The 986356-nt window shown below is 43.3% G+C and overlaps 2 protein-coding genes across 3 annotated transcripts; one reads left to right on the plus strand and one right to left on the minus strand.

The window, feature by feature from the left end:
• Positions 1-263607: 263607 nt before the first annotated feature.
• On the plus strand, positions 263608-785433 carry FSTL4 (follistatin like 4). The gene is made up of 16 exons (XM_090064753.1): positions 263608-263701; positions 263955-264004; positions 270700-270835; positions 301838-301871; positions 435799-436047; positions 551467-551657; positions 562437-562557; positions 701655-701821; positions 724422-724542; positions 747796-747957; positions 749065-749199; positions 757090-757208; positions 764198-764347; positions 765028-765135; positions 768899-769008; positions 773188-785433. The coding sequence occupies exons 3-16, from the start codon at positions 270710-270712 to the stop codon at positions 773888-773890; spliced, it is 2496 nt and encodes an 831-aa protein (XP_089920879.1). The 5' UTR covers positions 263608-263701; positions 263955-264004; positions 270700-270709; the 3' UTR covers positions 773891-785433.
• Positions 374086-379478, minus strand: LOC149856224 (uncharacterized). Of its 2 annotated transcripts, none has more exons than XM_090020560.1 (2): positions 377091-379478; positions 374086-374199 (listed from the first exon to the last, which is right to left on the minus strand). In XM_090020560.1, the coding sequence occupies exon 1, from the start codon at positions 379074-379076 to the stop codon at positions 377511-377513; it is 1566 nt and encodes a 521-aa protein (XP_089876686.1). In that variant the 5' UTR covers positions 379077-379478; the 3' UTR covers positions 374086-374199; positions 377091-377510. The 2 variants fall into 2 exon arrangements, with proteins under 2 accessions (XP_089876686.1, XP_089876687.1); XM_090020561.1 differs by lacking the exon at positions 374086-374199 and adding an exon at positions 375293-375736.
• Positions 785434-986356: the final 200923 nt, after the last annotated feature.

Raw genomic sequence — 986356 nt, forward strand, 5'->3', positions numbered from 1 at the left:
TGTTCTTGCTTGTGTTGCAAGCAGCCAAACTCTGCCCCACTTTTACTCATGTAGAATATAACATTATGCAGAAATTAGTCCTGTTGTCTTCAGTGGATCTGTTTGTTCTGCAAGGTAGTGCTAAAATTGAGCTCCAAGGTGGCTAACTATATTTATGCCCATTTCATGAATGGGTAATGGAGAGGAGCAAAGAAACTAATAGCCTCATTGTGAAAACCTTTTACACCTGAGATACCCTTATTCCTTTGAGTAATCCCATTGGTTCTGGTGGCACTCCTGAGATGAGAAAAATTTGCCGTTGGAATAACGGTTTCTTGAATAAGCCACCTAAAGGTATCAAGCCACTGAAGTACCTGGTGAACCTCTCTAGATAATACTGGATTGAGTAATGTCACTTGTACAGGGTTAGTAGCAGAAATGAGCTCTTGTAGAACCAGACACCCAGTTCTTTTCATAATGCTGTTAGCCTCTCTGTATTTCCCTCAGCCATCTGGAAGTGGTGAGGATAAATATTCCTTGGACTGCGGTCTCTTCAGGGCAGGGATCTCATCTGCACCTGCCAGCATGCTTCTGGCTCTACGGGGTGTAAATCAGGGGTGGGCAATTATTTTGACTGGAGGGCTGCTTAATGAGTTTTGGTGAGCTGTCAAGGACTGCACACATCAGATCTTTCAGAAAATGTCATTTTAACAAATTATAGATAGAAACAATTCATGTACTAAAAATCAAACATTTATTATAACATAGTTTAATATAGTTCATAAAATAATTTTGTCCCGATTTATGGTTTTTTTTGAGTAGTGTATATAGAGGCGATTGCATTATAGCTCAGAATAAAATCTTATACCTTGTATATTGTGGGAGAGGGATAGAGGTTAGGGCCTGCATATAAGGATGGGTGGGAGGCGCATGTGGGGTGTGTGTGGGAGGTGGGTTGTACGTGTGTGTGTGTGGTGGGCTGCCCATGTACTAGGTCCCAGGATCTGCCTGGGGTTGGGGGGAGGCAGAGACAGACAGCGGGTATGTGCAGCAGAGCTTGCCCGGGTGGTGTGGTCCGCCTCCACCATCTGGTCTGTGACTGCCCTCATAGCACTCTGCATTGGGCTGAGCCCTGCCTGCTCATCCTGGGGCAGCCTGCACCATGCTCACACCTTCCCCAGCCTGTGTGCACAGCTTCCTGGTGGGGCTGCTCCCAGGGTGGCTGCAGTTGACCAGATCCTCCTTCTCCTCCTCTTGCTGCACTAGGCGGCAGGTAGTGCAGGGAAGCCATGGGGATGCATGCCAGATGACACACGCCCAGTCAGGCAGGAGAGAAATGGCAGCTGAGTGGCTCCTGCCCCATCATGGGGGCTTCAGCTTCTAGCAGACTTCCACCCACTTTGCCCACCCGGCGCAATGAGCCGCCCCCTGTGGGTGGGTGGAAGGTGGCCGGGAGCTGGAGCTGGAGTCCCACAAGCTGGGGCAGGAGCTAACTTCCCCACACCTGGCTGGGCACGTGGTCCCTGGCACACATCCTCATGGCTACCCCGCACTGCCTGCTGCTGGGAGCAGCACAGCAGGGGCAGGAGGAGGAGGAGTAGCTGGAGGCAGGGGCAGCCAAGCAGTACCTGGGTGGCTGCAGCTGCACCAGGAGCAGCCCCCTCAGGAAGCTGTGCACTGGTTGGGGCCGGGATGGGCGAGAGTGTGGCACAAGCTACCCTGGGTGCGGCTCAGCCCTGTGTGGAGCAGCGTGGCAGACACCCACCCATGGGGTGCATCCAATGAGCTGGAGGGCTGGATCCAGCCCGCAGGCTGTATTTTGTCCTCCCTGGCCTGAACAATAGCAATATTTGCAATTATCTTAGAGCCAGAATACATTGGTTAAGCTTGGAAGAATACGAAGAGCTGAAAATTTTTTTCCTTGTTTCATCCTTTATGCCTCTTAGACTTGCAAAAGCAAGCAGCTAATACTTTAGAAATGCTGTGCTTGCTCTTTGCTTTATTTACCATAGCTGTGCTTGATAGCATTGCAAGGATAGCATATGTATTACTCCTTTTCTCTATCTGTTTTTTGTTTGAATAACAGTAAAAAGGGGAGAAATGATAAACCAGTTGCTATGGTACAGGCTTCTGTGCAATAATCCTTTCATTCTGAATGTATAGCTTGTGTGTTTTTAAGATAACACTAATAAAGTCAAATGACTGGGATGGGCATTTATTATTAGCCTTCCATTTGGATCATATGTCAAAACATAATGGAAGTTGGCACAGATGCGGTTCTGCATTAGAGGGGGAAACCTCTTATTATGATTTATGTCCTTTCAGTTTTTAAAAGAGTTGTGTGATGGGTTTTAGCCATGTTTTAGGCTTACTATATGTCTTTACTGAAAATGAGGATAAAACACCTTAGGTTTATGTTAGAAAACCAATTGTGGCAGGCTTTATAAAGTCCTGATCCTTCACCGGGGAAGTCAGTGAGAGTTTTGTCAGTGACTTCATTTGGAGGGAAGGATCCACGTGTTCTGAGACTGAACTGCTTTCTTACTATCTTGGCTTTTTCCTCTGCTTTGCTGGTCAAAAATCTTTCTACTGTTGTCTCCTGCAAATGTTGTGATAATAAATAGGCTGCGACAGGGAGCGGATCCTATTTTAGCCCCCAAATGAGGCCTGATCCTGTTCTTCTAAGAACTGACAACCTGTCCCACAGAATTCAGGCAGGATACTTTTGGGGAAGACCTCGGCTGTGACCTAGTGGACTTTGCAGTTCAGCACATCTGTACAAGTTCTGCCAATCCAGATATGAGGAAGGGGGAGAGAGCTCCACTCATCTGGAAAGTACATTTTGAGAAAAAGTAATGCATGGACTTGATTAAAATGATAAATTTTAATACAATTACTACAGCTTCAACAGGAAGCCAATGTCCCTTTACCGTATATTATAGCTCATAAATGAAGGCCACCTCCTTTTAGTTTCCTCTATATCCATGAATATTATATTTATGTTTAATAAACTTTGGGTGGTCTGTTGAAGTCAAATGGCTTTAAGGGGCTATGCTTTCACCCTTAACCTTTTAGTACTGTTTTAATAATAATAAAAACAAGTATACAGAGTAGTACCATAACTCTACTGATAAGGCTGCTGTATAATCCGGTAATTCCACAGCCCTTTGAAATGGTCAGCACCGTGAGTCATTAGGCTTAGGTAGATAGGGAAAGTTAAGCATTTGCTTTCTGGAGTAGAATGCAGTTAAGCATGTCTTTAAAATTAGACACACATTTAGTGTTTCACTGAATTGGGGACTGAGTATTGAATTCAGTGTGAGATGAAGATATCTGGCATCTTGCAGAATGAAGTCCTTAACTGTTTGCATCTACTAAAACCTAGAAATGAACAACGTTTTCTATTTATATCTGCATATGTCAGTGGTAAAATTGAACACTTCGTATTTTCATGGCGTTGCAACGACACTGGAGAAATCCTCATATGCCATAAAAGTGATAATTTTGTAGCAAAGCCTAGAAATGCTCTATTTGTCTACCATCATTCCTTGACTTTCTTTTAATGGACTTGTTTATTATTTGTTTAAAATAAAATACATTATACAGATTTTGAGCTTGCCGGGATGCAATATTTCACTTCAGATGCATTTTTGAAATTGTTCTGTAGAGGACAAATAGCTGTTTTGTGCAAGATACTCTTGCTTTCCATAGAAATGGTCTGCAGGCTATGAGAACATATATATTCGGCACCAAAATGAAATTAGTTTATTTCCATTAAAATTATACCGGGAATTGATTTTTATACCCAAATAACCAGTACGCTTTCATAGATGTTTTCCAAATAAATTCATGCTTTTCAACTCTGAATATAAAATATATAAAATGGTAATATAGTCTTGACTGGAAGCCCTATCCATCAAAAATAAACTCTGACACTATTTTTGTCTTGAATGATGATATCCTTTGGGCCCCTCTTGTTGTGTATGTGCAGACTTTCTCTTATGTGTTTTTAAAGAACCAAATGTTAGGTCAAAGTCTATGGTAGATCTTGGTGGTTCAGGATCCCGTTTCTTTGTATAAATTCATTCACAGGCATGTTTGAAAGCTTGTACTACTAGAAATGCCATTCTGATGAACTCTTTTCAATTGGACTTGCTATGGGAACTGTGTGCCAATTGGGCAGTGATTAAAGAAACGCTAGGGTCAGAAGCAGGTAAACCAGTGAGCAGAAAAAGGGGTAGAATGTATCTCATCTTTTAAAGCACCTGATTCTGAAAGCGGTTATACTCCTGCGTGTGAATAGCTGACTTCAACTGCAAATAGTTTTATCAGCATGCAGCCTGGCTGATTAACACGGAGCACTGTATGACAGGGGTAGCAGTGGCAGGGCTCTCTGCAGGATCAGATACTTAATTTGTATGGTCTGGATCCTGCCATGGAGCTATAAACACTTGTGTGCTTGTGCTTCTGCTGGCTGAAATCCAGAGTATTCAGCACGAGGTATTGGGCTTCATCCTCCACCGCGCCATGCAGGGTTTGGAAGGTGGAAGGATGCAGGGTAGAGGAAGCTGCCTGCTGCTCTGAACAGCCTGTTTTCACTGGGAAGGAGAAAACATTTTTTTGTTAACAAGAAATTCACTGTGCATTGCATATCATTATGTAGATATCATTACAAAGTGCACTTCCCCCCATTCCCTGGGAATAAAGCAAATCTGGCTTCAGGAATATCTCTTACCCGCCTTTGCTTGTACATTTGAAAGAACGTCCAGGGGTCCAGTCTTCATTCCTGCCTCTTCAGAAAGAGTCCCCTTGACTTCAGTGCAAACATTAACTGTGCGACTGGTGCAGAACAGGAATTGTGATAATAGGGACTTGCAGAGACTTTTCAGGAGCTGAAATCTGTAAATAAAACCCAAATTAGGGCCAAATTGTGACGGTATTACTTCCATACATGAGCGGTTCCTCGGTCAATTATGTTCTCATTCTAACGTGATCAGTGATGTGGTGGAGACCACCGTGATTTAATAGAAGAAGGAGAGTTAGATTAGTAAGAATAGCATCATCAGGGCAAACACCCTAAGACCTTTTGTTTTAGCCACTCTGTAAAGTGTTTGATCACCAAAATTCAACCAAAGCAACCTAGATTTTGCTTGCTAGCTCTATCCATTTAAACTTGTAGAAGTGCTACTGATTTGCTGGAAAAATATTTCTGGAATGATTGCCTCAAATCAAGACTTTTACAGCTTCTCTTATTGGCTTCAAATACCAGGAACTCTATGGTGAACACTTTGACTCATTCAGTGTTGTATCTGAAAGCTAGTTATAAAATCACTTAAGGAGTTGAAAGTAACTTAAAATTTGCTATGAGATATCCAATTACAAACAAACATTGATTACATAATTAAGGGCACTGATGGTATAGATTGCAATAGCTCTGGAGACTTGAAAAAGGTGGTTCGTACCATGTGAGACTTTCCCCTAAAATGTTCAGTAAAATCCTGTAGATGATTTCAGTTATGAGTGTGCACATATATGCTCTTTGAGGGCCCGAAACTGGGACTGCGACAAGGGTCTGTGTAACCTATTTTACTTCCATTTGTTCCAGTGTTTGCTGATTGATCTGCCAATGAACATGGAGAAGTATTCACGTTTCCCACTTTGCATCTTTTTCAGTCCCCTGAAAAAAAAAATCCACTGGTGTCATGTGCTATATTTTCCTATTTATGTTCATGTGGGTGTGCTCGCTGCGTGTTTAATAAAGAATAAATAACCTCTCGCTGTTCTTGCTGCCAGGCTTCTCAGTTTTACTCACATGGACCCCCTTCTAAATCCTTCACTGGGTCCCGGACTGACCTTTGGGTGTGACAGTCTTTCAAGCCTGCTTCTCTCTCTCACTCGAGAGAAGACAGTAAATACAACACGGGAACGCTGCAGTCAAATCAATAGTCATTGCACCTACTGACTTCAGTACCTAAAAGCTACAGTGCCAAACTTATGCATCCGTTAGTTAACAGCAGCTCCCATAAGCACCACCTCACAATAAAACTATATAACTGCCAAGAAGATTTATGGTTTTCTATTGCTAGGCTCCCAGTCAGATAATTTTTCAGTGTCCACTTTTCTGCAGCACTGCGTAAAAATGGAATTATAATTTAGAATTCAGTTAGGACCTTCTCGCTGGAAAATGACTTCTTTTGGGAAGTGGGCAGCAAAGACTCCCGCCATTGGCTAGTGCTGTGACATGTTGCATTTTGTCAGTTATTCTGATGTTAGTTCTGACAGTTTTTAGGAATCCCATTCCTCATGTGTCTATCCATTGCTGAAAAATGGATTTGACAGAGTTATTGAAGTAGGGACATGTGTTACATGATTAGACCGAAAAGCTGTCCAGTGACACAGCATCACCAAAAGGGTGGAACAATGAGAGATGAGGGTTTCAAGGAGGTTTAGCTATGAACGCATCGCCTTTCTCTGAGGTTTACGTTTTTTATGGAGAATGGTTTAATCCCGCTCTGGAGAAGCCTGCGACTGCAGTCAGTCCCTCTATACAGCTTTGCAATCAGCAAACTTAACAGGTATGTATAATACTAGGTAGCTTCCAAGGTCATTTCCCCCTGACTTCTGATCAGCACAAATGCCTTGTCTCTCTACTCCTAGGTCCAGATAGTCTCCCGTTTATCAAAAGGCCCACACGGTAGGCCTAACTGGTGTAAAAGGCTAAACTGCCCTGAATGTCAACTTGGATGCGCCAATACTGCAGCATTACATTTGCTCCATGGCTAGAGGTTCTTACAACGCAAATGGCACATCTATACAAGATGCTTAACTGTACAGGAGTGTAGTTTCCTGCACAGTAAACATGTGCATCTATACATGCGCATGCTTACTGTACAGTAAAAATGCTTAATTGTGAATAAATTTGCTACCTGCAAATGCAGGTAGCAAATTTTCATGTGATTAGTTACTGTGTAGTTACACACGTGTAGACATGACCCAGGAACATTTTGCTCCTAGGTCAGCCCTGCTACTAGGGGGTCAGCCTCAGGCTAGCCCCAGGGCTCCAGGCTGGGAGCCTCTCCTGCCCCTGGGCTGGGCTGCCTCTACAGCAGCCCCTGCCCCATGCCTATATAAGCCTGCAGGCATTTTGAGCCCTGGGGCAGACCAGCAGGAAGCCTGAGGGTACTGCAGGCCCCTGTGTCCCCGTGGGTAGGACCAAGGCTAGCTGCTTTAATCTGTCTGCCCCACGGCACTGCAGCCTGGCACCGCATTGCCACATACCTGCAAGGCCCATGCTGTCCAGGCCTGCAGGCTTCAGCAGGCTCCTACCAGACCTGCCAGGACCCAGGCCCAGCTGCAGGCAGCTTCTGGCTGCCCGGACCAGCTCCACCTGCTCTCAGCCCACCCCCAGCAGCCTGCCCTGAGCCTGCAGGCACTGCAGGGCATTGCCTCTGCTGTGCAGCTGCCAGTCTTGTGCCGGGCTCCTGCAGGCAGCTGTCCAGGCCTGGCAGCACAGGGACAGCTGCATGGGACCCCAGAGAGCCAGCGTGGGACACATGATGGCGTCCTCCTCATCTGTGGCCAAGCCCATGCCCGTGCCCACCACCCAGGGCCTCAACTGGTCCATGGAGGAGACTGGTGACCTTGTGGGCCCTGTGGGGTGAGGTGGAGGTGCAGTGCCAGTTCAAGCAGGGTGGGCGCTTCAACGCCCATGTCTATGAGGTGCTGTCAGACAAATGCGGACACAACCTCATAGAAGTCAAAGCCCTGCAGGCATCATGGTCACCATCACTGTCCACAATTGTGCCCATAAATCCATGCCCTTTATGCAGCAACTGACAGACATCCTTGTTCTTAGGAACAAAGGCTGCAGCTGTATTGTCTATAGGAGCATGGGTGGCCTGCCCAAGCCCCTGCCCTAGTCTGTCACCTCTGGTGACATGTCACTGAGGAGAGGGCCCCTTGGGTGTCCAGCAGCCCATCCTGCTGAGCTCCCTGGCTCCATCCTCCACCAGCAGCTCGGGAAGCCCAGTCTAGTGCTTTCTGTGCCAGCTCCGCAGCCCCAGTCATGGCCATGAGGGGCGGTCTCCATGGGGTGGTCAGGTGAGGGGGATGCTGTCCAGGCCCCTGATGCACTGGGGGAATCCCAGGGCACAGAACCCCGCCACCACTGCCAAGGGGTCATGCATGTGGAGCATGGTGTCCACCAGCATGTGCTGGAGGGCACCACACATTTCCAGGATGGCTTCCCTGGCAGTGGCCTTACCCACACCAAACAGGTGGCTGATGTACTGGAGACTGGCAGGCATGGCCAGCCAGGTGTCCATGGGGACGGGCAGCCATGTGCCTGTATGCTTCCACTCCAGGTGGGGCTGGAGCTGCTCCAAGAGACCCTGGAAGGTGGCCCAGATCATGTGGAAGGCCTCCAGCCACTGCCTGTCAGCCCAGTGTGCTGGACAATGTGCTGCCATCAGTCCTGGCTGGCCCCGTGGGCCCAGAGGCAGTGGGGCTAGAGGTCCAGGAGGGCAAGGGCGGTGCCAGCGGTGACATCCTGGAGCCCATTGTTGCCGTTCCCGCTGGGGTTTGGCCAGGAGGATGGGGTGGAAGTGGCAGGTGAATGGCAGTGGCCCTGGGATGGTGTGTGGTGGCCTGGAAGGCAGTCGCTGTATATGGTGGAGCTGGGAGGGGTGAGATGGCTGTGGACCAGATGGCAGTTGGTGCGGCAGCCAGCAGGAATCCCGGGTGTTGCTCATCACTGCCAGGGGCAGGAGCTGGAGCAGCCATAGTGCAGGGAGGAGAGCGCTGCCACGTGCTGTCTCACGCTGCCTCCCCCCGGTGGTGGCAGGGGCCCATTGCAGGTTCCTAGTGAGCCGGAGCAGATTGGCAGCAAATCTGCTTCTGCTTCCCTGCATGTGTAGTTGCCTGCCTGGCACCATTTACCTGCGAGTAATTTACTCACAAGTAAACTGGTGCTGCAGCAAATACGCATATAGACGCACCCAGCTTGGAGTAGAAGGGGACTTGTAACACACACCAGTGGCTTCCTAAGAAGCCAAAATCACCCTTTTCACTAGTAGTTTGGTCCACTTTGCTTTATATTGATGGCCTTTAGCAGTCTGGTACAGATTTTTAACTATTGGCGTTGCAGGGGAGGTATCAGTGAGGGGTCTTTATTCCCAGATCTGCTATTAACTGAATAGTCCTCCACTGGTCCTCACTTAACAGAGACCTGAGGTCTGGTTATTCTTTGTAAAAGTACTTCGGGATTCTTGAAAGCAAGAGGGGGAAATAGGTATAATAAATGGGAAAATATCTCATAATGTGCAACTGTTTGCAATAGATGAGCAAAGTCAGCATTTGACAGCAGTTGACAGCATATTTGGGAGCATTTGTGCTATGCTTATCTCCAGTAAAGGTCTGCGGTCTATGTGTTGCCACATGGCAAAATTTATCTCATGGTTTTTAGTTGAGGATTTGATTACTGTGAGTTTTTATTATAAGGAATAGCCTGACTTCTCTGAATATTTGACTGATGAAAATTGGCCTTCCACATGGGTGCACAGTGCAGTATTTTATGCAGAGCATTAGGAGCTTTAAATGAACTTAGCCAGTCTTTTCAGGAGATAGACACGTCACCATTATGCGGCACACTGATAAGGTGTCTAAGGTGATGCGAAGTTCACAAGCGGAAGAAAAGGAGCCATAGACAAGTATTCCTGGTTTTCAGAGCTTGCTTATATAGCAGCTGCATTCATAAAACTCCTATTGAATTCTACGGGGGTTGCTGATATATAGCTGCTATAGAAGCAATCACTTAAATAACAGATTGAATGAAACGTTATTTTCCCCTGGGATAAATCTGGAATTTGCCAATCTTTGTAATGCATTTAGTGATCTGCAGATTACAAAAAAAAAGAGACCAAAAAGCTAGTACCATAGGCAAACAGACTTCCTGTTATATACAGCACTTGGAACAAGCGGGTCTCCCTTCTCTCTTTTTAAATAGCACAAGCGTGCTTGATTTAGATAATATCCACACTTGTGTGATATTTATGGTGCTAATCTGTCATGCCCATTTGACCTACAGCCCAACGAGGAGGAGAAAAGTTTTTCCCAAAGCGGATGACTCTTAGTTCCCTGTTTATATCAATGCATTTGTCATTTTCTGTATCATTTTAAGGGCGGTGTGAAAATGGAATTTGTATCAACACGCTGTTATGCCATTAAAAATAACTCTGGTGATTGTCCAGACTGTTCCTGTCTGCGGAGGAATAGAGAGCTTCCCCCAGAGGACTGGTTAATTGGGCCTCTGTCGTAAGAAGTAAGTTCACTTGAAAATTAAAATGAGTGCTACAAATGGGCTTAACAGCGTAAAACCACGTGACAAAAATGTAACCTGACAATTCTAAGCTTTTTGCCTTGTTTTTGCCAAAGGTTGGATGAAATTAGCAAGCAGAAAGCATTCCCAAGAAAAATGTGCTTGCTTTCAGTTTTGTGAAACCTGAGGAAAATGGCATCATTTTCATGGATTGGTAGAGATTTGTGGAAATTTATGATCAATATCTTGTCTGCTTTCTGAAGGAGAAGAGTAATTTCCTTGAAAGGCGGTGGTGGTGCTAGCTCCTGGAAGCAGCACAGTCGAGGGAATTAAATGCCACGCAGGAGACTGGGAATCTCGAGTCCCGAGCTCACCTTTCCCACTGATTGGCCTTTGTATCCTTCCCAAGGTCCCATAATCATAAGTGGTCCCTTTCTAGAAAAGGGGAAGATGTTGTTCAATGATCTCCCATCGTCACAGAGCCAGGATTAAAGTCTCTGCATTTGGACCTTCCCTCCCATTTTGAGTCCAGTAAAGCTTAACAATGCCCAGTTTTCATCATTTTTGCCCATCAGACTTTTTTATAGCGAGGTAGAGTCCAAGGCAGAATTACTGCTACCAAATAGGATCATATGGCTCTAGAACTGGACTCTTCTTACTCAGTATTTTTGCCAGTCTCTTGGGAGTAGAGTGTAATTGGAGAAGGAGCAGTGAATTTTACAGTTGTATAAAAGGAGTTTCTTAATTTCCAGGTAGAAATGAAACTTGCAATAAAAAATCCATGAAAAAATAAACATGTTGAAACACCTGGAGGACCAGGGTAGAGGCCTGAAAAAAGGTTAGCCAGCCTATTCTGCTTGTGTTGTATCTTATGATACCTGTGAGCTGCGCGTTGATTTGAAATACCCCTGAATGAATTACCAGCTAAGCTCCGAGTTGAGTTCTTCGTGACAATATTCCTGAGGCCAGCAAGATAGTACAACAAGAAAGATATTATCAGGTTAAACTCTTTTTTACCTTGAACCTTGAGCATGAATTATTCAAACCTTTCACATTAGCATGCATCTATATCACCTCAATTGTCACTCATCAAAGGTTACAGTTTCCCTCTCTGCCCAATTGTACTTGTCCCTGATCTAGGTCCCACTCCTTTGTTTTGTTTTTGTTTTTAATCAGCATTGAATTTACAGGAGCAGAGTTGGAGGACGTCTCCTCTCATATCCAACTTTTGCTAGAATTGGAAATGATGTCTTCATGCAGGCTTTCAAAATTGCCAAACCAGTTGCAATTCAAGGTCCTGCAACAAATTGAATCCCTTTTTAAAACTTGGATCTACATCATCTAACCCCTTTAATGTTACTAAAGACTTACAGAGTCCTTTGGAGCTTCCTGCTTCGGCCACTTTTTCAAGGTTATCCCCATTACGGGGTCACTGGTGGCAGAACGTCATAGCAGAGGATGACCAACAAAGAGATGGATATAGCTGGCATGTGCACATCACTGGGAGACCAGCTGTTGAGCACTAAAAGCTAGCGAGGGATCAAGAAAGCTTCAGAAAGTTCTGCTATGATGTGACACAATTTGGATGTGATTACATGGGTCCCCCTCCCTCACCCCTTTTTTCTTACCATACACATTAAAAACCCTGCCAAAATCTGAAGTAGCAAATTGTCTTTCCTGGCAAAGGTGATCAGCACATAGGGGAATAGGATCATAGTAAAACAGGGCTAGATGGGACCTCAGGGGCATGTACCCACAAGCGCGCGCGTGTGGTTTGCAGCACCTCAAGCCTATCCGTGGTGCTGCAAACTACACGTGCTGCACATGGAGGCATACGTGGCGCTGCTAATTTGCAGTGCAGTGGTTTTTTTTGACACTAGGAGATCCCAGTGTCAGAAAAACCTGTGCCAGAAGAAAGTGGGGTGGTGTGTGCGCCACCCAAAACCAGAGCATGGCTGGCCAGAGCCGCACTCAGCTGCGATCAAGCTCCGCATGCCCAGATTGCTGCTACTGGAGCTCCAGCAGGACCCCGGGTAAGGCTGCACCTAGGCTGGCCCCAGCCTCCCCTTTCCCACCTACTTGCCGCTTGTCAGAGTATGTGTATAAAGGTGTTCCCTGGGGACAAGTACCAGTGGCACAATTATGTGCCACTGCTGTTTGTCCCTGGGGAAATGCAGTTGTGCATTCATTTGGACGTGCCCCAGGAAGCCATCTAGTCCGACCCCTTGCTCAATTTGCAATCAACCCTGATTAAACCATCCCAGCCAAGTGTCTGTCTAACCTGCTCTTGAAAATTTCCAGGGATGGAGATTTCACAACTTTGCTAGGTAGGCCTGTTCCAATGCTTATCCTTCCTCGTGGGCAGGTTATATGATATAAGATGTAAAAAGGCAAGTGTGTGCGTGTGAGGGTGAGTTTAAGTTGGAGAGGGAGTTTCATGCTGCCTAGCTTTTACTTCTGCTGAAATCATCCCAATGCTCCTTTAGTTTGGTGTGTTTAATTTTAGAAGTGGTGTCTCCTGCAAGACCAAGTCTTTGGAAGAAACACATCTGGTAATTATTCCTTAGCAATAGAAACACTTAGTCTTGTTACATCACTACTAGCCTGCTCGTAGCACTGAAGTCCCTTTATACTGCTCTGATAGCATGGCCTGCAAATGGGAGTGAATTCTTGGAGGTGTAACCACCCGGGTCTGTGCGCTGGGCGGCAGAACAGTAGCAGCTGTGCTGGGAGGAGGGATGATTGCCATTCTCATGCCCCATCTAACTGGATATCCAGGGCTCATGCTCTGGTTGCCCGGCCCTTGTTACACTATGGTGTGCATGACCACACGCGAAGCAGTGTAGTGTCCATGCAGGGTCTGTATGTGACTAGCAGCTACTTCAGCGTAGCAATGCGCTCCCCTGCTATAGTGTGCTGCTACGCAAAGTAGCTACTAAAAATAATCATGTGCCGCATGCATGGCATAGTAGGGGCTGTTATAGCGCCATGGTTCAGTACTTCCATAGTGACACGTGTGGATGTGCTCTGTGAGTTATATGCAAGTATGTAAAGACTGTAAGTGGTTTGTCTTTGTTATCACAGAAGTCTGTACACAGCACTTTCAACTATATTGTCATGTCAAGTATCTTCTTTACAGGGTCTGAATTGAGAAATAATTTGTGCTGATACTTTGCTGGGGGTCATGTCTTGGGGAAGTTGGTATCTTGGCTGGTCACAGGGAAATGCTATTTTGCCATGTTTTGGCTTCTTCAAAGATACAAGGGCACTCACCTCTAGGAAACTTTCAGCTGTGGCATGCACCTGAAAAACAGTGACCGATCTAGTATAAAACACAGAGTAAGCAAAACAATTATTGCCATCAAGACAATGTTTTGCAGTACAGTCGTGACAGCATTTGACTTTTGCTCTGGACCTAAATTGGGTACAAATAATTTTCGGTTAATTAGACAAGCTGTAAAACATTTTAAAAAGAAATTACAAACAATGAATACAGCTGTTTAAAGGTCACTGGTTACGGACTAGTTTAAAAAACTATTAAGGATGTTACGTGTCTAGAAGCATATGGTCAAATTCTTCCTTCACTCAGTAGCAGGCTTCCTTGAGGTTACTCTGAATGTACACTGGTGTAAAAGAAGTTGGCAGGGACCTATTTTTTCAATGACTTGCCCTCTTAATATTTCCGTTCATCTTTAAGGTAAAGCTTAACCTGTCCGTACAACTTTGACTGCTGTTGTAGATTTGATCATAGCATTATGGGTATATTATAAACAATCCGGTCTGCAGTTTATAATTTCTCCTGATTGTCTAAAGTAGTGAAAAGCATCTTGCACAACAGTTATTGTTTTAGGATAATGCATAGTGTGGCAGTCATTACCTGATTTGCATACTTTTAATGCATGAGCTGGTTTGCATTGCATATATGTTGTGTATGTATATATGATTGTACATATGTTGGACTATATCATTGTGTCCCTGTCTTGAGAAAGACAGACTCATGTAAGGATTCTTTTTACCATTGGACTTTCCTTCCCAAGTCTGTATGTGTCTCCTGCAACCCCCAGCTCACTTCTGCCTGGTAAAGAATCCCATCCTTGAATATTCAATATCTAACAAGTCTGGGTCTGGTCCTATGTTCATTATCTCCAGCAGTTAAACTCACACCAAGGAAATCAGAAGTTAGAAACTGCTTTCTGTCTAGAACCACTAATTAGAGATTGCTATCTTTTTTACCTTAGAGTTGCTCAGCTGTATTATCTGCTAGCACGTTGACTGCCAATGCCATTGCCTCCAGCAGTCTGCATTTGCTGTCTTCCCAGGTGACTGGACAGTGGGGAAGATGCAGGGGGGAAAGAACGTGACCCTGAACCTCAAAGAGCCAACTGCATTAAGAAAGTGTCATGCCCACGGTCTCCGAGTGACTTAGAATTTGTCTGTTTCTTTTTTTTACCGTTATCCTTGTCTCTGACTGAATGGACCGGAACAGGTATCCCCTTGTTGAAATTAGTCATTTGTCCCATTTTGAGATGCACGATGGAAAATGTGAAGAGAAATGTTAGCAAGGCTCCTCACACAGCATGTGCCAGCTTTTATTATCGTACCCGGTCCGGCTCAAGACAGAGTTGACCACAGTAGCATCCAGTGAAAAAAATTGATAAAACATTGTCAATACCTAACTTGGCCTGCTCCTACCTTTCCAGGAAGAGAAGTCAATCCACTTAGAACATGATCCAGAGTCTATTGAATTCAGTGGAGAGATGCCCATTGACTTCAGTGGGCTTAGAATTAGATCCTAAAAGACAAAACCAATGCAGTCCATTTCACACCCTTCGTATGTTAATATCTAGGAGCTCCATATTAGTGAAAACTATGTGATCACTTAATTACCTTTCCAAACAGCTTCTCAGCCCAAATCCTTTTATAGGCAAAAATAATGCAGGCTTCCCATTTTGATAGAATAAGGCTTTTAAAGGAAAAAAGGAATTGGGATTCAAAACTGGAAAACTGAGTCAGGAGGAACAGGAGGCACACGGTGGCAGAATGAGAAATCCTCCATTAAAATCAAGAGATTTTTAGCACCATATTAAAAAAAAAAAGTTCTCTTATTGGCAGCTGTGGGTTTTTTGGGGAGGGGGAGAAGGGGGAAAAATGTTGGAATTTGTACTTTAACTTTCATTTGATTTAATGCTGTGCCTGGCATTAATAGCTCCTCCCTAGCGCAGCAATAGTCTCCCTTAGGTCGTTAAGTTCTACAGAAGCCAGAGATACGCTGGTATAATAGCTGCATGCCTACCAGCCACTGCTTCGTACTATTATTCCATTCCTGTGTCCCTAGAAATTGCCATCAGTCTTTTGTAGCACCTGTGAGTCAGCTGTTTTATTCCCGGAAAGCTCCAGGGGCTGTAATTGTAGAAAGGATGCCTTGTTTGGGGGCCCTGCCTCTGCAGGTAGGTAGAGTTGCAAAAAGCTAAATGCACCCCTTTTCAAAGGTCATTGGGTTTCCTGTGCTGCAGACAGGCACTGGCATATTTATGGAGCCCCTCACAATATTTCTGTCAGAATCTGTTTTCCTAATATATGCATTAGAGTTTTTGAGCCGAGTGTATAAGAAAGATTATAAAAGGCTGCACGATAAATCTGCTCATATTAATTCAATGGCTCTCTTGTGCAAAGCATTTTTACTGCTACCCATACTGAGTAAACACAAAGCAAAGTCAAAGCGCAATGATACTTTGCAACAGGCCGTGGGTGATACATATATAGCATAGCGAACCGTGCTGGCAGCATCAGAAATAGGATTCCTGTGACCTTAGGCTCCAAAATGACAGGGAGCCAGAGGAAACGGAGCAACCGTTCGGCTGGTCTGATGAATTCTTTCCACTAGAGGCCAGTGTTGCACAGACACACAACAGCTTCTTGGTAATTAGTGATTCTGCATCAGGAAATTAACCTGTTCGTGTAGCCTAGGTCAGATCCTCCACCGATGCAAGCATGCCTTTCCAATGTCTCTTTAGCGGTTGACGCAGAATCCCGAACGTAGCGAATTCATCCTGTGCGTGAAGGTGTCTGGCACCACTGTCTGTGCTGGTTCTTTGCCCTTCTGCTGGGGTCCCATCAAATCTGACTGCCTGAGACAGACTGTGCCAAGTTGCAAGGGAAGAGCATCAGAAAAGACAATGCTGCAAAACCTGGTGTCGTTGATTCAGTATGTGGTGCCGTTCCAGCCTAGCGCTGAAAGGAACCTGTGCCCAAGCAGCAGGCTGCTAGGAAATGTGGGGCAGCTGGGGGTGTCTTTGGGATGCAAGACAAAAATCCAAGTCCCAAAACACTAGCAGTCATTAAAGCTTGGCTGGCATTTTTTTGCATGTGTTTGCAGAGAGGCCAGATCATCCTGCTACAGGATATAAATAACTCTAAGCTTCAGAGGGAGCCATTTGTCCCCTGTGGGAGAGAACTGGGCCATTGCATCCCATTCCAACTTAGCAATTACACTTCATCCACCTGAAAATATCCCCCAGGGTGTCCATTGGATGAGATCGCCTTCACTGCTTTGTAATTTTCAGTCTTGTCTCTGGGTGCATGTACACATGTGCATTCATGCACAGTAGCCTATTTTACTGCACATTAAAGTGTCACATAAAAAACTGTGCAATGATGCTAATGCGTAGTAAAATAGGCTACTGCACATTAAGCATCACTTTAAAAATGTGTGCTTTTAGGCTGCATATTAGGGCAGCCTGATGCACGTTTATTTAGTACCTCACATTGGAGGTACTAACTTTAATGCGCATTAGGAAAAGCACATCAATGCACGTGTAGACCCGCCCGCTGTGTAATAAATGACAACATAACTAGTTCCCAGTGAGGCTATTGTTTGAAAGCTATAGCCCCGCCTCCACTGTTCTACGGCATAAATTGGGAGCCCCGTTGGGCTCCAGCCATTCAGGGGTTTGACAGTTTTCCTGGAAAAGAGGGTACGATTCCCCCTCAAATACCAGTGTCTCCACCTAAAATCCTTCCTTGCCACTGGTCTCAGAGCACCCAGCCAGCCTTCAATTTAAAGGAATTGCCATCTGGCTGTGTCATCAATCATTAATACATGTCTGGGGGGATTTCAGGAACATCTGTAATGTGAACGGATGTGTCTGTTTAATTGGCTTGCCAAACACATTTGTTTTTTTAACACTGGTATTAAGAGAGGAACTTGGATAAGGATGTCACTGGTAAACCAAATAAGTGACAAAGCCCTTTTTATTGCATTGTGAGGCCACATTTTATTGGTGAATTAATAGTAATAACTGAACTATTTTAGAGGCTAACTGGGAGCAGTATATTAGTAACAGTATTAATAAGTGTGGAGTGACAGGAGACTTGTGAGAGTCAGGAAATGAGATACGGTATTTATCCCCTGTGCAAAATCTCTTTTATTATTAAAGACATTGGGTTAACTGGGGATAGATTTAATGCCTCAGCTATATTTTTATTGGCTAATCGGTGGTGAGTAATCCCAAATGTGGTATGAGGACAGAAATGATCCTGCAAAGACCAGTGAAGTCATGAAAGGAACTGGAAGAAACCAAAGGGATGGGAGAACAAGGTTTGTTCCCCCTCCTCTCCCCCGGTCTTCTAAATCGTTGCTCACTATTTGCAGCGATGCTCTTTTGGCAGTGTTTTAGATTTAAAGACTGGCTGTACAACTGGCACACAGCACCCACAGCTCTTACTGATACCTGTCAGTAGAGATAAGCGGACTTGCTCCAGCTGAAGATCTGGCTATTAAGTACTTCTCAGCAACTTGACATCAATTTGTGGAACACACAGTTCTCTTCAACGTGGTGGCACCATTTATCCTTTTCTCTTTTAGACCCGATTTTGCATTGCTTCAGTTGTCAAATGCTATTGACATCTGCGCGCTGTGGTGGCTCAGTCCATTTTTTCACCATCTTCAGTTTTCCTGTGGTTCATTTTAGCTCTGTGAGATTTGAAAGGTTGGATAGGGCCTCTATGGGTATGGAACACCTGAGTTCTGCCGTTGCCCTACGGACACTTAGGACTACTATTTATGATGATCATGGCGATTCCTTTCTAATATTTTGTCAGACCATGCTCCTGAGTTTGGTGTGGGTCAGTTCCTTGCTGTCTACACCTGTCGTGCAGCTTGGACTGTAAGCATCTCGGACTAGAGACCTTGTCCGTCATGTCTTTTGTAAAGGTCTGCATATGCACTCAGCACACCATAAAAATTAACTTTAGAGCTTCAAAGAAAAATGCATCGGGTGCATCCAATCACTGAAATCAATGTGTTAACACGTGTCAAAGGGTTGTTAAGAACATGATGGTATCTGCAGAAGGGGCTGGCTTCAGTGTGCAGGCTGACTCGTTTGGAAATGGATATACTGTGCTCAGAGTAATCCTATGCAGAGGTCAGGCCTGGAGTGAGGTCTTGCTCCAAGTGAAGCCGATGGCAATCAAAGCCCCACTGACTTTATTAGGAGCAAGACTCCACCACTGGATTCTAGGTGCAACCTTTCCCAGTGAGAGTGGAGAAGTGCCTTTTGCTCTCTCTGCCTTGGTTTATCCATGTGCATAGTTGGGATAATTGCTGAGTATTACTAGTGTATTAGGTGGCCTTGGGACTCTACTGTTCTGCAAGACAAGGCCAGTAACTACAATGCAAGTTGGTACTGAACTGTCTGTGCAACTTGCTGGTTGCCTGATATAAGTGAGCCACTCGAGCTTATGCCAGCTGCCAATTTTGCCAAAGAACGTCTACAACAGTTAGGGATCACAGAGCCACAGAGGAGACTGCATCTAGTCCTTTCTTCTGAGCATGTTCTGGAAGCTGGCAGATAGGAAAGAGATAGTGGAGTAAGGATTTCCTTACACCATAGGATGGGCCTCCCATGGTGATTTCAAGCTTTTCGTGACTTCTTGGAACTGGAGTTGCAGCCCTAAAGGATTGCAACTTAGAGGAGCACCTGGCCTTGAAAGTGCAGCATATGCAATACTCATGCCACGAGGCCTCACACAACGAAACCTGTTCAGAATTGTTCTTTGGCTGATGCAGCCCCCAGAAACAAACTCTTTGTGTTAACATTTTAATGAAGACATCATGGGAGTTTACTGACTAGAAAGTGTGCCACAGAGCTGGTGGTACGAAGGCCTCCTGCTAGCTACTTATTTGAGCAAGGATTTGGTCACAGGGGTTGAGAAGAACAATGGTCCCTCCCGGGGACTGAGAGCAGCAGTGAAGCCTCCCCACAGCTGCTCCTGTAATCTTCACAGCTGCTGCATCTCCCCTGTAAAGCAAAGCGCGGGTGGTTGATCGTCACAGTCACAGATCCGCTGACCTTGACATCATCTTTTCCCCAGCTTATACTCATTACTCTCAAAAACAAGGCTTCCTGCTGAGGCTTAAGGAACTCCTGTGGAGCTGCTCTCTGGAGCATGCCACAGGTGTGCCCCCACTTGTGGGGTCTTCATCAATTCCACTCGTCTCGCTGGGCTTGGTTGGCATGCTCAGTCCGTCCGGGGGGAGGCGGGGAGGTGACATTTCCACCCTGGTGCTTATGCAGTTGGTATTCGATCAGTCAGATGCTCACAACCCATTTATCTTGAGCTGTGATGCCACTTTAGGATTAGTAAGCAAGCCTATGGCTTGAGCTGTAGCTTTCCTGTATTGTGTGCGCTCAGTTCCACTAGTAGGAAGTGGGTGTAAAACCGCTGCACCAGAATGGCAGCTTTTGCATTCCCTCTGTATGTAAATGACTACGCGTGGTATGGGACCGCTAGGAATCAGACCTGTTCCCCATGTCCTACGTATCTGATGCTACTGATGAGGGGCAGACATATCAAGAAGCACACACCTGCTGAAAAGCTTATAGATAAGAGGACAATTTCTAATGGCTGGATTCTTCTCTCCTTACCACCTTTCTGCGATTAACCCTTTGTAATTCAGATACTTTAGCTCTGACTCTACATTCTGTCTCTGAGCCCTGGAGAAGGGCTCTTTTCTTTTTTTTTTTGTAAGTAGATGATTCATTTCGGTTGAGAGAGATTCCCAACTAATGCTTGCAGGAAACGTTACATTTTGCTGAAGCCACTGTTTAATGATATCCTAGGAAGACTTGCATGTTCCCTATAGATTACTAGGGTCGGAAGGGACCTATTAGATCATCGAGTATGATCCGCTGCTCTGGGCAGGAAAGAGCACTGGGGTCAAGTAATCCCAGCCAGGTGCTTGATTAATCTCCTTTTAACCACCTCCAAGGTAGGGAAAAACACCACCTCCCTTGGAAGCCCATTCCAGATTTTGGCCACTCTCACCGTAAATAATTTTTTCCCAACATCCAATCTAAATCTAGAATCATAAAAGTTGGAGAGAGAGAGAAAGCTGATTTAATTTGGATATCTCATTCACCCCAATATCAAAAAGGATAGAGGTGCTTGAACTTAGCTGGATTGGGAGAATGGTGTGTTTTGTCTGGGAGGTGAGGCCTGCTTGTATGTTGGTGTAGACGGAGGAGCTAGAATCCTTGGGTCTTGTCCAGCCCTCGCTGGTTGAAGTTTGAGTGCTTAATCAACTTAGTGAGTTAATCCACTCACTCAGATTGGGGATTAAGTTTAGCAATGAGACTTGGTAGACAAGCAAACCTCCAAATAAGTGCAAAGAGGCTTAAGAAAACCTTTTCTTCCAAGTACAGTTCTGGGTTTAATACTGTGATGGCCTGGGCTCGAAGGCTAGTATTGTGACCTCCTGGGAAGGTGTCTTGTTTCTTTCCTGCCTAATGCCACAAGGGACTGCTTCTGGGTGAAGTGCAAGGTCATCTAATAAGCCATGGGCAGGATCCCAACCTTTCTATTCAAAGCTCCTCTTCAAATAACTAATCCTTTGGCTGAACTCTTAGGGCTTGGACATCCTTTCCACCAGCGGACTTATCCAACTGCTAAGGTGTCAGTCTCCTGGCTGCCACAAGGCTCCTAACAGAGAGTAAGAAATCCATTTCTGCTTTTCTTCCCAATAGTTATAGCTACATGTGAAATTAATGTGTCTGAATAAACCCCAGGACAATTTGTGCCAGAGTTTATTGCTCCCAGGTGCTGCATTTATATGTGCGCCTGGGACTCCAGCTGGGTTGGAGCAGCCCTGGCTGGCAGGTGCTGGGTCAGCCTGTCAGGCCAGAGCTACTCCTACCTGGCTCAACATGCTGCAGAGGGGCTGGATGGGGCATGAGGGTGCTCTCGTGCAGGGCTAGCCAGTAGGCAGCCCCTGCATTGTGCCCCGGCTTCTACACATGCATTGCAGTGCACTAAATAATGCCGTTGCAGGACAGTACTTGTGTTTACAAGTAGTAAGCTCTGACAGCATTTCTTAGTTTAGTGCGGACTAATAGGATTGCACGTGTAGATACTGGGACTTTACTGTGGAGCTAATTAGGCAACTGCAGTAAAGGCCTCGTGTAGACGTGCCCAGTCAGTCTACAACAGAACGATATTTGCTCCTTTCAGCTCTCCTCTCTGCACCTGACATCTGCTGCAGATATACTGCAGGGTCAGTAAGGGTCCATGAGCTCTCATTAACTGCTTCCTGGCTGGATGGGATACGTATGCTCTGTCAGTGTGACCTTCATTTAATATATCTGAGGACACTGCACTGACTGAGCTGACTGATCACACCCTCTTTTCTTTGCCTTAATACGTTAAGAAGGGGATGTGGGTTAGGTGCACCAATGCCCTTTTCTCCATTATGTTATTCACTTCCACTAGCCAGCTCCTCTGCTGCAGAAAGTAGAGGGCAGATGCTGATGCAAGAAAATTTGCAGATGATGCAGTTGCTGAGGTTAGTCAAGCATACAGACGATTCTGAGAAATAATTCAGGTGAGTAGGCAACGTGATGTCAAATGAACTTTGGTGCTGATAAATGCAGTCATGTGGGTGTTCATCACAAGTCATGTGTCTTGCTTACCTGAGAAGCAAACTCCTACTAGATTATTCACTGACTTTTTAAAATAACTTGCCAACCCCATGTTTTTATTTAGAGCCTTCTTCTTAAAAAGAAAAATAGGAAATATACTGGCTATACAATTCTGGCGCTCCCGAAGGATGTTTTGCTGCTGTGGTTTTATCTTTGAAAACTAGCCGTACTACTCAAAATAATACATGCGGTGCATGGGCTTTGAAAGACCAAAAGGGGTGAGATCTAAAAGTTTAATATTTTCAAGTGGTGGAAAGATTTGGAGATGTTCAAGTCTTTTCAAAGTGCATGCAAGATGCCAGTGTTTTTTGGGTGTTAAATGTAAACCATTCTTCCTTAGGCTAATTGTGCAGAAAAAGAGCACAGTGCTGCATTTTCATCTGCAGAATGGTGTGATTGTGCAGCAGTGCTAACATTTACTGACTATGGAGTCTGCTTATTTCCTCCATTTTTTATTATCAGCAAAACTTTAATTACAGCTTACCTACCACCTTCTGCCTACATTTACAATGCAATAAATTTCCCTTCTCTCTATGCAATCTGCATCCTGAACAGGGCAGTGCATATGCAGTGGAAGATATTGATTCCCTAAAGAAATTATAATGGCATTTGTTCCCAAGTAAACACATACACAAAGGCTATTACAACACCTAAAAACAGTCAATTGTCTGTGCTTTATTGAACAACACAACACTAGATTAGAAACTCAATACAATTTATTATAAAGTGATTGTTGGAACTTACTAGGAACAAAAGCAGATTTGGGACAGAAGTCCTGACTCAATTGGATTCCTGTCCTCTTTAAGACAGAAGCAGACCTTTTCTGTTAAGACGTTTTAAGACTCATTAAAAAAAAAACACATAGTGGAGGAAAAAGAAAAAAAGTTGGCTTTATGAATTTAAAATTAATCTTGAAATGATTTTATAGTGGTTCAATCAATCTTTCTATCTGTGAGTATGAAGAAAAAGCAGTGATTTTGAAAAGTGTGTTTTAAAATGTGGGCTTTTAGCTATTAGAAATAAGATTAGAGAGAAAAAATCAAGGTTGCTAATAGTCACAACAGAAGTAAATTAATTTTTTTTAAAATGCTGTCTGTCATGTGATTACTCACTGGAAAATAGAATATATCCATAGATTTATTAAATACAGCTGAAGGTGAAGACTTACAGTTCTTATTTAAAGGTTGTGTTGTTGGTCATATTGGATTGCTTAATTAATGCCATAAATGATGCACCATCTGGCTGACCTCAGACAAAGCTTTGTCAGGTGCATTTATTTTTTATGAAGAATGCTTTCTGAAATAATTTAGCTTAATAAACCTATATGCCAGCTTTCCAGCTGATGTAAACGGGTTTCAGTTGAAATCAATGAAGCTGTGCTGATTAACACCTGTTGATGAACTGGCACATTTTGTTCTTTTTAGGTGAAGTTACACAACTATAAGAATAACTTTAAAGTGCTTGTTTTAATGTACAATATTAATGGAAGCTTGCTATTAATATCAAGAGTTACAGTGGATAGAATTTGCAAAGAGCAGAAAAGCTGAACTTTTCAAGTTAAAAATTAGCGAAATCTGAGGCAAGTGACACTTCTATTCTTACCACGGTGACAAAGAGATGAGCTGAAAGTGTGATGTGAATCATGCAGTCACAGGGAAAAGCAGCTCTGAAGGAAACACCACAGCTGCTTAGCATACTGCAGCACACTCCGTTTCTCCAAAAAATGAGGGGAAATCATTGCTTGTAGTTTGGGTCAGGTATGAAACTGAGATGGTGTCCATTTTTACCGCAAGAATTGTGCCATGGTTCTTGAAGGCATGACCTGGACCAGAAAGATGCCCCTGTTTTTTCATTTGAGTGTCAGTGATTTTGACTTATCTGTAGCTATAAACCAGAGAAAGATTAAGGTGGTGTAATGGCGGAAGAGTAGACTTTAAGTACACTTGGGCTATGTTCTCCCAAGTACAGGAAGGAGCAGAGAACTGTAACTTAGTTCTCAAAATGCTTCTGAAACTACAGTTTCTCTACGGTGCAGCACAATGTGTCCAAACATAATGTTAGCTGAAAGGCTAGCAGACCTGACATCTGTAGTGAAGCAAAAAAATCAGAAGTGAGGCTGTAGAGGGCTGCTGCCACCATGCAACCTCTCTGGGAGCTTCTATTCCGGCTTTCCGCTCCCCCTCCTGCCGCCCTACTCGCACCCCCAGTCAGCCCCCAGGGCTGGTGCTCCTCTTCGTCACCCCTAATTATACTACTGGTACCACCTCATCCAGAAGTTTGGGTTGTTAAGACCTGTTTCTATATCGCTTTATTTTTTCCTTCATCAGTTTTTACTACTATGAACATCATCAAAAAAAAAAAACCTGGGAGAACTGCCAGAGGTCCCATCTCTAAAATACACCAATGGAGGAGAAGTGGAGGAGTAAGTACCCCTGGAGCTCTTCAGGTAACAGAGGGTAAGACAGTAGGTAGCTATAAATCTCCCATTTGCCTTCAGAGCTCTTCTGTTGGCTGGGCTCAGAGTAAGTCAGATATCCTCCCAACTAAACTCCTCTCAAAATCAGTTGCTTGCCCATGGGATCACTGCATAGGATGAACAGGGGCCTACCCTTCTGATGTAGTGACTGCAACCCATAGCAGGTCAACACCACGCTGCCCTAACAGACCCAAGATCTACTGTATACTTGGTGGAGTAAGAAGTACAGTTTTCAAAATGGACAAATTTGTGATTTACCTACCACATGGAGAGACTGAGCCAAGCTCACCCTTTACTTCAGAAGATGATACAAAAGATAGCGAGGTTACACTGAAGAATGGTTCATAGATACTGGGCATGTCTACATGTTCATTAATGTACTTTTGCTACTGCGCATTATATTTAGTACCTCTAATGTGTGGTACTAAATAAATGCACATTCGGTGGCCCTAATGTGCAGTAGCAAAAGCGCATGCTTTTTTAGTGAAACAATGCACAGTAGCCTGTTTTTTACTGCGCATTAGTGTATTAACATGGTTTTTGACATGGCATTTTAATGCTCAGTAAAATAGGCTACTGCACATTAAAGCACATGTGTAGACACTATCATTCTTTCTCTCAGGCCTGATCCACTCAGAAGTAATTTCCCTAACAGAAATTTGGAAGTAAATTGCGCTCTTTTAGTGAAAAATGGCATGTGAACCAGCCATGCTTACAAGATTCCAGTTGGAAAACACGGATGAAAACTGCTTAGTCCACTTGAAAGTGGTGATGTCCAGTATGTAGTGAAGGGAAGAGAGGCCGCAGGTAATGCACTGGTATTTCTATATTTCACATTGATGTTTCTTGTATCATTCTGTTGTGTGTCAACCTAAAGGTGGAAGCTGGACATAAACCTTAGTCCTGCACAAAATCTTACCTATAGCTCCACATTTTTGAGTAATCCTAAACCCTTCTCTTTTACATCCATAAACTGTAAATCCCTTGAGGATGGCTCTAAAAACTACCTCTTCCTGGGGAAGCTCCAAAACTCAATGTGGTTGGTCTACCCTAGAAAAAAAAATGATTACATTGCTTCAGTTTATTCATCTGCTCTATAACATGAATGAGTTATGACTTTGATTTATATTTTTTCATAACTTCCTTTTTTCAGGTGTCACAATAGTTGCTTTGGTGTCACCTTCACAAATTGAATGAAACTATTATATAAAAACCTTGGCAAACATTATCCAGCTGGTTGTGATAAATGAGTTGCCTTTGAGAGGGAAATCAAGATATCATAAACCTCAAGTGCTTAGATCTCACTCTGAATGATTCATCAGGAAGTTTCATCGAACTTCTTAGGTTTACTGCAGGACAAGATACAAAATTCAAAGATACTATGAGAATATATAAAAATACATTTTTGCTGAAATTCAGGATTAAAGTATTGACATTATGGTATTGAAAGCAATTGCTGAAAGTATTTGGAAAAAAAAATGTAGTTAAGTTCTTTCATTTGAAATGTGACACTAGAAAGAGTTTCAGTGAAAGCCGAAAATTTGTCCACTGTTGTGCGTTAGTATGAGGGAAAAGCCAAAAAGAGACTTATTGGACTAGTCCTATTGCATAACTTCACTGCTAAACACATTTTGAAAGACCTCTGGGAATGAATCTTAAGCCTCAAAATACTTTGTGTTCTTGCTTTGTTGATGGTAAAGTTATGTCAGAGTGGGGACATCTACACATGCGCTTTACTGTGGAGTTGACTAATTAGCACCACAGTAAAGTATCACCATGTACGTGTGTGGAGCTATTAGGCTGGAGTAAATGAATTAATTCCACCATAGAATAGTACTGCCTGACACAAGTACTATCCTACAGTGGATTTTTTTTTATTCTGCCCCAATGCATGTGTAGAGTGGGGCTGGCTGGGGCATGGGGGTGCTACAATGTTGGGCTACCTGGCAGGCATCCTTTTGCCCCAGCCAGCCCCTCTGCAGCACACTGAGTCAGGGCAGAGAAGCTCTGGGCTGGCAGGCTGATCCTCGTGGCCCCTCTGCCAGATGGGGCTGCTCTGCCCTAGCTCAATGGGCTGCGGTCCCAGGTGCACATATAAATGCTGCACTTGGGAGCAATAAACTCTGGTGCAAACTGCATCGGCATTTATTGTGTCACATTAATAGTATGTGTAGATGCACCCATTGCAAAGGACATCTAAAGATGCATGTATCAGAAAAGGAGTAAGGAAATACCTTACACCATGTGTGATTTATGCGATTACATTTGGTAGTTTGTTATGAATGAGAATGTATCTGGCACTGCTAAGTTCTTCTCAACTTTAGCTATACAAATCTTTCTCAAGCATGAAGTGGGGTACAGCGTGCAAAGACTCAGAAACTAGGTGCAGTTATCACCTGAAGACCCTAGAAATAATCCTTGCTACTTTGGAAGAGACTTGAAATTCTGAACGGATATGGCAATTTTTCCTACTGAAGCAAGAGTGCTGTTGGAAGTTACAGGGGAAAAAATATATTGTTCACACCTGAAGTGATGAAAATGGGGCAAAACCTTACAAAATAAGTGAACAGTTATGAGGGACCTACTTAATTTGTGGTTTTGCAGATTTTATGGTAACTGTGAAAGCCAGGATAATCTGGAAAATTAACAACAAAAAAACTTAATAAAAATAAAATGCTTTCCCCCCAGTGGGAACAGTGACCCTTGCTGCTGATAGGAAAAGGCTCCAGCTGGCAGGGCTGCATGAAGGGCAGCAGACAAGATGGTGACTGTCCCATTGGCCCTCCTCCCTTCGCCAGGGACTCTCCACCAATCAGAACTGAGGGGGACAAATGATAGCCAGCAGTCAAGATGGCCGCCTCTCCTTGCCCATCCTTCCCCCTGGGCCTCTCCATCAATCAGCGCTGAGTGGTGGGGCTGCTGGAAAATGCCTGCAAAATCAGCTCTGTGCACTGAGTGGGCCACGCAAAACTTGTCTGCCCACGATTTAGGTAGGTCCCTAACATTTAGCTTCAAGAGGAACTAATGCATCTAAGTAAAGGACATGGCTTGATTATTATTCCCTATGAAAAACTTCAACAAAGGAGAGAAACATGTGAAATCTTTGAGGGGGGAAAAATATGCCTCTTCTTTTCAAAATGTTTACGATGAAGCATTGGCTTTAAAACATACCATCAAACGAGCCGAGGTGTTGCCCCAGAATGTCAAGATTCCAGTCACGGAGAACATACCACAAGTCCGGGGGGCAGCAGTGGTTCCAGTTTTATCATGAGCTGATTTGATGATAACATTGGCAGTGAATTTTAAGAGAGATTCTTCTCTAAAGAACTCGAGCTGTGAAGCTGTGCATGCTTTGACTCACTTGCATTAGAGAATGAGAAGGCGGAAGGTGAAATAGCGGCATTTAAAATGCAGATACATTATGAGGAATCGCAAAAGAATTAGACATTCTAGGCGCTATCCAGGAATTAAAGGAGGCTTTCCTTTGTATATCCAAAATACCTAGATTGGTCTTATTGGATCATAGAATCACAGAAAATGAGGGTTGGAAGGGACCTCAGGAAGTCATCTAATCCAATCCTCTGCTCAAAGCAGGACCATCTCCGAATAGATCATCCCAGCCAAGGCTTTGTCTAGTTGGGTCTTAATAACCTCCAAGGATGGAGATGCCACCACCTCTCTGGGTAACCTGTTCCAGTGCTTCACCATCCTCCTAGTGAGAACACTTTTCCTAATATCTAACCTCAACTTCCCTTGCTGCAACGTGAAACCACTGCTCCTTGTTCTGTCACCTGCCACCACTGAGAACAGTCCAGCTTTGTCCTTTTTGGACCCCCCTTCAGGTAGTTAAAGGTTGTTATTAAATCCCCTCTCACATAGGCGGCACATATAAAATTGGCCTTTGCTAGCAAGGGAGTGGGGCGCTGGCCCGTGTCCCCCCGAGAAGTGTCGGAGGCACTTCTGGTTTGCCACCAGTGCTTCTGGGATTGGCAATCGGCTGCTGGGGGATCCCTCCCCCCATCAGCGATTGGCCGCTGGTGCCCCCCCCAGAGCCAGGAGGCACCAGTTGCCCATGCCCTCTCACTCTTCTCTTCTCCAGCCTAAATAAGCCCAGTTCCCTCCGCCTCTTCTTGCAAGTCATGTCCCCCAGCCCTTTAATCATTTGTGTTGCCCTTCACTGGATTCTCTCCAACTCGTCCACATCCTTTCTGCAGTGGGGGGCTCATCAACTGCAGCGTGTGGGGAAATTTTCTTTTTTTTTTTCTGTTTGTTTGAAAATAATTTTATCCAAACCAAGCCAAAAATGAGCATGATCCAGGAAAGAAAAAGAAGCCTCTTCTTCCTGTTTTAGGAAAGTGATTTGACTTCAGAACTGAACTTGGATGTCTCAGCGTGGAAGACCTCCGGTGCCATTTTTGAAGCAGTCTTTAAGTGTGGCTTTGTGAACAATCCTTGCTATCCACTGTTTTCATGTGTGTCATGCACTTGCTTCTATATGCTCTTTATTAATTTATGAGCGGTTGAATTTTCTGCATATTTGTTAGTTTGACCAGTCACATGAGCATATCTGCTGTTTTATCTTTATGGAACGAAAGCTCCTGACAGATGGCATTTTTCACTAAGTATCTGAACTTCTGAAGGCAAACACAACTGCTGTTCTTGCCCCTCCCCTGGTGTCAACATCCTAATTGCAGATCCCTGTTGAAATAAAGAACATTTCAGTTAAAATGTGACCCAGATGGTGACCACAGTGTTAAATATGTTTAGGAAATTCAGCTTTCATGAACCTTTCTAGCTTCAGTTCTTTTGTTTTCAAAATCAATTGCACTGGCATGCAACCAGTACATATAAAAAAGAAAAGGTTTAGATTCCAGCCCAGACTCATGTTCGGCTCAGATATAATCAATAATAATAAAGGAATAAACCAAACAATAAAGCTTGTGGATTATGAGAAAATGAGAAATATCATGTCTGGTTCCCTTAAGGAATTACAGTTTATACTAACTCTTAAACAGGAGGAAGATTTTTCTCAAAATGAATTATGCGGTTCTTGTCAAAACGGTTCCCCTTTGCTTGCATTTTATATCTGGAAGCATAAACCTTGCCATAAACAATAGCCAGTTACTCCAATAACTGTGGCTTACAAACCTGCTTCTGATGTTATGTGGATTTAACACCCCCATGACTTCATTGACTTAAACAGCTACTCCCACATTTACCTTAGGAGAGAGGCGCTCAGAATGAAGCCCCGCATCTTTATACCAGCAACTAAAAAAGGCAGGAGCAACTGGATGAACGAACTTTAAAAAACATTTTTTAAAAACAATTTTAGCATTCCCCAAAGTGCATCAAGTTACTTACGCAAATAGACTGAGCTAAGCCTAAAAGAGGACAGTTTGTATACTCCCTTGGCATCTAATCTCACCATAACGGCTACAAGTTCTTAGCTGGGGAAAAAATGTACAAAATTATACACAGAAAGTTTAGCTTGGCAGGCCATGCATTTTCCCATGTGTTGATGCCGTTTAATACCTTGTGGTGTGGTGTAAACCCCAGAAAACCCCGGACTCAGTCAAACCTAAATTAAGCCCAAAAGCTCCAATAAATAAATGAACACAATATTAATAATAATAAAAAACCCTTTAAAAAATCGTAAGCGGGCTTAGTTCAGCTGGATTTCAAAACTCAGAGCTCACGAGGCGCTCCAAAGTCTATAGGAGCAGTTAATTGTCAATGATGATAAACTAGCTAGGGACTGCATTATAAGCTTAACACATGCTCTGCTCTAAATTGAGACTTCAGGAACTCTGGCACCCCTTTTAAAATTCAAAACCGGTGAGACAAAGAACAGGTTTGTTCCGGCAGATCAGGGGTATTAAAATTAATCAACTTTTAAAAAATGTATTTATCTGCAGGCGTAGTATTGCAGTTGTTCCTGCTACAAATAGCAGAGGTGTTTTTAAAGTGGTCACTTGTACGTGCTTTGTGGCTATGCGTGTTTCCTGGTAACAACTGTGTTTTGGATGTTCCTCATAACAAATATTTTCCCATCAGGAATGTGGGCATGACATCTGTACTTTGTTATGGTTTTGGCAACCGAGTAACCTAAGGCAGAGGGAGTCCACTGCACTGCCATAAAGTATGTTTATAGTGATATAATTAGCAGCTCTATTATTTTCATTTAGGTTTAGCATTACTGAATGTCTTATAAACACAGGGTACAAGGATATATTACTGATAAGATTAATAATATCAATTAGATAGCGGTATCACTATATCCACAGCTACTGTGTTAGTGACTGGTGCTTTCTGTAATAGAGGCATTGCTTTTTTTTCTTCTGAGGCTTTGGGACAGTGAAAAACCAAACAAAAACTGTGACAACAACTGATTAAAAAAAAAAAAAAGCAAGAAGTTTCTGCTACCAGGGACCACACGGCTCCGGGGATTGGAAAAGGAATATAGAGCATTTTCTTGGTAGGATGCCTGCTTTGAATTCAAGCCAAAGTTAGTTGTGATTGAAAGTTATTGCCTGTGATGGCCATTTGGTGCTCTCGGTCTGACTCTTAATACAGAAGTAGCCAAATCACAAATCCCCATTGTTGTAACAGCTGCCACTGTTGGCCATCTCTGGGAGAGAGGCTGAGGATTAAATGGCTCTACCGGCAGATCCCTGTGCAATGAGGGGCAGAAGTGTTGATTCCTGCATCCTCTGTCTTCTTCTGAGGGCTTCAACATGGAGGCAGGCACTGTCTGGCCCTTTCTGGGGAGCCAAGCAGCTTCCAGTGAGGTTGGCTGCTAGGCATGGGGCTTTCTACCCACTCCATGTGAAGGCCTTGGGCTCAATTTCTCATGTGCATAATACCCTTTAGTGTGACGGGAACTCACACAGCAGCAATCTGGAAAAGCTAAGAAAGGGCTCATTACCATGCCCAGCTGGGACAAAGCAGCCCATTAGAAACACCTGCTGGAGGAGCCCGCAGCCCAGGCAGTGTGTGGAGAAGTCGCAGTTGCTCTGGAGCAATTTGAGAGACAGGACAAGGAAAACCGTTTCAAGACTCCCAAAGGTAGGAAGGATTAATGAACCCCAACTTGGAGAGAGGTTTGCAGCTGGGCATATTGCCCTCTGGACTGGCTTGGGGGTGTTTAACTTCAAATGGGATGTGCCCATGGCTTAGGAAAGACTGGCATGCCAGACCTGGCCATGTGTAACTGTGGATGTCCAGTGAGCCTGACTTCAAAAATCCCACCTAAGCCAGTTGTTGTTACTCTTGCCCTTGGCCTGCTCATAGGCACAGTTATTGCCTTCCCTCTCTCATCCTCAAGTGCATAAACTCTCACCATTACCTGTTGACTCTGACAAACCTCACTGCCCAGTTTCACTTTTACTCTTCCCCTGCACCCACAGCCAGGTCTTGCATACACATAGCCCTGAATCTCCTCTTTCTTTCTCTCCGCATTCATGCAGGGTCTGCGCAGGCAACCTATACTTCCCTTCCTCTCCTGCAACGAGGTCAGCAGACAGCTCTCCTTTTGGTCTCTTCCTAGGTTGGGCTGCTGCTTTTCACCCTAGCCTGCAAAAAGAAGCAGTGACTGCTCCTTCTCCTCTCCCTCTCTTTCTTTTCCTGCCGGCTGGCCTCATGCTGGTGTCACAAACTGTGGGACGCTTCAGTGGGGAGAAACTAGCTGTTCCAATGTGCAACTGTTGTTACTGCTTGGAGAAACCCCCCAGAACCTGCCTTAGTAGCTTGATCCTTCCAACGTTTCTCCTCCATTTGCTTCTGTGACATGGTTTTGAATGGCTGAGTGATGTGATACAGTTTTCTCTGCCTTCCTTTGAGGGTTGTTCCCAACCAAGGGCCCCTGCAACCGCAGATGGTTAGAAAGAGTCCTGTAAGCAGTACTTGTGCCGTAGGTAGCTAGGGGATGGGGCTAGCCTTGTTCTTTAATGATGAAGGGCTGCATACAGCGATGCCTATGCTAATTTAGCTTGACATCCTTGGGTTAATGTCATCACACGCACGCACGCTTACATTTACACTTGAACCGCTTGTTTCCCCTGCCCAATTGCTAAGCAACTATTACCTTGCGCTTTGCTTTCTCTGGGTTTTGGCACAAGAAAATGTTTACGTTCAGGTTCCCATTAGGCTCGAGGTGAAGTCTGTTCCTTAAACTGATGATGACCCTGTGCGGCCAATGCATTATCGATGGAAATATCACAGGCCATCAATCCATTTGTTCTGTGAAAATAAGAGTGTAATTATTCTTACGAGTGCTTTGTAATCCAATTGTGGTTCATCCACAGTCCTCAAAGGGCTCTGTGCACTGTAATTAAACCTCAAAACATCCCTGTGAGGTGATTCACACAATGAGTCAGTGGCAGAGCTGGGAATAGGGCCCAGCACTCCTGACTCACAGTCCCAAATTCTAACTGCAGGCTGACAAACACCTTAGTGTATCAGGACTTGTTAAAGTACACGTGACTGAGTTATTAAAGTATGCATGAGTTACAGAAGTATTAAAACTGTGCGTTAAGTACTACCATATCTGTTGTCGTTGGGACTGAAGGCAAACGTGATATTGGTAAGCAGGAGCAATACGAGGGTTGCTGAACTAGGTTACTGTTGCTCCGTTTAGTCTTTGGCTGCACTGAATCAGATGGCTGGTCTGACAAGATCACTAACTCAGTCCCTTCCTCCAAGAACAGCTGTACCTATGTGCACAACATGCTAAATATGCTCTTTTAGCTTAGCTGTGATTCTACAGTGTTAATATAAGCTAAGCCACAGCTTCAAAAAGCTCTTTGTTTAATTAAGAAAGCACTATTTATCAGTTTACACATTCATTTATGGTGTTTTGCATTGCTTTTATCAAGCCAGCATTTTGTTCCCTTCAGCTAGGACAATCAAATGATATAAGGAATACATAATGTATTTTGATGAATATTAAATATACTGGGTATGTTTTTCTTCAGAAAGATTCAGTTGCTTGTGGTGCTAGATGCTGATTAAATGGAAGAGGGCTTATGCTTGCTCCTTGTTAGCCCTTAGACCTCGGAGCTTAGTGAAGGAGAATTTCATCTTTTGTTTCAAAAATAAAAATGTGAGAGGCAGCATCTGTAGTTCTGCTTCATGTAAACACACTGGGCATATCTACAGGAGATGCTTAATGCGTAGTAAGCTAACAACACTGTGCAGGAGCATGCCGGGCAAAAGCCATGTTAATACACTACTGCGCTGTAGTATTAGGCTACTGCACAGTAAGTGTCGCTAAAAACCTGTGCGCCAGTGCTGCTGCGCAGTAACTCTAGTTACTGTGGTGAATTAGTACTTCATTAAGCAAGTACTAAATTAAATGCGCACATTAATGAATGTGTAGACTGATTGCTAAGACAGGTTCCACTAGGGTTGACTTCTTCAGTAGAAGCTAAAGGGACCTGAAACTTCGCCTCCTCCTCCCTACTTTCCCTATACACAGTCTTGCTAGACAGAGTGCAGTCTTGCTAAGTTTTCCTGAAGTCCTGAGCTTGGTTCTTTGTGCACTATAGTGTTAGAGGCCTGCGAGTTAGAAAATGAATGTTTCGTGACTCGTCCATGAAGGCTAAGGCCGGATCAGTTTAATAGGTCACCTCTCAGAGCTCACCCATTGTCATGTGACTATCAGTTGTTGAAAGCTCCCTACAGGATCTCCCTATAGGTAGCCATGAGGGATGCATATATGACTCCACCGCTCCCTAACTTACCTGCTCCCTTAGCAGTACAAGAGGGAGGAGTTGGGGCCACATTATTTTTATACCAGCTAAGTATTCAGTAACTACTTCTGTCTGCTTCTTGGGTGTCTGCCTGTCCAGGCCAAAGTGAAGAGTTGGTACTGGGAAAGCCTTTTCTGCCAGGTCAGAAGATCCTCTCACTTAACTCCTAATCCTTACATGCCCATTTGTAAATCTCACACCATGATATCCAAGTTAGGGGAGACCTGCTCATCTTGTGAACCAAAGCAGATGCACCCTGGACCAGCAGGTGACTGCTCCCCATATCTGATGACTTGTCTAACATCCCTGCAATGTGAGAAAGAGGAGCTCAGTGTGGCGCTCATCAAGACGGCCATACAAACTGATGGATTTGTGGGGAGGTGGTATCATCGTGTAGGGTGGACGCATTAACTAGAAAATGGCATGTGCATCTCCCCTTAAGGGGGGAAGCTTTTGTGGAAAGCCTCCGTTTTATATTTTAGCAACCTGTCTTGCTGCGAGATGAAATATGGAGCCCATACACTTCTCTCAATATGTGCACACAATTACAGAGGTGGAATCATTCAAACTAAATACAACCAGAGATGTGTTTGTGTTCTATCTAAATAGGAGAGAACAAGAGATAAGAGGTTTTTTAAACAAACTCGAGTGGTGATTTGATTCATCTAACACTGGCTGTTCTGTGCTTGGAATGAGTAAGGGTTTGTTCATATGAGCAAAAGTGTGTGTTGGCATTTGCATCTATTTTTTGGACTGTAAAAAGAAAGTAATAGAGACAAAGTTAATGAGCTGCAAGAACCCTTCCTTTTTGTTTCTGAATTTCACCCTGGTTAAATAAAATGTGTACCTTTCCCTCAGTCCTTGCTTTGGCAGTAATTGTGGTAGTGTGGGCGCCCATCATTTCCTTAATATTGTGACTTTTTTTTACTTATTTTTACACTCACTGCGTTTGTTTTAATTTTAGGAATCTTCACATTGGCATATTACCCCCCCCCCCCATATTCCAGTTTTGTCTCTCCTGATCTTTCAGAAAAAGATGCCCTTTTCTTTCTTAGCCCCCCAAACAGTCCTGTGTTTGCTGTGTCATGCAATATTCTGACTTGATGAGAAATTTTCCTGATTGGGAAAGTTTTATAGTTGGTCGGGTCAGAAGGGACCTGAGCAGATCATCAAGTCCGACTCCCTGCAATGGCAGGAAAGAGTACTGGGGTCAAACGACCCCAACGAGGTGTTTGTCTAGCCTTGTCTTAAAGACCCCCAGGGTAGGAGCCTGCACCACTTCTCTTGGAAGTTGGTTCCAGATCCTAGCTGCCCTGACAGTGAAGTAGCGCTTCCTGATATCTAATCTGAATTTACCCTCTGCCAGCTTATGACCATTATTCCTGGTCACTCCTGGTAGCGCTCAGGGGAACAGGGACTCCCCCAGTGCCTGCTGGTCCCCTCTGACTAGTTTGTAACAGGCCACTAGATCCCCCCTTGGCCTTCTCTTGTGGAGGCTGAACAGGTTCAGGTCCCGTAGCCTCTCCTCATAGGGCCTGCCATGCTGCCCCCGACCATGCGAGTGGCCTCCTCTGGACCCTCTCCATGCTGTTGACATCCCTCTTGAAGTGTGGCGCCCAGAACTGGACACAGTACTCCAGCTGCGGCCTGACCAGTGTCGCATAGCGGGGGAGGATCACCTCCTTGGATCTGCTCAAGATGCATCTGTGGATGCATGACAAGGTGTGGTTGGCCTTCCTGACCATGTCCTCACACTGCCGGCCCATGTTCATTACGGCATCAAAGATGGCTCCAAGATCCTTTTCTGCCTCTGCATTGATGAGAAGGGAGTTCCCCAGCCTGTAGGTGGGTGCTGGCTCTTCCTCCCGAGGTGCATCACCTTGCACTTGTCAGTGTTGAATCCCATCCTATTCTCATCCACCCACCTCTGTAACCTGTCTAGGTCTGATTGCAGCCTATTCCTCCCTTCTAGCATGCCCACATCCCCCCACATCTTAGTGTCATCTCCGAATTTGAACAGGGTGATTTTTACCCCCTCATCCAAATCACTGATGAAGATGTTGAACAGTGTGGGCCAGAGGATAGGCTGAGAGACATGGGACTCTTTAGCCTGGAAAAGTGCAGGCTCAGGGGTGATCTGATGGCCACCTATAAGTTTCTCAGGGGTGACCACCAGGATCTGGGGGAACGTCTGTTCACCAGAGCGCCCCAAGGGATGACGAGGTCGAACGGTCACAAACTCCTGCAAGACCGCTTCAGGCTGGACATAAGGAAGAATTTCTTTACTGTCTGAGCCCCCAAGGTCTGGAACAGTCTGCCAGCGGAGGTGGTTCAAGCACCTACATTGAACACCTTCAAGAGTAAATTGGATGCTTATCTTGCTGGGATCCTATGACCCCAGCTGACTTCCTGCCCTTTGGGCAAGGGGCTGGACTCGATGATCTCCCGAGGTCCCTTCCAGCCCTAATGTCTGTGAAATCTATGAAATCTATGAAATTTCTTACTGTTTAGTTGGATTACATTTTGGATTAAATTAATAGGCTTTTGATACAGCAAATGTAGAGAGAGGAAATGTATTTGTATGGGTTGAAAACTTTGGATGAAAAGAAAATGTTTTTTGGTCAAATTCTGCAAATTGGATGCGTCATGACCAAAGAGTTGTTTTCTGTTCACAAGCTGCTGTCAAACATGGCAATTACATTACTAATATTAATAACCTATTTCTGTAACTTTAATGCTATCTAGAGAGAGAGAGATATATCAACCTAATTGGCATATTGTTTATTTAGGATTCCCACTGCTCCTTCAACAGGATAAAGAAAGTTATGAGTAATAATAATGCTCCAGAGTCTTAAGAAACCCAAGGGAATTTAGAATGAGGCTTACATGGGAAACAGGGATGTTTGTACCAGAAGTGACTAATATCAAAGGTTACAGATGTAGACAAAAGGACGCTGCACAATTAAAAGCGTTAACGCTTTCGATACATTTTGACCTCAGAGCCTGCACCGTTGACTCTTCTGAATCAATAATGACTTCCCTCTAGGTAGGGCTGACCTTGAAAACTCTTACACTTTGTTCAGCGCACAACATGTCCAAGGTAAGCAGGTGAGTCCATGCATCATTGGTTTATATTTTCATTAAGCTGCCTTAGTAATTAAAAACAAACAAAACAAGAGATGGAGATCAAACTTTCATTGTGTCAGAGGGACTAGGGGAGAGAAGATCAGCCAACTCCAGCCTCCCTATGACCTGTGAAAGAGATGGAGGGCGAAGATTAAATGCCACTGGTGGAGCTCCAAATATCACCTGAGTGAAAAGATCCCTTTTTGATGAGTATAGTTGTGGCCACCATGTTGAACGTGTGAATGTTAAAACCTGTGCTTGCATATACTAATTGGCATTTGGATGCGGTGTCACTTCTTTTAGACGTAGACACATGCAGACAAGCCTAGTGAATGGATTAGTTTGACTTATTCCTATGACTGTTACAAGACCAGGGGAAAAGTGCCTATCCTGAGATTTTAAGAACTAAAAATACTTCCACATAACTAGTTTATCAAAGTCAGAAATATTAATCTATAAATTAAATATACCAATCCCATTGCTTGTGCCCCCCAAGCCTATGACAAAGGTGGGCTGCACTGTTTGCCGATACAGTTAAGAGATCTTGGCTATTTTGGAAGGCTGCTGATGGACATCAACATCATCTTCCTTGCTGAACTGTGGAGGCTAGTGGTGTGTTCTTTGGCAAGATATTTCATTTGCTAAGTAGACTGTCAGACTGTGTGTGCTTTAAGGAGAATATAGATTTCATAGACATTAGGGCTGGAAGGGACCTCGGGAGATCATCCAGTCCAGCCCCCTGCCCAAAGGGCAGGAAGTCAGCTGGGGTCGTAGGATCCCAGCAAGATAAGCATCCAATTTACTCTTGAAGGTGTTCAATGTAGGTGCTTGAACCACCTCCGCTGGCAGGCTGTTCCAGACCAAGTAGAACGCGCTGTGAGAGTCTAAATTTAAAAATAAACGCATACATTTTATAGTGACTTTATGCTCATCTTGAAGAAACACAGCCTTATGGCTACACAATAGGAAAAAAAAATCAATTTTCAAAACTGCCAAAATGCATCACAAATGGAGGACACACATCCTCTTAAAGAAAGGAAGATACAACTTTTGACACAGCTTTGTGTTGATTTTTCTCATCCCACCAGTTCCATTTTAGCCTTCTTTGGATCCGGTCTCAGCTAGCTGGCCTTCATGCATACCCTGAGGTTTGTCAGAAGCTGGGCGAGGAATTCAGTCATATTAGCTGAGTCAGTAAAAATACTGGCAGAATGCCATTTAGCAAACTAAAGGCATCGTTGCCCATACACCTTCCCCAACACACCTAACCTGCATAAACTTCAGCTAAGACGGTGCAAGTGCACAGCATGTGCCGTGTCACGTAAAAATGTCTACTTGCAGACACATGTAGAGGAATCACTTCACTTACAGAAAATCAGCTGTCTTGCTGATACGATGTAGCAATAATTCAATATTGAACATCAACACTGCTCACTGGGTTAGGACATGAAAGAGAATCGTGTAGCAACCCATTAAAAGCAATGGCTCTGGTTCTCTCTTATGTAACTTTATTGTTTGGAAGTTGACTTCCATCTTAGAGTTTTTGGACTTCTTTGCAATATCTGAAAATAAATAATGTAATAGAATGAATTTGCCTCTGATATACATCAGAAAGGTTCATACCTACTCTGACATATATAAGACTGAACATACATATTCAAGGTACATGAAATGTTTCAGTCCTCATTGACACACTGCATGTTGATGCATAATTGTTCCTAAAGTGTTCTATTGTCCTTCTTGTGAAGTTGGTAGTTCCTGGTCTGGCGGCTTCAGTAAATAAAATGTCAGTTTTACTTTTGCAAACCAGTAGCGATTTTTCCAGGTACAACAGGAATATTTCTGTCTTGCTAGAATTCTCCTTAGAATTTGTAGCAATAGTTTGCCTGCACATTTGAGGTGCTGATACTTAAAACATCCACAAACACCATTTTCAAGTAAAGAAGTCTGTAATATATAATGGCAACCTTTATGCCCTTTAAATATGTGAATAATTGCCAGTAAGTTTCTTCTCAACAGCTTCATATTTAGGATCGCCCATGAGTGAAAAATATTTTTAGCCTTTTATCAATATTTATGTAGCTACATACATCGGCAACAATCCATTTCCTCCTTTTCCCGTAGACAGTATCACACAGTTGACTTGGATACATGACTTTCTTTTTTTTCTACCTACTGTTGAAGCCCCAGGTGGAGATTGTTGCCATAGATAGCGTCCTGGACTTTACAGACAAATGGTGTGATCCATTTGTCTGTAAATCTTCTGTTTCTATCACTAGGCCTGTAAATTATTTGCAAATAAAAGGGCTTTCTGGGTATCAAGTGGAACAGGTTACCCAGAGAGGTGGTAGAATCTCCATCCTTGGGGTTTGTAAGACCTGGCTTGACAAGGCCTTGGCTGGGATGATCTAGGTGGGGCTGGTCCTGCTTTGAGCAGGGGGCTGGACTAGATGTGACCTCCTGAGGTCCCTTCAACCCTAATTTTCTATGATTCTATAATTTCATGGTTGTTCATGACTTTAGCTGAATTACACAGATAAATCAGTGCTCAGCTAGCTCCTTTCCTTTGCCGTGCTCTCTTGCCTACAATGGATACTGCAATTTCCTTTGTGAAGTTTTCAAGTAGGATCTGCTCTCCCGAGGCTTAAAATGAATCGCAGAACAAAATGAAACCTGACCTTATACGATATGTATTTTTTATGAATAGAGCCAAGCTTATGCTACCCTATAGCCTATTTTGCATCCTAGAGAAATAGATTTGTATATTTATGTTTCGTAACATAGTCGGAGACCATTGTTTCTTTAAGGCTGGATCTTATTGTCCGTATTGTATACATTTCACCTAAATGTGACCTCGGTTAAGAATATAAATAGTTTCCGAGCTCTGTTTTAAGTGTGTTGTAATAGAAGTACAATCACTTGATGAGTGCAGAGGAAAGGAGTGCTGAGACTGGGGCTGACTACGCTGTTATTTCCGCTTGGCTTTGACAGTAATCAGGCTGGGCAGATGTCTCTGACAGCTGCAGTTAATGGGCTGCCATACTGTGAAGGGACCAGACCTGTAAATTCTTTATGCTCCACAGCAAATCCATGGACCTGAGTGTACAGAAAAACAACAACACAAAACCAACAAAAAACCAACCAAAACCAGCTACGCATTTAGCTTTATTATTAAATCCTGCCTTCACAACTAAATCAACACATTATTTGGTTTGAACTCCAATGTCGGCTTTCCCACTCCGGGTTGTTTTATTTTTCATTTGTTTGAAATGACTGTTTAAATTATTGATAGGAGCTTAAAACTGAGCTAATTCAGTTCAATTTATCCAATAGACCAAACTATTTATAATTAACAGAGAAGCAAAGGTCACTTCAGTGTGTAATAGCTGCCAAGCCAAATGAATAACAATTAGGCAATTTTTTATGCTAAGCGAAAAATTATGCAAGGACTACCCTCCGAATAGCCTTGAAATGATTAGCAAAAGATTCAGGTGATAGGCTTTGGATATGAAAAAATCCTGAGCTCTCAAAACTATGAAGCTCTTTAGCTAGTTAGACAGGCTGCACTGATTCTGAAACCAAGTGGTCTTTTAAAATAACCCTTATCTCTAAATCATAGTGACAGCAGAAACTATTGTAAATACATGACCATACATAATTGAAAAGGGCAAAGGGTGAGTTTTTACATAACAGGGTAGGGGTTGAGTAGTAAGTGGAGTCTCATCTGATTATTTGCCTGTTTATACAATTGCACGGCCCCTCTGTATGGTTTAATTAGCTGATTATGTTACTTTCCGACTTGCATAACTTTTGCTTGTTGTTAACGTAAAGGGAATAAGAACTTAATCAGATCCGCTTGCTGTTGACTTCTCCCTTGTATGCATACTACGTGCCAGAGCCGGACATAAAGAATGGCCTTGTTCGTTTACTGTCTGGGTAATATGTGTCTGTTTGTGCATCTTATTTTATCAACGTGGAATAACAAACAGCAAAGGAAAACATTAGCGTATGTTACAATACCAAGTTATTGCAGCAAAGCTGAAACAAGTGTAGAAAGTACCAACAATTGCATAATAGAGCAATAAAAAAGGCTTCTTACCTTTGCTTGCAGGACATAATATTCGTTCACAGCACAATATAATTAGATTGTCACGTCACCTCTTGTAAAACTGGAAGGAAAAGAAATTTAGGGATGCATTAAAAGTCCTTTCATTTTCTAACGTCTTTAGAGAGCTATTGGACATAGAAGACTTGCTCCAGCAAAAAGCTCTAGTGAGCTATTAGGTTTTTAACTATTTTATAGAGTTTTTTTATTGTTACCAGACCTAGTTTTTTCAGTACAATGACTTTGTCCTCTCTTGCTCTTCTAGTCCATCACAGATGTATCAATCTTACAGATAACATTCTCTGCAAGTCAAGGCTCTTATGAAAGACTATGTCTCGCTGACCCGTCCTCTCTTTCTTGCAGTTTTTTTTTAATAAGTCATACGTGACTTGTTTTATATGATGAACTTCCGACACACATTTCTTGTGTCAGTAGCAGGATAAACAGCAAAAACAAAAACACTTCTCTTACTTTCCACCATCATTTTGATGGGCAGGATTTATGAGTGAAACATAAGAGGAAAACAGAAAAGCTCTCAGGTCAAAAGTCAGGTCATGCTGTATGAACACTTTCCAGTTGTTGGTGAAAATCCTTCTTCGGCTTAACAAAACAGCGTAATATTTTTTGGCCCTCTCAGAGGTGTAACTGGGTGTTTGGGCATCCTGGGCAGAAACGGAGCACGGGGCAGCCACCGACACGGCCGTGGCAATGCCAGAAGTGCAGCTGTGGCTCTTTGCATTCGTTCCAGGGTTAGCGCCTGGGGCTGATGCCCTGGTCACTCCCCTATTCATTATGCTGCTGCTCATCTCTAAAAAGATTTGGGTGAAATCAAAGACGAGAGGGCTGGAAGCAGAGAAGCTTCACCTTTTTTTTTGTATTCCACTGTGAAGATGGTAAAGTTTACCTTTAGAGAAAGGGAATGCTTTTCTGAGGAGAGGACAGATGAATAAAAAAATCAATATATATGCTTGGATTGCCTGGGATTTGCTATTTTTCCATGATGAAAAATGTTACATGTTGGAGGAACTGCCAAAGTTTGCCTGGGATCAAGTTTATGAAACTTTGTAGAAATGGCTGGCTGGTTGGCATGACCACTGCCGCGAAAGATTTCTTTAGTAAAAAGGACAAGGATAGTAGGGGTGTTTGTTCAGGGAAAACTGTACTTGCAAAGAAGTAGTGCTCTGTAGCTGTAGGTATAGTTAACTTGGAGATCATCAGCAGTTAAACTCTGGTGATGGAAAAAGACACAGAGGAAACCCTGAGGGTGTTTTCCTCTAGTGGATCATCCTAGAACCATGATCATTTAACTCCAAGGGTTCAGATTTGATTGGTCTCTAAATCAGCTGTTTGTCCTACTCTGCAAAATTGGGTGGAAATGCTATGTTAATAGGCTTTTCACTAATATCTCCATAATTTTCATTGTTGTGGACTGTTTCTAACTGTTTTCTGATGTTTTGGCACTTCCACCCACGTACAGACTGGAGCCGATCATTCTGCAGACAAGGTGCTTTGGGTAGATGTGGTGTCTTTTATTAGATCAACTAAGTAATTGTTCTTTACAAGCTTTCGGGTAAAAACGCCCTTCTTCAGGCATATGGAGCTTCTATAACAACATAATTTCCATGTGCCTGGAAAAAAAGGTGTTTGCAGCCAAAAGCTTGCAAAGAACAATTTTCCCAGCTATTTAGTTGGTCTAATAAAAGATACCACATTTACCCAAAGCACCTTGTCTGCCTGTGTCCTTAGCCCAACACGGCTACAACCAACAACTGATCATTCTGGGCACTTTTCTGAAGTTCACTTTAGATTTAAATCTAAAACTGAACAAATGAATGGCTGAGGGAATGAGCTCCTGTGTCAGTCTCCAAACTCCTTGAAATATGAATTAGCTAGAAATGGCTGAACTTAATGAATTATAGGATCCACAGAAGGTGAGGATGTGGAAATGATGTATGAAGAGCAGGCAGCATTGTTTTCTGTGTCAAGTTGCTACCAGCTGGGCCATGTTGACATGTCTTATATTTCACATATGAATTAAAAACACAAATCTCTGACTTGAGGATGGTATGTACATATACAACAGCAGGATCTGTATTATGATATGCCTGTTGTATTTATTAGCATATACTCTTCATAACTTTTGTTAGACATATTTGCGGTGACCCAGATTTTTGCCTTAAATTTGCACGTGCTCCATCAAAACTGGAGAGGAACAGTTTAAAATGAAATATAAGCCATAGTCGGTGAATTGTGTTTTGCATATCGTTTGCCCAATGGGTTGACTGTTTCTGCTTGTGGTATGAGCACAAAGAGGCATAAGCAGATGTGAGAGATGATTTTGTGAGGCAGTATCTCCCTGTCACCTGCGCGGATTGCTGAAACTTCAATTTCAGCTGAAATGATACAAGCCTGTCCAGCCCCTAAAGGAAAAGCCTATTCTGTAGCTTATAAAAATCATCATCCATACAAGGACTTCTTAACATGGAATGATGAGGATACGTAAATGGCGTTATATCAGCACAAAGGATTTGAGGCATCTTATCGGAGGTGAATAAGATGCTTCCCTTGCAGTCTTGTGAATGACAGAAATGAAGAGCAGTGTCCAGATCAAGGGCCATACGCTTACCTAGTGCAGAGCTAGTATAACTCAGCTGACTTGCTGATTTACTTCAGCTGAGGATTTAGTTCATGATGGTGGGTTGCCTGGGGAAGCCTTTCCTGGATAGTCAATAGCAGGATGAAATCTGGTGACTAGTACACTGCAATTTTCAGTTCTTCATAGAAATGTTATGTTCAAGTGAACATAGGTGAGCTAGGGTTTTCTAGCCGGATACAGTGGCATGTCCTTACACTGAAGACTACCTTTAGCTTGGGATACCTTGCCTTCAACACCTACTTGAAAGTATTCTCAAGGACTGTATGTGTTTTGTTCGTTAACAGTTTCCTTTTACTAGCTGACTGAGTTATGCTGCTCTCTTGAGCGGTCACCGAAGACATCTTGGCTACAAAGCATATGAATGGCAGTGACATAGCTGGACGTTTGTATCTTTGGCACAGGAGGCCAAATTCTTCTCTAAGGTAGTAAACTCTGTATCGCTGATATTATTCCAGGGATAAATTTGGCCTTTCCTGTAAAAAGTTTATATATGTGCGCGCACACACGCGCGCGCACACACACACTTTCTGCCTGTTCATATACAAACACCCTAATTTAGAGCCAAGGATTTTGGTTTAAATATGAAAGGCTACAGTAAGCTGTTGCCCAGTGCCCTCTATATAGCATGTTATCCCAGGAGAAACCCTGGGAAGGTATTCTCATTCCCTGTCTTTGCTACTATAAGGAGGTACTTATCTCAGTACTTTCCTATATGAGGGTTACTTCCCATCAGGGGAACTTGGCTCATTTAGCTGGTGTGTTGGGGAACTGCTTTCTTTGTCTCCTCCTCACCCATCTGCTGTGTGAAACTCTGAGACACTCGGCATCTGCTCTCTTCTTCTCGCCCTAGCCAGAATATTGGGGACAATAATATAGTCGTGTGGGGATGGGGTAAATTCTTCTTCTTTTTCTCTGCGTGCATCTGAGGTAGGCAGGACCGCTGTCTGACCCAACGTAATTTGGCGAGTGCTACGTTCTCCAAATTTGTAGTAAGATGTTAATGTAGGAATGTTATTTTATTTATTTATTTATTTTTTAAAGAGCTTTTAGGATTTTCTGAAGATCGTGCTGTTGGCTCAGGATAACGTTGAACAACTGTAATGTTTCTGGACTCGGCCTAATGACCCCATAAGTGGCTGGGAATGTGGCAAAGTGTTATCTTCTGTGTTGTGAAATTCACTGTAAAAGGAAATATTAGAGAAAAGCTAATGATACAAAAAGTGAAGCATTTCTTAATTGTGCAGTAGTTACCCACCATCTCCTCATAAAGAAACTGGAATAATAATTTTCCCTTAGCCGTACTTACTTAGCTTTATCCGCTATGGTGGACATCAAAGAAATAGAGCATAAATGACAAACCTTGAATGTTTGCTAGATTTTTTGAAAGCTGGCTGCACGCACCCCTTCCTGATGCAGAATGGTATGCTCGCATAATTGAATTGATGGTAACGATAATTAAATTGTAAAGGGGACAGCGGTCGTGAAACCATGCAAAAGACAATAATAGGGTGGATACAAAACTGTTAATAATTGCAGAGTTTCAGCACGGTTGCTATAAGTAATGACTTATCCCGAGCATAAAGTGCAATGCTCACTCTCTCTTGGATGATCAGCTTTCAGCTGCGGCCAAAGACGACCTTTTACATTTGTATTTGGCTTAGAGAGTGCAGCCTTTCTTACTGACTCAGACATGACCGCTGTAATCCCTGCCTTTGTTACCTCAAGGTTAGACAACTGCCATGTGTTCTGCACGGAGCGACGTGCTAAGTACATCTGGAAGTGTAATGCGGTGCACAATGCGACAGCTTATTTTAAAAGTGCTGTTCCATTTGTATTGCAGTCATACCCAGGGACCCCCTCGTACCAGTACGGTACGAAGCAAACAGAAAGGTTCTCCCTGTCCCCCAGGACTTCGGTGTCACGAATACGAAGTGTTGCTTCCTGACATCAGCTGGCTTCCTGGGCGCAGGGTAGAAATTCTGGTGCCTGGTTTTGAATGATAAAGCCCTGAACAACCCAAGGTGTAACTACGGGAGTGGGCAGCGGGGCATTTTATGTGTGGGAGCCTCAGCTCTTTAACTCACTACTTCATTTAGTCCTAAATAACCCCCGCTTGTTGATGTGCAGGGCATACTGCAAGGCTCATCACTTTTCTGACTGTTTGGGGGGAGGGTTGGTTGGAGAATTGCCTCCCCCACGATTTCTTCATGCTGCAAGCTCTGATTGCCATTCTCCATAAATTGACATTTGCTGCGGGTTCTTTTCAGTACACGTTAAAGGTGACTGGAGCTTTGGGATCAGCACCTCTTTGTTGTTCTTCTGTAATTAAATCTGCCCTTAAGTCACCTATCCTGTCATCTCCATCAATAACCAGTTACAGTCCTTTGAAACGGATATGCTGTGCTTTTGAATGCCTGAATATATAATACCGCTAAACTCTGTCACCTCTTCTCAGGCACGGCAGGCGGCTATGCCGTACACCAGTGGCCTTTCCTTCAGCATCCCTTCTGTTTACTGTGTATTCCTGGGCCTTTTGACAAATTACTGCAGGTAGTGTTGGAGAGAGTGGTTCTTAAATGTTTGGGGCTTCATTCTCCAATGCAAGCTTGAAATAAAGGACATGAGTAAGTCCCAGTAGCTTTGTTGGATCAGGCTGCCTGTCTTGCAGGACTGTGTCTTGACCGTGCTTCATCAACATTTACACAACTCAGTGTTTAATTATAACTAGTTCTTCAGAAACTGAGACCTGTTTGTGGCGAGACACTTTCCTATGAACATAAGGTTTTTCTATATCTTTCCTGTGAACATCACGTTTTCCACACACTGGCTTTTTCTGGATAGAAGAATTTCCACCCAGCCTGGGAACAAGGGACAGGAGCTAATAAGCTAATATTCTCAGTTGCACTCATAAATGATGCAGAGGTGCTAACCATTCATGCAGCTGTTGCTGATGTTTCTACCCCTATGCTTACATGCACTCATAAATGCTGCAGGAATAAGAACTACCTGTTTTCCTCTGCTAAAGCTGCGGCGTGACTGCAGCTATTACAGTATAATCACTAGCACCTTTTGCTTTATTATGTACAAGAAGCTTGCACATCTTATTACCTGAGGCATGCTCAGAGTCAGGCTGGACAGTGGTGGGAAAAGACAATCCTGTGGCCAGAAGTGCTTTTATGAGAACGTTTTACATGTGTGTTTTCATGCGAGAGTGGATAATCTGGTGCCACGCAGTTAATGCTTACATTACCTCTCGTCTGTTATTTAGAAGGCACTTCTCTGCTCTTGATGTTATGATGGGATGGGGGGCAGGCATGCAGGATATGAGCATGCTGCAGGTGCTGGGAAGCTAGGCAGATATCTGAAGGTTTATTCCAGGTTTGTGTGCGTGTCATGTGTAAGTCAATGAACTGTTCATTAGGAAGAACTCCAGGTGGCAGGCAGGCTGAGTTGCAGGAATAAGGCCTTTATGAAATAGGCTTAATGCTTAGTGCTACATGGTGAGGCTCTTGAGCCTGAGTGCAAATGCCTGATGTTCAGCCTGTATGCCTAAGCCCCCCTGGATTTACCAGGCTAAGTCCCTCTTGACATGTGACTCTCTCCAGATCCTTTCATCCTGACTGCTGGGCAGAGTAGCATACTGGATTGATCGCAGGCCAAGAGGGCTTTTCCTCTCCATTCCTGTCTCCGTTATCACACATTGTGTTCTCTAGGTGAAAGACCAGCACAGGCCATGCTGCCATATAATGGATTAGAAGTGGATCTCTTCCTGGGAGTCCCTTTATTTTATTTTCTGAATGACATGCAGGTGCCAAGCTTGATGAGCAGTAGCCCTGAGTTCAAGTTGTGCCATTGATCCTGACATCTTGAGCATTTGGAAACCAAGCAAATAACAAAAACAGAGTGGAAAATGAGCCTAAAAAGTTGCCTTGCCTTGCCTTGCTTGCATTTGACTGCTGTACTAACTGGGGCAAGCTGCCTTGCTTTTCTTATTTTAGAAACCTGTCATTCTGTTGACCTTGAACGCTTTGTTTGTGCCAACACACTTCTTTGGATTGACGAAGAAAGAAAGTTTTAAGGGTTGATTTGTAGTTTTTCCACTAGTTGTCATTCTGCCCCAGGTTGTCCTCTGCTTCTCTGGTCCCTTCCTGCTGCAGGGTTGTGGGAGCTGGAGAAGTAAGCTGCACAACTTCAGTGTTTGCTGAAGATGCTTCCTCAGCTTACAGGTACAGAAATGCTGGCAGAAACTAAGAACTACAGCTCTCCTGCCCCTCATTCCTCCCCAGTGCCATAGCAATGAAGTTGGGCACTCAGGGTAAAGCCCTCAGCGGCATCCCACCTTTGCCTTGCATACAGATCTGGGGGGCACGTGCCCCCCCATGCTTGCCTGGGAATGCACACAGTGGTAGGAGCTGCTCTTCCCTTGTCCCTGAGCCACACCAAATGAGCTGCTCTCACCTCTGTCCCATGTCCTGCCCTGGCTGGGTAGGGCCTGTTGATGCCCCTTCACTTGGGCGGTCACCCTGCTTGCCCCCCTGCTTGCTACAGCAATGTTCCTTCCTACCTGCTGGAAGTGTATGTTTACATGGAGAAAAGAGTAAGGCTCTTTGGCTGTGGCTGTCTATCCCCATGTTGCTACTATGTTTTGGGAATTTTAACTGGGGGCACCCCCAGGCTTTAAATAGTTAACCTGAAATGTTCACTGCTGTGTGACATGACTAAACAAATGCTAAAGTAGGAGGGAAAGTGGTTGGAGACTCGAGCACTGCTCATGCACCTTCAGTTTAAGCATGTATTTTTAGATACGTTGCCCATCTATCATCTACATTGTCTATGGCACAGCACCTTCCCATGTTATCCCGTGATAGTATGTTCATCCTGAGGGTAGGATTTTCAATGCTTGTCATTGGCTGGTTGGTTTTAAAAACACTGGTCAGAATAAAAAATGGTAAATTTGACCTGGAACAGAAGAGAAATACTAGCTGCATCCTGATTCTCAAGTTCATATCATGGCTGTCCAGAACAGTGGCTCTCAACCTTTTTCATATTGGGACCCATTTGTCAAGATTGATGGCTTGTCCCAAAACATGCCCCCCACTCCTCAGTCCTGCCGGTACCTGATCCACAGTCCCCTGCCCCTCCAGGCCTGGCTGGTGCCCCTCACCCCCAAGCCAGAGCCCTCTGGTCTTGCTGGTGCCCCTCACTCCCCAGGCCATGCTGGTGCTCCTCACTCCTGGTCTGAAGTCCCTTGCCCTTCCCCAGCCCTGCTGGAGGGCCCCTGGCTGCCTTTGTCCCACTCTGGCCAAAACATGAGCAGTGAGTATGGGCCCCTGCATGTATGGGCACTGCCCTGTGCCACTGGCCAAGGCACGCAGCTAGTGGTTATGAAGGACCACCCCTGCCTCCTCCTCTTGCCCTGCTGCAGCTCCATGCCAGTCCCTGGACCTCTATCCCCTGCTTTGCATACTTATCTGTATCCAGCGGCTGGGGCTGCTCCCACGACCCAGCCTTGCTCTGTGCTGGCCATGTACATCTGTGCACGGAGATGCACGTGCACCCGCTGCCTCCAATCATCCTGAGCTGGTGCTTGCAGGCTGGAACACTGCCAGTGTGCAAGGGGAAGCCCGTGCTTTCACGGGTTTTTTGGGGGACCTGCTTATGACCCTTGTGACTGGTTGAGAAACTCTGGTCTAGAAGTAGGACCTGTAAAAGTGGGAAAGTTTTTAATTTTTTTCCCCTGTTTCTCAAGATTTTTTTTCCCCTTTACAGTCCAGAATAATATTCAGTGGTATTGTCTGGACATAAATGAGACTAGCCAGCCTACATATAAAATCTTTTTGTTGCATTAAAATGATCCGAGTGGATTATGATATAATTAATTTGAATGCTTACCTACTGGTTTGACACGGAGTGTAAACAGTACAGAGAAATGTGCTGTAAAATCCATGGGGGGAGTGCAGCCAGAAAGGCCCAGCAGCACTATACCACAGTGCCGCCTTTATAGACTTGAATTCCAAAACAGCCAACCAGGAAGAAAAAATGTGAATATGAAGCTTGTAATAGGAGAGTAGATTAAGGATTTGTTTTGTTTGTTTGGCTTTTGGATTACTACAGATGATGATTTACTGAAATGAAAGGCTTGCTTTCTGTGCCCAGACAACAGAGAAAGCACTATGGGCTCTTTCCTGAGAACAACAACAGAAAAACCCTTTGAAACCTTGAAGTCAGACTAACATCAGCAGGCCATTCCTTTCGAATAAAGACCTAGCTTTTTTTCTCATTCTTTGTTTGTAAAGTTTCACCAAAGCCTACTGTTGAATTCACCATTTCCCCTACCCTTGCAATGAAGACAATTTCCTCTTATAAGTCTTCTGTTTCTCTCATCCCTATATTTTTCAGGCCAGATTTTTAGATATCAAAGTTTTAAACTGCTAAGGATGTTTTCCTTGATAAGTTAAGAGATGGAGAGCAATAGATGGCTAAAGGACTAGTGGGAGAAGGATGGTTTTGGGATGTTCAACTATTATAAAGTATTTGTGGAAAGCGGACTCTTCATGGCGGATGGACTTCACCACCCACTTTTTGTGCCATTTAGACATGTCTTTGTGCTTAGTTTGGTTAGCGTAGAATAACAACACTTGATAAGGGAGATATAATTGCTGTCCATAAATGCATTGGGAATAAATGTTGGGGGAGAGTAATTTAGCCTAGAATACACAGTTGGCAGAAGAACAAGTGGGTCCAACTTGGCTATGAACAAATTTAGGCTGGAAATTAAAACAAGGCCTCTAAACTTTTGCGTATTGAACATCTGGAACAAACTTCCAATAGGAAGAAGGGGCAAAAGACCTGGCTGCCTACAATAACTGGCGCTGGACTACATGACTCAGAAGAGCCCTTCTAAAGCTTTGTTCCTATGACTAAAGATACTGTTTCTGCTCAAATAAAGAAGCTCACCCCTTAATTGGCTGACTCTTTGTACCACCCATATTCACAGAGTAACATGATTCAGACATCTACTTTGCGGTCGTGAAAATATTCATGAATCCAGATGGTTTCATAGATTTTTAGACTCATAATCAGTCAAACAAGATGTGCCATTGTCTGTGACTAACCAGTAAGACACACTAGTTCTGTGCTCCAGGTCAAGTGACAGGGATTTTAATTGGATGCTTGAAAGGTCGGAGGTGGTTTCTGAATGAGTGAATGAATCTATTAGTGCTGTTGTCTTTGAATATAAACACTCTTTCTCATAAAAATTGAGCCAAAGCTATCGCATTTGTTTTGCTAAGGACTCCTACCTTCATGTTGTTCAAATTATTTTTACTCGCTGGTCAACACTGCATATAAATTGGGGTCTTAAAAGGCTAAGTGAACAATTACTGTGAAGTACCACATTTTAAATTGAAATGGTTTGGGGATTGTAAAAGAAAATATACCTTAACCTCTTTGGCTTAATCAGTTATTGAAGTCTGTATATGAAAAATATATTTGTGCTGGACCTTATGTGACACCTCTTTATGAAGTCTCCTTTGGGAATCAAAGACGCTTTTCGCCTCTTCTCAGATTTAAGGAATAGCCTTTTTCTTACTAAGTCTCAAATGAAATCTTTGTTTAAAAGATTCGCAAAGAAACGAGCAATCAGAACAACTGTAAGTATTGTATACTACATGCACTTTTTGAATGCCTTACTGCAGGCAACATATTTTGATGCTGGCTGGTTGGTTCCAGTGTGCTGAAACTAGCTTTCTCATCTAAAACTTAAGGGTTTCTTTCATCATAAAGTAGCTACGGAGTAAATGAAATGCCAAAAAATAGATGCCACCTGCCTCAAGGGAAAAAAAATGTGTGGCGTAGTGCAGACTGGATAAAGCTTTGTGAGTAGAGCTGAGAATAACAGCAAATGCTCTGAGGGCTGGTCTTCACTGCTTGAAACAAATGTGGTTTTTACCTTGGTGTAATTAATGGACATGAGTTGCATAGATAAAGGAATACACTGAAGGTCAGGTCTTTTTTACCCCAAGTGAAGACCAATGAAAGAGTGCTTTTGCTGATATACCTCAGACCAGTTCCCTAAACAACAAGCTGTACTGGCAACTGCATCCCAGTTATAGGTGCCTTATGGCCAAGCATTTACAAAGCCAATGTGTCCTTACTGAAATGCCCTGAGAGACTTGAGGAACGTGACTTACTCTCCAGGAATTAAAATACTTGAACTCTTGTGTGAAGAATGGTAACTCTGGCAGTAATATTCTCTAGGCAAGTATCTGAAGAATAGTAATATGCCATGAAACAGAGGAGAGAGCATGGGTTCTTGAAGCGTGGCTCAGTTATGAATATGCAGCCAGAATACATTTGGAAACGGACAAGCTAGCTCAACCAAGAACCTTCCCATTATCTGTGTTACTCCAAACTGGACCATGGTTTCATTGTGTTAGATTATGGCAACCCCATAAACAGACATAACTTATTGCATCGTGTATTAAAACAAGCAGAGAAGTCATGTTAGTCAGGGGACAGAGTGGTTGAGAGCAGCAGTAATGAGACCACAGAGGGGCACAGGTTAGCAGTGGAACAGTGATGGCTCAAAAAATTAATATATTTTCTTTTCTACTTAATCATATCGGTATTGAAGGAAGTCAGTGGTGGAAAACGTGGAAGGGGTGGAACTGCTCTTAAATCCCATTAAGCACTCACTCATATGCATGTTTAGGAGTCTAAATGTGGCTCTGAATTCATTATCTGGCCTTACTGGAGCTTTTGCCCAAAAGATGCAACATTATTATAGATGCAGGTGCTAGGTATAAACTTCTACTGTGCAGGATAATGAAACTCAAGATCTCTGTATGCCTCCTTGCTGACTCATAATTACATGTATGGAGGGCATGGGTCAGGCATATGACTGCCTGAAGAGACATGGGCCTGTCTCCAGACTTGCTTTGTATATTAGGCAAGAGCAACCTGCTAACTATTCGGCAGTGTTTTAATGCCGGATTTGTTTCTCTGTCCTCATTTTTACTTCTTGATGCCTTCATGTGGTGTTCAATATTAAGTCTGGCACTGCATCCATTCGCATTGGAGGTTAGAAGAACACCTTGCTGGGGTCATTTGACCCCAGTATTCTTTCCTGACATGGCAGGGGGTCAGATTAGATGATCTGCTCAGGTCCCTTCCGACCCTAGAAACTATGAAACATTCCAGTCCCTCAAAACTGATAAAAGGGAACTGTAGTACAGAACTGTGGAAAAAATTTCCCCACTTTCTCTGCCGTTTCTTTCTGAGTAAGGTAAGCATCGCTATAATGAGACATTTGTGAAATCAGCACATTATATTTGAATGGAGTTCTAAGGGCATGAATTCCTATTGTGGCATAAAATCAGTATAAGGGAATAGAGGTTTAGCCTCCAAATATTTCATGCTTCTTAAACCTCCAAATCTAGTGTGTGTATATGTATATGTACATGTAAAAAAAACAAGGGTAATATTGGACCCCTGCTGAGCCAAATGGGACAGCTGATAACTGACACCCAGGAAAGGCCAATCTGCTCAATGGGTACTTTACATCAGTCTTTCATCAGTCTAGTGGGACTGCCCTGCTTAGCAAGACATGGGACGGCCAGGGTGAGGGCGTATTTATACCCAGCATTGGTGTTGATCTAGTAAAGGGTCACCTTGAGAGGCTGGACACCTTCAAGTCAGCTCGTCCTGACAGATTACACCCTAGAGTACTCAAAGTGCTGGCAGGTGTTATAGCCCAACCATTGGCAAAAATATTTGAAAACTCGTGGCACTCAGGTGAAGTAACTGAAGACTGGAAGAAGGCCAGTGTGGTACCCATCTTCAAGAAAGGGTGGAAAGTAGATCCTGGGAATGACAGGCCAATCATCTTGACCTCAATCCCCAATAAGATTCTGGAGAAAATTATCAAGGACACCCTTCTGGATAAGTTGTCTGAGGGTAACATCCTGAGGGATAGCCAGCACAGGTTTGTGGTAGGTAGGTCTTGCCTGACCAATCTCATCTTCCTCTATGACCAGGTGTCATATCACCTGGACAAGGGAGAAGAGATTGATGTCATATATCTGGACTTTAAAAAAGCCTTTGATCTGGTATCCCATGACCACCTCATGGAAAAATTGGCCAACTATGGCCTCAGCTACACCACAGTCCAATGGCTGGGAAATTGGCTCTGAGGTCGGACCCAGAGAGTAGTGATCAATAGTAGTGAATCATTATGGCACTCCATGACCAGTGGCATCCCCCAAGGCTCTGTCCTTGGACTGGTCCTCCTTAACATCTTTATCAACGATGTGGACATAGCCAGTGCATTTCTGACACCAAAGTTCGCCGATGACACTAAACTTTGGGGCATAGCATCCACACCTGAGGACAGGCTAGTGATCCAGGCTGACCTGGATAAACTTAGTATGTGGGAGGATGACGTTCAATACCGACCAATGTAAGGTACTCCAGCTCAGCGGGGGCAAACATGCAGCATGCTTATAGGCTTGGCAGTGCTATGTTTGTTAGCACGATGGTTGAAAGAGACTTGGGGGTCATGATTGACCACAAGATGAACATGAGCCACCAATGCAATGTCACAGCTGGCTTGCATCCATAGATGCATCTCAAGTAAATCTCACAATGTCATCCTCATACTGTACTCGGCCTTGGTGTGGCCTCAGCTTGCATATTGCATCTGATTCTGGGCGCCACAATTAAAGAAGGAAGTTGCGAAGTTTGAGAGAGTCCAGAGGAGAGCCATGCACATGCTCAGAGGGCAGGAGAATAGGCCTTATGAAGAGAGGCTGAGAGCCATGGGACTCTTCAACTTGGAAAAGCACAGGCTCAGGGTGACCTGGTGGCAGCCTATAAGTACATGAGGGGTGTGAATCAGGATCTGGGAGAATGTCTGTTCCCCAGAGTGCCCCAAGGAAAAACAAGGACCAACAGTCAAAAACTCCTCCAAGACCATTTTAGGCTGGACATAAGACAAATGTCTTTACTGTCTGAGCCCCCAAGACCTGGAATAGGCTCCCTCCAGAAGTGGTGCAGGCACCTACTCTGGACTCATTCAAGAAATGCTTGGATGTTTGTCTTGCCGGGATCCTTTTACCTTAGCTGGCCTCCTGCCCTTGATAATCTTTGAGGTCCCTTTCAGCCCTAACGTCTATGAAATATATGTATATGTACAGTAAAAGCTCTGTTATCTGGCATCGCCCGGGAATACGCCAGTTAATTGAATTGAGTGGCCCTGGCTGTCACTTCTCCCGTCGCATCCCTCTGCCGCATCTTTCCCTCCCACCGCATCGCTGCCCCTCCTATGGGCCCTGCACAGCCTGTTACACCCCTGGGCTGTGGGGGCTCGGCGCTGCAGGCTGCTTTGCCCTGGGCCATGGGGGCTCAGAGAAACCGGAAGTGCCATGGTGGCTTGTAAGGTGCCAGTTACTAGAGAGTTTACTGTATATGTATACATACATGCACCCACCCGCTAGATTTGGAGATTTAGGAAGCCTGAGATATTTGGAGGATAGACCTCTATTCCATTATACTGGTTTTATGCCACAATAGGAATTCATGCCCTTATTAAATTATTAATAAGATATATATATATATATTTTCCTTTTGGTGTGATGATAAAGGAAACAATGTAAGAACTGCAAATGGCTTGGCACTTTCAGTACCACAAACATAGTTATAATGATGTAAAAACAGTGGCAACTCCTATAAACATCATGAAACTAGGAATTTACTGTGATGTTTCTCATGGGATCTAATTTAAAACTGTGTTCTTGGTGAACCTCAGGTCAAGAGTAAAGAAGAAAAAGTTGATGGAAATGCAGTTTGACAGCTGAAATATCATAGAGCATGCTAGGTTCAACTATGAAGGGTTTTATGTAAAAGGACTTTTTGGGAAGAATGTGCTCAAATGTCAACTAAATGGAAGTAAATGGTTCAAATGGAAAAAGCATTTTTTTTCTTGTAATTTCCCACAGTGTTATCAACACCAATTATTCACTTTTAGTAGGCACTTAAGCCAGGTAGAATACCACTCTCTGAAATGAGCACAGATGTGCATTATAAGAGCAACAGTACCATGGAACCTTGCAAAGAGACTCCATTCCCAACTCTGTTCTCTGGATGTGAAGTCATTTATGGTATGTGTAAAAGGTCCTGCTGTCATGAGGACAGACATACAATTAGAGGAAACACGCTTCTCCTGAAGTATGTTATTTAGCCATTAGACAGATTTTTTTATTTTTAAATGTCACCCTTTTTCCTTAACTTGTATCAACTGATCTATGGTAGAATGAAGTCAATGTAAATAATGTAGTTTTAACCTGAGTTTGGATAGGCAAACTTGGGCTAAAAATACACTTTATTGTCTTCATTGAGAAGTTTTCCTCTTTTCAGTTTCCACATGTTAAACCATGTTCTGCGTGAATTAAGAACATACACTTTTCCTTAGTGAAAATGAAGCCTCGGGCATGTAGTAGCTTATGTTTTATATTGACTTCTTGTTAGAGTTAGGCTAGCTGAGTCTTAGGCTAACTTAGCCTAAGTCTGTTTTGATACATAAGAAGTCACAGGTTTAGCTTAAGCAAATTTAATAATTTTGTCCTTTTATAACCAACATTATATAGCAAATGTTCTATAGCAACAGTCAGAGAGTTGTTCTATGGGAAAGTAGGGCAACAAAGTTGGAAGAGGAACTATAGAGAAGTGGAATTGTATTGTTGTGGAAACATATTCAACAGAGGAAAGAATTCTTGTGGGTGATATCCTTTGTTGGACCAACTACATGGTTGGGATGCACATAGGTAAGTTTTGGGTATCACCAGTACCCTTCCCCAGGACCCTAGGAGAGAAGCAGATGCAGCAGAGCTAAGTAGCAGATGGAACAAAAGTTTGTGTAAAAACTTGATGTGTAAACAAAAACAGGATACAAGAGAAATTATTTGGTGGCCAACAAGTGGAAGAGATGCAGTAAAAACCTGGTAAAGGAGGAACAAAATTCTCCAGGAGGGTATTGAAGTGAAAAGATAGTGAGTATCAAGTAGATTGGGCATGGTCTGTGTTAAGTCGGTCCTCATGGTGTTCTGTGACCAGTGGGGTCCCCCAAGGCTCTGTCCTTGAACCCATATTGTTCAACGTCTTTATTAATGATATGGACATTGGAGTCAGAAGCAGACTGGCCAAGTTTGCCGATGACCCCAAACTTTGAGGCAAAGCATCCACACCAGAAGACATGTGGGTGATCGGGCTGATCTGGACAGGGTCAGCAAATGGGCAGACAAGAACCTGACGGTGTTTAACACCGAAAAATGCAAGGTTCCCCACCTTGGGAAGAAACAATTGTAGCATCCTTCTAGGCTCGGCAGTGCTACGTTGGATAGCACTACGGAAGAAAGAGACTTGGGGGTCATTATTGACCACAAGATGAACACGAGCCTGCAATGCAATGCTGCAGCTAGTAAAGTGACCAAAACGCTGGCTTGCATCCATAGATGCTTCTCGAGCAAATCCTGGGACGTCATTCTCCCCTTGTACTCGGCCTTGGTGAGGCCATAGCTGGAGTACTGCATCCAGTTTTGGGCTCCACAATTCAAAAAGGATGTGAAGAAGCTTGAGAGAGTCCAGAGGAGAGCCACGCACATGATCAGAGGTCAGGAAAACAGATCTTACGATGACAGGCTGAGAGACATGGGACTCTTTATCCAGGAAAAGCGCAGGCTCAGGGGTGATCTGATGGCCACCTATAAGTTTATCAGGGGTGACCACCAGGATCTGGGGGAACGTTTGTTCCCCTAGAGCACCCCGAGGGATGACGAGGTCGAATGGTCATAAACTCCTGCAAGACCGTTTTGGGCTGGACATAAGGAAGAATTTCTTTACTGTCTGAGCCCCCAAGGTCTGGAACAGTCTGCCAGCGGAGGTGGTTCAAGCACCTACCCTGAACACCTTCAAGAGCAAATTGGATGCTTATCTTGCTGGGATCCTGACTTCCTGCCCTTTGGGCATGGGGCTGGACTCGATGATCTTCTGAGGTCCCTTCCAGCCCTAATGTCTATGAAATCTATGAAAGCCACTGGTACTATGAAGTCATTGTGTTAAGTCCCTGGTACTTAGTACTAGGGCTGTGCAAAATTTCAATGGCTGTTTTGTTTTGACATTTCGAGGTTGAAACAGCAAAATCAAAACAAAACAAAGGCCGTTGAAACAGCAAAATTGAAACAAAACGAGGCTAGTCAAAATGTTTCAAAAGTCAAAACATTTCAACCATAGCACTGGGGATGGGAAGTCAGGTGTCCAAGGAGAGTGGTCGCTCCTTAAGGAGATGATTCTCCAAGCCCAAAGGGAGGTAATCTGAACGCGGGTCAAAGGGAGCAGGAGGGCACACAAGCCCCCATGGCTCACCAAAAGCATCCGGGAATGTCTCCTAGTTAAAAGGGAGGTGTACACCTAATGGAAAGGCGTGGACATCACCAGGGATACTATACTGCAGTTGCTCGGGGATGTAGGGGGGCAGTCAGGAAGGCCAAGGCAGAGATGGAACTGGGACTAGCTTCCCAGATTAAGGACAATAAGAAGTCTTTCTTTAAATACATAGGGGGTAAAAAGAAGGTTCCGGGTAATGTGGGGCCCCTGCAGGACACGTTAGAAAATTTGGTTGTCACATCAGATGACAAAACCAACATGTTTAACGATTTCTTTGCCTCCATCTTCCTAAGCAGGGACTGGAACAGTCACCCCCCCGCGCTGGACCCCCCTCAGGCTCCAGGGGAGGTGCATCTAGGCCAAGGGTTAGTGAGGAACTAGTTAGGGAGCTTCTGGAGGGACTGGACATGTTCAAGTCAGCCAGTCCAGATGATCTCCACCCTAGAGTACTAAAGGAATTGGCTAAGGTCATTTCAGGACCCCTGGCATGGCTTTATGAACACTTGTCGTGCTCTGGTGAGGTGCCAGAGGACTGGAAGAGGGCCAGTGTGGTTCCCATCTTCAAAAAGGGGAAGGAGGAGGACCTGGGAGGCCAGTTAGTCTTACCTCGATCCTAGGCAAGCTGTTTGAGAAAATTATTCTGGCACATATCCACGAGGGGCTGGCAGGGAATTTCATGCTTAGGGGCAACCAACACGGGTTCATCAGTGGCAGATCCTGTCAGACCAACCTGGTGGCCTTCTATGATCAGATCACCAACTCATTAGATACAGGGGTAGCAGTGGACATAGTCTTCCTGGACTTCCGGAAGGCCTTCGACACTGTCTCTTACCCTGTTCTCATTATGAAATTGGGGGACTGTGGTGTCGACACCCACGCAGTCAATTGGGTCACCAACTGGCTGGAGGGCCGCACCCAGAAAGTGGTGGTAGATGGGTCATTTTCAACCTGGAGGGATGTGGGAAGTGGGGTTCCGCAGGGCTCGGTCTTCGGGCCCGCGCTGTTCAACATCTTTATCAGTGACTTGGATGAGGGGGTAAAAAGCACCCTGTTCAAATTTGCTGATGATGCTAAGATGTGGGGGGATGTGGGCATGCTAGAAGGGAGGAATAGGCTACAATTGGACCTAGACAGGTTACAAGGGTGAGCGGATGAGAATAGGATGGGATTCAACACCGACAAGTGCAAAGTGATGCACCTGAGGAGGAACAACCGGCACCATACCTACAGGCTGGGGAACTCCCTTCTTGTCAGTACAGAGGCTGAAAAGGATCTTGGAGTCATCACTGACTCCAAGATGAACATGGGCTGGCAGTGTGGGGATGCAGTCAGGAAGGCCACCCGTACCTTGTCATGCATCCACAGATGCATCTTAAGCAGGTCCAAGGAGGTGATCCTCCCCCTCTGTGGCACTGGTCAGGCCGCAGTTAAAGTACTGCGTCCAGTTCCGGGTGCCGCACTTCAAGGGGGATGTGGACAACATGGAGAGGGTCCAAAGGAGGCCACTCGCATGATCGGGGACAGCAGGGCAGGCCCTACAAGGAGAGGCGACAGGACCCGAACCTGTTCAGCCTCTGCAAGAGAAGGCTGAGGGGGGATCTAGTGGCCTGTTACAAACTAGTCAGGGGGGATCAGCAGGCACTGGAGAAGTCCCTGTTCCCCTGAGCACTGCCAGGAGTGACCAGGAATAACAGTCACAAGCTGGCAGAGGGTAGATTTAGGCTAGATAACGGGAGATGCTACTTCTCGGTCAGGGTGGCTAGGATCTGGAACCAACTTCCAAGAGAAGTGGTGCTGGCTCCTACCCTGGGGGTCTTTAAGAGGAGATTAGATGAACACCTTGCTGGGGTCGTTTGACCCCAGTAATCTTTCCTGCCATTGCAGGGGGTCGGACTAGATGATCTACTCAGTTCCCTTCTGACCCTAGAAACTATGAAACTATGGCTGGGCTGACTTCCCATCCCTGAAGCAAGATCTGGCAGGGTGCAGGAAGGCAGCCCAGTTGGGCTGCCTCACCATCTCCCATGCTAGATTGTGCTGGGGGTGCCTCCCTGCCCCCAGTGCAATCTAGCATGGGGGGTGGCAAGGCAGCCCAGCCCCACCCTCAGCACAATCTAGCATCCGGGAAGTCAGCCCAGCTGAGCTGACTTCCTGCCCCTGGCTGTGGTTGGGAACTCAGTCCAGCTGGGGTGAGTTTCCCCAGCCCCTTGTTCCCATGAAACAATCGAACCAGCGTCAAAACAGCCTCACTGTTTCCACGAAGTGGAACAGCAAGGCTGTTTTGACTCAAAATTATATTTGATATAAAACACTGTTCTGTCCAGACCTCAAAACTGAAGTCAGAATGGAATAGTGTCATTTCGCACTGCCCTACTTAGTACCCAATACACTAATTAATTTCTGTTCCCAAGCATGTCTTGTGAGGGTATTTGGTAGATTTCTTTTGAGCATAAGAACTGTGAGGTCAGACAGGTTTCTCTGTGAAATATGTTCTCCATCCTGTGTTCTTGATCCTGTTGTAGTGCTCATTCATTTTGTGTGCCTAGTTTGATTTTGTATTTAAGAACCCTTCATTCTTCTGTATAACCCTTTCCCCCATCTGATCTCCTTCAATTGTACCCAAGCTGTGCCTAAATTGAGGTTTCAGTGTTGGCCCATCTTTTAATAAAGAATTACAGCCAAAATATGTGACACCTTAGATAAGTTATAATTGTATGTTAAATTTAAAATCAATGGGAAACGTTGCAAGATCATGAGTTTTCTGGAATAGTTTTCTCCAGGTTAAGGTATTCAGGAATATCATCAGCATAACACAACACATACAACTTTCAACTCTTCTCCAAGAAGAGATGGACAGATCATATGGGAAAAATAAAAACAATATATACTTGAACCTCTAGACAATCAGATCTCTTTGACCTTTGGATCAATATTTGGTTGTTTGCCAGTTCCAGTTTGCATATTTGTTATTCAAAGAAAGCCAACTTCAACTGTGGTTATCATTGTTTATACTAGCTAACTTTAGCCTTATGTATTTGCTAGAAACACAGCTGTTAAAGCAGAAAAAGTTATAAAGGAAAATATAAAAGGGAGGGGAAAAGAACATGCCCTTTAGTTTTAGTAAGTTTTCCTGACTTGAGAAGCATAAAATCATCCTATTCTCTTTAATTTGTTTTAAACTTTTGCCAGAGGTTCTGTAAGAGAAGGGGTAGGGGGTTGCCAAAGAAAAAAGTCTTTTAACAATAAAAGCAGGAAGAACCAACGGATAGGGCTTTAGTGTGGCTTTTGGTAACAGAATGGGTTTTTAACTGCCCTTTGTATTCCGGATATTTTTTTATTACAAGGGGTGCTGAAACATTTTAACAATATTAGAAAAAAAAATGCCCCACGGGGTCTTTTGAACTGAAGGTTCTTTCTGCTTTAAAAAGCACAGGACTTTGAGATAATAGATGCTGAGGCCTCCTGTATTCGAGGGCTTTCATGTTGCAGGCATGGTTTTTTGTTTTAATAGCTCAAGCGTCTTTAGGATGGTTTTTCTTGGGTTCAAAAGTTATCCATTTATTATACTTTTTTTTTTAATAGAACGGAAATAAATGTTACATAAGTAACTTACCTCAAATAACGGTAAAAATATTAGCAAGCTTAAATGTAGCATTATTAGTAGCAGGGAGGGAGAATTTGTTTAAATGCCTCTGTGTTACTGGAAGGATATTCTTGACTGCATCGTGCTGATTCTCTATTTGTCAGCTAAATCCATTGTAAGGCCATATGACATCACTTGTGCAATGCAATGGTGCTGTCTCACAATAAAAAAAACTGATCAAATATAATTCCAAATATATTAAAATTTATAAAAATACTGTTATTGTTTCTTTAGGAAATGGATGGTCATTGCTTAGCATTAACTCATTACATAATCTCAGAGGAAATTGTGAGAGATCATCCAACCATTATTAAATTAACCTGTGTCAAATCATTCAATTAATGTCAAAAGAAGACAGTATCATGCTAAAACAAAAAGGCTTGGGTCAGGGAAGCTCTATAAAATAAATTGGCAACAGAAAGGGTTTCACAAGAGGCTTTATAAATGGATAATTTCTTTTACTAGTCTTTAACCAAAGCACTACTGTAGTGCTTTTAAAAGCAACAAGAATAACAGTTAGTCTTGATAAATAAATCACAGACTTTCTAGGTTGGACATAAATAAATTTCATTCAGAGATAATTTGGGGGCCTCTAAATTGGCATAGATGTTTTAGAAGAATGACTCTTTCTGGGGTCCCATGGCATGGGTGCCACTACCAGGTGAAACCTTAATGCAGGCAGGAGCCTCCTCCTGCCACAGCCACTTCTGACTCTGGCTCTGCAGAAGGCAGGCAGGGCAGTTTTATTTGATGGTGGCAGAATCCTGGTTGAGAATCATTGTTATCCTGTCTCAGCGGTTCTTAACTAGAGAGATGCTAAATTCAGAAAAGTGATGGAGGAGGGCTTTGACTACTCTAAAGAACCACTGGATTAGAAATAGCAGTAGTTTTTGACAGCTGCAGTTATGAGTAAATAAAATAGCTAGAATTGAGTATTAGGGGTGTTCGAAGCCGGCCCTATTTGGATTCAGCCTGAATCGGGGACAGTGACTTGATTAGTTGATTTGGATCACTGTCCCTGATTCGATTCAGCCGAATCCGAATCTGAAGATTTGATGCTGATCCGGGAAAGCTTCAGGAATTTGGACATAGACACAGCTTTAAATTTTTTGTACATACCTCGAGGTACCAGCAAGACTTGTGAATGCTGCAATGCTGGGGCGCATAGAGCATCCTACAGGAGTGCGGGGGGAGGCCCTCCACATGCTCAGTAGTGGACCAGAAGTATCCCCGATCCACTTCCAGGTCTGTTGGGGAGTGTGCTGGGGGCCCCCCCGGACCCAGGAGGCACCAGTCGCTGAGCTGGGGGGGGCACAGGGCCCCCCCGTGTGCTGCTTGGTGGACCCAGAAGTGGACCAGAAGCGCTTCTGGTCTACTTCTGGGTCTACTGCTGAGTATGCTGGAGAGCCCCCCGTGCTTCAGTGGGATGCTCCATGCTTCCTGGCATCGCAGCATTCATGAGCCACCTGCTACCTAGAGCTATGAAGAAAAAACATTTAAAGCTGTGTCTATGTCTGAATCTCCAAATCTCTCCGAATTGATTCTGAAGATTCTGAGTCGGTTCGTAGAGATTAAAGGGTCTCCTGATTTGATTTGGATTTGGAGATTTGGCCACCTAATCGCCGCCAAATCGAATCAGGAACTGAAGATTTGCACAGCTCTATTGAGTATGAGGATTTGATACTACATATTTTCCACAACTTTTCATGTGGTTGTGTGACTGCATATGCTTGATCACAGGTGCTGAAGTCCTTTAGGTAGAACTTCTGAAATCAGTGTGCCTCTGAGAAGGAACACCTTTGCTTTCTTTTATCCTGGCAACTTTTAAGTGGCGCTTCAAGAGCTGTTATGAATAACCCAAATTTTCTGTTGTGGAAATGGGCCAATAGGAGAGAAGAAAATAACTCAAGATGGAACAGAGGTAAGGGATCCTCTGCTAATTAATGTCCAACTTTAACCGCTGGTTTTCAAACCCTTGCCTTCAGCTTTAAAAAGTAGCCATACATTGGCAAGGTGAGTTGAAAAATAGTTAATTTGATTTGCAATGGAAAATGGGGATTCATTCAAGGGCTATAAAATGTCCTATACACTCTCTCAGGGTCACAGACAAGCCTTCCCCATGAACTCCTTTTATATTTTGTAGGCCTTGCAGCTCATTGTATCTGAGGAACATGTTTTTGCTTGAAGAATCTGTTATAGGATGGCTTTCAAAAAAGAGACTTTTGAAAATTAGTTAGGATCATCTTCACATACCAAATGCTTCTCAAAACTATGACTTCTTGAGTGCAATAATGATGGTGTTCTTCATATTTTGGGAACTTGCTTGTGTATCTTTGCATTGGCTATGACAGAACAAGGAAAGCGTTTCCAAATTTGGGTTAAAGCCCATAAGTCAAGGCTCCTCAGAGAAAGAGGTATAAATGATGACAATATTATCTTAAATATTATGAATAATGAACAATATCTTCAGGTACCTTCAAATGTTAGTGCAAATGTTAATTTGGGGGATATCCTTGTGCTATCTTGTTTCACAGGTAAGGAAAACTAGGGCACTGGCCTTATTTATACTACAGAGAACAGGAGTTGATTCTGAAAGTTTTAGAAGGTAGACTTGTCCCAACAATATTTTTAAACTGTTCAGAAAATACACGGAGATAAATGAGGAGGAAAGCTGTGGCTAGAAATAACCTTAAATGCAGATTTGGAAAATGTTAGACTTTGAGTCTGTCTATGTCGGCCAAAACATGGTGAGGAGAGCCACATAAAAGGCTATCAAACATGGTGCTCCTCACAGTAGTGAGAGTATCTGGATGTTTAAATAAGTAGCTGAAAGGTCCCACCGAGAGCCAGTATGAGAAATGGTACCAGTTCTTGACTGTAGCCAGATCTCCATTAGAAAGCAGTTCCAGGCTTCAGAGGTGAATGGAGTACTTGAACAAAAAGTATTGATATCAGTGTAGTTGCACCACTAGACATTTTTGGGTCAATAGATCAGAAAAAGTCTAGTTGTGTGAGAAGTGATAGAGAGGTAGGTCTTTGGTCTGACTTGCATGTTTAACAAGACAGGGTGTGATAGTTAAGCTCATGATATTATGAGAAGATAAGATAAATCTCCTCTCGGTTTGCATTGCAAGTTTATTGTAAAAGGAAACACTGGAGTTGAAACAATGCCTAGCTGTATACAATGTTTGGTCTAACCTGCATTTCTCAGACAAGGTATCTAATGTTATGTGATACTCCATTTTCATGAATACCAGACTTGTGTAAACCACATCCGCATTGCAGCAATTTCAATGTGTCAGTCACTTTATGAAAAATTAAATTCAAAAGTTATCAACTAATGAGGCTTAATTGCATCAGCCTTGAGTGCTGGTGAAGAAGAATGAATAGCATAATTAGGCTAGAACTGTCAATGGCCTTCAGAGAGGAGTTGTTTTCAAATGAACTCAATGTATCTGGAGAAGGGATGAATTTGCTTTGTGGGTTTTGGAACGATGATGATGTAACCTTTTGGCTTGAGAAAAGGCCAATGTATAAATAGCTAAGTCTGCAAGAGGGCAGGCCTGGTACAGAGTTGAGAGTGGTTTCAGAGCTGTAGACAGCAACAAAGAACATTTTACAGAGCTCTCTCTAGAGATTTGCAATGGCACTTGCATCCTGACTTGCCATCCATTCCTGCTTGTATCATTTTGTGCTGCTCTTAAAAATAAAAACTTAATGAGGTTGATATCTATGGTGGTTCTGATTCTGTGGTCAAGCATGATCCAGTTTATCCTTGAAGTAACTAGAGTTACTTACTCCAGTTATGTCAACTGAGATGAGCGTGGCAGATGTGAACAGAGCCAGAATGAGGCCTATGTCCTATTTAAACCCTAGGCCTTGTAATAAGCCTCTGCACAAATGTAAATCCCTGTATTCTTCTACCTTAATAAATGAGGGTTTATTCTGTTCTCCATAATAATTCTGCTCTGCATAAGTGTAACAAGGAACCTATGGTTTCTGTTACCAAGTGAGAGAAAATGGAGGCAGCTGTACTCAGGCAGCCAAGAAGAGGGCTAGCTACGGAACGAGAGGCAGTTAGAGCCTTTCAAACAAGAAGTGCCTCTTGCTGTGCTGGTAGCTCAGCAATAGTAGAACAGGGGAGTAACTTGGGGAAAGAGCAGCAAGCGGACTGCTGCAGTGCTAGCTCTTCTGCTATAGGCTATCCTGAGGGCTGGTGAGCCAAGCACATTAGAGACCACCTGCAGGCTGGCCAGGAATTCACATGACCAGAAAGGGGCAGGGCTCTGGGGCATATAAACCCAGGTCAGAGCCAGAGCAAACAGTCTGGTCCTGAAAGCTGAGGGGGAAAGGAGCTCTGCCTGCTGCTGCTGAACTGTGTACAGGAGCTGGGGCTAGCAGTGGGCTAAGGCCCAAGACTGGGGAGGAATTTTGGTCTACAGCCAGGCCCCTAAAGGTTTAGGTAGAGCCAGAGGGCTCATGTTGTTGGTTTGAGTTTTGACCCTAGTGTGGGACTAAAATAGAGTGAAAGTAGGTCCCAGTAGTGTCAGAGAGGCACGGAGTTAGAGCCAGAGTAGGCTCATTAGCCCATTACCGCCCCTCTTGGGCTGAGAGCTCACAGCCCAGAAAGGGCAGATTGGGGCCAGAGAAAGAGCTCAGAGCCCTAGAGGAGCAGCGATTGGGGCCAAAGCGCAGAGATAAGAGCCCAAGAGGTCAATCTAAGGCCTGGGGCCTGGAAAGCCTGACCTGTAATGGGTCTAGGCCAAAGAGGCTAGCTGGAACAGTAGGGGCAGAGGCTGGGAAGGCCAAGGCCCCAATAAGGAGTGGAGGCCTAAGACAGCCTGGTTGTGTGGAGTAAGGTACCCAGTCAAGTGATGACTGGAAACACCTGCAAGGCATGGGCACAACTGTAGGGGAGGTTTGAAGCATGTGATTCACCCTTAAGGTGATGGGCATTGACACCAGTTCTCATGAGTGAGATCTTGCTTGGGGAGCCTTCTTTTCTAAAGATAAAACAACATCAAGGCACAGCAAACGAGCTGAAGAGGAGATGCCTGAAGGAAGTAGAGAGGGCAAGGGCTGAGAGTCTAGGGTTGTTATGGTCACCCTGGGGTAGGATCCAGTTACAATAAGCTCATAATACTTACAAAGTAATGCACTGAGCCACCTAACTTCTATTCCCCCAAAAGTTAGTTATAAATTAACTTAATTAGCAAATGACCTAACATTAAAGTACAATGCTGTTTTCTACTCAAAGAATTCCACTGACAGTTCTCCAGGTACCAGAATATTTTTTATCTACAAATCAATAGCAAAGCTCCACAACACTTGTACTATCAGACAATCAAAGCTGCGATAGCACTGTAATCAGTTATATCCACATAGTGCACAATACTGACTGCTAATGACATGAGTGTTATCTGAGATTTGCAGGACCCAGCCAATTGAATAGGACAGTAGTGACAATCAATAGTTTTCTATCATCATAGCTGCACCATTCATAGTGCTAGGGTAAAAAAAGTTTGTCAGCATTTCTATTCTATGCATTTTTGAAATTTTTTTTTTATTTATTTCAAAATGTTCAGAGTTCACAATCATCTTACAAGATATATGCTTTGCAACAGGTTTTGCAGTACCTTGATTGGTACAAGAGTTTCTTTTTACTTAAATATTTCCTTAAATTTTGACTCGCAAAGAATAAAGTGCACATGCAAGCACATGGGCACACACTAATGATTTATTTAATGCAGTAATGCAACATTCAAAAACAGTGACAGATGCAACAGTTAGTGGTCCTAATCCACACTTCTCATCCAAACCTCTGTTTGCCATGTGAATAGGTGTTGTTAGGAATAGTAGGTATTAAACATGTTAAATTTTAGCTAGTATGGGGGTCCAGGAAAGGCTGTCCTTCCTCAAGGAGGCTATCCTTGGGGCGCAGCAGGACGCAATTCCTCTGCGCAGGAAGACGGGAAAAGGGTCCAAGAAACCTTCATGGCTGAGCGCGGATATCCAGGCTGGCCTGAGGGCAAAGAAAAAAGTGTACTGGTGGTGGAAGCAGGGGGCAGGGACAAAGGAGGAGTACACCTCCCTGCAATGCGATGCTGCGGCTAATAAAGTGACCAAAACGCTGGCTTGCATCCATAGATGGTTCTCGAGCAAATCCCGGGACATCATTCTCCCCTTGAACTTGGCCGTGGTGAGGCCACAGCTGGAGTACTGCGTCCAGTTTTGGGCTCCACAATTCAAAAAGGATGTGGAGAAGCTTGAGAGCGTCCAGAGGAGAGCCACGCACATGATCAGAGGTCAGGAAAACAGATCTTACGATGATAGGCTGAGAGACATGGGACTCTTTAGCCTAGAAAAGTGCAGGCTCAGGGGTGATCTGATGGCCACCTATAAGTTTATCAGGGGTGACCACCAAGATCTGGGGGAACGTCTGTTCACCAGAGCGCCCCAAGGGATGACGGGGTCGAACGGTCACAAACTCCTGCAAGACCGTTTCAGGCTGGACATAAGGAAGAATTTCTTTACTGTCCGAGCCCCCAAGGTCTGGAACAGTCTGCCAGCGGAGGTGGTTCAAGCACCTACATTGAACACCCTCAAGAGTAAATTGGATGCTTATCTTGCTGGGATCCTATGACCCTAGCCGACTTCCTGCCCTTTGGGCAGGGGGCTGGACTCGATGATCTCTCGAGGTCCCTTCCAGCCCTGATGTCTATGAAATCTGACCCGAGCTTGTAGGGATTTGGTGAGGAAGGCTAAAGCAGCACTGGAGCTTAGATTAGCTTCTGGATTAAGGATAACAAAAAGTCCTTTTTCAAGTATACAGGTAGCAAGAAGAAGTCTCGGGGTAACATTGGACCCCTACAAGGACGCGCAAGAGAAGGCAGAACTGTTCAACAAGTTCCTTGTCTCTGTGTTCCTGTCTGCTGACAAGGGGGTGCTCTCGGCTGACAGTGTAGAGAGGCCCGGGAAGGATGCGAGTCCCCCGACTGTTAGTTCAGACCTAGTTAAGGATTACCTAGAGGGCTTAGATGCATCCAAGTCAGCGGGCCCGGATGACCTTCATCCACAGGTGCTGAGGGAATTGGCTGGTGTCATTGCGGAGCCATTAGCACGGCTGTTTGAGGACTCTTGGTGCTCGGGCCAAGTCCCTGAGGACTGGAAAAGGGCCAGTGCAGTCACTATTTTCAAGAAGGGGAGGAAGGAAGAGCCTGGCAACTACAGGCCAGTCAGCCTCACTTCTATCCTGGGGAAGGTCTTTGACAAAATTTTCAAGGGCCACATTTGTGAGAGCCCTGCAGGGGAAGTGAAGTTGAGGGGTAACCAACATGGGTTCATGCCAGGCCGATCCTGCCTGACTAACCTGGCCTCTTTCTATGACCAGGTAACAAAGAGCTTAGAGGTGAAGGAGGAAGTCAATGTCATCTTCTTGGACTTCCAGAAAGCTTCACCACAGTGTTCCACTCAATTCTGGTGGGCAAGCTGAGGGACTGCGGCATTGCTGAATGCACGGTCATGTGGATGGCAAACTGGCTCCAGGGGCGCACCCAGAGGGTGGTTGTGGACGGGTCGATGTCGACCTGGGAGGGTGCGGGCAGCGGAGTCCCCCAGGGCTCAGTCCTTGGGCCGGTGCTGTTCAACATCTTCATTAGCGACCTGGATGAGGGTGTGGAGAGCACCCTGTTCAAGTTTGCTGATGACACCAAGCTGTGGGGTAAAGTGAATACACCGGCAGGCAGGGACCACATCCAGGCAGACCTGGATAGGTTGGAGAAGTGGGTGGATCTGAACAGGAAGCGGTTCAACAAGGACAAGTTCAGGGTGCTGCACCTGGGGAGAGGGAACCAGCATTATGGTTATAGGTTAGGGGCTCCCCCTCTCAGCAGCACAGAGGCAGAGAGGGATCTTGGAATCAGGATTGACTCCAGGATGAATATGAGTCGCCAATGCGACAAAGCAATAGGCAGAGCCAACCGCACCCTGTCCTGCATCAACAGGGGCATCACTAACAGGTCCAGAGAGGACTTGCTCTCCCTCTATGTGGCGCTGGTCAGGCCGCAGCTGGAGTACTGTGCCCAGTTCTGGGCGCCGCACTTCAAGAAGGATGTGGAGAACCTGGAGAGGGTCCAGAGGAGGCCACTCACATGGTTGAGGGCCTCCGTGGCCAGCCCTATGAGGAGAGGCTGAGGGACCTGAATCTCTTCAGTCTCTGAAAGAGGAGACTGAGGGGGGGGATCTTGTGGCTGCCGACAACCTTATCAGGGGCCAGCAGCAGGGACTCGGGGAAAGTCTGTTCACCAGGACCCCCCTTGGAGTCACCAGGAACAACGGCCACACGCTGAGGGAGGACAGGTTTAGGTTAGATATTGGGAAGAACTACTTCACGGTAAGGGTGGCCAGAGCCTGGAATAGGCTCCCCAGAGAGGTGGTGCTCTCACCTTCCCTGGAGATCTTTAAGAGGAGACTGGACAGGCACCTGGCTGGGGTCTTATGACCCCTCCCACCCCAAGTGCTCCTTCCCACCCATGGCAGGGGGTCGGACTCGATGATCTGTCTAGGTCCCTTCCGACTCATTGATTCTATGATTTATTTTATAAGAACAACAATCATAGAAATGAATTTGCAAAGGCCAGTCCTGTATAAGTACAGCACAGACCTATAAGCTTCCTGAACCAATATGTTCAAAAACAGAAAGTAAAAGTAGTTTAATAAATCTGTGTCTAGGGGTGTTTATTAGGGCTGTGTGAGGCTTCAGTCGCTGATTTGATTCAAAGGAGGTTTGGCCTGATTTGGTGGCCGAACCTCAGAATCCAAATCTAATTGGGAGACCCATTAAAAGGTTTGAATCGAATCCAAAGCCTTGGAATTGATTCGGAAAAGATTTAGAGATTCGGATCAGCCAGAGAGAGGCAGGCACAGTTGGGCGGCTGCAGGTTCTCTGTGGATCCTCTGGCTGTGCCTGCCACTCCCTGGGCGGGGGGAGCTGCGGGAGAAGCCCCCATGGAGCCAGGCAGGGCATCCAGTGGGACTTCTCCTGCAGCTCCCCCAACCTGGGGAGAGGCAGGCACAGCCAGAGGAGCTGTGGGAGACCCAGTAGTCACCTGGCTGTGCCTGCCTCTTCCTGGCCACTCTGAATCAGTGCTGAACCTCTGATTCTAATTTGGCCAAATTGAATGGGGGCAGTGATTCGAATCACTGAATCGGATCACTGTCCTCTGAATTGGCTGAATCTGAATCTAATACTTCCCTGTTCACACAGGCCTGGTATTTATAATTCTTCTTGGGGTGGGGGGGAAGGGGGATTGAGGTGCTTTAATTAGAACATCTCTGAGAGCCCCTCTAATTAAAGCATCTGGAGCATCATGTGTATCAGCATCCCTGCACTGAAAAATGGCTGCAGGGGGTGCTTTAACTAAAGGTCATTCGACAATCTTTAATTAAAGTGCCCTCACCATCATTTTTCAGTGAAGGGATTGTGGTACATAAGATTGCTCCAGGCACTTTAAAGTGTCACTGCCACCATTTTTCAGCACGGGGACACTGATACCCATGATGCTGGAGTCTGCTGGAGCATGGTAATTACCATGCTCCAACAGACTCAATTCATCTGCACTGTAATGACAGTGCATCAGAACAGCCTTGATGTACGTGTATAGGTACCTTAGGCTGTTAAATAAGAAATCGGGTTTTCTAAAGCACTAAACTCACACAGCTCCTATTAATTAGATGCTGAGCACTCCTGAAATCAGGTTACCTGTTTAGGAGCTGAATTATGGATTTAAGATCTTAACTTCAGACACCTGTTTTAAAGACCTTCATGTTAGTTTTTAGTGAGACTGTATTTTATTTAAAATGGCCCTGCATTCAAAACAACCTAGAAACAAGATATTCAACCCCAAGTATTTAGTCCTTACATAGGATTAGAACATTTGACATGTATCCTGCCCCTTTGTCCAATAGTTTATGCTTAGGCCCCATTTGGTTGCTTGACTTCCTGCCCTCCCAGTATAACACCTCTGAACATGTTGCTGCTCTTACATAAGCCAATGTAAATCTTTTTGTTGGCAATGTAATCTTGATCAGGAGGCCCTTTACAGGTGTTTGATAGTCGAGTTGATGGCATTGGTTGTGCTTTAGCATGCAACAGGGAAGTCCACAAGAAGGTTGCCGTGGCTTCCAATCCTAGTGGACATTGCTCCCTTACAGCTCTGCCACGATGCTGCATGTGTAATGGAATGCCATAAGGCCATCAGTAGCCCATACCTCCCAATCAATAAGGACATTGCTATGCTAGATATTCTCAAATCTAGAAAACCATTCTGGAAATATGCCAAGAAGCTTTATGGTGATAACAGGAGCATTGAAGAACAATGGAAGGAAGTCTGGGCAAATACCAACCTGCTGCAGAAACATAGCCTTTGTGATCCTAGAATCCGCCACCTGGAATTTGACCTACTGAATTTGGTCCTTCCTGAATCACATTCAGACACTTCATGGGAAATTTAGATACCTACTCCATAAATGGAGAATCAAAGAGAGTCTGGGTTGTGGTGTGATTTTTCAGATGGTGCAACACATTGTGAACGATTGCCCAATTAGATCATTTAATGATGATCTAAAATCAATCCATGCAGCTCCCTCTGAAGCAGTCTAATGGTTATCAAATGTAGATACTAATCTATCTATGTTGTAATCCTAAAATGTCATATGAGAGAGAGAGAGAGAGTCTTTCTGTTGCCATCAGCAGGAGCAGAATCAGGCGTCTGGTAATCAGTTACCAGCACGGCCAGTGCTAACCTCTCCACAGAAGCAGGGAAGAGTTGGTTGCTGCAAACAGGAGGTGAACCAGCCATTTTTCCTGGAACCTCTCCATAGCTCTGCCTTCTATGAGCATATTAGTTTTAGGCATTTCAGGAAACCTCCTGCTGCCTTTGAGACCCTTGGACTACTTGAGTGGCCAAACACAAGCCAAAACCTGCACCAGAATGGCAGGAAGATAAAGGCTCGCTGTCTGGAGAATGGTGCTAGTGGGCTGAACAAACCTCCCTAGGGGCTCAATGGGACCAGTGAAGATCGAGGAGGAAGGGTTAGCTAAGGTTCCCAAGTGACTTTTCCTTTCCTACCCCATCAAAATTTTCCTCAGAGAATCAGGGTTGAAGTTGGGAGGTTATTTGCAAGTGTGGGTGAAAAAAATTGGCCCTTATCATTTTAGATCATATACTTGTCCTTGTCGAGGGACCAGAGGAAGGGAGGAAAAATGGATAATGCCTCTTGTTGACCCATTGATTCTTGCTGGTCCTTGCCTTTGAGAGGGGAAGCTATTGAGCAGCATGAAGGATCTGACCCTAGTTTAATAATTTTCATTCAATTTTTGTTGTGTAAATAATTTAGTGAATGTTCTCCCATAATCTCTTACCTCTGCTTCTGTACATTTATTCCCACAGTCACCAGTTTAATCACTTATTAAAGCTGGATTTGTATTGGTGGATAAATATTATTTTTAAGCTCCCAGACAGAAGCATATCTCTTTATAAATTCTTTATCGTATTTGTAGAGAAATATACTATCTCTTTGCAATGTAATTAACGATGTCACTACACAATTAGTTTATAGGATTTATTAATACAACTATTAAAGCCAGCTAACAAGCTCTGGCAATCCCTGTGTGGATTTTAAACCACAATGCAGACAGGCATAATAATAAAAGGAAAACTTTCTCTATTCTCCTGAGAGTGAGAATCCTGGATCTCTTACACATTTTACACTGTATTTAAATTTAAATATCTGACAGTGGTTCAAACCCTGAGACCTTTGCTCAGTTTTTACTTAGGCAAACTCCTGTTGCCTTATACTGAGTTCAAGCCCAGACAGAGGGTGTGTAGTGAAAGAAGGAATGCCCAAGCTCTCTGACAGGACCTGCATAAAATGAAGTAGAATACCAGTCCTCTCACAAAGGCACTACTTTGTTCTCACTTTGCTGCACGGTCCTAAGCGAAGCAGGGGAAGTAAGGCCAGTTGAACATGTGTAGAGTGCTGAGCTCTGCTGTTCTTAAGCACATCCATCTTTTGGATTCCACAAAAATAGCAGGACAACTATGAACTGATGGCCTGCTAGGCTAGGGCCAGACATTACAAATAAACCAGTTTAAGTGATCAGAAGCTGGTTTAAACCTGTAACAGAACAGATGTTCAGTGCACATAAACCAGTTTGAAAATGGCTGAAACCAGTTTGAGATAAACCCTGTTGAATGAGGTATCAGACTTAACTGATTTGGGTCAAACCAGTTTATGCTATGTCTGTCCCAGACCCCTTGCTGGTTTAAGTTAAATCAGACTCCCCCAGCATCCCAGCATGCTTTCTGGGCTGGGTGGGGCTCTCTGCTCCACAGCAGAGCTGGCCTCTCCCCTCTGCTCCCTGGTTGGAGCTCCAGCAGAGGCTGCATGTACAGTGGGGTCTGCCTGGCTTCCCCTTGCTCCCCGCCTCCCCTCACTACTCCCTGCTAAGCAGGGATTCCCCTGCCCCCTCTGCCTTACATAGACACTTCAGCATTAGCTAGCAGAGCACTTGCTGGCTGCGGTCAACAAAAGCAGAATCAACAGGTAGCTGGTAATGTCCCTCTGTTTTCTTAATGGGGTGATAAACACTGAGTTAGGGATGATAAACACTGTGTTATCAATTCCCTGCTGGGCTGGTCAGGGGCGGGGGGGAACCCCTCCCTAATCGGGGCATCCTGCCAGGGGCTTGGCTCCCTCTGCTTAGCACTGTGCAAGGGAAAGGAGGGCTGTTTTAGTGTCCCCCCAGCTTCTAGTCTGAGCCACTGCGGGTATGTGCCTGCATTTCTGAGATGTCTGCATCGTCACAAACTGATTCAGCCTAGCCAGGCTAGACTAACCTGCAAAGATTGAATCAATTCAGGATCAGGCTTTTTGAATGCCTGTCCCTAGCCTCAAAGAGCTAATAGTGTACAGCTTCATTCTCTAAAGCAGGTGAAATACTGACATTTCATCTGGGTTCATGTGGCTTTTTCCTGCCCCACCTCCTGAGCTCTTTGCAATGCTTGATCATATGTTTTCATTGCGTTTTTCTTTGAAGATGAAAGGGAGCTCTGATCTGTCAATTGTATGGAGGGAAACTATTAACATCAAGACTATTTTTAAGGTATTGCATAGAGAAAAAAGCATACAATAGACATTACATTTTAACCTACTCAAAATGTAATGTCTGCAGCACTTTTATGGTGGCATTCCATGTGTACAACAACACGGCAAGGGTGGAATTTGACCCACTTATTTATGCCAGAAACATAACCTCTCCAGACTTAGCTGTTAAGATGTTCTTATCATTGGACTTGTTATACCCCTTGGAAAACAACTGTTTATTGTGGAGCATTTGGTATTCCCGTTTTTGCTCTGTCTGTTGTTCTGGCATGGGTTTGTGTATTTTAAAAGAAAATCAATAGTGGGTTTATGGCACTGCTAGACTGTGGAAGAATTTAATGATTTTGGTGAAATATTTGAAAATGTTGCAGCTCTGTTTTTACTCATGGGTATCACAAAAATATGTATGGGATACATAGCAATCTTATTAAACCAAAGCTTCTGCCCCATCATTAATCTGTGATGACCTAAAAACTGAACATAAAAACATTAATGTTTTCTAATGTTAAATGAATTAAATTCTCACTGAAAGTGGTATAAACTTAGCTCTGAATGCATTTGGATGTTTTTTGAATCGTAAAGATAATAAAAAATCTTGACTGTGCTCTTTGTCCTGCTCTAAGGATCTGGTGGCAGAGGAAACATGCAACCTTTTCTTTTTTCTTTTCACTTAAGATTGTGATATTCAAGAAAACAGGCAATTACTCTCTTAAATGAAAAGTAAAAGTTACACAATGGCAGTAAGTGCTATTGAAGCTCATAGCCAGGCCTAATTTTGTCATTAAAAATTGGGTTGGGATTTGAAAGTCACAATTCAACCTTTGGCTGACATTACAGCAGTGAAATAGGACGGTGTTTTTATTTTACAGTGGGCTCCAGGGCATATGGTGGGAGCCAAGTTTGCAGAGCAGTCAGATAGAAGCAGCAGAATTTCTCAGAGGTAGAATACCAGCACACGGGGCTGAACAGGTGCTGGCTGGCAACTTGCTCATCTCCATTATTATCCTCTCCTCATCTTCTTTTACTTTAGTGACTTGCTATGATCCTGCAAACAATCCCCCTCTCTCACACGGGCACACTCGCACACTTAATTTTAACTGTGAATGAACTGGACTACTCACATAAGTAACAAAGTAACATTAAAAAAGGGTCAAGTAATTGCAGGATCAAAGGGCTAGTTCTCATCCCTTTGGAGTCGCATCCTTAATCACAGGGTGGGGGGTTAGTTATTGTACATCACCTTTCCCACACTCCTCCCCTTTGTGAGTGCAACAGCTGTGCAGAACTGAGCCCCTGCCAAGTCAGAGAGAAGAAGACTGGAACCATTGCAAAAGTATGTAGGACAATTCAAAGCAGTGAGACCCTAATATGATTTAAAAAAAAAAAAGGCGTGACTATGGCCTCTGAAAATCGAGTCGAGAGATTTCTGCATAACTGAGTATAAAATGGAGATAAGATTATTTTGCATGGAAAGGGTTAATAAACAATTTGTAACATTATTTGAACTCCTTGGTTGCAAAGGACTGTCTGGTGTAAGTACAAAGAATTATGATTATTTTTTATTAATTACATTTTGAGGGATTAATTTACACATTTGATTACCCAGTAAAACAGATATTTTCCATTAACAGGAGAGCCTATATCTCTCAACCTCCCCAGCTGAAAAGACACCACTATTAACACATCTCATCATGTTGAAAATAATCCTCTGTGATGGTGGTAGATTATGTCTGAAGCACTCTGGTGTGCTAGCTGATCATTCAAGTGTATGGTCTGTGAAGAATCAAACTAAATGAACACATCTGTACCCAGCAGTAATTATGTCTAACAAAAGGCCATAGAAAGATTTTCCTGTGAATAGTCACCCATAGCTAACTTCTTGTTAATTTGATACAATAAACAGGGAAAATCAACTTTGTGCACACTTTAAGGTCTTCTCACTTCACTTCACTTCACATACATCACGCCTGGAGGAATAGTACATCCCCCGGAAACCTTTCTGCAAGTTGCTCAGCAAGGCCATTAGAGGAAGCACGGTATATGTAAACCTATAGTATCTCGTTATGAAAGCAAACGTGGAAAGAGCAGAGCTTGAGTAAAAAGCTTTTGTTTGTGGAAACCACGAAATGTTTACCCGCGGTGGGAAACAATTTGCACCGTTTTTCTAAATATGGCCCTAATTCTGAGGTTGGATTGGTTTGGCTTTCCCTGAACTGGCTTTTAGGAATCTGTCCACACCAGTCTAATGGTAGGGTCAGGGCCTAAATTTAATCTGAAATAGAGGGATTCTGACATGGATTGTAGAGACGCTCACACTTTTTGACAAGCGTGCAGAAGCCGAGTCAGTTTTCAGGGCAGGCACCATCATTCCTCCCTCGCATGTAGATGTACGTTTGCTCCTTTTCTCCTTTTATTTTCAAGTACGTGCCCCCATTTGGATGAGAGCTACTTTGCCATGTATCATGAAATGTCACCATGTGGGTTTAAATTTTCCATTAAACCAGTAATGGTTATTTTCAGAAGAGTATTATTCTATTGTCTTTTTCTGGCGAGTTTTGTATTTTAGGGGATGAGTAAGTGCACGTTTATGCTTTCTCAGTGATGATGATGGTGGATAGCTGAAAAAAGTTAGAGTTAATAGATAGTTATTTGAAGATTCAGGTTATTATAGATCATCTAACATCGAAGAAATGACTGGAGTAAAAGCATTAAAAATAAATAACAATCATAACCACTGTTGCATGCCAGAGATGCTTCATATGGGGTCTGATTTCCAAATTAAGAGATCAAAGGCAAACTTCTGGCTTCAGTGGACTTGGCATGGAGCTTTGCCATTGACTTCAGTGCTGCCAGGTTTTTACTCCCAAATTAGCTGGAGTCAGATATAGAAAGCCCAGTTTTCAGCCACTAGATTTTTCTTCTGTAATTAGACTGTGCTTGGAGTAGTACTGATAAATGGCCATTTCAACAATTTTTACACTTACCATTTTAAAGGCAGAGTAAGTTTATATACCTATCCAGCCATGCAAGGAACTAACATCTAAGTAGGTCAACGAGGAATTATACACAGAATTCTTGGTAGAGATGGGAAATGCTTTTGAGATACTGTGGTATTTCAAAAACTAATGCCATTAACAAGAAGATAGATTTTCCCCGAAAGAAAGGTATCAGCTTTGTAAGTACATCTGGCTCTGTGAACCTAGAGTTAGTTTAAAAATAGTTTTGAGGCATTATATGGTTAGTCTACACTATGTTGTCCATTTTTGATTCAGTAGCAGATTGTAAAACAGTTTTCAATCTCTAACTTTTCTATCCAGGGTTATTTAAATTTATTTTCTTCATCTGTTAATGAAAATTTTTATTTCATTTTACACGGCGCTCCTCAAAGAAACACGTTCCTTGAACTCCACATTTTCAGAAGAAAAGTGTATAGTTGCTAATATCAGAAATGTTGTAAAATTAGAATATAATGCCTTTTAAAATGCTTACTTTCATAATTTAATTTTCTCTATTGTTCATTTTAATCAATGCGAGATGAAACGGGAGGCACTTAAACCTTCCAAATACATACTGATTGAACTGAATTACGAGGCAAAAATCCCTTAAAGAACAACCAATTAGATGATAACAAACTTTAATTAATTGGAAGATAGGATTTCAAGTTTAAGCTCTTCCTCAAGCAACTCTCATTTACTGGAGGTTTATTTGTTAGAACAATAGATGGGTAAAGAAAAGAGTATGGAACATGCATCTGTGGAAATTTAGTTAATTCTAAATGACATTTCACTTTGCTGACTGTTTGAACCAGTGAACTTTTGGTCAACATGCCCATGGGGGAAGTATTTGTAGTCGCAGGCAGCAAAAATGTTAGGTTTGGCATCAGAGAAATAACTTATTAAGGGAAGGGACTGTCCTGAAACTAAGGACTGAAAAGACTGCACTGTGACTTGCATCAACATCATAAAAATAGACCTCCTTCTAGCAGTAAATAGGAATTTTCAGATTCAATTTCTTGTCTTCTTTCAGCTCTGTGAGGTGTTACTGTCCTCCTTCCATAAATTCCAGCTCATGCAGATGCCAGCAGCCTGTCTCCCCAGCTGTGCTGCCCATCACAAGCATCTTACCCTTTGTTGTGCTCTCCCAATAGCTCCAAAATTGCTTTTAATGCTAGTTCTTCATACTCTGATTATGGCCTTCAGTTAGGACCCAGCTACATCTCCGACTTGTCAAGGCAGCTGCGTGTGCCTAGCACAAAGCAGCTTATGAAACACAGCTGAATATCAGTGGGGCTGGAAGCAAGACGTTGCTAGCCAAGATCGTTTAGATGGGGAACCGATTGCCAGCCAGAACCTTTGTGATATGCAAATTATCGTGATAGCCATCTCAAAGAAAATTCAGGGAGCACAAAGTGAGTGGGATATCGGCTGATCGTTCACTAAATGCTTTTCAAAGAATTTCAAGCAGCAAATAATTTACTAGAAACTGGAATCTGTATGAAGATAATATGTGCCAAAGGGCCAAATTCACCAAATAACTTGATAATTGCAAATTGTTCAAAGCATTTCAGTAAGGACAGAATTAAACAAACTAACCCTTCTGGCTTACAACTTTTAAGTGGTCTGGTGGGCTAATAAATTGCCTTGTTCTTCCCCTTCTTCACCGAGTGTGATTTTGATATTATGTCAAATACCCAAAATAAATAGTTCCTGAGACTGCAAGAGGGAAATGACTTTGTAAGAGCCCTGATTGCACCTAAGGATATGTACAGATGTTCTTTGTAGACAGCTTACTTTAAGCTGAGAGATCATAGGTTGGGAGTGTTTTGTGGACATCTTCACTATGCCAGGAGCTGCACTGGGAACCCAATCTTAGTAACTCAGCAAGGGCGGTGCCAGACTTTTTCCTGGCGGTGGGGCTGAGGTGGGCTAGACAGAAAATTGGGGGGCTGTGCAGATAAAGGCGAGATATGGGCCCCACAGACCGGACTGGGCCAGGCTGGGCTGGTCCAGAGTGCTGCACCTCTGCAGGCTGCAGGTGGGAGCAAGGCAGGCTCAACTGTGTGGGGTAGGTGGCAGTGGCAGCCTGGGAGGTAGGCAGATGGCTTGGATAGGGGTAGTTCTGGGATGAATGGCTGTGAGAGAAGGCTAAGGCAAATTTTGGGATGGCTATTAGGGGTGTATGAAGCAGGCCATATTCAATTTGGATTTGGATTCGAGCCGATTCAGGGGACAGTGATTTGATTCAGATTACTGTCCTGATTCAGTTTGGCTGAATCTGAATCTGAAGATTCAGTGCTGATTTGGAGAATCGGCGATTTGGCCATAGTCACAGCTTTGTGTTTTTTCTACATATCTCGAGGTACCAGGTGTGGCTAGTGAACACTGAGATGGTGGGGCAGATGGAGCATCCCACAGGAGCACGGGGGCCCCCCTGTATGCTTGGTGGTGGACTCAGAAGTGGACTGGAGAACTTCCAGTGCACTTTGGGGTCTGCTGCCAAGCACACAGGGGACCCCTCCACACACCCCTCCCGGCTTGGTGATTTGTCATGGAGGGGACCCTGGGTGTCCCCCCAGACCCAGGAGGCACCAGTCACCGAGGCATGGGGCAGGGTGGGGGTCCCCCGCACACTCCCTGGCAGACCTAGAAGTGGACTGAAATTGCTTCTGGCCCACTTTTTGGTCCACCACCAAGCACGCAGGGCCCGCCACCTCTGTGCTGGGGACTCCACCCCTGCATGCTCCCATGGGATGCTCCATCTGCCCCACCATCGCAGCATTCAAGAGCCGCCTATTACCTTGAAGCATATAGAAAAAACACAAAAAACTGCATCTATGTCCGCAGCATCGAATCTCTCCAAATGGAATCGGAGGCTTCCAATTCGATTCGGTTAGATTAATGGGTCTCCTGATTCAATTCAGATTCAGAGATTTGGCCACCGAACTGGGCCAAATCTCCTCTGAATTGAATCGGCGACTGAAGCTTCACAGAGTCCTAGCGGCTATAGCCCTACTGCCCTTGTATCTCAGGGTTGGGGGAGGAGCAGGCAGGATCATGTGATGGGCATTGATGGGTCTGGGGTGGGTTTGTGGGGTTTTAGGGCAAGTTGTCTGTCTGGGGTGAGTGGGAGTTAGGATGCTAAAAAATAGCCAGGAGGGGGGAGGTGGAGCACGGCCCTTGGGACTGGGGTGAGCAGCTGGGCTTTCCCAGCCTCAGGGCTGTGCTCCAAATGTGTGCAGCTGTTTGGTAGGTTGGGCTAACCATTCCCAATCTAACTTAGTTCACCTCTTCAGTTGAACTAAGCTAGATGCCCAATTTGCCATCTGCCTCTACATTCCCCAGAAATTCTTCCCTGTTTGTGAACAGATGAAGAGAGCATGGCCCCTAGTTAGCCTCTCCAACACTTGCACCAGGAAGTTGTCCCCAACACTTTCCAAAACCTTCTTGGATTGCCTGCGCGCTGCTGGATTGCCCTCCTAGCAGATGTCAGGGTGACTGAAGTCCCCCATGAGAACCAGGGCCTGCGATTATCAAACCTTCATTAGCTGTCTGAAAAAAGCTTCATCCACCTCATCCTCCTAGTCCAGTGCTCTGTGGCAGACCCCCATCATAACATCACCCTTGTTGCCCTCTGACCATAACCCAGAGATTTTCAAGAGGTCTATGTCCAGTTTCATACTGGAGCTCTGACCAATCATTTGGTTCTTTTACATAAGGTGCACCTCCTCCTCTTCTCCCTGCCTGTCCTTCCCGAACAGTTTGTACCCCTTCGTGACTGTACTCCACTCATGTGAGGTCCTACCACGTCTCTGTTACTCTGATCACGGCATAGCTCTGTGGCTGGAAGGACTTGCAATTCTTTCTGCTTGTATCCCAGGCTCCCGCATTCGTATACAGGCATCTAAGGTAACTAGCCGATTTGCCCTGCTTTCTCTGGAAGAATAAGAAGGCCTCTCTTGTCCCCTCTGCTTGTGCTTCCTCCAGGTCACCTCCTTCCCCACTTACCTCAGGGCTTTGGTCTCTATCCCATGGCGAACCTAATTTAAAGCCTTTCTCACTAGGTTAGCCAGCCCATCTGCCTTTTTTTGGAGAAGACTTTGTACACTTCATCACCAGCACTTGCAAAGTCATCCTGAAGTGTTCATCTTGGTGCAGTATCATTTCATTTTTATCTTTGGTTTTATACTGAGCAGCTCACACTAAGGTCCCTTAACACCTGGGATTCCAGCTGTAAGACTTTCACCTTGTCCCTATTCTCCCACACTTGATTCTGAACCTGAACTGTTTTTATGACAAGATGACGACAGTCTTGTCTGTTTACAGTTAATTTGTTCCGACTCTCGAGACATGGACGAAAGGCTTGGATTCCCAGTGCTGGAAACATCCCCTGGCACATTTTAAAATCTGAAATGATGTTCATTTTCTGTGAAACTAGCTATTCCACTTAGAACGCCACTGTAGATTTCCTTTACAACAGGCGTTTAAGATGCATCTCCCCTTCGTGTGTCCTTGTGTTGAGAACTCGTCACTACATTATGGAGAAAGTAAGAGTCTGTATTTTAATCCTTCTACCTTAGGTAAACTGTATTTTGCCCACTTAGATACTTTTGTGATCATTATGTTTACAAAGAAAAAAGGTTGAGTCCTGAGTATCTTTTGCCAATATTTTACTGACTGAAATGGGATGACATACATAAGAGTTAGAGGATATATCTTGCTTTGTACATAGCTGAAATTCAGTAGGTCTTTACAATGGAAATTGCTAGTATTTTTATTCTCAATTTGATAAATGGGATGCAATATGTCTAGTGGTTTGCAGAGCCATTGCAGAATGTCTAGAGAATGTAATGAGTGCACTGACCCTATTTTTAATTCCTTAGAAAGCACAAGGTTTTGTTAAGTGAGACAAAGGACAGTTAATTCAGGTTTCTAGTATTTATCAACATGTTAACAGGTGCAACAAAATAGACTCTTGATTTGGAGTTTACCATCAAATAAAAATACATAGTTTTTGCAGTGTCACTTCCCAAGTGAACGCAAATAGACATGAATATTCATAACACCATGGATATGTTAGTGATAGCACTATGCACCTGCATAGGTTCATCAAGTGCACTTTATAAGGACTCTGTAAATACTGAATGGCTCCTATATTACTCATGAATGGTTCATGGTGGTAATTATTGTAGTTGAGAAGTTTATGAGCAGATGGGATTTTGGGGGAGAAGAGCAACAAGTGCACTGAAGCAACCCAGCTGTTCGGTTACGTCAACCAACATGATCAGATTCATCTCGCGCCTTCAAACAAAGTGATGTTTGTATTCACACAAAATAACTCAGAAGATAGAAGAAGAAAAATCAAATCTTATCTGCAATACAGTAAGGATATATATAGAGCTAATTTTTGTTTTTTTCAGAGCAGCATAGGGACAAACAGCAATGCCAATCAGGAAGTCAGACTCTCTGAAGATGGTAAGCACATGATTCAGTTTGTAGGAGGGCACGTCTCACATCACTGTTGAATTTGATTCAGACATTTCAAATCGTGACCAAATTTCCCGGTACAGAATCTTAGCTCTGTAGTATCAAAAATTGCTTGTGCAAATACTTTTTATGTTATCTTTAGGGTAATTTTGGGGAATCACAAGCCATGGTCAAGAAAATGGAGGAATGCTAAAACTGAGAGACTCAAAAGAAGTCTCTTTTCCTAGATTTTCACACCTAATTTAAAGAGAAACTGTTGTTTCCAATGTCGAAGAGTAATGCCTTTCTGTGCTTGATTGTGAATCCCTTGATTTTGTTGGTAATTGTTCTTGTGCATAATTGTTCACAAAATAAAGGATCCAACAGGTTCCCAATCTGCTCCACCAGCATGAAAGCCTAAATTTTCATATTTGCGGACATACAAAGGCGCATGCCTATAAACAGCATGTCAGCATGAAGTTTATGGTTGAATTGTGCTTGTGGGGAAACTGGCTACTAACCCCTTTTCTTTTTTAAGTGTTGCATTCATGTCTAGGGATAAAGGTTGTAGCTGTGTTGGTCTAAAAAGCAAAAGCAGTCAGTGTGATAGAAATGATGCCTTTTGTTAGACCAACTACATAGAGAGGCTCTCCTGGGCAAAGAAGTGCTGTTGTGTTCAGGCTGCTCTCCAAGTATGCAAATTTGGCTCAAAATAAAAGGTTAGAGCAGGGGTGTTAGTTGCTCTAATAAAAGGCATTGATCCAAGCCTAATTTGCATAACCTGAACTTTTTCCAGCCAGGAGAACTTACACCACCCTCCAGCTCTCCTGCGCAATATAAAGCTTCATTTCTACCTGGGAGACATTTTACAATCTTTGCGTTCTTCTTTGCCCAAGGAAATGTGCATAAGCCCAAAAGCTTGCAAATAACAACATTTTCTTGCAACTATCTAGCTGGTCTAATAAATTATATCACCTCTACCACACTGACTGCACCCAGTTCTAGCCATTCTGTTCTTACTGAAATATGTAATGAGTTTACTTTTGCCCCCTTTCTCCTTGTAAATATGTCCTTGAGGATTCAAATTAGTTTGTCCTTTAACTCCAGGAATCTTTAAGTCATGGTAAGATAGTTTTTTTCCAGTCTATAGCTGGTGGAATTACTTTCCTCAGTGACTCAGCACTGGGGAAAGAAAGCAGGAAGCAAATCTCATGGCACTTTTGTGGAAAGTAGAAAGTCCTAACAGAACAGGCAGGGCTGTATCCTCTGACACCTCTTAACCTACCGTGGTAGATGATAAGGAGAGCATGACACTGATAGGTCACTCTAGATATATCCTGTACACATGCTTTCCCTCTAAAGTACCTGCTCCTGCCGCTGCCGAAGACAGGATACCTGGCTCAATGGGCCGTTGTTCTGACCCAGGATAGCACTGGGTTCTTAGGTTCTTTGCACCACCTTCCTTTGTGTCATTAAAAGATCAAATAGATCAGAAATGGTAAGTGCCATAAGTGTTCCTTTTTTAGCTGACACATTGGGCCTCTTATACTAGCAGGTAGGATATTTAAAAATAAATAATTTTGTTTTAATATTCAGTCTCCAGTCATCTGAATTATTTGATGCACATAATATGGCATGTTCATTGTTCTTATTTAACAGCGTATGTGTTTATTGTTATGCAAGGTTTATGATTACTCATATGAGTGATTGTCTAAAAAAAAGTTGTTGTTAAACGATGCTTGGAAAATAAGTTTTGATAGTTGGGCTGTTAAAAATACCGGTGGGATCAGGGATCAAAATCCATAGAGATTTAAGGGAGTGGGGAGCAGAGATGGTGGTGGTTGATGGCTAATTAAATTCTACAAATGCTGTTCTTGTCCAAAGCAAGGTAGTAAAGCTGGCTAGCTAGGGAATAATATAAAAATCAGGTTTTAATTATGGCAAAGAACAATTAATGCAACAGCTCAACTCTGAGCAGCTCTGTGTGAAAGACTAGAGATGCCTAATTAATTTCATGGGTAGAGATTCTCCTGCTTGTGGGCCTTGCCGTCTTGCCATCCCATTGCAGAGACAAGAAGTAAATGGAGAGGGGGAGGAAAAAAAATCAGGAAAATAGTGGCAGGAGGAACCAGATGGCAACTGAGGGCAATGGAAACAGTGATGCAGGAGAACTAAACAAGGAGGATGGTCAGAAACATAGTTTTAGTAAGCGGGCTAGAAGGACCAGAACTGCTGGTCACTTTAAATACAGTTGCATTCATTTTCTTATCAAAATCAGCGGTGATAGGGTGACACTTGTGGCACAGCAACTATTGTGCTGAGGATGGATACCGCTTTGTGTCGCACAGCTGGATGTAATGTTTCCCTTTCATTCTGCTGAGCTGCATCCTTCTCCCAAGTTCTTGGTATGAACTTATCTCCTGCAGCTCTTCCTCTCCCATCGTTATCACGTCTACAGCGAGAGGCATCAAACTCAAGGCTGGTCCCCTTCATAGTGCATTTGCATAGGCTCTTAAAGAATAAATAACTAAATGAATAATATAACATCTTTTAATCAGTTTTGGGAGGAGCAAAAATCCTTCTGTTTTGCTGACTGTGAATTTCCTGAGAAGGGATACTTTTTAGGCTACTCCAGGCATCCAAATTCATGAAGCGGAAGGTGAAAGTGTTGAAAAAGTTTCCTCCTTTGACCTGTTTCATTTGAGGATATCCTCCTTGCAGGTCAAAGTGCGGGGGTTGAAAGAGCGCATTGTCCCAGTATTTTTGATTCAACCAGGACATTGTTCTTTAATTGATAGCAATCACATCTAAATCAGTGTGAAAGATACTACTGTGAGCTGGAGCACCGTCGCCTGTGTTTTAGAAGCAAGCATAGAGAACCCACATAGGACAGAAGAAAAAATATGCATCGCCTTGGTCTTCCCGCAGTTTTGTTGTCCTTGTGCCTGGTGAAGTTAGATTTATGTTAGCCATGAGAATGAATTACTTGCTAGAGAATAAAAATCTCTTTCCAGTCGGTTACTTTGTGGACTGCCAAGGGCATCCAGGACCTGGAACACATGGGAGCCAGTTCTTCTTTATAGGGAATAACAGGCCTCAGAAAGGACACACAGAGCTTGCTGCAAGTTCGTGCACCTTGTTTGTCCCGCAGACAGATTGTGGGAATGGGATGTGGCTACCAGGCCTACACACATTGGTACCGCTTGTTAAAGGCCTCCTCACAAAGCCCACTTTGGGGGATGTGGAGCACTCCTTTTTGCACCTGGCACCTGCATAGTGTTAAATTCATCCATCTTGCAGAGTCCTTTACTCATGATTTGCACAGGACATCAGTGATGGATTCATTTGGGGGTTTAAAAAAACTATTCAAACAATACACGCAAGCCCCATTATTAAAATGAAAAGAAATTATCCAAGGAGTGATGAAGACAAAAGGGATGATCCCAAGCACTGCATTTTAAAATGATTTGGGTCCTTAGGAGAGGAATGGAGGGTTCAGCAGCTGTTGCGGTTAGTATTTCCTAGTAAGCACACTGGGATTACAAACTCTGGAGTGTGCTCTGTGTAAAATTTGTACAGTGTAAAATTTACACAGAGCGCAATCCAGAGTTTGTAATCACGATGTGCTTACTAGGGAAGACTGACTGCAACAGCTGCTGAGCCCTCCATTCTTCTCCTAAGGGCCCAAATCTTTACGTAGGCGAAGTCCTACTCCCATGGAAACGTGACCCGGGGATGGAGTCTTTGGTCCACTAAGTTACTTCTGGGCTTTGTAACTTATAACCGGTCTAAATTATGGCAGTTTTGCCCCAAGCTGGCCCAGGATTATGGGATGGAGACCACAGCGAGGGCTACTTTTCCTCCACAATTGCACCACATGCAGACTCAGGGTGCAGATGAGCACTGAGCTCTCTGCATGACTTGACTTCCTAGTTAGAAAACAGCAAAGAAAGAAGAAATGTGAAAACTCTATTTGAAAGGAAGCAAAAGTACATGCCTTGTATTCATATTGTTGCAGACCAGAACCAAAGTACAGATGCCATGAACCACGGAGGTAAACGTTCCCAGTAGAAACCACAATCAAAAGTGAATGATCATTCACACCAGGGGAAAGCTTCATCAGCCTCATGGAAAAGTCCTATAGGTAGAGGTCTACCTAAATTGGGGGGGGGGCTTACCAATTTTTATGGGTTGATCATGGCCTAAAGCTCTAATCCCAGAGTCATTTTTGTGGCGGGCCTGCTCCTTGGCACTGATTGGAGAGGCCCTGGAGGGGGGAGAGGGGAATGAGGGAGCAGCTGCCATCTTGACTGCTGGCTGCTTTTTGTGTAGCCCCATCCCTCAGCACTGATTGAAGGAGAGGCCCTGCCCCTTGTTGCTGACTGGCAGGGAGGTCCTGGGGGGGAGGCGAGGAGGAACAAGGGGGTGGCTGCCATCTTGACTGCTGGCTGCCCTTAATGCAGCCCCTCCCCTTGGCACTGATTGGTGGAGAGGCCCCAGGAAGGAGAAGGAGGGGCGAGAGGGCAGCTGCCATTTTGACTGCTGCCCTTTGTGACATTTCAGCAGCTGTTTGTCTTTCTCTCCCAGCAGTGAGGACTGCTGACTCCCACTAGGAAGCCAGCCTTTTATTTTTATTAAGTTTTTCATTCTCATTTCACAGATTTTGCTGACAATCCTGGATTTTGTGGGTTCTGTGAAATCCACAAAACTGCAAATTAAGTAGGTCTCTACCTATGGGTTTCTCTGGGTCAGAATCAGTGGAGCACTGTAGAAATCTGCTAAGGCAGGGGTGTCAAACAGACAGCCTTCAGGCTGCATCTGTCCAGCAGAGCTGGGGTATCTGACCTGCAGGCTTTTGCCCCAACACTGTGATGGAGGACCTTCCCCCGATGACAAGACCTATGGTGACCTAAGCAAGTCCTACCATGTTGTGCTTGTGTAGTGCTTGTCCCTGTGGCTGCAGCCAAACGAGAGCCGAGGTGCCAGAGCCCCAGCAGCACTGCTGGCAGGCATGCGGCACTGCGGCTTGTTCCTGTGATGGCTGTTGAGCCCCCAAGGTAGCAGGCTTGTTCCCATGGTGCTGCCCCAGCTTCCTCTAGCTTGGCTGCTAGGCACCATGGGGAGAACAGCGGTACTAGACTGCCAGCAGCACCACGGGATGAAGATGGCACTGTGGTGCATTCCTGCGGTGGCAGCTAGATGATCCAGGCCACAGAACTGACTCCAGGTCGTTCATCTGGCTTGTGGACTGGTCCCGCACCATTTACACGGCCCACAGGGTCAGACAACTTTGACACCCCTGTGCTAAGACACTGAAGAATTTACTTTTAAAAGCATCTACAATGTAATGGATATCAAGTTCCTGCTATAAGATGTGGGTATGAACCTTTTAACCAAGCTCTGTAACAAGGATATGTTTTTCTGTGCAGTTCGACATGATGGTCCAAGAAGTTGTTGTTTTTCTGTTAAGTCTATTGAGCCTCTGGGGGATCTAAGATTAAGGATGTGATTTTTATGTCAGTATAATACAGCCTGTTCATGTTAAAGGATTTAACTTTACATCAGCATCATAATATGGTATCTCTCAAATGCCTAATAAATAAACCTGTCAATGGAGATCAATGGAATTATGAACAAATGAAAAACAGCCATTTAATCTTCATCTGCTTCCAGCAGATGTTATTCCCAGTTGTACAAGACTATCTTGGATCTTACTTGGCTCCTTTTACTGGCTTTTTATAGCATAACATACCAAAACAAATATTTGTTATTTAAATATAGTTCTCCAAGTAAAAGTGAGAGTGTGTTCCTTTCTGAGATTGGCATTATGTTAAACTGGTGTGTGTAAGCAGGCAGAAGTGTCACCATATGCTTGCTATGCTTCTATAGCTCTGACAAATTGAATGGAGAGAACAAGGTTGTCATTTTTCCAGAATATAGTTAGTTTCACTGTTTTCATCCTATAAAACTACTGGATTGTTAAATGGGCCTGCTGTGAATTTTTTTTGCAGTCTCATTTGATTTAAGCCCATGTACTATACGCTAAGTTTGAAGTACTGTAATGTTCCTTATGATGAGCTCATTCCAGGTGTTAACAAAGAAACAAGGTCAGTTCAAGTTTAGAGGTTTCACACACTGCCCAGTGATAGTTGTGATTTTTTTTGCCATGGAATTCAGTGCAAATTCTAGGTGTGCTTTGAAATGTTTTACTTTCCCATAGATTAACAGTTTTCCTTGACTTGCCTTAACCCTAGCAGTATTACTGATTTCTTATATTTGGTCTTAGGACCAAAATGCTTCTTGAGAAGGCTGTATGTAGGGAAGATATGTAGACCTTTCTCCAGGAACTGTCCTCTCCTGGCAAGACCATGTCCTCAGGAACGAGGTGACTGGAACCTGAAACTCTTTTCTTTTACATGCTCCAAGTTCTGACGCATCTACTGGGGAGAAGGAAAAGGTTAGTGCAGGGTCCATAATGTGGGAGAAACTGCCATTTGCTTAGGGAAATAAGGGGGCTGGAGCTGCAAAGGTTGCAAGCTGATTTCTTTTTAGGGGTTAATGGAGGTGCCTGTGGCTTGGGAAGCCTGGACAAGCAGGTCAATGCAGAGAGACCTAGGACATGGTTAGAAAGACTGCCTAAGGGAGCAAACATGGCTTATGGGAAACGATTAAGGAGAAAAGCCTATTTGTTCTAGTGGGAGCAGAGAGAAATAATATTAAACCAGGCAGAAGTGTGAATAAGGAAACTTCTGCTGATTTGGGGGAGGACTGTATATAGCTGGGGAGGCTGCAAGTGGGGAGAGCTATAACCAAGATAGGAAACATAGGCATCTGCACAGGGGATAAGTGCAAGGAGATGGATACAAGACAGTTATGAGTGAAGGTGTGGTGCATCATCTTTTTTGCACGTGCTGTTGTGAGAGACCTTGGGAAATGCATTAAAATGGAATGCTTTCCCTGACGAGGTGGTGAGGGAAGGCACTGGCAGGAAATCCAGGGAGAACTACACTGGCCTTCCATCCTGGGGGTTACTTGACAACAGCTAAGACATATTAATACTAAGAGGAATCTTTCTCCAAAGAGCCATCAGAAGGGGCTGGGGAAATTTTTCCATGAGGCTGCATATCACTAGTGCCAACCTCTTTCCAAAGAGCAAAACTTTGGCGGTACGGAGACAGGAGTTAGAGCACCGGTGAGCAAAATGCAGTCCATGGGCTGGATATAAACCACTAAGCCATTCTATCTGGCCTGTGGCGCCCCTAAAAAATTTAGAAAATTAGTATTTATCTGCTCCTGGCTGCCTGTCGTGTGGCCCTCGATGGCTTGCCAAAACTCGGTAAGTGGCCCTCTGCCCGAAATAATTGCCTGCCCAGGGCCGCTTATTGAGTTTCAGCAAGCCATCGAGGGCTGCATGACAGACAGCCGAGGGCAGATAAACATTAATTTTCTAAATTTTTAAGGGGCCCCGCAGGCCGGATAGAATGGCTTGGCAGGCTGAATTTGGCCCCCAGGCCACATTTTGTCTGCCTCCGCCCTAGCCTCAAAAGTGGGTGTGGTACTTCACCACTTCCTGCACCTTTTACTGAGCCAATAGCAGTGGGAGAATTTGTGTACTAGTCAGAGCTCTGAATAAGCAAAGTGGTTTTTATTACACTAGGGTCATGCACTCTAGGGTCATAATCTGGGCCTCTTGGACATTTCTGTTCACATCTTCTAGAAGAAGCAGCTGAATAGACGAGGCAAATAAATTCCATTAATACAGGAGCTTTCATTTTGTATATGAAAAAATGTCATTTTGGATCCAAGGGCTTGTGCATAATAAAGTATTTTTTATTCCATTGTTATTTATATTTTCAGTGCAGCTATGGATGTTGTTCCTAACCTATCAGAAAGTCTTGTAGCAAACCCCCCTGGTCTGAATACTGAGGACAGAGCAGCAAGAGATACAGGATACAATGAATATAAATCCTTCCTTATAAGGACACAGGAAAAATAGACCAGTAGGAACACAAAGCTTCCAACAATAAGAATACAAAGTTCAATCCCAACATGACTAAATATATGTATGTGGGCTGTTTGTTACTTGCTAGAACTAGCTGAAACTGAATTTCTACTGGAATTGCCATTTTGAAAATATTATCCGTGATTTCTGCAAAACCTCCACAACGTTTTGAAATGCCTTGCAAAATAATTTCTAATTCATCCGAACTTTTTGATTTTATAAAATTCAAATGTTTCACTTTAGGCACAGACAGAAATGACATTTGTTGTGTAATCAGCCCCTTGAAATTGCTTGAAAGCCATGTGCAAACAGAAGAGCATGGCTGCAGAGCCCTCTGGTCACATGACAAATTAACCCTCATTGTATGAGGATTCAAATGAAGCTGCCCCTAAGTGGAGCAACCTCATTAATTTCTGTCTGCTGTGCTGCAACAGCAGCCCAGCTCAAAGTGCTGTCTCTGGATGGGAGGGGGAGAAAGCAAGAGCGGGAAGTCCACGCTGGGGTTTTCTCATCCCTGCTGGAGTGGAGGGCTGGTGAACTCGAGCTCCTCGGCTCAGGGATGGGGAAAGGCTCCAATCTACCCAGTACCCCACGCCAGCTGGTCTGAGAGAACCTCAGAACAACCTCCCTCCCCTGTCTTCTCCCTATCCCATTCGGAGGCAGCAATGCAGGGGGGCAGAGCCAGGGGAAGACCAGCCTGTCTTCCTGATCAGCTCTGAATAGGAGCCGATCCTCCAGCCTCCCAATCCAACAGACAATATCTGTTGGATTGGGAGGATTGGTTTAACTCATGGCAATTTCTATGAATTGCCATGAGTTAGTCCTGGGAGGTAGACTTTTGTCTGTTCCTTTTAATTGGGCGCATACATTTTTGTTTCTTCTTCATCATGTCTTCAGTCCAACCTTTCTGTATGGTCTGCTCCCAATATTCTGCACAGGGCATTGCTTCTGATATTGGTGTTGCCAAATCTTGTGGTGCTACAGGGCATGTCAGGAGATCATCTATGGTTTGCTTCTCCTGACCAACACATTGGTTGGTTGCATAGAGGTCCCATGGTTTCATGAGAAAGTTGAATCTGCCAAGACCCACTCTCAGTCTGTTCAGGCTCCACCATGGATGCCATTTTTAATTGGAGATAGATGCTAACTCCTCACTGGGGGTAATTCCTCGCTGCCTCCATTCAGCTGCTTTTTCACCTAGTTTCTCCCATTCTTTATGCCAGAAGGTAGTTCTAGCTCATTCTTATGATGTGGTCAATGGTATGGTAGAGGACAATGAGAGATGGCGGTGCACTGGTTGATGTCCATATAGCAGGTGGCAGTTTTCCTGGCTCTACCTGCTGGTTAATGTAGCCTGCTACTTTTTATTTCTATATATTTTTTATTTTCTATGTTCATTTTATATTTTAGAGCTTTAAAATTAGGTTTTAATAATTACTTTATTTAGAGATAGTCTAAGTGATAACTGGCATTTAAAGTGATTGGCATTTGCAATTTGTATTCTAATTACTTTAGTAGTAATATACTTTACCAGATTTTGCTGTCTGGTAAGTGGTATTTTAACTGATCCTCTCTAACTAAAATGTTGATGATAAGTACTTTCCTAAAGGTTGTGTATAAAGAAAGGAATGGTGGGCTTGCAAGCTCACTTCTCTGCTTTATACCTCCAGTTATTATGGGCAATGAGTGGAAGAGCCTCAGTCAAAGCTTCACTCATCCCTGCACTTGTCCTTAGATGGGAATATTCAGAGTGCAGACACCTATGCTTTGCTTCAGGTCTGGCTGCTGATGGACTGAACATGGAGGTGATGTCGACAGGTTGTCATTCCCTCTCACTGTCTGGTCTGGGTGAGGAAGACAAATACCACTCAACTGTTATCTTGAATTCTTTGAATGTCCACAAACATTTGCAGTTTGTTTTCTACTCTGTCTGCAAAATCTAACTGTGAACTAGCAAGAGTGTCTCAGCCCTTCTTAGAGGGACAGAGTGCTTAGTAAAATATTTTTTACAATGCTTACTTTTGTGGCTTTGTATAAAATGAAAGAGGAACTTGCAATGAAGTGAATCTTAATTCAGCCCAACACAGTTCTGTTGCAACCCTTTTTATTTTGTAGGTATAGGTATTGTAGCCTTTAATACAGGGTTCCCTTGCTTTAATGGGTAGAAGTCTAGCTCTGTGTTGATCGTAGGGGAGGATTTCTTCCTAGTATGTTTGGGGGGGGGGAAAGGGAGAGAAACCTCTTTTAACCTATAGTCCCTGACTCACGTTGTTGAGAGAAAAAGTAATTTTGAAGAAGCTGCTTTTGAGACTGTCATGCGTTTCCCACAGGAAATGGCAGGTTCAGGAAGTTAATGAGGGAACTTCACTGGTCAGCAGAAGCTGCAGGTTTGAAATCATTACCAAAGGCTATTCTTAGAGTCTCTTAAAAAAACAAAACTAACACCCCCCCCACCGTATTAGAAACCAGTTCTCCTCCTCCATTTTCTCTCGCACATTTTTACTAATGCTGAAAATTCTTTGTGTGTGCTACGTGAATTGTGTACCAAAAATATGAGAGGCAAGGAGTTTTGTGGGTGCTATCTTTTATTGGAACAGCTGTATTATTAGGAAGAGATTGCCACTGTTCCCTGCTGCCCTGCTTTTCTTGTGTACAACCTGGCACGGCTGGGGACAGAGGAGCCGCACAGGAATCTCCTAGTGGCTGCTTGCCCCATGCTGCACCAGTAACGCAGCTCCTGTGCATGGGGCTCCACTGAGGGAAGTGGCAGGCACAGGAGGCACATTGCCAGGGCAGCAGGGGAACAAGGAGATCCCTACATGGCCCCACTGTTCCCAGATGTACCAGGTCATGCCTGTGGGGCTGCAGAGGCCCCGCTGGAAGGAAGCAGGGTGGGAGCTCAAGCCTGCAGCCTACCCCAGCACAGATTTGGGGGTGCGGGTCCACCCTGCCCCCTGAGAGTGAAAGACATGGAGTGCCTGGCTGGCTGCATGTGGACCACCCGCAGTGCTATCAGCCTGACTGGGCTGTGCCTCTCCATGCGTGGCTTCCCTTAAGGGCCCATAGAAGTCCATGTGCAGCCAGCTGGGCATGCTGCGTCTCTCACCAACACCTTCCTGCCCCTGGCCGGAGTGCCCGGCCAGCTACACGTGGACTGTGAGTGGCACTATGGGCCCTTAAGGGAAGTTGCGTGGAGGTGCTGAGCCTAGTTAGACCTATTAGCACTGCGGGCAGTTTGTGTTCAGCTGAGTGGACACTCTGCATCGTTCTCCAACACCTCTGTGCTCCCTCAGCTCCCAGCCAGCTTCCCCCCTGCCAGCTTGGCCCCCAGCTCTGCCCCACTTACCTCACAGCATCCGGAAGGAAAGTGAGCCAGAGGTAAGCCTTGGGACTGACTAAAAGCCTCAGGCCCTGCCCTTCTCCCTCTCCCTCCCCCTCCCACTCCAGGCAGGGCTGGGGGTTTCCCTCCTCTTTTGCAATCAGCTCTTGCAGGCTGGAACTCAGCCAGTAGCTGGCATCCCCTGTGTCATGCTAGCCCTGGCTGGTGCCTGGCCACACTCCCTCTGCTCCAGCAGGGAAGGGTGAGAGCCTTGTAGGGTGTCTCTCTTCCCTCCCCTTTGGCAGGGACTGGCAGGCATGCTCTCATGCCTCCCGGATTGTGGCTTGAGCCACTGCAGGAATATGGCATTTTCTGATTTTTAACAGAGAAAGTCTGTCTAGTTATTAATCAGTTCAAGCTGCACAGCTTAGACTAATCTGCAAAGAGTGAATCAGTTCAGGCTTGGGCTTTTTGAATGTCTGTCCCTAGCCTAGATGATGATGAGACTTAAGCCTCTGCGACATATAACCTATAGTACATGATTAACTGGTTAATCACTCAATAAATTTAGACCTGCCACACATGCAAAGTAAGACCAGCCGCAAGTGTGCAATGTAATTTTCATCAGACAATTAAATGTTTAATTGTGCAATAACTTTATATCAGCCATGTACACAAAGGTGTTATCACATGCTAAAAATGACTATCCAGCTATATAAAGAGCTAACCAGCTACAAAGTTAGTGCTTGAAAATGTGTGACAATGTTATAACTGGTTTCTATCCCAGCGTATTTTGAATGTATAGCAGGGCCCTAGGAGATTCTACCGTCATTTGCAGGGATCCTGGTCTTCTCTGATTTGAAAAAAATCCCCAATTTTTGGTTTAAAAAAGTTACCCCGATCCACATTTTTCCGTGATTAAAATGAAACACCACTATATATATCTGTATATGTAATGCTGTTTCATTTAAACCATGGGAAAATGTGGATTTGGAGTTACTTTTTTTTTAACCAAAAATTGGGGCTTTTTTAAATCGGAGAAAACCAGGATCCCTCACCATTACCAGTGTTGTCATAAAAAATGTGCACTGTCACTAAGCAGCATTTGTATTTTGCCATATAGGAACAAATCCCCCTATCACTTGTTTATTTGCTCAACATTAACATACGAGCGGTCCCATTATAAACTCAAGAGAGTACTCTTGGGTTTAAAGACAAGTGTGAACAGATGTGTAGGATTTGAGGCTTTGTATGCTAGGATATTTGGCGCTCGAAATATGATGGATCTTAATCCACATTTAGTACTACCCTGTTAACTCTGGTATCTGGCTTGTATTCCAGAGGGGCAGCTATATGCATCCTCCTTAAAGTTCCTCCATAAACATTGCCATTTTGTGACCTGCGGGTGGAGAAGACAAAGCTGTAGACAAGAAGGAAGTGCGATTACCTTTCAGTTATGGAGGGAAGTGATTTCTGAAATAAGCAATTGGTGTTTTGAGATCTTTGGCTGGAAAGTGCTGACTAAATGTCAGTCTGTATCATTCTCTGCAGGCCTGTCCATAAACACAAATGCTTAATATGTCATGGTTTCTGTACCCTATTTTAAGCTTCTGTCTTTAAAGCTATAGAAACCAAGCTAGATTAGTTAAAATTTAGGTTACTGAGACATCTAAAAGAACATTTTATTGTCAGTTATTACTGTCTATTGGATTTTAAATTGGGTTATTGTTTTACTTTGTTGCTGACAGCTCCTACACCTTTCACCCCTTCTAATTTAGCTTCTCACCAATCCCTTATGGTTTCCCCTGTCTATAATGTATTGTTTTAAAAAATGCTTTCTTTTAGCAGTTAGACAATAGACAGAGAGGTGGGAAAAACTCTGAAAGTCTTCAGAATCCATTAAGTTAGAATCATGGAAATGAAGGTGAATTCTTAGCATTTTAGTTATGTTAGTTAAGGGGAACAAATAGGTCTCTCTATTAACAATTTAAAATTATTAAACAATCCTGGGAAAGGATATTGACTGTAAAGCTTTTGTGCGTAAGGCCTAAGCTTGGTGTGTTTTGTTTTGTTTTTTCCCTTCCTGAATTATCTAGCTTTTGGTCATATTTCATATATTTCCTATGCAGGAAAACCTCCAGTTGCAGGCACCAAGACTTTTATGTTTGCACTGAGCATGGGATCATGCTCTTAAAATAGTAGTCAGTAGAAAATAAGTTACTTAATGCTAAAATGATATGTATTGTTTACCAGTCTGAAGGTATCTAATTTTCTCAGAAACACTATACTGAAAAGCATGAATGGCTGTCTTTGGATCCTGGAGAGACATTTTCAACATGTTTTGTTAACCATTGTCTTGCTCAAGATAGGTGTTTGACAAGAGGTTTTTATATTGGACATTTTAGTAGCTGGATGTCTTTATATGGGCAAAAAACCAAAGCAAATATCAGGGTCCAGAGGGTATTCAGATCTACTTAACCTCATCCCTTAGCTGTGCCAGAATTTACACTGTGATGCATTAAATACAAGACTGGATAGTACAGCAGATGATAACCATCACAGAAAATTCTCCAGGAAGTGGTGGTAACCCATTCATCATTAGGGGCGAAATTCAGCCCTGGGCAGAGTATCAGTACAAGGCCCATTCATCATTTTTGTCCTCAAAGTGCTGTATTTTGATGATGCAAGTGGTACATGGGCTTGCTACACAGGAGCGATTTCGCCCTGCATGCTCAGACTTACTATGCATAGGCAGAATAGGAAGTGAATTAATTCAGCCTGGGAAAAAGCTACCCATCTCCTAGCAAGTATTTCTCCCGTGACAGCTTTAAATGATCAGCAGCTCATTCAGTCCAGTGATGAAGAATTAAAGAACAAAGTTAGTTCACGTTTTGAGCTGTTTCCCAATGATTACATTCTTTATGAAATACGTAAGATATCAGTGTATGAAAGTTGAGCCTGCCAATAAATACTATGTTTTGAAAATATCAGTCCCTGATAAATGTTACATTAAAGAAGCAGCTGCCGGCATCTGTGTTCAAAGAGTTCATTTTATACCGTGGAATGGGGAGCCCTGAAAGAAGGAACCAAACACAGCACATTCACTGCAACATTTATGGCCCATCCATCTCATACTGAAGTCTTTAGCAGCTGCTATGTTCACTTCAAGGGCATTTGGATTAATCTTGTATGTAGACCAGACTCTTGTTTTAATGGTTTCTGTCCAGAAGACAGTTTGGACTACCATTTAGAAAAGGATGCCAATTCCACAAGTGTTACTTTCATCAATATCAAGATAATTAAAATCTCTCCGATCAATATTCTAGTTTTTGTACCAGGCCCTCTTATCTATATAAACATGCATTCGTGTTTTCTTTTCTCATCTTGTCCAAGAAGTCTCAATTAAGGTTGAACAAATTGACTGGGATCAAATAAGATCAAGTGAGTCAAGGCCAAAATGTGAACCAAATTCAAAACCTCTGGGAAGCTGGAAAAATTAATTTGTCTCTTCATTACCGACAAAAATTATCTGACTCCTCTGGCATCGTTCAGCACCTCTCAGAAAATGCAGAATCGGGCCCAGCATGACAATTACTGTTTGTGAAGGGGGAAATGTGCCAAAGAGCTTGAAATGAAGTAAGGGAGAAAGGATAATGAGGAAGAGAAGGCTGGGTAGGAGAGCCATGGATGACGTCCCAGATCTCAGATTAGCGAGAAAAATGGTCATATCAAGGGGCTGCTAATTATTGTTACTGTTAATTGTTGAACTTGAACTGTTTTTGGTTAAAGATGTCTTAGCACAATCTGGTGTCTGCCAAATGATTCTTGCAAACCAGAGAACCTCAGTTAGTGCAGATTGGATGGGCCCATATCAGAGCTCCTTATTTGAACACCTCTTTTCTTTGTTGTGTATTTTGTGATCATCGGAAAGTTGGGCTGTAGGGGCCTTATGAGGTTATCTGGTCCAGCCCCCTGTTCAAGGCAGGATAATCCCTAATTTAAGCATCCCAGCCAAGTGTCTGTCTAACCTGCTTTGGAAAACTTGGGAGGATGGAAATTGCTCAGTTCCTCTAGGTTCCAATGCTTTAGAATCGTAATATTCCTCCTAATCTCCAACCTGAATATCCTCTGCTGAGGCTTGAGACCAGTGCCCGTAGTCTTGTCCACTACAACCATAGATAAAAGCCCACCTCTATCCTCTCTGTAATCTTCCTTCAGGTATTCATAGATGCTGGGGTCAGAAGGGACCTCAGAAGATCATTGAATCCAACGCCCTGCCTAGGCAGAAAAGAGTGCTGGGGTAAGGTGACCCCAGTCAGATGCCTATCCAGGCTTCTCTTAAAGACCCACAAGGTCTTTAATCCAGCACCCCTGCACCGACCTCCTTGACAGTTGGCAGGCTTCGTGGCTGCGGCAGGGGCTAGCATCCCTGCAGCTTTCATCCTGCTGTGCCTTAACATAGACGGGGTCACCCGTGTCACGAGTTTTGCTTGTCCACGGCTTGAGGAGTAGTTCCCCCCACACCCCTGCACTCATCTCCTTGAAACTTGGCAGGCTTTGTGGCCTCACCAGGGGCTACCACCCCTGCAGTTTTGATCCCACTGTGGCTTAGCACACACACATGACATGAGTTTTGCTTTCAAGAATTTGGGGTGCAGTTTCTCCCAAATCCCTGTACCTATGTCCTTGACCTTTGGCAGGATTCATGCTCTCAGCAGAGGCTACCACTCCTGTAAATGTTATCCAAATCAGACAAATAACAACAAAGTTATAGATAGTTCATTGATTCCCCATTGTGGCTGAATCTTCGAATGGGCTCCGAAGCTTCTGTACAGCTCCCCAAACTGAACACAGTACTCCAGCTGTGGTCTGACCAGTGCCGCATAGTATCACTTCCTTGGATCGCTTCCCTTCCTATGTCAGCTGACTGGTACCTAGGCATGGGATGATGTGCAGCGTAATGACAGCAAATGCATTCCTAATGCAGGAATGTTTGGCGGTGTGGATCATGCACACCATGCAGCCGTATTTTCTCTTTTTTTCCACAGGCTTAGAGTTTTCTCTCATCAAGATGCTCAGTAAACCAAAAACAGGAGAGAGCTGGAAGCTTACTGTTTTAATAGGTGTATACAGCTGTGAAAAATGTGTAATAAAACTCTGCAGCAATAAAGCAAAGGCCCCAATTCTCCAATGGCTTATTCTGTCTCTTGGAAGACTGACTTTTTAAAAAAAAACCCTGAATTTGGAAGAAAAACAGATGCGACATGGTTTTACCATGTGCTACGGACTTCATAAGCGAGCTGCATGCACGCTTTCATTTCAGGAGTTGAAAATAAAAGTAAAGCAAGTGTTCTGGTAACTTGAATGAGGGCTTGGACCATCTGGGTTTACATCCTATGTGCTCTGGGGCAAATTCTCTCTCAGGACGTTGATTCCCCTCTGTATCTGTTGTTTTCTTTTTCTTTGTGTTTTTAAAAAGCCCAAACATAAAACTCTTCCATTTCTTAGCAGTATTGTTAATTATCGATCCATTTTTGAAGTGCTCTTACATCATAATTACATGAGTCATCTAGCTCCTTGAAAAAATACAGCCAGTTCAAACACTGGGGAGAAAGGGTCTTGTAGTAATGCAGAGGGCTCTGAGGTTAATTTTCATTCATTCAGCCTATTTTCCTGTGTAGGCTGAGGAGCAAGATAGATTCTGGGGTTGAGTCACGGAGAGTCCTGCAGCTACCAGGGAGTTATGGAGAAAGGTATTCAACACATCGTGGCCACAGGGACTCTGGGATTTAGGGAGAGGGTCCCTGATATTTGGATACTCTTGGGCCATGACCTTTTAAAAACCACTTGTGCAGCTGGGTTGCATACAGTTTTCTGACGTCCCTGGTGTATGGGTGCCCTGGGATTGGAAAACCTCTCCCCAGACCTGTGGTCCTGGTATGTGGGACTTTGGAAAAAAAAAAAAAAAAAAAAAGGTGTGTGCAGCTGGGTTGTATGTAGGTTTTCTAACATCTTGGTGTATGAAGCTCTGGGTGCCAGGGCTAGGACAAACAATCAGGTGACTCTCAGTCCCTGCCCTAAGATCAAGCCAGTTCACACCAAGTTGTGGCACTTGGCTTCCAGCTGGCTGTGGCAGGGGGAATCCAAGATCATGATCTTGGGCTCTCCCTGCACTGACCGGTAGTAGTGGCATGACTTGGATCTGATCCCTGATCTCATAATTGTGCATCCTGCCATGAATATATGGCATGCTAGGAGGCTCGGTTGTTGGAATCGGGGATCAGATCCCACCCCACCATTAAATGAGCATGTGGCAGGGGGCCAAAGGCGTGATTTTAAATATAGTTGTAGTGTTCAGTAGAAATGAATACAGGCAAACCCTGCTTAGCGCTCTTAATTGGCTCCTGAAAAATTGAGGTTAAGCGAAACAAGCGTTAAGCGAAACCAAAAGTACTCGACAACCCAAGATAGTGACTGCAGTTGTTTTTAATGGCCCAAGATGGTGACTGAGCATTGTAATGAAACTCGCTGAGCACTAAGTGAATTCAGGTATCAATTAAAAATTAGCATTATAGTGAAATAGCGCTAAGCGAAGCAGTGTCAAGTGGGGGTTGCCTGTAGTTGTAACGTTCAGTAGAAATGAGCACCACTATCGAAACCTGAAAGCTTCAGAAGGGCAATGTTTTGGGAAGTCACTGGAGATGAAGAATGACATCCACAACAGACCTCTGAGCCCATTGTGGGATGCTCCAAAATTCTTGAGCCAGACACTAGATACATTTGGGAATGTCAAAATCTGGAATTTTACAGGTTGGCGCTTTCTCTGATTCTAACAGATTAGTCCCATCTATGTTGATTGCCTACATATTAAACACAATATTAAATGTGGTTTCTAAATTTGGACTTGGAAAGTAATGGGACTTGTTTCTTAATCAGTTATGGATTTTTGAAAATCCACTTTTTAATTCCCATCTCTCAGTTCTTGAGGCCCCGATTAAACATGGTGATTTACTTGGTTTTACTCGCTCTAAATCCTTTAAAAAGTACTAAGTTTCCTTAAAGGGACTTACTTTACAAGTTTTTGATGGCCCTGGGCACTACTCAGATAATCTATGCAAACAATGACCTTGCCAGTAATGTAATGGTCTGCGTGGATAAGTCATTCTTAAATGTTTTTTCAAGTATAGTAAGCAAATACCTCCAAAATATCACATGTTGATGTTCTTTTTGTTCATCCTGTTTACTCTTTAAAAAAAAAAAAAATCAAGAAAAAATCCAGACCTACTTTTACCAAATCCCAAGGGGTAGAAACTCCTCTTTCCAAAGAAAATAAGACATGAACATAAAAACAAAGCTTAGGGAATGAAAATATCACAGAAACTCTGCAACTCATGACTAGAAAGAATCAGCAAATGAAACCAAGTAAGAAATGCAACTTAAATAAAATTTGTGGGTCAGATTTCAAAAGACCTGATTAATTACAGGTGGGCCACTTGAAATGTATTTGCACCCATTGAATTTACGGTTCTACCCCGCCCCCTTGCAATATCAAGGCTGATCAGGTGAAATAGGTGAATGCATGTACAAGCAAGTAATGGTTTGCAGGATTATCTAATTTGTGATTGCATTTGTAGATAGCATTTTAGCTCATGGGTTTTTTCTCATGGGTGTTTGCATATGCATATTAAATTATAATGTGAAACTGAGCAGCCAAAGTTTTTGCTTTTTAGAAAAAATACAGTCTAAACCAGATTATTGTGTAAGTATCATTCAGCCTTGGATAAACAGCTTGTACTGATATGGATCAGCATAACATTTCCTTAGGGTTTCAACTTTCTAACAGAAAATCTGAAATTCAGTTTGTATGTAGCCATAGGAGAATACAGTAGGCATTCAGCTGATAAGATGCGTTGCTGGCAGCCAGATAAGAAGGAAGCACCAGAAACACCACTAGAAAAGTCAGAAATATCTTCATGGGATCAAAGCTTTGGCACTTCTGATTTCAAGGAGACTGAAAAAAGGAAACAAAACAAAACAGAAAAACCAGCATGGGCTTTTGGTGAAAGTTTCAGCCACTTTCAGAATAATCGCACCAGATTGTTCTTGTGTTTTTGCTGAACTACTTGACTTTATTAAAAGTCAACTCCACTGGCAATCAAAACAAGAAAGTGTTGAAGTGGAGACCAAAGTCAATGCTATTGCATTTCCAAGGATTGTGTGACAAATAGGCTAAAATTTGATATTTATTATCAGTAAATTTAAGTTGTATTTCCCTCATTCAACGAATAGTCCATTCTAAGCGGTTAGGTTCAGTTCTGCCACATACTGAAGTCTCTTGGTGCCCAGTGATACTGGAAGTTTAGGACTCTCGGGATGAAGGCAAGAATCAGCCTTATGCTTGATAATGTTGCTAAGAAACTATTTGCCCTTTGCTTTCCTCTCTATATTTCTCAGGGACTTCCCTGGGTCTTATGTGAATGAGAGATGAATTTAGTGAGGAAGCCATTGTGACGCGATGGATTGAATTGCATTTACCTGGTTCTGAAACATTGGTGGGAATCGAAAATACGTTCAATACCAGGAAGAAAAAGAGTGACAAGAAGCAGTTAAAGACCGGTGTCATTTGATTGGCGCAGTCACTAGTGGCAGGTTTTTGGGCACCAGGACCTCGCAGTGAAACCACGCCAGCTTGTGTCACGTGGCAATGAGGAGCTCGTCTTGGGTTTTTGTCAGACCACGATCAGCCTCTGTGAAAAAAGAGGGCTCCAGTTGGACGAAGTGTTTAGTGTTTCAGTTGATTTCCTAAGGTAAAGCAACAGATGCTTCGAGGGTCTGATCCTGCGGTCTGTATGCTGTTTAAACTTGAGGGAAGAGTTAGCTGAAGATTATCCCTGAAAGCACTCCCAGTCAAAGCAGCATTTTGCAATACCTTTTGCTTTCAAGTGACATTTTGCTTTCCTTTTTTATTCCTTAGGCTTTTTCCTATTAATGTTTATGAGCAAATAAAAGCTAGATCGGTATCTTGGGCTCTTGGATCACTTAGGACTGTGAGGTCATGAACATCTAATTTAACATAACTCATGAGTCTTTTTTTTGTTTGTTTTCTTTTTTGTTAACGTTTGCTGCCTTGATGGGGTTTTCATACGTTTCATTGTTGCAAGATATGCACGTAAAATGGAAATTTAATCCCAAACTGAGGTGACTATAGTTACTTTTTTAACTTCAAGTTAGTTTTCTGTGGCTTTACTTAGCTTGTGTAGTTAGTTTCATTGAAAAAATAAGCATGCATTTGTTGTCTTTTTTTTTTTTTGCATTCGAATTGCTTGATTTCATCATTAATAGACAAAATATTTCATGCAAGATTTTTGCAGTTTAGAAGATACCATTTATCTAAGATGTCAACATACTGTAGAAGTGCTTTAGATTGCTGTAGTTCCTCTGGAGTTCTTAAAGTTGGTCTGAGATAAAATGGCATTGACGATAATAGTCATTCAGCCCTTATTTAAGCAAGATTTTGAAGCGAATGGAGATATTAGCACTGAATCTTAACTCTTGTCAAATAGGATTATAGTGAAAACATTGCTACATTTGGCAAGAATCTGTACGTTTTTTAAAAATGCAAAAATAATTGATAAAAATCATTGTAGTTTGAGAAAAGCTGCAGGACACATTTTTTAGTAAAATAATTGAAGGTGCCTAAAGCAATGGTTTGGTAACCAGGTACATCATATACTGTAGTGGTAAAGCTACTTTAATGCTAATACTTTAGGCCTGGTAAGTTTGGAAGTTGGATCTGAATGTCACGTCTATCATAACTTGATTTTTATCTAGCACCCCAAATTCTGCCCAGGGTCTCATGCGCAAATGCTACGGTGAAAGGGTGTCAGTGCTGTCCCTTGTATGGATTAATTTATCTTTATAAATCTTGAAAATGTACTGAACCACATCACTCTGTCCCTCTTGAATTATTTTGGTGCAGCAAAGAAGACTGAAAGTGGATTTTAACAGCCAGTGGGGACATACCTTCACACAAGGTGAGTCCTTTCACGGCATAGACAAAAAAGATCGATATCTGTTTGTCTTGCTCCAGTTCCTTGGGATGCCGTTGTTATTCATGTTTATTATGGTAAATGGAAATGTGTGTGTATTGCATATAAAGCCAAGGGAGGGAATTTGTGGTTGGCACTGTGCAAACACAGAATAGGAGATGCTCTTTGCCCCACTCGAAATACCTGGACTGACACAGAGAAGGGCTGTAACACACAAGCAGAATTGAAGATGGGATAGTAGCAGAGGGCTTCTCTTAGCTATGAGAAGCACAGCTGGGTACTTTCATTGTGTTGAGGTCCAGCTGGCTTATGCTGCTGTTTCCCATGCCTGAGATGGCACACTGCTCCAGCACGCCAATCTAGCTTCCTAAGTATACAGAGAACTTTTTTTGAAGCTGCGAGGAATAAACGATCTGTATCATACCCAGGGGAAAGCTGAGAAAAAGCAACAACACCCATAAGAAATTTCTTTAGTGAAAATCAAAGAGAGAAATGACCCTCAGGTCCGGATCCTCAATGGTTTCTTGGGAGCTTACCTCTTATTTTGGTGTTTGAATCCTCTACGTACCTTTGGCGCTCCAGGACGTGTTTCTGGTGGAACATCTCCACTGGTTTCAGTGGGATGCCTCCAGATCTACTGTTACATAACTGAAAGGAGGATCCATCCCGACGGTGCTGTGCTTTCATGAATGTGTGTTTTAAAAGTGGGGCTGGCTTTCCCTCCCACTCATTTTATTTTGGGACATAGATATACAGAGCGTTCTGTATAGAAAGCCCACGCATCTAAACAGACTCTAGGCCTTAGTTTGGCTTGAAATTCACATCACTCTTGCCGTCCAAATTGCATTGTCCTATTGGGTAGACCATTTGATTCTTATCTGCTTACTGACAGTGGTGATAAGCCAAAGCGATGATCCAAAAATCTAACTGTGTTTGGAATCGGCAGAAACTGGCGGAATTGGATATAAAACACTTTTTCCCCGGTACATGTGAAAGAAGTGTCAGCAGTTTGTCTTTGCTAAGAACCCGAATTGAATAGTGACCTGAGAGGGTAGATAAGTTATCCCTTCCACAGTATTAGAATACCGATATGTATTGCCACAGCGAGAATTATTTATTTAAGGAGATTGAAATGAAAAAATATATATAGCAAACTGATATTTTTGATGCTTAGAAGGCTGTTGGGCTTAAGCCTTTAGTAATTTTCAGTGGCTTAGCTTTTCTTCCCACCGCAAGCAGACCAAAGCTCTTGGCTATGTATAAAATTTGACAGTTACTTTCAAGCTCCTATAAATTGATATTGGAGCTGTCCATTACTGGTAGTTCCCCTGTTGGAAACTGATACAAATCTTATACTGATAGGCAGAGGCTAAAATGGCAAATTTTAGGGAAAGGATTTAACAAAAATCTTAAATGAAATCTGGAAATAATAAAAAGTATTTATAAGCTTAAACAGAATTCTGTGCACTGTGATAAGTATTGTTCAGTTTCTGAAAGATTGAGTGGTGTTTTTGTGCTAGCTTTGAAAGAGATAGTATTCATCTTTATTTGTGCTACAGCTTAGATAGAATGGACTTAAAAGGCAAGATATATATGAGCAGTACTCAATCTACAGTAGGAATGACAGTCTGATTTTTATCACTGCCAAAAGCAATATGCAGTCTTGTGTTCAGTACCCATACCGAAATAAAGATGCATTTTTAACTTGAGGATTTTTTTGAAAGGGGAACCGAGGAGTCCAGCAAATGTTTGTGTTGCACAAAACTTCAGAAATATCCTGTGTATATTGCTATGTATAGCATATAAGTTTAAAATATACAGTCATGTGACTCCAAGTATCTGGAAGGTGATGGGGTGGGGGGGAATGATTTACCAAATGGTAACTCAACACAGCTGTCTGTAAATCTAGGTTTCTGCTTGAGAATATTAGGGGTGTGTGAAATGGGCTGTATTTGATTTGGATTTGGCTTGAATCAGGGGACAGTGGTTCAATTTGTTGATTTCAGATCACTGTCCCAATTTGATTCAGCCAAATCCAAATCTGAAGATTTGATGCTAATTCAGAAAAATCAGTGATTCAGCCATAGATACAGCTTTAAATGTTTTTTCTGCATACCTCGAGGTACCAGGCGTGGCTCGTGAACGCTGCGATGGTTCTCACAGGAGCACGCTGCAATGGAGCTTCCCACAGGATTACGAGGGCCCCCCTGTGTGTTCAGCAGTGGACCCGGAAGTGGATTAGAAGTACTTCCAGTCTACTTCCGGGTCCACTGCCAGGTGCACGAGGGACACCCCCCTGCACTCCCCCCCGGCTTGGTGATCAGCTGCAGGGGGACCCCGGGTGCCCCCCTAGACCCAGGAGACACCAGTTGCCGAGCCGGGGAATGGGGAGGAGATTCCCCACGCTCTTTGCTGGAGACCTGGAAGTGGACTGGAAGTGCTTCTGGTGGTCCACTTCCAGGTCCACTGCCAAGCATGCTGGGGCCCCCCCATGCTCCATCCGCCCCAGCATCTCAGCATTCATGAGATGCCTGGTACCTCAAGGTATGTAGAAAAAACATTTAAAACTATGTCAATGTCCAAATCTCTGAATCTCTCTGAATAGATTTGGATGGTTCCAGTTCGATTTGGAGAGGTTAAAGGGTCTCCTGATTTGATTCGGTGGAGATTCAGTGGCTGAATCTCTGAATCCAAGTTGAATCAGTGACCAAAACTTCTCACAGCCCTAGGGAATATGTATCCTTGACTGTTGGATGTATAAAGTGGTATTTTTTAATATCAACCAAAAGACAATATTAGAAATAGAAACTATAGGAAGAGTGAAGAAGCAAGAACTAGTCATTTTGTCTCAGCAAGGCATTACTGATATTTGCTTCTCATGAATATTGTAGTGAACAATTTTGTTGGCAGGAATACGAGCAGTAAAATTTAATGCAAAGTGAATATTAGTGAGTGGCTGTGAAAAACACATTTGATGCCCATAATATGACATATATGGCGTTGGACACTTTGTATTCGTTAAGCATCACATAGAAAAATTTCCTGCAATTCATAGAACTTATCACATCAAAGCAGCTCAGTTTTGATTTTTTTTCCAATGAGCTCAATGAAGAATCCAGAGAGTCAAACCTATAGTCATTTGCAGAAGTGATTCAGTAATGTTGCATGACAAGTGTTTCACAATCTAGAGAAGAAAAAAAGTGAGTATTTTATATAAAATGCTTCTCCTTTTTATACTGAACCTTAATGGAAACAAGTATTCTAGAGTGACACCTCTCCTCCATGTTGCTCTGTGTAGGCATTTATTGGAAGCAAGCATGCTTTTAAATAAAGCTTGAAGATGGTGAAAACTGCTTTTACTGAACTCGCCACCAACTCATCCACCCACAGCATACATGTAATAAGTACACACACCACCAAATTTCGGATGACTATATGTTGCTCAAGAAAGGCCATTGGTGATGAATTAAAATAATCTGTGCAATATTTTTATAGGACAAACTGAGGAGAGTATTCTTATGAACATGAGAGTTTCTCTCTTGCAGAGAGTTTATTTCTATGAAAGGACACGTCTCAGGGAGGGGAACATGACAATCAATCCCATGGTGCTCTAGAAAGTGGCACACATTAAAGCTTCATTACTTATTACAGTGCCATACACAGTGGGGTAGGAGTATAGCCAGAGAAGCACGATTGAGGTTGGAGTTGAGGTTTCTATTCGACTCAGATGTGGGTAAATCCCATTAAAATGGGTTTAAACTTCCTGTGTTCTGGGAGTCTCTGGAAGACGCTTTCTGTTGTCTTGTAAGACGTAGGTTTGGCTAGAGTCTCAATTACGTTGGGAAGTACAAGAGCTTGCATAAATGTAATTTTTCTTGGTGAATCTTGCTGTCTACAGAACTACAACACTTTCCCACAGTATTTTTTACATTTGGGTTCACTTGGGTCTTAGAGCAATTTTGATATTGTATGGTGCTTATGAAGAGTGTCTCTTTTGTAGTTAGATATAACAAAATTTAAGATCACAATTTCTTTCCGAGTTGATTCTCTTCCTTTTCCCCTTATCCCTTTTTACGCCACTTCACGTTTTCCCCGTTGAAGAATCTTGCTTGTAAAAGTCTAAGGCTTTTATGAAACATTCTTTGCTGGTCCACTGTTAAACTCTCCCTGCATTTATATTTTTGACAGCGTACACCAAATTGCTCATAATTCCATTATGTTGTGTATATCCGTGCATGTCTGCAGATAATTCTGCCATATCGTAATGCCTCTTAGTTTATACACATAAAATGCCATTCTGGTAGCAAAGTACTGGGTATATTTTATAATGGGATATATATCATTTTGAATGGGGCATGGATTTTACAAAATGTTTTAAGAGGAAGGTAAATTAGGTCATGAAAAGTGCATAAAGGCCATAAATTATGCAATAGCCTAAAGAATTATTACAAAGAGATCTGGTCTCAACTTTCGCCCATGAAACCTTTAACAGTGGCCATTAAAATAGAACGAATCAGCTGCTTACAACCTCAAAAAGAAATATTACATACCATGGAACAGTCACCCGAAGCATTGGAATTCCTTGCTGTATAGAAACAAGGGTGGCCCTGAATTATTGATGTGCATTTTTTTAACGAGCAGCATTAAAATCAGAAAATTATGGAAACATAATGAAACTCTTTCATATAGACGGATCAAAATGTTTCCCTCTTGAATAATAGTACTATTACTAGGTCTATATTTTGGAACTGAACACATGGCAAAGCTCTGATGTCTGATTTAGGTTGTGACGGGTACAGTTTGGTGGAGTGGTAAAATATCATGAGATAGTGTTTGTCCGTTTGAAGTCATTGTTACCGTGGCAGTTCGGTTCCTACCTTAATAGTGTATCGCAAGGAAAATGTTTCTTGTGCCTTGCTTAAAAAGAGCCTTGGCTCATTTGGGCTAGGTACAGACATTCAAAAAGCCTGAGGCAGAATCAATTTAAGTTAAGTGGTTTCCTGTAAGCAACATAGTTTTAGTTTGGTAGCGAGCAAAACACGTGTTTGCCCTTGGGGGGTAGGGGTGGGGAAAAGGGCAAATCTTAGACCAGGATCCACCATTTTAAAACCAGTCTACTTCTGTTCTGTGCTGGGGATAGATTGGTTTCCAATCACTTATACCAGTAGAAATGTACTGTCTGTACCTGACCTTTCAGCTCTCTTTTTTTCCTCACTAAATGCTTTGTCACAATATGATTGCCCTTGGAGCATATGGTCAACTTAGCTCTTATGGCCAACTTAGCCCTTCCCCCAGGCTACCTTCAGCCAGAGTCTGCAATAATGGCATTCACTGAAAAAGTGGGTGTTTACAGAGTACCCTGTAGCAGGAAGTGTGAGCACGTCACGTTGCTTTTGAATGAAATTCTTTCCATTTTTTTTTCAGTTGCCCACCATTACCAGAGTTTCAGGAGTTAACTGATGATACTTAACTCTTCTGTCTTTAGTCTAACTCTCTAGACTAACCACTGTAGGCAAAAGTACTTTAGACTTAAGTTACTGGACTCCATTTAAGGATAACTGGGTGAAATGTAATGTTCTGTAGTATCTAGAAGGTCAGACTACCTGACATAATGGTCTTTATACTCTTGAAAACAAATTCCACCCCCATAGTAAATATCTGTAGTTTGCTTAATTTTTTTGCTGTTGAAATATAAAATGGCAGATTCTTTTAAATCACCGTTTGTTTTAAGGAGGTCAGAGGTCCACAAGCAAATTGAATGAAACCAAGCACTATCATTTGTGTGACCTATAATAGATTTTGAAATGTGGCTTTCAGACATGAGAGGCCATTCGTGGCTTCACTTCACTGTTCTGTGATTAGGGCTGTTTTCACAGTAGGACTTGGTATCACTTTAACTAAATTCAATATACAGTTGAACTACGTATAGTATAGCCCTTGGGGCATCTGTATTCTGACTGGGTGACATTGCATGGATATAGAAGTATGTGCAATTTGGCCTCCTTTTTTCTAAGTTAAACCTAAAAAATCCTTCACCCCCTCAGGGTCTGTCACCCCCTCAGTGAGCAACTTAATTTGAAACGTTTTTCAATTTTTAAATGCTATCTTCCTTTGAATATATTAGCATTCAACTTGCATTGGTATAAATTAGAAGTAAGAGAAGAATCAGGTCATGGATTTCTAAAGGTGACCACTGTACTTGAGTAGTCTGACCTCTGTTCCTGCAGAAACCTATGGGGACAATGCTAAAAAATTAATGATGTTACTTAGTGGCAGCTGTTCTTGATGCATTAATGTCAACAAGAAATCAGTTCTGTGTCCTCATAAAAAAAGGTTGAGTTTTTCTGTACTACCTGCCCTGTGGCAAAGCCTGTGCCAGCTTGCATTTTTGCACATTTTGTAATGTCTTGGTTGTATCAGACCATAGCCAGTGGTTGTGATTTCACAGTCAACTGTGGTGTGTTGTGCAGTGTTTTTCTTTAATCCCTACATTCGGGAGTCATGCGAACACACCAGACTCCTAGCTTTCATTTTACAAAAGATAGTTTGCAAATGTCTATCTATCTATCTGATGGATGGATCGCGGGATTGACCGTGGGATTGCGGGACCGCTCGCAGGCTGGATCGTGGGCTCGCTTGACTGCGGGATCAAAGGATTGACCACAGGATCGAGGGACTGCGTGTGACTGCTCAAGTGTGCATGCATGCGACCAAGTGGTCCATCAATCGAGTGCGTGCGACCAAGTGGTCCATCGATCGAGTGCGTGCGACCAAGCGGTCCATTGATCGAGCGATGCCATCAATGCCAGTGAGTGACGCCAGCAATGCCTGCTGTTGAAGGAGCGGTCGGTCGCGTCGATGCAATTGTGTCGGTTGCGTCGCTGGGAAGAGCTAGCCCCATAAGATACATTCAAAGAGGGGATCCCCAGCTGGAGAGAGTATGCAGCTACCCAGGCAGAGACATGGGCAGAGTAATTTGCTGGTCGCATCGCACCGATGGGGTTGCGTCGAGCGGTCGTGTTGATGCGATGCGATTGTTCGCTGCGACGTGACGTGATGTGACGCGATGTGATTCGGTCGGTCAGTCGCGTCGGTCGGTTGCATCACGTTGGTCAGTCGCGTTGCGTCAGTCGGTCATGTCTGTCGGTCGTGTCAGGCGATCGATGCGATGCGATGCCATCCATTAATGCGATTGATGGTTCGATGTAGGTGATCGATGCGGTCGAGATGCGGTCAATCGATGGATTGATTGACGCGGTCGATGTGAGTGATGGATGCAACCGATCGATGTGATTGATCAATGTGAGTGATGCAACCGATCGACGCAATGTGCTGCGATCAATCGATGCGATGCGACGGGGTCAGGCGACGGGGTCAACGTGAGCGATGGATGCGACCGACCAATCAATCGATGGACGCTATGCGATCAACGGCGCGATGCGGGCGATTGATGGATCAATCCATGTGGGTGATCGCGATGGATCAATGTGCGCGATGGATGCGATTGATTGATCGATGTGGTTGACGGCTCGATGTGCACAAGTGATGCGGTTGGTGCCATCGATGGGTGCCATCGATGGATCGATTGAGGCGATGGATCGATGCAATGGATCGAGGTGATGGATTGATGCAATCAATGCAGTTGAGGCGATGGATCGATGTGAGAGATTGAGTGATGGGCGCAGTTGAGGGGAGGGAGCGATTGGATCGACCGATGGGATGGATCGTTGTGAAGGGTCGATTGATGCAATCAGTGCAAGCGAGAGATGTAATATCAAAGGAGATGGTTAAGCTTTGGTGAACCTATTCAACCTGCTTAGTAAACTATGTAGGAATAGGCCTAAAGAAAAAACAGACTATCCCAGGTGTTCAAAGCTGGTTTTTTCAGGACCCAAGGGCAGGCATTAAAGAAGGAACTGTGCGGAAAATCCCTTCCCTCTCCTGCAGCAAGGCTACAGTAGTAGAAGGGTTCGAACATTTTAGAAGTGGCTGGAGAAAAGCAACAACCAAGAAATGCTCTTTTTAGATGGTTTATTTATTCTGGAGTATGCTTGCCATAGCAAAATTTTAAACTAGCTTAACTAGTGAGGGAAACTGAGGTAGCAGCTTCTATCAACACGATGACACCCCTCTCTCCCGCGCTTCCAGCTCCCTCAGTCCTCTTGGTGCATCAAAAGGTATGGACATCTATTTGCTGTAGCTTTGTGCCACTATAAAACATTTAATGGTGGCACAAAGGGGTTGAAAGGCAACAGCTGTTTTCACTCTTAGTTAGGATTAACACAGAAGCTTCTAGGAATCTCAGGTCCTGATCCTGCAGTTGGATTCATATATGGAGATCCACATACCTAAGTTTTCAGGCTTTGATGGGGCTTGAAGCAAATTAGGCATCTGTACCTTGGGCTAGGAATCTAGCATGTTGATAGTTAAAACGAAAATAGTAACCATCCCCCTTCTCCCCAGTGCAGTATGGGGAAAGTTTTAGCCCCCAAAAGCTATTTTTAGAATCTCCATATCTTCTTCTATGAACCCTCCATAAAAACTAGTCTCAGTAGCTTTACATTCTTGCCTGGTCAGGTAGGTATTAACTGTATATCTGCCTGCCCTCCTGATCTTTTATTATCATTTCATTATGCTTGGAGCTCAGTGCTGGCTAGGACAGCTGTAAACTTGCTCAATTGACAGGCTGACATTTTCCAAAGCTGTTGGAAAAATTAGGATGGTCAGTTCTCAGGTAAGCAAATTGGAACCAAGTGTCCAAATCCCGGATCTAACTCGGGTTGTAATTGCACACTCCACCCTTGTTGCTGCTTATGGGCAAATTCTGTCTGGTGCCTCCTTTTGATCCACGAATATAACTCTGATAAAGAAAATAATTAACCAGCAATGAGGTGAGATCCTTGCCCAATTCTAGTGGGCACCCAATGCCTACTGATGTCAATAAGTTTGATGCAAATTAGGAGTACAGGATTGGGACCTTCTGAACTCTCAATCAGCTCGTCAAAATTATTTTTGACCTTTTTGTAACAAAGGATCTCTCCTGGCCCCTCTAATTTATAGTAATGCTCTCCTTAAATTACTCGTTTTCTAGATTTTTTTCATTGGCTTTACAGCCCCTTCTAAAACCTCCTAAGATTACTCTGAAAAGGAAATCACTGAGCAAAAGACTAATTGAAATTTCCCAGAGGAGTTGCTTTAAGGTGGTTATGACTTAATGTTTGGCCAACATTGCTACAAGCCTTCCACATCCCTTTGTCAAGGTTAGTTAACTAAAAGGCTTTCTCCCATCATGGACTGTCAGACTGAATTTGTCTAGTTGCATGAGCGCAAATCAATGAACTGATTAGCAACTGTTGAGTTGGTTGTATTTTTAGAATTGGGCCTGGTATGATTTGCATGCGTTTGTATGCATTATTAAATATAAAAGTGTTGAATCAGCTGTTATGTAAGCAGGTTCCCATCTTATGGTTTTGAAGGCTTTGGTTGTGCTAGAGAAGGATTTGGCCTACTGTGCAGCAGAAGGGACAATATGGTATGAGATCAAAGGAAAAACAATTAATTGCCCTTGCTTCCTGAATTCTTTCCTTCTTTCTTTTGCTTTAACATTACGGATGTGATGACCAAAACAGTGTCTGGGTAAATCTGCAAAATCAATAAAAAGCAAATTAAAAAAAAAAAAATCAATTGTTGGGCCATATGATTTTAAATGTAACCCATTTTTTGCTATGTTGTGTGTACATGGTTTTACTCATTTCCATCAATGTTTTGCCAGAAGTAATGTTTGCAAAGAGGAAGACGGAGTTAGTTTGGGTTGTAGAAAATGACCCATGGTTAGAGCTCGTATCAGGCTCCCTGGAAACTCTCTGGAATGCATATATAGTTGCTACCTTTCTCCCATTGTTACTTCTCATATGGTTAACTGTTCCAGTGCTTGTACATTGGGGTTCCTCATTTCCCAACAGCGCCTTTCCTCCTTTTTTTTAAATTTAAATTTTGAACGGAAACAGTTTAAAAGTGTGGCATCTTTGTTCTTGTTTTGCCTTTTAGTTTCTTCACCTTTGCTATGACTTGGGGTAGCCCCTTCTCTTCTGCACTGCTACACAAGGATTTTGATAATTAAACCAAAATCTACCACTGAAGGGATGGGTGCAAATGCATCCCTCAGAGCATTCGGTGATCTAGTCACAGTGCCACTGGGGTGATTGGGGAACATTCACACAAATGAATAGCTGACAAAATAAATAGGAACACAAGGACAAGTACAACTGATATAAAATGGCAAGACTTGCAGTTGTACCGACATGCATGAGTACACCCACAATCCCCACATCCCAGGATTGGGTCTATGTACCACAAGGCCTGGCAGCTGCTCAAATTAGATGGGCAATGCCTAAGAGCCAACTGGTTTCAGTGCCTTATCCAGAGAGAAAGAGATCTCAAGGTGCTCACTTTGCCAGTCCCCTCACAGCCCACATCCACAGTTATTTCTCTCTTCAAGAGAAAAACAGAGGCCATAAAGGCGCCGGGTTTCCTATCAATAGACAACAGAAGACAACTGGACTGTCATCTATGATGACCACCCTACTCATTCGCAGAAGATGCATACGTCAACTTAGAATAAGCAAACGGTGTAAATGAACATATCAACTCAACAGACCAAGGCAGGGAATACTGAACCTTGGCTACAGTGCACTCTTTTAATGACTGCCAGGTTTGATTCTACTTTTTGTTTCCTCTGCCAATGCCATGGCTCTTGTTGCTTTTCTCTTCTCTTCTGCACCGTGTTTGCTGCATTCTGTGTCCTTGCTTTGGCCTGGTTGCAGTGGCATTAGAGTTGTTGAGACTATGAGGATTTGCTTGAGTTAGGCTGGAAGTGTTTCACAAAGTAGAACAAAATTAAAAAGATATGAGGTCTGGTGCGATTACTGCTACTGATGGAATCGCATCAGGGAGGCTCAGAGCCACATGGAAATATAGATTTGCCATATTTATTATTAATGTGACAGATGTTCAGAAAAGCACATTCTTCAACTTCTCTTTAAAGAGCACTACTCAGATAGCATGTTGTCCATACACAAGTCTTTATTTTTAACTAACCAATAGCCATTCGAGCAAAACTTGTTACGTTTCAGGTAATTTTTGTGAGGAATGGTGATAGAGGATTGGAGAACTGCATGGCTTCACAAAGCAGATGCTAGGATTAGGAGGAACATGCCCGCTGCCAAACCTAAAGAGGCACTAGCAGAGAGCAGTCCCAGTTCTCAGGAGGTCCCCCAGGCATAAGTGAGTTGCATTTAATGGAGCCGGAGAAGATGGCTTCTTGCACCCAAACTCAGCATGCAAATGCATAGAGACTCCTAGATGGCATAAGTCTGCCCACCCCGCCTCGCTCCAGACAGGAGTGTGATTTGTGCAGATTTTTTTTAAACTTGTTGGACATATCTTTTTTTTTAAATCAGACTTGGTATGACAAGGTATGGCCGTTTTGAAGTTGTCAATGTTGTTGCTATGTCAGTCCCCTGGATTCAGGGATGACCTAGCTAGGGCATTTAAGGCCAAAAGATCTAATTTAGCCTGAGGAGATTTCAAGTGAAGAATTCCTACTGACACGAGGAATGCACTCGTGACTTGAGTGATTTGCACCCAAAAGCTTTGACTGCATTCCCTGCAGTGCCATGTATGAGCCTGGGGCAGATGCATGGCCTGCAACTTCTGCCAATGCTGATCCTTGGGCTTTGGGCATTTTTTGTGGCATGTCAGTAGTGTCATTCCTTGTAGAGGTCACACTGCTCTCATACTTGGATGCCATTACAGCCTAGCTGCAGCCACTGGTCTCGGGGGCTACTCTGTGCTTTTTTGGCTGACCATGCTACAGGTCTTTGTGGTGATCTTTGGCCTGTGCTCATTGCCATGGTCAGCTTTACTGAGTACTCCTTCACTATCCGTGCTTCATTGCTGTCACAACTGGCTGGTTGCAGCACATCCGTGTCGGTTACTTTGTCACATTATCTGATTTTTAGGTGACGGAGCAAGAAATATCAGTGCATTTTCTTGACCAGTCAAAAGTATTGCTTGCACCAGGTACAGATTTTACACCTGTAAAGTGAGGTTGTGGGAAGGAAAAGGTTTCTACAGCAAGTTAATATTTGTTTCCTGATCATGCCAGAACTGCTCAAGCAATTTGCCAAAGGCTGCGTTTGTTTTCAGGCGGTAGGAAACAACTTGTTCATCAATACAAATTTAATCTGCTAGCACACTGCCCAACTAGGGGAGTTTATGAATTGCAGGAAGCCATCTTCTGTCAGTACGGGCAGCACATAACTGTCTTGCTCAATGCCAGCTGATACATGACCTTAGTTTGGATTGAACTGTTACCTCAATCTGCCCGTGGCCATGGGAAAGACACCAGCCAACACTTGCCAGTCTTGGGTACCATTGGTGCACAGCAATGTCGTATTTGCAAAGCAACTTGCAGAGCTGCTGAGTGGTGACTTTTTCCATGTTGCTTGCGATCTCTCATCATAGCTGCCTTCTCCATGACATGCACGTAGACCAGAGTGAACAAAATCAATCCAAAGAGACAACCTCAGGTTTTGATGCGTCAGTGCCAATACTTACTTTTCCAAACATTTCTTTGTGGACCTGGTGCAGCACCACAAGGAACTTCTCAAGACATCCAAGCCTGCTGTCCACAGGCTGGATAGACAGCTTTTATTAAAAGCTTTCTTCATGTTAGTGAAAACTCTGTAGGGGCTCACATCTATTTTCCCTGAATTTGTTGCACAAAAAAAAAAAATACCTATGGAAAATCTTGAATAATGATGCCCACTTCTTATAATCATTTTTGTTAGTAGATCTGCAAGTACTCCTTCACTAGTTCACATTACTTTTCTAATAATGTGACAGCATAATTTAGCTGTGCTATAATTTACTATGTCCTGCTTCATGTTCTACATCAGTGCAAAACTGAAGAAGGTTGTAATATCAGTATACATGATCAACATGTCTGTCATTTTCCCCCTTGTTAAGAGAGGAATTCCTTATTTATTTCTCACATTTCCTACTCATATGGTGCATCTACATACGATGCTTAACTGTGCAGTAGCATAGTTTACTGTGCAGTAAGTGTGCACATGTGTTTACACATGTGCACACTTACTGTACAGTAAAAACCCCTAATAGTGAGTGAATTTGATACCTGCAAAAGCAAGTAGCAAATTTATACGTGATTAGTTACTGCGCAGTTATACATGTAGACCTGGACTGGGAGCAAGTCTGCTTCTGGGTTAGCTCTGCCACTAGAGGGCTGCTGCTGGCTGCCAGGGCCAGCTTCACCTGCCCACAGCCCACCCCAAGCAGCTTTTCCTGAGCCTGAAGATGCTGTGCGGTATTGCCTCTGCTGTGTGGCTGCCAGTCCTGTGCTGGGCCCCTGCTCTGGGCTCTGCAGGCAGCTGTCCAGGCCTGGCAGCACAGGCAGGCACAGTTGCAGGGGCCCCATAGAGCTGGTGTGGGGCCCACAATTGTGTCGTCCTCATCTGTGGATTTGTCCATGCCTGTGCCTGCCACTCAGAGCCCTGGCTGGAGGAGACTGGCAACTTTGTAGTGCTGTGGGGCCAGGTGAAGGGCTGTGTCAGTTTGAGTGGGGTGGGTGCTGCAATGCCCACATCTATGATGGGCTGTCAGCCCGGATGCAGAAGCATGAGCATGACTGGTTAGTGTGGCAGTCCTGCATAAAGATCAAGGCCTTGAGGGCACAACGGGTTCCCATCACCACCACAATCATCGGTTACGGAGTGCCTGCAAGTCCATGCCCTTTATGTGGCAATTGATGGACATACTCTTGCCCTGGGACCCAGGCTGCAGCCGTGCTGTCTATAGCAGTGCAGATGGCCTGCCCGAGCCCCTGCTCCGGCCTGGCATCCATGGTGACATGTCACTGGAGTTGGGCCCCTTGGGCATCCAGCAGCCCATCCTGCCAAGCTCCCTGACTGCACTCTCCACCCTCTACCAGCAGCTCAGAGAACCCAGGCCAGTACCTGCTGCACCAATTCTGCAGCCCTAGCTTATACCATAAGGTGTGGCTAGCCATGACACTACTGGCCCTCAGCAGCAGCAGGGTGTAGTGGGTTGGGCACACCTAAGTCCATGCAAACAGCTCTTTGTGCACTGCCTGTGCAGACTTTTGGCAGCTGGGATGTGGCCTCCAGGTTGCCAGGGCCCTCTGAATGTGCCAAGTCTGCCAGAGGAAGACCCTCAACAGGACCATCAGGTGACAGCATTGGAAGACTGACTGGGGGTCACTTGGGCTGGCGGGTGGAGGACATGCCCCACTAGGGCAGGTGGCGGGCAGAGGATGTGGACCATGAGGACAGGTGGAAGGTGGATGTCCCCTGTGAGGATGTGCAGGACTAGTGTAAGGAGGCACAGGACCTGGTGGATCAGGGTCCCAGGCCTAATTCTTGGCTTTGAAACACAAGCAATTGGAGGCCCTGCAGGAACTGACCTGGGCAGCGCAGGTCATGGACAACAACCACTGAGTGCTGGACACCATTCTGCCCATGGCAGTTGCTTTCGTGCTCCTACTACCCAGCTTCTGACCCTAGTGATCAGAAACTGGTTTAAACCTGTAACAGAACAGAAGCTTACTGCATACAAACCAGTTTCAAAACAGCTGAAACTGGTTTAAGATAAACCTGATTGAATGTAGTATCAGACTTAACTGATTGAGGTCAATGCAGTTTATGAAACTTCTGTCCCAGATCACTTCCTGGTTCAAGTTAACTCAGACTCCCCCAACATCCCAGGATGGTTTGCAGCCATGGGCTGAGCTGTCTGCAGGCTTGGCTGACAGCAGGGTTGGCTCTGCCCCTCTGCTTCCAAGCTGGAGGGGTGGCTGATAAGGGGCTGGGGGACTGGGGCATCCGACTGGGGATGCTTGGTAGGGGGCCAGCCCATGCCGGGCTATTCCCCACTCAATGCTGGAGCAGCAGGGATGGGGGCAAGGGGCAGGGTGGGGAGAAACGGTCAAAGAGGGACTGCCAGCAGACTTCACCTCCTCCCTGTCCTGGCAGAGACTGAGGCAAGCAGTTGATAAGGGGAAGGGAAGGAGTGTAATCCCCCTCAGTTCCCCCAGGCCATGGGGGAGGGGGAAGAGGCTAGGGAACTGGGGCTGGAGGGACTGGTCCCCTGCCACCTGTGTGCACTGGGCCAAGCCCTGCAGGACCAGACAGAGGGGGATTATGCACAGACTTGGCATAATCATATATGTGCTGGAGACGGAGCTAAGGGAACAGGAGAGGGGTCCCAGACTACTGGGGCTGGAGTGACCAAAGAAAGCAGAGAACTATATGTACATTATAAAGCAGAATAAAGGTGTGAGACTAGAATACCTAAGAAGAGAGTAAAAAAACCACTGAATGCATGAGAGTCCTGCCAAAGGTGCTATAGGTCAGAGGTTCCCAACCCTGGGCTGTGGCCTGGTACCGGGCTGTGAAGGGTTGGATGCTTGTCTGCAGGAGGGTTAGCTGCCATGGACCAGAAGTGACTGTGGACCAGCAACCTGCGGGCTGGCAAAATGCAGACTGGAAGTGATCAGCATACTGCAGACCGGCAGCCAACCCTTTTTTATACTGGCTGCCTGCCCATAGTATGCTGGCTGTTGCTGGTCCATAGTTTGCTAGTCCACAGTCACTTCTGGGCCATGGCTTGCCAGTTTGCGGTTTGCCAGTCCTCAGCATAAAAAGGTTGGGAACCCCTGCTATAGGTGACAAGCATACTAATGTCAAGGCACCCAAGAGGGAGAAGGGGTTCCAATGAACCTGTAAAAACCCAAATAGAGATGAGGCCTGTGGGATTTCCACTCCAACACTTAAGACCACCTGCTGATTCCCCAAGAAGAACTTTCCGAATACCTGACTGTGAGGAGACACTCTGCCCTCAGGATTATAGAAGACTTATGCTAGGCTTTCTCCTGTCTTTTTGGTTTATTACATTCCATTTTAAGTTAGACTAAGTTGTGTATGTTCTCACTGTGCTTTACTGGGCTGTATCTTAGCATAGATGATGATTTTTAGTTGTTCTTTGTTGTGTGCTTGAGGTTGTAAATTGCTGTGTAAAATACATGCTTGCTTCAGAAAAAGGACTATTCTTGTTCAAGCTTTAATGATTTAAATGCCACTACCATTTTTCTCACCCACCCACCGCCACCTCAGCCTAGCAGATGCTGTCCCCGCAACCAGGCAGACCCAGCCAGGGAGGGGATTTAAACCTGCACCCTCCAGGTGGAAGCCTAGGGCTGGGACCTGGTCATACCCCCTCCACTTGGGCAGGGAGGGAGAAAATTCCTTGGAGCTTCAGTGCCACTTTCCTTTGGCAGTGGCTGGAAGGCTGGGAGCCATGCTCTAGTGCCCCTCAGCTTCTGGCATGAGCCACTGCAGGCATGTAACTGCATTTCCTGAATCAAAAATAAATGTCTGTTCACTTGCTTCTCAGTTTAATCCCTGCAGCTTGGACTAACCAGCAAAGAATGAAACAATTTAGCCTCGGGCTTTTTGGCCATCTGTACTTAGCCTAAGAATCTTATAGAAATATCTTATAAAGAGTTTTATTAAAAAAGCAGGCTATTGATTGGAACATAGCTTTTCAAAAGGCTTGCACATTTCTACTGTACTATTTGAAGATAATAGCACTAACTGCACCTCTACTAGTCACCTAACTGCTCTTTGAGAGAGAACTACTAGATGCAGTTGCTATTTTGTGTGTACACTGGCATACACAAATCTGTCTTTAGGACAGAATATTAATGCTTTCATAGCTGCAAGTATTGAACCATGCACAAATTCTTTTCCTGTCTTCACAGACGGCAGTATGTGTGACAGTTCCCTGGAAGGAGAAATTTAACTTTGCCCCTAATCTGTGGGGCTGAGGGGATATTGAGCATTCAGTTATAAATTACAGCAAAACTCGCAGATACAAGTGGCATATTTGACAGCTGCAGAGTGCGGCGCTGGGTCTAGTCATTCTCCAGTTTATCATGCCAAACTTGCACAATATACCTGCTACTAAATATATTTCCTCTGACAATGTAGCAGGGTTCTGTGACTTGTCCAATTCAGGAATATTGACCACAAACAGTAATGTTAAGGCAACGTAACTGGATATCATGCGTCATCATAACTGATAGTGTCATCCCAGGGTTGGAGAGCTTTCTTGGGATTTTTCTGAGAGCTCCTGGTTGCTACATTAATGAGAAAATATCATTTGAGTGCATTTCAAAACACTGGGTGCATCTACATGTGCACTTTGCTGTGGAGTAGACCAATTAGCTCAACTGTAAACTGTCACTGTCTACACATGCAATGGTATTACAATGCAGTAAACTAATCTAGATAAGTACTGTTGAGGACAATACTGTCTTAGGGCAGAGTAAGTAACTGTGCTGAAATGCACGTGTAGATGGTGACAGGGGCTGGCTGGGGCACAAGGGTACTAAAGTGCAAGGGCTGCCTGCTGCTGAACCATATGGCTCTGCATGCTCAGCACCCTCGTGCCCCAGCCAGCCCCTCTGCCATGTGACACCACCACCCAAAGCCTGGGCTGGACTTCCCTTATCCCCTGCCCCATGTACCCTTCAGCCCAGGGCCGCTCTGCCCTGGATCGAATTGCTGCTGTCCTAGGCACACATGTAGACGCTGTGCCTGAGAGAAGTTTCCTCTAGCTTAAATGCGTCCAGAGTTTGTGTTGCATTAATTGCATGTGTAGCCGCACTCACTGAGTCTGGGGACACTTTTAAAAAAAAGATAATTCTGACTAAATGGGGTACATCAGGGTTTGAGAAAAAGACATTGGATATATTCACCCAAGTATTTAAAATTCATATGGGGATTTTCAAACTTATTTTAAGATGCTGACTGTAATTACTCAGTAACAAATTTTAGAATGCTAAAATACATTATTTGTGAGGAACATATTTTCCGGTTTTCCTGTTAAAAGAAAATAATTCCTCTGCCACATTATTTTTATGTGTCAGATATATGTTAAAAACACAATACTTGTATTAATGACTATGCAGTGTATGACTGAATATATCCAACCTTGCCTGAACTTAGATGCTGGGCAGTCTTGGGTCTACCTACCACTTGAATGGTAGACTACATGGAAATCCTGGGTTCTGTAGACACAAGCCAAACAATCAAGATTGAATGATTGGCGAATGTTAGACTACAGAATCTCAATGAGTGAAAAGGCCTCTGTTAGCTCAGTCATTGCTGCTCAGCTGATAAAATGGAATAATAATAATAAATGTTATTTCATATATAAATAACTGCATTCTTTTCCTAGGATTAAAATCGTCCTCTCTTACAATTTGGTTGTCTTTAGCTTTGACCTAAGCCTAATGACCACATTTTACAAAATTTATTTGGTCCTTACTGATGGAGCAGAAGCCAATGGAGCTGGTTTTGTGCATCACATAGTGATGGTCATGCACTGTTTTCAGAAGGTCAGCAAACAGCATGCCTTCTTGGACCTTTGAGAGAGTGAATTTTCTCAAGGTTGCCTGTGGGAGGTCTTGCATATTCAGTACTAGACACTGCTAAATATATCCAAGGTGATCACAGTTGCTCCAGTGTCATGTGAGCAGGAGGTGATCTCTTATTCGGGTGGCATTGTCTGCCTAATCATAAATATTGCAAAATGACAAGAGACTCCTTTTTTGTTAGGACTTTAAATCTACTGCTAGACAGCACATGGCTGGCAGTGCGCAGACAGAGAAGTTTCCCTTTCTTCCTTATTGCTGGAGTGGACTGGTGCTCTCATCTGACACTACAGCTGTTAAAGCCTCATGCAGGAGATGGTGTAGGTGCCCTTCATGACTGAAGCCAATATTTCACTGGAAGAGTGCCATAGGCTGGGGAATGGTGAATGGCAATGAAGAGATGACCAGAATCAAAGAGCCGTGCATCAAAGAGAATTAGTCATAGGGTTGATCTTAGGGGAACTGGTGTCTGTCAGAGATTTGCTTCCAACTGGAAAAACAGACAAATGGCAATGTCTGTTTCATCACTTCTTGTTTGCTAAAACTTTGATTTTTCCCAGTTCTGCTCTTCTGTGCCAAGTTTGAGAAATCGAGCTCATGTGAGTGTGCAGCAGGGGAGGCAATGGATCAAACTCCCCCACACTGGCCTATTGTTGCATTTCCCCCATGGCCAGGAGGACTCCTTGTACAGGACTCTGTGCGCTTGCCTGTACTGTGGCAGGAGCCGATTCTGGCATTGCACCCACCTGAGCATTCGGGCTGTGCGAAGCGTTGGTCCCTGATTCAATTCGGCGGAGATTCGGCCTGATTTGGTGGCCGAATCTCTGAATCTGAATCAAATAGGAGACTCTTTAATCTCTCTGAATTGAATCAGAACCCTCTGAATTTGGAGAGATTCGGAAAGATTCAGCGATTTTGGCCATAGACACAGCTTTAAATGTTTTTTTTTCTACATACCTCAGGGTACCAGACAGCTCGTGAATGCTGTGATGCTGGGGTAGATGGAGCGTCCCACAGGAGCATGGGGAAGTCCCCAGTGTGCTCAGCAGCAGACCCAGAAGTGGATGAGAAGGTACACTTCTGGGTCTGCCGGGGAACACACTGGGGGGGGCACCTGAGGTCCTCCTGTGGCTTATTGCTGAGCCGGAGGTGGTGCGAAGGGGCCCTGATGCACTCCCTGGCAGACCTGGAAGTGGACCAGAAGTATGTGGTCCACTTCCAGTGTACTTCTGATCCACTTCTGGGTTTACCGCCAAGCATGTGGGGACCCCCCATGCTCCTGTGGGATGCTCCATCTGTGTCAGCACAGCAGCATTCACGAGCTGTGTCCTGGTACCTTGAGGTATGTAGAAAAAACATTTAAAGCTGTGCCTGTGGCTATATTGAATCTTCAGATTTGGATTTGGCCAAATTGAATCAGGGACAGTGATCCAAATCAACCAATCAAATCACTGTTCCCTCTTCAGGCTGAATCGGAATCGAATAGGGCCCGTTTCACACACCCCTAGTGAGCATGTGCCACCCACCCAAGTCTGCAAGCATGCTTCAGACCTGGACGGTAGCCACCACCACTGGTCTAGGCTCATCCCAAGTGGCCACGCTCAGGCACACAGGAGACTAAGGGCCTGAGAGTGGGCCCTGGAAGTAATCTCTGAGTAGTCTCAGGAACAAACTTCTGGAGAGTTCCTGCAGACTTGAGGCTGAAAAGGCACCATGCATCCTTTCCCATTAGAAACTTCTGTTGCAGCAGTAGAAACAAACCTTTAAGTCTTCCGCCTATCTCTTGTACTGGCTGATAAGGAGATCACTGACTGCTGAGTGTGGTGATTGTCTTGCTGATTAGGGCGTATTCACTGAGGGCTGCTATGAGATCATAAGCATATCTCAGTGGCCCTGGACAAGCATTATTTCTATTTATTAATAGAGTAGAATTTTTCAAAAGTAACTTTGGCTCTTTGGAGTTGAAAGCCAATGGGTGGAGTTTAGGGTCACGTATCTTCATAGGAACATCTAGTACATATGTTGCTTCAACAGTGGTTTACCGCTCAAAGAACAGGTAATTACAGCATAGGAACGGTGCCTTTCCTGGATCACTTATGTCACACTACCTGTCTACACAGCTAAAGAGGAGGCAAGGCTGGATTTTAACAGACAAATCCTTAGCAGCTCTGTTAACAACTTAATTAGCATGCAATGTGCAACTCTCATTGATTTATAATGATAATGTGACATAGAAGGTATGGATTGGGACAATAAACAAACTATTATGATGGGTCACCCAGATAGCACTGTTGCATGTAGTCTTGCCTTTTTCTTTTCCATGAAAACAGTGTATATCTAGCCTTTGCAGAAATACTGTGTTGTTAGTCTTTTAATATATGTTGTTCTATAGTAGGAGGTAGGTCAGAGTTGGGTTTGTTTTTTTTCTGCTTCAATTTTTTTTACAACTAGATTGCAGAACTGATTCTGGCAAACCTGACTTTGGTCTGTGGAGTGAATCATCTATATTATAAATGTTTGGCTTTGTTCCATTTGTGACCATCTCTGTGCAAGGACTGGTGTATAGATGGTATGAAAAAAGTTGCTGTAAGAAAATTCCCAAACTCTGCACCTTTAGTCCCTCCTCAGAGAGAAACTGAAAAGTCATGGTAACTGGTACTGTTTAGCAGATGGGGGACAATACCAGACGCTTACCATATTTTTAATACACCATATCAGGTTGCCTTTTTTCTTATAGGCTAAGGACAGAAAGTATACATAAACAGGTATAAGTGATTGGAAACGGGTCTAAACCTGTAACAGAACAGAAGTTCAGTGTACATAGACTGGTTTCAAAATGGCTGAACCTGGTTTAAGATGGAACTGAACGGATGGAGTATCAGATTGAAACACTTTCAGCTAGACTGGTCTATTGAAGTTTTGTCCCAGATCCCCTTCTGATGCAAGTTACCTCGCAGTCCCCTGGTGTCCCAGGATGCTCTGCAGCCCCCCTCCCCCACCCCCCTGGCAGCCTGCTGCAACACAGTTTACAGTTTGCTGCTCCAGCCCAGTGCCTAGCTGGCCCTGTCTCTGGGCTGTCACCTCTGCTTCTGCTCCCCAGCCTGCACCTGCACTTGGGGGGGGGGGTGGGATGCAACCCCCTGGTCCTGGCCCAAGTTCCCCTGAGCTCTGGTCTACCCTGTGGCAGGAGCAGAAGGGGATTCTCCCCCGTCCCCTTCCCTGAGAGGTTGGGCCACAGCTCAGCCCCATCCATACATGTGGGAGGAGGGAGCAATCCTCCAGCCTGGTGCTGCCCCCCCCCCCAACTAGGCATCTGTCCATGTGGGGGAGCCCCAAGCCTCAGGGGGATCCCCCAAGCCCTGATATGCCTTGCAGCAGGAGCAGAGAGGTATTTCCCCTACCCCCTTCCCCATATAATTAGGCAGACCAGGGCTTGGGGGACCCTGGGCCAGGGTGGGGGACCCTCTTGGGGTGTGGGGCTCCCCACACATGAGCAGGCATCCTGCTGCAGGAGCCAGCACCTGTATGGGGGTCTCCTTCCCCCCTGTTGGGGGACAGTAGGGGTTTGGGGGCATGTGCTGGGCTGCTAATCAGGGGTGGCCCCTGCTCTGCTGGCCTCAACAATGGCCAGCAGCCTGGTAGGTGTGTCCTAGCATCCCGTGTTCTGCCTGGGCCAGCACAGGCATCTGGTTGTCTTTCCCAACTGCAAAATGAACATAAGCTCAATTCATTATCGGTCCAATCTACTCAGCTTAGAGAAACCTGCAAAGATTGAATCGATCCCACCTCAGGCTTTTTGACTGTCTGTGCTTAGCGTTAATGTATAAAGTTATAGATATTATAATGTGCATGTAAATGATAAACCCCCCTCCCCAAAAAACTTTTGTGTATATCTGTAAAATGTAGAATAACATCACTTCTTTGACAGCTGTGAATTTAGTACTTACAAAAGGTACCAGATCATTTAAACCTGAGACCAAAATGTAGAAAGGCTGTAGCATAGCCACCAGGTATACAAAACTTCCCTATGTAAGAAATGTATCTCAAACCTCTTTCCAATGTGTTTGTCAAATCATTGCCACTACCAGTTTTCCTTGCCCTTGCACTGAATTACTCTTCCTGAAACGTATGCCTGTTGTTTCCTGTATTTTCTCATAGTTAGAAGCTCTGTTGCCCCCTCATGGCTTCCTGTGTTTGGATATAACCAAGATGATAGGCTATGAAGTTATCAGTGACTCTTTGGAGGAAGAAAGTTAGATATAAATAAACCCCAGGGCTGCTTACATTAGTGATGCTGTTGATTAGCGATACAAGCTAAGGTAAACTGGAGGACCTCCCATTTTGAGGAAAGGCCCTTAGAGCATTTTTTTAGGTCCATGAACTGGAAAATTAATGTAAGCTTTTCTGACCTACTATTTGTGCTTGGAAATGTAGCATTGTAGCAAGCTTTTCACAAATACAATTTTTTAATTTTTTTTTAACTCAATCCATTCAAAAGTACATTTTATGTCATATTAATGGCTTTGTGGGTTACTTTATTTAAGTGAACAAATCATTTGTATAAACTATATTTTATGACCTTACATTTAGAAAAAGTCTCCCCACAAGTGTCTTCGCTGCACTGTGAAAGATGCTATTACCATACAAGCTGTATACTTGCAAACCCCATAAATCCACCTTACAGGTTGCTTTCAGTACCCTGGTGGGCTACAGCAGCTCTGTATTTCTTTTCCAGTCTTGATGTACCATAATTTTAATTGAGAATAGTGAATTATCATGGTAATTTGGGGTGTGCTAGGGAAAAGATTTATAAGCAGCAGGAGGGAACCTACACCATTCTGGACTCACTGCTGGGAAAGAAGCATAGCAAAGATGTTGCTATGATGAAAACTGAAAGAGAAAATAATAAGACTATGAAGTCAAACACAAAAGCCAGAAAAAGGGAAAAGAAATCTGTACTTTTTTTTCCAGTGGAGCGGAAGGAAACAAGGAAGTGGAAAGCAGTCAGAAAAAATACCAGGGCCCTGATTTTTCCAAAAAGCAAAGGCCAAAGACTGATCTGGTTATACATTATAAGGGCTCACAAGCTAGACCGACATCCTGCATACTTTGACCCCCACTGGTTTCTGGTGCTTTATCTAAAACATTTGCTTACTGCATGAGATCATGTCTCCCTCCAGGAGCTGATCCCTGATTCTAATGGCCTGTTGTTCCCAGCTAAAGGCATTGTCCTTTATAACAAGTGAGAAAAGTATGGGGGTTGATGCTGCATATTTTTGGTTTGATCCTTGTAGTCTAGATGTATGAAGATATATTCTGTTACACACCACAAATGTGTCCACAGTTTATAGGCATCATTATATAAAAAAAATCAAGTAGAGCTAAAGGCTAATGTTTTAAAGACTAAGCTAGTCAGGGCCAGGGATAATGTAATTCCTGTGCTTGTCTGGTGGCTAATATGCAGGAAATGTTACCAGAAATAAATATATAAGAAGAGGTGCGATACGTTCGCGGAAGGTGACGGTCAGCATGGCTGTCTTAGCAATCTCATCTCCTTCTTTATCTTACCAGTGTCAACGCCTTCTACAACCAGGTATCTCACCACCTGGAAATGGGAGACAAGGTAGATGTTATACACCTAGACTTCCAAAAGGCTTTTGACCTAGTATCCCACGATATCCTTGTGGGAAAACTGGAAGATTGTGGGTTCAGAAGCCTGACGATTCAGTGGGTGGGAAACTGGCTACAGGGTAGGACCGAGACTGTTCTCATGAACGGATCCATGTGGTCCTGGTGCAAATGGGCCAGTGGTATCCCTCAGGGGTCTGTGTTTGGACCCGTGCTTTTCAGCATCTTTATCAATAATGTGGATGGAGGAGTGAAAAGCTTGCTTGCCAAGTTCACGGATGACACCAAGGTATGGGGCAGTGTGGCCACGCCAGAAGGTAGGTTGCTGATACAGGCGGACCTGGACAGGCTCGAGAGCTGGGCAGATCAGAACCAGGTGAAGTTTAACACTTCCAAGTGTAAGGTGCTCCTTCTGGAGGAAAACAGCCCTCAACATACGTCCAGGCTTGGCGGTGACAGCTTGACTTGCACCATGCCTGAAAGGGACCTAGGGGTAATGACTGACCATTGCATGAGCCGTCGGTGCGAGGCGGTGGCCAGCAGGGCAAATAACACGCTGGCATGCATCAGCCGATGTATCTCGTGTAACGCTAAGGAAGCGAAACTCCTGCTGTACTCAGCACTGGGGAGACCGCAGGTGGAGTACTGCGTCTAGATCTGGGCGCCACACTTCAATAAGGACATAGAAACACTTGAGAGGGTCCAGAAAAGAGCCACCTGTATGATCAGGGACTTGCAAGGCCAGCCATATGAGGAAAGGCTGAGGGACCTAGGCCTCCTTAGCTTAAAGAAGAGAAAGCTGAGCGGGATAGCAGCTTACTGTTCTATTGGAGGAGTGCATCAGGAGCTTGGGGAACAACTATTCACTAGGGCACCCCCGGAGAAGACCAGGACCAATGGATACAAACCCCTGGAAGGCCACTTCAGGCTTAATACCACGAAAAACTCCTTCACAGTCAAGATGTCCAGACTGTGCAATATACTCCCTCCAGAGGTGGTGTGATCACCTACCCTGGAGGTTTTCAAGTGGAGACTGGACAGTCGCCTCGCTGGGGTCACCTAACCCCAGTTGTCTTCCTGCCTAGAGCGGGGGGCTGGACCCGATGATCTGCAAGGTCCCTTCCAGCCCCTGACAATCTATGAAACTATGTTATGGATAACCTTGCCTACCCATTTCTTCTTCGGCCCTGTACATAAAGTAAACCGCCGACTTTTCTAAAACTGTCAAGTTTTTGCCATTTCTTCTCCTTGCCAGTGAACTCCCGGTTATTTATGCCTTTCTGATCTGCTGGCATCTTGCTCTTGGTGTTTCAAATCTCTCTCCTTTATCAGTTTCCAGTTTTAAGGATCCTGTTTTCTTCTATTCATGTTGCGTGCCTGAACTGTGTTCACAGTCTTTCTTTCATAACTTAATCACTGGTGATAACTGTCCTGGTCTTCCATATGTTTCCAGTTTTGTAACCTTGTCCATCCACTTAACTCTTAATGGGTTTTTTGTTTTTGCCCCAAGTTGTATTGACCTTGGTCATGGCTCTGCTTAATATGAGAAGAAAAATGCTATTAGGGTGCTGCACAGCTTCACTGTGATACCTGCCGACATGTTTTGGCTGCCTTTTCCCTGTTTCTTCCTGTTTTCCTTATTTGTCATTTTGTCTTCATTTCCCTATGTTGTCTGCTGTTATTGGACTACAAAGGTAATTCAATTGCTTAATATTCTCATTGTTATTCTCAAGCAATTGTTATATTTTTGTTGCCACCTGCATTTCAGTCTTTATTTTATTTTTTTTGTATAGACTTTTAATCTGTCGTCTTTCCCATATCAGTTATCTTTTGTCCGCACGTCGTATTAGCAGCCAGAAAGGAGGTCCATGTCATCTGCAAATCCAGGTCTTCCCCTGTTGTCAAGCCAAAGATCCCAGTCTGGTACTTTTTTGATAAACCAGTCTGAAAATACACCTCTCCCGTCCCTATCTTAAACCACCTGGCTGTGTTTTGCTTGATTTTTTTTTTTTTTTTTTTTTTTTTTTTTTACACACTATTGACTGTCTTCAAAAAGGTTTCTTATTACTTTGACTAGCTGTTGTTGGATTCTATAGCTTGCCATTATCTTCCATAAGCTTCTCTGTCAAGACTTTCAGAAAGGTTTTTAAAGTCAATACAGTTAATGATGAGTGGCATTCTGTACTCCAGTGCATTTTCTATGATTCTTTGCAACACGAATATTTGCTCAGTACATGAGCGCTCTCCTCTGAAACCTGCTTGTTCTTCTCTTAGCAGCTTGTCTGTCTGATTTCATCTGCCCCAGTATCATCTTGCTACAAACTCTTTCTGGTGCTGACAGTAATTCTATGCTGCACCAGTTGTTACAATCTGTCAGATCTCCTTACTTCAGCAGTTTGACAATTAAGGCCCTTTTCTAGTTGCTTGGTACTTTCTCATCTTTCCATGCACTGTTGCAGATCTTGAGTAGCCATACAGTCATTTTTTAGACACTGCCTTTAATAGCTTATCACATATTTTTTCTGCACTGGGTGATTTCCTGTTCTTTAGCACTTTATTTTTTTTTCCCCATAGTTGAATAATTCTGTGCTGATTTTAAGAGTCAGGAGCATTTCTCTGAGCAAATTTCAGTGCCTGTAGGTATAATACAGGATCTTGATCTACTAAGAATCTCTTGCCAATGCTCTTCTGATCTTAATTTTTCATCTTCAGATGCGAGCCTGTAACTGTTGACTCTTGACTGTTAACTATTGGCTGCCTGTCAGCTCTTTGATGATTTAGTAGACTAATTTACAACTCAGACCATGTGAATCTTTTAGAGTAGAAAATAGTAATTTTTTTGCTTTTTGCATTTTCTTCCTTTTAGATGAAACAACAAAAGAAACTGGATAGACAAAAAGAAGAAAGTTTTCCTTAGGAGCCAGGAGTGGGCTGGCTCCCAAAGGCGGTAGTTTTACCCTGATTTAATAGCACCGGCAGTTGTTTATCTGTGTTTTGCTTTATTGCCTTGCTCCTTCTCTCCTTCAGTCCTGGTCTCTGAGCCAAGGGTAAGTTCTCTTGCTGTCCTGTGAATACCCCTTCCTTCCCACATAATTGCTCTGTCTGAGCAGACTTCATGGTTAAGTATGGTGTTCCTGTACTCGAGCAGAGTACGAATCAGTGGCAATTGTGGATTCTGTCCTCTTGATAGCTACTCTACAGCACAATTTCTTTTCCTGTTACTCCAAAAAGTTAGGCATATGATTGTAGCCTGTCTTTTTCAAGTCAGTGATATGGATCCTTCTTGGATCATTTTACTCTTGATCATTATGTTACATATGTAAATATAACTAGTATTCACATATATACAGGCCCTTGCTTTGGTAGAACTCCTTTGTGAAGTCCACGTGTGATGAAGTTTAAAGTGGCCAAAGGTCATTTGCAGACATGAACGTGGAATTGGATTCCTTATTTGTGCTGGCACTTTCAGTGGCTTGGGGAAACTGGACATATATGAGTGTAGCTGTGTCATTAGACTTTTCATTGCTTAGGAGTATCTGCAGTCCTCTAACCCTCCCCTCTGTTCCTCCCCCCCCACTCCAGTTGCTGCAGCATCTGCAAGTAGATACATGCACATTTTTAAATCAAGGGGGATATGCTTTATTTTTTTAAAAAAGACCTGAGATTTCCCCCCTCCCTCCACCACTGCCTTAGGCAACCTTTTGGCAGGCATGCCACAAATGAAGCCCCGCACCCTCCCCAAGTGCCACACCAATCCCCTTCCTCCAACCTGTCTGATATTCTGCTTGTTGCTCCAGGCTCAGTCTGTTGCTCTTCTGTCTGCTGCTCTGCTTTCTGCTCCCTGTGCTGTGTTCCTTGTGCTATGTGCTACTTATTCCCTCCCTGATCTGCTCTGTGCCCCACGCTGGGGCTACCCACGCCATATGTGGTTGGACACCCTTGGCCTAAGGCCTGGAGTATTTGAACTCTTGTTTGTTTTTGCAGAAGTATTACTATATCAGCCACAGTAAATACACTAGTGAGGAACTAAGAGCGCAGCGGGGTAACTACACCACTAGTTTAAACCAGTGAAACCCTAGGGAAACTACTTAACAAATATCCGCACATAGTTTTCACCCTTGGGAGGGAAAGTGAGAAATCCAGCACCACATGTAAGAGATGATTAGTCACTTCACAGAATACATTTCTGAAAGTTGCTAAGATACCATGATGACAGGTGTAGTAGGTAAAGCTGGATAGACTAGCAGAGACGTACAGAGCGTAATTCTGGTCCCGTTGAAAGCACTGTGCATCTTGGGTTCCCTTGCTAGATTTGTTCTTCTTGTATGTATTTTTTTTTCCTCTTGCATAATGACTGTTTATATAATGATTTTTCTTCTGAAGAAATCCAAAACCATCAGTAAATTTTAACAACAACAACAAAACCAGTCTTGTGAGGGAAAATTGAATTATTCTATATACAAAGTGTTTTTCTATTTACACACAGTGTATCCATCTCTGGAGCAAATTGCGGCAACTCTTATACAATTGTTTTAGGAACTGGGCAGCTAATTGTTCTTGTAGAAAGGCAAATGCCTAGGAGAAGTCATTACTATTTTGGAAGATATAAATGTGTTGCTATTTAGACTGCTACATCTCTTGTTTAAAAACAAATGAATTCATGAGAATTTTTGAATCATCAGTATTGCTGCAGAGCCACATTTTATTCTTTGAGGGATGCGTGCATTTCCCACTGAAGTTAATCAGTGCTCATTCCATCTGTCTGAAGGTTGGTTCTTGCTCTAAGTAGGTCAAGTCAAAGAAGTCCGTGTTGTTTTCTGCTGTCCAAACCAATATCGGAAACATGATGGACACAGTTGAAACATCAGATTGGGGCCCAGAAAATAAAATTATTGTGTACTTTGTCTTCATTTGGAAGCCACGCTCAGTTAGTAACCACATCTCCACCATGCCTCTTTATTACTCAGGCTGAAGGAGAAAGTAATTAAATTTAATAGGAAGTGCCCTTGCTTCGAAGCCAAAATGCATTTAAGGTTGCCAGAGAAAGTAATTAATGGTAAAAGAAGTCATGACTCCTAAGCAAAAACATATGACTTTAAATGGTACATATAGTTTACTTTTTTGAAGCAGATTATTAAATTGTTTATAAATCTGCAGTAATGTAAGTAGAAAGACCCTTTTACATAACATAGCACAGAGGGGCACAGACTTACTTTCCCCATGCAAATTCGAAGTGTTCCCTTGTGCTTCCTTTAAGTCTTTTTTTTTTCCACAGGTTGTCTCAAGAAGAATAAATATTTTGTCCAATTTGGTTTTACTTGGCATATCTATCGGCTCTTTCACACCATTAAACTTTTCCTCTGCCTCATCATTCAGATTAGATTGACTGCTTCCTTTAAGGGGCAGATCATTTTGGATGCAAGTAGGGAACAGGTAATAGATGTATTTTACTTTGTTTTGTTTTCTGTGCTGCTCGAGGAATCTGGAGGACCAACATCCTCCGATTTGAGAGCTTATGACTACGACTAGTATAAATAACCAGAGGGGCATCAAGTATGTTTCTGTCTGAGGATGCTACTATTTCACTTTGGGTAAGTTGTTGGGGTTTGCTAAGTAGCAATAGATAGGTCCTTTTAAATGAAACCTTCTCCAAGCTTGGGTCAAGAGATGACTGTTGTCATATGATTCTCTTTTGGGTGAAAATATGATAGAGTAAACTCTTTAGAAAATCTAAATACTTATTCTGGTGCCTAAATAGGAGCTGACCATTGTTGAAAATCTGACCCCACTTATATGTAATGAGTCCTTTCAAATATTTTGACCCCAACATTTGGGCAAGATGAGTGGATGAGATCCATGTAGTTGTGGTTCAGCCCAATAACAGAGAGGCAATGTTTGATAAGTGGAAGGAGGACCTTGCAGGTATAATGGGGATCATTTCTGCAGTCATTTTGAAGACATCCTTAGGTAATATCTCTGATCAGGAGAAACTCTCTTTCACCTGAATCTGGCTTTTAACTTTCCTTTCAGAACTGTACTTTGCCACAGTCATCAGTCGCTTGTTGTTGTTGCTTCTTGTTTGTACCGTTTCAAAGAAATTTAAGCCAGAAAGAACTATTAGATCATCTAGTCAAACCTTCTGTATGCTTCACAGTCTAAAATTTCACCCAGTTGCCCTATATCACACCCAAAGATGTTGGTGAAGCCAAGTATTTCAGTCCTCAAAGAAATGAAAAATTATGCCAAGGATAAAGAAAAGGAAACAGTAATACATGAGGCCCTTGTACTGGCAGGGTATTGATTAGGTGACAAATGCTTAGATGATCCTAGCAGGCAAATCATTCCATGACTGGCATATAAACTGAATGAATAAATAAATAATAAGTGCTGCTGAAGAAGTGGGGAAAAAAGTCTCCGGGCTCCTGGGGGAGCATGTGAACAAGATGCAGCCTCAGTCGGTGTTTTGTCTCCCACTGTGGCTAATCTTTGAGGCTTCTATACCCCCTACTGCAATCCTTAAATGCAACTAATTTTGATAATGGTCTTAACAGGAAGCTGCAAGTGGTATGAGCATGTTGAGTACAGTGTACACAATCCTATTTGCCCTAGAGCCCATGGAAAGGGATGAAGGAGACTTAGACCTACAGATACTAAAGCCAGAAAGAGCCACCACATCTTTAGCCAAGTGTTTCTTTCCCCCAGGCCAAAGGATTTCTCCCAAAAGCTGGCTCAAAACATGTCTTACAGAAAGCTACTTAGTTTTATTGTGAAGACTGCAAGCAATGGTGAGTCCATCCCGTCTCTTGGTAATCTGTTCCAATGTGTAATCACCCTTACTGCAGGATAATGGCATCCTATTTCAATATTAATTTTCTCTCTGTTGGATCTTGTTACGCCTTTGTCAGCAAGGTTAAAAAGCCTCCATCTATCAAACCCCCTTCTCCATGTGAAAGTACATATAAATAGTGATCAAGTCACCTCTCACCCTTCTCTTCAGTAAGCTGAATAAATCAAGTCCTTAAAACCTTGTCTTGTAAGGCTTGTTTTCCAATCCCTGGGTTGTTCTCCATCCCTCTTTTGAATTCTCTCCAATAATTCCATATGCTTCTTGAAGAGTAGACACTAGAACTGGAGAAAACTGGCAAGGCTGTGCACAGAAGACAAATCATCTTTATTTCATACTCCCTTGTATGCCCCTGGCCTCATGGAGTCTTTCTCTAGTGGTTCTGGAGCAGGCGCCCACAGTTAGCCGCGGGGGCTGCTTCTGTAGCTGCGGTGTTGGGTTGTGCTCTCCCTGAGGGATGCCCCGATACTCATCTGCCACATCTTGGATATTTTGTTCAGTAGTGGGGCTCTCTCTTGTAGCAGTATGTGCACCAGGCATTGTCACCAGCGGGAGCTCTTGGGGCTCCACCTCCCCTGCACCTGACCCATGTGCCAGCTTCTTGGAATGGCTGAATGATAGTCTGCCAGGTCCCTGACAGTGCTACCTCTCATAATCTCTTCGTCGCTTTGGCTCAATTTTCCCTTTGAGTGCTGCTTGTGGCTCTCTTCCCTTACCTTGGGCTCTGAACAAATCAAAAGAAAAAATAATAAAGTGAAATTCCGGGGTGGGCCTCAGCCTGCCCCCACTCACGATTCTCATGTTCGATGGCCTCACCGTCCCTCGATGCTTTCCCTTTGGCCCCAGTTCCCTCATCATCCAGGATGGCGTCTCCTTTAGCTACATGTCGGATCCCTCGGTTGGGTCCCTCTTTGATACCTTCTCCCCTTTGCCAGGAAGTCCTCACCCATCCCAGGGAATGGTCCCACAGCTTGCTCTCTGCAGCTTCCTGCCAGCTGTTTCCCCACCACTGGGGTTATATTTGCCAGGTAGCATTTTTTGATGATGCCATCTTGTGCCAGTTTTAGCTGCAGATAAAAGTGGCTGATGAACCACACGGGCATTCCTTCAATGGGTAAATTTGCCCTGTTCTCTGGACTTTTAGGCTTGTTGTCATGGCAGGCTATCCCTGCCTTAACCTATGCTGTGAGAGGGGTTTCCCCCCCTTTTCCTTTATCCCCCTGGGACATCCCCCTTCTTATATATCCAAGGATTGCATTTATTCTTTTTAGTTAGAGCATTACACTGAGAGCTGATGATAACACAATTGTCAACAATGTCCCCTCAGTCCTCCTGTGTCACTTTTTCCTAAGTCAGGGTCTTTAATCCTCTAAGTATAGCCTGAAATCTTGGTCTTGGATATTATACCCTGTGGGTGTGTTTACATGTGCCATTAATACAACCGAGTAAACTATGGAGCAAATTGCTCCACAGTAAACAACTCCCGGGTGCAGCATCTACATGTGTACAGCAGCAAACTAAGCTGGGGAGGAACAGTTTAGGCCAGGGCTGCTCCTGCCTTGCTCTGCCCCTCTGCAGCAGCTGGGGGAGCTCTAGACTCTGGCTGCAGCTTCTTAGGTGCCAACTCCATGGTGGTAGGAGGCACAGGAGTCAGTCCCAGGCTCCAGCTGGTCGTGGCAGTGTGGCTCAGAGTCCAGGGGGCAGCCCTGGGCTGGCAGGTGGAATGAGGGGGTGGGCAGTCAGGCCTAGGTAGCAGGTCACTGTGTTGAGTGGTGGAGGAGGTGGTTGGACCACAAGGCTCCTGTAGCTGTTAAGTCATGTGGCTAGGCAGCAGGCAAGAACGTGACCCCCCCCCCCCCCGTTGTCTGGGCTGACTGGGAGTAATTTACTCCTGGGTCAGCCTCTTCATGTGCATTGCTGCAGAGTTTATTAGTTTCCTGTGGCCTAATAGCATTGCATGTGTGGATGCTAAGTGTTTACTGTGGAGCTAATAAGGCAACTTCACAGTAAACATCTCAAATAGACATGCCCTGTATTTCACTGTATTAAAAAAGCATATTGTTAGATTGTAACCAAGTGATTCATCTTTTTCTCATCAGTCATTTGAGCCTTCCTCATTATTACAATGTTTTTGTTTTCTGCTACCAAACTACAAAGAAAGATAACTTTGTCAGCTAGTTAATAGTTACAAAAACTATTAAATAGCATTGGATCAAGAACCTATCCCTGAAGACCAGCTAGAATTGATTCAGTTACTGGTATCTCTCATTAATAATCTACATTCTAAGATCTTTTATTGAGACAGTTTTAAAGCCATTTAAAGAGCACCCTCTTAATTCCACACAATGGTACATTTTAAATAATGTGCATTCTACGTAAGGCTACCAGTAAGGCCCAGTTAGTCACTACAGAAATTGAACAGAAGTTCAATTTCTACCAGGAGAATTGCTGTTATCCTGATAGAAACCACAAGTATGTAGACATTTAGGTTTTTTCTCTTGAAGCAAAAATGGCCACTCTGAGAGAAATAACCAGGCAACAACCAGGGTTAAATCATTCCTGGGAGATTGAAAGTCTGTATACATTCTCCCAGCTTAACTCCTCCTGCAGACCAGGAGGACTGGAGTCAGGGGGAAGGCTCCCCGCTTTCCCGAGACTGGGTTTACCAATCCTGATCCTTCCATCCTATAGACTGGGAAGTGAGGGTAACAGCAGCCACCACCAGTCCCCAGTTTCAGGAAGAGATCAGGGACTTCACTGGCTCCAGTGGCTTCCCCTTGCTGCCCTGCTGAGCAGCAGAGTAGTGATTTAAAAGCCAGTGGCCAGGAGCAGGACTCCAGAAAAGTCCTAGCCCCCAGCTCCCACTGGCTTCCCAGAGCCCTGTTCCAAGACGTTGAGTTCTTGCTTCTCTGCCACTTAGCTGCATAGTGGGGTGGCAAAGGGAAGCTGATGGGAGCTGGGTCAGAGAGCCTTTCTCCAAGCCCTTCTCTCAGCATCTGGCTTTTAGATTGCCACACCCGCTGCTTAGCTGAGTGGCAGGGTGGAAGGTGGACCCAGCATGGCTGACAGCCAGATGTGCAGAGCCTTACCCCAGCATGGCTCCTGGCCTCTACAGCTTTCTCTTGCCACCCATGCTGCTCAGATGACCCAGAGCAGTGCCAGCAAGGCAGATGGCTTGTGCCTCTGCATCACAGTGCCCTCTGCTTTGCCCCATGCTACTCTAGGTCAGGCTGGAGCAGCGTAGGGTGAGGCAGGCTGACATATCCCTGCTGCAGGGCTCCCAAAGCCTTCCTGCAGTGGCTGAGTGACTCAGAAAGACAGGTCAGCCCAGAGGAGTGTAAGGAGTAGGATATTTTTGCATGGGGGAGAACCAGGAGTGTTCCCAGCATGGGACAATACCCCCTCTTTCTGCTGAGTGGCAGGTTGGAAAGCATTCTCTTGGGGCAGAAAACCTCCCTGGCTGTCTGTGGCTTTTCAGTAGCTGCCAGCTTCCACTTCCCCTTCCCAAGCAGGGGAGAGGGCAGGCTATCAATTAATGGGGTCTTTTGGCCAGTGCCCCCTGGCTGGAGAGCTTCACAAGGCAAGCTTGCCTTGTGAAGCTCTCCAGCCATGGGGCTAGATAGAGGTCTACACATTTTGGCTCCTAGGCTATTTTTCTACTGAAAAAAATTTCTTTTGGCAGAAATGAATGTCTGTATGCAGTCATAGAGAAGACTAGCCACCTGGCGTGTGACATCAACTGCAATGCATTTAGTTCTTCAGCTGCTGTGGTTTCTTGTCAGTTTAGATGACTAATTTGGGGGTTTGGGCTGTAGCTTTATATTATTTGAAGTTGGCTGTGACATTCTGGCTAACAACTCCTTGATTTAAATTTTGGCAGGCCAGAAGGAGGACATTTCTCTACACCAGTGGTTCTTAATTTTTTTAGACCCCATGAAAAATGTCAATTCTTAATTTTCACTTGATTTTTGACTACAGGGAAAAAATAGAACCATTCTTCTGTTGCAAAGACTCAGAAAAACCAAAACCGACTTTAAACACTACGAATTCCTGTTTGAAGTCTTTGGATTTAACTTGTGAATCACATTTGCATGCCTAACAGTGCTAACATTGGATAGCAATCCATGGCACTTCTGAAAGGATAGCTAGGCACCCCAGGGTGCTGTGGCACCCTGGTGGAGAATGTCTGCTTTAAACACTAGAATTCACTTCCCTAATTGCTTTTTAACAACAAGTATTTTTGCATCTTTCAGCCTGCAGGTCATAAATTGAGGTTCAACCCCCGGTTGTATTTTAGAGGCTCTCTCTTTGCCTGATCCACAAAGGATACAAGGTTGTTACAGCTGCAGCTAGGGTATTTTTTATTAAATATGATTTGATCTGTAATTGCTGCATGCGTTTCAGTCTGGAGGTTCCTGGTTCAGTGTCCCATGGGTTGGCCAAGATGATGGGTGTTGCAACAAGTCTCTCTGCATGTTGGCATTACTACCTCAAGGCTGACATTTTAAGAACATAAGATATGAGATGGGGTTCTCCTTGGGCTGTTGAATCGTAGTTCTGATCTCCTGCTATTCAACTGACAGCACTTTGGAGCAAGGCTGGTCAGAATATGCAGAAAAGAAAGTCACAAATTTATGGGGAATCATTCTCAGTCAGCAGGATACAGCTGAAGTGGCATGAGGCCAAGGGGAGGGAGGTTCAATTAGGAGAAATAGAGGTGTTGCATTGCATTGTACAAAGGAAATGAAGGCCCCTTGTGGGGAAAATATAGTGACAAAATATGCTTAATGTTGTTTTGGGTAATATGTCCTTTCTATACATTTAAATTATTGACAAAAAGACCATTAAAAATTACTAGGCACCAAGAAGGCATCTGAAGGGAAGCAAAGATCTATTGATTTCTTGCTTTGCAAATATGCTATTTATCCTATTTAGGAACTGCAATTTTGCCATTGCTTCCCTTGTGAGGATAATTATTATAATCAATAGAATGAATCAAATGACCAGGAAAATCCTGATTGAATACTGCATGGGGGAAAGTGCTGTATGGCTGATTTTAGTGCGTCCTGTTGTTGAAATTCACTTTCTTTTCTGCTGCATGTAAATAATTTTAGGAACCTTCTGAAGCAGGAGTAGTTTTTGTCATTCAGCTGCTTAAACAGTATATACTGTTTTGCATAAAAATGGAAAATCTTTTGCGGGTAATTCTGGGGTCCAATCCTAAGTGGTGCTGAGTTCCACTTATTCACATTGACGTCTAATTGTATGACACTTAGGCTAAGTACAGACATTAAAAAAAGCCTGAGGCTGACTTGATTCAATCTTTCCAGGTTAGTCTAAGCTGCATATATTGAACTGATAAGCAAATAAACAGACATTCACTTTTGGTTCCAGAAATGCAGCCACATGACTGAAGTGGCCCAGGCCGGAAGCCTGGGAGTGCTAGAGTGTGTTTCCCTGCTCTACTAAAGCGGACAGTTCGGGCCAAAGCTAGCCTGCCCACCCTGTGAGGGGAGGTTGTGGGGGAGGTGCAAAGCATCCTGGGATGCTGGGGAACTGTGAGCTAACTTGAATCTGGAGGGGATCTGGGACAGAAGTTCAGTAAACTGCTTTAACCTAAATCAGTTAAATCCGATACTACATTCATCCAGGTTTATTATAAATTGGTTTCAGACATTTTGAAAGCAGTTTATGTGCACTGAACTTCTGTTGTGTTACAGATTTGAACCAGTTTCAGATCATTTATACTGGTTTGTGTGAAATTTCTGTTCCTAGCCTTAGGGCCGTGGTACACATTGCACTTTGAGCTGCTTAAATGCTGATTGGTGTTGGTGCTAGCTCAAGTTGGCAGCAGTTGCACCTTAAGGCTAAAAACCTTCTCGGAGTGTCTCCTACCTGCACAGCTGTGACTTACCAGTGGAGGCCTGGTGAGCAGGTGCCTGACTAGGAGCTATAGCTGTGAGCTGCCACTACAGGGCTGGTGAGCCAGGACAGGCTGGTGTCCCTTTTCTAGGTGGAGGTGTTGAGAGAGATGGATTGAGGGAGTGGGAGCATGAAGCTGGGAGGCAGAGTTAAAGGGTTGGGTGGAGTAGAAGATGGAATGGGAGGTAGGAAGGAAATGGGAGTGGGGGAAGGGTGGTGAAATGAAGGAATTTCCCACTGAAGGAGAAAATAAATAGCAGTAGGGGAAAACAAGAATTTAAAAGGAAAGAAAGAAGGAGGAAATAAATTTAAAGATGGTCATGTTTCAGCCAATTGGGATTTGGGATTGTGGTTTAGGGGGTGCTGGTCATGCTTCCCAGGGTGAGCAGTGAAGGAAGGTACTTTTGGGGGAGCTACTGCCCCAGCCCAGGAAGAAAACCCCAGCTCGTGGGGATCTGATGTGGTCCCCTACCTTGTTCCCTCCTGCCTCCCCTAGACCTCACTCCTGGATCTGTCCATGCCCTGCAACCTTGCTAGCTGGCATGTGTTCTACAAGCTGTTTGCACAGGGGTTGCACCTCTGCAGGAAGGAAGGTCACGCTGCCAGGAGTGTCAGTGGGAGGTGGATTGGTGCTAGAACCGACTCATAGGCAGTAGAGTTCAGGGGGTGGAAAGTTTATCCACACAGAACAGAAGGGTGGAGGAGGGGACCCTGCATCCTGGGATGCTGAAGGACTGCAACTTGGGCAACTCGTCTGTGGAGAATGGCCACACATTAATCGAATATGAGTTGGATAACACAGATAAGAGATAAACCTGCCCTAGAGTGGCATAACATTAAGCTGCCTAAAGTATGCTTAGTTTCAGGTGTTAATGTGTGGACAAATCCAGGGATTAAGAGCTTCAGGAGTCACCTAAAATTAATGTTAAACAGGGCCCCCTTTATCTTTTATATGGCTAACCTCTTAATTGTTATGAGCAGCCACTGTCTAACAGATTGCACACACATGCACACAAACACAACAATGGCAAAGGAAAATTAAGGTTTCAAAGTCAAGTACTAAAAACTAAGTTAGGAAATACTGTTCAACTTTAATTTGGGCTCCTGGTGCCTTTGTGGATACCAGTGTGGGGAGTATAGGAGAAGCAGCTCCCCATGAGCTATAGTCCAGTAAGATGCTGGTATTAGCATAATGCTTTTAGATAAGCGTTAGCATAAAAGTATCAAAAAGGATAGACTCACATGCATGCGCACACACACCCATACACACACATGTATGTATTTATATCTATATAAATATATCTATATATATATATATTTTCATTTGGTAAACACACGGTGTTTTTTAATAGTGGAGATTGCACTACTTATTTTTTAATCTTTTTCTCCTCTGCCATAGCTGAATGCAGGAGTTCCTATCAGGATTCTTTTTACAAATTGCATTTCAGGTTCTTCGTCCCAGGCTCCTTGATTCATGCAGATGGTGACTTCTTACACCAGTAGTTTTTCTCTGAAATAGTAATGGAAAGGTTGAATGTGTCTTGGCTTTTTAATTGATCTAACAATTGATATGAGAAAAGTAGTATCTCATACCACAATTAAATGAAATCAGTTTAGGATACAGTAATAAGGGAAGGTTATTATATATTCCTCCCAGTAGTGTCTTTTGGACCATCTAGCTCTATAGCTTAAGATCAACAGTTTAATAATAGTGAGGCAGTGATGTTCCAGGCAGAAATAATTCCCTTTGAGTTTCTTTTGGTTTATTCACTCAGGGCAATGGAGAGTAAAGGAGTCTTAACTGTTGGTTGCAGAACTGTTAGGATACAGACAACCCTAAAGATAGTGGAGTCTTGTATTGTACCTCAGTTTCTTCAAGGGGCAAAAGGTCCTTCAAGAGAAAGTAGATGAAACATCAGCCCGAGTCCCCTGAACCAACTTGTGAATTCCACTTCACAGTTCCCACTATTAGCTCTAGATAACTCCCATACTAAGTCATTTTATTGGTTTCTATATCTGTTTCCATAGCCCATTCCTCTTTCATTGTATCATGGCCAGCCTTTGCCTTGACTCTGTAACCTCCAATCTTTAATTTCATTGCAATTTTATTTTAGGTTGATCTCTTATTATCTCTCTTTTCCCCCCTTAAGTGTCTATCTCATTGACTTTTCTCAGTAATGGTCTAATCTTATCTTTGCTTTCATTTTTAAAGACTGACCTTTTATTAGCCTGCTAATTGGCTTTAATCTTTTTTAAACTGTCTCTCTGTCTTACCCTCACATCTTATGTTGTTTTATCTTCTATTCTTCTCTTTCATTCTTGGTCTCTTCAGATTTCTTTGCTGTTTCCTCCACATTTTCACAGTCAGGTTCCAGTTTTTTAAACCTTATTTTTATATTTTATTAAATGTATCAGTTATCTTTTCACAGACGGATGTAGTTCCTTTCTTTCAAGAAGCTTGGGACTTCACCAGCACCAATTAATCTTCCAAATGCTTTCTGTACTATTATGCCCATTTTATAGATGGGTAAACTCAGGAGCATAAAAGTTAGGCAATTTACCTACAGTTGCACAAAGCCTAAGTAGCAGAGCAAGCATGAAGGGGCCTGATTTTTCACATCACCCAAGTACCTTCAAAGCCTACAGCCTTCAGTTGTGGTTGAGAGTACTGAAAACTAGGCCAAAGCAGATTTGATATGTAGCTGCTCCTGAATTAACTAACGCTTGTGTGGATGAGGCAGCTACGTTAATCTGTACATTTCCAAAGGGTACCTCTGAAGTAATTGTGCTTTTTAACCAAATGTTTCAGAGAATGGCTAAAATATGTACAATATTACATGTTACCTTTACACCTACAAATTCTGAGTCTAGTACCATAATGATCTGGACACAAAGAAAACTTCTCATCTCCTGTCATTTTTGCCCTCATAGATCCTTGCTTATTCAGTTTAAGTTGTACACAGTTATGAGGACTGGCACTGAGACCGGTCACTTAAGAGCCAAATACTTTAATGACTTTTTCATGTGCCTAACACCACAGGGGTCTTGTTCCGATCTCCATCAAAGAGGAGACCTAGATGTAAATGCCTTGCCTATGACTCTTCAATTGATCCTTTTACATTAACTTTATGACTCTTATTGACTCTTAATGTCAATATAAATTAGATAAATAACTAGAAGCTGTTAACTGTTTTAGTTGACTTAACCTGATCACACATGTTGACAACAGGAAGAAAAAAAAATAATTGTAATTATGGGCATTTGACCACAAGGGATAAAGGGGAAATCAAATGGTAAAGTAGTTAAGCAAATATATTAAAGACCTTGACAAGGAAACAAGGTTTCTGATCTGTAAATGTGGAGGGAAGTAATGTGTAGTTGCTAAATATACAGAACAAAATGCACCAGTAAAGGGACCTTCTCCTTTAAGATTAGCCCAGTGCCCAGCGAAGTAAATGAGAGACTTTCCATTGATTTTAGTACATGCTGGAATTAGGGTTATGGCCCAACAACAAAAATAGCAGTAACATGAAATCTGGTAGGTAGGAAAGAGCTTAATGACAGGACTTGCAATGAATTTAAAGTTAGTACCTCTAGGACTATTAAGGCGCACATGTATTGGAGGCTTTATGGCCAACCAGTTCATTCTCTTGATTTGAAGAGTAGAAATTTGCAGAGACAATATTGCTCTCATAGTCCTGCTTACATGCAAGATTAGAAGCACAAATAATTTGGAAGGGAGCACATCTCTTGGTGCTATCCATGAAGAGCCTTTTCATTAGGGGTTTTGTGTGTTTTCAGGGGAAAGAATCATCCGTGAGCATCTCAGAGCTCATGACAGAGGTGCTGAGCACTGCGGATTGTGGTAATTACTTTGAATCCATGACTGGGACCCGAATGCCCATTTCTAGCATGTGATATTCCTGCAAACTGCAGTTATTTCCATGCAGGCTTTCTCTGTCCCTTTCTTTGGACCTTGTACAAATTGCTCTACCCCTTTTTTTTCCGGAGGTTTAGCATACAGGGCTGGTGGAGTGAGCCAAATCTATGCTTGTGCTCATTAAGGTTATGTCTGCATTGATGTCCTTATAGCCATCTTCCAGTCCATACCTGTCAGCCATCTACACTGAAAACTTCCAGGCTAACCCCCTGGCAGCAGTCCAGAGGAGGCCTGGAAATCTGCTGAACTTCTTGCAGCGCGGTTGGGACTCGGTCAGGCACTGCAGGCACAATCGTAGGACATGTCCTAGCAGAAATGTCTCTGGTTCCCGGTTTTGGCTTCTGGCCCTTTTGCACCCTAACTCCTGCCATAAAAGCCCTGTGCAGAAAGAGAGACAAATAAGGAGGAACAAGAGACCACAATATGGACAGATTTAATATAGGCTGCAAGGTAAGATATAGTCAGGGAGAGGCGGCTTGTGTGGCTCAGGCTGGCGGCGGGATGTGCCTCAGGGTCAGCTTCAAATATCAGCATAGACATTCACTAAATGGAACAGACATGAGCTCATTCATGCATATTTGATATATTGCTACTAAAAATAGAAGTATGGTCTGTTTTAGCTATTTTCCAGCAGAAGTTAGAGATAAATCAGGCGGTGCACCTATTTGTACTAGTTTTCAAGGGACTCTGATTATGAAGTAAGTTTTTAAGCAATTGCTATTGGGAAGTGGGGAACAAAAGTATAAAAGCATGTAAGATTTTTAGCCTGTGGGCCTTTTTTAAGTGTTAACTTAGCATGTTGCAGGTAACATAAAGGGGATGGTGTCTCAGATTTTGTAAAACAAAGTTTTAAACCCATGAAAATACCTTTGAAAAAAAAAATTAAAGAACTCTCCCTTACCTCCCTATATCTGTGAGAAATGTAGCATCCCCTGTGAGAGAAGGTTTCTTTTATGGAACAGGTCTGAACGATTGTCTTTTAGAGCTCAGGGAAATGGCAGGGGACATTTTTGATGCATTTATGGCTGGAGCAATATAGATTTCTTCATGTCTGCAGGTCGTAGTGGTGTCCCACTGAAACCCTCTGCTGAGATACAGGATACGCAATAATTAAAAGAATTTATCTCATCATCCTAGGATCCTGCCTACTATGGCAGAAAAACATTCTTAATAAAATGATCTGAATGAAACGGGGAAGAAAATAAAATCTTTATGTGTTCAGTTCTACTGTAAAGAAGTAAGATGCTACTATTCTGTCTGGGATAAGCCAACTATACTGAAGTGAACATCAGAAATTCAGAATGGCATTCGGTGTATAAAGAGATTGAATGTAACATACAGAATTAGGGGCCAGATAATCTTTTGGGTAGGTTTCTACTGCCTAGGATGCTGGAAATGGTGGTAACTGGAACTCACGGAATTGCTACGTGGGCTTTTGGTTTTGATTTTGGGTTTGCAGGGGAGGCGGACTTTACCTATGCCTGTGGAATAGAAGAAGTTGCTTTCCACTAGATCTAGAGGTATCTTGAAACCTATCTCTTGCCAGTATTAACCTCTTGCAGACTTGCCATGCCCACCGTAAACAGTGTTGCTCAAGCTGGACCCATCGTCATAACGGGCTCCTTATTCTGTCCCCTAGGTGAGGATGGATAATATTTTACTTGTACGTTTCCTACGAGTACAGAGAAATTCCAAGGGCTGTATAGATACCTCTTCAGCTCTACCTCTGGCCTACTCCCTTTCTCAGCTCTGGATGACTTTTCCTATAGGGCAATCAGGCAGCATCTTCCATGGATGTAGAGGACGTGAAGAGTGATTGTGCAGAGAGAGCCCCCTCTATTCATCCCTCCCCACCACCGTTTAGTTCCTTTTGCTTGTACAGAAGAACCCATTTATTTGCCTTTATACTTGTGTTTGCAAAAATCCTGGATGCAGGTATTTTTCTATTCATCATACTTTTATTAACGTTCAGAACGTCTCGTCATTGTCTGATCTATAATAGGTTTCTATTCTTAATTATGCCACTGCTGCTTTGTATAGCGCAGAAGATATTTTATTTGGCGTACATGAAAATATAGTTTATAGGATATCGCTAGAGCTGCAAGCCGGCAGAGTTGAGAATGCAATTCTGAAATGGCGGTTGTGCAGTTTAGAAGGTTGCTAGACAGGGCTGTAAATTATGTCATGTGTGGTTCATCAATTATATAGATAAAACTGTGAAGGAGAGTGGTTTGTCAAGAAAGATAAGGAAAGAGGGACTGAATCTAGATATATGTTCTATGCTGATGATTTGGTCGTTTTCAGAAGTGAGAAGAGTCAGTTGTAGGAGCCACTTAATAAATTTAATGACTGTTGGAAGGGACAGGATGAAAAAGAGCTGGGATAAAATGTTAAGTATACTTGCAATTGCAAAATCACAGGGACTTTTTTGCTAAGTTTCCTAACGATTGTGGATGTGGTCTGGGAATGAACTGTAATACAACATGCAAAGGGTTAGACTCTTCTTTGTGAAAGGGGAACCTGCATATTTCTGGAAGTTTGATTCAGACAGGCGTCTGTGTTTCACCCGAAGACTCCTCCGAGCATGTTTGTTCTGGCGATTAGGCTGAAAATATAGCAAGATCTAGTTCTCTCCTGAGACTTCCCATGCTTGCAGGTATGAAAGAGCACAAGAAATGTGTCTCTGTGAAGATTATTCATGCTTCCTCTTCTGTTCCAGTCAAAACCAGGAAGTGACAAGGGGACAACACAATTAAACTAAACTAAAATATAACTAAATAAGTTGAGACATCACCACCCATTTAGATATAGTTCACTCTATGGTTCTCTCTCATTTCCATTATTGGTTGCCACTTTTGCATTTAGAGAGAGTGACATTTGGAGGGAAATAGCAAGGGCTAGTTTATGGCTCCAGCAGCCCCTGGGGTGCAGTGGTAGGAGTCTCTAGCAAAGGCAGAGAATGACATATGCTTGTACAAAGCAGAAGGCACCCAAGGACAAAGGGACAAGAGCAGTCAAGAATAGGAGATGCTACGTAGCTGGTGCTGGTGCTTATCACCCTGGGTTAACCTGATCTAAAATGGGCTAACCAGGACTAATGAACACCTGCATGCATTCACAGCCCAGTCCCAGGAAAACCCAGCCAGTCACCACAGCCTCAGGACTGTGGTCTTCTGACCCCCCTGCTCCTGACCAAGCTATTTTTACCCCCCGACCAGCCTACCCAGGGAGCCACCAATGCCCCCCTCCCTCCTGACGTACTAGCCCACCCTGCAGACCCATCGGGCCCTCCGTGCCCCCGTGTTACTTAGGCTGTTTGCGCTGCTCCTGACAGTGGTGACTGCCTGCCTGTGCTGCTCCTGGTTTAGGTTTAGGTGGCTTAAAGTAAGCCACCTAAATCTAAACCGGGTCCCACAAATGCGTGTTCATACCCTTAGTACTATACCCAACGCCCTCTAAATGAGATGCTAGTTTCTAGTCTGTTGCAGTTACTTCCTGCTTTGGCGACAAAGACTTAGAGCTCCCTTTCTTCCAAAGGAGCTGAACACAACACGAAACACAAATTTTCCATCCTTACTGCTTCCCCTGTTGGCATTTTTCTGTAGCTTAAGGTAAAATGAATTTCTGTACTTCAACTGCAAACAGCCCTGCAAGCTGCACTACAGAAGGGGCAAGAGAACACGCATTGCCGGGAGAATTGTCCCGAGTCCAGTTGCTTTATGGCTTCCCGGTGAATGTGAGGAGAAGGCTGGAGAGGTAGGGAGAAGGAAAACCCCAGGGTGAGAAGAGTAAGAGGATCGAAAATGTTTCATTGTCTTTCTTACTACCCACAAATCTCCTTTATATTATCTTTTAATGTTTAATAATGTGTAATAAGCTTTTATAGTAGTAAGGCTAAGCACTAAAACCTGGTCAGAGCCCCTGGAATTAGCAAGTGGTTACTATTCACTTGTTAGTATTAAACACCAGGTATTTAAAGACTTTCCATTAGTTGTTGCCAAAGATGGTAATTATCACACTGGCTAAACATCAAAAGGCAGGAAAATTGAAGTTTACCATTCCAGTCCTATCTTGAAAGCCTCCATTGTGCCTAAGAATTACAGCATGTCGTTATTTATAACTCCCACTGACAGAAGAGGACTCTGAGAGTCTGCGGTACCTGCGCATTGTGGAGTGAATTATATAGTCATCACCTTCATGCTGATTATTTTTGGAGCTCATGAGGCTGAAATTTTAACTGCTCTTGGCAGGTCAATACATTTTGAATACCTGGATCATTATATAAAAAAGACTGTATCACCTTCTAGGGAGCTGGGGTTATGACATTGAGAGAGATGCAAAGATGATGATCAAGGCTGCACGATTTTAAAAAAAAAAAAAAAAAAAAAAAAGGATACTAATTACCATGAAACAATTCAAATGGGCAGTTTTCTCTCTGAGTTTAGTAGGCAAAATTCACATCCACAATAAATCTGTTTAACTGCACTGCAGCTGCACTAGTTTACACCAACACTGTATTTGGCTTGTTATCTTTTTTTTCCTAGGTTTTTCTCAAGTCTACTATATTTTAAAAAATGAAAGTAGCTCCTTTCCCTGTTCTTTACCTTGTTGCCAGGAGAAGCCTCTCAGACTAGAAAGTTTACCTTTCATTTGTTTCAGTGTAATAATCCATTAGGTCTGCAGAGAAATGCCATGTTTCTTAAGCAATGTCAACACCTCCTTCCATTTACTCTTACTCTTCAGAAAACACAGCATGAATCCCAGATGCTGAAGTGTGCCTCCGTCCTTGACCCACCGGAGCGCTCTGAGAAAGTAATTAAAGGAAACACATTGATGAGGGTTTAGTAGTGGTGAAAAGAACAGTTTCTTGCTTTCTTTTTCCGAGCTAGAACGGAGGCCTCCAGAGTTCACCAAGCATAGTGAGGTTAAAAGATTTTCTGCTGGGTCACCATCTATATTGGCACTTCCTCAAGGCCTGAGGTCTGAATCATTTCAGGAATGCTTGGATTTTTTTTTTAAATCTGTTTTATATAGTTGCATCAAATATTGATGCCCAATTACCAGAAAACATAGGGCAAAAATAGACTTCTGAGATTTCCTCTGCACCTCCATAATTTTCTTTTTGCTGGGTGAGGTGATGGGCAGGAAAATCAAAGCTGAATGAAAGGCTCCCCCAGCATAACGAGGAATTCGTAGGTTTACCAACAGGCCCTCGTGATTTTTTTTTGTTACGATCTCCAAATCCCAATCACAGGAGAAAAATCAACTGTACTTGTGTGGGATAGATGGAAATCTCACGACGCATGCTCTATGCTCGAAAGTTTCAAGTAAAGAAGAATGCTAGAACCGACGTTTGTAAAATATAGCCACACAAGTATTAAGGCGGTTTGTTTAAATGATAAATTTAACTGCCTTAATGTGCCGATGTTTTTAAAGTTGCAAAATAACTCCTGCTCTTATAATAGGTAAAGGCTTTTTGTTTTTGTCTCGGTTTTTCCCCCGCAAAATAAGTCTTTGCAGTAAAGCTGATTTACGGTTTGGCGTTGCTTTTGGGGGGTCTACTAGCATGAGAAAGGAGTCCACTGGGTGGCTTGTGATTGTATAAAACTGCCTTTATTCCAGCACAAATAGATTGAACCCTCAAGTTCTTTCCAGTCATTTTTAATTATGTCCTGAGTGCTATACCGAGCCGCTACCATGTCACTTGCAAATAAATCTAATACGAGTGCACATTTTTCTGTTTTCCTATAAAAAAAAAAAAAAAAAAGATGCTCTTCCTGCAGGACATCTGGAATTTATATGTAAGGTTGAAGCGCCAGATGCATCCCAAGCATTACAGACCGCATTGTTCTCTGCAGAAGCAGTGTCCCTCTGTTTGCTATTATGATGGTTATATTCTTTTCTGGTAAAAGCTGATTGATTATTGTTGTCAAGTGCTTTGAACCCTTGAATTGCTCCATAAATATTTATTTTATTAACACTGAGGTGAAATGCAGAATTCAGGAAAGATATTAAATTCACAAAAGAATAAAATAAAAACCTGCACTCCACAAGATTTCCAGACCTTTAAAAAAGTCAGATAAATTCCCAATAAAAACCAACCATTTTTTTGCCAGCTTAATTGGATCGACTTTTTTTTTTTTTTACGCTCTGCCCATTTCCAGTATAGTACAGTCCAATCCAGTGTGTTTCTCCTATGGGAGAATGCTATTACTCTGCAATGATGATTCTGAACTGGGTGGGGGGTAGGTGCTAGTGATACTTGCTGATAAGGTCATTGGGGATAATAGTATGATGAATGAACAAGTAATTCTGTGCCCATTGGTAGGAAGGCGAGTCATAGAAGAGATGAGGCACATGGGACTCTGGAGGACCACTTAGAAGAACTCAATTTTTACCAGTAGCTGCTGACAGTGAAAAGGAAGGTTATATTGGACTGTGTCTGAAACCAGAACGGTTTGTTTAAAGAAATACTGTAAGACACTAGGGTATTTGGAAAGCAGAGGAGAGAGTGATTTCTGGAGGCAGGAGGGATGAGATGCATTCCAGAGATTTATATACCGGAGACACAGATTGAACAAGCTATGAAAGCAGCCAGGCAGCAAGTACATGCAAAAGAAAAAGAGGGATCCAGGGAAACAGGCGTCTGGAAAAAAGCAAAATGGAGCCTCTGCTTGAATCATACATTTCTTCATTTGAAAAGTGCCTGAGTTTTGTCTGCCCAAGTGGAAACGTTTACTTCTTTTCCAGGTACCCCTAGCTCAGGTGCATGGCTTCCATGCCAGTGACTGCAGCGGGCTGGCTCTTTGCAACCCATGGAGGTGAACATAGGTTAGAAAAACGCTGCGTATGTAGCTTGTCTCCTTCCTTGCTTGCTCCAAGGACCTTCTGGCTAAGGGCAAGCAAAACTTGGGGGCATCCGAACCCCAGGCCTCGCATCGGGGTCTGTAAGTAGGATGTCTGCCAAAGGTTATGGAAACATCTGAAGCCCCAGGTGCGGGTGGAGGATTTTTGCCAGTAGTAGGGCCATTTATGGTTCTGGGCTCTTGGATACGGGTAATTTGGCCGCAAATACAGATTTAAAAAAATGTAACTTTTCACCATACCTATTTGATTGCACTGGGAGGAGTGCATAGTAAGAGAATTGCCTTTTCCATGCAAGCAGCGCAACAGGTTGTTCAGAAATGGTTAGAAATGCAGGACAGTTCTCAGCTGGCTTAAGGCTTACAGATGACTCTGTAAATCACCCACCTGGAGACAGAGGGAGCAACAGGGCGTTTCAGTAATGTGTAGGGAAGGGTAGAGTGGGGGTGGGCAGGGGGTGCTTTTCTGGAAGGAAGTTCCTGAGGGATCTAATGCCAGGTGCACAAGTTAGTTTCTGAGGCACAGCCTGATGTTACAAAGGGGGTCAAGCAACTATTCTTGACCTTTCCTGCCTACAGTGTGTCCAAGAGGAGCTAAGCTCCAGAGAAGAATCTAGCCCAACAAAAGATTTGCTGCTGAATTTTATGGAAATAGGTTATAAATCCCCAAGCTGTAAATATTTTGGGTTAGAAGAAAATGCTGTGATCCTACAAGCTGTAAAAATGCTTTATAGCCATTAGCAGGACTCTCAGCCTACCTGTGAAGTAGACTAGTATAATATACATTTGATGGGTGGTTAAACCAACACACAGAGAAATTAAAGCCTACCTTTTCAGACCTAAAGTAAGACTTACAAATCAGCACTTAGCAGCTAAGCATTCTGATTTTTCAGAGGTGCTCAGTACATTTACTCAGTGGGGGCTATTAATTTTATTTGAAAACATTGGTATATCTGACTTATCCCAGGGTTGCACAATGCAATAGTGAGGGAGTGTAAATCTGATCCCAGGAGCCCCTTGGATTCTGCTTATTCTGTTTGAATCAGTAAGCAACAAGACTTCTGCCCAGTGTTGGCCTGCTGTTAAATTGTGCCATGTAAACTCACACAGAAGTCTTGGTGCTTAAAATCCTCTTGAGCACTTGAGCAGTTCATTCTGACCAGAATGTCGTGAAGAAGGACAGAATTGCATCAATAATATTCCCAGGTCACCAGACTTTTCTTGGTTCAAGCAAAGTGGCTCAGAGTGTGTTTTGTGAATTTTCTCCAGTTCATTTGTTCATTAGCTAGTATTGGACTCGGGCCCACTAAAATCCCCACAGAATGCAACTTGGGCTGAAGAGCTCTTTGTATTTAATGTTTTTTTTTCTTTTTAGGGCAGGTTGAAACTGCTCGTAGAATGAGGCTGTTAATGACTTGCCATAAGACACACCAGTAGACGTAATATTTAATATGCATAGCTCTCTACACAATTACATGCAGTATTATGTGTATTTAAAAATGCTCATAAAATCAGTGGAGGAAGAATTCTCTTTATGCTCATAGGACTTATATGTTTACTGTATATTATTTTACCTTATTGCGGAATGAAACCCCAAACCTTTGGATACAATAAAACGGTGCGTGTTTCATATAAAGACCAACAAATAGGTTAATCCAAGCTATATAAGTGTCTGTTATACTCCCTATATAGAAACGGGCACTTGAAAGCAGGATGGAATATTCATAACCTTCTTGCACCGTGCATTTCTCTTCCTCGCATAGAAATTAGAGATGAAAAAGGCATCCATTCATCCCCATGCCTATGTGTGTGGCTGGCATTCCCTTTGTGGAATAAGAAATACAAACATGACAGTGTGGAAACCCACTTGTATCTAAAGATATTGCCGCTTCCAGGAGACAAGAATTCATTTAAGCTTAGCTTTAGCCAGGTTTGGGAAGCCTGGAGGGTGTGATGTGCAATGTGATTGTTGTTTTGGGAGACTTTAGTTTAACGGTAATAACCCTAACCCAGTCGGAGTGGTGGTCCACTTTTTAACAGGTCCTAAATAGTATCAGTTATCTGAAACGAAGTGCAATTCTGGTGGAGCACATGCCAAATTAGGAACAAGTTCCGAAAATCTGATTATCCTCTCATTTCTGGAAAAGCAGGGACTGAAGCAGTTTATATAAAAATGGGTTGCTAAGGTAATGCTGGGGAAGCTGACCATGCATTTTTCTTTGACTTTTCTGTTTCTTCCCAATTCAGACCTCTAACGTTGAGATTCCAGTTTCGGTTCTATCAGGCACCGTGCTTAGGATCTTTGTGTTGGAGTTTTGTGGCCCTTTGACAATAACTCAGTAACTCGACCTCAAAACACCAGCTGCTCACAAGAACCACCTTTTAAAAGTAGTGACCAGAGGTAGATCCGACAGAATCTCTTGTAATTTCTAATCTCTATTGATCGGAGGGATGAATCTATTAAAAATGAAAGCAGTCATTGTAATCAAGGTCTTGAAGGCTATCGGGAGCAATGTATATCAATATTACATTTATTCCCTATGTAGTTTTTACACAAAGTTTTGAAAACCATATTATTAGCAAAAGCTTCTCGCAGTTTGCTAATCTAAAAGGTTTTATTCCTTTTGCTCTGAAGTGGCTTAGGGCTCATCTGGAGAGGACAAGGCAGTGCAGAAATACCCCGAGCTAGTTTTGCGTGTGCTCATCTAGAACAGGAAGTAGAATCATGACCTTAGCATGGCACGGGGTCCGCACTAATAACCTCTACTGCCCAGCAGAGCCACTTAGCTGAAGGCAATCTATCCTCTTGCTGGGACTGAAGCTAATATTCACAGAGCTAGCATGGGGTCTCTCTCCATGGTGTTGTCTTACACTGGGTAGACCACCCACACACAGGCCAGATGAAGAGCCTACTGACATCAGTGAAATGGTTTCTATTGATTTTCATGGCAATTTGTGTCCTAAATGAAGAACAGAGTGGTTGCACCCTGTGCAGGTGAAAAAGTGAGATTAGTAGATAAAGCAGTGGGTTGAGACTCACACACCTGTCTTGGCCAAAAACCTCCTCTGTGAACTATCAGATTTCTTTAAGATCCCTTTACTATCCAGAAACCCATCCATAAAACTGGAAGGGCCATCCTTGTCTGCTGGATGGGGGGGCGGGGTTGGAAGGATAAAATACATTGACGTCAGTGAAGCATTCAGTTGCTACAGGGATACAGGCCCTGCAAGTATCTAGGAAATTGGGGCGGAGGTGAGGGGGCGGCGGCAGGGGGGAATATTTTGCCAATAAAGTTCAAGGGAGTTAATTTGTCAGCTGCATGGTTTCTCATGGTTTTTATTTCTCTGCAAGTAAAGCTTACTTCCTACCTACCCTCATTTTCTTGCAGAGAGAAACAAATGTATGTGTGTAAGGAATAGAATGGAAATGTCAAATGTTATCCATTGAAGACAATGTTGTCTCTTTAATCAAGGGTAGGATTGGATCCAAGGGTAAATATATTTGGCATAGATTACTGTCAGATAGATAAGAGCTATTTTCTGAGAAGCCGTGTTCAAACTCGGGGAAGGGAGGACTTGGGAAGTATTTTAGGAAAAACAGCTCAAAATTGCAATGAACAATCATGGCAAGGCAACAAGAGTAGAGCAAAACATTTCTGATTTCCATTTTGCTAGTGATTTGCTAACTTTTATTTTAGTTTGATTCTTGTATTAAGGATTTTGCACAATACATAATCCATAAAGAAAGATAGCAAAGATAAAAAAAAAAAAGAGTAGAAATTATTTAATACTTAGGTTTGTTAGGAAATGCACTGATGGTACAAAAGGACTCTCCATTATTATCAAAAGTGACATTCGTCTTTGAAGATTTAGACATAATAAGAAGGAATCACATCCAGTAAGATGATTTTTCTTCTGGTGCTTCAATATAATTAGTCAACTCATGTCATGGTTTTTTATACTTTTAGGCAAACCCCAGCTTCGAGAACCAAGAGAATCTGCATGAGAATTGCAATTTTCTTCTAAAATAAGGCAAATTTCTAACTAGGTTGTGGAGTATAACTCATGAATATGACCTGAATGTATAGTGAAGACAAAGACACAAGAAGGCAAATAAATACAACCCAAATGTGGTGGGTTTTTTTTCCCTTAAAGCAATGTCATGAATATGAAGCCAACCTGGTGATATTGGACATTGGTATGCTCAGCATGGGAAAATCCTGTCAAGTTTCTTATTTATTTATTTATTGCATTAGAATGATTGAAGTGAGGCACATTTCCCACAATGCATTGTTGAAATGTTTGCCTTACTTTTTCTTGTGCTATATCTGGTTTATATACTAAGTAGGAACCAGCTCAAATTCTTCAATCTTTGGTTCTCAGGCAGCTAATGGTGTTACGTTTCATCAATATATAATTATTTAATGTATTTGAAGCACTGGAAATGTACTTGGTGCTGTATGAAACTCAGTCGGCCTTGGCCTCCAAGACCTTCCAGGGAAGACAGACCATCCAGGCAAGAGAAAGAAATAGCTAGGATGCTTTTTCTTTTTAGGCTAGTATTAGATTATTGACTCACTTAGAGGGCGACATGGGATTATATAAATGCTGCTTAGGTCTTTTAGGGTGAGATTTATTTCTGGGCAGATGGTTGCACAGAAGTGTAAGTGTTATCTTTACAGTGTAAGTCAGATCTGTGCATAACCTTGCTCTGACCCTGTATGAATGAGAGTTTATCACTGACCTAGTGATCTCAAAGTGTTTTTCAGGGCAAGGGAAATAACAATATTCCCTCTTTACAGATGAGGACGTTGGGGCATGGAGAGAAATAATAATCTGCTGAAGGTCACTAAGCAGTCAGTAACAGAATCCAGTACATACCTTTGTCGTATCCACTGGTACCTTCTGCTGAGATTTTTGGAATAGCTTCATATTGGGGGGGGGGCGGGAAGGAAACTAAATGGACAAAATATATATATCTACTTAGATATTCCATGTCACAATAGTTTTGATTAGCTTTTAGCAGAATCATTTAAGGTACATTAGATTATATATCTCATGAATATTGCATGTTGAAAAAAGAAAACGGCATTTATAGTGCTGAGCATACTGGGTTTTTTCAAAGGGGGTTATAAAGCTCTTTTCACCAACACCTCCTAGACTGCAAACAATTCCTGCTTGTTTATGCTTAGCTTTGCTACCTTATTCTCCATATGCCACTGAAATCGGAGCCATTCACTGCAACTCCCCAATCAAACTTTCAAGCATCTGTGTATTTAATGATTAGTACTGGAAATCTTAGCTATTCAATATGGCTGGATGATGAAAAGATTTAATTTTCACCATAAGATGTACTCCAGAGCTTGGCTTAACAACCATGCAATTAAATTCAAGTTGTCTACAATTTTCCTGGTTCACAAAAAATACTGTGTTGTGTTAATTTCTGTAGAGGATATTTGCAAGGGGAAAAAAGCTGATAAAGACACAAAGAGCTAAACAATGTATGAAATGGGCATTGAATCTAAAAAGCATGACGTGCCTCCTCTATGATGGATTTATTATAAACCAAGAAGTCTAAATGTTATATGTTTTAGTGATACCATGGTGGAGTCCTCTAAGAAAGCAGAGGATATCATGCCTTCTCTCAGATTTACTATTAGGCCTTTGCGAAGTGGCTAGTATGTGCTTTGGATTCAGCTGATTAGGACAGTGATTGGATTTGGTGATCTGAATCACTGTCCCGAATCAATTCGGCCGACTCTGATTCAGAGATTCGGCTGCTGCTGACTCTCCGAATCTCTGAATCAGCTAGGCTCATCTTCCCCAGCCTGGCAATGGCTGCCCCACCCATCCCAGCTCCCGGCACTTGTTAAAAAAAGAAACAGACCTTGACTCAGCGAGTGCTGCTGGGTGAGGGAGCAATCCTTACTACCCCCCCACTGTCCCATGCTGCATAGGGGGCAATCCTTACTACCCCCCCATCCCAGCTTCCCATGGCTGCCCCGGCTGCCATGGCTCTGGCCATTTAAGAAACCCCCACCAAAAAACTCCCGGACTCACCATTCCTGCCAGGTGGGTGGCAATCCCTGCTGCCCCATGCTACGTGGGGGGCTCTGCATGAGCCCCCCGAGACTGCTGCAGAAACAGTGAGTCCCGGGACTTTTCTCACTTTCTTTTTCTTAAAGGGTCAGAGCTGGCCCAGGCAGGGCACCTGAGCTGGCCCAGGCTGGAGCCCCCCATGCAGTGTGGGGCAGTGGGGGTCAGCAGGGGTCTCCTCTCCCACCTAGCAGCAGCTGGTGAGCACTTGGGCTTATTTAAAAAAGGCCGGGAGTTGGGGCGGGCACCCATAAAGGAGCTGGGGGAGTGGGCGGGGGTCAGGGGCACTGGGGGAGCAGCCAGGGGCTGGTAGGTGTCCCCCCTTGGTCCCTTCCCCAGCTCCCCCCCTCCTGCCACTAGTACTTATCAGCTGGGAGTCAGCTACAGCTCCTTGCTGCAGCCACCAGGGATGGCCTGAATCAAAGCTCTCTGAAACTTTTCTGAAGAATTCATAGATTTCATAGACGTTAGGGCTGGAAAGGACCTCAGAAAATTGAGTCCAGCCCCCTGCCCCAGGGGCAGGAAGTTAGCAGGGGGATTAGGATCCCAGCAAGATAAGCATCCAAATTTCTCTTGAAGGCATTCAAAGTACGTGCTTGAACCACCTCCGATGGCAGGCTATTCCAGGCCTTGGGGGCTTGGACAGTAAAGAAGTTTTTCCTTATGTCCAGCCTGAAACGGTCTTGCAGGAGTTTATAACTGTTCAACCTTGTTATCCCTTGGGGCACTCTGGTGAGCAAATGTTTCCCCAGAGCATGGTGAACACCCCTGATAAACTTATAGGTGGCCATCAGATAGCCCCTGAGCCTGAGCTTTTCCAGGCTGAAGAGTCCCATGGCTCTCAGCCTGTTGTCGTAATGTCTGTTTTCCTGACCTCTGATCATGTGTGTGGCCCTTGTTTGCACTCTCTTAAGCTTCTCCACATTCTTTTTGAATTGTAGAGCCCAAAACTGGATGCAGCTCCAGCTGAGGCCTTGCCAAGGCCGAGTACAAGGGGAGAATAACGTCCAAGGATTTGCTTGAGAAGCATCTGTGGATGCAAGCCAGTGTTTTACTTGCTTTACTAGCCACAGCATCACACTGAAGGCTCATGTTCATCTTGTGGTCAACCATGGCCCCCCAAGTCCCTTTCATCTGTAGTGCTAGCCAGTGTAGCACTGCCAAGCCTATAAGCATGCTGCAGGTTTTTCTTCCCAAGATTGAGAACCTTGCATTTTTCGGTGTCAAACACCATCAGGTTCTTATCCCCCCATTTCCTGAGCCAGTCAAGGTAGCTTGGATTGCTCTCCTTTCCTCAGTTGTGGATGCTTTACCACAAAGTTTGGTATCATCGGCAAACCTGGCCAGTCTGCTTCTGACTCCAATACCCACATCATTAATGAAGATGTTGAACAATATAGGTCCAAGGACAGAGCCTTGAGGGATCCCATTGGTCACAGGGCACCATGACACTTGACTTCCATCAACCACTACCCTCTGGGTCTGACCATGGAGCCAATTCCCCAGCCAGCAGATTGTGGTGGACTCGAGGTCTCAGTTGGCCAGTTTTGCCAAGAGGTGATCATGGGATACCGGATCGAAGGCTTTTTTGAAGTCAAGATATACAACATCAATCTCCTCTCCCTTGTCCAGGTGATAGGTCACCTGGTCATAAAAATAAATGATTGGTCAAGCAAGACCTACCCTCAGGATGTTGCCATCAGCCAGTCCATTAAGAATGGCCTCTTTGATAATATTTTCTAAAACCTTTCCCAGGATAGAGGTCAGGCTGATGGGCCTGTAGTTTGCCGGATCCACTTTCCTCCCTTTCTTGAAGATAGGCGCCATGTTGGCCTTCTTCCAATCTTTGGGTACTTGACCAGAGTGCCAGGAGTTCTCGAAGATCTGTGCCAGGGGCTGAGCTATGATACTAGCCAGTTCCTTGAGTACCCTGGGGTGTAGACTGTCAGGTCCGGCTGATTTGAAGGTGCCTAGCCTCTCAAGGTGTTCCTTCACAAAGTCTTTTGGAAAGCTTTGAATTGATTCAGACCTTTTAATTGGTCCCACATTCGATTTGGATTTGCAGATTTGGCCACTGAATTGGACTGAATCTCCTCTGAATCAAATAACCACCTGAAGCTTCACACTGCCCTATGTCTCATGTAGATGTGGCCGCTAAGTGCCAGAGCTCCCCTCAGCTCCTTCTCAGTCTCTTAGTTTCCAATTCTGGGTTAGGCCTCCTGCTTCTATCACATCACTTGGGGTTACCTCCTCCCATCCCAAATCTCCTCGACCTCCTTCTGGCTGGAACGAATCCAGGCAGATCTGGACAGGTTGGAGAAGTGGGCAAAACCGAATAGGATGCTGTTCAACAAAGACAAGTGCAAAATGCTGTATCTAGGGAGGAGGAATCATCAAAACACTTACAGGTTGGGGGATGACCTTCTCAGCAGCACAGTGGCAGAAAGGGATCTTAGAGTTAGTTGACTCCAAGATGAACATGAGTCATCAATGTGAGGAATTGATCAGTAAAGCTAACTGCACTTTATTATGCATTAGCAGCTGCATCATGAATAGGTCCATGGAGACGATACTTCCCCTCTAGGCAGCATTCATCAGACCACACCCAGAGTACTACATCCAGTTTTGGGTGCCATACTTCAAGAGGGATGTGGATAATCTTGAGAGGGTCCAGAGGAGGCCACTCATATGATTAATGGCCTGCAGGGTAGGCCTTATGAGGAGAGACTGAGGGACCTAGATCTCTTCAGTCTCCACAAGAGAAGGTTGAGAGGTGATCTTGTTGCCATCTACAAATTCATTGGGAGGCGCGGGGAGCAAGGAATAGGATGTGGTCTATTTACTAGGGCATCCTTGGAGTAACTAGGACCAATGGCCACAAACTGACAGACAGCAGATTTAGGTTAAACATCAGGAAGAACTTCCTTATGGTAAGGGTTGCCGCAATCTGGAATAGGCGTCCAAGGGAGGTGGTGCTCTACATTTCGAGGCCTGACCATTTTGGTTGTTCTTCTCTGGATCTTTTTTAATTCTACTATGTCCTTATTGAGATGTAGGGACCAGAACTGCATACGGTATTCAAGATGCGAGTGCACCATGCCTTTGTATAATGGCATGATGATCTCCTCTGTTTTGTTTCCATTTCCTTTTGTAATATAACATCCAACATTTTATCTCATTTGCTTACCACAAATGAGTTTAACAAATGACTTTAACTATCATTCAAATCAGGCAATGGAAATACTCACTTATGGGAAGTTTTGTGTAGGCCAAACATCAGGATCTCTGAGCAATTCTTAGTTGTTCCGTTCCCCAACAAGTCAGGTCTATTCTTCTCCTGCTCCTTCCTCCCCAGCTTTACAATAATTAATGTCATGCATTTATCAACAGCCTCATGGGGTATATGCTAATGAAAGAGGTTGATCATGAAAACCTCCCCTCCCCAGGTAAGAGAAAAATTTGTGATAAATACTTAACAATTGTTTAACTAGGATGGGCTCAGAGATTATCAGTTAGGTTTTGACTTCTGACAATTAGTGCTATTTTTATGGTAATGGGTTTCAATTGCTTTGTTTGTGTGACTACAGTTAAACCCCTAGGCCAGTGTTTTCTTGTTTACATCACCAAAAACATGATATATGGCCTTGGCAGTCTAGCTCTCCACATGAATTCCAATCTTTATATAATGGAGAATGTATACAAGGTGGAGGCACAGAGGCAGTGGCGATGCATGGGGGTGCATGCACACCCCCTGAGAGCATTGGAGCACCCCTTGGCACACTGTGCTCCCTGCTTAGGTGATGGGCAGGGGAGGGAGGCGGGATCACCAATGCCTCCCCTGCAAGCTCTGGCCAGGGAGTGGGAGCGCTGGATGAAGCACCATGGGCACTTCTGGGAGCTCCGTGGCTGCTTTCTGGTCAGTGCAATCAGCCACGGGGGGACACCCCCACCGTTGGTGAGATTGGCTGCAGGAGGAGCCCCCCGCATTTCTGTGGGACACACCATGTGCCCCAGCATCGCAGCACTCATGAGCCCCTGCTACCTAGAGATATGTAGAAAAAACATTTAAAGCGGTGTCTATGTCCAAGTCTCTGAATCTTTCCGAATCTCTCTGAATTGATTTGGAGGGTTCCAATTTGATTCGGAGAGATTAAAGGGTCCTCTAATTCAATTCAGGTTCAGAGATTTGGCCACTGAATCAGGCTGAATCTCCACCAAATCAAATCGGGGACTAAAGCTTCGCACAGCCCTATTTACTATTTGTATGCTGTTATGATTTTTTTACTGGACCCTGATTCCTGGTTCTTATGGCCATTTGCTGTAACCAAAGCAGACAAAGGTGGAGCTCTCACACAATCAGGCCTTTACTTCTATTAAGAACTCTGAGAAGAAAGTATTTCTTTCCTTGAACTGCAAGAACATGAAGAGGACTGTTTTCTTCCTCCAGAATTGCCACTCAAATTCTGGAGTAGATTTTATAGCCCAGTGGATGAAGTTACATGGCTTATTAAACCTGCCTCCAAGTTGTGCAGACCTATTTATATTTTGTAATGAGGACTTTTGGTCCAAGGCCTGAGTAAGCATTAGGGCTGTGCAAAATTTCACCAGGTGTTTTGTCTTGACACTGTTTCAAGCTTGAAGCAGTGAAATCAAAATGAAACAAAAGGCTTCAAAACAGCCTTGAAACAAAACAAGGGCAGTTGAAACGTTTTGAAAGTTTTGAAACATTTTGAGTTTTGAAGCTGCATTTGCTTGCAACTAAAGAGAAACTAAGGAGAGGGAGGGGGAAGGACTGCTCTCATATTGACTGTGTAGCTGGCCAGTGACTGTGATCCTTCCCTGAGGTCCCTTCCAATCCCAGTGCTCTGGGGGAGGGGCGGAAAAACAGCTGCACCTTAACACACACATACAGTCACATGTCATGAGTTTTGCTCTGAACAGTTTTGAGGTGCAGTTTCCCAGAAACCCCTGCACCTATCTCCTTGAAACTTGGCAGGCTTCATGGCCTCAGCAGGGGCTACCAACTCGGCTGTTTTCATCCAAATCTACCAAGAAATTAATTACCCAAGAAAGGCTGTGCCAGCAGGAAGCAGCTAGGAATTATAAAAAAAGATGTTGCTAGAATTTTTTGTTTTACAACACCTCTGGCAAAGCAGCAGAATATTTAAACTATCTCTTGATTACCATTGCAGCAATAAAGTGCGTATTTCCTACATTGATGCCATGTATTCTTTGCAACATGGTGTTTTGTTGGTTTGTGGTCTAGAAAAATGAAAGAGCACAACAGAAAATGTATCTTACTTTTAGGGGATATATAGTATGTATATATATATATTATTAGTGCTTTTGTATCATATTCTCCCTTCATGTCTATAACCTGCTGACTTCACTGAGATGCAGGTTCTTGAACTTGATCCAGTCTGTACGTCCCTTGTCCCTTTGGTTAAAGAAATTGATCTCTTGACAGCGACCTGGAAATAAATAGAATGGGATTGAAAATGAAAGCCTGTTACGTGGTGGCTGCTGAAGACTTTGCAGTGTCAATTACTTAATATTTCTAGACCCTATTAAAAAGGGGCCAGTTTTAACTTGTGACCTAAGGACGAGAATCAATACCATAAAGTCCCCCAATCCCTCACAAGTATGATAAATTTTCTGTTGTGCTCTTTCATTTTTCTAGACCGTGAGCCAGCAAAATATTATGTTGCGAAGAATACATGGCATCTACGTAGGACATATCCACTTTATTGCTGCAATGGTAATCAAGAGAAAGTTAGTTTAAATATTCTGCAGCTTTGCCAGAGGTGTTGTAAAGCAAACAAAAAAGATTCTAGCAACATCTTTTTTTTATAATACCTAGCTGCTTCCTGCTGGCACAGTCTTTCTTGGGTAATTAATTTTAGTAATGAACACCTGCCCTTAATTTTTACTGGTAATTAGTAGGTCAGAAAATGTGCCCAAAAGGATTATGTTCTTTGCCCCCCTTTAGAGTCACGTTGCGTATTTTGACTTCAGTTTATTTCTACTATGAGAGAGCAAAAGTTTTTTCTATTTTTTACTGGCCTTATTTTCACTGTAATTAGGAATGGGGCAACCAGTTAATCAAAAGTAAAATTAACCCAGGGTCATCAACATACACTTCACAGAAACTTTTCGGAAAAAAAGCTTGGTTGCGTTTCTGTAACAAACAAACAAACACCATTTTTTGCACTAAATGTGAGTTTCTCTTGTGATTAGAATCCATTGAGTCAAAAGTAGCATGGGCAGAGATGAGCCTCAGTAGACCGTGACCCACCCAATCAGCATCTAGATAGACCTGCCTAAAGCTGATCTCATGCAAATACCAAGCAGAACTAAATCTGTGGATAGGATTTTTTGTTTCTTGATCAGGTATCTTGAAAGTGGGACACAAAAGGGATGTTCCATGTATATGGAGCTTTAATTTACAGCATAAATGATTTGCTATGATGTCAGATCTTTGGTCATTGCCTCCCCAGCACAAGTAGGGTCCCATCCACGTTTCCATCCTGAGGTATGCTGCTGTATCTAATACCAAAGAAGCCTGTTTTGAGATGGCCTATTTTATCAGATTTGAAGAGCTGTTCCAGGCACTGGAAAGGCACATAGATAAGCAATAGCTCTGAAAAATATCCAAAAACTTGTATATTTAGATCAAGTAAAACCCTGAAATATGACCTTTTGTCTTTTTTGACCTTGCCAGGGGTCCTTAGATGTTTCCTTACGCGGATTTTCAGTTTTTGGGGGGAACAATTTAAAGCATTGAAGAGGACAGATGAGAGGTTAAGAGATGAAGTGGTGCTTGGACCTCATTTTGGTCCTCTGTGTAGGGTTAACTGCGCTCACAGAGTGGAGGTAAAATGGCTATTTGCTTTGGATGGAACAGAGAATGGCTCAAACATTTCAATAACAACAAGAGGAAGTACAGTACTAGCAATATGATTGGGGCACTATGTTAGCTCCTACAATTTTCTACTTTTTCATTCTCACATCTGATGCCTAAAATTCCACTTCTCTGCACAAGTCATGACTAAAGTGTAAAAATGTGAATATTTTCCTATTACTCCTGCCTGGGTTGTACAATTTCAAGCCCGATCCAAACTCAGTCCTAGTAAACTCAAATTAGCAAAATGTATGATAGAAATGATACCAACCCTTTGTTTTCCATCTATCCCGTGGAAGAGCAAAGATTTGTTTCTATGGTAATGTTTTAACATAACAAAATAGTGCAATCCCTTCCTGTTTGCCTTACTGATCTCTAAAGTTAACAAAAAAATTACCATGGAAACTGATCAGTGTGCTTACAGCACTCATTTTTTAAATGATTCTTTTATTTTTCTGTCTTTTCCTGGAAATTTTTTTGTGTACCTTGCGATAATTTTTCTCCTGAGCAAGATATTTTGTACTACTCCGTTTCCAGGGAGTGTAATTTTTCAGGCTGCCACCTCATTTTCAAATCTCATTAGGCATAAACACAAACAAAACGGAGAGCAAAGATGGGTTTTGCTTTTTTCTGCTGGCAGCTGACTTTCTATGGGATTTGGTATAACGTGGATTGGATTTAAAGCCAAAGCTTTGATTTCTGCTGGATAGAAGATTACAGCTGTGTTACAAAGGTTGCAAGTCAGTGCCGAAAAATATCATTAGTAAAAGCTGTGCTCACAGTGGACAGAACTTCAAAGTGCTTTCCTAATAGTCCCGTTAAAATTCTCTTGCTATGAATAGCTTTGCCCACATGCACTAAACAGCATGATAACTCAAGGTTCAAGTGGGTAATTCTGTGATTACATGATATACTAATCTTATTACCAGAAAAATAGATATTGGAAGAACATGACTCCTGACTGTGCAGTTTGTACTACTTGAGTTAGTTATATTGGATAAGTAGAGACGATAACATAGTCGATGTTTTGGAGCTTAATTCTGAAACAGAGTAGCTTCCCTTATGCAAATTTCCCTATCAAGGCAGAATCACTTAATAAATCATGCGACTTGCACTTACAATAAATGCATATCTTTATACTAGAGGGCATTTCTACACCTCTGTTTTTGGTTACTCTGTCAAATACCCATTAGACATTTTTGCCGAAGACACTCCCATCATAGAGAACAACGGATTTTGTTGATTTGGTTGTGTCCGAGTAAGTTTAGCTTATATATGTAGTGGGCCACCTGGCTCTGTCAGGCTTGAAACCATCCTTGAGCCCTTTAACTAACTCCCAGGTCTGATTACCTGGTCCCCACTGTAGTCTCTCTCTAAGCTTCACAACACAGATGATCATGTCCTGGGTTCCTCCGCACCACAGAGCACAACAGGAATCTCAAACCGTCCAAAAGAAGTTCAAGCCCTGGGATAATCCGCATCACAGAGTGCAGCAAGATTGCAAAGAGCCCACCATGAACACCCAGCAGCCTGGGTGAGTTCTCACCATGTACGCCCTTTTCCTCCTTGGAGAGACCTACCTCTTCACGTGGGCAATTCGCCTTTCAGGTCCTCTCTCTCACATCCCCTTCCTGTTTCCTTTCTTTCCTGCATCAGCCGATCAATTTCCCCTCATTTACTAATTGGCTGATCCCTTAGGCAAGCAGACTTCTAACCGGTTGTTGTTTGGTAGGGAACGTGCTGCTTTGGAGTGAGTTTCTTTTTCCCTTCCATCCCATATTTTCCAGTGATGAGGTGGGTGGGTTCCCACTGACCGTCTCTCGTCTAATGAGCTTTCTGCCAGGGCAGTAAAGAACATTTGAACGAGGAAAATAACTTTTTAACTCCAATGGAAAAAAAATTAAGAATACATCTTAGAGAATATGTCTTTGAACAGACCTTGTAATTCTGAAAAAAAGCTTATGTTCCCTGCTAAGAGATTGTGCGTGCACTGCCCCTCATGCTGGAAACGAACATGTTGGCTCTGAGTATTAAATAGACACTGCTGTGTAGTTTAGGTGCATAGCAGAGATTAAATTATAAGCTCTTCAAAGGAGAGGGGAGGGCGTGTCTTGTTTTATTAACAGTGCCTGAAGATCTTATGGTATGGATTGTTCTTTGAAGACACATTGGGGTTGATGCAAAGCAAATGAGGCAACAGAAAAGGTGGGAGGGGAGGGGATTCAGCCTCCACCCACCTGAATCCTTGCTGTCCAGCTGTGGTTGCCCATCCTTACTCACTGCATTTGTGGTGTAATTCAACCAGGACTCAGTTTCCCAATAAAGAGAGATCTGTGCTTACACTGGCTGGCATAGACAGTTCCTGGGAAATCTGAAAGTTCCCAAAAAGTTCCTTATTACTTTCCAGGCCAGTCCAACCCTGGATTTTGCATGCATTGTGAACTGTGTATAGGGACATCTGGAAGTCCCCAAAAAGTTCCTTATTACTTTCCAGGCCAGTCCAACCCTGGATTTTGCATACATTGTGAACTGTGTCTAATATTTTGCAATATTTATGAGCACAGATGAGTAAAACCACGACGGGTAACTGCACCTGCCTAACTAAGTTGCCACTATGAAATGGTTCAGCTGCAACAGCCCTATATTTCAAGAAGGTCGCTTCCTAGACAGAAGAACACAAAACATGCATATGAAAAAATATTTTCCTTAATATAGCTAAAGAAGGCTGGTAATTCCTGCAAGTACACTGTATCCTTTTTATAACATTATCGTTGGAAACCAGTTATTTTCAGTGTCATAAATGGGCTTTGTCACAAGGAATGTAAAATGAGGTTAAATATAACTGGGTAACAAGCTAAGTAGCCTTTTGAATGAGTGAACATAGTATAGATAATGTTCTAATTACACAGACAGCATTGTTTTTTGTTTCTTGTGGCAATATTTTTTTACTATTTTTTTTAAATGATGGTTTAGATTAAATGAAGGACTTGTGCATGACTGATATCCAGCACTTTTGTCCAATGCATTTATTTGGCAGCATGTGTTCCTCTTGTATGGGGGTGTGGAGCAGAGTCCCAGAAATGCTGTACAGAGGTGGAAGAGAGACCAACAGAAAGGGCAGGTGGTAGATTTCCAGTATAAAAACCTGTGTGTAGGCCAAGCTATACAAGTCCACCAGCAAAAAGGGCAGGGAGCCTCTCCTACATGGCACATTCTCTTTAGAAAACTGTAACACGTGGGGGCAGCAATGATTTGCGCGGCTCATGATGCTCTGGTATCAGTAAATAACCCTCAAAATGTTGTGGGGTTTTTTTTTTATTTGCTTACTTATAGTTTATGTGAGTAATTAGCCTATTGTCTATCTCTTGAGAGAGGGGGCGAAGAAATTTAAGGGAAACTAAATTGAAGAACCAAGTTTGGAATTAATTTTTACAAGTAGTGAGGTCTCTCACGTAATCCAGCTCAGGTCCCACTTCTGTCTCTTGCACTTTTGCCATTAGTCAAGAGTTTCCTTATTCTGGCAAAACTTTGCGGTTAGTGACTGTCATGGTTGGGAGGGAGACACAATCACAGGTGGCATGAACCTATCCCTTTGGGAAAGAAATGAAGGGCAGAGCAAATAGAGTGAAACACAGGAAACTAACCAAAAGAGGGGAGGTCAGAAAAAGTACCTCTCAATGCAAAACTGCCAGGCTGACTATTTAAGAAAGAAACAGTATTCACTGTCAGTTCAGTGACCAGATGGTAATAATGGGAACTACAGATCTACTTTGGATTGGAGATGATTACTCCTTCAGATGCTAGCATGTGGTAACTGAATGCAAATGCTGTTTTTTTTCTAATGGTGAGCAGTGTACCTTACATATTCTGCTTGGTTTTTATTGTCCCTAATGCCTGCCACAGACTTTGCAGTAGGTACAACAACATATAATCAGTATTGTAACGATAAAAAGAAATGGGTTCCTCAGCTAGAGCAACTCAGACAAGTTTTATTGAAATCAACAGGAGCTGCCGGATGGGTGCCCAGCACTCCTGAAGGGCAGGTAGTTTATTGGAGAGCCTAAATGTAGATCCCAGAGTGTAGTCATAAATTGCAGTTAGGTTCTTAAGTGATTTTTGAACTTTTTGAAAATGTTTTTCTTACTTCCTAAACGCCTTTGTTCTAAAATTGCCAGTAGACACGGTGACAATTTACATCATTCTCTTGTACGTAACTGGTCATAGGTAACAGCTCACAAACAGTCTCTTTCCTCTGGGGGACTGGGATTTAATAGCCCAGGAGACCCCTCCTAGTCTTATGTTTTTTACCATGGATCATCATCAGTGGAGTTCAAGTCTAGGAACTTAGGCTAGCTATAGATGTTACATTTATTGCACGTTAAGTGCACGGAAAGTGCTTTGAAGCCATAATGGCTTCATATCCCCAGCACTTAAAGCACGTTACAAATGGCAGATCTCGCTCTAAGTTAACCCTTGATGGATGTGGTATTAGACTAAAGTGCTTCAGGTTTTTTTAATGTCTGTACCGCATCCATCGTGCTTCAATGTAGATCGTATTCCGCTGCAGTTCCAGGGGCCCCTTGCTGGGTGGCTTGCTAGCTTCAGCCGGTGCTTGTTGGATCTCTGGCCCTGCCCCCAGGCTGTCACAGAGGAGAGAGAAGCTGCACGTCTGTTGGTTCAGGAGGGTCAGTCTAACTCATGTTTCTGTGAAGTGCCGTGAGTTAGACCGGGGAGCTGCACATCTGTCAGTGCCCTTTCAGTTAAGTGCAATAGAGCGCTTCCACCAGGGGCTTTTTGAACGTCTGTACTTAGCCTTACAGTTCATGTCTAAACCTCTTCCCCACCCTTCTGTCTCCCCTGGGATCACTGCCAAGAAACAAACCCAACCTCTCATACCTGCTTTGTCCTTGCCTAAGATAGACAATTAGGCAGCATAGGTAGCTCAGAGGGAACCTGAGTGCTTGAGCCTTAGCGCTATTGGCAAGCTCTTAGCACTATGGCCATGTGCTCTTTCTTAAAAATGTGGCCCTTTTATTGAGCTAAAGCAGTAACTCCATTAGCAGAAGAAGGTTATTGCCTTCTGGGGGACATGCAATAGCTGCAGTGAACCACACACATTAAAGCTGTTTGCTTCTCTGATTGGCCAGCACAACTGAGTGGAAACAGGTCCCTGATAACATTTGTCAGCAGGTTTCTATTTGCTATTACTAGTTTTTCCTCTCTGTCAGGCCTTATGCATGTGTTCACTATATTATTGGGGTATTATTCATGTTAGAACATGTTATATATAGATAGATAGATAGATAGATGTATAGATAGATAGATCTATAGAAACATCTACAGATCCATAGATAGCTCTATAGATCCGTATCTCTAGATATGTCGATATCTAGATATATCTATTTATATATTCCTGTTGTGTCTGCAGCAGATGTTGCATTTGTTCCAGGATAAGCCATTTTATCTGAGGAGAGAGTGGAGTTGTAGAGACATCCATGTCTGCTATCCTGGGAAAAATCTTAAACAAGTTTTCCTAATAAGAGGTAGTGACAGTTTATCCTCAGATATTGCAAATACATCTGTATGCTGATCTCAGAATTGCATCCTTGAATCAATGGCAGAAAAGTGACATTTCATTCAATCACTTACTAAACCCTGATTAAAAAGGCAGTGTGTGTACACAACCATCTTGGGATAGTTTTGTTTTGCAGACTTTTTTTTTTTATCCTGGGACAAATGCAATGTCTGTTCCTAGGCTGAAAGAAACAGATTTTTTCCCTTGTTCTGTAAGGCAAACATTGATGTTTCTCCGGTGTTTCACACAAACCCACGGGATTTCAGTTCCATTTGTTCCCCTCCTTGTGCAGCGGTAACATTAGTGATGTCAGAAAAGGTTTGGGAGTAGATTTGTAAATTACAGGACCTCGAGCACCCACGGTGATCTTGACAGGGGCAGAGCAAAGTTCTGATTTTATGTAAATCTAAAGTCCCTTTTTCCCCTCTTTGCTTTGTTGATGCTACTAAGTGTGATCACTACCAGGAAATCGGTATCTTTTTTGCTCCAATTGATTCTGTTCAGAGCAAGAAACTCTATTCAGCTTCACTTTATGGATTCAGATGGACCGTGAGGGGGAAAATATTTGGAATGGACTTTTCTCCAGACACAGAGGGCTAAATTATTCTCCGATTTACACCAGTTTTACTAAAGTGAAAAGCCATCAATTTGTGCTAGTATAGTGAGAGGAGTGTTGGTCCCATAGTATGGGATTTAATTGAATGATTTCCACAGTATAAAACAATACCCTATTTCCATCCGACTCTCATGTTACAACATGTAGTTATAGACATAGCCACTAAGAAACTAAAACCTACATTTAGGAGAAGTGGAAAGCTATCTTTTTTTCTCCCTCACAGAGCTATGCAGATAACTGATCTTTTGGTTTGCTGTTAATTTAAAAAAAAATGTTTAAAATGTTGATTTTAGGTTGTGTTAGAATAAAAATATCAGGAAAGGAATATATTTTTTAATTTCAGAGTTGCACTTTGAAGGCTTTTAATTTTTGAGTGACACACACACAAAAAATTTGGACAATGTCAGGAGAAAAAAAAGTATGAAAATTGCTTTCACGCAACAAGAACAATATGACAAAGTTGAAATGAATTCAAAAAATGTTTTGGTATTGTAGAACCTATATTCAAGAAAAGAAAAGCTTCAGCCAAAAAATTTCACCATCTTTTCTTGCAGATTGTGATGGAAAAGCCAAGGGAAATTAAACAACTACCCTACAAGTTCTTATTGATTACCAGAAAGCTTATAAGTTTGTCTGTCAAAAACCAGATGTAGATGGCACCATTTGATATGGGTTTTCCATATCATGCAGTTGCATTGCTTCGATCAGTATAAAACTATGAACAGTCCATAGTACAAATGGAAGGATGATTGATCTGTAAAAAGAAAGTCAATGCCTGCTTTTTACTGTGATCACATTTGATCTTCTTTATTTTCGTGTTGAGATAGTTATGAAAATAGTATGGGACAGTCTAGAGGATAGAGAATTGTGCAGAGGCAGGATGTTCAGTAACTTGAATTATCCATGGGATGTGGCTGTCATCTTTGTTATCCAAATAAATATCCATTTTTATCAAAAGCTAAATGCAAACCTAACCTATTGTATTAGAGGTTTGGAAATCTGTGAATACAGCAAAAACTAGGATCCTAAAGTCTACCAGTTCTCTATTGGAATTGAATTTAATCATGGCCAGTACTCTTTCTGTGTTCAAAATCCTCAGACATTCTTGTCAAGCACTCATTGAAAGATAGGATTTTCCTTGATTGCTTGAATTGTCATCAATAGAAATAATAATTTTTCCTTTGTAATTCACCAATCCAACACAGGACAAAGAGCAACTTGTAGATATTACAACTGAACATGCAGTTCTAGAGTTATGAAAAATTATGAACTCCAAGAATAATGGTGTAGTTCACATCTGTGTTCGTACCACTTGGCACTCCTGCCAAATATGAATGAATTCCCTTTTTGAAGAAGCATTATAACTGGGCAAAGCTAAAAGATTACTGCAAAATAGCAAATTGTTTTAAATCAAGGATGTTGACTTCCCAAGACAATTTGGTTTAAAGACTGGCATCGGCTAACTTATGGTACCAGAACTGTCTATAAGAGCCACGCAAGCTCCTTCTGGGAATATTTCAAGAACTCACTAATCACTGATGAGGAGAAACAGCGGGTCTTTTTGGTTAAAGCAAAGGAAGCGATTAAAGGGATCTTCTGATAAAGAAACGAGCCATTCTGTCTGAGTGGCTGACTTCAGCAACAACTGAATAAGGGCTTTAGGCTTTGGCCTAGAATTGCTCGCCATATTGCTGATTGTTTCCTGAGTACTGCTGGGGCTTGGTGCTGCAGGGAGCAGAAAAGATGTGGGGCTAAAAGCCACCTTTGGGACAAACAGAAGCAAACATGCTCAGCAGGAACTGCGCTTGCCAAATCATGAACTGACTGTGCTTTGAGCTCTTTCCAAAACCAAAGAGTTAGCACTTAACTGCTCCGTGTGGAGCTTTCAGTGATTTCAGTCATTGGTACAGATGATGCGGGTATTTGCCTTTCTCTGTAGTGGGGGGCCTCTTCTTTGGATCCCTCAGGTGTATTTTGCAGTGATTTCAGTCCTTGGTACAGACTGGGGGGGGCGGTGCTAGTGGTGCCTTTTTCTGTAGCAGGGGGAGGCTCTTTCTTGGATCTCTCAGGTGTATTTTATCAACCTTGCTGGGTTTTGGGTTGTAGCTGTGTTGGTTTAAGGACGTAGGCAGCCAAGGTTCTTTGAGTAGATGTGATATCTTTTATTAGACCGACTAAATAGTCGGAAAAAAGTTCTTAGCAGGCTTTCAGGTGCAATCACTCTTCGTCAGACATAGGGAGTCTCTGCTGGTCTGAGACTCTAAGGAATGAGAGAAGCTAAAAGTGTGGCAGGATGCCAGTAAGACTGCAGCTAGGTAGAAATTAGAAAGACAAAAGGTAAGGCAGGCAAGGGAGGGGGAAGAGGGCAGGGGAGAGAAAAGGGAGACATTACAGTGATAGCATACAAGGTAGAAAAGAGGCTGTCTATGAAAAAGGTAAAACGATTGATAAGGGTTCATGAGGTTGATAAAAAAGATGGATAAACGGGTTGATAAAAAGATTTGATCAACTTTTCAGCAGCAGGCATTGGCTGGTGTCATCCTGCTCTGCCTGTGGCAGATTATGAAGTTACGTCTTGTGGTTTTGTCAGGGTTGACTGTAGTTTTGCTAACAGGTTAGACAACAGATTGTCTAGGATAGTATGGATAGGGATGATCCTGCCTGAAGTGGAGGGTTGAACTAATAATTTCTAGATGTCTCTTCTGCCCTGACTTCTCTATGATTCAGTGGAAATCCTATGTCCCTAGGACTAGCAGGATCCGAACTAGAGCTGGAGAGAAACTTATTTTTTTTCTAATTGGAAAAAAATCCCATTTTGGCAGAAAACAAATGTTGCATGAGACGAACATGAGTTTGGACCAGTTTTTTCACCAGGAAGTTTTTTGAGATCTAGGATAGGTCTTGAAATGGGAGGGAGGTGGGAGAAGCAGAAGTGTTGCCTGCTTTGGTACAGAGCATTTTTTTATTGCAAATCATTCTGGACCATTCAGAGCAGGGTCCAAAGAGGGCCACAGACTTTTTCTCTCTCTTCCCCCAGATCCCACCCAATAAAATCTGAAGTCTTATTTTTGTTCCAGTGCACAATTCAAAGAGATTTTGAAAGCTCTGTGTTTCAGGAAATGAGGTGGCTGGAAAACGACGGTTCCTGTTCAGAAGTGAAGCAATGTTGCATTTTTGTATCTTTCATTGGAGGTAATTCACAGCAGCCTGCTTCACACTATTCCAGCACCAGAAAGTGCCTTTAAAGTGGGACCTCAAAGAGAATTCACACCCACTTTAACTTTAGAGGCGGGTAAAGGGGCCTTAGCATTGTCGGATCCATTCCCCTCGCTCTTGCCATTGAAGTATGGTCAAGTGACAAAAGTCCTTAGTTTTATACCAAATGTTGAATTTTCTCTGAAAACTTTTGCTTGGCTTTGTAAGTTTTAGATGCTGATTCTAAATTCTGTTTGCTTTGCTCTTCTTCCTTCTCTACATCTTTGCCCCTATTCAAATGCCTGAATTTAGCCGGTATTATAGCTTCTCCCAGCCAACAGAAATGCTAGGCAGCACCGTAACATCTTGGCTCTGCAATAATTTCTCTCTCTCTCTTTCGCACTCACATTCACATTCACACACACACACACACACACTCGCTCGCTCTCACGGTAACTGGGAATATGCATATCTATATTAGGCAGAATTAAAATTAAAGAATGTTTCTGGAAGGCAGAGAGATGTTGTCAGAAAACAAGACAGAAGAAACGTATTCCATATTCAAGAATCCTTTAAATCCCAAAGTGACAGTTTCAATAGTAAAGTTAACCCATGTTTAATCCTGTCAGCCTAAACTAAATATATCTTTTGATGTTTAAAGAGCAAAATACGTCATTTTCTTTCATTCTTTTTGTCAGGGAAATGCATCATCTAGGGGTGAAGCTTTTGAGTCTGAAGGCCTCTGTCACCAATCATTGTGGCACGTAATGTCTTTCTTTCATCCACCTCTTCATACCCTTGCATTTATGTCACTTCAGAATTAAAAGAATTCATTTCTGCAAGTCAGCTGCAAACTACCATCAAGTTGGCACTTGTAAAATTCTTCATAAATTATTATGTTCCTGAAATATTGATGTGTTTATCTATGGCTTAGGACAATTAACTATTTATAATGTCACGATTGCCAATCATATGTCTATATGTAAAGCACCAATGACTCGCCTCCAGAGAATCACTTCTCCTGTCAATGAACTCTTCCTGGTCTGGAGAGCTAAGCAGTACTTCAAGCCAGAAAGCAAACACAATAAAGAAATGTATTTCCTAATTTTCATGCCTGCTTTTTGTAAACAGGAACTCTTTAGTAGTATCTTCTTTGACCCGTTCTGGTATTGTGTCTATACATTTTCTTTTTTGCAAAAGTTGCCTGCACCTGATTAGGAGAATATGGAATGAAATTTCAAACTATTGTTGAGAACAGTTATTTTAAATTCATATATATATATATTGTAGTCCACAAGCTGATGTCTGATTGTTGTAAGGGTCATTTTGGCCTGAATAAGTACCATGTGAAAAGCATGAAGGACCTGAGTAACTGGTTTGGAAACACTGGCAGTTCATCTATTGTCTCCATATGAGGGTGAGGCAGAGTAAGGGAGCTTCAGACTTTATGCTCAGTGCTATCTCAGCTTGCTTTTTTCCCTTCTTTCAGGGCTGCCAGAATGATTCTCGAAAGAGAAATGGCTGTATGATCAGAATTAGATTAACATATCCTCCCCCAAGAAAGTGAAAAGATTCTCCCCTGACTCATTAAAAAATGTTTCCGCTACTGAATAGTCTGATTTTAAGCTATAGATGTTCAGGGCAACTGCACATGCAATGCAATGGCATCTCATTTACATTGTGGGACTCCTTGTGTGCCAAGCAATCGAAAATGCTGCTTGAGACTCTAGAGCGCACTGCTGATGAGTATGGGAAACTTTATCCTTTGTGTTTAATCTATTCTGCTTGTAGATAATCCCATATATATTCACCTTTTCCTTGTGTACTCACAGCAGAGGAGCTGCACCCATAATTTACCACCATTAACTGAGCCCTCTATGTGCTCATGGCATCAATATGTTTTTGCCTTAACCTGCAGCATGAGCTTTGTAAATTTATATACAAGCATGTCAATACAGTGACATTTAGGTTTGACTTGTTTTGGCCACTGTTTGTTCTGTATTGATCTATCCTGGAGCGCTGAGGATAGGTTACTCTCCTAAGCTATATTTTGCATTATTACCTGTGATAAGAGGGGATCAGTCAGAGCTATTACAGATTATACATCTTTTGGCTATTAAAATGCAAATTTTAAGGTGTGCGGCAGATAGAAATCTTTGCCCTCTAGAATGGTGAAAAGCCTGGCTAATTATGACTCAAACTATTTTTCAGATAACTGAGCAGTAAGTCATTATAAAATTTGTAATGTGATTCTTTTTATTTCCCTTTCCCCCTGACTATTGAGCCACAGACAATCTAATAAGGCAGTTTCTTGTTTCCTGAGTTAGTGTTCAGGAGTTTACTTTTCGTTTTTAAATTTGAAAGCAAATAGAGCCAAGAAAATCAGCCTGTTGCACTCACTATTTAAGACTCAGGCTACATAAATATTAGAAAAAGCAGCCAAGTGCTGCATAATTTATGTGATAGAAGATCAAAATTTGAAGCCTTAGTTATTGTTTCACTATTGCACGGCTGGTATATTTTTCATAAAAGCTTATAGGGGAGGTCCAGATTTTCCAGGACCACAGAGATCACCAGTTGGTTAAGTTGCTGTAGTGCCTAACACAGGAGACAAAAATGCTTTCCTGGGCAGAGCTGAGTTCTGGGTTTGCAGTTGTGAAACAGCTGCCTTTTCACCAAAAAGAGAGAGAAAGAAAGAGAGCAAGAAAGACAGACAGACAAAAGTGGTCCGCAGAGTTGACTGGTAAGGACTTGCCCATCAGATAAAGTGCATGACAGCACTTTAGTGTTTTGGGAACCATGATGCATTTGGCTTCCACAAAACAATCCTAAAGTTGTGTGGGCCCTAGATCATCGCGTTAAAAAAGAGCATCTTCTGCTGCAAAAATTCTGTAACCTCCACCGTCGGGGCTACTTGTACATGCCAGGGGGGTTTAAATCGGTTTAGTTCTCCCTAAATTGAAATGGTGGGTTTTTAAAAACACTGCTTCAATTTGGGGAGAATTAAACCCCTGTGGCCTGTACACAAGTGCGGGGGCTCGAACCTTACCTGCTTCTTTGATGGCAACGGAGGGGCGAGCTGTCGGTGTGCCCAGCAGCGGGTTGTGGCAAAAAGGGTTGGGAACCACTGCTGTAAATCAATCCTTTGAATTCAAGGGAGTTACTATAATTCAGACCACCTGAGGATCCACTCAGTACAGAAGACTGAAACAAAACCCCAGACTCCAGCAGAAGTGCAGCTAGCTGCTTTGTGCCCTGGGTGGCAGTGGCAGCTGGTGACCACTAATCATGCTGGTGCCCCACTTGCCAACCTATAACTGCTACTGGAGCCTGCAGCAGTACCAAAATTGGTACTGACTTCTGAACGTTGTGGTCTGAGCCCATCTTTGCAAGATGGGAAATATTTTGGATTCAGGTGCATATATACATTTGGCAGTCTTCTCTTCATTTTGAACTTCAGGGGGAGAGAGAATATTGCTGGCAATAACTGGCGTTTTCTGCTCCTGGCCACTTCCGATCAATGGGAAGATCTATGGGAAATCTCAGCCCGAAGAAAATTAAAAAATAGAAGAAAGAAAACTGTTCCCCTGGGTGATCACTTACAGTCCCCTGACATCCCTAGGAATAGAAATTTGCTGCCTATTGCACGAGTCTTGCCTAGCCTGTTTACTCTAGTAAAGACAGGCCCTCAGACAAGAGTGTTTTTACCTTGAGTTAATTGACTGATCATTTCAGGTAATTAACATATTTATAAACATGTCTGGATGCTCCACAAGAATACAAGATGCTCTAGTATTATTATCCTTTAGGTTTACCCCTAGGTTAATCGTGTAGCTATGTCTGAATAATTTGTGGAGTTTCTATAACTGTTGCTTTATCGCACAGTAATGGACCCCCCTCTGATTTAAATTGGCCACATCCACCCTAGGGGGAAAAAAAAAATAAAGAGGGGTATTTTTAACCTGCATACAATCCTAGTTTAAACAAGGTCATTGTAATTTCATGTGAGGTAAACCTCAGGGGAGTTGGGTTCCCACCTATTATGGATACGCAGTTTTCCCAGTGAAGATGAAGCCTAAGAGTCCAGCTTTACCTAGTAGTCCAGAGCAGGAAGGCTGAAGAAGTTAGAATGACATCTTCAATTAAAAATATACAGGGAGTTGTAGCTGCACAGAATACAGTTATCCAGTGTGAAACGTAACCCAGACACCCGGGTCGCTATGCCATTCCTCTTGCAGACATGCCTTTGGATATTTAGATTTTAATCAGAATGTTTGTTTTGTGTTTAAACTGCAAGACAACTAGTAAAATCTGATTTTCTTCGCCATATGGTCCGTTCTCGAAAAGTTATAAAATGTCTGCCTTTGTATAGATAATGCCACAGTCCACCTCTTCCCGCAGCTGGATTGCATATGTAGCTAAAACCTTTGTACATGCAGCCATGATAATTGTATGCATAACATAAAATATCTTGCCCATAGAGTCCAGCTCCTTTTATGTATATAATTTGTTGTGTCTGCCTAATATAGCATATTTTTATTCAATCTTTTACATATAAATGAGTTTTATGGAGAAATTGCTGCCATTGTCCACCTTTTGTACCATATATTTTTGCACTGTGACTGTTGAGTTTATGGCTCCTGCTTCATTGTATTGCAGTAACAAGTTTGTTTATTGCTTTTTTAAATCTTCTTGCTGACACTGGTTAAAATTAAGGGCACGGTTAAATTCTTTATAGTTTCAAAGTGTTTTTAAAATGTCATATTTCCATAAACTTAGCTGCCTAACATCACAAATCAAACAAGAAATGCTGTGGCTGCTTGTCTTCCGAGTCACAGAAAAAGGCTGCAGACTGCTGGTAAAACTACCACAAAGCTTCTAGGTTCCAGATGTGCAGACAGGTTACTATTCAGATGTAACAAATAGGCTTAAAAAGGTATATAAGTGTTTGCAGCTATTCGTATTTGTTTCCCTTTGTGTTTTACAACCCTGCCGCCCACCATCCAACCGGGCTACATAAATCTAAGCTGCGGATCAGTGGAGGAGTGCGACTGATGGTATTTGAAGCTTAGGGACAGATTTTTTTGAGCAAGCCAACTTTTTACCCTTGGACCGTGCTGCAATTTTTTTTTGCGAACGCATTTAACATTCAGGCCAGATCTCTGCAGCAACAAGAAGGCTGAGCAGTGCAGTGTTGATTTAGGCAGGTTTGTTAGGCACTTAGTATTGGCGGAAATTAATGACAGAACTGGTCTCAAAGTTAACATGTACACACGTAGTTTAATTATAACAAGAGACCTCTGCAAACATTAAAAATAAAATGACAAACCTAATTCTCCAACCCGTTAAGCCAATTGGAGCTTTGCCATTGACTTCAGTAGGAACACGATTGTGCCTTTAATGGGGCATGTCTTAATATTTTGGATACTTAAAATACAGTCAGCAGAATGCAGAAGGCCTCATAATGAATTAAACAAACAGGTATTATTCTGATCTTTTCTGGGTGTAAATAAGAAGCAACTGCTCTGAAGTCCAAGGAGTTTCTGCAATGTAAAAAGTCAGTGTAAGCAAAAGCAGAGTCAGGCATGACAAAATCTCGACAGACCTTTGGAGGTGAAGTTCACGCTTGTACAGATGCAAACGTGAGGCCTGTACAGTACTTAGATCTTTCATATGTTTTATTTTGGAGATTGAAATGCTGAGCAGACCACATGCTGACTCTCTGCAGGGGCAAATTTAATTATAAAATCGAACAAAAATCTGATTAGTGGCAGATATTTCCAGTGCAGAAAGGTGACTAAAAAAATCGTCCGGTGGCTAAGCGATGTATATCATACACATTTTGGCACATGAATATGGTATGTATTTTAATATTATTTTATCTATTTTCTGTGGGCAAATGGAAGAGTTTTTATGGCACAGCCCAGCTTTTCACTTAAGTAAAAGATGTGGTTTTTTTCTTTTCATTTTGGTCCAGTTAAATGGTTGAGTAGGAAATGTTTTAACGCTTTCATCTTTGGTATTTGAAGTCTGATCAACTTCTCAGCTCTTTAAGGCACTCTGGTTATTATTCACCAGTACTTCCCTCCATGTAGTTTTCTCTCTTTTAAGTCTAGGGACGCCCCCATTCAAGTCAGCCATTGAACTCCTCTTACAGCATAGGCTTTGCCACAAAGCATTATGTTGTAGGGTCAAGAGAAGGTTTGAGGTAGAAAATGAATCACTGCCCCTACACTTCCCGATTTAATCCATTTTGTTCAGAAAATTGAGGGATTTCAACAGAAGCAATTTTTATCCCATTGACAACTGGCAGCACGAGCAGCGTGTAGGGCTACTAAAGTCCCGTTGAAATGAATGGAAAGAGACTACTGGGTTTTGGCGCACGCTCATTGTGCTCATGGCCTCTGCAGGACCATTTCCCCCCCTGCCTCTGCTCACAGATGTAGAGTGGGCGAGTGAGGCACAGGCTGAGCCTTTACATCATCTTCCCAATGAGTTGGCATGGAGGGAAAAGCATATCTGTTCCAGGGGCAAGATGGGGGCAGATTTCTTCCCCTGATGCCAAAGAATGAATGACTGCCAGCGACTCTCAAGCTTAGGCAGAGTTGGAGCCTCATCAGCAGATTGAACATTTCCTGAAGTTTCTTTTACCTACTTTAAATCACCAAGGCCATTGAGTCCATTTATAGAAAGCTCATCTTGTTCATATCTGCATGTGGCACATAATATAGTCTGTGCTTCAGGATTACAAACTCAGCTGTTTAACATAAACCATTAAGTCTAACGTTTAAACCAAAGTATGGTTTAAAAGATTTTCTGCACTGGTTTGTGTACACAGGATTTCTCAGCATAGGTTCTGACCCTGCTTTCATTCCTGTACTATCTAAGCTCCTTCCAGGAGTCCATTAAGTGACGTGACCAATATTTGACATGCGTTTCATAATTTCTCTCATGCAGCGTTTCACAAAAGCAGAAGCGATGTTTTTTGCAGTTGGTACAGCATGCCTCCCTCGAAGTAAAATCTTGATATGCTTCAAAGAACAGCATCTGCCTGACGTTCGTATGATCTTATCCTGCTTACAGATTAAGTCTGTTGCTTCTTGTTGACTGGCTTCGCGCGTATGAACCCAGCCTTGCTTTTCTCCATTCTTTGTATTTGTTTTTACATGTGCCCAAATCTTTTCTGTGGTACACTAAGCTGTAGTCAAGGTGGGACTAAAGTTCGCATTGACTTACCTGAAATAGCTTTAAATTACTTGGTTTGTGTATTGCCAGCCATGCAGCAATGGCAGTAGGGAGTTGTGTGGGCTGCAAAAATTACTGAATAAGCTGCAATGGGTGTGACCTATTATGTATAGAAAAGCAGGAGATTTCAAACAGGGATCTTGGGATGGAAGTTTTGGAAATATGCCATAACAATTTTGCTGCCTTGGATGCCACAGTTACTTTGCTATATGAGACGGGATGACAATGATATTAGAATTGCTGCGTGAAGACAGCTTTGTATTCATTTGTAATCTGAATGTTTTGGTTTGGGTAAGTGATGTAATTGAAGCTGATGTTTCAAGTGCAATAAAGTGGCTGGTATCAGAGAATGAACTAATACTGATAGAAAGTGAACTTTAAGTTTTTATTAGCAAGTATTAGTAACTGGTAGTATTTGCATAGTGATTTAGTCAGGACTCCTCCCAGCAGCAGTGGAAAATTATAATAAATTTGTAAATTTTCCATATATAGAATCTAATTATTGCAGGGTTGTCTTCAATTCAGGGTCATCTTAAATTCGAGTACATGTGCTAAGAAGTACCATGTGATTTATTTGAGCAATCAACCCAGCTTGTGCTAAGCAGGAGGCAGCAACAATTTCCAGGACCGTGTTCCCAGTCTGTCACAGAGTCGAAAGCAATTAATTGATGACTAGTGCCTTATTTTGAGGAAACCGTGATCTGCACATGGCTTTTATGTAAGCTGAGAACGAGGCCCCAAATGCTTGGATCTGTTTTGTCTTTCCATTGTAAATAATTCACTGAGTTTTAGTTCTGAGTGTTAGCCAATCTGCTGTCACTCTGCTGAATTTCTTTACAACGATACTGACCTCTGCACCATGGAACTGGAAGCAGAAATTTTTCTGCAGTTAGAAAATATGTTAGAGGATTGAGGTGTATCAAATGGTATCTGCTAACAAGTGTCTATGATGCTTCGCTAGCCTACAAAAGTCATCTCAATTGCAATGACCTTGCTCGTATTACTATAAATGCACAAAATATGCTCTTCTTTGAGCCACGAGGATTTTTTTTTTCTTTTGCAAAACAGCATTAGCAAAAAAAAAAGGTCTTCTGTTTCTACTGATGTCAGTATCAAAACTTCCATTGAATTCATGGGTGGCTTATAAATGTCACTGTTGTTCTTTTTGCCAGGACACGTGCAAAAACTGGGTATAAACAATAGATGACACGTAAGTGTCTGCGGGGGGGGGGAGAAACTCTGCACCTTTGCCACTGCCCCTGCTGCTGCCAGGTGCTGGCTCCAGCTGGGCTGCAGCCCCATGCCCCACCATCAGCACAGAAATCATGCCAATGAAATCCTTGCTGCTGCCAGGCCCTGGCTCTGGCCAGGTTGCAGCTCCAAACCCCACCATCAGCTCAGAAATTTGAGGGGGGTGGGGAAGCATGTGCACATTTGCCCCTGGTGCCCCCCACCATCGCCTATGGTATAAACTTCTTGTTCGGTATTTGGACAGTGCCTACTACAATAGTGCCTTGGTCCATGTCTGCTGCTCCTCAGCTTGATGTTACTATCAATAATAGTATGAGCAGCATGGTGTCATTTTTCTCTGCTTTATACCCAGAGTCTATTTCCTTAGATTCTCTTTATGAATGAATAATAATAAAGCTAAAAGCAGTAGAGTTATGGTTTTAACTCCCAGAGGAATGGCAAAGATGGGGATGATGAACTGTGTAAGGGCACTCGTCCAGAGCTTGCTAAGTCCTGAAGGTGCTCCATTTAAGTCAACAATTATCCCCAAACCAGCTGAATTCAGGAGTTACTAAATAAGTTATTTGAACTCTTTATTTTGTGCTTTAGAGACGGCTATATACAAATGGAGACTAGGCGGACAACGTGTCCTGGTTTCACACAGGCGACCCACGTTATTTAATGCACTGTCCCTGCTGGTTTACATCAAGACATTAAAACGCCCCAGTTGACTCCTGTTTTGCTGTTGTCCACCCTCCGGCCTATAGGTCAGGATGAGATTTGAAGTCAACCCTTTTTGGGAAATGCCAGATGCAAAGGAGATGAGACAGGTAGTGGAAATTGTGAGCAAGAAAAGAAATAATACCAAAGATTTTTGACATGAACATCCCCGTAAGAAGACTGTTTTGCTTACTGTACTGCTGCTTTGCTGTCAGGTCCTTTATCGTCCTTGCAGAAGTCAAGTCACATTGCAAACTGTGGACCTGTGAATGCTTTTGGAAGGTAGCCGTGGGTGAGGGGCATATTGGTGTCATCAGGTCTTCAGTCCTCATCCAAAAAAGAAAACTGGTTTAGCATAATAAATGCAAAGTAGTCTGATCCCATTATACTCTAGCCCTGCTTGAAATTCAAGTGTTTTGGACTACCGTTCATTTTTACATGCCTCTAAATAAAGTTAATGTGTTCTTTCCCCCCCTTAAATATATACTGTAGCTTAATGAATAAAAGGCTTAATCACACTGGTATCAAGATATCCTTTTTACAGCCATGCAAATGTTCTTTGGTATATAATTTGTACATGCTTCACTCATCTATTACCATTGTTCTTCCTAAATGAGAAAATGCAAATGTTACACCAAGGGCCCCATCTTCATAGCTTACTGAATGTAATTCCTGACAGCAACATGAAGCTCTTTAGCATAATTTTTCTGTTAATAAACTGCCAATTACAGTAATTTAGTTTTTAGTTTTTAAAGACCAATAGGTAAATGATGATTTCCAGCCCCCTCCCAATTCATGTCTCAGCTTATTATTTTGATATGCTGGTGGAAACCAAGAAAAATGGAGTTGAGATACACTACTGCAATTTGTTTCCTTTTACAAATTCAGAAGTCATGTTACCTTTTCTTTTCTTTTCTTTTTTTTTTTTAATGGCAAAGTGTCGTTTGGGGGGTGTGCATATCTATGATTGTATTTACTCTTTCAGTATATAGACTATCGGTATTGAACATGAGGAAGTATGAGATGGTACGAAGATATTACTAAATTAAACCGTTTGTGGAGGCTGCAAGTGCTTAGAAACACCTGCCTAGCAATGCAAATGCCTTTTTTTTCCCCTCTCCAAACTCAGATGTTTAAGAAGAGCTTTAATAAAGAAAGTGGAGAAATCTAAAAGGGGTGTGTGTGTGTGTGTGTGCGCGTGTGTGTGTGTGTGTGTGCATGGAGGGGGGGAGGAAATATTTGAAGAAGTGTTCAGAACAATTGGAGAAGGTTCAAAGGCACTATATTTAGAAACTATTATATTTTGAACAGACCTTCATGTATTTTTCTGTTTAGCTCTCTCCTCAGCCCTTTAATAATAAGGGAATTTGCATGAAAACAGCATCTTTGTTTCTTAAGAGTTTATCTGATCTCCCTGCTTATTTCTTCCTCCCTATTCCACCCCCTCTCCCACCACTAAAATCAGGAGTCTCTGTTTTATGATGGAGCAGTTTTTGCAACTGGTCTTTATGACAGTGACTTTGATTGAGGGGATAAGCAGAGGGACTCTCAGGAAACAAAGGTCCTGCTTGCACTGCAGATACCCTCGGTAGTTGAAAACGGGGAATAGAAATGAAGAAACATTAAGGGAAAAATATTTGGGGCTCCCAGTGGAGGCATCTTCAAAGGCTCAACTTTCCAAATGCTCTAAAAAGGAAATGCACCCCTAGAATAAAAAATCAGGCTCTTGGAGGATGGAGACCCTCAAATGGTGAACCATTTAAAAATGCTTGATCTAACGTGTCTCAAATCAGGGATCTAAATCTAGGTGAAGGCACGTAAGCACTTTCAGATGTGGTGAGTGTGCCCAGCTCCCAGTGACCTTGGGAGAGAGTAGGTGTTTGTCACTTCAGAAAGCCAATCAGCTGCTTTAGGGACACGTACATTAGCTCGGGGACCTAGGTTTGTGGGCTTACCTTTGAAAATGTTGGCAGCGCTCTATAATGGTTTCTTTAAGCACCAGCGTTCTTAACATGTTTCAATACTTCTACTTTGGGGCCTGCGTAGTAGCCTCAGAACGAGCGGCAAATAAACTTTAAACAAAAGGAGAGACCACAGTTAACATGTTAAACTCAGGTTTTCATTTTGGGAAACGTTGAGAGCTGCTATGGCCCTTTAAGGCCGATTGCAAGGATCTTGTGGAGTCTTCTGCTGCTCAGCAGTGGCACCTGCTGGCTATACCATAAAATTCAGTGCAAGAAAATTGTGTGGTGTAGCCTGATGCTATAATTATATCTTATACCAAGATATTGCTATAGATATGTGCCTTTGTCCCCAGTTTTGTGCATTCACTCTCTTGCATGATGTTTATTTGAATGCAGTGAGCTGCTATTGATGTGACAGGCTGGATAAATGTGACCAAATTATAGGAAAAAAAGAGACAGACCACGCAGGTGTCTGAGGCAGACACAAAGAACTCAGGGTGGGGGTTCAAACCATCTTTGGGGTTTGCTCCAGTGTGCCTACCTGTCGAGATACTTGGCAGATCGCAGCAGAGTTGCCCCTTCTCCAAGCCTTAGAGACAGCCTGTTAGATTATCCATGGTGAATGTTTCAGTTTTTCCTGTTTGAGTAATCCTGACTTCTGCATCCATGTATTATTTATTCTGAGCTATTTGCCCAATAGAGCATGTGATCAAATTTCACTCTAATCACTGCACCAGATCTAATCGGATCATAAATGACTTTAGCGGTAGCTACCATCGGCATGTAGGAATGCACCTTGCTCACTGGACCATCCATTACTGTGATGATCTAGGATTGTGGTAAATCTCTCCATCTCCTGGGTTGTTTGGAACAGAGAACACCGCTTTTTTTTTTTTCTTTCTTCAGTTAACCCATTGTTGTTATTTTTTTTAAATCCTTGGAGAGGCTGACTTAAATTATCTTGAAAGCTAGCAGTTCATGGCCTTCTTATGACCCTCTCCCTCTGGATGGGACCGGCTCACTGAGTCCAGGAGACACTGCTGACTTTTCAGAGCATTCATGTTTGCACCTTATTATTCAATAAGCTTAGTTCAGCATTATTCACAAGACAGAAAGAGGACAAGGCTAAGCCAAACCAAACACAGCTACTGAACGTCAGCCTGCTATGTTCAAGTTAAGTGATCTGGCAACACGATTTAAAGACACAGCAGTCACTTTTTAAGCAGGTCATGGGGAAATGCATGGTTGGAATTGTACTTTTCATAATAGCAACTCTTATTTTATACTGTTTAGCTTCAAAAGACTCTATAGATATCAAGGCCCATATTGGATCTGGCTTGTGTCTCTTCCACAGGGGTAGACAAAGAAAGGAGGGTGTAGGGTACAAGCCCCTAGTCCAGTGCTCAGCTAACGCCTGAGTCACATTTGTCAAAGGAGAAGAGGGCAAATGTTCTTTACTTACATTTCGATCGGGGTCTTTTCTGGCTTTTGGAAACAGAAAGAGTGGGATTTCCCAAAGCACTAGTATTTGCATAGGTATAGCTAGTGGTCGTAATAGAAGTGAACGGACTTCAGAAGGTGTACCATTGAATCAGTGTTGAGCAGGTGTATAGACCTTACCTATAGCATACACAGTAAGATCTAGAGGCGAGGATTTTTTTCCAAAGTGTTCTTCAGGTTTTTGCATTTGCAAGCTTGTCTAATGTTATCCCAACTATATAGCTGGTCTAAGAAAGACATCACCTTGCTCCTCACATAACTCCTGGGCCGTCATGGTTATACCACTACTCTAGCACTACCACGTGTATACTAGGAACTTTTATACAAGTATCAAAATAGTCTCACTCATTTTACCATTACATACTTTTGTTAGCATAATCATGCTCGGTAGCAATTTGCCATCTCTCTTTGACCTCTACTGCTTGAGTGGCTCTGTTAACTCTGACCAAGTAGTGAGCCCTTACCATCAATGATGGGGGTCATGGTTGACCACAAGATGAACATGAGCTTGCAATGTGATGCTGTGGCTAGTAAAGTGACCAAAATGCTGGCTTGCATCCATAGATGCTTCTCAAGCTAATCCTGGGATGTCATTCTCCCCTTGTACTCGGCCTTGGTGAGGCCGCAGCTGGAGCACGGCGTCCAGTTTTGGGCTCCACAATTCAAAAAGGATGTGGAGAAGCTTGAGAGAGTCCAGAGGAGAGCCACGCGCATGATCAGAGGTCAGGAAAACAGATCTTATGATGAGAGGCTGAGAGCCATGGGACTCTTCAGCCTGGAAAAGTGAAGGCTCAGGGGTGATCTGATGGCCACCTATAAGTTTATCAGGAATACCTTCAAGAGCAAATTGGATGCTTATCTTGCTGGGATCCTATGACCTCAGCTGATTTCCTGCCCTTTGGGTGGGGGGGCTGGGCTTGATCTTCCAAGGTCCCTTCCAGCCCTGATGTCTATGAAATCTATGAAATATGCATGAGTTCATTGTGACCATGTCACACACGCTCAACTTGTGCACTCCCTGCTTGTCTGAATGTCTGAAACATCTTTAATACAAGGGATTTCAAATCCAAACAAGTGTCCTTTTGCAAGGAGTCTGTGGCTGCAATCCTACACATTCCTAAATGCGGACAGAACTCACCACGAGGCTCTACCATTATGGAAGTTATTGAAGTTTAAGAAGCTGCCACATGCCAGGTAGTTACTTTCAGTTATTACTATTCAATTATTCAAGTTATTTTTAACATTAATTGCACTTTTTAAAACCAAGCACTGGAATTGTGGGGGAGAGATTCTTTAAGATACTCCTTGGTGGTAATGGGATTCCCATTTTAAGGGACTGTTTGGCGCTATTACACTGGTTTTAGTCATACAGCTCCCGGATTAAACCAGTATGAGACAAGTAGGCAAAATCTACACAAAGAGAGGAGAAAAACAACCCGGCTGAACATATGATAGTGATCATGTACCCCTTCTCAGAATATTATTGCTAAGCACTGAACATAACTGACAATTGTGTTCATCAAATGGACATTGTTGGTGTGCAGAACAGTACAGTAGCATTTTCTATATATTAGGATAAGCAAATTGGGACATGAATCTTGGGTGTGGAACATTTGCTGCTATCTTGGGTTTTTATATTCCAAAGACTATAGTCTTAGAGTATATGTAGGCTTACAACAGTATTACATTTTTAATGCACTTGACTGTTCAGTTAGAATTGAATAACTCGTATTAATCATATCACTTTTCATCTGCCTTTGGTTGCAGGTTTTTTATTTATAGACTAGAGATTTAGGGCCTTATAGTATTTTCTTCCTGGCTGTTCATGCTAGTAAGTACTTCTCCTTTCTAGCCTGACCTCTCTCCCCCACTATAGCTGTAAACTCATCACCATAGCCTGAGGCTGGAAAAGCCTGACAAGCAGTTGCTGTGGAACTGGTGTCAGACTATTACATGGAACAAGGAAAGAGTTTTATAAGAGAGCGACACTATTGCTAATCTGCCCTGGAGCATTAAGTCTTTGCCTATGTGCATTATCCCTATATGCTACCAGCCTAGAAACCAAGAGCCTCAAATACCCTGCTAGCACTGATCTTACATAAGACAGCACGAGGCACTGCAGACGTCCCAAAGGATTTACTTAATTCATCAAACAGTCCAAAGATGATTTAACCTGATGGGATGGGATGAGCTTTCATTGCTAGGAAGCCTACAAAATATTTATAGTTATAATTAAGAAATGCGCTAACCCTGCTGTTAACCTAATTGATGTGAAGTTTTGATTGGGTGGGAGCTGGGTTTCCTCAGCTGACTGTAGTACAAGAACAATTTGTCTTGAAAGAGGAGTTATAAAGATGGCAAGTTTCTGATCATGCCTCTTACCGGTTGCAAAGGAAGAAGTATTGGTTTTGTGCAGCTCTTTTCTGGACCACCTCGGTACAACTAAAGTGCTAGAACTTGGATCTGGCAATCAGGAGAAGAAGGCTGAGCTGTGATTGCAAGCCGACGACTCGAGCAATCAAGGAAGCGTCTTTACTCTGAGAATCCCATTTGCTTTCAAGTTTGGTGACCTGGTGGAATAATGATGATAAAATAATCTATCCTTTCATGTGATTCTTGGAAAAAATGGCTGCTTTTGTTAAATGGCATGAAATTCATCGGAACACGGATCACCCCGGTTGGCAAGAAGAATCCCTTGCTGGAAGTTATAGCTTTGTGGTTTGAGGATGGCAAACGCGGGCATGTAGAACAGATGCTGCTGCAGAATAATTGCACGCTGTTTAATCGAAGAGCAGACTTTGTCTCTGAATACACATTATAGAGACAGATAGATAGTTACTTGACCTCTGATACTTTATGTTGTATTCAAAGCCACAATCGTGTTAACATCCTGGCTGGTTAGAAGGCGCTTTGTATCTTTGCAACATTTTGTAGACACGAATGTATCAAGTTCAAGTAAGCATGTCTTTAACATCAACTTCATCAAAGCCTTCCTGCAAACAGAGATTGAAGATGGACTAGGAGTAACTCACAGTTGATACATACAGGAGATATTGCAATATAATTAGTGTTCAGAATAGCATGTGCACTGTGGTTTGGCAGCAACCCAAAAGTCAGGTATTACAAAGCTGTTCTTGATATTCTTTGCCATTTGGATAATAGGATGGTCAGGAATTCATGTATTAGCAGATGCATGACCAACAGATCGAGGGAGGTCTTGCTCCCCCTCTATGCAGCACTGGTCAGGCCGCAGTTGGAGTACTGTGTCCAGTTTTGGGGGCTGCACTTTGGGAGGGACGCGGAGGATCTGGAGAGGGTTCAGAGGAGGGCCACTTGTATGATTAGAGGTCTCTGTGAAAGACCCTACGAGGAGAGGTTGAGAGATCTGGATCTCTTCAGCCTATACAAAAGACCGCTGGGGCGTGAACTTGTAGCTGCCTATAAATTTATTAGGGGAGGACAGCGGGGAATTGGGGATGCGCTGTTTACCAGAGCGACCCAGGGAGTTACTAGGAATAATGGGTGCAAACTACTGGAGCGTAGATTTAGGTTAGACATCAGGAAGAAATTTTTTACAATAAGGGTGGCCAGTCTGCAGTGGGCTTCCAAGAGAGGTTGGTCCTATCACCCAACTTGGAGGTCTTCAAGAGGAGGCTTGACAGTCTCCTGGCTGGGGTTGTCTGACCTCAGTCCTCTTTCCTGCCAGGGGCAGGGGGTTGGCACGATGATCCTTTGGGTCCCTTCCAACTCTATATTCTATGAATCTATGAAGTGGTGTCAAAGAGACCATTCAAAAGGTATTTTCATGTCTCTATGATCATGGTCTTAAGCAGGGAATTTTTCCATGGATTCAAATACAAATTGTGGCCATTCATGTTTGGCATGAACTGCAAGAAAAGGCAGAAACTATTCACAAAGCACCAAGCACAAAATGTGTCACAATTAGGTTTCTTTCAAGGTGGACAACTGTTGCCGTCCATTCTTGCCTAACAGGAATGATGTCCATAACAGAGATACAAGCAAGGCTTTGGATGAGACAGAGAAGCTTACAGCACCGGTCTTTATATAGCACAATGCACCTTTGTGCAAAGTTACTTCACTTCCCTGTGAGGACTAGAAGCAATAATTTCACAAGTGATAGAAGACTGCATTTAAAGGCCTTTTGCCTTTGCTTCCAGATCTCTTGCCTCTGCAAAATGTAGCTATGCTCAGGTTGGCCAGCAGGGCAAGAATTCATACTACTACAAATCAAACACCAGCAGTGCTGCTGAGACATAACTTAAGGCTGAGTTACTCTGTTAGGCTTTGGATCAGGATTATGGACAGGTACATGAATTGTGTGAGGCCATAGAGTTGAGCGAGTGAGCTAAAAAGTTGATATTAGGATGTAGGACAAAAATGCTTTGTGGGACAAATTCTCAAAAAGACCTCAACTCAACAACCATTGCATTTTGTGTGTCTCCCTTCTGAGCAAACACAGCTCAATGCTCAAACGTCAATGTACTTTTCTGCAGACATATAAATGCACACATCTCCCAAAGCATATGTGCAAAATACCTATGAGCTGTTTCAGTGACCACTGTTGGAAGGCCAGACAACTGGGACATTAATGTGCAGTACGTCCCTGTTGTTTGTGCTTTTTTAGCTAGGGAGCGTAAGAATCTTAGCTACATAACATTTACTGACATGTTAACAGTAAAATATTTTCATTTGACATTCAACATTTAATGAGCACAGCAGAACATACCTGATTCATGGTAGGGAGGTGCTGCCAAGGTGCCTTTAATACTATTAACATGTTCAGACCTTTGAAGAGTCATTGGAATGACTAGGACAGGGGAGGTCATCAAAAGCCACTGCTTCAAAGGGGAAATGTTACGGCTATTGGAGGGTAATTGAAACACTGCCTATTTACAAAGGTCTGCCTTGGAAATGTTCCTTAGTGAATGCTAAGTTTGATTAAGAGCGTTCCTTCTTGAATTAGGCCAAAGACAAATTCAAAGGGTACAGAAAAGAAAGAACAAGGAGGCTGGCAAAATAAAATGTGACATTTCCAGCAAAGCTCTGCTAATGGGCCAGCTGCAGATATTCATCAGGCATAGATCACATCATAAAAATGACTCCATTTTGGGAGGAGTGAGAGACAGCATCCATAAAACCTTGTCTCACTTTCCTGCAATCTGTTTTATTTGGTAGGATCTCTGCTGTGTTGTGGCAGTTTGTAATGGTGTGCAGCCTGGGTCGATCTTCTCAGCAGTCAAGGGTATCTTCAGTTGTGTGTATGTGTGCATGTTTTAATGGTTGAATTAAAAGTGCAAGTGACTGCTTTAAAGACCTATTGCGCTTGTCTTTGCTTCCATGGAGATAAACTTACAGGATTAAGTCCATGCCTGGGCTAGGAGATTGCATCTCAATATGACCTTATTTGCACTACAGAAGGGGAAAAGTTGGGGTCAAGCTAAAGGAGAATGGTGTTTCAGATTATCATTGATGGTTATAGTGTTTCTAAACTTTATCCTCTTCCTGGCCCTTGGTACCAGAGCATATCAGTGTTCTTATGATAATGTTTCCCAGTTCAGATTCTGTACTGGCAAAGGTGGGAGCAAAAAATAAAGGAGATGCTGGATTTCAGAAAAGCCCTGGAAACGAACAGAGTTCTCCAAGGCCAATGGGTTCATGTATCATTTTACTCGTTCACGCCAAAGCTCAAGAAATTATATCTAGCTTCTAGCTTGGGTAGGCAGAGAAAGTAAGAGCCGTGAAGAATACTTATTATTTCAGCTCTCCTTTACAGTGGCTCCCAATTTGAAGATATATTTTAAAGTTTACCAGTGGAGGTAAAAACTGGGCCTCTACTCTGCATGCCAAAGTCTTGGTTTTCTACCCACTTATCTTAGTCAATGATTATATGCTTACGTCTGTGCTCAACCATGAATGGACTCCTATAATCCCCTTTTGTGGAGTTTAATCTGTTTAGTGTTAAAACTCTTTTGCATCTACTCAACTAAAATTTCTTTACTTTTGAGGAAACGTGTGCAGATGTCTTGTCTGCTTTACAGCCAACTTTAAATATACTCTTTCTGTCTATATACACTGTAAATTACAATATGTGAAGATGTTAAATTTTTTTGTAAATAATAAGGCTTCTGACAGGTGTTAAACACCCCCCCAAAAAGCAGAGCTTTACCGGAAGAGGAAGTGCATTAGGTTGACCCGGTCTTCTCAGTGTCTGTATAGATCGGGAGCTTCAGTGGGGCTTCTTGGCACTTTTATCTAAAGCTGATTCAATCACTATTAAATAAAAGTGCCAAAAAGCCCTGCCAAAGCACCAGATCTATACACATGTTGGAAGAGCAGGATCAAACTATTGTGATTCCTCTTTTGGGCATGAGCAGCGCTAGATGCGGAGGCGCATCAAGCTTGAAGTAAAGCGCTGTTTTGGTGTTTTTTCCACATCTGTAAGCAGCTGCCTAAACATGTTTTGTAAAATATAGCATTTCATTTATTTCAAGGAAGGCTAATATCAGTTCTAGTGTGCTGTAGTACTCTCTATATACTCAATAGGTGCATCTACGTGTGCCCTTGACCGCACAGTTCCCGTGGCACACAGGTCATGTTCAACCCTACTGCACAATAGCAGTGGTGTCATGGTTAGTGCCTGCCGATGCTATGTTGCTGTCGTGATGAGCTATGTTGCCCTAGCTCGTCACTACACTGACGTACCGTCTCATGTAGGGGTGCCCAACGATGACCAATTTAACTAACCTTTTTTCACGTGAATACTAATGTTGGAAGAATCATAAAAGACTTGACTTTGGGAGATTTTCATGCTTTAGTTGCTTCCTGAGATTGGCTGAGTGCATATTGGAAAACTGCATTCATTTTCAAACAGTCACTGGAATAACTATTCCAATTTCACATCACCTGTACACACAACCTGTTTAATTTGTTTTCTATGGACATTTGTATAAGTGAATTATTCACCCATCTGTAATATTTGTCTTTAAAAATGACTAGACAATTCAGTCCCTTATAGAGAGGTGCCTCAATGTGAATTCATAAATCTAGCATAGCTGGCAGAACATTTTCTGCAGGGGATAATGATCTATTTATTCTCTCTTTTCTCCTCTCCAAAGGTTAGCCCAGGCCCTCTTTCTTTGACATGAACTGCAAGCAAACAACTCACATAATAATTTTACTACTCCCTACTTTGAATATAGAGTTCTTACAGCTGCACAACTACTGCAGCCTGTCAGGTTAGCCATTTTCTCAGCTGATTATAAGACAGAAAAAAACAATTTAATATGATTTTTTTCTCTCTCACACAGCTGCTGTAATGAGCAGAAGGGATTATATGATGAATTGAAATTACTGATGAGAATGAGGAACTGGAAGAAAATAAGGAACTAGGGATGCACATATTTGGGTCTTTTGCACTGTTATTGGTCAGTTCCTAGCCTTCTTGCTCAGAGGCCAACTATGCCCTTGAATGTAACAATCTGGTACCCAGAGCCAGATCTTGATCCTGTCTGCTGCAAAAAAGGGGCCATTATAACTAGCTGAGAGCTGGAATACTGCTGGATTTGGAAAGTCCCAGCCAGTTAATGATCCCTTATTAACACCAGACACAGGACACCAAAAATTAGGCTTACCCAACAAACCCTTGCAATGGAGGTCTGATTCATGCAGGTCAAGTGAGATCAAATATGTGATATATTTCCAATAGCTGAAGCAGTGCTTTCAGCAATGCATTTGTGAGCACCCTGTAAATAGAAACATAGGTATATAGGGATTTCAGTGACTCACAAAGGGATCCAGGTTGTAGCCGTATTGGTCTAGAGGAAAAGGCGATCAGGACTAAAGACATTTTTTTGCAAAAATCCTGTTGGCCTAATAAAAGATATCATCTCTACTACTAGTCCTAATGAATTGCAAATACATTTGAAGAAATTTTGATCTTTTGCAGAAAATCTGCACGCACACAAAAGGGCTAAGTTCAATGGCTGGCTGTCTCTGAATTTACTTACTCAGCTGTAGTGGTATCTGAGATGCCTATACATTTCTGCACAATTAGGAGGAGTAACTGTAGCTTATAGGCTATCATCACCTGGTAACCGTTGTTAAATGTTGAGTACAGCAGTGCTTTACTTATGCTTCACCATATTCTATAACTGTAGCGTGCAAATAGCCTTCCCTATTGCAGTCAGTCCAAATAACTACTTGCTACCGAGTAAGTTGGCATGGCACTTCCAGCCTCTTTCAAATAGAACATACTGTTCTTTGTATGCCTAATGAAAACAAATACAAAGCTGTTTAAAGTGTGTATGTGAGACCTATTTTTAGTTGGTCTGCTTTATGAAAAGAGGGACACTTAACTTTCTCATTTCTCAGCTCCTTAGGAATCATTATTCAGGGACTCTTGTCTCCGTGAAATCTAGTTAGCTGTCTACACTAGTAACGGAAAGAAAATGATCCCAAAGTGTCCAGTTCAGAAATTGTTTTTCCCAAACACCAGGAAGCATCTGGTGCACGTTGGTGCTGCCCTTAGGGCTTGCTTGGCAGGTAGGAATCTCCTAACTCTTCCAGATCTTTGGGCCGTGCCTTAGCACAGTTGCTGGTCTCCGGGGGTTTTTTTCAGTTCAGTCGCTTTTCTTTCCTTTTTGCCTTTCACATCTGTCTTCTTTTCATTCATTTCTCCATATTTGTTTAAAAATATTTTACCCTCACCCCTAACCGTCTCTTTTGGTTGGTCTTTGTTTTATACTTACCCTTCCAAGCTCAAGAGGAGGCTTTGTGGGTTTGGGGATAGGAGTTATATATTTGGGGCCAGATCTAAAAAATTCTTAGGAGGAATTTAGGCATCTCAGTCCAAATCCCTAAAACCTCTTCTGATTCTGCCCGACTTCAAGAGTACCCAAACTCCGGGGCTAACCCAGTGCCTCTTTCCCAGATAGATAGATAGGTCCATGCCCCAAACTGCCCTATTGCTGGCAGAACTGAGCAATTCCAGCAACTGCCTGACACCTAAGCCAGATCAAGACTGAGTACCATAATATTTCCAATTATTTCCCCACAGAGACCATGGATTTTAGCTCCTGCTGCAAGTGCTATGTATGAAACACCCTGGATAAAATTAACAAACAGATCTTAGAAAAGTGACTGCGGGTGAGAGTCCTAAACACTAGGCAACAGAAGCATGCATGTATGCATGGATCTAGGATTTTGAAAAGGACAGTGCAGACTGCGTGATACATCACCACATATAACACAACACACATTTTTCTCCAGGCAAAGAGAAACTAGAAGCTTTGTGAATCTGGTAGGGGGCCGTCACTATGTTGTGTAGTTTAAGACCACAGCAAAAGCAAATGCAACTACACAAATTGTGCACAAAATGTTGTTGTGTGTGTGTGTGTGTGGTTTAAAAAACCCACAGAAATTAGGCAAAATGGGTATTGTGTCATTAGTTCTGTAGTCATTATAATGAAATGTATATCTCTTACTCAGATTCATAAAACAGAGTCTAACCCTCTTGAATGTCTCGACAGTGCCTCTAATATGTCACCATCAGTTTTTTCTATACCTGAGTTAGTAGCACCACACCTTTGTTAAGGTTTTTGGCCAGAACTAAAAGCAGTCTTCAGGGTTGTAAAATGTTACCAGGGATAAGAAGCAGACAGCAATATTGTAGAAGAATAGGTAGCTTGAATATTGAAACATCAAGTCTGCTTAAAAGGAGAGAGGGTTGTTAACACCTGCGGAGCGGAGGAGAGAGTAACGGGAATCGGGGAGATGAAGATGAGTCATGAAGTCAAGTGACTCTGTCAGCAATACTTGAATAGAAATGCTTGTGTCCTTCTCAGGCAGTTGGTTTTAAAGTTTGGGTGGAGCAAGAATCAAAGGGGGTGCAACTCTACCTTTGCAGCCCCCTGGATCTACCCCTTGAAGAATATAACCTCGTGCTTTCTGTCTCTCTTGTGCTCGCTCGCTCTCTCTTTGGCCTAAAGAATCGTTATTTTTCTGTGGCACAGACCAAGCAGTGGGGAGAGCTGTCCAGCCAGAAGCTTGGCATTGTCGAGGGAGGACGAAGATGTGGGTTTGAAGCCCCTCAGGCAGAGGAGGGAGTTGAGTCTGGGTCTACCACATCCCAGGTGAGTGTTCAAACCACCAAGCTGTTGACAAAAGGGAAGGGGAGAGACAGCACCATTACCACAGCATCTTTTGAAAGGCAAAGAATGACTTCTGCTCTCTTTAAGCAGTATCTGCCTTCAGGAAAGGGCTTCAGACTGGGGGGAAGGTCCTGCGTCATGTATCAAAGTCCCAGAGTGCAGCAAGATAGACTCCTGTCCTTAGCTGGTTCTCCTGATTCACTCTAGGCACCTTTGTCTCATGGCATTGCTGGTTTTGGAAGCCAGTCTGAGGCTCCTCACTCTCCCCAGGGGTTAGAAAGAGTGCATAAGGATACCTTCCAAGCTTAATTTCTTCTTTGGTGCTAGCTCTTTCCCTCAGTGCAACCACGCAATGCATGTCTTTGGAGAGAACTGCCATCCTGACATGGAGGAGAAAAGGAACCATATTAATTGCAGCCCTTAAACATTTATTCCAGCCTCTTAAGAGAGTTTGAACTTTAAAGAACATTCCTTGAGTATCAGAAAAGTCAGATTAATGTCACTTGGTGGTAATTAATAAAGCTGAACTTTTGTCTGGGCTGCTCGCAGAAGGCAAGATCTGTTGTGCCCAACATAAGGGGTTCAGATTTAGGAGAATGGAGCATTAGGGCCAGGCTGTCCACTCGTGTAAACTAGACGGTAGCTCAGTTGGCTTCAGCACTGATTTACACAACACGAGGGTATGGCTTGAAATCTCCACTCTTAAATGTAAGTCTGTCAGTGCTCATTCATTAACTGGATGTTCCTCAGTCAGAGACAAGACTTACTGAAGTGCTGGGTACTGGGCAGCATACTGAACTGTGCCACGCTTCTTATCACACTTCATTAGATGATGACAAAGTTATTCACTCTCATTAAACTGTGAAGGTTATTTGTAGTTTAACTATTTGGAGTATGGAAACCCTGGCCAGCAGGGCTCTACCTGGTTATTAGAAAGCCTATTCGCAGCCTTACACCATTACTTGCACAGCAGGAGCATGCTAATTCTGCTACAAAAAGGTTGCCCTCACTCAGAGGAAGGGAAGATTTTCCCCTCAGAACAAATTATTGTGAAAAAGATTCACAAATCCTTATCCCATACCATTTGATCTTCCTTTGCAAATGGGTTGGTTGGTTACACTGAAGAGTTTTGTGGTGAAAGCAGCTAAAATATTGTAACCTATTTCTACCAATTTCAGGATTTTGCTTTTGCTAATATATGTGCACCCTGTCTAAAAGCACTATATTTTTGTGAAGCCATTAAACTTGAACCTTAATGGCTGAAAATGATATTATAGTTGCAGTTCTAGAAGCACAGACATGGAATGAGAAAATGATATCCACACCAGTTCTATTAACTGTTAAGTAACCAACCGATGACCCAAATATACAGTACAGCATATAAAATGTTTCCTACTGAGTATAGGAGAGAGTCTGGGTCTATTAAAGGACAAGACAGTTTAAATCAATGTTGCCCAGCATGAACTAGACACCAGCTTTCTAACCTGTACAGTTTCTTTATCTGAGCTATCATCTACCAACTACGCCACTTCACAGCGATCTAATTAGAACGGTAACTGATGTAGCAATCCAGCACAGCTAACAGTGAGATTGAAGTTTTAGTTGAATGGACAAATTAGCTCTGAATTTTGCAGCGGTCATAAAAGATTTTATTGTAATTTTCCATTTCTGCTGCTGGCATATTTGCATTTTGCTTAACAATTTATCTCCGGTCATTTGTCAGATATTATCAATCTCTTCTTAATAAGGTAAAGCAGCTTACATTAAGAATTTGTAACGGTGCTGTGCTCATTGGGCTCATTCTTCAATAGGCTGCTTTAGGCATTGGCCCTCTGGCAGTCTCATGTCCTGGTGGCCCTAAGAGTGACCATCACATTTGAGCAATTAAACATGGATTTATAATGTGCAGGGCATTAACACCAGGGTAGCAGCCTGACCCAATGGCCTGCTAAGGTGAGTTTAGGAAACCACATGAGCAGTACATTTGACTTTCCGATGCCTATCTGTATCCTCCAGTAACATGTTCTTAAAACCTACTTAAATGCGTATAATTCTGTGACCTCCTACGAACTGCAGCCTGTAGTAGGGATGAATTGTACAGGTACATATCCAGTCGGACATCTTTAGTGCATGAGCCTCTTCCTTTGCTTGCTGCTTATTGGCAGGCTGTTTGAAAAGTAGAGGGGCAGACTGGGCCCTCTTGTATCGAGCTGGTGATTATCTTTCTTTCCCCCTCCTTAGGCCCTGTTTTTTCTTGTGTGGCAGGAGGCACTAGCACCTAGTGATGCTTATAGACGTGCCTGTTCACGGTTAATTAGAAAGCGCTGGAGCAGCCTTGATTAATCGAGTCTGCCCCACGTTCTAATGGGAATGCTCCAGCATTGCCGCACCGTCGTATGTAGTAAGCCCCTGCGTGTGTCAAAATGGCTGCGGGGGCACTTTTTCTAAACCTTGTCAAATAAGCTTTAGAAAAAGCATCCCGTGGCCATTTGGAAATGTGCGGGGGCTTCATGCGTGTGCCAGTGAGCCATTTTTAATTGAGCAACTATCCGGGAGCCACTCTAAAATGCTGCTGTCCGACCCCTGAGCACCCGTTTAGGCAGCCGTGGTTCTTTTTTTTTTAGCGCTAAAGTGTAGCTTCTATTGCAAGGTAGTTAAAATTGAACAACCGCATTGTCTTCAATTTTATGTCACCCTGGAGCTGAACAGGCTGCCTGTAGGACGCGGAGGAGAACTGGAAGGAGAAACCAAACTTTTCCCTGAGTTCTGGGAACTCTTGCCTACAATGCCTGGGCAAACACCCTTCTTAATGGCTTATTAAGAACTGGGTGGGCATATCTCAGGCCCCCCATTTCCATGAGTGCCATCTCCACTGAAAAGTATTCAACTCACAAATCTGTCGTATACCTGACTTAGCCCCCTCCATTCAGTCTCAGCCTTCACCTCTTTCTCTCTGTCTCTCACCAAGCACATTTTGATGTCAAATGAAATTTAACATGGCTATGCCTGAACTCTTAGCCCTCTCCCTAAACCCCCACCCCAGCACCCTCTTCTCTGTCACTACTGATTACTCCGCCACGCTGTTACACGCGTGCCTGGAACTCGCGGCTTATTTTCTGCTCCCCGCGTGCCTTCACCCCCGCCACCTCCACATGTTCAAATCTCGTTGCTTCTTCCTTCCTAATCAAATGCATCAGATCCAGGCTTTTCTCTCTGCCCCAGCAGTTACAGCTCTCATCCAGACACTCCTCATTTCTCAAAACCAACTTCTTCACACTGTGATTCTCTTCATTAGATTCTCTTTCTCTTGTCCTCTCTTTCAAGGCCTGACATGACTATGTCCGTTCCTTGTGTCCTCTGCAAATGTTCCTTGTTTTGCTGAATGCTGTCTCTTTTGAGACCATCAGTAAATCATGAAAAAAACCTGACCCTGTTAGGGCCTGCTGTTAATCCCTGCAATGCTCCAACAGTCTCTGCAGTCCAAACTGATCTTTCACCTTCTACCACCACTCCCTGGGCTCTGTTAGTTAGTCCACTCCTTGTCCAATTGATTATTTCATCAGCCATGCTGTTTTAACAGCCTTATTGAAGTCCAGGTAAATTTATAACTCCCGCCTCACTCCCATTCTCTTTCATTGCCACTTCTTCCGAGGTATGAATCAAACACTAATATTGATCATCATTTAATGCAAGACGCAAAGGAAAATTTGCTTTCATGCAATATGAAGTATTAATAAAACATTAATGGGAGCAGGGGAGAAGGTTGCCTGCATGATAACCAGCATGTCCTTTCCCTTCTGCTATGAAGAGGAAAACTGTAGTACACACTTGGAATATGTGATCACCTGAAATTTTGGTCTGCAGAGAAATGTGCAACTGAAGGCATTCAGCTGACTTCCCCTGATCAGGCAGGTGTCTGATGCAGAGAGATGCATCACCCCACTTGAGAGGCTGGATAGACCTGAGGATGCCATCCTGCTTTGCACACTCGGGATGTGTTCTCAAGTATTATTAATATCTGGAATGCTAGCATCTTAATACTCATGTTATCAGTGCTGGTAACCAACAGTGTCAGTCAAATCCCAGTATTGTCACTCACTTAATTGGGGATTTACTCAGGCTTCAAGGGTCCCCTGTATAAGTTTATCTACAGCTCTAGCTGCATAGTCTGACACTCGGGAAACTCAGCTGGTCAAAAAGAGACTGGCAAGTGAGCTCTGGTTTTGCTTTCAAATGGGCTGATAGTTTGCCTTCAGCTGTTACTTTAGAGTCTCTCATGTATACCCAGAATCTGGCACATCCCTTCTTCACGTTATTCTACTGTCACAGCAAGAGGAGCTTTTAAGGGAGGGATAAAATGTAAATGTTGAGATACAGAGAAAAGAAAGGGAAAGTTAAATGCAAAGGAGGAGGGCAAATCTGAACATGGAAAGGTGAAACACATACATACACACACACACGTGTATGTGTGTGTACAGCTTACAGCACAACTGATATATAGATAGATAGATATAGATATAGATTAGTAAGCTGAGTTTGAGTTATAACAGCAAGGAAAGATTTCACCTGGCTCAGGAAAAGGTAGAAGAGCCCGCCTGGATATCTTCCATTGTGTAAAGGTAATTGGGAGCCAAGTACATAGAAAAGGAAGGGTAGAGGAAACAAACAGTAGGTTGAAAAGTGATAGGTCAAAGATGGGCATAGTAATAAGGAAGGAATAGTGAAAGCCACATCTATAGAGGAAAAAAAATCAAGGCTGCATATATGCTCCTGGTGAAAATATTTTGTTCAGTTTAGATTATTGAAGTAACCTAAGGGTGAATTGGGGTACTTGGGGTTTACAATGATATCACTGAGCACAGACTTTAGCACTGCCCTAGGATTTCAATTAATTCTTATGCGGTTGTGAATATATGAATGAGACAAGAAGATGCAGTCTTGAAGCAATAGTCAGCTTGATGGTGGGAATATAAAAAAAAAAAAAAAAGAAAGGTGGGACAAGAGCAATTGAGTGGACTACCTAATGTGGAAAGTCATTATTGAGTTTGAAACAAGTTCCTGATACAAAAGAACTACTGTTGCCTTAGGTGGCTTGTTGTTAAGCACTTTGGAGAGATTTGGGTATGTCTCAGCATCTGTTGATTATTTGATCATCAAGTCTATTGCAGCTTTTGAATGAAAACGAAGCAAAGATAACTTTGAGAGATTAATAGAGCTGGTGAAAGCTTCTATACCTTATCTGAAAGACTTTTTTGTCATTGTATTATGAGAAAACAGGTTGTTTTAATTCTCCTATCTAACGGTCCCTTTTGCCGATGACTTGCATGCTGCATAAGTGTGAATTTAGTAAAATTGGCATGAAATCAATATTTGTTTCGATGTTCTTTTCCTGCTTATGTAACAGATACTTATCTGGGCTTTGTGACCTAAATGGTCTGAAAACCTTGAGCTGCCAAGCACAAAACTTTGAGGTTGGTCCTTAGACTCTAAATGTGATGGCCCTGAACTAGCGTAGAGTCAATGGAACCAACACACTAAATTAGTCTCATTTTGAGACCTAGTTGAGTTGTGCAATTCAGAGATACCATCGTGCTTGGCAGCACCCCATGAATAAATGTCAGTCTAATTTTGTTCCTTTTAATCAAAAACAGTCAGTGGTACTGCCAGGACTCAGTCAAATCACCCTAAATGTTAGGCTTGCAGAGTGAAAAAAAACCAGGAATAAAATAGAATAGCTGCTGTCAGTGAAGGACACCTGGGAAGATTTTTCCAAACAGTTACATATTGTATTAATGTATTTGTTTATTATAATTAATTTACTGTTGTTCATTCTTAATATAGTTATTGTAAAGCAGGAGTGAGGCAGGGGCTCAGCAGCGCTACTCAGCTTACCTGAAGCAATGTGCAGATACAGGACGTTTTTACACATGCTGTGGGAGGCATGGGGGGGATGCTTTAATTAGCAAGCCGTGCTAATTAAAAGCACCCGATTGTCACGTGCATCAGCATCCCTGCACTGAAAAAATGGTGGCAGGACACTTTGAACTAAAGCTCGTTCAAGGAGCTTTAGCTGAAAGCGCCCCACTACCATTTTTCAGCGTGGAGACGCCGATACACGTGACTCTAGAGTCTGTTGGAGCACATTCATTTCCATGCTCCAGCAGCCTTGATTAATCGATTTTGCTCCGATGCACTGAATTTCCAGCGTGTTTGAGCAGGCTCCTTGCACCTGTATAGGAGCCCATAGTGTTGGGGGGGAGGGTTGGTAAGCATCCCTTGTGCTTGAGGATGCCACTCTGGAGCACAGTAAGTTTACTGTGTGAACATGGCTATAGGTACCACATCAGAGGTGAAGCTTGAAGTGGGGTTTCAAGAGGATAACACAGTGACTTGGGATTTTATCAGGTCACCTTTCCCCCACCCACACAAGGGGCTAAGTGTGAGGAAGTAGATGCCTGAGGGAAAAGCTGCTTGATGCAGGGTAAAGACACAGCTGGGGCAGCTGTCATAATGAGTTAGTATGATCAGCTGCATATAGTCAGGCAAGTCCGAGTTACCAAAGGCCTCAAAGGTGATGACAGAAAATTTGCATCTAATGTGGAGGTGAAGGGGAAGCCACTGGAAGGAATCAAAGAGGAAGCTGACATGATCAGAGCAACAAGCCAAAATGATTTTAGTATCAGCAGGCAAATAGAGCTAAGTGGAACAAAGCAGCAGTGCTGAAGCCTAGAAAGGGAGGTGCAGCAGCGACACCAGGCACTACAGAGGTGGCTGCACCCCTCTGCTCTCAGCCACCTTTCCTTCCTCCTCCCACCCCCCAAAACAGTGGAAATTTCCTTTCCCCTTTGTGCTCAGAGGCATGTTCCCTCCCCTTCCCATATTCCCCGCCTCCTGCTGCTAGGTTCAGCTGAGCTGGAAAAGGGGCCCAGACAGCAGCAGGGGGGATGGGTGAAGGTTTTCCTTCCCTATGCCTACTCCCAGGAAACTGGGTAGGGCGGGAGAACCCACTCTTTCTCTGTGGTGTTGCTGGCTGGAGTGGGTAGAAATGGCTCTGAAGTTTTCTCTGCACTTGGGATAGAAGGGAAAGCATGAGCAGCAGCAAGGCAGGGGACTGATGCAAGGGGAGGAGAGAGGAGGGGGTGTGACTGAGCACAAAGTGGGGAAGGGAAAGGGGATTTTCACCTTTGTTAGGGACTTTAGAAAGTCCCTAGAGGCTCCTGCAGTATGTTCTGATCCAAACAAGGGGGTGCAGCTGCACCACTGCACCCCCCTCTAGATTTGCCCTTCATTATCCACTAACCCATTTTATTCTGCTCTTGTCTTTTGAGATCTGGGATTAAATTCACTGGATTAGGAGGCTTCAGTTGCCTTGTCTCTGCCACTTAACTCCCATCTAACCTTGAGCAAGTCACTTTTGTCTCTTTGCCTTGGTTTGTCCATCTGCAGAATCACTATAAATGACATCAACTTTCCTTTGAACACATTGTGAGACCTGTTGCTTAAAATTAGTAAGAATGATTTGTTGCATACATAAAAAATACCAAATAAATAAATAAATTCCAGTAACCATAACCACTACAAAAAAACCAAGAAGATTTATGAGAAGGGCTTGGAAACTGAATGGCCTATTTTGTAAATGAAAGTTGCCCCCTCTAAATTAGAGAGAGAGGTACATCTGAGTGGGCAGTTTTATGAGTGAGGCTGGGGTTGCTGTTTCATAGATTTCATAGACATCAGAGCTGGAAGGGACCTCAGGAGATCCTCGAGTCCAGCCCCCTGCCCAAAGGGCAGGAAGTCAGCTGGGGTCATAGGATCCCAGCAAGATAAGCATCCAATTTACTCTTGAAGGTGTTCAATGTAGGTGCTTGAACCACCTCCGCTGGCAGACTGTTCCAGACCTCGGGGGCTCGGACAGTAAAGAAATTCTTCCTTATGTCCAGCCTGAAACGGTCTTGCAGGAGTTTGTGACCGTTCGACCTCGTCATCCCTTGGGGTGCTCTGGTGAACAGACGTTCCCCCAGATCCTGGTGGTCACCCCTGATAAACTTATAGGTGGCCATCAGATCACCCCTGAGCCTGCACTTTTCCAGGCTAAAGAGTCCCATGGCTCTCAGCCTGTCATCGTAAGGTCTGTTTTCCTGACCTCTGATCATGCGCGTGGCTCTCCTCTGGACTCTCTCAAGCTTCTCCACATCCTTTTTGAATTGTGGGGCCCAAAACTGGACGCAGTACTCCAGCTGTGGCCTCACTAAGGCCGAGTACAAGGGGAGAATGACGTCCCAGGATTTGCTCGAGAAGCATCTACGGATGCATGCCAGCATTTTGGTCGCTTTACTAGCCGCAGCATCGCATTGCAGGCTCATGTTCATCTTGTGGTCAATGATGACCCCCAAGTCTCTTTCTTCTGTAGTGCTATCCAACGTAGCACTGCCGAGCCTATAAGGGTGCTGCAGGTTTTTCCTCCCAAGGTGGAGAACCTTGCATTTTTCGGTGTTAAACACCATCAGGTTCTCGTCTGCCCATTTGCTGAGCTTGTCCACGTCAGCCTGGATCAGCCACCTATCTTCTGGCGTGGATGCTTTGCTCTACAGGAGGGGGACTGGTGAGTACCTCCTCCTTCTCTTCTCTTTCCCTGGGGGGTTGGGCCAAGTAGGGGCCTGGGCGGGGGCTTGACTCCAGCTCCATGCAGCCGCCTCCTCCCAGGGAGCGAGGAGTTAACCCCTTCCCACCACGAGCCCACTTACCTCCGGCTGTGCTGGGGGTCGGCAGGGGGCTCTGCGGCTGCTGAGGGGGTGTCTGGGGGAGCAGGGGTGCAGCAGGCTGCTGTGGGGGTGTCTGGGGGGAGCGGGGGCGCAGCAGGCTTTCACCCGCGCGTCTCTCACCGCTCCGGAGCCTAACTGTTCTTCATGCTATGCCTGTTACGGGAGTGGAGAATTTGTCTCTAGTTTCCAGAGCTGTTAATCTGGCACTTTTAACTAGATATATATGTAAAAGTAGTAAATCATCAATCTCAGATGCTTGTTAAATATTCTTGTTAGGGACTGTTTTCAATGGTCCGTAGCTTTAGTCTGCTAAGAGTCATTCTGTTCATCTTCCTGGCGGCTCTGCAGATGAGGAGAGTGACTGACAGCAGAAATATTCCAAAACAGGGGATATTAAGCAAGCATACTGATGACTGATGCCTCCTGTTCTCCCCGTGGAGTTATCACTCATTTGATTTAAGTTGACTTTGGTGACACTTTTGCCCTTGAGGATTTCTCCACTATTTTTCCAGAGTGCTTTATACTTTACTTGAAGTTTTGTAAGGAGCTGTGCAGTGAGGATACCCCGCCAAATCAATATGGCACCATCAGAATTGGCAGGTGTTAAAAGATGCTTCACAGTGACAGTGCATGTCTACAGTGTTTTGTGATTCCCTGTGGCCCCCCAATGCTTTCCTGATCGACTTTCAAGGTCATCTTGACCTATAAAGCCCCACATGGCTTGGGGTTGGCTTCTGTGTGTAACTGAATCTCTCCTAGCCCATTATTACCACCAAGGGCCCTGAGACGAATCTTTCATTTAAGAGAGCTGGCTGTAGGACACTCACCCTGATGGACCTTCTGCTTTCCCGTAGGATAGTTTGGGCCTGTTGACCTGCAAGTTGCACTGCAAGGTGTAGCTCTCTATATGAATTACTTCCAGGGTGGGGTTGGCTGGGGGTGGACCAGAGGGATAAGGAAAGTTGTATGTTCTTTTGGGATTAAAAGTTCCTCCCAGCCCAACAGGTCCAGTTCCTTGTATTGGCAGGGAGCAATCTGTTCAAAAGGGTCCACAGAAACACCCACTCTGGCATTTTCAAAGCTCTGATAAAGATCCCCTCCAGTGTGCCACAGGAAGAGACCAGCCATGGCCCCAGCAACAGCTAGGTGTTTGCTAGTTGAACAACGCTTGGAGGACCCTAGGAAGTGGACCATGCCCCACGCTAGGGAAGAAGGAAAAACAAATCCCCAATATCAGAGAAAAAAAAGATGAGCCTGGAGTGTAACCCTCAGCTTGGCGGATGGATCTAAACATCTTCAAACCTGGTTTTGTCTCCTCTGAGAAATACATTGCTTGTCATGCACAAGGCAATATAGACAGCAAGTGAAGTTTATTACTGCTTGATTGCTCTTTGGGTGGCCTACATGAGGTGAGCTGACAGCTGTAATCCTCTGACTTGTAGCTACCAATTGTGTTAACAACTGGTGGAAATGAGTGCTTATTTTAGAAGCTAATCCAAGTGGCTGAAAAGCAAGTCAACAAGAAGGCTGAATTTACCTGCTCACCTTTGGGATGGTGGAAGGATATTGGATTGCACCCACGATCCAAAGTAAGAGCATCAAAATGATCCACTTATGTCTCGCCTAACTGCACTTCACTGGATCAATGGCAAAGCTCCCATCAAGGTCTGTGGTGCAGTATTAAGGCCCCGTGGAGTTCAAGGCTTTTCTTAAATGAAGACCAGCTATCGTTTTGAAAGTAAACATAAAAACGCATGCAACTCAGGAGATTTTCCTTCATTAAATCTCTTCCCTGTGTCAAATTTTTGCTGAGCTGTTGTGATGGGTCGTGAGAGCTGAAAATGAACACGAAGGATTCACAAAGCAGCTAGACCATGTGCTAGGGGACACAGCAAAGGTATAGGAGGCAGGAAATTTCAGTGAGGTGTTGAAGGAAGAATGGAACGTAGTTCTGTACTTTAGAGGGTACGCCGCAGATAACAGTGAAAGAAATTGCTTTTGTCAGCTCACAGAGGGAGTGCAATTTGTCATTTTCTCTGGAGGCCAGATTGCTACCTTTATTAAGAAGTATTATATGGATTCTAATTTTTAAGATGGTGAACAAAAAGATGTATAGTTGGAACCACAAAAGCAAACGGCATCGCTAGAAATGTGCTGAGATGAAAATGTCCATGTGACAAGTATGATATGTAGAGAGGATCCTCTTATGTAGGTATTTATATTATGATATTGAGTTTAGTCATGAAAATTTCTGGTCTCGGTGGTCAACTTAAATCTTGCAGTAGAGAGGCATGTAAGAAACACTGTTTTAAATTACTTTGTTATACCATTGTGCTCATCAGAGATTGATAGGCAATATCTTATTGGCCCAGAATATTGCTGACGTGATTGGAGATATATTAAAAGAAGCTGATTTCTTCTGGGCAAGAAATTATTGCGGCACTAGCTAGAGAATTTATTCTGGTAATGTACTGCCTCTTCATTTCTGCAGTGCACAGAAGTGGAGACTACTTGAAGAATAAACCATGTGTTGTGATGGTAGTATAAAATAATAAAAACAACATTTAACATTTACTGCATTCAGGGTCACAATGTGCATTACAATCATTAAGGAAGTAACCCTCGTAACACCTGTTTTTGTGTATGTAAATATTAATATAATGTTACTGTTTCATACACAGGGAAACTGAAGCCCAGGTAGAAAAGCTGTCTTGGCAAAAGTGTCACAATGAATCCAACCTACCTGGCACTCTGCAGAATTGAGGTACCCAGTGATGAAACCCAAGAGGCTGAAAATCCAATCCCTCTATACTCCCAGTCCAAGCATTAGGGGACAATCCCTCCCGGGGAAAAAAGCATATTTCAACAAATTGGCTTTTGTATAGAGTGGTGTAGAATGATATGCAGTGTGATTATAAAGCTGAGCTAAACCCTCTATCTTTAGGAACTCTAAACAGCTGAGTTCACATGTCATTCTTGCAAAAGTAACTTTCTAGATATAAAATACTTAGGAATGATCAGAAAGAAACGAGCATCTAAAGACAAGGTAAGTAGCCTATCATAGGCTTCTAAACTCTTGTGTTGAGAGGAAAGCTGTTTTGTTGGGTTTTTTTGATCATCAATGCTGGCTTTATTCACGGGCACTTTAGAGCAGCGTTTCCCAACCCCGGGTGGCAACCCAAACGAGGGTTGGGGGCTAGTGCCGGAGGCGCCGCGCAGAAAAGACGAGCCATGCCACATGCCGGGAGCTCCCCCACCCCCGGGCCACCGCTACCACTGCCGCCGCACTCTGTTCCCAGCAACAGTGCGCAGAGAAAAAGGTTGGGAGCCATTGCTTTAGAGTGACATTTGTGGGGAAAACTGGGTAGAATTCTTTTGTGGGAATTCTTAATATAAATTACCAAATCGTCTCACAGATCAGATTTTTCTCATAATATATTCCAGCACAATTGAACCCAGCCTGCTTCAAGTTACTTTAGAAAGCAGAGAGTAGTTTCTGCAAAGGCTATTTAGAGTGGGTGGAAGCATCTTGTGACCAATCTGTTTTTCAGCTGTTCTTCCAGTGTAGCCTGGATGTTCCAGTGCGGTAATCAAAGTTAAAAATGCCTTAGTGTAAAACCACCAAGCTTTATCCTCCCCATAAATTTGGCCAAGGACTAGAAATGTTTTAAGGCACCTCAACCCACAGAAGTTTTAGAGTGTGCTGGAAAAGAGCTATAGCGCCGCAATTTACAGCAGGGAACATTCACCTGGACAATAGAAAGCCTGATGCACTGAGCTGCAAAATATGCTGCAGTGTACACTATCGGCTTGTTTGTAATAAACCAGTAGTGTTGTACATTTTATTGTTTTTACTGCCATTTATTGTTTTTTGTTTTCAGAAATACAGTATGTAAGCAAAGTCAATAAATAGTTTATTATGTAGTAATTGTTTGAGAAAAGAAACATAAAATGCCCTGCTAAAAAAGGAACCTGTGAATCCCAGTTCTAAGGGGCTAGCTTGGTGTGAACACAGTTGACCTACTCCAAAGACGTGGTAAGTTCTCTGTGTTGTTGTTAACAGGAAGCATTAGTAGTTTCTCAAAGCTTATTGGAAAATCACTCAAGTTTCATAAATGTGCTCACAAATGTTCTGAAAATTCCAAGTGGCGTGGTGTTCATTGTTTGCCCTTCATGATTCTGCTATTTAAAAAGTTGAAACTAACTCATCACGCGACACAAACAGCAATTTGACTGGATGTGTAGTGGTTGTCGTGGTCATAATACTTCCAGATTAGATTTAGGGCCAGATCCTGCAAAAGATTTACACACATGCTGACTTTTGTTAATCTAAGTGCTCCTGTTAGTGGTTCTGCGTACAATTTAAACACTGTGAGAGTTTCATGTAAAGAGAGGTACTTGAATTCATGTTAGTGTTTCCAGAATTGGGGTCTTAAATGCCAATATATTTTTAGTAAAGTTAATTGATATTGTATGGGCCATTCATTCTGTGTTCTTGCCACTTCCATTAGAGCCAAGTTCAGGAGAATGCCATTCAAGTGAAGCCAATGGAGTTGTACTCATTCATGCTGGGTTTCGGACATTATTTGCTATGGATTAGATACGGGCTTTTTCCAAAACCAAAATAAGGAGCAGCATGTTCTGTTGCCTGAGGACCATGCTTTTGAAGAGTGATGCTCCACAGAAAAATAATATGCGTCATTCCTGTCCTTAGTATAGAGTGCTTCCTTTTTTGTGCGAGCTCCATTGTGTGTGTGTGTGTGTGTGTGTGTGTGTGTGTGTCCAGGAAGTGGGGATTGGGGGGGAGAAGGTTTTGGAGGGATATAGTCAAGGCTCAGTTTGCCTGCTACAGGGTGTTACTCCATCCTGTGTTATGACACTACGATGATGAAGGCCTACACAGGACTTTCAAGGGGTGTCTTGCTCCACCATAGAGCCAAATATACAGTGAGACTTTACCCTATCTCCACATTATTTTCAACTTTTTTTTTAAACATTTAGTTCCAAGTCACTTGTTGGTTTTTTTCCCTTTTTCTTTTAAAACAATTATGTGAGCAAATTCAGCATTCAGATTTTTCAAATATGGATATCTAAATTGCATGTGAAATATGTAGGATCGTTCCTGTGATTCTACATGAACCTTATGTGTAGGTGCTATAATTCCTCACACACCCTATTGTCCAGTTTTTAGCTTGGAAGGTCAGTATTTCTGAAGGTAAGTTGCCTTAATACTATTAATATCATAACTAGCATGCCAGAAGATAGACCTTCTGCAGCAGTCTCTTCAGTGCTTTCCTTGCTTTGACCATCAACCATAGAAGGAGTTAGTTTTTCCAAAGAGAGAGGATCTCTTTGGACAGATGCTGCTGTAGTTTCCTAACTTCCATTATGTCCTAGTCTTTTAGTTAAGAAATGATTGATATGTAATCAGCCAGCTTCTTAGCATCTTAAAATGCTTGCGGTGTCCAATGCTCTATTCAACCTGCTATAATTGAGCAGTTCTTTCCAGCACACCTACTACAGCTTCATCCTTATACTACAGGAACCTATTCCAAGCTATTACTGCACTGCTTAATGATCCTGTTCAGGCCGTTTTGGAAGAGTAGTCCTTAGCTCTGCGTCTCACCTCAGGGATTTAAATAGGCTCGTATATCAAGGCCAAGCCTTGTAATTCCTTTATTTCAGGTGGTATTCTAAATCACAGGGGAACCAGGAGCTTCTCCAAAGCAAGAAAATGACTCCTTGCCATTAGGCAGTACTTGCTGCTAGCCAAAAGCATGCCTTAAATTTGGATCTTTAACGCTAGCAATTGATCACGTTTAATTGATCAGGCTGGGAGGAGTGAGTCACTGTTTAAATTTAATGATGCAAATGTGTCATCTAAGAAGGAGTCTCCTTCAGTAGCGATGAATTTCATTTTTTGCTTGTGTTTAGTGATTCAAACATGTACAGGGGTTTGTAAATGATTTCAAACCATCTCTGAGACTTGTCATCCCCCTTCAGTGTGTATTTTAGTAAAATGTCCCCAAACACTCTCAAGTGTTACTTTCTTTGTTGTGTTTTTAATTTCTCTAAGATGTGGGTTATAGCCTCAGATCATTGAAGAGGGAGTAAAACTCTTAAAATCTTTCAAATAAAGTTGAGAACTTATTTCTTATGTAACAATCACTTGTGGTTATAAGAGGATTGTATTGCTATGGGAGTCGCACTCCAGTTGCTTTGTTCCACAGAGGCAAGTTCAGCTATATCTGAACTTCTCCATGTCATACTTGAACCATCCCATTGAGCTGACAGAGGTCATGATTCTGCTCTATGCTTTTTTACTCTTCAGCATTGCACTTCTGCAAAGTAGTGGTTAGGAGCACTTATTTATATGTTGCTACTAGGCTTCAATATGTGTCACCTAGGTTTTGTCTAATGTGGGTTTATTCACTTCCAGATGCTGAATAAAGGTCTCTTGATTCTTCTTGAGTGTCGCCTGGAGTCTGAAAACATAGAAGAGGTTGGTTTTTAAAAAAATTTTGCATATAAATATAACTGGACCAGAGAAGCAGAATATGAGTCTATGGGCGTGTCTACACGTGACAGCGGGTGCAACCCGTGACACTGCAGCTACGTTGCCATACCAATGCGCTTCCATGGTAAAGCAGGTCAGTACAGTGATGTAAGGGCCAACAATAACTGTGCACTACTGGCATGGCGTAATACGGGCTGTTACTGTGCCATCATTTAGTACTTCCAAAAGGAAGGACTCCATGATGGTGCAGTAACAACAATGCCAGAAGGGCAAGTATAGGTTTGAATTGAATTGAACTGCACCTTGTATTACTTCATCTCAAATGCTTTTGTGTAAATGGGAGCATTGCCTGAGTGAGAAATGTGGAATTGAAAGTGAGAAATGTGGCCTGAGCCAAAAGCTTACTGAAATCTATAGAAGGGCTCTTATCAACTGTTGTGAACTCTGAATCCTGATTCCTTGAATCAAGAGATCTGGGTTTTATTGTGAAAGGAAAAAAGAGTTCATAACAATTACTTCTTGAATTTTCACCTTTCTTCTTTTTGTGAAATGTTTAAAAGTAAATTGAAAACCTTTTAATTATATCCACTATTCATTTGTTCATGCACGTGTGTTCTTTAGGCTTGGGAAATAAAAAGGTAGGGAAAAATCACCTAATGATGCGTTTCTTGGAGTTCCTATAGGTCCTTACCAAATAAATGCACAATGATAATATTGTATGGTTCTTTCTATCATATTTACAGTTCTGATGCTAAATCTAAATCCCAGTCCATTTGTTGTCTTTCATTATAGCATCATATTCAGCCAGTTTGAAAGGATTTAACCATATATAACCAAGATTCATTTATTAATTTATGCATTAAGAGATTATCATAATATCAATGGTCTGTTCAAATGAAATAATTAATACAAGAAATTACTGCCTTTTAGGAAATGTATTAATGCTAATGATTAAGACCGGTGCAGTAATATTACATTCAAGCAATGTTAAATTTTAAAATGTAAATTCTTTTTCTTTGAGAACACAGATTTAATCATACCAAGCTCTGTTTATAACAGAATATTGATTATTATTACTGACCAATCTGCTTCTTAATGATTCAGCAAGCATGCTGGTTTTTATAGTAATGAATACGGAGCTCTTAATCAGGTGCTTTGACAAGTGGTAGAAGGTAGGATTCTGAATGACAGCCAGCATGGCTTCATCGCGGGCAGGTCTCAGCTCACCAACCCCATCTCCTTTTACGATCAGGTAACTTGCCATCTGGATAAGGGAGAGGAGGTTGACATTGTATACCTTGACTTTGAAAAGGCCTTTGATCTAGTATCCCATGATCCCAAATTGGATGATTGTGGGTTTAACCATGAAACAGCTAGGTGGGTAGGGAGCTGGCTGTGTGCTAGGACCCTGAATTTTAATGAAGAGACCTGTCTTGTCCTGGTGAGAAGTGGCCAGTGGTGTCCCTTAGGGCTCAGCGCTTGGTCCAGTGCTTTTCAACATATTTATCAATGATTTGGATGTCGGGTGAAGAGCTCACTTGCCAAGTTTGCGGATGACACCAAGTTATGGGAAAGCGTGATTATGCTTGAAGATAACCTGCAGATACAGGCAGACCTAGACAGGTTGGCAAGTTGCCGACCAGAATCAAATGAAGTTCAATGTTGAGAAATGTAAAGTGCTCCACCTGGGGACAAAAGCACCCCTACATACCTACAGGCTTGCCAATGCCAAGCTGACCAGCAGCACAAATGAAGGGGACTTGGGGGTATAATAGACCACAGTATGAATATGAGCTGGTAGTGCAATGCTGTGGGCAAAAGAGCAAATAATATCATGGTATGTATCATGGTATGTATAATGGGTAATATCATGGTATGTATAATGGGTGCATCTCCAGCAAAATTAGGGAAGTGATTCTTCTACTTGACTCAGCACTGGTGAGACGGCAGCTGGAGTGCTGTGTCCAACTGGGTGCCACACTTCAACAAGGACATGGTAAAGTACCAGAGAGTCCACAGGAGGGCCACCCGTATGATCAGAGATTTGCACAGCAAGCCGTATGAGGAAAGGCTGAGGGATCTGGGACTCCTTAGCCTGAAAAAGAGAAGGCTGAGAGGGGACTTGATAGTGGCTTACCCCTACATCAGAGGCGTACATCAAGGGCTCGGTGAACAACTTTTCACCAAGACACCCTTGGGGAAAACCAGCAGTGATGGCCACAAACTCCTGGAAGACCATTTCAGGCTCAATGTTGTGAAAAACTTCTTCACAGCTAGGGTGTCTACACTCTGGAATAAGCTCCTTCAAGAGGTGTTGCAATCACCTACCCTGGAAATCTTCGAGACTAGATGGTCACCTTGGCTGGGGTCTCCTGACTCCCAGTTGTCTTCACTGCCTGGTGCAGCGGGGCTGAACCCAATGACCCCCCAGGGTCCCTTCCAGATTTGAAATCTATGAATTGTGCAGTTTGCCAAGAAATTATGCCAGCCTGGATTTTTTTTGGCGAGGAATAAGTAAAAGAAAAGCATGCAGAAAATGCCAGAGCTGGGAGAAGAAAGACAGGACTAAACTTGAAGGAGCAATTCCACAACTGAATGCAAAACATTTATCATTATTACCATTTGTTCCCGGAGTTAGGTCAAAGATCAAAATTGGGATTGGGGTTCCTTTGTGCATTAGGGGCTCAAAGGAATACATGGTCTCTGCCTAAAGACCTTAAAATCTCAAGAGAGAAAGAAAGGCAAAGGGAAGAGGAACAGAATCAAACATTCAAGCTGTGTGATTGAGATGCTGGTTGGTACAGGCTGATGAATTATAAAGGACTTCTTTTTCTTCTGAACAGGTAGCCTCACCCCAAATTCCTCTTTACCAGGCATCATTAGTTCCCCTTTTTTATGGAGAAAAACTAAGTATTTGGCTTCCAGCCTGCATAAGTTATCTCTGCCATTATATTCAAACTATATATCTGTCTGCAAGCCTTGCCATTCCCTTCTGCCAGCATGGTCAATTAATTCACTGATACTCCAGCCGTCCAAGGGAATGTGATAGAAAAGGGAGCCTTCTGGACTGGTTGCCCAATACTGCCAAACATTCAGCAGTTCCTGCTCAGACTGTATTGGGAAAGCATTTCAGAAAGAGTAGGGCCACACTTAATTTTTACATATATAGAGGGCTCTGTGGGTCTGATCCAAGGAAAGAATCCCACTGATTTCAGTGGGCTTCAGACCAAGCACTAACTATCTCAGTGTTTCTTATCAGTAATAACCTTAATCAGTATTCTGTCTGAATGCCAAAAAGCACTTAGATAACAGAGACAATCTCATAACGACTTCTCTTAGGTTCATGTAAATCTGGAATGATTTTGCTCCATTTTTACATGTGCGTGTGCTTGTACGTGAACTAAAAGATCACTAGGAACCAACTTTTCTTTTTCACCTTTACTTTGAAGAGGGATGGAGAAATTTCTACTTTCTGTTGGAGACTGTATACTACTGTATTATTCTGTTACTTTCCTTCCTTTAATTCTGTGGGCTCAGTATTAAAAGAATAGCCATCCAAAACCTAGGTACAGTGCCTTCATTGAATTTATATAAGCTAATCTTACAGAAAAAAGAAGAAGCATTACCCTTTCTTTATTTCTTAGATGAGGGAATGGATTAGGCACTAGTGAATAAAGTGATTTCCCCCTCCCCATTCTGCTCAGGATTTTTTCTTGGAAATACACGTAGTATAATAGCTTTTTATATGTTCTTTATTTCAGCCCCTAACCTTACCATAGAGCTTGAACAGCTCCAAATTCTTGCCATTTCATTGTGCAGAATCCATGTTGAAGCAAGGTCCATCATCTGAAAGAGCCAAAATGTTAGGTGCTGAACCTTTAAAGGCTTCTGTGTATACTTAACTAGACACACGGGGAGTATTTTCAGTCAAATCAGCAAGACTATTTACTGCACCTAAGCTGGGGGGTGTTTCTTTCTTCAGTAAACTGAGAATACCAGAAACTACTGTAGTGCTCCATAGTTTTGTATAAGCTTGTAGGACTGGCTAGTGTTGTAGTCTCTCCGTTCTTTCTTTCTCTGCTCCTTTCTTTCTTACACTCCTTCTTTTATAATGTAACTAGTTATAGTCTGAAGACAATGGAGTTCATTAATTGCTTTGGGAAAAAACCCATTGGACATAACAGACAAAAATGTAAGAATTTGAGTGTCCAGCTTTCTTATTCTTAAAGAACCGAATGGAGCAAGGAGGCAGTTTCAACTGTCGTTGTGTAAATATCCTTACTTGCTTTCCCCCCCTAAGTTTAGTGCTATATCTATTGTGTGCACAGACCTCTTACAAAACGGGGTTGTGGGAAGTTGATGGAGAGTAAGCACCAGCAGCGGATCAATATAGGTGAACTAACCTTAACTCAAGAAGTAAAAATGCATTGTTGAAAAGCTGTGTTGCACTATTCCTATACTGTCTGAAGCACCCGTGCCTCAAAAATCACTTGGAAATATAAAAGTATTTTTTATCTACATTGTTAAACTCTAAAAACTCCCTTGTCTGTTTGCTTTCTCTTATTAACGGCTGGTTTCAGTGATTGCATGGTATTCCTTTCATCTTTAAAACTCCAAAATGACCATTTAGATTAAATGCCTGAAGTGATCACTAGGTAAGCCAAGCTATATTGCATTTCCTGTCCAAATCCAGTAAATAGATACGTCATTCAATAACAGTGTTTCAGTATATTGTAACTATGAAATGTTTTGGTTCTTTTGTTCCTGAATGTTTAAAATTACTATTTTTTAAACTTGCTTTGATAACCACTCAGCGGTATCATAGTTTTCACAAAACGTGGAAAAGCCAAGCTGTTGCCCTGAGATACGAGTTAGTCACTGACAGAGCCTAGCACTGAGTATTGACCACATCTTAGAAAAGTTCACTATGGCTCCATCAACTTCTAATTACCTTCATTTAGTTATGAACACAGAATAGTAGAATGGTCCCTTTTCCAAAGACTTACACTCTACATAGAGAGACAACCCATACAGAGTGGAGCAAAGGGCATAACTAGACTGAACAATGTGACCAGTGATAGGAAAAGATGCTATCTTAAGTTTCCAGAGTGTTTTTCTGTGTAGGGACATAGGGGCACTAAGAATGGGACTTCAATAATGCGGGGGAGGGAGGTTCATCTTTAATCTTTCTAAATTTTAGAACCTTTTAGAGCACTTACATATCAGCTGAATGTACAACTTGAATGATGTGTTTTTTAATGGAAATTAGTACTACCAACAGAAGAAGCTTCAGATGAAAGGGAGAATCCCTACAGGTTGTTCCCAATAGGAAAAGGGCTTACTGCATCCAACTCAAATATGAGAAAAATTCAGTATTTTGAGTTCTTGATTTTTCATAGGTGAACCAGGCAGTATAGAATTGGTTTCCTTTACAGTCCTGCTAGTCTAGCTGTTTCAACCTCGACCCCAAAAGTAAGAGGAACATGGGACAGAGAGTCTTAAACCATTAAAGGAGGAGGAACACAATGTGGGAATCTTTTACCTTTTACTAAAACCTGGGGACGCTTCTCCCTGTCTCTACCATGTTTAGTGCAGCTGAGATAGAAATGTATAAAGTCAAGGACTACCTGCTCACCACAGCAGTCTCTACATAATGGGATAGTTTCTTTTGTGGAATCTGTGAGCAGAAACTAACTCCTGTAATATTTTTCCCCCTGTGGATTCACTAGAGCATCCACTATGTCATTCATCTGTCATGGCAGGAAAATGCCTTCTCCAGTTATAGTCTGGGACTTATAAGGATGATCTCGCAGATATGCTATCTGCCTTCATTCCCTGCTCCATTCTGGTAGGAAAGGAAGGAAACAAGTTTCATGAGTTTTCTGAGTATCCATGTTCACCTATGGATATATTTGGGCAATAGCAGAATGTGGTACTAAAGATATTTTTATATCGGGCTGACTCTGTAAACCTGAATTTTTTGTTAGTCATCAAAACACAATCCTGCGATGAATAACATGATTCATCACAGAATGGATCTTTGCGCAAGTGAACGTCTTTTAAACATGGCATTGAGTGAAAGTTGAACAATGGCTTGGATTATTTTTCAGCCATCTAATGACTTTGTGTTAATTGTCGAATTTTCACTTCCAGAAAACACTGCACGTTCAAAACTACTCAACGTTTTATTTAGAGACTATGTTTTTAGCAAGTGAAAGCAGCAGTTGCTGGGTTGCAGGTTTCATAGTTTCATAGTTAGTAGGGTCGGAAGGGACCTGAGCAGATCATCTAGTCCGACCCCCTGCCGTGGCAGGAAAGAGTACTGGGGTCAAATGACCCCAGCAAGATGTTCATCTAACCTCCTCTTAAACACCCCCAGGGTAGGAGCCAGCACCACTTCTCTTGGAAGCTGGTTCCAGATCCTAGCCGCCCTGACTGTGAAGTAGCGCCTCTCTATATCTAACCTAAGCGCCTCCTGATATCTAACCTAAGGTTGTCTCAGACATCTTAGCAAATAGAAACAGGAAGCACAAGCAGTGACCTGCTGACTAGCAGAAGAAAACAAATAGGCACCTCCTGTGTGTTCAGACGGGTATAGCCCAGAAGTTGTAGGAGTGCTGCTTTCATTTAGAAGTTAGCATTAAACACCCTGTAAAAATCACAACTATTTTTTCTTCCAATAGGATGCTACTGCATTTACAGTCTCTGCAACAGTGTGCTCCTATTGTTTTAATGAAACGAGGGCTAGATGCATCAAAAGCATCACGTGCCTAAAACTTAGATACCTGATCCTCAGGCTGGAATCTGGAACACTTATGTTAGAGGACCAAGTTCACTACACCAGGCACAGGGTGCCTCAGGCAGGCATCCAAAACAGCTACCATGTTAAACAGGGAGCTGCCTAAAGTCACCATGGGGTTGCCTAGAGCTAGTTAATAGCAGGTACATGTCTGCAATCCCACCCCTTTCTATAGCTTAGGTAGGATCCAACTGGGGTGCATAGCCCAGAACTTCTGTTGGAGGTAAGTGGGGAGCACCGCTTCCTTTTAAACCGGAAGGAGGTAGTCTCCTTTCCTTGGCAAATGCTGCTATCACTGAGCAGTTATATGAAAGAGGGCTGTTGCTGCCACCACTTCCACTGGTTTAAACGATCTGCATTTTTTGGGGTCAGCCCATTCCAGTTACGTGCGCTAGGCATACCACGAGGATGCCTCCTGGACTGAAATGGGGGACTACATCAGAGGACTGCTTAGTTTCTGGATCTGGTTCCACTGAAACACAAGCTGGTAGTGGGGGCTGCCCAACCTTTTGGTGGATGGGACACTTCTGGGCATTTGGAGATGCAGAACTACAGGTGCATTGGTGTCTTTAAGGCCAGAAAGTACAGGGCCTGCAGTGTTTAGCTTCTTAAAGCACCAGAGTGGAACTTCCATCACTTTGAGCTTGGGTGCCTAAACCCTACACATCTGACTTCAGGTGTCTAAATCCTTATTGTATCTATTCCTTATTTTGGGCTGCAGGGTAAAGGCTGTATCAGCTTAGCTCTGTAGGAAGCTAGGTTTAAGTATCCAAGAAATACAGGACCCCCAAAACCAAATATCTGTCAGAATGATTTGCTCACATAGTGAACTTAAAAATGTGGAAGTACCTTCAGTAGGATAAAACATTACAAAAATGCATGTTACCTATAGTTGGATCAGCATTAGCCTGGGGGGGGAAAGCATTCAAAATCAAAATTAATCATCATCTAAGTTAGCCCAATGAGCTCATACTCTGCATTATTTATTATGGGGATCAGCTATCATTCCTTTCAATGTCACAGCTTCAGACATTCGTTGTTTCCAGAAAGTCCTCAATGGACTAGCTTTCCATTAGTGATAAAGTGGGCACCATCAAATGTGCAGCCAATAAAAGATGGTTTTGTCTCTTAAAACACCATGGTGATAATCCAGGATTTTTCCAGCAACCTAAATAAGTAATAAAAAGATCAAGAAGGGAGCAGTTGACAGTTTAATAATTCTCTTAATATGATTCTGTCCAGAAACAAAAAATGGATATGTTAGCTGGGAAGATTATGGACAATAATGGAAGTCCTATATGTTAGCAAATATTTGTATAGCTTTCTCGCAAAATAGTAAATATGGACGACTAATGATGTTGCATGTATCATGCTCCCTAACGCTCAACTGCTGTCATATTTTTTCCATCTTTTAGTTCCATTTTGGAAATTTCTTTGTAGTTATGTTTCCTCATGGGATTTTCCACTGTAGTCTGCAAGCCTAATGACTTATGTGTGAATAAAGGGCTCTATTATGGCAATTAACGGTTGCTGGGTAGTCATGGAAATAATCACTTTTTCTTGACCTGTGAAAGTAACTTATAAAGGCATTATTCTACCCTTATGCATGAATCACGTCTCAGTTTTTTGCATAATTTACATGCTTCTGATATAAATGATACAGCACAGTTATTCTTCTCAGGGAAAATATAGTACATAAATGAGTTAAGTTGATTCCTATACCCAGGGGAAAATGCATCCGTTGGATGTACAAGGGACTCATTGACCAAATGGATGTTGTTCTCCCTCACCTAAGGACAGAATTTGGCCTATATGCTGACTGGGAGCAGAGCAAGAATTGAGCAGAGGAAAAAGAAGGAATCTTCACAAAGAGCAAAAGGCTGATGCCCTGCACCATTGCAATAAACTGTAAAAATGTTCATCATTTAAAGCTGCCCCAGGTAATCGTTAAATTATTCAGTCCTCAATTATATTCAGTTTCTCCTTAACATAGAACTATCTCCCCAGATTTTTATATATGTCTTGTGTCAGGATGGTAATTTACTTTATTTTGATTCATCAAGTCTCATTGTCTCTGTACAAACGGTCACCTCTTTTTTCTACTATGTGATAAGTCATGACCAAATAGGACAATCAGAAGTAAAGTATAGGTTTTTTAAGCATGATTCCCATCTTCAGCATGAGCATTAAAGATACACGAAGCAATGTCAAATGTGAGACTAAGGTGAAAAACAAATAAAGCTAATTTACAACCAGCATTAATTCAGCTCCCTTTCTACTCTTAGAATGCATCACACATGAAATTAATGCAAAGCAATAAACTCTGGTGCCTGTCATGCCAGAGTTTAGTGCCCCCAGGTGCCATGTCTTCACGTGCACCCGGGACCACAGCACTTTTTACTGGGGAGTCTCAGCGTGCCAGCCCAGGGATGCTCCAACCCAGCTCAGCGTGCTGCAGAGGGGCTGGCTGGGGGATGAGGATGCTAGCTGGCAGGCAGCCCAACGCTGAAGCATCCTTGTGCCCCAGCCAGCCGGGTCACTGTCTGCACATGCGTTGCTGCGCACTAAAGAATGTTGCCACAGGATAGTACTTACATTTACAAGTATTGATCAGCAGTGGAGTTAATTAGTTTCCTGCAGCCAAATAGGGCCGCATGTGTAGACATCAAGACTTTACTGAAGAGCTAATTAGGCAGCTCTGCAGTAAACGTCTTGTGTAGATGCGCCCTTAGAATATCTATCACTAGACCTTGATTTCCGCTATACCTGTCCATGATATCCTTTATCCCTCCATGACCTTGAGAACTGTCTTTGAAACATTTTTGTGCTACAGCTTAATCCTGTGAATACTGTGAAGTTGGTCAGAGAAGTCTCAGTCCAGTTCCCTGACGGGATGAATTGGCAAGTGATTGTGCCTGCATTGTTCATGCAGATATAAAGTTTGGTTACTGTTAATATTTCTGGTTAACTTTGAAATTCACTTGTAATTAACAAATCAGCAAAACTTGATTATTTCATTTTTGGGGGAAAGCCAACATAAAGAAGGGCTCAAATAAGGGCAAAATTATTCTTTTTAAAATTTAAATTAATACTTGCAGATTTTTTTGTTTGTTCATTATTTACCCGGGCCCATCAAAAACCTAAAAGATCTATATAATTAAACAGCAGGAGATGGATTCAACAGACTTGATTATATAATACCTACATAAGAGCAACTCCCTTTAACTTCACTCAATAGGAGTTTTTGGGAGTGGACAATTGTTTGTTCACTGACCTTAAAATAAAGGGCCTTATTCAGTCCCAACTAACTCGTGCAGTGGTAGCTAGCTAGCACTTAATAACCAGGCTCCAGCTATTTTAATGAGTGCTCTGCTCTCTGGATCGAAGTGGATGTTTTATTAAATGTCCATATTTTTGTTTTCGTTCGACTATATATTGAAGAGGGTATTAATAAGTCCCATCAGTAACTTCTTCTTACTTCAGGAGTATATCTTTGTATTCACATGGTGTATGTCTTAGTAACTCAGACATTCTTTCAGATAGAAACACTAGCATATAGCGCCTTAATTTTGAAATATATATTTCTCTAACTATATTCTTCTCTTTTATGTACCTGTTTCCTATATGTAGAGGACTTTTTGAATTTCAGTTTTTCCTCCTTCATGTGGAAAAAAGGACATAGAAATTTACCATTTGCAAAATATCACCACTTAGTAGCATCACGGTGGATATTTCACCACAAGCGGTTGTGCCCTACAACCTTAAAACTATTTTGGAGTTTTGCAAACTCTTTAGGCTTCTGCTGAACTAACTTGTTGCTTTCCACACCATTTATTTCTGATTTAATTTATCCATTGGGATTGTCTAATTTACCATTCCATGAACAGGTTTCCATGATGTTGGCCAGCCTGTTAAATGTTGTAATTATAACAATGGCATTCAACTGATAGCATTGGTCCTTTGTCCATTTTCCAGTAAGTGGAAGAGTCTGCTCCCAAGAGGAACAAAATATCCTTCGTTAACAAGCATTGTTTTGAAATGTAGGCGAATTTTACTGTCATAAACTAGGTGCTAGATAGGCCCCAGAGACCTCTCTTGTAGGACTGCCAGTAGAGAGATCAGATTGTGACAGTAATTTCCAGGCAATGGCCAGGCGTTCATTAGGAAATGGATCGATGCTGCTAACTGTTCACAAGAAGTGTCAGATAGAAATGACTTTCAGTCACTATCAATCTAAACTTGAACCAGTGACTTGAAGATGAAATCTGTGAACTCTGTAACCTGTTGCAAATCACAGAGCAAATCCACAGAGATTGTTTTTTTGCATCTATAGCTAGAATCATACAGCCCAATAGCGTTAAAATTCCACTTGTACTTTTTAAAATGTATTGGTTTATTATTTACTTCAATGCCATGTTATTTAATGTAACTTGTGGGGCAGGAAACCTCTCTGAAGAGGTGGCATTTAATTCTAGTGACCAAATGCTACCCCTAAGCAATCTCCTTTTTCCTCTATTCAAGGCAATACACATCCACTTATTTACAAGAAAATGTTGACTCTATAGCAGTAAAAGCAATAGATAATCATACAAAATTATATAATTGTAATATTTCAGCGGGCACAGAATTCCCACAGAATCTGGAATCCTGATACGAGTCCTCATGGAGCTGTTTGGAGTCTAAGTCTTAAGAGGCACAGCCCTGCGGCTTTCAAAGCACGAATGAGACTCTTTTTGTGGGGAACTCAGAATAGAAGAAAATGGGTATCTGTCATGTCATATAGTTCTGTAAAATGAAACTATGTAGCACCTTGCAGTTGAAATATTTCTTCTGGATACCTTTTGCTTACGCTTCGTTTTTAATTGAGAGATTTTAATGTAATCCAAAACAAGCCCTTTCCATAATGCCGAGTTTAACGATCCTTTTAATAACAATACAGTTGGGCTTCTTCTATCTATCTGCTGTTCCCTGTCAGTGTTGGAGCATTAAACATGTTATAAAGATGACTTTTCGGTATGGTCCACAAATTAATCAGAAGGCACATACTAGCAGTATACTCACCCAGCATGAAATCAAAAGCTAATCAAGTTGGATTATGTTAGATTAGCTAAGCAGGTAAACAATTAGCAAAGTTAATGTTACCTACCCTGTCCTTCAACACTAAACAGTTAGGATATTTGTCTTCCAGACATCTCTAGCTTCAGTTCATTTTTATGATACTACAGATCAGTGGATGATGACTTTTTCCTAATAAGAGCGTCTATTATTGTGGGCCTGTTTGGTTTTTTTTCCTCCCTTATTGTAGGGTCTTATATAATGGTAGCAACCATTGATCCTTCTGGATCATGGTGTGTGCATGAGGGCATCCAGACCTTCAATGCATATGCCTGGGTAGGAATTTTTGGAGGAGTGGAAGCTGCCTAGATCTCCCATCCTCCCTTTAGGTCACTGAGACAGAATCCAAAGACCAGACGTTTGGTGCCTCCATAGCTGTAGTTGTATAAGTGTCTGGGAACTGGACCCAGGCCTCTTGTGTAGTAGACAAAGATTCTACCACTGAACCACAGGGGACTCCAGATCTTATATAATAACAAATACAAAATGGTTTTAATAACAAATAGAAAATGGTAGGCATTAGAAGAGGGTAGGCAGCTGATCAGTGAATCGTGATTTTTACAAGAAACTTATGATCTGCAGGCATTTGATGTGAACTCTTACAGGAACAAGAAGGGTTTAGGTTTGATGATGTTTTGCATTTCCTGAGTTTCCTACAGAATTTTCAATTCAGGTTTAAATTTAGTTGAAATAGAATTTGGACAAGCCCAGAGTTGAAGTCTGAGATCCTTTTTTTGCACCTGGAATTTTTCTAGGATCACTCAAAAAAAATAAATAAAAAAAATTCCCCTATGCAAGGCAGCAGGACATCCTTATGGCATTTAAGTTTTGTATGAACATGCCAGGTGATCTCAACTGCTGAACTCTGACTCCTAGTGGCCACTGGCTGAGTATAAAATAATCATTTTTTCTAAAAGTCACAAAAAATTATGGATTGCTGTGGCATAATCTCAATATAAAAGCCTGGCTATGAGCAGATACAAAAATATTCTTTCCCCATTACTAGATAACTGGGATTCTAAAAGTAGTTAGTAGGAGTGCACCTTTAGAGATTTTTTGGGCCAATACCAATGGCTGATTTTTAACAAGCCATATTGGCCGATACCGAACTGATACTGATAATGCAGCCTTGCAACATGGAGAGCAGATGGGTTCAGCTGGTAAGTCTATTGTGGGGAAGGTGATTGGGGGAGGGAAAGGGGCATGGGAGGTGCAGCTCAATGCCCCTGCAGTGATGGAGGGAGTGGGAGTGGTGCTGGGGCACTTGCTGCCCAGCCGGGGCAGAGCAGAGCATGGGACACAGCCATGGCTTGTCCAGGGGGCACGGAGAGTGGGGGTGGTATCCACTACTGCATGCACCCCAGCGAGGCATGGGGTACATGTGCCCCTTTATCTGCACATGGGATGAAGGTGGGTTGCCACTGCAGGTTGGGACTGGGGTGGTGTCCAGCTCTTCCCAGTGTGAGGGTTGGAGATTGGGCCAGGCTGCACTTAGGGTGGGCAGCAGCGATGCTGGAAGCAGGGGCTATGGCAAATTTTGGGGTGGCTGCAGCTCCCCCAAGCCCCACTCCAAGCACCACCATCACCTGCCCCAAGTGCAGCCCTGGCCCAGCCCCTGACTGGGAAGAGCCGGGCACTGCCCCAGCCCCAGCCCACAGTGGCAGCCTGCCCTTGCCCCACACACGGATCCAGGGGCACCCCCCCATGCCTTCCGGGGTTGTGCATGGTGGCGGGAGCCACGCCACCCCCGTGCCCACTGGATGACCCACGGCTCTGTTCCATGCTCTGCTCTGCCCCCTGGTTGGGCAGCACCTGCCCCAGCCCCTGTCCCAGCCCCAGCCCCACTCCCATTTCCTCCCTCACCATAGGGGCCTTGATCTGTTCCCCCACATACCCCTACCCTCCCTCACCTATTCCCCACAACAGACTTACCAGCTGGACCTGGCTGCTCTACACACTGCTGTGCTGCAGTCCTGGCCCTGTGCATGCCATGGCTGCGTGCATGCACAGGGCATTCATCAGCTACGTTATTGGCCACATCAGACAAAAAAGGCTGATTGCCGATGCTCTCGATTTTCCTCCTATTGGTGCACCTCTAGTAGTTACTAATTTTAGAAGAACTTTTCAGATGCAAACCTTTGAACAAAGGCTGCATGATATAGCAGCAGGTGGAAGAAATCTGCTAGATGCGCAAGCACTTTCTCTTAACCTACAGACATCATATCTGTCTTATATTAATGGATCTTTACTCAGGTTACTCCCATTTAAGACCTTGGAAAGTACTGATACTGTAGAGTGAAAATTAAAGGCAGAGTTGTGCATTATTTTCAGGCTGATGACCTCAAATGTACTTTTAGGGTATGTTTCTACTATCTAGGACTGCTCCCAAACTTGGCCCCTAGCCCCAAACCCACTGACTACCAACATTAAAAGCTCCTTAACTTACCCTCCAGCAGCAATCCAGACTTGTCTCCCCCAGGAAGCTCACGTGAGGTTGAGCTTCCTCCTACCTTGCCTCTTCCTTGCAGTTTGTTCAGAACTCATTGGAGCTGCCACCACATAATTTAGTTCTCTTCCATGCTGCTTGTCCCTACGACGCATAATATGAACAAACCACAGAAGAAAAGACAAGTAGTGGGCAGGCTGATTCCTAGAACAGTTCAGATGTGGAGCCCTTCTAGGAATCGGGCTGTCTACTACTTGGTTTTCTTGTGTTTGATGTGCAGCAGGGCTAAGGTATTGCAGGGATGCCTGATGCAGCATGGATTAGTTAATGGCAGGCTGCAGATTTGACCCTAAGTAGCAATACAGGTATATCTTTCATAGCTTCATATGCAGGTTGCTATTTTTACTTTGTTCCTCCTGATTACCGATAATACTGGTTTAAGCAAGATAAGAGTTGGACTTACTTAAGACTTGCAGAGTCAAGAAAACAAGGCTGAATTAGGCCTGTTGTTGAAAGATTTTTGGCAACCATAAGGGCTCGAAAAACATTTTCTTCACTGATAAGTTGGTAATTGCCCATCCCTTCCACCTGGATTCCCCACTGGGCATAACCTTAAATTTTATCTCAATGACACCATAATGAAAAGGAAAATAATTAATTACCATTTGGGCTTTTGAGACCAAAAAATAGAGATTTGATAAATATAATAGGTTCTGTCTTCAAGTCTTGGGCTGATAAAAACTAACAACTCAGCTTAGGCAGCCTCATATTCACTGAAGGATATAATGTAAATGTGCAGGTCTTTTACCATATTACATTTCAGGTTTGATTTATCCTTTGCTGCCAGTTCTTTTCCAATTAAAACAAACAAACCAACAAAAATAATTAATTTAGCAATATTAAAACTGCATCAGAGCATCTGTTTGTCTATATTACAGTTACTAATCCACAGAATAAACACAAGTCTGATTTTTAAGATCTTACCATAACGCAGGAATTCAATTATGTTTATTTGCACAATTAATTCTCTGAGAACAAACACAACCCATTTTTAGCTGCTGTTTACTGAGTAGTTGAGGAAATGGAGTCCATCCAGTGATCATGTTTATGACATATGAAATAAAACATTTATCTTCTGTCATTAGCATTGGCTATTTAACGTGCTAAACAAGCCTCAGCAATCTATTTTCAGCCTTCTTCCATTACAGCAAAAATGTAAAGGATTCCAGAAATGCATTATTTCTGATTTATTGTATCCTGTGCAGAGGGTTTAATCCCATATTAAACACGGGTTACAGCTATTATATTTTCCATTAATATAACATGTTGCCATTTAGCTCCCTCATTTACGTCTGTATCAAATCTGCCCTATTTGCAAGAGAGAACAAGATGGCTTAAACAGTGGAGGAAAACCCTCAAGTGTGAAGGTGTATAAATATTTGTGAGCCTGGGAGTCTCAGAACAGTTGACCTGGGTCCAGGTCATTTTTGAGCCTGACCATACAAGACACTGAAAATCTGCTACCTCAGTGGCACCTGTGGTTACCTTTTAGGGTCAGAATTTAACAACTTTGTTGGGCTTCCCAGAAGCAGAATTTGTTCTGGCAGCTGGGCAGGTTTGATATATCAGATTTACAGGAAAAGGCTGTATCATATGAAACCTCTCAAGGAAAAAGAGAAAACATTCCAGCATGAAAATGCTGGTGCTTCTGTTCTGCCGGTACTGGTACAAAGGTTGTGCTATTGTTTTTCTTGTCTAAAATGCCTTCAAATACCTTTGGCCTTGGAAGGGCTGTGAACAGATGTTACAAGCTGCTGAAACACTGTTAGACACAGCACTGCCTTTATCTGCGATGTTATGCACCACAGAATTTAATGCTCGAGAACCTGCTATAGTCCTCTTTGCCCTCCTTATGTTTGCCTTCCTGTCAGTGACAAATCATTCTGCATGCTGGACAATTCACATCAATCCAGCACAGCTCTACAAGCTTTCCTGTCTGATATTGAATAGTTATGGTTGTAGCATACATTCCAGAAAGTGAGTTTCTCTCTTATTATAAATACTAGGGTGTTTGCTGTAGAGTGATCACCTTTTCCAAATTGGAAGGTGGAACACATGCCCGCTTCCCTTCCTCCCCCGCTGCCAGTGGCATGGCCGACCAGAGCAGGGCAGGGGTTGCTGCCAGCTGCCTGCTGAGGCCTCAGGGCTCCTCACCCTGCTGCCCTTCTCCAGAGAGCCCCACGCTGGCTCCACACCTCCTGCCCACGCAGCAGTGGGTGGCACAATTACATGCTGCCTCTCTCCTGGGTGCAGTGGGTGGACAGGGGGTGTGTCATTATGGTGACACAGGGCACCTGAGGGAAGAGCAGCTGGGTAGGGAGCCCTGAGCCCACAGTAGGCAGCCCACATCTGCCCCTGCCCTGTGCACAATTCAGGGGGGAGGTATATGGCCCCCATGCCCCTCCTGAGGGGTGCATGCAGAAATGGGGACCCCCCCCCCAACATGTCCTACATGCCATGGATGTCCTCACAGCCCCACTTCCCACCCCAGCCCCAGGTCCCATGCACTGCCCCCAATGCCTGCCCCATTCCCACTCTCGCCATGGGGGCCTCAATCCGCCCCCCATAGCTTACCTTCAAGGAGCTGCTCATGAGGATGCCTGGCTTTTTCCTGGCTATGTGTATGTGTGCAGGTGCACACATGCATGTGGTGCCCCCTGTGTCCCGCTCTCAGCAGCCCTTTGCAGGCTGGATTGTTGCCCACCTGCAAGGGGAAACCCAGATCCCTGCATGATGCTGCGGATGTGGGACAAATGCTGTCCCAGAGCCATGCAGCCTGGGACTGGGACTTGCTGATCCCATTCCAGGACTGGGATGGGTGGTCAGGTCACCCTAGTTTGTGGCCAGAAGCAGATTCAGGATTTTACAAAGAGAGATGTGACAGCAGCAGCAACCAGTGCTGCATGGGTGGCTCTACTCCCTGCTCCCAGCCTCCTTTCCATGCCCCAGGCCAGGCCAGTCATGCCACAGAAACAGTGGTAAGGGACTTTAGGTCCCAGAAGCATGCAAGAATTCCCACCCCCTTCTCCTCCCAGCTCAGAGGTACATCCCCCTCTCTCCCCACTTTCCTCCTCTCTACCTGCAGCTGCCACTGTCCCTGTTGTTCTGGAGTGAGGGGAGCTCTGGAGTTGCTCCTGCTGGGCTGCATGGGGGCTATGGCAATGGAGGGTGGGTAGGTTCCTCTTCCCTGTGCCAGCTCCCAGGTTGGCAGGGAACATCTGGACGTAAAAAGCAAGAAGAGGGAACCTATCTACCTTCCACTGCCACTGTTGCTGCTGTCTGGGGCTGAGTCAACCCCCTGCACAACCCAGATGGACTGAGAAAAGACCTCCCGTCACCCTCAGGATAGTGGGGATAATAAGTGCAGGAGAGGAAGGAGGGCATTCTTACCTTCTTCAGGGACTTAAAAAGTCACCAACTGCTGCTCCTGCCATGTTAGCAGAAAGGGGAGGGGGTGCTGCAGTGCTACAGAACTTCGTCTGGATCCACTCCTGTTTATGGCCATTGTTATTGTCCTTTGCCTTCAAATTCAGTTTGGTGAGTGGATGAGGGTGCACAAAAAGGGGAGTGAAGATACATACGGTATTATTATTTTTTACAGTAGTCTAATATGATGTGCACTTTACTGCTGATCTGACTAGTTAGCTCTTCAACAAAGCATCACTGTCTACATGTGTGCCCATGTGTGCTCAGTAATTAACTCCACTGGAGGATAGTGCTGTCCTTGACGAGTACTATTCTACAGTGGAGTAGTTGTGTGCGCCGCAGTGCACAAGTAGACAGTGACCCAGGACTGGGGCACCAGGGTGCTTCAGTGTGGGGCTGCTTGCTGGCTAGCCCCTCAGTGTAGCACCCTTGTGCCCCAGCCAGTCCCTTTGCAGCAGGTTGAGCCAGGTTGGAGCATCCCTCCCCTGCCAGCCTGGGGCTACTCTGCCCCATTTTAACATCTTGCGGTACTGGGCACACAAGTAAATGCTGTACCTGGAAGAAAAACTCTGGCATAAATTGCACCAGAGTTTATTACTATGTGCTGATTGGACATGTAGATGTACCCGCTGTCTTATACTTTGCTATGCGAATTTTGTTTTCTTTTTTTCCCTCTGTCATCTGAAAGGATACCAATTGAATAGAAGCAGCAGAAAAATGTAAAAGGTCAAGTACAATTATGTTACAATTAGAGTTACACGTTTGGGTTATTTTTCTCCACAGTAAAGTAAATTATTTTTCCTTTTGATCTTCAAAGGCTTTCTGAATCGCTGTTTGTTTTCTTTTGGTATAAGAAATTATTAGCATTTCTGAGAAATAAATTGGAAACACTTTTGAGAGTGAGGCCAAAACCTATTAGTGTTTCTAGATGGTAAATTAATGTTGGAGTGATAGCATTAGGACTTTCTTGAGCAGTTCCTTTTCAGTAATACATAGAGAGAAATTTAAATCAGTACTTGTTTCATCAGTAATTTGTTATATAAATACACGCACGCACGCACGCACAACTTTTGCAAGCCTTTTTATTAGTGATGTTAGAGAATTTTTTTACTACTTTTAAGCCAATGATAGTAGTGCAAGCCAAAAGAATATGCGCTAATACACAGTGTTTGGGAATAGCCTTCATGAAAATAATTATAGACCAAAAATGGTGGTGAATGGGTCCAGTGTTTCTAAATAGATCATGTCCTGGGAGTCCCATGGAGCTGCAAGTCTAGTTCTTAGCCAAGCTCGTGTAACAAAAACTAATCCTAACAAGAGGATTTTAAAAGAGGGGCTCTTTTTTTTTCGCCGCAGGACGTATGATCATGAAACAGTACTGGTACCAGTTCTGTCAACGGGGAGCCATCAACCACAACAGGATTGCTGCCATGCAGTCTGGTAGCACAGTAAGTACTACTGCATAGATAGTGTGACAGAAGTACTACACAGCTGAACCGGTGGCAGGGCAGAACAAAAAGCAGAATCGACACTTGGCAGTAAAACAGCACTGAAGAGAACTGTCATGGTATGTGGCATGGGGAGGAATAATAGCCCTTGCTAGAAAACCAGTGGAGATAAAACATGAACAGTACTGCCCTTCATCTCATTCCTTGCACTAGACTCAAAATTTGCCATTTTTTTAGCCTGACCATGTTGGCCGAGTTTTGCTAGCTCAACTGTTCAGCTACTACTAGGCTGGGAGATGTCATGCTCTGGGATGTTAAGTTACCATTTCATACCTTGTTACTTAAACACAGCCAATGCCAAATCTGAAAGCAAACTGGTCAGCTGGATGGAGCAGTTGGCTAGGGTCTGTGGCTGCAAAGTAGTATGCTTCTTCAGATAAGTGAGATCAGCATGGGGTGCCACCTAGGAGGACACTGTGGCTGAGGGTGGATGAAAAGCAATGCTGGATATAGGGAGGAACAGGTTGATCATTTACCTCCTACTGAAGAGGAGCAGTGCCTTGAGATTTCTCTTGGAGAGGAACAAGACATGTTAGATTTCAATGCTCCAGTATACCCAGGGAGTACAGTGCAAATAGGAATGAAGAACAGAGGCTTTTTGGTGTGTGCCAAGTTTCCCTAGGTGGGGTAGGGAAAGCTGGCCCCAGCAGCCTTTACTGGAGTCCTGGGGATTTCCTAGGGTGATCTGGTGCATGGAGCCTGGCTGGCAGCTGGAGAGTGGCTCTGGCCAGCCTGGCTCTGGCTCTGGTTTTGGGCGGTGCACACTGCTGCTGCATGTGCTGCCTCTCTTTGCTTCAGCGCACATTTTTTGACACGGAGATTTCCTGGTATCTAAATTTGGCTCCATGCTGAAAATATCCAGCACGGTGAACCAAGTCACGTGAGTGGGGTGTGTTTTGTGGCACCTCAGAAGCCTTTGAGGTGTTGCAAAACTCACGTGTTCTCTTGTGGACATGGCCCATGAATATTCAGGTTTTTTCTCTTGAAGAAAAAATGACCATGACAGGAGAAAAATAACCTGCAAACAGACAGGGTTAAATAACTCCTGGCAGAGTTCCTCTTGAGGGTGAATGTCTATATACATTCTCTTCTGAGAGAAGCCACATTACAGTCCTCTAGGATTCCAGGATGCTGTTTCTGTCTCCTTGCTCCCCTCACTGGACTCGACTGCTCCAGCCAAGCAAGAGGCAGGACATGCCTCCTTCATAATCCCACCTGTTCTGCAAGCAGACACTGGCTGACCCAGACTGCTCAGAGTCAGCCTATCACGGATGCCCTGTGCACTGCTACCACTCTGTCCAGGCAGACTGAGGGAGCCTGCAAAGCTATCCGAGGTATGTGCATGAGGGCCCCCTCTCTGTGCAGCATCAGTGCTGTAAGCAATCTTCTCTTCAAGGGCTCAACATCTGAACATCTGTAAAGATGTCTCTTGGTAAGATTTTCTACCAGAAGAACAAACCAAAAAGATTTCTCCCAGATCATTTAAACGTGTACACAGCATTAGTCTAAGGCTGCTTTCTGTTATCATATATTTCCAGTATTTTTCAACATAATTTCTTCTCTCATAATTTTACACAGGGGTTTACATGCTTCGTGGGCTGACTCATAATTTGTTATTTTGAAGACTACATTAGAGCCACACTTTTTGTCAAGGAGAAGATACTTTTCCTGCACATTGAAAACACGGAAAGCACAATTCGGATGTTAATGTACCTCTCCAGAAATGTTTAGAGCACTATTGAGAAATAGCTGAACAGTGCAGTACTCCTGAGGCAGAAACACCATTCCTCCAAACAAAAGCTCTTTTCTTATAGCAGACGTTTAATTGTTTTCACAAGTAAAATCTCAGAGGCAGGGTTTAAAGAACACATGTGGCAAGTGAGCCAATCAGAAAGTGCTTAGGGTATATTGTGAAGATAAAGTTTCAAGAAAAGGAAATGTTTAAAGTGGTTAGAAACCTGCAAAAGTGAAGAAATTCTTTTTCTTTTTTTTTAATTCCCTGTAAAAGATGGCTTTTCTCTTGAAGCCTGAAGCAGGTTTTGGCATAGTGCAGGGCCTGGGAATCATCATAACCCAAGGCGCACTGACTGCCAGTGACTCTTTGAAGTTAGCAGAGCTCAGCTTTAAAAACTCATTTTATTGAAGCATATTACAGGCTGTAGGTGCCCTATCCAAAGACCAATGAACTCAAGAAAATTACTTGGACGACATCAAGGAGCTGTGGATCAGGCTTCTAGGTTCTGAAACAAACAACATGGAAATTTGTGACCATTGTGAACTAACAATAAAAAATAGAGTTCGTTAGAACTAAAATAGTTTGCATAAAGAAAATGTCTTATGTGAAACTTTAGACTGCTAATTACACACAGTATTTATTTACATATATTTTAACACAATAGTTCAAAGTTCTATGGAATCCCAAAGCTATTAAACTGGTAAAAAAAAACAAACATAGTTTGCTGATTTGTCTTGGATATATCCTATATGTTTATCCTGTGGTGCAAAAGGACTCCAGGTCACTAATTAGTAATTAATCGCGCATCTATACATGTATGTTTGTCTTGGTCCTGTAAGTCCTTCCATACTGTGTTGTGCAGCAAGGTTTACTAAGGTATTTAGGTATTAGTTCCCTTTTTCATTTTGTTTTGATTTTGAGCACAAGTAACTTATTTGTAGCAGTGTTTGTATAAATGGAGGATACCAAAATCCAGACTTCATAGATAGGGATAGTGTCACCAAGCAGGGACACTTACAGCCGGTTGACCATTTAACTTCATAAAAAGTCTCTCAGTGTCCAGCCACTTGCAACAGAATTAAAAAGCAGCCTCACTGGCTTATTATACCATTATAATCAAAGCCTTTAAACACACCAAATGGGATCCATATGAGTGCTCATTTGCTTTGCCACAAACCCTGAGGTGTGGGAAGTGAATAGTTGTATCTGGTATACTTTCTCAAGTAGACCAGCTTAGCTGCTTTTGAAAACCAATGTTTGAGCACCTTTCTATTCCTGGTCACCCATTTCCTAATGACATCCACTGTGGGGGAGTATCGGCCAATGGAAGTACATGAAGTGCTTTATAATTAAGTCCTAACAAAGTTAAGCTTTTACGTCTTTATTTATTTATTTTTTTACCAAAGCAGTCAATTAATTATGCTCCCTTTTGAAGTAACTGGGAGTTTTGGCATTGATTTCTGGGAAAATAGGATTAGGAGAAAGGTAATTACTTTTCAAATGCATGGAATATTTATGGATGTCAATAACATTAGAAAGATTTTTTCCCCCCCAATTCAGAAAATAAAAATATATTTTTAGGCACAGAAGTTTTTGGCAAGACAAAGTTAAAAGTACAAGCCTAGTTTGAAAGGCCTAGCTGCACTGACAGTTAATTGTATAGAGAGGATTTTTCAATTTTTCATTTATATAAAGCAGTTCAAAGACCAGAGGTGCATTCAGATAAGAGGGACCCTTATCTTTTAGGGACTTACCTGCATGCATTAGGATATAAGTCAACTTCTTCCTGCATTTTGGATGCAGGCGTTGAACCTATAAGTAACATTTAGGCTCTGATCACGCAACCGCTAATGCATATGATTAATTTCTGCCTTCCGCAGGCCAATTTTTTGTAGGAGGTTAAATGAGCGTGTAAAACTTTGTAGACTCAGAAGGTTCTGTTGTACACTGTTCCTGTTTTTCCCATTTCTCCTCCTTAAATAAGGATACTGATGTACAAATATTAAAAAGATATAAAATATTATGAAAGCAATATGTTTTGTATTTTGTCTAATCACTGAATTTTTTGTGCGTTTGTTTTTGCTTTTCATTTTAAAAGATATTATCGACAACTTGTAAAACAAAACAATTAAAAATGCTAAATGTTCCACTGCATCTCCCTGGAGATGTAGAAGGGAAGGAAAAGAGATGTGACATTTGAAGACCATTTTAAATAGCTCTTTAAATATCTCTAATTCCTGAAGCCATTGCGTGCCAAAAGTCATCAATGATTACATAGCTGGAGGGCATCCACAACTACATCCACGTCCTACTGTCTCCCCATGACCAGAGTCAGTTACAGATTATTTTAAATTATAATAATAATAATATTTGATAAACCTTCAGCCAAAACACCCTTTTGCTGTATGCTAGATCATGAGTTCCTTATTAGATCATAAACTGTATCAAATAATTATGGGTCAGATTTTTGTGTAATTTCTAATGTATGTGTAACCTCATTTCATGAGCAGCCCATTTGAATTATGACTCTAATCCCAGAGTACTCTACTATTACTTTTTGAATTTAACTTTAAATGAGTCCTACAGAATGACTAACTGGTGATTGGGTAGTATAATGTGATCTATCTGCAAAATCTTGACAATGTTTTCCATACTGGAAATGGAACCTTTTGAAATTTGCCATTTACATGCTCACATACCAATGTACTGGAGCCGCTGGTATACCTCTCAGCTTCCATGGTTGGAAGGGGACAATGAACTTGGACCCTGGACTTCGGAAAAGCAGACTTTGGCTCCTTTGGGGAACTGATGGACAGATCCCTTGAGAGGTCAGGCTGATGGGAAAAGACTCCAGGAGAACTGGAGTCCTTAAAGAAATCTTACTGAGGGTGCAGGAACAAGCCATCCTTATGTGCAGGAAGAAAAACAAATATGGCAGGCGACCAGCATGGCCTAGCAGAGAACTCTTTGGTGAGCTTAAACACAAAAAAAGAAGCTTGCAAAAAGTGGAATCTTGGCTAGATGACTAGGGAGGATTAAAAGAATATTACTTGGACATGCAGAGATGAAATTACGAAGGTCAAAGTGCAGTTGGAGTTGCAGCTGGTAAGGGACATGAAGGGTAACAAGAAGGATTTCTACAAGTCTGTTAGCAACCAGAAGAAGGTCAGGGAAAGTGTGAGTCCCTCACTGAATGCGGGGAGGCAACCTATTGACAGATGAGGAAAAGGCTAAAGTACTCAATGCCTTTTTTACCTCTGTCTTCACAGACAAGGTCAGGTGCCAGACTACTGCACCAGGCAGCACAGTTTGGGGAGAAGGTGAGCATCCCTGAGTGGTGAAAGAACAAATTAGGGACTATTTAGAAAAGCTGTACATATACAAGTCCATGGGGCTGGATGCAATGCATCTGAGGGGGTTGAGGGAGTTGGCTGATGTGATTGCAGAGCTGGAAACTCATGGCAATGGGGAGGTCTTCGATGATAGGAAAAGGGAAAAATAGTGCCCATCTTTAAGAAAGAGAAGGAGGATCCAGGGAACTACAGACCAGTCAACCTCATCTCAGTCCCTGGAAACATCATGAAGCAGGTCTTCAAGAAATCCATTTCTAAGCAGTTGGAGGAGAAGAAGGTGATCAGGAACAGTCAGCATGGATTCACCAAGGGCAAATCATGCCTGACCAACCTGATTGCCTTCTATGATGAAATATCTGGCTCTGTGGATGCAGGGAAAGCAGTGGATGTGATGGTCCTTCCAGGTTTGAGTCCTGTGAAATGATACCTATGATCCTCATTCTTCAGGTATTCTTTCTCTTTCTGAATCTTTAATAATAAAGGTATGTAATGGATGCTGCACTGTAGCGGATACAGAGAATCATAAACAAGAACATGGTCTACAGTATGAGAAATATGGAAAGACTGTTACTCTCCGAAGCTGGAATGTGACTCATTTTTTTTTATGCCAAGGCTGCAATCAGATTCCTGCGAGGCAGATCCCTAACTCTGCTTTGACTCCCACTGATGCCTTCCCACTGGGAAGAGTATCCTACCCATGTAGAGCTAATTACAGGACCAGGGACAGCTCAGCATTCAGATATTTGTTACAATTGCCAATTCCTTTGACTGTTCTTCTTGACTGAAAGGATCTGGATGCTGAAGCAGCATAGAAATCCCAAGCAATAATAAACTGTCAAAAGGCATGTAAAGCAGACTAATGTGGCAATACTTTTGTTGATAAAGGACTAAATATGAAAGCAATCAATCTAAGATATGAATTTTGTTTGGTTTGCAAATAAGAATCATTAATGTAAAAGGATTTAACATTATCAGATAACTGTCATAGTTTGATTCCAGTTGCCTGGAAATTTCAGAATTTGATTCCAGCATTGAACACAGTTAGTCGTCTTTTAAGTTTTAACTTAAAAGTTGCCAGAATAATGTATCTTTTGAACATCTGAGCTTGTAAAGGAATTGTATTTTGTGTCCGATTCAAATGCTTCTGTATTCTTAGCACTTCTCTAAAAGAAAAAAAAAAAGGATTTTCAGACTGTGTTTTAACTTTAAAGCATTAGATTATTTAAGTGCTTTGCTAATGCAGAGAAATCTCCACTAGAAACATAAAAAAGAGAAAGAAACAAAGACAATTCTCTTTTAAAGTGTCTTTGGAAAGAACTGAAGACTTGAAAAGAGTAACTAATTAATAAAGGGCTTGTGAAAAGCAGGAATTCCCTTTTTTGTTAGATAGGAAACACCACATTTTTCATCCATTTGAAACAAAAATGATTTTTTTTCAGTCAAATTACAATATTTCTTTGGCCTCCTCTATACATTACAAGTATTGTGCAATTACCTTGCGACCAGCTACACATTGTAAGTAGCTATCATGCTGTAAACCAGCTATAAAGTAAGACCTCCAAAATGTGTCCAAACATTATAGCTTGTTGCTATCGAGCTTTAATTTGCACCTGCAGCTGGGAATCCCATCAGCTGACAGGGCTCCCAGCTGCAGGGATGCACCATGCCTAGCTGGGGCTGGAAGTCTTGCAACTGAGGGGACTCTCATCCCTAGCGGATGCTGACTCTCCATCCTGCAGCTGCAGAGGCTGGGTCCCCAAAGCATGGTTCCTGGTGCTGGGACCCAGCTGGGTCCTGGCAGCCATGGTGGGTGGCTGTGATCTCTCAGCCTTAGCGGTGTGTAAAGCCTCTGAGGCTGGGAGTTGGCAGTTGCCACTATCTCCTAGTTCAGGGTGAGGGTGGGAGGCATGAAGCCCACCCTGAAGGCTGGAGAACTGCAGCTGCTGTGATTCCTTCAGCCCTGGAAGTTTTACCCCCACCCTGAAGCTGCTGCAGTCCCCCAGCCTCAGGGGTTTCATGCACCCCCAACACTTGGGGATCACAGCAGCCATGATCCTGCCAACCTCGGGGGTATATGGGGTGTCCCTGTGGCTGGGAGGTCCCCAACTGAGGGGGCTTCCAGTCACAGGAGCTTGCTTCCTGCTGGTCCTGGGATTGGGTTCCCTTTGTACCCACAGTAAGGTGTGATGGGATATAATTCACGATCCCACAATCATGTCTCCTGCCATGTGTGGCATGGAAGGAGTCATGATGGTGTGGATCGTGCATCAGAACCCATCATGTCTTTACCTGCACATGTAGGGGGGCCACTTTTTGTGTTTGTAAATTGAAATCACTCTAATGACTTCATATTGCTGGAAAGGGTAGAGAAGGGCTTCATCACTGCAGAATAGATGTAAAAATATTGTGTTAATTATAACATTAACTGAAATTCTAGCAATAATTTGCACTGACTACTGAATACTAAAAAGTTATTTTCTATCATCATTATCATCTCTGAGCACTTTCTAGTAGTGCATTAAATGGCTCGCACATCTTTCATTCTTTCTCTATGTGGAGAAGTGTGTGTTTCTGGTTTTGTGTTTGGGTTTAGAATGTGTAATGAATTTATGAGTGTGTATGCACAAGCACATGGGAGTCTACTTGCGTTAGGGAAAGAAAAGTAAAAAGAATATGCCTTGCACTTGGAGGAGACACTTAGAGTAGGCACATGGGAGAAGTGCAAGGCTTGACTGCAGGCTGGGAACACTCAGGACTTCAAAAAGAAAAGAGCATGCCATTGAAAAGTGACCACATGGTCTGCACGATGGACATAATTTGAAATAGTTTAGATCCATCTCATCAGGACAGTCTGCCAGGTTTAAAATACATTTGGTGTTTTGTCTGAGGTCAGCTTTAATTTTGCTGTTCAATTGTCTTGTTGCCACTCCGTGTCATAGGACTGTCCATAAGTGTCTAACCTAACTACTGTGAGCCTAACCATTAGGCATAGCTAAGATGAGGAATTTTAAAATATATGTACTTACTTGAACGTACTGAAAGTGTTTGAGGAAATGAGTAACTATGGCCTGATACACTAACTTAAAAGCTCTGTCTTTATTCTGAGTTTTAAAGCATCCAACATAATATGGTCTTGGTCCATGTCAGAACTTCAAGGTACTATTACAATATATATGATGAAGAACAGCATGTAAAGGAGTAAGGAAGGGATGCCATAGAGACGCTGATGCTTGCTGTTCGAGTAGACATTTGGGAAGAGCTGTATAGCCTCATACATAATTGTCTTTTAAAATTTACATCTGGTTGGTAGCTTGGAACCCATTTCCTAAACTTATGTCAGCCTTTTCTGAACAAATGATGTGCATTATTTTTTACCTGTTTCTGCATTTCACATTCAGTGCCTGACAAGACCCAATCATTGATTAGAACATTAGACAGTGTTTGCAAATGCTGAACAGACCAAAGTTATGAGAGTCTGCTGGTGAAATTTCAGACCGCTTTGTTAAAAAGGAAAACAAAACAACCCCTAAGAAATGTAAGAAGCCTGTGAAAAGAAAAACCTATACAAATTATATAAATGGCAACACTTTCCTCACTGACCTGCTCCTGTTCAAGTGCGAAGTTATTGGATAATTGGTTGATTAGGAGACTTTTTTTTATAAAGATCTTGATATATCCTTAACCTGGTTTCCCCATACCTCCTGAAGTTATATGAACACAATTAAAATTAAGACAGCAAGCTAGAAAAGATCAAAAGGAGGATATACTAGCCGACCTAAATTATCACAAGTAAGTGACTGTTTAATTAGGGATGTTGTTCTTCGGTTGTTCTTGTGATAGGTATAAATTAGCACAAAGAGTAACAAAAATCTTAATAAGTCCTTTCCCATAAGGCCTGCAACCCAATTATGCAGACCTCTGAGGCTCGGATGGTTCAGCTATCTGAACAAAACCAAGAAATACTATTATTGATGTTATTTCCTTCTGATCTGAATGAGCCAACCTACCTAGTACAGTTGAGCTGGCACATGTTTCTTTCGCAGTATCTTGTGGTGCTGCTCAAAGCCTAATTTTACCACTTTCTGCTCAGAGAAATTTTACTTTTAAATAAGTTAAATAATTGACGTGTTTGATTATATTCTAACGGTCCTTTTAAAGCTAAAGGATGCTCGGCTCTTCAGTTTTCTTTGAATGAAATAAACATTTGATAACATCAGTTGAAACCTCTCTGAAATCTTTCCCTATTTTTTTCCCTTAGTATAGCTGCACTGTAGGGAAGGAAGAAGACAGGACTGGGGAAGGGAAATGCAACCTTTCATCTCTATTATTATATCCCATTAGCTAGAGGCTACACAGATCAGGGGTCTATTGAGCTAGGGACTGTACATAGGGAAGGACAGACTACACCACAAAGAAGTAGCAGTCATAGGTTAATGCTATGTGGCCATGAACAGATGTGAAGGGGAGTTAGGTTCTTTATCCCCTACCCTGCCTCCACTTCTTAAGGATTCCCTGAACGACAGCCTCTGTGATTTGGAGTACTACCCTACTGGGAGAAACTTACTGGAAAGGAAGCAGAAGGTAGAGCCTTGCCTAAACCTTTGCATGTGTCATCCAGAAACAGAGCTTACTACGGCGAGCCGTGCCCTTTCTGTTTAAAAGATTGCAACATATTACTACCTCTTCCAAGCAGCTATGGGGCTTTGGAGCTATTGTGGCTCCTCGAGGCAGAATGCCTCTGAATGTTCCCGGCTGTGACTAAGTGCCAGTTATTCCTGTTACAAGTGACCCTACTTCCCGATTCAAAAGAGAAGAAATTTTCTTCTGTGGTGAAGGAGAGAAGATGGATGTACAATAATCCCTAAAATATCAGATCCAGCCCTTCAGAGTGTTCCAAAGACAAATACTGTCTGCTCTATGTAAAAGCAAATTTTCTGCATTTGAGGAACTAAAAAAAATTGCAACATATTTAGCCCCATTGTGGCTTTGGAAAACGATTTTCAAAAAGAACGGCTGGGGGGAAAAGTCCCCATGATTTTCAAGATCCTTTTTGCCCAATAAACCTTTGATTCGGATGGACTGATTTACATATAACTAAGATGCCTGCAGATCCCAGAAACGCCCCCCACCCCCAGCATTAGTATTCATGTGACAGTGCAGAATGCCATGTGCCCCTTTAGCCAAAAGAAATATTGGATAGCATAATGAGACATGGAGGCATGAGAGTTTCATTCTACTTATAATTCATCGGGGTCATCGTTTGATGCCAAAAGGGAAATGGAGACTCAAATCTAAACAGGCAAGGGACTTTGTCTTGCTGCTTTGCAGTTTATGATTTACTTCGAGCACAGCCGCATGACACTCACCAACAAAGTGCAAAGCGGTGTTCCTGCAAGCTGAGGTGGGCAGATCCCTGCGCTCCCTGAAAACATTAGTGGTGTTTCCAGGGTCAGGGTCAGGGGCTACCTCTACCTCTACAGAGCAGCCTATAGACTTGGAAAAGCTGATATACCTAATGAAGTTTGAAGCACAGAGGTACAAAGAAAGGTGGTTGAACATGACAGATATTTTAGCTTCTCCCAACTCAGGACACCGAGCCACAGTTTGGCCAGATAAACAAGCTCTCTGTATTTTATTTTGGAGGAGTTATAATGGGATGCAATTTGATGACTATTCAGGTAATAAGAGGTCATCTCAGCCACTTTCAGACCATGTGAATACAGAGACATGTTGTTTGGTTTGGTATTGCTAAAGCTGATAAGCTGGTTTAGATGAATTACACACCGGTTTGAACATTTGCCCAGCATTTGAGCCACTTGGAAGGTTTAAAAAAATGTTAGTTATTTTTAGTTCTTATTTTTAATTGTCGTGTGCCTCTGCACTTCCAGGACTGGATTCTGTTTTTACTTACACCACTGCATCTCAACTCATGCTATGAGATCACAGCCACGTGGCTGTAGGTAAAAGAGACAATGCTATCTTACAGTAACTGAGGCTATTTGGGGTACATATGAAGCCTAGAAATGTCTCAAATCCTATAAAGTAGATTTTTGTGATATTTTCAGCCAAATTTAGGGGCCAAATTACTAAGTGTCTAGGCAAAAATTACTAAATAGGACCAGTTTACTAAGTATCTAGGCAAAGATGTGCAAAAATGACTAATTGTTTTTTATACTTCAATTCTGAAGGCACTAACTAAAGACAACTTAACCAAGTAGCGCTTAGCAGTTTGTGAAAATTGGGCATTTTAAAGATGTTTAAAATTGGTCACCCATACCTGAGAGACTTCAAATCACTGTTTCCAAACATGTGGGTACTGATCACAGCCCATTCCCCATTACTAGTTGATGCATGAGCTTGTTATAGCATGCAAAGTGAACTCCAAAAAGCACAGCAGCACAAATGAAAGGAAAAGATTGCTCTGTTCTTGTGGATGGCGATGGACATAGTCTTTTCATTTCCGTTGGGATTGCTCTTGATTAGATCTATGTTTGCATCCAGAGTTCTGAACCCTTCTTTGTCTGGGGGTAAATGTTGCATCCGTGGGCTATGGAAATACTTATGAAAGGCCTGGATATGTTTGTGATCTCTGATGTACTTTGCAGAGTGTGCTGGGCAGTGACAGTACAAAACAAAAACCTATCAATAATCACAGGATTGTGGTTAAAAAAATTAATGGCTTTAGATATAAAATTGGATCTTTGGTCTTCACTCATCCACATCAGAACTGTTTCAAAGCTATCCACGGTAATAAAAGGCCTTGCTAAAATAAAAGACCTATCCAAGCTAATAAAAAACTTGACAGAGTTACTGTGTGTCATTTTCTAGGGAGCTGTAACTACTGTGTTATAGCCAGTTCATTGAGAACTAAGTACAGAGCCCAACCACTGACATAGCTTCCAAAGAAAAATGAGTCGTGGTTGGATCAGATATACACACAAAAGTGCTGTGTTAGAGGTTAAAACCATTCTGGGAGCTGAAAGTCTTGCCTGCTCAGAAAAGGATGTGGCAATGAGTTTCATTTAGAGATTGCATTCATTTGCTACAGGAACAATGAGGCTGTTTATCAAAACACAGATGAGCCATTTTATATGCAAGCAAAGCTCTGAATGATGTTAGAAAAGATGCAGCCCATGAGCAAAGGGTGTTTCCTGTAACACAGACATAAATAGTGCATGTGTTGGTGTGTGTGTGCGTTCACTCATGTAAATCCACAAATAAACAAACATATATGGATTAAAGGAGTGATTTAACTTCTCATTTCCTTGTTCTTTCAGATTTGTTTGTGAAGATGTCAGGGACGATAATATATTATGTGGAACTAGTCCGATAATTAATTGTGAGAAAGAGTCATTGCAATTGTAAATTTTGGTTTGTGAGTCATTTGTGAGTCAATTTTGCCCATCTTGTGATGTTTCCTATTGAGGAGCATTCTCCAAATAGCTTGCAGGAATAATTTCAGCCAGTGGATTTCTCATTGTCTTTTTTCCTATTTATTTTCTAGCTTTTTATCATGGCCAGTGATTGGGCACCTATGTCACCTAGCAGTATTTCAGCTCATTGATAGGATGCCTGTAACTTTTGAAATGGTAGGAAATTTTGATTAGACATTTTGCTGAAAGTTGCTAATTGTACATAGTTGTCTGGATATTCACAAGGTATGATAACCCCCAAAATAATTAGACGAACCAGTTCATCTGATTGTTTTTGGGGTTATCATACATTGTGAATATCATACATTTAATAACCATGTGTCCCAGGTCATCTAGGACAGTCCCAGATTATAGTTCTGGCCAGCTGGGGAAAATTAAAACAAGTGTCCCAGGTGCGGTGCCCCTGCCCCTGCCCCTGCCCCTGCCTCTGCTTGAAGCAGCTTGAGGGAGTGGGGGAAGCAGCATCCTGAATTTCACATTGTCCCATATGGTCACCCTACAAATAATAGCAAGTTGAAGTCAGGCCATTTATTTGTGAATCTGTTCCCCCCACTCACCCGCTGCACCTTTTCCCAACTTGTTGTAACTTAGCCTGTTAATCAGACTTTTCCCAACAAAATTGCAACTTGAAATCAGACCCAAAAGTTAAGCTCCAGCTAAACTATTGGCCAAATCTTTGTCCTCACTCAGTTTTGCTTCGGTAAAAAAATCTCATTGAATTCAGCCCAGTTTTACTTGAACAAGAATTCAGATCTCAAATCTACTTCCCTGAACAAAAATACCAAATACAGATGAAAATGTGGGGTTACTTAAATGGAAAGTGTAATGTCTGACTGATCTACGACTGCCATGATTTACAGCTACCGTGATTTCTGTTAGCGCTCAAGTTCTGGTCCTTTTCCCCAAAGAAATGAGAAGAGGCTAATACACCTTAAAATAAAAGTACAGCAGCTGCCTATCATCATTGTGAGGTATCATCACAACTGGGGGGAGTCTCCTAGGCTGAGAACGAGGTATTTGGAGGGAAATGAAAAATGGTTCTAGGTTGAATGTGGTCTGTTGTTTGGACTGAAGTGAAATCTAACTTCTCTTTTTTTGCTTTAATATATCCCCCCCTCCCTTTGGAAAATACTGTTTGGTTTCAGCCTTGAAGGACAAGGGACCTGTTTCATTATGCTGGTTACTCCTGAAGATCATTTTCCTGATTTTGCTGTACGTAGCTGGTTTTGTTCTTCTGGTCCTGTCTGTATGGTCATTTTGCAGTCAGTTTAGGGGGTATACAGGGTGGAGTTTAGACCTTTACAAAAAAGGACTAAATTCTATTTCCTTTATTCACCTGAAAGGCACATACACAGCTACACAGCAGCTGTTTTGGGCATGCACACAGCTTGGGATTAAGCTCTGTATGTGCAAGACTGTGCACACCCACTGAGCATACTCAGCAGGTCTGTGCTGTAAAGGGACAGCTGTGTGGCCAAGTAGGAGTCTTCAAGTATGCACATAAGTCTGAGTAAATGTGGACATCTTAGTTGTAGAAAAACTACAACTACAAGGTAGAGGCCCTCTTACCTGCTAGTTCAATGGTTAGAGCATTTTCCCACGGAACAGGAAACATGGGTTTTAGGCCCCCCCCTCACCCAGAAAGGATTAAAGCCTATGACTTCATTAATGATGTAGACATTGGTGTCAGAAGCAAACTGGCCAAGTTCGCTGACGGCACCAAACTGTGGGGTAAAGCATCCACACCTGAGGACAGGAGGACAATCCAGGCTGACCTTGACAGGCTCAGCAAACGGGTGGACAAGAACCTGATGGTGTTTAACACCAAAAAATGCAAGGTTCTCCAACTTGGGTGGAAAAACCTGCAGCATGCTTATAGGCTTGGCAGTGCTTTGCTGGCTAGCACTGTGAGCGAAAGGGACTTGGGGGTCATGATTGACCACAAGATGAACATGAGCCTCCAATGCGATGCTGCGGCTAGTAAAGCGACCAAAATGCTGGCTTGCATCCATAGATACTTCTCAAGCAAATCCCGGGACGTCATTCTCCCCTTGTACTCGGCCTTGGTGAGGCCACAGCTGGAGTACTGCGTCCAGTTTCGGGCACCACCATTTTAAAAGGATGTGGAGAAGCTTGAGAGAGTCCAGAGGAGAGCCACGTGCATGATCAGAGGTCAGGAAAACAGACCTTATGATGAGAGGCCGAGAGCCATGGGGCTCTTCAGTCTGGAAAAGCACAGGCTCAGGGCTGATCTGGTGGCCACCTATACGTTTATCAGGGGTGCTCATAAGGATCTGGGGGATGACTCTTCACCAGAGCGCCCCAAGGGATGACAAGGTCGAATGGTCACAAACTCCTCCATGACCATTTCAGGCTGGACATAAGGAAGAATTTCTTTATTGCCCGAGCCCCCAAGGTCTGGAATAGCCTGCCACCAGAGGTGGTTCAAGCACCTACTTTGAACATCTTCAAGAGATATTAGGATGTTTATCTTGCTGGGATCCTATGATCCCTGCTGACTTCCTGCCCCTGGGGCAGGGGGCTGGGCTCAATGATCTTCTGAGGTCTCTCCCAGCCCTAATGTCTATGAAATCTATGACTCCTGCTTCCCAACAAAGTGCTTGAACCCGTGGGTCACCAGCTAGGCATTGATTACTCAGACTCAAGCATAGGAATGCAAGGCATAGGCAAGATGAGACAAGTAGCCCACCCAAAAGCCCCTTTGCCCTCTGTTCCCCTTATTTTAAAAAGGTAGAAAAAATAAGAAAGAGGTGGTTTGGTAACTAGGCCAAGAAAAGAGGATCATACGGGTAACATTATCTGGCTGCAATTATGGTTTACAATAACTCTTCACCTTCTACTGAGAGTAATCTGATCTAACAAAGCACTAGCTATTCCTTCTGTCTGTTGAACCAAAAGATTTCTAATGGAGCTAATCCACCTCCACTAATATTGGCTGCTAGTCTCTAAGGGACTGCATTGCAGGAGTCAAAAATAAATTACCCATCAAGGTCAATGACATTCATGGGAGGAGTACATTACTGATGAGCTTCTAGCCATTTTTGGTTCTTGGCTATTGTTTTTGCACTACTCTTAGTGATGGCCAGAGGGCCACGCTAAAGCAAGAAATGTGAAGACAGCTTTTCTTTGTTACAGAAGCAGAAGAGAAAGTCGTTACTTAAGCAGTGCTGAGCTGATGATGGCTTAGCGAAGCTACTGTTTATCACTGAAGATCAATGATTTTGTTAAGATGAAATAAATATGAAAAGTCCTTCTGCCTTCAATTCCAAACATTCACCACAAATCCATGCAAAATTGTGACGTGCTAAAGCGTGTAACTAATTTCTATATTATGAAGGATATCAGCAAGTGCCACTACTACTCATTGTCTTCAAGTTGTTTTAGTTGGTTTTTGTTCTTAGCATGCAAGTCAGTTTTGACATTTGGGAAGGTTTACTGAGGAGGTATTAGTTTTGAAGTATGGTAAGTTTTGAGTTATGCTAAGTTTATGACTGGCAGCATAGGAAGAGAGGGAACTGGCAGCATAGGAAGAGCAGGAATTGCTGGGGCTAGGGACAGACATTACACATAAACATTACACATAAACCAGTTTAAGTGATCAGAAACTGGTTTAACCTGTAACAGAACAGACATTCAATGCACATAAACCAGTTCGAAAATGAATGAAACCACTTTGAGAGAAGCCTGGTTGAATGCAGTATCAGACTTAACTGATTTGGATCAAACCAGTTTATGCAACGTCTGTCCCAGACCTAAGAGAGTTTGCTTTCTGTGTTGGGCTCTCACTACGGCTAGGGTGCTCCTGAAGTAAGGAGCTTATTTATTAGTCTGACGTTCCTGGAGGAAAAGATTGTCTGCATATTGTTTGTCCACCTTGTGTTAAGATTGATGTATGCAAGAATACTAGCCTACAATTAAGGTGCACCTATGCTTTGCATTAGTTATTTCTCATCCCCTGGGAAGCTGTCCTACAAGGTGCCAGACAGTAGGGGTGTGCAAAACAGGCTGTATTTGATTCAGATTTGGATTCAGCCTGAATCGGGGACAGTGATTTGATTTGTTGATTTGGATCACCGTCCCCAATTCAATTCAGCTGAACCTGAATCTGAAGAGTTGATGCTGATTCGGTGAATCAGAGATTCAGTGATAGACACAGCTTTAAATACTTTTTCTACATACCTTGCGGTACCAGGCATGACTCGTGAACGCTGAGATGCTGGGGCAGATGGAGCGTCCCACAGGAGTGTGTGTGTGTGTGTGTGGGGGGGGGAGATGGGGGGGAACTCTGTGCTTGGTGGTGAACCCGGAATTGGACCAGAAGTAGTTCTGGTCCACTTCTGGGTCCACCGCCAAGCACGCCGGGGGGCCCCTGGTGCCCCCCAAATCGAATCAGCGACCAAAGCTTTGCACAGCCCTATCAGACAGCTACTACTATTCAAGATAATGCTCAACCCTTAGCAGGGTACTTGTTTGAGAAGAGGCAACAGTAGAATTCTCACCCCTGCATTCCTGGTTCACACCTGGGACAGAAATAAAAATGAACATTTGCTGGCCCGTGCAGGCCAGCTGTGGAGTCATTCTAGTTAACTGCAAATAAAAGCCGGTGTTGTGTATGAGCATACCACTAAGTCAGCCGTAGAGGTGACTGTCTCATGAGTCACTGTACTGAGAAATTGTATGTGATCATATAACTAAAGACAGGATCATAATGCATCCATGGAAGGAGAGGGCACAGAGGAAAAAAAATACCACTGATGTGTGAAAAGGCTGACTTGAGGACGCTGCAGCAGCATAGAGAGAGCCCTGGTCTGGGAACCTAAGGCTAGCTAAAAATAGTCAGAGACAATATTTGATTTGCAAAGCTCTGAGGAAAGCGGAAGTCTTAGGAAGGTACTACTCTAGGAGAAGACAAGAAATGATAGACGTAACTGCATGTGACAGTAAAAATGTCAACCTGAGAAACAGAATTCAAGAGCAAACATCATTGAATTTTCATGTTAAGGTGTGGGTTTGCTACATATGTCTCAAATATTTATGGAATCTCCATTTCTTTACCTCCCTTGCTGAAAACAAGACTTCTAGTGCTGATTCAACTAAATATACATTCATTTCAATGATATTGTTACATGGTAACACCTAATATTGAAACTCCTAGGCCAAGACCTGCTACCACTGAATTCAATGGAAGGTTCGTCATTGGTTTCAATGGGACTGGTAGCTGATTAAATGTAAATTGTGTCTGCAGAAGAACCTAAGAAACAGCTGCCTGATCCAAGGTGACTATAATCTGTATTGTATAATCAATCAAAGGTTTGGTTTGAGTGGGCGATTGCTCAGTTACTTCAGTGGTCTTAGCATACTTCCTATTTTCTCCATTATTTCCTCCATGAAGATCAGAAAGCACCTAAAAGATTAAAGAAAGACAGTGCCTCATAAAATTGTTATTGCTATCGACTTGTGAAGGATTTGATTACAATGAATTGGCAGCGAAGAGCTTTAAAGCTCTTATGACACTTATGTCCAGGGAGTAATTCTAAACAGGAAGAAACACAGATGCACGTTCCTTTGCTGTGCAAGGAAGCAAAGTTGATGCTTAACAGATTGCACGAAAAGTTAGAACAATTAACATCAATAGTGTTAGAGCAGAAATTTTTTGAATTAGGGGAAATTCAGCTAAACAAGTAACAAATTTACAGGAAAAAAATAACTCCATAAGGAGTTCTTTCAGAAACATCTTATCAATAGCTATTACAAATAAGTGACCACAAGGTGAAATAATGCAGGTAAAATGTCCTGGGTTAGATCCCACAATGCCATGTAACTTTCTAAACTTTGAATGCTTACACCTTAAACATAGGCTCTCTTCTGCTGGCTCAAATCAGACTTTCAAAGAGGCAATCTGACATGTTTCCCGCTTTTCTCATTCCAGTCTTCAATATTGACCTTTTATCTCTCCCTGTGTTTTGCTTTGGCTGGTGTTTTCTAAGCCCATTGTGCTCTGCTGGTTAGGACCAGACCAACTAAAGAATGAGTTGCAATGCAGCTAAGTAGCTGTTCACAGGAAATAATAAGGCCTAATGATATTCAAAGCAGAAATGTTCTATAGCATGGATAGGTAGAAGCAAAGGGTGTCATCATCTATTGCGTTTAGCTAATGGCTTCTTGTGTTTTCATCTTTGTAGTCATAAGAGTTTTGCTTTATTGACAGGGTATTTTCAAACTGTAATATATGTGCATGTACATGCACAAGTAACACTTGTACAAGGCACGCAAAGTACGGGCTCAATCCTTCCACGTGTCACCTGTGTTAGGTGTCTGAGAGTGCCAGCTCTTGTAGCATCTATGCAGCACTGAGACTGGTAAAACTTGCAGGGCTTTATACCTTTCCAGAAGTGCTAAATAGCTGGGGGCTCTGGATCCATTTGATCAAATCTGGAAGTTCACAACTTTATTCGCCCTAGAGAACAGTTGTAGCAAAATTCAGTCTTCTCTGGTGGCTGACATAATAGACTAACAGCTAAGGGCATATCTTCTTACCTTTCTGATGGAATATTTTGTTTTCTCCTCTTTCATTAATTCAGAGCTAAGAAGGAGGGGGAGGTGATGTTCTGCTTCAATACAACCCTTAACATCTTTCTGGTAGGTATTAAGACATGCACTCCAAGCCCATTAGCACAAAGGAAACAATGAGGATGGCTGTTATAATTAATTTATAAGCAGAAGGAAAGTTCAGAGGAAAAGTGGCTTCTCCTGTGGATATATGTGCTTATAACATGTCTGGTGGCCATGGCATTTGCCTGCCGTCTTTCTGATAATATATACATATTCCTAAAATAGATCTTAATCCATCTGGGAGATATCTTCTTTTTTTTTTCCATAACCATTTATAACTGTTGAAAATGTAGTACAGAAAGAACTTATTTCTGTAGCCATGACCAAAAATAAGAATAACTTTTCAGCATTACTGTATATCAATAGCCAATTATTTTTGTATGGATGGGTTCTGGCTGGCTGCTAATGGACTGACTAAATAAGATAACTCTTCCAGGAAAGAAGCCATCATTTCAAAGATGGAGAAGCTGGCCCATTTAATTTGGAGGTATTACAAAAAAGTTACACCGCTCACCTTTAAAAGCTGTAAATGATCAAGGTCCCATGCTAAATCATTTGATCTATGAACTGAGCCATTCTAGCTGCTGCTATTTTGTAAGAGGTGGTCTTTTTGTAGCACTAATGCTCCACCTAGATCTTGTTCCATAATTTTTCCTAAATACCTGCATTCTCTCAGCTTGTACACACCTCCCAGCCTTTCTTCCAACCCTCTCACTGAAAAGGGAATCAAGAGAGTGTGTGACCTGTTCTTCCTTGCTCATGCATTTCCTTTAAGCTTGCATGCTCACTCATTTTGCTATGCACAGGCTAAATGTAGCAGATACGTGGCTACCTGAGACAGAAGGTTTCGAGAACTCCTCGAAAGTACATAAAGCAGATGTAGGCTAGACCAGAAACGAGTTGCGACTGGCATTTTTTGCTAAACCGTTTTGGTACTATATCTATTGCCTTGTTTCATGCATTTCTTGCACCCTACCTGATACTTAAACTATCAGGGATAGGGACAATGGAGCCTGAACTCTTGACTAGGCTTCCAAAATGTTGGCTTAAAAGCTATAAATAATGAAGACACAAGATGAGGCTATGCAATGTAACAATCATCATCTTAAGCTTTCGTGTGAAAATAAGCTTAAAAGCTTGAATGCTCTTGTATGTAGGCACCAAGATATTCTCTCACTGGATTTGAATATAAAGACCACCATTTCAGAAAACTAATTAGTAAACATATTTTTGTAAGTGCATGTCGAAGTCTTGTCCTGTCTGCATATTCACAGTTCCCGTTGACTTCAGTGACAATCCTCTCATCTAGCAAGGGAGACAAACTGGCTCATAAACTCAGAAACAAATGAAACCTGAGGGAAGTAGGTGTCATTGCTGCTCAAATGAGTTCACCAATATATATAACATCTATTTACACCGCTCCCATACTTCACCTTATGTGTTTTGGTTTTAGAGGGGAATGAAAGTAGAGAGAGTTACTGAAAAGTCTGAATGTCCCATATCCATTTTAATTAATGTATTTTAAGCTATTTATAATGAACCATTCAGACTATCTCCTGTTCAACAACAGACTAGCTGTACCGACAGCTTCTAAGTACATAAGAAATGTATCTTGGGTCCTGTGACATTTTATATTCCAAACTTTGCCCAGTGGCTGATGGTTTCTTCCTCAAAGTGACATATTGATTGTAGGTACATGTAGGGTGAGTATGATTGTGTTCAGTATTTTGAGCTCATCATCTGTTATCCCATTCTTATTGTCATCCTAGGCCCAGACAGTATCAAATTGGAAGCAGTAGTGTAGAAAATTACGAACAAATCAAAAAAGACTACAGCTGTGAAATGAATCAAGCCACTGTTTCTACATTTAGTATTTCCTTTGGTATAAAACATCTTTTAAAATTTTTTTAGAGGGGTGGGAGGAGGGGGGCATGCAGCTATCAAAACAAGAATGCAGCATGGTAATTACTGTTATACACTAGACTGCAGTCAGGTCATTCAGTGCAACCAGAATGTAGCAGCAAAGGATTTCTCAAATCTGTGATAATTTATTAAGGCACCCCCCTCACAAAAAAAAAAAAAAAATAGTGGGCAAAATTATCCAATGTAGGATTTAGCTCATCACCACTCCACTAGTATAATAAAGCCATTTTAACCATTTGAGGAAGGCTTAATGATGTGTCAGCTGCAGTAGCATATAGCTGGGGTAAAGCCTTATATATTGCAAAGCCTTCCACCTGCTGGCATAATAGGTGTGGGCAGTGGAAACAAGGGCATGGACAGAGTTTCCATATAGTGGTTGAGTCTTTGACTGTATTTTGGTCCCTCCAAGTTTTTGCATTCGACATGAAGGGAGAAAATATACGCAGAGTAGCAATATACTTAGAACAGTTTAATTATGAGCTGTAAGCCATTTTCACGCAGCGTCTCCTGCCTGGTGTCTGTACAGGTCGTCTGAACCCAGGAACCGACCCAAAGTGTGTGTGTTTGTATCTAGGTGAGCAACTTAAATTTAAAGGGGTTACAAACGCTAATACTTCTGGAACATGTACGCAAAGCTGACACAGTCCCTAAGAGCTTGAGGCTGATATGAAGCGTGTTCCTCCCTATTAATTTATGACCAAAAGATAATGGAAAGATGGCAAATTTCAAGTTGACATCAAAGTGAGAGCTGTATAGGTGGCGTGGATAATTTTATGCACTGTCAAAGTGAAAAGGCTTAGCTAAATGTATGTAGGCAAAGATACACACTGTCATCTTAATAAGCAATTAAAAGGTGGGCTCTTAATAATTGAATCATGTCTCTTGTCACAATTGTATTTGTTTAAAATATGTCTGATTCTGTTTGAATATAGTTTTGAGTTTCTCTTTTAATCAGCACTGATTCAAGTTCTGGTTCTAATCACTGAAAATGACAATCATCCCTCTATCAGTTACTTCCCCAGCTTCTGCCTTCTGTAGTGAACAAAACAGTCTGGAAAACCTCAATTTCAGTTACCTAATTTGTAGAATATGGGCTATGGGAATCGAGGCGGGAGAGATGACTTTCTGTATTTTAAAATTACATTTGCAAATAAGGGAATGTTGTCTACCTCTACTTTTGCACGTTTATGAGCGTCTTGAAATTGCTTAATGATTTATTTACGTTAGCTTCTTTTTATAGTCTCGCATCAGTGAAAATTGGGGAATCTTGTCTATGTTCATCATGTTACTGCTTAGTAAAAGCATGGCTCTTCCAGCAAGAGAGTCCTGTCTGTTTTTTGAAATACTAGTTACATCAAGTACTGCAGTGACCCTCCATGGAGTCCATTGTGTCCTTTGTACCTTCTGAGTCTACATTTCCATTCCTGTGCTTAAAATATCCCATGAAGTTCTTAAGTGACCCAAGCCATAGATGAAATAGGCTTGGAGGACTTGGAAGAAAGGTATATGCTATAGTTTAATTAAAGAACTGAGAGTTTGTAAATTTTAATGCAATGGTGATTTAATTTTGGTTTGCCCTGTTGGGAAAAAATAACTTCATTTGCAGTAAGACCACCCTGGCAATGTAACACAGCCTTGAAGTGATATCAAATTATACTAACATCTCCTTTAAGGCTTTGGAACCATGAAGTAGTATAAAGTGGCCTTACTATGAATAAGAATTGGGCCTAATATGTTTGTTAAAGTTCTGAACTCTAATGTGAGGATCAGGATTCGGGGGGCTGGGGAAAATGGTTTTGGAGCCCCTTAAAAATGCAGTCTTGTTTGGAGAAATTAAGTCTTTTTAATCCTTAATTTAATGTGAATAGGACTCACAACTTCTTTGTATTCCTCCAGTAGTCCAAGTCATTCCCTTTCCTTAGTCTCAAGATGGGTACCCATCTTGATTTTGAACATCACTGCTGTGCTACTTACAGTTTCCACTCATACGGGTTTCCAGAGAGCTTTCATTTGGCTTTTTGTTTTCAACACATTTTAATTCTGAATATATGGCTTATTCCCAGCTTCCCTGAGCTGGCTTCAGTTCTGCATTACAACTCATTATCCAATCTTTGTCTGATAAGGCATTGCAGTGTTTCACTTCTCTGTTTCTTGGCACTTGGAATCTTCCTATTCCCAGAGTTTGAGCTAAAAATCATTGCTTTTTCTTTTCCTCTCTGCTACAATCATGGTTTTATTTCTGTGGTATGAAGAGTTCCTTCCATGCCTAGTTTAATTCTATACAGCAATTATTTTGCTTCAAACTCATCTAACCCTGAACATCAGGAACGTATTCTTTCTTCCTTGCTGACAAACTGCACCAGGTAGTGGTTTCTGTCTTCCACCCCGTGTTTGACAGTAATTTTCTGTGCTAGTACATGTAAGCTGTGAGACCCAGTATAGAGTATCCTGGGGCACGTTAGATCTAAGAAGATGCATAGCACCTTTTCCTAAGTGCCACAGAATCTAACGTAGAAAACCTCAGAATACATCTTAGTCGTGCCGGTTGTTGTTGGTTCACTGGAAACTCTGTTCACATGATAGTTTGAAAGTAGGAAGGGGGAAATGCCAGTGTATTTGAGGGGAACACAAGGGCTTTTCAGGAGCTTGAGGATGGGTTGCTAAGCAGTAGCGTTTTCTTTATAAATACTACTTTGAAAATGATAAAATACACCGAAGCTCAAACGTCTACATTTACACTGTTCAGAGGTAAGCGCTACACCCTGGTCTGCCATGGAAGTTAGAAAAAACTAGAGTGCTCAGCGCCTTTGAGAATTTGGCCATATGTACGCAATGGCATGGCAAGGAAGTTTGATGCCTGGGCCAAAGCCTGCAGCGGCAGCCTGCCCTTGCCCTGTGCATAGATTCGCCCCCCCCACCCCCCCATGCTTGCCTGGGAGTGCACGCAGCAGCAGGAGCTGCCCTTTCCCCATCCCCATGCTCCACCAAACAGGCTGCTTGTGGCTCCATCCTATGCCCCACCCCAGCTGGGCAGCACTTGTTGACGCCCCTTCACTTGGGCGCCTGGGGTGGTCACCCCACTCGGCCCCACCTTGCTATGGGACTGTATATACGTGCTTAAATATGAAGTTGGATGCCTAAACTTGGGCATCTGAGTTTCAAAATATCAGGCTTTGTCTTTTTCAAGGATGTGGAACTTCCATGGGGAAGTCTGTGATCCTGCTTTTTTTAAATGTTCAACATCTTTCATGTTTGTTGCGAGTAAAATTATATTTTTGTGAAGTGGATGGTTTAAAGTGAGAGATGCATGACGCAGCTTCTTAGGAACTGTGCTTCCCCTTTGAAAGGGCACCAGGTACCATTACTTCTGCTACCATAGTAGAGCATGATGGTGGGACTTGCTGTTATTGCTGAACTGCTGTCAAGTAATTAACAGTCCCACCCAACTGGACACCTGTAGTTGCAGGAAGTGGTCCCCTAACCAATTTTACCAATGTTATTCCTTCTCTCCTGCACCCCAGAATGAACTGAACTTCAGTACCTTTTAATATTTTTAGATGCTAGCAGAACTGCAAAGCCACCAGCCTTATATACATGAAATCCCCAAGGCCTCCGCATTTCCCTCCGACTTCCTGGCTGCAGCTGCCTCACGGATATCCATTGAGTGGATCTTCCCCCTTATGGAGAGGGGCATGGCAGGACAGGTCATCTCTGTATTTCTGGTCTCCTGTTAAACTGTGTGCAGAAATGCCAAGTCTCTCCCATCTGAGGAGTGGTTGCATCTTGACCTGGACCTGCCCAGTTCCTATACCAACCCCTCCCCCCTTCACAAGTCCCAGCCCCACTGCAGGCGTCCTGCAGTGATCCAGAAGGGGCCAGACTTTACCAACCACAGCCCATGAGTGACCTCTACACAGGATAGGGGCAGGGGAGGAGGCAGGTCCTCCCTGCAGGAAGCCAGAGATTTGGGACCAACTCGCATGGGCTGGCTGGCTGATACAGGTCTGAGGTAATAACACAAAGAAAAGTTTGCATAGGTTTGCTTGTGGGGTAAAAATGAAAACCTAGCTATATGGACATACTACAATATGAAGCTGGGCACCTAAAATTAGGCATCTGGGGTGCCTACACATGTGCTTGGGGGGGTGGGGAGAGACCATTTTGATTAGAGCAGTTCTCCGACAGCCGCTCTAATTAAAATGGCTCCTCATCTTGGATAGTAAGCCCCCTGTGTTTTAAAATGGCCATGGGGGGGCTTTAACTAAAGTTCATTCAACAAGCTTTAGTTAAGATGTCCCTGTAAAATGCGGTTGCGGGAAGTGGAGGAGAGCTTAATACACATGACAGTGAGGCCATGCTGGAGTGCTCTAGTTAGAATGCAGAGCAGCCTTGATTAATCCAATGTGTTCTAATTAGGACCCGAACCAGCACTTCTATAGGCAGCCTTTGGTTTCAAAATACCAGTCTTCATCTTTCAAGAATATGGAACTTGCATCGGGGAGTCTGTGATCCTGCTCGCTTTAAAGGGCCAACAAGCATCTTTCACATTTGCTCTGAAGTGATAGCTGCCGTGAGTGGGAGGACTGATAAGAAGCAAGGTCTGGCATGCCAGGCTGTTGGCTTGCTGGTGTTTTTATGAGGCTACGCCTTCCTTTGGTTTTCTTTACTTGGCATCTGTTTCACTATGACCTCTCTCCACAGCCACCGTGGATACACTTAAACTCTGATCTGATTATGTAAAATGAGCAAATTGTGCCTACTGCCACAAACATGCTTTTTTAAAATATCACCCACATAAGCTGTTTTTGCAAAGCAACATGATTTTTCCCTCCACTGGGTGCGTGCATATATGTATGCAGATATTTTAAATATAATAAGTACTAGTGCCACTTGTTTTTATTCAGTCTTTAGGATTAAGGGAGGAGTTGTTTAATGTTTCTAACTGATGGATGGTGTAGGTAGTTTGAAAAGTGTTTTCATTAAATAAATAATACTTATAAGTGGCAGAGTTTGTTTGTTTTTTTTTCCTTTAGAAAATGTCTCGGTAGCTATTATTTCTTATTTCCCCCTCAGGATAGAGAAGATCTCACTGAAGATATTATTTTCCCTAGTAAAATTTCAGCCTTCAGATTTCTTTTCTTAGCCCTTGTAAACTCATGGTTCAGCTGTAAAATATTCATTCATTTCTTCCATTTACAAAGTTTTCCTTGTCCGCCTTTGGATCACTTTGCAAAGACCTGTTTTATATTGCACATGAAGAATTCACTGTCAATACTGCCTACCTCTTATATTTGTGATGTCTTATCCAAACTCCAAATCTTCGGTTTCAGATGTTTCTCATTATAGGTCTGGGAAAACCAGAGGAAATAAAAATTCACATGAACCTGTGTGTATAGCTAGACCCAGGCAACATTTTCCTTTAGTTTTCAGGTGCTGGAAAATTTTGGTAATTTTTTTTTTTAACTCTCAGCTTCTGGCCAGAATTAAGCATTGAGGAAGTGGGTGGGGTGCCTTTTAGAAAATGTATCCTCACAGAAGATTTGCCAAGGATTAAAAAAAAAGTCTCAATCTCATGTAAGGACCCGTCTTGCAAGATTTAGCCTAGTACTGTAACTCCAAGTTTTACTAAGCAGCTAGTTTCTCTTCCAAAATGGAGTCCAATTTCTGGAGATTTGTCAGTTCCTCGGTCTGTTAAACTCCTGTTCCAGGACGTCCTGTCCTATTTCCATTAATTCTATGACACCTCCTGCTTTAAGTTAATTGAAGTGAACTCAGCCCTTGAAGTCTCTCCTGGGCAAGCATATAGGAATTGTCATGTAGCATCAGATTGGTTGTTCATTTATTCTACTATTCTGCTTTTGCTTCGGTCACCGATTTGATTTGGAGATTCACCGATTCAGGGAGTGCCCAGAGGCTCCGATTGCCGCTGCTGCAGCTGCTGCGTAGCTTTAAAAAAAATGTATTTTTTTAAGTGCCGGGAGGCTGGGGCCATGCAGGGCAGCCATGGGGGTTCCCCACCCGGGAAGGGGCAGGCACAACTGGAGGAGCCGTGGGAGAACCTGCGGCTGCCTGGCTGTGCCTGCCTCTCCCAGCCGATCCGAATCTCTCCGAATCAGCACCGATTTGACTGAATCGAATGGGGATAGCAGTTCGAACCACCAGATCGAATCGCTATCCTCTGAAGTGGCTGAATCCGAATTGTATACTTCCCTATTCGCACAGGCCTAATCTGTAGGTTGGTGTATATTTCTCACCTACATGTCTAATCATAACTTTAAAAATGCTATTAGCTGCAATGATACCGGATTCTAAGTATATATATTTGTTTTTTCCCCAAACATTTAAAAACATTCTTAGTGAGGAGGAGAAAGAATATAATTTTAGAGACTGGATTCCTGACAACCATGGACATGTAATTTTAGTTGTCTCACAGTGAGAAACATTTCACAAAGTGTCACAATTCCACGTTGAACAGTTATATTACCCTGCCTCTCATTTCTCCATTTCCCCTCCCCAAGAATTACTTACCTTCCCACTGGTTTGGATCAACAGCTATTTTTAATATTAAATCATGCAGAAGTTTAAATCTGCTTTGGCACAAAAAATGTGCCTGGAGCAATAGCAAACTTGATTTTACAAAAGGAAAATGGTCTAAATGTAAAAATAGCAATTACAGATGGTCAAAAATATTGAAGCTCTTGGTGAAAGACTGAAAATTGAAATCCTTGGACTTGCTACTGAAGTGGTTTATGGGAGTTATATTTTAGACGCCTATTGTACCCACTTAACTGTATAAATCCTCTGTTCTGGCCACACCACCCCTGATGCATGAGCAAATGGAGGTAGTGTATGATGGGAGATGAGATGAAGTCTAACTGGGTGAAGGAAAGAGAATAGGAATGTGAGACCATGAGCCCTGCCATCCATTCCAATAAAAGCTAGATGGAAACCAGCTATGAAATTGTTACACATTTTCAGCACTAACTTCATAGCTGCATGGCTCTTTTTATAGCTCAACGGTCATTTTTATCTCATGATAATTACTTTGCACATGTGGTTGGTCTAAATTTACTGCATGATTAGCCAGCTAATTGTGTAATATATGTAACGTGTAGCAGGGGTCGTTGTGACAGCATTTCAGATTCTGAGTATTTTCATTTTCAACTGAAAACTGAGAACCTGTCAGTTTTGGCGAGTTTGTAAGTTTCAACCAAAATCAATTTTCTGTTGGAATCAAACTTTTTTTTTTGTAAAATATTGTCCAGTCAGAACTTTAATTTTCCATTAAAAACGTCAGAAAAAAATTCTATATGCACTTGAACAGAGGAGGATTGCAAAGAAAAGAATGAGAAAATTTTGGATACAGCTAATGGTGAGTGGCAGTGCGCCCAAGGTCTGAGGACAAATGTGGCTTGCTGTAACAAGTTAGATGCACTTAACGTAAAGAGGCTTGCCACTATTTTAACTAGATAGGAAGACCTTGAATACCTCTAAGGTTTAAAGTTAAATCTAGATTTTGTAGCCCTGGTCCTTCTCTAATCTAGATCTCGTTTTAAAGAATTTTTACAGAAGGCTCTACCACCCTCCTCCATCTCATAAATCCTGTTTCTTACTCAAACAAGCCCCACAACGTCTCTTTCCCAGACTGATGTTTTGATGGAAAGAGAGCACCAGTGACCAGGTCCTTACCCAATGCCATTTGTAGGTATATGCCTTCTCTTCTCCTGAGCAGATGCTGTTGCCTCTTCCAAGCAGGACAGCCATTCAGGGATCCCAAAGAGATCCTTTTTATTCCTGATTGTGTCAAAACCTAATAATCCAACTCACAAATCTAAGCAGTCATCGCATAATAGTGCCTTGACATCATAAGAAGAATTGTGCCCAGTCTCAACTGCAAACAGGGTAGGAATACTGAATTTTTATAATAGCTCTACAGGGTGTGTATATGGAGTTCAGAGTATGTTGAATCTAGTGATGACTATTTCACATAGCTCTAGGGTTAACCTACTTCAGATTCCAGCATCTTCTCAGAGGATTTCTCTCTGAGTATGGTTTGCTGCTAATAAATTTTCCACCTTTTGCTTAGGAATTAGAGCAGCTCCTTCAGCTTTCTGCCAGGGAGTCCCAATCCTCCTCATTAAGCAATGCAGCTGTTGGTCTTCCTAATCCCACTAACTCAGTATTATTTCTCATCCTGTAGACCTTAACATTTGTAATCTTGAATCTGGAGCTGTGTCAATGGGGACTTGCTTTGGAAACCAAGTAGAGGAACAATGGTACCCTTACACAGTGGCCAAAATCAGTCTGAAGCTAAACTATGGGGAACCTAATACCAATGAATTAATGACAGTTACCTCTGCTTTGCCCAGTCATTTAGATGGGATTTGAAAACTGAAGTTCAGGTTAGGTTGTGACCCCTGGCTTCACCATATGATCTGTTTGCTCATTGGTGAATTGAAGATAAAGTAATGACTGTTTTGACATGCTTTGAGATCTCAGGAAATGCTCTGCGTAGAAGGTTATTACTTTTGGTGAGCTGACAAATCAATCTCTCAATGCATTTTGTCCTTGGTGCTTGTTTGCTGAACTTCTGCTGCCTGCCTGCCAGGTAGCCCTTTACTGCAATCCTCATTGCCCTGGCTATGCTAATCAAAGGTCATCAAAATGCCCTCCTGATGAACTGGGATTGAGAGCAGCCACTCAGAGCTTGGTCCCCATAGCCTAACCCCAGAGCTCATCTCAAGTCATTTCTTGACTCAAAGCTGGACATGAAAGGGGCATTTTTGTCTCTGGAGGCTGATTTGCCTCTGCTCTGCACTTTATTTAGACTAGGGCAAAGTGGGTGCTCTAATTTGGTTGCACCAGTGTCTTACAGACCCACTGACATGGTCGAAAGGGCCACGAGATGCAGGGAATGCACAATTCTCCCTTGCTTCCCCGTGCCTGGGAACCTCGGGGGGAGCTGCGTCCACTACGAACAGGCCGGCGTGAACGGCATGACTTGCCAGCCAGCAGGGGATGGCAGCACCACAGGGGTTACTGAGGTGTCGAACTTGACTACCAGCCCCCTTTTAGCGTGGTGTCCACGTGCTTTGCAAACAGCAGCGATTCAAGCCGGAGGGTACCAAAAGGAATGGGATGACCCCCACTTTACAGGTAGGACAATCGAGGCACAGAGAAGTGGTTTGTGCAAGGTCGCTTCGGCTGTCCTGGCTCCCAGCCCTGCCCTTTCGCTTCCCTAGGGACAGGGAGGAGCAGACAGCCGGAGGACGGGCGTTTACCTTGACCCACGCCTAGGAAAACAGCAGCCTCTCCCTCTGGCAGCTGCTACTAGGCAGAGCCCCTGTGTACTGCCCCTGCCCCTGCCCCTGCCCCTGCGGGGGGGGGGGGGCGGCTCCCTCCTCCCAGCGCCGCTCCGAGCCGCACAGGTGTCGGCTATTGGGTGGAATATGCAAATGACCCGGTGACGTCAGGCAGCCCGGGTCCAGACAGCAGAAATAGGGCAGGATCCAGCAAGCCGCGTTTACACCTCATCGCTCCCGGATTGCGACTGAGCCCCGCGCCCCCGCCCCCGCCGCCGCGCTCTTGGGTGGTTCTTGTTGGGTTTTGTTTTTGTTTTTAATTTCCCGTGATTTTTTCCCCCCCCCTCTTTCTTTCCCCCCCCCCCCCTCCTTCAGCGCCCAGCCTTTCGTGCTTGCCTCCCCCGGCGCTCCCGCGGACTTCGCTCCCCTCCTCTCCCCCTAAAGAGCTTTGTTGTTTTTAAACCCCAAAGCCAACCCCCCCCCCCCAAAAAAGTCTGACATCTTTTTTTCTTCTTCTCCTCCTCCTCCTTCTTCCTCCAGTTGCTACATGCTTTAAACTGTGCTCACTTTCTGCCCCCGGGATACTAGAGGTAAGTAGCAGGAGCCCAGCCGGGGCTGGGGGCGGGAGGGGGGCCGATGCACAGTCGCTTGTTCCCCGCTCCGCAGAGCCAGGTGAATGGATGAAGGCTGTGATTTTTTTTTTTTTTTTTTTTAAATGCTCTTCATTTCCTCCTAGTTTCAAGGCACCCGCAGGCTCGCGGGTGCTTGCGGATCGCGGCGGCGTGAAACCGGGCTCACTTCGCGAGGAGCGGCGGAGTTTGCAACATCCGCGGGAGCGGCGGGGGAAGGGCTGCGGCGGAGCCCTGCCCGGCGCCCTAGCCCCGGGATTGCTTCGCCCGCGGCGAGCTCCCCCCGCCGGCCTGGGGGAAGCGGCCGCGGAGGCTGCGCGGGGGGGGAGGGGAGCAGCCGCTCTAGCTCTTCGCTTGTGCGTGCAAAAGCGGCTCCCCGCGGTTGTGCCCTTGCTCGCGCTGGTGTTGACAAGTTGGGACGTGGCACAGGAACTGCAGCGGCTCCTCCGCCGGCCGGGCCGCGTGGAGAAATCCCCTGCGGAAGCGCCGGGCTCGTGCGGGGCGGCCCTTGGGGGCTCGGCGCAGGGCGCCCCCCCCGCACGACCCCGACGCCAGCCCCGGTGCAGCAGCCAGACTTTGTTTGCTGGCGGGGGAGAGGGAGGCGGGGATGCAAAATCCGTGTTGCGACCGCCTCGGCGCGGCGGCCGCTCCCCCACCCCGCACGCGTGCCTCTGCAGCCAGCCGGAGGGGTTTAGGAGCCTGTGCGCCGAGAGGAGGCTGGGGCTCTGCTTATCAGCTCCAAGATCTGCTGCTTTCAGCCTTGGGGGCCCCCTCCCTGGCGCCCCTGTAAGCCCCCCCCCCCCCCCGTCCCAATCCGGTTGATTTCTTAGCAGCGGACTCGTGACGCTGCACTTGCCCCCCCCCGGCCAAGGGCAGGCGTGTCTAACAGGTGTCTGCCGGGAGGACCAGGGCCGCTTGGGAGGCCGGGAGTTTGTGTGAAGTCCGGGCAGAGCCCGGGGGTGCAGCCGGGCCCTCCCCGCTCCCCCGGCCGGGCCAAGCGGAGCTCAATGAGCAGCTTGCGAAAGGCCGGGACTGGGGCACCCTCCCCCCCCGACTGATGCCACAGGCGCCGGCTGATGGAGCTGCCTCGCTCCCCTTCCCCCGCGGGGGCGCGCGGGTCGTGTGTGCCGCCTCCGTGCGGTGCAGAGGGTGGGGATTGGGAGGAGGGGGCGTTTGCTTCGCACTCTGAGCAATGGCTCTGCCCCCCCCGCGGGTGGGAGCGCAGCCCCGGGCCCGAAACGTCGCCCCGCCGCTCCGCTTTCCCCTCCTTGCCCCCTAGGTGTCGCGTCTGCTGCTCCTCTGGCTCTAGTCCCAGCCTTGTTGCAGGCCGGGCAAACAGCACCCAAAAAGCTCCCCCGTGGGAGCTGAAGAGCCCAGCTCAGCCCGGCTCCTTCAGGGGAGCCGGGTCCTTTTAGGGCTCCATTTGCTGCGCCACAAAAGCACGTGTGTGTGCTGGCAAAGCGATGATCTTGCGGGAACTTGAGTAGACAAAGGCACGGGGGCGGGTAGTGTCTGGCGTTTCACAGTAGCTGGGGTCTAGTCCTCCATGCCCCATGGAGGGGCTGGTTGAACGGTGCAATTATTTTTGCATAGGTCTGGCAGAGGCCAGAGTACCTGAGTGTTGAATTGATTTCAGCTGTGAGAGCGTCAGGAACAGTTTCCTCTAAACAGCAAGGAGGACACCAGTTTCTGCCCACTCTAAAAACGGAGACAAAAGTTGACTGGAGGGAAAAGTGTACAACCATCAAAACAGTAGTAAAAAGCCAAAGTTTTCTTTTTTTTCAAATCTCTCTGCTTGTTTGCCTTTCTAAATGTGTGCAGATGCTCCCTCTGCCTGAAGAAGGGTGTTTGTACCCAAAAGCTTGCAAAAAAGATTTTTTTCCCCCAACTGTTTGAGTTGGTCTAATGAAAGATTCTTGTCTGCTTATATCCTTAGACCAACGCGGCTACAATCACAGTAATGTGAAATGTGTGTAAAATGCATTTAATTTCCCCCCTCGCACCTCCAGCCACTGCTATGATCCATTAGGCTATCTGCAAAAAGTGATCTGATGATACTATGTGATCGCCCTGAACTACAGGCAATATCTGTGTTATGTACCAGGTAGAGGGACTGTCCTCACAATATTATGGACTTCAGTTACTTTGGGAGGGAAAGTAATAATCTGGAGCTACCCATCAGTCTTTCACTTGAGGATGGCCTGTGATCTTTGCATTCATCACTTGCTACTCTTACCCTGCAACTGGCATTGAATAATGCTGACTTACTAAAATACCTGGTTCCTCTCCTACTTTGCCCTTTCTGAAATATTTAGGATGGTGCAACAGTTTTTTTTTTTTTTTTTTTCCTGTATGGCTTTCTAACTAGCCAGTTTTGTGGCATAATGGGGGGATGTTGTGGGGAAAACACTTCTCTGAGCATAACTTCAAAAACCCCCATGAAAATTACCTTTGTGGAAAGGTCAATTTCCAGAGGGTGCAATAATTAAAGAAAAAGCAAGGTTATGAGGGCTTCACTCTCATTCAGACAGATGAATATAAAGTTTCTGGGATCTCTCTAGGAGCATTTAATACCTGGCAAAACTGAGCAAGGCAGGATAGGTCAAAACAAATAGGTCTCAAAGTATTAAGCTGTTCTTGAGAACCTGTACAAAATGCGCTCTGCCTGAAGTAGAGTGTATTACACACATTTACATATTACACTTGACGCTACTTAGGCACCTCATTCACCAAAATATAAAGTATTAATCAACAATACTGTGGATAAATAATCTGAAATATAGTTTAACTTCTTTCAGTTTGCTGAAAGATTTAAGTGGGGGTTTTTTTCCTGATTCATTTTATAGGTTTACTAGTGATCTGCAAAAAGTATAACCACCTAAATGATTTTGCAGATGACAGAATACTCATTACTTACGAAGCTAAAAGCAAATTGAACTCAGATCAGTTTATCATCTCAATGGAGCCAGTTAACACTACTTGCATTGTCCTAAAAATTTCCTTTTAGAAGAACTGTAATAGGAAAGATACAGGATTTCACGATATTTATTATCTTTTGTCTTTTTGGAGACACCAATCTAGAAACTTAAGCAAAAGTAGTAACTTCTATTGGAAAAACCCTATTACAAAAATGAAAAATAATTTTAAAAACAATTCCATGATTGGGCAGACAAGGTAGTTGGATTAATGTAGAAATCTAATTGTTTCACTGTTTGGCATATATGTCAAAGTAGTGGTAGTCGTCCTGTTTAAACAATTTGCCTTTCTCCTTGGTTAAATAGACAATATGACTGGCAAGTATTTTTCAAGGTGACCCCTGTGTTTTTAATGGGGTGGGCAAAGGGAAGGCTTTAGACCATGGACCGTATCATTAGCTTCTGTACACTTCAGGCTTTCTTTTTGTTCAGTTTATACTACAATAACTAGGGTCTGATGCTCTGTTAGCCTACGCATGAGCTAATATCTTTGTTAAGAAGGGATGTTCTTAAACTGTTTTTATTCTGGCAGCATTTATGGGACACGCTTTGACGTAAACTGTTAGGGCAAGCTTCCCCAATGCAATTCCTCTGAAGTCAGTGCAGGTAGCCCAAGAATTAAGTTGGTGGTCTATTTTAAGCATACTGAAAATCAGATTTACTGAAAACTTAGACTTGGTTATCTAGTACATTAGAATCAGTCTTTCTTTTTTCTTTTCTTTTCTTGCTCATGTGAAGTTTCCTAAGAAGAGGTGTTTGGCAGGTTTTTGTGATTCTTCAGCGTTTCCTAATGTTTGCTGAAGGACATTGTTCAATAGCTGCTCTTTTCGTGCAAAACAGTACACTTATGCTGGGCTCAAGCCTTCAAACTCCTGCTCACCTGAGCAAAAATTTCCCATGTGAGCAGGCTCAAGCTTTCATTTCTCTTTAGTGAAGAGAGAACTATTAGCAAAACTTCGACAACGATGAGCCTATGCCCATGTACAAAATAAAATAAAAAGGAGTCCTTCATAAGAACTTGGTGGGCTTTGAATCATAATTATCTTAATTTTAATTGAGTGTGATTTAAGATGCAGTCTATTATAATTAGAAGTCAGATTCTGCAAGGATCTGGCCACATCCTATTAAGCTAAATCAATCCTTACATGAACCAACTCAGTGCAAGATGGTACCACTCAGAACATGGTAGGACCTGTAAACTTGAAATCAGAATTGTGCATTATTAAGGATCACAGAACTTATTTTATAGTTTATATTTCTAGTATCTGAGTAGTATCTGGCTTAGCCCATTCAGATCTACATTGAGCATTAATATAAACTTCACTATTTAAAAGTAGAGCTAATTAAAATATTGTCAGGCACTGTGCAATAAAAATATAGCAATCTATAAATTGAATTAAGAAAGTTATTAGCTGTACAAATTACACTAAAATATGTATTGGGATTATTAGCAGAATGGCAATTGCTGCACAGTTTCATTACTGTTATATGCAACTATGACATGCTTCAAATATTGTGTTTCCTAGGAGTTATTTACTAATTATACTTTGGCTTGACTAGTTCTCTGATGTTTGTGCTCTGGAGTCATAACTCCAAACAACAGATAAATCAAAGCTCTCCAGAACTGCAAAATTAAATTGTTATTGTTTCTATGATGGTATCAACAAATGATGCACAATACCTCTATAAAAATGTAGGGAATTGTATTGCTGTGCAAGACTGGTTTATAATGTAATGTTGTACTTGTAGTGTCTTGATATAGTGACTCTGGTTTAATCTCTCTCAATTCCCAGCGTTTAAAATAGTACTGAGAAACAGCAATGACTTAACTGTGCTGCTGAGTGTATAGAACCATAATTTGTGCATGCTTTATTAATGATACAAATTTGAGCATGCAAACTATTTAGGGCTAAATTCTACCCTGCTGTAAATTGGCATGCCCTGGGAAGCAAGGGAGTGACACTTTGCCTAACTATACAATCACAAACTGACTTTTCTTGCTTTGAAATGTTATAGAATTAATTTTCTGACAAGCCATATACCATATACATCCAGATGTAATTCTACCAAGTTCATTCCAGGTGTTTGCACCAACTTCAAGGTTGATTTGATTTTTAACAGAGATGTTGCATCGTTAATAAATGTTGTTGGGGGTTTTTTTTTTCCAATCCCAGAAGTAACTGGTCTGCTTGCTTACTATGAAAACCAAATCATTTTGCTTTGCTCAGGCTTTTATAATATACCCAGTAGGAGGACCAAGTGCGTCTCTTGTGGAAGCTAAGAGCAAAACTTGCATTGATTCACATGGAATTTTTTTTTGTCATGTCTATGGAAATCTGTGCAAAATATGTGCAACAGGACATCCAAGCACTGAACTCTTATGGCTTTCACAAATGCTGTTCAGTGCATCTTTATAGAAAGCTGCTGGTTCTTTTTGTGCTAAGGATGACTAATTTTTTTTAATGAATCTGGTCCAACCTTACAGTGAAATTTGCCAAATTATTCATGGGTTTCGTATTTTCTATTTCACCTGACTTTTGCTTTGGGTTTATTCAAACTTCAAAATCAAAAAAAACCCAAAAAACAAAACCCCTCCCAAAGTAGGTGACATGTGCATTACTTCCAAGTATGCCTGCGAACAAGAATAGCACTTTGTATTGATTACCTTGTGGCCTGGGATCCTTGTCTGTACCTAAGAATTCCCTTATTCATGGGTCTGGAACCAGTTTTAAAATCTGACAGTGGCCTGCCAATAAAATAATGGTAGGAGGGAGTCTGGAGGTGGCAGGGGCTCCCAAAAGCCAACTTAAAGGCACATGTCTGAAGAGATAATGAACTTTGAGAAGAGAACAGCTGCCCATTTCAGAAGGGGAGGGGAGCTGGGAGAAGAGAAAGGAAGTGCCACCTGTCAGATGCAATATTTTGGGGGGATATAATGGAAATGTTTACACTCCTCTCCAAGGGGCACTGACAGATCCACGAAGGAAATTGGGCTATGGTTTGGGAACTAATCTTGAACTCTTTTCAAGACGTAAGTCTCTCTATTTACTCAACGTTTAACTTGTTTAGCACTCGCACTTACATGAAGACCCTGGTTCTGTGGTGGCTGTGCTGTAAATAGACTTCCTGCCCCCATGCAGAGCCTGGGTGAAGCTAATGGAAGTAGTTAGTAGTGCAGGGATCTGCCGTTGCAGACTAACTAGGCTGGTACTCCTTCAAAAGGAAGAAGGGAGATTCAGTAAGTGAGCAGTGGGTAGCAAACCATTACATCTGGAGGATGGCTGCACTGATGTGGACCACCACTGGCTTCGCTAGGGTTTTGTCAGAGTAGAGATGGTGGTTGTTACCCCACTGTAAGCGCTGGCATTGTACTGAGCATAGACATCTGGGGCTTTCAAAACCACCAAAGATTTGAGTGCCACTCTCTTCTAGACTCTTGACAATTCACCATTTACTTTCCGCATTTTATGTATGGAAGTTTCCAAAGAAAATGCCCACAACTCGATAGGATGATACATGGGAATTCAGTTTTCTAGCACTTAAGCCATGTGGACATGGATAATTATTAAATATATATGCATCGTAAGTTAACTGGAATGTCTGCCTAGTGTCTGTGGTGGGTTTTTTTGTTGGCTTATTTCAAATGATCATGTTTGATTGTTGTCATCTTGTTCCCAACAGACTTGAAATAATGAAACCAAGAAGCTTTTCATTATTTCTCATGTTGCTTGGGGTTTTCCTGTCAGCCTCGTGGGGATGGATGGAATCAGACAGGAGCAGAAGACTTGATTTGGATGCCGGGAGGTTGCACCAAGAGGTACTGTTTATCAGCTTCTGCTGTAGATGCCATTTCAGCTTTTGTATGTATTCTGCCTAATTCTGCTTTTAGCTTTTTCAGTGTGGTAGAGGCCATACATTTAAGAAATATATTTGTTGAGGCAGACGGTGGAGAAACTGTAGTCTGTGTTCTATAAAACAGAAGTGTTATTGTCACCATATTACTGTAGGACTCAGTCCTCAGTCTGCTAGATGCTGCATGAACACCTCTGAAAATTCAATACTTGCCTCAAATAGTTCAGAATCTAACCCTTCAGTCGTGGAGCAGGTATGGTGCTGGCAGAGCCCTGCGCCCATTTCAGCCTCATTGTAGGATTAGGATTTACAGGCAGGTCTATGCTGCCACCAACTGTGGCAGGGAGCACAACCCTCGAAACAGTCTGGGCCCTAAACACCAAAAATATATAATGGAGCTGCCGTTACTGGTGCCGGGCATACCCAATTATGTGACAACCTAGAGCTATCTTATTTTTTTTTTGGCATTAAGTTCACGTGGAGTGTGAGTGAATGGGGTGTGGGGCTGCTCCAAAGCAGTGTAGATTTGCCTTGGGAATCTAATCTGTATATACAGTATTAATAATTGGGGCTGTTTTGTTATTATTTAAGCATTTCATCTGAGGATCTAAAAAATCCTACTGTATAATAGTTTTTCCTTTTTGTAAGATGGGAATAAGCTACTGGTCATTTTAGTGGCCTGCTAAGGTTATTACTAGGAACTTTGGCCCTGCCTCCATAGGCTATGTTGTATTACAGTCCTCAAAACTGAGGCTTGTTGTATATAAAATGGAAAAATGCAAAAGATTTCTAAAAACAAACAGTAAGAGTAATAGTGAGTAACGATCAGGGATCATGGTTTCCTCTGATGAAAAAAATCCCCAAATCCATTATTAAAATTTAAAGGCCCCCCACAGTACCCCTCTGGCCCTGCTGGTGCCTCTCCCTCCTCTCCACACCTCCCTGGCCCTGCTCGTGCCTCATTCCCCCCACACACCCTCCTTGCCCTGCTAGTTTCTACACCCTGCTGGTGGCCCACAGCCCCCTGCCCCCAGAAGCCCTGCTGGAGGGGGGCCTCAGCTGCCAGGGCTATGAGGCCTGGGACCCAGTTCCACGGCCCCCTGGAGCTCAGGCTGCGGGCTTGGGCTCCCACCCTGCTGCCCTGCCCCAGTGGGCATGATCCGGTGCAGCAGGAAACAGAAGAGCTACGTGGAGATGCTGCTTGTTGCTGTGAGCTCGCGCTGCCCTGGCAATTTGCCACTGCACGCATGGCAGCTTTGAAGGGCATGACTCCATGCCACTGCCCCCGCTGCAGCCACGTGTGCAGGGAGTGCATCACCAGGGCAGCTCAGAGCTCACAGCAGCAAGCAGCTTCTCCATGCAGCTCCGCTGGCTTACACCCGCCTGGCTGCGGAGGACCTGGGGGTAGGGCAGCAGAGCGGGAGCCTGAGCCCACAGTCTGTGCCTGCCCCATGCACAGATCTGTGGGGTGTGGGTCCCTCCTGCTCCCTGCCCACACCTCTGGGAAGTGTGTGCAGTGGTGGGGAGTGACTCTTTTCCCTGGATGAATCGCTCACAGCCCTGTCCCATTCCCCTCTGTGGCCCTGCAGCCCTGAGCCCCATGCGCTACCTGGCTGGGCAGCAGCCCCAGTCCCAGCCCTACCTAATTCTCTCCCTCCCTACTGGGGCTCAATTTCCAACCCTCCCACACTTACTTGTGGGAGCTGCTCTCCAGGCTGCCTGGGGCCATGTGCACGCACGTGCGCAGGGTTCCCCCTGCCTGACTGCCCTCCTCCCTCTCCCGCCCAGGGCCCTGCAGGCTGGAAGTCTGCCGGCCTGCAGAGGGCTCATCACAGACCTGCAAAATCTACTGGCTTCTCTGGGAAAATGGGAAATTTGCGTTTGCCTCTGGTAAAAAGTAAAATCTATGGTTTACTCTGTTTTTTCCACGGGAAACAGAAAACCCGGTTCCCTGGTAACGATGAACTTTTATACATAGGAATAACCTTATAATCTGATCACATGGCATTACTCCTTATTGCATTACAGTTGCATCTTAATGACCATTAGGGCCCTGCTACATGTTCAAATTAAAGCTGGGTAGAAACCAGCTATAGAGTTGTTACACATTTTCAAGCACTACCTTTGTAGTGGGTTGACTCTATAGCTGTCATTATTATCAAGTGATGATTACTTTGCATGTGTGGCTGATCTATATTTATTGTGCCATTAACCAGTTCATTGTATGGTAATTATTTTGCACATGTGGCCAGTCTAAATTGATGCGAGATGTGCTGGTTATTTGTGTAACTAGTCAGTTGTGTAATATATGTAACGTGTAGCTGGGACCTACCGTGCTGGCTGTAGGTATTATATGGTTTGAGACCCCTTCCCAGGGATCTCTGCTCCGCCGGTGGTGATGGGGTAGAGCCTGGCCTAGGTTGCTCAGTCTGCCTGTGGGATGTTATATTCCTTGTCTGCCATGGCTTTGATGTAATTTACGGGAGGCAGTTCCCCATAGGGGACCTTCCAGGTTCTTCCCTTGTTCTCTTTGTGGGGCTCCAAATTTCCCCTTCACCCCACCCTAACCATATCTGGTTTCTGATGCAGATGGATGTTGTCTGGAGTCTCTGATGACTCGAAAGGTGCATGTTCTTTATACCAGCTGTCTTCTCAGCTGGCCCGGATCCAACTGTGGCCTTGTTCCCGCTGAGCCTCTGTGGCTGCCAGTTAGTTGGCTCAGCCCTTAAAGTAGAGTCTTGGGTTCAGTGGCCCTATATCAGTCTCTATGCTGTGAGCAACAGTCCGTGCTGGCTCACTACACTGGCACAAACCATAAATCTCCTCACAACCTGAGATCTTTTTACAGTTGTACTCTTCACCGCCCCAGAGCCTGCTGCTCAAGGTCCCTTTGGCAGTCCTGCAGGGTTTTATCACCCCTCGGCCCTCATTCCTAGGGTCTGGTCACAAACTCTGGAGCCTCCTGTTGCCCCGTCCCATTGTGGAATGTGGGGCCTGGGTAAGGGTGTAGACCCCAGACCTTTCCCTTACCCCTAAGTACAGTGATACTGTCCCGGGGTGAAGTACTGGCTTCGTACCTGGAACTTCTGTTCGGTCCGCCTCCACCCAGGGTCGCTCTGCCCTGAAATTCATCCTGCTGCTGCTGGGTTGACTGGATGTACTGGTCCCTGGCTCAGCTTTTGCTGGTCATCTGGCTTGTTGAATGGTGCCCCTCCAAGCACTCTGCTGCTCAGGCTGGCGGGCTGCTTCGCTTCAGCCTCTGGCTGCCCCCAGCCTGGGGGCAGTTCAGCCTGCTGCTACCACCTCTGTGCCCCTCTCTGGGGCCGGAAATACTGCTCTGGATGCCTCTCTTACTAATCCGGAGCTTCATGCTGCTCTGGAAGTGTCACAGTGTTTCCAGAATGCTGCTTCTGGAGCCACTCGGCACTGCGGTGAGTTTGGGATGCTGGCCGTCCCTTTCTTTCTCTCCATCTCCCTCACATCTATATGCTTATACTTGCGGGAACTGCTTAAGTTATGATGCTGGGTTTATCTGGCTTAACAGAAACCTGAAGATACTGGTATTATACCATTAACATTACTGTAGATTTACAGTATTTACTCAAATAGAAAATGAGGTTTGATGTTTTTTTTTCCCCCCCCAGTTGGCACGGGGAGGTGGGAAGCCCCCTCATCTTATAATTGCGTATACAAAATCTCACTAAATACATTGTCTATCATTATACTGCTGTCAAAAACAGCATGTGCTCAGCAATGGAACACAAACTATGAAGTTCAGTAAATGCAACTAACACATGACTATATAACACATGACCCATATTAGGCAAATATGTTGATGAAAGCCTACCACAAGCACAGGTTTGTGTAGCCTATCTGAATAAGACATATGATTGTGCCCATAGTGCAGTCCCTCTCACCACTGACTCTCTCTCTTTTCTTTTCTTTTCTTTTTTTTTTTTATGGTCATGGTGAGCCACAACATTGCACACAGTTCACCCAAAATCCCTTTGTTGCATATGATTAGTGTGGTCCCACCACATCATGAGATGAAGCCAGACTAGGTTGCCCTGCAACTCATCTACATATAGATTTTTGGAGTATCACAGGATTGGTGACATATTAGCATATAAAACCTTTGTGGGGGTTATCTGGCGTTCATATACATACTAAGCAGTACTGACTATGGGGTCACTGTGGCTTCAGATGCTTTTGACTCTGGTGGAGCTTAGCTCAACAAGCTATATGGTAAATCATGAGCTGTTGGTACCTATTTATACGTCATATGAATTATGCATGATATTGGTCCAGAGCGAAAGTGCTGCTCAAAAATACGTTTATGAAACACCTGTGCTAAAACTTGCAGCAGTTTAAAAAAAAAAGGTAACACGCATCATTTCTGAATAAACTATGTGCATAGGTAGGGAGGAAGGGGCACTTTAATTACAGCAGGCCACTCTAAAGCATGAGCTTCTCATGTGTTCAACAGCCCAGGCTTCAAAATGGTGGTAGGGTGCTTTAACTAAGGCTTATTTGGCGAGCTTTAATTAAAACACCACTGCTGTTGTTCTGAAGTGCAGGGATGCTGAATACATGTGATGCTGAGGCTGCTGAAGCATGCTAATTAGCATGTTCCAGCAGACTCAGTTAATCAAGTCTCCTCCAACACATGCTAATTAGCAGGGATCAGGCACATGTATAGGTGCCCATAGTTCTAAACTATTTAGCATTTAGTATAATAGTATCTAATTTAAAACTAACCTACTTGGAAGGCATTCATTCATTTGACCTTGCTCTAAAAACCATGACGTTATTGTGCCAATTATTTGATTTTTGGCTCAGGGTGAAAGGATCGAGGCCACCAATGAATTTGTTCAAAGATTTGTAAATGATTTTTAACAAGTGTGAATTTTATTAAAATATTGACATGTTTTTTTTATGTACAAAGACTGCGGTTGAAATAGCTGCAAGGGGTATAACATTTATAAATGCAGATTAAAAAAAAATAACGGTACAGAAGGCTTGTTGAACAAGCAATAGTGTTTGTACAACATGGAACTGAATACTAATAGAAATCTGAAAAAGAATAGCATGCAACTTCCAAGCAACTGGAATTGTGAAATAGCTGGATTTTCTGATTGTTCTCTCAGAATACCCTCATCTCTTTCAGAGACTACCCTTTCAGAAAAGGTAGTGTCCGTGCTGTGTTTATCACAATAAAATTATACAAGGAGCTCATGTTTTCTACTGGCTATACTAGCTGCTGTTTTAATTATTATTATTTATTATTTAATTTATCCAATTCCTGGCTTGTAATATGAACTCATTTCTCATGGACTTAGCACTCAGTTGTTTTGACACACTTTTGAAATGCTTAATTGTCGAGCACGTGTGCGCAACTCTGTTCCAACTTTTTGGTGTCTAACTGGACTAATGTGTCTTAGTTTAATTTTGTACCACTCTGTTAAAGCACTGTGTTATCACTGTAATCCCACTTGAAGACATTCTGACTGTTGAACGGCAAAAATCTTCTGCCAAGCTAAATAATTTTAGTTTTTACTTAGGAAAAGGGCTGTTTCACAGGTCAAATAATCACAAGTATACTCTGATATAAAATCTCTATAAACCTAATCAAAACGCATACCCATTATGAGTCGCTGACCTTCACAAATGTTTGTGTAATCAACATAAGAATGAGTTTGATGTACATAAAAAAAAAAAAAAATGTTTTTGATTAAGTAAAATTGCTAACTTGATTTCTCCGTGGTCTGTGGTAGAAGTTGTAGTGGTTGTGCTTTGCATTTATAAAATAAAAGTAAGACTTGAAGCCATAGATTTCTCCCTACATGTGCAATGTATAGCTCTTACAGATAACAAAATCTGTATTACAATGCCAGTGTGTTTCTTGATGCTCAGCATTCAAGACTTTTAAAATTATAGACCGTTCTAGAGGCAAACAGAATTGTAAAGTTGATTCTGTGAAATATTTCTCCTTTGAGTTATGTTTTAATTAGAATAGCAGTAATAAACATGTATGTATATTGGTCAAAAGTGCTATTGATGCATACTAAATTAATAATAATATTGTATTTTTAAATTAAGTTATAGTCTCTGCTTTAATCGGCAGCAGTGTGCTCAGTAATGTACATGACTCAGAAGTCACAATCCTTCTCAAGATTAATCTTTAGTAGCCTGGCTGTACAAAGTACCAAGAAGTTCTTGCAAGCTGCTGACTTCCCTTTATAAACTTTCACTGAAGTTGATGGGATTCATCTTTCTTACATAGGATCAGGAAAGCCAACAGGAACAGAACAAGGAGGAAATGCAGCTAATGTTTTAGAAGAGGTGTCTCAGCTGGATGGCCTTTAATACCAAGAGTTTAGCACTGGTGGGGCAACAGATTCTGGAATTCAGAAACTGGAAAAATCCAACATGCACTGTCTTTACTGCCAGAAATTAATCCTGCAGTCACTCCAAACCCGCACATAGCTGCTCTGAAGTTTGTCACCAAGGGTGCTGCTGACCACTGGCAATGTGTAGCGGGTGCACGTACACCCTCTGAGAAATGCGGGTGCACGTAGAGGTGCACATGCACCCCCTGCAAAAAAGGCATCGCCAACACTGTCGGCAGTGCTGTGGGCAGGCACTGCTCGCCTCCCCCCTCGCTGCTGACACCACTGGCAGCATTTGTGGGTGGTCTGTGATTGCTACTGGCCACTGCTGATGCTTGCCACCCCCCCTCCCCCCCAGCCAACAGTGCTGCGGCTGCTTGCAGCAGCTCCACACTTGCCTCTGGCCCACTCCTGCTCCTGACAGCGCTGCCACCACCTGCAGGAGCTCACCATGCCCCCCCCAGCCTCCGGGGGCATGTGGCGCTCATGGTGCTGACGGATTCTGAAATATAAACGGACAAGTTTTTTGGAATTATGTTGAGCCAAATGAGTTCCTAAATATTTCCTTATTTTTTTAATGTATATTAAAACAAGCAAACCACCACATGGAAGTTGCACATTTTCAGGCTCAAAAGAAACTTGTAAATGATTTGAAGTGTTGTAGAGCTGAGGAGGGATATCCTGGCTTTACTGAAACAAATGAATTCTGTCAATGACTCCCATGATACAGGATTTCATGCTAAGTTGTCGGCATTTAAAACCCAAATTCTATAGACTGTTCTAAATCTCCTTTAAAAGTCTGTGCATCACAGGTGTAACACCTTTAAGCGTAGAGTGTTTAAAGAATGGAAAAATAATGGTTTTTGTTGTCAGTACAGTATTTACCCCATAGCTCTGGTTCATGATGGGAAGATTATCACCCTCTCCCCTTCCCAAAAATGCTGGAGAAGGCTGCAGTTCTATTAGGGCTGAAATCTTGCAACAGCTATTTGCCTGATATGCTACTCAGAACCATCTAGTGCCTTGAGCTTCATAAGGGGATGCCTTGAATCTAAAAGGGTTAGGAATCACTGGTATAACGTGCAAAGCTTCTGTTCTGTTTTGTTTCATGTTTTTTGAATTATTCCCTGAAATGAGAAGCAAACTTCTCTCTGATCTGCAGCGTAACTGAGCTGAGCACTGCTGGTCTTCCCTGGATGAGCTACATGCAGAACTTCCATCAGCCTGTGGGAGTTCCTCAAACAAAAGATCGTGAAGCGCTGCATCTCAGAAATGAAATCCCTGTATTATGTTTAGTGATGCACTGCTGGCATATAGCTTTGGAAAATATTATTATTCCGTGGCAAAGGAAAAATATCATTTTCTTGACAATGTGGAAATGGAAAACATTTATACACTGGTCCAGCTATTATCTGTTTTTGTCCAATGTGTAAGAGAAGCATCTTAAAGTCACTGATTGCTCGTAATGTGTAGTGATTATAGTGGAAGATTGATCCATTGGCTTTTTTATCCTATCCTTGGCTGTGCCACCGAATTGCCATTGGCTTTTGTAAACGTTGCTTACTTTCTTTTGGCATGCTCTTCTTGGGAGGGAAAGGGGTCATAAAATGAGTGCTTTACAAAATGTGTTTATGTCCTTGAATCGAATGAACTTGGAATTAGCAAACGTTTGCAACTAGAAGCTCCATCTCCTGAATCACTGTCCTAGGACTTTTCCAGTTGGTTTACTTTTGCAACATTATTTAATGATGCTTTTAAATACTTAAAATATCCAGACCTTCTTAGAATGGAAAGCAAGGCTGGGAATCTCCCAGGATTCTTTTCTAGGAAAAGAAACTCTCTTTTGACCAACCTGAAACCTACAGATGCAGAGGAAATACAAATGATCAAGGGAGAGTCGATTCAGAGACTGAGGTTGCGTGCAGTCAACATGATGTGTGAAGGTTCATCTTGCAGCCAGACAGGAAAAGATGAGATCGGTAGAAATGTGAAGTTGGTCAGTGGTGGATGGTCATTTGGTACGATGCGTTAAACAGGTGCAGGAGAAATTGCCTATTTGTCGTTCAGCTCTGTTGGGTCTTGCTAAATCAAGGTAAGGAGTATAGGGATATTTCTAGACTTCGATAATAGAAGAGTATGTGTTGGGGGGAGATGGAGGGGGATGATTTGGTTTCCCTCGGAGCAAAACAATGATGGAGATTCAGTTCAAAATTGTATCTTTTCAGCTCAGATTGTTTTGTTGAGGTTCAAGGAGATGAACAGAATATTGGGTTAAATATTTGTAATGGGTTCAACTGCTTTTTCATCCCAAATATTTTTGCCTTCCATTTCTAACTTCAGTTATGAAATTCAAATATGCAGACAAAAGAGTGCTTTCCACCCTGAAAAAGTGAACAACCTCCTCTTTCCAAGTGGTAGGAGATAAGCTTCCTAAGTATTTAATATCTGGAAAAAAAAAAATCCTTTGAAGGCTTTTTCCATCACTTGTATGGAAATATATATGTTTAGCTCTTGAGCCCAAAGCAAGATAGGCATATTGTATCATATTATAGGCAGCAGTGGGTCTAATAGCCTGGTACTTAAGTTAATTATTAATATGGGTATGAATTCCCTGGGGTGCATATATGGTGTTCTCTTTGATTTGCAGGTAACTTTGATGGAGAAATTTTCAATTCAGATTTGAATGGGGTGGCGGGGGGGGGAGAAGTCAGAATCTTCCACTTTCAGCATTAATAAGCTTAAATGTAGAGAAATGATCTTAACATTTCTGTTGGAGCAACTTTTGTATCAGATTATTCAAAGTTGAAACCTCCTCTTTATCATACAAGTACCTGTCAAACGATCATTCTAGTTGATTGGAGAATGCAAGGCAACTTCTGCTCTCAGTTTTGCTCAGAAGATGCAGAATACCTGCAGACCTGAAAGCTGATTAGCTAAGGCTACAAAGAAGCGTCATTGTTTTTGTGCCAGCATAAACATTTTTAGAGTGACACAAAACCCAAGCAAACAGATGCCCGTGCCCTTTGTTTCATTGCAAAGGCGCAGAATTGTGGCCGTGACAATTTGTGACAGTAATTTGTGCCACTTTTAAGTGGTAGGCCTGCTTGCCCAGAGCTGCCCACACTCTCCAGCTGCTCCAGGAAGATGCTTCTCAAGCTTCAGGGGCTTAAAACCTGAATTCTCCTCAGGGCACATGCCCCTGGGCTTGTCTGCAAAGGTTTGCCATTGTCCCATAGGATCAGGCCCCTGAAGCCCTAGGAGCGGCAGGGGCCTGACCCTGTGAGACAGTGGGCAGCATCTGTGTCACCTAATGTACCCCTGTAGGACACGCCTGATCAGGCACAGCTGATCCCATTCCAAGAATGATATCCGTTTACTGCTTAAATGCACCTTGTTAATGCATTAAAAACTGGGGAAACTATTCCTTTTATCAACAGTTACAAATTGCCTATGCTTGCTGCTTTTCTCTCCTCCCTCTGCGCTCCCCACCCCTTCTTTGGAGTAACCCAAACAACCCATTTCCATAAATGTTCTGTCAACCTAAGGTATTGCCTTGTTCAGCTCATATTTTCCCAGCTAATAGCAACTGGGGCCACAACTAAATATGGGATTAAATAGCTATCGTGACTAATAATAACTAAATAGCTATAATGTTGACAGCTTGACACTCAAGGCCATTAAAATCCAGTGCTCCAGCCAAAGACTTCTGATTCTTGGAGGCTTTCTTATGGAGGGAAAAGAAATAAGCCTAAGGAGTTTGAGCGTTCTTGCTCTACGCTGAGCTGCAGCGCAAACTGACACTGGAAGGAATCAAATTGGAAAGTTCTAATAATGTCACAGTCAAGTATCCGTGGAAAATCATATCTGAGCTGGAAAATACTGGTTGATTCTCACAGCGGAGGTTAAAATCAGACTAAAATATATGTTCTTGAAAATAAAATTCCCTTTGCTTATCTGGTTTTGGCAGGAATGTAATGGAGGGATACTCTTTCTGATGTCCTACTGATAAACCGCTTAACCTTAGCAGGCTCCGGTTGTCTATTTATTCTTAAATGTAATGTCTGTATACCAATCACATGTTTATGGAAATGTGTGAAGGGGATGAGGGAAAATTTCCCATTAGTGTACCCAGAACTCTGCATCACGAAGAAGTATTGTAGATGCTTTGGAAATGATATATTTGCATTTATACAGTTCTTAAAAGAGGCTTTCAGTGAGGTTTTTTATTTCTATTTTTTTTTCCTATGCTGGGTTAGAGATTTATGGAGTTAGCCCTGGGTTTATAATCTGAAGTCCAGAAATAGTAGTGAGTAAAATCAGCGATGCAGCAATTATCTCAATTAGATACCGTATGGAGGAACAGATGACACTGTGCGATTTGAGCCACCAGAGCTTCTCTGAATGTTTATACCAGACAGGACAAATATAAATTGCCAACCTCTCCGCTGAAATCAAGCGTCCTCTAACTAATAGTGAGTATTTTTCTTTTGCCTCTCTCAAAAAATATTGAGTGAATGTTCTGTGCCTCGTTAGCACCTTTTTATGAAATACAATATGTTCGTGACTGTAAACGACAAAAAATCCTAATGGTTAAACCAAAGCTGCAAATTTATAGTTACAAACCCTCTAAAGCTTGCAAATTTTAGGCGTGCCACTCAAACTATCTGCTGTGTTGGCTTGACTGTGCCTTTTTTGAACTCTTGCTTGTTAGAGGGCACAGTTGAACTGTATAGCTTTGAGGACACCGTCGGAAGCCTTACTCCTAGAGAGGTTCCTACTTTAGATGTGGAGCATGGTTTCTGTGTCTGCTAGGTAACCTCACCCTTGCGCTATTTCCTTTTTGCTCTACCTGGTCTTTTGATGTCGCTTGCTTGCAATACTGTCTTGGAAGCTTGAGAGTTCAATTTTGTGTCTTTCCTGCCTTTCCTTTGCTGGAACCTGCACAATGTGGCCCTTGAAGTTTTTGTAGTTCAACAGAAAGAGCATTAGCGACCACGTTTGAAAAATCTAGCTCCAAACCACTAGAAAACAACCTATTTTAGTTTAGGATATAACCATATTAAGTATCTAAAACCCCTTTTTGAAAGAGAAAGCCAAACCCAAGCAACAAATAAAACAAAAAAGGGCATTTCCTTGATATGAAACAAATGGATGATGAGGCTTCCTTTTTTCAACCATTTTAAGAATGAAGACCAAAAATCACAGGAATGTTCATCAAGGTTGAATTTATTCTTTGTGCATCCTGTATCATGTCTGCACTCTCCTCAAGTATGTATGAATTGGATCGATTGCTGTCCTCTCCAAGGATGTCTTGAAAACAATATGTATATCAATGTGTTGTTACAGTGAACAAAGGCTTAAATGAGTTTTAAATCCTTTATTTGGTTTGGTCTGTGTACCAGAAATGTTGCTGTCAGCAGGAATATTTATTGGTCTTGGAACAGTGTCCACTTCTTTACTACTCGGGAGTATTACCAGAGTGTTTTTAACATGCCCAAATAAAAAGTGGCAAATTTAATGATCTGGTCCTACATGTCCTGTCTGTGGTAACATGGGATGTCTGTGACTGAAGTGAGAATAAAACTTTAGTTGTCCTGGTTTCTGGTCTTGTGCTTTTACTACAAAGACCCTTCTTCCTTTTTCTGAAATTGCCTCCTATCCTTTTTACTGATGGCTTCTTTTTTCTTTACTTCATTATAGCGCCAACTTTCCATTCCTTGTGTATCCATGAGCCCATTGATTGTGTGCAGGAAATGGAAGATCAAACATTAGCTTTCATATGTGTTATCTGAAAACCCATCTCATACCCTCTTTGAATTTACATATGCTGCTTTGGATTTGTTTCTCTTCCCAGTCTGTATCCCAGCCTGTTACAGGCATCCCCCCAAAATATAGCCACTAATTTTGGAGCGCATTCATTTCTGTTCAGATCACAAGGTTTGAGTGAAACCTATGATGTGATCAATTTATTTATTTTGCCCAGAGGATTTGGGTATTTGTCTGCCACTGAAATTGAGCAGATGCATACTCAGTCTTGAGCTTTTATATTCCTGGACCAAATAACTTTATTCCTGTTGGGATTTTACTTGAGATACTGAGACTCTTGAGCTATATGGAAATAAACTTATAGGTTTCAAAATACTTGTTTGTACCCATGTGGTTGTGTAGCCCCTAGACACCAGACAGGCGATAGCTGTTTCTGATGTTTTACTTGCAGCTTACAGAGGGCAGTTCATTTATTTCTCCTTCCTGACTACAAATCAAGGGTTACATATAGCTGTTATAAGTTCTGCATAACTAAAATATATCAGGTTAAAACAGTTTTGTTGACCTTGGCAACTTATCAGTTTCCATCTCCAACTGCATAATCAGGTAGAATAAGCGGTCATATGGTATATTTAATGCTTCAGTGCAATTTCTGTCCTATAAATGTCACTTTGGATTCTTGCACCTGGAGTGTACTGATTTTGGGGAGATTGGGGTGGGGGGCAACACACAAGGGTACGACTTCATCTAGTATTGCAACCCTTTACTAGAAGATCTGTGAAATGAAAGGCTACTCCGATCCCTACATAAATTGGCATTTTGACAGTATATTATACACCTTTCCAAACGCAGGAAAATACCGGTGGAATTACCTATTTCTTTCTTAGTCTAGTCTTTTTGTTTTTTCAAGCAAATGCAGTTAGCTTGGATGTTCTGGGCACGGGACAGAAATTACACATAAACCAGTACAAGTGATTGGAAACTGGTTAAAGTCTGTAAGACAACAGAAGTTCAGTGCATGTGACCTGCTTTAAAAATGGCCCAAACCAGTTTTAAGATGAACCTGGATGGATGTAGTATCAGACTTCACTGTTTGAGATTAAATCAGGCTATTGAACTTCTTTTCCAGATCACCTCTGGGTTCAAGTTAACTGAAAGTCCCACAGGATGCTTCGCACTTCTGCTGCAACCCCTCCCTCCCCCTGCCCTTGCAGGGTGGGCGGGCTAGCCTTGGCCCAGCTGTCTGCTCCAGTTGAGCAGGGAGGTGTGCTCTAGCGCCCTCTGGCCTCTGGCCTGGGCCATTGCAGGCATGCGGCTGCATTTCTGGAATCAAAAGTAAACGTCTGTTGACTTGCTTATTGGTTCAAGCTACACAGCTTAGAAAAAGCTTTGAAGATTGAATCAATTCAGCCTTGGGTTTTTTGACTGTCTGTACTTAGCCCTAGAGGAACATTCTGTAGGAATGTTCTATATTATGTGCTTAATAGTAAGTTTGGGTAGGGTTATTTTGTTGCACTCAGCTAAGTCTTAATATTAAAATATTCTGTTGTGTAATAACCTAGTAATCATAGGGAGTCACTACTTATATTTGTTAGGCAAATAAATCCTGTATATTTGGAAATCATGCAGGATTGAGGAAGACATTAAAATCAGAACCCTGAAAAGTAACATGGCCAGAAGTAACCAGTCCAGTGGTCAACAAAGCCCATTTGGGAGAGGGCCTAATTTGCCTGGTTTCTGCTGGTCAGATAATACAGCCTTAAGTATCCAGTGTGAAGTGCTGCTAAAATATGAAGATTTGCATTTGTGAAATGTTTTGCCCTTCCCCGACATCCATTCAAGGCAGAAGAAGCACGACTTCATACAATCCTGAAAGCATCAGTAATAAATATTGGGTTGACTTTTTTTCCTTCCTCTCTACCCCACCTCCTTTCTTACACTAGTATAAATTATCCTTGTAATTGAAAAAAGAATTGGGGCCGATATACTCAGTTCCTCTAGTAATTTCCGGGTATGCGGGCATTTGGTAGTCATGCGTATCAGGCCTTGTCAGACATTTCTGACGGACTGTGTGGAATGCCCAACTTCAAACAGCTTCACTTCAATTCCAGACCATCCCCTGGAAGAAAGGCTTGGCATACACCTACCAACACCTCCAAAACCGCAACACTTGTAGTGAATTTCAGTAGATTCCTACTTGTAATGAGGGGAAGTGACAACTGTGCCTCTGGGGGAATGCAAGAAGCAGGAGAAGTTAAAGGCTTCAAGAGCACTGTGGTATTTATCTCTAAAGAAATAGTTGATCAAGTAGATATTTATTTTTTCCTTATTTCAACCTGTTGCACTTGGAAGGCATACTCGCATGAGAAGACGTCGTTAAATTTGCAAATCACTTGACAAAGCAAATGGAGATACTTTTGGCCTGCGGTTACTTTTAACTGCTCGGCTCGCAACAGAAGGGTATGCAAAATGGAAGAAGTTTGGGTGAGGAACACTGAGCACGCCCTGCCTGTGTTGTGAAGATACACTCATTAAAAGATTATATCAAGTTGATTGTTCTCTGCAAATCCCACGTGTGTTAACTTTAAAGAATAAAACAAAAAACAACCACATCTATTCCTAGCCAAACAAAAGCGAGAGGAAGTAGGAGAGACAAGAATTTCCCTTCCCTGATTCAAGCATAATTGTAGCTGCTTAATTACTAACCTTACAAAGAACAGTCACCCTTCTCTCTAAATTAGAACCCAGGAAATTGCATGTGGCCACATTAATATAACAGAGGAGTAAGGACTGAGAGAGAGAACAAGCACTGTAATAAAAACCCGGAAACAATCTGTGGGCAAGGCAAGAGCCCCTAAGGGCACACTTGCCTGCCTGTACACTTATGCCAGGAGCCTGGGTAACAAGCAGGAGGAGCTTGTCCTCCTGCTCAGTGCAAAGAATTATGATGTCATTGGGATAACGGAGACCTGGTGGGACTCCACCCATGACTGGACCACGGGTATAGAGGGCTATACCCTGTACAGGAGGGATCGTGTTGACAAAAGGGGCGGGGGTCTAGCTCTCTATGTGAAGGAAAGCTACATGTCCCTGCAAGCTGATGTTGGCGACCGGCACGGACAGCTAGAGACCCTCTGGGTAAAAATTCGTGGGAAAAACGGCACAGGGGACACAACGGTGGGAGTCTACTACAGACCTCCCACTCAAAGTCCTGAGCTTGATCAGGAGTTCGCCCGGGAACTGACTGAGGCCGCTTGCTCCAGGACCTTGGTGGTCATGGGTGACTTCAATTACCCGGACATCTCGTGGGAAGATCACTCAGCAAAATCCGAGTGGTCGCAAAGCTTTCTCTCGTGCGTGGATGACCTCTACCTGACTCAAGAAGTCTATGGGCCAACGAGAGGCAAAGCGCTGCTCGACCTGATACTGGCTATGGGGGACGACCTAATCGGCGACCTAGTGATTGATGGGAAGTTGGGTGACAGCGACCACGAGCTGATCACCTTCACCATCTGCCGTAAAGCTGGCAAGTCAGTCAGCAACACAGAAGTCCTTGACTTCAGAAAAGCTGACTTTGACAAGCTCAAGAGGCTAGTCGGACAGGTCCTTAGGGACCATGACCCCAGGGAGATGGGAGTTCAAGAAGAGTGGTTGCTTCTCAAGGAAGCGATCCTCAATGCACAAGCTAAATCTATTCCAACACGGAGGAAAGGCAGCAAGAAGGCACAGCAGCCCTCCTGGCTCTCCAGAGACCTAGCGGACCTCCTGCAGCTAAAAAGGAAAGCCTACAAAGGATGGAGGATGGGATTCGCCTCCAAGGAGGATTATTCTGCGCTGGTCCGGTCCTGCATGGAGCAAACCAGGAAAGCCAAGGCTGCAACTGAACTCCAACTAGCTTCAAGCATCAAGGACAACAAAAAGTCCTTTTTCAGGTATGTGGGGAGCCGGAGGAAAAGCAAGGGCAACGTTGGACCCCTGCTAAACCAGATGGGGCAACTGACAACTGACGCCCAGGAAAAAGCCAACCTATTAAATAGGTACTTTGCGTCAGTCTTTCATCAGTCCCGTGGGACGCCCATGCCTGCTATGAGACAGGGAGATCCGGGTGATGGGGATCCCCTACCCTCCATCAATGCTGACCTCATGAAGGTGTCCAGCTTCTCAAGGTGTTCCTTCAAGTCAGCCGGCCCTGACAATCTGCACCCCAGGGTACTCAAGGAGCTGGTGTGCGTCATAGCCCACCCCCTGGCACGGATCTTTGGCCTTCTTCCAGTCTTCGGGCACTACACCAGAGCCCAGGAGTTTTCAATGTGGTGCTGATCTTCAAGAAAGGGAGGAGAGTGGATCTGGCTAACTACAGGCCCATTAGCCTGACTTCTATCCTGGGGAAGATCCTAGAAAAGTTTATTAAGGAGGCCATCCTTGATGGACTGGCCCAGGCTAACGTCCTAAGGGATAGCCAGCACGGGTTTGTTGCGGGTAGGTGTTGTTTGACCAATCTCATTTCCTTCTATGACCAGGTGACCTATCACCTGGACAAGGGAGAAGAGATTGATGTCATATATCTTGACTTCAAAAAAGCCTTTGATCTGGTATCCCATGATCACCTCTTGGCCAAACTGGCCAGTTGTGGCCTTGGGTCCACCACGATCTGCTGGCTGGGAAACTGCCTCCGTGGTTGGACCCAGAGGGTTGTAATCGATGGCAGTCACTCGTTGTGGTGCCCTGTGACCAGTGGGGTCCCTCAAGGTTCTGTCCTGGGACCCATACTGTTCAACATCTTCATTAATGATGTGGACATTGGAGTCAGGAGTGGACTGGCCAAGTTCGCCGATGACACCAAACTTTGGGGCAAAGCATCCATGCCAGAAGATAGGTCCATGCCAGAAGATAGGCGGGTGATCCAGGCTGACCTGGATAGGCTCAGCAAATGGGCGGATGAGAACCTGATGGTGTTTAACACCGAAAAATGCAAGGTTCTCCACCCTGGGAGGAAAAACCTGAAGCATCCTTATAGGCTCAGCAGTGCTACGTTGGATTGCACTACAGAAGAAAGAGACTTGGGGGTCATCATTGACCACAAGATGAATATGAGCCTCCAATGCGATGCTGCGGCTAGTAAAGTGACCAAAATGCTGGCTTGCATCCATAGATGCTTCTCGAGCAAATCCCGGGACGTCATTCTCCCCTTGTACTCGGCCTTGGTGAGGCTGCAGCTGGAGTACTGCGTCCAGTTTTGGGCTCCACAATTCAAAAAGGATGTGAAGAAGCTTGAGAGAGTCCAGAGGAGAGCCATGTGCATGATTAGAGGTCAGGAAAACAGATCTTACGATGACAGGCTGAGAGCCATGGGACTCTTTAGCCTGGAAAAGCGCAGGCTCAGGGGTGATCTGATGGCCACCTATAAGTTTCTCAGGGGTGACCACCAGGATCTGGGGGAACGTCTGTTCACCAGAGCGCCCCAAGGGATGACGAGGTCGAACGGTCACAAACTCCTGCAAGACCGTTTCAGGCTGGACATAAGGAAGAATTTCTTTACTGTCTGAGCCCCCCAAGGTCTGGAACAGTCTGCCAGCAGAGGTGGTTCAAGCACCTACATTGAACACCTTCAAGAGGAAATTGGATGCTTATCTTGCTGGGATCCTATGACCGCAGCTGACTTCCTGCCCTTTGGGCAGGGGGCTGGACTCGATGATCTCCTGAGGTCCCTTCCAGCCCTAATGTCTATGAAATCTATGAAATCTTCATTTTCCCAACAGCATGATATGCTTGATTTGTTAAATATGTACCTAAATGTCATTTATGAGTGTGAAGCCTATATTCTGCCCATTTTTACTGGTGCATACTGGGATGCAAGCCTTCCATTCTTCCTATGTGTTCCTGGTAAAGGGGCCAGCCAGGCTTGTAGCTCTTGCTCTATTTCTATTCCTCTGGGGATGCCTCGACCAGAGGGTAAGTACGTGAACTCCCCTCCATACTTTCTTGAGTCCTGGAGAGTGTCTAAATAGCCCAGTCTTAGTCTCAAGCAAATAAGTAGTGTCACTTCATGTTTATTTGGGGTGGTGCCCATGGTGGGCTTAGGTATGTTCCAGGCATTTGAGAAGAGATGGTCTCTGCCTAGAAGACCTTGCAGTTTATGAACAGACAAAGAGATGCAGAGAGATATTAAGAATAGGGCTGAAACAAATATGATTTGTCAAACCAGCCATAGAAATTACAGCCACATAACATGAGGTCTTGCCCTTTGGGAGGATTTTTCTTTTTTAATATGGGTAACTTCAACATTGTATTATTTAGATTTTTTGAATCGCGCTTTATCTTTAAAGGTAGCGTTTTAAGGGTTTATTAAATGACTATTCAAACATCTGTTAGTCATTTATAGATTTCAGGTTGATAGGTTGCTTATAACCATGTATAACACCTTCTTTTCACTTATGCTTAACTCAAATGTACAGTTGATGTCCATAACTATATTATTATAACGGTGATCATAAACTATTTATAAACAGCTAATGAGTATACCCTACTTAAATATGAGGCCTCATCTTCCTAATGGCTCAAATCAAAACTCCTGAACTGACTTTCTAGAAAGTTTACATTTGTTTTTGCTCACTGTCATGTGGGCCCTTGTGTATTCCAACAGTGCACTAGACTTTTACCTGTGGTTATGTTCACCAATAGATTGAATTTTGTATTGGCTTTGTTTCTAAATAGTCTATTCAAGCCAACGCTGTACTCATTGTTTCATGTTTGAAAGAGGATGGAGCTAGGCTATTCTCAGTGATGGCAGATAACAGAACAAGAAGCAGTGGTCTCAAGTTACAGCAAGGGAAGTTTAGGTTAGCTATTAGGATGAATTTTCTCCCTAGGAGGGTAGTAAAACACTGGAACAAGTTACCTGGAGAGGTGGTGGAAGCTCCATTCTTGAGGGTTTTCAAAACCCAGTTAGACAAAGCTTTGGCTGGGATGCTCTGGTTGGTGCTGGTTCTGGTTTGAACAGGGGGGTTGGACTAGATGACCTCCTGAGGTCCCTTCCAGCCCTCATTTTCTAGGTTTCTATGTAGTTAAGCAGATCCACACAGTTGTTTTATTCCACTGTGTCATTCCCTGAGTGCAGAAGAAAGTGTAGGCATATTATTGAAGAACTCACTTGTGCTAGGTACTGACATTACATTTTTCGTATAAGTGATCAGAAACTAGTCTATACTCATAACCAGGGATCCTGGTTTTCTCTGATTTAAAAAAAAATAAAAATGGCAAATTCTCTGATTAAACCCCCCAAATCCATTCTTAAGATGAAAGAGCCTCCTGGCCCTGCTGGTGCCCTTCACTTCTCCCCACTGCCCCCTGGCTCTGCTGGTACCTCTCACTTCCCCTAACCCCCCACCCACAGCTCCTGCTCCCCCAGCCCTGCTGGAGGCCACAGCACACAGCTTAGCCCGACCCCCCACACATAGGTCCCCTCCTGTCCCCTGGGACTGCATTCAGTGGTGGGGAGCTGGCCTCAAAGCCCCCTGCCCCTGGGACAAGGCACCAGCGGCCCCTTTCTCCTCTCCACCAGGGCTCTGCAGCTGCTCATTGCGGCCCCAGGGCCCCAAGCCCTAGGCACTGCCTGTCTGGGCAGCAGCCCCAGCCATGCTCAACTCCCTCCCTCTCTCCCTATAGGGGCCTCAGTCCCCCCCTGCAAACTTACCTGTGGGAGCTGCTCTCCAGGCTGCCTGGGGCCATGTGCATATGGCGCCCCTGCCTGACCGCTCGCATCAGCTCCCTCTAGCCTGGAAGTCTGCCAGCCTGCAGAGGGCTTGTCACAAAACTGAAAAATCGGCGGGTTTCTCCAGTAAAAGGAGAAATCCGCGTTTGCCTCTAGTAAATGTTCATATCTGCGGTTTACTCCATTTTTCCACGGGAAGTGGAGAACCTGGGCCCCTGCTCGTAATGGAACAGAAGTTCAGCACAGGTAGACTGGCTTAAAAATGGGAGAATATTGTCTAAGATTTGTGCTCCTCCACCAAAGGGCAAATGTATGTTCTGTTCGCTGCTGATCTAAACTATGCCTCTTCCAGAAAACTGCAACCTAGATTGATTCCACCTCGGGCTTTTTGAATGTCAGTACCTAGCCATTAGGCCCTAGAACTGGATCACCACATTGCTAACAGTTATGATGATACCAGGGCATGATGATTACTTGTTCTATGCAGATCGTAACTATCTTCCAAATCAAAATGTTAATTGTTTTTTAAATGCATGTTAGTTTTTTCCCGTGACACAAAACCGGGAAGTATGTGTGTATCTGCACTCTGTGGCCACTTAATGTTCAGATTAGCAGTCAGAATGAGTAGAAATGCTAAATAGCAGGTGACCAGTTGTATAATGAAGTTATCCCAACATGTAGAAGGCTAATCTTAAATTACATCAATATAAAAGATGATGTTTATATTTAACTTTTTATGCTGGTCTTTCTGTGTTTTTGTTTTTCAAAATACAGCTGTATTTTGAACTTGCTTTGGAGACTATCATGTGGGGATACTGATATGAGGCTGGAAAAACAAGTCTTTGTTTAAAAAAAAATCATTTTGACCTTTCAAAGACATGGGAGGGAGGAAACATTTCCATCAACTGACACACCAAATGACATCTAAATCCCCACCAAAGAGTGATTGAATTAAGGCTACAAACAGATGTTGCATTTGTCCTGGGATAAAGTGCAGTTGTACAGATGTCCATATCCATTGTCCTGGGATAAGTCCTAAAAAAAGGTTCACAGGATAAGAAGTGCTAACCATTTGTCCCAGGACATCACAAAGTGCATCTGAATAGTTATCCTGGGATTGCATCACTGAACGAATTGCAGAAAAACAGCAGTGCATTCAGTGACTCGCTCAATCCTGATTAGAAGGGTGATGTGTATATATCCTGGGATATTTCTGTTCCAGTACAAACACAGGCACAAATTATCAGGGGCAAATACATTGTCTGTTTCTAGCCTAAGTGCATAAAATACTGAGATCCTGAGTGTTTATGGAAATGGATAGGACCCACCATTTTCCAATGGTTGTGAACTAAGTGTGCTCAGCACCATGCAATATTAGCACCCACACAGATAATTATTATTTCAGGAATGAAGGCATTATGACTAGCAGGCTGTTCATTTCTTTCACTTAAAACATTTTGTTTTCTTAAAGGTATTTCTTACCCCATTCTTGTGTGTTGGGGCTGTAGACAGAAGATGTGCGCTGAACTTGTGGTCTCCTCCGTGTATTAAAGCACATGTTCGTGTGTGTGCTTGCACATGTGCACACAAGCAGAGCTGTTACATGAATAAACACTGCCAAATACCAGTATTTTAACGGATAAATTATGTGTGAATGTTCATCTGATTTGCAAGAGTACTTGCATATTGTGAAAGCTACATGAATTCAAGCTGGAAACGCCAGCTTGAATTCACGTCTTTGCCATTTGTCATGGTCTTTTCAGCAAGTTTGCCATTACAACTGTTTGAAAATACTCCTGATTGTAAATGGTCCTTTTAGACTAGGCTGATTTAAACACAATTAAAACTTTTATTTTTTGCAGGAATATATTGGTTTTATGGGAAATTTATCAAGGATTCAATTTTGACTTTATCACTTTGACTTTTATGATTTTTACAAGTCATAAATAGAATATAAAATTTGAAAGGTCTCTTTTCTATTAAAAATTATACTGGAACATAATTAGGAGAAAAAAGGTCCTAATGAAGTATTTTAAAATTACCTTAAGAACACATTACAATAAAGTCAAAGTATTTTGTATTAGTTTTGTGAAAAATGGGGATGTGGCAAATACCAAATTTTGGAATTTACAAGCTCTGTTTGTCCAGTTAGGGACACTTTGAATAACTGACAAACAGTGCACAGCTGTACTTGTCCATCTTGCAAGAAATAATTTTTCTGAGACTATTTTGCCCATGCCACATGGGGACTCTACAAATCACAAAGTCTAGCAAAATCTGGATTAGGTTGCAAACAGTCAATTAAATATGTGGTTTGTGAATCAACTTTTGAGTTGATGACCACTTTCCAAGTAGCAGCACAAAGCGACAGTTAAATATGAGTACAAAGAATCAAGAGGAAGCCAAACTATTGAGTGGCCGTGTCTACGCGAGACGCTGACTGTGCAGTAGCATTGTGTGGCAGGAAGTGTAACGCAATGCTACCGCACAACAACTGTGCAGTTATTTAGTACTCATATAAACAAGTACTAAATGACTGCGCAGTAACAATTGTGCGGTCATCGCCTTGTGTAGACACAGCCAGTGTTGCTGGAGTCTGGCAGGTTAATCCTGTCTGGTATTGGAGGGCCGGTGAGAGTTAAAAATATCATGTGCTTTTTGAGGACCATGGTTGGGTCTTCATCTCTTAGATTATCTGTTATTCCCTTTGCAATAAAGGAACGGATGCATTTAGGGCTTGACAGTTACTGCAGAGAGGTTTTTAACCTAACTCTATCTGTGTACATAGCCACAGCTTGCAATACATCACAGCCCGCTCTGGATGGATCTGCAGGATCAAGTCAAGCTGTTTGTACATAGGTATACTATATGATATCAAATCAGTTTGTTGCTGGCTATCTGTGAACAAAAACAATACACTTTAAAAAAAAAAAAAGAGGTGGTTTTTTTTGTTTTTTTGTTTTTAAAAAAGGCTTTTTTACCTTGATTTTCTTGGGATGATTTGAAAAAGCTCTCAGGGTTTTACCACTTGGGTCACTCCAAAAGATGTCAAGCCCTTTCCAATACCGTTGCCATCATGCATTATGTTTCTATATTTACTGTTTTATACATGCATCTGACCTGTTGCCATCACCAGCTAGTATATGCATATGTCACTGTAAAGTGTGCGCTACTTAAAATTGGTTTCTTCCCCACCCCCAATACCCCACTTTCAAGGAAATCTGATTCTCCATTCCAAAAGTACTCTTTTGGGTCCACTGGGGAGTATGCGGGAAGCCTCCCTCCTCCCCCCCCCCCAGCTCAGTGATCAGCTGCGGTGCTCCCCCAGACCCAGGAGGCACCAGTCACCAAGCCAGGGGAACATGGTGGGGGTGGGTCCCCCGGGACACTCCCCAGCAGACCTGGAAGTAGACCAGAAGTGATACTGGTCCACTTCTGGGTCTGCTGCCAAGTGTGCTGGGGAGTCCCCCTGTGGGACACTCCATGTGCCCCACCATTGCAGTATTCAGGAGCCGCCTGGTACCTAGAAGTATGTAGAAAAAACATTTAAAGTTGTGCCTATGTCTGAATCTCCGAATCAGTTTGGAGGGTTCCAATTCAATTCTCCTGATTCTATTTGGATTTGGAGATTCAGCTACTAAATCTCCACCGAATCAAATCAGGGACCAAAGCTTTGCACAGTCCTAATAATTATGATTCTCCCTATGCCTGAAGAAGGGTGTTTATGCCAGAAAGCTTGCAGAGAGCAATTTTTTCAATTACTTAGTTAGTCTAAGGAAAGAGATCACATTTACTCAAAGAACCTTGTCATACAGAGTATCCTGTGTCCCTTCCCAGCGTGGATTGTAATAGTAACAATAATCACACTTTGTGACTTTACATCTCTTAGCAAATCATAACATTGGTTAGATTAGTCCTTTGGAGGTTCAGCTTTCCAGTTTGATAAGAGGTCTTGTGACTGATACTTGTAGGATTATATTACATCAATGGTGCTCAGCCTGTGGCTGCCCGTTTGAATTAAACGTTGACACTTGAGGGGGGTTCTGCAAAAAAAAATTGGGCTGCCCATCATGATGCCCTAATAAAATCAGAGGCCCCCTAGGGTATGATTTTCAAATCTTACAGGGGGCTTTTGTCTCTTATGGAGGGACTCATCCCCCCCCTCCCCCCCAAGCTCCCCTGTAATTTGAACCCTGGCGGTATCTAGACTGCAGCCTTGGGGATCAGTGGCAAATAGTTCAGTTTGGCATGCTCTCTTCCCTGCCCTGCACCGTGCCACTGAATCGCTCTACATCCCTCTCTGCTCCCTCTTGCTTGCCCTCCCTCCTCTCCACCACCCCAAAAAACAGGTGCTGCTTTGTCTCCCACCCCTATGGCAGGTGTTATTTACCATAGATAAGTAATTCTTCATCTCTCCCTCCCCTCCCTGGCTTCTGCCACTGGCAGACACCTCCTCCCTACCCCTTTCTCTCCCTCCTCCCAACCCCTTATCCAAGGGGAGTAGTGGCTATCACAAGCATCCAGCCCCCCCACTCTAAAAGGTTGAGCGCCACTGCATGACATTGATTTTAGACTAAACAACGATTATGAATTTCTAACCCTAAACCATGTTTTTTTTATTTTAAGTTCAATTAACTTTCATTAAAAGAGAGAACAATGCATGCTGAAAGTCACCCTTGACAAATACAGCTGCTGTGTTGTATTAGTGAAATGGCATTTAAAATGATTTGCAAGCCAGAGTCATGCAAAGATTCTAGAAAAGGAACAAAAAATGTGAAAGGAATTCCCCACTTCAAAAATTTACGCTGCAATAAAATTAGATTCTTAGTTAAAGGGATTTGCAGTCATTAAATGATGCCCATGAAATAAGTCTTATTTATAACCATCTGCTTTATGGCTTCTGTAGAAAATTATTCTTCCTCAGGCTATACATCCAAGTATTTTAGTGTCACTTTTGTCAAAATAGTTTGGTTCACTACCAGTATATTATGAGACCTCTTTGTGATTATGTTTTCTTTTAAAGAAGCAATAATAAATATGTGCAAGGAGGAGAAAGGGCTCTTTTGCTAGTGACATGGTTGAATACTTCACATCATAGTCTGATCCAAGTTGCACCACGTTTTGACTTCATGGAGTTCTTGAATTCAGATAATTTGGCTAAGCAACAGATACAGGACCTTTCACAATTCAAACTAGGCTTAGTGGTAGCATGTTGTAATGAAATGTAATGATCTATTTATATAATTAGTAACTGGCTATTGTATACAATTTATTTTACTGTAGATCTCCCATTGCTAATAAAATATCATTTAGTTCCATTTTATGGGGGGCGGGGAGGGAGAGGAGGGAAGCCACACACAGGTGAAGAGAGATTTGCCAGTTCACCAGTAGGCAAATATAAATTAAAAGATTAAGGTTGAGAGCTGGTTCCTCCATATTACTCCTTAGAGGATGGTGTCTAGAGTGTAAATTTATGTAGACATACAGCATCATGTTTAACCAGTTAGTGGTAAATTATAGCTTGAAATCTGGTATCATATTTGCCTGTGACACTTCCTCTACTCCTTTTCATCTGAATTTTTGTCATATATATAATGTGTGTATGTATTACGGGTGCACGATAGATATTTTTATGATATATTAGATTATTAGATATTAGGGGGTTGATACCGATAGCTGATTTTTAAGGAGGCATATCAGCTGGTACCGATCTGATTTCCAATACAGCTGTGTGCAGCTGGTAAGTCTGTTATGGTGGAAGGGGAGGGAGGAGGAAAGGGGCCTGGGGGGTGCAAATCATTTCCCCCCCATGGCAAGGGAGGTAGTGGGGCACAAGTAGGCACTACCCAGCTGGGGTGGAGTAGGGCAGGGTGTGGGATGGTGCCACGGCTCATTTGGGAGACATGGTGGGGGCAGCGGCTCCCACCATTGCATGCATCCTGGGAGGCACGGGGGGAGGTGTGTGCCCCATGGATCTGCGTGGGGTGGGGTGGGTGGGCTGCTGCTGAGGGCTGAAGATGCAGCCCTCCCACCCGACCCTGTGCAGATGTGGGAGGCCCCCTGTGCACCCCTTGGATGAGCCACAGCTCCATTGCACGTCCACCCACCCTGCCCCGGCTAGGCAGTGCCTGCCCCCACCCCTGCCCCACTCCCTCCCTCACTGTGGGGGGGCGTTGATCTACCCCCTGTGTGCCCCTTCCTTCTCCACTTCCATTCCACCACAGTGGACTTACCAGCTGCACACAGTTCTTCAAGCTGCCGGGCTGTACTCCTCAATGCCTGTGTGCTGTGCTGCGGCTACGCACACTCCTGGGCGTTTGTCTGTCAAATTACTGGCTGCACGGGGCCAATTTCTGACATGGCCAATTTTCTTTATATTGGTGCAGATCAGGTATCAGACCAATGCGTTGGTGCACCTCTAGTGTGCATGTGTGCGTGTATATGTATACTCTTTAGCTAAATGTCATTCAATAGGATCTGTATTTTAAAGCGGAATAGAGTAGAAGAGTAACAGAAGTGTCCAGTCACATGTCATTAATTTCACAGTGCCTCTATCCATTTTACTGATCTACCAATAAAGAAACAATTCTTCTAATTTTTTATGTATTATGATTGTTTCTTTCTTATGTTCCCTGTGGCTTCTCCCTGCCACTGCCACCAGTGTGCAGCAGCTGAATGAACAGCACCAACCACTGACCTTGGCCTGCCCTGCTTCTGCTCCAGACTCACCCTACCTGGAGTGGACAAGCTCCCAAGCAGTCAGAAGCTGTGCACAGTGACCCACCCCTAGCCCGCCCTGTGCTGCTCTGGACCATCCGCCCACAGAGAGCACTGACAGCAGCTGAGCAGAAGCGGCTGCTAGGCACAGGGGTAAAGCGGCCACCTCCCGCTCACGGTTGCAAGGCCCTTCTTGCTGCAGCTACCCAGAGACCGTGCCCAGGCTGCCCTGTGGCTCCTCTCTGCCACCATCACTGCCGCCTCGGGGCTGCTCAGTGGGGCAGCAAAGGTAGTGCAGAAGAGCCACAGAGCGGCGTGGGTGCAGGATCCAGGCAGCTGCAGCAAGAAGAGCCCAACAGTGGTAAGGGGAAGGCAGCTGCTTTTCCCACACATCTAGCAGCAGCTTTTACTGCTCAGCATGGGTGTACACTTCAGAACAGCCGAACCAGAAGAAGCTGCTGCCACCTGGCCTGCATAAAAGTGCAGTCCAGCCATGGAGTTGCTCCAGCCCTGCTATGCTCCCAGGGCCAGTGGGATGTTCCACAACCCGAGGGACCCACTGTGGGCCAAACCAAGTCCCTCTGTGGGCTGGAACTGGCCCATGGGCCGTATTTTGCTCAGCCCTGTCCTAGCAGCTTGTCTCCTTCAAACCAGCTGACTCATAGCATGACATCACTGTAGTCTTGTCCAGTCAGGGTACCACACTCCAGTCTTCCTCTTAGTCAGTCTTCCTGAAGATGTCTTTGCTCCCCCTGGCCGATCAGGCCAGAGGATTTTATCCAGATAGAAGGTCCCAGCTTTCCATGTGCAGAGCACATGGCCATCTTGCCCATATGGCCAGACAATAAATTTTCTTCTTGGCAACAGACCAGACGAGAAAAGGAAAGAAGAAAAACGGTAAATACAGAACCCACCCCCCCACACACAATACACGACAACTAATGGTGCACACTCTGCCATACACAGCACAAGGGTGTGTGGGTGTTACATCTGTAATGGTGACAATTACTGTTACAGTCTCTAAACCTTTGAACAGTGAAGAATTCAAGCATCTTGTTAAAATGAGGTGCTCTGGAAGAACATTAAAAATGCCCCTTTTTCAAAAATGTGTAAAACACATGTATGAGGTTGAGGCTACCAGAATAGATTTGAAAATTTTTAACCTGTGTTTCCCCTCTCCACCTACAATATTTTGAAAAGGTTTGAGTTGTCCCTGGTGCAAAACTATCTGCATGTTTCAGAACTTAATTGTATAAAAGAAATAAATGATTAAAAATGGTTATCTTTATCCTGAATGCTGCTTTACATATTTTTCTATATCAAGGAGGTTACATCTGTTGGGAGTTGCATTCTTCTAGGATTATAAGCATACATTCACATATAGCCCTTCCTTTTTTTTTTTTTCTGACTAACTCTGCTTTAGGGTTTTTGAGCCTTGCCAAATTCTGTGTGGTTTTCTTTATTTTTCTTGTTTGACTTAGATTTTTCTTTGCTCCATATTTGTTCTTTGCTTCTATATACATATAAAACTAAAAATAATTTTATTTTTAACAACGTACATGGATTTTTCTAACCAGTTTTTTATTGCCTGAGTGAGGAAGAGGATGACCCATTTCAAATAATTGCTCCAAAGTTTCACAGTAGCATGGCTTAATAGGCTCATTCTTTCCTGCAAGGAGTATCACTGAAAGAACTGTCAGATACCCAAACTTCTTACACAAATGAGCACGTCACTATAAATCCCTATCCAACAGGCCACCACTTCTTGAGTCCTTCACTTGAGGGACTGCCCCTGAAGGATTAGGGCAAGGGTCTGGAACAAAAGGATTTAGAATTATGCGCTCCGTTAGTCGACGATCTGAGTAGACTTATTTTTTTGATGTTTGTCCTTATTTTCCATTTCTTACGTAACATCCACTAAAGGAGGCTAATCAGACATTAGGGTTCATTGAAGGAAGTGCTGTGCAGACAAATAATGTTAAAAGCAGCCCTTGCCCTGACAAGCTTAGAATTGCTCATATTCAAGATGCCAAAGACGAGAATAAATACATAAATGAGATGGAGGGCCAGGTGACAACATAAATAAGCCATTTGCATTAGTAACTATCTGGGTTTTGATACTCATGGTGTACTCAGACTTCAGAATTGGGGTTTAATGCCTTCATACCACCTTCAAGGAAATGAAGGGGATATCTAGTAACAGATTCTGGTTTTCTCTTACCCTACTCTTATCTAAGTTTCTCAAATTTGCTGTAAGAGTTTGGCTATTTATCTGGAGATCTAACAGCCGATTCAAGTTTTGGCCTTTCTGCAAACTTTAATGCAGCAAACCACTGCAGCTCCTGTCAGAACAGCAAGCCCTCTGGTGAAACCCTACACTTTTTAAGAAGGTAGCTTGCCAGTCCTTAGTCAAAGGTAAGAACCATTTATGCCATATATACATTAATAGCTGTAATTCCTTCACAATGGACAGGACATAAAAGACATGTTGGCTGTGCACCAGTGTTCAAATGAGATGGGCTTTGGTCATGACCTCCATGTGAATGACCTGGTTTGATCTTCTGCAGGGTGTAGAGAGATTCAGGCCCATTAGAAACAACTGTTAATAAGCAAATCTGATTTTTTTTTCCTTGAGATGAATGAAGAAAAGACACTATCCCCTATACCAGAAAAGGCATTTGTGTATCTCTGGTCATATACACTTTAATATAATGAATGTCCAGATCATGTGCTATTTCTCTTTGTGAAACAGGTAATTATACTGTCTAAATCTTAAGAGTTGAGTTAATGGAAGTATTGCCTGTGTAAAAACTTCAGGATTGATACTAGTAACTATTGTTGTCTGCCCTTCCAAACTGCCCTTTTTTCCTCCCTCACTTTAAACATTTTTAAACATTTTTTATATGCATTTTCACGGGAGCTGTCTGTATTCTACATCACTTTATGCCAGACTTCCTTGACTGCACCAGGCGGTTGGCGATAAGATAGATGTAGTTCCTTAAGTATGTGCTAGCATATATTATTTTGTTTAATCTAAATATGATCCAAAGAGATGCGCTGGTTTTTAAAAAAGGCAAACCAAGACCATATAAAAACCATAATGAGCATTGCGTGGGCATGAAACTCCAGTTGTTTAGGGAGGCCATGCTGTTTCTTCGTTCTCAGATGGAGAAAAGAAATAAACTTTGTTTATTTCTATTCTCAGATAAAGAAGAGTAGTAAATGCTAAGGGAATGAACTAAGGTTGAACAAGCCACAATCTTCAAGATTTAAGAGACTTCACTATGGGCAGCTATCAAAAGACTCTGATATACCCTTCAGCTATTTAACTCAGTTGAGGAAGCGGGTGTCAAAAGAAAAAAACTATTTCTTGATATCTGGGGGCAGAAGATTAAAATAAAATTAAAGAGCTACAAAATCGGCCCAAATGCATGCAGTAAAACAGGGACTGAGATCTCAGCCTCTGGGTTGATGGAAATCAGGTGTGGATGCTAATCTGTACTCTTCAGGGAATACCTGTACTGTCGGTATAAGGGATAAGCAACCTGCTGAAACAATCGTCGGCCTGCTTACATAACATGTGGGTCATTTGTCTTTTTAAGCTTGCAATTGATAGGCCTCATTCTATAAACCTAAGGGTCTCTGATAGTCCCTGGTCAGTGAATCCTACTCATTACAAAGGGAAAGTGTTGACTGTATCTTTCAGCTTTCTCCCTCGATTCAGGTGCTGGTTGCGACAGGGTGATTGATTATCTTCTTTGAAAATGATTTATGAATAATCATGAATAATTTGCTCAATATTGTATTAAATGGTCTACTACATAGCTGCTTGTGGTTGTGATTCAGAGGTGGGATGTAAGGATCAGAGTGACTATGTTAAGAGCTGCTTTGAATATATATATTTTTTTGAAGTTGCATTTAGTAGTAGTAGGAATGCCATGTAGGGTGCTGCTTTTTACAGAGATCTACACGGCTTAGGACTAATTCTAAGCACGTTAGTAGTCCCATTAATTCATCTGCGACTATACGAGCATTTGAGAATTAAGCTTGTTTGTAAGTCTCCACAGGATAAGGGCCCATTTTTATAGTAAAATGAAAACATTTAATATATTAAAGCTTCTTTTTTACATCCCATCTTATTATACAACATTGATTTAAATAAAGGTTTTCTGCTTTTTCACTCTAACTTTTCACTAAATAAGGAATATCATACATTCACTGCTTTACGGACAAACTCAAATCATAAATTCATTAGCTATGTAAATCATCATAAACATTTCACTATAACACAGAGTACTTTTTAGGGGATTAAGTTCATGCTGCCTATCAATTATTCTTGTGTACTTCAAAACAGCAACAACAAAACATCTCTTTTTCCTTCTAGGAATCCAGAAGCTTTGAAGTCACAAGAAGAAAAGGTAGGAAAAATCTGTTCTTTTTTTCCCACCGTATTTGTCACTGTTGCATGTTCTTAAAGTAACTTGTTGAAACAAATATGAATCTGAAAACTTGAAAGAGTTTATTGCTGTCTTAGTCTAAAGGGCCTACCTCCTAACATCTACCTGTCAGTTCTTATTTAAACCACCCATCAGATGTTGTTAGTGAAAAAGCACTGTTTCATCGGAATAGTAGAAGAGTTTTTGGTATGTGAGGGACTTTTAAATTTTATTTCCATGAGTGCCACTTGATTAAAAATGTATTAGCTGACTGGAAAAAATGTGCTAGGATCAAGTTGGCTGGAGTTCATGCTGCACGAATTATTGGGGGTTGGGATCTTCCTGTTAAGACAAACTGCAGTCTTGAACGCAACAGAAGAGGACATTAATTATTGGCTTGCTTTGGACATCATCTTCATGAACTAATAAGAGAAGGAGATATTAAGCCTGTGCAAAGCGGCTAGTGTTTGCTTCAGATTCGGATTCAGCTGATTTGGGGGCCAGTGATTGGATTCAGTGATTTGAAACGTTGTTCCTATTTTGATTTGCCCGAATCTCCAGATCAGCCAGGCTCATCCCCCATCCCTCTCCCAGCCCAGCAATGGCTGCCCCGCCTGCCCCAGCTCCCGGCACTTGGAAAAAACAAAAAAGCCCCAGCTCACTGGGTGCTGCCAAGTGGGGGGTGATCCCTGCTGCCCCACACTGCTCCATGCTGCATGGGGGGCTCTGCATGAGCCCCCCAGCCCCCTCCCCATGGGTGCCCCGCCCGGGCCAGCTCTGGCTCTTTAAGAAAAAAATAAAAGAAAAAACCTCCAGACTCACTGCTCCTGCTGGGGGGGGGGGAGGGGAGAGGAGGGAAATCCCTGCTGCCCCCCATTGCCCTGTACCACGTGGTGGGCTCTGCATCAGCTCCTGAAGCCCTGAGACTGCATCAGGAGCAGTGAGTCCTGGAGCTTTTCTTGTGTTTTTTTTTCCACAAAGGGCCAGAGCTGGCCCAGGCGGGGCACCCGTGGGGTGGGGCTGGGTGAGCAGGGGAGGTCAGGGGCCTCATGGCAGAGCCCCCCATGCAGTGGGGGGGCAGCAGGGATCGCTCCCCCCACCTGGCAGCACCTGGTGAGCACTGGCACTTCTCTTTAAAGTCCCGAGTTGTGGTGGGGGGAGGGTCGAGGGAGCTGGCAGGGGTACCCCCATGGTCCCCTCCCCCACCCCCCACTTTCCTGCCCCTAGTACTTACCAGTATGAAGTCAGCTATAGCTCCCTGCTCCAGCCTCCGGGGACTGCCTGAATCATCAAAGCTCCCCGAATCTTTTCCAAAGGTTTGGAGAGCTTTGATTCAATCCAGACCTTTAAATTGGTCCCCGATTCGATTTAGATTCAGAGATTTGGCCACCGAATTGGGCCTAATCTCTTCTGAATCACCACCCAAATCTTCGCACAGCCCTAATATTTACCCTTTCCTGAGCTTGCACAGATACTGCGTACATATGATAGCTTGCTAAGCTACTATTCATCTATGTCATGAAAGGTACTTTAAATTCTATGAATAAATCCTGTTCTATTTTATTGAAATAAAATGGCAACATACAGCTAACAAGGGCGGTAGGATTCTCAATTTCATATGAATCAAAAAGACATTTGTATGCACATTCTTTCCCCCCCAGACTAGTGCTGCATATAAGATGTCTGGCAGATCACTTCCCATGCGACTACTTAAAAGAAACTGTAAATAAAAGTTGGTAGTGTACCTTGGTCTTGAAACAGCAAAGCGAGCAGGAGGGGAGGACTTTGAAAGATTGCCTGGGGAGGTGGCCGAGTGATTACAAGGAAGGGAAGAGGTAAACACTGGCGGTGCAATCAGGGAAGTTAGGAGGCTGGGATATATGACACTTTTGACTTCTCTGTATGACCTCAAATGTAATCTCTCTCTCGGGTTCAACATTTGGGAAAGGTTTGTTACTAAATGACATGCTAGACCTGACTCGCATTTGGTCTGAGAACAGGTTATTTGTCGTGGTGACGAAGTTCAACTGTTTGCCTATTTTTAAAGCTAGCGGTTCCCTTTAACTGCTTCTAGCCCTCTGAATTTCAGCTGGTGGAGCAGCTGAGAGGGAACACCTCAATGCCTCCAGTAAGTGGCCGTTTTCGAGTAATCCTCATCAGTTGTTTTTCCAAGACCATAAGGCTGTCATCAAGATATCTCTGGTAGTTATGTTTGCTTGGTGACCATTAACAGAGTGAAAAGGGAAGCACACAATCATGGGGAACTGGCTAATAGCCGGTGGAGTTTAGAAAATGTGTTTGCAATTGTGTGTTTGCAGTTAGTGATGTGAGACCCCAGGGAGGGAGGCAGATGTCAGAGACTGGTGTCACTACCGTGGCTCAGAAAGACAACTATGCAACTAGAAAATTTGTTCACATGTACATACCTGTTAAATAAAAGGTCCAAGCCAGTGCACTTCTAGCTGAGTTCAAATCACACTTCCTACAACTGTTTTGAATGAATAACTGATTAGCAGTTGTCTCAAGCAGCTCTTCTATCGTTATGGGCAGCTGGCTGAAAATCAACCATCAAAGAACTCATTCTGTTTATCATTAATTTTGATTATGTTTAACAGATGTTTTCTGAATCACGCAGTCGTCTGCCTAATCTGTCTTGGTGTAATGTGAAGTGGGTAACAGTCCTCCACTAAACAGATTAATAGGTTTCCTAATTTTGTTCTGGTAGCTGTTTTAATTGCTTCAGACATGCAAGATACTGGGAAGTACGCTGTAAACCGTCATGGTTTTGTTGTGTTTGTGACGATAAAAGGTCAGTTTCAAATGGATTTGCCCTTTGGACAGATTGTCCTCTTGTTTCCTTTGAACTTGTTCTGTGTGTGAAAGTCTTGCAGGTTGCTGAGACAACTGAGGGACTGAATGTGTAGAGGGAATATCTTATGGCCATTGCCAAAGGAGAAACTGGGTTGCCTGAGGTTTCCAGCTGTGCAACTATTTGCCTCAGCCTGCTTACTTCTTTCTAACTAAGAAATTAAGTTATATCAGATATCCCTATATTTTAAGTGGTGGCTTTTACTTGGGCAAGGATTTTCAAAACATGTTCAGCATTGACCTGCATCTCTTCCCACTGAAGTGACTGAGTTCTACCATTGATTTTGCTAGGAAAATTCTTGCTATATAGTGACACATTTTTGGCAGGTTTTACATACCACTTTCATCTTACTTTCAAAGATTTGTATATATAAAGTTGGGTTTCAAAATAAAGACATTTCCTGTTGTAGTGGTGTTTACCCCTATAGTTATGAGGTGGTAGAATAATATGATTTCACAAAAGAGATGTTGTGGAGCAAAGCAAGCTGCCTGTTCTCTTCACTGCCAGGTTTCTTTGGGTTTTTGTTTTTTTTACCTTTACCAGTCCCTTCTGCATGACATCCCATAAAAGTAACTGGCTGCCCATCCCTCTATAGCTTCGCACCCCTCTTGAAAATTTGGCTAAGAGCATATGAATTCCAGACATTTTATTTTATTTGTTTGGCTCAGTTTCTTGTTTTGTGTTGCTTGTTTTGTGTGTGTATATTTTTATTTTTTGGTTTTTTTTTTTAATTTTTTGCTTCCCCCACCCATGACAGTCTTGCTCCTGGAAGTAACTGCACCCGCAGCTTTATAACTAAGGTTTATACCTAATGTTTGCACGTATAATATTAGTTAGTAGACATGCAACAATAACTTGACATCTTTACTGTCTTGATAGTCAAGCATCTGTCTAGCTGTATATCTGTTCACAAGTCATTATGGACACACAAATGTCAGAATGTACCAGTGAAAATTGAGGCTTTAGATGATAAAATCTTTGAAACCACCTAAGTTTCTGACTTCTAACATGCCCGCCTGACCCACTCCTGTGAATGGGTCCTGAGTCCAGAAGCACATGAGGTCATTCCAAGGTTCTTCACAGGAGCAATCATGGTGGAGACTGAAGTCTCAAGAGCCTCCAGTGAAGGATGCCCTTATCAGGTGTATGCTGTTGCTTACGTAGAACCACTGGGATACTTCTGGGTCCAGAGCGTGTCAGTGGGAATGGGCCGGTTGTGCTTGGAAATGGCCCAGCCAAGGAATACCTCTGTGACAATGCAGAAAGCCCACCTGGAATTGCAGCAATTACTTTTGACAGTGGGACTTAGGCCGTTAAGTGATTCAGTACTTTTCAAAATTTTAACTCACATCTGATACTCAGGTTTACAAGGTGAAATTGTTTGGATTCCCTTATTGCATTAACCTACCATGCCTAACATCAACAACCCTGATTGCCCCCTGCCTTGCACAACATGTAGTGGAGTGGGTTGGTCTTGCAAGTTTTTCGTGAAAAATTTCGAAACGTCTCAGTTTACTCTCAGGTGGAACAAAATGAAACATTGAAACATCGTTTATTTTCTTTCTTTTCCACCTCGTTCTATTCCGTAGCCTTTACACCTGGGCAATGTATATGTAAATGAGCATAGGAGTGTTTCAAATCCATCTTCCATGGGGGTAAGCTCACCTGAAGAGCAGGACAGTCTAAAATAAGGTGCAATAAGTGCTTTCTAGGCACCGTCATGTTCTGATGCCTCGCATTCATTTTCTCCAAACCATTCTCAGCAGCATGAATACCATCTGTCAATGTGAACATCCCAGAATGTTGCACTGCAATACAAACGGTATGCGTGAAGTGAATCTCCAGTTCTGATGTGATTCAGCCTTTCTGTAATCAAAGTATGTTTGAAGAATTACACGCAGCACTGAAGTCAAGAATAGACAGTTATCAACTAGGGTAAATACATATCTGGTCACAAAGAAATCTGAAATGATTTGCTAAACTAGAGTGTCTTCCTTTCCTGACTTTGCCCTCAGCTCTTTCTGTTTGAAAAGTAGTTTCTGATGTAATGAAGTAGAACAAAAGGAAAGGGCAACACTGCAAAAGAATAGAACGAAGGGAAAAAGAATATGTTTTTTATACATATTTATAAATGTGTTAATAACATGTATAAACCTATTTATTATATGCCAGGATTAATAGAGGGAATCCAGTTTGAGATTCAGACCTGACAATTTTCACATAGGGAATCGCTTTTACTTGAAGCTCTCAAAACTGAGAGCTGTTGCACGGAGGGCAGGGGGAACTTTTTTCCTTATGAATAAAGTTGGCTTTTTGGCAAAATACTGAAATACTGGGTCCAGCCAATGCATCCTGTGGCCAATTCTGTGGCCATGATGCATCCTAGGTGATGTAGAATGGCTGAGGATATCATTTAATATTGAATAGAGCACAAATGCAGCTCCCCCTTCCCCCACCCATTTGGTTTATCTAAGTCATTACAGTAAAAGCTCCGCTCACCTGCACCTTACAAGCCAGCATTTTCTATTCACTGGCATGCTGGCTTGTAAGGTAAAGTGAAACTGGAAGTGCCCACTGTGGCACTTCTAGTTTCTCTGATCCCCCATGGCTTGGGGCATAGCAGGCTGTGTGGGGCCCACTACCCTGTCCCTCAGGGCCCGCAGGAGGGGCCGCCATGCCGCAGGAGGGGGGCGACGCCCTGGACGTGGTAGGAGAAATGGCAGCCCGAACAGGCAAGGGCACCTTTTTGGGCCTCTCAGTAAACTGGCATATTTTGTTATCCAGCACCCCCCATTCGCCATGGGTGCTGGATAACAAAACTTTTACCGTATTTGTTATTGTTCTTTTGGCACAGTGAAGGGTAGTGGGTGGAGGGAGGCAGGGAGTCATGGCTCAGTTTTTCTGATATCTTTTCTTTAAATTCTAAAGAGTTAAGTAGAGAAGTCTATTAGATAGATCTAGATCTAGATATATATTAGGGCTGTGTGAAGCCTTGGGTGCCGATTCGATTCGGAGGAGATTTGACCTGATTTGGTGGCCGAATCTCCAAATCCGAATTGAATCAGGGGACCAATAAAAAGGTCCAAATCTATTCAAAGATCTCAGAATCTTTGGAAAAGATTTGGAGAGCTTTGATTTGGGCAGACCCTGCCTGCAGCAGCAGGGAGCTGGAGATGGACTCGGAGCTGGTAAGGCATGGGAGGGGGGGCTGAAGGAGCAGGGAGGGGACCATGGAGGAACCCCTGCTAGGTCCCATCCCCTGCCCATTCCCCCAGGCCTGATCATGGCTGCCCCACCTGTCCCAGCTCCTGGTGGTTTTAAAAAAAGCCCCTACTCACTGGGTGCTGCTGGGTGAGTGGGCAATTCCTGCTTCCCCCCACTTCATGGGGGGCTCAGCCACAAGCCCCCTGATTTTCCCCCCCTTGCTTCCCCAGCCTCTCCATGGCTGCCCCACCTGCCCCAACTCTAGCCCTTTAAGAAACCCCCCTCCGAAAGAACTTACGGGAGTCACCAGCACCTGCAGTGGCCTCAGGGCTTTGAATGGCTCATGGAGGAGCCCTCTACATGGTGTGGGGCAGTGAGGGACAGCCAGGATCACCCCCTGCCAGGCAGGAATGGGTGAGCCTTGGGTTTGGGGGGTTTTTTTGCCTTAAAGGCTGGAGCTGGAGTGGGTGGGGCTGCCACGGTGGAGGACTGGGAGAGTGGGCAGGGGGGCTCATGGCAGAGTCCCCCATGCAGCATGGGGCAGCAGGGATCACCCCCCACCACCACCACCCAGCAGCATCTGGTGAGCCGGAGCTTTTTTTTCTTTTTTTTTCTTTCTTCAAATTGTTGGGAGCCGGGGTGGGTGGGTCAGCCATTTCTGGAGCTGGGTGAATGGGTGGGGGATGGGCCTGGGTGATTCAGAGATTTGGCAGCAGCCTGATTTCAGGACAGTGATTCAAATCATTGAATTGCTTTCCCCGAATCGACCGAATTTGTATGTGTATGTGTAATTTTAGTTAAAATAGCAGGCTGAAAGTTTATTCAGGATGAGGCTGATTGGGAAATTATATGGACAACCTATTGAATGGATCTCTATTGATTTCAATGGCCCCAAATCATGTTCTAATTGTACAGTTTTCTTATTGCTGTGCTATGCAGGGGGAATGTCTGCCTGACCCTATGGAGGACAGTCTTCAGAAGCAGCTAGGGTTTCAGCTTTAGTTAAGCAGGAAAGAGAGAGTGAATCAGTTGAAGATTAGGCTCTGTTTCTGCTGTATGTATCTATAACTGGAAAAATCCCACCCCCCATCATTCTGCGTTACAAAAACAAGGTACATATTCTATTCGGTGTATGTTGTCTGCAAGGAATACAGGAATACTTCTATATATTCTTCATTCTGGAGAAAATTCTAATAATTTTAATTTCTTCTCATAAAAAGATACCTTAATGACTTAGTTTTAAAAATACCTATAGTTCCTTCTTCAGACACTTTCTATTACTCTCTATTTCATATGATTATACACCCAAAACTGCGTATAGTGCTTGAGGTGGGGATGCACTGTTGATTTATGTTAATTTGTACTTTCTCCTACTTACATCCCTGCATCTTATTCAGGGTGCATATGTGGAGATGTTCAACCAGGAGTGGGTTGATCAATGTTTGGCTTGGTCTGCATAACCATTGCGTTGAGCTGTCTGAATCATGGACTTCAAAGGGAAACTTTCAAAAGTTCTACAGGAGTGTCAGCTGGAGTTCATTTCCTTGCTGATTGGTGCACATGCATGTCCTTCCTTCAGGCTGCAAAATTAAATAAAAAAAGTGTTAGTAGACTGCACTTTGAAAACTGCTGGCAAACCCACAATAGTGAAATGTTGCCATAGAATAATTGGGAAAGGAAAGCAAAATGGAAAGCTTTACAGGTTTATCCCTATCAGATGCCTCTCACTAAGCTGTATTATTTTGTGCACCTTTTAAATGGTTTTCTCAATTACTTAAGTACCAAGAAGTTGGGGTGAACCGCTGTATAATTCCTGGAGATCATGAATGGCCCTATTCCTGTTTGCTGTAGGGGAAGTAGAGAGTATTCAATACTCAGAGTCATAAATCCTCTAATATGAACCTGCCTGGCAAGTATAACTGTGATTAAGCAAACTGTTAGTTGTATTAAGCTTATAGAGCTAGTAGATGTAAACAATCAAAACTCCATCCAGTTGAATGGAGCAATAGTAGTTTTTCACCAGGATCTAATCCAAGCACTTTATGCACACTCTGCATTTGTTTGTACATGGCTTGTATCTATCCATATAATAAATGAATGTCTAAAGATGACTTTAAGCCATCCATCCAAGAAGTGATCATATGGTTCTTCCACTATGTTTGGTGAAATAGCTTTATTAAATGAGATGCAGCTCGAGATATTTACAGACAGAAGATTCCAAGCTGTCATAAAGATCACAACTTTTATTTCAGATTCTCCATTAAAAAAACTAAAAACTTCCTTAAAAGAACTTCATTCAGAATGACTTTATAGTCATTTAAAATAATTGCTTAAAGCTTTCTCTCTTTTTGTTGAGTAGTTTTACAGTGTTTATTTCAGCAACCCCAAATGTAGCTGATAACCTAATGGGCAAGATTTGCCATGGGTGTAAGATGCCCTACCTTCAGTGAAGTCTACGGAGGTATATCCATTTGCACCAGTGGAAGATGTGGCTCAGAAACTTCAATAATATTTTATTCCCTGCTCTTGGATAACAGCTTTTTATGTCCTAGGTCATGGGTGTCAAAGAGAGGCTTGTGGGTCATGTCATCCAGCCTACAGGGATCCTGGAGGGGCTGGGAAGTTTGGGGCGAGGCATGTGGGGTTGCAACCTGCTGCTGAATTTCAGGGTACAGAGACCTGTCGCAGATGCATTTTAGCTGTGGTGGGGCAAGTGATGGTGGAATGAATTCCCACAGCTCCCTGAGTCAACACAGTGGGTCAGGCAGCCATGGTCATTAATACCACTGCTGCTTGCCCTGCACTTGCAGTGCTTTCAGTGCTGGAACTGGGTCCAGATCTAGCCCAGGTCCCTTATGGTCCAGGGGGGAGAGGAGCAGTGGGGAAAGGGAGAGGTTGGGGCAAGAGAGTTTGGCACGGCACTCCTGCTGTAGATGTAATATTTGTTCTCCATCTATATGTAAGGCAAGATTTGAACAAGAGTGGTGGCCATGGCAAGTTTCTCTTGCTAGTTTGCTCTTTTATTGCTGAACAATTAATGAAATACCACAAATTGTTCAGCAAAGCTTTTAAAGCAAATGACAAATAACTACCTATCCTCTGTCCAAGAATTGCCTTTATTCCCCAGACCTATAGAGGCCAGGGGATATCATTCTGTTGACTTCAGTGGGCCTGAAGTTCTGGATCAAGCTTTCTTGAATTCCTCATTTTCCAAATCAGATCTGAAAAATCATATTATACGGAAGCACCAGTCTTTCTTCAAGGACCTAAATAACAACCATATTTCAGAACTCTTCAGGAAGAGAAGTAGTGCCCGGATAAAACCTGCAGTGCCTAACTGAACATTTATAATTCATGCAATTTATGGAACCCACACAAGAAATTCAGGAAAATAAGCCAGCCATAAACTCCTGCTTTGTGCAAGATCATGAGTAGGGGTAGTTTCATTTTATATTGTTTGTTTTACTAATTTTACCCATTATTCTCACTCTGCTTGAAGCAAGATTTCACATGACTATAAATCTCCAGCTGTTCTGTCTTTTTTGTAACAATGTGTATTATCTTTGGATCTGTTCAGGGCATATCTAGTCACAGAATTGCAATCTATTGTCAGGAGGAAGACATTTCACTCCGTCACAATAATAATCAAAAGTGTGGCTCACATTAAAAAAAATTAGAGACCTGTGTTGTGAAATTATAATACTCAGATAGTGTTTCCACTTCATCTTGCTTGTGTACTACTCCAAAAAAATGATGCAATGGGGCAATTAGACTAACAAGGGAATGGATAGAAATTAATGAAGGGAAAAATGACTTTTCTAGCAGCTGTCAAAGATTATAATCTTACACCCTTTCTGGAGTCAGGATCTTCCACATGTGAAAAAAAAATAGTGAAGTTAACCAGTTTCATACAACCCTATCTGTAGTGAGATTTAATTATCACTTGACACATTTCTTGGTTTAGAGTGAGAAAACCTTTGGAAGAGAGAGAGAGAAGGGGGAGAGGGAGTAAAAGAATCAGTTCATTAGCCATTGCCAGCCATGGTATTAACTTAAAAAAATAGAAGGCATCTTAGATAAATTGCCCTGTCCTTATTTCTATTCTTTATGGAATTCAGGACAGGGAAGAGTAATCACAAATGTAGAGGAAATGCTGGTTTTCTGTGAATTTGGAGAGTTTCAAATATATTTTATAAAGCAAACCGCGATGACTTCAGTAATATTGTTTGGCTCCCAAATTTATTTTTTGGAATCAAGTTGATGGATTCTGAAACTCTAAGTGCTTTTGTGGTCTGCTCCAGTATTGCCAAGGGCTACAGTAAATCCACTGTGAAGTATGCTCAAATCCAGCAGCGTTTACCAGCAGAAATAGAAAAAACAAAAGTGTCCTGACTAAACATAAATAAATCAGGAGGTTAACTTCCACATTTAAGTGTGTGTGTGGGGTGGCGGGGGATAGAGGCAGGGGCAGGAGGAAACTAGTGGCTTCACATGCCCGTTCATGTTCAATACACAATGTTCAGCATTCAGTACATGGCTTTGCTAGTGTGAGAGGCTAGATAAACCCATCTGGGTTCAAATAACCACCTCAGGCAGAAAGAAACAAGGCAGCAGCTGCCGGGAAAGCAACTATTCGAATGGGGCATGCAGACGAGCCTAATTGGCAGCAGGTCTCTGATTCCTGAGGAGCTGTGGAGTAGAAACTACCAGGGGAAGGTAGCTTTAGAGGCTTTGTGGATAATACAGAACGTCCCTTCTTTTTGGACCACTCTGTATCATGCCACAAAGCTGCTTGCGGTGCCGTGTATAGACTTCCGAGGCTGGAACCTCCTTTCTCCTCTGTTTGGACGCAGCTGAAGGCGGCTGTACTTTTCCTTTTGAATACAGAGGAAAACGTGTTGCATTGGCAGCTGAATAAACACCCTGTTGTGTAGCTTTCTTCCCTGGCATGGCTGGTTGCCACACCAAGCTGTCTGTCACCCCGCGAAAGCAAGGAACACAGATCGAACAAGAGGACAAACATGTTCGTTTCCCCCTGTGCTCCTTTCATTTTCCCCGAATGAACCCCTTCTCCCGACAGGAGCAGCTAAAGCGAACATAATCATTAACGAGAAGCTGTAGAAATCACGTGGTTCGGGTGGAAACCCAAGATAGAAAGGGCAGCAGAAAGTGCAAGGGATATTTTATTTCTTTTGGGGTCACCGTGTCCTAACCTGAGAGTGCCAATGCTGCAGGAAGAGGTTGTGATTTATGAGCTGTTAGAATATGGAGCGAAGAACAAAACCAAACCATAAATGGAGGATAACAATGTATGTGGCACTTGCATCACCTATTTCCCCAGCATTTGATACCCATGGATGGAGCAACAGCTCAGCATTATTTTGCATGAACAAGCAGATTTATCAAGTCCGCGTGGCAACTCCAAAGCTACAAATTGTATTTCTACCACTCTGTGTGATAGAGGAAGGTTTCTGGAGTCAACCCTGACTTTTCTCATTGACCACTTATTTTATTTATGAAAACTTGCTGTCTTTTTAGGCAACTAATGAAACCGAGTCTGAAATGGTAGCCTGTCCTAGCCAGGGACTAGACTCAATAACCAAGGAGGTTGCATTAGTATTATGTTCTTATGAACCTGGAGCCAGCTAAGACACTGATACCTTTTCATGTTGCAAGGGTATGTATCAATCAATATGTTTGAATGCGTTGGTCGCACCATGTGATAGCACCCCATCTGAATTTCTAGGTTGACTCGTGAGATAAGGATGCAAATTGAAATGACTTCAGCCAGTGTTTGTGCAATAGCTGACACTAAGAGTTTACACTGAGTAGACTTTTAGACATAAGTTATGCAGGAAGCAGAATGACAGGCTGCTGTACAACTGCTGTGTATGCTAATAGCCCACATGTTCAGTCTCAATAGAACAACCCTCAGGAAACTAAAAATGGCAGCCTCCTGTTTTATTAACATTTTACTGAGCAGGTCCCCTTCATCTAGGAGTCTCTATTTGCTAAGCATTTGAAAGGGATTTCTGTTGGCATAGTACCTATACTACACTGCAAAATTCAAACCCAAAACAGGAAATGGAAAAGCTATCTTCTCTGATTCAGGTGGAGGGCACTTAAAGGTGCAAGAACTCCATGCCTGACAGGCAAGAATAAGTGGGGAAAAATACTAATTAATGTAGTGAAAGCCAAGTACATCCATATGATTGGGAGGTGCTTTTTTGCCTGTAGTGTCTGAAATTGAAACTAGAAGAGGGAGAGCTACCAGCAGCATTATCTGGAACATGTTCATGCATAGAATAAGTAGAGGTCAAGTTGAAGACTGGGAGATTTGCAAGGAAGCAGAATTCAGAATTAAGACTTCAGAGAGTTTCTGCCTGGAAAGGAAGCACTTGGAGAGAAAAAAAAGCACCGGTTGGCTTTGAGAGAAGGTATTAAAGTACACTGTGTCACAATACACATTAAGTACTTGTGTAAACCAGGAGGAAAAAGAAGCCAGGAACTGTTAATGTCACAAGTAATTCCAAATCGCAGCAGTCCATTAAAACTTTTTTTATGTTGACTTCCTTAACAGCATTGCAAATGAAGGAGAACAAGTGGTTTTCTGAATGTGCCCATTGCAAGGGGAGTGTAGATGCACAATTGTCATGGCAACAGTACTTTTATGTGAATAATAGGAAAGGCATCTTTAGAAGAATGCATCTCAACTCCTGACGGGGTTGTGCCACATTAGGGCAAGTTTGTGACCTGCAGAAAATAACTTACAAATCCCTGCATCGCTAGAGGTTAGTATGGTGCCTAAATTGTTTGGAGCGGACCACAGGCTCTCCGTGACCAAGGAGCAAGCACTGGCTCTGTGCCTCTGTGTGCACATCCCAAGATAATACCATATTAAAGAAACCCTAGCATCTTTATGTGATTTCAGGCTACAAAATACAAGTTTCTTTGTATTATTTCAGTCCATTGGATATTCTGGTGGATAGAGATGAGAAGAAGACCCGTTCTATTAGGTTTCAAAAGAGGTCTGTTTAATTTTTTTTTTTTATGGTTTTGTTTGTTTTGTATTTAGTCATGTTTCAATCTCTTCCTTTGTGTTTTTACTGAGAGGTGCCAGACAGTAGCATGTGTCAGACTGAGGAAGGAGGCGGCAGCGAGAGCGACTAAAAAGCAGGAGATTTTGCATGTGTAGAGCAGGGAGTGGAGTGCTGATTACACTAAGTGCTTCAGAAGAGCACTTGAGGAACGGTGGCAGAATGAGGAACGTGCGATGCCTGGAGGAAGTAAGGGGGTCACTAATCATGTAAGGGAAGTCACAATTAGAAGAGAGAGAGAGAGAGAGATTCAAGACACTAGCAAAACTGCCATGCTTTTTCTACTCTAGCAGCCCAATAGTAGTGTAACTGGGGGGAGGGAGGGGTCAAACGGGGCATACGGGGGTGCTGACTCTGCAGGGCACCAGGATCTGCCCCCTTCCCCCCATAGGAAATCTTTGCCCTGTGCTGCCCAGCTATAGTAGCCCCCCTGCACCCAGCAGTGTATCCAGGGGGTGGGGGTGAGTGAGGTGAGCAGAATGGTGCATCCCTTCCCCACACAGGCATTTTTTGTCACAGGAAGTGTAGCCCTGTGTCCAGTAGTATGTTTGGGGTGAGGAGGGAGCAAACCCCAGGAAAAGCTCTGAGGGAGCCTATTCCATGGAGCTTCTGCTGCCCATGCCCATGCCCATGCTGCTGCCTTCAGCGTGCAGAGAGCCTGGTATGGTAAGACTTTCCTTCCCCTTGCACTCCCTGCACTCGCAGCCCCATCACATTGGCCAGCATAACCCCTCCCCAGGCACCGATGAGCTTGCAATGCCTGTAATGTCATTTGAATGTACAGCTACCTGGTCCACAATTGAAACGCACAGGAAACCAAGAAGCCATACCCTCAGCTGTCTATGCTGGCATAGCTTTTTTTGAAGTCGGTGCAACTGCACTGATTTACACTCTGAGGCTCTAGCCTATAGTCTGTGGTACCAGCAGCTCTGTTATCTGATCCAACCAATCCAGCTCACAAGAATCACTGGGGTGTTTGTGGCTTGCAGGATGTACTATTAACTGATTACAGCACAGCAGTTTGTTTATGCTTCGATGGCTAAGCCTGCCAGATCTTCTGTTAAATCCTTATTTTTCAGGGGTTTCTTCTTCATTTGCAAATGTTCACTTCGGGCTGTATGTTTGCAAACAAGGTCCCCACTCAGTAATTAACACTTGTGCATGGGTATATCAATTTGTTAATACTAAGCTATGAGCCTGTAAAATGGTCCAGTTGTTTTTGGTATCTGGAAAAGAAAAATGTATTGTACGCAGGGCAATGTAATTATTTCTTAAAGAAACGTCATAAGGTTTTTTTTATTAGGTGTCTAAATATACATTTACTGTACTTGAGAGACCAGAATAGATTGGAATAAGCCATTTTGGTCTACTGGGTAAACAAAATAGGTTTCTAAAGCATTTATAAATATGTATTTAGTTGGTAGATCTGATTGGCTGCTCTGGAGCTGTTTGAGTCTCTGAGATAAATAATGCGAGTTGAATGGCCTTCCATAAATATTTCCTTTTTGTCACAAGTCTACTACAGTGTTTATCTAAACCATGCTGCTTGTTTTTTTGTATTTGAGAAGGACTTTGGAAGAACACTGCAGAAATACAGTATGTTTGCACACTTATGAAATTATATAGCCAGCTTTCTGATAGCTAAGCATCCTCCTAAGGAGCTGGGGAGGAAAGAGTTGGGACTGTATATGTTTAGAAAGGGCATGAAAATTTGTTAGGTGGCAGGGCCAACTCTTCCTCCCCATGACAGGGGTGTGGTGCTCTTGTTTGTAGTTAGAAGAAAAATATTTTTCACTCTGTGTCTGCTGTTCTTATTTGTCTGCCAAAGTGTATCATGGATAAGGGGGTACTGTATATAACCATGTTATACCCTGACTCCATGCGGCGCCCAGCGACTAGGGAGATGACGATCCAATTGCTCATGGATCCTGTTACTCATTAGCCAGAGCAAGCAGGGAGAAAACACTAGCACACATTGCTCGCAACAGCTTTATTCAGAATGGAGACAGCTTTGGGTGAGCTCCGTCACAGACGCGGAGCCTGTGAACACAGGGAGCAGTGATGAACAATAGTTCTTTCCACATTTATGCACTTTTTGGTTTATACTTATTAACATTTATTCCACCTCTGTCCCTCCTTCTGTTCCACCCATTTCTCCTCCCATCTCAAGCTCTGCCTCTGTTTACTGTTTGCATCATTAGCATGGAATTGCTTATGCATTTTACTAATTTACATGCCTTTTTGCTATGAATGCATGTCCAAGGCCACGAACTTGGTTCTTCAGTCGATGGGTGGACTTTGACCAAAACCTAGAAGCTTCTTCACCAATCGCCATTCACGCTTTTGCAGACGTTCATCTTGGATCCTATTTCCAATTACTTGTTGTCTTCTACATTCCAGTCTGTTTTTCAGTCCCAGATTGTACCATCTTCCACGTTCCTAAGGCTTCCCCTCAGTCACTGCACATGGACTCATTTGAAAGTGGTTGACACAGTTAAGATGGTTACTTAGCATAAGCAAATGGCTGGCTTAGTATAAGCATTCATAAACAAAATCTGCTTGCCTAAGCGTCTTGCAATATACTTTTAATATATCATTCTGCCTTGTGGTCAGCAGCTTTTGTAGGCCACAGGTTACAGCCTTATATTCAGCTGCAAATCCAGTGCTCCCCAAGATCCAAATACAGTTAACCTAACAAACCACGCACTAAAAATGTCACTGGAATTGTATTTCAAGACAGCAATACTTTAAAATTAAGTATAAAACTATTTGACACAGACTGGGAACTTTCAGTAGCTAACATGGGGAATTAGTGTGTGTAAAACAAACAAACAAATAAAAAACCAAATAACAACCTGCTTTCCCCACCCCAAAACTCTCAGTATTCACTTCACGTAACTCCCCATACAACATGGAGCGTGGTAGTGTAAGTTTATGTAACTGCTTCTTTAGAGGTGTGACCTTGAAAGACTAGTCTCTGTGCTCATTTGGCATCTCTGCTGAAGTTGTCAATTAACGGCACCAGGTCTAGTGGTTTGTTGTGTTGAGGAAACCAGTAAAGACCATTGACCTATTTCCATGGAGTCCACCAAAGAAACACCAGATCATAACAGATAGCAACAGGCTCATTTGTGTAAAGTCTTGTAACTCCTGAATTTTTTTCTTTGCGTCTTTAGAGTAGAGTGGAAGTCTTGGAGCATAATGCTTCTTGCTAGATTTCAATTCAATTTCTCATTTCAACCACAACATGAGTAAGAAATATTGCTTGCTGTCCACTTTTGCTTCTCAGTCCAATCAATTTGCAAGTGCAGATCCCTATGCAAAACTTTTCTTCCCCTCTAAATTTTCTTTTCTTTTTAAAGGTTTTCCTCTTTTGGTTCAACATTATTTGAATATTTGGGTAAAACTGCAATTTATTTACATTGGTCTATTATTATTACTATTATTTACATTTACAGAATTTCTAAATATTATTTTATTTCTCTTTCTATTTTGGTAACATATTCTTCACATGTGTATGTACGTGTCTGTGTGTGTGTATAATGTTAAAGTCCTTTAAAACGTTCTTATTTAATATTATTTTAAATAATTATATTTCTCACTGTTGTTATACATATCTCTCTTATCCAATTTAGAATTATTTAAAAATTGGATTATTCCCTATTTTCATAATTTTGTGCTTTCTATATTATTCTTTTTCATGCAAGAGGCAAGGATTTTATTGGACCAAATATATAGGTGGGATAAAGTTAGAGAAGCTTTTGAATGCAAAGCTTTCATCTTCAGGTCTTGCATTTGAAAGTTTGTCTAACTTAACCCAAACCATACAGTTTGTCCACTTAAAAGATATCACCCCCCCCACCAAAAAAAATTCTTGCCCCTCACATAATTCCTGGACCATCACAGCTACATCATTCTAAATCTGCTATTCTTTCATGTTTTTTCCCTAATATAATAAAAATATTACCTGATTGTAATTTCTTCCTTATTATATATTACACATTTCATTTATCATCCCCTTTTAGTAGAGTCAGTACTATGGCAAACTTTATTCTGTGGGAACAGAGTCAGTGGTGCTAGAAAATGAATGCAACACTGTACGGCTTCTGTGTTGACACATGCAACTCCGTATTAGCACCAGTGCCAGTGAGAGGTGATCCAGTGCCAAAAAGGTTCCTTAGGAAGAAACAGTAATTTGTAGGAAGAGAGGGGTGTTGTAATTAGAACAGATGCATTGCTGGATATATGGGATGCTCTAACAGGAAGCACTTTAGTTTAATACCTCATCCATCAAGGGTTGACTTAGAGTGGAATCTGCCATTTTTAAAGCACTCTAAGAGTGTGAATGTCTGTTCAGTTACGGCTTTAGAGTGCTTTATGTGTGTTTAAAGAGTGATAGATGTAACTTCTGTACCTAAGCCTATAAGGTACCCTGCACATTCTAAGATGTATTTAGAGTGGAAAATTTCAACAGCTACAATCTTTAGGTATATAAATATGTTTTATAACATGTCCTTTAGCAGCACCCAAGTTGTAGATAAGGCCATGGCCTGGCCGGTAAATATGTGATTTCATTGATGGTTTATTGTCTGTCCTGTTAAAATGCCAGTCAAAGTCATTGAAAGAATTTATGAAGGCTACAAATAATAAGATGTAACAGGTCATGAATATTTTCCTGGAGCACATAACAGCTTGATTATGTTAGGGCCTGAATAGAGAAGGCTGTAAGAAATTACTTATAAAACAGAATCATGGTATAATCTTGTCACAGAAGAAGCAGCTGTCCTTGGCTTCAAAATGTGTAGAGAATATGTACAGCATTAGGATTAACTTGATTCATTAGTCCTAGGGCATATAAATCTAGAACTGTTTTGAATATAGGTAGCAATATGAAACATGGTACATATGGAGTTGGCCCTAAAGCACTGACACCTTAACTGACCTCCTTCAGAGGAAAATTGGAGGTCAGGGCTGTCCAACTTCAAAGCAGCTGGGAACCTCACACTGCACTGGTCATAGGTCTCCAGCCACACACTGTCGGAGCTGCATGCTGTGGTGGTTGCATGGTGTGTGGGTTCCTGGACCCATATTGCATGCAACTCCCACCCTGGGAGCCCCTCTCCAGCCCCCTGATGTATAGGCAAGTCCTTCCTGCTGTTGGATAGATGGACAAGCCCCCACCCTGCTATGTAAACCCACTCTTCCCCCCATCCCTGGTGACCATTTTGTGGGAGATCCCCTTCACTGCTGCCGCACAAGCAGTGCAGGCCCCTTGTGAGACTCTCCCCACCCTCCCCGTGCCATCTGCGGGCACTTCTATGCATCAGCTCAAGCTTACGCCCAGCACCTGGGCAGTGAGTTTACTAGGCTGCATCCTGCTGTGTTGCCCTGCCTTAGAGTCTGTACCTGCTGCCCCAGCAGCAGAAGCAATGTGGGGGGAAGCAGGTGGGCAGGAGTCTGGGCTGCCAGCTGGACAGACCTGTCTTGACTCTCTCTTCCTCTGGGGAATATGACTGAGGCTCACAAAGAACAGGCATCTTTGAACTGACTTAAAACTGTTTGATTGAGGCAGAAATCCCTTAAAATGGGATTTTTCAAGCCAATCTCACTATCTTGGACCACAAATCCTACAGTAGCTTTGCATGGAGAGGGCCTGTTCCAGGAAGCAAGGAGACATGCAAAAAAAAGAAAAAACAAACTAAAAGAGTTTTGTCTGAACATAATACTGACTCACAATACATTGTCACATCTTTTGAGACTCTCTCTGAACTAATCACGACTTGCAAATACATGCTTCCAGTGTCATGCAGGATAAAGAAGTACAAAGAAGCCATGCTCAGGAGCAATTGTTCCTTGTGCATCGGCCACATGTAGTTTCTCTTTGTCTGATTAATTGACCCTGTGGTCTCTACAGCACTCCTATCTGAGTGTGTCTGGGATTTATGAAAAGAAGCCCTAACTCAGGGCTGGGCAAAATGCAGCCTGTGGACTGGATGCGGCCCACCAGGCCATTCTATCTGGCCTGCGGAGCCCCTAAAAAATTTAGAGAAGTAATATTTATCTGCCCCAGGCTGCCTGTCATGTGGCCCTCAATGGTTTGCCAAAACTCAGTAAGTGGCCCTCCGCCCAAAACAATTGCCCACCCCTGCCCTAACTCATTCTTATGCTTCTTAATTCCTTTCCAGCATGCAAGACCCACACTTTTTATTTTCCACGAGGTGGTGGTTTAGTTAATGTGAGCATGTGAGAAAAAGAAGGAATTTGACTTTCCTCAAAAAATCTCCATTCTCTATTATTATGTTCACTTGTATGCATGAGTGTGTACACACAGATATTTTGCATCCAGCTCTGAAAATACAGGGTGGCTTGTAGTCATTCAGGGTGTTAGTTCATGGAATCTCCTATACAAGTTTAGCACTGGAAATGCCTTATTCGGTGGTCTGTTTTCTTTCTTATTTACAATGATCTAAATCAGAACTCCACATAATCAATTGGAGTAATACTCCTGTAAACTGGAGCCCTCGCGCTCCTAGAAGCAGGCTTGTAGACTCATCGGCTAGATGGAGAAGACCTACTTCCTTTCCTCTTCAATTCATCTTCGTGCCAGTTAGTATGGTCACGTGCCATTTTCTAGTGTTTTGCTCATTCTATTCTTAAATGGTTCGCACAATAAAATAGGAGGTCCTGCCTTGTATACTCTGTGTGCACGAACTAACATACACCTGACATCGAACCACCATTTCGACATTCACATTTTAATTTCCAAACACGTTTCTCGCTTAGTAACTGTTGCTATCTTGTTCATGATTAGATGGAGTATAGCAGGGGATTAGAGCTGAGGTAAAGAGAATGCAGGAGAAGCTTTGATTACGTGTACACATTTCATTTGAGTCACATACTTAACATTACCAACTAACCATTGTGTAACTTCCTTGGATACAAAGAAAGATTGGAAAGGTGAATGGGTTATTTCAGTATCAGCTATAGTAGGGATTAATGGTGTAAATGAATTCATTGAATGCCTTTTTTTGCTTATTCACCAATGGAAACACAGTTGAAGACACTAGTGGTGTTCACTTCACTTGATTGTTCAATTTTTCAGGATGGAACTGAAACTTGGCTAAATGTTCGGATGCCCTGCTCTCCTTTCCTGAGTTTCCATTTATTTCTCTTTTATGGTTTTAAAGCAGTAAGTGTTAGATCTTACCCAAAAAGCCCTTATTGCTGTTTTTTCTCAGTGTATTCCCTAGAGCCAATGGGACTGCTCTCAAAACAGCAAACGCATTTCTTTTAGGCAACCAGTTCAAAACAGAAAAAGAGAAATGCTTTGTATGTGTATACTGCCCCTTGGTGAAGGACTGATCAAAGCTTTGGAGAAGTCTAACTCTTTAGATAGCCTTATTAATATCCAGCCACTGTTATGTCCATAAGAAGTGAGCAAAAAGCTTCATATTACTCTTATGTGATTTAGACACTAAATTTTTATTTTCTAATCAAGAATTTTATAAATCCCACGGGTTTGAAGCCAGAGTTTGTGTATAAAACACTTTTATTTTTATGGATTATTTCATTGGTTTAATTGAGTAAAAGCTCCAGGCTCTGAGTTTAAGTACAGAACAGAGAGGTTAAATCCCCTTTTCAAACATATTTAGAAAAGAAAGGTTGAATGAATTTATAGCTGTGGCTTGCTTCTTTCGACCATACATGCACATGCTAATGGAAAGGCTAGATGACATGAACAGAATTAATAGACTACTTGCTGAAAACCCGCAAAACAGATGTGATTTTTTTTTTTTTATTGCAAAAGCATTTTTTTAAATGCAAGGTTTTTAGTTATCCATTGGCCAAATACTTTAACGGAATCGAAACGCCTCACCTTTGAAAAGGCTACATAAGTTTGCCCATGTGTAAAACAGGCTTAGGAATAATAAATACCTATTTTTGTCAAAAGTCTGACCTTGTGACTTGTTTATAGTCACAGATTAAGAGGGCCTTTGTACACGTGACTAAGGTCCCTCGTACATGTGAGGAAATTGCCCCTTTCAGTGGTTTAATTGCCCTTTTTAATGATTTAATTGCATAACAGTGTACACGTTCGGCAATGTATTTCGATTTCAGTGACATTTTTTACATAGCAAACTAAAACACATCCCATGTGTTCTAGTTTGCTACGTAACAAATTACAGCAATATTCCTCATGTGTACAAGGGCCCTACCTGGCGAAGGCAGAGGGGACAGTGCATGGGGCGCTGGAAGCCCAGGTATGCTTAGGGAAGCTTGAGCTTGGTGGGCTTCCAGTGCTCTGTGCACCATCCCTGCCGCCATCTCCGGCTGACGGCACACCCAGCCACCCTCCTGCCACCACTCCTTTCCCCCTCCTTTGGCAGAGCCTGCCCACTCCCTGGTGGGAGACCCCGGTGCTTTATTCTAGCTCTGACCCCTCTGCATACCTATTTGAAATGCTGGCGAATGTATGATGATAACACGCTTATTCTGTCCGTCTGGAGCTGGTTGTTTCAGTAAGCATTGTGATTGGCTGCCAAGACAATCAATCGGAGTGCTCCAGATAGACCGCCTAAGCCTAGTATTATTATTATAAATTCTCCAAAGATAAAGCCTTTAAGGCCAGTTTTTCGCAAGTGTTCAGCACCCTTTCAAGGGCAGATTTTTAAAACAGGTGCAAATCCAGGTAAATGTGACTTGGCCAAGTCTGCATAGGAAGTCCTGAAAGAGAGTTGGATGTTGATCTTGGATACCTTGAGTCCTAATCCAGTTCTTCACCCACAGGAGAAGGATGACTTAGAACTGTATGACTTTGAGGCAGGCGAATCAGCCACCAGACTGTTTGGGCACAAGCTGGGCCCTGCATCTACACAGAGACTGGATTTCCTACAGAGGAAAAAGGCTATGAACACAAGTGGGAAACAGAGACCGTTGTGGGGAAATGGCACATTGTTAAGAACTGCTAAAAGATTTGGCTTCCCTCTGCCATTTCTGTGATGCTTGGGTCATCCTAGTCCACCAGGTAATAAATGTACCGTAATCCACCGTAAATCTATTTAGCCAAACTATGGTCTATTATCTAGTAGTACGCCTACTAGCACACTCAGCTGAATGGAATAACTCCTCTAGATCAAGCAATAGATCTGGGTTCATCAGGCAAGAGAGTATTATACAAATTTGAAACGTTCTCCTTTTGAGACTTGGGAGAGAACTAGTTTGATTAATGAATGGGCTCCCAGATGTAGTACATGCTATTGACAAATAATTTCTATAGGCAACCTTAGCATTTATATAACCCCCAAGATTTTTTTTCTAGCACTCCTGGTGAGAAAACGAGCCTATTTGAAATTAAAACTCAAGTACCAGAGTTTTCATACAGCCAGTTCTATCAGCAGATGAGGTTGCTATTGTGAAGCCTAGCTCTTTGCTTCTAGATACAATGCCACAAGGCTGTGTCCTGGCCTGCAAGCTGGTACAGATCTCTAGATATTTCACAGAGCAGTTCATTTTTCTTTATGGCTACAGTCCTATGCTTGTTTCTTATCCTAAGAATTAATTCAGATGTTAGTATTTAATACATTGATATCTACTTTTCTATCACTTTTAGATTCTTTTTTCTGATTCTGTTGGTTTCTTCTCTCCCATCTTTCTACTACCATTGAAAAATCACTGTAAAGCCGTGGTTGTTTGGGATACAGAGACTGGTATGATTTTGGTAGCACAATCTCATATTTGAGATTAGAGACTTAAAACTGCAACACTTTGTAACTGTAATAACATCAAACTGCAATTAAATGATGTACACCCCAAGCGGGGCCCCTGAAAAGCTAAAAAGAAATGTCATGAAAGAAGGGAGACATCGTCCACGCAGTGAGAGGTCTGAACTCTGACTTGTCCAACTCTGCTGCTAGCAAAAAGAACATGCACATTGAATACAGGAACGCGGCGGTGGTCTGGAACAGTGCGAAGCACTTATGCAAATAGTGAATTCATTTTGGGCCAGGACAAAAACTGGCAGCATCAGTAGTTGAAGCGGTGGGTTTTGGATTAGTTTTTTTGAATGTCAAAAATGAAGTCCCTATTCATAAGCTACGGAATGTGATTAAAAGTAGCAACAGCTATTAACATTTTTGCAAAAGCAAACACAAATAATACCATGACTCTGGTCCATAAATCTCCATCTATTTTTATGGTACCCTTAGGACACCCAGACGCAGAAGCAAAGGAGAAACTTTTGAGAATAGGTCAGGAAGAGAGGGATGGGAAATCATTATTCAGCAGCTATAGAAGTGTTTCTATTGACTACTGAAGCTACACGAGTTCCTCCCTAACACAGTGGTTCCTCCCTACACGAGTTCCTCCCTAATATCCAGTATCTTAATTGTGTCTTAAATGACTTGTGCTGTCTACACAATCTTGGAAGCAAGCCCATCAGGTGATCAAGTCCCACCCAACTGCTCACACTCAAGTCTGAAAATTCGACCGTATAGATGCCTGGAGAGACCTGCGTGTGTGCTGTCTTGCCATCTGTGTCCGGAGAGCAAGAGGGCAGCAATGGGACATGTGCTCATGGCAGCTCCAAGTCACAAAGGCGTGTTCCTGAGCTGTCTTTGCCTTTGGGGAGAATAACCATGAGGCTTTATTTCTTTGTGGAACTCCTGGGTTCACACCAGAGGCTGTGAAGAAAAAGCCTTAGGCTCCTGAGTCCCTTTGATTTTCAATGAGGTTTTCTCTCATAACTTGCTTGGTGTTTTTGAAATTTTTATTCTGTATCTGCAGTATTCATGCCCTGCCTATGTGTTTGAAAACTTCTAGAGCACCAGTTGGGAAAAAAAAAATGGCCTACTCTTTTGCCTCTCTATGAGATTACGGATACAAATTCTTTCTCGATTATGTTGTACCCCACTATGTGGACTAGAGGTACTAAGAATAAGAACTCCTTCTCCTTGTCACACCCCATGAAATATAGTTGTGAAATTAATGGGCCTTTTCTGTCTCATATGGGAAGAAATGGTGTTTAAATCCAGAATGGCACTGTATGATCTCAAAGAATTTAACCTATGTAGCAGTTTTTTCATGTGGAAAGTGGGGATATTTCTTTACCTAAAGTGAGTTTAGCCTCTGCACACACCTTTCTTGATTGTACAGCACTTTGAGATTTTTCAGAAGAAAAGGAGTGTATAATTTTCTTTAAGACTGACAGTCCACCATGTAATGGAACATGTCAGCTTCAAGTTTAGCTTAGATAATGCTGCTTGGTTTCAGGTACTTCAAGACACTCTAAAAATAAATTCACTGAGTTGAAGTCCACATCTCCTGTTGGATCAGATGTTGCCTTTCAAAACCCCATCTATTGTTAACCTATATTTCTAGGCAATGGCTCATTCACAAGGCACATCCTTTATAACAGACCCCTGCAATTTATTTAATACAGCTGATTCTGTACTTGGAACAGCTCCAACCTAGGCTGCTGCAAATACCTTACAGGTTTTCAGAAATGTTCATTTCCTGAATAGAAGGAATATTAGATTCAGCTCAAATCCAGAATTTGTACCCGTTTCAAGTGGAAAATCCCACACTTAGGTCTACAGATGGACAAGGGCACAGAAGTCTACAAGAGCTGACAATGCAGCAAAGGATGTTTAAGGGTTGGACTGAGACAGTTGATGCTTATTTGTATGGATTCTCCAGCAGATGACCCCCCAGGTTTCTCTTCTAGAGCCAGTTTGAAGAGGCTTTCTGGCATAATTCACTGACTCTCATGCTTGGGGAGTATGGCCAGAGAGACTAAGTGGGCTGAGTTCTAACCTGCAGTTCTGGCAGGGAACATTTTTCTGGGGGTCAGGGTGAGCACACTTTGCTGCAACCAGTTTTTAAGTAGGATATTTAAGCTAGGAACAGACATTACACCTGTCACATGCTTTAAGCATGCAGAAAGAGCTCTAAAGCTGGGGCTGAATGGATGTTCACGGCTCTTAGAGTGCTTTCAAAACGGATCACCCTATAAGTTAACTCTTGATGGATGAGGTATTGGATGAAAGTGCTTTCTGTTAGGACACGTCCCATAAAGGGCTAACTTGGAGCATGATCGCTGCCATCCCACGGTTGCAAAGGGCTGTGCTCTGGCCTCAAGTAGAGCTCATTTGCTCTGCCTGAGCATGGGGCTGGCCCTGCTCCCTTGGCTGTCACTAATCTGAATCGGAGACAGCCTCTAATCCTAGCCTCTAGCCAGCTGTGAGCTGCAGCTGGTTGGGGGCGAGGAGGAAGAAGGGGATATTTCTCCCTGCAACCATCCCAGCCCCACAGTGTGCTACAGCATGGCCAGGAGGGCCATGGGGGAATGAGTCTGGGGGCTCTTCCCCAACAGCAGCCCCAGGTTTTGATTTAATTTAGTCCACAGCGAAATTGGCTGCATGCACATGTGGTGTGGACATTTGATTCCCCGAGCACAAGTAGCAGCAGTGCATTCTGTGACGCTGTCAGCTGTCCCCATGTCACGTGTGCACTGTTACCCCAAGGGCAGTAGGGGAGGCTGGGGCCAGCACTGGATTGGCCCCAGCACCTTTACCTGGAGTCCTGGGGGCCTCCTGGGGCTGCAACAGGAGGAAGTCCCCAAAAGTGGGTATACTGTGCTGATACCCTGGATGGTGTATGCCACCCCATTACATTTGATTTGTTTCACAAAACTGAATAATTTTAATTGGGACCTAGTCAGGAACAGAAGGCAAAACAGTGGGGTACAACAACACAAACAAGGTGGAATATTTTTCATTACGTTCTGCCAGGAATATCAAGTGGCTAACCTCTGGAAGCAGGGCTGTTGGTTGTAGCCGTGTTGGTCAGGCAAGGTTCTTTGGGTAGATGTGAAATCTTGTATTAGACCAACTAAATAGTTGGAAAAAGGTTATTTGTATGCTTTTGAGCAGAAACATCCTTTGTAGGCAGTGTCTCCCTATGCCTGACAATGGTTATCTGTGCCAGAAAGCTTGAAAGAACTTTTTTCCAACTTTTTAGTTGGTCTAATAAAATATATCACATCTACTCAAAGAACCTTGCCTGCCTATATCCTCTGGAAGAGATTTTAAGCTATGAGTTGAAACCTTACCTATGTTTTAGATTTATTTTGTGTCTTCACCCACTGAAAAAAAAGTGGATAATGTGTATGGCTAGTCTGGATATTAACATATGGGTAGAATTCTCAGCTGAATTTGGTGTGAATTTATCATAGTTTGATTGGCTTCAAGGCAACACCATGCATTTGTATGAACAGAAGATCTGGTCCACTATTTATGGTTACAGAATTTTTCTTACTTAGTCATCACAAGAAATGGATAATGGATGGATGCTCTGAAGTACACGTTTGTCCTGCACCTACTATGGTAGCAGTATGCACTTTCCAAATATGCATGAAACCATTTCTCAGTCGTTAACACTTCTGCTGCATTCTTCATTGTGAACTAAACCTTGCAGTCCTTAAGGCAACACTTACACTGAGTTTTAACTCTGTAAAGGACCATGGGGTCATCAAATCTAATATCCTTTATAACACAGGATATGGTATTTCATTCTGTTACTCCTGTATTTAGCCCAGTAACTTGTTTAAGATTAAAGTGCATCTTCCAGAAAGACATCCACTCTTGATATGAAGACTTCAAGAGATGGAACTGTTCCCTACTCACAATCATAGTTTGTGGTAACTTGTGTCTTTTCCTAATAGATTAAAAGAGCCTTTTAGTACCCACTATTTCTTCCCTGCTGGCATACTTGTACACTGTAATCAAGTCACATCTCTATCTTAGTGATAAAGTAAATTGACTGAGGCCTTTAAATCTCTGAGGCGGTTTCCCTAGTCCTCAAATAATTCTGATGCTCTTCTCTCACCTTCAATTTTTATCAGAAACCTTTTAAAAAACTGGACAACAGGACTAGATGCAATATTCCTGTGTTGCTTATCATCAGTGTCATATACATGGGTAAAGTAACTTTGCTGTTTCCCTATTCAGATATCTCACAGTTGTGTTAGCTCTTGTTACCCCAACATTGCCCTGGCAGCAGGTGTTCAGTTTTTTGGTCAGTATGTACATTAGCCTTTTTTAAGCACTGCTTTCCAAGATAGTTTCCCTATTCTGTGGGTATGATCTATATTATTTGTTCCTGTGATGTATGTTCTTGTATTTTATTGTGTTCAATATACAGTATTTTGTTTCAAAGTGAACAGCTAATTAATAATTACCAAACTCAGACCCGGTGTTCACCAAAAAAAAAAAAGAAATTACTTTTTTCTCCTTAAGTGCTATGCAACATAAGTGAGGGCTGCAGAATTATGTCTTGTGAAGGCTGACCTACTCTGTCCACACAGTTATATTATATACATCTCTCCTAAATATCTCTACTACCCAGACTCCTTGCTGAACTTTAGAACAGCCATAAAATAATACCATGGGATTCTGGGAGGTAGGGGAACAGATGAAAAAAATCAAAAGTTAATCCAGGCTTTAGGCAGTAATGTGAATTAATGGATATAAATTTTGTTGCATTTCCTGTAGATCCCCTCAAGGGTCCGAGTGGTACATAGAGAATGGTGGCCACAACGAGAAAAAAAAAAATCCATACCATTTCTCTTATTGCATGGGTAGCATGGATGAGGGTTGTTTTTGTATTGCAGTGACATAAACAATCGTCCCAATAAAATTATCATTCCTGTGTCAGATGGACGGGAAAACTTAGCCTTTCTAAATTAAGTTAGTGTCATTCCTACAATATCTATTGTGACTTTAGCTGGGTGCTCTGTATTTTATCATTTTTTATCCAGCACAAACTTCAGGTGATTACCTGGGGCTTTTGCAGTGTTTCAGAAATGTTTAAATGCTCTTAGAAACAACAGCTAAAATATAAAGGAAGAGGACAATACAATATGTATGCAATAGCTGGACAAAAATAACTTCTCTAGTAAGTCTCTTTAGCCTAGATCCACAAAGGTATTTAGGAACCTGGTGCCCAACAAACATTACCATAAGGTAGTTCTTCATGTGAGAGTCTACTACTGGGAGTGCATTTTGCAGAACCCTGTAAGACTAAGAGCTGTATGAAATGAATACACATAGAAAGTCTGTTCCAGTTTTTACTGATATTGTTTTGGAGAGATCTCTTGTGTCATATTTGTATTGCCATTTGCACTGCTACCAGAGCCCTGGTTATGGAGGGTGGACTGCATTGTGTCTAGGCAATCGAGCTGGTGATGTCTCTAGAATCCAAATAAGCTCTGGTGCCTCCGTTGTATGTGCATTGGCGAGTTGGTGAATTTTACCTAGAAAATGTTGGATTTAGATTGGTGGTTATTCTAAGTGAGCTCACCCACTGTTTCTCATTAGGGGTTCAGTTCTACTAGACTACATCCTGAAAGGTCTGTGTCCATCCCTACTGAAGTTAGTGGGGCTTAACACCTCAAGAATCAGTCCTCTGTGCACCCTTGTAAATGTCTAAATTGACTTTGGCATTAAACAGGTCCCACATTTTTGCCACATGAATAATGAATACTGACAAGTGCAGGGTACTGCGCTTAGGCAGAAAGAACTGCCAATGTGAGGATGAGGTCAGTAAGGCCAACTGCACCTTGTCATGTATCCACAGATGCATCTCAAGCAGGTCCAGGGAGGTGATCCTCCCCCCCTATGCGGCACTGGTCAGGCCGCAGCTGGAGTACTGCGTCCAGCTCTGGGCGCCGCACTTCAGGAGGGATGTGGACAGCATGGAGAGGGTCCAGAGGAGGCCACTTGCATGGTCAGAGGGCAGCAAGGCAGGCCCTACGAGGAAAGGCTAAGGGACCTGGACCTGTTCAGCCTCCACAAGAGAAGGCTGGGGGGGTCCTAGTGGCCGATAAACTTACCAGGGGGACCAGAGGGGAATGGGTGAGACCCTGTTCCCCCGAGCACCTCGCAGAATAACAAGGAATAATGGCCACAAGTTGACTGAGAGTAGGTTCAGGCTAGATATCAGGAGATGCTACTTCACAGTCAGGGCGGCTAGGATCTGGAACCAACTTCCAAGGGAAGTGGTGCAGGCTCCTACCCTGGGGGTCTTTAAAAGGAGGCTTGATAACTACCAAGCTGGGGTCATATGAGCTTAAATTTATTAGGGATCATATGAGCCCAGTACTCATTCCTGCCCAGGGCAGGGGGTCAGACTTGATGATCTGCTCTGGTCCCCTCCAACCCTACATCTGTGTCTCTGCCTCAAAAGGCAATCCTTTTGATTGGGTTCGAGATAAGATTCCAAGTTCTAAAATATTTTTTTCTTCCTCAAAAAAAGTTTTTAATCACTAGAGATGACTAAATTCGACCTCTGTATTTTCTGAGTATCCTATTTATTATTTATCTATTTTGAGTAATACCAAGATCATACAATGACATTTTGCTTTGGAGGAATGCAGCAAATTACATAGTGCAATGTGGGAAAATTGGAAGGATTTTATTAGGGTATGAACTGTGAATGGATCCCTCTTGTGTCTCTTTTGTGTAGAGTGGACTAGTCTCTTTTTAGCCTGAGCAAAATACATTTGATGAAGTCTAGCAGTGGTGCTGGTTGCTTGTGCCCTTTGTTATCCTGAAAATCAAGGCAAGAAAAATGATGTTGCTGTCCAGTGTACAATGACATCTGTATTGCTTGATTCAGTTAAAAGTACAGGACCACTGGAAATATCCAGCTTGGGTATCTTCATTTTAAAATTTAAAATGTATGCACTCATACGTTTTGCTTGTTCATATGTTTCCATATATCCCCCCAACTTGAGGGTGTGGATTTCTGAAGAAAAAGGGCGATACATGCATAGTGGGGAATTTGGGGCAAATTGCTCTGCTTGCATGATGCGTCTCCCTCCCACAGGCCTGGTGCAGTGAGAGGAGCTGATCTGACATAGTGTGGCTTCCTCCCCCCCCCCCATGCATGCCTAAGACTTTAGAGCGTTTTGCTGTGGTTTCCCAGCTTTTTTGTAGTGCTAATATAGGCAGCAAAGCTGTAGAGTGTTCTGGGTCTCATCAGTGTCCCATTTTGGAGGTCAGGGAGGAGTTTTTCTTGGGCAAAAATCAGCAGAGGAGCTGGCAACCTTTAAGAGGGAAGGACTACTGCTTGTGACCCAGTTGCCTTGCCCTGCTGCCTCCCCAGTGTGCAGCACCCAGGTCACCTGCTGCTCTCTCCACTGTGTGCTGCCACTACCTCTGTCACACACTGCTGAGACCTATCCCAGTGCCAGCATGGAGGGAAAAATTCAGCAGCACTGGTGAGTGGTGTTTGCTGTAAAGAGTGATAGCAGTTGGCAGAAGGCAGGGATCAGGAGCATGATATAGGGTGCAGAGGGGGGAATGCATGGGACCTAGCTGTGGCATTGACCCTTGGTGTTGCCATATGCTGGATTTGGCCCACAGGCCCTCCTGCTACCAGCCTCTGCTTTAGGATTTGCACCTCTTTCACAGTTAAGACATCATGAACGGTAGCAGTTCTGTGACTGTTTCTGTTCATTGTAACTTGCAGCTGGTGTCCGGTGCTGCTCAAAGCGCAAATGGCCAGCTCCTGGGATCGCGGATGAACAGGAATTTTACTGGTGTCACTTGTTTTTATAGGAGGAGGAAAGGCCTAGGGACTGCACAGGTCATAGGAGAAAGGGGGGAGGGATTACAAACTGAATCCTGTGAGAAGGTTGAAAAAAGACAACCTCAAGTTATGTGGGAGGCCTGTGACCCTCATTCTGGACCCATTTGAAAGTACTAGATACTTTGGCCTAATGGAGTTGTGGCCTGTTACATAAACCTTGTTCCTGTGTCTGTCTTTAATTACCTGCATGTCTGGATTAGTTGAAACTGCTCATTTGAAAAGTTATTAGCTGTTTTCAGGGCATTGGATTTACTCCTAACTCGAGGACTGTGTTCAGAGATACAGTGTAAACCTCTGTTCATCTCCGTAGTCTTCGAGGATTATTTCTCAAATACCTGGCCCTGTTTTGCCCTTCTCTTATTTTACTTAGCATTTCAAAAGAGGCTCTAAGTATGCAACTCATCCGTGTTTGAAACAGTTTCATTAGCTATGATCCAGCCCTCAGCCACCATGTATTTTTCAAAATACTATAGCTAGAGTTTGAATTTTATAAATAGCTTTTGTCTTTCTGGTTTGTGTGGTTATAGACCTGAAAAGCATTATAGTTCCCTGCCTTCCAGGATGCTCCTCACTGTGATGTTCATATTCCTATCCTTTAATGGTAAATTATATGTCCTCTCTGTATGGACCAGTTTAATTCTTTTGCTGTAATGATTCTTTATTGATATTGCAGTAGCATGACTTTTCAGCCGGTGCTTTTATTCTGTTTCAGTAACTTTTTGTTTTAAAAACACCTCGATGGGTCAAATTAATCGATCTCAACAACCTTCATGGTGTGTCGCAGGGGGAGAGAGGTTATGTGCCATATGTAGCCCTTGGACTATGCTGTGGATGACAAGTGAAAATGAGGCACGTGGAAGCTCTTCCAAATGCCCCTGACTTTGGAGTGTTTGAAATCAAGATCTAGGTTTTATGGCCTGAGTTCATCTTTAGGAAATAAAAGAATAAAATAAAAGGTGCAAAAAATGTAGACAAACAATTCATCCTGCTTTTGTATTAAAATAGTCTAATTCAGTCACAGTGGGCCGCCTATACATGAACACCGAGGCGGGTGGAGTGTGGTCAGTACTGCGCTCTGGCAGACTCCAGCATCACGTGTATCAGCATCCCTGCGCTGAAAAATGGTGGTGGGGGTGCTTTAACTAAAGCTCATTCAATGAGTTTTAGTTAAAGTGCCTCTTCCACCATTTTTCAGCTCTGGGACACTGATGCACATGATGTAATGGGTGCTTTAATTAAAACAGCTCTCAGAGCTGCTCTAATTATAGTGCCTCTGCCTCCCGGAGCATGTGGATAAATGTCCAATGTTATTTATTACAAGCATTTTCTTCATGACTAACGTCAGCATAAATAATGGTGAAATTCAGTCCAGAAGGCCTTCCCAAAGGCCTCTGCACCACTTAAGATCCTCCCATTAATTTCCACTTAAATTTAATAACAGACTCTCCTTTTTAAGGGCCTGATTCAAAGCCAGTTAAAGTCAATGGCAAGAGTCTGTCTTCGAGCTGCTTTAACTTTCTGTGCCTTGTGTTGTATTTCAGAATAATAATTTGGAAACCTTTATCTATTTCACTTACTTTCTGGTGATTGTGCATGATTTAAAACTCTTTAAAACCCTCTGTTGTCATAGCCAAGAGGTTAAATATCTTTCCTGTCTCCCAGCTGAGATCACTTGTACAAAGCTCAAGGACTACACTTTAGAATAGAGGAGGAAGACAAGTGTGTAAAGTAGTGTTCAGGGTCAAACTGGAGAGAAACACTCCTTTGGACAAAAGATACTGATTTTTTCTGTTGACATGTCAATAATATATTAACATGAAACTGGCGTTCAGTGAGATTTGCTGAAGAGATCAAGAAAAGAAGAATCCCTCTTAGACAGGAAATTACCTGCATCTAGAATCAATAATAGCCCTGGGTGAGGACCAAATACTGGTAAAACTTGTTTTTACTTTTGTTTCAGAGCTTATAAAATGTTTTTCTTACGCAAACATTGCTGGTTGCTCCTAGCACCGTTTCTTCTGCAGAGTAACACCCTGATGCAAGTTGTTCACTTGAAACTGTACAAGGCAGTACATAGCATAAGGGTGCTATAAATGGACCCTGTATGTCTCTGACAACTGGAAGTGTGTAGGTTGGGCCAGAATCATTTAATGTGTCAAGTGATATAGTTCACTTGTGTTACCCCTCTCTTCTCCCTGTTGCATGAGAGGCATGTTCATGTTCCAACTCGGTATTTTTTTTCTCTCTCTCAACACTGTTACTATCTCATTCTTCAACTATGCACCAAAGACTTAAGAATAAAATACAATCTTCTCCTGAAGTCTGCAAAACTAGTCTTAACAGCCTAAGTAGGCTTCTTTTCTTTACTTAAAATCCCACTTCTCTTTTTTCCCCTTTCAAAACTGTTAGGCTAGGGACAGAAGTTGCACATAAACTGGAATAAGTGATTGGAAATGGATTCAAATCTGCACAGAAGTTGAATGCATATAAACCGCTTTAAAAATGGACAAAACTGCTTTAAGATAAGCCTAGTTGGATTTAACTGATTTAGGTTAAATTAGTTTACTGAACTTCTGTCCCAGATCCCCTCCAGATTCAAGTTAACTCACAGTCCCCCAGCATCCCAGGGTGCTTTGCATGCTCTAGCAGCCCCTGGCTGCTGCTGGCTTGGGCCACTGCAGACATGTGGCGGCATTTCCAGAATGAAAAGTGAATGTTTGTTCACTTGCCTGTTGGTTCAAGCTACACAGTTTTGACTACCTTGCAAAGAATGAATCAATTCAGCCTTGGGCTTTTGGACTGTCTGTTTGTAGCCTCAAAGAACATTTTGTCCATTGAACTACCTAATCAGTGGCACTTGATTTGTTGTAGATAGAGAGTAGTGCAATTCTTATTTCCTTCTTGCTTAGCAGCAGCACCTCCTCTTCTGTCTACTAGTATCAAAATGTGATGCAGCATATCCTTCACATTTTCTTTATGAAATTCACTCCAAATCAGAGATATGATGCAAATCTTGGTACGTTACTTAACTCCTGAGGGAGATATGCACCCTAAAGGGGTGCCAGTCACTGCTCCCATTCCCTCCTGTGCAAAACCTGGATCCACTTCTGGTCACAGACTGTCATTTTAAATCTAGGAGTTTCAGCCTTTCAGAGAGTAACTAGGTCCTAATCTCACATAGAGCAGGAGTTGTGTTATAATTTTCAGTAGTGGGAGAAAAATCTAGGGGAATGCATTTATACGTGACAGCAATATTTGGCTGCTTGTACTTAGTGAGGGAGTCCACAGTGTGTTTAGTCAAAATAGTTACTAAAAATAACCAACGGTACTATAGCTGTTTGGTATACTATGTAGTTCCCCACTAACCTTTTTCCAAAATCATAAAAAATTACATGAAATGCTTGTGGATGCATGTTCCTGTAGCTTCATCTTTTTCTGGAGTAATTTGATCAGCATAATTGTTACATTATTGCTTTGCAAAGTGCTTAGTTTACAAAGTTCCTTCTTTTATGCACAATGAAGTATGATGTGTGAATAAAATCCGAGAACACTCATCATCAGGCCACCAGGATTTCATGTTTACTAAACACATTTTAGCTGTTAAAGGGTGTCCACATTTAACATGATATCTATGTTAAAAATATAATGCTTATTGTATCTACAGCAGGAATCCGAACACTTCATTAACATATTTTCTTGGTTCAGGGTGAATACTTTTATAGCATAATTTCTAAGGTGACTAATGAAGTAATATATTCCTCTAAAGAACTAATTGATGCAAGGATATTCAGTGCTGCACCCACAGGTTTTTTAGTTATCATACACTATAGCTCAGGTTTGCTGCTTTTTTCTCATCCAAGCCCATTGTCCCATCTAGGTAAGCTTTCCTCCCATTTAGGAAGGGCAAGGCAGTCATGTCCACTGATACTATTTTGACATGACCTGTTGGTGGAGAATCCGTGCTCTATAGTATATTGTTTAATTATATGAGCCACGGGGGACAGAAAAGCAAAACAGGAGGGCATGGAAGCTGGTATTCTGCTCAAGAAGTTATAGGTTGTGTCTTCAGAAGAGACTTTAGAAGCTGTCAAAGTGCATAAAAGGCAAGGTAGATTTGCTCCTTCTAGACTAACTAAATCCAAGGTTTGTAGTGTGAGTCTGAACTCACTTCCTCAGATGTTAATGCTGCTGCTGCTGATCAGGGATCCTGGTTTTCTCTGATTTAAAAAAAAAATCCCCAATTTTCCAATTTAAAAAAAATAACCACAAATCCACATTTTTCTGTGGGTACAATGAAACACCACTAATAAATATGTTAGTGGCATTTCATTTTAATCACAGAAAAATGTGCATCTGAGGTTACTTTTTTTTTTAATCTGAAAATTGGAGATTTTTTTAAATTGGAGAAAACCAGGAGCCCTGCTCATGATAGTGACTGATGATGTGAACTCAGGCTCATGCTATACATCTCGGACTTAGTTAGTTTGAAGGTGCAGATCTATCCTGACTTCAGACTAACACAGCTGACTACCTCCCCCTGAAGGTACCAGTCAGGGCACAACAGTCTTAGCAACACCTTCATCCTAGCTAACCATATGCTTTCTTGGAGGCATGTCATACTGTTGGTGGTTTTTGCAGTGCGCCTTATCTCTCTGCTCTATGCTCACAGGTTTCAGGTCTATCATATTTTTACCTGGTCCTAAATTTTTGTATGGCTCAAGGAGGAAAGGATTCTTTCTGTCCTCTTTTCTGTCTCCAAGAAACTTGGGTAACATTATTTAGCCTGTAATACGATGTGTAGCTCACACACATTACTTTGTTTAATGAAACTGTGGCTAGGTTTTCATCCCAGACAAAACTGCAACAGCTCTGGTGTGTGCTTATATATCTGCTTGTAAAGCCCCCTTGGAATCCTCAGAGACTAAAGGCTGGATTAAAAATGTAAAATCATCATCACTAATCTTGGGAGTGGGCCAATGCATTTAAAATAAATAATTATAATTTTTTTTCAAGCAAGATGACTTCATCCATTAGGGCACCTGAGAATTGGGTTTTTTATTTATCTATTATTATTATTGTTGTTATTATTGTTGTTATTATTATTTATTATGTTTCAAGGAGTGAAACATCATCTTTTCCTTTTGGAGGGTTTTATGAGATCAGTTCCTATTTGGTTTTTTTTTCCATTGCATATTCATGCAAATATGTACATAAGTATGTATGTCTTCAATTTTTTTCTGAAGCTTTTTCTTTTTGCTTCTCTTTCTATAATACAATGCAGTCTTTGGGTTGGCCACCATTGGATGTCAAGGACAGTGGGGGCAGGTTCTCCCAGGAGCGATTGAAAACATGTTCAATGATTTACTAATGCAACAGGATACTCACCAGCATTGATTCCCATAATGCAGCAACACCTTACTGGCTGATTAAAATGTTTGTTTTTAAGTTAATGGCTTGGATGAATATTGAATATGAAACTAATAAACTGGATCCCTGTTTGCATAAGAATCTTTGAAAAGTCTTTTTACGTAAGGATCTTTGAGGGATCCATAGTCACATCAGAATCTTTGAAATTCCCTTCCAGCTACCCAGCACAGGGAACAGATGAATTGAGATCCCAGTACAAACCAGTAGATGTAGCAGACTTCCAATAAGGTGAGGTGAAGGAGGTGAAGGCATCATGCTGTGTGCAAGAGGGAGAGGTGTAAGAATGGATTGGTCATAGTCCTGGAGGCATAAAGTCCTACCTGGCCATCCGAACTGAGGAGCTCGTCTATTGTGTTAATTTCTATGGAAGATTAGGGTGCAGAAGGCGTAAGATGCTAAGCTGTCCTTGTTCCTGTGCAGCATTATCAATTAAATAGCATTCGAGGTTTTGAGTTTGGAGACCTTTATCATCAATCCTATGGCAACATCTATCAATAAGAATGTTTATAATAAAACAAAAAAGTACATTTAAAGCATCTGAAACACGAAGTATAAGGGTTTTTATTTAATAATATTCTGTACTACCTCTCTGTTCGGATGAGTCAAGTTTATGACAGTCTTTTAGGTGGTATTTATTCTTCTAAGGACAAGTTAGGATGATTTGGTGCTTTTTTTACTACTGCTTCCTCTTCAAATACTGGACTTTAACAGGGAGACAGAAATGCAAATTCTGTCACTGGTGTTTACTCTTACTTTCAGCCTTCCTGTTGAAGAAACATGATCGTAGTAGCCATTCTGAGATGTGATAGCAGTGTGATAAAAGAAACAGTGTTAGCCAGTTAAACCAGACAAACAATAGGCAAAGAGAGAGGGGAAAGGTTAAATTAAGTGAGAGGACACTTGAGGGACAGGGTGCCAAGTTGAACCCAAGAATCACATTACAGAAAGTGGCCAAAATTTAGTAGATGATAATGTCATCTTGGTCTTGTAGTCCGGGCATTTTTTTTGGTATAATCAGAATAATTAAGGTCCGATGTGGCTGTGGTGATGGTGTGCCACATCATTACACAAGCGATGAGCTTTACTCCTTTCAATCCAGCTGTCCTCAGTGCTTCAAACCATTTACTGAATTCTCTTAAAAAAGGATCACAAATGGGAATGATGGTCAGAATAGCTATTCTCTCTTTATTTTGTCCAGTAGACTAACTTTTATCCATTAATTTTCAATTCTGTTCTCTTTGTTTACCAATGACAATCTTAACACAGTTCTTGGGTAGTATTGATGAACCCTTTCCCTTTGGACAAATTCAAGTTTTTGTCTTTTTTGTACCTTTTTCACCAGTCACTCTTGCAAGAATGCTTTTATGTAACTTACTTTTCAGCAACTGAGCTTTCAGTTGACAGGCCAGATAGATTACAGTGGTATTGGACAGGTGGAAATGTATGGCTCCAGGCATTCTTTATAGATAATTGGACTGAATGTCACTGCCAATGGGACCATTAAAGTTTGTTGTCCAAAAACCTAGGTTCATAAGTGGAGATAGGCAAGGCCTATAAAAAGGTGTGAAGGTCTCTTTTGGATTGCTGCTGAACATTAATCTTCTGTCACTTTGGTAGCTCCTGCTCAAACCTTCTAGGACATGGTTGTGTGCCTCCTGCAATTTGCAGGGATAGTTGGGTTAGAGAATAAGAGATGAAAAAATGGTTGGGGGATGGAGGAAGGGAACTGAGGCTTTGTGAAACTCCGATGAGGAAGGGGGATTTGGGAGTTTGCTGGGATTGAAATTTGCAGTGGGAGTATGTAGAAGACCTGTGTAACAGGTTACTAAGATGTGTTAGTGACTGAGCCGAATAGAAGCAAGTAGCTGAAGTAGGATATTGGCTGGAAGGAGTCCAATATGAGAAGAAAGAGCAGATGTGAAAATGGCAGGGAAAGTTTATCTGAAGAATGATGGGTTTCTGATGGGATCAGTTCACTTTGGTCTCCTGTCTCCCCAGACTGATTCTCCCATCCATATTTATAGCTTATAAGCCTGCTCTTGAATTCAGCAGTCCCAGCTGGCAGACTAGGTACTACAGACACAAAAACCAAGCCAGCTCTGATTCAAGAGCCATGGCCAGCCAACCATATTTAAATTAGATCTGTGCTTAATGTTCGTAAATCACATTAAGTACATGTTTTGTGTTCTTGTTCATTTTTTTGGACAGATGGCACCTGTACAGAGATTTCCTCCCTGAAACATAATTATACGTCTGTTCTAACAGCGTTACCTTTCCTTAAAACTTCATGGGTCATCTCTCTCTCTCTCTCTCATGTATGCCAGGTGTAAATTGGGAATAATTCCCTTAAAGTGTTTTGTTACATTGGTGCAAACAAAAGGAGAATTAAGTTCATTTAAAAAAAAAAAAAAAAAAAAAGCTTTTTTTCCCCCACCCCCCTCATAGGATAGCTTAAGAGTATTACAAGCTCCCTTTTGTTACATGCTTTTTCTTCCCCTGGAGGCCAAAAGCAGAGGCGGCATGGGGTGGAGAAATAGAGAAGCTTGTTCGTAAATAAGGATATACTTCTTTTCAGCTAGCACTCCCTCCCCCTCCCCCTTGGATGATCCAAGTTAAATAGCAAGTGTACCCTTGTTTTTGTTAGGAAGAACGCTTCATTGATTCTCTCTGATCAACCTCTGCCAACTATTAAAAGCAAAAGCTACACTGAAATTCAGCAGGTTTGAAACCGCTACATCAAACTTTTAAAAAGATCTGTAACAAATTAATTGTCCTTGCCGTGGCCCTTTGTGATTTGTCTGCCTCCCATAGTCTGCACTGGAAGAGTAAAACTGTTTTCCAAAAGCCCCTTGAAAGCCCTGAACCAAGGAAGGAGGGAAATCAAGTGCAAGGCTGCAGTTCAGTCATTTTAAGTTTCTAGGCAACGCTAATTCCAGAGAAACTGCTGTACGTCAGGTCTTGGAGCCGCTCGTACTGCAGATCAGCCCAGGACTGAGGCAGTGGAAAGGTGGCTTAAAAACACGCTTCTTTTCCCTCCCTTTGGTTGCAGGCTCATTGCTGGTTGCAACCCAGAACCCTCAATAGTTCATCGCATTTGAGTTAGACGCACTATCCAAGTTAAGACATTAGGGCTGTGCAAAGCTTCAGGTGCCGATTCGTTTTGGAGGAGATTTGGCTCGATTCGGTGGTTGAATCTCCGAGTCCAAACTGAATAGGGGACCAATTAAGAGGTCTGAATCGATTCAAAGCTCTGAAGATCAATTCAAAGCTCTACATTTGTCCTGCCATCTGTTCAAAGCTCTTTGAATCAATTCGGAGAAGATTTGGAGAACTTTGGCGATTCGGGCAGTCCCCACTAACTGCAGCAGGGAGCTGGGCCTGGACTCCATGCTGGTAAGAGGGGGTGGGGGGGTGCCGGAGGGGGGAGGAGACTATGGGGAGACCCCTGCCAGGCCCCAGCCCCTGCCTGATCCCCCAGCCCCCATGGCTGCCATGCCCTGCCTCAGCTCCTGGTTCTTTAAAAAAAAGCCCCCATTCACTGGCTGCTGCCAAGTGTTGGGGGGGGGGCGGCGGTGATCCCTGCTGCTCCACACTGTGTGGGAGGTTCTCCCAGCCCCCTCATGGCTGCCCTGCCCACCCCAACTCACACACTGTCCCGTGCTCCCACGCAGCGTGGGACAGTGCGATTGGGCTTTTTTTCCCCAAAGAGCCAGGAGCTGAGGCCGGGCAGTGCTGGGACAGCAGCTGGGGGATGGGCCTGGGTGATTTGGAGATTTGGCTGATTCAGCCAATCAGATTCAGCCAAGTCAATTCAGGACAGTGATTCGAATCACCGAATCAAATCATTGTCCCCTGAATCGGCTGAATCCGAGTCCGAAGCAAATACTAGATGCTTTGCACTGGCCTATAATACATAGTGGGTAATTTAAAAAAAAAATACTTATGTGATGTTGCTAAAATCTAGTTTTTAACAGCAACTTAGCTGGAAGGTCTAGGAGGTTGTGGGTATGTCTACATGCCATTTAAGGATGGATGCTCTCAAGCATGGTCTCGGCCATCTGCATCATCTTGCACATGCCAAACAATGCAATGGTGAAACTCTTCTAGGGACATCCCAGGCAACTGGTGTCAAATACACAAGATCAAGACCCATCAGGGAGACTTGGAAGTGGCTCAAAAAATAAGCATGTATATTGATGGGTCATGGGCATTTCTGAGCCTGAAATGATGAGATTAAGCTTCCCCAAGCCTGAACACAAAAAAAGGGCTAGTCCAAAAGATCACAAAAAGACTGCAATATAGCAAACAGAACTGCTACTAACGTATTTTAGGCCGCAAATACCAAGGAGTTGGTTCTTCTCAAAGTCTGTTTTACTGTAGAGGGTTTTCATTTGGAAGAATTGCCTTTCTTATCAGAAACTCTGCAGCTGCAGATGCAAAAATAGCCTATTGTCAAGGAAAAATATAACCCTGTACATAATTTGAGCAATGAGAATATAAGACACCTCGTAGACTATTATACCTTGACTGTTCTCTAGATCATTTGAAAGATGCTGCTAAATGCTTCACAGCAAGGTCTCAGTCTAACCTACAATCTTGTTGGCAAAGTATTAATGATCTTCCTACAAGCAAAATTGAGCCTTTTTGTAGACTTGTAAAAACTTAATTATTTTACTGGGGATAAACTCAATTAGGGGAATTCTTTAACATCTCAAGTTGAACTAACCCTGAGTTCTCTGTCCTCAAATGTTTAGCATTGCTGGTAATGATTTAATACAATTTTTGCAAACTCTAAAGATGTTTTAAATTCCCCACAGGCTTTTGAGAAGCAAAGGCTTTTCCTCCTTTGTTAGAGCTTTAAATGTGACAGAAAATTTTCTGATTCCAGATGTTAAAACCAACATTTGTACTACATATATATGACAGATAGTGGTGGACAAATCTCAGTAGATTTTAAGGGATGATATGTTTAACCACCTGGAACCTTTGATGCTTTTCTGAACCACATTTTAAGCCTGAACAGCAGTCAAGTCAGTACTTTCTTTGTCTTTAATGGGCTTTGGGTTAGGCCTTTGTATCACAAACTTTCACCTGATTTTGAAAATGTGTGTGTATATAGAAACTCAACACATCAGGAGTCATGGTTTTCTCTGATTAAAAAAATCCCCAATGTTCAGGTTAATCATGGAGAAATGTGGATTTGAGGTTACTTTTTTAAAGCAGAAAATTAAATAGCGATAAAGTAGTGGTGTTTCATTTTAAATCACAGAACAACGTAGATTTGGGGTTACTTTTTTAAACCAAATATTGGGGATTTTTTTAAAAATTGGAGAAAACCTGGATCCCTGCTAATGATTAAGCATGCGAGTAAAACAGAACTAAATACAAGCAGCTGTTTAAGCACCTGGCCAGAGCACCTTGCAGGAGATGGCCCCCCCGAGGCACCACGATGGCCAGCTAGGACTAGATCCACAAAAGGAATTCAGCACCTGCGTTCAAAATTGCAGTCCTCAGACTCCCTGCTCAGCTGAAGACGTAAAATCCTTTCATCTTCAAGTTTTTTGCCTATAAATGTTCAAAAAATTGCTTCTGGGTGTACCTTGAAACATGCCTATATTTAGAAGGCTGAGCAGTTCAACTTATAGCTCATAACTGAAATCCCATCAAGCTCCAGACTCACTTATCTGCAGTGCTTGCTCCTATGACAAAGCTCCTTACTGGAGTGAGCTTGCTGGAGAAGGGGGGATTTGACAGCCCTTCTCTCTTTAATCTGATAGTTCAGTAGTTGATTGAGAGGATGGAGGTAGGAGGAAGAAGACCTTTGTTTCAGTCCCTCCAAGGAAAGGTATGTAAATGTTGAAGCAGGGACTGGAATCCAGGCCTCTCCTTTCCTCCCCCCTCCACTTACAGGAAGATGGGTTTGAACCTCATCAGGCAGAGGAAGGACTTGAACTTCAGTTTTCTACCTCCTAGATGGATACACCAACTCATACAGCGATTAGATGCATGGAAGAAGGGCAGTGGCCCTTTCTCTACCACTGTTTCCAAAGGAAACATTTCAGTTTTCCACTTTTCAGTTTGTGAAAGAAAGAACTTGGCTCACTGCAGCAGGAGGTTTAGGGCTGCAGACCCTGGGTGGGTAGAAGCATATCCTTGCAACTCCAAATAGAGCATTTAAATCCCAGAGAAAGAGGTCAGGTTTAAGACACAACTTTCTTAATGACCAGAAAGCTTCCTGCTCAGTATTCTGGCTCCTAGAGACATCTGTGTCTTTAGGCACTTAACTCTTCCCATAGATGTAGTTTGGGCAGAATTCAATATTTAAAAAAAAATAATTTTCACAGCTAAAATTGATGTTTATTTTTAAGCATTTATTTTGATTTTTTTTGTCAATAAAAAATTTCAGGTTTGCACAAAATTAAGGATGTGTGGGCAGACAATTTAGTAATGCCAGTATTCTGTTAAAAGCTTTATAACCCTCCCCCCCCACATGTCAGAATATAAAAAGCAATAAGGTATACCCACTTTAAGCCATTCTTTTTATTTATCAGGAAAGAGCCAGGCCGGCAGGGAGTGGAAGAGGCCGTCGGAGGCACTACCAGAGGTCTGGGAAATAGGGAGAGGCAATGGATGCCGCCTTGCTTAGCCAACCTGGCCCAGGCACAACCCTGCTGCCACCAGCCTGGAGCTTTGAACACCCTTCCTCCATCTGTTTTTTTGGGTAGCGGATTGTTCTAGTAGCCTGTTATCTCCATCCAGCCCCCTTCCCCACACCTGTGAACCAACAGCTAATTGCTTAATTGATGAGTCATTAGGCAGCTACTTGCTTAAGTGAGAAATCATTAGGCTGACCTTTGTTTTCCTCTTTAACCCTTCTGCCCTCTGTCCCTCCCCTTTTTCCACTGTCCAGTAACAGGGGTAAGTGTTCCCTGCTGCAGTCCCCTTTCTATAAATTTTGATTATTACCGAAGGAAATATTTTTCCAGAGGTCTCTGCCTATGAGGTGAAATCCCTGTTTATCAAAAAAAATTCAATCCTGCCAAGTCTACATATATGATATGGGAAGCTCATAGACCTATCTTTAGGGCTAGCATGGCCAGACACCCAAATGCTCAATGTAGTGGCACTAAAGCTTTTTTGCAAGTGGAGCTCTCAGTGTTCATAATCCCAGCAGAGCAAGGCCTGATGGTCGTTGCACTATAACACGAACACATTTACAACCAGGTGCTTGTCTAAGACCACTTGCATCTGGCTTGCATCCATAGATGCTTCTCAAGTAAATCTCAGGATGTCGTCCTCCTGCTGTGCTCGGCCTTGGTGAGGCCGCAGCTGGAGTACTGCATCCAATTCTGGGCTCCACAGTTCAAGAAGGATGTGGAGAAGCTTGAGAGAGTCCAGAGGAGAGCCATGCACGTGCTCAGAGGGCAAGAGAGCAGGTCTTATGACGACAGGCTGAGAGCCATGGGACTCTTTAGCCTGGAAAAGAGTCCAGGCTCAGGGGTGACCTGGTGGCAGTCTATAAGTACATAAGGGGGGTGCATCAGGATCTGGGGGAATGCCTGTTCACCAGAGTGCCCCAAGGGATGACAAGGTCCCAAGGTCCCAAATGCCTCCAGACCATTTTAGGCTGGACATAAGGAAAAACTTCTTCATGGTCTGAGTCCCCAAGGCCTGGAATAGACTCCCTCCAGAGGTGGTGCAAGCAGCTTCTCTGGACTCTTTCAAGAAATGTTTGGACACTTATCTTGCTGGCATCCTTTGACCCTAGCTGACTTCCTGCCCCTGGGGCAGGGGGCTGGACTTAATGATCTCCCAAGGTCCCTTCCAGCCCTAATGGCTATGAAATCTTATTTGCAAGACGAGAATTTTCTATTTTTACATCTCGATATGTGGAATATTCCTGCTTCCCACTTCACTTTCATGTCATTCTAAAGCATGTAAAAGCTTGTACAAAATATGAAGTGTTTCAAAAATTCAGTGCCCTTTACAGCATGGAGTGGTTTTAAAGCCATAGAGGGTCTTCTGTTACATTTCTTTTTCTTTCTTTTTCATCTCTTAAGCACTTGAATTAAGAACATTTGTATTAAATAACTTCAGAACTGTTCTTATACCAAATGCCTAATGGCAGAAGCAAGATATTGCTGAAAATTAAATAGTGGCTTCAGTACCCAGTCAGTGCTATCTGATAGTTTAGTAACAAGTAGACAAAAATTATCCCTCCAGTATAGTTACGGCACAATGTAAAATTGAGTGCTAAAGGAGATGACCGACTTAGTCTGGGGCAAGAGAAGAGATCAGTCTGGTGGTTCATATTTTTTCCAGGCTCATTTTCACTGTCAAATCCCCCTACTCTCTCTCTTGCAGCAATTCCCAAACTCAGACAGATTGCACACCACCGATTTAAATGATACAACCTGAAGTGCCCTCAGCAAATTTTTGTCATATGAAGTAATTATGATACATCTGTTAATGCGTACCACTGACAGGTTGTCTGTGTACCATTGGTGGTACATGTACCACAGATTGGGAACCGCTGCTTTATTGAAAGCCTGGAGGAAGGGGTTGTGGCAGGGGCCAGAGCAGGCCTACGATAGCATCCTTAGCCTTTGTCCCTAGTTGCCCCAGGGTATGGACAAGTGTCTTTTAACTGCTTTAAAACGAGAGGGGAGATCAGCTTTTATGGAGCATACATCAGCAATTGTGATCTAACAGTTACAGCTACATGATCCTGTAGCAACACACTTAGTTGAATTGCTTTCTAACCCTGAATGAGACAGGGTTATCTTTACAGCAGTTTTACTACGCTTGTATTACAACAGAATCATGAAGATGTAACAGTTTCATGATAACTGCTTATGTCGGTGTCATTTAACGTGTCGGTTGCCTACCTGTGTTTTTACCCTCAGACGTGCACGGAGTCGAGATTTGCCATTCTCATTCCCTGTGCCAATGTGGAAATGAATGAGGGCCATTGCCATAAAGTGGTAAAATTATATGTGCTGATGGGGAGCAGTCCTAGGGCTTCCGGATAGGCCAAACCAGAGGCTTGTGTGCTGCATGCCTCACTTGCTCTGTTTCTTTTGTATCAGAGCCAAAAACATTCTGGCTCAAAAGCCAGACAAGGTTCTTTGGGTAAATCCAATATCTTTTATTTGAACAACTCAAATAGTTGGAAAAAAATCTTTTTTGCAACCTTTTGGGTACAAACACCCTTCATCAAGCAGAGGAAGCATCCGCAGTTGGTCTGTGCTCTTTCTGGACGGAGTACTAAAGCAGCCAGAGACCAGTATGTATGCAAGAAAGCCAGCCAGTTAAAATATAAATTGAGGTAGTCAATAGATGAGAGACAGGTGCAGGGGAAGGGGAATGAATGTAGCTGTAGTCAAAGGATGAGACAGGAGGGGAGCGGGGAAGGGAAAGAATATATAGTAGCTGGTAAAAAGTCGAGAGGTTACCTGGCGAGTAAGATGTTAGGCAGGTTATAATGTGTCATAAATCCGATGTCTATATTTAGTCCGTGATCTTTCTGTAGCCAGTGGACTGCTGAAGTGAAGTCCATAGGCTTGTCTGTGAAAGGCATTTTGTAAATTCCCTTTGAGGATTAGAACCGAGAGATTGGCGAGAGAGTGGGTTTTCTGGCTCAAAATGCATATATATGTATTTGTGCACGCGCGCTCCTGATTGGCAGCTATAACTTTAAAAAGTGTACGTATAAATGGACCCCTTATTTGCACACACAGTTTTACTTCTATGTTAGTTCATTAGGCAGTCTAGCTTTAATCACCTGTTTTATGTGAGTGTATTTCAAAGTTTAGCTTAAAGCTTTGCTTTTCTATAGTAGCTTGATTATAACTTTAAAATGAGAGCTAATAAAAAGATTAGAAATAAATGGGAATGTTAAGTTTATTTGGTTTGTAATATTACTGTAGTTATGCTCAATCATTTGTAAGATAGGAGGCTGTAAAATATATTCCAAAGGGAGCTGTATCAAAGCTAAACATGCTCATAAATAACTAGATTCAACTATTTACTTTGTGTAATGATCTCTAAATAAGGGGTGATTGGAGTAAATATGATAGGAAACATTTAATTAAACTGAAGGTTGCCAATGAAAGCAAAGTTGTGTATTGGTAGTCAGAATAGTTAAGGTCCTTAAAATGCATCTGTAACTCTTTTCTTTTGATACATATTCCAATGCCTTCATGCCTGTTTTCAAATTGAGTCAAGGACATCCTGAGTGTCACATCTCTGCCTAACCTCTCAGTCGAGATTGCTGCACTTCTAATTTGCAGTGAAAACATTGTGAGTAAGGAATATATTCCATAAATATAAAATCAGTTGCTACAAACAATATTGTAAACTGAAAATACAGTTTGCATTTGTGGATTGATGATTGTATTGTCACAGATGTCAAATACTCTGCTTACTCTTGTGGTGGCAGCAGCGAAGAGAAAATCTGAGTAAAAGTGTTGGTTTTTTTTTTTGCATGGACCCTCTCTTCTCTTTCTACCATTTCTAGTCAAAATAGGCTCTAATTCACCCAAGCCTTTGAATGTTACACCTCTCATTTCTCCTTTTGCCTGGAATTGTCACACCCTGAAAAAAGGGGATGAATACTTCTTTCCCATGCTGAAGAATTTCAACCCGCACTGGCTTTATTTCAGCACCTTACAGTTTTGGCTCATATATGACACACTACAACTTTTTGTAAATCTGTTCATACTTGTACAGGAGCAAATGTATCTGAAGTAGTGCCTTGCCTGAGGAAATTGTCCACACATTAGTGTCAGAATAGACCCCAACTTGGGTGGTAGAGAGGGCTCTTCCTCGGCTTTTGCTGCCCACTTTAGTCTGGCTCCAGATGCCAGCTGCTGCCGCCTGCTTTTGCCCCAGGCACTGGGGTAATTCAGCAGTGTGGTGAGCTGAGGGTGAGTCTGGGGCCATGCCCTGGGGAGATCATGCCCATGCAGCCATGTGTTGTAGTGCAACTTGCATTTGCCTGCTTCCCCCCTCGGTATGACTTCCAGGGCTTAAAAATGGAAAAGCCCTCCTTGAATACACATGTCCAGAGAACTGTAACTTCAGTGCTATACCCCAATCAGAAAAGCATGCCCCAACAGAGTGTACCTAATTCACCATCCCTATAAATTCCTCCTTAAGGTCACTGGGGCCAACATCCCCCAGCTCATCATCACAGCCTGTGCTGCGTAACATCTGCGAGGCCCCAGGGGAGCGCTTTGGCAAGGCCAGGGCAGAGGAGGTACAGCAGGCAGAGGACACCTGGCCCTGGAGTGCCAGCTGCAGCAGCAGCAACAGCAGTGGGCCCCACTTGTTGAGGCCCCAGGCGAGCCACTCGCCTGGACAGCTGCCCATGGACCCCAGCCCCACTGTGTATCCCCAGCACCACACTCATTGTGGACAGTTCTCAGAAAAGCGCTTTATTCCCTTCCACAAACATAGGGACCTCACCCCCACCAAACTAGAGAGCTCCTCCACCACCCACCACCAGTAATGCACCCGCTTCCCCATGCAGACCCTGTACAGTGCTATGTATGCCCTCCTGGGTAGGGCAGAAGTAGGGTGGGGTTGCCTAGGGGGCAGAGCCTGAGGACAGGTGCCCAGCACCCCAGCCTCTGGCCACACCCCAGTGGGTGCACACACCATGGCAAGGCCAGCAGTTGATGGGCTTGCCCAGGGGCAATGGCAGCTGCTGTTCTGCTGGTATGGGTGGCTCCCCCTCCTATACCTGGTCATGGGCCTGCATGTGGTCCTGGCTCTGTTGCCAGCAGTTCCTGCTCCAGGACTGCATGGAGCTGGGGTGAGCAGCATGGCTAAGTCCGGGTGGAGGACTCAGGGTAGGATCTGGGGCAGGGGCACCTGGCTGGTGGAGCCACCACTGAACCTCTGCCCAGGCCCATGGGAGGGGCTGTTGGATGTCTGGCAACTTCCAGAGGGCAGTTGGGGCTGTGACCAGGAGCAGGGTTGTGGGCAGCATGAAGGCAACCATTAGGGCCAGGATAACGTCTAGCACCCAGCAGTCTTCCTCTGTGGCGTCTGCTGCCCGAGCCACCAGCTCAGCCTGCTGCTCCTGGGCTTCCAGGTGCCTCTCTTCCATGATCAGGAGCCTGTTCCTGAACTTTTAGTCTGTCTGGTTCCTCTCCCACTCATAGGTAATGTCCTCCATGCACCAGGCCTGCAAGTCTGCCAGCCACTACTTGACCACTGTGACCAGCCACAGCCAGGTCCAGTCCTGGCTCCTTCACTGCCAGAGCTGGCACATATGCAGGGCCCTGGCAGTGACCCTGACAGCACATCCTGGCTACCAGCTGGTGCTTTTCTCCCATGTGCAACTGTAAGTCCTACAGAGCCCAGGGAAAGAGGTTTTTTTGTGAGAGTTTGTAACTTTTCTGAGATAAGATGATCAATACTAGGGGGCTGTGTGCTGCCTGGCCTCAGACTGGGGGTCATGCAAGGGTGCCCAAGGACCATGGTAAGTTGGCTGGGCAGGCCCTGGCACAGGCAGCCACTGGCCAAGCCCCCCATCCTTGCTCATTCCATAAGGGCAGGCAGTCTGCCTTTCCCACCCCTTTCCTAGGCTGGGACAGGCCTAGCTCCTGGCACCACCTGCTACTATGGCTCCAGATCCACTCTCCCACTTCTCCTCGTGCAAGCCAGTCAGTTTCCTGTGCTATCACCAAGCTCATGGCACCCAGGCTCGGGTGCTGAGGGGCTCCTGGCCAACTGGGATGCAGAGCTGGTCGTGTCTCTGCCCTTCCCCCAAGGGGCCTATCTGGGGAGGTGCTCTTGGACTAGCCACACCCTGTGCTAGCACTGCATCCCAAGTGTGACCGTGTTGAGAGTGTCCTGGGTGTGCCACATGGAGCTGTTGGCGCAGACCAAGGGGTGCCTGACTGACCCGCTACACCCTGATGCTGCTGATTTCCCTGGTGTCCTAGGTGCACCTTCAAATCTGGTGTGGGACCCTGAGCTCTGACGGTGCGGAGGGCAAGCCCACGCTGCCCTGCAACCTTTGCCACTGTGTGTAGGGCTACCTGTGGCTGTGCTACATATCCCTGCCCCCACAGCCCGAGAACGTCATCACTGCTAGGGTTGCCAACCCTCCCGGATTGGCCAGGAGTCTACCGGAATTGGCATCAATCTCCTGATGACTATTGAAAGCAGTCTGGCAGGTTGATATGGTGAATGGGTTGAACAGTACAATTAATGACATTACGTCATGTTGGAAAAAAAATCTCCTGGAATGGCTTCAGCCAGAGTTGGCAACCCTAATCACTGCTGGCATCAACGTGTTACTCTGCATGTTAGATGCCAATGCCTGCCTAGCTGTAGGGGTACAGGATGCTCAATAACGTTTTGTACACCCACCTCCCTGCATGCTGTGGTGGGAGGAAACCTGGGGCCAGGGGAACATGGCTCAACTGGGTGGAGAGGGGGGGCAGGGGCAGCAGAAGGGCCAGTGGTGGGGAGGGGGAGGGCCCTTCTGCCAGTACAGGGCTTACTAGGTGGGCATTCCCAGTGGCCCAAGATTATCCCTGGTGGTGGTGAGAACATGCAGCTCTCAGCAGTATCATGGGGCACAGGGGCCTGGCAAGAGGCCACATCCAGGGAAGAGCTAGAGCTGCTGAGGTTTGACAGTGCCATGACTGGCTTGACTTCCTGGGTGGGATTGCATGCCCAGATCTGCTGAGGCAGTGGGGTGCTTGCCTGGGCTCCCAAAGCTGCTGAACAAGGCCAGAGGTGGGGTGGTGGGATGGGCTGCTGGTGGCCCATGGGACTCCCCACATGTGACTTGTTGCCATGGGTGCCAGGCTACAGTGGAGGCTCGGGTAGGCTGCCCATGCTGGAGTAGACAGCACAGCTCAGGTCTGGGTCCTGGGGCATGAGGATGTTATCCATCTACTGCATAAAGGGCATGGACTTGTGGGCAGCCCCCAAACAGTGGTTGTGTTTGGTGACAATGATGCACCGAGCTCACAAGGCCTAGACCTTTATGCAGCACTGGTGCACCAACTGGTCATGCCTGCACTCCTGCATGTACCCTGACAGGCCCTTGTATATGTGCAAATTGGATTACCTGCTCTGTGTAAACTGGCTGAGGATTTTGCCTCACAGTGCGAGGTCCATGGTTTCCTTCTGGGACCAGTTGCAGCCCCAGGAGGCAGTGCGTTCCATTGTGGAGGATGCTAGCCAGGCTCCCTTGATGGTTTGCTGGGCCTCCATGCAGCAGTCCTGGTGTTGACAGGCCTGACCAGGTGTGTGGAGCACCCAGCTCAGGGGCATAGCACAGGACAGGCAGGTGCACAGCAATTGTGTGCCAGGCACCCACAAATGGTGGGGTGGCAGGCTGCTTTGGGTGGCCTGGGGCCAGCTGGAGTGGGACCTGGTGGTCAGAGACTGGCTTCTGGGCCTGGTAGGTGCTGCAACATCCAGTGCAGTGCAACAACATAGGCCTGGCTGCTGTGTGGTGATGTGGTGCTGGGGGACCAGTGCTGGGATGTGGGCAGGCTGCTATGGCTGGCCTGGGGCTTCTGGTGTGACGTACAGTGGTCAGAGGTTGGCTGCAGGTCGCCCAGGGTCCCAGTGTCCCCACAGGCTTTTAAGAGCCTGGGGCTGAAGAAGCTCCCAGCTCTGTGACCATGGGGCTAAGCTACAGGTGGCGCCCTGGAGGTGGGGCTAACCAGAAGCAAATTTGCCCCTGGTCAGCATTTGCATGTGCATTACTGCACAGTAACTGCTCAGGAGTTAGTTTGCTACTTGTATTTATAGGTAGCTAATTAACTCGTGATTTGATCAAATTTGTGCACCGTAAACATCTGCATATGTAGTCTGTGATGCTTACAGTGCAGTAATTTGCTCTACTGTGCAGTAAAGCATCCCATGTAGATGTACCCTCTGTCTCTTAAATCCATTCATGACTGTTACCATAAAGTTAGGATTCTTCTTTGCAAAGCTGGATAAGTGCATGTATTTGATAATGCATGTTTACAGACCACAAAGATTCTCCTATTAATAAGGCTAGCTTGTTGATACAATAAATATTTTTCTCCCCAATAATTTTGTATAATTCATTTTTGTACCAATAACGCTGCTGCTTCTTTTGCCGCTGTTCTTGCTCAAAATGTGAACTTCATACGTTCATAAGAAATAGGGCAACATTTTAAAGTTCACTTTATCAAAAACTTAATAAAATATGTGAGTACAAAATAGATAGTAACAGTTATCATTCACATGGGAAATGTCAAGGCTATGAATTCCAAGTTGGCAAGTGTCAGTTTTTCAACTTTGAAACAGTTTGCCCATAAATTATTAGAGGAAAATATATGGAGAAATAAATGAATGTGAAGAACATTTGTTCAAGTGTGAAAACTGTAACCATTAAAAATAGCTTAAAAGCCTATTCTGATCGTAAAGTGAGTGTAAATCCTATAGTATAGTATTGATTCAACCCAAGTTGTATATTAAGCTCTTCAGGGCATGATATCAACAGTGTTGTAAAGTGGGTTCTGCATGGAGATAGGAAAGGGTCCAAATGGACACTCTTCCAGGTGCCAACTCTTTACAATTTTTATTAAAAAAATCTTGTAACGTTTAATTTTTTTCTAAACTCCAGCTCCTAAAATTGTGTTACCATAGTACTCCCTTCATTTACAAATATTGTGAGAGGCAGGGATTTCTTAAGGTGATATCTTTTATAAAAGATAATATTGATCACTATAAGAAATCCTTACTTCTTGCATAATTTCTGGACCATCATGGCTAAACACTGCTCTTACACCATCAGGAAACAGTGAGTGAGTGTCTGGCTCTCCTGATTGCAGGCAGAAGGTTGAAAAGCATAAATCTGGACAGCTTGAGCACCAGAAAGCAAACAGATCCCAAACTGATTCCATAATAAGTGACAGCATTGCTGTTTTTAGGTCCCAAGTTACGGTTTTAAAACAGTTAGAGATGGGAACGATGTAATTGCAGGATCAGGACCATCATTTGAATCTTTGAATGAAGGTGCTGGTACTCAAAGATACACATGAGATTTAATTGTCTGACTTCCATCACCTTGCAGTAGGATTTTAGTGCTGATATGTCCTTTGTGCCCATGGGTGACTGGTGCCTCCTGAGTCTGGGGGGCATCAGATCACCAATGGGGGGGATGGTCCACCAGCAGCCAATTGCCAGCTGGGGCAGGGGTCCTCCAGCGGCCGATAACTCACTGGCGAGGGGTGTCCCCCAGTGGCCAATTGCTGAGTCAGTGGCAAAACTGGAAGTGCACTTCCAGTTTCATGGCTTGCACTACCAGGGGGTGCACAGCCGATCTCAGGGAGTATATGTGCACCCTCAACGTGCTGCCAGTGTTTGTGCCCCTTAATTCCCCTTGCATCTATTTCAGATTCATAGGCTTTCTGGCTGTGCTAGAGTTTGCAGTTCTTTCAAATTTAGGCCTGTATTCTTTTTGTGTGAAAATTGTACACTGACACCCTATTGGGGCTAAGCAGAATGTAATGTACTTCTGTCTAGGCCTCCCTTTCCCCTTTGTCAAATATCTGTGCAGCACGGAAAGAAGGGAGCGGGTCAATACTGGAAGCAGGAATTGCTGTAAATGTTGCCTTGCAAGCATTCCAGCCTCCCACAGGAAGCGCCTTTGTTTGAATTTGCCGTTCCTAGTATCTCCTGCCTTGGAGTCCAACTGCAGACAGGGGACAAAAAGCAGCAAATGTACTTTTGTGCATGTTGCCACAGCTGGCGTAAGGGAACCTGGGGGAGTGGACCTGCCCTCTATATATACCCCGTGATGCTTGGGGACTGTGGATCTTTTGCAAATCTGACACTTTCTACCTGTTGCTTGCATCGTGCCAGTCCCACAAACCATGCCTAGGGAAAATGCCCTGGTTCTGCACTTACATGTAGAATGCCTCTTGGTTTCCTCCTTTCTAAGTACATTTATACCAGATGGAAGCATGAGATCTGTGGCGTGACCATTTTCTCAATACGACAACCCTCATTAAAAGTTCATCTTATTAAATAAAAAAGGTTTCCCTTTTGAATTTAATTTTTTTTTAAATTTTTTTTTTTGTGGTTTAAGTGAGCATGAGAAAATAAGTGAATTGGATGACAGGCCTTCTTTTGACTTAGTGGCCTAGAAATATGTCTAAGCAAGATCATGCAACTAGTGCAAGCCTCTCCCTCCCTCCAATGGATTAATGGATTAATTCAGATCCAGATCAGCTTGGACCTATCTCCACTTTTGGACAACCCTTATAAAATTGTTGTTGTGCTAAATAGAGTGGACTCTTTCTACTGTTCTTTCTCTATGCTATATATTCATCTCAAAGGAGCAGGCATCTACTTCTGTTCCCCAGAGATGTTTTGCATTTTCTCACTTACCTAAAGGTAGTTTTAGCCTTGGGGGAGTGATGCAGTATTGAACACCCAAGAATCAGCTCATTCAACCACTCGCTCACTTGTGCTCATGCTTGCACTTGGGTGTGCTCGCTTGCGCTCTCTCTCTCCCTGCCATTACTAAAACTTGAAATAGTATTATATACTACGCTGTATTGCTACATTGTTTGGCTTTGCATACAAGAAATAGGCTACCGTCAGTCTACCTTAAGGTAGCTGCTAGCATTGCAATTTTATTTTGCCTTTTTTATATAAAAACACACCTCCATTTAATAACATCAATTTTATAAGGCCAGACAATGAGTATTTACTCTGCGTATTCTAGACTCTCTGCAGTGCAGAAAATTATTCTTTCCTTTTTTTGTAAATGAATACTGTCAACACCCACAGTTTGTTGTTGAAGTACTGGAGCATACCTTTAAACATAAGTAGTCTTCATCTGAAGACTTTAAGTAGCATCCAGAATGCACTAGAACAGTGGGGGGGGGCCAGTGTTTTTGGCAGGGCAGGCCTGCCACAAATTAACCTTGCACCCTCCCCTGGGTCACTTTGATCCTTTTCCTTTGTCCGATCTGCTGTTCTGCTTCCTGCCTCATCTGCTGCTGTGTTGCCAACCTCTCTCCAATCTGCCATGAGACACAAAGACTGCCCACGCCACTTTTGGGGGACATGCTGCATGCTAGTCATCCCTGTGCTAGACAACGTGCAGTTGTTTATGCAAACCTAATACTTATTCCACAGTTCTTATGATAATTTAAGCAATTGGAGGGATCCCCTTTGCATTCTTACAAAGTATCCAGTTTCGGGATGAAATCTGCACGAAGTGCTCATTTAAAGTGAGTGAGAGAGAGAGACTGTGTCCATATAGATTTCTCTCACTTCCCCGCACCCCCACCTCTGTCTCTCTGTTTAAGTGAATGCACTTTAATTCACATTTATTAATTTAGACTTGAAAGAAATGGTGGTGGTCGTTTTCTTGGTAAGTGAACACAACATTAATGTAGATAAGCAAATTACCCCAGTTACCCAACCATGCAAAAAGGTGCAATTTTGCTTCTCATGAAAAATTAAAAGCTAGACTTGATCTGATGGAAGACATAAAGAAAACCAATGAAGCAACTTAGTGGATGAATTTGGTCATTGTTGATAAGACGGATGATAAACTGTGTATATACTTCGGCCCTAGGGATCTAAATAGAATCTCGAAAAAGAAAATTACAGAGGAAATTATGATTAAATTTGCAAGCGCATGGTATTTGAAATGCTTTGTAACAACTGAAAAGAAATGGTGTCATCTCTTGAAAATGTGTAATTTATTCTAAGCACATTATAGGAGGTACAGAATTTTCTCTCTCCATCTGAGACCGTACCAGCTCTCTAAATATAAACAGACAGACTGACACTTTCTTGCTCATTAATAAAGTCAGAGTTTCAAATGTCTAGCTGAGACATTTATAGAATGAACTAGGGATGTGTGCATGTGTATGTGCACATGCACAGATCATAGCCTAGTAGAAGATGGCACTGTCTGGAAAGCTCAATCCATGAATACATTTGATGAAAAGAAAAGCTGTAAAACTGAATATGCTAGTCAACTCCCCTTGCATTAATGAAAGCTGTGAAAGAAGAGGTAATTACTTTTTTGTTTCCTGGTAATCATCAAAGGAAGAACATAGGTTTTTTTGAGAGTCTAGAATGAAGTCCTACAATAAGACTTTCCATTCGGAAACCCCAGAAAGAAAATTACAACTCTGGTGTTGCTGCATTGACACTTGTCTGGGCTGTCATTTGCTATCAAAGCATGTAAGCCTGACAATGAGAAACATTTCAGTAATTGAAGCATGCAGCAATGTGCAATGCCCTCTGCGAGGTGTACTTCAGTAGCTGAGATTACAGTGATCAATTCTGTGGGTAAATTTTTATCTCAGTTCCCTAAAATTACCAGCATCTTTGAAAAGTGAATACCAGAGTTTTGAACACGAAGGAAGGGAGTATACATAAAAGTTTGAAGAACACTTTTTCAGAGGAGACAGCACAGAGAGCCACAGTATGAGCAGCCCTATTAAAATTTCAGCAAATCTGTCCCAGAGAGAATTGGAGTCTAAAAAAAAAAATGTGCAAGGTCAGGGGCCACCTGTACTGTATGTCTCTTAAGTGACTCAGATAGGAGAAAATTGGTACCTGTTGGAAAAAAGTACAAGTAGATGATGATGATGTTGCAACAGAAAGAGTTTGCAGTGGTTTTATTTGGGAGATTATTGAAATCCTTCCTTTCTGAAAAGTCCAGGGCTAAGGACTAGGCTACTGAGTGTACTGCAAACAAAGAAACTCGTATCCATCAAAGTTCGTGGAATATGTTTAAGTTTTATAAATAAATTCACTGAGGTCATAATGTATTACTTAACTAAACCTTATATAGGCTTTCCTAATATAGTCTATGTGAATATCATTCCTTAAAGCAGCTTCATAATAATAACTAATAACCACATCACATGATAGAAACCGTAAGTAGTACATGCTTCTGCCATCCTGAATAGCCATTAGCATCTGACTGAGCCTAGAAGAGTCTATCAAACAGTGAGTTCAGGGTTGGAAACGGTCTGGAAATGCTGAGATGAAGCACAGATGGCCGAAGAACAGAAGTAGGTATGGAAGGAAAATGGTGCCAGCATTTCTGTGCGGATCCCATCCAAAGTCCGTAGGTCAGTGGCAAAACCTCCCCTGATAGAAATGGATGCATATGATAATGAAAAGAGAAGAGCAGAGTGAGGAGGGAAAGCACCATTCCAGCTAAGGACGTTTCAGCTGAGGCTTTATTTATATCTCAAGGCTCAAGTCTCAGGATATAAATTGAGATATCTAACTGAAGGAGAAATCTATTAATTGCACTCTGCGAGAAAATCCAAGCCTTGCTTTGAAAAGCATTCAAACATTTGGATAAATCCTAGAGCACTTCAAAGGTGGGGGTTTTTTTTTTTTTCATCCTTAGCGTGATTTGCTGTGAATTGTACCTCAGCACTGTGAAAAGAAATTGCATCTAAAAAAAAAAAAAAAAAGGCGATCTAAGCCTGTGTTGACTTGACTGTCACTTCCATGCTAATAGGTGTAGAGGCTGAATTAAAGTTGAAGCCGAAGTAGCTAGAATGGAAACCTTTGGGGATCCTTTAAGGAAAAACAAACATGAATTTTGCTGTCTCGTGTTTGTGTCTGCATGTTACTCATTGTTCTTTGATGATAGAGTTAAAATGCCGAGTCACTCGTCTTTATTATAAAGGCCTTGCCTGAAGGATGGTAGATCGGTTTAGTTGTTTGTTTTGACATTTTACTGTCTGGAGGTTTCAGATTCGGTAATGGTCATAAAACCTAAGGGGACAGCGACGGTTGATTTGCCCCAAATTTTGCCGACGGGAACTCAAATATTGGGAGCTCTGACAGAACATCTGCCATTTAGAGGAGCTTACAGGATCTCTGAAACTCAGAGGTTTTGCTGGGGAGATATATAGGGCTGCCAGCCCTCCAGGACTGCCCCGGAGTCTCTAGGAACTGGATATCAATCTCCAGGAGACTGAGAGGCCCCATGGAGATAAATGATAGGACATTCGTTGAAATAGATAGTGAATGGTGCATCCGATTTCTGTTGTAGACAAGCGGGTTTTCAAAATGCAAAAGTCACGTGCTTTCACCTTCCTGGCGTAAAGTCTATGCACCATCGTCTGTAACTGATATGCACAAGCACGCAGGCACGCTAGTGTTGTGTGTCACGGGCATGTTGGCATTTTGGAAATCTCCCGGCATAGAGTCGCACAGAATTGGCAGCCCTAGGGATATAGTCATAATCTCTGAGGAATGGGCCAGCGCAGTGCATGTAACTGCCCCCGGCTCTCGCAAGTACACCCAGTCTCTGCTGGCACAGCTTCTATGGCAGTTTACCTGTGTTTCCGTAACGACTCTGGAAAACCTCTACTATCCTACGTGAATGAATTCCACTTTTGCCCAAAGGACGCCATCTACAGAGGGCCCTCGTAGTGCAATGTTCACCACTCCATTTGAACAAGGATTAATTGGACCAATTTGCTGTGTGACTTCAGGACTCAGTAATGTCACACTTATCTAAGTGCTGAGCCTCTGTGGATCCTCTAATCTCCATTTGTCCACCATCACTGGGCAGGTGAGATGTATAAAGCCAAATCTCTTTAGAAAGTAGTTGCATGTTAGAGGGTTTTTTTAGCAAATTTTCTGCAGCAATTCATTTTCTCAAATATGTGGTTTTCAGTTCATTTATGAACATCTATGTAGTGCTGCCTGCTTAAATATGGAGAACAGCTAATGAATTCTGGGCTGTAAAGTAACTCTGGGGCAAGGGAATTTAATACAAATAGAGTAGTTTCAATTTTATTGAAGCATTACAGTCTCTAAACTCATCCACGAGTCTATTTGTATTAAATACTGCATTTGAATAAAGTGTTTGTAAATGAAGACAAAAATGGATTATACCATTGTCTTGAAATATAAGAAATATTATTTACTAGTTTATGCTTCCTACCCCTTTACCTTTCCAAATTAAAATCCAGTATAAGTCTTTCGAAGTTGTGACAGACAAATTGAAAGTGTTAGGAAATTTAGCTCAGGTTGCCTGCTTGCTGAAACTCCTTTATGTCTTCTGAGTTGTTCTTACAATGGGGATAAGGATTTACAAGACATCTCACGTTATAGAGGTACTTAGTTAACACTTGAATGGCAATTAGAAGACAGAAAGTGCTTAGTGTTGCTATAACTTTTTCAGAGAGGAGCTGGTATCAAGTCCAGATATCCCCAAATTGGAAAAACTGGATCTGAAACAGAATTTACAGACTGGTCCCTCCTGTTCACTCCTCATCCCCTAACCCTTGATGTTGATGCAGGTCGAGGCCCTCAAAAAGTTGCATACCACCTTGTTTCCATCTGTTTTGTTGATCCATTTAATCTGCACGAGTGGCTCCAGGTAGTCAGTTTATTCCCTTCTTTCACAACAGGTAATACTGTTTTTGGTACTTAGATGGCAGATTATAAACTCTTCTTGTTCCGACCAGGGATAATTAACTATTTCAGAGTGAGCAAAAAAGAGGCTAAGCTAGAAGGACACGTCTGTGTCTTGCATTAAAAAAAATTAAACAGCAACTGTTGTAACAAGGTTATAGTTTTATTTCCAAACCCATGAAAGTTAAGCAAGAAATGTCTTTTTTGTTGGTACTGACAGAACCCCTTGATTCAGTCGTAGGGGAGGCCTACAATTTACATTTGTCTAACTGTTATTTTGTAAGTAGATCAGGTAGCTGATAACAAGAAACAATTATTTCAGTGAGCTACCCCACAATATCAAGAAACCTGACTGCACCTGCAGCTTGCCAGGAGCAAAATCAATTAGTTAAACTTTAAATATTTCAAAGATGGCCAATACTGCTTGTGAAAATAGATTCAAAACACTTCAATGCAGGCCAGCCATTTTTCCCAGGTACAGACCCCCATGCCAAGTATAAAGGTAATGTATTGTGTGAGACACCCTCTCAAGTGAGAAGTAAACTGTGCCACAAAAGAAATGCTGGTTTACATCCTGTAAAAACCTAGCTCACGTGTAGGGCTTTGATAGTCAGTCGGTAAACTGATTTGAAATGTCCCTATTCTGCAAAGCATCAGAGAAGAGGGTTGATTAAAACTTAACTGTTCTGAAATGTATTCCCAGTTTTCCAAATTAGTTAGGCAGTGGTGACTTACAAGTGGTGTTAATTCTCCTGCTGCTCTCGGGACTGCCTGGAGTGAAGTACCTAAAGCCTAGTGCCAAATTATTGAGTTAAATACTTATCTCCTGCAATTGCGCAAGTGAGTCTAGAAGTTTTGAGTTAGGCTGTGCATGTCACAAATTCCCTAGAATTGCATTTACCCAGAAAGAACAAGTGATTTTTGAGTGCTACATTTATACATACAGTTGGGACATGGTCCCACAAAGTCCATGGGTAGGAAATGCCCAGTAGGGAATCCTCTTACTGGAGTGTGGTAATTACTACACTCCAGCAGACTTGATTAATCTACCAATTGATTAAATATACCTCAGCATGGTCATTAATAAAACTGAATCCCACATACCTTGGTTGCTGAGCCAGAACTTCCTGTTATATAGACATCTCTTTTATAAACTTAACTTATTTACAGCAGTTCAGATTCTTTGTTCCACTACTTGGCTTGGAAAACCTAATGAAAAACTTGGTGTTTTAATAGAATTCTGCCTGTTTTCAGTCGCATGTATATTCATAAGAGACCCAATATGTTATAATAGAAATAGCAAAGATCTTGAATCTTTCATATTAACACACTTCTACAATTGCTTAATTGAAGACAATAATCCAGATTCTTGTACCTTTCTCACCGGTTTACACTGTCCAAGGGTTGAAAACTGGCTACAACAGCCAGTTTGGTCCTCTTGAGTAAGAGACATGCTGGTTGCCACAGCTACAGCGGAAAATGGGAACTGTGCCCCAGCTACAAATAAATGTGGACTGTACATTGTTCTTACCAGAATGGAAAAAGCCAGAGTGCGTGGCTATTCTTGATGAGCAGCCTCTGTTATACCTGTATACGTGAAAGCAGCCACATCCCTAACTTGTCTTAGGGGCTAAACTGAAACAACTGGCTCTAGGACAGTGGGAGTGGAATAGAAAGATAAAATAAGATCACTTATGACTTGCTACTTAAATGCGCCAAGGTCAGGTCTGGTGCACCTAATGTTCTGTCCTGCTGTCATCAACCCTCATTAGTGCATTCCCTAATTAAAAAGAGAAGACTGCATTATTGTGAGCGTATTTTATAATGTTTAAGTGTTGGATCTCACTCCCTTTTTATTGTCTTCACCTGTTCTATTTAAGCCCTTAAGGACAGGGAGTTAATTCTTTATTTATCTATTCAGTGCCCTGTGTCTTTATAACAGTCTACCAACAATAGTTAGCAGAAATCCATGAGGTTACTCTTGGCAATATACTAATTTTACCTAAAGGAGATTTGTCTGATAAGACATAAAAGAGTTCAATGGTTTATCGTTAATTAAAATTCTTTTAAACAGATATAGCTCTCATGGTATCAGCATCAAGCCATGCTTTTTGTGTGTGTGTTAAGCATGTGCTTTTTCCAATTTTTTATTTTTATTTTTTTTAATGAGAAGTAGCTAGCACAGGACTCCTAGCTGAGCATCTGTTGTTCACAAAATATAAGGTAGAATCTTCAAAACAGCTTTAGTGTTAGCTTAACTTTGCACCTAGTGAAGAGAGTGGTAAAAGTTGTATTTATTTCAGTGGAAGCAGTTAACACCAAAGGATGATTACTGATAAAATATTGTTGCAAGAAGCAACAAAGTGGGCCTGCCTACATGAGATACTGACTGCTCAGTAGCTCACTACTACCGTGCAGTAGCAGCATGTGGCAGGAAGCGTGATGCAGGGCTCCTGTGCATTAGTAATGAGCTATTGCATAGTCAGCGCCACCTAAAAGCTATTCGGTGATGGTACTGAGCAGTAAACTCCAGTTATGGCACAGTCATTTAGTACTCATTTATACAAGCACTAACTGACTGTACAGTAACAGTCTCATGTAGATGCAGCCACTGGAAGGATTTATTGAGTTCCAGTTGTACGCGTGCATTTGAGCGAACCCAAATTTTAAATAAAATTGGAGAAAGCACTCTAAAACTTTAACGTAATTTTTCTCCATTAAAGCTGGGTTTGATTCTTTCATTTGAGCGTACTAAACCTATGGTGAATGAAGACTGTTTTACTGTTGACAGAGATGGTTTTTGGTGCTTATTGAAAGGTAAAATTTATTTACCTCTCCCAATAGCTGACTTGCAAACATCATGCGCTGTAGGATGACTTCTGTACATGCTGATTCATTGTATTTTTCAGAAAATTCTTACCAGAAAAATCACATTCTTGACAGATGACTTGAATAATTCCTGCATTTACCATGATTACTTGTAACAACTCTTGCATTTTGTGGTAAACGCTATCAGTATTTGTTCTGGGGGGGGGAAATGCCCCAAATATTCAATTAGCTATCCAATATTTTGCCAAAATTCTTCCTAGTTTTACTACAGCAATGTGCTGTAACATATTATTCCCATTTATCTTTTATCTGAAATGTCCACTGCATTATCTTTACTGAGGAATTTCAATAGTAAAATCCTTTAGTCTGTACAGGCTTTTCCAAACTTCATGCAATTGCAGTTGTATAAAAGCTTGTAGTAAGCCTATACAAGGAACCATGTGATGGAAGTCTCCTGGATTTTAATGAAGTTTGGACTTTAATATCATAGAAGAGGAAACTGTGGATCATAGGATCAGAGGAAAGTAGGGGTGGGCCTCATACAGTTTTCTAATCTAGCCCTGCTCAAGGCAAGGACCATCAATGACTAAAACATCCTAGCTAAGTGTCTACCTAACCTGCTCTTGAAAACTTGCAAGAATTGAGATTCAAAAATTTCTCTATATAGCCTCTCACTCAGCAAGTTCTTCCTACTCTCCAGACTAAATTTCTTCTGTTGCAGCTTGAAGTCATTGCTTCTAGTCCTGTCTTCTACAACCACAGAAAAAAACCCATCTTTATCGTCTCTGTAATCACCCTTCAGGTACTTGAAGACTATTATCAAATCTCTCCCTCAGCCTCCTTTTCTTCAGACTAAATACCCATACTTCTTTCAGTCTTTTTTCATAAGTCATGTCTTCCAGGCCCTTAACCATTCTTGTCACTTTGTGCTGGATTTGTTCCAAATGGTCCACATCCTTTTTGAAGATGCTATGACTTTTGACATTTATTCACAATTTTTTATTGTACTTGAGTGGAATTCATGGGATACCCATTGATTTTGGGTAGATTTAGCAGGCAAGGAAGAGAAGAGAGCAGTATTATAATTTGTGCGGGAGAGGAACAACCGGGGCAGCAGTCTTGGATCTTTGTTTTGGGGAGAGGGACAGAAATTGTCACCACCACGGCTGGTGAGTGGTCATTGTGCCATTCTCGGCAGTGCAAAACTCAACACTGCCCTGTGAGCTGCTGCTGCTGCCCAGGGCATAGAGCTTCCCTGCAATGTCTCTGGGGCAAAGTATTATATAAACTAGATAAGATATAGTTAAAAGTCCCAAACTGATTAAAGCAAATGCTCAGGGAGTTTGGGATTACATTAAGTAGGTAAGTGTATGGCCGTTACACCGAAAAACTATGAATAACACTCAATACTTTGAAATCATACAGTGTAGCTCAACGAGCTACGAGATTGGTGACACATTTTAGAGTGTTTGTCACCACTATATAGCGAAACATTGATTTTGCTTTCAAGCAATATTAAGAGGATGGATTATAGTGGGTTAGACTGACAAGGTTACCCCTCTCAACTGATAAAATGAATGGTTGTTCCTCTAGAGTAAAGCAAGAAAAGATCCCTTTCAACATTTGAACTAGATAATGGCTATAGACTGAAAACAGTAGCCTTACAGTAAATAATTTTATATTCAACTTTTCTCACTTGTAGGTATAACTGAAGATAGTGTGTGTGTGTGGGGGGGGGGGGTTGTATGGTTTCCCATTGTGTGGCTCAGCAGTAACAAGAGGAACAAATCAAGTGTTTCTACTCGTTCTGATTTTGCAGTCTGTTATAATTTGTCAGGTTTTTGACTGGCTCCTCCGCTTCCACACTCAGGAGTTTTAGGTGCTATCCAATCCAAGCACTACCTACCTACAGGCCTGAAGAAGCCCTGAAGAAACCATTGCATTCAAAAGCTTTCTTACCTTTACATCAAGTATGCAGTTGGTCCAATACAACAATGGGCTGTATTTTTCTGAAGCTAAGTCCAGATGAATTGGATACATTGATTAATGAATCATATTAGTGAATTTTGGTAAATTCAGTAAAGATTTTGAATTTGTAATGGAACCGAGTAAAATTTTCACAAGGCAAAGGACGTATTACAAACATTTCATACTCATTAGCTGTAGTTTCCGTTGAAAGGCTGGGTATGGCTATTAGGAAAAATACCCGTTTTTAAAATACAGTAGGAAATTAGCTAATGGCCTTTTAAAAATGTGAGTCTTATTTGATAGAGCACACTGAAGTTTTGGCTCAGTATTATTCCTCAGAAACTTTCAGATCTTTTGTTAAGTTACTGTACTTTAGTTGCAAAAATACAGTAGCATTTGTCTCATTTTTTCTTCAAATATTCCTGGAATCCAAATCAGCACTTGAAGAGTTGTGAACAGCTTTGATTATCTTGCTAAAGGCTTCCCCTTTATATTTATCTGAATGTGTGCATATGCAAATATAGCTGAAGAAGATAAGTTTAGTTTGAGAGTAGGCTACATTATCTTTTTAAGTAATTATTGAGATTCCAATATTAGAACATCCAGTGGCAGTGTATTATGATTAATAGCACAGAAGTAACAGCAGCCAGCATTGTGCTAGCAGTGTAGAGACATAACTGGAGAAAATTGTGGACAAAAAGGATTTATAATTTACATTGGCAAAAAGGATAGACACAGGAAGTATTATTGCCAACTCCTAGATAGAGACCTGAGGCATGGAGAGATGATGTGACTTGCCCAAGGCAATGTAGAAGGTCTGTGGCAGAACTGAGAACAGTTCTCCTGAGTCTCAAGGTTCAGACCTATTGCAACAGGATTTTAGATGGTCAAATTTTAGGTCCATCTTTCTTAAAGAAAAATAATAATTGGGGGGGGGGTTTATTTTTTGCAAGATGCATCCGGTTGTGTGAAATCTTGTGTCTACTGAAGTCAACAGGAAGGTTCCCCCCTGGCTTTTAACAGGGCCAAGATTTTATCGATAGCACCTAATTTCTGGTGAGGTGGAACACAAGCTAAACATGTATTAAGAGTATTAGGATAAGCCAGGGAAATGAAAATCTGTCTTCAGTTTCCCTTGTTTCATTCACTAGTTTTGCAGGGTTTATTGTCTTGTTTTTCCTTTATCCAAGGGAAATATAGTAGGGGCTAATGAGCTTCTCTTTTTCCAGCTATACTTCTCAGAGATTGTTTCAATTGGTTACAAACCAATCAAAAGTCTTTATTGGTGATGTAAGGGAGAGAATTCAGCTGAGACAGAATAATGCTTGGAGTGATAGTTTTGGATACTTGAACCTGTTTTAGAAGAATAAGTCTTCTAATTACTACCAATGGAATAGAGAGAATATTTCCCTTGTAATACGGTAAATGATTCCCCTGCCTCTGCTTTCAGAAAGTAAAATACGCCTGGTACAAAACTGTCCAAAAACCCAAGCAAAAAGAAATTAAAACCGGGAAACCTAAGCAACTCTGATAGGACAGGATTAGTGTGTTCCAGAAATGCACACCTGTGTCACAGGGGAAGCTAAATTGCTGGCGATATGCCCGGCTGAGAGTGAATTAGGAAGGGGGGATTCAGTAAGAGAAATGTCCAGGACAGTTCTTTTTTTTTTTTCTTGCTGCTTTCATCTCTTTTCCTTTTTCCGTTCAGAAAGCACTACCGTGCCAACAAACACTGATCTATCTTCTGACACTGATAGTGTCTGACACAGGATTAATGTGTAGCCAAAGAGGTGAAAAACAAAACAAGAAGCGCTGATTTGTTGTTTTCCTACTTGGTTAAGTTCCTCTCTGTTAGAGAGAGTGAGTTAAATATAGCTTGAGAGACTGGTTTGGAATATCTATGTGAGGGCCTGATCCTGGACCCGCTGAAATTAATGGCAAAAATCCTACTGACTTTAGGATTAGGCAGATCTCAGTAATAATAGTAGAGGAGAGAACATCTGGGAATTTCCTGCCTCTTAATACTGTGAAGCAGCAGTTCTTAAAGGCCAGATTTGTAGGCCCCTTGTAATGCTGAGTAGTACCTTACACAACCGTACATTTTAATGTGGTAGTGTGTATGGGATCAGCTGCCATTCACCATAAGCACAGAAAGGTGTCAAAATCTGGCCCTAAATGGGCAATCTGAGTGTTCTGCTGTAGCTCTTGTTCTGCTGAAACACTCAGGGAGCTCTTCTGACTCAACAATCATGTAATTTAAATTTTCCAAATGGCCTCTATCCCTATCCGTGATATCACTGCTATGTCCCATTGCTGAAAATGACAGGCATTTGTCTTCTCAAGCAGCATTTCTTGACAGAGCTATGATCATTTCAATACTGTTTTAATTTATTTCACTTAGAGTTGTATTTTTCCTTGAAGACTGACTCAGCATGGCACGGCTAGCAAACTGTTAGTGGAAAAAAAAGCTTACATTTACTAGATAGTAAAGTTCCTCTTCATAGAATCATAGAAGTAGGGTCGGCAGGGACCTTGTAGATCTTCAAGTCCGACCCCCTGCCAGGGCAGGAGAAAAACTGGGCTCAAATGGCTCCAGCCAGGTAGGCATCAAGCCTCTTCTTAAAGACCCCCAGGGTTGAGCCAGCACCACTTCCCCTGGAAGTTGGTTCCAGATCCTAGCCGCCCTGACCGTGAAGTAGTTCTTGCAGATGTCTAATCTAAACCTCCTCCCCAACAACTTGTGGCTGTTATTTCTTGTTATGCCAGGGGGCACTGGGGAAACAAGGTCTCCCCCAAACCCTTCTGATCCCCCCTAGTGAGTTTATAAGTGGTCACCAGGTCCCCGCTCAGCCTTCTCTTGTGAAGGCTGAACAGGTTCAGGTCCTGCAGTCTCTCATTGTAGGGTCTGCCCTGTAGTCCCTGGATCATGCGGGTGGCCCTCCTCTGGACCCTCTCAATGTTGTCCACATCCCCCCTGAAATGGGGCGCACAGAACCGGACACAGTACCCCAGCTGTGGCCTGACCAGTGTTGCATAAAGGGGGAGGATCATCTCCTTGGCCCTATTTGAGATGCACCTGTGGATCCATGACAAGGTCCAGTTAGCCCTGCCAACCGTGACCTCGCATTGTCAGCCCATGTTCATCTTGGAGTCAATAATGACTCCAAGATCCCTTTCTGCCTCTGTGCTCTCAAGAAGGGAGTTTCCCATCCTATAAGTGTGCCGCTGGTTACCACTGCCCAAGTGCAGCACCCTGCACTTGTCAGTATTGAAGCGCATCCTGTTTTTGTTAGCCCACCCCTGTAACCTATCCAGGTCTTGCTGCAGTCTTTCCCTCCCTACTAGTGTGCTCACCTCACCCCAGATTTTGGTATCATCAGCAAATTTAAACAGGTTGCTTTTCACCCCGTCGTCCAAATCACTGATAAAGAAATTGAACAGCATGGGCCCAAGGACCAAGCCCTGGGGCACTCTGCTGCCCACTTCTCCCAGGTCGAATATGACCCGTCCACCACCACCCTCTGAATGTGACCCTTCAGCCAATCTGCAATCTATCTGACTGTGTAGGCATCAATGCCACAGTCGCCTAGTTTTTTAATGAGGATGGGGTGGGAGACGGTGTCAAAGGCCTTGCTGAAGTCCAGAAAGACTACATGCATGGTGACACCTGCATCCAGTGATTTTGTGACCTGATCATAAAAGGCAATCAGGTTGGTCTGACATGACCTGCCCCTAATGAAACTGTGCTGGTTGCCCTTGAGCATCATCCCTGCAGCCGGCCCATCGCAGATGTGCTCCTTGATGATCTTCTCAAAGAGTTTCCCTAGGATTGAGGCAAGACTGACAGGCCTATAGTTGCCCGGGTCCTCCCTCCTCCCTTTTTTAAAGGTGGGGACCACGTTGGCTATCTTCCAATCATCTCGCACCTGGCCCGAGCACCATGAGCGCTCATAAAGCCATGCCAAGGGCCCTGCAATAAACCCTGCTAGCTCCCTCAATGCTCTGGGGTGGAGAGCATCTGGACCAGCTGTTTTGAACAAGTCCAGCCCCTCCAGAGGCTCTCTAACCCAGTCCTCCCCAACCTGATGTCTGGAGGCGTTCCCCTTGAGTCCGTCTTGCATCACGGTGGGGAAGCCCTGGTCCCTGCACAAGAAAATGGAGGTGAAGAATTGGTTAAAGAGGTCTGCTCTCCTCTGGTGCAACCACCAGATTGCCCAGACAATCTTGCAGGGGCCCCACATTTCCTGGTGCTTTCTTCATCTTCCATATATAATTGAAAAAGAACTTTTTATTATCTTTGATCTTGGACGCTAGTCCTAGCTCTATGTCCACCTTGGCTTTCCTGAGAGCCCCCTACAAGCTCGAGCAGAGGAGGTATACTCCTCTTCGGAGATACCACCCCTCTTCCACCAGTTGTACGCTGCCTTTTTGGCAATCAGGCATTTCTGGATGCCCTTGGTGAGCCAGGGGGGCTTTTGGGCACTCTTGCCCCCCTTGCTTCTTGTTGGGATGGTAACCCCTTGGGCCCTGAGTATCGTCTCCTTAAGGAACGACCACTCATCTTGGGCACTGAGTTCCCCTGCTCTCGAGAACCCCAGTGCCTCTCCCACTAATCTCCTCAACTCATTGAAGTTGGCCCTTTTGAAGTCTAGGGGTAGTGCCTTGCTGCAGGCCCTTGACACCCTGCGCTGGATGGTGAATTTCAGCAAGCGATGGTTGCTATCACCCAGGTGGTCGAGAACCTGGAGGCCCCTTACCACCGCCTGTGGCCAGGACCAGGTCCAACAGGGCATTTCCTCTGGTGGGACTGTGCACTTCCTGAATTAAGTGGAGGTCCTGTATCTCGGCCAGGAACCTCCTGGAATGGTCCGACCTGACTGACTGTTCCTCCCAGCAGATGTCCAGGTAATTTAAATCACCCATGACAACTAAATCCCTTGCCTTAAGTGCCTCTGCAAGCTGGCCTGAAAATTCCCGGTCCAGCTCCTCCCCTTGGTTGTAGTAGACCCTCACCGTTAGATCCCTCTTCCCACGGCCCCCCTGTATCTTGACCCAGGGCACTTCAGCTTGCCCCTCCTCTGACCCCTTTCTGCTGGCAGAGGTTGTGTATTGCTCTTTGACATAGAGCGCCACCCCCCACCTTTCCTTCCTTCTCTATCCCGCCTGTAAAGCCTATAGCCCCTAATGCTAACTGCCCAGTTGTGGGATGAATCTCACCACGTTTCTGTAAGCCCTATTACGTCTGGGTCTGAACTAGCTATTCTGAGGGTGAGTTTCTCCTGTTTGTTCCCCATACTACGAGCATTAGTATATAGGCATTTAAGGCCTTGCCTAGCTGATTCAATTCGGCCCAATTTGGTGGTCAAATCTCCAAATCCAAAATTAAGCTGAGGACCCTTTTATCTCTCTGAATCAAATTGGAACCCCCCAAATGGATTCAGAAAGATTCAGTGATTTGGACATAGACACAGCTTTAAATGTTTTTTTTTACATACCTCTAGGTAGCAGGCAGCTTGTGAATGCTGTGATGCTAGGGTGCATGGAGCGTCCTACAGAAGCACAGGGGCTGCCAAGCATGCCCAGCAGCAGATCTGGAAGTGGACCAGAAGCACTTCGGGTCCACTTCTGGGTCCGCTGAGGGCTCAGGGGGCTCCCCAGCACCTCCCCCTCCCCCGGCTTGGTGACTGGTGCCTCCTGGGTCTGGTTGCGGCACCCAGGGTCCCCCCATGGCTGATCGCTTAGCCGGGGGGGTGCACCCCTGCACACTCCCTAACGGATGTGGAAGTAGACTGGTTCACCACCAAGCATGTGGAGGGCCCCCTGTGCTCCTGTGGGATGCTCCATGTGCCCCAGAATTGCAGTGTGCACAAATTGCACTGGTACTTCGAGGTACATAGAAAAAACATTTAAAGCTGTGTCTATGTCTGAATTGCTGATTCTCTGAATCGGCACCAAATCTTCAGATTTGGATTTGGCCGAACTGAATCGGGGACAGTGATCCAAATCAATGAATCAAATCACTGTCCAATTTGGGCCAAATCCAAATCAAATAGGGCCTGCTTTGCACACCCCTACTGCCTGCACATCCCTGCCTGCAGAACTAGGGCTCTTCCTTGGTCCCAGCCCCAGCCCCAGCCCCATGCTGTTACTGCTTCGAAATCCTGGGGTCTCTGTGGAGACCAACTAGGAACCGCACAGACAGGGCATGTAGCCTAGCAGACAGGATGGGTCCACAGGCATGTTGAATTAAAAAGATCGTGGTTCGTTTCTCGGGAGGTGGAAAAAAACTTTCAGCTTCAGACACACTTTATTAACAATACAAAAGGTATATATTTGCAAATAGGGTCAGAGGGAGAAGACAAAAGATCAAGTCCCTCTGCCCCCGAGCATAATCATTAGCAGGCTTTTATCCCCTCTCTCCTGACCACGTGTGCAGAAGAAGGAATTTTTACAACTCATTTCCGGTTCATACAAACATATATGTAAACATGTCGCTTCATACGTCCCATGTGCATTATAATTAACTACTTAAGTATGCGGGGCGGGTAGGCTTAATATGCATTAGGCTATCACGCGTGCGTGGATGGGATTCAGGATTACTCAAAGTTCAACCTGAAGGCAAAAAATGGCATTTGCTCTTATCTTAGCCTTAGGAATTTGGGGCCATAAAGAAAGTGTGATTTAGTGTGACAAAGAGATAGTAAATTTGCAGGACAGAGAGGGGGTGATGCCTTAGTACAAAGGGCCTTTTGGTGGCTTTTCCCTTCAATTTCCACCCCCCCCCCTTCCCTCTCCCATTAAGGAGACAAGGATGGATAGCAGCTGTGTTTTTCTTTTTTTTTCTAAATCTGCTATTGATAATGCATTTTTAATAATATTTCTAACAACATCCCCCCTCGAGATGCTTTCTGATCTTTACTTCATTCGGGCATATCAAGATAATTACGAGGAATTTTTCTGAGGACCATGACCTTTGCAGCAGTCTGTGCTTTTAGAGGGACTGCTGCGACCTGCATTCCTTCCACTGTGGTGGTTATCAATCTAGTGAGACAAGGAATAAGGCAAGGGATAAAAATCAAACCAGTTAGAGCACACAAAAGCACAAACCCTACCTTTTTCCACCAGGGTCCTCCAAATAATTGAAACCACCAGTCCTTATTCCATGTGGTTTCCCACGTTTGTATTGGTACATGGGCTATTTTTCTAATCTCTTTGGCAATCTCTAAGACTGCTTTCCCATTGTCATCTATTTGGAGGCAACAGTTAGAAAGGTTGAGCTTTCCGCAGACTCCGCCTTCCTCTGCAAGTAAATAGTCTAAGGCCATCCGATTTTGGTATATGGCTGCTCTCATCTGAGAACTTTGTCGGGCTAATAACTCGAGAGCAGTGGCGGTCTGGTTAGTAATTACTTCCAAGACTGCCTGCAACCGGATGATTCTATTCAGCATATATATTGGTGTCCGGTATCCCCAACTCCCATCATTAGCCCATGTAGCTGGTCCATAATACTCAATAATCCTCTGAGGGGGCCACTCATCCTTCTTCCACTTTTGGGAGCTACCCTGTGTCAAACTTACATCAATACTTCTCTTGGCCCTTTTCCAATCATCATACAAAGAGACTCCTAGCTTATTTCCAACCTCAGACGGTAACAAAAAGAAAGCTGGTACAATTACTCCCATATAGCAAGTTCCCGTCCACCCCTGTGGTAGTATTGTATAGGCCCGTCGTCCGCAAATCCAATAGTATCCTCTTAAGGCCCTATTTTCTCTATTGGTGGCATTTGGAGGGGCCCAACCATAGGGCATCTCGGGAAACCCCAAGCCTCCTTCTGGACCCAAAGGACCAGCAACTGCGTGGCCTCCTTTCATGGAACATTCCCATAGCCCATCCTGGTTTTTGTCTGTACAATCTGTCCGATCATCACTTTGATTTGTGGCACTCCAATATTTATTAAACCACACAATTGTTCCATTGGGATGCTGCCACACTAGCCGATTATACCCTGGGCTATTAGGATAATAAAGCCGTTCTAATCTTGTAAGGTTCATCCACCTTACTTTTAAAGTCCATATGCAACGGCTGTGTCCCAACCTTTTTCCTGTACCATTATTACTGATGCAATACTCTCCTAACGCCACTTGGGAAAGTTCCCAACTGTGGTTCTCATCCCATTTTTGACTAGTACTCTTAACATCTGCCTTACTACTTACTAGCCATTTCGGGGCCAAAGGAAAAGCCCTCCAAGGCCACTGGCCTCTGGCCTCCCGAAGCCCCCCACAGGCCCAGCAGTTGGTAAGATTAAAAGTACCTGCAATTCTTTCCATCATATCAACATACAAATTTGTCCCTGGGGGAGCAATTTGGGAAAGCGAGGGTGTGAGCCAGCGGTTAAGGCTGCTCAATTTTGCTTCTTTCATTATGCAGATAACAACAAGGCACATTAAGATTCCCACCATATTTTCCCTTTTACTTTCTTGTCTAATTTTCTGAGCTTTGCTTAAGCCGTCTCAGGCGCACTTGGAGATCACCAGTAGGTTCACAGCTCCACTTGCTGGCTTCTTGTTCCGAAGACGACTCAGCTTCCGGAGTGAGTTCGTCTTGGGAGATGTTGTCCTCTGACGCTTGTGGATATCGTTTCACACGAGTATGATGTATCCAACGATCATGGCCAGTAATCTTTACAGCGGTGTGGGTTGTTAGAAGTACCTGGAAAGGGCCACTCCACCTCTCAGTCAAAGGCTCCTTTTTCCACCGCTGCACCAAGACCCAGTCTCCCGGGGAGAAGTCATGTACCGGTACATCTAAAGGCAGACGCTGAAAGGAGGCTGCATACCTGTGAAGAGAAAACAAGACAGACTGCAAGGCAATAACATATGTATGAAGTTCACTATTACCTAATTCAAAAGTTACATTTTCTCGCATCCCAGGAGGTAAGACTCGAGGTGGCTTGCCAAACATAATTTCATATGGGGTCAATTTGAGGCCCCGTCGGGGAGTGTTTCGAATGCAAGTAAGAGCTAGCGGCAATGCTTGAGGCCACTTAAGGCGTGTTTCAATACAGATTTTGGTGAGCAAAGTCTTTAAAGTTCTATTCATGCGTTCCACTTGTCCTGAACTCTGTGGTCTCCATGGTGTGTGTAGTTTCCAAGTAACCTTGAGAGCTTGTGCGACTTCTTGAACCACTCTTCCCACAAAGTGTTGTCCTTGATCCGACTCGATGGACTCAGGCAGGGAATACCGGGGAATGATCTCCTGTAACAAATACTTCACTACTGCAGCTGCAGTGGCAGTCCTGGTGGGCCAAGCCTCGACCCAACCAGAGAGCTGGTCTACCATGACAAGTAAAAACCCGTGATGTCCGGATCGTGGGAGCTCGGCAAAATCAATCTGCCATGCCTGTCCAGGGTACGCTGCCCAGGGTCTACCTCCCATTGGCACAGGGGGTTTCCTTCGAGGGTTTACTTTCTGGCATATAATGCACCTGGTAGCAATGCGCTGAGCTTCTACATATAGCCCTGGGGCTACTGCTTGGCGGATCATTAGATCACCCATGGCCAAACCTCCCATATGGGTTCTTGCATGGAGCTGTTGCAGCACCTCCCGAAGCAATGGCCTGGGTATCATGACTTTTCCTCCTGGTACTATCCACCACCCCTGGGAGTTCTTTTCTGCACAAGCTTTCTGTGCAAATTTATCTTCTTCAGGGGAATACTGTGGGACTAAATCCTGAACGTATGGCCATATGGCATGGGACATAGCCTGCTTGGATACCTCTTCCGCTTCTCCCCCAATAAATGCAGCTTCCTTTGCTGCTGCATCAGCCTTTGCATTTCCAAGCTTATGCTTTTTCTCAGCAGCCTTCCCATGGGCCCGCACATGAATGACTGCTACCTCTTTAGGCTGGTGGAGTGCCTCTAGCAGTTTGATAATCTGGGGGCCATTAGCAATCTTATTCCCAGAGGCAGTAATGAAACCCCTTTCCTTCCACAATAGTCCGTGCGCATGGACTGTAGAAAAAGCATAGCGAGAGTCAGTGTATATATTAACTCGCTGGTCTGTCCCCAGCTGTAATGCTCGGGTGAGCGCAGTGAGTTCTGCGGCCTGTGCCGACCATGAGCTCGGCAATGACTCCCTCCATACTACCTTATCCAAGGTTACCACTGCACATCCTGTTCGTCTTTTTCCATCGATGACAGAGCTGGAGCCGTCCACAAAGTATTCAACATCTGGGTCTTCAATTGGGTCCTCAGCAAGATCAGGTCGCACCTGCGTGGTCTGATTCAGGACCTCAAGGCAGTCATGCGTCGGTTGCCCTGGCTCTGGCAGCAAGGTTGCAGGGTTTAAGGCTGTAGTATGTTTGAAAGTAAGTCCTGGATTAGAGAGCAAAAATATCTCATACCGTGATTGTCTGGAGGGGTTAAGAAATTTCCCTCCCTCAGTCCCTAGGATCTGGGGAACTCCATGAGGAGTGAGTATTTCCATATCCGCACCCATGACTATCTTCTGGGCTTCTTCAACAACCACTGCTGTGGCTGCCACAGCCCGAAGACAGGCTGGCCACCCGAGTGCAACTGGATCTAGAACCTTTGAATAATATCCCATGGGTCTCCAGGTCGGGCTCGATGGCTGTGTCAGCACCCCTGATGCAACCCCTCGATTCTCATGAACATACAGTCGATATGGCTTTTTACTGTTTGGGATGGCTAAGGCTGGGGGCTGGGTTAATGCTGCCTTCAGCAGATCAAAAGCATGCTGCATTTCTTTATTCCATTTCCATTTAGTGAGACTCTCCTTAGTCAGGGATTCATACAGTGGTCTAGCCTTCCCACCGTAATCTGGTATCCATAGTCGACAGAACCCAGTTAGCCCTAGGAATGCCCGCAGCTCCTTGGGTGACTTAGGTGGGGTTAGACCTTGAATCGCCTGTATGCGATCTGCACTCAGGGCTCTGACTCCTTTTGAGAGCTTATATCCCAAAAATGTGACTTCAGACTGACATATTTGGGCTTTTTCTCTAGAGACTTTATATCCTTTTTTTCCCAGAGTGTTTAGGAGTGACTTGGTGGCTTCCTCGCAGAGCTGCAAGTTTGGGCTTGCAACTAGCAGGTCGTCCACATACTGGAGGAGAGTCACTGCGGGGTGTGATCCCTTCCATTCCTCCAAGTCCTTTTGAAGGGCAAGTCCGAAAATATGGGGGGCTGCTATAAATCCTTGTGGAAGAACTGTCCACATGAGTTGGGCTTTATGGAAAGTATCTGGATCCTCCCATTCAAAAGCAAACAATTTTTGACTCTCTCGGTGAAGAGGAATAGAGAAGAAAGCATCTTTCAAATCTAGCACTGAAAATATTTCAGCTTCCCCCGGTACTTGTGTCAAAATCGTGTGAGGGTTCGGGACTACAGGATGGTCTGAAAGGACCTTCTTATTTACTGCCCGTAAGTCTTGGACCAGTCTGTATGAGACCCCATCTGCCTTTGGCACTCCAAGAATGGGGGTGTTATAGGGTGAAGACCCTTCCACTAGCCATCCGTACCTCTTGTATTTCTCTATTAACGGCTTGAGTCCAGCTCTGGCCGCTCGGCTGAGTGGGTACTGCTTTACCCGAACGGGCCCCTCCCCATCCTTGAGTACGATCCTTACCGGGGAGACGGACTTAGCTCGCGCAGGGGTTCCATCAGCCCATACTGAGGGGTCTACTCCAGTCATGTGATCTTCTGGACTTACTGCAGGGCGTCGGTCCTCCAGGAGAGCCATCTGATAGTTCGAGCTCTGCTTCACAGGTAGCTGGACCACCATCTGATCGTCTCTGAAAAAGATCTCAGCTTGCAATTTTGTGAGTAAGTCCCGCCCAAGGAGTGCAACCGGGCAACTTGGAGAATACACAAAGGAGTGCTCGAGCAAATGGTCTCCCACCTTGGTGAGGAGTGGTTTACAAACAGGGAGTCGAGTTTGTGTTCCCTCAATCCCTTCTACAAGTACATGCTGTTCACTAGTTCCTGCACAGGGGGGTTTTTCTGGAATCATTGAAAATGTAGCCCCAGTATCCACTAAGGCTTCAAAGTTTTTGCCACCAACCCTAATGGTTACCATGGGATCTTCTCGGGCTCCAACCCGAAGGGTAGTGGTCTTAGATCCCTGTCCCCTTCATTCTGAATCCTCACCCTTGTCTTCTGCCCGCATGAGGTGACCTCTCGGTTCCCCCTCTCTCTTCTCCTTCAACTTCGGGCATTCCCTCTTCCAGTGTCCTTTCTCCTTGCAATAAGCACAAACATCTGCTCCCACTCTTTCTCCCTTCCTCTTCTGTATCCCAGCCTTTCCAGGGTTCCCTCCAGTTATAGCAGCTGCTAGTGCTGCCATCTGTCGCTGAGCCTTTTTATCCTCCTTGCGCTCCTGCACTTGCTCACGATTCCCATACACCTTATATGCAATTTCCACCAGCTCTGAAATCGGTTTCCCAGCACCTCCCTCAGTTTTCTGTAACTTCTTACGGATATCAGCAGCAGATTGACCAATAAACATAAGATTTACCATGCGCTGGTTATCTGGGGCTTCTGGATCCAGATCCGAAAACCTGCGAAACGCCTCATACAGCCTCCCAAGGAAAGCTGAGGGATCCTCCTCTCTTCCCTGTCTCACCTCATACAATTTAGACAGATTGGTAATCCGAGGCACTGCCTTTCCCATTGCTTCCACTATAATTCCCAAATACCGTGCACTCAGCTCTCTGCCCTCTGCAGTATGATTGTCCCATCCTGGCTCTTCTACAGGGTAGGTATCACGCAGAGTACGACCAGCAGCACCCTCTGACTCAACTCTGGCTGCCGCAATACGCTCTGCTGTACCTAACACTAATCTCCTCTCCTCCGGGGTTAGGAGAGTCTGGAGCATCATCTGGACATCAGCCCAAGTGGGTCGATGAGTCTGCCCAATAGATCGAAACAAATCCCTCATCTTTTCAGGGTCTTCACGAAAAGAGGGGCTCTGATTTTTCCAGTTAAATAAATCTGAAGTGCTAAATGGGGTGTAGACGAAAGTTGCAGTGCCTCCTTCCCCAATAACCTCTCGCATCGGACAGTTCAACACCGGCTGTGACTCTACAGGCTTGCGCAAATAATAACCCTTATTTCCTGATTCAGATGAGGCACTTGGCTGAGGCTCACGCTCTAACTCATTAGGTATGCATTGGTACGTCGGTGGTGGTCTCTCTAAGGGAGGGGGCGGTGGTGCAGAAGGACTGGATGCCGAGGAGGCGTCTGACTCATCTTCGCTACCCGACAGGGCAACCGGAGCACGGGTCCGGTACTCAGCCAATTCAGAATCTCCCCCCTCATTAGACTCAGGTAGTACAGGCGGCCCCCCCCGAGCCTTTTTCTTAACAAGCATCACATGAGACTTTACTAAGTAATTCTTAATCCAAGGTGGCTGATTTTGAACCACCCACAACCAACAATCAATATAAGGAAACTGATTCCAATACCCATTTTGCATAACAATTTCATGGATAGCTATCACTTCTTTTAGCACAAAGGATCCTTTCGGGGTCCAGTGGACCCCAAATGTTGGCCACTCGAGTTGACAAAACTTAATTAAATAATCTTTTTTCATTTTTATTCCATAATCGGCCGGCCTTGCAAATTTATTAAAATGACATAATAAGACTTTTAGAGGGGTATCAATATTGTTTTCTACACGAGAGCTACTCGTACCCATTTGCCCACAAAAATGCACCCAATGCACACCAAATACCAAAAAGATCTCAACAACAGATGATTTACAATGAGAGCTAAGCCTAGAATTTCTCAGCAAACTTACACATCCTTTGTTTTAGATCCGTACACCAAATTAGGCAAAGGGAATTTGTATACTCACTCAGATACCCAGAGATCTCAATCCAGATTCCAAAGTGTGTCTGCCTCTCCAGAAACTCAGAATTTACATAGGATACTTCCTTTAACTTCCCGGATATCTAGACTTAAACCTCAAATACCAGGGTGAGTCCAAAGTCGGCTCGGTGTGCACAAATCCCTGGTACTGGAGGTGCTCTGTCACTGAATTCCGGGGTAGTCCTCGAGAAGCCCCACGTTGGGCGCCAATTGTTGAATTAAAAAGATCGTGGTTTGTTTCTCGGGAGGTGGAAAAAAACTTTCAGCTTCAGACACACTTTATTAACAATACAAAAGGTATATATTTGCAAATAGGGTCAGAGGGAGAAGACAAAAGATCAAGTCCCTCTGCCCCCGAGCATAATCATTAGCAGGCTTTTATCCCCTCTCTCCTGACCACGTGTGCAGAAGAAGGAATTTTTACAACTCATTTCCGGTTCATACAAACATATATGTAAACATGTCGCTTCATACGTCCCATGTGCATTATAATTAACTACTTAAGTATGCGGGGCGGGTAGGCTTAATATGCATTAGGCTATCACGCGTGCGTGGATGGGATTCAGGATTACTCAAAGTTCAACCTGAAGGCAAAAAATGGCATTTGCTCTTATCTTAGCCTTAGGAATTTGGGGCCATAAAGAAAGTGTGATTTAGTGTGACAAAGAGATAGTAAATTTGCAGGACAGAGAGGGGGTGATGCCTTAGTACAAAGGGCCTTTTGGTGGCTTTTCCCTTCAATTTCCACCCCCCCCCTTCCCTCTCCCATTAAGGAGACAAGGATGGATAGCAGCTGTGTTTTTCTTTTTTTTTCTAAATCTGCTATTGATAATGCATTTTTAATAATATTTCTAACAGGCAGGTGGGGAGCTGTGTCAGGGGCCAGAGCCAGGATCTTAGGGTGGTGACAGTGTGGAGCCAGGGCCTGGGGCAGAGTCATGATTTGCTCCCTGCACACCCCTGCTCGTGGAACTGGCTTCTGTCCCACGAGTGCGCGGGAAGTGGATTGCGCTCTGCCCTGGGCCCCAGGCCTGACCCCTGCACCTCCACAAGATCCTGGGGTCTGCCCTGTCCTGCCAGTATGTGGCCTCATCACAGCCACCTGGCCAAGCACCCTACCCATGCAGGTCCAATCCCCAGCTGTGGGTGCGGGGCTGATGGGCTGGGTGCTCGGGCAGTGGGTCCAGGTCCAGCAGTGGCAGCAGCCACAAGGAGCCACCACCACCAGGACTGCTGGGAAATGGACTACAGCCTCCCGACTGCCCACAGGCTGCCTTGTATCCCTGGGCTGGGTGGAACCAAGAGATGCACCGCGGGCCAGACAAAGTCCCTTGGTGAGCTGGATCTGGCCTGTGGGCCATATTTGGCCTACCTCTGTCGTAGCCCTTTCCTCATTGTTTGTTCATTCAGTATCTTTTAGTGCCATGCTTACAATTAAGGAATGAGTTTCTAACTGCAAAGCATAATTTATTCCTGATTTACCTACGTGTCTTTGCCCGTTACTGTTAGTACAAACATTGGAGGAGGCAGAATTCAGCAGTGAAAAGCATTACACTGCACCTTTCCTCTACTGAGATGCTACCTAACCCCAGCTTCAAACGTGGGTGGAAATGGCTGAGGAGGAGAACAGGGGGTCAGCAGCCCTAGCGAACACATTATTTCTTAGGGAATGTTTGGTAGTTGCTTTTCTCAAGCAGAAAAAGAGCAGTAGTAACTGGGGTGAGTACATAGATGTTTAATTAAAGCCTGCTTAGGCCGGCTTTACTGAATATATGCTACAGTCTTAAGTAATGTTGCTGATTTTTTTTAAATTCAGCCCCGAAGTAAATCTATAATACAGGAAATAGGTGCACTGCATATCAAAGCTCCTTCCATTCACGTTCCCTGTATTTAAAGGAAAATGAAAGGCATATTTTGTGGGTGGATGTTTGGAATTTAGCCACCTGAACAACACAGCACAGCACAGCACAGCACAGTAAAAACCTATCATTTTTTTAAAAACTTCTAAATGGGAACATTTTGCAAGGATAATGACTGAAGCAAAGTTGCACTTTTTTCCTGGTGCTGAATTTTGTAATGTTTGCTGTCAACAATGATAAAATTTCACCCAGGATCAAATTCACAAACACTTAAGAAAATAACTGATCTTGCATATGGGTAGTCACAAAGCAAATGCTGGTAGCATCTGAAAACTCCAATTAGTTACATTATTGTTGCAAATAAGCCTGCAACTGGTTTATTCAAATAGGAGTGCAGTTTTGCCTAGTACATGGCTTTCTATCTCAGAAATAAACAGAAAAAATCCATAATTTCTCTTCCTTCTTGACTCTTGAGAGGATTTTACAAGGTATTTTTATGAAATGTGTTAAATATTACATCCCGCTCCAGTAAGATTCCTGGGGCTTCTCTCTCTTTTTATACCCTCAGAAAATACTTTCTTTAATGAAATTCTACCCAATGCATTATTCACAGCTGACCAAGGGATGTAATAAATAAACCAGCTTCTTAAAAATGCTTAGTTATGAGTATCACAGCATAATATCAATACTCTGAAAGTGACTGCTGTGCTTCATACAATGAAAATGTATTTCTGAAGAAAACATGTTGGCTGGACTATCCATGGATTCAGGATCTCTTAAATTTGCTTGCTGTTGGGATGGGGCCCTCTATTCTATACAAGACTTGACTCTTGCTTTGCAATTGAAATTAATGTTTTTCAGGCGAGGGATAGCAATGTTGCACATAAACCTTTTGGGGAAGCATAGCGAGCTGAATAATCACAACACATTTACCGTAATCCTTTCTTTGAAAACTGTGGGTCTCTGGGGGACAGAGAGGTGGCAGCATAAACCAGCAAACACTTGTCTTCACAAACTGGCCCAGATATACAGGTGAAGATGGAAATAGCTTGAGTAGGCTGGAAATTGTGCTCAGGGTTATATGCAGCAGAACAGTGCCTGTTCAAGCAAGGTGTAACAAAGTCAGTAATTGGCAGCAAGTGCCAGAGGATGCTCAGAAGATGGCAACAATGCCCAGAAATACTGGACGAGTACCAAACGGCTGACAGATATCCAGATTGTTGCTGCACTGGGTCAGTAACAGATGGGTGTTTGGTGGCCAGCCAATGTCTTGTTTCCCTTGAATTTGAGACAATATCATCATAGAAACTGCTGTCCAAACTCAGCCTTAAATGTTCTGGTGTTCCTGTATTTCTGAGTGACTGGACATCACCCCAAACGAGTTTTGCTACCGGTATTAGGCACACAAGAATAGGAATTAATAGCGACTCCTACACTGAAGATGTCTCGTTTTGTTTCAGTCAGTGCTGTCTTAAATTGTTTTACTTTATTATTATTTGTGTACAAAAAGCAAGAATACTGAAGACTCATTTTATTTCTTTTTGCTAATATTACAGTTTTTTACCTCTTTCCTTTTCCCCTTTGATGACATCAGGGAGACCTCTTCCCTGTGCAGAACCTCCTAGCAGCCAGAGTGTGCATCTTTTTTTCAATCTTGTCATTTGCAGAAAAAATATTTTATTATGATATCCTTTTGAATAAGTGAGCTCTTTGGCACAATCCAGCAAGTGAAAACGATGGGTTCTTTAAAGTATAAAGATTGAACTTAACAGAGACTTTGCGATACATTCCCTTTTTTACTCAAAACGCCCAGATGCCGTTAATGCTGCTTATTCCCTTTCGTATTGTATTCTACTGCAGTATTCATGCTGAAATAAGGAGGTTCAAAGCAAATTTGGTAATGTGGCAGGATAGGTATGTCTCTTGTATTTTTTTTCCAAGCATGTGACGCAGCGTTCAGGTCCTTAATTGGAATTGTATGTTACCAGGATTAGGAAGTGCTTAAAATGTCAAGAACCTCATCAAGGATTTGGAAAAAGAATCATGGCTCATTTAGTTGACTAGTAACATGTAGTTACTAAGCATTTATGGTTGTCATTTATTTTCCTCTAAAACATTACAGGTTGCAAAAGTGTAAATTTGGCACTTTCAAGTTTCTTATTCTGTCCTTTTTAAGTTTTATTTTGCATCGGTAAAGGAAAGGGGAAATCCATTTTTATTAAATAATGTAGTAGTATCCATGCATAGAAAATGGGGGAGACGGGAGATTAGCTTTGTTATGTTTTGGGAACACGTGAACCTCCTTTTAACTAGTTTATGATACTCTGGCTGTGTGGAGTTTAACTCTGAAGGGGCTGTTAGAATCAGTGAGCAGAAAATGAAACTATGGCCAGAGGTCAAGCATCTGTGGGTGAATAACTTCCGGGAAGTAAAGAAAACAGAAGCTGGGCCATTAACTGGGATGATAATTTCTGCACAGAAGACCAGTGCTGGAATAATGAACAGTTAAGCTCTTGGTCCCAGGGAGCAGTTTGGCTGAAACATGTCCTCTAGGTAGGTCTGCTAGGCTTGGCCAAGTTTTGCCCCAAATTGTAAATTTTAGGTGGTGCCCCTATATGCTCTTATTCTGTGGTTTTAACCTTTTCCTCTCCTTTCTGCGTGCCATTTAGGTGAACAATCTGTTGGGAAAGAGCTGTTAGGAGTCACTTTTTTCATAAGCTTCTAGTTACAAGTTCCTAGGAAGAACTTTGTTACAGGGGCCAAACTGTGACCGTAATGATACAGTTGGAAACAGGCTGGAACCACAGCTCCAGTCTTAATCCTGAAATGATAAAGTTGCAGGGATCCATCTGGAGGGAGGTGAAGGTTGCTAGTGCTATCACCTAAGGATACACTGAGAGAGAGAGATTGCGAAGGGGATCTCAGGTAGGGCAGTTGATGAAACAGAGTTGTAATGGGATGCTCCAGACTAATCCGGGGTAAACTGCAGGGTGCTGGTCTTGGGGAAATGCAGGGAGAGGATTGTGGCTTGAAAAGATTGCCCACGGGGAGGCTGGGAGAGAGTTCACTCATGCACCTGGTCCCTGACCTGGGATGCCATGTTTATGACGAGAGTGTGTAACTTAAATGCAGAAGAGAAAAATGGGAAGAGGAGTGAGGATGCCGGTATCGAATTTACGGGACTGAATGTGTAATTCTTGTCTTTAGATCTCCTTTATTTTCCAAGTAGGAAAACAAAATACAAAATAAACTTGGGACAGGTTTGTGTTGCATGATTCATCCTTAAACAAATCTTGCTAGAGGAATACCTACAGCTGTGCCCCCTTGGGCTATAATTTTGTCAGATCTAATAAGCTAGGCAAGGCTGAGCCCAGTCAAGGCTGGGAGATATCCAAGGGTAATCCAAGTACTTCAAATAGTAATCGCGACTTACCAGGTGGGACTTTTTCCTCTGGTCAGTAAAGAAGAAATGCCCCAGCAGGGAATGCTGTGCTCTCTTTTGAATAGAAAGTAAAAAAAGAAATCCCGACCATCTGCAGTCATATCGATCCCCTGGCAGTTGTTGCCTTTGTAGAAATATTAGCTCCTGGGTCCACATGCCATTCTAATGGTGGCATTCACATTAACATTTGACAAAAAATGCCTCCTAGACTTCAATTTTTTATATCTATATTTACCACCCCCCAGCGCAGCAGTTGCATTTAAAGATATTAATATAAATAATGTTATACTTATCACTCCTCCTCTTCCCTTCATCAGGAGCTATAGAATAAATCAGTCTCTAATGATTAAGTACACCAGGGCAACAGTTGTATATGAGGATATAAATATAAGTAATGCTTTTATTTGGAGAGAGATAAATATGCACACACATTACTTATATTTATATCTTCATTATGCAACTGTTGCCCTGGTGTACTTACTCACTGGGGATTAACTTACCCTACGGTCCCTGCTGAAATGGAAGGACAAGAGGAGGAGTGGTAAGTGTTTCCTCTGTTCAGCTAACAGCGCTCTGCATGCTTGCTTTGGTTGTACCTTTGTATTAATTCCAGTTCATAGAAGGTGGCATCAGAGTTGCATATCTACACAATAGGCGCATCTACATGTGCAATTAGTGCGCATGAATAAATTCTGGAGTTTATTGCTCTGGAGCTTTTTGCTCCTCGGCATGCCATTTGAACATGCACCTGGGAGCAATTTTTCATGTGCAGCATGTGGAGCCCCGCTGGAGCAGCAGTGGCTGACAGCCCCCACACTGAAGCACCCTCGTGTCCCAGCCAGCTGGGGTAGCATCTACACATGTGCTGGTATGCATGAAAAAACTCCTACCTTACTGTAGAGTTCATTACTTTCCTGTGACCTAATAGGGGTACACATGTAGACGCTGAAACGTTTGCTGTGGAGCTGATTACTAAGCTCTACATTAAATGCCTTGTATAGATGCTCCCACTGTATTCCCCAGCAAAGGAGTTAACTGGGTCCATGACATTTTTGCTCACCTCCTCATGCGTGTATGGGTTCAGGTATGTAGGTAGGGTACCAAGAGGCCTGATTTGAATTCCTGTCTAGCCACTGGTAAGGAGAAGATGAATCATGAATGAAGTTAAATTATATTTCCCCCATCTTGTAGAAAAATGTGAGCTGTAAATTATAGCTGAAACACTTTACACTGACAGTTTATGTGCTTATGTTAAAAGGGATGCTCACAGACATATTTCAAATGTCCACCCTTTTTTTCCCCCACACAAGTACAGCTGCTTCCATATGTATCTGTGGGAGAGACATTGCAACCTGTTTAGATTGTGCATCCCCAAGCCCACATAAGAATAATCATTAGCTACATGGTGGGACAGAAGTGTAATGGAGGGCCAGATTCACCAGGTATATTAGAACAGTGCTCTGGGATTATGGAGACATATAGGGCTATTTACCTCCCTCTCCCCACCTTTCTGGAAGCTGCAAGGGGAATTAATACTCTGGCTGCACCTCTTCCCATGCTCATGCTCTCTCTGGGAAAGAGATAAATGTTCAATCCATTACATGAGGGGACTGCCAAAGTGCTGCCTTAAGGCAGGTTTGAGCCCCATTTGCCTTGTTAGTATCTAGCCTGTGTTCTTGAAATAAATTTAACTTCTGAAAAGTTTTATAACTGTTCCAGTGAGATAGTAGAGGAGCAGCATTACTACCCATAGGGAGACAAAGCCCTTTGAAATAAAGTGCTGCAAGTTGCTCAGGCACGTGTTTAACTTTGAGCATGCTCTTTGGTGCACGCATCCCTGTTCAGCACAAGCCTGAAGCACGTGTGGAAGTGTCTGGTGAATCAGGGCCTCAGCTCCTAGCCTGTGCTTTTGAAAGATCTGCACAATTCCATACGGAAGATGGAAACCAACATATACTATACTTAGTTGATCAGAAGATGAGGTTTTTTTCCTCATTTAGCATGGTGGTGGGGAAAGCCCCTCACTTTACGGTCGTGCATGAGGCATTGGCGGGAGGCGGGGGCAGGCATCTACTTTGGCTCCAGCCCTGATGTTCCTCCTTACCTTTGCTCTGCACCAGCAGGCTTCATCCCTGCTGCAGCCCAGGGCACGGTGCGTGGCTCCAGCCCAGTCCTGTAGCAGCAGCACAGAGCCGGCGCGGCTGTTCCAGCCTGGCCCCATGGCACCAGTGCCAGCTCCTTGCCACTGCTACTGTGGGGCTGGGATGGGACAGCAGTGCCGGCTCTGGGCCACTGCCACAGGGCCAGGCTGGAGCCGTGCTCCGCGGTCCAGCCTGCAGCAAGGATGGAGCCTGCTGGTGTGGAGCAAAGGTAAGGGTGGGGGTAGGGGGAGGCGATTGAGGGGCAGGCGGGGGGAAGACGCTTTGGGCAGGGGGAGATGGGAGGAAAGGGGGCAGGGACCTGAGGCTGCAGGTGGCAGAAGTGGTATGGAAAGGGAAGGAGGGGGCAACAGGGGAAGGGGGAATTGGGGCAACTGGAGGCTACTTGTGGGGGGGAGGCAGGAGGGGGCCCCATTACTGCCTCCCTGTCTGCGCTATCACAATTCTCCCCAACTGCCTCCCCCACTGTCTTTTGCCTACCTCCTGCTCCATTACTGCCCCCCTCATCACTTCTCCCCACCCCCCACCTGCAGTAGTGGAGAGGGATGAATTTAAGATGATCTTCCAATAACTAAGTTCCATACATGGAGAATTAGAATTAATTTATAATTTTTTTGTGTGCAGAATCTAATTATTGGGGAGTTGTCTTACATTCAGGGTTGTCTTGTATTTGAGTAAATTGGTATTATTGGTTTGTATTATTGTTCTGGCTTTACAAACTGCCCTATGATCCTACGCTGCTGCTGTCACCTGTTATCTGAACCAGAGGAACGTCTTCTCTCTCACAATGTATTCCTCAGTCTTAGCATTTAAAAGTGAGTCAGAAAATGTTTTGTCTTGCATGTATCATGGCAGTTTTGAGTTACTGTATATAGGGTTGTAAAAAGGTGACTTCCTGATTAAGGTTTCATGTTCTCCCCTGTCACTGACATCAAAAATGGTATTACATTCACACCTTGAATTATACTTTACGCAATTCAGCTGCACCTTCCAACTAAGCTCAAGAAAAAGGAGGGGGGGAAAAAATCCAATATTATTTCATTAAGTGTAGGTATGTGGTAATTGGAATGGTAACAGTATGAAGGCATTTTGACATCTACTGTTACCGCTTCCTGGAAGATGCAGTCTTTCATCAAAACATACAAAGGCCTGAATTTTGAAGGTGCTTAAGTCAAGTGTCATCTACTCCATTTGCTGGTGGAGCCCAGCGTCTCCAGTTGTCCGACCTTTTGAAGGATTCCTTTCGCACTGAGTTCAGTTCAGCAGGAGCAGCCGTTCTCACGCTCTCGTGTTTGAGCTTGACTTCTGCTTTATAGACTGGACAGCCACAAATGTGGATGTCAAAGACATGTCTCAGATCAGCTGCGTTCTCTGAAGTTATAGCAAGGGTTTGGCTATGATAAATTCAGTGGGACAGCAAAGGTGAAAATAACGATTAGCTGAATAGCCTAACCTACATGCTCCAATATTACTTGTTGTAGCTTTGCTCCTAGAGGTTTACCTTCAAGTGGAATTACGTGCACCAGAGTGCCTCTTCTGGGAAATTTTAATTTTTCCTTGGATTATGTGGTTGGGGGATGAAAAAATTGGACCCGTAAATATGGTTTCAGCCAAAGTTTAACTCTGAAGTATTGTCCACTTTCATCCTTGTTGTTCCTTTTTGATCTCATTTGACAGTTCCTTGTGCCATGTCATGCCTGAGGACATTTGTATTTTTTTCAGTTTTTTAATAGGGAGGAAATGCTCCCTCACAAGGAAAAAAAATCATGACGTGACATCTGCAGAAGACTACAACACAAACTTTCTACAAAAATGCCCAGTACTTATTCCCTTCCTTTCACCGTTCCTTTTTCATGTAGCATCTTTTTCTAACCAATTGTTTTATAAAATTGTTGAGGTTTTTTTTTCCCCTGTAATTGCCGTATTGTGCCTGTTTGACTGATTAGTTTTGAAAAGTTACTGGTGAAATCCTGCATCAAGTCAGCTGTTTGTGAAGTAAGGCTGACAGGTGTGATGTTTTCCTGGGGATACTCAACTAAGAAAAGTATTACTTCATGCAGTAATGGAGCTAATGGTGTTACACTCAGGACAGCTGTGGATACATCTGGTGTTAAACTACCGTTATTTAAACTTTATGATGCGAGAGACTGCCAACTCTCCCACTTGCAGCATATAAATTATGTCGATTGCTCATGCACTTTTTTTAACCCTGATTTCTTTTGAATTATGGATGATAGACAGGGCCAGAATTTGCTTTTAGTGTTCCCTTGTGACCATCTGTGTGCTGAGTGCAGCGAGCAGTCATAATCTCAGTGTGTGCAGTCAGGGGATGCATAATATAATTTGGGCTGTGACCATATAACTTGTATCCTAACCATTAAGGGAGCTTTTATATTCAAAACTCACAAGCTATTTTTGGTTGGTGTAGTTATTTCCTCTGAAGGGGAAAAATCACTTTGCTGCTAGGCCTGGGGAAAAAAACTTCAAGGCTAGAATGGTTCACAAACATGAACTTTGTGTCCCAGATAACTGTTCTGGTTTTCAAAAATATATCCATCTTCATAAAGAGAACAATATGCTGTAGAGAAAACCTAATGGCCATCTTCAAGACTTCATTGTGTTTAAAAGTAACGCTACATATTTTAATGAAGACATTTTGCACAGTGTCTTTGAAGTTTTTATGCCAACCTGATTGCCAGCAGCAGTGTATCTTCATTAAGCTATGCACTTAGTTGTGCTAGCAGGATGACGGGAGCACAGACATGTAGAAGTAAATCACAGGCTTGATTGTGTAGTGCTTTCCTGTTTTCAGAAATCCACACAAGGTAGGCCTTTCTGTGATAATAGGCTGTCTTTGGCTTTCTTTGAAGTAACCTGATTAAATCCAGATTTTTACTTTGCACTGGTAACCCATTTTCAGTTAGTTTCAAAGAAACTTGTAATGGTTTGAAACGCATTCGTGGGTACGATGGAAGACCATCCTGTATGCGTCTTTCCTTGAGAATAGATAGTACTGTATACACAGGAAGGAATCTGGAGTATTATACTCAGGTGGAGCGGAGTGAACCTCCCAAGGGTTGGAGTTCTCACTCAGTTCTAAAAAGCTACAGCAGCCCTGTGTCAGCCTCAGATATGAGCATGGATGGACCTAGGATTTTGAAAAGTGGAGTGAAAGTGATGTGCTGCAGCCCTGCATAAAGCATATAACACATTTTCTCCACTTGAAAAGAAACTAGAAGCTTTACTAGTATGCTAGAGGCCTGGGTCTTCAGAATTCAGCTTAAGAGCAAAGCAAAAACAAAGTAACTTTACAGGAACATGGATTGATTTGCCATATTATCTATTACGTATAAAAAACACCTTAATCTAGGCAAATAACAACCAGGCCATTAGACTTGAATGTGCATCTCTTATTCAGATTCACAAAACTCAGTCTTTCATCAGTCCCATGGGATGCCCATGCCTGCTATGGGACAGGGAGATCCGGGTGATGGGGATCCCCTACCCTCCATAAATGCTGACCTCGTGAAGGAACACCTTGAGAAGCTGGATACCTTCAAGTCAGCCGGCCCTGACAATCTGCACCCCAGGGTACTCAAGGAGCTGGCGAGCGTCATAGCCCAGCCCCTGGCACGGATCTTTGAAAACTCCTGGCGCTCTGGTGTAGTGCCCGAAGACTGGAAGAAGGCCAATGTGGTGCCGATCTTCAAGAAAGGGAGGAGAGTGGATCCGGCTAACTACAGGCCCATTAGCCTGACTTCTATCCTGGGGAAGATCTTAGAAAAGTTTATTAAGGAGGCCATCCTTGATGGACTGGCCCAGGCTAACATCCTAAGGGATAGCCAGCACGGGTTTGTTGCGGGTAGGTCTTGTTTGACCAATCTCATTTCCTTCTATGACCAGGTGACCTATCACCTGGACAAGGGAGAAGAGATTGATGTCATATATCTTGACTTCCAAAAAGCCTTTGATCTGGTATCCCATGATCACCTCTTGGCCAAACTGGCCAGTTGTGGCCTTGGCTCCACCACGATCCGCTGGCTGGGAAACTGGCTCCGTGGTCAGACCCAGAGGGTTGTAATCGATGGCAGTCAGTCATCATGGTGTCCTGTGACCAGTGGGGTCCCTCAAGGCTCTGTCCTGGGACCCATCCTGTTCAACATCTTCATTAATGATGTGGACATTGGAGTCAGGAGTGGACTGGCCAAGTTCGCCGATGACACCAAACTTTGGGGCAAAGCATCCACGCCAGAAGATAGGTGGGTGATCCAGGCTGACCTGGACAAGCTCAGCAAATGGGCAGACGAGAACCTGATGGTGTTTAACACCGAAAAATGCAAGGTTCTCCACCTTGGGAGGAAAAACCTGCATCATCCTTATAGGCTCGGCAGTGCTACGTTGGATAGCACTACAGAAGAAAGAGACTTGGGGGTCATCATTGACCACAAGATGAACATGAGCCTGCAATGTGATGCTGCAGCTAGTAAAGCGACCAAAACACTGGCTTGCATCCATAGATGCTTCTCGAGCAAATCCCGGGACGTCATTCTCCCCTTGAACTCGGCCTTGGTGAGGCGCAGCTGGAGTACTGCGTCCAGTTTTGGGCTCCACAATTCAAAAAGGATGTGGAGAAGCTTGAGAGAGTCCAGAGGAGAGCCACGCGCATGATCAGGGGTCAGGAAAACAGATCTTACGATGACAGGCTGAGAGCCATGGGACTCTTTAGCCTGGAAAAGCGCAGGCTCAGGGGTGATCTGATGGCCACCTATAAGTTTATCAGGGGTGACCACCAGGATCTGGGGGAACGTTTGTTCACCAGAGCGCCCCAAGGGATGACGAGGTCGAACGGTCACAAACTCCTGCAAGACCGTTTCAGGCTGGACATAAGGAAGAATTTCTTTACTGTCCGAGCCCCCAAGGTCTGGAACAGTCTGCCAGCGGAGGTGGTTCAAGCACCTACATTGAACACCTTCAAGAGTAAATTGGATGCTTATCTTGCTGGGATCCTATGACCCCAGCTGACTTCCTGCCCTTTGGGCAGGGGGCTGGACTTGATGATCTCCCGAAGTCCCTTCCAGCCCTGATGTCTATGAAATGTATGAAACTCCTTCTAGCCTTCTTGAGCATCTTGGCAGTACACCCAACATTTCACTAACAGTTATTTCCATATCTAAATTTATGTTCAGTTTGACTAGTCCATTGAGATGCTTTTCACCCCTTGTTGAACAAACTTTTAAGTTTCCAGCAATAATTTTTTTGTGATATATTTATTGGACCCTATATAGTAGGGGTGTGTGAAGCAGGCCATATTTGATTCGGATTTGGATGCGGCCCAATTCAAGGGACAGTGATTCAATTTGTTGATTTGGATCACTCTCCTGATTCAATTCGGCCGAATCCGAATCTGAAAATTTGATTCTGATTCACAGAATCAGCGATTTGGCCATAGACACAGCTTTAAATGTTTTTTCTACATACCTTGAGGTGCTAGGCACGGCTTGTAAATGTTGAGATGGTGGGGTGGATGGAGCATCCCACAGGAGCGGGGGGGGGGACCCCCGCATGCTCAGCAGTGGACCCCACCCATGCCTATCCTGGCTTGGCAATTGGCTGCAGGGAGACCCCAGGTGCTGCCCCCCCCGACCAAGGAGGCACCGATCGCTGAGCCAGGGGGATCCCCGTGCGCTCTACAGCAGACCCGGGAGTAGACCGGAAGTGCTTCTGGTCCTTTTCTGGGTCCACTGCCGAGCGTGCCACCTCCCCCCCACTCTTGTGGGATGCTCCATCCACCGCACCATCTCAGCATTCACAAGCCACCTGGTACCTTGAAGTGTGTAGAAAAAACATATAAAGCTGTGTCTATGTCTGAATCATCAAATCTTTCTGAACTGAATCAGAGGGTTCCAATTTGATTCAGAGAGATAAAAGGGGCTTCTGATTCGATTTGGATTCAGAGATTTGATTGCTGAATCAGGCCGAATTTCTGCCGATTTGAATCAATGACTGAAGCTTTGCACGGCCCTGCTCTATAGTTGGGAGAGCTGTTGGACAAGGTGACTTCAAGTTTGTCCTTGTCCAACAGCTCTCCCAGCTATACAGTGAGTCCAATAAACAATATCACAACAATCCTTGCCTCAAGAACAGTAAGTAGCAACCAGCCTGAATAAGATCTATAAGGTATGGCATAGCAATAAGCACTGCAGGAGTGTAATCAAGGGGGCTGCAGAGATGCATGATTCTAGGACACTTTAAAGTGCTGCCTTTAAAGGTGAGCCAGGATTTGGTGTGTGGAGCCCTACTGGCTACGCACATAGGGGAGCTGCCCTCTGAAAGGCATGGCTCAGGTTGCCATGCTTCTTTCACCCCATTTCCTGCTGGCTTCGGTACCACCATTTGTTTCCTATGGCAGTAGCTGTGTTAAGAGAAGTAGTTAGCTGAAGCAGCTATGCTGGCCACACGGAGGCAAGACGCAAAGCAGGATTTTCCCCAGGAGCAGCATCAACGGTGTTTTAGTTCGAAAGCGCACCACCACCATTTTGTCAGTGCTGATGCACATTTTGCCATTTATACAAATACATGTGATGCAGTGCCGGGCGCATCAGTTCACACATACAGCAGACTCGATTAATCAGGTCCAGCTCTAGCATGTTGGAGCGGACAAATATACGTGTATAAATGTCCCTGGAGCCCAGCTTAGGTTTTGCTCTGCTTACTTCATTCTCTGCTGGGTTCACTGCCAGCACTTGGCTTCCTAATGGCAGTAGCTGAGCTAGCCATATGGAGGAAAGGGGGAGCAGGGCTGGGACTTTCCCCAGGAGCAGCACATGCCCTGAACTCTGTAAGCCCTACCGGCTTCCCCATTGCTTATACTTTTTCATGGGTGACTGGTGCCTCCTGAGTCTGGGGGGGCACCCACAGAAGCCGTAGGCGGTGTTGGCATCGGGGACAGGGCTGGTGAGCACCCGCAGAAGCCGGTGGTGGCGTCAGCCATGGGGACAGGGCTGGCAAGCACTGCAGAAGCCACTGGTGGTGTTCAGGGGGGGCATGTGCCCCTCTGTGCCCCCTTTACCAGTTGCCTATGTCCTTTCCCCTTTAAATCTCTCACCCCATCCCAGCCTGACATTGTTCCAGACATGTCAGCCTCAGGCTCCCTCAGCGCAACTGCTGAGTAAAGCAGGAATCAAATGGGGCAACTGAGCTCCCTCTGGATCCATTCCTGAACATAAGTCCTAAAGCTGGTGTGCTATTAGAAACCAACAACCTCTTTTTTGAAATTGGTAGTACATCTGAGACTTATTAATGTAAAATTCAATATGTGTCTATAACTACAGTGAATGCCAGTGGGAGGTATATGGGTATTTTCAAAAGATAAAGGGTGAGATACTGGTCCCTTTGGAGACAATGGGTGTTTGCCATTGAATTCAGTTGTTCCAAAATTATACCCAGTGTACAGATGGCATATAACATTTGCCTGTACAACTCAGTCATATTCCTTTTATGCTACTGTGTGTTTATAGCTTGTTGAATTGATACAGATCTTAAAGTGTGTTAATAGCAACTGTTTGTAAAGTTAGTTGAACATTTGTAGCTCTATAAAAATGGTAAGTATTGGCACTGTTGCTTTCACGCTTGAATTCTGCATCAGGTTTGCTATAGTCTTCTTTTTTCCAGTTTATACTATATATTGGTGTTCTACAAAATTCTCTGATGTTTGTCACTGATATTTACAAATCAAACACTTGCAATTGTAAAAATGCTAATGAACTGTTATAAACTTGCCACTGAAATAGAGCAAGTTCATATACTCTAGTTATAGTTTAGAAGTAGAAAATAAAGTCTGTTTGACTCCATAGTGTATTGACATAAGTAGTTATGCAGGCATTGTCACTTTAATCAAACACTGCTGAAGGAATCTGTAGGGGTAAAGTGCAAACTTCACAGTGGGCTATCTGGATGAAGTCTGTCATTGCCAGTATCAAAAGTGCTTGATACTGGAAGATTTTAAGTAGAAGTTGGCTGTAAAGTAGACAGCAGAGTTTCAGGGTAAGAAATAGCCGAAAGAAAGGGTGGTAGAAAGTGGAAAAAACAGTGGAGGAAGGGGCATAGGGCTTAGTAGAAAGGAATTTTGGGGAAGCTGGGACTGTGCCAACCTTTCCATATGAGTTAAAGACAATGCCCCAAGGACTTTTTTCCTCTTCACCCCCTTCTGCTATTGGATCTTCCACCTTAATGTCTTAATGTTATGCAGCTGGAGTGTTCTGCATCTCCCACTGAGGAGGAGCTGTCTTTTTTATAGAATAAGTGAAGCTAGTGGAAATGAAGGAAGTCCACAAGCTATATGAACAAACTCAACCCCTGAGGAGCAAATTTTGGTGAGGATGACTCTTATACTGAATCTCAAGGCCCGTGTTCACACTGGTGGTTTGGAGGCTGAAGGGAGATATTTTGCATAAGTGTATTCTAGAAATCCCTCCTCTCTCGGGTCCTTCATTCTGGAGGCTTTTCTATCTTTTTATATCCAAGTTTTAAAAACAGAACTAAAAGATACTAATGCAGCAATAAACAGATCTCTGCTCAGTGCAGATCTTGGCCTCTAACCTTGTGCATGAATCCATGTTATCATCATATCCAGGAGCCCAAACAGGGCATTGTGAAATCAGTAGTCAGTAGAAGACTCACTGACCCTGTGTACTTCTAATCATAGGAACTGGGCCTTAGCTTCAACTCATTCAAAGGCTTATGCACATGTTTACTGTATCCATTCATGCAGTGGTTTATACTAGGACTTCCCAATCTTTTCCTCAGCATGACTCCATTTAAACAGCGGACATTTTTTGTGAACCCAGAACGATGCAAACAAGATCAACGAAGAAAGATTCATCAAATTTCCACTTTTGTATCTTGCACTCCTTTTGTTTTTCTTTCTCCTCCTTGTCATTAGCTTTACTGCTAGAGCTTGCAGCAGAAAAGCTTTCATGTAGATTCTCTGTCACGTAATAATGTATTTCAGCCAAGCAGTATCAACGCACTGATTTCACGTCAGCTTTCTGTAATGTACAAGTGCCTTGCGTCGGAGCTGCAACGGTCGTGCGTAGACAAATAACTGCCATGTGCAAGAGTTGTATATTTACAGGAAATGCATTCGTCATAATTGAGCAACACTGTTGAGCATTTTTGCAACACCGTTTTTTAGTGTTGTGATCTCAAATGGGGTTATGACCCCAAGGTTAGGAACCGCTGGCTTGCACACATATGTAGTCCCACTGAAATATATAGAACTATTCCCATATGTAAACTGTTGAAAAGTTGTGGCTACATATATTAAGCCTTTTCACAGATAGACTTGTTAATGTTGTATGGTAAGCTCTGGGGATATTTATAATGCTAAAGATATGCATGTAGCTCTAAATGCTTATTAATAATGGTAACATTTAAAAATGCATATCTTTGCAAATAATTATTCTATAATGTTGCCTAATTAATTTGTTTTTTAAAGGGCTTCATTCTGAAGCTGTCCTAGGAAAGCAGTTATTTTTCAAAGATGTTATAAGTATTTTATTTGCTTTAATATTGTACATGCATTATTATTTTAGACAGGAAGTGCAACTATATGGGCGCCAGTAGGATATATTTGGTAAATATTACTCTAGAAACATTTAAAAGATCAGAACGCATCTCTTAACACATTATAACCTGACAGATTAATATAAAACTGTAAATTATATGCAGCTATACATTTTTTTAGCGGTTTTAATCCATTAAAAATACAAATTGACAAATATTTAATTGGGGCATGTTAGCACAATGAAGGCCATCTGCTGTTACATAAATTGTAAGTATTTTATAAGCTCACAGAAAGTTCCTGGATTTTTTTGTTTGTGGTTTTTACTTTTCTCTTAATTTTTAAGGTTTTGGTTTTCTTAAATTTTCTTAACAAACAAAAACAAAACAACCCCCCAAAACCTTTATTGAAATTGAATCTGTGAGTGTGACAAATAAATCAAGCCAGGTAATAATTACTTCATGCTGTCATTTTTTGGTTTAAATCTAGGATGCTGTCTAAAAAAGTAACAGCAACAAATTAATAAAAAGCTTCCATTGTATGACATGAGAATAAGTTATCCGCCTTAATTTTAATTTTCTTGGCTTTTGTTGGTTTTGATGGAACCAGTAACATGTTTAGACTTTGTTTCATTGCATTACAATGTATAGAATGCAAAACTGTCAAGTGTGCAGGTGTTAACAAGATTAATTTGTCCCACTGCTATTAAATTCAGGGCAAAGATCCTATAGACTTTAATGGAAGCAAGAGCAGGTCCTATTAAATTGGCACAATACCTTCAAAAAATGAATACTATACCAATAGTACTGTCATTATCTTTGAATGACAACTAATGGCTCAGAGTTTCATTTGCTGCTTCTCCAGTCATTAGAGCCTGGTTTCTTATGGGAAAAGCATAATCTTTTCCCTGTTAGGTGTCCCTTTGAAGCCAATTGGTCTCTACATTATTAGAAGACAAGAATTTGACTTACTCTTTGAAGTCTACAAATAGCACTGGTGGGAATGTAGAGATGAAAAAAATGTGGGAAATAAAAGGCTCATGGCCTACCTCTGCTCCCCTGTATTGTTAAAACTCCCATTGCCCTCAGTAGATTCAGTTGGGTCAACTCTGAGTATTTTAGACAATCACATCTTGTATTCTTCCAAAGCAACTAGAATCAGCTTTGTTGGATGTAACAGGACACTTGTCCCAGACCCTATTAGTCCACGCATGCCAGTTGGACCTGAACCCAGCTAAAAATTTACCTAGGGAACTAGGTGGTGCTGCATGTATGCTGAAGACTTGGTGTTAGCTACACAGATGCAGGCTGAGGCTGGAGGGGCCAACACGGAGGGCATACAACCATGTGCGGCAGAAGCCAGCTTCCATTGGCCCCAGGGAATTCCACCAGATGCTCAAAGGGGCTACCAGCACATTTGAAACTCATGGAGAGAGGAATGCACAAGGAGCTGAGAAAGCCATGCAAGCCACATGGATCCAGAACTGGGGCCAGATCCAGAGCTGAGCTGGAGATGGAGCTGAGGCTGAGCTGAAGCCTGAGTCAGGGCCAGAGCTATGGCTAAGCTGGAACTGGGGCCAAGAAAGAGTTGTAGAGAGTGGGGTTGGTGAGCTTAGAGGGACGGCTAGAGATCCAGCGATCCGAGCAGAGCACAGTAGGAGGAACCAAGACAATAGGGGATGAAGCAAGCCTCTCCTAAAGGTAATGAGAAACCAATTGATAAGGGAAAACAAAGTGAGATGACAGCTGGTTGAGTTAAGGGGCTAGATTAACCATTAATTAAGTTAATTATATAAACATGGGGTTGTAGGCTGGTTCAAAGAGATAGTGGACTGTTACATGGATAACAAAGTTGATTTTCTACTGGGGGTGGTGTCACTAACCACCTAGATTGAGGAAGTGAAAGGATAAATAAGTTGATTTTTACCAGTGGGGGTTAAGCTAACCAACTAGGCCAGGCAAGTGCAAACACAAGACTAAATTAGTTGATTTTTCAAGTGGTGGTGATGCTGACCAGCTGAGTAGGCAAAGTGCCAGTGCCTGAGTAATTGATTTGACGAGTGACAGAAGGGGAACCAACCCTAGGAATTTGCTGCAAGTAAGCCAGAGGCAGAGGATTACCTGGGATGGGTTGGCCAGGAAGCTGGATGGAGCACATTTCATTGAGGACTTGAATTTATGAGGTCTGACTTTAAGCCTGTTTTCCAGTGGAGTGTGGCTTGGAGCAGAGTGTAGTGGACAGATGAACCCTGTGAAGAAAATCTCTGCCATCTAGCTGTACTGCTAAATTATTGGTAACACCTCACCTTCTTTTTTTTTTACTGTAGCACCAAGGCATGGCAGGAGAGAGAAGAGGGGGCTTGAGGCATTTGTATGAGTAGGAGAGACAGCTCTGGAAGCACCCACTTACACTCTTTCCAGTTTCATTCTGAACCCAAAAGATCAGGGGTTAGGCCATGGCCCTAGAGTTTGTTTTCAGACTCTATCAAGCATTGTCAGCAATGGGCTCTGCTTACCCGGTGTTGAAAACAGTTTAATAGCTGGTGTGGAGAATGTGAACAGCCAGACTGCTGCAGGAAACATGTTTGTGGTCTATCTAACTTATGGCTGTATAAGAATTTTGTGGCAGCTTGTCTGCCTTGGCCACAGATTTGGCACCCCTGCCTTAAACAATTGGCGTGGCATTCTTTTCTTTTCTTTTCTGGATGCCTAGGCAACCAGGTTTGGCCACCTACATGGTTGTCTGAGTCCCAAGATCCCACTTATAGAGAAACTGGAATTTTATTTCTTGGTGCATATGTAACCATTTACATGCATAGACCTAGGCATTAGGGGTGTGCAAAACGGGCTGTATTCAATTCAGCTTTGGATTCAGCTCGAATGAGGGACGATGATTCGATTTGTTAATTTGGATCACTGTCCCCTGTTCAATGTGGTTGAATCCAAATCTGAAGATGTAATGCTGATTCAGAGAATCAGTGATTCAGCCATAGACACAGCTTTAAATGTGTTTTCTATATACCTCAAGGTATCAGGTGTGGCTTGTGAACACTGCGATGCTGGGGCAGATGGAGTGTCTCACAGGAGCATGGGGGGTTCCCCTGTGTGCTCAAAGGTGAACCCAGAAGTGCTTCTGGTCCACTAATGGGTCTGCTGCTGAGTGCACTGGGGAGTCCCCCATGCTCCTGTGGGACGCTCCATCTGCCCCAGCATTGCAGCATTCACAAGCTGCCTGGTACCTTGAGGTATGTAGAAAAAACATTTAAAGCTGTGTCTATGTCTGAGTTGCCAAATCTTTCTGAATCTCTGAATCGATTTGGAGTTTTCCAATTCTATTCAGAGAGATTAAAGGATCTCCTGATTCTATTTGGATTTGGAGATTCAGCCACTGAATTGGGCCGAATATCTGCTGAATCAAGTCGGAGGTCAAAGCTTCACACAGCCCTACTAAGCATTCAGACTCACTAGCGTAGGACTATAATTATTATTCCCTCTCCCACCACATCCTATGTACAGGTGCTAATGTATCCCAGTTAAGCACACTGCTACAGCAATAGTATCACAGATTTAATGTAAGGCAGCCTACATGTAATACCCTAGGATATTTGGAAGAGTATTATTGTTAGATAATCACTGGTGCTTTGCAGTATACAAAGCAATAGATGACTGCTGAGATTAATTAATAGATAAAGTGAAGCTGAGGTGTTTAATCCATCTCAAAAGGCATATTTTGCCAGTCTACTACAAAGGCAAAGGGCTCAACACCAGTATTCCAAACACCCTAACATCAAAAGGAGGAAAAGCACACGTTTCTTTCCTTGTGAGTATTTGAAAGTGCACATGTTGTCTTTCTGTGCCCCAGTGTTGTTTCAACCCAGTAAAATATTAGAAGTGTGTTAATTGCAGTGAGTCAATGTAATCTATTCTCAGAATTTAAGCAAAGCGTAGAAAATGCAGTGCATACTCAGAACTGATGCAAATCTATACCACTTATAGCGGTACTAGGAAAATACAATAAGCTCCCAATAGTCTGGATGGATTTTAGAAGGGCTTGTGTAATATGGGCAATATACTAGTATATGTGGGTTAAAAAGTATAAGGAAATGTCATGCTCAAGTATATGGAGGTAGGCTTAGGATTCAGGAAGGATTCCCATAATTGGCAAAATGAATTTGTAAGGAATGTGAATTCTTTGCTTCAAAACAGGGGTGTCAGACTGGTTTGACTGGGTCTGGACTGCAAGGATCTCCACAAGCCAGATCTGAATCCACTTGTGGCTCTGGAGTGGATGGCAGCAGCAGCAGGATGAGTGGAGTCAGGGAGCTGCAGGGGTTAACACAGCTGTTATTTGCTCTGCTGCCATCAAAAGGCATTCCCAATAGGACTTCATACCCCAGATTTCAGCAGCAGGCCACAGTGAAGGATTGACCTGCCCCTGAATTTCTAGCCCTTTCAAGAGCCCCATGGGGTCTGCAGGTGTGGGTGAATCCAGGATTTTGAAAAGTGGGGCGCGGATGGTGTGGCAAATTATCACATAAAACACAAAACATTTTTCTCCAGTTAAAGAAAAACTAGATGCTTTATTAAGACACTAAGGGTTAGCACTAAATTATTCAGTTTAAAGCAAAAACAAATATAGCTCTTGGAATATACACTACTTCACTAGATTATACATAAAGTTAAAAAAACACAACAAACTAGACAAAAATAGTCAACATAGTAAAAGATATTGCATCATTTGTCCTGTAGTCATTATAGTTAAATGTATATACTTTTATTGGGATTCTTAAAATAAAATCTAGCCTTCTTGAATGCCTTGAGAGTGCCAAATACTTAGCTGTCAGTCATTTCTATACTTGAATTTATATCACCATACCTGAGTTAAGTTTTTTAGCTAAAGCTAAAAGCAGTCTGCAGGACCGTGAAATAGAAGAGCGACGTAACCAAGAATCACCTGTGGAATGGCTTGAGATTAGCCTGAATCAGGGAGATGATAATGAGCCATGAAGTCAATTGAGTCTGTCAGCACTGCCTGAAGAGAAATGCAGCTGTTCTTTCTAGCAGTTGGTTTTAAAGTTTGGGTGGAGCAAGAATTAAAGGGGGATACAACTTCACCCCCTAAATCCACCCCCAGACCATATCTGACACCCCCATTCTAATGGATCCTATATTATTCATATTATGGAGCAAGACACTAGACTTGTTATGACTCAGTGGGTATGTCTACACAAGACATTCACTGCGGAGCTGACTAATCAGCTCTGCTGTAAACATCTCAGTGTCTACACATGTGGCCCTGTTAGGCTGCAGAAAACTAATCAACTCCAACATAGGTTAGTACTTGTAAACACTAGTGCTCTCCTACAGCAGTGTTCTTTAGTGCACTGAAATGTACATGTAGACAGTGGCCAGCAGTGTAAATTGTACCTGGTCAGCCCAGGCAGTTGGGGGCCTATTCCACCCTGGCTCAAATGGCTGCTATCCCAGGTGTATGTGTAGATGCTTCATCCAGGAGCAGTTTACTCTGGCTCAAACTGTTTGCTAGTTTGTGTTTCATTAGTTGCATGTGTAGATGCATCCAGTGTGGCTAGTTTTGTGTTCTTTAGATGTTTCATTGCTTTAGATTTAAAGCTTAAATAACAAATGCTGGGAATTGCCTACAACCAGGCTGTCAGACGCCACTGGCACTATGGACTGGCTGAGGGTTGCTGGGTTGGTCTCTGGGTTGGGTTGAGACCAGCCCCCTGTGCTATATGCCGTCCAGCACACACATGGCCTGCAGCATGTGCCAGCCTTGCTCTAGGGCAGGGGTCAGCAGTTATTTTGGCTGGAGGGCTGCTTAAAGAGTTTTGGTGAGCTATGGAGGGCTGTAAGGGTAGTCCCACTCCTTGACAGGAGCCCTGCCTCTTGGTCACCATCTTGGACTGGAAGTCCTTCGCCTAACCCCTGACCTGGAAGTCCCTCCCCTTGCTCCCATAAGTACTCCAGGCTGTCAGCTCCATCACACAGGGCTCCTTACAACTTACGTGCAAGTTCCCAGGGCTCGGCCAGAGCTGTATGCCACCAGGGAGAGCCCCATGCAATGGATCCAGTGGCCTGGCCACACTCCCTGCTACCACGTGCAGCTCCCGGGACTCAGCCAGGGCAGCAGGGAGCAGAGCCAAGCCAGCCAGGCTCCAATGCACAGGGCTCCCTGCCACTTCTGGCTGAGGCCTGGGAGCTGCACATGGCAGCAGGGCCAGGCCACTAGCTCTATTTCAAGTCCTGGAAGCTGCATGTCAGCTGCAGGGAGCCCACATGATGGAGCCAGGCTGGCTCTGTGCTCCTGCCGGCCCAGAACCAATACTCCTGCTGACCTGGACTCCATGCTCCCACTACTCCAAGTTCCCACCAGCCCCATCCCTAGCACAGGCCCTCCACTCCCACTGGCCCCCACCCCACACTTCAAACTCTGTGCTACTGCCGGCCCCTTGCTCCCACCCAGCTGCAGCATCCCTTGCAGGACAGGCACAGCTTCCAGGCATGGCTGCTGCTGCCATTAATGCAGCCATCCAGGGAACTGCTCAGCTCCCCGGGCCTCCAGTGGCTCCTACTACTGTCCTTGTTGCAGCACTCTTGTCCTCATCCAGTTTTCTACTTGCTGCCCAGACGGGCAGCAGCAGCCATGCCTGGAAGCTGTGCCCACTGGCCTGACCCAGGGCGGGGCCTGTCCTGCAGGTGAGAATGGGAGTTCAGCACAAACCCTGCAAAAGTAGGCAAGGCTCAGCCTCACATGAAGCATAGCAGTGGTAGCCACAGGCTGAGCCAGATGCAATTAATTGGTGAGTGCCTGCCTGCAGGCCAGATGAGATCACCTGGATTCAGTCTGCAGGCCATATTTTACTCACCCCTGCTCTAGGGGCTTGTGCTGCACACAGCTGAAGAGGTTGGGCCAGGGCACATGCTACATGTGACACCTGTGCCAGGTTGTCCCTGCTCGCTGGCTGTGGGGTGGTTGGGATCAGGCCCCAGGGGTCCATGCAAGCTGGGCTCAGCTGGGCCTATCTGAAGGGGGCATTCTGTGCAGCACAGATGGATTCCGTCTGCTGTATGGAGCACCAGATCCAGCCCCATGCTGGCTCTACATACACAGTGAGTCCCGCTGCACGTAGTACTCTGCTGGATCATTGGGGGAGTCCCTGTTCCCCCGAGCACTACCAGGACTGACAAGAAATAACAGTCACAAGCTGGCAGAGGATAGATTCAGGTTAGACATCAGGAGGCGCTACTTCACTGTCAGGGCGGCTAGGATCTGGAACCAACTTCCAAGAGAAGTGGTACTGGCCCCTACCCTGGGGATCTTTAAGAGAAGGCTGGATGAACACCTCGCCGGGGTTATTTGACCCCAGTATGCTTTCCTATCATGGCAGGGGGTTGGACTTGATGAAATTGCTCAGGTCCCTTCTGACCCTACCAACTACGAAACTATAGATCGACCTTGTGCTCTGGTTCCAGTATGGCCCAATCTGGACTGGCCTGGGAGCCAGAGCACAGAGCTGCTCTGGTGCAAGCACCACAAGCAGCACAACATCCCAGGCCAACCCCCTGTTCTGCATGTAGTGTGTGGAGTCAGTCTGAGACCTACGGGCTGTGCTTGGCCTGTGAGCCATGTTTGGTACTCCTGGCCTACAGTAACTCTAATGCCCCACTAGAGTATTAATATATAATTCTGTTGCTAGTCATTCTAGGTTTTATCCTGGGAGAGAATTCTTATTCTTTGCAGATAGAGAAATCTAGTTAAAGTCAAAGGAAGTAAAAATGAAGTCTTTAATGAATGCCCTCAAAGTGAGTGGGTTTTATAATTCCTATCTTTATTTTTTTTTTACTTTGCCAACAAAAATAAAATTCCTTTAAAACCCATTCTTTTAAATACATATGCACCTCTATATGGAAAGCATTGCCAACTCTCATGCTTTTATTACAAAGTATATAAACTTTGATATTTTCCTCAGTAACCACCCCTTGGAATTTTGTAAATATGAGACAATTGCCATGTTAAGGCTATTTTCCAGCCCTTGTAGGCGTGATCTGAGTGCACTGGAAAGACTCAAAACCCAGAAAGCAAATCAAAGGGCTTTGATTTATTAATTTTATTCTTTAAAAAAATAATCTTGTATGATTCTTCAGCCAATCGCATGATTTTTTGGCACTCAAATCATGATCTTTCACTGTTAGGTATTAGTAGTAGTGCATGTTTGGTAGACATTTACTCCCTTGATTATCCTCTCAGGAATACATTGAATTTTCTGGGAAAAGATCAGTACTTTTCCTTCTTTAGTAATGACTCTAGTCCACTGGCAGACATAAATACTTCCAGATGTAGTAACAAAGCCCAATTAATCAGCCACAATAAAAATCAGATCCTTACGATATATCTGTATGGGCACGTCCCCACAAGTGGAAATGTGCTTTTCCCCTGGGACAACCAGCAGCGGCACATACATGTGCTGTTGCTAGTTGTGCTCAGGGAATTCCCCTGCACATGCACTCTGGCAGCAATTGCACCTGGCAAGTTGCCCTGGATGGGGTAGGGAAGTCTGGGGTTAGCACCTTGGCTGGGCCTCATCAGCCTTACCTGGAGTTCTGGGGGCCTCCTGGGGCTCCAGCAGTGGTGATCCAGCATGCAATCTCTGGCTGGCAGCCAGAGTGTAGCTCTGGCCAGCCAGGCTCTGGTTTCAGGTGACACACAATGCTGCCACGTGTGCCTTCCCATTTTTTCCTGGCTTGTTTTTTTTCTTTGACGCCAAGGTCTCCCGGTGTCAGAAAAAAACTGCCACTCCACAAATTAGCAGCACCACAAATGTATGCATGTGCGAAACATGAGGTTTGAGGCACCACAAATTGCACAAGTCTGGATGTGCCCTACAGGTTCAAAAAGGAATGAAAGGTGTGAATTTAAGGTGCAGTAGTTAGAGCATATTAAACTGCATCTGACAAAGTAAGCTGAAGCCCATGAAAACTCATGCCTCTCTGAACCAGTAATTTTATAAGGGCACCTGTACACATCATGGGTTTAATCCTCATTAAATTAAATAGGTTTATAAAATTTAAACTTTATTTTGGAGCATCACATCACTGTTTGCATGTGCTAGGTTTTAGAACAAGTTAAGCTTATGTGTTGCATCAGTGTTTGCACACACTGAGTTTTTGAATGAATGAAGCCTGGTCCCTGGCCGGCACTGTAGGAGAGTGGGACAGTCCCACACTGCCTCCCTTGATCCAGGGCCCTCCACCCCATGCTCTGCTATGCAGCTGTGGGAGCAGGGAGCTGGCACACATCACAAGGAAAAAAATTGGAAGCAATTTGAAAGTGGCAGCATTTAAAGGGGTGAATTACAAGAGAGTTGCAGCACCATCTGATGGGCAAAGAGGTTCATTACACATTTTTTGAGTGCCTTTGTGTTTGCACACAATGAATCCATGGTGTCCCGGGAATACAGGCATGGGGGGACCAAGGAACCCTGCCCACCAGGGAACACAGGACAAGGGGAACCCAACCACTGAAGAGAAATTCAGTAAAAGAAAAAAACTTACCTCTTCTAGGATGCCGAAAATCTGAAAGAACAAAAGAAAGACCTGTGCAGTTCATTAGGCATGCTTATCTGCAGCTGGAGCCAGGTGACATCAGTGGGAGATGCCACCCAGTGGATTCAAAAGCCGGCTCTGAGAGGGAGTGAATGAGAATACTGGGAGCAGAAGAAGCTGCAGGGATACCCCATGCTGGGAGCACCTAGCATCCACAGAAGCAAGAAGATCCGATGTGGGGGCTGGCGTCACTGGTGACAGAATTTAAAGGAATGTCCTGCACTGGTGGCGAACAGCACAGGAGCACAGGACCAGAGGTGGCTCAGCGAGGAGCTGAGGAAGACCCCAGCTGGGGTAAGGATGCAGATCTGAGTCAAAGAGATGCAGAGGGTTTAGGCTAGGGCTTGGGGGAGGGAATAGGGCTGCCCAGCCAGATACCTCTCTCCTTTTTCCTTTCAGTCTTTATTTGGCTTCATCTGTAGTTGGCTAGGGTAGTTCCTTTCCTTTTGTTTCAGTCTGTTGGTTTTCTTTCCTCCCTCTTTTACTTTGATGCAAGCTCTTGCTGATTAAGCTGTTGCAGATAGATCTTAAGGTGACAGTAAGGGAATTCTGGAAGGGAAAAAGGGCAGCGGTAGCATACAGCACCCAACGGAACCACCAGGCTATTGAGATGCATCCAGAGGCCTCTGGGTCAAGACGGAATGAAGGTCGGGCAAATGACAGCATAGGGAGCGAAGTTCCAGAGTTGACATCACTAGAAGGGCAAGCTGCACAAGAAGCTTGAGGCTCATCTTGAGACCTGGCACATGGATGGGGTGTAGGGGAGGTGGAGCCCCACTTACATCAGCTGGGGGATGTGACAACTCTGAAGGTCCCCTTAATGGGAGTCCCCACCACTGAAGGTCTATCCGAAGTTGTAGCAGGTGAGTTTTGGGGTTCTCCCCAAAGTAACCGAGGGCCTCCTCTGGGATTGTACAAAGTCCCATCACGTCCAAAACCAGATGCACATGCTAAAGCTGCACAGGAGCAGATAATCGAACTGAGAGGGGCACACATGGATATGATGCTTTAATTTGTGGCAAGCCAAACTAAACTACATCTAAGAAGTTTTAGTTCAATGCAAAAAGACTTGTAAAGCATCCAGAAATCCTGCTCATGCAAACAGTCATGATGTTAATCCTGCTCATGCAAACAGTCATGATGTTGCAGCGCAAGAAAGGGAAAAAACATGGTGTGTACAAATGCCTTAAGGTGCTTCTACCCTGCCCTGCCTTCTGTCTCTTGAACAGCTGTGTAAACATTCTCATTCAGAATTAAAGTGGCCTTGGTTTGCTGTAGCTTAATAAGCTTCGGTAAGTGAGGTTCACTTCTCAGGTAGATAACCCCTTAGGAAGAAATTGAAATGCTTCAATTAGGAAATGGAACATATATTGGTAACTCAAGGTTTGTGTGTACGCATGCATGTATGTGTGACAGACCTGATTTTTATACTGCTATGTTCCAGCAATTTTTTTCTGAAGCTGATCTTTCAATCCAAAATGATATATTTTAAAGCCCTCTTTGGACTTCATGCTTTGAGACAAGGATACAATTTTTTTCCACTAAAACTGGAGGAAGTGATTGAATCATAAAAAAAAGATGATAAAAAATGATTCTTGCATATTTTTTAAAACTGCATTCAGTTTCTGGAATAACTGGATTAGCTGATAAATAATTATTAAAATTTTCATGATGCCTGAAATTTGCCCAGAATTTGGTACAGATATTATTCATCTTAAAAATGTGTGACAATTATGTTCATTATTTTGTTATGTTTATGTTTTTAAATTTTTAAGTACACAGTCCAAGAACAGATCTTATACTGGATGACTAAGGTGAGCAATCATACTTTGCAAATAGTCAAAGGGAAAAGTTTAGGAACAGGTCACAGGCTGTCTACACAAAGAATTAGATGAAGCTTTATGAATAATATGTATGAGAAATCTGTATTGTTTTTTGGGTGAATCATGTAGTGAGCAAAGAGCTGAATATACAGTTTATATTATTCAAAATAAATAATTCAACTAGCTCTGGTGAAAATGGTGGGAAGACTACAGGCAATTACCTAGCAATGTCTATACTTTCTGCTAGTATCACACAGTAATAACTTCCCTTTTTCCTTGCTGCTCTCCTAATGTATTGTGGATGCTTTAAAAAGCTTCATACAAAAAATCCTGCTTCTGTTGTTGAACCTTTTCTTCATTGAACAACTTTTATTTGAAAAGGCCAGAAGTAGGTCTGGTCTTCACTTTATTTTAGGGCCTACATTGGAAATACCGGAATTAATGTAATCCTATAATTAAAACTACCCAGTTGTCCCAATTGGGGATTTTTCAGAAGTGTCTAAATGAAATTGTAGTACAACTTTCACTGATTTTTGTTTGTATGTGTTTTGTTTTCTTAAGACTTCAGTGGGCACTCTTGTCAATCAGCCCCCCTTCTTAAGCACCTGGGTACCTGATGTTAGGAACATTACCATTAAGAAGTACAATCTTTCACCTTAAAATTCAACAAGGCCAAAACTTCTATTCTGTGCGCAAGCACATTTGCACATCAATCACCAATGTGAATCAAAGAAATACATCTTCAAAAGCTTGAACATGCAAGGCCTATACCATGGCTTAGTAAAACCCTGTAGGTAACAAGTGCCAGCAAGTATGAGCTTTGTGCCATCACAGAGACAGATTAAGTACAGGTTTCCCTTGCCAGCCACGGGAGTTAGGTTCCTGAAAGATCCCATGGTTGGCAAAACCGGCAGGGCTGGGCAGCAGGGACTATGGGTGGGGATGAGGGGCACCAGCAAAGTTATGGGGGCTGTGGGGGCAAGGAGGGGAGTGTGAGGCATGAGCAGGGGCAGGGGGACTATGGGGGGTATTTTCAGACTCTACCCCCCGCCCTTCTCTGAAGCATGGATACTCAAAACCGTGGTGGGCAAAACCGTTGTTGGAGAGGGAAATCCGTATATGAAAATGACTCAATGGATGAATCTCCTACAGCGCACATGGAGCTAGCTCTTTATCAGTATCCTGTGTGGAATCCTTAGCGAGTTGTTTAGAGGAAAATAAAATGCAGCAATATCCCCTATAGTACATCTGTCTGCTCAGGAGAAACAGCGAGAGTAGGTCAGAACAAGTAGTAGAGCATACAGCGCAAAATCTGTGCAAGCAGAAAGTTAAAGAAGAAAGTCTTTCTGTCCCATGACATTTTGTGAGTTTAGATTTCTCTGAAGCGAGGTAAACCAAGTAATCCTTGGATGAACAAATCTGGTGCTAATGCCCTGTGCGTTGTTGTGTACTATGATCTAATTGAGAATTAATGCATTCTGCATTGTCCCCTGCCTGAACTTTTCCATGCGCTCCCTTTGGGCAATGCAATGCAAGTTTAGCATCAGCAACTTTCTTTTCCATGTCTCATTTTCTGTCTTCAAAGACATGTAGGCATCTGTCATTTGATTTACACACACAAACTAGAATTGTCCTGGGAAAAAGACTGTCTGTTATAAGTTTGTGTTTCGTTCAAAGTTTGTATTTTGTCTCAGACTGGAGTATTCACTGGTAGTAATTTCATTCTTCTTTCCTCATCATGTTTAAAATCTGCCCCTCTACTACTAATTGTATCAGATACATCTGCATCTCCCGTGATGGAATTTAAAATCCCTGAGTAATATTTTTGTGTAACATCAATTTAAATTGTCAGCACAGATGTGCATGTGTAAGTCTAGCAGGAGGTTTTCAAGTTACAGCTTTCCGGCCCAATTCCTCAGTGTCAGCCCGTGCATCAGTAGCTTGTTCCAGAGCTAACCACATTGTTTTCAGAAGGAAGGAGTATTTCAGTAGCAGCAAACCTGATGGACACTATCCCAAAGATTTAGAGTAGCATCTTGGCAATACATTTCTCTCTGGTTTTCCAGCACAAATCCTGAAGGCTGATCTTTTAGCTAGCTGATAAAAGAAGCGGTTGCCCTTTCAGTGTTACTCACAGGCCATGCTTCTGGGACCTAGCTTTCACACTTAAAATGAAAATAAAAAAAAACAGAAAAACCCCAAATTCTGCAATTTCTGAAACTCCCTCCCTTCCTGAGTGGAGAATTATTTGGAATAGAGATGCATTTGCACAGTTACGTTTTTAACACAGGGGATGATCTCCCGAGGTCCCTTCCAGCCCTAATGTCTATGAAATCTGTGATTTATTTTAATGTATGCTTAAGACCAGTTGTGGCTTTAAAGATGAACTACAAAATTCAGTATTCCTGAATTGCCAGTACCATTCACTGAAAAGTGATTTTACCAACTTTCTTTACCCAGTGAACTTGTCCAATCACTTCCCAACCTCTAATCAACTCTAGTTCATAGTGAGAGCTGGAGGGTTTTTTTTCCTTCCATTTGCATTTTTGAACCAAACCTGAGTTTTAAACCATATTTTTCTTTATGCAAAAATGGGGCATCACGCAATCTGCTCCATGACTTCCATGACCAGCGGACTAATGGAAAGCTGCTCCCTTTGTTTCTGCAATTCTTGCTGGAACACCTGTAAATTGTATCCTCTGGTCCATTTAATGCCCTTGCTCTGCACACACTGATGTTGGTGAAGATTACGCACAAGCAAGTGGGTTGCTATGAGGTTCCGATTCAGAATTTAACTGTAAGCAAGTGTAGCTTTGGGGGAAAAAAATTGTAAAAACGAAGCTTACTTTGAAATTTTGATCTGTAAAATTCTGCATAAAATAAAATTGTGTTTTAATGTGTTCACGGTATTGATCAGGGAATCACAGCTTTTAGCAGAAATGAAGCTGCCTGAAGCTCCCCTTGTTAGGGTCTAATGTGAGTAGAAACAATTGAACACATGCACATCAATAGGAGATTAGGTAGCATAAAAATTGAATTCTTTTTCCTCCACTCTTTTTTCCCATAGAGTAAATAGGCCCATTAGTATTGAAAGCTTTGGCAAGATGGTATTTACAGTCCAAGCCTAGAAAGCAGCTGTCATCCCTTGTGTGTTGTTAAATAGAAGACTTCACTTTTCACTGCTGCCAATATCTTATCCGCCATGAACAAAAAATATCAGCTGGAATTTGCCTTCTGGATATTTTCTCCCTTACTAACGTGTTGAGGAAATTTGACTTGATAGTTTAACTCCTCGCAAAATATTAGGGCAACCTCCCAAAGTATCTTTATATAAAAGAAAAGCCTATAATAAAGCAAACAGCATTCTGAATGGAACTTGCTTAGCCCATGCAGCATTACAATTTTGTTTGTACTCAGTAATGTAGCCAATGAAGTGGAAAAGTTTCTAATCTTTATGATGTGACAGCGTGTTTCCGTCTGCACAATGGATAGGAATGAAAGGCCAGAGTTACGGTCTCGTGAGAAGACAACTCCCGGTGGAAGTTTCTATAGATTCAATGGCATTTAAGTTCCGTAAATGTTGTAAATGTATTTTTAGAGTAAATTCTAAAGCAGATGCTTTGTAAAAGTTGTCGGAGCAATCACCGACATAGCCCTTCTCCTTCCCTCATGTTCCTTTATGCACATGCACTATTTTACGTAGTGGATCCCATTATTAAAATCCCAAAGTGCAAAATATTCCCCGCACAAAAAGCATCCTTCCTTAAGACGGAGTAGTTGGAATGGCTGTTGTGTCTGTCTGGTCAAACAAGACCATGATCTTAGGCAAAACTATGACTTGAACAACCACCATCACAAAGGCTAGCAAATATTGACAGGTCACAGAAATACAGAAGCAGAATGACTAATATGGATTTTGTACTTCAGATATCTGTATAGAAGCACAGATCTGGAGAGCCTTTAGCACTTACCCTTTTACCACTGTCTGAGTTAGCACCACTTGTTTCCCCCTCTGTTCCATTGCACTGATCCTGTGAGGCAAACTGCAATGGCATCTGCTGGAAAAGACAGATTGACTAGATTTTCACATTGTCCCTTAATTTTTTTTTAATAAATAGATTTGTTAGAGTTGTTCAGTTTGTCTAAGCCACCAAGGAATTAGTCTTAACTGCAAGTTAATGAGAAATGTGATGAGTTCCAGCTTTAAATCTTAAATGTACAAGCGTGTCCACACTTGGCTCATTTGCTGCTAATTCTTGTTCAAGTTTATAGTTTGCATATTAACAGAAAATGTAGGCTTGTTTCTAGTAGCTGCTGGTATTTTTTTAATGTTCTCTCACTTCAGTATGGAATGGGACTTTTTTCAAAGTCAACAACACTGCTGAGTGAGAGAGAAGGAGTAAGCATAATGCAGAAATCAACAGTCTGACTTCTGTAATATTTGAAACCTTTCCACCTTTATCTTTTTTTCTGTTAAACAGTATTTGTAATAATACGCTTAAAGGAAATAGGAGTAGTGTTAATGCTTTTGAAAGCAGAGAGGTGTCCATAATGATAACAGGAATGGTTAAGAACCAGTGGCACTGCAGGGATATAGAAGTCACAATGGGTGCATTTACATGTACAAGTGCTGCAGGGTGGGTTTATTGTAGAGTAAATTACAGTAAACCCACTCTGGGCAGGAATCTACACATGTGGAGATTTGGGAGCAGATTTGCTGCTCCTGGCAGCAGTGTGCTCCTTTCCCACACAGCCCTGCAGCAGTCAGGGCGAGCTCTGGGCTTCCCCTTGATATTAGCCCAGGGGCTGGCAGGAAGCATGGAGCCAGGACACAGCTGTGTCTCCCTACCCCTGGGAGCTGTCTGGTGTTGGGGTGGGTTCCAGTGGCAGAGCTTGGGCAGGGACAATGTGCCCCTGCCCTGACAGCAAGGAGCTCCCAGCTCTGGTTCTCCAATCAGGGTCACAGGGCTCAGAAAGAGCTGCAGGAGAGGGGCAGGTCCCAGCCCTTTGCCTCAATTCACTGGTGGGACAGCTGGCAGCAAGCCCCCAGCTGAATGATCATGGACCAGAGACTGGAAACAGGCTGGGTCTGGGAACAAGCTCCCAGCCCATGCTCTGTGATCACAATGGCAGAGCGGGGGCTGGGAGCTCCCAGCTACCTGGGCAGGGGGACAACGTTCCCACCCAAACTTCAGTGGTGGAGCCTGCCCCAGTAGCAGGTAGTTTCCTGGGAAAAGAGCAATCTCCTGCCCCCTCCTGCCTGGCTGATTGGGAGAAAAATTGTGTCTGGTTATCCATCTACATGTGCCATACTGCACAGTAATTACTAGGGCTGTGTGAAGCTTCAGTGACTGATTCAATTCGGTGGAGATTTGCCCACTGAATCTCCACATCTGAATTGAGTCAATAGAGCCTTTAATCTCTCCGAATTGAATTGGAATCCTCCAAATTGATTCAGAGAGATTCAGAAAGATTTGATGATTTGGACATAGAGACAGCTTTAAATGTTTTTTCTGCATACCTCAAGGTACCAGGTGGCTCGTGAACACCGAGATGGTGGGGCAGATGGAGCATCCCATGGGGCTGCAGAGGGGGGAGTCCCCAGCATGCTCAGCAGCGGAGCCAGAAGTGGACCAGGAGCACTTCTGGGTCCGCTGGGGAGTGCACAGGGGATTCCCCCCCAGCTCAGTGACTGGTGCCTCCCGGGTCTGGGGGAGGCACCTGGGGCCCCCCACAACGGATCGCCAAGCTGGGGGGGCTCCGGGGGCTGTCTGCCATGTGCTCAGTAGTGGACCTGGAAGTGGAACAGAAGTACTTCTGGTCCACTTCTGGTTTCCGCCATTGAGCACAAGGGGGGCTGCCCCCATGCTCCTGTGTGATGCTCCATCTGCCCCAGCAGTGCAGTGTTCACAAGCCTCACCTGGTATCTTGAGGTATGTAGAAAAAAACATTTAAAGCTATGTCTGTGGCCGAATCACTGATTCTCTGAATCAATATCAAATCTTTAGATTTGGATTCAGCCGAATGGAATTGGGACAGTGATCTGAATCAATGAATTAAATCACTGTCCCTCATTCAGGCTGAATCCGAAGCCGAATTGAATATGGCCCATTTCGCACACCCCTAGTAATTATTCAACAGTTAATTTGCTATTTGCATTAGCAGAGGTAGCAAAGCAACTGCTGAGTAGAAGAAATTACTGTGCAGTGAGGGCCAGCACATGGAGACAGTGATGGTTACGGTGCAATAATTACCTCTAGTGTTCAGTAAAGTGTCTCGTGTAGACACGCTCAATATGTAGCTATTCTTGTTGGTTTTTTCCTGATGAAAAGGGGGGAAGTAGACAGACAGGCTAGGAACCTTATTGTCACTTCTGGCCATGCCCTCTTTATGGAAAGGTATTTTTCAGACATAGTGGAATAGTACTATTTTTCATTTCTGAAATGCATGCTGGATATACCTTCCCAAACTTGAAATATTCTTGCGACTACAAAACTCTGTTGTTGTAAACACCTTTTCTTGGTCCTGATTCCTTTCTTGGTTGGGAAGTTTGGTTGCGTAGTGCTTGCTCAGAATGCATTTGCATGGATTTTAACTTGTTTGCTTTATTGCATTCTTGTTATTCCCACACTGCACACTTTTGTGGTGGCCTGTGATGTGGCATCTTGACATTAAATTTCCAGGCTTGGTTTTCTAAAGCCAATACTCGTGTTACTTTTGGCTATATTTGAAGCTTAGTCTTTCAACCTTTTGCACATAGGTACCTATCCAGCACGTAGCATACATAGGCTTTTCACTACACGAGTACAATTTTGCTGCGTTTTGGCTTGTGTGAAACATGCTCTACTCTGAAATCTGCTTTATTTTATTCCTCTCCCTTTTATAAAGCTATTTCCACAGAGACCGTTTGTAGGATGGTTGGTGGTGGCTACTTATTCCTAACTTTAATCCCAGTCTTTTTCTACCCTGTTTTAAATGGGATCTTCTTATTCAATTTCGTGTCTTGTATTATAAGGGAAATAGTCTTTTCTTATGGCTTCAGTGTGTTATGTTTCAGTTTTGTTCTGTTGGACAGAGAATTGTGAAACAGGGACCACTGTTCCATTGTTATTTACTGCCTTTCCAGTTTGGCTAGATACAGGCATTCAAAAAGCCTGAGGCAGAATTGATCAAAGGTATGCGGTTTTGTATAAGTAACATAGTTCATATCGGTAGCAAACACAACACATATTCCCGCTTGGGGTGGGGGGCAATCTTAGATTGGGTTCCATCATTTTTAAACCAGTCTGTATGCTGAACTGCTGTCCTGTTAAGGGTATAGACTGGTTTTCAGTCACCAGGGATCAGGTTTTCTGTTTCCTGTGGGAAAAATGTGGATTTTCCCCTTTAAAGGAGAAAAGCCAGATTTTCCACTTTGAAGTGGGAAACTTTGCAGTCTGGCAGAGTTGTAGCCTGCAATAAGCTGCCTGGAGCTGTGGGGAGCATGGGAGGGTGATGAGAGGCAAGGCTGGGTTCCCCTCCTCCTCCTGGCTGGGCGACACTTCCTAAGTTGCTTTCACTTCTGGGCACAGGGCTTGGAGCTCAGGGCTTTGGGCAGCGGCAGCACAGGCACCCAGGAGTGGAGGCTGCCGTGGGGACTGGCAGGCATGGGGTGTGGTGGGCTGCACTCCCTGCGGGAGCTGCTGCTGTCAGTGCTATGTGTCCTGCTGGGCATTGACAACATGTCGGGGGGACAAGGGGTACACTCATCCCCGCCAAGATTTAAGGTTAATTGATTTTATTTATAGAAAGGGAGAAAGGGAGCAGAGAGGTAAAGGGACCCAGCCATATGTGTGGTGATAGGGGGAGGGTGTGCCCGCCGTGTCCGCAGAGCAGTGGGGGGGGGCTGTCCTCATGTACAGTTCAAGGGTCACCTGCATGTGCAGTGGTGGGGAGGAAGAGAGAGACCTGTCTATGCATACAGTGCTGTATGTCGGGGGACGCAGCTGGGGGGCCCATGGCTCACATTAGGCAGCTCTGGTCTAGATGGCTATTAGATAATCTTCTCATCAGTTTTCATATAGCATTATACCATATCTCATTTCATATATTCAGCTGGATCCTCAGCTCTTGTAAATCAAGATGGCTTTAATGCAGTCTTATATCTCAGTTCTAAATAAACCTTATATCTGAATTCTTGCTGGCAAGTTCTGTCCATTTCATCCTCTCCCTGGTTCTTTAAATTGTGACGAGGATTATGAATGCAAAAGACTACGTTGAATAGGACATTAAGAATGTAACAAAATCTGACAAAATGGTGACAGTCAGAATTTAGGCTGTCATTTCATTCCTAGCTCATATTACACAAAAAGCAATGGAATAAGGGAAAGCAGCAGGATCTGAGTTTGGTGTGTCAGTGTTATCATTCAGTTTCTGAATTTTGCCACTTTAAACAGTATTTAAGTTATTACACAAACGTAGGGATTTCTTTTTTCACTCTTAGCTTTTCAGGGCTTTTTTTTTTTTTTTTTTTAAATGAATTATTATTTCAGCAATCTGGAGTTGTACCCAACAGATAAATACCATATTTACTCAAATACAAGATGAGGTTTTCCCCACTAACTGGCATAGAGGGGAAAGCTCCTTGTCTTATACAAATATGAGGAAACCTCACTTTATAGATTGTCTATCATTAAACTGTTGTCAAAAGCAATATCTGCTCAGCTATGGAAATCAACTATGAAGTTGATTAAATATGGCCAGCACTGAGCATGGCTATTATACTCCTGGCTCACATTGTGCAAACATGCTGCTAGAAATCTACCACAAAAATAGGTTAGTGTAGCCCATTAGGATAAGACATATGGTAGTCGGGGGCTGCCCCACCTCCCGGCATGACCCCCCAAAGCCGTGAGGCTGCCGCAGGAGCAGTGAGTCCTGGGGCTTTTGTTGGTTTTTTTGTCTTAAAGGGTCAGAGATGGCCCCAGCAGGGCACCCGTGGGGGGGTTGGAGGAGCGGGGGGGGTTGGTGGGTTCATACAAAACCCCCCATGCAGTGTGGGGCAGTCGGGGGCAGCAGAGATCACCCCCCACACCCAGCAGCACCCAGTGAGCACTGGGGCTTTTATTTAAAGTACTGGGAGCTAGGATGGACAGGGGCAGCCATGGAGGAGCTGAAGAGTGGGTGGGGGTCAGGAGGGCTTGGGGGGCTGGTTGGGGTCCCCCCCATTGTCCTCAAGCCCCTCCCCAAGGCTCCCCTCCCCTGCCCCTAGTACTTAGCAGTTTGGAGTCAGCTGCAGCTCCCTGCTGCAGCCACCAGAGACTGCCTGAATCATCAGAGCTCTCCAAATCTTTTCCAAAGATTCAGAAACCTTTGAATTGATTCGGACCTTTAAATTGGTCCCCTGATTTGATTTGGATTCCGAGATTCAACCACCAAACTGGGCCGAATCTCCTGTGAATTAAATCACCACCTGAAGCTTCTCATACTCCTAATAAGGACACAGATAAGTTAAACCACAACAATAAATTCTTATGCTTCTAGCTCCCCCTGTCCCTGATAACTAGTGGTACAAAGCGGAATGAACACTTTTTCTGTTGCAACATTTTGCTCTGTTTTGTTCACAGCTGATGAAATCAGATATGTACCATATTTACTTGAGCACAAGATGGCCCTGATTATATGGTGACCTCCTAATAATTAGATTTTATTTATGGAACTCTTATAAATTTGTTATAATTCTCTAGGTATAGAATTTAATTTTTGGAGGCTGCCTTGAATTTGTCCCCTTCCCACTGCTACAGCAGGGAAAATAAACCTGGAAGCAGGGGGACGCGGGGCAGCAGGTAGTAGCCCTTTACTCTCTGATTCACCCCAACATTTTCCCCTGGCAGCCCCTTCTCCCTCTCCTTACTTTTAGACCCTGCTCTCCCTGAGCACATGTAAGTAAGGAGCAAATTTGAAAACAATAACCTTGAAATTAAACATGGCTGTAGCAATTTGCATAGAGTATCCATGATCTTATTTTAGCTAGAAATGATGCATGTTACTTTTCTTTTGAAACTGGGGGGCAGCTATGGGCGGCAGGGCATTCAAGCTGGGGCTGGGCAGGGCAGCCGTTGGGGAGTCTGGGGGAGCAAGGGGGGCGTTGGGTGGGGTAGCCATCAAGCCCCACAAGTACTGGGGGCTGGGGCAGGTGGGCCAGCCATTGCTGAGCTGGGAGAGGGGTGGGGGATGGGCCAGGCCTGGCTGATTTGGAGATTCGGCTGAATCGAATCAGGACAGTGATTCGAATCATCAAATTGAATCACTGTCCCCCAAATTGGCCAAATCCGAAGCAAATATTACCCACTTTGCACAGGCCTAGTCCTTATGGATGTTTTACTTCCTTACCATGTAAGCAGCATATTTCAAAGTACTTCAGTTCTTCTCCCCCACTCCCCAGTCCCTACTTCTGTCTCCTTAGTTCTGATTAAATCTCAAAAGTTCAGAAATATGACAGAATGCAAGTAATATGGTGTATGAGGAGGGGTTACTAGAGTTTTCCAGAAACCATAGACATGGTCAGGTCAAGTTCAGAGAGAACTCTAATTAGCCACAGCCAAATGATCATTCCTCAATAGGGAAGGACTCAGTCCCTCTGCAAGTTCTGAACCATCAACTTTGTCCTCATCCAAACAAGTGTGGTATGTAATGGAGATTTTCATCTGTACAAGAGAGAGATTTCAAAAGCTGATGTTCAGAAGCAGGTTTTTTAGAGCTCTAGAGACCATTAAATAGGAAATCTTCCATCAAAGAGTCAGACTAATTTCCTTTCATGATGAAAAAGTGCAGTATGTAAGAAGAGGGCTGAGTAGCTGTCATGCAGTAGGGCTGTAGCCTTGAAAGACTTGCTATTAACTAGAAGCTGTTAGCTCTGAGACACAACCACTGGAAAAGGTCAGAATGTCAAGAGTTTGTCCAAACATGGCTAAAAGATGCTGCAAAATAGCAAAGGCCCCAGATGGGTCAGACGGTGACAAAGACAACAAAAATAAGATGCATGCAGATATAACAGTGCTGGAATATAACAACTTCTGTTGCAGTTAGGTGACAAAAAAGAGATAAAACTGTGGTGGCTTGCAAAACCAATGTGAACAGCATTGGTATCATATAGAAACAGCATGTCTTTAAATGTACTAGCCTTGAAAAGAGCTTCCTTAAAGATAAGAATAATCAAAAAGAGAGATGCAAAGAATTGTTAATTGCACTGCAGTTCAGTAGGCTTTCAATCTGGTCTCCACTTCAGTATTTAGCACTTATTATGACTGGTTCAAGTGAAATGAAAGCTTATGGTGCTCTGACATGATAATTTCAAAGAACATTAATCAATGTCCATTTCGATGGACTTCCAACGGCTTGTCAGAGAAGTTCCAGTGGCCTGCAACATTAAAATTGGGCAGCACAACTTATAAAAATGAGTACACCATGCACACGTGGCTAGGAAATGGATGGAAAACATCCTCAAGCCATTTCTAGTACAATTTTGTTATCCTTTTAAAGACCACATTTACTAAGCCGGGAACCCTTTTCAGGTACTAAGATGGTTATTTAAACTATTGTTCACTCTATAAATCTCAGCACACGTGCTTTTTGTCGTCTTGCAAACGTTCTCTCTCAATTCTCTCCCCCCCCCCAATTTTACTACTATTTTAAATCAAATTGGTGTTCAATTTTGTGTATTTTATAGAATCTTTAATATGCTTACTGACCTCCTATGGTTTCCTTTACTGGCACAGATGTAAAAATGATCAGAATTTTTTCAGTGAACTGTTTCTTCATTGTAAGAATGAAGATTAATTGAAAGCCAGAAACCTCATGAAAATATATTGTTTTAGATTAATCTTTCATCAAAAAATAATTTTGGTTTCAGGTTGCAGTTTAGGCTTAGACCCTCTCACTTAGGATGCAGTTTCAAGACATTTTCTCTAAATAGAAGGAGCAAGGACTTGAACTGGAACTTCTTTCATCTCAGGGGAATGCTTGAACCACTGTGTTGTTAACTATTTTGAGGTGAATTATTCTCCCTCTTTTTATATTTCTCACTCTCTCTCACTATCTTTCCCCCTACTCTCCCTTGCCAATTGAAATTTTTGAAAGGTCTTCTTTTAATGCTTTAGCAAAATAAAACAATTTTTATTAAATGGATTTTTGTTTTCTGGCCAGCTGTCATTATCAGCCATTGTAAAATTTCATAGATAGATTTCATAGATTTCCAGGGTCAGAAGGGACCTGGTAGATCATCAGGTCCAACCCCTTGCTCCAGGCAGGAAGAGCGCTGGGGTTAAGTAACCTCAGCCAGATGCCTGTCTAATCTCTTCTTGAATACCTCCAAGGTAGGGGAAAGCACCACCTCCCTTGGAAGCCCATTCCATATTTTGGCAACCCTTACCATAAAGAATGTCTTCCTTATGTCCAATCTAAATCTAGTCTCCTTTGGTTTGTGGCCATTATTTCTGGTAACCCTGAGGGGCACCCTGGTAAACAGAGTGTCCCCTTTTCCCTGTTGACCCCCCCCCCCAATGAGTTTGTAGGCAGGCACGAGATTGCCTCTCAGCCTTCTCTTGCAGAGGCTGAAGAGATTCAGATCCCTCAGTCTCTCTTCATAGGGTCTTACCTGCAGGCCCTCAACCATATGAGTAGCCGTCCTCTGAACCCTCTCAAGGTCATCCACATCCCTCTTGAAGTGCGGTGCCCAAAACTGGGCACTGTACTCCATCTGCGGCCTCACCAGTGCTACATAAAAGGGAATTATCACTTCCCTAGACCTCCTTGTGAAGCACCTGCTGATGCAAGAAAGAGTGTGGTTAACCTTGCTTATCACCTCATCACACTGGCGACTTGTGTTCATTTTTGTGTCAGCCGGGACTCTGACATGTCTTTCCACTGTGGTGGTACTCAGAATGGTATGCCCCAGTCTGTAGGTGTGTTGGAGATTCTTTCTCCCCACACCTTGAGTTTTACAGCTTTAAATCTGTATCTGCTGTTTAGAGCTTCATTCTTGCAGCGAGATCAACGTGGGTTGATCTATGTCTTGTGCAGAACTCCACTGAAAGCAGCTGAATAGCGTAGGGATCAACACCTGCAATTCACTGGAAACCTCAAATCAACATTTCTTTGTTCTCCTTAGACAGAGTGGAGTTTCATTCCACTTCATCTACTACTGCTTTTCCGTCGCTTTCTATACTGCATTCCCCTGATTTTCTTTTCCATCCTCCATTAAATGATTTCCCTGCCAGTCTTTTTAATGACTCTTCATAGGTCTCTCAAGCTAAATCTGTGAATAACTAAGCTTATTTTATCATAAAATATTTTTGCTTGTCACTTTTGAAAAGTACTTAGCTTCCAGAGTTAGTTGGACCCTTTGGAAAAATATTGCCTTGCGTTTTAAGACAGGCCACTGTAGCAAGGAGAAGCAGGATTCCAAAATGAAAAAAGTTCTGGAGTCCAATTCAGTCCTGCTTATATCAGGGAGTATTTTGATATCTGAAGTATTTTCAGTAAGAGCTGAACATTTATCTAAGTATCCACTTGCTGTATTTTGAATGATGACCAAACCCAAATACCAAGGAGAACATTAAGTTGGATGAGGATAATGAATGGACTTTTAGTGTCACAAGTCTACAATCACAGTCAAGGAGTTAGAGGTCAGTTTACTTCTACCATGCCTACCACTGTGGTACCTGAATAACTCTCCATTCTCTTTCTTTCATATCTTTGTACCTTCCTTCTTCTCTTTCTCTTTTTGTGGTTGAGTAGTGCTATTAACCCACTCCACTCCCTCTCTCTTTTCTTCCTACTCCACAATTAATCTGTCCAGCACTGTTCTTGACTGAAATTAAATGACTCATTAAGAGAGGTTAGAGGATATAGACAGGAAGCAACTTATTTACTCAGAGCTGGTGAGCAGGTGCCTTGACTTGTTATTTCTCTTTTTGAGGACCACCAACTCAAGACTGATTTATAAAAATGTCCTACCCTCCATGTCCCAACATAAATGTAACACATCCTCATTCAGTGGTTACATGATTGTAATTGTCCCTATAATGGAACAGTTTGGCTTCTACCTCACACTATTATATGGTAATGTGCTTATGCTTATAATGTATGAAGCCAAACAGCATCCAGTCAAGAAAACGTAAATGAAATCTCTTGGAAAAAAATATGCAAAAAGACACTGTGCTACCACAACAGTTTTCAGCTGAAAGTTGAAGCTGATTTGGATGTGATATAGGAATGCCAGTAATCCCATTTCTGAAGCTGCCTCTTCAATCAACTAATGGAGCAATAAGTCAAATATACACTACACTTTCTAAAAAAGTAAAAAACTCTAAAGTAGGAAATACCAGCACTAATATAAACCCCTAATAGCTAAATAGCTTTAAAACTTCCTTTCCCTTTCCCTTCCCATTCTTTGTAGTTTCACCAAATGGAAAGCTTTTGCACAAAAGGCATAACACTCAGAAATAGACTTTAAACAAAATGATGTATATGCTTAGTCCTTAGTTTTGGCAGTGTTGTCTACCTTATTTGTCCGTAGGATGTAACTAAATGTTATATTTTCTTAGGAGTTTTTATTAATTTTTTGTACAGAGCTGAAAGTATTGGTGGATTCTCTTTTGGCAGCTGTTCACCTAAAATTTAACCTGATTTGGAAAAAATAAACAAACTATTAAAAAAGAAGAGAAGGTCCAATCTAAAAGGTCTCTTAATATGTTGAGTTTGTTTATAATATAATTTTATTAGAAGACTGCTGGTGTTAAAGAACTGAATGTTATCAGCTCTTTGAAGATCCCTCATGAATTATATTTGCATGATATGAGAAGGCATATTATGAAGTGTGTGGGGGAAGTAATTCCTTCTAGGGATACCCTATATGTAGAATTTGCTTTTTTCTGATACATTGTACTGTCTACTCAATGGTCCTCTGGGGTTCCTCCCAGCCCGCATGCCTATGAAATCTGTGAAATCTAAGGCTGAAAACCCATTTTGGTTAGGTAGGGGCTAAAGGGCTTGGTTCCTTTTCCTGGGCAGATTTATGCCATTTTACTGCTCCAGTACTAAGGGGTGAAGTGATGACTCATGTGTTCCTAGTGCTTTGCTTCCTAGTCAGTGGAACAAGGGAAGTGTGGTGAGGAGTGAACATCCCATGAAAATGTGGCAAGTTGGGACAGCTCTCCTATCCTCAGCAGCAGGGACTGTAGAATTGTACTCTTCTCCCTTGAGATGGAGATCCTCCTACACAGGAGAGTGTGAGTATTATTGAGATGAAATTCCTCTTGACCTATTGTTTGGACTATGGCAGGTGTAAGAAACATGGGGTTAGGAATGGTGGTTTTAGGAGACATCTGTGTTTTGAAGGCAGAGCTGTTTGTATGCATATGGGGAAGTATGGGCTTTGAATGGTTTTTTTTTCCCCTTCTTGCTTAGAAAATTTAATTCTTTTGAAGTTGAAGCAAAATAAAGCACCCATTCCTGCAAGACACTAAACAGCCTCAATTCTTCCTCTGAGATTAGGCCTGCATGTGGAAGTGGGAAGAAAAGTGTGGTACTTGACTTACTTGTTTTTAGTTGGGACATGCCCATCCTTCTTAGGGCTGTATGTGGCAGGTTGTGCTGCATATCCTTATAGGGACTGCTTTGAGACCATTTAAAACTATGGTGCCAAGAGCAAGAAATTAGACGCCACCCTTCAGTTTTATACCACAAAACTCTTTTTTAAGAAATGGGAGTGATTAATATTGGAAATGCTAATGAAGACTTTGCTATGAAGATACCAGCCGAAGTCCCTATCATTGTTCATTCATCCTTTGCAAGCAAAGATGACCACATCCATTGGGGAGGGGGGGGAGAAGAGAGATAGGGAGCAGGAAAGAAGAAGGGAGGGAGAAAAGAGAAAGGGAGAGAGAGAGGAAAAGGAGAAAGAAGAGAGAGGAAAGGGAGAGGAGGGGGGAGGGTAGAGGCTAGGTTGTGTGGGTATGCAGGTGATTTATAAGCCCAATCTTTGCCCTGAAGAATCTGCTGCAGCAGGGGCAGGAGAGCGATGAGGACTGGACACAAGAGGTCCTAGTTTTCTTGGCCATGTGCTTCCTCACTGCCTCTGCCGTGCACCGCTGCATGAAGGCCAATGCTCTGCTCTGGACTGATGACCTCCAGGATGGACAGTCATAAGCAATTTACTCCCACAACTCCAGGTTGATGCTGAAACTGTTTAGGGACACGTTTAGGGTATCCTTGTACTGCTTCTTTGGTGCGCTGCGAAAGCATACTCCATTTGACAGTTCACTGTAAAAGATTTTCTTTGGCAGGCAAGTGTCGGGCATTCTTGAAAGGTGGCTGTGCCAGTTTCAGTAGGGTGTGGATACTGGGGAGAGATGATCTTCTGAGCGCTTCAGTGTCCAGAATCTTGTGCTGCCACTTGATTTTTAGTATCTTTCACAGGCCACACTGGTGAAAGTGTTTTAGTTTCTTGACATGGTGCTGGTAGATGGTCCAGGTTTCACAGGCATAAAGGAGGGTTAAGGGAATGAGGCTTTGTAGATCTTCAGTTTCATTGATGTTCTGATGCCTCTGTGGTCCCAGAACAACTTATGGAGTCTGCCAACTTATGCTGGCACTTGCTAGCCTTGTGTTGACTTCGTCATCAATGTGGACAGCACAGCAGAGCGGGGTGCCTAGACAGGCAAACTAGTTGACCATCAACAGTTGTTGGCCTTTAACTGAGACGTGTGGCTCCTGGGATGTTGTGCCAGGTGAACATAATTAATCATATCATTTAGACCTCACACAGTAGCAATAGGATAGTTTGGCACCAGTGAGAACCATTTTCTCCAAGAGCACCTTTAAAAATATTCTAAATTAGTATTAATTATAAACAGCTCTTTACCTACTCCTTCACCAACCAAAATAAATAAATACATACAATTAAAAAAAGTCCAGACAAATATGCTGATGAGCTCTTTTGGTTCATCAGTTTATGGGTGAGAAAATCAGTAGTCAGGAAACTGAAAAATCCTTCTCTTCAGTATGCAATACCATCTGGTTTATGCACATGTAAAGAGAAAATATGCATAAAATAAGGAAAGTAACTTTCCCCCCCATAAATGATCTTATAGGAAGTGATGGATGACCAAAATCAAAGAATGAGGAAATGTCCATGGGGCTTCACATCTTTATGGTCCTTCCTCATATCAGCATTTAGATCCCTTGTTTTTGAATGAGGTACGTAATTTGTGAAATAACTAAGTTGGTCATCCATGAGGAACAATGAGTACCCTTGGCTACTGTCCCTTTTCTTGAAGCCACACGTACAGGGAAAGATGTAGTTTTAATTGCCCTTGAAATCAAAATGGGCCTGAACCATAGAGTTCAAACTTGTTTCAGTTCTCCTATTCCTTCAAAACTCAAGTGTTTGGGTTTGATATTCTAGGGGAAACAAATAGAAAGGAGTTGATCTGATTCTGAACTCTCTGAAAGGTTCTGGGAACTTGATTTCTGCACTAAAAAGAATGATTTTCAGTCACACATTTAAAAAAAAGAGTGAATGAAGAATTCCCTGCTTTATACCTGGTAAAGGGAGAAAAGTTGTTTGCGCTGGTTCATGCTATCACAGCAAATTATAAAGAAGGGAGAAATGACTAGAGGGAAAATATAGAGTCCTTAAAGAAAGAAATAAGTACAGAAAGAACGAAAAACTTGACCAGTAGTGTAGTCAGTCAAGCCTCAAAAGAAATCTCACAAAATGGTTCTAAAAAGATAGGGGGAAGGAAATGAAAAGTTATGTAGATAGCTTATGTTAACTTGGCCAATGTTGCCGCTAAAATTAAGGCGTAATAAAAAAAAAGTATCAACTGGGAAATATACCTAACCAGACAGTGTTAGACTTCCCAGCTTACTTCCAGTGATTCCACAAGGAATATAATTGAAGGGATCGCTATTAAAATAAGCAAGCCTTCTGTAGTGATTTCATTATCACATTCCAACCTCTGCCACAAAAATTTCATCTGAGGAACAACAGATGGATACATGACACTGAACTATTGATTTCTCCTCTCTTTCATAGTAGCCTGTCGAGTGGAAGCACTCACTGCTGTGGTCAAAGGGTAAAAGACAAGTGAAAACAAAAGAAAAGAAAGGATGGTCCTGAGAGTAAAAGTGAAGGAAAGGGGCAGTGAGAAGGGCTAATGAAAGAAATGAAATGCAACGAACTGACTTTGAGCAATGGCCTACGGGATTTCATATCCTTCTTTCAGAAGTGTGTGGCGGTATTGAACTGTAATAGTTTTGTTTCTCACAGTTCCTGTGATCCATGCTCTAGAAATCAGATATTGGAAAGTTTCTTTATTTCTATGAGCTTCAAACTGTTCTACTGTGCTGTGGTGGTAAAGACCTAATCAAGACCAAAATATATCCACATATTAACTGTTACATGGGTTCATTGGGTTGTTCACTAAGCTTTAAATTTGGGTACCCAGGAAGAGATTAAGTTTGAAAAAGGAATGTCTTGATGTATGGAGAAGCTGTAATTGTAGTTTAGTAAAGTCTTTTTTTATGACCGATTTATTTTAAGGGAAGCTGGTTATCTACTACTAAATTACCAAACACAGGACCAAATTTTGTCCTTAGATGTATGTATATGGATTCCATTAACATGGTACACAAACATGTGAGCCATAATCAATATTTTGTGTATATCTGTGTGAAGCAGATAGTATTTGCTTAGGATTCAGATTTGGGTGATTCAGGGGACAGTGATTCGATTTGGCAATTTAAATCACTGTCCTGAATCAATACCACCGAATCTGAAAGCCCTGGCTCACTGGGTGCTGCTGGATGGGGGGGCAATCCCTGTTGCCCCCCACTGCCCCATGTTGCATGGGGGGGCTCTGCGTAAGCCCCAGCCCCCTGCCCCGTGGCTGTCCCACCTGCTGCGGCTCTGACCCTTTAAGAAAAAAGAAAAACAAGAAAAACCCCCAACTCGCCATTCCTGCCCAGTGGGGGGGGAGGCAATCCCTGCTGCCCCATGCCATGCGGGGGGTTCTGCATGAGCCCCGGTAAGCTCTGAGGCCGTAGCAGGAGCAGTGAGTACAGGGAGCTGGGGCAGGCAGGGCATCTATGCAGGGGCTGAGGGAGCAGGCGGGGGATGGGGCCTGGCAGGGGTTCCCCCATGGTCCTCCCTGGCCCTCCCTCCCCTGCCCCCTATGTACGAGCTCTGAGTTCGGTTGCAGTTCCATGCTGCAGCCACCGGGGACTGTCCGAATCATCGAAGCTCTCCGAATCTTTTCCAAAGATTTGGAGAGCTTCGAATCGAATCGATTCAGACCTTTTAATTAGTCCCCTGATTTGATTTGGATTCAGAGATCTGGCCACTGAATTGGGCTGAATCTCCTCCGAATCAAATCACCACCCAAAGCTTCAGAAAGTCCTAATTTTCTCCCTTGGAAGCATGAAGTAAGAATACTTTTAATATCAAGTAACTCTCATAGATAATCCTTTAAGTACAATATTCTTTATGACTCACTGACTTTCGAAGTTTCTCATTATAGGAAAGAGAATACTTAAATCAAGTTTTGTCTACCAGAAATTAATGACAACAATGCACTGAGCCAGACTTTCAAACACTGAATTACAATTTTCTCTCTCAATTATTGCAGATGTAACTTACATCATTTCTTTTATTTTTTTTTTAATATCCATTCCATCTGCTGTTTCATACACTCACAAATGTACTGTTTTCCACATAAATGTGCTAATCAAACTTTGGATCCCAGAGTGTTTGATTGAGGCTGAAATTAGGCAACATTTAGTTCTAATTGTATCCACAGTACCACAGTAGGACACTTGTGATTTTCAGGCCATTTACAATATAACCTGTAATCCTCCTCAGAGCACTGTCAATTTTCACAGACAAATTGTCATCTAATTTTGAGTACTGCTATTTTCAGAACTGTTGGGCACAAATAACTTTATTGCTAGATGGAGTAACACCAGTACAAATTAAATCATTCTCTCAGTACACACTGGGAGGTCATAGAGATTATTTACAATGACAAGTCTCTTGCCATATGAAGGTGTTCCCGTTCTTTTAACCATCTTATGCTTTTCCCTTCTCTACAAATTTCTTTTTGTTGTGGGCTCATGTTTTTTATTTGTGAATTCAAAGCTACACTCGGGGAATCCTTTTAATTAGCTCTTTAGGTTAGAATGGAAAGTTTTCTGGGAATAGATTGTGTATCCTGCCTTTTGGTCACATCTGTATTTTTACCTTTATTCACAAAGGAATTCTGAAGATGGGGATAGTTCCTCTGCCATTGATTTGTCTTTATTATGGAGGTGTTGCTGCAATTGAATTAGCCACCTGCCCTTTTACTGATCCATTTTGCTGTATCCACTTCAGGACACTGTAGCTAAACATTGCTCTTATGGCTGCCAGTTTAATATGGTATTCTTGATTTTAGTCAAATGCTCTGCTTTTAAATTGTGTCATATAATCATGAGATCCATCTGATTAGTCACACTGATCTCATTCCCTGGACAGCCTTCCTTGAACTGTCTTGCTCAATTCTACACTGTAAAAATCAATTGCAAAACTCCTAACATCAGTAGCACAACATCTGTCCATACGTCATTCCCACTTGGATTTATTTTAACTTTTCTAAGTACTGATCACTTTCAGGCATCTGCTATTAAAATAATCTGCTGAAGAAATGTTTCTTCCTTCCAATAATTAATGGGATTTCTATTAAAAAAATATCCTGGGGACAAGGCCATGTTTCCTTCTGTACCAGAGATGAATTTGAGATCCAAAGTCAGAACTTAGAAATGTGAGCATTATGTTGGTGGTTGGGAGAAATTCCTAGCTTTGTATTGTGAGGACACTGGACCTGAAAATCATGACATGATATATAGAGAAGCTATTAGAGATCAGTTTGGGAAGCTTCCACTTCCTTGCAGGCCTTTGCAGTTGGAATCATTTAAACCCTGCATAATATGCCTGGCAGTAATATACTAACATCAGTACCAATAAAGTCATCTCTAAAATAATGAGATTATTTTGCACGTTTTATTAGTTTTTGATTTGGAGATTTTTTAAATGCACTATGAGGTATACAGAGAAAAGAAGGTGAAGCAGTGTGATTAGAGCCAGGGCAGAGTAGCCCTGGTGTGGGAGAGGGCACGGAGCGGGGTCATCCCCAGGCTTGAAGTGGCAGTGCTGCGTGGTGGAGGAGCTGACAGGTGCTAGGGGTCTATCCCCTGGCTGACTGGGCACATTTTTTTATCTCAATATTATCTTATGGTGGAGTTAATTAATTTACTGAGCCCTAATACTGGTGCACATGTGGATGGTGATGCTTTAGTACAGAGCTAATTAGTCAACTCCCTAGTAAAGTGCATGTGTAGATGTACCCACTATCTTTATTTTCCTATAGAGTATCTTAACAAACATCATATATTATAATGTTTATCCCTATCCTCGGAGGTCATAATATCTCTTTCCATTGGAACAGTCTGTGTGCATTACACACAAACACTACGTAAGAGGAACAACACAATCTCCAAACTGCCTTATTACATGAAGGTATCGAAACACTTGTGATTATAAAATCAGTTTATATTTTTGATCTTACACCAGTGTCACATGTCACAAATTTTAATTCTCATATCTGTAGCAAAACAGACAACTTTCTTGTTTTCTTTAAAAAAATCAGAACACCAAAGACCAGACACAGATAATTGTATGCATTGGTAGCACTTCAGCTAACACACCCTGGTTTAATATAGATTTTCTAAGATGGGTTAACTTCTTTTGCCTCTACATTTGCATAATAGGAATGCAGTGCAAAAATATATATATTCCAGGATTGTTAACAAATTTTTGCTCATTGCTTTACATTTTATTAATGAAGCAATAATAACTCACATATACATTTGTTAACAGGAACCCACTGCAATTTACATTTCTCCAAATTGGTAATACTTCAAAGCATGAATTATCCAAAAAGCATATAATAAGTATGTGCTAGTGAGGGAAGATGAAAGGACCCATACTACAGTAGCTACACCTTTATTACCAGCCGAGACCAAATAAATAAAGTTAAGTCAAGTGTCAAGTACACAACTTATATGTGTATAGCTATATGAAAAGGTCTACCATCTGTATTCTTCACAAAAATGTCCAGTCCTGGTGCAGTTTTATTTCTGGAGGTTTACATTGGACATAAGAGTTTTTAAAAAAAATAAACTGAGATTGTAATGAAATAATACATTCACTGCTTATTTATGGACTTTTTAACTTTAGAGGTTTTACTTTTCCCCCCCCTTCTCAGTGTTTAATCTCTTTCCATGCTATGCTGATAGTAAATTAGTTACTGTAACTGATTCTGGTTTGTCAAATTAGTTATTTTTTGGGTAGAAATTTTCCATGGTTAGTAAGATCTACAGATACATGCATGCATGAGGTCTCCTACATCTAAATCAGCCTTGCTGTGCTTGCCTTCTCCATATTTTCCATGTTCCAACAAGAAATGTTGCAGGCATATTGTTCTGTAATGACTAAATAATGCCTCTTAGGTAGTATAGATTTCATTAAGTTATAACAAAAAGAAATTCATAAACAATTTTTTTAAAGTTACATGGTTAGATTTTCATTCCGACTGAGTAAAAATATATTGCAAGTACACAGCGCTTCATAAATGCTATTGAATTCATAAACCACTTATAAAATAGGTACATATTATGGCTTCCACTTTAAATATGGAGAAAACAGATTAACAAAACCTGGGATTTTAATTTTTCTCCTTACTTCATCTAGCATCCTTTTAATTCTTTGGGAATTTTGCCCAAGTAAGGAATAGTGATTAGGGATGAGAGTGTAAAAGGTGTATTATAATAAGTTGAGTGTATTTAATGTATTCAACAGTGTGTAAAATGCAGGCAAGGTCTCTATCTTCATGACTTAATGAGTGGCCAGAGGATGGATAGTCTCATAAGCCCAAGAATGCCAATTGCCTCTTCATTTTTCTTTTAAAGTCTTGTGTTGAATTAAAAGCCTTCTGAATGAACTTGACATGATTCCTGATCTGCAGTTATATTCCTGTACCTATTAGGCTGATTTGGGCTTCAGCCAGAATTCCAAACTTTTCTTGTTTCCTGTCAGAATCCATTTGAGAAGTTGAATCCTGCCACTGATGAAGACAAATGGATTGGTTCTCTCCATCACACTAACTTTTAATATAATATATCAGCTTAGTCTCTGGCCATGTTTGGTAAATTTAATTAGCGTTGAAAAGTGGTTTGTTTTGCAAGATGATCAATTTTTAACCTAGGCAAATGACTTTATAACTAATAAATTAAATGCATGATATCTTTTTCATGCAGCATGGTGGGGCTCATAAATACTGCAAGCAGTTAGCTAATATTTTCACTTGATTACCTTTTCCATTACTGCTCCTTTTAACCCTTGTAGGAGTGGGGAACTCACTCTATTTTAATAACATGAAAGAAAAATATTGACAGCGGGCTTATTTAATTGGTGAACTACCTCTCAGTTTTCATTCTTCTCTTAAAAGCAGAGGACTAACCTCATGGTGTTGGTGTCTTAGATGACAGTGTATGGCAATTCCAACTTGATTTGGCGCTTTGAATGGACTTCTGAAGTTTATTGTAAATAATTATCACAAAGCAGAGCAAAATGTTAAAGTTCACAAGAAGATCGTGGTCAAAAGCTCAGAGAACTCTGACTTCCTTTTGACTATTGTACTTCCTTTAGTGTGACTATTGGCTAACTTTGCTGCGTTGACCCATAAATTTCTAGGTTAGGTGCCTAAAAGCCATGATAATATTCAGCAAATTCTTAAAATAAAATGTTTTGGAAATGCTGCATGTGAAATCATCCCAAATACCCATTGTTTGAGCATTTTCAGTTTGTAGCAATGTTTTCAGGGTTTTCCCATACCAAAAAGTTAGCATTAAACTTTTAGACGTTATAACAGGGGCCATGTTTCCAATTATGTTTATAAAATATCTTGCATTGATAGTCACTCTACATGTTGCAAATGTTTTGGAAAACTGCACAAGTAATAATTATGTTCCAATTATGAATACATAAAGGGGAGAAAATACTTCTTCTATTGAAGCAAGCAGAAATCTTGTCATCAGGAGTGATTATAAGAATTCTTTTTGGTAACTATTTATATGACTACTTATAAGAATTATTTTTGCGTGATTGATAGCCTTCTATCTGAGATGGACCAACATTTTGGATGTAACAATTAGGTATTGAGGTTCTGTCAAAATTTACCTCTAAAGAGATCTGTCCTTTTATTGGCCATTAGCTCATCTTCCCCCACCCCCTAGCAGTTCTTCATATTTCTTATTCTGCTATTAGCTGTGCTTGGCTTATTTTGGTCAGACCTGAAGAAGAATGTCTTGCTTTCAAAACCTTGTCTGTTATCCCAACTACACAGTTGGTCCAATAAAAGAAATCACCCTGAGCCATCCTTTTTTATTGCATAATTTCTGGACTATTATGACTAGAACACCGCTCTCACACTACTTAGTCTGCTATCAACATTGGATGCCATATACATGAGGTTTTTTTGACAGAACTTTTTAGAGCTTAATATCTTTAAAGGGTTGTACAAATCATTTTGCAGATATGGGGATTTTAGAAATTTAAGATCAGTCCAATCATGTCAGACTTACTGAATGAAAAACTGCCTGAAATCACCTTTTTGTTAGTTATATAGTGTTAGAAAAGGTTCAGTGTCTAGGAGAATATCAGAAGCCTATGAACAAAGCAAATAGTATCTTGAAAACCAGAAATTTTTAAAATAAATTATCTCGTGGTATCCACAATGGTCATAGAAAATCAGAACTATGTAGAAGTCTACATCAGAACTATGTATTTAGTTACTTATATAGGAATTTGATATTATTAAAGGTCAGAAATATTGGCTGCCTATACATGTGCTTGGAGGTGGGAGAGGGGCGGCGTTTTAATTAGAGCAGTTCCTGGTCAGCCACTCTTATTAAAATGCCACAGTGTCACACACATTGAGCTCCTGTACATTTAAAAATGGCCACAGGATGGTTTATCTAAACCTTGTTTGACGAGGTTTAGTTAAAGCACCCCAAGGCCATTTTGAAGCATGCAGGGGCTTAATACACACAGTGACACTGGAACGTTCTAATTAGATGTGGAGCAGGCTCAGTCCATTGAGTCTGCTCTAACAAATTCTAATTAGAACAGAAAGGAGCACATGTATAAGCACCCATTTACATTACAGTGAGACTACTAACTTTTGTTTAGACAAATCCAACAATATTAAGTTGGACACAGGCTAACATAAGAAAAAATACACCATGATAGATGTAGAAATATTGCCCCTAATAGTAGTTCCATAACTACTGGTGTCCATAACTACTCTGAGGTGTAGGGGTAGCTGTTAATTTTAAGAGCTGACTTGCCACAGAAGACAGAAATAATAGCCTAGTGCAGATGGGGAGATTTTGGATGTATTAGGGGTAGAATGCTTTCAGTGAGAGTCATGTACATGTAGAGACATGTAGGTTACATGTAGAGTTGGAAACAATACCCAGTTCCTGAGTGTATTAGCTACACATTGCAGAATGTCTACCAGAGAGCATGGCAGCTAGTAGGACTCCTGCCTCATTGATACATTTTTAGTGAGTGAGATTTAAATTTTATTTTAGTGACTAAGAGAAGGCTTAAATTACCCATATCATCTCCCCCCAAAAACAATGCGTCCATACAGCTAGCAGAAGGTTATGGCCCTAAATTTGCAGCCTACACCAACAATTTTGCTCACCTTTCGAAGGCACATCAGTAGAACTCTGCATAGGCATAAAGATGTGTGCGTGAAGGGTGGGTGGGCACAGATTCCTGCAGGATCTAGGGTCTAAGAAGGAAAACAGCAAAAAAAATTTGCTTTGATGATTTCGGTTTGGAGGTACGGGGTGTAAAAGTTTCTTGTGTTCAGTGTTTTATTGAAACCTTTCATTTTAAACAACCACTGTAACTTAAACTCCAGTAGCAAATTCTTACCTACTTTTCCAGTATACTTGAGTAAAATAACTAACCAATGAAATGCTCATAACAATGTTGTTCAATAATGTTTCCTTATTCAAACATTGGTATGTTTATCCTGATAAATGTACAGCAGATACTGTAATTATAAACGGCCTTGACAATTAGATCAAGTAGAGGTTGCATGTAGAGGTTATATTCCTGTGGATATTTTGCCAAAACATACTGAACAATTAGTAAAGCAAGTGAAAGATACTGAGATATGCCTCTTAGGGATGGTACTTTTTACGCAGCTCAGAGACACTTTGACCTTCTAGTTTATTATGATTCAGGGGAAAAAAAATCTATATTTCCTAGCCTGACGGGGTTGGAATTTTAAAGAGCTATTGAGTCAAATAGTTAATCGTCCAATTTTTCCTTTTGAATTTACAGTAATAAAAACAAAAGCTTAACTAGGACATAAAAGATCGGCGTTTGTTACATATGAAACTTTGCATTTTGTATACATGTTTTAACCAAAGGTCCTATGTTTGGTAGTATTGCATTTTGGGTTAGTATGTAGTAGTGGGATATTAAATCAAGCTTGTGCAAATTGTTGGCTACTAACTTTGTGTTTTCTAGCAATTTCCTTTTCTAATTTACCATGTTGAGCTTATTATAATTTACATAGCACAGTTTGGGGAAACTCTCATAATTGAGTATAATTCTAGTAATTACTCTTTGTACAGTGGCTTACCTGGAAATTTCCAGTCCTGTATAAATCATAATATTGTTAGTTATGTTGTAAGCCTATGAATACAAAATCTTCAAATGCTACAATACTGCAATCTCAGTTAACCTCCCACGCCTTTTAAAAATATCATACAATAGATAAAATAAGTGTTCAGTCCATCATGTTAATACCTGAAAAGAAAGTTTCTTTTTATTATATTTACCTGAGGCCAGAATCAGATGGCCTTGTTTATGCTGGGAAAAACCTTTGGGAATCATCCTTTAGAACTAAACTCCTTATAAGCAGTGATTTTCGGCCTAGCTTCTCTTGTGTTGAAGTCTGTGGAATTTTACAGTGTCACCAATGGAGAAAAGTACTAACCCAAATTAGTAAAGATGTTTAAGCATATAGCCCATAGGTTTTGAGGTGCTAAATGAATTGCAGTCAACTTAAAGAGCCGGTCAACCCCATAATGCAGAGCAATGTAACCACAGTATTTGTCACAAGGATAAGTTTGCACTTTGATTTGCTTCATTCACTCAAGAAAAATATTTTCTGTCATAACCTACACAAAAAGAAACTTTGGCCCTTGCAGTACATTTTCCTCTTTCTAGTTTCTATCCTAAGCAACTAACTTAGAGTTGAAACTGTTGGCCACTGTGGTTCCTGCCGTTGCCAGAAGCAACTGGCAATTTTCAAGGAAAAGATCTTCCCCATGTCTGGGGTGTTATTAATTATTGAGGCCACTACACATTTGTCCTTTCAATACTTTAAGTGGAAAAGGAAGAAAATAGCTCAGAGTCATGTGTCAGAAATGCAAAATATATGTACTGTAGAAACCTAGTCACTGCAGCTGTGGTTCAGTAAATACCTAAAGTGTATAGAATCATAGAAAGAAGGACTGGAAGGGACCTATAAGATCAGGTAGTTGGGATCAAATAAGCTCAGCCTCCTCTTAAAGACTGGCAGGGGTGGTGATTGTACCACGTCTGCTGGAAGAGTGTTCCAGATTCTAGTTAACCATATGGAAGCAAACTTTTCCTTGATTAGCTTGTTTTGTCACGTGTATGTCGTTAAACAAAATTCCTACGTCTATTGCTATCTAAAACACCACAACATTTAAAATCTTTGCCAAATCAGGCAAAAATAGTCTCCATATCAGATTAGAGTACTGTCCACAAGATGACCATATGTAGTTGGAATCCTCCTATGCTATAAATTTATAATAGATGTGCTGAAACAAAAGAATAATTAAATTCTGCTCAACAAAATATAGTTAATATTCATTTTTTTTCCTTTTCTAGTGATTTATGGACAAGATGGCCTACATGCATCATGTGAAAAGAAATTCTGTGGTCGGGGAAGTAAGTGCGTGGTTAACAAGGAGACTAATCAGCCAGAATGTAGATGCTTAGAAGATTGCAAACCTAGTTATATGCCAGTATGTGGATCTGATGGCAAATTTTATGAAAATCACTGTGAAATCCATCGAGCCTCATGCTTGCAGAAAAAGAAAATCTACATTATCCACAGCAAGGACTGTTTCTTCAAAGGTAGGACATGATTTTAAAAATACCTATGTTTTGTTCATTATCCATCTTATCTTAACCTGGTAAATGAGGGCTGTATGAAACAGCACCATTTCATTTCAACTTCTGTTTCACCGTTTCAAGAGGACAAGTGTTTTGTTTCGGGTTCTGTTTTGTTTCATCAAAACTGTTTCGCTGTTTTGACATTTCGCCCATAGGCTATAATGGGGAAGCATGAAACTGCCTATAACTTTGTCATTTCTTGCCTGATTCAGTTGAAACTTGAATGGTGGTAGCCCCTTCTGAGGCCACGAGGCCTGCCAAGTTTTAAGGAGATAGGTGCAGGGGTTTCTGGGAAACCACACCATAAGCTACTGACGAGCAAAACTTGTGATGTATGTGGTAAGGCACAGCTGTTTTTCCATCCCTCTCCCAGAGCACTGGGATTGGAAGGGACCTCAGGGAAGGATCACAGTCAATATAAGAGCAGTCCTTCCCCCCTCTTCTCCCTCCCTCTCCTTAGTTTTTCTTTAGTTGCAAGCAAGCGCAGCTTTGAAACATTTCAAAACTTTTGAAACATTTCAACTGCCCTTGTTTTGTTTTGAGGCTGTTTTGAACCCTTTCGTATCATTTTGATTTCGCTGTTTCAAGCTTGAAACAAGTTGAAACAGTGTCGAAATGAGACACCTGGTGAAATTTCACATGGCCCTAATAAATAACTCTGCTACATTTTCGAAGAGATACTTTTTTAAAGGATGATTTATTCCAAAACTCTGGGGACTGTAGCACAGTACTTTATGCAGTGGTTTAACCCACGAATACGTACCCAAAATGTAATCAAAGTAGGAAATGGCAAATAACAAGATTACTACAATAGGTACACTATATGTAATGTTTTATATACTTTAGTTTCTAGTGTAATTTGTTTTGCAAAGCTTTGAACAAGACAAATGCATAAAAACAGTATAGTGTATTATACAAAGTGTGTCATGGAAAAAACCATAAAGTAGCCATTTTCTCCTACAAGCAAATGGGAAGACAATATATATTGCTTGTACATGGCAGGAATGTTCTCTTGAGGTTTGACAATGGATTATACTTTGGCTAGGTACAGGCATCCAAAAAGCCTGAGGCAGAATCAATCTAAGTTATGTGGTTTTCTGTAAGCAGTGTAGCTCAGGTTCACACATTCACCCTTTATGAGAAATAACATGTTGATATTGATGTGGCAGAGACATTCATGATGAGAGGAATAATTAGCAGGTCAGTTCAACTCATACATTTTTTACCCAGTAAAAGTAAAACACAGCCTAAGAATAAGTCCTCCATGGTGTAAAATGCTCCCTCAGAAAGAGTGGCCCAGAAGTTACAATTCACAGACCAAAATTCCAAAATGCCATCTATTCTGACAATGGCAACGGTCACCAGACAATATAGTTTTGTCACCCCTAGATCATTTGCGTGGCTGAAAAAAATATGTATCTGCTATAGAAAATTATGGCCACAAATTCAGGTCTTGGAGAACAATCCATTCAAACAATTGAAGTCTGGATTCTATTATCATTGGTGTCAGCAGTTGAAGGTAACACAAATGGAGCTCTGCATGGGAGTTTACTCCTTTCAGAGACTCCTTTTAAGGTTTTCTTTTGATTTTTTGTTATTGAGTAACTCATGAATGCAGAAGAGAACTCCTGAAAAAATGCTATTCTTTTCTTTTATATTCAGCCAGGTCCATTTAGCCTTTCTTTAGATATCATTGAAATTTTTAGAAACTGCTTATTATCCTGTTAATTGAGAGAGATCGGCGATCCTACCTCTAGATAATTGCTGTGAAGAGACGGTGTCTGCTGATTATTGTAAATGTCTTTCAAATGGTCTATTATATTAAGGTGTTATAATTGTTACTGAGTTCTGTAACAACTTCCAGATTACAATAGAGTTCTAGCACCTGCCAACAAGTTTGCATCACCTATGCACAACTTGTACAGATTCTGTATTAATGTCATTATTAAGACCTGACTGATGCTGGTGAATGTTTATTCAAACTGATTTTGGTAGGTCTACCACACAAATATGGCCAGAATTTTCACATTTGGATACTTTTTGGGGCTCAACTTCAAATATGGGACTTGATTTTTCAGACTGGCCAGTAACACAACAATTGAAGTAATATGTAAGCTCTAAGTATTTGGGGCTTCTCAGTGTATGTCATGCTGGGCACTCACAGTGACTGAATACATTAATGTACATCTAATACAGATAGCTGATCCAAGCTATGTATTCATTTGGGACTTTTCTAAAAGGAAACAATATAGATTACAGACCTGATACCAGTTTGCATTAGTTTTACACTGACATAACTATTGGCTTAAATTGAGTTAAATTCAATTTGTATCTCCTTGTTTTCTTAATGAATCCCCCTGTTAATTTACAATTTTAGCTCTTTGTATGTATTTTATTAAGAATTGTGGAATAGTATAAAAATGGGAAAATGGGCAAGAGAAATAGGGTGAAATTTTAATAAGATTCTGTTGGCTGAGTCCAAACCTAATCGTGTTGTACTGTCTTATGCCGCATTTAACCAGGTCAAATCTAATTAACTTGCCATGCCTCTGAAGATATGCCTTTAAGAGTTAAGTACCTTCCTGTATTTTAATTTTCTAGTACACTCTCTTCTGGAACCTGCAGTTCCACACTCAGAGTAATTTGTTATTTTTTTATGGCAGAAACAGTGGGGAAAATCAGAATAGAGGTAACTGTGGACACATTTACATGTGCTGATTTAAGGTGCATTAGCCATTTTTAAGGTGCATTAAGGGAGTGGGTCTACACGTGTGCTCCCTTAATGTGCCTTAAAAATGGTGATTTTAAGCTAATTGTGGCTTAACCCATGTGTAGACACCTTAAGGTGCCTTAACACTGTCTATGTTGACTGGGTGGGCCAGAGCCAAGCCTGCGGGGACCTGCACTGTTGCTGAGCACGCCAAGATGAACAAGTGGTAGGTGCTATTCTCAAGGTGCAGATGCTGGAGTTGGAGCAGCAGTTCTAGCAGCAGTGGTACCTGTAGTGTGCCGACTGACTTGGGACTAAGTCAGCAGAGGGGCATGAGGCACAGGGGCTTCTGTCATAGCACAAGGGACAGGCCCCCACATGACTTGTTGCAGGGGAAGGGGCAGTGCAACGTGGGCAGGGCCTATGCTAGTGACTACCCTGTGCTGTTCCCTTGGCGCAGGTTTGCTGGTTGGACGATGCAGCTCTGCAGGGGTGGGACACCTTGCTGCCTGCCCAGGATTCAGGTGCCCTTAGAAGCCCACACTGGGGCTCCTGCCCAGGACAGCAGTGCCTGGCACAGCTTTCTCTCCTCCACCCACCTCCATCCCAGTCAAGTGCCCAGCCTCCTTGCCAGACATTGCCTGTGGGAGAGGTGGCATGAATTCCTGGGGGGCTCTGAACAGTTTATCCCAGGCAGATGGCACAAAGCAGGGTGGGGGCTTAGCTGTGGATCAGGCAGGCCAAGGAAAGAGCCTGGATACTGCCCAAATTGTGCCCAACTCCCCCAGGAGCTGACGCAACCTCGCCCATGGGCAGTTCCTGGCAGGGAGGCTGGGCACTTGCCCAGGATGGAGATGGGTGAAGCAAGGAAAGCCATGCCAGGAATTGGGGGCAGACACAGTCCCAGCATGTCTGTTGTCCTTGGTGGGAGCCCCAGCATGGGCTTCTAAGGGTGCCTGAATCCCAGGTGGGAAGCAAAGCATCCTGCCCCTTCTGGGCTGCGTTGCCTGGCCAGCAAACCTGCCTCAAGGGAGAGGCATGGGGGAGCCACTAGCAAAAGCAGAGGGTCATTGGGAGGCTCTTCCCTTGTGCTGTGACAGGAGCCCTCATGCCTCCTGCCCCTCTGTTGATTGAGCCCAAAGTCAGTCAGCACACCAACAGGTACTGCTGCTGCTGGAACTGCTGTTCCAGCTCCATGACTTTGCCTTGGAGAATAGCACCTGCTGCTTCTTGATCTTAGTGGCACCTTGCAGCCATGCACAACTGGTGCCCCCTGAGTCAGGGGGGGCAGGGGTTGGCACCTGCAGAAGCTGGCATCAGTGTTGACATCAGGGATGAAGCTGGTGGGCACCTGCAGATCCACCAGTGACATCGGAGGTGAGGATGGCCCTGTTGGGTGGGGCGTGTGCCCTCCGCAATGATCCCCCTACCAGTCACTGGTAGCAGTGCAGGGCCCTGCAGGCTTGATTTGGGCCCGCTGTCATGCAGGGGAGACAGAGAGGGGGTTAGAGCTGGGTCCAGGTTGATTGCATCTGGGGGGACTGGAGGCTCCCGTCCCCTCTGCTGGTGCCGGGCTGCACCACCCAGCTAGGCTGTGGAGGACTTCAGGTGGCTGTCCAGGGTGCTGACCAGGGCAGGCTACAAAGGTGTTCACCCAGTGAGCTGCATTAAAATGCCTTAAGGTGTGCATATGTAGACACACACATAAATTGGCTCACTTCCTGCCCTTTGGGCAGGGGGCTGGACTCGATGATCTCTTGAGGTCCCTTCCAGCCCTGATGTCTATGAAATCTATTAAATTAATGCACCTTAGGCTAAGGCGCATTAATTTTAGGCATGCATAAAATCACTTGAAGACGTGCTCTGTATTGCTTTTTCAGTAGATAGCTATTTTCTTGGAAACTGTTACCAACACATGTTATAAGAATGCCTTTTAGAATTTGCTTTCTATACTGGGGATTATATCAGTCTCTCCTATTTTCAAAAGCTATCTAACCAGTGCTATTTGGCCAAGGAAACACAAACTTGGAGCAGCCTGTATTCTCAGGTGGTCCATATTGGTGTAACACTATGGAGCAATACTAGAAAGTTGCTGTCAGGATCTGACTGGCTATGAAGAAAGGAAGACAGAAAGCTGGAAGGGTAGATCATTCTGTCACCTGAATTTATTTCATTCCTGAAGATCAGAGAGTACTAGAAAACCTTTCTCAACCTACTCTGCCAAATTGCTATCTTATTTTCTTAATTTTTCAGTGTTACAGAGTATCTAATATGCATGAAGTTGATGAAAATTATAAAATTGATCTTTTGAGCATGATTAGTTTACATTGGATGTGCCTACATGCATTTTACTGCTGGGTAGACTAGCTGTGCAGTAAAGCGTCACTTGTCTACATGTGCACTGGTATTAGAACAAGGTAAACTAATTAGTTCTGCCACCAGATAGTACTGTTGGGGACAGTAGTATCTTACGGTGGGGTCAGTTGTTGTGCTGCAATGCACATGCAGATGGTGACCAGGTGAGGGTCATACTCCTGTCTACCACTGCGCAACATAGCTCAGCACCCTCATGCCCCAGCCAGCCCCTCCATTGCCTGCTGCTGCCATCTGGAGCCCAATGCTGACTCCCTATGCCCCCTGCCAGCCTGGCTCTGCTCTATCCCAGCTCAAATTGCAGCTGTTCTTGAAGCAGAGTAGAGTGACATCTCAGTACCTTTTACAATCACGGGCCTCTGATTTTCAAAAGTCTGATGAAAAGTCTGTGGCTGATCCAGGGATATAAGTGAGGTGTCAGGAGTCTCAGACTAGTGGCCTAATCATTGGACCATCCTTCCTCTTTTTAATGAAGGAGAAATGACTACCATTCAGATTTTTCAAGTGATCTATAGTAATTAGATTAGACCCAGAATCAATACAGCTTGTCTTAAAAAGGATTGGAAGTCAGAAAAAGAATACTGAGCATCAAAAGGGACCAAAGGGCACGTTAGAGGATATGCATCACTGGAATTTATGCAAATCTTTATTCTATTAAATATACTTCTAGAACACATTGATCTCTGGCTTTTTTTTCCCCTTTAATAATATCTTTGGTGGGTCTCCAAATAATTAACAAGTGACATACTCAATCCTTGAATTGAATATTTGTGCCCCAAGGACTACTTGCCATGTAATAAGTCATTGTTATAGGATGAGGGATGCTTGGACATCCAAAGCGAGTATCAAAGCACCTCTTCACTTTTTCCTAAAAAGAGCTAGTGAAAGAAAAAGCCCAATAACTGAGTTAATAACGTAATTTTTTTAAAGAAATGCTACAAACCCACAAATCGGTTCTCAGCACCTCTGAAGATTAATTGTATATTTCTCTCCCTTCCCTGGAAGGTGGTCAATTTTTTTTTCCATTTTTAAATATAGTTTGCCCTTTAAAATTATATCTGAGGCCCAATATTTTATTCATTCTTTATCTCATACACTGTAAGAGAAAATGAGTTCTCATTTCAGCAATCAGGGCCCTTGCAATGCCTATATTATACCTAATGATACAATGTCATGCTTGCATAGTTTTCTGAACAAACCATGAAAGTATGTAAGAAAAGAGTAGTTTAACATTCCAGTTTAAGGAAGCCCTTAAACTTTTGGCAATAGGGCTATATTAATAGTTGCTGTTTGATATTTTATTTGGGGTATGTGGTTTCGGCATATTGTTTCAGCCATTTTAAGACATATCATCACCAGTGTCAAGAGTTTGAAGGCCACCAGGTAGCATAGTAGATGGACATGAGTCAACAGTATGGGACACAGTTTGAACTTGTCCACAAGGGCATTTGTTGTCATTGCAAAGGTGCCATTGGTATAGGCTGGAGGCACAGTGACCAGGTCCAGTTCAAAAATGGTTGAGAAGTGCCCAATACTAGCATGGCCAATTAAATCCTGGTTGACTTACTGTAGGGTCAGAGATGATAGGGTGATTGATTGGTGCTTGTGCTGACCTTTTTTCATTCCACTGAGTAAATAAGGAAAAGTCAAAAGGATGGACTGTATTGGATGTCTTGAGGGGAGCTGAGCTTGTGGTGGGTGGAATAAGTCCCAGTTAACTGGCAACATAGGACTGTTGTGGAGTCTGGCTAGCAAGTTTACTCTAGCATTAGTCTGGTGGAGATGAGGAGGGGCAATGTTCCTGAAGACTGGTAACCATGGAGTGGAGTGGGACACATTTTGCCTGACACAAAATGCATTGTAGCATGTAGTTGGGTATCCACTAGTTTGCTGTGTGACGAATGAGGCCATACAAGGGCACAGTATTCTGCAGCTGAGTAACACAGTGTGAGAGCAGATGAACATGGCCTGGAGGTGTTGGCACCCCAAATGGAGCCTGCAAGTTTGGCAAGTAGGTTATTCCTTGTTTTGATTTTTAAAGCAGTTTTCTGGAGATGTGATTTATAAGTGAAGGTCTGGTCCAGGGTAACTCCAAAATAAAATGGGTGGGTTTTGAATGTAAGAGACTGACTGTTTAAGGTGATAGTGAGTTCACGATTAGCACTGGGATTATGTAGATGGAAAACACTTGAGACAGTCTTTGAGTTATTTGCTTTTGAGGCATCATTTTAGGTAGTACTCGGACATCAGTCTCATGTCTCCATCAGTTCTGGTAAATAGGATATGTGTGTGTGTGTGTGGGGGGGGGGGTGGAAATACACTCACTGGCAAAAAGAACAAACCAAACCAACCAAACAAGCAAGTAAGCAAAAACCCCTTCCTCAAATTTTGTTGGTTTTATTATGATTTGAGAAATAAAACATTTGGGTTAAAATATAGAAACAGCCTCTTTAGCTGAACAGATAATCTAGGTACAATTCTTGGTTCTGTTACAGAAATCCCAAGTAATTCTGTGCCTCCATTTCTGACTTTCTTTTCTTTTCTTCTTCTACCCCTTGTTTATCTTGTCTACTGGGAATGTCAGAAAGTCCCTTAAAATAGGGGCCTTTTTCCTTGTTAGTTGCTACAGGACCTAGCACACAGAGGGTTTCAGTTGCTGCCTCAAGATACTATTAACAATAAGTTGTTATGCTGATAAACTTGTATACTGACATAAAAACCAGCAATTTGAATCTTTGTGTCTCAGGGATTGAAGAAGAAAGCCTAACAGTGCAAAATGTTGTGTGAGAGAATCGAGTGCCGTGTTTATCTCAGTCAGTAGGCATGTGCTCTCTATTTGTTTTCTATAATCAGCATAAGTAGATAGTTTAATTATTTGAGCAAGATTAAGTTGATGAGAAGGGCTCTTCAAGGTGGTTTTTCCCTGTTGGTGTCTTCAATTAAGATTAAAGTGCCCAGGTAGCTGCTTCTGACTAACACTACAGATTGAATCCTTATGCTCTGCCAATTTATCCAATTATCTGAGTGACAAACTTGATACCCTTTACACACAACTACAGATAAAATATTTTGATTCCATTTCAGTGTCTGAGCAAGGTCTATACTTAATAAGTAATAGCAAATCTAGCTAGTCTGTTGCTCGGTTTTAATTTGTTTTATTTCTTCACCTTTAAAGTGCTGTAAAATGCTGCTCTACTTGACAGTGCTATATTGAGGATTTAGGATGCTGGGGAAGGCATAGGAAAGAATCTGGACAATAGATTTTTAAAGTGCTAAGCTAACTCCTCCATCCAAGTTATGGGATGTAACAACCTATGCAGCCCTTGCTTGGTTTGTGTTATTCACTGGCTGAAGTCTGACCTGTTTCATATTTCCAGGATTTTGACTCTGAGGGTAGTAATAAGTAAATCATTCAAAATTTTTGTAGTAAAACATTCTCATTTTTTTGGAGGAGGGGCACAAAGTCGGAAGCTCTTCATATCAAAAGAATGGCACTCGTCTTCGCAGGGAATGGATGGTGGCAGGGTCAGAGTAAGGCTGTTTTGGAGGTTAGGCATTCAGGGATTAGGCAGGAAATCCTCTGAATATAGGTTAATATCCATAATGGTATCTCTCGTTTTCTTCATTGTCTCTTGCTACAGTTTTACCCTATCTCTTCAGTCCCATTTTTTACTTTTCCTGATAATTAGTCAGCATCATTATTCAGGTTACCTAAATGAGATCTCACTAGATGGCAGTTCACTATTCAAGAAGTGAAAAGTATGAATAGTTGCTAATTTGTATTAGTAAAAATGTTCAGGATACATTACAGTTCCAAGCTGGACAGACAAGTACATGAGATCCTACAATGCTCTAAGGTCTGAGAATCAGGGAGCTACTGACAGAATAAAGTGGAAGCTCAGTACAGGCTGTTGGGGAAAACTGGACATAGAGGTGATACCGCTCATCAGTAGGAAGTTGACTCCCCACAAGCCCTCTCCTGAAAATAAAACATGGTTGCCCATTTACTTTCCTGATTTCCACAAGGGCAGTGTGCCCACATCATGCTGTTTCAGTAATGGGAGGAGACTGCAGTAGCTGCACAAACATAATTCCCCTTCTCAATTTTCAGAACAATTAATGAATGACTTGCAAACATTTCTCAAGACTTTAGAGACGGAGGGAAGTCAGAATTTTTCAGCGAAAGTCTCTTATCTTCATGTATCAGCAGAAGTGTTACCACTTCTAATTGATATACATGCAATTGTTGCAGCTGAAAAAGCCTGATCTATAAACGAGCTGCCTCCATATATCTTCATTCTGTATGATGCTGAAGTTTGTAGTTTTTAGGATATCAGTGGAAAATACCTTAGTCAAGACTTCTCTACAATGTGACTGTCCTTTTCACATGTTACTATTATGTGCTATGATATTTTTGGTAACTTTAGCGTTTAGTGACTGTAGTGGGGCAACAGAACGTATAAAAATGAAATGAATTTGTTTTCTAAAAGAAAAATAAAGGACCCCCCCAATATTGACAGCCATCCCCTTAGTTCAAGTTCATATTTCATCTGTACATATACCTATTTGGTGTCCCAGCATGATGATTTTCTGTCCTTACTGTGTTTTCCCTTAGTAACAGTTCCTTTATTTCCACTCCCATTCACTTTTCTTTCCTTCCTTCTTTTTATTGCCAACTAGTCTCTTCATTCGTTTTTCTCTCACCATTTTAGCTACTAAAAGCTACATACACTACATATTGTTCCCTCCAATTTTCCTCTCCCATCTCATGCCTTTCTCAGCAATTTAGGAATAATTTACTTCCCTGTCAATGTACATACATTAGAAGATTTCTTTTCCATTTAGAGCTATCCTATTGCCCTTTCAGGTTTGGGAGCTATGTTTCTTTCTACCTTTGTGCTGGGTCAGCACTCTTAAAATGTTCTCCTGTCCATCAAACTTGCATTATAGAATGAGTAGCTGCATTGACTTTCTCTGCTTCATTCTTTGCTTTCACTTTTGTCAGATAATGACATACCTTTTTTCTCTTGGTGTATTATGTTTTATAAAAAAAGTTCTGTTTTTCTTGCTGGGATTTACAGTAGTTTTCTACTGGCACCACTTAGATTTAATTTGTACTGCTGCGTAGATTCAGTGCAATGAACTGACCGGAAGCTTGAACTTTCCATTATAAAAGTACTGTTCCTTTGATGATTTCCTTATTCATATTTTGATTAAGTCCAGTCTAAGCAGAACTCTAATTGCATTTGGCCTGGTAATATGTAACTAGAAAATTGGAGCCTCACAGGAACGTGAGGAAACTCTAATATTCATATTCCAATCTTGTTCCCACCCACCTACAAAAGTCAAATGCCCTATTTACCCAAATCCAAGATGATGTTGAATTAAAGATGCCCCCCTCCCCAGTAAGTTGATCCCATACATGGAAAATTATACAGGTGTCATGCAGGAAGATGCATTTATTTTGAGGCAAAGACCTGGCTGTTATTTACATTTTCATATGAGACCATGTTGTGCTTTTGGATAATTTTTTTCCCATTCATGAATCTAGTATCAAAGTTTTGTGCAAAATTGGAATGGAAATCTGTTTAGTCACCTTTAGAAGCGTATAAGCGTAGGCTAACCGAACAGGATGAGTGGCGTGGCCATAGATGATTCTGCCTTGAACAACGGGCTGGACTACATATTGCCTTCTGAGATCCCGTCCAGCCTTACTTTGCTATGATTCTTCACTATACTGTAGGCACGGCTGTTTTTTCACCGTTGTTCAAAAGGGTGATGATACTTTCTCTGTGTATCATATTGCTCTCCTTACCCTGAGACACTTGAAGAATGAAAAGGAAATGTTTTTGTCACTGTCAGGGAAATGTCATTGTCCTTGCATAAATATTCATCTGTGCTTTGGAAAAAACATATTTAATCAATCGTACAAACTACAGCAGGTTCATGGTTAAAATATGACAGGACTAAAAAAAGAAAAAAAAGAAATGTTCTTATTTACCACAAATTCTTTTATTGATAGGGTTACAGAATGCCTAGGCTAGTAGGTTTGTCTTCCATCTGCAACTTCAGGTATCCCTCTCTTCTCCATCTCCATTAAGATTTTGCTTTAATTTTGGAAAGCCCCAGATTATCTTTGTCTGTTGACAGAAATCTTACAGTGCTTGAATACAAATGAATTACAAAACATATTTAAAAGTACATGCGGGCAACTAACAAAGCATACACATTTCATTGACCTTGTGTAAAATACATAGTCAGCCTCCAGTGTTGTTTTTTACAACTGTATTTTATTTGTCACCTTCTGTGCTTTGTACTCTGAGCAGTAGTTTGTTCTGAAAAAGCTATTTTAGGAAATATTCCTAAAAGGTTTATTTGATTAACTTAGTGACTGCTCCCCTTACCCATTTCCTTCAATTAGTGAGTTCAGTACTGATGTACTATGTCTGCCTGTCTGGTTGCAAACATCAAGGAAATCTATTCTTTGTAATACTGTTTATCTTTGAAGCTGGAAAATGCATTGATTGTGAATCAACGGTAAATTTTCCAGTTGAAAATCAGTATTTGACATTTTAAATTTGCTGTATTGTTAGTACAAATGCCTCCATGGTGCTATAAAGGATTTAGAACTGGTGGCAAGTATATAGTTAATCCCATTTGAAAAAAGGCAGAGGTCTCCGGAGTCCAGGACTGATTTCTTAATAGTGATCTTTTCAACCTCAGTATGTCTGAATAAGGGATTTCTAGGCTTGCAAAACTACATAACTTCTACAAATAACAGTCACTTTATATTTTTAGGATAGTAAAACTGGTTTGACATATTTGCTTTCAATAGAGCTGGTAAAGTTCTTAATATGCAGAATGCATCCTCTGTTGTACAGCGTATTACTGATTCCCCCTTTTCTCTTCCCTCGTAATATCAACAGGGCCAAATCACTTCCACTCTACTGCCCTTCCCATGTGGTACTTCAGACAGAGCCCCTTATTCACTGGTCTTTTCGAGACTGATCAATTTTCTCTAGCTTTTCAGGGCACGTGCTTGAAGCTACGTGTGACAGGAAACCAAAGTTTTCTGTTAGTAAATATGGGAAGATGGGCGACTAGCCTGGCAACAGAGGTGAGCAGAGCTCAGGGAAGAGGTGATCTGAACACCAGTGGATGAGAGGAATAGGGCAGACGCACCGGCAGACATAAGCTGGGGGCTGCGGACAGCAAAGCCATGCTGCAGCTGGGAAGCAGGGCGAATTGCTCAGTAGGACTAAAGACACACAGCTGTGCTGGAGCTAAAGTCTCGCCGGATTAGAAGGGGCTGTGCTCCGAGGCACTTCAAAACCCTACAGAAGAGGGAGGGTGGACGGGCTGGTGCACCACAGGGAACAGAGCTCCCAGGAGGGGAGGAGCTGCCCGAGGCACCCTGACTGGCATGGATTGCCTTGAGACCGAGAGGCGAGGGCCTGGTGGTAAGAGGACTGGCCAAGTGTTGTTTTACCCCAAGAAAGGGAAGGAAAGGGAAGGGATGTTTTGTTTTAAGCAGATACTTGTCTTTTTGTTGTTGTTGTTCTAGTCAAACCAACCAGGTATGGCTATAAGGGGTGAAGAGGAGATGATGGGGTGCCTGAGAGACAAGCTATTGAGCCCTTCCAGGGGTAGGAGCACAAGCCACAAGAATGGCCGAGGGGCACAAGGGTGTTTCGAGTCCTGCCACGGCTGGGTGCAAGATGCAGACAGGCTGGGACCGAGAGGGTCAAAGCCTGAAAGAGCAAAGGTGAGAGCGGTGACTTGAGGCCAGAAAGGCTAGGGTCAAACCCCGAGAAGGATGCAACAGGAGCTGGCACCCAAGGCCCAGAACAGTGGACTTAAGCTAAAGGGAAGCCCATCCAGAGAAAAGGGAGCCAAAGCCTCCAACAAAGGATTGGAGGCCTGAGTGGGGCAAATATTGCATTAAGGGCAAGCTGTCCCATTGAAGTGTTCACCGATATCATCTGCAAAGTATGGGCATGACTAGGGGCAGAAGTAAGTCACACATTTAGTCTTTAAGAATGACAGGGCCCAAGAAAATGGGCACCAAGCAGGAAAGGGAGAAAGAAAAGCCCCATAGACTCACCGGCTCTGTGGGTCAGCCTCCCTTCTTTCCTCTTTTTAAAAGCAAGGCTTGGCATGGGAGTAAGCAGCTGAGCAGACTTGAGTAGGGACTGACTTCTTAGACCAGATTTTCATTCCTTAGTTGATGCTACTCCACTGATTTCCTCTGAGGATGTAGCCCTTTGGTTGCAGGTGCGTTGCCACCACTTTGGTTGCATGCTTCTAGGGTTTACTAGACTTTTTGGAGGAGTTGTTATTTGGCTTCTTCTCTTCTCTAAGAAAAGAACTTGCCTTGAATGCTGTGAGTGAAATCTCATATTGACTTTGGACTGAGGATTTCACCACACGTGAGAAGAAATGTTTCTCTCCTCAGTAGAGAAAGCAAAGAAGCACTTTCTCCCTCTTCTTCCCATGGGTTCAGATTATATCTCCTTTCTCTTACCAACACCATTAGTAGGAAGGCTATATTGGTATGCTAGGCTTGTCATTACAAATCAAATGTTAACTTTCTTTCTTCTCTCTATTTACTTGTAATTGTTTTCATGTAATTTGTGGCTTTGTATCCTTTTTTAATTAACTATGGAAAAAATGAAAGAGGGAACAGAATAGATAATGTTTTTCTAAGAGTTTTCACACTTTGTAAATTAACTTCCTTATTTAACACAAATTCAAACACATTCCTTGGTTTCTGAAACACTTTGACTAAAACAAAAGTGCACATCATCTTATCAGTTCAAAAAGGCAGTAACTTGTCTCCATTGCAGCAAGAAGTGCAGACTCAGACAATTTTCTTCACTAGCACTCTTTCTTTTTTCATCTAAACAAAACAGCGTCTTGGCTTCTAGTATGTACTCGGGTCCCTATTCTGCCACTCTTAGTCATGTCAAGCAGTATCTTACTACATAATTAGTTTCCCCTGAAATCAATGAGCCAGGTTGCATAGCACGATACTACTTAACTGGAGTAGAAATGAAGCCTCTTATAATGAAACTTAAAACCAGTTAACAAAGCAAAACGGAATAGAAAATATGAACCTTAAGAAGAAAATCAAAAGAAACAACACAGATGAAGTTCCCACAGAGAACAACAGGATATGCAAATTGGAATAACAAAGATGATTCATAAAAGCCTCTGATTAGAGTCTAATGCACATTACCGCCACTGAAACCTTTGTCTGGGAACATTATAGCCCATAATGGCAACCACAGCGGTACAAAGGAGAGTGGAATCAAAGGACTTCATCAGATACTGTATAGGCTGCCTCCCGTCTCAGTGGATATGGGCGAGATTGCATGAAATTGCGTTGGAAAACCAGCTAATGAAGGCTCCAAGTAAAACACCCCACATCTAACAGGATAACAACTGTTAATGAAGCAAATATTTGATATACGCTACAGACTGATAGTCCTTTCTCTGTCTCTTTCCCACCCCCGCCCACAGAAAGTTATGTACATAGACAACCGCGCAAGTTAAACTATTCAAGTTAACACTAAAAACCTCTTTTCAGTAAAGCCAGATAGTGGCGTGGTGCTGTACTATTCATCAATAAGAAATCCAGAAGTGCCCTGCTGTGTAGTGGCATTTAATAAAAGGTAGGGTAATCTTGTATACAGTGTCAGATTTCAGATATGGTAAGTGAAACAGTGATGAGAAAACTGCACTATTGATTAAATGAGTGAGAAAAGGTGGTTTGAGCTACAACCACCTTTTATTTGTTGTGCTTTTACAACCTCAATGCAAGGCAATAGCCACTTGTGCAATATAGGAGAGGGTGAATTATGCAACTTTATGGAATTACATAAAGCTTGCTTTTACGTAGGGCGTAAATCACTTCTGAGTGGGATCCTTTTCTATCTTGATGTATCTGATTTATCTTTTTTTTATTTAGGAGCCCGTCTATAAATCTTTGCAAATCACTCCCAAGAGCCACTCTAATTTAAATGTCCACCCTCCCATCTCAGAGCACATGTTTAGGTGACCCAGCCAGACTAACTCATTCAGAAAGGCATAAGCTTTTGTAGACAACAGCCTACTTGGTCAGACGCCATGCAGATAGCATCTGACCAAGTAGGCTACAGAAGCTTATTCCTTTCTGAACCAGTTAGTCTTTAAGGGTGTTTATACATATACTCTAGAAGTGGGGGTTGGGGACAGAGCACTTTAATCAGAGCAGCTCCAACAGCCTCTCTAATTAAAGCACCCAGAGCATCATGTGTATCAGCACCCCCAAGCTGAAAAATGGTGGCGGAGGTGCTTTAAAGCACCCCCGCCACCATTTTTCAGCTCAAGGACACTAACACACATGACACTGGACTCTGCTGGAGCACAGTAATTCCTAGGGTTGTGCAAAGCTTCAATCCCCAATTTGATTTGGCAGAGATTTGGCCCAGTTTGGTGGCTGCATCTCTGAATCTGAGTCAAATCAGAGGACCCTTTAAACTCTGCGAATCAATTTGGAAAGGTTTGGAGATTCAAACATAGACACAGCTTTAAATGTTACTTTCTACATACCTCTAGGTAGCGGGATTCTCATGAATGCTGTGATAATGGGGCTCGTGGAGTGTACCACAGGAGCGTTGGGAGGGTCCACAGTGCGCTTGGCAGCAGATTCAGAAGTGGACCAGAAGCACATGGGGAGTGCGTGGGGGGAGGGGGAGGCCTTCCCTGCCACCAGTGCATCCTAGGTCTGGATGGGACACCTGGGGTCCCCCCATGGCTGATTGCCGAGCTGGGGTGCATGGGGGGGCCCTGCATGCTCCCTGGTGGACCCGAAAGTACTTCCAGTCCACTTCTGGGTGCGCTGCCAAGTACATGGAGGGCCCCCCCTTCATCATCCCACTTGCAGTAGCACTTAGAAACCCCCTGCATTGCTGTGGGACACTCCATCTGCCCCAGCATTGCAGTATTCACAAGCCAGGCTGGTACCTTGCGGTATATAGAAAAAACTTTGAAAGTTGCATCTAAGTCTGAATTGCTGATGCTCCAAATCAGCATTGAATCTTCAGGTTCGGATCTGGCTGAATCGGACCAGGGACAGTGATCCAAATCAACAAATTGAATCACTGTTCCTGATTCGGGCCAAATCCGAATCAAATATGGCCCACTTTGCATACCCCTAGTGATTACTACAGTCGAATAAATTGAATCTGTTCCAATGCACTGTAATTACAGCACATTGGAGTAGCCTCCCTGCATGTGTATAGGCACCCTAAGCTGCCACCCTGTCCTGACTTCTGCCAATAAGGACAATGGGAGTGGAAATCTACTGCTGCTTGAAATAGATGTTTAGCACCTGGCAACGCTGACTCCTACGTTATTACTTTGTTTATCAGACAGTGAACAAAATAATTAAGGATGTCTCTGCATCAATCACATCATTTTAAAGAAGAAAATCTCTGGATTTTCATTCTGAGCATTTTTACTCCTATAATTTAGAGCATATTGGTTGAACCGGGGTCACCTAAGCCCACAATTTATGAAATATGCAACCTGTCAGCTTTGCTTCTGGGCAAACCCGACATTATACTCTGTTTGGCAGTTTACTATTATGCATGAACATACAGGAAGGGTGTCATAGCTGTGTATATATTTACTGAAACATGGAACAGGTTTTAAAGAGCCATTAAAATATGAAAGGAAAAGTTCACCCTACATTTTTATGATACAGTAGGAGGCTGTAGAAAGCATGAGCTGGTCCTAGCTTTTACGATCTGGAGCTGCAGCTCGTTTATTGTTTACAGTAAAGAAATGGAATGCAGCTAATTATTCTTTAGGGTAACATAAACCCATCCCACTCAAAGACCAGCACTGGAAAAATCTAAGCTGCATTTATTTCACTAAAGCTGAGAGGTGATAATGAAACTTCTTCTGATGCATAACATTAGCACTTGAGATGAGAAATGAAATGAAAGCAGAGAAGGTGGCAGAATAAAAGCAAAGAATGTGGAAAAGGGAACTAGGATGTGGCTCACACTTACCAACTGGTGTTCTTATTAAAACTTTTTTTGCTGCTGTCTCATATCATGATATGTTAGTCTTTCTTCCCCCTCCACCCCACTTTTTTTCATGGGTAAAACATAAGCTACACTACCTGATATACAATGGTAAGTGAAATGACAGCTTTTCCATGAATTAAAGAACAAATGCTTAGAGCAGTGCATCAAAGATGTGATCCTTGGCAGGGTTTAAATTACAGGGGAGCTGAGCCCTCCCCCCCCCTTAAGAGATGAGGCCACTCCCTCGGGAGCCAGTCCATCTCGCATGTTTCTAAGCAGGGTGAAAGTGCTAGTGGCTCCTCCTGGCTGCCACTGCTGGTGGCCCCAGCTCTGCAAAAATGGCAGGGACCCATATGTGCAGTCCCAAACCCAGCCACTTTTTTTTGCAGAATCCCTTAAGAGTTGAAACGTAGTTCAAACCCGATCCTAGGAGATGCAGAGCATTTATTGGAAAATGTAAAGTGCCCGCCACACCACTGTCATAAGCACTTGGAATTTTTTTTAGGCCCACATGTTTAGGACTTGGCACTTCTTGGCCTGTATCGTATGCCTGAAAAAATGACATAATCAGCTGTTCTCTACCCAGTGCTGTTTGCTGAATGGAATAGTGGGTAGTCACAGCAATTTAGTTGATTATTGTAATGCTCGCTCCCTCACTCACCCACCCAATGATCATTATTGCTGAAATGCCCTGCAAATCAAGAATGCCTGTGCTCAGTTTGCCTAACTCTAGTCCTACCTGAAAGGATGGCTCAGCACAATGTTAGGTTTATGTATGTTCTTCTTATGAGGACCTGTATTAAAAAAGAAGCTGAGAGTGATACAGTCATAAGCATGTCAAGGCAATTTCATGCACAGGGCAGTGCCAGCTGTTGCTGTGCTGATTGTAGCAGTGACTATTTTTGCACCTCCTAACATAAGTGGTGCCTGAGACTGCTGCCCCAGTTGTCCTCCTTCCCACCTTACACTGCTGGATATAGTTCTCTTCATGGAGTAGTGGGGCTTGGGGTCAGGCCCCACATTTTTCCATCATGTGACTCTGTTATATGAAGTTAGGGACTCCCTGTTATTAGGGAGAAGAAGAGTTCAGATGACCTAGGCTGCTCACTCAAAAGTAGCAGGACAGGCTGCCTGGGTATACTAGGCTGGAGAGCTGCTTATTGCTGAGGTAGTAGTACTGCAATAGTCCAGTAGGGCAGAAAGAGTGAGGACAGCAGTCTGCCTGCTGCAAAGCTAGCTGTACCACAGTAGCAGGGCATTTGGCTTCTATCACCCACAGTTGGGAGTGGCTCAGAAAGCCAGCTACTTAGCCTGGGAGATCCCAAGACCCAGAGGCGGGGGTAACCATGTTCCTATATAAGCCCAGGTCTTGAGCCCCCAAGTGAGTGTTTCTGCAGGCTGCCAGGGAAAATGCTCCTCTTTGGCGGCTGTAGCTGAGAGGCTGCCTGAGGAATCCTAACTACTATGTTGCCATGAAAGAGGCCCTGTGCTATAACAAGTCTGAGACCACTGGAGACCTTACATCCAGCAGGTTACTAATAAGGAACTATGAGTTTCCTTTGAGCTTGACTTTATTATGTAGCCAGGGGGCTTGATTTTGGTTTTAGCTGGAGGACTGAACTTTTCCAGTATGATTTACACCAGTGGACCAGGTTAAGCCTAGAAAGGGGAGTTTTGGAGGTCACATTAGTGCCTGAAGGGCATGTGACTGCCTTGAGCCCTGCCTGGGGGGTCAGGCTTAAAGCACTGACTGGGCCAGAGAGCACGGAGCCTTATCAGGGTGGAGATGGGGACCAGGGAGCCCCGCATTGAACCTTAAGAGGGTGAGAACCAGGGCCAGGGACTCGAAGCCCATGAGGGTCTGTCACAGAGAGGAACAGAAGGAAGGACCCCAAAATGCCAGGGGGGAACCCCGGGGGCAAGAACCACCGGAGGGAAGTGAAATTAAAAGAAAAGAAAAAGGGAAATATTTACCTACAGTGGGACCCGCAATGAAGCCGGAGCCTGAGGAGAGACCTGCACGGCTCATCAGCCGTGCCTTTATACAGTTGCTGTCGGCCGATGACATCAACTGCAACTGCCGGCCGACGGAAATAAAACGGGCCACCGGCAAGGCAGAAGGAGGCAGACTGACGCCGGCGGGTGCACCGGCAGGAGAGGTCTTCTCACGGCCCTTGTGGGGGCAAGAAGAGCTGGAAGCTGCTTCTCCCAGTGGGGGGAAGACACAGCAGAGCATGCTGCGGGAAGGACGCTGCAGGCTGTGGCGTAAGAAGCTGGGAGCCCCAGGGGCAGTGCCCCTAGACTGGGAACCTGGATGAGAGGGCAGAGGAGAGCAGGAGGATCCCAACGCCAGGGGCCACAGCAAGGGAGATGGAGAGGCCAGCACATTTCAAGACACCAGAACAGGTAGGAGCATCGAGGGCACCAGGAGAGCTGAAGGGGCGTACCAGATGGGAGATGGGAGGCAAGAGCAGCATGAGGGGCTGCAAAATACGACCCTTGAAGGCATAGATATGACCCAGTGGATGACGTGGGGGCAGTTGTCTGCTGGAGGACCGCAGTGGGTCCAATGAAACCTAAGGCTGGGTGACAAGTGAGAAGAAGTGTGGAGTAGCCCACAGCCACCGCAGCCACATATAGGGCCAAACATAGACCCCTAGTATCTGGGGTGGGTATTGGTGACTAGGCCAGGGGGAAGCAGGGGAAAAGGGGCAGCTGGGCCCCTCAGAGAGTACCTGCGATTCTTCGTTTGTATTTTATGTTTCCCACAGTTGGAGGGGTTGAGGAGATAGGGCTCGTGGAGCCTGATTGTGGTTGAAGCCTTGAAGTGGTTGGCGGCCAGGTAAATGAGGATGGCTTCAGGGCATGGGTAGGATATTACGGGCTGTTTTCAGGTAGGCCGAGAAGACTACCTTGGTGAATGTACTCAGGGACTCGACGGTCGGGAATCTGGCCAGAAGGATATCTGTGACTCATCAAGGCTGGGTGTAAGGGCGAGGTGGAGCCTCACAGAAGAGCACCAGACAGACATCCCACCGTTGAGAGACTCCCCAGTGGTTGGACTCTCCACTGAAGCAAGATTCAGAGTCGTGGCAGGCGAGATTGGGGAAGACTACACCAGAGGTAAACTCCTAGTTGACGGAACACCTAGGATGGACAGGCGAAAACCACCGAACCTCCAGGCCAGAGCAGCACATGACCATTGCCTGAGATGGGGAAGAACCAGGGACGGGGTCCTGAAGCCACACCAGCAAGACCCTGGGATGTGGGCAGCCTCCCAATCCCTTTTTTTTTTTTTTTATAATTAAATACCATCAAAGCATGGCAGGAGACCAAAAGGGAGAAAGCCAAGACCCAGAGGCAGAGGCTGAAAGCCCACCAGACCTCACCTCCCATGGCTCCCAGTCCCACTACAGACTCCTTTAAGGAAATAAAGGTCTGAAGAAGCAGGATGCAAACTATGAAATGAGAATCATGAACTAGTTAGATAGCTTCTGATCAGGATGGAAATCTGGCCATTGGCTGATGTTCGGGTGTTCCTTGTGTTTAATAAACTCTGACTACTAGAAGAGAAATGCTACCTTATATGCTCTGGATTTTACTGGAAGACCTTGGACCCTTTGAAGGGCCATGCTTTGTCATAAGACAATATGCTCTGGGATGTGACCTTGATACAACTATACATCTGTATCCACATCAAACAGGGGTTTTAAGTAACAGCATGATATACCAGCTTTGGAGGGATGACAGGTAGAGAAAACTGAAGGGCAAGTATGGTATCTAAGTTAGACGTTTGGACAGATTAGGGTTTTTTGTTTTCTTGTCAGAATTTGTTGTTTTGTAGTTTTTGGGGACTGTTTTGTTTTTTCTTTTATTTTTAATGGGATACATCTTGAGGATGTATTTGGGTTGGAGGAGAGGGTCTTGGAAACTGTTTAGTTCTGGTTACCTATAGAATGGCAACAACTAAGGTGCTGGCTGTTCTCCCTGATCTGAAGCACCCGGCTTTGTTCATAGGCCAGTCTCTATATCTGCGCAGTCTCTGGTTTTCTACATAGGTTTCTAAGGGTGGCACTTTAATAACAAACTGTGGTAGTGGTTCTTTGCAGTGTGGGGCAAGATCTTGAGTCCAGATCTTGATACCCGGAAGCCCTTTGGAAGTAGACCAAGACCACCATACTCACTTCATGTAGTTGCCAAATAGCCAAGAAATAGTAAAAACCAAACACCCCCCCTGCCCAATAAACAAACAGCAAACCTGGTCAAGGCGGGTTTCAGTCAAGCAAATGCTTGAGAAGGCAAATACAGGGGCAACATCAAGCATATATCAGGAGGTAGCATTCAAAAGTTATTTTGGGGGTTTTTTTGTATAGGGAGTGCTGCAGTATCTCAGTTATTGCACTCCAATAACAACAAGAAAAACCTGACTTTTTAATGGACACCTCTATAATTATGTATATTTGGAAAGATGCCTAAGTACTGTTTGCATGTCTGACCTATATTTTCTGCGTGACTTCATATGGACTATTTTTCATTGTTTGTGCTTCAGATTCCCAATGTAAAAATTGAAGTTAATAATATTTGCCTACAGTATGTGAATTATGAGACTTAATTAATTGTTTGTACAATGATTAAAGATCATCACCTGGAAGGTAATAAAGAAAATATAGCTTGCGTTTTTCATTCTTGGATAATTTAATAATGGCTAAAACAATTTTATTAAAATATTCCAGAACAATTCACCTTTAGGTTGAGAATAAACATGAGAAATGTCAAACAGAGGAAAACTTTGAAAGTGTGGTAACAACTTTTTAAAGTAGATGTGCTTATATGTGATTACAATGTCATTTCTTTTGTTAGAGAAATCAGGAAATCTACAATTCAGATTCCTCAGTAACTCAGAAAGCTATGTATGCTTCAAATGTTGTTTAAATTCATAGTTAATTATACTTTAATAGGGTTGGTTCAAGCTACAGGATTCAAAATTAGTTTTAAACTTTTCTCATGTAAACTCAATTTTTCCTATTTAGTGGTAACTCAGACCTAGCATTAAAATCTGGATTCACTACCTCTCCCTTGTGAAAAGCACCCCCAAATGAGAAAAAATTGACTGGTATTTGACTCATGTTCATCTTTAGTTTTGTAACAGCCGCAGTGCACGTCTGCTTATTTTTACAAAGCAGACTATAATCTTACAAACAAATCACTTAATTTTCAAAATAAAAATGAGTTGTCTTTGATTTTTAAATTATTCACATTACTAAAACCCATAAATCACTTAATGGTACTGATCATTTCATGTGGAATTTATTGCCAGAGACAAAAGTACAATGCACAATAACAGGCTTTTAAAAATAGCTGGGTTTTTTGTCTCTGCTCATTAGAAGAGATGGAAGATAAATGTCGTTGGCTTTTGTGTTCAAATGCTTTTCAAAATATACAATCCTAAGTAAATAATCACATTCATTGTATGCAGAACTGATGTTAATTTAGATGTACAGTGGTAGCAATAAGCAGCAGTTCCTGGCAAGAGCTGCTTTTCTATAGAACTGCTATCCCTCAGAGCACAATTAGAGTGAAAGGCTGACCTTGTCACAGTGATATGAATTTCAATTTCCCCACCGGAACCACATTTTATTCTATAAAACTCCACATTTGTAATTCAGATTTATGAAAGCCACCTGAGATAGCATGAGGAGGATCCATATACAGAGGCAGAGGAATCATTGTTCAAAACATGTCAAAATCTGTCACCTACGTAAATGTCATTAGTAGTACAACATCTGACTTTCATTTGGATTCTTTTTGTTATTCCCGTTGCAGATGTTCATTGAAACCAGTGTGGTGGCATGCAAAATCATTGCCGTTCTCCTGATTTTGTTCTCTTATATGAATTGCCAGATAAGCAGAATAGTTTCTACTTCATTGCAGTTCAAGTAGTCTGTTAACCTGCCTTGGGTAGGAGTGATGCTAGATGGTGCTTTATAGGGAGAGAAAAATCTCCCATAATGGAAGTGGATTATTTGTGTAGTGCTGTCATTAATGTGAATGGAAGAAATTATTTTATGTATGTGAAGGCAGTGGGAGGAGTTTCTGAATCCTACAGAACAGTTGCTCTAACGCGGTACTTGGAAGGTCCTGGCTAAAAGGATTTTGCTCCCAGTGGGGCACAAAATTCCTTACTGCTCTCTATTCATTTTACCTAATGAATATTCAAAGCAAGGCAGAATGGCCAGCTTCAAGGGGAGGGCTGTGGAGCAGCCTGGTTAATGTCTAACCTGAGATCTGGTGGTTAGAGGACTGTATTGGGAAGCAGGAGATGCAGGTTCAAACCAACGCATGGGAAGATGTCCAAAACCTGGGTCTCCTGGTTCCTAGCTGAGTACCTTGACCACTAGCATACTGGACACAGGAAAGCTTTCCTGCTCTTCCATTTTGGTTCTGGCAGGCAGGTACACACACAGCAGGTGGGGTGATGCTTTTTCACCAGAGGACCAAATAGAGCCTAAAACTGTGTAGGTGCCAAAAATGTTAATTAATGCCTCTGGTAACTGCCATATAGGCACATGTGGGGACAGATTTAACCTTTGGCATTAATTTTTTATATAGCCGATGATTTGGTAAGGGAATACTATGTAGTGAATTTATTGGGCCACAAGAAAGGAGAGAATGATCTCACGTGGTCATGCTCCTGCCCATCCGAGCCACCGTTTTGGCTCCTTTCCTACCATCACAATGCGGATGTGCTGCAGGACGAGAGGACATGCCGGATACTTCAAAACAGAATTAAAGAGCAGGTTTTTCTCATGAGTCTTTTTTAAAAATCTAGATTCTAGAGCTCTTTCTAGCATCGGCTGCCCCGTGTGAACATTGATAAGCAGCTATTTGACACCCAAAATGAAGTGTTGGTGGAAATGCTTCTAGACACTTACCCAATGGTGTCTGATACTCAACAGGCCAAATTCTGGAACCTGCATCCCTTCTGCATAGCTTCCATGGGACTACCAAAGGAAGTGCATCAGAATTGGGCCCTCGCTTCAATGTTTAGGTAGTGTCCATGATTGCAATTCATTGCAGGGACAGAATTTTTCCTAGAAAAATGGAGGCTGCCATTGCAAGAACAGGCTACTAAAATGTGTAGGCTACTATAAGAAACAAAAATAAATCTCTTGTAATAATTACCAAGTAGCTACAGAAAGGTAGAGCGGAGTGGGTGTGAGGAATGTGTCTGAAGATGGAAGGAGTTCTGCCTCTAGTGTAGGGGAGGGGAGAGGTGGGGAATAGAGATGGATGAAACGTGTTACTTGCTTTGTTCAGAGGTTCAGTGTTACGCCTGCCTTCAGTGCGAATTTAACAGTGAGCCTCAGAGCTCAGAAGGCTGGCTAATTGCATCTCAGTATCACTTAGAGAGATCCTCTATATTTTGGTATACAATTGACCTTGCCTACTGTGTGAAAGGACTGAATCGGTGCAAAACCATCTGTGATCAAAAATCCTCTTTGGTGGGAAGGGAGGGGAGGCATATTTCGAGCCAGCAAAGTTTTAAAAAAGTGGGGGGAGGGGGACAGCAAAGTGTAAGGTCATAAAAGAAAATGAGTTGCTCAGGCTAAAAGCATCAGTAAAGCCTGATTTTGTGAGCAGTGGACGCCAGATAATTCCTACATCCTGCTTTGAGCAGCTGACTGTTTTGGCGCTGAGAGGGATTTATTCCTGCATGATACCTGCATTTGTTCAGCAAATGCCAAGCAGGTATATTTCTAAATGGTGAGACATTTCATCAGTAACCAAGAGTTAATTTTAGTAGAATGCTGGTAGGATCTGCCTTAGGGAAAGATTATCTACACTAAGTTTGATATTTGTTCAGTGCTTGAAAGCTAAATTGCCTGGCCACAAATGGTAATAGATCAGGCAATCAGCTATACAACTGAATGCACCTGTAGTGCCTTTCTCAAAGAATATCTTTTTGGAATATATTTTAAAATACTGACTTCCAGAGATTTTTTTGGCTTATGCTAGATTTTCAACATATCAGAGTAGAGCTAATAAAACAATATTTGATAAAGCCCAGTGGTGAAAAGAGATTCAAGTTTCATTTTGAATTTGACAGAATGGAGTGAAACTGTTGGGTCTCACACACACACACACACACACACACACACACACACACACACTCACACACACACACACACACACACACACACTTTCTCATACCATCGGGAATCCTGCACCACACTGAATTTATCACCCAAGACAGATAAGAAACCACCATGTTTATAATCACCAAATGCTTGCTAAGAAACCAGCAAAAGTACTTTAGTCCATCCCGATCTTTAAGTGTGATAGTTCAAATCTGAGATCACTGATGCGCTTAAGTAGGTGCTTAAGTTAGTGCAGATGTATTTGAACCTAAAGAATAATCCTTCTCAATTGACCTGAAGAGAATAGAGCAATCCTGTCTCTTAAAAACAATAAAAGTGGAAGACCCTGGTTCAAATCACCCTGAATGCTAAAATGCATTTACATTACTGTATATTTGATATATTTTACTGAGGATGAATGAGTTGGCTAAGACAAAATAAGCAGCGTCCAAACTTATATAGAAAATATGAATCTAAATGAGCCAAAATTTTCACTGTGGCTGAGAAAACTTCTGCTTGCCTTGTAATTTCATATGTCGCTCCAGTCTGGGAGTAGATCTTCAGCTGTGATAGCTCCACTGAGTTCATGGTACTTTGCAGCAACTCTCAACCTGCTCCAGCGTTCACCTCTACCCTGGTGGTGCAATATACAATCAAGCTTGTATTGCATGAATTGTGTGCAATGCTATAATGTGGAGGTTGGTGGGTCACTTATGAACCTGCCACAACACTAATACTTTTTGTTGCAGTGGCTTAATACCATTACTAAATACATGTTTTAGTAGAATGGCTTTTTAAGAGCAGGTAACTTCAATACTTAGGAATTTCTCAGATCCTGACTGTGCATTTTCTTCCTGCTTCAGTTCAGCTGATAATTCCTGAAGTCACATTTCAAGGAATGCCACGAGACCAAAAAAAAAAAAAGAAATCTTGTACACATTCATAATTAACTTTAGGAATTTGTGGGGGGAACCCAAGGTTGCTCACACATCAAGTTTATCCAGCTGCTGTTTTTTTTGTGCCACTTTTGATTCTCACTACCATCTGTGAGCACAGAATAAAAAAACAGGACCTGAGCACTAGTGCAGTCTGAACGTTAGGACACGTGGCGCTCGGGTGATCTTCCCACTACTCTGTATTTTGCTTAGCTGACCATTCTGCTTCTCTTCCCCCTCTGCCAATGGTGCTTTAAATGGGATAAAACTGGAATAACCAACTAACCTGATTGTAGAGCATTGAAACGGTCAAAGTGGTGCAGCATTCCTTTGAGATATAGAAATTATCCACAGCGTTAAAACTGTGATATCATCTTCTTATCACAATGATTGCAGCACATAGAAAAGCCCTCATCTGCTCTTGTACTAATGATTGACAAGATTTCAAAGAAAAGTGTTATTTCTTCCTGAACCCACATATTAATGTCAGAACATAGCGCAATGATGAGTCAGATCCACTGCTTCCTTGTTCCTTCACCATTTGAAATGGTCTTTGGTAAAACACAAAACATAACACACCCTAATAAGAGAAGGAAAAGGACTCCAGTGAGGTGCAGTGTGTGTTGTTACAGCTGGTTCTGCCCTGTTATAGCACTACATATTTTATATAGATATAGATCTCTCTCTTGCTGTGTGTGTGTGTGTGTGTGTGTGTGTGTGTGTCTCATCTTCAGAAGCAAATGAGCATGAATAGAAAAATGGGAAAATTCAGACTTCAGCAATACTGGACTATCAAATAGGGGGAAGAAAAGGGAAGAACTTTATTGTCTTTCAGATGAGTAAGGGCTAGTATCATTGCATTACTAGTCTAGTACACTAGTATTACTGAGAGAGAAGGGACATGCAAAGGGTAGGAACAAGGAAGGTAATATTAAGGATGCTAAAGTAATCTGTGGTATTAGATGTAGCTGAAAACCATTTCAGCAATAATTTTCAGGCATCAAAAATTCTGAAAGGTCTCCTGACTTTTGAATTATCTGCCATATTATTTGTACACTCCTCCCCAGGGAAGAAAAGCACTTATTTTTATTAGGAAAAGATGTAGGGAATACATAAGTCACCCCTGAAAATCTTTCCTAAAATGCCAGTGTATTCTAGAGAAGAAATGGTGGGGCTTGGTAAATGAAAATGTTGACTGTTTTCAAGCTGAACTTACTGGGAAATAACCGAGAAGACTTGGTAGATTTGAGCTCACTTAGCATTTGCATTGGGATTCTCAGGCTTGTATCTGAAAGTGCATAAAATCATTGAGTCATCTACATTAGGTATTGAATGATTGTTATCTTATTCATTTTCTGTCTTCCCAAGAACATGTTCTGTAAAAAAAAAAAAATGTACCCACTCTTGGGCATGTTTTGTGCACATAATTCCCATTGAAACTGAAAGCAGTTGCATCCATGCATCAAAAGAACATAACCTAATCTGCTCATAAATGAAACATTTTGCCTATGGCCTTTTCTATGGTACTGAAAAATGTCAAGATAGTCAAACTTTCTCCCCTTATACAATTGTTTGATGAGCAGTGAATAATTAAAATTAGCAATGCCCTTTCTTTTCAGGTATTCAGTAAAGGCGGGGCTTTCATTACAAATCAGGGGTGAGGGGTTGGTGTTTTTTAGGATTAGGTGTCTCTGGTATTATGTAAAGGCAAGCATCCAGTGCCTGGCAATTCAGTGCCCTTGTGACAGTATTCCAGAAGGTATGGTCAGGTAAAATCTACTAATTAAATTAAGGATTGCTAAACCAGAGCTTCCTGACAAGTAACTCCATATAACAACATCTTGATCTATAAAATGGATGCTGCAGGGAATCTTAATAGATTAATGAACCCTGAGAGAGGCCCAAAGATCACTTTTTAAAAAGAAAACTAAGAAGATTAAAAGATAGAGATTAGCATCAAAGATTAATGTGATTAGATCATGATAAAGGACCCTGGAAACTGAGGGATGAAAACTGAACACACAGAATACTTTTTAGTACTAAGGGAGTCTCATAGGCAAGGAGATTTAGAAATGCTTTAAAGAGAAGGACTGTCATTTGAGAATAGTTGATTAGAAGCTATTCAGCACAAATGCTAATTTTTTTTTAGTGGACGCTCAGCATGAAAATCTATGGAGTAAATTGTTACCATCTCGCAGCATTTATAATTCCAGACTCAATGCCACAGATTCAATTAAGTGGCTACAAGAAAAAAAACTATACATCTTTCATCAGAGTTCATTGCAATCCCTGCCTTTCAACTGTGTGATTTAATAAACATTTTTTTCCTAATGTGTATTCAAAGGAACGATTCCTACTGGAGGTCTTATCATTCAGTCAGAGCCTCACAATATGAGTATTTGATAAAATCATTTGGAGTTCCTAAGTTGCTCTTTTGCATATTGTACTGAAGCTATATTCTACTTTGAGGTACATTAAGTGCTCACTCTGAGGTTATCTGGCTTACCACTTCCTCTTTGTAAAATGAAATGGCACTTGACATATTCAGCTAATGAGCAATTTGTGGATTTGTACTATCTGTCAGTGACTAAACTCTCTTCTGTTAGATACGGTTGTTGCTAAAAAGCTGAGTAAGTGCAGGGAAGTCAACTTAAAAGTGCCTGGTTAGTTAAAAGCATACCTATCATGGTATTTGCATGCCAACAGAGTAGGAACTAAGGATTGTATTAGGAACCTAATGTTTTAACACAGTGCATTGAAGCTGCCTGCTCATGCTGAAATTAGAGGCAGAGGAACAAATCTGAAGCCCTCAATACTAGAAGTCAATTTAAATTGTGGGTATGCAATTCACAGCAACACAGCAGCTGACAGTGTTTGTTAAGTGGTGGGTACTGGTTGACTGGCTACTTTATATGAATTAGCACATCTACATGGAAGCTATTGTTAGCACCTCACCGTGGGGTCTATGCTGCTGTTAAAGCATACACATAAATTCCATTAACACTAATTGAGTGAGCATCAATCACAAATTAAAGAGAAAGAGGAAGGTTTCCAGGTGAGAATTAAATAGGTGGTTTTCACTAATAATATTTTGCATTTTATATAGCATTTTTTCATCAAAGGATTCCCACGTACTTCATAAAGATTAATGAATGAAACCTCCCCACACTCCTGTGTGGCAGGAAAATATTAATCCTCACATTGCAGATGAGGAACCTGAGATTCAGAGTTGGAGACATTCCCAAGGTCACAGAAGTAAATGTCAGAGCTCTGACTAGAACCAGGAGTGTTAGGTCCCAAGTCCAATGTCATATCCACTGGATTGTGCCATTTACCCTACAAAGTAGCAAGTTAGGCTACATAGAGCTTGAGGCAGTAGCACAACAAAGGGTAGGCTACTGGGGCACTATGTCTGGGTGCCTACTTAGACTGCTGTTCAAGGCCCAGACCCTGGTAGTTATGTCTCTGAGGAGAGATGCAGTCTCAACTCCCATTGCAAAGACCATTTGAGACTAGTGGTAATTTTTTCCGAATGTGTAGGCAGGGGTAGAAAAAGGCAGTGCTATGTTCCCTTTCCCTTCAAGATATCAGTGGAATTGGTGTAGCCGATATGCTGTAAAAGTGCGTATCGGGGATTATAGTGTTCCATGCTCCATAGCAATGTGCCTGAGTTGCTCACAATGCTTCCTTGCTTGCCGGGGCAATCATTTCTCATCTCCTATCAGTCAGATCAGGGTTGCCAAGCCAAAAAAGATTTTTGTTTTGTTTTTTTGTTTTGTTACTGACAACTTGCAAACTTTTTACTGACAGCCAAACTTGTTTACTTCCAACTCTTCTTCCAGGCCCTGGACAACAGTTAAAAGGGCCAAGTTCAAATTAGGGGGCTAATACCAAACATCGTAAAAAATGTTAGTTGCCATTAAACAAACAACTTTTTCTTGACTGCAGCAATGGTTTTATACCATGCCACTCCCACCCTAGGGGTTTCCTACTCACCCTCATGCCTTTATACCCCTGCCATCTTGCACCATGTTGCTCCCTCCTGGTCCACCTCCCAGCCTTACCCCCATTGGCTTTGCTCCCCCAGCACAGACCCTTCACCTGACATCTTCCCCCCTCAGCCTGCAGCTCCATCCACGCTGCACTACCCCCTCCCCATTCTGCCCTGCCTACATGTGGCCCAGCAGTGTTACAGATCAGAGACAGGACACAACAGCAGCAGCATAGGACTGAGGAGAAAGGGGGCTATGGGAGGCTCCCTTGTGCCACAAACCACTGTCAGAGCTCCCTGTAGGACCCTGTGCTCCTGCTCAAACACCAGGTGGCTGTACTCCAATCTTCTATATCCAGCCTTGTTCAGATGAGGGATATTAAAGCAAGCTTTCAGTTGCTTAGGTTTTTTTTTATGGACACCTCCATTCCCTGGAGTCCTACGTAGGAGCCAAAGCAAAATAGGACTCCCACAGTAAGAGGTAACAGTCTATGGATTTTGTTCTATGCATGGATTTTGCTCAGGAATTGGAAGCTGAAAATGAAGTGTTAGTTGGAAAGATGTCTAGTGTAGAGTGTTTGCTACCTGAGGACTGAGCAGATCAAATCTTCACCCCTACCCCACCCCTGGAAAATGGTAACTGCACTTCTCTGAAGGAGATGCTCACCATTTCTACTACTAGCAAGCATAACTATTTTTACTAGCTGTTACCAATCCAGAGATACAAATTTGTTTCAGGTATCACCTCTTAGGCTTTAGTGTGTGTGATAAAGCTGAAGTCAGAGTGGTGCGGCAGAGAACATAATCTAATAAGGTGCTGAATGATCCTTCCCAGTTACCTCCATATATATAATTTAGTGAATAATTTTGAGTAATTAGTGTATCTGCCAACTTGTGCTTTTGGACAGTTTGTAAGCAGCGAAACAAAAACACTGCCAATTATCTATTACAAATCATTGGCAACTGTAACTCTGAAGGATTTAGGTGCATTGCTTTTATCATGCATTCAGTTGGTTTAACCGGATAGGGAAGGAATGAAGGTTTGGACGACACCGGCTGTGCTCAATAAGAGATTAGTCCATGGATCAATAGGGTGGCTGATACAGAAGTAGTTGAGTGGGTAGTTCCAGAGGGTGCAGGGTGAGGTGCTGGGCCTTGAGCTCAGGAATCTCTAGTTTGCTCTTTAGCAGACATCTGCCCTCTAGGGATGGTGCACAGGAAGAGTCTTATAACCCACTCAGCAGTGGGTTACATTACTAGAAGAAAATCAATCAGTTTATTATTTATCATGTTTGTGTTCAATGAAACACTCTGTAAAAAATAGGTATCATGAGAATTTCATACAGCAAATCTGCTCTACAATAGTTTCGAACAGAAATTTTAAGAAGTAGTTGAACACCCAGTCAGCACTACTGGGGAAGTGAGGGCAGCCTCTATATGAAATATCCAAAAGATTTTAAAAGTGTATTTGACTGTGTGAAGTCTCTGGCTGTCATTCTGTGGTTCAGTTCTGTGAGATGCTGGGCAGGCAGTGAGAGTTTCAGATCTGAGTGCAGGCAATAGGGTACAGTTATCCCTTCAAGGAGAGGGACTTCAAAAAGGTGCTGTTTGATCAGCTGTCTCAGACTGGGCATTGTAGATCCACTGTTGAGTATACAGTTGTGTCACACTGTACTCCTAGGCTGGAATTGCAGGTGACTAGGAAAGAAGAGAGGGGAAAAGCATTCAGGGTTTTTGGTTGTAGCTGTGTTGGTCTAAGGACAACGGCAGGTGAGCTTCTTTAGGTAGATGTGATATTTTTTATTAGACCAACCGAGTAGTTGGAAAAGAGTTATTTGCAAGTTTTTGGGCACAGTCACCTTCTTCAGGTGTAGGGAGGCTCTGTTGTTCTGAGATCTCCAAATAATGCAACAAGCTAAAAGTATGACAGGATGTCAGTGAGAATGTAAATAGGTGGAAATTAGGAAAACAAAGGGTATAAAAGGGATGGGGGGGGAACAAGGGAGAATTAATGCCAAAGGTAAGTAAGGGAGACTCTCCTGTAGTTGAGTTATTCAAGGTAGAAAAGAGGCAGTCTGTAAAAACAATATATAGCTGGAAATGAGGAAGACGAATGGTTGAAAAGGAGAAAAGGGGAGGAAGCGGGGGGAAGAAAAGTGTAAATGGTAAGGTCAGGCAGGTACCTGGTGAATCAGATGTCAGACAGGTTGTAATGTGTCATAAATCCAATGTGTATATTGAGTCCATGGTTTTTTTTGTAGCCAGTAGATTTATGAAGTGCAGTTCATAGGTTTGTCTACGAAAGGTGTTTTGTAAATTCCCTTTGAGGATTTGAACTGAGAGACTAGAGAGGGAGTAAATGTCTTGTGAGAAGTGTGCCCCCACAGATAATTAGATATTTTTGTCTTTGATGAATTTTCAGTGCGAGTTTATTCTAGTGTGTAGTTGCTGTAAAAGTTGTTGAGTGAAAGCATGAGCATTTACATTAAACACCTGAAATGAATGTGCACCCTTTCCAGTGTGTTTACACCATGGATAATTACCCTGTTATGCTGCTGACCAGTTGTTTCACCCACCTACTCCTACTCCAGGCATGTAAATTCCAGAAATGATGCAGCCAGGATGCCCTGGAGGTGTCTTAAGCCATCACTATTGAGCACCCAATTTGTAAGCATATTGTTGCATACATCCTCACCTTATTTCTGGGGCCAATGTTAATGGAGTCAGCGTGGGTGATAACATGACTGCATCCTTTGAACATCCAAAGAGTGTTCACAAGGAAACTTAGTGTTTGGTAGCTAGGGGGCACAGATTTACACACTCACTTATTGTGCACCAGCTTCTCTGTGTAGACAAACCCATACAGTTTATTTGATGCACACACATCAATTGGGGATTGGGCCTCCCTTTGCCTGATTCATTACTGGACCATTGCTGAGGATTGCAAATAAGTGCCTTGTTCATTTTATTGGAACAGCCTCCAGCAAATATGACTCTTTGGTGATATACTTCTATCGCAATTAGCCTAAGAGACCTGTTGCATAGGTCACTTGGAGACAATGGAGAAGAGAAATAGTCCTGGATCTTCATGTGTTTCTGTCAGTAAATTCCCAGAAGCTGGCTATAAGGAAAGTTACATCGTTGTATTTATGCAGTAGAAAATGCAGAAGTGTGGCAGCACAGACCAAGGCGAAGGAAAGGTGAAAAATGTTGCTGTTCCAATTTTCTTATTAGGGGCTGGTAAGCATATTAGCAAGCAGTGTGAATGACAAGGGAAATCTTTGTAATGGAGGCAAATTCCAACTGATTTTAATGGAGAAAATCTCTTTGGAGAGTGAAGCTGATAGGCTTTCCTTGCTATTTAGAAAGGTAAATAAAATATATATATATTCTAAAACTGGACCCAGTAGACACATTGCATTCAGTTTATATACAGTGGCTAGATCAGTGGGCACCTCTGTGTCTCTCTAGGAAGCCCTGTTTTTACGTATAGTAATCTCTCAGTCACTTAAGACAGGCTGCTCTCATTTCTGTTCTGCTGCACGGTTTGCTTGATATCACCTTCCTGTGTTTGGAAAGGCAGGTCAGTGAGCAGCACCTTTTTTTTCCTTTCTGAGAATGGCACAGTCTGTAGACTTTGTTAAGACAATGCCAGACTGGCTGCTGGAACATGTGATCATCTGCAAGTTTCTGATGCATCATAGAAAACCGGGCTGACTTCATGACATTAGATTAGCTGTCTGGACTATGATGTGTATGGAAACCATGGATACAGCACTACCATCCCGTGTATGAGCTTTCCATCCCTTCCCCTTTTTTTTCCATACAACAGCTTGCTGAAGGCTGACCATAGGCTCCTTGCCCCCTCCAGGTGCAAGATATGACCAGAATGATTAATTAGGTTGGAAACTGAAGAAGATGCCTTTCTCTCAGTTTACTTTTGTCAGATCCTATCCTGTAATGCAGTTAAACTAATGGAACAAGATATTTGAAACCCCAGCCCCTGTCTTAGGGGGCTTGGGAATGAGAGATTCAACAGGTTTGGTTGGAAAGGAATGAAAAAAAATAAAGTAGGATTCTGCGTTTAAATCTTTAACTTGAAGCTGTAACTGTTGGAAGCTCTAAGCAGGTTAAGTAGGTTCGTTCCATGCAGATTTTCAGAGACAAGTTAATGGTTTGCTTTATCATGTGCTACCATGTACTTTCAAATTCCAGGCCTATTTGGGCCAGATTATCAAGTGATTAGCCTAGGAGCTGATTCAAAGTTCCTCATCATCACTTGTTCAACAAAATATCTGCTTACATTAAGTTTTGTTTGTTTGTTTGAATGTTAATTTGGCAATACTTCTTCGGGGGGTGGGGGGGAATAAATCCAGAATGAAGTATTTTGATAATGTCAATATGTCTCATGCTGACATTTGCAAAAGGAAATGTTTGGTGCATGTGTTTTGTTCTAAAATGACCAGTCAAACAATACAACTCTTATATAGTGAAATATTGAGATACAAATATTTTCATTCTCAAATGGAAGGAAAAACACAAAATAGTCTGAAATATTCATTTTTTTTCTCCTTCAGTATTTAAAAAATCATTGACTTTCCCATTAAGTAGTAGAATATGGCTCCCACCTAGCTCTGAACTCAGTACCCAGGGATGATTTTCAGAAGAACTCAACAAGTAGTGCACCCACAACCATCACAAGCGTTTCTGAAAATCTCCACTCAACTGTGTCAATAAGATAGCCCCGTCTAGCACAATTCAGTCTCAAGGTCACTGGATGATCATGCTTAATGGAGTCCATGGGTTGCAGAAAATGGTCTAAATACATTTTTTCAATGCCAAAAACTTATTAGTTTGCAGCAAACTGGCAAAGGATCTTGCTGTGTGCTAGTGCTGGAATAAAAGGCTGCTAAGAGGAAAAACTCAGAGCTTTGCTGAATCCTTGAGATTTTTGGCTTTAGATTTGCTGGAATGGAACTGAAAGACAATTGGAGATATTTTCTGGCTTTTACTTGGATTTTATTTCACATAATGAATTACTGAAAATCAGAGTACAATTATTCTGAGTTTGCTTTAAAAATGTGAACGGGTTGCTGTCTGCAGTTTGACTCACTGAATGTAGCTAGTTCTTTTGGTTAGTTTAAAACTGAAATGGGGCCATTTTCATTTGCAAGAGACTTGGCATAGGCAGTTAAGCAGCATGCAGCATACCCTTCCAATTAAAATGGGAACCTACAGACTGTCGAAAGGGTTTGTCCTTCCTTAGGAGCTGAATCTAATGAATGTAGAGCTTACATTCGGGTTTACTGGGATTTGGCAGTTCCTATATGAAGTTGGGGTCTTTCAGTTGCTTAAGATGACACCAGTTTTACCATGGAAAATAGAATTGATCCAAAACAAAGTGGTGGGGGGCAGTGGGGAAGAAGGGTTGTGTTTCTTCTTATGTTTTGGCAAGTCTTTAATTACTGAAGGAAACCAGTACAGACATGTGGCTCAATTTATTATTTGAATGCTTATCTTGCTGGGATCCTATGACCCCGGCTGACTTCCTGCCCCTTGGGCAGGGGGCTGGACTTGACAATCTTCTGAGGTCCCTTCCAGCCCTAATGTCTATGAAATTATTTTTATTAATTTGGTTGCTTTATTATAGCATGTGCTCTGGAATGGTAACTAGAATATTTGGCTACTGAATATATTTTTTTCCCCACTCACCTTTGAGATTTTAGACTGTGAAAGAGATCAGTAATTGCAGAAGGGGTTACTTGGGGCTTTATTATTCCACTTTATTACATATATTTATGGTCATGAAGGGTGAATGTTGTTTATCTTCTTTACACATCTGCAACGTTTTCCATAAAACTGAGAGATGGAGAAGTGGTAGCAATAAAAGTTACCTTTTGAGAGTCTTAAGAATATAAATTGCTAATGTTTATCCCAGAAGCATGTCTGTTGCAGTAGAAAGCAGATTAAAGAAGAAATGACTATTCATCTGAAAATGGACTTCCTTGCCAAAAAACTTGGTTTTACACAAGTTTCCCTTCTCCTTAACCTGAAAAGGTTATAATGGACCAAATGCTTAGCTGCTGTAAATTCAGTGAAATGCCAATGAAGACAAAAGGATGAAGCTATGCTGATTTATTCCCTTTGGGGACTTGATCCAACATTTTCATTTAAATTTTGTTTTACTCAATTGTTTCTTATCATTCTTCTTCCCTTTTATGTCAGCTATTTACCTGCTTACCACTTAATCTCTTCTGCTCAATTGGTGAAAAAAAGATAAGTATTGGTGCACACACCCAAACCAATAGGCTGTCTGGTGCTTTAGTTTTCAAACAGTGTCCTGTGGATCCCTAGGGTTCAGCACTAGCCTGTGCAAAGTGATATCCACTTTGGACTTGGATTCAGCTGATTCGGGGGGGCAGTGATACGATTCGGTGATTCGAATCACTGTCCCAAATTGATTCAGCACATCTGATTCAGAGATTTGGCTGCTGCCAAATCAGCTGAATCTCTGAATCACACAGGTCCCATCCCCCACCCATTCTCAATGACTGCCCTGCCCACTTCAGCTCCCTGCCTTTTGGGGGGAAAAAAAGCCACCACTCACCAGCTGCTGCCAGGTGGGGGAGGGCAATCCCTGCTGCCCTGCACTGCATGGGGGGCTCTTCCATGAGCCTCCAGAAGCCCTGAAGCTGCTGCAGAAGCTGGTAAGTTGGGGCCCTTTTTTTTTTTTAAAGGGCCTGGAGCTGGGGTGGGTGGGGCAGCCATGCGGGGGCTGGGAGAGCAGGCAGAGGGCTCATGACAGAGCCCCCCATGCAGCATGGGGAAGTGGGGGGAAGTGGGGATCACCCCCCACCTAGCAGCACCCCATGAAAGGGGGGCTTTTAAAAAAACAGGAGCTGGGGTGGGTGAGGGCAGCCATTGGGGGGCTGGGAGAGCAAGCAGGGGTCAGGGGACACTCAGGGGGAGCAGGCAGGGGATGGGGCTTGGCAGGGTCCCCCCATGGTCCTGTCCCCCCTCCTGCAGCCACTCCTCCCCTGCCCCCTATTTACTAGCATGGAGTCCAGGTCCAGCTCCCTGCTGCAGTGAGCGGAGACTGCCTGAATCATCGAATCTCTCTGAATCTTTTCAAAATCGATTTGGAGAGCTTCGAATGGATTCAGATTGGTCCCCTGATTCGATTCAGATTTGGAGATCTGGCCACCAAATCCGGCCAAATCTCCTCTGAATTGAATCAGCACCCAAAATTTTGCACAGCCCTATTCAGCATTAGGTCAGTATGGGTTCTGCAGAGAGATTGAGGGTAATGGCAGAGTGGGCCAGGAGGCACAGGCCTGGTTGCTTGGCTCCACACCGGTCTTTGTAAAGTTGTTGCAGAAGTTCTCCTGATATAGTTTTTTAAAATTCTATTTAACTCTTTCTCCTTATCATATAGTAGTAAATTTATGGGTTTCTAATGCAGTTTGCAGCTCCATTGTCCTTGTTCCAATTTTGCCTTTTCCATTACAACAAAATAATACCTCCCTTTCAGTCCATACCTAATTTCCTTATAGTCTTTGCTTGGCTTTTTCTCAGCCTGGTTACGTCTTCATGAAGCCATGCCCCTGGGGGTCAGGTATCTTCCCTGTGCTCTCTTCAGGTGCTCTTCATTAGGCTCACAGGCTGGCCCTGCTGAAGTAGCAGCTCCTCTCTCCTCCGCTTTGAGTCCAGCCGCAGCAGGTATCACTGCACCCTCGGCACTGCAACGAGTGCCCTGCTACACCGGCTGCTTTACCCGACTGCCTGCTTTGGGTGTCTGCAGGGTGCCAGTCCTTTGCTTCTCAGCCTCTCCAGTCTCCTGGTAAGGAGTTCCTAGCCTTTAATGTTCCCTGTCTACCACCTGGTAAGTAAAAGGATGTTCTTGAGCCCCTGTTATACCTAGTAACTTGGAAACTTCTTTCTAGCTGCCTGTACATGGTACTCAGTGTTTCTCCGACCTTTTCCATGTCATGAAACATGTTGCAACAAGAAACATTCAGGAGCCTCCTTCCATGCAGCTATAAAGAAAAGGGGTTTGCTTGGTCCCTTATCTTTCCTAACAGTGTCTCTCTCACTGTATCAAAATATAAATAAAGAGGGTTCTCCCCTGAGGTGGCATTTTCTCAAATTAGAAAGAAAGAGAAAAATTCAAAGGATCCCCTAGCTGGCCCCCTTCCCCTGCAACTAACATTTCTCAGTTCAGAACATAGAAATATCAAGCAGTGATATTCATGTTATACGTATGGCATGTTAACATCACCTTAATAAAGTTAAGGTTATTTTTAAAATACTAAAGAAACCAATCTGGTTTGGTAAAGAACCAGATCTGTCAAAAAGCAGCTGCGGTTAAGAACACACAACATTACAGTTACTCGAGATATATTTCCTATGGAATATGATCCTTATGGCGATTTACTTATGTGATGGAGTACATCTTTTTTTATACTTTATTCTTAGGTTTCCTCCCCATACACTGAACTAGTGGGTGCTTTCACACACATATCCAATCACCAGATCCCAATTTCTTGCAAAGTGAATTTTCTTTCCCAGGTGGATTCTCAACTCACCCCACAAGAATTGCCATAGATTATCTGCCAAGTTTCTCCCAGCCATGTTTTAAGGAAGAGAACCATAGGTTGTACAGAGCGAAGGTTGGGCCTGTGCATTAGGACACAGAGGTCAGAATCACAGTTCAGAGCAGCGGTGTTAGCCACAGCATCAGGTAAGCCAGGCTATTCATCGGCAGTATCCCACAGTGCACAGACAACACCCTTAAGTCTTATCACCTGCACATTGCACGGAGTCGCAGGGAGGATGATTATAACCCATGAAAGATATAGTCAAGTGGTAAACTCAGACAGCAGCAGCAGCAGTTAGAGACACATTCTGCTTCATCCACAGCCAGTTGCACTTCTCCCAGCTGTAAATGTGTAAACCTTATTGAATTTGACTTGTATACACACAGAGACTGCCTATGCCAAGTGCATGCTGAGTGGCAGGGAGTTTACATGCTCCATGCAGTCAGGAGATAGCACAGCTGCTCTCAGTGAAGAAATAAACCCAAATGGTCCTGTGGAACATATGGAGCATGTCCAGCCAATCAAGGAATGAGAAAAAAAAACACCAAGGAACTTTCCACACATAAGCAGTCCCATGTAAAACTGGAAATACCCTACAAAATAGCACATTTTTCACCCATATACAGAGAGTGCGTGGGATAGATGTAGCTGTATGTATGTAGCTGATAGTATATAGTCATGCAACTACAGTCAATTTAAATAGAATGAACTTTAGAATGAACAGATGATACCCAAAGTAAGGAGAAATCAGTTTTATCTACTGAAAGAGGTAGCATGTCAGATTTGGAGGGAAAGAAATATTTCCCTTTCGTGAAATGTTACCAATATATTTTATGAAACTCATTATAATATTAAAACATATTTCCAAGGGAAACTTTAATATTTATATTTTTATTTTTAGGGTGAGAGTTTTAAACAAGTTCAATGTTGTCTAGTTTCTCCTGGGCTGAAGTTGGTTGTGGTAGTTCCATTGACTTCAGCGGGACCAAACTTAGGCAGTCACTGATCCCTTTGAAAATCTTGCCCCTTCATTTTTCTATGTTGTAACACCCTAGACCAGTATCTGTCAAAGATTAAATAAAAATACAGAATGTCTGATAAGAAAAAATTGGCAGTTAGATATTAAATGAAGTACTTAGCACTTCTACTGTAAAAATTGCCTGTGTTCAGTAGAGACTGCACTTATGGATTTAGCAAAATATGACAGCTGGAAACTACAGACTTTCCCATGTGTCACTGCCTTGGTATCAAGAAGTCTTCCTAAATGTTAATTAATAGTAATGATGAGTCATAAAGATAATAGCTAGCACATCTATTTATCAACCCCAAGACAGATGTATCTTTAGCTATATGCTTAAATTGTTATTGATACTCTATAAAAACAATCACTCTGCAATTCTTTTTATTGTGCATAATTGATCAATGCGCTGAAAGGGACAGATAATTGGAAAATAGATTTAGTTAGTGTAAAACAGTGAGAAAAATTGACAAGCCTTTTTAAATCTGATTTATGCTTTATATATATATTGTTCTTTCAATAAAATATCCTTTCAGATATCCCTGTCTAAGCAGAAGCTTGGGACCCAATCCAGCAAGCTAATGAGTGTCCTGTCTCCCACTGGAGATTCAATATGAGATCTTTATTTAGGATCTTTCTTCTAGCACGCGTGGCTTTGATAATGAAGGGTCTAGATGCAAATACAGACTCCCACACAATATGTAACTGGTGTCCCATGGTGCAATAATTTCCCAATATGTTCAAACAAAAAAGAATAAAGCATTGGATTTTCTGGAGGGTTCAGTTGGGTCCCTTAATGTTACATAAGACCTTGAATTTCAAAGCTCAAAGTCTGCCCAGCAATTAAACTCTGAACACTTATTCATTTTCTCTTTCCTAGGCACATTGATTATTTTCTCTTTATTAGATGTATATTCGTGAGAGCAGGTTAATTTTGTGCACATACTTTCATGAATACTGGCGCACAGCTGTCAGCCCTTGACTATGCAACTCTAAACGCCAATGATTAAGCATTGCTCAGCATGACTGAATGAGCTCAGTATATAATAGCTTTAAATTCCAGCCTCGTGACTATAGTTCTCAGAAATTCTAAAAGTTTCCGTGATTCAGCACAAGTAAAACTTAACAGTGATTCTTGATCCTAGCACTGGCTGTTTGAATCTCAGACGCTGCCTTCTCTTCCCACAGCTCATGTTTCTTACCTCCCTGTAAATGGCCACACTGCAGCAGGTCCACGCACTGCAGATGACTGATATAATTGCTACATAAGTCATACAGAGGTGGGGAACTGAGACTTGATCCTTGGTCCTCTAGCTCTGAAACCATAGGCTTTTAACATGTGAGCCAAAGGAACTGCCAGAGGGGTGAATTCTGCAACATTTATATTGTGTAACTTTTATTCACATGTGTCCTCCCACTAACTTTAGCTGCTCTCTTATGAATTACATCAGGGATTGTCATATGAATTGCATCAGGGAGCACTTGGGAAGGCCTTAGGGGGTACGTGTGGGCAGGTGGGGACCCAACACCACCACCCACCACCCCACGCTGCTGCCTCCCAGGAGCAGGGCTGGGCAGGGTGAGGGGGGGGAGGCAAGGGCAGTGGTATCCTTTTGCAGGTGCCCCCCAGCTGGCTGGACTTCAGGGGGGTGGGGAGAAGCTCACACATGGCACCCACCACCCCGCGCTGCCACTGCTCTGCATCTCACCACACCCCACCCCTCCGCATCTGGCTGCCGGAGGTACACTTATTAAAAAAGGTTGAAAGCCCCTGAATTTCATCATAGGCCTTCATAACTATAAATAGTGCTACTCCGTGTGAAGTAGGAAGCGGTAGTAGAATTTGGCTTTTAGCGAGAGAAAACAGTAGCTGTCTTACAGTTTAATTCTTATTCATTGCTACGCATCCTGCCAATACATTGTAAAACATAGAATATATCCTCTGGTGACATAATGTGTCAGCTGAGTGGAGAAACTGAAACCTATCATTTAAATCAATTGAATAAGTTTGAATTTACAGGTCAAAATCTGTCTTGGTGCCCTTTAAGAAATACCAAAATGTACCAAGTTGGCTAGGGAACATTGCCTCCAATAGGATGATCTTTGGCAGCAAAAACAACTAACCATTTTACAAGAAACACTAAAACAGTCTGTGTTTCCAGCTGGGGACCAACACCTGAGTGGAGATCTCAGGGCTTCATGCCATTTAATCAGAGTTGGATGAACTTTAACAAAAATCCCCTGTGGCTACTGAAACATGTAGAATCAGAGGAAGATCCAAAGAGAGAGGGAAATGTTCATTTAAAAATTGAGAGGCTAGCCAAGCAAGGAGGAGGAAGTCATTTACACAAAACCTTCACGTTCCCTTTTATGGCTCTTCACAGCCAAGGTCCTAGGTCTGTAGACTTAATTAAAGGTAAACCAAAATCCAAATGTGAATTTCCCGAAATTTCAGGGACATTGGGATAAGGAGTTTGGATCTGGGGCTGTTTCTCATTATATTTAAATTATATTTTAAAAGAGAAAGTTGAAAGTGAAAAAAGAGTGTTTCATTTTTAAAATGATGAAATGTAATCTTTTAGTTTTGTATAGTTGTATTTCCCCAAAATGAACTATTTAGTAAATTGATATAAAGTTGCAAAATGCTTCTGTCCCTGGATCTGATTTTTTTTTTTTTTTTCCTATGAGAAAATGTGTAGAAAATGTTGCCCAGATCTAGTTTCCCCTGTGAATCCAACAGGGCAGATATCACATAAGCAGTTTTTAAAGGAAAGAATTAACCTCGTTACAGAAAACTGCACAGAAAACCAGTAGAGCCCCCTGGACTCAATATACAAATGATATTCTGAGCCTGGTTCCTCTCTCACCCAAGTCAGTGCAAATCAAGTGAACTGGGCTAAAATCAATGTAATCACATATGTATAATAATGGAATGAGAGGCAAACCAAGCCCTCTGAATCTTGGGATCCAAAGTTTTATGTGAAAAGTACACTCACTTATCAGCCATCAGCGTGATTTAATAGCAGAACATATAAACAGATCCTTATAAGATGTCATGGACAAAGATCAATGAGATGAGGTTAGCACCAGAGTCATGCTAATGAAAAGGGTGAGATGTTACACTGAAGCAGTAACCGTTAATTATTTCACCTACAACCACAGGTTGACTGTATCACAACCTCTAATCATAATAACTCTTGCTGTATGCATAAACCTTGTCCTGGGTATCACAAAAGCTCTTTTGTCATTCCTGGTGTCAGAAGCTGCTATGTATTCCCTGCATGCAGACTCTGATGCACACTTGAAAGTTACTCTGAGAGTGCTTTGCTACAGGCCCACCTCATAGTTGGGAACATTGTACGCTGTCAGCTTCCCAACTGTCAGGAGGGAATTAAGCTTTAATAGCAGTGACACTGGCTCCATTTTGCTCTGTTCTGCTAAGTCTTTCATGATTTGTAGACATGTTGTGGCAATGGACAGTACAATGATGTCTCCACAAAGGCTGTCTCTTCTCTAAAGGGAAAAAAAATATATATATATATATGTGTGTGTGTGTGTGTGTGTGTGTGTGTAAAGGTAAAAGGAGTCTTGAGAATAAAAATGAAGGGAGTAGAATTGCACTTGGACATTAGCAGACTATGACAAGACATACCTCCGCTGTGTGTTTCTACTGTGGCTGTTCCATAGAATTGAAAGCATGCAAGTCAATTGGCATGCGACATAGTGAAACAGAAGATACACAGTATCATGCAATGAATTTTGTTGTAATATTTTGAATACTGTGCAACATAAGCAGATAAAAGCTTACTCAAAATCATGGCTAGGTACAGGCGTGACACTTAATACTTTTTAAGTGCGCAGAAAGTGCTTTACAGCTGTAACAGAATAGACATTCATGGCACATTAAAGTACTTTAAAAATAGCAGATCCCACTGTAAGTTAACCCTGGGTGGACATGTACTAACCTAAAGCACTTTCTGTTAGAGTGCTTTATCGAACGCCTGTGCCACATCCCATCAAGAGTTAATTTAGGGTGCAATGGCCACCATACCAGGCAGCATTGTGCAGGGCTATGCTCTAGCCTTGGGCAGAGCTTGTTTGCTCTGCCTGAGTGCCAAGCTGGCCCTGCCTTCCCTGGCTGTCACTGACCCATGGAGACTGGCCAGGAGCTGTAGAAGAAGGGCACATGGCCAGGTGGGGAGTTGCTCTGGGACTGGGGCTGGGATCTAGTGGTAGTGACAGCACAAGGCAAGGCTAGGGCAGAGACACAATCCACTGCCTGCACACCCTGGCCGTGGAGCCCACGCTTGTTGTGGGGCATGTGGGCAGCCGATCATGCCTCTGTCCCAGCCCCACCCTGTGCTTTTACTGCTGCAAGATCCCAACCCCAACCCTGGATCATCTCCCCGCCCAGTCACGTGCCCTGTCTCTGTGGCTCCTGGCTGGTCTCCCTAGACACCCCAGGAACACGGGGGTATGACAGTGCAGGGCTGTGACAGCACAGGGCTCTGCTGGGGTAGAGCCCCAGTTATGCAGCCCCGTGCTGTCATGTCCCCGCACCCCCAGGTTTTTTCTGGAGATGGCGAGGAGCCACGTGGGCAGGGGCTGCTGGAAAATAGAGTCTGGTCACCAGCCAGGGCTGCCGTTTTGCCCACCCCTTGGTTAGTGTCAATGCTGACCAGGTTTAAAAAAAAAAGGGGTTAGCAAGTTGCTCCCTGGTCTTCTTTCCCCTCCTTCCTCACTGAACAAATAAAGGGAAAATGTTGTCACTCATAGCACAAGTGAAAAATTGGCACTGAAACACTGAATAAAATGGAGGAGATTGGGAAAAGAGTGCACTTATTAAAAGAGTCGATAGTAAAACGATTTGCTAAGAATTCTCCATGATAAGGGACAACTAATGAAAAGATAGATGGACACATGTATGCAAGTACATATGCAGCCACTTTCCTTGAGAGAACCTCTGTACATACTTATGCACCAAAACTTAATTTCGTTCTGTCATTATAGTGACTCCTTAGACTGGATTCGCGTGTTTGGGTAGTGATGTTATGCTATGTGTTTAATGAGAAAATTGTACTGGGAACTGAATCATTATGGGAGACCTTTTAACTTCCCAGATATAAACTGGAGAGCATGTACTTTCTTATAAATCATGGTAAGGTCCAGATATAAGGTAGATATGCATGTATAGATTTACATCTTATAGAGTAACTAAATCAGATATATATCTATATATGCAGTGAAGTATGATACCAGCTATCACAAACAGGAACATCTGGACCTAATGAATATCTGATGAAGTTAGCTTGGGCTTACACAAGCTTATGCTGTATATATCCATATATATGCTATATATATATATATGCTATATATATATATAGATATATACAGCATAAGCTTGTGTAAGCCCAAGCTAACTTCATCAGATGTTCCTGTTTGTGATAGCTGGTATCATACTTCACTGCACATTCATTGCACCACCAAGACATGATGCTATTTTAGATTGGTTGTTTAGTTGGTTGTAGAACATCTTTTTAGATCCCATACTTTTAGATTGATTCAGTGTATGGTAAATGGAATAATAAACAAAAGTATGCCTGCACCTAAGTTTCTTGGTGTCAGAAGGAAACCTTTGAAAAATTAAGGGAATTAGTTATTGAAATCAAGAAGGCCAGGGGCTTGAATATGGAGGAGTTTTTCAATGCCATTGTCAGAAGCTTTAAAACCATAAGAAATCTGCATCTCAAGTCAGAGTTTTAGAAAGCGCTTCCAGATCTAATGAGACAAAAAAACCTTCAAAATGAATATTAGGAATAAGCAGTGGGACAGGCCAGTGGTTCTCAACTTTTTTAAGGCTTGAGGCACCCCTCAGAAAATGCTAGGTATTAGTACTGACTTTTTTCTTTTCACTATAGAAAAATAATAGAACAATTCTTCTGTTACAAAGAAATCAAAAAGATCACAATAGGTCAGGATACTTTTAATATTATGGATCCCTATTCGAAACCTCTGAATCATGTTTGCACACCTAAGAGTGTGCCACCCTTGAAATCATCTCTGGGCACTTCTGAGTGAAATGTCACCCTGGTTGAGAATCACGGGGATAGACTAAATAGGCTGGTCAGCAAAGAAATGTATGTCTCAGAGCTGACTGCCTATCATGTATGCATACCAGCCCAGTCTCTGGCTTCTTTACTTTTCATTCCATCCAGGAAGAGCACACACCAACTGCAGAGACTTCCTTAGCCTGATGAAGGGTTTTTGAACTCGAAAGCTTGCTTAATAACTGTTTTCCAACTTTTAAAGTTGGTCTAATAAAAGATATCAGATTCACCCAAAGAACCTTGTCTGTCTCAGAGCTCAAGATATTAAGGAAAGTAAAAAATTCAGCTGAGCTAGACCTTGCAGAAGATATTAAAACAAGAAGCAAGTAGTCCTCAACTACATAAATTACCAAAGAATATGGAAAGAAGAAAGAAAGCTACTATGAAGTGAACATGGTCTACAGATTAGGACTCATTTTGATATGGCTCCAAAAGAAATGTGTTTTGCCCCAGAGTATTGTTCAAATAAATGATTCTTTTATTAGACAGATACTTTCTGCCCCCAAATTTGGAAAGGACTGCCATATTAAATCACAGGTTTAGTAGCAAGTACTTTTAATAAATCTATCAAACTGAGTGTGGGTAGCATTTGGCTTGAAAATACCAAATGTGGGTATGTCTAAACATGTAATTAATTTGAAGCAATAAACTTTGGTGCTGTTTGCGGAGTTTATTGCTTCAGTTTGCCGAGTATGCAGTTTGTGCTGGAGTTTATTGCTCTCAGGTGCCACATATACCCGCGCACCCATGATCCGGTCGGAGTAGTCCTGGCTGACACGGGGCCTGCCCAGGGTTGTTCCCACCTGTCTCAGTGTGCTGTGGAGAGGCTGCCTGGGGGACAAGGCTGTTTCAGTGAGGGGCCAAATGGCAGGCAGCCCCTGCACTGAAGCACCCTTGTGCCCCAGCCTGCCCTGTAAACATCTACACATGCATTGCTAGGGAGTAAATAACTCTGCCATAAGGATAATACTAGTGTTTACAAGTACTAATCTACCTCGGAGTTAATTAGTTTACTCCATCCAAATAGCACTGCACGTGTAGATACTGAGAGATTTACTGCAGAGCTAATTGGGCAACTCCACAGTAAATGTCTCGTGTAAACATACCCTGTAGTGCCTATACTTAAAAAAGGAAAAAATGATGCTCTCAAGGATAGGTGTTCAAATCTGACCAAGATTTTGAAGAAATAAGGAAAGGTAAAGAAAGAATAGGAAAAATAGGGAAATAAGAGGAAGAAATCACTGAAGATCTTGAGATGAATAGAAAATGGAGTAAAATGCAACATGGGTTTACCAAAGGTAGATTGTGCTAGACTAACTCGATAGCTTTCTTTGATAAGAGAACTAATTTTCTAGAAAAAGAATTGCTGTAAATCTCATCTATTTGGACTTCAGTAAAGGATTTGATACCATGTTACATGAGAAGTTATCAGTGAAGCTGGAGAAGACGGGGATCAGAACAAGAATTGCAAAGTAGGGTAAAAAATTGGCTAACTAGAACAACACAAATAGTGTTGAAAGGGGAAATATCAGGCTGGAGAGAGGTTACCAACAGAGTTATGCGAAGATTGATCTTGGGACTGATTTTATAGAATATCTTCATTGATGAGCATGGAGCAACCAGTAGGGGTACTGATGATAAAACAAAGCTTGGAGGTATGTTCAATATAGAGATGGACTGAATTAGGATATACAAAGAACTGAATGACTTTGAGGACTAAAGAAGAAGTAGAAGGAAATTCAATAATATAAAATACAAGGTTGTGCACTCGGGGAGCAACAACAATAAGAAAAAAATCCTTCTGCTATATGCTACATGCTCATCAGTTTGCAGTGACTGAGGAGGAGAAGGATGTAGGTGTGCCAGGTAATCACAGAATAATGACAAGCCACCAATGTGATGAAAAAGGAATGTGTGGTATTAGTTAATATATTTCTAGTGGAGGAGGAGAAATATTAGTTCAGTTATAACAAAGCAGTAACAAGACCATCTTTACAATATTGCGTGTGTTTCTGATAACGCTTGCTCAAGAAAGATGAACTCCTTCTGGAAGAGGTACAGATAATGGCATGAAGATAATCAGGGGAAGTAAGAATTCAGTGTCTTATGGAAGGAGACTAGAAGAGGTTTTCTTATTTAGCTTAGTAATGCAAAGCTTGAGGTGGGATAGTACTGTTTTCTACAAATATATTTTGGGGTGGGACACAGCAAGGAGAGAGAAGACCCATTTAAGCTAAAAGGTAACATTGACATAAAAACAAACCAGGTATAAGTTGACCATTATTGAAGCTAGTTTGGAAATGAGTTTTTTGAAGTGTTAGAGCAGTGAGGTTCTTGAACATATTTCTAATTGTAGCAATGTGGGTGGGTGGGGGGGAGGAAGGGGGCAGAAACCTTAACTACTTTTAAGATGAAGATCAATTATTTTATTAAAATGATTATGGGAAACACTTCCTGAAATAGGGTAGGACCAAGCTCAATGAAGTAGAAGGTCCCTTCCAATCTTAGGGAACTTGGTACACAGATACTATGATGATGGGCTACACAAGCTCTAAGATGGGCATGAAACTCTAAAGACATATCCAGAAGAGTGCTCATGTGTGATTTTTCAGCCACAAACCACAAGTCCTGCATGTACACGCATTCACCATGCTGCTAATTCCCAGCACAGTGTGTGTGGGGAGGGGTGGGGTTTATAGTGGGAGATCCTGGCAATCAAAAAACCCACAGCAGGAAAAGTGGGGTGGCACACATGGTGGCAATGTGTGCTGTCTGAAACTGGAGCCTGGCCAGCTCGGGGCATGTTCCGGCTGCTGGCCAGGCTCTGCATGCCCAGGTTGCCACCACTGGAGCCCTGCGAGTCCCCCAGGACCTTCGGTAAGGCTGCCGGGGCCAGCCCAGCTGCTGACCCCAGTCTCCCCTACTCCATGCAGGGCAACTTGCTGTGCACCAGAGCGTATGTGTCTGGGCATTCCCGGGATACAAATAGCAGTGGCATAACTGTGTGCTGCGGCTGTTTGTCCCTGGGGAAGCACATGTGCATGGTTATCTGGCTGTGCCCTAAGACACTAACAAGAAACTCTCTTTCTCCAGCCATTGTTATTAGGTAGTACAACTTCGGAAGTCACCAATTCATTGGTAATGCAAACTGAGGCAGAAACACGAGAGTTGTTTTCAGTCTCTCTTGGGCCCCTTAATCACGTCTACAATTGTGACCCCACCATGCATTCAATCAATTAATGGCCTGTTAAATGGAGGAATAAGCTGCAGTTACTCCACAAAAAAAATGTGTAATAACTTTGTGGCTCATTCCTATTATGCCATTAATTGAATGTGTGCCCAGGGGTATCTCTGTGCCCGGGAGTCCTGTCAGCTGATAGGGGCTCCTAGCCATGGGAGCACATGGCCTTGCATCAGCCGAAGGGGTGCTCCATGCAGGCTCCTTCTGCATCAGCAAGTAGCAAGCTGATCGGGCTCCCAGGCACCCCTACAGCTGGGATCCTGCATCAGCTGTGAGCTCTCAGCCATGGGAGCATGCACCTCCCTCCACCCGGCTGGGGCTCCCCTGCAGCTGGCTGCCCATATTGGCTGACAGGACTACCAGCTGCAGGGACACCTGGGGCACCCCCACAATGGGCAGCCCTGCCAGCTTGCTATGTGCTGATGCAGAGAGATCCTAGGCAATACTGTGTGATGATGAGATCATGCCTCCTGCCATGCATGTGTGGCGTGGTAGGAAGTGCAATTGTGTAAATTGTGCATCAGATCCCATGCACTTTTACCTGCATGTCTGGAGGGGCTCTTAGCCAGGTGATAATTGTGCGAGAGAGACTTCCGGTTAATAGTACAGTTTGTCATAGTCTAGGAGGTAAATTTAAGTTCTTTCTTCTCAAGTTAAAATAACTGTGCAAGTAAATTGTTTTAATATCTACTAAGCCAGTTTTAGTATAGGACAAGGTGAAACCAGTACTAATTTGTGAGTGCAAGTGGATCAAATGAAGTATCAGATGTCCACAGATAGACCTTTGCTGTGTGAGCTACCACCTGAAATGCAAAATGCTGTTCTAAGTAAAACGCAGTGTTAGTCAGCTGCGGCATGAGTCTGATCAAAGACAAATTGGACGGTATGAAATGGTGGTCAGTGAATCATCCATCTGTGGAGGGTAAAATTAGGGATATGGCAGAGCTGATCTGAGGACCCGAATAAGTCTTTTGCAGCAAACATCGCAAAAGCCATAGCTGTGCCTGCTTGCAGGTCTCATGTTTCTTTCTGCATTCTTCTTAAACTAGCCCATTTCACATTCCCAGCACTACGACACCGTGTACAGAGAAGGTACTGTATGATCTGATGCAAGCTGGGAGAATAGCAGATGATAATACCCATTACTGATGTCTTTGTTCAGAGGAGTGTTGGTGGCACCTGCGAATTCCCAAGGGATAAGGCATTTTAGCAACAGCTCATCTGGTTGCTAATCACATACAGAGAAGTGAAAAAAAAATCTGCCACAGATTTCTGAAACAAGGTGGTCTCTTGGGTTTGTAAAGCTTATTTGGCCACTTTCTGAACGTGCAAAATTAAATGAGATATTTACAGCTCTTCATCCAAATCCCACACGGTAAGTTTTGAAGTTTCATATGATACAACATTCATTACTGTGCAGTGAAGTACTGACGGGAAGCTTTGGCTTGCCTACAAAGGTATTAGGTACTAAAGTGCACTGATGTATCTGAGAGCTGATAATCTGAGAACCTGATGGCGGGTTGTAGAAGGGTTGTAATGCCCACATGCATTATTATTTACCACAGGGCATTACAACAGACCAAATATCTACTTCTCTGGAGTTCTGTATCAGTGCCAACCTTTTTCTTTTGAACATTTTGCAAATTATTGCAGGTGCAGTTGGCAAAATTCACTTTCAGGGCCGTGCTGTACCTCATAATGAGTCTTTCCAGGCTGCAGTCTTCTATATGTCTATTTATTTCTCATCTTCATTGGTCTTTCTACTTTAAGTTTTGTGTTTGGAAAGGAGAAAGAAGTCTTTTAATATACTGTGTTGTTTAATGTCCTAGATTTTCCAGTTATAGGTGAGAGAAGCACCTGCCAACATCTAGTTTCAGAAACCTTTTTCTGTTGTATTTACCTGAACATGCCTGACCTTGGTGGGTTTTTTTCTTCTTCTTTTTTTGGGAGGTGGGGGAAAAAAAGCTTTATTATGAGTTGTTCATTATTATTTTTTTCCTAAGGAGACAAAAAGGCTGATTAATTTATGTAATGAAAATGCCAAAACCTGCAATTTCTGAAAATTAGCATACAAGATATGAAAGCAGACTAGCATTGATCAGTAATAAGATCTGATTTGAGGCTTTTCACAGGCTCACTGTAGTTATTTATTACTGTAAGACAAGGTTTTTATCCTTGACTAAACAGGGAACATTTAGGAGAATTTACTGCCCGGAGATTGAATTCAGGTGAAGTAATGACGCTCAGAATTTCAATATAGCATTAAATCCCCTGCAGGCAGTAAAAACTCCATGTCTGTTATTAATAAGAACAATAAATTTTAATTTATAAACGCCTTTTCTTGATGTCAAAAAACTCAAAATGCACTAGTAAATTTAAAGACTCTGAAACTTCACAATCTCATTCTGGGTAAAATAAAATTAACAAAACAATGTTAAAAAGATAACGGTAAGCCTTAAAAGTCCTGAAAAAAGTGTGTCCTTAAGGCAAACAGTATTTTTCTCTGCTCAGAGAGTTTGAATTTTTATAAGAGAAGCAATTCTTGGCTTGAATAAACTATGAGGCATTTGAAAATAGGTTCATTAGCATTTTTGTGACTATTTTAGAATATAGTGGCAGATCATATGACATTATACAGCTCTGATGTACTGTAGAGTTTTTTGAGTTGTCAAACTGCTGTAATAATCCTTCTGAATTAGAAAAGTATCAAATTGCTTGAGAGGTGGTAAGAAGTTGCAAGACTGATTAGAGAAGCGACCATTGCTTCCCATGCAAAATGCGCCTGGACCGTCACTTTCCGTCAATCCCAACTTGCCCCTTTGTCCAGCTCCATTTCTTGTCCCGACCTGGGATTTTCAATTTGCTGGAGAAAGGACTATATTCTCGCTGAATATTGCCTAGTTTACATTCTAATCCCTGAAAGGAAAAATAGGCCTTTTCCTTCTTTACATAAGCATTTATGTAAGCAGAAATGGGTACCTTTGAATTCAATTTTATATGATTTCTCAATAGCATAAGTAGGGCACCAGCTATAAGTAGGCCCTAGGCTTCCCTGCTGGTAGTCTTTGCCCCTGCCTGCCATAGTAGTTGGGAAAGCAGTGCCACACCAGTGTATCTGAGGGACAGGATGGGTGCATGGAGCAAGCAGAGCGGTGTTCCACTCCCCTCACCTCCAACTCTGCAGTGGCTGTGGGAAACCCTACCCTTGTTCTGCTTGGCCATGGGGCTTGGGCAGTGTAGCGCTGCACCAAACTGGGTATTTAGGGGGGAGCAGGAGAGAGTGGGGTAGGCAGAATGGGGCTTCCCTCTCTGCCTCACCCTGCCCCAGGCACACCGTGAGCACCCAACACCACTGTATCTTCTATATGCAGAAGATGCACAAAAATGCAACTCAGTCACCTACATTTGCAAAAAAGAATGACCATTCATTTCTTAGATTACCATACAATTTACCAAAACAGGGATATTCTGTAACAGTTATTATTGACTTCCGTTTATAGATTCCTCCTAAAAAAAAAAAAGTGCCACAAAGAGTTTCCATAGAGATCATCACAGCAGATAGAAGGGAAACACTAACTAATATTCTGGGCTTATTCTGAAACATTATAATATAACATTATAATATAAAAGGGAGAACATCTGGTCTATCTGAACCTGTGTGTGATGTGGGCAGATATGGCACCGCAGCTACATAGATGTTATATCAGCAGTAGCAGTACAGTTGCAAAGTATCTATTTCTAGCTCACAATGGTATTCACAAGCTGTATGACTTCATCAGCCATTAAAATGTAGCTGCCTCTAGGGTAGAAATTTCAGAACATACATAACTGCTTAGCATATGAGTAAAAAGTAATAACTTATTTGGTTGACTCCACAAAGGGAATCTGGTAGGCAAAATATTGTTATTACCCAAACTGGAATGTTATCCTACCCACTAGGGTAACATTTTGTGTGATAGCCCTGGAGGATGTTTAACAGGCTGAAGCAGGCCCTTTGCTTTTTAATGATGCTTTTGCTTTTGCATCTCCTCTAAGGCACAGAAAGAGGAGACCCGGCTGACTTAACCTGCACCAAACCCCATGCTATCTTGGGGTCTTGCTGGGATGTCTGTCATCCAAGGACTAACCATGCCCTGCTATGTCTGCAGCTTATTCTACATTAGTACAAGGTTAATAAGGGAACTAATTTTTTAACATCAGACTAATCAGTATTCTGAACTACTAGGATTGGCGATGAAGGAATCGTGCACGTCATTGTAATGATTTATATTTACACTTTTAACTTTCAGGGGTATTAATGAGCACCAATACATCTGTGAATCTCAATGCACTGCTGTGAGACAACACCAGAAAGTATTTGGAGGAGGCACCCAGGAATAATTTAGTTTTTGAGAAGAGTCTTTTTACATTCTGTCCAAGTTGAGGAAAGGACAAGGAGCAGCCAGCCAGATGCTCATCTGAAATTTAAGGAAATTTTCTGTCTGTCACTCTAGAGAATAGCACTACTTCGGGGGTGTGGAGGGCAGGGAGATTAAACATAAAAGTTGGCTCTCAAGCAAATATCAAATCAAATCCAGGGCTATAGGAAAAACCTAACACTCCCCAGGTGGACGTAAAGCTCCTTGCCAGGTGCACCATGAAAAAAATGGGCAACAGCTAGCAAGTAACAGATGATGTTCAGCTCTAGAGGACCTTTAAGAGAAGATGACATCTGCTGTTCAGAGCCTTGAAGAGAAGCATGAGATGACAGGATCACTAGCACCCCTAGAAAGCCCTTATTTTACTGGAGATGTTGAGAGACCTTGGGACCTGGCTAACAAGCCCAGCTAATGAAGCATATCTTATTCCTATTTCCTGGGCGTGTAGAGTAGCTTGCAGAAGTGCTCACTGGTTGTGTCTACACGTGCACCTGATTTCACAGTTGTTATTACACAGTCATTTATTAGTTGCCTCATTTAGTACTTGCTTTAGTTCCTGCGCAGTCCCAGTGGCGCATGGGTCATTTCCTACCATACTGCACAGTAGCGACTACATCACGGTTCATGCCCACCGAATCTACATTGCCGTAGTCACCAGCTGTGTTGCTACAGCGACGTAGCATCTCGTGTAGATGCGCCTACAGCGTACTTACTTTAGAGCACCTACATTTCAAAATGAAATCTGATACTACTGAAGTTGCAAGGGTTTTACTCAAAAACAAAACAACAAATGCTACAGATTGAGTGCGTTTTAATTTCTGGATAAGGTGAACTTTAGTTTTCTAAGAAATCCTGGCCTCATGAGCTATTTAGTGTAGTTATTCATATAGAAATGGTTTGTATATGCATGAGAGAGTGTGGATGGCTTTCTGGGCTGTGATATTAGATGAAATATTTGAGGTTCTTCCTTGGTAATCCGGGATTAGGGGAGGAAGCTCTGTGAGATTGTGGTAGTGTAAAGCATGGCCAATATAAACAGCCAGCTCACTGAGAATTTGGCTTGTTATGGGGGTTCATTTCCCTTTCTGGCACTGCATTGCGATGCTCCTCTGGCTTTTTTCCTCACCAGAGGAAGCTGAAGTATCATAGGGGCAGTGCTTTTCCATCAGGGCAAAAGGCATGCAGATAATTTATAGCAGCAGTTGTGCACTATTGAAAAATGCTAGATAATTTCCAAGTTTTGAAAGAAACCTTGATCAGCTTCTCCAGCGCAAACATTAGTAGAGGCTAAGAAGTGTGAAATAACTTCTCAGTAAATGAGGCCGGGAAATAGCGCTACTGTCATCAGTTCTTCCGTAATGATACAGACCAGCAACTTTAGGCTGAAGTTGTTCTGTCACAGTGTTGTTCCCATTTATTAATGATGCATGATACACCAATACTTTCTCAGCAGGAGTTGATTTTCTAGGTATATATTCTAGTGTAGCACATGAACTAATAATATATTGGAGAAGTATTGGCTAGACAAAACTACCATCAAGCTCAGTAGCTATAAGCTAAGGATAATTATAAATGGATCCATGTCAGAATGGTAGGAGGTCTCACGTGCAGTCAGTGGTCTGTCCTGGGCCCAGTGCTGTTCAACATGTTTATTCAGGATTTGGATTCTGGAATTGAGAACTTCTTGAGCCTGTTTTCAAATCACATGAAACGGGGAAGGACTGAAAACATGTTGGGGACAGGGGTGCACTTTAGCCTAGGAAGTTGGGATGGAGCTAACAGGATGAACTTCGGTATTGACACATTCAAGGTGATGCACCTCAGGAAGAATAATCAAAAATACAAACACAAATGGGTAACACTGGACTGGATGGCAACTCTGTGGAGAATGATCTGAAGCTCCTGCTAGATCACAGACTCAACATGAGTCTGCCACGTGATGCAACTGCACAAAAGACAAATGAGGTTTGGGGATGCATCAATAGAAGCATTAGGTGCAAGACATGGGAGATGATAGTACATCTCTACTTGGCACTGGATAGACCTCATTTAGAGTATTGTGTGCGGTTTTGGGCTCCACATTTTAGGAAGAATGTTGAGGTCCAGAGACAGGTGACAAAAATGATAAAGGGCTGGGAAGGCAAGTCATACAAGGAGAGAGGCTGAAGGAGTTTGGCATGTTCAGCTTGCAGAAGAGGCACATAAGAGGGGGCAAGATAGCAATCTTCAAGGGCTTCCATTAAGAAGAGTGAAACCATCTGCAGCAGCGAATAGACCAGGGACCAATGCAGTGTGAAGTTGCAGCAAAGCAGGCTTAGATTTGGTATAAGGAAAAACTTAGCTGTTAGAGTGAGGCAGTGGGACAGACTGCTGAGGGAAGTGGTGGCATCTCCATCATGGGAGGTGTTCAAGAAGACATTGCACGAGCATTACAATAGCTATGCCTATGTTCTGCTATGGATAATTCCCATACTTCTGGGCTTTGCTAGTGGCCACATGGGGCTGGGAAGGAATTATTTTCCCTCCTGCTGATACACGTCACGGCCTTTTTTTAAGGCTTCTTCAGAATCATTAGGAGTTTGCCGACACTCCCACTGGGACATAAGCCTGAGGTTCCTGACTAGAGACATGGGAAGATCTAGGATTTTGAAAGGGGTGGGGAGGGGTGCAGATGGTGTGGTGCATCATTGCATTTAACATTTTGAGCATATGCTCTTCTGTAATTACATATGAAAAGGTACTTGTGTGTGAGCCTGTTTTATAGAAAGAAATACAAATGTGCATGTTTTCAAAATGGTGGCACTTAACCATTATGGGTTTGAAATGTCATTTGATACAGATAGATAAATCTTTGTCTTCAGTCTCTTTTCATATGTCAGAAAAGCAAAGATTTATTCAGAACACAAAACAATTTTACAATGTCTAGTAGTTCACTCGAGCACTTGCCACTTTTGTGGGTTCCAAGGTTTCATTGTACATATGTCAAAAACAATGCACATTTCTTGCTCAGCATTCTGAGAGAACCTATTGAGAATATAAAACAGCACACACAGGTCATAGCCTGGAACTAGAACAATCTCCCAAGCAATTTTCCTATATTTGGAATAACAGTATAAGTGCTGAGGTTTGCAACTAGACTGCTGCTTTAGCAAAATAAATGTCCTTCTATGTGTACAGTCTGACTCTGAAGATGATTGACTGGGCTGGAACCAGATCTTAATACAATTTACTGAAATATCCATGTCTGCACAAAAATAGAGAAGTAAAAGTAGATAGGGGCTACCCCAGGAGGGACATTATGTTTATCTCTGGAAAACATTGTTCACTAGAATTTGGCTTTGCAAAATCACTCCCTCCCACCCACCTTTTTGTGGCTTAGAAACACTCTTCACCTTAACTAAACCATGGTGGGGAAAAGTGTCAGATGACTGTTTTTTGTCAAGTTGCATCTAAAAAAAAAAAAAAATCGTTTTCTCAGTGTTGCTGGTTGAACAGCAGCCGTTGTATTATTTGTGACTCCTACGTTCCTCTCCCCACTTCTTTTCAATTTGCTGAGGCTTTTTAATAAAGATGTTTCTTCAATTGTGCAAAAATAAGAATCTGGCAATTGCACTGATGATAGGGAGTGCAGTAAGTACATTTTTCAATAGGTGGTGTTCAAGCAGATTCATTACATAATAAATAGCACTTAAGAATCTTAAGGGGGGAGGGGTTTGGTTTGGGAGGCATATTTTTTCCATCTCCATGTGATGCAGAAATCACAAAACAGAGTGGTTTGGGATTTGGGGTGCTCATGGAAAAGTCCCAGGAGACTTTTGCCACCTCCGAGCCTCACTCCACAGATGAGTTCATGCGGAGTGGTGTACAGCCAGTGCCTGTGAAGCATATGGATGCTCTGGTCCTTCTGTCATTCATCGGGCTAGCGTTGAAGCTTCAGCAGCTGATGTTTCATGACCTTTGAGAAACCCAGCGAACAACCAAAATTTCTGTGCTGCTAACTTCTGAAAAAGCTGTGAGCTGGGGAAGGCACTCTGTGTTATGGCCTCTGTTGTGCTAACAGCAGCTGTTTCTCAGATCAGCCTTTGGCAGAGTTATTGCCACAGTGCTTCCTCGGAGGACTATGGCACCCCACCCCCGGGGTCAACCAACTAGGAAAATATCCACGTTAACATGTTTCAGTCACAATGTGGAAAGCAGCTGTGTACCTTCATTTGGCTCCGGAGAAATCCAAACCATTCATTCAAACATCAACACTGGTTTTAATACCCACAGGTTCTTCCCTGTTAAGCAGATAAGATTTGTAGCAGTTAAGACTTAATAACTGGTTACCTAGACTCAGCCAAAAGCAGTCTTTGTTAAACACTCAGAATCCGTTGACAAGACCAACTTTACCCAAGTAGGAATTGAACTAAGAAAACGGGAGATGTTGCAGCTATTGATTAGAACCTGGAAAACCTCTAAATCGGAAGGAAAAGATCAGACACCTGCCATGGCATTAATCATTTCTTGTTACAATTTTCAGATGTTATATTCTGCTTGGACACTGCAGTTCATTTTGTGGTCTAGATAATGTTTGGGAGCCATCACTATTTAGGAAGCTACTGGCTGGTTGCACAATTCCTCTCACATGTAGAAGGGATAAAAGGTCACCAGTGTTTGCTCTGTTTAGACTTGTATTCCTTTGGATGCTCCAGAAAACTCTGATGTGATAGTATCCAAATGATATGGAAAAGAACTTGTGCAGAAAACACAATGGATTCTGAAATAATAATTGTTCCTTGTTTTTGCTAATGGGAGCAAAGCAGAAGGCAGGGGAAGCTGGCCCCTTATAGTTAACCAAAGTGCGTGTGTGTGTGTGTGTGTGTAAAATATTTATGTAAAGAACAACCCTCCATGCTTTTGTAGGTTGAAGCTTACTTTATTAGATGTAGTACTATAGCCCAGCTGGGTGTATAAGGTGGATACCTCCTACATCTATGATTGCTCACAGTGATATTTTACCAAGCAGTCATTTCATGTCACCTTTCAAACTGTCTGTAAAAGACATTTATCTGACAAATATGCAAGAAGCAATGTGCAGTCTGTGCAGTGAATATTTTTTAGTCTGAGCAATAGAGAAGTAAAAATAGATCAGATGTTGAGACCAGTAGTTTGCATACCAACTGTGCCCTGTGTTTGGAGGATGAGTGACGCATATCCTAGTGCGAATAGCAGGAGTTCAAACATATTTCTGTAGGTTGATAATAAAAATGGGTAGTGGTCAAATCTGGTTCTAGGATACATACAGCAGGACTTCCCTTTGAAGACAGGGAATGCAGAGTGTTAATCTCAGGGTATAATTTTACTGTACGAAATAATTTGACCTGAGTGTAAAAATTAGCAAAAGACTGTTACACACATGTGCACACTTAGCTTACAGTAGTAAGCAGTCCATCTGAAATTAGAGGAACTACTCAGTGCATGCAGTTAAATATGCATCCAAATTTTTGCAGGATGTGACACTTAGGCTGAGTACAGATGTTCAAAAAGCCTGAGGTGGTGGAAGCAATCTATGTTTCTAAGCTCCCTAGGTTAGGTGGGAATGAACAGAACAGATGTTCACCCTTTGGTGGGGCAACCATGCAGGCTCCCTGCACTGGCTGAGGCCAGCGGGCGGAGGCGCTCCTCCATGCTTTCCAGCCGGAGAATACTGAGCCCAGATAAACGCCTGAGCAGCTGCTCACCCCTGACTAGCCAGTGAGGCCCAGTCCCTGCCAGCAGTCGTGGGGGGCAGAGTGGAGGTCCCTGCCTCAGCCCCAGCCTCCCCAGACCTGAGCTTGCACAGCTGGGGAGAGCATATGGCAGGGCCTTTGCTCCCCCACCAGCTGACAGCCGGTATGGCCTCAGCCCATCTTCTGCCTGTGGCTGTCAGTGGCATAGAAGCGGGGGCTGGTGGAAGTGTAGGCCCTCACCATGTGCCCCCTCACCCCCAGCTGTGCTGGCTTAGGTCTGGGGGGTGGTCCATGACTAGGGCCATGTAATGGGACCTCCATTCCCACCCCCCAACTGCCTAGCCCAGCTGACAGCTGTGGGCATGAAGTAGGGCTGGGACCTGAGCCAGTTGTCAGTCAGGCCAGGCAGCAGGGGAAGGGGAGGGGGGATGGGCTGAGAAACCTGGGCCAGGTCCTTGTGGCAGGAGCCTCTGCTCTCCCCTCCCTACCACTATGGCTGTCAGCCAGACCAGGCAGTGGCAGCGTGGGGGTGGGTGGGGGGCGGGGAGACTGCCTCCCTCCATGGGGTCCCCCCTGCTGTGGTGGCTCAGGCCAGGGCCAAGTCCAGCTGGGACAGTGGCAGCGTGGGGGTGGGCGGGGGGGCAGGGAGACTGCCTCCCTACATGGGGTCCCCCCCAGTTTTGGTGGCTCAGGCCAGGGCCAAGTCCAGCTGGGGCAGTGGCAGCGTGGGGGTGGGCGGGGGGGCAGGGAGACTGCCTCCCTACATGGGGTCCCCCCTGCTGTGGTGGCTCAGGCCAGGGCCAAGTCCAGCTGGGGCAGTGGCAGCATGGGGGTGGGTGGGGGGGTGGGGAGACTGCCTCCCTACATGGGGTCCCCCCCCGCTGTGGTGGCTCAGGCCAGGGCCAAGTCCAGCTGGGGCTGGCCTTTGCCCACACACTGTCAGATAGCCAGATCTGGTACAAGTTCGATATACTGGTCTAACCTAAATTGCTTAAGTCCGATACCACACTGATCCATGTCCATCTTAGACCAAGTTCTGCCATTTTTAATTAGTCTGTGTGTACTGCCCTTCTGTTTGATTACGGGTGTAGACCTGTTTCAGAGCCCTTATGCTGGTTTATGTCTGATGTCTGTTCCTGGCCCTAGTCTTCAATCTCTGTGAATATAAGATGTCTTCTTTTTTGGGCCTTCTCTTCCTGGAACCTATGACATGATGGCAAAATTGTTCCCCATCATTATGCCTCTCGCAGGTTTTCATGAAGAACAATTAAGAAAGCTCCTGGGCAGATTCCAGGTGTGTTTATTTGAAATTTCACTCTGTTCATGTCAAATTTTCAGTTGGTTAAATAGGGAATGATAGTCTTTTTTACCTATTGGACTGTTGTGGAATATGGTTGCATACAACGAATCGGAATGCACTAAGGATCCACCTATTCTTCATGATTTGTTCCCAGTTATGCATAAAACAGTGAAGAAGATATACTGCAGCTAAAAATGTTCCAGAGCAGCCTATTTGTTTTCTGCTGTTCTTTAATAGAGGAGCATTTGTTGATTTCCCCCCAAAAATAATCTTTCTATTGTACTTTATAAAGAAAAGGTGCCATCCAGTGGCCACTTAAGTAATGAGCCTTTTTAGAGACTCTCGAAAAAAGTTTCATGTTTAGTAACATGGGTCTGTCACAAAGTGTCTGAAAAAAAGAGATTAACATCAACTTGTATTTCTTACCTGCTGTACTATTTAAAGGAGATATTCCAAGTCTGTGTCAGATCAAGTACTCCATTATTCAGCATATTGCAAAATGAAACACGTTGTTCCCTGGCTTCTGGGTCTAATTTAATAAAGGTCTATCCAAATGAAAAGGGCATAAATGATATTCTTGTCCCTGTCATATGCATGCGGAGCTCCTGTTAATGTCAGGGAAAGAGCTATTTGCAGCATCAGGGAAGAAGATATCTGTAACTATATTCCATTTATTTTAATGGATAGGAAATGAAGCTACAGTGGTGGTTTGTTGTCACCCTAGTCATCTTGTGTTGCACTGTACAGTCTTAAAAGACAAAATATTAGAAAACCAAATTACAGTGTCTGAAACGATTCCGTTTTAGACTGTTTAGCAAAGGATATGATGATGTAATGGTCTGCCAGCGTATAAATGTAGTAATGTTCCCTAGCGGATAGAATTAAAATGACTCCATTCTGTGTCATTAGCTTTTTACTAATGAGGAGATTCTCTTTTAGCTCAAGTAAAGGAAGTCAGTGCTTTACAGCGGGAAGACATGAAGTCTGTTGCTACTCTTACTGTTACTTCCCTGTGGAGACTGATAGCACCTACAAGTCATTTCTTAGTACACAGGACTGATTTTATAAATGGCCTAATTTTCGCAAAACAAATTGAAATTCAGGTGTCTTGAGATGGATTTATTTTACGTTTTTAAACATTGTTGTGAAACATTTTCAAAATAATTATGGATGCTTTCTGTTCACTGAAACCTAACACATTTCTGTCACCATTCTGCCAACAGTTTAAATAACATAATATATTTTTAAAAAATAAAAAAGGAAAAAGGCACAATTATCTTTACAAAAGATTGTTTTTCAAGAAGAAATATATTTTCTCGCAACAGTGTTTTATCAGAACTGTTAGCAACAGGTTTGTTACAGTATTTATACAATTCAGAACACACTCAGATTGTTTGAAATAGTTCCTTAGATATGGGTTTGGTGTACCTTATAGCTATTCTATAAATAATAAAATAAAATCTAACATTCTGGCAAATGGAAAATATACTCCCAACATTGTCTGAGTGTCTAGACCTATGTCTAGAAAAGCTGCAGTTCTGCTGAGAGGTCTGTGCCCTGCAGTGCATTTAATGTGAATGATAAAGATAAATAGAAGTAGAAGCATATGCTGTGTCTTTTAAAAAGTATGTAGCCCATTTTTAACTTATCTTTTCTTCCTTTCAATATCAAGTGAGTTTTTGAAGTGTGAGAGTACAGAATGCTCTTGCCCGTATAGATGGGAGGAAGTGAGAGTTTTTAAAATAGTTGGTCCAAAAGCCCTCTGGTTAGTTGGGTTTGCAATCTCACTACAATCTGTAGAACCAGGAAGAAGAGCTGGACATTAAAGGCTGGGCTTAAATAACAGTATCTGAGAGCCTCAATCAGAAATAAGTGTCTTGCATGATTTTCAAGAAACATCATCTGGCTGGTGATTCATTTGCAGTAGCACTGAAAAGTATTGCGTATGGCCTTTAGCGTAGAAATAAGGAAAAGTTCAGCAAGCATTCTCTTCAGAGATGGAGGCATGGGCTTTTTAAATTTGATATTGTACGTTTTATATTTTACCGCTTTGCTGATATTCGGGACCTTTGGCTCATTCCCCACAGACCCTCCTCATTCCAAAATCCCAGAAATATAGGTAACCACCTTGCATAGAGAAATTAATCACATTCACCTCTTTTTAAACCCTCTTTTTATGGTATTACCTGGTGGTAAAGGACGTATGAAACATTTTAAAGTGTCTAGGGCCTTTAACCGTGAATAATTCAGTGGACTTGCTGTTTAACTGATGCTCTGCCCTCAGCGTATGTTTCTAAGGGAAGTCTGAATAGACAGAAGAGAATTTAAAGATGAAAACTTTTAAGTCCTGGTTTCCTGTCGTGGGCTCAAAATAAAACTACCAAACTTTTGGACTTTCATAAAACAGTCCTGCTGTTCTTTTAACTTACTATCTGAAGGTCTCTAATCCAAGTACATATGGCAGGAGGAAGCCATCATGTGTTGAATAAGATTTGCCACTGTCTGCAAAGAAGTTCCAGCACTATCAGCTGTTGGTGAAACGTAGGTGAAGGATCGCTGAGGGGCGCACATTTCTGTGAATGTGGCATTGTGATGTTCACCACTCACTTTTGGCCTACATGGGCACTTCTGGAAGGCTACTCGTATAAAAAAGGTGGCTTCAGGCAGAACCCGGCCTTTTCCTGCTCCACTCATTCTTCCTCATACTTAGCTCCCCTCCCTAAAAACATGAATTCTTGCATGCACAGATTTAGCTTCATAAGGGTTTTGTTTTTTGTTCTTTCTAGAGTTTATATGCTGTGCATCAGATAATCATGGCTCATTGGGTTGTCTGTTTATCTTTTGGACTTTAAATCAGTTGATGAGGTTGTATTGTGCAGTCATGAACCACTTGATACAGGTGCACAGTTGTCTGAGCTATGCTGATGGTTTGTTCTTTCATAGCAACACCATTTGGGGGGGCACTTTGTCCTGCCTGGAGGAACTACATCCTTCCCTAGTAGAGTTAAAATGACCGGGTGCCGATAGATTTCTTCGTTCACATCCTAATTAGAATGTGTCGGACTAGGCTCGATTAATCAAGTCTGCTCTGTGTTGTATTAGATGCTACAGTGTTGCCTCACCATCACATGTATTAAGCCCCCATGCATTTCAAAATGGCCTTGGCAGTGCTTTACCTAAACCTCATTGAATGAGCTTTAAATAGAGCATCCCATGCCATTTCGAAAGGCAGGGGATCTTAATACACATAACGGTGAGCTGCTTTAATTAGAACAGCTGTCTGGGATTAAAAAGCCCTTCCCACCTCAACCCTATACACATGTATAGGCAGCCGTGCAACTGAGGAACAAACCTACCAACAGGAGATGGGTGCTGCTCTTTCCTGCAAATTAGACGTCACCCCATCTCATGTGGCAAAAAGGTGTGGCTTCATAAGGCTGCTAAAATGCTTGTGATGAGGTTTCTTCTTAAGTGATTTTCAGGGTGTCTCAGTTAAACCTTGAAATTCTGTGGGTTTCTAAAGGCCTGCACCAAAGTAGTCTGGAAATTTAGTTTTTTCTAGATTTCCAGAAAGATAAAGGGGATTTGAACAGTTAACAGCTTGTAGCAGTTGTTGCTGCCTCCTTTCCCCAGCTGCCATGTGAGTGGCTTTTAAGTCGTATCCTCTTTTAAACTTAAAAAACAAAACTCTTGCTGGCATATCTCTCTCCTGACTTTTGCCATTCGCAGGAAGCAGTTTCCACTATTTCTCTGCACATCTGCACATTTAGAAGTGCCTCAGCATACCTGGAAGATGAATATAATTTCTGCCTGAATGTTCTTTAAACTGAGACACCGTTGACCCGTATGTGAGAGGCACTGATATTAAGCTGTCTGAACCACATTCATTGAGAGTGAAGTTGGAACAGCTTAGGAAAACTGCTGGGCTTGTTTGCTCCTAAGCTGTCTAGCTGATCTAAGCCCACAAGCCTAAAGCATGCCCATGTCGTCCCTGAGAAACAGTGGTCTCTCATAAATGAGTTGATAACTGACATCTGTAATTACTGGTGACTGGCATTTATTTTGTGGCATTTCTTGATCAATGTTCTGTTTTCACTTCAAGGATCTCATCTGAAACTCATTTGAGGATTTCAAATAAAACCTCAGAAAATAGTATGAGATGTTTTCTCGGTCCCTTAAATACTATGAAAAGGAAAGGTATTAAAGGAGGCAGTGTTTTAGCTGTTTCCATCTCCCCATCTTCTGGAATGGACGAGACCGCTGGGGATATCACCAGAAAAGTCAAACACACAGGAGAAATCGGTTTGAATACCTGAAGTTTCCTGAAGCCTGGGGATAATGAATGTATTTACAGGGTAAGCAAGTACAGCAAAGATCTGTATCAACATCCCCTACAGAAACAGCATTAGGTGATTAGGGGCTGCTCAGTCTTGAAACAACAGACCTTTCTGTTTTCTTTTATGATTTACTGCTCTTCCTTACCCAATATTGGGTACATCTACACATGTGCTTTATTGTGGAGCTGACTAATTAGCTCCACAGTAAAGCATCACAATCTACATGTGTGTTCCTATTAGGGCACAGTAAATTAATTAACTCCACTGTAGGATAGTGTTGTCCAGGACAAGTAGTATCCTGTGGTGGAGTTATTTAGTGCACCAAAGCATAGACAATGACTGAGACTGCCTGGGACACAAGGGTCCAACAGTGTGGGGCCGCCTGTCAGCTAGCCCCACGCTGTAGCACCCTCCTGCCCCAGCCACCCCCACCCCCTGCAGCACATGTAGCCGGGGCGGAGCAGCTCCAGGCTGGCAAGCTGACTCCCAGGCCTCCTGCTCTGCCCTGACCCAACATGCTGCAGTCCCAGGCACATGTGTAAATGCTGTGCCTGGGAGTAATAAACTCTGGCACAGACTGCGCCGGAGTTTATTGCTACATGCTAATTGCTCATGTAGGTGCACTCAGTGAGTGTTGACAAATAGACTCAGGTACCTGAAGCAATCTAGCTATGGCCACCCATGGCTCAGCAATGGCCAGCTTACTTTGCTGAGAAGCCTTACCATACTCCTTGGGGAATGTTTCCACTATCAAAGCTAGTTTACTTAAACCTAGCTTTGGTAACTGTCCTCTTGTGCAATCTGATGCATGAAAATCACAGGCAGTATGTTTGCACTATTAATTGTGAGTGCCCACCTCACTCAAGATTTAGCATGAATTGGAGCATCATATACAAACCCTGGGCCATTTTGTTTGTGTGGTTGGAAGGCCAAAAGGAAGATATAGAAGAGCAAAGAATATAGAGGGACTCATGTGCCCAAGTCTCCATGCTCTTCCTGCCAATATGGCAGGGGCGGGCAATTATTTTGGGTGGAGGGCCACTTACTGAGTTTTGGCAAGCCATCGAGGGCCGTGTGACAGGCAGCCCAGGGCAGATTAATATTAATTTTCTAAATTTTTTAGGGGCCCTGCAGGCCCGATAGAATGGCTTGGAGGACCGCATCCAGCTGCATTTTACCCACCCTTGCAATACGGCATATGACCAAGGAGGGTATTTGGAGAATAACGTATGGAAGAATATGTTCTTTTTTGAAGTCCTTGAGGAATGATGATGCCATAAGCATATTAACTTACTGCTGACCAAGTCATCCATAATTTTTCCTTCATAGCTTCTTTTCACCACTATAGAACATGCATGCCTGGTGCTGAGGCAGCATGTGGCAATGGGCAAAATCAACGTGAAGGCACATCCCTGTGGAACATGACCTGCACCTATTTGGCTGCTCCATGGATCGTCTCTCTCCATCTGGAACAAAGGAAGATCAGCAGCAATAGCCCAGGAGATATGTGGTTATGTTCATTCCTTCTGAACATTTTCAAAGAAAGGGTTTTTTACCTATTTATTTAAATAAGATTGTTATAAATGGATCTAGTTCTTGATACAGCCTTCTATCTTCATTCTGGCTCCTCAATAATTTGTGAGGGTTCCTTGGGTTTGTTATTTTACTTGCTCATCCTTATCTTGTCTGTAAGAGGACTCCTAATGAGAGGGCCTCACAACATAGATGCCACTTCACCCTGTTAAAAGCAAAATACTTGCTTCACAGACACAGAGAGGCAGGGAAGGATGGTGATGAACCCCCAGTTAAGCATTTATTATTATCAGTCAGACCTTTATAACAGGCACTTTTAAGGCTGATGATGGATTGTGAGCCCACTGAGCTGGGAAGCTCGCTGACTACAGCTTGGTTCACCAGAGTTTGAAACTACAGCGTAAACTGCTATAAGGTGCATTCATTTCCATTTCCCACACCACCCCCAGGGTGGATTCTGTACTTCTGATTTGGCTGTTAAATTGAATAATTTTCTGCTTTATCTCTGAAAGCAACACCATGTTATCATCTTATTAATGTATTTGCAGACTATAACTATTTCCAATCTACTGCAGAACATGATGCAGGAAACCTCAATCAGAGATCTGTACAGTTTGGATTTATAGCTTCTTCCAGTTCTTAAGCCTTTCCCATTAATTAAGATTTTACAGAATGCCTTTCAGGTTTTCCTTCAGCATTTTATTGCTCATTTTAGGACCTCCTTTTGGCCAGCTGCTAAGTGATTTTCCTCATTCTGCTAAGAGCTCCATCACCACCCAAATCTGATAAGCAGAAAGAGCTGTCCAAATAAGCATAGCTCCAAGCACAAAACGTAGTGCATTTGTGACAAGGACAGGCCCTGGAAGTATTGCTGGAGCAAAATTCTCAGCTTAGATCACTTGTAAATGTTGTGTGAATAGAAGCACCCTAGATCTAGTGGTTTTAGATAAGAGCTGAAATGCATTTTCTTACAGACGAAAAAATCTTTTGTCTAGTTGACCAAAAGAAAATGTCTGTGCACCCACAGAACTGGAGTTACACAGGAAGGTCACAGAAAACATGGTCTCTAAGGTGAGCAATCACTCCAAAGAATACATGAATAGAGTTCCATTACACCGAGCAGTACGAGACAGGTGGCAGAAAAATGCTGTCTGGTTTTTCCAGCAGGGATATTGACAGTTGTATATCTGCCATTTACCACTTTTCCTTTCTCAAAGCTAGGTCTTTTGGCTTCTGGGTTCAGTGCAGTCTGCTCCATGGATGTGAGCTGGTCATGGAGTGAGTACCCAAGCCTTTGTCAGAACCAAAGATAAGAATTCGGTTGGGCTAAAATTAGATCCAGTCCTGGACTTTATTGAAAGTTTATAAATACTGTAGTTTTTTGGTGGTTGGAGAAAGAGTGGAAAATTATGCGCTCCCTTTCTTTCCCAGGTTTCACATACACCTATTGTGTTATTTCATTTTGTATGATAGATAAATCTTCACTAAGCTTCCACATTCATGGCCATGAAACTAATTCTGGGTGCTATAAAAGCCACTTAGACACCTTAGTACCTTATTTGTGGGTGCAATTACAAGTGACATTACCTGCACAAACAAAAAACGACCAGTCCAGTTACTTATAGCTAGCGACACAAAACAGTTGGCTAAGTTTTGAAAATCTCTCCCTTACTGGATAGTTCTTGAGTAATTTCAACTGAATACTATGCATCATTTTATGATACCCTTATATAACTGACATTTACCATTTATTTTCATATCAGATAATTTATTTGGATCATGATTCCTTTTGCGATTTTTTTTCCCTCCTGCTTTCTTGCTTTTTTGTTTTTTTCCTGGCAGGCTCTTATTGGACAACACTTTGCTGGGGACTTTTTGCTTTCTTTTGCTTTCTTGCCCTTGCAAACCTATAGTCAATAATCACTTTTTTCCTTCAAGTCTCTAACTCCTGTCATTACTTTATTCTTTCTCCAGCATTGCTGTCTTCTGGGGAGGGGAACAGATCAGTAGCAGATCTTTTCAGTGCGTCTATCCACCACACAGAATACAGCGGACATCCTCCATTATCTCCCATAAGGCACATTATCTGCTGTTGTCAAAAGCTAAAACTGTACGTAAACAGGACATCATTTTCCATGCTTTCATTCTTCATGGGTCAGCAAAAGCAGTGACAGCCTGATCGCTACTCCAAAGTCACACTGGGAATTCTTAAATTAAGCATGTTGTCCATGAAAGAACTTAGTAAAAATACTTGATTATTGCTACCTAAACACTGTAGGCTGGATGTCCAGCACATATAAAGTGCTGTGGCTGCACTAAGTAAAGTTAATGGGGGAATATAGCCCCTCTCCTTCCAGTTGCCTGATTTTCCAATTTACATATTATATATTCAAATTGTTGCCATTCACTATCTAGATGGGATACTGAGTATTGCTAAGCAGTCCAAAGAACTTTTCCATGTTCTGAAGCCTCACATTCCTGGCTAGCAGCATCCCTATTTATTCAGAAGGGGCAATATGTTCACTAGGTAACTGGAGGTAGGTTTCCAGTGACCTGAACTCGTCCAGGCTGTGAAAAAAATGGTGTGATAGATTTTGAAAGAGGAAGCTCTTTAGTCCTTGCTAGATCAGATTGATTATGATTTATGATGATGGATCGTAGGGAAAGGGACCAAAATTAGGAGAAACCTACAGGCCTTATTCAAGGTTGAAGAGAAACTCTCAGGAAAACAGGAAAGCAAGCAAACAAGTAAGCAAGAAAATTAATTAATAGGAATGAGGAAAAACCCTTCATATGTCTGACATAGCTTTAACCAAGGGCATCCATCCTTGGTTAGAGCAGAAACATAAAAGTCAAACCCTCCTGGGTTTCTTTTCCAGGTTGTTGCTTCTTGTCTCTTTGTGACGTTAGGAACAGCATTATATTTCCTTAAAAAATACCTGGAAAATGAGTGTAACCACATCTGCTCCCCCATAGATCTTGTGAGATTGATTCATGTTTGAAACTATTTTGAAATGCTTGAAAAAAGAGTCCTGTAGAAATGGGAGGATTCCTACTTTAGTTTTTTATTTTATTTAGAAGAGAAGTGGAAAGGAAAATGTTAGTTTCCAAGTTTTTCCTAAGATTTTTTTCTCTTGACAGGAAAAGAGAGATGATTCTTGCTTTCAAAATAACCGTAATAAAATGGTAAAACTAGTAGAGAGACTTCCATGGATATGCTTTGGAAAGGAAGTGCTTCCTTTGACTTCTGCTGTGTATTGGTCACCTATGTTCATTGTGCCATCAACCTTCTTGCAATAAGAAACAAACAATGGCAAGACTCTTCAGACTCTGGCTTCTTCCATAAGTCTACCAGCAACTACCCGTAGGGTTACCTGGAACTGAGCCCACTTCATTTTTTATGTGCCTCTGTCATGGTCTCGCTCGTGGTTATCTTGATCCAAACTAGTCCTAGAATATCTGTTGTAATCACAGAAGCACTCACACATACTTACATTACTTTTAAACGAATTAGCTTGGGTATCACTGGCAGTCCAGCTATGTCTCTGTGTCAATATAAACCTCAGCTGAAGCTGCTGAATTGTCCCAAGAATGGAGGGAAATATTTGGACAGGCAACCTGTACAGGTTTCCCTTGATTTTTGCAGTGCATGCTTTCCCAGAAAATGGTGTGTACACTCTGGGCTTCCAAAATTCGGTTGCATGCGGCCTTGGTCCGGGTGGCCTGTAGAGGTTGTCCTATGGTCTCCTGTAGGATGGTGGGCAGCCATTTATCACCTGGGTGGCCTCCCCCAATCTCGCCTGCCATGACTTTGAGTGTTATACCGGTGTGGGGGCCAACCACCCAGGGCTCTGCTGCAGTGGGGAGTCTGCCCGGCTGTCATCCGTGGGGCTCCACCTCCCCTACACGCCAACCTCTGGTGGGTCACCAGATCTTCTCGGCCGTATCCTCAATGATGTTGTCTCCCTGGAACTCGATGGCCTTTGTAGCCCTATCACGTTCTAGGCCCTGCCTCCCGAGATAAGGATAACTAACTCAGGCAGTAGTAGGGTTTTGGAGAATCACTCCCTCCTGTCTCCCAGCAGTCCCTGCCTGGGACTCTAAATTTACCCTGTACTCAAATGAAAGATGGAGGACCAAAGAAAATATAATATAGCGCTATCCTGCCTGCATCGCCTCATCCCACCTCTCAGCCCCTCGAAAAGGGGGAAACAAAAAGGAAAACCCAACACAAACTAAGTGTGGAAGGACCTGTCTGGTCTTTTCCCCTGCCCTTCTGTTAGGGCAATGGAGCAACCTTTACTCCCTGTGATCCTGCTGGGGTTTGGGCCTTTGTGTGGTCAGTGTCAACCGCGGCCCTTCACCCCAGGTCATTTTGCCTCTCACTCCGCCCCGTGTGGTAAGTGCCGCTGCTGTCCTTCTCTGTGGTAGGAGACGTCCAGCTTCCAACGTCCTGCGGTATCTCCCCCTGCACCTGGCTATTTCTTATGGTTTGGGCTGACACCCAGCCTCTGGCCATTCTGCTCTGCAGCTCCCTTTGCTGCTCCCTTCTGTCTCTGCCTGGAGGGGGAGTCTCCTTTGTCTCCTGCTTACCCCCAATGCTCCCGCCCCTGTTGGAGTAGAGAGCCTCCTCTGGCTCTGCCACCCCTCTGCTGATCCTGTCTCTGTCAGTGTAGAGAGCCTCTTGTGGCTCCCTTGTCTCCTCACCACGCTGTTCCCCACGGGCATAGAGAGCCCCTGCCAGCTCTCTCTCCCTCGGGGTATCCTGGACAGCCTCTAGTGTCGGAGCCTTCCCCGACTCTACTCCGCTTTGCCCACCATCTTCCCCAGAGGTCCATCTTATCCCCACCAACCAGTGATTGCCGATGACATCACTGGCCGGTTTCAGCTGGATAAAGGCACGGCTTATGACCCGCGCAGATTTCCTTTCTTGCTCCAACTGCACCGTGGGTCCTGCTGCTGGTAAGCAATTTCTTTGAGTTATTTTTGTATCTTTTCCTCTTTTGAATGCATGCTTCCTGCTCCAGGGGGTCCCCGTTCATTGTTTGAGGTTCTTTTCCCTGCTCTCCCCCGGGACATGTTGCATACATCAAATTTGCATAAAGCGAACCCACTTTACAATGTAACAAATAGGGATAGGTTCCCATGGTGGTGAGGGAGGGAGTGAGGCTGAGATTAGGGAAGGGGCAGGGGAGAGGTGCTGCTCCCATGGCACAAGGCAGCAAAGCAGGGGGAACAGAGCAGCACTCTCTCCAGCCTCGACTGTAGCAGCTCTGGGAGTGGCCAGCAGCCTGCAGCCACTGGGATGCACCATGCTCCACCTGTCCCCCCCATATCTAGGCCCCACCTGTCCCCACTTACCTCTGTTCCTGCGCTGTGCTATGCCCTGGTGCAGGCAGCTGGTGTCAGCAGCTCCTGGGGCCACTCCAGTATAGGGTGGCATGAGTGTGGGCAAGTGGAGCCTCAGGTGGCATGGAGCATGGCATTCACCCCAGTCCCTACTGCCGCAGCCCTGGGAGTGGCCAACACCAGCTGCCTGTAGCCACTGGGCTGCACCATGCCTCGAACCCCCCAAGCTCTGCCTGTCCCTACTCACCCCAGCTCCTGCTGCAGCAGCCCTGGGAGTGGCCGATGCCAGCTGCCTGCAACAGGGCATGGCACAGCCCAGAAGCAGAGGTGAGTGGAGACAGGTGGAGCAGGAGCTGGGGTGAGCCCAGGCACAGGGGACAGGAGGAGCATGGTGCAGCCCAGCTGCTGCAGGCACCTGGCACCAGCTGCTCCCAGTGTCACTGCAGCTGGGGCTGGAGTGAGTGGGGCCACAGCCCTTTCTCCTCCCCCCAAAGACTTACCTGTTTGGGCGGGGGGGGGGGGCGGTGCATCTATGCTGATATCATAAGAGCAAATTTACCTCACATAGAATGAATTATGGGTCTAAATATGCCCATTGCATAAGAGCAAATTCAGATATAAAGAACCCGCATAAATTGATGAAAACCTGTATCAAGCTCCCAGCTATTAGCACTCTAGCTAGCTAGTTTAAAACTAGCCCTGATATGTCTGCACTACCTTCTGTCACTTCTGTCCCTATAGTGGAAGCACAACTCTATTTTTTAATATCTTGTTTTTTCCAAGCCTATAATAGCTATAAAAGCCTTGTCTTTCCTCTCTCTGAATTGTTTGCAATAGAATTTATGCAAAGCTCAAAGAGAGAGTGTATTATTGACACACTAACTGTTAGGGTATTCTTTGTATGTCAGGTTATTCATTCTTTATTAACTGTGAGCAGCCCTTTACGTTTTAAATGACCTTATTGAAATCAGTGGGACTATTTGCCAAGTAAGGTTTGGCTCAAACTTAGTAAGGCATTCTCAAGCTTGCCCTGGGTCTACCTTTTGGGGGCTAGGTTTAGAACTCAAAGGAATTGTGGACGCTTCTACACAAGACTAATTCTGCCGTGCATTAGTGTCTTGCAGCAAAAGCCGTGCTAATGCGCAGTAGAATTAGTCTACTGCACATTAAGCATCACAAAAAGACCGCGTGCTATTGCTTATGTGCTACTTGTTACTTCACATTTAGTTAGTACCTCACATTAAAGGTACTAAACTTAATACACTATAGCAATGTCACATTAATGCATATGTAGATGCGCCCACTAAGGAGGTATTATGCTTCACTAAAGTGGAATTCTGAATTACCTCTAGGTTCCCCAGATCACCTGAGCCTGGTAATGGTGAGGATAATAAATGTTCATTCTTCAGAGAGCGAACAGTTCCTGCTGGCTGAGTGAGTGGAAGCAATTGGCTTTAAAGTGAGTCACATTCAGAACTCCTCTCCTTGAGGGTTCATAGAACCTCAACGCTGGTATAGAAAGAAGTGGAGAAAATAAGAGTAATTTAGAAGGACCCTTAAGATAAGAAGAGACATGACTAGACGCAGTTGTCATTCAGAACCTATGATATATGCAATGGACTATGCTGCTTGCCAAGCATGAGTGGGCTTGTCTTGGGACAGCATTACATTCTTGCTTTAGTTCAGTACATCAAGGTATTTATCAAAGCTACAAAACAAAATGTAAGAGTCATCCATAGAAGAGGGAATTAATTTACTATTCACAGGATATTTAGAATAGAGGTTGATGATGATCTTGATGATGTCAGTCATTCTCCCAGAAAATTGGAATCTTTATGCTGTCCTTGGTATAAAGTCAATGGGAGTTTTACAAGTGAAACTCAAGGACAGTGTAGATAGACCCTTTGTGTCCAATAATAAATGCATCTAGCTTTACAAACCCCAAGAATCAGGTTTTAATTTTACAAGCTAGAGAGTTTATTATGCCTGAGTGATTGTACTAAACAGGAATGTATACCCTATAGATTTTGCAGAAATACAGTATGTAGCCTAACTGAACCATGCTGATAATCTTTAGGAAAGAAAAGACAATTTCCCAAATTGAGGGGATGTTCGAGTGCATCTCTTACTGATATCACCATTTGGCAGCCTGGGTGTCCGGCCAATAAAATACTTTCATTTATGTTAAATTTTAATTTAAGTCTGTTTTTGTGATCCATTATCTCTATTAAGTCATTTAAGAGCTATAATCACTGTAATTTGGTTGGCAAACATAGATTTTAATAAGTGTAGCATAAATAAAACTAACCTAAAGGAGAAATAATGGAAAACATAATTTTCTGTCAAATTTAAGGTAGTTAAATTATCATTCTGAAATACTAATTTTAATTTAATTTAATTTAATAACATTTGGGAAACAAACACATACCCAAATTGGTTCCAGATGTGATTCATTTCCTGTTGTGTCTTTCAAGACTTTTTAACAGCTGATGTATTTTTTAATGCAAGAGGTAGTCAAAGGAGAAGCTTTTCTGATTCAAGTCAAAAGAGCAAAAATTCATCATCTGAGCCAAAAGAATTATTTTTATCCGTAATTTATTGAAAAAAACTCCTCAATTATACATTTTAATGAAAAGAAACTGCTTTATGCACCATACTAATGCAATGAATGTCAACTATGAGCAGTTCCTCAGAGAAGATATATTGCTTGACCCCATGTATTGCAATAAATCACTTTGTGATGGGTTTTAAAGCTACAAAGGTGACAATATAACCACCTTTCTATAAACGTGTTTATGTGGCTACATACACAGCTGAGCTGAAAAGGGAAAGGTGCCCATCCGTAAGGCAATTGAAGGGCTCCATGGAATGAGACTGCAAAGAAAAAGGAATAAGGCATGGCTAATTGAACAACAATAGCAGATATATGGGGTCTTGGATAGCTGTTGGCTACCTCATTATATACCATTCTGTCATAGAATAAATGAGTCTTTCATTCATGTCACGGATGGCCCCGCGAGCGGCCGTGAGCTCGCGAGCGCCCCCTCGCCGTGCCAATTAGGGTGGTCTGACACCCTCTACTCGCCCGCCACGTCTTAGATCTTATTGGTTCAGTATGGGAGGCTGCCTACTCGCACCTAATGGCGCCGCAATGGTATCACTACCGCTCCAAAGTGGGGTCCTCTCCCCCAGCCTTATGGGCAAATGCGTGCCTCCAAGCCTCCCCCTTAGCACGCCCCAAGCCTCGCAGCTGTCCCGGGGGACGTTGTCTGGTCCCCTTCCTGTTCTGCGCCCTCTCCGGGCCTCGCCCTCTCTCTGGGGCCTGTATCCCGCTCACCGCGCCGCGCCCTCTCCGGGGCCTTGCCCTCTCCGGGGCCTGTACCGCGCTCTCCGCACTTGGGGCTCAGGTGGCCGTAGCCGTGCCTGGCCCCCTTGACCCTTTCTTGGGTCTTTTGCCCCACTGGGCAAAGTGCACCGTGCTCACCGCACTGCGCCCTCTCCGGGCCTTGCCCTCTCTGGGGCCTGTATCGCGCTCCTCGCGCCGCGCCCTCTCCGGGCCTCGCCCTCTCTGGGGCCTGTATCGCGCTCTCGGCGCTCCGCCCTCTCCGGGCCGTATCTGCGCCCTCTCCGGGCCTCGCCCTCTCTGGGGCCCGTACCGCGCTCTCTTGGCGCTACCCCCTCTCTGGGGCCTCGCCCTCTCTGGGGCCCGTATCGCGCTCTCCGCGCCGCGCCCTCTCCGGGCCTTGCCCTCTCTGGGGCCTGTGTACCGCGCTCTCCGCGCCGCGCCCTCTGCGGGCCTCGCCCTCTCTGGGGCCCGTACCGCGCTCTCTTGGCGCTACCCCCTCTCTGGGGCCTCGCCCTCTCTGGGGCCCGTATCGCGCTCCCCGCGCTGCACGCCTCACGCGCTTGGGGCTCAGGTGGCCGTAGCCGTGCCTGGCCCCCTTCACCCTTTCCTTGGGTCCTTTCTCGTCACCCTTCCGGGCCGGGGTCCAACCCCGTGCTCTGTGCCACTCCGGCACAAACCTGTACCGCGCTCTCCGCGCTGCGCGCCTCCCGCGCTTGGGCTCAGGTGGCCGCAGCCGTGCCTGGCCCCCTGGCACTGTGCCCCTACTGGGCACCCGGAGCCCCCAAACTGCTGGGGAGCCCCGCTGAGGCCTCCTCGCTCCCCTACAGCCTCACCCGGTCCTCCGGTGTAAACTGTAACTTAAAGCCAAGCCCGAACGGCTGTAACAAAATCAACGAAGAGCCTACCTGCTCGTAAAGCCAACGCTCCGTCCTACCTCTCATCAGGGCGATCTTGTTCCCTGCATCATTGCAGCCTGTTAGGGGTAAGGCTGCAACCCCCAACTCTGGCCGCTCAGCTCAGCCACAGAGCTCCTGCTTCTGCGGCAGCCAGAAGGGAACTGCTCCCTAGGCTTTGGCCTAGCTGTTTATAAGGGCCTGGCCCTGCCCCCTCCTGGCCACATGACTGGCCTGGTTGCCCCAGCAACCCCCATCTGTGTTGCTCCAGGCCTCTCCTCTTCCTGGGCATCTCCTTAGGAGCGGGGCGCGGGAGTGCCCCGCGACAATTCATATTTTGAAATGCTTACAAAATTAGAAGAACCTGAAACTTGAATTTGTAACACAGGATGCATCTACATGCAGTGCCTAAGTGTTCAGTAGCCTAATCTACTGCACAGTAAGCACGTATGTCTACATATGCACATATTTACTGCACAGTAAAAACCCTTAATCATGATTACATTTGCTACCTGCATGGGATTAGTTACTGCTCAGTAATGAACGTGTAGACACAACCTGGGAACAAGTTTGTTTCTGGTTCTTTCCTGCCACTATGGGGCCAGCCTCAGGCTAGCCCCAGAGCTCTGGGCTGGGAGCCTCTCCTGCCCCAGGACTGGGCTGCATCTATGGCAGCCCCTGCTTCAAGCTTAAAAAGCCTGCAGGTATTTTGAGCTCTGGGGCACACATGCAGGGAGTCTGAGGGCACTCCAGGCCCCTGTGTTCCCTTGGGCAGGCCACAGCCTAGTTGTGCCAGCCTGCCTGCACCCCAGTGCCACTGTCTGGCACTGCAGTGCTGCACAGCTGCCAGGATTGTCACATTCAGACCAGCAGGGTGCTAGAGGGTGATGCAGCCTCCAGCCAGGCCTGTCAGCCCCCAGACCCAGCTGCAAGCAGCCCATGCCCCCACAGCTAGGCAGGCAAGAGTCTCTCACACCAGGGAATGCACTGATGCTGGTGGCCATATCAGTGGCAATGGTCTCCTTGGCTGTGGGGGGCAGGAAGGTGTAGTGCAGCCACAGGTAGCCCTCCAAGTGGTGCTGGAGGTTTAGGGCAGCCCAGGCTTTCCTCCCATGTTGTTATACTTCAGGGTCCTATGCCACATATGCAAGTATACCCAGGGAACCATGGTCATCAACAGCAGCAGGAAGGGCCAGAGACACACCCAGAAGTGCCAGCAGTGTTTTCCTGGTGCCCCCCCTCCTCAGCCAGCGCTCTCGGGGGGGGGGGGGGGCACCAACACTCCCACCTGCCTCCTGCCCATCACTTAAGTGGGGAATGCTTTATGTCAGGGGGTGCACCCATGTTCTCAGGAGGTGCACGTGCACCACCCTACACATCGCCACTGTCAAGTACATTTCTTCAGGGGTCTGTCCTGAGACTGGCACTGTTCAGTATCTTTGTTATTGCCTTGGAGGATGGGCTTGAATGCAAGCTTTATATATTTGTAGATGGCACCAGGTTGGGTGGGTAGCAGACACTCTGGAAGATTGGATTAGGATTCACAATGACCTTGATAAAGTGGAGAAATGATCCAGAATAAACCCAATGGAATTCACTAAGAATAAGTGGAAAGCACTACAATTGGGACAGAAGAGTAAAATTCCCAAATTCACTTTGGCAGTCTGCTGCAGACAAAGACTAGGAATTATAGTGGATTACAAACTGCTTATCAAAAGTATAGTCGTGTTTCAAAAAAAGCTAATAGCCTACTTGGATTTTAATGCAGGAATGCTACATGCAAGTCACGGCAAGGGATTTTTTCACTCTGTACAGCACGGTGAAGCATCAGCTGGAGTACTAAGTCAAATTTTGGCACTACATTTCAAACTGGAAATAATACAGAAAAGAGCAGAAGAAATTATAAGAGGCCTAGAAAATATAACATACAAGTAAAAAGAACTGGGATTATTTAGCCTGGAGAAGAGAAAACCATGGGGAGTATATGATAACCATCATATAAAAAGCGTATTTTTAAAGAGGATAGTGATAATTATTCTGTGTCTATAAGCACAGGGCAAGAAATAACAGGCTTAAATTACAGCAAGGGAGGTTTAGGTTAGATATTAGGAAGGACTCTTTATGAGGGTGGTTAAGCTGGAAAATAAATTGATTGCATAATTTCTCCCAGCTGGTGATACAGAAGGGTGTTTTCCATTTAAGACTCAAGTTTTAGGTGCTTTTAAGTCATAGAGAACCTGCATATCTCACTCCATTTGACATGAGAAGCTGATTTGTTTCTAGTGAGGCTTAAATAAATGGCAGGATAAAATCTGTATTTTGACAAGCCGTCTATGAAGTATGCATTTTATTATCATTCCTGTATCGTTATGACTATCTCCTAGAATATTGTCGTGACACAATGTGCCACAAAGATCACTAAACAAAAGAAACATTCTGCTGCTGAGCAGAAACTGAGAAGAGCTGCCCACTATAGTGCATTCAGTTGCAAATACTGTTTTCAGTCTCATCACATTTTGTAATCCTTCCGTATTTGCGTTCTGCAAACATTCAACCGATCAAGGCTTCCTAAGGTGACCCTTAGGTAAAAAATAATTTAGAGTGTGAATGGGTAAAGATTCTCTGAAAGCAAAGTTTGAACTGTATATTTAATTACAAAGTTTGCAATTTCTAATTTATATTCTTTTACTTAAATAAGCCATGCGTCAACAGAAAAAAATACTGTTGTGACTTATGTAAATAACTAGCACATTGACGGCTAATAACAAAGAGCACTGGCGAAAGTACTTTGCTGATCCTTTGAGATTCAGATATGGAATGGATAGTATTTAATATTTTAATTGACAACTTTGGCACAAAAACAGGAATGTACTCTTGGAATTTGATGTTGACCCAAATTTGGAAGGTGCCTTCAATATTTCATAGACATTAGAGCTGGAAGGGACCTCGGAAGTTCATTGAGCCCAGCCCCCTGCCCCAGGGGCAGGAAGCCGGCTGGGGTCATAGGATCCCAGCAAAAAAAACCATCCAGGTTTCTCTTGAAGACGTTCAAAGAAGGTGCTTGAACCACCTCCGGCAGCAAGCCATTCCAGACCTTGGGGGCTGGGACAGTAAAGATATTCTTTCTTATGTCCAGCCTGAAACGGCCTTGCAGGAGTTTATGACCATTCAACCTTGTAATCCCTTGGGGTGCTCTGGTGAACAAATGTTCCCCCAGGTCCTGGTGAGCACCCCTGATAAACTTATAGGTGGCCATCAGGTTGCCCCGAGCCTGCGCTTTTCCAGGCTGAAAAGTCCCATGGCTCTCAGCCTGTCGTCGTAAGGTCTGTTTTCCTGACCTCTGATCATGTGTGTGGCTCTCCCCTACACTCTCTCAAGCTTCTCCGCATCCTTTTAAAATTGTGGAGCCCAAAATTGGACGCATTACTCCAGCTGCAGCCTCACCAAGGCCGAGTACAACAGGAGAATGATGTCCTGGGATTTGCTTGAGAAGTATCTATGGATGCAAGCCAGCGTTTTGCTTGCATTACTGGCTGCAGCTTCACATTGAAGGCTTATGTTCATCTTGTTGTCAGTTGTGACCCCCAAGTCCCCCTTGCCCATAGTTCTAGCCAGCGTAGCACTGCCGAGCCTATAAGGAAGCTGCAGGTTTTTCCTTCCAAGGTGGAGAACCTTGCATTTTTCGGTATTAAACACCACCAGGTTCTCATCTGCCCATTTACTGAGCCTGTCAAGGTCATCCTGGATTACCCCCTGTCCTCAGCTGTGGATGCTTTACCCCAAAGTTTGGTACCATTGGCGAACTTGGCCAGTCCGCTTCTGACTCCAGTGTCTACATCATTAATGAAGAGGTTGAACAAAATACGTCCAAGGACAGAGTCTTGAGGGACTCCACTTGTTATAGGGCACCATGGTGATTGCTTTCCATTCACCACCACCCTCTGGGTCTGACCACAGAGCCAATTCCCCAGCCAGCAGATCAGGGGGGACCTGAGGCCACAGTTGGCCAGTTTTGCCAAAAGGTGATCATGGGATACCAGATTGAAGGCTTTTTTTAAAGTTGAGCTATATGACATAAATCTCTTCCCCCTTGTCCAGGTGATAGGTCACTTGGTCATAAAAGGAAATGAGATTGGTCAAGCACAACCTACCCACAACAAACCTGTGCTGGCTGTCTCTCAGGGTATTGCCATTGGCTAGTCCATTAAGAATGGCCTCCTTGATGATTTTTTTCTAAGACCTTCCCCAAGATAGAGGTCAGGCTGATGGGTCCACTTTCCTCCCTTTCTTGAATATGGGCACCTCATTGGCCTTCTTCCAATCATTGGGCACTTCAGAGCACCAGGAGCTCTCAAAGATCCATGCCAGGGGCTGAGCTATGATGCTAGCCAGCTCCTTGAGTACTCTGGGGTGCAGATTGTCAGGGCCGGCTGACTTGAAGGTGTCCAGCCTCTCAAGCTGTTCCTTCACAAGGTCAGCATTGATGGAGGGCAAGGAACCACCCTTGCTTAGGCGTCCCTGACCCATAATGGACTTGTGAAAGACTGATGCAAAGTACCCATTTGGCAAGTTGGATTTTTCCTGGGCATTGGACATCAGTTCTCTCTTTTGGTTTAGCAGGGATTTAATGTTGACCTTGCTTTTCTTCCAACTCCCCACATATCTTAAAAAAGGACTTTTTATTGTCCTTGATACTTGTAGCCAGTTGGAGTTCCATGGCAGCCTTGGCTTTCCTGGTTTGCTCTGTGCAGGTCTGGAGCAGTGGAGAAGGATTTAGGAGATGATCCAAAAAGACCTTGATGACTGAAGTAAAGCAATGGAATTCAATTCAGTAGTAGCGTTATAGACTTAAGGACTCAAAATAAGAATGCTTGCTGTAAGCTGGGAGCCCTGCAGTTAACAAGGACTGAGAAGATGAAAGACCTAGAAGTCGGTACTAGTCAATTCCAGGATGACTAATGTGGGGCGACCATGAAAAAGGCAAATGTAATCCTCAGATGCATTGGGTGATGTATTTCCAGTCAAGACAAGGGAATATTGATGGCGTTGTATACAGCTTTTTCATATTTCCAGTAACTTTTACAGGTGAGGGAATTTTTCTTCCCCACTATGCAAATAGATATTATCGAATCAAGCCAGAGGTATTTAAATGTCCCTGACATTGCTTAACTTAAAGTACAGATTTCCACCTTTGAACATTAGCAATTAACTTTTGATGAATGAGCTATATCCCAGGAGTTATGTATACAACAACATTTCAAACAATAAACATAATGATTTGCTGAGCATCAGCTATTTGTTTAATGGCTCGGTACACAAACCCACTGGAAGTGAAGTAAAAAACCTGGGGAAAAAGTTTTGTTTTCTTTTTAATAAAATCAATGTCAAATTAACTCTAAATTTCCCACTTAAATGTTTCATGTTTCACAATGTGAATGGCCCCTGGTAATCTGTAGCCATTAAAATTGATCAGGGTGTCCAATTTGTTCAGATTTCTTATGTTTTTTAACCCAGTCTGGTATAGTTGCATTGCTACCAGGGAACTGACTTGTATATCTCGCCACTATGCTCATTCTGTTTACTAGTGTTTATTTGTTTTCACGGGTCACTTTAAAAGTCTCTGAAATATGAATTAAGCTAATGGGTGTAGACTGGCATCTTTGGGATGACAGGATGCTACATTCCATTAGGTAACGACAGAATTTTTTCACAGCTCAAAATAAATTTGTCTGACAGCCATAGCCACATTTTCTACATGACTGGCTATAACTCAAAACATTTTGTGATATTACAAAGCCTAGTATGTGAAGCATAAAATTTTATATTATCAGTTTAAAAAGTTTTCAGCTGTTTCATAGGTATTATATTAAAAAAATGAGGAGAGTATTTTACTTGCTTGGCCAAGCTTTAGTTTGGAAGCTTGGTTGCATTAATGTGACTGACCAATGCTTATCAAAGACCATACCAACAAAAAAAAGGGGCAGTAAATGTATTTAATTCTATTCATCTGGATACAGAAAAATGTATCAAAAGATAGTTTAACATTTCTATTGTCTTCAGAAGTGGATCATTTCTAGTCCCTGCTGGAGGAATGACAGTGCTTGTTTGACATTGTTGGAGAACTAAATGTAAAAATACATTAGATTTTTTTTTTCAATGACAGGAAAAACCTATAGTAAAAAAGGTGGAAACTTGCAAATATGGTGCATTATTCTTATCTTATTTTCTCTGTGATTCAAGATGAATTCCTTTAAGGTCAACAGGGCAAGGTCAACCTCCATAATGCCGATGTGAGATCAAACTCAGAGCCATGATCTATAGAGATGATGTGCCAGGCAAAAACCTTTTGGTATCACCTTTGTAGTAATATTTGTCTATTGTACCAAATGCCAGGTATGTGGTACTTTCTAAACAGTAATGAATATGCTCACACTCTAAAGAATGAAAGACAAAAAGGCAGTGGTCAAAGGAAGATGAACAATAATAAACAATTTATATCCAGCTCGACTCATTATGTGCTAATATGCTTCAGATGAAATGAGCGCTGACCTGAAATCTGGTTCCACACATGAAATGATCTAAATGGTTTACTTTTTCCTGAGCCTGTAAACAGTTTGATTAACTTCTTCTTGTAACTTCTTTTTATTCTTATTTTGTTTTGCACATTACCGAACTCCCTGGTGAAAACGTAATGAAAAAAATCACTTATAATGCTAATATTTTTATACAAAACGAGGAGCCGTGTGAGAAAAACGTTATATGACTTAGGTTCTGATCCTGCTTTTGTATAGGCATTGGGGTATATACCACTAACTTCCATAGCTACAGCACCCTTTTCATCTTCCATAGCCTACTGATGTAAAATATATCCACTATTAGTATCTTGCCTCAACAAGTAGAGAACCAGGTGTATAACTTCTCCTGTGTTAAGTGATCTAGCTCTTTGATGAATGTTAATTCTTGCCTAGAAATGCAATAGGTTTTACTGAGATGACAAAATAACTAGATTGGATTTTCACTATGGAAACAGACATGTTATCAACATGTCCTTTTATCTAGGAGAACCTGCTGTGTTCGAAGGGCTTTCCTACATAAAGCTTAATTAGAGCACTTTCCCAGTGCATTTAGTCTCATAATCTTTGCTCTTCTTATAACAAAATAGACACTTTCCAGAAAGCTGGACTAATGTGCAGCACGACATAATGCATTAGCCTGGCCCCCAGAACTATCAAAAGAACGGTTTAAGAATGAATTGTGACATCTTCTCTTGCAACGAATGGTGCTCGGTAATTCAGTGCATTTGTGTGTCTTGCTTTCCTATGGATTAATTGTAATCAATCTTTCAAGCATTGCAGAGGAGAACATCTCTGCAATTTCTGACTTGAGCTGACATTGTGACTGACACAATAGGAAACACTATTTCTTTCTTATGAGTTACCAACAAATATCATCTGGGCCAATAAAATTATGTTACACCACACTTGCCAGCACCAAACCTCCTTTGTGAGTGAAGAAAAACAAAACCCACACAGCATTTTAACATCCTGCCATACTGCAATATTGAATTCTAATCTCCCAACTGTAATAAACCTCAGAGCTTTATCCCCTTCAGTGGTTTCATTTATGTCTTGTACTGTTTATACACAGCTACTTAGGATTTTGATGATCTATGTATGCGAGTGAAATCTGTCTAAATCTTGAATAAGACCAAATTGTCTTAGCTATATATAGGTAGCTTAGACATAAGGTAATATATTCCCATCAATCTATCACATTTCAGTTCCATCCGAATCAAATAGGTATGTAGTTTGTATTGTATCTAAGCATTGGAATATATCTCATGCACTTGAAACAAATAGTAAGAGTTATGAATATGGAACAGAGAATGAGATTAAAAGATTTCCCTTTGTGTGAAAGTAATCGGACTGAATTCATCACTATAAGCAGGTTTATCTGTTTGTCTTAGTGCCACTGGGGGAGGAAATATATTAGATGGCAAATATTTTATGAGGGAAGATGTATAAGTAGCTTAATGTTTTTTGAACATGTTCTTTGGGTCGCTTTAATTTCTTTGTTCCTTCCCCTTCCTTTCCAGAAACGTTGTCCATTTTCCTGGCCATAGTGTCAATGAGAGCCATTGGTTGGCAGTAATGCTATGTGCTTCCCTTTTCCCAATGATAATCATCTTTTTTGTGCTTTTGGATTTGGAGTTGTAGCCATGGGAAGATGTGGAAAGGGTCAAGTCGCCACGTAGATGGCTTTTTTTAGAGTATTTGTGGCTAGGTAAGACAAAGGAACAGAAGAGCCTCTCCAGGCCAGCCAAGTCAGTTCTTTTGGAAAACAGATATAAAAACTTTCTCTTAGTTTGGAAAACAGATATAAAAAGTTTCTCTTAGTAAACCATAGCAGTGAATGAAGGCTATATAAACAAGTCTATCAAACCCTCTAATATAGAAGCCAGTAAGGTGCAAAGCACCTTCATTGAGGTGCGTTGCTCTCATTTCATCTTGCAGCCCGGCCCTTGCGTTTGTCATTTCCCCTCCACAGCAGGGTTCAGCGCGGCACTTGTCTGAATCGGCCACCTGGGATCTTGCCCACTCTCCCCTGGAATATCTGCCACTCTTAGCACCGAAAAGCTTAAGGAAAAAAACATCTGTTTTCATCAGCTTATTTCTACAGTAAGAAGCTTCATTTTGTACTTTAATGACATAAAATAGAAAATCCCTGTGCCGACTTTTCAGCTTGGGGATATTGTTATCTTGACAGGCCTCAAGCCAATCTACCTCGGAATTGGTATCCTGAGTCTCACAAATGGTTATTTGCATTGTCAGCAGCAAAGAACCTCTGGTGTTTGGTTGACTGTTCCATTCATCATCTATCATTACCAAGCTTAACAGAAACAAATCCCCCAAAAGGAAGAGATTTCTGCAGAAAATTCAAGCCAAAGGATGCTCTGAACTTAACAAGCTGCTATTTAATTATTGTCTCATAATTCGTTATTTCGCCCATCACATTTTGGATTTCAAAATGAGGAGGCGACATTCCTTTTTGCCTTGAAATGGAAAAAGCATTCATACTTTAAATGATGATCCCTAGATGTATTTCTGTATGTTCTTTCCCATTACACTGTAGTTTCCAGGGCTCCGGTCCTGCAGTTGAATTTGTGCGTGGAAGGTCACTGCTGGCATTTGAAGCATGGTTATTAGCTAAGCCAGCCCCCTGGGAATTGGACCTCCTGTCTTTCCACCATCTAGGTTCCACTGTGGCCAAATGCAACCCCAAGAGAAGAAGCGGGGGGGTTTAACTCCCTCCTTATTTTGTGCAAGCTGTGCAGTGCTTGTAGGGACGGGGCAGATTTTGGTGTCCTCACTAAACTGGACATGGTTGCAACACCTGAGATTCTCACTAGGAAGCATCTCATTGACACATGGCATCCCTGTTCTGTGCATACATCCAACAAACGGATGTAATGGAGCCACCGTAGCGCAGCAGTGAACACAAGCTTTCTGCTCCTAGGAGTGTTGATTGGCATCCTGCCTGCACTGTTCTGACTTGGTTCCATTTTGTTAATTTGGGGGATTAATTTTGTGGATTGGGTGTACCGTACATCAGTGCAGGGCTCCTTAGAGTGGTGGTCAGGGCCTCTTCGTGAGCATCGCCTTCCTGCACAAGGGGCCCTAAAGATTTCCCTACTCATGGAGTAAGATATTTTGCAGTTTGATTGAAGGCAGGGCCATCCCTAGGGGTGTGTGAATTGGGGTGACGGCCCCGGACCCCATGAAGCTGGGCTGGCTACACATCCAGCCGCTCACCACCACCTGCCCCTCCCCCCCTCCTCCCCCACCGCTGCCTCCACCACTGCATCCCGGCATAGGCAGATTTGCCCCAGGCCCCGCACCCCGCTACGCTCTTCTCTGATTGAAGGTGTGGGTATATGATCCTATTGTTAAAAAAAGTTTTAACCTTATTTAAAATACATAGTTTTAGTTTCATTCACTAGGAGAAAATGAGCAGAACTTCTGTAAAAGTTTCCCTTCAAAATGTTACTAGCGTATCCAATGCAACATCTTTCTGCACCAATTAAAGTTCTGTATTTCTAGTCTAAAATTTCTTTACCTTAGAAGTACTTATTTTTCCCCTTGCATGTTTTTCCTTAGAAGTTAACATTTTATAATTGCAGTAATGCCCTTTAGGGTGCACATTATGATCTAATAATGAGATGCCTAGGAGGTCTCATTATGGCATACTGAACAACAGGCAAAGCACCTCATTATTGGACTATTATATACGTCCTTAACAAATAATAAATAATCCTGCTTATAACATTTCCTATTACTTAATGAAGGAGCCTCACACATTTCAGTGTTTTGGTGCAACGTGAAGAAAAGTTCCTAAATTAGTTAATGTTTTATATCAGGTTTCTTGCAATGCCTTTGATATTCATGTGTCAGATTTCTTATTTCTATCAGACTGGAAATAAAAGAATGCTATTCTCAAGTGTCCCATCATTTCTGGTTCTAGGCTCCCTCCATCATCACAGGAAAGCTGAGACTCTTTTATGGTGTTGAAGACGGTGTTAATTCTTAAGCCAGCCATTCCCTGCTAGCAAAATGACCCTAACTGAGAAACTGAGAAGGGGTCTTCTGGGGGCAGCTGCTGGATTAGGTTTCCCCTATAGTGCAAAATGATGAGAGTTCAAGGGAGAACTGTGAAGTCCTGTATTGGGCATGGAGATCCCTAAGTTTTGTGGGCAGAAGCAGTAAAATTAACCTGGAGGAACTAGAAGCAAAGCAACCTCAGACATCCATTGAGTTATTTAAGAAAAATTCCATGAATTAGATTCTTCCCAAATTCAGGGCCCCACTTTTCCTTTATGGGTGTTTCCATGCAGCAGATTGCCCACATGGATGGATTTTGTTATTTCTGTGAAGGTGCAAATGAGAAAGCGAACAAGCCAATGAGAGAGGAAAAAAACACCATTATCAACAAGTCTGATTCATGGAAAGTCTAATGCAAAATGCTAATAAACAATTCATTCTAAAATATAGATGTGGTGAATTATGAGTTAACAATTATGAGAGCATAACAATATCAGTACAATTTACATTAATACCAGAGGGCTGTAGCATTTATTAAAGTTTCCAAATATTACATTTGCTATCTAGAAATATATGATAGATGTGCCAGTCAACCATAAAACAGTGAGCATCGGTTACCCCCCCTCACCCCCCCCAAAGGAATCCAGTCCATTTTGTGTTCTCTAATAGGAATAAGAGAAAGGATTGTAAAATGTCAAATAGCAGATTGTGTAGCATCATCAGCTGAAGCAGACATACAGAGTAAACATACCATTTGTGTAACAAAAGTCCGTGTGGTTTTGCAAATTTAAATGACAAGATGCTTGAGTTAAAGTCATGATGAGATATTTTTCTCTCAGAATTGAGGCTGCAGTGGTTGGCTACAATAAAAATCTAGATATGCAAATAAGCTACCGGGCCAGATTCATTCCTGGTGAAACCCCAGTGAAATAGTATAGTTATGCTAAGGATACATAGGAACAGAATCTTAGGAAAGTAGGCCTGGAAGGGACCTTGTCAGGTTAGGTACCCAGTCCAGCTGCTCAAGGCAGGATCATTCCTGACTAAACCATCCCAATCAAGTGTCTGTCTAACCTGCTCTTAGAAATTTCCAGAGATGGAAATATCACACCTTTTCTAGGTAGCCGGTTCCAGTGCTTGACCACCCTCGTAGTCAAAATTCATCCAAAATGTCCTCTGCTGCAGTTAGGGGCCATTCCTCCTGATCTACCCCCTACAGCCACAGGGAAAAGTTTGTCTCCATGGTCTTGACTGATCTTCAGGTATTTGAAGACTGTTATCAGGTTTCCCCCTTAGTCTTCTCTTCCCCAAACCAAACAGTCCAAGTTTTGTCAACCTTTTGTCATAGGGTTAACTCGTCTGAATGCAGTTTGGTTTAAAGAAGCCTGGCAACTGAAAGTATTATAACTATTTTTTTCTTAAAACAAACAAACAAAAAATACTTCATTGCCAGGCACAAGGTATTCCAAGGTATTGGTCAAACTTGTGGATTCATGAGTTGATTAAAAAAAAAAAAAAGGATTTGCTGGTGTGATTGTCTCAGAAAAGCTAATCCTTTTCTTTAAAAATAGATAAAGAACAGCTGTTTGGACAGCAGTTGATGCCTTGTAGAAAACTTTGAAAAGCACTTGATTTAGAAACAATTCAGGTGGAATATATCTTTTTTGTGTTTCAGGGATCTACTTTGTTGGTCTGAGAAAAAGAGAAACATAAAACTCTTGGTTCAGAGGTGATATCTTTTATTAGACCAACTAAAAAGTTGGAAAATAATTTTTTCTTTGCAATTTTTCAGGCGCACACACCCTTCCTCAGGCTGAGGAGAAATCAAAGATTGTAAAACTCCTCTTAGGTAGAAGAGGGGAAGTTGTGGAGGGGAAGTTGAGGTTGGAAATATATTTCCCTGGGTCCATGAGACTCCTTTTGTGAGAGTCGCTCTGTCATGTGCAGATAAGGCTGTCGTCATCCCCGGAGGTATCAGATGTCAGAAGCAGCCAGGGAAGTGCAAAAACTAGGCCCGTGCAAAGCAGCTAGTGTTCTCTTCGGATTCGGCCGATTCAGGGAACAGTGATTCGATTCAGTGATTCGAATCACTGTCCCAGATTAATTAGGTCAAATCTGATTTGGACTTTCAGCTGCTGCTGAATCTCTCCGAATCAGCAAGGCCAGGCCCATCCCCCACCCACTCTCCCAGCTCGGCAATGGCTGTGCTGCCCAGCCCAGCTCCCAGCACTAGTTAAAAAAAAAAAAAAAAAAAAAAAAAAAAAAAAAAGCCCCAACTCAGTGGGTGCTGCTGGGTAGGGGGCAATCCCTGCTGCTCCCCACTGCACCCCCAGCTCTCGCCCATCCTCCCATATTAGTCCCCCCACCCCATAGCTGCCCCACCTGGGCCAGCTCCATCCCTTTAAGGGAAAAAACAAAAACAAAAAAGCCCTGGACTCACCACTCCTGCCAGGTGGGGGGGGGAGATCTTTGCTGCCCCCCGCTGCCCTGCACTGCATGGGGGGGCTCTGCACAAGCCCCCTGAGGCAACTGCAGGAATGATGAGTCTTGGGTCTTTTCTTGTTCTTGTTTTTGTTTTTTTCCCTTAAAGGGCTTGAGCTGTGGGGCAGCCATGGGGTGGCTGGGGGAGGGGGGTCAGAGGGCTTGTGCAGAGTCCCCCGTGCAACATGGGGCAGTGGGAGGCAGCGGGAATTACCCCCCCCCCCGCCCGGCAGCACCTGGTGAGCACTGGGCTTTTAAAAAATATTCTGGGAACTGGGGCAGGCGAGGCACCCATGTGGGGGCTGGGGGAGTGGGTGGGGGTTGGGGGGGCTGGGGGAGCATACAGGGGATGGGGTTGGCAGGTGTGCCCCCATGGTCCCCTCCCCCGCCCCTAGTACTTACCAGCTTGGAGTCGGCTACAGCTCCTTGCTGCAGCCACCGGGACTGTCTGAATAATAGTTTCATAATGTTATAGTAGTTTGGGGTGAGAAGGGACCTGAACAGATCATCTAGTCTGACCCTCCGCCACTGGTAGGAGTACACACTGGGATCACATGACCCCAAACATGTGTTTATCCAACCTCTATTTGAGTTTACCCAAGGTAGGAGCGAGGACCACTTCCCTAGGAAGTTGGTTCTAGATCCTAGACACCCTAACAGTGAAATAGTGCCTCCTAATCTCTAATCTAAACCTATTCTCCAGCAGCTTGTGGACATTGTTCCTCATCACCCCAGGAGCTGCTGGGAGGAATAGGACCCTTCCTATTTGCTGCTGATCTCCCCTAACGAGTTTGTAGGCAGCCACCAAAACCCCCCTCAGCCTCCACTTGCTAAGGCTGAACAGGTTCGGGTCCCTCAACCTCTCCTCATAGGGCCTGCCCTGTTGCCCTCCAACCAAGCGGGTGGCCCTCCTCTGAACCCTCTCAAGGCAGGCCACATCCTTCTTAAAGTGCGGTGCCCAGTACTGGATGCAGTACTTCAATTCTGGCTTGACCAATGTCGCATAAAGGGGAAGTATCACCTCTCTGGACCAGCTTGAGATGTATCTTTGGATGCACGACAAGGTGCGGTTGGCTTTGCTGGCTGTGGTCTGGCATTGGCGGCCCACGTTCATCTTGGAGCCAATAATGACTCCAAGATCCCTTTCTGCCTCTGTGCTCACAAGGGGGGAGCTCTCCAGCTTGTATGTATGCTGTGGATTCCTTCTCCACAGGTGCAGCACCCTGCATTTATCTACACTGAACCCCATCCTGTTACTATCTGCCCACTTCTGTAGTCTGTCTAAATCTAATTGCAGCCTCTCCCTCCCTTCGAGCGTGCCTACCTCTCCCCACATCCCTTTGAGCATGCCTGCCTCTCCCCACATCAGATCAGGGAACCTTTTAATTGGTCCCCTGATTTGATTCGGATTTGGATATTCGCTCACGGAATCAGGCCGAATCTTCTCCAGATTGAATTGCCACCCGAAGCTTTGCACAGCCCTAGCAAAAACCCTTATTTCTTGTTTAGCGATGAAGTTTATTTATCCAAAAATGGCTAAAATATTAAATCTTCATGTTTCAGGGACCTGTTTTGTAGTTGTGTTGGTCTGAGAAAGACAGAAACACAAAATTCTTGGTTCAGAGGTGATATCTTTTATTAGACCAACTCCAAAGTCTAAAAAACTGAAATAAAACATATCACCTCTAAACCAAGAATTTTGCATTTCTCTTTTTCTCAGACCAACATGACTGAAGCATGGAAGATGTCGTATTTTAGCCATTCACAGAGCAACTCTCATGGACCCAGGGGAATACACTTCCAGCCTCAACTTCCCCTGTACAGAATGGAGTTTATTTTCTCCCTAAGAGGACTTTTACAACCTTTGATATCTCCTCAGGCTGAAGAAGTGTGTGCTTGCCCAAAAACTTGCAAAGAAAAAAAAATCTTTTGCTACTTTTTGGTTGGTCTTGTAAATGATGTCACCTCTGAACCAAGAGTTTTGTGTTTTTCTTTTTCTTGTGGTTTTTAAAAATATTTTTCTTCCTTTGTTTCTGATTCATAAAGATGTTTGCACCAGAAAAGGATGTTTATCTCTTAGCTGAGTCTGTCTACTCCTGCTCTTCCTTCCCTGTCTGAATTCTTAGTCCTCTACTTACAATCATATCCTACTTACACCACTCAGTTCAACTAACATACATAAAGGGCCAGAAGAGATCTCCCAAGTTGTCTTTATTATTATTGTGTCTTAATTATTATTATATATATTATTATTCATTGTATATTATTATTATATATTATTATAATTATTATTATTGTTGTGTCTATTGTGTTATTAAGCAGCTCTTACTGAAACAAGTTTCTTATTGTGTAAGCTTCTGTACGTTCACATGGTTAGGAAATAGTACTACTTCCAAATAGGCAAGACTGTCATACAACCTGAGGAAGAAAGGATTATTGCTCCTGTTTACAGATTGCGATATTAGATACAGCTAGTTTAAGGGACAGAACCTAGCACTTAATCCAGACCTCCTTAGTTCAGTAACATCACCACAAAACCATTCTTTCTTTCTGGATCCACATCTTCATGCCTTTGAGCAGGCTGCTTAAATAATCTCTGAGTAAGGGTACCACTGGAACATAGCCTCAGGGCTCTGTTTTAAGTCCCCATGGGCATGCCTACATGTGCATTTAGGCACGCCTAAATTTAGTACACATTAGCTTAATACATATGAAGGTGATTTAGGGGTATAGGTTGTAGCCGTGTCAGTCTAAGGACATAGGCAGACAAGGTTCTTTGGGTAAATCTGATCTCTTTTATTAGATCAACTCAAATAATTGGAAAAATTCTTCTTTGCAAGCTTTCCACGTGCGTGTGTTTAAAGCACATTAACACCATATGAGCGGACTGACATGGAACTAAAATGAGCCCCAAGTCAGTCCATGCACAGTGTTAATGCATCTTAACATATCTATATGTGCGTTAATGTGCTTTAGCTATTTGCGCCTGGATTTGATACCTTCATTTGCAGGTATCAAATTTAGACACGAATAGCCTAAAATTGCCATTTTAAGGTGCATTAAGGGGCACATGTATGTAGATGCGTGCTCTTACTGCACCTTAAATCAGGCTATAGCAACTTAAATTGGCATGTGTAGATGTGCCCCATGTGTCCTGAGCTCCTTCTCTGTAGAGGCTAAGTCGGTGCTTTAGGAGTCCCCCACTAAGACAGCCTTCTTAAAGAATGCAGTCGTATTGCAAATATTCCCTGCCTCCTCCCACAGCTCTGCTACAGTGAAGCCACACCACTTACACAGTATTCAGAGCTCTTCATATCCCCAGTGCGAATCAAAAGGATTCACCCCATGGAAATAAATGTTTTGTTTCTATGCAGCTGCCTTAGTAGTACAGGCATGAGGCCATATGAAAAGAAAGTATGTTTCAAGTGTAATTGGTTTTAGAAAGTGAGGTTTTTGAAAGCTTTCCCGTGAGGCACCAGAGGGTCTTTGAGAACACGTCTGTGTACAAAACGAGCAAGGAGTCTTGCAGTGCAGATACCTGTAGAACTGCTTAAGAGCACAATATTCAACTCAAAAAGGTACAATCCACAGAACCATAAGACCTTTGGGATAAAAGATTAAACTGCAGATAGTGAACACTGCGCTAATGGAGATGTCAGTTCTACACAGCAGGATTTCCTTAAACTAATTACCTCTGATTTGTTGAAGCAATGAGACAAAAATCAAAGTCGGAATTTATGCAGGACTCCTCAGACTCTTCAGGAATACTGCCCAACACTTACAATCAAGCAAATATGTCTTTTCCTTTTAAAACAGATTATTTTTTAAAATCATGATGATGTAGTAATATGAAAGTGTGTCTTTTTGGCAGTTAGGGTACCGGCCCTTATTGGAGGGGAGGCAAATCTACTTCCCCTTGGAGATGTAGTAGGTGTGGTACTTTAAAGAAGCTTATGTCTCCTGGACCTCACTGGCATTCAGAGAGAATAGACTTGCTGCCACCCATCAGAAGTATTTATTATGCCTAGATCCTTTACATTATATTGCCTGGCTCATTGCCCTACCCACTCCCTGCCCCTTTACCCACACATAATAAGGACTTTGGAAAAGAGCGCTCCCTACAGCCCGAAGAGCAAAGAAATGAAATTGTGTTGGGTCACCTTCTGGTGGGGCATGTCTCTTTGTTGATCCCACTGGGCAGCCCTGGAAAGACCAGGACATCCTGCCTCTATGTCTCCATGAAATTGATACTTTATTCATCTTTAGCTCTCACCCCTCAGGAGTCTGCATCTTCTAAAGCAAATGGCAGCAGCATATGATTTCCCTCTTTACTCACACAACCTTCATAGGCACTGGCAATGTACCTACTTAATTATCTCTCCGACTGGGACCCTCCACTGACTCCTCATCTGCTGACAGAACCAATTCAAACCTTTTGCTGTCACCTTCACAGCTCTGCATAACTCTGTACTGCCCTTCTCTAATTTGCATTGCAGCTAGTCCCATCTGCTTCACTTGTGGTCCTTGCCTTATTTTAGGTGGCCCTCTGTGCTTGAGCTCAATGCCCCATGTTCATCTGCATTTAGGTATCTCTTATAAGACCCATTTTTGTTATACTGCTTATAATGAACAGAGGGCATGTCTCCACATTGCCATACACTGATGTTGCTATGGCACCGTGCTTCAGTATTTCCTTTTGGAAGTACTAAAGCACGGTGCGGAACGGATGGTTACTGTGCCATGAATAAGGCACACAGGTAAAGTTTGCCGCTAAGTTATTGTAGTGGCACATATAACCCAGGGAGCACACTGCTACAGTGATGTAGCTGGCGATCACACATAGACACACATGATCGCTACATTGCCATGGCATGCCATACAGCAACATAGCACATCACTACGTCACTTTAGGGTGACATGTAGACACGTCCAGAATGTGTAGTGTATGTGTGTCGGTTGTATAATGTGCCCGTTCATGTGCTCTGTCCAGTTATGCTTGCCTGTCGCATTTAGATTTTGAGATCTTTCTTGTTATTCTTTGTAGCTCACCTTAGTGACTCCATCATGGACCAGGGCCATGTTGTGCTGCACGAAAGACAGAACTAAAAAAAATAATTGCTACCTTAGGGAATTTACAATCTGAGTTTAAGGCAAAAAGCAACAGGGAAAGAAGGATAAAGGAACACGAGGAAACAGTGAGGAACTGTCCCTAAGTGTTTGGAAGAGCACCCAGGGACATTACTATATATAATGATAGGTAGTAAGAATAACTCTGAAGCCCATTAATTATCTTATGCATAGCTTAGGAAGATTGACCCCAAATCCAAAAGCTGCTTCTTGCAGCCCATTTACTATGATCGACAGGTTTCTCAGCAATGACCAGAAAATGTTGCTCTCCATACGGTGCTGTGGTCCTCACAGCAGCGAGCATGCTCAAACGAAGCATTCTATTTTGCAGAAACCTCTGCAAAACCCGTACCACCCTCCCCAGCTATTTCAGTATGCTGTTCCTCAATAATTGAATCAATTCATTATGTTGTGAATTTGTTTTGGGTTGGGATCTTAGGTAATTAGACATTCTTTAAGCTTATTTTCCTGTCATTGTTAAAAACAGCTGTGTAAGGCACATTTGCTTCCCGCCCTTCTCTGCAGCTTAGAATGCAGCATGACTAATTTAGCTTAATAGTTGTTATGAAGAAAAACAATATACTCTAAAGAGACAATGTAATTGGGAAAGTGCACAACAGATGCATGCAATTGTGTATATGAGTGTGTTTATATGTGCTCAAATTTCTGTGTAGATGGAAGGGTGATTATGTTGTAGAGCCAGCGTATTATTTATTGTGACTAAATTAAATAATTTCTGTCTGCAAATCATTTGTAAATTGATTGTGATTTCAGTTTTTGTGCATATTCATTGAATAGCTCGGATGAACATTTTTTATTCTGAGGTCACTTGTGAACTGTTTGCCTTGACTATTTGGTACTCCTATTCATGTATTGTGTTCACAGTGTTGTGCGTTCTCTTTGCATAGAAAAGTGTTTTATTTTTTAAACAGGACCATGGCATCCAAAAAAAAAGAAAGGCAGGGAATAATAAATAACAGTAGGAAGGCATTTGTTTGCATGTGAGTACAGATATTGTATAGACATTTTTCATTTCCCCAACATTAATATTAGCAAAACCTGATTTTTTGTACAACTATTTGTACATAATGAATGAACATTTGCTTGAACATCCATATAGAATTTGAACAAATGTGTATGAATGCTGTTTTGGCAATCTTGTATTTTTCAGACACTGGATTTTAGAAAGCAGTGATTCAGGGGGACAGAAAGTCACTGTGGATTACTGAATGGGAACTTGCAGTACAATGTAGTGGCTAAGAAAGTTAATGTGATCCTCTGGTGTATAACCAGAGCAATGTCAAATGGAAGTTGAGAGAGAAGTTTTATTAGCGAGAACACTGATGTGTCCATGGTGGTAAAGTGGAAGGGGTTCAGAAGAGAGCTTCAAGAGTGATTCAAGGTCTTGAACACCTGCTCCACCATGAGACAATCAAAAAATCCGATATATATAGTCTATCTAAGAGAAGGTTAAGAGGTGACTCTATCACACAGTGTAGATGGAGAGATGATTTATGAGATATAGGATTTATTATCTGCATTTACCTGCTAAATCAATCTTAACAGGATGCAATGTGTACAAGCTAAAATGAGACAATTTTAGAAGTAAGGAACATGTTTTTAACGTTGAGCCTAAAGAACCATTAGCTGGTGTCCAGTTTTCAGGATTCTCTATCACATGAGATCCTTAAATCAGGTCTGGATGCCTTTCTAGAACATGTGCTAGAGCTCATCCAGAAGCTATGAAACGGATGTGAGAATAATTTCATACAATTTTGTGGTCTGTATAATGCGGGTTAGACTAAGTGAATCAGTATGGTCCCTTCTGGTTTTAACATCTATAAATACATGATAGACACATGAGGTATTTGATAGGTTGCATTTATCACGCATTTTCCCACTTGCCTTGTACCAGCTAATCCCTATCCTCTGTGATGATTTCTTCCATTTCCATACCTCAGCACAATGTGTGCTACTAACAGGATGCATCTACACATGCACATTTACTGCTCAGTAACAGAAATTACTGCTCAGTACAGGCACCCATCTACACATGCATTCCCGTACTGCACAGTAAATGTGGTGACTTATGCCAACTTAAGCATAAATTGGATACCTGCATCATGCAGGTATCAAATTTATGCCAGATTAGTTACTGCACAGTACCACACATATAGATGCCTTACTGCACAGTACCACTGTGTATGTGGACTGTCTTGGGACCAACTTTAGTCCCAAGTCAGTCCACACACAGCATTAATGCGCTTTAATGCCTGCACATTAGGACTGTGCATAGCTTTGGTCCCTGATTCAATTTGGTGGAGATTTGGCCCAATTCAGTGGCTGAATCTCTAAATCCAAATGGAATCAGAGGACCCTTTAATCTCTCTGAATTGAACTGGAACCCTCTGAATTGATTTGGAGAGATCTGGGCAGATTCGGTGATTCGGACATACATACAGCTTTAAATATTTTTTCTACATACCTCTAGGTAGCAGGGGCTCTGAATGCTGGGCCAGATTCAGCATCCCACAGAAGCATGGGGGGCTCCCCAGTGTGCTCGGCAGCAGACCCAGAAGTGGACCAGAAGCACTTCCAGTCCATTTTCTGGTCCACCAGGGAGTGCACTGGAGGGCCCCCCATGTCCCCCTCGGCTCAGCGACTGGTGCCTCATGGGTCTGGGGGGGTACCCGGGGTCCCCCTGTGGTCAATCACTCAGCTGAGGGGTACAGGGGGGACTCCCTGTGCGCTGTCCTGCAGATCCGGAAGTGAACCAGAAGTACTTCCAGTCCACTTCCAGGTTTGCTGCTGAGCATGCTGGAGAGCACCCCCATGCTCCTGTGGGACGCTGCATCCACCCCAGCACCTCAGTGATCACAAGCCACACCTACTGCCTCAAGATACGTAGAAAAAACTTTTAAAGATGTTCCTGTGTCCGAATTGCTGATTCACCGAATCTGCATTGAATCTTCATATTAGGATTCGGCTGAATCGAATCAGGGACAGTGATCCAAATCAACGGATTGAATCGCTGTCCCCAATTCAGGCCGAATCTGAATCCAAATTGAATAGGGCCCATTTCACACGACCCTACTGCACATGCAGATGCCAGCCTATTCCCACTTACTATGCAGTAAATTTAAGCCAGAGTAAATCCACGTGCAGACACATCCACGGTGTTCTCTCTGAAGGACCCTACTTCCAAACTAACTTTCCATCTTGGTAAGCAAAAGCCCTTGGGTTGTTGACTTTCCAAGAAAGCCTACATTTTTTCCTGGTCCTCTGGGGGTAAGACAGATGTAAAGTTGGAGGATTAATTAAATTTGTTGACGTTTGAAAAGTGCTAGTAGTAGCGATTTAAGCTAGCAGTAAAATCTGTTTGTTTAACAAATGCATTAAAACTCATAATATCTGAATATAATTACATAGTTATTAAGCAATGCAGGTATGGGTAAGTTTTTAGTTGGTGATAAAAGAAAACTATAATAAATGGTATGGTAAATGTCCTTTTATTACAGCCGTATCTCAATATATGTGGGTTTTTTTCATTTTCCTGGTTTATTTGGCACATGTCCCATCAGATATCCCATATGGATATCTGATAACTATGTATCTTATTACCTGAAACATATCCTTAAGATAAGCAAGTTGATTTTGGCATTTATTGTTAATTGAATTTTTTCAGCAGTAGCAGCTGTAATGTTCATGAATTTACATGATGTTAAACACCTGCTCCTCTTAAGTGAAACTCTGGCAAAGTTACAGCTAACTTGTACATTTAAATTAGGAAAAAAAGCACTTCAAATCTGAAGGACTAAATATCAGACAGCAGGGCAACACTGCAATGAGAACTTTTTAAAATGAACTGCCTTGTGCTTAAATGTCACATGCAGGGCATTCAGTTTATGCTGTGTATGTATCATTTTAGTTTGGAATATGGTTTTTAGTTTATGTGATTGCTGCAGCAGCATGTTGTTTGCCTTGAATCATAGAATCATAGAAAAGTAGGGTTAAAAAGGATCTTCATTGGTTATGTAGTCCAGCTCCCTTCTTGAGCCAAGATCATCCATAGCCAAACCATGCAAGTCTTTGTATAACCTGTTCACACAATCAACCATGCCACGCAGTTGCAAGACACCAGAAGCATCCTCACCTGACACAGATAAAGCAGGAGGATGAGAGATGTCGCTGTTCTGCCATATCAAGAGTTGGTAAAACGTACTCAGGAGAACTGAGGAAGAGGGTCACGTCCACCCCACTCCTTCCACCACCACCCCCATCACTACGGAGGAAAGCAAAATTCCTTACAGTCTATACCATGAGGTACAATTAATTCTTGGTTCCAAATGTGGTGATTGGTCTGACACTGAGTGGAAGGCAAGTCCCTCTAACCAAGAACCACTGGATTTTAGTTCCAGCATGAGCATTGATACCCCAGTCAAAATCCCCAGCTTTGGCTGCAGCCAACACCCTATACTTCTGAGGAAGGCAAGAAGAAGAAGAAGAAAAAACAAAACAAAACTGATACCTGTAGCAATAGTTATTAGACATTGTTATTAGACGTTGTGGAAACATTGCAGCGTAGTTACCAAAAATACAGTTATTGTAAGGCAGCGTTACTTTATGTTATACAGCAAGTAGCTAATTCTTGTTGCCACTCTAGATGATTTTGATTTGCAGTGATTCACCTCACAGTCCTGTATTTCATTCTGGAGGGTAGGAGGGAATGTGTTATCAATGTCCTAAAATTCTAGAATTAAGTAATAATTTATATTGTCTTGCAGAAGGTTGAGAAACAGCCATGCTATCAGGGGCCTAATTCTGTGATCTTTTATTCATGTAAAGGTTGGATCTTCTGCTAAAATACAACCTCAGTTCTTATCTTTTAGACCTCGTAGAGTACAGTGTAAATAAATACATATAGAAAACTATTTTGCAATCCCAGACTTCTTTTATTTCACTTTTGCGTTATTGAACCAAAGGGAAGATGAAGGGATAATACTGAGCAAGGCTGAAGAGTTGTTAGTGAGAATTATCAGCAATGGGGAAAAATTTCTTTCGATTAAAAAAAGGGTAGGGGAAAATTGTAAGGACCTCTTGGATCTGTACAGCAAAAGCTTAGTAGCAGTAGTACATGCTGAAAAACGGAATTCAGGAATTCCATTGTCAAGAACGAAATAAATTAATACAAAGCAAATTATGATTTAAGAACCATTATTTGATTAATGAAAATGAATAGAAGTCATTTTTTTCCCCTTAAAAATAAATACTGAAACATATTTCAAAGACAATAACAACAGAGGTGGACAATATGTTTTTGGTTGTTCTTACCTTGTGCGCCAGAGTGCTCAGATCCTTTTCTGCTGGTAGAGTGGTTTGTAAAATGCAACGTATAGCAGCATCTCTAAGACAGTACAAGAACACACAGGAATTAAAGGTAACCCACCAGGGGCAACAGTTTGTGAGCTGCAAGCAATGAGTGTCTGTACACGAGCCTGGAGGCTGCTCTGATGCACTGTAATTATGGTTAATCAAGTCTTCTGGAGTGTGGCAGCATCTGTGCACTTCCAAATGGTGGCAGGGGCTCTTGAACTAAAACTTGTCGAATAAACTTTAGTTCAAGCATCCCTGGCACCATTTTGAAATGCAGGGATGCTGATACATGAGACACTACGGCGTTTTAATTAGAGAGGCTCTCAGAGTCACTCTAATTAAAGCGCTGCCTGCTCCACCCCTAGATCATGTATAAAAGTGTCCAGTGATACCAGTGTCCTGGCTCAATGGGGCAGAAGCGTGTAAGATATTTTATCAGAACCAATGAAGGGTTCATGTGATTAGGTTCATATGCTAACGTTCATCTAGAATCCATAAAACCAAGTGACTCAAAATTCACAAGGGTTAGTATTGTAATGAGTGGTGAGCGACCAGGGAACCAGCGCCAGGTGCCCACTTAGGGGGCCCAGCAACCACTTCTGCCATAGCTGGCCTGACCCCAACTGGTCTTGCTACAGCCCAGAGCACATCTTCTGTGAAGGGTCTTCTAACTGGCCAAAGTTCTCCAAATCTGACCTGGGCCTCTAGAGTCTGTCACTGCCTTAGTACATTGGTGCTACATGCTGCCAAATTATAACACAGTTGATGGATTCCTGGTCAATTAACTCTTTGCTCAGGTTCTGCAGAGAGAAGTTGCACCTTTTTGCTTTTCAGCTGGCAGCATAAAAATAATAAAAGAAAAAGAAACCTGATCTGCCCTGACTCTGGGTATGGAAAGAAACACAAAGCTTAAAAAAGAAAAAAAAAGTAATAGGAAAATGCTTAGAGAGAGAGCATGTTTGTGTGTGGAAATGGAATTTGCAATAAAACTTAGAAGTACAATAATTATTCCATATTTCCCCTTACCTAACTTCTTCCTTCTGGTAGAGTCAAACATGGGCAATGTTAAAATGTCAGTGTATTATTAGTTCTGGTCACCAGAATATCAGAATACTCAGATTCAACAGCCTGATGCTTAAAAGTCACATTTTCACACCTATGGGTAAACAGATAACCCGCTCATTTTTCCTGTATGCAAATGTGCCTCTGTGTTTCGGCATTTTGGTCATACCTGCGCACAAATTGATGCTTACTTAAATACATTCAGATTTTGCAAAATTTTATTTAGGATTATTTTAATGCTTCCAGCATTTTACACCACCTTTGCTTTATGAAATTAAATATGAATATAGTTTTAAAAATCAGTAAAATGCCTAGACCTGCGGCCTATGTCACATTCAGCCTGCTTAAACAACGTGTATCTTTGTGATATAGCTTAGTAAACAAAGCCGGCGAAGTCTGAAGACATCTGAATTGGGATGTTAACTTCAACATTCCTCCTTTATAAGAGAAGACAAAGTGTTGTCTTTATTGTAAGATTAATTTCTAAAATATCGCCCCTTCCCTCAGAAGCTTTTCATTTTAGCAGTTTTAGCAGTTTTATCAGATATTTGACTGGTCAAATAAAGTTTGGTCAATTGACCAATCAAGTATCAGTCAAAGATTATAAAAAATTGCCAATGGGTAAAAATAATGTACAGAAGAAACATTTATTTCCCATTAGCAAGTGTGTAAAAAATCAATAAGAATCATATGTCTGTCAAGAAAACTACAAAAAGTAAAGTTTTTTAAAAAAACCCTATAATCTTTGACCAGGTAAAAAATATATGGTCAATTGATCTGTCAAATATATGGTCAATAGGGCGGTGCAAAGCTTTGGGTGCTGATTCAATTCACAGCAGAATTGGCCTGATTCAGTGGCCGAATCTCCAAATACAAATTGGATCAGGGCACTAGTTAAAAGGTCTGAATCGATTCGAAGCTCTCTGAATTGATTTGGAGAAGATTCAGAGAGCTTCAGAGCGTCAAGCAGTCCCCATTCACTGCCACAAGGAGCTGAACCTGGACTCCATGCTGGTAAGTAGGGGGCAGGGGTGGAGGGGCTGAAGGAGGGGGGAGGGCACCATGGGGGGTCTCCTGTCAGGCTCCATCCCCTGTCTGCTCCCCCAGCCCCTCCGAGCCCCTCCAACACCCGCCTGCTCTCCCTGCTGCCCATGGCTGCCCCGCCCACCCCAGCTCCTGTTTGTTTAAAAAGCCCCTACTCACCGGGTGCTGCTGGGGGGGGGGTAATCCCCACTGCCCTGCACTGCCCCACGCTGCATGGGGGGCTCTGCCATGAGCCCCCTGACTGCTCTCCCTACCCCCCCCCCCAGCTCCCAGGCCTTAAAACAACCAAAACAACCACAGTTTCACTGGCTGGTGCAGCGGCCTCAGGGCTTCTCGGGGCTCATGGAAGAGCCCCCCCACAGTGCAGGGCAGTGGGGGGGCAGTGGGGATCACTACCCCCCCCCCACTGGGCAGGAACAAGTGAGTGCGGGACTTTTTGTTTGTTTTGGTTAAAGGGCCAGGAGCTGGGCCGGGCGGGGCAGCCATGGGGGGACTGGGACAGCACATGGGAAGTGGGGGCTCATGGCAAGCCCCCCACATGGTGTAGAGCAGTGGGGGGCAGAAGGGATTGCCCCTTGCAGGAGCAGAGTGAATCGGGGGGGGCAGTTCAAAGAGCTGGGTGCTGGGGTGGGTGGGTCAGCCATTGAGAGCGAGCTGAGGATGCGGCCTGTTTGATTCAGAGATTCGGCTGATTCAGTAGCAGCCGAATCTCCAAATTAGGTTTGGCCAAATCTATTCGGGACAGTGATTTCAATCACCGAATCGAATCACTGTTCCCTGAATTGGCCAAATCCGAATCCAAAGTGAATACTAGCCACTTTGCACAGGCCTAATGGTCAATTTATCTGTCAGCTGACCATATTTATATATGGTCAATTGACCTGTCAGATGACTGGTCAAGAATTGCCCAGTCATTTTATCAGCTTGCCAACCTTAATTTAAGGCCATTATTATATTTTTTGCCCCCCACATAAAAGGAAAAGGAAGCAAAGCTGATTTTAGCATTGATTTCTTGGGTGAATTTCCTCGTAAAGCTGAGAAACTGCCACAGGACTTGTGATTCTCTAACCTGACATGGTGCCTAAAATAGCCAACGTGCTGTAAAGGAACTGACAAAAATGACACCTTCAGTGCCTTCTGCTGTAGAAATGACACTCTTCAACCTATTCCAAACACCTCTTTATTACCACATTTGGTGGTGGTGAAAGGTTGCCCTGAAAATTAGTGGCACTGGAGTTCACCTTCTCTGGAGTTTTCAAGCATTGTGTTATTATGCCTCACCCACTGGAGTAGCTGGGGCAAGAGTTCCCTTGCTAGCACAGTACTGCAGTTACAGGCATATATCTCACTGCAGCTGTGCCGTGTACAGCACTCTCAATTGCTTTACAGCTGAGCATGCGGATAGATAATCATGTGTAATTCAGCATGCTGGCTGGAGGTTGACAGCTCCTAATGTGATTCCCAATCATGACATCCTAACTCACCAGCTTCAGGCAGCAAGAGAATCTGCGCTGAGTTAGGGTAAGCAACAAAGCTTTAAATACATAAAGGAAGATTACAGCCGAGACTGGGAGCTAGCTGCTGCCATTTGATGTTTCCAAGTTGCATGAGTAGTTACTACAAGTAGGGCAAAAAGAGATTTGGATTTGGGTTTGGATAAAAGGAGAACGAACACGTACTTCCACAAGAGGTCTTCAGAACCCCAATGTTCTCTGGTGTCCAAAAAAAAAGGGTCAACTTCATAATCTCTCACTGAATTAGCCTGCACTTTTGGAATATGTTCATTTGGTCGCTAGCAAAGATGGAATTTTCCCATTGACTTTAATGGCATCTGATTCTGGCAACTATTTATAATGGATCTCTGGCTGTTATGGATAAAACTTAGAATAGATCCAGCTGCTTGTACTAATGCAGGGCTCTAATCTTGCAAAGATTTATGCATGTGCTTAAGTTCACACACTGAGAACATCCCTATTAACTTCAAGTTAAACACAAACAAAAGTATTTGGGAATGGAGCTCAACATGAATCCTCAGTTCATTCCTGAGGTTTTACTTACCACATGGTAGCGCACCTGGCAAAATAATATTTTCCAGCAGTCAGATTATCCATCAAAGAAACTTCCATTTTCCTCCTTTTTATTTTAACAGTATCAGATTGAAGGACATTTAATCCTCAGAGCTGCTATTTCCTTGTTAGTGCCTTAGCTCAAAAAAAATGAATGGAGGATTGGTCTTGGATCCCATTCTAATAATGTGCTACAATTCACAAAAACTCAGAGTAGACTTTTCAAAGGGGGCAATTATTGAGAGAGCTAGATTAATGAGGTGTCACCGCAATTTAGCCACATTCACCACTGACCTTTTGCAGAAAGGATGGGCTTGATAAATGTAGTTCATTACCAAGTTCTGACATGAAAATAGAATCACACTCCATGTTTCTTGGCAGGCTGATCAATATTTTGTCTGCCAAAGCATGCAGAAGTGCTAAACAGAATGGATTGCATAGCTGCTATAAAATATTGCAAACCCCCCCCCCAAAAAAAACCAAAAACCGAATAGCCCTGAGTGAACAGAGCATGTAAATGTGACAGGTGTTGTTCGCAGCACTTTTGCAATCAAAGCTTAATACTCTGGTTTTCTTTTTCTTTTTTCTTTTCTCTCTTGCGCTCGCTCTCTCTTTAATATAAACACTGCCAGGCATCAACAGTTTTGGAAATGCTGTAAACAGATAAAAAAAAAAAGGCCTTGTTTCTTCAGAGATCTCCCACAGCAGGGAAGAGGGAAATCAAAGGCTTTTCTATATGTTGGTATTTTTACAGTATGTTCACTCCGTTTCAGCTTCATCCCAAGTAACACAACATCAACACACACCACAGGGAGAGGGCTGGGGGTAGGACTGAAGTGCCACTTCACTATGTTCCTAGTCTTTTATTTGGATTATTTATGACAAATTTTACAGAAATCCCACTCTTTGAACTTGGCAAATATACACAGTTTTTTTATTCAAAGTGCGCGCAGAGAAATGCACTTTGCGTGAGATTCATTTGAAAGTCACAAGCAGTTCCTTTTGTGGGTTCTTATAAGCAGGATACACATATCGCAGAACGGAGACAGGTTGACCTCCCGCAGTATTAGGGAAACAAAGGCATTTCTGTGCCTGTAGCTTCTCATGCCACAGGAAATCAAAACCATGCGGCTCTTCCTGGGGAAGGCTTAAGGTTGTCAGACAGAAGATTACTGCAAATTGGATGGCTCTATATTTTATGAGCAGTCATCATTAGAAGTGGCACATACTTCATAAAATCTTCTTGAATGGGGAAAGCAACTTTTTTATTTTAAGGATCATATAGTCCAGCTTGAGCTGGAGCTCGTGTAACCTGCCACTTCGGTTTTATTAGTAAATGCATCTATTTATGCATATGAAATGAGTGTTAAAAGAACATTATTTTGCTTGTCAAGTTAAGCAGGATTTTTTAGTTGTCCATATGTCCTTAATTCTGCTCTATCATGCTGCGCACTGAATAAAGCTGGGGGTGAGCGTGTACTGAAAGACGAACCTGCATTGCACATGGGAGCTGAATTAACTTTAGAGGAGTCCGGCTCCAATGCCAGAAGGGAGGAAGTGTTGGTAGGACCTCAAATTAAAATGGGAGCCTGGCCCATCTCTCTCATGGCAGTGGAATGGATATTTGTGGGAGTTGGGAGAGATCCAGGTCCCCTAACAGTGGAGAGACAATGGGCTGCTGGTGAAAGAGGCATTAGACCTGAGAAGCGAAGAGACCCCGGTTTGGTTCTTTTATCCACGTGTTATCAAAGGAAGGGTCACTGAGATCATGTGCCAGATTGGAAGATGCCAACAGCCCAATCTAGCTCTCTTCCTTTTGCCCCTGCAACAGCTGCTCTGGTAACTCCCGGGTGTCCCTGGTTCAGCAGTGCCTTATGTATACTCCAGTATGACAGAATTTACATTCTCCACCTCTTCTCTTATTTTCTGTGATCCAGCAACAGGCAGCATATGCTCCACTTCATCAGGATGTGCTTAATCAGGATGTGACTTAAAGTTGGCGATAATTTATAGCCGTTACCATACTTGATATTTAATGGAGACATTAATTCTGTTTAATATGAGACCTTAAGTTGATTTAGTGATGCCTGCATCTTTCGCATGGCCCAATACCATAGTGGTCTCATTGATTTCCCCCTGAACAGCTTTCAGTCTGAGCAGACACACTTTGGCTGTGGTTTCGGTATGCAACACGTGAGTAATGTTTGGACACAGCACAGTCATGGAGTTTAGAGGTGTTCATGTAAGATGTCCTGCTTCCGCTCATTATTGAAAGAGCCTTGATTTGCAAAGTTTAGATGAGAATTCCAGCCTCTCCTGAAGCTGAAGGCATTTGAATCGGGCACTCTTCGAAGAACTGATTTTTAAGGCAAATAATAATTGGGGCTCTTAAATAGGTAATTTAGAAGTGTGATGCTTTTCCCATATGCATGTTGTAGCAGAGGGTCAATTGCAAATGCTCCTGCTGATCTCTAATTCAGGAGTTGACTGCAGTTGGCTCTCAGGATGCCTGCAGTTCAGGTTTATAATGTGTTGAATTTATCAGAAGGGAACTTTAATAAGAATTTAAGGTCAAACTAAAGTGATGTTTTTCACTTAATGTTATTCCACCGTTAAATGAAGCTCTGAGACACTTCTGAATAGATTCAATAATAAGCCATGAAATCAGGCATAGGAGAAACTATGACATTAAAAACTTTTTCCAGGTTATGGTGAAGAAAGGAAAATAATAAGAAACCAGCTACAGCAAATAGTCCCAAAATGTTTGGCAAATGAACAGAGGAAGGTTTTGAGAAACATCTGTGGTGAAAGATCAAAACAGTTTAATTTTATGTTTCCAAAATGAAATTCCACTTTGGTGGGCTTAAGCAGAACTTGAAAAACTCTTGCTGACTTGGATCTTGTGATGGGGCTTATATGCTCCAGGCAGGGGCGCGCAGGCAGGAGATCAGGGCTCTGCCCCAGTTCCTCGCAGCAGTGAAAGCCTGGTCTGGAGCAGGGGCAAAGCGATGATCCCCTGCCTAGGCACCCTTGCTTGGAGCATGCAGGCTACAGATCACAGCTCTGCCCTGGCCCTGGAGCAAACTGCCCCCATCGCAAGATTCCTTTGGCTCTGGAGCAGCCCCCTGCCCTGCTGCTGTGCTCCCTGCCAGTGTGGCTGGGGCCAGTCTCCATGGCAACCCCAGCCTTGAGCTTTCACACCTGCTGCAGCTGGGGTCTCCATGAAGACCAGCCCCAGCCATGCACAGGGGTGGCTGGGAAATGGAGTCTACTGCTGACCAGATTCATCCCATGGGCTGGATTTTACCCATCTGTGATCTCAAATGTATAGCGGCACCCACATTTCCAAAATTCTTAAACTGTAAAAGGAGAGAATTCCCCCAAAACCCATGTTGGCTAAACAGTGGCACTCACCTCCCATTGTGCAGGCCTGAAGACCAGGCCCCAAAAGAGAAGCAGCTGGAAATATGAAACTTGTCAGTCTGGCATATCTAAACTGGGTTCCAATTAAATAGAAGAATCCAGGGCCCCAGGAGCTGCTAACAAGGTAATCCAGCCATGAGATAGCTATTAAGAAGACCTACCAATGCGAATAGTCTGAGATGAGATAAACTGCTAATGATGAGTTCATGTTGTAAAGGAAGCCACTGCGGGGCACTTAAATGCTGAAGCTATTGCAGAGGCAAGAATGGTAATCAGTGAGATAGCATATAAATGGTGTTTCTACAGTTTTTGAGGGGGTTTTTTTTGGGAGGGGTTGTTTTTTTTAACAGCCATGGTTTTAATGTTGGAAAGAACGGCAAGTGCACAAGAGCCAGTGGTGCTGCCAGAAAGCTAGAGGAAGTGAGTATTTTGTACATAAAGCAGGTGGATTCCAGGCACAATGTAAGAAGATTGCAAGTGTCATTGACAGCAGCGGGGAAGAAAGAAGGGAGGATGCAGCAGCTGTCCCTAGTAAGCCCTGTATAAACCAACTCCGAGACAGGATTGCTAGCCTCTCAGTGGTGAACGTTACTATTTTAAAAGACCCATCGCTTCCAACATAAAGGAAAGAAAGAGGGGTAGAAGAGTAACCCTGACTGTCCTTGACATTTAGTTTCCATGGTACTGAAGTGATCTTTCTTGGTGAAAATCCATTGAGTCACACCATGGATAAATGCGATCCATGGAGTAAACGGGTAATAGCATCCTAATCAGAGAGAAGCTAAAGCTATAAAATGTGGATGCAACACTGCATTTCAAAGATTCAGAATCTGGATCCATCACTTGGTTTTGGTTAGCTATAAACACAAGTGCAGCTTGTGAGCCCTGATTCAGGTTTGGGTTTTGAAAATGCACAAAATTTAGGTGTTGCTTGGGTCAGTTTCATCCTGAATACATTTTATTAAAACTGAAGGATAGTTAATTTTAATATATGCTAATATTAATTAAACTGAGGTCCCGTTTAACCTCCAATACTCAAGAGCAAGTCCCAGAGGCTACTGAGAACTGCCATAGCTTATATGAAGGGTTGTACCAGTGTCTGAGAACTGAGAACCCATGATGCCTGAATAACCACACCAGGGTTTTTTTTAATGTGTGTGGTGGAGAACTGAAAAATATTTGTTATTTCTTATAAGAAGTGCATACCTTCATGTCTTAGTTTGTTATAGGTTAGTTGCTATGGAGCTAGACCAAGAAGAAATGTTGGAAGAACGGAACAAGAGGGGCAAAATGACAATGGAACTAAGTCTCGGGAAACAATAGCAACTCTTATTTGTTGGCAGACCTTTGCCTGGCTCCATGCAAGCTAGGAAGAACTCCAGTATTGTTTTTACACTTTGTTCAGCGTGCTTGCTTGGTATTTCTGGGTGGGAAGGGAAGGGCAGTAAATAGATAATGTTCTGTTTGTGACAATTCACTTTTTGTGCCGCTAAAATTCAACTTTCTCAGACTAGCAAAAGGAAGCTCTTCCGTGTTCAAAGCCCATTTGATTCTGTCTCGTGTGCGGTCAGTTTAGATCAGTTCTTTCGCCCTGTTTGTAATGATAAATCCCTTCCTCATTCCAATTAAATTCCTAAAATTAATGCTGGAAAGTCAACAGACAAAAAAAGAAGACAAGGTAATGTGTGGGGGTAGAGGGGAGGCATGGAGGGGAGAGATCATGGCAGGGCTAACTTCACACTTCATCCTTGGGAGTGAAGGTTTGTCTTTGGGGGGAACCTTAAAAATGTGATTGTGTTTGTTATTCGTAGATATACTGTGGCTTTGTTTGTAAGATAAGGATATGCCTCACTTCATTTGTGTAAAATACTCATCAATCTCTGCCTTTTTCCCCACGATTGTGGAATTTGGAACTAATTCAGCTGGCAATGATATAAATGAAAGCTGCTGTTTTTCTTACCGTAATGGTCAGCTTATGCTCTTTTAAACTGGAGGAAGGAAAAATAATGCTATTCAATAATAATATTGGTTTTTTTTGGTTTGGCTTCAGTAGCATGCTGTTATATTGCCAGTCAGGCAGCTCTTTGCTAGACAGTTCCCCCATGACACTGGACATGGCAGCAACAGTACTGGAAGTAAAAGCAACATGATGGTCCTCTAAGTGAGTTTTGCTCAATATGATAGGATTTGCAAAGCCTCTGGGAGCTGCTGCTAGTGGCAGTTTCCAACTTTTTCTGTGATTTCTCTTATTCTTTCTGAGACTGATCTTTTCTGCAATTTAAGGAGCACATTTTCAAACCCCACATGAGCTTAAAACCCTACCTAACATCTTACTTGAAGATGTGAGCACAATGTAGGCGAGCATGGACTTTTCAAAGGAGGTAGTAAGTCATGGTGAGCAGGTGGAATTACAGAATTACTTACAGTTAAAGGAGCAACTTCCCAGGATGGGGAAGAGGAGGAATCAGCATAGATAGATAGCAGTCAGGTGCCCCATTCCTCAAAACTATACCCAACAGCCGTACCTTGCATACATGCGGTTCTGGTTAAATTCATACGCCAGCATAGGCATGCACCTAAATCTTTCCAAAGGGCTTTATAATGTATGTCACAGAATTTTCCCTGGGTATCTGTGGGCACAAGCACTTTTAAAAATTCCCTAGCTGCTTGTGGCAGCAGGTTAACCAAATGGGGGTTCACTAAGACAGACAATTCACCCACAGTGTAAAAAATGACGATTAACTGATAAAGTGATATAGTGAGGTCCTTTGCAGATCCCTAGCAGAGGAACTGTCAGTGAGCATCCTAATTACTTAGTGGTATTTATACTACAAACAAAGCATCTGATTCAAAAGGTTCAGAAGGCAGGATGTGGAGTTCATATTTATATACCCATTCCCTAAGCAGGTCTGTTCCATTTGATTTGGCAACCTGTTCAGAGCAAATCCTAGTTATAAAAAAAAACTGGAGCTACAGAGCTCTCATTCTTTTCAACTTTGATATATTTCTTTACATTGACACACAGTCATTTTTTTAAAAACTTCTTTAAATGCAGAGCTGTGGTCTCTTTTGGCTGAAGCCACAACATTCCTGGCACTTTGTCGCATCAAGTTAATTTTGCAGATTAGAGTGTAATGGCTGAATGGCTTACACTATACATCAAACTGGAACCAGTAATTAAAGTCTTAGGTCTGCTGAATTTAAGTACAAAGCTCCCATTGAATTCAGTAGAAGATGCACATGTTGCTGTGTCTCAATAGTAAGAGGAAAATGGGTTACTTGCCTGATAAGGATGTTGGAAATTTTGAAGAATGAAGCAGTGTAATAATTAATTCCAAAGGGTGCGTGGGGAGGAACTGCATTAAAAACACATTAATATTTTCTATGCAGCTTTAATTCTGGCTCTCATATACTTACGCATGTGTGTATGCTATTAATATAACGTACATATATAGAATATATATCAGTGCATTTAATACTTTTAAGTATTAAATATGCTTATATATTATTGATGTATCTATGCTATATTAATATTCTATACATTAAATATTCATATATGCTACTCACATTGATTAAACACATTAAAATATATTTAAATCCTATCATCATGCATTTATATACATACGATCTAAAAATGCATGATGATAGCATTTTTTACTCATGTAATTGCATTACTTTTTCCATAAATCCTCTGTCTCGGTGAGTGTTCAGGGTGAACGATATTCAATAAATGAAGCAATTTTTCAATTGTCTTTATTCAGGAGCTGAAACAAAGTCCATTGAAAGAATTTGATTGGCTTGGTTTTTTTTTTAATCAGATCCTCAGCACAGAAGTGCATGTTTTGGACACTGCATGAAGTCTAAACCATGGCTTGAATGACTGAGATAATGGAAATTAGAAGAAGACGTTTAACCATTAGTGGAGTAAGCTTCTCCAAGTTTTCCAAATGGAGTACTGTGAAAAAGAAACTACCTGGCTTTCAGGTGGAGCTTGAAAAGTTTATGAATGGAATTATGCTGTGCGGTTACTTGTAACAATCGAAGCCTGGATTCAGTGACCCCAGTGATCTCTTCCATCCCTATGTAATCAATAATAACCCCTTAGGATGGAACTGTTTGTGCAGACACAGCACTAGGTGTCACCTCATGGTCTGCCTATCATTTGTTAAAATGGGGAAAGAAACCGCATCAAGAAAGATAAACAGATCCAGAAGCAAACTAGACAGATTTTGTCCCTGCTGCTTGGGGTGTTTGTCTAAGATAAAGATTTTGCTGGAGAGAGGAAAATTCTCCAGAAAATAAGTGTTTGACAGCAGCTGACAAAAAACCCCAAAAGTTCAGTATATTGTTTGGATATTAATTTCATCATAGATTCTGACAGCAGCTGACAAAAAACCCCAAAAGTTCAGTATATTGTTTGGATATTAATTTCATCATAGATTCTCCCACAAGGACACTGACTGGGAATTGCCACCTGAAGCCTGAATGCCTTGCATTACCTTGTAGAGTTGTGGTATTTTTAAAGACCATACACCAAAAATGTTCAATATGTGTGTCCGCTGTTAAAGAACTAAATTTCCTACTTGGCATCTGAATCCAGTTATGATGGAGTGGGGCCACAGGGGGGGCACTGTCTTTGATTCCTTTCTGTCTTTTCTCCCATCAAACTAGTTAACAAAATGGTAACATAAATCAACAGAGAGTATGGAAAAACTGGAAATGCCAGGTGTCCAGAATCTGGGTAGCTGGGTGGTTATTATGCCTGTGCGAAGTGGCCAGTATTTGATTTGGATTTGGCTGATTTGGGGGACAGTGACTCAGTTGATGATTTGGATCACTGTCCTGAATCAATTTGGCCAAATCCGATTCAAAAGATTTGGCGCTGATTTGGTGATTCAACCATAGACTGTAATGGGGAATCACTAAAATACCTATAGCTTTGTCATTTTTTTGCAGAATTGGTTGAAAACAGCAGTATTGGTAGCCCCTTCTGAGAGCATAAAGTCTGCCAAGTGTCAAGGCGATAAGTGCAGTTGTTTCTGTGAAAGGTCATCTCAAACTATGGAAAGCAAAACTCGTATCACTTGCATGTGTTAAGGCAGAGCGGGATGAATGCAGCAGGGATGGTAGCCCCTTCTGAGGGCGTGAAGCCTGCCAGGTTTCAAGGAGACAGGTGCAGGGGCTTCTGTGAAAGTGCAGCTCAAACTGTTGAAAGCAAAACTCATGTTACTTGTGTGTATTAACTGGGTTTCTGTTTGTATCCGTGTTGGTCTAAGGTTCTTTGAGTAGATGTGATATCTTTTATTAGGCCAACTGAATAGTTGGAGAAATATATCTTGGCAAGCTTTTGGGTTTAATAACCCTTCGTCAGGCTGAGGAAGCATCTGCAGTTTCTGTGTGTGCTCTTCCTGCATGGAATGAATAGTAAAGAAGCCAGAGGCTGGCATGCAATGCGGGCAAGAAAGCCAGTCAATTAAAATGTAAATTGAGGCATCAGGGTGAGAGAAAGGCAGGGGGGCGGGGCAGGGGGATGTAGCAGGTAAAAGTGAAGAGGTACCTGGGGAGTCAGATGTCAGGCAGGTTATAGTGCATCATAAATCCTATGTCTTTATTGAGAACATGAGTTTTTGCATCTAGATCACTTCACACGCAGCCTTATATGTTGTTTCTACACCCCTCCCCCAGGGCACTGTGATTGGAAGGGAACTCAGGGAAAGATCACAGTCACTGGCCAGCTACAGATATCAATATCTCCCCCCTTTTTCCCCTTCCTCTTCTCAGTTTCTGTTTGCTGCAAGCCTGCCTTCTGAATCTTTTCTGAATCAATTCAGAGGCTTTGACTTGATTCAGACCTTTTAATGGGTCTCTTGATTCTATTTGGATTCAGAGATTCAGGCAACAAAAATGATGAGAGGACTGAAGGACATGACTTATGAGGAGAGGCTGAGGGAACTGGGTTTATTTAGTTTGGAGAAGAGAAGACTGAGAGGGGATTTAATAGCAGCATTTAACTACCTGAAGTTCTCCGTGGTGGCAGATGATAGAACAAGGAGTCCCACGTTTCAGCAAGGGAAGTTTAGGTTAGATATTAGGAAGAGTTTTCTCACCAGGAAGGTAGTAAAACACTGGAACAGGTTACCTAGAGAGGTGGTGGCATCTCCATCCTTGGAGTTTTCAAAACCTGGCTAGACAAAGCTTTGACTAGGATGATCTAGTCGGGGATGGTCCTGTGTTGAGCAGGGGGTTGGACTAGATGACCTCCTGAGGTCCCTTCCAGCCCTCATTTTCTGTGATTCTGTGATTCTATAATTCAGTGGTGCTGCTGGAAGCATAAGCAGAGGCAGGCAGGCAGGGGTGCAATAGGGAGGCAGAGTAGCATTGTGCACATGGCAAGTGGGCGGGCATGCACCATTGCTGCGGTGCAGGAGCAAGGCAGGTGGACTGGAGCAGGTGCCACCCTCCTCACATGTGCCCACACTGCCTGTCTCTTCCTGAGAAGTAGCTAGAAGCAGGGGGTGAACTGGCCTGGGCACTACCTCTCCTGCCTGGGTTGGGGATCGGCTGGGGCAGGATGGGGGGAGAATGCTGCTGTAAGCATGAGGGATGTGTGTGTGTGCGTGTGTGTGTTTGGCATCTCCCTGACCCCGGCACCCTTTGTGGTCACCCATGTCGCCTACCCTTAAGGCCATTTCTGGAAGTCATTGTTGTCTTCGTGTTCCTGGCATGTACCCAAGCTATTCCTTCCTGTCCTGAAATGAGATTGGACCTCTCAGACCTAAGTCATGAGTAAAATAATGGGCTTTACATTTAAAAGGCAGTATTTAAAGCCATTGTTGTAACTAATGAAACACAATAAGATCCTGAAGGCTAAGCCACTTAAATCTGAATATGATGTTTTCCAGGCGCATCAGAGGGAAAGCATCGGAGAAACGATTTCTCTAGTCTTGCAGTGCTGCATCAGTAAATACATAAAGCTCATAAATGTTATAAGTTAGATTCTGCTCTCAGAGTTACTGATCTCCTTCCAAATAACTGCTCAGAGGACACTATTTTAACTGAGAATAGAATTTGATCCTGGATAGTATCTCAAGGATTAACACAATCACATTCCCCAGTAATGCATGTGCACAGTTAATGCCATGACATAGGAGTTTTAGGTCAGCCCTTGGGTTTGTCACCTTTCATTATTTATCTTGTGACCACTTTATCAGGTTGAGCTGGATTTAAGGTTTGATTTCTCTCAAGTGTGTTACCAGTGAGATAAAATATTTAGTGTCACAGTGCATTTCATGCCTTATTTGCCAAACAACCTTATAGTTTTTAGTCAACATTCATAGGGAAACTCCATGTTTTGCATGGTACAGTGCTCCAGCGTGGCACTTATTTATGCCCACGATGCTTTTTATATTCAGATTGGTTAGGTTTTATATTTACTTTAGAATCTTGGGACATGCATTTATTTGATATTTATTTTAAAGAGCGAGTAAATTTGGCATAGGCAGGGATTAGTAGACAATCTGCCAACCAAAATACCTCAAGATAACATGATAAAGAGATTTCATGAAGGTAAAGTGGGCAACCATCAATCCTCTGGATCATGATGTATGTGTAAGAGGTCTAGTCAGATGCCTGATAAATCTTCTTGTAAAGAGTCCTGTGACCATCACACCAAGACCTTTGATGCATGTGTCTAGGCAAGAGTATGGAGGAGTGGAGGCTGCCCAAGACTTCCCATCCCCACTTTAGACCATTGAGACAGAATCCAAAGGCCAGACGGAGTCCAGACATTCAGTGCCTCGATGGTTGTAGCTTCTGCCAGACAGCAACAGAAAAGAAATGCTGCTGACTGCCCAATGCCTCAGTGAGGGTGCATTTCTGTCAGGGTGATGTCCATTAGCCTTCCTTCAATCAGGGAGTACCCACAAGTGTGTACTTCAAGACACTGCCTTTTCGGCACTGTCTTGAAGGCAAGTTTTATTTTAAAAGCCAGCTATTGCAAAGGATAATGACTGTGGGACCTATTTAAAGGATAGCTTCTGAGAATTGTATTTGTTTATGTCTTATTCTCCCCATTAGAAGTTCAGTTCTTTATGCAGATCAAGATGGTCCAGTAATACAGTCTTGTCTTTTAGGTGACACTTGCACAATGGCAGACTACAGTCGGCTTAAAAACATTCTCTTGGACCTTCAAGCTCATCGCCAGAGCAAACTGGGCAACCCTGTAGAGGATAAAACATCCCAGAAGCGCTTCTTAGTTGAAGATATGTTTAAGTACTTGGATATAAACAGTGATGGACACCTCAGCAGCTCTGAACTGGCTCAGGTGGGTTTATTGTTCAATGAAAATTGAATTATGAAGTGGATTGCATTTTCCATTCAAAGTGTAAATTGAATATAACACAGCAGAATTCTTGTGAGAATACTTGTTTGTAACTGTCTTTCTAACATTAGGTGAAGGAAAGAAAATCTAGTGCAGCATATAAGTCTTTTCCCCCATCTCTCTTGGGAGGAAGAGGTGTTGTCTCAAGCAATTTAGGATATTTTGCAAACAAAAAATATGGCACTTTTCCATATCTCTTGCCATCCTTTCCAAAAATAAACCCCTCACTATTTACAACCATTCTTTGAAATCCTTCCAGCTACCTGAGAAATATAAAATTAATTTGGATTTCACAAAGTATTTAAATTACAAAATGAACTTCACCCTTCCCCTCCTCTTTGGCCTGTATTAATATGACATTAAGATTAAAATACGTTAAGAGCCATATTTTCCAGAGATCTCTTTGCAGTTATTAAAATGTTGATTATTAAAACATAATAAAGCTAAAAAGGTACAGAGCTTGGGAAAACAGTAATCTTTAATTACCAGCATGCTGTGCTCTTTGAATTCATCTAATTGGTAAAGTTAACCAAACATGAAGCACAGAGAGTTCATCCGATTCCATGTGTACTCAATTTGTTCATTTCAAGTAAAAAAACTGAGAAAGCAGTACTGTAAATAACAGTAAGACATTATGCTTGGCATGGAAAAATATTACAACTTACTTGCTTCTCTTCTTAGGTCCGTATTTTTTCCTTTTATTTATAACTGGTACATCTCAGGACACCGACTCTGTCCAGAGACAATGTAGTAAAGTCAACTAATCCTTTTAGGATTATGTTCATTGCCATCATAACTACTAACCAAGTAAGAACATGACCTTTTGCTCTCACAGCCTGAAATCCATAAATTGACTGAACTGTCCTCTCAATGGCCTGATCCTAAAAGAGGCTTAAGAGCAGGGACCGGGGTTTTCTGTTCACCACAGAAAAATGCAGATGTTCTCCTTTTAAGGAAAAAAACATGGATATTCTCTTTCAAAGGAGACATGTGGGGAACAGCAGTTCCCCTTGCAGGCTGGCAGAGTTCCAAGTCACAAAGGGCTGCTTGGGGCTGAGGGGAGAAGGAGGAGGGCAATCAGGCATGGGGTGCCACGTGCATGTGTGTGCGCACACACGCACGTAGCAGCCAGGCAGTATGGAGAGTGGCTCTCACAGCTCCCTGCAGGTAAGTTTACTGCTGGGGGGAAGAGGAAGGAGGAAGAACAGATTAAGGACCCTACATTAAGGGGGGGAAGAAGTGAAGGAATGGGGCAAGACTGGGGCGGGGGGTGCTGCCCAGCCGGGATGGTGTGTGGGGGCTGGGGCCAGGGCAGAAATGTGAGGGCCTGATTGGGGAGTGGGATGGAGCCTTGGGTGGCTTATCCTGGGGGGTGATGGGGCTGGCTCCCTGCTGCTGTGTGCACTCCAAGGGAGGGAAGAATGGGGCGGGGCTCATCCCCCCAAGATTTGTGTGCAGGATGAGGGCAGATGTGGGCAGCCCACTGCAGGCTCAAGCCTCCCCACCCTGCTACCCTTCCCCAGGGGACCTCCCTGGCACAGGAGGGCAGAGCATTGTGGGAGGGATTGGTGCCATTTCCAGGAGCATCACACCAGCTGTGCTGGCATAACAAGGTGCCCTCTGCCTGCCCAGCAGTAGCAGGAGACACAACTCTGTACTGCCACCCCCACTGTTGCCAGGGGGACAGGGGGCACCTCACCATGGCAGCACAGCTGGTGTGGGGTTCCTGGCGATGGCACTGAGCCTCCTCACCCTCCTGTGCTGGGTCCCTCCCACTGGGCTGCAGAGGTCATTTGGGGGAGGACAGCAGGGCAGGGAGCCCCGAGCCTACAACAGGCAGCCCACACTCACCCCCATCCATGGGCTCCACTCTGGCTGTGCCACCTGTGGGGGAGGGGGAACCGAGCTCTGTGCTCTGATCCTGCTACAGCAGCTGCAATCTCTCATGGACAGCACCTGGAGCTTGGACACTGATGGGGCAGGCAGGAGGCTGTGGGCCCTGGCCCTGGTCCCTCTCATGCACCCACTCCCTGTGCGTTGTTTCCTGATGCACCCACAGTTTAAGGAGGAGGCAGCAGAGAACCATGGGGGGACCTCCGCCAGGCCCCATCCCCTGCCCACTCCCCTAGCCCTCCTAAGCAGCCCCTGAACCCTTCCTGCTCTACCAGCCCCATCAATGGCTGCCCCGGCTGGCTCCAGTGTCCTGGCACTAAAAGAAAAAAAGTCCCACACTCACCAGCTGCTGCAGTGGCCATTGGGGCCTCTGGGGGCTCATGGAAGAGTCCCTCCATGCAGCAGAGAGCTGTGGAGAGCAGCAGGGATCGCCCCCTGTTTGACAGGAGCCGGTGAGTGCAGGGCTTTTTTTTTTCTTTTATTGCTGGGATGCGGGGGCTGGATGGTGCAGCCATCGATGGGTCTGGGGAGTGGGCAGGGGGTGAGGCCTGTTCAGTTTGGAGATTCGGTGGCAGCTGAGTCACCAAATCGAATCACTGTCCCCCGAATTGGCCGAATCCAAATAGGAATCGAATACTAGCTGCTTCACACAAGCCTATTGTATGTCTAAGCTCACCTAATTAAAGGCACTGGGGAATTTTTAAATTAGGAAAACAAATTCACAACAAGGATGGTTGAATAATTAACTATCTGAATATGTTTACTATTCTATTATACCTTACCTGAGAGTAATTAGAAACAAATAGCTCTTAAGAAGCCACTTCAGTTCTAAAAGTTAGCATTTTATCTCTTAGCTCTAGATAAGTGTCTTTTTAAGGCTTGCTGTTTGCTGTAAGCTTGATGTATGTTTTCAGGTTCAACATGAAAATGAATCCCCTGGGCAGGATGCTAACAAGTTTGCTCCTCCCCTGAGCTTAGTAGTGAGTAGAATGGTTTGCTGTGAATGTAATCCTGGTATAGTTGACATGACATAAGATCTTTATTTCACAACACAAGGTTTTAGGGTAAATTTGCTTCGATCTCTGTATCTCTGAATTCATAAAACAGCTAATCTAAATTTGATAATATTTTAGGGAGATGGCTGCTTGTAAAAAAACCCCTTTTTTCTGAAGCTAAAAACAGATTTCACATACTGACACTTGGTAGTTATGCTGTTGCATTCTGTTCTTATATTTATGAAACACATTCCTTCACATTCATTAAAATTGAACTTGCATTAAAATAAAAGTTTGGTTCTGTATAAGCCATTATATTTATTAAATCCCAAAATGCAAAATCATAAAAAAGACAATAGGAAAAACCTGACGTGCTAAGGTATATTTGGAGGGACTGGAGAAAGAGTTACATTTAAGAAAGGTAGATCTTCCCATATCATGTCAGTGGGAAAGCAATGCACTACAATCAGGACAGAATAAGAAGTCAGGAATTCCCTGAGTTTTAAAAGTAACAGTGGCACTGAGATTCTTTGTAGTCTTTGGGAAGTCATAATGGCTTCAGTCTTCTAGAGTTGAATCAAATTAGGCCTTATTCATAGATTTAATAGATTTCATAGACATTAGGAGCTGGAAGGGACCTCAAGAGATCATTGGGTCCAGCCCTTCCACCATAAGCCGGAACTCAGCTGGGATGAAGTGACCCCAGCAAGAAATATATCCACCTGTTTTTTGAAGGAGTCCAAAATAGGTACTTGCACCACCTCTGGGGGGAGTTTGTTCCAGAACCTGGACACACACACCGTGAAGAACTTTTTTCTTACATCCAGTCTTAATCAGCCTTCCTGGAGTTTATGGCTGTTAGACCTTGTTATCCCTTGTGGAGCTCTGGTGAAAAGGTGTTCTCCTAGGTCCCGATGTACCCCTCTTATGCAATTGTAGGCTGCCACCAAATCCCCCTAAGCCTTCTCTTCTCCAGACTAAAGAGTTCCAAGTTCCTCAGCCTCTCCTCATGCGGCCTTCCCTCCAGGCCTTGGATCATATGAGTGGCTCTCCTCTGGACTCTTTCAAGCTTCTCCACATCCTTCCTGAAATTGGGGGCCCAATACTGGACACAGTACTCCAGCTGTGGTCTCACCAGGGCCGAGTAAAGTGGGAGGATGACTTCCCTGGTTTTGCTTGAGATACACTGTTGGATGCATGCCAGAGTTTGGTTAGATTTGCCAGCCACAGCACCACACTGATGACACATATTCATCGTGTGGTCAGTCAAGACTCCCAAGTCCCTTTTGGTCGTGCCGCTAATGAGCGTAGGACTGCCCAGCCTGTAGTTATGCTGGGGGTTCTTCCTACCAAAGTGCAGCACCTTACTCTACTCTGCATTAAAGGCAGTCACAGGTTTTGGCCAGTCACATCATGTGGACCTTGGAAGCTGATCTTCTCCCGTCCCCACAGACACTCCTGGTTCCAGGTTGCTCTGTCTGCACTCATTCTGACACAGGAAACTGAACAACTGCATTCGCACAGCATTAAGGCCTGGGCTACCTCTCAGCACAGATGATTAGCCTCTCTGGCATCACTGCTTTAAGGTAGGAACTCGGCTGTTTCCAGGCCACACCTGTCATGTGCAAGGCAGCCTGGACCAGAAATGTTTGGGAAAAGGTGGGAGGGAGCCTGTGATTCCTTCCAATCTGTAAGCACTGCTGTGGCCCAAGTACAGCCTCTCCATGGCCCACCAGTTCAGAATCTCACTTCTAAAGGGCTGGTTGTACAAGTCTGACACTGAAATGAGTTGGTTGCAGCACAGCCATTCTTTTTGCTTTTGTATTTTAAATTCCCACACCAAGGCTGAGATTCAGGGCATGCCTCTGGGCAATTTATCTACCCAAGCTTTGGAAAAGATTTCCTAGGTACTGAGGGATGCCTTTAATTTTCTCTCTTGCAGTATCCCCAGATTTGCCTGCTTCATTAGGTAGATTGGTGGTTGATCTGAGCTGGATGTTTTAATTTGTATGAGTTTTAAATCACAAAGCCCTCCACAGATAGGAACTGTACTGCAACTCAAGAGGTGTAAATAAAAGAAATGTGGTACAGTGGGAGACACTGTGATCTCATTCTCCGTGGCCGGCACATGAGTTGTTGCTGCTCATTTCCTTTGTTTTATTTAAAAGAAAAATAGTCCCTAGAGCACCACAATCTTGCCTGCATAGTGGAGAGGCAAAGTAGGTAACAGGCTGTTAAAAAAAAAAACAAAACACATTCATTTTTTTTAAATGCTGATTCATATTGAGGGCTGAATTGTCACAGATAGGCAAAGTGCTGAACCAGGGGGTGATGTGCAGAGGCACTGTCACAGGAGGGACGGTGACCTCTTAAAACCTGTCTGCACTGAAGAATACAGCCACTTTAAGAAGTACAGCATACAACCCAGAAAGCCTCACTTCCATCTATCCCTGTTATCTCCCTGCACTGCCTGATCATTCCCTCCTGCCCCCCCAGGAATGTACGGTCCCAGGATCATTCCTAGCACATTTGGCTCCTACCCATATAAACTGAGCAACAGGGAAGTTTCTTCATTCTGTCTCATTCCCAGCTATGTAAGAGCAGTATCTAGGAGGATGGAGGATGGATGGAGGCTAGAGATTAGCTTTGCCATTGTGTATATCCCTACACAGTGACAAACAACCTTTGGGAAGAAAAGAGGAAGGAGGCCTGCTTGATTGTTCTCCTTTTAGGGATAGATTCCAACTCCAACCACAGTTCCTGGAAAGACCCTATTGAGCAATTTCCTTGTGGGCCCATTACTGTGAAATATCAGAGAAACTTTGGAGCTGTGGGTATACCAGGCTATTAACAACTGTGGTAATTGGAATGTTATTTCCATTTAAAACTTTAATGTATTTTAAAGTTGGTTTCATAAATCTACCAAATACATTGCAGCTAACGTGTTTTTTTTCCTGACATTAAATCAAAGGAGCTAGTAAAAACTTGTCAGTCTTATGAAAAGTTAATCAATTTTCAATACAAAAGTAGACAAAGGGAAATTTCCATCTTTAGAAGATTGATCTTGGAAGTTATGGTTGATCTCACTTTTATTGAACATTTTTACTTGCTAGGTGAAGGGTCATTTTTTAGCATTATTACTTTAAATTGCTTTTAATACAATGGGCCAAGACTAGAATTGTAAATAAAAGAAAAAGCCTCTGGCCAAGAGCAAAAAGATTTTCTTGCTCTGGAGATTCTGTGTTTCAGCAGTTTTCTTTATACTCTTGTAAATTCAAAGATCCTATCATTTTCATTATACTTAATTTTGACGTTGATTCTTTGCTAACTTAGCTATTTGACTTCTGGAAGCCTTCTCCGTTTTTAGAATAGAAGATGTAAAGCGCTTATATATATTCTAAAGAAACATCTGTCAGAGAGAAAACATATGTTGAGAAAGAAGTGTATGTTCAGTATGACTCTGCCTGCTGCCCACACTAGACATAAAGATGAATAATACAATTTTGCCTTGCCTACTAGGGCTGCATGATCTATTTTGTGGCTATATTTGGAATCCATTTTTCTTTCCTTTTCATTTTTCCACGTTGAATATTTATGTTTTGATACACTTTCAAGAAGATATTATTTCGTTAGAGAAAACATGCCCAGCTCTGTTCTTGTTACACGGTATGCTCTTGGGGGGATGCTTAGAGTCACCTGATATTTCACCGGGTTTTGTTAAAGAGAGTTTGTGCAGTTGTTCTGCTTTATTTTATTGTTTTTGGAGATTAGTAATGTACACAGATTAGCAATAACATTGCTGTAAAGACTAAGAATAGACTTAACAGTATCTCACATTCAAAGACTGCTGCCTCAGTACAGGATTCCAACTTAACCCTCACCTGTTCTCAAGAAACCGTAACTGTTGTTGTTCTCATGGGGTAACTTGTTACCCTGCAATTGAACATGACTGTTGGACTCATGGCGTAACTTGTTACCCCGCCCGCATGAACAAAATGGAACCAGTGACAACTGTATAAAGGTACCAAAAACTATTAAACACACAGATTATTTGACAGAGTATATAGTAGGGGTGTGCAAAGCAGGCCTATTGGATTCAGATTTGGCCCAAATCAGGGACAGTGATTCAATTTGTTGATTCGGATCACTGTCCCCAATTCGATTCAGCTGAATCCGAATCTGAAGATTCAGTGTTGATTTGGAGAATCAGTGATTCAGACATAGATGCAGCTTTAAATGTTTTTTCTACATACCTCAAGGTACCAGCGTGGCTTGTGAATGCTGTGATGCTGGGGTGCATGGAGCATCCTGCAGGAGTGTAGGGGGGCCCTCCAAATGCTCGGTGGCGAACCCATAAGTACTTCTGGTCCACTTATGGGTCTGCCAGGGAGTGTGCTGGGGGGACCCACATCCTCCCCCCAGGTAAGTGATTGGTGATGGGGGGACACTGGGTGCCCCCTCCAGACCCAGGAGGCTCCAGTCGCTGGAGGGGAGGGGAGGGGAGCGTGGAAGCCCGCTGCGCACTCCCTGGCAGACCTGGAAGTGGACCAGAAGTGCTTGTGGTCCAATTCTAGGTCCGCTGCTGAGGGTGCTGGGGACCCCCCCGCCCCGACGCTCCTGTGGGACACTCCATCTGCCTCACCATTGCAGCATTCATGAGCCCTTGCTACCTAGAGGTATGTAGAAAAGACAGTTAAACCTGGGTCTATGTCTGAATCACCAAATCTTTCCAAATCTCTCCGAGTCGATTCAGGGGGTTCTGGTTTGATTCAGAAAGATTAAAGGGTCCTCTGATTCAATTTGGAGATTTGGCCACTGAATTGGGTCAAATGTCCGCTGAATCCAATCAGAGACTAAAGCTTCACAGAGCCCTTGTATATATGATGATTTGAACCAAAAATATTATTTAACAAGAACTATGAACAAAATTTAAACTTTTTTGAGAGTTTCAAAACGTGAATGAACAATTGTTATTTCTGCTGTTCACATTGTTTTAAAATAACAATTACTTCCAAAAACATTTCCTAACTGTTTTAACTAAATATTGCATTCCTCATGAGGTAGCAGTGATGTACTGTGGTGCACACAAAAAATTGCTTACAATCTTCACATGGTTTCCAGGTTTTGTGGTCATCTGTCCAAAAGCACAATGTCCACTCATGCTTGCAGAAGGTTCTACTGGGCGCATTGTGGCAATTTGTAATTTAGGGCAGTCATACCAAACTTGACGGACTTAGACAGATTACATGTATACATCATTCTTCATTTTATTTGTCCATTAATCAACTGTTCTCCAGGCTCCTGGAAAAAAAAGCACCGTCTTCTTAAATGTGATCTTTGCTTCCAGTTTACATTGTGGCTTAGCCAAATGATGGGGCTGGCAATGGCAGCCACATCCAGCATATTGAAAAATAGTGTCATTGGCCACCTGTTGATTTTCCATCTGCAGGTGGTCATACGGACTGTGCTCAAGGTTATCCACCCCACGCTTGTTTTTATTGTAGTCATGGTTGCTGTTCAGCTTTTTTTGCTCTCCATTCACTGACAGATCATGTTGCATGCTTGACAGTAACAGCACAATTTTGGACTTCTTTGGAACATAGGAAACTAGGGTGAGTTCCCCATCAAAAGCAAAAATGAATATAAAAGTTTCCTTTCTTCAATTTGCTTGAATTTTGTTTGGGATATTGGCCTTGTTTTTCCAAATTGTGCCCAAATAGGTCAAGTCCTGCTGTAATAGTCTTTCTAGCAGGTCAGTACTTGTGAAGAAATTGTCACCCACAGTATTGCTTCCCGTCTTGTACCAGGATGATCCAGTTTCTCAATGACCTGGCTACCAAAATTACCTTGGCATGGAGCATCTGGTTGCTTGCCCAGGTAGATGTCTCCAGACAGGGGGAATGATGTTGCTGCATCACAGCACCACCACATTTTCAAGCCATATTTGACAGGCTTTCTGGACATATACTGTCTGAAGGGACAGCGACCCCTGAACACAATGAGGTGTATTCCTGAAGTATTGGAAGACTCATTTCTTCTCCCTTAGATAGTTCTCTTCCTCTTGGCTCCACATATCTCCCTTTCCTGGCTGTCGAGTAAGTTAGATTCAAAAGAAGACATGTAGAATGATCTGGTTAATGCATGACATTTATAGATATACTGTAAGCAATCCTATTTTGTCATGATACGTGTGTACCTAATAAGCATGCTCAGTAAGCACACACAGACTTGGATCACAAATTGTGTAAGCCAAAAACTGCAGTTACACAGCTTCATATTTCTCATTTAGTTGCATAAAGGGAAATAGGATTTAGACCAAAAACCATTAACTTCACATTCCATGGACTTGTTGGAACATATTAACTTCATACAGTCTCCAGGGTCAAAACCTTTACTGCTAAGAAAGAAATATCTATGGCCACAGAGATCCATATTTTATCCCCTGGCTAAGAAGGAAAGGCTAAGATCTTACATCCCTCAACCATATATCCACAGCCAGTACCCTCTTAAGTTGCACAGGATAGCTCTAGTAAAGGCAGCCCCTAGGGCTGTGGGAAGCTTTGGGTGGTGGTTTGATTTGGAGGAGATTTGGCCCAATTTGGTGGCCAAATCTCTGAATCCAAATCAAAGGACCAATTTAAAGGTCCAAACTGAATCAAAGCTCTCCAAACGTCTGGAAAAGATTTGGAAAGCTTTGATGATTTGGGCAGTCCCTGGTGGCTGCAGCAGGGAGCTGCAGCCACTCCAAGCGGGTAAGTAATAGGGGCAGGGGAGAGAGGGCTGGGGGAGGGGGAGGGTACCATGGGGGGACCCCTGCCACCTCCACTGATCCCCCCACTCTGCCAGCCCCCCCATAGCTGCCTCCCTCCACCCCAGCTCAGCCCTTTAAAGAAAAGCCCTCATGCTCACCAGGTGCTGCTGGGTGGGGGAGCGATTCCTGCTGCCCCCCACTGCAGGGGGAGCTATGCCATGAGACCCCTCCATCCCCTCCCCCCCACAGGTGCCCCGTGAAGGCCAGCTCCAGCCCTTTAAGAAAAAATAAACTGAAAGCCCCAGGACTCACCGTTCCTGCAGCCGCCTCAGGGCTTCAGGGGCTTCTTCAGAGCCCCCCATGTGGTGTGGGACAGTGGGGGGGGGGCACCAGGGATAGCCCCTCAGGGGCAGGAGTGGTGAGTGTGGGTTTTTTTTGTTTTATTTTTCTTAAATGACCAGAGTTAGCCTGTGTGGAGCACCCGGGGGGGCTGGGGGAGTGAGCGGGGGGTCAGGAGGCTCATGGCAGAGCCCCCCCATGCAGTGTGGGGCAGTGAGGGGCAGCAGAGATCACCCCCTGCCTGGCAGCACCCAGTGAGCCACGGCTTTTTTTGTTTTTTTTTGTTTTGTTTTGTTTTGTTTTTACAAATGCTAGGAGCTGGGGCGGGGGGGCAGCCACTGCCAGGCTGGGAGAGGGCCTGGTTTGGCTGATTTGGAAATTCTGCCAAATTGGATCAAGACAGTGATTTGAATCAGCGAATCGAATCACTCTCCCTAGAAATGGCTGCCTCCAAATCCAAAGCAAATCCTAGCAGCTTTGCACAGGCCTAGCAACCCCACCCCCTTCCCCATCACAGCAAAATACCAACACCATAAATGATTTCAGTATAATGTTTTGGGCGTTTTTTTCACAAATGGCAAGCTGAAAGTTCTTGTACCAAGTCTGTCAAGGAATTACTTCCTGACATTAAACATTCTCAGTTTGTAGAGCACACCTTTCTGTGTCATGTTGTGATGGTCATTTTTCTTTAAAAGATTACAAATGGTTACAACTTTTTAAAACCGTATATTTCTCTTCCCACAGCTAGTGAAAACAGATGATCTAGAAGATGATTTCTTGGGATGTACACTAGAAGATCTTCTCCGATTTGATGATTACAATAATGATGGTTACTTAACCTTGCAAGAACTTTATACTGCATTCCGTAAGTCATGATACTCTTTGGTTTTCTTTGCAATGATAAAATATGGGGTATAGTCCAGGTGTTAAAACTTATGGCTGTATTTCAGGACAGTAGTCTCTCTAGACAGTTGTTTAAGAAATCAGGCAGGGGGGAGCATTAGCTTAACATGATGACAAATAGGGTTTTGTTTCTATCTTTGGTGTTGGTTTGCTCTAAAGGAAATAATTGTGAATGTTAGGGATATGTCAATGAGGTTAAAAGGAATGGGATTGCGTTCTTGTGACTGTCGTTGTACTTTTACTAACTTCATTGGAAAGATACTGTTGGATTAGTGGCCAGGCATGTAGTTCATGAGTACCTTGGCTAAACATATAATCATGGCAGGATAAGTTAATTTAGCAGTGGAAAAAAAAGTTTTGCCATGAATCTCCTGCCTTGGAATCATGACTTATGCATTTTATTTCTGTTTTGGGGAATGAATTGCTGTGCAATATTAAGAGAAAGCTTTGTGTTTGTTTAACTATTTGCAACATGAATATGGATGATGAATCAACAAGGTTCTTAAGCAGGGTGTAACTTTGAGCTCTTAAATGCTCCCTTCTGACTTCATTAGTATTATCTACGCACTTAAGTTATATGTGACCTAAAGTACTTTGCTGAATCGAAGACACGCATTCTTCCCATGGATGTTATAATATTTTATTAATGCTTGTAAAGCCCTTTGAGATGCTCATAAAAAACCTTTATGCAAGCATAAAAAGCATTATTTTTAGTAGAAATCCAGAATGGTGATCTTCAGAGAACCTGTGACGTGGTACATCATGGAGAAAAATTGCTCAAAGAATGATTCCAAGTATTTGTGGACCTTACCAGCCCAAGAAAATGACTGATATCAGCACTGGTGCCCGTTTCCAACACAGTTTATAACCTGTGCATTAAACATTTTGAGGATAAAAAGAACTATTTCAGCAAGTGCTTCTGCCTCTTCATACCTCTTCATAAAGTACAGATGGGCAAAGTAGGCTCAATAGTGCCATCTTTACTCTTGTTAAATGTAGTACCTTATCCCATGAGTAATCCCAATGATTGCCCACAAACAGAGCTTCTATGCTTAATATTAGTGAGAGTTGCAAAACTGGACTCTGAATAACTAGATATAGCCTGAAATAGCATGTTAATTTTCAGTGTTTTTGTCTCACTACCCTTACTCACTAAATAGAGTTTCATAGTTTCATAGTTAGTAGAGTTGGAAGGAAACTGAGCAGATCATCAAGTCCGACCCCATGCCATGGCAGGAAAGAGTACTGGGGTCAAATGACCCCAGCAAAGACCCCCAGGGTAGGAGCCAGCACCACTTCTCTTGGAAGTTGGTTCCAGATCCTAGCCGCCCTGACTGTGAAGTAGCGCCTCCTGATATCTAGCCTAAATCTACCCTCTACCAGCTTGTGACCGTTATTCCTGGTCACTCCTAGTAGTGCTAGGGGGAACAGGGACTCCCCCAATGCCTGCTGATCCCCCCTGACTAGTTTGTAACAGGCCACTAGATCCCCCTCTCAGCCTTCTCTTGTGGAGGGTGAACAGGTTCAGGTCCCGTCGCCTCTCCTCATAGGGCCTGCCCTGCTGTCCCCTGATCATGTGAGTGGCCTCCTCTGGACCCTCTCCATGTTGTCCACTTCCCTCCTGAAGTGCGGCGCCCAGAACTGGATGCAGTACTCCAGCTACGGCCTGACCAGTGCCACGTAGGGGGGAAGATCACCTCCTTGGACCTGCTCGAGATGCATCTGTGGATGCATGACAAGGTGCGGTTGGCCTTCCTGACTGCCTCCCCACACTGCCAGCCCATGTTCATCTTGGCATCAGTGATGACTCCAAGATCCTTTTCTGCCTCTGCACTGACGAGAAGGGAGTTCCCCAACCTATAGGTATGGTGCTGGTTCTTCCTCCCCAGGTGCATCACCTTGCACTTGCCGGTGTTGAATCCCATCCTATTCCCATCCGCCCAACCCTGTAACCTGTCCAGGTCTGATTGTAGCCTCTTCCTCCCTTCTAACATGTCCACATCCCCCCACATCTTGGCGTCATCAGCAAATTTGAACAGGGTGCTTTTTACTCCCTCGTCCAAGTCACTGATGAAGATGCTGAACAGTGCGGACCCGAGGACCGAGCCCTGGGGGACCCCCACTGCCCACGTCCTTCCAGGTCAAAAATGACCCATCCACCACCGCTCTCTGGGTGCGGCCCTCCAGCCAGTTGGTGACCCATCTGACTGTGTAAAAGGCAGATACTTTGCAAAGATTCTGAGTAACTGAGTAAAGATTCAAAGTATCTGAGTAACTTCCACTTCCTTAGATCATCCTTTTTGTAAAGAGGGTGGCTTCTGTTTTCTTCATTTCTAGTTTTTAATTTAAAAAGCTTTAGGATAATAATTTTTAAAGCACTTTAAAATTAGTCCCAGCTGTCACCTTGCACCTGTTTGAACTATATATGCATTTAATTCATCACGGTACATCCAAAATAATAGATATGCAATAAAACATAAAACCTAATACATTAAGCAGGCCATAAAGTGAATTAACCCAGCTATAAAGACTTGACATGAAGTTATTTGGGATCATATTGAGATCAATGGGTTTTCAAAGTCACAGGAAGTCTAAGCAAATTCCAAAAGCCCTTTGAATGGGTTGGTGGTTCAGTGAATTTTAAATAGGTAATGAAAATAAGGCAGGTACAAAATAGTACCTAAAGAATAGTCAGAAATCAGTAAGCATTCTGAAGTATTTTAAAGAAATTATACAGAAAATTATCAAGAAATAATACTAAGGATATTTCAAAAGAACTTTAATTGAAAAAAAGAAAGTTCTCTATCTTAAAACCAAAATTGGCTCCTTTGTCACGTTATTCTCCATTTTGAATCTTTTCAAAGTATCTGCCTTTATTAGGAGAGGGCAATGGTTCCCCAGCATTTTCATGCACAAGATGGCATCACTGAAGGACCTAGCAACTCTGCAGCTTTTGTCAGCAAAGTAGAGCACATCTCTTTTTTTTCTGGTTAAAAATGTACTCAATTAACATAATCCTGTGGAAAACAATTCTAAAACATTTGTTCTCCAAATGATTGTCTTGGGTGCGTAATTTGGTTTTGGAATCTTTAAGTGCCCCTGAACTTTGTGTTAATCGCTTCATTATGAGCCGGAACTTCAGTCATTAGAAATAAACTGCTGCTTTTAAAGGTACAAAATCCCCCATATTTTTCATAGATGTGACCCAAGGTAGTCACAGCTCACTTGTTCAAATCCACACAAGTTAAGTCAGTCACTCTTGAATCAGGGCAATAAGTTTGCAAACATGGCTGTTCAGCAAGCTGTGGAATCTAATTATAAGAATTCAATGACATCATAAAGTCTGAATCTGATTTACCCTTCTCCAAAATTGCTGTTACATTTATTTCAGTGCACCATGTGCCTGTTTAGTACAGTGCAAGGGAGGTTTGAAGATGACCTTGATGATTTGAAGAGTTGTGCTCTCCAATTTGTCTTTCTTTTGTGGCTCTGGAGCTTACATTTTATTTTAAAACTCTCATGGCTTTTCTGTAATTAACCATGGCCCTGCACATTGGCTCCACTGTACTTCCAACATATTCTTATATTTGCTTGCTTTCTCTCTCTCTCTGTCTCTCACACACACATACAGAGTATTTTTAGTTGATTATTTGCCAAGTAGTAGAAAATGAATGGAAAATGGCTACAACAGGGTAATTGTATAACTTGAGAAAAATAATAGTTCCAGTTACAACATTGCAAGTATGAATTCTAATAATTTAAATGATAATTTAAGTCAGAGGTGTCAAAGCTGTAGCCTGAAAGTGCATCCTCCAGCCCACAGTGCTGCCTGCGGGTCATGGAGCAGCTTGCCAATACAGTACACACTAGCCGTGGCCCAGTGTAGGCGTGATGCATAGTGGGTGCACGGGGGTGCATGTGCAGCCCCTGAGAGTGCCAGTGCACCCCCTGTCAAGCCATGCTCTCTGTTTAGCCAGTGGCTGGGGGGCAGGCAGGAGCACCAGTGCCCCCCCTGTGAATGCCAGCCGGGGAGCAGGGCTGCCAGCAAAAGCGGCTGTGCCACTTGCAGAAGTGGCCACTGGGGGACCCCCCTCTGGTCAGCAGGTTCATGTGCCCCCCCCCAGCCCAACTTAAAAGGCACCAGACACCCATGACCCAGTGTGCTGAATGTGGTGCATCTGGCATGGATGCGCACATGGCTTAAGAGGTGAAGCCAAGGTGAGGACCTGGTCTGGGGCATATCACAGAATCATAGAAAATTACGTTTGAAAGGGACCTCCAGAAGACATCTAGTCCAACCCTCTGATCAAAGCAGGACCATCCATAACTAGATCATCCCAGCCAAAGTTTGTCTAGCCAGGTCTTAAAAACCTTCAAGGATGGAGATTCCCCCACCTCTCTGGGTAACCTGTTCAAGTGTTCACTACCCTCCTAGTAAGAAAATTCTTCTTAGTATCTAACCTGAACTTCCCTTGCTGCAGCTTGAGACAGTTGCTCCTTGTTCTGTCACCTGCCACCGCTAAGAACAGTTTAGCGCCATCCTCTTTTGAACCCTGCTTGAAGTAGGTGAAGGCTGCGATTAAACCCCCTTTCAGACTCCTCTTCTCCAGACTAAATAAGCCCAGTTCCTTCAGTCTTTCTTCATAAATCATGTCTCTCAGCCGCTTTACCATTATTGTTGCCCTCTGCTGGCCTCTCTCCAATTTGTCGACATCCTTTTTGTAGTGGGGTCCCAAAACTGAACACAGTATGCCAGATGTGGCCTCACCAGTACTGAATAGAGGGGAATAATCACTTCCCTTGACCTGCTGCCAACTAGGCTTGTGTGAAGCGGCTAGTATTTGCTTCGATTTGGATTTGGCCAATTTGGGGGACAGTGATTCGATTCAGTGATTCAAATCACTGTCCTGAATCGATTCAGCTGAATCTGATTTGCAGGTTTGGCCGCTGCAAAATTGGCCAAATCTCCGAGTCAAACAGGCCCCATCCCCTGCCTGCTCTCCCAGCCCTGGCAATGGCTGCCCCTCCCGCCCCAGCTGCTGGCACTAGGGAAAAAAAAGCCCCAACTCACCGAGTGCTGCTGGATGGGGGGGCAATCCCCACTACCCCCCATTGTACCAAGCTGTGGGGGGGGTCTGCATGAGCCCCTGACCCTTGCCTGCTGTCCCAGCATCCCCACAAGGCTGCCCCACCTGCCCCATCTCCAGTCCTTTAAGGGGAAAAAAAGCAAGAACCACCCCCAGACTTGCTGGTTCCTACCTGGCAGGGAGCGATCCCCACTGCCCCCCTTACCCCGTGCTGCGTGGAGGGCTCTGCATGAGCCCTCCAAAGCCCTGATGCCACTGCTGGAGCCAGTGAGCCCTGGGGTTTTTCTTGGTTTTTTTTCTTAAAGAACCAGAGCTGGGGTGGGCAGGACAGCCATGGGGGTGCTGGAGGAGCAAGGGAGGGTCGGGGGGTCATGACAGTGGGGGGCAGTGGGGATCATCCCCCAACCCAGCAGAACCTGGAGAGTTGGGGGGGGTTTAAAGCACCAGGAACTGGGGTGGGTCGTGCACCCATGTGGGGGTGGGGCTGGGGCTGGGGAAGTAGGCGGGGGTTGGGGGGCTGGGGGAGCAAGCAGGGGCTGGGGGCTGGCAGGGGTCCCCCCATGGTCCTCTCTCCCCTGCTCCAACTCCAGCTCCAGCTCCCTGCTGCAGCCAGCAGGGTAAGTCTGAATCATTGAAGCTCTCTGAATCTTTTCCAAAGATTCGGAGAGCTTCAAATCAATTCAGACCTTTTTATTGGTCCCCTGATTCGATTCAGATTTGGTGATTTTTGCCACCGAATTGGGCGGAATCTCTTCTGAATGAAATCAGCACCTGAAGCTTCACGCAGACCTACCTGCCGACACTTTGTCCAATGTAGCCCAGTATGCCATTAGCCTTTTTTGCAACAAGGTACACTGTTGGCTCATATGCTGCCTGCAGTACCTGCGCCAGACCAGCCCTGCATGCTGGATCCAGGGTTGGTCCACGTCAGGCCCACAGACCAGCCCTACTTGCTAGAGCCAATGTGCGGGCCAGTCTAGTGTGGGTTCCACATGCAGCGCACGCCCTAAACTGGTCCCATGCACTAGGTGTAGTATGTGCCCTGGACTGTCCCCACTACCTGGGGCCAAGTGCTGTTGTGTGCTACACATAGTTCACAGAGCTGGAGATGGCATGTGTGTTGCAAGCTGCACATAGTGCCTGCACCGGATTGGCCCTGCCTGCTGGATATGGCATGTGGGGCCAATGTTTAGGCCAGGCCCAGCCCATGGACCAGCTCTGTCCCCATCATCTGACCTATGGGGGAGGGTAAGTTTGACACCCCTGATTTAAATAAATGTACATGCATGTGTCAACATTTAGTTTTAGATGATGGGGACAATCATGGAGATCTTACTGTCCCCTTTACCATTTCATTCAGCTTTTCTAAAAGATATTTTGTCCTTTTAATTAATCCTGTCAGTGCACCTGCCTGAATTTGTTTGCATGTGTGTAAATTGCTGTAAATATCTATTAGTCCTGGATAAAAACTGGTATTTTAATTCATCCTGATCATACATAAATAACATATCAAGCGGTATAACTATTTTTCCTGATGTAAGAAGAGCAAATTGTGGGTGTTTTCTAGTCTCTGATTAATGAACCATATTAGACTGTCATGCTCAAGGGCATAATAAAAAGAATCCTAGTTTTAATTTGATTATCTCAAGATATTCCTATCCCAAAGATATATGAAGAACACTGGTAAGGTGCTAATTTAGCTGTATTACATGTTTGTATTCTTTATATTTTCTGTAGACATATAAAACCTAATAAGGAACTACAACTGGTAATAGGGATAGTTGTTGTGTGAGAGAGAATACATCTAATTAATCAGCATGGAAACAATCTAGTAAATTGGCAAGTGTATTGCATAGCTGACTAGGACTTTAAATATGCCCAGATGAGTGATTTTTGGATATATGTTCTGGAACCATATCTGATCGGAGGTCGTTAAAATTAGGCATGTCACTTCTAGCTTTACCTTTGTGTCTTTCCCTAATGAGAAAAAAGTAGGTTGGCAGATGTGGAAGTTTGGCTAGGGGGAAAAAAATCAGTGTCATTGTCTAGGTCTATATTATCATCAATGTGGACAGGTCAATTAGTAATACAAATATATCAAAGAGAAAGAAAACATGTATTCCATCAAAATGACTATATCATGTCAACATTGCTTTAGTTAATAAGATATTATTAATGGTAAGATAGAAATCCTCTTAAATTATAGCTCATTGCTCATTAGGGTTTTCCTAACTGACATTCACTTTCGACAGCTTGGCTTTGTATTTCATTTGATTATAAGAGAGTATAATACAGTCCCTTAATGAATGCCTTGACTAGCTGTAATGTGGGCTGAGGCAGCAGTGTTACCTCTCCTGACCACCACCTTGGTTCCCCACCCAGTTGCCTCTTCTGTCTCTCAGGAACCTGCCCTATTATCTTTCCTGCCACACCTTAACATTATGGTTAGAAGGGGAGTCTGCCCTGGAGGGCAAGAGAGGTTGGGTACAGGGCCCTTGTTTGGACCAAGGCTGGCCTTGGCCCACTTTGCTCTGGTTGGTTTCCTTCATCCAGGGCCCACAGCGCCGGGACCCTAGGCTCCCAGGCCCCCAGTCTGCTGCTAGCTGCCCCACCAGTGGATTGGGGCGAGGGGCTGGGTCCTGCCCGACCCAAGCAGCTCTTTCCGAGCCCAGGTCCTCCGTTCAGGGCATGGGGATGGGACCTGCCTCTATTCTCTGCAAGTGAGCAGGGCAAGGCTTCCCCAGCCCCCACCAGCAGGGAGCTCCTAGCACCTGCTCCACAACTGCAGGACTGGCACTGGGAGATCCCTATCTCCCAGTGCCAGCCCCATGACTGCGGACCTGGTGCTGGGAGATAAGGGTCTCCCAGCACCAGCCCCGGAGTTGTGAGGCTGGCACTGGGATCTCCATGTTGGTAGGTTCAGGGGAGCCTGTTCCCCACTCAGCTCTGTGGGCATGGAGCTGGGCGGAGAAAATCTGGGGAGCTTGGAGCTCCCTGCTACTGAGGCAGGAGGACAAAGTCCCTGGCCTGACAGCAGGCAACTCCTAGGGGCAGGGAGCAGTTGCCTGTCCCCTGATGAATAGCTGACCAGGAGCAGATTTGCTCCCACTCAGGCATCTACACGAGTGCTACTGTGCCATTACTAATCAAAAGTAAATTTGCTACTTGCGTTTGCAGGTAGCAAATTTACTCTTGATTAGCAAGGTTTAATGCATATTAAGTATGTGCACATGTAGATGCACATGCTTACTGCATAATAAACTATGCTACTGTGCAGTTAAGCATCTCATGTAGATGTACCCCAAGTCAATTATTGAACAGAGCACAGGGATAGAGGCAGAAATTCCTGACTTTTACGTTTAGCTCTGCCACAAAGTCAGTGTATAATCTTGGGCAAGTCACTTAAGTACTGTGGACCTCAGCCTTTAATCTGTAAAGTTGAGGTAACTAATCATTTTTCCTCCTTTCACATTATTCCTTTTGGAATGATTCATATAAGTGGGGACCAAGCTTTTTGGCAAGTGTGTCACAACTTAGCCCCACACTTCCCCAAGTGTTACTCTAGTTCCCTCCCATTGTCCAATCTGCTACTTCATGTTCTGCTCCTTGCCCTATCTGCCACTGTGCTGCAGGTCCCTTTCCTGCCAAGTGCTACACACAAAGTCTGTCCATGCCATTTGTGGTATTCATGCTACAGGTTGGCCATCCCTAGTTTAGATAATATTTATAAAGTGGTTTTGGAAAGTGTAAATGATTTACCCCAGGAAACGCAGATCTCTTGTTTTTATATAAATGCCCAGGCAAGAAAATAAAATTTGCAGGAGAGAAAAACAAAATGCTATAGGTGCAGACAGTGACTTTTATAGTTTTCAGCCTTTCCCTGGAGTTCCCTGGTATCTCATTAAGAATTCTGAGTTTAAAGCAGACATTTTTAGCATACTTTTTACTGGTTGGCTGGTACTGTAAGGAAGATCTTTCCATTTATCACAAAGGAACTTGCATGCATTTTTGTTAATGCTAAAGATGAATGCAGAGGTCTAATTTAAGTAAATCGAACCCAAATCAAAACTAGAAGGCTGACTTGGACAAGTGAAAGATAGGACTTGTTTGTGGTTTGAAGGGAAAAACGCAAAGTACTGCCATGGCAATAAATTTGTATAGCTTTAAGGAAATACATGTTGTACATAGGGTGCCCAGGTGGGTATGCACGCATGCACATACATCTTTATATAAATATATTGTATACATGTTCACGTTAGGAGCATGTCTTTCTAATATAAAAATAACAAACCTAAACTACAATTTTAGATTAAATGTATACTCAGTAGTGTTTCTGGTCAATATGCTGCGTGGTTTTAGATATTCATTATTCTATCCTTCAGTTAGTTTGGTCAAGACTGCTTAATTGCATTAGACAACTGGATTGTGAGAGAAGGCATTTTGCTTGAGGTGTTCTTCTCTTAGGCCATATTGTAACAACAATATCTGCAGGATCAAATCATCATAGTCCTAAGGTATCGACAAGCTCTGCCCCATTGGCTGTTATCTCCTCAGTATGTGGTCTTCTTTCATGTTACTGCAGATATCAGTACAAAGTGGGAAATAATTCATTAGCTTACCAACATTGATTTGTTCTCCTGTGAGCTATGCTGTATCTAAACTTCAAGTACGCCATAGCAAGAGGTAGAGTTCCAGCTTCCCATATCAGACTGAGGCAATTACAGAAGATGATGCTGGGTACCCAGGGGAAGAAATGACGTTTCCTTCAAATTGACTGAGGCAACTGCTGTTGAGCTACGTTTGCCTCAAACAACGAAATGAGCACCCATGTTATTAAATGAAGATGCCGTTTATTTGGTGATTATCGGATGAGTGAATTATCTGCCATTTAGCACGACAGTTCTACACCTTATATTAAAAGAAAAAATGAGCCAGCTAGTTTGAACTTAAGAAACGATGGTTATGCATACACTGATAGTTAGGCTTTAGCTTGTATGTGAGCTGTTAGAAGACCATGACAACCATATACGCTGTAAGTTAGGTGTATGTGAAGCAGGAAGTATTCGATTTGGATTCAGCCGGGTTTGGGGGATAGTGATTCGATTTGCTGATTTGGATAGCTGTCCTAATTCTATTCGGTCAAATCTGAATCTGAAGATTCAATTCAGATTCAGAGAATCAGTGATTCAGCCATAGACACAGCTTTAAATGTTTTTTCTACGTACCTCGAGGTACCAGGCACGGCTCCTGAACACTGAGATGGTGGGACAGATGGAGTGTCCCATGGGAGTGTGGGGGGTGTCCCCCACATGCTTAGCAGTGGACCCAGAAGTGGACCAGAAGTAGTTCAAGTCTGTCTGCAACAATCCCATGGTTCCCTGCGTCTGACATCTGGGCCTTCTGTACACCAATTCCTTTCTCAGCTGCCTGTAAATGCAAGCCCAAAATGGCTGACAAGTAAACTGCAGACTGATTTCTAGAACAGCTCCACAGAGAAACCTGGCACGCATCTCAGTGACATTTTATAGAAAGATTGTGAAAGGTTGAGGATCACCCCAAGGTTGACCCTAAATGTCACCATAGGTATGCCCACTGTGGTAAGGCATGACGAGGTCGAACGGTCACAAACTCCTGCAAGACCGTTTCAGGCTGGACATAAGGAAGAATTTCTTTACTGTCCGAGCCCCCGAGGTCTGGAACAGTCTGCCAGCGGAGGTGGTTCAAGCACCTACATTGAACACCTTCAAGAGTAAATTGGATGCTTATCTTGCTGGGATCCTGTGACCCCAGCTGACTTCCTGCCCTTTGGGCAGGGGGCTGGACTCGATGATCTCCCGAGGTCCCTTCCAGCCCTAATGTCTATGAAATCTATGAAAATGTTTTATGCAAAAATGTATGCATTTCACTCCCAAGCTGCATTGGCTAGACAAGGTACTAATTGGATTTCCCTTTCACATATAATAGTATCTCCACAGTGATAACACAGTCCATCAGTTATCTGACTGTTTTCCAGTCACAACAGTCACATTTTGCAAGGCCTGACATGCCTATAACACCAATTACTGCCTCAGGCTTGGTCCTACACTACTTATTTAAGCAGTGCTTACAATGGGACAAATTTTGAATCCCACTGTTGTGTTGTGGATTCAGGCAGACATCAGTACCTCACCACTAATAAAAGAATAGGGAAGGAAAATCCCTATTACCTTTGGTTCTCCACGTCCCCCAGGTTTTTGGATCGAAAAGTGTGTTGGACTTCTTTCTTCCTTGTGACCTTCCAGAGCTGTGCCCTCATTTCCTCCAGAGTTTTTGGTCCCTTCCATTCATGTATTATATGTCATCCCGTACCCCATCACCCCAGAGCTCTGCTTTCCTCTAAAACTTTGCACTTGCACCTTCTCTGTCCTCACCTTGAGATGCATCTCATTCCAGCTAGTTAGCAAGCCTCACTTAATCCAACCATCCAGTGGACTGGCTGGAGAAGTACCTCTCATGCCAGTTCATATACACTAATAAATCCAAATGCTTTCAAACTTTGTATGGAATGATAATAAAGCCAGGACAGAAGGGACTTTAAGAGGTTATCTCATCCACCACCTGCTCACAACAAGATAATCCCAATCTGAACAATCCCTGGCCAAAAGTTTGTTTTACCTATACTTAGAAACTTCCAGTAAGGGAGATTCTGCAACCTAAGTAATCTGTTTCAGTGCTTAATACCGTCATAGTTATTAAATCCTTCCTAACATAACTCCCCTTTGCAAATTTAAGCCCGTTATTACTTAACCTGTTCCCAGTAGACATAAAGAACCATTGGTGACAATCTTCTGTATAAAAACATTTCCTGTGTTGGATGACTGCTATGAAATCCTGCCTCAGCCTTGTCATCTCTAGGCTAAATAATTCCAGCAGTCTCAGTTTGTGCTTCTACTCTAACCCCAATACAGTACTTGGTACGTTAACCCTCCCTCTATTTACTAAAAACAAGGAGCTGGAACAAATGGATATGACAAATATTTTTTCTTCAGAAAACAAGCTTTCATCTGGCAAGTCATAAAAACAAAAAGTCTTGGCAAAGACTGGAGAGATCTTCCACAGTCAGAGCTGGTACAAGCACAGCAAACATTGTTAGATTCATTCAATTCTGTAGCATACTTTGCATATGCCTAATGCCATCTTGATATAACAGAGACTCTGAGGTTATAATTGATATAACAGCATCAATGGGATTTTTTACACTTGGTGTAATTTATTTTTTTAAGATTCACAGATCTGTGTTTTTTTACTCAGCAGTGAAATCAAAAGTAGAATCTGTGATATAAGAGTATATCGGATGTATGCCTCACTGTTTTACCTTACTCAGGCATATCAGTTGTACACTGGTGCCAACGCATTTGTCAACTGCAAAAGAATGGTAATTTTTCAAATCCTTTTCACTTCAAAAGATACCAGCTGGAAAATATCAATGTAATTCATACATACTGATTATATAAGAGAAAATGAACTAATTACACATTGGTATTGGAAATCCATTGTGTACAAATTGCAAAGAAAACTCATTAAAATACAATGCTTTTGTGATTTAAAAATGCTCTTTAGGGAACATTGATTTGTTAATCTCTGTTTTAAATGTAGGATTTTCCAGTGTGGAGTGGAGTAAGTATTCCAAAGGTGATGTAATACAAACCATATCAAATGTCTGCATACACATGTGCAGAAATAGACTATCTAAATATTTATAAGCACTTATGGGTGACTCACTGGTGCATAAAACTGGCTGAATACTATTCCTCAAATAATAATTTGATCTACACCAGCTATGTTCACTGAGATAATTTTGCAAACACAGGTAATAACATTATCAATTACTCGTGGATGCAAAATTAGGTCAGGGAACATTAAATGCAAATACAAATATTTGTGAGTTCATATAGTAATGTGTAATCCTAATTGTACAGGTGTACCTGAAGATCAGGTGGCCAGGTGTCTCAAGGTTATCACTTGAATTTACAATCAAGTATGAATGCAAAACCATGGGCAACTATTTGCTGGTGTAATTTTATTCCAACAAAAGTGGAGGCAGTGTCTAAAATAGAGAGTTTAGAAAGATCAAGTGTCCACATTTTTGGCCAAAATATCAGTTTTGCTAAGGAACAGTAGCATAACTAGGGTGGGGTGAGCAGGGCGCCAACTGCGAGGGGGTGCCAGGGTCCTCCACTGGGAGTCTTTGCCACAGCAGGGGAAGCTCTGCACCGCCCCTGCCCACCCTACAATGGACAGTGCCATACCCAGCAATGTATTTGGGGGATGAGGCGGGGGGAGAAAGGAAGCAGTGAGTGGGGTGAGCAGAATGGTGCTCCCCTCCTCACCGTCACCATCCCCCACCTCCCCCCCAGGATTTTTGCCAAAGGAAGCATAGCCCTACTCCCAATATGCATGTTTGTGTTGGGGGCAGGCAGGGGGAGGAGGAAGAGAGAGAGAAAATGGGGCACTGGGATCCAGTCAAAAGCACCAACCACAGGAGCACACTGCTGATGCTGAACTGTAGCAGCACCAGCAGCCTGGGAAAATAAGACTTCCCTTCTCCTCATGCATATCACTGTGACCTCCATGTCCCTCCCTTCCCCCCACTCCCCAGTTTACTGTGGTCAGCACAACCTTGCTGCCCCCTGCCCCTTTACCCCAGTCACTCAATGAATTCCTACGCCACTGCTAAAGAATATGAGAGTACACAGTGTGACATACCATTAAGGTACCTTTAGGTGTGTTTAAATGAGATATAAAAAAGTATATATACGTGTGTGTGTGTGTGTGTGTGTGTGTGTCTGTGCGTGCGCGCGTGTTTCATAGATTCATAGATTGTAAGGCCAGAAGGGACCTCGGAAAATCACCGGGTCCAGCCTCCTGCACCAAGCAGGAAAGATAACTTGGGGTCAGGTGACCCCAGCAAGGTATCTGTCTGGTTTCCTCTTGAAGATTTCCGGGGTAGGTGATTGCACCACCTCTGGAGGGAGCTTATTCCACAGTCTGGACACCCTAGTTGTGAAGTAGTTTTTCCTAATGTTGAGCCTGAATCGATCTTCCAGGAGTTTGTGGCCATTACTCCTGGTTTTCCCCTCGGGTGCCCTGGTGAACAGTTGCTCACCGAGCCCTTGATGTACTCCCCTAGTGTAGTGGTAAGCTGCTCCCAGGTCCCCTCTCAGCCTTCCTTTTCTCAAGCTGAAGAGTCCCAGCTGCCTCAGCCCTTCCTCGTATGGCTTGCCTTGTTAGACTGATCATACGGGTGGCTCATTTTTGAACTCCCTCAAGCTTGTCCATGTCTTTGTTAAAGTGCGGTGCCCAGAAATGAACACAGTACTCCGGCTGCGGTCTCACCAGTGTTGAGTAGAGCAGAAGAATCACCTCCTTGGCTTTGCTGGAGATGCATCGATTGATGCATGCCAGAGTATTACTTACCCTACTGGCTACACCATCGCACTGCCAGCTCACATGCATACTCTGGTCTGTTATTACCCCCAGATCCCTTTCATTCATCCCTTTTGATAGTGTGCATCGGAATTGAGGGGTAAGGGAAAGGGCATTCTCTTTTCAAAATCCTGTTTTTGTACTAAGGATCACAGCAATAAGTTTGAAAGTTGCTCATGTTTATATGTCGCTTTTATATATAAAATAGCCACTCCTATAACAAAGAGAAGAACAAATATTTATGCAGCTGGATTGTATTAGGTTTTGGTGCATTGTACATGGACCAGAATACTGTCTTCCCTTTAGCTAGGGACAGGAATTACACATAAACCATTATAAGTGATCGGAAACCGGTTCAGATCTGTAACACAACAGAAGCTCAGTGCACATAAACCACTTGCAAAATGGCTGAAACCAGTTTTAGATAAATGTGGATCAATGTAGTATCAGACTTAACTGATTTAGGTTAAAACAATTTACTGAACTTCTGTCCCAGATATCCCTCCAGATTCAAGTTAACTCACAGTCCCCCAGCATCCCAGGATGATATGCACCACCCCTGCAAATCCCCCATTGCAGGGTGGGTGGGTTAGCCTTGGCCCAAGCTGTCTGCTTCAATTGAGCAGGGAGGCATGCTGTAGCGCCCCCTGGCTTCTGGCCTGGGTCACTGCAGGCATGTGGCTATATTTCCAGTATCAAAAGTGAATGTCTGTTCACTTGCTTATCAATTCAATCCACGCAGCTTAGTCTAACCTGCAAAGTTTGAACTGATTCAGCCTTGGGCTTTTTAACTGTCTATACTTAGAGTTTATAGTTAACATTATTCCTTTGCCATCATTTGTCTGTCTTCTCTACCTTTGTATCATTTAATTACTTCAGAAGGCATATTTCTTTTTTTGGAACATGCACTTTTCTATCAAAAAAGTGACAGCAAGTGTTAATTGTTTGGCCAGAAATATCCCCTCTACCCAGGACAGCAATTTATTTTGAATGGAATAAGCTGTTTGCCTTATTTCCTTGCTAACTGATATTATCCTGAAAATACTTTCTTGCATGTTATATCTTTTATGAGGTGTGCCAAAAAGTAGCAACTAAATCAGAAAGCTCTGTTTCCTGTAGACTGTGAAAAAATGAAACCAAAATAGAGTGGACTAAATTAAAATTTTGCTAAAAATGCTGGATATTAGGGCTCTGTGAAACAGCACCATTTCGTTTCAACTTCCGTTTTGCCATTTTGATGGGACAGTGTTTCACTTTGAGTTTTGTTTCATTTCAAAAGCACTGTTTTGTTTTGTTTTGTTTTGTTTCATCAAAATTGTTTCACTGTTTTGATGTTTTGCCCATATCTATAATGGGGAAGCTTGAAGCTGCCTATAACTTCATCACTTCTTGCCTGATTTGGATGAGACTTGTAGGGATGGTGGCCCCTTCTGCAGGCATGAAGCCTGCCAAGCTTCAAGGACATAGGTGAAGGGGTTTCTGGAAGACTGCACCTCAAACTGTTCAGAGCAAAACCTAAGTCACTTGTAAGTGTGAAGACACAGAGAAAGCTCAGTTCAAACAATGCTTTTTATGCTGTTTTTCCATCCCTCCCCCTGAGCACTGGGATTGGAAGGGACCTCAGGGAATGATGACAGTCACTGGCCAGCTACACAGTCAATAAGAGAGCCGTCCTTCCCTCCTCTTTCCCCTCTCTCTCCTTAGTTTCTCCTTAAAACATCTGAAACATTTCAACTGCCCTCATTTCATTTCAAGGCTGTTTTGAAGCCTTTCATTTCATTTTGATTTGGCTGTTTTGAGCTTGAAACAAGTCAAAGCAAAACAGCCAGTGAAATTCCACACAGGCCTACTGGATATCTGCTGTGCTATGGCTTTTTACAAAGTTCCCAGAAAATTGTTTGTGGCCATTCAATGATGCAGTAAATTTGTGAGAGAATGGAAGAGGGGTGAAAAGAGTGTGTGATGAAATACAAGCTTAATTTTTAAAAAATCTCATCTGTTAGTATTACCAGATTAAGTGTTCTGCTGTCCCCACTAACTCCCATGCAGACATTTGAATGTGCAGTGGATATAGGTTTTCGGCAACCCAAATTTCACTGTGATTAATTCATGCACAGCTGGATGAATGTGGGACAGGCTCTACCCACCTGGTACAGCACAAAGATTTGTTGTTAAATAAGAAAAACTGGTGACAGCCTGGACAAGCAGCACCTAGTATAATGACCAGTGACTGGAACAATTCAGGATGGATACGGAGAGCTAGAACAATTGCCCGTCAAATTCAATAGGAATGTTTCCATTGACTTCACTGGGCAGTGGCTCAGGTTCTTACTGTACTGCAATTAATTGCCTTTATTATGTTATTTTCAGTATTCCCAAGATTTATACACCAAATGAACTTTGGCACTAGCTTTTACTGACATTACACACATTACAGGTTCAAAACAACCAAAGCATCTCAGCCATTTTGAATTTGGATTTGGGCATCTTAGAGAGTTTTTCAATTCTTTTAAATATACTACATTTTTCCCTTCACCATTTAATTGAATCATAGACTTTACTGTCAGAAGTAGTAAACCTTGGATTATATAGTCCAACATCCTATCTATCTTAGAGCTCTGAATTTGACCTAGTCACGCCTATGTTTGAGCCCGATTGCCAAAAGCATAACTTCCAGAAAGTGAACCAGTTTTGATCTGAAGACATCGAGAAATAGAGAATCCACTGCTTCCCTCAGCAGTTTGTTCAAATGGTTAATTATCCTCACTATAAAACATTTGCCCTTAATTTCTGCTTTGAATTTGTATGGTTTCAGTTTCCAGGTGTTGGTTCTGGTTATGTCTTTCTCAGATAGATTAAAGTGTCTCTTAGCAGCTGGCATGTTTTCCTGAAGAAGTTAATTTTACACTGTAATCATCAACTCAATCTTCTTTTCATAAAATAAGCAGATTGAGTTCTTTAAATCAAGTAATCTGCTCCAGCATTTGAATCATTTTTTGTGGCTCTTTTCTTTTTTTTTTAACATTTCTTTTAAAACATGAAAGCCAAAACTGTACAAAGCATTCCAACACCTACAGAGCATACCTCACCTATTCTCTACTCACCTCCTCCATTTATACATCCAAAGATTTAATGTATTCGTTGTGCCATAGCTTTGTATTGGAAACTCAGTTCATTTATTCTGACCCCCAAATCCTTTTAAGAGACAGTGGTTTTCAGGATTCAGTTCCAACATTGGTAGGCATGGCCTATATTTCTGGTTCCTAGATATGTAGATTTGCATCTGGCTGTATTAAGACATTATGTCTGATAAAGATTAAATGATCCACATTGCTATATATTACTCTCTGTCATCCTCATTATTTACCAATCCACCAATCTTTGCCACAAATTTTATCAGTGCACTTATTAATTTGGCACTTATTCCCAGATCACCGATGAAAATGTCAAATAGAATTGTCTTCAGAATCCCACTAGAAGCACCCCTCATTGATGATTCTCCAAAACTAGTATTGAGATGTGTCAGTTAGCTAATTCTTAATCCATTTAACGTGTGTTTTATTGATATTGTATAGGGCTAGTTTGGTAATCAGCTTGTCGGAGCAGCCATCAGAAAGTGATCACGTATAGAACATATTCCTAGAGCAATCAATATTATTTATGTGGCGCCACATTTGGGATATTTCTGTGTTCTTGCTTCCCTGAAAATGCAGTCAGAGTCAGAGGAAGGAATAAGTTTAATTCAGCAATTAGTTTTCCATTGTTTTCAGAAAACAAAAAAGCTTGTAAACCTATAGTAAAAGGTAATGTATTGCATTTGGTTTACTCATGTAGATTTCAAATTTCTGTTTCAGTTTCCCCCACCATTTCCCTCTTTGCTACCACGCAGCAGCATTGTTGGGTACTAACTGTGCGGTGATGACATAGCAGTAGTAACAAGCTACCGCGTAGTAGCTCATTGCTACTGCACAGTAGCATTGGAAAAAACAGTGGGGCAATGGTATTGTGCAGTAATGCCTGTAGTACTAAATGTAGTATTGTACTAAATGACTACACAGTAAAAAATGTGCAGTCCTTCACTCATGTAGACACAGCCACTGAAAGTAGTTAAACAAAACAAGAAATTCCATTTAATATGGAGTCAAACCAAATTCTGATTGCTATATGTCAATGTGGGTGTAGGGGACATCTTTATGATGAATCAGTTGAGAAATAGGTTTTTTTGATCCTTACAAACCTACCAATTTAAATGGGAATCTTAAAGTCTGCAGATATCTAGCAGCAGGAAACTTTCTTAGAAATTAAGGGACAGCTGATTGGTATTGACTGAACACAACAAACCCCCACTTCGCATCTTTCAGGCATGGATAATGATAAACTAGGACTTTGACAGCAATGCTAGTCAAATGTGCTGCTTTAAGAGGTTTAAACAGAATTGCCAAATGAGTTGGCAAAAGTCTGAGTGTTTCTGTACATGAGTGGAGTGCTTTGATAGCTGGCAGCCTTTCTAAAAAGAGAACAGGTAGGAGAAAGTTTGGGGCTACTATTTGTTTAACTTTTTTAGTGCTGCTTGCTAAACTAATCTACAGTTTGTCCTCAGGTAATCATCACGCTTAGCTTGGACACATGCTACTGAGATTGAACAAACCTTCCGTACAATCTCTGGGAACCCCTTCACATCCATCATGAAGTGATAGTTTCCCACCAGAGTGCCAGTCCAGGATGGTATGGTGACTGGCAGAAACTTGTGCAGGGACCCTGGGAAGAGAGGAGTAATAAGGCTATCATAGAAACTCTGCTATTGATCTCTGTTTTGCAGAAGAGAATTCCTTTCTCAGAACTTGTCATACAGCACAGTACCTCAGGCTTGGCGATGGCATCAAGGTTTGATCTCAAGAGCAAGTTTTGCTGAAGTGTCTCTGTGACATCTTTTAAAATATGCCCTCTTGACTCCTCATGTTCATAGCTTGAAAGGGAAAATGATGTGCAACTAGGAGAAACAAAAGTTTTCAAGCTCCTCAGCCTGTTCCCTGCCCAGTTCCCTGCTTGCAGATCTGAGTGGAGAACAGGCTCTCCAGCCCCTGACCCATGATTGTGGAGCAGGGGCTAGGAACTGTCTTGGTCATGGGCAGGTCCCAGCCCCATGCCCTAATGGGGTGATCAAGGCACAGGGCTTGGAAAGAGTTGCAGGCGTGGGGTAGGTCCCAACCTTCTGCTCTGATCCACTAGCAGATGGGGCAGGGGGCTGGGACCTGCCCCTCCCCTGCAGCTCTTTCCAAGTCCTCTGCCCCTGATTAGGGTGCCAGAGCCAGAAGCTCCCTGCTCTCAGGGCAGCAGGACATTGTCCCTGACCTGGCAACAGGCAGCCCCCCAGGAGCAGGAAACAATGTCCTAGCTGGCCCAGTGCTCTCTGCGAGCCTCTGAGCTAGCAACCAAGGGGAGCTAGGATAATATCAGGTTAGCAAGGAAACAAGGCAAACAGGTTATTCCATTTTAAATCAATTGCTATCCTGGGTACAGAGGATATTTCTAGAGCCTCCCACTGGTGGCAGCAGGGGCCCACTGCTGGGCCCCAGGAAGTGGGAACAATTTGCTGCCATTAGCAGCAAATCTGTTTCCACTTTCCTGGTTGTGTAGATGCCTGGCTGGGTGCAGTTACTCCCAAGTAAACTGATCCTGAGTCAAATGCATGTCTAGACACACCCAGAAATTCATATTTTTAAAGCCAGACTTGGATCCTGTATCTTTCACCACAATCAGAGGATTGACATGCATGGAACATTACTTGTAGAAATGTGTTGCTTCTACTTGGTAAACCAGGTTCACTTTGGTGTTGTGGTTGGCATATATCAGCCACAAAAACTTAAAGCGTTCTTTGTCATTCTGTTCATCATGAAAGCAGAAATAACTTGTTATAAAAACCCTCTTGAATCCTGACAATCATTAGAAGGAGATGCCTTCTACATGGCTGTTTGGAGCATTGCATAGTTATAAAGCACTTTTCATAACTGTGCATTAGAACGCCTGAGTGACTGTTAAAGAGATGGAGAGTTGCATGAACCTGGAGGTGGGGAGGACCTTTCACAGGGTAAAATAGAGCAGAGAGGGAAGCATTTGAAGTAACATAGTAGAAAGACGGTAAAAAAGAGCAGAGCGAGTAAGAGTGAAAACTTCTTAATCAAAATATCTCTTTTTTCTTATATTCATTCACCCACAAAATGGAAGGATTTAAATTGCACAATGCAAAGAAATCAGTTCTTGAATTAGTTTTGCAAACCTAAAAAATACTTTCTGTTTCAACATAATATGAACTGTGTCTCATAACTCCTTCATTCAGTCTCCTGTGAAATATGTATACAGATTGCATAACACTGAGCTGCAGTTGTGAAAATCATTCACTGGAAAAGTTCACTCCAAGAGAGACCAGCTTTTTAGAGCTTCGTGAGGGTGGTTGGTGGGATTCTGGCTGCGTCTGACTCCTCTCCCTCATATACAAATTTGCAGCCACACAATTGGACCTGTGGGGAGACTGTGCCATCTCTTTTCCCTTCTGTACACAAGCTTTAGGAATATTTGATTTGATTCAGTTCTGAAAAATGCTGTAAGCTACTAGCCCTGGTGAAAATGAACGTGTCACGCATTGTGTTAGTGATAAAAGAGGCATCACGGTATTTCCAATGACATATCTCACCCAACCACAGCAGATTCATTAAAATAAAAAAGAAATTTTACAAAACTATTTCCTATTCGCAGGCTGCTTGTGGTTTGTGTGTGAACACATGTGGAACTATAAATGGTTTATTAGGCCTGTGCAAAGTGACTGGTATTCTCTTCAGATTCAGATTCGGCTGATTCGGGGGACAGTGATTTGATTTGGTGATTTGAATCACTATCCCAAATTGATTCAGCCAAATCACACAGGCCTATCCCCTGCTCGATCTCCGAGCCCCACCTGCCCTAGCTCCCAGCACTTTGAAAGAAAAAAGCCCCCACTCACCGGTCCATGCCTGGTGGGGAGGTGATCCCTGCTGCCCCCCACTGCACCACACTGCATGGGGGGGCTCTGCATGAGCCCCCCAAAGCCCTGAGGCCACTGCAGGAGCAGTAGGGGTTCCCCCATGGTTCCCTCCCTCCATCTCCAGCCCTCCCTCCTCCAACCCCTACTTACCAACTTCAGCTCACTGCTGCGGCAGGAGGACACTGCCCAAATCATCAAAGCTCTCTGAATTTTATCCAAAGATTTGGAGAGCTTTGAATCAATTCAAACCATTTTATTGCCCCCCTCCCCGCTTCCATTCAGATTTGGAGATTCAGCCACCGAATTGGGCCAAATCTCCGAATCAAATCAGCACCCGAAGCTTCACACAGCCCTATGGTTTATCATTCTTTTGAAATCACATAATCTGAATTTAGGATTGATATAGGGAACCCTAGCCCTATTACTAGAAAGCAGGGCTGCCCCTTTAAGGCCAGAGTATTCAAAGTGCAGCCTGCCAGCAGAGCAGGGGTTAAAGGGTAGCCCTGCTGGCCAGTCAACTGACCGGAGACTGTCACATGACTGTGTGAGAGCTCAGGCCAGAGCTATATATGCCCTGGGCTGAGCTAGCCAGAGAAGCCAGCCCAGGATGTGGTGGAGTGTGGGCTCCTGAATGCCCCAGGAAACTGGAAATCAGCCCTGCAAGCTGGAGCACCAGGCAGAGTGACCCAGACATGAAGAGCCATGGAGTAAGCAGGCTCACTACCGCTATTATTTTTCTTTGTTACAGCCCAGGGCCTTAGTGTTTATGTTGTAATTTAAACTGGAGGTTTTGGGTGAGGCTTAAAAGGGGTGGTTTGGAGTCCTCATTAGTACCCAGGAGCACATAAGCACTTTGAGCCTTTCCAGTGACAGTCTCAAGGCTCCTGTGAGTATTGCACTGAAACATGGTCCAGAGAGCCTGGTGCCAGAGGGGCACAGCCAACAGGGGCCAGTGGTGGGAAAGAAGGAAGCTGAGCTAGCACCTCAAACCTAAGTTCTAATGTGGCTAGAAGGCCTAGCCACATTAAAGGGCCAGTGGTCGAATAGGTCGAGACCCCAACAGAGGTGACTATAGTCTTGTGACATCTGTGAGGCATGGGGCATGGTGTAGGGGAGTTATGGAGCCATGCAATTAGCTTTTAAGGCAGGAGCTCCTCACCTCCAGGTGCTCTGGACCCAGTCTGGGAAGCCCTGGGGCAGCCTCCCCTTTAAGAACCAAAAGAAATATCAAGCCATGGCAGGAGAGTAAAGAGGAGACCTGTTCCCAGAAATGGGGGACTCTGGGGCGCCTCCAGGGGTTCTTGATTACCCTCAGGATGGTGCCCTGTTACAAGGACATACTATTGCATCATTCTTTCTACAGCAAAGATTTTGTTTGTTTGTTTTCTTTTAAATATACAATGATATGGTCTTTATTTGATGACTAGTGCAGTTGGAATTTTAAAGATTTCACTGCACAAATTTCTTCCTTTAATATTCTGCACACCTTCCTAGGGCTATTGATCTAAGAAGCCCTTTGCCTCATAAGGAAAAAAAAATCTTTTCTGCCATGAAAATTCAGGAGCTGTGTACTGAGCCTTTAGCAATTTGATGAGTAGAAATGGAGGACTATGAGTGCCTGCCCAGACTTAATATTGTTCTGGTTATCTAATCTATCTCCATTAGCACAGCACTTTCAAATACTCTTAATAAAATTAGAGTCTCAAGGAAAAGCATTTGCCAGTGCTTTATGGATAAAACTAGAGAATGATGTTCTTTGCTGCTTGGTGTCTCATGGCATGCAGTAAGGCTAACATTTCAGATGCTTGGGGCCAGTTCTTCAGAGAAGCGTGTATATATTTGTTTGTCTAAGTCTAAATACATGAATGTCATTGCAAACAACTAAACAGTAATTGAAAATAAACATATCAGTTTTGGGAGCTGGCATACAAGTGAACACACATGTGAGGATGTCTACACATTTTCTCTGGCGCATCCCAACTTGCATCTAGAGATTCTTCTGTTCTAGAAATAATGACTCCTGTATCTTGGACAAATGTCTTTTTACCATAAAAACTTAACAACATGCATGTTTTTCCCTTTTGTAATGTTAATCTCAAGCAAGCATGTGGAAGACATTTTTGCAAATAAAAAGATGAGTGGCTGAAAGAATGATCACAGGGTAAGAGTTACCAAAGTACAAGGACTGTGGACATACATGAGTAAAAAGTGATAGAATTCATCACACCTCAGCAGTCCTTTTCTGATGCTGATGGCAGTACAGTGGAGTCGCATCTTACGCGGGGGTTAGGTTCTAAAGTCAGCGTGTAAGGCGAAAATCATGTATAGTCAAAATTACCCTTGAAAATGAGCTGGCCTGCTCCTGGGACCTAGCACATATGCATGGTGGGGGCTGCACGCATGCTAGGTCCCAGGAGCTGGCTGGGGGTGGACGGGAGCCGGGGAGCTTGCCCAGTGGTACAGTCCGCCCCCTCCCCCATCCAGTGGTACAGTCCCTCCCTCCCGCCCAGGACAGCCTGCACCAAACTCCTGGCCAGCCAGTGTGCACAGCTTCCCAGCAGGGCTGCTCCCAGTGTAGCTGCTTGGCCCCGTGCACAGTGCTGCAGGGGGCAGCTGCAGGCTGAATCCAAACAACTGGCACTCCGGGGCACGTGTGTATGATGAATTCGCATAAGTTAAATGCGCGTATGATGCGACTCCACTGTAACCAGTAGCATCTGAGGACAGCAAATAGAAACAGAGAGATCACTGCTGGCTGATCTGCCCCTCCGCATTTCTGGAAGCTCAAGGAAGCATTTTTTGGGAAAGGGCATGCTAAATGTAAGTGGGGAGGAGCAGCTAGAGAAGAGCCACTGATAGTGTTTACCCAGTCAAATTACTGTGTTTAGTTAGCATTTATTTCCCTCCATGTAACTAATATTTTTGGTGCCCTGGACAGGAGAGTGAGTAGGGAAGGGAGTAGCTGAGCTGCTGCCACCACCACACAAGATCTCCACACCGTCATTCCTTATGCCACTGCACAGGCTTCCTGCTCCCGTCCAGGCTGTAGAGGACCTGATGTTCTGGCACCCCCCCTAACTCGGGACCCAGGGCTCCTGCCTTGCTCACACACACGTAGTTATGCTACTGTTCCACAACTTCCCTTTCCCCAGCTAGAAGAGACTTTCTAATAATAGGTCTGCTTAAGTTCCTGTATGGCATATAATAAGTTCCTATACAGTAAAATCAAAGTACTTGTTGCTGTGGCTTTTACAAGTTTCCTTCAGCTAAGAAGAGAAAGAAAATATGATTCCTCTTTGAGCTGCAAGATACACCCTTCTACTTGTACCAAGGAAATCTAAATGGGAATATGGAAGTCCTAAAATCTGTAGCTATTGGTTGGATTCACTATATGAAGTTTTTAGTCATGTAGAATAAAGTTGTAAAGTTGTTAATGATTAATGATAAACTACGATGATAAAATAGTAGGATCTCTCGTGATTAATTCTCTCGGATAAGCGGGGATTACAGTACTTTTATCAAAAGGGGGGTGGTGATGGCTAACGCTTCTAGCAGTAGATGTAAAATAAACCTATTAACTTCTATGGGGAAATAGGGTGAGAGGGTAATATATTGTAATTGCAGAATAACCCACAACAGATGTAAAGATCTGAGTAGAAAGTAGTAAGGAGGTAAAATAATTATTTTCAATATTATGTAGTAACGAAAAATAAGATCATTAGTATTAATATAATTGGGAAGAATAAAATCATAAGCTGTCTGAATTTAGTGTAATTAAATTGTATATAGTATGTTCTGATGCTCCTCTTAAAAGTAAAGATTTAGATCTCAATCCTGCTTAAGACTTGCATACATTCTTTTTATATCTGAGTAGTCCCACTGATTTTAGCATAGCTATTTATGTGCTCACTGTCTAAGCCTATATGTAAATTTTGGAGTGTCCTGAAATGAAAATTATGTTTTTAGTGAAATAAGAAATGGGAAAAAGTATGTACATGTTTTCTAGTCTTTTAACCCTTCTTTTTAGAATGTAGAGAAATTTCTTTTTACTTTTGTTTAAAAAAAGCATACACTCAATTATTTTATTATTTGCTCTTGCTGGTATTTTTTAGCCTTTAACATCTGTTCAATGCTGTATAAGCTACCAAAAGTAAAAGCACCTGTATCCTATCAGTTTCTATTTCAATACATATCTTAATGGCATCTGCCCTGAAAAATAATACATCTCTTGGCAGAGCTGTTTGAGTTGTTTTGCTTTTAATACAATTTACTAACCAAGCATCTGCTAAAATATAAAAAGTTTACTGATCTAAATTTATTGCAGACCTTATTTTGGTCCAAGATGCATTTTTGTGAATCCATTTACTCAACTTTGGGTCAAACAAGATGCATTCATGGAGGGAATCCAATACATTAATTGCTATTTATTGAATACTTTAGCATGATGAACAGACACTGTAGATTGTAATGAATACATTGATATATCAAACTGCTTTTGCTGAATAGTAGATGAGAGCAATTTGTGCTGGGCATGGCGTACATTCATCTGATTTAGTGCAATGTGGAAACTTCCTAAATAAAATGTCTTTCATAAGAGGATGGAACTGCAGTTTCTTTGCCAGATGCCAGGGATTCCTCATGGTGGTGGCTCATCTCTGATAGAAATGTCCTGAAACAACAGAAGCAGAAACCTAAAAACACAAGAGTAGGCTTACTGATGTACTGACTCCTCTGAAGACATGTCACCTTTCTGCATAATCTAACTCAAATGCAAGAAACATATGCTTCAGAAATAAAACAGCAAGCCAAGCAGCTGCATTCAAAGAGAGCACTGAAAACAACAGACCTGCTGCTCTCAAGGAGAAGAAAACACTGCACTTGTCATTGTGGGCTCAGTCATACTATGGCAGTCCCCTTCATGAAACAACAGAGGAAAGTCTGTTATAGAGACATAAAAATCTTAGAGCTCCTGAGTGTCATGAAGCACCAGAAGGGATTCTGTCTTAGAAAGGTAAAAATCTTGAAGTTGCTGGGTGCAGAAGGGTTAGCACACTTACTGTCACACTGGCTCTAAAGGAAACTACTCTCTTTCTGCAAGTAGCCAATAGGGCTGTGTGAAGCTCCAGGTGCTGATTCAGAGGAGATCCAGCCTGTTTTGGCAGCTGAATCTCCAAATCTGAATTGAATTGGGAGACCAATAAAAAAGTCTAAATCAATTCAAAGCTTTCTGAATTGATTCAGAGAGCTTTGGGGAGATTCAGGCAGTCCCCACTCGCTGTCACAGGGAGCTGGATCCAGACTCCATTCCAGTAAGTAGAGGGGGGGGCTGGAGGAGGGAAGAGGGGACCATGGTGGGATCCCCACCAGGCCCCATCCCCTGCCTGCTCCTCCAGCTCCCCTGAGTGCCCCCCAATCTCGTCCCACTCTCCCAGCCCCATCAATGGCTACCCTGCCCAGGCCCAGCATCCCAGCTCTTTAAAAAAAAAAAAAAGCTCAGCACTCACCAGATGCTGCAGGCAATCATTGAAGCTTCTCGGGGCTTGTGACGGAGCCCCCCATACAGTGCAGGGCAGTGGGGAGCAGCGGGAATTGCCCCCCACACACACAACTGGCAGCAGCCAGTGAATGCAGGGCTTCGAAAAAAAAAAAAAAAGGGCCAGGACGCTGGGGCCGTGTGGAGCAGCCATTGACTGGGCTGGAAGAGTGGGTGGGGGGTGAGGGCTCGTGGCAGAGACCCCCCCATGCAGAGTGGGGCAGTGGGGTGCAGCGGGGATTGTGGCCCCTCCCCTGCCTGACAACAGCCGGTGATTGCAGGGCTTTTTTTTTAAGCACCAAGACACTTGGGCTTGGCAGAGCAGCCATTGACTGGACTGGAAGAGTCGGCAGGGGATGAGGGCTCGTGGCAGAGCCCCCAGTGCAGCACAAGGCAGCAGGGATCTCCCCCCTGCCTGGCAGGAGCTGGTGAGTGCAGGTCTTCTTTTTTTTTTTTTTTTAACAGCTGGGATGCTGGGGCCGGGCAGGGCAGCCATTGACAGGGCTGGGAGAGTGGGCAAGGAATGTAGCCTGTTTAATTAGTAGATTCAACCGATTCAGCAGTGGCCAAATCTCCAAATCAGATTTGGCCGAATCAGTTTGGGACAGTGATTGGAATCACCAAATTGACTCACTGTCCCCCAAATCAGCTGAATCTGAATCCAAAGTGAATACTAGCCACTTCACACAGGCCTAGTGGCCAGTTCTCTTGGTTCATGGGTAGGAAGATCGGAGCCATTTCCCCACCACTGGTCTACTGTTCCGTCCCATTGGGAATGCCATTGAACTATTGGGAACTAACATAGGAACAGCTTCTGATCTCTCCATAGCCTAAAGTGCTGCCTGGCTATTACACAGATTGCACCGGGGTGAAAAGAAGTTTCCTTATGGCATTTCTACAACAGATCATTTCATGGAAGACCAGGAAGAATCTGACCACATATTAACCCTTCTTCATACTTAATTTTATCTTTTATTGGAGACCTGAATGCATATTTGACCCAGAAAGAAACATAAAAGTCCTTGCCTTGCAGAAAGTTTTCTAAGGACAAGGGAAAACTGTAGTACCTGGGCTGCCCTGCCTGTCCCCTGTTGCCCTGGGTAAAGGGGAGGCAGAGCAACAGCTCAGTAAGACATGACGGAAGGAGGTATATTCTTAAATAGGTGCATTTCCTCTGCTCACTCAGGACTTTTGTGGGTATTTCCCTTTACAAGACATAATGACCCTTAGCAATCTGCATGGCTCACTGTGGCTGATCAGTATGCTGTAAACGTAAATGCATGAGAATTCCTCCATTGAGTGGGTTGCTGAATTTGCCCCATGGTGCTCCAAGTTGATAGGACAAGGATTTGGCTCAGAATGTTTTAATACATTAAGTGAGTAACATCACTTATTTCTGTGATGCATTAACTTTGGTTGCCTGTTGACTTTAATGCATTAAGTAAATTATATGAACTGCAAGTAATAAGGTTTGTGTTCTAGCACATAAACAAGGCTTCAACAAATGAATAAACCAATGGCCAAAGGCTGCCTTTCAGACTTTGCTTTTCATGCCCTGCAACTAAGTACTAATACAATTATGTCTAGAGGTTGCTCAGCATATAGAAGTAATGAACTACTAGATTCCCTTCTGAATCATTTAAGGAGGCCTTAAGGGAACAGAAGATTTCTCTCCTTCTCTCAGCAATAAGCATCATACCTCCAAGACTTCTAAAAGGAAAAAGGAGAGTGGTTAGCCCCATCCTTTTGGCTCAGAGATAAGACTAGTAGCTTCTAGCAATCATTGATGAGACTCCTTTTTGCTAAGCATTAGGCAAGGGAAGACTTTACTGATTCCAATTTCTTTAAGGAAATAGAGGACAAGAGGGACAGGAAACCAAGAGACTTCATGCTACATCACATTTAAAGATTTCTATTGTTCCTTTATTTACTAATTGCTTGAACATTATACCCATGCTTTATAAGAACTCTGTTTCTTCTGCCATATGAACCAAAAGTATTTCAGTAAATGTCAAATGAGCTATTAATCTCGTGGGACACAGGACATCAAAAATCCTTTAGTTAGCTCTTGGGAAGGCCTAGCACAGACAGTTTCAAAGCAAGTTTCCTCATGCTGAGCTTCCAGACACTTTACACTTAACTTCTAGGAATGAGAGGATGTTTGAATCATGCTTTTGTTGGCTGTTAAATTTCTATTGAAATGAAAACTAATGATGCAAATCAAGATCAGAAAAGGTTTGTGGATTTTTTGTATATTTTATGAGAGCTTGTCCTGTAATAACTGCACTGAGTTCAGCAACAAAATATATATAGGTGTCAAGAGTTGTCATGTGATAATGCTCTTGGGTCATTAGAAACACCAGGATTCAGATCTGTGTTCTGGAGGTGAATGGAGCCATTTTCCTTCTGCTTGTGTGTCAAAAATTATTATTCCCTAGTGCAGGGGTGGGCAATTATTTGAGCTGGAGGGCCACTTAAGGAGTTTTGGTGAACTGTTGGGGGAGGAGAGGTGCTGTCATTGCAAAGCAGTCACAGCATGTGGCCTGGGCCTGGGGCAGAGTTGTGATCCACTCTCCACTCATCCTTGTGACAGGTGCCGATTCCACGGGCAGGGGCCAGGATTGTTGGGCAGTGACAGCACAGAGCCAAGGCCCAGAGCAAAGCTGCAATTCAGTTCCAGCACCCATTGCAGGGACATGCAGGGAGCAGATTGTGGCTCTGCCTTGTACCCTAGCCCCATGCTATCACCACCCTGTGATCCCACCCCTGACCTCAGCCCCATCCCAGATGCCACTCTATGCTCACCCACAGCCCCATGCCACCCGCCTGGCCAAGCACACCCTGGCCATGGGGGTCCCGGCTGTTCTCCATGAAGACCACACCTACCCGCTCCATCCTGTGGCGGGTGCGGGACAGACTGCCTGGGGTGCCCAGGCAGTGGGGCCAGGTCTGGTGGCAGCAACAATACTGGCAGCAGCAGCCAGAAGGAGCCACCACCACTGAAGCTGCCAGGAAGCTGAGTCCGGCACCGCCCCAGCCCCACTGCATGTGCTGGGGCATCGGGAGCAGCCACATGCACCGCAGCCCAGGCTGCCCCTGTGCTTCGTCCAGGCAGGGCTGGAGGACCTGCTGCAGGCCGCATAGGATCCCTTGGCAGGCCGGATATGGGCTGCAGGCTGTATTTTGCCCACTTCTGCCCTAGTGGGATGGCTTCATAACTATTAAGATAGTAGATGTTAGCCTAAGTGGTAATGATTCTTCTACAGTTTTCATGTGTTTAAAATAGTAGATGATAATCAATTAAGGTTAGGTAAATTGGCATGGGAATCCACACCAAACTATTTGTATAAATAGTCAACTGTAGGGAGTTATTTCATCTTCCATTGAAACAGTAACAGAGCTCCATCAGGCAGAACATCCTGTTAGATGGATGCTCTTCTGGTATGCCAAGTGCTATGTCTCTGTCATTCCCAAATCTCATCATTTTTATTTATGCTATTTTTTTAACTCTGAGTATGCCAGTACTCTATGTCCTTTTAGTATACTATAGCCTCTTTCAACATTTATCAGCTTGCATAAATTCAATCATTTTCTATGGCACTTCAGTAGTAGTGCCTGTGTGTATAAAGTTACACATGTGCAAAATATCTGTAGGATCAGGTGTTAAGATGTCTCCTTCAGTTCCACTTCCTACCCAGTACATAAAATTGCCAATAAAACCCTTGACAGAGCAGCTACAGTTATGTGAAATAAATCAGTGACAACACGGCTGGGATAACACCAGAATCAGTAGCAACAGATGCTGCTGCTTGGCCTCCCTGCCATTGCTAGGTCAATAAAGTAAAATACAAAGGTGCCCATGTGGCATTTCAGTGCACAGCACGGCAGACTTTTGGCTCAGATTCTAGATTGCCCAATTTACACTACACATTTGTTGTACATGCTTCACCTCCACAACTAGCGCTCCAAATCCCCAAATTATAATCAGAGGAGGCATAGAAAGGCGGGTTGCTTATGCCTGCAGCAACAACTTGATTCCTCACAGAGCCGCTTCACTTAACTGACTTTCTTTTCTCAATTAACTAATTCTTTACACCTGCTTCTTTCTATGCTCAAGGAAATAGAAAGAAAGTCTTTTCGAATGAGGGCACATCAAGAACATGCACAATTCCCATTTTAACAAATTAAGGGATTTGTAAGCCCTCCCTGTGTATGCTTCTCGGGGGCAAAAAAACAAAACAAAGCATGACTATAAAAGTGTGAGCTGTTTAAAAGAGTTTTTCTACTTTGAACAACTCTATCTCAGAAGCAGATGGACACATACCCAAAGCCTCAGCTGTCAGGGACCACAGCCCCTCTCCTCATTTTGCAAATGCTGGAATTTTTTCATAAGTAATTTCCATCTCATTCATCACAGCAATCTTTCTAACAGATCAAAAAAAGAGAGGTCACTTCCTCGCTATTTAGATGGTCCTTAACCAGATCCATCACAGAAGGAGAGTCACACAAATGTGGACTGCTCGCTCACTTGAAAGCTGCTCAACAAGGTCTCTGGGCTCAGTTGATTCGCTATCACCTGTTCTTTAGTTGCTTAAAGCTATCTCTGCTATATCCGCTTGTTCCCAGTGGAGCCAGCAGGAAGCAGTGTATTAATACTAAACGAGGACAATGAAAGCACAATACAATTGTAAGTCATGAATGAATAGTAATGTTAGTGTGGCTAAGTAGGTATCAGCATTTGTTCATGGCATCCTATAGATAGATACAAGAGGCTTGGAAATTGCCCTTCAGTTTTGTAAGAAAGAATGTGATCCAATCTGTTTAAAAGACAGAGGGGGGTTACAGTGTAAACTTTGAAATGCGATACATAAGAGCTGCTTACAGTTGCTAATGCTACAGAGGCTTTTATTTTTTCTGCTTCTGTTCTTCAGTAAACTCAGCCATTGATTTTACATGATAATCACTTTATGTCCTTATCCAGGCTCATAGCAACTCTTCTGCAACTACTTAATAAATATTTAACAAGTCTAGTGCTGTTGAACCTGGATATGGCTGGGAGTTGAAATACTTGTCACTGCCAATCTGTTCTTTGTTATGTAAGTGTTAATCTGGAATACCTCTGCAAGGGTAAATGGAGTTACTGGTACAAAGGACAGCACGATTTGGTCCATGGTTCTTCTCCGGCAGAGACCCTTAAGTGTACTGATATAGTTATTCACAATTCATGCCCTTGAACAAAATAGCTATTTAAACATCACCCTTTTTTAGACAGCTCTGTTTTAGTTAAATCTGGCGGACAGGAAATTTTCTTGGATTCGATCCATCATCCAAAGAAATTGGTTTAAAGACTTAATGTTTGCTTACAAGCCAGACATGTTAAAATGATTTTGAAGGATTGCTTGGAATATATGGGTTTGCAAGGGTAACTTTCTTATAGTTGTGCTACTATAAAGATTTCATTTTCAAAATTGTCTGAAAATTATGCTTGTTTTATGTTTTATTTTTATTTCACTGCCTACATTTTTTTCATTCCCCTATTCACACTTTTTTCCTTTATTGATTTATGCTGCTGTGTACAATGAAGGTCTTGGTAATTTTCCTTTAGTAGTTACTTTTTACAAACTTCTCAAGTTATGTGGATTAGAGCTCATGAAAGGGGCTTCATTGAATTTCTTAATAAATGAAAGAAATGAAGTCCTCTTCACATTGACTAGGCTAGTGCCGATTTCTCTGCATTGCCCTGCCCTTGTGCCACATCGCTGATCTGCAGGGACTGTTTCTCAAAGTGACACTATGGCTTTGTATTGTGCCAGTCTCTCTAAAATTTGACCAGTCTCTCTAAAATTTCCTTGGAAGATAACAATGACAAGGATGGTTGTATAACATAGACACTTGTTCACTAAGAATTTAACTGATATCACTTGTGCATTTTGCCATCAGTAAGTAATAAATATTAGTCACAACAACCAACTAGATTTAGGTAAGTGGCTTAAATTAAAAAAAAAAGAAAACTGTCTCAGTTTGTCTAAGCAAATCCTTGTTTAAGAAGTCACTTAAGAAACACTGCCTTCTATGGCAATTAGTTTTATGTTTAACTTGAACCCTGTATTTATATGCTTCTTGAATCAAGGTCCTAGAGCTGAATGGCTTTTTGTGTCTTACCATCAACTTCAACCAACTGTCAGAGTATTCAGAGTATCACCTTGGCTTATTTGACTTTTTTTTTTTTTTTTTTTACTATTAGTTGTCAAAAATATTCATGAAGAAATGGTTTCTGCGCCTACCAGCTACAACAAACCCTGCAAAATAAGAGACCAATCTGAAATTTGAAATATATGATACAGAATGAGATGACTCCAAACTAGAAATAGTTAAGCAGAATTCTCTTCCTCTTAAGGATTTCTATTGTCTGCTTCTTCCCCCCCCCGGCCCACATTCCTTATTTTATTTGCTTACAGCAGACAGGTAGAAGATGCAGTGTCTCAAAATACAAAGGTTTTGTTTTGGTGTACAGACCTTAGTGTAGCTGTCTGCAGTACACAAGCTTCATTCTCTTCTAAAAACTGGTGTTTTTAATGCTGGGCAGTTTTCTGCTTTTTTTCCACCCTCAAAAACCAGGCTTCCTATTTATTTTATTTCTTTGAAGACCCACATCCTGCAGCCAGCATCAGAATGAGTGGCTATTAAAGGCCCTCCAGTTTGAGTTCTAGCAGCTTGGTGCCTGAGCATACCTGATAGCTTTCAGCATTGTACCTAGTAATTCTTTGCTGTCTGACTCGGGTTGTTCCCTTTTGTCAAGAGATTTTGAATGGTGGTCGTTGGTCTGGGAAACACAGAGCTTCCATTCAAATGAAATTGTTGCTTGGTGCTACAAAGGTGTTCTTTTTCATACTGTATATCACTTTTTTTTTCTCTCTCTCTCTGAAAAAGCCCATCTGCCTTCCAGATCAAGTGAAAACTTTTGATGCAAACTTTACATCTACTTTATTTTGACATCTTGCAAAATGACTTTTCCCCAGATGACCTTGCAGTTGCAGCTTGCTCATCACCACCTGATGTGCTTGTTTTTGCCTGGGGTTCAGAAGAACCACTGCCACAAGCCAGTATTTATCTTTCTCTGAAATGTAATAACAACAGTGTGAAGGGTCACTCCTGTGCATCACGTGGAAGAATTAGAGAAACTTTGAAGCCAGGCTGACTTGTTCTGATGTAGAGAAGATTAAAAACAAGGAACAGCACCACACTGTTTGTACTGGACCGTGCCAAACAACGCTCTAGAGTCTAGAAGATTTTGCAGAAAGCCAGCAGTACAGGATCTAGTCTCCAGGAGCTGATGTACATACACCTTCACCATAAAACAAAAAATAGGGAGAGAGCAAATAGACCACAGAGGACAAAACTCAGTCCTAAATTAAACCCCATAATTTCATTGTGATATCCAGACATGGCCTAATTGTCAACTGTAGACTATGTTTCTGGTAAAACATACTGACCTCATCTACACATGCACTTTACTACAGAGTAATTAGAGTAATTAGCTTCAGAGTAAAACCTCCCTCTATGCTTGCGACAGTATTAGGTTACAGTAAAGAAATTTACACTGGCACAAGATAGTATTGTCAGGGACACTATTATCTTACACTGGAGTAATTTACTGCAATGAAATATACATGTAGATGTTGATTGCGGGCATAAATTGCACCCAGCCAGACAGGGGCTAGAATCCTGCCTGCCACCTAGCCACATGGCTCTGCACTTTCAGCATCCTTGTGCGCCAGCCAGGCCCTCCACCACCCAATGCTGCTACCTGGAGCCCGGAGCTGACCTCCCCCACTCCTTCCCTTCCCCTTCCGCTTCCCCTTCCCCTTCCCCTCTGTCAGCCCACAGCTACTCTGCCCTGGCTCAAATTACAGCTATCCTGGGCGCACATATAGACTCTGCACCTAGAAGTAGTTTACTCTGGCTCAACCTGCTCCAGAGTTTATTGCTTCACATTAATTGCACGTGTAGACACATCCACAGGATTGTACCTTGCGCCTCAAATTCAGTGATCTGGCTGGACTTGTTTTAAGAAAAGTTCTTTGATAAGACAAGGCTTTGCTTCATTTCTGCAATTCTCAATTACTTGTAAAAATGGTAAAACAATTGTCCGGACACTTTACACATTGATGTAGTAAAAGCATACTCACAAGAGAACTGAGGTATCTAATAACTGAAATTTTCCTAATACATTAAGTCCCTCGTAATTGGAATGAGCTGTGGAGACACCCAGAAACTTCATAGAAGGAAATCAGGTGATTGGCAGGCTGGTGTAATCTGCTTGTGCTGTCTCTCCTCTCCTCAGGGCAGCTGATTGGTGACAGAAGATAATAAGTTTTTGTCTAATATATCTACTATCTTCTCTCCCTTCCCTTCCTCTGGTAAGCTAGAAAGTTCCCATCATCTCTTGCGAAGCTGATGAAAATTGGGATAACTGCATGATTTAGAGAGCTCCTTTCTCTGCCTTCCTTTCCAGCCTGCAAACAGCAAGCCTCAGAGAACATACTGAACTTTCACTGTGTGGAGCACAGGTCAGAGAGGTTATGTTCTACATCCTATTTTAAATCCACCCGTAATTGTTGCAGTTGTCCAGCTAGTCTATGTAGTCTTTTGAGAAACTATTGTAGTCTTTTAAACTAGATCCTTTTCTGTCGCTTAACTCCCACTGAGCTTAGATCGCTGGGTAATCATACAGCCTGTTTCAAATATCTACTGAGTTGGTAAAGAATGTATTATTTATGATGCAGCCACTCTAACCACACCTGCCACTTATCCGAAGGCTAGCTATGTTTACACTCTGAACCAACCGGGAAGATAAATGCTTCTGAAGGGAAGTACACCTATCTCAATTTAGCAAGATTAAGGAGGAACCTGGAGATCATTGTGGTTTACCACTACAAGCATATACATGCGTCAGTGTTGGACCTATAAGACAAGGTGTAGCAGGTAGTGCCAACCACCTAAACAGCCAGGACCAGATTCCATTCCACCTATCACAGACATTTAATTGCCTAAATGCAATCTTATTCCACTCTGCTTGAATCCCTAAAAACTGTCAGTAGACAAGGTGGGTAGGTCCTTCTCCATCTTGCTCCATTTTTGTCACTAAATCTTGAGGGTGCAACGATGGTGCACTACAAAAGTAGGTGCATTCATGGATATTCAGGGACTTGAACTGGATGGGGTAGAATTGAACTTGTGCCAGAAAGGTGGAATAGAATCTGACTAGAAGACAGAAGAACAGTATGCAGACGCAGTCACTGTTGGCAAGGCAATAAGCCAGCTCTGGTCAATTGATTCCTCAGTTACCAATATAGCATTAGATTGTACCATGGTTTGCTTGTTTAAGCTGACAGCACACAAACTAGACATAGATAAAGAGCGTCCAAATTGCTGCTATCCAAGAACATGTTAGTCTGTTATTTTTTTCATATCAAGAAGGTCACCTGTGAAAGATGGGAGGTGTGATCTCCTTGCTCTGAGTCGGTTGCAGAGTGCCAAAGGCAAGTCATGCTGTGTTTGTAAAGTTATTTTAGATGGTGGGATCCCTTTTTCTACCAGAATTTCTTTTGAAAGACCATTGATTTCTCATGTCCACTGCCAAAGAATATTTTGTGGGAGATGTGGAAGGTTGTTTATGATGAATAACCTACGCTGATCTGAGGACTCCACTGGTTGATTAAAGGCATTCGGAAGATGTCAGTGGGTTATTAATAGGGCCCTACTGAATTCACAGCATAAATGGACTGCATGGCAGCTCCTTTAATCTTGTAGGTTCCCCCATGCACCCACCTCTGCCAGCTGATGGAGGGGCCCTCCTGATCGGCAGGGTGGCAAAAACCACGGTTTCAAATATGGTGTCATCTTTGCCTCTCGGATAGTCAGCAACAAGCAGCAGGGACACCAGGGCCTCCCAGCCAATCAGCAATTGGGGGAAAGGGGGAAGGTGCGCAGGGGAACCTGCAAGATTAAAGGAGCTGCCACACAGCCCACTTCCACCATGAATTTGGTAGGACCCTAGTTATTATGAGTAGCTCTGGTGGAGTAGCTCTTTTCTCTTATTTCATGTTAATGAAGTGATGACAAGTGAAAACAACCAACCAAGGAGGGTAAAAAAGACTCAACAGGGAAAGGCCAGTGCCCTATTCTGCGCTGTCCCCTTCTCACCGTGAACTTTAGAGTTGAACTTTTAGAACCTCTGAGTTGAAAAGTAAGATATTGCCCAGTCTCACTGTCTCCTAGAAGCATATGCTGTATAAAAAGGGAAATGAAGTTTGGTCTAGGCACCAGGGCTATGTCCTTAAATCAGTGACCCTGAACTTAGAGAGGAGCACTGACTTTGAGTCCTGTGTTGCAAAAATATTTAAAGAATGACAGTATTCTTTTAAACAGCTATTCCTATTCATAGCTGTAAAAAACAGTGGGACTTTTTTTCCTAGCAAAAAATAAAAAAATCATAATACAGTGAGAGATTTTGTGCAGGAAGTTGAGACTGTCGGTTCTCTGGCAATGCAAGAAGGAACTCTCACTTACCAGAACTCCGGCTATTGTATGTATGACAACCTTTAAGCTACCTTACGCTTATTTTTGTGAACTCACAAGCCTCTTTCAGGAAGTGCAATCTACTAGCTGATTATTATATTTGACCATTACCTATTTGGCACTTGAATTATAGGCTATTTGTTTTTATGTCTTTTGAATCTTGGGCTCACATTTCTGAAGCTCAGGATTATTTTTGGACACAGATAAGGTAGTTAAAATTATTTTTTCCCTAGAAACAGGAGTGCAGATTATCATCTAGTTTTAACTGGTGATTGCTCTGGTTTAAAAAAGTGGGAACTAGAAACAGTGGGCACCTATACTGTGCAGGAAGGCTGCTCCAATGTCCTGTAATTACAGCATGTCGGAGCAGACTCGATTAATCAAGTCTGCTGGAGCATGGTAATTACTGTGCAGTGGGGGTGCTTTAACAAAACATAAATGTCCAATAGCCACTAACAGAAGTTGATATAATTATATGATTTGGATATGAGGATTTTTTTCTGAACTATCTCCAACATTGTGCATCCTGCCAATGTAGACTTGCATGTCAAGACACACAATTTCTGGGACGGGGCATCATTTTTTTTTCCAATCCCAATCATGTTATTGCTGGGGCTGAACCAGACCTGGGGATGTGCCCGGTCTGATCCCAGAAATTGGACAGGGGCAGCTATTTCCTTGACCCAGGGGCTGTCCAGTGCCTGATGCCAATAATCAGCTTATTCTTGGCATCAGCCCATGGCAGCCTCATCCCAGTTCCAAAGTCATTGCATCCATAGCCCAGACCTTGGTTCCAGACTTGGGGCTGCTCTAGGCATGGTTGCCAACCCAAGAAAAAAAAATTACAGGCAATCTGTAAACTTTTTATGGACAACCAAACTTTTTTTTACTGATATTTTTACATAAAAGGAGTGCATAGTACAAAAATACACATGCTGTTTATGTAGTTCATAGGCACAAGAATGTTTTATAAAGTACCCCAGAAGCCAGGGGTATTTTATAAATCCCAGTATTGTTAAATGCAGACTCGTTGCAGCAGGAAAGATCCTGGTCTTCCCTTTTCTATTCCTTCTGGTTTTCCTCTACCTCTTGGTAGAGGAGGCTGGAGGGAGGTGGGGGAACACGCAGAGGGTTCATACCACGAAGTGGAGAGGAAGGAAGGGGGAATTTGAGTGCAGAGTGGGGACACTTCATGACCCTGTGCTTGGGACCAGATCCCTGCCAGCCAGGCCCACCCTCACCAGCCCACACTCTCCCCCACAAAAGCAACTGAGGAGGAATCCTCTTACACATGTGCCATTCTTGAAGTGTTTCTGGAAATATCCAAAGGCCCCTGTGGGCAACAATGTGGGAACAGGGTTGCTAACTGTCTGTCAATGTTATGGACATTTAAATACTTACAGACAAGTACTTTTAGTCATTTTTTAATGAACTATCCATAAATTTACAGATGTTTGGGAACCTTGGGCCTAGGACCAATGCCAACTATCAGCTCCAGGTCTAGAACGTATGCCATACCATTCAATTTAAGGCACTATAAAACCAGCAATATGATGTGGAGCATCTTTGTGTCTCATTTGCCACTTTATGCCACCATAATTTTCTGAATAAATGCCAGGTTGCAGTTGATGATAATATATTAATCATGCCACAGATGTAATGAGTGCTATAGGGACTTAGGACCCAAAATGCAGGAGGGAAACATGGTTTGGAAAGACAGAAAGAACAGAACATGAGTGAAAAGAAGAACGATGGTGAAATGATTCAAGCCCTGAAATTCAGAGGGACATATAAAGGCAATCATACTGAGCAAGAAGTATTTCTTTGGAATCAGAAGCTAAGAGCTAAAGTATACTCTTGATATATTCTTGCAACGCTAATGGAAGGCAATGGGAGTTCCAGTCACTTATCAGAAGTTAATTAGGACCCTAAATCTAAAAGAAAGCAGTGACAGAAAAAAACTGATCTGTAGAAAGCCAATTGGGATTTATTTTTGGTAGCCTAGGGCAATTAATCTATCTATAAAACTTTTCTACTTTTATTTGTTTCCGAATCAGTTATTCATCTTCTGTTATTTATTTACCAGAGAGAATAACTCAATGGTTTTCAACCTTGTTGGACTCAAGGCACCTGTCAGAAAATGCCAGTTCTCAGTTTTCACTTCTTTCTTGACTATAGAAAAATAATAGAGCAATTCTTTTGTAGCAGAGAACTTAGAAAGACCACTACAGGAGGTCTAAATGTTTAGCACCCTGAATTCCTGCTTGAAATCTCCATGTCTATCTTGTGCATCTTATTTGCACATCTAGTAGTGCTAACACTGTGTGACAGCATATGACACCCTTGAAACGATCTCAAGACAACCCAGGGTGCTGTGGTATCCTGGTTGAGAATCATTAGAATGGCTGATTACTGGCTTATACTGTGAACTGTTTTTCATGTCACCGATAGACAGTAACTAGTTAATCTGCTTTTCATTTAAGTGCATTTTTATTTTACAAAACACTTCTGAAAAGTTTTTTAATATAATCATCCTCAAGTCTGTAGAAGATGTATTCTTCTTCTTCTTCTAATGACTATGCTTTTAGCCTACATAGTCACTGCACTATTTTAACACATTACTTTGAAAAGCATTTTGAGACGTTATCTGTGAAATGCTCTTTATAAAAAAAATTCTGGGTATTGTGTATCCTTAAACACATAGTTATGTAATTCATTCCCATTAAAAATGAAAGCTTTTCAAAATTTAAACTCCATAAATCTCTTAAAATCTTTTTATTTTACAATTCTGTATTCAGCATCATCAGCCAGACTCTGCCCTCAGTTAGACCAATGTAAGTACTTGACTGCAGGGTTAGGGACAGACATTACACATAAAGTGATTTAAGTGATCAGAAACTGATTTAAACCTGTAACAGAACAGATGTTCAGTGCACATAGATCAGTTTGAAAACGGCTGAAACCAGTTTGAAATAAACCTGGTTGAATGTAGTATCAGACTTAACCCTGAAATCGGACTCCCCCAGCATCCCGGCATGCTCTCTGGGCTGGGGGGGAGGGTGGGGGGCTCTCTGCTTCAGAACAGGGATGGCCCCTCCCCTCTGCTCCCTGTCCAGAGCTCCGACAGATACTGCAGACACAGCAGGGTCTTCCTGGCTTCCCCGTGTCTTACCCTCCCCCTGCTGTTTGCTGGACAAGCAGGGATCCCCCCTCCCTCCCTCCCACCTATCTCCCACACCATGGACCCTAGGCATGTGGTATGCTAGTTAATGCCGAGAGGTGCCTGTGTGTATCTCCTGTTTCACTGGGGTAGGCAGACAGAATAGTGACCACTTAGGGCTTTTTGGAGCTAATCAACAAGTCAGCTGGTAAGCTGCTTAAGAAGAGTTTGAATTAATGGAGAGAGGCTATTGTTTTGCTGGTGAGGTGATAAACACTGTTATCAGCCCCATCCTGGCTTGCTCGCCTGTCAGTTTGCTGCAAACAGTATAAAGAAGCAGGGAGGGAGATTGAAAAGTTCAGTAGCATCAACTGATGTGTGCATTGCACAGCCCACCTTGCCTCAGAGTGCTAGCAGGGGGCTGGGGGCTAGCAACACCCATGCCCCTTGAGCAGCAAGTGGGAAAAAGCCTAGGATGGTGCAGACAGGGTGGGGATTTACACCTCTTCCTAATCAGACCATCCTGCCAGGGCCTGGCCACACTCCGCCTCTGTCCAGCACAATAGAAGGGAAGGGAGGGCTGCTGTAGTGCCCCCCAGCTTCTAGTCTGAGCCGCTTCAGGCATTTGCCTGAATTACGTCCGTCCAGTTACAAACTGGTTCAGCCTAGCCAGATTAGGCTAACCTGCAAGGATTGAACCAATTCAGGCACTGTTTTTTTGAATGTCTGTCCCTAGCACAGGGGGTTTACTCCAGATTCTCCTGGTGAGAACTGAATCTGGCCCTATGTGACTACATACTGGAGCGTAATACACTGTCTGTATACAAGATGGAATATAAAAATGGAGAAAAGCTCCTTGATTATTTTGGAGCTGTTTATATTCCAGCCAAAATATGCTCAAAATACACAGGATTCACCCATACATGCATATATATGTCTTTAGACTCCATTTTAAATTAGTCATCCTTGCTTTTCTTATCATCAAGCCTTCAGCTTTGAAGAGGTTAAATGATTGTATGAGCAAGGTGAGAAGCCATTTGATTGATCAACTTCTAATTACCCTATTCATTTATAACAGCCAGCAGCCTTAAACAGTTTCTTCACTGGCCAAAACTGAGATACCATTCCTTTACTTTCAGTTGCTATCCTTGCATTCATACATTATGATATAAAATAATTAATCCTTGTGCAGCTTTTGTGGTAGTATACAAATCCTGTTGGTATTGCTCTGTTGCTTCAAGCATAGGGAACTTGCATGGTTGCTTAACAAATTGACTGCTGAAGATTTGTTTAGAGTACTCATTTTTCATTTTGACTTTTTTTTCTTGGAGCGATGAAAAGCTTTCTTTAGTCTTCAATATACTGCACATGCAGGGGAGTAGCAATATATTAAGAGAAGACATGGAATTTATCTTTACTCCATTTGAATAGAAATGCAATTCCAAATAAGTATTTTCCCTTTTCAAGAGCCGTTTCCCCTATTTTCCTCTCTCAAAGAGACTGGCAAAATAATCCAAACAAACAAAATCATACCTTCTCGCTGCCAGACTGAATTAGTATCTCTCAGTTTTGTGGTGTATGCTTTGTAGACTGTAAGCTCCTTGGGGCAGAAGCTGTCTCCTGATATGTTAATACGGATAGGGTAATGAGACTCTAGTCTTAATTGGGAGCTTTGTACACAACCATAATAGGAATAAAAACTGATAAAATATTATAATTTAACATTATCTAGCACCCTTAGAAGTCAGCCGGCATTTCATAAGAATCCTTAGTATATAACCCATTTATGTATTATAATATTTGCTCTGCATTTCTATTTTCCCGTATATTGAAAAGCAGGGAAAAAACCCCAAACCAAACCAAACCCCACAAAACCTAAAATTTAACTTAAAAGAGAAACTTTTCCTGGTTCCTTTAAGGTAAATAAAGACATTCAAGTTTTGATACATCTATACTTGTTTTTCTGAGCAGCAGAAACCATGGCAAAGTTATAGTTATTTCTACTGTCTTTGTATTGTTTAGTGCGATGATGAAATAAGAGGGTTAAAGGAGCCTTCAACATAAAAACTAATCATTTCCAAAAAATGAACTAAAAGTAGTTGCAGGTACAACACCTACTCCCAAGTTGCATCATTTTTCTGGTTTTATGAACACCTGTTCTCTTCATTTAAAAAATGCATTTTTCCTGTTTGTTATGAAACTCACTCTCTCCCACACACGCACACTCACAACCACCAGGAGGATTGTACGGGAAAAAGTGTAAAACTGGCCATATGCAAAGTGCTGTTAAATATGAAAGGTCAAGAAATTAAAAACTCAGACAAAGATGTTTTCCCATTTCCTTTCCATTAGATTAACTTTAGGTGTTACTAATAATAACAATGGTAGATAAAATGAGTCTTCATGTCTGGCTTTTAAAGTGATGGAATAATATGAGTAGCTCAAGTAAATCAGTGTCATTCTGTCATTTTTCCAACCACAAAAGATAAACTACCTGTGGACCTAACCAGGCATTAGCTAAGTTTATGTTGCTCCATTTAGAGGACCGATTTATCATTTTTTGTTACCAACTAAGAACCAAACAGGATTTAAAAAAAAAACCCATCACTCTTTGGAATATCACAGTTGCCCTTTTGCTCCCCCACAAAATGTAAATTAACCTTTTTTCTCCCATTGTGAAGGTCTTGTTTTGATGGTTCTTGACGTTAACAATCTTTAAAAAAAACTGGCTGCCCTAAGGCTTTAAAAAAATAGCTTGTTTCTTTCACATCTCTGCTTCGATATATTGGTCACATCTTGTCAGTTTTGTCAAGGGCAGCACAATGATTTAGATGAAACAGCCATGAGGCACATAATTGAGACGAAAGGATCACGCGCATGATGATGCCATTCATTGCTTAATGCAAGGGTGGTTTAAATCATCTTAGCTGGGTCTGGGGGGCAAGTAGAAAAAGGGGATAAAAACATGGTTTAACCAGCTTCTGAAGTACTCCCCCTATCCTCCCCAAGTTTTTTATAGAATGGCTTTCATTCCACCCTTGGACTATGTTTTGCTCACCCTTTGGATTATGTTGCCACCCTCATTTCTTCCTCTGTTGCCAGTCCAGAAGCATGAGCGCTATCGCTGTGCTTCTTAGGAGCTTCACCTGCACGACAACAGCTGGAGTGGATCCTCCTTGCTCAATGGGTCTTTGCTTTACAGGCAAATTAAGAGGAGCAGCCATGGATACAACATATACTACTTATTTGCACTGCTGCAACCCGCTCACGTGATGCATTTATTGATATCAGTGTTGCTTATCTTATACACAAAGGCATAGCAGGAAATGAAGCAAATCCAGTATGACTCGAGCAATCTCGTCGTTGTTGTTGAAATTGCAGCAATGTCTAAAATATTACAAGTGGCCTATGATATGCCACTTATCAAATATGATAAAACCCTAATAAAGCATCGAATAGCCCTTAAACTGAGCCACAGCAAGATGTCAGATTACAGCAACCAACCTTTTCAGTTTCACGAGTTCTGTCGTACAGTCCATAGGCTTGCTTTCCATTTAAAGCCTGAATTTGTTTATTAAAATGCATGTTGAGGAATGAACCTGGACAAAAATTGCATACCATGTAGGCACTAAGATGGTGATTAAATTAATTCAGTCTGTTCTCAAGGCAAGGGTCCAAGGGAAGTTGCAACTGTCTATTGAAATACTGTTGTTCAGAACTGGTTTGCTTATTTAAGACCAGATGTATGCAAAAAGAGAGGCTTAGTGTTGAAGCAGAACACAGAAACAGAAGGATGGTCATGAATGAGCAGTAAATTAAATGACCATTAATTTTATTTGGTGTTGTAGTAGGATCCCAGAGGCCCAGTAAGAACCAGACCCCTTTGTTTTATACTCCATACAAACCCCTGGGATGTACAGTTCCTGCCCCAAAGAACTTACAATCTAATTTAAGACTAGCGACGGTAATAAAAAGTAGGCAGGAAGGGAGATGACAGGCAAGGGTGTCTCAGCGCAAGGAAAAATAAGATGCAGTGTTCATCACCGGTGCTGCAGCAGTGGAACGGGGCACAGGCGTTTTATTACTAAGTCATCAAATCCTGCCCAGGGAGATTTAAGACATTACTGCTGAAACTAGCAGTCATTGTAGTCAAAGAAGCATCTAACCTCAGTATCCAAGCTTCTTGCTACAATAAAATTTCTTTTCCTAACTTAACATTAAATAAAAAAGGCTGATGAGTGTCTGAGGTGGGAGACATGCCACTCCCAGCATAGTCTGCATTGCTAGCTGCTGTCAATAAGCTTTCATTTCAGTTGTAAACTTTTTTATAATACTTAAATTACTGAATAGGATAGCGACTTCTCCAGGGAAGCATGTTAGTTATATGTGTAATGCAGAAGCTGGGTGCTTATTGCCTACCACAAAACTCAAACTGAGGTGTATATACAATGCCAAGCACACTATTACCCCAACATAGATGAGATTGCTGAGTGCTATCAAAATGTAAATGGTAAATCATAATAATTAGTTGATTTTAGTGGTCATGTCTACACGAGTGGCGGACTGCACAGTTGTTACTGGGCAGTCATTTAGTACTTGCTTATGCATAAGCAAATACTAAATGACTGTGCCAGGTGACTGTGCAGTACCTGGCATTACTGCGCAGTACCATCCCCGCATGGGTTTTTTCTGACACTACTGCACAGTAGCAACAAGCTGCTGTTCACTAGCTCATCACTACTGCGCAGTAGAGTTGCATCACAGTTAGTGCCCAGCAATGCTACTGCATGGTAGCAACAAACTACAGTGCAGTAGCAAATTGTTACTGTGCAGTAGCGTCTCATGTAGACGCGCCCAGTCTAACATAGCCAGCAACCCAAATCGTTGGCTTCCTTTTAAGTACAATGAGCCAGATCCTCTCTTCCTATTGCATGGAGTGCATCAAACATGGAAGTGGACTCAGGGTATGTTGTGGAGAGCAGCCTCTAAGCATTGTAAGTCTCTCAGGTCTCATTTTGTCTGCACCATGCATTTGGGGCTTTGCTGCAAATATGGCTTCATAGATTGTCCATTTGCTACAGGACTAAAATGCAATGGCAAATTACAGCAAAGAATAAGTTTGGATAGGCAAACATTCCCTTTCCACTCTCACCCTATACAGAATTAATCCCCCACAGAAGCATTAAAATACAAAGCCAGTTATGAAAGCCATGAGGGACTATAGTGTGACAGGCCCAGGGAAAGATTATTGCAGGGGATGAGACAGGACAGCTTATGTATCTCAGTGACCGCCCGTTCTTTGTGAGTTTCACTCCTGTTACAAGTCATCAAGTTTAAATTCATTTGTCATTTTAAAAATGTGGAAAAGGTGAAAACTAACCAGCTTGGGGGGGGGGGAGGTTGTCCTCCCAATTCTTTGCCAGCCCTCTTGCTTACACCATTTTTGAATTGGGGGAATGCTGTCAAGCTGTTCTAGTGTTAAACCAGTGTGAGCTCTAAAAAATAAAATAAAAATGCCTGGTTGTGCTTCTTTTTTATAAAGAGATGGGAACATGCCTACCGAGGACTAGCAGATGCTCTGTGCAGTATAATGTAGTGAAGGAGTATACCTTTGTTCAGGGTTTCCTCATTTTGTTATCTGAGTTACAGCATCACATCACCAATATCTATTCACCTCCTTCCATTAACCTTTCTTTCTACATTTACCTCTGCTCTCAGCATTGGTGGCTATGTTCCAGCACTGATTTGGTTGCTTTCCAATGACTTGATCCTTCTGTCGTTCAAGTCAATGGTAGAGCTCCCATTGACTTCAGTGATATAGGTTCAGGCCTCAGACTGTATAAGCTCTTCTTCTGCCAATGTTAGAATTGCTGTGTAAAAAAGGGTAAGTCTAAAATGGAAATTTGAAAATAACAGTGAGAGGAGAGGTGTTTTTTAGCTAAACTCTAGTTTTAATAACTTCATTATGGGGACTTCAGTGTTGCTATTGATTTCACATTGAAGATACTAAGACACAATGGTGATGAGCAGTGTATAAAACTCTAAGAAAGATAATGACTGTAAAAATAAAAGCATCGATAAGATAATGGCAACAATACACATCCACAGGGCAAGGCTTCAAATGGTCCCTCAGTATATAAACATTTAGATCAAAATTACTTCCTTAGCATAATGTTTTTCAAGACATAAATGTTTCTGAAGACTGTAAATCTATTCCAGCATATACAATGCAGGGCATTATTTCAAGATGGAATATATAACTACCCAAATTGGAATTTGTCTCATACTCTATAATTTATACCCTAACTCCTTGAAAAGAGCAATAGACTCATAAGGCATTCAAAAATCCCAAGGTGGAAGTGCTCTAGACTATGTCGAGAGCAAACAGAAGTTACACTTGGTGTTTGGGTGCAGGGGGAACCTGCCTGTACTGGCTGAGCCCAGCAGGCCAGGGGCTCTCCCGCACACCTCCCAGGAGGCTGCTGGAGAATACCAAGCCCAGCTGAGCAGCCTTCTACCCCAGTCCCACCCCACTAGCTGCCTGCTGTCAGTACTAGCAGCTGGGAGGTTGGTGGGGGGGGGCGAGGAACCAGAACCCCCTGCCATGTGGGCCCCCCCAAGCTTGCTAACTCGGGCTTGGGGGGTTTGGGTTGGGTAAGCATAGCAGGGGACTCCATTTCCCCTTCCCACATCTGCCTCAGCCTCCTGACAACTGCAGCTTGGAATTGCCTGGCTTTTCACTGCATGGGGAACTGAGGGTCAAGGGAGAACAGAGCTCCCCTGCTGCATGGGCGTCCATGGCTCAGCTTTTGGGGGAGGCTGAGCTGGGCCCATGTGGCAGGGGGATCTATTGCCCTGCCCAACCACCTTATATTCCTAGCACAGAGAAAAGCTGCATGCAGCTCTGAGTTGCAGCCATCAAGAGGCTGGGGCAGGCAGGGGGGAGGGGAATGGAGCCCCCTTCCTGCATGGGCCTGGCCCAGCTTGGCCTGGCATCCCCAGGATCTAAGCCAGTAAGCTGGGGGGAGCTCATGCCTCAGGGGGGCTCCTTTCCCCCCACCCCCGCCAGCCTCCTGACACCTACAGCTTGGGGCTGTAGGCAGCTTTTCACTGTGCCAGGAACGGGGGATAGGTGGCAGAGGAACAGAAGCCCTCTACCATGCAGGCCTGATCTGCCCTCCCCCACCCCAAAGCCAGGAAGCTTTGGGGCAGCCTACACAGTAAGGGGGCTCCATTCCCATCCCGTATTCAACCACGCAGGGAAGAAACAGAACCCTTTCTGTCTCCTGTCTGTGAAAGCCTGGGACTGCAGCTGGGCCGGTGCTTGCCTGCAGCAGATGAGCACCAGCCAAGGCCAGCCAAGCCACCAAGTGAGAAGCCCTGGGAAGCTGGCAGAATGTGACCTACCTTGACTCGCAGTGAGATCTGGTACAGAAGTTCAATAAAACTCTCTAACCTAAAGCACTTTAGTCTGATGCCACATCTATCCAGGGTTAGCTTAGAGTGGGATCTACCAGTGTGAAAGCACTCTGTGTGCCTTGAATGCCTGTTTGGTTACAGCCATAGAGCACTTTCTGTGCGCTTACTGTATGATAAGTGTAATGTCTGTACCTAGCCTTGGATTGCAGCTTTCCATTTATGCAGAAGACAACATCCTGATTCTCCCTGAATCTCATCATTCTGAATTACGAATATCTCCTTGGCCCAAGTGGAAGTACAACTGAGCATAATGAAAAGAAATCAGTGCCAGTTCTTCCTTAAAGTACAGATACATAGGCCACTTTGTACTACCCCGCAATCTTTGCTATGACAGGATCTACCTATAGTTTTCTTTGTGACGCTCACTGTCAATATTTACCTCCTTTGAAATTCTGCCATTTTCATGAAATGTTGTTGTAGACCTCTTTCTGAGGGGGTGACATTTAAGCCAAGTTTGCTCCTGTTGTTGTTAAAAAAAAAAAAAGTAAGCATGCATTTTAGAATATGCTCTTCAGCTGCATGTGAATGGGAGTTGTACATACAGCCATCTACAGTTAAGAAGAGTTTTTAAGTGAGAAAGATGAAAAGCTAGCTAGAATCAATGCTTCTTGAATTAGCTGTCTCCTTTATAGGATTAAAAATGTTTCATGAGAACCCTGAAGAAGAATGGACACTGAAGGCAAAGGAGAGATGATTACTATATCTAATAACTTCCAGGTGCTCAGAAATATTTTAAGTTAAAAAGTAAATGCCAGTTTCCAAGCACCACGTTTGGGTTGTTTGTTTGTTTGTTTGAATCTTTGAAGTTATCACTTTTAGAAAATTGCAGTGGTACACATAAGGGCAATAATGGTAGGTTTGAAAATGTCTAGTTACTTAGTATTTACGAAATGATAAATACTTCGTAAAATACTTTCAAAACTCTGATCCTGCTGCCTGCTTACCATTTAAGTTAGATAAATCTGTCATACAAGAATATAATTCATATGCAAGAGATTACAGAGAGAGCAGGCAGATTCTGCTCTTATTCACATAATCGTAAATCCAGAGTGAAGCTATGGACAGATGAAACAATTACTGGTACGTCAGTTGAAAAGTGGGTGGTACTTTCATGGTGTTTCAAGCTGATCTATTGTAATTGTTTCATGTCTGCTCTATTCCACAGTAAATAGAAGCTAAACCACAGTAATTTAGTAGCTGTTTCATACCAGTGTAAGCTGCCCCAGTTTATTTTCACTTCTTAAAGGATGGGAGTGCACATACAAAACAGTGACAGTGGAGCAGCTGACACGTGCTCAAAAGTGGTAGATACCTCCCCACCTTTAAAGCAGGGTCAGACTCCACCTATTTACAGCCTAGCTGACATCAGGACTGCTGACTGGGCTCAACTAAAACAGAAGTAACTAGTAATAACTGATGTTACTACCTGGTATCAACCTGACCCGCTATCAGTGAGTACCCATTCAAAATTAAGCAGTACCCTTTTTAAGGCATTCATGCAATCCATACAGTAAAAATGCAGGAAAAATCTGAACACTGTAAGTGTCTCATTTAATATCTTTCCACGATGACTACATTGGAAACAAAAATAACCTGCATGCAAACAAATTGAGAACAGTGTAAAGATGACATGTGTCTAAAAGAAAATTTGGTACAAAATTCAGACTGCTCGAGAGAGTGCCAGCTCTTTTAGGGCCTATGCTAATTGCTGCCATGTCATGTGGTGGTACCCAAGCTAGCCCAGGTATTGGAAGCAATGTGGTCACAGTAGCATGGAGTTCCTCACGAGAAGAAGATAACCTGGCTTGCACAGATCTCTATAGCTTGCAGTGCATTTGGTCCCCAAGCTTATTGTACTTCCATTACCCCAAGGTAGCTTGATAGCTCTATGCCACTCTGCACTGTCCAGTATAGACATCCCCTGATTCTGTGCAGCTCACCATCTCTGTACCTTGCACATAAAATAGATTGGCAATAGCAAACTACATGGGGTATTCAGTTTTTTTCCCTTTCCAGCCTTGCATATGTTATGTTGGTTGTTAGGGCTTTTGGTCTTGTTTTATTTAAAAGGAGGGGACAGGGAAGGAGAAGGAACAGTGCACTCTTCCTGCTGACAGATACTAGAGAACATGAAAATATGACTGTACACATGGAGCTTCAAACACTTCTTGCTTTGAAGTAGCCCATTAAAAAAAATTACAGACCTAGAATGGGATTACCTGAAAAAGAAACCCCTGTTGTTTCATTATAAGTCAGCATTACATCTGGCCTATCCACGCCATTTCCCTGCCATCAGAGTAATGAGATCTATTATGCACAGCAGCTCATTACTATCAACAGCAGGATCATTTTACAACCCGGCAGAAAAATGAATTAAACTAATACTCCTGGTCTTAACAAGAAATAATAAATTTTAAACTTGTTAGCATATATTTATCTTGCTCCTGATGAATAGGAACCCCTTGCTTTTTGCTTTATCTTTAATAAATACAAATTCCCTTTCCCACCTGGCAGCTGTCAACAACACGGTTCTTTACCCTTTAGATTATTGTTTATTGGCTCTTGAAGAAATTGAGTTGCACATTATGCATGTCAGCCATAGCTTACCAGAGTGCTTGTTCCCTACTGAAAGGGGTTTATTGCTTTAATTGTATAAATCACTTATCTGAATTTTACAAATTTTAAACTACTGTATTTGCCTGAATCCAAGATGACTTTGAATACCAGACAACCTCCTGAAAAATTAGATTCTATACATGGAAAACGAGACATTTCTTATCATTTTCCCTGTTAAGAATCTAATTATTGGAGACTGGTCTTAAATTAATTTCCCACCCCCCTAACCCACTGCTGCGGTAGGGAGCCAAGTGGCAAAGAGGGCAGTCAGCCTGACCCCAGATTCTTGCCCCCCTGCACCTTACCCCCATGCCACTTGCCCTGCCCTGTGCCCAAGACCCTCCCCCCACACACACCTTGTCCCCCACACATATGGCCTCCCCGCCACCTGCTGTGCTCCCAAGTGGCTCTGTGCTGGGTTCTTCATTGCCCTCTGGCTCAACAGGGAGCCAAGGAGCAATGCAGGATCCAGGGCTCAGCCCAGAGAGACAAGGGAGTCAGTGCAGAGTCAGGGAGAGGTGGGGGAATCGCCCTAGAGCCAGGGAGCAGCAAGACCCAGCACACAGCAGAAAGTGGCAAAGGAATCAGCTCTAGGTCTCTGGCTCTGAGCTGATTCTCCCACCCCTCCACTTCTCAGCAAAAAAGTCAGAGAGCGGCAAAGGAGTCAGCCTGGAGCCAAAAAACAGAACAGGATGCAACACTGCCTGCAAGTACTTGAATCTAAGAAGAGGCTTCATGATGCATGGGGAAAATAACCTCATCTTGCAACGAAATAAATCCAGTGCCCTCCTAAAGCAGATTCATTTTTTTTTTTGTTTTTGCTTAACATATTAAAGAAAATATATGAGCAAACACAAAATGGCATGTGTATACATACATTACCTCAAATGAACCTTTGCTCTTCAAAACTAGGCACATCTTGATCCAATTGTACATAATCTAAAAAAGGCTGGGGTGTTCTCTTGTCCTTGATATCCTGCCCAACTGAATCTCCTTAGCATATCAAAGGTTAGTGATCTTTTAGAAAGAAGGGGCTTGATCGTCACTGATTTACCAACCACAGTATAACCACATGTCTATATATAAATATTCCTATTCAGGACCATGTGTTCCAAAATAACTCCATGTATGGCTGTTGTTATTCCCAGAAATGCCCATTTTCCTGAATTAACTGAATCCACTTTGGATTTATGCTTTAAATTTATGCCTTGTTTAGAGTGAGGTATACATTTAGATGTACAAACCTTAACACTAATGATGGAGATACTCCTGTGTAAGTGCGACTAGAGTGGGTGCAAAACTTGGAACACCACATTATGTCATCCTTAGGACTCAGGGGAATTAAGATGAACAGGGAAGCTCAGGGGAATTAAGATGAAGTTAACTAAAGGTGTGAAATGAATGTGCATAAGTTAAAGCATGTTAAATCTCAGAGTATTTTTTTTTTCTATGAGTAAAGTTAGTTTAGTTTATTGTAGCTTAAGCCTTAATTGGGGTTTGTTCGCCATTTAAAATTAATATGGCTCAAAGTAGGGTGTGAATTTAAAAGGCAGCAGCTTTGCCTGAATAACTCCATTTGTTGACCTGCCCCAGGGCCATTTTACTTCTGGAGATGAGCATTTTTACAGAGGTTTAATGTGCTTTAAGTTATGTATATTCAGTTCTCACCTTTACTTAATTTATCTTACCTTTCCTGAGTGTCTTCATGAAAAAACCCCTGGCTGAAACAGATTGTAATGCGATGTTAACTTAACTTGTCTAATTCAAATAAAAATAAACCATAATATTAATTCTTAGTATTACTGTAGATGACAAGCGTGGTTGGTATTGATATAGTGTGTAATGCTGGGTTAACCAACCAGCAGCATGCATGCCACAAGTGGCATGGAAAACTTCTGTGTGTGGCACACAGCTGAACGGGGAGGAGATGAGCGGCACAGGGGCAGATAAAGCAGGAAGTGGAAAACTGAGCAGCAGATCGGACAGCAGAAAAGGACTGGAGGGCACTGGACTAATTTTTGACATGCTTACCAAAAAGGTTGGCCCCACTGGCGTCATGCATTTTGAATTAGAAGAAGAAACGTGGGCCAAAACATGAAATAATGATGCAGTTTTATGTATGGGCTGTTCCTTGAGAGCCATACCAATTTAGAAGTTGATGGGTGTGATTCCTTCTTTCGCAGGGAACCTGAACAGGGGCTCTGATCTATCCTTTGAGGTTTCCCCTGACCTTGAAACTGATAATGTTTCTCTAGGAACCTTTTTAGGGAACTAAGGACTAGACATAGATGTAGGTAGACAACTACTGAGTGGCGTTCCTCTGGGTTTACGCTGTTGTGACTGTCCATTAATATTTTCGTAAAGGTCATGCCAACACTAGGGGAAAATTTGAGCAGAGACACCACCAAACACATGTTAAAACTACAAACTATTTGTATAGACTAGGATTTTAATATAGGTAGCTTGAGTTAGCTAGCACAAGATAAAATGAATCCTTTCTTATGAAGATGAATTCGAGGGCAAAAGACGTCAACTGTCTTTCTAAAATAACCTGTCTGGCATTTCTGCCTACTCTAATTTCCACCTCTAATGCACTGTAGCAACAACAGCTGCAGAAAATAATTGTTGGCCGTTAGGTTTTAACACTGAAAATCCAAATAACTTGTGATAAATTGCCTGAGAAGTCACAGATAAACAGGTGATTTTTCTCACTTCAACTGTTGAGAGAATAGTGATTCAGGTTTTGTGAAGGGACAAATCCTGTCTCTTCTGAACTTGTGAACTTCAAATGCAGTGTATTGCCACCAGTCTTGTAATAAGCATAATGAGCATATTTTGTTTCCCATATTATTTCATACTAATGAGTGTTAACTGTTGTGTCTTTGACAGGAAATAATCGCCCCCTTTCTCCTCTCCCTTACACCTGTTTTACACCAATCTGTCCTCTTCAGAAGTGGTATTTCTGATTTACACTAGCATATAAAAAAGGACAAATAGGTTCAGAGCATCAGATGAAGCACCGCAATACTTTGTTTTATGTTCTAAAGCAAATTACTTAGCTTGTAAGAGGACTATTAATTCCTTTTGTTGACTAGATCAATAGAAACTCTTTCAGAGCCAGTCTGATCTCAAAGGCTTTAAAAACATGCTTCTAAGCTTAACAGAATGGCCTATTTTAATGATAGGTAATATTTAAGTAAGCAATATGTGATGTTTGCTGCTAACAGCTTACAAAAAAGATGACTGTAAAGATGTAAGGAAGGAAATTTAGATGGATTCCTTAAGGCAGAATGAGGCTCCCCTGAAGATCAGACAGAGATTTGAAGGCTGTGCTCTCAGTCTACACAAGGCAATCCTTCTGGACTGTTTGGCTAGACATTATGCAGAAACCAGTTTAAGTGATCAGAAACTGGTTTAAACCTGTAACAGAACAGAAGTTCAGTGCACATAAACCAGTCTGAAAATGGCTGAAACCGGTTTGAGATAAACCTGGTTGAATGTAGTATCAGATTTAACTGATTTGGGTCAAATCAGTTTATGCAATGTCTGTCCCAGACTCCTTGCTGGTTTAAGATAAACCAGACTCCCCCAGCATCCCAGGATGCTCTCTGGCCTGGGCGGGGCTCTCTGTTCCCTCTCTGGAGCTCCAGAAGAGACTGCAGGTATCTGCCTGCCTTCTCTCTTCTAAACAGGGATTATTCCCCACTCCCCTCTGCCTTATACCGTTCAGCATTAGCTAGCAGACCACATGCTGGCTACAGTTCATGCAGTGGGAGGCAACAAAGGCAGACAGGCTTTTTGGAGCTAATCAACAAGTAGCTGGTAATGTCCTTTCTTGGAATAGCTGTTTAAGCAGAGCTTGAACTAATGTAGAGAGGCTTTATTTTCTTAATGGCTTGATAAATGCTGAGTTGGGGTGATAAACTTTCCCTGCTGGGCTGCTCAGGATGAGGGGGACATCAAAGTGTCTTGCCCAGGCCTGGCCATGCCCCCCCACCCCTCAGCTCAGCGCTGCGGAAGGGAAGGGAAGGCTAGGCTGCTGTAGCAGCCCCATGCTTCTAGCCTGAGCCATTTCAAGGATGTGCCTGAATGTTTTCAGTCCAGAGGGGATGTCTGTGTGGTTACAGACGGGTTTAGCCTGGCCAGATTAAACTAACCTGCAAAGATTGAATCAATTCAGGCTCAGGCTTTTTGAATGTCTGCCCCTCACCTTGAAGTACTCATACAGGAGGATATCATTGGTGCTGTTATGTATATGGAGATAGATGAAAGGAGCTTCCATCCTGTGAAAAATTATTGCATATATCTGGGACAGGGGTAAGCTTCCAGGCCTGATCTCAGTATCGGCCCACCTCCCATTTGTGGGCAAAAAGCCCTCCTTGCTGTCCTGCCACACCTTGTTGTAAAGTCATTGGGATGTTAATCAGGTGGGAGGCTGCCCTTTGAGCACCCTGCTGTAATGGGCAATACATACACACTCCAGCTTCCCCTTACATGTGTCCCATGCCTCACAGATGTCACACTCTGTGTTAAATTTCTGGTTCAGGGCCAGGCCAAACTGGACACACAGTTGGGTCTCTCACACACTGCCATCACGAGCCACACACACTGCTCCCCTCTCACTGGGGCCTCTTGCACTCTGCCTTCTGTCACAGGGCCTCTATCATGCCACCCTATGCAGGGCCATATTCATCCCACCCTGTTCTCTTGAGCAACCCCAGAGGGCCATCAGGCTTTGCCCTTCATGCCTCAGCCAGCCCTGGTGCAGCCTTTTGGGCCTCTTCCACTGCCTTCATCTGAATGGGACTGGGCAATTATTCAACTATGCACCTATTTTTCCCCTGGCCCCTCACCAGACCACTATGCCCCTCTCTTGGGCTACTCCTCCACCCCTACACTGGGGCCTGGGGTCCTACAGGCCTACAGGCTCAGGTGCTTCTCTTATTAAGCATGCCTGGCCTGCACTCTGCCCTCTCCACAGGGCCCTGAGTCTTATACCCCTTGGCTCAGGTGCTCCTCTTTGAGTGTGCCTAGCCCACCTTCAGAGTCCAACACCCCAATGGGATCAGGTGTTTCTATTAAGTGTGCCTGGCCCCCACTCCTCTCACATTACCCACCCAAAGGTGTGGGCTGGGATTTAGGCACCTTTCACTGGGGAGGTTCTCTGTCCCAGCACTTAAGTGGCACTGCCCCAACACAGGCAGTCCCACCAGGCCTCCCTACCCAGCAGTTTCAGGTCATGCCCGGGACTATGAGGCCTCCTCCTTCCCCATAGCCTCACCCTTACCTCCAAGATGTCACTAGAACAGGCGCTCCATTGGGTGATGTTGCTCCCAGGATGGTAGGTTTCAACCTACTCTCGTAGCCTAGAGAGCTAGGTTCTAAAATGGCCACCTTAATCAGCCACCTGCCGGCTACATGCTCTAGCCCTTAAAGTGATGGAACACTAAAGCTGCTCCGTCACAATATCCAAAAGGTCTTTTGTTGAGTTAGCAACAGGAATAGACTCTTCACAGATTGGAAAAAGTGTTGCCAGATTGAAGGGGATTACTTACAGCAGTTAGGTGTACCACCTCTTTGATAAAAGGTGTTAATAGTATTTCCATGTGTACTGTTGGAATGAGATTAGGGGCCTAGGTGGTGTGCTGAAACCCTTTGTTAGAAGATTTGTTTGCTGCTCCTATATTTGACGTTCTTTTTAGTGGTCCAAAGTAATTCTTAGTGAGTGCATATACACGTGTTATACTGCAGAGTTTACTAATTAACTCTGTAGTAAAGCGTCACAGTCTATAGGGTCACCTGTATTAGGGCACAGTAAATTAATTAACTCTGCTAGTGCATTTTCCAGGAAAGTGCTATCCTACAGCAGAGTAATTACATGCACTTAAACACACATGTGGATTGTGACCAGGCCTGGCTGGGGCACAAGGATGCTACAGTTCGAGGGCTGCCTGCCACCTAGCCCCAAACTGTAGCCCCACACCCTCATGCCCCAGCCAGCTTCTCTGCTTGCTGATGCCACCATCTGGAGCCCAGGGCTGACTCCTGGGCCTCCTGCCAGTTTGGGGCTGCACCACTGAGGCTTGAATTGCTGCTGTCCTAGGTGCATATGAAGACACTACACCCAGGAAGCAGCTGACTCCAGCACAAACTGTGCCAGAGTTTATTCAGGGGCATTAATAGCACATGTAGATGTGGCCAATAAATGTTTAAAATACTTTGTCTAAATTGACTATGGTAATATTTTTGTTCGTGCCATTAATATACGTTTGATTGCATACCTCAAAGACAGGACGTGAATTGACTAGTGATAGTTTTGTTTTTTCGTTGGGGCTGATTATATCTTGTTCTCTTCAGAGAATTTCAGTCTGTGGTTTTCTAAAGAAGTTTAACACCATTAGCATTAAAATGTTCTGGCAGGTATTGGGAAAGTAAGTGTTTTATTGACGTGCTATAAAAATAAGTGCTTTAGAGAGATGCTTGGTTTTTGGTGAGAAATATTGTCCCGTACCACGTGCGTGTTGCCATGGGAGAATGGTACAGAACTTGTGAACGATGAATCGGGGTACCTCCCAAAGCTGTCAGCCTGTAAGTGAAGTTTCTGCATCTTCCTTACAGACACTCCACTAATAGCAGTAGGGCGGGGGGGGACATTTCTTTGACTTAAGTACTTTGCAACAGATGTCAGAATGCTTTGTCTACTAAAGTAGTAGTATCTAATACAATGTTTTGCTAGCAATAAAGAAAATGTAGGAGTTAGTAGGTGAGGAAAGTGTGAAAAGCAGATATCACCCAGGATATTTTGAAGCTAATGCCTGTCTTGTTTCTTGTACACAGGATCACTTATATTGTCTGGCGTATGTTAAATTGTGTTGCTTTGTATTCACCATTACAATGGCTCTATGCAGTGCAATGAAGCAAGTGAATATAAATCAAAATGCAGCTCTTTCCTTTTCAAACATCTAGGAGCAGTTAGGTATTCAGTCAGAAAAAGTTGGTGCTTGTACAGAAGTGAGTAAAAATTCTTGCTTTCAAAAGTTTGCAAGTTTGAACGTTTGCTGTCTGCAAATCTGATTCTCAAGACAGTTCAGCATCTTTACAGTATATAGAACCTGGCAGCAAGTAGCAGTTAACTGCCTCCCAAACTATGGTCCATCCCTTACCTCTAGAGGCAGAAACTACTGGGATAAGGAAATAGAGCTCCTAATTTGAGGTCTCACTGATAAACTCAATGGCTATCAAGAAGGCATTGCAGAAGAAGTTTCCTTTTTCTGCATTCTGTCCCTTCCCAATTGAGTTTCAGAAAAAGGAGGAGATATCATTGCTATGTTTATTAGGAAAGCAGGAAAGCAAAAACACTTTGTGTCACAGGGGAACTAAGACCCTTCCCAGCCTAAAGCTTTAAACTAAACAGCTACGTCCTCTTAACCTTCAGAGATGGAAAGACAGAAGTCGTCTATGGACACATTTAGCAATTCAAAGCAAATGGCAAAACTAGAGACTAATACTTTTACCAACTCCTACACAGGTGAATAATTCTCATTTAAGTTAAATGAGAATTAGTCTTATTTAACTATAACTGCAAATCTGATTCCTAGTTGTCTCCAGTGACTACCATGGGAAAATTGCAAGAATAAGGGCCCCGCATTGGCCAGAACAGTTGTGTACTAGAATTGAAATGCATTTTAGCTGAAATTGGTTTGCTTTAATTTTTCTGGGACCTGGTGGCCAGCATTACATTACAGGGACTCACACAGTTCCTTTGGAATAAAATTATTTGTCCAAAGGTCCATAGCAAACAGAAAAAAAGGTTACAACTACCATAACCTAAGCATATGTTTTCTTTCACAAACTGAGCCTTTTGTCACCGGAACTCAGTCTCAGTTGACCCAGGTTCTCTCACCAATGGGGATTCAGCGAGATACAGCTCCAGCCCTATATCTTCTATCTTGGAAGGGCTGATCTGCCCACTTGGAGCATACCTCACACAGGTCTTAGGTAGGGCTGGCAGCTAGATAAGAATTTTGAGGAAAGCATTTGGTTTCGTTCCATGTATTAACAAAAACTTTGATGTGAAATATTGTCATGGAAAGTATGTCTGTGTGTACACACGTTAAGAAAGCTCTCTACCCTTGAACACCCAATTCCCCAGTCATGAAAGGTCAGGGCAGTGGGACACCCAGGTTCAGGTCCTTTTTATGAATCCCCTGAATCTGCTAATGAATGCTCTAACTACTAGGGTGTCCTGGTATTTTTCCATCTCTTTCATTTTCAGGACAGACAGAAGTGACAATTTTCACCCAGTTCAGCCACAGAAAGTGGTCTATAGCCATGACCAAATGCAAGTGCACAGCTGTAGACAGCTTCAAAAATGGCCGACCAGGTGAAAATCTGAGCCTTCATTGCATGAGGGTTCAGATGAAGACATTTGAAAATAGAGTATCTTCTGTAACTTCTGTCTGGGCTGCCTGCCAGCCTCTGAGCTGTTTTCAGAATGGGAGGGGGGAAAGGGAGCAGAGGGAGTTTGGGATGTTTTTTCAGGTCCCGTGGTAGGGGATGGGGACGAAATTCACTCATCCCACCCTCCAGCGGTGGCTGGGAACCCCTAGAACGAGCTCCCACTGCTCCTTTCCCCGCTCCCATTCTGAAAACAGTGCAGGCTGCCAGGGAGCTGGCAGGGAAGAAGGGCCATTGCTAAGGGAAACTGCCTACAGGCTCGCAGCCAGCAGTGAATTAGTCAGCACTGAGTTCTAGGCTGCCTAGCGTTAATTCCAGTGAGGATTAACCTACAGATTTCTATAGAGTCGACGTAAACGGGAAATTTCATTTCATCTACACATGCCCAACCACACCCCAATAGTCCATTATATGTGTAAGTATTTATGTCTATTTGTATATGTGTGTAAAACAGTTGTGAGATTACCACAGACACCGCAAATGTTCTTTACTTTCTACAGGCACATCAGTAAATTCATCTTGCAAGCACAAATATAGCACACGGTCAGTTAAAGTGTGTAGCGTTATAGAAACAAGAACCAATGCAAATTAAATAACCATGCTAAACTATTCTGTTGTCAGGTGGTGTTATTGTTTTTATAAATTTATTGCCGAAGGCCTTGAAGCAAACGTGTTTTTGCATACTTGCTACTTGCCAAGTATGGATTGCAAGCGCTAGTCTCTTTTTTATCCTAGTCTTGCCAGTTATTGCATGTTAGATAATTTAAAACACTTCATCACTAGTAATTCATTCCAGGACAGTGCACATGCAATGGAACCCTGTGTATTTTTCTTATCTCATGATAGACTCAACAATTGGAGGTAAACATTATTCCATTGCTAATGGTCTTAAAAATTAATTCCAAGTTTTCCAATTACATATTTTATTTACTCCATGAATGTTAAATGAAATTGTGTAGAGCAAAACTGTCAGCTGGCATGCACCAGGAAAACAGAGGTTTCACTTCTTGATTTTTGTATTTAAACATGTGAAATGAATTATTACAATGTAAGTCATTCCCGTTTGCCATTACATGCCTCAGAGGTTTTTGGCCTTGATCTTGGATTGTATCCACAGCTTCTTCTGTGCCATCTTTTCATGCAGCAGAAAAAAGAAGACACCCTTAAGTAATGACCTGCTGTAAGAAGTGCTGCACTCGCACTAGGTAGCAAAGCCTCTTGCTAAACTGACACTTCTTATGGTGGCAAAGGAATACATTGCCTGAGAAACTAACTGAACCCAAAATGGGATGCAGTGCATGCAGTTGTTGTTCATCTGTCACACTATTTTTATTCTATTTGGCTTTTCACTAATAGAAATAACAGGAGGTAAAACAAGAAATCTAACAAAAAAAAACCCCAAAAAAACCCCACAGTGACGTTATCTTTCTTTAATCTCCTCTAAATTTAGCACAATTTATTTTGCCACCGAGGGATGTTTGCTTGCAGTTGGTACAGCTGTACTGGTTCTGACGGAAATGGTGTCTGAAATGTCAGTTAAGACCATTACAGAGAACGACTTAGATGTGTCAAACCCTCTTCTAGGAAATCACCCCTAACATGCGTAAAATGCTGTGAATGAGAGCCCACTTCTGTTAGACCACTTGGTTTATACCGAATTGGTTAGGAGGGGGATAGGCAAAATTGAAAAACAATCCACAGCACAATTACCTTTTCTTAGACTGCCCGTGCCATTTCTCCTTCTCTTATTTCTTAGGACAGGGTTTCTTCCCTTCCTGCCTTGGCTACAGTGCTGAATACCAATGAAGAGATACCTCATTCAATCCCAGCCCTTCCTACTCTGTTTGTTAAATATTAAACCATCTGTTTGGAACATTGCTAAGTAATCAATGAGTCTGATTCTTGATTCCCTATAGGGTATTCGGTGGCAGTCGTTAGAGGTCCAAGAGCAGATGTCAGTATTTGATCCCTAGCTATTGAACCAGTTTTGCTTCTTGCACAGTCAAATTTGTATTACATTTTTCCTAAAGGTCAGATGAAAGAAAGATCCAATATCTTATGTTCTTTTACATAATTCAGTTGATTCCCTCCCCCGCAACTACCTGCATGTCATTCATATGGAGTGAAGAAATACTTTCTGCTTTTGAATCTGCTTCACCTTCCTGGTGTCACAAGTCTCGTTTTTAAATAAGGTCTGTTATGTGAAACGGGTCCAGCATTTCACTGCATCATCCTATGACTGTACTCCTAGCAAGTCAAAAGGTGAACAGCAAAGCTTTAACCTTCTGTCAAAAGGTTCTGCACAGGTGGCTGGTATGATAACTTCACCACCACCAACAATCTTACGAAAAATGGAATAAATTATAGGCTTGCTTTAGATAATAACAGAAGGCTTCTGTTATTCTGCCGAAGCCTGGTGTGACTCTAGGACTGGTATAATTATTGATAGAGCATATGGAATTCAACAGAGCTCAAGGCAGTTCGTAGACTCCCCGGTTTATTTTGTAAGACATATGCTAAAACTGTAACATGTGAAATGAGCTATTCTGCAAATTAGTTCACAATTGCTACTTCATCTACTCCAATTAAACACCATTCTTCATGTATTATGCAAATCAGATTTTAAAGAAAAATCATAAGGATTAGGAATGGTTGATGTAGTCTCTCATATAATGAACTTTTATTTTTAAGTACAAAATAGAGTGTTATTGTTTCTGCCCTATTTGGGCTCAGTTCTTATTTTTCAGGGTGCCCCATCCTATGGAGGGATTTTTTTTCCTGTGCTTTCTGCATCTTATGCCTGTGTGCAGTTCCCTATCAATGCATTTCTCCTACAGTCTATTCTGAAGAAGAGTTAATATTGATTAAATTTGAAGAACCTGGATTCCTAGCCCAAAAAATCCTTGTGTAATGAGGCACCATGAACATTATACGCCATGTTTTCAAAGGTATTTAGCTTCATAAAAATGCATATAGATAAGTGAGATTATCCAAAGCACATAAACTGATTTCAGTGGGAGTTAGATGCCTAATCTGTTTGTGTGCTTTTGAGGCACACATTTCCATCTTTAGATAGCTAAATATCTTTGCAAATCTGGTCCTAGGTGAGTAAAGAAAAAATCACATTTGAAAAATAGCACAAAGACCAAATAATTCTTGTCTATGATTCTCCACTGAGCAAGGTCTTAATCCCATCTACATTTTTCCAGTTCTGGAGCAGATGGTGAAGTGGAAAAAACTTTGATAATCACCAATAGTATGGAGATGTAGCCATCACAAATAAGCTGAAGTTCTGACATTAGAGTACTTGTCCACATGGAAATCCAGATTCACTTGAGAAAGTCATAGGAAATGCAAAATTTCAGGGATGTATTAATTTCAATAGTTGTTTTGTCCAAACATGTTCCTTTCTGCAGATTCACTAACATGAAAGCAGACAGCATATGGCAGGCAACATGTGAACAGGCTGTTTTATGTAAATTTGGATTGAGTGTCCTTAATGACAAGTAGCAACTGCTTTAAGGACAAATCTTGGTGATGCTGAAATGAGTATCGATATTCTTCACAGTAATCCCAAACACATGTCAGCATAAGGAAATTGTCTCTAATGTGTTTCTCTTCTGCTCAGTTTGAATTGTGCAAGATGCTTTATATGCATTCAGGTGTCGTGTCCATCTGTGAAAATGAAATCTCTCCAGATATTTTTTCATAGGTTTTCCTGCTGGAGAGAATCAATCTCAACCATTTCTGCTCCCTGTCTCTCCTCAATCCCTTTGAGGTAATGTTAATTTGCAATGTTGCGTAGTTCCCACACTCTTGATAGCAAAAGGGCTGAAGTTTGACTGTCCCTTTCCCTCAGATCCCCAGCCCAACCCATGAAGAGACTGCCCTTCCCTTGTTTGAAGACCTACTGCCTCTCTATCCCTCTCCTATAGATTGCTTATGTCTTCTCTTTTGTACGCCCAGGCAAGGGCCACATGGAATCTGGCATCGCTGTGGACTTTAATCCCAAATTTAGCAAAGTGTAAAGCACATTTTACTTGAACACATTGAATTTGCTAACCAAATTTAGGTCCTCGGATAACAAATTTTGAGTTTGTCAGCGTCAACACAGGCACTGGGCTTTGTACAGAGTAAGGCACTGCTCAGCCTTTGAATTGTGAAATGTTAGTATTCAGAGATGTTTCTTTTTGAACTGCAGGTCAGAAAAAGAAATCAAAATTCTTTGTTGGGTAGCCAGCCAGAAAATAAAAAAATGTGCATGTCAGGATAATATATTCAGAAATTCATTTTTGCATTGAGAAAAAGGATCAAATGAGAAAAAATGCTTGATGAATGCATTTTGTTGGTGCCTAATTATTTCCAAGATCTTCACAAAGAAGCAGTCAAGTGAAAGCAAACAGCCACATATGCCATTGGCTGTTTCAAGTGCCAGAAAACTCCTCACCCCCTTTTCAGAGTGGAGGACTTCAAATAAAAGCCCTATACCCTATGGGCATTGACTCTTTGGTCTGTAGTAAAAATATTTCTATTTCAGTCGAGGATACGGGTCATCCCAAAACAGCGGAGCCTAGTTTTCCAGGCTAGGTAGACTGTTGTTTCATAGAAATTCATGTTGCACAGCTTCAAGTGACACTGACTGTATATCTTACTCATTTGAACTGAGTTTACATTTCATTCCCATTTATCTGTAAACAAGCCACAACAGCAATGTGGCAAGTGAAAGACGGATGAAGTCACTGGAGTGAAACGTAATGCGTATCAGAAACAAACACAAAGACACAAAGATTTCTGAGAGCTTGCTGGAAATACTTCTTCTTTCACCAGTTTTATTTGGATACTATGGTGGCCTCTGGAAGGTTTGATACCATTTGAGTTTTGAAGTTTTGAAGCAGGGGCATATGTTTGAACAGGATAATTAAATGCCTCCAAAACCGGGAGATATCTTACCAAAGCTAAAGCTGCCTGCAGCTGCTCAGAGATTTGATGTCTTTCCAAAGAGAAAGAAAGTCATGTCTTAACTCTCTGCTGGACTTTAAGTCTCTTCTTTACTTTTCCTCAGATCCTCAGTCTGCCTGATCAAGGATCCATGCTCCTCCAATGGCTCCTTTGAAGACCTGTTCCCTCTCCAACCTTCCCCCATACCAGAGCAATTTGAATTAAATACAATGGGTGAACTTCACCAAATTTCCTAGTCTCTTTAATCCTTTCCCATAGGTTTCTGGATACAATCTGACTCTTAACTACTGAAGCTTTTTCAAACTACAACATGAAGCATTTTTTAGCTATTCGTCTAGCGCTGGTATGTTATTGTTATATCAGGTATGATCTATACAACTTACTCTGCTTTATCGTGCTTACATCCAATATGTTCAAGGTAAACCTCAGTAAGTATTCCAAGAAAAATTATTAGAAAGCTTGCCTTTTCATTGAAAACCTTTCCCTAGCGTTTTGAGACTATTGCTGCTAAGTACCAGTAATATTTAGGGCATAAATGTGAAGAATTTAATGGTAATGTGATAGTACGGGAGACACATTGGTTCTGATTTTTCATTAAGTCAGGATGAGCTTTCTTGCAGAGGTAATGCTTTCTTGCATTTTTATTAGATTGAATTTGGAAGAGTTGAAAATACCTCTGAACATGATCAAACTGACAAGTAATTCGTACAATATGACACTCATCTAATCCTACCAGTAATTCATTTTCTAATTCACAAATTAATGCACCACATATACACACACACGTGCGCGCGCGCGCATATGAAGTTCCTCTCTACTTAATGTAAAGTCAAACTGATTTCCAATATGAAAAAAAAGTTCAATCACAACTGTAACTTTGAACATACAGAGTAAAACATTTGCTGCCTTTTGTACAGATTGTGATCTATTTTGATGACTCCATTTAACAAAAAAGCAATCCAATCCATCACTACTAGCTAATTGGGTTACTGTAAAGTCTATAGCCTCCAGCTGAGCTTGTGCTAAGTGCTGTGACAAATATGTACACCCCAAACTGTCAAAGGTTTATGAGGAAGTTTAACTTTACTCGTTGTGAGCGGGCCCAAAGGCATCACGGTACAGGTCGAGGGGCACAAAACTAAGCACATGTGTATGTCCTTGCAGGCTACTGTAAAAGATGGGGCTTGTGACAAAACTCAGATTCTGCATACAAATTCAAAACACTTTCTTTTATCCTCGTGCCCTCTTTAGGTGGTTGAATATGACAAATTTCAAGTAAGGCAGATTGTTCCTCTTAATTTTTAGTGTGATGTTGTATCTTGGCCCATTATGCTGGCCTTCTGGCCTCTGCTTGCTAAATTCAGCTTTCAGCTACAGTGCTGTGCTTTTCATTTTGACAGAAGGATATAATTATACCTTTGGATGCGCATGTGTGGCTCACTTTGCAGTCAGTGGAGCAGCACATCTTTGTCTGAACCTTGTTTCATCCTCCCCTACCTGTGATCATTATCCATCAAATCACCCTTTATGACTCACCATTTTAGGCTAGTCTGTTGTGATTGATGGTTTCCTGTGACCCCATCTATTCCTGCTGTAGTGACTGATTTAAAAGTTTGTGCTGGTTTTATCCACAACAGATTTTAAACTGATTGGGGCAGGACCCAAGTTGTTTGCAGGGTTGGCAAAGCACAACATAGCTTTAGGTAATAAATAATAATAGGTAATTTGGAGATGGAGATTGAGAAGGGATATGAGAACTCTTCACAAGTACACTCATGGGGTGAATATCACAGTTGAAAAAATGACACCTGCATATTTAAGGCTGAAGAACTGACACCAGCGCAAGACAAAATGACTTCACACTTTCTGTGGATACATTTAGTTTGAAAACAGGAAGATTTCTAACTAGTGGAGGAACGGCCTTTCAAGGAAAACAGTCAAGGCAAGGAAGCTAAATTGTTTTAAGACTGACGTGGATAAAGGTGGAAGGACGGGTACGATAGGAGATTCAGTGGCTGTGATGAGGAGTCACATGCTTGCAGTCCCCAGGGTGGTGTAATAAGGTAGCTGTTGTGGCGTGGAAGGTTTCAGGTAATCCAGCAGGAAGGACATTTTTTTTTATGTATGCTGTTGGCTTTTGGGGGGAGGCAAGGTTCACTTTCCACTGAGGCATTAAGATACTGATGAGATCTAAGCGTAGTTTCTACCAGGGTGCATTTAGAAAACACGGTGGTTCCTGGACAGAATGAGTGTCTTGTTCTTGCACTCCAGGCCACAGCTACTGACAAATTTGGGGTCAGGAAATTTTTCCCTAAGATCAGATTGAAATGGACTGTGGGGTGTTTTGCCTTCCTCTGAGATATGGGACATGGTCTTTTTCCTAGGATCTTCAAAGTATATATTAACCAACTACTGCCTTCTTATTATAGTAGCAGGACACTGGCTGTGGCCTCATCTCCCTTGCTTTTATCTATGGCATATTATAAAGTGTTCTTGCTGTTTTGGATATCATGCCTTGCGTCTAAGGCTGAGAGTTTAAAGTGGTGATTATGGATATTCCTTGTGTTCATGATAACCTGCGAATACAGGAGACTGGACTTGATGTCCCAGGAGACCCTTCCAGTTTTATGTTCGTAAACGGGTCAGAGGAAGAGAATTCGCTCCATTGTACAAGGATGACAGCTTGAGGGGAAAGCTTTCTTCTTATACATTTAAAGAGACTGGCTCATAATAGCAAGAAGCTGTGATGGCAACCTGGGAACTGGTAGGAAAAGCAATGAACTTTCTTTCATGTCAACAAGTTTGTCTCAAGAAAGAATTCATCCTGCAGTTCCTCCTCCAGCAAAACTCTAATTGAAGTATTTTGCTGACTCATAAACCAATAAGAGTCTTAAATTGTTTTATGGTCTAAAGGGATCCCTGCTGATAAGAGTAAGTTATTTCCTAATTTAAGCTTGAATCCTACTGCAACTGATGTTAGGAGCCATTCACTGCAACAAGAGCAAGATCAGCCTGTTCCTAAGCAATATGACCTCACTGAGGTCGATAGGATTGAATAGGTGAAAGTCAGTACAGATGTTGGCTTTTCGTACCGATTGCGTTAACTGCATAAATTAAACACTCTGTGCCAGACCTGCTGACATAACACCATTGACTTCAGTAGAGTTATGCAGGAGGTAATATAGGTTAGTAGCTTTGTTGGAAAATCTAGTAACTATGCAGTAATTCACTCCAGCATTACAGTATTAATTTCCAACAATTTATTTATTATTTAGCGGATGCAAATATGTGAAGCCAAGCAATAGCCTCCTCATTACCTGAGTTCAAAGTTATTAATCCACCTCTTAAATTGCAGAGGTGTTTGTATCTCTCCACAAGTGCACAGTGGGTGAGCACCGAGGCCCTAGCGGTGAAGGTTGGCTGTGCAGGGGTCTTGGTCTGTCCTGAACCTGTTTAGCAGGGACCACTCTCACTGTGCTAGTTCAAAGCCAGCAGGCTGACAAGCAGGGTTTGTCACAAAAAACTTATTTCCAACAATTATTCCATTAAATCATATTGGCATTGTAGCACTAGACTCCAAAACCTCACACCTAGGAGGTATATAGCAACATTTATTTATTTAAAATTTAAAAGACCAGAAGTGATCTACTCATCACTTGAATAAATAGGCTTCTCTGATGTGCAACAGAAAACATATTTCTGAAGATGTATTACCATGGCTTTTTCAGTGTGGTGCATTTCTAATACCAGAAACATGGATCATTTTCACCATGCTCTTTGGTTATGGAAAACCCTTCCTCATTTACTCTTCCCAGGAATTCCTGGTATAGTTTATAGTCCACAAAAAGGAAAGAAGGGAGGGGTCATACAAACAGCTTAAAAAGCAAAGTTAATAAAGTTACTGTGACTTTTAGTTTTTATATGCTTTTACATTCCTCAGGAGTGATAAAAACACAGCAAGAGCGACCAACCCAGGGGCAGCCATGACTTTCAGAGCCACCCTGACACAGAGGTGAAAGAAGTGCCAGTAACCAGAGATGTTCCTACTAGAGATGTTCTGTGGGATACTGGACCTCTAGCAATAGCATTAGTCTGCCTTGAACCTCCTGGGATCCTCAGCTACTTTATCTGAGGGGAGCAAATTGCAGTTCTCTAATAAAGAAAGCAAAGCATCCACGCCAGAAGATAGGCGGGTGATCCAGGCTGACCTGGACAAGCTCAGCAAATGGGCAGACAAGAACCTCATGGTGTTTAACACCGAAAAATGCAAGGTTCTCCACCTTGGGAGGAAAAACCTGCAGCACCCTTATAGGCTCGGCAGTGCTACGTTGGTTAGCACTACAGAAGAAAAGACTTGGGGGTCATCATTGACCACAAGATGAACATGAGCCTCCAATGCGATGCTGTGGCTAGTAAAGCAACCAAAACGCTGGCGTGCATCCATAGATGCTTCTCGAGCAAATCCTGGGACGTCACTCTCCACTTGTACTTGGCCTTGGTGAGGCCGCAGCTGGAGTACTGCGTCCAGTTTTGGGCTCCACAATTCAAAAAGGATGTGGAGAAGCTTGAGAGAGTCCAGAGGAGAGCCACGCGCATGATCAGGGGTCAGGAAAACAGATCTTACGACGACAGGCTGAGAGCCATGGGACTCTTTAGCCTGGAAAAGGGCAGGCTCAGGGGTGATCTGATGGCCACCTATAAGTTTCTCAGGGGTGACCACCAGGATCTGGGGGAACGTCTGTTCACCAGAGCGCCCCAAGGGATGACGAGGTCGAACGGTCACAAACTCCTGCAAGACCATTTCAGGCTGGACGTAAGGAAGAATTTCTTTACTGTCCGAGCCCCCAAGGTCTGGAACAGTCTGCCAGCGGAGGTGGTTCAAGCACCTACATTGAACACCTTCAAGAGTAAATTGGATGCTTATCTTGCTGGGATCCTATGACCCCAGCTGACTTCCTGCCCTTTGGGCAGGGGGCTGGACTCGATGATCTCCCGAGGTCCCTTCCAGCCCTAATGTCTATGAAATCTATGAAATCTATGAAAAACAGTTGAAGGAAATCTTCATAAGGGATTCATCATGAAAATTACCTTTTATTTTGCTGACAAAAGGGATAATAGCCCAGTCCTGTTTTTTTCACATGGTTACAACTCTCATACACTAGGGTCAGAAGTTATACATAAACCAGTTTAAGAATCAGAAACTAGTTTAAATCTGTAGCAGAACAAAAGTTCAATGCATATAAACCATTTTCAAAGTGGCTGAAACCGGTTTAAAATAAAACTGGTTAAATGTAGTATCAGAATGAACTGATTTGGGTCAAACTAGTTTATGAAACTTCTGCCCCACTCCCATTCCTGGTTCAAGTTAGATCACAGTTCCCCCAGCATGCTTTGCAGCCCTGGGATGGGCTGGGATGGGCTGTTCTGGCTGCTCCAGCAGAGAAGAGGGGGGAGAGAGCAGGAACTGTCCCCCCACGCCGGCAAACCCCAGCTGGGGCCATGGTGGAGGCGGGGCATTAAATCCCTCTTTCCTCTGAGTACAGAGCTGCCCTTCTCTGCTAAACTTACTCTTCGCTGTGACTCTGGACTACAAATCCCAGAGGCACCAGGAAGCAGGAAGAGGAAGTAACTAGCAACCCTTCAGAGTCCTGCTGCTGTGACCTGAACCTATTCAGCCTCCACAAGAGAAGGCTGAGGGGGGATCTAGTGGCCTGTTACAAACTAGTCAGGGGGGACCAGCAGGCACTGGGGGAGTCCCGGTTCCCCTGAGCACTACCAGGAGTGACTGGAAATAACCGTCACAAGCTGGCAGAGGGGAGATTCAGGCTAGATATCAGGAGGCGCTACTTCACTGTCAGGGCAGCTAGGATTTGAAACCAACTTCCAAGCAAAGTGGTGCTGGCTCCTACCCTGGGGGCCTTTAAGACAAGGCTTGACAATCACCTTGCTGGGGTCGTTTGACCCCAGTACTCTTTCCTGCCAGGGCAGGGAGTCGGACTTGATGATCTGCTCAGGTACCTTCCGACCCTGCTTATTATGAAACTATGATTCTGGACCATGAATCCCAGAGACCTTGGAGGCAACAGGAAGAGGAAGTGAACATACAGCCCATGCTGGCTAGCCAGATAGCCATGCTCTCATGCCCCCCAGCTTCTGGCCTGAGTCACTACAGGCATGTGCCTGCAATTCCTGAATCAAAAGTGAATATCTGTTCACTTGTTAGTCAGTTTAATCTCTGCTGCTTAGACTAACCTGCAAAGACTGAATTGATTCAGCCTCAGGCTTTTTGATTGTCTGTAGTTAGCCATAGACATGAAAGTATAACTGGGTCATGACTCTATGGCATTTTTATGCAAGAAAGTTTTGGTATTATAACTATACTGAGTTATAGTAATATGTTGCCTTAACTACAACTTAGTTCTTTATAGTTACACTCTTTAAAAGAAATGTTTGGGAATCAGAATAAACTATATTGAAGTAAAGTATTTTATAACCTGTACAGTTGTATCCATACTAGGACTTTCACTACTATAAGTGCTTTGGTAAAATTTAACATCCCAGACCTAAATCACATGGTCTAGGCCTGTAGTGCTTCTTTAAGCAAAGTAGGAAAACTGAGTCACCCTGAACTCAGTTTCCCTACCCTGATGCACCGTGGCATCTCTTTTGTGTTGTGAGGATCACTTTGCCAGGTGAAAACAGTAGATGCACACAGACACTGGCCTCTTGATATGTCTGTAGTTAAAAGAAAGAGATAACCTTGAAACTGTTAATACAGTCTGGAAGTTTTTAATGGAATACTAGTGTTAATAAGGTTGTTTCGGCACTATTAACAGTCCAAGAACAATATTTCTGTATCACAACATTAATGAAACATCAGGCCTATGTATTCTGGCTTATTTGCAATACTCCTACCACCTGGACCTTGACAGAAAAATCCATTTCCAATAGAGCAAGGCATGAGTCTTGCATAAAATATTAAATTTCCACAATAATTTATATTGCATTATTTTTAATTACATTAGCTTTCTGCCACATGATTACTCTGCAAATGTATTCATGAGTAAAAAGATGTGTGGCTGTGTTTGCACTGACTGTGTTCTAACGTGTAACAATACTCTTGCTGTGTTTTATATGTGCATAATTTAGCTGGGAAATTTGCTAGCTCTTTAAATACAAAGTAAAATTCTAATAATTATGTGTGCTTTTTGGCAAGTTCAGATTGTGTTCATTGTTACAGATTGCACTACTTAGTTTATTTCTGCGTCCTATTGATTTCATATGGGATCCTGTACAACTAACCATGAAATATTTCTTGTACTAAAGAGAAAAAACAAAAGACTTTAAAAGGAATGTACTTGAAAGGTCACCTCCATTAATGTCATAAAAGGGAAGTCATTAGGGTAAAATGTTAATGCACTAGTCTTAAAAATACAAAACAACAAAAAACGCACAAACCAACCAAAAAACTCAAAAACCCTCATAGGCCTGATTTTGAACTCTATCTGGCTTCCAGCCTCTATTCAGCACTCATGAGGCCACATCTGGATTACTGTGTTCAGTTTTGGGCCCCTGCTGCTGAAAGGATGTGAAGAAATTGAAGAGAGTCCAGTGGAGGGCAACAAAAATGGTGAGGGAGCTGAGGGACATGACTTGTGAGGAGAGGCTGAGAGAGCTGGTCTTATTTAGCCTGCAAAAGAGAAGACTGAGAGGGATATTTAATATCAGCCTTCAACTACCTGAAGGGGAGTTCAAAAGAGGATGGAGCTGAACTGTTCTCAGTGGTGGCAGATGACAAAACAAAGAGCAACAGTCTCAAGTTGCAGGAAGGGAAGTTTAGGTTAGATATTAAGAAGACTTTTCACACTAGGAGGGTGGTGAAGCACTGGAACAGGTTACCCAGAGAGGTGGTGCAATCTCCATCCTTGGAGGTTTTTAAGACCAGCTAGACAAAGCCTTGGTTGGGATGATCTAGTTAGGGATGGTCCTGCTTTGGGCAGGGGGTTGGACTAGATGTGACCTCCTGAGGTCCCTTCCAACCCTAACTTTCTATGATTCTAAATCTAGTGACTCTACTTCACTTATTCCTGATTTCTGCCAATCCGAATGAACCAATATAGTGAATTATTTGAGTATTTTTTAAACCAGATGCAATAATATCAATCGGATTATTTCATCACTGGGTAGGACCATATTAAGTTGCCATGCTCTCTATTTCTTATAGGGATCTGAGAGATATTTTATTAAATAAAATTAATTAAGCTAAGAAGAAAACATATACATGCACTGAAAATGGGAACTCACTGCAAAATACTTTAAGAAAGTTTGCCAGTAAACTGCTATGAAGAGAAAATGAGTAATTTCCTCATGGTCTCTTCTCCAGCTCTCAGCATTCTAGTATAGGAGAGCTTGGTAAACAATGAATGTATTTTTACAACAGCCCTGTGAGATGAAGGGGTATTTTTTATCCCCAGTTTACAAATGAGGAATTAAAGCACAAGGAAATTGCAGTCAAAAGCATCCGTTAATTAGGATTGCTAATTTGTGATGCATTTTTTCAGAGTAAGTAGTATAAAGAACTGTGTGGGTTCAAAGGAGGGATGCTCATTGATTCCTGCGAGTGCTTAGTGCTTGGGTAAATCAGAGCCCTGGGGTCTCAAGTTGGGCACTTGGGCAATGAAGAATCTAGGAAAAGTTTGGTTTCAGTGACTTGATTACCGTCTCAGGGGAAACCTCTGACACAGACAGGAATAGAATCAGATTCTCAAGGGCAATATTGAGAAAGAATCCCTTGGTGCACTGCAGTTCTCTGCTATGCTCACTAAATGTTGCTGATTGGTGCCTGGCTCCCAGGATGGACCCCATTCGGGTTCACCGGATCAGACCCAGACTCCCCTTCTCTGGCTCATGATTTCCCTTGTATTCCATGTATGTCCTACAGAACTGAGCTCACCACAAAACACAGCAGACAAAGTGGTGGTACGGTGCTGCCCCTTAATTCTCCAGGACTCAAAAGTGTAGGCTTTGCAACAACGTCTAAGACCCACAATACCCACCTCCCTTTGCGTACCTAGCCCATTATGTTTCCACAGAGAATTAGGGGTACAACATCTTCCTGTTCAATTAGATGTTTTGGTTACTATGATTTACTATTGGCTAGTCCTGCTGTTAGAGTAATATGATTTACTGTTGGCTTGTTTTAACTGGATGTAAGATTATCTGTGTAATTCTTCTGCCAGGCACTGGACAGTGGTGATAAAGGCTGAGTTCAACTTAAACAAGTTTACTATCTTTTCTTGATCCCCCACCCCAAAACCTGGGAAAATAATTTCTGCTGGATGGTCCACTGTGAAATGAAGTCTCCACTCACAAGCAGTGTTAAACAGGGCTTATTGAAGGGAAAACGGGATGACAGACAGTCTTGGGAAATCCTTAATAATCTGTGGCCCACTGATTATGTGCGACTGGTCCTGGCTCCCCTGGGCCTGCAGTGGGGTGGAGGAAATATGGTAGTTGGGCTCGGCTTCCCAACAGCCCCCCTGGTGGTGGCTCACTCTGCTCAGCTGCCACTGCCAACCGCTGCCGCCACCAGCCCTGGCCCTGCTGCCTGGGCACTGCAGCCCATCACCCCACACCCATTGCTAGGGGCACCAGATGGAGGAGGCAGGTAGAATCTTCATGGAGACCAGACTGGGGCCCCCATGGGACGGGCATGCTCGGCCAAGCACATGGGATGGGGCCATGGGTGGGTGGGGAGTGGCATCGGGGAGCAGGATGGGCTGGGCCAGGATCATGGGGTGATGATAGCATGAGACCAGGGCCTAGGACAGAGCCACCATCAGTCCCATGGAACTGGCACCTGTCACAGGGATGTGTGGGGAGAGGATCATGGCTCTGCCCCAAGCCCCAACGCTGCGCTGTTGCTGCCCCATTATCCTGGCCTCGCCTGCCCATTTTGCTCTCAGATGCCACTCCTCACCCACCCATGGCTTTATCCCATCCACCCAACCAAGCATACTCTGCCCTCAGCGGTCCTGGGCTGGTCTCCATAGAGGCTCCCCCAGCCTGTCCTCCCTCTCCATCTGGTGCCCCTCGCAGTGGGTGCAGGGCAAATGGGCCCAGGGCCAGATAGGATCAATTGCCCACTCTCTCTCCCTGCTGCACTGGGCTGGGTGAGCCCCACCTCCCTTGCTGCACCGAGCCGGGTCAGCATCCCTTCCATCCCCCCAGCCCATAACAGCTCACCAAAAGTCTTCAAGTGGCCTTCCAGCCCAAATAATTGCCCACCCCTGTAGTAGAGGTACTTGGATATCACCAGTACTTATCCATGCAAAGCTGGATGGTAAAGTGCAATACCACCCCTCTTGAAGAGCTCCTACCTACAATGTCTCCTGAGCTGAGGGTCCCCCCATCTTAGACTTCCATACAAGGCATAATGAGTGCTGAGCCCTCAGCAACCTTTACCCAAATTTCCTCTTACAGCATCAGTACCCTTATAAATTCTATAAGGGACAGTGCATGCACAACCTACCTCACCTGACTCCTTATATTCAAATTGCTAAATGCAGTTAAACCATGTTAGCCCTGTCAAAACAAATGCAAAGCATTCCCACCCATCAGATATTCATACCAAGGGAGATATGCAGATCAGAGAGACAGTTCCCAGCAATCTGGCCATGCATACCCATGGAGGCATGCAGATAGGCATCTCAGAGGTTGTCACACAGAACACAGATACATTAACAGGGTTACATTGTTGAATTATTTAATAGAGTCACATGCCACATTTGTTCTGACCTTGAAGTAAACTATAGAATCTGTAGTTAGAAACGTGCAGTTAGAAGCACAAGCATCTGCGCTCCTATGAATCATCTGAGTGATTACAGTGTCACCACGTTCTTTACATTTTCCAGGGATGTTACACATTGATGTTACTCATATGACTTTCTGCTTAAATTTCAAGTTATATATAACCTTTCTGTAGTTTAATTTTTAAGCAATGTAATATAAAGCAGTAACATCATCTCTAGCCCAGATGATGATTGCTTATCTGTTTGTTATTTAGATGAAATGACCACAGTTTAAATTAACAGATTATATAAAACAGGGCACTGTGATATATCAGAATCACAGATGGATCTGCTAATTTAATTTTACTCTTTTATGACTTGTCTATTAAAGAAGCATGTATGGTCCTTTCCAAGAAGTGTGACATTAATAATATAACTACAGTGAGAAAGGAAATTAGCATTAAGATTTTATGTGGTTTTTCTATTAATCCTTCATTAGACATTTTCAGGGGTCTGCTGCTAACACAGATGGAAGTCATGGACACAGGAAATTAACTGCTCAAAGTTCTATGAAATTGAAATTGCATTTAGCAGCTGTAAAATCTAAGGGGAACCTGAGCAAACTTTCCTCTATCTTCTCAGTGGACTAATACATGACCTATCTGCTATGTGAAGAGATAAATCAATCCCCTAATCAGTGCTCGGGTATAATTTTAACGATTTTGCTAATAAAGTGAACATTTATGACTATAAAGTGAGAGCATTAATCCCAGAAACTCTAAATGATGGGAAGCTTTGTATTCCGATAGTTATGAAGTGGCCCAAATTTGCAAGAGCAACCTAAGCAGAATGCTACTTCTGCTGTTCCAAGGATAAGTATTTAATGAGAAAAATATTATTCATACGTATCATATATCATTTACATGAGATTTGCAAAGAGAGCAAGGGAGACCTGGAGTAAATGCAACAAATTCTGGCCCCAGAGCCACACTCAGCTCCTTGTGTAGAGTCTCCAGGCCTCTCCATTAGCAAAAGGGTACATAAATGTGGAGCTCACTGCAAGGTCAGGCCCAAATGAAAGAAATGTTAAAGTCTTCTTTTCAGCTCTGGTGTCCTCTGTGTCTTGCTAGGTTTACAGAGCCAGTTCCCTGTGGACACAGCCATCTCACTGGGCACTATACGCTGTCCCTGACTAGCTTTTCTTCTGCACTCTTGGAAATTGGCTTTATTTTTCCTAATTGATCACTTTGGCAATCTGGCCATGTGAACCTGAACCCTGCTTTCTATAGACTGCAGGGAAATGCAAGGTATCACTTTAAAGCAAAGAGAAAAGGAAGTTGGAGTGATTCCCTACCAATGACCAGGTAACATTAATGAGCATGGGGTGGTCAGATGGTGGCTGTTAACAGGGAGCGGCGTAGAGTTGCAGTCGACATTCATGTGCAGGGGAGCTGAAGGCTATAGAGGATAGCAGAGCACCCCATGTGCTTCTCTATCCCTTTGTGTGCAAGTAGCAGAGAGGGTGTAAGTAGACTTCTCCTGTCTCTGGGCATTGAAAGGGGTAAAGGTTTTTGTGTCCTCTTCCTCCTGCACCCATTTAAGGATAATGGGCAATTAGATGTTGGATCCTATAATGCTGTGTCAAGTCACTTCTCTCTGGTGCACAAATACCAGTGTAGTGTACCAGTACTACACTGTTCTGTTATCAAATCCATTTTTGTTGTTGTTACAATGAAATTGGAAAACAAAAAAGGAAGCAATCTTGCTCCTTATTCATCCCTGTTCTCTGAAATCATGCAAACTAAACTAAAATGGTAATATCCAATTAATCTCATCATTAGGCTAGCTGGTTTACATACACTGGTACCAGAACACACAGAGAGCTTAAGCAATAGAGGAGATCCATATCCGGAGAGTTAAAGGCATGTTATGCTTGAGCGGCAGTCTGCTAATTAGATCTCTGAGCCTTGAAATAACCTTGTCTGGTTTTTGTATACATTTTTACAGGGCATTTTTTTTAAAGATTGCCTTCCTAATCTCTGTTGAGTTTGATCCAAAGATCTTTGACATTGCAGTAAAAACCAAACTATTATATTTGTAATATTAAATTTACTATGTGCAATAACATTTATCACTGTCTCAGTGATTATCTGCCTCTAATTACAAAGGGGCAAAGAAATCTATCAGCCCTCAGAAACCGGAACATTAAAAGATGTTGGTTAACCTCCTGTCTAAAAAATACCAACTGAAATAATGCTTTTATGATAAATCCATGTGGTTCTTTCTTGACACATGGCAAGATGCCAGCTAAATAAAACCCACTAAAATACTTTTCCTTTCGTTCCTGTTACAAATTCCTAACACGACAGTAATGTTTCAGCACCGAAAAAATGTCATGCGCTCACATTTTGCAACTGAGGCTATGCAAACATTGCACATTTCAAACCAAGTGCATGGTAGAATTCCCGTCTGCTTCTGTTCCATAGAGTCAATGCCCAAATACTGAAGGATATATCTGATTCCTCCAAGTTACCCAGGGAGGATAGATAGGGCCAATCTTTTGTACAGAGTATACCGTATGCTCTCGCATACAACACGTGTCTTTTTTGTCCTATATCAGCCCACCAAAACTGGGGTGAGAATATTAAGCAAGGAAGCTGATTTTCCTCCTGGGATAAAAGAACCTGACTTTGATTCTTCTTCCACAGTGCAGCAGCTGTGGTTTTACTTTTCAGGCAGTTAAGAGAGTCAATTGGCTTAATGGATCATTGAGTTAATGGTCCACTCTTCTTTTTAATGGTTTTGATGTTCTGCTAATCAAGCTAACCTTTGGGAAATTTTTGTCTGCTAGCTTCTCCTGGTTTCTCTCATCCTATTTCACAGCCCTGGACTCTTTATTTCTTTTCAATAAATAGATCAACCAGTCAAGACACTAAGGCCAGTCTTGAGCTATAGCCAGGTTTTTAGCTGCAGTTAACCAGGAAATGGAGGATGTGGCAGGTAAAGATTAGGCTCTGTCCCTGCTGTATGCAGCCATCACTCTGGAAAAATCTTTTTTTCTTCATTCTGCTTTTCAAAAACAAGGTGTGTATTATATCCAGGAGGTGTGTTGTATGCTAGAAAATATGGTATTTCTTCTGTGTCTCATTTCCTTGAAATAACCATGAGAAAAAACAAGATAGCTGCGTAGATGAGCTCCACACCTTAAGAAAGTTGCAGAGAAGATATCAAACCATTTACTGACTCTGTGAGGTGATGCTGCTGAAAGGTGATGCTCTGTAAGGTGATGCTGCTGAATGTCTGTCAGTGTTCACACAGTAAGACAGATTTGGTGGGAAAGTACAAGGTTTGTGATGTTTTGACGGCAGTCTTGAAGTGGTGAAGCAGCATGCAATGACTTTTGTCATCAATGAAGACTTTGGGCACATTTTCAAGTACTCACATGCCATAATTGTGGGTGTATTTGTGCCTGAATCAGGTACATTAACCACTGCACACAGACAGCTTACAGACCGCGTACATGCAACACTCAGGCACAAACCAAGACATGCATGTGTATGCCAGGGCACCTGTATACTTGTATTTAGTTCTCACAAAGTACATGAGTACATTTGCCTATTTGTCCCCTTATCTCTAAATACCTTTTCACTTATTCTTCTCAAGTGTACCATTCAAAGTAATTTGGACCACTGTTAAGCGTGTCACTGAGTGACGTGGTTTGACACAGTCTGCCTGTGCTGTGCAGCCTCAAGAGAATAGATCAGAGGCCTTAGGGTAGTGATCCAGATGGCTGCTCCATAAAGGATCACAGCACATGCTTCTAAATCCTGTTCTGGAGCATGAATGGTTGTGGAGGAGTGTGAACTGAACGACCCCGAGTTCTGGCAGTGGTTAGAAGTACAACAGAAAGGAAACACTTTACCAAGGATTTGGTATTATTATTGATATTATTATTAGTGTGTTTTGCTGCCTTGAGCCTTGGATATATACCTATCTAGGTCCTATCCGGACCTATGTAGTACTATGTCAGTGACTTTATGATTGGAGCTAGAAAACAAAATGTATTTATATACATCTTTTTCCCAATGTACCTATGGCTCTTTAGGCACAAGAATATCATCAGTGTTGTTGTAAAGAGTGAGAATGCTAAAAAGGCCGGTGCCTCATTGCAAGTGTGTCTTGTGGCATACTGCAGTTTTCATTGCAGGCATGTCTTGTGGTTTAATGCATTTCCAGTGTGCTCTGTGGTTTAATGATTTGATGCACGCAAAGAAAGATTTTTCAGTGCAGTTGTCTGGCTCACTGCCAAGACATTTTGTTTCATTGGAAGAAGCCACAGGAGTAAAAATCCCGCTGCATAGAAGGGACCGTGACGCTTTCACGTTAGAAGAAAGGGGAACTGTTGCTATAGATTCTTACATGAGTAGTTTTAGAAATTTCAGCAGCGATTTGAAATAAATGTTATTCTTGGGACAATAAAAGAAAAATGGCCTTTGGCCCAAATTCAGGACAGCACTAAAGAACATACTGAAATCCATTCTTATTCAGGTGAACTGTTAAGCAAGCACTTACCTAAAGTTAAAAATAAAAGCCCTGCACACACCTGTACATACATGTTCTAAAAGGAGAATGAGGGAAAAATCATGTCTAATGCACCACTGAAAGGTAGTTATTTTATTTACTGCAGTAGTGAATATATATATGTGTGTATAGATATATATTGGTAATGAGTGTGTGTATGTGTGTGTGTGTGTATATGTGTGTGTGTGTGTGTGTATAGAATGGGGGGAAAGCATGTACTGTAACACTGTTCTATATAGGACTGGTGAATAAATAATAACTAAGGCCTTCGAGATGTTCAGGATATTCCTTGAAGAAGTATGTATTTGGTTGTTGATTCATTTCCATTTAAATAATTGAAAAGATAAGTATCTATCCAAGTCTCAAGGCAGCAAAACACACTACTAGTAATACAAATTAAATCTCAGCACTAGTAAGCTCATCAGTCCTATAGGAATTCAGGCACACAGCCATCAAGAGAAACTCCCTTTTGCCCCATTAGCATTTTGGAAAGAGTACCCTCAGCCTTCTCCAAAAGCCCTGGAAACATGACATGTTTTTTCCTCCCAGGGAACACTGTCAGCTGGCCCCACTCTTGACAAGGGGTGTGAACCAGCTGTAGTTGAACTGGGACCCTCGCTGGTGAAAGCATGGCATAGGGAGACAACAGTCCCTCAAGACCAGATGAAGGTTACTGAGGGCCTTGTATGTCATAACCAAAACCTTCCATGTTTCTGGGGTGTAGGTTATAGCCGTGGACATAGGCAGACAAGGTTCTTCGGGTAAATCCGATATCTTTTATTAGACTCTTTTATTAGAGTTGGTCTAATAAAAGACATGAGATTTACCCAAAGAACTCTGTCTACCTGTAAGCAAAACCTTTCATTCCACCTTGATACCAATAGGTCTTATACTCCCAACAAGGTATCTCGCCCCTGAAAGTTAAAAGCTATGTTTGTAAACATGAATACATTTTTGGCAATGATTGTAGCTTTTCTCATCAGCTGTCCCACTTGTCTACAAACTAATGAGTACAATAGATGAGAAAAGGAAGCAAAGACCTGAATATCCGGTTTGAATCTAACAGTTAGAAAAGGGTTTTGTACGTATGGTTGGGTCTTAGCTATATTTCCTCCATTAGATAACAGTAGTGAAACAGCTACTTTTTGTGAACCCACAAGCTAGGGACAGACATTACACATAAACAGGTTTAAGTGATCAGAAACTGGTTTACATTTGTAACAGAGCTTAGGTTCAGTGCACATAAACCAGTTTCAGAATGCCTGAAACTGGTTCAAGATAAACCTGCTTGAATGTAGCATTGGACTTAACAGATTTGGGTCACACTGATTTATGCAGTGTCTGTCCCAGACCACTTCCTGGTTTAAGTTTAACCAGAGTCCCCCAGCATCCCAGATGCTTTGCAGCCCTGGCCTGTGCTTGAGAGAGCAGAGCTGACCCTGCCTCTCTCCTCCCTAGCCAGAGCTCTGGCAGAGACTGCAGGCCCAGTAGGGTCTGCCTTGTTCCCCCTTGCCCCCTGCCCCCTTGATGCTCACTGCTCAACCAGGAATTCCCCACCTCCTTCCCTCCCATCTCCCGCAGCATGGAGCCCAGCCCAATGGACCCTAGGCATGTGGTATGCTAGCTGATGCTGAGGTGTATGTGTGTGTGTCTCCAATCTCACTGGGACAGGCAGACCGAACAATGTCTGCTTAGGGCTTTTTGGAGCCAATCAACAGCTGGTAATGTCCGTCTGTTCCTTCTTTGGAAAAGCTGTTTAAAAAGAGTTTGAACTAATGAGAGAGGCTTTTGTTTTGTTAATGGACTGATAAAAGCTGTGTTATCAGCTCCCTGCTGGCTCTCTCACCTTTCAGGTTTGCAGACAATATGGAGAAGCAGGGAGAAAGAGATTGAAAAGCTTGGCATCATCAACAGATGCATGCACTGCACAACCTCCTTTGCCTCAGAGTGCTAGCTCGGTGCTGGGGTTTGGCAACACTCCTGTCCCTTGAGCAGTGACTGGGGAAAAGCCTGGGACAGTGCAGGCAGGGTGGGGGGTTAGGACATCAGCTCCTTGAGATGTGATAATATCAAAATCTTAGTTCCATTAAGCAAGTGAGTTTCTAGCTCTTATGGCTATAAATAAAAGCTGGAAAATATGAAGTAAGGATAGCCATCAAGAGGAACTCCCTTTTGCCCCATTCGCATTTTGGAAAGAGTACCCTCAGCCTTCTCCAAAAGCCCTGGAAACATGACATGTTTCCAAGGAGCTGATGTCCTAAGAATTGGAGCATCCTGCTGGGGCCTGGCCACATCCCCCCACTCAGCTCAGCACTATTGAATGGAAGGGAGGGCTGTTCTAGTGCCCCCCGGCTTCTAGCCTCAGTCACTGCAGGCATATGCCTGAATTTCCTCAGTCCAGAGAGAATGTCTGTGCTGTTGCAAACTGGTTAAACCTAGGTAGGTTTGACTAGCCTGCAAAAATTGACTCAATTCAGGCTCAGGCTTTTTGAATGTCTGTCCCTAGCCACAAACTACAACATGGAAAAAAAAAAAAAAGGTAGTGTTCAGTTGACAGCAGACATTATATAAGAACGTTTCTATTCTGCTGCAGAATAAACTGTTGTTTTGCAAGTACAGTAAGTGTCTCTATTGCTTTAAAGCTATGATGTAAATCTGAATGCTCACAATTAGTTACTGTAGTTATCCATCCTCTGCAGAATGATCTATTAACACTACACTATCAGACATATTTTGCCTATGTTTTAAAAGAAAAAGGCTGTAGTCAAAAACTGCATATTTCAAAATGTTAGCCTACCTGGTAGGCATTTGTTGAACATTTTCTTCACAGCTTTCTAGAGCAGAATGTGATAACTATCAACCCCACTCCAGCTGAATTCCAAGGCCTGATTTACACTAGAAACTTTTGCAAGTCTAATAATGATGTAAGCTAAGGGGCATGGGGACTTTTATGACATTTGATGTATGCAAATGCCCTAATATAAATGTAATTATACCAGCAAATAAGTGGTTTTGCTGGTATAGCTTTTTATTGAGGACCTGATATAAGCTATTCCAGGAAAAGCACAATTTTACTGCTACATACGCAATTACACATCCACATGATGTGAATTTGCAGTTACAGCCTGTAGTGCTGGATGTAATGGAACAAAACTTTTCTAGTGTAGACTTGACCTAAGTTTAATACTTGCCCGTCAGTTGAGAAGGGCAGAAGTTTAGTGAGGGTATGTATGTTGTTTACTGGGCATTTCATAATTGAGGCTTAGAGTTAATGCTCCACTGAGATTTATGAAGCAGGTCAAACCTTGTGGCGATATTTAACTTCTGGTTCTGCGCAGATTCAAACAGATGCCATAGCATCAATTATCCTTACTTCATATTTTCCAGCTTTTATTTATAGCCATAAGAGCTAGAAACTCACTTGCTTAATGGAACTAAGATTTTGATATTATCACATCTCAAGGAGCTGATGTCCTAAGAATGAGCAGTTATGCCTTAATCCTATCATTTTTCTGTATTATCTGCACTACTCTTCCTCTTTGTACCCTTCTCCAGTGAAAGAAAGGATGCTGCTTTAGAAAGAATAAAATCCTGCTGACCTCTTGTGTGAAATGGGGAGGTCCGTCCAAAGATCAGCCTCATATGCATCAAGATCTCAAGGAGATTTGTGGGGAGGCGGGGAATAATAACGTGCAGGAGATTTGCAGGATATGGAGACACAAAAAATGTTGTGTGCATAAAAGAATTAAATGTACATAGAAAAAAAAGGTTTGTTTACTTACTTTTTTTTGGCAGAACTGAAGAATCATGGTATTTAGCCAGTTCTTTTTCACAGGAAGATCGAACCTGTAAAAATGTGATATATTTAGCTGGTTATGTTTCACAGCAAGATTGATTTTTCACATTGCTCTGTATAAATATTCTCTGTGTAACTCTGCCCTCCATGTTTTCAAAACACTTTGTTGTCAACATTACTGAAAGAATCCTTACTAAGAAACTCTGCAAAGTATGATGAGCAGAGTTGGGGCGACTACAAATTTTATTATGTCTTTTTCCAGTCCAGTCCAGTACGGCGTTCATAGTACTAGGAGTTTCCTCATTCTAAGTAGTTAAAATACATGTTCATACCTGGCACACCTCACTTCATGTTAAATAGATGGAAGGAACTTGGTAAGAGTCCTGACTGCATATGCCATTTCCCTCTTTTTACTGATGAGACTAAAGATTACTGAACGTGGCTAGTGATTTTGGATGCCTACATCTGTGGGTACCCACCTTGTGATCCTTTCATGGTATCTGCTTTTCAAAAAGTGTTGTGCATCCACCCTCTGAAACTCAAGCTCCTCAGCTGTCATAAATTGTACACTTAAAATCACTGGCCACTGTCAAAATACTTAGCCTGAAAGACTTACCCAATGCTGCACAATGACTCTACAGGATGAATTGCATAAGGGTTGTGGCTTGGTATTAATAAAACTCTTGTTCTCCTTAAACATAGGAATAAAGCTTTTCCTAACCATGGGAATATGCTTCTTTTGACAAGGCTGTCTTCCCTATCTGTCCATAGTGAGGTGGCCTTCCTTCAGATCCTGCCTGGCCCCACACTCTGCACTTTTTCCAAAGCTACAGGAGAATTGGTTGGAGGCCAATGTGACAGGGGGCAAGCCCGGGGCCAAGTCTTGAGTCAGCCCTCCCACCTGTCTCTATGGAGCAGTACACCTAGTCTCGTCTGCCGTGACTTTGCTGTTCCCATAACTGGTGAAAAAAATGGGAGACTACCCATTATAGGTCCCGACGCCAGGGGGCACTATCCACCATGCTGAACCTCCTTTATATGGTGGCCCATGCCTTGCAGATGCCATCATAAGTTCTTGCTATTCACAAGTTCTTGCCTAACGCTGAACCAAGCTTAGCCCTCATTATCAGGCCTCTTTCACATGCACATTCACACTGCCCTCCTTTCACTAGGGCCTCTCGCACTCTGCACCCTCTCACGAGGTCTCTTTCTCGTATCAACAACTTGTTCTGCCCTGCTTCCTCCTGGAGCGGCTCCCCTAGGCCTTGGGGCTTTATCCAAATCACACCTGGGGTGGCAGACGTACAGTCTCTTTGGTCTGTCCCGCAACCTTCACCTGGGTAGTGGCCAGCCAAGTTCCTGACCCAGGCCAAGCTTGCCCTGGTCCCTCGCGGGGCAACTCTACATAAATATACACAAACAAACCGTGCCCCTGGCTTCACATACTGGCCTCCCAGCCCTTGGTTCCCATCAGTGGGGCTCCACACTGCTCCCTCATTGGGGCTCCACACCGCCCCTTCTCCAGGGCTAACGCTATGCCCCTTCATGGGCCTGGGGTCTTACACCCTCAGGGGCTCAGGTGCCTTTCCTTCAGCATGCCTGTGCCCATAGTTTGTATATTTGCACTATATATTTTCCCCTACTCCTCAGTGGGGGCTGAGCTTTTAAGGTGCCCTACCCATTTTTCACCAGGGAGGTAACTGGCTTGGCATTTCCTGGGGGCTCTCACACCACTAGGAGCCCCACCAGGCCACCCTTCCCTGGCAAGGTGCAGTTTCAAGTCATACCCAGGACGAGGAGCCTCCAAACCAACCCCTGTAGCTCCTACCCTTACCTCTAAGCTGTTCCAGGAGCAGCTCAACTTGATGTTGCCTCTTTGGCAACTCCACCCAGACTGTTGCCTTTCTGGCCTAACTTTGAAAATGGCCGCTGCAATCAGCCACCTGCCTGCTCCACCCCTTAAAATGACAGATTACTAAAGCTACTCTGTCACAGCCACCCATAGACAACTTCTTGCACACCAGTTGTGGATCTTAGGTATATGCTGTCCCATAGAGCTATGCTGACAGGATCTTCTCAGTTGTCAGCTGATGCAGGTTACCTTATTCCTTTGACAGAGTAGTAGGTAGGGTATAGTGAAAGCTATGGCTATCTGTTCTGATGGCTAATAGAGGATAAAATATAATTTGGACATTCCTAAAGTAATAAAATGAGTTATATTATTATAAGAAAATGTCAAAAACTACAGTATTCACTTAATGAGGAAAATGGAATAAATTAAAATTATCTGTGGATGACATTTTTAATTGAACTGCAATCTAACATCCAACTAATATATTATAAGAAGAAGAATACTAGGATGATTAAAAGATATTTAAAATTCTAGCCAAATTAAATGATTAAACATAATACTGGCTAAAGGAACATTATGTATATATTAATCTACCATTGAATCTAGCAAATGGACAATAACTGTCTGTTCTTTGGCACTGCACTGCTAGAAAGTTCTGGCAGTGAAATCTGTTCATTGTCAGTTAACATGTTTTTTTCCTGACACCACTAATGCTGGAGGTTATCTTAAATATAGTTATACATCTCACTTTTTTTGCATTTATCTGGTATAACCTATGTAAGATTCAAATAGTTAAATTTTAGTTCCTTTTCAAAACGTATTTATGGAGTGGAACTTGGTGATATGGGCCTCACCAGAACACCATTGGCATGGGTGAAAGGATTCCCACTGATGTTAATGGGTTTTGGATCAGCCCAAGTGACTGGAAACTATGAATCAAAGGACCTTCTTTCATACTTGTAAGCATTATTTGCACATTTGTACAAGTGCAAAGGAGATTAAAGTATATGGTATCTACCTAGAGAGATCCAAATAACAGGTTTACCATCTCCTGTCCTTGGAATGGTAAGTCCATGAATGGGGGAATAATCCTGCAGGTAGAAATGGGATGAAGGGTTGAGTTGGTGATTGGGGTACAGCGGTGGTTTTTGAAGTGTGTTCCACCAAACTGTGGGTTTCCATGATAGGTTATCGGGGGTTCCACAACAGCATTGCAGTTAATGGCGGAGCAGGTTGTGAGGCGGTACACCATAGTTGTTAGACCAGGTTGCCTGGCTCCAAGTCAACTCACAGGATAGGGGCAGGGTTTCCATGGCAGAAGAAGTGATATAAAAGGTGCTATGACTTTAGGAAGTTTGAAAACCACTGCAGGACAGGATTGGCATTCAAGTTTCTTGGGCTCTGCTTTCAGGTCTGATGAAAACCAGCTGTATAAGTAGATGTCTCAAACTCAACATGCAATTTTATACCATTTATAAATAGACTGTGGCTACAGATTGCGTTCTGCTTCTTACCTTATACATTGTGTACCCTAGTGGATTGGCACATTGTGTACCTAGTGGTTTGGCAGGTGGTCACAGCTACTCTGCCTTTTCACTGTTACTTAATGGAGGAACATGATAGCTAGATCCTAGCAAGATAGTATGAGAAGAAGCAAAGAGAGCCTAGTGTGGAGAAATATTGAGATCCACTATGCTTTTTCATCCGGTGGGCAAAGCTGGGAATGTGCACTGTTTACTGGTATTCTGAAGAATACAGATAAAAGTCAGTTAACAAACATCTGTGCTTTTCATATGCTCTTGCCATGCCTATCAACATCAACCTGCCTCCTCTAACATAAATACAGAGCAGCGTGTACATTTAAAGAAAACAAGAACAAAATCACTACCAAACCAAAACACTGCACCGCATACACATTCTAGTTTACCCATTTATAAAAATGGAATAACACTCATAAATCCTATGTCATAGGACTATTGGAGGAATCAGTGTGTGTAAAGAGTTTTGTGCACCTCCGGAGAAAAGCAGTTTACTCTCCAAGGCTAGGTACAGACATTCAGAAAGCCTGAGCTGGAATTGACCTAAGTGATGAGTTTTTCTGTAGGCAGCATAGGTTACATTGGTAGCGAACAGAACACACATTTGCCCTTTGGTGGGGAGTGGGGCAGGCACGCAGGCTGCCTATCTTAGACTGGGTTCCACCATTTTTAAACCAGTCTGTATGTGCTGAACTTCTGTTCAGTTACAGGCTTAGACTGGTTTCCAGTCACTTATACCAGTAAAAGTATCATGTCTGTACCTGGCCTTAGCACCCTATTCTTAATAATAATAATGACATTTATGAAGTGTAGGCCAATATTCCATCAATATAATAGCTGGCAATTGACTCTAATTTTTTTAAATAAATTAAATGTGGTGTATGCTTGCATGATGCTATACCAATACAACATAAATGTCTTCTGTTTGAACTAGAGAGTTGACAAATTGCTTAAACAGGCTTATCCCACACCTCTTTATAATAAATGCAATTTCACAATAGTGCTGCTATACTCATTGATTGCTGCTAGGGCACTGCTCTCCAAATTGTTACCAAATATCAACCTGTCACTTAGTGTTTGTGCTGTTGATTTGCTTTTTTTTTGTTCCTTTTTTTTTTTAAACTAAACTTGAACATTTTTATGCTGCTGGGTAGGGCATAAAGCAAGGGTTGGAAAAAAATTCTGGCAACTGAAAGCATGTTCAATTTTGTTACATTCTGTATAGTTCAGAAATTTCCCTCTTCACACACAGTACCTGAGTATCTTCCAGCCATGCATTAACCATCATGCCTAACATCTGTCACATGTGGTTTGTTCTTTCTCTGATCTTTTCCCTAGGGAGGGAATTGTGTATGCGGTGCAGTGTTTTGGTTTGGTAGTGATTTTGTTCTTGTTTTCTTTAAATGTACGTGCTGCTCTGTATTTATGTTAGAGAAGGCAGGTTGATTTCAATGGGCATGGTAAGAGCATAGTCTGACTTTTATCTGTATTCTTCAGAATACCAATAAACAGTGCACATTCCCAGCTTTGCCCTCCAGATGAAAAAGCATAGTGGATCTCAATATTTCTCCACACTAGCCTCTCTTTGCTTCTTCTTGTACTATCTAGCCAGGATGTAGCTCTCATGTTCCTCCATTAAGTAACAGTGGAAAGGCAGAGTAGCTGTGACCACCTGCCAAACCCCCTAGGGAACACAATGTGTAAGGTAAGAAGCAGAATGCAATGTATAGCCACAGTCTATTATAAAGTATATTACACCTTCATTGATCTTTAATTGGTTACAGCTTGGTTAGTATATATTTATTACTGTGCAAGGCATACTCTGGAACCCACTGAAATGAAAACCTATTCCAAGACTAAAACTGCTGACTGAAAACACTTGCTACCAATGCAGGCAGAATCCCATTAGGTAAATGCTTACTAAAGAAACAGTTGGCTTGCTGTGAACAGAAAGATAAAATGCAGGAATCATTTAAATGGTTTGATATAATTAACTGTTAGAATGCATTTTTACTAATTCGTTACTATAGAAAGGAATCACTCCCAGATCACTTACTGGCAAGAATACAAGAGTTTTCAAAAAGACCCCCATTTTTCATGGATTTTCACTGATCAGTATCTGTGTTGGGGGATGTGTGTATGCACACGCATGTACACAAAAATATATGTGAAGGGTGTCATTGGCTCGTTTAGCAGGGCACTAAGGTGCCTGCTACTTGGAAAGCCGGAGTGGTGGCTCAGGTGCTGCTTGCTATGGGCAGCCAGGAGGAGCTAAGGGCCCTCATCTGGTGAGTCAGCTGACCGGAAGGGGCAGGGCTGACTACTATAAGGTGCAGACTGGAGGCTACAAGTGCTCTCTCTCTCTGCTGGCAGCCAGGAAGAAGGAGTACTGCCTGACCAAGGGAAAGAGATCAGCCCTGAATGTGGGAAAGAGAAAAAGGCCTGGATGTATAAGCCTCTAGTTACACAGATGTGACAGATGTGGTGTGGTTTGGAGAATGTTTAGCCATGAGGTTTAGCTTTGTGTTATTGTTTTTGTTGTTGTTACACTGGAGGACCGGGTGAGGCTATTAAGGGTTGGAGGAGGCCTCATACGGGCTCCACGGTAACGTGGAGACCCCAGTGCCAGAGAAGGCACAATGTTCAGGGGTGCACTGACCCCAGCCCTGAGAAGGGGAGCAGAGGATTGGGGGGGCCAGGTAAGGCCGGGACTGCCTGAGCCCTACAGGAGGTTTAAGACCCGAGGAGGAGATTTGGGGGCCAGGCACAGCTATGGCCATGTGAGCCCCAAGGCAAGAAGCCCCAGAGTGGGCAGTGTGAGAAGCCCCAGAAAGGGGGCAGAGACTGACGAGGGCCAGAGAGCACAGTTGCGAGGCAAGCCAGAAGCGCCCGTGGGGCGCAGAGAGTGAAATCAACCAAACAACGTCCGGTACATCTGTGAGGCTTGGGCCATGGTACAGGGGTGGTTGGAGCCACGTGTAGCCCATAAGGCTGGGGTGCCCGGAACCCCATTACAGAACCAACCCACAGGGGGAACCACCAGAACCATAGCCAAGGGAACAAAGGGCAGCCTCCCTGCATAACTACAGAACATCAAAGATGTGGCAGGTGAGATTGTGAGGGTGCTTTAACACCGACTTGGCATGGTAGGGGGCTCTAGGGGAGATCACGGCCACCCCTAGGACCCTGCGCTGTCACAGCTAGGAACAGACATTACACATAAACCAGTTTAAGTGATCAGAAACTGGTTTAAACATGTAACACAACAGACATTCTTTCCACATAAATGAGTTTGAAAATGGCTGAAATGAGTTTGAATTAAACCTTATTGATTGTAGTATCAGACTTAACTGATTTGGGTCAAACCGGTTTATGTAATGTCTGTCCCAGGGACTCTGGTTTAACTTAAACCAGAGTCCCTAAGCACCACAGATGCTTTGCAGCCCTGGGTTGGGCTCTCTGCTCCAGAGAGCTGGGCTGGCTCCAACCCTCTGCTCCCTGGTTGGAGCTCTGGCAAAGATGGCAGGCACAGCAGCATCTTCCTGGCTTTCCCCTGCTCCATCCCTCCCCTTACCATTTGTTGCTCAAGCAGGGATTCCCTCCCACACACACCCCTTTGGAGCTAATCAACTGGTCAGCTGGTAATGTCCCTCCATTCCTTAGTCAGCACTGTGAAAGGGAAGGGAGGGCTGCTCTAGTGTCCCCTGGCTTCTGGCCTGAGCCACTGCAAGCTTTTGCCTGTACTTTTTCAGTCCAAAGTGGGTGTCTGTGCGGTTACAAACTGGTTCAGTCTAGGCAGGTTAAGCTAAGATTGAATCAATTCAAGCTTAGGCTCTTTTAATGTCTGTCCCTAGCCATTAAGGTGGCAACAGAAAGCCACCTTAATGGCTAGATTTGAAAATGCAAGATTTATTGTTAAGAACCATCAACAGGCTTCAAACCCTGAGTGTTTAAGCAATAGAGTGCTACGGCTGGAACCATAAGACTGATCATATAAGTCTGAAACAGAAGAAGCTGTTTTACCAGGAAAGGTATGAGTAAGTGTTGCTTAGTTCAGGTGCTCTGTCTGAAATATAGTCTGACCTTGTTCTCTCTCTCATCTCTCCCCTCCTACCATATTTCTGGGGTTGTGGGAGTTAGTTCTAACTCCATGTGTTGCCCCCACAGAGGAGTCATTGCTGGTACTACATTGGGGTAGTTGTACAAGTTTCAGGCAGACTCATTTCCTCTTTGCTTCTAAGGATACTAAAGAGAGACTGTATCGGTCCTTTTTTTACCAGTAGTAGCTGCTGCTGCTGCTGTTGCTTTGGCGCTGGCATGAGCCCATCCCTGGATCATTCTGTGCTCAATGCTTGCCATTATAGACCCTGTTTCCAGTCTGTTATAGGTTTACCAGACTTAACCATTCAAACTGAAATTCTCTATGCTGGCTGTCTCCTGAAGACTGATTCCTTCTGGAGAATTTCAGTTAAACTTGCTCCACTGTTTCCGGAGATGCGGTTAGGGAAATTTAAGTTTTCTGCTTGTATACAAATATTCTTACATCCTGTTTCCTTGAATGAGGGGCAGGAGCTTGGGATAAGAGTGGCCTAGAGTGCTAGAGGAAGGAGGATTCAGGAGGGCAGGACAGAGGAGGGAGGTAGAAGACAGAGGAAGGAGGCAGAAGCAGATGGAAGTGGAAGTAGACCAGAGCTGAGGATAGGAACCAGATCTGGGGTTGAGAGAGGAATGGAGACAAAAAAGAGGCAGAATGATGCTGGAAGAGGGAGAGAGGAGCTGAAATCTGGTATCAAATCTGGTATTCCAAAGTATCTATATTCCTTTGCTATCTAGCTAGTAGTTGTGAAAACCCCCGCCTAAGTCTGTGCCCACATCCCCGTCTCATGAGCAGTTCTACATAAATAATTGCAGCTTCCTACTGCTACTATTTACTCTGTTAGTTCATGAAGAAGTCTTTGTGGTGGGTCTAAAGTGTCCAATACCGGGGGGGTGGGGGGGGTGCAATCAACATGATTCCACACAGTGACCTGCATTTTTTCATATTTTTTAGAAACTGTATCCAAAAAAAATGGTGATGTGAACACTGAAATCAAGCAATTAAAAGTTAGGATTTGCCAGATGAAAATAGACAGACAAACATACAGACAGACACTGAAATGCACAGTGGCAATGCTGTTCATGTGAGACACTGTAAGGTTAAGTGATTATAGGCGACACGTGGGGGGGCACATGCGCCACCCCCGAGACTGGCCTTTGCCAGCCAGAGAGTGGGGGGCGATGGCCAGTGCCCCCACTGAGAATGTAGGGACACCAAGAGAGGGGCTGGTGGCTCATCCAGTTTTTCACCAGCACTTCTGCTGGTGGAGATGATCAGCCACTGAGGGATATCCCCCTCCCCCGGGCAGCAACAGCCACTGGTGCCCCCCCTCCCCCCCCGCCCCCAGGACCAGGAGGCACCAGTTGCCCATGGAAGTGATGAATAGGTTTCTCATCAAGTTTATCTCCCTTTTGCAGCCTACCCATGAATCCTTCCCCCTTCAGAGCAACACACCACTCATATGGCAAACTTCTGAGCAGCTTCAAGCTATTTTCTTAAAAATAGTCTTTTAGAGGAATGTTCCATTCTTTTTACCCCAAACATTACCCTTTTCCACCCAAACTTCTATTGATCTGAAACACATGAGGAGTTACTGGTTTCTAATCCAATACATAACTTTCTATCATGAACACATCAGATAATTTTCCTGCTTTGGTGTAATACATCACTTCCATCTCTCAAGTATGCTGAAATCTTATACATCACAGAGGTGTTATGAAGATAAATACATTAAAGATTGTGAGGCACTTAGATATTACAGTAAATGGGGTCATATAAATATCTATGATAGGCAGGTGGATAGAAATATCTAGGCCTATTTAATTATGTAGGTCAATCATTTCTTTTGAGGGTCTCTAACAATAAAAATCCACTAGTGGCAGATTTCACCGAAAGCCAAAATGAACCTCTTATACATGGCAAATAGCAACACCTAAAGGAATCTTACCATTGAGCCGCTCCTCTCTAGGAAGTCATTATGAATAATTAAACTTTTAATTATAGTGCTGCTACAAGCCTCACACATGCCATCATATAGTATTACAAAATCTCAGCTTCCTGCATAGAAGGGTTATGTGCCTTGTGGCAATTTCAGGAGATTTAATACCCTTTATGGTTTCACCTTGGTTTAGTGGCTGCAGCTTTGGAAATACATTGAAGGGATCACTCCTGTGTTGTTTTCCATAATGGAAAGTTCTTAGTATGCACCACATAAATTCTTACGTGAACCTGGCTAACTGGGGAATCAACGACTCTGACCTTTTAGGGTTACAATTAGCTCCCTTGCCTTGGTGTGTTTTATTTAATCCTTTCTACTGGGCAAAAACTTTGAACACATTAATTTGTCAAAAGCCTGGAAGCTAAAGAACACAGGAAAGAAGAAAAGAAGCAATCATGGCTTTGCCATTTGAGAAGGAGGCTGGCCCTGGTGTCCTATCAAATTTAGACCTAAATATATTTTACCATTATTGTAAATGCCCTTCAACTGGCAGAAGTGTTCCACACACACTGAGCTAATACATTCAACAGCACAGACTCTTTAAGGTGAGAATTGAATCTTGTTGCCCCTTGACAGAGATGGAATAATAGTGTAATGCAATGGAACATTTTTGAAATGCTAATGCATGCCACCTGCAACTTAGTTTTATTTTTCTTATTGCCTTTTTTTATATGACATTTCACAGCCCCATAGCTTCAATAGATGGATCTGCATCATAAAAATGACACTCCAATGATTTAAGAAGGATAGTCAGTCTGAGTGAAACGGATGGAGTGTTTTAAAAGTGTCAGTTTAGCACCTATTACGTAGGGTCAATGTTCATTTTCAATACATCATTAAAGCATCCTGTTAAATCACTCAGAAAATGTTCATGTTCTCCTTCCTGAGCCACCATGTTAGATTATAGGGATAATGAAGTGTAACTGCACATAAATGGCAGCACTACACAAGCATATTTTATTGTTTTCAGAGCCACCATTTTAGGTTAGCTTAAATGCAAAACATTAAAGAAACCCACAGTGAAACACTGAGTACCTCTTTAGGTGATAGCTCCCATACTTAGGTTTGCAGTAAGCCACCAGCTCCATCAAATTTGATATCTAGTGAAGTCATTTCCTCACCCTATCAGTTTTACAATATACACTGCTCACTAAACTAATATCAATAAAATCAAAATTGCTGTCAGCCTAGTAGCTATTTCTTAAATTACATTAGAGAAGATATATTTTTGTTATTTTGAGAACCTTGGAAAACTAGTTCTTTCAATAGAACTCACTCTGCCAAGGTCAATTCAAGTGCAAAACTATTATTGTTCTCTCCAGATGCTATTAGCAGTGCAGAGACTGAGAGGTCCCTCTTGATTAAAACTTTCACTATTGAGTTCAAGTTAAAATCTGATTAACAGAAAAAATATTTAAACATTATGAAAAAGGCACTACCAAACATACAGGCTCACCCACCAGCCCCTTTCACAGTAATCATATGTATCCAGTGTATACAACAAAAGAAATATTAGAGTCTTGTGACCTTGTACTGAAACCAGGATTACAGTGTTGGCATGAGTTATCTTTCACTCCAGGAGAAGATAAGGCCATTGTGTTAACTTAGGTTGATATAAATGGTTATTTCCCTTCAACACAGTCTCTTATAGAAAGAACATCTTCTGGTTGCAAAAGGTCAGTGCAATTATGTCACAGCCTGGGCCCAACCCTTCACAAATATTTTAGACCACAAGCTTCTCTACTCAGGGGTTGTGTCCTCACCCATTATTTTGGACAGTAATGAGTGCTCTTTTGGTATGTTATGCTTTGAAATGAAATTGTGAAAGAGTACACTGTAATGTGGGAAGTAAAACTAAGCAGTTGGCACCAACCAATCATTAAATCCATGTCAATGTCCTGGAAGGTGTCTGGGGCTGATATAAACTAGACCAGACTTGTCCAGAAGGAGCAAGTGTCAAGAAAGTTGGGAAGGTTGATGGAGTGCCAAGAGGAGATATTCCAAGAGTGATAACTGCAGACCAGCATGGATACTGTGTGGTTGGCCAAGAGACATTTGCAAATCCATTAGTGAACAAAGGATCATTCCAGTTTCACTTAAGTCTACTAAAACTCAGCCATTCCATTTAGTCGTTGTTGCTATAGTCAGACGGAGCATGAAGCACAGGATTGTTCTGGGTTCATGAAAGTTAGAGGATATCTTCCACCACGGATGTATTTCTTGACATAAGACCCCAACCGTTTACTATTCAAGTAATAGTAGTGTCAAAGCTCCTATATGATTTCTGCTTAGGTGAAGATTTCACAGTCTTTACTGACTAAGTGTCCTTTGAAAATATGATTAAGCAGAAAAGAAGAATTAGGCCAGAATACTTTTGGAGAACCAGGGAATATGTGGAAAAGGAAGATACAGATAAGATGAAAGGGCATCAAGGGGGAGAAATTAAAAGACTTTCAGGATAAGCAAAGCTGGAGGTGGAATAACCAGAAGGTTTTGCTGGCTTGATACCATTAAGTGACTAATTTTTAGAGCCTGTCATGAGTACCAGAAGATAGACCCATAAAGGAAGAGTAATTTGGCATCCATTACTCCACTACCAATAATATATGTAACTTTTCCTCAAATACTCATAACGGGCACATCCAGATGAGCACACACATGTGTTTCCTTGGGGACAAATAGCAGCAGCACATATTTGTTCCACTGCTAGTTGTCCCCCATGCACTCTGACATGGGGCAGATTGCCCCGGGTCAGGTAGTGGAGGCTGAAGCCAACACCTAGGCTGGCCCCAGCAGCCTTACCTGGGATCCTGGGGGCCTCCTGGACCTGCAGCAGTGGCAATCCAGGTGCATGGAGCCTGGCTGGCAGCTGGAGCATGGCTCTGGCCTGCCAGGCTCCAGTTTCAGGCCGTGCATGCTGCTGCCTCATGTGCTGCACCGCTTTCTTTTGGCGCCCTTTTTTTTGATACCGTTGAATCAAAATTTGGCTCCAGGAAGTTTGGCTTCAGGAAATCAAAATTTGATCAAAATTAAATATACAGAATGGAGAACCAAATTTCATGTGCAAGGTGCATTTTGTACCTTGGGGTGCTGCAAAGCATCTGCGCATGCTTGTGTGGACTCACCCAGTGAGTCCTTTTGTGCAAAGCCACCAGGACACCTCTAATCTTGGTAATAACCTGCTAAGAGGCAGTTGTAGCGATTTGGTTCAATTGTTCAGATGGACAAGCAGACGAGATTATAACTGACCAGGAGACACACTTTACTACATATAAAAAGAAGAAAGGAAGAGTCATATAGAAAGACCTAACCAAACATTGAAATGAATAGTGTGAAAATCAGTTACTAGCACAGGATCAGCCTAGATGAAATGGCTGGAATACGTGGCCTGCTTGGAAGGAAGTACCCCAATAGCACAGGCTTTTCACCATTTAAAATTCTTTGTGGCCAATAAGCATCCAGACCACTAGATATTATCATGAGAAACCGTGGAAGTCAAATCAATAAAAGCAGTGACTAATTACGTTCAACATATGAGAGTTCACCTGGAAGAGATGAGAAAAATTCTAGAGATGCTCAGAGAATGCCTAAAATAAAAATAAAGACATTTACTTTGGGGCCAAAATTGTCACTCCTGTTGGCTACAAATTGTTGGCTAAAAGGCAAGACCCTAATGAAATGCTGAGTAAGCTTTCATAGTTGGTAGGGTCGGAAGGGGCCTAAGGAGATCATCAAGTCCAACCCTCTGCCATGGGCAGGAAAAAATGCTGGGGTCAAACAAGGTTGAGTTAATGACAGGTAAAACAGCTTTCCTGGGAGAAAACAGAAAAAGCAGACCGGGTATGTGAATAGCCTACAAGAATGGGAGAGAGCCTCAAAAGGAACCTCAAAATATCATGGAATCGCAGAAGTCGGGTTGGAAGGGACCTTGTAGATCTTCAAGTCCGACCCCCTGCCAGGGCAGGAGAAAAAACTGGGCTCAAATGATCCCAGCTAGGTAGGCATCAAGCCTCCTCTTAAAGACCCCCAGGGTAGAAGCCAGCACCACTTCCCTTGGAAGTCGGTTCCAGATCCTAGCCGCCCTAATTGTGAAAATAGCCTTATGATCTAGGAAATATCAGGGCCTACAACACTATAGAAATGGGCTTGCATACTGCTTAGAAAGAGGAGGAGCCTGGTTCTTTAAACAGGCATCTGACTGCATTGGTAGAGGAAGAGCAAGAAAAAGCCTTAATAAAATAGGCATCAGTGAATTCAAAAGGTTGGATTAACAGTAAACCAAGCAAATATGTAGCGTCTCTAGAAGAGATTAAATGTGTGGAGTATGCATTTGGGTAAGGGCTTGTGAAAGCACAGGAGGAAAGTGCAAATCAGTCCAGGTGTCTAACCCTCAAAAGCAAGGTAGACCCTTTTTGAAAATCACTTGGCTCTACAGGAGGTTTATTTTCCAACCCCTAACATGCCTCTGATTAACCTACCAGAACAAACAAGATGAGGTGATTCCATTTGGACAAATGAATATGAACGAGGCAAGCCACCCGTGAACATCCAGTACTTCTGAGCCCAGATTTTTGCCTGAATTTATAGTCCAAATGTATGTTTTAGGAGTCAGCCAGGGAGCAATTTTACCACAACAAGAAGGATACAACGTCCAGTGGCATATAGAAGCAATAAGCAGTTTTCACAGGAACCTAAATGCAGGAAAAGACTGCTTGGCTATAAAAGGATACCATTAAATGCTATTGATGTGGAAGACTGCTTGTCCTTGAAACAGATCACTGCGGTCTACAGCGGTTCTAGTGCAGAAAAAATAAAAATGCGCGGCTACCCAGGTGAGACAAAGCGCGGTAGCCATATACATGCATCTCTTGACATAAACTAGGGCATAAATATTTATGTGCAGGTAACTTATCTCAGTTTACCCTAAAAGGGTGTGGGGTGGGGCGTGAGATTGTGACAGAGTGAGCTATCAAGCGGTGAGAAAGCCGAGCCGGTTAGCTCCAGTGGCTGCTGAAAGGAGAAGGGGCCGACAATGCCCAACCAGATTCATTCCAAAGAAAGAGAAGAATAAGCAATGTCCAAGAAGGCTGGGATGCTGATTGGGGTGCACGACCTTGTGCAGAGAGGGACAGGAAGGCAGACCAGCATCTTGAGGAACAAGATACTGAGTTGGGGGATAGGGCGAAGTACCCCCACCTAGGAGACTTGGAACTTGCTCAAAAATTGCACTATCAAGCACCTAAAAGACTTTGGGTAGCGAAGAAAATGATCCAAGACTTGTCTCTTGAAGAACTACTACATTTTTCCCAGGTCTCCTTCTCCCTTCATCTTCCCTTATTCCAAGAGAGGTTGCATTATCCTCAGTCAAGATGAAAGAAACACGGCCCAAAGGAGAGCAGTCGGGGAATGCCAAGAAAACATCAGAGAAAAACACCTTTTAGCCATTCTCTAACAAAATAGTGATTGCTCACCAAGTTACGTGGTGAGCAGTAATGTCCGAGGAACCTCATTACCCCCCAAAACCCTGAATTTCTCTTCATCTCTTAAAACAATAAGAAATGGGGGTCATACACGGTAGATCCAGTCAGGAGGCAAAATACAGAGCAGAAAAATTAATTAACTTTCATTTATATGGTCCTGTGGAATAAAGAGGGAGTGTGTCAGCACAGCCGTCCAACGCACACATGTGCCTGCTTTCTTTGGCAACGCGTATGGGAGCAAAGTGAAGGTGAACAGTCGGCAGATAGAGGATGGCAATGCCCACTGCGAACTAAAGCTAGGGGGGAAAATACTCTGAGGTGGCAAATGATGCAGCCCCTGCAGTTTTTTTAATGCTTCAGCTGGGAAATTCTGACGATTAACAAGACATTTGTCTCAATGACAGGCTTATTTTAGGAAGCGTACAAAGCTAATAACTATAGTCAATTATGACGGTTAGCAGCATTGAGTTTTCCCCATTCACCTGTAAAAGACTGTAAAAGTCTGCTACCCTGCTGCCAATAAACTGCTCCACAGGTTATACACTCTACAAATCAGCTTTTCTGGAGTCCAACCTTTCTGTCAGGGCTTTAAAAAAGCCTTTGCTTCAAAAGGTGCTGGTTCACACAAGGAGAAAAAGGTGGGGAAAGTAATGACAGCAAAGCAAAGGCTTTGTCTTTTAGGAATATAAGAGACCGGCTCTGCAACCAGGAATAATTGTGTGCAGTAAAGTGTTATTTTGTAGGCTCTCAAAGGCCGTACACCTCATTTCTATTCATCAGAGAAATGCATTTTGAAGTGTGGCACGATCCTTTTTCCAAGAGAGACCTCTATACTTCTGTCATTGTTCCTCCTTGCGTGGCATGTTTGCTCATCTTTTTTTCTGGGAGCTCGCTAGTCAACAATCAAACAAATCACAGTGCCAGTCAGGTTGAACTGGATGATCATGTCTTGTCTTGAGTCTCTCCCAGGAAAGAAGGGGCACCTATACACGTACACTGAGGCTGCTCCGACACGCTGTAATTACAACACGTGGGATCAGACTCAGCTGAGTCTGCTGGAGTATGGTACAATTACCACGCTCCAGTGGACTCCAGCATCAAGTGAATCAGTGTCCCCGGGCTGAAAAATGGTGTCAGGGGCACTTTAACTAAAGCCCATTCAACAAGTTTTAGTTAACGCACCCCTGCCACCATTTTTCAGTGCAGGGATGCTGATACATGTGACGCTTCAGGTAATTTAATTAGAGCGGCTCTTGGGGCTGCTCTAACTAAAGTACCCCCCACCATGCCTCCCAGAGCATGTGTATAAATGTCCAAGGAGACTAAGTAATTCCAGGAAAGGCCTGGAGATCAAAACTCATTGGCTCTCAGCCCTTCTCCTGGCCTCATGCAAGTTAAAACTTCTGCCTGTGCTTCAGCTTATCCATCTGTGAAATGGGGACAAAAGTGCTTGGTCTTAATAAATATGGGTAAAATGCCCAGAATTCAAAATACGTGCAAAAGGCATTATTATAAAATTAAGGATGTATGAAACAGCTTTCTTGTTCATTTATTTTAGAAAGGATGGATTTGGTTTAGTAGTTTATCCAGCCCCCAGACTGTAAGATTTAATGATACATATACTTAGAACAGCCCTGGCATTAAGAGCCTCACAAATGAGGCTTAGTAAAGAGCTGCTCCAAAATGTTTGTCCAAGTGGGGAGTTTTATTGAAAAAAAAACCTTGAAGCAAGTTTTGGTTTGTGATTTTTCTGTCCTCCAACAAGGCTTCTTCATTATGATGGCTCAGGCTTCATCTATCAGGTTCCTGATGAAAGCCATCCTAAATTTAAAAATAAAAATCAGCAGAAATCATGACATCAAAACATGAGGGATCTGGGGCTGCTTTGCACACAGGAGTCAATGGAGAAAGCACACTAAATTTTAGTTATCTGATTTAGGCTTATCCCACTTTCACGCCTTTATATTCTTTACTTTGCTTAATTTCCCCAATAATGCAAAAGAGGAATATTTTTTGCTTCCTTTCCTTGCAGTTGTCTACCTGAGCTCCCTGCATTCCATGTGTCCTTATTGGATTTCTTTTTTTTTTCCTTTAGTAATTTGACAATATATCAGTATTAGTCAAGTTCTCCAACCCTTTCATATTTTGAAAGCTCATGTTCTGTAACCTTAAGGTTTCCTCTGCTTTACTGAGAATTAAGTTGTGCCCTTTAACCTTTCATCATAATGTCAAATCTATATGAATTAGGCCATAATTATTCCTTTACTCTGGGCAACAATAGAAACAATCGCTTTCTTATAGGATAATAACAGTGTGCCCAGTGAAAACCAGCCCACTCCACCTGCATTGTACAGAAGCTAGGGTCTTCTTTTACATACTGCTTTCATATCATTTTAGCATCGCTTTCTTGTTTGCTGCACTGCACTGAAATGCTTGTTTTAAAGGCTGCTAACAAAAAAATTAAAACCCTGACCAGTGTGATGCGTGAGTGTTTCAATTAGCAAACAATCCCTAGATAGATTCCTTGTTTACAGACTAATAATTTTTCATTTGTCTACATTGATCAGTAGTTGCCTTCTGCAAATATAATCACTTACAATTTACCATGATACTTTTTTTTTGCATGTGTGCCCATTATTCCTTGTTCTTTAAGCCACCTCTAGCTTTTTAAAACAAAACATTTTTGGACTTCTTGACTTAGAAATAGCTTGCCTGGGTTTGTAGCACTTTGTGTAGCACTTTGTAAAAACCAGCGACCAGATTCATCCTGGCATCAGCATTACACACACAAATTTGATAGTGTTATTGATCTACAGTTTTCTTGGGTAGTACGATTCAGATTAATATGACATCTGATAGCCCAAATGCAAGCAGTTGGAAATTGGGCTTTACACTGAAAATGCTGGCTGACGGCTAAACTGATGGCCAAAAAATTTGACATTGCTTCAAGAGCTGTAACGTTGAGAATCCTAAGTGAACGCTGTTACACACCAGTTATCTTAGGGGCAACCGTGCTGATGTGAACGACTGGTAGGATATTGAAAGAAGAGAGGTACTGGCTAACGTGACCTTTAAAACGGGCCATTAAAGCATACTGGAACAGAGTGGCTTCTGAGACAAATACAGCCAAAGAGCTTAAGTATTACTTTGAGGTGTACTCTCCCATTTGATTTAATTCTGCTGGCATTTTACAGACAGGTCAAAGACAAAACTTGTTTTAAGGACTAAACTTTCAAAAAAATCTTGCCAGCCAGTAACTTTCAAAGGGTTACTCTCTCTATTCTGCGGTCGCATTGTCTGTGTATAGCTCTTCAGAGCATCTTCTGGATCCTTGAATTGATTTGCATGGTGCGTTGAGTCATTCAATGGCAAACCTTCTTTCATGAATGATCTTAGTATCGAGCAGTCAGGAAAAAAACATTGTATCGGCTGTTACGAAGCATAGGTACCCTTCCTTCCTTTTCCTTTCCTTTCCTTTCCTTTTTTACGCCCTTGTGTGACAATTATTTAGCAGAATTTGTAGATTTGTTGGGACGTGTCAGGGCCGCACCGTGAATGCTTCTGCTGTGGTCTAAAAGTACCCTTGGTCAAATAGCAGGATCCTGAGTGATGTGGCATAATTTAGATAGCCTCCGGTCGAACGTCGGAAACAGTCTGCTTTTGATTCTCTTTTCATGGGATGGGCCTGCGCGACTTCCTCTCTTATTTTAGCCAGAAACCTGAAGCCTTCTTTTTACAGTGAAACCTACAACGAGCCAAACCAGTTTGACCTCTCTCATATATGTCCATCTGGCAGTTTATTCTGCTCTGAAAGAAGATACTGGGGAATAAATCCTTTGAGGTTGATAATAAAAAGGTAATAAATGAGGCTCTACAATAGATTGACTCTGGGTACTCCCTTTATTTCCTTGAGTTACTGATGACCTCATAACTCAGGAGTGGCAGAGCGAGGAGGAGTTATGAAAGTTTTGAAAGGTCATCAATAACAGGGGGAAATAAATGATGTATCTCGAGGAAGTTCATTGTATTTTCTTACATACGCTGTCTGATAATAAATGTAATGGGAGATGACAGGCTGAGGAGACTGAAAGGAAACTTTTTGAGGGTCCCAACAGCCCTTAGTTTCTGCTTTGAATTATAGCCATTATAAATCAGAAATACCCAACAGTATGTACCAGAAGATGCCAAGTTAAGTTGGAATGCCTTTCCTACAACTTGAATGCTGTATCTTCATTCGCAAGTAGGTACTTTTTGCTGGCGCCAGGAGACGTAGCAGTAGCACAAGTGAGGTGGCTCACTGCTGCTATTCCTAAAGGCACTGGGATGCTACGATAGCAGTCCCCATTTTATGACCTGAAGAGGCAGGCAGCATGAGGCTTCAGACCTCAAGCAAAGCCCAGGTAAGGACTGAAAGACTGCAATAATGGCTGTTCTTGCGAAGACTTTACAGCACAATATACCAGCATGATGGTGCAGAAAGTGTTTAGACAGTATATCCTGTGGTGTTAGGCTGCTAGTTCAACACTTGTGTATATTAGTTAAAAAGAAAGGTTGTCTGATCTCATCAGGCATAATAATAATAATGCTTCTAACTTGCATAACATATGAATTTGCGTCTTCAAGGCACTATATTAGTATGAAGAAATCCCTTTCCCCAGGACCCCTTTAGGACAAGCAATCTAATAATGTTTCTCCTTCTTCTGATACGAGTGTCCTTTCTAAAACAAATTTCATCACTCCGACAGCAGGTACCTGAATCCTGACAGCTTGGGTTCCCAATGGAGATGAAGCCAGTGACACTGTCTGGAAGTACACTTAAAATAACTCCCTTTTTTCTATGCATATACATCACTCCTGCGGTGATTTAGTCAAGCACGATGTCGGCAGTTCTTCCCTCTAGGAGTCTCAGCCCAATACCAACACGAAGTGAGCCTAAGGGAGTGTGCCAACTCTCTTGCTGCTTCCTCTCTTTCAAATCTCCCACTATCAAAACTCAAAATTAACAGTAAAGCAGCAGGTGTTCCCAAGAGTCCAAACTTGTTTCCAGGCTAAAAAAGCTATAAAAGCGTGATAAACTCACCAGGATCAAGCTGCAGTAACAGCCTTGTTTGTGAGCAAGGGATGGAATAGAAACATTTATATTTCTTCTCTGCCACAGACATCCTACATGGCCTTTGGCAAGTCACTTGGTTTTTTGCCCCTTTTTCCTCTTCTGTAAAATGGTAATGACATTACAGTCCCTCCTTACAGGGAAACTGTGAAGATAAAGTCTGAGTCACTAAGACAGTATTGCGGTGGAGGTTAGAAACAGATCAGCCCTGGAATGGGAAACCTCTAGAGAGAAATAGAAGGAAGCTAGTGTTAATGAGTTAGCAGGTGACTCTCTTCCCTCTGAGAAATTATTGAGCTCCAGGAGGTTGTTCGACGGCAGCTTTGCTGACAGCGCTGCCTTTCAAAGGACACGTGAAATCTGCATCCTGGCCATCTGTTGTCATTAAGGCTTCCATGGCACCTTTTACAAGAGGACAGCTGTTTTTAACCTTGGCATCCTGGCCAAATTCCAGGTTGTCTAATTATATAGACTGCAACCTGCCTCCATTCTTCAAGTGCTCTTCTGCTGCGTCCTGGTGGGGAGGTTGCTGGACATTCACTCCACTTCACACACGTGTGCTCTAGTGGTGAGCAAACATATTGTCCGAATGTGTCCAGCTGCAAGTCTACTCTCATATGGTCATACCTAAGAGAGATATTAAGGCTGATACTTCGGCTGGTAAGGCCAAACCCTTTAATTTGACAGCCCTCATTTAACCACAATGACCGTTTTCAATTAAGGAACATCAGCTTTGCATTTTGCTTTCCCTCTTCCTCTTAAAATTCCTTAAATACGAGTTATGTGCAGAGCGATCTGGCATGTGCGTGTTGACTATTTGCTGTTGCATGTGGCTATGTAGAGGCCTGTCTGCATATTGGATCCACATATTGGATCATCTGTACATAAAAGCCTGAGCACAATTTCAGCCTGAGCACACCTGCCTTTACAAATCTAGGTCGTAATTGAAACACTCATTTGTGCAATCAGGTAGTACAGCTGGCTAAGCACTTGGGAGGTGATATGGCTATATGAAATATTAATACCCTTTTAGCTTCTTAGAGGCAGTTATCATTTAAGATCTAGTCTGTGGCTTGTAAGCCACAGCCCTGCCTAGAGATTTGTCATGGAATATCATAGCCCAGGAAGGAGCATCAGAGGCACAAAGTCTTTCCCTGTTGCTGCTGCTGCCTTTGCATAAGAGCATCTAATAGGCTCAATTTACACAAATTGTTTCTACAGCGTGTGGGATACATTCTGGTTATAGAGACCTGCAGGCTCCAATCTCAGCTTCTGTTGGGGAGTAGTGACCCTCCCTCTGTTCTGGGAAATGCAAGAAGGGTCTGGATTATTATTATTATTTGCACAAATGGAAATTTGTTTCATATCAAAAGGTGTCCTCCAGGAATTAAAAAAACAACAACCCATGTAGCATCTTGGGAAATACAGACTTGGTGTCAATAAAACAATATTCGAGTATCACACAGCTAAGCATTAATAGCATGGCCAAGAGCAGTGTACTGGGCAGCTCAGTTCAGATGCAGTTCCTGATTTCCAGGGATGTACTTCGTTTTTAATTCCCTTTTCTGTCCTGAAACATAAGGACTTGAATGGAGCTGCTTTCTCACTGATGCAGCAAGGCAGTGCCCTCAGCATGAAAGCACTGCAAAGCACTCTGGCCACTCTCTTTCCCATCCTTGACATCTCCCAAACCAGCCTGGAGAAAACTGTGCATCAGGGTTTCTTGGGGCAGGTGACTAATGGGTCAGGGACAGCTTAATTCCCAAAAGGACTTACTTTTGGCTGCTCCCAAGGGTGGACTTGTGACTGCCAAACCAAAGGGGGTATAGTGAATTTTCCCCAAGATTAGGCTGATTTGGGAGGCACCAGTTTCTGTTTTTTATTGTCTGTGACTTTATTTTCTCTTTCTAATTCCCTATTTTCTGTAACTAATGACTAAATATCTCCAAAATGTTTGGTTTGAAAAACACATTTCTGCAGCATTTTTGTAATGCTGTATTTGTTTAAACATGTGAAATACATTGCTGTCTGAATAATTATGAGCCTTTGTCACAGAATGTCCCTGACTTCAGCATTTCATCCTGGACATTTTTTATGAGCATTGTTCTTGATTTATGAGTTAATGACCTACAATAAAGTGCCATGAGAGACCTGATTTCAGCAGGAGACTGAGAACCACAGGCCTAAGAGTTCTTTATAGTTTGGGGCAATATAAAGAAGTGCCAATATGGTTTCAGTCTTGGTGTGTGCCCTTAAATATCCCATCCCTCCCAATTCCACAAATATTGTTATTTTGCCAGTTGGTGGCTGTTTGAAAGGGATGCTGCCTTAGCAAAAGAAAGAAGAAAGGAGGGAGATAATTCAAGAAAGAAATGCAGAAAAGGAGAGACTTAGGAAAAAAAGGGGAGCAAAAAGGGGAGACAAATGACAAAGCTACCAGCAACCTAATTCAAATAACTTTATTTATCTCATGCTAGTGCCAGAAGGGCATACTCATATCTCGTTGGTCTTTCCAAACACAAAGGCAGCTGGTTCTTCCTAGACGTTGTAACCGTTACTGGGCAAGTCATCTTTGTAAGGCTATTCGGGAAATGAAAAACAGGGGGGAAAGATAGATAGGATCCTTTATATAAATGTTTAGTGAAGTCACTTTCAATTTCTGTAACAACATTCAGCAGGTGGCATGGTCTGCTGCATAGTTTTCAGAAGGAGTCATGAAACCTGGGTTTCATCTCTAGCCTAGCTATTGACATCTTGGCAGAATATGGAGGAATCTTTTCACTTTACAGGATCCCATCCCATCAGGGATATTCATTTAGATTACAAGCCCTCCAAGAGCGGCACGATCGCTATCGCTGTTCTTGGGAGGAAGGTTTGCATCTCGGGTGAGAACCGGAGGGACTACTACAGCAGCAACAACACCAATAATAGCAATGATACCTGGTGTTGCATAATATCTAAACAAAATCTTGCCAAGCATTGGCTTGTACTACAACCGTGTTAAAGCCAGTTGAATAATGGCTCCATAAATTACCATAAATTATTTACACGAATTAATAATAATTCAGTTGAGCCAATTAAAAATGTAGGATTTGAGATTGCTTTGAACGGGTATAAACCACCAAGGACTATACATCAATTAAAGTACTTGCAGAAAGCTTTCCACCAAGTGCCCTGCAGGTATGTATTATGTCTTAGTGAATGAATGTCATGTTATGTTTGTGAAAGCTATTTCATTATCAAAGCCTTGATTTAAGCAATAGATAATATATACTGGCATTTACAAACTAACCATTGATCTTATTAATACTGGGTATTGGCTTGTGAGTTTTATTTTGAAATATTTTAAACTTTTATGCCACAGTTGTGTGGTAGATATAGTCTGATAGAAAACAGAGAGTTAGCTATGGCTTTCCTAGTACGTGGGTGTTACTTAGTTAAGCTTAGTTAAGATGCAACTGAACCATAAATATTTCATGCTCTGTACAACATCGCTGCTTTTTGATATTCTTAATCTGTATGTGAATGTGAATATGTACATTTAGGGCTTGTGACATTTGTGTCTCTCGCTTTTGAAAATACCATATTTTCTCTCATGCAGCATGCTCTGGAACATACAATTCACCTTATTTTTAAAAGGCAAGTGATGGAGAAAAGAGTTGTGGCTGCATAAAGCAGGGACGGAGCTTAAATCTTCAGCCGACACACCCTCCCTTTTGGTCACGTTTACACGTGCTCCAGGAGTGGGGGTGGCGCTGTTATTATTTTATTCTAATTAAAGCACCGTATCAGTATCAGTGTCCCTGTGCTTCCAAGTGGCAGCAGGGGCGCTTGAACTAAAGCTCGTTGAATGAGATTGAGTTCAAGTGCCCCGTCACCATTTTGAAATGTGGGGATGCTGATACACAAGGTGTGGGAGGCTGCTGGAGCGCAGTAATTACCATGCTCCAGCAGACTCTGATGCCACTAATGCCCTCAGCTGGTGCACTGCGGAGCAGGAATTAAAGCAGAGTGCTTCTATCCCAGGCAGAAAATCAGCTTCCCCATTAAATGCATGCACCCCAGTGTTGGGGGAAATGTGCTTGTATTTGGGTGTTATATGTGAGAAAATACCATATGTTAAGCTGCCTCTGTTTTGTTCCTAGACTGACAAATTTTTGAGCCCCAAAGCTTATGTAATCCTGAAACCTCTCTCCTAACTACAGATTTTGTCCATTAGGAAATACTACCGAGGAAAGCTTACTACTTGTATATCCGTGAACCATCACAGCCGCACTTGTATGTGTCCAGAAAATCTTCCTCAGTGGTTTTAATTGACATTATGACCTAGAACTAACCAGATAGGAGTGACGTTTCATGGTTAGGACTTTAGACTGGGAGTGAGAAGAAAGGGAGTTTTGGCATTCAACCTTGTATCGCTGGGGAGGGGACCGTATCAAACAGATCCTGTGATTCCTGTTGATCCCAACAGATCCTGTGATGCTGTAGTAGCAGTGTGGGGATTGCAGACAGCGCATTTCAGTATGGCCTAATTTGTCATGCTTCTCACATGGGTTTTGCAACCCAAGATGAGCTTTCTGTTATCCCAACTAGTCTGGGAGCTGCGTTTGAACGACCTAGATCAAAGTGTACACTACGCCTGCGCATGCTGCACTATGGTCACTGTCACTGAACATAGACATGCCCTTTTTTGTGCTGAAAATAGGAGAGAACTGTCTCGCAGGTCTTTCTTTTCACAGAAATGAATCTTATTCTTTAATTCAGCATGGTAATGCTGCAAAAGGGTTAAGTGAACCAGGCAAATCAGTGTAAATATTTTAATCTGATACGTATTGATTTTCCAGTTGCAATTTCAGGGGATGTATATCAGGTTCTCTGAGCCTGTGGGATCTGGAAAGTATCCGAATGCAACTCTTACTTTTTAATTTGTAATCTTGAAAATGAGAAAATGCTAATTACTGCCTAGACTTTTTCTGCTAAGATTGCCTGCATCATTATTCAGATGCAGCTCAAGCCTTTCAAGCACCTAGCAGTGCATCAGGATCTTATTACAAGGGCCAATGCAGCAATGGGAGCAAAATGTGAGAATAGACTTTGGGGGTAGACCTTTAAGGGGTGCAGGCTGGGATGATGGGTGCTCAGGGTAGAAGAGACTGAGGTAAGAAAAGCTCTCTCTTTTCCCAGTGTGTTCCCATGCTGGTGTTTCACTCTTCCCATTTAATGTATCTCAGTGACTCGGTGACAAGGCCAGTCATGCAAACTTTCATTCACAAGCTTACCCTTATGCATGAGGCCAGCGAGAGTCCTTGCATGCATAAAGTGAGCATGTATGTAATGACTTGCAGGGATCAGGACCTAACTGGTCGCAGTTCACAAAAAGAACATTTTCTCCCATCGCCAGCAGTTCCTGAGATTCAGGCTGCATCTGGCATGTCAAGCTGAGTGTTTTTCTTGGCAAACAATGCCAATCTCATTTTAGTTAATAATTTTGTTGATGATGCACTACCCAGAAATGAGTGCAACTCACTCTGCTGTAACTGTGTTGGCTCTGCAGCACTAATGAACCTGTGAAGCAGTGAAAACCAGTTTTGTCATCTCCAATAGAGGTTGAATAAAGGCGGGGGGGACAGCTCTCTTGGCTGAGAATTTGACATTTTTACTATCATTGTTCAAAAAGAAGAATCTCACTTTAAGTATTTATTATACATTTTTCCTCCACATAAAGAGTGAATTGTCTCTTGGAAAAGGAGAGCATCTGGTTGATATTATTTATGTGACAAGCACTTTGCCAAAGATCTTAAAAAGAAACTATCTTGACACCCTTGATTTGATGAATATTATTGTTGTTTGTGATACTTGGCATATGGTGCTGTGCTGGTAAATAATTTAGCATTAAACAAGTTTTCATTTGATTGGCCATCTACTCAATTTCTCCTGAGCTGTAGTAAATTAAGCATACATTTTAAGCTATTCTTTTTGTTACCAACTAATTTGGCAATAACTGATTGCTTAAGCATAATGGGCATTAAACTGCGTCCATCAGACGTGTATTTTATTGAGCTGATTTTCATTTATAATCATTAAATGTATACGATGTATGTACTTATAGTAGTCAGCCTACAAAAAAAAATCAGCATTGGACAACAAATTTGGCTTCTGAGATTAGAACAGGAGAAATCTCTACATCATGGTATACAATTACCAACCTGCGGAAGAGATGTCTAATACTTTAAATCTATTTCATCTCACATGCAAAGAGATAATGAGATACGGTTGCTGGAAGTTGAAGCTAGAAAAATTAAAAATGAAAGGAAAGAGCACATTTTTAGCAGGGAATGTTGACACAAACAGTATCAGCTAAAATTCATAGCAAGGATTAAACATTGGGATAGCTTACCAAAGATGCGGGAAATTCTCTATTACTTCAGTTATTCAAATCAAAATGGAAAGTCTTTCTAAAAATAGTTTAGCTGAAGCACAAGTCATTGGCTCTGATGCAAAACTCTGTAGGAGGACAGCAGAGATGATCATAGCACTATTTTCTGACAATAGACTGTGTGTACAAATTGCACATGTGCTACCAGTCTGTGGAAATTGGGCAGTGGCAACTGGCAAGTGCTGATTTTTGTCATAGCATCTGTTGTTTGTACAGGTTTATGGGATTTTTCAAATACCACAGACCAATTCTGTACGTGTGCAACTTCCACTGCCTCCAAGTAAGAGTTTTGTATGTGTACACATAGGCAAAATTTGCTTTATATGAGCCTACTCTAAAGTTCACCTAAGTTGATAGTTGTATTTCCGCTGACTTCAGCAGATTTTTTGGTCAAGCCCTAATTTACACAGCACTGAGATTGGTTAACAATGACCTTGGCACATGCTGGCCAAAGTGAAGCAGAAAGACCATTTGCATTTTAAAACATTAATCTCTTGTGCATGCATTAATTACTCATCCATTTACAGGAAGAGTAAATATAGTCTGATATGAATATACTCTAATAGCACCACCTATTATGAAGGATACCTATTAACACTCCTTGCTTTTGGCAGTTTGTAATGTTGCCAGACTTTATTTGCTTGCTCTGAAATTCCCCATCCCAGGTGTTTATTTCAAGAAATATTTTATTTGGCTGAAAATTTTCAGCCAAACAGTTCAGCCATTTCTGAAAACAAAGTCAGGGTAAAATGCTGTTTTGAGTTAAAAAAAAAAAAAAATTCCAGCAACATTTTATTAAGAAGCTCAAGTGCCTCCAAACATTGAAGAAGAGTCTCTCCCTGGCAGGAGAGTCTTTCTTTGTCAGGGATATGACTTTTGCTGTGTCAAAAGCCTGCCCAAAATTTGACCAAGGGAAAAAGCCTTTGAAAAAAATCACCATTTGCACACAGTAAATATTTCTTAGATTTTAGCAGCTAAATTCCAGGACACTTTCATTCAGACCTGGTGTGCCCCAGCTCAGAGCTGAGTAGGGCTTTCTCTGCAATTTTGCCTCCAGGCTGCTGCAAACCAGGTCTGTGCACCTAAAGTAACAGCAGGGAAGCAGTTGCTCCTGTTGTCTTAGTGGTTTAGGAAATGGAGCTACCTTATTTTAATGCAGAGAAGACAGGAGCTGGACCTGTGGGGAAAGGAAAGTAGACAGAGAAAATTAATCCAAGGGGAATGAAAGCAGGGGCTGAAAGTTGGCAAGAGCAGGAGAATGAAGTGGCTGACCTGGGAAGAGACCAGGTAGAGACAACTAGGAATGAGCACCAGGGAGCATGTATCTATAATAAATACATTGAGGAGACAGGGATTGGTGGGAAAGCCTATTAACCTGGAGAGATGATTGTGCTACCGGTCCAAGATTATGCTAGACGAGTAGCTCAGACCAAATGTTTAATGGGTAACTACTAATATTTGTAGAGCCCTCCATCATGGGCATAGGGAAGCGCATGAGGAAATTAATAAATTCTGTCTTCAGAGCAAGTTTTGAATAGTGTTCAGTAAGTAAGGCCTAAGGCTGCACACGGAATAGCGAGGTAAAAATAAAATATGGAGTAGCTGCTCATTAAATGAGCACCATGAATTTTGTGCACTTCATGCAGCAAAAATAGTATATGATCACGTAATTATAATCTATATCAAAATGCATACACCCAAGGGGACAGGCAACCTTAATTCTGTCTTATCCCAGCATTGAGAGTGCCTGACTTAGTAATCCTAATGATGCTCTTTTAATATGGGTTTGCATGTGTGAGGTGAGATGGTTGGGATCCATGGTAAATCATTTGGTGACAAAGTTTGCACAAAGCGTCAAGAAGCTGGTAGTTTCAGTCCGCATGCATGTACCACTTGCAATGTACCACGTACGTTTTATTTTATGTACGTGTCTTGCTTTTAAATGCACCTTTCAATAGAATATGCTAAAGTAGCTGCTTTCCTTCTTATTTTGGAGGATGCAGTATTTAAAACTTTATCTTCTTCATATACCTGGGGTTCCGATCGCTCAAATTACTTGCCGGGAATCGTCCCTTAAAAGCATTTCCACATAATTAAATTTCAGTGTTATACACAGTTTTTATCTGTCAAAATTATGCTGTTTAATGAGGATCTACACAGCTGGAACTGTTTTCCTCCCTTCATAGGTACTTATGGTCCTCGCATGTCTGAACCATCTTTTACAATGTATTTCTTTTCACAACCCCCTTGGGAGGCACAGGAGTTCTGTCTTCCCTGTTTTACACATGCAGGGAGAGAAAAAGAGCCTTGCCCAAAGACACAAGCCAGTCTCCAGCATAGGGACATGAATCAAGGTCTTCCAAGTGCTAGTCTAGGGCTCTGCCGCTGTTTATCTGCCTCCCATGTTACTCCTTACCATCTTCCAATCAAAGAACATCCATAAAGAGTTGAAATGCAGAAAATATCGTGTGCTAGTGGACACCCCCCCATGTGAGAGATGTACTATTAATTGATAGGGGAGTTTAAAAATGTCAGTTATGGAATTTGGTAAAAGACACATGACTTCAACATTGGGCCCTGACTTTTTTAAATCTCTTTTTTGTCTTCAAGACATAGAAATGTCTTCAAGGCATAGAAATGTAAGGTTTTATTGTTCTTGTTGAAGATATAGCTATATTTGGGAGCTTGTGACTATCGGGGTAATGGAGCTGTAAGGGGACAGACAGGTAAAGAATTGGCACTAATGAGGGCTTTGAATTAAACAAGTATGCTACCTTTAACTATTCCACAAGCTCCCATCCTTTAAATGATATATATTTTTTATAATTATGTTTCCTAGTAATTATTTTAATTCTATGGGTCTCTAGTCATTATTACAGTATTACCTGCAACACTTCAGCCCAGCAATTCCTTTAGAACTTATTTTAAAGAGCATATTTTAAAATGTTGACATAGGAAGCTTGCTATAAGTTATGACACCTTAGGGCACAGACAGAAGTAAGAATTTTTGCCCGCTTTGGCCACAGAAAGCGGTCTATATCTATAACCAAACACAAGTGCATGGTTGCAGACTGCTTCAAAAATGGGCCAACAGGTGAAAATCCGAGGGTTGCATGAGGGTTCAGATGAAGATGTTTCAAAACAGAGCATCTGCTGTAACTTCTGCCTGTGCTGCCTGCTAACCCTCCCAGCTGCTTTCAGAATGGGAGGGGGGAAAGGAAGTGGAGGAAGTTTGGTCTGGCGGGGTTTCAGCCCCCGCTGCAGGGTGGGGCAGATGTATGGGTGCTCCCCTGAGGAGGGAGGCTCCAATTCACCCACCCCACCCTCCAGCTCTGGTCGGGCAGCCCGTAGAATGAGTTCCCTCTGCTCCCTTTCCCCGCTCCTTTCTGAAAACAGGGACAAGCTGGGGCTAGGGACAGAAGTTGCACGCACTATTATAATGATCGGAAGCTGATCTAAAGTAATCGGTGGCTGGTTTAAACCTGTAACCGAACAAAATTTCAGTGCACATAATCGGTTTTAAATAAACTTGGCTGGATTTCATACCAGACTTAAGTGATTTAGGTCAAACCAGTTTATGGAACTTCTGTCCCAGACCCCTTCCTGGTTCAAGTTAACTCACAGTCCCCCAGCATCCCAGGACACTGCCTCAGGCAGCCTCAAGGAGTGGAGGGCAATTCTCCTGCTGCTCTGCAGCCGGTTTTGCCTCAGCTGCTGCGAGTCTTGAGGCAAAACTAGTTGCAGGGGAGTGGAAGAATTTCTCTCTGCTCCCTGGGGCTGCCCTGGGCTATCCCCGTGACTTGCAGGGGTTCAGGCAAGCAGCCCTGGGGTTCAGGAGAGCAAGAATTCCCCCCTGCTCCCCGGGCTGGGGTGAGGGGAAGCCCCCCAGGGCAGGGGCTCCTTGGTGCCCCCATGCTGGGCTGCATGGCCAGGTACCCAGCCAGGAGGACTTCTTCACCCTCCCTCCTGTGGCAGCCACTGAAGCAATCAGCAGCTGAGAAGGGGGACTGAGGGGATACTGCACCGCTCCCCAGGGCTGCCTGGGCTGGGAAACCCAGGCAAGGGAAACCTCCTGGAGGGGAGGCTCCCCTTAGGTGGGCCAGCACCTGGACAGGGGGCTCCTTAACCCCCTGTGGGGGGACAGCCAGGAGGCTGGGAGACATGCTCTAGCACCCCTGCCTACTGGCCTGGGTCAGTTCAGGCCTCCCCCTGCCTTTCCCAATTGAAAATCAGCTGGGTTTTTTTTATCACTTTAACCTTCACAGCTTAGAGGAAGTTGCTTGGATTGAATCGATTCTGCCCCAGGCCTTTTGACTGTCTGTACTTAGCCTGGGATGGAGGAGGGGCCATGGCTAGGAGAAACTAGATTTCTCCTCCCCCCTGGAACAAGCAGTGAACTTGTGTTTGGTCCGGGGGATCGCTGCAACTCAAGAACGCTTCCTGCAAAGTGTTCTCAGTTACAGCAGGGAGCTGCACTTCTGTCTGAGCCCTTACTTTTCTTCTAATACATTATCCTTTGCTTTAAATATGCTTGTGCTTGTGTCTGTTGTTCAGAGGCATAAGATTTGAACCTAATACTTCCTGGCAGTGTTTATAATTGCCTTGAACCTACCTTATTTCACTGATGGACTTTGCAGACTCTTGCAGCTGAACTCATGATGTGTGTAGCCTTGCTGTTCTGTTAGAGGAGAATAAGATTTTTGTTACCACATTATGTGAAATCTGCTGTGAGCCATGAATTAACTTCTCATTTAGAAAGCATACTTGACACAGTTGGGTTTTTCATTTGGATACAAGCATGCAATTCCCATTAACTTCAAAATTACCTGCACAGAAAGTAGGGAAGATTTTCGTTCATTATATTTATTTTCCAACCATGCAAGTATAAAGTATAGTTTTGACCAAAACCTCTTTGTCCTTCTTGAGATTTTTTTTTTTTTAGATGAGTAACTTGGGTCTTATTCTCTGCCTTCTGTTCTTTCGTTCTTCTTTCTTCCCCTTTAGGGGTTCTTAATCCCATGAAATAACAACAGATAGTTTTCGTTGGGTTTTTCCCCCCTTGTATTAGCGTGTGTCCAGGAGCTGGGGCTTTACGAAAAACACAAACTATATGAAATTCTTACTAGCCTCACAGAGTTAACAACGCTCTGCTGCTTAAAGGGTATATTCATAATGCATAAAAACAATCTTTCCAATTCACAATGTGATTTCTTTTTACACTCCCTTCTCTCCCCCCCCCCCCTTCTCTGCAGCTTTCTCTGCAATGGTTTCTTCTCCACTGGGATAAACTGCCTCACTGGCTACATAAAGCCTATACTTACCACTTACCCACTGGTCCCTTTCAAGTCTTTTGTTGTCAGCACTAGAATTCCCTGTGGAGACTAAACCCACTGAAACTCCAAGCTATGTTGTCTTTGAAATGCTGATTCAAAAATTTTGTAAAAAGCCCTCGCTGCCTGCCAAGAATCAAATATGAGCTCTGATGAATTACCTGCACAGTTTATGTGGTAATGTTAAAAGGTTCTTAACTGCAGCGGTTCCAACTTTAAAGGACTTAACGGCAAGAAAACCTGATCACAACAATAGATGTGCTGATAAAATGAATCACATGGCTTTCCTTGGAGATTTTTTTTGCATCTCCCATTTCAATTCATCCCAGTTTCGGGGCAAGGAAGTGTCATTTAGTAACCATTTATTTTTTTTATAATATCATGCATATTTTGTCCACATATTGTTGCTTTCTTATAAATCTCCATTCAGATACAAATGGTTTTGAACACAGTGAGGGCATGTATGTGGGGGCTGCTGCATGAGTTCTGATCAGCCAGCGGGTTTTTTAAATATCCTGGCTGCCCATTGTCTGAATAAATCCTATTGTATCTCTGTGGCAGCCTTGTAGTTTGGTTGGCTAGGTCTGGCCTAACCTTGCTTTTAATTGTGTGGTGGAAATGGTCATGCTGAACAGAAGGCTATAACGTATGTGAAGGCAATATTGGAAATGTGCACTTAAGGAAAATGTGTCTTAAATATTCCTGGTTGTTTTTAGCAAGAAAAGACATAAGCTTAAGCAGACATCCAAAACAGATTCACAGTCATTCCAATTTTAATTTCTATTCAATCAATCAGGTTAATCCTCCCCAAGCTGATGAAGGGGTCCTCCTTTACTTCGAGTGGCGGAAAGGGGAGCCCCCTTTTTTTTGTGCTACCAACCGGGTGAGCCAAATGAATGGATAGGCCAGGGAGACCTCCCCTGTATGTCATACTTCCCCCAATATCCCCTGGTGCAGAGTCATTAAGTTCATACTATACTGAGGTGCAAAACACATTGCAGACCTCCAAAAACTATCATTCCAGCTGATTCAGGAAGGTGTCACTCTGTTTGCAACCACTTTGGCTAGAATCTTTTTTAACTAAAAGGTAAGATTCATAAATACAAGATGCTCAGATCTAAGACCTTCAGGGAACACTTTAGGTATTCGTGTGTTAATTCTGATCAGACTTCCTTTAATGTCTGGGAGGGCACATAAAGACCTCGCCCCTCCTCCCCGCCAGAGGGTTGCTCAGTAGTAAAATAGGTCACTTAGATGAATGGCAGGAGGTGTTTTACTGGAAAGGCAGAATGAAATGTAGAAAGTGAAGTGATATAGGGGTCAGAGATGGGGAAATGGTGGGAGCTGGAAATGGGATGTGGGGGCGGAAAGGACAAGAGAGAAAAGAGTATGAAGAAGGAGCGAGGAAGTGGGTATAGAGGAGGGATGAGAGAGAGAGTACTTGCTTGGATTGTAGAAATCCCCATCCTGTAATTTATTCTCAGCCCTTTCTCCTCAAACATCAGATTCTCACCATTTTACCATATATCCCCTCAGTCTCCACCCCCCTCCCCACCACAGTGTCCCTAATATCCTTATCCCACTTGCTGGATGAGTATTTTTCTCTTTCCTTCTCTGCAACAGCACCCCAGGATGCATCATACCACTTTATGCAAATGAATGCAAATGTGTACAAATCTTTACCCATTTTGCTCAAATACACTCTACTGGTTTTTGCTTTTATGAGATTGGCAGGTATGTAGTTATCCCATCTGGATTCAAACCATTACTATATATCATTCTGGTCCAATTCCAGGGAATATATCTTAACACCATATTTTAATTTAGTCTGAACATTTGCTAGTCAAAGGGAAGGCTATAAAATGAACCCCACCTGGGATGATGAGAGAGTTGCCTCCTAGAGACATACAGCAGCCAAAGATCTTGTGACAGTCTTTAGCTAAGAGATTTTATTTTGCAACACTGCAGGGAATATTTCCTTATATTGTAATGCAAGCTCCATGTTGGCCCAAGGGTACATTTCACAGGTATCTCGCTATGCATTTATATTGAGTTATCTTTTCCTTTTGTGATTTTTCCTTATATGACTGTAATTTACCAATAAAATCTGTTCTTATTTTATACAACCAGACTGGGGCCTCGAGGGCTGTTAGTGAGGGCAATCACTGAGTGCCTCAGAGAGAAACTGAACTCTGACTTCAAAGGAGGCAGAACCTGAAGCAGATACAGCTTGAGTAGAAGTTCAAGGGGAACGATGAAAGGTCTTCGGCCAGCGTGGGCATAGGAAAACCTGAAGCCTTGCATTTCTTAAGTTCCCTAGGCATGGTTGCAGTCTTGAAGGATGGAAAACCCAGAGTATGAATCAAGACTGAATTTAGATACCCATGGCAATAGCAATGGATGATCCATGAAAAATATTAATGATGCTTATTTCTAACTTATAAGGTCTAGAATCACTGACTTGGGTGTTTACAAACACAGCGTCTGCTGAGAGATGTGAAAGGAATATGTAAATATTGATTTAAATGTCTGGATTTGTCTTCTGAAGCCTTAAAATTAGGTTTCAGAAACAAGGTAGTTCCTATATTAATGAACTTTATTCCAGTGATGCTCCACCTCTGGCCTGTGGGTCAAATCCAGCCTCCACAGCCACGTAATCTGGTCCACGGGGCTCCCCATGGGGCTTTACATTTGGCTTCCAGAGCTACAGCAATTAAAGCTGCCACCACTCCCCCACCCTCAAATTCTTGGACCCGTGAGGAGCCCTGCTGGCCATATGACATGGCCCCATGTGCTGGAGCTCAGGGTTGAGCCACAGCAGTTTGCATAGCCAGGCTAGCACATGGAGCCAGGCCACGACTAGATTCAACGTGCAAGATTAGCCTAGTGCACTGGATCACACACCTGGACCAATCCTGTGTGCTGACCCCACGTTGGATCAAGCCCACAGACTGCCCCATCCACAGAATTAAGCACCTAAACCAACCTTGTGCTACTCATCCAGCCCATGGCGCCAGAAGGCTGAGCACCACTGCTTTATTTTACATGCTTGTCTGATTTCACTTATTGTGCACTTGTAATGTCACTGTGACGTAACCGTTCAGACGGCGCACCGTCAGCTGGAATGGAGAGTATTTGCAGGGAGCTATTTATGAAACTCTAGTAGTTTTAAACGATGTCTGAATACTTCCTTGCATTCCTTAAATTGCTTATGCCCTGACGTGTCCCTGTTTTGAAAGTAATTTACTTATATATCAGAGCAGTTCCTATAAGTGCTCAAGCACTGCTATAGCTAGCACGTGAAGCTTCGGTCACTGATTCGATTCAGCGGAGACTGGGCAGCCAAATCTCCAAATCCGAATCAAATCAGGAGGCCCTTTAATCTCTCTGAATTGATTTGGAGAGATTCAGAAAGATTTGATGATTCTGACATAGACACAGCTTTATATGTTTTTTCTGCAGACCTCAAGGTACCAGGTGGCTTGGGAATTCTGAGATGCTGGGGTGGATGGAGCATCCCGCAGGGGCATGGGGGCGTCCCCAGCGTGCTTGGCAGCAGACCCAGAAGTGGACCAGAAGCACTTCCAGTCCACTTCTAGGTCCACTGGGGAACGCTCTAGGGGGCCCTCCCCCTGTCTCCCCCAGCTCAGTGACTGGTGCCTCCTGGGTCTGGGGGGGCACCTGGGGTCTCCCCATGGCTGCTCGCTGAGCCGGGAGGGAGGGGCCCTGCGTGCTCCCTGGCAGACCTAGACGTATACTAGAAGTATTTCCAGTCCACATCTAGGATCATTGCCGAGCATGCGAGGGAGGAGCCCTGAGCTCCTGTGGGGCCCTCCATCCATCCCACCATCTCAGTGTTCACAAGCCACGCCTGGTACCTCAGGGTATATAGAAATAACATTTAAATCTGTGTCTATGGTTGAATTGCTGATTCTCTGAATCAGCATCGAATCTGAAGATTCGGATTTGGCCAGATTGAATCAGGGCCAGTAATCCAAATCAACTAATTAAATCACTGTCCCTGATTCAGGCCAAAACTGAATACAGCCCAGTTTACACACCCATATGGTCAGTCAGTATTTCCATGATAAACCTCAGAGGTTTACAGAGCAGCCATAGGAATTCAGTCCAGACAGAAACTTGACTTTCCAAGTTCTGCACCAGAAGCTTTTTCTCCATCTGACAGGGTATAAATCAGACTGGGAACAATTTATAAGAGCTTTACAAAAAATGTAATAATTTCACTTTTTTGTGTGTCCATTAACCCCCACAATAGCATTGCTTAAATATAGAAAGTGGTTGCCCTTGAGAAATGTCATTAACACAAAATCTGTCCACACTGATGGACTACCCCCATTTTAAAGATAGGAAAAGACAGCAGAGATGAGAGGAGCTTTAAAATCAGTGCGTATATTTGAACAAAGCTGTTCCTTTGCACTTTTAACTGGAAAGGCAAGAAAGGTGTGGAGAACAGGAGTTGGAAGGATATCCAGTAAGCTACATTTGCAATAGGTGGCCTGTGCCTGTGCAGATTACCTTCCAAGGAACAGCATGATGTCATAGGAGAAACTATGAATAGCAGCCATAGGTTACAGCAAAAAATGTAATGGTTCAAAACTAGCAACTGTACAATAGATAGTGCCTCTTTCATATTGATTTTTTATATACTTTCCTTTTCTACAGGTGCAGCATAGTACCTGAAATGCATGGCTCCTACTGAAAATCAGTACTAAGAGATAACACATTAATGTATCTAGAATCCCTTATACACACTGCAGGCGCCGAATTAAAGGCAGGCAGCCTGTTGCTGATTCTTTTCCACTTGTTTGAGGTCCTGCACTTTATTCAGTTCTAGATAATGTCACATACAGCTTAGAAGCATGCAATGGTATTCTGGACACAGAACTTGCAGTGAACTTGCATTGTTGTAACCCGGTAAGTTATCAAAGTTGACTCAAAGTTGCTAACCTTTAGGAATGCAACTGTCATTGATTTTAACTGAAAGAGAAAAGACAGGTAGTAGCTTTAATTTTACTTTCCACCCTTATTCTATGAGCCAGGCATTGTTGGAAATGACAGCATGGAGCTGATTGCTCTTGCTTAAAATAAGCAAAAATTGCGAGTCAAGTGTCTTAATGGCATGGTGACTGTGGGAAGTAATTATGAGAAGCCATTAGTCCATTAGCAATGTTACCTTTTAAATTAATAAATTGACTGGAAAAATGTTTGGCTATTGCAATCTGTGCAGGGCACTGTTGACACAACATGGGAATGTTTCATCAAAAATTAATCAGATCAACATCACTCTTAGAATCTGAGGGAAATAGGAATTTAAAATAAAAACAAATACTTTTATGTAAACTATTCTCTAAAATAGTCTACTTATGCCTATTTACATAATGAATCCATCTCTTATCACCCTCAGGAGATTAGATAATTAAGTAGTGAACAACTTATATTTATTCATGTACTTTCAAGAATGAATGAATTATCTCTTTCTGCATATACTAAATATTTTCTCAGTGATTAGCAACATGGATTCAGGGCTAGAGTTTTCTATAATAAATATGTTTATAACCCTTAGTGGGAAAGGAACCATGGTTTTAGAAAAATTGGAAATGCAGAAGGTCTGCTTGGTTAAAATTTAGCATAATTGTTGTCAATAAATATGTATACTATGTAAAGCAACAATGGTACAATGGCTTAATTGAATTGTAATGGTAAAATGATGTCACATTGAAGAGCCTATTTTATTAAATGACTTGATTTATGATTAATAGGTAAACATCTAAGTAGTTATTTGATGCCTATAGAAATCAATGATGGTTCATAGTCTGAAAGCCTATGATTCTAACACCAACTGATGCCAATAGGAATGTTTGTTGAAGGACGTCTCATCATGCTTCAGGGGGTAAAACAACTTCTAGAGTAGGCAGAGGTGGAATAATCTGCTCTGAAGGCCTCATCCAAATCCCTGACATGTAAGATTTAATTTAAACACTGAAATATGAGGCTGTTATATAGAACCAAAACATTGTTTGGTTCTATATATTCATATTACCTATATAATTGACTTCTTATATGTGGCATACTGAGTGCACAAATGCACATGTTGGAGATAACATATTATGAACTTTTCAAACATGGCATGTACTGCAGAAGAGTTAAGTCGATTATTAATGTTGAATTGTTTTAATCCCTACTATTGACTCCTATTTCATATGTCGCTTTATCTAAAATTCATTAATATCTGGATTGCGAGGATCTTCTGCAACTGATTGGAAGGAGAGAGGAAATTCTCTGGGACTAAGAAGATCAGGTTTTCCACCGGTCTGTGGAGTCAGTACTGCAGTGCTGATGATCTGCATGCTCATAGTCTGAATTCCATACTAGGACACATTTTATACTTTCAGTACAAGATTAGAAGCTATCTCAGAAAGTCATAGCCTGTGGACTTCATGAGTAATGACAGAAAGGATTTAAGGCACTAAATTCTTTCACACAGCTAGAAATATGGTTACGGTTTTTTATGATTCAGAAAACAGCATTTCTAATTTAATGGAGGATTTACAATAAAATACTCTTTGAAGTAGCATACCTAAGGTACTGAAGATTTATAAATTACATTAATAATTTGAATTATTACAGGTACAAAATAAAGCTGAGGTGTGAATATTTCTCCTTAGCTTTAGAAATCATTTTATTATACACATTAATTCAGCTTACTGAGCATACTGCATTGTTCCTTTCCATGGAAACCAACCTCTAGAAGCTAAGTTTCTGAAATAAAATATGCAGCGGCTGATCACTACTCAGTTACTTGATTCTTCTCAGATGCCACAGAGGTTTAAAAATATCATTTCTTTATGCCAGCGTGGGGGAGCTGCCCCAAAGAAAATGTTGCTGGTGGGGAAAGTATTTCCTTTTGTCCTCACCGAGAAATCTGCTGTCTAAGGGTACAGAAGCCCCGCTGATAGAAACTATCTATGAGACAAACCCATGTAGTAATGCAGATATTCCACCCCACTATCCTTCCAGGCAGCTAACCTTGAAAATAGGTAACCCATAAAAATAGAGATTGTAAGTGTATAGCATGATTTCCTCCCCCGACGAGATTTTCAACCACATGGTCCCTAGAGTCTCAGTTTTACCTAGGCCTTTAGTAATGTTGGACGCGGACACAAAAGGCAGAATGGGCCCTTGATACTTAGTGCATTTTATAAGGCCAGAAGGATGGTTGTCATCATGAAGTTTGCCCCCTTTGTATGCTGCCAGCTATAGATTTTCCCTGATTTTATTATTAGCAAATGTAATTATGTCAAATAACATTAATAGGTACAATAGCAAGGCTGGTTTTCTGTTTCTAGGCTGCTGATCAGGAAGTAGAGAGATTCTTTGTTTTGTTTTGTCTTTGCTTGATGGATGATAGTTCATTGACTCTGGACAGGTCAGGAGGTGATAAACACAGCTAAGAAAGATTGGTTTGTTGAACCTAAATAACCCACAGGATTGGTGATAGAACAGGTAGGAATATATTTCTTGAAACAGCCTGTTCCACAGCTTTATGAAGGCCTGCAAAGAATTGCTAATGTAGAACACATCCACTATGAATCGTTTTTTTCAGTCAACCAAGATCCGTGGTCTGTGCACTAGAGCGGTGAATAAAATCAACATATGTTCCATTATTATGGTTCTCAATTACCTATAAGCACCTCATGTAGTGCTTCACAGACCCAGACCCTTGAAAGCTGTCCTTTATTGTCTTTTTCTCTACATCTTATCCCAAAAATCTCACATATCACCACTAGTCATTCAATTAACCTTGTTGCTCGCCATGCCATACTCCTTAGTTCAATCTTGTACAATTAGTTCAATATGTCTTCTCTAAGCAGACAGCCCGCAACCTTCTTAAACGCCCTAAGCCAAAGTCAGCTGAAATGTGACCAGGGCCATTTTTTGTGTGTGTTTCATTTACCTATGCGCAAGTATAAAATAGTTCCACTGAACTTGGGGGGGAAGGGGATAATAAAAAATGTTTCAAGGTATATCATAATTTTCAGCCTCTTTCCACACACATAACAGTTTTTTTCCTTGGATAAATATTCCTTATTGACAGTAGTTCTTCCCACAAAACTTGTTTCTGGCAGAGGAAGCTGCCTGCCCTTGCTTTCAGTGAAATCTATCAGGTTCAGTGGTGGGCCCTAAGTAGTAAACAGTTTTCACTAGCCAAGTTCAGCCAGTGGCAGGAACTAGAGAAGTTAATACAGGCAACCCCCGCTTAATGCTGTTCCACTTACCGCTATTTCGCTATAATGCTCGCTTGAAATTGATCCCAGATTTCACTTAATGCTCAGTGAGTTTCATTATAATGCTCGCGGTCGCCATCTTGGGTCATTAGAAACAATTGCGGTTGCCATATTGGGTCATCAAATACTTTTGGTTTTGTTTATCATTCGTTTTGCTTAACGCTCAGTTTGTGAAGAGCCAATTAAAAATGCTAAACGGGGGGTTGTCTGTAGAGGAATAAGCTAGCCTCATTAAGAAATGAGCCCAAAAGGAGGTAATCCCAACACAGATCAAAGGGAGCAGGAGGGCATAAAAGCCCCCATGGCTCACCAAAAGCATCCGGGAATGTCTCCTAGCTAAAAGGGAGGCGTACACCCAATGGAAGGGAGAGGCCATCACCAGGGAGGATTATACTGTGGTTGCTTGGAGATGCAGGGGGGCAGTCAAGAAGGCCAAGGTGGAGATGGAACTGGGCCTAGCTTCCCGGATCAAGGACAACAAGAAGTCCTTTTTTTAAATACATAGGGGGCAAAAAGAAGGTACTGGGTAATATGGAACCCCTGCAAGACATGGTAGGAAATTTGGTCGTCACACCGGACGACAAAGCTAACCTATTTAATGACTTCTTTGCCTCCATTTTCCTGATCAGGGACCTGATCAGCCCCCCCTACCAGCCCCCCCTCAGGCCCCAGGGAAGGCGCACCTAGGCCAAGGGTCAGGGAGGATCTAGTCAGGGAACTTCTGGAGGGACTGGATGTATTTAAATCAGCTCGTGCAGATGATCTCCACCCCAGAGGGCTGAGGGAATTAGCTGAGGTCATTGCGGGACCCCTGGCATGGCTTTACGAGCACTCGTGGTGCTCTGGTGTGGTGCCAGAGGACTGGAAGAGGGCCAATGTGGTTCCCATCTTCAAAAAAGGGAGGAAGGAGGACCTGGGGAGCTATAGGCCAGTTAGTCTTACCTCGACCCTGGGTAAGCTTTTTGAGAGAATTATTCTGGCACATGTCTGCGAGGGGCCAGCAGGGGAGATTATGCTTAGGGGCAACCAACATGGGTTCATTAGAGGCAGGTCCTGTCAGACCAACCTGGTGACCTTCTACGACCAGGTCACCAAATCCTTAGATGCAGGGGTAGCAGTGGACGTAGTTTTTCTGGACTTTCGGAAGGCCTTCGACACTGTCTCTCACCCCGTTCTCATTAAGAAACTGGGGGACTGTGGTGTCGACACCTACACAGTCAAATAGGTCACCAACTGGCTGGAGGTCCGCAGTGGATGGGTCATTTTTGACCCAGAGGGATGTGGGCGGGGGGTGTTCTGCAGGGCTTGGTCCTTGGGCCCTCACTGTTCAACAGTGACTTGGACGAGGGGGTAAAAAGCACCCTGTTCAAATTTGCTGATGACACTAAGATGTGGGGGGATATGGGCATGTTGGAAGGAAAGAATAGGCTACAATCAGACCTAGACAGGTTACAGTGGTGGGCAGATGAGAATAGGATGGGATTCAACACTGACAAGTGCAAGGTGCTGCACCTGGGGAGGAAGAACCAGCACCATACCTACAGGCTGGGGAACTCCCTTCTTGTTAGTGCACAGGCCGAAAAGGATCTTGGAGTCACCATTGATGCCAAGATGAACATGGGCCGGCAGTGTGGGGATGCAGTCAGGAAGGCCAGCCACACCTTGTCATGCATCCACAGATGCATCTCGAGCAGGTCCAGGGAGGTGATACTCCCCCTCTATGCGACACTGGTCAGGCCGCAGCTGGAGTACTGCGTCCAGTTCTGGGTGCCACACTTCAAGAGGGAAGTGGTTAACATGGAGAGGGTCCAGAGGAGGCCGCCCGCATGATCGGGGGCAGCAGGTCAGGCCCTACGAGGAGAGGCTACGGGACCTGAACCTGTTCAGCCTCCACAAGACAAGGCTGAGGGGGGATCTAGTGGCTGTTACAAACTAGTCAGGGGGGACCAGCAGGCATTGGGGGAATCCCTGTTCCCCTGAGCACCGCCAGGAGTGACTAGGAATAACAGTCACAAGCTGGCAGAGGGTAGGTTTAGGCTAGACATCAGGAGGCGCGACTTCACTGTCAGGGCAGCTAGGATCTGGAACCAACTTCCAAGAGAAGTGGTGCTGGCTCCTACTGTGGGGGTCTTTAACCCAAGGCTTGACAATCACCTTGCTGGGGTCGTTTGATCCCAGTACTCTTTCCTGCCGTGGCAGGGGGTCAGACTTGATGATCTGCTCAGGTCCCTTCTGACCCTACCTACTATGAAACTATGAAATCTGTGCTCAACCACGCTAAGGCTGGAGAAGCATGCATTTAGGAGCTGAATGACACAACAACGTTCCCATGTCCGAAAAAGGTTGTATCAAGTTTCTTCTGAGCTTTGGGGTGAAGTTTTAGCTTGCTGAAAGGTTTAAAATAAATAGCCTATTTAAATGGCAACTCATCCTATTGTAATTAAGAACAAGTTATAGGATAAATATCACTTTGCCTTTTAAGGAGACCTTCAACTATCTATAGATTATTTTTTTAAGCTCTGAAAAGGTGCTTATGAACAAAAGAAGCAATGATTATAGATAGTAACAAGGTATTGGAAAAATATATTTACAGGGTTTAAACTAAAAATATCTAATTAAAGACACAAAGCATTTTTTCAAAACATAAAATCGACTTCTGTGTATACTGTAGCATGGAAAATGTAGGGCTGGCAACCGACATTTACTATGTAAATTATTTCTACGCCATGCTAAATCAATGAGTTTTGCTCTATAGATGCTCATTCCAGTTGCTCCCTATAATGACCTCAATTATACATGTCTTCATTGTGAAATTATGATTGCCTTTGGCGGGCTGAAAATGACAGCAGAGGAAAGATTTCCATGATAAAACAGCACAACAAGTAATACCTACTCCCATTAGTATGCATAGCTTGGTGTGTGAGTGAGTGCAACTCCTGTTTAACACCCTCAGAAATAAAATAGGAGAAAAGAAGGGCCAGGGGAAAATGTTCAAAGGCATCGTGATATTACTAACAATAAAGAACTTAATAAGTCAGCATATTTTAGAAATATGTCAAATTGGGGCCTGCTATTTCAAGGAATTCTATTTTTGCCTTTCCCATGACATGTGATCAGTTTTGCTGGCTCTCATGTGTTTCTTCCCAAAAAGTCACAATATTTGGTGGTGGTGGTGGTTTTTTTAATTCCTAACTGCGGGAGTCATGTGAATATGTGAGAATTTTAGTTCTCATTTTAAAAAGAGCTGAAAGGTCTAGTCCTCCTGGGTGCAGAGGGAAGGCTGAAAATGTGATCTATTGATAAACTGAAAGTCCAACAATTAGGCGGCAAATAGAACCAAAAATGCACTGCTTTTATGAAACCTCCAATTTTTTTAATCTTACTTCTATAGGCTCCTATACACGTGCAGGGAGGCTGCTCTAACGCGTTGTAATTAGAGTGATTAACTGCTCGATTAATTGAGTCTGCTGGAGCATGGTAATTAATGTGCTCCAGCAGACTCCAGCATTATGTGTATCCCCATTCCCGCTGCCATTTTTCAGCTCAGGGACACTGATGCACGTGACACCCCAGGCTCTTTTTGTTAGTGCGGCTCTCGGAGCACGTCTATAAATGCCCTAAGTGCTTAATTACATGGGGTTAACAAAATTTGACTCTAAGAAGACCCTACATTCTGCCTTTGGAAAATGAACACACTGCACCCAAGTTGCTTTTTTCTATAGCAGAGCAAGCACAGTAAAGAAATGTCTCCTGCCCTCAGCAGTGGGGGCAGCTCATAGATAGCATTTGGACTAGAAGTCTGTTTCACTGCCACCTGGGAACACGAACTAACTATGGAAGCAATGACGAGAAGTGCTAAATCAGCCCCAAGGAACAAAAGATTTCTTTCCATCAGCAGCATAACCCTCCATACCTTACTGGAGGCATCATACTTGGCATACTTCAGACTGAATTTTTGGATATTCTTTCCTATGGCTCCATCCTCTTCCCACTTAGTGACTGCTGCCAGCCATACCCTTTCTGTCTCTATTTTTCCTTTCCTCTGTTTCTCTTCCTCTGCCCCTTTGACCTACTCATCCCTTCCAGCTTTTCCCTCTCCATATCCCAGTGAGCATCCAAAAATAGCTTGTAGCTGTGGGACTTAATGACTGTTTTGCTGTTGTTGAGCGGAGTGGCAAGCAAGTGGCAGGACTGGTTTGATGTGGAATAATAACTGACTCCTGTCAAAATAAGCTAAAGGGAAACAAAGTCCTAATTCTAGCGTTTAGGAATTACTAGTATTTCCAGAAGGACAGAAATCCGTCTTGCCTTATTGTATTTATTTGTTTGTTTATTATGGGGATTAAGCAGTGGATTGAACAGTGGAAACATAGGAGTGAAGATGCTTTCTTCTAGGCTCCGTATGCCACATCATGTAAGGAGCACTAAGCAAACAAGCAAGTAGTTTGGAACTGGCTTGGTTTTGATCCAGGTTTTCTGTTTTCTGTGGGAAAATGCAAATTTTCTCCTTTAAAAGAGGAAATCACATATTTTCCCTTTAAAGGAAAAAACCCCAGGAAACTGTGGTTTTCCCCGTGCTGGCTGACAGAGTTCCAGTCTTCAAGGGGCTGCTTGGGGGAGTGGGAAGAGAGCAATCCCCACACACGCACATGACAAGCAGGCAACGTGGTGGAGAGCAGCTACCGCAGCTTCCTGAAGGTAAGTCTCTGGGGTGGGGAATAGGCAATGTGTGCGGGGTAGGGGGACATAGGTGACATGTAGGAGGGCATGGGGGGCATGTGTTCCCCCAGATTTCTGTGCCCACACCAAGGCAGGAGCTGCTGCCATGGCTGGGTAGGCAGAATCCAGTGTGGGAAGGAGCACTATGTTGCCGTGCCTGTCAAGGTGAGCTGCTCCCTGCCCACCCTGCAGCAGCAGAGGGATGTAACTCTGTGCCACTACCACAGTGCCTCACTTTGGCAGCCATAGCAATGCAGCTGGCTTGGGGTTCGGGTGGGTGGGGGACTGTGGATTGGGAGTGAGGGGCACCAGCATGGTCAGGGGGCTGCAAATTGGGACTGAGGCCCACCAGCAGGACTCAGGATGGGGAGAAAGTAGGGACACTGGCAGGGCTAGGAGGGTGCAGGTCAGGAGTGAGGGGCACCAACATGGCTGGAAGGGTGGGGGGCTGTGGGCTGGGAGTGAGGGGCAATGGCATGGGCAAGGGCAGGGCACTGGCATATCTGGGCTGCTCAGCACTACAAACCAGTGAGGGGAGGGAGGGCTGCAGCTCAACCTGCATCCTGGTGAGCAAAGGGGGCAGAGGGAGCTCTGATCTTCCCTGATTTAAAAAAAATGAAATCAAATGCCAAAATGTATAGGTATTTAGAATTTATTTTATTATAATGATTGAGGCACAGGTAGGCTTCCAAAATGCTTTAAAATTATAAATATATCAGTAAAACATTGTGTTCAACTGATACTTATATATAGTGGTGTTTCATTTTAATCACGGAAAAACACAAATTTGCAGGGTTTTCAGCAGAGAAGGTGGGGGGGTTAATAAGAGAATTTTGGATTTTTACACAGAAAAAACCAGGATCTAGATTATGATGAGCGTCTAACTTAGTGTTCTCTGCTCCAGTAACTTTGACTAGGAAACTCCTATATGGGGAGTCCACTATATCTATATAGCAATATCTCTGCTATGCATGTGCTTTTAATATATGGGTCTTTGTCCTTTTATGGTATTGTTGTTAAAGTAGCCAGAATGTTATATATAGGGAAGTATTGTTCAGGAACTCTGGTAAGTAAAAGCCCTGCTCAGAGATGACCTGAGCAGGGTGCAGGGCCCCGGGCAAATCAGCCTGCGTGGGGCCCCACCCCTGTGTGCCCTGGATGCAAAAAACCCAGTGGTGGATTCAGCAGCCGGGGGAGGGGGGGGGGTGCCAAGCCAGCACCAGCAGTGCTGAGTCGCCACAGCCACTCTGCCTGGCTTTGTGGGGCCCCCCAAACATGGGACCCGGTGGGGTCACCCCGATTCGCACCCCCCAAGGACGGCCCTGGCCCTGCTATACACTGTCCTGTTGCGAGAAAGAAAAGACGTTGCTTCTGCCAATAGGTATCTATTTAAAATAGGAGTTAGGGCACCTATACACATGACAGAACGCTACTCCAACATGTGTTAATTAGCACGCATTGGAGCAGACTTGATTAATCAAGTCTGCTGTGAGTCTCCCCGTCACGTGTATTCAGTGTGCCTGCATTTCAAAATGATGGCAGGGATTCTTTAACTAAATAGCATCAAACAAGCTTTAGTTAAAGTGCCCCATCACCATTTTAAAGCATGGGATGCTGCATACCCATAACACTGAGGGCTCTTTAATTGCAGCACCCCCTCCCCGTCTGTCCCGGACCATGTGTATAGACACCCATTGTTTCATGTCTCATCCTGCCATTTGTGGTGTGGTAGGTGGTAAAAACTTTGTTTCAAACATAACCCTGGTGAGCAGAAACTAACATAATAAAAGCCTTAATCTAGCTGTTTGTTTGTCTGTCTGCCCGTAATGTTCCGGGCCAACTGTGCATGCACTGCTGAGAGAGCAGGCAGTGATTGGCTGATCCAGTTGGCATGGCCACAACTTTGTACCGGGGCTCAGGGGAGGAGGTGGAAATGGTAGGCACTGTGCTTTAGCCAGCAGGGAGAGGAGAGAAGTGGGGAGGGGGTCATGGCGGTCTGCAGCCCCACCACCACCACTGGGCAAAGGGCCGTGGAGGAGGGTAGTGGGGCTGGGGCGACACTGGGATGTCCCCAGTGGAGGTGGGCTGTGCTCCGACTGGCCTGCTTCATGGGGCAATTGGAACCCAGCAGCTCCTCCAGGGATGTAGATGGGCAGCTCGCACCACTATGCGCACCATGGGGGAGCCGGGGAGGGGGGACGAGTTCATCCCCTTGGCTCCCCAGTGCCACGTCCCTGGATGACCCACCAGGCTCCGATTTCCCCGTTCCCTGGCCGGGCCAGTTAATGGGACAATGGGAGCCCAGCAGCTTCTCCAGAAGAGCGGCATGGTGGAGCCAAGCAGGGGGCATGTGGCCTCCTAGTGTGTGCACAGGGTAAGGGCGGGCCACAGCCTCTGCTCCCTGCTTTGCTGCCAGCACTTGGACAGCAGCACGGCACCATGCAAGTCCCACCGCTGGGTGGGCCAGGCAGCAAAGCACATGGCACTGTACCACTGTCAAAGCTGGGGCATGCCCTTGCCCTATGCACAGACCGGGGGGGCACATACCCCCCTCTTGGCTCCTCAGTGCCATGCTTCTGGTGGAGCCGCCAGGGTCTGATTGTCCCATGACCCAGCTCAGCCTGAAACCCATTCACCATGAATGGAGCCACAGTCAGGCTGGGGTGTGGAGCAATCAGAGCCCAGAGGGTCATCCAGGAGTTCTGACTGCCCCACAACCCAGCCCAGCTGGGGCCTCATTCTTGGTGGGCCCTGGCCCAGCCAGGTCATGGGGCAATCCCCACAGTGCAGGAGGTAACGGGGCAGGGGTGAATACTTTGCCCCTGCACTGTGGGGGTCTTCATCTGCCCCTGCCACAAGTTCAGGCAGTTGGAGTGGGGCGGAGCAGGGCCAGACCCAGAGCAGCCACGGGGGAGGGGTGGAGTGGGGCTGGACCCAGCATGGCGGGGAGCAGTGGTGTGGCAGGAGGAGCCCAGAACGGCAGAGGGAGAAAATGGCAGAGTTGGGGGAGTGGGGCTGACCCTGGAGTGGTGGAGGGAGAGCAGCATACACAGCCCCAGCTTGGTGGGGGCAGTGGGCATGGGCCCGGTGCGGTGGGGGCAGCGAGTCTGGGCCAGCGCAGCAGGGCAAACAGGGCTGGACCCACAGTGGTGGCAGGAGCAGGGGAGCAGGCCCAGACCTGGAGAGCAGTGACGGCAGGGCTGGGGGGGTGGGCGTGGGTCCAGATCCCAGGCTTTGTTCTTGCCCCCCCACCCCCACCCCACTCATTCTTGACAAGCAATTTGCTAGTACATCAAAATTTGATATCTATTCATAAGTAAGACTGAATCTATCTAGTTGCATATACAAAACCATGATAAACTGATTGCTGTGCATTCTCTGTATTCTGCATGACAGCAATAAGTTCTCTGCTGGTCAACCTACCTGTGAGATTTTGGGCTTCAGTGTGTAGAGCTCATCCCTGTGCTCTGGAAGGGAGCATTTTTCAATGGTGTCAGTTTTCTTTTCTTCATGCATATAACCACATTGAAAATCCTTAATTCTTAATCACCTGTGTTAAAAAATAATATGATCCATTTAAGACCTAATTTAGAGAAAGGGTTTCAGCCCACATGTCAGCTACAGCCCTTGGCACCTAGTCGTCTGGACTGTGGGAAGCCTCACAAGCCATGGCGTTGTAAATTAGATCAGGCAGGCAGGGCCCAGTCCCAATGCAGGGGGCTGGACACGGGCAGTGCATGGCCCCAGGGCCTGATCCCAGCATGAAGGGCCAGTGTGGGGCTCCTGAGTACAATCCTGGCACACAAAACTGGGCAGGGGCAGTATGGATACCCAGGGCAGTGTCACATCTGGTATCAATGCTTCAGATTTATAAAATGTTGCAGGTACAAATATCTTTTTTTAAATGAACACTAAATGCTCAGATTTTTTAAAAGGCTATTTGAATCCTGTAATCAACTACTGGTTTTCCACCAATAAAATTGAACTTCCTCAGTATCACTGAATAATATCTGGAATGTTTTTTAATGTTACCATATTTTTGATGTTATGGTAACCCAGGCGTATCCAACCCACATCAGTATCTCAAAAGGTAAACTCAAGTATCATTAGTTACATACTAACAGTAAGTCTAGGGTTATGAAGTTCTATATGCCTATAATCAAACCTAGAGTTGTTTGATTTACAGAAGCAAGTTTGGGTGCAGTTGTGAAATGGCATTTTACTGCAATTTTCTTCTAATTTTTTTTTTTTTTTTTTACTTTTCAATAACTCATTCTTCTAACCACGGTTATTATTGTGCTGGTGCTGGTGTGTTTGCAGGAGGAATGGGTTTGCAGGCCAGTCACATAAATAGACACAACACTTTCTCCTCACTATTAACACCTTTGACTCTCATATTCCTACCAGGTCTTGCAATTTGTTTTACCTTTTCAGGGTATGCCTACACAGTGAATGCAATGCCATACAGAGATACTCAAGTTAGCACAGGCATAAACAGCATAACTGTGTTAGTGTGGCCTACTACCTCAGCTAATTAATTATTCCTACATCTAGATAACCCAAGTGGAGCATCATGTTAACACAGCTGTTTAACTTCCAGTATCAGAGCTAGCTAATTAGTGGTTAGTGCACCGCAGCACTGCCTTGAGCCTAATAGATACAATCTTGTTGAGACTGCTATCTCCCTTGCAAAGGAGGGTGGTAGAATTTCCTGGTTTTATAATGAAAGTACCAAGACTGCCACAAAAGAACTAGATTTTCCCTCAAAACTATGCAAGTAGAAATCAATGTATTGCATGTACTTCAAATGATTAAATGCAGTGTGTGTGTTCTTGTTCCGAATACAGGTTGCCCAACTGAAAAGGAGCACAGGTCAAAAGTAATTTGCACTGATTGTCTGATACTAACGAAACTCAGCTGATGATATAATGTAAACTAACATAAGAAGACACTTGGCCCTTTTCTCATTTTGTGGTGTTTCCATTATATTTTAATGTCTTTTAAAAGCTTCCCCTGTTGGTTGTGTAAAAGGCTCTCAAAGACACAGAAACTGAAGATGGTCCTATTCCAGCTAAGCACTTAAGTGCACGTTAAGCAAACAATTTGTCCCATGGCCATGAGGACTCAAGGAGACTAGTCACATTCTAAAAGTTAAGCATGTCCTGAAGTACTCTTCTGGATCAGTGCCTAAAAAGGGAAGACAGTGAAACTCCTCGTACATAACGTATTGTCAGATGTACAGTCAACAATCTGACACAAACCACAGTTTTCCTCCCTGCTCGTTGTTGTTTCCTCTCAGATATAATAGCAGTAACTGAAAGCACATATATTCACATATTAGGGTGACTCTTTTTTCAGTTGGTCGCATCCCTTTAATACAGGATCGCATATGAAAAAGACTGTTTGTATAAGCATAGCTTAGGTAATTAGGAAAGATGAAGTAATGAATGTGTGATCAAGGCATTGATAAAGGCAATACAAGGATGATGACTAACTGTAACTGTTTTGATTTTAAAAACTTAGTATAGTCTTAATAGTGTCCTCTCAAATGTAACTGTGAAAAATCAGAAAGGGACTAGGTTTTTGTTTTGAATTGATCTGTATTAATTACATGCAAAGTTACCTCCAGGAATGGTATAGTTTCATGAGAGTGCAGCAGCTATCTTATTTTATTCCTTACTCAAAGTAGATGTATTTTCCATTAGTGTACTTTTAAATGTGAAACTAAAGCCTCTTTAACTGTAAGTTTAAAAAAAATATCTAATTTTTACTGCAACAAAGCCCTCAAAAACTCCTGCTGAAGAGGGTGTTGATGGGATTTAGGAGTGTTCCAGAAAATTCAGGGCAGTGTGCAAAATAGCATACAGGATTAAGGAGAAACTGTAATAAGAAATAAAACCCAATTCTCTAGTGAATAAATGATCCTCTATTTCAGTTCTCTTCAAGGGAAGATGGTCTTTATTAGCCCAACTGCATGCTACACATTATACTAATTAACTATTCTTTATCCTGTCAAGTATATCCGGAATACTATATCCATAAAAAGAAACACTGCAGAAAACAGCTACAGTAGTAGAGCATATAACCAATGTAACAAACCCAAGGTAGACGATCACGGTGAGGTCTTAGCTTACTGAAACTGTGGTGGACCAGTAGAGAGCACTCCTGCACTGAGCCACCCATCTCACTGTGTGCCGTTGCCTACCAAGCTCCAAGTGCCTCCCCCAGGGCATCTCATGTCTGGCCAACCCCCCTTTCTGGTGCACACCCGCAAGCCTGTGTTAACTGCTGCCACCACCCAAGGGTCTGGACTGTTTCTGGGCCCTATGCCCCCTGGTAGACTTTGAGGGTGCTTGACCCACTTCAAGAACTTGTGGGGCTTCCTTAAGCCTGAAGCACAGAAAATAGCCTCCCTTAGTCAGTTGGCCATAGGGAAAAGAAAAGGCATGTCCAATCCCTCTCCCAGCTAGCCACCATGCTTATTGCAGTGGAGAGCTTTATTGGTTAAAAAGGGTAGGCTTAGGGAAGGGTACAGGATAGAAAGGTATCAAAGAATATCCCAGAGCAAAACAGTATGGGTAGGTAGGAAGCCTTTTGTCACACTTCTACATTACAGTAAGCTGTATTTCTAAACAAGTTTTAGGTAAGTTACTCACATGTTTATCTGGAGCCTAGAAGACCTCCAGAGGCCATGTGTTTGCACCAGGTTCCCCAGAATTGCTCTCGCACTTGCAGGAAGAAGATTCCCTTAAATAACTTGTCTGGCCTAATCTTCCATACCCAGTCAGGGCAGGTGTTATTGGATGCTGACCAATCAATTTGAAAAGCATCCTACGTGCTTCAGCCCCTGCACTATGTCATGAGGTCAGTGCTAACACAGTAGACAGTTTTGACCTCTCACCTGCCATCAGGCACGTAGGTGGAGCTGGTTGCTTAGCAACCAGAGTGATAGACACACAGGAGAGACAGGGAGGGTAAAACAGACTAGTCCCAGGGCGAGGAGGAGGCTGGAATAGGATTTCATCGTGGAAACCACCTGAGTTCTGCATTAGTAGACAGAAGGCTATGAGAGGCAGTGTTACCCAGTGCATAGAACGTGGGACTGGGACTGGGACTGCTCCTTCTGTTCCCAGCTCTGCCGCTAGCCTGCTGGGTACCCTCAGGCAAGTTTTTTGACTTGGTAGGATTTATTTCCTACTATGTGTCCGTATGGTAAGGCCTTCATTTCATTTGAGGCTTCTACTAACTACTGCAATTCAAAATCTTAACCATAATAATTTGGCTCAGAATTTTTTTATAGCTGCTGTTTCTTTCCAACTAGTGCTGTTTTTTAAAGTGGCCCAGGAATATTAAATGGAAGAAGGGCTGATTTCTTACACACAGTGCATGTAATGCTGTATTGATTTTTACAGTCCTAAATCAACCTAAGATCTACACTAGTGGACACAATTTGTAGCTCACTGCATTAACATCATACTTAGATGGGGGAAATATGAACAATAAGGATGCAGAGCTCATCATTTTTGAGCTGCCTGTCTGCTTGGAGGCTGATGATTGTTTCAGGCTGACCACCTGAAAGGCCTTTGCACGGAAATGTTCTATCGCTTGATAGATTAGTGCATATACAGTGAATCTTTTCAGGCTCCCCAGTGCCACCAGAGGGAGAAAATCTGCTAAGTCAGACCACCTAACAGATTTATTACTCAAAAAGAGCCAGTGCAAATGGAAACCTGAGCGAGAAAATTAAAATAAATGGGAAATGTTAACGTGCATGCAAATTTTGCAAAAATGAATGTTATTTCCCTTTTCATTTAACACAGTGCTATGGCACTGGTCAAGGTAATGGAGAGTTTTGTACCTTTCACTAAAGGAATGAAGGTTTTCCTTTATTCCATCTAGAAATGCAAAACCATAACTTTATGGAGTTTTTTAAAGCTATTAATTGATACTGTCACAATGGATGCTTGGATTAATTGATGTTCAACTCTCTTCAGACTACCAAAAGGCATGGGTTTTTTTTACGTGCGCACGTGCACACGCGCGCGCATGCGCGCGCGCGCACACACACACACACTATACCACTTTGTTTCCTAACCAGTCTGGTTCACTTGACAGTCCATAACACACTTACACAGTTAACCGTCATCATTATCATCTCATTACAATGACTGCAACCATGTACCCCCCACCTCCCCATGCCTGTCCCCATCGTTCACCCATCACAATCATGCAAAAAACACCTCCTTTCCCTTTACCCTCCCCTCCTTCCTATCCCACTCCCCTAAAACCCCAGTGTCTTTCAGTCCTTAGTCCCTTTCATCTTCATCACTCTCTTCTTTCCTGTTGTCCTCGTCACTCACCCCCTCTTTGCCACTGTCATCGTCATCTTCTCTGGGGGCCCCACTCCTGAACAGTCTGTGCCAGTCTCTTCTTTTTCTTTTCTTTTCTTTTGCCATCTCCCCCCAGTTGCCATCTACCGTCTTCCTGTAGTACCCTTGCAGCTCCCTTGGTCTCACTTGTTTGTGTGCCTATACATAAGCAGATTCCTGGTCTTTCACAGGGCATTTCTGAAGCAGGAAAGGAACTGGTTGAAGTGGGCTGTCCAGGTCCCTTGCTGCTTGGTTAGCTGCCTGAACACTGCCACCTCTCTGGTCAGGATTTTGACCCCATCGTAAAGAGTAAGATTACTCTCCTCCACACCTCCCTGGCAAACGGGCAGTTCCAGAGGAGGCAGTTGATTGTCTCCTCTTTCCAGCGGCAGGTTTACCTGCCTCCCTGCTCCTTTCTGTGTCTTAGTGCCCCACAAGGAGTTCTTGGTGGACTACTCAGTTCAAGTCTGTTCTTTTTGCAGGTGTTTGTGGAAGACTCACTCCCACACCGCCTCCCGCTGCCACCGGGAGTACGTCCACAGGCAACTGTTTATCCTTCGTTCTTATCACCTCCTGTACATCAGATTTCATTTAATGCCCATGAGACTTAAAAGGCCAGCTTTTTATATTGCACCTTGGGAATTTGACAAAGGGCCTTTTTCCTAAAATGCATAGCGTAGACAGTGTCAGGTTGCTTTGATTTTTATCTTCGTCCAGCTTGTTAATTTGTGCAGACAGAGGGAAAGGCCTTGAAGGCAGCAGAGGGTATGCAATCAGATTATCTGGTGATTCATTCCCTAATCAAACTTTCTTACAAAAGCTAATCAGCCCTGACACACAAAGGGTGAAGTACCTATTCTTTTGCTGTTCTTCCTTTACAAATTCCTGATTGGCACGAACCTCAGTAATGTATGGTTGTAATATTATTGTTGGTATTTTTCCTTCCCGTGGCCATTCAGCTGCCAAGTGAAAGGTCCATGCTGGATGTACAGTGTGCCCATTTTAACAACCTCCCTTAAAGCATCCCTACTGCTGTCAGAACAAGCAAAAAGTACTTGATGTTTCAAGAGTGTGAAAATTGCCTCCAGAGAAGTGACAGGTTTAAAGGGAAAGCACTATTATCCAAACCAAATTCCAGCTCTGATAACAGTCGTTACTTAATCATGATGAGACTCCTACTGTTTTTGCACAAGTTTTTATTTCAATAATGTCAAGGTTTGCACTTTTTTTCATTTTAAATCCTGTTTTAAATCTCATGGCCACTGCCTTTTCAGTTAGCACTATGCAGCAGCTACTAAGCAACAGCAATCCTCAAGCACAGAAGATCCATAAATTCATTGATGTAGGGTCTCTCTAAATCAATGTGCTGCTGTCTTGTTTGTTTGGCAGCAAGAGACTGGAGCAATATAACACCAAAGAGGTATGAACGTTCCCCATTCATCTTAATAGGCTATTACCTTGAAAGTCCAGTTTTGAACATTGAAATGGGACATAGCCTCAAGGCCTTTTTATTGCTGGAGACTTCTGAATAGGACCAAGAAAAAAACATCATGAAAATGATAAAATTGTGAATGTTGCAGTTTTGACAATGCAACTTGATTGCCTTACTGCCTGTTCACTGTTGCGGAAATGCTTAATAATGACTATCTGCATCAACAGTAATTCTAACATCAAATGTCTTACCTATCTTTCCAGCCACACGTGCAAAATATGCAGACACATCTTTATAAGAATTGACCAAGAAAATGATATGACATTTGTGTGGTTTTAGAGAAATATGAAAGGTCTGCAGCCTCAAGCACTTTTGTAGATGTACCTATGAATCAAATAAAATATGTAACTTAAATGGAGTATAGGAAAGCTTCTAATTTCTTCTTATACAGAAAAAGTGGTATCTCATATGCCATATGTGGTGACATCTGCCAGATGTTGGTTTTTTTCTTACTGGTGGCCTCCATATTACGCTTGGAAAATAAAAAAGTAGGTTTGCTAAGTAAGCTTACTAAAAAAATGGATAACGTTATCATCATTTTTTTTTTACTGCAGCATGTGTATTTTTACTTCTGGATCTTTGTGGCTTTCTGTCAGCAGCAGAATAGTTTGGCCTAGGAAATCTAGCTTCGATCAAAGACTCATGGTTCCACCTCTTATTTCGCATTATTGCTTAAGCTGATCCTTTTTTACTGTGTATATGTTTTTGTTGTTGCTAAAATCATCCAAAAGGATCAATGGAGCGAGGGAGGGGGAAGAATGACTTAATTTTGTTATTGATAATTACTTCCCTTTGCATTACTCTTTGCAGAAGTGGTTCAACTCACTCTTCCCGAAGACCAGAAGGTCGGCATTACCACAGTAACAGTCGGACTGAGCACTGTATTGACCTGCACTATCCACGGAGCCCTAAGACCCCCAATTATCTGGAAGCGAAATGGAGTCATCCTGAACTTCTTAGATTTGGAAGATATCAACGTAAGTTTTGAATTTGGGTTGCTCTGTTCTTTACAATGCATTGAATATGACTTAAAAGTAGAGGATAGTTCTAAGCAAATCTTTTATTTCATTATTATAATGGAAAATGAAAGCAAGCATCATATCCTCTTCCTCTGTAGCCTGTGTCCAGGAAGAAAAAGGGGGCTAAGTCCCACAGCTGGGAGCAGGCATCTTGTGTTTATAAGAAACTGGAACGTAGCACAAAAAGTAGTCGTGCCAAGATTTCATTCCTTCTCTAAGGCGGTAGAGTTGAACCTTATAAACTAACGCATTTAAATCATTTAGTTTAAGGGTGCTCAACCCCCAGCCTGCAGGCCGGATCCTGGCCCCAGCACTAAGTCATCCAGCCTATGGAGCTCCCCACGGGTCCATAGGGAGTGCCACGGGCTGCAGACCTGCATGTTGAATCTGGCACACGGGGCAGCACAGGGCCAGGCAGGTGCAGCACAGGTCCTGGAGCCAGGTGGAGTGTGAGTGTAGGGCTCCAGGGCCCTAACCCTGGCACGGGGGACCAGATGGCTCTGATCCTAGCACACGGGGCTGGATGGAGGTGGCATGAGGTGCTGGGACCTGTCCCAGCAGGTCGGGTCCAGTCAACATCACATGGCCCAATCCAGTGCAAAACTGATTCTGATGCATGTGGTCTGATGCATTGGGCAAAAAACTGAGCACCACGGGTGTAGTTAGTCTTTAACATACAAATCTACACTGCTTTCTGCCTGATTTAAGACTAACACATCTACCATCCTCCTTCATTCCATTTTTAAGACAGACCCATGATACAAGTGCTCCATAGATGCCACCCCTGAAAGCTCAGAGCAAACTGGCTAATTAATCTTCCTTCTTTCTCACGTCCTTGTGAAAAGGTATTTAGCAGAATTTGCAGATTTCTTGGAATCTGACAGGGCCATGCCATAAACACTTCTGCTCTGGTCTCAAACTTGCAACCTCTGGGCTGTCAACCATGTGCTTTAGTCTACCCACTCTAGAAAGCACGAGTATACTGTAGCTGTGGAATACCACCTACATGTCAATCAAATAAGAAAATAATATAGCCTCTTTTTTGTGCAGTCTAGTCTTATGTTTCAGTCTGTTTTGAATGAAATCTTTTACCACCTACTGGCTAGTTGGTGAGACAGCTGAAATTTCAGCTCGTGATACCATCCATGGATGAAGGAATGAATACTTCTCTTGACTTCCTCAGTTATATCGATGCCTAATTATAAATATGTGGGTGACTCTCTCTTGTTCTCCATGCTTTGTTACATTGACACTGTGAGTTCTAGACTACTACAGACAATGCGTGAATAATGTGATCTGCTTACTGATTTAATTAATAATATTTAATTGTAGAGAAGATGAAAACAGTCCCAAGTTCATTTCTTTTTGCATTAAAATACACAGTAAAGCAGGTTCTTTTCAGTTACAGTACAATAAAACTATTTTTATTTTTGTTCCACTCCTCTTAATTTGATATCTATTCTTTGAGTTAAGGACTGTTATATATAGTACTATGCCTCACCAAACTGTTGAGGTGGAGAAAAGCCATTGTTTTACTCTTACACTAGGAAATGAAAACTATGAGCACAGGCTGTCAGGGAATGTGACTGCTTATTTAGTTTATTTATTGACTTCAAACTGCAGGAAAATTCAGTGTGCTTGCATATGTGCCCGCTAGTTGTGGGGAACATACAAGTTGCAAGACTGTTTATTATATCAGCACAAACTGGCTACGTCCAAATTTCTTAATACTCTGCTCTTTCCATCAAAGCAAGCACTACCCTTTTCAAATTCAAGGCTTGTTGCCATCTGGAACATGACATTCAAATGACACTTGAAAGTGGCAAACATATTGCTGCAATATTACCATAGGATCATAAAGAAACTTTAATGAAGACGGGCAGGATAGCAGAACTAGCCAGAAGTCAGAATACCTGAATAGATTCTTACGGATATCCTTCTGTGAGATGAATTGATTGCCAGTCTTTGGGTACTAGCAGTAAAACTCCATGCAATATTGCCAATATAATACTACATGCAAATGTGTGGGAGTCGCACTTGTTCCTGGAAAGCAGCATGCTCAAATGCACCCAGTGTTTTCCTGAACAAATGATTATGCCTTGAGTTTTGTAAATATTCTTTTTGGATAGCCCTATTCTGACCACAGAGTTAAATGGCAAAAGTTGCATATCTCACCAAGGTTTTTTGTTTAGCTTGCAATAAAATGACCTTGGAAGTGTCATGTTAATTAGGAGCCCAGGAAGAGCCTTTGGGGGGTGATCATTCTCAATAAATATGGTCTGAGAAGGCTTGTTTGTATCCAGATCTGGAGTAAATTTAAGCCAGGTTATTAGGGTAGCCATGACGTAAAGTCATTAATTGTACTGTTGCACCCGTTCACAATATCAGTCTCCCAGATGGTTTTCAAGGTCACCAGGAGATCGATGCCAGTTCCAGTAGACTCCTAGCCAATCCGAGAGGGTTGGCAAACCTACAGGCTATAGTGATCAAAACCAAACTGAACTCAGTTTGGGTCTGAGGTTAAGCTTCCTTGAAACCCTAATATGCTGACGGATATTTCTGCCCAACATAGTGGAGATGCTATGAAATCAGCTCTTTCTTATAAGGTTTTGGCCACATCCCTTTTGGACAGATCTCTTTTAATCTTGCCTGTGAACTGGGATAGCAGGAATTTCAGCAGTTTCAATTGAAATGGACTCTAAGGGAAGGTGTTTGGGTTTGGGCCTTCAGCTTGAGTTCATATCTAATGTTTTCTATGTTCATTAGAGTGCTGAGGCATATTGTTTCAAGATCAAGACTCTCTTCCCTCCTTTTTAAATTGCATTTGATTAGTGCCATTGCAAGTGGATTCCTGTTTTGTCTAGGCAAAGATTTACAACTAAACATGGTATTGGTTCCTGATGGTAAACACGGCTTAATTTGGTAACTAGTGAAAGGAAGCATTATATCCTCATATAAAACAGAAACAATTGTACAGTTACATTTCAATGCTTCTTTCAGTCTGCCATCAAACGATCACTCGTTTTTTTTAAACCTGTCCTTGATTCATGGTTGTCATCCCCCTGGGATCTTACTGAAAAGTTTATCAAAGGGGCATTTTCAAAGACAGACATAAATGAAAAGCAATAACTGTTCTTCAGTTTTAATGCTTCGGTTTATGATCTCTTTCATCTTGTCAGATATCACATGGTATTACAGTAAACATTTTTTGCAGCAATTAAACACCACAGCATCTTATCTGCCTTCAATTAACCTTCAAAGGCTTTTACTCTTACTTATACTCCACCATCATCTGTATTATCTCGTCTTGTTACTCGTGATGTCACACATTAGGTTTGGGGGGGTATGACCTTTCTGTCTCAACTCTTCACCAAGAATAATCTAACAGACCAGGAGTGGGAGGCTGTATGTTTCAAACGCTTGACAGGAGGAGGATATCCGAGGTATACATAGAGTAGTTACTGCTTGAAAGTTGTTGTGTACCAATAGATGTTAGCCCGTAATTATTATCTATTTCCTGATCTAAATAAAGCAGGGGAACTGTGTTACTGCCTGTGAGGGTAGGCCCATCCATCAATACTGGAAAATCAGATCCTTCCATGTGGGTGAACACAAGTCTGCAATGATTCTCAACCCAATTTGAGGCAGTGTTAGGATGTGAAGCATTACTCTTCAGGGCTGCTTAGCTCCAGAAATGTTGTACAGGAATTTATCACTGCTAAGCTGTTCGGTGAAACAAAACACATGATATACTGACGTTGATCACTTTATCAGCGATTTGGACGACGGGGTGAAAAGCACCCAGTTTAAATTTGCTGTTGATACCAAAATTTGGGGTGAGGTGAGCACGCTAGTAGGGAGGGAAAGACTGCAGCAAGACTTGGATAGGGTTGAAGGGGTGGGCTAGCAAAAACAGGATGTGCTTCAATACTGACAAGTGCAGAGTGCTACACTTGGGCAGTGGTAACCAGCAGCACACTTATAGGATGGGAAACACACTCCTTGAAAGCACAGAAGCAGAAAGGGATCTTGGAGTCATTATTGACTCCAAGATGAACATGAGCTGACAATGCGAGTTCACGGTTGGCAGGGCTAACCTCACCTTGTCGTGCATCCACAGGTGCATCTCTAGCAGGGCCAAGGAGGTGATCCTCCCCCTCTATGCGATGCTGGTCAGGCCACAGCCGGGGTACTGCGTCCAGTTCTGTGCGCCCCACTTCAGGAAGGATGTGGACAACATGGAGAGGGTCCAGAGGAGGGCCACCCGCATGATCCGGGGACAGCAGGGCAGACCCTACAATGAGAGACTGCGGGACCTGAACCTGTTCAGCCTTCACAAGAGAAGGCTGAGGGGGGACCTGGTGACCTTCTATAAACCCACTAGGGGGGACCAGAAGGGTTTGGGAGAGACCTTGTTTCCCCGAGCATCCCCTGGCATAACAAGGAATAACGGCCACAAGTGGTTGGAGAGTAGGTCTAGATTAGACATCCGTAAGAACTACTTCACGGTCAGGGCGGCTAGGATCTGGAACCAACTTCCAAGAGAGGTGGTGCTGGCTCGACCCTGCGGGTCTTTAAGAGGAGGCTTGATGCCTACCTGGCTGGAGTCATTTGAGCCCAGTTTTTTCTCCTGCCCTGGCAGGGGGTCGGACTTGAAGATCTACAAGGTCCCTGCCGACCCTACTTCTATGATGTTCCTAGCAATATGGAAGCTCAGCGTGACATGATGATATTGCATCTTGTTACGAGTACATGTGTATTCTTTAGGTGAATGCATACAGCATTAGTAGCACATGGGACTGTAAGGGTTTTTCCTGAGGTTTGCGGTGCCGGTAGCAGTCCTTCCAAATATTTGTGCACCATTTCTCCAGTTGGATTTAAATGCTGACTACAATGCTTTCTGTTGCCTCTAGTGATTACATGGGTGTTGGCTGTAAATGTATTGGTCTAAGGACATAGGAAGACAAGGTTTTTTGGGTAAATGTCAAGCATAGGGACGCTCCCTATGCCTGAAGAAGGGTGTTTGTGCCCCAAAACTTGCAAAGAACAATTTTTCCAACTATTTAGTTGGGTAAATAAATATTTACCCAAATAATTGTGTCTGTCTAGTGATTACAGAAATTCACATGACTCAATGATCTACTTAGAGGCATTGGAAAAAGCAGGCAAAGGCAGTATGCTTCTTAATATACTTGAAGTCAGTTAATTAAATTACTTCAGTTTTCCTTTAGTATGCCTCAAGCAGAAACTCAATTGCATTTCTACTTTTCACAATAAGGTTAGCAATTTGGCTAATTGGAAGTGCAACAGGAGATTAATTGTACCTTTTTAACTTCAAGGAAATCCGCCCTGCTTCTGGCTCAGTCATAATCACAAGCAAACCTACAGGATATTTATGCACTTAGAAAAATCCTCACATTATATTTCAATTAAACTCTTCCTCTTCTACATACTAATGATTAGATAGGGAATCAGATCAAAATATAAATTGAAATCTGAGTGATAATAAGAATCTCCCTAAGAAGATTTGAGTTCAGAACTAGGAATGTTCTGTGACTATTTCTGTTGCATTTTACTGCTTGGTCCAATCTCTTGATAAATGTATTGAGAGAAGACGGAAGTATGTTCTAAATTAAAATGAGGATTGACAAAGACAGACAACAAAAGACTGGATAATCTTGACTTTAAGCAGGAATTAAAACCTGAAGATTAAAATGCCTCATTGTTTATATGCCTTCTTTCTTTATTATTTTTATGAGGCATCTTGACTGGCAACAAAATATTAATCGCTTTTCACTGCTCTTTTAATGATAAGCTTTCATAAGCAACACAATAATAATTTGTTTTATCTGTTAAGAACTCTGTTAATGAATTCAGTCATATAGCTATTACAAAAAATGCCATCTTAATGACACGTGTAATTAAACCTTTTTTCTTCCAAACATTTAAGATTGCTTTTAGCACCAAAATAATATTTAACCATAAGAAGTGCATTCATAGCTATATTTAAAAGACATTTTAGCAGGTTTCTCAGAAATAATTTTTTAAAATTTTATTTTCTAAGCACAGCTAAGACTTATAAGCATTAGATAGAGATAATAGGACGTCAGATTATAATGAATTAAATGATCGAAGTATGTCCTTTTTCAAAATTATGCGCTTGTGCTCTCCAAGAACAATTAGAGCATTCGCCAATATATTTAATTAGGAAAACACTCATAAATCCAAAATACACTAAATCAAGTAACAGAAGGAAATATATTTATCCTACCTCTTAACCGGTTTTATATCGCTCTGCATATAGCATTGGGGCATGGAATGGCTTTATACTCTTTCCTTCCATTATAAATTTATAAAATTAGTGTCTGTGTCTTCCAGAAATTGGTGCAAGGGGTTAGAAATTTGCAAAAATATGCAAAAAGTAGGGCTAGAAATTTGACCAAAACAAAGCCAATGCACTGCCGAATCCAAGAAGACGAGAACTTGCTTGCTTGCCAAGTATAGCATGGACAACTAACAGACAAATTCATAGGTGTCTTACATTATTCATTTCACATTAATCTGGACAGTTTAGTTCAAATCTGCATTAGTCATTGCTCCAAAAATATGTTTTTCATTATACATCATTAAAAAAGGTGTTTTCCTTCCCACTGATGCTACATAGTATGAAATTTACTGACTGTGTCAGGATTTGATTTAGGGACAAATGCAAACCCCCAAAGTCAATTGCTTCTTTATTGAAGACACACTAGGGAATTAAATGCAGGGAAGCATGAGTACTTTGCAACTGGTTTATGGCTTGATTTCCCACTTGTTTGATTAAAAAATCAATAATTTCCCTTAAAGAACATGCTCCCAGGAGTTAACAAAATGCAGCATATAATTTGTTTACTACTGCAGCTTGTGTGTGTCAATTAGTTTGTCTTGTGACAAGTACAAAAGAACCAGAATTGTCAGTAAACAGTCTACATGCTAAACTCCTCATTGTATCCCAACTTGTGTCCATTTGTAATTAAAATGTTTATTTTTATAACTTGGGGCTTAAAACAGCTTTCATTAAGAGATTGTATTTATATTCTGCTGCAAATTCTGAGAATATGATGCTATTGTGTTGGTCCTCCGCTGGCGTACCATGCACAGTACTGCATACCTTATCTCAAAACAGAGTTAGAGGGGAAGATAACAAATACGATGACGAAAGCTGAAACACTGAAAATTTTGGGACTGTTTGCTATTCAAAGAAGACGAGGGGAAGATGATAAAAATGAAACACACGCTTTCTTAGGCTAAGTGCAGACATTCAATAAGCCTGAGTTACACAGTTTTCTGTAAGCGGCATAGGTTAGATCAGTAGGAAACAGAACATACATTTGCCCTTTGGTGGAGGGGTGGGGGGGGGATCCAGGCTGCATGCACTGGTTGAGGCCAGCAGTGGGGGGCACTCCTGCGCACCTCCCACCGTGAGGTTCCCTGGGTTGCCAGAGACTGCTGAGTGCAGCCAGGTGCCCCGGCCACCCTGATTGGCTGCCAGGCATGGGTGAGCGTACCTGTTTTCCCCTGCCAGTGCAGTCATGTACAGCCTCCTGGAAAAATGCTGTATGGGGCTGTGCCTGATGGTGCGGTTCTCCTGGGCTCAGTGTCAGGCATGTGTATACATCATGGGGTGCTTTGATGGGGAGCAGGAGCACAGGTCTGGGAGAGTTGGGGGGCAGGGCCCTTTGGGCACTTGGCCGGAGCAGCCAAGTGAGGGCCGAGTGCTTGCACGCCTCCCTGCAAGGGGGGCTGGTGGAGGGATGGAGGGGCAAGGGCACCTGGGATGTCAGTGGACAACAATCTAACTTGAATCAATAGGGGAACTGATACTGAAGTTCAATGTACTAAACTAATCCAAATAGATTAAACTTGAGTACACATTGATCCAGGTCTATCTTAGACCAGATTCCACCATTTTTAGACTGGTGTATGTGTGCTGAACTTCTGTTCTGTTTTGGGTTTAGACCAGTTTCCAATCACTTTGACTGGTAAAAGTGTCATGTCTATATCTGGCCTTGGTTTTCTCTTGTGTTAGTTAAGCCTCCCAAAGGAGTTTCTGAACATTGGGATTCTTTTGGAGTCCTGGTAGCTACTGGCATGCACGTTATCTATGTAGATGTGATGAAGTTTGAATCAGAGAGAAGAGTATGTAGAGGCAGAGTGAAATGATATTCTCGCCACTAATGCTAATTGGACAACCAGTAACTATTCAGGGACCAAGAAACCAGAAACACTAAGAAAACCTTTTCAATACAGATAAAAAAGGCAGCTCTCAAGGAAGGAAACAATTTTTCCTTATGTTTTCTTTTTCTCACTAGCATCATCTAATCTGGGTGAACCTTCAGCCAGCACACTATTTTTATAACAGTATCCTTAATAGCCATTTGCAAAATTGTTCCACAAACCTGGTCTCTGGGCCTTCAGAACAGCCATTAGGCAAGGGGCAGGCAATTATTTTGGGTGGAGGGCCGCTTACTGAGTTTTGGCAAGCTATCAAGGGCCACATGACAGGCAGCCAGGAGCAGATAAATATTAATTTTCTAAATTTTTTAGGGGCCCTGCGGGCTGGTTAGAATGATCTGGTGGGCCACATCCAGCCCGCAGGCTGCATTTTGCCCACCCCTGCTCTAGCCACTCTCCTAATAAACCAGTAGCACTAGTTTCAACTCTCTGTTCCATATTTGAGAATACAGGCCCATTCTTTCATGTCTGAACACCTACAGTTAGGTGCCAAAATCCCTACTTGGCGCATGACTAGCCGACCTTTTTTTTTTAATGGATTTAGCACTTCTGGAAACCAGGCCTCTTTTTTTAGGTGCATAATTTTAGGCATTAACTTTTAAAAATTAAAGCCATAGTGTTTTACCTTAATAATTTAGCTACTGCATCAGGAGCATGTAAAGTACATTGCTTCAAGTGCTCAAAACACTTCCTGTTACATGCTGCCATTTGATATGTCAATGAAATGGTATCATGCTCATCAACTGAGAATATGGTTTATTCATAATCTCATTTTGAAGAAACAGGACCTCTGACAAAAGCATTGCACTGAAAAGCTGTTACAGCCCAAGTCAACAAAACCAGCAAACAGAAATACACAACCTCAAACAAAATACAGCAAAAGCTTTGTTATCCGGCACCCATGGGGAATAGGGGGTGCTGGATAACAAAATATGCTGGTTAACAGAGTGGCCCGAACAGGCATCTTTGCCTGTTCGGGCCACTGCTTCTCCTGCCACGTCTGCGGCATCACTGAACTTCCCACAGCATTGCCGACCCTCCTGTGGGCCCCAAGGGACAGGGAGGTGGGCCCCGCACAGCCTGCTATGCCCTGGGCCTTGGGGGCTTGGCAGTGCAGGGCCACGGGGGCTCGGTGAAACCAGAAGTGTCACAGTGGGCACTTCCAGTTTCACTTTACCTTACAAGCCAGCATCCGGTTAATAAAACATGCCAGCTTGTAAGGTGCCGGTTAACAGAGCTTTTACTGTCAAATATTTTTTGCTCTCACCTTCCAGTCTCAATAAAACAGGAAGACATTTCTTAAAGACTTGCAGCCCACTTAACAGCCAAATGGCAAGCAACAGAATTAGACCAATTCCCAGTTTTACTTGGTTCACAATTTCTCCATTTTCATCCCTTCAAGCAGTACAGAAGCCAGTTCCCTTCCCTGGCAATCAGACTTTTAATATGAGAAGACAGGTAGCAAATATCTTGCAGAATGCACATACCTTTGCATGCCTATTCAGGGACACAGTACAGATCTCAATTCATATCCATGAAGGGTTTTTTCCTTCCTAGGGACTTTACTGAGAGCTTAGTTGGGCCCCAAAGGAGTCTGTAGGATTTTTCTGTGAGTTAAGACTTCAGGTTAGGTTCTAACCAAGCAAAGCCTGAAAAACTCTGTCAGATTGCACCTTGCACCCCTGCGACGGTGCGACTTGTGATTCAATTTTCACCAACCAGCTGGAACAGCCTATGAAATCCAGGACTGCCCTGGCCAAGCTGGCATGTATGATTACCCTATTTAAGGGTCACTCTTAAGTCCATCTCCAAACAGCATAAAGTGGGTTTTGCATCATTACAAGGGAAGATCACTGCTGTGTCTGAATCTTAGGCAGATCTCCATATAGCATGGCCACCCTCATATTGCCCTGGAACAAGTGGACTAAAAGAGCCCACAGCAAGAAGGGTATGTGGTGACTTGACTTGCATAAATAAAGCACAAGGACAGGGAAAGGGACCGCTTTCAGTATTCATATTTCTATTTCTGTAAAAACCAAGATATGCACGAGTCATCTGCTGACTGGTAGAATGGGAAGTAGCATTCCCAGTGAAGCTGATATATATCTTCTCCTCCTCCCATGCTCATGCATATCCCCCTGAAGTTGGCTGATACAGGATCCATCACTACCTGCACTGATATACATTTAATAAATCTTTATTCAAATGCCTCATTTAAAGGCAAGAATTTAAAATCATTTTTAGAACACGCTGCATGCTGCCATGCACTTGCTGTCTGAATTACACTTCTTATTGGAAGATGCTGTATGAAGAGAAATCTTCCTGTTTACATTTTAATGTAGTTTCCACAGCTAAAAAATACATAAGGCATGTGTACATAACCCTTCCTAACACCCTGGCTAATGGAAATGAGGCCATTAAAATGATCTAGCTCTTAAGTCATCCAAGATACTGCAGTAATCTAGTAATGTGAATAAATTACAGGATGTTGTCTACCTTAAAGATTTTTTTCCTTTGAAGTCAAAGTTTAAGAAATTGCAATTGGTCATATAGGACCTCCCAAGAAACATAGGTCTTCACTGTCCCTAAATAATGAAGGTTAAGTGGCAAATTGAAGTGGCAAATTGATATTTATGATGTTTTCAGAATGTATAATCTTTCACACTGCCATAACAAGGATCACTGATCTTGTAATCACTTGGTGCTTTAAATGGATTATCTTCGTTCTGGTTCAGAGGCTAAAGTTAAATAGGTTGTTAGTACAAACATAAAAATATCAACAAGAGAAACAGTAGCAGTTCAGTTTGTCCTCTGAAGCCCCAGGGTGCCATGCTTAACCCCTGACGTATATAATTTTGGAAGAAACCTCCGCATGTGCAGAAGTTCAAATGTGAAGTTCTTGTGTTGGGGGAAAAAGGGTAAATATTAGATGCAATTATTTTATAGACAGATCACATCTGTACTGTAGGGATGTAGGAAATTTCGCTGGCTGTTTCATTTTGACGCTCTTTCAAATAATTTCAAACTTGTAACCGTGAAATCAAAATGAAATGAAGGGCTTCAAAACAGCCTTGAAATGAAACAATGGCAGTCAAAATGTTTCGAAAGTTTAGAAATGTTTTGAGTTTCGAAGCTCAAACTGGACTTGCCTGCAGGGAAACAGAAAGTAAGGAGAGGGAGAAGGAAGGGAGGGGAAGAAGTGGGAAGGACTGCTCTCATATTGACTGTCCAGTGTAGCTGGCCAGTGACTGTCATCCTTCCCTGAGGTCCCTTCCAATCCCCGTGCTCTGGGGGAGAGATGGAAAAATAGCATAAAAGGCAGCATTGTTTGAACTGGTCTGCGTTCTGCCTTGGGGTCTGACAGGTACTGAGCTGTATCTTCCAACAGCTCAGGAGCATTAGACAATGAAGGCTACCACTAGCATTAATGTGAATGATTTCAAAGGCTGAGGTAGAGGTTGTGGAGGCAAGCAGCTCAGCTAAGTCTGCTCCTCCTGTTGTTGTGCCTCTGCCTGCTGAGGAGGGGGAAATTGCAGCATCCACACATGCACCCACACCCCAGAAGCAAGCAGGGAGTGTGGTTTGGGATAATTCTGAGCTGGCAAATGATCCCATGTATACTATCTGCCTGCACTGCCGAGCCAAAACCAGCTGGGGCAAGGGAACAAAACACATGAGCACCACGGGGATGCTGATACATCTCTGCAGGCACCACCCCCTTGCCCTTGCTCCTCCTCAGCCTGGCACCACGTGCCCAAAGGGAAGTCCCCTTCTCACTCCAAAGCCTCCATTCCCCCCAAAGCAGAGGCAGGCCACCCTGGAACAGCGGGGGAAAGGCAAACAGAAAGTGGGGCACATTGCAAGGCAAGCAAGATCACTCAGAGCATTGGGGAGATGCTTGCCGTCCATGGCCACCCCTTCTAAGCTGAGCCGCCAGGGTTCAGGAGGGTCATGGCACTCATGGCACCATCCTACCAAGTACCTACACGCACCACCTTCAGCAGACCGCTCTGTCTCCAGTCTCTCAGGCCTGATCCTGAAAGGGAATTTACAAACCGTTTTTCACAGCTGGGCCTATGAACTTCACTTTATCAGCCTCCTAGGTAGTAAGTACAGAAACTCATGGACTCAATATACACATTGGATTTATGACACACTACAGCTCCCCAGGTACCTCTCCACTTCTACCTGCACTGGTACACCCCCTTTCCCCCTCCCACCCCAGCCTGTCCCTCACCCCCTGACACCTTCATTTCCATTTTCACTGACTGGCTTTCTTGCCTGCGTTGCATGCCAGCCTCTGACTTCTTTACTATTCCTTCCATCCAGGAAGAATGCATGCACACACCAACTGCAGGTGCTTCCTCAACCTGAGAAAGGGTTTTTCAACTGAAAGCTTGCTAAGATATATTTCTGTAACTAACTATTCAGTTGGTCTGCTAAACCATACCAGATTAGACCTAAAGAATAGGACCTTGTCTGCCAGTGCCATGTCCTTAGACCAACACCCCTAGCACCTGACTGGAAGCACACAGGACCTTGGGCACATCTAAACCCCAGGTCTGGGACTGGCAGGGAGAGGTCTCTGGCAGCTGCTGGAGAAGAAGCTCCTGCAGGAAAGGAAGGAAAGGCTCTAGTTGGTGACAGTTTGGCTGCCTGAGATGCTGCTGGTGCTACTGTGCTTCTTACTAAGTTATTACCTGTTATCATGTAAAGTGGTGGACTGGGATGAGGCTGTAGGGGAGGAGGAGATCTCATTGGGGCACACTACCATGTCATTTAGAGGCCCCAGCGCCAGTGAGGGTGTACCTTGACACACACACAGTGTCACCCATGTCACAAGTTTTGTTTCTCAGCAGCATGAGATGCAGTTTCCCAGAAAACCCTGTACCTATCTCCTTGAAAGCTGGCAGGCTTTATGGCCTCAGCAGGGCCTACCATGCTTGCAGTTTTCACCCTGCTGTGCCTTAACACACATGACATGAGTTTTGCTTGTCAGCAGCTTGAGGTGCAGTTTCTGAGAAACCCCTGCATCTATCTCCTTGAAACTTGTCAGGCTTTGTGGGCTCAGCAGAAGCTACCATTCTTGCAAGTTTAATCTGAATCAGGCAAGAAATGACAAACCTATAGGCCGTTTTGTGCTTCCCCATTATAGCCTGTAGGCAAAACATCAAAACAGCGTCAAAATAGCGAAACCATTTCAGTGAAACAAAACAAAACAGTGGTTTTGAAATGAAATGAGACTTGAAATGAAACACTATCCCATCAAAGCATTGGAATACAAGTTGAAATGGGATGGTGCTGTTTCGCACCCCCCTAATATATTATCTATATATTGTTAACTCTTGGTAACATATTGGAGAAACAGAACTATGAACACAATACAGATCTCCTAAAAATTATAAAGAAGAAAACATTTACCTGTGGAACTCACTGAGGTAAGGTATTTAAGCAAATAATTTAGAAATATTTTTAAAAATTGATTCAACTCTTAAATTGAAATTCTAGCCAATTGAAATCAATTGCAGATGCCCCACATACTTCAGTGATTTCACACACAAATGAAGGTATGCAAAATAAAAAGTCAAGGACTGTCAATCCTCAGGTTCAGCGTATAGGCTAATTATTAGTTGGATTTGCAAAAAAACCAGCTTCCATGTCATAGCAACTGCATGGCCTCTGCGAGTAGTCACATGCTTTTCTTTGGAGTATGTGGTATTCTAATTATTTAAGATATTCTGTTAGACCATTGGTATGGTAATGTCTTCATTGCACCATAGCTCCAAAAGGAATGTTCAATTGACTCTGAGAGCATCTGAAAGTCAGTGGGTATGGGTAAGCTGGCTATCATGATCTACATTATAATAGAGGTCTATAGGATAGATCTTTTTTCTGCGAGTTTAACAAAAGAAGTAGCCATAGCTTACCGATCATATCCCTCTGTTGCACTAAATCACTTGAGTAAAATAATAGAAAAAGAAAAATTAATTCTTCATCAGTTTTTCTTTGCAGTAGTTTTCTGGCATTTGCTTAGGGCTGAATATTTCTCCACTTAAATTACTAAAATGATAAGCATGTAAAACCAAGAACAAATAATTTTAATGAAGCATAAGTTCTCGGCTTGTCTCTGGAAATGAATTACTGAAAAGACCAAAGAAAGTGATGTAAGAGTCCATGACTAATTTCGTTTTTATTATTTTTATATGAATCACTCATGGATCCATTATAAAAAAGATCAGAAACATTTGATTAGTGTGGAAAAATCATTTTCAAAGTGACAGACATTATAGATTTTGCATAATAATAATCTTATTAAATGCTTGGGTACATTTAGCTTTAAAATCCTGTAAACATTATCAGATATTTCTGGGACGCTGAGGATCAACCAAAATTTAAAAAATATTTTTTTAAGAATTATCTAATAAATGTTAATCACAATATTGGTTTTTTCTGAATCCTGGAAGTATTTCTTTATACTCTAAAACACCTATAGCCAGGTATTAAACCAACCCTAATAAAATATAATCAGTGAGTTTGGAGAAACTTACTTCTAAAGGACAGAGAATGGTTCCACCTTATCCATGGCTTGAATAGTGATGTTTTGGTCTTTCTTTTATATAGGATGTTTTATATCATATGTTCGGATAGACTGAGAGGCAAGCAATACCATTAACTGAGGTTGTATGCATTGCCAGGGCTTGACATCAACCCCTTGACAGCTGCTGGTAATTACTGGTAACAGAAACACTTTATCATCATCAAATTAGAAAACTATAAGGCATCTTCCATCAGCCCTTAGGCAAGCGTTTATCAGCAGTTGAAAGCTGGAGCTAGTTAAAATCAGGGACAGGAGTAGGGTTTTGTAATCCAAGCAGGACAGTGAAATAGGGGAAGAGCATACCGAGCTTCACTAAATACATAGAGAAGCAGCCGCACTTTTACACTCCCTCTACCTGCTCTCAGGTGCCCACACAAAGTTGTACCACACCTTGAGACTGCACCCCATGAATCACCATTGTGTATTCATTCCCTTTCTCTGAGCTTCATACACTGACGCTGCAGCACATATTTTGTGCCATAATCAGTAAATATTGAATTTCACTTGAGGCAAACTGAGAGGGATTTGCAAGCAGTATATAATGTTTTACCCGTCTCTAAATGCAGCATCTCAGAGCAGACTGTATGATCAGTGATTGCTTTAGGAAGGAGGAACAGAATAAATAGATTTGAGAAACCTTGATATAGAAAGCCCCAAAACCTCTGAAATAATGGTAAAGAAATGTAAGGCAGAAAAAAAGTGTCAGTTGTCTAAAACATGCTTAATTTTATTTTAAAACTGGCTGTTCGAGGTAGTGACTTTTTTGATTCCCAAGTGTAATACCAGGCTCCGATCAATATAAAACACTCATTTTTAATCTTGAAAAGTTTTAATTTCTTCAAATATCATTTAGCTTGTCTTTTTATTTGAAAGACAATTGCAAACTAAAAGAAACTAGGTAGGGAATACAGAATATTTCATTCTAAAGAGAGAGGGGAAAGGTGAGACAGACCATAGAGTTTGCCATCTGGCACCATTTGAACTCATCAGTCATGAGAAATTAGCAGAGCAACCTACTGAAAAATATTTTTCTAGAACACTTAATGTTGTTTCATAATGAGGTTGATAAAATACAGGTGAGAGGTGAGAAACATTAGCATCCTTATCTTACTGCTGGGATGCAGCGAATCATCTGTCTGCAGGTACTACATCCTTCTACAGTCATAGTTCTTCCTTTTGTCAAAGTAACCCACCTTCATACCATTTTATGAGTAGGAAAACATATTCAGATTAAGTGTATCTGTGCAACAACTATTCCATGCACAGACCTAATCCACTCAACAGAGGTCTGACTGATGGTTGACAATTATTGAGCTTCTCTACAGGAAAGTAATTGCATCAATTTTTGCTGAATTACACTGCCAGTTGGGGATGGAGAACAGGTTTATAAACTATCCTGTGGAAAAGAAACTTTGCCGGCGAAAATAATTGAATGCACTAGAGAGAGTAAGTTTGTAGAAAGAGTAGTGGTGCCATAATCAGTAGTCCCCTCTACCCTTATTAAGGTTGCCTGACATTTCCAATTATAAGAACCTGCTTTAAGTTGTTTGTTATTTTGCCAGACTTTGACCATTTGGATTAAATGATATATATTAATTTATTGGAAAAGTATCCAACACGTGTTTCAGCCATTTCCAAAAATGAGAACAGAAAACCAAACAACATATGTAGTCTTGCCCATGGTACAAAATTGTAGTGAACTTTTGAGCAGTAGTGCCTCATGCTTTAGCTCAGGGAGCTGACATCTGGTAGATGGAGTAGGCTTTGTGCCTTTTGCCATTCCCATAAAAATCATCCAAAATCTGATGCTTGATCCAAGCCTTTGAACAACTCACAATTTACATAGATTCTAAAGAAACTATCTGAGGATCACAGATTCATTCTCCAGATATACTGTCTACACTGAAGATACTCCAGCTAAGCAGGACTTTTCCTGCAATTGTAGTTTCTCACCGATACAGGCTTTGCTGTTTGGCCTGTGCTCTCACTGCTTACCCATGTTGGGCCCAGGAAGAAGGTGTACGAATTAGGGCTGTGCGAAGCTTCAGTCCTTGATTCTATTCGGCAGAGATTTGGCCTGATTTACTGGCTGAGTCTCTGAATCCAAATCAAATCAGAGGACCCTTTAATCTCTCTGAATTGAAATGGAACCCTCCCAAACGATTGAGAGAGATTCAGAAAGATTTGGAGATTTGGACATAGAGACAGCTTTAAATGTTTTTTCTAAATACCTCAAAGAAGCAGATGTCTTGTGAATGTTGCAATGCTGGGGTGCATGGAGCATCCCACAGAAGCACGGGGGCTCCCCAGCACGCTCGGCAGCAGACCTGGAAGTGAACCAGAGACACTTCCAAGTCCACCAGGGAGCGTGCAGGGGGGCCTCCCCTGTGCCCACCCGGCTCAGCGACTGGTGCCTCCTGGGTCTGGGGGGGGGGGGCACTCAGGTCCCCCCGTGGCTGATCACTGAGCCAGGGAGGCACAGGAGGAGAGCCCCAGTGCTCTCCCCAGCAGACCCAGAAGTGGACCAGAAGTACTTCCGGTCCACTTCCAGGTTCGCTGCCAAGCATATGGAAGGCCGCCCCCAACCCCCACACTCATGTGGGACCCTCCATCTGCCCCAGCATTCACAAGCTGTGCCTGCTACCTCAAGGTATGTAGAAAAAACTTTTAAAGCTGTGTCTATGTCTGAATCACTGGTTCTCCGAATTCCTGATTCTCTGAATCAGCATCAAATCTTCAGATTTGGATTCAGCCAAATCAAATCTGGGACAGTGATCTGAATCAACGAATCAAATCAGTGTCCCTGATTTGGGCCAAATCTGAATTGAATAGGGACCACTTTGCACACCCCTAGTATGAATCATAGGTATAGGGTTCAAATGCTAGTTTGGGGTGAGGATAATAAGGGAGCAGAGGGGACTACTGGAACTAGAGGTTGGTGAGAGGGTAAGGGGGCATGAACTCTTTTGAAAGACTACCTAAGGTAGGTAGAGGAAGAAGCGTGTGGTTAGGTGCATGCAGCATAATGTGTTTTATCTTTTTATGTACTGACTTCATCATATAAAATCTATAAATATTGTCTTTAGAGCAAGGCAGTAACCCAGCCCCACTTTCCCCCCGCCCATCCGAGGGAGTACCTTGCATGGTGAAAGAGCCATGCTCAGATTTGTGTGCACTCCTAAACTTTCTCACTCATTGTGGTCAAATGAATCTTTAATGTCTTTACAAAAAATGGAACATCTTCAAAAGGAGGAGTTCAGAGTGCCCCCAGCCCTCAGCATACATCTTTATAATATCTAACCTAAACTTTGCTTGCTGCAATTTGAGGCTATTGATCCTTGTTCTGTCATCTGCCACCACTGAGAACAGTCAAATGTGGGTTTAAGCACCTAAATCCTGCTTAAGCCTGTTTCTGGATCTGGCTTTTTACACATGGTCAATAATTGTGTGCGCTTCATTTTCTAGACTCGGTACTCGCTGCACCTGAAGTCAATGCAATCTTTGCTTTAAAACATGTTAAGTGCAATATATAGTAAATCGTTCTGAAAGATCAGGTCTTAGATGTCTTAACTTAGAACCCAAAATGTAGCGGATACTTTTAATCTTGATTTTTATGGTCTTATGATAACCATTTACCCCCTAAAGCTGCTGTGCAGAGTAGTTAATATGCTGTGTGACATACTCAGATGTGGTAATTATGGACATCAAAAGAAAAACAAATGGGGACTAATAATCCTGCTTTCGAAGCAGGGTGTGAATAGTGTGCAGTAAATAAGGCCTGAGGCCACATGCACAACTCTGAGGATAAAACAAAATACCAAAAAAACTGCTTATAAAATAAGCATTATCCATCCTGTGCATTTGATGAGGCTGGGGTCCTCTGGACAAAATAGTGTGTGCTCCTGTGATTAAAGAACGTAGCATTCAAACCACAAGCACACAAGGGCCTGAACTGAGGTTGCACAGGTAACATTCATTCTTGCATTTCCTACTTGTTGAGTGTTTCAGTTGGCAACCTTAATACTCTTCTTTGTTCAGAGAGAATTTTTTAAATTCATTTTTTATCTACAGCATATATAATGGTCAAGTGATAAAGAGCAGTTGAGTGGTTCACTTTGGACTTCCACACTTCCTCGCTGCCCACTAATCCTTCTCTCCAGGACTTATTCTAAAATATCATATTCTCCAAGCAGCTGACATACAGCTGACTTTTTTGTTCAAATCAACCACAGAAATGCTTCCTTCTCCCTCCAAGCGTGGAATTTTCCACCTAAAAATTACACCTTCCTGAGGCCCAAGACAGGCAAGATTCAGTCCTCATCCAGTGACAGTTTTACTATACATAAAAATGTCGTTCTCTTAAAGTCCAGTATTTTGCAACCCTGCAGGGCCAAAAGCAGGATATTTCCAGCTCCCCAAGGGAAAGTGTAGCAGTCACTACTAATGCTGGACAGGTCCAAGATATTATACTTCAGTTATATTTTAGGAATAGAAGAGTTATGCAAGATCATTTTTATAGATTTTTATGGCTCCCTCTGAGTACATGCGGGCTCACAATGGCTAGGACACCTGCTTTTATGGGCCGAGGGATATAGAAAACAGTCCCTATAAATATTTTCAAAACCCTGTAAAACAGTGCTATAATAGAATAGGTGTTTGGGGCACACAAGGTACATGAGAGTGAGATGGCATAAATGATGTAAATGTGAAATCCTTTTGTATTTACTGATAATATCCGGAGGAGAGAGAGCAAAAGAGAAACCATATGATGCAAAAAGAAAAATCAGTCATTAATTTGTTACAATATTCTCTCCATAGCAAATACAATATTAAGACAGATTTTGGTATTAGTCATTCTGGATAATACTCCTATGTTCACTCATGGAGATGTACTGAAAATATTTAACTCCCCGCACATTGAAAAGATTACCACTCAATGTCTGACATTAATACATAGTATTACCAAATCATATCTGATAACCTTCTTTATTAAATGCTATTAATCAGAAAATAGCTTTGAAAGCCATAAACAATGCTTTTCTATTTTTTTAAACTTTCATTCAGAGAAATAATGTATTTGAGAGGGAAATAATAATATAACCTTGCATCGGTTTGTTTTTGCAAGAATTTTTGCTTATACTAATACATTTATATGCATCAAACAAAAATAGATCTTCCATAAAAGGACAATTACAGGGCATCAATCAAGACTTCATAACATTATTCCAAGATAGCTATAAGGAATCAGCACTAAAAAAAAAAATTAGTGGTTTGTTTTCTATAACTTCTTACAAATCATTCCATAAAAGTAGCCATCCTACTTTTATTGCTCTAAACTCAGTTTGAGCTGCATTTGATATTAGATTTCAAAATGTTATTAAGTATCCTATATAACAATATGCACTGTGTTTTTCTGGTGCAAATAGTATGTTGACAAGCTTTGTGCATCTTACACTCGAGTATCATTGACACCTATTCCATTTCCAGGAGAAAAACTTCCAGGGGACTGAAAAAAAAGGGGTAATGTTTAAAATAGCAAGTTTTAACCAGATAACATGAATAAGTTAATGCATGGGTTTTCAGTCCTTTTAAAGGAGTGTACTTCTGGGTACAATTTTGATGGAGTGGAGGGGAGGGGTGGCGGTGGCTGGACACAGAGTGGTGCGGGTGGAGCAGCCAGATGTGGAGCAGAGGTGGGGGGCTTGCAGACGGCGGCAGTGCAGGGTGGTGGATAGCGGTGGCAGATGCCACATGCGAGCGAGCTCTCCCTCCACGTCCGGTTGGCTGGGCAGCACCTATGTAGCCTGCAGGGGGGAGCCGCTGCCCTCACTCTCCACCTCCCCCTGGCCTTGCCCCTGGGAGGCAGTGGCGCGGGGTGGCGGGTGGTGGCACTCCATCCCTGCCCATCCGCACCTACCCCCTAGCTCCTTTCCAAGTACCCCCATTTGACAACCCCCGAGTTAATGAATAAGAGCTTCTATCATCTAACTTGTTCAGTAGTCAAAAAAAATGTGAATTTGCCCATAATTTCAGTATCAACTACGGTTAAAGGTGCAGGGCTCAGCTCTGTTTTGTGGTGATTGATTGTAGTTGCCACTAAACTGGGCTTTGGAGACAATATACACATCTCCATGAATACAGATGGTTATACAAGAGTCTGATTGACTTCAGTAACAACGTGCAATATACCATGTATAAGTATTATTTGAAAGATTTGACTATGACTGAAGTGATCAGTGTGTAGGGCGGTGTATGTGTGAAGCCTGCAGATTGTGAACTCCACCCAGACATCTAGGCACGTAGATTCATGACAGCGGGTTGGGCTCCATCTTCCCAGCCCATATGGAAACTGTCTCTGTTGGCCCTGAAAAAAGACGGGCTTTTGTCCCACACAAGCTTCTGTGAACATGAGGTTTTGGTGCACGTAGGAGAGAGTCTGCCCCCGTTATGGTTTTTCTGTTTTCAAGGTCATACTGAAGTGTGACTGCGTTTTTTATTTTGAATGGCTGTAGCCAAAATGCCTGGTGTACCAGATACAATGTTCTGTAAAGATCTTCCTGACAATTGCCCAGATTGCTTTCATTTGTCTACAGTGCAAGTTTGGAAGAAAGTTTTTGAGTATTGGCCAGCAAAAGAACTTTGCATTCCTTTTTGTTATTATTCATTCTGTTGTATTTAATTACTTTATATTGCTCTTCTTACATAATAAGGAGCTCTACTGTACTTCACTAATGAATTTCTGTAAAGGATTTCATTTAGCATGCTTCATGCATTGAGCTAATTAAGGGAAAAAAATCATTCTTTAAGCTAATTAACTGTGGTTTTTAAATGCATCCTTCTGGGTTTTGCATAAAAGTATAAACATTTCAAAGCAGCAGAAGTCTGAATCCTAATGAAAACAGAAGAGAAACTGCAGTGTGTGTTATTCCCCAGTATAGTCCCATTTGGTCTAATTTGAAATAACTTGATAAGCAGAGCACAAGGGCAAAATATTCAGAAACTGAATCGTAGCAAAGTCATGAGTATCTCCACTTCTCTTCTGGAATAACTTTCATTTAAAAATGGTACATGGTAGAAATACAAGAAAAGCCATAGCAGATGAGAGAGGGAGGAAAAGGCACGTTATAACCAATTAAAAATCAAAATATTTTGCTGAAGGAAATACTCTTTTTCCTCCTTAATTCCTATCTAGACTGTTTTTTTAAATTTTTTTTTCACATAAGGTGTTTTGTAGATAACTGACAAACGGCTTGATTTCTTTCTCATCCAGACTCAAGGTTCCAGCACATTTTGTGAGCAATTAGAATAGATTAAAACAAGCTTTAATGCACCCACAAATTAGAGTTTGCTGTATCACCTGAGTTCACAGGCAGGTATTAACTTCCCCCATAAATTAGACAGCAGGGGACTGGCATCCTTTTATATGCATGTAGCACCTTGTTAACCAGAGGAAAAATTCACATTCTCAATCGAGTTACTTTAGTTGCATCACCTTACTCTTACGTTGCCACTCATTTCCTCCTGCCTGATGATTTATGAACTCTCAAATTTGCTATTCAAAATTCATGCTGTGTTGCCAAGTTGAGATGCTATCAAAACAACTGAAAAAGCAGCCTGCCCTTGTGTGATGTCTAAACCAAATTTGCTAAATGATAAGGCCTCTTTCTTGTCTTTTGTTACATACAGGATTTTGGAGAGGATGATTCCCTCTACATCACCAAGGTAACAACTATTCACATGGGCAATTACACCTGTCATGCCTACGGCTATGAAGAGCTATATCAGACCCACATCCTTCAGGTGAATGGTTAGTAAATGGCATATATGACAATCCACTGAAAATGTTCCAGTAAGCAATGCTGAATGTTAATCTTGTTCTCATGAAGCTATGAAATAGAGCAGGAGGATTTTTCTGCAAAGGAAAAATTTAAACAACTATAGGCTTGTCCACTCATGTTGTTACTGTGGTGTGTTCTGATTACACAAGTGGACAAACACATAGTTGTGTCGATTTTTTACCGAGGTAAGCAGCATAAAGTGAGTCTGAGTAAATATATAAATACATTTAGCCCACCTTTACCAATAAGCTTCACCAATTTCATGATCTAGAATACGATTCCTGTCTCACTTAGTAGTTCAGACTGTTTATACTACTGCAGGATTCCTGTTACCAGTTATTAGCATGAGGCCAGATTATCAAGTTGGTTTAAATGGTCCCAGTTCTATTGAGGTCACTTTGCACCAGGTTCCAAACAGAGGAGGAAACATTTTACAAACAGTACATTTCCAAGTAATCAGAAAACCAGACTCCTGACTCCACTTAATTAGCATCTTATTTCACAAGTAGTCTCACTGGAGCTGGTGCTTACCTATCATCAGCAGAAGTCCCTTGCAGTCAAGGATGATTGTCTTCCATGATTGCCCTATCTGTGGGTCCAAAGACAGATGACAAGGCCAGTCTGGGATCAACAGGTTCTATTTCAACTTGGGTGTGTGTTTCCATGCAGGGTGGGTGACTCTGGATTCTTGGTTCAGTCTGTGACACTGTTTGCCACTCCTGGTTTTGCATCACATGTTGTCATTGTGAGGTGTCAAAGTCCTTGCAGCATCCTTCCTCCATTTATGGCAGTCCTGGGCGGTAGTCTCCCATGACTTGATGTTGACGTTGCATATTTTTAAGTTGGCCTTGAGGACATCTTTAAGGTGCTTTCTCTGCCCTCCTCTTGAGCATAGGCCTTGACTGAGCTGGGAAAATAAAACTTGCTTCAGGAGTCTGGAGTTAGACATCTGGATGATGTGACTGGCCCAGCAAAGTTGATGTCAGATGATCATTGCCTTGATGCTCATGATGTTTGTTTGCTAGAGGACACTAATGTTGATGTGTCTGTCTCCCCACTGGATTTGAAGAATCTTCTACAAGCAGTGTTGATGATATTTCTCCAGTGACTTGAGGTGTCTCCTGTAAGTTGTCCATGTCTCAGCTCTGTACAGTAAGGTAAGGATCACAACTGCCTGATAAACCATGAGCTTGGATTTGAATTTGAGGTCATGAACTTCAAACACCAATTTCCTCAGGTGTCCAAAGGTAGCACTTGCATAGTTGAGGCTTTGCTGAATTTCTTTATCAGTGTCAACTTTCTGCAAGAGATGACTTCTGAGATACAGAAATACTCAATGTTCTCCAGAGTCTCACCATAAATCTGAATTGCTGAAGCTTGTTGATGGAGGGCCTTAGCTTTCCAAATGTTAAGCATCAGTCCTATTTTCTTGTATGCCTTAAAAAAGATGTCGATGATTGCCTGAAGATCTGCTTCTGAGTGAGTACACACTACAGCTTCATCAATATACTGGAGCTCAATAACTAAGGTCAGAGTGGTCTTGGTTTTGACTCAGAGTTGGCTGAGATTAAACAATTTACCATCCATTTGGTAGTTCAGTTCCACTCTGACAGGAAGCTTATTAGTGGTCAAATGTAGCATCATGATAAGGAAAATCAAGAAGAGTGTTGGAGCGATGATGCAGCCTTGCTTAATCCCTGTCTTAACCTCAAAAGGATCTGTGATAGATCCATTACTGAGAACCACAGCTCGCATACCAAGCAAGTGAAGAATGGTGATGAATTTCTGTTGGCATCCATACCTCAGAAGGATCTTCCACAGCACTTCTTAGTTGACAGTTGAAGGCTTCCCTGAGGTCAAAGAAGATTGTGCAGAGAGGCATATGTTGTTCCTGGCATTTTTCCTGCAGATGACAAGCAGGGAAGATTATATCAGTTGTGCCTCTTGAAGGGTAAACAGGAAAGAGAACTCTGCCTTCATGGAGTTGGCTTTTTCATTAAGAATGAACTCATAAACCAACTCAATGAGTTCCCTATTGGAATTAATGAGTGCCACATGTCTCTGTCTCAAATTGGCAGGGAGCCAATAAACCACTGTCATCAGCATGTATGCCCCAACTCTTGATGTCATGAGTGAAGCAAAGGATGAATTCTATGCCAAACTTGACCAAATCCTTTCTGACATTCCAGAGGAAGACAAGCTTATTCTGCTCTGCGATTTCAGTGCCAGAGTCAGAATGGACTCAAATCACTGGCAAGGAAGGAGTGGGAATGGTTAGCTAAAATGGCATCCTCCTTTTGACCAAACATGCAGAACATAGACTCACCATCACCAACACCCTGTTCCACCAGAGAAGCAAGTACAAGACATCATGGCAACACCTGTCATCTAAGCATTGGTACTTGAGTAACTACATCACTTGTACCCAGGATTGCAAAAATGACCACATCACTCAAGCTATACTGTTCAATCACTTGATGATTGCCAGCCCAATCACTGATTCATTCTCTCAGTTATATCATTCAAACTGGCTCCCAAATAGTGGCTGCAGCAGAAACAATGGCAATGGACGGTCAACATCAAAAGACCCAAGGACCCAACCAAGCAAGACCTCTTCCACCAACACCTCAACAAAAAACTGGTGAATTCCAATAAAAATGTTGGCAGCACTTGGGGTCCACTATCACTATTGCCTGTGAAGAGACACTTGGATTCTCTACCAATAAACACCAAGACTTGTTTGATGAGAATGATAGAAAGATCCAAGAGTTGCTCAACCACAAGTGCAAGGCCTTTTGTGCCTAGCAGAATTAAGCCAACTCCAAGAAAAATAAATTGGATCACCCACAATCCACGGTAAGAGGTCCAAAGGAGGACCTGTGATATAAAGAACAGATGGTGTAAAGACAAAGTGAAAGCAACTCAACATCTCACTGACATCCACGATATGTGTGGTTTCTTTAGTGCCACCATCTATAGTCCAAGCACTCAAAGACCAACCCCTTTGAGAACTAAGGATGGGGGAAACCTGATCAAGGAAAGGGGAGCCATCAACAGAGCATTTTGAAGACTTTCTCAATCAGGACTCTGTTGGCAAGAGTATTCTCAATTCCATCCAGCAACACCCAGTCAGAGACAATCTTGGAATCCCTCCAACCCTTGATGAGGTGAGGGAAGTCATCCAGCAGATAAAGAACAACAAGGCATCTGGAACAGATGGAATGCCTGCTGAAATCTTTAAGCAGGGAGGAGAGGAACTTACATCACAGCTCTGTGCCCTCATCTTAAGGATCATGGTGAACTCAGGGACACCATGATCATGACAATCTTCAGAAAGCCAGGTCTGTCTGTAGAAATTACAGAGGGATTGTCTTGATGTCCACCACAGGAAAGATCATTGCAAGAACCCTCCTTAACCATCCCCTTGCATTTGCTCAAGAGCTTCTCCTGGAATCTCAGTGTTGGTTTTGGGCTTACCTATACAGCGCTCATAATCAGAGTCACATTTTTGCTTCCCCCATTCCTGGTCTGGCTTGATACTGCAAAGGCCACTGCCTAGTAAAGCAAAATAGGGGTGTTCTGCCGAATCCCTACCAGCTAATGTCCCTTGTACAGAGTCTACACATTGCCCTACAGCGACATTGTTACTTCACCATCCTTTAGTGCTTCCAAAAGGAAGTACTAAAGCATAGCTCAGTAACTGCTTGCACTGCGCTGTGTATGCGGTGTATGGTTAGTTTTTGCTGCTGTTTTGCCATAGTGGTGCGCTAAAACAAGGGACCACACCACTATGGTGAAGTAGCTGCCAATCATATGTAGACCCACATCACCCGCTGTCTCCATAGCGATACACTACAGTGACATAGCGCGTTGTTATGGTGATGTAGGGTGACGTAGACGTCCCACATGAGGAGTGGGAGAACTACACTCTGAACTACAGCATGATTCTCAGCTGTCCCTTTTGAGCATCTATCTGCCTGTGCTGGTGAAGCAGTGTAAAGCTGGTAGGTCTGGGCAATGATAGTTTTTATGCCTTATGCACCCATCCATCTGTTAATGTACAGACAGAAATATACAATGCTCTAATTCAGTGCATTAATTTCAGCCGAATATGGGTGAGTTTAATCCATCATACCTTAATAAGCGTTGTATGTCTGCTATGAGGGACTTTGCTTTAATGAAGTTCATTACTGCGTTATTAGTGTAGGTATATTAGAAAAAGTTGTGTCTATATTAGATTTACAACAGCCCTTTCAGGTACTATGTTCTTTTCAGGCATTCATAAAGGAACAGAATTAGATTGCTGCTAAGGGCAGATAAGTACATGGTATAGTAGAGGTTAAGGCAAGGAGAACAAATAAATAAGGATTTTAATGCAAATCAGGGGTCGTAAAAGTGATCAGGGTAAGAGTCGTGTGGATAACCCAAGAAAGTCATACACTGGAGAAAAGAGGAACAAAGCACTAAGGTAGTTTGACTGGAAATGAACCTAATGTTTACAGATGATATTTTTTCATCTTTTCATATGGTAAATGGTGAAATCCCAGAAATACAGGTAACTACATTGTACGTGGTTCAGTGAGGAAAATAGGTTTCCCTCCTCAAAATGTTATTTGTTTGATGAATGACAGTTGAAAGAAAAGCAAGCTAACAACTTAATCTTGTATATATTATACAATGTATTATGAACCTTGAATGGAGTTTAGTTGGCAGGCAACAATGTAGATTTTGTCATCCCTGAGAATTAAAGACCCAAAGGCTTTGAAACTAAAACCAAAATGCAAGAAGATTAAATGGAATGGGATTTTTCACTTAGTGGTTCAAATCTGAGACATACTCAAGCTTGTCACTCAGATGTTACATTTTGTTGGGGGAGGGATGGATGATGCTTCTAAATTAAAGTAGTAGAGAGAGTTTTGCAAAATAGCTCTGTGCAGCTTTTGTTATCAAAAAGGAAAGCTTTCCAGCACAAAAATCCTCTCTCATTTTGTCCTTTAATGTTGTAATATGGTCATTGAATACTCATGAAAAATATCGTGCACACTAATGTCAAAGAGAAAAAAACAAATGTGATATAGTAATACTGTAGCCTATAGAAATCCTTGTCTTATACAGGGTCCAGTATTCCCATGTGAGACACTGGGCTTTGCGAAACTGCTTTGTTGCAGCACTTAACGTGGTTGGCTACCCTCCCACATCGCTTAGCTCTCTTCTTTTCCACTTGGGTGATTACTCGTTTCAGCAAGTGATGTCAGGTCACCAGATCAAATACTGATGACAGAACTAAGCTGCTTCACCAACAGGAGATGTTGTGGGGTCCCAAGACATATCCCTTCTTGGGAATCTTTTGTCTTTTTCTTTACTGAAGTTCAGGGGCAAATTCTACCATTTCCCCGGAGAGGAGGAATAGGGGAAGCAGCAGCATCATTGCTTCTGGGTACTGTGACAATCTGGTGAATCTGGCTATGTAAAGCATATGAACTCTCTTCAGTACTAGGGACTCTTCATGTCTGTCTGTATCAGACTTCAGACTCCATTTTGAATGTGGGGCTTCTTTCTCATCTTACCTCCATGTTGAACCGAAGCTCCATGGGGGGCAACCCAGAGGTAACAACAGTCTTTGTTAAACTTCAGTGATCCAAACTTTAATGAGCTACTGCCCAGAATAAGTAGTTTTTCAAGTCTGTGCTCTATGGGGGAGTTCATGCCCCACCCTGCCATGGTAACCTGACTACAAAATGGAGCACTTGGTGAACCAGATCAGCTGATCACACAGCACACACAGAGGATTGAAAACTATGAAAAATGGTCTCACCCACCATCTGAAGGAAGGAATCAGAAAGTTTACTGCAGGAGTGAGAGGAGACTCCAGACTCCAAATGTAAAGTCATTTGCAGAACAGAAGGGAAATAGAGATAGGATCTCAGACTCCCCCAAAGACTCGGACTTAAGCTAAAAAGAGCGGTGAGGAAGCTGAGGCACGGAAATGCATCCCAGTGTTGTACTGTGTGTTGGGAGCTATATATTCCTTGTGCCACTTAAAGAGCAGTTATGTTAGAAACCTTTTCAAATCTTGAGTAATGCATGTTTCAACTATGCAGAGAGGTAAAGGATAAACCCTTAGTGCCCGTAGGGTTGGAGATATGGGGAAGGCTGTGCTTTAAGCTGCAGGGGAATCACAGTGCTAGCCACAAGTTCTATGACCCTGGTTTCGCAGCTCTTAGAAAAGGGAGCAACACATGGAGAAGCAGCACCACAGCAGTGTGGCAATGCCTACTCAGATTGAAGAAGCTGACACACACCCAAGCCAAGTGTCAGCTTTACCAAAATGGTGACAAGAGCCCACAAGTTGTCTTGCCTGCACCAGTTATGCACTGGCTGTGAGGCATAGGACTGCACTCAGCAGCAAGGATCCTTCCTGCACTCACCACACTGCTCCAAAACATGTAGGGGGCTGGGAAGGTTGAGCCGTCATTGCACCAACCACAAGCCCACTGTGACAGAGAGAGAAATTTAGCAGCAGTCAAATACTACAGTGTGTATAATTAACTGCATCAATTGTCCCTCTACCCTTAATGCACCCCTGCCTGAATGCACTGGATCTGAACAGAGAACGGTAATTCCCTTTTGCAGAGAATTATAAAGTCTCTAGCGTTGGTTTGGTTCCAGCACAAGCAGTAAATATAAAATATTGACATTTTCCCTGAAGCAAAACAGAGCCCCGAATCCAACACTACCTAGGAGCCCAGCTACCAAGGAGCCCCACACCTAGAAAGGAGGCTGTCTGCCAGGCTCCAGAGGAGCTAGGGGCAAGTGGGCAGGAAATCAGGCAGGTTTCTGTCATCCCCCCTGCCTGTGTGGCATCAAAACTGCATCCAAATCAAACCATCTCCACAGCATGTTTAAACAAACACCTCGTTCTCACAAAAATGTTTCACCGTTTCACCTGTGCATGACCATAATGCAGCCGTATGTGATGGCTTGAGCCATTGGCTTTGTTCCTATTGCCAACCTCTATTTCCTACATCAAGCAAAGCAGCGTTCTCAACTCAGAAACAGGAAGATAAACACAGATGCAGAAACAAGGCAGCGTATGTAGCCCCAAGAGAATTTCAAGTAACATCTTTATAACATTACTGAAACAGTTAAGATGCAGCCCACTCTAGGCTGGTGTTTCTCAACCTTTTTAGACTCAAGGCATCCCTTGTGAGATGCAAGGCACCCCTCAGAAACTCCCAGCTCTTAGCTTTCCTTGTGTTTTGACTGGGGCAAATGGGGCAGAAAGCAAGGCAGCCGATCAGGCAGGGGAAGGGGATCAAAGTGGCACTCAGGGAGGATCTTGGACACATTTGTGGTATGCCTGCCAAAAAGTTGGCCCCCCCTGAACTAGAACATTACTTTGGCTGAACTGGTTGATCAGTTTTAAATAATCAAATGTAACATTGCTATGTTGTTCACATTAGTCAGCGATACAGCAACAATTTTTTGTGAAAAGAGCAGGGAGCTCTATACAATTCCAAAGAAAGAGAGGAGATATCGCCTTGTGACTCTAACTGAACCCACCGATCTAAAACCCCAGCCCTGTAACATAAGCAGGAATGAGCAAGCAGGGTAACAGCTCCACGTGCCAATCTAGAGGGGGACCAAGAATGGCAGCTGCTGGCCAAGCCGCCCCTGCCACTGTGCTGGCTGCCGTCACTGCCCAGGTGCAAAAGCAGCCATGAAACATTGTTGGCAAGATGGAGGCAGGAGAGGATGGAGTCATTTCTTCAGAAACTCAAGTGGTACGTTAATAGGCCCGGATGCCTCCTTTCAGTTCACCTTTGGGGTTACCAGCAAATAGCAGCAGCAAAAAGAGTATATATGTTCTGCTCTGCTCCTCTAAATTTTACCGTGATTTACATGCCAGGTGGCATTTGGATTTTGTATCATTTTCTTTCCCTTGAGCCTGGTTAGTCATTTGTCTCCCTTTAGCTATATGTTGACTTCTTGCATAGTGGCAACTGGTTATACAAAGATAATATTAATCACCGGCAGTGGGGAAGCATATTTAGTTCCCAGCTACAGAATGTGGTTTCTTAATTGCTTTCTACCATGTATATGAGAACTGGCCTCAGTGTCATGTACTATATCTGACCATTAATAGCCATCCTCCAACTAGATTTCTGTTTTTTTCTTTTAGGAATGTATCATTGCCATGTAATGCAATACGTGAAAGATAAGCTTGAGGCATGACGTTTAGAACCTATGCCAGATCCAGATTCTAACTATTTGTTAAACGAAATGTTCTTTCAATTCAGGGTTTAGTTGCGGGGTGATCTGTATTGTTTTAGATGCACTAGATGTTAGTCTCATTTACTGATACATCTAAAAAAAGATTTCCTTTAATCCGACTACGTGAATAAGCTTTTCACCATAGTCCCCTTTTTGTCACACTGTAGGTACCTCCACCCCATAGCAGTCAAAAGGTCCTCTCTGGAACCAGAAGCCCTCATTAGAATTTCACTGGAATATAGCAGGTTTAATTTTGACTTCAGAGAAATGTAATATAGTCCTTCCCTTTCTATCCAAATAGATAACTTCAGAATCAAGATAAACATGTTGTTTCCTTAGGCCTCCCTTTGAATTATTGGATTGGCTTTCCACTTCATTAGATCAGCTAATTTTGTTTTGCCTAAGAAGGCACAACACTGCCATTACAGTAAGCTTCATTCCTAAGATATATTAGTGGTTTTGTGGCTTTGTACCACAGCACAGTATTAGGCATTTTTTCTTGCTGTTGTGGACTCTACCGTACTTCAGATATTATTGTTCCTGTGCTCTATTTTTGTAGCCAGAGACCTGGGGACCTCAATGCAAGGTTTATGTACATTTTTCTTAGCAGCAGCTCCTGGATGCAGACTACAAGTTTCACAGCTTTCGTTCCATTAATGGTTTCCCAGGATCTTGAAGTATGTCACAGGCAATAATGAATCAAGTTTCATAACCCATCAAAGGCACCAAATAAAATACCACATTTTACATGTGGGAAAACAGAGACACAGATAAATTACAGGACTTTTCTGAGGTCAAACAGAAAACCAGTGGTTTGGGCAGGAATGGAACCCAGATGTCCCGATTTAAAAAATCTAGAGCGTGTATCCTCTCTCGTTGGGCATGTCTAGATGAAACGGGCCCTAAATTGAAGTGGTGGGTTTTAAACAACACCGCTTCAATTTAGGGCTGATTAAATGTCGTGCACCGCCCCCCACTATCACTACTTATATACCTGTCTTTCTGGTGGGGAGGGTGAGCTGCCGGTGGGCAGAGCAGTCCCTGGGCTGGGGCCGGGGGGGTGCTTCCCTCCACAGCAGTGGCACCTCCCCTCCCAGGTGGAACTGGCCTGCAGGCTCCCAGCTTGGGCGGCCCCAGGGGGCACCGGAGCCACAGAGGGAAGCACTGGGCCCCCGCACAGCTCAGAAAGGCAGGCTCGGGTGAAGGGGGTGGGGATCAGGCTTGCCGCTTTTCTTGCGCGGAGCTGGCTTTCCCGGGCTGCTGCCAGGCTGCCTGCAGAGCCGCGGAGCTGCATGGAGCCTGGTGCTTCGCTCCGCGGCTGTAGGGACAGCAAACTAAAACTCCCCGGAGGAGTTTGTTCGCTGAGCCCCAAGTCATTTAAGGTGCATTACGCCACCTAATTTCCTTCCGCGGCTGTAATTAATGCACAATACGGCACCGAGGTATGCAAACACCGACACCATTAAAGCGGTGCAGAAGCAGTTAGCCCGCTTTAAAGTGTCGTACGCACACACCCCTTGTTTTGTCTACACACAGCCTATGGCAGCAGAATCTCACGGGTAGTTAGTGTTTTTACATGTGCTTGGTAATACCTGCTCACATGTTTAGCGATACCACCGATGACATGATGAACGTTGTTTATTAACAATAAAGTGTAAATAGAAATATACACTAATTTTGACATAGAAAAATGCGAGTAGAAGGGAGAGCTGAAGACCACCCTAAATATTGGATAAACAATAACAGCAGATGCAGTTTGTGCCACAGACGTTAAGACACCTCCCACTGAATCTCTGTCATATGCATAGTGTGTATGTCACAGCTGACCTGATGCATCTGTTCTTAGATCAACATCAAGGTTTAAATCTTACACAACTTATGCAGTATTGGTAAAAGACCCTCGTGTTTTATAAAGAAAAGAATTTTAGGAAATTAAGAGAGTAGAAGGCTCTAGAGTCAAAACTAAGCCGTGTGAATCTCGCATGCAGGTGTATCTTTGATAGCAGGGAAAAGGAGTACCTACAAAATGATATTCTTTTTCTGCAAACTGATATCACCTGGAAAGTTTATACTGCATCTAGTTTTGTTGAAAGAGAAAAAAGCAATTTATCTTTTCCACCGAAAAGAGTTGCTAAGAATACAGAATCCCGTAAAATTGTAATCAGCTATGAAAATTGATAGTTTGCATATCAAGAGACCACTGAGTGTAGGGAATAATTTTGCTTGGTTCCTGCACTCTGGAAAACATCAGCATAAATCACAATATTGTACTCCATGAAAATGGTTACTAAGGGCCATTGGATTTTGAGTCCAATTATAAGGACCTTGTAGGAGACATTTCTAATAGTGGAGATATGTTTTAAACAATGCAATGTTTTGTTAACTTGGCATCCAATAGAATTGAGAGGGGCTGCTAATTTATTTCAGTAGTGACCTGAAAGGATTAAAACACCTGAGATAAATAATGAATTTAAATAAAAACTAAAATACACAGATGCTATAGTAGCAATGTACTGCTTTGGGCCTTGGTTTTGTCAGCATTTCACACAGTGACTTGTGTCTTACTACTGGGAAGAATGATATTAATGACTCCGCTCACAAATTAGGTATTACTCTGCATCAGCAAGTGCTGCAGAATCAGGTCCTTTACAGATAAGTCTGTCTACCTAATCTCCACTTGAATGAGCACTGTTCCTTTACCACTTTGCTTAATGTAACAGCATATTATATTGCCTTTGGCTGCAGACAAAGTAATGATATACATTCACTAAGGGAAATGGCAAAGTATAGTCCATACATTCCAAAGTCTGGAGCTGAAGTCTTTGCAAGTTTAAAATAAAATGTGCTTTCATGGAATGTATTAATTTGTAGCAAGGATAATAAACATGCATTCTGCAATTTCCGGGTTAGCGCAAAGCAGTTATATGCAATAATTTATATAGGCAATGATTTTATGAAAAGACAAGGAAAAATAAATAAAACTTAAAATGGAAAGGAACAATAGCAAGTTATGGGAAGAAAACAAAAATGGAGCTATAACCCAGATTTTGAAGTTGAGCGAATGTAATTTCCCCATTAATCGTTCTGGAAAAAAGATGTACACTGGGCCATAATTTCAAGTTAAGCCAATTTTAACAGAGTACAGTTTCTAGGGTACCCAATAGCTACCTTTTGCAAGGTTAATATGTTCTGTTCTCAGAGTTGCTAATAAAATATGTGAAAGGCCTTGGATCCAAGCTATTAAGAAAGAAATACGAAGATTTAAGCAACCTCTATTTTGCTAGTTAGTGCCTTATTTACAGAGGGCATAATCCTGCACCATTGAAGTAAGTGGGAGTTTTGCCATTAGCTGCAATGGGAACTGGATCCGCCCCAAAATGATCTAGTATCATGCAAAACATTGTACCAAGATTTTGAGAGTATTCATTGGGCAATATTTTCAAAGCACTGTGTAAGCAGTGAGAATTATTGTTTTAAAATTGCTTTCAATTTAGGTTAAAAATTCAAAGGCATCAAAGTTTTAAATGTAGGTTCCATTGTCAAAGGTGATTTAGGAACTAGAGCAGATTTTCAAAAGCATTTAGGCCCCTGAGGATGCATATATGAAAAGCTGCTAAGCATAGCCCCAGTTAATCTCAATGAATGTAAGAACCTAGGGGCACATCTACACATTGCCCTACAGCGACGTTGTTACTGTGTCATGTGGTAGTACTTCCTTTTGGAAGTACTAACGCATGGTGTAGTAACCGCCCATACTGTACCATACGTACAGCTGACGGTTATTTTTAGCAGCTACTTCACCGTGGCAAAAACGGGGAAACGTGCCACTATGGCAGAGTAGCTGCTGATCACACATAATCACCCTAGGTGGTTTGGGTTTCTTTGAAAATTGCAGTTGATATTGTAAAGAATATAAATGCCTTTGAAAAGTTGGCCTATAAAAAGCTAGAAAATTACACTGACCTTCTACTTAGTTCTACAGTGTCTGCATCACTCCCACAGAACAAAAAGGGGCACTAGATACTCAAAAGCTCATCTAGGTCATGCAGTTGGTCCAGTAAAAGATAGAACCCACAAAAATTTGTGCCACTGACTTTCAATGGCATTTAGGCCCCTGCCACACATTACACTTAAGGCATGATTAGCCAGTTACTTACCCCTTAAGTTGTCACTCAGCTACACATTAAAGCAATTAATGGCATCAGAAAACAAATAAATAACGTTATTCCACAAAAAGTGTGGCAGGTTCCTATGATGCCATTAACTAAATGTGTGGCCAAGTGCACCCCCAGGGCTGGGAGCCCAGATCAGATGATGGCACTCCCAGTTGCAGAAGCTGCCTTGCAGCTGGGAGTGCTATCAGCTGTGGGGGCTCCCAGCCGTGGGAGCTTATAACTTGCTGGTGCAAGGGGAGCCCAGGGTCACGATCCTGGCCTCCCTCTGCACCAGCAATAAGATGTAATGGGATCTGATGTGTGATCACAATCTCACCGCCAGCTATGCACATGTGGTGTGGCAGGAAGCACGATTATGTGGATCGCACACCAGTTCCCATTGTGCCTTTACCTGCATGTCTGGAGGGACCCTTAGGCTCCTAAATCACTTAGATGCACTTTTGACTTCTTTACCTTTAGTGTCACTATGTGAAGTAAATACTTCAAAAACTCTTGTGTAGTGGCTACATATTATTATCCTCCCTCTGTCATAGGTGGGGGTGTTGAATCAGAGAAGTTTAAATGATTTGTTCAAGATTACAGGAGAATTCAGTATCAAGAATGGGTATAGAACTAGTAATTCTTGGTTTTCAGTATAATGATCAGACCAATCTGTCTCAGCTCTGCTACGCTGGGACATATTGTATTTGACAGAGTGTATTTGATTTAACCTTATAGCTTCACAGCAAGCAACGAACTCCAACAACTGACATGCCAAAATAAAACCTTAAACCATGCTTAACACATCATTCATGCCTGAAGGCTCCTGAATTCCCAGAACACTGCCCCCCAAATAATCAAAAGTTTGAAGGGCATCAAGCAAGAAATGACTCAAAAAGGCTCCAGACCATTTATTGTAGAGTACATGCTTCCTATTCTGTGGCTTGATTTGCATAAACTGGAGTCAAGAGAAGCTTTGTAATGGAATTGCATGAGAGGAAAATCAGATCTAAATGCTAGTAAATCAGTTTGTTTAGGAACCGCACTGTTCTAATGTTAGCTTAATAAAACAAGGTTTACTTTTATAGCATGTTCCACAGCCTCTTCACTTCAGATAAGACATGCCAGCCAATCTTTTTTTATACTTCTAGACAGGTTCTGATCAGCAGACTTGCCAGGGTCAAAGTTTATGCCATCAGCCTAGTTAAGCTCGTTATAGTTTCTTACTTATTGACCTGGATACCCTCATGGAGCTTTAGTTCAAGTGCCCCCACCGTCATTTGTAAGCATATGGTTGCTGATACACGAGATGCAAGAAGTTGCTGGAGCACGGTAATTACCACACTCCAGAAGACTCGATGAGTCGAGTCTGCTCCAATGCGCTGTAATTACACTGCATCGGCGCAGTCTCTGCACCTGTGTACAGGCACCCCCTAACACTGGGGATACGTACAGACATTCAGGCAGGATAAATCACATTAAAAATGGCAACGTGACCTAATTTAGTTCACCCACATGAGGACCTTACACTTAGATCCCATCCTAAGTTAATCTAATTGCAAACTGTGCAGAAATTCAGGATAGTTAGTTTGGTCTGATCTAAGTTAACTGTATCACCAGTGTAGTCTAACTTCAATGGGGTCAGGCAAGAACAGTGTCATTAAACTTCTGTAAAGTTCCCAGTGCGGCCCCAGGGCTGGGAAAGCCCAGCTGCTGACCCCAGCCCTGGTGCTGTGCTTTACCTACTTGCCCCCCTGGCAACGGGCTATTTTTAGCACCCACCTGCTTCTCTCCCCACCCCAAATGGACATCATCCATCCCCCATGATGGACCAGCCGGCCCTGCCCCCCCCAGCCCACCAACCCCCCATCCCACAAGCCACTCTTGGTGTTGGTTTTACTGGTGTTTACTAATGCCTGGAGCCAAGGAAGTAAGTTGGGGTGGGGAGATTGTTTCACCAGGGGCAGGGGTGGGTGGACTGGGGGGAGGGCAGTTTAAAAATAAGAGATAGACCCTGGTCCCTGGGGGGTATGGGAGAGAACCCTTCATTCCCCCAAGCCTCCCTGTATACCCCATGAACCCCCTGTTCCCACGAGCCCCAATGGACCCTGCCTACCCCCCAAATTCCCCGTGGAGACCCTGCTTGTCCCCCAATCCCCCCACAGATACTTCCCCCCCCGGCGCTCCTCTTTGTGGAAGCTAACTGGCCCCTAATTCCCCCTGCAGACCCCATCCCCTCTCTTCCTGCCAAACTTGCCCTCCACCAGCCTTCCCATCCCAACATACCTTACATTGAATGATCATTTTTAGCTCAATCTACCTCTCCCCAGCCCTGCTGAATGTCTATACATGCCCTTAGTGATTTCTTTGCACTAGGAGTTAAGTCCTGAACTCACTTATGTTCTTTTATAAATCTCATCATCGTCCTCCTCTTACCCCTACGGCATGGGTATATTCCACTGATTCCAGTGGAGGCTATTTGGATTCTATGAGGAAGAAAATTGGACCGTATATACTTAACTCTGGGAATATGGTTCTGCCAAACTAAGACTCTTTAAATTGTTTCATGATTCCCTGTATTTCCCAGTGAAAAACTGACAGAAATTTAACCATTTAATCATGAAACACAGCAGTCTGCTACTGTCTTTAAGATTCCATCAATGAGTTAGATTTAAGTCCCTGCAAGACACGAACTAATTTTGACAAGTTCTTAAAAAGGCACAAAGGATGCATTCTTTGTGCCAGCAATGCCCAGGATTTTTAAAGACATACAGAATTAGAACATCTTTTTCTGCTTATTGTCCAGCTGAATCCTTCAAACTAAATGTTCATTATTTGTGAGCTGACTGAAGATATTCTGATGATTCCAATCATCATTAAGAAATGTGCAGCAGTCAGCTTTGATATCATTGGTATTTTCAACATAGGATTAGAAAAGCAATTAAAGAATCATGATCCTCTCCCCGCCACCCTTCTCCCTAAAAATTAATTTTAAGATTAAGGAACAGTTGCTGCTGTTACAGGGGTTGCAGACCTGCTCCAAGCGCCAACTATGCACTTGTTTCTCTTTGGAGCACCGTAAGGAGCGCTGCAGTGCACAGAGCATTTGGTGCATGTTCTAGTTATACATGCCCGCATGCAAGTCCTTTTGCTTTTTCTACATTACCATGTAGTTCCTTACTGTCATATAAAAATAATATCCTTTCCTCTGTAGCTGAAACTACTTTCCTTTCCATATTGCAACTATGTATCCCCCTTCTGTGAATGTGGTAGAAAAAGAGAATTCTTGCCATGGGACACATTAAGTAACTATACTGTGCCATCATTTTTTATCCACCTTCAAAACAGTGAAGGTCATTCTTTACATCCCTGCGTTGAAAGCTCTTCTTGAAATCATGAGAGAAGTGCTGTCATTTTTCTCCAGGTAAACATTGCTGCTCATTCTTCCCTGATGATCCCCAGCTCCCTTAGCAAGAACTACTTCAAACTTGAAGTGTAACCAATAAAAATGATGTTATCTCTCCTCTCAAGAAATACTCTCTAAAATAAGGTAGAGGAGGGGCTTAATTCTTTGCTGCACTGCAACAACTAAATCATAGATGTCTGATCAGGCCATAAAAACCTCCTTCTTTCTCCTGCTGGAAGAAAATGCAAACTGTAAATTGAACGAGATTAGTAGTTTAACAGACTGGCGATTCTTACCTTTGTGGCCTATCTTATCAAGCAACTGAACCTACCTCACAATCAAAGAAGCTGAAAGAAAGGACAGCTCCAGAGGCCAGTAATAGGTGTTACCCAGATTACAGGTAACCTTGTGGGCAGGCTATTGATACAATAGGCAGCAACAGGTCTACAGCCCAATATTTTATTTGCTTGCACTTTAAAACATGAAAACAAACATTTATCCCAAAGTCTATATGGCAACTGTGACAACACAGCATAAATTCTTACCTATGCAGGCTGCGGAGACTCAAGAGGTAGGAATAGGGTGGCACATAGCTGGTCTTCTTGAATTTGCTGAGTTTTTCAAATTTCTCTCCTGCCTGTGCCCAGTATTTATAGATGGCTGGTTCTAATAGTCTCATAAATGATCTCTGATTGGTGTCATTTTTGGTTGTTTGTTTGTTTCACTGAAACTTTGGGAATTGGTCTAAACCATATCTCTTGTGGACTTGGCAGCTGTCAATTAGTTAGGATTTATATCCTTGAGAAAGAAAGAGGGAGGGTTTCTTATTTCCTTTCCTTCTCCATCGTGGAGTGTTGGCCTGTTTTTTATTAATTAATATTATTATTTACATTAGTTAGTGGTCTTCTCTGACACGGCTATTTTTGTTTTTACAAATTATCTAACAAAAATATATCCTATAGCAAAATATCATCTAATACATATGGTTAGATCAGACACTATCGCTAGTATTTTAAGATAAAGCTATGATATAGTGTATATGGATTATTTATTCCCTTATCTCCTTTTAGGCTTTGTGCTTTATTTAATTATGTTCCCTTTTTGACCAAGCTAGTTGTCACATCCGCAAAAGTTTATACAATGGAAACAGGTTTTGGACCTTTTACTCAACAACACTTCTGCACCTTAGCCTGGGCCCACTGAAAATGGCCAAGACTGGCAACATAGGATGTGAAATACTGGAGTCAATTTGACCCAGGTTACAAGAAAATAAGAAAAGTTTCTGACCCTTTCTAACTGGCTACTAGGGCTGTGCAAAATGGCTGTGTTTCAGTTTGGTTCGGATTCAGTGTTTCAGAGGGACAGTGATTTGTTGTGGTGTTTTGGATCGCTGTCCCGTTTTGCTTCAGCCAAAACTGTTTCAAAACTGTTTTGGATTTCAGTGCTGTTTCAATCTTTTAGCAATAGGATATAATGGGGAATCACAAAGGCTAGATAAACACCTAGCCGGGGTCATTTGACCCCAGTACTCTTTCCTGCCCATGGCAGTGGGTTGGACTTGATGATCTACTCAGGTCCCTTCCAGCCCTACCAACTATGAAACTGTGACACAAAGCTGCCTATAACTTTGTTATTTCTTGCCTGATTTGGATGAACCTGCAGGGATGCTAGCCCCTTCTGAGGCCATGAAATCTGCCAAGTTTCAAGAAGATAGGTGCAGTGGTTTCTGGGAAACAGCACCTCAAACTGCTGAAAGCAAAACTTGTGATGAGTGACTTTGTGTTTGTTAAAGTGCAGTGGGATGAAAATAGTAGGGATGATAGCTCCTGTTCTCACCCTCACAACTCCACTGCAATCAGTAAGCCTCAGGCCTCTCAATGTTCTTACAGGTCTGGGCTTTCCCCAGCCAGGACTGTACAGTAACTGGAAGTTATCAGGTGCCTCCTACCCACCTTTCACCAGGGAGATTTGCGGTCCTGGTATTTCCTGGGGCTGTCATGCCACTGGCAGTCCCACCCAGGCCTCCCTACCATGACAGGGTGCAGTTTTAGGTCATGCCAAGGATTATGTGGGGCCTTCTCCTCCCCATATAACCCCAGCCCTTATACCTCCAAGTTCTTCCTGGCACAGGAGCTCAGCAGGGAGATGTGCTTCCCCTGCTGGCTGGTGAAAAACTAAACTGCCATCTCCATCTCTGAGAGCAGGGCATTAAATGGCCACCTTCATTAGCACCTGTCCTGCCACATATATAGCTCCTCCTGCAGGCATAAGGGAGGTCTGCCAGGTTTCAGGCAGAGTGGTGCAGGGGTTTCCCTGAGCTCCACATGCAGACAGAGTGCGTGCCACCCTCCTCACTCTGTCTGCACCTATTTCCTTTTTTATTTTTTTAAAACCATTTAATGCCCTGCTCTCAGCACTGGAGGTGGCACTTACTGCATCACCAGCTAGCAGGGGAAGAACATCTCCCTGCTGAGCTCCTGATCCAGGATGAACTTGGAGGTACCACAACAAATCACTGTCCCTCTGAAACGCTGAATCCGAACCAAACTGAAACACAGCCATTTTGGGCTGGGGCTATGGGGAAGGAGTAGGCCCCAAGTTTGGGCATGACCTAAAACTGCACCCTGCCAGGGTTGGAAGGCCTGGTGGGACTGCTGGTGGTGTGGCAGCCCCCCAAAAATGCTAGAACCGAGGACCTCCCTGGTGAAAGGTAAGTAGGAGGCACCTTATAACCTCCAGCCACCACACACATGCACATGCCTGGCTAAGGAAAGCGCAGCCCTGTAAGATCTCTGAGAGGCCTGAGGCTTGCTGCTTGCAGTAGAGTTATGAGGCTCCAGGTAAGTGTAACTGCCTAGGATGCCATCTGCAAGGCATGGGATTTCAGGTTTAAAACCCTCCGTCAGGCTGAGGAAGCATCAGGAGTTGCCGTGTGTGTTCTTCCCAGATGGAAGGAATAGTAAAGAAGCCAGAGGCTGGCATGCAGTCCAGGCAAGAAAGCCAGTCAGTTAAAATGTAAATTGAGGCATCAGGGGGTGAGAGACAGGCTGAGGGGAGGAGGGAAGGGGGATGTAGCAGCTAAAAGTAGAGAGGTCCCTGCTACCTTGGGAGTCAGCTGTCAGGCAGGTTGTAGTGTGTCATAAATCGCAGGCAAAGGCGAGCAAGATCACTTTGAGCATTGGGGAGATGCTTGCTCTGGATGGTCAGCCCTTCTCCCTAGTTGAGCAGCCAGGGTTCAGGCAGCTCATAGCCCCATCCTACCAAGTGCCTGTATGCACCAACTTTAGCAGGTCAGTGGTGTCCTCCCTGTATGAGGTAGGCAGGGAGTACTTGAGGGAGGAGCTGCACAAGACAGGCCTGCAGGTGGCCTTGCACTTCATCTCAGACATCTGGAGCAGCTGGACTGTGACCCCTTGGCCTACTGGGCAACCTACAGTCAGATGTGGCGGGATCTGGCCATGGTTGCCTGGGAGCACCTATTCTGTCCACCAACCAGTGTTCCAAGCAAGAGGGTGTTTAGTATGGCTGAGGAAGTTGTGACACCCCTCCACACCTCCTTAGATCCTGGTTTGGTGGAGCAGCTGGTGTTCCTCAAGGTGACAAAGCTGGCATCATGGATGGCCTTGACTATATTGGCCCCAATGTTGGTGACCATGAACCCATGGGTGAGCTCGCCCTGCCCAGTGAACCACCCCTGCACCATGAGGTACATGGCCACCATGATCTCCATTGCTTTGTGGGAATCATCCTTCATCTCAACTTGAAGGAGAGCCCACCAACGGTCTGACTGATGGCACCAATGCCCTGTTAGAGAGAGGTAGGCATGATCTCCACTCCAGCTGCTCCCGTTATCTGAGGTGAAGTGCAAGGCCACCTGTGGACCTGTCTTGTGCAGCTCCTCCCTCAAGTACTTCCTGCATGCCTCATACAGGGAAAGCACCACTGTCCTGCTAAGGGTGGTGCATGTAGGCACTTTGTAGGATGGGGCCCCAAGTGCCATGAGCTGCCTGAACCCTGGCCACTCAACTAGGAAGAAGGGTGGCCATCCAGAGCAAGCATCTCCTCAGTGCTCTGGGTGATCTCACTTACCTTGGCAACATGCCTCCTCTTTCTGTCTGTCTTTCCCCCACTGTTCCAGGGTGGCCTGATTGTGCTTCTTGGGGATGGGGGTTTTGAAGCAAGAAGGGGACCCCTTTTTGGGCATGCTCACATTGATGCTAGGCTGAGGAGCAAGGGCAAGGGGGTGGTGCCTGTGGAGATGCATCAGCATCCCATGGTGCTCATGTATTTCATTCCTTTGCCCCACCTGGTTTTGGCTTAGCAGTGCAGGCAGATAGCATATGTGGGATCATCTTCTAACTCAAAATGATCCCAGACCGCTCTACCCCCTCACTTCTGGGGTGCGGATACATGTATGGATGCTGCCTTTTCTCCCTCCTCAGCAGGCAGAGGCACAGCAACAGGAGGAGAGGACTCAGCTGAGCCACTTGCCTCCACAACCTAAACAGCAACCTCCTCCGAACTGCCTTCTGGGGAAGGAGACCTGGCTCTAGGGGAACTTGGAACAGAGTGGAGCACAAATTCCAATTCCTCCTCGGTCCCCAGAATTTCTTTTGCTAGGGCACTCAGGTCCCCTGCTTCCAGATCCAGCTCCCCCTCTGGCACTGGAAGGCTCAGGCTGGGAACTGAAATGAGGGTGGAGAAGACTGTCATGCTGGTGCTGCTTGTCATGCTGGTGGTTATTATTATGGCTGGTGTTATTGGAGGAGGTGCAGATGCAGGCACCAATCCCACCTCCTTGCTGCCACTACCACCACAAGCCTCATACCTGCTAGTACTAGGAAAGAGTCTAAGTTTGGGGGAGGGGGAACTTTCAGCTCTCCATCTTCCCCCTCTGGCTTCCCTGCCAGAAGACCTGGCTTTCCAGAACACTTCATATTTCATGTGCTGGAAAAAAATGTGTCTGTGTGAGTGTGTGTGTGTAATGTATGTGTAGTGTTTTCCTGCAGTGTACAGTGATGAGACACTTCCAAGCAAAGCACTGCTTTTTGTTGGGGGGAAGGGGGGAAGTAAAAACAAACAACATGATTTTTTGGGGGGAAAAAGAGTTGCAAGGGATAACTATAGGGAGGGTAGGCAAAGGTAAATAGGAAAGGATTGGCTACAACTTGGTAGGAAGGCACTACCAAGCTGCAAGCTTACAGATGCTGCTCTTTGCTGCTGCTACACAGACACAGATGCAGCTGCAAAATGGCAGAGAGCAGTTCACAAACAGCCTTTTATGGTGCTTCTCTGTCCCTCCTGCAGAGCACTGGGATTGGAAGGGACCTCAGGGACAGATTGTTGTCACTGGCCAGCTACAGATGTCAATATCAGAGCAGCCCTTACCCCCTCTTCCCCCTCCATCTTTCCCTGCAAGCCCGCCTCCGAAACAGTCCAAAACATCCAAAACATTTTGTATGGATCTGTTTAGTTTTGGAGCTGTTTCAGAGCCTTGCTTTTCATTTCAGATGCAGTGTTTCAGCCGCCGAAATGTCCAAATCCAAAACTAAATGAAACAGCCACCAAAATTTTGCACAGCCCCACTGGCCACATAAACTTAGTGGTTTGGGTCCAGTCCCTAATAAACAGGTGCCTGCACATACACATACATGGGCACCTATTTTCCATTAAAATCACCTGCTTGGGCACTTTTGTTAATCCACTGAGAACCTGTCTGCATATCTAGGACATTTATACACGTGCTTCAGGAGGTGTGGGGGGGTGGTACTTTAATTAGCACAGCTCCAAGAGCCACACTAATTAAAAGCACCCAGAGTATCATGTGTATCAGTATCCGTGTACTGAAAAATGGCAGCAGGGTGCTTTGAACTAAAGTTCATCAAATGAGCTTTAATTTAAAACACCTCACTTACATTTTTCAGTGTGGATCATTGATGCACATGATGCTGGAGGCTGCTGGAGCATGTTAATTTCCATGCTGTGCCAGAGTTGATGAATCAAGCGTGCTCCAATGCACTGGGATTACAGCATGTTGGAGGAGACTCCCTGCACATTAGAGGAGCCCCTAAATATTCTTGAAAATCTGGCCTATTGTGATTCAGCTTGCAAGGAATTTTAGTTAAAAGTCTAGGGTCTTAACAAAGCTAATAATAATAACTATTAGTACAACATGGTAATTGAATAATGGTCTCGCCTCTTTGCATTAGGCATGAGGTATACTGATTGAATTATGAATCTTGTCCATGATTCACCTATCATAGCTAGTGAAAATATTTAGTATTAGTTACTAGGTAGTGGAGTGTATGGAACACCAAAGTATTTCCTTAGTAAGAGATTAAGAGAAATCTCTAGTAATTGTGTAGTAATAGTGAAGAAATATAAATTTTTATGTTATATATTCTTCATAGGTAGAGTAATTAAATCTTCAGCTCTGTAATTTGTCAACCCAACAACTTGCTCAATGAATAAATTAAAATGTATGTAAATAATAAAGGTAAAAAAAACCACAGAGAACAAAGACAAACTATTGAAAATATGTTTTAGAATCAAATACCTTAAAGTGTTGTAAAATGCCAGGCCAGGTAGTTAAAAAATAGTTAATTGGTGTTATTATGGTTTGTTCAACTAAGCCATGAAAGCAACATGATTGAAAATCAATAAACATGTCTGAAATTGTAATATAATTAGTAGTTCTGCCAATCAGTACATTAAGTGCCTCATAAAGAACTTCCTACCAGGAATTAAGTCAATATTAAATGCCTTCAAATAAAAGTAATAATTTATACATACCTCAGTTTTTAATATGGTATATAGCAAAGACTTCAGGTATTATATTACACCTAGTTAATTGTTGAATATTTTGATGCCATTTGTTTAATACATGCAGGTGGAAAATCCCATTCGGTTCCTATCAGTTTCAGTGAGATTACCATTTACATTACATTGCAAAGCACTAAAGAATGTTTAACTTCGAGCAAGTTAATCTCCTTAGCCCCCAATTCAGTTGCCATTGAATTTTATGGGAATATTTCTGTTGTCATCAGTTGGACGTGCATTGAGAACTTAGGGCACTGACAGACATACAGCTCCCAGCTCTAACTCATGGTGCTTCACAGAAAGTGCCATGAGTTAAAACAAACCCACCCCTGACCCAACAGACATTTGCTGTTGGGTGGGGTGGAGGAGGGGCCAAGCTCCACTGCAGAGCCAATCAAGCAGAGGAGCCATATTCCTGCCATTATTCTAGCTTATGTTGAAAAGTGGAATGTTATTTCATCCTTCCTTGAATCATTTGTATAGCACAGTCAAAGTTAATGGATGACATAGGACAAAGAAAGATGACAACTGACAGGTTGGTTTAAAGTCACAAATTCCCTTTTTTATAGTGCCACCAGTGATTCGTGTATATCCTGAAACTCAGGCCCAGGAACCTGGTGTATCTGCAAGCCTCAAATGTCATGCTGAAGGGATTCCTAATCCCAGAATCACCTGGCTAAAGAATGGTATTGATATCATGCCAAAACTGTCCAAACAACTAACACTCTTAGGTAAGAAAAAATACTGGTTAATTTACATGCTATAGGAGTTAAGCAGAATTGTTTGCACTTACAAATATAACTTATTTTCCTTTTACTTTGTCACAGGGGCTTAAAAACACTTTACGTGGCAACCCTTTTCTTCCTTTTTTATCTGTTTCTCTGCTGACTTTCTCAAGTATGATACTGATTGATATAAGCGGTAACAGCATTCTCTTAAAACACAGAATGCCTTATTCTTGAGCGCCTTGCCTCTTGTGTAAATCAATGCAGATCAGAAGGACAATATATTACATCCATTTTGTTTAGGTGTAACTGTTTATGCACGATGCAAATCAACTGCGAATCAGGCTCTCAGTCATGCAGCTTGTTTTCATACTAATAACTGCAAATGAAATTATTCCTCGCTGCTAATTTTGGACCTCATTTTCAAAAGCTAGGTGCAAAGCAGGGTCACATGTGAGTTCAACTTGTACGTTAGCATTTTGTGGGTAAGTGCAAAGAATGCTAAGTTCTACTTACCCACCAAGTGCAAGAATTCTAACCCTACAGTGAAGTGGGGTAGCCCTTATGCTGTTGGCCACTGTATGCATCATTGAAGCATTGTCACCAAAAATGTGAAAGCAAGAAAAAGTACTTTAAATGATGGCTATCAATAGGGGGGAAAAGGTGATAGCCAGAATTATGTAGACAAAATTAATACCTTCAGCTAAAATAGTGAAAAATCAGGTCTACATTGGTTTTATAAAGAAGTTTGTTTAGAATTTGTATGACTTTTTTCACAACTGCAAAAAGTAATCTGGCATGCTTTTATCTGGGGCAAGTCAGCTAAATGCGGTCTGTTTGGGTATGGAATTCATCTTTATTTCTTTGTGGAAAGTCTAAGTTTCCTAATAGAAAGAGGCAACATTTCAGCCATTAGCAATTCATGGACTCTGATGAAAACTCCTCAAAAACTCTAAGCTGAGCCACAGAAAACATTCTCAGGTGAAACCTATAATTTGCATGCAGGCATCTCTCACCAAAGCTCAGGAGAGAAGTTGCCTTTAGGAAGTTAGAGCAGTTACATAATATCATTACGGTCAAGTGGAACACACCTTATGGATGTCTTTCTTACAGCAAATGGAAGTGAACTTCATATCAGTAGTGTTCGATATGAAGACACTGGTGCCTATACCTGCATCGCCAAAAATGAAGTGGGAGTGGATGAGGACATATCTTCTCTCTTCATTGAAGATTCAGCCAGAAAAACCCGTAAGCTTAATTTTTCCCTTCTTCTTTCTGAGAACCCCACTAAAACGGTCATCAAACAATGGTATCATTACAATTCAGTCCCACAGTCATTATATGCAGTATGTGGCACTCCAGCTACACCAGTGGGAGTTTTGTCTACACTGGAGCAAATTCTGGTTTTCAGAAAATACATGGAGTAAGAGAAAAGACTCACTTTAGAACCACACGAGGCCGTTTTATGTGACAGCATGTGTTGAAATATGGGTATGGAGAGTATCTTTACTAAAATAATACATTGCTAACACTGTTGGCTTTCAAACAATCCAAACCAAAAGATTTCTTCTAATGGTGACATGATTTTAGGGAAAAAATGTCATTGTTCGCTTTATGGAAGTCTTTCCTTTTTCAAGCCAATTATATGCAGCATAATACAATAGCTATGAAACTTTAAGGGATGCTATCAGATTAGATTGGTTATAAGCTTTTAGTTTGTCTACATCATAGGAGTAAAACAGATTGTCAAAACAGTATGATTTTTTTTCCAGGTCAACTATTTTGCCATTTACTTCTTAGCCCCTGTCACCATTATGTATGCAACAGTGTTATCTTTGCAGTACTTCCCAACATGAGAGTGAACTGTTGGAAGGAGTGATTAGCTGCCGCTCTAGAGTAATTGCAAAAAGTACTCCTTTCCAAGTATTTGTGTATATGATGCTCCTAAGGGTGCATGTTGATATCAGAGGTTCACGTGTAAACAATACGTTGCTGCTTATCTCACCTTCCTAGTATACATATTGAAATAGATAATAAGAAATAAGCTTGCAGACCCAAAGCAATACTTTGGAACAAAATATTCTTTTGTTCATTAAATAGAATTCCATACTGTTACTAAGATCATTCATTCTACCTTGAATGCTTGAGCAAGGGAATTTCAACTGGCAAATCATTTAATATATTTTGAACAAAAACTCAATTACAAGGGTACCTAAGGATGGTATTTGAACCATAAATGAAAATACAATGTTGTTTCCTAAATTCCCAGAAGAAATACTGCAAAGTGTTTAGATGGTTTACCTGTCATCTCAAGGCTTCAGAAAGTTGTTATGTTTGCTTATTGAAAATGTACACAAAATTATTGTCTGTACAATATCTACAATTAGATTCAAGAAATCACTGTTCATCAAGGTTTGATCCTATGTGTTTGCACAGGCAAAAATCCCATTTGTTCTAGTAAGACTTCAGGACTCTCCCAAGACAGGAAACTTGACTTTAAGAATGCTTATTTTTCCTGATGTTTTATTTTGCCTGGATGAATGCTATGACGTTTTTACAAACTAAATAGTTCATTTGAACAAGAGTATTGATTCAGTTAATTGCTACAGTGCAACATTTGACATTGTTTTATGTTTTTCCTTTTCTTGATCATTTTCTGGCTTCCCCAATTTTCTGATGCTGCAGTTGCAAACATACTGTGGCGAGAGGAAGGTACTGCAGTAAAGTTGTTTTGTTGTAGTGATAATGTGCTTGTCTGCTTTAATAATTCCATAATGGGCCATTCTCCACTGACTTTATCAACTCTCCCAGTTGTCACACTAAGTATAGACTAGACTTTCAAAAGCCAACCCATTCACATTAGCTTGTCTATTTTGTGATATAAATCCTGGACATAATTTCATATGTATTTTTCCTACAAAATGAGAGGTGATCATGAAGTATATACAATTCTGCATTTGAACAGAACTGTTGATCAGTGTAATTTAATATCGCATTCTTAACAAATAAGAAAAAAATCTCCACAACAAAAATAATTAATGGTAAATGAACAAGCACACACTTCAGTTCAGTATGTGCCATTACAAAAAGTGTTTTCATCTATTTATTTGCCAGGTTTTTTATTAGCAAGCATTAGTGTATTATTTAAACCACACAAATTGTTTGTGTTCATGTTTGGTGGCTGAAGCAGTAAGTTTTGCTCCTATCATTTCAATATATTCAGGGCACAGGTTGCCCTATTACATGCTGTTTTAATTGGCAGTTAAGATCTCTTGTCTTATCAGATTTACAGTGTGCCCCACACGAGGTCAAAGGATGTGCAACTTGAAGACTAATTTAAAGAAAAAGTATTCTGAGCAACTAATGGATGCAAACTTAGAACAGGGACAGTTGAAACCAAAATTGGTTTTGATTTTGTGTGCATGTGCTCTCCATATGGAAAAAGAAAAAGAGTGCTAAGGTGTTGTTACACCAGCTTGCACATGCAGTGACAGTAACTGAGGATGCAAAACTGGTTTAAAAGTTGTGCCCACACTAGCTATTTAGAAGTCTGTCCCATATATATGTAGCTGTGGTAACTGCATGCACAAATATCGGGACTGTGGATTTTATTGGCTCTTGTGAATGTGCCCCCAACCCACTTGCAAAGCTGGCTCTGGCCCATGAAACAACCAGCCTTGCAAACATGTGAATGCATGCGAGTCCAGGCCCAATCCATAAGGCAATTCCAAATTGTATTGCCAGGCTTGCACACAAAGAAATCTCTGGTCTGCAAGTATTACAAAATAAGTCTGGCATAGGCATGTTTTCCTGCTATTCCCAAACAATCCAAACAGAGGAGAGTGCAAAGGCCATTTCATAGCCACTCCTCTGCCTTATCCAAAAAGAAAAACCTTATTTCATTCTCTCAGCCTAGGGCTTTTTGCTTTGCTTTTGCTTTGCCCTTAGGAATAGAGAGGCATAAGGAAAGTGACAGTGTTTAGTGACCTGTATTTTTTCATCCTGGCATGTGAACACCCAGAGTGTGTCTGTTGTCCAGTCCCCTGCAGTAATACTGACAGCACATGTGTAAAAGCAGCAGGCTTCAGGTCATTAGATGTGGCAGAATCACTAACCTAAGCAGACTGTCCTGAAGCGGTTTTCCCACACTTATTTCCCAGAACACCACCTGCTAGTGTGTAATGCCCAGTGATGGAGAATGTCCCTTCACAGCTGAGCATCATGTAAATGGCACTGTGGTAACTTGAGGTTAAGATTTGCTTTACTCTATTTAAAGGAGAGAATAAAGAGGAATAAATAGGAATGCAATTGCCACTTTTTTTTATTGCCAAACTGACCTTTTTATTTTGGTTTAATCCGTCAGGCCTCATGTATATGGTACTGCATAGTCATTTATATATTTGGTACCCCATAACGTGGTACCGACTTTAATACATATTCCGTTCTCAGAGAAGAAGGAATTGGAGAGGGAAGAAAACTTTACATGCAACAAAATAAGGGAAAAAAAATATAGTGATATTTAAAGGAATACAAGGACTTTAATTATGTAACGTTGTGTAATAGCACCCTAAACAGAGAATAGCTGTTGTAAATCAAACTTGTGTACTTTATAAATTAAACTGTGCATGGTTAGAGGAAAACACATGGCGCTAGTAATGACAGATTTACTGCTGATGTTCTTGAAACAACTCAGCAGGTTCAGAGTGAGATTGTTTCAATGTTTTTCTCTACCTAGTAGCTATAAAGTTGTAAACTGCCTGATCTGCAAATTCATGCTGGAGAAAAGGATCCACTGAACAAACATGTTAGTATTATAAAATCTGACATAGAATAAGGCTCAGTGAGGAAGAGAGGAGCTTTTATTGAAAAAGGGGGTTTATTTTTATATTTAAAATAAAATCTCTTATGTCAGATTTTATAAACAATTTTTTGGTAGACAGGAAGCCCCATAAGAGCATTAGTCTCATGCTGCCATTGATACAGTAGTAACCTATGATGCAAGTAAATCACTAGATGTTACAGTGTATGAAGCAAGCTTTTTCCTTGAAGTCAGTGTTTAAAAACTTTCAGTTGATCATTTTAAAAGGACTGTATTTTCAAAACTCTTTACAGAATAACTAAAACAGAAACATGCTATAAGAAGATAATTGGAAGCCTATGTAATAATCAGGAAGCATCCTTCTTTACATGTGAGGAGCAAGGCCTTTTGTGGGTAGTATCTTTTATTGAACAAACTGGGCAGTATTGCTGGGATGGACATAAACCTTTCCAAATATCACCTACAAAAATTCTTGCCCCTCTCATTTTTCCTATACCATCACAACTTCAGTATCACCCCCAACACTATTTGTTTTCATGGCTTTCCTACACAGAAAATAGCGGATGGCTCTAAAGTAGAATTGATCATCACATTATTGTTCATTTTAAAATCTGGAGTAGCTTCTATTATGCCTAGAGAGAGGCAAGAGGAAAGAACATAAATAATGATCCGTGAACAAGGAAAAATCATGTTATCAGAATTGATTCCTTAATCAAGAAAACATCATATTGTGTTTCTTTTTGGTGATTTAAAAAGTAAAGGACACCTGCACCAAGCTTCATCTGTAATGCAATGCTAAGGAAAACCAGGCAATGCATTACTTTGCCTTTTATTACATGTCTGCTACAGTAAGCCAGACTTGGATTTCATAAAGTGTTTTGAATTTGTTACCAGATATAAAGCTCCATATATTAAAAGAAAAAATGGTTCCTACAGTTTTTTAAAGCATTGCGGGCTTATTAGGTTTCCACCAACATCACTGAGAGCAGAATTTGTCCAATTGGCTTTGTACAGACAGTATTGTAATAAATTTGGGGGGCTAGATCAAGTTAAAAATGGTTCCCTGATCTAACTCGGTCATTCTTAGGTTGGTGACAGGAGTCTGATCTAAGGTAAATTGGGGGAAGGAGAGGGGCAGCCAGGATCAAGGGGAACTATCAGGGTCTGTTGGGTGGGGGGAGTTGGAGGGAGTAGGGAGCTAACATTGTCTGCCGGAGGGTTGGCAGGACTGGGGGGCTAGCAGGGTCCATGGAGGGCTTGGGAGAAATGCGGGGTTTGGCAGGATCAGAGATCCACTCCAATCCCACCAACACCCTCCTCCCAGATCCCTCCCGTGCCCTCCCTTCCCACCCAGTGCCACCAAATTGCCCCTGACCCCTCATATCTTCCCAAGGCTGGTTTTACCAGCATTTTCCAGTGTTGGGAGCCTGACCAAAGTAAGCCAGGATGGGGAAGAGGGAGGTGGATCAGGGAGCTGGGGCTTCATGGGTGTATTGGCAAGGTTGGTAGAGCTTGTGGTTCTGTGGGGGCAGTATGGGGGAGGTGGCAGGATCAAGGGGGCTCTCCAGGAGCTATTTTTAGCTCCTGCTTCCCCACCCCAAATAAACAACCCCCTCCAGCAAACCAGTTCCTCCAAGCCCGCCGACCCCTTCCCCCATGCCAACTTTACTTCGATTGGCTCCTAGCACTGGCAAACACCAGCAGAACCAGCACCAAGAGTGGCTTGTGGAATCAGGGCATTTGGCAGGAGGAACTGGGGCTGGCTGGTCCATAGAGGGGGACTTGTCCATCTCAGGGTGGCAGGAAGGGCCAGGGGGCTAAAAATAGTCCAGTGGCAGAGGAGATAGGAAAAGCGCAAGCCTGGGGTTAAGGCCAGCTGTGCTCAGAACATGTACAGATGTTCAGTTAAATCGATCTAACTTGGTGCACTTCAGAGCTACAGTTAAATTAGATCAAGTCAAGTCAGCCATTTTTTGAGTGATCTAGCATTTGTAGAACTTCTGTACAGTTTGTACTTAGATCGACGCAACGAGGGATCCACGTGTAAGGTCCAGATGTAGGGGAACTAACTTAGGTCAGGAGGCCATTTTTAATGGAACCTAAGCTCCCCCTAACCTCCCCAAATGTCTGTTCCCACCTATTGACACCAGTGGGATCATTAGTGCCAGTCAGGATGTTATATGTGATGGCAGAATTCCATGCATAATGAGCAAAACGTAAAAGTATGATTTAATAAATCATGTGAAGGCCATTGATTTTAAAAATATTTACATTTAATCCTGGTTATAAGGAGTACAGCATATTTTCAGCATCTTAATGCAATAAATAACATCTGCTTATATCCAAGTTAACAAAAATCTCACACTAACTTTACTGGCAAAAATCAGAATCCTTAAAATACTGCAAAATAACTGAAGCTACTTGCAGAGTGACTGACTTCAAGTCAACGAAGAGCTAAAATAAAAGGATAAATGCATCTAAAGTCTGAAATGTGCATTCCGGTTGTTAACCAAATCATCAGACAAAATAATACGAACGATAAGGACGACAACAGCAACGAGCATTTCTCACAAGTGTCACGACTTATTGCATGGCTGAGTCCAGTTCTTAAAATACATTCTTTTTACATATGCACTCATTAAGCAGAGGACCATAATTTGTCCTTTGACGTATGCTGTCAGTTCCCATCAAAAATGGGAGTTGTGTGTATGCAGTGAGTGTGGGTTTTGGTCCATAATGCCTGGGCAAATGACTTGGCAATATATGTTTGAAAAATTGGCCCTTTGCACCTACCGCACTACTTATTCCTAAGTAAAGCTTGAGTTGAAATCCAATATTTTTTGCTTTTTCCAGAATGCATGATCCCTCACTGTGGCATCACATTTAAGGATCACAGCTCCTGTATCCGCTTGATGCCTTAACTGGGGTATTTCTGTGATATGGCTCAGAAGCTAAAATTAAAGTATCAGAATCTTTGTGCAACATCAAACAGCAAAAGCTAAAGAGGCTCTACATTCAGATCTGCTTTGGTACCAAATATTCAATGGAAGGAGAGTTTATTCTTCCCCATAGTGAAATTTCAAATAAAGATACCAAACATTTTATGAAATTTTTTAGAAATGTGTTTGCCCCATTGTTTTTGTTTAAAAAAAAAAAATCTCCTATGATGATTTAGGCCTCAATCCTGCAAACATTTAATATGTGTAAGCAACTCTGTATATGTGAATAGCCCTAACAAGTCTTTTATAAGAAAAAATAGTAGCGCAAAATTGTTCTTATTTGTAGGATTGGGACCTTATCATTCATGGAGAATATAATGTTATTAAAAACATATTTTCACATTCAGTATTGTGGAACTTTGGCAGATAAGTACACTATCAACATTACCGGGGATGACAATGGCTATTGAAAGAATTTACTTGGCACGGTGGTGTTAAAACATAAGAGGTACTGGGATCTTTTTGAGTAAACCTTATGAAACGATCCCTCACCCACCTTCTAAAATATCCATTACTGCATTCGCATGTAGCTAAAGAGAAAACAAACTATCAATGTTGTAGCATTTCTGTTTAACGGAAATGTGAAAATATGATCTCTTAACAGAAATCCACTAAGAAGCAGACGTTTTTTTTAAAAAGTTCCTGGAATGCCCCAGTTCGGATAGACGAGTGCTCTTGCAATGCTAAAAACTCCACATTTGTGAATTACAGTTTGCAAAATTTCAAAAATGTATCTGTTTTGGTGGCTTTTGCATTCATCTGGATGATTTTATATACGGGAGTTTATTTTTCAAAAAATACCTCGTGGAATAAACAAACAGCTTTGCTCTTACGAAATTACAAAAGGACAAATTAATTGTAAGTGGATGGGTTCAGATTCATGTTAGATGAAGCTTCTCAATTGTGAAATTACTAGCAAACTATTTCTGTTGTGCAGTGAAAAACAGGAAGTTGTGACTGGACAAGGTCAGAATATCACACAGGGGCTTCTCTGATTCAGATTTTGATAGAGATATATATGTATATGTGTGTGTGTGTGTACAAGACCTCCATTTACCTGATGATTTTATAACTGCCACCACCAAGGCAATGCATTTTTGAATATGTCTGTACTTCCTTCCTCACACCTTGAAGCCCTCGTTGTGACATGAAATTTGATTTTGTGAATGCGCCAAATGCATCCAAATGACCAATTTTGACGTAATGTGATTTTTGGCTGTTTGTTTCTTTGGGTGGGTTTTTTGAATTCTTCAAGCAAAAAAGTTTAGAAGGCATAATCTTTTTTTCCCCACTTCTTTCGCTTTGTTTCTTTCCTTAAAGGCCTCAGCGTGGGGAACATGTTTTATGTCTTTTCTGACGATGGAATCACAGTCATTCAGCCAAATGAATGTGAGATCCGAAGACACATCAAACCCAATGAAAGAATTTTTACAAGCTATGTAAGTTATTGAAATAAGGTATCCAAATCATCAGTCAGCGTATACTTGTACAGAGGATCGAGTCAGGAAGGGAAAATTATATTGGATGTGTCCAGCTGAGAGTGAGGAAGGAGGCATTTTGGGGGTATACAAAAGCTGCTTCAGAATTGCAGGGTGCCTTGGGTCTGGTTTGGCAGTACAGAGCGTGTCACGGAGACATTTCAGCCTATGCCAAGTGAACTACCAAATTCAGAACGGGGGCAAAAAAGCACCCAGCTGAGGGCTCCTTGTTTGTGGAAGAGCAAATGCAGACATGATATACCTGGCTTTTATCCCCATGTACTACAGTTTGCAGGAGATGGGGTGGTCTGGGCAGCAGAATAGCGAGGGATTGCAGCACCACTGTGTTCTGATTGGCAGCAGCTAGCAGAGGACCAGCCTTTGCTGCCAGCTCCCCAACAGCTGAACCCAATATACTAATAGCTTAAAATCAGACATTCACAACTAGCAACTTCATAACGCCCAGTCAAACATGTACCAGCAGATCCTGGGCACAGCTGAAATCTATGGGAACTACATGTTACAATCCTGACAGAATATTATTAATGTGCTGCACAGCTTTTGCTTAATTTGCTCAAATCCATGCAAGATTTTCACCTCCAGTTTCTCTGTTCAGATCATTTGGTGAGTAACGACCAAAAGTATTGATAGCTTGTTTGGATTACAAAAAATGTAGTTGATTGTCTAGTTCTTAGCACATGTTTCTATACATCACTCTTAATGAACTATCCTACACAATGTAACTGAACTTTTACTGATGGTGAGGTCAGGGGCCTAAAAATAGCCGAGTCAAGGTGGGAAGGGGAGGAAAAACACAAATCACCTTAGCCATGAGACTAAGCCACTAAACGCAGAGAGCAAGAAGACCACCCTACCCTTCATTTTAAGTTTTTTGAGAGGGTGCATAGGAAAGCCACGCGCATGATCAGAGGTCAGGAAAGCAGACCTTATGACGAGAGGCTGAGAGCCATGGGACTCTTCAGCCTGGAAAAGCTGAAGGCTCAGGGGAGATCTGGTGGCCACCTATAAACTTATCAGGGGTGCTCATCAGGATCTGGGGGAACAACTGTTCACCAGGGCCCCCCAAGGGATGACAGGGTCGAATGGTCACAGAGCCAAGTCAGCAAAGCCTATGTCCCCAGCCCTGCCTCCTGCCAGGTGTCAGGCCCAGCCAGGACCGAGGCGGGGGGCAGGGGGTGAACAGGATTCCCTGTTCCCTCAGAGCTAGCAGTTGTGGGGCTCTGGTCCCTGGAGAGGGCACAGGGCAGCCATGGGCAATTCCAGGGCAGGAACAGGGGCTACAACTTGGGGAGCCAGGAGAGCCCCCTGCCCAGCCCCACCTGCTGCTTGAGCACTGGCTGGGCTGGCTCAGCTCAGGCAGGTCCACCACCAGCCTGATCTCGTTAGCAGCCTTGCCAACTCCCCTCCCCTCCCCTCAGAAGTGGTGGCACCTGGGGTCAGAGCAAAGCAATGGAGCAAAGGACAAAAACCCGGTGGCTGCCCACCCACCACAGACTCTAGACAGCTGCTCACCCCCTCCCGCCCCGCTCCCAGGGATACTGGGGGATCCCAGCTCCCTTCAGCCTGTGGCAGCTACTTGGAGAGTTGTGAGACAATGCCCTGATCTGGGGAGCGTGCAAAGAGTGTGCAGAAGTGTATGTGCTTTTCCTGGGGTCTTTTGCCAGCCCCTGGCACTGGAGTGCAGCTCTTCCCCTGGACCCACCTTGCTGGGTACAGCTGTGGATTCACCTTTGTCTCTGCCAACCCTCCACAACCCTTCCCCTCTGTGCTGACGTGGCACTGTGCTCTGGAGGGGCAGGGGGGGTGCAGCTGCCAGCTCAGCCCAGCAAACTGTTGAACAGGGGCCTGCTGCCTCCCCGATCTCGGTGCTAGACTCATCCCCTGCCAGGCACCCCAACTGCAGGTGCAAATGCATGGCTGCCCCCTCAGGGACCAGAATCGGGGTTCAGTCAGGAGCCGACCCCAGGGGGTGGGGCACCCTCCAAGCCCTTCCTGGAGCCGCTCCAGTGCATGGGCCCCGGGGCTTGGACAGAACTGGGGAGGGGGAGACACACTCCATGCCCTACCAACCTGGGCCAGCAATGCAGGGTGCACCACTGGCATGGCTTCCCCCCCAGCAGCTCGCACGCCCTGCTCCCCCTGCCTCTGTCCTGCTGGCAACCCTATGCCCCAAGCCCAGACAAATCCCAGGGACCCCTATGCCGCTGTGAGCAGGGGCAGCCCATGGAGCCCGACCAGGCTGCAGGGCAAACCTGCCTCCCTCCACCGGCTGTGTGTAGTTGACGGCTGCCTGTGACTGACTGTTGACGCAGTAGCGGCGGCAGGAATACTCACCAACCAGCCAGCTGGGGTGGCCTGGTTGCTTGGCTGCATCCGGAAACCTGGGGGGAGTGCCAGGAGGAGTGTAGGATGCCTCCAAAGTGCTGGCCTTGGCCAATGCAGGCAGCCTCTTGTGTTTGCCCCACTCGCCCACCCCACCAAGGGCAAACGTGCTATATTCACACCCAGTCTAACCTTGGGCACTTAGAGTAAACCATGTAACATATTGATTCCACCTCAGGCTTTCTGAATGGTCCTAGACCTAAGTACTACTTAGATGCTTAATGACAAGCCTAATGATTAGGAACTTCTGCCATTCACAAAACTCTGCCTAGAGACCCGGGGTCAGGTTCTAATTCACCTCCATGGATCTAATCCGCAGTTTGTGGCACTCACAAACTGTTGGGATTCAGAGTAGCAACCTTTCCTACGTGCTCAGTAGGCTGTTCTCTGGCTGCCTGAACACCTGGTTCAGACAGAGTTGCACAGACATACACAATACTGGGTAAATCCTGAAGTTTAGTTGCAGAAAATCATGACTAGTGACTGAGTGCTAGGTGTAAGAGGATGGTATCCCTCCCACCATCTAGCCTAGTGCTTGCCGAAGACACAAGAGATCGAGGCGCTAGGCCCCATGTGACCCATATGGGTCTTGAAGTAATATCTACTTCTTAGCAAAGTGCTCCAGCCACCAGGTCACAGGTGCACCGTTCCCCAAAGAGTTCTCCAGCTCTCCTCTTGAACCCAACCCACATGGCACTCAGATAGGAAATCTCTGCAGGGCCAAAAGGAGGCAGAGAAGTAAGGGACTGAAAAAGACAATGAGAATGACTCACAGGCCACGGAGAGTCTTTCCATCTGCAGTATTAAAAGTGCCACAAAAATGTAGAACTATAGACATAGGAAGACAAGGCCAGCCACGCTGGCTGGAGTGCTACAAAGCCACCCTAAAGGCATGCAGGTGTTTCGGGTTATTCAGTCCTACACTCACTGGGAGCCTGCATGCTCCTGTACTGTGCAGAAAGGGAAACAGGTAGCAGTCTCCCAGTGAGCTCACCAACAAGCTGTGAGCATGCTGCAAATCCCCAGCTTGGGAGGTGGCTGGCTGTCAGTAAGTGCACTGCAGCCTTTGGGGGCCCGTGACCCACTCTTCCTCCCCCACAGTGGGGGAGCAGATGGATTGTCAGTGCTCACCAGGTGGCAGTCCTCAGCCCTGGTATTTGAAAGACGGGCCTGCTTGCTTGACTCCTGGAAAGAACTTGAATCACAAGCAGAAGTAGGCACCTCCCTGTCATTTGGGTTAGGCACATAGGCCATTTGTAGATGTTACGTTTTTCTAAATTTAATCCAGACTACAGTGGTCACTACATACGCGTGGATGCCTGTAGTCCAAATTAAAATTAACTCCAGGCCAAATGACTGAATCCTCACTGAATGCAGATTAAAATTAATGCAGACTAGGGCTGTCCAAACTAGACAATTTAAACTGTATCAACACACACACACATATACATATATATATACACATACATATATATATATATATATATACACACACACACACACATATATATATATATATATATATACACACACACACAGCATTGCTTTTAGAAAAAATGGTCCTTAGGAATTCAGCAGATAAGCATTGCGAACATCAATCCCCACAAGGGAAACTAAGCTGGGATTTTGCAACACAACAGAGGCTATCAGGCACAAAGTAACACCTTTACAAAAGCAAATGTGCCAACAATAGTTCAGAGTGACTAAGCAGCAAATATCCTGACTGAGCCCCCAGCCCTTTCCAAGCACAGGAGCTACTGGTCTGTGGAGGAGTGGGGAAGCCCTCTTTGGCCCCTTTCCCCCACAACATGTTGCCTGAGATGGTCATCAACACTCAGAGCAATTACACTCATTACAGCTGCTGGAACAGCATTTGAGATAACTGCAGTAGGTTTGCAACAATGTAGCAATGCTTAAAAAGATTTATTCACCTCCGAATTACTTCCAATCCCAAGGGCTAGGCACATAAACCCACACAGGGGCTGAGAACTGGGACTGTTAATGGGCTGATGGTCAGTGATCATCTATTAGCCCTTAATTCAAACTGAAATCTGATTTGAACAGGGCGATGTGAATCAGTTAACACAGTTTAGAAAATAGTGAGCAGGGCTACAAATGACCTGACTTAACTCCTATAGAGGGGTGGGACCTAACCAAGCATTGTGAGAGTCAGTCCCACTTTGTGAACCAAGCTCTTTGTCCTCAATAAGTTGTTGTTTTTTTAAGTAAGTCTTGAAAACTCTGTGGTTAACAGTCTTTTCTTCACTGGAGTATTTTAATATGTCTTCTTATAAGCCCAGACTCTGATCCTCACCCAGGAGGTTATCCCTCAGCATGGACATATTATTAAACCTTATTACAGCTGTTACGACTCAAAAGCAGACCTCTCTGATTCTTTTCTGAAGAACCGTATGTGTTGAAAAAGTAGCCCAGAAAATGCACCTTGAAAAGAACCCAAGAATCAAAGGAAAAAGAGAGGTTTAAAAAAATGTCAAACAGTTCTTCGAGCTTTTGTAAGTCCAACTAAAAGCAAGCAGGACTAGACTTTGGCTGGCTGCAAAATTGTGGCAGGTCCTTATGCAGAACTCACTGAACTTGGAGAACAAGTCTTCAAAACTTAAACCTAGTCTACACACAAATTCTGGACTGTTGTAACTATATGAGTTGCAGCTGTAATGGTTTAACTGTAATTGTTATACTGAACCCCTTGCATCAATGCATTATATTGATAATAACATGCTTATCGCAGTATAACTTATTCCCCTGGTAATACGGAAATAAACTATAGCACTATAACTAGATGGTTTATATTCTATAGTTAGAACAATATACGTTTTCTGTGTTTACAAGGCCCTATGAAACAAAGTAGCTGGAAAGGAATGGAAGCAATTAATAGGCAGTCAGCAGGTATGAGTTTTTCCAAGTTCACTTGTGACCCTACAAATACAAGGTATTATTAAGTATTCGCTGAAGTTAATTGAAGGTTTGATGTGGAATTCAATGGGTGTAGGGTCAGGCCCACAATTACTTACAGTTTAAAAATACAAGGAGAACATCAAAAGGCCTACTTTGTAATGCTGTTGCCCTGTGCCCCCACCCAAAGCTCCTGCCCCCCAGCCCTGCTCATGACCCAGAGCTGGGGCTGGCTGCAGCCAGGAGGCTGCAAACAGTTCTTGCCTTCCCTGGCCCAACCCATGCCAAGGAAAATGGCCTTGCATGCCATGCCTGGTACACATGCCGGAGGTTAAAAGAGTGATGATAGTTGCTATCCAGTGCAGCCATATGCTGTGGCAAGGTGGAAATAGGACCTAGATGGAGATGTTCTGTCCCCCAAAACCAAAGCTCATTTTTGTACCCATGGGCCATGCTCAGATGGGCAGGGGTGTGCGCTTGCAACAACAAAAAAAACACATCCTTGAATGTGCACTTTGGTGAGGGACACATTGTCCCGCTTTGGACAAACTGCCCTTTCCCCACTCCTCCTGACTCCCAGCAGCCAGGGCACAAATGAAATAATAGGATGCTCTGGCCAGCAGCCAGAGCATCTCCCTGGAGGATCCAGCCTCCATTTGTTGTAGCGTGCACTGTGCTGCTCTTTTTTCTGCCTTTTTTTTCCCTACGGGGAAACACTGGTAGCAAAATTTGCCCCCACACTGCAAATTTGCATTGCAGGGCACATTTTAATATTCTGGTTGTGTGGTTTGTGGTGCTGCAGAGAGGTTTGCGGCACCACAAACCACACATGTCTCCATGTCTGGACTTGATCACAGAGTAGCATAATGGGAGAAAGAATCTAGCCTTCTCAGTCTTACTTTTTTAACTTAAAAATTGATATCTGCTCTTGTAAGGCAAGATTTTTGTTGTTTGGAGTTTATTTCTAGGTACTTAATAATACTAAAGAAATCAAATCCATTCATGGGAAATAAAAATGAAGAGATACTAAGAGGAAAAAAAAACACTAGAGAAAACAGCAAATCTTTGGTCTCTTTGGATTAAAGGAACTATGCAGCTGTGAATAAGGTGAACAGGATTTAGTCCAAAACACGATAGTTGCTATCTGTCTGTGGGAGGGCTGTAGGATAAAGTGACTTCTCTTCTGCTGCTGCTGTAAGAGCACAAACGCGTCGTTGTAAGATTTCTTAAACCTGAGAATGAAGGCAAGAGGAATACCATAGTGCAGTAATTCCATTAAACATAAACCAATGTTTTTAAAACCACAGAATGAGGTTTCTATTTCTAATAAATGTTGACAGCACCATAAGTCTTCTTGTACCAGGCAGACTTCAAAAGTCTGTTCTGCGCAGTGTTGTAGTTATTTGAATATGAATGGAGCTTGCAGCACGGCACAGTTCCTTAGTCTCACTGGGGTAGGTCCAGACTGCAGTGCGCTTCCTAAACTGACAATTATTTCATGTTTTCCAGGGGAAAAACATAAAAGAAATAATGTAGGCCTGTGGAGTTTTAATTGATGCAGTGCATGCTGCTTAGAGCATGGAGCTTAACTCAGGCACATTAAACCTTATCTCTTCTTCTTCTTTTTTTTTTAGGAAGAGATATGTCCTGAAGTTGAAGGTGAAGCCACTCAGTCCTGCCTCTGGGCTTCAGCCATCAATGTCAGAGACAAGTATATTTATGTGACACAGCCCAGGCAAAATAGAATACTGATTATTGATATCCAGACCCAGAAAGTCATGCAGGTATGTATCAAGGGAGAAATGTGTTCATGGACCATAAAAAAGTGTTGATATGCCAACAAATTAGGTTCCTGCCCCGTGGAGCTGCTCCCTCTGCTAATAGATTGGGCATGTACTGTTTTGACCCATCAGGTAACTCCAAGTCAGTGACCAGGCTATGATCTCAGTGTAAGAAAAACTGTTTTATGGCCTAGATAGTCTTTGCACTGTGCCTGGAGCCAAGTTTGCAGCTATCTCGATTCAAAAATATGTCTAACCTACACTTGCTGAGCATAATCTTAGTTACAGCCAGGTTGAAACACATGCCATTGCCCAGGCATAACTCAAGCAGAAACTGGTACAAGAGAGGTGGTACTATCACCTAACTTGGAGGTCTTCTAGAGAAGGCTTGCTAGACACCTGGCTGGAGTCATCTGGCCTCGGTCTTCCTTCCTGCCATGGGCAGGGGATCCTTTGTGGTTCCTTCTGACTCTACAGTCTATGAATCTATGGTTCCTGTTCTACTGACTACAAGTTCTAATGTGAGACGAGTGCTCACACTACTTTCCTTGCCAAAGCAGAGGAAGTGGTACTTTATAGCTATGTTTCTAGCAATGTTTGCAAGTCAATATTACCATAAATCTGCATGAGCCACCTTTAATTTGCTAAATAAAATTAAACACTTATATTTCTGTTCTTTGAAGTCTATGGATGTTGATCCCCTACCTACCAAATTACATTATGATAAGTCACATGACCAAGTCTGGGTCCTTAGCTGGGGTGATATGCAGAAGTCTCATCCAACGCTGCAGGTGAGTTGGCATTTCTCTCTAACAGCGCTGTTGGCTATAACAGCATTTTGTGTCTTGACAGATCTATTGTGCATTTTCCCTCTCCCCCCTGCATCTCTGCACTTCTGATGGTTTGATTTGGTTTTGAGAAGTTTATGTGCTGTAGACCAGCAGGGGGATTGCTGAACAGCCGGTGCCCATTTTGTTTCAGGATTGATAACAGAGCCTCATGGAAGGACATGTAGAAAGAGTTGGTAACCAACTGAGAAAAATATAAATATGCAGATAACGTTCACAGTGATTTAGGTAGTCTCACTTCAGTTTGACAGGATCCTTAAAGCACACCTGGCTCAAAGTGCTTACAAGATAGCCATACGGGCACACCTCTCTTTCTAGTGAAGAAATATTGGAACTTATACAACAGTTAAAAGGCCACGTCCACACAACCACAGACGTTGGGCATGTGGTGCATGTAGGCCTTCCCTGTGCTGCTACTTTGCAGCATGGAGGGGTTTTTTTGGCCCCAGGAGATCCTGGAGTTAAAAAAAACCCACACCCAAAAAGGGCAGGGTGGCGCACATGGCAGCAGCATGTGCCGCACAAAACCGGAGACTGGACAGTCAGAGCCACGCGCCAGCTGCTGGCCAGGCTTCGTGCCACGGCTGCAAGCCTGGGAGGCCCCCAGGACCCCAGATAAGGCTGCTGGGGCCAGCCCAGATGCTGGTCCCAGCCTCCCCTACCCCACCTGGGTAACCTGCCATGCACCACAGCATGCATGGCACAGGTGTTCCCTGGGGACAAAGTATATCGCTGCTACTTGTCCCCAAACGTCTGCGCTCGTCTGATGTGGCCAAAGAGACCATTTCTTAAGGAGTGTGAATTAAGACAACTCTGACCCGTGCAACGGTCAAACGAGTCCCACAATGCCCGCATCCTGCTGAGCAGGGGAAAGGCAGTTTGCCCAAAGCAGGACAATTTGTCCCTCAACTAAGTGCGCATGCAAGGGTGTGTGGTGCGGCACGGAGCAGTGGCACAAATTTCTGCCGCTGCTACTTTTGGCACTGCAAGCACACACTCCTGCTTGACTGGACACAGCCAATAGGTGCAAGTTAAACCCTGGTTTTATCTCTGGTTCAGCACTAGAATCTCCCTAGATAACGTAGGGCTGGGTATGACACCATATATTGTATGGTGCTGTAAATGCTGTTGCACCTTCAGAACTGCGTCGACAGTTATCGGTCCCTCAGGACACGCCATCTTCTCATTTTTAACATCAGAGAAGGGCAGAATGTTAACTGCTGTTCTTTAGTATCAGCTACCGTAGTACGAAACCAAGCTTTCTTCCAAACATTGCACTGCTGTTTGTTTTCGTTGAATTCCACTGGTTTTATTTCACTTCCTTTCCCCTTCAGCTTCTTTTGGGGATAACTATGGTGCACAGGATAAGAATATTTCCCAGTAGATTTCTAATGTTTCTCATTTCAATATATTCTAATGTTTCCAATTCTCAATGGATTGCTAAAGTTCTGATTTCTTTAAAAGACAAAAACCCTGGGTTGTTCACTGCTTCAGAGAATTAAAATATTGGGAGGTAAAAAGGAGCAATAACTGAACAAATTCTGCACACTCAGCTTCCAATCCTTCTTACTGAATAAAATGGTTGGATAGTTTCCACAGCAGCCCTCGAGGCAGCGGGGCGAGAAAAAGGAAGGGGGGAGGCGAGAAGCATGCACAAAAATGGGGCAAATTCTGAATTTTTAGAACAGACCAAATGGCAAATTCTGCCTCTGTCTTTTTGTCTGTAGGGACAAAGGGGTCAGGCATAAAGTTCGGAGGGCTTTCTGCAGGGAATATGAAACCCCTGTGCAGCGCAGAGCTTGGCTCCAGGGAGAAGTCACGGACTATGGCTACACGCTAGCAGCAGTGGATCTTTTTCGGCTCTCGTTTTTAGAGGACATAGACAATAGATTTTTTCTGGATGATCTTAAACTAAGTACAAGTTATTATTCTAAACATAGGGGTAACTGGTTAAAAGGAAGCTGGATTGTGGTATACAGGAGACAGACTACATGATCTAAGAGCCCTTCATGACTTGAAACCACAAATCAAGTCCACTGCATCACGTTCGATTAGGTGGAAGGTAGGCTATGTAGCCTCTCCAGACTTGCAGCTGGGAAGATTCCTCTCCCTGTTCCCTCAGAAAAGCTCAGTGGCGTCCTGAGCTATCAAGCCAGTCCTTTGCTTATCGACAGTCACCTTCAATGGACCCGTTGCCAGGACACTCCACAGCATGCATTGCCACATGTATTTGACAAGCCATTTGGATCCCACGAAACAAATGAGAAACCCTGCACACGGGCTGATGGGTATCGAAATATAGAGTGTAGCATTGCAATTCCTGAGATAACAGAAACTGAATGATGACAGGCAAAGAGAAGTTTCTGAAGCAAAATCAGCTTGCTTCCTTTACGGGTAACCATTCCCGGTGCAAGGTACAGGAAGGAAAAAAAATAGGTTCTCGTTACCCTTTCCCACTTAATTTCTTCCATCCAGCTGTGAGAGGTTGCTGTAATTAAAGGAAAGATGGCACAGGCTGGTGATTATTAACAAGAATATACTATCTGCACAGCTGGAAACTTGTTGTGAGGCTATAGCTCTCAGATGGTCCTTTTGGTTACACATGGAGAATATCAGATTAACAGCAGCAGCAGCATACCTTTTATTTTCCCTGTTTTTCTCCAAAATAAGTTTGTAGTGACTAATGTGAAGAGGTTTCCCACAGCCTTCTAATAAAAATATTCCGCTGTATGAATAACTTGCTCTACTTTTTCTCCCTGCCCTCAGAAATCAGGACTTTATCAAGCAACTCTGCAGCCTAGTAATGGGCTGCCATTGTTTAGCGGTTACTAGTTGTGGGAAGTCAGCCTAGGAAACTCCCTGGCTTTGTGAAAACACTCTGCAAGAATTGGCATGTTTCTTGAGCAAATTAATTGGAAGAAATTTAAATGGCATGACCAGAATGTCTCAACTAAGCCTTTTCAGGTTTCAGATTGCCTGTAATGAATTGTGAAGCCATACATTCAAAAGAACTCCTATTAGCACATGACATTAGCAAAAGCTCCTAATGAATTGACCTAAGCCATCTTAAACCAAAAAACAATCCCCATAAACAATGTCAGTATTTAACATTTTAATTATTGTAAAATTCTATCCCCTCTTTGCTGAGGTTGTGGGAGATAATAAAGCTGAGTTTCCATGGCAGCAGAAGGTATGCATTCTGCTGGAGGACAACATTGAGAAAGTGAAAGCACCTTTTTCTGCTCTTCTGTGTGTTTTATCCGGTGCAATAGATGGGTGAACATTTCTTCTCCTTCAAAGTGATAATTAACTGCTGTGAGTTAGTGTCTGATCATTCAAGTCAGTGAATTATGACTGTGCATTTAAGTGAGATTAATAAATATGACCGTGAAATAAATGTTTATTTTAGACAGTCTGGAATAGATTACTGTGGGTTTAGCGTTGTCACACTATTTCAGTTCCTGCATGATTGCATTGTCTTATGAACGTAAAGAGAGTTGTGCACTTACTTTACAAATGTCAGGCTTAAAATACCATTTTATTAATACAATTTTTCAAGACTGCTACTCCAAACAATATTTTGAAGTTATACTAGATATCCAGCAAAATCATTTTGGTGTAATACACAGTTATGGAAGCTGTATTAACTTATTTTTGTTTTATTCATTGCTTTCACTGTGCTCAACTTTGTGGTTATTTATTGTAGGTAATATCAGAGGCAAGCGCAGGGGAAAATCAGCATATCATCCGGGCACCATTTGAAGAAGTGGATGATTTTTTTATACCACCTACTAATCTTATTATTAATCACATTAGGTAAGACACAAACTTTATGACGATAAAGATAAATACTCATTGTTGTTCTTTGTGCATCTAGTGGGCCTCTGTCTAATCATCTTATAGCTCTTTACAAATGAATAAAGGAATGCTTGATACATTAAGTGTTATTATCCCCATTTTGCCATGCAGACACAGAGGCATGAAGAGACAGAGAGTGAATTGCCCAAAGTATTTCTGTAAGTCCATGGTTGCATAAAGACCAGGACCCTGACCTCCAGGCTCTAGGTACCAAGCATTAACCTTAAGTCCAGTGTGTAAAAAAAATCTAAGGGTGCTTATACACAAGCAGGGAGGCTGCTCCAACCTGCTGTAATTCCAGCACGTTGGACCAGAGTCGATGAACCAAGTTGACTGGAGTATAAAAATTACCAAACTCCAGCAGCCTCATGCAACTCATGTATCAGTGTCTCTACACAAGCTCCGTTCAGTGATATTTAGATAAAGTGCCCCTGCCACCATTTTGAAGTATGGGAACACTGATACACGAGACGTTCCAGGTGCTTTAATTACAGCGGCTCTTGGAGCCACTCTAGTTAAAGCACCCCCCCCCACACACTTCCGGAGCACATGTATAAATGCCCTAAAATTCTAAAACCCGGAACAAAAACTGGACTTGGGCTCTGTGAAAACAACTGACGTAGGTGCCAGGCCCTTAGAGTGCAATCTAGAACTCTAGCCCAGTGACTCTTTAATTCTTCTCTGCAAAGTAGCACACATGTGGCTATGGAGCAAAGGAAAGAAATGAATCTGGTTCTCCCACCTCTTAGGTGATTGCTGTAATTGTACAAAGGGTGCAACTGGCACCACAGCCAACCCCTCCATCTTCTCCAGTCAAAAGAAAGCAATGGATGCCACTGAAATTTTGTGTGTGTAGCTTACCCCACTAACCGTGCAATAAGTTTTCAGAGCTCAACTACCAGATTGAGCCCCGCAGTGGGCATAAGCAGAACAACACATTCTTTGTGGACCATGACAGGGTTAGACATAAGCTAGCTCATAGCACAGTTGAAGCAGTTTTGGATTTCCACAGAAATGAAACTTTGAAAACTGAGGCTTGTTTGGAGTTCAGGTGCCTCCAGCGTTAGTCAGAATTAGAGCAGAGGTTTTCAGGGACACCATTTTGTACACTGCCAACACATAGAGGGTGCATATGGGTGCACGTGCACCTCCTGAGTGTGGCAGTGCACCCCCTGTGAAAAGGCGCTGCTGACACTACTGGCAGCACCTACAGTCACCAGTTGCCACCCTGCCACCTCACCACCGACACCGTTGATGGCACCTGCGGGTGGTCCACCATTGCTGCTGGCTACCGCTGACAAGCCGATGGTGTCTGCGGGTGGTTGCCGGCCACTGGTTGACAGTCGCCACCGCCCCCCACCCCGACAGTGCCACTTCCACCTGCAGGAGCTCCCCATTTGCCGCTGTCATGTTCCCATTGCCAACAGCACTGCTGCCACCTGCAGAAGCTCATCTTGCCCCTCTAGCCCCCAGGGGCATGCAGCGTTCATGATTTTGTACTTACATAACTAAAGTAGGACTTAGTGGGCATGTCTACATGAGACGCTATGGCGATGTAGCTCATTGCTACCATGACACTGATGCTACATTATCATAGTGATGAACTACCTCACTATAGCAACATAGCTGCTAAAAATAACTGCACCACCGGGATGGTGCAATAACAGCAGTTACTACGCTATGCTTTAGGAAGTACTAAATGATGCTGCAGTAACAACTGCGCCATGGGGGGCACACACAGACGCGCCCACTGATAAGTTTTTGTGATCTGGTTCAAGTGCTTCAGTGCCACCTAACTCTCAGTTAAGATTCACTGCCCAGGGTGGTTAAGGCATAACAGATAGCTGTTGGCTACCTGCATCTCAAATAGCTATTTGCATGCCCCGCATCATGACTGTCCAGAGTAATGATGAAGAGGACAATCTGCAAATTCCCCACCTAACCGCCCAAGTGCCTGAGAAGTTGCAGGCACCTAAGATTTTGCTAGAAAACTAATGTAGCCTCCTACCATGCTGTTACTGTACATGCTTGGGATGCCAGCCCTCTTGGCTGAGCTCACTATCCAAGTCCTCTAGAGGTCCAGTCCATGAGACATGCTTAGAGCATATAGACCACATACCAACAGCACTGGGTTACAAAACACAGCACAGCAGCCACGGCTGACTTCACTTAAAATGGGTTGTGAAAGTGTCACCAACCTGTCATATAACAGCCTACTACTTAGAGGGCTCTTCCTGCCCTCCTCCTCCTCCTCCTTAAAGAAAAGAGCAGCACTTAACTATATCCAAAGAGATAGCTTAGAGTGTTTTTCCTGTGCAAAATACAAAACGTTATTACTATTTTTCTATTTAATTTACTCGTGGCAAATTTCCATGGGCACATTTCCAGAATTCCACCTTTCTGGCATGGACACACGACACTTACTACAGAGTTGTTTACATTGGATTTTGTCTCCCGTGAGTGCCAAAATACTGTTACCTGTTTCTGTCAACTACCTACCTCAACTACCTAAAAATCTAGGAATTCACCCATTTAATTAGTAGACTGGGTAGGTTGTTGTTCATTAAGAACACACTAAAAGTGAGATTTTTTTTAATCGAGGTGTCAGAGTACAGGCACAGCATCTCATCAACAGCTGTGTGCACATAATGCACATTCTGACCCACTTTTTCAAATTAGAGTTTATGATAAGAGCCCACTTTATTTTTCACTTGTTTAGGCATTTGGCCAACTATTAAGGAAGCCTTGAAACAAATGCTACGTAAGAAGGTCTTTAAAAAAAATAAAACAAAACCAACAATTTTCCATGTGCAGTCATCCAGGAGAAATCCAGGTGTCATCTTCAATTTCCTTCATACAGAGCACCCTATGAATCTCCACTGCAGATATTTTAAGTGAAACGTCTAAAGGATGTGAGCATAATAGGGAAATGAAAGACTGAACCCAGTGATTTTCACGGGATCCTACAAAACAGTGGCTTCTTCTTCAGGAGTAAAATCACTGCTGAATGCCTTCACTGATGCTCTGATTTAGAATAAGGAATTAAAATGCACTGTTTTAGGAAAAAATATATATACTTTAACTGTGTGCACACAAGTCTTCTGCAACATTTCATAAAGTGATTTTTACATCTTTCCGAGAAGAGCTGCAAACCAAAATATTCCATTAATTTCCTTCTCTCTGCACTGAATGGATGAGCAGCCACTCAATGTAAAATTAATTTTCAGTCTCGTAAGTGAATATCAGTGACCTGTGATTTGGAGGGAACATAGAATGTGCTATTTCTATGGTCCTCCTTTCAAATGAAATAGAAACATTGCTTGGCTATTCTTGACCTTTTCCTGTGTTCAACAAAGGTCAGATGCACTGTAGCATGTACCTTTTATAGAACATTTAATCTGGGTTCATTTTATTTTCTAGTCTCTCTAGAGACTGAAAACAGAGACCCCTATTTTCCACTGCACTGGTGCCTCTCTAAGGGGGATCGTCTGAGAGAACTATTAGGTAGAGGGTACCCCGCACCCTAACATCCCTGCCTCCTGTAATGACCCCTAGAGCCATTAGCAGTAAGTCAATTAGAACTGCTCTCAGTCTGGTCTAATATAGGGCAGGGGAACGGGATGAGCAGACCTGGAATTTAGGGCACTGAGCAGGTTTCAAACTACCTTTGCCCCTTTTCCCCTGTTAGGGATTAGGCCCCAAATATGCTGTATTTAGACAAGGTGCCATATCAAGCCACAGAACAACTGAAATCCATGCTGGTCATACAGATCCAGAATAATTTGCAACTGAAGTAGTTATCCATCAAGTGGAACATAGCCCTGCATACTGTTCCTGTGTTAAAGTAGGCCTTCCCAGTGAAAGCGGACTACTAATGTTGGTAGGACAACTCAAGTGAGCAAGGAATCTTGCTTGCAGCATTCAGGTCCCTAATTTGTAATCCCGTAGTAAACCAAAAACATTGCTTTTTTAGCACATTTTAGAAGACTGAGAAGGACAGAGGCTTCATGTAGGAAAGAGGGTACATTACACACAAGGCAATGGGATTGAGTCTTCCAGTTCTGCTGATTTATGAGTTCTCTCAAGCATGTCACCAAGTCTCCAGAGATGACTTCAGTGTCATGTTTTCTGTTTCAGGTTTGGTTTCATCTTTAACAAATCGAAATCTGCAGTTCAAAAAATTGACCTGGAAACTGTGACCCACATCAAGACTATCAGCTTCAAAAACTATAGCTGCGTCCCACAGACCATGGCCTATACACACTTGGGTGGCTACTTCTTTGTCCAGTGTAAAAAGAATACGTCGGTAACTGCATTTCCCCAGCTTATTATTGACAGTGTTACAGATTCTGTGATCGGCCCCAACAGCGACGTATCGGGCACACCGTATATTTCACCTGATGGATGCTTTTTGGTCAGTGCAGATGAAGACAGTGGCAGGATCAAGGTCCAGGCAATAACCATCCAAGGGGAAATCAAGTTGATTTATGACTTACAAACAAATGTGCATATATCTGATCTGACATTTCAACCCTCTTTCACTGAAGGCAACCAGTACTATATATATGCTACTTCACATTTGCAAACAGATGTGCTTTTTGTAGAGCTGTCAACAGGGAAAATGAATGTCCTGAAGAATTTAAAGGACCCTATCATATCCAAAGACTGGCCATGGAGCAGCTACAACAGAATTATGAAAGACAGTGGATTATTTGGACAGTACCTTATTACACCAGCTAAAGATTCACTGTTTGTTATTAATGGGAGACAAAACACATTACGCTGTGAGATTTCAGGTATCAGGAGAGGTAACACAGTGGTCTGGGTTGGAGAAGTATGAAAGGGCAAAAAAGTAGAGCCAGCAGCAGACAAATACTGATTGGACCTTTACACTGCAACAAACAAGCAGTCGCATTGTATATTTTTACACTGGAAAAAAAACCTGTATAAGCTTCATGGTGCAACACTGGTCTACTTGCAAGTTCTCTAGTATAAGGTATGCTCTGCTAATAGAAAGTGGGTCTTGTTGGGAATTTTTTTGTTTGGAAGTATGATTTATGGTTATGAAAAGAACGTAGTCTGGGAAAAGGAATAATTTCTCCACTGAGGTATTATATGAACCATGTAACTTGGCAGTTCTGTAGAACAAAACAGCTTCTGAGTTTCAGGAATGACAAGTCTTATGTTCAAGTTCTCAATTTTCATTCAGTCTACACACCAAACCGCCTGTACCTCTGGTTATTGAACCACCTAACTATACCACCTTTAATGTAGAGTGGAAAAGCCAGAGGCAAAACTGCAGTTAATACTCGTCTGTGAGTGATGAGGGAAAAATTAACATCACAAAAAGCATTTTTCAAAATGCAGAAATCTAGGGAGAGATGTAATGAAAACTGATACGTTTTCTTTGCAGGATGGATTTTAAAGAATACTTTGAGGTGTTTTTAAAACCAAAAATGGCAGAAATAGCTACTCACAGCTCTTTTTCTTCCCTCTCCTTTGCTCTTGGCACTACCAAAAGCAATGTTGTAAAGTCCCACCTCTTCTGGTAGGTAAAAAGAATATCGCCTAATTGTATTTGAGTAACTTGTTGCTGAAAAAAAATGAGGTGGTAGGGTTGATTTTAAAGCTAGAAAACATGAATGAGTCTGATTGGTTGAATTTTCTACATTATCAAGAAGCAGAGCGCTGCACCTTAGGCACCGAGTGACAGAAGTCAGAGCCGTCATTGTGTGCAAGAACGCATGCGTTCCAGCACGCGGGAAAGTAGCCGAGGGTGCTCCCATGAGAGGTTGTCCTAGAAGTTGCTCATTTCCCTCATTAAAAATGTACTAGCATTGAAGTCACTTGGTTCTTCATAAAACAAAGGGCAAAATCTCCAAATGCAAGACTTTCAGCAGTACTTTTTTAACAGAAAGCTTTCGCCTTTTATAATCTAATCCTTAATTTACATGTCTCTCAACAAAGATTCTTAGAGATTGTTTCTTTTGCTTTTTCTTTCCATTTATAGCACTCTTGTTTATAGTCAATCACCATTTAGTTACAAGCAAAGAGATTCATGTAAAACCAATTAAATTACCCCAGAATGCAACAGCTGGCATTGAGAAATTTAAGTTGCTTTCCCATAAAAATGTACATTCATTTGCACATTTAGAGAGATATAAAAGAAAAACTCACCAGTTCCTTTTCGAAGCTTTCACTTTTCATCACCATGAAATAATCAGGATAACAGCAGCTATCGATACATTTTCAAAATTATTCAAGCCATACAAATTCTTTATAAATAGCAGAAGATGAGCGGCTCTACCCCACACACTGCTTTGAAAAGGTAAATTTGATGTTGGTGCAAGCTCCCTCTTCTAAGATAGGCATCTGTTGCATCACAGCACTTGGCCTTTTGAATGATGTGGAGACAGCTATTCTCTAAAACGACCTTTGTTGCCCAGAGTTTATACGAAAGCAATTTCTGAATATATACAGTGGTACTTAAAAGGTGCAGTAACCGTTGTTTTGGGGGGTTTTTTTAAACACAGATGCTTAAGAGTCACCTTCTTCACAATGCACATGAAAGGATTTTAAATCAAAAGACTGCAGACTAACTCCAGTAACCTTTGCTTTAAATGTTTACCTTTTACCAAAAGAGTTGCATTTTCGGATGGCTGTAAAATCAAGTAACTTGAACCACCTTAGTTCTGTAAAAAAATAATTTAAAACCTGTTCAGGCAGACAAAGAAGAGGAAATGAATCCTATGAATTCATTAAACATGAACTCCTTTAAATTGCCCTTTCTACCACTGATAGGCAGAAACCTATATATTTTCTCTTATGAGCCATAGGGGTTAGAAGAGACTATCCCACCATTAGAACACAAACACATACAAATTGGCATAGTCTTCATTTAGAAATGCATGTTTTTCATGGTTCGCTACTCATCTGGTGTGGAAACATACACAGGTCTAGGAAAGGAGGGGATCAACTTTGTAAGTACTTCTAAATATGCACAACTCCTTTCTAAAACAAAGCTGTACTCATATATCACAGTCATCCTGAAAATGTTTTGTTAGGCCAACCACTGCTCTAGTGTTACCTTTTATGATTTCTTGAATATTTGATTATGCCTATGGAAAGTCTCCCTGTAGAGAAATTCATTGTGCCATAGATCAAGCAAATATTACTTTTATAAGAATATTTTACAAAAAAAAAGTTGTAAATATCCGTTCAGGTAAATATTCTTGAGACTGGTTTATATATAGGATGTGAAAGATGTGTACGACACCTCACTTTTTTTCTGTTTGTCTGGAAATATAGGACTAGGATTCACTCGAAAACTCCCACTTTAACCTTCCAAAGATGCTCCCGTCCTTCCCTTCTTCAGCCCACGTTCTGGTGATGTGTTTTCTAAATTATCCTACTGGCTATACCGTACTTAGAAAATGAAGTACAATTTAGATTGTCCATGCTATTTGTGAACAGTTCCAATGATGGTCAATCCAACATTAAAGTGCTGCACATTTGTTAATCTGGATTTTTTTCTCACGCCACAGAAAACACCAGGTTCTGTGTATCTGAAAAGTTTTCACGCATTTGCCTTCAACTGTGACTGCAAGCGTATTAAATCCCCACAGTTAGTTTCTTTTCCATTCCTTTGCTGTATAAGTAACAGTTTCTCCACCGCATCTCATTTCTTTCCTGGTTAATAAATTACTAATCACAGTGATGACCTTAAATGAGTTTAAATTGAATTAACAGATAATTAGTTACTCTGACATACGCATGTGTCATTTGGGTGGTCAGTCTGATGGACATGAGGAGGTCAGGAAGAAGAAAAAAGGGGCTAGTTTAAAATAGGCATCCAGTCCTAGAGGTCACATGTAGTTTCCATTCATTGCTTAAATTTAGTGACAGGTCAACAGAACTATCCTTGCTGTTCTCAACATTGACCTTTTCTTCCTCCGCTCTAGTCTAAATAAGGGAATCTCTTTTAGTAGCACCAGCTATTCAGCTTAAGACATGAGCAGCAAGCAGCTTTGAAACAGTCCAAGTTTCAAAAAGCGGGGTAGGGAAAAGAGCAGGAGTCCTGTGATTTGAAACCAAAAATTGTGAGTGTCCCATTTGTATTTCATTTTTTCCTGTCTGGCTTGACGTTTTGAACCTTCACACGTGAATCGCTGTTAGAATTCTGCAGGTGTTGGGTGAGCAAACCCTCGAAACCAGTTGGATTAACATCAGCTAAGGCAGGAGCCACCCAGAAGGCTCCTTTTCATGCCCAGGGAGCTACTGGAAAATCTTAACCTGGCAATTTTGGTCACTTTCCCAGTTTGTTCCCTGATTTACCATGTTTGACCCCTTTGCAAACACCTCCCAGTCCAATACATGCACAGACATTTTTGCTAATTGATGCCAGAACTCTGTAACATAGATAGAAAAGTGGGGCTGGAAGAGACCCATGGAGGTCACCTGGGCCAGCCCACAGCCTGAGGTCATCCCTATCCAACTCATCCCATACAAATCCTTGTCTAGCCCATTCCTAAACCACACAATCAACCCTGTCCCACGACTACCAGGTATAGCACCCTAACCTGCCCAAGTGGCCTGTTGCTGCAAGGGTTGTTAAAACAGGGTCAGCATCATGATTACTGCTTGTGTATTACAGGGCCCCAAAAGTGGGCTAGGTACCTCCCAAGTCAGATAAAAATATCTGGATTTTTCTTCCCTAATCTGATATCAAATGTGACTTTACAAAGGCTAACAAGATGAAAGAAGAGGACTGCTGAACATATATGACTGCTGGCAGTATTACTGGGTTACCAAGACATGGGCACAGGTTGACGCAGTCAAGACGTGCTCTTTTTTTTCCTCCAGTGTCAGCAAGTCGCATACCACTCAGAGCCTTAGATTAGAAAAGCATCCATAAAAATCTATGAGTAACACTGCTTTCTGTTCACCTAGCATTTTTTTCCATTAGCCTAGTTTGGTGGGTTTCCTATAACAAAATTCCCTGTGTAACTTTTTCTTGACTTCTCAAGTCAACATAAAAGGAGACAGAGCCAAGCAGCAGCTTTCTGTAGGTCTGACTGCAGTGTGTATCTGGAAACATGTCACTTTATGCCCTAAGAGCTTGTTTTTGCTGTGCAACATCTAAGGCCAAATTCTGCTTGTCCTTCTGTGACAAGGCTCCTAACTTGCACGTGAGGCCACGAGTCCCAAAAGATCCTAAGCTAAAAGCTGATCTTTTCTGACTCACCTTACAAAAAAAAAAAGTTTTCTTTTTCTTTTAAGTACCAAAAATACACAGCACACTACCACTACAGAAAAATGACGGAGATCAACTTTAAATTCACCTCTGCTTGCTACGTGTCCTAAGAATTTATTCTTCGTCGTAATTATAGTTGCCCGCGAGCCCTAAACATCATAAAACCCTATATTTCGGTACACTCTTTCTCACCCCCCCCCCCCGATCTCCTTCCATCCCCTGCTGTCCTGTAGTTAACCTCCCAGACCGACAATGGCAGTGACTGTTCTCTTATTCTCCTGGATTCCTGTCTGAACTGCAAACCCCCTCCCCTCCCGGATGTAGCTGTAAGTTGCTGCTGCTGCACTGACTGCTACTCGGGGATGCAGGCGCATGCTCACCTACCTCTAGCTCCCACTTCTCCGACTCAGACCCCATTACCATGCCATACAGCTTTGCCTCTCCCCATCCATTTGTTTCAGGGATTTTTGTATTTTTATTTTGGGAGGTTTTGTTAGCTTTCTGAACCATAAAGCAAAAGCCAAAACTTTAAACATCTCTCTGGGCAGGGTAGAGAAACCCTGTGTGTTTCTTCCAGCATTTTATGAGATACCATACTGGTGAGCATAGTACATGATTGATTAGGAGGATAACTGTTAGCATAATTCACCCAGGTGGACCATGCTGCCGCTAAACAATATTTCCTATGCAACAGATTGAGAGAGAGAGAAAGAAAATACTGGTGGACGCATTTGACCCCCACGTGCCATATATGTAGCACGAGATTTTTTTTCTTTCTCCTGATGGGGATTTTTTTTTTAGCAAAATCAGGATGTGAGGAGCATGTAAATGATCCTGAAGGGAACAGAGGTGGTGGATTTTATCCGTGTTTATATTTTATAGGAAGCAGACAACCTAGAGGAGGAGGAGAAAAGTTAGCCTGAAACCCTGCCTGTGCCTGAGAAATGCAGCTTGTGTTACATCTTTGTCCTTTAGGGACTGCTGTAGAAAGCTGCAGCAAATTGCAGTGAATGGACTGAGCTTTTGTTTCCTCTACAGAAGGGTTGTTTTGCAAATTAACCGTTGCTATAAATACAGTTTATGAAAGGGGGGAGGAGGGTTGGAGGTGTTTTTTTTCTGTGTTATAGCCACTGTCAACTGACCTATTCCTGTGAACTAAAAAAAATAAGTGAACTATTTTTATAATGGTCTTAAATACCCATCTTCACTTACTAAAGCTAGGTGGAACTTAAAACTGCCACACACAAAAGTGCAAAATGCTGCTAATGTTACTGGCATAAAGGTTGTATATTTGCTTTCCCATGTCTGTGTAATGGCCTCACTTTCTCTGCCAGTTATCAAAGGGCAGGCTGATGACCTGCCTGACACTCAGTCCTCCTCTGTTCAGAAATATATTGCATGAAGGTCAAACAACAACCGAGTCAGCTGGAATTTTTTTTCATATGTCTTCAAAGCACCAGTTAATAGCTCCCTTGATTTTTATTGCAAGTGTTCTCACTTACTTACAAGCCCAGCTACAGAGAAACAACTGACTGCAGGGATGTCAGATCTCTTTTTAAGTAAGTGTTTAATCCTTATCATGACAAAGAAAATCATGAACCTGTGACGTAAGCACATCCTGCAAGCTCAAAAACCTGACGGCAAGTAAGATTGCAACAGTTTTTTTAAGTTCACTATCTTTTTAAATGAGTTCATGATTTTGGGGGGGACTCACAATTTTCCAAATTGTTGCAATTGGAAAAAAAAAATAAACTGGGAGAAGAAAAACCCTGCAATTAATTTTCTAGTTCTGACCAGCTCCAAACTCTAATTGAAAAACTTCAATTTCTTTATAGTGCTTCTGTCTCTTAATTAAGCTAACTTAATTAAGCACTTCATCACATAACCCTTGGCATGATATGGTGTTCTTGACACTTGTCTGAAGCCATCAGCTAAAAGTCAGTAAGGAAAAAGACAAACAAAAAGAAAGAAAGGATGATGACTATAGCAAGGTAAAAGCTCCCTAAACCAAACCGCAGTCCAAAATTACCAAAGTTCGAGCACTGGCGTTTGGAGAAATTAGAGGCTTCCCTCTCAGTTCCAGGTCTAAGCACTTACCTGTCCTTAACTTCTGGTGGACACCAAGTTATACCCCACGGTTTCTAGCTACTCTTAAACTTGTCTAGCAGCAGATGTCATTCAAACATTTTCCTGTTTGTCCAGGCAAATGAAAATGAACATATCATTTGTAATGAAAGCGTTGTAGTATCTTTAAAATACATGGCATCTTGAGACTGCAGGCAATGCTCAAAGAATATGTCAGACCCAATGTTTTATTTTCATAAGGTCACAACAAAGTAGTGCAAGTAACAGATAACCTACTTACAGTTATATTGGCAGCAAAGCTCCTGTATACATATAGATGACTGTTAAACTTTCACCTAATCCCTGTGTGTCTTGTGTGTGGCAGCTGAGAGAAAACGCCTGGCTTAGTATATTATACCCTCTAACTCCTGCTCCCTTTTATATAGGAGGACAGGTGATGGCAACCGGACTTCTTATATTGGTTTATTTTAAGTTTACCTTTAGGTACACATCAGCTCTAGACCCTGGGTTTTTGAAGCAGAGATGGGCCCAAAACACCGGTTCCTCACCTTCCATAGAGTTCAGCACTTCGACATCTATCTATAATGGATAAGATCCATGCAACAAATCTGAAAAAATTACAGTAAGAATTTATGCCGTGGCACGTTGGGGTGTTGTGAGATCCTTTGGAGGGTCCCACACTATATTACCAGCGCTCGCTGTGCAAACACCTTCACATGATTCACAAGGGAGACATGGAGATCTCAAATAGAAATCCACAGTGTCAAAAGCACCGAGGTCTTTGCAATAGAAGAACTGGTCTTTTTCCAAAGTCAAAAAACAAATGACAGCTAAGAGCTGGCATTTTCTGAGGGATGACTTGAGTCTAAAGTGGTTGAGAAACACTGAGCTACAGCTTCCACATTTTCTTTCCCTATGTTACAAGAGTCAAAGAGAGCATTAGGGCATTAGTCTGGCTTTCTGTAAAATACTGGTCATTAAATGTCACCAAGTTCCCCTTTACTGTTTACTAAAACATACTTTCCAGCAAGATGTCAAGGCTTGGTGTAAAGACATCAGGAGGTAAAAAATGCATTATTTCCCTTGGTAGTTTTTCCAAAATTTAACCATCACCCTCACTGTTAAAAATGTTAGCCTACTTTTTCAATGGCTTCAGCTTCCAACCATCAGTCCTCAATATGCCTTTTTGCATGCAATTAAAGAGCATATTAGCACCTGTAATTTTGTCCTTGGCAAAACACACTACAATCAAGTAAATTCTTTCTGATACTAAACATAATTTTCTTTAAATCTTTCATTGTAACATGGTTTCTGTCCTTCAAATCACTTTTGTGACTCTCTTCTGTACTTCTTCTCTTCTCCAGTATTTCAACACTCTTTTTAAAATGTAGACAACAGACATGTATACGCTGTTGGTCTCATCAGCGCCACGTAGAGGTAAAAATTGCCTCCTAATGCCTATGTACTCCCATTTCTGTATCAAAAAGCCACATTAACTTTATGTGACATTGAGTCTTTACCCACTATGACCCCAGAACCCTACCAGAGTCAGTGCTATCCCCTATTCTGGAAGTATTGATTGCATTCTGTGTTCCTAAGTGTCTAACTTTGCACTTGGCTGTATTACAATTATTTTGTTATAATGGACAGGTTCAGCTGACAGCATGATCTTGATAACATTTGTGACTGCCTTGTCCTCATTTTTTACCACTCTGCCCATCTTTGTTAAATAGTAATAATTATATTCCTCCCCTTGGTTAATTGAAATCTTTATAATTTTTTTCCCATTATTTTGTGCAGAAATGACATTAAGTTAACTGGCTTATAGAAATGAAGGTCTTCTCAACATGTCCTTTTGAATTTTGGCACAACATTAGCATCCTGCCAGTCTTCTGTAAGTTCTTTGATATTCCAATGTTTATTAAAAATGAACAGCAGCAGACCAGACGTCATTTCAGCCAACTCTTAGGATTCTTGGGTGCATGTCATCTGAGTTACCATCTTTTAAAATGGTCATTCCTGTCCTTACATGCTGTTTAATATCCCTCTTAGCTACTAACAAGCTAAAAAGGGCTTCATCATCCTTATGTAAAAGAAGCATATCATTCAGCTTCTTTTCAACCAATATTAATTACACATTTCTGCCTTTTCTAAATCATTAACATGTTTTCTCTTCTTGCCTAGCTAAGGGATGTATATCAATACTAATAGAGCGTTTACAAATATTTCTAACTGTCCTTTGCCTTGCTACCCATGGGCTTTGCCCCCCCAATGCCTGGAGCTGCCCTTATCAAGTTTCTACATTTAATAAATTCCAAGTCATACTGACCGCCAATAATTCCACTTTTTACATTTGCTATAAAAGTTTTCTATTTCTAGCTGTTGCTTTCACTGCTGAATCAAGATAGACTTTGAGGCAAGGCTGTTCAAAGAGTTTCTAATCTCCAAAGAAACAGAATTTTAAAGAAAGAAATAAAGAAAATAATTGGAAAAAGAAACAGCCTGTCATAAAATAGGGGCTAAACCAATGCTTGTTGAAATCAATGGAGAGAGTCCTCCTTGTTTCACTGGACTTCAGATCAAACAGATGCATGATACATATACAAAGATTTCTAGTAAGATCGCTTGTTTACTGTAAAACTGCTGGTGTAGTTTTACACTTTTTTCCCTCGGGTATATCATGCTACATAGTCAGTCTTTGGTCTTGCTGGAGTTCTCGTTAACAGATAAAAAATTAGCCATTGTAAAAGGCAGAATGCTGGATTAGAAGGCCCAATAGTCCCGTGGTACCAACAACCCAAAAGATACTTGCAATAGCACACTGAGCCTGGTAACACGGTTTAACTGCATTTTTTCTGTACAACGTGTGCTGCAACCTTCTTTGTAACCCAAGAAACATCTTCAGTGGTCACCTAAAATTTAATAAGAAACTGTGAAAAGGGGGGCTGGTTTAAAAATAAAGGCTAATTATCCTTTTTGTGTTCAGTATGTAGCCTCTTAAATAACAAACAGCTACAGCTGAAAGTTTTTTATATTTGTGCTCCTCTCTGCCTTTCCTGGCTTACAACAGCCTTCGTGGTACCATCAAACAAGATGCAGGGAGGCAAAGGTATTGCGGCTAAACACAGTCAAAAAGCCTAAGGCTGAATTGATTCAGTCTTTGCAGGTTAGTCTGAGTTGCATAGATTGAACTGGTAAGCAAGCGAACAGACATTCATTTTGATTTGGAAAATGTAGCCACATGGCTGCAGTGGCCCAGGCCAAAAGCTGAGGGGCACTAGAGCATGGCTCCCTACTTGGCTGGAGCAGATAGCTTGGGCCAAGCCTAGCTCACCCACCCTGCAAGGGGTGGAGTTTGCAGGGGAGGTGCAAAGCATCCTGGGATGCTGGAGGCCTGAGTTAACTTGAATCTGTAAGATACAGTGCTATATTATATTAACCCCCATCAGTCCTTAGCTTTCATTCCAGCTGAAGAGCTACCCTGAACCACATACAAAGAAAAGCTTAGAGCAAAAGAATGAGCAAGTAGGAGTAGCACTCTGCCTTCGAAGGGAAGCAGGCAAAACCAAAATGTGACAAAGAGGACGGTGATTGCTAGTGGGTCATTTCTCTTGGCATTTTAGCACTTCAACATGCTCATCGCAGTCTCTCAGGACATATCCAAAAATTAATTAGTATGCATAATTTATTACACATAAGCAAGACCCTCAGCTGGGCAATGATTCTGTCCAGGACCAGCTGCCCCTTAACCTCTTGTATTGAGAAAAAATCAAGGAAGTAACTTAGCCATCACCAATAACTCCATAGTCAATAGGTTCTCGTTTTATCCAAAGAATGCCAATATCTGAGCTTTTTCAGACACAGCCAGGCTAAACCTATTATTGGGCTTTGAAAAGCTCAGTAAGAATGACTAGTAGCCACATGCAATTATACAGAGCAGAGAACAGTTCTCATTTTAAGAGAAACGTTTGCCCAGCCTACATCTTTGCCGCTCAAAATCTTTATATTATTTATCCACGTGGATTCACTATTCGTTCTTCAATTTGAATGTGTCCATTAAGTTTGCTGTGAAACAGAAGCCTAGAAATAGTGCCACAACGCTCTTGGGAAATGCACATTGCTGCAGCCCTGGCAGCAGACTGTTATGAAAATGAAAAGTAACATGACATCCTCCTGACCATGACGTTCATTTGGACTGTGTGAGGTGAGCTCAAGGACAAACAGGCTTGCATCCTTGTGGGATAGCTGGGAGAACAGCTAGCACAGTATGAGCAAAATAACGTGTGGCTATTTTAAATGTTGCATTTTTTTTCTTTTTTTCACCCTTTCCCCCCTCCAATCCCCCCACCCCACTTTGCCTCAAAAGAGAATTTCCAGCTGCTTATTTTTCCACCTCCATTGACTTTATAACCAGTCTCTCTATGGACACCTAAAACAGCTCTCTCTAATTTAGGGAGCTGTGCTGATCCTGCAAACAAGACTATATAAAAAAACCCACAGGATCCATTGTAAACCTTAGGGAACTTTGGCAGGGTTTTTTTTTCCCCTGGAAAGGTCCCCACACACCCTAGCTCATCCATCTCACATTTTAACTTCCGTGATTCAATTATTCCTGTAAGTGTAACGGTTCCTGTAACACCCAGCACATCTGTTCTATAACAAATCCTTCCCCACACATGCACACGCTTGAAATCTTGTTCATCTTTCCGTCTCAAGGATGGAGCTGAAGCAGAGACAAACCACCAGGCAAATGAGCTATATAATCATCCTTTTTTTCTCAAAGGGCCTTCTCCTGTAATTACGTGACTTTTTTCTTTACTTCTTAAATATAAATAAATTATTTTTAATACATCAACTTTTAGTAGAGGTTTGTACCAACACAGTAATAGTGTGTGGCATTTGAAATAAGCATGTGTTTATTTTGATGTGTTATATAGTACTGATCACACAATGTATTTGCAGTAACATTTGGTATGAAAGAAAATGACCCACAAAAAAGCTTTCTCTAATGAATTATAATGGTAAATGCTGTTTCTTTTTTTTCCCCTGAAGATTTTACATTAAAACTTGTCAAAACTCACCTTGACATGCTTGGCTTTATCTCCTTGTTCTCAGGTGAATAATGCTGCAAGTCAGTCAATGCTATTCGCTGGGCACATCTATAGAGAAATTAAGGTGCCACTGCCTGTGCCTGAGACTCTCTCGTGTCCAGACACAGCAGCCACAACCTCTCCCACCAGAACTGCAACCAGCACAGCAGCAGACCCCTGGGTCACTGCCTGTGCTGAGCCTTCCCGTGCCAGAAGACGAGCTGGCGCTGGATCTGGATCTCAGTGCCCTGGCAAGGGAAGCTCTGGGGAAGAAGGGGGAATCAGTCGAGTTTGTGCTCGACACCCCTCAGCTTTTTTCCTTTCAAGCCACGAGGTCTTTCCCAGAAGGCACTTCAGAGGTGCCTCTGTACAGCTGAGTCCGCTCTTCCTCTTGCTGTGCCTCTGACTGCTGAAGCATCCACAGATGCACCCACACGCCAGAGGGAAAGGCCTAGTCCTTGCATGGTCTGGGATCATTATGAGCTGGCAGATGATCCCGCATTTGCTATCCGTGTGCACTGCTGAGCCAAAATCAGCCGGGGCAAGGGAACAAAGTGCATGACCACCTTGGGGATGCTGAATCATCTCCGCAGGTACCACCACTTTGCCACAGAAATGTCCCCCGCTCGCTCCACAGCCCCCGTCCCCCACAGCAGAGGCAGGGCACCCTGCAACGTTGGGGGCAAAAGGGACCAGTTGTAAATGCGAGCAAGGTCACCCAGACCACTGGGGAGATGCTTGCTCTGGATGGCCAGCCCTTCACCTTCATTGAGCAGCCAGGGTCCAGGCAGCTCCTGGCACTGCTGGCTCCATCCTACCAGATGCCCGCATGCACCACCTTCAGCAGGACGGTGGTGCCCTCCCTATACCAAGCATGCAGGGAGCACTTGAGGGAGGAGCTGCCCAAGGCGGGTCCGGAGGTAACCGTTCACTTCACCTCGGACACCTGGAGCGGCCGGGGTGGAGATCATGCGTACCTCTCCCTCACAGGGCACTGGTGTGGCCAGTCAGGCCATTGCTGGGCTCTCCTTCATGCCAAGGTGATGGATGAGTCCCACACAGCGGCAGAGATAAGGGGGACCATGAACCGCATGGTGGAGGGGTGGCTGGGCATTGGGCAGGCTGAGCTCACCCACGGCTTCATGGTCACCAACGATAGGGCCAACATGATCAAAGCAGTCCGTGATGCCAACTTTGCTGGTATTTGCTGTGTGGCACACAATTTACATCTGATTGCGAGGGATGCCTTGGAGGGGGACGGCTGCCAGTGATGGCACCAGCGACACCAGCAGGCTCGTTTCCAGATGCAAGAAGGTGGCAGGCTCCTTCCACCAAAGCATCAAGGGGGGCAAGATACTGCAGGACAAACAAGCAGAGCTAAATGTCCCACAGCGCAGAATCATCCAGGATTTGGAGACTCGGTGGAGGTCCACATACCTGATGCTCGAGAGGCCGGTGGAGCAACAGAAGGCCATCCATAAGCTGGCCTTGCTTGGGGAGTTTGGGATCAGCGGCCCACTAACTGAAGCTGAGTGGGATGCCATCTCCCAGATCTTGCTGGTCCTCAAGCCCTTCCTCGAGGCCACTGAGACCCTCAGTGCTTCTGATGCCTTCCTCAGCCAGGTGGTCCCCATAGTGAAGGAGCTCCACAGCCAAGCGGAGAGCTTCCTGGGGGCCAATGTTCCTGGCTGGGGCAGGACCAGTGTGCCAAGCAGGATCTTGTGACACCCCACCGCACCTGCTTGGATCCTGGTTTGGTGGAGCAGCTGGTGTTCCTCAAAGTGAGCCTCCTGCTGCTGGGGCTCCCCAAGCACCAGGTGCAGACGGAGTGAATGCCACCCTCCTCGCTCCATCTGCATCATGAGCGTTGTCTGTCAGCAGCCTAAGGTGCAGTTTTCCCCAAACCCCTGCACATATCACCATGAAAACTGGCAGGCTTTGTGGGCTCCTCAGGAGCTACCATTCCTGCAAGTCTGAGCTCCCTGTGGCTTTGCACATAGAAGTTACAGGCAGTTTGCTCTCAAGAATTTGGGGTGCAGAACCTATCTTGTTGAAAGTTGGCAGAATTTGTGGGCTCCTAGGGAGCTACCATTCCTGCCAATTTCAGCAAGATCAGACAAGAAATGGTAGAGTTATAGCCTGCTTTGACCTTCCCATTATAGCCTACAGGGAAGTCGAAGCAGCTCAAATATTCGACTGAGCTTCGACCTCAAGCCGAAGCAGATGCACTTCAACTCGAAGCAGACAGCAAATTGAAGCAGGATCTGGTTTAATATTCGACATGGCTGTGGAATCGAATATTACCTGCTCTGCACAGCCCTGTCAATCTTCACAGGTTGATCTAAGCCAGGTGGACTGAACTGATAAGCAAATGAATAGACATTCACTTTTGATTCTGGAAATGCAGTCACATGCCTGCAGTAGCGCAGACCAGAAGCTGGGGGGGTGGGCACTAGCACACACCTCACAGCTGGCTGTAACAGCTTGGCCCAAGGGTACCCCACCCACCCTGCAAGAGGGAGGAGGGTTTGCAGGGGAGGTGCAAAGCATCCTGGGATGCTGGTGGACTGTGAGTGTGAGTTTACTTGAATCTGGAGGGGATCTGAAACAGAAGTTCAATAAACTGATTTAGCCTAAACCAGTTAAGTCTGTTACTACATCCAGGTTTATCTTAAACGAGCTTCAGCCATTTTGAAAGCGGTTTATGTGCACTTAACTTCTGTTGTGATTTGAAGCGGTTTCCAATCACTTATACTGGTTTAGGTGTAATTTCTGTCCCTAGACCTTGTGCCATCCAGCCAGTTATAATCTGGGCCCAGTCTATATCCCTATAAACAAGCACATATTAGCTATAAAACTGCACTCAATGTACGGGACAGACCCATTTACGATTTGGTTTAATTATTTTTCTAGTTCTTAAATATATCCACCAACAAATTGTTTGAGATGCCTATGGAAACCCTTGACATACACATTAGGTATAATAACCTAACCCATAATAGCAAGTTATCACCAACTTTTCCCTTTCACTCACCCGTATTGCCCACAGCATCCGCTGCAGAATTGCTAGTATGGTGATTTTTTTTTTTGCATGAGTTTTTAACTAACTGAACCAATCCCCACAGATGTATTCCACACTAAGGGTTGTTTCATGGCATGTTACCTTCAGCCTGGGCACAAGTAAAAGCAGAACATGAAAAGGGCAGGCAGTGTGGGTCAGTGCATAGGACGTGCAACCAACACAAGGGAGACTTGGATTCTGTTGCTAGTCCACTAATGACCTGCAGTGGGAACTCAGCTAAGGTGCTTCACCTTGTTGTGCATCTGCTTCTCCTCCTAGCCATTGTCTGCTCCCCTTCTCCTACCCCTTTGACTATTTAGATGGCAAGTGCCTTGAGTGAAGACAAGGTTCTCTCTTTATGGTTTAAAGTGTTCAGCACACCGGCATCCTAATTTTGCCAGGATGCCTCTAAATAATAATAATATTATTACTATATACTCCTATTGCTAATCTCCTAAACCTTTTTGTTCTTCCTCTATACATGAGCATACAGGAGGAGGTATGCCCAGATTAGAAAAATAATATAATAATAATATAGCTCTATAACGTAGATGGAAAAATATAAATGCCTAATTGCCATTGCATTCCTTGTTATTAGTAATACTGACAGTACAATGTGTTTTTGAAAGGCTCACCAACTGAGGTGCATCAAACCTGGGTTTGTTTTAGGTTTTGGTTAGTTTTTGTGCCGTTGGGTGAAGGCACGGGGGAAGGGAAGCCACAGAAAAGCTGATGATAGATCACTAATCTAAATACTGACATCGGTTGTTCCTTCTTGAGCTACCTGAGTTTGTTTTTCGCTATTGTATAAGAGATTTTAATCATAGTGTTTTTCTTTCTCCCTCATTAAAAATAGAAAGGAGGTCACAGAAGCAATACAAAGCAATTTTTGTAAACCAGAGTACAGGAAGGAAAATTTCCCCCCAAGGACATCTTGCTTATATTTTTAGTGTTTGTCTTGAATTTCTTTGTTGAAGAAAAATGCTCATTTAGGAAGAAACAGCACAAAATTGCTCTTTTCCCTCCCTCCAGTCTCTGTTGGCTTTATTTCATTTTGCCAGTGTTAACAGTTCCATATGCTATTTGGGACAAGCGCAGCCCCAACACAACCTATGTGATCCCATTGGTTTCAAGAGCAGGCCAAGTTCAGTCTGGTCCCCCATGGGCCATATTCTTCTAGCCAGGGTGTATTTACTGAGCTAGAGTAGGTACCTTAACCTCCACTAAACTCACTCCAGAGTCAATGAAAACCAGGTAATATGATGCTAGTCTATAGGCACAGCTACATGCGCCTTTAGAGCGGAACAATAAATTGAAGAACTTATTCCTCCACACTTTATTGTTTCCGGGAAGGTCCTGGGTACATCTTTGCATGTGCACCCAGAGCGCAGCACATCGAGGCAAGTCACAGCGGCCCCAACTGGCAGGAGGTCCAGGGGGTCATCCTGTCAGCCCTGGGCTCAAAGTGCTGCAGAGGGGCTGGCTGGGGCATGAGGGTGCTTCAGTGTGGGGCTCACTGACAGGCAGCCATGGCAATGAACCACCCTCGTGCTCCAGCCACCTGGTCAGCATCTACATGTAGGCTGCTGCAAATGAAAAAACTGAAAAAACCTAAAAAACCTCTTATTACAAGTCCTACCCTGCTGCAGAGTTTATTCATTTCACGTTCCCTAATAAGAGCACACGGGTAGGCACTGAGACATTTACTATGCAGTTAGTTAGGCAACTGCACAGTAAACTTTTCATGTAGATGCGCACTGTGTGAGTAAGGGAGCAGGATAGATAAGTAAGTACTGCTCTCCTGTGTTGTGCTTATATATTTGTATGTATAAACTTTATAACTCTGAAGGTCATCTGGATTATTCACATCTTATTTACTATTTGACACCGTGAGTATTCACACTGCTGGCCTAACTGAATAACAAAGCATGTGTCAGTGCCAAGGAGCTTTATTGTAATGGGAATGTATTCAGGTTTGCAAGATCAGGCAGTTTCTATTGAAATAATAAAGCCACCATTGGAAAGTGAGAACAAGGGGTTGCTTTTTCTATTGGAAATATCCTGCCCAACCTGTTTCATCTCTGAGGTTTGCAAGAAGACCAGGCCAGTTTCAGGGAAGGGCTGTGTTGTGCGAGTAAACTGAGTTTTTTCAATTCGGCTCCTACACCAAAAACTTGAAAACCATTTTCAATTCAAACCATATTTATGTTTTTTCTCCCCCAAATGAAAAATCAAATGACTGATTCCTTCCATTGGACACTAAACATTACATTCCATCTCAAATGTTGCACACGTCTGTAAGAAACCAAAGAAAATGATAAAGCCTGCATGAATATCTGCTCTCTGCCGAATTCAGGACTGGGACTTTTGAAGGGGTTGGCTTCCAGTCCCTACTCCAGTGAATGTGCGCCTATACAAAATAAAACATTGTCAACGGGACTGACTGACAGTCCAAGCTACATACTGTTAAGTAAGAGCATAACTTGATTTGGAGAGATCCTAGTTTGATGTTTTGACAAACTTCATATCACTATAGACATCCTAGGCCTAGGATTGGCTATAGGCTTGCATAAATCTATTATGTATCACTCATAACTGTGATTCGCCTTTAAAAGTATACAGCCGGATGCATGGAAAAGGGAAATTCAAAGTACCCTGTTCCAGTTTCCAGCAAGACTCAGACCAAACCGTGCAAAATCCTTTTGCTGTTCGTGGAATTGTGCAGCGAATAAATCAAAGTAGCCTTTGGCTTTCACTGATTGACTCAAATTCATCAATCTGTCATTTTGGTAAAGTTGTTACACTTACTGAATGTTTTCCCGTTTGAAAGAGCCCATTACAGGTCCCTCACTCACAGCAAAGGTTATAAAGGGAGCTTCCTGTTAAACCCTTTCTACAGGACACTAGCTCACTGTGCATAGGACTGAGGTAAATACCAGCAGTAAGTGAATGGGGATTTCTTACTGCACACAGAGACAGTCCCCTATTCCATGTAGAAGAGAGGATTAAAAGAAAGCATAGTCCTTTCTACCTTAACAGGGGCCCATCTACATATTGCCTGCAATGCCAGCGTACGGTGTGCTATGGCAGTGTCACGATCACGTGGGTCTACACGTGATTGGTAGCTACACGGACACTGGCATAGCGGCGTACACATTAGCTACATGTACACGTAGCAACTCACTCCCCCATTTTAACATGCTGCTATGGTGAGATAGTGGTAGGAACTAACTGTGCACTGTGCACACAGCACGATACAGGCAGTTACCACGCCGTGCTTTAGTACTTCCAAAAGGGCGGCACTATAGCAGTGTTGCCATATGGCAATGTATAGTCACACCCCAACTGTACTATGGGTCAGAGCAAGCAGCTTATCCAGGGCAAAGTACTGGTTGCTGAACCATACAAAAACATTCCTGCCTGCTTCCCTCTCTTTGGTACATAGAGAAATACTGCGAGACAAAAGGCACTGTATTTTCTGGCCCATACAGGATAATTCTGAAAGTGCAGATCACTAATGAAAGATTCCAGAGAGGCTACAGGGAGCAGAAGATCCAGAAACAGGGCAAGGAGCAGGTAGTGTCCCCTTGCCCCAACTTCAGCTGTGGCTCACATGCCCAGCTCCCAGTGGCGATGCGTAGGGGGTGCACGGGAGTGCAAATGCACCCCGCGAGAGTGCCAGTGCACCCCCTGACTGGCCACGCTTGCCACTTAGGCAATGGGCAAGGGGGCAGGTGGGAGCACTGGTGCCCCCCCTGCAAGCGCCAGCTGATCGCTGCAGCTGCTCCCGGGATCAGCTGCAGGGATCTTCCCAGGCAGCGAGATTGGCTGCAAGGGAATTCCCCCCTCCCTTTTGGCAGGATTGGCCATAGGGGACACCCCCCCAGTTGGTGGGTCTGGTCGCAGGGGGGGCACATGGTCCCCCCTGACTAAGGTGGCACCAGTCTCCCATGCCAGCTCCCCTGCTGGAACTCCACATGAACAGTGTGATCTGAGCTCACCAGCTGCTAGGGGTGGGGGCTGACCAAAGCCCCTGCTTTCATGTAGCTCTGGAGCCCAGAAAGGAGCACCGCTGCTGGTTGAACTTCCCCTCCCTCCCCATTCAGCAGCAGGGGAAAGGAGGGGAATAAGTGGTGGTAGCAACACTCATTCCCTTACCCTCTGGAGTCGCATGAAACAGGTGCTCTGGCCAAAAGATGGTCTAACCATGCCACTAGACACCCCGCACCCCTCTGGATTGACCTCTGCTGACTAACCAAAAACAGGAATGTGCTCTGCTTGGAAAATACATACAGCAAGGGAGACTCCACCAGTGCAGCCAAAAAAAAAAAACATTTATTCTCTACCACTCGTTTATTGGATTCTGGAGAATATATCTACAAGTATGAAATGAAAGCACTAACACTTCTTTTTTTCAAGTGACTAAACCATTATTAATATTAAATCTGCAGTACAGATAGATGGAATGTGCAGATCCATTCTTTAATTCCTTCAGAAAAAAAAAGGCAATTAATTGTATATGGAGGAAATAGCCATTAGACATGAACTACAAACTCTCTTTAACTAGGCTACATAAAGCTAGTACATGTGCTTGGGAGCTGTTATACTGACTGCTTCATTAATACATTTTTTAAAAGGAGGAAATGCACTTTTTTTTTAATGGGTTTCCTATCAATGTGTAGGTCTGGGGGAAGAAAAGTCACTCATGGGCTTGAGCAGACTAAAGTAGTTCAGCTTAGATAGAGCAGTCTTGAATGTCTTCAGGCCTGTATAAAAAGTTAATAAGGCTCAGCTCCCTGGAGCTCCAACTTCATCAGGTTTAATCATCTCCCTCTTAGAGTAGGTAACATCTGACACAGCTGAGAACTAAAGAGGAGTCACATTTCTGATAACAAATTAGCATTGGGCTTAGCCATGCATTCACACATACCATGCATCGACTCCCAAAATAGAAGCTTTTGAAAAAAAACTACACTTTGTGTTCTTTTTCTTCACCTGTTCATTTCTAAGCCTTCAGGGAACACATACATTGGTCTGTCTAGCTCTGCTCTGCAACCATGCAGGAAAACAACGGACTTCAGAAAAATGAAACCAGAGACTCTCAGCTAGGGTTTGATCCAGGGAGGCACTGTAGATGTCTAAGACAAGACTGTAAATGAAACCGAAGGGCCTAAGTCCAACACTTATTATTTAGGACCCCCTTCTTCAAAGGCCACAAAACACGGTGGCACCTACATTTTATAATAGACCATGTAATCTCTAGATTACTAAAGTAAGGCCTCTGTGCCTAAGGATAAGTACAGGCAGCCAAAAAGCCCAAGGTTGAATCAATTAAGTCTTTGCAGGTTAGTCTAAATTGCACAGGTTAAACTGAAACAGAAGTAAACAGACATTTACCTTTGATACAGGAAATGCAGCCACATGCCTGCAGTGGCACAGGCCACAAGCCAGGAGGCACTAGAGCAAGCTCTCTGGCTGTGTTCACCTCCTCTTCCTGCTGCCCTGAGGTCTCTGGGATTTGCAGTCCAGAATTACAGCAGCAGGACTCTGCAGGTTGCTCATCACTTCTTCTTCCTGCTTCCAGGTGCCTCTGGGATTTGTAGTCCACAATTGCAGCCAGCAGTAAGTTTGAGCAGGGGAAGGGCTGTTTAGCCCCCTCCCTGGTCCCAGGCCCCAGCTGGGGTTTGTCTGGGGGCGGGGGGCAGTGCCCCCCTCCTCCTGTAGACTGGGCTGCATCCCCAGCCAGGCTGCTGCCTGCGCCCACCCTCCCTTGTCAGCCAGCCAGCCCTCACTGGTCCAGATAGGGAGCAGAGGGGAGCCAGCCCTGCTCTCTGGAGCCGACAACATAACCTATCCCAGGACTGCAAAGCATGCTGGGGACTCTGATTTAACCTGAACCAGGAAGGGGCCTGGAGAGAAGTTTCATAAGCCAGTTTGACCCAAATCAGTTAAGTTGGATACTACATTCAACCAGGTTTAGCTTAAACCAATTTCAGCCATTTTGAAACTCATTTATGTGCACTGAACTTCTGTTCTGTTACAGGTTTAAATCAGTTTCTGATCACTTAAATTGGATTACATTTAAATTCTATCCCTAGCCAAAGTGTCTCCCCCTCTGGACACATCTTATAAAGGGCAAACTTAGAAGAGCCAGGGGTTTGATATCCCAAGTGGACAGAAGTGTCTAATGTGCAGCCCCTGAATCAGTTGCCTAAGTTCCAGAGAGGGGCAGGAGCTCAGAGACACCATCATACTCAATATTTCCTACTGGCTGCCTCTAGGTAGCTCCCTGTTTTGGCGGGGTAGAGTTTTATGAATTGCTCAACTTGGAAGAATGCTAAGATGGCTCTCTAGATTTCAGCCCCAATAACATCTGTACCACAGCTGGGCCTCTAAAGGAAGCCATCAAATATGGTGATTCCCAATAAAAATAAAAATAATTGCTAACACTGAATGTTTGCAGTTAAAAATTTATATATGGATGTGGCAGTGTTTCTGATGTTAATATTTAAATGAGTGTAAAATAAGTAGGGGTGCACCGATAGAGATTTTTGTCACCAACATCAATAGCCGATTTTTAAGGAGGCATATCAGCCAATACCAATCCAATTTGCAATACCCAGACTGGCAGTGTGGAGAGCTGCCTCCATCTGATAAGTCTGGTGTGATGGAAGAGGAAGCCAGAGGGAAGGGTCTGGGGGGCAGATCAAGGCCCCCATGGTGAGGGAGGGTATGGGGCTAGGGCTGGGACAGGGGCTGGAGCAAGCACTGCCCAGCTGGGGCAGGCACGGGATGGAGCTGCGACTTGCCCAGGGGGTAGAGAGGGCAGGGTGGTGGCTCCTGCTGCTACATGCTGCTAGCCTGGGAGCTGCCGGTCTGGCGGCTTGTCCAGCAGCTCCTGCCTCCCATCCTGGAGGGCATGGTGGGGCCCAGTTCTGTGTGGTGTGGGGCAGGCTAGTGCAGGGCAGGCTGGGGCCAGGTCTGTGCCAAGTTCTTCCCAGTGGGGTGGACCTGTGCTGGGAAGGGGCTATGGTAAATTTGTGGCTGCAGCCCCCACCCCATAGCCCCTTTCCAGTGCAGCCCTGGCCTGCTGGGAAGAGCTTGGACAACCCCAGCCCCAGCCTGCCCTGTGCAGCTCCAGGGGCACATGCCCCCCCTTAACCTCCCTCACAACCTCCTGGACAAGCAGCGGGAACCACCAGACCAGCGGCTCCAGGCCAAGCAGCGCACAGCACGCCCCCCCCCCATGCCCCCTGGATGAGCTGTGGCTCTGTCCTGTGCCCACCCTTCCTGGCAGGACAGCGCTTACTCAGTCCCTGTCCCAGCCCCACACCTCCCTCATCATGTGGGCCTTGATTTGGCCCCTGACATCCCTTCCCCCTCCCTTTCAACACACCAGACTTACTAACTGGAGGCAGCTCTCCATGCTGCTGGGCTGTGCTCCTCGCTACCTGTGCTGCATGCACAGCACATTTATTGGCCAAATTATCAACCTGATATGGCCAATTTCTGATATAGTAAATTTTCTTTATATCAGTGCCAATCCACTGGTAGACCAATGTATTGGTGCACTTCTAAAAATAAGTGAAATTAAAAATGATCACCTCTTAATCTAATTTAAAAATGAATTTCTGCCCAATAGCTTATCCCTAAGGCAAGCCAGTAAAGTATAAGAGAAGAGAATCATACTGCTCGGTGTGGTTGCCAGTCAGAAATCAAAATACTCCTTCCATTTCCTTATGTTGCCCCCCAAAAAAGAAAGCAGCATGGACACAGCTATATGAATTGCTTCAATTGGAATCCCATTGCGGAGTCCAGAATAGGATTTACACTGCTTGAATCCTATTACCTCGTTTTAGCTACAACTGCTAAGCACGTTTTGAGGCAGATTTTTCTTTCTTTTTTAAAAATAAGTTACATTTTCCTTTCAGGTTCGGAAAAAGAGAGGACTAGAAACTGAACCTAAGCACAAGCTTTACTCAGTTATATTGCCCCAAGGATCTTCCTGTCCATAAAAACAGTGGGAAGGAACAAATACCTACCTTCCTTCCAGTCTGCATTAGTCACAGGTAAGCACGCAGCACCAGTTCCAGCAGGCAGGGCTGCAAGTGCTGTATTGCCCAGAAACACTGGGCCGCTATACATCATTAAGCTTCTGAGAACAAATACACTGGCCATAAAACTACGCACCACTTAGTACCTCATGTCAACCTCAAGCGCACAATCCAATTCTACCTCAAAATGCATGTTCTCCTCTTCTTTTTCATCACTTTGCTCTCAATGTATTCCAGGCTGAGCCTCCTTTTCTCCTCCATGGACCTCAACAGTACTTCCCCATACCTATTTATGTAAGGAACCGCTGGCAAGTACAATGTGCCGTTTGCTTATCAAGTGAGTCAGACATTTTAAATGTTAACCAACCTGACATAGAAGACTTGTGGCAGCCAATGGAAAAGGCCCCCAGTGGATACTGGAAGAGGAACAATGCCTCCCCAGGTACGTTCCCTTGCATCTCAGCCGTAAACTGAGAGCATCATTTGTCATCACGCATACTGCTGCAGATCTCACTTAATATCACTCGTGCCAATGTTTCACTAAAATCCTTCGCCTTTTCAGCAAGTTTCTCATAATCCTGTATCGCCGTTAAGCTTAGATAATAGCAAATACACAAAAGGCTGCCTTTATCTAACTCTATGGAGCTCAGACAATAAAAAGCTGAATCTCTTCTTTGTTGAATATACTCTGTAATTTCCAATATCCAGGCAAAACTATTGCATGAAAACAAGCAATTCACACACATACTTCGTAGGAAGAGAAGCCACTGGGATTTTAAATTGAGGGCACTCCCTAAAGCTAAATAATCTTAAAATAAGTAGATGCCTCGGGGTAGAATGAGAGGTTAGGCCAGAAAATGGAAGTAGGTAGGACCAGAGTCAACATTTACTTATTATTGTTACTTTTTTTATTGTTTGGGAGGCAACATCCATTTTAAACGCATCTTCCTCAGCCATCCACGAAAATCCAAGTCATGCCTCTGACTTCAGACATAGATCTGTACTGGGATAACGTGGGAAAGAATTGATTTGCTACTCAGCTTCAATGTTTTACTGTTGCCTACTGTTCCTTTCAATTTATGACAAAAATTACCTACCAGCCCTCGCCACCTCAGCTTCCTGCACAGGTCTTCCCTAAGTGGGTCTAAGGTCTAGTATATTCTTTTAGAAACCTTTCTCTTATTTCAATTGTAAGTTATACCTCAGCATGTGCTTAGCAGTTATTAATAATTGTTTCTGAGTGGAAACAGCCATCGCTTCCAGGGAGCACTGGAGCCAGGTGAGCAATATCTTGTCTACAAAAGGGAAGGTAAAGACATTTTGGTCATGATCAAGTGAACTTTAATTGCAAGAAATGCTACCATATCCTTAATGTGGAACAGATAAGGCCTTGATTAAAGGTATATTCTGTAGCACAATAATGCAACAAACACAAGAGACTAGTAATGATAGGTATACTTCCAAAAAACCTGCCCTAAAAATACCACATTTGGAAGAATAAAGGCTATATTTATGTATATTTGTACCTGTACCTACAGGTACAAACTACCCCTTTCTGAACTAGTTTGCTGGTAGGAGAATATAAATGGCATAGGAAATGGCATAGGAAACAGCAAAAAAGAGTTCAAATTACAAATAATATAATCGGGCTCCTGAAACACATGACAGCCTTGCTGGTCAGGTCTTACTTCCTACTTTGCCTTACCTCCCGTTTAAGTCCTAGTGCCTGATGAATAGGATAAAAGCAGCTTTACTGGGGGCTCACGTCTCCAGAACACTAAGACTGCCGTCTGTAATATGACATGTCATCCAGAGCAGAGGTAATATGCTTTCTATTCCCTATGGTGCGGTTTCACTCTTACCATATTTTTAAGGGACATATTTGACCTTCAGCATCTCCCTGAATTAAAACAAAACACCCGCTATTCTTGCACAAGGGATGCGCTGGCAGAATACTGAAACGCTCTCATGATGCTCAGACACAGGGATGAGTTTGAACCATGCTCTGGGCATTGCTCAACACATAAGTGCCTGGCCATCGTGGTTGGGCATCAAAGGCACCTGGGTGTGAGGCTACCTACATCATTCCCTTGAGGGTTGCTGGCTACACAAACTGGCATACCTTTATAAAGCTAGCCCCGGGGCTCAGGAACACCTCTGACCTTTGTAAACGAGTTTGAAATCACCTCAGAAGAAGCTGCCATGCAAGTGAATTTTAGCTCCAGCTTTGGCCTGGTCAGAGCCGTCTCTAACCTCTGTCCGGCCTAGGTACACCATCAGGATCGGAGCCGCATGGTACATAGCACGGACGTCCGAGAGCGTCTCGGGAGAAACCTTCTTACAAAAGACTAGCTATGCTAGAACGCAGTGACGCTTGTTCTCCTCGTGCCTGTATGCCATGGCACCACATGTGTGTCTTTAAGATTTACTCTGCCATTTCAATATATATAATTTTTATAGTCATCACTTGCTCTAAGGCAATTAGTCTGTTTTTCCACAAAAATTGTGTAAAGCCAAGACACAGATGGCTGATTATATAAATGTCTAACAGCATCTCTGAAGTAATCCTTGGGCAAAAAAACCACTTGTGACAAGCATTATTTGCTGACACAAATTCCATTTAATTAAGACATGCCGTATGTGGCAAAAGGCATGTTATCTTGTCAACAATATTAACTGCAATATTAAATGTTGCTAGAGGTTATGCTTTGCACTAGACCTTAATGGCAGAGGACAGGGGCCTTTGGAAAATCTCTAAGGCCGTGACCCAGCATAGCTCAGCTGGTGGATTTTAATAGGATATTTTTTTAAAACTTTGCAAGCGAAGAGACTTTGCTTGACAGTCCTGGAGACCGAAATCCTCATGAACAAATATTTGTAGTAGTGCATGCTGTTCCATGCTTTGCTGTTCCTACCTTCATTTCACCATAGGAGCTAAAAGGGCACTTAAAGTCACCAAGGTCATTCAGTACTTCACTTCTTCAGGACCACCATAGAGTCAGTAAGCCAGTCTTCCCAGTTCTTGCAGCAGCAGACTCAGTGTTTTGTGTTACTTATCTTCTTAAAGTAAATGTGCTAGGCCAAATTAATCCAAAGTGTTGCTGTACAAAGTTATAACAGGGAAGCCCTGGACACTTAACAACTTATTTCCAAGGCACTGGGGATATTTGCCTAAGTCCTTTTTCTAGAGGAAAGGAAATTTCTTAACATGGAATTGTATCAAAGGCAAAACTGCCACAGGACCAGAGTCCTGATTGGGCATCTAAGTAGACTTAGGCACCTAAGTGTGATGCTGTTCTACCACCTTCATGTCTCTAAAAATCCATCAGTACTTTTCTTTTTGTAACGTGCCATCATCTGACTCTTACTTCACAAAAAAAACCAGCATGGAGGACAGGATCCACCCCACCTTTTGTGTTAAAGTTGTTCAGAGACTTGAACAGGACGTGTAAGGAGCAGGCTTAGGCACCTAAGTCTGCTTATTTGCCTCTTAGGTGAAAAGTCCCAATAGCACTACTCAGAGTGAGGGTGACTGGTCTCACTGCCAACTGAACGGAGGTAATAAAAGGATTCCTCCCCTTCCTCCCCCTCCCCTCCCCAGTTTCTATGAGCCACATTCAGTTAAGCTGCTAATTGTGCTGAGAGTAGACCGGGTGGAAGACTGGGAGCTAGAGCTCTACATGGTGGGGCAGGAACTGCCCAGCTGCAGGTTCCCCCCAGCCTGGCCAGGTTTGTGGTGCCTGGCACATGTCCCCGGGGCCCCCCTGTACTACCTCCTGCCCAGAGCAGTGCAGCAGGGTCAAGAGGAGGCGCCACAGGAGATGGGTGGAGCAGAGCATTACCTGGGCAGCTGTGGCAACAGTCCGACCAGGAAGCTGCGTGCAGTGGCTGGACCAGGGGTGGTGATTTCAGTGGGTGTGAGGTGGGTGCGGGTGGGAGCATGGTGTGGGCTGCCCTGGGTAGGACTTGGCCCCAAGCAGAGCATCTCCTGGGGCAGCCATGGGAGGGGACAGGGTGTGGGTGAAGGGGGTGGACCATATCTGCACCTGCACCGTCTGGGTGAGCTCTGCTGCACGTGTCCCCTTCCCCCCTCCCTCCCTTGCCATTGCTGGCTGGCTTCCGGAACTAGCACATGGGCAGCCCCCCCACACAAGCCCACAAGTCCACCCCCTACACATGCCACACACTGCCCCACATGCCCACTACTCCACACCCATGCCCTCTACACAGCCCCCCACAATATACAAGAGCATGATTTTATTTTGAGCACTTATGCAATCACCTCTATATACGCTCCTCAAAAAACCCCCCACAAATCAATACAAAACTTATTTTTAATAACATTAAAATATGCTATACTAGATCTTTGAATTTAAGTATATGATTTCTTTTTTTATTTGTAATTTGTTAAAATTATATCTTCTGAAAAATGTTATGTGTACAGCCCTCGATAACTTATAACCAAACCTCATAAGTGGTCCTCCAGCCAAAATAACTGCCCACCGCTGCTATAAATTCAGGAAACAATAGGCCAGCCAGCTTGACCTTGATACCAGATAAAATGTTGGAAAAAATTATCAAGAAGTCCTTTTGTGAGAGACATGATGAGCAGAAGGCATGATGATGAAGGATAGCCAACATGGTTTTGTTGCGGGAAGGTTGTGTCTGACCAACCTCATCTCCTTCTTTGATCACGTAACAAATTGTTTAGATGTGGGAGACGTGATTGATGTCATATACTTGGATTTTAAAAAGGTCTTCGATATGGTTGCCCAAGATGCCCTTATAAAAGAACTGGGGGATTGTGGGCTGGCAGAGTCCACATCAGGTGGATTGGGAACTGGCTAAGGGTCAAACCCAGAGAACGTTACTGGATGGGTCTGTATCGTCTTGGTGGGCGGTGGCCAGTGATGTCCCACAGGGTTCGGTTTTTGGCCCCGTGCAGTTCAACATCTTTATCAACAATTTAGCTGAGGATGTGGAGAGTATGCTGGCCAAGTCTGCAGATGATACTAAGTTATAGGGGAAAGTGGTCGTGCTAGGTGTAGGTTGTGGATCCAAGCAGACCTGGACATGCTCAAAAGGTGGGCAGAGCAGAACCAGATGCAGTTTAATAAGAATAAATGCAGAGTGCTTCATCTGGGGAGACTTAACCAGTGACATGAATATAGGTTAGGAGGAGATGTCCTGGCCAGCATGATGTCTGAAAGGGTTATTTATAGTTGATCATAAGATGAACATGAGCAGACGCTGTAGTCAATAGATCTAATAGCATATCGGGATACATTAGCTGATGTGCTGTAAGCAGGGCTAAGCAAGTAATACTTCCTCTCTACTTGGCTTTGGTGAGACCCCAGCTGGAGTACTGTGTCCAGTTCTGGGTGCTGCACTTCAAAAAAGACATGGAGAATCTTGAAAGGGTCCAGAGAAGGGCCACAAGAATGATTAAGGGCCTGAAAGACAAAACTTATAAGGAAAGACTAAGGGATCTGGGACTTCATCCTGGGGAAGAGAAGACTGAGTGGGGACTTGGTAGCTGAGTATAAGTATGCAAGACGTGAATATCAGGAGCTGGGAGGAAAAGTGTTCACTAGGGCACCCCCGGAGAAGACAAGGACCACTGGTCATAAATGGTTTGAGGATGGTTTCAGGTTGGACGTGAGGAAGAACTTAGTTACGGTAAGGGTGACCAGAACCTGGAATAGACTTCCCAAGGAGGTGATGCAGCCCCAAACCTCGGAAATCATTTGATCTCAGCAGTATTCCTGCCCAGAGCAGGGGGGTTGGACTCTATGATCTTTCAAGGGCCCTTCCAGCCCTTAATTTCTACGATTCTATGATACATAGTCCCACCAACAGCTTGTAAGGGCCTGATCTAAAGCTCGTTGAAATCAATAGGAATATTTCAACAGATTTTAGTGGGATTGGGGTGTAGCGGAAGAAAAGAAACTATTTTTGTTATTCACTTTTTTCCCTCTTAAAGGAGAACTACAGCAATTTTTTTTCTTATCATTTGGCAAGCAAGGTACAAAGCACTGCATTCACCTGTAATAGGTAGGGTCTTTGTTCATCCATATTGTGGAAAAGACTCAGAGCTAATGCACCACACAACCAAAACTAATTTTAAAAACGGTGGGACCAGAGGTTTATTTCTGATATTACCAAAGGCAGAGTTGACTGTTGCTCACCTCCGTTCACAGCAGATGATACAGAATATTTAAATTTATATTTATTTTGATGCTACCAGCCATGAAATCTAAGCCACTGGAGGTTGTTTTAGATTGTTTCTTTAAGTCATCCAAACAAATCCCTGAATTATCATCTGCAGCAAGCGAAAGCACAGACATGCTATCAGGCCAGGCTGTAAATATTGTTGAAAAGCACAACCTGACTAATAAATTAGAGGCCTGTGGTAGTGATAGTATGAATACAGCATTGGAAGGAAAGGCTCACAGGGGGGAAATAATGTATTCACTGTGTTGCAGGAGAAATGAGAAAGACACTTAATGGATGCTAGTTGTGTAGCATACATTGTTCACGAAGCTGTTCAAACTGCCACTGACTGCCTTGCGATCGATTTGGAAGTGATAGTCGAGAAGATTTACACTCACTTTCACGTCTACTCAGTAGGACTGGGAAGGTCAAAAGAGTTCTGTGAGTCTGCTGAAAATTCAGTGCCAACAAATTCCAGGTCCCCCAGACCTAATTATAGGTAGTTTGTTTCCAGCATTTTCAATAAAGTGAATCTAACACCTCCCAAAGATTTATAGTTCACTCTTCCTGTCGTAAGCAAAACGTTATATAATTTTCAGCAATTTCTTTGGAAGTCGGTATGCTGAAATGTTGGGTTTGGAGGAAGTGTCAACTAACAGAGAACAGGAGAGTGACTCTTCTCTTCTGGTGGCTTTTCTCCTTCCATTACACTTAAGCTGTGTTGGTACTAGGAAGTTTTGCCACTGAACTTACACTAGTTAAAGCAATGAAGCATCTTCCACACCCCAAGTGTGGGCCCAATTATTCCTGCATTAAAACATTCCTCTTGATATACCAGTAGTTTATTCTGCTTTGGGAAGTGGAATAAGCTGTACTGATATAAAAAATATTTTAAGTGAAGGCTAGCACTTAATGTAAGCTTATGAGGAAGTCACTTAAACTCTTCCTCACTCATTTCCTCCTTCACTGAAACTTAAGAAATGTGGAAGAGAAAGCGGTACAAAGGCTTTGTGAGGTTTAATCAATTAATGCTTAGGATGAGCACTGCGGTCCTAACGTAGAAGGCGCTATCTATATGATGAATCAGTAGCAGAACCAGCATTTTCCTATCAATGGCCAGACTTTTGTTGTGCCGCCCAAGGGTGAGATTTGTAGACAAGAGAAGCCTTGTTATACATCAAACAATAAATTGCAAGCATGGCTTCCTAACGGTAAGATTTACAACCATACAAGAGAATTAAAAAACCAAATCCCTAGTTTCATTGTTGTGGGAGATCTTTGTTGAAGCATGGTATACTCTCCCACATGTCCTAACTTCCCTGGTAGGGATGACACATCCAAATGAGAAACCTAATGAGTCTGAATGAAAAACCAAAGGTCTGTGCTTTCATGCGAATATTTCCACTGTAGTCAGGGCTCTTCAGGATTGAGTCCAAAGTGTGGGCTGCGTAATTTGCTCAGATGATAGAAATATGCCAAATTTGATTAATATAACCATATTAAGCAACATTAGAATGAAAATCTTCTCAGAATGACAAGAAAGCTAATGTTGTGCTACTCCAAATCCAGAGAAGGTCAGGGAACCTGTAATCATTCCCAACAGTGCAGAAGTAATAAAGGGTTATTGAGTACAGCCAGAGCATGGGATTCACCTCCATGCGTTTGAAAATAGGAAGAGGGGGAGTAAGGAACAGATATTGTAGTGCATGCTCCAGCAAAAACCTCCCTTTGACAGCAGAGCCAAACACAATTCTGGTAAAGAGAAAAACTGTACTGGGAGGGTAATTCCCAGGCCTCTCAAAGCACAAGATTCTTATGGAAAAATATAAAAGCTTGGACTATTTAAACTGAAAAGGGAACCAGTCAAAAAACATCAATAATGGGACTTCTCTGAAGCCTGACACTTTTCAGATGCACTGTTCTGTTTGTAAACTGCAACCTCCCCTTCTTCCTACATATATCTATGTAGATAGTAAGCATTTCAAGGCAGCAAATGTCCTCCACTGTTTATATAACACGTAGTACAAGACCCTGATCAGGATTTCTGAGTGCTATTGGCATACGCATAGGAGGAAAAAATGATGGGGTTCCTAAATATAAATCAATCACTATAAAGGGTAAATTTGACAACATTTGAAAACATCATTATTTGGAATGTTATTTTCAATTAAAAAAGAAAAATAACATTTCTACCTGGACAACCCCTTTGATGAGGATTATTAGTATTATTAATCCAGTCACTCATACCCTCCATCCTATGAACGGGGATTTCATGTTTAATTCCCATTAAAGCTAATTACTGAGAAGCAGCAAAATTCTCAACAGGTGTGATGCAAATTGCTCCTTTGCCCTTAGATAATGACCATGTCCCCTACATTGCACTTTGCAACTGCTATTGACCTGAATTAGCACCTAGAAAGAGTTCTGCTCAGTAGAAAGTTCAGGAATTATAATGATTCTTTGCAATTAATTGTAAAAAGAAAAGTTAAAATTGATACACAAGGCTTTCCCAAGATGCTCTATGATTACTCCACAAGTTTAAAGGATAAAGATGATGATGATTGGGGAATAATTTCATTTTGTTGCTACATGCAGCTTTAACTAAACAGCATCAATTCAGCAAGGTGGATCTTTAAATCTTCATTAAACTTGTCAGCCCCATAATGAATATCCACAAACTAATAAATGATCCCATAGAAAATGCAGCTCTTTAGGGGAATCCAACAGCTGCTGCATCACTGGTGAGAATGCTGGCCATCACTTTTTAATGGAAGAACCACCGGGTGGGAAAAGTAATTGATTTATATTGCTTCAGCGGGTGAGCTGTATTAGTTAATCATTTGTAGTTTCTTGTGATCTAACAAATAGCACATTGTGAATGTCCAACAGAATACTTATACAATTAGAGAGCCAGGCAACAAAACCAACTGGGTTAAGGCAAAGCAGGGAAGTCACGTGCAAGTGGGCACCATCACTATCCTCACCACATAAAAAAGCTCCTACTACAGGCAAAAGTCATGTTATATGCAGCTTTTTATTCTGGAGGATAGACAGTGGGTGCGTCCTTCCAAGAAGCTTAAACTACGCCTGTTTGGGTGCATTGGCCAGCATCTTCTAAAACCGGAGTATGGCAAAATTAGCTAAAATGCCTGAAATTAGTACAAACCACAGGCAGCAAAAATGTCCCAGTCCCTGCCCCCACATGCAGGCTGTCTTTCTTTTTTATCAGAGCAAATTATATAATTTAGCTCTGATGACCACATCTGGGAAACAGAGCAAACTTGGACTAGGCAATGTCCTGGGGGTTAGAGTTATGCCTAGGGTTCAATAGTCTAGACACGGTCTGGTAAACCAAACCGTGTAAATAACTATTCACAGTTACCACAGCAACCAAAACAACTCCAGATGATATGCACATGCAGTGGTTAAATGCTGCAGTGTTTTTACCACGTCACATTTGCTCTTTCACAAAACATACATCTCCTTCCTACTCTTTTAAAACTGTTCTCCAAGCTACCACATAGTTATTTGTTTCCAACTCCCTTCCTTCCGCTGCCCTTTCAGATCTGGTTTGTTCTGCATGTCTCTCATATGAGATGACACCTATTGAACCCAAAGGACATAGCTTAAGGGAACATCATCACTCTAAAGGCACATCCACAAGGCGGGGGATGAAAGGTATGCACTAGAGTGCATTGTTTCCAATATGCTACATCCTATTTAGGTTCTTTGATTTTTATGCTGTCCTGAATTGTGTTCAAGACACGTTCAGGTTACCACTCCTTCAGCACTTCCTCAGAAAACATCATAGCTAAGCTCTAAGGAAAATGTAATGCATTTGAATTGAGCATGACTGTGTCTATAGAAGGTAACTGAAGAAGAACATGCATATATGCAGCACGCTCCTTCACCTACCCTCCTAGCAGAAAAGGAAGTGACAATGTAAGCTAGATATGTAATCTTGGGTCATTTGTTTCTTTGTAAAGTTTTGTTTCCTGACCAGTAATGGGAATGAAGCCAGGTCCTTGCTTACAGCTCTTAGAAGAAAAGAGCAATGAAGACAAATGTGAATTCCTCATGGTGACAGGAAAATATGATGGACTGATAGCCTTGGAGACCAAAGTCTTCCAGCAGATGTGTACCAAGCATCTCATCCTAGTATTGGGCCAGAGCTAATAAAATGGCGGCCAAATATCTATTTGGAAACTAGAAATCAGTACAACCCTATCATGTATATCCACAGGGCCATGAGCACTGGCACTGCAGTTAGTGGGAGTTTGGTGACTGGACTTCATGGGACAAGGAATTCACCTTGAATTATCAAGCGATAGCATATAAGGCAAGTTAACAACTCTGAAGACTCCTCATCTTGCTTGGACAAGTATTTCTGTATACACTGACTAGTAGTAGTTTCCAGTGGCTTATTCCTGGTGTTCAGTGAATTATAATTTTATGCATCTCTGAACTTCAAAAAACACCATTAAAGTAAAGAAGTGTTCATCAGGTTTTCTGCACAAGGACTGCATCCATGCAACCAGCCTTTGATATGCAGTCAACCAGTAATCCTGCGGTTGTTGCCAGTCCCTGAAATACCGTCATATAGACAACATCCTTGGGAAATAATCACGAGACCAGATAGCGCTGGTTGGTCTGTGATATTACTCTCCGCTCATGAGTTGCTTTTCCTGCATATGTGTGTGTGTGCAAACACTGTTGTTACTGTTAAATCTTTTATATTATAGAAATATGCAATGGCCATGACCACTTTGGGCTCCAGCATGCTGGGCAGTGGACAAATGCGTGTAAAATGATAGTGCCTGTTTCGGCTGAGTTAACAGGAGTGCATCATTTGAATAACTTAAAGACTGGTGATATGAACATTCCTGTCCCAGGAGACTGCTGGAAAGGTTTTTCTGCTTAGGGAGCAATGTATAATGTTTCCATATCTGCTCTCTGCACTTGAGAAAAGCAAAAAATGTCATGTTTCTGTTGTATTCTAGAACTAAACTATCCAGAATTGAGCTATCAGACTGGAGGCCTTGACTGCGTGCAAGCAACAAGATAGAAGGGGAGGGAGTCCCAGCATTTCCCAGCTTAGATCACTGGAACAAAGAACTCCTTCAGGGCGTTTATAGACGTGTTCTAGGAGGTGAATGCGTGTGGGGGGTGGGAACACTTTACTTAGCAATCCACACTAACTAAAAGCGCCTGAGTGTCACATATATCAGTGTTCCCACACTAAAAAATGGTGGCAGGGCACTTCAAAGCTCATCAAATGAGTTTAGTTTAACCTCCATTTTGCAGTGCGGAAACACTGATACACATGACGCTGCAGGCTGCTAGAGTGCATTAATTTCCATGTTCCAGCAGACTTGATTAATCGAATCTGCGCCAATGCACTGGACTTACAGTATGTCAGAGCAGCTTTGCTGCACATCTGGAGGAGCCTTAAAAGTCTACTTAATACTGGCAGCCACTGCACACATAGGTTGTAGAGAAATCAAATGTGGACACATCTTGTTTAAGGCCTCCTTCATTGATGCAAACAAGAGGCTGGCAACCAGATCTGGTCTGCCAGCAGTTTCATCTAGCGTGCGAAGTGCAGATGTCAGTGGCGTTTCAGTGGTGGGGAGTTTTTGCAGCAGGTCACACATGCATTGGACGCAATAGTAGAGGGAAGCAGCAGTGGCAGCAGCCAGGTCAGAAGTACTGTCTTCCTTCCAAGCCCTAAATCTTCCATTCCTCTGCTGTCAGCAAGCATATAAAATCCCCTAGCAAAGCATCCCATTCTGCTTTAATGTTGGTTCATTTTATTAGCGTGAGTAGCAGAGGTCTGTGCCTTGGGTCACAATGTTCAAACTGTGCTGAGGGCCAGGTGAGGGTCAATGTGATGCTATGTGACAGAATTTCTGATTTTGTTATATATAACACCATGAACTCTATTGATGGACACAGCAGATGGCTTTTTTTTCCCTCTCATTGTCCCAGTTGGGAGCGGGGCTTAGGGGTCTGGGAGCTCAGGTGGTGTTTTCGTCCATCCTCCCAGTCTCGGGCTATGGGCTGAGGAGGGAGAGGAGGATCCACGCAGTCAACCAAAGACTGCGGCGCTGGTGTCATCGGAAAGGCTTTGGCTTCCATGACCACAGCCCGCTCTTTGGCGAGAGAGGCAGCGAGCTGCTGGGAAGAGATGGCCTCCACCTCTCTCCCCTGGGGAGGAGGCTCTTCTCAGCCAGGCTGGCTGACCTGCTCCACCGGGCTTTAAACTAAGCCCGCTGGGGGATGGGGGAACTACTGCCACTGCTGGCCTGCAGAGCAACTCTTGCAAGCCAGCGGACCAAGGCACTTAAGGGAACCCACCCCTGCCCCAGCCCTGGCACAATCTGTGGGCAAGGCAAGAGCCCCCAAGGGCACACTTGCCTGCCTGTACACTAATGCCAGGAGCCTGGGCAACAAGCAGGACGAGCTCGTCCTCCTGCTCAGTGCAAAGAAATATGATGTCATTGGGATAACGGAGACCTGGTGGGACTCCACCCATGACTGGACCACGGGTGTAGAGGGCTATACCCTGTACAGGAGGGATCGTGTTGACAAAAGGGGCGGGGGTGTAGCTCTTTATGTGAAGGAAAGCTACATGTCCCTGCAAGCTGATGTTGGCGACCGGCATGGACAGCTAGAGACCCTCTGGGTAAAAATTCATGAGGAATACGGCACAGGGGACACAATGGTGGGAGTCTACTACAGACCTCCCACTCAAAGTCCTGAGCTTGACCAGGAGTTCACCCGGGAACTGACTGAGGCTGCTTGCTCCAGGACCTTGGTTGTCATGGGTGACTTCAATTACCCGGACATCTCGTGGGAAGATCCCTCAGCAAAAGCCGAGCAGTCGCAAAGCTTTCTCTCGTGCGTGGATGACCTCTACCTGACTCAAGAAGTCTATGGGCCAATGAGAGGCAAAGCGCTGCTCCACCTGGTACTGGCTACGGGGGATGACCTAATCGGCGACCTAGTGATCGATGGGAAGCTGGGTGACAGCGACCACGAGCTGATCACCTTCACCATCCACCGTAAAGCTGGCAAGTCAGTCAGCAACACAGAAGTCCTTGACTTCAGAAAAGCCGACTTTGACAAGCTCAAGAGGATAGTCGGTCAGGCCCTCAGGGACCATGACCCCAGGGAGATGGGAGTTCAAGAAGAGTGGTTGCTTCTCAAGGAAGCGATCCTCAATGCAGAAGCTAAATCTATTCCAACAGGGAGGAAAGGCTCTCCAGGGACCTAGCGGACCTCCTGTGGCTAAAAAGGAAAGCCTACAAAGGATGGAGGATGGGATTCACCTCCAAGGAGGATTACTCCATGCTGGTCCGGTCCTGTAGGGAGCAAACCAGGAAAGCCAAGGCTGCAACTGAACTCCAACTAGCTTCAGGCATCAAGGACAACAAAAAGTCCTTTTTCAGGTATGTGGGGAGCCAGAGGAAAAGCAAGGGCAATGTTGGACCCCTGCTAAACCAGATGGGGCAACTGACAACTGACGCCCAGGAAAAAGCCAACCTATTAAATAGGTACTTTGCGTCAGTCTTTCATCAGTCACATGGGATGCCCATGCCTGCTATGGGACAGGGAGATCCAGGTGATGGGGATCCCCTACCCTCCATAAATGCTGACCTCGTGAAGGAACACCTTGAGAAGCTGGATACCTTCAAGTCAGCCGGCCCTGACAATCTGCACCCCAGGGTACTCAAGGAGCTGGCGAGCGTCATAGCCCAGCCCCTGGCACGGATCTTTGAAAACTCCTGGCACTCTGGTGTAGTGCCCGAAGACTGGAAGAAGGCCAATGTGGTGCCGATCTTCAAGAAAGGGAGGAGAGTGGATCCGGCTAACTACAGGCCCATTAGCCTGACTTCTATCCTGGGGAAGATCTTAGAAAAGTTTATTAAGGAGGCCATCCTTGAGGGACTGGCCCAGGCTAACATCCTAAGGGATAGCCAGCATGGGTTTGTTGTGGGTAGGTCTTGTTTGACCAATCTCATTTCCTTCTATGACCAGGTGACCTATCACCTGGACAAGGGAGAAGAGGTTGATGTCATATATCTTGACTTCAAAAAAGCTTTTGATCTGGTATCCCATGATCACCTCTTGGCCAAACTGCCCAGTTGTGGCCTTGGCTCCACCACGATCCGCTGGCTGGGAAATTGGCTCCGTGGTTGGACTCAGAGGGTTGTTATTGATGGCAGTCACTCATTGTGGTGCCCTGTGACCAGTGGGGTCCCTCAAGGCTCTGTCCTGGGACCCATACTGTTCAACATCTTCATTAACGATGTGGACTTTGGAGTCAGGAGTGGACTGGCCAAGTTCGCCGATGACACCAAACTTTGGGGCAAAGCATCCACACCAGAGGACAGGCGGGTTATCCAGGCTGACCTGGACAAGCTCAGCAAATGGGCAGACGAGAACCTGAAGGTGTTTAACACCGAAAAATGCAAGGTTCTCCACCTCGGGAGGAAAAACCTGCAGCACCCTTATAGGCTCGGCAGTGCTACGTTGGATAGCACTACAGAAGAAAGAGACTTGGGGGTCATCATTGACCACAAGATGAACATGAGCCTCCAATGCGATGCTGCGGCTAATAAAGCGACCAAAACGCTGGCTTGCATCCATAGATGCTTCTCGAGCAAATCCCGGGACGTCATTCTCCCCTTGTACTCGGCCTTGGTGAGGCCGCAGCTGGAGTACTGCATCCAGTTTTGGGCTCCACAATTCAAAAAGGATTTGGAGAAGCTTGAGAGAGTCCAGAGGAGAGCCACGCGCATGATCAGAGGTCAGGAAAACAGATCTTACGATGACAGGCTGAGAGCCATGGGACTCTTTAGCCTGGAAAAGAGCAGGCTCAGGGGTGATCTGATGGCCACCTATAAGTTTATCGGGGTGACCACCAGGATCTGGGGGAACGTCTGTTCACCAGAGCGCCCCAAGGGATGACGAGGTCGAACGGTCACAAACTCCTGCAAGACTGTTTCAGGCTGGACATAAGGAAGAATGTCTTTACTGTCCGAGCCCCCGAGGTCTGGAACAGTCTGCCAGCGGAGGTGGTTCAAGCACCTACATTGAACACCTTCAAGGGTAAATTGGATGCTTATCTTGCTGGGATCCTATGACCCCAGCTGACTTCCTGCCCTTTGGGCAGGGGGCTGGACTCGATGATCTCCCGAGGTCCCTTCCAGCCCTGATGTCTATGAAATCTATGAAATCAGTTATTCAGTAGGGCTGTGTGAAGCTTCAGTCACTGATTCAATTTGGAGGAGATTCGGTCTGATTCAGCAGCTGAATGTTCGAATTCGAGTCAAATCAGGAGACCCATTAATCTCTCCAAATCAAATTGGAAGCCTCTGAGTCAGTTCGGAGAAATTTCGGAGAGATTAGATGATTTGACCATAGACACAGTTTATATATTTTTTGTATGTACCAGGAGCAGCTCGTGAACACTGACATGGTGGGGTGGATGGAGTGTCCCACAGGAGCGGGGTGGGGGTGGTCCCCCACTCACTCGGTGGCAGACCGAGGCAGAAGTGGACCGAGAAGTACTTCTGGTCCACTTCTAGGTCCACCGCTGAACATGCAGGGAGGCAACTGGTGCTTCCTGGGTTTGGGGGGGGCACCCACGGTCCCCCCACAGCCAATTACTGAGCTGGAGGGACCCCGGGGGGCGGCCCATTTCCAGTCCACTTCTGGGTCCTCCACCAAGTGTGTGGGGGACTCACCCCCCGCACTCAATGCTCCATCTGCCCCACAGTCTCAGCATTCATAAGCCACACCTGGTACCTGGAGGTACGTAGAAAAAACATATAAAGCTATGTCAATGGCCGAATCGCTGACTCTCCAAATCAGCATCGAATATTCAGATTCAGATTCAGCCTAATCGAATTGAGACAACGATCTGAATCAGCAAATCAAATCACTGTCCCCTGAATTGAGCCGAATCTGAATTGAATACTGCCTGCTTTGCACACCCCTATTATTCATTAAGTTTTGTGAAAATTAGTAGGCATTTAATAGTTGGTCTCACATCCTTTTTAGCCAACAGCAGCAAGCAAAAAGCTGCACGTCCTCTCTCTATCACCACTTTGTAGTGTTCCTAGAATTGTTCCATTTCTAGAAGGAAAGACCTTGAAACAGGTATGGATGACTATAGAAAGGTTCACTAAAGAATTCACTGAGGTTCTACATTATCCTGTCATTGGCAAGAGAAGTGTAAATCATTTATTATGATAAATATGAATGTGTTAAGAAAGGTCTTAACCATGCAAATCTTATTCAAGTGTAAAATATTTTATATATTTGTTATTAAAAATGTCAGAAAGTAATAGATACTAATGAAACTAGTAAGATCGGGCCAAAATTATGCATGATGTAACTCTATTTTCTGTGTTTATTGTACTCTTGTATAATATTCAGTCTCTCCTTTTTTTCTTTCTTCTCCCTAAGATTGAACATTAGACTATTCCATGCCTTGATAGATTCAGCAACCAGAATTCCATTTTTGAACCAGTCAGGTGTTACACAAAAAGGTGTCCCCATGGGTACCCTGAGATTGAAAACCTTGACCTTTAGTTCCACTTTAGTAGAGCAAGTCACACTACATTGACTTGATGTATGAGTGCAGAAGAAAGAGTGGGAAGAAATAAGGACATTTTAGTAGAGATAAGTAGGATTTACAATACTGTCATCTTTAGCAACTTTGTTTTTTCAATTCATTAGAAGTCTAGATAAATTAGCTGTTTGGATTCTTTTTAACTAATTTCTGCTCTTTGCCCTAACTTAATTTATCATTTTGTTCTCTTCTGCTGTCTGGGAAGGAAAATACGTAAAGGAACTCAATGGAATCTGTGAGTAAAATATTAAGCAGTTAGCACTGACAGGAGGACACATTAAAAAAGCCCAGCCCCACAAAATTTCTTCAGCTCTATTTGCTAAAGCAAGTGCTAGCTGCACTTTTAAAGATACAGGATGCTGCATTTGTTTGCTTCATCACAACTCAGACACCTTAAAATGATTTTTTCATAACTAACACACATATCATGGGATTTCCAGTAAGTCACTGGCCAGAAATAAAATACCATGGAAGGAAGCTTGACACTTCAGAAGTGATTTAATTTAGGCTCTGAAGAACATATTATTAATTCTGCTAAAAAAAATAAAATAAAAAATACACTGTTGCCATTTGCTGTTATAAAAGTACAATATTTTGTTCGTGTGAAATAATATATTCCATGCTGTTTATAATGCTTTCCTTGTGAATGTATTAAGGGAATGTTACATAATTTCCGTATATTTGCCTCAAATGTTTTTTGACCTTAAATTGCTGAAACAAACATCTATTACAAAAGTCAATTCTGGATACATGCTGAGAGTCTCAATGAAGAGTACTCTGTACATTCATACACAGTCAGACTTTCAGGCAACCCATGCGCAAGAACCACAAGCTCTCATTAATGCTCTTCGCTTATGAGCGATCTCTCCAATTTCGTATTATAGGTTAGGCTGCATTACATACATTTTACACATTGTCCTTATGTGAAAATATACTTCGATAATAGTAATGAGTATCAATGTGCTAATTTTCAGTAAGACACTTCAAAAGAGTGTAAATGGGTGAGGAATTCCAGGCACAAAGCAGTTAACTGACTTTCCCAAGAAAGCAAAGCAAGTCAGTGAGAGAGCACCGAATCGACAAAACTTTGGAAGCCTAATTTCAGGTCTCCTAGTCTGGCTGCTAAACACTAAACCACCAGCTACTCTTTTAATATCAGGCTCCCACAGAACAAATAAAAACACATTAGAAAACCAAAAAAAAAAACCCTATTCACATACTTTAGTCTAATTTGCGGTAGAGCTAACAGCACTCACAACAAGCAGTTTCCTCATAAACCCATGGTCTAGATTAGAAGGCACTAACATCATCTCAGTAGGCAGATACAGCTGTGCTTTTCTATTATATGAGAAACAATCATAGTTAGGGAGATAGCAGAAAAAGAAAAAAGAAAAAGCAATAGTAGTTGGGGATGGTTCTGCTTTGAGCAGGGGGTTGGACAAGATGACCTCCTACGGACCCTTCCAACCCTCGTTTTCTATGATTTTGTAATAATTATCATTATAATAATAGAGAACACATGTATCCATATGCTCCTTTATACCAAACCGCCTCTTCTGAAAACAAAATGCCACCTCCCGCTAGTGCTGAGAGAGCTCCTTATTGTGCTACACCCAAAATGGTCATTTGTTGCATATAATTATTTCAATCAGAGGCACATCCAATGTATGCTACTAGCTACTAAGACAATTGCAAATAGAGGCTCCAAAGAAAAATACCACACAATCAAAAGTTCAAGGGTGAAATCGTTCACAGCTAAAATGAATTCTGTGATGCTATATTCTGTATGTATTTGAACAGAGTATCCCCTAAAGACAACAGACATTGTAATACTCATGGCAATGGAGTCCTCTGCTACAATGCTGTGGGAATGCAGCACTGTTGCTACTGCATTTCCCCTACTATTATTCTTTAGAAAAAACTCAATTTGAATTTAACCCCATTGTGCTAGTGCTCTGGAGTTCCCTGAATGGGAAATCCTAACTCCTAGTGCCAAGGCTACCATCTGTTAACCGTCTATGATGATTTTCAGTGGGATCTTTCCATGTGTTCCAATTTGATTTCTGCCTGTAATCCATGCTCCTTTATTTGGACTGTATCCACAAGACACCTGTGATTTTCCTATTCGAACACCATTTGCAACCTGCTACATGCTGACTTGAGAATTGAAAGGTGTGTGGGGAAAATGAAAATGAGTGACACCACCGTAAGGAATTTGTTATTGTAAGTAAGTCAGACTCTAACAGGATAAAAAACCACGTATCAGCATTACAATGAAAGGAAGGTTGTATCTCCCCTTACGCTTGTGTGATACAGAACTTCTATCAAGGGAAATCAGATTATCTTCTTCGCTAACCCTGGTCTGTACTTTGAATGTAGTAATGGAATGGGTGGCAGCTGTGCTTCTCAATCTCTAGTTTGCAGAGCTTCTCTTGGTGGTGTCCTTCCCACGCTGATGCAGACAAGACATGGGGCGTCACACAAAGGAAAGATTGGAGGAGAAGTGGAAACCCTGGAGCTCAGAGAGAAAGGAGCCCAGAGACAAAGCAGCAGATGAGCAGATTTGCAAGTAAGCTAATGAGTGAGAATGGTAGATGAATGCAGAAAATGATAGGTTGAAAAACCTCTCAGTTAACAATTAAATATCATTTTCAGTATATCAACAAATATTACAAACCATCCATGGTTTTCGACGGAGTTTATCACATTGTGTTGGTGCTTCCCTATCAATACCTGAAACTTAAAAGAGACCTGGCATAAGGACTCAAACTCAGGGCAAACTCAAACCTAAAATCTGGCCTTGTAAAACATAGGTATGCCAGAGGTACAGATGATACGTACTGTATGATATATCATGACAGTATGACCTATCATACAGAGGTACTGTATGGCATGTCATGACAGAGCTTGACAAGTACCTTCCTACAACTCATACGCAGAGCAGAAATTCCAGGAGCAATGGGAGGCAGAGAGCTACAATTCATAGGCCCCCACAATGAAAAAGGGAAGAGGGACATGATAGAAGAGGTATAAATAGGTATAAAGAGGTATAAACACATATACATACACATATACATATACATATATATATACATATAGTATGTGTACAGAAATGTTCTATTGTATCCAATCACTACTGAGACATCAAAAAAAGGAACCTAGCATTAATGACTATAGTACAGAAACATTATAATATATGCACAATTTTGGCAAACTAATCCTACTAAATTAAATAACAAATAATTAGATAATTTTAATTTACTTTCTGAATCTTTTAAAGAGTAAACTGCTTACAGGCAGTTAATGCAATAAAGTTACTTTATAAGCACAGAGAAACATCTGTCACAACTGCGAGTCTGCAATATGCATTAGGATTCAGTGCATGGCCAGGCAGTAGTTAGAGTAAATGTATCATTAAGTTGGTACCCTTTCCATTCAAAGCACATTTTCCAAGATTTATATACTGCAGACTGTAAGACAGCATGTGAATCAACTTGTGCTGGAGTGTATTCTTGCAGCTACACCCAACCTAACGATGAGAGAACTGAAATGAAAATCGTGAAGCAGAATACATAAACAAATACCTCTTTTAGAAGGAAAATCATTAAAGTTGCAAAATTAAGGGTTCAAAAGTTAGGAAATCCCACAATTTAGATCATGGAAAGGGCTTTGATTTGCTTCCCCTTTGTATCTGTATGCATTAGGGTACAGTCTTTAATTACATGCTCACATATCATTTCTCCTCCAAAGGACCCCTGCCTCATTCAATTCAGTGGATCGACCTACTCTAGGAATTAAACCAAGATTGTTCAGTAAAGCTGGCTCCTGTTTATAGAGTCTCCCGCAGATTTGTTGCAGATTTGGAAAGTGCACAGTGGATAAATCAAGAAACTGCAGGAAGAGACGACATCACTGATTGCAAAGGCCGCTGAACTGGATTCTATAATGCCTCCACCGCACGGGTCCTGTATGATACTAGTTGCGTCTCATTCTCTGGGTGCCCGATTTGAAATGCTGGGGGCTGCTTTACGGAACTGCTAAGCATTATCAGTTATAGCGAAAGTCAAAAAGAATTCTGCTGTGGACCTGCGGAGATTTTAATAGTCAGGATCAGAGCTAGCCTTAGGGAAAATGACACCCTGGGTACACCTGTATTTTGGCACTCTCCCTCCACCAGGTCACCAGCACTGCTCCCTGCCACAGACAGGCTCTAAGAGGCTGGGCAGCTGGACAGGGCATCTGCCCATGGCAGAGACCCCCAGCTGCACCCCATGGAGCCGAAGTAGAGGGAGCAGGAGCCTGCAATGAGCAGCAGGCAAGTGTTGCCATGGGGGCCCCAGTGTCCTGCAGCTTTAACGGAGCTCCTCCAGGGCACAACATGCAATCAGCTGCATGCAGGCAAGACTCAACCAAAGCTCTTCCATGTTCCCCTCTGCGGGCTGCTGGCCCCAGCCCAGAGCTCCTTGCATGAGCCGCACCACCCTGCCTGGCTCCACCCAGGTAGGAGCAGTTGCTGCTGCTGCTCTTGCACACAGAATCCCAGGCATCCCACCCTGCTCTACCCCCCCAGGTCCTGCCCTACCATGCCCTGCTGAGGCCCTCTCCCCCACTCCCCTGGCATCATACAGGGCCCTGCTACCTGCTGCTAATAGCACCCATGTATGAGGGGGCACCCCCCTGACCACGGTGCCTTGGGCAGTTGCCCATGTCACCCAATGCTAAGGTTGGCTCTGGTCAGAATTCATAGATTCATAGACATGCCTGACCTTAATCTCCATGTGTCTCAGTTCTCCAGCTCTAAAACAGAGGCAACACCACCCCAGAACCTCCCAAGGGCATTCTGGAGTGCTCATGCATGCAAAGCACTCGGATACAAAAGTGACACCCATAAAGAGGTAAATAATTCACTCTTCAGGGCAAGCTTTGAATAATTTGCAGGAAGTAAGACAATACATGAGTAGAAAATACTAAAATAAAATAGCTCCATTAGTAGTCAGCACTCACAAGGCGGCAGGGGTCTTGTAAAAAAAAAAAATGCAAAGTGAATATGTAATTTAAAAGTATCATAATGTCTACCTGCAAGAAGACCCACTTAAGTTTGTCAGCCTATGTAATGCTAGCATGTAATAATGTCAGGGTGCTTGACTTGGCAACCTTAATACTTTTCTGTTTAATGTAATTTTTGAGGATAATTTCATGGTTTTATATATAACAAAATCAGAAATTCTGTCACATAGCATCACATTGACCCTCATCTGGCCCTCAGCACAGTTTGAACATTGTGACCCAAGGCACAGACCTCTGCTACTCACACTAATAAAATGAACCAACATTAAAGCAGAATGGGATGCTTCGCTAGGGATTTTTATATGTTTGCTGACAGCAGAAGACTGGGAGATTTAGGGCTTGGAAGAAAGACATGCTTACACTGGTCTTACCAGCCTTTGCACTAGCAAAAAAAAAAAAAGGAGCAGATTTTGCAATACCATAAAAATAGTATAAATGGTATTTAAAAAAATGACATAAATCTGGTGCGACTTAATTGAATCTGATGTAAAATTCAACCCCACCTCAAATCAGGGGTAATTCTGTGCCATTGTAAGTGTAATTTGTTCAATACAAACAGTCTACTGCCATGCTGCAATAGTACCTATCCTGGCATAGCTGCTTACCTGTCTACTCTAGATCCCTATGGAATTTGCAACAGTAGACAAAACCAGTGAAACTCAGCAATGAAACTATATAAAGGTTTCACTTCTTCAGGCCCTTAAGAATATTAGATTCCATTCTGGACTCAGGAAAGGGATGTGCTTTAGTGAACACAAACTTCTTCCAAGAGAGAACGTTTTTTTCTATGTTACTATATCCATCCAGTCCTTGTCCCAATCCACTCTCTTCTCTGGTCTTAGGTTCCTTGTCTAGCAAACCTGTTCTGAAGTATCTGGGCTCCACATCATAGTCCCATAAGGCTCTATGCCCTCATCTTAAGGATTTGGAATGATGAATATATCCGAGATGACCTCAGGGACACCATGAATACGACAATCCTCAAGAAAGGAGACAAATCCAACGGTGAAATTTACAGAGGCCTTGTGTCCACCACAGGAAAGATCGTTGCAAGAAACCTCCTGAACCATCTCCTTCCACTTGCTGAAGAGTTTCTCCTTGATTTTGGTGTGGATTTAGGGCATCAAGAAGCACAACTGACCTGATCTTCACAGCTCACCAGCTTGAGGAAAAATGCCAGGAACAACATGGCCTTCTTTGACATCACAAAAGCCTTCAACTGTCAAGCAAGAACCTCTGTAAAGGAGCCTTCTGAAGTATGAACGCCCACCAAACTTCACCACCATTCTTTGTCTGCTCCATGATGGCATGCGCACAGTGGTTCTCAGTAATGGCTCTATCACAGATCCCTCTGAAGTTAAGATGAGAGTTAAGCAAGGCTTCATTATTTCTCCAACATTCTTCTCAATATTCCTTGCTGCGATGCTACATCTGACCACCAACAAATGCTACATCTGACCACCAACAAACTTCCAGTTGGAGTGGAGGTAAACTATCAAATGGATGGTAAACTGCTTAATCTCAGCTGACTCTGAGCCAAAACAAAGACCAGCCTGACACCAGTCATCAAGCTCCAGTACTCCAATGATGCTGTGCTGTGTGCTCGCGTGGAAGCGGACCTTCAGGTAACCAACATCTTTACTGAGGCATACAAGAACATGGGACTGCCACTTAACATTAAGAAAACTATGGTCCTCCATCAACAAGCTCTTAATGAGCAGTCCCCTGCTCTGGTCATTCAGATTCACAGTAAGCTTCTGGAAAACACTGAGTACTTTCCCTTCCTCAGAAGCCGTGTCTCACAAAAGGCTGACATAGATGAAGAAACCCAACATTACCTTAAATGTTCAAGTGCAGCCTTTGGATGCCTGAGGAAACAGGTATTTGAAGCTTGTGACATCAGATCCGAACCCAAGTTCGTGGTTGATCCAGCAGTTGTGATCCCCACCTTACTGTATAGTGCTGAAATGTGGACAACATACAGGAAACACCTCAAGTCAGTGGAGAAGTACCTTCAACACCGCCTGTGGATGATCCTTCAAATCCAGTAGGAAGATACATGCACCAACATTAGCATCCTCTTGTAAGTAAACACCACAAGCATGGAGATGATGATCATCTAACATCAACGTCACTGGGTTGACCACATCATCCAGATATCCAACTCCAGACTCCTGAAGCAAATGTTATTCTAAAACATAAATAGTAGGTTTAGCTATAGCAAAGGAAAACAAAGGATTTGTAGCCATTAACATCTGGGGAGGGGGTAGCATTGAAAAGAGGGACTTGAACTCCATGACATTGAGCACAAAGATTTGCGTGTGCACAAACACACATATGCATGCACACATATCACCCCCCAACAACATTTTTCTGAAATTTTGTAGGGAAAAAACAAACAAGCAAACAGAGTTCTTAGCAAATTTAAACAGCCAAACATCTACCCAGCCAGCCTATCTACCCCTCCTAACACACATACACAAACTCTTACTCATAGTGGCAATGTTGATATAATAGTTTCCACAATAAAAATGCTAAGAAAATGTTAAGGGAGAGGATTGGCAATTATGGGTTGTAAAGAAACAAAGCTGTTTAAGAGATACTAACCATACAGTGCTACGGGTGAGATCCAAACAATCAAAATCCATTCCTTCTGGGAGATATTGGTGTATATGCTGTTCTTTCATCTAAACTATATAAAATGTGCACAGATAATGCCATGACAAGCAGCCAATAAAGTGCTGCAATAATGATAATAACGTACTACTTTATAGACTTACTCTATGTCCTGCACATAATCCAAAGCTCTATGCTCTTCAAGAAAGTGAAAAAAAAAAAGTTTTTTGTTTGAAACTTGTAAAGTTTCAATGCTGATGTACCATTATGGATAGAGGACTGATTAATATACTTTGCTGCTATGTTCAGCAGAGCTCTGTTGCAAATGATTCATTATATGATTCTTTCCCAAGATGGACAGGTTGATATTCAAATCCACCTAGGCTTTTTCAGGACTGGAATGCATAGGATGAGGAACGAAATGTCAAGTATTCTGCTCTACTCTACATAGTGGTCAAAAGGAAAAACAATTGTATTTCTTTTTTTCAACTGAGTAGATTTTCTAGGGATGAAATTTAAGGAGCTATTCCAAATTAGCTAAACCTCTAAAATGTTCCCCTTCATACACTGTCTGTATATCTCAGTGCAAAGTACTAGTCCCACTGATGTCAAAGTGTAACAGAGTAAATGAAGAATATTTATAACCTCCCTGTTCACCTGATCCCTAAAAACTGCCTATTCCACAAAATAATTATATATATTTTATAATTATAAAAATTACTTAATGAAATAAGAGTGAAAGTAATCACCTGCACACACTCAGGAGAATGACAGGTACTTTCATTATTGTGGACTGCAGCATACATATATGCATGGCAGGTTGTACTCTGCCTGCCTGATCCATTCTCAAGCTGGCAGGAAGCTATCAAAAGATGCACAAAAAAAATCGCACTGAAAACATTAGTGCATAAGCATGTCCACAAACCGCAGCATAACACTGTCTATCTTGAGATTGTCCCTTTATGATATTTAGCTCTGAGTGGCCAACATGACTGCTCTGAGTGCCTGTAGGTGTGAAGGGGACTAATTGAGTCCACTGAAGCATGCTAATTAGAGTTCTCCAGCAGCCTCCCTGTTTCATGTAGTCAGGATCCCCGCACTTCAAAATCATGGCAGAGGCATTTTTAACTGAAGCTCATTGAACTATCTCTAGTCAACGCATCCCCCACCACTCTCAGAGCCACTCTAATTAAAGCTCCCTTCCCCACCCCCAGACCACAATTAAAGATGCCCAGTGACCTCAAAACTTAAACTATGGCAATGGGGCTGTTCGCAGAGATCAAATTTTGGCCTGCTGTTTGTTGGTCTGATCGACTGGTACAGGAACACATATAAAACTGCTGCTTGAGGGTCATGGATGGCATCCCAGAAATAGTGCTATAGATCAATCCTTTTCAACCAGTGTGCCATGAAGAGCTCCCTGGTGTGCCATGAGAATTTTGGAATAATGAGAAGAAATACTCTAGCTGATTAATGCTAACGAAGAAGCCACATGGATGAGATATTCACAGGCTTGCACATGTGTAGGCTGTGGGGGAGAGAAAGAACCGGCCAAGTAGAAGGAAATTCATCTACTGCGCATGTGTTGGCTGTGGGGGGATGCGCAGTTCGTGAGCCTCTGAACCCCTGTACCACAGAATTTGGCTGTGGCAATGAGCTACAATGAGCTCATAAGCATGGGGATGGGGAATGCTTTAACAGGTGTGCCACAGAAACACTTTATTAATGTAAGTGTGCCTTGGGCTGGAAAAGGTTGGGAAACACTGCTACAGACAAACACTGACAACATTGGGGTATGGTGAGCCATGAAGAAGATCCTGATTCTTGTGTTCCTGTGCTTCATGTGTGCACCACATTTCCTAGCAAGAAGAGCCCAGTAAGAGAGAAAGCTATCAGTTGAGAAATTATATATTTGGTAGCTGAATTGTGCACTGAATTTGATTTAAAAAAAAATAACCTCATATACATGCGCTTCAGACTTGGACTTTCTACCCAGATCTCATTTGCCATGCATAGTTTTGTTAAGCAAATATTAATAAAATAGAAATGCTTGTGTCACCTTAATCTCCTGATTAGCCGGGTACATCTTTCATTGTGTCTAGATAATGGCATACGTCATACTAATTGAAGTAACACAGTGTGTCAAATGCTACAGAGCAGATTTACTTAAGGCTTAGATGTCTGGACCAATTAACTCCCAAAGTAAATTGCACTGGAGTTGTATATATCTTGGGTTTTTTTGTTTTTTTTTTTTACCAAACACAACCAAAACACATGTAAGATGAAAAGCAAAACTGCAGAAATTCTCTTCTTTCCCCACAATTTCAAATCACATCTAATAGGAAGAAAGGTTAAAAAGGGACTTTTTAAATATTTGTCGAAAGCATCCTGTGCTTGAGCAATATCCTTTGCATGAGCAACAGATTCATGCCTACTTGTAAAAAGGCAAAATCTCTGCACTTTTCCCAAGTCTTCATGCTTTGCAATACATTCTGCAGCTTCAGTAGGAGTGCTTCCCAAACTTTTCCTCAGCATGACCCTATTTATGACCCCATTTCCTCAGCATGGCCCCTCACTCCCAGCACGCAGCCTCGCAGCCCCTCAGGTGCCCCTCACGCACCACCCACAGCTCCCACCACAGAGTTGTGCCCCTCACTGCCACCGGGCAGGTAGGGGACACTTTGCCATAGCAGCGTAGCTAGTGTGTGGCTCCAGCAGTGGCACTGAGCCTCCCTGCTGTGGGGAAGGCAGCAGGGCAGGGAGCCCCAAGCCTGCGGCAGGCAGCCTACATCCGCCCCTGCCCTGCGCACAAATCTGGGGGACATACCCCCCTATGCCTCCCTTCCTGAGAGTGCATGACCCCCTGTTTTATGGTTGTGACCCCCCAAATGGGGTCAGGACCCCAAGATTGGGAACTGCTCTTCTACAGCAAACAGCCATGCAAAGGAGGGGGAAAAAACTGTCCAGGGAATAAAGGACATAGACGATATAAAGGCCACATGGTTGCGTGAAATCAGATCATTGTGTCTAACTTGCTTTTTTGAACTGAGCTGGGAAGTATTTAGATGCTATCTTTACATCTCACCAAAAAACCCCGAACCATCATACATGTGAGTTGCCATTGGAAGTCTAGCCTTATTAACATCGTATCATTTGAACGAACATGGCTGAAATCTATTGTGCTGCCTGCTACTACACTTTTGCAGTTCATGAGTGCAATTGAAAAATGGTTCACATAACAATCAAGGATCAATTTCAGTCAGGGAAAATGGAACGAGAAGTGGAATAAAGGAAATACTAACCAGAACATAATCGCCACTAAAAAACCAAAACGAAAGAACAGAATGATGTGGTCACCTCCGCTTGTAATGAAATGAATTGAAACAAAATATACACCACTGGCAATGATGACATTTCAGTTCCAAGAAAAGTCAAGGTAAGACAGAAAGCTTAGAAGAAAATAGTTCAGAAAAATGTCAAAACAAATTCTCTCTCTAATGTGCTGTTTACCACCCTTGTGCGATGCTATCTTACACAGGATCTGAGCCTAAGCACATGCTTTCGGCACTTTCAGCACATACTTAAGTGTAGTTCTCTTGAAGAAAGTGTATAATAAGCTTTAGCACGTCCTTCAGCTCCTTGGTTTAAATGAGACTTAGGTATGTGCTCAATTGCTTTGCTGAATCAAGGCCTCATGTGACTTGTTAACATCTTGTCCAGCTGCCTGAAGTGCCCAAAGCTTTTCAAATGGTTTCTACAATATGCAAATTGTAGGCAAGATCCAATAAAGGGGAGAGACACTTAAAGTGAGAGGATGAAGAAGCTAAGGAAACCCATAATCCCAGAAACCTCATTCAGGTGCTGCCCCACTCTGGAATTATCTAAATGTCACAGAAACAAAGAGTCGAGGTTTCTTATATTAAAAAGGTTGTGGATAAACTGCAGAAACATTCCTGGGATTAAAACAGAGGGCTTCTTTTCCCAGGGCAATCTCCCTAACCAGTAGCCTACAAGTAACATGCTCTGCTGGCTTGTCTCCCTCTGACTTTACAAATTTTGAATTATTTTCTGCACAACGGCACAGCTTCAACAAGAGGGGTAGGGAATGCTCCACCCCAGAATAGCCTGCAGGGGAGAAATGAGGATTTGAATCCACTCAGAGGATGGAAGTTATACAGGGTCTCCCACTGCCTGAGCAAATGCCCTATCTGCAGGGCTGACACCCCAATCTGAGGTGTCAGAGATCAGTCAGAGATAATCTGACAAGGGCTGACACCCCAGTCGCTCTTACTTTAACTAGCATTTTAAAATAAAAGAAAGAATTACCTGGCCTTATCTTTAGGAGAGAGTTTGGTTCTGCTAATCTCACATGAAGGCACCTCGGTACAGAAAAACAACTACAATTTAGAGCACTTTTTATAGCACTATAAAGTTACAGTGGTCTTAAACATGACGGAAGTGCAGTGTTTAGTGGTGGGGGGAGGAGAGAGGACTGTGAGTCTCCCTGCTCTTTCCAGGGTAGGAAGTGGGGGGTGCTCCTCAGCCTTGTAGGGCTTCCCCACTGGTCAGTCTGGCCCGTGTACAGAAGTTATGTCGAGTGCTGTTGGTTGACATTGCTTCAACTTTAACACCTCATTTAACAAGGGTTAATTTAAACCTCTGTACCCATTTTTAAAGTGCTGTAAAGCTGTGCACTTCTGTTAAGTCATAGCAATAAAGTGCTTTAAGTGGTAAAAAAAAGCAACTTCTGTATACACCCAAAGCACCTTGGCTAAAGCTCCTGAGGTGGAGGGTTTGAAACAGACCCCTGTGCTCAGCATTTCCTTCCGTCTCTAGGCAACTCCCCTCTGGACAGAGACTTCAAGCAGTCCCTGTTCAGCACGCTAGCTGCTTTGAATCACAGGTCCTGTAGGGAGGCTAGGTGCCAAGTTTGGTGTTCTAGCTTACATGTGCACAAGTCCATGAACTTTTGTCCACTGTCCAGAAAAAGTTTTCTGTTATTCCCTATACCTAAGCACTGGCATTGAGTTTTCCACTTGTGTGAAGGAAGAAAGGAAAAGTAATGAAGATGCTGATTTAAAGACTCTGAAATGGGAGGCCTCTGATTGATGTCAATGACCTTTGGATCCAGCCCCAGTTGTAGTAGATATATTCAGTGTTCATTTCTACTGAAGCAAAAATGTTAAAGTACTTTTCTGCTCATTGGGCATGGAAAGTCCTATGCATTATAGTTATCTGGAGGTAAGGATACCTTAGGGTGGTATCTTTTATTAAACCAACTGTAGAGTTGGGGTACAGATAGATAAGCTTACAAATTCCAGGCATTTTTCTACAAGTCTGAGCAGTGAGAGCCAACATGGCATAGTAGAAGAAAACCAGTTGTAAGAGAGGGGAGAGAAATTCCCAGGGGTAGCAGACAAACAGTTAATAGAAAAAAAGTTGATTACTGGGAAATCAAGCCCTATCAAAAGGGAAGAGGGTCCTTCTCACCTTTTGTGTCTAGGGAGAATGCAATGTGCCATCAATCCAATGTCAACGCTAAGTCCTTGGCTCTTAGTGGCTAGCCAACTTATGAGCATTTATAGTTATCAGTACATTTTCATAAAGATTGCAAGCTGTCAAATGGTGAAACAGAATCTGCATTTTCTCCTTTAAAACTAAATGGAGTCACTCTAAGTTGCTACAAATCAAGACAAAACTCTATAGTCATGTACCGAGTCTAAGTAAGTACTCCAGGTGTTTCATTATGCCCTATGTATATCGTTTGTGTCAGATTTTAAATTCTCCTGGCTGGGAACCTTGCCCTTCCTGCCCCTCCTTTATAAAAGAAGACATATTATATTTGCCAATTTACAGCTTAGTGCTTATTCATAACGTTGTTACCAAGAGAGGAGAATCTCATTCAGATAAATTTTGATCTCACTTAAATGTTGTGGATTGAAAGCTCCAGCTGAACTGACCATGTTACTAATACCTACTACGTTCATCCCTTGAGCTGGAAAAAAAATCAATTTAAACCTTCCTTGAAAAAAAACCAACCCTCATAGTTAGTTGAAATTATAGGGATAAAAGAGCCCCAAAACCTTTTTGAGAATCTGTGGAACTTTGACCGTGTTCCCTTTCCCTCATCTCAGATCCATACACCGAGCGCCCAAATTCTAGTGGAGCAAACCATCATCATGGCAGCAGGGGTGTAAGCTAGCCTAGGAGAGCTAGGAGGTGTAGCTATTTTATATTATTTAGCATATATTTTATATTATTTTCCCTCTTCTGTATAACTGCCGTGCGGCACTCTCACATTTATGTAACCTTGAAGTCTTGACTGTTAATCAAAATAAACGCTTTGTACTTTTCTCCACTGGCATCAAGCTACACATGCGCATTCTGTAAATTTCATTTCTTATCTAAAAGTGTCATTTCTGCAGAAATGAAACTTATGAAGAAAATCTGCCTAGCAATTATTATGTAAAAGAAAATTATCCTATCTCTGTATTATAGTTAGTGTCATAGAGGCAGTCCAACGAACATCTATAAAAGAGGCAAAAAAGCAGGAAGCAGCAGAGATGACAACTGGAAAACTCTGTGGGCCCGATCACCCCACAGACCGGTTCTCAGCCTCCCCACCTGGGCATATCCCAGCGAAGACAAAGGCCTCGGAAACCCAACAACTGACAACGATTCACCGTGTTACAGTATTGCATTGTATATCCCATTCATGAGCGGTTGACCAGTTCTGGGACTTAAGGAGCCGGCAGCCGCACCTAGCTTTGGACTAGCTCCACTGTTGGAACGCAAGGGCTGGCTCTGGAACCTCGTGAACCAACGGACACCCTATAGATTAAGAGACACTAACTACTTACTATAAGTCGTCTACTTGTGCCAACTCGGCGAACCTCGAGGGCGGCTAAAAAGCTACCTCAATTCCGCCCCACAAGCCGCGCGCTCACACAACTCCACGAAGCCCGTGGCTCCCCTAAGCGGTGCCAGAACCACTAGCCCGGCATTTTGCCACAGGAGGCAAAGGCAGGGAAGGTGGCATGAGACTGAAAAGGCCAGCGACTGAAGCATCCTCTTCCCTGAGTTTCACATTTCCCTCTGCCCTGTAAACCAGTCTGCTCCTAGCTCCCACTCTCACTCCTGTCAACTCACTTGCTTTTCAGACTAGTCAGCAGGTCATATATGTCAATGCCAGAATAAACGGTAATGCCTGGACATTTGTGCTGTAAAGCAAGCAGAGGCAGCCATGGGGCTCATCCTGAAGTGTAGTACAGTGTTGAGTTAGCAGAGCAGTTTCTATCCCATTGGTCTTCTCTGTTTCTGTCTTAGGCCCCCCTGCACACACTCATTTCAAGGTGCTACAGAAGTCAGTTCCCAACTCCAACAATCATGCCTTTTGCCATTCCACATGTGCATAGCAAGAGACATGCTTTTGGGATCAAGGATCATATCCCAGCTGCATCCTTTCTTCTTCCTAGTGCAAGAGAAAGCTGGGTGCCCACATTTCTGGGACTGGCGGTAAATGTTGGCTGTGGTCCCAGGGCTGCACCCAGGGCTTAAACTGGTAGCCGTGCAGTCCCACAGCCTGGATTGGGGCTGGAAATCAGGTAATTATTGGCCCCAGGGCTGGCACCAACAATCTGCTGATTGTCAGTCCAAGAGCCAGAGATGACAAGCAACTGATTATCAGCTCTAGCCCAGACCACCCCAGGCAGGCTCAAGATGCTGGTGCAACTGACTGTCAGGCCCAGTCCCAGACCTGCAACATGTTAAATTTAAAGCACTATACAAACCAGATGTAAATATGTTCTACATTATATGTGGAACATTCTTATGGTTGGCTTGCCATTTTATGTTGCCTTAAATTGGGCACCAATTTAACAGCTTAGTTTCAGTATAAATATAATATGTAGAGAGGGGCACAGAGAGCACAACTAAGACAAGACAGTATGATTGGAGCTTCTTTCCAATGGCCTCCTGGACCACTAGTAGCCAGAGATCATATGGTCCATCTTAAAGCTGCATTTTTGTCCTCAGGTCACCACAGCTGATGCTGCAATCCTTAGTATTTAAAGTACATCTGATATATCATTGTCACAGTTTTTTACTACATTCCAGCTAATGTTGATGTGGTTACTCTATTAAATAGAGAAATAGCAGTAGAAATAAAGTAATTAATAATATTTCAGTTACCTGTTTAAGAAATCTAGTCCCAAGTAGCCAATTTTTCATCAGTATTTAAATAATGGACCTCAAAGTACGAAACCTGCACACCAGTTAGGACCATTGCAAACATTTTAAAGATTAGTTTTCACAGTAAAGAGAAAAAATGATTGACGCAAATCAAACATTGGCAGCAAAAATCAAATAGAGTGAAATCCAGCCAGAACTGGCAGTATTGATATAGTACAGGTGTTGCATATGTGCATCCAAAGATAGAATTTGGGCCAAAAGAAGGAACTTAAAGCAGTTGCAGAGATCATTACAGTCCCATTGCATTTCATGGTTTTGCATCACCTCCTACAGAAGGGAAGTGAAGAGGCTTGCTTAAATCTAAACTTTCTTATTTATAATTAAGTCAGTTCCTTGTGTTACTTTATCGTAGCAATTTATATTTAATTTCCTATACAGGACAAAAAGTTGGAAGAAACAGATGTTGCCTCCTGTGGTCTGTAGAAGAAGAAAAACAAACATGAAAATTCATTCGTCCATCTTATTTCTTTTTTATTAGGTAACACAGATGTTGTGTTAAGAAAAAACTGAAGAGAACTGAGGGCTGTCAGAACACCAATTTCTTGTTTGAGGGCTGCTCCTCCCCTATTTGAATTACCTGGTAAACAATAAGATGGATAGATAGCAGCTGTGTTCATTCTTCCATCCATAGGAGGTGGAACAAACATCTGTTTTCATCTCTTCGCTAATATACTAGAGTGCAGTACTGGTTCATCCTTCTATAGTAAAGCACCCATTATTCAAAAGTCTGTTCAACAAAAGATTTACCTGGTTCATGTGGTGCAGCGTCTAGATTCCTATTTCATGTAGGTTCTCTGTGTCACAGCTGAGGCACTAGGGAAGTGGAGATGTATGGCAATATAATTTCAGGCTTTGACCACAGTATCTGAAGCTTCTTCAAAGGTACTAGTCCTGTGAGCGCCTTGATTCATCCTGAAAACAGCTTGACAAGGATTAAAGAGTCCTTTGGAAGGAAGTTGTAACAGGAAAGGAGGTGGGAGTGTAACATAAATAGAATAGCCACTCCTTATATGGGGGACAGAGGATGGAAGACATGCAACACTTCAAGTCATCGATGTGCACCTCACTCTTGATATACATTACTGAAACACAACTTAACAGACTCAGTAGAGGAGTAAAGGAGTGAAATTCTATGGTCTGTGAGACACAGGTCAGATGTACTAATGGTCCCTTCTGGCCTTAAAAATCTATGAATCTATGTCTTGGTCCTTTGGGCCATAGTCAAAGTAATATAATATTACATATTACAAATGAACAAAATGGTAGTGACTACCTTTTGATCACACAAATGTCAATATAAAATACGAACAAAGGACCTGATTCTGTGACCACGTTCAATATTAAATAAGATGTCTTGAAGCCTCATAGGTTTTAGGTCCCAAAAGATGAGAACAGGAAAGTTACAGAAGCTACAGCACGTTACACCTTAATGTTACCACTGATCTCTTTCACCAAGTACTTTGGGTAGTTTCAATCAGCCCTAGCTAACTGACTTTATTCCTCTATCCAACTGATAGAATTAAAATTAACCAGGTTCCTTTCCCTCTGCTCTAGATTTCACTTCCTCCTATTTTTCAACAAAATTTGGGCCAAATTCAAAAATGATCTTCTGATGGTGTAAGTAGGACTCCTTACAAGAAACTGACCCCCCCTCATTGTCCAAGCAACCAGGGGGAAAGCGAACAGGAAGAAGCAAACAGGACCATTTAAAAGCAGTTTGCTGGGAGCAAGAAAAGGAACCAGGATCCAGGCATCAGATCCTGCTCTGGGAAGTTAACTGAGCCAAGGGTTGCCTGCTTGTCTTGCTGAGGGCTGTTTTGTGGGTATGTGTGCTTGGGTGTGTGCTCTGAGCAGCTGATTGCTTATTGATTGCTACCTTGGTCTGACAAAAGGCCCTAACAAAGGGACCTAGCCAGTCCAGGCCCAGAAGAGGTACATAAGGCGGTAGTCCAAACGACCAGGGGAGTGGCAACCGGGATAATTTGCAAGCAGTTCCCAAGACAGTTTGCCACCCCTCTTTTTGAAGTGGAGCCTGAAAGGTAAGATTATTTTTATATATGTGAAATTATGACTGACTAACTACAAGTTTTATTTTAGTGGCTAAAACTCAGCCGCTAGACCAAGACTTAAGCCCCTTGTTAACTAGAGTCCAGAGCGAGGGGGAATTTGTTTAGAAACTCTCTCACCTTCCTTTATTGTAAGCTTGCTGAGAGGAAAGAGTTTGCAGGAAAAAGGGAACCCTTCAGATCAAGGAACAGCAAACAGGCCAGCTACAGAGGAGTTTGCTAGGGAAGGTCTGTTTGGAAACAGAGGCATGAATTGCAGCAGATTAGAAGACCCAAAGGCATGGGTGGAGGACATTGCAATCCCAGAGCAACTGCCGCTTCCAGCTCTTCCTCTGTTTGCATCTGCAAGGTGTTTGTCCAGGCAAGACCACAGACTGTCGAGGCTTCCACCCAGGTCCTGATTTGGTGCTGGGCAGACTGCGGCTTGCAGATTCCTTCCAGGGTCAGTCAGGTGGGGGAGTGCCTGCAATGTGACCACTGCCTTCTGACAGTGTCCCACAGGGAAACGGCAAGAGAGTTACAGTGGGAGGTAGCAAGCCTCCAAAGCATCCTCCACCACAGTGGTGATGCACAGAGAATGAACGGGGGTGTACACACACCCCAAGAGTGCTGGTGTACCCCCTGACAGGCCGTGGTCCCCACTTATGTAATGGGCAGGCAGGAGTGCCTGTGCCCACCCTGTGAGCACCAGGCAGGGAGTGGGAGCCTGCAGCCATTTCATGGAGTGCTGCAGCCACTTCCAGGAGCACTATGGTTACTTCCCGGCTGGTGAGATTGGCTGTAGAGGGACACCGCCTCCAGTCACTCACTGGTCACTGGCAGGGGACACATGCCCCCCTGACTAACGTGGGACCAGTTGACCATTCTCCAACAAGAGGATTTCATCAATTTCATGCTGGAGGAAACCTACAGGACTGTGGACAAAGGACTTCCAGAGGCAGTGCTAGAAAAGGAAGAAGGCATAGACTCCCAGGAAGGTGGAAACCAGAAACTTGTATCTTCTGGCAGCAAGAAGTTGTCATCCCCACATGCAGTGGTTTTCCTGAAAAACAGATATGGAGCTCTAGCAAAGGAGGAGGAGGAGCACATTCCATTAGTGGAAGAGGCCAGGCCAGGAATCCCCAAGGTAGGGAGGATCAAGACCACTGCCAAAAAAAGAAAGCAATGGGTGATGGTGGTTGGACACTCCCTTCTGTAGGGGATAGAGGGATCTATCTGCCGGCCTGACCTGTTGTCTCAGGAGGTCTGCTGCTCCCCTGGAGCCTAGATCAAAGGTGTCACAGAAGGGTTACCGAGACTTGTCTAGCCCTCTGACTACTATTCTGTGCTGCTCATCCATATGGGCACCAATGGTACTGCCAGAGGTGACCCTCAGCAGATGAAGCATGACTACAGGGCTCTGGGTGTAAGGGTGAAGGACAAGGTCACAGGCCATGTTTTCCTCAATTCTTCTGGTCAAGGGGAAGGGCCCGGTCAGGAGCAGGTGTATCCTGCAGATCAATGCATGGCTGCACAGGTGGTGTCACCAGCAAGGATTCAGCTTCTTCAACCATGGGATCTTGTTCAAAGAAGAAGGAATGCTAGGAAAACATGGGATCCACCTGATGAAGAGAAGGAACAGCATCTTCAGAGACAGTCTTGCTAACCTAATGAGGAGGGCTTTAAGCTAGGTTTACTGGGGGATGAAGAACAAAGCCCTGAGGTAAGTGGGGAAGCAGGGGATCTGGAGGAAGCAAACACGGAAGGGGCAACAGGAGTGGCCTCTTTTTTTCTGAGAAAGTAGGGCAATCGGCGATTTACCTCAGGTGTCTGTAGACAAGAGCCTGGGAAACAAGCAGGAAGAAATGGAAGTCCTCACACAGTCAAGGAACTATGATGTGACTGGAATAACAGAGACTTGGTGAGAGCTTGCATGACTGAAGCATGATCGTGGATGGGTACAAATTGGAAGGACAAGCAGGGCAGAAAAGGAGGAAGAGCTTTACTGTATGTAAAAAAGCTGTATGATTGCTCAGAGCTCCAGTATGAAACTGGAGATAAGCCCGTTGAAAGTATCTGGGTGAAGGTAAGAGGGGAAAGCAACAAGGGTGATATTGTGGTGGGGGTCTGATATAGACCACCAGACTAGGAGGATGAGGTTGATGAGGCTTTCTTCAGACAACTAACAGAAGTTCCAGATCATAGGCCCTGGTTCTCATGGGAGACTTCAATCACCCTGACATCTGCTAGGAGGGCAACACATCAGTGCACAGGTAATCTAGGAAGTTTTTGGAGAGCATTGGAGACAACTTCTTGGTTCAAATGTTGGAAAGACCAAGTAGGGGCCATGATCTTCTTTGCCTACTGCTCACAAACAGAAAAGAATTGATGGGGGGATGTAGACGTGGATGGCAAGTTGGGCAGCAGTGAGCACGAGATGACTGAGTTCAGGATCCTGACAAAAGGAAGAAAGAAAAGCAGCTGAGTATGGATCCTGAGATTCAGAAAAGCAGACTTTGACACCCTCAAGGAACTGATGGGCAGGATCCCCTAGGAGGCCAGTCTGAGGAGTAAAAGAATCCAGGGGAGCTGGCTGTATTTTAAAGAAACCTTACTGAGAGTGCAGGAACAAACCATCCCGATGTGCAGGACGAATAGCAAATGCAGCAAGCAGCCAGCATTTCTTAACAGAGAATTCCTTGGTGAAATTAAACACAAAAAAAGAAGCTTACAAGCAGTTGGGAGGAGTATAAGAATATGCTCAGGCCTGCAGGGATGACATCAGGAAGGCCAAGGCACAGTTGGAGTTGCAGCTAACAAGGAACATGAAGGGTAACAAGAAGGTTTTCTACAAGTATGTTAGCAACAAAATAAAGGTCAGGGAAAGTGCTGAATAGGGGAGGAGGCAAGCTAGTGGCAGATGATGAAGAAAAGGCTGAAGAACTCTGTGCCTTTTACCTTGGTCTTCACCGGTAAGGTCAACTCCCAGACTACTGCACTGGGCAGCACAGTCTGGGGAGGAGGTCAGCACCCCTCAGGGGTGAAAGAACAGGTGAGGAACTATTTAGAAAAGCTGGTCATGTGCAAGTCCATGGGGCCAGATGCAATGCATCCAAGGGTGCTGAGGGAGTTGGTTGATGTGATTGCAGAGCTCCTGGCCATGAGGGGTGTGTAAAACAGGCCATATTTGATTCAGATTTGAATTCAGCCCGAACTGGGGATAGTGATTTGATTTGTTGATTCAGATCACTGTCCAAATTCTATTTGGCCAAATCCAAATCTGAAGATTCAATGCTGATTCAGAGAATCAGCGATTTGGCCATAGACACAGCTTGAGGTGTATAGAAAAAACATTTAAAGGTACCAGGCATGGCTCATGAATGCTGTGATGCTGGAGCAGATGGAGAATCCCACTAGTATTTCTAGTCCACTTCCAGGTCCACCGCCAAGCACGCTGGAGGCCTCCCCTGCACTCCCATGGGATGCTCCATCCACCCCACCGTCTCAGCATTCATGAGCTACCTGGTACCTTGAGGAATACAGAAAAAACATTTAAAGCTGTGTCTACGTCCAAATCATCAGATCTTTCTGAATCAATCTGGAGGTTCTGATTCAATTCAGAGAGTTTAAAGGGTCTCCTGATTCAATTTGAATTTGAAGATTCAGCCATTGAATCTGGCTGAATCGCCACCAAATCGAATCAGCAACCAAAGCGTCACACAGCCCTACTGGCCGTCATCTTTGAAAACTGGTGGCAGTCTGGAGAGGTCCCAGACAATTGGAAAAGAGCAAACATAGTGCCCCTATTTAAGAAAGGGAAAAAGGAAGATGAACTACAGACTAGTCAGCCTCACCTCAGTCCCTGGAAAAATCATGGAGAAAGTCCTCAAGAAATCCATTACTAAGCACTTGGAGGAGAAGAAAGTGATCAAAAACAGTCATCATGAATTAACCAAGGTCAAGTCATGCCTATCCAACCTGATTGCCTTTTATGATGAGATGACTGGCTCTGTGGATGCAGGGAAAGAAGGGGATGTAATATACCTTGACTTTAGCAAGGCTTTTGATATGGTCCCCACAGCATTCTTGCAAGCAAGCTGAGGAAGCATGGGTTGGATGAATGCACTGTAATGTGGATAGAAAGCTGGTGGGAACATTGAGCTCAATGGGTAGTTATCAATGGCTCAATGTCCGGCTGGTAGCTCGTGTCAAATGGAGTGCCCTGGGGGTTGGTCTTCGGGATGGTTTTGTTCAATATCTTCATTAACGATCTGGAAGACAGGATGGAGTGCACCCTCAGCAAGTTTGTGGAGGACACCAAGCTCAAGGGTGCAGTAGATATGCTGAAGGATAGGGCTAGCATTCAGAATGACCTAGACAAAAGGGAGGATTGGGCCAAAAGAAATCTCATGAGGTTCAACAAGGACAAGTGCAAAGTCCTGCACCTAGGACAGAACAATCCCATGCACCACCACAGCCTGGGGATTAACTGGCTAAGCAGCAGCTTTGCAGAAAAGGACCTGGGGGGGTACAGTGGACAATAAGCTGAACATGAGTCAACAGTGTGCCCTTGTTGCCAAGAAGGCTAACAACACACTGGGCTCCATTAGTAGGAGCACTGCCAGCAGAACAAGATAAGTGATTCTTCCCTTCTATTCTGCACTGGTGAGGCTACATCTGGAGTACTGTGTCTAGTTTTGGGACCTCCACTACAGAAAGGACATAGACAAGTTGGAGAGAGTCCAGTGGAGAACAATGAAAATGGTGAGGGGGCTGGGACACATGACTTATGAGGAGAGGCTGAGGGAACTGGGTTCATTTAGTTTGGAGAAGAGAAGTCTGAGATGGGATTAGATAGCAGCCTTTAACTACCTGAAGGGGGATTCCAAAGAGGATGGCGCTGGAGTGTTTTCAGTGGTGGCAGATGACAAAACAAAGAGCAACAGTCTCAAGTTGCAGGAAGGGAGGTTTAGGTTGATATTAGGAAAAACTCTCTCACAAGGAGGGTGATAAAAGACTGGACCAGGTTACCTAGAGAAGTTGTGGAACTTCCATCCTTGGAGCTCTTTAAGGCCTGGCTCAACAAAGACCTGGCTGGAATAATCTAGTTCAGGATTTTGAGCAGGGGTTGGCCTAGATGACCTCCTGAGATCCCTTCCAACCCTAATTTTCTATGATTCTGTGATTGTACCTGTTCAAATATGGCAAGGTGTTTCACACCTGCTCCATGCATGTGTAACCGCATCTAAATTAGCCTAATAGATACACCCCCAAAAAGTAAAAGACAGTCTTCCTTCTGTACCCATCAATCAAGGATCTGCCTCTGATATGGAACAGAGTGTGAAAAGGAAGTCTATTTAAAATGACTAAATGAGACAAGCTACTGTCTTGTCCTGGCAAAGAATGCAAGAGTCACAAATGTGTATAAAAAATGCAAATTACCAGTGACTGGATCACAGCATTTTCAGGAAATTATGCTGCTATTTGCAATAAAAAATATTAAACGCTATTTGAAAACCACAGCCACCCTCCCATACTCCACTAAAACTAAACTGTAAAAATTTATGACTGAATCTAAGTCAGCAGTAGACTGATTTGGGTGCAAGAGACCAGACCGTGACTCATTATGTAAATAAATTAATAAAAAAACCTGACTTCTTACCACAAAGTTGAGGCTGTAACAAGCATACTGTCTTAATTAGATGGATTGGTTTCATTCCTATGCACATGCCCACAGATTGTGCAAAGTGTGCATGTTATAACCCTCTAAATAATCAGTTAAATTTAAAAAATCTCTGCTACTACCCTGTTACTAGCTCTTTAGGAAGTCCTTCATCCAGTCGTCATTAACATGCAAATGTTAAACAACTAATTCTTTGTAATTATTACTGCTATTGTTAATGTCCAGTGTTGGTGACCTTTGTTACGTGGTTTAGGAACACAGTAAACCACAGCAGTCCCAAAAGTGTTGTTGTTTTGTCTTACGTGTTTATATAATATTACTTTTATGGAACTTTAATGTGGCACTTAAGATAATAATAGACTGTCAAGCATCATTCAATGCAATGACATTTGATAGTTCCATCGGGCTTTTCAGATATTTAAAAACATACAGTAAGTGGTAAAAATCTGTAATTTATATTGCGCCCAGGGAGACATTAACTAGCAGGTTTTGCACCCTAGGCTTTTGCACCCTACTGGAAGGTTGGGGAGGGAATGGGGGAGATGGTGTCAGTGTTACCTGCCCAGAGAGTCATTTTCATATGTGCTGCGGGATGAAGTGTCGGGTACTGTAATTAGCGAGCCACACTAATTAAAAGCGTCTACATGTAGGATGGTCATTATAGAGGACAGTTCAGTTGTCCTCTGTCCTCTACTGATACAAAACCCGACACCTTTACATCCTCTATTTTTCTCTTCAAAAAGACACGTCTAGGAGCCCAAAGTTCCCAGCTGCTACCAGCGTGGAGTGGCCTGCCCAGCCCTGGCTACAGCAACGTCAGGGCGTCCCTGCACCTGGCTGCTGTTGCTGTAGACGTGATGTAAAGAAGCCATTGCAGCACCACAGATTCCCAGAGGAGCTGCCCCAGTGCACATGGGGAAAGCGCATGTATACCAAACACTTTGTGACAAAAGAGTTCCTGGGTGAGCACATACAACTTCTGTTTTTTCAAACTATGTTTTCAGTCAAGGTTTTGTTACCTTCTAACATTTGCCCATAATTCATGTTATACAGCACAGGTGTTAGCTAGGGGTAAAGTGTCAACCCCCACCCCCCCAAACTCTCAATTCCACTTCAACCTGAAAAAGCATAATTTAACCTCAAGGCTTTTTCTTTACTGTTCCAGAATTAGACTCCTGATGTCAAATTTTCAGATTTGAATTTACTGTATAAAATAAATACCGTATAAAAATATATTTTTAAAAAAAATTAGTCCTCCGTAAGCTTACATACAATCCAATGAGAATATGGCAGGTGATAATTCAACAAATCACTGAAGCATATAGTTAACTTTAGATGTGTGCTTAAGTCCTAGTGACTTCAGTGGCATTTAAAATATGCTTAAGTAAATACTTAAATATCCTGGTGAATCTAGGCCACACTAAGGGGCCTTTAAGTGCCTATTGTTAGCGAGCTACCTAAGTAGTGACATCTGAATGTAAACAGATTTGCATATGAACACATGTTGCAGTTAAACTCAGTAAAAATATTAGAGATGTCCTGTCACTCACAAATAGCTGAACCTGCTTGCTAAGTAGGAATCAAATTTGAAAGGTGCTTTTAAAATTTGATGTATAAAAATCCCTTCCATTTTAAAGTAGGGCCCATTAAAGTCTTCTGCACATTTCCTGACACTAACATACATTGACGTGCAAATCAGTTTGGACTAAGAGATTCCTTAGATTAATTTTCACATTAATAAACTTTATTATTTAGTGAGTATCTAACATCATTGTGGGTGTTAAAAATAAGGGTTCTTTCTCCACCTGCCTCACTCGTTTCTTTCTTCAACCACAGTATACAGTTTCAATTAACTTTGAATTCAGTCACTGGGATCAGTGTATTTAGAAGTCAGTCAAGCTTCTAGTTTTAGACATCTTACTGTTGTAACCCGGGGTACACCCAAAGGTGTGCCCTATTTTCAATTGAATGGGATGGATAGGCAGGAGGGCTGCTGTGAGAGCTACGCCAGAATTTCAACCAGATCCCATTTCCTCTATAGAGTTAGCCCAAGCCCAAAGTTCTTAACTTCGTACAATTTAAGTTATAATACACATAAACATAAAGCTAAATATCATATCTACATCTATAGATGTATATTTACACAGTGAACACTAAACAATAACCAAGGTCAAACCCTAAATAACACTATTTACCACATTACAATACAACATTTCAATTACAAAATATAAGGTGCAAACATAAACAATCTTAATAACATCTATTCCTTAATATAGTCCCTGACCCATGGAAAGAAATAGTCCTCCTTCTAATGGGGTCCTTTGGGGGTGTCCAGGAAGCACCAGGGGCCCCTACCCTTAGGGTCTTGACTAGGTAGGGGGCTGCTCACCCAGCTCCTTCTCTGGGTTTCCCAGCCCCAAATGTCTTTCCCCTGTGGGACCCAAGGGCCCAATGAGTCATGATGCCTCAGGTGGCCGTGGTCAGGGCATAGCTCGATGCGGTCTCCTCTGCTGGAGTGCCTCTCCAGGCCCCTCCTGCACCACTGGGCTCCTCTCCACCGTGTGCCCCACTCTGGGCACCAAGGGGTCAGCTCCTCTCAGCTCCTGCACCACTGCTGCTGGTTCCTGGGTGCTGGGCCTGACACTGCAGCACTACTATTTCCCTATGCCCTAGCTCAGCACTGAGGGCTGTCTTAGCACAGGCCGGGTGCTTCAGTCTCCAGCCAGCTGTCCTCACACCAGATGGCTAACCCAAACAGCCTCTGCTGCGCCTTGGCTCCCAAAGCCTGTGCGCCGCCCTGCGCACCATGGGACCTGGCCACTTGCTGGGAGATGCAGCCTGAGCCTCCTCACCGCAGCCCCCAAGGCCCTGCCGGGGTTGCAGGCTCAAGCTGCCACTTGCAGCTCCCAAAGCCTGGGCTGCATGCACTGAACTGTGCACTGTGATGGGCCCAAGCAGTCTCACACCACTCCCAGGGCTGGGTCTCTGGGCACCGTCTCTGTGCGCTGTCAACAGCCCGAGTGGCCTCGCACCATTCCCCAGGCTGCTTCTCCAATGGAAGCTTCAGGAGCCTTGGGGCTATTGCCCACAGAAGGAGAGCTCCCCAGCTTTTCTTGGCCCCACTCTTCTTGAGTTCCTCGCTCTCATCTGCGCCCCCGTGCTGGGCACCCAGCTCATAGTTTCATAGTTTCTAGGGTCGGAAGGGACCTGAGCAGATCATCAAGTCCGACCCCTGCCATGGCAGGAAAGAGCACTGGGGTCAAACGACCCCAGCAAGGTGTTCATCTAACCCCCCTTAAAAACCCGCAGGGTAGGAGCCTGCACCACTTCTCTTGGAAGTTGGTTCCAGACCCTAGCTGCCCTGACTGTGAAGTAGCGCCTCCTGATATCTAACCTAAACCTACCCTCTGCCAGCTTGTGACCATTATTCCTGGTCACTCCTGGCGGTGCTCGGGGGAACAGTGACTCCCCCAACGCCTGCTGATCCCCCCTGACTAGTTTATACCAGGCCACAAGATCCCCCCTCAGCCTTCTCTTTTGGAGGCTGAACAGGTTCAGATCCCATAGCCTCTCCTCGTAGGGCCTGCCCTAGTGTCCCCTGATCATGCGAGTGGCCTCCTCTGGACCCTCCCCATGCTGTCCACCCCTCTTGAAGTGCGGCGCCCAGAGCTGGATGCAGTACTCCAACTGCGGCCTGACCAGTGCCGCATAGAGGGGGAGGATCACCTCTTTGGACCCACTCGAGATGCTCTGTGGATGCATGACAAGGTGCAGTTGGCCTTCCTAACTGCCTCCCCACACTGCCGGCCCATGTTCATCTTGGAGTCAATGATCCTTTTCCGCCTCCGTGCTGACAAGAGCTCCTTTTATAAGCTCCAGGGCTCCGCCACTGAAGTCTTCCAGACCTGATAGTGTTGCAGTCTTCAATCAGATTCAGGGGAACTCTCCTCCCCCTCTCTTCAGGAAAGGGGCATGACTTTATTTCTCCTGCTGCCTCCTGATTGGTGGATGGCCTCCACCAATCAAAACAGCAGGTTCTCAAGCCTGGGCCTGAACCCAAGCTCTGAAAGGTGAGCCTGCTATACTGTAAATGTGTATGTCACACAAACAATTGACAAGTGTCCTGAATTTAACATCTCCTACCACTTAATAGTCTTAATTTGAGAACTGTGCATCCACCTGGTTTGGTATAGGCTCTCTCTAGCAGCCTTAGAGTGCACGCCCAGTTCAGACCACAGGGTGTGTTCCCGCAACTTGGATGTTGGGCTGCATTCACTCCCAAGGGTTGCAGAGGCCCCGACACTTACCTGCCATGACTTGGTCTTCCTTTCAGTAGTGGGAGTCTCCCTCATGGGATCTTGCGGATCGGGTGCTGCCCTTCGCAGTCATTCTTGGGGCTCCACCTCCCCTACACCCCAGTCATACGCCAGCCCTCAGGATGACCAGGTGATAGATCGCCGGTCTGCCTCTTTAATGTTTTCTCCTGCTCTGGTCCCCTCTTGCCCTGGGGGGAGGGGACCAGTCCTGCCTCAACGCCCATTCTGACCTTGCCCTCAGGACTTCATGTTCCACAGAGCTGACTCCACTCCTCTCCTCAACCCTGCTGGTCAATTGGGGATGTCTTCCCCAGTTCAGACCCTGGGTGCCCCTCAAGTTGATAACATAAAACAGAAGAAGAAAAAGAAGAGAAAAAGGGAAAGAACAGTAGGGGTTCAGGCCTCAGCCCACCCCACTCATAGATCCGGTGTCTGTGGTCATTGGGATTCCTCCATGCCATTCTCCTTGGCCCTGATGTCCCGATGGGCCAGGTGTATACTCCTTTGAGAGAGCCAGGACCCTTTCTGTGGGTCCTTGTCCAGTCCCCCATGGGGCTGGTGGTCCTGTTGTTGTGAGGCCCAGGGAGCAGCCTCCTGTCTCTGGCTTCCCTGCTCACCACCATTTCCCTGCCTCCAGGTTTTAAATCAGCCGGGCGGTGGTTTCTGATGACATCATCCCCCAGCACCACTCCCAGTCACAAGTAAAAGCAGCTGATGAACCGCACCAATGGCTCTTCTCCGTGTGGCATGGCTTTTCCTAAGGGAGGTAAGTGAGCCCCCTCTTTAGGGCTTTTGGGTTTTTCTTTCTTGCAGCTCACCCCAGCCTCGGGTTCCACCATGGGAGAGTGTTTTGGGACCTCCATTTGTGTCCCCCTTGGGCACACTGAAAATAAATATAAAGTAATTAAAAACAATTCATTCACAATGAATAATGGGTTTGCTACAATCAGTTTTGTCATGTCAGGAAAAACAGCTATCAACAAGAACTTAAAAACTAGGTATAGTAAAGAAAAAAAGGGAGCCAAGATTTTTGGGGGGCCAACATTTTGAGCACTTCCCCACATGCACAAAGGAGTTGAGGATGTTTTCACATCCAGAAGCATGGGCCACATGTAGTTATACAACAATGAAATTAGTTTACTCATTTTGTATCCTTTTCTGCGTGCTCTTTGTTTCTTTAGGAAAAAAAAAGACTCCAGCTCATCTTTCTGAATGCCAGGGCTTCTAACAAATGTCAGACATAATATAGGCATGAAGCCACTCAAGCAACTTGCAATCTTCACTGTACAACTTTACTTTTGCACCTGACTTTTGGTTCACTTCATCTCACCTTCTGATACAATCCATAGGGCTTTACCAGTGTTCTCCATTTCTGAAATATGAAACCCCTCCAGGCCAGACCAAATATTGTTTAATTGGCTAAATGCTATCATTTTATGAATTGCAATAATGTCCATTAGGAGAGAAGCAACTCTATTCCACTTGTGATCTAAAGAAAGATTTGAAACTAGGTAGAAGGAAAAAAAGGACTATGCACTACAAAACAAACCCGACCTGTTGCTCAGCTTCCACAGAAAGCCTAGCACTCAACAGAATGGATTTTGTTCTGCTAATAGGCTGAGGACAAAATTTGGGAGGGTCGGTAGAAAATGGAACCTCCTTGTCTGCTGCAGAGGGAAGTTCTGCCAAGGCTCCTTGAATATATTCCCAAGAACAGAACAGAGAAAAATAGGGCTTGTAAACCAACTGCTACAGTTATTGACCAGCCATTATCTGCTAAAAGGGAAAGGCTGCATGTATTTTTGATCCACAGGAAGAAATGACACCTAAGTTACATGGGCTTTTTATTTATTTCAAAATTGGGGGGCGGGGGCAAGCTAGGTCAAGTTTTAACCAATAATTAACTGCACCTTTATATTTCAAATGTAGATAGTCAGGTGACACCACTTATTGATTATGATGTAAGATTCTACAAAATAAAATATTCCAAGCTCTTCTCAGATAACTAGAGCCTTATCTCATAAGATTCTACAGAACTGGAGGCTACTTTATCTCAGACAAAATGAGAAGTGAAAGGAGCTCATAGAGAAAGGGAGACCTACTGAGTTCTCTGGCAGAGAGAAATCACAAACCCAGATATAGACTGGCTATGAATACATGCTCTAACCCTGATGTAAAGAAAGTACATTTCCTCCTGAGTTTCATTCCAGTCTCAGTCATGATAAAAAAGATTATCATTGCAGGTAGCATCAGCATGGACTGATGCAGTGGATTTATCCCCTGAAAAGGCTTAGTCCTATATTTGGTCTAGCGTTCGGTGCATACACAGTTTGACACATGAGGCTTGATTCATTGTGTGTGTTTATTCTCTCCTGAAACACTTACTGGAGAGGATTTAAGAATGCATTATACATAACCCAGGGAGACTGGCCCACACTCATCTCGGCAGATGTATTGTCTTAACAAGCTGCTTATTCTGTCAGGACTAGCAGCTTTTTAAGTGTGTTGTATCGCATGATGTTTCAGCGTGTTGCAATGACACTGCCTCCCAGAACCCTTTTAACAATGCTTACATTTCATTGCTGACTTGATATTTATATTTAATGTTGGCACTTGAAGGGGATTATAGTTGTTAACCTTGCTCAGATGGAAACAATTTGCAAGATATTTGGTGGTGTTTCCCCCCAAAAAACACAGTCCTTTAGGCATTAGAGATGATTCCTTGAAGCCTCCAGATGGAGAAAAGTGCTTTCAGAAGCCATTAAGACTGCCATGTTACAATTCCCTTCCTCTAATGTTTCATTCCTGATTCCTGACAACCTATAATAGAGGGGTTCTAGCAGAGCCAGTCACCCTTACATGCAAGCATACCTGCAATAGAAGAAAAGTCTTCTTTTCAGCAGCATTGACTGACATCATGGCAATTTGTTGTTTGCTGTATCTTTGGCACAAATTGGTCCTCAGTGGGCTAGCTAGAGAGGTGCTAAACTAATTCCACCAACCACGTAGCTTCACCAAGAGAAAAGTCTAGCATAACTTCTTTAGTTTCAGGAATTCAAGGACAATGTTTGTTTCGTTTTTTCTCCTTTTGGTTTCATTTCAGAGAGATTTGGAAATTTCAGATCCAAGAAGAAAAGTTTATTGTGTACATCAGACTAGTTACAGTTTAATCTGTTAAGGGCACTGAACAGCTTTCACTATGCTTGGAGTCCGCTTCATCTCTTTGGTTAAGTACAGAGGTTCAAAAAAGTCCAAGGGGGAAGTTCTCTAAGGTTCACACTTTACTCTAAGTGCCATAGGTTAGGTCAGGAGGGAACAGAATAGACATCCCACCTACCATGGGGGTGGGGAAGCAGGGTGCCTGTACTGGCCAAGGCCAGCAGGCTGGAGGCACTTGGGCACTCTCTTAGCACCTGGACCACCCCAACTGGCCAGTCCAGCCCCCTCCTGAGCCCTGGCACCCAGCAGCCAGCTGTTAGCAGCAGCTAAGCAGTCCCCCACCTCCCCCCAACTGTGCTGGCTGGTTCATGGGGACAGGTGGAACTGGGGCCAGGCTTGCATTGCAGGGGCATCTGCTCCCCCACCAGTGCACCGTGCACAGTTACACTCAACCCCTAGGGTTCCTGGAAGCCATGATCCCCAATCTCTCATGCATCCCCAGACCCTGGCAATTGCGGCTGCCATGATCCCTTGTGCTTTGGGCTGTGGGAAATCCCCAGGGCTGGATGATCACCACAGGGGTGGTCCCCCCCACCAGGGGTGCAGAAAACCCCTGAGGCTAAGGCACCTGGGAGTTTCCACACCCTCAGGTGGTTTAACTGAGTAGTGATCCTCTGGCCCTGGGGTTTCCCTGAACCCCCAGGATTGGGGGATTGCCCATGCAGTGATCCTCCAGCCCCAGGGGTTTTTCTGCCCACCCCACCCCCCCATTGGAGAGTGAAGATTTGCTGCAGTGGTGATCCTCCAGCCTCAGGGGTGTATGGGACACCCTGGCAATTGGGAGCCCCTCAACTGGGGTGAGTGGAGCCTGGTTCTTACCAGTGCAGGGGGAGCCCTGCCACCCCCCCCCCACAAGCCAGTACTGGTGAGGGGGTCACCACCTCTGCCCAGCCCCAGTGATGATGGGCACAGGAAAGAGCACCTCCCTTCTTCCTCCTCCCCCCGCCTCCCCCAGTAGCACAAGCAGGAGACAGGCTCTTCTGGCTCCTGTGTGTGACCTGAGTGCTCGCCTGGAGCAGACAAAGACCACCTGAGGCTAGCATGCCGCCTTGTGAGGGGTGCCTGGGATACCAGAGGACAGTAAACTAACATGATTCGCCATGGGATCTGGGACTGACATTCAATAGACTGGTTTAATCTAAATCAATTAAGTCTGATACTATATCCAACCAGGTCTATCTTAGACCCGGTTCTGCAATTTTGCAACCAGTCTATGTACCTTAAACTTCTGTTCTGTTATAGGTTTAGACCAGTTTCTGACCACCTAAACTGGAAAAAGTATAATGTCTGTACCTGGCCTTTGTTTCATAGAAATCTCACTATTGCTTTTCTTCTTGGTCCTATTTGAATCTCAAGTGACAGCTTCCTAGTAAAAGTAAGGCAGGGCGAGTTATAGATTTCTGATGCATTGTACAATCAGGCCACACTTATCCTGGAACAGAAAACTTTGGAGGAGGAGTACAAAAAGACCCACACTGAGCTCTCAATGCAGCTATCAACAGCTGGCACATCACTGTTATGCACTTCCTGATGCCAGCACAATATCAGTGCTGGCAGCCAAACCAAACAAGTGGGAAGGGAAGCCTCTAGGGGGGAGAAAGACACATTGGAAGCACATTTACAGCTCTCAGAAAAGCTAGATAGTCACAAAAGCTGACTGAGATTCAATAGCCAAAGTATTTACAAAGCGGCAAGCTGCATTGAAAGGACACCTTGGGCTTTTACTGTACAAGATTCTCAACAACATTAGGCATGATGTTATAGCCTAGAAGTACATGGATCTTTTCATGTCCATCTGATAAGGGTGAGCAGTGCAGAAATAAATGGATGCCAGCCATCCAAATAGTCAAACTTAGGCAGGAAAAAGAAAGCTTAAAAAAGCAGGGAAGCCATTGTAAAGAGTAATATTCAATGCCATTCAAACCTCACTGAAAGGAGTTTAAGTGGCAGCTGAATAGCCTTCACAAAGTCTACATCTCTCCTTCAGCTCAACAGGCCCCTCTGGAATCTGGCATGTATTTTCTCTTCTCCTTCACAGCGTGTGCTTCCCAAATGCTGCAACGCAGGCTGCAAAGAATTCCCCATGCTGGTTTTCAACCCTACTAAGCTAAGTAGCTGACAGAAGAAAATCAGGGTTTTGACCAGTTAACAAGCATAAAACTAAAGACCTCTCAGCCACGCAGTTGGAAAATACAGTACTTGAAGTAGAAGTGAATGGCAAACCCTCCACATTTCACATTTCTCATCTGTAGAAGATATAAGCTGTAATGGGTGATGTGCAGAAGGGGTTTTTTTTCCATTGGCTTCTCATACAAACTCTTTTAGCTGGAAATCTCCCAGGCACTGTTTAGAAGAGATACTTATAAAGCAGCTTTTGGAGAGGTTAAAACAAGCAAAGCAAAATCTCAGGGGATGGGCACATAACAAACTGTCATGAGGAAAGCTAAGGGTGCTTGTATATGTGACAGGGGTTTAGTCCCCTAAACTGAAATAGTGGGTTTTTAATTGTGCCAGTTAAAAACCCACCATTTCAATATAGGGACTTCTGTCCCTGTTATGGTGAGGGGCCAATCTGGATTTTTCTTTTTCCACAACGCCTGCCTGCCTCTCCCGTGGCCAGGGGGCAAGGTGCCAGTAGACCGAACAGCCCTTGAGCTGCAGGGGGCCCCTGCAGCCGCTGTGCCCCCTGCCGGGTGGGCTGCTAGCAGGCTGGGGGCTGCTCCAGCTTCGAGGCAATCCATCCAATGCTTCCCTGAGTCCGCCCAGGTTTCCAGTTCACTATGCGTGGTCCCTGCCACATTCCCTGGCTGCCAGCATGCCCAGCAGCTCTCCTGCCATTCCCTGCACTGCCCCAGGGACTTGGCAGCCTGTTCCTGGGTTGTCTCAGGCAGTGGGAAGGCAGCAGGGACAGTGCACAGAGCGCTCCCCAGGCAGGTTCCAGAAAGAGTTGAATCCGGTGGATGCTGCCTCTGAGCTGGGGCAGCACCTGGCCTGCTAGCAGCCCACCTGGGAGGCCCTGGAGGGTGCCACCACCAAGGAGGGAAGGACCGGTGCCCCTGCAGCTCAGGGCACACCAGTAGCAAACCCCCTGGCCACAGGCAGGCTCCATGAAAAAAAAAAGATTGGCCCCCTCACCACTTTTTTGTTTTCCGGCAGACCCTACTTGTGTGAACTACTGGTAGGCTGATCAGCCCCTGAGCTATGGCGGACCCTGGTCCTTCCCTCCATGGTGGCAGTGCCACCTGGGGCTTCCCAGACAGGCTGCTAGTGGGCTGAATGCTGCCCCAGCTTGGAGGCAGCACACACCGGATCCAATGCTTCTCCAAGCCTGTCTAGGGAGCAGGGCTTTGTGCATTGTCCACACTGCCTGGGACTATCTGGGAACAGGCTGCCTTGATCCTGGGGCAGCAGGGGGAAGCAGCAGGAGGGTGGCTGGGTGTGCTGGTGGCCACAGAAGGCAGCAGGGATGGTGCACAGCACGCTGGAAGCCCAGGCAGGCTTGGGGAAGCATTGGATTGGGTGCCTTTGAGCTGAGGCAGCCCGCCCAGGCAGACCCTGGGGGCAGCACCACTGCAGGGGGTGCTCTCCTTACAGGGGCTCTCGCAGCTCAGGGGCTACTCAGCCTGCTGGCAGCTCATCCCCTCCCCCACACCCCACCCCAACCACCACCAAGGCGGGCAGGCTCCACAAAAATAAAAAAAAGGATCGGGCTCCTCACCGCCTCTGTCTTCAGCCCACCTCTCCCACGGCCAGGGGACAAGCTGTCAGATTAAACGCTGAAACATTACAAGTAACTATGTTGCAAACTAAACTACATGCAAATGTGGTTTAATTTGCAATGTAACAAACTCATTTAAATAGTAAAAAAAAACCCAAAACCCATACATATAAAGCGTGATGAAATTAAACTGCAAAAATGGGCAATTTTCGTCACATATACAAGCATCCTAAGGTATGAACTTACAGTACAGTAGCTACTCAGGAGCAACTGCCAGAGTGCACACTCACAACAAATGCCTGTTCATTGAGGGTTAAAGGATCTCACAGTGGTCAGGGGGTGAGAGTGCACACAGGCGTTACTGCAACGTAGCTAGCATATTGTAAGACCTAAGGTAATCCCAGGGTCTGTGCCTCAGTGTTACCTTGTCTGCTTGTTATACACACCCATCATATCTCATCCTATACTTAGAATAAAATGTAAGCTGCTTGGGGCAGCAACTGTCTCTGTTCTACATGTAAAATGTCAAACACAGGGCTGCTACTGCAATACTAAGAACTAATAATGCCCAACACTCATATTTCCATTCCCAACTACTGTGTAACGTTATATGTGTCAGGTCATCACGATGCTTTCGCTTTTGAAATGGAGAAATAATAGCCATGATAACTAAAGTACTGTGGAATGGCAACATATGGAAGCACAAAGATCATCATTTTAAGAAAAAGGAGTGAAACGTTGCTGACAGTAAAGGAGCTGTCTGAGCCCCTGCTGCTACCACAGCTTCCTCTGCCTGGGTTGAATGTAAATATCATTATGTTAAGATGTGCACATATTTTGAATGGAGCAAAACAATGAGAAGTGCACTGAAGTCCAACTGATGATACTTGTCAACTCATTCAAGTTACAAGAGGATTTTAATAATTTCAGAACCTGGGGGAAATTAATTAAATTCTGAATCAACTCCTACCTAAAATCACTACCCAAATATTTGTGTTCCACCATACAGATAAGATTTTCGCTCCCACATTCCTAATATTTCCCTTATTTCCATTGACGTTTTAGGCAGAACTGAAAAGCACCCTATGCTCCATGTCCTCTGTTAAGAGGCATAAGACAAGCCATCATTCCACTAACATCAATGGGTAAACGTTTACGGGCTTCTGGGGGAATTAGCTGTAATCCACAGGAAATCTCATGTATGTTTTAATTCAAAGGACTCTCATGGTTATTCACTCAAGTTTTGCTACATTTCAATTAAGTGAAAAATGGAATCATGCAAGCTAATTAATGTATGACAGAAAAGTCCTAATGGTAGTATCGTGACTACAATTCATTATTAATCTCTGTTTGGAGCACTTGGAACTTCCTGGCAAGCTTTTGACCCCAAACTTTCTTGGTTTGATTGTAAAAGGGGGCATGAATTTTCAGACTTTCTTTGAACATATTTGGCTCAGTCTTATCTGTACAAACATACACATAAGTTTTGGGGGACTGGCTAGGTCAGGGAGTTTGTAATGGAATTACCAAATATTCCTTTTACCACCTTACCTATATCCCATTGAAAACATAGGGTAGCGGTATTTAAGGTTGGTTTAATACAGGGAGGCACTCGGAGCCCAGGGTGTAGCTAGTATAGGGGTCCAGGAAAGGTGGTCCTTCCTCAAGGAACCTATCCTTGGGGCGCAGCAGGACGCAATTCCACTGTGCAGGAAGGCGGGAAAAGGGTCCAAGAATCCTTCATGGCTGAGTGCGGATACCTAGGCTGGCCTGAGGGCAAAGAAAAAAGCATACTGGCAGTGTAATCAGGGGGCAGGGACAAAGGAGGAGTACATTTCCCTGACCAGAGCTTGTAGGGATTTGGTAAGGAAGGCTAAAGCAGCACTGGAGCTTAGATTACCTTCTGGGATTAAGGATAATAAAAAGTCCTTCTTCAAGTATATAGGTAGCAAGAAGAAGTATCGGGGTAACATTGGACCCCTACAAGACAGGGCAGGGCAGTTGGTGACAGATGCACGAGAGAAGGCAGAACTCTTTAACAAGTTCTTTGCCTCCGTGTTCCTGTCTGCTGACAAGGGGGTGCTCTCCGGTGACAGTGTAGAGAGGCCTGGGAAGGATGCAAGTCTCCCGACTGTTAGTTCAGACCTAGTTAAGGATTACCTGGAGGGCTTAGATGTACCCAAGTCAGCAGGCCCGGCAAGCCCACCAAGGACCTTCATCCGCGGGTGCTGAGGAAATTGGCTGGTGTCATTGCGGAGCCATTAGCACGGCTGTTTGAGGACTGCTGGTGCTCGGGCCAAGTCCCTGAGGACTGGAAAAGGGCCAATGTGGTCCCTATTTTCAAGAAGTGGAGGAAGGAAGAGCCTGGCAACTACACACCAGTCAGCCCCACTTCTATCCTAGGGAAGGTCTTTGACAAAATTATCAAGGGACACATTTGTGAGAGCCCTGCAGGGGAAGTGATGTTGAGGGGTAACCAACATGGGTTCATGCCAGGCCGATCCTGCCTGACTAACCTGGTCTCTTTCTATGACCAGGTAACAAAGAGCTTAGATGTGAAGGAAGAAGTCGATGTCATCTTCTTGGACTTCCAGAAGGCCTTAGACACAGTGTCCCACCCAATTCTGGTGGGCAAGCTGAGGGACTGTGGCATTGATGAATGCACGGTCACATGGGTGGCAAACTGGCTCCAGGGGCACCCCCAGAGGGTGGTGGTGGATGGGTCGATGTCGACCTGGGAGGGTGTGGGCAGTGGAGTCCCCCAGGGCTCAGTCCTTGGTCCAGTGCTGTTCAACATCTTCATTAGCGATCTGGATGAGGGTGTGGAGAGCACCCTGTTCATGTTCACTGATGACACCAAGCTGTGGGGTAAAGTGGACACACCGGCAAGCAGGGGCCGCATCCAGGCAGACCTGGATAGGTTGGAGAAGTGGGCGGATCTGAACAGGATGCGGCTCAACAAGGGCAAGTTCAGGGTGCTGCACCTGGGGAGAGGGAACCAGCATTATGGTTATAGGTTAGGGGCTGCCCCTCTCGGCAGCACAGAGGCAGAGAGGGATCTTGGAGTCAGGATTGACTCCAGGATGAATATGAGTCGCCAATGTGACGAAGCAATAGGCAGAGCCAACCGCACCCTGTCCTGCATCAACAGGGGCATCACTAACGGGTCCAGAGAGGTCTTGCTCTCCCTCTATGCGGAGCTGGTCAGGCCACAGCTGGAGTCCTGTGTCTGGGCGCCGCACTTCAAGAGGGACTTGGGGAACCTGGAGAGGGTCCAGAGGAGGCCACTCGCATAGTTGAGGGCCTCCGTGGCCAGCCCTATGAGGAGAGGCTGAGGGACCTGAATCTCTTCAGTCTCCGCAAGAGCAGACTGAGGGGGGATCGTGTGGCTGCCGACAACCTTATCAGGGGCCAGCAGCAGGGACTCGGGGAAAGTCTGTTCACCAGGGCCCCCCTTGGAGTCACCAGGAACAACGGCCACACGCTGAGGGAGGACAGGTTTAGGTTAGATATTAGGCAGAACTACTTCACGGTAAGGGTGGCCAGAGCCTGAATAGGCTCCCCAGAGAGGTGGTGCTTTCACCTTCCCTGGACATCTTCAAGAGGAGACTGGATAGGCACCTGGCTAGGGTCTTATGACCCCTCCCACCTCCAGCACTCATTCCTGCCCATGGCGGGGGGTCAGACCCAATGATCTGTCTAGGTCCCTTCCCACTCATTGAGTCTATGATTCTATGAGTCTAACACTGCCAACAAGAAATGCTACTCACTAATACCACCCTCAGTTAAGGACCAATTTAGCATGGTAAAGAGCATCTTCAGTTCCCACAGAGTTTAAACCAGAGATGTGGATATTCGGCACACTTCAGCACTTGGACAGCTTGCAAAATCCATGAGGTTCTGTCCATGTTATGTCGATGTATGCTTTAGCTTGTCTTTTCAGTAATCTTCAAACACATTTAATACAAAGTTTAAGTATTTTAACAACAATATAATTGCTTTTAAAAACAGGAAATAGTTCATAGAAATTAGAAATTGACTTGGTCCTGCCAAACAAAAATGAAACAAGGATTTGACTTCCAATTTTTGGCTGGAAATGCTCCATTCAGTTAATAATTTGTATGGCTTTGTACTTCATATCCGCACAGTCAAATGTACAACACACTTCTTAATTATTTGAAATTATTAAAATGGAGCAATAAATCTAGCACTTCACACAACGTGGTTGGCTGATCCAAAGATATATCTTATGGCTTGTTAACAAGTATCCCAAGTTCCTTGATTTTTTTCAAAGCCAGTCGCTAATTAAAAGATGCATGTCATGATCATTCTGAATAATTATGGCATATTGCCACATTGTTTCCTGATGAAAATTACTATTGATGTTAAAAATATATGTACAAATTTTGCACTTACGCCAACTAGTAAATGAAGCTGGTCAGGGTAGAGGGTAATTAATGTAATAAATACAGGCAATTAAAAATAAACAGAGGCTATCAAGATTACTGTACTATACTAATTTTTTAAAGTAGAAAATTCACTTGTTGACTTTAAAACCAAATGGTCTTTCTTGCATCAATAACATGGAAAAAAAATGTTTCACTTGAAACCATAGACAGATGTGATTGAAAACACAGGGAGTAAATCTTTCATACTTCACTAGATCTCAACTTTATGGGTAATAAGGTTATACACATCACTCAGAGTGGTGATCTATCCCAGACCCAAGGGGGATACAGTGAAAGGCAAGTAGAAAACAGTGAAATGCAAATACTTAGACCGTATGATGAAGTCTGGATGAATTCAATTTATGCAAATATCGGGATGTGTTCAAGTCTACCACCCAGCTCAGAAACAAAACCGAAAACAAGCAATGGGGAAACTAGAAATGAAGCAGAATATTCAAGAAAGTATATGTACTATAGTGTAAGAAGTAGAAAGATGATGTTCAAACTGATAGACTCTATGTCCTCAGTTCATATTTTATATGCAATAATCACAAAGCTCCTTCTTCTGCCATCTCGTATGTTTTTTCAGTTAATTCAGAAATAGTTTGTGGGTCTATAGCCCATGCTCTTTCTTGGACTAGCCAAAGTAAAATCTCCAAAGAAAATTAAAAGCGCTCATCCAGATGATAAGAACTAAGGAAGAGATGAGAAACAAGTCCACCCAAATGTATAGATTCGGAGTTTTTTACTTTTCCAAGTTCATCACTAATCCTGAGGTAAACAGATAGCAGCCCTTTCATACCAGAAAGGGATGAGCAGAAAAGTAGGTATGCAAGAAAATTTATATTCTTTTTACTTCGCATACAGCTTTTTTTCAATGCATAGCAGAAAAAAAAATATCACTTTGCTCAGATAGGTTCTCTTTCATTTTTGGGGAGAAGCACCCCAGCTTGAAGTCCTGATTCTTCACCTCTAGTTTAAGGATCATGCCTGCTTTCCTACAACTGGATAAACAGCCACAAATGTCACAAAATTAGGTTAACTCTGGGCATCTGCAAATGCATTATGTAGCAATGCATACTGTGAACCAGAGGGCAGAGTCTTATCCCAGAATGCAGAGGACTGAGTTGCATTATCAAAAAAGAAAAAACATACAGTTTTGGAGACTGCAACCAAAATAATCACCTTATTTATAAAAAAAGTAGTACCTCTTCACCATGATTATTTTAATAGAAGGCTCCCAAAGTATAAGCAGAACTATTATCTAAAATCCAGGGATGTTTTCTTCTGTGTTGGCATTTTGGATTAAAAGTCACACAAAGATAAACCAGCAATTTTCCCCAGGGAATCGTATTTCCAAAACTAATACAAAAACTCCAGGCCACACCATTTAACTTCCAGGAGCCATACAAAAAAAACAACATGGAACTTGCAAAAAAAGGCAAAATCATTACATCCAGGATAAATATTTTTGAGGTACACTACGGGAAATGAATGTTATAAAATCTGCTGCCCAAGCAAATATATACCCTTAAATCTGCTGGATTAATTGTTTTGCCTCAAATGTATAGAGGGTGAGTTGATCAGTTCAGGAATTATCAGTTGATTTAAAGAATAAATTAATTTGGCATGAGAACCTCTAATTAAGAAAGTCATTATTACTAATGGCAATATTATGCATAAATGACTATTCATAAAAATTGATTTCCAAATTCTCAATTGGCCTATAGAAAGCCCATGTATTAACTAATGCATAAGATTTTGATAGGCCTGTTAAATACCAAATACATATTGTCTGTCTATTTGAAATTAAATCGCTAAGCCCAAAGATCATGTAGCAGAATAATTGACACAGGAAAAGACTGTTTCCTCACATGGTGTCCTAGATCCTTTCGCCATTCTGCGCCTGTTTTGAATACGTTCACATAGAAGCAATTCTTGCTAATCGTATTCTTATCAGTAATTTCCAGGTTTTGGAACTGTAACTTTGAATTAACATACAATAAGTCCCACTGTAATTCAAGTCTCTACTCCCAGGGACCTTCGCAAGAGATTTAAGCAATATTTCCTTTAGGAAACAATTCATTTCCCATTGCTGTCAGTACTGCTTTTATTTACCATGATGTTTCTATGCTTAATCCCTAAGCCCTAATTTTGACCTTTATCTCATCAGTAATATGTCAGTTTTATGTTTTTCCATCGGCCTGATAAATTTTTGTTTAACTAAAAGGTTATATGAACAAGTAACAATGTCATAACAGGTTGCCAAATTTTACACTGGAAAAAACATATATATATTTGAACCCAACTTTCCTTATACCTGCTTGGAAATACACTACATACATACTACACAAGTACCAGTGAAACAAGTCCTTTTATTCTGGGTTGACAGTACGTGTGAAAACTCTGCAAAGACCAAAAGAAATGACCAAAAAAGGAAAGTATTTTTTTTAAGTCTTTAATTGAACCAGCACAGAAAGTTCAGCTGGACTCCCTGAGGAGTTTATTTGTTCTCTTGCAAGTATTTCAGAACCAGGTCTATGCAACTCATGCCCTGAAACACGAAATCTGTTTTTACAAACAGATTTTCAACTATATCTTTACTTTACTGTTCTGGTCTATTTATTGTTCCCATGAATCAATGACATTGCATCTCCCTTCCTATCCACTCAGTCTCCTATTTCACTTCCGTCAGCATGCAATCTTCTACTGAGGGATATGTTCGCCTCCTAGATACAGTTAGACCTAAACTTGCCATCCCTTTTTGCATTAAAAATACCTGAATTCACTTTTCTTTTTTTGGCTGGTGCGCCTGGCACAAATGTAAGAGCAATCAGAAGCCACTGTGATTTGTCTCCTATTTCCTGATCTTTATTTAAATCAAAATGGCTGGGGATTTAAATTGCTTACCTCACTGTATATGATGCACCCCTACTTACGTTCTATGTTTGAATTAACGCAGTGAAGAATGTACGAGAAAATGTCTTGTTAATTGATTTGCCTGTGTTGAAAAATGAACGTGCCTAACATACTCAGCATGATCACCAAAACACAGATTGAATCATTCCTGTACCCTTCATTTATACACTTCCAATCCAGGTACACAGGAACATATTTCACCGTAATTCAAGCTAAGCAGTGGACACGTATACAAAAGTATTAAACGGCTTTTTATTTATAAAGTAATTATGGTTGAAATTACAGATTACTGACTACGATTGACTGTGAATTCTACATAGTGTGACTTCATTAAAATTCATTCGGAAAGAAAAATGGTAGCATGGCTGTCTACATTCATAGTTAGGAAAAATTCATCCTGCTTGTCCTGCTCAATGTCCTTTTGAGCCCTAGGAGATGCTTCAGCAGCATTTGCTGCATTTACTGCCTATTCAGATAAACTGGGCTCCACAATGTTACATTCCACATTTACTTTTCAAAATTCCTGTTTCACATGATACTTTGAGGCCAGTTATTTGCAGCCTGAAAACAATCATAAACGTTTGAAGTTCAAATTAGTAACAGGCCTACATGGCTTGGAGATGGCTTTCTAGCCTTTATTTCCTGGAGGCTACAATTTCACACCTGGAACAGAGTGGTAGCAATTTTTCATAGGTCACATAATACATACATACCTCTCTTACAGAACTAAAATGATTGGAAAATGAAAATGGTCTGCTGCTTAGTGAACAGGTATACACAGCACCATTAGCAGACAGTCTTGATGAAATTTTCATTAGAGCACTGAGGGAGCAAGTTGACCATGATGGCTGAACCATCATATCAGTGCCACCCCTCAACTTGGTTTACATAGTACAGTGGTGACAAGAGGTGCCTCCACACACACACACACACACACACACACACACACACACACACTTCCCTGCTGCAATAAGATTTCAGGTTTGGGAATTTGGTTTCGGTGCAAAAAATGTTTTGAAAAATTTCAAAGAGCTGTGGCCCGCATCCCAGACAAGTGTCTTGATAACTAGGCCATAGAATCAGTTAGTCAATCTCTCGCTATCTGTCATTGGCCCAATGACAATTTTATCTACAGCTGAACAGTTGCAACAGGAACTGGGCCAGGTAGAAAAGGCAAAGACACGCGCACACATTCACACAGAACCTCAGTAATCTGAAGTTAGGGTATACGCCTGGGATGTGGGGGAGAGTTCAAATTCCTGCTCCCAATCTAGCATTCCTACATTTCAGATAAGTACTCTAACTACTCGGCAAGCCCCTTTCTCTTTTGGGTTTGGACCATCAATTCAATCCCAGATAGGGAAGCATTCCCAACATAGTATTTCATACAAATATATTGTCTTTGCCCAAAAAATCCTATAATTTTCAAGAAATTTGTAATTTTTGACTCTCAGAAATATATTTTAGCAAAACATACCTAATCAGCTCTACTTGTGAGACACTGTGGATAGAAGGTAGGGCAGAAACCTGCACTGGAGAGCCATGTACCTTGCTTACTGGATTAATAGAAGAGTTCAGTCTCCAGGACTGTCATTCACCACCATGAGGAAGTTTGGCTCCACTTCTAACGATTGCCCAAATAATTTTTTTCTGCCCTCCATACATTTGTTTTAGTACCTAGTTTCTGGGTCACTGTACAATTTAGTTTTTCACAGATAATATTTGCTTTGTTCTTTGGTTTTTGGGGGAAAGTTCTCATGTGCACAATGACTATATTCCCCCTCACAGCCAATTTTGTACCCTTAAAAGGCAGTAAAGCATCATGCCAGAGATGTTTAATTCTTTATACACTTTCTACAGCACCATTTGACAGACCACTTCATAAAGAAAAGGAACAAAGATCAATTTTAGCAATCAGAGGCCCAGATATCACCATTTGTGCAGGAACTTCAGCAAAAAGCTTAAAGGAGGAAGTCATAAAACTGTGCTTTTAAACCATGGTATTGGCAACAGAAAGAGACATGATAAAGAATTCAATTAAACTGACCGTCCATCTGAACAAAATCAACAGAAATACATTCAGGCCAAAACAATAACCTAAAGATAATTCTGTCAGAGAAATGACTGCTAGAACAGGGTTATTGCTGGAATCAGTGAAATAGAAACATGTTTCAGGGGAAGTGACCCCGAGATATTTTTATTATAGAGGGGGACAAAAAATCTCCTATAATCCATACAACTGAGCACACCCTCTTCATAGATGCTAGGGTCGGAAGGGACCTCGACAGATCATTGAGCCCAATCCCCTGCCTAGGCAGGAAAGGGTCCTGGGCTCAGATGACCTCAGCCAGATGCCCATCCAGCCTTCTCTTAAAGACCCCCCAAGGTCTTTAGCACAACCTCCCTTGGAAGCCTGTTCCAGATTTTGGCCACCCTTACTGTGAAGAAGTTGTTCCTGATATCTAGCCTAAATCTGCTCTCTGTCAGTTTGTAACCATTGTTCCTTGTTATCCCAAGACACGCCCTGGTAAACAGAACATCTCCAATCCCTTGCTGCGTCCCCCTAATGAATTGGTAGGTGGCCACAAGATCACCTCTCAGCCTTCCCTTGCGGAGGCTGAAGAGGTCCAGGTCCCTCAGTCTCCTCTCATAGGGCTTGGCCTGTAAGCCCCTAACCATATGAGTGACCCTCCTCTGGACCCTCTCAAGTCTATCAGAATCCTTCTTGAAATATGGTGCCCAAAACTGGACGCAGTACTCCAACTGTGGTCTAACCGATGCCACACAGACCGAAAGTATCACCTCCTTGGATCTATTTGTCATGCATCTGCTGATGCATGATAAAACGTGGTTAGCTTTGCTGATGATTTCATCACACTGATGGCTCATATTCCTCTTGGAGTCCACTATGACTCTGAGATCCCTTTCTGCTTCTGTGCTGCTGAGAGGGTCTCTTCCCAGCCAGGAGGTGTGCTGGATATTTTTGCGCCCTAGGTGCAGCACTCTGCACTTGTCCTTGTTGTACCCCATCCTATTGTGTACTGCCCACTTTTCTAACCTGTCCAGATCTGCCTGCAATTGTTCCCTACCCTCCGGAGTGTGCACTTCACCCCACAATTTAGTATGATCCACAAACTTAGACAGAGTATTCTTCACACCCACATCCTTCCAGGTCAATACCAACCCGTCCACCACCACTGTCTGCATGTGACCGCTAAGCCAGTTTGCCACCCACCGGACCATGTAAACATCTATGTCACAGCCTCTTAATTTATTTACAAGTATGGGATGAGATACCATATCAAAGGCCTTGCTAAAATCTAAGAAAATGGCATCCACCTCTACTCCTGCGTCTAAGCATTTTGTGACCCTCTCATAAAACGAAACGAGATTGGTCAGGCATTATCTACCTGCTATGAATCCATGCCGGTTTCTCTGCTGCATCATTTTTCCCGCTGGACTCCCACAAATACGATCCTTCATAATCTTTTCAAAAACTTTTCCAAGGATGGAGGTGAGACTGACTGGCCTATAATTACTCAGATCCTCCTTCCTCCCCTTCTTGAAAATAGGGACCACATTGGCCCGTTTCCAGTCCTCCAGCACCTGACCCGAGCACCATGAGCACTCAAACAGCCATGCCAGTGTTTCTGCTACGCCACCAGCTAATTACTTCAGTACTCTTGGATGCAGCTCATCCAGGCCTGCTGACTTGAACACATCCAGCCCATCCAAGTGACTGCACCAAGTCAGCATCGACAGTTCGTGGGCTGGTGTCCCTCTGATGCCCATCTAAGAACCCATTAGGAGACTTACCTTTGTCATGTTGTCATGAAGTAAGTTACCCTATCAAAGTCTCTCTCAGCCTAGATAGGAACACCCTGAAACTGATACCTGCTAATGTCAGAACAATCCATGTCCTTTCCTTCTCCTTTGGCTCTGCACAAGACTCCAGGGTTAGGGACAGAAGTTACACATTAACTGGTTTAAGTGATCAGAAACTGGTTTAAACCTGTAACAGAACATAAGTTCAGTACACATAAACCAGTTTCAAAATGGCCAAAACTGGTTTAAGATAAACCTGGTTGAATGTAGTATCAGACTTAACTGATTTAAGTCAAATCGGTTTATGGAACTTCTGTCCCAGACCCCCTCCTGGTTAAAGTTAAATCACAGTCCTCAGCATCCCAGCATGGGTTGGGCTGTGCTGTCTTCTCCAGAGAGCCAGGCTAGCCCCACCCCTCTACTCCCTATCTGGAGCAGTGAAGGCTAATAGGCAAAGGGATGTGGGTGGGAAACCCAGCTGGTGCAGCCCAGTTTGCCTGGTAGGGGCAAAGCAGCCCCTGCCAGACTTTTCCCTGCTGAAGTGGAGAGGGCAGGAGAGTGGGCCAGCAGGCTCAGGGGGATGGAGGTGAATTAAACTCCCCTGTCCAGCTGCACAAGTGGCCAATGGGGCAGAAAGTCAGACAGATCCCAGCTAGGGTCCCTGTGCCTGAGAGGGAGACAGGGGAGTTTAATTCTCCCTCCCAGCCCCGCCCTCCCCCTTCACCCGAGGCACTGCCCTGGCCACTGTCTGGCCACGCTTCACTGGGGAGAAACTTGGCAAGGGCTGCTTCCCCCTCCTGGCACACCCCAACTGAGGACCCTGCAGGCCAGGGTGGGTGTTTAAACCCCTCCCCAGTCATACTCAGTCTGCTGGGGCCTGGCCACGCTCCTCCCCCCCTCAGTTCAGCTTCCCTCCAGCCTGAAGGGAAGGGAGGGCTCACTCTAGCACCCCTGGCTTCTAGCCTGAGCCACTGCAGGCATGTGGCTGCATTTCTAGAATCAAAAGTGAATATCTATTCACTTGCAAATCAGTTCAATCTACACAGGTTATACTAACCTGCAAAGATTGAATCAATTCAGTCTTGGGCTTTTTGTAGGTCTGTACTTAGTCCAGGACAACCTTTTGATTTCCTTGGCCATACAAAACATTATCCTATGTGTCATGAATGTTTTCGTCACAGCTGTTATATACTGTATGTACTGGATATAATATCCAGGATTAGTACACAGAGTCTCTGACGACTGAAGTATGTTCTCTCACAGGAGCCTGAAACAGGTACTTCAGAAGAAGGTGCAAAAACCCTTTAATAACTCTCCTCCCCACTGCTCCACACTTGCACACCAGTCTCTGCCTGATATTTACTTACGGCCCAAGGCATCAGGTTTATTATCCATACTTTCCAAAATATTCACTTTCACCAATTATGATAAATACAAATATTCTTGATACTCAAATGAATAGCCAATCCCTTTATAAATCTTGTTAAACTCAATATTTCAACTGGATTTCTAAGTCTCCAACAGTGTCTAGTAGGCTTTTAATACAGTAAGCCTTTCCAATGACGTACTTCCGTCACTAAGAGGAAGAAAATGCCCATAAAGTCTTTTTATAAGGACAGTCCAACAGGTCTCATGGAAAATTCACTTATAATAAAATGAAATGTCTGATAAGAAGATGGCTGGCAAGGAGAAACTCCTGCATCTGGAAATGTTACCAATGATGTATGTTGTGGGTGGGCTTTCATTTGTTGGATGGTTGCATCCAGCCTTTTCATACAATATAAAATATCATTCCAAGAGGCGTTACCAGAAAAACTGATCATCAAATCAAAAAAGTGATCGGCTATATTTCATTCAGAAGAAATTTTACCAAAACATCAGACTTCGGAGCATGAGAAAAGTTTTGCTTTTAAATATTTAGGCTTTTAACTGAATAGGCAATTACCAGGTTTGAATGTCCATATTCTTAAACATGAGTGACCTGGTGACAGAGAAATGCCCCAGCCTGTGCCACAGCACAGCCCATGCCATGGCAAACAGGACTTTGCCTCTCTTCCCCCTCAGCACAATACCCCTCTGTTGCACACCAAACATGTATAGTTCATCTCTGCAGCACCAACATCCCTCCCTCACCACCCAACCCTTCCAAAAGGACTCTTGACTCTCTCAGGCATTTCATAACTCTTCTTAAGAAAAATGATTAGAAATGTATTCCAGACAAAAGAAGCCTGGTTCAAAATTCCTAAGTATTACCTCTTTACAAACAGAAGTGTTATTGCATTACCCGGTTCATTAGAAAGGCTTACAAGCAAATGTAGATTACTGCTGGGGAATTTGCAGTGTACTTAGTTCACCAGCACGTTAGTAAACAAGAGTTATTAGTGTATGCCTGGCACAGGCCAAGAAGAGATAGGGAACAATCTATAAATATTAAATAAAAATGGCAAATGCTGTGAACTACTAATGATTTAATAAGTGCATTGCCAAGACCAGCAGTGCAGTGTTAAATTAGTAGCAAAATGTGAGCACCTAAAACAAATATTTTAAGGAACTCCTTTAAAACTGTTTTGTCTATAAGAGAACAAGCCAAATTTCTCTCTTCTTTAACTCTACCAAAGTCAATGGAGTCGCACCACAAAATGTTAGCCTTATTTCGTTTTAGCAGCAAACTTTTAAGAGGCCTTTCTTGGTTGTCACATTGGGACATGGGCAGACATGCACAAATGTCACCTAATATAAGTTTCTATATTACCTTAAGTAAAAGGGAGCTGGAATTTGCAGGAGATTGATAAAGCGATACACAGCCTTTCACTTCCTGGTTGCCCCTTCTAGTCCAAACTAGGTGTAAAAGAACCCCAGCAAGAAGCCCCACCAGGATAAGGCCCAGATGCCACTCGCTTCACAGGTATCTACTTCCCTCCTATCTCTGTAGCTTGCTCACCACAAGTTGGTGTTATTAGAAAAAGTTGTCAGGAGGTGGTACCTGAACTCCTGGGGTTCACTGAGCCAATATGGGTCCCAATGGCTGCAAGTCTTCTGTGGATCTCTGCCTCCCCTACAGCCCACCCCTTTCCATTTGGGCGTTGTCAGTGATTGGCATGGGCACCTGGTCTTGTTAGGCATCCGGCTTTGCTTGTTAGGTGCACATGTGCACCAGGGGCAACACCAGCCTTTTTCCAGTGGAGGGGCTGAGATAGGCTAGACAGAAAATTGGGGAGGCTGTGCTATACATCTTCTGGCCAAACATACTTATTTTAGGAATACCCACTTAAACATGTGTTTTATCTATGTTATCTGCAAAAGGAGAATAAAAATATATACTGTATGTAAACAGATTGGGCTGGGCTGGGCTGGGCCAGGACTACCATGCCTCTGTGGGCAGGAGTGGGGCAGGCTCAGCTGTGCAGGGTGGGCAGCAGCAGCTCAGGGGGCATGGGGGGCTTGGACAGCGACAGCACTGGGAGGAGTGGGTATGGGGGGATAAGGTAAATTTTGGGGTCGCTATAGCTCCACCAAGCTCCCCCCCTATTGCTGCTCACGGTGTCTGCAATGGAGACGAACAAGTATATAGGTCAGGTGATACTGTTCGTACCTGCATCAGGCCTCATGCCATCCCACCAGCGCACCTTGGTTGTCCTTCCCAATGCAAGTGGGTTCTTCAGGACTTATCTTCCCCTTTTAGGAGTTAAGCCCATGTGGGCTGGCCCATCTTGGGCTAAGTCCTTTGGATACTCAGAGGCCACCAGTACCACGACCCCCCATGTGGCTTCTATGTGCATCTGATCTTTGTCAGCTGAGGGACAGTCAGGGTTCCTCCTCTAGAGTTGGTGACTTGCTGGTCCTTGATCTGAGTACTGCATTATGGTGGGGAAACATGGCATAGGCAAATCATTTCCCCTTCCTCTGATGCTGCCACTCTCTTATATCAGAAATTCCAAGCTGGCCTGGGCCAACCCAGACCCCTGCTTGCCTCCACATGCCATGCGCTCACCGCCAGGTACTCAGCGCCCCAAATGGGATCATCAGCTCCTGTACCTGAGAGTCCTGGGCCCAAGTGGTGCTGTTCACTGCCACCACCTGCCTACTGGGCTGGCCAGGCTCCCTGGTCACACGAAACCTGGGCTCCGGCTCTCACTCTGCCCCGGAGAAGGGGCCAGCAGCAAGCCTGCTTCCCACCAACGATTCAACCCACCCTGAGGGCAGGAGAGCAGCAGGATGCTCCATCATCCCTCAGTCTTGCTGCTTTCCCACCAGGCTAGCTGCGAGCCCACCACCTGTGGAACACACCAGCAGTCATTGCCCCGGTAAGCACAGGGTCCAGCCGGGTCACTGCTACACTAGGTCAACTGCAGCAGAAAGCCATCACCATTATACAACTGTGCAATGAACTCAGAGATTCCTATTAAGCACAATTCCTCCCCACAGCTAGCAAGCTTTCTGTCAGTTTTAAAGTACAAAGAGACCAAAAAATCAAATACTAGATATTGACTGACACTCTTATCCATGGAGGTAGTTCCTCCTGCATACTGTGCAATTTCTATTAAGACCCCCTTAAGTTCTAGGAATTATTAATCTTCATTAATCAATATTGAAAGTTTTTATCACATACTAACCTTTCCCAGGAACCTCAGAGAAGGCTTCTGATTGCTTTCTCTCCATTTTCAGTGAAATTCCTCCTTCTGATTCAGTTTTATAGCTGAGATAATGGAGGCAAACAAAGCTAGGGTGCCTTTGCACACTACTCCTATACTTACAACCTTGCCCCCTGCCATTAACCTATAACCTGTCCTAGTTTTTTGCTGCAATCATTCTACCACACAGTAAATATAAATATCTATCCATTTTAAAGAAATAATAAACTTCTGTGTACTGATTTTCTGCAACAGTAACCAAGTGAAGGGGATTTTTTGTGTGTTTTCAGCATTCAAAAAATGTAAGCACTGGTTACAAATTTACTGTTTTTCATATAGTGAAGCTCAGCAGTAATGTTAAAATTATTAATTAACTCCTTGACTTGACAAACAACCATCTGCTGCCAGAAATAAAGAAGTCAGACACAGAGCCTATAAAACAATAACATTCGGGTGGTGTGTATGTGCAGTCATTGGCTTCCTACTGAGCAATATTGCCCCAACAGGAATCTGCCCATTCACCAGAAGTTTTTATGGATCTGCAGGGAAGAGCCAATAAAGTGATCTGTCACATAGGATTTGCACAGTCTGCAGAACCCTGCAGGGAATTATATTGCGATGTTTTCTCTCCTGCCGGGAATCTAAGCATTTTCAGCTGCTTACGTTGTATGTACAGTACAAGATGCACACATGCTGGATCCTCTGGCGTTCCCCCTGACAACAGCCTTAATGTAAACTTAAAAACAAGCTCTGTAGACAGTGCACAGTTCAAGAAAATATTCATTCCCTGATCCCAGCCCTGCTGTTTGAAATCCCGGCTTCCTTTAAGTAAATGGGAATTATGCCTTAAACCTCAGATGGGTCCAGGATTGCTCCAGGAAGGCTGAGACAAATAGAAAATCTGTCACTCTTATTGCACTATTAAGATCTTCTTCCCTACTGAAATACTAATGGAAATTATATTGGATATGCATCTCTGTGGATGGACTGGTAGGTGTTATGCTGGCAAGTGTTTATTAGGAATGACAACAACTTGCAGATACATTTCTTTGGAACTTTCTGTACCACCAATGGCAGCATCATGGCAGATATTCCTGCTTCTTAGCATTACCATTACTAGAATACATAAGGGAAAACAAACTGCTTTTCCAGACAGTATCAGCATGGGTTTAAACGCCACCCAGGACCTTGCAGATGTGCAAGAATCTACTCCTCTGCACAAGCAAACAGCGAAGAGAACAGACAACCAAATATGTGCCAGTGGTGTAAATCCAGTGAAGTCAGTAGTTGTACACTGATGCATCTGAGGTCAGAATGTGTCTTAAAGGACAAAATACAAGAACATATTGGAACATACTCCTCAGTTTCTCTCTCTACCTCCAACCTCCTATTTTATTTCTTTGTATGTAAATGTAAGTGCATTTGACCATTATTTTTATTAACTTTCCCTGCTCTGGGAAGCTAAGTGAGCCAGGATTGCCTGTGTGTTTCACTTGCTGAGGGTTCTTGGCTGGGTTGTGTACTTGGGCATGTGCTCTGAACACCTGAGAGGATGGAGTGGTGATTGATTGTTGGGTGTGACTCTAAGGAAGGGGCTCAGTCCAGGCCCAGGAGATGTATATAAGGAGACACTCCAAGTGACAAGAGGAGCAGCAAACAAGGACAAGCAAACAGACCAGTTTTCCGCGCCCTGTCTTTGAAGGGGAACCTGTAAGGTAAGGTTCTATTTTTATACATAATTAAGCCTGACTAACTTATTTTAAGCACTAAAATTCAGCAGCTAGACCAAGACTTAAGCCCCTGGTTTAACTAGAGTTCAGAGCAAGGGGGAGTTTCCTAGCAAGTTTGCCTGGAAACTCTCACATTCCTTCACTGTAAGTTTGCTGAGTGGAAAGAGATTTGCAGGGAAAAGGGACCCCCTTAAGGAGCATGGAACAGCAAACAGGCCACTTACAGAAGAGCTTGCTAGAAAAAGTCTGCTTGGAAAGAGAGGCACAAAGGGAGAGGCAGTAGATTAGAAGACCCAGAGGCATGGCTGGAGGACATTGCAATCCCGGAGCAACTGCTGCTTCCAGCTCTTCCTCGGCTTGCACCTGTGAGGTGTCTTGTCCAGGCAGGACCACACACTGTCGAGGTTTCTACCCAGGTCCTGGTTTGGTGTTGTTCAGACTCGACTTGCAGGTTCCTTCCAGTGTCAGCCAGGTTGGGGAGTGCCTGCGAGGTAAGCAATGCCTTCTGGTGGTGATCCTCAGAGAGAAGGCAAGAGAGCTACAGGAGGAGACAGGAGGACTCCAAAGTGTCCTCCACCATGAGGACTTCATTAATTCCATGCTAGAGGAAACCTCTAGGTCTAGGACTGTGGAGGAAGGACTGCCAGAGTCAGCGGTAGAAAAAGAAGAGGGCATGGACTTTCAGGAAGACGGAAGCTTGTGGCCTCTGGCAACAAGAAGTCATAGTCATCCTCGCCTGCAGTGACTTGCCTGGAGAACAGATATGGTGCACTAGCAAAGGAGGAGGAGGAGCACCTTTAATTGGTGAAAGAGGCCAGGCCAGGAATCCCCAAGGTGGAGAGGACTGAGATCACTGTCACAAAGAGAAAGCAATGTGTGGTGGTGGTTGGAGGTTCCCTTCTGCAGGTGACAGAGGGATCCAGCTTCCAGCCTGACCTGTTGTCCCAGGAGGTCTGCTGCTTGCCTGGAGCCCAGATCTAAGATATCACAGAAGGATTACCAAGACTCATCCAGGCCTTTGACTACTACCCCATGCTGCTCGTCCATGTGGGCGCCAAGGATATTGCCAGGGGTGACCCTGAGAAAATCAAGGGTGACTACAGGGCTCTGGGTGGAAGGGTGAAGGGGATGAGGACACAGGTCATGTTCGCCTCAGTCCTTCTGGTCTGTAGCAGATGGAGGGATCCACCTGCTGGCCTGACCTCTTCTCCCAGGAGGTGACAGATGATACTTGCAGATGACACCAAGTTGGGGGGTGTAGTAGATACACTGGAAGGTAGGGCTAGGATTCAGAGTGACCTAGACAGATTGGAGGATTGGACCAAAAGGAATCTCATGAGGTTCAACATGGACAAGTGCCAAGTTCTGCATTCAGGACAGAACAATCCCATGCACCAGTACAGGCTGGGGGCTGACTGGCTAGGCAGTAGCTCTGCAGAAAAGGACCTGGGGGTTACAGTGGACGATAAGCTGAATATGAGCCAGCAGTGTGCCCTCGTTGCCTAGAAGACTAACGGCATCCTGGGCTTCATTGGTAGGTGTGTTGTCAGTAGGTCAAGGGAAATAATAATTCCCCTCTATCACTGGTAAGGCCACATCTGGAGTAGTGTGTTCAGTTGTGGCCCCCCTCACTACAAAAAGTATGTGGACAAATTGGAGAGAGTCCAGCAGGGGGCCACAAAAATGGTGAGGGGGCTGGGGGACATGACTTCTGAGGAAAGACGGGGGAACTGAGCTTATTTAGTCTGGAAAACAGAAGACTTAGGGGAGGATTTGATAGTAGCCTTCAACTCCCTGCAGGAGGGTCCCAAAGACGGAGCTGGGCTGTTGCCAGTGGTGGCAGGCGACAGAACAAGGAGCAATGGTCTCAAGTTGCAGCAAGGGAGGTTTAGGCTGGATATTAAGAAAAACTCTCTCATAAGGAGGGTGGTGAAGCATTTGAATGGGTTACCGAGAGAGGTGATGGACTCTCGATCCTTGGAGGGTTTTAAGACCCAGCTCAACAAAGCCCTGGCTAGGAAGATCTAGTTGAGGCTGGTCCTGCTTTGAGCAGGGGTTGAACTAGATGTGACCTCCTGAGGTTCCTCTTCCAACCCTGATTTTTTATGATGCTGTAATCATGAAGAAAAAGCATTTATATCGACAGGCAGTCTCTGCAGTATCCACTCACTCAAAGGGACAGTCTCTTATAACCAAATTATGAAGGCCGCCAGTCTCTCTCTGTCAGGAACCTCATGGGAATATGCTATAGACATGTGGATTTTAAAATGAAAAGGAACCATCTCAATGGTCTAATTTGACCTCCTCTGAAAACACAGACCATAATACATCCCTGAATGTTTCAAGTCCAGTTGCTATGGTTGAACTAAAGCATGCTTTGTAGAAAATTTAAACATTTTCAGTGAATGCTAATCCTTCACAGCCCTTTGTAGAAGTCCGCCCAAGTTAAATATTTATACTTTATTTTTGGTATACATTTGCTAAGCTTCAATTTTAAGCACTGATCTTGTTACACTTGAATCCAGTGATTCTCAGCCAAGGAGCTACAGCCCTGGGGGTACCTTGATAACACTGCAAGGGTGCCTTGGGTATGCAAACATGGCTCACAACATAAAACCAGAGAGTTCAACTAGGAATCTACTGTATTAAAAGCATTTTGACCTGTTGTGGCTTTTTTGAGCTCTCTGCAGCAAAAGAATCGTTCTATTATTTTTCTGTAGTCAAAAAACAAGAGAACATTCAGAGGTGGCATTTTCTGTGGGGTTCCTTGAGTCTAAAAATGTTAAGCATCACTGTTTTAGTCCGCTAGAAGCCTCCATTATCAAACCTGTGTTCCCACACAAGCGCTTGCGATTTGTTTTCCAGTCACCTTCAGCCTGCCCCTTGAGAAGCCTAACAGATAGAGCTCCACAAGGGTCTTGCTGTGGTGCAGGCCCCCTTACCATGGGATTATTCTGATCACTGTTCTCTAAACAGTCTCCAGTATTTCAACACTTCTCTCAAACCATCAACATGAGACCCTGACACAGTAATCTGTATTTGGTATGGATGGCACTGGATTACATCTGACAGATGTGTATGTATTCTATAATTAGATATAAGAAGAAATTAGAATTTGCATCTCAGAAAGTATTCCCTTCCCCAAAATATTTTTTATTTCCAATTTCTAATTCCAAGTCAATGATGCAAAGCATACCTGGAAACAGAATTTGTCAAAAAGTGCTGTTTTAGAAGAACTGAAGACAGAATTTCTCAGAATTGTCTATGCCCCATGCTCAGACAGCTGGCAAGCCTGTCAGGTGGGCCCAAATGCATGGAGAACTTGCCAGGTGGGCAGATAGCTCAGGTAGCCTCAAAGGCAAGCAGCTACCCACACAGGCATCTGTGCAGCCAGCCAGCCTTCTAGCCTGCCTGGCTTAGGTTGAAAAAGTGTTGATGGAATCAACCTGTTCTGTAGAACATGTTGCTTTCATCAAAGCATTTTCAAACAAAAATTTGGAAAGTTTTCAAACAGTGCTAAATATAAGCTCCCCAACTCCTATATAATATTGCCCTGTTTATACTTGCTAAGATGGCCACGGTTTTGTAGTGGGAGTTCAAGTCCAGCTTCTTATCCATCACAACTCCCAAATCTTCTGTAGAATCAACATTTGCTAGAGGAGAGTTCTTCAGCCTGAACAAAGGGACTTTCCTTTGTTCCTGGATGCCGGGCCCAATATTCTGTTGCGCTGAAATTTAATATTGTTAACTTGAGTCCATCTTACCAAGCAATCCAGATCTTTCTGTATCAGTGATCCGCCATCTTCATGGCTTACCATATTGCCGCACTTGCAAACTTCATGGATGGTGATTTTTCTATATTCTTTTAGGTCACTGATAAATAACAAAGGGCCAAGAACCAGTCCTGCTGGAACATCCATGTTCAGCAGTGCTTCCACATTTACTATTACATTTTGAGACTCAACAGTTATCCAGTTTTAAATCAACCTAATAACTGCTATGCTTATTTTGTAGCATGTAGTTTCTTAATCACAATGCCATAGGACTAAGTCAATCTTGATGTGATATAATCAATAATATTACATTTGTCAAACTTCTAATTTCAAGTTATTTTTAGTTCATCTTTTTTCTTCTAAATCCATGTTGGTTGGCATTCATTATACTGTATTATCCCTGTGACTCTTGATCAATCAAGTCCCATATCAGCCATTTCATTATTGTTTTCTGGCACTGATGATAAATGGACAGCCCTATACTTATTCAGGTCATTCAATTTATCTTTTTTTAAAATACCAGTACATCATTTCCTATGACTTCCATGAATCAATCAGATGTAGAAGCCTGGTATATCTGTAGCTTTTTAAAGGTAAGTCTTAATGGCCAGCAGATATTCCCAAATTCTGTCCCATTATATCTTCACTGTTCAGCCCTCACTTAGCACCGGATCTAGGTCACATTTGTTTCTGGAGTAAAGTTCTGAGGTGGACCCAAGGTGAAGGAGAAGGATTAAGATACCAGACCCTTAAACTCCTCTTCTGAACTCAGGAGTTTTGATTCTCTTGGGTTACATCTTCCAGGGAACCAGAAACAGGCCTCATGTTGAACCAAAACCGGCCTGGTCTTATTTCCATGAAATGTGAAACAATTTCCTTCCCCCTTCCCAGAAATTGAAGGGCTGCGTCCATATAGAAAGTTCTGATTCATTCTTTTATCATAAAAGGGGTCTAACTTTACTAGCACATACTAATTGAAAAGGTAATGCATCTATTAAGGAGAAAAATGGAGGTGGCTTCCCATGCTAGTAGGCAGCACCAGTACCACTGCAGTGAAAAGAGTCCTATAGAAATTATTTTCCTCAGTGAATCCATAAGACATAATTGTATTGCTGTCTGCGGTGGAGTGCTGGAATCACTTCTCCTCTTGGACACACAACACTGAGTTCCTTTACATCAGACTCAAGCCCAAGAAATACAAAGGGAGCGTCACCCTGAACACCAAGACAGAGAAAGGTAATGTCATTCACTCTAACAAATCCATTGAAAGGATCTGAAACAAATCCAATGATTTGTCTTTTCTATTTGCAAACAGAGGATATTCCTGACCCGTTAGAATTGGCATTAGTGAACTCTGTTTTTACAGAACATGCTTTGATTATAATGCAGTGGATAAAACCATTTAAAAGGTTCACTCACCACACTCAAAGGTGATGTTTTCCCTGATGGGATTCTTCGACCTCTGAATTGAAAACACCTCCCTCCATTCATCACTATAGAGAACAGTCAGCCACAAAGGCAATAACTGACCAATGTTTGTCTTCTTGGTCCTGCTCCCAGAGTGCTCTGAAGACCTAAAAGAAGTACTTCCTTAGGCATTATCTTTTATGTACACAGAAACACATGTACAGATGCAATTTTCTAAATGATCATGAATCTCTTCTGAAGACTCCATCCTAGTCTAAAGCACGGCCGGTATTGTGATTAACAATAAAAATGCTTCTAAAAGATCTCACTGCTTGAAACCCCCCTTTTATAACATAGTTCCTTCCAGTCAAAGGGTTACCACAGAATTACCAAAAGATTACCGCACTCTGCATTAACCCCTTTTGGGATCCCTGTGGTAGATGAGTGTAATCTAGTTCCTTGGTTATCATTTGAGAAAGGGTTTCCTAAAACAATCTTTCACAGCAGACAATTGGGGGCAGGGTTTTCAGGAAAAACTCTTCATCACTATAACCACGCTCAGGAGACAGCAAGCTAGAAAAAACGCAACTACCTTATTCTGGTCCTAGTCAGGCTCTCTCTTCCCACTGCATCAATGAAGTTGCACCAAGAATGAACTTGTCTCCATATGATGGGTTTAGACATGGCGTATATGATTTTTCATTTATTCTGTACTTTTGCTGTCATTAAAAAACCACTATCTAGGCAGCTGAAATGGTCTAATGAAAAGATGTGCATTTGAGAAAACATAACTTGATTATCTACCTTTGTAGCTTACATTCAAGAACAATATCTAGCTATCTCTCTATCTATCTCTCCATCCATCCATCCAGACAGACGAAGAATCTTTCAAAAAGAAATCAGAACATATCCTATCACATTTTCTTCCCTCTGATATAGAGTATATAGTCTCTATTCATAAGCTCGGAAATGTTATTCTCTTTTTTTTTTTAAGACAAAAAGCTCAGTTACTTTCATGAGGTCTAGCAAAGTACAAAACAATTCTTCCTCTTTCCTCCAAGAAGAAACATTACTTTCAGGCACAGAATCTTGCAGATGCAGCACCAGCAGAAGTGATGCAAACTGAATATCACAGTAATCCCAGACATTGAAAAACAAATGGGATGCCTTATTGAGCAAACCCCATTGCCAGTTATCAAGCATGCAGTTCACAATGTGGTCTTACTGCTGAAAGCCTACCTTTCCAGTTCTAAATTGAATTGCCCACAAGAGGTGCGAGTGCAACACCTCCTAACATTTACCAGCCTTCAACTGATTCCAAAGGGTTCTACATATTTTATTAAATGGCTGAATTAAATGGCGGTGCACATGGTGACAGAAACCCTTTCATCATTCTGCCTAGTCATTCATTCCATTGAGAGGAGAGAGAGAGAGAGAGAGGGAGGCTACCTAGCTTTTACTGCAGTCTATTAGAGAATGAAAAAGGTTGCCCATTTTAACATCATTAGAACAATCTTAGAACCAGACGTGAGCCATTTTTAACTGCTAAATAAATAAACACCCCTGCTGATATATATTTAATTAAGAATAGAGGTGACCCCATATCTGTCTTAAACTAGGTCATAAATTTAACATATCGGGATCACTTGCAAGACTTGGATGCCTTTGTTGATGTTGTTCACAAAATTACTGACAAGTGTTTGCGGTGGGTCGTTTATGATATGAATCTCTCTTTGGTAACAGTCGAGCTGAAACTTGCTGCCCTGTTACCATAAACTCACTGCTAGTTTATGGTGGTAACACCCATCAGCCTCTACCATGCAGGGCTGGACACAGGCATGGGTGAACAGGGCGGCCACCCAAGGGCTAGACAGAAAACGGTTTGTTTGTTTTTTCCATTGCCCAATTATTATTATCATTATCTCTAGTGATAGGGAGCCCGATAATAACCCAGGACCACCAGAAGTCTAGGTACAGTGCTGCTACCATGATGCAATTGTACTGGGTTCTGTAGAAATACGTTTCTGATAGACAATCCCTGCTTCAAAAAGCTTACAAGCCAAGCAGACAAGACTAACCACAGGTGAGAAACACAGCGGGGAAGGGACTTTCTCAAGCTCACCAAACAGGTCAGTGGCAGAGACAAGAATGCTACTGAATTCTCTCGACTCCTAATTCAGGATTTTGTCCACAAGACCACGCTGCTACTAATGTATACCTATTTAAGCCAGTTACCTAGAAGGGAATGTTTCCCATATTGGACCAGAGTTAATAGCCTATTTTACATATCCTTAAAGAACCATGGAATGCAGCAGATTATATTAAGTGTATGTGTCGCATATTCACATTCAGTTTTGAATATAGATTGTGACAGCAGTGTCTGAAGAGAGATGGAAAGAAAAGGTGACCACCTTCAGAGACTATGTGCTGGTATAATATTAAAAATGCATGTCACACTGATCCACTTGCTAAACTAATTCAACCTTTCCACCAACAAGAATTGAAAACATATTCTATTGTGTTTGCTTCTCTATTATAAAGCCACTTGTAAGGTTTAATCTCCAAAACCTTAGGCAGCTCTGAGTCACATATTAATTTGTGGAAAGAATGAAGACTGTTGGTATCTGTTTTTCAAAACAAAATCCAATGACAATACAAAACTGTGACAAAATAGAGAAAATCTAGAAAGCCATGGAAAAAAATCAACAATAATGCAAATACTGTATTCAAATGTTTGTTCTCTGTTTATTTATCTGTCTTAAAAGAGGCCACCGAAGGTTGGGCATTTCCATATCAGGCACCTGTACCTTGTACTTTATTCTGGAGAATGAAAGAAGCTGAGAAGTATTCCTCTGTTCTTTCAGTGATGGCTCCTGTCAGCAGAAGTGCAAAGTACAGAACTGTACTGATCACCCTGAGATCAGACATGTGTCTCAGTATCACATACCAGCTTCTTTAAAACCATCTCCACAAAAAGCTTTAAAAAGGAGAAGGTGCAGAAAACAGCCTTAATACACACATTTGTTCACTCCAAAGTACAGCTGCTTTGTTCACATTCTCCAGCTAGAGAACGCCTGAGGATCAAGCTGCCTATATATTATATATAGTTAAGTCTCTGACTCACTTTGCCCAGTATGGTTCCTAAATTAGAACACAGGGAGAAAAAATTTAAGAAGGTTTAAATATGCGTTGCTTGGTTAAGTGGCAACTCTAGGACACAGGGGGTAGGAGATGTCTTCAGTAGCTGAAGGGTTTAAGCATCGCAGAGGAAAAGAACTTAAGGTGGTATGCAACAGTGTGACTATGATAAAAGGATGGCATTTTAAGAAGGTAAAAAGTCAAGCTGATGGCTCCCACTGGCAGGAAGTTTACTCTCTTGGGATAGATAGACTTTGACCATTATGAATAATCCTTGGTAAAGCAGTAGACAGTATAAGCTAATTTCCCCTACAGCTCTTTAATATGGGAAATTATAGGATAAGGAATCATAGAAAATTAGGGTTGGAAGAGGCTTCAGGAGGTCACATCTAGTCCAACCCCCTACTCAAGGCAGAACCAACCCCAACCAGATCATCCCAGCCAAGGCTCTGTCTACCCAGGTCTTGAAAACCTCTAAGGATGGAGATTTCACAACCTAGCTGGGTAGCCTGTTCCAGTGCTGTACTACCCTCCCAGTGAGACTGTTTTTCCTAATGTCTAGCCTAAACTTCCCTTGCTGCAACTTGAAACCGTTGCTGCTTCTCCTGTTCTCTGCCACCACTGACAACAGTCTAGCTCCATCCTCTTTAGAGTTGAAGGCTGTTATTAAACCCCCCTCAGTCTTCTCTTGTCCAGATTTAATAATACAGGTAATAATAATAATAATACAGGTACTACAAGCCAGATCCCCATTCTGAATATGGAGCCACACAGTGCTTCATTGCTATAGCTGCAAGACCTCAAATATTAGCCCAACTCGCAGGTGATACAAAGGGAGGTGCTTGGAAAGCAGCTGTAAGGCTTCCTAGTGTACCTTAGAGTCCTATACTCACGTAGCATTGCAACTCCACCTCTCAAAGTACAGGGCCTGCTGCAGAGACAGGTGGCGGTGTGGCTGGGAAAAGCAGCTGCTCCTTTGCTGGGTTCTGCACTGCACTGGAGCCTTTTTGGGGGTGACTGGCAACACTACCCTTAAACACAGCCCAGCACCCACAGATTCACAGGAACTGCTCGTGTGGCCATCTACTGCATTAGGTTGCCAGGGGATCTGGAGAAAAAAATCCCTTCCTTTTACCAGGGCTAAGCACCTGGGTGATTATCAAAGGGAGGGGGTAAAAGGAAGGAATGCTTTAACTTCCTTCCTTTTGGTTTTTTTAACTTCCTTCCATTTGCTTTTTTTAACTAAGTGCTTTTAAATTGTATTTATTATCGTCATTTTTCCCCTCAATGCTTACTATTTCTTTCTACCTCTGCTCTCTGTTTGGCCCTCATCGCAGTATGCTGTACTCAAAGAGCTTCCTCTTTGAGATGCATCCTGACACCGCTGACCCACTTAATAAAGTAACATGTTCCCCTTGCCCAGGAACTCAATGCGTCCCTCACAGCCTCACACCTTGCCGGGGCTCGTACTGACCCACACTTCACACAGAGGCACAGGTCAGTATGAGCCCCCGTGCGGGGCAGCACAGAACAGCGTGGGACCCCAGGAACCCCCGGTGCCCTGTTCTTCTATGCCCCGACCTGCGCTGAGACCAAAGTGAAGCACAGGTTAGCATGCGTCTCAGCAAGGAGACATGGGTGGCATTCTCCTGCTCCATGCCCCATACTCCCCATACTACCTTATGCCTCACATGGAGAGAGGAACAGTGGAAAAAAACCCTGATCATACCCAATTCATTTTCTGTTTCTGCATCCATTCTCTGCCACTGTGTGACATGAGAGACTGGGCAAGACAGACCTATAGTCTGACCCACTATCTGGCAAGTCTTATGCTCTGATGCAGGCACGGGTCAGCACAGGTCCCAGTGTGAAGGCACAGGGTGCCAGGGATTCTCCAGCTCCCACACTGCTCTTTGCTGCCCTGTGGCAGGACCTACTTAGGGAGATGTCAGGGTGGGTCTCTGTAGGTGGGCAATCCTGACTTTCTCCACTTACAGAGAGTTGCCCCCAGATTCCCCAAGGCACATTGCTGTATGCGGGAGAAATTCAGGCAGGTACTTTAGGAGCTTGAGGGACTTGCTTCTACCCAGGGTGTACAGGTTCAGGCCCCCCAAACCCCCCAGAGCACCTGCCCACACCAGCTGGAGAGTGTGGGCATCTTCAGCACTGTCCCAGCACAGAACAAATAGACGTCTACCACAATAAAGTGGCATGATTCATTACTACCTTTTGTCACAGCCACTGATGTTGCATGACAAAGGTTAGGGACATCTAGTTGGTTGCCATTTGTGCCATTCTAAAAATTTTTATGGTGGCACAAAGGTGACATCTCTTTCCACCCTTTGTTACTTAATCTAATCCCTCTGACTCTTCCATTTCTCGGCCTCTTTTTCTAGCCAGACACACTTTACCTACTTGGTCTCCCTCTCCTCCCTAAATGCATTCCAACACCTAGGACAGTTGGTCTCCACATATAGCACTATCCTTCTGCATTTCCCTAAATAAACACCAATTAAGAAAATAATCTATATAACTTGGAGTAAAAAATAACTGAATTAAGCACACATGGCTCTGAAAAGAATAGCACTGGGACTGTTCATCTCGTCACTACAAATGTGAGTCAGAAAAGGTTTGCATTTGTTCCTTTGGATTACCTTCGCTGATGGATTTGACTGTTCCTCCTGTTTTCTCTTCTCTCTGTCTCTCTCTTCTGAAGCTTAGTCTGAATTTTTACGTGTGTCAGAAGCCACATTGACCTTCTCTGCAAGTCGGTGAGATCCTTTCAACTGGCTAGCTGGAGATACTTTTTTTCATGTAGTTCAAATTCAAAGTAACGATATGCTGGAGATCCTTAAGCTTCTCATACATTATAAAATGCATAGCCTAATCCTGCATCTATGTAGCCAGACACCCTCATCCATAAGAATTTCTGCTAATATATTGTCAAGCATTACAGGGAGCCCTTCCTGTGTAGCACTATACACAAGGAGCCACATCCTGGTCCAGCTCTACTCCAACAGAGTTTTTGTCACTGACCAAACCAGATCATTATTTGTCCCCGTATACAACCCCGTATACAACCACAGCAAAGCATGCTTTCAGAACTGATTAAGTCAGTGGGCGCATCTACACAAAACACTACTGCACAGTCATTACTGTGCATTTATTTAGTACTTGTATTAGCAAGTACTAAATAAATGTGCCGTAACCAGAGTTACTGCACAGTAGCACTGGCAAACATCTTTTAGGTGATGCTACTGCATAGTAGCCTAATACTGCTACACAGTAACGTATTAGCATTGTCTGTGCTCTGACATGCTACTGCACAGTATTTTTCAGCTACTGCACTGTCAGTGTCTCGTGTAGGCACACCCAGTGTGTACATACAACTGCATGCTGCAGTTTAAGGACATGTTGAAGGCCTGTCAAGTTATATGTACATTCAATGCTATGCATAGGTTGCTCCATAGACACATGCTGTTCTCACTAACAGTGAAGCTAGTTATGGAGACAATGTTTAGCTCATCTCTAACAACACATGAAAGCCCAGAGACTCTGTAGGGATTCATATGTGCAAAATGATGAGCAACAAGGCTGAGCACTAGGGAAAGGAATCCATCTTCCCAGACCCCTTGGAGCCACTTGACGGTCACAGCTGGAGCCCTGGGGTTGTACTAGTTCCCATTGCCTTTATTCATGGGAAAAGTTCCACTTAGCAACACATCATCTTTTCCTGTGTGTTCGACACTCCTATCACCATCCTGCTTCATTGATTTTAGTTAGACTGATGGCACCATCTGATTGTTTGCTCACTTTGCATGACTATAAAACTGATCACCTGTCTCTTTTTCTACCCTTCCTTTCAAATCCAGTCTTATTTCTCTCCAAAAAGGTGCCAGTGGCATTGAACTGATCAAACTCTATGCATCATCCTAACGCATTTGACAATGAACCAGACTCAAGAAACCTATTCCAACTCTAGTCCCTGGAGTGGGAATGCATGGCTGAATATGGAAGCTACAGGTAGTGCCAGTGTAAATATACAATTCTGAGTAGCTACTGTCCACTGTAGGGCTAACCCCCTACAGGCAGAACTGAACTTAGAGTGATTTTTAAAACACAGTGAATTAGCCAGGCTTTTGTCGAAAGCCTCAAATAAAAATTGCCTGTTTAAATTGTGTAATAAGGATGATTAGGCCTCAGATTTATTTTAACAACAATTGGGTATTACTTTTTTTCATTTACTTACTCAGACCCAGACTATTAAAAATATGGGTCATATTTCCTGTATATGCCTCTCCTGAAAAAATGCCAGTAATATGGCAGGGCATACCTTGACAGTTAAGACATAAGACAAGTTGTAAAACATGCTAAAAGTACATTGGGACTTCGGCTCTGTTTCTAGAGGTTTAGGTGTGGGGCTTTGTCTTTTTAACAGTTTTTATGCACTGGCTTTTGCAACACATTAGGCTCCTTGTCTATTTGCCATTAGATTACCAATGGGGATAGCATTTTGATGCTAAAATGTCAGAATAATCAACATTTCAAAAAGTGCATTCAGTGAATTTCCTTTATGGACATTTGATGAAAGCTTCATTTTCCTTCATATTTTAGTCATTACATCAGTGGTTCTCAACCTCTCAAGGCACCCCCTTTTTCACGATGAAAATATAACAGGGCAGCTCTGTTGCAAAGAGCACAGAAAGACCACAACAGGTCAGAATGTTCTTAGCATGGTAAATTCCTATTTGAAATCTCTGGGTTTAGCTTGTGAATCGTACTTGTCCACCTAGAAGTGCCTGCTAACGTTGCATAGCACCCTACAGAACCCTTGCAAGGATCTCAGGGCAGCCTAGAGTGCCCAGCTGAGAATCACTGCATTACGTCTCATGCTGTCAAATTACTAATTGCTTAGGCCTCCTGGTCAAATTCTGTCTTGTATTCTGTCAGGCAGAAAAATACAGCTAGTTCTCAGCTGACGACTTTTCACCTTTACATTTTATGTACAACACTGCAAAGGGAAATTTATTGGAAAAAAAATGTTCAAAACAGAGGCACTTGGAAGTTCCAATTATACATAAATGAGCTTTGATGCCTGTGAAAGAAACCAGATAGTGATATTATGAATAAAACATTAACACAATGACTAATGTTTACTTGCCCAGCCTAGATCACAACAGTGGTTACATTTCCAAAAACTTTACATTTGTATTAGACAGAAAATATCTACTAAGTAAATACTAGTAGATTTTCCTCAAAAAAGGGCACCGTAAGTCACTCAAAATCCTCCAGATCATTTTGTGCCTTTCAGACTTGAGTTGTGCTGATGAAGAAATACCAACTGGTAATAAGGAAGGAATTCACCAACTCCTAAGCCCAGAACATACAAAAAAAGAAAAAGTGAATACTCTGATTCATATTATGAATGATATCTTATAATGAGGTGTTAGGGGAAACAAACTGATATCCATGTGTTACATAAATGTACACATTTACTCCTGCTCTAGTTTCCACATACAGTACCTAATATTAACATAATTATTCCATGGACTTAAAAGCTAAGGACAGAAGTTGCACATAAATCAATTTGGGTGATCAGAAGCTGGTTTAAACCTGTAACAGAGAAGAAGTTCAGTGCACATAAACCAGTTTCAAAGGCTAAGGACAGACATTACACATAAACCAACTTAAGTGATAGGAAACTGGTTTAAACCTGTAACAGAACAGATGTTCAGTGCACATAAACCAGTCTGAAAATGCCTGAAACTAGTTTGATATAAACCTGGATGAATGTACTATCAGACTTAACTGATTTGGCTCAAACCAGTTTATGCAATGTCTGTCCCAGGCCCCTTGATGGTTTAAGTTAAAACAGACTTCCCCAGCATCCCAGCATGCTCTCTGGGCTGGGCAGGGCTCTCTGCTCCACAGCAGAGCTGGCCCTTCCCCACTGCTCCCTAGCTGCAGCTCCAGAGACTTGCAGGCTGCTCCTCCCCTCCCCCTCACCACTTCCTGCAAAGCAGGAATTCCCCCCTCCCCTCTGCCCTGCTGAGGAGGTGTCTCTGTAGTAGCTAGCAGACCACATGCTGCCTGCTGTCCTGCTGAGCCAACAGGCAGAATCAACAGGTAGCTGGCAATGTCCCTCTGTTGTTTTCTTAAGAGGGTGATAAACACTGAGTTAAGAGTGATGATGATAAACACTGTTATCAGTTCCATGATGGGCTAATTAGCGCATCCTGCTGAGGCCTGGTCATAGCCCCAGAACCCCCCACCCTCAGCTCAGTGCTGTGGAAGGGAGGGAGGGAGGGCTGCTCTGGCACCCCCCAGCTTCTAGCCTGAGCCACTGCAAGCATGTACCTGCATTTCTGGGATGTCTGTTTGGTTACAAAATTGATTTAGCCTAGCCAGGTTAAACTAACCTGAAAAGGTTGAATCAGTTCAGGCTCAGGCTTCTTGAATGTCTGTCCCTAGCCAAAATGGCTGAAACAGGCTTAAGGTAAAATTGGCTGAATTTAGTATCAGACTTAACTGATTTTGGTCAACCAGTTTATGAAACTTCTGTCCCACACTCCTTCCTGGTTTAAGTTAAATCACAGTCCCCCAGCAGCCCTGGGCTGGGCTGTGCTGCCTGTTCCAGCAGAGAAGGGTTGTGGGGGCAGGGGGAGGGGCCTGCTGCTGTGATTCTGGACTGAAAATTCCCACAGACCTCAGGGGCAGCAGGAAGAGGAAGCAAAGGCACAGCCCACGGAAGAGGAAGCTAAATGCCAGGCGTCAGGCATGGTCTAGTGCCCCCCAGCTTCTGGCCTGAGGCACTGCAGGCATATGGCTGCATTCCTGAATCAAAAGAAAAGATGTGTCCAGTTGTTTCTCGGTTTAATCTCTGCATTTTAGACTAACCTGCAAAGACTGGATTTATTCAGCCTCCGGCTTTTTGACTGTCTATACTTAGCCCAAGGGTCAAAATCTCCACCTCATTAGATTTGGAAAGATAAATCCTCTCTGATTTTGTAGCTCAGAGTCACAGCAGTGAAATGTAGTCAAAACCTGATATGTAGCTGAGAAGAGTGAGCATGGGAAGAGAGAATATTTGTTATTCAAACTGAGGAGCTGAGCACAAAATAGAGACGTGTCTCGGTGGCCATGAGTCTGTATTGTAGTACTAAAATGTTATTCCTGTCAGATATGTTGTTGAAAACCTTCTCACCTACCTATAATGGAAGTGAATACGCTCAGCATTCACCAATAAATGTTGCCATGGCAGTGAGAATAAGATTACAGGAATAAAATCTGGCCAGTCAAAGGAACCTATGATTACACTTACAGAAAAATCAGGGAGAAAGATTTGCATTGCTGATGTCTCTGTTAAATGCCTCTCTTTCTTTTAAAGTGGTGCAGTAATATCATGCCTTCAAAAAGTCTGAAGAAAGCAGTGTTACTCAAAATAAACTTTTATGTAACTGTTTTTTCATTGCTTCAGTAAAAAAAAAAAAACCATGCAAATTTGTTTTAAATTATGCTGAAAACTGATTAATTATATCAGATCTAAGATGCATAAATCTAAACATAACTACCAGTATTAGCACTTCCACGCTTCTGCTCCATCCCTTCTACTCACTCTGAAATCCTATGGCTATGATACAGCCATGATCATGAATACAGGAATCAGCAAACAGCAGCAGAGAGGGTACTCCTCAGCTACCAGAGAAACACATCCAGTAAGTCTTAAAGGCAGGCTCAGATAGAGTTCACTTTAGCAGAGCAACCACAGACCTGGGAGCCAGGAATGTCCTCAGTTCTAGTCCTACATTTGCTACTGACTCACTTTCAACTTTAGGCAAATCCCTTAGTCTCTGTGTGATAAATGAGAATAAAACCCACTGCAGTGCCCTGGGGATAAAGGTTCCCAATTCCTGGCTAGAACTTTGGACCAGACAAAGACAAAACTAACCCTCAAAGATTTAAATTAATTCACATTTGCACTCTGCTAGTCTTCTCTGAATATTCCAGCAAACAAAATTAAGCAAATTCTAAGCAACAATTTTAGAGCATTAATGAAAAAAATGAACGGTATTTGAGGCAGAAAACCAATTCTAAAAGTTATACTTATCCAATTAGGGAATTGAAATATGCCACGTGATCAACATACCAATTAAATACCTTGCAACAAAACTTTGGTGAGCAGCCCGTATGCTGACTTGGTGAATAATTTAGAAGAAATTACTACTTAGAAATTTTGGGCTTTTTGCAAATATTTCACAAACTGTAAATAGAGCTAGATTTGCCAGACAAATGATTCACCCGCCGCTTACAGAAATTAAGTGTTAAAGAGCTTTCCACCGCTTTCAGTGCAACAACTGTTTAATGTCTGGAATGCTTGCTTAACGAAGATGTCTATATATTCTTTAGTTTCTAACCAACTTGTGCATTTGCAGCTGATCCCACTAGCTGGACATTACATGTTATGCTTCCCGTGGTCTGATATCCAGAGTTGGGAACATATACCTGTGAAATACTAGTCAAATAGAAGGTTATTTACATGAAAAAGCATATTGAAAGCACAATTAAACAACCCCTGGTGTCACACTTGTGTTCTATTCCCAGCTTTACCATTGGTCTATCACACAGGTTATGGCAGTCATTTTCCACTTCTATGCTTCAGCTTCACAGTATGAAAAATGAGTGGCTAGTACCGTCCACCATTGCTATAAAGTGCCTAGAGGGCTCTGGATAAAATATAATTTATTCTACTTTCCCTCCTCTTCTTCTCCTCTCCTCCACCCAGCTGGACTAAAAGATAAATTACTTAACTAAGTCTCAGAAAATGAGATTTCCGGAAGTCATATTTGCAGAGCAGCTTCTCCCTCCACCCCTTCCTACCGGCCTAGTCATTGGGATGGAAGAGTTTCTCTTTCATCTCAAAGGCTTCATATTAATAACATCATATATTACATCTGACAGCCTCTAACTGGCCACCCATCTCTAATGTTGCTGGTACCATTGTCATTATTATTGGCTCTTTTCACCAACTGCTGGAAGTGGAGGTGAAGTGATGCCCCGACTAGAACTATGCTCATTTAGAAAAGTCAGTCAGTAATGATTTCGAGACATAATTTGAGGCTGTAATTTGCTACACTACTTGCAGAAATGTGAAACATAAATGAAATATTCCTTGGCTTTCATAAGATGATTTGTGTTTGCAAGTCTCTAAGCAGCAACTATTGAACAAGTATGTCCAACAGACTCAGAATTAATGTGCCTTCCCTTTGCCTCCATTTTCCTGAGCAGGGATCAGAACAGCCATCCCCCCTCTGGGCCCCCCTTAGACCCCAGGGGAGGTGCACCTAGGCCAAGGGTTAGTGAGGAACTAGTTAGGGAACTTCTGGAGGGACTGGATGTATTCAAATCAGCTGGTCCAGACAGTCTCCACCCTAGAGTACTGAGGGAATTAGCTGCGGTCATTGCAGGACCCCTGGCATGGCTTTACGAGCACTCGTGGTGCTCTGGTGTGGTGGAGGAAGGAGGACCCAGGAAACTATAGGCTAGTTAGTCTTACCTCAATCCTGGGCAAGCTTTTTGAGAGAATTATTCTGGCACATGTCACATGAGGGGCCAGCAGGGGAGATTATGCTTAGGGGAAACCAACACAGGATCATTAGAGGCAGGTCCTATCAAACCAACCTGGTGGCATTCTACGATGAGGTCACCAAATTCTTAGACACAGGGGTAGCTGTGGACATAGTCTTCCTGGACTTTCAGAAAGCCTTTGACACTGTCTCTCACCCCGTTCTCATTAAGAAACTGGGGGACTGTGGTGTCAACACCTACAGTCAAATGGGTCGCCAACTAGCTGGAGGGCCGCACCCAGAGAGTGGTGGTGGACGGGTCATTTTCGACCTGGAGGGATGTGGGCAGTGGGGTCCCCCAGGGCTCGGTCCTCAGGCCTGCACTGTTCAACATCTTCATCAGTGACTTGGAAGAGGGGGTAAAAAGCACACTGTCCAAATTTGCTGTTGACACTAAGATGTGGGGGGATGTGGGAACACTAGAAGGAAGGAATAGGCTGCAATCAGACCTAGACAGGTTACAGGGGTGAGCGGATGAGAATAGGATGGGATTCAACACTGACAAGTGCAAGGTGCTGCACCTGGGGAGGAAGAACCAGCACCATAACTACAGGCTGGGGAACTCCCTTCTTGTCAGTGCAGAGGCAGAAAAGGATTTTGGAGTCATCATTGATGCCAAGATGAACATGGGCCGGCAGTGTGGGGATGCAGTCAGGAAGGCCAACCGCACCTTGTCATGCATCCACAGATGCATCTTGAGCAGGTCCAAGGAGGTGATCCTCCCCCCCTGTGCGGCACTGGTTAGGCCGCAGCTGGAGTACTGCGTCCAGTTCTGGGCGCCGCACTTCAAGAGGGATGTGGACAGCATGGAGAGGGTCCAGAGGAGGCCACTCACATGGTCAGGGGGCAGCAGGGCAGGCCCTATGAGGAGAGGCTACGGGACCTGAACCTGTTCAGCCTCCACAAGAGAAGGCTGAGGGGGGATCTAGTGGCCTGTTACAAACTAGTAAGGGGGGATCAGCAGGCACTGGGGTAGTCCCTGTTCCCCCAAGCACTACCAGGAGTGACTAGAAATAACGGTCACAAGCTGGCAGAGGGTAGAATTAGGCTAGATATCAGGAGGCGCTACTTCATGGTCAGGGCAGCTAGGATCTGGAACCAGCTTCCAAGAGAAGTGGTGCAGGCTCCTACCCTGGGGATCTTTAAGAGAAGGCTAGATGAACAGCTTGCTGGGGTCGTTTGACCCCAGTACTCTTTCCTGTCATGGCAGGGGGTCAGACTCGATGATCTGCTCAGATCCAACCCTACAAACTATGAAACTATGAAACAAGGCATTTGGTGCTCAAAAGTACTGATTCTCAAATCTCTGTGCATCTTTGAAGACCAAAGATATGGATGGGAATGGAAAGTCAATGTAGATCTTCCATCTTTACATTTAAAATAGTGTTTTAAAATGGCCATTGTTACTTATAAGATCCATATCTGTGCATTTCAGAATAAACTCTGAGACCACATCTGAGGAAAAGGGTCCCAAGTTGTGGTCTCCTACAGAAGGCAGAAGGTGAGAGCTCATAGGGTTGGCCTAGCTTACCTGTCATGAACTGTGTAGAAGCATCATCCACTTCAATGAGGAGAGAGACAGCCTGGCAAGATCCTTGGCATTATCACAACTGCCAGGTTCTCCTATTTTAAATAATTTTATCTATTTTCATAGCACTTGTTCTATATTTGACCTGTAGCCATTTCTGCTAACTTCTCCTAGCCATACAAGTTTATGGCCCACCTCCTGTTTCAAGAAATCACTTTCATTATCATAATGGGGTTAAATAAAAAGCAATTGTTCTCTCTGGTATTTACTTTAAGCTGTACCTGCTTCTTACCCAGACCTGAAAAAGGCAACTTGCACCTGACAGCTGCTCTAACATAGCTCCTGACTAAACAGGTAGTCCAATAAATGATTTTACCTCACCTCATAGATCTTATCTCCATTTATCTGCAGGGGCAGATAAGCGTTAAGCACAGAGGCTTCAGCAATGGCCATGAGGCACCTGTACTGCCACACTGCTCTGTGGCGAAAGGTTCTTTCACCATGACAAAAGAAACCATTATTAAACTAGGTTTGTCATGGGAACCATAATTTGGCACATGATGACAGATCACATTTAACATGTTAGAAAATATGCAAAAAATAATGATTTTTTAATATAAAGCACATACAGCAGGACCTTCCCCTCCTTCCCCCTCCCCCCTACCACATACACATACACATACACTAACACATAGAATAGGGACAGACATTATACACAAACCAATATAAATGATCAGAAACTGGTTTAAAACTGTAACAGAACAGAAGTTCAGTGCACATAGACCAGTTTCAATATGGCTGAAACTAGTTTAAGGTAGATCTGGATGCATGCCGTATCAGACTTAACTGATTTAAGTTAAACTGTTCTACTGAACACTTGTCCCAGATCCCCCCCCCCCAACAAAAGTTAGGTGTCAGTCCCCCAGCATCCCAGGATGCATTGCAGCTCCTCGCTACCCCCATTGTTGGCCTAAAGGGATAGCCCCTGCCCCAGTTTGTCTGCTCCAACCTAGCCAAGTGGAACCAACCCCAGCTGTCACATAGCTGAGACAGCCCCCCCAGGCCTGCCAGTGGCTGCACAGGAATGGAATGGGTGGGAACAGATGCCCACCCCAGCCCCAGCTTCTCCAAGCCAGGGTCTGCACAGCAGGGGGGAAGCCCTTGAGACAGGGGACTCTCCCCAACCCAGAGTGCCCCCTGCCTGGTGGAGGGGAGAATGTACCCCACTTCATCCCCGCCCCAGCCAGGGTCTATGCAGGGGGTGGAAAGGAAAATCCCCTGAGGCTGACAGGTCTGAGGCTGGTGAGAGGCAGGACTGAGGCATTAGCAACCCAGCAGAGCCACATGGCAGGGAAGAAAGCCCCCACCTCAGGGGCTCCCCCTCTCACTGTGCAGACCCAAGATAGGGAGTCAAAGCAGGGTCCATTCCCATGGTGTTTTCAGAGCCACTGGGGAGAAAGACCCCTCCTTGGGGGCTTTTCCCTCCCACCCACTGTGCAGACCCCACCAGTGGGGTGGGAGCTGGGGCTGGGCAAGGGAATCTGTTCCCCCACACCCACCTTTCCCCCATGGCTGATGTGGGGGAGGTCCAGGGGCTGGAATGTTTGCATCCTAGCAAGCTGGGAGGCATGCACAAGCGCCCTCCCCCCCGCCTCCACCTTCCAGCCTTGGCCAACTGGTGAGTAAACATGAGTTCTGTTTCTTAATGGTTTTAGAGAAAGCTGTATAGATTGAATTGGTTCCTCCTGGGGCTTTTTGACTGTCTGTACTTAGCCATTCAGAATAAATGCATCCCCAAAAGTCTATATCCCTCATATAGATGTACCTTTTTCATCATTCTTCAAAAGAGATTTGTTACTATGGACCAGATCCCACTGAAAACAAATGGGATTTAAGCATCAAAACAGGAGCCAGAAACATAAATACCTTTATGGGACAGACCTGTAATAACTACCCACCTGAAAGGAAGGAGGGTAGCTCATATGGTGGCATCAGAGGAAGAGTAGGACAGGTGTCTTGAAGAAGCCAAAGAAACATCCAGCCACTCTGCCTCTCCTTTAGTTTTAAAAATGAAATATCTATGGTATAAGAATTATTTTCCTAAGAAAACCACTGTTCCTGAGATGGCTTGAATGTGAATGATCTTTTTGAAGGAAGATAAGTAATTAATTGAATCTGAGAAACATGTGCTAAGTGAGAGATTTCTGAAGTGCTCATAATGAAATTAATTATCTTGAATAATTGTACTGTTGTTCCAAAAGTAAAATGGCCCATGCCCCATTCTGTGGTTGTCATGAAAAAAGACAAGGAATTTCCAGAGGCTCTTCCAGGATAACTATAAAGATAAGTCTTAAGCACATATAAAATCCAATATTGGTTGCCAATTTCAATTTCCTTGTTGGAATTGCCAGTGACTATTGACAATCTGTCTGCCTGAGTTTATACAGTAAAATGTTTTAGTCTACATTGTGTATTGAGTGACTCAGACAGTTAGAATTCTTTCAGAGCCCAAAGACCTTTACTATCAATACTGATATTAAATCTTCTATGATCCTCAGATACCTCTTACAGTATGGCAGGGTACTGAACATTCTCCTGACTTAGCTATATTTTCCTAAAGAATTTCACTTTGCTTGTGCTCCAGAAATTCTCTTTCAAGAATTAAAGTAATTACCTTCATTTTGACAGGAAATGACCACTTACAATGTCATGATATTAACAGTCTTTGGAATCTCAGTTGTGACATACTCGTGAAACCGGAGCGATGCCTAGTATGACTGTTCTCATGCAATAACCCCCTCTGATGTGGAGCTGCCACATGAATAAATTTTGACCAATACTTCTGGTGAGGTATTGTGTGAAGCCAGATGTTGCAGACAGACTCTGCCTGCCCCTGCATATGAATGCAAGTAGGAGTAGAAGGCTATATAGGAGAAGGCAGTAGCGTAGCAAGGCTGGGGTGAGCAGGGTGACTGCCCCAGGCACTGAAGCAAAGGGGTACCAACACGCACAGCCCAGCCAAGTTGGGGCATGGGACAGAGCTGGAAGCGACTCATTTGGAGGGGTGTGGGGATAAGGGGAGGGCGGTAAACTCTTGGGCAAGCCTACGTTCCCCCGGATGAGTGCACAGGGTGAGGGCAGAGTGCCACTGCAGGCTTGCCCAGCACACCAACGTTACTCTCCCAAATGGTTTGGCACCTCTGTTTCTAGCTGCCACAACTGCCAGAGGAGTTGGCCTCTTGGCAGGGGAGATACCACCATGAGGTGGTTTTCAGTGGCAAGATACTTATCTAGCAGGGGAGATTATCCTTCTTCTCAGCCTTGAATGACTTGGTGTAGTTAGAGAGTGTAGCAGTTTTTGTTTTGTTTTTTTAAATGCATTCCCTCCCCTTCCCCAACCATTTCTGACTTTTTCTCTCCCTCTCTATTCCCTATAGATAAGTATAAGTGAGCTCAGACTTAGGATAAGCTTTAACATTTTTATTTTGGTAGCAAGTTTTTGGTTTTGGATATCCACTGTTTTATATTGTATTATTATTAGGTTTGTATTAATTCTTACTGTTGTATCTTGTATTATTATCATTTTTGTATTGATTTTTATTGTTTCAGATGGATATTGTATGGTTTAGGCCTGTGTTTGTAAGTGAACCAAAGTAATGTCAAGTTTCCGTTTTGTATGTCAAGCCTCCATCTTGTGTCCTCTGCCTGGGCATCCCCTGTGTTGCAACTGTATGAGTCACATACCCTTCCCATGCAAATTGGTTCCCAGATGAATGAGAGTGATTGGGAATGATTGAAATACAATGGTAGCAAGCCTTTACTGAATGGCCTATAACAAATGGGCCATCACCTCACATTGATTCATCCAGGAACCACAGACCTCACCAAGGAACAGAGACAGGAATCCAGCATTTGAAAGACAAAAGACCCTGCAGAACCAGCAACTCTACCATTGTACCCCTCCATTACAGACACCCAAAACTGCACATCCCTTCATGAATCACACATGGTCAATATGCCAGAGGCTGACCCTTGCCTGGGCATGCCTCCTGTCACTAGGGTCACACAAGGTCTGCCCCTATAAAAAGGGCCAGTGAAGACAGACCCCGTGGGAATGCCATTTCCATCTGGACCAGACCAGCTTCAAGTCGCCTATCCACCCCAGAGGCCCTGCTGGCGACCTGCTCTGGACAACACCGAGCTGAAGCAGACCCCAACTGGCCACTGAGGATCAACTTCAAGCCTGGGATAGATAGATATTGCCTACACACCTCCTCCTACAATTTGGACTCTCTCTCTCCTCCTGGACTTCAGTGGACTTCAGCCCCTGCACCAAGCCTGTCTAACCCCTGCTGCCATTGTGTGTGGGGGGAGAGGGAAGGGGGGTTGTGCAAGGGAACCAATAAGACATCGTGTCACCATCTTCCCTGTTCATTTGCAACCCCAAGTTGGGTCACATTTTACTGAATCCCAGTCCCTTCCTTATCTTAAATTCCAGCCTCGTTCTCTCTCTTTCTCTCTCTCAGCTCCAGCCCCCACCTCCACTAGTTTTCTATTCTCCTCCCAAATCCATCTCCCCTTGTCTGCCACCTCTCAGATTCTCCTTGCTTTCCTGCTGTCCCTGCTGCCTTTCAGCCTCCCATGCCATCTACTGCCCTTTCCCTGTGACTTTCTGCTGCTTTTCCCTGCTTTCCCACTGCCCCTGCTGCCTTTCAGTCTCTCCTGCCGCTTTTTCTGTAATTTTCTGCTGTCTGTCTCTCTGTTTTCAGGCTTCCCCCACACCTTCTGTAGTCACCCCCCGCCCCCAGCTTCCCAGCTCCTCGTGGCTGTCCTACAGTTTTCTCCAGCAGCTGGAGCCTTTCTCCAGCTCCCAGCACCTACTGCTGCTCCCTGCCACTTCTCTAGCTTCCCTGGAGCCATCCTCTGGCTCCCCACACCCAGAGCCCCTTTTTAACACCCACACTTTCCCTTAGTCCAATTTTCCCTCTCCCCACCTACCTTTTCAGCTCCCCCATAGCTCTGGCTCCAGTCCTGCCGGCATCGTTCCCCTGTTTTTCAGGCTTTGGGCATTGTCTTTTAATCAATTAAGATCAATTAACCTAAAGTTACCCCTGAGCCTCAGTTCTTCAGCCCAAGCCCCTCTAGTCTACCGATTCTAATCCTGGTCCTGGTGACTTTCACTCCCTACGCTTCTACTTTCTTACCTGAACCTTTCCCCAGGTATTCCAAGCACACCAAGCACATACATGTATATATACATATATATCACAACACCCAACTTAGGAACTCACCTGTGTGTATGTGTAGGTGGGTGGTATGTGTGTGAATTAGTGAATACACACACACACACACATACATACATATATATGCACATATAGATATCATTGTGTGTGTGTGGTATATGAATCAGTAATCCACATATGTGTATTGGATGTGCAGGTGTTGGTAACTGATTCTGTCTAAATTTGGTGTGTGTAGCATGTATGGGCTTAAACCGGTGATAGGTGTGCATGAACCTAGACTGGTTATTTTGAACGTGTGTGTATCTGAGTTGCTAGTGTGAGTGTGTATGCCTAGCAGGGGTGTATGCACCTAGTAAGTGTCTTTGTGCTTAATTGATTTTTATGTGTGCATGTGCAATTGTATACCATGCCCTCCTGTCTAACAGCGCAATACTGAGATCCTGGGCCTGGGCCTGGGCCTGACCCCTCAGGGCAGCAAGGGTAAAGGCCTGCCCCATGCACTGAGGGCAGGCTGACCCCTGTGAGAGTCTACAAATACCTCCAAATGTGAGGAGGATCTCACAATTGAAGGTGATGGTGGATTGCTCTTGGGCTTTCTCCCCTTGATTGCTCCTTGGGCCTTTTGGCTGACAGCAAGCGAGACTAGGGAGCACCTGAACTCCAAGGCCTCTGGGCTTGCATGTAGGATGCCTGCCATGGATTTGGGAGTATCTGAAGCCCCAGACTGAAGGGTCTGGAAGGTAGGCTACTTGCCAGTGATAGCACCACATGGACTTGAATGATTGAGCTCTGCTACGTCAGTATAATTCAGAACTGATTTGGCCAATTCGGCCAAAGACACAAAATTAAAAAAAACAAAAAACAGCAGCACATACTTACACCTTGTAAGAAAAATATAGCAGAACTACTGTCTCCCTAGAACCAGGAAAAATGGCTTCTGTGTAATGCACAGCAACTGCAGGAGCCCCGTGTTTAGGTGGTGCAATTCTGCCAACCTGTACAACAAACAAGCTAGCAGAAAGGAGAAAGCCGTCCCATTAAAAAATATGGTGACCATCAGACATGTCAAGTATGTGGGGGCCTGAGGGCCCTGACCCCACTCAGGAAGAGGGCTGTCACCTGAAATGCATAAAACTTTCCATACACCCATTATCTTAGCCCCCCATGGCAAAAATAAAAGTCAGTGCCTATGGTGGCAATAATTATTTAGAGCTATCCCAGTTTCAAACAACCAATCTGGTAGTATTGCCAGGCAAGGGGGAGGTCCTAAAACTTAACAAGCTCCTTTGCAGATCAGTACCCAGAATCTTCTTCTCAGCAATTGCTACATCACAGATTCTCTGGTTTATGAAGGCTATAAACATACCAAATAGTTTGGGTAGTTTATGTCTTTTCTACTTTCTAGTGTTAGAGCTTACTGCATTTCTTCCTAGCAGCAGTTGCTATTCAATGACAAATGAAGCAATGGAACATTTAAGTTTTAAGTTAGTTGGAACTAGTTTGGGATGCAACCTCCCATCTGAGTGTATAATGAAAGTATTTGTATTGCACTAGTACTTTGAAGCCCCAAACAGAGGATCAAGGCCTGAAAACACATACAAATATGAAAATATGGTTTCTGCATGACAGTTTGCAACCCACGTATAAAACAAGAGGCAACAGGCAGGTGGAAGACAAACAGAGGGATGCCAGGGAAACAGTGAAATGATTTTGAGCAGCAAAGGAACAAATCAGTACACCGACTGCATACTTCCTATATTTTAAATACACGTCATTTTTGCAAAGCATACTTTACAAGCGATGTTTCCCTGTATTAGTGGAACACCTGAAAGCAAGCTAGTTAGCATAATGTCCATCGTTTGAAGAAGCGTAAAACAGGCTGAGAGGTGATCTTGTGGCTGCCTATAAATTCATCAGGGGAGAGCAGCAGGAAATTGGAGATGCTCTAATTTACTAAGGCACCCCCTGCAGTAACCAGGAACAATGGCCACAATTGACAGAGAGCAGATTTAGGTTGGACATTTTAGAAAGAACTTCTTCACAGTAAGGGTTGCCAGAATCTGGAATGGGCTTCCAAGGGAGGTGGTGCTCTCCCCAACTTGGGGGTCTTCAAGAGGAGACTGGACAAGCACCTGGCTGTCCAGCACTCTTTCCTGCCCAGGGCAGGGGGTCGGACTCTACGACCTGCTGAGGTCCCTTCCAACCCTAACATCTATGAATCTATGTGACATCATGAAAGACTTCTTCCTGGCTACCAACCTCAACATTACAAATTCACAAAGGAATGAAGCCCTTCTCAGCAGTTTTTTTATAAGCAGCACTCAGAATAGAGATGGTCCTAAACAAAAACCCAATTGTCTCTGAAACCAGGATCTAGCTCCATGAAAGACTTCTATGGCTTTGCCCATCTCTAATTCATAACAGAACATGTGTTCAGGTAGTAAATTGTTCTTAAGTATAATTTAAAAACCTGCTAAAGGAAAAGATGTTTCTGCTATGATAGATATTCTTTGCTTAAATGCATGTGTCAAAACATGCAGGGAAATATAGTTAAAAGTCTAAATTAGGGAACTGTAGGACTACTGACCTGCCAACTGAGTCTAGGAATGTCAAACACCGTGGCCATATCTCAGCTATTCCCTCAGTATATGGGTTGTTAACTTAGATCAGGATTAGGCAAAACATTGACTCCACTACTGCCTGTAGCTTTTCCCTTCACTTCTCAGTGCCTAAAGAAGAGCACTCCCTCCTCCCTTCAGTCCCCTTGTGACAGGAGCTACTGAAAAACCTTATCCCCCTCCTACAGCCCCTTTTCACTTGAATGCTGGTCTCCCACTTCACACCCTCTCAGACGGGTCGGATTATTGAATAGACTCGTTGGCAACCAGTCCCTAACTCTTTAAAGAGCAAAGTTCATCCCCATTGACAGGATCAATTTTATCTACTGTGATCTTGAACTTCTCTTTTACTTTTAGCTCATAAAGTGTGCGAAGTTATAAACCAGTGAAGTCATTTCTCTTATCGCTGTTACTATTTCAATGAATGCACACACTCAAATCAACTACCAGCTTAATTGCATGAATATTAGGGCTAAACCTGATAAGCTGGCTGATGGCAATATCCTGAGGGACCCCCTGCATGGGTTTGTCACAGGTTGGTCTTGCCTGACCAATCTCATCTTCTATGACCAGGTGACATATCACCTGGACAGGGGGGAAGAGATTGACATCATATATCTGGACTTTTAAAAAGTCTTTGATCTGGTGTCCCACGATCTCCTCATGGAAAAATTGGCCAACTGTGGCCTTGGCTACACCACAGTCTGATGGCTGGGAAATTGGTTTTGAGGTCAGACCCAGAGAGTATTAGTCGATGGAAGTGAATCATTATGGCACTCTGTGACCGGTGGTGTCCCCCAAGGCTGTATGCCTGGACTGGGTCTTATTTTTATCAACCATGTGGACATGTGGACATTGGTGTCAGAAGCGCTTTGGTCAAGTTCACCGATGACACTAAACTTGGGGCTTAGTGACCACACCTGAGGATAGGCTAGTGATCCAGACTGACTTGGATAAGCTTAATAAGCGGGCAGATCTAAACCCGATGATGTTCAATATCAAAAAATGCAAGGTACTCCACCTCAGGGAAAAAAATGCTTGTAGGCTTGGCAGTGTTACGCTTGCTAGCACCATGGCTGAAAGAGACTTGGAGGCCATGATTGACCACAAAATGAACATAAACCACCAATGTGATGTCGCAGCTGGTAAAGCAAACAAAACTCTGGCTTGCATCCATAGATGCTTCTCAAGTAAATCTCAGGATGTCGTCCTCCTGCTGTGCTCAGCCTTGGTGAGGCTGCAGCTGGAGTACTGCATCCAATTCTGGGCTCCACAATTCAAGAAGGATGCCGAAAAGCTTGAGAGAGTCCAGAGGAGAACCATGTGCATGATCAGAGGGCAAGAGAGTAGGCCTTATGATGAGCGGCTGAGAGCCATGGGACTCTTCAGCCTGGAAAAGTGCAGGCTCATGGGTGACCTGGTGGCTGCCTATAGGTGTGTAAAAGGTGGGCATCAGGATCTGGGGGACTGTCTGTTCACCAGAGTGCCCCAAGGTATAACAAGAACCAATGGTCATAAACTCCTCCATGACTGTTTTAGGCTGGACATAAGGAAAAACTTCTTTACTGTCTGAACCCCCAAGTCCTGGAATAGACTCCATCCAGAAGTGGCGCAGGCACCTACTCCGGACTCATTCAAGAAACGTTGGGATGCTTATCTTGCTGGGATCCTTTAACCCTAGGTGACTTCCTGCCCCTAGGGCAGGGGGCTGGACTTGATGATCTTCAAGGTCCCTTCCAGCCCTAATGTCTATGAAATCTATGAAACAGCACCATTTTGTTTCAACTTCCATTTCACCATTTTGATGTTTCATTTTCATTTTTTTCAAAAGCACTGTTCCGTTCCGTTTCATCAAATTTGTTTCACTGTTTCGACACAGACTATAATGGGGAAGCTGCCTATAACTTCATAATGTCTTGTCTGATTCAGATGGAACTTGCAGGGATGATAGCCCCTTCTCAGGCCATGATGCCTGCAAAGTTTCAAGGAAATAGGTGCAGGGGTTTCTGGGAAACTGCACCTCAAACTGTTCAGAGCAAAACTTGTGTCACTTGTAAGTGTGAAGGCACAGAGAAAGCTCAGTTTAAACAGTGCTTTTTATGCTGTTTTTACATCCCTCCCCCAGAGCACTGGGATTGGAAGGGACCTCAGGGAAGGATCACAGTTGCTGGCCAGCTACACAGTCAATACCAGCACAGTCCTTCTCCCTCTCCACCCACTGGTTTCTCTTTAGCTGCAAGCAAGTGCAGCTTCTAAACATTTCGAAACTTTCGAAACATTTCAACTGCCCTCGTTTCACTTTGAGGCTTTTCAAAGCCTTTCATTTCATTTTGATTTTGCTGTTTTGAGCTTGAAATGAGTCAAAATAGCATTGAAATTAAACAGCTGGTGAAATTTCACACAGACCTAATGAATATCACAGGGCTCTGTTTATCCCAAAGTCTGTTTGAGGTTCAACCAAGTCAAGCAAATGGTTTCTTCCCTTTTTTTTTTTTTTAAAGAGAACTACCTATTGATCCCTGAAAATGTCCATCATCATTTCATTATATGCCTCCACTGGCAACATAAACTTCAAATGCATGCACTGAATCCTTCCCCCAGGGAAAGAAATCTGTTCATGATCATCTGTGAGTCTCTGCATAATGTTGCTTATCTTACTACATGCTGACCTTCTTGCTCCTGGAAAGGCTCGTTTCTTTTTTATGAGGTTTGGCTGGAAACGTGCCTTTCAGTTCATGCATAAAAAAGCCGAGGCAACATCCTGTAAAGGCCACATCAATATTTCTCTTTATTTTTCTCCTTCTTGAATTGGCTTAGAGAGAGACAAAGTTCAGGGGGGAAGAACTCATGCATTTTGACTTTACTAACTTCTCCAAGGGAGATGCACAGAGAGCCTTTTCTCGCATTCCTGGAATTCTATTTTTTATTTCATCACCCTTTTTGTCTAGACAGATTACAATCTGATAGGTTTTATTGTAATTTTATAAAAAAAACCCACAATAAATGAGTTTGAGACTTGCTTAATTTCAAGGATCCCAGTCTATTCCACTGCCTCACTGTTCTAACAGTGAAGAAGTTTTTCTAGATACTGAATCTAAGCTTCCTTTGCTGCAACTTCAAGCCATTGGCCATCTTCCTCTCTACACCAGGAGAAAAAAGGAACTTCCCCTCTTCTTTATGGCAGTCCTTCAAGTGTTGGAAGACTGCTATCATGTTTCCTCTTAAGCGCCTTTTTCACAAATTGAACGTGCCTAGCTCTTTCAGCCTCTCATAGCACTTGCTTACCAAGCCCTTAATCATGTTTGTTGCCCACTTCTGGGCACTCTCTATCTTCTGACTCTACACACAAAGGAGCTGATACGATAAGACTTGTCTTTCTTTCAGAAATTACAGCAGCACCAGAAATTTAAACCAAATCACTCAAAATTGGCCAGATTACTGGAAATCCTCTTCCTAAAATGTAACATAGGACAAATTTAAAATTAAGGGGGACTGAGAAGATATACACAATAACTACATACACTTTACTTGACTCAAAGGACCCAATAAGAGTTCCACGGAAATATTCCCAGTTCAATGATGGGTATAAAAACGTTTACAGTATAAAACATACTTGCTTTGAGCATTTTCATATTATGGTAAAGTCTGTATTTCAAGGATAGGAATCTATGATGGTGCTGAAGTGAACTGGAAATAAATCTTAGTACACTTGGGACAATTTAATGATGAACCCAGAAATGCCGATAGTCTTTCTTTTAGGCATAACTCCATGTGAAAGAATCAGCTGCCTCTCTAAGAAGCTTCTACGATTTGGTTTTACTACATTATCTGTTTCAAAGGTATTTGGAGTCTGGGAAGTGAGTCTCCTCCTGAAGAACGATCAGGGGGAAAAAAGGCTGCCATTACCCCAAGGATTTTTGTTTAAAGGTATGGACCAGGAAATCTGCATTTCTGTCACTCGCTAAAAGGCTAAAGAAATTATGGTTTAATTACTAATTCATTCTCTAACCTGGAAATCTTTTTTCAGTGTGCATGCATGCATACACTTAAAGACAATGGACATTTTCCTGGCATTTGAAGTGCATCTCTTCATGCGTTTGTATATTTTTTTAAAAAGTCAGATGAAAAGCAAAGAGGTACATTGGTCCCAGCTATACTTACAGAAATATTTTTTCCACCTAACAAGGTATTTAAACTGAGCAAAAAATTGCTAACATAATTTATTCATCAAATTTCAGCTCTTTGTCTTACAAAATATTCAAGAGGAGATCTTGAATTTATTCTTGACATTTCCCCCCTCTACATAAATAGCTCATGAACAGCTTGTGAATATTCAATATTCAAACCCTAAAATTCATACTGTGTCAGTTACATAAATCATGTGGTATTATTTCTGTTCCTTGATGACTCTAGTAACTAAGCAACAGAGCATGAATTTGAATATTATAATTTAATACACCAAAGGGTCTTCAAATGGGGGTGAACAAATGACATGCAACATCTCTGCCCTTCCCTTACTGGTAAGTGAACCTCAACTATATGGCAGAGAGCTCCCAACCTGTTCTTAGGATTATGCATGGAGAATCATTGAGACATATCCACCCCAAATTTAAATGTTGTTATCTGTTTGACCATCCTGGCGTAATAGTTACATTTTATGAATACCTGTCCTAGGAAAATTCAAATTCTTAATTGTTCACAAAACATGTACTAAAAAAAAAAAAAAAAAAAAATCAGGAAAGGGGTCAAATCAAATCTTGTTCTTGATTTCAAAGGTGTACACACACAGGGGAGAATATTCATTTTGCTGGTCTCTGTATTAGTCAGTACTAGCCACTTACTAGCTGCATTTGAGCAGAGAGATCTAAAAATGTTTTAAGAATAATTGCAGTTTCTTGCGATCAAAATTGAGAAGTTGCAAGGCAAAGAGCTGGAGGACTGGTATAAAATTAAAAGGTCCCTTTCAAAGTTGAAGGAAGAGCCATTTGTCCTTTAAAACAAAAATTGAACGCTTCTAAGGAAAAAATGGCGGAATAACCTGAGAATAATAGGTTTTAAGGTACCGAAGGGAGTAACCTTTAAGGCATGTCGGCGAAATGGATCCCTGAAGTCTTGACTCTGAATACCGGAGGGGAGGAAGAAAGCCTAGAAACGAATGCACGTTACTCCAACAACTCACCAGAACTGACAGGAAAGTCAGAAGTTTTGATCAAAACTATTTCCTTTCCCTGATAAAACCTAAAGCCTTAAAGCAGCAGGGAGAGTAAGAGGAAAATATAAGGGGAAATAAATCTCTTCTTTTACATGTATTTAGTGGTTCAACCATAGAGAAAAGGATTAAATTCAATGTATTCAGAGAAGGTAACATGGTGCAGTATATTATCCGTAGTTTTATATGTCACTATCCTTAAAATCTTTGTTACACAGCTTCTCTCTGGGTAAATGACTACACTTCCTGGACAGTGAGCTATGTGCCATTTACCAGAGAACCCCTACGGCAGCGATTCTCAACCTTTTTAGACTCAGGGCACCCCGTGTTACACTCCAGACAGCTCAGAAATTGCCAGCTCTTCGCTCTCGCTTGCTTTTTGACTCCAGAAAAATAATAGAAGAATTTTGCTGCAAAGAACTCAGAGAGACCACGACAGGTCAAGATATTGTTGATGTTATGGATCCCTAGTTGAAATCATACAATCACAGAAAAGTAGGGCTGGAAGGGACCTCTGGATGTCTTCTACTCCTGAGGTGGGATCAGCCCTACCCAAACCATCCTATACAATCCATAATCTAAACTCTACATAAGACTATCATCAACTCTGACACAACACAAACTTAACACCCTAACCTGCCACAAGTCAAGCAGGGAAACCATAGAAGCAAATGTCCTACATCTATGAAAAGTAACCAATATAAGCTCAAGAAGTCCCAGGTAGAGAACCACTCCTCCCCGCACTATGAAGGAAGGCAAAAACCTCCACAGCCCAACCTTACCAGTCTGACCATGGGGTAAAATTCCTTCCTGACCTCACATATGGTGATCAGTCTAACCTCGAGCAGAGGCGGCAAGACCCTTTAGCCAGGAAACTCTGGCTTTGGTCCCAGCAGAAACCAGGCAGAGCCCAGTCAAAGTTGAAATCCAAAGCCTCTGAGGAGGCTTAAAAACACCCTCACATGTAGCAAAGAGAGGGGCCAAAGGTAACCAGCTAAGCCCAGAAGCATGGGAAAAACTCATAGGAGAACACAGGCATTGCTATGGCTACATCATCTCTGATGAGTAGCTGTCCCACCTCTTCTTGGACACCTCCAGTGACAGAGGGTCCACAACTTCCCTAGGCAGTCTATTCCACTGCCTCGCTTTCTAACAGTGAAGAAGTTTCTCTAAATACCAAATCTAAACTTCCTTTGCTGCAACTTCAAGCCATTGGTCTGAATCTTCTTTATGGCAGCCCTTCAAGTGTCGCAAGACTGCTGTCATGTCTCCTCTTAAGCGCCTTTTTCACAAGTTGAACATTTCTGGCTCCTTCAGCCTCTCCTCATATCACTTGCTTACTGAGCACTTAATCATGTTTGTTGCCACTTCTGGACCCTCTCTATCTTCTCTACTTCCTTTTTCAAATGTGGAGATTTGCATGCAGTACTCCAGATGAGCTCTAACTAGTGCTGAGGAGAGGCACTCTCATGTCCCGCTTCCCAAAACTGGACTTGCCTTTGTGCGACTACATCACACTGAAAACTAATATTGAATCTGTGATCTGCCAAGAATTCCGAGTCCTTTTCCACAGTGCCACCATTAATCCAGGTGTCACCCATTTTATATCTGTGGTCTTGACTATTCTTCCCATGGCATAGCACCTTACATTTGTCTGCACTGAACTTCATTGCATTAGCTTCAGTCCAGCTTTCCGATCTGTCAAGATCCTTCTGAATTGCGCTTGCATACTCCAACATGTTTGCAGTCCTTCCCAGTTTTGTGTCAAACTTGCTCAAGAAGCTTTCTATGCCAGCAACCAAATCATCAATAAACAAGCTGAACAGCACTGGGCCCAGAGCAGCCCCTTCTGCCATTCTGACATAGACCCATTGATAATTACACTTTGCTTGGGACTATTAAGCCAGTTATCTACACACCTTATAATCATTTTATCCAGCCCATACTTCTCCAATTTGTTTATGAGAAATTCATGTAGGACCTTATCAAAAACCTTGCTGAAGTCCATATATGCTATATGTGCACAATTCCCTTCATCTACCCAAGTCCTTACTTTGTCAAAGGAGATAAAGTTTGCTTGACACTATTTGTTTTTCATAACTCCTTGCTGGCTGCTAGTGATCACCACCCTGTCCTCCTCCAGATGCTTGCAAATAGTATTCCTTATGATATGCTCCAGTAGCTTCCCATATAACGAAGTAAGGCTAACCTATCTGTCCCTGGGACCTACTGGTGATGTGTATATGGTGCTCACGGGTGCATGTGCATCCCTCCAAGATCAGCCGTGCACCCCTTGGAAGCGCCAGCCATGAAACCAAAAGTGCCAGTGGAAGTACACTTCCACTTTTGCCACTGGCAAAACAAACATTGTATGAACTGAGGAGATCAATCATAATATTTTGGTGATCTGGAGCCCCCCACCCCACCCCCCCGACTCAGGAAGCACCAGTCACCCAATCCGGGACCTCCCTTTTGCCCTTTTTAGAGGGGCACTATGCTGGCCCTTTTCCAATCCTCTGGTACCTGGCTTATCTCCCACAACTTCAAACACCTGATTGCCAAGAGCTCCAAAATCTTCTCTACCAGTTCCTTCAGTGCCCAGGGATGAAGTTCATTTGGCCCTACTAACTTCAACTTGTTTAGACCTTTAAGACCTCTCTAATCCTTAAAAAACTCTTGTTATCTTATCCCTTGGCTTGCCCCTTCCTTATCCAAATAAACCTTATTAGGTGTCTGGCTGAAGCTTCATATTTTTTGTGAAGACTGAGGCATAATAGCTGTTGAATAGATCTGCCTTCTTTGCAGCTTCTTTAAGGAGTTCCTCCCCATGGCTTGTTAACAGAGAACCGACATCACCTTTTTTCCTTCTTTCCAGGCCAACAAACTTATAGAACCTCTTCTTACTGTCCTTAACCTCCTTTGCCAAGTGCAGCTTGTTCTCTACCTTTACCTTCCTGATTTTGTCCCTGCAAGTTCTTGCTATTTCCTGGTATAGCAAGGAAATTCTTCCATTGCCCGCATGCTTTCCTGTTATATTTGAAGCATCCTAAAATCTCCTAGTGCAGCCACATTGGTCTCCTGCCATTCTTCTTGTGCTTCCATCATGTCATGACAGCTTCTTGTTCAGCTTCTAATACAGTGCCCTTTAGAAACTCACAGCCCTGCAAATTGCTGGGTTTATCTTTATCTTATCAGTCATTTCCCTGACTTCCAATATGAATTTGCAGGAGTCCTTATGGGTAGAACACATATTTAAGACTCAGGTGACCTATCCTATTTCTGGTTTGCCCACTGGCCTGGGCTGTGATGTTAGGCGACTCACGTCATCTTTATTACTCAGTTTCCCTACATGAAAAATTGGGACAATGATACTGATTTCCCCTGCAAAATACCTTGAGGTCTGCTGATGAAAAGTGCTATATAAGAGCAAGGTAGTATTATTATTTATCAGATAATACAGCAATTGTTGAATATTGTTTCTGTGATTTAATATTAAAAGTGACACGGGTTTATAAACCGCTGTCCTGAATTAGTATAACTAAGGAAATGTAAACTCAAAGGGATTATCCTACCTGATCGATGATGCAAGGGCATTTGAAGGGGTTGAGTAGCCATACCATAACTGCTCAGAATCATCTGTCACTTCTCAAAGTGCTTTCATTAAGTGGGTTAATTGGGTTCATAATTGATGCCAATGCAGACATCTGGCTCAGTTACAGCACTTCTTTTTTAAAACAGAATATGCACAGCTTTCCAGACATGCTGCTGAGGAGAAACTTGTCCAGGGGCTACACAATCCTAACTCCTATGTTCTAAACAACCTACTGAGGGAAAGAGTTTAAGCCCTGGACTGATTTATTATCAAGATGATCTAGTTCTTGGAGAGGCAAGTTGGGTGTGTCTGGTTGAATTAAAGTTATTTTCAGAAAGATGCTTCCCCTTCAACTCCCCCCTTCCCCCCTTTACACACACACACACACACACACACACACACACGCAATTCCCCAAAAATTGCTGAGGAAGAATTTTCAAGGCAAATAAGAAGTCAGGGATTGAAATGAAAAGCCTATTAGGCAAATGGAGGGTATTTTGGGAATCCCTTAGCTAGCAAATCGTCTATTTTAATGTAAGCCTCAATCATACTAAGGCTCGAGTTCCTTGTGTATTATCTTTCATTGAAAAATGCAGGAAGGAAGAAGTTACCTTCAGGGTCTGAGACTGGAATTCTTCACTGTAGTAGCTCTGATGACAAACTTGGCTCTAGTGGATCTGGAGGTACAGTGGGGGTAGCTGGAGTTATTCTGTGGAACAACATTTAGTGAACAGCATTTAGCCAGTTTAAAATGGAATTTATTTTACTGACTGAATTAGTGCTCTAAAGAAGGACAGGTAGCTAAAAAGATTTCAAGTACACAAGAAATTCAAATGTTTGACTTTTTCTTTTCATTTGCTAACATTTAAAAAGTAACTGTCATGTGAATTGTATTACATTATAAATGAACGATTACTTTTTCTTTATCTGCTTTGAAAAGTGTCACCGGCCACGTCTGCACGAGACGCTCACCGCGCAGGAGATCATCACCACTGAGCATTGCTCAGCAGCATTGCTGGGCATGAACGGTGATGTGATGCTACTGCGCAGCAGTACAGTAAGCATCTGTAGGCTACTGTACAGTAAGCATCAGTAGGCAACCATGCCAGGATGTTACTGCACAGTAACACCAGTCACTGTGCAGTCATTTAGTACTTGGGTATGCAAGTATTAAATGACTGCACAGTAACAACTTCACAGTGGGCAGCTCATATAGATGTTATTTCATAGGATTACTGAACTAAATATGGGAGTAGGTTTGGTTGTCATGATTAACATGAGCAACAGCAAAACAGCATTTGCTAACTGCAATGAATTAAAGGACCTTGGCCACTTACAGTAACTTATTATATGGATAATGAACTCAAAGCAACTTTAAAGAGGAAATAAATTATATGGTACATGGAAGCAAAGTGTATCAAATGCCAGAATATGCCTGCAAGATTTTGAGGTAACATGAGACGATAATGAGCTTAGCAAGTAGATATTTAAATGTACAAAAATGATGGGAAGTTTTTGGTTTCTTTCTTTTAATTTTCAATGATGAGCAATAAAAATATCATTTAGGAGACTGAATTTTGCAAGAAAGTGTCCCGAAGTGGTTTGGATTAACTACGATGTTAATTATTCATATTTAAAAACTCCAATTAGGAATTAGGGGGGGTGCTGCTACACATGCCATTAAGGCGACATGATAAACTGCAGCATAGTTTGCACAGGAGTCAGCTGCTCCCAGACACAGCATCTGCATGTGCCCCTGAGACCACAGCAGTGTGAGTCAAGATGGAGCAGCCCCACCCTGGCAAAGGGTCCAGGGGTTTAGCCCCAGGCTCTAGGTAGTGGTGGAGCGGCTGGCTGAGGCCAGAGGGTATTAAGGTTTGGGGCTAGGTGGCATGCAGCCCCCACCCTTTAGCACCCTCATGCCCTGGCCAGCCCCTGTTACTTTCAGCATGCGCATTTCAGTGCAAACAAGTACTCCACTGTAGGATAGTACTGTCCCCAACTATACTATCCTATGGCAGAGTTAATTAATTTACTGCGCCCTAATACCGACATATGTGTAGACAGTGACACTTCACTGCAGAGCACACCTAGTGTCTCATTGTGCTTGGAGCTGCATAGACATGTCTCCTCTTTCATCCCATGTCACCTCCCATGTAAACACCAGGGGCATGAGAGCATCATCATTCATTCCCGGCTAAAGTTTATTCAGCTGTCATTAAGCCCAATATGGCCATGCCCCTACATGATGTCCAAACATGTCATCAGTGGTCAGTGTCAAGGTCAGGTGGATCCAATTGCATCTACCCAATTTCCTTTGACATTCTCTCATGCGTTTGTTTTTTGCAGTATCCCCACCAGCATCATCTCATGCCTTGATTTCACATCCTACTCTCCTTCTAACTTCATTTATCTTAAAATCATTCCACTTCACACCTGCCAGGTTTTGACAAACTCTCATCATTACCACCCAGTAATGTCAGTTTCATTTAATGCAACTGCTTCCACTCTGTAGAGCAATACCATTAGAATACCGGGTTGAGGTACTTTCAGTTTGAGGCCAATTACAATGCTTTCACCAGTCCAGTTACATCAATTTCTTGCAATATTTGTGACAAAGACATGTTTCCTTTTCAAGTAATCCTTGATGCAATCATCAGCACCGATCAGGCTTCCTAGATATGTCTAAGAATCTACTTGTCCTGTGTTTAGCTGCTGCTGCATTTCATAGTATTTTGATTACAATACATGCTATAGGACCAAAAAAAAAAAATCAACCGAACAAAAGATATGCAAGTTCATCTCAACAACGGTCCAAGGTAGCAAAGACGTATCGTTCATTCAAACATACCTACTAGTTATACAGGGCCATCGGCATCAGCTGAAGCGCTTAACTGTAATTCATTCAATTCATGCTATCTAACGTTCTTCAAATTCAGTTTAAGGACCTGATGAAATTCTGTGCTCCGTTGGCTTACACCAAACTTAGTTTTGAACCAATTGCTTCATCTTCCACCATCTCTCACAGTACCACAGGATTTTTGCACATAGCTTTCATAAACTACAATTACTCTACCTGGAATGCCATATGATTTTGCTACTTTGCATAATCCTTCCCCCACCCCCAAATTGAATCAAATATTTTGTATATAGTTAATAAAAATAACTATCATCTTTACTTGCCATTCTTATTTCTTTTTCAACTTCTATCAGAGTGAGACTATCTGATCAATGCAACTTTAGCCTGATCTGAAGCCACACTGTTCTTCTGCCAACTGCTTCCCCTAAACCTGGTCTCAAAGTGTTGACAATTGCTTTATGATTTTTCCAGTAGCAACAGTAAGTACTTACTAAATTATTGCAAAATAAGACACTGCCACAGTCTAGGCAGATTCTAGCCTGAAAGGTCTAATTATAAGAGCTGTCATGAGCCATCAGGTTTTGTTAATGATGGTAAGATGACTATTTCAAAGTTTTAGAGATGAAAAAGTCTTATCATCTCAAACTAATTCAGGCAACTTTGAGTCTATGCCAAATGCACACAGCAGCATCAAGTCAGTAGCAATCACTTCTGCTCAGTGCACATGCAATGCTATTTTAAACGCCTCCAACTTCAATTGAACACTATATTCTGAAATTAAATAGACCATAGGTATCCCCCTCCCCAACTGCAAAAGTATGGGACATTTCCAGACTTGTGGCCTAATATATATAAAAGGCACTGACAGTGGACAAGGAATCATAGAATCATAGAAAATTAGGGCTGGAAGGGACCTCAGGAGGTCATCTAGTCCAACCCATTGCTCAAAGCAGGACCATCCCCAACTAGATCGTCCCAGTCAAGGCTTTGTCTAGTCCGGTCTTAAAAACCTCCAACAACCATCCCTCTGGGGAACCTGTTCCAGTGTTTTCCTACCCTCCTAGTAAGAAAATTCTTCATAATATCTAACCTAAACTTCCCTTGCTGCAACTTGAGAACGTAACAGAGGGATGAAGTAAGACTTCTTCCGAAGTCATACAGCTACTCAGCTTTAGAGTTGGGAATAGGATTTAGTGGAAAATGTAAATTTACTTCAGAAAATAGACAACAGTTCTGGAGATTCCTATGTTCCAATCTCAATTTGTTAAATATGCATTTATTTCACTTTATGCAAGCATTTTTTTTTTCTTTTGTGCTTATTTCTTTTTTTTTTTAAGAACCTAGCATATGATCTAAACATAAATGACCCTTTCAGTAGTTAATCAATTCAGATCAAACCCTACATTCTTAGATATTCAAACTACCCAGGTAGAGGGTGAATAAAGAATATGGAATTGGGCCACTGGAGGGTGCCCTTATAAATCATTACAAAATAGCACTGAAGTTTCAGCGCCAGCCTGTGCAGCATAAGCACCTTTATGCTGTGGAGAAGCAATGGGCTGTGAGATAATCTGGCAGAACAGGGAAAGTCCCTAGCAGGGACACAAAAAAGCATGAGCATTGATAAAAATGATAACGCTGTTTTTTACACCATTACTATTCACCCAACAGCTGCTTCTGATCATTTTGACTTTCAAATTAAATTCAAACAGCCTGCCCATATGTATCATGTTTAAATAGTACACTAGAAATATTGTCATTATCAGAAACACTAAAGTGTACCACAAGGTTGGTGGATCCTTCTGTGTTCAGGAAGATTTAAAAGACTGTATCATATAGAAACAGGAACTTAGCATTTCTGAAACAACTCTCTTTTTATTCCTATCTTTGCCTGATTTTCCTGCCCCCTTGACCCACCCTTAGAGACTCATCAGCTGGTGAATTGCATCTCTGTTTTTCTGCTATCTTTAAGTGCACCCCTGTTACAAGTCTCAGGTCCTTTCTTAGGGTGGAATCATGAATTCTCCCACCTGGAAAGAGGCCTTGAGTCAGTTTCCCGTGGGAGCCATAACCATCTTCGGAGATCCAACTTGGGTTGAACAGTTGCATTTCCTTTCTGTCCAAGAACTATGACCTGATGTATCCGGTAGTGTTTTTAAAGTAAAATCTTGCTTGTTTACAACCAAAGCGCTTCAAAGAAAAGACCTTGAAGGAAAGAACAGGCTGCGTGTATATCTGTGATCCTGGTAGGTATAAGCGTGCAGACACCCATGGACCTCTAGGGACTGGGTGGCTGCCTGTTTCTTTGACTCACAACTGAAACCAGTCTCTCTACTCTCTCTTCTTTCATGACAGGATTTCTCACAAGCTGTCCAGTCATTTTGCGCACCTCCTGACGCACAAGAACTGTCCTCCGCTGTTCTGATTAGTTTTCCAGAGCGGCCTGGATCTGGTTCATGGCCTCAGGCTTTATCTTCAAGGTGCTCTCAGTGACCTTGGCCAACACGTCTCTAAGACTGCATAAAAACTCTTGGATGAAGATCACTGCCAACAATTTCACTTTTTTAGGCATGGAGGAAGGTTCGATAAGGTAACCTTTAATGAGGTTAAACCCCATCTGTGTGACGGACAGAGCTTTCTAATGGCGGGCAGCCTAAGACCGCATTCTCTCGGGAATGGAGATTAGTTTATCCCACAGCAAAGTCTTACCAACTTCAGTCCAAATACAAGGCACATTTCTTTTGATTTCCTTAAGATTATATTTACACAAAGAATATTTTAGTTTTTTCTGTAACGTATATACACAAAGTCAGAGAGCAATATACGGAAAGCTGTTAAAACAAAACATTTTATACACCTCTAGTAAGGAGGTTAATGCACAGCAGACAAGTGATCAGATATTAAGGAAATGAGAATAATGCAAGAAGCTATATAGGGGGAAAAAGACACCCAGCTGCTGTTGATTTTCAGTAGGATTTGGAATTTAACTTCCTGAGGTTTCTTGGAAAACCCAGCCCTAATGAAATCCAGACTCCAAAACTTACCGTTCAACCATCACACAAGGGAAACACTGCTAGGTGCATTACTGTAATTTATGCTCCGTAGGGTCATGCTCATTAAGCAACTCTCCAGTCTGGAGAAGTCTGTACTGCTTCAGTCCTCTTTTACCCATCTCAAATCCTTAGCACAGAGGACAATATTGCATATTTCTCTACAGGATGAAAAGAACACAAGCTAGGCAGCTAAAAGACCTTAGTTCATGTAAAATGTAGGAGGCTATAATGGACGTTTCACAATACCCTTTTCAAAGCATCTTAATACACATTAGCTAAACCATTTCGGCTTCTGAATTAATTCAACCTTTCTTTGACTGTTGGTTGTAACTTGTGAAATGTGGCGTTTTTATGATTAGAGCACTGTCATTATAGGTTCAACTTGAGCCATTCATTTAGGACCTTCCCTTTTCAAGCAGAAGAGAATAATTTAGTCTCCAGAGCAGTTTGACTCTATACATTTCTGGAATGTATAATACCCCTGTTCAGTCAGCCAATCAAAATGTAGAACTACACCGTACCAGTGATCTTTTATTATCATCCGACGCCTCACAACCCAGAATGTTAAACATTCAAAAAATGCAGAGTTCAGAGTTATTTTACTGGTAGTTGCTGGCGGGGGGAGGGGTGTTACACCAGAAGATATTGCAGAAGCTAAGTCACAAAAAGAGAAGCCATCCGGTTGCAAGGAAATACATCACAGTCTACTAAATGCAGCATTATAAATTCTATGTCTAATGAAGGGGATGGTTAGGGCACTGGGAATGTGATCTGTGCATGGCCTCCAATCTGTAGGTCAGCAGGCCAAATCTAGGCCAGGCCAGGCCAGAGTGATGGCATCTAAGTGATTACTATAAATGAAATGTTGGCCTCCATGCATTTCATAGAAAGAAGTCTATTATAGCTGGACACCCATGTTGGGTGGTCTCAGATGACAGAACTAGAGGGTAAATTGCTGCCTTAAAAGATAAGAGTTAGGAAAAAATCAGTGGGCTACTGTTAGGCTGCCAACACTGACAGGACTAGCACAGTCTATGTTCTGGGGATATGAGAAGAGGAGTTTACTCCTAAATATTTGCTTTTCTATCCAATTCATGATTTTCAATATTGAATAAATCATTTTGATCAGAGAGCTCGTAGTGGTCTACAGTGATCCTTAGCTGCAGCTTACAGCAAAAAAGGCGTACGCACACACACCACACCTGCCGCATGGCTTTATTCCACATTTTAAAAAAAATATCACTAGTATGTGCCCTTTTTATGGTGATGATGAATTTTCATTATCTTACTCTGAAATACACAGGTCTGCCACTGGTCCCCTGCATGGGAACAAGAGGATTACATCTCAAGAGGTTTTTTATTTTTTTTTGTAGACATACATCGTTTAATACACAGCAAATAAAAACACAATATAAGCTGAAGAGGAGGGAACAAATGTTTGGGTTAATGATTCTGGACTCCTCCATACAGCAAACTGTCTACTTGGAGAAGAGAAAAAACAGTCAAAGGTAGAGAGTTAGACAGAAATGGCAGATTTTGACCTGATGAAATTGGCATGGCTATTTAGGGAGCAAGATTTCATTAGAGTTGCTATAGCAATCTGAACTGTTTGGCAAAACCTAATAAAAGATTATGACAGAATTAAAGAAGACTGCAAACTCTCAAAGAAGCTATAGGAACAGAAGCTTCCTGGTTGCTGAGTCAAATCCCTCCAAAAGCACGCTGATCACTTTGGAAGATACTGGGTTCATTTTAAACGTGTCTCTACAGTATTCACTGAACACTGATTGCAATACCAAAATGAGTGTGTTCTCAATTACAAAGAGTGATTCATAGATTTTTCTCTTTAGAAAAAGAGATGCTTTATTATTTAAAGCTTTTATAATAAAAATACTTGGCACTTAGCACAAAATTCAGTACCGCTGCTGCAAATTAAACTTTTGAAATCCTGCTCCTAAGGGATACGTGGTGTTATTAAAATACATTTTGTGTCTAAGTAAACTGAGTCATAGAAGCGATTTATTCAGAGCTTCAAAGTGAACCAGTGGCAGAGCAGGGACTAAATCAAACATGGAAACTGGATCCCTGGATAAAATCCATGCAATGATTATGGAAAAGAACATGGAGGGAAAGCATCAGAAGGGCGGCTTGCCTTGTAAGGGTAAGTAACTGCAGTATCTGCTACAAGGCCACCGTTAGAAGAGCAATATATTACAGAACGACTTTTGAGTCTACCTGTAAATCCTCACGACCTGCAGTCTCTCCTTGCTATTCCCCCTCCATGTGAAGCCAACACATTGGTTTATCATTCCCAACATGAATACATCCTGGTATTTGCATCCCTGACAATAATACAAAGTAACATTACCTATCACTTTCATATAATGATAACAGAGACATCTGTACTGGCAAGAGAAAATTTTTTGTCCCTCAAAAATGACACTTTTGGCTTAGGTTGTCACTTAGGTTCAGAGAAATTGGAAACCATCACTTGTAAAACTTCAAGACGTAGTATATTTTAAAATGATATAGATGAGAGCCAGCATGTTTCTGTGATGTCCAAACTATCAGAAATACCGGATGGGACGTTTATGACAAGATACAACGTCTATCCCGCATATGACAGCTTTGACAGCAGCAGACTTAAACCAGGAAGCAATTTGCTCCATATTCTCTAGTCCCAGTAACTTTCATTCCGGAGCTAGCAATCCACCTTGAACGATGCCATGATTGGGCTGGCAGGGTGTTAGGGGAAAATAACAAACAAAGGGAATAAGATAAAAAGGTATTCAAGTGAAGCAGTAAATTTACTTACATTTTTCAGGAATTGCCCGGCCCTCACCAATTCCTCCAAATCCTGGGTTTCTTTGGACGAGGGGTTAAGAAAGAGTAATAGAACAGATTACTGTGAGGAACTCCTTGCAGCGCCTCAATCACTGTTATAAGCAAACAGCAAGCCGATAACTGAAGTGTCTGGGGATTTTTTTTTTTTTTGAATGCTTTATAAATCAGTGTACTTACTTTGATCAAACATATCATCTCATTGCTAGCAAGCAGTTGAAAGACACAAGTGTTTTTTTTAAATAAAGTCCATTTTGACATTGACTTCATTTCTGACTGAGTCACCTGGAAATATTTAATGTGTTGTGAACCTTGACATGTCAAGCCAATATGCTAAACATGTTGTGTCAGCTTTAAATCTCTTATGAAGAATTATTCCAAGGCTGGCTTTTTTTTTTCCCCCCTTTTAACAGACAACCACAATAGCAAATGCAGAATTTTCTTGCCACGGTTAGTGGAGAGTATAGTATGTGCATGTGTTTGGAGGTATACAAAGAAACGTATGCTAAACTGTTAACCCTTTCAGTGCCATCCTGCTTGGCAGAGTCAACAGAATTAGTTATCCGTACCCCTCTCGCTAAGCATAACTGTAGTTATTTGGTATGTGTGCGACACTCCAAACCACAGCCCGTGTCTAAGAGCTAGGCAAAATAATACAATTTTAACTTTTAGATTCATTTGTTTTGCCTCTATTCTTACCCTGTTCATATCCACTACTAGCAATTATTTTAATTTTGCCATCAGAACTAGTCACAGAGAAGTAATTTCCAAGTAAGTCTGTAAATAGAAACCACAATCTGCACCCAGGAGAGCATGAACATCAGCAGGGAGAGTGGCCCTATCCAGCGGGGAAGTTTAAGATGTAGGCTGAATAAATTAATAGGAGGCCTGATCTAAAACCATTGAAAGCCATTGGACAGATTGCTGTTGTCTTTAGTGGTTTGTAGATAAGGCTTACAATGAATAAACATGAGAAAATCATAGGAATAGAAGCACAATCTGTCTTATCCCGCATCTTGTCACCACAAGCTTAAGATCACAATAGGCAGATTTGGGACAGTATGTCAGCCACGAAAATCTCATCCTTATCCCTAATAGAAAGAGACTGTTTTAAATTTTGAAGTATGTGGTTTTATCTTCTGTTCAGTTACAGTTAGCATTAACTATAACAATTCTGGATACTCTTGTTATCTGTGCAAGTGTCCAATATCTCTAGGAATCTCACCAAATGCTTGGCCTCAATGGTTTTCTGCAGCAATACATTCCTCATGTTACCTGGATATGATGGGAGATAGTATTTCCTTGTATCAGTTTTGAATTTGCTGTCATTCATTTTTGTTGAATGTTACCAAGTTGCCGTGTAGGGGACAGGGAGGCCCTCCTGATGCCATGTGGGCAGGGAGCACGAGGAACAGAGAAGAAAGCAAGCAGTAGATTGGATGTAGGTAGGGAGCTACTGAAATCAAGGAGGCAGGTGGCCATTAGCAGGGCCAGCCAACAGTTTTGCAGGCTCATGACAGCCCTCTCCCATGCCTCTGATTGGCAAAGTGGTCCCTTGCTGTCGACTGGCCGAGAGGGGTGAAGCCATGCAATGAGCATCCCTCAGCCAATCCGCACCAAGGGGTGGGGCTGGCCACCGTCTGGGCTGCTCAGCCTTTGTGCCAGCAGCTCCCTTGGCAGGCTGCACAGCTGGGCCACCACAGCCATGAGGACTGCTGGCTCCCACTGGAAAGACAACAACTTTTTCTTTTCTTTTTTCTTTTTTTTTTTTTAAGGTTCCCCACCCCACCCTCAGTGAATTTTGCCGACATTGCCTGATTTCGCAATTTCCACGAAATCACAAATTGAAAAGGTCCCTAGACCTAGGAATGGTATTGGAGAGGCACTTGGGAAGGGTGCAGGCAAATGGCACACCTACCAAAGAAGTTGCCCCTCCACTGCCCTAATGTAGTCTATATGAAGAGGTCTGAAATCTAAACATTCATTCAGACTATTGAAAATGGCAAAAGCACAACTACTAAAGAGAAAAACTACAAACCGAGTGCATAAGCAATAAGGTTATTATGAAGTGTCAAGCAAAAATGTAGTTCTGTTATCAGCTACAACATTGATTCCTAGAGGCCTCCTTGACTGCGAAAATATGCATCTTAGTGCTGGGAAAGGAAAGATAAACCTGTGTTGATAGGATGGGTTACGATCCTGAATTATGAGCCCTTTCAGTTTTTCTTGAATACTTGTAAGCAGAGCCCATACTTCATACACAACACAGGAATATCCTGATATCCTCTGACATTCTGCTGGCAGTCTGAGTCAGTGTGAAAATAAAAACCCTGGAAGCAGAGAAACAGGTCTTGAATACTATACTAGTTAAGAAATCGAAAAGGGAAGCTTACCTCTCCCAGGGTCCCTGAATCTGGCACAAGAAGCATTGGGGTTATTTTAAATGCCTTTGATTTGAGAGGGAAAAAATCAAGACCACATGTTCAGATCTGCATGCATGATTCATGGGAACAGCACTCATAGCCCAAGAACAGACTGAGGCCTGCCCTGACGTATTCAATGACTAGATGTATGCAGCTGTACAGAAGTCCCTGCTTTCTAATGTTCAGCAATGCATTTGTTGATTTAGAGCATTACAAAAATTAGAAGTGCTCCCCTGTGGCACTTGCCATTAATTTAACGACATGTGACAAGCTGCTAGTCTTTTTAAGCTCTTTTGTTTTTCATGCAATTTGATTTTAAGCAAGCAAGATATTTCTAAATTCTCGCTCTCTTTATAGCATAAAGCTTTATCTGCCCAGAAACTGAAACATTCCAAGATTTAGGAGTTAAAGAACCAAGAAGCTGGTGCTGCAGGAGTGAAGGAACAATGTTGCCCCACCATTTAAAACACAGACACGTCAGTTTTCATTTTCATGGTCTGAAAGCAAATTTCAGCATACATCCATGATCAGACCTTGGAAATGGCGTGCGTTTGAAAAGACTGTTAAACACAGAAAATGCTTTCAAGCCTTCCATGCTGAAAATAAAGAGTTATGCCAGACCGCAAGAGACTGTTTGCTCTATCCCACTAACCTGGAAACAGAAGAGAAAGCAAGAAGTTTGCAAGCTAATTCTTTTCTTTTTATACTATGCTGTGATTTATGCAAGGCTGGCTGAGTTCACGGGTGCCAATGCACCTCTGGGAATTAGATGGAGCCCTGTCTGAACAGGGAACTCCAGAGCTGACACAAGCTTTCATCACATCTGAATCCCAAAGCGTTGTCTATTCGCTATGCATTTTTTCTTCGAAGATCAACACCTTCTGCACCTACTGGCAACTCAGTAAAAACAAAAAAAAAGATACACAATTTGTTTTGGATTAATGCTTTATTTTCTACTTACTTTCCTTCCCTGCAATTGTTCAAGAAAAATTTGACTGCAAAGAAATTTGCTTTGTGTGCCTTTTGGGACCAGCAGGAACACCTGTCTGTATATCCAATCCCAGCTGGGCAATGCACATGACGTTTAAGAGGCTGGACAGCTTCCGTTCCTGTTGATTTCATTTGGAGCTGCCTTTGCTTTCCCAGAGCCACATTTGCATTCCTGTTTTGTTGCATCTTTCTCTAGAAGCTCTAAGAAACAGGCTGAACTCTACAAAGCGTCCTGCAGGTGAGCAGACTTGAACTCTTGTCAGATCGACCTGGTGGGGAGGGGAGACGCATTACAAAGTTCCCTCATTGAGAACAGCCTATCACAACTTACCTCCTGTGCTTGGTTGAAACAAAGAGGGCGCCTGCTTGAGTGCCTCAGCTGATCTTGCTAACAATTACATCAGATGCAGAGACAGTCCCTTAGACTGCCAGAGCCTCAACTATTTATGCACGTGAAAACTAACATTTAATATTCATTTTTTCCTCTGAATTCTTCTACAAGGGCCGAGGAGGACCTTGGAAGTGGCACCTTCTGCTCATATTTAATACTACTGCGCCCATTATGGCTTGTAGCTATACAGGTCATGCCAGGAGAGAATGCGTGCAGCCCGTTCAAAAAAACAAGAGCTAGTGCTGGAGCAGAGCCCTGCCAAAGGCTGAGAGCAGCATGTGCTGGACTGTTGAGAAGTCAACAGGTAGCTGGAGGATTTTGCCTGCAGGGAAGTTCCCAGAAAGGTTTGATTTCAAAGAACGGAGTTCTCTTTCAAAAACAGGGTTTGCGCTTGGCAAAGCAACTCATGCAAACAGGTCACTTTGGAGGATTGCTCTCTTTGGACTCCATTTCCCTTTAATTAGGTTGCCTTCAAACAAGTATCAGAGAGGCCCCTTTCTGTGCAGCAGCTGATTCACAGGACATTTGGCAAAGGCTGTGGCATCTGGGAAGCTGCCTTGCACCTGTATATATGGTAACAGGTTTTGAATAGTCCATTAGAACAAGCACAATTTTTTACTCTGCTCTCCCAGCCAGCAGGGACTAGGCTTCATTTACAGCAAACAATAGCTGCATTTGCAGTAATTTTAATTATTAAGGACAGGGAATAATATATTCTTATCTAGTGACTTCCCTCATGTATTTTCAGAAGAGCTTATGCAGAAAACTCATTTATAATGAACAGTAGTACACTTCCACTCATAGGCTCTAAAGCAGCAAGGCATTTACACAGGTGCCTAACTTTCAGTAAATGAATAGTCCCACTGAAGGCAGTGGAATAACATAAAAATATTAGGGCTGTTAATTAATTGTGATTAATGCATTAATCATTGTCAACATTAATATTTTTAACGTGTTAATTGTGCACATGGTTTTGGAGCCCATGCCCGGGCTTCACTCGGCTGCTATCACCGCTGCCAGGGCAGCCCGGGCTGGGGTGAATGGGGCCCCAGGGCTGGTGTGGGTCGTGGGATGGAGCCACAGGAGGCTTATTTAGGGGAGCCGGGGGCTCCCACCACTGCACGCACCCCTGGGGGAGGCATAGGGGGCATGTGCCCCCTCGATTTATATGCAGGGTAGATGCGGGCTGCTGCTGCGTGCTGGGGCTCTGCGCCCTGCTGCCCTTGCCCCTTGAGCCATACGCTGGCTGCACTGTACATCCCCTGCCCACCTGGCATGGGGAGGCACATGGCACCCCACAACTCCCAAGGAAATGGCAGTAGGGTGCACAGCCCTGGCTTGCAATGTCCCCCCCACCCTTCCCCACACCCCTGAATGAGCCGCAGCTCTGTCCCACACCCTGCCCCGGCCCTGGGGACCCCATTCACCCCAGCCCCTGCCCCCCCTCACCGCAGGGTCCTCAATCTGCCCCACAGCCCTTCCCCTCCAAAGACTTACCTGCTAGGTGGTTTCTGTCTGTGTGTGAGGGGGTCTGTCCTGTCTGTGTGTATGTGCCTGTGTCTGTATGTGCCTGTATGTGCCTGTGTGTGTGTGTGTGTGTGTGTGTGTGTGTGTGTGTGTGTGTGTGTGTGTGTGTGTGTGTGTGTGTGTGTGTGTGTGTGTGTGTGTGTGTGTGTGTCCCTCACTGCCAAGCCATAGCCCCCACAGCCCTGCTGCTGCCCCTCACTCCTGACCCACAGTACCCCACATCCTGCCAGGGTATGTGGGAACGCCCTCCCTGGGCTCCAAACCCCACACACATTCACAGCCCCCCCCACCCCTCCCACACACACACCCAACCATACAAAATACCTGCATAATTTTGCAAAACTTCGAGTTTTTCTCTGTATAATTTTGAGTTTTTAGCTGTGCAATTAAAATTGTGATTAACTGCAACTAAGTTTTTTAATTGCACAACTAATTGCTATCAAATTGTTTAATCCTTTGACAGCCCTAAAAATATAATGGCATTGTTGGAGTGATGTTGTATCTGAGATGGTCCAGAAAATGCTTTTTATTCAAAAGCTTTTCTTAGTCAATCCCAACTGTGCAGTTGGTCCAATAAAAGATATCAGCCACAGATATCCTTGCTTTTTTATCATTGTAATGCAAGACAGGATTTTGAACTGTCCTAGCAGAAGTATTCCATTACTCGGAGGGCAAGGCTGTGTGGAAATGCTGTGGGTGCAGAGGTTTCTGCGGTCTCTGTGGCAGGATATCACATTTCCTTATATGTCTACAGTATTCAAATTAATCATCTTTTGATATTTCTTTCTTTTTTCTGGAACTCACTGTGCTCCTACTTCTGGGACTATCTCCTAATTCTTTTGACTTGAATGTGTCACACCTAGAACCAGTCAGGAATTTTTCAATGAAACCATGAAAGAAGAGGTTGAATTCATGTAAGAGGAATCCGTAATTTCTTGTAGAAATGTTTCAGTGTTTTTATAGCCAGACCTATGCATAAAATACCAGTGGCATCCTGTTGTGAAGCCACTGGTATAAATCATACTTAAGAGTGAATTGCACAAAAAGAGATTAAGTAATTTGCTCAGAGTATACAGCAAGACTGTAACAGTACTGGGAATAAAAGCAGGAGCTTTCATTCCCTTAAATATGACATTCCCGCATAGCTTCTTCAAAATACTATTCTTTATTTTTCTTCCCATTACCACTTGCCAAGTGTCTCTGTTAGCAAAGTTGACCCACATTACATTTCACGTAAGCAAGGCTCACTGGCTTCAAGATATTGGGCCCTTTCTGGATGACACAGCATCATACTGTAACCATAGCCATTTTGAAATTAAGAATATGAAAAACTGGAATTTTTAAGCTATAGGACTTTGTGAGCAAATTTCACCTATATGACCATCAAATTCATTCAAAATGTGTTCAACCAAATTGAGAACCTCAGTCAGCTAATGCAATTAATAAAATTAAGACTATAGCTCTCCTTTTTAGCGTCCAACATAGTTCAGCTCCATCGTGTATAAACAACAAATTAGAATCCACCTTCAGCTTAAGGACTTTCCACCAGTTTCGTTTGATTTTAAACTTTAAATTACTTTCACTTTTGGGAACTGTAGTTATCGGTCATAGTCCTAAATGACATCAATATTTTACCAAGCAGGGGTGGGGGTAGAATCAAAATGTATATGTAATTTAATTTGATGCAGGGCATATTTGGGAGTTTGTGTCTCCATTTTCTCTTAAAAATGAAAGTTCCTGTAGATCTTGTTGATTATACTACCCCAGTGAGAGGCAGAAATAATCCTGAATAAAGAAACTTAAATCACCACTTATAATTTACTAAAACAAAACAAGTACTGAAAGAAAATTTGTATCTGCTATTTTATAGCAATATTCAACATTAAAGTGACTACAATTCATAACTGTGAATAAATAACACAATATAGTGGGTCTTTTGTAGTGCGAAAGGATTTACTATGCAAAGCTGTAACATTTTTTTCTCTGAAAACTAAAATGCGTAAGCACCGCTGTGAATCATGCAACAATGATTAACTTCAACAGTGAAACCAACATGTGGCTTGTAGGATCATAACCCTTCCTCTTCCTTATCATGAAATGCCAAATAAAGATGATTATTTTAATTTATGAAACGGATTCTCATCCAAGGTTGCTGACTTCAGACTGTGCTTAGACTTGCAAAATAAATTTTGAAGTCATGTGTATTGTGGATAAGCTCTATGGACGAACCAGGGCAAGTTCCAGGAGTTTTCCAGGCTGTAGTTGGTTCTTCTGCCTGTCTTATTAAGGAACGCCACATAATATTTTTTCCCCAAGAGACTGACTTCAGAAGAAATGAATTTGTTCCCTACTTTTCTTCTCCCCAGCCAGTTTTTACTTTACCTCAGCACTTTACTTCTATACACAGGGGACAGACACAAAGTGTGCGTCTGAAACTGTTACTGGCGTGAACCTTCATTTTAACCCAGCGGGAAAAGTTCAGCTTGACATAAAAACACTTTGATGCTACAGCTGCACTTTTGGGGGGAAAAAAAAAGTGTGTGATGTTTATAAACTCTGGGTGAATCAAAGGATAAGATGGTTATATGAATGTCTAGAAAATATCTGAGATTCTGCATAGTCTTTGCCCCAAATCTAATTCTATCCAAATGAGTTTTCAGTCTGAATCTATACATCAATCTACAAAAATGGGGGGAAAGTATTGCAACTTTTAGGGACAATCTGGATAAGAGAAGTCTTGCCCTCTAAAACAGTCATTTGATTTCTACAGGAGATGAAAGCTGGTGTTTTACTAGGACATGCAAACAGGGGGGTTAGAAATTAGGGTGGCCCCTAACAAAACCTATTTATTCAGTCCCGACAGTCAGTTAGGACTGTTATAACTATAGCACTATTATTTTTGCCTAGAAAATATGCAAAAAGTTTTTATCTACCTTTGCAAACCATTCTCTGGCAGGGCCCAAAGCCCATACAAGCTACTGTGAGTTTGCAGAAGTATGCAAAACCCAAAGCAATTTAGATTTCAGACGTGTTTGTGGCATGAGCCAAAACCTCCTCACAGCTCTATTAAAACTTAAGGGCCAGTATAGACAGACAGACAGGAAAGGGTGAAAAGTAAGCCAAATAAAATAAAAAGGCATGTGTGCGCCCTGAAATATCAGTCACAAAGGACAAATGAAGTTCAGGGCGTATCATAAAAGATAAGAAAAGCAGAAGTGGAAACAATAAAGAAGGCTGCACAAGACATTAAGATAAATAATAAGCAATGTTTCAAATAAATAAGGAACAAGAAATCACAGCAAACAGTAGGGCATCTAAACGGATGGCAATGGTAGAAGTAATTTATGGAGAGAAATGGTATAAGGAAACATTTGTCAGACTTCCCTGCTTGTTCCCCTTGATGGCAATCTTATTTATCCTGTTCCCAATGTCCATAACCTTGGAGTTATATTTGATGCTGAGCTCTCTCTTGGGAATCATATTTATTGGGCACTAAAATTGTCACAGCAGCATTTCAGGAACCTCTGCAGACTGTGACCTATGTTGTCTTGCCAGAATGCTTTGATTCTCCTAATAGCTTTTATTATGTCCTGTTTTGTATTATTTCAGCTCCTAGTTTGCTAACTTCTGGAATATTCCCCATCATGCAGGACTCAGCTGCCAGGATTGCTCAGTGAAGTCAGCCACTCAAGTCAGCCCAATGCTGAGAATTATTGTATTGCTTCTCTAAGACTTTTTTAATGACATGTTGTATAAAAGCCTGAGAGACTTGCTCCATTTTGCCAAAGGGATGTCTTCAGCTCAACTCTTGCAAGCCGTATCCTCATGCTTCAGGGGACTGCTGACTTATTTCCATGTCCAGAGTGCATTGTGTGAGAAGAGAGAGAAACATCCATTCTTCACTGTACCCTTCTTTGATTAAACTCATCCTGCTCTCAGATTTGAACTGAGCTAGGGCTCAGATTCTAATGCAGTTTTTTTTGCACTGCTTATTTAGGCTGTTTTTTCTTATCCGTTTACTATCTTTTCTTTCTACCTCGCTCCACGCATTATAGGAATGCCCAAGTGAAGGTCATTTACGTGGGTAAAAAAACTGGAATTGTTATGCCTGTTTGTAAACCAACTCCCCAGTGACTTTTAGATGACGCTGCATAATTGTCAATCCAAGCTATGGTAAAATATGGTTACGGAGAACATTTCTTCTTAATTTCAGGCAGTTAACTACTGGCTTAGTAAGCCACATTGAATGATTGGTGTATAGAGAAAATATCTTCAGTCTCTTCTACGTTTCCATTTCACACTCGTAGTCAAAATGTTGATGTCCTATTGATTTCACAGGCAAGGACTCCATAAACAATACATAAGGACGCAGGATGTAGTTACTGGAAATTGAGCATACTAATAAACATGAAAGCCAAGTTCTTATTGTTTTACATTTTAGTCTATGCATTATATAATGGAAACACCAATTTGAATCGTGCAAAAAAGGGAGAGTATAATGTATGAGAAATAAGGCCGCTTAAACACATCAGCTTCCTAGTAAAAGTGGGAGCAAAATGGTTCTACTTTCCAGACACCCAGATGGATCTCTCGCTTTTAATTACATGTACTCATAATGCACTCGGGCTCCACATAAGCCATCCCTGCTCATACCTGAGGGTCTTCACTTCAGGCTGCTCCATTCCTGGGGCATCCTAGAGCCAATCACAGGTGGCTGTACAGTAAGTACCAATGACATCTTCAGATTCCCTATCGCTTTTCTCCAGAAGCGATTTCAGGGAGATGTAGGCCCTCAGTAACATCAACGTAAATCCAAATTCATACTCCTTTATGATGGAAATTAATATGGAATTTGACCCTACTGCAATGAATTAGCTTCAATAAGAAGTAAATTCACTGTTATTTTCAAGCATACTTATTTCAAAGAATAGAATACCCTACATGTTAGTTTTTCAAATCTAAGTCAGCTTTGGCAAGACAAGAATGAAAGGTTAGAAGCCATTGAACTAATTAAACTAAAATGTGGACCAGGGATATGGAAATGATACCTTTAGCCAAGATTTCTATGTTTCAGTTCAGTGTGGGAAGTCTCACTTAACACACTTTTGGCTGCATACAGCTACTGGGGAGGTTAGGGGGAGGTTAGATAGTGATACAAATGGCCTCCCAACGGACCTTAGTTTACCCAAGTGTGGACCTTACTCTAGTTAGATAGCTCCACATGTGAATGGTACAGAAGTTTAGGACAGTGAGATTGGTCTAAAAATAGCCAACCCAATTGAAATTAACTGTGTCTCCAAGGTAGTCTGACTTAGATCAGTCTCATCAGACCTGAACTAACTGAACCTCTGCACAGTTCCCAGCATAGTCCCAGTGCTGGGAAAGCCCAGCCGCTGGCCCCTGCCCTGGGGCCATGCTTTTCCTAACTCCTCTCTGGTAATGAGCTATTTTTCGCTCCCCAGCCCCTGTTCCTCCCTACCCCTGGATGGACAACACCCCCCAATGGACTAGTCAGGTTGTCCCCTGCCCCATCCCACAAACTGCTCCCGGTGCCAGTTTTATCAATATTCACTAGTGCTGGGAGCCAAGAAAGTCAGTTGGGTGGTGGGAGGGGCATGAGGGATGGGGTTTAGGTTCACTGGGCAAGGGGGCAGGGGGGAGGGTTGTCTGGGAATGGAAAGCTTAAGGGGCTAAAAGTAGCCCCAGGTCCTGGCCTGGGGGAGAGAGCCACCCGTGCTCCCAAGCCTCTTCATGGACCCTATGAGCATCCCTGATCCCACAAACACTCCCAAACCCCAGCAAGCTCCCCTGTGGACCCTGCCTGTCCCCCTGATCATCCCAATCTCCCCATGGACACCCCCCTATCCTCCCACAGTCTGATTCCCCAACCCCAGCTTGCCCCCTCCATCCCAACTTACGTTAGGTTGGGTGGCTATTTTTAATGTGATCTAACCTTCCCCTAACCTCCCTGAATGCCTGTAGGCAGTCTTTGAGAGCTGTTCCTACAGAATGGAATACTCATCCTCATATACGACAGTCTGCACAGCCTGGAATCAATAGTGAGTTTTTGCAACAATTTTTTCATTAGTTGTTACAAAATTAATGTTCCCACATTCCCTTGCAAAGGAAAAAGTGCTGCCCAGTCACTAGCTACTCTGGTCTCTGGCAATCTAATTCCTGTGTTAAACAGAGACATAAGTAATGTCATTGCAGTTGCAGACATGTTTTAACTGGCAGGACAAACCTAGACCTAATGTAAGCTGGTTCAAATCCACTGCAATTTACAACAGTGTCCATCTGTTCCCTTGTATTATCAGTGGCTTCAGGCTCTCTAACACCAATAATGAATGAGGTAGTTAACATCTTAATGCAAAGAATAGTACGCACTGCACCTTAGTGAAAGCAATGACAAATGCCTTTTGAGTGTGTATATAGATTTCACAGCTGTGAACAGAGCCACTCCCTTTACTCATCAGTGCTAAGTACAGACAGTCAAAAAGCCTGAAGCTGAATTGATTCAATCTTTGCAGGCTAGTCTAGGCTGTGTAAGTTGAACTGATATGCAACTGAATGGACATTCACTTTTGATTCTGGAAATGCAGCCACATGTCTGCAGTGGCCAAGGCCAGAAGCCAGGGGGCACTAGAGCACAACTCCCTGCTTGGCTGGAGCAGACAGCTTGTGCTAAGGCTAGTCCACTCACCCTGTGGGGGGAAGGGGAGAGTTTGCAGGGGAGGTGCCTCCTATAGGTGTCCTCCTATTACAACCACTACAATGATGCACACAGAAAACTGCAACCTGACAATGATCGGGCTCATAGTGGATTGTTCATATTTGTTTTGCTATTGTTTCTCTAACTCTGTTCCCTTCAATCTGCTGATCTCATCCATCTGTTACGTCTTGTCTTTTAGAACCCAAACTCTTTAGGACACAGCCTGTTTACACGGTGCCTTGTACAATGAGACTAAACTTGTTTGGCCTTTAGGCCTTAATAGAACGTAAATGCAACCCATTAACCAAGGCAGCCAAGTCTCTTTCGGCCATGGTGCTAGCAAACATAGCACTGCCGAGCCTATAAGCATGCTACAGGTTTTTCTTCCTAAGGTGGAGTACCTTGCATTTTTCATCATTGAAGGTCATCAGGTTTTCACATGCCCATTTCCTGATCCTGTCAGCATTGGCCTTGATCACCATCCTGTCCTCGGGCGTGGGCACTTTACCCCAAAGTTGGTATCATCAGTGAACCCAGCCAGTCCACTTTTGACACCAATGTTAACATCATTAATGAAAATGTTGAAAAGAATAGACCCAAGGATGGAGCCTTGGAGGACCCCACTGGTCACAGTGCACCATGATGATTGACTTCCATCAACTACCACTCTCTCGGTCTGACCTCGGAGCCAATTCCCCAACCAGTGGACTGTGATGTAGCTGAGGCCACAATTGGCCAGTTTTTCTATGAGATGATCATGGAATACCAGATAGAAAGCTTTTTTAAAATCAAGATGTGTGACATCAATCTTTTCTACCTTGTCCAGGTGATATGTCACCTGGTCGTAGAAGAAGATGAGATTAGTCAGGCAAGACCTATCCGCAACAAACCCGTGCTAGCTATCCCTCAGGATGTTGCCTTCACCAGTTTGTCAAGAATGGTCTCTTTGACAATTTTTTCCAAGATCTTCCCAGGGATAATGGAAAGGGTGATGGGCCTGTAGTTCCCCAGATCTACTTTCCTCCCTTTCTTGAAGATAGGCAACACATTGGCCCTCTTCCAATCTTCAGGCACTTCTGCCTGAGCACCACAAGTTCTGGAGGATCTGTGCCAGCAGCTGAGCTGTGATGCCTGCCAGCTCCTTAAGTACCCTTGGGTTTAAGCTGTCTGGGCCAGCTGACTTGAAGGTGTATAGCCTCTGAAGGTGTTCCTTCACATGGTCTACATTGATGAAGGGTAACAATTTTCCCGTGTCCTGGCAGTCCCATATCATATTGAGCAGTGCCATCTCTTGGGGCTGGTGAAAAACCAATGCAAAATACCCATTAAGCAGGATGTTTTTTTCTGGGGCATCAGTTGTCAGTTGACCCATATGGTTTAGCAGGGGTCCAATGTTACCCTTGCTTTTCCTCCAGCTCCCCGCATGTGTAAAAAGGACTTTGTATTTTCTTTGATACGTATAGCCAGTTGGAATTCAGTCACAGCCTTGGCTTTCCTGGTTCACTCCCTACAGGTCTGGATTCAATTAGGGTTCAGAGATTCAGCCACTGAACTGGGCTGAATCTCCTCTGAATCAAATCAGCACCTGAAGCTTTGCACAGCCCTACTGGAGATGCTACTGATACCAATCAAAATCCCTACACAGAATCAGTGCTGAATGTTAAGCAGAGATCTGTAAGGCAAAATACAGAATGATTTTCCATACTTCTCTCCAAACCCTATTAAAATTCCAATGTTTTCATTACCATCGCTTTTGATTACCCAGTTACTTGCATGTAAACAAGAGAATTTCCCTTTCAAATCAACCTATTCTTCCTGTCAGATTCATTTAGTAATACCACACTCCAACCTCTTTTCACATCACAATTCATGAAAGTTTCTAATAGTGTTACAAACACTGGGTTGTGACATTATTGAAAGAATCAGGCAGGAGGAGGTGATAGTTGTGGCAGCAATTAAAGAGAACACATTTTTATTCGGTAATCAGTCAGGAAAATGAATAATTGCAGAGGGAAAGGCAGTAAGTATTGCTACATCTGGTGGTGGAGGGAATTAATGTGGAAGGGGAATGTATTGTGGGTATAGATTAGAGGTGCACCAATACATCAGTCCGATATCAGTTCAGCACCGATATCAAGAAAATTGGCCCCATCAGAAACTGGCTTGATGCAGCAGAAAATCTGGTCAATAAATGCCCATGTTTATTGCCCACAGCACAGCACACAGGCAGTGAGGAGCACAACTGGAAGCTCGAAGACCTGCATGCAGGTGGTAAGTCTGTTGTGGTAGAAGGGGAGGCAGGAGGAAGGGAGTGGGGCAGAATCAGGGGCAGATGCTGCTCAGCCTTGGTGGGATGTGGGATGGAGCTGTGGCTCGTCCAGGGGGGCACCAAGGGTGACATCTTGGGGGGACATGGGGAGGTGGGGCTGTGCCCCTGGATCTGCATGGGGTGGGCCGGGCAGCCTACAGCTGCAGGCTGGAGCCAGGGCTGCACAAGGCTCTCCTCAGCAGGAGCTGTGTTCTGGGCGGGTGGCAGCGACACTAGGAGGGAGGATAAAGCAAACTTTGGGGTGGCTGCAGTCCCCCTCCCCCATAGCTCCCCTCCCAGCACTGCCCAGCCCCTGCCGAGAAGAGCCCAGTGCAGCCCCAGCTGCAACCTGCCCGCCCCGCCCACAGCCAGGGACACGCCCCTCATGCGTTCCCAGGGTTCGCACAGTGGTGGGAGCCACACACCCCTGTGCCTCCCAGACAAAGGGCTCCATCCTGCGCCCCACCCCAGCTGGGCACTGTATGTCCCTGCCCCACTCCCTACCTCTCCATGGGGGGCATTGATATGCCCCCCCACATCCCTTCCCTCCCCTCTCCCCTTCCACCACAATGGACGTACCAGCTGCACACAGCTGAATTGGAAATCAGATTAGTATTGCCTGATATGCCCTTTAAAGATGGGCTATCAGTATCGGCCCCCAAAATCTCTATCGGTGCACCCCTAATATAGATCCTATAGGCCTTAAGACTGAACAGAAAAGCCAACTAAAGAGAGTATTCTTGAATGAGACAATTCAACCTTTCTAAGTTATTCTGAACCATGCTATAGATTCACTGACCTCATGGAGGTTATATTGTGGAATAAATATCATAGTTGCATAGTTTCTAGGGTCGGAAGGGACCTGAGCAGATAGTTTCATAGTTTGTAGGGTCGGAAGGGACCTGAGCAGATCATCTAATCCGACCCCCTGCCATGGCAGGAAAGAATACTGGGGTCAAACGACCCCAGCAAGGTGTTCATCTAACCTCCTCTTAAACGCCCCCAGGGTAGGAGCCTGCACCACTTCTCTTGGAAGCTGGTTCCAGACCCTAGCCACCCTGACTGTGAAGTAGCGCCTCCTGATATCTAACCTAAACCTACCCTCTGCCAGCTTGTGACCGTTATTCCTGGTCACTCCTGGTGGTGCTCGGGGGAACAGTGACTTCCCCAATGCCTGCTGGTCCCCCCTGACTAGTTTATACCAGGCCACAACATCCCCCCTCAGCCTTCTCTTTTGGAGGCTGAACAGGTTCAGATCCCATAGCATCTCCTCATCGGGCCTGCCCTGCTGCCCCCTGATCATGCGAGTGGCCTCCTCTGGACCCTCTCCATGCTGTCAACATCCCTCTTGAAGTGTGGCGCCCAGAACTGGACGCAGTACTCCAGCTGCGGCCTAACCAGTGCCGCATAGAGGGGGAGGATCACCTCTTTGGACCTGCTTGAGATGCATCTGTGGATGCATGACAAGGTGCGGTTGGCCTTCCTACCTGCCTCCCAACACTGCCGGCCCATGTTCATCTTGGAGTCAATGATGACCCCAAGATCCTTTTCCACCTCCATGCTGACAAGAGGGGAGCTCTCCAACCTGTAGGTATGGTGCTGGTTGTCCCTCCCGAGGTGCATCACCTTGCACTTGTCTGTGTTGAAACCCATCCTATTCTCATCCGTCCACCCTTGTAACCTGTCTAGGTCTGATTGTAGCCTGTTGCATCCTTCCAGTGTGCCCACGTCCCCCCACATCTTAGTGTCATCAGCAAATTTACACAGGTGCTTTTTACCCCCTCGTCCAAATCACTGATGAAGATGTTGAACAGCACGGGCCCGAGGACCGAACCCTGAGGAACCCCACTGCCCACGTCCTTCCAGGTTGAGAAGGACCCATCCACTACCACCCCTCTGGGTGCGGCCCTCCAGCCAGTTGGCGACCCATTTGACCGTGTGGGTATCTACACCACAGTCCCCCAGTTTCTTAATGAGAACGGGGTGAGAGACGGTGTCAAAAGCCTTCTGGAAGTCCAGGAAGACTATATCCACTGCTACCCCTGCGTCTAATGATCTGGTGATCTGATCGTAAAAGGCCACCAGGTTGGTCTGACAGGACCTGTTGGTTGCCCCTAAGCATGCAGTCCCCTGCTGGCCCCTCCTGGATGTGTGCCAGCATAATTTTCTCAAACAGCTTGCCTAGGATCGAGGTAAGACTAACCGGCCTATAGTTTCCCAGGTCCTCCTTCCTGCCTTTTTTGAAGATGGGGACCATGTTGGCCCTCTTCCAGTCCTCCGGTACCTCACCAGAGCACCACGAGTGCACATAAAGTTGTGCCAGGGGACTTGCAATGAACTTGGCCAGTTCCTTTAGAACTCTAGAGTGGAGATCATCCAGACCAGCTGACTTGAATACATCCAACCCCTCCAGAAGCTCCCTAACTAAATCCTCGCTAACCCGTGGCCCAGGTGTGCCTCCCCTGGGGCCTGAGGGGGACCCAGCAGGGAGGTGGCTGTTCTGGTCCGTACTTAGGAAGACGGAGGCAAAGAAATTGTTAAACATGTTAGCTTTGCTGTCTGGTGTGACGACCAAGTTTCCCAACGCGTCCTGCAAGGGCCCCACATTACCCGGGGCCTTCTTTTTACCCCCTACGTATTTAAAAAAGGACTTCTTATTGTCCTTAATCTGGGAAGCTAGTCCCAGTTCCATCTCTGCCTTGGCCTTCCTAACTACCCCCCTACATCCCCGAGCAACTACAGAATAGCCCTCCCTGGTGATGACCCCTTCTTTCCATTGGGTGTAAGCCTCCTTTTTAGCAAGGAGACATTCCCAGATGCTTTTGGTGAGCCACGGAGGCTTGTGTGCTCTCCTGCTCCCTTTGATCCTCGTTGGGATTACCTTCCTTTGGGCTTGGAGGATTGTCTCCTTAAGGAGCGACCACTCTCCTTGGACACCTGGCTACCCTCTCCAGCTATCCTCCTTAGCTCGTTGAAGTTTGCCCTCCTAAAATCTAGGGCAGCTGCCTTACTGCGTGCCTTTGCCACCTTGCGCTGGATGGTGAATTCCAGCAGGCGATGATCTCTGTCACCCAGGTGGTCGAGCACCCGCAGCCCCCTCACCAGGTCATCACCCGTGGCCAGCACTAGGTCCAACAAGGCGTCTCCCCTGGTGGGGCTGTGCACCTCCTGGGTTAGATGGAGGTCCTGCACTCTGGCCAAGAACCTACGTGAGCGGTCAGACCTGGCTGACTGTTCTTCCCAGCAGATGTCTGGGAAGTTCAGGTCCCCCATGACTACCACATCCTTAGCCTTCACTACCTCTGTGAGCTGACCCAAGAATTCCTGGTCACGCTCTTCTCCCTGGTTGGGAGGTCTGTAGTAGACTCCCACCGTTAAGTCTCTTTCCCCTCAACTGCCTTGTACTCTAACCCAAAACACTTCAGAGTGCCCCTCCCCTGACTCCTTGCTAATTGACGAGGATAGAGTGCCACGCCCCCACCTCTCTTTCCTATCCTGTCCCTTGACAAACAGAACTTTCTAAAACTAAATAAATGAAGTACACAAAATACTTGTCCTCTACCCCCACTCCTTTCAGCAATAACATTATTTTTGGGGGGTTGGAGAAGGGAGAACTTGTTAAAAATTAAACTGGGTATAACAATGCCATGTCACACCAGCCAGGACTTTGGTCCTTGCTGACAAATTTATCCTTCAAAAATTCTCCAATAGCCAGAATCCAAATCCACTACTTGTGTAAAAAGTTCTTGAAAGGAGGTCATGGCCCAGGCTCAGTCTTTGTTCCTTGCAGTCCCTTGCTCACTTCTGCTGTTCTAATTGAGTTTTTGCACTGAAAATAAATTTCTTTCTGCAGAACACGGAAAGGATAGAACAAGTCCTGGCTGCCTTCCAGGAAGCTCTAGTCATTTCAACATCATCCTGAGATTTAGACCCTAAAATGAATTATAAATGGACCAATTTTGTACTGCTTAATGGAAGGCCTTGTACAAGATAGACAAGGGGATTCCAGGTCTCATACCAGCTGGGACAATAGCCTAGAAGGTACTGTATGCTTATAACTGAGGAAATAACCAGGTTAAGTTTAGGATAGCTTATCTCCTATTTCAAAGTGCCCAAAGGCCAGATTCTCTTCTTCTTTATACCAGCGTAAATCAGGAGTATATTCACTGATCCCTACAGAATTAGACATAAGACCCATATAGGTGAGTGCCGAGCCATGCCCAGTGAGGCCCCACATCTCAGTTCCTTGTGTTAAGCACAATCAAGTTACTAGACGTCAAACACGCCAGAAAAGTCTCTTAATGTAGCACTGCGTTGAGAACTGGACACAGCACACCTAATTTTAATTGTGTATAGAGAGAAGGGCCCTAATTACAACCCCAGGGTGGGGACTTCACAGAATTTTGCATCTCAGGCTAACATCCAGCTGTTGCCATACATTAAATGAGAGTAGAAAACAATGTGTGCATCAAACAGTGCCACTCGGGTAATGCTTGCATTTTAGTGGTTGGTGGATGAGAGGGAAGCAAGTCATGAAGCACTTACAGAAAAAGTAATGTAGCTCAACATTATCAGAACTGGCCCCAGATTTCAATGCCTTTACTCTCAGATGCTCCCTCAACTTGGTCTTCAGAGTTACTATGTGGAACTACTGTTGACTTCAACTAGAAGCACAGGATCACAGTACGTCAGAAAAAAACAGGTCCACGGTATGAAACCTAAAAACATGAAAAGTTCCAGATTTATGTGGCCTACCAAATAGTCAACTTCTTTACCCTTTTAAGAAAGGATCATTATATTTTCAGACAATTTAAAGAGAAATTTACAAAAAGTTTTGGATATGGGATTTATTTTGGCTCATTCTTGCATCCCACATGTGGATCTTAGTAGTTTGCTCAGGAGACATTCAGTGGGGACCCTAAGCAGAGATGATCCTTGATTTCACTTTTCACCACTTAGGACACAGATATATTCCCATACTGTTTGATAGATATCTCACTTCAGTTCTCAGCAGTGGTGCTTTCCTTTTCAGGCATGCACTTCTCACCCCTTACATGTACATGCAATAGCTGTGCACACAGTTCAGAAAGCCACTTTGGACAACTGGGAAGTGTCCTTTCATTTGCCACTGAATCTCATTTTATGAGAAGATAGGTCAAGACGGCACAGCAGTAGAGTAGGCAGCACAGTTTAACAGACATTTGCAACTTCCAGTTTAAACAAACAAGAAATGCATGACCCGGACAAGAATGGATATATGTGAGCAGCAGAGAAAACTTCCTGAACACAGTCCCATTTCAGCTGTGGCTGCACATCTGTAAAAAGGAGCTCTCACAACAGGGGCCTTACAGGCACAGATTGCATCAACCTTTCAAATTAATTAACCTGATTTAGAGGGCTTGCTCCTATTTTACCCCTTCTGTGAAGTATTGCTTGATCAGAAAAACCCCTAGGGGAGCCAGACTCCACGGTGCTCTCCTCCCTAAAACACCGAATTATATTAGCCTTACTACTGAACACCAAGGTACAGTGTGATGCTTAAGAAGGTATTACATTCTTGATGCAGCTCGTCACATTAAAACTTCCTGAATGTATATACCATAGTGACAGAGAAATGAGCTATATTTTACCATGTGAACTTTACAACCTAGAAAATCAAGCACTTATGTACACGTCAGTGCCACTGCAATTTCATCTGCTCTCTGGTCTCCACAGCATATGGCCTGATGGCGCCATTCCATTTTCTGTCCCCGCGAGAGTAGTTTGAAACTGAGAGAAATAGCATGGTACATTTGAGTTTATGGGGTATTAAAAGGGCTACACTGAATGGTAGCCAAGGCACTGAAATGAATTATTTATAGTGCAATTGCACTTTCTCTTGAACTACCCTTCAGACAGGTCAGGCCTTGGACATGCACATTAAGGTCTTGTTAAATCTAAACAGGGAGTGGAGTGGCCTGTGGGAAGTCCTGCAGGCCCAACAACGTGGCCCCAAATACCAGATCACACTGGCACCTGGGGTAGTTCCAGCATCGGGTCCAATGCATGGGGTCAGGCCAGCATGCAAGATCACACCTGGAGACTAACCGCACACTGGATATGGTCTGTGGACCAGCCCTACACCGCTCAGCTGACCCACAGGGCCAGAAGTTTGAACACAACTGGCCAAGACCATTCTGGGGGGATGACTGACCTTTTCCCTACACACCTGTATAAGCCCCTGCCCTGGGGGAGTTGCACCCAACCTAGGTAGTCCCTCAGGGCTTCAGTCCCACTGAAAACCATGGAGCAACCTAGAGTCTGGAAAGTGCAAACTTGGCACCCCAAGTTCTTCTTGGCCTACCAGAACAGCATAGAGTCCTACCACAGATTTTATTAGGATGCTTAAATAGGTGCCTGGATTTTGGTCCTGAAGAAAGAAGATTGAGCCCCAGTTATTGCACCGTAGAAATAAACAAATAACGGTTTGGACAGTAATTCAAATTCTGCCCCATTCACAGTCATTCTCTATCCTGGCCATTAGACTGTAAGCAAGCAAACCAGAAATACTGGCTCAGCAGTAATTACACATTTTTATGAGGGTTGATGGCACATTAATTGATTTTATTGCAATTTATTGCATTTGCATAATGATGTGAATCAGTATAAAGATAGTGATGCAGCAAGTTATAAAATATATGGCAAATGCCCACAGAGCTTCAATCTCATCCTTAAGAAACTGAATCAAGCATCAGCCATTTTTTACCCTTTCATTTTGCTTATTTTTGAGAATGTGATTATTTTGCATAACTCCTCAAGCAAATTAGCACTCTATTAATTAGATGAATAGCAATCCAAAGAATCTGCCTGTGTCACCAAGTATATATCCAATACCATCAGGCAAAGGTAGAAATAGTAATATAGTAATTCATTAATATGATAGAAATAATGGAGAAATTAAGTCTGTCTCATTAGACTGAGAATCAGCTTTCTCCCTCTATTCTAGGACTCCCTGGTCAATTCACCAATATATCTGAGCTCATAAGCATAGGAAATATGATGGCCTTTTTGTTAAACCATTGCTTTGCAGAACACCCTTATTTGTATGCATTCACATAGCATTACTTTGGCACTTTGTTTCCAAATCACAAGTTCTTTGCAGAGATTGACTATAGTCCCAAAAATCATAGGGACTATAATGGTTCATGCCTATCAGAACCACTCAAGTGCCTTTTAATGCTTCTTGGCAAGGCCAAGACTTCAGAAGTGCAAGGTGATTCTGGGTCTAGATGCTCAGAAAACCCACTTGCAAAGTCTCATTTTCAGATGGTTCTGAGCAGCCACCTTATACATATAGATCCACTTTCAATTGAACAACTAGGGTGGGCAAAATATAGCCTGTAAGCCAAATACAGCCCACCAGGCCATTTTATTAGGCCCACGCTGCCACGCCAAAAAACAATTATTATGGGCCCACTACTGCCCCCCTGAAAGCTGTCAGGAGGCATGGGCTTTCAGAGATCACATGCCATCAGACCAGATGGGCTCTGTGCCTCTACCTCTGTGGGGCTGCAACTAGACAGCTGGTGAGTGGGGAGGAGAGCTCCCATCTGCAATGCTGGGAGCCCCACATGGAGACATGGAGCCAACCCGGCTGGCCCAATGATGCACATCTCCTGGAAGGAGAGCTGGGAGCTGCACCTGACTGGACCTTGCTGCAATCACCTGACCCCAGTTGTCTTTCCTGTCTGGTGCAGGATGCACCTCCAAGGTCCCTTCCAGCCTTGCAATCTATGAATCTATGGCTGCAGGGAGACTGCCCAACCTGATGGTATGTATGTGTGTGGGTGGATGTTGGGGTGTGTGTGGGTGGGTATAAGGTTGATGGGTACATGCAGGCTCATCTGCCACATGCCCCCCCACGATGCAAAGCCCCCACTCCAGGCAAGTGGTAGGCCCTCAGGCTGCTTAAGACCCACAGCAGGCAGAGTCCCCCCTGTGGTGCATGGCTCCAGCTGAGTCCCAGGATCTGCACACAATGGCACAGAGCCAGCCTGGCCCAGACTGGCCTTCAAGCCAGACTGGGCTTGCTCTGTGCCAGCATGCGGAGCTCCCAGCACTGTAGGCAGAAGCCATGCACCATCAGGCCAGGCCAGGCCAGCTCTGTGCTTCTCTATGGGGCTTCCAGAAGTCCAGGGAGGAGCCACACGTGGAGGCACGGAGCCAGCCTGGCCTGGCCTGACAGTGTGTGCTCCTGCATGAAGTGCTGGGTGCCCCGCATGCTGGCACAGAGCCAACCCAGCTGGCCCAATGGTATGCAGATCCCAGCCTGATGGTGCACTGACTGGAAACTATGCATACACATGTAAATCAGGACAAAAATGTTTTGAAATAAAATTAAAATATGTTATGGTGGATGTTTCATTTTTAGGATATGATTTGGTTTTTTCTTGTTCCAAGATGGCCAACCGCACTCCCAAAAAGAGTATTTCTGAAGGGGGGAGGTAAGGGGAGGGGCTTCCAGTGGCAAAGGTCAGGGGGTTAAGGGGTCGGACTTCTGGTCTCAAGATGGCAATCCGGGGTTGGGGAACCTGCCAAGGGGTGGAGCTACCCTTGTGGCCCTCCACAATTCAAAAAGGATGTGGAGAGAGCGCAGAGGAGAGCCACACGCATGATCAGAGATAAGGAAAGCAGACCTTATGATGAGAGGTTGAGAGTTATAGGGACTCTTCAGCCTGGAAAAGCGCAGGCTCAGAGATGATCTGGTGGCCACCTGTAAGTTTATCAGGGATGCTCACCAGCATCTGGGGGACATCTGTTCACCAGAGCGCCCTGAAGGATGACAAGGTTGAACAGTCACAAACTCCTCCATGACCATTTCAGGCTGGACATAAGGAAGAATTTCTTTGCTGTCTGAGCCCCCAGGTTTGGAACAGACTGCTGCCGGAGCTGGTTCAAGCACCTACTTTGAATGCCTTCAAGAGACATTTGGATGCTTATCTTCCTGGGATCCTATGACCCCAGCTGACTTCCTGCCCCTGGGGCAGGGGGCTGGACTTGATGATCTTCTGAGGTCCCTTCCAGCCCTAATGTCTATGAGTAGATGAGCTCACCAAAAGTCATTAAGCAGCCCTCCAGCTGAAATAATTGGCCACCCTTCTATTAAGATATCCCAAATCACTGGTCATTTCGTAAAAATTCTGGGCCTACTTTAATTTTGAAAGGTCCAAACAAACCAATGAGCACGATACCTGGCCTTATGAAGTGAATTTTAAAAGGGTGAATGCTAGCCCCAAAGGTTGCTTTCAGCAGGTCTCAAGCTATTGCTGCTGCTTTCCAAATGTATTTCCCACCATTTTGGTGGGAAGAGCATAGTAAGAACTGGAGTCCTCATTTTGCCATTATCCACAGAGGCAGAGCTGTTACAGTGTTTGTTCATGTACCTTTTAGGGATGCTGTTAAGTAGGATATCGCATCACTTTGTCCTGTTCAGGTCATTAGCCAATTCTGCTATATAGTGTAAGATGTAGTAGAGGCATCAGGTACACACTGCATTTTAGTATTCAGAGCACAAGACAGAAAAATGATTAAAGGGGGTTATTAAGACTTAAGAGCGGTTAAAGGAGGTTTTGTTATAAAATAAATTAACTACATTAAATATGGAATAGCTTGTACAATGAATCAGTGCAATGGGCAAAACACTGAGGGATTCATTTGAATGAAAGGCTATCTATACAGCACAGGAAATCATCATCCATATTACAGCAATCTCTCCAGCACCGATGGCACAGTGGTCATAATATATTATTGCACTGAAACCAACAGTCAATAAACAAAAATAGGCTTCTATCCCACAAACGAATTGGTATAAACAAGAGCTATAGCCACAGATACCTTGCAGGACAGGGCTCTTTCCTTAGTAAAATTAGATAACCCCACTGAGGATTTAACACATTACATGTTGCAGTCCAGAGTTTCTTCTAAGTCCATATCAGCATGATAGAATGAGGAGAACTATACTTTTCTCTTAACCAGTTCCAGCAACCATGAGAACCTATAATAAAAAAGTAATGCTTATTAACATGCTTGTGGGAGCCATTAGCTTGACTTTCAATAGGATACATTATCTATTAATTAGTGCATATTAGCCAAGAGTCATCTTTTCTGGATACTCATGCCCAATCACACACACAAAGACACAATAGGCCAGAGTCTTACTGAACTAAAAGTGCCTCAACACTCCTGAGGCCTGGACCCAGACCAAATTTTTAATCTAAATATCAGTTTTTAAGAGTGAACAAAAACAGAGAAATAAATGGAAAGTAATCAAACTGAATCCTAGAATGATTCATCTGTTCAAATGTATAAGCTTTAAAAGAATAAATCAGAAGCTTGTCTATTTTGTAATGCTGATATCAAGCTAGAAGCTTGGATGTAGTATGTGTGTGTGGTTTGGTTTGGTTTGGTTTGGGTTTTTTGGAGATATGATGAACAGAAAGCATTTAGCTTCCAAGTGGTCTTTTTATGTCTTTGCATCTTGGAAAGGTGACTAAAAAGAAAGGCATGATATCACTATAATATTATAAATTATGAGTAGTAGATATGCTGGAGGATAGAGCCAGGATTCAGAGAGACCTCAACAAATTGGAGGATTGAACCAAAAGAAACCTCATGAGATTCAATAAAAAAGTGCGGTCCTGTACTTAGGATGGAAGAAGCCCATGCACCGGTACAAGCTGGGGCCTGACTGGAGGGCAGGAGCTCTGAAGAAAAGGACCTGGGTGTCACAGTGGACAAGAAACTGAATAAGGGCTAGCCCTTCGTGTGAAAAAGGCTAACGGCATGCTGGGCTGCGTTGGTAGGAGTGTTTCTAGCAGATAGAAGGAAATGATTCTTCCCCTCCATTAGGCATGGGTGAGGCCACATCCAGAGTTCTGTGTCCAGTCCCACCCCCACCCCCACTCCCACCACAGAAAGGAGGTGGACAAGTTGGAGAGAGTCCAGTGAAGGGCAACAAAAATGGTGAGGGGGCTGGGGGACATGACTTGTGAGGAGAGGTTAAGGGAGCTGGGCTTATTTAGTCCAGACAACATAAGACTGAGAGGGGATTTAATAGCAGCCTGCAATTACCTGAAGGGCGGTTCCAAAAATGGAGCTGGACTGTTCTCAGTGGTGGCAGATGACAGACCAAGGAGCCATGGTCTCAAGTTGTAGTAAGCCAAGTTTAGGTTAGATATTAGGGAGAACCTTCCCACCAAGAGGGTAGTGAAGCACTGGAACAGGTTACCCAGACAGGTGGTGGCATCTCCATCCTTGGGGGTTTTTAAGAACCGACTAGACAAAGCCTTGTTTGGGATGATCTAGCTGGTGCTGGTCCTGCTTTGAGCAGGGCATTGGACTAGATGTGACCTCCTGAGGTCCCTTCCAACCCTCATTTTCTATGATTCTATGAAAACACCATGTTACCGCTTTGCCACACTTGAAATATCATCCATTTGTGAGTGAAGAGCTATGTGAAAGCACAAAGTAAACTGCTATGGACAGGAAGTGAGGGTTGATGTTAACGGTTATTCTAAATTTAAATTTAGCTGTGAAGTTGAAGCTTTTTTCTTGTAAGGATCTTTAACGCTCACAAGAAGTCGGGGGCAGATGCAGGGGAGGTGCAGCAGTATGGATGCACCCCCATTTCTGTCACTATCCCTGGCTGATCTGGGGGAAGAGGGAGCCCCAGAGCTGTTCCTGCCCTGCTCCATCTGTAGACTGCGGTGATGAATGGTGCCCGCTCAACAGGAGACAGCAACAGCATTATGTAGGTTCCTCCTTCCAGCACCTGCTCCCTGCCCCCGTCTCCCCCAGTGGAGCAGGGATTGGCAGGAGGAAAGAGTGCATGGCTGTTGCTGTTGCTGTCCCCAGGCAAACCCAGAAACCCACACAGCCGCTCCCCAGAGCTGGAGCACCTTTCTGGGCCCCCCTCTCCCTCACCTTCCCCAAGTCAGCTGGAGACTATGGCAGCAGTATCAGTTGGGGAGGGCAGGTCCTCCCCACCTTCACCAGTGATTCACTGATTCCTGCCCAGCTTCCCAGTGTCTCCCACTGACCGGTGGAATCCAGCCACGCCTCACCCCCCCCCCCCCCCCGGCTTTAGGAGATCCTATATCTGCCTATGTAAGACATCAAGATCTAGGCTAAAATCCTGGTTCCACTAAAATGAAACAAAACTCCTACTGATTCCAATAAGACCCAAATTTCAGCCATAAGCTTCAGGCCATCTATGAAATATAATACCTCCAGCACACCTTCGCTTCTTCATCATGTCGCTTGGGCATCAAAAGGGTATTTTCTATATCCGTACCAGTGCCTACAATACCACAAGGTTTTCTTTACAGTTCTCTCCCAAATACTGATCCAAATCAAATTTCCTCGGCTGATCATGGGGAAGTCCAAATCAGTACAGAGACCACTGCTCAGGAAATTTTAAAAACATTATTCATTTTTTTGGTGGGTTAATGTATAAAGTTAAATGGGGTTATTTATTTAAGCCAGCATGGTGTGCCGGCTTCTAAATTCTTGCTTTTTGGAGATGTATGCTTCCAAGGTTCAGTAACAGAAAATATTCTCTGTTCTGGTGGTAATGACTGTGCACAGTTGGTGGATGAAATTATAGGACATGATTCTTGCAGTTATACTTATGCAGAAGATCAGTAACTCCACTAAAGTTATACTGACTTACAGAGATGGGACATTGGTTTCAGTTAAGAATCATGGCTATAACATACTAATGGATACAATTTAAATGCCATTTTTGATAGATGCTACTTACGGTATTTCTTATTACCTTAAACAACTATTGAAGTATTCTTGCCAAAAGCCTAAAAAAGGGATTTGTAGTGGTTATGTCTGAAGACTAAAAAAAGATCAGATGGCATGGTAGCAGAACTCAAAAGCTCCCTTTCATCACAATTGTCCACACAACTTACTGCAGAGCTTGTGGAAGTTATTTTCAGAGCCTTGAAAATATACTTGACTTTGTGCTAAGCCATAAACTATTTTTTAAAATATTCTACAATGTTTAAGTCACCTTTTATTTTAGCTCTTGGTAGTTTATAGATTCATAGATGTAGGGTTGGAAGGGACCTTGTAGATCTTCTAGTCTGACCCCCTGCCATGGTCAGGAGAGAAAAATGGGCTCAAATGACCCCAGCCAGGTAAGCGTCAAGCCTCCTCTTAAAGACCCCCAGGGTAGGAGCCATCACCACTTCCCTTGGAAGTTGGTCCCAGATCCTAGCCGCCCCGACTGTGAAGTAGCACCTCCGAACGTCTAGTCTAAACCTACTCTCTAGCAACTTATGGCCGTTATTCCTTGTTACTCCAGAAGGCGCTCGGGGGAACAAGGTCTCTCCCCAACCCCACTGGTCCCCCGTGGTAAGTTAATAGATGGCTACCAGGTCCCCCCTCAGCCTTCTCTTGCAAAAGCTGAACAGGTTAAGGTCCTGTAGCCTCCGCTCACAGGGCCTGTCCTGCTGTCCCTGGATCATGCGAGTGACCCTCTCTATGTTGTCCACATCCCTCCTGAAGTGCGGCGCCCAGAACTGGACGCAGTACTCCAGCTGCGGCCTGACCAGTGTCGCACAGAAGGGGAGGATCACCTCCTCGGACCTGCACCTCCTTGAGATGCATCTGTGGATGCACAGCAAGGGACAGTTATACCTCCTTATGACCAATTAATATTCTTCCAAATAATTTTCAGCTTTAATGAATTAATGTAATTAAGTAAAGCTCATAACCAGTCCTAGTCAGCACTTAAACTGTATCTTTCAGTGGGATACATTCTATCCCAAAATGCTCTTAATAAACCAATTCCCACAACATCCATGTGATATAAATACCATTTTACAAATGAAAACTGGAAGCACAAAATAGGAAGATGATGATTTGTCTTGCACCTAATCCAAAGTTAAGGTCACTTGACAGGAGCAGAGCTGGGAACAGAATAGAGAAATACTAGCTGACAGAGGAGAAACATATATGATGAACTACTTTGAGATTACAGCATTTCTCTTCTCTACCCCCCTCCTGGAAAGGAAAGACTTTCAAGACATGATGTGCTTTGACTGGATGTGATTTTCCAGTTACAATCTGCCTTTATTCTGCGGGGTAGAATTGCATCCACATATGGTCTAGGGAAAAGCAGCAGCTAATTTTAGCTTAGATAGAGCCTTATGCATGTACCTGGGGAAATAAAATTAGGATGCACTTTATGTACTTTCTAAATTACCAAGAATTGCTTACTACATACATAAATAATACCCACTGCTTTACATTTAATAGGTTTGGTAAGAAATACCACAAATATCAAAAAGCACATTTCTTTTAAATATGTAATACATAGAGTATCATATACAATATATATTTTAAAACAGGCTATTTTCTGTCTCAGCGTGTTGTAAAATCTCATTATTGTGCAGTAATGTGTCCCCAGCATCCTTTATAGATTATTTTTCTGCATTTCCAATTCAGTGAAATAATTAGTGGTAATTGCCATAAGCAAATGGTTACCAAGTGATCCAACATTGTCAGTAAGCTATTTGTGCTTTTGAGATGTCCTTGTCCTTGCATGTTTTGTTTTGAAGCAAAGAAATAAGCAGGGGGGAAAATTGTGATTCGGTATCATAGTTCACCCCCTGGCCTGCTCCTAAGGTGATGCAGCCCCACACCAGTTTGGGCCTTATGCAGCAGTAGAGTATAATCTGCAAGTTGCTGTGTCACAAGTCTGCCAGTGTTACACAAAACTGTGCATCTCACTGAAATTTTCTTTGGGCACAAATAATATTTTCATCCAGCCAAACCTGTTCTAATATATTCAGAGTGGGACTATAAAACTAAGAAGTCAAAAGAATAAGAAGAAGAAGAAGAAATATGAAGAACAGGCAACCTGTATCTTAAAATCTTCAGAGACCTTTCAGAAAGTTCTTCTGTTACCACATCTAAAAATACATGTTTGCATGCACTTATGTCTATGCATTTAACACTAAAATACAACCTGTCAAGAGGACCATAGCTGTCAATCAATCACCATTATAAATATAGGAAAATCAAAATGTAATTCATCTTTGAACAATTGAAAGTATCAGAACAGACAGCTAAAATTGTGTCCCCATAACTGTACTGACCAGCAACTTCTCATTTTCCATTTATGTATATTGTATGAAGACATTTTAGCCAGGCTTCAGCTTTAGAAATGTCCCAATTGGAATGTCATAACCAATAGTAGCTCCTATCTAGTTTGCGATCTATAAGCTTTATTATCTGAGCCAATTTGATTTAGAGCAGAAATTGTTCCTGGACAGCTAGTGACCAGAGTATCAAAAATGCATACCAAAGAGCTTTGGTTTTAAAATCAATTTGCTATAGATAGTCTAATCTGTGAGTGCAAATTGGTACATATATAATCCACACACTTTATCACTATGTTCGCAATAGATCTTTTCATAAAAGTGCTCTAAGTATATGGCCCGAGCCTAAAAAATTGTATAGATTGATATACTGGATCTATGTACAACACTAGTTACACAAATATAGTATGCAGAGTCAGTGTCATATGGAGTATCAAAGGAGAGGAGGGAACGATGGCCTTCAATAAACAATTTGTCTAAGCAAAAGTTCGTAAGATATACTTTTCTGCACAGTACATATGACCATAAAGAAACCCGGACTCAGCATAGTCCCTCTGTACCTATTAGGAAAAAAGATGTAAAGAGGATGGAGATGGACTTTTCTCTGCGGCCATAAGAGCCAGGACTAGGAGCCATGGCTTCAAGCTTCATCAGAGGAAATTTAGGTTAGACATTAAAAGGAACTGCCTGGCTGCGAGGATGGTCAAGCATTGGAAGAGGCCTCCTAGAGAACTTCTGGCAGCTCCGTCCTGGAAGCTGACAAGAGCAGGTTAGACAGACAATTGGAAGAGGTGATTTAGTCAAGGAAAACCCTGCCTCGAGCAGGGAGCTGGCCTAGATCAGTGGGCCTCAACCTTTTTTGTGCCAGGACCCATTTGTAAACATTGGGGGCTATCCCAACCCAGTAAATAGTTTAAGTAGAAAACAGCTCCCTTGCCCTGCCGCTGCCCCTCACTCCCAACCCACTGCTCCCTGCCCCAGGCCCCAGGCCCCTATTGTGTGGGGTATTGGCGGGGGGGAGTGATTTGTCAGCCCACAGTGGCTGGACTGGCATGGGCAGGAGCCACCTCCATGGCCCAGCAGGCAGGGCCTGGCGCGGCAGGGAGGTTCAGGGCAAGACTTGTTGCTTCTGCTGCCACTAGGACCGCCACACCAGCTGCACCACCAGCAGCATGAGGAGTAACACACGGGGGGCTGAACTGCCCTCACCTCCTCCTGCTAACAGCTGCTCACGCACCAGGCTGCAGCTCTACCGCAGCTCTTTGAAAGAGAAAATCTGCATTTTTCCACGGCAAATAGAAAGTTTGGATCCCTGTTTATTCATATGCACAGCATTATCTTATGGGGAAGCATAAGCAGCACCTGTTTTTTCAAAAATGTATGCAAAATATGATCCATTTGAAAAGTTTGTTCACGACACTTTCATATATTTTTGCAGCCCACTTTTGGGTTGCGACCCACAGGCTGAGAAATGCTGGCCTAGGTGATCTCATGAAGTTCCTTCTAGCCCTACTTTCCTATGGTCCTAATTTCCCAGATTCTGATGAGATGAGGGGAGGTCATTAAGAGAAGGCTTGATGAATACCTGGCTGGGGACATTTGAGCCTGGTTTTCTCTCCTGCCCAGGGCAGGGGGTTGGACTTGATGATCTGCAAGGTCCCTTCTGACCCTACTTCTATGAATCTATGAAACTATGAAACTCAGGGCATCATTAGGGGGATACAGGTAAGGATACCTGTACTTAATTATTCTCTTCCATGCTTTTAAACATCTGCATTTTATTTTAAAAGTAATGATACCTGAATTTCTGTTTCTTAGTGGTAAGTTTTTCATTCTGAATGCACAAACAGACAATGACATCTCCCATGTATTAGCCTGTGTCAACAGTTGAATTTTCTGAAACAACCATAAAAGTTTCCAGCCTGTATCTGTTTTTCAAAATCCTGGATTCTCTGTTAATAATTGAAGAATGCATGCTTTGTTCCTCCTCTGTGTATGAATTTCTAGTTAAAGCAAAGGTTTTGGTTTAGCAGTCTACCAAGAGTGGAAGCTAGGAATAAAATAAATCAGTATTCTTTCAGTGAGAGAAGCCAAATCACAAAATCATTGAAAATTAGAGTTTGAAGGAACCTCAGGTCATCTAGTCCTACCTCTTGCTCATAGCAGGAACATCCCCAACTAGATTATCCCAGCCAAGGCTTTGTCTAGCTGGGTTTTCAAAACCTCCAAGGATGGAGAGTCCACCACCTCTCTGGGAAACCTGCTCCAGTGTTTTACTATCCCCCTGGTGAAAAAGTACTTCCTAATATCTAAACTGAACTTCATTTGCTGCAACTCAAGACCACTGAACCTTTGTTCTGTCATCTGCCACCATGAGAACAGTCCAGCTCCATCCTCTTTGGACCCCCCGCAGGTAGTTGAAGGCGGCTATTAAATCCCCTCCATCTTCTCTTCTCTAGACTAAATAAGCTCAGTTCCCTCAGCCTCTCCTCAGAAGTCATGTTGATCCCCCTAGCCATTTCTGTTGTCCCTCATTGGACTGTCCTCAATTTGTCTACATCCTTTCAATAGTGGGGGGGCCCAAAATGGGACATAATACCACAGATGTGGCCTCACCCATGCCGAACAGAGGAAAATAATTACTTCCCTCAATGTGCTGGTAACACTCCTACTAATCCAGCTGAGTATGCCACACTCTTCTTCACAACAACGGCACACTGTTGGCTCATATTCAGTGTTTTGTAACAGCCAGGTCTTTTTCTGCAGAGCTGCTGCCCAGCCAGTCAGTCCCCAGGCTGTGGTGGTGCATGGGATTGTTCTGTCCTAAGTGCAGGACTTTCCACTTGTCCATCTTGAACCTCATGAGATTTCTTTTGGTCCAATCCTCCAAGTTGCCAAGGTCTTTCTGAATCATATCCCTACCCTCCAGTATATCTACTACTCCCCCAAGCTTGGTGTCATATGCAGACTTGTTGATGGTACAGTCCATCCCATCTTCCAGGTCACCAATGAAAATATTGAACAAAACCAGCCCCAGGACCGACCCCTGGGGCACTCCACTTGATACCTGCTACCAACTAGACATCAAGCCATTGATTACTATTCTTTGAGTCCAACAACCCAGCCAGTTTTCTATCCACCTTGCAGTCCATTCATCCAACCTGTATTTCCTTAGCTTGCTTGTAAGAATCTTGTGGGAGACCATATCAAAAGCTGTGCTGAAGTGAAGGTATATCATGTCCACTGCTCTCCCTGCATCCACAGAGCCAGTCCTCTCATCACAGAAGGTAATCAGGTTGGTCAGGCATGACTTGCCCTTGATGAATCCATGCTGACTGTTCCTAGTCACCGCCTTCTCCTCCAACTGCTTAGAAATTGATTCCTTGAGGACCTGCTCCATAATTTTTCCAGGCACTGAGGTAAGGTTGACCAGTCTGTAGTTCCCCAGATCCTCCCTTTTTCCCTTTCTTAAATATGGGTACTATATTTGCCCTTTTCCAATTGTCCAGGACCTCTCCCAATCACCATGAGTTTTTAAAGATGATGGCCAGCAGCTCTGAAATCATATCAGCCAGCTCCCTCAGGTGCATCCCATCCGGCCCCATCGGAGTCCAGCTTCTCTAAATAGTCCCTAACTTGTTCTTTTGCTACAGTTGGATGGTCACCACCTCCCCAAACTGTGCTGTCAGGTGCAGTAGTCTGGAAGCTGACCTTGCCTGTGAAGACTGAAGTAAAAAAAGGCATTTATTTCAACCTTTGTTCATCATCATCATTGTCACTTATTTGCTTCCCCCATCATTGCCATCGCTGTCACTTAGTTGTTTCCCCCATTCAGTAAGAGAACCACACTTTCCCTCACCTCCCTCTTGTTGCTGACATACTTGTAGAAACCCTTCTTGTTACCCTTCGCGTCCCTTGCTAGTTGCAACTACAGTTCTACTTTGGCCTTCCTAACTTCATCGCTCCATGCCCAAGTGATACTCTTATACTCCTCCCTAGTAATTTGTCCAAGTTTCCACTTCTTGTAAACTTTCTTTTTGTGTTTTACGTCATTGAAGAGTCCCCTGCTAAACCAAGCTGGTCTTCTGCCATACTCGCTAGTCTTCCTGTGCATTGGGATGATTTGTTCCCGTCTTTCAGTGAGGTTTCTTTAAACTCTAACCAGATCTCCTGGACTCTTTTCCCTCTCATACCAGCCTCTCAGGAGGTCCTGCCCATCAGTTCCCTTAGGGAGTCAAAGTCTGTTTTTCTGAAGTCCAGAGTCTATACTCAGCTGCTCTACTTTTTTCCTTTTGTCAGGATCCTGAACTCATTCATCTCATGGTCTCTGCTGCCCAACTTGCCATCCACTTCTACATCCCCTATCATTTCTTCCTTGTTTATGAGAAGCAGGTCAAGAAGAGCATGGCCCCTAACTGGCCTCTCCAACACTTGTACCAGGGAGTTGTCCTCAACACTCTCCAAAAACTTTCTGGATTGCCTGTGCACTGCTGTATTGTCCTCCCAGCAGATGTTGAGCGATTGACGTCTCCCATGAAAACCAGGGGCCGTGATCAGGAAACTTGTACTAGTTGTTTGGAGAAAGCTTCATCCTCCTCTATCCATCCTCATCCTCCTGGTCTGCTGGTCTATAGTAGACACCCACCATGACATCACCCTTGTTGCTCTTTGCTCTGGCCCTAACCTAGAGGTTGTCAACAAGTTTGTCTCATACTGTTTCATTGCTCTGAGCAATCATATGGCTCTTTTACATATAGTACAACTCCTTCTCCTCTTCTTCCCTGCCTGTCCTTCCTGTGCAAGGATTTCCAATTCTTCCTGCTTGTTTCCCAGGCTCTGTGCATTCATGTACAAGCACCTAAGGTAACTACCTAGCTGATGGCCCTGGTAGTTTTCCAGGAAGAATGAGAAGTCCTCCCCTGCATTGCCCCATCCTGTTTGTGCTTCCTCCAGATCATCCAAGTCCTCACTTACATCAAGGCTTTGTTACCCATCCCCCAGCAAACCTAATTTAAAGCTCTCCTTGCTGGCTTACTGAGCCTGTCTTCAACTATGGTCTTCCCCAGGGGTGGGCATCCATTTGGGCCTGAGGGCCACATAGGGAGCTTGGATGAGCTGTCACAGGCCATGTCAGCACCACCACCCCCCGCAACAACTCACCCAAACTCCCTATGGGACTGTGGGTGGGTGGGCAGGGAGCTGTGTTCAGGGGTGGGAGGTGGAGGAGAGGCTGTGATCACATGCCCCTACTGTCTGGGGTGTGGGGAGGGTGGGTGTGCTTGTGTGCATCTGTGGAGAGGGTGCTGCCTGGGCGCTAGGACCTGGGACCCTGCTGTGGGGGGGGGGGGGGCGGGCACATGCAGCAGAGCTTGGCTGGGCAGTACAGTCCATACTGCCCCTGCGGCAGTCTGTATGGGGCCAAGCTCCATCCCCTCATGATGGAGCAGCCCACACTGTGCTCCCACCAGTGCCCACAGCCCATCCAGGTGCTGCTCTGTGCTCCCTGCCTCTAGTGGCAGCTCCTACTGTTGATCTTGCCCCTGAAGCACCATGCCATGCTGTTCACCTGGAGCTTGAGGAGCCACCTGGCTAAAACTGTGTCCCCAGAGCAGCACGGCACAGCATGGGAGGGGAAAGATCAGAAGCAGGAGCCACTGCTGAAGGCGGGGAGCACAGAGCATTACCTGGCTGCAGCTGCACCAGGAACTGCCTTGCCAGGAGTTGCTTTCTGCCCTAGGCCGGTGGGCACCAGTGGAAGCCCGGCGCAGGCTGCCCCAGCATGAATGGGGCTGGCCATAGCCCTATGCAGAGAGCTATGGGGACAGCAGCCGGCTGGATCCAGTCACCTAGTGGGCCAGATCTGGCCTGCAGGCCATATTTTGCCCACCCCTGCTCTTTCTCTTCATCAGGTGGATCCTGTTTCTTCCTAGCAGTCCTTCTTCTTGGAACAACATCCCATGAGCAAAGATGCCAAAACCCTGCTGGTGACACCATCTGCAAAGCTATGCACTGATCTGCAAGATGCATCCGCTCTTGCCTAGTCCCTTCCCCTTGACTGGGTGGATTGAGGAGAGTACCACCTAATCCCCTTTCCCCTCACCCTTGAACAGAGAGCCTCGTAGTCACTTTTGATCTGCTCAGGGTCTCCCCTGGTAGTATCATTGCTGCCCACATGGATGAGCAGCATGGGGTAGTAGTCCAAGGACTGGACAAGTCTCAGTAATCCTTCTATGACATCTCAATCCAGGCTCTGGACAAGCAGCAAACCTCCTGAGGCAACAGGTCAGTCTGGCAAATGGATCCCACTGTCCCCCACAGAAGGGAGTCTCCAACCACCACCACCCATCGCTTTCTCTTAGTGGCAGTGGCCTCAGTCCTCCCAACCTTGGCGATGCCTGGCCTGGCCTTTTTGTGCTCCTGCTCTTGGTTTCCATATATGTTCTCCAGGCAAACCACTGCAGGGGGAGATGAACACTTCTGCTTGCTGCCAGAGATAACAAGCTTCCAGCTTCCATCTTTCTGGGAGTCCATGTCCTCTTCCTTTGTCTAGCACTGTCTCTGGCAGTCCTTCCTCCACAGTCCTCAAGGTCTCCCTCAAGTGTCACATCAAAGAAGTCCTCATCGTGGAGGATGCTTCAGAGCCATCCTGCCTCCTCCTGTAACTCTCTTGCCTCGTACCCGAGGGACACCACCAGACGACACCGGTCACACCGCAGGCACTCCCTCACCTGGCTGTCACTGGAAGGAACCTGCAAGTCACAGCCTTCACAGCGCCAAACCTGGGACTGGGCAGAAGCCTCAATGATGAATGGTCCTGCCTGGACAGACAACTCACAGGTACAAGCAGATAAAGAGTTGACAGTGGCAGTGGCAGTGGCAGTGGCAGTGGCAGTGGCTCCAGCACTGTGACGTCCTCCAGCCACTTCTCTGGGTGTCTTAATCCATCACCTCTCTCTGCCTCCCCCTATTTCCAAGCAGACCTTCCCTAGCAAACTCCCTTGTAAGCTGGCCTGTTCACTGCTCCTTGGTCCCAAAAGGTTTCCTTTTCCCTGCTAATCTGCTTCCTCTCACCAAGCTTACAGTGAAGGAAGGTAAGAGAGAGTTTCCAGGCAAACTCCCTAGCAAACTGCCTCACTCTGGATTCTAGTTGAAGAGGGGGCTTAAGTATTGGTCTAACTGCTGCATTTTAGCTACTTACACTAAATGTATGTAGGTTAGTTACTCTTAATCAAAGAACTTACTTTAAAGGCTCCCCTTCAAAGAGGGGGATGGACAAACGGACTTGCAAACTGCCCCGCTTGCTGCCCCTGTTCCCAAATATGTTGCGCCTACTGCAAACAGTCTGAACAACCAAGATGCTGCATACAAAAACGAACCCAGAGATTTATTACAACTGCAGCATTGCAATTCTGAATGCAATGTAATGGCTCCTTGATTACAACACACAGAATTGACTACATTAGTCCATTTAACTTGTACAAACATGCCGTGTTTAATATCTGAGAGCATTAAGCTGTGTTGTTTAGAATAATTAAACCAAATGTTAGAGATAATCAAATATGTATATGCCAATATGCCCAATGGAAGAAGTTGGTGCTCATCTTGAACAGCTCCTCTCCGGCTTTAATTATTTTTATTATGGACATTGGTATTTAACCAGTCAATGGATGTGAAGTCCAGACAAAAGCTAATTCAAACAAGCACTTATGCAGTAGCTCTTAAAGGAGTTTAGAAATAATAGTGTTTACTTTCTACAGCAATGTCCATAGAGAGCTCAAAGTTCTTTACAGACATTACATTGCAAAAAATCCTGGAGATGCGATATTTCATATTCATTTTGCAGCCGAGTAAACGAGGCAAAAATTGAGTTTAAATAACTCAACCAAAGCTACAGAAGACAGAGCCAGGCTCACAACTTTTCATGCAAGTTCACAGGCCTCTGCTAAAAAGAATATGTATCAGCTATTGTAGTAGTACTTGATTTCTACATCTTTATACAGTGTCGGTCATGATCATATAGCCAAACTGTCCATCACATAGAAATATCATGTGATGTGACCAAATATCTTAGTTTACCAAAAACAATTAGTGCCTAAATAATATAAACTTTAACTTCTTCTGTGTATCATTCTGATTTATGTTTCGACTCTTCAGTTCCTCGAAGATAGTAATCAAACTTCAGTGGGATACTTGACATTTATTCCAGGTCTCTTCCATATATAAATTACATGTCTGTTAAAATGATATGACTAATATAATACAAGTCAATTCAAAATAATCTGAAGTATTACTCATGGAACTGCTTCTGTATGAAATAAATGTTCAAATCATATTATAGTTCAGAATATTGATGTCTTTGTGATGCATCATTGTGGATCCTGATAATTAGGAAGTAAAAATGAATTGTATTTTAACAGACCCCTTGCCTCATTTCTCTCATATCCAGAAGCCTCATCACTCATGCATGATGTGTGTTACTGCAGAGGTGGCGTTGTGGCATTGCTATTTTGGCAGTATATCCTAAACAATTCTTCACCCTCTGGAAGAATTTTCTTTCCTAAGCCAAACTTAGGTCTCATTATCCATTGCTCCCAGGAACATGCAAAATACTCTGCGACAGTTAAAGCAAACACAGACCTTTTAAAAAGATATTTGGTAGCATCCTCTGATGGCTGACTTGTGAGCCAAGTTCTTTTTCTGAAAACATTGCAGGTGACAGCATCCCAGTGAGAGACGAGAACACTTCTGTTCACCACAATGCCTCTGTTTGTGTCAGTGGAGCATCCTATTGTCATATCTATTATATGCATTAGAAAAAGAGGCAGCCAGACTCAGATACTGATGAATCACAATGCACCGTCCTGAAAATAGGTGTCAGTGAATAATGCAGCTGATCACACAGCCATCAAATATTACTTGCAGGTCCTGAAAAGACATTACATTTAAGATGCAATTAACTGGATAATCAACAGGGATCCTGGTTTTCCCAGATAAAAAGTTGCAAATTCTCTGATTAAGAACCCAAAATCCATGATTAAAATGAAAGGAGATACATATATATATATAGCTTTAAAATTGTAAATATATCAAGAAAACATTGTGTTCAACTGATACCTATATATATATTTCATAGACATCAGGGCTGGAAGGGACCTCGGGAGATCATGGAGTCCAGCCCCCTGCCCAAAGGACAGAAAGTCAGCTGGGGTCATAGGATCCCAGCAAGATAAGCATCCAATTTGCTCTTGAAGGTTTTCAGCATAGGTGCTTGAACCACCTCCGATGGCAGGCTGTTCCAGACCTCGGGGGCTCGGACAGTAAAGAAATTCTTCCTTATGTCCAGCCTGAAAAGGTCTCACAGGAGTTTGTGACCATTCGACCTCGTGATCCCTTGGGGTGCTCTGGTGAATAAACATTCCCCCAAATACTGGGGGTCACCCCTGATAAACTTATAGGTGGCCACCAGATCACCCCTGAGCCTGCGCTTTTCCAGGCTGAACAGCCCCGTGGCTCCCAGCCTGTCGTCATAAGATCTGCTTTCCTGACCTCTGATCATGCGCGTGGCTCTTCTCCAGCCTCTCTCAAGCTTCTCCACGTCCTTTTTGAATTGTGGAGCCCAAAACTGGACACAAAATGACAATATTCCTTCTGTATCTTCCTGGTCGGTAGATCAGAGTCTAAGTGTTTCTACATCAGTGTCAAAAGCAGCAACGTTGAATAGAAGTAGTATTTTATAATGGTACTTACATGCAGAAATATCCATTATCCAGAGACTATCCTGGGCAATACCTGTACTGTGCAAACAAACTAAGGAAGTCCTGGTTGAATGAATGGATGGGATTCATGGATGGGATGTACAGAGGGTGCCAAAGGAGTTGGCTGATGATATTGCAGAGCCATTGGCCATCATCTTTGAAAATTCATGGTGATCAGGAGAGGTCCCAGATGATTGGAAAAAGGCAAACATAGTGGCCATATCTAAGAAAGGGAAAAGGTAGGATCCAGGGAACTATGAACTGGCCAGCCTCACCTCAGTCCCTGGAAAAATCATGGAACAGATACTCAAGGAATCCATTTCTAAGCACTTGGAGGAGGAGAAGGTGATTAGGAACAGTCAGTGTGGATTCACCTGGGTAAGTCATGTCTGACCAACCTGATTGCCTTCTATGATGAGATGACTGGCTCTGTAGATATGTAGCATGAACTGAACTAATATAGCTGAATGTTAACATAGAGTGTAATAATAGTAAAATATAACCATGTTAGTCTTGTCCTGTAAGCAACTTGAAAACTCCATTTTGTATCCTTCTGCTTGACATAAGTGAATGAACTCTGCATAGCCTTTACGTATGAGTGTGTATAAAAGGGTGAATGGTGAGAGATTGCCATAGAGATGGGAGAAGATTTAACTGTTTATGTAAGCAACAAGGCGCCAAATGTAAGTTACCAGCCAGTAACTAACTAACAAACAGCTGAAGAATCCCTTTGAAGCTCGAGGGCACAAAGGAGATAACAGAAGAAGAAATTTTGCCAGACAGGCAACACAAACACTCCAAGGCTAAGATAAGCTGAAGACAAAAGAAAAACAACTGCAAAAACAGAAGCTGGGTATAGAAAAACCCCAATGCACTGAAACAGAAGATGCCAATCCCCATAAAAGAACACTTTGGAAATGCCAAGTTGTGTGAGTCTCTTTTTCTACCGCTGTTTCACCGGTGCACAGACGCATCTGTTCACCCCACTCCAGCTGTTATATTCAAATCATCATCATCTACTCAATAAGCCTGGATTAGCCACCCTGGGCTGATATTGAGCAACTATTGATGGGAACTATATCTGGTGTATGTGTGGATAAAATGGTCGTTTTACATATGTGTATGCCTGTGTGTAATGATGTGTATGATGATGTGCGTGTGTCTGTATGAATGGTGTGCCCAAACCTCTATGTCTAACTCATGCGATTAATAAACGTGGGACCTTGCCTTATCCCCCTTTACAAAGTCTCGCTCGTAATTTGTGCAATTGGCAATTTGTGTAACAGATATGGGGAAGCCAGTGGATGTCATATACCTTGACGTTAGCAAGGCTTTTGAAACAGTCTCCCACAGCAGTCTTCCAAGCAAGTTAAGAAAGTATGGGCTGGAGGAATGGACTGTAAGGTGGATAGAAAGCTGGCTGGATCATCGGGCTCAATGTCTAGTTAGCAGCCTATATCAAGTGGAGTGCCCCAGGGGTTGGTCCTGGGGCCAGTTTTGTTCACTATTTTCATTAATGATTTGGAAAATGGGAAGGATTGCACCTTCAGCAAGTTTGTGGATGACACCAAGCTGGGGGAGTAGTAAATTATCTTGGGGCTAGGATTCAGAATGACTTAGACAAATTGGTGGATTGGGTCAAAAGAAATCTCATGAGGTTCAACAAGGACAAGTGCAAAGTCCTGCACTTAAGACAGAACAATCCCATGCACCAGGACAGGCTGGGGGCTGACTGGCTGGGCAGCTGTTCTGCAGAAAAGGACTTGGGAGTTACAGTGGACAATAAGCTAAATATGAGCCAGTAGTGTGCCCTTGTTACCAAGAAGGCTAATGACTTCCTGGGCTGCATTGGTAGACGTGTTGCCAGCAGGTCCAGAGAAGTGATAATTCCCCTCTACTCACACTGGTGAGGCCACATCTGGAGTTCTGTGTTCATCTTTGGGCCCCACTACTGAAAGGGTGTGGACAAATTGGAGAGAGTCCAGCGCCGGGCAACAAAAATGGTGAGGGGGCTGGGGGACATGACGGGATTGAGTGTGTCCTCAGCAAGTTTGCAGATGACACCAAGCTGTGGGGAGTAGTAGATACATTGGAGGGTAGGGTTAGGATTTAGAGAGACCTCAACAAATTGGAGGGCTGGGCCAAAAGAAATCTCATGAGGTTCAATAAGGACAAGTGCAAAGTCCTGAACTTATGAACAAATAATCCTATGCACTGATACAGGTTGGGGGTCAACTGGCTAAGCAGCAGCTTGGCAGAACAGGACCTGGGGGTCACAGTGGACAAGAAGCTGAATGTGAGCCAGCAGAGTGCCCTTGTTGTGAAGAAGGCTAACGGCGTACTGGGCTGCATTACTAGGAGCAGTATGCTGTTAGCCTTCTTGGCAACAAAGGCACACTGTTGACTCATTTTCAGCTTCTTGTCCACTCTAACCCCCCAGGTCCTTTTCTGCAGAGCTGCTGCTTACCCAGTTGGTCCCAAGCCTGTAGCGGTACATGGGATTTTTCTGTCCTAAGTGCAGGACTTCGCACTTGTCCTAGTCCTATCCTCCAAAGTATCCACTATGCAAGAACTTGCTGAGGGTGCACTTCGTCCCGCTTCCCAGATCATAAATGAAGAAGATATTGAACAAAACTGGCCCCAGAACCAGCCCCTGGGGCACTCTACTAGATTCCAGCTGCCAACTAGACTTTGAGCTACTGATCACTACCTGTTGAGCCTGACAATCCAGCCACCTTTCTATCTACCTTACAGTCCATTCATCCAACCCATATTTCCTGAACTTGCTTGCAAGAACGCTGTGGGAGACCATATGAAAAGCCTGGCTAAAGTCAAGGTATATCACATCCACTGCTTTCCCCACATCCACAGAGCCAGTCATCTCATCATAGGAGGCAACCAGAGTGGTCAGGCATGATCTGTAGATACTTTATGTACCAAAATGGTATACATGCAGTCTCTGGCACTTGCACACAATTTGAGATTTTATTTTGCCCGGTTGTAAAATAGGGTCATATAGCATGCCTGCTGCCAGAAGCAAGATACTGACACCTACTAGTTGGGTGCCACTTCGATCCATGAGAGGCAGAACTTAGCCCACAGCGTTCTTAATGCAGGGTCCCAGTGCAGGGACAGGCCACTCCCAGGCCCTTAGCAGGCAGGTTTTATAGAAAGCTTTCATTGGTGCTTCAGTATGCCTCCTTATGGTAGGCACAGACTACCCAGAGATAGAAATGCCTTTAAAATACTGACTTAGCCCCACAGTCACCATCACTGAAGTTCCCCCGAGTCACCTGGGGAAGTTGTGGTGCAGCCTTGCTGTCTTCTTACTGCCCACAAAGACTCAAACTGGAGTCCTCAAGCTAAATGAGCAGAAGTAGGAAATTTTAAATGTAGACTGACCAGTTGAAAAATCCAGCAACTGAGGCAAGGGCAGAAATGGTTGACAATGCAACTGTTTTGAGCTACTCAAGTGAAATCACGTTTAAAAAAAAAAAAAGTCCAGAAAAGTCAGAACTAAGGAAACATACGTTGCCAGGTATGGAGATCAACAGGGTAGTTAAGAGATGGAGGAAGCAAGAATGAAAGGGAATTTTTTTCTAATTCTCTCCAATTTCCAATTGCCCTATGAGAAAAGCAAATCCGGCATAAAGAGCTAGCACATCCCTGCTTTAAGCTCAAGCATTTGTCTGCTTCCTCTCTAGTGAGAATGGATGAATGAGACAGATTCCCAGCTAGTCATTAGGCAGAGGAAATGCTTGGCAGCACTCTCACAGGCCTGAATCAAAATATTGGAATAAAATATTTTTTCTGAAACATGCTAATTAGTTGCTTGAAAGCCAGGGGGGGCTGCTATGCTTTGTTTTGCTTTTTATTATTGTTATTATTATTATTATTAATTATAGTACATTTCACAGCAACACTCTTCTAAGTGGTTTGGGACACGCACAATCCCAATTTTACCCCGGCATCATTTGCATATATTTCCCCATGATTTGCATGTCCTTCTGTAAACAACTCTGTCTATTCACATCCTTAATTTTTGCTATTAGTTTGTACAGAGAGCAATTAGCCACAACACTCTCTGCAGGATTCGGAGAATCCAGTTCTTTAAGGATTTGACTGGGAGGGGAAACTAAAGACGGTGCCTCGCTCTCCACTGCATACAGAGCAAAAAAAAATGTCTTGTCTAACAGGTGTACAATATCACACAAATTAACTGGCTCACTGCCCAAAAGGAAGAAGAATCCCCTTCCACCCTTCTCCAAACACAGAGGCGACTGCTCAGGTGCTTAGCTGGCTGCTCCACCCAGCCACCTCCTCTAGTTACGTGTGCTCGGAGGAGGAGGGAAAGGGCTTGATCTCTTAAGGTCATCTATGTAGACGTGTACACACCAGGATAATATGCGTTACTGCCTTATTTTAGTCATATATCTAGATAGAGAAGTATTATCAACTATGCAGAACAGGAAGCTCAAAATGCAGGTATTATTTCATGCTGATAGGCATGTTACAGTTATATGTCACATCTCTCTTTTGGATTTCAATAAAATCTTACCCAAATAAATAAGTCATTTGTATGCAGAATTGTATAAACCCTCTCCACTCTGTCTTTGTCAAGGGAGGTTGCCTTTCTGAGAAACAGGTGGGCTACGCTGGCCTTTCATTTACTTAGAGAAGCAGTTCACTAATATACCCAATATATGGCATAATATTCCTAAAAGTAATGTCTGATGAGGGCATAGAATTATTTGACCTAGGCAATTCCCAATATGCTCTATGTGCTGCTGTTGATGGAAATCTCTCCTGCTTCTCACTTCAGCATAAATGGAAAAACAACTATAACAAAAGGCCAGTAAAGCATGCCTCCTATGTAATATAACCAGCCCATCTGCAGAAATTATTTTCTCATTGGCCTGAGGAATTCTGAGCTCATCGCGTGTCTGAGAAGTCCTACCAGGCAGTTACTTCTCAAAAACTGCTCAATTATCATACTACTGAAACTTAAAGACTTCCCTTTGTTTCATTTGTAGTCTAATGTGTCAAGCAAGATGCCGTATCATTTCACAGAAGCACTAAGTGCCAGATTTTCAGAAGTGTTTAGGCACCTAGTGGAATCTGAAATCCATGGGAGTTAGGCACTTTCAAAATCCAGGGGGTGCCGGACTGCATCTTTAGTTATCTAAATGCCTTTGAAAAATCTGGCCGAGTGCCTGCAGGAAGGATTTTACCTATGTACTTGTTTTCTAATCCTGAGTGCACTATTATTCACAAGTTCCCTAACTAGGCAAATCTTACTCGTGTTTGCAGGATCATACTGTAATTTAGTCATTGCTGTTTAACCCAAGCATTTCACGGGACACTAGCAGTTATTTGTGTGCATGATTACTAAAGTATTATGAAAGTTACCAGTACATTTTTTCATTTGGTTTGGGTTTTTTAACCTCTGATTTACATTTCGCCGCTTAGGTGGTCAGCTTGGGCATTAAAAATAGTCTGTCTACCTACAAAATATCACATTTTACTTTGCAGTCTGTTTCATCTCTCTTTGTGCACGCATTAATACAATGCTGCAGTATCTAGGTTGCCGGTTCGTCAAGCAGGTGTTTAAATTCCTATTAAAACTGTTTTCACTACTTAAATCTATAAAATATTTCTGTACTTATAGTTTGGCCCCCACACCAAACCTTATTGAGTCTGTCACAATCAGCTGACTTTTCAATCATTCTTTCTGAGACTAAATATTTCCACTTCTATCACAGAGTGTGCCATGGTCTGGAGACACAACTAGGGGACTGGTAGCTGGACACTTTCCTTCCAGCCAAGAGCCTGACACTGCTAAAGTTTTCTAAAGATGAAATGTATGGGCACAGACAAGCGTTTGCAGGATCTGGGTTAGGTTTAGGTGGCTTGCTTGAAGCTGCCTAAACCAGGAGCGACACATGCAGGTGTTCACTGCTGCCGGGAGCAGTGCGGCAGCCTAATATAAGTAACTGAGCAGCCCGGAAGGGCTGGCGGGTTGGGTGCAGAGACTGGTGGGGCCACTGGGACAGTGGATGGGAATTAAAATACCCCTGGGGCTGTGCTATGAGTAGGAACATAGACTAGCATCACTAGACCCAGTGGTGGATCAAAGCAGGGTGCAGTCATGCAGTTGTATTCCCCTTTGGTCCACCAACAGTTTAAAACCAACTGCCCAGCAGTAGGAGCAGCATTTTGCAGCTATGGGGGAGTCACTCGACTTCATATCTCAATCTAATTTATCCGATTCCTTCTAAACACTTCATGCCACAGGCGTTAATGATCCTCGCTCTCCTTTTAACGGCCTAACCTTGAAGTTGCACTGCTCAAGCTATCCGTTCTTCTGCAATTCTGCCGTCTGTTAGCTGCTCCTGGTAATGTAGTACCCATTTCACAGACCTGCAGACTGTTTTTAATGCTAGGAAAAAATGCTACCTGGATCTGAAAACATTGCCTTAGGTGAATGTTGACTCAGGTGTAGAAACAGCTTTCGGTAAAGTATTCGGTCAAGATGTTCAAGAAGGCTAGATTTTTTTTCTTTGTGAACTGAGAATGCAATATAGATTTAAGTTTAATGACTGCAGGACTAATAAAGTGACATCTTTTGGATATTTTTGCCTAATTTGTTGAGGGGGGTTTCATACATGATCTATCATACAGAAAATTAATGCATATTCCAATAAGAATATACCTGTCTTTGCTCCAATCTTAAACTGAATAATGTATCCCGAGGACCCCAGCATATTAGAAAAGCTTCTAGTTTCTTTTTAACTGGAGAAAAATGTGTTGTGTTAAATGTAATGATGCACGTTACCATCTGTACTCCCCTTGTCAAAACCCTCTGAGGTGAAGTCACTTTTGATCAGACGTGCCTTATTCAGGGCAATTTAAGGCCTGTGAATGCCTGCACACCCACCCATTTAGACCAGACTTTGGTTAGGTCAATCTAAATGTAGCATTTGTGAGTACCCTATATAAATGGTAAGTGTGATTAACTTCCATCCCCATACCCTGCGGTTCCCACTGAGGCAGATATGTATGTGCTTAATTTTCATTAATAAAAATCAATATGTATGCACTTGTCCAATTTGACCATAAATTGCTTTTCAAGAAACACCCACATGTAACTCTGTTCTCAGAGAATAATTTTTGCTGTCCACATTATTCTGAAGTTATTAAAACCACCCTAATCTTTCTGTCAAAATTTTCAAATGTAGATGCTGAAAGTTAGATACCCAAGTGCAGGAATAAGCACTTAAATAAGCAGCCTCATTTTTATTGTGTCAAGTCCCCATAGATCCTACAGCTATCCCATGGTTCAAATGGTAACCTCTAAATGCAAAAAATATCATCGCTCATTATTTATTCAGTACGGAGACTGTACATCCACCGTGGAAAGTTATTTCTTGTTTTAGGAGTATTACTTTTAATAAAGCAACTTCACTGATTTTTAAGCTTCTAATCAGGATAAACTTTAAAGCTCTCGTCACTTATTCTTACATTTTTCCTACTGAAATAAAAATTTGTTCTCAGCAGATCTCCCTTGCTGGAATCTTTCATCTGCCGCTCGACTATTCCTGAGCTTTTCATCCTTTTTCATAAGCTGCTGTATAGATGTTGCCAGATCAAATAATCCTGCATTATCACCTCCAATTAGGCAATCAGACTAAGCGAATTCACCAGGGGATAGAGGTGGGTTTAGATCACTCAAGCTGGTTTTCTTAACTCCCTGTATTCTTAAATTTTCATTTTTTAGGTTGCCTCAAGCAGCTATATGGACATTATACGGGACTGAAATACTGCCATCAGTTATTCTATAGAGCTCCTGGGGGAAAAAGATTTAACAGCACAGTAGGAGCAGACCAGCTATTATGGAGGTAACCTACAGTATGTCACAGCTTCTTGTTGGAAAACAGCTACACAACTACACAAGGAGGTACTTTTATCCCAGTCTTCCACTGATCCATCTTATTTTTATGTCCTTTAAAGCTACAGAGTTTTGTATTAGCAGCTCTGAGCTTGCACAGAAATATTAAACCACCAGCTCACCTCATTTGAGATGCAGGATGTTACTTAATAAACTAACGACAATTGGTCTCAGGATGCAGAGAAAATAGGTGCTGCTAAGCTAGTCACAGCCAACCACATAAAGAAGAAGGGAAAGCGTATTGATTTGGGAGAAATAATACCAGCTTGTAAAAGAAATATGGTGTAGCAATAGGATTCGGCTTACTTCTGATATAGTTTCTCAGTAGTACTTGCCCTAAAGCCACCTCTGCTTCTATGGGAATGGCGAGATGAACCTCAGTATTATTTATGCTGGTTTTATGTACTGTTATAATTACAGCAGGATCAGAAATAGAGTTACTGGGGGGTAGCTCGCACATTAGTGGGCTCCTGCTGCATCTTTCCACTGGTAGTAAAGGAGTTGGTAATAGCCTGCCTGTATCAAGTGCGTACCCTCAGGCTGAATGAGGACAGATGAAACCTAAATGGGTATAAGAGTTTGGTGGCGATGTACTGCTAGTTCTTGGAGCCTCGTTACAGGTTACAGTGAGCTGCTCAAAAGTTGATCCGTGTCAGTGCTAGCTCAAGTTTGGAGCAGCCACATGCTCAGGCCAGCAGGGGCCAGGAGGACTGAAAGGTAAGCACCCATTCCAGGTTTCCCCCTGCCCCCTGGGGCTCCCTCAGTTTCCCCCACTCCTGGGGTTCCCCCTCTGCCCCCCAGGGTTCCCCATGGCTCCCAAGGCCACCCTTCCCCCCTTCCTGCTTACTTGTGCCTACCTGCAAAGTGTGTCCCAGGCGAGCAGGCAGGGAGGGGTTAACCTGCCTGTCTGGCACCTGCTGCTGCCACTACTGGACTGTTGCCCTTCTCTGGGCTGAGCCCAGTCCAGACAGCGGTAGTTGCAGTCGTTGTTGTGGTGGCAGCCACAAGTAAGCAGGGCGGGTGAGAGGGGGCAGTGAGTAAAGATCTGGGTTGCTGGGGACTAGGGGGTGTTAACACTAACACGTAGCCTAGATTGGCTACATATTACTGTAACACAAGCTGGGTAACAGGGATCAGAGATAAGCCCTGGCTGCAGTGGCGTAACTTTAAGACGCCTAAAGAATGCTTAAGATACTTTCAGGGATTAATGTGTGAATCATCCAGGGGTTAAGAGCTCCAGGAACCACCTTTCAAGGGTAGTCCTCCACCAGATTGGGTGAAATAATCCAGGTGTAAGAGAGTTTGCTCATGTGTCTACTACTATTTAAACCAGTGTAAACTTTTTGTATGTTCAGGAGTTAATACAGAGTGTGGGGACCAGCAACACCCAATTTAGGGTGGGAGTTTCATTTGAGCTCATTGAACCTTCCTAAGTGATGCCAAACAGAAAACCTGGACCCCACTGCCCAGAAGAAAGGCCTGAAATGGGTAGAAGGGACAGGCAGTATGCCTTGCTTACCTCTCACTGTGTTGGACACTTACGGTTTGTGGCTCTCTGTTGCCCCAGAAGGGCTGGGGCCAGGCGTGAGAAGGGCTAAGTTGCAAAAGAAGGGCTACACTGTCAAGCTGGAAGAGTTATTTGTAGGGTAACAGCGGCCTGCTCTTACAAGCCCAGCCATGAGACAGGGTGTTGGCTGGTGAGCCATCCTCCGACATATACTTCCTTCTCTCTTCCCAGCCTAGAGGCCTAGTAGCCTGATTGTCATAGTTTTGAGTTAGCTTTAGGGAATGTGTACCACCGTAATCTAGCCTTGAGCAGGCTGCTGGATAACCAGTAACCACAGAAAATCTGACCACGGGCCAACTCTTCAGCCCTCGCTATTCTGTTCAGGATTTGGGGCTTTGGAGGACAGGAGACAGGAAAGGTTTCTTGATGTAACCTCCAGTTCCTGAAGCCAGTCATGGGCTGGCTTTCTCCCTGATGCAACCTAGAGCAGCCTGAAAACTGCCTCAAATTGCTTCCAGTTACCCAGCGGGCTATGCCACAAACCAGTCTTTGCTTCACCATCCATAGGATGGGGGCAAGAGGGGACAATGCCCACCGTTTGCCATCTTGGAGGGCTTGGAAAGCCCTGTTTGCCCTTCCAGGAAGCTGTTGCCTATTGTTTAAAGGCCAGCAAGACTGAATGAGCGAACACGGGTTTTAACGTTTATCTTGCTTTCTTTAATATTAAATTTTAAAATATTCCTATTTTTTTTCTTTTGTAAATGTATAAAAAAAAACCTCCAGCTGAAGTGCTATTCACTTTGTGAAGCCACATCTCTCCATCAAGGTTTCCTGAACAAAGCACAATAATATAACGAATACCGCCCATTAATAATTGAGAAAAACTCCTTCCTCTGTTATTTTTCCTGAAAAGGATGTGATATTAGTTCATAGGTATATTTTTTTAGCTGAAGGCTTTCTTTTGGCAGCAATTTGGCCTTCACAATAATGGACTTTACTGTATGTAAAGCCTTGGAAAAATAATGCATTTGAGAGAAGTTCAATAGTGAATGAAAATGGTTTAAGAGAAGGCATTTGCTTTAGAGGAAATAGAAAAACACTGCCATCTTTTGGACTGACAAGCTATTTCACAACTGTCTCTTTTTCTAGACCCAGAAAATAAACTTGTCTCCTTGTGCCAGTTGGGCTAGTATTGCCTGGAGTGGTCCTTTTAAATCTTACTTTTGAGTAAAAGCATCAAACAACTCCCAGATCAGCCAAACTCGTTTGAGAGGTACACTCCAGAATTCTCCCGGCTATGCCTAATTACAGAGATTTTGGTTTAAAAAGCCACAGGAACATGAAAAAAGTCAAGTTCATCCTCTCCTGGTTTTACTGGAGGACTTAAAGACTCCAGGAATATGGACCACATGAGACTCCAGTCGTTAATGTAGAGGGCACGTTAACAACAAGCACCCTTCTTCCAAGGGTCATGTTGGTGTTTTTATCAATGAGATTTTATCAACAACAAAGCCGTTAAATCAGTCAGTTAAAAACCTCCTTCTATTTTTATTCTATTTATCCCCTTGCAGGTTAGAATACAGCCAGATGATCTGATGTCCATAGTCAGCCAGGAGCAATGGAGTAGGCCACTCTACAAGGAAAAGAAGAAAAGGGAAAAAAAACCTTGGAGTAGGAAGAAAGCCAGGAGGCGGTCATACAAACCCGTTTACTTCACCTTTATGGTAGGTCTTATTTAACAGAATTGGCCTTTTCATTGCATTACTTGCTTGCTTTCCTTTGCTGCATTCCTCAAATAAAAAATTACACGAAAGGTAATCCAAAGTAAACAACTGTTATTTCTTCCGTCATATACCCGGGTACTTAAATGGCCTCTGCAATAGTAACAGTAGCTGAGGCCCTGACTTACTAAGATATTTAGATCCCTAATTCCCCTTAGCTTTTAGCTGAGTTAATGCTTAAATGCTTTGGTAGCTCTGGGTTTAAGTGCCTCTGCACAATTTAAGAAAAAGGCAGGGACTAGGGGTTAGTGGATTTGTTGGTGTCACAGGTCACCAGGATCAATTCAACAGCACAGCTTTGAAAATCAAGGTGTTGCTATACTTTAGCTTTACTAAATGCTAAGTGAATGTTAAGTGGTGTTAATGCTAGAATGAGCTTCGGGCAGTTGCACATTAAGGCTCAATACTATCTCAGACCTGCACATCTCTAACTTCTTGCCACTAGAGCTAAGTAGAGCCAGTCGAAAAGCCCAAGGCTGAAATGATTCAATAGATGCAGGTCAGTCTAAGCTGCGTAGATTGAACCGATAAACAAGTGAACAGACATTCACTTTTGATTCTGGAAATGCAGCCACATGCCTGCGGTGACCCAGGCCAGAAGGCAGCGTGCCTCCCTGCTCAGCTGGAGCTAACAGATTTGGCCAAGGCTAGCCCACCCACCCTGTGAAGGAGAGGGGGGAGGTTACAGGGGAGGTGCAACACATCCTGGGATGCTGGGAGACTGAGTTAACTTGAATCTGAAGGAGATCTGGGACAGAAGTTTCATAAACCAATTTACCCTAAAATCAGTGAAGTCTGATGCTACAGCCATCCAGGTTTATCTTAAACTGGTTTCAACGATTTCTAAAGCGGTTTATCTGCACTGAACTTCTGTTGTGCTACAGATTTGAACCAGTTTCTGATCATTTATACCAGTGTATGTGTAATTGCTGTTGCTAGCCCAGAGGGCTGGTGAGCCAGGCCACCAATGCTAGGTGGGGACTGGGTAGGGAAGGTGGGTTGTGGGGGTGGTAGCATTGAGCTGGGCGGCAGAGAGGCATGGGGGGGATGGGGCCTGTGATGAAATTAAGGAAGTCGGCCACTAAAGCAAAATGAAATAAATGAAACCTAAAATAATAACACGAAAGAAGTAAAAAAGAATTTAAAAGAATAAAAAATAAGATAAGTCTCATGTGTTAATGAAATGGGATTGTGTTGTGAGGGAGGGAGAAATCAGTTGGCAGGAGTCATGCTGCGCCCTCCCCCCAGGGGCTGGCAGAGATGGGCAAAGGCATTTTCCTTTGGCTCATTCTCTGCCTCCGATTCTATCTGGTTGATGAAGAAAGGTAGGTAATATAATAGCTGCCTGCTTAAACTGCTGGCTTCTTGCACTACTTGCATGGGGTTGAACCTCCTGCAGAGGAACGGGAAATCGGCTCGGTGGCAGTACTACCCCCTAGGCAAAGTTCAGGGGGGAGGGAGAGGGTTGGAAAGTTTGTCTACTCAAAGCAGGAGGTAGGAGGAGGGAATGGTGCATCCTGGGATGTTGGAGGACTGAGAATTAGTCATCTCATCTCAGTGGAGCAGTCACAAGTTACTGTAACACAAGCTGGGTAACGTAGCTCAAGGATGAGCCTCGTCTGCAGTGGTGTAACTAAGAAGCTTAGAGGGTGTTAGCACTAGATTTCACCTTTAATATGTGGACGCTCTCCCATAGTAAGAGCTCTTCATATAGCCTAAGGGTAATGTGCAACAGCGCCCTCCAGAAAACAACCACAAACCTGGGCCCTGTGTCCAATTATTTATTAGCTAAGGACAGCAATTAGATAAACGGCTATATTAAAAACAAAATTAAAACCCCACAAATCTGATAGCCAACATCTCATCAGATGCTCATTTTGTGCACATGCACATATTTGATCAATATATTTTTTTTAAACCTAAGCCTTCTGGACTTCCTCTTCTAGCCTTGCAAATGAGCATACTGAAAGATCTTTGTTAATATTAATAAACAGACAACCACACAAGTTAAATAAACTCAGCCTCTTGAAATGACCAGTGAATAGTTAACATGCTTTTGAAAGGATATAATATAAAAGCTCTGGCCTTATCAGAGCAGAATGAACTCAATTTTCAAGTGCCAGATTTCAGTTTAGTTCTTCAAATATCTTTTTCCCAGTGCCTCAGAAAAATAAAGATTCGCGTCTGATTGCAAAAGTTTGGTAGCTGTTAACCATTCAGGACAAACCATAGGTGACCCAGCCTCCCAGCAATGTCCTGCAATCAACATCCTGATTTATTGACTTTAAATTGACGTGAGGAAGTCTATTAAATGCTGCTCTGGGCAATATGTATTTGACATTGTACAGGTGCACACTATTCGGGCAAAGCATCCAAATGAATGACAAAGTAAAAACACACCATCCCCGCAGTGCTGAAGAAATACCCTCCAGCTATAAGACCTGGACAAAGCCGCTTCTCGATTAGTCAGCACAGGCTGCTAACTGAAGTGATGCAAGAGTCAACACCAGGAAAAAGCATAAAGTTCAAAGTTAAGTGACTTCTAGCATAAAGTCATAAGAAACTATAACTCTCCTGCAATTCTCCCACCAGCTTCACATTGCAATACTTATTGGGCCTGGCAATCTGAATTGCACAAACACAAGCGTAACTGATATATCTGTGGGGGTGAAGCTCTGGAAAAAACACAGACGAGGTTAAGAAATTGTCCTGATGTCTGGCAAAAATCATCAGTATAAGTGGAAAAGGAGCTTACTGAAGATCTTGTCCATAAGGCAAACAAATTCCCCAAAGCTCACAGCAGATATTGCACTGCAAAAGGATTGCATGCTCAATCCAGGGCTTACCTCCTTAGAAAGAGCAAAGCAACTCTTAATAGCTTCTGAGGTCTGAACCACGTTCAGCTCTTACCCACCTGCCCTCACAGATATGACCATTGATACCTGGCAGGGAGGGTAACGGTACTGTTATGGCTAGTTTATTGTAACTCCCTGCCTCTTAACCTTTAAGTCTGCCTCTCACCAGTTATCTGATAGCACAGAACATTTATTTCATTGCTTCTATGATTCAGAAATTGGATTCTTATCTTGTTACTGGTTGTCTTCAGAAAAGACAAAATGCAGCTGATAAGTAAGCAGGCATTTCAGAGAAGGGATAACGCTGTCTGAAATCCCTAAGTGGAGCCTAAAGATCCATTTTTAGAAAGTGACTTGGGCCGCTAGGGTCAACTTTTTAAAAGTATTTAACTGCCTAAAAATTCAGATAAGTAAATGTAGGGGGATTTACAAAATTATATCTTAATGAAACAAATGGAAGTGAAGCATCTAACCTGCTTGGGTTCTTGTGAAAAACCCACCAGGTGATTATGTACCATTAAGAATGGGGCCCTTTGGCACCTACATCCCACTGGCAGTGGGCAGGATGCTGAATCCTAACTCAGCTGGGCACTTTTGAAAATATTACCCAAGGCCTGTACCACTCCAAACTCATCAGCTTCATGGGGACAGTCATACTGAAGCAGGACCTACTCATTACTCAAAGACACGAGAAGGTTTCAGGTTTTCAATAGTTTTTACTTTTGCCTGTTTTAGCTGTGAAATAGCCTTTTTGTGATGGCATTGGCAAGATTCAGTCCTGAAGTGGCAAAGTACTATGAGTGCCAATGAACCTAGAGCCGAGTTTGTGACTAGTTACCAGCAACCAATTTCATAGATTTCATAGCTATGTGGGCTGGAAGGGACCCTGGAGGATCATCGAGTCCAGCCCCCTGCCCCAGGGGCAGGAAGTCAGCTGGGGTCATAGGATCCCAGCAAGATAAGCATCCAAATGTGTCTTAAAGGTGTTCAAAGTGGGCGCTTGAACCGCCTCTGGAGGCAGTCTGTTCCAGACCTTGGGGCTCAGACAGTAAAGAAGTGCTTTCTTATGTCCAGCCTGAACTGGTCACAGTGGAGTTTGTGACTGTTCAATCTTGTCATCCCTGGGGGCACTCTGGTGAACAGTCGTTCCCCCAAATCCTGATGAACACCCCGATAAGCTTATAGGTGGCCACCAGATCACCCCGAGCCTGCCTTTTTCCACGTTGAAGAGTCCCATGGCTCTCAGCCTCTCGTCATAAGGTCTGTATTGCTGACCTCTGATCATGCACGTGGCTCTCCTCTGCACGCTCTCAAGCTTCTCCACATCCTTGTTGAATCACAGAGGCCAAAACTGGATGCAGTACTCCAGCTGCGGCTTCACCAAGGCTGAGTACAATAGGAGAATGACGTCCTGGGATCTATGGATGCAAGCCAGCTTTTTGCTCGCTTTACTAGCCGCAGCCTCACACTGAAGGCTCATGTTGATCTTGTGGTCAACCATGACCCCCAAGTCCCTTTCATCTGTACAGCTAACCAGCATAGCACTGCAGAGCCTATAAGCATGTTGCAGGTTTTTCCTCCCGAGGCGGAGAACCTTGCATTTTTTGGTGTTGAACACCATCAGATTCTCATCCGCCCATTTCATGAGTCTGTCCAGATCTGCCTGGACCACTCTTCTGTCCTCAGGTGTGGATGCTTTACCCCAGAGTTTGGTGTCGTCAGCGAACTTGGCCAGTCCACTTCTGACACCAATGTCCACATCATTGATGTAGATGTTAAACAGTATAGGCCCTAGAACAGAGCCTTGAGGGACCCCACTGGTCACAGCACACCAAGATGATTGGCTCCCATCAACCACCACCCTCTGGGTCCTACCACGGAGCCAGTTCCCCAACCAGCAGATCGTGGTGGCGTCAAGGCCACAGTTAGCCAATTTTGCCAAAAGGTGATCGTGGGATACAAGATTGAAGGCTTTTTTAAAGTCAAGATATACAACATCAATCAGTTCTCCCTTGTCCAGGTGATAGGTCCCCTGGTCATAAAAGGAAATGAGATTGGTCAAGCAAGACCTACCCGCAACAAACCCATGCTGGGTATCCCTCAGGATATTGCCTTCAGGTAAGCTGTTAAGGATGGCCTCCTTGATCATCTTTCCAAGACCTTCCCCGGGATAGAGATCAGGCTGATGGGCCTGTAGTTTGCCGGATCTACTTTCCCTCCTTTCTTGAAGATTGGCACGACATTGGCTTTCTTCCAGTCTTTGGGCGTTTCACCAGAGTACCAAGAGCTCTCAAAGATCCGTGCCACGGGCTGAGCTATGATGCTCGCCAGCTCACTGAGTACCCTTAGGTGTAACCCATCAGGGCTGGCTGACTTGAAGGTATCCAGCCTGTCGAGTATTCCTTCACGAGGTTAGCTTCAATGGAGGGCAAGGAATCTCCCTCACCCGGGCCTTCCTGGCCCACAGTGGGCAGGGCCGCCCCATGGGGCTGATGGAAAACTGATGCAAAGTACCCGTTTAGCAAGTTAGCTTTTTCCTGGGCATCAGTTGTCAGTTGTCCCATCTGGTTTAGCAAGGGCCCAATGTTGCCCTTGCTTTTCCTCCGGCTCCCCACATATCTGAAAAAGGACTTTGTATTGTCCTTGATATTTGTAGCTAGCTGGAGTTCCATCACAGCTTTGGTTTCCTGATTTGCTCTCTGCAAGTCCAAACTAATGCAGAGTATTCTTCCTTGGTGGTGGTTCCAGTCCTCCATCCTTTATAGGTCCTCCTTTTAAGACACAGGAGGTCCGCCAGTTCCCTGGAGAGCCAGGGGGGCTGCTGTGTCCTTTTGCTGCCTTTCCTCCGAGACAGGATGGACTTTGCTTGTGCATCCAGGATTGCTCTCTTGAGGAGCATTCACACATCCTGGACTCCCCTCTCCATTGGGTTGTGGGCTTTTGGGGCCTCTGTGACAAGTCTCCTTAGCTTGTCAAAGTCAGCTTTCCTGAAGTTGAGGACTTCTGTACAACTGACTGACTTGCCAGCTTTACGGCAGATGGTGAAGGTAATCAATTCATGATCGCTGTCATCCAGCTTCCCTTCGATTGTTAGGTTGCCGATTAGGTCATCCCCGATTGCCAGTACAAGGTCAAGCAGTGCTTTACCTCTTGTCGGCCCATAGACTTCCTGCGTCAGATAGAGGTTGTCCACACATGAGAGAAAGCTTTGCGACCACTTGGATTTGGCCGAGCACTCCTCCCATGAGATATCTGGGTAGTTAAAGTCTCCCATGACAACCATACACCAGGATTGTGCAGCCTCAGCTTTGCAAGGGTCGCTCAGCGGGCCAGCAGCAGCAGTAGCCCCTCCATCCCCCAACGGGCTTAGTTTAAAGCCCAGTGGAGCAGGTCAGCCAGCCTGGCTGAGAAGAGCCTCCTCCCCAGCGGAGAGAGGTGGAGGCCAACCCTTCCCAGCAGCTCGCTGCCTCTCTCTCCGAAGCCTTCTCGATGACACCAGCGCCGCAGTCTTTGGTTGACTACTGCTTCACTGAGGTTCACTGAGACAATAAAATATCATAGAGCAGCATGTAGGACGGACCATTAGGCAAGGATGCTGTTCAGACTTTAGTTCCTTTTATCTAAAATCAGCTTAAACTGGTGGTTTTGGCCCATCTATCCACTCAAGTGATGTCATTCAGGATTAGCTCCACCATTTTCAAAAAATCCCATCAAAACATAAAATGTGACAAACAGCAACATGGTTTAGCTACAGTTAGCTACCTGGCTTACTGACTTGTCATCTTCCCTCATTAACGTCTAAAACTGCAACAGCAAAACCAAATGAGGAGAAGAGGAAAGAACCCATGAAACAAGTCAAATTGGATTTCACTTTGTCAATGAAATACTTGATTTTTGTGAGAACCAGAAACAGGATTTAGGGATGGTGCTCCTAGATGTTCAACTTCCAGCTAATGCTCCTTGACAGTTTAGCTAAGCGTATTATAATCCTCGGCAGAAATTGGTGCAACTCAGGTTGTCCCTCCCCTGCCCATTTCATAGCAGAACTAAATGAGGAAAATCTTGTCAAAAAAAAAAAAAATCACATCTTGGGTTGCTTTGCTCATTGCTCAACACTTCACTTAACTTGTAACGTGCCCAGGATAAATCTACTCAGAAAGCCAGACAGGCGTTCAACTGGATTCAGTCACATTTCTTCAAAAAGATGCAAATTGATGCAAAAAAGGCAAGCATTAGAGTTATCCTAATTTTGTTAGAAATGGTATAAATCAGTCATAGGATCCTCTGCAAGCACCGAAAACGACAGCTCAATTTATATTGCAACAGCAGGCTTTTGTGGAGACAGAAAGATGACTCCTAATGGCATGCAGCGTTGGCCTGCAAGAAGCTTAGTCAACACATAAGCAGAATAAGTGAAGGAATAAAAAGCCACTGCAGGGGCTTGCTCTGTGGCCTCTGCCCTTTGACTTGTTGACCAATGTGGGAATGCTTTGAAAGCAATGCCCTGTACTCTCTCTACTTGTGCTCACTTTTGATGATGGATTCAGATGGGGGACCATTAAACCCTATAACTCAGTCTGAGTGATGCAGCTACAAGCAAACAACGCCAAGCTTTTCTGAAAAGCTGACTTACATAATTATTAAGTACATACAATGGAAGGGATAAGGGCAGAGCCTGAATTTATGGATGGCTAGGAATACACAACGCAAGAGATTTTAAATCATTTTCAAAACAAACAATGCACCAGAAAACAGGCTTCTTTTTGGCTTGAAACACAAAAATGAATTAGGATAGAGAAGAACTTAATTCAGGGTATAAAGGCAGGTTTAAAATAATATGAAACTGGTGAACACTGGAAAAGCTCTCGCCATTTACAGTGGCCAAAGACCAAGTGAAGGACGAGTTGGGACAGTTTGTTAGGTTAGTGGTAGCAGCTATGTTGTTGAATTGGTGGCTTCAGCCTCAGGCAGGGACTATGCCATTAAACAGTCTTGTAGTATTACACGTAAACCGTGCCTGAGCAGAGGAAGATACACTGGCAGTAGTCAACATGGCCAGGAAGGTTGATAAAGAGTATTGGAAAGTAAAAACCACCCTAGACATTCCTTGGGAGAAGGAGTTCCTTATTAACCTGAACTCACTGGAAACAGCCTGCGCTGCAGGACATTAAACTTTATGAAGGACTGGAGGAATTTTAAAAGAACCAGGACAGTCCTTTCCACTGTAAATGTGACAATGACTGTCTACTTCCAGGCAGACTCTTGCAGATATAACCATTGGCTTCAAGGGAACTCCTTCAAGGGAACACGTTGAACCAACTGAGTTACAGGATCAGGGCCTAAGTTACCATGCATTTTCCATCCACCTTTAAATCATGGTTTGGAGCGGTAGCAGAATTGCAGGTATCCCAGGTATTACCTGACATGGGTCGCAGCGTGAACACTTCTGCTATGAAAGATCTCGGAAAGTACAACAAACGAGAACAAGCGTGTGTAAGAAAATGGTCAAACGTGGTGCAGAGCCATGAGAAGGAGATCCACCTTTACAGGTGCATTTACTAAGAACATCAGATCCTAAGTGGTGTCAGCTGGGTCAGCTTGATGGCCCATCTAACCCAGTATCCTGCCTCTGACCGTGGCAGGCGTGGACAATTGAGAGAGAGAGCACCAAACAGGGTGTATATCCCCCTGCTGATTAAACCCATGGTTAGTTTAAAGATGATAACAGATAAACCCCTGTTCCTGTTTAAAAGCTAGTAGTAAATCGATCAGCAATTAATTGGTCTAGTGGCCCTATATCTCTTACCAAGCTGTTGTTGTTATACAGGACCAAACTCCGCCTGGGTGAGTGGGCTGAAATAGGCTGCTTGAGAAAGGGTTGCCAGTGATGAAGTGCTTTTGAGTGCGAGTTGGCTCTGCCATCGCCTAGCAATGGAATTTACTTAAAGGTAGGACTCAATGAGCTGATGCAAATATATTCCCCCAGCACGTTTCAGGACTCACTTTTTTATTTAGTTGATCTATGGAGCTGTGCAAAGCAACCCTGCTTAGCCTAACAAAGGGGACTACACAGCATCATTCATTTGCAGCGCTTAATATTCAAACGCACAGTCCTGACATGCTGATAGAACGTAGTCATTCAGATTCTAGTGTTTCTTCAATTCTTTGCAAGAAACAGAACCACAGTGTTAGACTTACTGTTATTTTCCCTGCATTGTAGCTGTCTGTCACTGAATTATTGATCTGAGGAGTTCTTGTTGGCCACACAGCATTTGCCCATTGAATAAAAAAAAGCCTGGCACGCTCCTGACAGTCACAGTATGCAGGACTTCACGCTGTCAGAGCCAAAGGTAGGGGTAGAACAAACACACCCGTGTGATACGAAAGCGTTTTACAAAAGGAGCCACCGCCATTAAATGTACAGGGAAAAAATAGCCCAGAGTGATTAAGTGACCTTTTCAAGGTCATGTAAAGCAGCAGAATCGGGAATATAACTCATGCCTTAAAACCGCCACCAGAGGCAACCGACTGAATGCGTGCACATCAGTATGGAAATTGCACATCTGCACAGGAAAGTGTTCGAGGAAGAGAGTCCAGACTGGAGCAGGCAGAGGGAAGAGCCAGGAGAATGATCTGGGAATGATAATTTCTCCTGTGAGAGAAGGCTTGAAAGGACTTGGCTTGTTTAGGCGAGCAAAACTGAGGTCTGAAAGGCTATTCTATTCCTGTCTAGCGATACAGCAGAGAAGTAAGCACCAAGAAAAGAACTATTTAAGCTAAAGGATGACGCTGGTACAAGAAGAAATGCTTATTAACTGGTCAGGACTTAATTTAGGCTGAAAATTAGAAAGCACTTTTTCTTACTGATACCCCGTGTCTGTCGTATCTATCTGAGCTGTAAATCTGCTCAGGGACTTTGCACACTGCCGTTGTTACGGACCCTATGAACAGGTGGGTCTGCACTCCTCTGTAATAATAAATACCAATTATAAAGCAGATCCTGTGCTACATAGTCCATTACACAGTCCACATAAGTGTCTGATCATTTCTTCCAAATATTACATACAGTCCACTTAAGCGTCTGATAATTTCTTCACACCTTCAAAAAAAGTATCAGTAAAATCGAGTCACCTGGCACATCGACGTGTTAGACCTGGGGCTTTCACCCGAAGCAGAGCTGTTTGCTGCCATTGCTACCTCACCTGCCGGAGTTTTAAGAAAATTCTCCAGTCTACGCTGGTGTTCTCAGCCGGAGACGGCGGCTTTTTCTTGAACGTAAGCTGTCATTTCTATGCTGTGGAAAAGGGTATTATTAAGCAAGAGGCAGTTATTAGGTATTTTTACTAGATTTGAGGAGGAGTGATTTAACAAAAGGACAGTCAGTGCTGTATTGAATCATTCTAATGGACTAATTTCTTATTGACCAGGTTCCCTAGTTCTGTAAGCCTGGAGCTCCAAAAAAAGTCAGCTTTTAAGCTTTAAAATGTATAATTGTCTGACAATTATGCTTTTTAAACATATGATTCAGCCATTAAAGGCATTACACAAACTAGCAACGCTCAAGTAGCAAATATCTCTGCTGGTGACAAGCTTATCACCTTCTTCCTCAAACCTTTTTGCACAAAGACCTGCAGTTAGCTATTCTATTTCAGGAAGAGACGACAACAGGGATAGAAAAACATCCCCCAAAACTTCAGGTTTCCCCATTTGGCTAGCAGTATCTTTCAATTAAGCAAAGTGAAAATTATTCTTCTAATGCAATGAAAAGACCAAACCAGAACAATTAAGATAGTTTAAAATTATGTCTTCGGTCCCCAGCACCACTTGTGTGTCCTTGGTTAACCGTTTGTTCCGAACGATGTCAAATGTAATGTTGGGGAAACATATGTCCTTGTTTAGAAGCCGGATCTTCAATTATATTTAATTACTTTCCCCTACTGCTGTAAAATCGAGGGTGACTTCTTTTAAATTGAATTACTTTCTTCCGCAGATGGCAAAGGTGGGTCTTCCAAACATGGTGGTAACTAGGCCCAACTTAGACCCAACGGCAGAGCTGGGAACAGATTTCAGTGAGGAGTAGCTCAGAAATGCCACATGCACACAGTCTCACATGCTGCAGCAAAATGAGACACCGCTGACTGCTTATAATCAGAGTGTTGCTGCTTAGGCAAGTCATAAGCACTTGCAGCAGCAGCCATGTGTGGAGCCATATACCTCCGCTGGGGAAGTCGGGTGGAGAAGACACCTGTAATTACATTAATGATCGAGTCAATGGGAAAAGAGGAGTAGTGCTCACCTGTGGTGACTGCTGCCTTTGTTTTACAGAACTAAGTCCCCCTCTCTGCGGCACTGGTCAGGCTGCAGCTGGAGTACTGCGTCCAGCCTTGGGCTTCGACGGGTGTGGATGGCCTGGAGGGGGTTCAGAGGAGGGCCACTCGTCTGATTAAAGGCCTACAGAAAAACCCCTATGTTGGGCCGATTGGGAGACCTGAACCACTTCAGCCTCCACAAGAGGAGGCTGAGAGGTGATCTCGTGGCTGCCTACAAACTCATCAGGAGGAGCCAGCAAGAAATAGGGGGTACAATGTTTACCGGGGCGCCCATCAGGGTAACTAGAAATAATGGCCATGAACCGGAAGAGAGCAAATTCAGACTGGACATCAGGAAAACATTCTTTACAAGGAGGGTTGCCAAAATGTGGAATACGCTTCCAAGGGAGGTGGCGCTGTCCCCTTCCTTGGAGGTGTTCGAAAGGAGACCAGACAGACACCTGACCCCAGGACTCATTCCTGCCCAGGGCAGGGCGTCAGACTCGACGATCTAACAGGTCCCTTCCAACCCCAGCTGTCGTCAGAACTCGAACATCTCAGTAGCCCTATTTGTATACACGGTGACATCTGGAATGCCAGCTCGCCCTTGCTGTGACACATTTCACCTGCCACTTTCTTTCTGAATCTTTATTTCAGTGTCATTTTATATTCTAGCACTTTGTGCTATTCTAGTCTGTGTTCTTGGGCCATCAGTCCTTCAACTGAATCAGCTCTTTGCCTAGCGCAAGAATACTTTCTGTGCTGTTGTACACTCAACAGTATAAGGCTTCCAAAGACACTGAACTCAAAATAAATGGGGAGGGAGGGCAACCCTAATCAATCACTTATTTTTTCCAGAACACTTAAATATTTTTTACTATTCTTTACCACCGTGCTTCTCAAGTACTAATAAGCAAGAATTCACAAAGAACGGATATAAACTTGACCCCTTCCCTGGAAAACCCATACACAGCAGCAGCGTTGCCAGCTGGCGGGATGGTTAGCTCCAACCTCGCTCAACGTCGTTCTGAATGGCGGCACGTAAGCTTGTTGCTCCAACTGTCTTACAATCCCCATGACTATTATGCTAGAACGTTGTTCACCACAAGTGTTGTTTACTAATAAATTAGTTTGAATTTATAATAAACTTCATAGTGCCTAACTGATGGGTCTAAATAAAAGCCAATTAGCTGACACTCTCAGCTATGATCCTAAAACAGATGTTTGAGTGTGCAAAATTATGTTGTGTGGTTCTGAAATTGCAGATACAATTACAACCTTCACTTTTATTGCTGCTCGTAAACGTTAAATGCAGCTAGATCTACGTTTGAAATTCAGTTATTACCATTTTTCTTCATATCTCCAAAGCCAAGATTGACTTACAAAGTTGTCATACTGGTAATTACTCTACTCCTCTAATGAATATACAGAAATGAATAGAAATGTTTGTGAAATCCGATTAACATTCATCTCATACAAATAAAAAAGATATTTTTCTAGCCTTCTGGAAACAAGAGAACTGGAAGTGCAGCAAAAAACAAAAGCTCCTATTTGTCTACAGGCAAAGAGCAGGCAGAGATGGTAGATGTCCTTTCCCCCTACACCGTCTGCCAATCACCTAGCTACTACAGATGCAAACCTTTTACCTTTTGCGCTGGCTCAGACCTACCACATACATAATACATCTGCATGGGCTGACAGAAGTGAGCTGTGGCAATAACTCAAAGGGAAAGAAGCTGGCCTTGTATAGAAAGAACCGGTTCATTTTACAAGACCGTATATCACGTTGTCTCTTAGAAATGCTCCAGCGACTGTCATATGGCACAGTGGGCAGAGTGGCTAGCACACAGCATCTTCCAGGCATCCTGAACTTGGACTACATCAGCAGACCTCTATCTATAGCACCAATTAGTATTACTCTGATCAATATATGCATACAGCACTTTTACCAAGGATTTGAGATATACTTGAGACAAAAATCTCCCAAACAGCCAACACCAGAGTAGATGTAATATTGTAGCCAGAAGAGGGCAGCAGTAACACTTTGGTACGTAACCTTCAGTTGAACCTGGGCAAAATACGTATTTACCCGAATCCCAGACAACTTAAAATTTAAGACGACCCCCACAGTGAATGGATTCGATATAGGGAAAATTACATATTTGTTATAATTTCCACGTACAGAATTTAATTATTGGCTGGGTCATCTTGAATTTGCTCCTTCCTGCCCCCCCAACTCCCCACTGCAGCAGCAGGGAAAGTAGCCACAGGGGACTAGGGGCCAGATTCCTGCCCCTTGCCCTCCCTCCGTTCATATCAGCCAGTGAGAGGGTATTCTGGAGTAGGTCTCTCAGTTCCTCCTGCTCGAGCAATTTCACCTTGTACAGGATACTTCAATAGTCAGCGAGACAGTGGGCAAGACTCTCTTAAGTTCCCGGTTGGCTTGCTGACCTGAATGCAATGTGTGACTCCTGGGATACAGCCGCTGCTCCAGTGAACTTTTGGTTATTTATATAATGAAGAACAGGATGAACAGGACAGATTGAGAGCATCTGAGTCCTTCCCCTAACACAGGGGTGGGCAAAATGCGGCCCGCGGGCTGGATGCGGCCCTCCAGGCCATTCTATCCGGCCCGCGGGGCCCCTACAAAATTTTGAAAATTAATATTGATCTGCCCCAGGCTGCCTGACATGCAGCCCTCAATGGCTCGCCAAAGCTCAGTAAGCGGCCCTCCACCCGAAATAATTGCCCGCCCTTGCTAAGACATTTGATAGCCTAGTGGTCAGGCTATTCTTTTAGGAGGTGAGAGAAGGGGGGCGTCATATTCTCCCAGCGAGGGAAATGAACCTGGATCTCCCCTGTTCTGAGCGAGTATTGAGGACCCCCAAACTATGATTCAGTAAAGATGGCGCCACCTCAACACCCTTCCCTGACTTCCACGTTCCCTACAAGTGCCTGAACTAACTCACAGTGGGACAAGAGCTGCACTATTTATTTGTCCAATCGTAAGAAAACTGGAAGCAAATAAATAATTTATCACATTGTCTGGCTCACAGATAAGAAGGAAAATACAGGCTATACCCAGAGGGCAACAAACAGAAGCAATGAAGCAAAGCAGAAGTGCTTCGAAGTATCACAAAAATTCAAGTCAGAGAAGAGCCATTAGGTCACCTGACCCAGGAGAAGGAATTGAGGCCTATTGCAAACCTGCCTTTAGCACACCATGCCAGGCACATTGTGATACCTCACTGCTAGTTTGGCCGGGTGAGACGAATCTAGCTGGTGAAACATTACGGGACATTCTCTAGTTTTAAAGCAGGTGTTCAGGGAAGCACGTGACAGCATTGTCGACCCCAAGCATTCAAACAGCATGACTCAGCCCCGTAAAAATAAGGAATTACTTAATAAATAAGTAAATAAATATAGCTGGTTACTTTCTTTTGTCCTCAGGACCTCCATAGCGCATATTTTCAAGTTCTCCAAAGCCAAAATGGCCAAAAAAGTGCTTCATTTTAAATGCAAACTCATGTAACCACTTGATTCCTAGAACCGTGGATGTCAAGAAAAACTCCAAATATCACAAGACCTGGGACAGAAATAGCAAATCAGAAACACAGTTTTGAAGCATGATTCTAGGGCAAAGCATGCGCTTTAAGTCCCTTCCTGAACCCAGGGTGTAAGGAGAGAAAATATTCCCTTTACTGCAGCCCCTAATTATAAGATTGAGCAGAGGCAGAGAGCAATTTTTCGGCACTATTTATGCTGGGAGTGTATGTTGTGCTCCAGTGTTGTCTCTTCAGAGTATTTTATGCTTTTGATAAAATGATGAATGGCCTGCAGCACCCAACTAATATTTCTTTCCTGGAGCCCATAGACTAAATCAATAATTTGGGGGAGTAAGAAGGATGAAAGGCAGGGCATTAGCAGGGGTTGTAGAGGTATTGTCAGCTGTAGAGAGTGGCTTTGTTCCCATCTCAAAGTTTATTTTTTTTAAAGTAGAAAACAGGTTTCTAGGCAGCAACATCTGCTATTTTAACACTATTTCCTTTGTGGTTCCAGAAGGATTAATCTTCTTTTTCAGATTTACTTTGGAGAGACAATTCTTGACTTTGCGCAAGCACATAAAACTGATATTCTTCCCAGTGTAATAAGCAATTACTAATTCTTCCCAGTAAAATCTGATTGAGACTTTCTTTCCAGGAGAAAATTAGAAAATATTTTGGTTGAATGCTCTCAGTGAATGAAACTCAAGCTTAGGCCGACAGGTCTTTTGTATAGTGAGGTTTTTTTCAGGAGATCTGGGGGAAATAAGCATATTAAATAAAGAAGCACCAACACAATTAGCAATACATCACTCCTGAAACTAGTCAATAATAGACAGTCAAATCCAATGTTCTGGAAAGAGAAAACAAGGTAATGCCAGGAGCTGGGACTGAATTTGGAAGTGGCATGGTGATAGTGGTGCTGGAGTGATGTAGCCAGGGTGGCCCAGGAAATACGTGAGGGGCAAGGGGTTTTGTGCATGATGATAGCTTTTACTGGACCAAAGTGCATGGACTTGGACAAGCTTTCAAATTCAAGGCATTCTTCTTCAGGTCTGCAGTGGCATGACAAATTCCAGTTTTGTTTTGAAAATTAGGCTCATGGCTTATAATATGCAAGTTTTACACTAAGGCCTGAAAAGAAATCTCGTTTAGTGGCTGAAGCAGGGGCTGGGAACAAAGACATTTGATTTTTGTTGCTGATTCACTTGGCAATTGTGGATGAAATTGTCTTTGAGTTTACTCACTTAAAAAAAAAAAGGGGGCACAAATGCCAACTTACTTCACAGAAGGGTTGGGAGGCCTCATTAACATGTGGCTCTTAAATACCTTGATATACGCTAGGGGTGCAGGTTGTAGCTGTGTTGGTCTAAGGACATAGGCAGACAAGGTTCTTTGGGTGAATCTGATATCTTTTATTAAACCAACTTAAATAGTTGGAAAACAATATTTAAGCAAGCTTTTGGGTTCAAAAGCCCTTTGTCAGGCTAAGGAAGTCTCTGCAGTCGGTGTGTGCTCTTCCTGGGTGGAAGGAATAGTAAAGAGGCCAGAGGCTGGGCTGCAGCAGGACAGGCAGTCAGTGAAGATGTAGACCGAGGAGTCCATGGGTGAGAGACAGGCTGGGGGGCGCTGAATAGTGGGGAGGTACCCGGGGAGTCAGAGCGCACCAATGCCTCGATGGGAAATACGTAGGACGCCAAACAACAACCGCGGGCCTGAATGAACGCACACCGGAAATCTAGCAAAGACGAAAAGCCAATTACCAAGGGGGGAGGGGGGGGTTACCTCTCTCACAAGAAAACCGCTCTGTCTCCAATCTCTCGGTCCTGATCCTCAAAGGACACTTCCAAAACTCTTCCCAGAGACAAGCCTATGAACTCCACTTCATCAACCTCCTGGATACAAAAAATCATGGACTAAATAAAGACATTGGATTTATGACGCATGATAACCTGCCTGACTCCTGACTCCCCAGGTACTTCTGCAGTGTTCATCCCCCTTCTCTCTCCCCCCATAGCCTGTCTCTCACCCATTGACTTCTCAGTCTGCACTGACTGCCTGCCTTTCATGCAGCCCAGCCCAGCCCAGCCCCTGGCTTCTTTACTTTTCCTTCCCTCCAGGAAGAGCACACCCCAACTCCAGAGACTTCCTCCGCCTGACGAAGGGTTTTTGAACCCATAAGCTTGCTTAAATATTGGTTTCCAACTATTTAACTCGGTCTAATAAAAGAGATCAGACTCACCCAAAGAACTTTGTCTGACTTGATATACTCTAATGATCTGTGCTTTCTATGCTATAAATAGTGCTATTGACCATCCATGCAAACTATGGTGTAAATACAAGACTATGTTTTCTCTTTTTCAATTTATTATTAAGCTTTCCCTTACTTATCCCTCCACTTACATATCTGGATAGTCATCATATAGCTTCAGGCCCCAATATAGCCTATATTAGCTACAATTTTCACTCCTTCCTAAAATATGTGCAGTGCAGTACATATAATTTTTAAAAATGATAAGACCAATAACCCTTGACCTTTAATGGAGGTCCACCTCATACACTCAGCACTATCAGGCCTATCAGCTGGTTTAAGGGTCTTAGCTGGGCTGTAGAAAAAGTTGTGTGTAAAAGAGGAAACATTAAGCAAGCCAAAACTAAAGTCTAGAGGACTCTTCTGCATGGTTGATAGGAAAGGAAGAGAAATGGTCAGAAGGGACAGTGAATAGCTTTTAAATATCCCAATATAGGACAATGACTTATTTTAATACCCTCAGGGGAACTTAATCATGAATAAAAAGCTGACTACTGGAGGAAGAGCACAGGAAAAAACTAGGGGGAATAGATCATATTAAAAGCTACAACGTCGCTGCAACTGCATCTTGCTGCTGACTTCCCCTTCCCTTTCGTCTCCGAGGGGCTCACCTGGAGTGCCTGCATCACAATAAATAAATTATTGTCTGGCAGCAGGTTGAATTTCTTCCCCAAAGAACTAAGAAAAACAGACCAGTTAATTCAAGAAGAAACATCTCCTACGAATTGCTTAATGGACCACATGGGCTTTTCTGCTCTATTTGAACGCATGCTTATGTATGTGGGTGTGTGCATGTGTGTGTGCTTCCCTCCTTGGGGCTTAAACGATATGTGAGGTGAATACTCGAAGGGCAATACATTTGTATCGGAGATAAATGAACCAGACAACCCAAAGAACAAGGAAAAAGGAAAATTCAGAGGCTAATATCCATAGGGCAATAATGTCAGTGATTTAGGACCATGTCAAAAAAAGTATAGGGGTACCAGCAGACAACGATTCTGCCATGGGCATCCTCACTCTTGGCGTCCTCTACAGCCTTTATCTGTTCTCATATATTTCTGAAACTGCCCATCCCAGGCCTCCAAGGAGACAGCGTATTAACCAGCATTGGCAAGGTACCTGGTACCACCAACAGGCATGACCTTCTCCAAAATGCCTCGTTCCTCAAGAAGCATTCAGTCTTCACATGCTAGGTCTGCAGGCTTGACTCACAACTATTTCCTTTAAAGAATGGATCTCCTTTCTGTGATCTTGGAGTATTCTTATGCTTAAAGTTCAGCATGTGCTGTAGTGCTCTTCTAGGCATATACTAATCAGGTATCTGCAAGACACTGCATCTCACTGGAGTCCCGAGTAATTAATACATCTGCTTAATATCTGAGAAGTAGTGGGGCTCTCCTGGCTGTAGAGGGACAATTGTGAGCTAGTGCACTAAACCTGGGGCTCAGAGTTCAGAGACCTTACTTCTACGCCAGCCTTTACTAACGACTTAGTGGCCGCGTCTACACACGCAGACGACTGTGCCGTTGTTGCTGCACAGTCATTTTGTATTTGCAGAAGCAAGTACTACATGACTGCGCACTAACTGGTATAACTGCGCAGTACCATCTCTGCATGGTTTTTCCCCATGCTACTGCACAGTAGCAATGAGCTGCTCTGCAGTAGCTCGTTACCACTGTGCAGTAGTGGCACAGCATGGTTAGTGCCCAGTAATGTTACTGCACAGTACCAACGAGCTATGGGCACAGTAGCTTGTTGCTACTGTGCAGTAGCGTCTCGTCTAGACACTGTGATCACTCCCCACCTCTCTCAGGGATAATGATGTTTGCTCAAAGTCCTTGGAGATCTACAGATGGTCAAATGCTACCATCAATCCAGTGCTGCTGGTACATAAAGGTATTACTAGGTTGCCATTGTCAGGGTGCGTCTTCGATCCAAAGGCATTCATAGGCCACAACAGAGATACCAAACACTCCTTCAACAGGTAGAACAATGAAACTCATCCCCATAGCTGAAAGAGTAAGACCTACCAACCAAGGAGACCGAGTTGTGAAGAGCAATGCGTACAACTGGAAAACTGAGCGAGTAACCAGCCAGACTAAAAGAGACAACACTATTATTAGGGACACCAAAGGATGAAAAATATCCATCAGAGCAGAAGTTCCCATAGCATTCCCCAGGGAAGATCCCCTGAGGAAGGATGTTTGTAAAGATGCCTTGGGTTCTCCCTAGGAATCGGATGCTGCCAGAGGCCTCAATACTCACTGGGATTTCTAACAGCCTGATAATTCTTTGCTAGCGCTCTCTCCTGAAGAGATTCAATTTGCCTTTCAAAAAACCAAACTCCAACTGTAAATGCACTCACTCCACATGGGACATTGTACTGCCTTGGGAATATTGCACTCCTAGTTCTTGCAGCTTCCCCGCCACCAGATCAGTCTACACCAAATCCCTAAAGCGCGTGCGCGCACACGCACGCTTAAAAAATAAACATTACAATGAGGACAATATACTTTGCAAGGATAATATGGCTTGCATTTTTGAACAGTGAACCGTCTGCCTTAATATTATCAGCGACTTAAGTCCATAACACTTTGGCTACATTAATGATTAGCCTGCCAGCACCCAGGAACTCGGGGCAGAAAGATGTTAAGTAATTTCTCCAATTTCACAAAGAAGGGTCAGTGGCAGAGAGAAGAATAGACGCTCGTCTCTAGAAATCTTTAAATATATCATCCAAGAAAGCATAACCCTCTTGAGAGGTTAATTTTTGATACTTTGCCACCCCTGTTCATATCTGAAAACACTCACTCTTAAGAACACGGTAAACTTCAGGCTCAAACAGCAACAGGTAACTCACTACCTACAACCCCATGCTGGTAGTAAAATATCATTAGATCCTCATTTATCCCACAAAGCTGCTCACTTATGCACAACAACAGAGAAAGCTGGGTATAAAAACTGGGTGATATGTCCAGCAAGAGGGCCAGGAAACAATTAATAGTGCAGAAAGCTTTACATGCTGTGACACTAATTTATTTAGGATGCCTGCAACTTCAGTTCGGTAAGCTGGTGTTTCTGATGCAAACCCACACTAATAAAAGTGAAAACGTCAAGTCCATGCAAAGCTGACAATGTTTCTAAGAGGACTTCCTTGTAGTGCCGGGCAGCTGAAATATTTACAGCGTTAAGAGACATTCTTGTCCAAATCCTCCGATTTTAGTTAAATAAACAATGACTCTTCATACTGTTCTAAATAGCTTTTAAGGACACTTAAACAGAAAAAAGCCCCTTGAAATCCAAACAACTCATTAAGCAGCAATACTCACTAATGAAAGTGCTTCCTGCTAATTTGATTTTACAAAATAAATTGCTTGCTGCAAGATGGCAGTAATGGTGCTGCACCTTTCAATAAAGCCAGAGTGGTACCTGCGGCTGAAAAAGCCCTTACACAATTTCTTGATAGTTTGCTTGGGTTTCTGATAAACAGACCCCTAGGCAAGGAAAACTGCAGCCATCTGCTGGTTAAGGAGCAAGCTCGTACAACTTACTACCGTGCAGTTCCAAATAAGGGAGTGGAAAAGGAGACGAGACCAGACCCCTTGTCCTTAACCTGCTTCCCTTGCTGTTGAACGGTAGGATAAAAAGTACAACCAGAAGACAGATTGTGGAAAAGACAATGGGGAGGGAGTTTGAAAAAACATTCACTTGATTCCTTTAAACTGTTCGGCTTTTTTCCCCAGTTCCCCATTTAATGCGCAGCCAGGATCTTGGGTGGTGGTGAAATAAAACCCAGTTACTGTTTGTTTCAGTCTAAAGTAAACCTTGATTCCCGACTCTCAGCTCTGCTGAGCTCAGTGGAGAGGTTCCCACTGATCTGCAGCCCCCAAGTTTGCATCAGATTCCCAGATGTGTTATTTATGTACTGGCACTGGGAAAATTATTTCTCCCATCTGCACATCTGCCCTGCTTCCCACAGTTCACCAGGTTAGACTATAAACTCTTTAGGACAGGCACTGTTTTATATCTCATGTCTGTACAGCAGTATGGCCCTCTAGGTGCTACCGCAGTGCAAATAATAACAAAAACTACCTTCTGGGGGCTCAGAGAACTACTTTTTGGTTGGGACCTGAAGGCACTGGCACTACTGTAATACCAACCCCCCCAAAAAACTCCCCCCAAGCACCCCCCCCCCCCCAAACCCACTAACAAAACCCCACACTTTGAGACAGCCAAGAGTTTTAGGGACTTGTGAAATCAGGACTGGTAAGATAATTTTGTTTATTCACTCACAAGCACGGTCTTGCAGCTGCCAACCCTGATGCACAAGGCACCATGACTGGCCCTATTTGGAGTACCAACTTGATTTGGGATTATTGACTGGCACTTGCGATGGAACTACTGTTTCACGACGTACCCTGTCATTACAGATGGCCAATTATTTGGAAAAGAGCTGATTCAGGAAAACCTAACAGTTGCCAAAAGGCCAAACCTAAACCATTGGAAATTTAAATCTGATCTTTGCGTAGAATATGGATTAACATCTGGTTGTACCTAGAGCAACTAAATGTAGCAAGACTCCCTGTTCCTGGCATGGCTGGCTGGAAGGTTATGACTTAATTTGGGAATCAGCACTTCAACAACATGTCCTTGGACAGGATTTTCATTGCAGCTCTGGCTGACATCGTGCCATCAGATCCATTTGATTTTATGCTGCCCTTAGGAGCTTGCTGAGCATCTTTTATTAAGTTGATTTTTTTAAAGAAAGTTTCAGGGTATTTTATCCAGCAAATTCAAAGGTGCCTAGGAGATTCACACACACACAGTAACCATTAATTTCAAAAGGAACAAGACATCCAGATCCCTGAGCATTTTTAATAATTTAAATCTTTCATTCCATATACAGAAACAGGTTCTTGCATTACTCATAACAACATTAACTTGTTTTGTAATTATCGTATTTTCTGCTTCTTCAACAACTCTTGACCAATGAGCTGAACATTGCCAGTTGTTCTTCTGGACTCTAATTGCAGGCAAAAGGGCCAGAAGGTAGAGTGCCGAAGGGCTGAAAGTCAGGAATTGCTGGGCATCGCAGGATTATTGTTAGAAGATTTGCTCTGAGTGTGCCCTTGGATATCCTAGAGATGATCCAAACGTATTGCAGTACAGGACAAGCAAAGAGGAAGCTCAACCTCAGACCTCAAGGCTCTTGAGACTTGCCAAACCGTGAGCTCAGGGGGTTTTACTGTAGGTGGTTGGCAGGAATGGGCTTGAGGGTGATGTTATAGTCAGGTAGCCGCACAGGCGTAGGCTGTCTCTTTGCGTCCATTTGTCTGCTGCCTCTTGCCTTGTACAGAGGCTGCAAGATTTACAAGGACAATCCGAATTCTAGGCTTGCCCCGTGTCTAGCACACCAGGTCTGGGTTTCCTAACCGCTGCGGTAATGCAAGCAAACAACAGCAACAACAGAGGTCAGATGGCTGTGAACGCGGACAATGACTGCGCTGGCCGTTCTACCCCCCGAAGCCAAAACATGGCGGAGGACCACGAGGGGTAGAAAACCAAGGACGCGATAGCCTAGCTCGGCCTTTGGGCAAAGGCTGTTTGCTTAGCGCTAACTCTGAACTGGGCAGCCCACGCTGGCCGTGTAGGACAGGGACTCTGTACTGGGGAGGCAGCAAGTAGCACCCGGGTTACGGCTGCAAAGAGAAGCCGTAGCAAGGCTGCAATGCGGTCTGGCAGCCTACCTGTATGCGAGAGAAAGAGCCACGCTTAACCCTTTGCTAACTTCTTGTACACCATCCAGGTTACGAGCGCAAAGACTACGTGCACTGATCGAGATTAACATTTTAAAGGCTTTTAATAGGTTTTTTTTTCCTTACAGGTGCTCTATTTGCACAGAAAAACCCCAATGGTTGTTCCTGCTCTTCCTCATTGCACTCGAGCCTGGATTTTTGCAAGGATTCATTTCAAAAGCAGCTTGATAAAATGATATGAAATGCTGCCCTCGTGTGGCAACTTTTCCACTCCCCAAGACTGCACGCCGTCAACAGCGCAGCTCTTTGTGCCAGGGTTGCTGAACCAAACTTGCATTCAGCCCAGGATGCGGTTGCCTGAGCTCACTAACGAGTCAACAGATATCACCTTTCCTTAAATTAATGGAGAGCACATTCATCTTAACACAGAGCCAAGACACAGGGACTGATCCAGAGATGTTCAGCCGTTAAGCACGAGCTTTTCTAAATACAGAACAAAGGTAAGCAGAAGAGTTTAAAACCCCAGCAAAATCCCACTCCCACTGACACAAGCATTTACCTAGGGACGTTTCCTTTGCTCAATATTTTATTGTTTCTTTGACACCAAAATACGATTTGCTAGGACTTGACAAACGGATCAAAAGCCTACCCCTAATCGCTTCCTAGTCTCTCTAAAGACTGACGGAGCCTGCGCTGAATTTCAAACAAGCACTCCTCCAAGCTCCACGGCAGCACCAGCGTTTGGGGGAAAAAAAACTCTCTTGTACCAGTGGAACAGGTGCTCCAGGGTCCCAGAACATTTCTCCTATCTGTGGGCTGTTAATATCTATTGGCTTTGCATGTAAAGAACAAGCTGCACGGGGGCTCTGATGGCAGATTTCAGTGATACAACCGCCCTTGAGAAAGGTCGCTTAATGGACCTTTGGGAGGGATTTTAGAAAGTGCTAAGCTTTGCTCCTGATCTCTTCCAGTGAGGTGAAAAGGCAAAGGCTTTGAAAACCTCCCGATCTGCCTTCTAACCCGCAGGTACACGCAAGGGGACGGGAGTTGCTGTTTGCGTCTAGAACAGACCCTGGCGTTCCCCAGCACTGTCATAAAAGGGCTTGTATTTGTTCATGTGGATGTCACTGGGTTTATTCCTTACTTGGACTATAATATAATCACTGAGATCAGCCTCCCCACCAGTACATTCAGGATGCAGGAACGCAGCCACGCTCACCTGCTGGCTGAGACCCTCTGGGATACCAGACATCAAAGAGGGAGTGCACACTAGTAAAGTACTCCATCGAAGAGACACACATCTGCCCTTGGAAAGGGAAGAAAGGGACTTTTTTACTTTCCTAATTGTAAACCATTCCTAGTCCTCTATAACTAAACAGAAGACACTCAGGAGAGCTGTAGCTATTTGTTGCATTTTGCTGGCTCAGCGTTTTCGGTACGCTGTGCTGTGCAGACTGCGCGGAAACCTTTGCCAAATGGAAATGCTAGCTTTCTGTTTCTGACTGACAATGTTGGGAGTCTCCTCTCAGTACGTCCTTATAAAACTCCTGCTTCAAGGCTTTCCACCCCACCCTTCACAGCTTGAACCACGATTTTTTAGTGGGCAGGATGACTGCCAGCCTCCCCCATCTGTCTACCGCAGGGTTGTTATGAGTTGAGCAAAACTTTCAGGCAAATCATTTATCTTCTGGATTAGGCTGCTGAATCTGACCTCAAATCACAGACATTTTTGAGCCAGAAGTTCAAACTTGCCTATTTTCTGCATCTACCCTGGGGGACGGTACCTGCAGCAGTAAGAGAGAGGTGCCACAGAAGAGTCAGGCCTGGCACAGGCCCCGATGGCTCCCAGGGCACGCACCCGGGCAGCCACAGCCACGGCAGGTGCTGCAAAAAGGTCAACCTCCGAAGGTCTCATATCTCCGATTGCTTTTTTTTTTTTTAAAAAGTGTCAATTATGGCAATTTTACAAAAAAGCTACTTTTAAAAAATATCTTTCTGTTAAGAAAATCTTGATTTTATATTTTTTGACACATTTCTTAGTGGAACCTCTGTGTTTTTTCCTGTGTATTATTTGGACCTAACTGGCAATTTTTGTTACAATTTTTGCGTGATGTTTGATGGGTCAGTTGACCAAACTTTATTTGACTGGGCAAATCCCCAACCCTACTTTAAACTATTCCTTGACAACTTGCAATCATCTAAATGACCCACTTACCTCGGCAGTACAGGCAGGGAGGAGAGAGCCCTTTTGTGCCCCTGTGATGCGCACAGGTGGCCTGGCATGCTCCT

Source organism: Crocodylus siamensis, chromosome 10 (genome assembly GCF_052110815.1).
Source record: "Crocodylus siamensis isolate JL-2025a chromosome 10, ASM5211081v1, whole genome shotgun sequence".
In the NCBI taxonomy this organism is placed as follows: Eukaryota; Metazoa; Chordata; order Crocodylia; family Crocodylidae; genus Crocodylus; species Crocodylus siamensis.

What these genes read in the sequence shown, in the direction of transcription:
- FSTL4 (XM_090064753.1), top strand. Translation starts at nt 270,710, where the DNA reads ATGAAACCAAGAAGCTTTTCATTATTTCTCATGTTGCTTGGGGTTTTC. An exon ending in TGAAGTCACAAGAAGAAAAG is followed by an intron (nt 301,872 to 435,798) that starts GTAGGAAAAATC and finishes TTCCTTTTCTAG; the next exon opens with TGATTTATGGACAAGATGGC. An exon ending in AGATTCAGCCAGAAAAACCC is followed by an intron (nt 749,200 to 757,089) that starts GTAAGCTTAATT and finishes CTTTCCTTAAAG; the next exon opens with GCCTCAGCGTGGGGAACATG.
- LOC149856224 (XM_090020560.1), bottom strand. Translation starts at nt 379,076, where the DNA reads ATGGGTACGAGTAGCTCTCGTGTAGAAAACAATATTGATACCCCTCTA.